The 1153433-nt window shown below is 49.0% G+C and overlaps 3 protein-coding genes, 1 long non-coding RNA gene and 1 pseudogene across 9 annotated transcripts; 2 read left to right on the top strand and 3 right to left on the bottom strand.

Annotated features, from left to right (window-relative positions):
• Window positions 1-1631: 1631 nt before the first annotated feature.
• Window positions 1632-38076, bottom strand: NONO (non-POU domain containing octamer binding). 2 transcript variants are annotated; one of them, XM_086918267.1, is made up of 13 exons: window positions 37833-38076; window positions 36970-37135; window positions 36459-36652; window positions 34730-35031; window positions 34529-34624; window positions 29359-29555; window positions 29190-29274; window positions 28920-29022; window positions 28646-28753; window positions 16532-16571; window positions 3305-3438; window positions 2940-3019; window positions 1632-2490 (listed from the first exon to the last, which is right to left on the bottom strand). In XM_086918267.1, the coding sequence occupies exons 2-12, from the start codon at window positions 37133-37135 to the stop codon at window positions 2975-2977; spliced, it is 1470 nt and encodes a 489-aa protein (XP_086774393.1). In that variant the 5' UTR covers window positions 37833-38076; the 3' UTR covers window positions 1632-2490; window positions 2940-2974. The 2 variants fall into 2 exon arrangements, with proteins under 2 accessions (XP_086774393.1, XP_086774394.1); XM_086918268.1 differs by lacking the exon at window positions 2940-3019 and having other exon boundaries at window positions 37833-38070.
• Window positions 38077-70023: 31947 nt separating this feature from the next.
• Window positions 70024-70535, bottom strand: LOC147718328 (uncharacterized). Its single transcript, XR_015309969.1, has 3 exons — window positions 70477-70535; window positions 70239-70370; window positions 70024-70107 (listed from the first exon to the last, which is right to left on the bottom strand). It is a non-coding gene; the product is annotated as an uncharacterized LOC147718328 (long non-coding RNA).
• Window positions 70536-270017: 199482 nt separating this feature from the next.
• ZMYM3 (zinc finger MYM-type containing 3) lies at window positions 270018-809682 on the top strand. 5 transcript variants are annotated; one of them, XM_086918270.1, is made up of 25 exons: window positions 270018-270111; window positions 332056-332996; window positions 409787-409806; window positions 436828-436909; window positions 437162-437486; window positions 467502-467688; window positions 483130-483342; window positions 484038-484188; window positions 484963-485078; window positions 485680-485766; window positions 499902-500052; window positions 509977-510149; window positions 516560-516752; window positions 518579-518640; window positions 519557-519713; window positions 526915-527030; window positions 535581-535755; window positions 547442-547588; window positions 547973-548076; window positions 607491-607839; window positions 673096-673247; window positions 712770-712884; window positions 713316-713570; window positions 775555-775669; window positions 805373-809682. In XM_086918270.1, exons 2-25 carry the CDS (start codon window positions 332072-332074, stop codon window positions 805569-805571), a joined length of 4569 nt encoding a protein of 1522 aa, XP_086774396.1. In that variant the 5' UTR covers window positions 270018-270111; window positions 332056-332071; the 3' UTR covers window positions 805572-809682. The 5 variants fall into 5 exon arrangements, with proteins under 5 accessions (XP_086774396.1, XP_086774395.1, XP_086774397.1 ...); XM_086918269.1 differs by lacking the exon at window positions 270018-270111 and adding an exon at window positions 270124-270252; XM_086918271.1 differs by lacking the exon at window positions 270018-270111 and adding an exon at window positions 270124-270252 and having other exon boundaries at window positions 516560-516725.
• On the top strand, window positions 602918-603381 carry LOC147718330 (small ubiquitin-related modifier 2-A pseudogene; annotated as a pseudogene).
• A 184531-nt stretch (window positions 809683-994213) lies between the features above and the next one.
• LOC147718331 (gap junction alpha-3 protein-like) lies at window positions 994214-1028934 on the bottom strand. Its single transcript, XM_086966699.1, has 2 exons — window positions 1028832-1028934; window positions 994214-996885 (listed from the first exon to the last, which is right to left on the bottom strand). Exon 2 carries the CDS (start codon window positions 996861-996863, stop codon window positions 995784-995786), a length of 1080 nt encoding a protein of 359 aa, XP_086822825.1. The 5' UTR covers window positions 996864-996885; window positions 1028832-1028934; the 3' UTR covers window positions 994214-995783.
• Window positions 1028935-1153433: the final 124499 nt, after the last annotated feature.

Below are 1153433 nucleotides of genomic sequence, written 5' to 3' on the forward strand. Positions count from 1 at the left end.
AGAGGGATGAGAGGACGAGACAGGAAAAGCATTGGCCGTGTGGTCGGGCCGTGCAATGAAATAATAAAAACAAGGTAGATAGTGGGAAGGGACGTGAGCCAGTGCTTTAAAAGTAATACAAAAGTGCAGGGATACTCGACATCTCATAGCACCTGAGAAGTACCCGTACTCTTTCACTAAAAGCATTGCACCCTTTCTAACACGAACGGCGGGAGGGAGGCCTACGAGGACAGGGGGGGGGGGGCGGGAGAGGAACGGACGGCGGGAGGGGGCGGGAGAGGACACAGGGGGCGTGAGGGGGGAGGGGGGGCGGGAGAGACCACGGACTGCGGAAATGTCTGGAGTGTTCTGTGGAACTTTCATATGGCTCGTGAGACAAGAGGAAAAGAAACCTGATTAGCGAGAGGGATGAGAGGACGAGACAGGAAAAGCATTGGCCGTGTGGTCGGGCCGTGCAATGAAATAATAAAAACAAGGTAGATAGTGGGAAGGGACGTGAGCCAGTGCTTTAAAAGTAATACAAAAGTGCAGGGATACTCGACATCTCATAGCACCTGAGAAGTACCCGTACTCTTTCACTAAAAGCATTGCACCCTTTCTAACACGAACGGCGGGAGGGAGGCCTACGAGGACAGGGGGGGGGGGCGGGAGAGGAACGGACGGCGGGAGGGGGCGGGAGAGGACACAGGGGGCGTGAGGGGGGAGGGGGGCGGGAGAGAACACGAACGGCGGGAGGGAGGCGGGAAACGTGCCGGGGAAAAACATGCCCAGGACAGCAGCAATCACGGCCGGGCCGGACCAGACTCGGGGGCGTTCCCGGCGTCGCGTGACATCGGCAAAAGCCAAAGAATCTCGGGAACGCCCCCGTGTCTGGTCCGGCATTGATGGACAGGCCCCTCGTCCAATGGCTAGGCTCCATTTATGGAGCTAGCCAATGGGACGGGGGGCGTGTTCCATAGTGCCTTACTGTACTCATTAGATTTCTCTGGAGGAGCCTAACGGCTCCGCCCCCCAGCGAAACCTAAAAACGATCCTTTTGTATAGAGCACACTCCGCGATCACATTTCAACCCCCCTCATATGTGGTAAAAAAGGAGGCTCAGTAAAAAAGTACTTGACTGGGATGACAATTTGTTCAAGCAGCAAGCTGGGATTGATCCCAGATTTGTTTCACACTGCAGTTTCGCAACTGGATAAGGACAAAGTAGTACCTGCCATTTAAGGCTCTGGATACTTCAGTCTTGGAAAAGACTGAATACTATTGGGATTAGAAAAATGTACCCTGTGGATTTCTGGCTCTCCTAAAATACAGTGCAAAAAAAGAAAATTCTATTTTGCGCTGCAAAATGTCCTACTGCATGCTGCAATATCTGGGGTAGTTAGGGTATGGGGACCAGCTACCAGTTAGCCCTACTCATGACTGTTAGGAGACAGTCCACTTCACTCCCCCCACCCCCACCTCAACACCAGTGTAGTTGTAACACCAATGCACAGGGCACACCACAGCAACTTAATACCAACATGTTTCTTAAAATTGACGAGTCCACAGTGAAAGTAACGTTCTATAGAAGCAAGTTACAAGAGCCACTCACACCAGTCACTGTTCTCCAAGAAGCACAAAGAAACCAGATGAAAAGGGATTAAAATTCACTTTACTAAATACATTACCATCACATCTCACCGCCGGTTGGTTACTTTACATCTTTTATCCCAATGCAAAAGATTTACATGGAAGGCTTAGACAAGTCATGGTTACTGTTGCATTGAGTTCAATCAGCTTGGGATACAGTATATTTCCAAGAACGACCTTACTAATTGCCAGACAATGAACAGAGATACAACACATTATCAAAAGGAACCATATTTAACAGATGTCCGAGAAGACACTACACTAGCCCCAAAAAAACTCCAGAGGCCAACATGTATGTAAATTAAAAAAAAAATACTAAAACCCCTTTATGTTAACTGCATGATGGGGTAAAGTGGGCTTTAAATGACCCACAAGATGTGAATAAGAAAAGGCAAACTAAACCAAAAGCCCCTTTTCAGGGGCAGTTATTTGAGGGGCATGGCATCAAACAAAAAACAGCACTGCTTCAGTAGAGAAAGGAAGCCACTGCTTGGAATGATAAAGGCATTGGGAGAGGACTTGTTCCAGGCAATACCAGAATATCAGCTTTGCACAGATGAACACAACGCAATAAGCCATTCTATTTAAATTAAAAAAAACACATTGAGTGAAATATGAAAGCTGTTCAGGACAGCACCAGCTTTGTCCACAAAATAGACGTGAAATATCACTCCAATAGTAAGGGCCCTCCGAAAAACTGGGGAGAAGGAGAGGAGTCTAATATCTACGACGCTTATTGGGCCCAAAATCTCCACCAGGAGCTCCTCTGCTGAAACCAGGCGGCTGCTGGCCTGCTGCCAGAGCACCTGCAAGTCCTTCCATTGCACTGTTCTGGCTAAAGCGTTCTGCAGGGGGTGGCGTCTGGAGAAAGAAAGAAACGTTGTCAGGCAACTCCTTCAATATGCTATGAAACTACTAGTTTACTTATACCAGTTTACCTAAATCCCTAAGCATGCCACATCTTACCTCATGATAATCTGCACACAACAAAAATTTAGACGAGGAGACAGGTTCTTATTTGATCAATAACAAATTTCTACAAGTGCAATTTGCAAAGCTGCTGGGAGACCCATGTGTATGACTACTACAAGATTAAGACATGAATGTCATAGCACAGGCTGCACATAGAAGGTAATATTCAGGATCTCCCACATTCGGTTGGAAAGCTAAGCCTCCCTCCCACCAACATGAGGGCTCAGAAAGTGAAACATTTGCTGCCCTCATGTTGGGTTATTTTACAGAAGAAAATTAAACAACTATTTTCCACAGACCCTACACCTTTGTTATAATCCCCTAAAGCTGTTTCTTACCCTATAGTAATGGTTGTGTTCCTGACCAACACGTCTTATTGTTGTTGTGTTCTAACAGCTTGTATTGCTTTTAACAAAATCTATAAAGTATAAAAAAACAAAAAGGGCAAATTAAAACAGTCTCTCCAAATAGGGAGCAGCTGCCCACCTGTCTGCCCCAAATTTTATGACACTACTGTGAGAATTAGTGTGTACCATTTAATTGTTCTAGCTCCAAGTGTGATGCCGCCCCCACCCAACCACTCATCCTACTCTCCCGAATTAACTGGCAGCCAATAAAGGCTCACATAAATCCAACAATAGACTCACTAGCACCCAAAAAACAAAGAACTAGCAGCAAGCCACTGTGATGGGGTATACATTACCATTCCCATGGCAGATCCCTCGGGCATTAGTGCTTGAGTTGCGGCTGCAGTGGGCGTCACTGTCCCTGCAGCTGCACTCGGTGGAACACTTGGAGCACTTCCCATCGAGCCACGGCTGTTCATCCCCATTGCACCTAGGACAATAAAGAAAATTACACCCGCAATCTTACAAGACCGTCCTATGCAAAGATTCTCTCATCACTTTACAGTGCCTACAACTGAAAAAACAAACTTAGTACAAGTCTGTAAAAAATGCCACTCAGTCCTCAATCATTCTTCCTACTCGCTATTGGGATACTGTGGAAGGGACAGATACAGGAGAACAGTTACAGAATATGCTTAGACACCAAATTCTGACCATTAGCCCACCACCTTGCAGCACAATAGTTCTACAGTCAGTAAGGTTTAGTTGGTCTCTTCTGTAAACTACACATAAAGACATGGAAAAAAAATCATCGACAGTGATTTGAACACCATGTACAGAGGATCTTTGAGATGGGCAGACAAACACCAATCTTCACTGTTACATAGGACAGTGGGGAATTTCTAGCCATGGCACTAGGAAACTGACATTTAAACTTGGCTTTATGACTTTGCCGCAGTATGCAGCTTGTAAACTATTCTGGGCAGGTAGCTGTAGGAAAGAGCCCTTTTTGACATGTCATCCCTACTTCTTGCTCACTGGTACTGATGCTGTTGATAAGTGCACTGGGACTCAGAAAACTAACCAGGCTCCAGTGCCAGAGCTCTTTCCGCAAAACAAAAAATTAATTGCAACTCAATTGGCAAAGAGTTTAACACCCTGGTAAATAGTACCTATGGTATTCTAGGAAGGGGTACTAAAGAAGGTCCCTGGAGGATGCAGTATGTATTATGCCACCCAGAGGGACCACAAAAACTGTAGATTTCATGAACGGGCGCAAGCCATTTTCAAAACCACCACATGGCACACTCACTGTGCCGTGCCAAAAAACTATATATGCAAGTTTCAGCAACAGGAGGGTGCATTATGTGAAATGTGAGGACCTATCACAGGTGGATCTGCTCATGCAGATGTCTAGTTCGATTACTAGACATTGCAAGTGATCAGAGAAGACATCTTAAAGGCATGTACTGGGCACAGGTCATTAAGAGTTACCCAGCTACATGGCTTTATTAAGACCAAAAGCCAATGGTTAACATCTGGTCTTGAAAAATCCATACTTATGCCAGTGTTGGATTTAAGAAGACATACACCCAGAGGGTACCTTAGAGGTACTCCCTGAAACTTATGAATCCTCTAGTATGCTGGGTGACTAGTATTGTCCGGCCTGCCACCACAGACTAGTTTTCCCTGGAGGTGAGAGCGTGCTCCCTGGCCAGAAAATGCCTGCTCCTGAGGAAGGTGTTCACACCTCCAGCAGGATGCCTAGCGATTCAACATATCCAGGCCAGTGGCTTCAACGCGACTGACACTTTTGATATGCAACCGTGGCTTCCCCAGCCCTGATGCGTATTTTTAACAAGAGCAGATGGGAAAACTAGTCAGAAGGCATCATACTTACCATAAGTGGACAGTCAAGGAAGGGTTTCACCATCCTGTTTTTGGGGAAACTAGGAATTTGTCAGGATTATGCACACAACGGGAAGTGGTCATATAGGGTGTGTAGTCACCCCAGGGGTTAAGTAGCCCATTGGCAGCTACTCTACACTGCCCTAAATTCAGTATTATGGGGTCCCTCTGACACCAGTGAAGACCAAGTCGTCCAAAAGCTGAACAACCTCCACCAACTGAGGATTGCCCCACCCTTTAACAACCAAGCAGCAGCTCCCTTTGCGGTCCTGTTCTATCCAGGTCACCCAAGCCAAGGGAGATCCTAAAACCACAGAAACCTGCCAAACTAAACACCTCTGCATACGATTCCACCCACTCGTTCAACGAAAAACACTGTCCCTGTGCTCCAGAAACAAGACAAGCCACCTTTTGGGTTCTGTCAGACTGGTCATCAAGTCCCCATTGCAGCCTCACTTTTGAAGGTACCTTTTCCATATACTTTAACACTAAAGGCGAACAAGTGGACCAGTACCTGTGAACCAGGGCAGGTCAAACAGCTGCTGTCTCCCATTTTTTACCCACTGCAAACCATTGCGCTGCATGTTGCAGCAAATGGGATTCTAATCACAGGGCCGCTAACCCTGCCACCCTCATTCCTAGACAACCTATTACGCCCACCCAAGGGGACAGTGTCCAGCTTTTTTAATACCCAAACAGGGAGTGGGCAGAGGGAAGTGCTGCATAGAAACCCAGCAGCGGGGGAGTGGCACCATTTGAAACTGCAATCCTACCCATGAGTTCCAAAAAGAGATACCTTCTGAGAGTCCAAGACTGCCCTTGTTGTACTGCATTTGGGCTCTCAAGTATGCAACCAAAATCCCCAGGTAAAGGAAACTATCCAGCGCCCAGTGAAGGCACAGATTAGGCAGATACTCCCCGGGATCCAGACCAATAGACCCCCCCCCCCCATCATTCTGCTTTTTGCAGTCAATTGACCTGTGTATTTAGTGCAATGAGGTCCTAACAAGTAAAGCACTGAATATTTAGTTTTAGAATGTAATTACCCACTATAAGTAGTACCACTGGAATTACACAGCAGAAGGCCAAATAGTGCAGCAGGGTTGATTAAATTATGTAACACAATGCAGCACATTTTTTGATGGTGCGCAGAGCGCCTGTATCTGGAGACTGCAGCATGGTGAACCTTGACAGATGCATGCACCAATCCTGATCTAGCAAGCAACGGAAAGAAATGCCGAATATGCTCAGGTGATTCCTTAAATTGATGCAGGTTGGATTGCTGACACCATGAACACAATCTCTTCCATTGTAGCTTTTAGGTCTTCTTGGCTTCCACTCTGGATTTGAATAGAATGTTCCTACAGACCTAAGGGACAAGACTCTGAACTCGTGAAATTCAGGAGCCAAGCATACAAGTGGAGAGGCTGGTTTCAGGTGTAGGATCGGTCCTTTGTTACCCATTAACCATGTAATGGACTCAGACAGCAGTGGAAGCTCTGTAAACCAATGGTGCCTGGCCAACTTTGAGCGATCAGGATGAGGAAAGTGTTCTATATTTATCTTCCTGAGAACCCTCTGTATGAAATGGGGAGGGGAGAATGAGTAAGCATAAAACCCAGATCACATCAAGAGGGCATTCCCCCGGACCCTGGGAATCGGTACCAACTGGCATTTGGTGTTATCTGTTGGCAAGAGATCCAATGCTGGTTTTCCCCACTGAGATCTTTTCCAGCTCTGGTTGATCCAGTTCCCACTCGTAGAACTGTCATTAGCTCTGCTCAGCCTGTTCGCAAAGGTGTTTATTTCTGTCACATGCTGGGGCCTCAAATATCGAGAGTTTGGAGCCAGCCACAGAGCTCCTGGGCTTCCAGAGAAAGCGTTTAGACCTGGTACTTCCTTGATTGTTGCAATCGTACATACTGTTCTTATGTTCCATACGTACCAGCACCGAAGATCCTGTTATTCGTGGAAGAAAAGCAGGTAAGGCGATAATGTTAGCGATCAGCTTCAAGTGGTTATGAACACTTTTCTGGAGCGCACACCACTTCCCTTGGATTTGCAGGCCAGAGCACTCTAGTACCCAACTGAGTCATCACTGCAGATTAATCTAAAGACCCAAAAGTGAGGCCTATCAAAAGATATAACCATGCAAACGTTTCCACCTTCTCTTGGGTGATGCTTATGAAGTCTTTAAACAACCTTTCCGATTGATCTGTGCTTGCAGCTAGTCTTGTAATGGCCTCATGTAGACGCACCAGCGGGATCAGGCAGACTGTAGAAGAGTTCATGCCTAGTAGCAACTTGTACAGCCTGAAACAGACTTCTGGACATTTTTAGAGCCAAATGTGTTAGCCTCGGTTGTATCCAGGTTGGCTCCTAGAAATATTGTCTTTGAAAAGTTGAGGATTTTGGATGATTCAATACGAGACCCAGTCTGTGAAACGACAAGGAATCATTTGTAGCTTTGAACACCCATTGGAGGAGCGTTTGGTGGTCTTTCGGTTAACTCCAGGGTACGGCCATAGTTGGGGGGGAAGCTTGTGGTGGGGGCCTAGTTTTGTATATGCCACTGTGGGCAGGAGACAGTACATTTGATGAAAAGCATATCTGTATAGGGAATGGAAGGATTGGTATCTTCCCCTGTAGGTTGCAAATCCCCCTTCTACAAGGCCCCTGAAACAGCAACAACTTTATGTACTGACAGATGCATAGGGATGTGGCAGTGTCAGTTTCGTAGGCCAACAGAGCATTATCTATGTACTTTCCAAATAAGGTCTGCATTTCTTGAACTCAATTTCCAATAGCCCTCATCCTGGTTCTTGGAGAGCTGCTCCAAAAGGATCACCCGACTCCTCCAAGTCCAATAGGTGACTTGAGGAGAAACCTTGATTGGCAGTGGAGGGGTAGTCTGTTCAGGTCTCAAAGTTGCTTCAGATATTTATCCAAAATTGTCTGGAGCCCAACGGGAACGATCCAGACCCGACCGCGGAAAAAAGAATCTGAAGATGGCGCCCAAGAGTGGGAGCTTCCGCAGGAAGCATGCCGACGTCACCGGAAATGCACCCGAGGAGGGGTGACGCCGACGCCCACCTGGGCTACAAAAAAAAAACACAAAGAAAAGACTACGAATCCGGACCCAACTACAAGACAGCGGAATATGCACAGCATAGTGCATCCAGAAAGATTCACGCTGCAAAACCTTGATTGGCAGTGGAGGGGTAGTCAGTCAGTTCAGGTTTTAAAGTTGCTTCAGATATTTATTGTGGATGATGCGAAGACGGAGCAATGGCAAAAGGCATGGTCTGGCCTTGGTGTAGATTGTGTGCCTCTACTATCCTTCAAAGTTTGAAGAAAAAGGGCAGAATATTTTACACTCCTCTACCTTGTGCTGGGGTAGAGGCAATAGAGTTCGTATGTGGGCAACCACATGCAGCCTTTTTTCAGCAGGATCGTAAGAGGCTTTTTTAGACTGGAACTCTCATATCCCCCATATTTTCCAAACACCAGAAGAAAACGGAGCATGGCTCAGCGACTCCCTTTACACGACTTGCAGTAGAACATTTGAGGGACTCAGCCTCGAGTGTTCTAGAGAGTGCATTTGCTAAACTTGTTAAGTTTAGCCCTTTTTTAAACCGACTGCTAATGGTCAGTGTAGCCTATGAAAGGGTTACATACTGCCTTACTATAGGACTCCCACTCGACTTTGAATTATTCAAGCACATTAATCTATGAAAGATCCTATACTGGATAACTTGACTGTACATAGTGCAGACGTTTTTTTTATAAGTCCATTAAACAGACATTCCAGAACTCCGCATCCTTACAGAGTCTCTCAAAAAGAGAATGTTTTTAATCCTGATACTTCACATGACCCCTTCGATTAAATCACTTTATACCCCTCACTGTCAGCAGCCTCCAGGTGCTCATCAACGATTCAGGGATTGTTTTTAACAAAATGTATGGGAGCCATTAGTAAAATCCAAAAAACCTTGGCCTCCAGCTAGCTTTGACACTTTATATGTGATGTCGTCTCAGGTGGTCAAAAGAGCCACATTCAGGGCGCTGATCCCTGAGGCCTCAGTAATGGCCCAGAAGAAAGTAGAAGCAAAATCCATGGATCACGTCAAAGACGGCGGCGAAGGGGGAGGTATAATCTTGACTTACAATGGACACAGCCTGGCAACTTAAAGAAGAGAACTTTAAAGTGTTGAGGAATGCAGATTTTTTTAAGTGCCAACTACACTATTATGGCTGCTTTTCCACAATTCCATGTTTGTATTAAGGCCCAGTGCACTCTTGCGGAGCAGTTTTTGCTTTGAGCATTGAAGTGGACCAAGAGGAAAACCAAGACACTTTCCTGCCACCTGAGGTTTAGGCTAGATAGGAGTGAACAATGGGCAGTAGTCTGGCTACTTCATTAGTTAGGCAGGTGGAGTGGCACTGGAGCCCAGGAGTGTGAAGTCTACTGCAGCGTTTGGTATAGCGTGGCTGCTTCACCCATGACCGTCTGGAGGTGCTGTGGAGTCTAATCCAGTTGAGGGATCATGCTGCCTGTTCCTATTAGTTAAACATCCATGTCTTGAGGTCCTTCCTGAACAGTTTGTGACTGCTGCTCCAAGGTGAAGGAGGAGCTTTCAGATACTAGCTGCGAGAAGGAGCATCATCCACTCTTTGCCTGGCAGATGTTAGGTTAAAACGGAATTTATAGAGTGCATGCACACCGGGGAGGTTTCACAGCGCTAATTCGGTTGAGATCAGAGACCTAAAGAAAGATTCAGAAGGGCTGTCGGAAGAGCCAGGTTTTTAAAAGACTTCTGAAACCAAGAAGGATTGGTGCAGAAGCAGATTTGAGGGAAGAGTTCTAGAACGTGGGGGCCAGGGTAGAAAACCTGGCACCGCTGGTGCGCTTTAATCTAAAATGAGGAGTAATAGATTTTTGTGAGCTGAACGAAGATTGTGTAGGAGCATATTTGTCAATCATTGACAAATTTCGGCCTTTTCCGTTAAGTGGTTTAAAAATAAGACATCCAATCATGAAAGCACACCGCTGAACAACCGGAAGCCAGTATAATTGCTTCAAGAGAGGATCAATTTGCAGATGCGTAGGATGGTGAACAATCAGCGCGCAGCCTGGTTATGAATTATCTGTAGACGTCTGGAAAGATACAGAGGGACGCCAAAAAATAATGAATTGGCATAATCTACATAAGACATGACCATGGTGATGATCACCCAAATCGGGACATCATGAGTGAGGAATCTACAGATCTTTTTCATTTTGCAAAGTTGAAAAGAGCAAGTGGAGATCAGAGTGGAGCTGAGGCTTCAGAGTGAGGTTCTGACTCATAACCACTCAGAGGCTTTTAGCCAAGCTAGACGGAACTGGGACTGACCCAGCTCCCTAGACCAAAAGTGGGGTCCCCATGGGCTCTTGGCAGCACCACCTGTTAACTCCATGCGCGCTAGCGGAATTCCGCTCCTGCGCTGAGTTTTTCTAAATAGCACTTTGCGTGACGAGCTGGGCTCGTCATCAGCGTGCGAGGAGGCTACGCCATGACGAGCCCAGCTCATCAGCGTCGAAGGGGTTAAAACCAGCTCAGTCTTGTCTGGATTAGGTTTTAATGGTTCTTGTTCATCCATGGACTGATGAACAGAATGGTGGATTGAAAAGCATGAGCGGACTCCGGGGAGTTACTAATGGAAAAAATGAGTTGGGAATTGTCTGCATAGTTAAAGATTAAGACGTTGCGCTCCTTTAAGGCTTAGACAAGAGGGAGGAGGTAGACATTCAACAGGAGAGCAAGGGAAGAGCCATGAGGGACTCCACCAGGAGTTTTAACTCTAGGGGCAGTAAACTGAGCAGTACAAACTGCCTGGGAGCGGTTTTCCAGAAATGAGCTGATCCAGCTTAAAGCAGGGCCCAAAATTATTGCGTCCCTCACACGGTTGACCAGGAGAGAATGGGCGACCGTGTTGAAGGCAGCGGAAAGATCAAGCAAAACAAGGGCCTGTGGAGAATCATTAACCTCTACTGAGGTGGTATTCCTCACAGTATTGGATACTGTTCACAGAGTGCTTGGCGGAAGCAGGCTTGATGTGAATCAAGGAATTCAGATTCTTCCAAGAAATCTGTAAGAACCTGTGAAATAGGCTTCCAAGATCTTAGCTAAATAAGGGAAAAGGGAAATAGGGCGGTAGTTTTTCAAAGTTAGCGGACCAGTTCCCTTCTTTTTTTAAAGGGGAACGACAATCCCCTCTCTGAAGGTTGCAGGAACAGTGCATTGACTCATTAAAGAGAATAAGGGCAGGGCTAGAACCAGATTTTACTTTTGAGAAGATTTAAATGTGTTCACATGTTTCAGGGAAATGCGTGAAAGAACCAAGATTTAAAATATGGTGAGGGCTAGAGTCCAGATTGAAAGACCAGGATACTGGACTGTAAAAAAAAAAAAAAAATTTGGTGCGTTGCAAAAAGGTTTGTGATGAAGACTTAACCAAAATTCTGTTGAGATTAGATAGCTCATTCACGGTATGAAAGATCTCCTTTGAGCGGTTAGTAGCCAACACAATTTTAGATTAAAAGTACGCCGCTTTGGCAGTTAAAATAGACTTTTTATAAGTATGCAATGAGTTTAAATAGAGCAAATTGTCTTCGGGTTGGTAGTCCCCTCGCCTTGGGACTAATTTTTGGTGTTGCAACTCAGCAGAAAACCATTTTTGGGCATCATGGCGGCGAGGGGCATGTATCTTCCTAAGAGGAGCAAACTGGTCACTGGCAGCCAGTAACCAGCTGGTTAACTGAATCAGCCAGCTTGATTGAAGGGTTGCCCGGAGGAATAGAGCGGGCAAGATCATCAAGGAATAAAGGTTTCTCCATCTTATTCCAGTTTTGGCAAGTGCGCCCAGAGAGAGTGGGGTCATTGTTCACGAAATTATCTTGAACAGTGAGTTTGATATGATGATCGGACCCAGGGTGAGGGTGAGACCGGAGACACAGTGAGATTAACAGCCCAGACCTGATCAAGAATGTATCCCTTGATGTGTGGCTGCGGATACCGGTTGACAGATTTAGTACTGAGAGAAGCTCAGTCAGTTCAGCAGATTGGGGGCAGCCAAGAATGTAATCGGCCCAATAGTTGAAGTGCCCAAGCAGCAGAACTTTGCCGTAATTGGTTACCAAATTAACTATTTGTTCGCTCAGGGAGTGAGGGAAAGGCATCCTTTGAGGAGGTCTGTAAACAGACCCTCCAGCATTTCGCGACTCAAGAGCCAGATATTGCCATTTTTAGACGCGAAAGGTCTCTAGCAGGGCAGCAAAAAAAAAAAAAAAAAACCTCTTCCTGGCTGTACACGTCCACGTCACAACGTTCTAAAAGCAAGCACTTCCAAAAACCAGCTCTACGAGTAGAGATATCAAACCAAAATCCCACTCCTGCGCTGCACTGGGTAGCTGCTAGGAAAGATGGATCTGGAACAGATTAGAACAGTTTTACTTTATAACTGAGGCATGGTCAGAGCTAAGAGTGCCAAGGAGCAGGGCAACACATGAGCTCACTTTTCATCAAGTGTTTCAAGATCGAAGAGATGGCCAACCTTGGTGGGGAAGGTGTGAAAGAGGCAGAGGGGATAGCATGCAGCTATTAGTGCAGAGGGTGCAGTTGCATTGGGGTCCAGAAGTGAGGGGTGCACAAGACTCAAATAACAGCGAGTAGCACGGACCTATTTCAGGTACTCACAAGTCTGACATTTAATGTGGCATGAAGTACATTTCCCCTCCCACCACCCTTCGTCTTTCCATAAAGTGTTAGCAGGGGGGGCTAATTTCAAAACATTTGAGTGGGGGTGCTTAAAATTTGAAGGCATCTGGTAAGCATCCAAAAGAAGAGGATAGAGGACCATGGGAAAGTTTCCAAACAGCCACCAGATAGGGTATAATGAATGGGTTCATACTGCCAAAACCTACTCCCTTCTGAACAGGTAACTATGATCTTTCCACAACACCTCTATCAACGAGGTGTCATCTCACCCATCTATTGTTCCCCTTGCCTGAAACATGCCCTCTTTGGCATTTTTCTATGATCGGAGCTCCCAATATCTCTTGCATGTCAGTGACAACCTCAGACTAGATTACACTGAATGAATTCGTTTTTTGTATCGCGCATGGCTACCCAGAGGCATCCCATTAGCAGCTCAAACATGCAAGCAGTTTCCACTGCAGTGCATCATCCAAAGCTCCCAGCTGTAATGTAAAAAAGGTCTGAAATGCCTCATATGGATAATACACAAAAGCCAGTTCCAACCCCTCCTACCATGAGTAACGAGCTTCCAACGCCACAACACTTCTTACTTAAATACCAGTTTTACATTTATTTTGGAACTAAACCACTTTATCTAATCTTCAGCTTATAAGTGTTGAAAATACACATCTCAAGTGCACTTTATTTTTGGTGTACAAACATTAATTCAGCCAAGCAAAGTCTAATTTAGTAGACTGTGCTGCAAACAGGAGGCCTAACCGGTAGGTGGAGAGCTACTAGTAGCTCATGAGCTACTCAATTGTGATGCCGGTTCTATATACTGGCTCACGGTTCACAGCTTGACAGAAATCAAACATGGCAACCTACAGGAAGATCCAAAGCTATAAACCAATCTACCGTGGCGATTCATACCTCAAGAAACAGCCTCTCCGGAATCACAAGTTCGAAACTTCGCTATCCTTTACAAAACGTAAAAGCAACTCAGACCTGCGCATATTTTAGGTCAGGCAGACTATTGCAAGTATGTATAATTTAATCGGGAGTAGGCTCACCAAGTTTAAACCTGCAGGGGTTAAACATCGGTCTAAAACCCTATGAAGATAGGGGGTTATAAACATCAGCAACGCCTATCCACCCAGCTTGAACATGTACGAGATACCAGATAGGTGTAAGATTTCCAAGAGTAGGGATGTCACCTGTCTTGACCTAGAAAAATGTGGATGCAAAAAAGCCACTGAATCAATCACAAGAACACCGGGAATCTGGTACTAAAGGAGCAGGTGTCCAGAGTACTTTGCTAATCTGGAGAATGGGACACCATGTCGGAAAAGACTAACTCGGTCACAGTGGTTTCATTTACGGCACATGTTCTTAACAGGAATGCTGCACACTGGTCAAACTCTCTCACCAGCAATCATGGGAAAAAGGAATCTAAACTTAAATCAATTACATGCTGAAAAAAGTAACATCCAGAAAAGCCCCTGAGCCGAATATGGAATAGGTAGTTAACCACCACAAGCATCGATTCGTAGCATGCAGGGCTGCAGATTTATAATCTATGCACACTCCTGCCATCTAGTGCTGAGCTTCGACTAAGCAAGTTGTTTGAGGAAAGGTTTATGGTCTACGTAGTGAATCCAATCCCCTCCGATGAGGTATTCCATGGCCAATGGCAACTTTAGACTGTGTCCCCGGCCGGAAGTGAAAATATAGTCTATGCTAGCTGTACGCTGTTGAACATTCTGTGTATGATTGTGTATTTGTGCTAGCATAGAATACCTGCCAGGAAGGCGGAAGGGTGCATGTGAATCTGCAACACTACAAGCTACGAAGAGATGCATACAGGGTAACCCTCCATTTGCAGCATGTTTGCTTCAGAGACACATGCCAAGCAAGACTAAAGCAGCACTATTGCAGCAATTTTAGGAATGAGATTGTATGTGTCCGAAATGTTTTGAGAACAGTTTGTCCCCACTAGAGCTGGTTGTGTTTGGTAAATGCATGGTTTGACCATGATGCAGCTTTGCAAATGTCCGTTAACGACACGTTTCCTAAAAAAATGCTATTGATGCATCTTTTTTGTGTAATGGCATTGTTGGTATGGTGGAAAAGTGATAGGACCTTTGGCAGAAATTCTGGCTTTGCCTCGGACCACTTGGAAGTAAGGTTCTTCCATTGTGAGTGCATATATTTCACACTGCATAGTAATGTAATTCCAATAAGAAAGGCTTTTTGTTAGAAATTGCATGTGTGCATGGGATTAAAGGGTGCAAGGTCTCGAAAAATCTAAAATTTTACTAGACCTGCAGGTCTAGTGACTTGATCTGCTCAACCCATTTGTAATGCTCTTGACCCACAAATAGTTTCAAATGGTGTGATCCTGGGCAAATTTAATTGAGCCACCATTTTCTTCATTATCGCATAGGAGCGAACTCCGCATGTCCGCTGTACAAAAAAAAACCTAGCTTGATTCAGACGAAACTTTTCAAATATAATACAAAGCTAGCCACATTTACGATACACATGACCTAACTTGCCTCTTAGTTAATCAACCGCATTTACCAGAGCACGGGTAGCAATGTTTCTCAAATCAGGTTTAAAAACTAGCATTTTTAACAAATACATAACTAAAGCATGAAGTGGTAGCACACTCATTTGTACTCAGATTTTACATTGAATGGCCACAAACTTTCCCATTGACATGCGGTTTTACTGATAACTATATAGTGTACAGCAAATGTTTGGAAATAGGGTTTCTGCAAATGTCATTTGCACACCACCAAGTAAAGTGTTCTGGTTTGCATCAACTTTTAATTCCCACTATATTTTTGAAATATTTGCAATATTAATTTACAGGATATTTAAATGTTGTGTTAGATAAAATAACACAACAAGTAACATCTTCAGACAGCTCAAATGACACAAACTAGTAAGAGACAAATAAACCTAATTTTCCAAGCAACAATTAGTGAAGACTGATATTGGACTTCTTTGCTTGAACAGCCCACAAATTTCACAAGATAAGATTTAATGGCATCTTTATTGCTCCTTCACTTTCTGAATGAACGTAACACCTGTTCCTTGTCAGCTTAACCGCATCGCTGCTGCGGTCAATTTTGCGCTGTGCGGCTGTTTTTGCAAAACCACGTTACATGACGAGCTCAGCGCGTCATCCGCACACGCCACCCGTGGCTGATGACGAGCTGAGCTCGTCATCAGCATCGAAGGGGTTAAGTGGAGCCGCCAGATAGGACTAGTAGGTGCTAAAAATTGCTCACCCCGATAAAATCTCACGTGGGCGAGTAGATGTTGAGGCCCGGGTACAGATTTTAACCACGGCACTACATTATTTAAGATCCATGATGGTACAAGGGTTATATTTCATGGAATAACTTTAAACCCTTCATAAAAGCCTTGAAGACTGAAGTACAAAAACTAGATTCTTCTAATTTTGTAGTGCCCATGATTGAGCTATGACTTTCATTAACGATGTTAGTCTAGGTCACATTGTTTGAGTGGAAGAGGTGGAAAAGCATACGGAAATGTCCCTGAACATTTCATCCTTCGTGCATTGCCCTTGGATTGTGGGTGTGGTGCCTTGATGCAAAGTGCAAATCAATGCCACTCCAAAACAGCCTCTTAATGCATTACAAAATGTCCACCAACATGAACTGGAATGGTCTAAGATGGACAGTTTAAACGGGCTAACATCAATGCCTGGCCAGTCAGGCATGCATCGGTTTAAAACCATTCCTGAAAACAGTTAGGTCAAAGCTGTAATGGGTGGTTAGTCTTCTAGAGCTCAGCTTCAGCAACCACTATACAGAATGTAGGAAAAAACTGCATAGTCATGATCGTGCGATTTATCCCCAAGTTCAAAGTTTCACTGCATATTGTAACAGAAGCCATTCTTACCTCCCATTGCCATCTGTCCCATTCTCATCTCTTGCTCCCTCTGAAACACAAAGATTCAAGTTAACAAATACAGCGCTTTTAATTTTGTACTGCTCAATTATCTAATCTAAAAGACACTTACTCTGCTCAAAACTACTACATTTCTTTCCACAGTACTAGTGACTAGGCTTTTCAACCGCAAGTGCGACCTAGACATGCAATAATATCCTGGGTTACAAGCGCAGGCAACATTGGACAATTTGAAGAGGTTGTGATGTTTTCCAAGTTGCAGGTCTGTTCCTACACTATGCACAAAAGTCTCTAACACTAGATTTTAGAAGGCAGGATTACACCACGTCTAAAATAGAGCTCTCGTGCAGATTCAATACAAATTACACATAGATCAACCGAACCACCAGATTCAGTATAGGCTAGTAATTAAGTTGATTCCGAATGGGACTCAAATGTGGATACTGCTAGATATCAAAATAACAAAGTGCCATTGATGGGAAAATGGCTAACACTTGGGAAAGGAGCTTTCCCATTGCACTGGGGACAGGAGAGAAGACAGTTGTCAACACCACAGGGTCCAGCCATCTTTGGAGCGAGGAGAATGTTGCATCCTGGGATAGCCAGATCTTACTTCCCAGGAAGTGGTCATCGGGAGGGAGCCCAGTAGCCCATGGTCTAAAAACCGCATCATTTCCAGAGGGCATTTTCCAAAGAAACAAGTCACCCATATTTCGATCACAGTGCATGTGGAGGAACCAGCAAAGAGGCTGAACTGTTGAGGACTGCACTTGCTGACTAGAGTTTCTGCCCGTAATGTATTGCTCAAAGGAGGAGTGGTATCCAGAGCCCAGTCTGGCCAAGAAACTCCAGGGGCCAGCCGACTGGCCTCCTGTTTGCAGCACAGAACACAACTGGGTTAAGGCTGTTAGTCAAAGTCTTCAAGGCGCTACCACCACTGCTGTGCAGCATCAAGGACAAAGACTTGATGTAGAGTGGCACCCAAGCTGACTGAACCCTGGAGTTGCAGGGACCCTCAGCAGGAAAGTTATCTATCCAGGAAGGATTGGCCTGCAATTGTGACTACAGGGTGTGTACTCAAATTGTTGGGCACGTGATTTCAGTCATATGCTGAGGTGGTGTCTGTCAGATTTATCCTGGATTTTTACATATAGACAAGTGTACTCTCCCGTCTTGCAGATCTTAGAATAGGTTGGGTATTTTAGAAAAAGTTTAAAGGACCCCTAACCATCCTCTCTCCTCTCCCTTCCCCTAACCCGTAAATCCCATTCATGCCATGCTTTTCATAATATATTTTAACATTGTAGGAGAGTAGGGTCTGCAATCCTATGATCACCCAGATTTTTTGCTTTTGTTTCACTGGTTTACGACTTTCTCTGGCTGTGGGCCTGCCAATCAGACCCACAGCCTGGCTGTTCTCTTTCTAAATTACTTCATGTACCCTAGGTGCATCTACCAATTGGTACTGGGCCACCTTATCAGACCCTGTAACTCAGGGCATAGGTGTACCCAGGGCTACCAGGGGCTGCAGCATGTATTATGCCACCCCTGGCTGGCCTCCTAAATTTGACACAACTGGCTGCATGACAGCTGGGGCAAAGTCGTGTAATCACCCTTTGCTGTAGGTGTAGTATACCTATACCTAACCCTAAAATGGACACACAGATTCCTATCAGTCACTCCTATGGCAGGCCTTGACAATCCTGAAGGCAGAGTGCTTGGAATCGTGTGAGATGGTGCTCTGGCATGAGCTGAGCCTGTCTACAGCTTGCGGAATCAAGTCCTAATAGCTGTTCCATGATATCGCATACCATATACTCTTAAGTGCATTATAATCCTCGCGGTTAAATGCTATCTTTGGTATTGCTTTATCAAAACATGTCGAGTAAGGTGTCATACGAATTGGAATACTAACCCCTCGCCAATTCTGGCGACGGGGTTAGCATTCCACCCTTCTAGAGGGACACGACATGTATGTAACTGTGAACCCCGGTTAAAGTTAACTGAAGCCTCAGCTCCACAAAATGGATGCTGCCACCACAGACACGAGTCTGACCCCCTGCAGCTGGGAGTCCTTCCAGCGAGGGGAGCCTGGACAAAGGGTTTCCTGTCAGGGGCGGTGCTAGCACCGTCCCAGACATGGTTTTGTGTATCCTGGGTAGGCAGGGCTTTACAGGAAGGTGACTGCTGAGTGGCACCCCGGTGCTCACTACGCATAGGCCGGTCTGAACCAGTTCCAGGGGCACACCAGCCCCTGGCCTGGGGAAGTCCGGCATGGCTGAGGGGTGTAACCACCCCCCACCTAGTCCCACCCATAGGCAGGACCTAGTCACCGGGTCAGCCCCCTTTTTTAGTATAAAGATGGGAGCGGGCCCCCTGTTAAAATTAGATCATCTTTGGAATCAAGATACCACTTTCTTCGAAAGGACTTCACGATTTCTTCTTCAAGATTCTCCCTTGTGGCTAAGGAGTAGTCACCCTGCATCCGCAGGCACCATCCTAAAGAACACTGCGGTCTGCTGCAAGTCCTTCATCACGAATCCGACGACCCAGCTCGACGAGACCCGGCTTCCCTGGCACCTCTGACCTCTACTCACCTCTACAGCCCAGCTGAGAACCGTGAGTGCGACGAGACCTCAAGGGACCGACGATCGCCAAGACTGCACGACATCTTTACTGCAAGCCCACCGTGTCCTCCACTGGTGAGTGCTTTGGGGTCCGAGAAGCCCCGACCCTGCGCAGCTCCAGCACCCAAGATCAGCCCCCCTGCATCTCCACGATCTGCGTGGGGCCCTTCTGCTGTTTGCTGTGCACCGCGTTGTTTGGCTACTAGCCGGCTGGCTTGTGGCCCTCTGAACGACGCCCAACGACTTCACGACTGCTGGTCTGGTTGCTCCAGGCTGGCCTTTGCTTCCTTCTTCAAGAGAGGCACCCCGGACCCTCCTGGTCCACTCCAGACGCCATTTTAGGTCCACCGCGTGGGCTTGAATTTGCCAAGGCTTTGTTGCCCAATCCTGGGTCCAGCGACGCCGACAGCTTCTATCTTCGTGGGACAGCTCGATCCTCCATCCTGGTCGCCGACAACGCCTCCTGGTCCGTGAGATCTTCGAGTCAAGCGTCACCCACTCACCTAGTCGAGGTGGCTACCATCCGGTGCCCTCCTGGTGCCCACTGACTACTGGCTAGTAGTCTCGAACTTGGTCCCCTCTGCTTTCAGGTGTCATCTATCTTCAAGATCCAGGCTTGGATCCGACTGAACTTTCTTCACTGGTCACCGGCCAGCATCTTTTCTTCCGGCTCCTGGTCCGTCTACGAGGATTCCCGACGTCTTTTCAGACCTATGCAGCTGCAGCCCCTGGGCTAGGTAACTTCGGCATTTCGGTGCCCCAGCATAGCCTCACTATCCAAGGGTCAGAATCTACTTTCGTTTTCTCCCTACCAGGTCGGGTTCACCCGAGAACACCAACTTTCTATTTCCTAGCTACCATAGACTTTTGTCCCGCATCTCGCGTGAGAGTGCACACACTGCACCCGAGTCCCCTAGGCCTCCTAGAAGTAATCTAACGATTCCCTAGTCAAGTCCTAGCGATTCCAAAAGCTATTAGTACTGTACTTACCTGCTAGGAATTTCGCATTCCACTTTCAGAGTATATGGTTTTCCGTGCCCCTCGGGCATTTGTACATACTGTGCTAACTTAAGTATTTTTGTAAGAGTTTTGGTTTGTGCTTAGTACCCTGTCCTCATAAAGAGTACAGGGCTGTTGTGATCTTTAAATAAATAACTGTTTATTTTCATAACACTTGTGTGGTGTCCTTTCACTTGGTATTCAAGGGGTATATGTGTGGTAAACAGCTGGCTTAACGCGCCCTCTCGAGTCTTTAGCCTTAGACTGCTCGTATCCACGCTACTAGGATAGCTGGTCTATAAGGTTGACTTACAACCAATCATCAATAAGGGTTGCTGGACTGATACATAGTGTTCACTAGAATAGTGAGCACCGCATACTCTCAGGTCAGCTTAACATTGGGAATGGACGAGATAGATCTCTATCAAGAGGCTCTATCAGATCCCTTCATACCAATGGCTCTCAACGTTCCTCTCAAAGGGGAATGACATCTCCCCAGAGGAGAATGTATGAAGCTAAGGAAAAGGCAGCCAATCTGAGGATTGAAAGGGAAGAACTTGCCCTGGCCAAAGAGAGGCTTGCCTTTGCTAGAGAGCAACAATTGAGTGGGACAGTCCCCACTGGTGGCAGCATTGTACCTAGCAATAGGGAAAGGAGTTTTGATACAAAACACCTTGGTAAGATAGTGCCCCCCTTTAAACAAGGGGATGACATCCACAAATGGATTACTGCTTTGGAGAGGGCCTGCACTGTGCAAGGTGTTCCCCCAAGTCAGTGGGCAGCTATCTTGTGGCTCTCCTTTGAGGGTAAAGGAAGAGACAAGCTCCTCACCACAAGGGTGGAGGATGCTAATGATTACCAAGTCTTGAAAAATGCACTGGTTGATGGGTTTGGCCTAACCACTGAGCAGTACAGGGTGCTGTTCAGGGATACCCAGAAAACTCAGTCTCAAGATTGGGCTGACTTTGTAGATTGTGCCACTAAGGCTTTTGAGGGCTGGTTGCTGGGCAGTAAGGTTACTGATTATAAAGGATTGTACAATTTGATGATGAGAGAGCAAATTTTAAACAATTGTCAGAACCAGTTGTTGCATCAGCATCTTGTTGACTCAGATCTGACCTCTCCCCAAGAATTGGGAAAGAAGGCAGACAGATGGGTTAGAACAAGAGTTAAACAGAACCAGGGCCAGAATCAAGGTGGTCAGAAGAAAGCAGACCAGAAGGGTAAGGATTCGAAAGGGGAACAAAATGACCAGAAGTCTTCGACAGGTCCCCAACAACCCAAAGAGGGTGGGGGTCAGGCTCCCCAAAAGAAGAAAGAAGGCCAATCTAAAAGGTGGTGCCAATACTGCAAAAGTAAAACTCACTGGTTTAGTGAGTGCACCAAGAAAGGAGGAGGGCAGACTCCTGCCACTGCAGCCCCTAAGGCACCTGTGCCCCCTAGTACAGCCAGCAGTGGTAGTGCACCTCCCAAGGGTTTAGTAGGGTTAACCCTGGGTTCTGAGGGGAGTGACAACTTAGTTGGCACCCTCACTCAGGCTGTCCTTGTCAGTACAGGGGATATGGATATGTCCCCTGACATAAGTCCCAATACTTTGGGCAAATACAGACAGACACCTTTTATTAATGGAAAAATGGCTCAGGCCTATAGGGACACTTGTGCCAGTGTCACAATGGTGACACCTAGCTTTGTGGACCCTGGACAGATCATGCCAGGTACAGAATTCCTGGTGACCAATGCAAGCAATGTCACTACCAATCATAGTATGGCAATTGTAGCTTTCTCCTGGGGAGGGGTAACTGGCCAAAAGAAGGTTGTAGTTAGTTCAGACCTCCCAGTGGATTGTTTGTTGGGCAATGATTTGGAGTCATCACAATGGTCAGAAGTGGAGCAGAGGACTCATCTGGAAATGTTAGGTTTGCCAGCACATGTGTTTGCTGTGACTAGGTCACAGGCCAGAAGATGCCCCACTGAACAGGTGCTGGATCCTGGAACAATGGACCAGACACCTTCCAAGAAAAAGAGCAGTAGGGTTAAGGCTGTGCCTTCCCCCTTGCCCCAGGTTGTGGATCAAGTCTCAGAGGAGGCTGACCTGCAGGAATTGAGGGAAACTGAGCCTAGAGAGTTTGAACTTGATCAAGTTGAATTCTTGGGTTCAGGGGGACCCTCAAGGGAAGACCTGGGGAAGGACCAGTTAGGCTGCCCTTCTCTTGAACCCCTCAGACAGCAGGCTGCTGCTGAGGCTGCTGGGAACGCCACAGGTACCCACAAGGTATACTGGGAAGATGGACTCCTGTACACTGAGTCAAGAGACCCCAAGCCTGGCATGACCAGGAGGCTGGTTGTACCCTTGTCTCAGAGAGGTTTCCTACTTACCTTGGCCCATGAGATTCCCTTAGCAGGACACTTAGGCCAGACAAAGACTTGGGACAGGCTTGTCTCACACTTTCACTGGCCTCACATGAATGAGGATACCAAGGAGTTTTGTCGCTCCTGTGTCACTTGCCAAGCCAGTGGTAAGTCAGGTGGCACAACAAAGGCCCCCCTTATACCAATGCCTGTGGTGGGGGTGCCCTTTGAAAGAGTGGGGATTGACATTGTTGGTCCAATGGAACCCCAGACAGCATCAGGGCACAAGTTTATACTGGTGGTAGTGGATCATGCCACCAGGTATCCTGAAGCTATTCCACTTAGGACCACCACAGCCCCTGTGGTGGCAAGGGCCCTAGTTGGAGTGTTCTCCAGAGTGGGCTTCCCTAAGGAGGTTGTCTCTGACAGAGGTGCAAACTTCATGTCAAGCTATTTAACTGCTATGTGGAAGGAGTGTGGTGTCAATTACAAATTCACTACACCCTATCACCCACAATGCAATGGGCTTGTTGAAAGGTTCAACAGGACCCTAAAAGGGATGATTCATGGACTACCTGAAACACTCAGGCGTAGATGGGATGTCCTGATGCCCTGCCTTCTGTTTGCTTACAGAGAGGTCCCACAAAAGGGGGTTGGCTACAGCCCTTTTGAACTTTTGTATGGGCATCCTGTGAGAGGCCCCTTGTGTTTGGTGAAGGAAGGATGGGAGAGACCTCTCAAAAAGCCTGCAACCAACATAATGGACTATGTACTTGGTCTCCGCTCCAGGATGGCTGAGTATATGGAGAAGGCATCAGAAAACCTTAAGGCCAGTCAAGAACTTCAAAAAGCTTGGCATGACCAAAAGGCTGTCCTGACTGTTTATCAGCCTGGACAGAAGGTGTGGGTGCTGGAGCCAGTGGCCCCAGCAGCACTCAAAGACAAATGGTCTGGGCCCCACACAATCCTTGAGCAAAAGGGAGAGGTCACCTACCTGGTGGACCTTGGAACTCCCAGGAGTCCCCATAGGGTACTCCATGTCAACAGGCTCAAAGCATATGTCGACAGGAAGGACATGAGCTTGCTCATGGCCATAGATGAGGGACAGGAGGAAGAGAGTGACCCTCTCCCAGACCTGCTCACTCAGAATCCTGATGATGGGTCAGTAGATGGTGTTGTCTTTTGTGGCAGCCTCTCTGAACATCAGCAGAAAGACTGTAAACAGGTTCTTCAGTCTTTCAGACGTATGTTCTCTCTGACACCCAGTCAGACCAATTGGTGCACCCATGAGGTTGACACTGGTGACAGCCTGCCAGTCAAGAGTAAAATCTACAGGCAGCCTGATCATGTTAGAGACTGCATAAAAACTGAAGTGCAGAAAATGTTGGAATTGGGAGTCATTGAACCCTCAGATAGCCCTTGGGCTAGTCCAGTAGTTCTAGTGCCAAAGCCTCACACCCAAGATGGTAAGAGAGAGATGAGGTTTTGCGTAGACTACAGGGGTCTCAATGCAGTCACTAAGACTGATGCCCATCCAATACCAAGGGCAGATGAACTTATAGATAGATTGGCTTCTGCCAACTACTTAAGTACATTTGACTTAACAGCTGGGTATTGGCAAATCAGGTTAGCTGAGGATGCCAAGCCCAAAACAGCATTTTCAACCCCTGGTGGGCATTATCAATTTGTGGTAATGCCCTTTGGTCTGAAAAATGCACCTGCCACCTTCCAAAGGTTGGTGAATCAAGTCCTTACTGGGCTGGATGACTTCTGTGCAGCATATCTAGATGATATTGCTGTCTTTAGCTCCACCTGGGAGGATCACCTGGTCCACCTGAGGAAAGTGTTAGAGGCTCTGCAAGCAGCAGGCCTCACTATCAAGGCCACCAAGTGCCAGATAGGGCAGACACAGGTTGTATACCTGGGCCACCTTGTAGGTGGAGGCCAGGTTCAGCCACTGGAGAGCAAAATACAGTCAATCAGGGACTGGGCTCCTCCAACCACCCAGACTCAGGTTCGAGCTTTCTTGGGCCTGACTGGATACTACAGAAAATTTGTCAGGAACTATGGTTCCATTGTGACACCATTAAATGAACTGACAAGTAAAAAAATGCCAAAAAAGGTTCAGTGGACAGCAGGCTGTCAAAAAGCATTCGATGACCTAAAGCAGGCCATGTGCACAGCACCTATCCTTAAGAGTCCAGACTACTCCAAACCATTCATTGTCCAAACAGATGCTTCTGAGTTGGGTGTGGGAGCTGTTCTTTCTCAACTGAATTTTGATGGTCAGGATCAGCCCATTGCTTTTATAAGCAGAAGGCTGACCCCCAGAGAGAAGAATTGGTCAGCTATTGAGAGGGAGGCCTTTGCTGTGGTTTGGGCCCTGAAGAAGCTGAGGCCATACTTGTTTGGCACTCACTTCAAGATTCAGACCGACCATAAGCCCCTCTTGTGGCTAAATCAGATGAAGGGTGAAAACCCCAAACTGCTTAGGTGGTCCATTTCCCTACAGGGGATGGACTTTACAGTGGAACATAGACCTGGTACTGATCATGGCAATGCCGATGGGCTCTCCAGATATTTCCACTTAGAACAAGAAGACTCACCTGGTCAAGGTTAGCTTATTGTCCCAAAGTTTGGGGGGGGGTCATGTAGGAGAGTAGGGTCTGCAATCCTATGATCACCCAGATTTTTTGCTTTTGTTTCACTGGTTTACGACTTTCTCTGGCTGTGGGCCTGCCAATCAGACCCACAGCCTGGCTGTTCTCTTTCTAAATTACTTCATGTACCCTAGGTGCATCTACCAATTGGTACTGGGCCACCTTATCAGACCCTGTAACTCAGGGCATAGGTGTACCCAGGGCTACCAGGGGCTGCAGCATGTATTATGCCACCCCTGGCTGGCCTCCTAAATTTGACACAACTGGCTGCATGACAGCTGGGGCAAAGTCGTGTAATCACCCTTTGCTGTAGGTGTAGTATACCTATACCTAACCCTAAAATGGACACACAGATTCCTATCAGTCACTCCTATGGCAGGCCTTGACAATCCTGAAGGCAGAGTGCTTGGAATCGTGTGAGATGGTGCTCTGGCATGAGCTGAGCCTGTCTACAGCTTGCGGAATCAAGTCCTAATAGCTGTTCCATGATATCGCATACCATATACTCTTAAGTGCATTATAATCCTCGCGGTTAAATGCTATCTTTGGTATTGCTTTATCAAAACATGTCGAGTAAGGTGTCATACGAATTGGAATACTAACCCCTCGCCAATTCTGGCGACGGGGTTAGCATTCCACCCTTCTAGAGGGACACGACATGTATGTAACTGTGAACCCCGGTTAAAGTTAACTGAAGCCTCAGCTCCACAAAATGGATGCTGCCACCACAGACACGAGTCTGACCCCCTGCAGCTGGGAGTCCTTCCAGCGAGGGGAGCCTGGACAAAGGGTTTCCTGTCAGGGGCGGTGCTAGCACCGTCCCAGACATGGTTTTGTGTATCCTGGGTAGGCAGGGCTTTACAGGAAGGTGACTGCTGAGTGGCACCCCGGTGCTCACTACGCATAGGCCGGTCTGAACCAGTTCCAGGGGCACACCAGCCCCTGGCCTGGGGAAGTCCGGCATGGCTGAGGGGTGTAACCACCCCCCACCTAGTCCCACCCATAGGCAGGACCTAGTCACCGGGTCAGCCCCCTTTTTTAGTATAAAGATGGGAGCGGGCCCCCTGTTAAAATTAGATCATCTTTGGAATCAAGATACCACTTTCTTCGAAAGGACTTCACGATTTCTTCTTCAAGATTCTCCCTTGTGGCTAAGGAGTAGTCACCCTGCATCCGCAGGCACCATCCTAAAGAACACTGCGGTCTGCTGCAAGTCCTTCATCACGAATCCGACGACCCAGCTCGACGAGACCCGGCTTCCCTGGCACCTCTGACCTCTACTCACCTCTACAGCCCAGCTGAGAACCGTGAGTGCGACGAGACCTCAAGGGACCGACGATCGCCAAGACTGCACGACATCTTTACTGCAAGCCCACCGTGTCCTCCACTGGTGAGTGCTTTGGGGTCCGAGAAGCCCCGACCCTGCGCAGCTCCAGCACCCAAGATCAGCCCCCCTGCATCTCCACGATCTGCGTGGGGCCCTTCTGCTGTTTGCTGTGCACCGCGTTGTTTGGCTACTAGCCGGCTGGCTTGTGGCCCTCTGAACGACGCCCAACGACTTCACGACTGCTGGTCTGGTTGCTCCAGGCTGGCCTTTGCTTCCTTCTTCAAGAGAGGCACCCCGGACCCTCCTGGTCCACTCCAGACGCCATTTTAGGTCCACCGCGTGGGCTTGAATTTGCCAAGGCTTTGTTGCCCAATCCTGGGTCCAGCGACGCCGACAGCTTCTATCTTCGTGGGACAGCTCGATCCTCCATCCTGGTCGCCGACAACGCCTCCTGGTCCGTGAGATCTTCGAGTCAAGCGTCACCCACTCACCTAGTCGAGGTGGCTACCATCCGGTGCCCTCCTGGTGCCCACTGACTACTGGCTAGTAGTCTCGAACTTGGTCCCCTCTGCTTTCAGGTGTCATCTATCTTCAAGATCCAGGCTTGGATCCGACTGAACTTTCTTCACTGGTCACCGGCCAGCATCTTTTCTTCCGGCTCCTGGTCCGTCTACGAGGATTCCCGACGTCTTTTCAGACCTATGCAGCTGCAGCCCCTGGGCTAGGTAACTTCGGCATTTCGGTGCCCCAGCATAGCCTCACTATCCAAGGGTCAGAATCTACTTTCGTTTTCTCCCTACCAGGTCGGGTTCACCCGAGAACACCAACTTTCTATTTCCTAGCTACCATAGACTTTTGTCCCGCATCTCGCGTGAGAGTGCACACACTGCACCCGAGTCCCCTAGGCCTCCTAGAAGTAATCTAACGATTCCCTAGTCAAGTCCTAGCGATTCCAAAAGCTATTAGTACTGTACTTACCTGCTAGGAATTTCGCATTCCACTTTCAGAGTATATGGTTTTCCGTGCCCCTCGGGCATTTGTACATACTGTGCTAACTTAAGTATTTTTGTAAGAGTTTTGGTTTGTGCTTAGTACCCTGTCCTCATAAAGAGTACAGGGCTGTTGTGATCTTTAAATAAATAACTGTTTATTTTCATAACACTTGTGTGGTGTCCTTTCACTTGGTATTCAAGGGGTATATGTGTGGTAAACAGCTGGCTTAACGCGCCCTCTCGAGTCTTTAGCCTTAGACTGCTCGTATCCACGCTACTAGGATAGCTGGTCTATAAGGTTGACTTACAACCAATCATCAATAAGGGTTGCTGGACTGATACATAGTGTTCACTAGAATAGTGAGCACCGCATATCAGGCCACCTTCTCACAAACATGATATGCCAGTGTGACTATTTTACAACCCGAAGCTCACCGCAGTCATGTAGCTGGGGAATTCTTAGTGACCAGTGGTACAAGTACTCGAGAATCAACGTTGACACCACAGGGGGACGTCAGCTTATGTAGATATGTCTGCACATGTAATATAATCAGATCACTAGGGCAATAAGACGGAGGTTGCAATAATTGTTTCGTGTCATAAATCCACCTGTTGCATAATCTGCAGACCCTAACAAAAACAAACGGTTAAAAGTTGGTAAGGCAGCAACATATTGCAAGTGCAGTGGAAGGTCTTTTGGAAAGAAAAAAATTGTCACCTTTCTGTAACTTGAATAATTTACTCAACCATTCCACATAATTCCAATGGCCTTGGATATAATGCACCCTGCCTTAGGGCTGTTGGAGTGACTTGCATATATTGCATTCAGACATGGTACACAAAGGTGCGCCGTGCCTTTGCTTTGGGGACCTGGGACCTAGGAGACGCACAATTGAACAAGGCAATCTGTTATTACTTCACTTAAACAGGGCAGGCCTTAAAGTTTTTCAGAAAGGTTACCAAACCTTCAACTGTGTGGAATACTAAGCTTTTCAGTCTTGCAATGACTGAGATATAACGCAAGTATTCTTCACTATTAGCTGCTCATACACAGACTGCTTCCATACCATCTTGTCGATCCAAGATTAAAAAAAAATACAAATCCCAAGCTATATACTGGGTAGCAATACAGAGCAAAATTGAGAACTCACCTCCCATCCTGAACTGCTTCTAGGGATATCTGGGCCAAGTGCATGGCCTTGCATTGAATGCATGCTGCCACCTCCTAGGGCGCTTTGGGCGCTTGCATAGCCAGACTCCTGTAAGGAAACAAACATGGGTATGAGAAAAGAAGTCCATGAAAGTGCTATGGTACTATGCGAGTTGGGGTTTCACAAAACAAAAAAGGTAGATTGTTCTTTGAGAACCAAGCCCACAAAACTACTGAATTATGCAAGAGTCAAGCATAACAGGATTCACCCCTACCGAGTTAGCGAAGCTAGCCTTGAAACCTTCTTGCTGACGCCTGATCATTTCCTCTTGCTGTCTCCTAGCTTCGTCTTCACGTCGTCTGCGCTCTTCCTCAATTCTACAAATACACAAACAATTAACAAAGGCACGGTCTAACGTCGTGGGGAGATTAAGTGGCCATTAGGAGGCTAAAAATGATGTTTTAGTTGTGTTCCACTTAAGGTTTATGTACAACACGGACATGCCCAGGGTCTGCTACCTGTATGTGTGATAAAGATATCCTACCTGAGCTCATACTGTTTGCGCTTCTGCATTTCTGCATTGTGATGCTCTTCCATTCGCCTTAGTTCCTCCTCACGCCTCATCAGATCTGTAAAAAAAATTGCATGTTAAAGGGATGAAAGCCAGTCCCAAACCTCACCTCAGAAAAGATAAAACTACAGCAAGCACCAACCTTGACGGATCAGCATGACTTGGTGTTCGTGACGCGCAGCCTCCATTTCTATCTCCATCTTTTCTCGTGCTTCCTTGATGTTCCTGTCCACCTGCTCTTGCTGCTGCTTTTCCATTTCAATCAGTGCTTTCCACCGCATGGCATACTCGTACTCAAATGAGCCAGGCTGGGCAAAGCGAGGAGGCTGCTCCCGCTCCCTGCAAAGCATCAATAGAGACAAGTGTTCCCGTAAGTTATGGGCTGAACAAGGGCTTATAGTTCACAATCACTGGTGTTCACAAGCAATGACAAAGCAAAAAGCCTATGGGACCAACTGCTTTTGGCGTGCTACCTGGTCAGGACAGTGCAGTGTGAGTTCATACCCCTGATGTTCAAATGCACTAGAAGGCACTTATGCAGCCAGGAGGTGTAACATGCTTTCCTTCATTATTTACTGAGTCAAGAGGGCAGACAGCAGATTGGTAAGTTTGAGCTCGAAAGCAACAATTAAAAATACGCTGCAGGTGTTCATTAATGATTGGGCAGGTGGGAACCAGAGGTAGGCGAACAAGAGATGCCCACTGATGTGCAACGTGTAGCAAGGGAAAGGGGATAACAAGGAAGAGCACAAGGGGGCAGCCAGAGAAAACAATTGTGGAGTGCTTAAGAAAAACCAGTTCCCTGAAAGTGAACAGTGGAAAGACAAGTAGAGGTGTTATGCTCCAGGGAAGGTACAAAACAAGACCGGCAATAAAATATATTGACTCAAAATCAAGCAATGTATGGACAGTGGAGCAAATCAATGGGCAGACTTCACATCTGCAGTAAGATCTTGCGAATTGGCATTAGCTTTTTTTGCAACAACCTGAAAAGGCCACGCTCAATAAGTGTGGAAATTAATAAAATACTGCCTAGTGCAGTCCAACATTAATGCAGATTAAGCCTAAACTGAAAGCTAAATTGGCTGGAAGTCAACCCTACCTGGATTAGGCATAAGGTTTTATATAGCGCTGGCTAGACCCAGAGGTATCAGAGCGATTTACAGGAGCAAGGCAAATATCAATGGAAACAAAAGTTAAACGCAATCAAGAACATGCAAATCTCACCATTGAATTTAAACGCAATCAAGAACATGCAAATCTCACTATTGAATTAAAGGCAAACATTGGATTCGAAGGTTATGTGCAGTTAAATAAAATAAGGGCGGGATAACCTAGGAGCACACAAAATACAACAAGGAAACATTTGTAGTGGTAAGAGGGGTAACTGAAGAGGTCAAGACAAATTAACAAAAAGACGGGAGAACGCCAAAAGAATACTTGGCCACTAGTTGTTTGAGGAACTTTGTATGGATTGTAACTGCACGGGTGACTGAGTAGTAGTTAGCCCTTGCACAAGCAGCGGCTACTGACTGGCAAGAATTCACTTTGCTGGCTACAATGCGATCCACCCATTTATTTAGTCTACTTTAAAGCGGTCACATGGTATTCCTGTAAAAGCCAGGGGTGTGGAATTTAATTTAAAACAAATCTACTTGTCCATTGGACAGGTTGCTTCATAAATCTACCAGTCCTGGAGCTGGTCAGACTCAGCCTACGCCCGGAGCTCTCTACTCTTGGTTTTCCTCATCTACAGACTATGCTTTACAGCTCCCAAATTCCCTGCCTCTGGTGACCCGGGCAGTATTGCTGGCATGGAGAGCAGGGCTTCATGTGCAGCGGAACAGCAGACTTACCCAACACTCCTGTGGTACGAGAAGGTGGGCCATGTTGAGCGATTTTAGGGCCTGGTACCTCATTGGAATCTCAATTAGGGAACGTCTGGCCAGTGTTCGTCTCTTGGACCTCCAACTGTACACTGGTACATACTCAATTTTCCCAACAGCTCCAGATGGTTGAAGGGAAAATTAACTTGGACACTCCCCTGCGTATGAGCAAATCTACATGCACAACCACCCACAACGAATCCCCCACTGCAGCTGGAGCAATGTCACCGGAGACCAGTTAATCACCCTCACCCGAGACCCACCAACCGACACAGCCGCCTGCAACGGAGCGACGACTGCCCCAACACCCTCGCACCAATCAGGAAACCCTCAAACAAAAGCACCGACAGGAGGGCCATCTGGTTCACCTAAGACCTCCAGGCATCCAAGCAGACTTGCCCAAGACTCCAAGCTGGAGGGCTGCGTGGTTGTCCTCCAGCCCTCCAGCTGCAAGCACCACCAACTCATTAGAACCTTGAAAAGGACCTCCTTCAAGGAACACAACAACTCCAACAGCAAATGGCTCTTCAACATCGTTAGAACTCGCCAACCTCAGCTCCAGCAACATCCCACCGTCGCAAGACCTATGCGACTCCTTAGCCACCTGCTTTCACAGCAAGATCAGACATTCACAACAGCTTGAAGCAGGCACCATCTTCACACCCAAGCTCCGGCATATCATCAACAGCTCCTTAGAGATCACCACCTTCCCGGAGAGCTGGAAACACTTGGAGATCAACACCCTACTCAAGAAACCCATGGCAAACCCAAAGGACCTAAAGAACTTCTGGTCCATCTCCCTGCAAAAGTCATTGAGAAAACGGTCAGGCAGCTGACCAGCTTAAAGGTATCCTGGACCCATCCAAATCTAGATTCCGCAGCAACCACGGCATCAAAACCACTAATCGCCGCCACCGACATCTGGACCATGCTGGACAATAGCGAAACCTCAGCCTCCTGGACCCCTTGGCAGTCTTCTGCACTGTGCCACCATATCCTACGCACTACTGCATGACAGGGATCCACGACAAAACCCTAGACTGGATCATATCCTTCCTCAAAGGCAGAACAGTCTGCCTCCCCTTTTCCGATCCACCAAGATCACCTGCGGCGTACCCCAAGGATCATCCCCCAGCCAGACCATTTTCAACTTCTACATGGCACTGCTCACAAACCTTGGTCTGATCGCACGACCTCAACATAGTCTCATGCACCAACACCCAGCTGATCCTTTCCCTCACCAAGGATCCCACCACCGCCAAAATCAACCTACACCAAGGAATGACAGCCATCACAGAACGGATGCACAGCCACCTGAAACTAAACTGACAGGATGGAGGCCCTCCTCCTCGGCTTCACACCCTCTGCCTGGGACGACTCAGTGGCCAGACACCCACTCATGAACCATGCAACCTGGGATTCCTCATTGACTCACTGTCAATGACCCAGCAAGTAAACACTGTCTCCACCTTCTGCTACAACACCCTCTGCATGCTTTGCAAGATCTACAGATGGAACCCCACCGGAACCAGGACTATCACCCAGGTCCTGGTCAGCAGCAGGCTGGACTACGGCAACGCACTACACGGGAATCATAGTCAAACTCCAAAGAAGACTTAAATGCATACAGAACGCATCCGCCTGCCTCATTCGACATCCCCCGCCATGCCCACATCACTATCCACGAGAGACCTGCACGACTCCCAGTCAACAAGAGGATCACCTTTAAGCTCCTCACCCACGCTCACAAAGCACTCCACAACACTGGACCAACATTCCACAAACGACTCACATTCTACACACTTTACCCGCCAGCTTGTCCCCGTTTCTCATGTTTACCGAACATCCACCGGCGGCAGTTGGTTGTCCCACTTTGCCACCAAGACGTGGAACACCCTCCACCTGCGACAGACCCAAGACCTGGTGACCTCCAGGAGACTTCAAGACCTGGCTGTTCAAGCAGTAGGAGCAGTCCCACTCAGCGCCTTCAGACTGATGGGTGAATATCGTGCTCTACAAATGATTGATTAGCAAATCTACACACATCTGCCCATGCTAAAACGTCATTCAAATATTTTCAAGGGGTACCATTTCTTGGCCTACTTCTGTAAATTCATGGCAGGTGTATATCTACACTTAACCCCTTTGATGCTGCTGACAAAGCCAGCTAGTCATGGGAGTTACCTGCGCTGTGCGCATGACGAGCTGGCTTTGTCACGTAACCCGCGAATTTCGAATTTTCAGCGCGCAGCGGGAAAACCCGCTAGCGTGCATGCGGTTAATGCAAGGACATACTATGGGTGCACTTTTGAGACTAATATTTGGGCCACCAGTTAGGTCAGGCGCTCACCAAGACATTTTGTGTTAATTAAAATTCTCTAGATCTGTAGGCAGGCTTCGCAATGAGTGACAGCATTATGCTCTTTCACATGTAGCATATCAGCACATAGTTGGTTCAGGGCCAGAAACTATTGTGTGCTTTTTTGAGACCAACAACAATGTTACAATGGTACGGGTGTCATCTCCAACACCAATAGTTTTACAAAAACGATGCCAAAACAAGTCACACTGAAAATTAAAAAGCTGACCACCATTTTCAGACCCACTGGCTTTTCCAAAGTTATTTTATTTCAGTTTCCCATAATCAACTTGAAGCTGGTGTATGAACCTGGCTCTGTATATACTATACCAAAGTAAGGTGTGGTGTGCACGGAATCCAGTGAATCCACAAAGGCTTACAGAGGTAGAGCTAACACGCTTAAAGTGTTTCCCACACAAACCAGTCAATGCAGTCATATGGGACCAAATCTGGTTATTGGTTTAAAGGGGAATAATCTGTTTTGGGAGTAGTTTCTGGGTTTAGAACCAAGGCCCCCTCAACCAACAGTTAAGTCAGCGGTGCAATTTCAAAATGCTTTATTCGGTATGTATGAATACAACCATATAGCAACATAAAATAAAAACATTTATATCAATTTTGGTTTGCCAAATGCCATGATTTGGCTAACCAAAATTGATATAAATATGTTTTTATTTTATGTTGCTATATGGTTGTATTCATACATACCGAATAAAGCATTTTGAAATTAGTCAGCGGTCCACTCTGATCGGAGGCGTTGTGGTCAGTCCAAACGTAATGTGTACTTCTGCTAAATAAGGTGTCCCAAGAGCCCGGAACTCAACTGGTGCACAAAGTTCGTTATCGTTTTATGATAGATATGGCAATAATTGAGAAGTCTGCATAACATCATTAACCTGGAATGCAGCGCTCAAAATACAATCAACATGCCGGTCTGCTCAAATGGGCTAGGACCCTGGAAGCCACTGTCCAAGAACAAAACACTAAGACTAAGTAATAAGAGAACCATGGCCAACTATCCGGCTTTCAATGAAGGCGCCACGACAGAAATCAAAAAGGCTACTCACTTGTGAAACATCTGGTTTTTGGGGATGAGTTTCTCTGGTAATCCCTCCTCGTTGTCATACTGCTCCATTGGCTCAACTGTGACTGGACGAGGAAACCTGCAGCAAGAGGAGATAGCAACGACATTTTAGACATTCCGGACCCCTTCATTTCAATCCCACTATATGCCCCCTGAACGACACCGGGCATGAAACAAAACTCACGTTGTTAGGAGGAGGGAACCATCGCAGCATCGGTCCAAGGCTTTCCTGGCAGCTGGCTTCCCAGAGAACTCAATGATGCCTTTGCCGGTGGGCCTCCCTCGATCATCCACGATGACCACAGCTCTCTCCACCAAACCGAACATGGAGAAGGCTTCCTCCAGCAGCTCGTTGGAGACAAACGGGGGCAGGTTGCGGACCTGAAGAGCTGCACTGTGACAGGCAAAGCGAACACGAAGCTGTTTGCCACGCAATGGCAGATTATCGAGCTCAACCTTAGCTATCTCAGCCAGAGTGCGGGTTTCCTGAAAACAAGAAACATTTCATTAGAACGGCCAAGTTATTCTGAGGAGTCGAGTAATGTGTGCAAAGGGACATGAATACCCAGTCAACCAATTATTTGATGGGTCAAGCAAAGAACTCTGTGGCAAATAGGTGACGTCCCGGTGCACTCCTTTTGTGCCCGTGTCTGCTGTGGTGGCCACTTTTCCTGAACAAAACGTGGTTGGAACCCCACTTTCATACACATGATCCAGACAGGGGGCAAAGGATGCACCAAGATTTCAAAAAAGACTTAGGCTGTTTCAACTGGCTGTTCTTCGGACCGCCTTCCTACATGCCGAGTGTTTACAGCAGAAAGCTATAATGCTGGGTCAGAGCAGAACTATCCCAAAAAGGTCCCAAGAGAGATCACAATCTCAGCCTTCTAAATCAGACAGAGCAGATCCCGGAAGAGGCGTCCTTATCCCTACCATGCATCCGACAGTTTTCAGTAAGCACTAAGTATCAATGTCTACACCGTATTTGAAAAAGTGCCTCAGTTCCATCCTAACTTGCGTCTGGACCTACAGCCACGGGAATGCATTCAATATTATGGCCACGATCTGGAGAACCCGGATCATCCTTATGCCCCACAAGGCCAGTAAAAACCTTCGTTTACTTCTAGCTAGCGGATAGCTCGGAGGGTTGAGTGCCTGCAGCAGGCAAGTGTGTAACTTGCAAGTCACAAGTATGAATTGCAATCAGACAGACTAGACTGCCTTCTGTTTGAGAGGTGAGCAAAAGGTCTATCATGATTAGTAAGTTTGACACTGCCTGCTAAAGGAAATAGTCAATCTAATTTTGGATGCCTTGATCATGTCCATGCAATGCTGAAATACACTGATAAAGCAAATAGGCGTTGCTAAAGCCGGTTAGCTTTGGAAATGCTTTTGTTGCTAGGTGTCGAAGCCGTCGGGTCGTAAGCCGAGATAATGAACAGTCTTCACTCTAGGCTCTTAGAGGAGTTAAATGGCAATCGTGGCGCCCCTACCAAACTTTAATCCATCTCGACATTGGTGAAACGCTGTAAAGCGGCTTTGCCAAGAATGCCACAATTACATGTACCACCTGAACTCCTTAGTGCCCACTAAAAACCTCCATGAAACCAACGGGCTATCAACGAGCTACACGGGCACTTAAACAGGAATTTGGCATGTACAAGACCACGCTCATCCAAAACTTCTCAACTGCCCAATACGTACCCTAAACGCATCTTGAATCTGGCACGGAAATGGACAATAGAAAACACCATTCATGGGCAACAAAAGTGCAAACCTTTTCCGAGGAGTTACATTTGAACCAGCATGCACGTTACGTGTCCACCAGTATCCAGGGCTCCACAGCACAAACCCTTAATGAGCCATTTAAAACAGTGTGCAATTCGAAGGGCTAAACAGTGCTAGTTACTCACCAGGCGGATAAATCCGAAGCCCTTGTCTTTGTGGATGAAGACCTCGCCAGGCTTCCCATACTTCTCGAACAGCTTCCTCAGCTCTTCCTCTGTGATGTCCTGGGGCAGATTCCCCACAAAGAGTCGACTGCGCTGAGTGTACGTCTTTTCTCCAGGTTTCCGGAAGTTGGTCAAGTCTATAGTGAGACCATCATCTAATGGGCAGAAGAAAAGCAGGTTTGTTGGGGACTTTAGGTTCTAAAATAAAACCATTACCTGCATCTTATCGAATTCTATGTCAACAACCACGGGGATCAAAATGACACCCGGTCTGTGAGAAAATGCTCACTTTCAGAGGCATAACGTAGCTAGACTTTAAAACACTTGTGATCATATAAGAACCCACTGATGAGGTCAGCAGGGGGCTTGTGGATGATCAAAAGGCGGGATAAGATAAAATAAAAAGAGTCCAGATGTGAACTTAGAAGCGAACAGAGCAAGCACTTGCAGGCGGTAGACGCCAAAGACTTACTGACGCTGGGGACGGGCTCCTCCTCTTCCTCTCCGTTGGTGGGAGACAGCGGCTCGTCCTCCATGATGTAGTGCTGCGGGTAGGGGTTCATCTGGTACTGGGGGTGCCTCCTGGGAGCGTGGTTCTGCTGCTCCATCCTGTTGTAGCCACGACTGCCCTGCATCATCTAGGAGAGAGTGGAAGACCTGCTTAGCACGCAGCGCCAGAGTAATCAAGTACTGGACATCACTTCCGCCTAAAGCACTGCTCTTCCGCCTCCGAAGACAACACTAAGCGAGATCAACCCCCTGAGCCTCCCCGCAAAGAGTCAGATACGGTCACAGGATCCAGGGTGCTGCAGGCCCATCACCCCAGCGCCTTCAACAAATCTGGGCTCCTCGCAGCAGGCCTCCTCGCCCCCACCGTGAGAGCGGGACAGGGCCCGTTTAAGGCTCTACATCACCCCTCAGCCCCCTCACAGACTGGCATACCCACCCCTACGGCCCAATAACAGTCTCACTAACGGTCCTGGGGCCGGAACTACCCTGCAGGGCCCCGGGCATCCCCCACTTGAGATGAGAGAGGAGCCAAGAATACTCCGGACCGGGGGGAGGCCCGCTCTCCAAACAACGGAGCGGCCCGGGGTGGGGGATACACCCGACCCTCCCCATCTCGGCTGAACCCCAGGAACTCAAAGCCCCCGGGCCGAGCGGGAATCAACGGCACCGCCATTTGAGGATGGGGAGCAGCCCACGCAGGAAACACTGGCTCGGGCCGGGTGATGACCCCCACACTAGGCCCATACACGCGGGGCCCGCTCTCGCTCACTCGGCAGCGCCGGGCCCGCGCTCCCCTCGAGGCCTGGAGACCCCGGCCGCGCTTACCTTGGCGGCTCTGCGGTGCTCTCTCCCCGCGGCGGCTGAGTCGGTCTCCGGGCGCTGCTCGGGGAGAGGACGGGGTGGAGTGAGGGGGAGCGGGGGTCGGTGCCGCGCGGGAGGGGGGAAGCGATGGTTCGGGAGGGGAGCGGGGGAAGCCGGGCCTTGGACGTCGAGTTTCCTCAGCGGCCTCTGCACGGGGCTAGCGAGAGAAAGAGCGCGCGTACAACCAAACCTCGCGTACCCCAGCCCCGCCTTTATGACCAACGGGTCACGCCCCACTGCTGACTGCCTATTGGAGCTCTGCCGCTGCCTGTAACTGAGAACTAGGGTTATTATTTGACGAGCGAATCGTCGATCAAAACAGGTGGTGTTTCCGGTTGTCCGGTAACTGGTGATTGGCTACCTATGGTCTTGGTGTCGTCATAGGGGGAAGGACATGTGCCGACATTTTGATTCTTTCCAATCAAGCTAGGTTGGAGGACCGCCAGGCATAAGAGAGAAAGGCGATCTGGAAACGTCGGTGCGGCGCTGGCTGTGCGCATGCGCAGACGGTGCAGTGAGTGCGCCACTGGCCGGGCTTTGTTTCAGCATCTGCCATAGGCCCCCCCCCCCACCCCCTGCAGATTTGGGGCCAAAACCTATGTGCCCCTGGGGGTGGGGCAGAAAGATATGAATGCTCATTCTGGGGGGTTCTACTAATGCTCTAAGCGCATTTATTGCACATTCTGGGTCTTTGGGTATTGCTCCATGCCAGGCAGGCCTCCCCATCTTTGCTGTGTTGCCTCAATGTTGAAACTCAGGGTCTGGGAACCCCAACCTTTTCTGTAGTGAGAACTGCTTCTGAGCGGTGAAAATGATTGTGAGCTACTGAAGACTAAACAACTTGTGCATTGTTACCAGACACCTGGAAGGACCAAACCCAGTGTGTTCTTGTAGTTTGAGTGCCTGCCATTTATTGCAGTATTATACTTTTACTTATATTTGGTACTCTTTTGTAACAGGCACACGTCACTTTTAATGTATCATTTGCTACCTCTTGTAGTTTGTTTGCCTCGGATACATGCACAATTGCCACCATTGCCTCATGTAACCTAACTTTTGTTCTTGTGTTTTGAGTATCCGCCATGTATTGCAGTATTATACCTCTACTTGTACTTTGTACGCTTTTGTAATCATGCACACGTCACTTTTTTCCTCTTGTAACGTATCGTTTAATACCTATTATATTTTGTTTGCTTTTGATACATGCACAATGTGAAGTGCTCTGACACCTTCAGGTAAAGTCTGCGCTACATAAAAACGCATAAATAAATAAAAAGACACCCCCATGCAGAGCTTCATTTGCTTTAGCCAATGTGCGTAGAGACAGATACTACAGATTAAATAAAATACGTTAACTAGGGGCACTATGACAGGGCTGCCATGAGAGGGTGGTCTTTTGGGAATGTATGAACAGGTGTGCGTATGAATGGCATATATGTGTATGGACGAACTTGTGAAACAGGACATACCTTTCTCCATATGTGAGACCGTTGCAGCCATAAAACAAACATACAACCATTTATTTTAAATGGGGAGAAATTAAAAGTGCAGAAAAATGTTAAACATATGTAACATCTGTACGTACTTTAAAGTTCACCCATTTAATAAAAATACAGTATTTTTCAGTTGTACATATGGCACAGTGTCTACTGGCCAAGGGGAGCAAGAGGCATGCTGTTTGTAAATATGACACTTTGAAATGGCAGAAAGCTAAAATGAAGACTTAACTTAATCCTTTAAGTAACTTTTCATTTTAATGTACTCCCTCTTAACAGCATTCAGAAACATCATTTTGTTCTCACCTTCCAATATTGATTTGCCAAGGACTTTTATTTATCAGTTAAATACTTCAGTTTTTCACCTCTGTGTCCCAGCTGCAGCCTGGGTCGTAAATCTGTCTGAGCACTGTTCATTATAAGACCCTGCTATCTGCAACCTGATGATAATAATGCAACAGCCTTCCCTTAACTTTGAAAAGAACATGTGCTTGACTCAAGGCCGTGAGCTACTCTGAAGGTGTCTGGGAGTTACTAGTAGCTCACGATCGGCTGATTGGAGACACCTGCTCTAGAGTCTAGTGGAGTTTCCCGTACCGCTCTGCTGGGATTTGTCTGAAACCCCCTCACCTGTACCTTTTCCCACCCCTGTGTCCCATTAAGGCCAATAACAAAGGACTGCAAACATGTACCTGTAGCGGCAATCTCCTTCTCCGAAATCTTTCCATGGCCCCCAGATCTTCCCTGTTTAGTGCAGGCAACCCCCCGATTGGTGTATGCGAGCTGAAGTCTCTTCAGCCCGCATACACCAATCCATATTTGTAGCTCAATAATCACATCTTCAAGCTGTGAGGCTGCCCTACAGTTAGATAATGTTGTGCTTAGCTGCAATCAGAGCTACACTACAGAACAGTAATGCATTTAGCTAGAGTTTGATCTCCCCAGAGATATCCATGCAAGATGTACATCCACCGCCATTTCAGTCATTTATGAAATCAACCTCCCCATTTTTGTCCAGAACTGGAGCAGTCTTCCAGTGTGTGGAGTAGTGTCCCTGCCTAACCACAGCCATGCAAGCATTTATCAGTGTCAGCTTTCCCCATGGGGAACAGCAAAATGTGAATTTGCAAATGTAGTAAAATGTGGTTAATGTAATATTTTCATTTGGACAGGGTGGAATCCGGCCCTAATGGCCTCTTTGCATGGATATTGACATGCTTCTGCCCACCGCTCCTCCGCTAGAATACCCAGGTCTTTTTCCCTTCAGTCTTTCAAGACCAGTAGTGGAGTCTGGGTGTTCACTACAAATGTCCTATAGATCTGGGAGACCGCATGCCGGCATAATGCAACCGCTAGCAACCTATATTCCAGTTGTGTTTCGTCTACTTCCTTCCTCAGTTAGTCACTATGTCTCATGAGAGTATGTTGTAATTGTATGTATCGAAGACACTGCCCCTGCTTTAGTTCGTACTGGTGCTGATGTTCCTTGAATGGGAGTAGTCTCCCTGTTCCCAAACGTCTCCCAGGGTAGAAATTCTCAATATGTTCCATTGCCTGCGTGCGTCCCTCTAGGTGTTGGAGATCCGCTAGGGTGTTTATCTCCCCTAAGGGAGTTTCCCATCTCACCTTTTCTGCCTAGCTCAAATGGCGTGCAGTTTTCTTCCAAAGTTCGTTCAGTAGGACTGTAGGGAACAGAAGCTTTATCTCTCTGATCTTGCAATACAGTCTAGCCATCGCCCTCATGTCTGCTACCACTGATGATCCCTGTTAAGAGGTAAACACCCACTCATTTAGCACCTGCAGCTGGATCACCCAATAATAGAGTTGTACATAGGGGCGTGGTTTACCCCCTTCATATTGGCCTTGAGTCAGCATAGCCATTGCTATTCCGTGGGTACTTCCGTTACAAAGCGGTGTCTGTGTTCTTACATCCACTGAGTGAAAGAAATCATTGGGGACTTTGTATAAAGCATTCTGTAAACTATAGAGGAATGTGGGTAACATCTACTTTTTTTTTACAGGGCTGTCCGACCCATCAGCGATATAGGGAGGCCCCGCCAGTGATCCATGGCTCTCCTATGGTCCTCTAGAATCCATCCTAGGTTGCACTTCTGGAAGTCTGTCTGGTCCAAAGGCACAAATATACTCCGATATTAGAAGCCCATGTGGGGCCCTCCACAAGGTGACCCCCATCACGCCAGTGGTTGCCATGAGTAATCTAGAATGCCACAGATTTTTGCCATTTAATCCTAATTTTCGAGTATCTACCAAATGTATCAAGAATTTCGAGGGCTCCAGGAACTGAGATCAGGGGATCTTCCAAATACAACAGCATATTTTCTGGATATAGGGAGAACATGGCCTCCCAGTCCAGGTACGAGCAAAGACCACAAATTTGGGCATCCGTCCTAACCAACATGTGATCAGTTGCAAAGCCAGAGCAAAAAGAGGAGGAGGGGTGGGAGGAAGAGGCAGCGGACAGTCCTGCCTGGTCCCCCTCAACTCGCCAAATTCCCACAGGAGTGCTCCATTGACACAAACCCTGGCCCCTGGGTAACTGTATAGCAGACGTACCAAGGACAGAAATTATGCACTGAACCACGTTTTCTGTAGGACCGCAAAAAAATATGGCCACTCCACTAAATTAAATGCCCTTTTGGCATCCAAAGACACTATAATTGCAGATTATACACTTCTTTCTTCACTTTAATTAAACAGCAGTAGTTACCAAAAAAAATGTCTTTAATGTTATATTAAAGACACTTATAGCGTGCATGTGCACTTTCCTCAGCGAGTATCCAGACTGAACCAAGAAGGGTCAAGAGAGAACCAGTGTCCAAATTACCACTTTTTAATGCTCAAGATACCTACATTTCCCAAAGAACACAGAAAAATAGTCAAGATACAAAGTAACCACGTGATCCAGAAATCATAATATTCCCTCTTGAAATCATATTATTCTCTTTCTTCTTGCGGGGAATACTACATTTCTTTTTATCTCAATGTTTGTTCTTGTGGTCCGCTTGTAGTAAAATAATAAAAAAAATGTTACTCAGTTTTTTCATCAACCATATTACAATGAAGGAAACATAAGTGGCTCCATTATCCTCCGATTCCTCCTTCAACTCCCATTTTCCCCACCACTCTGTCACCTCATTCTATTTTCTCATTCCATGCATGGACACACATTCCCAGCCATAATGTGCCTTAAAATCCAATTCCCCACATCCACTTCCGTATGTACAGCACAAAAAATAGTCACATAATGATAACATAGAAATATCAAAACAAATAAAGAAATAGCAGCCAGGAAATAATTACCCATTAACTTGCCACATAATCCTGATACCGGACCAGTAACGTTCGTAATCTAGTGGCAATGTTCTTATCCACCCTTCCAACACTAACTTCGGTTTCCATTTCTCTTGCTCTACTACAAGTTTCTTGGCAAACCTTAGCCTCCTCCGAATCCAAGCTCAATTCCGTCAGTAAAGTTCAAAAACACATTATCTCCACCATCTTGTATCTCCCACCTACACAAAGATACTCTACTCATATTCCAAACTCTTCCATCCTGAACCCTCAGAGCACACTTTGTAAATTTAACAACATGCTGAGGATCAGTCCACAACAAGTGTCCCTTGGGAACAATTCCTGGCTTCCTTATCCTGACCCAGTTTACTAATACAATCCCACATTGTTCTTTCACCCTCCAACGAGACTGTAGCATGCATCCATTTAATTTCCCCTGCTACTTTTTCTCTCGATCCTTCATTTCTACATTACCACTCACTTCAGATTTAGCATGCTGCTGGCTAATTAACCACCATGGAACTAATTTAGTAATCGGCTTCCGCCCCCTTAATAACTCAAACCGTGTCTTGGCAGTCAGTAAATTGGTAGTAACCCTGTCAGATAAAAGTGCAGCGTAACTTTTTCTCCAACACAAACCCGACTTGCGAGCTAACTGGATTGACTTCTTCACTATCTTATTCCACCTCTCTGCCTAACCAATAACCAATAGCCTCAGGATGATACAAATCAACAGTAGTGTGTTTAATCCCAGATGACTCTAGAATAGTGGTCTTTAAACTTTTTTAAAGCTGCACCCCTCCACCCACCAGCTGGAAAAAAAAAATCATCGCCCCCCCCCTGAGAATTTTTCACAATTATTTTATTAAATTGGCATTGTTAAATAGGTCTATACATATTTAAACATTGCGATTACATTCTGTTACTGTTTTAAAAATGCAATCATATGCATGATTGCCAAACATACTATTCTGGTTAGACAGGCCTTACTAACACATACAAGTATCTACAGTGTGACTACTAGAATTGGGGGTGGGTGGTTTGAAGAATATTTGAAGTCCCTTCCCTTTTGACACCTTCTCTCAGCCAGAATATAAATGGCAAAAGATGTTAGTGATGGCCCATTACATAGCTGCTTGGTGCTGCTCGTTTTTTTAATCTTAAACAAAACACTGTTATCAGTATAATTGTAGTAGACGGGCCTCAGCTAGGCTCACTAGTACAAGGGGTTCGCCCTTCTCAGACCAATAGGAAGAAATTGGCACAGAAACTGGAATAGAAAAGATAACATTTATTACACCTCATGAGGTGGTGCTACGGTTCAGACAGTACCCTTTGGTATTGCAAGAAGTAGCACCCGAACTAAGAGAGCATGGTCCATTTATACCCACACAGGGGCTCAAAAGAAGGCGGTACAAACACAGAAGCAAGTTTTATGTACAAATAAGGTAATATAGAAAGGCACAATTGATCAGTGGGAGGAGCTAACGGTTTTGGGAACTGATAAACACATTCCTGTCTGGTACTAATCACTAACAGATGTAGACCCTACTGGGCAATCGCGAAAGTGAGGGATGCTAAATATAACTCGTTGCCGGGCAGATTTCAAGCGCAGTTAACAGGAAGATAGGACAAAGCACATTGTCGACACGCGGCAGCATGTTGCAAAGAAAATGACTGCCATGAATACAAAAATGGAGTCCACTGAATGTCACGATAATAGCTAAAACTAAGATGTCTTCTGCTAATGCTTAATCTAATCGCTGTTAAATTACAACAGACGACCCTTTCAGCTTTAGCTGAAGACATTCGCTTTTCTGGAATAATCTAAATATTCATCCCGTATATCAATACTCCTCATTTCAGCTATTTCCTTATTTAACATGTGTTGTGCTTTCATTTCTGTAAGATTCTTCTTGGCTGGTATACAGGCAGTAATACACATGGAGCAAAGCATTGGGCCACAATGAATACACATACAACATGTAAAGAATACTGCAACTACAATACATAGAATAGTCAGTATTTCCAAACCCAGGCAGAGACTAGAGCCCAAAACCATCCAGCAAAAGTCCAGGTACCAGTCTCTGTGTGAATTTCTGTAGCAACTTTATGTAGTTTAAACATTGCATCATATACTGAGGGCGAATTATCGGGAATGAAGACACACCAGTTACAAACATCATTAGGGATCTCCATTGGCTCCCGATACGCAGCCGTATCAAATTCAAATCGCTGTGTATTGTTTACAAGTCACTCAATAGTCAAGGTCCCCACTTTCTCAAACAGAATCTTCTCCATCATGTCCCAACCCGATCTCTTCGTTCCTCTATTCAGAACTTCTTGGCTGTGCCTCGCACTAAAACAGTCACCTGGGGCGACAGGCGTTTCCTGGTTGCCGCCCCTAGACTCTGGAACACCCTTCCTGCACATATCCAAGCAAGTCCCTCCCTGTTCACATTCCGCAAACAGCTAAAGACGTGGTTATTTGACCAATAGCCATGTATATCTTCTTTACCCCAGTTGCTGATCCATCCCTTAATTAGCGCCGAGACGCCCACGGGTATTCGCCGCGCTCTACAAATGTCAAAAAATAAATAAATAAACAACTACTACCGATAATTCGACATGCACCACCTCGATCAGCTAACATCACATCTAACACCATACAATTTTGGAGCGCTTCAATCCTTGCAATTTGCAGTTCCTCAGTAATATTTCCAAGCACTATAGCTGTCTGATTAGTAACGGCTTCTACAATCCTAGTTAATCGTCTCACTTTCCTACTATTTAATGCAGCACCTACAAAAGAGAACAGACCCAGATTAAAATTGACATATTGTTGTAGACTAGTGTCTGTTTGGTCTACCTCATCAGTACTTATGGTCCTCTTGTATCTGTTTTTAGGTCTTGCCTTTACCATTCCGCAGGAATGGGAAATGGGGAGAATTCAAGTCGGCAAAATCCTCTTCAAACCAAGGGCTTTCAGCCCAGCGGTTTTCATGCAGTTCACGTGAATCACATGAGCAAACATGCACGCGCATTCACGGCCAGGGCTTCTCCTCCCCTAGCAGCACTCCTCCCACACTAGCAACTCCCCCTCCCACACCAGCACCTCCCCTCTCTCTCCCCGCAAACACAGCCTTGCCGTAGCAGCACTCCTCCCACACCAGCACCTCCCCCCTCCCACACCAGCACCTCCCCTCTCTCTCCCCGCAAACACAGCCTTGCCCTAGCAGCACTCCTCCCACACCAGCACCTCCCCTCTCTCTCCCCGCAAACACAGCCTTGCCCTAGCAGCACTCCTCCCACACCAGCACCTCCCCCCTCCCACACCAGCACCTCCCCTCTCTCTCCCCGCAAACACAGCCTTGTTTTCATTCTGTGCTATTCAAACAATGCCATATGACATTACCTTCGCCCTACACAAAAGCAAAATTCTTACTTGCGATATTTTTTAATAAATGATTGCACACCCTAATCCGCCTTACACCCCGTGCGTGAATCCCCTCCCCTACCCCTTTCCTTCTACCACTCCCTCCTCGTTGGAATCACTTTCACACGCATATGTTATTTTTTTTGTTGAAGTGAAGCGCAGCACAATGCTTGTTTTCGATTGCACTTTAAATGAAGCCTGTTCATAGTGAGTAAACGACAGCGCTTGCTTTTTTTAAAATTGCACTTTAAACGAAGCATGCTCACAGTGAGTAAACTACAGGGTCTGAGGCCAGGTCTGGTGTCCAAACAAACACGGTTACCCATTGTGCGTTACGTCTCACCGGGATCGCTTGGTCTCTTGAATCTTTTGTCATGGCGTTATTCTCAAATCCTTCCAGCGCTTACCTCACCCCAGACGCCACTCCCTCCTCGTCGGGATCACTTTCACTTTCCCACGCATATGTTATTTTTTTTGTTGAAGTGAAGCGCAGCACAATGCTTGTTTTCGATTGCACTTTAAATGAAGCCTGTTCACAGTGAGTAAACAACAGCGCTTGCTTTTTTTTAAATTGCACTTTAAACGAAGCCTGCTCACAGTGAGTAAACTACAGGGTCTGAGGCCAGGTCTGGTGTCCAAACAAACATGGTTACCCATTGTGCGTTACGTCTCACCGGGATCGCTTGATCTCTTTAATCTTTTGTCATGGCGTCATTCTCAAATCCTTCCAACGCTTACCTCACCCCAGACGCTCCTGACACACATTGCTGTCTATGCTTGCTGTACATTTTGGGGCCCCTGCGATGTCCAAATACCACAATGGGTTTTATTGCTTGAGAGCCGCCACTCACATCCCTCTTTTGCTGCAGTCTGCGCTATGCATGGCCCAGCTCTCCTGTGTGGTTCCTCAACAACTTAGCAACTTCGTGTCACTACAGGGGCTCTCGACGAGCGGAGGCGAGATAACGCTCACGTCTCCCAGTGCTCTGCGCTGCCGCAGCTCAGTACCCAGCCGGGTCTCGGCCCGTATTTTTTTGCCTTCTTTCCATCTTCAGCAGCTCACTAAGTAGCATCGCGTTTCGCCACAAATCGGTTCTTTCTTCTAAAGCCGATGAATCACCCCGATGTGGCCTGCTCTATCTGCCGCTCTGCTCGCCAGCGTGTGGCTTTTCCTTAAACTGCGGACACCATTTTGGAGAGCCTGCCATGAAGCAGTTTTAATGTTCACAAGTGCCAGCTCCCAGCTTTTCACTGCACTTCTTCGACCTGTCTGGCATCGGACCAGATATGACATCATTTGAGAGCAAAATTTCTTACTAATAGGCTGATTAAAAAGCATGAACATGACGACTTTAGTAAACGGTATCGGAGATTGCTACCAGCGACACAACGTAACTGGGAGATGAGATCATGCATGAGCTCTTCTCCAATCCTTCGGGTGCTTGGACTTGTTACAGTTGAGTCTTTTAAAACCTATGAACTTCCACAAGGGGAGATAATTTACGATACTATGTAACCAGACTGTAAAGTTTGAGAGAAGTTGCCACTCACTTCATTATGTTGGTCTTTTTAAATTTCCATGGGTAAGTGTGGCAGGAAGGAAGCAGGGAGTACAGCACACAGTTCTGAGAAGCGCAGGTGTTTACTTTACACTACCCTTGTTCTACAGATTAAGTGGCGACAGCTCCTTCCTGGGCAGGGCACCTCGGGAGTTGCTGCTTTCACTTTTGCATCGGAATGTGACTCTCTCTTGAACAATGTCGAAGTCGTCCTTTCGGACAGTGACCGAGGTGTCCGGACTTGTTGACTCTGTCTGCTTAAATCTTTTAAGTGTCTTGTGTTTCTACACTGCTGCTATTTGAGCGACGACCCTTTGCTGATGTTCCGATCTCAGTGGCTAGTGCTTACAAGACCATGTATTTATTCCATTGTGTACGGATTTTTTTCGAGGTAGATGCTCAGAAGAATTGTGAAGTGATGCTATGTCTGTAAAGGTGCTTTTGAGAAAAACAATGCATTCCTGTACCGTAACATTCTAACCACACAACAAACATTGCTCCAGTTGGAACTATATATTTCCATCTAGTCCTTATGAAATGTGTTCTTTTTTCCCTAGTCGTCTCTATTCTAAATTAGACTTTGTTCTTGAGTTGTGATGCAGCGCTTTATAAATATTATGGGATTCCAAATGTGAGATGAGCAAACTGGAACTTAAAGTTTAAGAGGTTTCCCTGGCTGCTCTCCTTACGAGAGATTCTCGGTGGGCCTAGGAGGGGGCAGTTTGCAATGTGCACGCATAAATATGGACATGTGGGTATTTTTGCATCAACTGTTTAGTTGGGTGCGTTGAAATTCGTCTTGAGTGCAGGTTATAATCTGTTGTACAGTACCATCTGATCAGATTCACATTAAAACAAGTTTTGCACTCCGTGTTTGTGGATTTCTATGAAAGCTGAAAAGTGCAAGATGTATGCATACTTTGTGGTTAGTCCAGAGGATCAACAATGTCGACCTCCCATCATGCCCTGAACAAAACTGTGTCTCCCCTGAAGTGAAACATGAGCCTGCCCTGCCTCCTTTATGCTGTAATAGCTTCTTTCACTGTCTCGGCCTTTTCATACATCTGTTTGGGCGTTACGTGGAACTGCGTTCGGATTGTTTCCTTTTGGATGTGTCATAAGTTTAATTCAATTAGTTTTCCCTCTTGCAAGCGTGTAGTAGTGTCTGCTTGAAGACATAACGGTTTAGGAGTACTAGACTTGTTTAATTGCTGTTCAGATACTTTAGTCCCCTTTTTTTTTTTTTTAACCAGCTTTAGAATTTCTTGTACCCGACGTCAGTGAGTTCTTGCTAATTGGCTTTAGCGTTAAATGCAGATCGGTTAAGTTTGCTGTGGCTGTCAGGAGCACCCCGGGGCACGCTAATAACCAGGCTGTCCTGACAGCTCTGCCTGACTGGAGGCCAGCAGGAGCCTGTCGCAATGCTTCTCAGGTGGCATGGAGGCAGCGGCCTTCCCAATAATGGAACTCCCTTGCTCCCCGACCCGTAGCTATGTTGAAACATAATTCACAAGATTCTCATCGAGCATGTGCAAAAAACAACCAACAAGCACTGGCGTTGCCAATAGGTTTCTCATTTTTAAAGTTGTAGCTATTAGTTTTGTAAATTACATTTTATATTTATATATTGTTATTGACATTGCCAATAACGATATATAAATATAAAATGTCATTTACAAAACCAATAGCTCCAACTTTCCAAATGCGAAACCTATTGGCAACGCCAGTGCTTGTTTTAATATATTTTTATGGTGTTTTACAGCAAAACAGTAGTTGTTAGTTGTATCTACTTATTATTAGGCGTTAAAAGTTACAGTGTACAACGATGAAGTGACTAATAGGAAATGCATCACATTCACTCACCCAAGCAACACCACTCACCCACGCAACACAACTCACCCACGCAACACCACTCATCCACGCAACCCCACTCATCCATGCAACGCCACTCATCCACGCAACGCCACTCATGCACGCAACGCCACTCATCCACGCAACGCCACTCATCCACGCAACGCCACTCACCCACGCAACGCCGCTCACCCACGCAACGCCACTCACCCACGCAACGCCACTCACCCACGCAACGCCACTCATCCACGCAACGCCGCTCACCCACGCAACGCTACTCACCCACGCAACGCCACTCACCCACGCAAATCCACTCACACCCACGCAGTGCCACTTTTACCCACACAGCACCACTTTCAGACACACAACGCCACTCACACCCACGCAAGCCCACTCTCACACACGCAACGCCACTCTCACCCATGCAATGCCACTCACCCATGCAATGCCACTCACCCATGCAATGCCACTCACCCACGCAACGCAACTCACCCACGCAACGCAACTCACACACGCAACGCCACTCACACATGCAACGCCACTCACCCACGCAACGCAACTCACTCAAAGCCACTCACACACACACAGTGCCACTTTCACCCACACTGTGCAGTGCACAATAGGTCTCGCAGTAGGAAAGTTGGAGCTATTGGTTTTGTAAATGACAAAGCCCTTTATGTTTTTAAAATGAAAACAAAAATAAAAGGCATTGTTATTTGCAATTGTAATAGCTTCAACTTTCCTACTGCGAGACCTATTGGCAACGCCAGTGCTTGTTAGTAATATCATTAAACAGTTTAAAATCTTGATGATATGATGCAGGTGCCAGAAAAACAGGAGGTAATAGAAAAGATACATAACATATACCCGAACATCCAACTGGTAGTCGATAATATCCATAATTGCCACACACAAAATATGTGCTGTGTGAAGCTAAAAAAGAACTATCATTTACACTCTCAATATCTAAAATCGTAATACAATCACTTACTCCTACTGGAATTCGTCCAATACTTTGTACACATAAATCTGCTTTAGTCTTGGTAGCAGTAATCACAAATTGTTCATTTTCGGCAGCGTCTCTTGTGTTGGTGAAGACATATGGCGTGGAAATATTGTCCGGTCGGTATTCCTCCCATTCCCATATAGTTCCATTAGCTTGAGGATACCCATCTTTGTCTTGGTAACACACTCTATTTAGGCGAAAAAGAAGTCCGCCCACTGTACGCCTTCGTAATGCAAACAAAAGCGTATACCAGGCTCGGCAAGAACCATTATGTGAGAAAAGAAGAGAAATAAAAGGTGTTCCTCCTTTCTTGTGATGCGCAGGTATCATTCCACATACCCAACAGTTGGTAGTGTTTGTGGCATTATGAGTATGATGAAACATCTGAACAAAAGTGTTATTAAGATAAGACTGGCAATGCTTCTGCTCATGATACGGAAGGGTGAAGTAGTGGTGGTCCCTTGGGACTGGAGTAGTAACAACAAAAAGCTAATGTGAGGAGCTAGCAATGTCAATTCATATCCTGTCAGACGAGCACTAGTTAAATGCTGCGCCTTTGTTTGATTTAAAAGGGCATCAACCGCATGGGGTAACAGCACCAACAGCTTATGTGACAAAACTATCCCTTCTCACGGGCGCAAAGTGTGTCCAGGCAGGAATCCCCTATACCCCAGAAGCGAAGCTATGCCTCTACGTTTCCCAAAAGGTGTTTACCTCGCTGTGTTATGGAAAACACAACAGTGAGGAAAGAACCCCTTCGGAAAATGAGGAGACCAAGTCAGGGAATTATCCGCCAAAAACCCTAAGCCGGGAATGGTGGATAGGCTCTTACTGGAATGTGTTGTAATCACTGCAGAGGAGGGGAACACAAAACAAGAATTATTTAGATGAGTATACAAATAGTAGTTAACGAGCGTAGTTAATATTACCTCCCCACTGTGTGCTACACCATACTCACCAGCGAACATCCAGTAGAGGGATAGAAACCTGAGGACTTGGTCTCTTGTGAACAAAAGAGTTGAAAGAACTAAAACGCTCCGAGAGTCCTTAAGCACTCGGATACAATGTTCCAATGGAGTAGCAAGTATCTGGTTCTGTGAATAAACAGAGGAAGTCCTAAGTCTGTCTTGGAAGTGAACACGCTAAGAAACAAAAGTGTATTTCTGTTGTTTCCAGTAACCAGTATTTTGTCCCAAAACCTTGTTTGAATAAAGTTTTCACAATCACAAAAAAAGAAGGAAGCGTTTAACCATTTGCTCCACGGGGACGCCAAGCTTGAAAGTTCACGAAGATGTCCGAACGTGTTTCTTAGCGTTGAAGGGAAATGCACTCTGTGAGTAAACAAAAAGCGGGAATCCAGGTGAGCCGCTCTTGGAATAGTAACGACACAGAAGTTTCAAGATGAGAGTGCCAGGGTTCTCGGGTAACAGCAGTTACGTCACTGCTGCTTGGGAGGTCCAGGAAGATGTGCAAGGAAGCAACGGCTCGGCGAGTGTCAGGAATCCAAAATAGCAGCCGTTACAGCACGGCCGCTTAGAACGTTGCAGGGGAGGTGTGCCGGGAAAGGCGCGGCTCGGCAAAAACTGAATAATGTGCAGATCACATCTGCGGTATCAAAGTACATAAGCCAGAGCAGGGGGGTTTCAAGGTTCAAATGCAGAGGTAGTAAGTCGTAGCGGTCGTAGCAAAGACGCTGGAATCACTAGGATGACGGCGCAGGAACACTCCAGGACTGAGCAAGAAAGCCAAGCGCCGCCATTACGTCTCTAGGCGATATAAGAACCTCCCCTGACATCAGGTGATAGCGCAAAGCATTATGGGATAGCACACAGTCCAGATAGCCCTGGTTCGAGGTCTAACACCTTCACTCTGACATATTGACACAGCTGTTGCCGCAACTGAACGAAAACACCCGGGCAACAGGATCAAGGACTGCTGAAAAATATGCACAGGGACGTTGCTTACGCCATGTGTCTGGACTAAAACTGACAATGCACATCCATCTTTCTCATTTACGTAAAGTGTAAAAGGCTTTGTGTAATCTGGAGTACCGAACACTGGTGCTGAACAAAGGGCTTGTCGTAACTGCCGAAAAGCAGTCTCACATTCATCTGTCCATGGAAGGGGTATTGGAGTATCTTTTGTCAAAAGTGCTAGCAAAGGTTTAACAATGTAAGAAAACCCCAATATCCATTGCCTGCAAAAAGAAGTAAGACCAAGGAATGCACGCACCTCTTTCTGTGTAGAAGGTACTGGTATGTCTAAAATTGCTTGTATGCGATCTGATGTGAGTGCACGTCCCTCCTTAGAAAAAGGTGACCTAAATAGGTTACCTTTAGTCTACAATATTGCAATTTCTTTTGTGATACTTTATGATGATGTGAAGCAAGAAAAAAAAAGCAAGGACAAAGTACATTCTTCACATTGTTCAGGGGTATCGGCTGCCAACAAGATGTCATCGACATAATGTATGAGAGCCACACCTTCAGGCAAAACAAAATAATCAAGTTGTCTTTTCAATGCTTGACTGTCTATACGATTAATTATTCAAAGTGAAACCGAACAAATATCGGCTATCAGGATGAATAGGGATCGAAAAGAAAGCGTTCTTCAAGTCTATAACAGAGAACGTGGTTGCAGTCGGGGGAACCAAAGTAAGAAGTGTCGTAATGTCAGAAACCACAGGGTACTGTGGTACTACAATCTTGTTTACCTCTCTCAGATCTATGATAAACCTATAGACCCTATTGTCAGTATCTTTTTTCAGAAACGAAAGAATCGGGCTGTTACATACATTAAATGGAACTTCCTCAACAATTCCAACTTGAATGAGATCATGTACAATTCGTATGAGTGCTTCTTCACCCTCCTGTGAAATTCTGTATTGAGGCAAACATGGCAACACCGCTCCCTCCATGACACTAATATGTACCGGTTGGATAACCATTGGACCCACGTCAGTATCTGAGGCAGCACACAAGGTTTTAGGGAGTGAAGCCAATGCAATATCCTCTTTAACAAGGCAGGCTCTTTCAATCCCAGGATGATTATCGTTCAAAATAACACGCACTCCTTCAGGAGAACATCGTATTGTAGCTCGGAAATACTTGAGCATATCGAGACCCACAATATTATCTGGTGTGTTTGGGGAAAGCAAAAACGGACATGGAGCACTAAATTTATCAACATGGAATGCAAGTGGTTGTGATAATGGGCTACGGGAAGGTGTTCCATTGAAAACTATCGAAGTAATAGTTACGCCAGACAGGGGAGCCCAATTGTTTAGACAAGGCGCTATGAGTAGCCCCTGTATCAATCAGAAACTGATCAGTAGAACCCAAAACATGTGCTGTAACATAGGGACCCGTCTGATCTACCGGAACTTCAACTGATTCCTTACCCCATCCTTGGCAATGCTATGCATAAGCAGAATCGTGAAAATCAGGCTGTACATAATCAGACATCTGGTATTGGTTTTCGTCTATCAAAAGTGTTAAACCCATCCTGCGCTCGTACATTAGTATCAAATTGAGCTCGATGGTTCGTATTTCCCCTAGGCCCTGAATATCCAGAGCGATTTCTCATTTGTCCCCGACCTCGTAGATTCTGTTGGGAACGCAATACTGGACAATCGGCCGCCCAATACCCAAATTTCTTACAATGCGCACATTGGTTGATAGACAAATTCGAACGAGTGTAAGAAGAACTAAAAGATCCACGTCAGCCTCTATCATAACCTCTAGAAGGCGGACCATAAGCTTGAGCCAACATAACCTTCGTTTTTAATCCCTTAGATTTCTTGTCCTCACTACCTTTCGCTTCTAATTCCTGACTATCATAATATTGAGCCATAGTTAAAACAGATGCTGGAGAAGATGTAGTCCAGGAGCTTTCACTGGCTTTTAAATGGCTAGCTATCCCTGGTAACAAATTCGTACATATTTATCAACAAAGAGGTGTCTGCCCGTATCATCTGTCAAGGACTGACCGCTGAAATCATGAAATGCTTCCTCAAAGCGTGTAAAGAAATCAGAAACTTATTCATCTACCTTTTGCTTACATGACGCTAGGACAGTCCAATCTATCTTTTTAGGGGGAATAATAATCATTTTTAGCTTAACTAATATGGCTGCGGGAAGATCTAATATCAACTGACATGGCTTTTTAGTAGGTTCCCTTTCCTCATCCATTTGCTCTAAATCCCTCCATTCCGCACCAAAAGTTGCACGATCATTAACTTTACGAACGCTCCTCCACATATCCGGCGGCAATATCAATCCGAAAAATTAATCAATATCACACAGAGTCATAGTGCAAGAGCTGATGGCTCCCTCAACTTCCTCATAGAATGCGGCTGGATTTTTCCGCGGGTCAGGTAATGCTGCTTTAAGTTCCATCACATCTGCCCTATTCCATGGAGTATACACCCAATTATAGATAAAGTAACCTTTAGCATCAATAGAACTTTTTTCATCACTTGTACCCGCTCCTTTAGGAGGAACATACAATGGCTCGGTTACCCGCATAGGTTTCGCACGTATCTATCATTGTCTTATCTTTTCCGAAGATAGAAGCTTGCAACCTCCGGTCTGAGATGTCGTGCAGCTGCATCTGCAGTCTTTTTCTCCTCCTTCAAGCGAGTCGCCTCAGTTCGTAATTTAACCAAACGCCTGATCGCATCAGTCACCTGGGAGAGAACAAAAAGACCATCACGCATTTGCTTATAATCATCTGCTACATCAGCAGGTTCTAAGTCTGTAGAATATTTCCGAAAGAATTCCATAATTTCCGAAGCAAACGTCTCAGTAAAATATAACTGGTCCCTTTCCTGACACCCTTTTATGCTATCTAAAAGGTCGGAAGCAGGAGCAGAACTGAGACGCACTTTACGAGTGGTCCTGTCTGAGTTCGGACGAACGCTCAACGGACAGCATAGAACGGGTGTCTCGTGCCTTTCGCTGTTCTGAATTGGAATCCTCATCGTCATCAGGCGGGGCAGACTGAACGGCATACGGAGGTGGAGGACGATCTAGTAACAAAAAATCATCTTGCGGTTTATTAAGGACAGGATAGAGAGGTTGTCGAACAGCATATTGGTCAGATACCTGCAATCTGTGTTCTTTCGCTTCTCTCTCTTTCAATTCTTTCACCTCTTTCTTTTTCAACTCCAATGCTTTCTCATATACATTCTTCCGTTGCTCTTTTTCAATCAATGCTTGCTCACGTTTAGCTCGTTCATGCACTTCTTTCTCCCACATACGCACACAGTCAAACATATCACGTCTAGACTTCCGCTCAAACATACATTGTTCAACATACTCAATCTTTCGTATATCAAATGACCCATGCATAGGCCAACGTAACTCAGGATCCTTGTGAGTGTATTTATACCACAATGTGCTGTACATTATGGAAGAAAGACTGTGTTTAACATACAAGTCTCTATTAGGTGTCCCCTCTGGGGGAGCCGGTTGCGATTCCTCAAGTCTCAAACTGGTACCACTACAAAAGCAACACATCCTGCGAAGTGAGCAAAAATACAGGCATGCCAAAAATACTGCAAAATATGCAGTATTATAAACGAAGTAGCACTTAAGGTACTTCTAGTACGATGTGCCGTACAAATCCAAATCAAAAATTGGAGAAAAGTCTCCACATTACTTGCCTATATGAATTGCAACTCATATATCAAATACAAAGGATACAAATCTGACTAGTCTTTCCGAACAAATATGCCACAGTAAGTGTTCCTAAAACTACCTTACCAAACAAGGGCATCCAAAACCCATAGTATGTGCCGAAAAACGGCTCTTACCACTCACAGGGCGCCCAGATTCCAACTGCCAAGTTCTAAATTCGATCAAACGTTCACCGCACGGCGAATCAACAGAAAAGATCTCAGTCGAGGACCGGCGCCACCTGGATTGTCAGATTGGAAAGAAGGGAAAAAGGCAGTGGGTGCCAAGACTCGGGTCTTCTCTGGCAGCGATCGCGTCCAAAGTGAGATTCAATCCTTCGTCTCGACCACTCCTTCGGGCATCCGAGTTGTCGATGAGCCCCACGTGTCGGGCGCCAATTTGTAGTAGCGGGCCTCAGCAAGGCTCACTAGTGCAAGGGGTTTGCCCTTCTCTGCACAAAGTCCTCAGACTAATAGGAAGAAGTTGGCACAGAAACTGGAATAGAAAATATAACATTTATTACACCTCATGAGGTGGTGTTACGGTTCAGACAGTACCCTTCGCTATTGCAAGAAGTAGCACCCCGAACTAAGAGAGCATGGTCCATTTATACCCACACAGGGGCTCAAAAGAAGGCGGTTGTCTGGAACCGCTCCGGTGATCACGCTATCTGAGAAAACGGAAGGAGAAACACGGGAAAGACTATATTTCCCATTGTTCTCGGCGGTGGCGTGTAACGCGCATCCTCAAGACCCGACGGAAAGGGGTTACAAAGACGGCAGAGAAAGCGAGAACGCTGCCGATAATTCCTTTGGTGGCGTGTGAGCAGCTCTGTTGGTTCTAGGTGTTCCTGGATCTTTGGCGGCCGGAGAAGGACGGAGTTCGTCTTTCCACCGCACCTTGAAGGATACAGGTATCGTGGGGAAATACCGGGTCTCCTCTGTTGGATGAGGCGCATTTCTCAGCGTTCTCGTGCAGAGGAGACGGCGCACACTTCGTGGCGCTTGGGCAGCGTAATCTCCTTCTTGGAGAAACCCTCAGCTGGTTTCATGCAGGGAGGTAGTGACGCCCACACATTACATCATAGGAACGTTTGTGCGTTTATTTCAAGACCCCGAAACATTGTTAATAGAGTACGTGTGTGTGCTTAACAGGCCATTAAGCAACACCCTTGTTTACTTTGTGGAAACTATACATACTTTTGGAATACTTAAGGAGCAGAATAAATGCTCAGAGAGTTGGAACTTAATACATGCGTCATACTCAGGTGGCACTGGATTGTGTACTGTGATTTTGGTTGCATTTGAAACATATAGCATCCTTAATACTGGAGTAATTACTGAGGTAATTACTGAGGCTTTGGTTGCTTTGCTGAATTCAAGGAAAGCGAAACAGTTATTCCTTTTTGCATAAACTTTGTGTTAGAAGGGGAAAAGAGAGCAAGCCAGAATCAAAACGGACTCTCTCTCATCTCTCTTCAAACAAAAAAAAGGAGTTAAGGAGCAGTTATTTTTCTTTACAGGTATGAGGAATATACATAGGGGAGAGAGAGAAATATAGAGGGAAAGACAGAGTGTTTAAAGTCTGGATTGTTTATTGTGTGTTCTTGTCGCCCTTACAGGTCTCCCTCCCCGCAGTTCCTTCCCTTTCCTTTCCCCCCGCTCAATCGCGCCCAAATGTCTGTGCTTGATTGCAAACCAGACTTGGGTCGATTCAGAGGTGGACCCCCATTGAGCATCGCACAACCCTGAGGGACTGGGAATTGGACGACCCTCTGACAGCGGTACAAACACAGAAGCAAGTTTTATGTACATAAAAGGTAATATAGAAAGGCACAATCGATCAGTGGGAGGTGTCACGGTCCAACGGCTCCTCGGAATCAGGATGATGCTAATAGGGGTCCACATCCACCTTTCCCCGCACTCTGACTGCAACTGCTTACAGAGTACGGTAGTAAGCAGGTGAGGGAAAAGCGCCGGGGCGGGAACTGCAGTAGAAGGGATACCTATAGAAACAAAAGACCATACATTAATATCGTCCCTCCCTACTTCTCCTGTCTATATCTCTATCAGACAAAAGCCTACCTGATGATTCTCAGACGTTAGCTCCCTTCCTTTCAAAATGATAGGATGAGATGACTTCTCTCATAATATTGAACCGGATTCCTGAAAGAACAAGAGCCCTTCGTTATACTGAACCTTCCTTACACTTTCCTATAGATAACCCCTGACTACCACACATACATACCATACGTTCTCGCCCCTTGTGTTTTAGAGGAAATCTAGTAATCGGGGTAGAGTTCCGGATACTAAGCAATAAGGTGAAAAAGGAAAAAAAGGAAGTAAACAAGAAAAACAGTTCAAGTGCAAAAACCAGTTCGAGCGTTCCAATGAAACCACAATAGGCCACACAGTCTTAGTACTAAATGGATATATATATAGTTCCAATGTCACTAACGGGGATTGCAGAACTGGACAAGTGAAATCAATAGGAACGAGACTCTCTTACCAGATGCAGATGCTGGAATCACTGTTCCGGCCGCGGGAGGGGGCAATCCTGCGTCTCCCACACCGGACCCTAAACCCAGATGACAAATCTCAGGGTGCATGAGAGGAACTCTGGTCAGGAGAGGAGGCAATCCTGCATCTCTCGCAACAACCCAAAGTGCCTCTTTTCCTTAGGACTACACACCAGCCGAGAGGGGACAAATCCAGCGTCTCTCGTACCGGCACAAAGCACTCCGACGCGAGAGGGGGCAATCCTTCATCTCTCGCACCGGAACACAACGAAGACTTCAATAGTCAGACTCGGGAGGAATGAAACCAGCGTCTCCCTCTCTGACCGATATACCAACGTTCCGCCTTCACACTCAGTTGGTTTGGCAAGCTCTCCACCCAAAACGTAATCCCGCAGCCGCGCGATTACAATCCAAAAAGGCAAAAGTTACTCGCCAAACGAGAAGCAGGGAGAAGCAAGACGTCCGTCGCCACAAATCCCAGCAAAGACAAAATCACGTGCACCGCACCTGGCGTCTCGCGAAACTATATGGCCTCTCCCATTCACTTCTACCCGCAGGAATTCTGGGAGATGTAGTCTCTAGTTGTACTTTAGGCAGGCACACGTCGAATCCTGACAGGAGGAGCTAACGGTTTTGGGAACTGGTAAACACATTCCTGTCTGGTACTAATCACTAACAGATGTAGACCCTACTGGGCATGCGCGAAAGTGGGGGATGCTAAATATAACTTGTTGCTGGGCAGATTTCAAGCGCGGTTAACAGGAAGATAGGACAAAGCACATGATCGACACGCAGCAGCATGTAGCAAACAAAATGGCTGCCATGAATACAAAAATGGAGTCCACTGAATGTCACGATAATAGCTAAAACTAAGATGTCTTCTGCTAATGCTTAATCTAATCGCTGTTAAATTACAACATAATGCTTCTTTTTGGTGAGAGCCTCGTGCCCCCCCCCCCCCCCCTGGGATTGCTTGAGGCCTCCCTAGGGGTGCCTGCCCCCCAGTTTGAAGACCCCTGCTCTAGAAGCTCCTTAATTTTCCCAGAGGCAAATTGCACACTACTATCCGTGACCACATCCTCAGGAATACCTTCTCTGGTTAAAAATATATGTAAAAAATTACTAACAATGTTAGTGGTCTCACTGCTTGTGGCCACTTGGAAAAATAATTAACAAGTACTAATGTATAGTACTACTTGTTTTGGTAAAACCATAAAGTGTCGTCTTATATCTACAGCTTCAAGGGTCCATCATGAAGTTCAGCCACATATATAGAAGCTGGTAATGAACTAGCTGTTTTATCACTTTTGTTAAACACACTACACTCCCTTACCATCTATACAAGTATGCATTCTCGGCCACCGAAACCATTCACAAATCTTTCTCTTTTTTACAGTCATACTGCAGTGCCCTTAATTGGCCAAATTCATGGTTCTACATAGACCTGCTAGTGACATCACCTTATCACCGCTAGTCAAAACTTCATCATCAATCTCAAATTAATTTTTTCAATACACCACCATGAGCTTAAAGAAACCTTCTTTGAAATACTCAAAGAGCAGCAACATCACATTCTTCGTCCACATTTTCGTCTACTGGTAACCTAGATAGCCCATTTGCATGCTCATTTAATAGCCCAGAACACATTCTGGACAGTAACCAAAAAGTTGTGATTTGGAAACCAATTTCACCAACTTTGGTGACATAACTTTCCCTCCACCAGCTGGCAAAGATGTATAAGAGGTTTGTGATCAATTCTAATCAAGAACTTTTACCTCACAAATAGTTCCTAAAATGATCAACATGCCAGCATTTCTCGTTTGATGACAGAATCGTTTTTCTCTGCTGCCCTGAGGGCACGCAACCGTATGCCATAACCCGTTCATCTGAACCATCCCTTGGCGCTAACACTACCCCCAAGCCGTAATTACTCACACCCACTAGCACTATGTATTTTTTTTTCACTCATAAACAGTTTTAAACATGGCATGGTTTCCACCTTGCTAGGATAATTCTCTATAACCAGACACAGATGCTAATAACTTGCAAATTTGGCAATGGATAACTATCCATTTGGCATCATTCAAACTCCTTAAATCTAAACGCAGCCTTAATTCGTCCTGAACTTGTAAGAGAGATAACAATAGTTGATAACCAATCAGAACATCCAATTGGCTTGATAATATCCTTCAGGCACAACTTTTGTAACATCTCCTTCATCCTTTTTCTGTAAGACAATGCCACATTTACATAGATTTTCCTTGAATACATATTTAATTTTTTTAGTCTGCATAGTTCTCATCCACACTTTCACTGGTCACAAAAGCATAAACAGGTGGATGCGCGCTAGGATCCGTCAGCATTCTAAGCTCTTCCTGACGAGGCCAACCTACAATTTATGCTCTTTTCTGATACAAATGCATTACCACCCATTAATACAGAGCATTTAGGCAATTCCCTAACCCTTGGCGTATACTACAGCATTATAGCACACACAATTTCATGGTTGAGTTCCTTCCAGTTGACCCCCTCTTCCACAACAACACAATTCACCCCTTGTATCTGATCTTTACATATGGGCCCTAAATGACCACATTTCTTACATCTGTTGCAAACTGTATAATTGGAAAGGCACTGTTTTGCACTCAGCAAATGGCTGGTACTACAGCATCTATAACAACTAGTGGTATTCTTTATCTTAGTATTGTCATTAATACATGCACATTGTTCATTTTTAGTGTTACCTCTCCTATCATTCTTTCATTCTTTTTGTTACTACTGTACGTTTTACCCACTGCATGCAAATTAATTCTAGATTTATCTTTAGACACCTCTTGCATACACCTACCTGATAATTCTATCTTTTGCCAACCTTTATTGCTACTTTGAGTATATTGGCATACATCCCTACCCACAACCTCTCTTGGACTTTCTTGGATTTCATGTTTTTCATAATCTGATCACTTAAAACGACCATAACCTGGTCCCTCCAACAGAACTGAAGAAATCTGAGTGAGTGGAAGAAAGGAACCACTAGGTAGGTGTCTTTTGGGTTGAGCATGGACATCCAGTCTCCAATGAGGAGCACATCCGTCAATAGATGGAGACCCTCAATCTTGAAGTGGCGGTAAACCAGCCACTCATTGATTATTTGAGGTTTGTTATTGGATAGAAACCCTTGTGTTTCTCCCTGATCAGGAAGATATTGCTTGAGACCATCTTGGGGTTATTACCAACCTGTAAATTTCACCTTTGGTTTCTGTCTCTTTCACCTCTTTGTCGATGAGACTTTTTTATTGCCCCGAGAACTTCAGGGGGAGGGACAAAAAGTCTGCATTGGGGTCCCATAGAATTCTATATAGAAACCTTGACTCATTTCCAGGACACACAGTTCATTTGTCAGCACTTCCGATCTGTTCCTGAACTACCATACCCACCCCCCTAATCTTAGAAGGGAAAATGGATAATCCTTAGCAGAAAATCCCCCTGAGACATCGGCTTCACTTAATGATTCTATTCCACCCCTGCCTCTTGTGAAACCTCATGAAGCAATGAAGTGTCCTGTTTGACGAGAGTCTTGCCATGCATTATTCCCCCTGTTGTGCCCTCTGAAGGAGCGTTGGCTATAATGGCGTCCATAAGAGCAACCCATGCCTCTTCTGGCTCTGGCACAAACCTTCCTGGGAAGAATTCTCTTGATGGATGTCTGCACTTGGTCAAGGGCTGAGAAAGTTGCCACAAACGTCCCTATTTCCTTGACAAAGGTGTCTCTTAAGATGTTGCTTTGGACTAGGAACCCTGCCTCCGAGGTAGGTTGCTAGATTCCCCAGTATTATTGCTCTTTATAAGGAGAGATTTGTGTCTTTCCACCGATGATGTGATGTCGGGGTTGCCTAACATGCATACCGCCCGCTAGGCACATCCAGAGACTGGTCAGCCAGCATAGGAATGCCTGAAAATTTAACTTTTATTGCAGGTTCTAAAAATTTAGTGGAAGGGCCCACTACATCCAGGAGTTTGTCCTAGCAGGCCACCCATGAACAATTTACCCCTTTCATGGGGTCCTTCGTACACTTGGAGGAAAAGGTACACATATTTGAGTCGCTATCTGGTGTCAGAGTGACTTTGCATTCCAAGGATGGTCTGGGATGTTCTGCCCTCAGTCTCACCTGACATCCTTATCTAGGGGCGTTCTAATCTAATTTTCCTCCCCCTTTACAGATGGCATCACTCATAAGATCTAGGGTATAAAATCTACTCAGGTTCAACCATGTCATATGAGGTCAGCTTGGTATCTGTCCCTTCTGTAGGGGGTTTGGTGGCCAATGTCTGCTACCCCCTGGTTTCTTATCTGATGTGGCATTGTCATCTGTGCCTCCCTCAGCTTTTATACAAAATAAACAATTGATGGACGGAATGCTGGACTAAGCAAACATTCACCCCCAGTCACAAAGATCTGGGTTAAATCCATCATTCATTTGCTCACCACAACACCCCAGTTTGGACCCAGCCATATGCAAATCAATCTTGACCCTGTTCCTTGTGGGAACAGTCCAGCCCGAACTGCCAAGCCAGGTCCTCCCTGGACCAGAAACAAGCATCCTGGGACCAGTTTCAGGGCATCACCCTTCATCAGCCAGGCTAGCTGGAAACCCATGGTGTAGTGAGCACGGGACCTACGTCTGGGCATACCCTTCCCACTTAGGGTGACATATGCAAAAGAAACAATTGATGGGCGGAGTGCTGGATAATGCAAACATTCACCCCCAGTCACAAGGATCTGGGTTTAATCCATCATTCTTTTGCTCACCACACCACCCCAGTTTGGACCTAGCCATATGCAAATCAGTCTTGAACCTGTTCCTTGTGGGAACAGTCCAGCCTGAACTGCCAAGCCAGGCCCTCCCTGGACCGGAAACAAGCATCCTGGGACCGGTTCAGGCCATCACCCTTCATCAGCCAGGATAGCTTGAATCCAGTGGTGTACTGAGCACAGGACTCACGTCTGAGCATACCCTTCCCACTTAGGGCGACATATGCAAAAGAAACAATTGATGGGCAGAATGCTGGACAATGCACACATTCACCCCCAGTCACAAGGATCTGGGTTTAATCCATCATTCTTTTGCTCACCACACCACCCCAGTTTGGACCCAGCTATATGCAAATCAGTCTTGACCCTGTTCCTTGTGGGAACAGTCCAGCCCAAACTGCCAAGCCAGGTCCTCCCTGGACCGGAAACAAGCATCCTGGGACCGGTTTCAGGGCATCACCCTTTATCAGCCAGGCTAGCTGGAAACCAGGGGTGTAGTGAGCATGGGACCTACGTCTGGGCATACCCTTCCCACTTAGGGTGACATATGCAAAAGAAACAATTGATGGACGGAATGCCGGACAATGCAAACATTCACCCCAGTCACAAGGATCTGGGTTAATCCATCATTCTTTTGCTCACCACACTACCCAAGTTTGTACCCAGCCATATGCAAATCAGTCTTGACCCTGTTCCTTTTGGGAACAGTCCATCCCGAACTGGGCTTCCCTGGAATGGAACAAGCATCCTGGGTCACCACAGAACTGTAACTTCATCTTGTCAAGAATCATTGATCGCTGAGGGGCCCATGGGTAACTTTCCAACTGTTCCCCTCGGACCTCCAATTCTTCGTTAGCAGTCTGAGATAGGAATAAAACGCTGTTATAATTTAGTCAGAAGCTAAGTGTTGAAGGAAATAAAGTGCCTGCATGCAATGTCTTAAGGAGAGTTTGCTCAAGAGAACTTTAACAGTACATTATCTAGGTTTAGAGTAAAATCTGCAACATAAGGTAAATTGCTTTGTGGAGAGATCGAGTCACAGGGCCATGGATCACGGCTACGCCAGTTGTTGCATCGAGGGAATGCCACAAGCCGATGGTACAGGTTAAGTCTGAACCTCAAAAGGAGGGAATTCTGATGATGCTGGGCATTGAGTAGCAAATAAAGCTGCACATAACATAAGTATAGGATATAACAGAGCCATGTTCGTGGCTTTGTACCACTTTGCTGCCCCATACTGTGTGTAACACAAATGCCGCAAAGACCTTTTGCTGAGTGAGAAAAGGGATGAGGGATTTCCGAACATCTCTGGACAAGGCCAGAGTCAAGTTCCTAATCTCCCTAAGCCAAGGAATATCAAGAACCCATGCATAGACAGGCAATCATCAATGAGCAACGTACTAGAGCCTCGTTGGTACAAACTTGTTGTCACAACATGAGGGGACGGGTTCATATTTTGTCCTCGAAGGGGATTAACCCCAACTCATTGAGACACATAAAGGTGGCAGTACATTGGGGGAGGGAGTGCAAGCAGCAGGAAACCCTATTTTCATTAATGTGTAGCCTTGTTACTTATTCAAGCCCCAGACCCCGCTCCCATAGATAGTCACAATTTAGCATTCGCCAAATGCATCACTAGTATGTGATGTACTGGTCTCCGTCCTAATTTAACGACAAATCGAAAGAAAGCATTATTACTCCGCACAAACTCGGTCTTTCTGGTTTCCAACTACTGGTGCCAAGAATTAGAATTATTAAAAACCAGACCCAGATTACTGAAATTACTCACAGTTTGGATGGGTTTAGAATGCAGAAAGAATTTTGGTTTGATCCCACATTTAGTACTGCGGGACATAACAAACGTCTTACTGATGTTGACGTTAAGATCAACCTCATCCATGAAGGCAGAGAAACAATCTAGGAGGCGCTGCAACACTAGGGGGTGCACCCCATGAGGACAGCGTCATCTGCATACAGCAGGGTTGGAATAGGACGTTGTCCAATCTGGGGAAAGTCCCTACACGTTTGATCCAATTCCCCCTCCAGATGGTCAATGTATAGTGTGAAGAGAAAAGGTGCGAGAATACGACCTTGCTTTACCCCCCTGCAAACACGGAAGGACTCCAAGCATTCCCTTCCCAACCCGAACATCACGGATACGCTGGAGACTCTGTGTACCTCACTGATGCGCTGGAGTCCGTATGTATCTCACTGATGGGGTTGATTATGGACCTGTCCACACCAAGAACTTCCATTATGTTCCAAAGTTTGCTATGAGAAATGCAATTGAAGGCGCTGGACAGGTCCATGACACCCAGAAATATAATGACCCTGCTTAGCAATGGTATACTTGGCCAACAAGAGAGAAAGGTTAAGACATTGGTCCTCCATCCCAAGCCCCCTCCACACCCATACTGAATGTTAGAGAGTGTCCTGGAGTCCTCAGCCCAGTCCTCAAGATGTTATAAAAGATGACGACCCAAGATCTTCACCATGGAGTCCAGGGGAGAAATCGGGTGGCAGCAGCTCACATCACCTCGGTCCCCCTTTTTAAAGTTGGGGACGATGATAGATTGTGACCAAGTAGGTGGTGTGCTGGAGTGGCTCTCCACCTGGAGAACCTTTGTAACCAGTGGGGCCCAGCGTTCCAGCTGGCACTTGAAGAGGTCCAAAGGGACCCCATCTGGGCCGGGGGGTTTATGACTGGGGCTTGTTCTAATAGCCTCCAGCACTTTGTCATAAGATGGGAGACATTTGTGCTGGAAATGATCCCTTAGATCCATGCCAGAAATATGCTTAAAACCACTTGTCTCTTCCTCCCCACGTCTTGCGACATAGACCCCTCCAAAGAACGAAGCCCACTACAGCCCAGATATAGGGGCTCATGGGCCTCACTTAAAAAGAGCTGCTTCACTATTCCGCAAAAGCGCTGAGACCTTTCTTTCAGGTTGAATAGACTCAAGGAGGATAAAAAGGCAGCAATACTATGAGACGGGGTTCACCTTATCGTCCAACCAAATGTCTAACAGAGGGCAATTATCATTAGCTCAGACAGGAAGGCCTCAGAGTTCACGGTTTCTCACTTGATCGAGAGCCCTTCATGCCATCCACAGAGATGTGTACTATGCGCCTGTCTAGTCAACAAAGACACTCCCAAGAAGAGATGTTAATATATAGACTTTGCAGCATGTGATCACTGAAAGGACTTAAGGGGGGGGGGGGGTAAAATTGACAATACAGGGTTCTAAGTTGGCCGAAGAAAGAATAAAACCAGTAAGGGAACCGCCTTCCTTACCCACAAACTTATTCACAAAAGGGAGAATACTTGTGATACATTCATTTGCAAAATCCAGACTGTGCTTACTTCTAAAGTTAAGGCTGATGCCAAAGGCGCCATGCAAAAAGTGAGACCGTGGTAACCCACCTGTGTCTTGAACTCCGCAGACGTCTCTAAGTGATGGCGGGAATAACTGGGCGTTAAAATCCCTCCCAACTCATGCCCAAATTATGGCCTCCTCTGAGAGCGAGGGAATCCAAATCCATGTCCAACTCAGAGAAAAGGCAAGCTCTATCTCCAGGAGGGGTGTTATTATAAAAATGGATGATGCCCAACTTTGTACCGTCTCTGAATTCGAGACCGAGCAATTGATAAAAAGGTGTGTCTGCTCTTTAAAAAAAATTCTGGTATGAACCATTGTGAGAAGTTGGCCTGATATGCAGTGCTCACTATTCTAGTGATCACTATGTATCAGTCCAAACAACCCTTATTGATGATTGGTTGTAAGTCAACCGATAGACCAGCTATCCTAGTAGCATGGACAAGAGCAGTCTTTAGGCTAGACTCTAGAGGGCGTGTTAAGCCAGCTGTTATACCATCACATTTACCCCTTGAACACCAAGTGAAAGGACACCACACAAGTGTTATGAAAATAAACAGTGTATTTATTTAGATCACAACAGCCCTGTACTCTTTATGAGGACAGGGTACTAAGCACACAACAAAACTCTTACGAAAATACTTTAAGTTGCACAATTTACACAAATGCCCGAGGGGCACCGAAAACCATATACTATGGAAGTGGAATGCGAAATTACTAGCAGGTAAGTACTGGACTAATAGGCTTTGGAATCGCTAGGACTACGTTACTGAACCTTCAGATTACTAGTAGGAGACCTAGGGGACTCGGGTGCAGAGTGTGCACTCTCACGTGGGATGCGGGACAAAGTCTATGGAGGCTAGTAAAAGCAAAGTTAGTGTTCTCTGGCGAACCCGATAAGGTAGGCTGAAAACGAAAGTGGATCTGGACCCTTGGATAGTGAGGCTATTCTGGGGCACCGAAATGCCGAAGTTACCTAGCCCAGGGGCTGCGGCTGCATAGGTCTGAAAAGACGTCGGGAATCCTCGTTCAGGAGCCTGAAAGAAGGAGTTGCTGGCAGGCGACCAGTGAAGATTGTTCGGTGGATCCAAGCCTGGATCGAAGATGGAAGACACCTGTAAGCAGAGGGGACCAAGTCCTGAATCACTAGCCAGTGATCAGATGGGCACCAGGATGGCACCGGATGGAGTCACCTCGACCAGGTGAGTGGGCGACGCTGGGCTCTGCAGTCTCACGGACCAGGAGGCGTTGTCGGTGACCAGGATGAAGGTGCGAGCTGTCCCACGATGGTTGATGCTGTCGACGTCGCTGGACCCAGGATTGGGGCAACAAGTCTTGGCAAATTCAAGCACGCGGTGGACCTAAAATGGCGTCTGGAGTGGACCAGGAGGGTCCGGGGTGCTCCTCTTTTGGAAGGGAGCAAGGGCCAGTCTGGAGCAAACAGACTAGCAGCGGTGATGTCGTCGGTCGTCGTCGGGAAGGCCACAAGCCAGCGGGCTAGTAGCCAGACAACGCGGTGAGCAGCCAAAAAGCAGAAGGGCCCCACGCAGATCTCGTGGATGCTGGGGGGCTGGTCTTCGGTGCTGGAGCTGCTCAGGGTCGGGGCTTCTCGGACCCCAAAGCACTCACCAGAGGATCCCTCGGCGGTCGTGCTGGATAGAAGTCGTGCAGTTCTGATGAAGGCCGGTCCCTCAAGGTCTCGTCGCACCTACGGTTCCCAGCGTAGCTGTAGAGGTAGGTAGAGGTCAGAGGTGCCAGGGAAGCCAGGTCTCGTCGTGCTGGTCGGTCGGATTCCGGAGGAAGGACGTGCAGCAAACCGCAGTGTTCTTAGATGGTGCCTGCGGATGCAGGGTGACTACTCCTTAGCCACAAGCGAGAAATCTTGAGAAGAGTCGAGAGTTCCTTTCGTAGAAAGTAGTTTCTTGATTCAAAGATGATCTGATTTGGAAGGGTTCCCGCTCCTGCCTTTATCCTAAAGAAAGGGGTGGGTACGCAACTAGGTCCTTTGTGTAAATATTTATCAAGGACCCCCTGAGTACATGGAAATGAAGTTCCTAGACCAGGGAAAAGCAAATAATTTGATATGTATCAATCTAGGCAACAGAACGTAATAAGTGGTCGAAATGAACTGAGCTAAAACATAGGTTGTTTGTAAAAAAGGGGTAGTTCAATTTTATTCATAAATTCTTTTAAAAAACACATTAAAATAATAATACATATTCACAAATTGTATGCGACATAATAAATCAACAATACACAGCAACACTTTAAGAGAGAAGGACAAATAATCCAACAAATGAAGGTTATATAAAATGAACACAATTTTTAAGAGAGAAAGGTGTGGCTAAAATAATCTCTACGCGCGTTTCGGCGAACCAGCGCCTTCTTCTGGAGCAGCCACGATAGTATCTGAAATGGGAAAATTCCATAAAACAAAAAATATTATGTACAATAATGCATCAATTTATATTATGTTACACAGAGAAAATTAAAACAAACCAATGTTAAGCTAATAGTCTCAGACTTTCCATTCTATTGTGACCAAACTTATTAATATTACAATAATACTTTGACGGATTTCTTTTCCTTGCCTTAATGATCATCAAGAAAAATAGAAAAATGGAGTGAATCCTTTTAACTCATATATTCTTATATGAGATAATGGCCAAAAAAGGGAGAAGGAGTGGATACCTTTATACTAAATAGATTATTCCCAAGTTTTGGTGGTGAGGAAGCAGGGTTCTTACATAGGATGGCAAATGCGAGGAATCAAATGATTGATATTAGTGATGGAAAATACGAAATATTCTAAATGGTGGCAATTCGCAGCGTGCTATCAACGCGGGACTTAAACAATGGTATACAATACATTCATATCATAGATAAGGTCACTTACTTAAAAAACACGGAGTATATTAACGCTATTTGATGTTCTCAATCTGGTTTATCTGTATAATGACTTTCTTTTCTTTGGTTAGGTGACGAAGATATTCTAGACCCTAAAAAACATAGACATTTCATAAACATTGATTGTTGTTTTAGTGTAGTCTATGATTTTCTAACCAGCCCATATTTAATGAAAGGACCAAGCTAATGTTTTACCTATTTTAGTTAAGGTTTGCAGATAGATATTCCATAGTCACACGATGTAATTTGTTTGTCTTGATTGTTGATTTTTGAATTTCTATATTTCCTAGAAGAAATTATGAGTTCTTTTAGTTTATTGAATCTTTTCTATTTTTGATATTTTATATTAACTAAACAGTTAGTGAGGATACATTAGTAGTTTTTTGAAAACATTTTCATTTTCGAGGATGAAGGTACCTTAAGTGAGGAGTGGGATTTCAGTTAGACCCGCCTGCCGGAGTTAAAATTTATGGCCACGATAATGAATATTTTTGTGGATCCCAAAAGATATAGTCCTCCTGATGTGGAGATAACAAATGGCGAGATTGCCTATAGAATGGATGGAAAGAATTCTGGCATCAATTTTTGGAGAACAGTCAATGCATGGCGACTTCATAGACTTACTGTCTCTTAAAGAAGAAGGACTGATAGTTACCTTTTTACTTGTGCTCAAGGAGCGATGGATTTCAAAGTGGTTTAAAATAACTCCCTGTCTGTAAAATGAACAAACAGGGGGGGGAAGGAGAGAGAGAATTCTGTTACCCACTGTTTAATTTGGAAATTATCAGTTAACTAAACAAGTGATCAGAGTAAAATTACCGCATAGGGATTTTAGCGAACACTTACCCAATAGATATCAACAGGGCTCAGAGATTCCGGCGGCGGGACACGGGGGTTCTATGCTCCTTCCACGAAAGACGGCATTTTAAAGTGCCTTTACTTCCTGTATATATACCCTATTTGATTGGATGATTGAGTACACCTGACCTGGTGTTGACATAAAAAAAGGACCAAAAATTAAGAAGAAATGAAAAGAGGACCAGATTCTCTAGAGCAAGAATCAACAATGGCTCCCACGTAAAATGTCACTGGTGTGAACATGAAAGAAGGACCAAAAAATAGGAAGAAGTAAAAAAAGGACCAGATTCTCTAGAGAAAGAATCAGCAATGGCTCCCACGTAAGATATCACTGGATATACATAGGTGCTGATGTATAGCACAAGGATTAACCAGCTTAACCGAGTGGAAAGCAATTGGGGAGTGGAGCTATATTTTAACTTGGGACTAGAGTCAGATTTAGCTGATGTCAAATCCAAGCAAAAAGATTCTAAATATATAGCGCTTCAAGATTAGGTGCACAAAAATGACTTATTATAGATTTGGTGCTGGTTTTTTCAATATTTTTAGAGTAAAAAAGATTTCTATAGGAAAGTTATTTTTCCTGAAATTCGTAAAAACTGTACTTCCATTAAACAAAAAATAATGCGTGTGAATTTAACGAGGCTCCATGCCTTTTGTTATTTTAGCAAAGTCGAGCATTAATATTCCTTCGATCTAGTTGTTGCTTAATTACACCTGTACGACGAAGTGAGGTGCAGGGAAAGATTCCCCTAATCAGGAGCTTAAACTTTAGATAAAAAGGGAGCAGGGTGAACTACATCTTGGGAGAACACTGGGATTGACTTTTCTTATTGCTGAATGCCTATTATTAGGTAATTTAAATTTAATCATAAAGAGTGAGAAGCTGTTTTTGCTGCGGTAGGGAGAGTCAAAAGATGCTCTAGCAAATAGCGTGCTCCCATGGCAATTCGCTATTCATTCCTTCTCGAAAGGTGTTGAAGACAAATATCCAGAACACCTCTCTCTTTTTTCTGATGGCACAACCCCCATTGGAGTCTGCAGTATGAATTTTTTCTAGGACTCTCCATTTAAGGTCCTCTGCCTGATGTCCCTTTTCTAGGAAATGCTTCACCATTGGGGCAGCGAGTTTGTGGGTTCTTATCGCTGAACGATGTTCATTTAACCGTGTTTGTATAGTTCGAGATGTTTCTCCTATATACCCGAGGAGACACGGGCACTGTATAAAGTAGATCAGATTTGAAGATTTACAGTTCCACATTTCTTTTGCCATTGTTGTGTGGCCATTGTGTGTGAATTCTTTTCCTCTTATGATACTAGCACAAGAGGAACATGAGGAGCAGGGGAAAGTTCCTTTTATCGGATTGCCTGATACAATCGACCTCTGTGTTAAAAGATTTTTGTCCGATGTAGGTTGGAAACGTGAACGAACAATATGTTCTTTGATATTTTTATTCCTTTTGTAGGCAAATAGTGGTTTAGCTAGTTTCAGTTCTGGAGTACAATTGCTATTTAAAATGTGCCAGTTTGAATTTATGACTTGTTTAATTTTTGTGTCAAGGGTGGAATGTTTAGTTACACAGACCACCTGGTTAGTGGTTTTAGCTGGCTTTTGTTGGAGCAAATAATTGCGATCATAATAGCGGGCACGCTTATAAGCGTGTCTCACTAACCGGTGTGGGTAGCCTCTCTCGATGAATTTACTTCTCATCGCAATCGCCTGTTTATCAAAGTCTGCCAGGCTGGTGCAGTTGCGCCTAACCCGTAGAAACTGAGAGAATGGAATTGAATCTTTTTGTGATCTAGGGTGGAAACTACTGTAGTGCAGCAAGGTGTTTCTTGCTGTGGGTTTCGTATGTAGATCCATTTTTAAAAAACCATCATCATTTATAATTTCAATGTCTAAAAATTCAACCTTCTCATCACTGATATGCGACGTGAAGTGGAGATTGGGGTCTGCTTCGTTTATCCAATAGACGAACTCGTCTAGCCAATGGTTACGCAACTAGGTCCTGCCCTAGGGGTGGGACCAGGAAGGGGGGTGGTTACACCCCTCTCCCATGCCGGACTTTCCCCAGCTCAGGGGCTGGTGTGCCCCTGGAACTGGTTCTAGCTGGCAGATGCGTAGTGAGCACCGGGGTGCCACTTGCAGTCACCTTCCTGTAAAGCCCTGCCTACCCAGGGTACACAAAACCCTGTCTGGGATGGTGCTAGCACCGCCCCTGACAGGAAACCCTTTGTCCAAGCTCCCCTCGCTGGAAGGACTCCCAGCTGCAGGGGGTCAGACTTGTGTCTGTGGTGGCAGCATCCATTTTGTGATGCTGAGGCTCGAGTTAACTTTAACCGGGGTTCACAGTTACTTACATGTCGTGTCCCTCTAGAAGGGTGGAATGCTAACCCCGTCGCCAGAATTGGCGAGGGGTTAGTATTCCAATTCGTATGACACCTTACTCGACATGTATTGATAAAGCGATACCAAAGATCGCATTTAACCGCGAGGATTATAATGCACTTAAGAGTATATGGTATGCGTTATCATGGAACAGCTATTAGGACTTGGTTCCGCAAGCTGCAAACGGGCTCAGCTCATGCCAGAGCACCATCTCACACGATTCCAAGCACTCTGCCTTCAGGATTGTCAAGGCCTGCCATAGGAGTGACTGATAGGAATCTGTGTGTCCATTTTAGGGTTAGAAATAGGTATACTATATCTACAGCAAAGGGTGATTACACCACCTTGCCCCAGCTGTTGTGCAGCCAGTTGTGTCAGATTTAGATGGCCAGCCAGGGGTGGCATAATACATGCTTCAGCCCCTGGTAGGCCCTGGGTACACCTATGCCCTGAGTTACAGGGTCTGATAAGGTGGCCCAGTACCAATTGGATAATGCACCTAAGGTACACGTGTCAATTTAGTGAGAGAACAGCTAGGCTGTGGGTCTGATTAGCAGGCCCACAGCCAGAGAAAGTCGTAAACCAGTGAAACAAAAGCAAAAAATCTGGGTGATCATAGGATTGCAGACCCTACTCTCCTACATGACCCCCCCCCAAACTTTGGGACAATAAACTAACCTTGACCAGGTGAGTCTTCTTGCTCTAAGTGGAAATACCTGGAGAGCCCATCTGCATTGCCATGATCAGTGCCAGGTCTATGCTCCACTGTAAAATCCATCCCCTGTAGGGAAATGGACCACCTAAGCAGTTTGGGGTTTTCACCCTTCATCTGATTTAGCCACAAGAGGGGCTTATTGTCGGTCTGAATCTTAAAATGAGTGCCAAACAAGTATGGCCTCAGTTTCTTCAGGGCCCAAACCACAGCAAAGGCCTCCCTCTCAATAGCTGACCAATTTTCCTCTCTGGGGGTCAGCCTTCTGCTTATAAAAGCAATGGGCTGGTCGTTACCATCAAAATTCAGTTGAGATAGAACAGCTCCCACACCCAACTCAGAAGCATCTGTTTGGACAATGAATGGTTTGGAGTAGTCTGGACTCTTGAGGATAGGTGCTGTGCACATGGCCTGCTTTAGGTCATCGAATGCTTTTTGACAGCCTGCTGTCCACTGAACTTTCTTTGGCATCTTTTTACTTGACAGTTCATTAAGTGGAGTCACAATTGATCCATAATTTCTGACAAACTTTCTGTAGTAACCAGTCAGGCCAAGAAAGCTCGAACCTGAGTCTGGGTGGTTGGAGGAGCCCAATCCCTGATCGATTGTATCTTGCTCTCCAGTGGCTGAACCTGGCCTCCACCTACAAGGTGGCCCAGGTATACAACCTGTGTCTGCCCTATCTGGCAGTTTGTGGCCTTGATAGTGAGACCTGCTTTCTGCAGAGCTTCTAACACTTTCCTCAGGTGGGCCAGGTGATCCTCCCAGGTGGAACTAAAGACAGCTATATCATCAAGATATGCTGCAAAGAAGTCATCCAGCCCAGTGAGAACTTGATTCACCAGCCTTTGGAAGGTGGCAGGTGCATTTTTCAGACCAAAGGGCATTACCACAAATTGATAATGTCCACTAGGGGTTAATAATAATAATAATAATAATAATAATAAGGCATTTATAAAGCGCATGGCTGCACAAAACTGTGTATCCCCGCGCTTACTGCTAACAAAAAACTATCAGAGGGAAAGAGTCGGAAAAGAATCATAACATAAATTTATTGCGGGAAGAGGTGAGTTTTTAATTTAGCTCTGAATAGAGTTTCCGAGGGTTCCATTCGCAGGTGCACTGGGAGGGCATTCCAATGTTTCACTGCTAAGTAGCGAAAGGATCTGCCTCCCATTTTTGCTCTGGAAATACGGGGAAGTTTGAATTGTGTCATACCAGATGATCTTAGGTCTCTGATTGGGCGATGGATGGTTAAGAGATTTCTGAGGTAGATAGGTCCTTTATTGTGGGCAATCCGATGGGCGTAGCAAAGGCTTTTAAATCTGATTATTTCCCTAACAGGGAGCCAGTGCAATTTGGACAGGGCAGCTTTAGAAGATGTTCTTCCGGGAAGACCCAGCACCATGCGAGCGGCAGCATTTTGAATGCATTGTAGCTGGTGTAAATGCTTCTGGTTAAGGCCTAAAAGGAGAAAGTTTCCGTAATCTAAATGGGGTGTTATTAGAGCGTGTACAATGGTTTTTCTGGCTTCAATAGGGATGAGATCAATGATTTTCCGCAGGGTTTTTAACGTGCCAAAGCACTTGCCTGTTATTTTGCTGACTTGGGATTTTCCCGAAAGATCCGAGTCAATCATAACCCCTAAATTTTTTACCTTTTCTACAGGGCAGGGGAGTTCACCCAGGGCCGTAGGCCACCATGCCTGGGACCATATTGATGTTTTGTTCCCTACCACCAACACCTCTGTCTTGTCTCCATTTAAGCGGAGGCAGTTGTTGTCCATCCAAGTGGCTACAGCAGCCATGCAACCAGAGAAATTGATGGCATATTTCTCGCTGTCTGGGGTGAGTTTGAACATTAGTTGGGTGTCGTCGGCATAACTGACAATGCCCACCCCAAAATCCTCCACAACGTGGGCCAGGGGTTCCATATAGATGTTGAATAAGGTAGGGCTCAAACTGGAGCCCTGTGGAACCCCATGGCTCACGTCACGAGAAGATGATTTAAAGGGTGGGCAGTGCAGCTGAAACGATCTTTTGGTGAGAAAAGACTCGAGCCAAGCTAATGCATGATCTTTCACTCCTATGTCTGAGAGCCGGGACAGCAGCGTGGAATGAAGCACAGTATCAAAAGCTACGCTTAGGTCTAGCATGACCAGCGCTGCTGTCTCTCCCTCGTCCACCATCCTACGGATACACTCCGTGAAATACAGAACAGCAGATTCTGTGGAATAGCCAGGTCTAAAACCCGATTGGGAGGGGTGAAGTATAGTTTCCTTTTCTAAAAAAGCCATAAGCTGTTTATTAACTATTTTTTCTATTATCTTGGCACATTGCGGCAGGAGAGAGATGGGCCTGAGGTTTTGGAACTGAGTGATAGGGATATTGGGTTTCTTTTTTAGAGGTATGACTTGCGCTGTTTTCCAAGCCTCCGGTACATGACATTCTTGAAAGGATAGGGTTATCATGTTTCTTATATGATCAATAAGAAAGTTTTCCATGATGTCCTTACTTTTTACCAATGGGCACACATCGCTAGGGGAACCTGAATGAATACTCTTGATGATGTTAATAAGGTCATTTTTGTCAGGTGTAGTGAATTTGGTAAGTGTGGAATTTTGAGTAGGGGAGTTTTTAGTCATTGCCTCCTTTCCTAATTTAGAGGGTTTGGGGAAGGTAGCATGAATTTTCTCGACTTTTTCGACGAAGAAATCTGCTATTTGTTCACATATATCGTTGGAATATGTGTCTTGCGTATCTAACCCTGTGGTATCTGTTAGTTCTTTATAGATACGAAACAGTTCCTTCGTAGGGTTGTCTGCCTCCTCAATTCTGGTTTTAAAAAAGATGCTTTTTTCCTCTCTTACCATTTTCTGGTATTTTTTTAGTTCCGATCTATAAATTTCCTTAAGTTCGGGAGTGTAACTTTTTCTCCATTTGCGTTCTATCGCTTTGCATTGCGTCTTTGCGCTTTTTAGTTTCTCAGAGTACCATGGCTCTGATTTGGTTCTTCTGACAGGGGGTTTCGAGGTCCACGGGGCGATTTTGTCTAATGCCTTACCTAGCCATAATTCATAGTTATTCCATGTATCTTGTAAGGACTGATTTGCAGGGGGGAGTGTTCCTCTAATGCGCTGATAAATCGTTCAGGGGTGTAGTTTTTCCAATTGCGGCGCTTTAGAGAAAGTAATTTATTGGGAGCGTTATTGGTAATGTTAGTAGGTATGTTGAAAGTAATTATATGATGGTCGGACCAGATTATAGGGGCCGGGGGGAGAATTTCAATTACTTCCCAGGTAGCAAAGATTGGGTCAAGGAGGTGACCATGTTGATGAGTAGAGTTGGTGGATAGCAATTTTATTCCCAGCGAGTTCAGTGCTGTCTTGAGCACTTGTGCCTCTTTAGCATTATTGTCTTCAAAATGAAGATTAAGGTCACCTAAGATCATAAAATTATTATGTCTTATAGCTAACTGGGTGGATGCTTCTATGAGTTGATTGCAGAAAGGGGTTGCAGTGCCAGGAGGGCGATATATAAGGAGACCAGTAATGGTCGTAGATGAGGTCAATTTTATAGAGAATGTACCACATTCACTGTTTATGATGGCCTTATTAGTGAGGGTACATTCTAGCTCCTTTTTGCATATGAGTGCGAGTCCTCCACCACGTTGTTTTGGCCTAACGATTCTTAGAAGACTGTAGTTCGAGGGCACTGTCTCTAAGATATCGGGGGAGGAGGATTCCTTCCTGAAAATGCTGTCTTGGGCTTGGCATCCTCAGCTAACCTGATTTGCCAATACCCAGCTCAGCTGTCAGGTCAAATGTACTTAAGTAGTTGGCAGAAGCCAATCTATCTATAAGCTCATCTGCCCTTGGTATTGGGTGGGCATCAGTCTTAGTGACTGCATTGAGACCTCTGTAGTCTACGCAAAACCTCATTTCTTTCTTACCACCCTGGGTGTGAGGCTTTGGCACTAGAACTACTGGACTAGCCCAAGGGCTATCTAAGGGTTCAATGACTCCCAACTCCAACATTTTCTGCACCTCTGTCTTGATGCAGTCTCTAACATGATCAGGGTGCCTGTAGATTTTACTCTTGACTGGCAGGCTGTCACCAGTGTCAACCTCATGGGTGCACCAATTGGTTTGACTGGGTGTTAGAGAGAACATATGTCTGAAGGATTGAAGAACCTGTTTACAATCCTTCTGTTGATGTTCAGAGAGGCTGTCACAAAAGACAACACCATCTACTGACCCATCATCAGGATTCTGAGTGAGCAGGTCTGGGAGAGGGTCACTCTCCTCCTCCTGTCCCTCATCTGTGGCCATGAGCAAACTCATGTCCTTACTGTCAACATATGCTTTGAGCCTATTCACATGAAGCACCCTGTGGGGGCTTCTGGGAGTTCCAAGGTCCACCAGGTAGGTGACCTCTCCCTTTTGCTCAAGGATTGTGTGGGGCCCAGACCATTTGTCTTTGAGTGCTGCTGGGGCCACTGGCTCCAACACCCACAGCTTCTGTCCAGGCTGATACACAGTCAGGACAGCCTTTTGGTCATGCCAAGCTTTTTGGAGTTCTTGGCTGGCCTTAAGGTTTTCAGATGCCTTTTCCATATACTCAGCCATCCTGGAGCGGAGACCAAGTACATAGTCCACTATGCTGGTTGCAGGCTTTTTGAGAGGTCTCTCCCATCCTTCCTTCACCAAACACAGGGGTCCTCTCACAGGATGCCCATACAGAAGTTCAAAAGGGCTGAAGCCAACCCCCTTCTGTGGGACCTCTCTGTAAGCAAACAAAAGGCAGGGAATCAGGACATCCCATCTACACCTGAGCTTTTCAGGTAGTCCATGAATCATCCCTTTGAGGGTCCTGTTGAACCTTTCAACAAGCCCATTGCATTGTGGATGATAGGGTGTAGTGAACTTGTAGTTGACACCACATTCCTTCCACATAGCAGTTAAGTAGCTTGACATGAAGTTTGCACCTCTGTCAGAGACAACCTCCTTAGGGAAGCCCACTCTGGAGAACACTCCAACTAGGGCTCTTGCCACAACAGGTGCTGTAGTGGTCCTAAGGGGAATAGCTTCAGGATACCTGGTGGCATGGTCCACCACCACCAGTATAAACTTGTGCCCTGATGCTGTCTGGGGTTCCATTGGACCAACAATGTCAATCCCCACTCTTTCAAAGGGCACCCCCATCACAGGCATTGGTATAAGGGGGGCCTTTGTTGTGCCACCTGACTTACCACTGGCTTGGCAAGTGACACAGGAGCGACAAAACTCCTTGGTATCTTCATTCATATGAGGCCAGTGAAAGTGTGAGACAATTCTGTCCTAAGTCTTGTTCTGGCCCAAGTGACCTGCAAGGGGAATCTCATCGGCCAAGGTGAGAAGGAAACCTCTCAGAGACAAGGGGATGACCAGCCTCCTGGTTGCACCAGGCTTGGGGTCTCTTGACTCAGAGTATAGGAGTCCATCTTCCCAGTATACCTTGTGGGCACTTGTGGCGTTCCCTGCAGCCTCAGCAGCAGCCTGCTGTCTGAGGGGTTCAAGAGAAGGGCAGGCTAACTGTTCCTTCTCCAGGTCTGCTCTGGAGGGCCCCCCTGAGCCCAGAAATTCAACTTGATCAAGTTCAAATTCTTTAGGCTCAGTTTCCCACAGCTCCTGTAGGTCAGCCTCCTCTGAGACTTGATCCTCAACCTGGGGCAAGGGGGAAGGCAACGCCTTAACCCTACTGCTCTTCTTCTTGGAAGGTGTCTGGTCCATTGTTCCAGGATCCAGCACCTGTTCAGTGGGGCATCTTCTGGCCTGTGACCTAGTCACAGCAAGCACATGTGCTGGCAAGCCTAACATCTCCATGTGAGTCCTATGCTCCACTTCTGACCATTGTGATGACTCCAAATCATTGCCCAACAAACAATCGACTGGGAGGTCTGAACTAACTACAACTTTCTTTTGGCCATTTACCCTTCCCCAGGAGAAAGCAACAATCGCCATACTATGACTGGTAGTGACGTTGCTGGCATTGGTCACCAGGAAATCTGTACCTGGCATGATCTGTCCAGGGTCCACAAAGTTAGGTGTCACCATGGTGACACTGGCACAAGTGTCCCTATAGGCCTGAGCCATTTTGCCATTTATCAAAGGTGTCTGCCTGTATTTGCCCAAAGTATTGGGACTGACATCAGGGGATATATCCACATCCCCTGTACAGATAAGGACAGCCTGAGTGAGTGTGCTAACTAAGTTGTCATACCCCTCAGAACCCAAGGTTAACCCAACTAATCCCTTTGGAGGTGCACTACCACTGCTGGCTGTACTAGGGGGTGCAGTTGCCTTAGGGGCTGCAGTGGCAGGAGTTTGCCCTCCTTTCTTGGTGCACTCACTAAACCAGTGAGTTTTACTTTTACAGTATTGGCACCACCTTTTAGACTGGCCTTCTTGATTCTTCTTCTTCTGGGAAGCCTGACCCCCACCCTCTTTGTATTGTTGGGGACCTGTTGAAGACTTCTAGTCATTTTGTTCACCTTTGGTATCTTTACCCTTCTGGTCTGGTCTGACCACCCTGGTTCTGGCCCTGGTTCTGCTTAACCCTTGTTCTGACCCATCTGTCTGCCTTCTTTCCCAATTCTTGGGGAGAGGTCAGATCTGAGTCAACAAGGTGCTGATGCAACAACTGGTTCTGACAATTGTTTAAAATCTGTTCCCTCATGATCAGATTGTACAATCCTGTATAATCAGTAACCTTACTGCCCAGCAACCAGCCCTCCAAAGCCTTAGTGGCACAATCTACAAAGTCAGACCAATCCTGAGACTGAGTTTTCTGGGTATTCCTGAACAGCAACCTGCACTGCTCAGTGGTTAGGCCAACCCCATCTATCAGTGTATTTTTCAGGACTTGGTAATTGTTAGCATCCTCAGCTCTAGTAGTGAGGAGCTTGTCTCTACCTTTACCTTCAAAGGAGAGCCACAAGATAGCTGCCCACTGACTCTGGGGGACACACTGTACAGTGCAAGCCCTCTCCAAAGCAGTCATCCATTTGTGGATATCATCCCCTTGTTTGAAGGGGGGCACTATCTTACTCAGGTGTCTAGTGTCTAAACTCCTGTCTTTTTCTCTTGGGAGAATGCTGCCACCAGTGAGATCTAACCCACTTAACTTTTGCTCTCTAGCAAAGGCAAGCCTCTCTTTGGCCAGGGCAAGTTCTTCCCTTTCAATCCTCAGATTGGCTTCCCTCATCTTAGCTTCATGCTCCCTTCTCTTAGGGGATGACATCCCTCTATGAGAAGAGGTCTGAGAGCCATTGGTTCGAATGGATCTGTTAGAACCTCTAGATAGAGACCTATCTCGTCCAATCCCAATGTTAAGTCTGCCTGAGAGTGGCCCTGGGGGTCCCCCAAATCCATTCTCATGCCTACTTAAGTTGGTCCTAGTGAGTCTACTGACTTCTACCTGACCTTTGTCTGCCTCATCCCCTGATAACTCATCTTCCTCCTCCTCCTCCTCCTCCTCCTCCTCAGCATCATCTGCTTCCTGGAGGGGGTGGTCAGGGTTACCAAAGGGTCCCTGTAAGGTGGGCATATTCCCATCTGGATGAGAAGGATCTGTGTGGCTCAGGGGTTAGAGGCGGCAGACCTGGAAGCTGAGATCGGTCCTGGACCAGGGTTCAATTCCCCGCCTCGGCGGGTCTTGGGCTCTAAAATTCCATGGACTCGATAATTCTCGTTCCGGTGCCTACTCGACTCACGGGGTCACACTCTGCGACTCTGGGCAATAGCTTGCTTAATCTCCACTACGGCCCCTCGCGGCGGGATGCCTGGCTTTCACCTTGTGGATACCCTGTTGGGGTTATCTCACAGGGGAATACCAGGACGGGTTCCCAAGGCAAGCGCCTTGATGCCTTCGGGTGATACGTGCGCTATATAAATCGCAATACATACATACATACATAAGTCTCTAAGAGACCAATCAGAAAAGGAATGGTAGGGTTAGAACGCTGTTTTAGCTTCCTGGATGTACAGATTTGTCTCATCTCCTGGAAGCTAAGAGCAGCATATCTGGAAGGGACCTGTGGAGGGTCCACAACCACAAGAGGGGTCTCTGAAGACTCTCCGTGGTTAGACATGCTTCTAGTGTGGTGTAAGTGATGCACCTACCTACACTATTTGTTTGCCTACTGATCCCTTGCTAAGAGTTGTAGTCAAGGTGTGCTAAGCCTTGTTAAACTACAACAGCTGGTTCAGTAGAACTCAGAGTATTCTAAGCTAAGTTATATGTACCTTATACTTATGTGATCTTTCACAAAGATATTCTTAGGATACGTGTGGTAAAACAACAGCAAGCTCAAATCCCAACCGCTGCTCACCAATGTGAGAAGTTGGCCTGATATGCAGTGCTCACTATTCTAGTGATCACTATGTATCAGTCCAAACAACCCTTATTGATGATTGGTTGTAAGTCAACCGATAGACCAGCTATCCTAGTAGCATGGACAAGAGCAGTGTTTAGGCTAGACTCTAGAGGGCGTGTTAAGCCAGCTGTTATACCATCACATATACCCCTTGAACACCAAGTGAAAGGACACCACACAAGTGTTATGAAAATAAACAGTGTATTTATTTAGATCACAACAGCCCTGTACTCTTTATGAGGACAGGGTACTAAGCACACAACAAAACTCTTACGAAAATACTTTAAGTTGCACAATTTACACAAATGCCCGAGGGGCACGGAAAACCATATACTATGAAAGTGGAATACGAAATTACTAGCAGGTAAGTACTGGACTAATAGGCTTTGGAATCGCTAGGACTACGTTACTGAACCTTCAGATTACTAGTAGGAGACCTAGGGGACTCGGGTGCAGAGTGTGCACTCTCACGCGGGATGCGGGACAAAGTCTATGGAGGCTAGTAAAAGCAAAGTTAGTGTTCTCGGGCGAACCCGATAAGGTAGGCTGAAAACGAAAGTGGATCTGGACCCTTGGATAGTGAGGCTATGCTGGGGCACCGAAATGCCGAAGTTACCTAGCCCAGGGGCTGGAGCTGCCTAGGTCTGAAAAGACATCTGGAATCCTCGTTGACGAACCAGGAGCCTGAAAGAAGGAGTTGCTGGCAGGCGACCAGTGAAGATTGTTCGGTGGATCCAAGCCTGGATCGAAGATGGAAGACACCTGTAAGCAGAGGGGACCAAGTCCTGAATCACTAGCCAGTGATCAGATGGGCACCAGGATGGCACCGGATGGAGTCACCTTGACCAGGTGAGTGGGCGACGCTGGGCTCTGCAGTCTCACGGACCAGGAGGCGTTGTCGGCGACCAGGATGGAGGTGCGAGCTGTCCCACGATGGTTGATGCTATCGACGTCGCTGGACCAAGGATTGGGGCAACAAGTCTTGGCAAATTCAAGTCACGCGGTGGACCTAAAATGGCGTCTGGAGTGGACCAGGAGGGTCCGGGGTGCTCCTCTTGTGGAAGGGAGCAAGGGCCAGTCTGGAGCAACCAGACTAGCAGCGTTGATGTCGTCGGTCGTCGTCGGGAAGGCCACAAGCCAGCAGGCTAGTAGCCAGACAACGCGGTGAGCAGCCAAAAAGCAGAAGGGCCCCACGCAGATCTCGTGGATGCTGGAGGGCTGGTCTTCGGTGCTGGAGCTGCTCAGGGTCGGGGCTTCTCGGACCCCAAAGAACTCACCAGAGGATCCCTCGGCGGTCGTGCTGGATAGAAGTCGTGCAGTTCTGATGATGGCCGGTCCCTCGAGGTCTCGTCGCACCTACGGTTCCCAGCGTAGCTGTAGAGGTAGGTAGAGGTCAGAGGTGCCAGGGAAGCCGGGTCTCGTCGTGCTGGTCGGTCGGATTCCAGAGGAAGGACGTGCAGCAAACCGCAGTGTTCTTAGATGGTGCCTGCGGATGCAGGGTGACTACTCCTTAGCCACAAGGGAGAAATCTTGAGAAGAGTCGAGAGTTCCTTTCGTAGAAAGTAGTTTCTTGATTCAAAGATGATCTGATTTGGAAGGGTCCCCGCTCCTGCATTTATCCTAAAGAAAGGGGTGGGTACGCGACTAGGTCCTGCCCTAGGGGTGGGACCAGGAAGGGGGGTGGTTACACCCCTCTCCCATGCCAGACTTTCCCCAGCTCAGGGGCTGGTGTGCCCCTGGAACTGGTTCTAGCCGGCAGATGCGTAGTGAGCACCGGGGTGCCACTTGCAGTCACCTTCCTGTAAAGCCCTGCCTACCCTGGATACACAAAACCGCTGTCTGGGATGGTGCTAGCACCGCCCCTGACAGGAAATCCTTTGTCCAAGCTCCCCTCGCTGGAAGGACTCCCAGCTGCAGGGGGTCAGACTTGTGTCTGTGGTGGCAGCATCCATTTTGTGATGCTGAGGCTCGAGTTAACTTTAACCGGGGTTCACAGGTACTTACATGTCGTGTCCCTCTAGAAGGGTGGAATGCTAACCCCGTCGCCAGAATTGGCGAGGGGTTAGTATTCCAATTCGTATGACACCTTACTCGACATGTTTTGATAAAGCGATACCAAAGATAGCATTTAACCGCGAGGATTATAATGCACTTAAGAGTATATGGTATGCGTTATCATGGAACAGCTATTAGGACTTGGTTCCGCAAGCTGCAAATGGGCTCAGCTCATGCCAGAGCACCATCTCACATGATTCCAAGCACTCTGCCTTCAGGATTGTCAAGGCCTGCCATAGGAGTGACTGATAGGAATCTGTGTGTCCATTTCAGGGTTAGATATAGGTATACTATATCTACAGCAAAGGGTGATTACACCACCTTGCCCCAGCTGTCATGCAGCCAGTTGTGTCAGATTTAGATGGCCAGCCAGGGGTGGCATAATACATGCTTCAGCCCCTGGTAGGCCCTGGGTACACCTATGCCCTGAGTTACAGGGTCTGATAAGGTGGCCCAGTACCTATTGGATAATGCACCTAAGGTACACGTGTCAATTTAGTGAGAGAACAGCTAGGCTGTGGGTCTGATTAGCAGACCCACAGCCAGAGAAAGTCGTAAACCAGTGAAACAAAAGCAAAAAAATCTGGCTGATCATAGGATTGCAGACCCTATTCTCCTACAACCATGATCAAGAGGTAAGTTACCAATCCTCTCATGGGTCAACCAGAAGTGGCAGGGGAAGCGGGAAGATAGAAAGTCTTAAAAACCTTTAAGTGTGTAGGTGTTATAAACTCAGGTTACTTGGAGATGTTAATTCCAAAAGACTCCATAAAATCAACCCCCAAAGCATTATTGATTCATCCCTAAGATCTTCTACATTCCAAAAAAGAAGCACCAGCTTATTGGGTGTACATTTTGGTGAATTCAAGGCACCCTGGGATGAAAGTTCTGCATCACAAAGATTAAGGGCGAGATAATTGAATGTTCCACGGGGTGTTTTCGCACTAATCACCTCAGGTAGCGCTTGATGTAAAAACTGGTTGGTAGCATTGGATAAAGTGCTACCAACATCTGACCTGAAGTGCTCATCGCTTGTTTAACCCGGCATTAAACTGGGTTCAACATTTGAGTTCCCGGGAATAGAGTTTGAGTTCAGATTTCAAGCTTTGCAGGTCACCGGTGAACACAGCAGCCTTGTACTGCCATCCTGTCAGACGGAGGAGAAGGCAACAATTCTCCGGGATCCCCCACTGTTATGGACGCTGGTGGCTTGCAGATGCTCATAGTCGCTCCTGTGGTGCTCAGCACTGACAGCTCCTCGAAGGACAGCTCTGTGGGAGGAGACAGGGTGGGCAGAACTCAGATGTAATGGGGTGGGATAGCACAGGTGGGTCCAGAATACAACCTAGATACCCCAGTAAACAAATTTATCCCTGTGGTCCCAGACCCGATTGGCAATTTTTTGGGTGGACCAGGAGGTCACAGTAATGTGTCTGTCTCGAAACATAGGGTGAGTGTAGGAAGCTGGCTCTGTATATACTATACCAAAGTGAGGTATAGTGTGCACAGAGTCCAGTGGAAGCCCAAAGGTAGGCAGAGTAAAGTTAGATAGAACCTAGCTCTGTATTTGTAGTAGTGTGGGCGAGCAGTAAGTTTATCAGAGGGTAGTGTTAAGCGTTTGTTGTACACACCCAGTCAGCAAATGATGTTACACACTCAAGACTGAACTTAAACCAATTTGTTTGCATCAAAAATTATTATTTAGTTATTTTATTTCTACAACCAAGCCAAGCCTGGTGCAGATAAGTGAAGATAAATGCTTTCCATATCTTATGTAATGTTTTAAAGTTAAAAAGTGGTTCAAATGCAGTTGGTTGAATTACAGATAAATCACCAGTTTGAAATTACTTTTTAGTTACTTTACAGATTACTATGTACGTTACTTTTCACATTTCTTTAAAAAAAAAAATGTAAGGAGTTTTATATAGCCCGAACTACACCCGAGAAATCGGGTATACGAGCGCTTTACATGAGCACCAGTTTCGTTACAGAAGGACACATTCATTTTTTGCTAGGCACGGAGAGATTAAGTGATTTGCCAGAATCACAGGATGTTGAGCGTCGTCTCCGAGACTCGAACCCGGTTCCCCAGGTCGACAACTCTAGCCGTAAGGGTACATCCTCTCTCCAAAATTGCTCTACAAATACTGGAGTGGGGAGCTTTTAAAGAGTTCCCAAAATCTGAAGGTCATAAAACAGAAGCACTGCTCTGTTACCCAAGTTACATCACTTTTTATGGCCAGGGGAGGAAGTCAGGATAAAAATTCCAGGACACTGGTTCGAAAATAAAAACAAAAGTTACACGTACCTACAGCAATCATACAGAGCTGTCACAAAAAAATCAGATGTCAATAAACACAAAACATTGTTTGGCATAGATAGTCTTTTTGACCCCCCCCCCTCCCCCCCCCCCCAGCCCCCCACTCTCTTGCTACTTTTGCTTCTGCATTATGAAAAGTAAACCTGTGTACTAGTGACAGCTAGATTATGTATTTCTTGCAGAGATAAATGGTGTTTGTTCAATTGTCTAGAATGGGTTTTAAGAAATTGCATTCTGCTTTTCTCCTTCAATTATTATGAGAATCCTTGCTAGAATGGAATGCATTTCCTTAGGCACTTCGTATTTTAGCTACCGACGGACAAGTTAGGTGATCGAACTTTAAAAGGCAATATATCATTGGACAAATCAGAGCCCAGCTGTGACATAAGGTGTAGCACCTCTTCTGAAGATGCAGGACGTCGAGCTCTGTAGGCGAATCTTCATTGGAGGAGGCTCGTTAAGAATAATTTCGATAACAGCAAGTTTGGGGATGGGTCAAATACATGCCAGAAGCTAGGTATCCTACACCCCTAGAGACCTGCCCACATGTTACATCGGATTAAACTTCTGTTGAAAGATGGGAAGGCTGTTCTGTGGCATTGGGTCTTTGATTCTGGTCAACTGGGGAATCACATAGATTTTGTTACATACATGACATGTAAAAACCAAGATAATGGATGGTCAGTTTTAGCTTGAGCCTACCAGACAGTACAAGTTGCCTGGCTGCAAATAAAACTATTACAGGCGTACCAAGAAGTTATAGGAAATGGTCAGATGCTTACCACATTTTGGCTCGACACGCACTCACATTTGATGGCTTTCCTTGTCCAAGCTTGTCCATCTTATGTTTGTCCATCCCCTGGAGCTTAGCCTCTTTACCCACTCTCTCACAGGCTGACTTTGTATCCTTACACTGCTCACTTTCAGGGAACTATTTTTTTTTTGCTCAAGAGCTCCATGAAAGTGCATGTGTTTTCCAACGCTCTCCCTCACAAATTGCTGCTGGCCCCTTCCCGTTTAAAAAGTACCTTTCAGCTACTGTTTTAGTCATTCATTTTTTCATTTTTTTATTTACAGATCAACCTCAGAATGATAATTGTATTACTTTTGCTAATCAGATATCACACTGAGACATCTCCTAGACAAAAGGTAAGTAAATCAGTTTTTGTTCATTTGCAGTTTTCAGTGTTTCATACAAACCAACTCCACACTTAGAAGAATTTTCAAGGAAAAGCAGTCAATACAATCTGGGGTTTGAAGAAAAGCCTCAGGACGAAAAGGGCTTTTACTGCCAATATAGTGGGGTTCAAGTTGATCACGTCATCAAACTGAGATTTAAAGAGTGGAAGAATACGGACAAGGCGTCCTTCCCACGATTTCTGAATAGAGATATTCTCTTCAAAGTTTTGAAGAGGATTTTACTCAGACCCCAAAGGGGAATGTGATTGTGGTGTCAATTACGTCAACGGGCATCTGAGACCGCTAGGTTGATGAATGCGGTCGATAGAAAGGTAGAGGCGACCTTTAAAAGGTAATTTGTTGTGTCCAACTTTGCAATAAGAGCAAACATCTATGTGGTGTATGTAATGCAAGTTCTTCCTAGGGACTTCCATTAACTATATGACTGCCTCCAGGAGACTGAGGATATAACTTCTGCCCTGGCAAAGTTGGAATTCCTACCATAGTTGCTGCGAATATTTCATCCGAAAGCTTGTGGGCAGTCACATCCTCCCCAGGGGCAGCCATAGCAGGTTATTATCTCATCTGGGTGAAGTCTTGGCCATTTCACACAGCCCAAAATCAGTGATTCCAAAGCTACCCTTTAGAGGATCTGAGTTATTTGGAGCTGAACTAGATGGGAAGGTACGACTTGACTGGCTGGGCCAAGCCGGGCTTTGACCAGGCATTGACCAACTATGAACGCGGCCTGAGGCCTGCTCCCTTTACCGGAAACCATACGACACCCACTGTCAACCCAATCAACTGAAGTCCCCTATCAGCTGAGGAGAGGTAGAGGACATTGGAAGCTGTGCAAAGGATTATCCCCCAAGCATCGCACCTTCTACTGCGGTCAGCAGTGATAGCGGATAAGCGAAGAGTGCAACTTGAAACGCAATCAGTGAGTGTGGTGCTACCAACCAGCTGTGCACAGTGATTGGCTGCGGGGGAAGCAAGGAGAAAGTGACAACATGAAAGAGCTGCTTACTCAATTAAGCCTTCAAATCACTGCTGTGCAGTTTCTAATGTGCAAACAGTTCTTTCATCGGCTAAGAGCTGACAAGCAGATGCCCCTTTTCTTTCATCAGAAGAACATGGATGCTTCCTAGAGACCGGACCGAGATTATTCAGTGCAAGAAACTTTTCATGGATTTTTAGTCTGAAGATTGTGGTTTTCTTCGAACACGTTTTCCGTCAACATTTCTAACAGATATGGAAACAGATTCAACTGTTCCATTATGGCAGAACAAACCCCATGGGGCATCACGCAGTGTTGTTAGAAGGATTGGGTCACATCTTCCCTTAAAACCTTGTTCCAGAGCATCTTTTGAGGTCCTACCAGACATTTCAGTTCCATATGCAGCTAATGCACCCTTGGTACCAACGTTAGTAGACATTGCCTGGATTGCTGCGGATGACGATGAAACTTATGCGAGAGGTAGGACTGATACAAGACCATTAAAATACAAGTGGAAGCCCAGTCCTCTTTTGGTTATGCACAGAAACTCCTCTGTTCCTAATTTAAGACCTAAAGAGGCCAAAGTGAATGCTCTGAAGAATCCAAGTTTAAGTCGAACTACAAATCTTCAGGATGAACTCAGCCACATACGAACTCAAATTGCTAAACTTGTTGCTGGGGATAGAGGTACCACTTCAATGATGACTGATCTAGTGTTAGAAAGGTCAGACCTGTCATCCCTCCCTTGTCTTGGATCACCTGTCCATTCCTCTGCCTCGTTTGTAATCAGTGACATCTCAGAGGAAGAAGAGTTGGATAGCCCTGACATTCCATTAGTTTCTATGTTGCTTTCATCAACATCAGAATTTGGTGGTCGAGGACTAAACGATGCTAGCTGTGCTGCAGACAAAGAAGATTCTGTATCTATGACAAAGTCCAATAGTTTTGCTGACATGATGGGGATTCTTCAGAGTATACACAGGATGAAGCAGAGCAAAGATTGGTATGTCCAAATCCTGGGCAAAAGTCTTGGTAGTTTTTTGTTTGTTTTCCAAACACGTGAAAAATAGTCATTGTAACTATGTCACAGTAAACGCTATATTTCATTACTTAAATTGGTCAATCCTCCAGATCCAAACAATGATATTCCCAACATTTGCCCCAGATATTCCCATGTTTTTGCGGGTCGCCTCAGATCACATAAATGGGCTTTCATGAGCACACCAGTCCCCCCCGTCATTCAGCCACTGTGGGAGGGTTCATGGTTCTCCATTTATGAGCAATGTCTTGTTTGGTAAACAACATTGCAACCCCGATGATTGTGCACTCCATTCTCAGTCCTCCCAAGTCCTGTAGAAAACCTAGCAGGGCAACCCTAGGAAAAGCTTCTAGTGGCCAGTCTAGGACTTCAAAAGCTTGCGCTCTTCCATCAGTTCCGAACCATCATGTGAGAGGACAAGACCACTTGGAAAAAGTCAGTTGCCTTTCCGTTTTGCCAGGTACAGGGGTGCAGTTTCGGGGAGAACCTCGACACTACAGCGTGACGCCCCCAGGCTTTTCTTTGCTGTCTTAACCTGGGGGTGCGCGCCTTCCTGGACTGCGTCTCTGGCACCCTCACGGACTTCCACAGACATTTGGTATGCTGCGTGACCCTGAGGGGCACTGCTGCCCTTGCGACCCAGAGACTGTGCCTTTGAACATCCTCGGCAACTCTGCTGCCCAGTGGCCCCTGAACGTTTGCCCATCTAATTGACTCGTTTTGGCTTCGGTGGTCCCCCAATCCCTTTCCCTCTTTGTTCCTGTGGCTCCCCCCTCTGCTCTGCTCCTCTATGGCCGCCATTTTGCGGCTGCTCTCAGCCGCTTCTTTTTCCTGACCCTGGCCTACCATCTTGTCCGTTCCCTCGGCCTTTACCCTTCTCCCTCGTTTCCCCCTTGACGATCCTCAAATGTTTCTGATTTGCCTTTTTTCCATACCCCAGTATCACTCGCACCCTCCGACCCCACTTCATGGAACTCTGATTTTCTGTATATAGAGATAACTCTAATCACTAGTATATGCAGTAGACCTTTGTACTCTCTACCATTCCTATGTGACTCTTAGAGTATGTTTCAGCGCTCTGTCCATCATCTCCAAGTGTTTGCTTTGTTCGCCCTTAGTTGGCAAGGTATGCCCAGACATGGGTCCCTTGCTTACTTTGCCACTGCATTCAAGCTAGCCTGGCTGATGAGGGCTGCTAGCCCGAAATTGGTCCCTGGATGTTTGTTTCCGGTCCAGGGAAGACATGGATTGGCAGTTCAGGCTGGACTATACTCATGATGCCCAGGGTCAAAACTGATTTGCATATAGCTGTGTCTGAACTGGGGTGATGAAGTGAGCTAAAGAACGATGATGGCTTCAACCAGATCTTCTGTGACTGGGGGTGAGTGTCTGAAAATTTTCAGCGCTCCGACTATCATCTCCTTGTGTTTACCACAGCATAAATCCCATTCAGAACAGATTGAACAATTGCGGCACCAGGTGGCTGGCCTGAAAGACAGGGTTGATGACACGGAAGACCGTTCACGTAGAAATAATGTGAGAATAGTGGGCCTACCGGAACACAGAGAAGAATCTAACCCAACCCAATTTATAGAACAGTGGCTGCGGGACATGAAATTAAATGAAAAGGTTTTATATAGTGCATATCTACCCTGAGGCCTTGTAGCGCTTATGATCTGGCAGAGGAGAGCACAGCAAGTTAGTGAGTAGCACTAAAAAAGGAGGATTTTTAGCAGTTTACCGAAGACATGATCACCCCTTAGGGACAAACCGACTTCTTCAGTCTGGAAAGGGCACACAGAATCCCTACAAGACCACCAATAGCTGGTGCACTGCCTAGGCCAATAATAGCGAGAATACTTCATTATGAAGACCAGGACACTTTTCTTAGAGCTGCCAGGGAGAAGGCCCGATTCAATTTGAGAACAAACGGAGCGCACTATACCTGGACTTCACGTTAGCGGTTCACCATCAAAGAGACTCCTTCCAAGAGGTCAAAAAGATACTCAGAGTTCACAATTTGAAATATGCCCTCCTATTTCCAGCCCATCTAAAAGTTATACACAAACAGAAATCCCACTTCTTCGACAATCCAGAAGAGGCCACGGAATGGATGGAGGTAACACTATCCCCTGGCTCCTCACAAAGGTCATCACAATCTGCCAAACAGAAATCACAAACACCACAAAAGTAAAGCAAAGAAAGATCGGGATGAAGGAGAACGTTCTGCACAGACAAGAAGTCAAGCCCTTCTCCAGAACAAATGATATAAAGCCAAAAATCAGCAATAATGGCGGCAGAAGCATTAGATGACAAAAGAAACACTCTCGATGGCTGAGTCAATTGAATCATCTGAAGACACTAATCTACATCAAGAACAACATGGCTCTCTTCCAATTCATCACCACACAGACAATAACATTTTAATGTAGACAAAACATCGAACTATATGTCCGCTTGACTTAGCAATGTTTTTCAAGGTATTATGAAAGGTCTGAGCCTTGCCAGCTGTATTATGGCTCTGTGAGCTACGCCCATTTACCCACAGTAGACCATGGTACCCACCGCCCCCCCCATTGCAACTGCACCAAACTTTAAGTTGTTTAATCAATTCGGTTATGTAGTTTGGTCCTCTGTAGTTTTTTGGGGTGACCTTGTATTGGTAAATGTTTGGGGTAATTATAAAGCTGACTCACTCCTAGGTAAATCCACCATCTGCCCAAAATGCCAAGTAACGGCAAGATCGATAACAAAACACATACAAATGAATGGTTACATCAGGAAAGTACACAGTGACAACCTGGAATGTTAGGGGAATGGGATATGTACACAAGCGACACAGAATAAACTCCCACCTCAATAGGAGGAAATCACACATTGTTTTAATGCAGGAGACGCACTTTACAAACTCAGAAGCCACGAGTTGCATAAAAAGTGGAAGGGGCAGTTATACCACTCAACATATTCTGCATTTGCGAGAGGGGCCGCCTTATGGATCAGAAATGGCATTCCATTTGCTGCTCTAAATCAAAGAATGGATGTAAACAGCAGATATGTATTGGTCCACGGTACTTTAGATGGCACAGATGTAGTGCTTGGTTGCATATTCATCCCTAATACAAACAGGATAAATTAATAAGTGCCCTTAACACGGTGCTAGCTGACTGGGTTGAATACCCCTGGCTCATCGGAGGGGATTTCAATTAAGTATTGGACATAGATCTTGACCGTTCCCACCCACCATTACAAGGAACTGTAACTAAGAAACAAGTGTCCTCTCTGAATGGATGGGCGACGGGCTGGGTATTACTTGATGCGTGGCGCATTAAAAACCCGAATTGCTGGGAATACTTGTTTTATTCTCCCCCACATATGTTCCATACACGAATAGTTAGGATATTCTGCTCCCTGCCTCTGGTTACATAAATTGCCCGTACCACATATCTCGGGAAAACGTTATCGGACCATAACCCCCTTGAGGCAACACTTTCCTGGGGTGAAATTCCTACACCTGTACCATCATGGGGACTGCAGCCCCAAACACTAAAATACTCGGTATTTCGCAACACCCTACCTTTTGGCATCTCTAACTATTTCACCAAAAATGCAGATACTGCAACTTCACAACAAATAGAATGGGAGGCTTTAAGACAGTCATTAGAGGGGTAGCTATCAGCACAAGAGTAGGGGCCAGTCACGTGATCAATATAGAGCTGCGAGAACTAGAAGACAAATTAGGCAGACATTGCTGATGCCACAAAGGAGGCAGCACTGCAAGAAGCTTGCATTACACAATCTGAATTTCTAGAACGGCTACGTTTTATAGACTACAATTCTTACACACACAGACAACAGACGGAGGCTGACAGGGCCGGCACCCTACTGGCCAGAGTTTTAAAGGATGCACCGTCCTCCTTCCCTATCCAGGAGATTACTACACTTGAGGGAACCACAGCAAACACGCAATTGGACATAAACACAGCATTTAGGAAGTACTATGAAACACTACACGCACCATCTTGAGATTTCTAGGAGGATGTATTAGAGGAATTCCTAAATTATCTAGTATTCCCTCAGTAACTAGAAACGCATAAAAAAGAACTAGCGGAACAAATTCAAAAACCGAAATTAAAGAAGCAATCAAAGATCTCCCAAGGAACAAAACTCCAGGACTTGATGGTCTACCGATAGACTTTTATGAGACGTTCTCATCAGCATTGGTCCCACAACTAGAGCGACTGTACCAGGCAGCACTGGACACAGGATCCCTCCCACTACACATCAAGCTCTTGTCACATCCCTCCAGAAGCCTGGCAGGAGCCCTTCGGACATGTCTGGATACCGGCCTCTTTCATTACTAAACACCGATTCCTAGATTTTAAGTAAACTATTATCCCGTAGACTATTTAATCATTTACCGAAATTGATACACATAGACGACTATACCATGTATTAACCTCTACATCAGCGAACATCCCTGGAGCTGGCTGCATCTCTCTAGACCTGAGGCAAGCATTTGACACGCTGAATTGGAAATACATGTTAATAGCCCTTTCGCAGTTTGGTATACCGCAAGAGTTTGTGCGGTGGGTCAGCGTACTATACACAGAACCTACGGCACGGGCCCGCACTGGAGCCCACATCTCACAGTCCTACTCAGTAGCCCAGGGTGCACGTCAGGGATGTCAACTTTCCCCACTTCTGCTTGTATTAGTGCTCGAACCATTAGCGATCAAACTTGGAACAGTTGCAGCAGGAAGGGGTATCACGATCGGAAATACCACCCACATCCTCTCTGCTCATGCAGATGATATTATTCTCTACTGGAACAACCTTCAAGGTGACCCAGAGCCCATCCCAAGTATATTTATTCTATTCCAAAGCCTCTTAGGCCTATCCATTAACGAGTCCAAATCGTATGCCTACTAATCCAGAGATACGGCACAGACAGAGCCGGTCCACTTTGGCACCTGGGTATTCCCAACTGCCCCCACTACATTCAAATATCTTGGCATACAAATATATAGGGGGGCACAGGAATTCCTGGACGTCAATCTTGTATGCGCTATTAAAATACTTCAAAATCAAATCACATTTTAGATCTCACTGCCGCTCTCAAAAATGGTTATGCTCCCTAGGCCGCTATATTTTTTCACGAAACTCCCTATATTGTTCCCGACACACATTTTCAAAATCATGAACACGCTCCCATTAGAACTAATATGGGGTAAGGGCTGCAGAAGAGTGGGGCTCCCAAAAATGCAGCTCAGCACTGACCGGGAAGGGGGGGTGGGGGGGACTTGGGTGTCCCTGACTTTAAGGCATACTGCTTTGCGAGCCAACTGCAGTGGCTGTCACACTTGACTGCAGGCCAAAACCTGCAGGAGATGGGGATGACGCAGCAAACAGTGGACAAGGGAGTCCTCCATACCCTGTTATTCCCGAAAGGGAGGGCCCCAATGGCGCCTCCTCCTCTCCTGAAAACACTCCTTTGATACTGGAAAAAAGCGATTCAGTATCCTAACGGTTTAGTCCCTTACGCCCCGAATGCTCCATTAATAGGGATCCCTACACCGACAAGAGTAGTCACAGCTAGATGCATTACCAGATGGTCATGCGAGGGAGTGAATACCGTTGGGATGCTATTTGCTAACAGCATGTTATTGGATCATGAAAACTTTGTCAGAGAGCAAGGAGTACCAAATTCCCTTTATATCTTACACGCGACCATTAGTAGATACATTAAACGTCCTTGGGTGCCAGATAATAGTGAACCCCCCACACACAACCTAGATAATACACTATACCTTATGGGCACTGGAGGACACCTAACTCAATGGCTTTATAGAGGAATACGCTCCCATGCGGCAATTCCACTTGAGACGCTCAGGGACAAAGGGAACACTGATATAGGAAGAGAAATAACAGACAAGGATTGGAAAGCTATACTGGAACATCCGAAGAAAGTATCCCTCAATCCCAAATTCAAACATATTCAATATATGATATTACATAGGGCCTATCTTACACCGCACCGATTAAACATGATGTATCCGCAAATGGTAGACCAATGTCCCTGTTGCTTTACACAAAATGCCGACTTACTACACATGCTATGGGCCTGTACGCGACTAGTGCCTTTCTGGTCAAATGTGATAAAGGTCCTAAGAGCTGTTACAAATATAGCAGGGTGAGGCACGGCAGAATATTGTATATTGGGGCTGCGCCGGAAACGTAAAAAACAAGTGGTGCGATCTCGATTTACCAGCTTGGGTTTGATACAGGCAAAACATTAAATTCTGATGCGGTGGAAATCTGCACTGCCCCCGGCTATGCTCACCTGGCACGGGGAAGTAGTCAGATGGGGATGGGCTGGAATTCTAAATGATAAGTTTCATGGAGGTGCGAGGGTACTGTTTATTTGGCATAGGACTTTATGTTACACTTTAGACGCTAATATTGTGATTTATATCCCTACTACCACTGCTACTACTGTGTATACACCTTGTGGTAGGTATATGCAAGTAATAATGATCGCCCTGTGATTACAGTATGTAGCATATATATGATTCTGGTAATGTATGTTTCACTGCCATGTTGTTTTGTAAACCATGAAAATCAATAAAATATGTTTTTTTTTAAAAACTGGATGGGATGGTCCTGAAAGCGGCAGAGAAGAGACATATTCCTAAGCCAATTAAATTCTTAGTGCCAAAAAGTCCTTTTTGTTCAAGCAGTCACTTAGGTCTCAGGGGAGACATCCCTTTCATGGCTGGACCAAGATCGGGGTGTTGCGCTTGCCAACAAAACCCTTCCTGTTACCCCCTCCGCACCCCCAAGATTCAGGACAATCATAGAAATGACTGTGGAGAGTAGGGGTGAGGTAAAGCCAGTTCTACCATCAATGGCAGAAATGGATTCCAGACACTGGGGTGCTCAATATCAACATCTGTTATCCCATTTTAGACAAACCACCAAACAACGGGTCTCTACCTACCTCGATACCAAGAGACACACGCAAGAAGCAGTCACTAATCCCAGGCATCCAAGCTTCACCGGAGAAGGAAGCAATAATGCCAGAATACCAGTCCCAGTCAATGAAAGGAGTTAGGGATCCTGTTCTACTCTCCTGGTACCAAAGACAGATGGGAGGCCTTGCCCTGTCCTGGACCTAAAGGCATTAAACAAGTATGTCTTGATAGAACCACTTTGGATGATATCTCTTCAATCAATCATCCCGCTAACAGCTGAAAGTGAGTTAGTTTTTAGACACTTTAGGCTTGCTGGACGCCTCCTTCTCCATCTCTTTCCATCCGGAGAGCCAGTGGTTTCTACACTTTGCAGTGGGGACAGTTCCAAGCTCTATCATTCTGATTGGCAACATCTCTCAGAGTCTTTAGAAAGGTACTGGCGCCAGTGGTTGCATACCTTCAGGTGAAAGAGTGTACAATCTTCCTTGTATCTTGACGATTGGTTATTGTCTGCTTCGTCTCTCCCTAAGGCACAAAGGAATGTGCAGATGGTAACTGATGTATTGCGACGACTTTGGTTCCAAATTAACTTTCAGAAGATTTATCAGCAACCTGCACAGACCGAGGCGTTTATCGGAGCACAGTTCGACACCTGCATGGGGCACGTTTTGTTTCTCACAACCAGGATTACAGCAATCCAAACCCACCTTTCTCATCTACTGAAGCATCCAGCGATAACAGCCAGAGGGTGGTTGAAGGGGAAAGAAGTAAAATTGGCAACGCCCGCATTAGCTCCCTTGGGCATGGTACCATCTGAAACCACGTATGAACCATCGGCTTCATCACTGGTCCTCGGGTTCTCGGGTGTTCAACTTCCTAGTTCCAATATATGTTTTGAAGGCGGTGCCTCCTCGTCTTCCCCTCCTCTACAGTTGACTGTAGATGCCAGCCTGTGGAGCTGGGGTGACTCTGGGGTGTCAGGAGAGAAAGGGTCAATGTGGAGGAGAGTTTACATTCCACCACTGGAGAGAGCTACCAGCAGTATGGAAGACATTGCTGTGAGAAGTTGGCCTGGCATATGCTGTCCACTATTCTAGTGGGCACCTTGCACCAGTCCAAACGACCCTTATTGATGGTAGGTTTAAAGTCAACCTTATAGAGAGCTATCCTAGTGGTAGCTGTGGAAAGCAGCCTTCAGGCTAAGTCTTGGAGGAATGTAAAGCAGCTTATTTTACCAGTCTATAATCTTGTGAATGACCAAATGGAAGGAGAACCACACCAGGTATATATATATATAAAATATATGTATTTATTCTAAACACCCCCTACTAGTCTCTTTACGCGGCTAGATGTCAAAACACATAAGTTACACTTAATATCACACAGTAAATTAGCACAATATAGGTTGAGCCCTAGGGGCGTACCAAACCATATATTAAGAAAGTGGTATAAGAACCACGACTTGACTAGACACAAGCCTAGAGCCTGTAGAATCGCTGGCACCAAAAGGAACCACCCAAGGAAGTGACTTAGGGGACCCACGGGGGACGCGTGCAGTGTGAGAACACAGCCGCGAGATGCCGTTAGCTTCTATGGGGAAAGTCACGGTTGGAAATTTAAAGATAAAGGACACTTAGGAGTGGACTTTGAGCAAACTCCTTTCGACTTAGGGGGTTCTTGGGCCAACACCCACGGGAGCACCAGAGTACTCGAGTTACCTCACCCAGAGAAGCCGGGTGCATAGGTTTCTTTTGGTGTCGGGAAAAGTCATTGATTTCAATGGTGATCTGCTGCAAAGTCCTGCTGCCATCGAAGTGGAAAGTGTCCGGTGTGATCCAAGCTTGGATCGAAATTGAGAAGAACCTGAAAGCAGAGGGGACAGAGTCTGGGGCACTTGCCAGTGACCAGGGGCACGATAGACGAATGCCCACCGATGTCGGGAGATTCAGGTGTGAAGAGGTGAAGCTTGACTCTGCAGCCACGAGGACCAGGAGCTGGATTCGATCTTTCCCACAAAGGATGTCGAGAGCTGCGGAGTCGGTGCCCGGATTGGACCCAAGCCTTGCAAACAGCAACCCACACATAAAGAGAAAAGATGCTTTGGTGCGGACCAGCAAGGTCCGGGGGACTCACCAAGTGGTGGAGAGCCAGGGCACATCTGGAGCAACCAGGGAAGACCAAGGAAAGTCAAAGTTGCCTTCTCAGGAACGCACCAGTCAACGGACCAGGGATCGCAAAGGTACCTTGAGCGAAAACACAAAGGATTGGCTCATGGAACACTCGTGGAGTGTAGGTCAGCAATCTTCGGTGGAAAAGGTGCTCGGGGTCTGGACTACAAGTAACCCGATGCACAGCCTCAAGGGACGTCGAGAAGCTGATGAACTTGCAAATGTGCATGGTGTCCATGAGTTCCAGTTCCATGGTACCCACGAGGGCTACAGGTAACAGCTTTCCTGGGGACTCAGGTCGGCCTCTGGGAAGTCTGGAAATCCACCTTCTGGGTTGCAAATACTTCGGAGTCCTGCTGGAGCTTCGGAGATGCAAACCGGTCAGATGCGTCTTTGGTGCCTGCCACGCAGGGGAGTAACTCCTTTACTCCAAGGGAGATTCTTCAGTCATCCAGCGTCGTGCAGATCGTTGAAGTTCCAGGATTCAGTATCAGAGTTTCGTCCAGGTGTAATCTAAATTCCTGTAGTCCGGGGTTCCTTTCTTATACCCAAGCAAGGGGTTGGACATACTCTATGGACCCACCTATGGGAGGGTATAGAAAGAGGGGTGGCTACACCCATTTCCTTTCTCCAGTTTCGAGCCAGAGCAGGGGCTGGTAGCCCCTGCAACCGGTTTGAACTGGGCTATGCACAGGGACCCCAAATGTGCCCCCAGTGCAGACTTCAAAGCACTCTTGCAGTGCACCCACCCAGCCCCAATACACTAAAACCTGTCTGGGAGGTTATGACACCTCCCTGTGACAGAAAACCTATTGTCCAGGCCTCCCCTACCGGAGTTTCGTCCAGCAGCAGGAGGCCAGACTCTTTTAAACTGGTACCGGGTATACTGGTGTGTACATGTCTTTCCCTCAAGAAGGGTGGAATTCTACCCCCGCTGCCAGAACTAGCGGGGGGAGGTAGGATTCCTAAGTGTTTGACACCAAACACGACATGTTTCCGTGCAGCCATTCCAAAGTTAGCATTTACTGCGAGGTTATAATGCACTTATGAGTATCTGGTCTGGCTGCATCACAGAACAGCCCAGAGAATAGATTCCGAAGGCTGCAGAGGGGTCCTGCTCATGCATGGGCACCTCCTCACACACAACCCAGCACCCTGCCTTCAGGATTGATAAGGCCTACCATAGGAGTGACTGATAAGTTTAGATGTGTCAGTGATTAAAGGTAGATATAGGTAACCTATGTCTTAGTAAGGGGTGCATACACCACCTTACACAGGCTGCAATAGCAGTACTGTGGTGCCATTTTGGAAGGCTTCCCGGAGTGGCATAATACATGCTTCAGCCCATGGTAGGCCTCTGTGGTACCTTTGCAATAGGTACCTACGGTACTATATACTAGGGCCTCACAGGGGCACCCGAGTAACCAAACTGGAGTGTACCTAAAGTACTTGGAATACTTTTTGAAGAGGAAGCAGCTCGGCTGGGGACCTGAATATCAGGTTCCCAGTCAAACTAAGTCAGAAAAACATCAAAACACCAGGAAAAAGTTGGGGCAACCATGTAGTCAGATTCCACCTTCCTACAATTGCAGCCTATTGTCTCCAGTTGCAAGGGGCCAATGTAGTTGTCAGGATGGACAACCGGGTAGCAGTGTGCTATCGGAATGGCCAGGGAGGGACCAATGGCGAAGGTTTGAACCTTTTGGTGGCTCCTTTTTCTGCAATGGCATCTCCTGGGGCTAAGGGCAGTTAATACCCGGGTTCAGATGAATTTCCAGGCAAACAGTCTCAAGCACAACCTCCATCCATGGTGATGTATCATCTGCCTATCCCAGGATTCAACCAGATGTGCAATCGCTTTGGTACACCCTGGATGGATCATTTTGCATCCCAACACAAAGCAGGGGTACCACTGATCTGCACTGAGGTACGGTGTCCCCAGGCGTGGGTCGTGGACATCTGTTAGTCTCTTGCTCCAGGACAATTGATCTTATGTGTTTTCCCACAATTGATCTTATGTGTTTTCCCAGACCCTCCCTGCACCTCGCTCCCGCCTCCCAGCCGCCCCTCCCACGCTCCGCCCCCTCCACTCTCCATTTATGTCAGATGTCCACACGCGCAGCGTCCACGCGCTACGACCGCGCCGAAGGTGCGCCAAAGGTAAGCCCGTCTACGCCCGTCCGCGCCTGGACCGCGCCCAGCGCCAGACCCCCTGGTTCCCGTAATGCCCAGCCCACTCGCATCACTTACGATGCCACCACCCTCCTAGCCCTTAACCCCGGCCGTTCCCCCAACTGCGTCCAAGCCGCTCCTGGACACATCCACGGACCCTTCTCTTGCCTCTCCTGCAAGTTCGACGGCACAAAGAACAACTCCTCACCCACGAACACAAAACAGCTGTCTGACACCAAACACCTACAATGCATCCTGCTCAACACCCGCTCAGTCCACAGGCACGCCATCGACCTCTGGAATCTGCTTGACACCATCTCTCCAGACGTCGCCTTCCTAACTGAAACATGGATGAACGCCACATCAGCCCCAGATATCACCATTGCCATCCCGGAAGGCTATAAGATCATCCGCAAGGACCGTACCGACCAAACAGGAGGAGGCATCGCTATCGTCCATAAGAATTCCATCCGCATCTCAACCAGCTCTGACGTCCATCTCGCCAACTCTGAACACCTTCATTTCCTGATCCACATCGACCCCATGACCACACTCAGAGGCACCCTCCTCTACAGGCCACCAGGACCCCGGGCACAATTCAGTGAGGACATCACGGACTTCATCACCCCACACGCCCTCCCCTCCGAGAATTACATTCTTCTGGGAGACCTCAACTTTCACCTTGAAAATAACAATGACCGCAACACCACCACCCTTCTGGACAACCTCGCCAACCTCGGACTCAAACAACTTGTCACTACCCCCACCCATATCGCGGGTCACACACTTGACCCTATCTTCACTTCCAGCATACATATCTCCTTCAGCCACACCACAGCTCTCCTCTGGACGGATCACAGCTGCGTTCACTTTACCTACAACAAGACCACTTCCAACAACCATCCTCAACCCACTCTGCGAAGAAACTGGAACAAAATCACCATCGACCAGATCTCCTCATCACTTCTTCAAAATCCCCCCGCCCACTCCTCAAACCCTGACCAAGCAGCCATTAACCTCACCCAATGGCTTTCCAACAGCGCCGACACCCTAGCACCATTGAAAAAACGTCAAATCAAACTAGGCAACAAGAAGGCCTCCTAGTTCAACGATGATCTTAAGAAATCCAAGAAACTCTGCCGCTCCCTTGAGAAGGCCTGGAAAAAAGACCCAAACACCAGCACCAAGGACGCCTTCAAAAATGCCACCCGTATACACCACCAACTAATCCGGTCTGCCAAGAAAGCCGCTTTCAAGGACCGACTAAATAGCAACGCCCACAACAGCAAGGAACTATTCAACATCGTCAAGGAATTTACCAACCCCTCAGCCAACTCCAACGACATCACCCCCTCTCAAGCCCTCTGCGACTCCCTAGCCTCATTCTTCCACAACAAGATTGCAGACATCCACAACAGCTTCGACAATCGACCCTAACACCTACCCACCCTACCCGCTGCAGTACCCCCACCCCCCTTGAACATCCTCAATTACTGGAACCCAATCTCCACTGAGGACACCATCCGCCTGATGAACTCCATCCACTCAGGATCCCCCACAGACCCTTGCCCTCACCACATCTTCAACAAAGCAGATTCCATCATAGCTCCACATCTCCGAGACGTCATCAACTGCTCCCTCAACTCCGCCATCTTTCCGGAAAGTTGGAAACATGCCGAACTCAGCGCCCTTCTGAAGAAACCCACAGCTGACCCCACCGAACTCAAAAACTACCGCCCCATCTCGCTCCTCCCATTCCCGGCCAAAGTCATTGAGAAAGCTGTCAACAACCAACTTGCCGCCTTCCTCGAAACCAACAAATCCCTCGACTCCTCTCAGTCCGGCTTCCGAGCCAAACACAGCACTGAGACCGCACTCATCGCAGCAACAGACGACATCCGAAATCTGCTAGACAACGGAGACACAGTCGCCCTCATCCTCCTCGACCTCTCCGCAGCCTTTGACACAGTTTGTCATAGCACCTTAATACAACGCCTCAGAAACATCGTAATCCAAGGAAAAGCACTGGAATGGATCACCTCGTTCCTTGCCGGAAGAACTCAGAGAGTTCGCCTTCCTCCGTTCAAATCAGAAGCCACCGAAGTCATCTGCGGCATTCCACAGGGATCTTCACTCAGCCCCACCCTCTTCAACGTATACATGAGCCCCCTTGCAACCATCGCTCGCCAACACAACCTCAACATCATCTCCTACGCTGATGACACTCAACTGATCCTATCACTCACCAGAGACCCTAACACCGCCAAAACCAACCTACATGAAGGAATGAAAGAAGTAGCCGAGTGGATGAAGCACAGCCGTCTGAAACTGAACTCAGACAAAACTGAAGTCCTTATCCTAGGCACCTCCCCCTCCGCCTGGGATGACTCTTGGTGGCCAGAGTCCCTTGGAAAAGCACCCATCCCGACGGACCGCGCACGGAACTTAGGTGTCATCCTGGACTCCTCACTTTCTATGAACAGACAAGTCAACGCCGTCTCATCTTCTTGCTTCAATATTCTTCGCATGCTCAAAAAAACATTTCGCTGGATCCCCACCGAAACTAGAAAAACGGTCACCCACGCACTGGTCACGAGCCGCCTGGACTACGGCAACACCCTATACGCCGGTACCACCGCAAAACTCCAGAAAAAACTCCAACGCATCCAGAACGCATCAGCCAGACTCATATTAGACATCCCGCGCAAAGACCACATCTCTGGACACCTGAAAAACCTCCACTGGCTCCCCGTTAACAAGAGGATTACTTTCCGCCTCCTAACCCACGCACACAAAGCACTCTATGAACTTGGACCCGAATGCCTCAACTCGCGACTTTCCTTCTACACCCCCTCCCGCCACCTACGATCCTCCAACCAAGCCCTTGCAACTGTACCCCGTATCAACAAAACCACCATGGGAGGCAGATCATTCTCCTACCTGGCAGCTAAAACCTGGAACTCACTTCCCACTCACCTTCGCCTCACTCAGAACCACCTTACATTCAGAAAACAACTTAAAACCTGGATTTTCGACAATTAATTCCCCACCCTTCATCAAGCGCCTTGAGACCCTCTGGGTATGTAGCGCGCTATATAAATTTCTTGACTTGACTTGACTTGACTCCCAAGAGTAAGTAAGCAAGTAAATGTTTTATAAAGCGTTTGAATGCTGCGGAGTCTTGGCGCTAAGGGAGTGTAGGGTGTGTTTTTTAGGCTGTTTCCCCCAAACTTATTTGGGGGCAACAGCCAGATGTTAATCATTTTCCTGAACTGGAGCTTATTTGGTTGCAGCCCAATGGTGGCCGGCAGCTTGTTCCGCAATTTAGCAGCACGGTGGGATGGGCTCCTGCCTCCCCATCTTGCCCTGCGAATTTGGGAATCCGAACCAGACCAGTGTTAGTTGATCTAAGATTTTGTGTCGGGGAGTACCAGGGAAACAGTTTCTGCATATCCAAGGCACCCCCTCCATACAATGCCTTGTGAACTAGGCAAAGTGCCTTGAATTCCACCCGTTGTTGTGTTGGAAGCCAATGAAGTAGCCTGATGCTAGCGGAGGTGGAATGATATTTAGGAATGTTGAATAGTAGTCAGGCTGCGGAAGTTTGTAAGGAATGTAGTTTGGCCATCTGCGCCTTGTCAATGCCCAGAAATAGTACATTGCAATAGCCTATCTTTGAGAGGATCAGTGCTACTACGACTGTTTTTTTAAGTTCCTGTGGGATAAAAGGCATGATTTCACGTAGAATCTTTAGTAAGAAGAAACAGGAGGACGTCAAGCGATTAATCTGACCTGCATAGTTTAGCGGATTATCAAAAATCACTCCCAAGTTTCTAGCCTTGATTGTCAGAGGCGGACAATTGCCTGCCTCGGTTGGCCACCGTGCTTGGTTCCACAGGGTTGAACCCTTACCAAACTCCATAACCTCCGTTTTATCAGTATTGAGGTTAAGGAAAATGGGTTCATCCAGCTCATGATATTAGTCAAACAATTATGAAAACTGACAGCTGTACCCTCAGTTTTGTGTGATACGGATATGACTAAATGGGTGTCATCAGCATATGAAACCAGAGTGAAACAGTGTTTTCTGATTAGGGTAGGCAGCGGGGTGACATAGATGTTGAAAAGGGTCAGTGATGGAGCCGAAACTTGTGGCACTCCACATGGGAAATAGAATTTGTCCAATTTGAGGTTATCCCAATGTACCCTCAGCTCTCTGAATGCTAGAAAGGAGGAGAGAAAGGTTAGAGCCATCTCATGATTCACTGTGTCATATGCTGCTGGTAGGTCAAGTAGGATAAGGACTGCTCTCACACCCCCCCTCCCACCAATCCAGTTGCCTGCGAATCTCCTATGTTGCCAGGCTCAGTGGAATGATGTGGTCTAAAGCCATGTTGGCTTGGATCTAAGAGATTATTGGAATCAAGGTATTGGATTAGCTCACCATTTTCCGATTTTTCTATGATTTTGGCCGCTATTGGCAGGCACGATATCGGCCGGTAATTCTTTACCTCAGTGGGGTCGAAAGCAGGTTTTTTCAGAATAGGCCTTATGCATGCCTTCTTCCAAGACAGAGGAAAAATCCCTGACTTGATCACTTCATTTAGGAGTGGAGCTAAATGGATGCTAATCTTTTCCGAGACCAGAGGTAGGGTGACAGGGGGACTCGGGTCATTAGGAGATCCCGACTTAGTCAATAGGAGGAGATTGTTCACTTTCTCCGTGGTTAGGGCCAAGAAACTAGTTAGTTTGCTATGAGTGAAATTCTTATAGTATTGGATCTAGCAGCGCCGGGTGCTGTTTTAAGGCGGTCATCATAGATTGATTGCACCTTGGTTTGGAAGAAGTTGGCAATCTTGTTACAAAAGATTTGATCAGGAATGAACTGATTAGCCTGCTGTCGTTTAGATAGAGCCAGGAATGTCTTAAAAAGCTCTTTAGAGGATTTCCTAGCGGCACCTATTCTTGTTGTGTAATAGTCCATCTTAGCTTTTTTGGTTGCCTCCTTATATTCCTCTAGGGCTAGGATATAGGCCATTTTATGTTCCCTGCTATAGTCAGCCCTACATAGTTGTTCGACTCTTCTACATTTAGACTTCATGTTTTTGAAGTCTGAGCTGTCCCATGGATCTGACGCCAGACTTCTTATTTTCATGTTTTTTTCCGGGGCCAACTAATTTACTGCTGATCTAATCCAGTCATCAAATGTATTTGCTGCCAAGTTGTTATCGGTGGCCTGCGTAGGAGGGCGTCTGTCAAGGGTCTTATCTAACTCCTGGAGACTGCATCACACGTCCCTAGCGTGGCCTGGAAAGCAACGTCTGGGCGGGTACCCTGCCTACGGACATAGACTCGTGAGGGACATTGTCACTTACTGAACTGAACGATACTGGCATAATCGTCTTCAACCCCTGTGCGAGGGGTTGTGGTAAACGGTCACCATGCGGGTCCAATTTGTTTGTCAAAATCATCGACCATGAAAGATATGTTGTATTGTATGTTATAAAAGAAAAATGCCAATAAAAATGTTTTACAAAAAAAAAGGGTCTTGTCTAACTCTTTCTTCTGTATTCTGTGCCAGGGTGTTTACAAGAAGCGGTCTAGTTGAATGAGGCCGGGTAGACTGCGTTATTTGAATTTTAAAGTGTAAAGCTTTGTGAACTGTCCAGGGTAGTGGTAGGATTTTGTCCAGAGAGATGTCGGAATTATTGGCAGTTCCAAAGACTTGGGAGGAGAGGACCTCAGTCATTTTGGTAGTTCCCTTTTGGCCCAAGGCTTTCTCTTCTACTGTCCTCTCCATGGGGAAGGGTCTTCCTTTCCTGCAGCCTTCGCTTCCCTCGCTGCCGCATGAAGGTCTTCTTCTCTTTCCACAATCATCCCGACTTCCAGACAGGAACTTCTGGGTCAAGACCAGAAGCGCTAGTAAAAGAGGCTGCACACATCAGATGTCACTTCCTATGAGGTCACGGGTTGTGATGCCACTTCCTGTGATGCCAAATGCAATGTCACACGCTGTCACGCCCAGCAACTGTGTCCTGGTCGAGGTTTCTCTGCATCTCGTTCAGGGTCCCACTTGGTCTCACTTCATGTGCGCTTTTCCTATATTTCCTGGCCCCTACGGGCAATTACCTTCTCTGATGCTCCTGGCTACAATCTGGATCCTGTTGCCCCCAGTCTTCATAACCTTACTGGTCCATCCAGCGGTCTGTTTATTCCTTCTTGTGCCTGACTCGATCATGGCGCCTGGCAGTCTCACGCTGCACGTCACGCCCCCCAGCTAGCCCATGCTGTGCTGAGTATACACACTCAATCATTATACTATATGTCTGTGATACCTAAACAGCGGCAAGCCATACAATGGACAGTAACTGATCTGATTATGTATATCTAGACAGCAGTATTGCCTGAGGGGTACAGGGGTGCTTGCAGACCTTGTATTAGGGCCCGTGTTCCTCTCTAACCTGTCACTTCTTCCCTGTTCCCCCAGGGTCCGGTACTTTGTCCTTGACTCACATCTATCTGACCATCAGTGTACTCTGCTCTTAGGAGGTGTGAGGCATTTTTTTTATTTTTTTGTTTTTTAATTGTTTTTTTCAGTATTTTAAATAATAACATTAGAATCAGATCACATCTCTTCACCCCAATGTACATCACATGTTTACAGTTTCTTTAATAACGTCCCTTCTAACATATCTATTACATCATCTCTCTCGCAGTTGGTAATGGTCTGCACTTTATTTAGGTTTGCAATGTTGGGTTTTCAAACAGAAATGCAGTTAGTGGCTCCCAGAAGTCTTTTGGCCCTGACATCGCTGCAGGCAGTTCTTCAGTGTATACCTTCAGAGTGTCTTTACAGTACACCATGTCTTTTATCCATTTCTGGCATGCAGGTTTTAGTTTGCTGTCCCAGTTTATTGACACTCTACGTTTAGCCAGTGGTAAGGCTATGCTGCCAGCTTTCTCTTTGTTGGAGGTACTTGGTCTACCACACAAAGTTTAACTGAGCATTCTAGATCACATTTCATAATATTCTGTAGTGTTCTCACAACTTGCTCCCAGTATTCTCTAATTCCCTGACAATGCCATGCTAGATGCACAAAATCTTTTTCAATATAAGGAGTTAGGTCCACCATCATTAAATACTTATACAAAGAATTACCAGCTGCACATTTCTTTCATGTCTCACATTTAAGAACTACAAACCAATATCAATTGGAGTTTGTAAGGTATACTTTGTTCATACCTATTTTATTTCATTATTTTTAAATGTTTCTGTATTGTTTCAACTAAGAAAAAACACTATACATACATATTTACAGTTTGTACAAAACAACATATATATCCTACAACATTAAACAATATATAGAGATAGAATTCATCACATAGAGACAATTTCATCAACAGACATCAATTATTGTGGGGTGCCCGATCTTGACACCAAGTTCATTTACTATCCATAACAACTTAATGCAAGGGAAAAAGTAAAAAATACTCTAAGCAACAAATCGCTCTATAAGACCACACATGAGTTAATTAGTCTAAAGGATTTCCAAGTCAATTGCTTCTCAATGTTCTCAAAGTCCTTTATAAAACTCGCCCCTCAGCCCATCGGGCCCAGGTGCCTTCCCATTCGGTAGCGTCTTGATGGCCTCCTTAACATCTGTTTCTATAATAGCCTGGGCTACGTATTCTCATTGGCAATCTGATTACTCAGCTAGCACAATGTCCTCCAGGTAGTCTACTATTTCCCCTGCGTCCACAGTTTTACTAGTAGCGTACATTTTATGGTATGCCTCTGCAAAGGTTTGAGAAATATCTTTAACATCGTGTCGCGTTCTAATCTAGGACCCTGATCAACCCTGTGACCTTATGCCCCTATACGGCTATAAACCCATTTATTCCCTATATTGGCATAACCGATCAAATGCAATATTCAAAAACTCGTCTCTGGCCTCACACGATCAGAGCCACATTTCAGAATCTCTTCCTCTGCAACTTCCTTTGCAGCTCATTAGTGCAAATGACACAGCAGAAGCCACTATCTAAGATTCCTAGATTAACACTCCGAGTTCTTCAACAAGATAAAAACTCAGCAACCTGGGAAAGCCCCGCTTGCTATGTTTTGATTAGTAATAGAACTCTAATGAGCACTAAGAGACGATCACTTCCTAGTGACATCTTTATTGACGTCTTATGTCCAAAAACTTACGTCAAACAAGGCACCTTTCAGGTATAAATATTACTAACGTTGCCTTAAGCAAATGCTAGCAAGCTGCCTCATAGACATCGCTGCTGTTATCGCTGCGAATGCTATCGCTGCGAACGAGCGAACGATGGTGTGGTGAACAGAGGAACTGAACAGCCGTGCCCTGCAAGAGCCCAGCAGATGCAAGCTGCCCGCGGACGCTGCCCCTCCTCCTCCTCTTTGACGCGCTGAGAAAGACGCTGTCTTTTCTCCTGCCGAGAAATCCAGCTCCGGCGTTTCCAGCCTACTCTTGCGAGTGACTGGGATATCGAGTCCCTGAAGGAGATACCAGCCCTCCAACATTCTATTCCAGAGGTATGGTGTTGACTAAACCCTTAGAGAGAATTCTTGAAGCAAACCTTGGCAAAACCAACTTAACTTAAAGCTACTTACTTACTCCCCTCCCAAGTATTAGGCTTAAGTCAGGTACACTGGGGTAGGCGTAGTTAGAAGCACCAGTTGAGTATGTTAGCCTAATGTATATATGAATGTATATTTGTTTTATTCATTTTAAACCATTGTATGGCTAAGAAACCATATCAATGCTTTTACAGTATTATTTCGCAATCCTCATTTTACTGTACGCACTTTTTATAATAACAAGTCTTGCAATTGTGGCAATTCATTTCTCTTGTATGAGAAGAAAGACTGTTCAATAAATAATACCTTTTATTGACAACGCCCGTCTCTCTATTCTCTACATATTGTGAAAGTAATCTGCACAACAACTGACTGAGTAAAATAACTGTCTATTGTTTCACACGACTCTAGAGATTGACTCTTATCTGAGGAGCAAAGTTGTCATGTTGCACGGTTGTTGGAAAACTGAATCCCTTCTTGGCTGTGCCAGGGAAGCTGATCACTTCCTATTCAGTCAAGAAAGTTTCCAGTGACCTCTGAGCTAGTTGGTAACAAACCCAATTAAGTTTAGCATAGTCAGTAGAGGCCTGGAAGATCCGCACTTCTACGTCGATACTACTGTTTATGTTATTCCAATGCACAGGGCCTATTGGGAAAATAGGAACTACACTACATGGCGCCCAATGTTTGGTAAGGCGATAAACTAACGCAAGACGTTAGAGTAACTCAGTCGTGCATTTTTCACACAGACCCCTTTCTCCCGTAAATACTCCAATAGACGTCTGGAGTGGGTGAAAGGTTAAAATCCGCCCGACCTTAGTAGGAAGAGATTCCTATGTAAAGCTCTGGTTTATTCAATGTTGAAGGATACAGTGTTCCAAAATATTGTGCACCTAATCTTTGTCTCCTTGGAGACCTGCTCTGCAAAACCTGCATTTATAAAATGCCAGTAGAAAACAACGGAACTGATGCTGCAGCAGATGCGACTCAGCAGGGTCCCGACGGGACTACTGAACCGGGTGCAATAATCATCCCGGCACATTTAAGAAAATCTATAATGTTAAAACTTATAGAAAATGGACTGACCACACAAGGTGGCACAGTCGTCTTCGTGATAGAGGCACACGAATATCGGCAGACAGAGGTATTCTATTCATGGATAAAATTTCCAGCGGCAAACACCGCAACACACAAGTTCCACTATTACAAAATAGGGGATCCACCGGAATAGTACGCTCCTTTCGAGGAGATTGAAATCCCATTAAAATTCCAAGAGCATTTGCTCTGGTTTAAAGGCGCCCTAAAACACAATGATCATATAACCAGGCTCGGTCCACTAGGTAGACCAGGAGCAACGTGGCCGGTTCTAGCCAGCTACACACCACATCCAGACATTGATAAAATGTCAAGTGAAGAACTCTTAGTTAGAATAAGAGAATTAACAAAGGCATATAGAGAGTTAGTAAAATTATTTATTAAAAATAATTCAAACACTCCTAAAAAGAGCTGGGATGGAAATAAACAATCCACTCCCAAGGAAAAAGTTTTCCAGTCCAGAGGAAGGTCTCCTCGACGGAGGGAAAGAACTCTGACTCAAGAACACCAGTCTCCCCAGAGGGAGCCCTCTGAGAAAAGATATAACCTTAGAAATAGGGATAATTTGAAGAAGCCTGATAGATATCAAAGTATTGATACACGTCCCTCTCGATCTTTTTCGCAGAAATCGGAAATAAGAGGACGGTTAGACCCAGGAGAGCACACCAAGGCCAAAGACAAGGAACCTGCTCAGAGTAAAAAATCTCAATTTCCAATAAAGAAGGTAGCCAGTATTAGAGTAATCGAACATGCCGAGAATACTGAGGACACAGTTGAAAAACGGGGAGTGGGCACAGACAATGTTAGACAGTGCAGCAGAAATCAGTATAGCCCGCAAGATCCTGATGAGTCATCTGGAGACAGTGGACACGAAAGAATACATTCAGGTTGAAACTGCCGACACCAGACTTAGCGAACCCCATAAGATATACGAAATAACATTGCGTATAGAGGGTGATAAGACTAGGAAAATAAGGGGTCTATTTTGGGATAAACTCTCAAAAGGCTATGATATCCTGTTAGCTGAAAAAGATTGGCCCCCAGAGTTTGTCAGGGAGTGCCCTCGTGGCGAAGAAATGATTATGCCTGCCTTCTCGAATCACATTCCGATTCACAAAAAATATACTTATGCAAGGAAATGGGCAGTAGCCCAGGCACCGGCATTATATAAAAATCATGTAGGATGGGATGAGGACTCTCCTCCTCACAAAATCCAGTTAAAAAGTCAACCGACTGCACAAAGGCAGTAGCCCATTAAGCAAGAAGCTAAAAAACAAGTCAGGGAGATTTTAAATCAACTTGAATACCAGGGGGTGATTGAAACATGCACCTCTCAAATGAACAATCCTTTGTCTCCTGTCTCCAAGCCAGACAATTCTTATCGTCTAGTTTTGGACTACAGACACCTTAATGCATGTTGCAAAACTTTTGCAGTACAAAATTTGCATAGTGCTGCACTAATGAATAACATAGTTAGGAAAAAATATAAAACGACATTAGACATATCTAATGGTTTCTTTTGTCAAAACATTGCACCAGAAAGCAGATACTTGACCGCTTTCTCAGTAATGGGGTCACAGAAAAATTTCTGTAGGCTTCCACAGGGGTTCAAGAACAGCCCAGGACTATTCTCAGCTAGAGTAACAGAGTTACTACAAATATATGATGATGAGGCATTATCTTACGTAGATGATATCTATCTCACAGACGATGACTTGGATACTCACTTGAAAAGAGTGAACACCATTATACTTGGGTTCGCAGCAGAGGGTTATAAATTCAACTTTAAAAAGTCTCGAATTGCCCATCTGACAGTATTATTTTTAGGATACGAATTATCAAGTGAAGGGAAAAGCCTAGCGGACAACTTCTTAGAGAAGTGCGCTGTACTCCAAGCTCCAAAAACGCTGAAGAATTTACAATCGATTATAGGCTTTCTGAATTTCGGTAGAACTTACATTTTAAATTACGCAGAGAGGGTTAAACCTCTCTATGAACTAATTAAACCTGATTTTAAACCAATCACCTGGACTCAAAAACACACAGAAATTTTGAGATCACTGCAAACAGACATGTTAGCAAAAACAAAATTAGATACACGTGATAACACATGCGATCTTGTAATCCGAGTCATCCCAGGAGGATGCGGATTCACGTACCTAACCTCTAATGAGGGAGAAAAGGTAGCAATTTCAATTAAATCTCATTTGTACACACAAGCAGAAAAAACATTCAGTCTTACAGAAAATACTGTGAAAGCAGTAGAAACTGCATTAGCGAATGAACGAGAACTAGCACACGGTAAAAGGATTACTATCCTCACAGCGGAATCCGCCTTCGAGGCGCTATTCAGCCCAGTAAACCTGCCTACAGTGTCACTGGATCCGAAATGGATACAGTGTATAGATTCTCTTGGAGCGGAAGATGTAAAATACTATTTTGGCCCTCAATTAAAAAAACTGAATGATTTGACTTATGAAGAAGAATATCCTCTGCCAATCGAACTTCTGCCTCTCCCACAGTACGCCTGTATAATCTATACAGATAGATTTGTACAGCGTTTTAACGTAGAGAGCAAATCCTACGATGCAGCCTGTGTGATTGTTAAAGGTCGTTGGCTGTGCGGTAAATTCAGACCGAAAATAACAAAAACTGAATCATTTAAATACTGTTCGGCTCAGAGAGCTGAAATCAGATCTTTAAAGATGGCGCTTGAAAATGCAGAACGTGAATTCCCGACACTAATCGTGTGCGATTCTCATTTATGCGTCAACTCTTACAATAATAAGTTGCAGAGCTGGATTGAAAACGATTACAAAGATGACACAGGTGCCACAATAAAGCATAAATTGCTCTGGAAACAGGTAGCTCTTTTACAGAAAGAACTACAAAAGACTCACGTGATACACACTCTGAGTCATCAACGGGATGGCGTTCACGTTGCAGGGAATTCATTGGCTAATACAGCCACAGCGGAAGCAACTAAACCGGCTTCCGTAGCCACAAAAAAGCGTTCAGAAAAATACATAGACGGGGAAACCATGCTGGCAGTAAAAACGTCCGTAAAAGGCGACTGTGCAGCACTACCCATGAAATATCCACTCAATTATGCATACGTAATCGATGCAAACTCCGTTCCTTTTGCTCGAATCCCTGGAGTGGGGGATAGAGTAATTCCAAACATGAACAGGAGAGGTTTCCTATTACAGGAAGCACATATGGGATTGGGTCTGAGACACCAAACAATCAGGGACTCTCTGAGAGAATTGCAATCAGAGTACTGGTGGCCGGAAATGAGTGAAGGAATTCATGATTTTGCAAAAAATTGTGAAGGCTGCAACAGAGATCGCAGTGAAGAACCGGCCAGTGTAGTGTCAGAAGCCCTAATAGAAAGCATAAGGCGATCTATCCGCGCAATCAAACAAGAGAAACGCGTCCCATTGTACATTATGAAGGCTAAATCCACTTAAAAAATGTGGCCCCAGCGCTCGGCTGACGCCAGAACGGTTATAAAAGATCTGCGAGTCTTTATCGGCACATACGCAATTGCCATGTTCCATTCTGACCAGGGTCCTGCTTTCAGCTCTCGAGCTTATAAGGAGGCCATGGCCAGCATGGGAGTTGGGTTGCGGTATTCTTGTCCGTCACACCCCGAAGGGAACAGTGTGGTAGAAAGAAATAGTCACGGCTCTCGTGGTTGCTCCTCAGGATTGGATTGATGCTATAAAAGGGGGCCCACCTCTAGATCATCCCAAGTCTGACTATCAAGTACACAGACTCTTAAGGAGATCAAGCGGGGGAAAAATAAGTCCAGAGGGGAACAGCTGGGCGACTGGAACTGGAAACCTGTGAATATATAAAGCAGGGGATGAGTGGAATTGTAACCCTCAACGGATTCTTTATCTATACAATAAGCTACGCTTTTCCTCACCTGAAATATTCTACAGGTATGCTGAAGCAGAGAGCAATAGTAAGGGCGTCTTCTAAATCCCCTGGTTCTCCTACTTAAAGACACAACAAAGGAAAACATAAATCAGCCCCTGTCTTTTCCTTTCGGGTGACAGTATGCAAATGACAATAGGATATGCAGGTACACCTACCCAAAATGGGAATGTAGAAGACCTAACTGCCCCATGAAGTAACTATCACTCGTTTCCAGTAATATCTTACAGAGTACAAAAAGATTTCCCCTCCGAGGTAATTATATGAACAGCCAAAGTCAAGGGTAAGCGCTGGTAGCAGAAGAGTCAAACCCTTACACTATTCATATATCACCTGAATGGAGTTCACCAAGTATGTTCCTGGTAATCAACCAGTAAAGAAAAAAGATACCCAGCACAAACAAAAATGTAGCAACCACAGCGTCTTTGCAGATACGTCTATGCAAGCACAAACAGGGACGAAACTCCCTATAGCAACATGTGGCACCTAAGCCTAGGTGTCCGGCCAGGATATGAGGATCTCACTCCTAATCGATAGTTTTCGAACAGGAGAAAAAGGAGCAGTTTTCACCAGGATTGTACGAGATACAAGCATCCCCCAAACCAGAGGAAAACCTGAAACAACGTTCTCCACTCTAGATACGGGCGCTTCCTAAGCCCCTCCAAAGTAATCCACAGGTCCGATGAAAACCCGGTGAGGATGTCACCGACTCTCCAATCTCAATACGGGCGCTTCCTAAGCCCCTCCAAGATAATCCACGGGTCCGGGGAACCAAAGCTGTGAGCTAACTTAGCTCACCACGACCAACGCCTACTGGAAACAAGAAACACGAGCAAACTCTCTTGCTCGCCAGGAGGAATAATCGGCAGCGTTTCTCTCTGAAAACGCCAGGCTATTCCCTTCCGGGCGCATAGCGTCATTGCAGCGCGCTACGCTAAGGATCATGGGGATTGTAGTTTTTCGAGCCCTTACAGAACTCGGACTGCAGGCAGTGATCTACCAGCGGCCGGGGAATCCTGACAGAAAAAAACGGGACATAAAGCAATCTATAACAGCGAAGGTATTAGGTTCGGGTGCTGGGTGGGTCAAACATTTAATAAGTGTCCACTTAAGTCTAAACAACTTGCCAAGAAATTCTCTAAAAGGTTTCAGCCCATACGAACTATTGTTCGGAACTAGAATGCGAATTCAGGACTTAGATAGTCAGGTATCAGTGGTAGAAGATAAGAAAACAGACTTTGACATCAAAGACCGTTTGGCTGTTTTACAGAATTTGAATGGAACAAGAAAATCCTTAAGCAACATAAAGTTAAAGCAACAGCCAGCTACCACTGACGAGGCACCACCAGCAACAGCCCCAGCAAGGCCTGTCTGGATTCCAAAGATTGGGGATCTAGTCAGAGAAAAAATAGCGGTGAAGAAGGAATTTGGGCCTTCTTACAGAAAAGCAGTACCTGTCTTAGCAATCAACGGAACAAGATCAGTAGTACTACCGCCCCTTGCTGGTAAAAAGGAGAACAGAGTTGTATCAATCGACCTGGTAAAACCACAAGCATGTGGCCTATAATCAACAGTAGGCCCAGTGGACTCCCAAGAAACAACAGAATACCCAAACTTGCAACAATCCAAGAGGTTCAAACTGAAAGACTAATCACATTCGATCATCCTGCAGTGCACAGAGAGGGACTACGCAATAATGCCATGGAACTCATGCCTCTTGAAACACAGATTGAAACAGTTCGTCAAGAAACACCAGTCTACAATGATGTGGCATCAGAATGTGCTACCGAAAGACAAATTGAAAGAACAATCCCAACAATTGACAGAACTGCCTCTGGTTACTTCATCAACTTCGATAACTTTTCCGAGTATCAAAGCAACCCCGAAGTGATGGCAGAGATAAAAAAGACTTTTAAAGAAAAAGCAACAGAACTCTTTCAACAAATCAAAGAAGTATATCTGGATGCACTGTTGATTGAGCATTGGATTATTTCAGGGGTATTTATACTCCTACTATGCCTAATTTTAATTTGAATTTTAGGAAGGTTTATTACAATTGAATGGACACAGCAAGTCAGAACATCAACTTAGTCCTCAAACCACACAGATCATCCCACGTGAAGAAAAGAGAACTGTCAACAGTAAATGTCACAGCCATTCCAATACCCGGTGGGGTAGTATGGGAGAAAACTGACTATGAAATCTATGGTCCGGTCGAAATCCTGAAGTATCCTCATCAATTCAAGGTTTCCTTAAAGTGACTTTGTAAAACCTAGTACATTCTCTGATGATTGGGACTTTGAAAGTATTAATAATATGATGTCTGATTTAGTAATTTCAGCTAGATTCACAGATCATGATTATTTACAAGGTTCATCTAGTTATGAACAGATGTTCTGCTTCACACATTATGGTGATCATTATTTGCATAAATCTGCACAGCCTAGAAATGTTTTTAAGTATAATCAATGGTAACATTGTGCTACACCACCTAAAAGCAGTTCTAAAACATTCTATGAGAAATTCAAGTACTTCTCAGGGTTTAACACCAGTGATGCAGAAACGTTTTAGATAAAACAGGGTTGAAAACAATGCTGACAAATACTAAATTGATATATTCAGAACCATTTTATGAAAAAATAATGACATTTGGTTTTGATTATTGGAAAAATAACATTGAAACAAAAACCATCTGGGGTACAAAAGAGTGGCAGGTACCACGCCTAGAAGCACTGTTTCGAGCCTGCATGATCCCAGAACAAATTATGTTTTTAAATGACACAATTCATCAAACATCCTGTCTTGGCCTAGCTAAGATTCCTGAACAAAACACAGGGGTTAAAAATGTCCAGACAAGACCCTAGATACTCCCAGAGACAACATCCAGGGATAGTAACAACATACAGTGTAGGGAAGCTCTGCCTTGAATGGCTAGGATCATCCACACTGGCTGAAATTAAGCAACACTTGTCTTTACTTAAAGAAGGTGCTGATTTGCGCGATTTCATTCTGGGACCACGCAAACAGCGTCAAAAGCGTTTCATAGCGACCAGTATCTATGCGGTATACAACGAGGCTTGGAAAGTCACACAAATTGAAACAGCAGAGAAAATACGAGAAATTGATCGTATTAATTTGGAAAAATCACTTTCTGTAGTGGACAATGGGTTAATGACTCTGTCCTCCAGAATATATTCACTGGACAGAATTGTATCATCTGCCTTTGATATAATAGATAGAGACTTGCTAATGTTACAGCATGGCCAGTCACAATTACGTTCTATTGTACAGTTAGGCTGGACGCTGCAAAATCTTCGTTCAGGCTATGTGCCTTGGCGTTTAATCAACACAACGTCATTGTTTTCCATTTTTAACCTTACTGATAAACAAATCAGCTTGGCACAGAAAGGAGCAGACTATACAATCCTGAGCATCGAAAAACTTGAGAGATTACCTTTGACAATGTCAGAAAGACCCGTCATTGAATGGATAATACACGGGATTATCACAATTCCGATAACAACTTTCCGATTTAAAAATTGCCTTGAATGAATACCTACTGGCCAGTATGAAAGATTGGGTAAAGGTTACATTAAGTCAGCATGGAAATTACCATATACACACACATGCTATAGTGACAGCAACAAAAATGTATTTCTTAGTGGTGAAAACTGTAAACATTCACTAAGCGGTATACTTTTGTGCCAGGGTATTAATTTACACGGAGCCTGTGAAGGTAATTCTAACAACCTGTCATGCCACCAACATGTCACACCTGCAACGCAGATAGAGCCTTTCTTTATGCAACTCGCAAATGGGAGTTACATTCTAATAACGGATCACAGATGTTGTGGCCTTTTGCCAGGAAAAGCCTATCTCGTAAGCGTAACTTCCATGGTCAAATGCTGTATGCAAGCATTGTTTCCGAGCGGCCCTGGAGACATAGAGACTCCCATCTGGCCTCGTTTGAATTTCTCTTCTATACGAATTGATAATTTAAGCAGAATGAAGTCTGTGCTTTTGCAGACAACAGTGCCCATCACGTCATCAAAAGAGACGTATGATCTCCTAGTTGCAAGGACGGCTACAGAGATTCATGACCTTTTATCAACAAATTGCCCCTTGCATTTCGTAGAAATGCTTAGCCAAATTCTTAACATGTCTAGTGCCATAGGCATCCCAGGCATATTTAAGACGATTTTTACGGGACTGCTAACACCATTCAAAGCAATTCTGGGAATCATTCCTAATTTTGTCCATTCAGTTTTTGGCGGCATACCCCTATTTTTGGGACTTGTAGCAGGAATCTTATTTTTGACCCCCCTGCTCCGATATGGCAAGCCACAGCTCAGACATGACTCCGGCGGGAATGGAAGAAACAATCCTAGCAATTCGCTACCGGACAGAATAACTAGAGTCCTTGGATTGGCCAGGCTGAGAGATCTAAACATGACCTGGTTCCTTTCATTCAGACCTATATGGCAAAATTGCATCTTACCTGTGCTATGATGTATGCTATGCGGAGATGAGTGCGTGTTGGACATCTGTCTTGCACTTCCATCAGCAGTACCAATGGATATCGATACTTTGCTCAGTCCGATAACGGCTCACGCATTGTGTTGTCCCCAGCGGCTAGCAATCCTGATGACGGCATTCGTTGAGACTCCTGTACTACGACTAGGTGGTAACAGTGGAGCGAGTGACAAAAGCAACATCACCCAGGTACGACCTTCTGTGAGCATTGCTGATCCAGACTTTGATGACAGCAATCATTCTCACACCTGCCAAGTTACAGCACTATCGAATTTGGTTGAACTGTCACCTGATTTTGTAGACCAATTCTTTGAGAGCCTGTCTGATATGATGTTCTCACCCGAACAGAAACAATAACTTTAGAAAAGCATTCCGACACACAGCGTTCCCATGAACTCTGAATTCGGCCTTCAGTTTTGAACAACAAAAACTGCTAAAAAGCGTTGGAACTCTATTCCCCCGTTCACAAGAAAATATTTTTCGGATTGAACTATTTTTCATAATATTTTCCCCTTTTTTTGGCACGAATTCTTTGCTTAAAGTAGACCTATTCATAAAGAACAGAAGCTTCTACTTCTATTTTTAGATAGATCTAGAGACGTAATAACTTTACACCAGCCTCTAGCACATTTCACTGCAATGCATTTATATGTGATGAAATTATCTCGCCTTTCTTTTCTGTATTCAGAGATATTTCATGTGTAATTTATTTGCAAAATCGTTCATTGATTACATATGCTATAATTTTGAATGATTTCTATGCTTAAAGACGTACAGTACCTATATTTTCACGTATTTCAAATACGCCTATTTCAAATGCAAATATGTATTTTGGGGTGGGCAATGTTACACATGCATCTTTTGCTATAGTTTTAGTAATTTGATGGACATAAATTCGTGGAGTGGGTGTTGCGTTCTAATCTAGGACCCTGATCAACCCTGTGACCTTATGCCCCTATACGGCTATAAATCCATTTATTCCCTATATTGGCATAACCGATCAAATGCAATATTCAGAAACTCGTCTCTGGCCTCACACGATCAGAGCCACATTTCAGAATCTCTTCCTATGCAACTTCCTTTGCAGCTCATTAGTGTAAATGACACAGCAGAAGCCACTATCTAAGATTCCTAGATTAACACTCCGAGTTCTTCAACAAGATAAAAACTCAGCAACCTGGGAAAGCCCCGCTTGCTATGTTTTGATTAGTAATAGAACTCTAATGAGCACTAAGAGACGATCACTTCCTAGTGACAACTTTATTGACGTCTTATGTCCAAAAACTTACGTCAAACAAAGCACCTTTCAGGTATAAATATTACCAACGTTGCCTTAAGCAAATGCTAGCAAGCTGCCTCATAGACATCGCTGCCGTTATCGCTGCGGATGCTATCGCTGCGAACGAGCGAACAATGGTGTGGTGAACAGAAGAACTGAACAGCCGTCCCCTGCAAGAGCCCAGCAGATGCAAGCTGCCCGCGGACGCTGCCCCTCCTCCCCCTCTTTGACACGCTGAGAAAGACGCTGTCTTTTCTCCTGCCGAGAAATCCAGCTCCGGCGTTTCCAGCCTACTCTTGCGAGTGACTGGGATATTGAGTCCCTGAAGGAGATACCAGCCCTCCAACATTCTATTCCAGAGGTATGGTGTTGACTAAACCCTTAGAGAGAATTCTTGAAGCAAACCTTGGCAAAACCAACTTAACTTAAAGCTACTTACTTACTACCCTCCCAACTATTAGGCTTAGGTCAGGTACACTGGGGTAGGCGTAGTTAGAAGCACCAGTTGAGTATGTTAGCCTAATGTATATATGAATGTATATATGTTTTATTCATTTTAAACCATTGTATGGCTAAAAAACCATATCAATGCTTTTACAGTATTATTTCGCAATCCTCATTTTACTGTACGCACTTTTTATAATAACAAGTCTTGCAATTGTGGCAATTCATTTCTCTTGTATGAGAAGAAAGACTGTTCAATAAATAATACCTTTTATTGACAACGCCCGTCTCTCTATTCTCTACATATTGTGAAAGTAATCTGCACAACAACTGACTGAGTAAAATAACTGTCTATTGTTTCACACGACTCTAGAGATTGACTCTTATCTGAGGAGCAAAGTTGTCATGTTGCACGGTTGTTGGAAAACTGAATCCCTTCTTGGCTGTGCCAGGGAAGCTGATCACTTCCTATTCAGTCAAGAAAGTTTCCAGTGACCTCTGAGCTAGTTGGTAACAAACCCAATTAAGTTTAGCATAGTCAGTAGAGGCCTGGAAGATCCGCACTTCTACGTCGATACTACTGTTTATGTTATTCCAATGCGCAGGGCCTATTCGGAAAATAGGACCTACACTACAATCGTAGTGCGTTACGCCATCATCATCCGTTATCTGTATGATTATCTGTTGTGTGCTTTTAGTTTGTATTTTTTGGGCGAGTGTATTGCCTGATCTATCCCCCTCCCCATATGCTCTTGCTCTTTGCCTCTTGAACCTATATTTGACTTCATCTTTTGCGTATTCATCTTATGTTGACAGTTGTTCTCTTGTAGAGCCTAGTACGCAGCATTAAGTGTACGATCATACTCCACTTCTAGCGCTTTAATTTTCACTTCTGTTTTCTTCAATTGTGTACGTATGTCTGTCAAGATGCTCGCACTTGTCCCTATACAAAACCCCCGAATAGGAGCTTTAAATGCCTCCCATACTATGGTCGGGTCATCTACTCAGCCCACATTCAACTGGAAATATTTCTCTATAGCTTTGTATATTCTTGCGTGGTACACTGGGTCAAGCAGCGGTTTTGCGTTGAACCGCCATATATATAATGGTGGCATGTATGTTGGTATGTCTAGTGACAGCTGGACTGGTCTATGGTCTGAAAGCTTTCTTGGGAGATGATGTACATCTGTCACCCAGCTACTGGCACCCGCTGATGTGAACCAGTAGTCTAACCTAGACCAGCTCAAGTGTACAGTAATTGTGTATGTGCCCTCTTGCTTCCCAGGGTTTCTTAGGAGCCACGCATCCACCATCTGGAATTCTTCCATGCCATGTAATATCACTTTGACAGCTTGTCTATGACGCTCTGTAGCTGCGGGCAATCTTTCAACTGCCTCATGCAAGGCAACATTAAGATCCCCTCCCCATATTATTTCCATCTGCGGGAATTCATGCAGCCTATCCCATATTGACCAGTATAATCCCGGGTCATCTGTGTTTGGCCTATATGTATTAATCATGCCTATCTTGGTGCCCCGTAGTATGCCAGTCATTATTATATACCCAGCCTTGATCGTCCTTGATGACCTTATACTCTTTAAATTGTACTCCTTTCTTCATGATGGTTAACACTGCTCTTGAGTAGTATGAGTACAAGGAAGCTACCGCTAATTCTGCCCTCCTTCTGCCTACCCCTTTATCAGTTTGAGCGGTGAGGTGCGTTTCCTGTAACATTGCGATTTCTATTTGGTTCCTATTGAGATATGTTAGCACTTGCCTTATTTCCCTAGGGTCATTTGGGCCCTGCACGTTCCACGTTATCCATTTTATCGTTGTTTCGCACCTCTGATACTTAGGGACGATATAGTTGTGGATATGGGTCATGATGTCATCATATGTGTATCTATGTTGTATATCCTGTATGTGGTGACTCTTGTTGAACAGATACAACAATCCCCCCACCTACTCCTGCATCTTAAACATGCTGGAGAATTCCCTTTTAAACACAATAACATTTACCCCTTCCTCGATGAGTTTAACAGTACTAAATTGATGCATTACTTACATACAACAGTTCGGGGCTCACCCACTGTGGGGCACGTCAAAGTCCCAACTCTCATCCCCTCTTGGGAAGGGAAGGGCCATGAGCTTAAAGTTTTTGCCATCAGCTGTAGGGCTCTAATTAGCAGTTCAGTGGGTCTGCAGTTGTACAACTTCTTAGTTACATTAGGTTTCTTATTCTTTTACTTCTTGTTTGATTTCCCACTGCCTTGTTTCGTTTACGGCTTTACTGGTCTTCCTGTCACATTTTATCTATCTTCCTTTACCTGCTTCTCCTTATACTGGCAATTACTTTCGTCGTTATCAGTCCTCTTCTGCGTGTCGCCTTTTTTGCTTGCCAACAATGTATCTGTGTATTTCATTGCTGCTTTTAGCGTGTGGAAGACCTTTTCTTTCCCTTTGTGTGTTATCTTTAATCACGCTGGGTAGAGCAAAGCATAAGAGATATCTGCCTTTGACTTGTAGATACTGTTTCTAAACAGACTGTACTGCCATTGTAAAATCTGGGAAAAATAGTAATGCGTTCCCTTGGTGGTTTATATCCCTCTTTTCTCTGGTTAGTATTAATACTGTGTTTCTATCCCTATAGTTCAGTAGTCTGACCACAATTGGACGCGGTTGTGCACCTGGCGGCAGCTGAGGCGGCAGTGAGCGATACGCTCTCTCGACGATAAGCAAAGGAAAAAGTACCTCTGCACCAAATAATTCCTTTAGTAGATTCTCTATGTAGTGCTCCATGTATCCTGTATTTGTTGATTCTGGCACTCCGACTATTCTTATGTTATCGCGCCGTGATCGTGCTTCCAGCTCTTCATTCTTCACATGGATGATTGATAATACTTTTTCCATATTTAGACTTTTGGTGTTTAGTTCTTGTGTGGTGTCTTTAGTAGCTGATATTCTGTTTTTCATTTCATTAATTCTGCTCGTTTGTTGTTCCATTTTGGTGTTGTGGTGGTCCATTCATGAGTTCAGACGATCTATTTTGCAGACTCTTCTGCATTGCTGCCAGGATGGATGCGAGGTTATCTGTCAGTTGCCCTGTTCCTCCATATTAACCACTGTTTTGTTGGTCGCCTTCATGATCTTGCGTGATTCAAATGTGATTTTAGGTTAGCCTTGTTGGTTTTCCCCATCTGAGTTCCGTTGAGGCCATGTGGGTCATCTTTTGTTTAATTATGCATACCTTGTTTTACGCACTACACCCTTTGGCGTGCAACTTTTGTGTCCTGTGGCAATGTCATTGTGGGCCTCGTTTTGTTGCTTATTCCGACCTCCACAGCTAGTTGGTGGTCTTGACCTGTTTGTGGCCCTGCTACTCGTGATCCTTTTCCACTCCTTGCTCTTCTCTTTCGCCTATGTGAGTGCTACAACTCATTTTTCAGGGGGCCGATCTCCGGAGTGACACCCACTGCATCTCGTTTATGAGCTTCATGGTCTTGTTTACCTTCCTATTACTTGTCTATAACTCACTTTTGCGATGCTGACTGGGCACTATATCATATTGCCTCTACCTCTTTATTAAGCGTCTACTCTAGGTTCTCTTGCCGCCATGTTGCTGTCACACGAGTCAGGGAGAACCGGTATCTCACCAGCAGCCAATCTCTTAACTCCACGCCTGTGGATTTCTGTGTGTTTTGAGCCTTTATGTTGCCGCACCTCTCTGCTCTACTCTTAGCGTTTTATTGGGAATATATTCTTCACAATACCCGCTGCTCTTCACAAGGATCGCCTCCAGTCTGTTTCTGTTCCTGTGGGCACTCACTTTGTTTCGCTCTTTACCCCTCCCCGGGATGCATCCGCGCCCACCTGCTGTGCTAGGCCTTACCCTTATGTGTAAAACGGCCTCAGGGGTGTATGTCGGCTTCACGGCCTGTTCTTCTCTGGCCGTTATCACTTTTAGCAGAGAAGTTATTTTATTTGTTTTCCTAATCTTTCCCCTCTATTTTTATGGGCCTGTCTCCTTTCTGCGCGGTCGCCCCGCCCACCTCCGAAGCAGCAGCCGCCGTGCCAGATACCGCGCCACCAGCGTCTGCGCTCGATATGACTGGCGTTGAGTCCTCGGCAGCCCAGCTACAGCGCACCACCCGGCCTCAGGACGATACGGCCAGGCAGGACTGCCGTGCAGCATGCTTTCAATGGATTCCTTGCCCAGCGGGGCCGAGGTATGTCTTTTGTCCCGGCGTTTGGATTCCGTTGGTTTTCTACAGCGCTTCAGGAATGGATTCCAGGCACTCAACGCCTCACAACTCTCCGCATTGCTGGTCTCGCCTGCTGGCCTGTTCAGTTTATTTTCGCACGCTTGGCGCCGCCATTATGCCTGACCTTGCCTGGCCGCATACCTAATTTTCAGTGCATACTTTACAGGATCGCGGCAATTTCAGCCCTTTTTGATTCCTCTTGTGTTCCTCAGCCGATTGTCAGTGTTTGCTGCGATTTTGCGCTGGCTGAAGTCAGTATTATGTCGGATATTTGCTCACGGCCGGCTGTGCTGCACTATAGTGCGGCCATCTTGCTGTGGGCTCTCTAGCGCCAGCCCAGGAGGCATAAGGCTTGGCACTGGTGTCCATCTGTCCTAGATACTGATAGTAGCATGATATAAATCCAAGAGGGATACAGATATAACGGGAGCAATGAAAGCAACATTGAAAGGGGTGAAACCTCCCCCCCCCCCCTCGAGGATTACTGGTTAATATTCTTACAGTTTAACTCGAGAGAATATCCCTATGGTATTTAGTGTAACTGCAACAAATGATGGACAGAATGCTGAATGATTCAAACATTCTCCCCCAGTCAAGAAATCTGGGTTAAATCCATTGTTCTTCTGCCCACTACGCCACCACAGTTTAGACCCAGACATATGCAAATCAGTCTTGACCCTGTGCCTCATGGGAACAGTCCAGACCGAACTGCCCAGCTAGGTCCTCCGTGGACCGGAAACAAGCATCCTGGGACCGGTTTCGGGGTATGTCACCCTTCGTCAGCCAGGCTAGCTTGAATCCAGTGGCACAGTGAGCAAGGGACCCACGCCTGGGCATACCGAGCGCACATAGGGCGAAAAGTGTAACTGCAACAAATGATGGACGGAATGCTGAAAGATTCAAACATTCTCCCACAGCCAAGAGGTCTGGGTTAAATCCATCGTTCTTTTGCCCACTACGGTGGTATGGTATTTAGAACATGGACAGGGGGTAAACATGCCCCAAATAAAGCAGTTAGGTTCGCTGATATAAAGTCAGGGTAGGATGAAATAGCACCTGCCCTTGAAGACACTAGTGCTACACTACATCATCGTATAATATATATACCCAAAGCTATAAGAAATTATGCCAAGGAATGAGCCCTTTACTACTGCAAGGCTGACTCCTATGTTTATGATGATATCAGTGAAATATGTGTGTGTCTGTCTCATCCAAATTGTCCCTTTAACCCACGCCCACCACATTAGATGCATGCTGGTTGTGAGTGATTTCTGCTATAGATTCCTGTGGGTATTGCTACAAAAGCCTGGCCCTGCTCGCATGATCAGAGAGGATTTGCAGTACTTTATGGGGGATGTGTAGGCCTTTTATTCAGACAACAGCCCGGAGTTCACTGCAGAAACATCTGCTGATGCTATATAAGCCCTGGGAGTTTGCTTGCTGCCCTCGCATCTCTTCCAACCAGAGTCAGCAGGAACCATTGAGTAAGTGAATGTGAGAAAGTGCCCTCTTTCTGCATGGTATGCCTCCACATTTTGCTGTCTCGCTGATGTGCTTTAACTGAGTGTGCCCTGGGCTCCTGCTAATCAGGTACCCAGGGCCTATGTTCTTTCCCTAAAACTGCATTGAAGCCTAAACCCAATTGGCAGCCCCTGGCAAATGGTACCACAGCCACCCAGGGCACTGTGACCAGAGAAGGCCTCTAAGGACTGCAGCACTTATTGTGCCACCCTTACAGGCCCTGTACCTTTACACACACACTGCCTTTGCAGGCTGCGTTTTATGGTGCAGTACAAAGTGAAGAGTCAACATGGCACACATCTCGGTGTGCCATGCCTACAACCCACTGCACTGGCATAGGTCATTCACCCCTCTAGCTGGGTGCACTATGTAGGAGAGTAGGGTCTGCAATCCTATGATCACCCAGATTTTTTGCTTTTGTTTCACTGGTTTACGACTTTCTCTGGCTGTGGGCCTGCCAATCAGACCCACAGCCTAGCTGTTCTCTCCCTAAATTGTCATGTGTACCTTAGGTGCATTACCCAATTGGAACTGGGCCACCTTATCAGACCCTGTAACTCAGGGCATAGGTGTACCCAGGGCCTACCAGGGGCTGAAGCATGTATTATGCCACCCCTGGATGGCCATCTAAATCTGACACAACTGGCTGCACGACAGCTGGGGCAAGGTGGTGTAATCACCCTTTGCTTTAGATATAGTATACCTATATCTAACCCTAAAATGGACACACCGATTCCTATCAGTCACTCCTATGGCAGGCCTTGACAATCCTGAAGACAGAGTGCTTGGAATCGTGTGAAATGGTGCTCTGGCATGAGCTGAGCCCGTTTGCAGCTTGCGGAACCAAGTCCTAATAGCTGTTCCATGATAACGCATACCATATACTCTTAAGTGCATTATAATCCTTGCGGTTAAATGCTATCTTTGGTATTGCTTTATCAAAACATGTCGAGTAAGGTGTCATACGAATTGGAATACTAACCCCTCGCCAATTCTGGCGACGGGGTTAGCATTCCACCCTTCTAGAGGGACACGACATGTATGTAACTGTGAACCCCGGTTAAAGTTAAACGAAGCCTCAGCTCCACAAAATGGATGCTGCCACCACAGACACGAGTCTGACCTCCTGTTGCTGGGAGTCCTTCCAGCGAGGAAAGCTTGGACAAAGGGTTTCCTGTCAGGGGCGGTGCTAGCACCATCCCAGACAGGGTTTTTGTGTATCCTGGGTAGGCAGGGCTTTACAGGAAGGTGACTGCTGAGTGGCACCCCGGTGCTCACTACGCATCTGCCGGCTAGAACCAGTTCCAGGGGCACACCAGCCCCTGGCCTGGGGAAAGTCCGGCATGGGAGAGGGGTGTAACCACCCCCCTTCCCGGTCCCACCCCTAGGGCAGGACCTAGTCGCGTACCCACCCCTTTCTTTAGGATAAAGGCAGGAGCGGGGACCCTTCCAAATTAGATCATCTTTGAATCAAGAAACTACTTTCTACGAAAGGAACTCTCGACTTCTTCTCAAGATTTCTCCCTTGTGGCTAAGGAGTAGTCACCCTGCATCCGCAGGCACCATCTAAGAACTCTGCGGTTTGCTGCACGTCCTTCCTCCGGAATCCGACTGACCAGCTCGACGAGACCCGGCTTCCCTGGCACCTCTGACCTCTACCTACCTCTACAGCTAAGCTGAGAACAGTAGGTGCGACGAGACCTCGAGGGACCGGCCATCATCAGAACTGCACGACTTCTATCCAGCACGACCACCGAGGGATCCTCTGGTGAGTGCTTTGGGGTCCGAGAAGCCCCGACCCTGAGCAGCTCCAGCACCGAAGTCCAGCCTCCCAGTATCTCCACGATCTGCGTGGGGCCCTTCTGCTTTTTGCTGTAAATCAAACCAAAGTGCATATACAATTATCATTCAAACTGTATTCCAATTGCATTACTACTGTAAAGTATTTAGGGCCAGATGTAGGTAACCAAATGCCGGTCGGTAACGGCCGAAAATACCGTATTTCGTCCGTTACCGGCCGGTATTTGGATATTGAGATGTAGGGGTCAAAAAATGTTCCGGATCGGTAAATTTACCGATTCCGTAAATAAGAAATGGAAAAAATGACTTTTGAGATGTAGGTAACCTCTAAAATACCGAATTTCCATGAAATTCGGTATTTAAGAGTCTGTATTTACCATGCATTGAAAGCAGGTGGTAACCAGGTGCAGGCTATAAAAAAGGCCCCAAAATGCAACACTTTGACCAGAATGGCGGCATTCTACGTCATAGCGAGGCGCAGAAGGCAGAAGGAGAGAGGGTCTGGAGAAGGGAGGAGCAGGTGTACAGGCAGAGGATCACCCTATTCCAACTAACTGAGGCAGAGATCCTACAAAGGTACAGGCTACACCCTCAAACTATCCTGGACTTGATCAGGGACCTGCACCCACTTTTGGAGCACCCAACCCCAAGGGCGCACACCATCCCACCCCATGTGGAGGTGCTGTGTAGCATACACCTGCTTGCCTCTGGGAGTTACCAGAGTGTGATTGCTGCAGTAGGTGGGGTGTCCCAGAGGTGCCTGTCCCGTTTCTTTACGAAGTTCCTAGAGGCCATGATGCAGAGAATGCATCATTACATCAGCTTCCCTGAAATGCACGCAGAACTACTCAGGACCAAGACAGACTTCTATCAAATAGCACATTTCCCCAACATCATCGGCTGTATTGATGGCACCCACATCCCAATTTGCCCACCTGCTGCCACAGAGTACATTTACAGAAACAGGAAGTCAACCCACACAATAAATGTACAGGTAATCTGTGATGCAAACTACATTATCACGGACATAATGGCCAAGTTTCCAGGAAGTACCCACGACTCCTACATCTTTCAGAACAGTGGGATCTACACACGCCTGACAGCAGGGGAATTTGGGGAAGGATACCTGCTAGGTAAAACACTGTGACACACCCTGATAGATATTGCAGATGTATGTGTATGTGTGCATGTGAGTAATGTCTTTTCTATTTTCAAATAGGGGATAGTGCATATGCCGTTCGCTCGTTCATACTGACATCCTACCTCAACCCTTCAACCCCCAGCCAGAGGCGATACAACAGGGCACACAAATCAACCAGGAACATTGTGGAGCGCACCTTTGGCCTCTTGAAAAGCAGGTTCTGCTGCCTCCACAAAAGTGGAGGGGCACGCCAGTATACACCTATCACCTGCTGTAAGATGATTGCCACTTGTGCAATGTTGCACAACCTTGCGACTAATAAGGGCAAAGAGGTGGAATTGAGCGACTATGTGGACCATGATGATGAACATGCCCTGCCTGAACCCAACACAGCAGGAGTTGCTACACCAACAGACGGCAGACACAGACGGGCAGAGATCACACACAACTACTTTTAAGTAAGTAAAGAGACCCAGACAGGTGGAGTATGCACCCAACATAGTTTAATATTTGGCACTACGCAGGTATTCAAAAGCACAAATGTGCAACACAAATGTCATCCATGTAATAATAGTAGTCCTGGGTCAATTCCCCATTAACTGAAAAAGTCATTTTCGCCCAAGCCTACCAGTGCCAGATGTAAGTGTCTGGCTTTCTTCACTGTGCGTTTGGGATGTTGGCTCACCATGGCGCATGCTGCTCCTCCGTGTCTCCACAACAAGGGGGCTTGTCATGCTGCACCTACTGGTGCTTTCCTCACTTTCTGGGACGTCCAGGGCAGCAGTTTGTGCTGTCTGTGCATTCATCATCAGCTCCACAGCACCGGTCAGACTAGCAATGCCCCTAGACACCTCATTGCTGTTGTGTGTGAGTCCCTCTTGCATGTTAATGCAACGTCTACATAGCAGGGAAGTGGCTGTGGCCAGGCGGTTTATTGCTTTACTTAGCTGCTACGCAAGCTGCCTCTCCTTGCGCCTTGCTAACATGTCCTGGTCCAGTTTGCTGCAAAGGAGCTGCACTGATTGTGTCATGTCCCGCATCCCTGCAGCCATTTCCTTGTTCACATCGACCAGTTCTCTAATGCCCTTCCCTATATCTTCCACATTTGTGTTCAGGTTCCTCATCTGGCATTGCACAGACAGGATGGCCTTTCGCTGCATCCTTTGGATTTTCACCATGCTACCCTCAAGGCCATGGAAGACTCTGGGACCCTCCACATGAGCTGCTACAATGCTTTCTCTGTGCCTGCGGCGTCTGCTACCTGTACGGACAACCTCTGCACTGTGCCTGCGGCGTCTGCTACCTGTACGGACAACCTCTGCACTGGACTGCTATGTGGCAGGGCTACCTTCCCCAGGCAAGGTTGGTGTGGCATCCCCCTCCATGTCACCGGCTGGTGACTCCATTTGGACAAGTGGGGCAACTACATGCCTCCTGCTCTTTTGTGATCCAGGAGTTGTCAGAGGCAGTGATGCAGGCAGTTCAGGTGAGGACAGTAGCAGAGGGGAACCTGAATGTTCTGGGGACGCCTGCAGATGTGGAGACATTTCTGGGTCTTGTGATGGTGGCTGTGTAGTTGGTGCACCTGTGTCCTCTGTGACATTCTCTGCACTTGGCCCTGGCTCCTGGCTGTCATCCCTCTCTGGTGCCGTGCCTTCTGTCTCTCTGGTACGCCTGCGTGATGTCTCACCTGTGGACATATAAGCGTACATTAGCTTGGTGCAACTGCCTCACAGCCACTACAATTAAATAATTTTCACTTGTACAATGTACATGTTGCCTGCGCTTCGCTATGTCTGAAATGATTAGCCTAACTTGTTGCTTGCTGTGCTGTATGACATGGTCCTTCATTTACTGACTACATGTCCCATAATGCATTGCTCCTGTATAGTGCTACCTCAACTGGACAGTGTTTGACTTTGCCACATAGGGTAAAGGGAAGGCTGATGGGGTGGGGGTGATTGCTGTGCATGCGTTTTACCTTTTTACCTTTTCTGGTGGCAGCTCTGGCTGAGCTGTCAGCATCTCCCAGTCCACAGATGCTCTTTGGTTCAATGGTGGACCCCACCAGCTCCTCCAGGTCAGTCAGGGGGGAGGGGGGGGTGCACGGTTCTTCCCTCCTCCAGTTTTGTTTGCCTGTTTGTGGAGCTCAGCAATGTTTTTCTTTGTCAGGCTCCTGAGGTCATACCACCTCTTTTTCAGGTCATCTACGTCCCTTGGAGTCACTGCTACTGCATTCACCTTTGTTTGAATGTCCAGCCAAATCTTCCTTTTGGCTGATTCAGCCAGTCAGGGACAGCTTGCCAAACAATTTCTGGTGTTCCTTCACCACCTCCTCCACTAGGACCTGCAGCTCCATGTTGCTACATTTTATTTTCCTCTTCCTCTCTGGCTGTTCCTTTTCAGTGCTGCTTGCCATTTTCACAGTTTAAAAGTGCAAAACTTTTTCTGTGGCTCGGGGACTCAGCTCAGCTCCAACTGCCTCTCCAGAAGCTTCTAATTACTTGCAGCGTCCTGTGTAGCCACGTCCTGGTAGGGAGGGGGAGGGTGGTAGCACCTGATTGGCTGCCTGATTCAGTTTCACTTTTATATGCTTATGGCAGATTCCGAATTTTACCGAATCTGTAAAAAATACATAATTTTTATCTACATTGCATTTACCGATTCTAAAATACCGAATCGGTAAAATTCTGTATTTTAGCGTCGGTAAGTTCAATTTACCTACATCTAGCCCTTAATGCTTACCTGTTCCAGGCTTGCTTGGTTCTAAAAATAAAACAACAGTATATTTTTTATACAAAAGCAATTTCCCTAGAGTTCAGTTCTTGAGTGTGTGAACTCATTTGCTGACTGATTGTGTACATCAAATGCTTTACACTGTCCTCTGATACTGCCTTACTGCTCCACCAAGCGACTACTATTACAGAGTAAGGTTCTATCTAACGTTTACCTCTGCCTAACTCTGGGTTCACTTGGACTGTATACACACTATACCTCACTTTGGTGTAGTATATACAGAGCTAGCTTTGTACAGTGAATGGTACACTTTGCCTGTGAGGGCGGTGCACACAAGGCTGCCCTGGTGCTACAGCATATATCAGTCTCCATGAGCAGTCAGTGCTGAGAGTTGTGTCAGATGGTCACACTTAGGAATGCCTTTTTTTGGAAGTCCCCATATTTGTACCTGGTTAACTGCTTCCTCAGACTGCTGAAGGGGCCAAGGGTTCATCCACTTCCTGTGTGCGCCTAAGCTTCTTGCAGTTCTAACACAAAACGTTAACTTCTGCCCAGAGTTGTGAACTTCGACCAGCGCAGTCTAGGTCGGACACACCGCACCCCTCCCTTCAGCACCGTTCCTGACTCGGTTCACTAGCGTCTTCGGTCCCTTCTTCTATTCTTCTAATGCAGCAGGTATTGCTAACTTCTTAATAAAGATGGTTAGGGATTATTGTATTAACTGTGCTCAGCACGGATCTGCAGGTTGGGTTCCCTCACTTTGAGGCTGTTCGGTGGCTTCTCACTGGCTTCGCTCTTGCGTCTGAGGTCTTTCTGAGACAAGTAGACAGCACCCATCTGAGCCGCACCGGCGCCATGCCAATGCTGTCTGCTTGAGGGATGGGTTACTCTTAACCAACAACAAGAAATTACCTGCCTAGCAATTTCAATAAGGCCCTAGGAGAGGGTCCTGATACATCATATTCACACATCACAGTCATACTGTCATCCAGTCCAAAACGCATCATCAGGTATCCAACATCACACATCCACATCACATCAACGCGTTGTTCCTGTGGGGCCCGCTAGATTGTATCTACCCCTACCCCCGGGATGATTATTCTTAACCGGTCATCCGATCATTTTGTGGCCGTTGTTTCTACCCTGATGCCCTTGTTGTTGTGATGTGTATGTGTGATGTTGGATACCTGATGATGAGTTTTGGAATGGATGATACTATGACTGTGATGTGTGATTATGATGTGTGGGACATGATCAATGTATTTATGTTTTATTGAATTTTGGCTTTGTACTGTATCTAATTTTTTGCTGAAAAATTGATGAAATGTTTTATGTGAATTTGAAAAATAAAATATAAAAGTACTATATACTCTGATGAACTCAAGTTGATTTTTGACTATAGCTCTGGTCTGCTCCGGTGTGTGGTCATTAGTATCAGGACCCTCTCTTAGGGCCTTACTGAAATTGCTGGGCAGGTCAGTCATTTCTTGTTGTTGGTTGCTCTCTTTTCCCCCTGCCTTACCTGCCAGTATCTTGCCAGGGGTCCCCCTTCTTAGTATGAGTTACTCTTAAGTCAGGGTGAGCAGCGGACTTTGAGTTCTCACACTCTTTGCCGCCAGAGCAGGGGCTCTTCTTCAAGACATCACTTGCCCTCATGCGACTGACGTCAACATTCAGTTGGAAGGTCCGGGTGGGCTCCCTGTGGACCACTGGGATGGATCCATCCACTGGGTCTCCGTGTTCACTCTTCGGGGCTCTGAAGTTGCGCCTCATCACGTCTGCTGATGAAGATGATGAACATGATACACCGTTGTTGCTGCCGACCTATGCAATGCTTCCTGGCTCTCAGCTCTTGTTTTGGCGCCAATAATGGGATTATTTTCACATGATTGACACATTATTCACCAACAGCATCTTCAGCAATGGGATTTGGACATCTTCTGCTGCTGTCAGCCACCACTGCCCCTGCCCCCTTGCTGGTCTTCAGCTCTGTTGGTGATCTCCGTGGCTTGGTTTTTGCATTGACCTCAGATGATCAGGTCCATATTCGATACTTGGGACTTGGAGGCTTCAGAGCTCCCTAAGACACAGGAGCCTGGCTATGAAGATGTACCGCTGAGCTGTTCCCTCTGCCGCCAACCCTTGCTTCTACCCTCTCGTCCATGACGTTTGCTGTTTCTGCACATGCTCTGCAGTCAGATTAGGCCTAAGACCAGGGCCTTGCTTGATGGCTCATCAGCGCGCCTTTGCATGTAGGGCACGTTGGCCCCCTGGGCATCAAGCCCTCAGTGCCATTACTCGTCTGCTGTCATTGAGGGTGCATATTTCTTTGGTTTAGAGCATCAGTGTGGTTAGTGCATCAGGTATTCTACTAGTATGCTTCTAGTTCTTGTCTTCATGTCAACGGATGATACCTGGAGACAGGCTTGAGCCCAACCATGTAAGTTCATCCCATGCAGGTGACAGTCAGACCCCGTCTGGGGGTCAAGAGGGCAGACAGGGGCTGCTGGACTCCACCCGTGGTGGTTGAAGGAGCTTGCTTCGGGTGTCCCTGGGTCTGTCCTCCCACGGCTCTGCAAACTGAGATGAGAGCGGCCCTTCCGCTCTGGACTCTTAGGGGAGTGAGGGCTGTTATGGGGGAGTGCAGGGGCAAAAGCAGAGACCACAACAGGCAACCAACAGACATGATAACATATGGTCAGCCCAGTGCTTATCTTTTGAAATCATTAAATAATCAACAGCTCTTTAATCACAGCATGGAGTCATATACACACAGCACATTTGGGGGATTCAGACATGGGCTGTAATCCAGGTTGAAATCTTCCTTTAGGTGCTCATACTTTAGTACGCTCCCTCGCTAACGAACCTCCCCAACATCAATAACCACTGGCGTATACCGCAGCCTGTGCAGCTGCAGCTCCCTCAAATCACTCCCAAGACTCAGATGCATCCAACAGTTCACCTCCTTTTCACCTCTTTGCTGTTACCCATTAACAGTCCTAAGTATATTCCACAGACCTCAGTCTGCTTTACTCATTTTCTATTCCCACTTACAATGTTAGGCCTTGCGGTGACCTGCACTCTGTTATTGCAGTTTGGGTGATGTGGGACGGACGTGTGCGGTGGCCCTACTCCTGAGGCAGCAGCTTTTGAACTGTAGAGGCTGCAGTGGCGACTTCACTTTGAACTTGACGGCTGAGAGGTGTCAGTATTTGAAGCCTGGGAGGTGTCAGTATTTGATGGCTGGGAGGTGTCAGTATTTGATGGCTGGGAGGTGTCAGTATTTGATGCCTGGGAGGTGTCAGTATTTGATGGCTGGGAGGTGTCAGTATTTGATGCCTGGGAGGTGTCAGTATTTGATGCCTGGGAGGCATCAGTATTTGATGCCTGGGAGGCATCAGTATTTGATGGCTGGGAGGTGTCAGTATTTGATGGCTGGGAGGCGTCAGTATTTGATGGCTGGGAGGCATCAGTATTTGATGCCTGGGAGGCGTCAGTATTTGATGGCTGGGAGGCGTCAGTATTTGATGGCTGGGAGGCATCAGTTTTTGATGGCTGGGAGGCGTCAGTATTTGATGCCTGGGAGGCATCAGTTTTTGATGACTGGAAGGCGTCAGTATTTGATGGCTGGGAGGTGTCAGTATTTGATGCCTGGGAGGCATCAGTATTTGATGGCTGGGAGGCATCAGTTTTTGATGGCTGGGAGGCGTCAGTATTTGATGGCTGGGAGGTGTCAGTATTTGATGCCTGGGAGGCGTCAGTATTTGATGGCTGGGAGGCATCAGTTTTTGATGGCTGGGAGGCGTCAGTATTTGATGGCTGGGAGGTGTCAGTATTTGATGCATGGGAGGTGTCAGTATTTGATGCATGGGAGGTGTCAGTATTTGATGGCTGGGAGGTGTCAGTATTTGTTGGCTGGGAGGTGTCACTATTTGATGGCTGGGAGCTGTCAGTATTTGATGGCTGCAAGGTGTCAGTATTTGATGGCTGCAAGGTGTCAGTATTTGATGCCTGGGAGGCATCAGTATTTGATGGCTGGGAGGCGTCAGTATTTTATGGCTGGGAGGTGTCAGTATTTGATGGCTGGGAGGCGTCAGTATTTGATGGCTGGGAGGTGTCACTATTTGATGGCTGGGAGGTGTCAGTATTTGATGCCTGGGAGGCGTCAGTATTTGATGGCTGGGAGGCATCATTTTTTGATGGCTGGGAGGCGTCAGTATTTGATGGCTGGGAGGTGTCACTTTTTGATGCCTGGGAGGTGTCAGTATTTGATGGCTGGGAGGTGTCAGTATTTGATGCATGGGAGGTGTCAGTATTTGATGCATGGGAGGTGTCAGTATTTGATGGCTGGGAGGTGTCAGTATTTGATGCCTGGGAGGCGGCAGTATTTGATGGCTGGGAGGCGTCAGTTTTTGATGGCTGGGAGGCGTCAGTATTTGATGGCTGGGAGGTGTCAGTATTTGATGCATGGGAGGTGTCAGTATTTGATGCATGGGAGGTGTCAGTATTTGATGGCTGGGAGGTGTCAGTATTTGTTGGCTGGGAGGTGTCACTATTTGATGCATGGGAGGTGTCAGTATTTGATGCATGGGAGGTGTCAGTATTTGATGGCTGGGAGCTGTCAGTATTTGATGGCTGCAAGGTGTCAGTATTTGATGGCTGCAAGGTGTCAGTATTTGATGCCTGGGAGGCATCAGTATTTGATGGCTGGGAGGCGTCAGTATTTTATGGCTGGGAGGCCTCACTTTTTGATGGCCAGGAGGCGTCAGTATTTGATGCGTTTGATCCGCCTTGGACTTATCGTTTGGAGCCAAGTAGGTGGAAGCGTGTGGGAGACGCCTTCTCCTGCACATAGCTGCTCATTCGATTTTGGACATTGCGTTTGACTTTGGGACGGAGGTTCCATTTTGACACTGTTTTCTATTGGGAGCTGTTTAGTGACTCTGCTCGTATTTTTTATGGGATTACCACAAAGCAAGAGCGATTGCTTCGGAATCTCGTATTAGAACAATCCAGACACTGTGTTGCTAGCGGAACAGAAAATATTCGTAAGCTAAGTGGCTGAATACTCGAATGACTAGTTACCTGTGATTGAATGAATGAATGAATGGCAATTTATAATGCGCATAACAATGACCCGCAGGTATCAAGGCGCCTAGCAAGATAATCAGAAAAAGGGAAGAAAAGAACCAGGGAACTTTACATATATGCTTGCCGAAAAAGAAGAGTTTTTAGCGCAGAGCGGAAGTGCTGTAAAGAAGGGAGAGATCTCAGATCTAGGGGACGGTCATTCCACCACTTGGGAGCAAGAGTGGAAAAAGCTCTACCACCCCATTTGGCTCTTCGTACACGGGGGGTGGTCAGACGCAGTTTTCCAGAGGAACGCAAGTTCCTTCCGGGAGTATAGTGGGAAATAATGGATCCGATTCCTGTGTCGCTGTTTTTGACAATGGCTCTGTAGGTCATACATAGAAACTTGAACCGAATCCGGTGTTCAACCGGCAGCCAATGCAGCGTTTTCCTGGCTGCGGTGGCCGAGGAGCGTCTGGGAATATCCAAAACAAATCTAGCTATCGCGTTTTGGACTACCTGCAGGCGCTGCAGCTGGCCTTTGTTAAGCCCAGCATACAGCGCGTTGCAGTAATCAAGGCGCGAGCCGATAAGAGCAACAGCTATTTGTTTTCTTGCCTCGAGGGAGAGATATTTCCTGATCCTTCGTAGGGTGTGGATCAGACCCCAGCAGGTGGAGACGGTTCTGCTCACCTGACTGCCTAGGTCAAGGGCAGGATCTAACAGCACCCCGAGGTTCTTGGCAGACGTTGTAGGGGAAGGGCAGGTTCCTAGAGAGTCAGGCCACCAGTTGGTTGACCAGATGTTTTCTTTCCCCCCAAACACCATCACCTCCGTCTTCTCACCATTCAGTTTTAGGGAGTTCTGAATCATCCAATGACCAACCGCCTCCATACAAGATCTAAACTTGGAGGCGATCAGATCATCTGAATTGGGAAGAGAGACGAGGATTTGAGTGTCGTCTGCATAAGAGACTACCTCCATCCCAAAAGATCTTATTAGTTTGGCTAGTGGGGTAACATAGATATTAAAGAGGGTCGGACTGAGTGCCGACCCTTGGGGGACCCCACATAGCACAGGTTGGGATGGAGATAGGAACTCCCCCAGCTTGACTCTCTGCTCCCTCCCTATAAGGAAAGAAGTCAGAAGATCCAGAGCTGCGTTCTTCACCCCCACCTGCCTCAGCCGAGATGTAAGGACTGAGGGGGAGAGGGTATCGAAGGCCGCAGATAGATCGAGCAGGACAAGGAGAGCGGTCTGGCCCTCATCAACTGTCATGCGGATTTTATCGAGCACGATGGTGAGGGCTGACTCGGTGCTGAATTCTCTCCTAAATCCATGCTGGGAGGGGTCTAGGCATCCTGAGCTTTCCACAAAACCAGCGAGATGCCTGTTAAGATGAGCCTCAAGCATCTTTGCTGGAGCGGGGAGCAGAGAGATGGGCCTGAAGTTCTTTAATACCCCCGGATCCAGGGAGGCCTTCTTCAACAGGGGTTTTACAACCGCCTTCTTCCATTCTGTGGGGAAGATACCGTCTCTGATAGCTAGATTCATTACCTCTAGCAGCGGGGGTAGGAGGGTATCCCTACACTGCTTTATGACTTTCAGAGGGCAGGTATCCAAGGGAGAACCGGACTTGGTCTTAGTTAGTAATAGTTCTAGATCTTGCAGAATCAACGGAGCAAAAGAGTCCAACGTGCTTGAAGGGGAGATTTCTGTGATGGTTGAACTCATCTCTACCCCAGATGTGGATGCACTAAGACTAACTTTTTGTTCCTCAAGGGCCAGGTGAATATCCTGGATTTTAGTGTGGAAGAAGGAGGCGATCTTATCACATAAATCCTGTGAAGGGGTAACAGGGTCAGGGGTTTGCAGTTTAACCAGGGAATCAACTGTTTTAAAAAGCTCCTTCGGAGAGGAGAGCGAGGTGGTCACGGTGACATAGTATTCTTGTTTGGCCTGCAGAATTTCAGTCTTGTATTTTTTAACAAGGAGTTTATGAGCTTCCTTGTTCTTGAAGTCCCAACTAGTGTGCCAAAGCCTCTCCTTTCTCCTCACTTCTTGCCTGAGGAGCCTAAGAGAGTCGGAGAACCAGGGGGCAGATGGTCTCTTTCTGGCTCGGCACCGAGATTGTACAGGGGCTAGTTTATTCAGGGCCTCGGTAGTAACCTGTTCAAAGTGGGCGACTGCGGTCTGTACATTGTCTAATCCGGTGATAGCAAGGCTAGCAGCCCAGGGCTTGAAAGAGTCGCTGTTGATATTCCTGAAATTTCTAGCAGTCTCCATTAGGTGGTTCCCTTTTTTACCGGGGTCCATCCTATGATAATTAAGAAGAAAAGGGACCGCCAGATGATCAGACCAGGAGAGATGTATCGGGTCCTTAGTAGTCAGGCGAGGGTCATTTGAAAAGATGCCATCCAGAGTATGCCCGGCCCGATGTGTGGCTCCGGAAACACATTGTGTGAGCCCACAAGATTGCATGGCCTCAATGAGGCAAGAGGTATCAGAAAGGTCAACCCGTTCTAGATGGTAGTTGAAATCGCCCAGAATGGAGAAGTTATCTCGGCCAAAATAAGGTTCAAGGGCCTGAAGGAGGTTATACGTAAAGTGGGTTCTCGAGCCAGGAGGTCGATAAACTAGGATGCCGTTGAAAACGGGGCGTTGCGCTTCCTTTATTGAGAAGTAGAGAGCTTGAAAACTGTCAGGAAAATCGGGTATGGGGACGATATGGCATTGTAAGTAGTCTTTATGAAGGATCGCTATCCCCCCTCCCACTCGTCTCTGGCTATCGAGTCTGGCCAGGCAGTACCCTTCGGGGACGGCCTCGACTAAATCCGGATCGGAAGAGTCCTTGGCCCAGGTTTCAGTCACAAACACAAGAGTGGGCATACTATCTAGTACCAACTCCTTGAACATAACCTTGTTCTTAATAAGGGAGCGGGCATTCACCAAGAAGCCCTCTATTCCTACTGTGTTAGGACTAGATGTAGGGGGTTGGTCAGGGAGCGGGTGGATGGGGACGGAGTTAAGGGGCCTGGATGTGGGATAGCAGCCACATCGTAGTGGGAACAATAAGTCGTCCGGTTCATAGGAATGAAAGCAAGATTTTTGACGAGGTTTAAGTGCCAACATTTGGCGAAAGGAGTAGCTGCATGAGAGAGAGAGCATATTACCAGAGTCCATGGCCCAGCCGTCCAGCACGTCCTCAGCGCGGACGGGCGCAGACGGGCTGGACTCTGGCGTGACTCCGGCGGGCATCCGGCGCATCCGCTGTCGCGTCCGCTACGCGGAGCGTCTAGTACCCCCTTTTATGTAAGCTAGAGCGCGAGAGCGCGAATCCCCACCCAAGATGGCCGCTGAGCAGCCCTCGCCTCCCCGGGACCGGCTCCCAGCGTCAATGCTCAGCTGGGAGCGGACCTAGGAGGTAGAGGAAAGTAGAATCCGAATAATCAGGTGCAAATAAATTTTAAAACACAAGCGCCTCTTAAAAACGAGCGTCACTCAAGACGCGATCTAAAATAAGTAGATACCCTCTGCAATTCGGTCTGTGGCAGGGAGATTAAAGTAAAGTGCTGAAGAACCTCCGGCTTCCGCCTCAGAGGGTGAAAAGAGTGATTGCTTCAATCAATAGCCCAACAGAACTGTAATTCATGGGTAGCCTTTGTTTCTTTTGCTTTTGTTTTATTTTTACTCTTTTTGTCTTACAGCCTTTTTTCTTGGATGTTTGTGGCAGTCTTCTTTAGTAACTGAGTCTATACATACACATAGATAGACTGATAGTCAGAAGAGAAGGGGTGGGTTGTATTGTGGTGTATTGTTTATGTCTTTTCTGCAGGAACCCTAAACACAGAACTACGGAGGGTGACTATCTGGTCATCAAGTGCTGTAGATGGTTTCTGGCTGCCAGCCTTTATATTTTCTTTCTCCACTTTTCCCCTTCCCTGGGTGAAGTCCTCATAGGGGAGTGTTTGTACTTATACTCACTAGAGGTACCTTTCCAAGGGAGGGACGAATAGAGCAACGACATTGCTCCTGCCTGTACCTGGATTGCAAGGTTAGTCAATCTGCCTTGCTTTGTGACACTGCTATTCAGTGACCCATAAGACATATGCACGGTTGGATCACTTCGTCGTCACCCAAGCTGCCTGGGCAAGCACCAGCAATTCTACCATTGAGGCCCGATCTCTCTGAGACCATGCACACATTACCCTGATGCTGCGCTTGCCGTCCATGCATCCGTCCCCATCACGCTGGCACCTGAGGGACTTCCTGCTACAGTCCCCACGGGGGTTGGAAGGCCTGCGACGTACACTGACTGAATATATAGCACTTAATGATGACAGTTCAACGCCTCTGGCCTGTGTTGGAGGCTCTTAAACTGATCGCAAGAGGGGCCTTATTCGCCAAAGCAGCTTATGATAACAAAACCAGGAAGGCCAAATGAGAGGACCTAGAAGCCAAAGTTAAGGAACTTGAGACAATCCACAAACACACAGGTGCCCCCCGAATCTGGCACCAGTTGGAGAAGGAGCGGCTCCAGTTGGAGCGTTTGGACCTTGATAAGGCTGAATACGCAGTGCTTCAGCTGACGCATAAATATTATGTGGGATATAATAAGGGCAGTTAAAGCGGTGCAGGGAGAGCGGGGGTCTGTGGTAACGGACAATGCCGGCATTGCAGCGGCTTATCAGTCTTTTTATGAGAATCTCTATTCCGCTGAGTCCTCTAACCTTGCTGACCATAGTAAGAACCTAGGTGGTGCAGCAGTCATCCCCCTTCCGTCTGGTGAGGCAGACGGGTTGGAGGCCCCCATTCGGATAGAAGAGGTGATCTCTGCTATTGCCCTTCTGAAGCCCCTGATAGCGCCAGACCCGATGGCTTCAGTGCTCTTTTCTAGAAGACTTACTGTGTTGAATTGGCTCCGCTGCTCACTTGATTATTCAACTCCTTCGCGGACACGGGTACTCTCACGGCTTTCATGCTGCATGCGACAATCTTGGTCATACCCAAACCAGGGAAGCACCTGGTGTTCAGCATCTAATACAGAACAATTTCTCTGCTGAATATCGATGCAAAATTGTTCTCTAGCATCCTGGCCCATAGACTAAACCCTCTCATGCCCGGCTTGATCGACCCAGATCAGTCAGGCTTCATCCCGAATAGACAGTGCGGGGACAATACCAAAAGAATTTGCCACTTAATTGACAAGGTACACCGGCCTAAGGAGGAGACTTTACTATGGAAGTTGATGCTGAGAAAGCCTTTGACTGCGTGCATTGGAAGTATTTGTTTGCCACTCTGGAGCACTTCTGCCTGGGTGTCTGGTTCTGATAATGGGTGGCGAGCATCTATAGCTCTCAATCTGCGGCGGTCAGGGTAAATGGAATACTCTTGTGAGACTTTGCGGTTGAAAGGGGGTCCAGGCAGGGATGCCCTCTCTCCTCCCTTCTCTTTGCCATATACATGGAGCCCTTTGCTCAGAGGCTTCGAGACAATCCACAGGCGCAGGGAGTCCGTTTGGGGCTGACCGCCATTTAATCAGCATCCACGCCGACGACGTCATTTTTTCGGTAGCATGTCCCTTGACTACAATGCTGCGATCGTGGAAGATCTGCAGGTCTTTAGTCAGGTTCCTGGATTTAAAATAAACTTGCAGAAGTCCCAAATACTGAATCTTACTGCAGCGCATCCGAAGGTGGATGCCTTGCGTGCCCAATTTGATTTCAACTGGGTAATGGACGGTATAACGTACCTAGGGCTAGCTCTTCACAAAAGTCTGGATAAGCCAGCAGAAGTAAACTATACTACCCTACTCTCTCGCATCCGAAAAGATCTAGCCCAATAGCGGCGCCTGCCCTTGTCGTAACTAGGGAGACTGGCTGCGGTTAAAATGAATGTCCTCCCCCGGGCCGTATATCTCTTCCAAACTCTTCCCCTATTGCCCCCACCGAACTCACTCACGTGCATACAAACTGAGATTGAGCGATTTATTTGGGGTTTGATTTCTCCCAGATTGCTGAAGTGTCCGCTGTAGCGCCCTAAGAAGGAGGGCAGCCTTGCCTTGCCGAACATCACTCGCTACTTTCAGACCTAGCTGCTGCGCTACCTCGTGGAATGGAACCGTCTCATGACGGAGAAACACTGGGTTTCCATGGACAGACGGTGGTGGGCCACCATATCTGGAGGGAGGTTTGGCTACCTAGGTCATCGCCATCCTGGGGACTATACTCTTCACCAGTCACTCGCCCCACTATGCTAATGTGGGACAGGGTGTCCACACCGGCTAATCTTATATCTTTCCCCTCTCCCATGTCTCCAATCTTTTCAAACCCCGATTTTCCACCCGGACGAGATAAAGTGGCGGGCACGCTGTGGTTGAAGGACGGGTGTAAGCGATTAGGACATTTGTTTGACCTTCAGGGTCATATCTCCTTAGAGCAGCTCCTGGAAGGTTACGGCCTTACAGGCTCAGACCTCTTCCTCCATATGCAAAGGTTGCACTGGGTAACTGGTCCCTCAATATGATCTTTGGCTGGTAGACCGATGCTGCTGTTTAAAAAGTGGCTCTGCTTTAAAAAAATATTAATGCAAACTCATCTCCGAAATATACTCGTTCCTCACTCAGGGCATCAAGAAGGAGCATTTAAAATGGTATCCTACTGTTATTATACCCCTGCACACATAACCAAGTGGAACTCTCAGTGTGATGGCCTTTGCTGGCGTGGCTGGGGGAGCCCAGGTACCCTCCTTCACTGCTATGGAACTGCGAAGCTCACGAGATACTGGGAACAGATCCTCGATGTATTCGATAAGGCCTTTGACACCACCATCCTTAGATTCCCTGCTTATACTATACTGGGATTGCCCAATGCGTTGACCTTCTCCTTGCGTTCCACCAGAGGCAGGCAGATTGATATGGTGCTGAATGCCGCACACCGGGTACTTCTAGCTGGGTGGAGTACAGACAGGATCCCTGAGCCCACACAATGGCTGCATCAACTGTGGTCTCTTTTGGGCACTGAGAGGCTGTCTATGGCTACCTTGGGGAGTAAATCCGGCAATGGCAAGAGCTGTGCCCCTTTTATCTCCCTTTAATCCACAGAGTTTCTGGAATTGTCATGTCCCATCTATCTACGGATTTTGAAACTGATTCCCGAGAGACCTGGAGGTGGCTAGCGCCTTTAATTCCAGATGGGTTCCCTGGGTCCTCGAGACACTGGTAACTATCATGCCGGACCATACCCATATGTACAAGTGTATTTATTTTTCCTTGTTTCTTGCTCGCCTGGAGAGAGGAAGGGTGGGGGGTGGGTATGGGGTTCGTCAACTTAGATTTTGTACTTGTTTGGTATGCAACTTGTATTCCCTCTTTTAAAAGGCAGACTCTATCGCCTCAAGGGTATGCACCTGTTACAACGCATTTTTTACAACGCACTACTGTTACAACGCATCTATTACAACGCAGATACTGTTACAACTCATGTTTTTACAACGCATTTTTTAACAACGCAGGTACCTTTACAACGCATACCATTACAACGTAAGTATTGGTAAGTATATAATTATATTTTAAATGTTATATGTTTGGGGTAAAGGGGTATTTTTAGGGGTTAGGGTCAGTTTTGGGTTTTAGGGTAAAGGGGTATTTTTAGGGTTCAGGGTCAGTTTTCAGTTTTTGGGTAAAGGGGTATTTTTGGGGTTTAGGGTCAGTTTTGGGTTTTAGGGTAAAGGGGTATTTTTAGGGTTCAGGTCAGTTTTCAGTTTTTGGGTAAAGGGGTATTTTTAGGGTTCAGGGTCAGTTTTCAGTTTTTGGGTACAGGGGTATTTTTAGGGTTCAGGGTCAGTTTTTAGTTTTTGGGTAAAGGGGTATTTTTAGGGTTCAGGGTCAGTTTTCAGTTTTAGGGTAAAGGGGTATTTTTAGGGTTCAGGGTCAGTTTTCAGTTTTTGGGTAAAGGGGTATTTTTAGGGTTCAGGGTCAGTTTTTAGTTTTTGGGTAAAGGGGTATTTTTAGGGTTCAGGGTCAGTTTTCAGTTTTAGGGTAAAGGGGTATTTTTAGGGTTCAGGGTCAGTTTTCAGTTTTTGGGTAAAGGGGTATTTTTAGGGTTCAGGGTCAGTTTTTAGTTTTTGGGTAAAGGGGTATTTTTAGGGTTCAGGGTCAGTTTTTAGTTTTTGGGTAAAGGGTAAAGGGGTATTTTTAGGGTTCAGGGTCAGTTTTTAGTTTTTGGGGTACAGGGGTACAGGGTAAAAATACATTAAAATTAATTTTATATTAAATTAATTAATTGAAAATAAATTAAATTAAATTACATTAAATTATTTTTGGGGTTGAGGGTCAGTTTTGAGTTTTTGGGGTACAGGGGTACAGGGTAAAAATAAAGTAAAATTTAGTTTAAATTAATTTATTAAAATTAAATTAAATTGCATTAAATTATATATTTTAAAATTAATTTACTATTATAATATTAATATTAATATATACTTACCAATACTTACGTTGTAATGGTATGCGTTGTAAAGGTACTTGCGTTGTAAAAAAATGCGTTGTAAAAACATGAGTTGTAACAGTATCTGCGTTGTAATAGATGCGTTGTAACGGTATGCGTTGTTACAGTCCGCGTTGTAACATCATATATCCGCCTCAAGCCGTCAAGGACGAGTCCTTGGCTCATTGCCACACGACTGTTCTTAGCACCACAGACCTTTCTCTCATCTACATTTAGTAGAGCCAGGACCGTTTAATGTCTCTTTTTAGCAAACACGGCCGGCCCAGAGTGGGTTGTAGGTGGCATGTTGTGTTAACTATCTAAACGGACAGCCTCTGATCCGTAGGCCCCGCCTTTCTTTTCCGATTGTGATGTAGCCGGCCCGTATGGTTGTAGGCAACAATTAAATGTCTTTTCATGCTATGTGTTCAGCTAATAAAATTGATTTAATTCTAAAGAAGAGGGGAGCCTCACTCCACCACCTGGACCCAAAGAGAGTGTTGTTCTACCTTGATCATACCAATGAGTTCCGGGTGGACGATCTACTCATCTTAGGATATGTTGGAGCTCAGAAGGAGTAGGCACTGCAGAAAGAGACCATCTCATGATGGATAGTGCTGTGCATTAAATCTGCTACGTATTGGCAAAAAAGCAACACCCTGATGGCTTGCTTGCTCACTCCACCAGAACAATGCTGCAACCACTGCATTAGCTCACAGAGTCCCTGTCCTGGACATCTGTCAGGCAGCTATGTGGGCATCGCTGAACACGTTCACCAAATACTACTGCCTGGACAGCAAGGCCTGTCGTGATAAACACTTTCACGCCAATCAGTGGCATGTAGGTGTGGGTCGATGTACGGGTGGGAGAGAAGCAAGGTGCTGTATGTCTCGCGGGCTATGATTTCAATGCCTGTGGTTTAGTACCAGGGTTAGAAGCCTACATGGCAGACACTCAGTTCATTAGGTCCTGCCTCACTTTTTGGTCTAAATCGGTTTTGCAGTCCCACCTCTGGGGAGCGGGGAGACATTGCTTGGTTAAGGTAAGAAATCTGTGGCTAGAAGTCTATCAGATGAACAAATTACTTACCTTCGGTAACACCTTATCTGGTAGAGGCTATCTAGCAACAGATTTCTTACTGGCCCTTCCATCCTCCTCGCTCTGCCAACTGATAACAGTGTGAGGGTCATCCTTCGAAGGGCCTTAGCAATTCACACTAGTTGTCAGTGTTCCTCGTGGCCCCACACTCCTGGCGTGAAAAGTCAAGAAAAGTAACGGACATCAACGCACTAGGATGGTGTCTATATATGCACATCAGTTCTGGCGGGGACAAGGCTGAGCCGAATGACGCCACTTACCGGCACACAAGGGTACTGCTTGAAAAATTCCAGATCTATTCTGACATCTGGGGAATATTCTAAGGTAAGGAATCTGCGGCTAGATCGAGTCTCCACCAGATAAGGTGTTACCAATGGTAAGTAACTTGTTCATCCAGGGCGAAATTTTGGTCCTGCAGTTGGCCATAAAGTTCCTGTTATAATCAGTGAATCTTAAAAAGGCTCTCACCTGAGTCTGGTTGGTTGGAACCTCCTAGTGCAAAACAGACTTGATCTTAGCATCCAATGTGCGGATCTTTCAGTTGGCCACTTGATGCCAAAGGAACACTTTTTATACACCTTGAAAGGAACACTTTTTGTACACCTTGAAAGGTGCATGAAATGGTTTTCATGTGATATTACACAGACCACACTTAGTGTGATTTTATGTTTACAATACGAGCTGTTATTAATTAGCTCATGCACTTTTCAATATGGAAAAACCAACTTTTTGAAAGATCATTTTTTGTCACTCATTTAAATGCAACTAAAGAGCTGTTTGAAAAAACTTTATTTATATATTTTTTCAAAAAACGCTGGTATAACACCAAAACACCATTCCAAAATGTCTGCCATTATCATTTGCTTGTAAAGACAGAGTAGTCCTATTTCTATAAGAATGAATAGCACTATATGTATTGGGATTGCACAAACGTTACTTGACCCGTGACCAAGGTGCTCTGGCACTGAAACGCGTTGGGCGTTTACTTGTGGCATGTTTTGTTAAATAAACTCACAAATTAAGAACTATTCTTTGGCTCAAGTGGATTTTTGAGTCAGCAACACAGTGAAAATCCAAGGATCTCATATATATATATATATATATATATATATATATATATATATATATATATATATATATATATATATATATATAGGATGGACAATAAACCACCTTCTTGATAACTTTTTACGCATTTTGTGGTCTGTACCTGTGGTGAACTTTGGCGATCTTATATATATATATACTTTCACTCCTTCTCCACAGCATACAAAGTAGGCACCGACTCAGTGAGGTAAATTTTCAAGGATTATTCTTTATTCCATACCGTAGACGCGTTTCGACGGACCCAGCCGCCTTGGTCACTTCATCTACTACTCCCAAAGTGCATACATGTTTTATAGTGTTCACAGACACCATGTGACCCAAAAATAAAGGAAAGTGAAAACAGTTCTAGTGAGTGAAAAATTAGAAAGCAGACCATTGATTGTCATGGTAATAGGCACCTGAGTGATAGACATGGTGGAGTTGGAATGATTCAATTTTGCAAGTCATGGTAAATTAAATCAAAATTAGAAACAACTTCACAGTATCATTTGCAATATTCAATTAGCATAATTCGACATTTACTGTTTGTGAATACAAGACAATAGATAGATAAATTTACTATATCGAAATCCGTAAATTAAGACTATTTGGGCGAGTGATGGAAAGTGGGAACATATTGTCAGCCCCTTGTATAAAGTTCTGCTTGCGCACGCAGTCTGTAACTTCATTCTGTAATAACCTCAGCTTACAACAGAGAGGTTAGTGCTGCGGTGTGTTTACAGGGCGCTTTGCAGGGAATTCGGCCGCGTTAAGGTAAGACGCCGATTTTGTTAATACTGAAATAGTAGGGCACTCGTGTGTGTGAGTGGATGTTTGGGCGTATGGCCATGTAGTTTGGGACCTCGTTCGGGACTATACGCATATTGGTTCCTAGTGGATTCACGCGTTTGGAGAACCCGGGTCCGGGTCAAGCAATTGTTTGTTGGTTTAGTGGCATATAATTTTGTATGGTGGCGGGACCCCTGCCTGCCTGTTGATACGCATGCTAAGGGAAACTATGGAAGCCGTTAGTCCGGATTTCTGCTAGTTTTTAGAAAGTGCAGCGTTGAGTGACGTTAATGTCTATGAAGTGAGGTGCCTGGTCCTGCGGTGTTTGGTGATTGTGATAGCCTTGTGCGGTGCAGATATTTACAAGAGATGGTGAGTTTCAGATGTTTTAGGCGGAGGAGGAGCTGTCAGGACGTGAGATAGTGAGTACTAATCAGAATGGTGTTCTCAAACCGGGGGATCTGTCAGAGATGTACGTTTAGAGCTTCATCTGCATTAAGCCCATGTAGGGCTCTGCAGTTTAGTAAAATTATATATTTGGATTCCAGTCTCCTCAGTGTCAATAGTCTGTTCCCCCCTCCGAGGTTTTTGGACACTGTCCAGCACAAAGTAGCTCAGGTCTCCTGCTCTGCCATGGTGGTCTCTGTTTATGTGTCTCACTACTGGGTAGGCCGGATCATCATTGGCAATCGCCCTTAGGTGTTGTAAGATCCTCACATATACAGGGTGTAGTGTGCTGCCTACATAAATTTTGTCGCAGGTGCAGCGCAACACATATACCGCGTAGTCTGTTTTGCAGGTGAAGTGGCCTTTTATTTGCACTGGACTTTTTCTGAGAGGTGTTGTTATGGAGCGGGTATTTTTTGCATGTTTACACGCTTTGCACTTAGTGCACTTGAAAAACCCTTCTTGTGCCTTAAGCCAATCTGGTTTGGGTACCTGAGTTGGTGCATTGTTCACCAGTTCTTCCCTCATCGATTTGGCTTTCCTAAATGTGAGTTGTGGCAATTTGGTACACTTTGCACCGATCACAGGGTCACATTGGACAATTGGCCAGTGCCGGTATAGGATCTTCCTTAGGTTTGTGTGATATTTGTTGTAACCTGTGATCATGCGTGGGATGGTGTTATCTTCCTGAAGAGGTGCTTTCTTGTTGTGGACCTTATTTGTTAGAAGTTCTTTTCTGGTGTATTTCCTGCTTCTCTCTTTTGCTTTGATCAATGTGGTGTCCTTAAACCCTCTCTGTCTGAGTCTTGTGAAGGGACTGGAAGTGCAGGTCTCTAGATCTCTGGTGGTGCTACAGTTTCTCCTCATTCTTAGGCATTCTGCGTAAGGAATGCTCTCAACTAGGCTTCTGGGATGTGAACTTTGTGCGTGAAGAATGGAGTTGCCCGCAGTTCTCTTTTTTGTATGTACGGGTCTGAATTCTATTGTCTTCATGGTAGATTTCTAAATCTAGGAATGTGATCTTGTCTTTGCTTGAATTGCAAGTAAACCTCAGGTTTAGGGCATAGCTGTTGATTTTGTCAGTGAAGTCAAGTGCTTCCTGTTCTGTCCCTCTCCATAGGATGAAAACGTCGTCAATATAGCGACGGTATATCATCACATTTTCGGACATCTCATCCTGGAATTGAACCCTGAGTACCTGCTCCTCCCACCAGCCCATATGCAGATTCGCATAGCTGGGGGCGAAGCAGGTACCCATGGCTGTGCCCTATATATATCCAAAGGTGGCTCCCTGTTGCGGTCATTGGGCGCTCTTTCGGTGGTGCGGAAGGATCGGCAGAGCCTCGCCGAAATATTTTCAAACACCCTCCTTTTTCCAAGAAAGAATTCCTCGCACTCGCAGCATAAATCACGCTTCTATTCAAAGTTGCTTTTTACTCCATCGTTTATTCTGGCATGAAAACTCAAATCAGCACCCCTACGCGTTTCGAGGCAACTTGCCTCTTGCTCACGGGGAAAACAAGCAAAACGCCCTTTCAACAGGTCCCATTGGGGTACATTCACTCTACACCTGCATTTTTATGAGATATCTCTATCCAGAAAAGCATCACTAAAAGAGAGAAGAACAATACATTGTTCAAATGTGAGTAATAAGAAATTTCTATTAGGTGACTTAAATAAACTTAGGGGAAGCTGTTATTTGATAGCGCTTTTTGGGTCTGAGATTGGACCTTAATGGTTTGACTACGTTTGACCATTTTATAATGTATGTATAGGTTGCTTCATATTAACTAACTTGTAAACAAATGTTGCTTTGTTCAAATTTTTGCCACTAAGAAGTATTAAAGATGGATGATCATATGTGCTTGAAATCATTGTTAATTGTCCATAAATAATGTTACAAATGATGTGTGGTGCTTCAATGGAAATGTTCCTAAAAGCAAAGGGTCACCATTGGGGTTTTAATATTTTGTTGTAATATATGTGTCAATTGATGTTTAATGTGGGGGTGAGAGCCATTGTATGTTTTTTATTGTAAATTTGAATGTGCACATGCTGGCTTTTTATATGAATTTAAATGTTGTGTATATGCATATAAATATATGTATTATTTGTTTATAGCCCTGATGAAGTCCCTGTTAGGGATGACACATGTTGGCTGGGCGGCTGTTGGATCAAAATCCGGTGCGCCTAAACCCCCCTGCGTTAATGGTAATGTTATAATTTCTGTGAGACCCGAGGTTGTTTTCCAGACCAGATTAATTCCAGTACCCCGGTACGGAGTCTTTTGAAAAAATGTACATTCAAAGGCATGGAATGTTTATAAATAAATAAAGCAGTTTAGGTAAAATGACCATTTTCGTTATGGCTATACGGCCAATCAGGGATAGCGGCAAACTCTCCCATCTCTGCACTTTGCTTTTTAACCAGTCAATTACTCTCCCATAGTTTGCCAACACAATTCCTGCATGTCCCTGCTGATCCATATCCCCAAATATCTAACTTCACCAATAGCTCATTGCAAAGGAAACTCTGTTTCGAACTGATCTGTAGTATCCGTGAGTGGTAACATCATGGATTTGTCCCAAATTATCTGAATTCCCGTTAGCCCACCATATCGGATCAATTCCCTCATCACTATGGCAAAGTTGTCTTTGGGATTTATTAGGTAAATTGTCATATCGTCTGCGTACATTGAAATTAATAAACCTCTAGATGTAAACCCAATACTCCTTTGTGTATGATGTTGCTGTAGTCTGGCGGCTAGTGGTTCGGTGCTATCGCAAATAATAACGGCGACAGGGGGCAGCCTTGTCTCGTCCCTCTTTTATTGAAAATGGTTTTGAGATTTGGCCGTTCACTTTGACTCTCGCCATTGGGTTAGTGTATAGTAATTGGATTTGTTTTATAAATATAGGACTGTCAATAAGGTGAAAAGAAACTTCCATTCTAGCGAATCAAATGCCTTTGTGGCGTCTAATAGTGCTGCCACTGCTTGCTCTTGTGGGGCCAAGTAATGTAGTAGACCAAAGATCGTCCTCAGATTGTGTGCCGTCGAGCGACCTGGTATAAATCCAGATTGGTCTGGTAGGGCTATCATTGGAAGCATCGATTTGAGCCTGTTCACTATTAATTTAGCATAGATCTTAGCATCCAGGTTTATTAAGGACAGCGGGCGGTACGTTTTTGGTTTTGCCGGTCCCTTGACTGGTTTCAGCAATGTTATTATAGTGGCCTCACGCAGTGTCTGGGGCAAACTACCTGTTTCCTGAGCTTCCAAATATACCTGCAGTAATCTAGGGCCAGTATATCTGCGTATTCGTTGTAGAACGCTGCAGTTAAGCCGTCAGCACCTGGGGTCTTATCTGCCTGCATTCTATTTATTACTTGCCTAATGTTGTCTGCCGTGAATGGTAGCTCCATATACTCCCGGGACCCTCTGTTAAACCAAGCTAACGCAAAAGTGCCCAAGTGGTCAGTTCTATCAGCCTGAGACAGGTTTGTTTGTGTGGTGTATAGTTGTTAATAAAATTGTGTCATTGTGCATAGTATGTCAGAAGGTGTTCTAGCGGTCTCTCTCCCGCCCATTTGAAGTTCTGTTCTGTATGCCAACCCCCTAGGTGTTCGGAACAAGTCCGCTAGTATTTTCCCTGGACGCTCACCCTCCCCATATCATCGTATCTGTGAATATTTATGCATATAGCATATTTCTCTGTCTGCCTTCACCTGAAATTCTGTCAATTTGGTTCTAATTTGTGCTGGTTTTTCAGGGGAGGGGTTGGTGAGTTTTAGCTGTTTGAACTTCCTAATTCCATGCTCCAGTCGGGATATAGTGTCGCGTCTATCTTTGAGGACTCCTGCCTTCAGTGCTATGCAGTTTCCCCTAGTGACCGCCTTAAACGCCTCCCAGAGTATCCCCCGTGAGTCCACTGTGCCTTCATTTAATGTGAAATATTCTTCGATTTCCCTCTCAGCTCTTCACGGAATACCTGATCAAGTAATGCACTTGATGGAAATCTCCAAGTAAATGGTTGGATGTATGGTTTAGGTATGCTTAGTTTGAAGTGTACGGGAGCGTGATTGGAAAATGTACGTGGATGGTGGGTAGCGTCAGTTACCCAGGCGTGCAAATCCCTAGATGTTAACCAGTAATCTATTCTCAACCATGCATTCTGATGATGCGTTACACAAGTGCCTTCCCTGACAGTAGAGTGGAGTACTCTCCAGGAGTCCACTAGTTGGAGATCTTCCACAATATCAGTAAGCATTGCTGCTGCTTTCGGGTGATGCTCCGGGGCCGCACTCTGTCTGTCTGCCATTGTTGAAAGCACCACGTTAAAGTCCCCGCCCCATAAGATTGCCGTGTTCCCCATAGTTTGCACTATTTGCCATATGTGTTGAAAAAACACTGGGCTATCCAAGTTATGGTCCGTAGATGTTCACTATCGCCAATGGGGTGTTGTAAAGCTCTCCCTGTACCACAATGTATCTCCCTTCCCTGGCCCTTATTGTGTGGTGTGTCTTCCATTGTAGGCCTTTACGGATTAATACACCTACTCCTCTTGAGTAGTTTGAGTAGCCAGACTCGAACACCTCCCCCATCTGTTAGGTTTAAGCACCCCCGCTGCTGCGTTTGTCAGGTGTGTTTCTTGTATCAGACATATTTCCACTGCATGTCTTGTGAGATAAGAGCGAATCAGTCTGGCCTTCCTACGATCATTAAGCCATCTGACATTCCAGAGAAGGCAGTTAAGTATATTCAAGGCATTCGTTTGTGACATTTTTGGTTGTACAGAATTGATAGCTACCGTTGTGTGTCACGGAGTAGTTTCTCAACTGTGTTGCGGCATGTCCAAACATCTCAATATCTTCCTCTGGTCGTGAAGGCGCATACATAACTGTGCATGTTATGCCGTCATGATTGGGATGTAGGGGCATATGTGTTGGCGACAGGTCAAAACAAAACATTCCCTCCCCCCCTCCCACACAAACCCCCAATCAGGCTGTATTTCTCCCTCCCAACCACCCCTTAACTTCAACCAAGTTACCAATTTTACAGAACATAAGGGAATCATCCCATGGGGGTACGTGGGTCGCCGGCAAACACCCCTGCTTGTGTAGCAGGGTGGCCGAGCACTCAACAGACTACCCTGGCCCTCAGGACCATTCCATTTGCTGTGTCCACAGTTATTGCCCAAACAGGCTGCTCGTGTCCGAGTGAACGGCACTCCTTTTAACAAAAGTCAGAGTCTGTGTCCTTTGCATCAAGACACGACCTCCGTGTGCACTACAGTATTAAAGCAGTCACTTATCTGAAATTCCAGCAGTGGTCCTCTCTTCTTCAGGCGTTGACGCTCAGGTTGTTCTCGGTCTGAACATCTGTTGCAGATTTGCGTTGTTTATGCTCCTTCGCCATTTGTTTGGTATATGTCTAGGCTGTCTTCACATCCGTGAAAAAAGTGGGCTTGCCGTGTCCTTTTTTTTAAGCTTGGTGGGATACATGAGCGCATATTTGGTTCCTAGCTGTTGAAATATTTTTTTTGCCGGTATGAATTCCTTGTGGGCTGCTTGTACTTGCATTGTGAAGTCTGGATACACAGCAATGGTGTTTCCTTGGTAGTGTAGCGTTCCTTTCTCCCTGGCCAGTCTGAGAATTGTATCACAATCTCTATAATTCTGCACTCTAGCCAGTATTGGTCTTGCCATTGTGCCTGGTTGCGAACTGGGACCCAATGTAGGATGTGCCCTTTCGATGAGAAACATTTTGGAGAGGTCAGGACTAAAAAGCTCATTCATCATAGTTTCAACATATTTCTCCATATTTTGAATGTCTGTTGATTCCGGAATTCCCGTGATTCTTATGTTATTTCTTCTTGATCTGGCTTCTAAATCCTCATTCTTCTGTTTAATGACATTCAGTACTCCGTCCATTTCCCGCATTTGCTTGCTCATGTCTGACTGGCTGTCCTCCATCTCCGAAACTCTCGTTTCCAGTGTGTCAAAGAGTCCCTCCTGTTTTTCTACCCGTTGTGTTATTCTGTCCATGCACTCTACAAGTGTATCCATTTTCGTGTTGATTCCTTGGAGGCTCGTTTTCAGTTCTCTAAACATCGCACGAATGTCATCTTCCAGTATTTGACTTGTTGCGGCTTCATCTGTGTGCTCCTGCTGACTGGTGTCCCCTTCCGCCGTTTTGTTAGTATTTTTGTCGAAGTTTATCCGGGGCTGTCTTGTGTCTGGTTTCCCCATTGCTGCTGCGAGTGCCTGAGTGCTTATTGTATGGAAGTTTGCCTTTCTAGCAGCAGAACAATCTGTGATCTCACCGGCGGATTCCCCCAATTCTCGGCGTTGGAGCCTAGTATCTTATGTGTTTTGCCCCTGCCTGATGGTCAGTCCTCTGCCGTCTTATGACCTCCCACAACGCTCTCTTTCACCTAGTATCCGTGGCCAATATAAACTCATTAGTGTCTTAGGAGCCTCTACGCCCAATCACCTCTTTCTTATAAAGGTCAGTCTAATTGTGTCGAATGTTAAGCACACAGCTATGCACTCCCTCTATGGATAGAGGAATATCGGTGTAGTGTGCACAGGACTGTGCCCCTTTCGAGGCCTGGCTCGCGCTCTTTCTCTACCGCCAGATAGTGACTGTGCTGCTACCACTGATAAAATGACGGATGGCGCCTCTGGCTTCTTTTACCATCTCTCGTTTATACTGGGCCGCTGCTTGCTGCTGAGTACACTAGCGTGGAGATTCCCAGATCGAACTCCGGCAGCTGTGTGCAGCACTCCGCCGGCAGCCCCGCTCTCTGGTGACGCCGACTGCTTTCCACCGGCAGCTCCGACTATGCGGGCCCGCGGCTGCCATCCATGTCGGGGGCCTTGTCAAACGTGTCTAACTCGTCCAGCATGCTGTTCCGGCCTCGGGAAAAATCTGAATTACGCTCGTGGAAGTGGCGCCGACTGACCTGTTAGTAGCCGCTCCGATGTGGGTGACTCCAATGGTACCTCCCGACCTTCCTCACTCACAGCGTCGGGTTGGCGCACACTCGAGGTCCCGGCGTGTAGGATGTGGCCTCGTAACTAGGCCCTACATGAGCACAGATCGTTTCCCATTCATGGAGCCTATCGTTTCATCGATCTGCGCCTTCAAACTGCAGCGACGATGGACCAACCTCAGTTACTGCTTGTTTCTCTGAGTGTTCACCCTGGGTCCAAGTCTGATGTGCGGATAATGACGGATATCGGAGGCTTGGCTGGCGGAGCCGCCTTAATGTGCGGCAATCTCGCTGCTCAGCGAAGCCACGCCCCCAAGAATAAAGAATAGGTTTGCTATGAAATATCATGCCTTGGCTCCTGCACTATATTGAAATCTATAAGAAGAAACGTGGTGTTTGAATGATCACTACATCAAGCCAATTTTTAATAATACTTACTTGGCTTCCCAAGCAATTTTTGTGCATTGGCTGGACCTGAAAGAAGAAGTTGCATGAATAGAATAAGAATTTGGACTGACATTGAATTGAGTTATTTTAAATTTAGATAAAAAACATTTTTGTGACTTTCTAAGCACTCTCCTTCTACGTATATTTGTTCATTTTGATTTATGGTTTCTGAGCAGTAGAACCATTAGAAGGTTGAGTGCGACTGTACTTATACTACGGAAATAACGCCTGCGTGACCGGTTACAGCCAATACTGCTCTTGTTGGAGTGCTCTCCTTAGACCAGTAGTCATCTGTGTTTGGAGAGAAGGTGGAAGCTCCCAGAAACAAAGATAGGGGGATCCTTGTAGGTTTTGTTAAGAGTCACTTAGAGATACTGAGTGGTGGTGAAGACAACATGATGGACTCTGGGGATAGAATCCAGGAGTGCTGAGGCTCTTTCAACTCTTTAGCACAGGTTCCCTCAAATGCTCCCAGTGTGACACAATGTTTGCTTTCTAGTATATCCCGGGTACAGCCCCCTCCACCCCCCACTCAGTTTCCAGGGTAATTAAGGTCATCAACTCAAGAATTCATTACCTTCTGTGAGTTAAATCTGACTGAGACCCTGGACTTGCAGTTGGCACTCCAGAAAGCTAAGGCTGAGTAGGAGGAGAAGGCCAAGGAGTTTGAGAGCAAGAAGTTGAGATTAGCTTGCCAGGAACAAGGGAGAAGGAGGCAACAGAGACAAGAGGACTGGGCCTCATAGGAAAGAAAAGGAGAAAGGGAAAACGAAAGGTGGGGACAAGAAAAAGAGAGTGAGTGGGTAGAAAAGGATAAACTCTTGATAGCAGCAGAGATCTCCCCGTCAACTCTACAGGATCATCTGTTAAGGATCAAAACGTGCTTGAGCCCATGTATGTGGTAGACCAGGATATTCTTCACTGATTTTTGTGTAGTGAGAAAGATAGGGTAGATTTGAGTAGGAGGGATCCCCTTGACACAGTGCTCAAGGGCATCAATTTACTATTTTTCTTGGACAGAAAGCACAGTAATTTTTTTATTATGGTTCTAAACATTTTAAAACCTATTTCACGCAGTTTGGGAAACATTAAGTTTAGTGCCCTTTACACCTTCTGCTGGTTTGGACAAGTTGACAAAAACATCTGGGTCACCTCACCCCCCCACTAGATGTGAACTATAAAAAAATTCATGAGGCAGAGCAGATGGTGTGTGTGGCAGTCACCCTGACCTAATGTCAGGATGTGAGGACCCACAACTTGTCTGTAGTCTCACAGCACCAAGAAGGCCCGAGGCTTCACTAGAGTGTGCATCGGGGACTCTACCTTTATCTTAGAAAAGTGGGAGCCCGGACCACCAGACAACGAGAATCAAAGAGGAGGATGACATTAAGATCAGACGTTCAGGGCTCATGCTTGCGAAACAAAATATTGCACAGCTATGGGGCACAACGCAACCACCCATAATAGAAGCTTGGGAAAAAGATCTCGACTGGTGTATGCACCGGGAGAAAACGGTATGCTTGGCCAGGGACCCCGGAACTGGGGCCCATGGGATACACACCGGTGAGAAATATGTTCGCCACCTCGTTGTATTGAACATGATGATACACTTACCCCCTGACATTTTCCTTCCATGTAAAGATGTACCATGAATCCTTCAGTATCACTCCAGTGCTTGGATGATTTGAATCTTCTGTAATGTTTCTTAAACCGATGTATGTTTAATAAAAAGATTTATAAACAAAAAAAAGATCAGACGTGAGATCTGCAGCCACTGATTCAAATGGTCGTTGCTAAGAAACAGACAAATAAGGAAGACAACAACAAGGCAGGACAACTCCTCAAATCCGACAAGATGGGCCCTCCGTGAGTACATGAACAACAATCAAAACCTAAGACCATGGTAAAGACTTAAACATGCAGAAAGCGTTTCTTTAACATGTGGGAGTTTTTCAATTTAGTACATTAGATAACAACATTGCATTGACTTATTAGAAGTGAATGTTTCTAATCATGAACTTTAAAACTTTTATTAACCCTCCATCCTGACAAAGTCATGAGTGAACAAAGTGAACTAAATGTCTGGTGTTCCTTACATTATGACCAATATTATTGCTCTGGATGGTGTACAATTACGAGGCCACTATAACATATGCAGGTGTTGTCTTTGTACAGGATACATCTTGAAATGAAGTTCTTGAAACTGCTCTCGAATATCACTATCAAGTAAATCAGACACATGAAGTAACTTGGTTTGACTAAGATCACACAATTCAGTCATGTCGGGAAGCCAGGATTCGAACCCAGGTTTCCTGGTCATGCATAGTGAAATTCATCCACTGACTAGATTAATTTCTTTTTCACAATTTCCTTTATCACCAGAGGACAGTGATTTTGTACAATTCTAGTAGATGAATAGTAACAGCAAATAATTTACAGATCACAGGTTAATCTGACACAATATTTAAAAAAAGGTACACCGTGAAGGCGAAGGACTGTAGAACACTATATGCTAACATCGCTCACTCAGACTTTACTTAGATACTCAACACAGCGGAGAACTGCATTAAAGCAAAGTGTGGATACTATGGCCCTGAGTGTAGTGGGGATGGGGTCAGTGAGCGCGGAGGCGGAGCAAAGGCGTGGCTAAAAAGAACAACATATTCTTGGACTATTTTGTTGATCTTCCCCATCAGGTAACTGCATTTAAATCAATGCACATCTTAAATGAAAAATAAATGCCAGTTAAACTAACCAGTGGGAAATGCACGGTTTTATGTTACAAAACCTCTGTTGAACATTGTGATCACAGCAGATGTTTGTGTGCATCCAAAGGCACATAGAACTGAATCTGGTTTTGTACAGCAGTGAATAGTGGCTTGTGTATTTCAGTGCTATGGGGTCCCAGCTCATCACAGAAAGCACTGTGAATGGGTTAGTCATTATTTTAAGTTTGCATTACACATACTATGAGATAAGCGACTATAAAATGTGGAATTAAATTTCAGTTCAAGATAATTAAGAGTTTCTAAAGTATAGATTTTAGTAATATGCAGTTTACACATAGTGCACACAGATCTAGAACTGTCCATTAAACATGCACTCCACAGTTGAACTTGGGACACCCTTACAATACCTCTCAAAAACATTTCATTATCTTCAGGAAACTTAAATCGATCTCCATCACCCTATTCTGGCTCCCAGGCAGCCTTTACATCTGCAGATTAGCCAAGTGCACAGATATACAATTCTTTCAAGCAGCAGACACCCTGGCAAGAAGGGTGGTTTCTTGTTTAGATGTGTGCCCTTAACTCTGCTTCACAGCACAGCAGACTCTCTCTTCCACTTCAGCTGAGGCATCTTGTGAGAAGGGACCTGGCGGAACTCACTGTAGGGTTGGACTACGGGACCCAGACTTCCCTGCACGAACAGGACGCTGTCCTATGAGTCACGTCACACAGGAACCACGGACGGCGATCCATGTCTCTCCTCTCTTTCCACAGCGAGGGACAACGTCGAGAGGAGGAGCTACAGAGAATGGACGAGTAAAAACGGACGCCACACAGGAAGAGAGGTCCCAGAACGTCGAGGAGGCGGAACCTGGGACGGACCACGCGGAAGACGCCGAATATCGGGGCCGGGAGCCGGAGCTGAACGCCGAGAGTCAAGACAGCGTTGCTGAGCGTGAGGAAGAAGCGGGGGAGGCCGAAGACCGCTGGACGGAGGAGTGGTGGTGTCCCCCGGAGGAGGCTGGAGAGCGTGCCGTGACTCAGGAGAGTTACGGCGGGGCCGGTGAGTAAAACTAGTCCGGGGAACATTCTGGGATTGCTCTGTGTTACGGGTGGTGGGTGGTGGAGCGTATATCGTGGGAGGAGGGAGGAATTGATTAAGGGGAAAGAACTGCACATTCACAGGTTGTCATAAAGCAGTGATTAAAAGCGACACATTGGTTGTTTATCTTGGGATAGTACTTTGGTCTACGGCTATTCATTCCCTACTACCTTATCTCCCTGGCTTATCCAATCTCCTCCCTCTCACCAACCTTCACATCCAGAACCTTTGTGCACAACCTATCACCATTCCATCTGTCGCGCACTACCTCCGGGTGTAAGAACAAGGGTTACTTTCGAACAGACCAACTGACGGCCCCTTTTCTCTTTTCCTCTCGGTACCTCCGGGTAAACCAATGCCACGGAGCCCTCATCGCCCCAGGAAATACATCATCTGGCAGAAGAGGGAGAAACAACTCTGAGTACCACGGCCAACCCTTTCAAAAGTGAAGAGACAGTTGCTGCGGGAGGAATTGCGGAACCCATTGAGAAAGCTAAGACTTTGATTCCTGATAATAAAAGTGCTGTTCGACAATATATTCAGCCTCCGCGTCTGTATATCCGACCTGCCCTCCCACAGGTGGTGTCAGAAGTGGGATCAAACGGAGACATGGAGGCTGCGCTCGCTACAATGGCAGAACACCAGGAACATTTGGGCAAGGTGATGGAAAAATTCCTACATGTCGTAGAAGAAGACCGCGAGAAGACACAGAAGGCCCTAACAGGACAAAGTCAATCACATGGAGCTGCTATGGACAAATTAGCTGAAATCCTGGGAAACCAAAGAGGACCCACTACACTTCCTTCTATGGTCATGCAGAAATACGTCAGTGGAGAAGATCCTGATTTCTTTTTTACAAATTTTGAGCGTATAGCCCCCGCTGCAGCGTCGCCAGCTGATAAGTGGGGTCAGTATTTAGGTCCTCTTCTATCAAGGGATTTGCAGGCAGCATACCAGGCAGCCACCATACAAGGGACAGTGCCATACGCTGACATTAAACGGTGTATAAGGTAAAGGTTGGGAGTGGATGACGAATCCTACAGGATAAAATTATGCCAGATCAAAGAGGGACCCCAGGAAACACCCCGAGCCCTGTACTTTAGGGTAAAAGACATGACCGACCATTGGTTGAAACCTGCCACAACAGATAAAGATGGTATCATGTCTAAAATCTACTTAGAACAGTATCTGACCTCCCTTCACCCACCAATCCAGAAGTGGGTCAGGCAACAACCTCACTTGACTTTAGAAACCGCGGTAGAGATTGCTAGTGCCTACAACAGGGCACAGGAGATCCAAAAGGGCAGAGAGGATACTCAATGGAGAGCCAGTGGACCGGGAAACCATAGACCACCCGCATTTCTGTTCCAAAAAAATCTGAACCTGTAACTCTCTTCCCGGGACCCGTTACACCCACACCAGTATTCCGACCACCGAATCCTGGACCCCAGTGCTTCCATTGTGGGGGGCTAGGACACATTGCTAAGTTTTGTCCACAAAAAGAGGAACCTATGGAGATAGGGATAGCCAGGAATTACTACTGTTCTACATCAGGAGAACCTCTACCCCCATATCACTGTGCAGTGAAGGTCAATGGGCAGCCCACATTGGCCTTAGCGGACACTGGGTGTCGACAGAGTGTAGTTCGACCGCAGGATTTCCAACCAAGGGTTGTACCGAGTGAGGAGATGGTTGCTATACAGTGTGTGTGCGGAGATGTTAAACAATACCCGACCACGCAGGTTAAGATCCAACATGTTAATGATACGGGAACATCCCTAAAAGTAGGCCTCATACCTAATCTGCCTGAAAAAGTCATCTTGGGAAATGATTATCCACATCTCTCTCAGATGCTAGCATATGATAGTCAAAAAGGTGAAGACTGGTGGGCTGAAGCTCCCTTTTCTAAAGAAGAAGAACCCGAGTGGCCAATGTCAAAACTTCAGAAAAGTTGAAAACAGAGAAGAACAGAAAAGAGGAAACCACCTACTGTACTTCCAGCTATACTTGAAGAGAACCCATGGGAAACAGACAGAAGTTTTCGTGCCACGCAAAGAGAAGATCAGGTACTACAGGAAGCTTGGAAGAGTGCCCTAGACCAGGAAGACCCCCTTCATGTAGGTCCCTTTTTCCTTAAGAAAAATGAGTTGCTTTATAGGAAAGGAAGTCCTAACCAAACCCCACAGCTAATAATTCCTATGCCCTTTCGTGAAAAAGTAATGTTTTTGGCTCATAGCCATCTGTTAGGAGGACACTTTGGGCCCGAGAAAACAGAAAAACAGATCTTGGAGAGGTTTTATTGGCCTGGTATCTACCAACAAGTCAAAAGGTATTGCAGGGAATGTCCCATCTGTCAGAGACATAGCAGGTACATACCACCCCGTGCACCTTTACATCCACTTCCCGTAATAGAAGAACCTTTCAATAGGGTAGGCATGGACATTATAGGCCCCTTGTTGCCGTCGAGGAGTGGGTGTAGATACGTACTTGTGCTGGTGGATTATGCTACACGCTTCCCGGAAGCTATAGCCCTACGTCGCCCTGATGCTATCAATATCGCCAAAGCGATGATAACAGTATTTTCTAGAGTAGGGTTTCCAAAAGAAATACTGACTGACCAAGGAACCCCTTTTATATCCAAGGTCATGAAACAAGTTTGTACACATTTAGGCATACACCAAATCAGAACGGCAGCCTACCACCCTCAGACAGATGGGTTGGTGGAAAGGTACAATGCCACCCTTAAGACAACCCTGAAAAAACTATTAGAGCTAGAAACCAGGAAATGGGAGGATATGTTACCTTTGGCACTATTTGCTATACGATGTAAAATACAAAAAAGTACTGGATACTCTCCTTTTGAGTTGTTATATGGACATCAACCCCGTACTTTTTTAGATATGGCTCAAGAGAAATGGGAGAGCGAACCAGACAATACCAAACCCTTGGTTGATTATGTCTCAACTCTTAAAACACATCTTGGACAGATCCGGACTATTGTCCGTAGTAATCTGGAAGAAGCCCAGGCCGCCCAGAAAACGCAGTATGATAAAAAAGCGAAAGAGAGAAAGTTTGAGGTGGGAGACCTCGTTCTATTGATGATGGCCTCCTCTGATCACAAATTGCTTGGCCAATGGCAGGGTCCCTATAAAATCACAGAGAAGGTCACCCCAGTAACCTATCGAATAGAATTAGATGCCGCCAGGGGGATTTCACAAATTTATCATGTCAATTTGTTAAAAAATGGGAAGGACCTATGCCTATCCTAACTGTACAAGCCGAGAACGAGACCCCCTTGTTTGCCCAGTGCATAGACATCACTCTTCCTAGTCCTTTAAAAGAGGAGTTGACCCAAGGCCTTATGCCACTAGGTGAAGTGTTTTCCCTAACTCCAGGGAGAACCACCTGGTGGAACATGCCATCAGGACACCTGTAGGGAAAAGGGTGCAACTTCGGCCCTATCGTATACCAGAGGCACGTCTTCACACCATATGTGAGGAAGTCCAAAAGATGTTAGAAATGGACATCATTGAACCCTCTTCTAGTGAGTGGAACTCACCTATTGTCCTGGTTCCAAAACCGGACGTCTCGGTCCGGTTCTGTATCGACTTCAGAGAAGTCAACAAACTGTCTGAATTCGATACCTATCCATTACCAAGGGTGGATGAGATGGTAGAGAAAATAGGGAGAGCCAAATACATCAGCATCCTGGACCTGTGTAAAGGGTACTGGCAAATCCCTTTACGTCCACAAGACAAAGAGAAAACAGCTTTTTCTACTCCTGATGGATTATACCATTTCAAGGTTATGCCTTTTGGGTTACATGGTGCTCCAGCCACTTTTCAGAGAGCCATGAATTGCATTCTACGTCCCCATGAGAGGTATGCGGGTGCATACATCGATGACATAGTCATCTTTAGTGATACCTGGGACCAACACGTACACCAATTGAGACAAGTTATTGAAACGTTAGGACATCATGGTTTGAAAATCAACCCCTCAAAAAGTCACTTGGCAGCACAAACAGTGTGGTATCTGGGATACTTACTGGGTGAAGGAATGATTAGACCCCAAGATTCTAAACTGACAGCCATATCCCAAATACCCCTACCTAAGACAAAAAAAGACCTTAGGGCTTTTTTAGGCCTCCTGGGGTATTATCCGAGATTTATCCCTAATTTTTCTCAAATAGCACCCCCTCTCACAAATCTCCTGCAAAAAGCATCTAAAACAGAAGAATGTTTAAAGCATCCCACTCCAGACATCCTGAGAGCCTTTCACACCCTGAAAGGGTCACTCACGTCTGAGACTGTGTTAGCCAGTCCTGACTATTCCCTACCATTTGTCCTACAGACAGACGCATCGGACCAAGGGTTGGGGGCGGTGCTTTCTCAGGTATCCCGTCAAGGACAAGAACAGCCCATTTTGTACATCAGTAGGAAATTGTTCCCAAGAGAACAAAATTATGCAGTCATCGAGAAAGAGGCATTGGCTGTGAAATGGGCCATCGAAACACTGAGATATTACTTGGAAGGAAGAGAATTCACCTTATTCACAGATCATGCACCCTTAGAATGGTTAGCCCGAAACAAGGGAAACAACGATCGAGTGTTGAGGTGGTTCCTGGCATTACAACCATATAGATTCCGCACACAACAACGGAAAGGGTCAGAACAAGGAAATGTAGACTTCCTGTCTAGATATCCACAAGAAAGAAACCCTAGTATCAAGACAGCAAGGGAAAGGGGATGTGAGAAGGGACCTGGCGGAACTCACTGTAGGGTTGGACTACTAGACCCAGACTTCCCTGCACGAACAGGACGCTGTCCTATGAGTCACGTCACACAGGAACCACGGACGGTGATCCATGTCTCTCCTCTCCTTCCACAGCGAGGGACAACGTCGAGAGGAGGAGCTACAGAGAATGGACGAGAAAAAACGGACGACACACAGGAAGAGAGGTCGCAAAACGTCGAGGAGGCGGAACCTGGGACGGACCACGCGGAAGACGCCGAATCTCGGAGCCGGGAGCCGGAGCTGAACTCCGAGGGTCAAGACAGCGTTGCTGACCGTGAGGAAGAGGCGGGGGAGGCCGAAGACCACTGGACGGAGGAGTGGTGGTGTCCCCCGGAGGAGGCTGGAGAGTGTGCCGTGACTCAGGAGAGTTACGGCGGGGCCGGTGAGTAAAACTGGTCCGGGGAACATTCTGGGATTGCTCTGTGTTACGGGTGGTGGGTGGTGGAGCGTATATCGTGGGAGGAGGGTGGAATTGATTAAGGGGAAGGAACTGCAAAAGTGACACATTGGTTGTTTATCTTGGGATAGTACTTTGGTCTATGGCTATTCATTCCCTACTACCTTATCTCCCTGGCTTATCCAATCTCCTCCCTCTCACCAACCTTCACATCCAGAACCTTTGTGCACAACCTATCACCATTCCATCTGTCGCGCACTACCTCCGGGTGTAAGAACAAGGGTTACTTTCGAACAGACCAACTGATGGACCCTTTTCTCTTTTCCTCTCGGTACCTCCGGGTAAACCAACGCCACGGAGCCCTCATCACCCCAGGAAATACATCATCTGGCAGAAGAGGGAGAAACAACTCTGAGTACCACGGCCAACCCTTTCAATAGTGAAGAGACAGTTGCTGCTGGAGGAATTGCGGAACCCATTGTGAAACCTAAGACTTTGATTCCTGATAATAAAAGTGCTGTTCGACAATATATTCAGCCTCCACGTCTGTATATCCGACCTGCGGATATACAATGAGGTAATATAAATTTTATGGTCATGTTGTGTTCCCTAGCGAGTACCCCACCGACTCCATGTACGAGTTAAAGGTGCATGTAACTTCCCTCCTGTATCAGCTATGAAGACGCAAATACATTTGCGTCCAACGTTAACTTGTCCTCTTTCAGACCCACCATGAATGGGTTTGATGGTCCGTTCCTAAGTATGCTATGCCAACGTCTTTTTGAAGTGTACTCCTACGTTTTTCAGCCTGGCTGAAAGTAGGCCCTGAATCTCTGCCATCGAGCCTCTTTTTCTGGCTTCTGACTGCGAGGGCCTCTGCCCAAGCAGCCCCCGTTCCCGTGAACTCTGACTTACTTCTAGCGCGGCCCTCCGTGCTCAGCTCAGCCTGCTGCCTGCCAAGATTGACTATAACCTTCGAGTTATCTGTTTTCCTCCCGAAGATACATTCCAGCCTGCTAGCTTCAGTAAACATCCCTCCCCAGCTACAGGGCTAAAGGGCCGACCTGTCTTTATGCAAGTAATTCATAGCCTCTGTTGCCATGCTTCCATGGAAGGCCCCATGCCCCCACGCTTCTCATACAGACATTCAGGCGCTTATACACGCACTCACAGCAAGTATAGAATAGCTTCTGCTCTAGAGACCTTTCTGCCCAGATAGCTTAGTTCCTAAACATCAGATATCAGATATGATAGAAGCACAAGTTGATCTGACATGCCAGACTCCTGTCTCTTTCCGTCAGTGTAAATGTCAAGTCCCCTGCACCCCGTCTATCACACGTCATGCAGCTGCGCGCGCATCCAAGCTCCCGATTTCTGCTGACATTGCAACATTCTGTTAGCACCACCCCTTGGTGCCACCCACTTGCGTCACCTATCAGTGACGTTTCTAGCACACACCCTAGTTCACGCCTAGTTTACGCCTCTTGATGATGTACTAGCACCACGTGTATACTGTTATCTTGTCTTCTCTCAGCTGTTACGCCTCTTACATTGAACACTATGATGTAAATCAAGTATATAAGCTATGTATTGTCAATAAACGATAGCGCGCTCATCTATCCCTTCTGACACCCTGTGTGGTGGTCAGAACATGATATCCTGATTCCTTTATGAGGAATAAAACCCTTAGAAACTCTTACACCACGGACTCTGTTTTCCTTCATTCCGATTGAGTTATTATTGATTAAGTACTTACCTGCATAGAAATTAAGAGAGTAAATTAATTATTTACATCATTTTGGCGCCCGAATAGGGACCCCTCCCCCACCTCACGCGCCGGAAGGTGCGTTGCAATCCGTGTCCCCTGCCATCAGTTAGACGGACAACACGTGTACTGGCAGGATTTCCTGCATCCCCCTCTGACACACGGAGGTGACGAAGACTGCGATCAGTGCCCAGACGAGGCGGTGAGGAGTGCGGAGGATCCCGACCAGAGCCCAGCCGAAGGAAGCAAGGTCCGAGGTGTGAAGAGGCCCACCAGTTTTCCGAAGTTTTCCGAAGTTTTCCGAAGTTTTCCGAAGTTTTCCGAAGTTCCGAGTCGAGTCCAGTCGAGTTTTCCGAGGCCTTCTGTTTTCCGTGCTTCCCGGTGAGTACCATTGCTGGGTCGTATCTAGACGGGTTTGGGTACGCAAGTCCGGTCTGCACTGTTTTTAGGCAGTGTATCTGTACTGTTTAGCAGTATATAAAGTATTCCGAATTTCTGCACTGTTACAGCAGTGTATCTGTATCGTTGAGCGGTACATTCAGAGTAAGGGGAAATTAGCTATGTCTTTAAATGTTTCATGTAATTAATGTCGTGGTATGAATGTGATTGTTTTTGTGCATTATTGTGTTTTTGTATAAATAGTTACAGTTGACATTAAGTATCAAGGATCAAGCATTCCAGTATCAAGTAGGCACAATGCCGTTTTTCAACAAATTAAAGCAGATAGGAACTAGGAAAGGGATGTTAGAGGAAGAGATTCCGATCCCCCCTAGGGACACTCCAGGTAATTTCATGAACAATAAACATGGCATAGACGCCATCCTGTATCTAGAGTTATGGACCGATTATACCAAGCACTTAGAGGAAAGATACCGATGGCCAGTTAACGGAACATGGGATGCCGAGTGCATCATAAAAGTAGAAGAAATATTACGGAAAAAGAAAGCTAGACAATCTCAGAAAGACGCCATAGAATTTTGGCGTAAGGAATCACGTAAGCGTGCTGATAGAACACTCCGTAGAGAAGACAGGCTTAAAGAATCAGAAAAGGCCCAAGAAAATGAATTAGTTACTGAGGGAATTCGAGTAAAAGTAGAACAAATAGACCGTATCCAAAATAGCAAAGTGAACAACATGTATCTTTTGGCCGATGGTACCCCTGACGCCATTTCAGAAATACCGAAAAATTTGCCGTCACCATTAGTTCCAACTAAAGTAATACATAAGACTACTAAAGACATATTCCTAAATTCATATCTCGAAGATGTAGCGCCAGCTTACACCAATCTGCCTGTTCGGGCCCTGCCTACTGACAGGGCCGGGGGTGGTACTGCCCCCCAAGATCACTCTCAGCCGACACCGAAAAAGACTAGTCCCGTTCCGCCAGCTCCGCCACTTCCCTCACCTAAAACTGATCTGCCGAAACCACTTCAATCAGATCCTACTAAAAGACAAATTCAGATACTGACTACACACAGAGATAATGCCCAAGCTTCCGCTTCAGGAGGTGCGACCGCGGGTCTACAGACCCCGCCACCGACTCACAGATTAAATCTCAGAGGTCTGCAGAGTCCTCTTACGCACAGATCCCCCCGTTCTTCTAATTCATCCCGTCTTGATGCACTAAAAGAAAATATGTCAGTTTGTAGATATGATCCAGAACCTGGACAGGACGACTTAATGGTATTAGCGTCTTTACGGTTAAGATCTGCTACTGATAGTTTGTTATGTTACGCAGGAATGAAGGAGCACCTAGATAGAATATATGAGTTCGTTCAAACGGGAAAGGACCCCGACAGTATTAAGGATGCCCTGGAGAAACAGAAAGTTACCATGCAAGCACTGATACTACGATTTTTCATAAATTGTCTAATAAGAGAACGAGACAGGCCCGGAACAGAGCAGAGTGAATTAGATGCATTGAACAAATGGGGTCAAAATATAGCCGATGGAAAACATGACAGACAAAATTGCATAGAGGCCATGTATAAAAAGATTAAGAAAGCAGTGATAGCAGTACACGAGAAAGAGAAAGAAAAGGCTCCCTCCGAGGAGGAAGAAGAATCTGAAGAACCAGAACCAACTACAAGCACTATAGCATATGTAGGTAGGGGAAACTACCTTAGGAAAGGTGTCCGTCCGGAAAGCAAGAGAGTTTTCTTCTCTGCCTTAACGAATCCGAATTCTGCTGAACATCAGTTCCAGGAAACTGATAAACGGCTTCGAGATCGAGTTGGGTACCATGTACTCAATTCTATGGATGAACAAGAATTAGCCCGATCAGCGGTATCATGGGCCGAAAATGCAGACATATATAATGATGACACCGTAGCACAGACATTTCTGAACCTCTCCCCCGACGAACAGAAATTAGCAGGGGTATATATGATTCAGCACCTTCTCATTAAGTACAGAAAACATTATTCCGATCCAGGTCCCTTACATGAGACACTAGAAGCACTACTGATGGATAGATGGAGAGGCCTAAGCACTAAATTAGTTCAAATAATTCTAGAACAACGACGCAGATATGACACCTTTGTAAGTCCTGAATATGTTCCCGCCCCACCTCCAGAAAGGAAAATGTACCATATGCAGTGCGGGGGTGGTATTGAAAGTCAGAACCCCTTGCGAGAAGTGCACCCTGTTATGGGTGAGGATAAAATTTTGAAACGCGTGTATGTACACACGCCTCTAACTAAATTAGAACTGTTAGAAATGAAGAAATTAGTACCGTGCCATGATAAAGACCCTGCAGGTTTTCATAGAGAGCTCAAAGACATGTTACTGATGGGGGACTACACATATGATGATATCATGAAAATGTTGAAAGTATTATTGCCTACGGGTATATTCGAGAAATTAAAGGAAAAGGACTGGGAGGTGGGAGACGCAAAGATTGCCTGGGCAGAAATAGAGGATGAAGAAAAGAAACGGGTTCCAGGGTTAGGCCTTGGGGACAAAACTAAAGCATTACCAGGTTTAATAGTACAGGTCCTGCCCAGATTATTGACAACTAGAAAGGAGGATTGGGATGCAATCTCGTCCTGTAAACAGAAACATGATGAAGATACTAGCGACTTTTATTCAAGATTCGAGAAATGTTTTATTATCAATAGTGGCCTCCAGCCAAGTAGCGAGTCGTACCCACATCTTTTTGTATCAAAGTTAGTCGAGAATTCCCTACCGTTAGTTAAAAATAGAGTGTATAAAGTCGAGAGTACATGGCAAGCAAATACGCCATCCCAGATGTTACAAATGTTACAATATCACCAGAATAGAATTAGGGAAGAACAAGATCAGGAACAGAAGCGCATGAAAGACACGAAAATGAAAATGTTAGTAGCCCAGACGGTCCCATCCGACAGTCACAGGAAAGGTACGACCCAGACAAGTCACGCTGCAGCTCCTGTTAAAGGGACATGCAATTATTGCAAGCAGCCAGGTCACTACGTTCACGAATGTGCAGTTCTGAAACATAACATAGCGACAGGTAAAACTAAAGAGAGACCGCATCCGCCTAGACCAGACCATAACCAGCATCAGTCTACCCCGAATACACAGCCCATGCATGCATCCGCACAGACAGCACAGACCGTAGCAGTACCACAGCCACAGCCCATTGCTGCAACTCAGCAAGTCTCACAACAGATGTACCAGTATGCCCAGTCTGCTTACCCCGAATATTCCCGATATACATGAAACAGCCTAGAGAGGGAAGGTGGCTTGCCTCTTATCGAGATTCCTGTAGATCAAGAAGGTCCTTATGTACACAGTCAGGTATTGGGGAAAGATAGAAAGTTTTTAATTGACACAGGGGCAAGTCGCACTACAATAAGTCATGACGAAGTTCCAGGGGCACCCCTCTCAGGCTCACAAAATGTTTCCCTTGGTTTTTCAGGACAACCTATTGTAAATGAAGTATCAGATCCAGTTCCCCTGGCTGTGGGTCCATTATCACGCGTTACAGACCTGTTACTAACAAAATCATGTCCGGAAAATCTGTTAGGAATTAAAACACTGAAGGCTCTAGGAGCTATAATATGCTGCTCCCCGGAGGGAGTTAGACTCTTTCTGCGGGATTTCAAGGGTCATTACGTCCTTCGTGAGTTTGACGTCAGATTGAAAAATGTACCTGATTACTTGTGGGCAAAAGGCCCAACTGATGTAGGATGTATGCACATTACACCATACCGCGTTACCCTCAAGGCAGGTGTTGTATTACCCAGAATCAGACAATACAAGTTACCACCCGATGCTGTAGCGGCTTTACTGAAAATAATTGAAGAGCTCATGGCCCAAGGAGTGGTCGTCGAGACCGACTCCAATATCTGTAATTCACCCATCATTCCGATTCTTAAACGTACTGATCCCAATGCACCGCCAGTATATCGGCTGGTGATTGATCTTCGAGAATTGAATAAATGCATTATCCCACAGTATCCTGTGGTCCCCGATATATCATCTCTCTTGACTGCTATTGATTCAGAAGCGACGTTCTTTACTGTAATTGATCTCAAGAACGCCTTCTTCAGCGTGCCTATTGATCCCGAGAGCCAATATCTCTTCGGATTCTGTTTAAATGGACGCAGTTTCAAATTTTCGCGCGCACCTCAAGGATTTACAGAAAGCCCCAGCATCTATAGTCAAGCACTGAAAAGACAACTAGATTGTATTCAAATGCCAGTTAACACCGCTTTACTACAATACGTCGATGATCTGCTGATCACCGCACGAAGTGAGCCCGAATGTGAAAAAGCATCACTGACAGTTTTACATTTCCTGGCTGACAAGGGACACAAGGTGTCTCCTTCGAAGCTACAATTCTGTGCTCAGCAAGTTGTGTACTTGGGTCACTTACTGTCCAAAGTGGGGAGACAGCTCACTCCCGATCGCATTCAGTTAATTGTGAACATGCCGCAACCCAAGACACAAAAGGAAGTGCGGGCCTTCATAGGCCTCACCTCGTACTGCAGACAATGGATTCCCCAGTATGCATTCTTAGCTAAACCACTTATCCAGTTAACGACACAGGAGGCAGCGACTTCGACTGTCCTCCCTTGGACTCAGGAACACACACAAGCTTTTGAAGAATTAAAGAAAGTTTTATGCCAAGCACCAGTTTTAGCGACACCATGTTACAGCAAACCGTTTACACTTTTTGTTACAGAACGTGATGGCACAGCGTTGTCTGTCCTCACTCAAGACCAAGCAGGTTCACATAAGCCGTGTGCTTATTTTTCTAGTACATTGGATTCAGTAGCTCAAGCACTCCCTGCGTGCTTAAAGTCAGTAGCAGCAACAGCGTTAGCAATAAGACAAAGTGATTCAATTGTTTTAGGTCATCAGTTAACAGTTCAAGTACCACATTCTGTAGAGGTTTTGTTAAACAGAACCCAGACTCAACACTTAACTATAGCACGACTGACAGGTTATGAATTAACACTATTCCAGCCACACATAGAAATCAGACGTTGCAGCATCCTGAACCCAGCAACACTGTTACCTACAGTTATGACAGATCCAGCTCCGCATGATTGTATAGAAATAATTAATGCAGTAACTAAGCCTAGACGAGACTTAACAGATGTCCCATTGACAAATCCAGACCTGACACTTTATGTGGACGGTTCATGCATGAGAACAAGTACAGGAGAATTAGTGGCCGCGTACGCCGTGACCACTGAAACTGAAATTAAAGAAACACATCGTATTGACACCCTGTCTGCTCAAGCAGCAGAGCTCATCGCTCTGACCCGAGCTTGTATTCTAGCCAAGAACAGAAATGTTAACATATACACAGATTCCCGCTATGCCTTCGGAGTTGTACACGACTTCGGAGTCCTCTGGCAAGAACGAGGTTTTCTGACTTCTCATGGGGCCAAGATACAACATGGCCCCCTCATTCAAGCACTGTTAGAAGCAATACATTTGCCCTCGGGCATATCAGTCATGAAGTGTAAGGCACATACTAAAGTCACAGATTCTGTTTCCCAGGGTAACGACCTGGCAGACCAGACAGCAAAACATACAGTATTGACTCACACCCAGACTACTGATGTGACAAAGACAATAGTACAAACACAGTGTATGACAGTTAGAGATCCCGCCCTAGACGTAATTGACATCCAGACACATGCTACTCCAGAGGAAATAAAGAAATGGACTGAACTAGGAGGGATTCAGACAGATCAAGGTTGGGTGACGAAGGGAAAATCTATATGGTTTCTCCCCGACTCAATGGTTCAAGTCATGATAAATACAGCACATAGTCCTGCCCATCTTGGAGAGAAAGCCATGTTAGACAGTTTACAGAACCTCTGGTACAACAAACACTTACGAGCAGCAGCAAAACAGAAAGTGCGTACTTGCATGATCTGTTGTCAGTTCAATCCAGGTAAAAGCGTCCCTGTTGAGCAAGGTGGATTCCATCCTCCCGATCACCCTTTTGAAGTCCTCCAGATGGATTATATCCAGATGAATAGCTGTAGAGGATTTAAGTATGTCCTTGTAATTGTTTGTGCTCTGTCCCGCTGGACCGAAGCATACCCAGTCCCAGACTACACTGCTCCGACCACTGCCAGACAGTTGGTTCGTGAATTCTTCCCACGGTACGGTTTGCCCCGTGTCGTGTACTCAGATAACGGACAGCCGTTCTCGTCCGAGTTGATGAAACAAGTTTCCCTCTTGCTAGGATATCAGTGGAGGTTCCACTGTGTCCGACATCCCGAAGCAGCTGGCCTTGTAGAAAGGCATAATCAGACACTAAAGATCCGTCTTGCCAAGATCTGTCAGGAAAAAGGGGTCGACTGGATAATCGCCCTGCCCGTGGCACTATTCTACATGAGAATGGTCGCCCACTCAAGATCAGGGCTATCCCCGTACGAAGTGGTCTTTGGCAGACCACCGAATATGTGGGGGACGCCCGTTCCGAAAAAGATCACTGATATTGATTGTAACATGTTGACAGATTACCTTGCCTCCTTGATGTCTGCACTCCAATCATGTCGTTCACAGGTTGCCGCAGCCTTCCCTGACAACACCGATGTAAAGGCGCATGAGGTCCGTCCAGGTGACCTGGTAGTCGTCCGGAATTTCGACCGGAAAAGTCCGCTGGAGCCCCGCTGGAAGTCTCCGAAGACCGTTCTGCTTACCACCAGGACCGCCGTGAAAATCGAGGGGAGAAAGGGGTGGGTCCACACGAGTCACATCAAGCTATGCAATGAACTAAAAAACGGACTGAAACAGGACTCTGACTCGTCCACCCCCACCAAAGACTGTGTTGAAGCACAAGACGTTACTGTGCCTAAAAGAGAAAAGACTCCTCAAGAACTTTACCGAATGAAGCTTCGATCTAGCAAGTCAGACAGTTTAATTGTTTAAGTCCTCCCCTAGGTGAATCGGTTAAATAGTTTCTGACATGTATCCCCTAGATCGAGTTAGAGAGAGAGAGGAAAAGAGAAGAACATATTGCAAATCACTTCGTAGTCACTGCATAGTGACACTAATAATCATGTTTATTCTGAGTATTCTAATTATTATTGCCAGCATTCTGCTTCCTATGTACTGGCCTATTTTCAGGCGTGAACAATCTGCTTACAATGTCTCTGCTGAACACACTTTTAGTGAACTTCCTGCACATGAACTCTCTTACAGACTTGCGCTGCGCAACAATACATTCATTAGTATGTTACACCATTCCCATCAGACAAGTAATGCTACAGACTGTTGGATATGTGGTCGACTCCCTCCCTACCAGAATTACAAGGGAGCTCTGCCTCTCTTTCCGTACCCATTCACTCACAATGGCTCCTGTGGAGCATGGTTTAAAATAATTAATTCTTTAGATCCTGATATTGCTGTTTTCGATGGGGGCTGGGTTTGGGGAAACTTGAACTTAGTCCTGCTCAACGTCTGTTATCCTGATAAAGAAGGACTTCCCACTCGAATAGGAACTGATCTAGAAAATGAAGTATATGGATTAGGTAATTACACGATTAGCCTTATGATCCTCACTGTTGAATCTGAAACTGCTCCAGTTTTGCCCCATATGTTAGTGTTACCAGTCACAGGTGAATTATGTGTTAGCAAGAAAGGTTCAGTACACGTAGGTCATAGTAAATGCACTACTGTGGTCGAGTTCAGTGACCATGGTAAATCGTCTTTTAAAGCTACCAGTCATTCCTACTTTGTTTGTGGTCATACCGCATACATACGTTTGCCCCCAGATTGGGATGGTACCTGTTACATTGCATTCCTTCTGCCACCTGTTTTTCTAGCTCCTCCTGATTACCATAGAAATACGAATCTAGCACCGAATAGACCCAAAAGAGATATTCCCCTTGTCGACTACACAGAAACGGCATGGGAACAGTACACTGATTTCAATAAAGGATTCTTTTTCTTCCTAGGACCTGTCCAAAACAGTAAATTAATACGCAGATTAACGAGAACACTTGAAGCAGTAGTGAACGAAACTGCCTCCGCTCTAGGTAACTTAACAGAGGAGCAGTCTGCTATACGGACTGTTGTCCTTCAAAATCGTCTTGTGATTGACGTCATCTTGGCAGATAGAGGTGGAGCTTGTAAGGTCATCGGGTCAAGTTGCTGTGTTTTCATTCCACAAAATGCACCATCTGTCTATCAAGCTATCACCCGTTTACATAAAATTGCAAATCAGATACATCAGAATCCAGGCACCTGGACTTGGTCCGGTTGGTTCTGGACTACGTTAACAGCTTGGGGATGGAAGATCTTATCCTTCCTAGGCATTGGCCTTGTTATAGTATTCAGTTGTTGCCTATGCCTGCAGTGTGGGCCAGCGATATGTGGACTGTGTGCCACATCCTGCATTGAGCATTCCAGTTGCCTCTCAAACAGTCAAAGAAAGAAAGACGAACATATGATGTTACAAGAACAAACCGATCGATTTATGAGGATCGATATATCATGAAGGGTCCGTAGGGAACAAGGAGGGAATGAGGTAATATAAATTTTATGGTCATGTTGTGTTCCCTAGCGAGTACCCCACCGACTCCATGTACGAGTTAAAGGTGCATGTAACTTCCCTCCTGTATCAGCTATGAAGACGCAAATACATTTGCGTCCAACGTTAACTTGTCCTCTTTCAGACCCACCATGAATGGGTTTGATGGTCCGTTCCTAAGTATGCTATGCCAACGTCTTTTTGAAGTGTACTCCTACGTTTTTCAGCCTGGCTGAAAGTAGGCCCTGAATCTCTGCCATCGAGCCTCTTTTTCTGGCTTCTGACTGCGAGGGCCTCTGCCCAAGCAGCCCCCGTTCCCGTGAACTCTGACTTACTTCTAGCGCGGCCCTCCGTGCTCAGCTCAGCCTGCTGCCTGCCAAGATTGACTATAACCTTCGAGTTATCTGTTTTCCTCCCGAAGATACATTCCAGCCTGCTAGCTTCAGTAAACATCCCTCCCCAGCTACAGGGCTAAAGGGCCGACCTGTCTTTATGCAAGTAATTCATAGCCTCTGTTGCCATGCTTCCATGGAAGGCCCCATGCCCCCACGCTTCTCATACAGACATTCAGGCGCTTATACACGCACTCACAGCAAGTATAGAATAGCTTCTGCTCTAGAGACCTTTCTGCCCAGATAGCTTAGTTCCTAAACATCAGATATCAGATATGATAGAAGCACAAGTTGATCTGACATGCCAGACTCCTGTCTCTTTCCGTCAGTGTAAATGTCAAGTCCCCTGCACCCCGTCTATCACACGTCATGCAGCTGCGCGCGCATCCAAGCTCCCGATTTCTGCTGACATTGCAACATTCTGTTAGCACCACCCCTTGGTGCCACCCACTTGCGTCACCTATCAGTGACGTTTCTAGCACACACCCTAGTTCACGCCTAGTTTACGCCTCTTGATGATGTACTAGCACCACGTGTATACTGTTATCTTGTCTTCTCTCAGCTGTTACGCCTCTTACATTGAACACTATGATGTAAATCAAGTATATAAGCTATGTATTGTCAATAAACGATAGCGCGCTCATCTATCCCTTCTGACACCCTGTGTGGTGGTCAGAACATGATATCCTGATTCCTTTATGAGGAATAAAACCCTTAGAAACTCTTACACCACGGACTCTGTTTTCCTTCATTCCGATTGAGTTATTATTGATTAAGTACTTACCTGCATAGAAATTAAGAGAGTAAATTAATTATTTACATCACCTCCCACAAGTGGTGTCAGAAGTGGGATCAAACGGAGACATGGAGGCTGCACTCGCTACAATGGCAGAACACCAGGAACATTTGGGCAAGGTGATGGAAACTGCTGAAATTAACACTTGTCTTTTAGCAGAAAGGCTAAAATTATAGGCAAATGCCCGTCCGTTGAAACCTCCAACACCTACAACGGACAGAGTTAATTTGCGGACAGTCCATGTAAATTACAGGCTGGTAGTCATCCTGTGTTTCTGCCCAGTAAACACAAGGAGATGATGGATGGTGAGCTGAAACTTTTCAGACGCTCACCCCCAGTCACAGATCTGGGTTGAATCCATCATTGTTCTTTAGCTCACTTTGCCACCCCAGTTCAGACACAGTTATATGCAAATCAGTCTAACCCTGTGCCTCATGGGAACAGTCCAGCCCGAACTGCCAGGCCAGGTCCACCCTGGACTGGAAACAAGCATCCTGGGACCGGTTTTGGGCTAACAGCCCTCATCAGCCAGGCTAGTTTGAATCCAGTGGCAACGAGAGCAAGGGATCCACGTCTGGGCATATCCTGCCAACTTAGGGCAAACAAAGCAAACACAAGGAGACAATGAATGACAATGGAGGAAAGAACAGGAGCGAACAGTAAACTGGTTGTGCATTTGACTTGGGAGTGGGAGGGGAACATAATTTACACCTGAGCCATAGTCATGCTTCTACTAGACCTTGCTTGGGACAGTCCTCGATGGAGTCACCTGGGTTGGAGACAGAATAGAGAGAAGGGACCGCATGTATTGGCCACCGCAGGAGTCATGCTCGGTTTGCAGAGCCATGGGAAGGACCCCAGGACTGAGGTGGCAAACAATGTCAACCCACACTTGGGGACCGGTGGCCCCTGTCTTCACCCCCACTCAATATGGGGTTTGTCAGCCCCTACAAGGTCATTCATTGAAATGCAAGGCAAACTGTCCTGGGAGATTGGTGTACTCACGAAAGGAATACCATCCACTTTTCAGTCTAACAATAAAAATCATGGGGCACGGCCCTGAAGGGCATTTAGGGAAGTCCTGCACAGAGAGGAGAGTTTGGTGGCAGTGCTTAGTGCTAATAAGTGTCCAGAGCTAAAAGAATTGAGTGTCACAGCAGATGTTGTGGTCAATTGGTTGAGCAAATGATTTCCTAGGGAAGAACATCCCAAGTGTTCGATATCTGATAAAGGTCTGCAATTTGAAACTGCAAAATGTGAAGAATATTTTACTGTAGGAAGCTTGTCCTTTCTGCGGGGCTACCCTAGATTCATTACATTTTTGCTGAACCCTCTCTGCACTTTACCCATGCTAACCAGTGGTAAAGTGCCTGTGCTCCACCTTTTAATATGATGGAATTGGTATACCCCTGACAATAATTTTTTTTGGGACAGAGTTTTATATAGCGCAAACTTGACCCGAAGGTATCGGGTATCAGAGCGCTTTACATAGCACCAGTTGCGTTACATGAGGATACATTCATTTTTGTTTGGCACGGGGAGGTTAAGTAATTTGCCTAGAATCACAGGATGTTCAGCGTTATTGCCGAGACTCGAACCCGGTTCCCCAGATTCGAGGTAGACTGCCCTAGCCTTTAGGCCAACTCCTACATTTAACTTACCTACAAGTTACTCTGGAGTTATGTCACATCCGAGCACACAAAAAAAATTCCACCAACTGCGACACTTGTCCGATGCTGCAGATTAAGACTAGAGCTGGGGATAGTAATCCAATCAATTGAGTGTAAGGCAGCCATTTTAAATATTACATCAAGTAAAGGACGGCTCCTAAGAACTCAGTAAAAAGCCTATTGAAAACCATCTATGAAAGCCCAACTAACCCATGGTCCATCCAACTAAAGGAAGCAATCTTGTTAATCAAGATTAAAGTTTATGCCTTTGGGGATGGCGCCATCCCACACTCTGCATGAAAAACAGCCATTAACAAGCAAATGAAAGTGGCCTCCTGGGAGTAGGATTTACTCACCGTTGACAGCCGAGTGATGGCGCAGCCTCTGGAGGATTCCTATCATGTTGGGAAACCACAAACACATTTCTTGGACCCCATCAATGCAGCTACTCGGGCCCGAATCATTTATATGAGACTCCTTGCATTACCTACAAGGGATTTTAACCTGCGCTGGGCCTGTTCAGGTGTTGATAATAATTGCAGGTTATGCCACAATTATCAAGAACCATGGTTTCATTCGCTATGCTGCTGCCTCGCTCTAGATCAGCAAAGGCGATTACTGCTAAAACCAATTTTTGGGGCGGAGGGAGTACGTACCTGTGTACAGGTATCTTATTTTTGCTTTAACCTCTTCGATGCTCATGACGGCTCCACAACAAGAATGAGGTCAGCGGTTCAGTGGGTACATTTAGCGCAAGCACCCACAACTCCGGCTCTGTTCAAAGTTGAGCTGCTCGTGGGCCACATAGCAGCACCTAGTGCGCAAGCTCCCTTTCTTGAGTCCCACTGCCAGAGTTCTTCTCAGTTGTTGGTACAGCTCTCAATTCTAAAAGATGCTGTAAATTTGTCTTTACCCCGTGGGGGAAGGGAGATAAGACCTTTCTTCAGCTACCAACTAGAGCCCAGCTCAAGTGCAACGTCATCTATGGCGTCCTCAGCAGTCCTCCTTGGTCAGTCAGGGCAGTACCCTTGCACTTAAAGTCAAACCCACAGAATGTAGCCTCAGTCTCCTTCGGGTAGCAGAACAAATCCCGTGGCAATGTTGGTAGCCGGCTGCCCCTCCTGGGATACGGGGTTGCTGCGCCTTTTGACAGCACCGGCACAGACTATCTCGGTACAAGCACCCACGCCAAGAAGTTCAGGGGAGCCGGAGAAGGTAAGTGCGTTGGAGAGGGGACACTGCAGGGTGGGGTGGGAGGAGGTGGGAAGTCAACAGACAGAATATTTGAAAATTAAATAAATAAATAAAACCTATTCCGTCATCTGTCGACTTCTCCCCTGCCTGCCCTACCCCGCTCCGCTCCACCCCTCCCACTGCTCTTACCTGCACCGGCTGCGATTGGTATTGACACTTCTGGCAGTAGTAACTTTACCGGTGTCCCTTCTGGCACACAGGGGTCACTGCAGTACAGCAGTACGGGTTCGCCCAGTCCTGTACATTGCTTAATTCACTGCTCAGTCTGCGGCAGCCCTCTACTGGCATACTAGGGTTACCGAGCAGACTCTGCACATGGACAATGACCCAATCGGTGAACAGCCTCGCACCTCGCTCAAAGAATCCTGTTGCAGGGTTCCCCAGTGGACCTGTCTCCCTCTAATGCTCTCCTCTTCTGCATAGGGCACACACCGGTCTTAGCATGCAACCAAGCACTGGTGCTCCAGGGCGAATGATCTTGATGTCCTCACTCAGCAGGCACACTAGCAGGCTTTTGCCGACACCCAGTCCTGCACACAGGCAGAGGTCTTGCTGAGCTTTCCCTTCTCACACATCTCGTCTGGCCGCATAGCAGATGACAACATTTGGGGTCTCAACCTCCCCTTCTTTTGGTCAATTTCCAGATACCAAAATGTAATTTGGAGCCTTTGGAGTTTTATGTTGGGGTTCTACTTCTTTTAAAGTGGAAGCTTCTGTTTTTTTTCTTTACTCATGAAAGACTGTCACAGTACGGAACACTCCAAAGCAATTTTGTCCCACAATAATAATTCATGGGAGTGATCGGAGTGGGAGTGAGAGTGATACCTGCAGCAAAAGGCTAATACCAGGCTCCCACCCTTTATCTTTAGAATTTCATTATCAGCCTCATCTCCTTTCCTGGGATTTGTCCAACCCCCTTCCTTGTAATACAACACTGAATCAAAGAGCAGTCTTTTGAAGTGTAAAGGGAGTCTCTTCATTCCCTCCAGCATGTCCCACCCAGCTCACAGGAATGGAGCAATACACAAATCTGTCAAGGGTGGGGTGTCCTCTCCTCCTCATGTATTCACCAGGTAGGCTTGGGCTTCCCAAAATGGAACCCAGGGTCCTCTATACAATGTGCCAATGCAGGCACAGTTACTCTGTGTACATTTACTGTCCAGCACTGTGGCCTCTATGCGTTGTACCCTTACATGTAGACATGCATTAAGTACACACACTCTGCGTGCACTGTTCAGCACTAAAGCCTTTCTATATTTAACCAGGGTGTGCTATTTACAGACACACACACTGCCAGCACACACACTTCAACCTCTCATGTAAAGTATTCTTCACCAGTATACACCAAGTATATGCACTAGCCACACATGCACTGTGTGTACTGCTCTGTCCCTGTACTGTACCCTTCCCAAGCACACATACATGCATTTATTGCTTCTATTGCTTCCAGCGAATGTCCCCAACATTTCTCGTTACATTTTCTTTTCTGATTTCAGATAAGCATTTTATACATTTTCCTTAATCTCACAAGATTATTATAACTTTCAAAATCATACCTTACTATGAGTCTTCTCTCCCTTTTCCTCAGAAACCTCTTCTGATTCCTACATTCCTCAATGAACCATTCCTATTTCTCTTTCCATGGTTACTCGGGTTCTTCTTAGCCCTGCTTTCAGCGTCTTTTACCTTCACCCTAAGGCACTCAAGCATTTGTCCAATTGTATTTTCATACCATCTTAGATTTTAATACACTGGCTTTTTCCAGAGTTAAGATCTGCTGAAAATTAGCCAATTTTGCCATGCATTCGTCTGTCAGTCTGGCGGGAAGGTGCTGATGGTAATCCATTTGTACAGAGATTATCCTGCCTCGCAAGATCCTTTCTCCTCCAGCCAATTCTAATTCTAGCGGTACATGGTCAAACTGGATTTTAGAGTTAGATGTGGGAACAAACTAGGATTAGTCTAGTGGACTCCCCCCAAACCCCCAACCCCCAGGGCCCAAGTTTAGAGTGGCTGAAGCCTTTTGTCATATTGAAAATGCCTAAAGTGGATAGGGTTGGACCTGGAAACTTTTACCCCATTGTTTAGGGCATGTCTAGGAGTCAATCCCACCTACTAGCTCATGTAAAGCATAAATATTGTACTTACAGGCTTCCACTTTGGAACATTCCTGGAACTGAGAAAGATTGTAATAGAACCATAGCTGCTGTCTATGGCCGGAGAGGATCCTGGAGGACTGGACCTGAAATTCCTCCTGTACCCAGAAGTAAGAAGTAGATTTGATTAGTTTTAAGGCTGACCTCCTGTTCAAGCTGCAGGGCTACAACAAGCTGCAAGAAGCCTTTCCTGCAGCTGCCCAGCTGATCAGTGGCCACTGGACTTTGCCTGTCACCCTGGGAGTTTCTAAGTGCCTCCCTTGAGGCCCAAAGGAGCTTTAAGAGTGTACTTGTGTGGCAGATAGGGACTTAAATGACTAAAGTCAGAAGGCATAATATTTGATCAGGGTGCACCTGATTGGTGTATCTGACCACACTCCATCGCAGTCAGTGTCAAATTGTGTGTAGGTGCTGTTCTATTGTGACCATTGACTAGCATTGGCAGTATCTGCTTCTTGGTGCTAGTTCTACTTAAATCTTTATAAATTCATATCTTCGAGTTCCATTTATTGCATTTTTGTTACTTTTGTGGCAATTTGTGTATTAAATTCTAATTTTCTAATTCATTTTGAGAGTTTTATTGTTTTGTAATTCAACTTTATTACTGCTTTGGTACTGCATAAATACTTGACACATTGCCTTGAAGTTAATCTTGTCTGCTCTGTACCATAGCTACCAGGGGGTTGAGCTCAGGTGTATTTAGTGAATTTAGGCGTTCATCCTGACAAAGATTGTGATTATTTCTTGAGGTGGGTACTTATCCACCTCAACTTATAGTTCAATTTCTAACAGCGTTGGCCGCGGAGTCGGAGGGGTGAGAGATAAGTTGAAAGAATTAGGTTATCTATGGAGAAGTCTTTGAAGGATGTGAAGTTATTTTCTCTTGTGTTTTGTCTTTGGTTTGTTGGTGATACGCGAAGCAGGGAGACAAGGGTGGCAACGGGTATGGATGGTTTGCAGTGGATTGTTTATGTTTAGAAGACAAGAACAAGGATGTGGCCTTTTGAGTGTGTTGGTTGTGTGATATGCTAAACCACATTGGGTGTATCGATTAAGTTGAAGAGGGTGTCTCTTCTTCTTTTGAGCTTGCATTCTCTTGGCGATTGAAGTCACCCAAACGGCTGGTGTGGGCATGTCGGATAGATGAGGTGGTGAGATATTTGCACCTTCCTGGAATTAGTCCCCTGCCCCCAGGGGTCTGTGCTCCACAGTTTGAATGCCTCTGCTTTCTGAGGAGATCATGAAATGTGGGGATTGGTTCTCAAGCTTTTTTCAAACACTTTTACTTAAACCCTTTGTCATATTTAGCTGAATTTGGTTATTAGTGAGCTGATAATACTGGCTCATCAAACAAGTGTATTCTGTTGTAGATATGGACACAAACCACAGTAACTTGGTCACTGAATCCGTTGGCTGTTTCTAAGGTTGCCACCTTTCCCAGAGAAAAATATTAGCTATCTGTTGACGTTTTCAAGATTCTGCAAAAGCCAGGGCATGATTTTAAAACAGAACTTTATATGAAATCTTCTATGTTCACTTTGTTGACTTCAAGTATCAAATACAGGGTCTTTGAAGCAGCTGTAGAACACATCTTAAAATGTTTTTTCATACATTTATTGTTTACAAATACCAACTTTGGGTGAATTTCCTAAATTTTGTACCAGCAGGGGTATTTGAATGAGAGTCATGCAGGTTTAAAACTGAAAAGCTGGCAACCCTAGCCTTCTGCAGAGGTGTGTTAAAAAACTGTCAAGCTGTTGCATCAAGAATTTGCATTTCTATTAAGGACAAGGAGGCGAGGGTTGTGCTTTTCTTACTGGTTTTCAGCAGCAGCCAATGACAAACAATTTAAAAAAAATGACATATCACATTAGTATCACCAACACATCATTCTTCCATCCACCAATCCCTATTGACAATCCTCACCAAAAACTCTTTCTTTGCAACTTTCAGATGGGCCATAAAATTCCATGTTACTGTTAAAACTATCAGATTATCAACTCATAACTTCTCAAATTGTCTGCAAATCCAACAGGTGCCGCATGCCTGCCCTCTCACTCCTTACTCCGGTTTCTGTTCGGATCCTATAAAATCAAAAACAGAAGTACTATCTATGCCATAACTTCGTCAGACTGTCACGAGGGATAATAATCAAGTATGCAAAATTCAAAATGTGATATCTTTACACAATGATCATATTATTTTGATATTTATTTCCTGGGTGGAATAATCCTGGACTCCTTCTGTGCTAAAATTTAAAATTCTCGATGCAACAGATAAAAAAATGTTATTCTGTGTCAGGACCGGAGGCTCAGATTATGATTAATTAAAGCTGTTCTACCACAACAAATGCCACAATTATTGGTTCATAACAAAATGTCTTAAAACTTTCATTTGAATACCAATCAGCCACTCTCATATTGTCTTCCGTTGATGAACCCAACAAATGGGATGCGGATGCCGTAGCACCACTTGTGGAGTGTGCACCAAATTTACTGATATCTGTGCCAACTTCACACAAGAGCCATTTAACCCACCTGGACAGAGTAGTTGTGGACACTGGTTTAAGTGGTTTCTGTTGGGCAATAAGCAGCTGAGCACGAAAATCGGACCTAAATTCTCTTGAATACTCTTTCGAGCATTTTACCACACAAAGTTTATCATTTTCTGGAAAAGCAGGATAAGAAATACATTTGGAAAAGGTCTTTGCATGTTTAGAATGTAAAAGAGACTCCTTCTGGAGTATATACTTTACCTGCTAAGATCAGTGCTCGGATGTCTGAAACTCATCTATGGGTAACCGTCAGCTTAGTGGACAGTTGGTCCCTTTACGTCTCAGCCACCTTTCTTCAAGCTTCAACAGAATAGTGACATCCTGCAGAATGAATAAGACAATTTCTAGTGAGCGCAGCTGCTCCAAAGAGTGTCCGGGCGCTGCTATGAAACGATAACTGTAGATATGATGCAAAGAGAGGAGTTTTGAATACTTCCCTGAACTGTCTCTCACAATGAATGGAGCACAAATAGAGCACAAGTGTGTTCCAAGCCCTGCCCGCAACACAGAGAAAGAGCAACCACCAGCTCTCACCAAGCGGAATTTTGGAATCTGAACCAGCAGAGACGATGCAAACCCTATAACCCTAGAGAGGGTAGAGTGGGAGAGTCTCTTTATCAAGTAAGAAGGACCCCCAACTGAAGGATCCACGAGGCATATAGATCATAGCTTTAAACAATATCCTGTTTTTAATAGGTAGCCAGCGTAAGTCACGCAACACAGCAAAGACAAAGCCCCGTCTTGATAGGCCCATTATGGGTCAGTCAGGTGCAGTTTGAGCAATCTGCAGTTGCAGGTCAAATAATCCTGTAAACCAATATAAAGGCAGTTAGAGGAATCCAACTTGGAGGTGATCAACAAATAGACAACTGACTTCCTAGGTTCAACTGGGAGGAAAACAGGAATACACTCAAGGAACGTATGAGACCATAACAGGTCCCAACCACCAACCCAATTGGAGTGTCAAATATAACTTTTCATTGTTTATAAATCCCAGTTTTTTTAGCTAATTTTACTGGGAGAGGAAGAGAAGGGTTATTTTATGTCCAATTAAAACTGTTTTCCATCTGTCGGGCTTTCCAAAAAAAGGAGAACCTCAGTCTTAGACTGCAGGAGGGTTCTCGGCATCCAAAATTGAACACCCTTCAAACAAGTGGTGAAATTTTTTTTTTACATGGAGATGAATGATCGAAAGTAAAGAGCAGCTGAGTATCACCCGCATTCAAAATGGTAGCCACTCCATGAGATTCAATGAGGGACGCTAATGGGGCCAAATAAATGTTGAATACGGAAGGGCTCAAAGAGGAGTCCTGTGGTACTCCAGGCATGAGATTCTTCTTTGAGGAGACATGGAGGGCCATCCGGATCTCTTAGATTTCCCTTTGAGGAAAGACTTTATCCAAAGCCATACCTGGCTCTCTATGCCAATATCAGACAACCGCTGTAATAGCACCTAGTAGGAGAAGGTATCAAACGCTGCAGATAAATATACAGAAGAAGAGCCACACTCCTCATCGACAGCCAATTTAATAGTTTCAGTCATTTCTAAAGGGGAAGACTCTGTGCTGTGGACGGCAACCTGAGTAGGTATAATGAAGTTCATTGGTTTCCAGATAGTTAGATAATTGGATATTGACTTCTTTACTCAATATTTTAATAGCCATGGGTAGTATTGAGATGAGTCGATAAATAGAGAAACAGGATGGATCTGCAGAAGGTTTTTTCAGCAGAGGAATTAATTTGGCATTTCTCCAGTAGTCAGGAACAGAGGCAACCTCAAGAGAGTGATTTAAAAGCTCTGAGATCTCAGCACACAGAAGCCATCTTCAACTATGCAAGAAAAAAAACACCAGATCACATGGAATAGGCAGAAGATCATCTTCACGCAGGACTATTCAAAACCCACAGTGGACACCAGGCAAGGCTTCCTAGCCTTACGGGACAAAATGTAGAAGAAAAACATCCAATTCTCGTTTGCAGGCCCAGCAAAACTCAGGATAAATGATAGAGGTCACTCCCAACTCTTCGATGATCCAAGAGAACTGGACAGATACCTAGAGGGTCCGACGGCCCAAGAAATTGAGACCTCGCAAGCTGGCACCAGCAAGAGGAGAGCCTCATCGGAACTGGAGGGGGAGTGAAAATAAACCCCCTCGAAGACTCATTATCTACCTCATTGTCTACCTCAACATCAAAGTAACTACTACAGTAGCGAAAGATTGCACACAAAAAAAACACAATACAGACATGTTGTAACACAGAATCAACGCGCTACCTCACAAGCTACCTCAGCAGCGGCAAACTTACTCAAAATATCTACCTCAAAGCTGCCTGAGAGAGCCAGCAAGACCACAATAGACAGGCCCGGCAGGCCATACCTAACAGGGTGCAAGTGGTCCTACTCCTCAACAGGGACAGCCAGCTGGCAAAAACAGCTCACAACAAGCAAAACAACGCAAAGAAGAAAGCCCTAAAATCGGGAGCAAGGACCCATACCCGGACACCACGGTGATAACCACACCTACCCCAGGGAGGGCACCCATAAGCCAGCTCGACATGACCCTCATCATAAACAATGGGATGCGCTGGAGTACAGCAGAGCAGTCACGCAGCTCAGACCCACATAACGGAGGCACTGTAGCAAAGACATTTACCATATCCTTTATCTATGTGGGCACATAAGTCTGCAAGGGGGATGTATAATGGGGCAGGGGGGGCAGGAATATAGACTTAATAGGAACCAGCAAATGTAGACCCTTGGGATCACAGAAACACAGAGTTTTCACCAAACACCTCCCAGGGCGACGGGACGGCGACCTTGTCGTCACAAGCTCAGCATACGAGGTTTCTGTGAGGGGAGGGTGGGTGGTGTGGAGGGTGAGGGGCTCCTGACTATTTGCTTTCTTTTTTCTCTTTCTGTCTTTCTATTTTTACCTATATACTCATACTTCCATTAGTGAGAGAGTTCAGCCAGGCACCGGTTATGGCCATAGGACGGGAGAGGTGGGGGTGGGGCGGGAGGGGAGAAGGCGCAGTAACACCAGTGATCTCGGGACACAGATTAGGTTCGCCATACACGACTTACCTCAGATAATGGCCCACACCAGCAATCTCAACCTGGCAGCTGACCTAAAGATAGCATCAGTCAACGTCAAAAACTCAACCACCCAATTAAACGCAAGAAGATACTTGACTATCTAGCTAAGACTAAGGGTGACGTGGTCCTACTACCAGAAACAAAACTATCTCCGGAGGATATCAAACTAGTAACAGGTAATTGGGTCTCCCAAGTGGCATGCTCACCGGCCGAGGGGAAGACACGAGGTGTAATTACACTGGTATCTATAAGCTCCAACCTAACAATAGAATCACAATCCCAAGATGTGGCAGGCAGAGTTCTGCTAACACACCTGAGAAGGGGAGAAGAGTGTATACATGTAGTTAACATATATGGCCCAAACACAGGCGACCCCACCTTCTGGGAAGGGGTTGTGAGAGGTTAGCCTGGCATATGATGTCCACTATTCTAGTGGGCACCTTGCACCAGTCTAAACGACCCTCATTGACGGTGGTTGTAAAGTCAGCCTTATAGACAAGCTATCCTAGTGGTAGCATGGACCAGCAGTCATAGGCTAAGACTTCAGAGAGCATGTGGAGCAATCTGTTTTACCAATTATAATCCCTTGAATACCAAATGAAAGGACACCACACTAGGTATATATCAAATATATATGTATTTATTCTAAACACAACCCCTCTGCACTCTTTATGAGGTCAGAGGTAAAAGTACATCACAAGTTACTCCATTAGCATACGATAAGTTGCACAAATAGAGTTATGCCCTAGGGGCCTCACAAACCATATACTAAGGAAGTGGTATAATAACCACGTGAGAGTTAGGCAGCAGGCCTAGGGCCTGTAGAATCGCTGGGACTACACTAAACAACCAAAGGTTAGGAAGTAGGAGGCCCACGGGAGACGCGAGCAGTGTCTAAACACAGTTGCGAGTTACCATTGACCTATAATGGTAAACAAAGAAGTTACAAAGTTACTGTTTAAGGACACTTCCGGATGGACTACGATAAAACCCCTTTAGACTAGGACACTTCGAGAGTCAAGACCCACGGGAGCACCGGAGTACTTGTGTTACCTCACCCAGGGAAGCTAGGTGCATAGGTGTCTGTTCGTGTCGGGTTTCGTTGTCGTTTTCTATGGAGATCTGCAAAGAAGTGCTGCAGGCGACCAGAGGAAATGTGTCCGGGTGGATCGACGATGTGAAGAACCTGAAAGCAGAGGGGACAGAGTCTGGGTCACTAGCGAGTGACCAGGAAGGAACCAGGAATTAACCAGGCGATGTTGCGTGCTTGAAGGTGAAGAAGGTGAGCTTGTCTCTTCAGCCACAAGGTCCGGGAGGCATCGACGATGACCAGGCGCTGGATTCGAACTGTCCCACAAAAGATCTAGTTGACTGCGGTGTCGGAATCCGGATTGGACCCAACAAGCCTTGGCAACTGCAACCCACGCAGGATGTCGAGATTGGCTCTGTTGCAGACCGCCAAGGTCTGTGGCGCTTCTCCTTTGAAGGGAAGCTGGAGCAAGCCTGGAGCAACCAGGAAAGCAGTTTAGTTCAAAATAAAAGTCTTCAGGGGGCTTACTAGCCAACGGGCAAGGAACCTGGAAGATGCGTCGAGCTGAAATGCAAGAGCGGGCCCCACGCGGCACTCGTGGAGTATGGAGGTCTGAGCTTTGGTGCAAATGGTGCTCGGGTCTGGGGCTTCTCGTACCCCAATGCACAACTGCGAGGGTACCTCGGTAGTCCAGCAGTTAGCAAAATGCAGGATGTCCAGGGTGTCCGGTCCCATGTCTCTTGTGTCCGCCAAGGGTCTCCGCTTTGCTGTGAATGTGGGTCAGAGTTAGAGAAGTTTGAGAGTCCAGTTCCTGTGTCGCTGAGTCTTCGGGTTCCGGCGGGAGCGTCGACAAAGCAGACCGGCAAGTTACTGGTGGTGCCTGTTTGCACAGGGTGGTCACTCCTTGACCACAAGGGAGATGTCTTCCGTCTTCTAGTCAGACTAGAATGTCGAAGGTCCAAGAGTTCTGTATCAAAGTTTCTTTCCAGGATGATCTAAAGTCCTGTGGACACAGCTCCTATACTTATACTAAGCTAAGGGGCTTGATTACCTGCCTAGGTCCCTCCTATGGGTGGACCTGAGAAGGGGGTGGTTACACCCCTTTCCCTTTGTCCAGTTTCACGCCAGAGCTGGGGCTGTCGTGCCCCAGTAACTGGTTTGAACCGGGCTATGCATGGAGCACCTTGTGTGCCCCAGGCAGTGTCTCAAAAAGCATCTGCTGATGCAGCCCTCCCTGTCCCAATACACATCTGCCTGTCTGGGGAGGTGCCAGGAAACCTATTGTCCACCAGGCCTCCCCTGCAGGAGTTTCGTCCAGCAGCAGGAGGCCAGACTTGTGTCTGTGGCAGCAGCATCCATTTTGTGATGCTGGGGCTCGGTTTAACTTTAACCGGGTAAAGCAGTAACATACATGTCTTTTCCCTCTAGAAGGGTGGAATGCTATCCCCGCCGCCAGAATTGGCGGTGGGGGTGGGGGGGGGTACTATTCCAAAGTGTTTGACACCTTACACAACATGTTTTGATAAAGCCAAACCAAATTTAGCATTAAACGTGAGGATTATAATGCACTTAAGAGTATATGGTATGGCTATATCATAGAACAGCTATAAGGAGATGGTTCCGAAAGCTGCAGAGTGGCTCAGCTCATGCTAGGGCACCCTCTCACATAAAATCAAGCACTCTGCCTCCAGGATTGTCGAGGCCTACCATAGGAGTGACTTATAGGTGCATATGTGTCTATATATAAGGTAGATATAGGTATACTGTATCTAAGTAAGGGGTGATTACACCACCTTACCCAAGCTGAGTGATCAGCCTGTGGTGTTAGTTTGGAGGGCCAGCCAGGGGTGGCATAATACATGCTGCAGCCCCTGGTAGGCCTTGGATGCACCTATGAACTGGGTACCTATGGTACACTATACAGGGGCTCACAAGGGTGACCCAGTAACCAATCTGGTATGTACCTAAAGTACATGGAGTCCATTTTATAGAGAAAGCAGATAGTCTGGGGCCCTGAATAGCAGGGTCCCAGGCCAACTAAGTCGAAAACCAGCAAAACACCAGGAAAGAAGTTGGGGTAACCATATAGTCAGATTCCACCTTTCTACAGGGGTGTCACAGAAGCTCGATAGCCTCCCACAGAACGACCTTGTGGTGGTGGTGAGGACTTTAACATGCCTCTGGACCACGTACTGGATAGACAATCAACATGCCAGTACCAACCTACAAGCGCACACATTACATTAAAGAACATATGCTCCAAATTCAACCTCAAGGATCCATGGCGGCTCCAACACCCAGATACAGGGGCTTTCACATTCTACTCTAACCCCCACAACTCATACAGCAGGATAGATTACATACTAATCACAGGCCCTCACACACCTAATAGAACATTCCGACATAGCACCCAGATCAGTGTCAGACCACTCTTTCATAAGCCTAAAACTGAGCGGTTCCCACAAAGTAGACATTCCCCAAAGGTAGCGGTTTAGCAGTGACATCATAGCCTCGCCCGAGAACAAGGGGAAAATAGAGGAGGCAATAAAGGAATACCTCAGGTACAACGATCTGCCAGGGACTAGTGCCTCCACCCTATGGGACGCCCTAAAAGCCACAATCAGGGGGACAATAATAGATATTAAGGGCAAGCTAAATAAAGACACAAACTCACAACTTGCACAAGTCGAGCAAGACATCAAAAGCCTAGAAATGAGTCATGCTAGGGGCCCTCACGACACCAAACTCTAAACGGACTTAACTAAAAAATATACAAATACAATAAGATCCTGAGTGAGAGAGCCGGGCTGTGGTTCAACAAATACAAGGCCATTAACCTCTGCGAAGCAAACAAAGCGGGGAAACTACTAGCCACCTACCTGAAACACAAACGCAACCAATTCACCATCTTGTCCATCACAGACCCACACAATAAAACCCACACAAAACACAAAGACATCCTTAGGACCTATCAGGAGTTCTATCAGGAGCTCTACAGAAACGATCAGACCCTAGATCTGGAGGCATGCAAGCAATATCTTGATAGAATCGGCCTCCCACAGTTAACCAGTTCCGACTCACAGTCTAGTGCAAGAAATTAGCTCTGCAGAGATTGTAATGGTGGCCAAGTCCATGAAGGATAACAAAGCCCCGGGCCGGATGGATATACAGCCACCTTCTACAAGACCTTCAAGAGCAGCTAAAACCAACCTTAAAGAAGGTGTTCAGTCACTGTGCAGAAAATGGGTTGGTAGCACAATCCATGGCCGAAGCGAACACAATAGTAATACCAAAGGAAGGCAAGGATCAGTTGAAACCCAAGAACTACAGGCCCATATCTCTAATTAACGGGGACTGCAAAATATATGCAAAAATTCTAACGACCAGACTTAACTCCGTCCTTCCCAACCTAATAAGCAACTCCCAAGTAGGCTTCCTGAGAACACGGATGTCTAACGACAACACCAGACTTCTCTGTAACATACTAGACCAGACAGAAAAGAAAACTGAAGCAGCAGTAGCAATCACCCTGGATGCCGAGAAGGCCTTTGACAGGGTATCATGAGCCTTCCTGGAACAGTGCATGAAATCTTTCAACTTAGGGGAAGGTTACATTCTTTAAGTGATGGCGTTGTACGGGGACCCGAGCGCACGCATTGTCATTAACGGGTCACTCGCCGAACCACACACTACAACGCGGCACTATACAGGGCTGCCCACTGTCCCCCTCACTCTTTCTGTTGGGCATTAGAACCCTTGATTGCTGACATCGACGTAAACACGAACATAAAAGGGATCGACATCAATGATGTTGAAGTAAAACTGGCATCATACGCAGATGACATCCTAATAGTTACGGAACAACCAAAGACCTCGATTGAGGCCCTAATAGACATCATAGAGATATACTCAGACCACTTAGGATACAAGCTAAACAGGGACAAATCCGAATGCAAGCCCATGAACGTACACTGCACTAGTGACTGCCTAGGGAGTTCAGGTCTGACCTGGCAAACAGGGTTTATCCAATACCTAGGCATACACTTTGGCAATGACCTTATGAGCACACTAGCCCTCAATGAGAAGCTACTGCTTGGAAAAATAAAGAAACTCCTGGAGGCATGGTCCCCGAAATGTATTAACTTTGTGGGGTAGAATCGAAACAATCACAATGATGATCACACCAATGATTAACTACCCGATCGGCATGTTCCCACTCCTGCTCACAGATGACTTCCATCATAAAACAGACAACATGATTACTAAATTCCTCTGGTGAGGGAAAAAGGTCCGGATAAGCCTAAAAAAACTAAGACTAGGGAAAAAACTAGGAGGAGTAAACCTAGCAGACTTTTGAACCTTCCAAACTGCATTTCTGGCAAATCGAGGGGCATACTGGTTTGCACTCCCTCAGGGCTACACACCGGTATGGCTGCAAGTTGAGAAAGCCATACTGGGCAATCTAAACCCAGTGGTGCTGCTAACAGCTAGCAAACACCCTCATGCCTCCAGCTCCATTTTTAAGAACACAAAAATTGCCCTTTTAAAATTAGACAAGAAAATAGAGCACAGCATAAAGGGCTCGAAGATGGAATCGCTCTGGGCCAATAGTAAGATCAGATACAAGGGGAAATCCCCCGTCCTCGACACATAGATAGAGAAAGGCATCACCCACTGTGACGTGGGGGACCCGGATGAGGGGCCCCCTGGTATGCCTATTAATGTTTCTACCCTTTTTGTCCAGCATACAGAGGCGTGGAATACACCAGATGTCATACGGAGACGGCCCGATGCGGAGACCCGACAGGCATACACCTTTAAGGGGGCGGATCTGGAATGGCGGCACGCCCTCCCCGAAGAGGTAAAACCCATCCCGGAGTCGAACCAGGTGTGCGAGACACCCGGAGGCGGAGTAGGAGACTGGTGGCGTGAGTGGAGAGACAGCGGAGTGGAGTGGACGGAAGAGGACGACGATCAGAGGACGGAGGAAGATCTGAGGACGGAGAGCGAGGAGGACGGAGAGCGTAGTACGGAGGCGGAGGAAGTGCAAGAACATCGCAGAAAGGATGAGGGAAGCGGAGCGCGACCTCGGAGGAGGACGGGGAGAGAACCGGAGGCGGAGCGGAGCTACGAGGAGACTCCAGGAGAGAAGGCGACGCCAGGACCGGAGGACGAAGCTGAGGGTGACTACCGCTGGAAGCCAGGAGGCTCTGTGGAACGCGCATCGCCCAGCCACACTAACACGGAAGTGTGGTTCGACCAGGTACGGTCCAAATTCACGGGGTGGGCAGGCATTAGACGAGGGAAGCCCCCTTAAATACACGAAACCCCCACTGCACACCCTTGCTGTTTTTTTGATTAGCACAAGGGGTCACGTCACTAAGCCGGGGTACGAGTTTGCACGTGTGTTTTCCCCCACCCCCTTCCCTACAAGAAGTGTCTTACTGAACACCTGTACTGAGACAGACTTTCCTTTCTTTTTCGGTATACCGACACAACGAGGACATCGAGACGGCGGGGAAAAGGCCTACAACTCCCAGGAGACCTTGGGACCGACGCTCTGGAGGCGGAAGACCCACGACGGAGGAGGCAGAACCACCCCTACCGTTTTACCGTGTGCCTGTACAGAAACGCAGACTGTATAAAATAATAAAACCTGCACTACCCCGACAACCAGTGTGTGCGAATCTATTTGAGACCCCTTCTGAACTCCCACAGACCCCCTCCGAAATCCCACAAGTGGTGGAGAATGCGGGCACTCAGCCAGTGATAGCCATCGAGGACACAACGATGGATGCGATCCTGCAGGCCCTCGTGAAGGGCCAAGAACAACTAGCGTGGGCGGTAGAGCAGCAACTCGCCGCCGCCCAACTGGACAGGGACATGTTTCGGAGCACAGTGGTCCAGCAACTGGAAGGTATGAGGGGTACCGGCGACCCAGCCAGTCTCCCCGTCCGCGAGACCCGGGCCCCCCCTACGCCCGCAGGTATTTCCTTACAGAAATACGTCAGCGGGGAGGACCCAGATGCCTTCCTAACCAACTTTGAAAGGGTAGCTCTGGCATGTGGCTGGCCTTTGGATAAGTGGCCCTTTTTCTTGGCACCATTACTGAACGGGGAGGCCCAGGCAGCGTATCAGGTAGCCAACAGCAATGGCACTACCCCTTATGCACAGATCAAGACAATAATTCTAGATCACCTAGGCTTGGACTCTGAAGCCTACAGGGTACGGTTCCGTAAGGAGAGGGGGCAGGCCGGCGACAACCCCAAAACATTATTCTTTAGACTGAAAACCGCAGCAGACAAGTGGCTTACACCAACCACGAGCTCCAAAGAACAAATCATGGATAAAATATACCTGGAACAATACCTGGAAGCCCTTCCCTATGGCACACAACGGTGGCTACGCCAACATTCCAACTTGACTACAGCTCAGGCCATGGAGATGGCCTCCACCTATGCCCGAGCCCAACCACGTCTTCACAATGTAGAACCAGACAGACCAGCAAAGGGACCGACCAGACCCGAACGCCGAGTGAGGGCTCAGCCTGGACCCCTCCCTCCACCTCCACGACCATCGGCTGCGGAACATCCCCCATTCCGGGGTCCGCAGTGCTTCGACTGTGGACAGTGGGGCCATATAGCTCGCCTGTGCCCCCAGAAACGTACCCAGGAAGAACCGATGGACATCAACTATCTTCCCAAGGCGGTGGTATATTCAGCAGAACTAGGAGGCTCCTTCCACGTGAGTGTTACGGTTAATGGGGTGGTGGTCAGGGCCCTCCTTGATTCCGGCTGTAAGCCATCGGTCATCCAAGGGTCTTATGTGAATCCTCTACAGCTGGTGCCTGAGACCAGTGTGTTTATAAAATGCGTACACGGGGATGTAAAGGAATACCCGGTGGCACACCTCCCCATTGGGCTGGAGGGGATGGAAAGGATGGTAGTAAAAGTGGGAGTAATGGACGCCCTGCCTGAACCATTGATCCTGGGTACCGATAACCCCAATTTCCTGAACCTGTTCAAAAGCCATTTACGCCAGGACAGTGACAAGGAGGTAGCAGTACCTAAACTCTTGTCTACGGGTCCCTGGGAAGGAGATAGGTCGTTTCGTTTCGCCCAAGCCAACGATGACACCCTCATCAACGCTTGGGAACAGGCACACGTCGGTCTAACCACTCCTTCCCCCAGCTACCCCCGTTTCCTGATCAAGGATGATCTACTGTACCGACAGGCATCTCGGGATGAGCCAATGCAACTGTTGGTGCCCACCTGCTTTCGCGAGCAAATCATGTTCTATGCGCATACCCACCTGCTGGCTGGACATATAGGGAGCGAGAAAACTACCCAAAATGTCCTCAGGAACTTTTACTGGCCAGGTATCTATAGCGATATAAAAAAGCACTGCCAAACCTGTGATCTTTGCCAAAGGAAAAATACCCAGCGACCTCCTGCAGTGCCATTACAACCTCTTCCAGTCATCGGAACCCCCTTTGAGAGGGTGGGAATAGACCTGATAGGCCCCTTAACAACCACAAAAAAAGGCTTCAGATACGCTCTCGTCATTGTGGACTACGCCACCAGGTTCCCCGAGGCGTTTCCTCTAAAAAACCCCACCTCCAGGAACATAGCCGACAAGTTTCTTGAACTGTTTTCTCGAGTGGGGTTCCCTAAAGAGATCCTCACAGACCAAGGGACCCCATTCATGTCCAAGGTTATGCAGGAAGTGTGCCAGCTGTTAGGATTGCACCAGATTAAGACTTCCGTGTACCACCCGCAAACAGACGGGTTAGTCGAACGGTATAACCGGACATTAAAGACGGTCCTAAAGAAAATGGTTGAGGTGAATCACACAGACTGGGACTCCTTGTTGCCACTTGCCCTGTATGTGATCAGGGGCCAGAGACAAAGTAGTCTTGGGTGTTCGTCGTTCGAGATGCTCTATGGGAGACAACCCAGAAGCCTGCTAGATATGACAAAGGAGATGTGGGAAACAGAACAAGGAGGAGAGACCAGAGCTCTTCTCGAGTACAGCACAAACTTAAAGAACAAGTTGGGGAAAATCAGGGAACTTGCTTTTACCCACTTGGAAGAAAGCCAGAAACAACAACAGACCCACTATAACAAAGGAAAAAAATGGAGATCTCTAAACATTGGAGACTGGGCCCTGGTGTTACTGCCGTCGACGGCTAAAAAGTTCCATAATGAGTGGCAGGGCCCCTATGAGGTCATCGAGACGATAGGCAAGACGACGTATCGGCTGCGCCTCACAGCAAGGAAGTCCCAGATTTTCCACATAAATCTGCTTAAAAAATGGCTAGGAACGACTCCAGTGGCAGCCAACCTGGTAACGACCCCCAAGACGGGCCTCTCAACCACCATGGATGATTTGGTTGTCAGTGAGGAGTTGTATAAAGATGAGCAGGAGGGACTCCGACAAGTTCTGAAGAAATATGCACATATATTCTCCGACCTTCCCGGAAAAACCAGCCTGGCAGAGCACAGGATCGATACGCCTGCTGGTACCATAGTCAAGCAGCGTCCATATAGGATCCCCGAGGCCAAAAGGAAAGCCATAGCCAAAGAGGTTGCGGAAATGCTCAGGTTAGGCGTGATACGGCCATCCAGGAGTGAGTGGTCATCCCCCATTGTCATGGTGCCCAAACCTGATGGCAGTAGCCGTTTTTGTATGGACTTCCGTGCTTTAAACGAAGTATCAGCGTTCGATTCGTACCCGATTCCCCGGATCGATGAGCTCATCGAAAAACTCGGGGACGCGAAATATATTAGTACACTGGACCTGACCAAGGGGTATTGGCAGGTACCCCTTCGTGAGGAGGACAGGAGAAAAACTGCATTCGCTACCTCTGAAGGACTGTTTGAATTTACAGTTCTGCCCTTTGGTCTGCACGGAGCCCCCGCCACATTTCAGAGACTCATGAATACGGTCCTACGGGGACATCATCAGTATTGCTCTGCATACCTAGATGACATTATCATTTTCAGTCCCTCATGGGACGCTCACCTACACCATCTCGATGTTGTGCTACAACTACTCGCCTCCGCTGGTCTACACGTAAACTCCAAGAAATCCAGAATAGGATACCATAAGGTCAAGTATTTGGGATACCTTCTGGGACATGGTGTCATTGAACCGCAACTCGAGAAAGTGCGCGCCATCGCAGACACCCCTTTCCCTAAAACCCTGAAGGATATGCGTGCCTTTTTGGGCCTGGTAGGCTACTACCGGCGATTTATACCATCTTTCTCAGAGGTGGCAGCACCCCTGACCGATACCCTCAGGAAAACGAAGACCGGCCCGGACTTCCACAACCCAACACCGGCCATGTGGAAAGCCTTCCAAACACTTAAGAAGGCTATCACCACCAGGCCAGTACTAACGTCTCCCGATTTCAACAAGCCCTTTGTCTTGCATACTGATGCTTCTGACTTTGGAATCGGGGCTGTGTTATCCCAGGACACTGGGGAGGGGGGCCTTCGGCCCGTTCTCTACATCAGCCGGAAGTTATTCCCCCGGGAGGTCAGGTATCCAACTATCGAGAAGGAGTGCCTTGCCATCAGGTGGGCGGTGGACAAGCTGCGCTACTACTTGGAGGGGCGTTCTTTCCTGCTGTATACAGACCATGCCCCTCTTTTGTGGATGGCGAGGAACATTTCAAACAACCCTCGTGTAATGCGGTGGTTCCTGGCCTTGCAGCCCTTCAGGTTCCAGGTCCGGCACCAGAAGGGGTCCGAGAACGTCAATGCGGACTTCCTGTCTCGGTACCCTCTCCCCGATCGGGAGATTCCTAGGGGGGAGATGTGTGACGTGGGGGACCCGGATGAGGGGCCCCCTGGTATGCCTATTAATGTTTCTACCCTTTTTGTCCAGCATACAGAGGCGTGGAATACACCAGATGTCATACGGAGACGGCCCGATGCGGAGACCCGACAGGCATACACCTTTAAGGGGGCGGATCTGGAATGGCGGCACGCCCTCCCCGAAGAGGTAAAACCCATCCCGGAGTCGAACCAGGTGTGCGAGACACCCGGAGGCGGAGTAGGAGACTGGTGGCGTGAGTGGAGAGACAGCGGAGTGGAGTGGACGGGGGAGGACGACGATCGGAGGACGGAGGAAGATCTGAGGACGGAGAGCGAGGAGGACGGAGAGCGTAGTACGGAGGCGGAGGAAGTGCAAGAACATCGCAGAAAGGACGAGGGAAGCGGAGCGCGACCTCGGAGGAGGACGGGGAGAGAACCGGAGGCGGAGCGGAGCTACGAGGAGACTCCAGGAGAGAAGGCGACGCCAGGACCGGAGGACGAAGCTGAGGGCGACTACCGCTGGAAGCCAGGAGGCTCTGTGGAACGCGCATCGCCCAGCCACACTAACACGGAAGTGTGGTTCGACCAGGTACGGTCCAAATTCACAGGGTGGGCAGGCATTAGACGAGGGAAGCCCCCTTAAATACACGAAACCCCCACTGCACACCCTTGCTGTTTTTTTGATTAGCACAAGGGGTCACGTCACTAAGCCGGGGTACGAGTTTGCACGTGTGTTTTCCCCCACCCCCTTCCCTACAAGAAGTGTCTTACTGAACACCTGTACTGAGACGGACTTTCCTTTCTTTTTCGGTATACCGACACAACGAGGACATCGAGACGGCGGGGAAAAGGCCTACAACTCCCAGGAGACCTTGGGACCGACGCTCTGGAGGCGGAAGACCCACGACGGAGGAGGCAGAACCACCCCTACCGTTTTACCGTGTGCCTGTACAGAAACGCAGACTGTATAAAATAATAAAACCTGCACTACCCCGACAACCAGTGTGTGCGAATCTATTTGAGACCCCTTCTGAACTCCCACAGACCCCCTCCGAAATCCCACACCCACCCAGACCAGCTAGAAGTAGGGGGCTACCCAACCAAATTTGCCATACTGAAAGCTAAACATAACCTACCAGACATCAAATTCTACAACTTCCTAAAAATCAAAATAGGTCGATCCAAAGCCAAACTTTCACAGACCCAACCGTCAATCTCGCAGTATTTAACCAGGATAAACAGGCTAGGTCACCAGGTATCACACCTACACAAACTTCTACGCCCAAACACCACCAAAATTAATGAAAAGACAATCAACTACTGGATAAAACTAGGCAATACCCCACTGAACGATCAACAACAGGCAGAACTATGGTCCTCCGCCTCACGTAATAAAATCACCCCAGTGGTAGCACAAACTAAATTCTGACTACGCCACAAAGCCTTCTGGACCCCACCCGACTATTCTCATTAGGACTTAGAGATGATGAGCTGAGTTGGAATTGTAACACAGAAAAGGGGGACGTGGCACATCTTATCTATTACTACCCATCACTTAAAAAGTTCTGGGAGAAAACCTTTGGGCTCATAAATAGAGTACTTGGCTGCACATTAACAACTGAATTCTCCTCCCTCGCCACAGCATTCATGACCACAGAGCTGGATAAAGACCTATTGGACCTGCTCCTCATTTCGGCGGTGAAAATGGTCCTTAACAATTGGAAGGACACGACTAAGACCTCATACAAGGGCTGGTTCAACTGGGTGATGTACCTCAGTGGTGCTGATAACATTGTATTGTAGAACTCCCCCTGGAGACCAGCAACTAGAGGGATGTGGAAATCACTAGATGCATACTTAGACTCGCAAAAGCCCCTTTGAAGCCACACTGGCTCCCTCCTCTCCTCCACCTATGGGGGGGTCGGAGTGTAACAATGGTGAACACCAAGGACCAATGGGACTTCGGGGGGTCTCGCTGGACTGCCTGTTCCGACCACATCTCCCGCCATAGACCACCTAGTAGGGCGTCAGCTTTGACACAGGACTAAAATCCCTATCAGACTCAGAATCATAGAACCTCTCTCACATCCTCCTCTCACCTCTTTCCTCTAATTTCTCTCTTTCTACCAACCTCAGCCTAATTTCCCAGCAAGTCAATGTAAGAGGGGTATAGCTAAAACAGATACCTTACCGTAATAGTACATGTAACCATTGTAAACAAACTATTTTGGCTAGCCCCTTGATAGAATGCTATTGTATTTGTTGTATAAAAATCCAATAAAATACATTGAAAAAAAAAAAAAGCTCAGTTAATATCGGGGCAATTGAGGTAGCAAATGGCATAAAATTGAAGGTGGAAATGTATCTGAAGGAGAGTCTGAGTGGCAATGCAGTGGAGCCGATAGGATTTTTGTCAGAGGAATCAAATGGATGATATTCAAGAAAAAAGATTCAGTAGGAATTGGTGCAGAGTTCAATATAATCATAGGCTCACTGGCTTCATTGATGGTAGAAAACCCACTGTGAGTACGCAATATCTTGTCCTCACACCACTCGTCAAAGGACTAGGCTGCAAAAGGATTTGAAAGTTAAAAATTGTCCTTAGGAGAGTTCTTAGATGAGTTAATGTAAGAGGCGTAGAAGGATCATTTGGCATAAATAGTTGTCCTGTGATAGTCCTTCAAGGCAGGTTTATACTGCATCTTACTGCTAGAACTATAGTATCTACGCCAGACTCATCCTCGACATCCCACGAACCAGCCACATCTCCGGACATCTGAGAGACCTTCACTGGCTCCCCTTCAACAAAAGAATCACCTTCCGCCTCCTCACCCACGCACACAAAGCCCTACACGACCAAGGCCCGAGCTAAATCAACAGCCGAGTCAACTTCTACGCTCCCAAACGCCACCTCCGATCAGCCAACCACGCCCTCGCCGCCGTCCCCCGCATCCGAAGAGCGACTACAGGAGGAAGGTCCTTCTCCTACCTGGCCGCCAAGACCTGGAACTCCCTCCCGACCGACCTGCGCCTGACCCAAGACCACCTCTCCTTCAGGAAGAAGCTGAAGACCTGGCTGTTCGAGCAGTAGCGGCTCCCCCCCTGCCCCCCAGCGCCTTGAGACCCTACGGGTATGTAGCGCGCTTTATAAGTGTCACTGATTGATTGATTGATTATATCTCTAAGTGATTGCCTTGTTTTTTCATTGCACGAAGATCAGAAGAGAACCATGGATCAGAAGATTTAGGTTTAGAATAAATGGACTTAGTAGAGACAGCCCAAGTAACAGCCTTCTGCAACCAAGTGTTTTGGAGGACTGGATAATCTAACTCATCTCATCAATTTACAGAGTAGCAGGTGTTTGCCTGCCGGTTTACCATCTATCAGCCTGTGGCTGATAGAAAATTATCTAATCTATAAACTAATCTGTCTTCAGCCACTTGGGCCAAAAAATTGATTACTAGAGGTAATTCTGCCTCCACGGGATCCACATTCTGTTCATTGCACCAACACATCTACTGTCTACTTGAAGCAGAACATCACTTATGGGTGGAGGCTGCCCAAACCTGCTTGATGTAGAGGAAGATGGTTTGAAATTGTTGCAGTTCCAATTCACTACTACGTTCCGCTGACCCAGAACTCATTGTGCCACTTTTGAAATCTTGTATTGGAGGAGAACATGCCAAAAATCGTTGGCTATCTCAGCTAACATTCTGCAGCAAATTATTCCCAGCTTGTTGATGTACCTCACTGCTGAGATGTTGTTCATACCGTAGCAATATACACCAACTGTTCTTTTTTGGAGACACGGTTTTGATGGCAAAAAGCCTTGCTAAGAGCACCAGGCAATTAGTCAGACCAGGATACAGGCTCGAAGTCGGAGAATTAGGTTTTGCCAAGATCCAGGCCATGCTATATGGGGCCCCTATTACCTCCCGCTTGCCAGAAGTGGCACGCTCTGTGCTGCTGGCCTGGCGGGCTGCTCTACGCCATACCAAATAGACGCACATGTTAACCCAATGTACACCCTTGTGGCAGGGGACCTGGCTCAGAGACGTCAACGCACTACAGGGGTTTAGAGCCTGGGATTTGATAGGCATTTCGCAGCTAGGCAATGTATGGGTGGAGGATCACATGCTGACCTTTGAGGACCTTCGAGGCAGATACTCCTTACACCGGTCACAATTCTATAGGTACTTGCAGTTACGCCATGCTCTTCACACCCACCTTGCGACTGGCACGTGCCTTCCTAATCGCAGTCCACCTGAAGCCAGATAATGTTCGGTGACCTGGGAAGGGTGGCATCTCTCGTATGTGCCGTACATTGATCAATAATGCTCCCACTTCGTTGGATTAATTACAGGCTCAATGGGAGGGTTGGATAGGCACCTTAGACGAAGAGGACTGGCGAGACGCCCTTAGGACTTATTGGACGGTCACGTCCTCCACTAGACTGCGCTTAGTGCAATTGTACTACTTACATGCTGCATATCTCACCCGACACGCCTTCACCGGGCCGGACTTAGCCCAACCTCCGCCGGTGCCAGGTGCTGTTATGACCCCGCTGATTTTTTCAACATGGTATGGGAATGTCCCCGCTTGGAGCAGTTCTGGGGGGAGATTGAGGAGGAACTCACTGAGCTTTTGGGGTGGGAGGCTCCCTATGACCCAAAACACGTGCTCTTGGGTATCACTGATGGGCTGGATGGGTCGCGGAATGAAAAACTGTTTTACACAACGTCAATGGTGGTTCCAAAAAGAGACATTGCGGCCTCCTGGAAGCTCTCCAAACCTCCGTGCATTGGACGCTGGAGGGCTGGGGTGGATTGGTGTGCCACCAGGAGAAGGTCATGAACGAGGCTCATGGGTGTCCTAAGAAATACCGTAGGGTTTGGGGGAAATGGGTGGGGGTGGCAGAGTAGTCATGAAGGGAATGCCCAACTTTATACTCCTATGTGTTTTTTTGTTATTGCCTGTAAATCTTGTGGTGCTGCTTCCCTTTTCTATGTCCTGGGCTTATGCGGTGTTGGACTGTAAGACTGGTGTAAATTCTTTATTTTGTCAATCAATAAACACAAAAATGTATTTATCAAAAAAGAGCTCCAGGCAATTGATGTGGAGTTGCAACTCTGATCGGGACCAGAGACCTTCTGAGATATTGCTGCATCTGGCTTCCTAGACCCATCTGCTGGCGTCGGATTCTATCATGACCTCTAGTTAGGAACCCAATTACAATTCCAAGCTTCTATATGCTCCAGCCATCATGTCAATTCCACCTTCGCATTGTCTGAGATCATAATCTGGTCTGAGTATGCCAGACCCTTTCTCATATATTCGAATTTCAGATGTTGCAGGATCATGTAGTGAAGAGTCCTTGGAAAAATAGACTGGATCGAGGATGCCAGCATTCCCACTATCCATGCTGTAAGGACAGAATCTATCTGCTCAAGGCAGACTTCAATTCTGTTTTGATGTCCTTTATTTTCTGTTTAGAAAGTTGTAGCTGAGACTTGCATTGAGCCTGTCTATCTCCTAGGAGATTCTGAACAGGAGAAGCAGCTCCCCAGCCCCAACCCCAGGCCAGCAGACCGAGGACTGGGGATTGGCTATTCAGCTATGAGGCAACTCTGAGCCCTCCCCTCATACCTGCCCAGTCCCCTTAAGGCTTTGCTGGGTGCACCCAAAATCATTCTCCTCCCTCTTGTGAGTTGCAGACTACCTGTGCCCCAGATTGTAATGAGCAGAGTCCAGGAAGTGGTAAGGAGGCAGACTAGTGCTGCCTCTTCCCCAAAAGTTGTTAAAAAACGATTTTCCCTTTCTGTGATTACTGTCTTTGCCCGTGGTTGTTACAGTTTAAAATTGTAGTTTTAACCTGCCTGTGATTGGATATTTTATCACCTGTTTTGTGTTTTAAACTTGTGGTTTTCCCTGCCCATGATTGCTTCAATGTAATGTGTTGAATTGTGGGATTTGCAGTACAAACTCTGTAGTTTATTCCTCTCATTCCTGGTGACAATTCAGTTTTCCCTCCAAATTTCTCCTTTACTCTGTGCCAAGACCTGTATGTCAAAACAGTGCACCCCCAGCCACCATTTTGTGTTCACAAGCCAGTGAAACCAGCCCCCCTGCCTCCCACCCCAGCAACAGGGATATTCTACATCAGAGGGTGCTTCTGTGAACTGTTTAAACTGTGTTTACTAGGGACTGTGCACTTAGTTTTTTGGCCAGGAGAGGGAGTAACGTTTTATTCAAACAGTATTGTTAGATTTCAAGTTAGTGAGGTCTTTACCTGCAGAAGTCTAAAGTGTGGATTGAGCCTGTCTGTCCCCTAGGAGATTCTGAACAAGAGAAGCAGCTTCCAACGCCCTGGCCAGCAAACCTTCTCTGAGGTCGCTGGGACCTCACATGGTTTTCTAGTGGTTGGAGCATGTGTACACTGATTGGTGGTTGTATCTGGTGTTTCTATTGGATTAGGGTTGGTGTCCTCATTGGTTGGGTATTTGAGGGTTCTGATTGGTTTCTGGGTCTGTGATTCAATCAATGTAGGGTTGGGACTAGGGCTAGGGTTAGGATTTCTATTGGAAGTAGGGACTAGGGCTTCCTATGTTATTCAGAGTAGGGTGGGTCTAGGGCTAGGATTAATCCTTTAGGTTTAAAGTATTTTATTGTTACACTTATAAAAGAAAACAAAGACAGTTGTCGCCAAGAGGTAGTGCAAAAAATAATCATGACCATACAGGTGCGCCTTCATCTTGTAAAAGTTCTGCAATCATAATGTCCATCCGGGCTTTGTGCTCGGCGCACATGCAGCAGCGACAATGTCAAGAACAAACAACCCCTTCCCAAACTCCCCCCCCCCCCTTCCCCCTCAACCCCCTGTCGGCACCCCCTCTGTACAGTACTAAGTTCGTTCTCCTAAACCATCTCCCTCGGGCCACCCTCCCCCCCGCCCACTGCAACTCCAAGCTCATCAGTTAGTCTGGGCTATTGGTGGTGTTAATCTCAGTAATCGAAGGTATCGGGGGCATGTGAGTTCTCTGAATTCCGTCACGAGTAGCGAGTGGAAAGGCTGCCACAGTTCACAGAATTGCTCCACATCACCAGACACCGTGAGCGACAGTTTTTCCATCCACTGGACATGCCACAGTCTATGCAACCAACCCGTAATGGAGGGGAGTGTGGTGGTACGCCAATAGATGAGTATGTTCTGAACAGCTGAACCCTTATCGCTATCTGTCTACCCCTACGAGATTTCAAAGGGTACATCAACCCGTTGGGCAAGCCTAAAAGGACATACGCGGGGAAACGGGGCAGCTCAATGTCGAAGCAGCGGTCAATCTCATTCAAGACCTCCTTCCAATAGGAGCCCAGTAGGGGGCAGTCCCATAAAACATGTGTAAGTGTGCCTTTCTGCCCACAAGCTCGCCAACAGGAATCCTCGATGTTATGGTTCATTTCGTGCAGCCTCTCCGGCGTATAAGACCAATACGGTAAAGCGTTGGGCAACTTCTACTCCGTCTCCCCTGATGGCCAGAACAAATTGCGTGTCGTCTGCATAAGAGGTAAGGCCCATCCCATGTGCTTTGATGACACTAGCAAGGTCCGACACATAGATGTTGAATAGTGTCGGACTCAGGGATGAACCTTGAGGTACCCCACATGGCAGCGTCAACTTAGCAGATTGGTAGGGTCCTAGGGTGACGGCCTGAGTTCTCTCAGAAAGGAACGAGGCCAGAAGGTCCTTAGCTGTGTGGCAAATGCCCATCTTTACGACACGATCGACCAAGATCTTATGGTCGACCGTGTCGAAAGCTGCAGAGAGGTCCAGCAGTACCAGTACGGCAGTCCCCCCAAGGTCTCTAATTCGGCGTACATCATCGGAGGCTTTGATTAAAGCGGTTTCGGTGCCATGATATTTCCGAAATCCAAACTGAGTATCGTCCAGCAATTTGTGTGTCTCAATATGCTCTGATAATTGAATATTCTTGGCCTTTTCCACCACTTTGGACAGGAAAGGCAGTCCTCTCGTTATCGGACCACGCTCCCGTCGTGGGCATGTTCCGTCTTCCACCGGTGTCCCCCTCGCGAGGGGTGTGGCGCCTTAGGGACACCCTGCTACATAGGAGAACGGTAGTGCAGCACATACAGACTATCAGACTCACAATGACAATGCCGATACCACCCAGGCGACACAGTGGGCGGCGCTGAAAGCCGTGCTCCGAGGAGAATTCATTGCAATCTCTTCGGCGGAGAATAAGGAGCCCCAGCGGAAACGGGACGAACTCACCAGTAAAGTGCGTGAGCTCGAGCTGGTACATCAGAGGACAGGAGCCCCCAGGGTGTGGAAGCAGCTAAAATCTGCAAGGAAACTCCTGGCAGCGCTAGACATGGACAGGGCGGAATACGCTGCGTTACGCTTGAAGCATGCGTATTACACGGGTGGCGATAAATGCGGCAGGCTCCTTGCCAACAAACTCAGTGTAGCACACCAACGACACCTAGTGAAAGAACTAACGGTCTCCGCTGGGGTGACTGCCACGGAGGATGACCAGATTGCGGAGGGTTTCCGACGGTTCTATACCGACCTCTATACGGGGGAGGCCCCATCGGGGCAAGCAGAGGCAGACTATCTCGACTCGGTTGACCTTCCCTCCCTTACCACAGCACAAGCGGAACATCTGGAAAGGGATATTCGTGTCGAGGAGGTTATCTCGGCCATCTCCAAGCTTAAGCACGGGAAGGCCCCGGGCGCGGACGGTTACTCCCCCCTTTTTTACAAAACATTTTGTACCGCGCTAGCACCTATCCTTACACGCCTTTACAATTCCTTTTCAGCTCCTGGGGCTATCCCTCCGGAGTTCCCCTTTCTGTTCTGCCAGCTTGTGTAAGACCTCCCCTTTAAATGTCCTGGCCACTAGGATGGCAACTCCTGCCGTTTTGGTGGTGTTGGATGAGAAGAGCTGCGTCAGGAACTTTCGGGATCGCATTCTATGACAATCTCGAGCCAGGAGGTGGGTCTCCTGCAAAAGGCAAATATCTGCATGCGTGTTTTCAAGTAAGGACAACACGGCCCTCCTTTTCACCGGGTTATTCAGCCCTTTCACATTAAGTGTTACAACCGTAAGGGCTGTCATCGGTGTGGGTAGAGGGTTAGCTCTGTCGGTGGGTCCTGTCCCAAGGGGGGCGGCCCCGGTGCCATCAGTGTGTAGGAGTGGTATGTGGGCAAAACGAGTGCTTCAAAAGTACTGTACAGTCCCTCCCTCCGCCCCTGCAAGTCCCCACGAACACCCCCAAAACAGTTCCCTCTCCCTCCTCCCACCCACACCCCAACCTCCGCCAGAAACTCCCCAAAGTCCTCCCACCCTCCCCACACCCTCAAACCACAACCCAACTGACCCTGATAACTCCCGACTTCCTCCCCCCTCCCCCCCAGTTGGACCCAGGGTCCCATTGTCCCAGTCCGGTCCACAACGGACAAGTCTGTGGAGAGTTACTCAAGTGGACGTCCAGCCACTACCCACCCTCCTGCCGCCCCCCCTCCCGCGGACCCCCAAACCTGCTTCTTCAGTAAAGCTGTGTTGATCTCCCCCCGGAGGCCATTCAAGCTGTCAAAGCTACATCACCAGCCGCAGTGGACCTGTCCACCTCCTGAACAGCATCAGCCATGTCCGCTCTGATGGTGGGCGAGTCCGGTCGTGCCGAGGACACAGAGGATCGCCTCGCCGGGACCGTTTGCAAACCGTCCTGGGTGACGCGGCGTCGGCGAGGGGTGGGCTCAGTGTCATCAGTTGCAGTGATCCCAAGCACGGTACAGTTGTCCTGAAGAGAGCGCAATTGGTGCAGAGTTCCATTCCACCTAAATAAGTATCTCCGTCTCCTCCTATGCAGTCGTCCAGCGGTCTGGAACGAGGATGTCGGGTCTGGGCCGGCGGTTCTGTCCTGTGCAGAACGTTCGTACCTGGCAAAGTGTGTCAACGGCCCGCCGGGACGGCATCCGGGGCAGACAGGGTGTTGTGTATTCTTTCCGGGGTTAGTCCAGGCCTGCGGACGGGGATGCTCCGGACCCTGTCTCCTAGGGCCCGTCTGTGCCGTGAACCGTGCTGGGGCCACGGCCAATCTCACACCGACAAGCGTCTCCTATCTGTGCGGCAGTGTCCCGCTCTTCCACTGGGCCCCACCCGCAGCAAAGGTCCAGTCCAGGGCCTAGCTCCTCCGTTGGGACGCCCCTGTGCCTCGTTGCTCTCCTGAGGCTCCGCTTTCGCCGATCTGAAATCCCCTTCCGGGGCGGGCGCGTGTTCTCGGGCCTCAGCCCGTCGGAGAGGTGCGGGGACAGGCCCGTGCTGGCGTTGCGTACGGGCCCTCTCCCCTGGTCGCCGAGTGTCTGCTCCACACTCCCGGCACCGGGGTCCGCACTGGGAAGAAGGGGGGGGGCGCTCCTTCACTACCCCCACCTGTGCCCTCGCCTCGCCGGTGGCCACACCACTGCTCTCCGGGTTGTGCCAAGAGTCGCTGGCCGCGGCTTAAGCGCTGCTGGTCCTCCTCTGCAGTCAGATGCGACCGCCTGTGCCCCCTGCTGTGTCCGGGCCTCTTTGGTGCCAGAAATCCCTCTGCGGCCGCCCTCGGCTGCCGGTGCCCCAGGCGTTTGTCTGGGTCTCCTGGGTGCCTGTGCACCGTGGCAGTTTGTCTGTGGCAGGGGCTATGCCCGCCCGACCCGCAGGCTTGCGTGGCGGCTCCCGGGCGCCCGTGCGTCGGCACCGTTGACGGACTCCTTCGTGTCGCCCTCGGCTTCAGGCCCGGGCTCCAAAACTCACCGGCGCCCGTCCCTCAACAGCATCAGATGCCGCCTGGCAACCCGGCCCTCAGTCGTAGGCAGGAAGGTCTCCGCAGTAGGCCGCGTCCTCGGCCTCGCGTAGTCAGAGCCGGGCGCCAGAGCTCCGACTCACTCCTTCTCCGCCACCGCACTCCGTACCTCTCTGGGTGTTGTCCAGCACTCTGATCTAGCTCGGGGCTCCACTGGTGCCCGCCTCTTGTTGTTGGGCAGCACAGTGTCCGCTCTGCTACCCCGCCCGGGGTTAGTGCTCCGTCCGGCTTCCAGGCAAGGCCGCAAAAATGGCCGACCCCCGACTCCGTCGCTCCGAAAGACCCCAAAAGTCGATTCTTGTGCTGAATAGAGGGCTAATGTAGGGGCGCCCGCCTATCACAGTTTCCGTCTGTGCTCCGGTGCCGATCGGGGGTGATCGGCAATCTCTTACGGTCTAGGGCTCCGTGGTCGGAGGAGCTCGCAGAGAGTGCGTCCTCTCATCTCGCCATCTTGGCCACGCCCCCTCAGGATTAATCCTTTAATTGGAAGTAGCGATTAGGGCTTCTGGTGTGATTGGTTGCTGGACGAATTGTGGGACTAAGAGTAGGGTTAGTCTTTATATTGGAAGTAGGGACTAGGGCTCCCTGTGCCATTGGTTTCTTGGACTTGGGTTGGGACTACTGGTAGGGCTAGGGCCTCTATTGGGCGTAGAGATCAGGGTTTTTGAACTGATTGGGCGCTTGGACTAGGGCTAAGATTGGCTGTAAGGTCCTGGTCTCCTATTGGTTCTAGATTTTAGGGCTAGTGTTGTGATTGGATAGTGTTAGGGCTAGGGTTCCCATAGGCTAAAGGGGTCACCTGATTACTAGGGGTATAAAAGGCCAGGGTTAGGACGTCTCAGTCCGGGGGTCGAGGCTAAGGGCAGTTGCCTGTTTGAGCCTATTAAGGACAGAGAGGACAAGGGCAGTTGCCTGTTAAGGGGAGAGAGGACAAGGGCAGTTGCCTGTTTGAGCCTGTTCAAGACTAACCAGGGCCAGAAATGCTGCCCAATGTACAATGCACTACCCTATTTCTCAGCCTATACTTTGTTCAATATATCTTCTAGCCCAACCTTCTGACTCCTCTCAAACTTCTTTCTACTACTCTTTCCAATGCACTACCCAATTTCTCACCCTTTACAGGTCGCTCCCCCTCCGCACAGCAATGCCTGTGTGTCCCTACCCTAGCTGCCGCTGCTGAGGAAGTTCAAGGCCCTCCATCACCCGCAGTCTACCACCTGCGCCTCATCCCTGGTGGCTAGTGGTAGGCCGTAGGTTTGTTCATCTTCTGCTTTATTGTTTTATTGTATTGCCTGTATTTCATTGTTGTGTCTGTGACTGCTGTTGTTCTGTCTTACCCCGCTGCCTGTTCGTGGTCCGTGCCCATTTTCCTCCCTCTGTTCCCCTCGCTGTCCCCATGTCTCTCAGCTCAGTTTTTCCTTCTGTACCCCTCGCTGCCCCCGTGTCTCTGCCCGGTTTTTCCTACTCTATCCCTCGCTGCCCCTGTGTCTCTCAGCCCGGTTTTCCCTTCAGTTCCCCTCGCTGTCCCCGTGCCTCTCTGCCCGTTTTTGCCTTCTGTTTCTCAGCTTTCCCTGTATTCTTGTGCCCTTTCTGTCTTCTGTGCCACCTGTTTTTTTGTGTACCACAACGAACCGCTACCAGTCTGAGTATTGCTAGTGTAAGTGAAGTCTTATTTTGTGAGTGCAGGCCTCTCACAAAAAGTGAAGGACTGGTCTCACACACCCCGGGTGTCATGCTTCATCATTGACCAGTCCTCGCCCTCTAAAACTTGGTTTGATAGAGGGCGGTGTTATATCCTGCTCTTCCTCTCTCTTTGTCCCTCCTTAGTGTTAGTGTCTGCTTGTCTATGTCATGTCTCTGTGATGTAATCCAGGATTCTACCTGTTGCTGTTCAAGGGATTTATCAGTTACCTGGAGGCTGAGCAGGAAGTTATCTGCTCCCGGTGGGGTTTCTTACCATATTACATTCCTACCTGAATGCTGTACCTTCTATCTAATCTCAAGAATAAATATACTACATGTACATTACAACAAGGACCCATCATCATTATTTTATTGAATTTAACACTGGCGACGAGGTAAAAAAGGACCCATTTAAAAGAAAAGGAACTTCAGTGAATTTAAAGAGATCATCATTGCAACCAAAGACAAGAAGAGAAACGTTTAAAATTACTTTCCTGCGTCTGGGTGCCCCACCGGTGTCTGGTTCCAACGGACAGTCTCAACCCAGAGCATTGGAATAACCTTTGCTGAAGTAATACTACTACTAAATCATCTAGCACTAGAGCAAACTTAAAGGACTCCCTGTTTTCATCTAGTGAGTCAGCGTTTTACGTGAGTAACGTGGCTGCTGCTGTCTGTCCTAGGTGTGCCTGTGCTACTTCTGCAAACTCCTGTTTAAATGAAAGTGTGCCGGTGCTATTTCTGAAATCTGCTGTTTAAAAGATTGTCAGCTCACTTTGTGACTTCAGTTTATTGCCTGCGCAACTTGTGCCAACCTGCTGTTTAAAGGTCTCCTGTTTACAAAAGCGCTACTAACTGGGACCGTTACAACCTGCAATTAAAATTAAAGTCTGCCTGCATCAATCTGTGTGAACTCCATGTTTCAGTACCTTGGAGGTTGTGCATCAGCAGTTTGAGTGAAGAGACGGCTATTCTACTTTGTTATTTGGCTTGCCGTGTGGCCTACGCTGAGACCTGATGCCTATTTCTGCCAACCACGTCCTGAGCATACTCTGCAAACTGTGCTGGAATTCACATGCCAGCGCTTGGCTCTACACCATTTAGCAGTCTGTCTACATAACTGACTACGAGAATTGTAACTTGATCTGCACACCATTAACTTCTGATATTACACTATGTTTGGATCTACAACCCGAATGAGAGATCGCTCACCGGTGTTTGCTGCTTCATGATTTATTTATTTATTTTCCTTGAAAAAAAAGGGTGTTCTCCAACAAGGTACTGTTTGATATTCTTTACATTTTCCGATGGAGATTTCTACAGAGCTGTTTGTGTCTCCCTTCATTCAAATGACAACGGTGACTACTTTTATTATTTTGATTTGTTATGTTTAAGATGTAAACAATTTAGCATATTTCCTAAGTTATGCAATGTGGTGTTTGCGCTGTAATTTATCCTTGAGTGCATTATTCAAGTATTTTGTGTGAAGGATTTGCCTGCTTTATTATTATTGTTTTAATTTACTGTGCGTGTGTCAGTCATGATGTTTCTTTTAAGTACTGTGTTGTGCTAAATATCGATTATATGCTCTATGCTTATAATTCTGGTTCTAGGTTACATATGATGTCCTCCATCCTTTAGCTGCTAGCGTCATGAGACCTTGCGGTGAACTGCGCGCTATATAAGAATGTATGACTATGACTATATGTATGCTGTTACATGTTCTTTTATGTGTGGATTTGCAAGTGATGCATTTTGAAATAATTTATTCTATTATTGCCTACTTTACTGGAGCCACGTTTGTGCTCAACCTTTGTTGAGGTGCTCATTTGCTTTCATTTTGGTGATGATTTGTAGGCGTTATGCTTATTGGGGTCATTTATGTGCTCTACTATGTTGAGGGGCTCCAGTTTGTTTTCATTCTTAGTGATGATGAGCTAGAGTAATGCTCAATGTTGATGTTTATTTCTGTTATGAACCACTTTATACTGCTCTATTGTTAGAGGTGTTCATGTGCTTGCTATTAGAAGCCATAGGGGCTCAATTTTATTGTCATTTCAGATGAACCACTTATAGTGCTCTATGGTTAGAGGAGTTCATCTATTTACTGTCAGGAGCCGCAGGGCTCAGTTTTATTGCTGATTTTCTGTTACTTACTGTGAGGAGCTGCATGGTCTCAGTTTTATTCTATTGATAGAGAAGTTGTACATTTTCTGTGGAGAGCCGTTTTGTCATGAACCACTTTTAAGGTGCTCTATGTTTAGAGGAGTTCTTGTATTTACTGTGAGGAGTTGGGCTCATTTTTATTGTCATTTCAGATGAACCACTTATAGTGCTCTATGGTTAGAGGAGTTCATCTATTTACTGTCAGGAGCCGCAGGGCTCAGTTTTATTGCTGATTTTCTGTTACTTACTGTGAGGAGCTGCATGGTCTCAGTTTTATTCTATTGATAGAGAAGTTGTACATTTTCTGTGGAGAGCCGTTTTGTCATGAACCACTTTTACTGTGCTCTATTTTTAGAGGCGTTCACGTATTTACTGTGAGGAATTGGGTTCATTTTTATTGCCGTTTTATTGTCATGAACCACTTTTACTGTGCTCTATGTTTAGAGGAGTTCATGTATTTACTTTGAGGAGTTGGGCTCATTTTTATTGTGCTTTATTTTGGAGGAATCGAAAATATTCGAATTTGAGGAGTTGATATTTCATTTTCTATCCACGGTACTGAGACATACTGTACCTTTACTCATTTGTATTGAGATGTTCAGTTTTCATTTCATTTAAGCTTACATTCTTTTGTTAGCTTACGGTGCTTGTACAGCCTTTGTACCTGTGCCCCTTTGATATTACCTCTTCTTTCCATCATGTTGAAGAGGGTGTTTATTTCTGGTGCATGTATGTTCTTTCTTTCTTCTGCCTTTCTGCTTCTGCCTTCTTTAGTTTCATCTTATTCATTTTTTCAATTAAAGGAGGGAGGTGTGTTATATCCTGCTCTTCCTCTCTCTTTGTCCCTCCTTAGTGTTAGTGTCTGCTTGTCTATGTCATGTCTCTGTGATGTCATCCAGGATTCTACCTGTTGCTGTTCAAGGGATTTATCAGTTACCTGGAGGCTGAGCAGGAAGTTCTCTGCTCCCGGTGGGGTTTCTTACCATATTACATTCCTACCTGAATGCTGTACCTTCTATCTAATCTCAAGAATAAATATACTACATGTACATTACAACAAGGACCCATCATCATTATTTTATTGAATTTAACAGGCGGGCATACACCTGACGATAGGAATGCACTTCTAAACTAAGTGGGGGCCCAAAGAAAAATATATAGTGAGTTAAAAGGCCATTATGGGTGTCTGACTGTTTGCAATTACCGCCATAAGTGCGCTGGGGATGCTCAGACGTGGGTCCCAGGCACTCCACACCACTGGAGTCAAGCTAGCCGGGCTGATGAGAGGTGTTACCTCAAAACCGGTCCGGTCCTCAGATGCTTGATTCCGTTCTGGGAAGGACATGGCTTTTGTAGTTCGGACTGGACTGTTCCCATGGGGCACAGGGTCAGAGCTGATTTGCCTATCGCCATTGTCTAACCCAGGGTGGTGTGGAGTGCAAAAAAACGATGGATTTGGGCCCAGATCTTTGGACTGGGGTGAATGTGTGACATTGATCCACATTCTGTCCATCACCTGTTTTGTTTGCAATTACCGCCATAAGTGCGCTGGGGATGCTCAGACGTGGGTCCCAGGCACTCCACACCACTGGAGTCAAGCTAGCCGGGCTGATGAGAGGTGTTACCTCGAAACCGGTCCGGTCCTCGGATGCTTGATTCCGTTCTGGGAAGGACATGGCTTTTGTAGTTCGGACTGGACTGTTCCCATGGGGCACAGGGTCAGAGCTGATTTGCATATCGCCATTGTCTAACCCAGGGTGGTGTGGAGTGCAAAAAAATGATGGATTTGGGCCCAGATCTTTGGACTGGGGTGAATGTGTGACATTGATCCACATTCTGTCCATCACCTGTTTTGTTTGCAATTACCGCCATAAGTGCGCTGGGGATGCTCAGACGTGGGTCCCAGGCACTCCACACCACTGGAGTCAAGCTAGCCGGGCTGATGAGAGGTGTTACCTCGAAACCGGTCCGGTCCTCGGATTCTTGATTCCGTTCTGGGAAGGACATGACTTTTGTAGTTCGGACTGGACTGTTCCCATGGGGCACAGGGTCAGAGCTGATTTGCATATCGCCATTGTCTAACCCAGGGTGGTGTGGAGTGCAAAAAAACGATGGATTTGGGCCCAGATCTTTGGACTGGGGTGAATGTGTGACATTGATCCACATTCTGTCCATCACCTGTTTTGTTTGCAATTACCGCCATAAGTGCGCTGGGGATGCTCAGACGTGGGTCCCAGGCACTCCACACCACTGGAGTCAAGCTAGCCGGGCTGATGAGAGGTGTGACCTCGAAACCGGTCCGGTCCTCGGATGCTTGATTCCGTTCTGGGAAGGACATGGCTTTTGTAGTTCGGACTGGACTGTTCCCATGGGGCACAGGGTCAGAGCTGATTTGCATATCGCCATTGTCTAACCCAGGGTGGTGTGGAGTGCAAAAAAACGATGGATTTGGGCCCAGATCTTTGGACTGGGGTGAATGTGTGACATTGATCCACATTCTGTCCATCACCTGTTTTGTTTGCAATTACCGCCATAAGTGCGCTGGGGATGCTCAGACGTGGGTCCCAGGCACTCCACACCACTGGAGTCAAGCTAGCCGGGCTGATGAGGTGTTACCTCGAAACCGGTCCGGTCCTCGGATGCTTGATTCCGTTCTGGGAAGGACATGGCTTTTGTAGTTCGGACTGGACTGTTCCCATGGGGCACAGGGTCAGAGATGATTTGCATATCGCCATTGTCTAACCCAGGGTGGTGTGGAGTGCAAAAAAACGATGGATTTGGGCCCAGATCTTTGGACTGGGGTGAATGTGTGACATTGATCCACATTCTGTCCATCACCTGTTTTGTTTGCTCTTGCCTTCTGTGACACTCGTTTTCCCTTGTTTTTTGGGCCCTTTTGCCTTCTGTTCCCTTCATCATCCCTCACCGCCCCTGCCGTTGCATCCCCTGCGGCCCGCCCCCCGACTGTCCACTTGCTGCCCCCGCCTCCCGTCTCCCAGCTGCTCCGAACCTCCCACCTCCCCGTGCCTAAGGCAAGCCTGTCTGCGCCCGTCCGTGCCTGGACCACGCCCAGCGCCAGAACCGCTGGCCCCCGCACCCGTCACGACGACCGCCGCCACTACAGCGCCAGCACTCTGCACGTTCTCAACTCCCGACGGACCCACACCTACTTCAAGGCCGCCCCAAAACGCACACACGGTCCCTTCACCTTGCGGAACTGCTGCTACACCAGCCTCAGAGTGATGTATTACTCTTGTCAGTTCACCAAAGAGTTCCTTATATACTTGCCAATAGGTCTAGGCTGTTGTTTTGTTTACTCTCACATAGATAAAGTGGTTCTTGGGTGCCTTGCTAATATATGGGGCGTCCCAAGATTAGGAATTATTCTGAGACTATCCTCTCTGTTGATAGACTGTTTTTGTGCCTTGTCTAAAGACCTTTTGTTCTGTCCACCAATAGATATTTGCTGCCTTACAACCATTGCCCAAGGGGCCCGGACATCAGATTCAGCCTGGGGAGTCAGCGTCAGCACCAGTCCAGCTTGAAGCCAAAGTGAAGGTAACCAGCACAGGCATTGCTGGCAAATAAGACCTCAGGGAAGGCGAAAGCCCTGGGATAAAGTGTGTACCCCTACCACTGTCTTGGCCGTAAGACAGGGGTCACAAACCAGAAAGGAGAAATCGTGGATCAAATTTTTTAATGCCCAGCTGAGAGTCACAGACCGACCAGAATGGCCAGGAGGCTTTGCTTGAGGTGACCGCTTTTGAAACAAGGGTTGCTTCAGAGATCCCAGCATCAGGCCTCTGAATCCTGATCCCAAAGTGAATGCAAATTTGCTCCTTTGTTTGTTGGTCAAGAGGTGCCTGAGCACACTGGATGAAACGTGTGACCCCAACGAATGAGCAGTGCACCAGCAGAACAATACAGGAGTTAGGGAAGGACTTGAGTTTAGGGTACAGGTGCTGTGTCTCTGGTGCCTGTTAGATTGAAGTGAAGAAAACTGGTGCACTGCCTGAGACACTGGACAGGATCGTTGAGAGCATTTTCCCTGGTGACTGCCCTATCCTGAAAGAAGAAACTTTTTCCTTGAGACTGGGCTGTGATTCTTGAGTTGTGCAGCTCCACTGTGGAAACAACAAGAGCCTGCCTGTGAGGCTCAAACGGACACGAGGAGAAGACTCCCCTCTGGTTGGTTGTACAGCGGCTTCAATTTCCCCAAGGGCTTCTTCTTTTTCTTGTTAATAATGTCCCCCTTTAGTCGTCCCATTTTTGAGGTGGAGCAGCCCTTTGCTGCTCTTTGTTCTAATTCCTATGGCTCTGTGTGGTCCTCCTGGTCCCAAATATAATTGATGTTCTAGCCCACATAAAAGGAAAACGTAAAAGACAATTGGAAATGTTTTTATTAGATATGTGCTGTTGGCTATTCTGAAATTGAAATGTATGGTCACTGAAATGCATAGGAGCCCTGAAAATGTTTACTAGATGATTCTAGGATTTGCTTTTGCTTAGGGTTGTGAAAAATTATAATTCTGTTCGTGATAATGGTCATTACTCTCTCCTGCTATCTGTATGTTAATTATGACCCAATGCTTTGTTCCCTTTGTATTCATGCTTATACCTCATATGTACCCATTTAATGAAATGTTTAGAATGGAAAATGCCCACCTAGCAATGAATTAGGATATTGATAAATTTTTGAAAATTAATGTGCAAATATTTTCTATGTTCCTACTGGATCATAGGAATGTCTTTAGCTCATGCTAAAAGGACCATCTGTTAAAGATTGCAGGGATTTGTTAGCATGAGCTGAAAGCCATGTTTGTATTTGGCAGCCATTTTAGGTATCATAATTCTTACCAACAAAAGAGAGCCTATTTATGTGAATTCCTATGGAGACATTGTGTCTAAATTATGAAAAATACAGTGATTAAATCTAACAAGTGAGTGGTCAAAAAACTAACGGGACAAGGAAAAAAGAAAAAACTATTTTCTAAAAGAACCCTCACTCACCCTAGTGGTGACATGCTTCATCATAGGGCTCGTCACAGGAGGGACCAAATACCCCCCTGTGTGCTTCAACGCCTGCGATTGCAGCAGAGCTGGTATGTCAACTGTGAAGTGTGAAAAAACAGTGAATAAGTGGAGAAGTGTGGCTCACCGGTTAGAGGCGGCAGACCCAGAAGCAGAGGTCGGCCCGGGACCAGGGTTCAATTCCCGATGTGGCAGGGTACGGAACCAATGTCAGTGGGCTTGATAAATCTCTCCTCGGTGCCTCTCTAACCATGGGTCCCACGCTGCAACTCTGGGCAATAGCTTGCTTAATCTCCACAACGGCCCCCTCGCTGCTGGGGATGTCTGGCTTCACCTTGGGGATGCCCAATAGGGACCATCTCACAGGGAAAGCCAGGACGGGTTCCCCAGCGGTACACAGCGCCAAGAAACCTCAGGGTGAACGTGCGCTCTACAAATTCATACTAACATAACATAACATAACAACAGGACCCTAACAACTTTATTCAAAGGCCCAGTTGTTCACATTAAAATAGTGAGATCACTCTAGGGATGGAATTAAAACCTTGGTGATCTGGTGTAAGTGGTTGACATGTTTCTGCTGTGTTATACTATCTTAGCGCAGCTTTCCTCAGGACCAAACAATAGTGATAGAAAAACAAGTCCTCCGGGGGTCCACCCATGCTAAGGAGTGCCCACACCGTTAGGACGATGGAGAGGAAAAGTTTCAAATTCTGACTTCCCTTAATCAACTCACGGTTTTACCCGCACTCGGTGATCCCGCTATTTGCCTGGATACCATTCAATCAGGAGAGCAAGCGTGCCCCATGGACGCTCAGTTTGGCATATTCTTCACGCCCCGTGTTAATTTCAACAGGTGCGATTTGCCACGGAGAACCTAATTTCTGTCCCGCTGGATTCTGAATGTTGCCATTTTAGGTAGCCATGTGCTCGCCATTTGCTGTTTCTCTCTTCAGAGCCTTGCACATGCTCAGAAGGGCCTAGATAGTAGAATGCACCTGCTCCTCTTGTATAACTGTCAGGCTATTTTTGCTGCTGTATGGAGAAGTAACTCTCCTCCCACTTTGTTGAGCAAGCAGATCTTGCATGCCCATATTAGGCATTTTGCATGCTTACATGAGCCAGGACCTCCCCTTGGTTTTATTCTATGTAACCCTAAGCATATACAAGGCCCCTGTTTTCTGTACTCCTTAGACTGCCTCGTCCAGTTTCTAAGGGTACTGTGTGACATAGTCTCCCTCATCTGAGGTTAAGAAGTGCATTCTTTTTTTATTTCAGCTTCTGTGCCAATTTCTTCTTTGTTGGTTTAAAAGGACCAGGTATCAGTGAGACTCCTGAGAAGGTCTCTATTTTTCTTCCCTTGAGGTTCAAAACCCCATCAGGGGTAGCAAGCGCTATATAAATACTAACCTCTTTTCCTCACCTATCCCGCCACCTACCCTTCTCTACCCAAATAACTGATTAACATATCCACTACTCAAATTACTTCCAAAGTTGCTATACTAATTTTCAACACTAATCCTTTATGGGTTCCGGAGTGGCGTGCTACTCGCCAGAAAAGCGCTTCCACACCCATCAGGGGTAACAAGTGCTATATGAATGCAAACCTTTCTTCCCCTTTTATGCCTCCGCTATCCTTCTCACTCCAAATAACTGACTAATATCCACCACTAAAATTACTTCATATTTAACCATATTAATTCACCACTAATCCTTTAAGGGCTTCCTGAATAGCGTGCGTCAACACCCCATCAGGGGTAACAAGCGCTATATAAATACAAACCTTTTTCCTCCTCTATCCTTCTGCTATCATTCCAAATCCAAATAACTGACTAACCTATCCACCACTTAAAATGTACCCTGCATGTTTCACTATACTAATTAAACACCAATGCTCTATGGGTCCCGGAGTAGCGTGCTACTCGCTGAAAAAGCGCTTCGACGCCTCGTCAGAGATAGTAAGCGCTATATAAATGCAATGACAATGCAATACTTGGAAAGCCAAATACTCTACTGATTGCGTTGAGGTCAAGAAAGACTTCTTGTTTATTACAAGCCCTAGTTCCTGCAGCCTATATATCATCCACATCGGATGCAGTATAACTTGCAACTGCTCTTGAGTGTCGCATACAGAGAATGGTTATCACTAACCTTATAGCCAGATACAGCGGGAACGATGAGATGCTAATTAATCCCTTTCCCTACGTGGTACTAGCCATGAGTATATATGTAAACACTACACGGATAACACCACTACCGGGGAAAGGGAAAAAAGGGACAAAAGAAACAATAAAGTTGTAGCTGCTAGGTTCAGATAAGGGATGTCTTCTGAGATGATGTACCTCACTCTCCTATAATTCACCCCGCTGGCCATATCATGCAACTGCACATCTCCCAACTAAAAACGTCACAAAAATAGAAACATAAAGAAACAAAAAAAATATAAATAATAGTCTTGCTTTTGTATATATTTGAGGTACTTATCTTACAGCAGATATTCCTCTGGTATATCCTTCTGGTACTGTAAATCCTCTAGACTCTTCTGAGGTCGTTTCCAATATGTCACCACACATCCAATTTGGTCTGAAGCTGGTGAGGCTATTTTTAAGCAATTATAAGCTTAGAGCGCCATTCTCTAAGCTGTTTTGGAGGATGATCAGAACTTCTGAGTGCCCATGAAAGACATGTACTGAGGCTTTAAAACTAACAAAAGTTAGCGCTTCCGTAGCGCGTATGCCAAGAGATATTCTTTACTAAATAGCTGGAATTTCGGGATCTCTCAGCCAGTTGTATACATTCCGTATCACGGTCGGTTGTTCCGCTGGAGCTAGGACGCTCAGTGAAGTAGACAAGGTATTTCCAGCGGCAACCCCCAAATAGTGTGCAGCGCTTTGTTTGTGGTCTTCACGGAGCGTGCGTGAACGCTCCAATGTTTAAACGCTCAAATTTCAATATAGTCTCTGCGGCAACACAGCGTGAACACCGCGCAGCAGCAAACAATTACCCAGCCGTAAGAAGCCGGCCTGGGCTCGAGGTCAATTACCACCCACCGCGGTTGTTATTGCACATCAGGAGACTTGAAGTTCTGCTTCCTCAGTGGAACCAATGCCAGAAACAGGAAAGGATCCAATTCTAAAATGTCAGAAGGGCATAGCAAGCCCGCAACTGCAGCGCTCTCTCTCAATCCACGAGGAATACTCGAGTGACAAGCAGCGAGTAAAGTGTAGGAGGGGCTTATGTAAACAGGTCAAATGACCTGTTTCCTTCACTCGAGGATTCTGGGCGATGTAGTTTTCATACCGTGTAATGTGTTCCTACTTTGAAATGTCTATCTGTGCCTAGCCATGACATTGAGCCATGATAATAAGATTGTTTAAGTAAACCACTAGATTAACTCCTTTTTCTCTCAACCTTTCTACCACCAGTCTCATCACCTTGGAGAAACACCAGGGGGCCGAGGAGAGTCAGTGCTAAATACTCATACCATTGATTTCTCCACTGAAATGGGAATATCTGGAATGTTGACTAAGCTTCTTTTTTTTTTTTTTTAAACCTTTATTGCAGCAGTCATAAGGTACAAGTATGGGCCTACAACCACAGGGGCCGGCCGCTAAACAGAAGTGAAACCTGATGTATCAAAGTATAACACAGCTCCTCAGCCGACAACCCTGAGGTCCGGCAACGATTCAGGGTGGATCTCGTTCTGGAACGCATTGATAACTCACAGGATATAATAAAGGTTTCATTTTGTATTATTTAAATAGGCAGATCAGGTGCCATACAATCCAACAATAGGGTACGGGGGACAAGCCAAGAAAACAGGATATGCAGATAAGAACAGCCATTCATGGGACTCTGGCATTAAGACTCACGATTCGGAGTAAACAATAGAGCAATGTACATTTTCGTGAACGCCAGTTCCCAGGGCCCGCCCACCCAGAAGTACGACGTAACGTAGAAAGCAAGGGCACTAAATACCAGGCCTCAATGAGGCAAAATGGAGCACAAACCATACTGATCCTAAAGGAATAAAGGGAAGGGAGAAAAGAAAGGCCATAGAAAATAAAAAAGGCAAAATAAAAAACTCCCCCTCCAACCACCCACCCTGCACCCCTGCCGATGGCTATAGCCTAACCCCACTAGCAGCGTGCCTGTCGCCCCATTAACCTAAACCCAAAAGGAAGGGAAAAAAGAAGAATGGAGGAGGGCATAATCGTACGATGTTCTCGACCCCTTAGTCCCCCCGCCTAACACAGATCCCACCGTCGCAAAGGATGGATGTGGAGCTACTCCTACAAAGGACCACAGGGGGTACCGTGATACATCGCCCAGCCTCTATAATCAAACAATTGCAGTTCAAGCATCAATAACAGTAGTTCCAAGTCGTCTTGATGCAATGGACCTAACCCTGACCCTTACGAAGCTGCACACGGACCCTCCCCAGAGAGACCCATGAGAAAATATACAAGTCATAAATGAGAAGGAAGCCATCGAAAGTCAATCCATTACCACTTGTAGCTGCTAACTCTACGAAAAGTTCAAGCACAAAAAGTTGCAGTTCCCTCGCCGGACCGTCACGATTTTCTCACCCCGGTATCGTAGAATCTCTAAAGAAGGGAGCGACCACCACACGATGAGGGGAGAGTCTGCAGTACAGGTCTGCGGGGGGAGGGGGGGGGGGGATAGCCACACGATACTTCCAAAGTCGATGGTGATGTAAGGCACAGTGACACACTCACGGCCTCGGGGATCCAATCTTCCAAAGCATCGTCCGTTGGTTCCGATATTCGCATCCCTACTCGTTCTCTCACAGGGTCCTCACACAAAGTCAAAATGGACGCTGCTGGAGTGGCTGTAGATTGTTGAATCAACCGTAGGGCAGGGTCCGGTACCTCGAGCAGAATCCCAGTTAGGCATGCATCCATTTTAGTCAAAGACACATCCATTTGCGAGTGAAACGCCCAAAGTTCTGACAGTATTGACCTTAACGTTAGCCCAGATGTCAGTGATCCATAGTATCAAGTTCGGTACCAGTCATGATCAGCTCCCCGGGTGAAACTGGCATGTTCGGGGGGAGCGAACAGGATCACGAGAGGGCAAGCGTGGACGATGACCCGTCGTTATCCACAGCCGCTGTAACCCGGCGGAACACCGCAGGCCGGGGTCCAGACCCGCCGAGCCCTGGCAGGAATCTCTCTCCTCTCTCTCGATGCTCTCGACCGGACCCTGCCAAGGTCCCCAGCCGATGTTGTTGCACTGCAGCCCGGCCTTGCAGATACTCGAGGCCCCGGCTTCACCGCTGGAGCAGGCCACGATTTTCAACTCGGTGTAAGTTCATCAAATCAGCCGATAAACACGTCGGGATTTCGCCATCAGAGTGAGGAACACTTCATACAAGCAGAGGCTGGGCATAAGGTCAGGATATTGTACAGGATCTTGCGGCGGAATACGGAGATCGGCGGAGCCGGGAACCTAAGCAGCCATCTTGTTTGCCGTCGTAGCTCCTCCTCCTGACTAAGCTTCCTTGAGGTCCAAACAGACCCTCCAGGCCTTCTCTTGCAAGAAATCCATTAACAGACGGATACCTTCCCTCTTAAAATATTTGTACAGTACCCAATAACTGAAGTATTTGCGGATCAGGACTGACCTGTAACCGCCTCCTTCCTTTTCCACAAGGAATATGTTGCCTCAGAAACACCAATGTTGGGTGGAGAAGCATATGGTCTCTGCACAACAGTTCCTTGATTTCTTGGTCTATAAAAATTGCTTTGTTTTGGGGGAAAAATGTAGTTGTCGGAGAAACCACTTATGGTGTTAGTTGTGATAGAATGTGTCACAAACTAGGCAGGTTGACTACCCTTAAGAGTCAGGTACAGCAGGAGCGATGTAGTAGCTAGTTTCCTTCCCCCCTAGGAGCGGCCCCCCAGGTGAGTCATAGATATAACACTCCCCTAGGAGGACCTCCCTCAGAGAAGGGGAAAAGTGGAGAAATAAAATATAACAGACTGGCAGCCAGAAACCATCTACTGCAGGCGAAGACAGGTTAGGTGTTCCTCCTTAAGTCTGCGTAATGTTTCCTGCATGGAAACACAAGAAACACTTGTAAATACTATCCCCCTTCCCCTCACTGGGACTAATATAATTAGAGGTATGAAGAAGAGGAAAAGACTCACTGATCTGAGCTGCCACAAACATCCAAGAAGAAATAAGCTCAAAAAGGAAAAAATTAAGAAAAAGAAAAAAGAACACAAGGTTCAGAGAACAACAGTTCCAGAGAGAGAGCAATAGTCTTAGTCTCTTAGGCACATACAGGAAGCTAATGTGCTCTCTCACTGATGTCTCTTCGTTATTCAATAAGCCTGCTCCAATTCTCCTTCATTCCACTGGATTTAAATACACATTTTCTACTGTCCTTTGCGAGTAGGCATATACATAGTTCGAGCCTCTCAGCAATCCACAGAAGGCTGATATCCAGGTTGGACCAAACAAAATCATGTAAGCGAGAACGATTGAGAAGAGTCAAGGTGCTCCCAGGGTGCAACACTAACAAACCCGTCCACCTCTTCTACAGTTCAGGGAGGAGGCAAAGATACGGGTCGGCGTCCCCTATTACTCTCGCTCTCAATCCGTGCAAAACAAAGAGCACAACGTTACCGCGGAATCAGCGGGCGTCTTCTCCCTCGCCGACTCTCAGCGCGGCTCTGCTCAGCTCCAGCGCGGCTCACGGGGTCAAAGGGCACTAACAAGCCACGGAGCGGAAAAAAGGTTTCAGCGCGGCTCTGCTCGGCTCCGCTAGTGCCGAACAACCAAATCTTCACAGGAAGATAATCACTGGCCCCGAAGGCCAAAACAAGCACTCTGGTTCAGGGAAAGGTAGGCTTACAGGTGACAAGCACCGGAAACAGTGGGAGAAAGAAAGTTATAGTGAGAGGAGAAAGGACTGACGAAAGACACAAACAACAGACTATGCAGCAGGCATTCTGGGGGATGTAGTTCCCATAGTAAGTGCCTAAAACGTGACAGAACCCCCTCTCAAGGACCGACGTCTCGGCGGTCCACCAGGCTTAGAAGGGTACATGGCGTGAAAACGCCGCAAAAAGCTAGGGCAGTGGAGATTAGTGTGAGGTTCCCAGGAGCGTTCCTCATGCCCATACCCTTTCCAGTCAATCAAGTACTGCAAGACACCTCTCACTCTCCTGGAATCGAGCACAGCTCTCACTTCATATTCTGGTTCCCCATCTATATCCACAGGCTGCGGCCTCCCCATGGCCCTGGTACCCTGCACAAATGGTTTCAATAGAGACACATGAAACACAGGATATATGTGCCATGTAGGGGGAAGCTGAAGCTTCATGGCCACCGGATTGATAACACCAACAATGGAATATGGGCCAACAAATTTGGGTTGCAGCCGTGTGTTCCCCTTCAGTTTCAAGTATTTAGTACTCAACCATACTTTATCTCCTGGTGTATACACCGGCTCAGGGGTTCTTTTTCTATCTGCCTGCTTTTTGTCATGGTCTCTGGCAGCCACCAACTGTTCTCTAGTCTCCTGCGCTATAGTAATAAGGTGGGCATGGTGTTCCTGTATAGAAGGATGGGAAGATACACCAGGGTGGTCAAAAGGCAGAAATTGGGATGAAAGCCATGAAGACAATAGAAGGGCGAGCATCCCAAAGATGAATGGGTAGCGCTGTTGTATGCAAACTCCGCCATCCACAACAACGTTCTCCATTCCTCACTCTGTTGAAGAGTAAAACACCTTAGATACTGTTCAAGTGTTTGATTAAGCCTTTCAGTTTTACCGTCTGTCTGGGGATGATAGCTTGTTGACAGACGTGCATCGATGTTCAGGATGTTACACAAAGCCTTCCAAAACTTAGAAGTAAACTGTGTTCCCCTATCCGTAATAAGAACAGAGGGAACACCGTGTAGCCGTACCACATTTTGCAAAAAGACTAGGGCTAATTCCCCTGAGGTAGGCAACTTGGTCAAGGCTATAAAATGACCCATTTTGGTCAGATGGTCTATTACCACTAAGATGGTATTGTTGCCGTGACTGAGGGGCCTCTCCACGATGAAGTCCATGGAAACGGTGTGCCATGGTGCAGGGGGTATCGGTATAGGGCGTACCAAACCGCTGCTTCGTTGATGCTGTGCCTTGGCCTGAGTGCATATAGGACACTTAGCCACATAGTCTCCAATGTCCTTCCGTAATGTCTCCCACCAAAAATACCTGGAGGTGGTTTGCAAGGTTTTCTGAACTCCCAAGTGTCCGCCTAATGTAGAGTAATGAGTCCATTTCAGAACTTGATTTTGTAGTTCCGATGTAGGCACGTACAATTGTCTATCCCTGAATAGAAGTTTGTTTCGAAATGTTCTCTGCTGTGGTTCTACAGCTATCCAAGTTTGCACATCAACCAGTTCGACTTCCTCTTCAACTCGTTTCAGAAAATCAAGGGAGCATGAAATTGCTGAAGCCGATGGACTGAAGGATGCCTCTTTGAGAATAACAGGTGGATCCTCATTGTCTGCGGAGAGATCCCTCACTGCTGATTCCGGTCTTGAAAGTGCATCGGCTTTACCGTTTTGAGGGCCCGGACGGTATTTGATCACAAAATCAAAGTCAGAGAAAAACAAGGACCACCGTAATTGGCGTGGTGTTAATGCTCTTGCGCTTTTCAAGAAAAGGAGATTCCGGTGATCGGTAAATATTTCCACTGTGTGTCTAGCCCCCATAAGATGGTGTCTCCACTCCTCACATGCTCTTTTAATAGCTAGCAATTCCTTATCCGTGATGCTGTAGTTGATTTCACAGGAGGATAATTTTCTAGAGAAATATGCCACCGGATGAAGTTGTCCAGTGTCCGGATTTCTCTGTGAAAGGATGCCTCCAATGGCATAATATGATGCATCCGTCTCCATTATGTAGGGTTGACTAGCGTCTGGATGTCGGAGAATGGGAGCAGTAACAAAACATGTCTTTAGAGTTTGAAAGGCACATTCTGCATGGTCAGTACATTTGAAAACAGCTCCTTTCTTCAATAGATAGGTTAACGGCTGTATGATCCTAGAGAAGTCTTTGATGAATCTCCTGTAGAAGTTTGCAAAACCCAGGAAGCTCTGCAGAGCCTTTACAGAAGAAGGCGAATCCCACTGAATGATGGCTTGTGTTTTCTTGTGATCCATCTGTATTCCATTCGGGCCGATGACATAACCAAGAAACTCCACTTCTCTGGTGTGAAACAAACATTTCTCTAGCTTGGCATACAACTCATGTCGTTGCAATCGTTCCAGAACTTCCTTCACATGCCGAACATCAAAGTCAAAGTCAAAGTTTTTTTATTTTGTTTCGGTACTCTTTCGAGGACCACAAAATCATTTAAAAGAAAAATACATATTACATTAACATACAATTTAATACATTTTCAGTGTTATTTTAAAAAATGTATAAATCTTGTTACAAACATATTCGTTAGGTGGATTAGCACACATGGAGATGAAATCCCTTGCTTTCGTGATCCTGCAGGACCGATATATTGGTTCTAGGCATGTTACCCTAGCAGTAACAACAACTTTATTAGGACATACAAAGAGCATGTGTTCTAAGTTCTGTTTACCCCCCGAACATAGGTTACATTGAGAGGAACTGTTTGGTTTCCAGGTGGAGGTAAAAGATAACAAAGGGAGAATACCCAGACGTAGCATCATGATCGTACGCTTTACGCCATGGGTAAGAGTGTATTCCAGATATGGCAATTTTAACTTATATTCTTGGGAGTCAGCAAAAGGTTTGTACAAAGATAGTTTAGTACAATGTAAATGATCTAACTCATAACTTAATTTTGGGGAAAATGTTTTTAAAAATAGTTTGAGTTGTGCGGGTGTCCAAGAGGATAACATTTCTGCACTAATTTTTGCTAAACAAAACGCCTCTCCCAAGTTTTTCACAAAAGTAGAGTTGATGGCATCCTCTCTAAAGATCTCAATTTTTAGCAGATGTCGTAGGGTCCCCGTATTAGAATGCAGAAGGTTATAGGCCCACCTTATGAGGCTTGCTATTGATATTGCAAATGCGCTGGTGATCGTACATTCAAGCCTTAGGGCCTGTACAGGTGTTGAGTTAGAAACTTTCAATAGCTTTTTTAGTGTTTTCCCTTCATTTGTATCCATATAACTCCATTGTTTTAGGGGAATATGTTCTGAGGCGTAAGATAGAACCGGAGATATTTTGGCTCTATAAATTTTTATCAGTGCTGAGAAATGCCTACTTCCAGTCTTCCTATACAGGCGTGATATGGCACCTGCGTGTAGGTCACATTTCCTTTTTAGATGGGTGATTTGCTTCTTGTTACTCAAGTTATGCGTAAAGATTCTTCCAAGATAAGTATATTCCTTTGTCTGTTCCAAGATCTCGCTTCCCAGTTTCCATTGGAACCTCACTTCTTTATTCTTTTTTGTAAATGCAACTACTTTAGTTTTATTAATGTTTGGAGTTAGAAAGTGATCTTTCGAGTAATTGTATAAAGCGTCCAAGAGATTTTGGAGACCAAAGGGTGTCAGATCAAACAAGACAATATCGTCCGCATAAAGTAAACAATGTATCGGATGAGATGCCATTTTCGGTGGGGTGCTTTGCCCTTGTTGTAAGTGCGACGGCAGGTCGCTCAGGTAAAGAGAGAATAAAATCGGGGCCAACAGACACCCTTGCTTTAAGCCATTAGATGTATGTATTATTTTTGACATGCCCCTCTCGCCCCCCATTTGGACACGGCACCAGGTATTGCTATGTAGGTTCACGATTAGTTGCAATAAAGGCTCTGAGATACCCATTTTTCTCAGTTTCGACCATAATGTCGGCCTATCGACCCTGTCGAACGCTGTTGAATAGTCGATGAAGGCAGCATATATTGTTTGCGATTTCCCGGTTACGTATTTGTCTAGTAGAAATTGAAAGATAGCTATATTATCCGTAACCGAGTGATTCGATCGGAACCCGGCTTGAAACATGGGAATTAGTCCAGTTGAAAAAGCCCAAAGCTTTAACCGGTCAAGAATTTCAGCCGCAAAGATCTTTCCGCCAGAATCCATTAAGGCAATTTGTCTATAATTGCCAGCAATAGTCCTTTTTCCTTTTTTATAAATAGGAATTATTGTGCTTCCTTTATTATTGTGCTTCCTTTACATGCCGAACATGATCCTCTCCAGTAGAGGAATAAATCAAGATATCATCTATATAGACGATACATGAGACATCCAATAAACCCCTCAACACTTCGTCCATGAAAAATTGAAATGCCGCGGGGGCATTACATAGGCCAAACGGCATAACTTGATACTCATAGAGCCCATATCTGGTGCGGAAAGCAGTCTTCCATTCGTCTCCTCTGCGGACTCTCACCAGATGATATGCACCCCGCAGATCTAACTTGGTAAATATCCTGGCATCTTTTAATTGGTCCAACAGGACCGGAATCAAAGGCAGCGGGTACCTGTTTTTTCTGGTAACTCTGTTAATAGCTCTGTAGTCTATGCACGTTCTCAACCCCCCTTCCTTCTTAGGGATGAAAAACAGGGGAGACGATGCAGGAGATGTAGACGGACGGATGAATCCGGATTCCAACAATTTCGTCAGATATTGTTGCAAGTACGTGTTTTCTGCTTCAGTAAGAGCGTATACCCTACTACACAGAATGTTTGTTCCTGGTTCCAGCTCTATGACGCAGTCATAGTCCCGGTGTGGGGGCAGCTTACTGGCTTCTTTTTCACTGAAGACATCCTGGTACTTTCGATAAACATCCGGAAGAGTATTGATTACGTTTACCCTCAACGTTCTTCCTCCAGAAGCTAATGCACTCGCAGGCGTTTCCATTCTGATTTCCTCATGAGGATGCGTTGGAGTGCAATGTTCAGCACAGTATACAGAACTAAGTGTGATAGAACGAGCTGCCCACTTAACTACTGGGTCATGTTGTATTAACCACGGCATTCCAAAGATCAATCTAAACTGAGGAGCGTCAATTAAATCAAAGGATATATGTGTAGGAGAGTAGGGTCTGCAATCCTATGATCACCCAGATTTTTTGCTTTTGTTTCACTGGTTTACGACTTTCTCTGGCTGTGGGCCTGCTAATCAGACCCACAGCCTAGCTGTTCTCTCACTAAATTGACATGTGTACCTTAGGTGCATTATCCAATTGGTACTGGGCCACCTTATCAGACCCTGTAACTCAGGGCATAGGTGTACCCAAGGCCTACCAGGGGCTGAAGCATGTATTATGCCACCCCTGGATGGCCAGCTAAATCTGACACAACTGGCTGCACGACAGCTGGGGCAAGGTGGTGTAATCACCCTTTGCTTTAGATATAGTATACCTATATCTAACCCTAAAATGGACACACAGATTCCTATCAGTCACTCCTATGGCAGGCCTTGACAATCCTGAAGGCAGAGTGCTTGGAATCGTGTGAGATGGTGCTCTGGCATGAGCTGAGCCCGTTTGCAGCTTGCGGAACCAAGTCCTAATAGCTGTTCCATGATAACGCATACCATATACTCTTAAGTGCATTATAATCCTCGCGGTTAAATGCTATCTTTGGTATCGCTTTATCAAAACATGTCGAGTAAGGTGTCATACGAATTGGAATACTAACCCCTCGCCAATTCTGGCGACGGGGTTAGCTTTCCACCCTTCTAGAGGGACACGACATGTATGTAACTGTGAACCCCGGTTAAAGTTAACTCAAGCCTCAGCATCACAAAATGGATGCTGCCACCACAGACACGAGTCTGACCCCCTGCAGCTGGGAGTCCTTCCAGCGAGGGGAGCTTGGACAAAGGGTTTCCTGTCAGGGGCGGTGCTAGCACCATCCCAGACAGGGTTTTGTGTATCCTGGGTAGGCAGGGCTTTACAGGAAGGTGACTGCAAGTGGCACCCCGGTGCTCACTACGCATCTGCTGGCTAGAACCAGTTCCAGGGGCACACCAACCCCTGGCCTGGGGAAAGTCCGGCGTGGGAGAGGGGTGTAACCACCCCCCTTCCTGGTCCCACCCCTAGGGCAGGACCTAGTCGCGTACCCACCCCTTTCTTTAGGATAAAGGCAGGAGCGGGGACCCTTCCAAATTAGATCATCTTTGAATCAAGAAACTACTTTCCACGAAAGGAACTCTCGACTCTTCTCAAGATTTCTCCCTTGTGACTAAGGAGTAGTCACCCTGCATCCGCAGGCACCATCTAAGAACTCTGCGGTTTGCTGCACGTCCTTCCTTCGGAATCCGACTGACCAGCTCGACGAGACCCGGCTTCCCTGGCACCTCTGACTTCTACCTACCTTTACAGCTAAGCTGAGAACCGTAGGTGCGACGAGACCTCGAGGGACCGGCCATCATCAGAACTGCACGACTTCTATCCAGCACGACCGCCGAGGGATCCTCTGGTGAGTGCTTTGGGGTCCGAGAAGCCCCGACCCTGAGCAGCTCCTGCACCGAAGTCCAGCCCCCCAGCATCCACGAGATCTGCGTGGGGCCCTTTTGCTTTGTGGCTGCTCATTGCATTGTCTGGCTACTAGCCGCTGGCTTGTGGCCTTCCCGACGACGACCGACGACATCACCACTGCTGGTCTGGTTGCTCCAGACTGGCCCTTGCTCCCTTCTAAAAGAGGAGCACCCCGGACCCTCCTGGTCCACTCCAGACGCCATTTTGAGTCCACCGCGTGGGCTTGAATTTGCCAAGACTTGTTGCCCCAATCCTGGGTCCAGCAACGTCGACAGCATCAACCATCGTGGGACAGCTCGCACCTCCATCCTGGTCGCCGACAACGCCTCCTGGTCCGTGAGACTGCAGAGCCCAGCATCGCGCACTCACCTGGTCGAGGTGACTTTGCCCGGTGCCATCCTGGTGCCCACACAATCACTGGCTAGTGATTAAAGAACTTGGTCCCCTCTGCTTTCAGGTGTCATCCATCTTCAATCCAGGCTTGGATCCATCGAATAATCTTCACTGGTCGCCTGCCAGCAACTTCTTTCTTCAGGCTCCATAGACTGCAACGAGGATTCCCGACGTCTTTTCAGACCTATGCAGCTGCAGCCCCTGGGCTAGGTAACTTCGGCATTTCGGCGCCCCAGCATAGCCTCACTATACAAGGGTCCGGATCCTTTTCGTTTTTCAGCCTATCTAGTCGGGTTCGCCCGAGAACACTAACTTTGCTTTTACTAGCTCCCATAGACTTTGTCCCGCATCCCGCGTGAGAGTGCACACTCTGCACCCGAGTCCCCTAGGCCTCCTACTAGTAATCTGAAGGTTCAGTAACGTAGTCCTAGCGATTCCAAAGCCTATTAGTACAGTACTTACCTGCTAGTAATTTCGCATTCCACTTTTAGAGTATATGGTTTTTCGTGCCCCTCTGGCATTTGTGTAAATTGTGCAACTTAAAGTATTTTCGTAAGAGTTTTGTTGTGTGCTTAGTACTCTGTCCTCATAAAGAGTACAGGGCTGTTGTGATCTAAATAAATACACTGTTTATTTTCATAACACTTGTGTGGTGTCCTTTCACTTGGTGTTCAAGGGGTATATGTGATGGTATAACAGCTGGCTTAACACGCCCTCTAGAGTTTAGCCCGAAGACTGCTCGTATCCACGCTACTAGGATAGCTGGTCTATAAGGTTGACTTACAACCAATCACCATAAGGGTTGTTTGGACTGATACATAGTGATCACTAGAATAGTGAACACTGAATATCAGGCCAACTTCTCACATTGGTGAGCAGCGGTTGGGATTTGAGCTTGCTGTTGTTTTACCACACGTATCCTAAGAATATCTTGTGAAAGATCACATAAGTACTCCAGGTACATATAACTTAGCTTAGAATACTCTGAGTTCTACTGAACCAGCTGTTGTAGCTCCTCAAGGCTTAGCACACCTTGGCTACAACTCTTAGCAAGGGATCAGTAGGCAAACAAATAGTGTAGGTAGGTGCATCACTTACACCACACTAGAAACAGCATGTCAGACAAAGGAGGAAACTCTGAGTCTCCCCTTGTGTCAGTGGACCCTCCACAGGTCACTTCCAGATATGCTGCTCTTAGCTTCCAGGAGATGAGACAAGTGTGTACCTCCAGGAAGCTAAAACAGGGTTCTAACCCTACAATCCCATTCCTGATTGGTCTCTTAGAGACTTATGATGCCAGGAGGGCTGGTAACCCAGACCCTTCTAATCCAGATGGGACAATGCCTCCCCTAGAGGGAACCTCAGGTGACCCTGACCTTATCCATCTCTCTGCAGAAGGTGAAGAGGAGGGTGAGGATCTAGAGCCATCTGAGGACGAGGCAGACAAAGGTCAAGAAGTAGTTAGCCAGTTAACTCAGGCCAACTTAAGCAGGCATGAGAATGGTACTAGGAGACCCCTGGGGCCCCTCTCAGGCCAGCTTAACATTTGGGAATGGACGAGTTAGGTCTCTATCCAGAGGCTCTAACAGATCCATTCGAACCAATGGCTCTCAGACCTCTTCTCATAGAGGGATGTCCTCCCCTAAGAGAAGGGAGCACGAAGCTAAGATGAGGGAAGCCAATCTGAGGATTGCAAGGGAAGAACTTGCCCTGGCCAAAGAGAGGCTTGCCTTTGCTAGAGAGCAAAAGTTAAGTGGACTAGATTCCACTGGTGGCAGCATTCCCCCAAGGGAAAACAGGAGTTTAGATACTAGGCACCTGAGTAAGATAGTGCCCCCCTTTAAAACAAGGGGATGATATCCACAAATGGATAACTGCTTTGGAGAGGGCTTGCACTGTACAGTGTGTCCACCAGAGTCAGTGGGCAGCTATCTTGCGGCTCTCCTTTGAAGGTAAAGGTAGAGACAAGCTCCTCACTACTAGAGCTGAGGATGCTAATGATTACCAAGTCCTGAAAAATACACTGATGGATGGGTTTGGCCTAACCACTGAGCAGTACAGGTTGCTGTTCAGGGATACCCAGAAAACTCAGTCTCAGGATTGGTCTGACTTTGTGGATTGTGCCACTAAGGCTTTGGAGGGCTGGTTGCTGGGCAGTAAGGTTACTGATTACACAGTATTCTACAATCTGATCATGAGGGAACAGATTTTAAACAATTGTCAGAACCAGTTGTTGCATCAGCACCTTGTTGACTCAGATCTGACCTCTCCCCAAGAATTGGGAAAGAAGGCAGACAGATGGGTCAGAACAAGGGTTAAGCAGAACCAGGGCCAGAACCAGGGTGGTCAGAAGAAAGCAGACCAGAAGGGTAAAGATACTAAAGGTGAACAAAATGACCAGAAGTCTTCGACAGGTCCCCAACAACCCAAAGAGGGTGGGGGTCAGGCTTCCCAGAAGAAGAAGAATCAAGAAGGCCAGTCAAAAAGGTGGTGCCAATACTGTAAAAGTAAAACTCACTGGTTTAGTGAGTGCACCAAGAAAGGAGGAGGGCAGACTCCTGCCACTGCAGCCCCTAAGGCACCTGTGCCCCCTAGTACAGTCAGCAGTGGTAGTGCACCTCCCAAGGGATTAGTTGGGTTAACCTTGGGTTCTGAGGGGTATGACAACTTAGTTGGCACACTCACTCAGGCTGTCCTTGTCTGTACAGGGGATATGGATATATCCCCTGATGTCAGTCCCAATACTTTGGGCAAATACAGACAGACACCTTTGATAAATGGCAAAATGGCTCAGGCCTATAGGGACACTTGTGCCAGTGTCACCATGGTGACATCTAACTTTGTGGACCCTGGACAGATCATGCCAGGTACAGATTTCCTGGTGACCAATGCCAGCAACGTCACTACCAGTCATAGTATGGCGATTGTTGCTTTCTCCTGGGGAGGGGTAAATGGCCAAAAGAAGGTTGTAGTTAGTTCAGACCTCCCAGTGGATTGTTTGTTGGGCAATGATTTGGAGTCATCACAATGGTCAGAAGTGGAGCAGAGGACTCACATGGAGATGTTAGGCTTGCCAGCACATGTGCTTGCTGTGACTAGGTCACAGGCCAGAAGATGCCCCACTGAACAGGTGCTGGATCCTGGAACAATGGACCAGGCACCTTCCAAGAAAAAGAGCAGGAGGGTTAAGGCATTGCCTTCCCCCTTGCCCCAGGTTGAGGATCAAGTCTCAGAGGAGGCTGACCTACAGGAGCTGAGGGAAACTGAGCCTAAAGAGTTTGAACTTGATCAAGTTGAATTCCTGGGCTCAGGGGGACCCTCCAGAGCAGACCTGGGGAAGGAACAATTATCCTGCCCTTCTCTTGAACCCCTCAGACAGAAGGCTGCTGCTGAGGCTGCAGGGAATGCCACAGGTGCCCACAGGGTATACTGGGGAGATGGACTCCTATACTCTGAGTCAAGAGACCCCAAGCCTGGTGCAACCAGGAGGCTGGTCATCCCCTTGTCTCTGAGAGGTTTCCTTCTCCCCTTGGCCCATGAGATTCCCCTTGCAGGTCACTTAGGCGAGAACAAGACTTGGGACAGAATTGTCTCACACTTTCACTGGCCTCACATGAATGAGGATACCAAGGAGTTTTGTCGCTCCTGTGTCACTTGCCAAGCCAGTGGTAAGTCAGGTGGCACTACAAAGGCCCCCCTTATACCAATGCCTGTGGTGGGGGTGTCCTTTGAAAGAGTGGGGATCGACATTGTTGGTCCAATGGAACCCCAGACAGCATCAGGGCACAAGTTTATACTGGTGGTGGTGGACCATGCCACCAGGTATCCTGAAGCTATTCCCCTTAGGACCACTACAGCACCTGTTGTGGCAAGAGCCCTAGTTGGAGTGTTCTCCAGAGTGGGCTTCCCTAAGGAAGTTGTCTCTGACGGAGGTGCAAACTTCATGTCAAGCTACTTAACTGCTATGTGGAAGGAATGTGGTGTCAACTACAAATTCACTACACCCTATCATCCACAATGCAATGGGCTTGTTGAAAGGTTCAACAGGACCCTAAAAGGGATGATTCATGGACTACCTGAAAAGCTCAGGCGTAGATGGGATGTCCTGATACCCTGCCTTTTATTTGCTTATAGAGAAGTCCCACAGAAGGGGGTTGGCTACAGCCCTTTTGAACTTTTGTATGGACATCCTGTAAGAGGACCTCTGTGTTTGGTGAAGGAAGGATGGGAGAGACCTCTCAAAAAGCCTGCAGCCAACATAGTGGACTATGTACTTGGTCTCCGCTCCAGGATGGCTGAGTACATGGAAAAGGCATCCAAAAACCTTGAGGCTAGCCAAGAACTTCAAAAAGCTTGGCATGACCAAAAGGCTGTCCTGACTGTATACCAGCCTGGACAGAAGGTGTGGGTGTTGGAGCCAGTGGCCCCAGCAGCACTCAAAGACAAATGGTCTGGGCCCCACACAATTCTTGAGCAAAAGGGAGAGGTCACCTACCTGGTAGACCTTGGAACTCCCAGGAGCCCCCACAGGGTGCTCCATGTTAACAGGCTCAAAGCATATGTCGACAGGAAGGACATGAGCTTGCTCATGGCCATAGATGAGGGACAGGAGGAAGAGAGTGACCCTCTCCCAGACCTGCTCACTCAGAATCCTGATGATGGATCAGTAGATGGTGTTGTCTTTTGTGGCAGCCTCTCTGAACATCAACAGAAGGATTGCAAACAAGTTCTTCAATCCTTCAGGCATATGTTCTCTCTAACACCCAGTCAAACCAATTGGTGTACCCATGAGGTTGACACTGGTGACAGCTTGCCAGTTAAGAGTAAGATCTACAGGCAGCCTGATCATGTTAGATACTGCATCAAAACAGAAGTGCAGAAAATGTTGGAGTTGGGAGTCATTGAACCCTCAGATAGCCCTTGGGCTAGTCCAGTAGTTCTAGTGCCAAAGCCTCACACCCAGGGTGGTAAGAAAGAGATGAGGTTTTGCGTAGACTACAGAGGTCTCAATGCAGTCACTAAGACTGATGCCCACCCAATACTAAGGGCAGATGAACTCATAGATAGATTGGCTTCTGCCAACTACTTAAGTACATTTGACCTGACAGCTCGGTACTGGCAAATCAGGTTAGCTGAGGATGCCAAGCCCAAGACAGCATTTTCTACCCCTGGTGGGCATTATCAATTTGTGGTAATGCCCTTTGGTTTGAAAAAATGCACCTGCCACCTTCCAAAGGCTGGTGAATCATGTTCTCACTGGGCTGGATGACTTCTGTGCAGCATATCTTGATGATATAGCTGTCTTTAGCTCCACCTGGGAGGATCACCTGGTCCACCTGAGGAAAGTGTTAGAGGCACTGCAAGCAGCAGGTCTCACTATCAAGGCCACCAAGTGCCAGATAGGGCAGACACAGGTTGTATACTTGGGGCACCTTGTAGGTGGAGGCCAAGTTCAACCACTGGAGAGCAAAATACAGTCAATCAGGGACTGGGCTCCTCCAACCACCCAGACTCAGGTTCGAGCTTTCTTGGGCCTGACTGGTTACTACAGAAAGTTTGTCAGGAATTATGGATCAATTGTGACTCCACTTAATGAACTGACAAGTAAGAAAATGCCAAAAAAGGTTCAGTGGACAGCAGGCTGTCAAAAAGCATTCGATGACCTAAAGCAGGCCATGTGCACAGCACCTATCCTCAAGAGTCCAGACTACTCCAAACCATTCATTGTCCAAACAGATGCTTCTGAGTTGGGTGTGGGAGCTGTTCTATCTCAACTGAATTTTGATGGTAATGACCAGCCCATTGCTTTTATAAGCAGAAGGCTGACCCCCAGAGAGAAAAATTGGTCAGCTATTGAGAGGGAGGCCTTTGCTGTGGTTTGGGCCCTGAAGAAACTGAGGCCATACTTGTTTGGCACTCATTTCAAGATTCAGACCGACCATAAGCCCCTCTTGTGGCTAAATCAGATGAAGGGTGAAAACCCCAAACTGCTTAGGTGGTCCATTTCCCTACAGGGGATGGACTTCACAGTGGAGCATAGACCTGGCACTGATCATGGCAATGCAGATGGGCTCTCCAGGTATTTCCACTTAGAACAAGAAGACTCACCTGGTCAAGGTTAGTTTATTGTCCCAAAGTTTGGGGGGGGGGGGGTCATGTAGGAGAGTAGGGTCTGCAATCCTATGATCACCCAGATTTTTTGCTTTTGTTTCACTGGTTTACGACTTTCTCTGGCTGTGGGCCTGCTAATCAGACCCACAGCCTAGCTGTTCTCTCACTAAATTGACATGTGTACCTTAGGTGCATTATCCAATTGGTACTGGGCCACCTTATCAGACCCTGTAACTCAGGGCATAGGTGTACCCAGGGCCTACCAGGGGCTGAAGCATGTATTATGCCACCCCTGGATGGCCAGCTAAATCTGACACAACTGGCTGCACGACAGCTGGGGCAAGGTGGTGTAATCACCCTTTGCTTTAGATATAGTATACCTATATCTAACCCTAAAATGGACACACAGATTCCTATCAGTCACTCCTATGGCAGGCCTTGACAATCCTGAAGGCAGAGTGCTTGGAATCGTGTGAGATGGTGCTCTGGCATGAGCTGAGCCCGTTTGCAGCTTGCGGAACCAAGTCCTAATAGCTGTTCCATGATAACGCATACCATACACTCTTAAGTGCATTATAATCCTCGCGGTTAAATGCTATCTTTGGTATCGCTTTATCAAAACATGTCGAGTAAGGTGTCATACGAATTGGAATACTAACCCCTCGCCAATTCTGGCGACGGGGTTAGCATTCCACCTTTCTAGAGGGACACGACATGTATGTAACAGTGAACCCCGGTTAAAGTTAACTCAAGCCTCAGCATCACAAAACGGATGCTGCCACCACAGACACGAGTCTGACCCGCTGCAGCTGGGAGTCCTTCCAGCGAGGGGAGCTTGGACAAAGGGTTTCCTGTCAGGGGCGGTGCTAGCACCATCCCAGACAGGGTTTTGTGTATCCTGGGTAGGCAGGGCTTTACAGGAAGGTGACTGCAAGTGGCACCCCGGTGCTCACTACGCATCTGTCGGCTAGAACCAGTTCCAGGGGCACACCAGCCCCTGGCCTGGGGAAAGTCCGGCGTGGGAGAGGGGTGTAACCACCCCCCTTCCTGGTCCCACCCGTAGGGCAGGACCTAGTCGCGTACCCACCCCTTTCTTTAGGATAGAGGCAGGAGCGGGGTCCCTTCCAAATTAGATCATCTTTGAATCAAGAAACTACTTTCCACGAAAGGAACTCTCGACTCTTCTCAAGATTTCTCCCTTGTGACTAAGGAGTAGTCACCCTGCATCCGCAGGCACCATCTAAGAACTCTGCGGTTTGCTGCACGTCCTTCCTCCGGAATCCGACTGACCAGCTCGACGAGACCCGGCTTCCCTGGCACCTCTGACTTCTACCTACCTCTACAGCTAAGCTGAGAACCGTAGGTGCGACGAGAGCCTCGAGGGACCGGCCATCATCAGAACTGCACAACTTCTATCCAGCACGACCGCCGAGGGATCCTCTGGTGAGTGCTTTGGGGTCCGAGAAGCCCCGACCCTGAGCAGCTCCTGCACCGAAGTCCAGCCCCCCAGCATCCACGAGATCTGCGTGAGGCCCTTCTGCTTTGTGGCTGCTCACCGCGTTGTCTGGCTACTAGCCGCTGGCTTGTGGCCTTCCCGACAACGACCGACGACATCACCACTGCTGGTCTGGTTGCGCCAGACTGGCCCTTGCTCCCTTCCAAAAGAGGAGCACCCCGGACCCTCCTGGTCCACTCCAGACACCATTTTGAGTCCACCGCGTGGGCTTGAATTTGCCAAGACTTGTTGCCCCAATCCTGGGTCCAGCGACGTCGACAGCATCAACCATCGTGGGACAGCTCGCACCTCCATCCTGGTCGCCGACAACGCCTCCTGGTCCGTGAGACTGCAGAGCCCAGCGTCGCCCACTCACCTGGTCGAGGTGACTTTGCCCGGTGCTATCCTGGTGCCCACACAATCACTGGCTAGTGATTAAAGAACTTGGTCCCCTCTGCTTTCAGGTGTCATCCATCTTCGATCCAGGCTTGGATCCATCGAACAATCTTCACTGGTCGCCTGCCAGCAACTTCTTTCTTCAGGCTCCATAGACTGTAACGAGGATTCCAGACGTCTTTTCAGGCCTATGCAGCTGCAGCCCCTGGGCTAGCGAACTTCGGCATTTCGGCGCCCCAGCATAGCCTCACTATCCAAGGGTCCAGATCCTTTTCGATTTTCAGCCTATCTAGTCGGGTTCGCCCGAGAACACTAACTTTGCTTTTACTAGCTCCCATAGACTTTGTCCCACATCCCGCGTGAGAGTGCACACTCTGCACCCGAGTCCCCTAGGCCTCCTACTAGTAATCTGAAGGTTCAGTAACGTAGTCCTAGCGATTCCAAAGCCTATTAGTACAGTACTTACCTGCTAGTAATTTCGCATTCCACTTTTAGAGTATATGGTTTTTCGTGCCCCTCGGGCATTTGTGTAAATTGTGCAACTTAAAGTATTTTCGTAAGAGTTTTGTTGTGTGCTTCGTACCCTGTCCTCATAAAGAGTACAGGGCTGTTGTGATCTAAATAAATACACTGTTTATGTTCATAACACTTGTGTGGTGTCCTTTCACTTGGTGTTCAAGGGGTATATGTGATGGTATAACAGCTGGCTTAACACGCCCTCTAGAGTTTAGCCCGAAGACTGCTCGTATCCACGCTACTAGGATAGCTGGTCTATAAGGTTGACTTACAACCAATCACCATAAGGGTTGTTTGGACTGATACATAGTGATCACTAGAATAGTGAACACTGAATATCAGGCCAACTTCTCACAATATGCTCAAAATGTTCTTGTCCTACTTGCATTACCAGTGGACGGGTATGATAACACACTGGCCCCGAAGTCAAATCCGATCCATCTACAGCTTTCACTGCTTCAGGTACCCCTTTTTCTATGCACGGAATTCCCAATCTCCTAGCGTATTGTACATCAATAAAATTACCTGTAGCTCCCGAGTCAAGCATGGCATGTACCATCATGGGCATTTCTCCTGGCCATGTAAGGGTAACACACAAGTTCATTTGGGGCACAGACGGTTGCATGGAGTTAGCTAATGCATGAGAGACCTCTTTCACCTCGTCGTAGCTCAAACCAAGGGCCTCTGGTTTGTTTGAGCCTTCTCGTTTCCCGAAACCTGGGACGGATAATCAACAGCAGGTATTTTTCTGGCACTCTTTGTTTTAGCTTTACAGTCCCTGATGAAGTGTCCAGGCTTTCCGCAATACATGCAAAGCTTCTGGTTGCGTCAGCGTGTTCGTTCTTCTGGACTCAAGGGACCTCTGATTCCCCCTATTTGCATAGGTTCTGAAGAATCCGCAGAAGATACACCCTCCGATACCGCTCTAGGTTTTGTTACTGGAAAACGCAACTCATAGCGATGCTTATCACCTTTACGTTCTTGTAACCGATGATCTAGCTGTATCGTGAGATCTATCAATTCTTCGCAGGAAGTAGGCATGTTCACCACCTGAGCCAGAACATCTTTCAGCTCCCCTCTTAAGCCTTGATAAAACAAGGAAACTCGCTTGGTAGATGGCCAATCAGTCTCAACAACAAGACGGTTGAAGTGGGTAATATAGGTCAATAAACCTAGTGATCCCTGTTTAAGCGTAATAAGTTCCCGGTCCAAGGACAACATGTGAGCCTTGCGGTCAAACAACTTACGCATTTCTTCACAAAAATCATAAAAAATTAGCTAACACCGGATCATTTTATCAATTAAAGGGAATGACCAGCTCGCAGCGTTGCCCCCCAGGTAGGACAACATAAAGGCCGTTTTAGAATGGTCATCAGGGAAGACAGAGGGTTTGCACATGAAGTTCAGTTTACACTGCCCTAAAAATGTTCCGAATTTCCTAGGATCCCCTAAGAACCTTTCAGGCGGTGCCAAGGGTAATTGAACAGGTTGTATAACCTGAATGGTAGATGGACCCTGCACTGCCGGGGCTAAATGGGAGGGTACTTGAACAGGGGGGGGGGGGTAATGTAGTCTCCCTAATATACTGCTTTCCCCTCAATCCGGTGGGCCTAGACTGGGCCAATCCCTCAACATCACGTCTAAGGGCACCCATCTCACTCCACATATCATGATTCTCCCCTCTAACTGCGTCTACCTCTACCCGTAAAGCAGTTAAAGAATCCAACACGGTTTGCAATACAGTGTTGGTATCCATCGCTCGGGCCGTAAGAGTACGTGGGCTTGTCACTCTGTCACAAACTAGGCAGGTTGACTAACCTTAAGAGTCCGGTACAGCAGGAGCGATGTAGTAGCTAGTTTCCTTCCCCCCTAGGAGTGGCCCCCCAGGTGAGTCATATATATAACACTCCCCTAGGAGGACCTCCCCCAGGGAAGGGGAAAAGTGGAGAAATAAAATATAACAGACTGGCAGCCAGAAACCATCTACTGCAGGCGAAGACAGGTTAGGTGTTCCTCCTTAAGTCTGCGTAATGTTTCCTGCATGGAAACACAAGAAACACTTGTAAATACTATCCCCCTTCCCCTCACTGGTGAGGTAATATAAATTTTATGGTCAAGTTGTGTTCCCTAGCGAGTACCCCACCGACTCCATGTACGAGTTAAAGTGCATGTAACTTCCCTCCTGTGTCAGCTATGAAGACGCAAATACATTTGCGTCCAACGTTAACATGTCCTCTTTCAGACCCACCATGAATGGGTTGAATGGTCCGTTCCTAAGTATGCTATGCCAACGTCTTTTTGTAGTGTACTCCTTCGTTTTTTCAGCCCTGGCTGAAGTAGGCCCTGAATCTCTGCCACCGAGCCTCTTTTCTGGCTTCTGACTCCAAGAAATCTCTGCCCAGGCAGCCCCCGTACCCGTGAACTCTGACTTACTTCTAGCGCGGCCCTCCGTGCTCAGCTCAGCCTGCTGCCTGCCAAGATTGACTATAACCTTCGAGTTATCTGTTCCCCTCCCCGAAAATACATTCCAGCCTGCTAGCTTCAGTAAACATCCTTCCTCAGCTACAGGGCTAAAGGGCCGACCTGTCTCTATGCAAGTAATTCATAGCTTCTGTTGCCATGCTCCCATGGAAGGCCCCATGCCCCCACGCTTCTCATACAGACACTCAGGCGCTTATACACGCACTCACAGCAAGTATAGAATAGCTTCTGCTCTAGAGACCTTTCTGCCCAGATAGCTTAGTTCCTAAACATCAGATATCAGATATGATAGAAGCACAAGTTGATCTGACATGTCAGACTTCTGTCTCTTTCCGTCAGTGTAAATGTCAAGGCCCCTGCACCCCTCCAATTACACGTCATCCAGCTGCGCACGCATCCAAGCTTCCGATTTCTGCTGACATTGCCACATTTTCTGTTAGTGCCACCCCTTTGTGACACCTATCAGTGACGTTTCCAGAACACACCTCTAGTTCACGCCTCTTGATTACGCACATGTACCACGTGTAATATTGTTATCTTGTCTTCTCTCAGCTGTTACGCCTCTTGCACTGTTACTTATGGAATGAAATAAGTATATAAGCTATGTACTGTTAATAAAATGTAGCGCTCTATCCCTTCTGACACCCTGTGTGGTGGTCAGAACATGATATCTTGACCATGACCATTCCTTTTTAAGGAATAAAACCCCTTAGAACTCTCACACCACGGACTCTGTCTTTTTTCATCCGATCTGAGTTATTATTGATTAAGTACTTACCTGCATAGAAATTAAGAGAGTAAATTAATTATTTACGTCATTTTGGCGCCCGAACAGGGACTCCTCCCCCACCTCACGCGCCGGTTGGCGCATTGCAAACTCTGTCCCCTGCCATCAGTTAGAAGGAACATACGCGTACCGGCAGGATTTCCTGCATCTCCCTCTGACCCACGGAGGTGACGAAGACTGCGATCAGTGCCCAGACGAGGCGGTGAGGAGTGCGGAGGATCCCGACCAGAGCCTAGCCGAAAGAAGCAAGGTCCGAGGTGTCAAGAGGCCCACCAGGTTTCCGAAGTTTTCCGAAAATTCCCGAAGTTTTCCGAAGTTTTCCGAAGTATCGAGTCGAGTCCAGTCGAGTTTTTCCGAGGCCTTCTGTTTCCGTGCTTCCCGGTGAGTACCATTGCTGGGTCGTATCTAGACGGGTTTGGGTACGCAAGTCCGGTCTGCGCTGTTTTTAGGCAGTGTATCTGTACTGTTTAGCAGTATATCTAGTATTCCGAATTTCTGAATTCTTGCACTGTTACAACAGTGTATCTGTACTGTTTAGCAGTACATCTAGTATAGTGGGGTAGTCATCTATGTTTTAAATGTTTTTGTGATTAATGTCGTGGTATGAATGTGATTGTTTTCCTTGTGCATTATTGTGTTTTCTTGTATAAATAGTTACATTCAGAATTAAGTATCAAGGATCGAGCATTTCAGTATCAAGTAGACACAATGCCGTTTTTCAACAAGTTAAAGCAGATAGGAACTAGGAAAGGGATGTTAGAGGAAGAAATTCCAATCCCCCCTAGGGACACTCCAGGTAATTTCATGTATAACAAACATGGCATAGACGCCATATTGTATCTAGAGTTATGGACCGATTATACCAAGCACCTAGAGGAAAGATACCGATGGCCAGTTAACGGAACATGGGATGCCGAGTGCATCATAAAGGTAGAAGAAGCATTACGGAAAAAGAAAGCCAGACAATCTCAGAAAGACGCCATAGAATTTTGGCGTAAGGAATCACATAAACGTGCTGAAAGAGCACTCCGTAGAGAAGACAGACTTAAAGAATCAGAAAAGGCTCAAGAAAACGAATTAGTTATTGAAGGAATTCGAGTAAAATCAGAACAAATAGATCGCATCCGAAATAGCCAAGTGAACAACATGTATCTTTTGGCCGAAGGTACCCCTGACGCCATTTCAGAAATACCGAAAAATTTGCCGTCACCATTAGTTCCAACTAAAGTAATGCATAAGACTACTAAAGACATATTCCTAAATTCATACTTAGACGATGTAGCACCAGCTTACACCAATCTGCCTGTCCGTGCCCTGCCTATTGACAGGGACAGGGGTGGCACTCCACCCCCAGGTCACGTTCCGCCGGTACCGCAACAGACTTCTCCCGTTCCGCCAGCCCCGCCACTTCCCGTACTCAAAACTGACCTACCGAAACCACGTTTGCCTGATCCACCTAAACGACAAGTTCAAGTTCAGATACAGACTCCCCAGGGAGGTAATGTACAAGCGTCCGCTTCAGGAGGTGCGACCGCGGGTCCTCAGACCCCGCCACCAACTCACAGATTCAATCTCAGAGATATGCAGAGTCCTCTCACGTACAGGTCTCCCCACTCCTCTAATTCATCCCGCCTTGACACATTAAAAGAAAACATGTCAGTTTGCAGATATGATCCAGTACCCGGTAAAGACGATTTAATGATATTGGCATCATTACGGTTAAGATCCGCTACTGATAGCTTGTTATGCTATGCAGGAATGAAGGATCGTCTAGACAGAATATATGAGTTCGTTCAGACAGGAAAGGACTCTGACAGTATTAAGGATGCCATGGAGAAACAGAAAGTTGGCATGCAAGCACTGATACTACGATTTTTCATAAATTGTCTAATAAGAGAACGAGACAGGCCCGGAACAGATCAGAGTGAATTAGACGCATTGAACAAGTGGGGTCAAAATATAGCTGATGGAAGACATGACAGACAAAATTGCATAGACTCTATGTACAAGAAGATTAAGAAAGCAGTGATAGCAGTACACCAGAAAGAGAAAGAAAAGGCTTCCTCCGAGGAGGAAGAAGTACAGGAAGAATCCGAAAGAAATATAGGAACAATAGCATATGTAGGTAAGGGAACTTACCTTAGGAAGGGTATCCGTCCGGAGAGCAAGAGAGTTTTCTTCTCTGCCTTAACAAATCCGAATTCTGCTGAGCATCAGTTCCAGGAAACTGATAAAAGGCTTTGAGATCGAGTTGGGTACCATGTACTCAATTCTATGGATGAACAAGAACTAGCCCGATCAGCTGTATCATGGGCTGAAAATGCAGACATATATAATGATGACACAGTAGCGCAGACATTTCTGAACCTCTCCCCCGACGAACAGAAATTAGCAGGTGTATACATGATTCAGCACCTTCTCATTAAATACAGAAAACATTATTCCGATCCAGGTCCCTTACACGAGACACTAGAAGCACTACTGATGGATAGATGGAGAGGTCTAAGCACTAAATTAATTCAAATAATTCTAGAACAACGACACAGATATGATACCTTTGTAAGCTCTGAATATGTTCCCGCCCCACCTCCAGAAAGGAAAATGTACCATATGCAATGCGGGGATGGTATTGAAAGTCAGAACCCCTTACGAGAAGTGCACCCTGTTATGGGTGAGGATAAAACTTTGAAACGCGTGTATGTACACACGCCTCTGACCAAATTAGAACTGTTAGAAATGAAGAAACTAGTACCATGCCATGATAAAGACCCTGCAGGTTTCCATAGAGAGCTTAAAGACATGTTATTAATGGGGGACTACACATATGATGATATCATGAAAATGTTGAAGGTATTATTGCCTACGGGTATATTCGAGAAATTAAAGGAAAAGGAATGGGAGGTGGGAGACACAAAGATTGCCTGGGCAGAAATAGAGGAAGAAGAAAAGAAACGGGTCCCAGGGTTAGGCCTTGGGGACAAAACTAAAGCGTTACCAGGTTTGATAGTACAGGTCCTGCCCAGATTATTGACAACTAGAAAGGAGGATTGGGATGCAATCTCGTCCTGTAAACAGAAACATGATGAAGATACTAGTGACTTCTATTCAAGATTCGAGAAATGTTTTATTATTAATAGTGGCCTCCAGCCAAGTAGCGAGTCGTACCCACATCTTTTTGTATCAAAGTTAGTCGAGAATTCCCTACCGTTAGTTAAAAATCGAGTGTACAAGGTCGAGAGTACATGGCAAGCAAATACGCCATCCCAGATGTTACAAATGTTACAATATCATCAGAACAGAATTAGAGAAGAACAAGATCAGGAACAAAAACGCATGAAAGACACAAAGATGAAAATGTTAGTAGCTCAGACAGTCCCATCCGACGGACACAGAAAGGGTACGACCCAGACAAGTCACACTGCAGCTCCTGTTAAAGGGACATGCAATTATTGCAAGCAGCCAGGTCACTACGTACACGAATGCCCAGTTCTGAAACATAACATAGCGACAGGTAAAACTAAAGAAAGACCGCATCCGCCTAGACAAGACCATAACCAGCATCAGTCTACACAGAATACACAGCCTATGCATGCTTCCTCGACTCCAGCACAGACCGTAGCAGTACCACAGCCACAGCCCATTGCCGCAACTCAGCAAGTTTCACAGCAGATGTACCAGTATGCCCAGTCTGCTTACCCCGAATATTCCCGATATACATGAAACAGCCTAGAGAGGGAAGGTGGCTTGCCTCTTATTGAGATTCCTGTAGATCAAGAAGGTCCTTATGTACACAGTCAAGTATTGGGAAAAGACAGAAAGTTTTTAATTGACACAGGGGCAAGTCGCACTACAATAAGTCATGATGAAGTTCCAGGGGCACCCCTCTCAGGCTCACAAAATGTTTCCCTTGGTTTTTCAGGACAGCCTATTGTAAATGAAGTATCCGAACCAGTTCCCCTGGCTGTGGGTCCATTATCACGCGTTACAGACCTGTTACTCACGAAATCATGTCCAGAAAATCTGTTAGGAATTAAAACATTGAAGGCTCTAGGAGCTATAATATGCTGTTCCCCGGAGGGAGTTAGACTCTTTCTGCGGGATTTCAAGGGTCATTACGTTTTGCGGGAATTTGATGTCAGATTGAAAAATGTACCAGATTACTTGTGGGCAAAAGGCCCAACTGATGTAGGCTGTATGCACATTACACCATACCGCGTTACACTCAAGGCAGGTGTTGTATTACCCAGAATCAGACAATACAAGTTACCACCCGATGCTGTAGTGGCTTTACTGAAAATCATTGAAGAGCTCATTGCCCAAGGAGTGGTCGTCGAGACCGACTCCAATATCTGTAATTCACCCATCATTCCGATTCTTAAACGTACTGATCCCAATGCACCGCCAGTATATCGGCTGGTGATTGATCTTCGAGAATTAAATAAATGCATTATTCCACAGTATCCTGTGGTCCCCGATATCTCCTCTCTACTGACTGCTATTGATTCAGAAGCAACGTTCTTTACTGTAATTGATCTCAAGAACGCCTTCTTCAGCGTGCCTATTGATCCAGAGAGCCAATATCTCTTCGGATTCAGTTTAAATGGACGCAGTTTCAAATTTTCGCGCGCACCTCAAGGATTCACAGAAAGCCCCAGCATCTATAGTCAAGCACTGAAAAGACAACTAGATTGTATTCAAATGCCAGTTAACACCGCTTTACTGCAATACGTCGATGATCTGCTGATCACCGCACGAAGTGAGCCCGAATGTGAAAAAGCATCACTGACAGTTCTACACTTTCTGGCCGACAAGGGACACAAGGTGTCTCCTTCGAAGCTACAATTCTGTGTTCAGCAAGTTGTGTACTTGGGTCACTTGCTGTCCAAAGTGGGGAGACAGCTCACTCCCGATCGCATTCAGTTAATTGCAAATATGCCACAACCCCAGACACAAAAGGAGTCATAGGCATATAGGCACATAGGCCTCACCTCGTACTGCAGACAATGGATTCCCCAGTATGCATTTCTAGCCAAGCCACTCATCCAGTTAACGACACAGGAGGCAGCGACTTCGACTGCCCTCCCTTGGACTCAGGAACACACACAAGCTTTTGAAGACTTAAAGAAAGCCTTATGTCAAGCACCAGTTTTAGCGACACCATGTTACAGCAAACCGTTTACACTTTTTGTTACAGAACGTGACGGTACAGCGTTGTCTGTCCTCACTCAAGATCAAGCAGGTTCACATAAGCCTTGTGCTTATTTTTCTAGTACATTGGATTCAGTAGCCCAAGCACTCCCTGCGTGCTTAAAGTCAGTAGCAGCAACAGCGTTAGCAATAAGACAAAGTGATTCAATTGTTTTAGGTCATCAGTTAACAGTTCAAGTACCACATTCTGTAGAGGTTTTGGTAAACAGAACCCAGACTCAACACTTGACTATAGCACGACTGACAGGTTATGAATTAACACTATTCCAGCCACACATAGAAATAAGACGCTGCAGTATCCTGAACCCCGCAACACTATTACCAACAGTTATGACAGATCCAGCTCCACATGATTGTATAGAAATCATTAATGCAGTAACAAAGCCTAGACGAGATTTAACAGATGTTCCATTGACAAATCCAGACCTGACACTTTATGTGGACGGTTCATGCATGAGAACAAGTACAGGAGAATTAGTGGCCGCGTATGCCGTGACCACTGAAACTGAAGTTAAAGAAACACATCGTATTGACACACTGTCTGCTCAAGCAGCAGAGCTCATCGCTCTGACCCGAGCTTGTATTCTAGCTAAGAACAGAAATGTTAACATATACACTGATTCCCGTTATGCCTTCGGAGTTGTACACGACTTCGGAGTCCTCTGGCAAGAACGAGGTTTCCTGACCTCTCATGGGGCCAAGATTCAACATGGTCCCCTCATTCAAGCACTGTTAGAAGCAATACATTTGCCCTCGGGCATATCAGTCATGAAGTGTAAGGCACATACTAAAGTTACAGATTCTGTTTCCCAGGGTAACGACCTGGCAGACCAGACAGCAAAACATACAGCACTGACTCACATCCAGATTACTGATGTGACAAAGACAATAGTTCCGACAAAGTCCATGACAGTTAGAGATCCCGCCCTAGACGTAATTGACATTCAGACACATGCTACTCCAGATGAAATAAAGAAATGGACTGAACTAGGAGGGATTCAGACAGATCAAGGTTGGGTGACGAAGGGAAAATCTATATGGTTTCTCCCTGACTCAATGGTTCAAGTCATGATAAATACAGCACATAGCCCGGCACATCTAGGAGAGAAGGCGATGTTAGACAGTTTACAGAATCTCTGGTACAACAAACACTTACGAGCAGCAGCAAAACAGAAAGTGCGTACTTGCATGATCTGTTGTCAGTTCAATCCAGGTAAAAGCGTCCCTGTAGAGCAAGGAGGATTTCATCCTCCCGATCACCCTTTTGAAGTCCTCCAGATGGATTATATCCAGATGAACAGTTGTCGAGGTTTTAAATATGTCCTTGTAATTGTTTGTGCTCTGTCCCGCTGGACCGAAGCATACCCAGTCCCAGACTACACTGCTCCGACCACTGCCAGACAGTTGGTTCGTGAATTCTTCCCACGATACGGTTTGCCCCGTGTCGTGTATTCAGATAACGGACAGCCGTTCTCGTCCGAGTTGATGAAACAGGTTTCCCTTTTGCTAGGATATCAGTGGAGGTTCCACTGTGTCCGACATCCCGAAGCAGCAGGCCTTGTAGAAAGGCATAATCAGACGCTAAAAATCCACCTTGCCAAGATCTGTCAGGAAAAAGGGGTCGACTGGATAGTCGCCCTGCCCGTGGCACTATTCTACATGAGAATGGTCGCCCACTCAAGATCAGGGCTATCCCCGTACGAAGTGGTCTTTGGCAGACCACCGAATATGTGGGGGACGCCCATTCCGAAGAAAATAACTGATGTTGATTGTAATATGTTGACAGATTACCTTGCCTCCTTGATGTCTGCACTCCAATCATGTCGTTCACAGGTTGCCGCAGCCTTCCCTGACAACACCGATGTAAAGGCGCCAGAGGTCCGTCCTGGGGACCTGGTACTCGTCCGGAATTTCGACCGGAAAAGTCCGCTGGAGCCCCGTTGGAAGTCTCCGAAGACCGTTCTCCTTACAACCAGGACCGCCGTGAAGATAGAGGGGAGAAAGGGGTGGGTCCATACGAGTCACATCAAACTTTGCAATGAACTAAAAAACGGACTAAAACAGGACTCTGACTCGTCCACCCCCACCAAAGACTGTGTTGAGGAAAAAGACTTTACCGTTACCGAACGAGAAAAGACTCCCCAAGAACTGTACCGTATGAAGCTCCGATCTAGCAAGTCAGACAGTTTAATTGTTTAAGTCCTCCCCTAGGTGAATCGGTTAAATAGTTTCTGACATGTATCCCCTAGATCGAGATAGAGAGAGAGAGAGAGAAGCAAAGAAACGTACATACTGCAAATCACTGCGTAGTCACTGTATAGTGACGTTGTTAATAATGTTCTTTCTAAGTATTCTAATTATTATTGCCAGCATTCTGCTACCTATATATTGGCCTATTTTCAGGCGTGAACAATCTGCTTACAACGTTTCTGCTGAACACACTTTTAGTGAACTTCCTGCACATGAACTCTCTTACAGACTTGCGCTGCGCAACAATACATTCATTAGTATGTTACATCACTCCCATCAGACAAATAATGCTACAGACTGCTGGATATGTGGCCGACTCCCTCCCTACCAGAATTACAAGGGAGCTCTGCCCCTCTTTCCGTACCCGTTCACTCACAATGGCTCCTGTGGGGCATGGTTTAAAATAATTAATTCCTTAGATCCTGATATTGCTGTTTTCGATGGGGGCTGGGTTTGGGGAAACCTGAACTTAGTCCTGCTCAACGTCTGTTATCCTGATAAAGAGGGACTTCCCACTCGAATAGGAACTGATCTAGAGAATGAAGTATATGGATTAGGTAATTACACAATTAGCCTTATGATCCTTACTGTTGAATCCGAAGCTGCTCCAGTTCTGCCCCATATGTTGGTATTACCAGTCACAGGTGAACTATGTGTTAGCAAGAAAGGTTCAGTACACGTAGGTCATAGTAAATGCACTACTGTGGTCAAATTCAGTGATCATGGTAAATCGTCCTTTAAAGCTATAAGTCACTCCTATTTTGTTTGTGGTCATACCGCATACATACGTTTGCCTCCAGATTGGGATGGTACCTGTTATATTGCATTCCTTCTGCCACCTGTTTTTCTAGCTCCCCCTGATTACCATAGAAATACGAATCTAGTACAGAATAGACCCAAAAGAGATATTCCACTTGTCGACTACACAGAAACGGCATGGGAACAGTACACTGATTTCAATAAAGGATTCTTTTTCTTTCTAGGACCTGTCCAAAACAGTAAACTAATACGCAGATTAACCAGAACACTTGAAGCAGTAGTACATGAAACTGCCTCCGCCTTAGGTAACTTAACAGAGGAGCAATCTGCTATACGGGTTGTTGTCCTTCAAAATCGTCTTGTAATTGACGTCATCTTGGCAGATAGAGGTGGAGCCTGTAAGGTCATCGGGTCAAGTTGCTGTGTTTTCATCCCACAAAACGCACCATCTGTCTATCAAGCCATTACCCGTCTGCATAAAATTGCAAATCAGATACATCAGAACCCAGGCACCTGGACTTGGTCCGGTTGGTTCTGGACTACGTTAACAGCTTGGGGATGGAAGATCTTATCATTCCTAGGCATTGGCCTTGTTATAGTATTCAGCTGCTGCCTGTGCCTGCAGTGTGGGCCAGCGATTTGTGGACTGTGTGCCACATCGTGCATTGAACATTCCAGTTGTCTCTCAAACAGTCAAAGAAAGAAAGATGAACATATAATGTTACAAGAACAAACCGATCGATTTATGAGGATCGATATATCATGAAGGGTCCGTAGGGAACAAGGAGGGAATGAGGTAATATAAATTTTATGGTCAAGTTGTGTTCCCTAGCGAGTACCCCACCGACTCCATGTACGAGTTAAAGTGCATGTAACTTCCCTCCTGTGTCAGCTATGAAGACGCAAATACATTTGCGTCCAACGTTAACATGTCCTCTTTCAGACCCACCATGAATGGGTTGAATGGTCCGTTCCTAAGTATGCTATGCCAACGTCTTTTTGTAGTGTACTCCTTCGTTTTTTCAGCCCTGGCTGAAGTAGGCCCTGAATCTCTGCCACCGAGCCTCTTTTCTGGCTTCTGACTCCGAGAAATCTCTGCCCAGGCAGCCCCCGTACCCGTGAACTCTGACTTACTTCTAGCGCGGCCCTCCGTGCTCAGCTCAGCCTGCTGCCTGCCAAGATTGACTATAACCTTCGAGTTATCTGTTCCCCTCCCCGAAAATACATTCCAGCCTGCTAGCTTCAGTAAACATCCTTCCTCAGCTACAGGGCTAAAGGGCCGACCTGTCTCTATGCAAGTAATTCATAGCTTCTGTTGCCATGCTCCCATGGAAGGCCCCATGCCCCCACGCTTCTCATACAGACACTCAGGCGCTTATACACGCACTCACAGCAAGTATAGAATAGCTTCTGCTCTAGAGACCTTTCTGCCCAGATAGCTTAGTTCCTAAACATCAGATATCAGATATGATAGAAGCACAAGTTGATCTGACATGTCAGACTTCTGTCTCTTTCCGTCAGTGTAAATGTCAAGGCCCCTGCACCCCTCCAATTACACGTCATCCAGCTGCGCACGCATCCAAGCTTCCGATTTCTGCTGACATTGCCACATTTTCTGTTAGTGCCACCCCTTTGTGACACCTATCAGTGACGTTTCCAGAACACACCTCTAGTTCACGCCTCTTGATTACGCACATGTACCACGTGTAATATTGTTATCTTGTCTTCTCTCAGCTGTTACGCCTCTTGCACTGTTACTTATGGAATGAAATAAGTATATAAGCTATGTACTGTTAATAAAATGTAGCGCTCTATCCCTTCTGACACCCTGTGTGGTGGTCAGAACATGATATCTAGACCATGACCATTCCTTTTTAAGGAATAAAACCCCTTAGAACTCTCACACCACGGACTCTGTCTTTTTTCATCCGATCTGAGTTATTATTGATTAAGTACTTACCTGCATAGAAATTAAGAGAGTAAATTAATTATTTACGTCACTGGGACTAATATAATTATAGGTATGAAGAAGAGGAAAGTACTCACTGATCTGAGCTGCCACAAACATCCAAGAAGAAATAATCTCAAAAAGGAAAAAATTAAGAAAAAGAAAAATAAACACAAGGTTCAGAGAACAACAGTTCCAGAGAGAGAGCAATAGTCTTAGTCTCTTAGGCACATACAGGAAGCTAATGTGCTCTCTCACTGATGTCTCTTCGTTATTCAATAAGCCTGCTCCAATTCTCCTTCATTCCACTGGATTTAAATACACATTTTCTACTGTCCTTTGCGAGTAGGCATATACATAGTTCGAGCCTCTCAGCAATCCACAGAAGGCTGATATCCAGGTTGGAGCAAACAAAATCATGTAAGCGAGAACGATTGAGAAGAGTCAAGGTGCTCCCAGGGTGCAACACTAGTAAACCCGTCCACCTCTTCTACAGTTCAGGGAGGAGGCAAAGATACGGGTCGGCGTCCCCTATTACTCTCGCTCTCAATCCGTGCAAAACAAAGAGCACAACGTTACTGCGTAATCAGCGGGCGTCTTCTCCCTCGCCGACTCTCAGCGCGGCTCTGCTCGGCTCCAGCGCGGCTCACGGGGTCAAAGGGCACTAACAAGCCACGGAGCGGAAAAAAGTTTCAGCGCGGCTCTGCTCGGCTCCGCTAGTGCCGAACAACCAAATCTTCACAGGAAGATAATCACTGGCCCCGAAGGCCAAAACAAGCACTCTGGTTCAGGGAAAGGTAGGCTTACAGGTGACAAGCACCGGAAACAGTGGGAGAAAGAAAGATATAGTGAGAGGAGAAAGGACTGACGAAAGACACAAACAACAGACTATGCAGCAGGCATTCTGGGGGATGTAGTTCCCATAGTAAGTGCCTAAAACGTGACAGAATGCTATCCTGAAAACCTGTATGGTATCTAGAATCCAAGGATATTGAGTTAACTTATACAATTGTGCAGAAAGAATCAAACACTGCCCCCTAAAATCACTCTTGATAAAGAAATCATTTTACCTGTAAAACCAGGTCCTGTGTTGAATTAGAGGTTTCCTCTGTAACCTCCACTGCCACATCTAACACAGCATCTTCTTGATCTGGTAGGAAAGAAAGCTCTCCTCTGGATCTAGGATCTAGGATACATACACTGTGAATAGGAGGGATTATTTCTGGACTGTGTGTCTAACATCGGACCCTATTGAATCCAATTTGGGACGGAAATAAAACCAGATTTAAGGATCTTCACGTATTGAGTATAGCACTGAAGAAATCGCTGTGCACAACCGTACCCATGACAAATCATGTGTTGGCTAAGGTTGTTGTGAATAAACTGAAACGCATGTTCCAGCAAAGAATCAATCTTCTGTCACACTGTTATTGATATAATGGATATACTGTTAGCCTGTGCAGGGGACTGTTCTGTATAACATGCTTATAACTGTAATAAAGGGATTAATAATGGTTCATTCTTCCACCTTTCTGTGCTTCTGTCCCACTCTGCAGAGTGCAAAACCGTGTGGGTCACCGGGCACTCTTATGGGTCCAGGGCAGCGAACACAGAGCTGGGGACAATTCTGGGAATCAGCATTCCTGTTTCAACGTACAAGGGTGTGATGGTCTGGAAAGCCAGGGTTATACTGGAGGAAATTGGGAAGTGTCATTCAAGCGTGCCGCATCCACTCAAGGGACCCTAACGTTTTAATCATCCATTTGGAGGGAAATTACCTTCCAGCTTTACGCAGGGGTGATCCATTTCACATTCTAAAGAAAGAATCATGAATCAAGATTCTAAGGCCAAGTGCATGAATGCCACAAAAGTTGCATAGTCAGAGATCATTCCTAGGAGATCCTGGGCTGAGGCTAGCTCCCAAGGGGTACAGAGATGTCAAGGAGGAGGCTAAACAGCCTCAAGGCCTAATTTCTGTGGGGACGGGCTTAGGTGGTATTAGGCATAGCTTAATTATCTTGTGACAGCCACACTATTACAGTCCAGATGGAGTGTACCTCTCGGATTCTGGGATGGATGTCCTGCTACGGAATACACGGGTTGCATTGAATGCAAGGGGTTGTTGATAGTGTGGAAGAATTCAGGCACATATGTGGCGGGCCTGGTTGGCAGCAAAAGCTACCAGCAAGGCATGGCAGTACTTACACAGTGATCGTACACAAATAAAGCAGGTTGCCAAACGGTATCAGGTAACAAACGGGACAGTCAGGACCCAGAGGGTACTGGCAAGCTACCCCAAAGGCCTTTTTCAGAGGAACCGGAAGCAAATAATTAGGTAAACAATTAAAGACAAAGCCTGCGGCATGGAAAAAGTTGAGGTACAAGTCACCGGGTCACCTCTGCAACGAAGGGTGGAGACACTGACCCAGGATATCAATTCATTTAGGGGCAGGAACCAGACGCTTGCCCTGAATGAAATCGATAGTGACATCAGAAGTAAATGGTCACCCGGTGGGCCGGAAACATATGCTTGCCCAGATAAAGGTTTGGCTACGCTGGAAGTTAGAGATCACCCGGCTGGGTTGATAGCAAACGCTTACCCAGGAGGAAATGCTGGGTTAGTAGCAAACGCTTACCCAGGAGGAAATGTGGGGTTGCACTGGAAGTGGAAGGTCACCTGTTCGGGTTGGAAGCAGATGCTTACCCAGAAGGAAATTGTGGTTGCATCGGAAGTGAAAGGTCACCGGGTGGGTTGGAAGCACACGCTTACTCAGAAGGGAATGTGTGGGCACCAGATGCCCCTTGGTTCAGCCCTCCACTCCCCAATGGGAGGGGGACAGTGGCTGGACTTGGGGCCTTAGTGGAGGCCACCCCCAAGGAGCAGAACCCAAACACGACTGGGTGGTGACAAGTGAATGACGGCAGGGAAGCAGCTGGACCAGCAGATAACAGCACTGGTTCAGCTCAGTCATAAATTTAATCACAGGAACTAAAGAAATATCTCACCAATTTAGCCAGGAGCATGGATGCCACAGAAGTTTTATGGTCTGAAATCATTCCCACAGGACATGGGCTGGTGCTCACTCCAAAACAGGCATAGAGTTGTCAAGGAGGAGGCTAAACAGCCTCATGGCCAAATTCTGTGGGGGGCAGGTTTAGGCAGCATTAGGCACAGCCTGATTAATTTGCGGCAGCCACGCTATTACAGTGCAGATGGGGTGTACCTGTCTAATACTGGGACAGGTGTCCTGCTTCGGAATATGCCAGCGGCATTGAATGCAAGGGGCTGTTGGTTGTTTTCAAGAATTGAGGCGCAGGTATGGTGGGGGGGGCCTCACTGGCAGCAAAAACTCTCAGCGAGGCATGGCGGAACTTACAAAGCAATCCAACAAAATAAAACAGGTTGCGAAACGGGAAAAGCCCACAAACAGGACAGTCAGGACCCAGAGGGTACTGGCAAGCTTCCCAATTGTCTTTGTTCATAAGAACCAGAAGCGAACAATTAAGTAGACAATTAAGGGCAGATCCGGTGGTACGTAAGAAGTGGGGTGATTACCGGGTCACCTTCGCTGGGATGGGTGGGGGAACATTCAACCAAGGTCTGGCGGGCTGGAAGCACATATGCTTGCCCACGTAACAAAAGTTTAGACACACCAGAAGTGAATAGTCACCTGGTCAGGGTGGAGGCAAACGATGACGCGTTCGGAGATATTTGGAAACCGGAAGTGAAAGGTCACCCGGACGAGTCGGAAGCGGATGCTTACCCGGGGAGTGTGTGGACACCAGAAGTGAAAAGGTCATCCGGTTGGGTTGGAAGCAGACGATTACCCAAAGAGAGCGTGTGGCAACCGGAAGTAAAAAGGTTACCCAGCCGGGCCGGAAGAAGACGCTTGCCCAGAGTGAAAGTGAAGGGTTGCGTCCCGAGGTGATAGGTCTCCCGGCAAATGGACCGGTACTGAATGTAAGGCACAGTGGCGAGATTATGGGTCAGGACAGACTCGCCTAATAAGTTAAATGGTGTTTAAAGGATCGCTTGTAAGTTAAAAAATGCCTAATAAACTGGGGCCTCAATTCGTCCATAAAATGTGAATTTATTGGAATCCAGGTGGGGCGACTTGGTGGGGGGTTCCTTTGATAGAGTGCGCAGGTCACCCGGGTCACTGAGAGTTACCAATTTTCCACGTACTGGGCCCCGTCGTGGATAATGACTGACAGTGTTTGCGTGAACCGGGTGAAATCCTTTGCACGCTACTATGAGTAATTCGGGGGGGTGACTATTACACCACTTACTGTTCATGTACCTGACTTACCACAGGCACATTACTCCTGACGGATCAGGAGCTAGCAGTGGACAGGTGACAAGATTCCTAAAGGGAGTAGAACTCTTATATACCAAGTACAGTTATCCACACTTTATACTGTAAATGAACACAGACACCTGAAGAGTTTTAAAGATTTATCAAGAAATTTCAGAATGAATATGCCAAGATAACGAGGCAAATACAAATCAACACATCAATAATTAAAACTAATGCCACAATGTAACTATGGATTAGGGCAAGCACCATTAGAGTAATTGAGAACACTACAAGGTAATGAGCTATTCACCACAAGTTTAAACTAGGACATGGGACATGAACGGGACCTAAAATGAGTACTTAAACTAGGCTACTTATGCTATCCTTACTAAATTCACTGCAACCCTGCTAAAGGGAAGGGAAAAATGGAACACACTAATATAATACGACAATTTAATAATATCCTACAGGTAGGGAGAGAAGTGGAACATTTCTAATAAACAATTGCATATAAGTTGCTTTCAAAAGGTGATAGGGCAATATCACAGGCAAGAGTGCTTTATTAAGAAGAGAAGAAAGAGAGATAGATAGACGTAAACCCACAGTTTAATAATTACCTAGATAGGAATGAAGACTAACCCTGGCCATGGGTCAGTTCGGAAAGACGGGGACAAGGACCCTCAAGGATTTGGAATACCAGAATGCAAGCAGGTACAGCTCACGGACAGTCAGGACAGGATACCCCTCAGGATTTGGGTCAGGACTGGGCTCACCAAGGTACAACCAACACCCACAGCTTCGGATGCAACGCCAGCGTTACCCCCTCTCTGCAAGTAATCCGCCAGTAACCCCGATTGGGTTTTCGAATTTCCCCAGCAAAGTGCTTCGCCAGCACTTAAGACTATTTCCACCCCTAGGAGCTTGTGGAAAGTATGGACAGAGTGCTCCGCAGCACTCTAGATCGATCACCTATAGAGTTCGTAGGGTCAGTGACAGGTCTGCTACTCGGACAAGTCGGACAATTTCTCTAAGCTACACCAGGCCAGTTATACGGTTTGGGGACCCTTAGACCACCCACAAATGTTGCAAGTGACAGATTCCCACATTATGATTGGTCAGGAGAGGTGACTTTGTCATTGTCACCTCCTAGAATTCAGTGTTCCCATCATTACTATCAAATTTTGCATACCCGCCCCTTGGGTTCACGTTCCCAGGCATAGGAATATAGAAGACAATGCAAGTGCACAGTATATAGCAACAATTATAGCGCGGTCAAGGTAAAGTGCAGCATCTTCGAGGTGGGTTCCCAGGCACATCGTGCTTCATGAGCCAGCTGGCTTGACTTAGCTTCTGCGCAGGGGGGTTTCTCCCATGTCACGTGACAGGGTTCATAAGAGCTTCGAGTATGGCGCAGCTCCCCATCCCCGGGCCCATAGATACGCGGTACATGAAAAGTAAGTGAAAACAAATTAGAATCATACGAAAAAAATGATCACACTGTATACCGTTATAGACTTCACTGCACCCCTTACTTTATAATATCTATAGCATTAAAGTTTAGTGCAAAAAGACAGATAGGCAGAAGCAGCGGTGGCAAGCAGAGAGCTTGGTGAGAGACAAGCAGCCATGTTTGCAATAATGCGCATGAGCAGTAAAATCCCTCCAGAATGCGAGTGCGTCACATCACGTGAGTATGACCGACGCATGCGCAGACTGGATTTCTGCAAAGCAGCCATTTCCGTAGTGCAAGCATTGTTAGGATGAAAAGACACACAGGCAAGCCTCCTGGGGACACCCGCGTGTTGGGGAAAATGCTAAATAAATGACGGACAGGTTGAATTAATATGATTATATGTTAGGCGAGGTTCTTGAATTAGAGCAAGTCGCTTTACGTGCGAATCCTTGCTCCATCACCTTCGCTATGTCCCTTGGTACGGCCCCCCACTCCTCAAGGGGAGGGGGACAGTGGCTGGACCGGGGGCCTCGGTGGAGGCCACCCCCAAGGAGCAGAACCTGAACATGACTGGGTGGAGACAAGAGAATGGACTCAAGGAAGGAGCTGGACCAGCAGATAACAGCAATGGTTCAGCCCAGTCATAAATTTAATCTCAGGAATTCGGCAGGGAGGTGGGGTATTTAATCTTAGGAGCCTGGCACAGGGCCCTCTTTCTCCTGGGAATTTCTACAAGAGAAGACCCACCCACCCGTTTAGGAACAGGAAGTAGAAGGGGGGGCAACAGGGAAAATTTGTCACGGAGGCATAGCTAACTTGCAGCAGATCCTTTGGTATTAGAGGAGAGGGACAGGTTACAAAACAGGAACAGACCACAAATGGGACAGTTAGGACCCAGGGGATACTGGCAAGCTCCCCAATGGCCTTGTTCACAAGAACTGGAAGCGAACAATTAAGTAGACAATTAAGGGCAGAGCCTGTGGCATGGAAGAAGTGGGGTACCGGTTACTGGGTCACCTTCGCAGAGATGAGTGGGGGAACATTCAACCAAGGTCTTGGTGGTTGGAAGCACATATGCTTGCCCCCGTAACAAAAGGTTAGACACACCGGAAGTGAACAGTCACCTGTTCGGGGTGGAGACAAACGCTGACCCGGAAGGAGATGTGTGGACACTGGATGTGAAAGGTCATGCGGCCTGGTCGGAAGCAGATGTTTAGCCGGGGAGTGTGTGGTCACCGGAAGTGAAAACATCATCTGGTTGGGTTGGAAGCAGATGCTTACCCAAAGGGAGTGTGTGGTGACCGGAAGTAAAAAGGTTACCCGGTCGGGCCGAAAGCAGAAGCTTGCCCGGAGTGAAAGTGAAGGGTTGCGTCCGGAAGTGATAGGTCTCCCGGCAAATGGACTGGCACTGAATGTTGTGTCCTTGTGTAACGTAACCGATGCTCATGAAAAGCGCTCCAATACCTTCGGGTCGTCCGCGCTATATAAAATCTGCAACAACAAAAAAAGGCCACAGTGGCGAGCTTTGGGTCAGGACACAGGCTCGCCTAATAAGATAAATGGTGTTTAAAGGATCGCTTGTAAGTTGAAAAAAATGCCTAATAAACCCCGCCCTCAATTTTTCCATAAAACGCAAATTTGGTGTGGTCTGAATTTATTGGGATCAGGGTGGGGCGTCTAGGTGGGGGGTGCCACCGCTAAGTGAAAGGCCACCCAGTTGGGTTGGAAGTAGACGCTTACCCGGTAGTGTGTGGGTACCGGAAGTAAGACACCCGGTCGGGCAGGAAGAAGATGCTTGCCTGGAGTGGAAGGGATTGCGTCCCACGGTGAAAGGTCACCTGGACAAACTGGCCGGCTCTGAATGCAAGGCACAGGGCTGAGGCTTTGGGTCAAGGACACCGGCTCACCTAATAAAGTTAATTGGTGTTTCAGCACATGATCTACAACTTCCGGTTATAAACCATCTCATTTGTCTGCTCCAAAGATTTTGTGTATGCTCACACAGCTGACTCTGGTGAATACAACCAAAAGGATTTCTGTTGCCGAACGGAGGGTGCTTCCCTTCGTAATCTTGCCCTGCTGTGACCAGCTACCTGGGAGGTCGCGCCGCTGGTGGGAGCTCTTCCGTGGTCGGCGGATTGCTTACTTTCTCCCAGCGAGCGCTTGACCCCAATCTATTGGCTGCCTGCACCGGGGGACTGCGAGGACCAGAAGCCTTAGCATCTTCCAGCTGGTGCCTCTTACCCCGGCGGCAACGCCCCCTACCTGCCGCCTATTTACTTTTCGCGACACCCGCTCCGCGGGTGCCGCTCACACAGCTGACTCTGGTGAATACAACCAAAAGGATTTCTGTTGCCGAACGGAGGGTGCTTCCCTTCGTAATCTTGCCCTGCTGTGACCAGCTACCTGGGAGGTCGCGCCGCTGGTGGGAGCTCTTCCGTGGTCGGCGGATTCTTACTTGCCCCCAGCGAGCGCTTGACCCCAATCTATTGGCTACCTGCACCGGGGGACTGCGAGGACCAGAAGCCTTAGCATCTTCCAGCTGGTGCCTCTTCCCCCGGTGGCAACGCCCCCTACCTGCCGCCTATTTACTTTTCGCGACACCCGCTCCGCGGGTGCCGCTCACACAGCTGACTCTGGTGAATACAACCAAAAGGATTTCTGTTGCCGAACGGAGGGTGCTTCCCTTCGTAATCTTGCCCTGCTGTGACCAGCTACCTGGGAGGTCGCGCCGCTGGTGGGAGCTCTTCCGTGGTCGGCGGATTGCTTACTTGCTCCCAGCGAGCGCTTGACCCCAATCTATTGGCTGCCTGCACCGGGGGACTGCGAGGACCAGAAGCCTTAGCATCTTCCAGCTGGTGCCTCTTCCCCCGGCGGCAACGCCCCCGTGCACGGTCCTCCCCTTAAATTGAACAGTCTCACACGCAACGCGGGACGCGCGCGGGGAGAAGCGCGAGGCGAAGCCCGGGCCAAGGGCGGGCCCGTTTCATCCCGTTCCAGACTGTGCAGGACTGGACTGGGCCACGGTATTTACATTCTCATTCTCATACCGCTCCTCTAACTGTGACATTTCGTTGGTTTTCGACCAAGTATCTGACCTGTTCTTATTAATAACTTTGTCATACATGGCGCAATAATGAATAAGCGTACTAGAAGTAAAAAGACCTCTAACCTAACTGACATCACTGGTCCTATAGACTTATTCATTACCAAGACCCACGAGGTCATAGACAAAAGCATACACATCCTAGAATGGAGGGTATCCCATGAACTGGAGGTTGCAAGAAGATAATCTATGGGGCTCCTGGCTTCTGCACAAACCCCTACTCAACAGGGTCCAATTATTCCACTGTTTAAGGAAGCGGACAATACGAATGTATTAATACATACGGTTCCAAATATTGTCGATCTATCCGCCACCCAACTCTCACTGGGGTCTAACTCCAGTGAGGACTTGGAAAAAACACCAGATCTACAATTCTCTCATGATCATGTGGATATTGTAGACCCTATTTCCATGGGCAAGCTGGAGGGTGCTATAGCAAAGAGGCAAAACACAGACTTGACCCCACACGAGACCACATCAGCTTTGCATAACATGATGACCTCACTTAAACCAACTACTGACATAGTCCTGTCAGATCAACCGATCCCTACCAATAGTAATGCTGATTGTATAGCAATCTCACAGGACGCTATTCTCCGAGAGCTGACAGAGAATCCAGCCCTCGGGGTGGCATACAGAAACCATGTACCGCATGCGTAACACTACATGATTTTATCACAAAAAGCATGGGCCTGTTGCTAAAACGCCATCTGCAACCATTGGAAAAGAGCATCATGATCATTGAGAAGCAATTAGCTAAATTAAATACCCCAGCTTTCAAGCAAAAATCACTGGGAACACCTGCCAAGGCCCTGGGGAACACGAAAGACACAAACAACCCGGCTCAACCCCCGTCTTTACCAATCACCCGACCCAAGCCCTCGCCGCTCGAAAGAGTCGTAAACATTGAAGCTCCAAAAAATAAACAAATTACTTCAAAACCTGTCCCAACAGAAGGGATTGGAAAACAAAAAGGCCCCATTGATAATCCTCAAAAAACCCCGGCTCCCGTGGAGTCAAATAGCCAAGTAGTGAAGCAGAAGGATACCCCACAGACTTCACAAAAAGCCCAACCACCCCAGCCACAAGCCAATGTGAGGAAAGGCCCTAGGTACAGGCGTCCGATACATCTGCCACCCGAGGCGACCCCATACACTGTCATACTTACCGGGGTCACTGAGCTGGCAGATGGTACAGACGAACCCCCCTGGTCTTTGCGTAACAAGGTATTGCAGTGGTTGAGCCAAAACAGACCTCTTCATCCATCTAATCATAGCAGAATCATTTCAATGAGAAGAGTGTTCTGGATTGGCGATACCAAAAAAAGTTTACAGGGCGATTGCATCGTACTTAATTGTGAGGACCCCGCCACAGCTGATTACATTTCCTCATGGCCAGCTCTGGAGAAAAGGGGGGGGGGTTGACGTACAGCGTCTCTCCTTCTTTTATCCACCCCTAAACACTTTTAATTATGGTGACCCGAACAGCTGGGAAGAAGTCCAGGATTGGCCCTGGACACAGGTGGGGCACTATAACAGAAACAGAAATAGGAATAGTAGCAACCACTGGAATAGAGGGTGGGATAATCGTCCCTGGCCACCGAGAAGAGAAAACTTAAATCCCGATTACTGGAAGGGGGCCCCCACAAGGAACAGGTTCGACTGCCTAGACATGGTCGATTGACCAACAATGGCAACAAAACAGAAAGGAAATAATTCAGGCATCTCAGATGAGTCCAGCATAAATGACCACCAGATTCTCAACGCTAGTACTAGGCCATTAGGGAACACACCCGATCCCCCAATAGGGGAAACATCGCTAACACCTCAGCATCCATCATACCAACTAATCGAGGCCCCAAAAGGGGAAGGTTCCGTAGCCCAAGAGAAATTCAATGGTGGGGTTATACCCACAATCCCGCGGGATACCACACAAATCCAAAGGGAGGTAGAAAACAGCGTAGAGGGTGCGGAGAGACCAACTTCTCAGACACTGGCACTAGAAGCCAATCAACAAAAATCCAACCTAAAAATAACTTCCTGGAATATCGCAGGGTTAAACAATAAATCAAGGGCCCAGTCATTTCTATCCTTTATGGAAAAACAGGACATAATATGTCTACAAGAATGTTGGGACCAGGAGAAGACCCACATTGAGGGCTTTAGTACTTTTTACATCCCGTCGATACAGGGTAATCGAGGTAGAGGGTCGGGGGGTTTGTGCATCTTTGCCTCTAATTTGTGTAATATAAAACTGTCCCCATACATGGCAAGTGGATCCAAAGTAGGGGTGGCCAGATCAATGCAAGGACTTAAGGTCAAAGCAAAGGGGTGGTCCATTTTTGTGATTAACATATACATCAACGCGCCAAAAGTAGATCCTAAAGCTTTAATAGCTGAGCTTATTAAAATGCTCACGAGAGGTGGGCAAGATGCAGATTATACTCTAATAGTAGGTGATTATAATTGTCATCTATGTCCCTACAGTGCCACAAAAAACTGTGGCATTTATAACTTAAGAGGGGACCCTACTAACGGAAGACGTCTGGGTTGATTACTTCACCTCCCTATATAAAAAAGATCTAATAACTATGACCCCACAATATGATTTTAATAATAGGCAGGTGGAACAGGCAGTGATGCAAGAGAGCTTCCCCTTAAACATAGTTTTTACCCCCCTAGAGGTCGAGCTAGCAATCTCCCAGAGTGCTAATTTAAAGGCCCCTGGCCCAGATGGAGTTCCCATCGATTTATTTAAAGAAAATGTAGACCTTTGGGCTCCTCTATTAGCAAATGTATTAAACGCGTATAGCAAAAGGGGTTTTCCTGATACTTGGCACGAAGCCATAGTAATTCCAATATTTAAAAAAGGGGATAGACAGGACCCAAAATGCTACCGCCCTATTTCCTTGCTAGACACCCTGATGAAAGTTGCAGGCAGAGTATTGTTAACGAAATTGCAAACCTGGTCTAAGAGCAAAGGGATTTTATCGAAATTACAGTATGGCTTTAAAACCGGTGTAGGCACTGTAGAGCAGGGTTTAAACCTGGCCTTAATAACAAGTAAATATATTGGAAGGAAAAAAGGGAATTTGTTTCTAACATTCGTCGACCTAACCTCGGCTTTTGATTGTTTAGACCATAGCAGGTTATGGAAAACCCTGGTTAAATTGGGGATAGACAAAAATATTCTATATTTTATACAGGAACTGTATAGAGACGCAGGCGCCACGGTCAGATACGGTAAAAATGGTGAGCGAACCAGAAAATTCCCTATAGCAAAGGGTGTTCGACAGGGCTGCATCCTTGCGCCATTCCTTTTTAATCTATATATTAACGAGATAGCAGACTTTTTAAAAGATCTTGAAGTGGACTACCCTAAAATAAACGGCATCTCAGTACCACTATTACTATATGCTGATGATGCCGTGATTATGGCTCGCACCCAGTTGGGCCTTCAGAAAGCGCTAACAGGCTTCTCAACCTTTATGACCATGAGAGGTTTAAAAATAAACGAGGGAAAAACATTCACAATGTCATGTACAATGAGGAAAAATATACCAGAGTGTAAAACCTTCGTCAATAATACTAAGATTGCTATGACCAAAACCTTTTCCTACCTAGGTATCATATTTAACAACAGGGGTACATGGTCAACAGCAATAACCTCCCGGAATCTGGCCTTCTCTCGCACGATAGGCGCCCTCAAACAATTTGCTAAAAGACTGGGCAGGAAACCTGTAGACATATTACTTAAGATTTATGCAGCGAAATGTGTGTCCACTGCTGTATACGGGGCGGGTATTTGGGGACTGGCAGACTGTACACAAATCCAAACAGTGGAAAATGCTTTCCTGAGACACCTATTATCAGTCCCCCGCTCCACGTCTACTACAATCTGCCACAATGAACTGGATAGAGTCCACATCACCGACCTGATAAAAATAGCCCCAGTGATGTTGTGGTTCAAGATCTGGACATGCGATGACACAGGTTTCAACAGGGAAGTAATCCAAGACTGCTTGAATCATCCCGCTTCCAGTAAGCAGCCATGGTTAGCCTATGTGAAAAAATGTTTGTTCTCCATTGGCAAACCAGATCTCTACCTAAATCCCACATCATGCTCACAAATAGCAAAAAAAGCCCTAAAAGTGGCATGTCTTGATTTACTGGAGGAAAGGAGATGGTACTTAGACGGACACAAGTCTACAATAGTAGCCCATCGTAACATCCTACATGGTACAGGCCTTCACGCTTATCTAGCCCCAACCTATTCTTGTTATCATCGAATGCTCCTGACTCGAATGAGGACGGAGTCATTCAATAGGTTAATATCATTTCCTGCCCCGAATGATTGGTCTGCTAATTTGGAAAAATGCCCGTGTGACGACCTATCCAAACAGTCAAACCTACATTGCATTTTCTTTTGCAAATATTACCAGTGGGGGAGAAAAAGATACCTGTTACCATTGTTAAAGACATGGGGATTGAGAACCTGTAAAATTGCACTGGTCAGATTGTACATGATGCAAGATGAACTCACCATAGTGACAGCAATAAAATGTTTGACCTTCACTGTAAAGTGTAGAGGGACCATGGGTAACGATTAGGACTTTATGGATAAAACAAAAAAATTGTAAAATCGTATTATATTGTACCTTATCACATCAAATAATACGTAACACAGGAGACTGCACGAATTCCATGAGTCTTTAATGAATTTTAGAAATTTTGTATGCATTTTAACGAACCTTACCTGTTCTGTCTTTATGATATGTATTTTTGTAAGAAGTTTTTTAATAAGAAAAGCTATTTAGTCTGCCTATGTCTGTATTTTGTATGCTTTTATGGTTTTTTGTCAAAACACCGAATAAAGCTAATTTTGAACTTTGAACTTTGTGTATGATAACATGTTATGGTTCATACTGTCCTCCGTGTATTACCAACCATGTATGTATAAAGCTTGTTACGATATCACTCTGTTTTCTGTTCATTTTTCATTTTCGTTCTGTTTCTTTATGTAACGATGATGTCCTCTTTAATCTGCATGCCTTGGTACTGTTTGATTCCTCCAATAAAAAAAATTGAATATAAAAAAAAAAAGTTAAATGGTGTGTAAAGGACTGCTTATTAAGTTGAAAAATGGCTAATAAACTGGTCCTCAATCCTTCCACAAAAGTTAAATTGGTGTGGTTTGAATAGGGGTGCCGCAGCTGTGCACCATTCGTTGCCGGGGGGAATTCGTCAAGTGAAAATGACAACATAAGTCATACACATGTGATCCCGGCGGCCGACAGAGGAAGCGGCCATTCCAGTTAATGCTATCTCCCCGTAGAGCTCTTCCGCCATCTTGAATCGGGACAAGTGCCTTCAAATGGCCCTACCATGCATATAGGCAACCCTCTTGGATCGGTCTATTTTGTTCAGTTTAAAATGGCAGGCGCGATTGCTGCCATATTGAATAGGTGGGCTTGCCGGTTGACTGAAATGGCGGTACGGGTGCGGCCATTTTGGATGATAAATCACTTTAGTGAGAAATACAGTGCGGCCACCGTAGAGCGGGAGCGCTTGTTTCTCAAGCGTAACGGTATCTACCGTGACAATCAAGGAGCCGCCGCTCTCTTCAGCGAGCAGATGCTGGCGTCGAAGGGTTGGTTAGTCCTTGACATAAAAATAGCGGGAGACTTTAAGACTGCTGTAATATGAATCACTAGTGCCTTTGGAATTGCTTTGAACATATCGTGTATGTAATAAATATACTACTTCGAGCACCGTTTGCAAATTGTGTTTGCCTTACTTGTAGCCGGGAAAATGTTCAGTGATATATTTCCAAAATGCTTGTATGTTGATGAGAAGTTTAATTACTCGCTTCCATACGTCTGATTTGGTTTCGCTGTTTTGCATCTGAAGCTATCCGTCAGGAACATCAGCCATTTTGCTAGCCAAGAGTTTCAAAGCGCATGCGCTAACTTAGCGTAGACTGCCGGGGCCTTTAAAGAGGTGGGCAAAAAAGAGTCAATGGATAAAATGAGAACAGATGCCTGATTTTAACATGGACGCCCCGGCGAAGCTTATGAAGCCTGGGTTAGTTGTGCGACGCGGAAATCGGCAGTCCTTTGTCTGTGTCTATCTCGGGGAGCTTCTAGACGGGCGGGTGGCCCCAAACGGACCAGGCTCCGCCCCCACAGCGGCCCAATCGCGTGGAGGTGACCACGAAGGCCCCGCCCCCTGGTGGCAGCAGAGCGCCGCGAAAGAGGGTGAGATTTAAAGGGGCCGCGGCTCTGGCGGGACCGAGGGGGAGAGACGGGAGAGCGGGAGCGCGAGGCACGGGGCGCCGGAGCCGAGCCACGGGAGCGCGCGGAAGGGCGGGACGCGGCCTGCAGCCACCAGCGCCGCAGGTACCCGCCGTGGGGGGAGGGGCCTCAGGGGTAGGGGCGCGCGGGGAGGGGCCTGCAAGTTGAGGCCTAGGGGCTGAGGAGCTGTGTGACCCTCTGCACACTGTGGGGGAGGGGTGGGGCGAGGGATCCCTGGGCTCCATGGTGGGGGATGGGCAGGGCTAACGTGGGTAGCTGTCTAGGATGAGAGGCCCTAAAGCGAAGGGGCAGTGAGAGGCCTGCAGCAGGGAGAGGCCTGGGAGGGGGAGAGGAGCGTGCATCATGGAGAGTGTGAGGTCACACCCTGGGGGGAGCAGGAGGAGGTGGGATTGAGGGTCACTAGGGTGGTAACCGCCCCCATCTGCCGGGGGGTGGGGGAGGCATTTGTTCCCACCCTATCAAGCATGGTAGTTGTGTGTCCATGAGCAGAGGGATGGCATAGTGGGTTGGGGGCTCTGTTGAGGCCTGCTCCTGGGGGGCATCTGAGAGCTGCCCAACAGGTGGGGGTGCTGATGACAGGTGCCAAGTTCATCCTTGTTTGGGGGAGGTGGGAGTGATCTTTCTTGATTAGGATGGAGGGGCCTGGGAATCCATGAAGTGGGAGCAGAATGAGGGACCCATAGACTGCTCTGAGAGTAGTTTGTGCTCCTGAGTTGAAGCATGAGTGCACCTGATTTTTTTTTTTTTTTTTTTTTTAAGCCTGTGGTGGTCAGACTAGACTCCAGAGGACTCCCCAAATCTTTCATTTGTATTGTTGACTGTGCAAATCTGCTGTCAGTGAACAGTACAATTCCAAATGCTACTGACAGTAATGATAACGTGTCAGACTTTTGAGTCTTAATACGTCCAGGCATTTGTTCATACAACTTCATGGAGGATTTTTTCAGTGCGAAGGTTGTGGCCCCAGAATGAGGCAGATTTTGCTGGTGGTGTTCAATGATGTATAAGAAAGATCAGCAAACAGACAAGCCATGGCTAGCCTTTCTTGGCCTTGTGCTGCAGACCCCACGTGTTTGCCAATGACGTTGTTTTACTGTGCTCCTGGCTGTTGTGTGACTAAATCAGGTGACTTGGTGCAATGTTTGGTTAAGATTTGCCAGATGATGGGTTACGTGAGATATTCAATCAATCTTTGCCATTTTGGATACAATATGATGAACCAACAAAACACAAATAAGATAAAATCACATATTCTAGTCATTTTTTAGATTAGGATAAAAATAAAACCATTGGATATTTAATCATTTAAACGTTGTGTCACATATGTTGCTCGTTAATTGGCCTATGTCAATGATTAAGCTCTCCGGTACCTGGCTGTTTGCAAAAATTTCAAAATGGCAAATGCCACTCAAGGACTAATATTGGATTTTCATATTCTTATGGTGTTTCGATAACATATTGGCTACACTCAACAAAGTGTACAACCCATCTTAATCTAGGTCTTTTTGTTTGCTGTACAGAAAAAGTATAAAACATTCCCCCAGTTTATTCCTGTTGATAACTAGCAGGACACTGAAAGGATCTCAGTCTAAACTTTATCTACAGTGTTTTAATCCAAAGAGGTTTTATATAGTCCAGAAATTATTTACATTTATAGTTGCATTTCATAGATTGAAACAAAACGAAAGTCCATCTGTAATTTCATTTAGAGCTACACACCCAAACCTGTGATTCACAGTGCTTTAAGCACTGGATGAAATAGAGACGCTGTCATATCAACAATCGCTCAGCCAAAGTCTACCGAAAGTGATTTGAAAATTCATACTATCTCTGCTCCCTTCCATGAATCTGGCACTGGGGTGCCTGCTGCTAAAGCATTTGAAAGAATTTAGAATCTGTGTGGTGATCGTTGCCCACACAGATTGAAATATTGACCCCATTAAGTGAGTGAAGATGACATTAATAATGAGGCACGGTCTATAGCATAAAACTTGTTCACATGTATGATAGGTGATAGATGTTGGTAAACATCTGGTGGAGAGATTTTTAAGTGGAGACCGTACTAAATGAATATAGTTCAATGCTGTATACATTCCACACAGTTTTTTAAATATAAATATTTTTTTTGCGTGTCGAATTATGATGTGTGTAGTGTTAAGGCTTATATTGTGCCTAAAATTGTGTGAGGAAGATGGTAAATATAATTGTTCATATCTTTAGTTATATAGAACATGTATGTTTGCACTCATTTATTGTTTGTTCTTTTGTTTATAGATTTGTTCTTTATATATTCTGTTTTAACTGATAGAAAATATATGTCCTGAAGAAGGTGAACACCTAAAATGTATTGACCGAAACATGGCAACTTTTTTGTGTCATAATCGACTTCTTGACAATTTTACTTGACTAATAAGTCATAAATGTACAGTGATAATTTTGGTGGATGTGTACAAATTTAAAGACCAGTTAAATTGTCTTATGATTTCTTCTGTGGTTATATGTGCTCTATATCAATTGGAGTGTATTGCCCAATATATATTTCTGGGATAATTAAGATCATTTTCAATAAAAGTATATATTTTTGTCGACATCTGGCAGTCATTGATTTTAGATCTGACTCATGATTGTATAATAGAGTGAATAACTTAATTGGAGATGTCAAGTCAAGTCAAGTCAAAACATTTATATAGCGCACTACATACCCAGAGGGTTTCAAGGCGCTTAGGAAGGGGAGGTGGATTATTTGTCAAATATCCACGTTTTAAGCTGCTTTCTGAACGCTAGGTGATTCTGGGTGAGGCGAAGGTAAGCGGGGAGTGAGTTCCATGTTTTGGCAGCCAGGTATGAGAAGGATCTGCCTCCCATGGTGGTCTTGTTGATGCGAGGTACAGTGGCGAAGGCTTGGCTGGAAGAGCGGAGTTGGCGGGAGGGGGTGTAGAAGGACAGTCGAGAGTTGAGGCAATCTGGTCCGATGTCGTAGAGTGATTTGTGTGCGTGATGAGTCAAGTGGAGTAATTGTCTAATTCTTAGTCTACCTAGTGGATTTTTTGTATTTGCACATCTATTGGCCTAATCGTATTGGTAAAATGAGACAGAGAAAAGTCTTAGAATGGCTTGTAGTGGCCTTTATAAGACAATGCTATGATTTTCAGGCAGAGTGGCCATATTTTCTTTGATGTTATTATTTTGAAGGAAACTTTACTATTGTCTGTAAACTGTTTTTATCATTAATGCAGAACCTTTTGTTAATGCCTCTACCCGTGAAATGCTACTAAAGTAATGGAGACTGTAAAGTAGAGATTTTGTATGCATGAAAAACTGAAAGGCGTTTTGGCTGCTAACCATCTGTTGGAGCAAAGCTTTACGCGGTGGTGCTCAGAGTTACAGCGCAGGTGTTGGGCAAGAGAGAGCTTTACATGTTTTCAGCTCATTGTCCCTATATACCAGTGTTTTACAACATGTCAGCAGAAAAATAATGAACACAGTGTTAACCCATGCTTTGCTGCTTTTGATAAATAGGTTGTGTATTAATCCATAGACGTGTAACATTTGCTTTCCTGAAAAATATTAGTGCTTTGGTTTAATAATATTGATATTGATGCAGTTAAAATGATGAGACATCAGATGAATCAGGGCGAACTGGCTCAAAACGAACGGGTAGAATACAGAGTTCATGTTTTTTAGAACTGATAACTCGATCTGGACCAACCGCTGGTGGCCGGAAACCTGTGGTATGTTACCGGTTGCGGCAGCTACGGCTAAAAAACTGGGTGTAACTTTTGATAACATCTTGATGTTCGATACCCAGGTGAATAGAATAGCCAAATTCTGCTTTTGGATTATTAAAATCCTGAAGAAAGTTCTACCCTTTATTCCTAAAGAGCTCAGGGGGGCGGTTGTCATCGTGCTCATTACATCACGCTTGGACTACTGCAATGCCATTTATCTAAATGCTAATAGTACTCTCTAAACAAGCTCCAAATGCGGTAGCCTGACTGGTCCTGGCTCTACCAAAACCAGTTCTGCGAGGGAGGTATTGAGAACTCTCCACTGGCTGCTAGTGCGGCAGCTGGTTTGTTTCCAAGCCTGTTCTTGGCCATAAAGCTCTCCATCTGCAGGGGTCAGGTTATCTTAGGACTGCCTTTAATTGGTATGTCCCCAGCAGACCTCTGAGATCAGCAGGTCAAATCGAGGTGATATTTTTTAGAAGAACAAATAGTAGTGAGCTTAATAACTAAGCCAAAAAACCCAAGAAGACAAAGAAGCTAATTGGATAAGTGAAGTGACATGTAGACAAAATTGATAGAAACAAACCAAATAATTATATTCGAAATTAGTTTGTGATTTATTTAAATATTTTCTTCATTTTTTTGTTTAGAATTTCATTTATAAAAGATACATATAAATCTTTAAAACGTCAATGACATACATTTTGTGATTTCGGAAAATTATCAATACATATTCAAAAACACAAGAAAAAAGAGACAGGGGAAAAAAACGAAAAACAGCACAAATGACTCTGATGATAAATAGGGCTAGTGGAGTAAGCAAAGCGGTGGGTGGAGACTCTACGCGCGTTTCGGCTTTTGCCTTCTTCAGGAGTCCGTCATTTGCTTTAGGACAGAAACCTAACCCTGCAAAACATATAAAGATCATGTCACATAAACACATGAATAAATGATTTTGTATTGTCGATCTACATATCTTATGGGAGCCTTGGGTCTAGGTCTAATTCATATACAAATACATACTATACAGACATTTTTTGAACATTGAAGCCGTTAATGTCAATTGACATTATATCTCTGAGCAGTTACATCTTCAACGGAAACAATTTGATTTATATACATAGAATGGTTATTTGTTTGATATGCAAATAAACCTGACATTTTCAATTTGAGACAGTTACAACCAAGATCTGTAATCCTATATTTCTCACCCAACATCTATAGATCTGGATACCTTAAACAGATAACTGTAGGCATACCTTTAGAGAACTGTATATAGTATACGAAAAGAGGCTAGCAGAAAATAATAATGAAAACCCAGGTGAATAGAATAGCCAAAAGAGGAAAGAGTTTAGATAATTGCTTTCTTGGTATATTTAAAGGTGGGTTGTAATTATGGCTTATCAGTTTAGTTTACCATATTAGGTTAGGGTAGATTTATAGAATATTGACCTAGTAAAAGATTAGAAACGAACTAGTTGAATTTACTTACATACGAAGAGGGTATACACTTATTTAGAAAAATCTCTTGACGGTCAATCATCTGGGTAAGGTCGTACTCTGTACCTCGCTAAATATAAAAGACAACAACTATTATGTAGCAGGATATGGTGGAGACTTATGCTGGTAGTCACAGGCAGCTAAATGATAGTGAATAGAATAGAATGCTTCCCATATCTAAGCATTATTACGGTTTGTAAGAACATATGTAGTCATCCAAAGTCTTCACGTAATAGGGTAGTGTTTTGTGTATATATACACTTATTCTTTACATAGATATCCTATTTAGTAACCATAGCAGCATTTGTATATTTTGGCATTGTTATTGGTCAAAATCTCTTTGTCTCAATTGGCAGAAAATATCGCTCGTAGAATAGATATACTGTGTTAGAGTTAAGAAAAGAATGACATCTATGTAAGGAACCATATTAGTATCGTTACCGTTATCTTTACCTTGCTAATCTTCTTGTTACTTTTATTCATAAGATACTTGTTCCGCTTGCAGGGGTATTGGAGTCATGCCCATAGATGTACAACACTGCGACCAAAGGAGAGAGATAATATAGAATGTTTACCGATCGATAGAAGAAGATATATATCAAGGTGGTAATTAGCCTGACATATACGTATATATATACCTTTTATGTTATTCATTTTCCCTTCGTGTAAAATTGGTTAGGAGACGCAATGACTTTCCAGGGTTAAAGTTACTCTGAGCACATAGCTTGTTTGTTAGTGGTGTCTTAGGCGATTTCTGACTGAAGTCGTTCGGGAAATGAAAATGGAAGGGGAGAAATCAGGAAAAGGTACGATTAAAACAAGCTACAATAGGCGTCTGGTTATAATAAGAAATCTGCACCTTTAACCACTGAATACAGTGGCGCTACGTACCTGATTAATATTAGACACTCGACCAATGTTGCAGTTATTTAGTTATATGTAGCTCCCTGTTGTTGAAACGCCTCGAGCCAAGTAACTACCTAAGAAAGGATATGAGTCTGATTAGAGCCTGGCTGTTAGTTTCTAGGGAAAAGGCTTGCTGAGCTCAGTCGAATTACATACCGAAGTAAAGCCGGGCGTTTTGGTTCATCGGGGTTCTGGATGTCCTACGTCGTCACACCGAAGGAAACAAATGCCGAAATGCCTGATCCTATATATAGCTCTCTGTATCCTCCGATGTTAAGTGGGAACCGGTGTATCTGGTTAACATAAGGCGTGGTAACAGGCAGAGATGTATTACTACCTGGGAGGTATACTTGTAAATGATCACTTGTACCAATGAACATGCGTTCGAACTGAGGCACTATGTGATATGCTGAGGAGTGATCTCGTCTACCAATGAGCTTGCGTTCGTAGTTCCAAAGGTGGGACTACGCGGATTGGTAAACGTCGCTAGAGCCTAGTGGTGAACTGATGAATAAAATCATGTCACTATACGGCTGCGCTAGTAGTTCAAAGTATAGAACTACAGGTATATGATGGCGCACCCGGCACCTAATAAATGCGTATGGGTGATATGCTAATCAGTGATCACGTGTAACAATAAGCATATATTCGTAGTTCAAAAAATGGAACTAGGCGAGTTGGTAAACGTATCTGACGCAAAGTGATATGCTGATAAATCAGTTCGTGTCGCTATGCGCTTGCGCTCGTAGTGCAAAATTGTAGAACTACACGTGTAAAATGGAGTAACGGGCACATGATAATCGCGCCTAATCTGGTGACATATATACAGGCTTTGTATGCCCGTAGGCTCCCCCTGGTAGTTCTAAAGATGAACTACATATCTGAAGTGACATCATATTTAAAACGGATACATGTGAGATACTTACATATACTGAGTCAAGCACATGATTGCACGTAAAGAGTAATGCGTTCGAACATTACTAGGCTGACCATATTTTTTAGACGTGATGTTATCAAGAAAGTTAACACTTCTTAAGAGTTTATTACCAGATACTGCAGAACTCTCTACGAAGTAACAGTCTATAAGCTGTTTGACAATGTTGTAATACAAAAGATGTCAATAGAGACACAAGGGGTGGTGTATCTAATGATCGCTTGCTCCCATGGGATTTCAGAATTGAGCCCCATGTTTGCTGTGTTAAGAGAAAAGATCCAGTATACCTCTCGCTTTTTTCGAATCTTGTCCGGGCATAATCCAGGTCTGGGTTGCATATTTTCGATAATGAACCACCTTAAATCCTCAGGTGAGTGCTCAAATTCTAGGAAATGCGCGACCAATGGGGCATTAATTTTCTTAGTACGGACTGCAGATTTGTGTTCTGTTATTCTTTTATTGATGGCTCTGGAAGTTTCACCAACATAGCCTTTCTGACAAGAGCATAGTATTAAATATACTACGTTTTGGGTTTTACAATTTGTCATTGTTTTACAGACAATTGTAATATTGATGAATGTAAGGTCCTTTCTTTCAATTGCTTGTGGACAAGTCTTACAAGTACCACATTTGTAGTTGCCTACGACAGGATTATCACTGGTTATACTTCTTTGTATGAAGTTAGGTTTCACTGGCATTCTTGACCTAACGACTAAATCTTTTATGTTTTTATTTCTTTTGTAGGCAATAACCGGTTTGGGTATGCGGTCGTCTGTAGACTTGTTCACATTAAGTAGATTCCAATTGGAATAGATGATTTGTCGTATCTTTTCATTCATTAAGGAATGTCTAGTGACCAGAACTAGCTGGTCGTTTTGTTTAGTGCCCTTTTCTCGTAGAATGGATTGGCGGTCAAAATATCGAGCTCTTTTGTACGATTCCCGGACAAGCCTGTGCGGGTAACCGCGATCTTCAAATATCTTTTTCATGATAATGGATCTATCATCATAGTCTTGCAATTTTGAGCAATTGCGTCGAAGTCTCAAAAATTGACTGAAAGGGAATTTGTTTTTTTGGGATGCAGGGTGAAAGCTTTTGTAGTGGAGCAAGGTGTTACGTGCCGTCGGTTTTACAAAAAGATCCACATATATCTGGCCTTGATCATGCTTAATGGTTAGGTCTAGAAATTCCATTTCAGTATTACTGATGTGTGATGTGAATCTGAGGTTGTTGTCACAGGCATTAAGCCATGTTATGAATTCGTTAAGATTGTCCTCATTGTCATCCCATATGAATATGACATTGTCGATATATCTCGACCAATGTAAAATTGTTTTGTAAAAAGGGGCTATTTCGTTGAAGATATGGATGTTTTCGAATGAGGCCATGTAGATATTTGCAATCGTAGGGGCGCAAGAAGCGCCCATACTGACTCCTTTGCTTTGTTTGTAAAGATTGCCTCGAAATTCAAAGACATTCTCCTCTAAGACAATCTTGAGGCAGTCTAGAATGAAAGTCTCATTGCAATCGACTTCATATGTGTTGATAAACCATTCTGTTGCCTTAATGGCACCATTGATTGGGATGTTAGAATATAAACTCTCCACATCCAATGTAACCATCCATTGTCTTCTTTCATTGAAGGTAGTGCCCTCTAGCAAGTTAATGATATGACCAGTGTCTTTAACATATCCCGGTATTTTGGATATGTATGGACGTAGGATGGCATCCAGATATTTAGAGAGGGGTTCAGTGATACTGCCTATGGTGTTGACGATCGGACGGAAGGGGGGGGATCTACTTCGTTTTTGTGGACCTTCGTTCGGAGTCCCATATAGGCAGGCCATTCTCGGGAGTGACACATTCAAATAGTCATGTTCTTTCTGGCATATGTCTCCATTATTCAAAGCTTTGGACGTCAGTCTCTGTATCTTTTGTTTGGTTCTAGCGGTTGGGTCTTTGGATATTTTGTTGTAAAAATTGGTGTCATTGAGCATGTTCTCTATTTTTGTTGTATATTTAGAGGTGTCAAGGATGGCAATGCCTCCTCCTTTGTCGCATCCCTTTACAGTGATGCAAGTAGATTCCTTCAGTGACTTGAGTGCTTGATACTCATCCACTGTGAGGTTGTAAGCAGTGTGAGGAATGTATTTTGTTGCTGCTGTAAGTTTTTTCATGACTATTTTTTCAAAGATAGAGATCTCTGGAGACACTTGATCTAAAATGGGGGTAAATATGGATTTCGGTGCTAGACCTGATTTGTTGGTTTCCATTGTATTTAATTCAGTGTTAGAAAAGAAGTCCATCAGCCTGATTTTTCTAAAGAATGACACCACACCGTTAAACAATTCAAATTTGTTTAGACCAGAGTGTGGTACATAGCTTAGTCCTTTAGATAGAAGTGACAATATTGCTTGATCTGGTACTTGGCTACTGAGATTAAATATAGGTATTGTTGTCATTCTCTCCAGTAGCGTGCATTGCGGGTTTCTAGATATCTGTTCGAATTCATAGGTTGATGTTCCTGGTACTGGGGTTGATGTTCCTGATATTGAGGTTGATATTGTTGTTGGTGATGAGGTTGGTATTGTCCCCTTTGTTGGTAGGATAATTATATTCAAAATTAGTTTGTGATTTATTTAAATATTTTCTTCATTTTTAGGTCTCGCCTGTCGATGCGCATCGAGCAAGCGAGACTATGGGGGCTTATCCACTCTTTGTCCAACTTGCAAGGAATCGTGGCGATTCCTTGCAGTGCCCGTGACTTTTAAGCTCAATGCGCATGCGCATTGAGCTTAAAAGCGCGTGCACGTGCCCCCAGCCGCCTGCCTTGCCTACTCTCCCGCCCCCTCACTTCTTGATTGCACGGCCGCTAGGCCGTGCCTCCCTACTCTCCTCCCACTCTCCTCCCACTCTCCTTGCACGGCCGCTAGGCCGTGCCTCCCCTACTCTCCTCCTCCTACTCTCCTCCCCTCGCCGTCTGTTCCCGCACTCCTCCCACACCCTGCTCCGCCCCCTCCCCTGTCTGCCATGTCGCGTCACACATTGCACCGGATGCCTCCCTCCTGCTCCTCCCCCGGTACATGCAGCAGCTCCAAGAAGCCCCGTTGTATCGTCACCATGGCCTCCCCGGTGGCCGAGGAGCCCTTCCCGCTCCACGTACTTCTTCCCAAGAAGGAGACGGGTGCCGCCGGCTCCCGCTCCCACATCCCAGAGTACGACGGCTTAGGGACGGTTATTGCTGTGCTCAACACTGGCGTGGACCCTGGGGCGCCGGGTATGCAGGTAACAGAATGTGCATGAAAAAGCAGGGACTAGAGCAGATGTAGCGGGTGCAGCTGCTCCCACCCTTCCTTACATCCGTGATCCTTAAATCATGAACAGAAGAAGCAACACACGGTTCCGGCGACTCTGTGCCCTGCAAGTCCCTCCCCTGTCCCAACTCCTCTGCCTTCTCAGAGAGGGGCCGGCCCCGTAGCACCATGCTGATCCCGCACAGCTGACTTCAGGCATGTCACATCTTTTAAGGTGAACACAGCAGTATCAACATTGCAAAGATTAATGGGCGTCATAAAATTAACAAAACAAATGTTTTATTTAATTTAAAAAAAACGCTACTGCGCACATGAAATATTATATGCAAAATAAGCCTCATATTTCTTTCCGCAATTCTTTCAATGTCACTTTTCTCTATCTGTGTACTGGTGCAAAATTGTGTTTATAATTTGCATGGGGCAAATCTATTTTATTCACTTACTACTGCAAGCCGCAAACCACGTTTGTGCACTTGTGCACCAGCGCAGTGCACCAGCTGCAGTTGCTATTCAGTAGCACGCCCTGGCAGTCCATGCTTTCACCTAAGCGGGTAAGCGGGCCAGTTAGGTGGTTAAAGCATGTGTCAATCGAGCAGAAACCCACACAAAGCTCGGTCATTATCAGCACTGCACCAGTCATCTGCTCTGGTTTGAGGTTCCGCACTGCGCCCTCCTCAGTGTCGGGGGTCTGCACATCCAGAGGCATGACATTTCTCAAATGGAAATTTGCGTTGTTTACGGTCTCCCTGTACCATGTTAGCCAGGATGCGCAGAAGGCAGCTGCCCCCTATCACCGGTGACGTGCCCAGCCCATCAGCTGCAGAGCACTGCTACCAGAGGACTCTCACGGGGTGTCGTGAGCAATGTGTGGCCGCAAAAGTGCGCTTCATAGCACCAAATTCAGCATACAAAGCGGGGGGTGCAGAAAATAAACGCAGGGCCTCAGGCAAACAAAGGAAGATTGAGCAAATAGTAGGCTCACACAGTCACAGGCCTCCCTTATCTGACACAGTGCAGAAAACGATAGATGCAGGCTACCATAGCACACCCTGATGGCATGCAGACGAGAAATTCTGGGGTGTGAAATCCAGGCATTAGACAGCACTCTCCATACACATGGTCAGCAGCATGAAGGTCTCATCAGCTCAGCCACATCTTTCTCCACTGGAAGAGGTGGGCCCCCACATTGGCCGTAGCAAAGCAGGGAACGCAGTGGAGAGCAAACATGGAGCAGGCCGTTTCTTTCCTTCCCCAGTTTGTTTCTATTTTCCTGTTCCATTTTAAACCTATTTAACAATTCTTCCCTTACTCATCGTTTGTTCGATCCGTGTGACTTTGCCGACTTACACCTCCCCTCCCTACTTTCTGCCCTGGCCCCTCCCCCTCTCCTTGAGGTGAGCTCGGCATCACCCTCGCTCATAGCCTCGAATCCATCACCCTGCTTCCAGTATGCACACCCCGAGCACGTCCTCGAAACACATTTCCATTCTGTCCATTCCTATGCATCATTCATTTATCACGCAGACACCTCTCAGATCAGTTTCAAAGCCAAACTGCAACTTTCTTGCACTCTCACTCCTCCTCACTCACCCTCAAACCCTCACTCACCCTCTCACCCTCACCCTCACTCACCCTCTCACCCTCACCCTCACTCACCCTCACTCACCCTCACTCTCACTCACCCTCACTCACCCTCACTCTCACTCACCCTCACTCACCCTCACTCTCACTCACCCTCAACCCCTCACCCTCACTCACCCTCAACCCCTCACTCACCCTCACTCACCCACCCACCCTCACCCTCACTCACCCTCAACCCCTCACCCTCACACAGTGCAATAGGTCTCGGAGCATTTGAGTTAGAGCTTTTAGAAATGTTTATGGCTTTTTTTTTTTAATTCTTTAGCATTGGCTACAGGAAACAAAAATGCTAAAGATTTACAAAAAAAACCCATAAACAATTCTAAAAGCACTAACTCTAATGCTGCGAGACCTATTGCATTTCCAATGCTTGTTTTGTTTAGAATTTCATTTATAAAAGATACATATCAATCTTTAAAACGCCAAATGACATGCATTTTGTGATTTCAGAAAATTATCAATACATATTAAAAAAACACAAGAAAAAAGAGACCGGGGAAAAAAACGAAAAACAGCACAAATGACTCTGATGATAAATAGGGCTAGTGGAGTAAGCAAAGCGGTGGGTGGAGACTCTACGCGCGTTTCGGCTTTTGCCTTCTTCAGGAGTCCGTCATTTGCTTTAGGACAGAAACATAACACTGCAAAACATATAAAGATCATGTCACATAAACACATGCATAAATGATTTTGTATTGTCGATATACATATCTTATGGGAGCCTTGGGTCATGAATTGGGTCATGTCATGAATGATGCCTTTCGGCATCATTCATGACATGGTCAGTGACATCACTGATGTCATCAGTGATGTCATTGACCATGTCATGAATGATGTAATATGTGACATGATCAGCAGTGGATTGTGGGTGCGTGATATATAGTTAGTGCAACTAACTATATATGCAAATTTCAATGGTTTTGTGTGAGTAAAATAAGGTTTTGTAAATGCTAATTCCTAACTATATATGGTCTATAACCTATGGTTTTTTCAGTGAATGTATGTATGTATGTATGTATATATATATATATATATATATATATATATATATATATATATATATATATGCTGCAATTATCCAAGCATTAACCGCCTCCACCAAATCGAGAGTTGCGTCGTCTCAATAAGACTCCTTGGATCGAGTCTCTTTCACTCCATTATGCAAACGACCACGCCATGTGAGATTGTCAAAATTTCTTTATTTCTGCCGCTGCCAAACGCGTTTCGACTACACAGTAGTCTTGATCACTGGTTACGGTTAAGGAAGCGCACAGCCATTTTTAAAGAAAAAAATATCAGTTCATACTACGTCATTGACACTGCCTGTCAGCCGACAGGGAAGACAGACTTAAACTTAACTCTCTGTTGCATGTTCGTTTTTTTACACATTGGCTTCAACACAATTTAATACATTTATTCAAAATGCATAACAATTACCGGTTAACTTAATTCATGGACAACCTTAAATTTTTTTAATAAAGTGCTAGGTGCGAGTATTTGTAATTTTCAACTCCATTATGAAAACTTTATCGACAATGACGCGCATTGGCATAATTACGCGTTGAATGTACAAATTGTGTACCTTTGTCAATTCCATTCACAAGTTCAAAAAAAAAACAAGCATTAGAAATGCAATAGGTCTCGCAGCATTAGAGTTAGTGCTTTTAGAATTGTTTATGGGTTTTTTTGTAAATCTTTAGCATGAGGTTGAGGGTGAGTGAGGGTGAGGGGTTGAGGGTGAGTGAGGGTGAGGCTGAGGGGTTGAGGGTGAGGGTGAGTGAGGGTGAGTGAGGGGTTGAGGGTGAGTGAGGGTGCGGGGTTGAGGGTGGGTGAGGGGTTGAGGGTGAGTGAGGGTGAGGGTGAGGGGTTGAGGGTGAGGGGTTGAGGGTGAGTGAGGGTGAGGGAGGGTGAGGGGTTGAGGGTGAGGGGTTGAGGGTGAGTGGGGGTGAGTGAGGGTGAGGGGTTGATAGTGAGTGAGGGTGAAGGTGAGTGAGGGTGTGGGTGAGTGAGTGAGTGAGGGTGAGTGAGAGTGAGAGTGAGAGTGAGGGTGAGGGTGAGGGTGAGGGTGAGGGTGAGGGTGAGGGAGAGTGGGTGAGAGTGGGTGAGGGTGGGTGAGGGTGGGTGAGGGTGAGTGAGGGTGAGTGAGGGAGGGTGAGGGAGGGTGAGGGTGAGGGTGAGTGAGAGTGAGGGTGAGTGAGAGGGTGGGTGAGTGAGGGTGGGTGAGGGAGAGTGAGTGAGGGTGAGTGAGGGTGAGTGAGGGTGAGTGAGGGTGAGTGAGAGAGTGAGGGTGAGTGAGGGTGAGTGAGAGTGAGTGAGAGTGAGTGAGGGTGGGTGAGGGTGAGGGTGAGTGGGTGAGTGAGGGTGAGTGAGGGCGAGTGAGGGCGAGTGAGGGCGAGTGAGGGCGAGTGAGGGTGAGTGAGGGCGAGTGAGGGCGAGTGAGGGCGAGTGATGGTGAGTGAAGGCGAGTGATGGTGAGTGATGGTGTGGGTGAGGGGTTGAGGGTGAGTGAGGGTGAGGGGTTGAGGGTGAGTGAGGGTGAGTAAAGGGTGGGTTTTGACATGTGTGGTTTTAAGCTAGTAGGTGGGACATCATTTTTAAAGGAAAATTTGCTGAGAGCTAACCAAGTGGACGAAGAATTCGAGCAAGATCGTTGGCACTAGCTGGAGGGATTTGATAATTTAGTTACTACCTTGTTTCATGTCCAGTTCTGTGGTTTATCTGTAAACCTATTGCACTCTGGGAGTTGTAGTCTGGGTTTACTTAGATATTCAACCAATTGCACTGCACGCCTTGAAATGATACGTGTAGTTTTTAAGAGCCAAGACCAGGGATGGAACATGGATTCTTGCTGAAATGGAGTGTGGTTGGAACCCTAGCGGCATAAGAGGAAGTCCTCACCGGGGTATGTCGATGCTGCTGGATCTGAGCAGTCGCATTTATGAAACCAGTGCAGCATGGGGTGGAGACATGGGGGACCACAGCGTGGGGACTGAGCATGTTTGAGAATCGGCGGGTGAAATAAAAAAAAAAAAAAAAGCCGGAGGGAAGAGAGGGGAGGGGGGAGGAGAAATGCGACACGGCGGGAAGGGGAGGGGGCGGAGCGGGTCAAATAAACAAAAAACAAGCTGGAGGGAAGAGAGGGGAGGGGGAGGAGAAATGCGGCAGGCAGGAAATGCGAGACGGCGGGAAGGGGAGGGGGCGGAGCGGGTCTGTGCAGTATGGTATACTTTGTTTAAAATAGATTAATTAGCTAACGACTCGTAGGAGTTAGAATTCTGTATGTTCTGAATGTGTAACAATGAAAAATCCAGTTCAGTTCTTATGTCAGTATTCAATTGAACTATTTTTCCAAGCCAGAAGTATGCCAGATACAAAATAATATACAAAGATAAATACATAGGTGCGTGTTACATTTTACGCTAGTGTAATGCTCGTCAAAAGTTCAACTAAAGTTTCTCTGCTCCCAATGTTCGATTGCTATACATGCCAATGTGTCGGGTGTGCCACTCACATATATCAGAATCTTCTAAATAGAATTTTCGAAATCTAAGACAGCCAGACGTGGTCGCTGATGCTCATCAAAGGCAGTGCCATTCCTTAGGTGGAGGACACACTTTTGTCAGGGAGCCGTGGTGCTAAACGTGGTGAAGGCGGGGGAGGGCGGGTTTGGAATGACGAGCTCGCGAGGCGGTGTTGGCGGGGAGGGGGCGGAGCGGGAGAGAGGGTGTGTGTGAAACGAGACGGAGGGGAGAGAGGGGAGGGGGAGGAGAAATGCGGCAGGCAGGAAATGCGAGACGGCGGGAAGGGGAGGGGGCGGAGCGGGTCTGTGCAGTATGGTATACTTTGTTTAAAATAGATTAATTAGCTAACGACTCGTAGGAGTTAGAATTCTGTATGTTCTGAATGTGTAACAATGAAAAATCCAGTTCAGTTCTTATGTCAGTATTCAATTGAACTATTTTTCCAAGCCAGAAGTATGCCAGATACAAAATAATATACAAAGATAAATACATAGGTGCGTGTTACATTTTACGCTAGTGTAATGCTCGTCAAAAGTTCAACTAAAGTTTCTCTGCTCCCAATGTTCGATTGCTAAACATGCCAATGTGTCGGGTGTGCCACTCACATATATCAGAATCTTCTAAATAGAATTTTCGAAATCTAAGACAGCCAGACGTGGTCGGTGATGCTCATCAAAGGCAGTGCCATTCCTTAGGTGGAGGACACACTTTTGTCAGGGAGCCGTGGTGCTAAACGTGGTGAAGGCGGGGGAGGGCGGGTTTGGAACGACGAGCTCGCGAGGCGGTGTTGGCGGGGAGGGGGCGGAGCGGGAGAGAGGGTGTGTGTGAAACGAGACGGAGGGGAGAGAGGGGAGGGGGAGGAGAAATGCGGCAGGCAGGCAGGGGAGGAGAGGAGGGGGGAGGAGAAATGCGACACGGCGGGAAGGGGAGGGGGCGGAACGGGGGCGGAGAGGGGAGAGAGAGAGTAGGCAAGGGTAAACAAACACGGACGTGCACGCGCCCGTGACTTTTAAGGTCAATGCGCATGCGCATAAGCTTAATGCGCATGCGCATTGACCTTAAAAGTCACGGGCACTGCAAGGAATCGCCACGATTCCTTGCAGTTAGATAAAGAGTGGATGAGCCCCTATAGTCTCGCTTGCTCGATGCGCATGCGCATCGACAGGCGAGACCTAAAAATATATATATATATATATATATATATATATATATATATATATATATATACACACACACACACATACACTGATCCGGAGGTCCCAACTAACTTCCGTCCCTTCTTCCAGTCTTCTCCAAAATTCTGGAGAAACATATCAATATCCAGCATACAAATTTTGCTGAGACACAAAACATCCTGCATACGTCCCAATCTGGCTTCAGAGCCGTTTTTTCAAGGGAATCAACACTTCTGGGAGCCACCGAAAACATTTGTCAACAGGTCGATAAAGGAGAGACAGTGGCACTTCTTTTATTGGATTTAAGTGCCGCGTTCGACACGGTTTCTTACACTTCTCCCTTAAAAATTCTTCAATCCAGTGGTGTTACTGGCATGGCACTCACATGGTTGTCCAGCTTTCTATCAAATACGACCTTTCAGGTTTTCTCCCCAATTGCTCTTTCTAAGACTCCGGTATCCCAGTATGGAGTCCCTCAAAGCTCCATACTTAATCAATTGCTCTTCAACATCTATGTTAGCCCCCTGGCTACGATAGCTCAGCAAGCAGGGCTAACAATATACTCTCATGCAGATGACACACAGCTCATCCTCTTGCTCTCCTCAAAGTCGTCAGCACTCCAGCCGGCACTAAAAAAGATTGCTGACTGGATGTATGATAACAAATTAAAACTAAATGGTGGGAAAAGCGAATTATTCATTTTCGGTAAAAATAAAACTCTCTGGGGCTCTCATCACTGGCCACCACAAATGGGTGATTCCCCGCCCCCCCCCCCCCCCCCCCCCCCCCCATCTCAATCAGCTTGTAACCTTGGTGTCATCGACGACCAATTGTCGATGAAGCAACAAGTGGTTAAAGTTGCCTCCACCTGCTTTGCCATTCTCAAGTGGCTTAGGGAAATTCTCTGGATGCTTCCGTCTACGCAAAAAACGGTAGCTTCCAGATTATATTACGGCAATGTACTTTATCTGGCGGCAAGCATGGAAGTGCTCTGGAAGTTGAAGGTAGTCCAGAACTCCGCAGCTAGACTGCTTTGCAAACTTCTCAGGACTTCCATCTCAGCCTCACTTCTTGAACTTCATTGGCTGAGAATCGGTAGTTGTGCCAAATTTAAAGCCCTCTTCTACATGTATAAAATAAATTCTGGCTTAGCCCCCCACTATCTTCGTGCCTTGGTACACCACTACCAACCCCCACGCCTACTAGGATCCTCTAATCAATACAAATTCCAAGTTCCTAGGATCAAACGAGCCAGAATGGGAAGGTGATCCATGCTTATCTGGCTCCCTCCCTCTGGAGCACTCTTCCAACTCGCTTACGTGTCAAACAACACTACCGTAAATTTCGTAAAGGCCTAAAAACTTGGCTTTTTAATCAGTAGTACCTTTAATTTTTTTCTTTAGAGTCTAGCTCATACCTCTTGTCCATCAGGTTAACAGGCACCGGGAAACCTCCTGGTAGCTGTGCGCCATATAAATGTATAAATAATAATAACGCTAATATCACTGTGGGGTTTGACAGCACTGTATATAGATAGCTGAGAGAAAAAACACCGGCTAGAAGTAGACCATGAGTCGATGTGAAACAATGCCTGGCGTTGTTAAAACGAAAGCACCATAAAGACCTAAGAAACCATACAACAAAAATGGAGCGCCACAGTTTGGTGAAGCGAAAGTGCCAAGAAGATCCGAAAAATGCAGTTATAAAAGAATAAACCGCCGGGATGTGCTGAAGTGGAAGCACCATGGAGATAGAAGAAGGTACATACTAGACAGTGACCGTAAAAGCATCCAGAAACTAACGGGTAGATGTGACCTTTGTCTGTTTCCCCCTGCTTGGTATGGGGCGCATGCAAAGCTACTGCAAAAACCCAGGTTAATTCTTAAGGCACTAAGATTACAGTTTTAAAGAGTTGTCCAGATCTGGGTTTTTGGCCGCTAGGTAGAACGGCGAATAAGAGTAGGTGGCACTGACTTTGGAGACATTATTATTTATAATTTAACATAAATTCGCTTAGTGCTATATAGATATTAATATGGCAAGACAGCGCTGTCGGTTGTCACTTCTCTATCTTATACGTAGCAAAACTGCATGAATGCCAAATGAATCGAAAAGGTGCAGTGGATCACATCACTAATTAGCATTTTCTCTCTTTTAGTGTCTCATCACATTACTAATGAGAAGGCGAAACAAACCACAGTAATACAACCTGTGGTGTGCGCGCACCACAGAGGAGCAGACGGGAATCGAAACCAGTGGTGTGGGCACACCACAGAGGAGCGGGGGCGAGGGAGTGCGCATAGCAGACACCAATGGGACAGGGGCGGTTACATTTCCTAGAAAGCTGGGACATGCATACGCCTTCCACCAATGGTGTGCTGCCTTTTTTTTTTTAAAAAAGCACCCACAAGCAGGTGGTCAGTTTTCTGAAGCTCCAACATGAGGTCTCTTGCTGCGCGAGCACAGCTGCGCACTGCAACGCTAGGCGCGAGACCTAAAAACAAACAAACAAACAAACAAACGAACATTGAAAATGCAATAGGTCTCGCCTTTAAGTTAAAGCCATTTGCTTTGCTAATGTTGTTGTAAAGCAAAGCAAATGGCTTTTCATGAGTAAATCACACATAAGCTAAGGAAGTAGGCCATAACAACCATGAAAAGCTTTGAGAAAGAGTCCAAGTGCGTTTTAAATATCAAATGGTGCAATGACCAGGAGCTCATTTTAAACGCAGTGCACAGTCATTAATCAGCTATGTGGAAATTGTACTTCCTACTTGTTGGCAAGTGAAGATGTGGCCTGGAAAGTAATTGTTTGCAGAGGTTGAGATTTAGCTCTTCTTACGGGAAGGCTTATGAGCTAAAACGCCTGATTAATATGGCATGCAATGTCCAAGCAGAGGCATGAGGAGGATTCAGGGTTAACTACATGCTCCGACTTGCTGGCAGAGCTTATCTTCCCAGAAGCACTTAGCAAGCATGGCGCGAGGGCCATGTGCACAGCTGATTATGCGGCGCGAGGAAACCAGTCTTATTTATAATTACGTGGAATGGAGTGGAGAGCAGCGGAATGTTTAGCTGCTCGGCAGCTGGGACAATAAACTGCCTGGAAAGTAATCCTTTACAGAGGCTGAGATTTAGCTCTTCTTATGGAAGGCTTATGAGCTTAAATGCCGTATAAATATGGCATGCAATGTCCAAGCAGAGGCATGAGGATTCATGGTTAAAAACATCCTCCCTCTTGCTGGCAGATATTATCTTCCCAGAAGCACTTAGCAAGCATGGTCCGAGGGCACAGCTGATTTATGCAGCGTGAGGAAACCCGTCTTATTTATAATTGCGTGGAATGGAGAGCAGCGGAATGTTCAGCTGCTCGGCGGCTTGGACAATAAACTGCCATCTGCCACAACGCATCAGTGGAGCCTACCAGCTTCCTATTTAACCTCTTTGCCCAGAACACAGCGAGAAGAAGTAAGAAAAAAAATAAGCTATGATGACGAGGGATACGCCGTCAAAGGCTGAGAAAATCCAGACAAAATGATTACTCGGCTGTTCGCGCGGAGAAGAGGAAAGTCATGAAACGACAGGAGCGGAGACCGAAATTTGCACGAAGAAGAAAAAAACAAAAAAAAGCAAAGCAGCTTGTCTCTGAGAGAGACAGCGGGAAGGGTCTGTTCGGGGAGACAGAGGGAAGGGGAAACAAATAGTGCTTCCCCAGTAATTAAAGGCCATAGTGCAACGCCGCCGGTAAAAGATCCAATCCCGTTGAGCGGGGCCAAAGGAAGACAAGGTAGAAACAATCCATAGCCAGCGTTTTGCATGGAAGATGACACCAGCGAATGAGGAAGATGGGCGGGGCTTCAACTCTGCATTTGAGCGCTTCGGAATCTGAATTGATTCCAAGAAGCCCTCTTATGACGGGAGCAGCGCATGCGCTGCTTTCGCCAGCTGAGACCTAAAAAACCATTTATATCCTTTGAAGTCAGCGGAACTCCGTAATTAGTTAGAATAGATCTGGGATTGCTTTCTCTCCAAAATATGTCGCTGAAAAACCGTATCACTTTATTTGTGGTTACATAATTCCCGATGGCTACTTCAGACCAATGGTGCACTGTGTCCGTGAGAATTAATATACATTACAGTAGATCCATCCTGTAATGGTCCCAAAAAAACAAAAGCAAGTTTGTCCAAGAACCTGCTGGCAGTTCTCTGCATAACATGGGATGTGTTCTAACCTTTGTACTCTTATTACTTTGACAGCATTCCATACAGTCTCCCGACATTTCTTACTATGCTTAGATCCATGCCTGACCATCAATAACCACAGCTTAATCACTCTTTAGTTTTACAAACACCTTGGTGTCCAATATGGACCAACACAATTATATGTGGTAATGAGATTAACAAGTGGACTAAGCCTTCTGTCCCGCAACAGAAAACCACCCTGAAATGGGAAGTTAATCTTTTTCTCACTCGCGAAACTTTTGAGCTGATCTTTGCATTGAACAATTCTCTGTCCTTTACACGTAAAATCATGAACCTCTTTCAACAATTCATCTTCAGATAACTCTTAACATAATGCATCCGATTGTAACAGAACAGACTTTAACTACTGTCTACCGATCTTAAACACCATCATCACCTTTATTGTCTTTAACAGTCTAGAAAGACAATCTGCGGATGTATTAAGTGTGCCAAGAATGTGCTTGATAGTAAATTGAAAATCTTGCAGTGCTATAACCGGCGACATATTCTTGAAATATAGAATCAAGACCTTTATTGTCAAAAACCTCTTGTAAAGGTTTGTGATCTGATATAACTTCAAATTTGTTTCCACACAAAGGTTTTAAATTTCTTAATTGCCAGTACACAGCTACTGATTCGATCTCTATGGTGGAGTAATTATGTTCTGCTCCATTTAGTGGTCTATAGGCAAAAGCTATAGTACAATCAGAACCATCCTTTTTTGTTTTAAAATAGCCCCAGTTCCTTTTTCGCTGGCATATGTGATCGGATAGCATTGAAAATTGGCAGCAAAACAATCTAACTTAGATGCATTACGTAATTGATGGTTAATGCAAGCGAATTCTTGTTCACAATGATCATTCCAGAGAAATTGCACACCCGTTTTCAGTAACTGACGAACAGCTAAGGTTTGCAAAATGCGGAATAACCATGCATAGAATTCAGCCATTCCAAGAAGGTTTTGAACACCACCTGTTTTTGTAGGACGTTGTAAATTTTGTATAGGTTTAACAAAATCCATCTTAGGTTTAATTCCATTAGCTGGAAAAAATATGACCTAAATAATCTATTTTAGATCTGGCACGTTTTATGTCCATACGTGTCACTCTGTCAACATTTCAGGTGTACAATATACTTGGTGTAAATTGTTTTGAAATTGCATTGATATCGCGCTTACTACCCCAGACGAGGTGTCAGAGCGATTTTCCAGCGAGTAGCACACTACTCCGGAACCCATGAAGGATTAGTGATGGATTAGTATAGTGAAATATGAAAGTAATTTGAGTGGTGGATATTAATCAGTTATTTGGTGTGGGAAGGATAGCAGAGCGATAGAAGAGGGGAAACATGGTTTGCATTTATTTAGCGCTCGTTACCCCTAATGGGGTGTTGAAGCACTTTCTTGGTGAGTAGTACGCTACTCTGGAACCCATAAGGATTAGTGGTGAATTAGTAAGTGAAATATGCAAGTAATTTGAGTGGTGGATATTAGTCATTTATTAGGATTGAGAAGGATAGCGAGGGATAGACGAGGGATGTAGGTTTGCATTGTGTTTGCGCTTACTGGAAAATACTAAAATCTCATTTTGGAAAGATTGTATTCCCTTCATTCCATCAAACCAGTATGACCATAATCTGGTGACATGCTGATGATGCTTTGGACTTTCAGTCAACTGCGTGCACAAATGAATTAGAAGTGTTGTCTTTGCATAGAGCTGCATCCGAAGGAGCCTTCAAACAATTGAGCTATAGTTTTTCCAGGTCTCTATCATTTTTGTATTATCACCAAAGTTGCAAGTGGAAGCTATTTTTCGTTGTGCTATAATGTAATCATCTATGCTGTCACTGTCATCTAGAAAGTGTCTGCCAAAGTAAAATCTTGCAAGAATTGTTGACATTTTAGTTAATTATCTAATTTCTTCACGTATATTTCATATTCATTTACATTTGTAGAGTCTCTTTCATCTGCAGATTTGGTAGAGTTTCAAAGTGTCTAGTCTATCAGGACCTAAACACTGTATGTGCATAGATTTTTGTTTGTGCCGACAAATTTGATCCAGAAATAGTTCAATATTTTAAAACTTTTTTAATTTGGGCTATTTTGTAGTAGGATTCCCCTTGGAAATAGTTAGAAAACAGTGAAGTGGTAATGTCCTGCATAATGAAGAAATAAAATTAATAGATTAATGTTAAAAAGATTAAGATGAAAATAAAATTAAAAAAGACAAAGGGCAGAAAAGAGTGATATATTAGGAAGAATGTGGAAATCACACAGGATTCAGTAGAGCTGCCTGTAAAAGAATGATTAGTTAATAAAAAAATAAATATAAAAAGGCTGCATCTGAAGTGTAATGCCTGTAGATGGCAGTAGAGTCATAAGGTTTTGCAAAGAAGCAAAACTCTATAATAGTATGAAAGGTAGTTTTGACTGAAAGTATTTCTTTCTTAAAATATTGGACCTTTGTGGGGAGATAGGCAAAATGTAATCAGAAGCACGGCTTAGTTTCCGTTTACAAATATCTATGCTTGAGTACAGGGCACAAGTGTACGCTGAGCAATTCTATTTGACAAGACTTCATAGGCTGATAGTTCTCAAGGCAATGCAAACAAGCATTTGCAATGCAATAGGTCTCGCATTTACACAAGTTGATTAAAAACGCACTCCTCCGTGGTCCACACTCTGTGCCATAGTAAAACTGGCTGAATTTTAATTACATCCTCTCTATAGGGTTGTCCCAGCTCCATATGGCAATTATAGGTGGACACACTCTCAGGAACTAGATGTAATGGTTTGATGTCAGCGTAACCCCATATACCCGCACCATATGTGGCAATTGCAATATTAGTGGCTCTATATATAGTTAAAAGTTCCCTCATAGGTTTTTTGCCCATTTTTCTTGCAAATTTTTGTACGGCCATAATAGATTTACAGAACAAACATTTCCGTGTGTTAATTGTTGTATTCCATTAGCCAGTTTAATCGAACAGTATGCCCAAATAAGGGAAAGTTTGGGTAAATTCTAGGGGTTTTGAGTTTATGAACATGGTTTTCTTATTCTTTAATGCCCCTGGTCCGTAATTCATACAGTAAGACTTTGAAGCATTTACCCTCAGATCTAAATAAGCCATGTAGTTTGCAAAGGATGTAATCATCTGCTGCATGGCCAACGGCGTTCGAACCATTAGAACCCCATCGTCCGCCTATAATAGTGCAGGAATCGATCTTCTGCCTATTTGGGGCATGTCCCTGCACTCCCTAAGTAGTACCTCTTCCAGTTCATTGATATAAATTGTAAGAAGAAAGGGGGCGAGTACGCACCCTTGCCGTACTCCTCTGGCAATTTTAAACATTGTTGTACATTCCCCATTCCTACCATATCTTACTGTGGCCCGTGCTCCCCTGTATAACTCTCTCAGGAAGTTAATGTATATTCACGTCCACATCAAGTTTATCTCGAATCAGCCACAACTTACAGTGGGTTACACAGTCGAATGCCGACGACAAGCCGACGAATGTTAAATATATGCATTTTTTCCTTGCACTTACATATTTATCTAAAAGAATGTGCAAGTTAAGGCCCTGCTCTATAGTGCCTAGATGTTTCCTGAAGCCACATTGGAGGTCACTTTATTATAGAGTGGTCCTCAGCCCAAACCTGTAGTCTGTTCAGGATTACCCGCCCAAAGATCTTGATGGTAGAGTCTAACAGGGAAATCGGGCGGTAACCAGCACAGCTTGATCTGTCTCCCTTTTTAAATATAGGTATTATGGTTGACTCATACCAGGAGGGTAATAATCCATTTGAACAGGATGCATTAAAGAGTTTGGTGAGGATTGGACCCCATAAGGTCATCTTGTGTTTATATATAGGTCGACAGGAACCCCGTCAGGGCCAGGAGCCTCCCCCGTAACTGGCCTTAATGCCTGCCATGACCTCATTCAGTGTTATATTTAAATCTATGTTGTTACTTTTTAAGTTCGCCTCGTCCTGTACAACTATTAGTTGAGACTGTTCCACAAGACCCACCATACTATACAAACTTTCAGAGTGTTTCACTCATTCTGTACCCATTATAGCTATCTCGATTCTAGCTTTGCTTTTGTCTTCCAAAAGGGTGCATTGACTGCCTTCCAAAAGGCTGCTACGTCCCCGCTCTGGGATGCCTCGCACAAAGATTCCCAAGCCTCCCTTTTTTATGGTTTCCTTCCTTTGTTTCTGCACAATTTTATATGCCTTGCGACATTCTTTAATTAAATCATAGTCGCGAGGGGAATCTTTTAGGGCTTGTTTTAGATTAGTATGAGCCTTTGAACAAAGTGTGTCAAACCATCTGGGGTCCTGTGCTTTTAGATTTTTCTTATTAACCCATAAATTATTTTTAATCTCCGAATTTATGGTTCAGAAATTATTAATAACCGCGGGATCCGGGGTATTAATATCGAGGCACATATCAAAGCTCGATTTCCATTGCCTAATAAGTTTTCGTAGGAAGTTTTCCGGGACTACCTTGGTCCATTTCAAGGTGTATCCATTTTGGCGCTGTAAGGCTATGTCCTCAATTTAAGTTACCTTTATCATAAATGTAATCAGGGTTTATAACTTCTAGACTTAGTGGAAAATGATCACTCAATGGTGAAGTGCGGCTCACTGGTTAGAGCAGGCAGACCCTGAAGCAGAGGTCAGACCCGGGACCAGGGTTTAATTCCCGACGCGGCAGGGTCTTGAGCTCAAATGTCCACGGACTCAATAATTCTCGCTTCGGTGCCTGACCTAATCATGGGTTCACACTCTGCAACTCTAGGCATTAAGCTTGCTTAATCTCCACAACGGCCCCCCCCGCGGCGGGATGCCTGGCTTTCACCTTGGGGATACCCTGTAGGGGCTATCTCACAGGGAAAAGCCAGGACGGGTTCCCAAGGCAAGCGCGGAGATCTCCCTTCGGGGGTCGATTCAGGCGCTAAATAAGAAACATAATAATAATAATGGTGTGTCTAAGGTTTTAAAATTAGTCACTTCGTTTGCATGTCTAGACGAAATCAAAATGAAATCAATTATAGAAAATGATCCTCTCCAGTTAAATGTAGGACGAAAATGAACCACTAGTTGACATGCTTTGTTTGCAAAGCACATATCATTTGAGAACAAGATTTCATTTAGCAGATTTCCACAGCTAATATGGTCAAAGTGTGATAAACATGTTTCCCTATCCAGAAGGGTACCACATGCCCCTTGTTCTCCCCTTCTACATAATAAACAATTAAAGTTCCCTCCCCAAACTGTGATGACTTCCTTGTTTTTCCAGCGCATCATATTTTTGATGTCTGTAGAAAATTGTTTCATCACGGCCTCCAGAACCTCAGCTGGTATGTTATCATAGAAATTTACAATCAATAGGCACTTCTTACTGATGTGTATCTGCACCATTTTATAGTATTTATTGGTAACAGGAGCTTCTATTTTATCATATTTCAGGAGGCTTGATATATAGGTACATAAGCCTCCTTTAGCTCTGCCTGAAGCTGAGTCTATAGCCGGGGAAAATATGGTTTTATACCCAGTAAGGTGGTAAGCCTCCTTTGCTCATGTTTCCTGCAGGTTAACTATGCCAAATTCATTTACCAGTTTCAGCCAATTTTCATCTGTCTGCTTGGATCTTAAGCCTGCAATGTTCCAAAACATTATTGACCAGGTTCCAATCTTTAACTTATTCTTCTTTTGGGCAACACATTTTGGAGCATGGCTTAAAGTAGTCAGTTTCTCTAGAAGTCCATTTTGTCTCATCGTGCCATCCCCTGAAGTTACCTGCTCGTCCGGGTTATGAGCCCCATCCATAGTAATTAATATAAATAGATGGGCATAGTTCTAATTCGCCATTTGTCTCAGTTACTGATTTACTACACATGGGGGAAAAAGCAGGCGCACTCAAAATAGAGATTTCCTGACACCGTCAATCTACTCCTTCGAGGCCCTCCTGTTCACAGAAGATGTCAAAGCGGTTGGAGGTAGGGAAGTTAAAGTAATTATGTAAGTCCCTACGAATCCCTCCCTGCATGCCCACGGGATATATATTGGGTCGGTGGTGGGGGATAAAAATACCTCAGATCTACAGTTTGTATTCCACTCTCAAAGCTTTGTGGTCTCTACCCACAAATATATTTTACCACCCGTCTGTCCCTGAAGTTCACTAGGACACAGTCCCCTTGATATTCCTTCAGTTTATGTCCCACCCAACTTATTCTGCGAACATGCAGAATTTCACCGTGCAGAACAGGCGGAATAGGTCTATACCTATTCAGCCAGTGACTGACTTTATTCTTCAATTCTAAGTAGCTTTCTAATTTGCCCTCTTCCAGTTCTGGAACCCCCATTAAAACAACAGTATATGGGAACGATTCTGGCGGTAAGTCAATGCGTGGGTGTTTATTCGATCGTATAACTTTGTCAGATGAACCCTTGCCTACACCCTCCTCTACCCCTGGATCTCGTGTCTTCCCTTGGTTCCCGTTATTTCCTTGTCCCTTCATCTGTGCACCTTTCTTTATACCTGGCCTCTCCTCCCCTTGTGTATCTAGGGACCCATTTACTGAGCGAGTACTCCCCAGATCAATTCTATTAGCTGATAGCATTATATGATCAACCTCACTTATGCACTGGGGTCTTTTTTTCATATTCACATAATTTCGATCACGTTTTTGGGTTAATCTTTTAAAAAGGAGAGGGGGGGTCAAAATATGTATGTGCCCATCCCAGAACAAAGGCATACAAATGTATACGACCGATCTTGAGGGCAGTACACTCCCAATAACAAGGCTTCTGCCTTCGCACGTGGCACACAGAGTGTGCTGCAGGCTCCCGTTGACGAGAATTAGCACCGATTTTCTCCAGCGGTCTTCTCTTTTCATTTAGGAATTTGTTTCTGTTTTGTGAATGGAATGTGAACTATGAAAGGGAATAGAAGAGGAAGGGTCGTGGTTGTAGAAGTAAAATCCTATTGCTGGAAAAGTTCGACTTAAACTGATGTGAAAAGTTTACAGTCTTATGCTCTCTCGCTGCAGTGCCATCAAATATTTAATGTTTTGAGCGTAGTTCCTCATTTTGTTCGCTCTTGTACCACTCACCCCACTGTTCACCTACGAGAGTTCAAATAATCTATCATGTGACTTTAATGTTCAAAAATGTATTTTGGAGAATGCGGGCAACGATCCTGCTACCTCTCGCATGCTAAGCGAAAACGCTACCAAATGAGCTAATTCCCCGGCCGATAAGCCTTGGACATGAGCACCTTTAAATCAGGCTCAACACACGCGTGGAGAGGTGTTCGTGTTTTATTTAACCCTCTCGGTCTGCCCATCGAGATAACCAGCTCATCAGCAAACATGTTTTGTACCTCAGTAGCCCAATAGAAATCTATACTGACATTTATTCCAGTACAAAATAAAATGTTAAAAACTGATCGGCATGAATTCTGACCCTTGTTAGGACAAGTATGCTGCCCATCACTTGTTATAATGTAATAGTAAAACTACTGGTATCTCACAAACGAAGATGCTCAATTCAACTCATCAAAACCTTCATTAGCGTCCTGCTGCTCGAAAGAATGCGCCTACAGGGGATGTGCCTGAAGCAGACCACATTTCATGGCTTAAGCCTCGTCAGTGAAAATAAATTTGCACTTAAACTCAGTTTTCCTGGTCTTTATCATCGCTGTGCGTCGTCGAAAGAATGCTCAGAGATGTTTAACTTACCCTCCCAGGGGAGGCCTGTGTAAGGCAGCAATGGGGGTAGGGTATGATGTCGCAGGGATTCCGTTCTCATACAGAACTGCGCATAGAGACTTGGAACCTCAGTGAATTAGGGTGTACCAAAACTCACCTCAGTACCCAAAATCCCCTACCAGACTAGCTACAGTGTCTCATTGGTTATCACAAACTCCCAATGCTTAGACAAACCAGAACATGGATTTAGTACACCTCAGGTAACGTGAAACACATGAACACTCTTTCGTTATACAATCATTTCAATCCAGAACAAGGAGTAAATGGGGACGCGTGCATATTTGAAATGTTTATTCACTACTGTAGTGTTCTCAAACGCAGTATCTTAGCTAATACAAGCAAACATATTATAAGAAACAAAGTAATCAGCATAGTCACTAGTCCATGGAATACAAAAGGTGAAAGCATTGTAAAATGCTAAAACGAATAGGGTTCAGTAACACCTAATTCTCACCCTCCCTAGCAAGTATATTATATTATATCTAAGAATGTCTCTTTGGGTTTTTAGCAGGGCGGCCCCATACCTCAAGATCCTAGTGGCAAGGGATCACATCATCTTCCACCAGCTCTCTGCATGCGAAGCACCATCAAGTGTGTTTGTATGCTCTTGTGCAAAGCAATATGAAACGCGCCTAAAGCCAGAATTTGGCCGCAGCTGCATGTATGTTATGTCTAGGAACGTGCGAAGATCAGACCTCACAACAACCACTGTGTTGAGATATCATTGAAGGTTTCAGCACTCACTGTACAGACACAGCTCACCAAGCAAGGCTGATATCAGAGTAACAACATATTATTCTTGCGTAAATCAAAACACCCTACTAGGCTCAAAGCTAAAGCAACAGATATGTGTCGTGTGCAGAAGCAGCTGAAAGGTAAAATGGCGTTTAATCTCCTAATAAGCTCATGCTAACTTAACCCAGCATATAGGCAAAGTATATCTATATGACACCCTCCCATGATCGGAGCACGCATAAGATAATGTAAGATAAAGGACTCATTTTTGAAAGGCAGAGTTAAAAAAAATAGTCAGTTCAAATTTGAGAAGGCGAGGAAAAAATATTTTTGTCAGCCAAAAAAACAAAATCTCACCAGCATGACAATTAAGTGTTCACTGTAATTAAAGCCATCTTGACTAGGTCAAGGGACGCTGGAGGCGGACTTCCGCTTGGTTCAATACCATAAAGGTATGATGGACCAAGCGCGCAGCGGTCACGCGCAGCGGGCGCGCCAGAGGTAAGCCCGTTTGCGCCCGTTCGCGCTACGGGCGCGCTCAGGGCCGCATCCTCTGGTCCTCTGCATTCCCATCGTCTGGTGTATTCTCGGGCTGCCTTATTGGAATTAAGATCTACCCAGGCGCCCCCGACTCGGAGGGTTATTGCTCTAGGCCCTTCACAATCTGTCTTGCGGACTCCTTAACGTCAGGTCGCTTTGCAAGCACCATACTGAGATTGCCTTCCTGATTGAATCCTCAGGGTTGGACGTTCTGTTTTTAACAGAAACGTGGACCCGGGAGGACTGTTTGGTCGAATTAAGATTGGCCTGCCCCCCAGGCTTTAAAATTATTCACACCCCTCGACCGAAGAACAGAGGTGGTGGAATCGGTATCATCTATAGAGAGTCGCTGGGTCTCTTCCAGCTTAAAATCAGTGAGGTTTCGGGCTTCGAATTGATAGGATTGTCCATCAAAGACCTGGAAAGAACACAGCTCGCAGGGGTGCTATGCTATCGCCCTCCGGGCTCTGCTCCCTCCCTATCAGAATTTCTTGATCTGATATATGACCTTTCGAATTCTCACGCTAAGCTGCTGGTCCTGGGGGACTTCAATCTTTGGCAGGGTGGACCTCTGGATGGGGCGTTCACGACACTCTGTCAAGCTTTTGGTGACATTCAGCTGCAGCAACTGGTAGGCTCTGCGACTCACAGAGGAGGTCACGTCTTGGACCTGATTTTCGCTGACGCTCAATCAGTAGTGGTCAACGATATCTTACGCCAATGCTGGACTGACCATGCACTGGTGACCTTCTCCCTTTGTTCAGGGGTTTACCCCGTGGAAGCTGCCGGGGTAGGAGTTTCGAAACTGGGTAGACCTTGGTCTCGACTCTCTAAGTCATCTTCACCACCTGCATTGTTACCAGCCAACTTTTGTCTGAGCAACTCGGTGGAGGAAAGCTATCTTTCCTTATGTCAGTCTATCACTGACTCGTTGGATAAGCTGGTGCCTCTTCGTAGGTCTCGAGGGAGAGTGAACCGTTTCTTCCCCTGGTACACGGAAGAGCTACGACTGCTTAAGCTGAGCTGCAAACGTGCTGAGCGTGCGTGGAGGAAGCAGCATCTGCCATCGGCAAAGGCCTTGTTTAGGCTCGCACTGCAGGGCTATAAGGCGCAGATCAAGTTGGCAAAGGCGGCCTTTCTGGAATCCACCTTGAATAAGGCGCCTAATAAATCTCAAGCCCTGTTCAAAATTGTCAGGGACTTGTCTCCCCCAGTGTGTGTGGCCAACACGGTCGTGGCGTCGCAGGCCCTGTGCGACGCACTGGCGGGTGCCTTTGAGGAGAAGACTGCAAAGATCTTAGAGGGCTTAAAACACCCTCTGCCCGCGGCCCTCGGTCTGGGAGCTCCGGTTAGCCCGCTCAGTCGACCCCGGTCAGTCGGGCCTTGTCCCGGCGCGGGAGCTCCGAACGGGTCACCCAGCCGACTGGTGCAGCTCTTACACAGGGTACTCTTGGAGTGGGAGCTCCGGGTGGTCCGTCCAGTCGACCCCAGATGGGCACACCTGGCCCCATTCTGGGAGCTCCGGACGGAACACCCAGTCGACCCCAGCCGAGTGACCCCAGGTCTTTGCTTGGGAGCTCCGGAGATCCTATCCAGTCGACCCCAACTAAGACGGTTTCCCTGTCCCTCTTATGAGGAATTTTGTAGCTTGGCACACACGGTCGCCTCGGGCTCTCCGCTCGACCCATTACCTCCCAAATTTTGGATTGTCTTCCACGCAGAACTCTTTCCGCCTTTGCATGCCATCTGCCTCCAGTCCCTGGAGTTGGCCTGGGTTCCTGATTGCTGGAAGTTAGCAGTAGTGTCACCACTGCTTAAGAAGCCAACGTTAGACCCGGCCTGTCTCTCCAACTACAGGCCAATCTCCCTGCTCCCATTTCCTATTAAGATCATGGAAAAATGGGTGACCCGCTCGCTCTCAGGCTTTCTAGAGAACATCGGTTGGTTTGATGAGGCACAGTTTGGCTTCCGCCCCGGGCACGGGACGGAGTCCGTACTGGTCACCGTACTGGACAACCTTCGGACGCATGTCGACAGTGGTCGGGCAGCCTTTTTAGTGCTGCTCGACATGTCGGCCGCGTTCGATACGGTCAGCCATCAAACCCTCATCAGAAGACTGGAGGAGTGCGGGGTCACAGGGAGTGCAAGAGATTGGCTGGCTTCTTATCTGGATAGCCGGCAACAGCTGGTTTCGCTTCCTCCATTTCGCTCTGAGCCAAGGAAAGTGGGACAGGGGGTTCCACAGGGCTCGGCCATCAGCCCTATACTTTTTAATCTGTATCTTCGCCCCCTGGTCCAGCTTATAAAATCTTTTGGTGTCTCGGCTTTTAACTATGCCGACGACACCCAGCTGGTCTTTTCTCTGGAAGGAAACAACGCGGTCTCGCTGGAGACATTCCATCGCTGTATGGCAGCCACAGCGGATTGGCTACGGGCCAACTCCCTCCAATTTAACAGCTCTAAGACGGAGGTGCTCCACTGCTCCAGTGATCAAATTCCGCGGGTTCTTCCAGAGAACTTCTGGCCCTCCACCTTTCCTGAACCAGTAGCAGCGGCGGAATCAGCTCGCAACTTGGGGGTAATCTTCGGCCCTAATTTACAGCTTGACTTGCACGTAAATAAAACCATTTCTACGTGCATGATGCTGCTACGCATGTTGCGTAAAGTTCTGCCCCTTCTCCCCGCCCAGGCCAGGCCAGAGGTAGTTCGCAGCACTATTCTAAGTCGTTTAGATTACTGCAATGCGCTACTTCTGGAGGCCCCAAAAAATCTGGTGGGGAAGCTACAACGGGTGCAGAACATGGCCGCCAAGTTGGCTCTTTCGCGTTCCAGGTCTAGGTCTTCCACTCTTGCTTTAAGAGACCTGCACTGGCTCCCGGTGCATCTGCGAGTGGTGTATAAGGCCGCGTGTCTGGTGTTTAAGGCAGTACACCAACAGGGCCCAGTACCACTTTGTGACATGTTTGCTTGGTACTCTGCCTCGCGGCCCCTTCGCTCATCTTCGGCCAACTTGTTGGTGGTCCCGAGGTTCCAGAGAGTTAGGATGGGTGGTCGCTCATTTAGTGTTGCGGCGGCCAGACTTTGGAACTCCCTGCTTCTCTCTCTTAGAAGCCACAAGGATTACCTACCATTTAGGAAAGCGCTGAAAACGCATCCGTTTCCGAAAATTGCCTGAGCAGCGAGTAGTGTTTCCGCCGAAGTTCAAAGCGCCAGGATGCCCTCTGGGTGACAGGCTGCGCTCTACAAGTATACAAAATAAATAAATAAAGTCAATAGGTCCGAAACTAAAAATGTCCATCATAATAAAAAAATATATATATCGAAAAAGTTCAATGATATCAAAGGCCTCGATAGGACTCAGCCTAATACTGAGTACGCAAAATAAGCAGCAACAGCTTCCAAAAGGAAGTCACTGTTATCATTCGAAAATAACTCAGCCATCCAATTTATTAGTGAGAAAGAACATGCATGCTCTTCAATTACCGGAGCCTCTAGTACCATCAGAGGACAACTCGGCGGGTTCTCAATGAAGCTGTGTGCCAAGAAATCTTGCACCACTGCGCATATATTCCAACGATCCAGTATTCCACGCACCGCTGCAAAGGCCATAATCCCTCCGTCAGAACAAAGCAATTCATGAGCAACTAAGGGGCTCATGAGATGATTAAAATCCACTTAAGGAGACCCCATATTGCAGAGACACAAATCCAGGGCCCAGTCGAAATCGCAGCTCAGGCAATAAAAGACAGGCTGGACACATGTGAAATAGGAAAATCAAAATGATAATCCATTTGCTGCACTTAAGGTGGCGAGCGGCAGCGTTCCATAGTATTCAAGCATCCTGTTTCGAAACGGTGCTAACCGCGACAGCTCGTCTTTGAACACAGGACGTGCATCCATTTTTAATAAAACAAAATAGCACTAGAAAGCCTGCAGCCAGCGCCAGCAAAACGGGAAGTCCACCAAATAGGCTGGAAAAGATCGAATGGAAGAAAGCAGGAATGACTCCAAATATCTTTTGGAAAGAAGTCACAAGACCACTGCTCACTACTTTAAAAAAGTGTTCCAGCACCGATGTGGAGGATGCGTTAAAGATTGTATGAATCAGTTCACCGAAATGCAATGGTAGGTCAGTATTTAATAAAGCATGCACCTCTGTGCGGTTGTTAACTACGTGAAGGACAAATGTTTCACGAGCAGATGTCAGGGCAACTTCTTTTTGTGACAATAGGGCTCTTATTCGACTCACATCCAAGTTCCCATGTGTGGGTGGATACAACACATTTTTACAGCAAACCACACGTTCACTGACTGTAACTACATAAGCTATGCCTTTTAATAACCCACAGCAATCTTCATTATTTAAAAGTAAATAACTACAGTTTGCCAGTAAAGTGAATGTGGGGACGATAGCGGGCATGGGTGTACCTTTTAAAACACATGCTAAATTAGGCCGTTCCTGATTACAAGAGCCGTGGAATTGAATATGTCTACACATTAATGAGTGATCTGGTCTTTCGGTGCACTCTTCACCATTGAGATAAACCTCCTTTCCTTCCTTCCCTAAGGCATCTGTAAGTAAAAGGAAGCAACCAGGCTTCATGTAAATAGGAGCTACCAAGAGGCTCGTATCTACCAATAGCAAAATATTTCATACAATTTGTAAATTGGAAAAGAGCAAATGGTAAAGTTATTAACCCGTGGATAAGCCACGTTGCAGTAGTGGCCTCTGCCACTGAGGAAGGTAAAGACTCTAATCGTTCAATGTGTAACATGGAATTTTTTTTATCTCTCATTGAAAGCATACGCTGCTTATCAGTCCAATTAAACGGGGCAAAAAGGGACAACACATTCATGTAACTCCAAGGCACCTTCACGGCCTTTAGTGTCTGCAGGGTCCACGCAAACTGCATAATAGAACGCAATTGATTTTGACCATGGTATAATACAGACACATCATCTTGCACAATATCAACAACAGATGACACAATATTATCCAATGTGTAGATGCGGGAGGAAAGCGTGTTAATGCTGTTATCCACTACTGCAAGCACTTTCTCTGAATTAGCTTGATCAATAGCCCTAAGGGGGGTAGCCGCCTCAATCTGTGATGTTTTCCAGAGTTCATTATAAACTGCATATATCCATCTTCTAGATCTACCTCTTGCCGGGCCTTTTATGAAATCATTCAAATCAACATCGTCAGTCAGTTTAGACAAATGCAGTTTGACTGACGCCAATGTAGAATGTTTGAGCCAATTGTGACACAACTTGCCTACTGAAAAAGTGGTAACAGAATGGTCACTCTCAAAACGGGGATCGACCCTGACCTGTGTAAAGCCACCAGCCAGACCCAAAAAACGATGCTGGCACGAATCAGCACTTCTGTGCCACATCAACCAACCCTTGGGATCCAAACTGGATATGTTAAAGGACGAATTTTTGCAATAGAGTTTGCAACTCTCTAATCGAAAATTTTGTTGAATTTTCCCAACCTGAATATTTCTCCAAATCAGGGAAGGTAGGAGTATTTAATTTTTTAGAAGTAGCCAATCCAAAGCAAGTTGTCTGTGAGATGGTAGAATTCAAAAACAATATATGATTCGGGATGAGACATGCACGGTGCAAAGCCTCAATGGCTTGTACCTGCCAACTTTTAGAACCACAAACAGATTTAAGTTCAATGGTTTCTTTCCACAACTCGTAGCCTCCAACAGCTAGCTGGTCTAGAAAGGACTTAGAGTACAATAACTTAGTATCGGTAAGTCTAACTTTGGACATGGATTTTTCTGTCACTCTAAAATAAAATGAAGCGGGATTGGACTGAATGAAATCGGTAAAATAAGTGTACTTTTTCAAAAATGTACTTGAGCTGCCTCGCAAAGGAGCTGGGCAATGCTCCCACTGTGTATAATTTACAGTACTCCTCCTGGAATTAGTTTTATGTAGGTAGTGTTTGTCAAAATGTTGGAAGCAAAACAAATCACCATAATTAGCAGATTCTAAATATAGATCTTCAGCATCAAAGGCAGCGTAATATTTCAAATCGGCAAACAAAGCCTCTACGGCCTGTACATCCCAATCATCAGAACGTATGTTTTGTTTAACCACATCCCGCATGTTCACTCTAAGCACATTAGGGACATTTATAACTTCAGTGGGCCCCTGGAGTTGAAATTTAACAGCATCCAGAACAGGTCAAGCAGTGATGTTAACAAAGGCCAAGTCTCTCTTCAAACTATGGGCAGAATGTGACGAGGAATGGGGTGCCAATGTTCCATTCAGATGTCGAATGCATGTTCTCTCCTCGACATAGTGTCCATTAATGAATCGGAAAAAAAAACACAAAACCAATTGACATAAGAAGGTAAAGTGTAAAAATCCCCAACCAAATGTAAGTCCAAGGGGGAATCAAAAAATGTTTTTTAAACAATGTTGCATAGACCCCAATCCTTGTGGGCTTTCCTGAAGTGCGTGAAACGGTGTCAAATGAACATCTGGATTCTGTGGCCAAACGAGTTTGCAAATCAGGCATCGATAAGTCAGTTGGGTAAGTGTAATCAGTTTCATCAAGTTGAGTACCAGGCAATGCACTCAATCAAGGACTAGAAACTGAAGGCATCTCGAGGGCCACCTCTGGCTCAGGATTCAAAGCTGTGGCCAATACAGAATTTCTCACCATAGAAGGACATGAGACTGCCGGTGTCATACTAAGAAGAATCGGCCACTCTGTGTATCTTGACATTGTCAATGAAGATATACCTGTTTTCTTTACGACCTGGAAGTGGTGGTAAAATGACTGTTCTTGTGCCCTTCACACCAAGTACAGGAACTGGAGCACAGTACGAGGGACCAAATTCTTCCTTGTTATCGATCTTCTCCCGAATCAATTCACCAACTTGGGGTAGCCAGCCAACTACCGGGATCTGCTACGCATCATCCGAAATGGAGGGCAAATGTTCCTTTGCAAGACTGTCTCTGGTCTTTTGTAGAGTCTGTAAAACATTGCAATGTTCATCTACATCCAAGGAGGTAGCAACAGCCACAGAGTCTAGACCGTCAAGGTCCGGTACATACATCCTGATACCAAAGAGCATTTCGTATGGGATCCGCCCACCCAGAGACCTTCTCGGGAGATTATTAAGAGCACGCTGCAGGCCATTGAGATGGGCCAGCCAGTTCCTGCCAGTGCCTATAACTCGAGCTGTCGATGATTGCTTTAAGTCACGGTTCATTCGTTCCACTACACTATTACCCTCAGGTCTGTATGGAGACGAAAACTTGACTTGGACCCCCATCGAAGCCATGGCATCCTTATATGCCTTGGAGGCGAAAGCAGGACCCTGATCCGAATGGAAGGTACCACAGGAAAAAATCCCTACAAAGACACGCAAATCTCTTATGACAGTCCGTGAATCAGCGCTGCGGTGAGGCCACACCCACACAACGCGTGTACATGAATCAACTGCGACTTAAGATGTACTTCTATGCAGTATCAGAAGAAAAAGGACCGCAGTGATCTTAATAAACACAACCCCGTAGTTTATTTGAAATGAACAACCGTGTTTGGGGTGGGCGTGCAGCAGTTGAAGGCTTAATCTGCTGGCAAATGTCACATTGAAGGACATAATCACGCGTCTGTTTGTACAGTCCCCGCCACCAAAAACGTTGTTGCAATTGAGACACAGTGGCAGAAATGCCCGCATGCGCAGACGCAACTCCTTCATGGGCCGCCGTGATCAATGTATTTCTGCGATCCGAGTTGGGAATCAATCTCTCCCCAACTTCAGGTATTTTCACATAAGGAACCTTATCGGGACTTAAGAGTACTTCAAAGGGAACCCCTTAGGATCTTTACCTCCCTTCTCAGTGGCAGTAACAGCTGCCAAGATATCATCCTCAATCTTACTCTTGGACCGTGTGACTGCTGCAACTAAATATGTCGATACCGCAGATTTCGCTGCTTCATCAGCCAGCGAGTTGCCAACAGCGTGGACTCCAACGCGCTGATGACCAAGAGTATGAATTACAAACACAAGTGGTAACTGCTCTTTAAGCTCAGCCACTCGGACCCAGATCATTTTATGTTTTATTGTGCTACCCTTGGAATCACGAAAATCATTCTGAATCCAAAAGAACAAGTTTTTATCTTAAAACTGGACACAGTAGTATGAATCAATTACAATGAGTGTTGTCACACTAGGATCTGCGTACTCCAATGCAAGCATCAGAGCACGAAGCTCTGCCAATTGTGCGGTGCAGTCCCCTAGAGTCTGCGTTTGCACGACTCGGGACTTGAACTCATCGTTCACCATGGCACCAACCACAATGGCACATGCGGAAACCTAGGCGTGTTTAGAACCATGCACAACCTGCGCTGAACCATCAGTGTATATGATGCAATGGAAATCCTCCAAAGGCCGCATAGCCAAAGGTGCAGGATGAACAAATTCATATTGCAAAAACTCCTGCGACCGTAAGGAGGCATAAAAAATAAACGTGACATCCGGAGACGTCAATGATGCTGCCCATTGTATCCACCGAGAGTGCAAAGCTTTAGAATTGGGTACACTGGCTTTCGTAACTGCTTACAAAGCAGGACACGGGGTAACAACTAACATGCGTTTTCCCTGTGACAGAGCACGTTCTTTAAGAATCGCCATCTGTACAGCAGTCAAAACTTTCTCCACAGTGGAAAATTGCATTTCTGCCGAAGTGTACAAGTGTGACTTGTAGGCAATAGGTACTGTGTCTCCTTCGTTAAAAGTAAGGTATGTGAAACCCACCGTCCCAGGGATGATTCTTATCAATAGGTTGGTGTGGTTGTCACGAGTCAATAAGTATTTAGAAGCGAGCACATCAGCCTTTAAAGATTGCAGTATAGCTGAGTGCTCCGGCAGCCAGTTTGATTTGGTAAAAGTTGGTTGTATCAAAGCATACAAAGGCTTGATACGCTGGGCATATTCAGGAATGTATGTCCTCCCGAAATTCAAAAATCCCAGCAAAGACTGTAATTGATTCAGAGTTGTCGGAGCGCGCAGTTGTGCGCATTTCTCCAAGAAGTGAGGAGCTAAACCTCGACCTTCATTGTTGAGCTCGTAGCCCAGAAACAACACTGTGTACTCCGCAATGTGCGATTTTGCAAAGTTGAATTTATAACCGAAGTCTGTAAAGCTACAAATCAAGCGGTCAACTTGACACAGATGCTCCCAAAGTTCGTCATCCGTTAGATAAATGTCATCCACATACGAACAAGGATCTGGGTCAACTCTCTCCAAGAGAGAGACTATGCGGGCAGCAAACACCCCAGGACTATTCTTATAGCCATCGGTAAACGTTTGAAATGTTTTTGGACACCGCCGCAAGTAAAGCTAGTCCATTGGGAACTTAGTCCATCCAAATGGTGGGCATGAAAACCGTTGGAAATGTCAAGCGTGGTTTTAAACCGCTTACGCTCAAGACTATCCACTAAGGCAGAGCCGTGTGTATTCTGTACTGCACAAGTACGGCAATGCTAGTTTAAATGCCAGTAATCCAATACCAAACGATATGAACCGTTAGGTTTGTTCACAGTGAAAAGAGGGTTATTCATTGGTGACACACAAGTTTAATTACACCCTGATATTCCAATTGTTCTTATGGGATATTGAGGTTGAGGCTGTGGCATAGACCGCAAAGGAATCTCATGGTGGGGGGAAAATGTATCCCATCCACAGTGTGTACTGTACAGAGCCGGCGCGAGGGCTTTAGCCCACTCTTCTGCAAAATTCAGTGTATGCTCCTTCGAGACAGTGTGCTAGAAACTTGGGAGGATTACCTCCTCCCCTCTTGGAGCCGCGAGCACAAAAGGTGGGGGCCAGACAGCCTCCGCTAACAAAATGTCATAGGTAGTTGTAAGATTCTCCCAAAATACCCCTTTTATGGTACGTTGTATGTCGCCTTCAATGAACAGGACTATTTCATAAAGTCTGTTAGGGGGAGCAACTCTCGTGTCAGCTGTCTCCACAACAACATAACGGTCAGTCGCTGTCACCTTCAGTACTGGACTGGCAGGGCCTCTCGCCTTTCTCCGCCGCGCTGTCCAGCAAGGTCAGAGCCCATGTCTGATTCTGTAGCTGCGTTCTCACTATCTGTGGCATATCTCGCTGATAAAAGCGGTAACTTTCTTTTTCTGAAACTGGGGTCTCTTCGGTGTAGAAACAACCTGCTTGCCTTTACCGTCTTTTGGGCGGGGCTGGTCGCGTCCTTGCTGGCCACCTCGACCCCTGACGCCTCCTCCACCACCGGTCGATGAGGCCGATGACTCCTGAAAAGAACGAGGAGAGCGTTGATCAGAAACCTGAAAACGATCAGGTGATTTTATCATCGCGCGATTCCGCAAGTCATAAACACGTTCTGGGGGCGCAGGCAATGGAGACGCAGGACGAGACTTCTGTTGTTGTTGCTTTGCCTGTTTTTGTTTTTTCGGCCAATTTTTTGTTTTTTGGCCTTAGGCTGTTCGTCAGTTTCTGACTTCTGCCCTTGGGGTTGTTTTTTCTGTTTAGTAGAAAAAGGCTTGAGACCCCTACCATTGCGGCCCACGGTTATATAAGCCGCCACAATAATCCTCGCCAACTGTCAGGGTTTTTCGGCATCAGGAATTGCCTGCGAAGGATTGGCAACCTGAAAGTTTACCGCATCCTCCTTGACATTAGCAAGTATGAAATCGGAAACCACATCAAAGGAGCCACAGAGGTGCATACCCAATTCAACCGCAGCCTCCGGTCCATGCTCCTCCTGTACACGTTTAAGGACCGTCGGCAGGACAGTCATAGACGGAGTGCCGTAACACCTCGTATAGACCGCCGCAAATGTCTTACCCCAGGTCTCAGTCACCAATTTCAGGGGTCAAGTCTTTCGGTACGCTAATTGTCAGAATCCTGTGTTTTCACCAGGAGTCGTGTTAGGAAATACCGCTTCCAGCTGCTCAAACTTCTCGGCAAGCCAGAAAGGAAAATCATCCTTTTCTTGGGGGCGCTTGCCCATCACAGCGTTGACCATAGCCGGACTGAGTTTCATACCGCCCTGTTCGGCAGGAAGCGCCGCACCACCCGGGGCCCCGCCCGGGAGATTACGGGTTATGTATTGCACTAACGACCTAATCACGCTAATTGCGACTACATGTAGTCGTCTTAACTCAACCACGGTACATGCCCCGTGTTGAGGATGAGGAGTAAATACAGCAAAAAACAGGCCAATTTGTGCCTGGAATGGACAAAGGACCTAACCTCGGAGCTGCCAAAGACTGGGGTAGGGCGCCATCAAACCAAACGCGGTGCTGCCAAGTATTGATCGGAATTTCCTCTGCCCTGTATGGTGCATATTCCTGTGGCACAGCCGTGGGAGTGTACGTGGCGAACACATTAGTGCCTGCATTCACAGCCGGGAAGGTCACCCACGAGTAAAAAATTTCGTACGGGTAAGCCACCTCTGCACTCACCAGCATTATCACGGCCATACCATCCACGGGAACATTATAAGCCTGCAAATGATTGCGCACCGCAATGCGACTATGTTGCGGAATGTTCACCGCGGCCATAGCGACACAAAGAGGAAAAAGGTACAAAGCAAACTTTGTAGCACAACTGGGTAGTAATTCAAAGAAACCGTTTCGAAAGATTCAAGCTTGAAAAGACCTATGTAAATATAGGTAGGTTTGTCCGACACCTCCGTTAACCGGAAACAATAGTGAAGGTGTTAGGACTGAACATTGTACTACTCAAGTGCCATCTAATAAGGCCACCAACGTTGGGCGCCATGTCGCAGGGATTCCGTTCTCATACAGAACTGTGCATAGAGACTTGGAACCTTAGCGAATTAGGGTGTACTAAAACTCACCTCGGTACCCAAAATCCCCAACCAGACTAGCTACAGTGTCTCATTGGTTATCACAAACTCCCAATGTTTAGACAAACCAGAACATGGACTTAGTACACCTCAGGTAACGTGGAACACATGAACACTCTTTCGTTATACAATCATTTCAATCCGTAAATGCAAATCGGCATGCAAGCTTCTAGAGAGACGTTGGAGACAATCATTCCCCCGACTGTAAGATCAAGTATAAATCTGCCCTTAAAGATTACAGGAAAAGGATAACTGAGCACAAAAGAAACTATCTGGAAGAGAAAATAAACCGTGCACAGGGATCGTCCAGGGAAATATTTAACGCAGTCAGAACTTTCACAGACCCACTAGCTCTCAAACGACCCCCTCTGGTGTCTCAGACACTTTGCAATCGCCTTTCTGATTTCTTTGAGGACAAAATTGCCACTATATACGATTCTTTCCCCTGCAATACCAGCCCAGATAGCCATGTAACTAGTACAGTCTCTACGGAATCTGACTGTATCTTCACTAATTTCAAAGCGATTACCATAGACCAATCTCTAACAGAACTTTCAAAATGTAGATCTGGCTCACCCATGGATCCCTGGCCAGCTAAACTATATAAATCTCTCGCCCCTCTTCTCAACCCCTTCTTAAATGAGATATGGAATGACTCCCTGCGCTCAGGGATCTTCCCAGACTCTTGGAAGCATGCCCGATTAGTTCCCATACTGAAGAAATCTAATGCCGACCCTAGTGAACCTGCCAACTACAGGCCCATCTCCTTACTACCAGCCCATGCTAAAGTGCTCGAAAGACTTGTACAGCAGCAACTAGCAGGCTTCTTAGTGTTGGGTTCCGCCCGGCCCACACACTGCAGGAACGAGGTATGTTCCAATCCACTTCCCCGACTCACTAGCCACTCACGAGATGGAAACTATGAGTGAACCAATGACCCAGGAAAGGGGGTGGAATATGAGGGGACACCAAGTCTTCCACCCCTGTAGATCGCAGGGGTGTGGAATTTTTAAAATAATCTACTTGGCCAAGGGACAAAATGCCACTGAGATCTACATGCCCTGTAAAATCTACTTGTCCCACCTACTCCCGTCCCTACATCAATTGTAAGGGCTGACAGAGAACATTTAATATATTTTTGATTTATTAATCAATAAACAATTATACGCTTTATAATAATGCTAAAGTAAAACTTGACAAGTGATATTATCCCTTTTATAACCCTTGTAATCTTTAGGCATATTGGGTCACTATTGATGCAAATTGGCCCCCGGCCTCCAGAATGCAATGGGCTGTTAAATGAGAGACCAGGACTAGAGCTTAGACTCGCTGGTGGTACTGATAGCCATACGGTAACCTTATTCCAGCGGCAATCAGCTGCCAGGGTTTGCCAAGGTGGTGAGCCTCCTCTAGGCTGGGCGAGTGTTAAACCTCACACCCATAGAGCGAGATGGGAAGGGTGTGTGAGAAATTCCACTGAGGTGTCACTGTTTGAGCTGGAGCCCGTCTTTTGAAAGACTGTGGCAGTTATTATGTCGGGGTGCCCTCCCTACAGCCTGGCTTGGGACGAGTCTAGGGAGGTAGGGGTGTTGCACTAGTGTGCCAAGGCCCAACAAGAGCGCCACTGTGCCACCGGAAGTGGAGCGGGTTAGCAGGCGGAAGCTTGTAACACATGGGATTAGCTACGGGAGAGGGCCTGTTTACTTCAACCCACTCAGCCAACCACTTCTTGCTTGCAATGAGCATCACTACGGTAGGCCCTTCCCAGTGCTTAATTTGTGATAGGATAAGTGCAGGGGCCTAAGGTGCCGGGCGTTATCGCAAGTCGGGGTGCCCAAGGCTAATACCAAGGGTGCCAGGTCTTGAATCCACCTCACGCCCGCCCCCTTTCATTCACCACTGTCACTCTGGGTCCCCATTATTTCACTCTTCCAGGGTCCTTTCCAACAGTTTTTACTTGTTCACTGTTTTCTTCATCTTTGTCTTTTTATGTTTTATCCTCACTTGCTGTGTGTGAAAGTCTTAGGAGGAAAAATAGGAGGAAAAATAAGAACAATCTCCAAAAATGGGTGCGGTGGGGCCACTTGCTACCAGTGTTGAATTGGGATCACAGTTAGGCCCGGGCAGTCCTGAAAAATTTCCCACATTCCAAAATCGTTAATATACTTTTGCAGTTTTATACAGTGTGAACTCTCATCTGCCCCCCTCCACCACCCCCGTACTTTTTTCATGAGGGGAGAGGGACACAAATAACCCATGGAGCTCAGCTCCCACGCCAGCTCTAAACAGCCGCCAACCACCCTAACTTTCCAGAACTCCTCCAAACCTGTGTCCTCTGAAAAGCGAGTGCTTATGGCTTCCCATCAGCAGCGCCTTGAGGCCTCTGTCACACCTGGAGGGAGCTAGGAGGCGGGGACACCTTGTGACAGAAGGAGAATCTATTGTTCATCTTCTGCCTCTGACAATTAGCCGCCTGGGGGGGGTCAGCCTCAGTATGTTTGTGAACCCTCCAATAACAGCCGTTTAAGGTGTGCACTTGCAGTAGAGACCATGATTGACTTGGCTGATTGGACTGCTTAGTCCACCCTAAAACGACCCACCAACTGGCCTCTGTAACAGGCCCATCGGCCCATTTCCAATTTCCCGCCTTGCCAATCTGAGCCAGCCTGTAACCCCGCCTCAAATTAAGCACTGACGCTTGCTTCCTTGGAATAATGGGAAGGAACTTTAATTTGTGAAAAAAGACATCTGTTCCTTGGCAGGAATGAAATAGAAGTACCAGGACTAGAGCTCACGAGAGATGGGGCACCAGAGGACAGAGGGGTAAATAGTATCGAATAACCTTTCCTAATACTATGGTGGGCAGAGTCAGCCTATTAATACGCAACTGCCCTTACTCCAAGCTGCCAAGTAGCTTGTGTCAAGTGTGACCAGATGTCACTTCAACACGAAGTTTCTATTCATGGGTTTTACTTTTATTTATCCTAGTTAACAGGTGTGTAAGTCCAATTAAAATTATACTACAGCTCCTAGAATGCACCGATATTTTAAGTCAAAACCTAGAACTGGAAGAATTGCATCATGGTGTGGAGTCATCTGGTCACCTTACCTATGACCTGTGATGCTTTTTAGTCCGTTCTATGCTGGGTTTAACCACTGAGGTGTGTGCAGGCTTTGGTGCCCATTTATGAGCTTTGCATTTTGCCTCCACTGACTGGATTGCAGTAATTACCCCCCCCCCCCAGTGATGCCGCTGTGTTGCTAATCAACACTGCTTTGCGTGATGTCAGTTTGACTGCTTTTCAGGTCTTTAGGTCACGGGGTGACATGTCACTACCGCAGCTTCTCTTAGCTTTCATTTCAGAGGCGAGGGGTGGAGAAGGGGGGTGACGAGGCAGGACTGGAATCCTCTTAGTAAAACAGTGGGGGTAGGGGAAGGGCGAGTGCAGATATGGCGAGGAAGATAACCCTCGCACCCACATACAGTAATTTATTTAAAGCATATTTATGAAGCGCAGACTTTACCCGAAGGTGACGAGCACTGTACAATAGAAACAGAACCAGTTACGTTACATGAGAGAACTGTTACAGGAATGGAACAAACAAAAGTAGAAAGCCAAAGAATCAAAACGATGCAGGCAACATAAAAGTCTCTTAATCTTGTTACTATACCTTAATTCAAAAACGGCTCTGAAAAGCACTGATGACGTGATGCACAGGCAGGACATCCCGCTGCTGAGGAAATGTCACACTAAGGTGCTGGACACGGGCTGGCGATGCTTGTAGTCTGCACACCAGCACTCATAAGCAGTGATGCAGAGCGTACACACACTGCCGGTCTCCTCAGCTGCTCTTCTTAAGTGCTGCAGTCACTCGCCATGACACCGGGAGAAGCACTGCACACCGACCTGCTCAAAGGCACTGTCTCACCAGCCTTCCTTTCGTCAAGTTTGTTGCAGCACGCCTGGCGCGAAAGGGGCGCTTGAATCTGCTCTGCGCCAACCAATTAAAAGGTGCAGTCAGCACGGCTACGGCACTGCTCCAATAGCAGCGATTAGGTAAATATGCGCCCGCCCACAAGGACGCATCACTCGACGCTTTCCATCGCAACAGGCAGTACATTTTTATTAATTTTAGAGCAAGTTGGTTACCAGAAAATACACCTTCTTTGAGGTCACTATGGCAGCGCTTATTTTCAATACAGCGAAAGGTTTCACGGCGGCAGCCGGCTACTAGCTACCACTTTCTGATGACTCCCACAGCCAATCACTGGCTAGGCTGGAGCCCAGTCAAGGGCTGCTAGCCAATCGGAGGGCTCTGACGGGTCTCTGGCTCTCTACCAGCCTTTCTGATTGGCTGTGGGTACTCTGGGCCTGTATTACTTGCGTGATTTAATGTCTACTTGTCCATCGGACGAAGGAGACAATAAATCTTCTTGCCCGTCACAAAAAACAACATGGCTCGGGCGTCGGGCGATAGGATTCCCCCACCCCTGAGATCGAAGAGTGCACTGCTCCCTGCTCCACACTTCTGCACCTGAACAAACGAGAGAAATACACTTCAATATCACGTACCTTTCCCAGAGATCTCAACAACAGTGACCATGTCCTGCTAAAACAATCACGTTGCTTACCAGTTGAAAGTGCAGGCTTGGTATCGTGGAGATTTCAGTCAGCAAAAGATACATCCCCAAGATAGATTCTCTTGGAACTTCAAGTAGCTGACTGTGATAAAAAAGGGTGTCCCTCTTAATGTTTTGATATCAGGGGAAAAACATGTCACTTTCTTGACATGAACAAAAAAAAACCTTCACGCTAAAAACAATACGCATGAAAACCACCAAAACTTAGGATTGGGCCTTAGAAATCCAAATAGCAGAATGACCAAAACAGTCACTTCCGCGAGTAACGATGTGGAGCGGTGGATACCAGAGGCGCGCAACCCATAGGTAAGTGCTGATAAAACCGTCGCGTCTCCTCCACTCAACGATACTCCCCAAAAATATAAGGGAGGGAAAAACCGGAGCCCCTGGAACCCCCCAGCTCAACAAAAAACGGGAAATAGGAAAAAGCACCGGGATCTAGACAAAAAAAAACGGGGAAAAGGGACCCTATCACACTAACTCACTAAACAGGGAAAGCGTAGGGAGGGGAAAGGCAAAAAGTCTCGCACTCAGAAGACGAAAGGGGGATGGAACGGTTCTTACGAGCCCGTGAGAACAAACAAAGTAAATCCAAGTCACACAGGAACCAGCTTCCAGGAACCCACACATTGGCAATAATAAGCAATGACAGTAAGGTAGGACTGGCTTATATCCTGTAACTGGCATGTCATGTGATAACAGTTCATGGTCACTGAAAGAGGACTGGACCCGATTCCTAACAGTACCCCCCCCCCCCCCCCCCCCCGGCCCCCCCCATGATCCTCCCCACCGGGCGGGGTTTTCGGGGATGTTGTCTATGGAACAACCTGACTAAGCGAGGCGCATGCACCCCCCCAGCCGGCTCCCACGTCCTATCCTCGGGGGCATAGCCCTTCCAATCCACCAGATAATATAGGTGACCACTCCTACGTCTGGAATCGAGAATAGCCTGGACCTCAAACTCTTCCTGTCCATCGACCACCAAGGGAGCGGGAGGGGGCAACACCTGATCAGAAGGGACATAAGGTTTCAGCAATGATGTGTGGAATACAGGATGGACTTTGTATTCCTGTGGCTACTGAAGCTTCATGGCCACCGGATTGATCACCTGTACCACGGGATCTGGGCCCACAAACCGAGGTTGTAATTTACAGGACCCCTGCAGTCTCAAATTGCGAGACGCTAGCCAAACCCTGTCACCCACCTGATAACAGGGGGCAGGGACCCGATGCCGGTCTGCCTGCTGTTTCATATCCGCCTTAGCTTCTTGCAACCGTACCCTTGCCGCTTCCCAGATGTCACTCAATCTCTTACACACGTCATCAATGGCTGGCACATGCCCAGTGGGTTGAATAGCTAACGCCCTAGGATGGTACCCCAGAGAACAAAAAAAAGGAGTCATGCCCAACGCGGAGTGCAGACTGTTGTTATAGGCAAATTCCGCTATGGGGAGGGCAGTCACCCAGTCACATGATAGGGACGAAATCCGGCACCTCAAATACTGTTCCATGGTCTGGTTGGTGCGTTCGGTCTGGCTATCGGACTGCGGATGATACGCCAAGGACAGCCGTATTTCCGACTTAAGCACCAAACAAAGCTCTGTCCAGAAATGGGACACGAACTGAGCCCCCCTGTCAGATATCACTACAGAGGGTAAGACGTGTATCCTCACAACCGAGGTCATAAACACCACTGCCATTTCCTTCGCTGTAGGGATCTTAGCTAGCGGGATGAAATGTGCCATTTTCGTAAATGAATCTACCACCACTAGAATGGCGGTAAATCCCGACACGGATGGAAGGTCAGTTACGAAATCCATACTGATGGTATGCCAAGGAGTAGGAGGGACCTCTAAGGGCTGCAAAAGACCAGAGGGCTTACAGTGTGAGGTTTACTAATGGCACAAACAGGGCAAGCGGTCACGTAATTCTGGATATCTTTCGCCAACGACTCCCACCAGAACCATCTCAAACATAACTCCTTTGTCTTCCGCATCCCTGGATGTGCCACCAACGCAGAGGAATGACACCACTCTAAAACAATCTCTCTTAAAACAGGGGGAACAAACAACCGGCTCTCATGGTACAGCAATCCATCCTGAGATACCACATGGGGTAACGCTAACCACGGAGCCAAATCCGTCTGTCGTAAGCGCTCTTTTACAAGAGAAGGGAAGTCATCAGCTGTTACGACTCCAATGATCCTCTCACTATCGATCATCGGTCTATCTTCCTTCGAGGAACTCACTTCTCTCGGATCAACATGGATCCGGGAAAGAGCGTCAGATTTGATCTGCTGTGCAGCAGGCCTGTAGGTGATAACAAAGTCATATTCATTAAAGAATAAGACCCACCGCATCTGACGTGGAGTTAAAGCCCGGGCAGACCGAAAAAACTCCAGGTTTTTGTGATCGCTATAGATCGTGATTGTATGCCGGGCGCCCCATAAGTAATGACGCCATTCCTCGAAAGACAGCTTCACCGCCAACAATTCCCTTGCCGCCACAGTATAGTTGCGTTCCGCCGGGAGCAAGGTCTTAGAGAAAAAGGCAATGGGGTGCATATGACCGGGACCCTCCTCCCGTTGGGATAACACCCCACCCACCGCACACGAGGAAGCATCCATTTCTACAAAAAACGGCAGGGCAGGATCAGGATGCGTCAACACAGGCGCTGACGTGAATTTCCGGAGTAACAACTGGAAAGCGTCCTGAGCCTCAGTAGACCAAACGAAGGGAACCCCCTTTCTCAACAAGCGGGTCATGGGTGCCACTACATCGGAAAAATGTGAAATGAAACGCTGATAAAAGTTGGCGAACCCCAAAAGCACCTGAATGTGCTTCACTGTAGAGGGTATAGGCCAGGTCACAATCGCTTGTATCTTTTTTGGGTCCATTCGGATACCGTCCGCCGTGACGATGAATCCCAAGAACTCCACCTCAGGGGTGCTGAACTGACACTTTTCCACTTTAGCGTACAGATGATGTTCCTGTAGTTTCTGTAGCACCTGTGTCACATGTTCATGATGTTCTGCACTGGTCTCCGAGAATACGAGAATGTCATCCAGATAGACGATGACAGTTCTATCCAGGTATTCACTAAGGACTTCATTGATAAAGAACTGGAATGCCGCTGGCGCGTTGCATATGCCAAAAGCATTACGCAGTACTCAAACAGGCCATGTTTGGTCTTGAAGGCCTTCTTCCACTCATCCCCGGGTCGAACACGGATAAGATGGTAAGCGCCCGCAAATCCAATTTGGTGAACACCGTGGCTTTGTGGAGCTGGTCCAACAACACGGGAATAAGTGGAAGAGGGTATTTGTTCTTTACCGTGGCCTTGTTTAAGGTCCTATAGTCCACTCACACAGGCCCTCAACGTCCCCTCCTTCTTTGGTATGAAGAAGATCGCAGATGACACAGGCGAAGAGGAGGGACGGATATAACCCAGCTTCAACATCTCGTCCAGATATTCCTTCAGATGCAGCTCTTCGGGTTCTGATAGCGCATATATGCGACTGCATGGCAAAGGAATACCAGGCACCAAATCGATTCTACAATCGAACGACCGGTGCGTGGGAAGACCCTGAGCTTGTCCCTTATCAAACACATCTCTGAAAGCGGAATACTGCGAGGGAACAGAGTTAGTCTCTGTTACTGCACATGACAAAGGAATAATCTGTTCTCTCGCCTCTCTGTAACAATGTCCCAAACAAAAGGCAGAATCCAATGTCACCAAACGCTGCACCCAATTGATCTTGGGATTGTGTTCCTGCAGTCAAGGAACCCCCAACACCAAACCAAAGGAAGGGGCATCAATCAAATCAAAAACCACAGATTCGGTATGCCCATTGTCACACAGTAGCCGTAAAGGAACGGTTTGGCGGGTGATACACCCTGATGTCAGTTCAGTCCCATCTATAGCTCTCACCGGCTCTGGTTGCTCCTTGTGGTGACAGGGAATCCCCAGTTTATCCGCCAAGGAAATATCAATGAAATTGCTGGGTGCCCCGGAATCCAACAACACAGACACCGGCACTCGATTGTGCACAGAAAGCAGAAGATTGGCCGTGATGATAAAATGCCTAGGAGCAAGATCGATTGCCCCCTGTACCTCATACTGACCCCTCAGCTCTTCGTTCCTTTTCATGCGTCCTTCTACCTGGACAAATGCCACCTTCTTTTCGTACCCAGCCCTTGATGGCTTGACAGGGCATTCTCTAGCAAAATGGCCTCCCTGACCACAATACAAACACAGATTCAAATCTCTTCTAATTTTCTTTTCCTCAGGAGTTAAGGGTCCCCTTACTCCTCCTATCTCCATGGGCTCAGGTGCTGTTTTAGACTCCCCAAGTGGTTTACCTTCAGGTTTCACATAGCTACCCCTGGATATCTGGAAACAATGATGGTCCCCACGCCTCTCCGATAGTCGATGGTTTAGCTTCACCACCAGGTCTATGAACGCAGCGCAGTTATCGGGTGGGTCCACCACCTGTGATACCACGTCCTTAAGTTCCTCACAAAGACCCTGGTAAAAGAGGGAGGTCCGCTTCTCCATCGGCCTATGAGTCTTGGACACTAACCGGTTAAACGAGGCTATGTATGTCAAGAGATCCTGTCTGCCCTGCCGTAATTTCAGAAGCTCCGTATCGCTTGCTTGCATGAACGCATGCTTAGCGAACAATCCCCGCATCAACTCTTTGAAAGCCGCATAATTGTACAGTACTCGGTCGTCGCTCTCTACCAAGGGTATAGCCTACTGAGCAGCAGTGCCAGCCAGATATGAGATAGTGAAAGCGAGTTTGGCAGAGTCATCGGGAAAAGCACCAGACCTACACATAAAATGTAATTGGCACTGGTTCATAAACATCCCGAACTTCTCACTATCCCCAGTAAACCTCTCAGGGGGAGCCAAAGGAACAGGAGCAGGAGATGTCACGGTAACCGCTATAGGAGCCCCACTCCCACTGGTGCTCTGTCCCGCCCCTCCTCCATACTGAAACGTTGCCGGCTGTATAACAGGACCAAGCCCCCTCGTTTGTGTCTGTTCTCTAGCCCTCACGGCCCCTAGTTCCTGTCTTAGACCCACATTTTCCTGCCGTAGGTCTTGTACCTGAAGCTGTAAGGCCGTTAAAGCCCCCATCACATCTTGCATGGTAGGGGCGTCGGCGCCCCCACCCGGAAGAACCCCCGTATCCACATCCATACCTGTCCGGGCAGTGTGCTATATTTCGTGGGCTTGTTATTCTGTTGGGTTCCGCCTGGCCCACACACTGCAGGAACGAGGTATGTTCCAATCCACTTCCCCGACTCACTAGCCACTCACGAGATGGAAACTATGAGTGAACCAATGACCCAGGAAAGGGGGTGGAATATGAGGCGACACCAAGTCTTCCACCCCTGTAGATCGAAGAGTGCACTGCTCCCTGCTCCACTCTTCCGCACCTGAACAAATGAGAGAAATACACTTCAATATCACGCACCTTTCCCAGAGTTCTCAACAACAGTGACCATGTCCTGCTAAAACAATCACGTTGCTTACCAGTTGAAAGTGCAGGCTTGGTATCGTGGAGATTTCAGTCAGCAAAAGATACACCCCCAAGATAGATTCTCTTGGAACTTTATGTAGCTAACTGTGATAAAAAAGGGTGTCCCTCTTAATGTTTTGATATCAGGGGAAAAACATGTCACTTTCTTGACATGAACAAAAAACCCCTTCACGCTAAAAACAATATGCGTGAAAACCCCAACACTTAGGATAGGGCCTTAGGAATCCCAATAGTGGAATGACCAAAACCGTCACTTCCGCGAGTAACGATGTGGAGCGGTGGATACCGGAGACGCGCAACCCATAGGTAAGTGTTGATACAACCGTTGCGTCTCCTCCACTCAACGATACTCACAAAAAAGATAAGGGAGGGAAAAACAGGAGCCCCTGGAACCCCCCAGCCCAACAAAAAACGGGAAATAGGGTCCCTTTTCCCCGTTTTTGTCTAGATCCCTGTGCTTTTTCCTATCACACTAACTCACTAAATAGGGAAAGCGAAGGGAGGGGAAAGGCAAAAAGTCTCGAACTCAGAAGACGAAAGGGGGATGGAACGGTTCTCACGAGCCCGTGAGAACAAACCAAGTAAATCCAAGTCACACAGGAACCAGCTTCCAGGAACCCACACATTGGCAATAACAAGCAATGACAGTAAGGTAGGACTGGCTTATATCCTTTAACTGGCAGTTCATGGTCACTGAAAGAGGACTGCACCCGATTCCTAACACTTAGACGCACGTGGTGCTTTTCATGACTCACAACACGGTTTTATACCGGGATACAGTACTGAGTCAGCACTAATTGAGATGGCCGACGCCATACGATGAAAGTTGGACGAGGGATCAAGAGCGGTGTTGGTGCTGCTCCACCTGTCGGCAGCATTCGACATCGTCTCCCACCCCCTCCTCCTAGACCGCCTCCGGTCAAAAGGCATCCAGGGCAATGCCCTTAAATGGATTACATCCTTCCTGTCCAATCGTACGCAGGCAGTGTTCACTCCTCCCTATACCTCGGACAGTCGACCGCTTCGGTGGGGGGTCCCTCAGTGCTCCTCACTGAGCCCTCTCCTGTTCAATGTTTATTTATTCAACTCCTGTTCACCTTTGATAGCCCCACTCAATCCACTTTCGACCCACTAAAAAACTGCCTCTGCACCATAGCCAAATGGATGGATAACAACTTTCTCCGGCTTAATGCCGGGAAAACTGAGGTATTATTCTTTCACCAACCATCCCCGTTGGACCCCAACATCTGGTGGCCCTCTGAATTGAGTACCCCACCCACCCAAAAGAATCAGTAAAAAATCTAGGGGTTAGATGGGATTCCAACCTCTCATTCCACCATCAAGTCCACACGGTATCTGCTGCCTGTTTTTCCAACATCAGGATGGTGAAAAAATTCATACATTTTTTACCTAGTAACACTAGGAAGACCATAGTTCAGGCACTGAGAACCTCCCATCTGGACTACGCCACCGGCATGTACATCGGACTGACTTTTGGTCTTTGCCACCGACTCCAGACAGTCCAGAATGCTGTACGGTTGGTGGGTGGTATTCCCCTACGTGAGCACATCTCGTCACACCGCCGTAGACTACACTGGCTACCTATCCAAAAAAGGGCAGCATTTAAAGCTCTTATACTGGCCCACTGCGCAGTGAGGGATAAGGGCTCTGCCTACCTCTCCACCTGCCCCTCTCCCTACAGTAATGTCGGGCTCCTTCGCTCTTCCTCAAAAATTCTTCTAACTACCCCAAGATTCAAAAAAGCACGCTCCGGCGGTAAAACCTACCAAGTGTGCGCTTCTGCCCTTTGGAACAAATTACCCATTTCCATTCGGATGATCCAGGAAGAGCTCCCCTTTCGGAAAGCCTTAAAAACCTTTCTCTTTTGTTAAATTTCCCTCAAAAAAATAGCCCAGCACATGAACACACAGGAGCCCCGGGACACCCCGTTGGGGTAGCTGAGCACTATATAAAACACACTAAATAAATCCAGAACAAGGAGTAAATGAGGACGCGTGCATATTTGAAATGTTTATTCACTAATGCAGTGTTCTCAAACGCAGTATCTTAGCTAATACAAGCAAACATATTATAAGAAACAAAATAATCAGCATAGTCGCTAGTCCATAGAATACAAAAGGTGAAAGCATGGTAAAATGCTAAAACGAATAGGGTTCAGTAACACCTAATTCTCACCCTCCCTAGCTAGTATATTATATTATATCTAAGAAGGTCTCTTTGGGTTTTTAGCAGGGCGGCCCCATACCTCAAGATCCTAGTGGTAAGGGATCACATCATCTTCCACCAGCTCTCTGCACGCGAAGCACCATCAAGTGTGTTTGTATGCTCTTGTTTAAAGCAATATAAAACGTGCCTATAGCCAGAATTTGGCCGCAGCTGCATGTATGTTATGTCTAGGAACGTGCGAAGATCAGACCTCACAACAACCACTGTGTTGAGATATCATTGAAGGTTTCAGCACTCACTGTTCAGACACAGCTCACCAAGCAAGGCTGATATCAGAGTAACAACATATTATTCTCGCGTAAATCAAAACACCCTACTAGGCTCAAAGCTAAAGCAACAGATATGTGTCGTGTGCAGAAGCAGCAGAAAGGTAAAATGGTGTTTAATCTCCTAATAAGCTCATGCTAACTTAACACAGCATATAGGCAAAGTAGATCTTTATGACAATGGTGTAATGGCCAGAGCTACCGACCTAGTAGGTGGGTTTGAGTCTTGGCGTTGGCTCACCATGCTGGGAATCTGGGCAAATCACTTCATCTCCCATGCAAACTAAAAACAAGCCTCAAAACAAAAGTACGAAGGTGCAAATAATAAAACGAACACACAAGCTTTGTTTTGGTCAAAACAAAACAGCCCCCACTGACCATACTACCACGAACAAGGTAATGCCAAAAGCAATCAACAGGGGGACTGGCTCTTTATAACAAAAAAAAAAAGGTCTTATCATGCATTTTAGCAGTTTTAGATGTCTCCACAATTTATGGGCCGTAAACATTGTGAACATACAAAATCTGCACGTTCGAGTGATGCCGAGAATGTCTGCAAGCAGGGTTCACAGATTGGGCTAGATCGTGCACAATGTCTGTGAACTGTTGCCTGAGTGAAAATTAATTGATTTGTGCGGGTTGGCAATTGTTATGGTATTTATAATATAACGTTTTGAAATTTGGAGTAAAGTTCAAGGCATCCCCAGGCACTGTTTATTCTATTAGGTCTCAGGCATTAATGTCAGATTGACAGCAATAGAGGTAGAAACAGTGCAGCTGGAAACATGGCAGGAATTAAGTGGAGAGTCTTACCTGGAGTATCAAGGTATTCCTAAACTCCTTCCCTGCAATAATGAAACGCATCTGGTCAGCTGGAACTCCCTGTTGCTTAGCAACCGCCTCCAAGAGTTGAAAGATACTGGAGACTTCTAGTCTGGGAAAGTATGGCTGGAGTTAACCTGACAAACATGAGCCCAAATCAGAACAGCTAAGAACCTAACAATGAACGGAATCCCCTTCAATACCAGATGGGTGCATGCATACCTTCCCAACCCTGGATTCAGTCCAAATGGCCTCCCGAAATGATTGCCACTGATTGCAAATTAATGTCAGCACTGCATTGAAGCTACAGGAACCAAAAACAAGTCACAAGTTAAAAAAGAGCTGAAATAATGGGGAAACGAGCTCCCTCACAGAACGAGAGACTGCCTAGCCTTTCTGTTATCAGGAAAAGCACTATACCTAACAAGCGCTCGGCTAATTGACTCTGAAAGGAGAAATTAAAATCTAGGGGTGCGGCTTGTTTCAAACCTATTTTACCCTGCGGTTGCGCTTGTTTCCCAATGGGCAGGCGCACGGCGCGCCACGTCAGAGGCTCGCGCTCCTGCCGGGCTGGTATCGGCGACCGGGGATGGATACGTAGCCGCTCCCTCCTGCCATGATGCCGGACGACACGCCGCTCTTCGACCCCCGGCTGCTGCTCGACCTGGACTGGAGCCTTAACATGGTGTCCTTCCGGGGCTATGCCGCACGTGGCCGCATCGAGGAGATGGTGGTGAGCGATGAGTGCAGCGGCCGGCAGCTGGGCAAGGGTGTGTGTGTCGGTCTGTCTGTGTGTGTGTGTGTGTGTCTGTCTGTCTGTCTGTCTGTCTGTCTGTCTGTCTGTCTGTCTGTCTGTCTGTCTGTCTGTCTGTCTGTCTGTCTGTCTGTCTGTCTGTCTGTCTGTGTGTTTGCGCGCGCGCGTCTGTGTTTGTGTGCGTGTGAGAACAGCATGCCGGAATCGGAGCGCGTGTTCACGCGCGCGACCTAATCTGATTCCGGCATGTGCGTGCCCATCTCTTGTCTCCCTTAGCTCCTTGTAAGCAGAGCTGACGGCAATAGGTCTCGCAGCGAGAGCGCGCTTTCGCCAGGGCGAGACCTAAAAAACCACACACCACACTTGAGAAACTGCATTAGGAAATGCCAGGTGTCTTGAAAATTAGAAACTAAGCTGACAGTCTTACGTGCCCCCTCGGGGTAGATGAGGGAGTACTCACCCCCCAAAAGCCCACTAGATAGTAGGGCTTAATTAAAGAAATGTAATGGTGGAGACTGCCCAAGCCACCACCACAAAAAATGTGTGAAAACCTTTTTTTATTTGGGCAATAAACATAGGCTTTCCCCTTGAAATGGTAAAAGAAAATGGTGAGAGACAGTTGTAGGAAGCTGGGTTTTTGTTGCAGTAAGCCCCCCCCCCCCCCCCCCCCCCCCCCACACACACACTTTTTGCCAGATATCTGATGCACTGGGGAAGCTCACAAAGGCGGCAAGCCTTTGAAGCCTCCCCTTTGTGAACCCTGCCCATCCTCTGGGAGGAGGCTTGACACCTTATCCCAGGATGTGCATTGTTTCAGGCCCCAGAGAGCAGCAGGCTCTTGACCTAGGGGTCCAGGTGGCTCAGTGGACTAATGCATCCGCTACAGGGGCCTGTGTTCGACCTCATGGTCACAGGTTCAAATCCCCGAGGGTCCACTCAGCCTTTCATCCATATGAGGTCGATAAAATGAGTATCATTGAGTTGGGTAACAATGAACATCTGCTATTCAGCGCCTAGATACCTCCGGGTGAACGTGAACTTTACAAATACACGTTATGTCTGGTGGTGGCAGCTGAAAGCAGCCACTCAGCCTGGATACTAGTGCTAGGTTGGTTTTTAGGAACATCTCTAAGATGCCCTCTATGTGTATTTTTCATTTAAATTCCACACTGACATCAGTGTGCGTTTAATGTGCGAAGAAGTTTGATACCAAACTTCTCAGTTTTTAGTGTAGCCATTATGGTGCTGTGGAGTTCGTAATGCCAAACTCCCAGCACCATATACTCTTAATGGCAGCCTGCAATTACAATGTCTAAGAATGGACTTGGACACTGTAGGGATACTGGGCTCATGCACCTGTACCCTCACCACTGGTATATTGCACCCATCTAGAGGGGTGGCTGATTTAAACCAGGGCAGTGGGTTGTAGGCAGGGCACACAGAGATGTGTGCCATGTCAACTCTTCACTTTGTTCTGCACCAAAAACACACAGCCTGCAAAGGGGTTGGTGTGTGTCTGTGTGTGTGTCGCCCTTGGAGGTCTTCCCTGGTCACAGTGCCCTGGGTACCTGTGGTACCATTTACCAGGGGCTGACCTGTGGCTAGAGATGCCAATCGGGTTAATTTTGGGAAAAGAACACAGTCCCTGGGAACTTGTCTGGCAGGCACCCACGGCACATCAAGTCAAAATGCATCGGTAGTCTGCCAAAAAGTGGGGGGGGGGGGTTACTGCAACAGAAACCCAGTTTCCTACAAACGGGACCTTGAGTTGTGGTTGGCTACATTATTAGGAGACCGCGTTGGGGGGGCAGGATGAAGGGGAGAACTTGTATGGAAGAGATGAGAGAGGTACCAGTACAGATGAGGAACATAAAGCGATGGAGTCAGCTGGCTCACAGACGTTACCTGAAGACTGCCGATTGATAGAGCAGAACGGCTCTGGTAGTGTTTCTGAATAAACACAGTGGTGGGTTTGATTGCGGAGACTGGATACTCACCCCTCCACACCCCTGTTGGCAGCACATCACGTTAGAGACTGGGGTGGAGAGCTGGCGCTTGGCAGCCCTTCCCAGAGACTGTTCACAACACACACACACCTAACTGCAACTGTATGGAATACTTGCACTTTTGCTGCCAGGTTATTTCTTTGTATTGCTTAAGCTCAACATTTTTTTTAAAGAAAATGTTTTGATGTATTTTACAAGTTACAAACTGTAAGCATAGCATGGATTGTCTTATTTCTCATGCAGATAAACTCTGCTTGTTATCCAGGAATGCCCCTCTGAAGTTTAGGTGTGGTTCATTGAACTTGTAGGACAGTGAGGATGCTTGGAATGGGCTTCCTCAAGGCCTATGGACATTCCTATTTGGAACATGCTCGTGCTCATGTAGAATTGTACATAGTTTCTGAAGCTTTATTCAGACATTTAGTTCAAATTGTATATTAAGGCTGTCCAGTTCCTGGATCCATCGTGTATGACGCTGTTAGGTATAGGATAGAAATATCTGAAATAATTTGTTTATGACCCAATGCGAATACGATGCACAGAGGGTACTTTTTCTATAATGTTTTTATAACTTATAGTTCTTAAAATGTAAAATACAAGATTTTTTTATAACAAACTTATTTTGGATGGTTTCATTTTACAAAGTTCTTTTCATTTTCAAACTTTACTGGGCATAAAAGATTCTAAACAGACTAAATTATTGTGTAATTGATGAATGAGTGTGATCTAAATTAAGTGTGAAATTTGCATCTAATTCCCATGTTTCATTATCCTCCCCCAGCACAGGTAATCATATAACTAAGCAGCTGTAGGCGTGCCAAACCCTCCCACTTCCCAGAACCCAAGAAATATTAACTTTTATTACACTGCAGCACCTATTAACATGTCTACTTTTCAGAGGAAAGTAGAGCAGCACGTACCTTCTAATAGTGTACATATGCACCAGCCAATTGTCATTAGGGAACTAATCTAGGAAGTGTATATCTTCCCCAGTGCACCAAGGTATTCTTGCTTGCCACATATAGATTTCAGATTTCCCCCATCTCTGAAGTGACCAGTCAGAGTGCGGGTGCTCATCAGTGTGATCACGCGCAGCATGTAGCAGTCCTGAGTGTCTCAAATGGTGTGTTTGAAATTTATCACATGTGGAAAGGTGACCGGAGTGTTCCGCCTATGTATGACATCTCTCAAGCTGTACCCCCCCACCCCATGTCTTGCAGTGCCTTGTCCCAGTGCACAATCACAGCAGACCTCCAGGTGGTCAATTCAGATTCAAACAACTTCTCCATACAGCTCTGGGTGTTTTGAATGGGAAGTAGAACTTCAGACCTCATGCAACTATGTTCAATGCCTTCTGTTCACAAAATGCCTACTTTAGGGCTCTTCTCACTTGACCTGGGTCGTTTTCACAGGAGTTATCGATCTAGCAGACACTTTCTGTTTATTCTCAAGAACTTAGTCCTTTTACTCTTGGGTATCTCTAGTCTTTGTACATCCAGCATCTCCTTAATACAGCTTTATACATTAAAATGAACTGTATGGCAAAGAGATTGTCCTTGGCAAGCGTGGCTTCTGGAAGCACATCTCTCCATGGGAAATGGTCTGTAGAACAGCTTTGAGTTACATGTTTGATGTACATGTTTCACTAGGAGGCACTTTAAGATTCCAGACTGCCACTTTAGAAAGAAGTTCAACTTGATCATTTTAGAACAATTGATGGTGTTAAACCTGAGAAGTGAAAGAAAGCATGAAAAGAACTGCTCTTTCTATCTTATGATTTCTATGTAAATACAAGTTACCTGCTCCAGACACAAGTCCTTTCCCGTTTCATTAATACAGCACGTTGACCGCACCGCTTCAATGCTTCTGTACCTCAACACCAGCTGAATGTGACCACTTGAGGTTTTATAAAACTTGCATGTTGTGTTGGACTTAGTTTGCAGTATTTTAGTAATGCCTTGCTTTTTTGTCCGAAGGCATAATAACTTACAAAAAAAAACAAGCATTAGCAAAGACAGTAGGTCTCGGCTATCTGGGAGCTATTGGCTTTTGCCAATGTGATTTAGTCATGTTGTACATCAGCGTGGCTGCAGTTCAGCATGGCTGGAGTGTTGTGTCGAGGAGTAGAGTAGTGTGTCATGGAGTAGAGTGGCATAGAGGGAGCTGCGTAGAGTAAAGTGGCGTGACACAGGGTATGGATGGGTGTATAGTGGAGTGGCATAAAGTGGAGTACAGCGTTGTAGAGTGGCCTAGAGTCAAGTGCTGTGGAAAGGCAAGGAGTAGAGTGTCATAGAGTGGAGTATGCATGTTGTGGTAGCATAGTGCCATTCAGAACACATTTTCACTGATGGAACTATGGCCATGCAGAAACGAGAATGTGTGAAAGTGGCATCACCTAGTGTATTGACTTGTGGTGATCTTTTTAAAATATTTTGCAGCGCACCAAAATTACTAAAATATGTGCTTCTTTTATGCTTTCCTAATTCTGAAATATTTGACAGCCTAAAACAATGAAGGTTTGCAAATAGAAAGCTAACAAATGTGACTTACAAACCACAAAGCCAGTGGTACCCAATGGGCAGAGTGCATTCCCAGGGAATCTTTCAGAATGTCCCAAGAAGTCTTTTCGCAGTCAGGCAGCTGCGTTAGCTGGTAGTCTTCCACCTAAAAACGAGACGACTTTAGCAATAAAGATGTGAAGAAAACGTGAAAGAATTGTTGATGAACAAAACTACAGTGCACATCTGCAGCACTAATGAGAAACAACATTGTCAAAGAAAACAGAGATCCCCAGTAGTGGATATCAGAGAAAGGGCAATAACTAATGATCAGAGCCAGGAAAAAAAAGGAGAGACTCGTCCTTGGCAGAGCAACACCTGGAAAAAAAAAAAAACTTGAAGCTGCAAGAAGTGTACAGGGAGGTGTGGAGAGAGTTTGAAAGATGAGGGCCATGCAAGGGGGGTGGTGTCACTCTAGGCAGGTTTGAAGCATGCAATGAAGTGACCTCCAATCGATCAATCCGGATTTATAAAGCGCTGCTGATCATCAAATAGGGTGTCCAGGTGCTTACAACTTAAGCTGATAGAGTATCTCTGGAAGATTAAACTTTTCAAATCAGTTTTTATTGTAGACAGTGAGGCGATAGTATATAAACTTGGGGGCAGAATTCCAGATTCTGGTGGTGGAGAAAAATGTTTGTTCATCCAGTAGAACTATATTGGCATATTTTGGGTGGGAAAAAAAGGGGACACATTTGACTTTGGACACTGAATGGGGTTTCTGTTGTTGCTGGTCCCTTATAGGCTGTTAGAAGCGGTATTTTCTCTGTGAGTAGTGTGGTATTGATGGAGCTGTATGCAACTAGTGTCTGATGGCGAGGTAATCGCTAAGGGACTTCATGGCCCTGTGGAATGTTCACTTTCAGTACAGCAATCTGTATGAACTTGATACTAGCAGTGGGGTACCTTCTACTTGAGTTTCTTTGATAGGCCGTCTAGATGCAGCCGGTAATATTTCATTGTTATTGCACTTCGTTCTCTGAAAGGTTCTCCTATTTTGGTGGTGGGGGGCAATTGAGTTTCTCTGCTTTGTATGCTGCTTTATGTAGATTTACCCTTGAACCAAAAGCAGCCTATCACAGGATTGTTCATTTAAAAATGCAGCGTTTTCTTCCTGTTATAACTGTTGTTGTTTTGTCTTCCTAGGCGTTACCTTCATCTGATGGATTTAAGCAAGTCCCGTGTTGCTTCGGCTCCATATTCTGTCCCTGATAAACCATCTAGTGACAGCCTTACCACAAATATGGAGAAAGAAAAGGAGTCTTCAGGGTCTGAGACTGGCTCTCCACCGCAAACTGCAGTTCCTGACCCTGATCCGCCCAAGGAAGCGGCTCCAGAGAGCAAGTCCAGCTCACCTAGAGAAAATGCCAACTCTGCAGATGATGTCGAGAAAAGCCCACAGAATGCTGTAGAGAAGCCGGTGGTTGAGGATGGACCTGAAAAGTGCAAGAACGATGCGACACTCGATGAAACCATTGAGTCAGTGATCAACTCGAAACCATCTTCCAATGATGTGAAGCGTGGAACCTCTGTCAAGGCTCCAGCCATGAGCAATAGTTATGTGAGGGGGGCATCCATGTACAGGAAGACTCTAAAACCTAAAAAAGAACGCAGTCCAAGTCCGGAAATTGATGCTGCGGCAAAGAATCCAACTTTTGACACTGGAACTAGGAGAGGAGCGCCCATGTTCAGAAAGACGCTAAAACCCAAAAAAGAGCGTAGTCCAAGCCCAGAGATTGACGCTGCAGTAAAGTACCCATTTCTTGAGAACTTTACTACAAAAACTGAGCCAGTCAGCCCACCACCACCACCAGAAGACAAGGTGGCGCAGGAGCCATCAGCTGAGCAGGCGGACCCTCCACAACCTAGCCAAACTGTGGAAAAAAAGCCCAGGCAAAGGGGTCCAAGAAAGAGGCTATCAATAATGGGAGACAAGGTGCTGCCGAAGGCTGAAGGAAAGCTCACTCAGACGGAAAGCTCTCACTTGCTGGGCTTTGGGCAACTCAAAACAGAACCGGTTGATAATGGCGAGCCAGCTTCAACCACTGATTCCAGCCTGGGAGAAGCCGGCACACAGACCTCAACAGGTGAGTTTTAAATCTACCCATTTTTCAACTTTGAAATGTCTGTCGGTGCATTTGTGTGACCAAAGATATCACCGATGCTTGAGCGTAGCTGGTGATGCTTATGCTTCTCTGTAAGCTGTGTTAGTTTTGGCTGTGCCGTTGGTTATGGTGGCAAGTTATTGGTGCACTAGAATAAATTATGTCCGATGCATAGGTCTTATAAAAAGTGACAACAAAGATAATGGGTCTAGCTTATTGATGAAGAAAAGCATTTGTTAAAGCCAGTAGGCTGTTAACAGTGGATTCGTATAACGTTGTGTTGCAGGCTATCTTTAGGTGTTTATGTTACATGTAATCTCAATGATTACCGTACCCACTCTAAAAAAACCCTGGGAGTTTTCACTGTGGTGATTATGGTTATGCCATTTTGAGAGGGGGTTGTATATTGTTTAAGAAGCTAGATGGTTGTCAGTTTATGTGGACTTGAATAGGCATATGCAGGTTATGGTGTTAAACCAGTAGTAAAGGTCATAGGGTCAAAGCTGTACCATATTACATAGTTTTGATCTGTTTATTATGAATCATAATGACCAAGCCAGTAGTACTACCTTATTTACTGTGAAAAGCTGTTGTTAAAGCCAGCTAGCCTCTAATAGTGGGGTATCAGATTGAGTTACAGTCTATAGAGAGTATTTTATTAATCTCATCTCGCAGATTACCATAGTAGACAATGGTTGTGATGTTGGCCTTTTTTTCTGTCAAACCCCGCAGGGTTTTCACTGAGTTGATTCTTCATGGGCCCCAGTGTGAGGTGTTGTATATTGTTTTGCAAACTGCATTTTTCTACATAGTTGCAATTCCATCCTTTTATATCATGGTTACCGTTTTATGTCTATTTAAATAAGCCTGTATTGGTTATAGTGACCGGCCAAAGATAAAGGTTGTAAGCCTGATTGTTGTGAAAAGTTATGATAAAGACTGTAGGCCTGACCTGTGTAAAGCATATTTTAAAGTCTGATTGCTATTACTATGTGTTAAAGCTCAGAGATGGGAATTTTGTTACATGAAACCTCGCATTTATGGTAGTAGGCAAGGTTTTTTGATGTTGGTTACCCCCTTTAACAAACCATGGTGGATAGAAAACTGCACTGTGAGAATGCTTGCCAGGCCATCCTAGTAGAGAGTATGTTGCTTATCCTGCTATAATTTTGTATACATTCATAATTTTATGACTGTGTGCCTGATGGTTGCTTTGTGGGTAAATGTACGTTTCATACATGTGGCCTTCGCTGGTTATGGTGACAACCCAATAACAGCCAGAAACCTGGTTGGTGCATGGGGGAAGTTATGCCAAATTCTATAGGCATGGTCTGTTTATTATGAAAAGGTATGACGAAGGCAGTGGACCTGGCTTATTTATTGTGAAAAGCATTTGTTCAAGCCAGTACGCCTCTAATAGTGGAATGTGTTACAGACTGTAGACCAGTATTTTGTTCCTTCTAATCTCAGATTACCATAGAAAGCAAAGGCTTTGCTGTTGGCCGCCCACTCTGACCCATCATGGGAGCAGAAGCTTCTCACTGTGATGATTCTTGTGAAGCCACATTGAGAGCTGCTTTATATACTGCTTTGCCAACTGCAATTCTGTATATATTTGTAGTTGAATAACCATGTGCATCAGAAAGCCTTTGTTGATTATAGTGTAAAGGCTATGGACCTTATTGGCTCACTGGGAAAGGTTATGTCAGATTATTAAGTTTGATCTGTTAATAATGAAAAATTAGACAAAGCAAATAGGCCTGACTTAGTTACTGCGGAAATCATGTATTAAATCAAATAGCCTTTTATGGGTGGATTGTTAATACACTGTGCTAAACCATGTATTTCTTTATACCGAATCTCACAAATTACTTTTTTTTCAATGTGGTAGCAGTGAATTTTGGGCCCTATCTTAGCCAGCACTTAAGGAAAATCCTAGCAAACCTGTACATCTAGACACATAGGGGAATCCAGGGTGGGCTGACTTGTAATTTCAATTGGTATTGAGATAGCGCTTACTACCTCTGAAGAGAAGTCGATGCGCTTTTCAGTAAGTAGCCCACAATTAGTAGTGGGTTAGTATAGAGAAAAATGTTGTAATTTGAATGGTGGATGTGTTAGTTGGATTGAATAGGATAATGGAGGGAAGAGTCTAAAAGGTATTATCTTGAGACCATAGTAGTAAGACCCCTTACGTGGTGTCGAAACACTTTTTGGCGAGTCGCACGTGGCTTCAGAACCTCTACTCCTGGAATCGTTGGGGCTTTTTTTTTTTTAAGTTTGAAGTTTATTAAGGCATAAAGAAGAAAAGGCAGTACATGAAGAAACAGTCATAAGTTATAAAAAACAAGAAATCTCTCTTACAACGGAATGGAATTGATCATAGAAATAACGTGAAACAAAAACAATATGCATTAAAAATTTCAGGAATATTGAGGGTAAGGGGAAAACATTAGAATCATATATCGTAGAAGTGACAAAAAAGAAATCATAGGATGCATCAATAAACTTACATATACTAAGATAAAACAATCACGGTGGTTTTTGAACTTCAACATTACGTAGTGGAGAAGTGGGAGATGGTCTGGCAATTCTGGATAAATATTCGGTAAGGGGGAGCCATAGAAGGTCACGTTTAATTGCTAGGGAAATAGGGGAGACAAAATTGGTATCTAGACGATGATTAAAACAAACTGCATTCCACCATGCAGAGAAGGAAACATCCTTAGCCTGTTTCCAATGCGATGTAATATGATGAAAAGCAATGGCTATCAGGAGATCGAGTCGCTTGTGTTTATGGTGGGGTCCAGAAAGATCAGGGGAAAGGGAACCTAGAAAAATGTGAAGGATTGAAAAGGGGAGAGTGAGCTTGAAAATTCTATGAATTTGGGACCAAACTAATTGCCAGAAATTGAGAATGGGAGGGCAGTCAAAGAACATGTGTTTCAAATCAGCCAAAGGACAGGGACAGGACCAACAAGTGGAAGGAGTGTCTGAGGAGAAAGAAGACAGAACTAAGGGAGTATATAATGTACGATTATAGATAAAAAATAAGGTTTGGGTAGTATTGGCAGCTCTAGATGTACTATGAATTTTAGACCAAATTTTATCCCAAAGAATAGGGGGCCAGTTTTGAGACAAATCTTCCTCCCAAGCCAACTCAACCTTAGATTTAGTGCGTTCAGTAGATGATTGTAGAGATTTATAGAGAAAAGAAGCAGAGGGGGATTGGTCAAGAGCATTAGAGATGTAAAGGTGAGGTATAGGAATAGAGTTGGTAGCAGGGAGGGAGGAAAGATATTGGATAAGGGAGGGGATCAGTGATAAATATTGTTTACGAGAAGAGGAATGCAACGAAAATTGGGTTTGGAGGAAGTGGAAAGGAAGAGGGCGAGTATCAGAAATAAGTTGAGAAATCCATTTTAAACCACGTGAATGCCAAGATTTCCAATAGAGTGAGCGAGTACGAATTTTAAGGTGTTTATTATGCCAAATAGGTTGGGTGTGAGTAGAAGAAGCAGAAGGGTAGGAGGATAACAAGTAAGGTTGAAGAAGAGAACGTGTGTGAGAAATGATGGGAGATCGAAGAGAGGTGACATTAGAGGAAAAGGAAAGAACTTCATTGAATTCATAAGGATGAAGGAAGGATGATTCTAGCGTCAGCCAAAGTGGAGGATAATACGGAAGGTCTGAAGAGAGCCAACGCAAGGCTTGTTTTAAGGAAAAGGCAGTATGATATGATTTAAAATTGGGAAATTTGACTCCACCCAAAGATTTATCTTGCTTAAAAACAGAGAGGGCTATTCGGGATTTTTTTACCTTTCCATAAAAACTTTAACAGAATAGAATCTATTGACTTGAAGTGTTGATTAGGGATGCGAATGGGAATCATAGAAATAGTGTAGAGGACCAAAGGAGCTAGCATCATTTTTATGGAATCCAGGCGACCCCACCAAGAAAGAAAGAGAGGGTTCCAACGATTGATAGAAGTAGTGATCTTAGTAGAGAGAGATTCGAAATTAAATTTGAGGGTATCAGAGAGACGAGGGGCGAACCAGACACCTAGATATTTAATCTTAGAGGGTTGCCAGGAAAAGCCGGAGGTATCAAATAGATGTTTTAGACATAAAGGATTCAGGGGGAGGATTTCACATTTGTCCGTGTTATGTCTATAGCCAGATACATTAGAGAAAGCGGAAACTTGATTAAGGAAGGAAGGTAAAGTTGTTTGAGGGTCTGAGCAGTAAAATAAAATATCATCAGCGTACACCGATAATTTAACTTGTTGTTGGGGACCATATTGAAAACCGGAAATATTCTCGTCACGTCTAATTTTGGTTAAAAAGGGTTCTAAAGCTAGAATAAACAAAAGAGGAGATAGAGGGCATCCTTGACGAACTCCTCTACGAAGGGGAAAATAATCAGAAGTGATACCGTTAGCAAAAATGGAGGCATGGGGGCTAGAGTAAAGTAAAGAAATAAGAGAAATGAATTTGGGTGGGAAACCGAACCAACGAAGAGCTTGAAACATAAAATCCCAGCCTATTCTATCAAAAGCCTTCTCGGCATTGAGAGAAATGGCAGCTAGTGGAGAAGTAAGAGAGGCGGCTCTACTCAAAATGTTAAAGAAAACACGAGAATTATCTGATGACAAACGACCTTTAACGAATCCAGATTGCTCCGGACCGATAAGTTCTGGTAACAGAGGATCTAATCTAAGGGCTATAATTTTGGCAACAATTTTATAATCTGTATTTACCAGGGAGATTGGGCGATAGTTTTTACATAAAGTATGATCTTTATCTGGTTTGGGTATTAGACAAATTAATGCTTCTTGAAAAGTTCCCTGAGAAGAGCCAGAATCAACAAAGGACTGAAACAATGATAAAAGTCTAGGGAGGAGAAGGGAAGAAAAGTGATTGTAGAACTCAATGGTGAAACCGTCTGGTCCTGGGGCTTTGCCTCTACGGAGGATTGAAACAGCATGTGAAATTTCAGAGAGGGAAATATCTAAATTTAATGATTGAAAATCAACATGAGAAGAGTGAGGGGAAGGAATATTTTGAAAATAAGAAAGAAGATCATCAGGATCAGGGCTAGACTCAGGAGTGTATAAAGTTTGGTAGAAAGAGACAAATTGAGCTAATATGTCTTTGTCTTTGAACAAAGAAACACCAGCTGGACCTTGTAAAGATTCGATCTTTGTTTTCTCTTTGCGTATTTTAAGGTAGTTAGCTAGAAGTTTGCCCATTTTGTTTTGGCCTCCGTAATAGCGGGAGTTACATTTAAGGAGAGAATTTGATGCCGCATTTGTGGTAAACTTATTAAACTCAATTTTGGCAGAAATAAGTTCGCGAAGTGAAGATTCAGAGGTAGAATTATAATAGGTATATTCTAGTTTCTTAATTTTATCCAAAAGTTGAGTTGATTTGGTGAACGATTGTTTTTTCTTTTGAGAAACGAAATTGATGATTAAACCTCTAGCCGTTGCTTTGAAGGAATCCCACACCGTGACAAAGGAAGACTCAGGAAGATGATTTAGTGCAAAGAACTCAGAGGTAAAAGCTATAAATTTAGTGGAGAATATGGGGTCTAGGAGTAAAGAGTTATTAAATCTCCAGCGTCCTGAATGAGGAGAGAAGGGGATAAGGTCGATATCGACAAAAACGGGAGCATGATCTGAGATTAAAATGGAACCAATGTCTGAATGAGTGGCTAGTTGTGCTAGGGGTTTGCTGAGGAAAAGGTAATCAATACGAGATTGAGAGTGATGGGTGGGGGAATAGAACGTGTACTCCTTAAGGTCAGGGTTACATAATCTCCAGATGTCAACTAGAGCATAGTTTCGAATAGAAGTAATAAACTGGGAATGCATCTTAGAGGGAATAAACTTAACCTTGGAATTCCTGTCAAGAAAGGGGTCCATAACTTGATTGCAATCACCACCAAAAATAACATTGTTCATCAAGTGTAACTAATTTGTCAGAAATAGCAGGCCAAAATAATTTATCAACACCTGTAGGAGCATAAACATTGAAGATAACGATAGGAATTTTATCAATGAGAAGATTAGTAATAACCCAACGGCCATTATCATCATTTTCATGGGAAACAACTGAAACAGTTAACTTTTTATGACATAAAATAACAGTACCATTTTTCTTACCTAAAGCAGGAGAATGAAAAACATGTCCCACCCAGCAACGTTTAAGTTTGCTAGCCTCCTTGTCCGAAAGATGGGATTCTTGGAGGAGAGCTACGTCAGCTTTAAGCCGTGTCAAGTGAGTTAGGACACGTTGACGTTTAATGGGGTTATTTAACCCCTTAACATTCCAAGTAACTACTCGGAATTTGTAACTTCAGTAAAATGATATGAAATAAGATACATTAAGAGATGAGTATGGAAAGGAAGAGAATAGTAATGAGAATGTAAAAAACAATAATTGTAAGAGAAAGAGATCAGAAGAGAATAAAGAGAATATAGTAAAGAAAGAAAAGAGAAAGAATTGAATAAGAGAAGAGAAAAAGAGAACAGTAGAAAAAATAGAGCAAAGTATGAAGAAAGTAGTAACCTCTCAACAGATAGAGAACAAGTCAAAAAGAACTGAGGGATGATGACGTCAGAAGAGGACGACATCAACAACGGAGACTCACATCGTCGAACACCCGAGGAACCAGCTAAGGAACAAAATGAAGGGAAGTACGGATACACCGGGATGAAGAAACACGAGGATAGGATCTGTAAGAAGATAAAAATTAGAAGAAAACATTAGAGATACATATGGTAAATGAGATAAAGAAATAGCACGAGAACATTGCACAAAAGAGGTAGGATATACAAGGGTAGAAGGCACTCATTCATATACAGGGATCAGAAACCAGAAACGGCAGGGAAACATAGAGGCAGACAAATGAGAAAACATGGTAAAACAGAGATGGTTAAACGGGTCTTGCAGTGTCCATGTTTTCGGTTTCGTGACGACGAAGGAACTCTTCAAGGACGAGCGGATCTTCAAATGTAGTTGTTCTTTCTTTGTATGTCACCTTGAAGAGACATGGATGTAGCAGTCCATATCTGGCGCCAAGGGCTCTCAAACGTGGTCTCAAATCAAGGAACTGCTTTCGACGATCAGCTGTGACTTTAGCAACATCTTGAGAAAGGTATAGCCTGTGACCTTCCCACATAATTTGTTTTTTAGTCTTTGCTGCCGATAGCACTTGAAGGAGATCAGTATACTTGAGGAACAGCATGATGACTCCGCGGGGTTTAGTGGAAACTTTCGGGCCAAGTCTGTGCGCACGTTGGATATTAAGAGAGGAGGAAGGAGGAAGATCCAAAATTTTTGGTAAAAAGGTTTGGAAGAAAGCTGTTGGATTGTTGTGTGGAAAAAGACGTCAGACATGAGGAATTAGCGCTGAGGTAGGTTGAGTGAAAATGGCGCTGTTTTCCGCAAAGAACCGAGAATGAGTATCACAAGTGGAGAGACATGATGTAGGAGAGTGGTCCGTTAAGGCATGAGGCCGGTGTATGAAATATCCGCATCACGCACGCTGAAGTAGAAAAGCGGCGTCCGCTGGTTGAGGGAGTATCGCGGTAAAGTGGAAGAAAATGGCGGCCGCTGGAAAGCGAAGCGCGTCACTGACGAGAAAAGCGCATACCGCCGGAATAGAGGAGAGCAGCTTAGGTCTCCCTGCTCACCTCATGTTCCGGCGGTGAAATATGGCATCAGCGCTCACAATTGTCCAGTGAGTGCGGAGAAATTCGCCGGCTCCGGTGAACGACTGGCGGAGCTCCGGTGTCAAGCCGCCATCTTGTGCGGCGTTCAAGCCACGCCCCCCAATCGTTGGGGCTTTAAAAGATGTAGGTAAACGGGTTTTACCTTCACCAACTCACATTTTTGCATCCTTCTCTGCTCGGAGCGAATTACTTCAAGGCTCCTAAAGATCGCACCATGGCATTTTCTGCCAAACTGGGCTTATTCTGTTCAAAGTCTGACAAGCACGCCCTACTCCTGCGTGTGAAATCTTTCACGTTTTTTCTGTTAAGGAAGAACATTTCTGCAACCTAAAGGACCTTTTTACCTCCTTGGGTAAGAGAAAATAAAGCCTTAAATGGGTGCAGTTTCACTGCAATAAAAGACCGCCAATTGAACATGCTTTTACTCCGTTTCGTTTTAATGGTAGTTGGCTCTTATCAAACAGACCAAAAGTGCAACAGGTGACGTGGTTAGTAAGACCACATAAATACTGTGAGCAATTACACATTTTCTGAAGAGATTATTTTTCCTCTTAAAGTGTTTCAGAATTAAACAAATGCGTGGGACAATCAATTCTTCAGGTCTATAAATTAAAATTCCTTGTTAGTAAATTAACGAAAAAACATGAGGAGTTGAGACTTGAGGCGTGGGTGAAGGTAGCAACGCTACACTTGCTGCATAGCACCCATTTGTCATAACCTCTAAAATAGTTCTCCTGTTTGCAGCCTAGTCAACTAGATTAGAAGCTCCTGCTTGTCTGACTCAAAACATGGATACGAACATTGAAAAGTAGGCATTCAAGATGGAAATGTGTGCACTCCCATGCGGGTGCCTGCAGAAAATGGCTGTACATTCAAAATATATTTAAAGCTCCTACCAGAGCGAATAAAAAAGGTGTTGTGGAGACCCATCACCAATGTTATTAACTGGGTGGCAGGGCATTGTAGCCTTGGCTGCCATGCAACACTCCTCCAGAGGCTCTTCACACTGACGGAGCAGTTCTCCACCACTGTTAGCAACTGTATCCGACGCACTGAAATGATCACTGGTGGCAATTTGCATCTCGTCTGATTCCGTAACCACTACAGCACCCACCAAAAAAATACTAGTAGCTTAGGACAACTTCCATTGAACATGAGTAGCTCTTATTACAGAAAAGGTTGGAGACCCTTGTTTCAGGCAAACGTAAACTGTTAAAGGTGAAACTACAAACCCTGTGCCAGTCCACGGTGTACACCATCTCTGCTCGTGTGGCCTGGCGGACATCGCCACCACCTGCGCTGCCACCCGAGTGCCTCGCTCCCCAAGCAACCCACTGTCCCATACCCTCACTTTCTGTGATAGAAAATTCTGGAATTGCCAGGGTACCACAAACTTCCTGCCACCTACCATTTCCTCAAGTTCCAGATTAAAAATGCTACCTCACTTGTGTGGGTAGATCTAATGCCCGCAACAGGAAAGGCCACACAATTCAATTTGGAGACCTCAACATTTCCTCTCTCAAAAATGATTTGATTTGGCCATGGGAGGAGCAACGTTTTGTTTGGCTGGGATCGACATCTACCAAACCCAGACATGTCTGAAAACGAGACACCCAGGGAAATCCAGGGTGGTATGTTTCATATGGATCACACAGAGTTTTCTTACCCGCAATGCCCTCCATAACTCAATTTTTTTTTCTCCTAAAATTGCACATATATCTTGCATTTTTGTGACGTAAGTTCCCAGAAACAGAAGGTGTCCACAAAATTCCTACCACCCTGCGTTCTCCCACTAGTTCTGATAAAAAAACTACCTCACTTGTGTGGCTGGGCCTAGTGCATGTGACAGACAAGCAGAAAACCACTGTCAATGGGAGTCTTGTGGCGCAGCTTCCATTGACCTTAGTTTGATTTGTGCTTGTTGGGCATCACAGTTGTAGCTCTCTGCATGAGAGTGCTGTCCCACCCCCTCCCCCCTAACGCGTCCTTGCTTACACCTGGATCCCACCCTCTGCTGCCTCCTAGCTGCTTCCACCTACCCCCTTCTCTGCTGATTCCACCCCCTTGGAAGGTCTGCATTTTTTTGCAATTATAATATAGTTCAGCGAGGCGGCTTCACCGGTGTGAGACGAAAGACACGAGGCTCTTCCATGCTCACCGGGTACTTACAAAGCGGTTGGCATGAAAATGAGGGGGTGGGAGGAGGAAGGGAATGAAAGAGGTGGCAAAATTCGTTTCCCCCATTCGTTTTTCTATAGCTAAATTAGTCAGAGCTACAGACAACACCTGAATGGAATTATACCAAATTTGGCAAAATGCAAGATCTTGGCCCAGAAAATGTGTTTTGTGATTTGGTTTAAATCCTTTCAGTAGTTTTCGAGAAAATATTGATATGTGACGCTGCTGAGTGATGCGATGGCTGTGAAGTCCCCTTGCTTCCCCGAGAATTCGCTGGAGCCAGGGGTAGTTTAAGGTGTGTTTATTTCCTTATAACAGCAGGAGAGCGCCGGGAACGTCCAGAGCTCTCCGAGTACTTTGTCCGAGTCTGCCTACAAAATGGGTGTCACGCGTGACGTCAGTGCGTCGAGCGTGGCAACTAGAGCGCGACTCTACATATCTCCCATCTTCACATAACAATAGAAAACTTTAAAGTCCGCCAATAGGTCACGATTATCTCCCATCACCCAGTTCATAGTCTCTGTATTTGGTGGGCTTCACGATTGCTCTGCCTGCCCTGGTACGTCTTACCGAAGTAATGGGGGTATTCCCCAGGTTGTCCTCCGCCTGGTCCATCAGCCCCCCATCGATTACCTGGGGACAATCTCTCCTCGGAGTCTCCCCAACTTTCTCCTGAGGTTCCCCTGCCATGGAATTGTCTCCACTCTCGATTTCCATGCCGCTTGATCCAGCACTTGAGTTTTCTTCTTCTCCATGCTGTACTTCTTTGTCTGGGGGTGCGGCCTTGTATTGGGACATCCTTGATCTTTCTTCATTGGCCGATTGCAATATCTTGTTGCATTTGGACATGTGCAGCCCTGTCATACACCTCCTTACCCTGCATGGGCTGGCTGTATTTGCTGTCCCCTTTCCTTTTCAACTGGGCCAGTTTGACTCTGACCCACTCTCCTCTTTCAAGTGCGACCTGCTTCACATTGCATCTCCTATTGTAGTGCTCAGTGTATATCCTTTGTGCTTTCTCCCAATCCTGCTGAACCACTGCTGGATACCACTTACTCGTGACAGTCTTTTCCTTGTACGCTAGGTTGTCCTTGGTGAAGGGGTCACGTCCTCTCAAGATCTGGAATGGACTGTATCCTGTGCCGGTGGGTGTAATTCGGTAGGCCCACAACATACTCTACACTTCTTTTTCCCAATCCTTGCCCATCGCTATGGCAGCTTGTATAGAATCCATTATGACACTGTTAAACCTTTCAATGAGGCTGTTGCTGGCTGGGTGGTATATGGATGTGCGTTTAGTCTTAATCCCATTTCGCTCCATGTAACTGTGCTATTTTTCGGAGGTGAATTAGGGCCCATTGTCGCTCAAGATAGAGCGGGGTATGCCTTCTCTGAGGAATGCGGCAGTTAGGAATCGGAGTACTGTTTCGGTGTCCATCTCTTGTATGTGTACTTCAGGCCATTTCAAATACCTATCGATGGGGACACACACATACTTCGGGGTGTCCAGTACCGGCCCCAGGATGTCTATTGACACTTCCTCTCAAGGATTCGTAGGGTTGGTGAATTTTCCTAGAGATGGTCCTAATGAGGTTTGAGTTTTGTCCGCTTTCTTGCACTGGTCACATTCCCTTACATGTCTTTCAACCTGGATGTCCATTCCTGGCCACCAGTGCATCTGTTTCGCTCTCGTCTTCGTCTTCATTATCCCCAGATGTCCTTCGTGCAGTACAGCTAATAGATGGGGTATCAGGGTCGTTGGGGGAACCACTTTGTTCCCTCTAAACAGGAACGTCCCCATATCTCCTATGGACAACTCCTCCCGTACTTCGAAGAATTTCCTGAGTGCCTCCCGTACATGTCTCTTTCCGGCCATCCTTGTAGCAGGAATTCTTTCACTGATGTCCAGATCGTCGTCATAGGCTTTGGCCCATTCTTGGCCGCTTATCACTTTCTCCTGGTCCTCTGCGAAAGCCACCAGGACTTAATTTTCGTCTGCGCCGGTCGGAGCTTCCTCCATCGCTAAGGGTCTACTGAGGTAATCAGCTACCTTATTCCTTGTCCGCGAGATGTACTCCACATCATACCTGTAGTCTAACCGTTTCAGCGTCATCTTGGCGATGCGGGGTATTGCGCTGGCATGGCCACATGACTTGAGTACTTTACTAGGGGTTTATGGTCTGTCTTGAACTTGAACCTCGTGTCCCACAAGAATTGGCGGAATTTCCCCATGGCCCATACCACTGCCAGCATCTCCTTTTCTATTACACAGAAATTTTGTTCGGTTGGGGATAAGGACCTGGATGCGAAGCTGAGAGTCACCACTTCTCCGTTCTTTCTTTCCTGCATGAGGACTGCTCCCAGTCCTTTTTCGCTGGCATCAGTAGTTAATATGGACTGCCTGAGAGGATCATATCCTTGAAGAGGTACGGCCTTGCTGATGTCTTCCTTTATTGTATTGAAGTCGCTCTGCGCCTCTTCCGTCCACGTAAATGTCGCTTTGTCCCGTATGAGCTGCCTCAGGTGGTGTGTCTTTGTGGCGAAGTATTGCACAAATTTGCTGTAATATTCAGCCATCCCCAAGAAGGACCTCACCTCCTCTTTGCTTCTCGGTGCTGGTGCTTCACATATCGCCTTGACATTGGCTTGTTTGGGTGTGATGCCTTGTTCACTAATCTCATGACCAAGATAGACAACAGATGTCATTCCAAATCTGCAATTTTCCCATTCGGCCGTGAGGCCGTTTTCTTCCAGAACTTGGAACACATTGGCCAGCTTTCCTTTGTGGTCGCTTTGGTCCTTGCCCATCACCAATATATCGTCCTGGAAGTACTGTACTCCTTCTATGCCTTTGAACAATTTGTGCATCAGTTTTTGAAACGCTTCCGCTGCTGACGCTAAGCCAAAGGGCATGCGGCGGAACTGATAGCATCCGAAGGGTGTTATAAAAGACGTACATTTCCGACTCATGTGATGTAGGGCGATCTGGTGATAGGCTGATGTGAGATCAATGGTGGAGAACCACTTAATCCCCTTTGTCTTCGCCAGCATTTCTTCTATCCGTGGCAACGGTAATTTCTCCACGATTATACACTTGTTCAATTCGCGTAAGTCTACACATAGGCGAACCTTACCATTGGGTTTCGTTGCCACCACCAACTGAGCCAGCCACTCTGAGCAGTTTATGGGTTCGATGATCCCATTGTCTTCCAGCCTCTGCAACTCTCGTTGTACTGCTTCCCTGATCGCAATGGGTATATTCCTCACTTTGTGTGAAAACGGCGTGGCATTCTCCTCAAGGTCTATTCTGTGCGTGAATTTCACTAGCTTGCCCACTGTTCCTCCGAACATAGTGGGGAAGTCTCCTTTCATCTTCTCGAAGTTCGGTTGGCGCTCTGTGCTGGTCATCAGTACCTGCGTGTCTCCTCTTGGGTTCAATTGTATGCCCAGGTCACCTTGATCCATCCAGCCGAGGACCGACGGGCCTTTTTCTGCCACGTATAGCTTGCACTCTGCGTTGTTTTGTGATTTGGTTTAAATCCTTTCAGTAGTTTTCGAGAAAATATTGATATTTGACGCTGCTGAGTATCCGTGAAGCTGACTGACCAGATTGGCTGCTACCACATCAAAAAAGATGTGATGGCTGTGAAGTCCCCTTGCTTCCCCGAGAATTCGCTGGAGCCAGGGGTAGTTTAAGGTGCGTTTATTTCCTTATAACAGCAGGAGAGCGCCGGGAACGTCTGGAGCTCTCCAAGTACTTTGTCCGAGTCTGCCTACAAAAGGTCCGCCGCTCGTGACGACAGTGCGTCGTGCGCGGCAACTAGAGCGCGACTCTACAATGGCCGCTATTTTAGGACTCCGAGTCCGTCCTTTGTCCTGACAAAGGGGTGTTAAAAAAAAAAAAAGTTTTAGTTACCTGAGAACCATAACTGGCTATTATCAGTGGTATTGTTCGTTTAAAACGGTATTTTTTAACTGACATTTAGACATAAATATGATGCCTTCCGTTTTTTCTGTATGTGTATATATATATATGTGTGTGTGTGTGTGTGTGTATATAGTGTGTGGTTGTGTGTACATAGCTTTGTGCGTCTGTTTACTTGTGTTTGCAAGTCAGCATGCATATGCATTTATGCATATGCTTGTCTGTGCTTGTAGCAGTTGTGTGACTGTTTGTGCGTGCCTGCATATGTGTGTGTGAGCACACGCTTGTGTGTGGATGCACTGGAGTGGATACCGTTTGTGTAGCCCTGCACGTTTGACTGTGTAAACCTGTTTAGATGTGCGTTTAGATGTGCGTGCATAGCTATACATATTTAAATTTGGTGGTTTTTTTTGCGTTTGTATGCATCTGTTATTTGAGTCTATTTTCTGCCTGTTTTTTGTGTCTTTAAATGCTTGCTTGTGTGTCCCTATATACCTGTATATTTCTGTGCATGTGTTGCCTCCTTCTTTGAAAGGTTTCTGATGGGCAGTGGTGACAAGGCGAGTGTGATGTTGGTTAGTTCTTCGTAATATTCTGTACTGGTGCAATATGCTGTTCTATATTTAATTGCTGAGCTTGGTGCCCACGTGGACAGTTTTGCACTTTTCTTGTGTAGCTGCTTCTTTTGTGTACCTCTTACAACTGCTTTACCTCATATGAAGAATAAAAGTATCTATTTAATGTACACATAGAATTCTAAATCCACATCATCTGCATGGATGTGGCACAGTTCCTCGCGCCCCTCGGTTCTTGCTGACTTGCTGCTTGCTGCTCTTCCTTCTGTGCGTGCCAGAGGGGCTGGGTACACACGAGTTACTGCTCAGCACAGTTCAAAAGCAGCACTTGTTCTTGAACCACTCAATTCTGCACAGAGGTATGAACAGTCTGATATGGCCAGATGTCGAAGCATATTCCTATACATTGAACTTTATTTTACACACCGGTGCACCAGTACTAGAATGCGAAGAAAATACAGGAATATTATTTATCTGAAGAACTCGTGAAACATGACTAATTCTGCCCTAACACCTTTGCCAACTTAACCCTCAGGTGTCATTTTATTTCCAGCATATTATCCCACGAAAGAAATTTCAATGAAAAATATTTCTCTAACGGCAAGGGCGGTTTTAAGTTGGTAATACGTCACATATTACGTGATTGTAGTCACATTTGGTCCTATTTAATAAACGCGGTCAACTTTGTTTCATGGTTGGTCAGGTTTATAGTTAACAAGTTATGTTTTCCTCAAAGTATAGTGTTTTTGATATTACCCATACTAAAACGTAAAGATTACAAACCATTTGCTTGACACAGCAAGTTATTCAAGCTTTGTGAAAGTTAGTCCTCAAAATAGGTTCCTGGCCCCAGGGGAGTGCTAAAGGGTATCCAGAGGCATAGTAAACATATCACACACCAGGAACAAAAAAGCAAAATCAGTGCATGACTCTTGAGTCGAATATTCAGTAGTCTTGCAAAAGGCAATTTGAGGTACCAGTTTGCCCATCCTTTTGTGGTTGACTGTCTCATCACCTCTGACGTAAATTACTACCGACTTATGACACTCAGAGGAAGGGTACTCTCAAACATTTTCTCAGGGGCCAAAAAGTTTGGTGTGTGATGTGACCGGGGGCTGCATTGATGCCAGCAGGGTGGCGATTGAGGGGCGGTAAGGTGGGTGCAAGTGGCGCAAAGCGTGTACATCTCGTGACTGAATAGCATAATGTGAAACCAGAAAACCCTCATCAATCCCTGCAACTCCACTTGCACAAATTGTGTGATCCTAGGCAGTTCTTTTTCACTTTCTTTTTTCATCATTCTAACTTATAAGAGACCCATGAAATGCATGACTTCAGGATGGACGTTGTACAACACCTACTCCTGTTTTTGATTTAACAAACTATAATGTTATATAGAAAAGCAACGGAGGCCTCCCAAAGGGTGTTCAAAACAACTGACTTGCCTCTTAGTCAGGCCTCGTAAAATCATAAAACTGTTACTAGACCTGCAGGTCTAGTGACTTAAATAATCTACTCTACTCGACCTATTAGTAAAGCTCTTGACCCACGAACTGGTTTCAAATGATGTGATTGTGGGCAAATATTTTAATTCATTAAACCACCATTATCTTCGTTAAGACATGTAAGAGCCCCTTCAAATGTGCGAGTTCACCAGGTCTAGTAATCGGGTGGGGGGTGTAGGAAGGTACATCCTGACTATGGTTGCCCCCAACTTTTTGCCCTGTGTTTTAGCTGGTTTTGGACATAGTCGACCTGGGACCCTGCCAATCAGGACCCCAGGCCTACTGCTCTCTCTTTAAAATGGATTCCATGTACCCTAGGTACATTTCCAATTGGTACTGGGCCACCTTATCAGACCCTGTAACTCAGGGCATAGGTGTACCCAGGGCTGCCAGGGGCTGCAGCATGTATTATGCCACCCCTGGCTGGCCTCCTAAATTTGACACAACTGGCTGCATGACAGCTGGGGCAAAGTCGTGTAATCACCCTTTGCTGTAGGTGTAGTATACCTATACCTAACCCTAAAATGGACACACAGATTCCTATCAGTCACTCCTATGGCAGGCCTTGACAATCCTGAAGGCAGAGTGCTTGGAATCGTGTGAGATGGTGCTCTGGCATGAGCTGAGCCTGTCTGCAGCTTGCGGAACCAAGTCCTAATAGCTGTTCCATGATATCGCATACCATATACTCTTAAGTGCATTATAATCCTCGCGGTTAAATGCTAACTTTGGTATTGCTTTATCAAAACATGTCGAGTAAGGTGTCATACGAATTGGAATACTAACCCCTCGCCAATTCTGGCGACGGGGTTAGCATTCCACCCTTCTAGAGGGACACGACATGTATGTAACTGTGAACCCCGGTTAAAGTTAACTGAAGCCTCAGCTCCACAAAATGGATGCTGCCACCACAGACACGAGTCTGACCTCCTGCTGCTGGGAGTCCTTCCAGCGAGGGAGGCCTGGACAAAGGGTTTCCTGTCCGGGGCGGTGCTAGCACCGTCCCAGACATGGTTTTGTGTATCCTGGGTAGGCAGGGCTTTTCAGGAAGGTGACTGCTGAGTGGCACCCCGGTGCTCACTACGCATAGGCCAGTCAGAACCAGTTCCAGGGGCACACCAGCCCCTGGCCTGGGGAAGTCCGGCAGGGGAGAGGGGTGTAACCACCCCCCTCCTGGTCCCACCCATAGGCAGGACCTAGTCACCGGGTCAGCCCCCTTTTTTAGTATAAAGATAGGAGCGGGCCCCCTGTTCAAATTAGATCATCTTTGGAATCAAGATACCACTTTCTTCGAAAGGACTTCACGATTTCTTCTTCAAGATTCTCCCTTGTGGCTAAGGAGTAGTCACCCTGCATCCGCAGGCACCATCCTAAAGAACACTGCGGTCTGCTGCAAGTCCTTCATCACGAATCCGACGACCCAGCTCGACGAGACCCGGCTTCCCTGGCACCTCTGACCTCTACTCACCTCTACAGCCCAGCTGAGAACCGTGAGTGCGACGAGACCTCAAGGGACCGACGATCGCCAAGACTGCACGACATCTTTACTGCAAGCCCACCGTGTCCTCCACTGGTGAGTGCTTTGGGGTCCGAGAAGCCCCGACCCTGCGCAGCTCCAGCACCCAAGATCAGCCCCCCTGCATCTCCACGATCTGCGTGGGGCCCTTCTGCTGTTTGCTGTGCACCGCGTTGTTTGGCTACTAGCCGGCTGGCTTGTGGCCCTCTGAACGACGCCCAACGACTTCACGACTGCTGGTCTGGTTGCTCCAGGCTGGCCTTTGCTTCCTTCTTCAAGAGAGGCACCCCGGACCCTCCTGGTCCACTCCAGACGCCATTTTAGGTCCACCGCGTGGGCTTGAATTTGCCAAGGCTTTGTTGCCCAATCCTGGGTCCAGCGACGCCGACAGCTTCTATCTTCGTGGGACAGCTCGATCCTCCATCCTGGTCGCCGACAACGCCTCCTGGTCCGTGAGATCTTCGAGTCAAGCGTCACCCACTCACCTAGTCGAGGTGGCTACCATCCGGTGCCCTCCTGGTGCCCACTGACTACTGGCTAGTAGTCTCGAACTTGGTCCCCTCTGCTTTCAGGTGTCATCTATCTTCAAGATCCAGGCTTGGATCCGACTGAACTTTCTTCACTGGTCACCGGCCAGCATCTTTTCTTCCGGCTCCTGGTCCGTCTACGAGGATTCCCGACGTCTTTTCAGACCTATGCAGCTGCAGCCCCTGGGCTAGGTAACTTCGGCATTTCGGTGCCCCAGCATAGCCTCACTATCCAAGGGTCAGAATCTACTTTCGTTTTCTCCCTACCAGGTCGGGTTCGCCCGAGAACACTAACTTTCTAATTCCTAGCTACCATAGACTTTTGTCCCGCATCTCGCGTGAGAGTGCACACACTGCACCCGAGTCCCCTAGGCCTCCTAGACATAATCTAACGATTCCCTAGTCAAGTCCTAGCGATTCCAAAAGCTATTAGTACTGTACTTACCTGCTAGGAATTTCGCATTCCACTTTCAGAGTATATGGTTTTCCGTGCCCCTCGGGCATTTGTATATACTGTGCTAACTTAAGTATTTTTGTAAGAGTTTTGGTTTGTGCTTAGTACCCTGTCCTCATAAAGAGTACAGGGCTGTTGTGATCTTTAAATAAATAACTGTTTATTTTCATAACACTTGTGTGGTGTCCTTTCACTTGGTATTCAAGGGGTATATGTGTGGTAAACAGCTGGCTTAACGCGCCCTCTCGAGTCTTTAGCCTTAGACTGCTCGTATCCACGCTACTAGGATAGCTGGTCTATAAGGTTGACTTACAACCAATCATCAATAAGGGTTGCTGGACTGATACATAGTGTTCACTAGAATAGTGAGCACTGCATATCAGGCCACCTTCTCACATTGGTGAGCAGCGGTTGGGATTTGAGCTTGCTGTTGTTTTACCACACGTATCCTAAGAATATCTTGTTGAAAGATCACATAAAGGACTGTTAGGTACATATAACTAAAGCTTAGAATACTCTGAGTTCTACTGAACCAGCTGTTGTAGCTCCTCAAGGCTTAGCACACCTTGGCTGCAACTCTTAGCAAGGGATCAGTAGGTAAACACATAGTGTAGGTAGGTGCATCACTTACACCACACTAGAATCAGCATGTCAGACAAAGGAGGAAACTCTGAGTATCCCCTTGTGTCAGTGGACCTTCCACAGGTCACTTCTAAATATGCTGCTCTTAGCTTCCATGAGATGAGACAAGTGTGTACTCTCAGGAAACTAAAACAGGGGTCTAACCCCACCACTTCCTTTCTGATTGGTCTCTTAGAGGCTTATGATGCCAGTAGGGCTGGTAACCCAGACCCTTCTAATCCAGAAGGAAGTTTGCCCTCCTTACAGGGTCCCTTTGATATCCATCCCCTCCATGAGGCAGATGATGCTGAGGAGGAGGATGAGTTGTCTGGGGATGAGGCAGATAAGGGACAGGTAGAGGTCAGTAGACTAACCCGGACCAACTTAAGCAGACATGAGAGGGACTCTAGGGGAGCCCTGGGGCCACTCTCAGGTCAGCTTAACATTGGGAATGGACGAGTTAGGTCTCTATCTAGAGGCTCTAACAGATCCCTTCATACCAATGGCTCTCAACGTTCCTCTCAAAGGGGAATGACATCTCCCCAGAGGAGAGTGTATGAGGCAAAGGAAAAGGCAGCCAATCTGAGGATTGAAAGGGAAGAACTTGCCCTGGCCAAAGAAAGGCTTGCCTTTGCTAGAGAGCAACAATTGAGTGGGGCAGTCCCCACTGGTGGCAGCAATAATCCTAGCAATAGGGAAAGGAGTTTTGATAAAAAGCACCTGAATAAGATAGTGCCCCCCTTTAAAGAAGGGGATGACATCCACAAATGGATTACTGCTTTGGAGAGAGCCTGCACTGTGCAGGGTGTTCCCCAAAGTCAGTGGGCAGCTATCTTGTGGCTCTCCTTTGATGGTAAAGGTAGAGATAAGCTCCTCACCACAAGGGTGGAGGATGCTAACAATTACCAAATCTTGAAGAATACACTGGTTGATGGGTTTGGTTTAACCACTGAACAATACAGGATGCTGTTCAGAGACACCCAGAAAACTCAGTCTCAAGATTGGACTGACTTTGTTGATTGTGCCACTAAGGCTTTTGAAGGCTGGCTACTGGGTAGTAAGGTTACTGATTTTAAAGGATTGTATAATCTAATTATGAGGGAGCAAATCTTAAATAATTGTCAGAACCAGTTATTACATCAGCACCTGGTAGACTCTGATCTGACCTCTCCACAGGAATTGGGTAAGAGGGCAGACAAATGGGTCAGAACCAGGGTTAGGCCTAAAAACCAGGGTGGTGACCAGAAAAAGGAATCAACCAAGCCTCAAGAGAAGGGTGGGGATAAATCCTCAGAGAAGACTTCCCAAGGGCCCCAAAACTCCAACAAGGGTGGTGGGTCCCAGAACACTCCTTCAGAACAAAAGAAACCTTATTGCCATACCTGTAAACAGGTGGGTCATTACAAAAGTGATGTCAGTTGCCCTAAAAATGGTAATAAGGGAAACATACCCCCAGGTAATACTCCTAAACCTCCTGTTACCACTAGTGGTAATCCCCCAGGTGGTGGGAGTGCCCCCAAGAATGTGGTGGGCATTACTTTGGGCAATCAGGAGGACTATGGCCTAGCCAGGTTCCCTGACCACACTCTTGTCTGTGAGACTGGCATGGGGTTTGCCAACTTCACTACTGGACCCCACATTTTGGGAAAGTATAGACAAGAAGTTTTAGTGAATGGTCGGAAAGTTGAGGCATTCAGAGACACAGGGGCCAGCCTCACCATGGTGAGTGACCATCTGGTCCCCTCTGCTCAACTGACCCCTGGTTTTACTTATCAGGTGACAGACATTCATGGAGTGAAGAGAAGGCATCCCATGGCAGTAGTCAAGCTCAGTTGGGGTAATGTCACAGGGCCCATGAGAGTGGCAGTGACAGATAACCTACCTGTAGATTGCTTACTGGGGAATGACCTGGAACTCTCAGCATGGGCTGAGGTGGAGCAAGAAACTCACTCCAGAATGATAGGCCTATCCAGACAGGTTAGTGGGGCAGTAATAGATACAGCCCCAGTCCAAGCACCATTCCTCCCTGAAAAGGTTGGAAGGGCAGTGGTAGCCACTGCCCAGGCTCAGACAGACTTTCCAGAACAGGATAGGAGGGCTGTGACAGTCACAGCCCAAACACAGACTGAGTGCCCTCCTGAAAAGGTTGAAATGGTCTCAGCCTCTACTCAAACAGATAGTGAGGTTGTGAAGCCTGAAACAATGGATCACTCCACTCAAACAGAGAGCATTGAGGAGGAAGAAGAGTCTTCCCCCTCCCAGACACTAGGTGAGAGCCAGCCTCCTCAGGGAACTGACTCTACCCCTGTTGAAGGAACTGCCCCAGAGGTAGTCAGGCCTAGCCTGGCAGAGCCCCTGATGGCAGTGGACCCTTCCCAGGTGGGACCCAGTCTGGAGCAGGTAACCTGCACCTCTCTACCCTGCCTCAGTCAGCCCAGGGCTGTGGAGGTCAGGGAGGCCAGTGGTGGACCCAAAAGGGCCCCCTGTCCAAAAGAACCCCTTAATCAACAGATTAGGATCACTGAAGCTGGTAAACCTAGCCAAGTGAAAATAGAACAGACTCCTGAGGGATCCCCCTTAAAAGTAGTTAGGGAACTCCCACAGCTGGACACTGGTGGGCACAGCCAAACATGGGGCCTAAAAACCCCAGACCTGACCTGTACCTCCAGTAAGCCAAACAGAGGGACTCAGCCTCCAGCTTTAGGTAGCCAGAGGCTGACCCTGAGAGCTCAGTGCATCTCAGCTAAAGAAAGAAAGGCACACATGATGGATGGTGATTGGAGGAAGTTGAGCCCAAAGGTAGAGGAGCCTCACTTCAGTACTCCAACCCAGCATCAGCCTTCTTCTTTCCCAAGACACACCAGAAACAGAGATTCCCTATGGTGGAGACCCTCAGATACCCTTAGGGTGAGGGGTTGCCTAGTGGACCATGACACAGGGGGAAACCAAGCCAGAGCTGGTCCTTCCTTATATGGCCACTTAGGTAATAGAGGCTTACCTGGGCAAGGATAGCCTTATCTCCTTTCGTTTGGGGGGGGGTTGTGTAGGAAGGTACATCCTGACTATGGTTGCCCCCAACTTTTTGCCCTGTGTTTTAGCTGGTTTTGGACATAGTCGACCTGGGACCCTGCCAATCAGGACCCCAGGCCTACTGCTCTCTCTTTAAAATGGATTCCATGTACCCTAGGTACATTTCCAATTGGTACTGGGCCACCTTATCAGACCCTGTAACTCAGGGCATAGGTGTACCCAGGGCTGCCAGGGGCTGCAGCATGTATTATGCCACCCCTGGCTGGCCTCCTAAATTTGACACAACTGGCTGCATGACAGCTGGGGCAAAGTCGTGTAATCACCCTTTGCTGTAGGTGTAGTATACCTATACCTAACCCTAAAATGGACACACAGATTCCTATCAGTCACTCCTATGGCAGGCCTTGACAATCCTGAAGGCAGAGTGCTTGGAATCGTGTGAGATGGTGCTCTGGCATGAGCTGAGCCTGTCTGCAGCTTGCGGAACCAAGTCCTAATAGCTGTTCCATGATATCGCATACCATATACTCTTAAGTGCATTATAATCCTCGCGGTTAAATGCTAACTTTGGTATTGCTTTATCAAAACATGTCGAGTAAGGTGTCATACGAATTGGAATACTAACCCCTCGCCAATTCTGGCGACGGGGTTAGCATTCCACCCTTCTAGAGGGACACGACATGTATGTAACTGTGAACCCCGGTTAAAGTTAACTGAAGCCTCAGCTCCACAAAATGGATGCTGCCACCACAGACACGAGTCTGACCTCCTGCTGCTGGGAGTCCTTCCAGCGAGGGAGGCCTGGACAAAGGGTTTCCTGTCCGGGGCGGTGCTAGCACCGTCCCAGACATGGTTTTGTGTATCCTGGGTAGGCAGGGCTTTTCAGGAAGGTGACTGCTGAGTGGCACCCCGGTGCTCACTACGCATAGGCCAGTCAGAACCAGTTCCAGGGGCACACCAGCCCCTGGCCTGGGGAAGTCCGGCAGGGGAGAGGGGTGTAACCACCCCCCTCCTGGTCCCACCCATAGGCAGGACCTAGTCACCGGGTCAGCCCCCTTTTTTAGTATAAAGATAGGAGCGGGCCCCCTGTTCAAATTAGATCATCTTTGGAATCAAGATACCACTTTCTTCGAAAGGACTTCACGATTTCTTCTTCAAGATTCTCCCTTGTGGCTAAGGAGTAGTCACCCTGCATCCGCAGGCACCATCCTAAAGAACACTGCGGTCTGCTGCAAGTCCTTCATCACGAATCCGACGACCCAGCTCGACGAGACCCGGCTTCCCTGGCACCTCTGACCTCTACTCACCTCTACAGCCCAGCTGAGAACCGTGAGTGCGACGAGACCTCAAGGGACCGACGATCGCCAAGACTGCACGACATCTTTACTGCAAGCCCACCGTGTCCTCCACTGGTGAGTGCTTTGGGGTCCGAGAAGCCCCGACCCTGCGCAGCTCCAGCACCCAAGATCAGCCCCCCTGCATCTCCACGATCTGCGTGGGGCCCTTCTGCTGTTTGCTGTGCACCGCGTTGTTTGGCTACTAGCCGGCTGGCTTGTGGCCCTCTGAACGACGCCCAACGACTTCACGACTGCTGGTCTGGTTGCTCCAGGCTGGCCTTTGCTTCCTTCTTCAAGAGAGGCACCCCGGACCCTCCTGGTCCACTCCAGACGCCATTTTAGGTCCACCGCGTGGGCTTGAATTTGCCAAGGCTTTGTTGCCCAATCCTGGGTCCAGCGACGCCGACAGCTTCTATCTTCGTGGGACAGCTCGATCCTCCATCCTGGTCGCCGACAACGCCTCCTGGTCCGTGAGATCTTCGAGTCAAGCGTCACCCACTCACCTAGTCGAGGTGGCTACCATCCGGTGCCCTCCTGGTGCCCACTGACTACTGGCTAGTAGTCTCGAACTTGGTCCCCTCTGCTTTCAGGTGTCATCTATCTTCAAGATCCAGGCTTGGATCCGACTGAACTTTCTTCACTGGTCACCGGCCAGCATCTTTTCTTCCGGCTCCTGGTCCGTCTACGAGGATTCCCGACGTCTTTTCAGACCTATGCAGCTGCAGCCCCTGGGCTAGGTAACTTCGGCATTTCGGTGCCCCAGCATAGCCTCACTATCCAAGGGTCAGAATCTACTTTCGTTTTCTCCCTACCAGGTCGGGTTCGCCCGAGAACACTAACTTTCTAATTCCTAGCTACCATAGACTTTTGTCCCGCATCTCGCGTGAGAGTGCACACACTGCACCCGAGTCCCCTAGGCCTCCTAGACATAATCTAACGATTCCCTAGTCAAGTCCTAGCGATTCCAAAAGCTATTAGTACTGTACTTACCTGCTAGGAATTTCGCATTCCACTTTCAGAGTATATGGTTTTCCGTGCCCCTCGGGCATTTGTATATACTGTGCTAACTTAAGTATTTTTGTAAGAGTTTTGGTTTGTGCTTAGTACCCTGTCCTCATAAAGAGTACAGGGCTGTTGTGATCTTTAAATAAATAACTGTTTATTTTCATAACACTTGTGTGGTGTCCTTTCACTTGGTATTCAAGGGGTATATGTGTGGTAAACAGCTGGCTTAACGCGCCCTCTCGAGTCTTTAGCCTTAGACTGCTCGTATCCACGCTACTAGGATAGCTGGTCTATAAGGTTGACTTACAACCAATCATCAATAAGGGTTGCTGGACTGATACATAGTGTTCACTAGAATAGTGAGCACTGCATATCAGGCCACCTTCTCACAGGGGGGCTTTAGGAATGTTTTTCAAATCATCTTTAAAAACTATCACTTTTAATAAATGTGTGAGTAACTATATGTGAAAGGTAGTATATGTGAGAGTGGCTGTATGGATGAGTGTGTGCTTGTATCAGTGATTGTATAAGAGAGTAAGTATGTGTTTGTGTTTGTATTTGTATGAATAAGTTAGGTAGTGTGTGTATAATTGTATAGGTTAGTAAATGGGAGTGTGATTGATTCTTTGCAAGACTGACTAGGTGGGGGAGTAACTTTGGATGTTTGATGTACAAGTGCAAATGATAGTGCTGTATTGATAAGTGACTGCATGTATGAGTGACTGTATGGGTGAATGAATGGACGTGTGTGTAGACCTAGGAATCAGCGAGTGGGTATGTAGTAATTGGTATTGGTGTGTCTATGGTTTCGAAAATGCTAGTCTGTATTTTTGAGTAGTTGTATCAAAGGTTATATTGGGGGTGTGAGGAGGTGCATCACATTATCACGTGGATGATGTAATCAGTGATGTCACTGACCATGTCATGAATGATGTAATATGTGACGTCCTCAGCAGTGCATTGTGGGGACGTGAGTTATAGATAGCTCAACTAACTATAACAGCCGAATTTCTCAGGTTCTGTACAACTGAAATGTCCAACTAGCAGCCTACATTTTTCTTGGGGTCGAAACGTCGACATCTATTCTGTTAGCCAGCTTGAGAAACAGAGATTCAGCACTGTGTTATTGTTTAAAACCCTTGCTATTTATTGTTTTGATAAATTGTACATAATAGGCTTTAGAAATGAGCTACATGTTTTCTACGTAACGGACCGTTGTGATGTACATTTTATCCTGCAATCACTACCTTATTCTCACTTGAACCACAATCACCCCCTTTCTCCCCCCCTTCCCACTCTGGGGGCACTTTACATGCATTAATGTTTAAATGATGATACTAATAGACCGATGTTATGTTAGGTTAGGAAGAATTTGTAAAGCGCGCGGACACCAAAGGTTTCATGGCGCTGATTAGCTGAATGTTGATTTGGCGGGCAAAGATTAGTAAGGTTGCACAAAGAGCCATGTCTTCAAGGCCTTTCTGAAGCTTAGCAAGTTGTTACAGTTCCTAATTGGGGGTGGGAGTGAATTCCAGAGCCTGGGTGCCAAGTAAGAGAACCTGCGTCCACCCTGCCTTTTTAATTTGATGATGGGGATAAGGAGGTGGTGGCGAGCAGATCGGAGGTTACGTGTGGGGAAATATTTGATAATCCGATTTTTCAACATTTTTGGACTCGTGCAGTGTTTTGAAGACTAAACATCCTGTCTTAAAAGTTGCACGGTGTACTATGGGCAACCAATGTAGTTTGATCAGTAGAGACCTGGCTGATTGCTATTTCGGCTGTTTGAAAAGCAGTCTTGCTGCCTGGTTTTGAACTATTTGGAGGTGGTTAAGCAGGCCCTGGGGGAGTCCAGTGTACAGTGAATTGGAAAAGTCCAGGCATGACAGTGCCAGGGCAATGATCAGTTGAACCAGGGCTGGATAGGATAATAAGTGGGAACCTTTTCTGATTTTTCGTAGTTGAAAAAGGCTGGTGGAGATCACGCTGCCCACCTGTCCTCTCAGAGTGAGATCGGAGTCTATAGTTACCCCAATACTCTTCACGGAAGGCAAAGGAGCTGGGGAAGGACCTAAATCGGCCGGCTAGAAATGGGATCCCCAGTGAGTGGGACTATACCCAGGTAGCACCCACTCTGTCTTACCTGGGTTGAGCTTCAATTGATTCGCATCCATCCAGTGCTTGATGTAGCACATTGTAGATTGGAATTCGGCAGCAGCACTAGGAGACTCCAGCGAGAATACAAGCTGGAGATCGTCTGCGTAATTGAAGACCGTGATTCCCCTGGTTTTGAGAGAGTGAATCAGGGGCCTGATGTAGAGGTTAAATAATAGTGGGGACAGGGAGGAGCCCTGTGTGACCCCGCAAGACATGGATCGATTAGGGGCAGTGAAGCTCCCAAGACGCACTGCCTGAGTTCTGTCCGTAGAAAGGATTTTAACTACTGGAAGGCAGCGCCCCGTATACCAGCTTGTTCGACACGGTTCAGTAAGATGGTATGGTCAACCGTGTCGAACGCTGCCGATAAATCCAGGAGCACCAGGGCTTGCGGGGTCTGAGTCAGCGTTGGCCCTCTGGATGTCCATCACTGCCAGGATAACTGACTCTGTGGAATGAGACGGGCGGAAACCGGCTTGGTTAGGCTCCAAGTAATCTGTTTCCTCAATGAACTTAGAAAGGCAGCTAGCCACATTGGCCTCCAGAATTTTGGCAAAGAATGGAAGGAGGGAAATAGGACGATAATTGGACGATAATTGAAGAGGTTAGAAGGGTCAGCTCCGGGTTTTTTAAGGAGAGGGACTAACGTGGCGATTTTAAAGGCTCTAGGTACTTTTCCCTTTCTTAAGGATTTGTTAAGGAGAGGAAGAATACTATGAGGTAGAGCTAAAAAGGTATCCTTAAGGACAGAAGGAGGACAATAGTCCTTTGGAGAACCTGATTTCACTCGGGACATTAAATCTAGTAAGGTGCCGGGCCTAGAACAGTGAAGTGATTCAAAGTCGAGGAGTTGTGGGAGTTGTTGTCCAGAAGCTTCCCCTGAAGAGTAATCGGAATACTGGCCCTAATAGTTTCAATTTTGTCCACAAAAAAGTTGTTCAGCAGGTTGCACTGCATTTGAGTGGGGGCCTTACAGGCTGAGGTTCTGTCATCGCTGCAGAGTTCGTTAACAATCCTAAAAATGTCTTTGGATTTGTTAGGGGCAGCGAGGATCCTAGTTGTGAAGTAAGAAGTCTTGGTTGCCAGATTTGCTTTCTTCTAGTCCCTGCGGGCTGACAGATAGAGCTGTCTATCTTTACTGTCGTAATCATGCCTCCATTTTCTTTCCAGTTGCAGTTGCCGGAGCGATAGTTTCTGATTTTTCAGTTCACTAGTGAACCATTTGTGGGCTACAGAATGTCTGGCCCGAGAAAATTTAGTGAGCGGAGCATGGGTATCGCTAGCCGCCAATAGCCAGTTTGTGATCTCTTCCTCCATAGAATCCACAGTGGAGTTGGGATTGACAGAAGGGGCGGAGCTAGCTAGAGTTTGGATAAACTCCTGAATATCAAGAGCTCTCCACTTTCTGTTTAGTCCTCCCTCTAGCTTAGGAGTCTTTGCCCTGCCGTTGAAAGTGATTGTGAAATCAATCAAATGGTGATCGGACCATATGCAGGGAGAAATGATAGGTGGTGAGAGGTCCGAATTATAAGACCAAATTTGGTCGAGAATGTGGCCCTTGATATGGGTGGGGGCGGTGAGATGTTGAACCAGGTTGATGTTGGAAAGTAGTTCAGTGAGCTCAACCGACTCATTGAACCAGTAATTCAGATCCCCAATAAGTAGGACTCTGGTATGGTTCATAGTGAAATTCGCCATCTGCTCACTAAGGGAGAGAGGGAAAGACGGCATGGACTGGGGAGGCCGGTAAACGAGTACCATGGCCAAAGATCCTGAGTTGGTATCGAGATTGATAACCATGTTCTCTACTTCAGGCAGAATCAGGGACGTCAGTGTGGTGAACTTATGATTTTTGTGTATGATAGCAGCCACTCCCCCTCCCGTCTTCCCTGCAGGCCAGTAAGCTGACAGGATGTAATAGTCAGAGGGGAGTGCTGCTAAAATATCTGGCAAAGAGTCCAGCGTGAGCCAGGTCTCTGAGAGCAGGAGGACGTCCGGCTTATCTGATGATAGCAACAGGAAGATATCCAGTTGGTGCTTCACCAGTGAGCGAGTGTTAAGATACAGGACTCGAAGAGATGAATTGCCAATAGATCGGTGATTAGCAAGGTGGGCAGCAGGCGTTTCTATTGAGGGGGTGAGGTGACTCACTTGATTGTCGAAAATCCAGTGGATATTAATTCAATACGAAAATTCCCTAGTTAGGGGAGCTGGAAATTGCTCTAGCGCTCTGAGTTCTGCCGGGGAATAGATGATCATTTGGCCAGGGTTCATGGCCCTTGGTCCCGGTCGAGCGCAGACGGGCTTGCCTTTGGCACGCCGCCGGCGCGCCCGCTGCGCTCCTGCTTGCTGGTGTGCATAGATAGCCCAGCCCCGCCTCCAAGCTGCAGCCCGTGCCGGCCGATTGGCTGAGGCAGGTGAGAGGGGAACAGCTAAGGGCAGAGAACCCTTTGACAGTGAGAACGCTATTCTGGTGAGTTTTAAAACAATAATTTTAAGAACAGAGGTTCAAGTTTCTAACAGGCTACACAAAGTGGAAATGGTCCGCACGGCAGCAGCAACAAACACACAATTGCTTGCCCCCAGCGATGCCCAGTGTGATTAAATAACACTGCGTGCAACAAATAACTTTTGTTTTCTGAATTTTTGGTCTGATCCATGCACATTTCGTGTGTTGTAGAATTGATTTTTGGGACCATTGCTCCTACGTACTGTTCTGCACCCAGGTCCCAGAGACTACATTTGGGTTTATCCTTTTTAGGTAATTATTCTGGAATATGTCATCGGTGGCTTCTTAACTACTATCCAACTTGCCTGTATTTGTTTGGGCAGGTTAGGGATCTGTGGATGGATGTTAGTGCAGTAATGGTTGAAGAATTAGTGAGTGTGAATGAGCTTTTCATAACACTAATGCAATGTGCAGTGTTCACCTGCCTTTGTGCCCCCTCCCCGTCAGTTTATTTGAAGTTCAACCTAGAACCTTGAAAAATATATTGAGCTTTGGCTGACTGATTCTTGACCTCAGTATCTCGTAACAGCCACTTTTTCTGCTCATACTCGCACTGATCACCAAATGTGAACATCTTTGATGCAAGAAGAGATATACTTTTATACCCTAAATCTGAAGCTTGCAAATTGTGAGACTGTTTTGATAGTTGTTCCTTATGAAGACCCTTTATGAAGTCTCATCAGTGCTGCTTTACACTTAGTTGTTTCGTGGTGTCAATTTAGTCATGTGATCAATACTAGTAACTCTTTGTGTTCGCATCATACCTTTACGCCGGGAGCTTGTCTCCATTGCTGGTGTAGGGCATCACCTTGTTGATACGCCCTGAGACTGAACCCAAATGTGAGAGTGAGCTTTCTTCAACAGGTCTTTGTGCGTTAGCCAGGATTCATATTGGCTTGGCTAGGAGCTGTGGTTGGGACCGTGATGGACACAATATGCTACGGCGTGTCGAAGATAACATGGAATTTGCTCAGTTAGAAAATTTGGATAGATGATGGCAGGGTGCTTAGCTTGCCAACCAGGTCAGACACGCTTAAGCAATTTGAAATCTGAAAAGTGATTTCGTTTTCATTTATTGTGTAAACTCTAGATAAGATTCTATTACTTTAAATTATGGAAAAAATTCTCTTGGCTGGCGAGGATGGCACGAAAATGGTAGGGATGGAGGGAGTCCAGTTTACTAGGATGCAATTGGCGTGGAAGGATGGCATTGTTGCCTGGTTCCCCAGAATACACCCAATTGGATTAGTGCTGTAACAGAGGTAGACTAATTCTACTGCTGAGGACATTTGAGATCCTCAATGCTGTGTCCAAAAGTGATCTAAAGGTATTCAAATTGCAAGGGGGCTCTGTGGTCCACCTGACAGACGCTTCTATTTCCTGTTACCATGAAACCCTTCCTCCATCCTTTCGCAAGGTGAACTACCCAATAGGCCTCAGCCTCCTCCACTTTTGTTGTCTGGTGGACCGGTTAGTCTCCAACCGTCTCCTATCGACGGTTTGTTGTCGCCTCCCAGGATGGCAACTGAGGCTAGTGCTGCCTACGCACAGGCTATTCACAGTGTGGCGGCTATTCTTCAATTTCAGCCCCCTGTGGTTTCCCTACCTTCTGATCCTTTACTGGATCTTCTCCACATTGAGCCTATTGAGGTGGAGCCTTAGCTAACCCTCGGGGGATCCTTATTTGACATCCTGCTTGGCACATGGGCGAGGCCCTCCTCTGATGACCCTGTTGATCGGGCCAGTGCTTGCCTACACCGTCCTGCCCCGGCTGATCCACTCTGCCTGTCCCTTCACCCTAGAGCTCAGGGTCTAGTTGTTCAGGGGGCTTTTGACTTGCAGCCTTCCTCCGCTTTACCGTTGTTACCTTCTACCAGGGAGCCTGGGTGGTTGGACACATGTAGTCGCCAGCTTTTTGCCTCTGCCAGTACAAGCATCCGCGCTTTAAATATGCCTTGCGTGTTCGCACGCGCTCCCTTTGCGACTTAGTCAAGATCATTCTTCCTTCCCTTCCAGAATGGCCATGGGCAGAATTACATCACCTTCTTCTTCATGGCAGGGGAATGGCGTAAATTTCCCTTCATTCTTCCCTTGATGCAACTGATGCTGTGGGTAGGGCTCTTGCTCGGTCTGTGGCTTTGCGCCGCCATGCATGGCTGTGCGACAGTTGTTTCCCAGACAATGTTCAGGATGCTCTTAGAGATATCTACCATTCAATGGCATGGACCTTTTCGATAGCCACTCGGATTCTGCAGTCTCCCGCCTCATGTCTGGGCTACCGTCGGCACAACTTTTTACCTTATAGTATCTTTTTATTCTGCATAGGCGATGTTGCCTTGTTGGTTTCATTTCAAAAAATGTACTGGGTTCTTTGCATAGTACCCAGATATTGTAGGCGTTGTTCTGCCATTTCAATATTCGCTCAGTACATCCAGATGGCTGGTTCGGTCTTCCTTTCAGTCCTCTGACTGTGTGCTTTGGCCAAGAGGACTCGCCTCGCAGGGGTTGAGACTTACCCTATGTTGGGTATTTGCGGGCCATTGGGTAGCTGTCTTAGCCTTGATATGCTCCTATGAACTCTTCCTCACAGACATCCTTCAGTGGGTCAGGCTGTCCTATTTTCTTGCTATTCTGCGATCCTAGCGTTGGCATCGCTCTATGGCACTTTTGGTTGCAGTTGTCTTCAGTTGTCTGCAGTACTTCTAATCCTCGGCATAGGTTCCTTACCTTGCGGCCTCTGCCTCGCCTGCCTTGACGAGGTCTTTTTTTCAGCATCGCAGTGATCCTCTTGTCCATGATGGCTGCTCTTTTGCCAGGCACTGTCTCTTGGGGCCCCTTGTTATGTTCAGTTCAGGGTCAGTTCTTTCATGGCTGACACCCTGTCATCGTTTTGCGCCTGGGAAAAGAGGCTGTGCGGCCCTCTTTTTAGTATCGGTGCAAACTTGGGGTGCACCCTGGTATGTCTGCTATCATGGGGTGTTTGTGTTGTTGCTTCTATGGTTAGCCCTTGCTGGGCTAGACTTTGAAGGAAGCGGCTTTGCCATGTACGTCTCTGCTGTACATTGTCTTATGCCCTCATTTTCTGGGTATTTTCCCATTGGGAGTTTATCCATATTCACTGCTGCTTCCGCACATGTTTTCCACACTTCTGCTTTGGGTTCATACTGTAACACTCTCAATGGGAGTGTTCTCTTGAGGATACTCGCTTCTGGGGTCCCTGGACCATTAGGTTGGTCCGGACTGCCTGACCATTGTGTCTGGGTCCATCTCCTCATCTGTCTTGCGTGGGAACATTGCTCTTCCCGGGCGAAGGGCTTTATGTCGCTTACGGGCCTGGACATTGTCCTGTCCAGTTCTGATTCCACGCAACTGTTGGTACTTTCGCGTGCCCTAGTCTTTTATTGTTACGCTTCATTTTTGAGCGTATTTCTTCTTACTATATATCTGCTCTGTGCTCTTACACAACATAATCGTGCAGGCAACGTTCCTTCATGCGGTGTCCGTGGGCCTTGACCCGGTATACTCGTACTATGAGCTCTTATGTGGGTGAACAGCTTGCCTGGTGCCCCTTTTTGCCGGTTATCTTCTTGCTATTGCGTCTGTCTCATCTAGGCTGCTCATGCTACCCTACAGGGCGGCTTTCCTGTACTTCGTGTGGTTCTAGCGTCCACAGGGTATGCTTATGCATCTTCCAGTCTTCCACTTGACTATCGTTCTTACTGAAGTCCTGTTTTAGGAGCTTTTGCTGGTTGCTGTCAGCCCTTTCACGTCTTGCCACAGACCGATTATGTTCTGGCGTGTTTTCTATTTCTAGTACTACTGGCATTTTCTGGCCATAGATTGGCATCCCGTCAATGTTGGGGGGTGTGGCTTGGACGCCGATCGGGATGGCGGCGTGAACTCGCAGCTCCGCGCGGAATCCCGCTAATTCTCCTGTTTTCGGAACCCTAGGCGACCCGAAGACGATGCTCCTGCCCTCTGAAGTGTAAGGGGACAGCTGGGTACAATCGGAGAGTCGCTGGGGGACTGCTGGCCCCGAGACGACCGAGTTGAAGAGGCGGCCGAGGTGTTGCCGAGGGCGCGAAGAAAATGGCGGCGAGGAGGTCGGACGGCTCCGAACTTCAGCTCTGAGCCAAGTTGTCGCCGACTGGCAAGAGATCCTGCAATCGGCTGATCGGGGCACTAGGATCGGAGGTGCCGTGTCCTGAGACCAGGGGACGCTGACCGGATTCACCCAGGAGCTTGGGGACCTTCGTTGGCCACCGCCATAAGACTCATCCTTCCCCCCTCAGGCTTCCGAGGGGGGCGACGGAACGGAGCTAGTCTAACTGGTCATTGCTCCTGAGAGCGTCGGTGGGGACATTGCACTGCCCGGTGCCCGGAGACTGGCACGGAACTACGGGCGCCAACGCAAAACGGGCTCCTGGACCTGTGACGCAGCACCCTGTAATGGCGGCGATCGGAGGGCCGATGGCCGAGAGACGCGCTGAGGGGGACTCGGCGACATCAACTCGGCTGAGCGAGAGTCCTTCCCCGTAGCTTGACCAAGAACAGCGGCTGAACCGGCGACTGGATGCCATACTTGATGCGATCACCTCAACTAAGGAAGCATTGCACCAAGACATTGCCCAAGTGGCCGCGGGCCTGGGGCTGCTGCGCGCGGATCACGCGAAGCTGGCGGACAGGGTCAAGGACCATGACCAACTGTTGCTGGACCTGAAGCCATCGGTGGTGACCGCGGAGCACAGGATCACGGACATATTGGCCCGACTGGACTCGCTGGAGCGGAGGGCGGAGGATGCCGAAGGCCGCAATAGACGGAACAACGTGCGGGTCGTAGGCCTGCCGGAACGGATTGAGGGGGAGGATGCGGTGGCCTATATGGAGAACTGGTTCCGCACTGTGGTAGCGCCGGAGGGGCTTACTCCTTTTTTCACTCTGGAGCGAGCTCACCGGGTACCTGCACGCCCGCCGGGGCTCGGCCGCCCCCCACGACCGATGGTGGTGCGGCTCCTCCACTACAAGGACCGGGATCTCCTCATCCAGCGGGCCAGGATGTCGGGCCCGTATGAGGTGGAGAACAGTAAGGTTACGATCTTCCCGGACTACACTCAAGCGGTCCAGAAGAACAGGGCATCGTTCCTCGCGGTGAAGAAGGAGCTCAGGGAGGAAGGCATCCAGTACTCCCTGCTCTACCCGGCTAAGCTGCGGATCATTCTGGATGGCTCCACGCACTTTTTTCAGACTCCGGATGAAGTTTGGCAATGGCTGGAGTCGTATAGAGCGGGGACGGACAGATCGCATAAAAGTAGGCGAGACCAACCCAAGCAGCCCTGGGTGAGGCAATCACAACGCATCAGATCCCGCAACAGGCGCCAGCGGGAGAAACGGGAGGCTCAAATGGCGGCGGAGAAGAGGGATGCGCTCGCAGCGACGGCGGCCATTACAGGGTCGCAACAGAACAGTGAACGGGCAGAGACGGACTCGGGAGGGGAAGGCAGCAGGACGGGAGAGGAACTCTCAGAGGCGGAAAGCTCGAAGGGACCGATAGTGACCCCACAGACATCGGATGGTATCTTCTGCGGCTGAGATTGAATTGGGACTAGATCTAGACTTCATGGTAGGGTGGTATCCTGTTGATGGAGGACGGGATGCCGGGAGGGGGAGCTGGGTGCTTCGGAGGGGATGAAGGTGCGGGGCGCGGGCTCCGCTTGCCGGGGTCGGCGGTGACTCACCCCCCTTGGGCCCTTAAGGCCGACTGTGGTGGAGACCACAGGGTAAGAGTGTGAGAAGTTGGTTCAAGGTTTGGATGGGGGCGGCCATTAGGTTCGTGTGCTCTGTCCTGAGGAGTGGGGTTTGGGAAGTTTTTCTGTTTTGGGTATGTTCGGGGGGGGGGCAACTGCATTGGGGGGGCTATGAACCTTCGTTATTTGAATCGGACTGTACGAAGCTGGAATGGGGACATTACCTAATTTGAAATGCCTGACGTGGAATGTCCGGGGGCTACGAACTATGGTGAAACGTCACAAAGTCCATGCATATCTAGTACGCAGGGGGGTTCAGATTGCTATGCTCCAGGAGACTCATCTCACCAAAAAAGAGTGCGCTGCCTTGCAGAAAAGATGGCGGGGCCAGGTGTTTGGCACCACTTACTCAGCGTATGCCAGGGGGGTGCTGATCTGGGTGAGGGCGGGGATACCCTTTCAAGTGCTGAATCAAGTAGTGGATCCGGATGGCCGGTTTGTGGCGGTGGAGGGGAGGTTATATGGAAGGGATGTGGTTTTCTGCTGTGTATACGCACCGAACACAGAACAAGCTCGATACTTTGATAGCCTCTCGGGGTCCCTGGCCTCTTTCCTGGCGGGCCCGATAGTGTTAGGGGGGGACTTCAATTCGATCACGGATGTGGCTCTGGATAGGTCCCATCCCCCCCTGGTGGACTCCCCGGTGCGCAGGCTGGCCGCGCACAGGAAGGATTGGCAGGATAGATGGGGGTTGCTGGATGTCTGGAGGGAGCGGCACAGGGGAGCCAGGGATTATTCCTTTTACTCTGCTCTCCATGATCTGCATGTCAGGATTGATTCGGTGCTCTGCGGTGGATCCCTAGCCCCATTGATTTCCCATGCGGAGTACCTGGCTAGGACTATCTCCAATCATAACCCCCTCTTGGTACACATTCAGTGGCAGAGAGAGCGCTCAGTGATACCAACATGGCGGCTTCGGCCGGAGACGCTTGAGGATTCTGTGTTCAGCGACGCGGTTCGGCAAGGCATTGATAGCTATTTCGGAGTGAATGAGGGCACGGCCACGAGCAGGTCCACTGAATGGGATGCAATGAAAGTGGTGGTGAGAGGGGTGTGTTTGGGTAGGTTCTCGAATGCTCGCACGACTGTATTGAACGACCTCATGAAAGCGGAAGAAACTTTGAGGGACTTGGAGCGCCGCAGGCCGGCTAGGCCAGATTTACAGGCCCAGTTATTGGAAGCAAAGGAAGTGGTTGCCACCGAGACGGAACGTTTAAGGTGCTATGACTACAGGCAGTATATCATCAGGGCGCATGCAGAAAGGGACAAGGTGGGTACCCTCTTGGCCAGACTAGCTAACCCGGAACTTAGGGGCTGCCCGATCCTCAGCATCAATAATGCGCAGGGAGAAATGGTGTACTCCCAGGCAGCGGTATTGGAACGTTTTAGGGGGTATTATGAGGAATTGTACCAGAGTCAGCTGGGAGTGGGGCTTCAGGACATTGCGGAATACCTGGGGGAGAGGCAGCTTCCGGTCCTGGACGAGGAGGACGCGAAGGAGCTGGGTAGCCCGATCACGCTCACAGAAATACGGGTGGCCATCAGACATATGGCCCGCAACAAGACGCCCGGGGTGGACGGACTGGCGATTAAATTTTATCAACAGTATGTGGACAGCTTGGCTCCCAGGCTGCTGGTGGTGTATACGGAAGCCTTCGAGGCTGGGGCGTTGCCTGGGTCCATGCGGGAGGCCTTGATTGTACCGCTCCTAAAGCCTGGCCGGGATGCCGCGGATGTGAGGTCTTATCGCCCGCTATCCATGCTGACGGTAGATTATAAGATTCTGAGCCGAATCCTAGCCACCAGGCTGGCCCCACATATGACGGGCCTGGTACACAGGGACCAGGCCGGGTTTATACCCACGAGGAGCACGGCGCTGAATATCCGCCGCCTGGTGGGAATAATGGACGCCATCTTGGACGGGGAGGGAGCTCCGGCGGTCTTGTCCGTGGACATCGAGAAGGCCTTTGATAGTTTGGAATGGTCTTTCCTGGATGGAGTATTGGAGAGGTTTGGCATGGGCGAAGGGTTCCGCAGGTGGACGAGGGTCTTATATACCTCGGCAACGGCGAGAGTACGTTTGGGCGGTCTGGTGTGTGCGGCGTACCCGGTGGGCAGGGGCACACGACAGGGATGTTCTCTCTCCCCCCTATTGTTTGCTCTGGCGATGGAACCCTTGGCGGTCCATGCGAGGTCAGGTGACGGGTACGTGGGGGTAGCCAGCGGCGGGCATTGGCATTATATATCGCTATATGCGGATGACTTGCTCCTGTACCTAGCTGACACCTCGGGGGCATTGATCGGAGCGATGGATCTGTTGTCTGAGTTCGGCCGGCTGTCGGGCCTTAAGGTCAATTGGGCGAAGACTTGTGTGTTCCCGCTGCGAGCCGGATCTCCAGTCCCTGGCAACGATTTGGGCGTGGTATGGGAGCCCTCTTGCTTCACCTATCTGGGTGTTCGCATCTACCACGCGACAGCGGACTTATTGGAGGGCAACATTGGTCGCTGTGTCCGGGCACTGAGGGGCAGCTTGTCTTTCTGGTCGACCCTCCCGCTGACGGTTCTGGGTAGGATTGCACTTTTGAAAATGGTGGCGCTCCCCCGCTTCCTCTATTATTTCCGAACGCTGCCTGTCTGGATTCCCCAAGGGGTCTTTAGAGACCTGCGGTCAATGATCATTGGCTTCCTATGGGGGCATGGCCGCCGTAGAGTGGCCCTGAGCACGCTACTTCGCCCCAAGCTAGAAGGGGGCATGGCTGTGCCCGACTTCGAGCTGTATTATCTTGCGGCGCAGTTGCAGGCCCTTACTCAGAACGTAGCTAGGGTGTTTCGGGGTCCAGAGGAGGACCGAGATCGGGGGATACAACGCCACGTGCTGTCCTACATCATCATGCAACAGAGGCTCGAGTTGCGGGCCCTCACCATGGAGGAGCGGACGCTCCGGCTGTGCTGGCAGAGGAGCCTTCGGAGAGCGAAGGCATCGCGGCCTTATGCACCGGAGATCCCGATCGGAATGCTGACGGCCTTGCCGCACGGGGGAGATTGGTCCCCGTTGTTGGATTGGGAAGAGGCGGGACTGCAGGTGGTAGGCGACTTATACATAGACGGGGCTTTGGCGCCGTTCGAAGCGCTCCGGGACCAGTTTGGGCTGCCAGATGGGGGGTTCCTCCTACACGCGGCGGTGGTGGCTGCCATACAGAAGCACTGGAAAGGGGGGCTCATGGAACCAACAACGACTATGGCGTGCCAATATGTGGTGATGGCGGCAGGTACATTCAAAGCTGTGACGTGCCTCCATAATAGGATGCTGAATGAGGGACTGGAACCACTCCAAGGGCTCAAGGCTAAATGGGAGGAGAGCGTGGGCCGGCCCATACCGGATACGGCATGGGGCCATATCCTGCGGCGCACGTGGAAGGGCACGAGAAATGCGCGCTTTCAGCAAGTACATTTCTATGTGCTTCATAGGGCTTATTTAACTCCTGAGAAATTACAGCGGTACTTTCAGGTGCCGGATGCCCGATGCCCACGGTGTTCGTCTCTGGGCGCGGACATGGACCATTTGTTTTGGAGGTGCTCACACCTGGGGACCTATTGCGCGGAGGTAGGGGAACTCCTGAACGAAGTAACTGACAGGGAGGTGGAATTTGATATGGCGGCGTGCCTGCTGCTCTGGTTCCCGCATACTAAACACACCAAGGTGACAAGCAAATTCATTGACCTGGGTCTGATATTGGCGCAGAGGGAAATATCGTGGCATTGGAAGTCCAGGGGGGGACCCTCACTGCGTAGATGGAAGAATGAATTGCTGCGGTGGTCTGACTGCGAGAGTGTGCTCCGGATGAAGCAGGCTGTCAAGATGGGGAATGAGAAAGCATTGGATGCGGCGCGTGCATGGGAGTTAGTGGTACAAGCGTTGCGTGATTCTTTGGTAGAGGATGAGGATGGTGAAAACTAAGCCGGTGGACACCGCGGGGCGAACACAAAAGTATTGTACCACGCACTGTAGTGGATCCATCCAATTCGACAGGACGAGGCATACACCTTAGCAGTTGCCAGGGGAGGGGGGCTTTGGGGGGGCTGGTTAATGGGAGTTTGGGGTGGGCCGGAAGCCGTTAGATGGTAGCCCATTAGGGCACCTTGGACCTACTAGGAGGGTGGGTACTGTGTGGAGCGTGGAATGGCTGGGGTGAGCGGCCAGGTGTGACAACTCATAGCTCCTAGGGCAGGTCCCGACAAGGGCGGTACCACTGATTCTCACTGGGATGGCTGACGGGAGTGATGTTGTGGGTGGGGGGGTAAAAGCAGATACGCAAAACGACATTTCAACCATGGTCCCTATAGGACGTGCACCGTGATGTTTTCCTATTGAATGAAGTAATATGCCGCCCGGCCTCCGGGATGCGGGCTGAATGGCTGTGTACGATTTGGATTTCTTATTGGACGGGGGGATATCACGAGTGAACTGGCTGATAAATTGTATCCTGTGGTTTATAATTCTGCAATAAAAATATATTTAAAATAAATAAATCCTGCCAATGTTGTCCCACGCATTTTGGCTGGTGCAGGTATCATCAGTGCTTCTTTCCACTGTCGTGCATACTGTACCAGTATGCCCTGACTCTTGTCATACCAGTTACCATCTCACTGAGTTGTAATTGCGGTCGGCACTCCGGTTCCTGCGGACCCATCAGACCCTAGGTCAGTTCCACTTCTTCCGAAGTCATGACCTGTTCTTTTCACAACAATATATCTAGTATGTTTTCTTTCTCTCACCCTGTATACATCCAGGGCATTTCATGCTGTTCTTGGACGGCTTGTGGGGCCTTTGCCATGTTTTCCGCTCTTATCTGAGCTTCATGGTCTGGTGTGGCTGCGCTGGCTTGCGGTCCCCACCATGTTTCATCACCTTGTTGATGGCTACGTTCCCTCTGGAACTTAATGGGGTACATTCACAGACCCTCCTCATCTGTGGGTATGGCTTTGGTATCTATTCTAAGTTGAGGAATCTGCGGCTAGATGTCACTATCAGATGAACCAGTTACTTACCTTCAGTAGTGATGTATCTGGTAGAGACAGTCTAGCCGCAGATTCTTTAACGCCCGCCCGTCCTCCCCTTTCTGCGAGGACCTTTTCAGGTTGGGTTTTCTATACTCTCCTCCCTCCGGGTGGCTTGACCCTTTACAGGGTGACCTTTTCACTTCACTCCGACACAGAATTTTCATTCTGTTTTCATTGCTCTACTCCTCCCATTCTCGTGATTTGGCGGTATGCTCCTATGTCATTTGTCCTTTCCAACCCTGTGCCTGGATTGCATGGTGTGGGATCTATTCATGTTTTTTCCCATCCCCTGCGCTCCCCTTCTCAGTCACTTTGGGGTCTCTTTCCACCCCTGCGACCCATTGGTTCAAGTCTATGGGCTCTGCCACATTCTATCGGTTTCTTATTGGGGTTACGTTGTCTTTCTGGGGACTTCTTGTGGTGCATTGTCCTTGGTCCTATGTTCTAGACTTGTCCTTCACGGTTCTACTTTATAGTTGCAGACTTGGTCTGCCATGCTGTTTTTTCACATCCTCCTTTACTTCCATAGGTGGTTTGGCCTTCACTTTTGTGGGGTTGCTTCTCAGAGTGATGCTCTGCTCTTTCCTTTTACTAGTTTTCAAGATACTGTGCCTGACACTATCCTTTATGGTTCTATTTTTCTTCATTTTTTGCACACTGTTCCCATATTCTCACAGTTTCTGGTGGTGGCTCCGCTTTGTGGTGCGGAAAAGTTTCTCTGATGAAAACTGACGTCAGCACGCCGGGAGAGGCATATATGGCTCCTCTGATGTCACGTCTGGGGACGACGTCAGGTCAGAGCCGTGCGTTTCCGCCCCCGGCGTGCAGAGGTGCTGCTACAGAAAGTTTTCCGGATCCAGTCTGACGCCTGGGGATATTCTAAGTTAAGGAATCTGCAGCTAGACTGTGTCTCTACCAGATACATTGTTACCGAAGGGAAGTAGCTATTTCTTCACTGCACAACATACCACATAATTCCACTACACACAATGTACATCCACTCCACTCCCAAAAACATTAGTAAAAAACTTTTGCATTTACAACGCAGATAGCTCTAATTTTCACAAATGCGAAACCTATTAAATTGCAAACTCTTTAACTAGTAGTCGCGTTTGAAGAGTGGTGGAGAAAGGGTGCTGGGCCTCCGACCAGTGCTCGGGTATTTCGCTGCGTTGGGCTTACAGGAGGTACCAGTGGGGGTTTTTTGGCCCCCAAAGTCCCTCAGGAGTAAATTGGACTTCATCCCCCATCCCGTAGTCTGCCAGGAGGGGCGTTTGCAGAGTGGTGGAGAAAGGGGGGTATGACCTCCGTAGACGTTTTAGCAATCCTACTATGCTGGACTTACTGGAGGTAACGAGGGGTAGTTGGCCCCAAAGGACATCCTTGGGGTACAACTACCCCTCCAATTATCTCCAGTAAGTCCCGCACAGCAGGATTGCTAAGTTCTCTTAGCAGGCCACGGCCCCTTTGCCCACCATTCTACAAACGCGCTCCCTGGCGCGCTCTTGGATGGGGATTAAAGTCTCCTTCGCTGCTGGGGGTCTGACAGTGTCCAACTAGCCTACCTCTTACCTCCAGTAAGCCCCACACAGTGGGATTGCTGAGAGGTGGACAAAGGCTACGCCACCTTTCTCCACCACTCTGCAAAGTGCCCCCCTGGCATGTTCTAAGTTGGGGGATTAAGTCCTCTTGAATACTGAGGGTCCCTGGGGACCAAGTAGCTCACCGGGTACCTCCAGTTGTGGTGGTGGGCCTCCGCAAGGCCTACCAGTGCAAGGGATTCGCCCTTCTCTGCACAGAGTCCTCAGACCAATAGGAAGAAGTTGGCACAGAAACTGGAATAGAAAAGACAGTTTATTAAACCTCATGAGGTGGAACTACATTCACACAGCACCCTTCGGTAATGCATGAAGTAGCAGACTGACTGGAAGGAGCTTGGTTCTTTTATACCCACACGGGCTCAAATGCAGGCGGTACAAGTACAGAATGCTGGTTGTAAGTACAAATAAGGTCATACAGAAAGTGTACAAGCAACAAGTGGGAGGAGCTAACAGTTAGATAATTCTGGTGGACACATCCTGACAGTTACAAGTTGAGGACGGCTGTAAGCTCAACTGAGCCTGTGTGAAGCAGAAGAGGCTAAATATATCTCGTCTCTAGGCAGATTTCAAGAGCAGTTAACAGGAAGGTAGGACAGAGCACATGGCAAACAAAACGGCTGCCAGAAATACAACATGGATTCCGCAAAACGGACAAGATAGTCTCTAAATACAAGATGTCTTCTGCTAATGCTTAACCTAATTGCTGCTAAATTACAACACCGTAACCGCCACACAGCTGGATTGCAGAGAGGTGGTCTGAGGCCACGCCCCCTTTTTACACCACTCTGCAAAGGCGCCTCCTGGTGCACTGCTGCTTGGAGGATGAAGTCCACTTGTGTCCTGAGGTCCTCAGGAAACAAGAGGACTTCATCGCCCCACCACCAGTGCGCCAAAAGGCGCATTTTCAGAGTGGTGTAAAAAGGGGCATGGCATCGGACCACCTCTCTGCAACGCAGCTCTGTGGCACATACTTGGAGGTACCTGGTGGGCAGTATTCAAGGGGAATTCATTCCCCAACTTACAATGTGCCAAGGGGCACATTTGCAAAGTGGTGCAGGGGGGGGGAGGGGCCTTCGGACGGGGAGGGGCCTCCGGTGAGATGCCAGCTTTTTTTAAATTAATATATAAATGTGACGGGAACTCTTTCAAAGAAAGAACAGAGGCCACAATAGGGGTAAGCTGGGAGATCACCTTTTATTCTGTCACGTGCTTGTCAATAGGCGAATGTATTTCGGCATCACACATGCCTTCTTCAGCGCCCAGAGTCTTGTGGGCAATTTGAAGTAACATTGTGCCTTTTAAAATAATAGCCCCTTGACGATTGGTTCAGGTCCGCTCCACCCTCAGAAACAGTGTCCTTTTTCACCACTTGTAGTGCACTCAGTATCCGTGCACCACAATTCCCAGAATGCATTAGGGATCCAGGTGAATATATATATCTATCATCTCGGACAGGCGAAGTAGGAGACGGACCACAGGATCTGGCAAAATGATGTTATTATTTTTTAGGTAAAATCAGCAATGACTCGTTTCGGGCCCACGAGCCCTTGTTCACATAGGGGTCACATAAACCATATTGCATTTTGAAGTATAAAGAAGTGCACACCCCCAACCATCACATTGCCGTGACCGTAGACACGGAAAAAATACTGTCTTACTTCATACTAGAACTTTCTTCAAGTAGAAAACTTATGCAATAAAAAAGTTTAAAATACATGAATGTATAAAAATAAACTTTAAATATGATAGAGAAAATATTTGTTAAAAACAATCTATATTTTTCGAAGTAGCAGCTTAAATGCAATATGCCTCGCATATCAAAACATATACCTTTCTGTATAAATACAAAGAATAGAGTGCTTATTTAAGGATAAATCCCACAAAAAGGAGGCAATTAACGTTGTCTTACATTGGTTATTAATAGCATAAAAGTTCTCTTACTAACCGAATAGACAGTATCAGATGGTAGGTGTTATTTCATTAAAGTGCAATGATCTAATCATAACCGAGCAGCATTCATGGTTTTGTGCAAAACATTGTGTAAAGTGCAAACCGTATGATAAAAAATTGATGTATAAATATTGTTAACAATAAAATTAACTATTGCTGGATCCTATTTTTAAAATCCTATAAATAGCATATTTATAAAATTTATCATAACAGTTGATAGTGCAAGAATTAGAGGTGTAAAAAAATTTATATTTTCATATATGCATAAGCGGCCTTTGGAGTTATTCATAATATGCTTAATGTTAGGGAGCCGATTCATTAAGACTAAATTCTGGGGAAAAACAAATTAACTTTAAGCTTCAAAACAAGATATTCTATGTATATGTAAGATGGCCAGATAGGCGCGAGTAGCAGTTAGAATGGTGAACAGTATATTAACTATTTTCTGATGTTAATTTACAAGAAATTGTACATATCTTCTGTATTGTTCAACCCATTGGGCCCCATACTGTCAAATTCGAAAATCATGGTGGTTTCAAGCTGCCTCAACTGATGTTCTCGGTTGCCTCCTCTACGGGATTTTGAAATGGCCCCAACCACATAATATTTCAAACAAGCAACGTCATTATTATGGGTTCTTTTAAAATGACGCGCTACCAGGTAGGCTGGATCGCTATGTAAAATAGCTCTAATGTGCTGTAAAATCCTGACGTGCACCTGTAGCTTTGTGCTACCAATGTAGTTTAGGCCACAGGTACACGTCAGGACATAAACAGCAAATTCTGTCTTGCAGTTGAACCTTCCGGGAATGGCTATCTCCTGGGAACTGAAAGGTGTCTGATAAGGATTTTTGTTGGTTCCAAATTTACATGCTCTACATATAGAACATTTGCGAAACCCTTTTGGTGGTTGGAGCCACATAAAGTTTTGTCTAGTTTCAGGGCTGCTTTTATCAAGAAATGACCCCATACTTTTGGCTCTTCTGAATGTAATCATTGGAGTACTGTGTAATCTAGAGCCTAAAACTGTTTCAGTTAACACTATGGGCAATTTTTTCTTTATAATGGTCCTGATTTTGCTTTCTTCATTGCTGAATGCAGTGATTTAACCGAGGACATGCTCCATAAACATTGTTATCATTAGTAGCTGGATTTATATCCGATATTTCAGTGCCCATGAGCTTAGAGGGAAATAAGCTTTCCCTAGGCCGTAAATTAGCCTTGGCTATAGCTTGATTAAGAATGGTATCTGAAAGATATGATGTTAAGATTAAAGACGCGTGGATATTCAAACATATTTCAAAATCAATGGTGGAACTGCATATTCTCTTCAGTCTCCAAATTTCCCCATAAGGGATATTAGCTATGGTGTGCTTGGGATGCATACGAGTGGCGTGCAGTGTGTTATTCCCGGCAGTCGGTTTTCTAAACAGGGTAGTCTATATTCTGGCATTCTTAATGTAAATTCTCACATCTAGAAATTCTATATCATGCTTATTGATATGAGATGGGAAATTCAGATTGAGGGAATTGCGATTTATAAATTCAACAAAACGTAAAGCTTCATCCTCATCCCCTTGCCATAGTATAAAAATGTCATTTATGTATCTAAGATAGCATACTATCTTTTCATTGACCCATACCCTGTGTTCTTTGTTTAGGACCTGTTCTTCCCACCAGCCAACGTGCAAGCATGCATTGCTGGGGGAGAAACAGGATCCCATCGCCACACCTTTGAGTAGTATAAACAGCTCCTTTCCAAAGAGAAAGAAGTTATTGTAAAGACACCATTCAATGAGACTGGAAATTACCTTGTTATTTCCATGATACTCATAAGATCTTTTGCCCAGAAAGTGTGCAACAGCTGACAACCCTTGTACATGATTTATGCTGGTATATAAAGACTCTACGTCTAAAGTTATTAATAACATGTCCTCATTCCATTCTAGATATAGAATTTTCTCCAAAAAGTCACTGGTATCTTTCACATAGCTGGGTAGATTTTTTACATCATCTTGCAGAAAGAAATCAATGTATTGGCCAACTTGTTCACTGACGCTCTAAAGGCTGAAATAATTGGTCTTCCTGGTGTTGGAATTATACCTTTGTGAACTTTAGGAATCAAGTATAGCACAGGAAGGACAGGGAATTCATTGTTCATAAATTTCAATTCATCTATAGAAATCAACCCTTCCCTGCACCATTTAGATAACAGTCTATGTAGAGCCTCTTTTGCCTTAGCATATTCTTTTTGTGTGGATTTTTCATAACCATTGACCTTATTCAATTGCCTATTCGCTTCATTAATGTATTCTTTCTTGGGCCAGATGACTAAATTACCACCTTTTTGTCTGAATTTTTTATCATGATTTCTGTATTTTCATTTAGCTTTTTCATCAGATTGACCTAATCTAATTGCTTACGATGATATTTGTTTTTTTTTGTTTTTTGCCTTTGATAGTTCTGTATATCATTCGTCACACAGTCATGGAAAGTATCTACTGCATCCTTTAACATTAAAGGAACGAAGCTGGATTTAGCTTTGAAAGGACTGATACCAGCACCTTTTTTGTAGCATATTGATTTTACTTCATCTCAACTGTGTGGTCAAATCCACATCCAGACCAGAGGGTTGGGAAATAGTAGCGTCTTATAGATCGTGCATAGTGAAGAGAGTAGATACATCTGAGGACAATTGTTCCACTTTTTCATTGCGTGTTTCAAAAAGACGAGTATCTGCTTCAATGGCATTTTTTACAGTTTGTTGTGCAAATTTTTATTTTCATTTTAATTGCAGAGAGGTGGACAAAAGCCATGCCCCCTTTCTCCACCACTCTGCACGCGCCCCCTGGCATGTTCTAAGTTGGGGGATTAAGTCTACTTAGTAACTTAGAAGTGCCCCTTTTTACACCACTCTGCAAAGGCGCCTCCTGGTGCACTGCTGCTTGTAGCATGAAGTCCACTTGTGTCCTGAGGTCCTAAGGAAACCAGAGGACGTCATCGCCCCAACACCAGTGCGCCAAGAGGCGCATTTACAGAGTGGTGTAAAAAGGGGCATGGCCTCGGACCACCTCTCTGCAACGCAGCTCTGTGGCACATACTTTGAGGTACCAGGTGGGCTAGTTGCCCCCCCCCCCCCCTGGGACCCTCAGTATTAAAGGGAAATTCATTCCCCAATAATACAACGCACCAAGGGGCGCATTTGCAGAGTGGTGCAGGAAGGAGGAGGGGCCTTCGGACGGGGAGGGGCCTCCGGCGAGATGCCAACCTTTTTTAAATAATTTTTTTAGATTTTACTATTTTTTGGGGGAATGGGCCACCCCATCCTCCAAGGCCTGACATAGCTATATCTATATCTATATCCATAGAGAGATAGAGAGATATGATAGATATATAGAGATAGACTGGTGGTCGCCAGTAGGTAGTTATAGTCAGGACCTATTTTCCATAAGAAATCCGCAACATTCTATTTGCAATAACTTTGGCGCCGGTTGACGAATCTTCGCAAAATTTTCAAAACTCGTGGGGCACTCCGGTCCACTCCTACCCTGAAAGTTTGGGGGTGATTCGTCAAGCAGGGGCCGAGAAAAAAAGGGGGTCCCAAAACGTGTTTTCCCCATGCAATTTCCCATAGTAACCTTTAGTCTCAGCTACAGCCCAAACTGCTGAACGGAATTACACCAAATTTGGCAAAGAGGTAGTCCTTGGTTCAGACTCGTGCCTTTTTGTTAAATGGTTTAAATCTGTTGGGTAGTTTTTTAGATATTTAAAGGGAAAACAAAATATATATATTTTGTGTATATATATATATATATATTTTGTATGTATATGTATATATATATATATATATATATATATATATATATATATATATATATATATATATATATATATATATATATATATTGTATATATATATATATCTGGGTGGAACCTAACGACCCCTCTCATCGTGAGATCTGATTGGCTGTCAGCACTTCATCCAAGAAGTGTTGGCAGCCATCTTGGGACCAATATACATGATAGCACCTCATTAAAAAGCATTGCAGTTAATAGAAGGTTTTAAGACTTTAGTTACATTTTAAATCATTTGTTGATGGTACCATACTCATTTTAGGAATTGTGGTGTGTCCTAAGGTGATTTTCCCATGTGAAAAAGCCTTCTGCTCGGATATCATGAATCATGTTTGAGAGAAAACAATTGTCTCATGCTTTTCCCACAGAGGTTTGGAAGGGGATCTGATCTATAAGCTAAACTGAGAGCATATTTTCTGTAAATTCACATTATCTTTCGCAGTCATGTGAGAATGAAGTCTGACATGTACATCCAACAAGGGCATAGACTGTCAGTTGATTCCTTTGTGTTCTTCTGCAGCTTCCCAGAGTGTTCTGAAGAACAACTAGAGAGCTAACCGTCTTACCTACGACAAAAGTATGGAACACCTGAAGCCATCTTGATTGGAATAAAGTGAAGAAATTAGGAAACTTCATAACAAATAAGTCTCCCAAGATGGCCACCAGAGACAAAAGAGCCCAAATGTAGCTAAAATATCACCCAGATGTAGCCCAAGTATAGCCCAATGACTGAATATCCAAGAGTGTTCTAAAGAAGAACTAGAGCGCTAACAGTCTTACTTATGACCAAAGTATGGAACACCTGAAGCCATCTTGATTGGAATATAGTGGTAACACTTAAAACATTTAATTTGCAAAGGAGCACAATGGAGGGCTTCATTTTGCCATATAAATTATGATTAGTGCTGCAGAAAGAAAAATTAGGGCACATTTTGACTTTTCAAATCCTCTTCTATTTAATTAAAAAATTCTGACATGCAGACTGAAAAATGCACTGTGAATACCAGCAGCAGATTTCCCTGGTGAGCAGTAGCTTTACTACAGTAATCTAATGAGCAACTAGCGTGCTAGCATTCAGAATTTATGGCACATATGTGACGCATCTGAATGCCTTCTTGATGGAACCAAAATAAAACACTGAAAGTATTTCCTACTGATGAGACTGTAGTAAATGAGCAAATTAGGAAACTTCATAACAAATAAGTCTCCCAGACGTGGGTCCCGTACTCTCCATGCCACTGGAGTCAAGCATCACGTACCGTAATGCGCATGTGTCACAAATGCGTGTGAGCAGGAGTTGCGGACCGGTTGCATACCAATTGCGCACATCACTTAATATTACATGTATATGATGTAACTGAAAAACACGAATCAGTCGCGCACCGTACGTGGATCCTTCATGACTTTTCCTTAATGTGGGCTAGAATCCCCGCACCCACCGTGATGTGTTCGCTTTGAGTGCGCAGCTCAGAAAAAATTTTTTTTTTATTTTTTTTAAGACCTTTATTTCTTTATTTAGCAGATCACAATATACAATATTCCCGCCTACAACCCAGCGGGCCGGCCAAACAATCGGAGAATCATTATTACCATATCATGAGACACAGCCCCTGTGCCGTCAACTCGGGAGTACAGCGGCGTTGTAAAGTGCATGTGCTTGCTATCATGAGGTATAAGGCAGGATGATGAAGGTCCAATTTTTAGGTTTTGCCTGCGGTTTGCGCACGTAGTGCGCAAGCGCTAAAAAACCTCTTGAGTTCAATATCGGCTTGATGACCCGCCTCTGTCTCTCATTGGCTAGCTCCATAAATGGAGGCTAGCCATTGGGAGACAGAGGCTGTCAATCGGGCTTTCTCTTGAAAACGCGATTCGGGGGCGTTTCTGGTGCTTTTTAAGCCCCGCCCCTTTGTCCCGGGCCGTGCTGCGATTGGCTGCCGGCCCGGGACACCCCCGTGACGTCATTCCCGGGCCGCGCTGTGATTGGCTGCCGGCCCGGGACACCCCCGTGACGTCAGCCAATCACAGCGCGGCCCGGGACCTGACTTGTTTTATAGGTCCTTACCTGAAAGTGAGAAAAGAAAAAATATATATAATATTTTGGTGTTTTTAGCGACACCTTTGTCTCCATGCTCACTCACCCCGGTCCCTTTGTACAAAGCATCAGCTTCCATATCTTTTTAATGCACTTCGACCACTGCATATAGCATATTAATCCCTTCCGCATGTCAAAGATGACGCAAGCCCCACCCAAGACAGTCAACTACAGAAACATGAGATGAATGCAAGAAAAAACGACTATTCTTCTGGTATAAAGTGATCTACATTAGATTCACTTGAAGTGTGTGCAACGCTTGACAGGCTTCAATTTGGCATTATATATACTTTCATGATCACCTTTTACTAGATTTGCTCTTGTTACCTTCCCTCCCTCCCTACCTTCATGCCTAGCAGCTCCCTGTAAAATGTAGCAGTCCGAGTTCTGTCTCTCACTTTGAACACAAAGTGCAAAGCTCTTCTGGATGCCATGATACAATATGGATTCTTCAAACGTCCCGGCACCAACCAACGTGGTAACGATTACACAGGTTATGCCTTACTACACTGCGCATGTCAATCCTCCCAGCTGGTCGGCCTGTCCTAAGCGGCGGACATGACAGGGACAGGCAGTACGTTTCTCCACCTTCTCTTCGTTTAAATACATTATTAATCTGTGCTTTCATCCTAAATGAAGGACGTGAGCGAGCTTGATTTGTTTTAAAACAGCACTGTTATTATGAATCCATCCATACGTACAAGGGTTAAACTTTAACATCGATTGCTAACCAACTTCAAAATGCGGTTCCGAGAAACCTGGATAAACCCAGATTAACACGCTGACGAGAGTAATACAAGGATTTTTGCAGTTTACTGTCCCAATAGTGAGATTGGTTATGGTTAGAAAAAAGCCCCTTCCAAAATACCCATGCTGCTTAACCGGAAGAGACATCACCACTGCTCCGGAAGACATCCACTCAGCCGCACGCTGGTCCTGGTTTCAAGGCAGTGTGCCTTGTTGCCTGCTGCAGCACTCGAATGTCCCGCTCTTCAAACAGTTTGAACTGCCTGTCTTTCCATGCCTCCGTGGAAGCATAGGGCTACAACAAACGGAAGCCCGGGCGGGCAGGGTCTACTTACTGCCAGCGTGATGCCGAGAAGTGTGCATGACTGGATAAGCAACAAACGCCGAGGTGTGTGATTCCTAAGGAAAACCGATCCTGATTTATTCTGCCATTCTGGACCTTCCATTTCCGGCACGGTGTGTTCCGGCGCTGGTTGTTCGTGTATCCGTCTGTCTCTTTCCCTGTACTTTTCTGTTGCCCGTGCCTGCCTGCTAGTGAGAGTCTGTGTGGTGTGCCCTTTCTCTGTTTGCTTTTCTGTCTGCGTCCATGCGCCTGCATTTTTGTTTCTATATGTGTGTGTCGGTATCCCTCCGTGTGCGTTGTTTTTGTCTGTGTGTTTGACTCTGTGTGCATGCGTGGCAGTATGTTTCAGTGTATGTGATTCTGTGTGTGCTTGAGGTTGTTTCCGAGTGTGTCTCTGTGCATATGTGTGGTTTCTGTCTACAAAGTGGAGGGGTGGGGGGTTGAGGTGTCACGCACGCAGTGGCCACGGACTTGCTACTTTCTGTCGATCTCTGGTCACAGGGGCGGGGGACACATAGACAGTATCGGAGGGGCCGTCTGCTTCCGGGATGTTGGTCAGGGGGGAGAGTGGACCTACCATTTCCGGCACGGTGTGTTCCTACGCTGGTTGTTCGTGTATCTGTCTGTCTCTTTCCCTGTACTTTTCTGTTGCCCGTGCCTTCCTGCTAGTGAGAGTCTGTGTGGTGTGCCCTTTCTGTGTTTGCTTTTCTGTCTGCGTCTGTGCGCCTGCATTTTTGTTTCTATGTGTGTGTCGGTATCCCTCTGTGTGCGTTGTTTTTGTCTGTGTGTTTGACTCTGTGCATGCGTGGCAGTATGTTTCAGTGTATGTGATTCTGTGTGTGCTTTAGGTTGTTTCTGAGTGTGTCTCTGTGCATATGTGTGGTTTCTGTCTACAAAGTGGAGGGGGGGGTTGAGGTGTCACGCACGCAGACTCGACGGTGTACAAAGGCTGGCATTGTGATGACGAGAGAAGGTGACGTCAGACTGCAGCAAGCATGTCAACGTGTTGGTTGAGCAAACTATTCAAGGCGTCCTGGTCCGCGGATCTAAAATATGATAAAGAGGCCAGGAAGGTCAGATGTCTCATTCTGAAGTTAGGCCTTTGTTGGCACGGGCAATAAGGTTATTATTAGAAGTCCTAAGAAGGCGGCACAAGTGCGTCTGCAGAATTCAGAGTAGGCAACAGTTGACCATAATGTACTTGTTAACCCTCATTTTCACAAATAGGCTTCCTATTGGTTGAAATCCAAACCTCCCAGAAATGGTCAGATATGTGATTTAGGATGGCGCCGCTGCTGCCACAGGGGCCAGGGGACACATAGACAGTATCGGAGGGGCCGTCTGCTTCCGGGATGCTGGTCAGGGGGGAGAGGGGACCTTCCACTTCCGGCACGTTCCGGCGCTGGTTGTTCGTGTATCCGTCTGTCTCTTTCCCTGTACTTTTCTGTTGCCCGTGCCTGCCTGCTAGTGAGAGTCTGTGTGGTGTGCCCTTTCTGTGTTTGCTTTTCTGTCTGCGTCCGTGCGGGTTCTGTCTCTGTGTGGTGCTGTGTGTGTGTGTGTGTGTGTGTGTGTGGTTCTGTCTGTGTGTGTGTGTGGTTCTGTGTGTGTGTGTGTGGTTCTGTCTGTGTGTGTGTGTGTGTGGTTCTGTCTGTGTGTGTGTGTGTGTGTGTGGTTCTGTCTGTGTGTGTGTTTGTGGTTCTGTGTGTGTGTGTGGTTCTGTGTGTGTGGTTCTGTCTGTGTGTGTGGTTCTGTCTGTGTGTGTGGTTCTGTCTGTGTGTGTGTCTGTGGTTCTGTCTGTGTGTGTCTGTGGTTCTGTGTGTGTGTGTGTGGTTCTGTCTGTGTGTGTGTGTCTGTGGTTCTGTCTGTGTGTGTGTGTGGTTCTGTCTGTGTGTGTGTCTATTTGTGTGTCTGTGGTTCTGTCTGTGTGTGTGTGTCTGTGGTTCTGTCTGTGTGTGTGTCTGGTTCTGTCTGTGTTTGTGTCTGTGGTTCTGTCTGTGTGTGTGTGTTTCTGTCTGTGTGTGTGTGTGTGTGTGTGTCTGTGGTTCTGTGTGTGTGTGGTTCTATCTGTGTGGGTGCATGTGGCTCTGTGTGCTGCTCTGTGTGGGTGCAAATGCAGTAGGTCTCGTATTTGCAAGAGATTAAGCTATTGGCATTGTAAATTATTATTATTATTATTATTATGCGTTCTTATATAGCGCTCGATTACCCGTAGGCATCTCGGCGCTTGCCTTGGGATCCCGTCCTGGCTTTTTTTCCCTGTGAGATACCCGTACTGGGCATCTCCAAGGTATTTATCTATTTTCAAAACCAACACATAAATAAAAATGTTGTCATTTACAATGCCAATAGCTCAAACTTTTCCAAAGGCGAAACCATTGCATTGTAAATGCTTGTTAGTTTAGTGCATAGGATAAGGTCAACAGTTTTTAAATTTTAGTTTTTTTTTTTTAAGGAACAAAATATAAATATATTAAAAGAAAAAAAGAAAACAAAATTAAACAATATTTCAGTTTGATTTTTAAAAAAATTGTCATTGGAGATGTCATCAGTGATGTCACTGACCAGGTCATGAATGATGTAATATGCGACCTCATCAACAGTGCATTGCGGGCGCGCAAGTTATAGTTAGCAGAAATAATTATAACTGAGGAATTTCTATGGTTTTGTACGAGTGAAATGTCCAGCTAACTATAACACCCCTGAAACCTATGTTTTTTTTCTGTGTGTGGGGATATATATATATATATATATATATATATATATATATATATATATATATATATATATATATATATATATATATATATATATATATTCCAACAAGGTGCTCAGCAATTGAAGTGCCACACACGACGTTTTCTTTACCATATTTTATTCAGGAAGCTGCAGCGAAATCAGCACAATTCATCCAGCCTCGTCTTTTCACGCCTCTTTTTGCCAAACGCGTTTCTGGAGTCTGTCTCCCTTGCTCACTGGCAGGCATGTGGAAAACAGGACCAGCTGCACTTCGTTTTTTCACCAAGTTTGTAATCCCGCCCTCCTCAGGGGCGTGCTTGTAATTTGCATGATGGTATATGCTGAAACTTACCTAAAACTTGTGGTACTGCCATGGGCATTTCTCTATCTCCTAACTACGCAAATATCACCATGGGGTGGTGGGAGAAGACCATAGCATGGAATCAGGACAAACAACAGGATTTGGACCGAATAATATTATGGGTACGTTATATCGATGACCTGTTTATTATCTTGAAACAATGCACAACCTAGTATAAACAATTGCTAGGCTGGACAACGATTAGTGTTGAGTCACTTTTTGTATTTAATAAAAGATTATGAGCAGAGTTTTTTTGAGCATCAAAAGATACACCACAACATTTGCAAAGGTTCACAAATACATTGAATAAACCAAAGACAACAAATCAAATCAAATATACAACACATAAACAATTAAATATATAGGCAAAACAACCCAAGAAGTGCACCAACGCATTATCCAGCACAGATCCAGGATCAACAATAAAGTCTTGACAGCACCTTTGGTGTCCCATTTTCTGAGGAAGGAACATTCAGCCAATGACCTCAAATGGACAATCTTAGCAAGTATAAAGAACATTCCAGGGGCAGGTGGGGACCCGGACGTACGTCTGGCACAAAAAGAGGCCTACCTCATTTTAAGATTCAATACTGCCATGTCTGGACTGAACGATCTAAACGAATTCAGCAATTTGTAAATATTTTGTCCGCGGCGATTGTCTGTTTCCGCTTGCTGCAGCTCATGTGTCCGTAGTGCACACATTTTTTGACATCTCTCAAATAAGGCTCACCATTGACAGCGCGAGGGAACAAGTTCCCTATCGTGAACACATTCCTAGTCGAGCCCCTTTCTGCACTCTATCTACGCACCCCTTTTGCACAGTCACGCAAACCCGAACTACATATCCCAAGATACATCAGAACTCGGTCTGAGGTAAATACATGTAGACACGCCCCCAAGGCTCCGAGTTGTTTCTCAGAATCGTTTGGGTGCCGGTCGCAGCGCTTCAGTTCATCTTCAGAGAAGTAAGTTCCCCGAAACAAACATTGTTTTCAGCGAGCGGGCGAAAAATGACAATCTTCTAAAACGCCAGCTCTATGTTTTTCTAGCTGTCTAAGTAGCGCGGCGGCTTCCGCTTTCTTACGCGCACAGCGAAGAATCACAAGCCTACGAAGGAAGGTAGGATCCCACAAGCTTAATACATTTTCCATCTAACGCTGAGATATTCAGGGCTGTACTAAGAAGTCTTCTTACTTCTTTCAGGCGGTCTAACTTGTACACAGTATAACTTAGGTGCGCCGGCACCCCCATCATTTACAAGTGTTTACATCATTGAGGTATGTGTTAATTTTACAATCTAGTAGTGCAGCACATAAGGTCTTTAAAGAACTGAGTGTAACTGAGGTTTGTTTACCATCTGCCTTACAGGGAGTGACCCGACCCCCCGAAAAGAAGGTACCTTTATGTTTTCAGAGTGTTTGTGATTTAGTGAGGAGTTGATGTCAGCTAGTTTACCATTGATACCCCCCTTTTTTAATTAATTCACAGTGACAACGACCCCCCAGTCCATGTCCTGAGGAGAACCCGTTAATCGTCACTGGGTTCGAAACGCGTCGACGTCCAGCACCACCAAGATACCAAATAACTAGGGCGTAATAGGAATACAATTCACACATTTCTACACTGCTGTTTAGTTTTTGTGTGTCTCCTATTTACAGCACCGTGTGACAAATTCACTGTGTATTCTGTGGTGGGTGAAACAAGTAGGCTAGTATTCCATCTGTTAGTCCACTTGTGCAATTTCCATTCAGGATTGGTGCCTCAATGACAGATTTAGTTGAGGCATTGTATAGTTGTCCATATTTAATGTTTATCACAATTGTTTATGTGTTGTATATTTGATTTGATTTGTTGTCTTTGGTTTATTCAATGTATTTGTGAACCTTTGCAAATGTTGTGGTGTATCTTTTGATGCTCAAAAAAACTCTGCTCATAATCTTTTATAAAATACAAAAAGTGACTCAACACTAATCGTTGTCCAGCCTAGCAATTGTTTATACTAGGTTGTGCATTGTTTCAAAAAACGTTAGCTGCCAGATTCATAACGACCTTCAGTAAAGAAAGTGGAAACATTGCCCGCATAATGAGAAAATACTGGCATCTCCTGTCAGGGGACCCTGACATTGGAGCAACACTTGGCGAAGCTCCATCAATAACATACAAGAAAAACACATCTCTCAAAGACTTACTGGTTAAAAGTTACTTCCAAATAGAACCATAATCGAACTGGTTACAAAATCAACGCAAAGGGTCCCAACCATGTAATTCATGCAAAGCGTGCAAGATCGGTAAAAGCATGAAAGTAATTGAAGAACCGGATGGTAAAATAATGAGAATCGACCAACAGATCACTTGTTCCTCAAAAAATTTAGTATACATCGTAGAATGCAAGTGTGGAATGAAATACGTGGAATGTACCACATGTATGCTAAAAAAACGGATTTTGGAGCACATTAGAGCGGTGAAAAATTTGAACATGCAATACGCCACAGCCAAACACATGAGTTCCTGCCAAAATGGAGACTGGAGACAAATGCAATTCTATGGAATAAAAATGCTGGACAAAATGGAAAGAGGTGGAGACCTAGTTCGTAATCTACGTCAAATTGAGTCTCGGATGATAATCAGACTAAGAACAAAGCATCCGAAAGGGATGAACTTTGGAGAGGATCTGCACATTCATCTGGAATGACATGTTCCTGAAATGATTAGGGTACTATACCCGATAAATCAAAACAATTATCGATGAACTACAATAAAAGACCTGGGTACTATACCCAATAAATGGAAAGAAAAACACAACGAAAATGCCACAGTGAACTATCAGTCACAAAAGTGCAGTATTTGTAACGCACACAATGTCCTTTTTCTGTTATTTTTATATTTTCTCACTAAATTGTAACTACAATTCCCATAATGCTTCATAATCAGCTAACATGGGATAGTACAAAAAGCAACACTATGGAGGGACTAACCGACCGTGAGCAAGGCCAGTTGTGGCTGAAACGCGTTGGTGGGGTGAAGTGAAATAAACAAACAAGGCTTGTAAAGTATCCTGGTTGTGCCGCCTCCTTTGTGTGTATATATATATAATCAAAAGAACTCCTGGCCGCCAGATACAAGGCGGGCAAAATGCAGGTGCATACCTCTTCAAAACTCCTTGTAATCACGGTCCACCACACAGGATCAAAGTGCAAGCAGTGTATCTCATTTATTCAGCATAATGAGACAAGTGTCTTTCCTTGACGCGTTTCACTCCACAAAGGAGCTTGGTCACATGAAGCGCCCCAGCAGACATTGCGTTTTTAAAGTGAATTAAAAGCCCAACCAGCTTTAAAAAATAAACTGGCCGGCAACAAACCAACAGTAGTGAATATAAACAAAAGACTATGGCAAAGCAACAAATATTCCGACATTGTATCGTTTTCCTTTCATAGAGAAGACCACTTCAATTTTTGTATGTATAATATATTCAAATAACACTGAAGTGCATACAGGCATGAGAATAAATAAATTGTCATAATAATAAAAAGTTTTTTTAAATTGCACATGTTAAACATCAGACCACTCCCATAATGCAATCACGGCAAGTGCACTAATCATCGGCCCATTGAATACAATTTATAAATCAATTCAACTTGAAACACTTTAAAACATTTAGCATATCATAGGTTAAAGAGAAAATAAATGGACAATTAAGCATATGGGACCATAGGGAGTGCCAATGCACATATCAAAGGACACATAGCCAAAAACCTGACAATATATGCAAATAAAGTGCTAATGCAACTATCAGGAAACATCATGCAGGGAAGAAGCATACAGTCCATTTGAAGGAGTGCTAATGCATATATCATATGTAAAACCATGTAAAATACAAATGCATATATTCCAAAAACACATAGCAGGGAAGGCCTGAATAAATTGTCTGGTCATCAATGGATATGGAAGTAGAAAAACTTTATAAAACAAAAATTATCAAGTTTCGTCATCTTAATCGTCTAAAGTGCATAAATGCTTTATAGTGGTGTCAATAATGTGCAAAAAAAATTAATTATCAAAACGAGTAACAGCAGAATGGAGGCTCCTGAACTAAAAACCTCCTATTGATAAAGTTGATAAGGGAACAGCAAAAGCTAAAACAGATTTATTAATCCACAATCTAAAGTGGAATTTACACAATATGGGAACCGGCAAATAATGAAACCAAAAGGGGTCAAATGCAGGTTTAAAAAGATAGATGTTAAAACTTACCTATCCAAAAGATCGACTGAACCAAGATGTAAACAGATCCTATAAAAAGTTATGGAGGTCCTCATTCATATTGAGTCCATTAGGGACTCTGGTGTTGAGTGATAAAATGAAATGGGTTTCCTTCTGTCTGAGTAGTTTGTCACGATTCCCGCCCCGTCCGGGGTTGGGTACTGATCCCAAGCAGTATACTTAAAGTCCTTAAGTTTGATATTGTGTATGGACTTAAAGTGCCTGGACACCGGATAATTACTGTCTGAATTTACGATGGCTCTTATGTGTTGCAAAATACACTTATAAACGGGGAGCTTCGTGCTACCAATATACTCAAGATCGCAAGTACATTGAAGTTTGTAAATAACATATTCTGACCTGCATGTCAGATATTCTTGTGTTGCGATCTTTTCCTCACTAAAAGCTGTTGTGTAGTGGGTACCGTTTTTAGCAAAAGTGCAAGCCCGGCATGACGTGCACTTAAAGAAATCCATTTTAGATAACGATGATTTCTTAACCTGGACCTCGGGCATAGATCTGTCAAGGGCATCCCGTATTGAAGGGGCCCTTCCAAAAGTGATGGCTGGTTGACTAGGCATGATGGGGCCCAAGATGATGTCAGTCAAAATGATAGGCCATTCGGAACAAATAATACGGTGAATAGCTCTCTTGGGTACAGAAAGTAGCTATAAGGCGAATTGAACACTCTGTTTTTTGGACAGCAGTTACATTGACCAAAGGTTCCAATAATTCATCTCTGGATCTCACCTTGGCCTTCAGTAAAGCTTGATCTAAGATCTTCGTTTTATAGCCTCTTTTAAGAAATCTTTGGACGGCTTCGGCTAGACAGGCATCAGCTGCTACATCACTACTGCATATCTAACAGATACGAATACATTCTCCGTACGGAATGCTGTTGATGGTATGGATAGGATGGGCACGAAGAATAGAATTGCCCGCTGTTAATTTTCTATGGAGCGTTGTGTGTAAAATGCCTGCTTCAATATACAATTGGACGTCCAGAAATTCGGCCAAGCTGTCAGTAACTGATGCCGTGAATCTCAGATTGAGATCATTAGAGTTGATGTCATTAACAAAAGCTATTGCTTCATCATATAGCCCCTTCCAAATAATGCACACGTCATCAATATAACGCCAATAATGGCTTCCACCAGTGGCGATGGGCGGCTCCGAGCACGTGCACCTCCCACCAGCCAACATGCAAGCATGAATAGCTGGGGGAGAAGCACAAACTCATTGGCACACCGTGCAACTGCTGGAAGATCTCATTCTGAAATTGGAAGAAGTTAGTTTGAAGACAGATCTCAATCATTTCTGTTAGCATTTTGTTATGTTCTCTCAAAGTAACCTCACAGCTATTTAGAAAGTATTCAGTACCCTTAATACGATGTCGATGATTAATACTGGTATATAAAGATTCTATGTCCATCACAACAAAGTACACCAGTTTACACTCTTAATTTTGATCAGAAAGTCAGTAGTGTCTTTTAGATATGAAGGCAAATTTTTGACATGTGGTTGAAGAAAGAAATCAATGTATTTGGAGATGTTTTTATTCATGCTTCCTTGTGCTGAGATTATTGGGCGACCTGGAACTGGGGTAACCAACTTGTGGACTTTTGGTAGGAAATAAAGGATTGGAGTGATTGGATGTTCCACACTCAAAATTTTCGATTCCTTTTTAGTTGAGAGACCAATTCTCTGCCAATTGTGAATTGTCTTGCGTGTTAGTTCCTCACATTTATATATATATGATGGGAAAGGGGCAAACAGCAATGGGTTTGGCACCCCGGGACATTGCAGGAGCCGGCCCTGGGGGTTGCCGGTCCCCAAGGCCATCAAGGGCTCCAGGAAGGGGGCTGCGCTACATTTCAACGCCCCGGGAGGTGGTGGTCCCTGGGGCTTGGAGCGGGCCCACGATGCCCCCCCCCCCTGATTAATAACAGAAGGCGGGGAGGTGGTGGTTCCCGGGGGGGGGGTGGGGAGGCTCGAGCCCCCCTCTCCCCCTCCACCCCCCACACACACATTTTATTTTAAGAAAATGAGAGCCCCAGGGAGGTTGTGGTCCCCGGGGCTGCAGGGGCCCCCGTGGGTACCCCTATATACAATTTGTGATAGCCCCCGGGACCTGGCCCACCTGGGGGTTTAACAATAACGATGCTCGGGAGCCTGTGCTTTGTTTAAAAAAAATTCTCTGCAGGATTCCCGCACCCAGAGCGAATTCAGGCACGTAAAAAAAAATGCTTTTTTTGGCGTAGGGGGTCAGGGTGTTTCTACCCTGCCCCCCTTTTCTTGTTTTTAAAAAATGTTTTTTTTCTCACTGTTTTCCTGTGACTCGAGTCACCAGATGGCGGCCAACACTGGTTTGGAGTGTTGGCAGCCAATCAGAAGTCAGCTCATGCTCGGGAGGAGCCGCGACTCCTTCTCGGTGCTCAGATATCAATACTTTTCTTTTTTTATTTTCTCAGGAACTACTGAACGGATTTACACCATTTAAAAAAAACAAGCATTGGCATAGGTCTCACCTTTCGGACCTTATAAATGTTTAGCCCATGCAGCATATTACCCTTGACTTTGGGAAATACAAGCACCAAAACATGTAATATACATTAATATACCAAACAGCGTCATAGGCGAGACCTGCATGGTTTACCAATGGGAGACGGGTGCAGAAAAAATCAAATGAAGAAAGTGTTTGTTCATGATTCCTACCACATGCCTGGCTAGTACGGATTTTTTGAGTCAAAGTGGAACAACACACTGTTTTCTAAATTATTCAGCCCATGCAACACCCAACGACAGGGGGTCTGGTATCTTTTCACTGGGTCAACTACCGCATTTTAGAACGGAAAAATGTGTTATGAAGCGCTATGCAGAAACAAGGTGTAACTGGGTCGGTTTACGCTGCTGAAAAAAATCAAATGCTAACTTAATACAACGTTGACGTGATATGGTTATAAGAAGGCCGGCGCAGGTGTGGCTGGAAGCGAGTCACAAGCACCCGGGAAGTTGTACGAGGCGAATAACTGGGCACCAGCCCTGGTGGCGGGGGAGTAGGCTGCAAGCACGTCTGTGTGGAATGAAAGTGCAAACATCTGTAGAGCGCTTCGGAGCTGAAGCAATAAGGGGGTCGAATGGACACAGGCGGGACAGAGGCTCGTGATGGGGAGACAGGGTGCTAACTGCGACAGGTAGGAAAGAGGGGAATGGACGGGGGAAAGGGCAGGTAAAAAGATAGATGATGCGGAGTGCAGGCGAGAAGGGGCGGGTGAAAAAATAAGACGAGAAGTGTTGGTGAATTTTGGAGATGCTAGAAAGCAGCAGCGAGATGGAAAACTAAGTGAGTGAGGAGGGATGTGGCGGGACACAGAAGCAAGGATGAGACGGCCCGAGAGCGGTAAAGATGTACGATTGAATTAAAAGTAGACAGGAAAGAGAGTCCGACAGTGAAGAAGAGAAAGAAAGAGATTGAGAGGAAGATGGGAATAAACGAGAAACGAAGACAAAGGGGGGGAATGTTGGAAATGAGGAGAGGGAGGGAGCTTAGAGCATGTGGGGGAAATAAAAGCATAGAGAAAAGGACCGTGTAGAAGGAATCTGGGAGGGGAGAGGGGGTTGGCGGAGACCTATCATAAAATAGTGACGGGGTCTCCATGGACATCGATGGTTTACTTACAGATTGTAATCCTAGCCTAACCTACATTTAAAAAACGTCTTCAGCATCTTTTATTTTCTTGAGAGGAGCTTGAATTGCTCACCCAGCACTGAACTACTTCACCTGTACAACTGGCAACACATCGGAAGATAAGGCATAATATTGACAGACAGTGATCTAAAGGGAGGAAGAGAGACTGGGAGGCAGAGAGATGGTGAGCGACGGGGCTTCTGCAGAGGAATAGCAACAAGTGACAAAGGGGAAAAAAAAACCCAGGGCCAGCCCGACCGCCATCTGTTTCCAATTATCGTGGTCGCCTTAATTGTAAACAGTTGGCGCTGCTGCTCGCAAGCTGTAGGTCGTGGGCAGATACAAAGGTGGGACATGCACTGGCCTTTGCCCAATTGCGTGCTATCTTTTTAGAAAGACTCATGCAAAGCCCAATAGCGGGTCAACACCACACACACGAGGTTCAAGAAAAACTGTCGCGATTCCAAGCGGCCCTCTCCTAGTGCAGCGCATACGCGCTGCGCTAGGCTCGACCTAAAAAGGTCTCTTTCTTTACCAAGGGCTACCTTTCTGCCAAATTTGGGGGTAATTTCGTTCAGCAGTTTGGGCTGTAGCTTTGCCTACAGTTCCTGTAGAAATTAACATTGGGAAAACGTGTTTTGGGAACCCCCCTTTTTTTTCTCGGCCCCCGCTTGATGCATCACCCCGAAATTTTCAAGACAGGAGCTGACCGGAGCGCGCCCCATTAGTTTGAGAATTTCTCGAAGATCCGTCAAACTGCACCAAAGATATTGGCGAAAGAAAAAACTTTCAAAAAGAAACTAGGTCCTAACTATAGCTATAGTAGTCAGTAGGTAACATCTATCTATCTATCTATCTATCTATCTATCTATCTATCTTTATTAAGCGACATGAGTACCAGTTGCGTTACAGACAGACACATTAATTAATTTAGTTTTATGCACAGGGAGATTGTGATTTGCCCAAAATCACAGGATGTTGGAGCCTCCTGCCAGACTCAAACCTGGATCCCCAGATTCAAGGCCTGCCGCTCGAGCCGTTAACCCACATCCTCTATAGTTTGTCTTATAAAGACTTTTTTACTACACAAAATGGAAGACGTTAACAATACATCTCTTCAGTTATTGATCCTCATAATTTTTTAAAAAAAACTTTTTTGTAATGATGTGATTTGTAGCCCATGCATTGAGATGGACATTTTGTCACAATTATTTAGAACCTTTACGTCCTTAAAATGTTTCTTCTGTACATAAAAGAGCATGCTGTAAAAAGTTATATCCAGCAGGGTACCAGGTAGTGTTCAGCTATATATACAGCTCTTTGCTTTGTGGGGCCCGTATAAATCCCAGAGATCTGGAGTGTTGCAGAGTCCTAACATCAATAGCAGGAATAATGTTCTTGTTGCTAAAACAGGTAAACTAATAAATGTAGTTACATTTAATCCTCAAGTTAATTTGTAGGTAGTGTGACGTAAGCACTAACCCCACTAAACTCAGAGCTATTTGTGTTTGCTTACTCCTCAGGGAGCACATTCAGATTCTTTTTTTACTGTGCTGCAGAAATATCAGACCTGAATACTTCTTGCAGAGTAGGCAGTTGTGCATCAGAACAGCATCCCTTTTATCATAGAGTTGGTGATAACCATATCAAGTTTATACTACTCTTAGCAGTGCCTGCAAGGGTCTCATCTCTCTTACTTTACAATGACCTTCCTCATGGATGTGTAATTATCGAAGATATCTTGTCCAAAGAATGAGGTGCTTCAGAAAACTACTTGTCTAGCACAAAAAAAGAAAGAAAGAAAGGAAGAAAAATCAACGTGTCCTATTTTGTGCCATCCAGTGATGTGAAAATTATGGTATTGTATCAGAGCTATGATAAAAAGCTTCTCTGGTTATCCCTGTGTGTATATTCGGTCAGGATTTGGATTATAGCAAGGCTCCAAATATGGCTCACCTCTGACTATCCTTGGCTTTGAATATACGAAGGATCTGTTTATGTTGAGTCTGCAGACTCCATGTATGCACAGACTCCATTTATGAGTGGGGCAGCACACAGAAGCGGAAAACTTTGCCGACTACCTGCCTTTTTGCCGTAGCAAAATCTTGGAGCCCACCAAACGTTGACTGCCCTTCTCCCGCCTCCCGCTGCCCGGCTCTGGTGTCATCTGAGTCCCGCAGGCGAGCGGAGCGCGGTGCGAGGGGGATCTACTGAACTACAATCACCAGCAGTCAAAGCGGCGCACGCCGCGCCATCTACGCGCCAGGAGGCGTTCAAATAGCGCGTCACCCCCGTCTCGCGGGACGCCGGGCGAAGCCCGGGCCAAGGGCGGGCCCGTTCTAGCCCGTTACAGCCTGGTAAGACTGGACTGGGCCACCTTATTAACAACGTCCTAGAGTGCCCCAAAAAGATATATCTGCTATCTATGTCATTTGTATCTTGACGTTTGTCTGTTGGACTGCTGTCACTATATCTGCTGTGTAATTCATCACTGTGTATTTTATCAACATGTCTCCTAGAATAACACGAAACAGCAAAGCCGCACATGTTGCGCAGATTGTAGGTCCAATAGACCAATTCATTACAAAGGCTAATGACGCCATTAACCAGGGTGTTCTTTTGTTAGAGAGAAGGGTCTCTCAAGATTTAGCAGCAGCAAGGCGTTCGTCACTAGGCCTATTGGCTGCTGCTGTAACCCCGCAACGTCTCCCACTGCCTGATTTACATCATGAGACCCCGTCAGTCCCAGGAATAGTGGATCTATCAGTATCCATAGATCTGTCTATCACGCAAGTATCCCAACTCCCTTCACCCCATCCCTCCCGTTCGATTGAGAGAACTCCCATCCTTTTTTCCAACACGGAGGAGATCCCTCAATCCCCCACGGAAAGGGGACAGCGTGAAGGCGCCATACCGAAAAAGAGACAAGGTAAAAAAGATCTCAAAAATCCTATATTAATTACTAATGGTTCACAACAGCCCTCTTCGTTTCAACTGAACGATGATTCTCCTACATTAGCTCAACCCCTAATCCAACCTGAAATCTGTCAACAGTCTACCACCTTAATAACGTCGGAAATAATTAATCCTCCTTCCGACCATCTTATTACTGCTTCAAGCGGTAATATAGGTAATGGGCGGGTCCTCCCGGAGCAAGATCCCCAAATCCTAGCTTCACTCGAGGCAATAATTAAAAGTCATCTTAAACCTGTTAAATTGGCACTATCTAAGATTGAAAAGCTACTAGCAACCTTATCATCTGAAATAAAATCAAAGAAATCCACGTCTTCTACCCCTGCTGTCCTCGTACCCCAACAGCCTAAATCAAACTTGACGAACTCAGGGGCCCCTCTACCCCAACAAACTCGACAAATCCCTAAAGCGGTAACTACCACAGCGGTAGCCCATCAGTCTTCTACTCACACTCCTGCCCATACAATTGTAAGTAAATCACAGCAAACATCTGCTAATCATGCTGTAAATAAAAAAGCTATCATTCCCGCTCAGCCTGGGCCGCCAGCTCAAACGACAAACCATCCTACCGTGTCTACTACACGCCACCCAGCTAATCCACCAGCCATTAAGAACGCGGCTTATAATACAAGACACAATTCATTCCGCCCTGTTCACCTTCCTCCAGAAGCAACACCATATGTAGTCATTATGACCGGGGTTCCAGCGTTGCATATCAACTCTGAGGAACCCGGATGGTCTTTAAAAAATAAGGTACTCCATTGGTTAGCGATAAATCGACCATTTCCTCCATTCTCTAATAACAACATTATTTCAGTTCGCAGAGTCCCCTGGATAGGGAAGGAGCAAAAAACCATCCAAGGCGACTGCATTATAATAACTTTTGAAGATCCCCAAACTGCAGAGTACATTTGTCCAAGGGATGAGCAAACATCATCCGATGGCATAGGAACTAAAAGGCTAGCTTTCTTCTACCCTCCGGCCCATTATCCTGCATCATCTTTGGAGTGGAATTGGACTCAGGTGGGGACTAGGCTTAGAAATTCAGATCGGTTAAACTGGCAGGGCCAAGGAGGTAGAAACCCCATGCCCCTGTCGGATTGGAGGGGCGTTCCCACGTACAATAGGTACGATTGCTTGGAGATGGTGGACTGACCACCAACAGTAACTGATCTGTCAGGTGGGAACTCCACCACCCCAGGCCCTTCCCCTCCCACACAAACTGATTCTTCTGCACTGACATTCGCACCGATTCATCTGCCAACTACAATAATGCCCTCTCTAATACTGGACACGTCAACGGATCCACTGGATACTCACATTTTTAATCACGCCAGTTGTCAGCTCCATCCTATCAACCTAAGTGACAATAATCAAGAAAGTTTGTTGCCATCTCCTAATCCTGACCTCCCAGCAATACGACGAAACCTGTCTCAAAATGGAGGGTCATCGTCTATGACTGGCCCACCATCCATGATTGGCACAACACTGATACCCACTTTGCCCATATTATTCTGGAACGTGGCTGGTTTGCGACCCAGAATGCTATCGGCATCATGGTTGGCTTTCGTCACTTCCCACGAAATAATGTGTTTTCAAGAGACCTGGACTACCGATCCACTACACATTCAAGGGTATTTAACGTTCCATTCTTCCGCTAGTCCTTCTACACATGGCAGACCCAAGGGGGGCCTTGTCGTATATATATCCAATAAGTTAGAAGTAAGGAATATTTCCCTTCTGTGCAACACTCCCTGTTACCAAATTCTATTGATCATTTTTAAAAATGGTACAACATATAGTTTGATTAATTTTTATAATAATCTCCCACCGACAGAGTGCATAAGAATAGTCTCTGAAATTTCACATTGTATAGACGAACAAAGAGCAAAGTATGCATCAGCCACTTGGAATGTAATCTGGGGAGGGGATTTTAATGTACAACTGTGTTCTCGTTATAAGAATTCTGATTGTGGCCTCCTTGATGAAAATGAATGCCCTTTGTCACATTTTACGCACTCCTTAGTGGGTGATTCTCTTAATGTTATTTTAATGTCACTGGAATTGATATATGCCAATGAACTCACCGACCCTCCTGTGGAATTTAGGTCTACCTTTCACGGCAGGGGTTGTTTTAGCACCATAGATTTTATACTTTGTTCAAGTTCTTTAAAGGGTACTGTTATTAAGTTTAATACAGGAACAGAAATTTCAGGTGATCATTTTCCCACTACAATAGAGCTAAAGCTGCCTACGAGGGCGTCAAACCTTATAAAAAATAGCTTACTAACTCAAAAATCATTGTCCATGGTAAAAACTAACGGCTATTCAGTGAAATGGTCAAGAATAGACCCACTAGAAACATCTGGTTCAGTGATCTCTAAAGCTCTACCCTGGATAAACATATGTTTAAACGAGTCATCTTCCCCATGCGACATCATCTCTAGTTTTGGAGAAATCCTGAAAATTATACAGAAGGTCCTTTCACGCACCCGCAAATTAGGCTGTCACACTGAACCAGGCTGGTTTAATACGGCATGTCGAAAAGCTTTAAATGCCCTAAAAAAGGAGCTTCACAACCCAGTAAGAGATCAAACAAAAATAGCTCTGTTAAGATCTAATTACAAGCAGGCCCAACTAAGCTGTAAGAGAGACCATAAAAATGACCTTTGGGCTCAACTACACGAGAGTTGTACCAGTAACGACAGCTCCCTATTTTGGAAAGTAGTAAAATCTCCTTTCCTAAGCGAGGGTAATTCGCATCAGCACTTGGATGTCGCTGTACCCTCAGATGAATGGGTGGCACATTTTTCCAAAATCTTTAGCGACATTCCAACGGACCGTGCTGTAACTTCCAACTCAGTGCTTGGGACCCACGATAAAGGGGTGTACCCAATTGATTTGAACTTCTCCCTCGGAGAGGTTAAAAGAGCACTATCAACCTCAAAAGGTGGAAAGGCCCCTGGTCCCGATGGTGCACCATTAGATATCTTCCTTCTAAATATAGATTTATGGTCCCCATTAATAACCCAACTAATTGCAGCAGCGTTGAAAGACGGTCTACTGGACTCTTGGTCCACCTCCATACTGCTCCCAATTTTTAAAAAAGGTGAGAGAAATAACCCTGCCTGCTACAGGCCTATCTCCCTCCTGGACTCGCTGGGTAAGGTTGCGGGTCGCCTAATCCTGGATCGTGTACAGGATTGGGCGGCAGAAAAGAACATCATAACGGACCTGCAGTACGGATTCCGGGAGGGGTTGGGCACTGTTGAACAGGCTTTAAATCTTTCACTTCTAATTGGGAAGTATGTTGGAGTAAAAGGGGGCAATTTATTTATGGTCTACGTCGACCTTAGTGCGGCGTTCGATTGTGTAAGCCATGCCACGCTGTGGTCCATCTTGGACAGGCTGGGCGTTGACCCTCCCCTCATCAGATTCCTGCGAGAGCTTTATTCTAACGCCTCGGCCCGCGTAAGATTTGGTACGGCTGGGGAGTTAACGCCCTCTTTTCCAGTAAACCGCGGAGTAAGGCAGGGTTGTGTCCTCGCCCCCCTCCTATTTAATTTATACACAAATGGCCTGGAAGTAGCCATGCTAGAGGGGTGCCAGGACCTACCCACTATCAACAGTCGCCCAATTCCAGCACTTCTTTACGCTGACGACTCCGTACTTCTCGCTAGGACCTTAGTACAACTCCAGAAGCAGCTTGATAAATATTGCAATTTTATGTCCTCACTTGGGCTAAAGGTCAATAAGACCAAGACCTTCGTCATGCAATCTGGGCCCAAGATAAAAAGCTCTAAACATCTTTGTATCGAGCAATCAAAACTGGAACGTGTTAGGGAATACCCCTACCTGGGCATCCTAGTAGATGACAAGCTGACTTGGAAAAGGGCGATGGTTACCAGGAGATTGCTCTACCAACGAGCAACTTCTGCCCTCGTGTCTTTTTCCAGAAAAATGGGTAAGCCATCTCCCTCAGTACTGCTTAAAATCCACCAAGCTAAATGCTTGAGCATTGCCACATACGGAGCCGGGGTATGGGGATATGCAAACACTGATGAACTGCAAAAAATTCAGAATGGCTTTTTAAGGTACCTTTTGGCCCTTCCACGGAGTGCCCCTACATATGGCTGCCACATAGAACTTGGAATTGATTACTTAACAGACTACATAAAATGCCAACCAGTGCTCCTATGGCATCGCATTTGGACAAAGCCACAATGTCATCTTACCCGTGCACTTATCTCAGAATGCCTTGAGATGTCGGCCTGGAAAAACATCCCATGGTTGAACTATGTAGTTAAATTCCTGAAGGATCTTGACCTCTTGCAGTACACCATCGAGCCTTCATCCATCACTGAGATGAGTAGAAAAACCTTGAAGCATCATTGTCTCACCCACTTAAGGGAACTTCGTTTGTGTAATGAAATATCCAAGCAATCAAATGTAAATATTTTGATGGTTCAGGTGTCTCTAGGAACTCAGCCATATTTATCGTACCATGTTTCTAACTACGAAAAATACCTATTAACTAGGTTGCGCTTTAACCTCTTTTTTAGACTAGTTACTTTTCCTAGAATCCTAAATTGGTCCCGTGACCTTGATAAATGTCCTTGCGACAAAGTCTCCTCCCAATCAACGATGCATGTAGTACTGTTTTGTCATTACTACGCAGAAATACGCAAGCGCTGGGTTTTACCATTGCTGCGTCAAATGGGGTTGAGGACCTGTCGCCCTGCTTTTTTAGCTCTGCAACATCTTGATTCACAGTATGTGGCAAAGAGCCTAGCTCTCTTCCTGAAATCATGTATAACCATTCGTAAAACGTTGGAAACGAATCCCTTTTGATTACATGGTCATCTGTATTACTGTTGTAAATATTTTAAAATTGTACTTTCTTGGACAATGTAGCTCTCTACCTGTTACATTTTTAGGTGTATTAATAGTAACTGTGATTTTATGATGCAATGCCTATATGTGATGTACTTTTTATGTTTAACAAAATGGTTAAACGAATAAAAGATTTGAAATTGAATTGAGTGGGGCAGTTTAGGCCAGTTTTCTGTTCATGATAGCGCTCTGAATATGGCAGCACTTTCTTCATCCTGGTGTTATCTATATAGCATGGTATATCATACCATTGCCCTGGTTTTCACTTTACTTTCTGAGGAAGAATCTTCAGAAATGATCTGACAACGTTACCTTCAAGTCTCCACTCAATTTCATAAAATTATTGTAAATCAACTCGGATTATACTTACAAGCCAGATCTCTCGTTTGCCAAGCTCTTCATTAGTGACTGGTCTTTAACATTTTCCTTCTGGGTGAACTCTACAAGGTCTTGTTAAAGTCAAAATGGGTTGGGTCTATACCTACAAGTTATTTACACGTGTATTTATTTATTTGTTTGAAAAGTTTTATTAAGCTCGAAAAAGACCCGTACAGGTATCAGAGCGCTGTACAGATTTGGCGAAAGCATGAGTAACCAAAATAGGTTTGCAGTCTTAAAAGGGTTTACTGACATGAAGATTTTCGTGTGAGTAAATCTACTCAAGGACTAGAAGTAAGTGGAAAGTGATAGTACCAAGCTTAAAATGCCCAGCTAATGTGTCCACCCTACAAACTTAAATGCTTAGGGATATTCACCATATCCTCACCAATCCCTTTCCACTCTGGAAAAGGTTGGAAATGTGATGCTGGCAAAGGCATGAATATATTATTTGTTGGAAAAGAAAGTTAGTTTGAACAAGTGAATTTATGCTTGTTCAGCAAATTTTCATAGGAGCTAATATGTTTCTGTATTTACACATGCATATATGGAATTCAGTAATGGTTCCTTTTTGAAGGTTTCCAGGCACACTTCTGTAAACCTTTGCAAATTCCTTAAAGCCACAGAAGTGCTCCAGTGTCTCTTTGGAGATTAAAAACTTTAAGAATGGAGCCACTAGTTAATTATTTTACCTTTTGCCCACGACAGCTTCACACAGATTCGCCATTATCATCTTTGAAGTTGTCTGCATACATCTGGATCCATATCTTGCTTTCTCCACAACTTGTCTTCCTGAGCTAGAATGTTGTGTGCTAGAGAGCCACCTATACTGATTGATTCCTATATTTGGGTCCATAGAAGCTGGTATTTGCCATAGTAATCTTTTAAGATTGTTCAGCCAACTTTTTCTCAAGAGTTGTGACATCCAGTTGAGGTCATCTTCTGTTGTTTAAATGTTGTTCAAGGGGTAACTTCTGAATAACCTTTCCAAGTTCCAGTTTAATCCTATGAACTCCGGTAAAACCGCACCCTTGTAAACCAATAACATATTTCCCCTCATTAGGAATTATAAATTTGTGCCTTTAAAAGTGAAGTGAGCGGCTAATATATTGTGCCTATGTTCTAAAATGTACTGCAGGGAGAATGCCCATGCCCAGTTTATTTAGGTGTGGATTTCGCCAATACCTTTTGATTTTAGTTTTGCCATTTAGATTTTTCTTCCGCCCACTAAATCATACAGTGTGGGGCAGTGGGTCAGCCCATTCGGGCCATTCTCAGTGATTGCATTGTGACCTTTCTCAAGGAGCACATCTACACACAAAATAGTTCCTTCAGAGCTTGGCTGTCCCATCAACAATAACGTTTTACAAAAAAGCATGACCAAAAACAAATTTAGCACCTGCAAGGCCAAAAGGCTGATGTCCAACACCAGACCTGTTGGTTTGGCCTGTGCTTGTTTTGGTTTCTAGAGACACAATTCAGACCTTTGTTTCTCTCATTCTTGCTTCTCCTCCTTGCAGAGGTGACCTGGCCTGAGTGGTTAAGCTTGATTCTACTGGAGCAGGAGCAATGCCCATTTCCATGTGGCAGGTCTGGGTCTGAGGTGCCACAGGAGGTAGACCAATGATGAACTGTAATACAGCCCGAGTGATTGGCCGTGGCCAGGACATTTGGAAGCATCCCGCCCATCCCCATTGTGCTATTCCCATCCTGGTGCCCTAAGAGCTGTGAACGTGCCCAGCCCACGGGTCCCATGTTCACCCTGCCACAGCCCTCTACTTCTAACTCGCCGAAGAAGCCTAAATAGGCCGAATCTTGGTGGAGTTTCTTCCGCTGCCATTCAGAGGGGACCTCTCCAGACTCATCGGCTGGACTGTTCAGTTTGAGCCGGGGCACAGCCGATTTGCTTTTGGCTCTGTGCTTGAAGTAGCATAGTGGGCAAAAAACGATAGCCTAGAATTCGACCCCGCGCTGTTGCCACTGGCAACAACTGAAGAATGATCGCACAGGGCAGGAGATGATGTGGTGGCAGATGACTCTTGTTGGGTGTCGCAAACTGTCCCGCACAGGGAGACTGATTGATAATTTGACTAATAATGGACTTTGTATCTTAGCTTGATGCTTGCAGTTCGGCTGTTTTCAGATTTTCTCTTGATACTTGTCCCTTATGTTTTCTGCCCAGCCATTGACATTATTCCAATGTGTTGTCTGCAACATTGGCTTGGTTCTTGCGCTCAATTATTTAATGAAGGCGGATTACTCTGCAAATCTGTCAGCACCGTTACCCAATACTACTAGATTCTACAATTACTTCATATGCTGTTTCCTTCCTCTCCCGGACAGAGGTCCTACTTTTACGCCAAAGCTCAAGCGAACATGGTAATGAATCTTGACTATTGGTAAACCTTTGAGAATGTGTTGACGTTTCAATCATTTCTGTTGAGGTTTCAGTTATTGCATATCGCAGCCTGGTTCTGTATAACTTTGAGCGCCATCTTTCTTCTATTCCCAATCCTGCTAGGGAGGTCTCCTATGTCACTTCATGTGTTTGCTTAAAATGATGTAAAGCGCCGGTCTGTCTGTCAATATTATGCCTTCTCTTCCGATGTGTTGCCAGTTGTACAGGTGAACTAGTTCAGTGCTGGGTAAGCAATTCAAGCTCCTCTCAAGAAAATAAAAGATGCTGAAGCTGTTTGTCCTAGAAGGCACAGAAAGCTCATGAGCAGACACCATATTGGATGTCCTACAAAATACACACACGCACAACAAGTTAATGAAAAAGACTAGTATGAAATGTCATGAAGTTATCTAATATACACAGCGTTTTAAAACACATGAGCTTGGGTTGATAGAAATTTTGCATACAAATAGGACTATAGTAAGCATCAACATCTCATTGAAACAAGCATTGGCATAGCCACTTGGTCTAGCTTTTGGGACCTTATAAGTGAATAGCTATGCAACACTTGTTGTTTAATTGAAGTATATTGTGCTAGATAACTAAACTTTTATAATGTCTCAAAGGCGAGACCTATTGGCTATGCATTGGGGGGCCAATGTTTCTAAGCTGTGCTGTAGAGAAGTGTGGCTGCTGTGCAGCATGCTGAAAAGTTGTAATTAAAATGTGTAAGAAGCACTGAGTGATGCTGTGGTGGCGCGGAGTGATGCTGTGGTGGCGCAGAGTGATGCTGTGGTGGCGCGGAGTGATGCTGTGGTGGCGCGGAGTGATGCTGTGGCGTTCAGTGATGCTGTTGTTGCACTGAGTGAATCTGTGCACTTCTAATAAAGCGACCAGGCCTTTCCGGAGTCAACATGCGCCCCGTTGCGCTAGAAGACGGCATACTGTTTTTGGGGAGATTATGTGATGATCAAACAAGGTTTCTTAGCCAACAGTGCAATTATAAAGTTAATGCACGCACGTTTTTAAAAATAAAAAGCACGTTATGTGCCATAAAGTCTGTAGTGTAGGAGTAGTATTTATTATCCCGATAATATTTTAATATAAGGATCGTACAGGGAAGTTATACACATGCATCTTGTTATACTAAAGGCCAATGCGTGCACCATAAATTCTGGAGTATGGCGGCTGTTTTGATTATTTCCTGCAATGTTTTTAAAGGTGTGAATATTGCTTTGAACGAATGCGCACACACCTAAAGTGGTACTTGGTGGTAACTTCAGTTTTATTTGTTGTTAAAGACATTTTTTTTCCAGCTTGCACTCGGGATAATTGTTAACACATGAAAATGCATGTCCCTATCATGTGAAAAAAAACCAAGATAAAATAGGGAAATAAATTTGAAAGCGCATAAGTAGAAGTCCGGCAACGCGAGGCACAAGTTTTAAATCGGGAAAGTGGCACTCCAGATAAATGTGACCAGATGATAATACACGTCCCTATCATGGAGAAATGTGAAAAAAGAGCAAGCTAAAAGTGGGTGATATAAAAGTAAAAATGACAAGTTAGATGCCAAGTTAAACCGATACAATTGATCACGCACGCACCTAAAGTTGTGCTTGGCGGTACCTTCATTTTTTTTTTGTTGTTAATGGTGAACAGGCTTTCATAATAAAGACCAGCATGGAGTTATGTGGAAGTAAAAATGACTAGCTAGATGCCAAGTTAAACCGACACAATTGATCACACACGCACCTAAAGTGGCATCGTAATGCACTCTGTGAAATCGAAGAATGCAAAACATGCGTAATGCAATAGGTCTCCTATTTGCACAGGATTTCAGGAGATCTGTGTGGGGAAGAGCGCGTGATGGGGTGGGGGACGGGAATTGTGGTGCTTGCCACAGCTTAGAGCTTGGTTGGGCATATAAGGGGATTGGTGTGGGCACGGTGGGGTTGGTTCCAGAGTGTAGGTGCAGGTGGGTTGCTGTGGAGTGTGGTTTGTTTGGTGTTGGCAAGGCGGGGGGAGGGAGAAGTGCTCGCATACACCTGGGGATGGCACAACCGGGATTAAGGCGCTATCAATGGTTGCAGGAGGCTAGGTGCCCAGGGAGAGCTGGGGGGAGGGGTGAGGGGGGACGGGACTTTCGGGTACAAATTTTAATGGGTTAGTGAAGTTTGGATCTCTGCGTGGCTCAACATTCTGTGATCCTGGGCTGATGATTTATCTCTCAGAGTACTTAGCAAGAGGAATGTAGTCTGGGGTAACGGAAATGGGGGGGAGGGATTTTAAAGGACACGTTCATGTTGGAGACGTGTAGAGGTAAACAGGGTGCTTGAGTGGGAGCAGCGCGAAGGGAGGGGCATGGGGGCTGTTGTTTTGCTGGCTTGGGTAAAGGTAGCAAAGGGTCTGGTTGCAAGGTTGGGGCGGGTTGTCAGGCTGACCAAGAGGAGGTTTTCTGCGGATAAGAAGAGTGAGTCGGTTGGAATGCACTGCATGGGGGTGGGGGGGGGGGGTTGAGGGAGTAGCGGTGCCAGGCACTGTGGGGTGTGACTCCCACAGATGAAGGGCAAGAGTGATTTGCACACGGGGGGGTTTAGGGGCACCAGTTCGGCAATATGGGGAAACACTGGGTTGTGTGGTGCACGCTGCTGTAAGAAGGGGAGAGAAGGAAATTTGTGGCAGCGGGGGCCTGCGTTATGCCCCTGACTCATGGTGTGGGGGTCTGCGCGGCGCAACCGAGCTTGGTAGAAATATGCCCTCCTTATCTTAATTAAACAAAGAACTCAGTTGTGTGTCCGTTTAAGCTCTTCTATTGTGTATATACTCCAAGCAGGGCACATTAAATATATAAATAAGCACAGCAGTCCTGAGAGGCGGAGGGAGTTGTGTGTGGGCGCGCGAAAGCCACAGGAAGGGGGGGGGGGGGGGGAGGAATTGTCGCAGCGGGCGGTACGAGCGCTAAAGCTGGCCTTATCAAGCTAAGTTTAATGTAATATTTGTTGTTTATGAGAACATAAATCTTTACAACTGACACAAACACATTTTATGTTTATCTTCCTTTATAAGTGATTAACGGAACGGAACTTCGAGCTTTAGTTTCGAAATGCAGATAAGTCGACCCCTGAGGTGTGTTTGTTTTGGTTTCTAAGCACTGTGCATGTCTTCTATTAAAAAGACACACAGTGAACGTAGTGTGGTCAGTCAGTGAATCGGAAAATGTGCAGTACAATATAACTTTGATCCTGGGCATCACTGTTACCGGAGAGTCCTTATGAGCACTAGAAGGGGGGAGTGATTTATCGAGCTGCACCACGTCGCACAGTGAGTCGCGGAGGTGCAAAGCAGTAACAAGCACTTCTGCGTGATGGAGTCGAGCAGACTATGCTAGACAATACGTTGTCTATTAGTGTAAATTTAGTAATGCTTGCAGTGGAGCTGGCCTGCAGCCATTTGTGTTCCAGAACTAAACCTGCGCTTCTTCTAAAGTGAATCGTCCAGCTTACATTAAAGTGCAGAGTGCGAACTATGGGATGTACCGCACGCGCCACCGTTAATGCCCGCACGAACTGTGCCGCGCTGTGCGACAACCTAAGCGCTATAGTGAGGCCTAGAGGGACCGGAAACCAGTTACCCATCACCAGCACACCTGTTTGTCACTTCACTGTAAGTTGGACAACAAACAGACCGAGATACAAGTGTCCTACTTTCTCCCGCTCTCTTAAACGAAAGAAAAAAGGACGTATTGTAAATAAAACCTGAAGACCATGTGAGTGGTGAAACTGATGGCAGTATTATGAGGTGGCGCGAGAGGCTGCAGCAGCGCTCCGAGCGCATGGGGTTCCGCTTGTAAGGCATGGCACTGGAGACTGGCATGACAAGCATCGGCCGCGCGGCCGTGAAAGTGAAGTGCAAGGGGATGGAGGAGAATGAAAAGGAAAATGAAGCTGACTAGGAGGGAGTGGGAGAACGGAGGGGGTAGGGAAGGGGCTTCACACGCTGTAAGGCTCAATGAGCCATTACATAAAGCCAGATGGCAGCTGTGCACGTTCATGCGTGCGGAACAGCACGCTTAAGGCCAGCAAAAGCATTTGGTAGCACTTTGAAAACCCAGATACTAAATGTCTCGCCAGAAAAGCGCATGCGCTGGCTCAGGCGAGACCTAAAAAAAGCTACATAAATGTGCCTTGCTCTTGATTTTAATGTTCGTTCTATGTCTAGGCGTGGCTGGTCCCATTAGAGACCTTATCAGTACCAAGCATGGATGTTATTTATTAGATTCTGAGCAAAACATTAAGGGAAACAAACTTATGGTTTAGTATTGCATTAATGGCAAATTTAATATACAGCCAGTTTGTTCATCAAGGAAATAGAGGCAATGTCGTTGTGCTCTTGCTGAAAGGTGATCAGAATTCTGCCTGTCTGTTGTGGGATAACTGGGCTTGGATGTACCTCTGATGCTTTGCTTAGACTTAAAAGCACAATTTGATCTGTCTATTTAATTGTATGCTTTGTGCATACCTTGTAATTAAGGCTGTTTCTCTCTTTTTCAGGTGATGATGCAGTTGTGAAGGTAAGTGAAACAATTTTAACTTAACAGTATGGTCAGAGGATCTGTGAGATTATGCACAGCGAAGACTGAATGGCCTTTTGGAATTCTGTATTGTGGTCTTGCTTCCTTTCAAGATTTGTGCGTTGATTGTGGGTGAAAATTTAACTGGGATGGGCTAGGTAGAATTCGTAGAAAGGATTAGTGTACGGAAGGGGCTGTTGACTGGGAAGGAGAGTTGTGAATTTGACCACGCACGAGTAATGCTTGAGGTGAAATACTCTGCCATTCTTGCACGCTTCTACTTCGGCTCTCTGGGGTGCTTTGATTTCATATTTTACCTCTGCCCTGCACATCTATTGGACTATTAACCTGAGTACCTTTTCGTTTCATCAGCCTTGCTTCCTTCTAAGTGGTCACTTATGGTTTTTGCATTCACCTGCCAAGGATTCGAAGAGGATTGGTAGTTTTCCAAGTTTTGCATTGATCAGCTTTCTCTCTGCGAACCGAAACATGCTCTTAAAAAGCAAATGCACAAATGTTACCGTAAACATGGTTGATCTCCTCTTGTGAGCAGGGCAGTAATGGAGCATGTGGCAGAATGTTGTCTCGCAGGTTGGTCACCTCAGTCTATGATTAGGTTTGCCACTCGGTGTGTGCCTGTCATTCAACTGTTTTACTTGGCGTGCAGCTGTGACATTTCTAGGAATCTCAGAAAGTCCACAACTCTGCACTGTAGTAAGTTTTTAATTATGCATTTTTGTTAGTTGGGGGGGTGGGGGGGGGGCAGATGTTGGATGGCTCCATGAGCTCCTTTTGCCAGGAGTGTCATTCTAGGTGTCTCTCCAGTAGATTGCATTTTGTTCGTAAGTGAGACACGAGGCACTGGGTAATGCTTTGAGTGTTTCTTCTATAGAAATGTGCACCCTCCTCACATCATCGCATTCTGTGTTGGGGAGTTTAGACTTTTCTGCAAGCTGCTTACACTGACTAGAATGAAGCCTGCACATAGGGTAACCTTCTCAGAACTCTGCCAACCTCAAAGCTGCTCCCAGACTCGTCCATGTGTCTCGCTGAGAAGGCAAACATCCAAGAGTTCTTCAGCACCTTGAACGCTCTTTTGAACACCTTTTGTGGTCAAAGAAACATGCTCTTGGTCCTTTGTGACCAAAACCCTATCCTTGCTCTCAGGCTTGGTTGAGCAAACCATTTCAAGACCTCTTCTGTCAACCCAGCACATGCCTCTTTTCAACACCGACCCTTGGCTGTATATGTGACACAGAGGTCTCCGATTTAATTACAGAATACCATCAGTAGCAGCAGGTTTCTGGTGCAGCCTCTAGACATGGTATAGCAATGCCTTTAGTTAGTTACAAAGTACCATCATGCTACCTGTATGTTTGCCTAGTGGGTTAATACAATCTTTCTGGTTGTGTTAATCTTTAGTTTTTATCTTTTCAGCGTTTGCATCGTACCTTGTCACAATCTCCTAGAAAAATGTGCTCCTGCACAATTCTTGTGATTTCAGGCCACCTCCACAGCTCCTTCAGCTTTGTAGCGTCTCTTGGGCAGACTGGGCACTGTCACTTAAGCCGATGGGCCCCACTGTTGTCTCTTGGGGTATGAGGTTTCAGCCCTTTTTGTGATCCTTGTTGAGGTTCTCTTTTGATCACCCTCTACCTCCACCAAGCCTCAAGTGGCTTAGTGCTGCCCAGGAGGGGAACACCATCACTTTTTCTTTTTTCCTTATGCTAGTAGCAGAAGCACTATTGGTTGTTCAGTAGAGACAAACTGAAACATTGCCACTACTTAGCAGTGCGCTGACGTCCGGGACAAGATGGCCGGATTTCACTCATCAGATTATTCATGTCCATGCATAATCTAATGCTGACATAGGTGACTTAAAGCTCACGGTTGTTCACTTCTCAGCAAGAACGATTTCTTTAGGATTCTGGTGGGTTATATTAAAATACTCCTCCTGTCTAATACCTCAAACTCTAGGTGTGCACCTTTAATTAGCAAACCAAATGAAATTCCAGAACCAGACGTCCTTAATGCAGTGGGGTGAAATGCTGTGCGCCACAAGGTCTCTTGCGTCATGTGTAAAGTTTGCAACCCTGAGTTGATGATCCAGGATGTCAAATAGGTTATATACTATTATCAATTTACAACATGTTACAAAACTAGTTGCATGTGATATATTCCTTGTGCATATAAAAATTAACTTCATAAACACTTAAACTTTTATAGTCCTTGATTTGGATATCTTCATTTAAATTTGCCAATACTTAGTTGTATACAGACGGCTACAATAGACAAAGATACCTTAATTACCGCCGATCACAAGTAGTCCATATATCTACAGGCTCTTCAGATTGTGCAAGCTTCATGGTGGTTTGGCAATACTCCAGGCTTGTAGATAAATATATGTTGAGTCGACTCTCCTACTCCTGTAAGTATGACGGCACCAAGACCAACTCCTCATCCACGAACACCAAACGGAGATCCGACACCAACCACTTAAAATGCATCCTGCTCAACATCCGCTCGGTCCACAGACACGCCATCGACCTTTGGAATCTACTAGACACCATCCGGACGTCGCCTTCCTAACAGAAACATGGATGAACGCCTCATCAGCCCCAGACATCACCATCACCATTGCCATCCCGGATGGCTACAAGATTATCCGTAAGGACCGAACCAAACAAACAGGAGGAGGCATCGCCATCGTCCATAAGAATTCCATCCGCATCTCAACCAGCTCAGACGTCAACCTCGCCAGCGCCGAACACCTTCACTTCCAGATCCACACCGACCCCAAGACCACACTCAGAGGCACCCTCCTCTACCGACCTCTAGGACCCTGTGCACAATTCAGTGAAGACATCACTGACTTTATCACCCCACACGCCCTCCCCTCCGAGGACTACATTCTATTGGGAGACCTCAATTTCCACCTTGAAAAGAGCAACGACAGCAACGCCACCACCCTTCTGGACAATCTCGCCAACCTCGGACTCAAACAACTTGTTAATACCCCCACTCACTACGCAGGTCACACACTCGACCCCATCTTCACCTCCAGCAAACATATCTCCTTCAGTCACACCACAGTTCTCCATTGGACAGACCACAGCTGCGTTCACTTTTTCTACAAAAAGACCTCAACCCACAACCATCCCCAACCTACTCTGCGAAGAAACTGGAACAAAATCACCATTGATCAAATCTCCTCATCGCTTCTTCAAAACCCCCCGGCCCACTCTTCGAACCCCAACCAAGCAGCCATCAACCTCACTCAATGGCTCACCAACAGCGCCGACAACCTAGCACCTTTGAAAAAACGTCAAAACAAACTAGGCAGCAAAAACGCTCCCTGGTTCAACGATGATCTCAAGAAATCCAAGAAACTCTGTCGCTCCCTTGAGAAGGCCTGGAAAAAAGACCCTAACACCAGCACCAGGGACGCCTTCAAAAACGCCACCCGCATACACCACTAATTGATCCGGAATGCCAAGAAAACAGCATTCAAAGAACGACTAGACAACAACGCCCACAACAGCAAGGAATTGTTCAACATCGTCAAAGAATTTACCAACCCTTCAGCCAACTCCAACGACATCACTCCCTCTCAAACACTTTGCGACTCCCTAGCTTCATTCTTCCACAACAAAATCGCAGACTTCCACAACAGCTTCGACAACCGTCCTGGAGACCAACCCACCCAACCTCCTGCAGTACCCTCACCCCCCTTGAACATCCTTAATAACTGGAACCCAATCGCCACTGAAGACACCATTCGCCTAATGAACTCCATCCACTCAGGATCCCCCACAGACCCATGCCCTCACCACATCTTCAACAAAGCAGACTCCATCATAGCACCACACCTCAGAGACGTCATCAACTACTCCCTCAACTCTGCCACCTTCCCGGAAAGCTGAAACACGCCAAACTCAGCGCCCTTCTGAAAAAACCCACAGCTGACCCCACCGAACTCAAAACTACCGCCCCATCTCACTCCTTCCATTCCCGGCCAAAGTCATCGAGAAAGCTGTCAACAACCAGCTCTCCGCCTTCCTCGAAACCAACAAATCCCTCGACTCCTCACAGTCCGGCTTCCGAGCAAAACACAGCACTGAGACCGCACTCATCGCAGCAACAGACATTCGAACTCTACTGGACAATGGAGACACAGTCGCCCTCATCCTCCTTGACCTCTCCGCAGCCTTCGACACAGTCTGTCATAACACCCTGCTACATCGCCTCAGAAACATCGGAATCCAAGGAAAAGCACTGGAATTGATCACCTTGTTCCTTACCGGAAGAACTCAGAGTCCGCCTTCCACCATTCAAGTCAGAAGCCACTGAAGTCATTTGCGGCGTGCCTCAAGGATCTTCACTAAGCCCCACCCTCTTCAACGTATACATGAGCCCCCTCGCGACCATTGCACGCCAACACAACCTCAACATCATCTCCTACGCTGATGACACTCAACTGATCCTCTCACTCACCAACGACCCGGACACAGCCAAAACCAACCTACATGAAGGAATGAAAGAAGTAGCCGAATGGATGAAGCACAGCCGTCTGAAACTGAACTCAGACAAAACAGAAGTCCTTATCTTAGGTACCTCCCCCTCCGCCTGGGATGACTCCTGGTGGCCAGAGGCCCTTGGAAAAGCACCCATCCCGACGGACCACGCACGGAACCTGGGCGTCATCCTGGATTCCTCACTCTCAATGAACAGACAAGTCAACGCCGTTTCATCATCTTGCTTCAACATTCTTCGCATGCTCAAAAAAACATTTCGCTGGATCCCCACCGAAACTAGAAAAACGGTCACCCACGCACTGATCACGAGCCGCCTGGACTACGGAAACACCCTATACGCCGGTACCACCGCAAAACTTCAGAAAAAACTCCAACGCATCCAGAACGCATCAGCCAGACTCATACTAGACATCCCGCGTAAAGACCGCATTTCTAGTCACCTGAAAAACCTCCACTGGCTCCCCGTTAATAAGAGGATTACATTCCGCCTCCTAACCCACGCTCACAAAGCACTTTACGAACTTGGACCCGAATGCCTCAACACACGACTTTCCTTCTACACCCCCTCCCGCCAGCTACGATCCTCCAACCAAGCCCTTGCTGCTTTACCCCGCATCAACAAAACCACCATGGGCGGTAGATCCTTCTCCTACCTGGCAGCTAAAACCTGGAACTTACTTCCCACTCACCTTCGCCTCACTCAGAACCACCTAGCATTCAGAAAGCAACTTAAAACGTGGATATTTGACAAGTAATTCCCCACCCTTCTTCAAGCGCCTTGAGACCCTCTGGGTATGTAGCGCGCTATATAAATTATTTGACTTGACTTGACTAGGAGGAATCAAACAGAACGGTCCAAGTCCAACCTAAGCCTCCTGGTTCTTATGCCACAGTTACCAAAGTGAGCAACATAGGTGTATGATTGGGCGAAACTGCATAATTAATCGACTAAACGGGGGTGCTAATGTTGGATAAATAACCTGCTTTGACATTTTTGTTTTTGATTCCACTTATTTTTTCTTTACACTCCTAAATAAGGCCATTGAGCTGACCTACAAGTACCCCCTCAAGCCTAGCCTCATCCCTAGGGTGAACCAAGAAGTGAATTTAGTGTGTGCTTGACTGTATGCTTCTGTTTGGGAGGGCAGGGAGTGCAAAAAGGCCCTCCCAAGTATTAGCCAAATGGAACTGTAAACAGTGTGCTAGAACAATACCTTCTCTTTTGCAAACTTAACATGCATGCAATGTCGCCCGCTTCCTAGGATCCCAGTTACACTAATGGTGAACAGGCAATATAGGCCCTCACCACATTACATATGAAACCTAAGCAGTATGTGGACTGCCAAAAACCAATCCTTTCAAGGCTGCGATTGAACACATTGAACAGTATAGCAGGGACATGTCCACCTCGACCCCTTCATGCCAGCGCTTGCCATGCTTTGCATAACAACTCAGGTCTGTTTAAAGGAAGTGCTCTGAGAAGGCCGTTTAGGTGCAGTATTGAGGATATGCTGGACTCCATACAATGAATATCCCATTAATACTGCATATAAGGCACAAATAAGGCCTCACACTTGTGCCTACTACAAGAAGTGTAGGGTCATTGGACATGAGGGAGAGTGAAGTTGAAGTGAGTGGTTCAACATTGCCTCGTGTCAGAAAAGGATGGAAGCTGTACCACATATCGGACGTGTGACCACAAATGCATTGAGTACAATGAAGTATTGATCCGATTGGCTTAAGAAGGCTGTTAGCGCCATCTCTAATTGGGACTGGACTGAACTCTGTCACCCCCTCAGTGTTGATTCATGCTTCCAGGTATCTCAGTCGATGCTCCTCCAAATATTACAGTTTCTTAAACCTCGTCCATGGCACTGATGGGGATACTGACTAAAAACCCTAAAATATAAGTTTTTCACAACAAAACAGCTGTGCTTGAAACCACATGTATTGTAGTGACTGTGAGCCTCCGTATCGCGACATACCTACACTCAACATTAAAAATCGTTTCTTTTTAATTTGCAAGCTGCGTTCATGATTTACAGTAAATGTGAATACATCTCAGGCTATCTGGTTCCTGTGTGCAAGGATCTGTTCAGAATACCACAAAAGGCAACCATGAAAAATTACCATGTGAAGAATGGACATGACATGTTACTCACGAGGCACACACTACTCCGCCCAAGTTGATTTCAATTCTGGAATGTTTTCACAACCCACGGGTGCCAGGTCATCGAGTTTTGGAGGTTCTACCCGCTGTTGCAGCTCCTCTAATTGAGGTCTGCAATGACGTATTATTTCCAAAAGAGCTGTGAAGAGTTAATTATTGCTGGGATGTTTGGAGCTTGGAAATGAAATTATGAACTTATAAACACCTATAGGCTTTAGTATCAAATTTGCTGATTTTGTGGATGTCTTACAGCAGCGTGGAGCTCATAGATTGATTTGGCTACCACAATCAAATGCCAGGAACCTTGCATCCTGAAACCAATAGGAAGGGTACAATATGTCCAATCGACTACACTTAGCTCAGTTGGTAAAATTAGTTTGTATTTTTACTGGTGAATGCTCTCCAAGGATGCAGGAATCATACTTCTGAATATTAGCTGCCCAGAAGGGCTGAAAATCACCCCTCTATTGGTGGCCACTTTAGGCATAGCATCTAAAGTGCTACGAGCACATTATTGCAGCTTTGGTTGTCGCTAACGCACAAAAGCACCAGGAAAGGTCCAACTTGAAGTCTTTCCACCACCATGTCTGAATGACGTCTATGCAAACTTGAAGCATTGTCTCTGGATGGACCTTTCAAAAGTCTACATCCTAAGAGTGTCACTAACCACGTTGCCTTTTAAGTGATTAGTCAAGACTTAGATTTGATTGTCAGATCTTATTCGATGCACTGAAAAGTAAAGGGGTTATTGGTTTGTTCCCCTGTGACTCTCTAGCCTTCTTCAATGCTTTCAGCTATTTTTTGCTTGAATGACCAGAAGGTGGTGGATTTCATTTCCCCTTCAAGCTCCTTGATCTGCTGTTCAATATGTCTTCATGTCTAATAAAGTTGATTTGGAGATCTTCTGTGGAAGGAGGAAACTTGTGTTGTTGATGCTGCTTTAAATATCACTTATTCCTTATCCTCAGAACTTTAATAACTCATGCTGTGCGCCAAAGGAATTCAAAACAGTCTCTTCTGTTCATTATCTCCTTTGCCACCGTTAAGTAGCATGCTTTTACCCTATTCTTTGAACAGTATACGTCTGCCTTTCTCTAGAGCATTTTGATTCCATGCCACACAAGGTTCCATGCTGACATTTGTTTTGTAAAGCAGTATTCTGGTAAAACACCAGTTACTATCATTGACGTAGCTCCTTAATATACCCATGTTCTAGGAATCCTGTAGGGAAATGTAATAGTACTATATGTAGGAGAAGCCCCAGTAATGAAGATATAAAAAATCTCACCTAGTATGCAACTGTTAGACGTGGCTTTTTCAGTGAGCTCACCCCCCAGACTTTTTGCTTTTTGGGCTCCTGTTTTTGACCTTTTTTGTTGGTTTTAGGATTCTGGGCACTTTACCACTGCGATTCAGTTCTAAAGTGCATACGCTGTCCAAGTAAATTGTGTATGGATTGGTGTTTCCATGATTGACTTATTGATTTACACTGTGTCCCTAGTTATGTGCACATGTATTGTATTGTAATTGCATTTATATAGCGGTTACTACCCCTGACGAGACTTCAAATTGCATTTTCGGCGAGTAGCACGCTACTCCAGGACCCACAGAAGATTAGTGTTCAATTAGTATAGTGAAACATGCAAGTCAATTTTAAGTGGTGGGTAGGTTAGTCAGTTATTTGGATTCGGAAGGATAGCAGAAGGATAGAAGAGGAAAACAAGCATTTGCAATGCAATAGGTCTCGCATTACTTAAAGTTTGAGCTAATTACGTTGCGTTAATTAAAAACGCCAATAGCTCAAAGTTTTAGTAATGCAACACTTATTGAATTGCAAATGCTTGTTTATCTCTGCTGACCTGCTGAGGGTTATTCCCTTATTTACAAGTGTCACGGCCTGGTTAATGTATTTCCAATAAGGGCTGTGGCACACATTGAGGATATCAAATATGCATGAGTATAGGCCGCTCTTGTTAAAAGTGAAAGCACTCTGCAAATAAAAACCAGCACTGTAAAAACAAACAAGCACGGTTTGTTTAATGCTAAACTCCGGCAACAACATGGAAGGTTTGGAGGGCGGGAACGGGCGGTATGGAGAAGCCCGCTATTGTTCAAAGTGAAAGTGTGCTGCAACTAAAAACAAGTCTGTGGCGGAACAGGGTGGAGGGGAGCAGTTGTAGGATCAGACATCCGTCCTGTGCAGCCTTCAGAAACTAGCATGGTAAAGAGAAGTCCAAGCTTTTAGCAGGCTTCAATAGCTAGTAAGAGGTGCATTATTCAAAAATAAAGGACACGACACAAATCCGCTTTTGATATAATTTCACTCACCAGTTGACGAAGGGCGAGCTGAGGAGAGCTGGGGTGCCGTGCGAAGTGCTCGGGCCTCGCATAGGATTCTTAAAGGCGCACTACAGTAGAGTTTTTACAGCACTACTATTAAAAAATATGAATGGATTGCATGTCCCGTATTGATTGCAAGCCCACTGCTGTGTCTGCTTCTGTCAGTGTCCGGAGGATAATATCTATAAATGACATGATGAGAAATATGTAAAGGACCCTGAAAGCACGAGAGGGCATGTCACCGAAGGGGCTAATTAATGCAAGAGGGGAGCAGTGTGGCAGATAAAGACAAGGTGTTGGAATTCGTTCCTAAATCAGCAGCTCCTTTGTTTGTTCCAAGACTGTCAAGAGAGCCATTTAACCTGGGGATGTTGTGCCCATTCATCCGAGGTGGCATTTGGGATGCCCGGAGAGTGAAGGAGTCTTGTGTGGGAGGGACTGGTGGCTGTGAGGTAGGCAGAGCAACACCCCTAGATCCTCCTCCACCCTCGGCGGGAACAAACAGTTTGAGAAGTTTGGCGTCCTACAGACGGAGGAGCTGACACTGCAGCCATCGCCTCAGCAGTCCCATGGGCCGAAGAGGAAGCATAGGTGGCAAGTCCTGCCTAAAAGGCGTGCCGCTGATTAGTGAAACTGAGAAGGGCAAATAAAGGCAGGCGTCTACCATTGCCTGGTACTCCGATGAAAAGAAAGGAGCGCTGCCAAAGCAAGTAAGGCGCGTGGCAACTGAAGTTAAAGCTTGCTGCACTGTCTAAAAGAAAAAAATGTCGGGAGTGGAGCTGCGGGTTTGGGGTGACAAGAGGAATGTTCCAGAGAGGTGTGAAGATAGCATCGAAAGTGGAGCGAGGCGGGGAGTCCCGCGTTTATTTTTTTTTATTTTATGAGTTCTTATATAGCGCGGACTTTACCCGAAGGCGTCAGAGCGCTTCACCATAGGAACAGTAGTGTTACATGAGGGGAAAATTACAAGTGGGCATGTTCTAAAAGCAAACTGTTAGACTTGGCACCTTGGCGTGAGTTTCCCTTCCACTTTTTGCTGATGTGCCTCAGATCTTTTTGCTGGTGTCCGCCGCTCAGGGCACTGCGCCACGGCCAATCCGTGCCGCAGTGCAAGTGCTCCCTATGTAAAGTGTACATGTGATTGATTTCCATGATTGGTTCATTGGGTTTACTGTCAGTCCCCAGTAAAGTGCACCAGGAGTGCCAGGGCTTGGAAATGCCAATACTGCTAGTGGGCCTGCAGCGCTGGTTGCGCCACCCACAGAAGCAGCCTTCTAAAATGTGTCTAGGGTCTGCCATTGCAGAACCTGCGTGCAGTCTGGTACTGTCATGCTGGCTGGGCAAGTGCACACACTTGCCAGCCTCTAAACCTTCCCCTAACTTCATATTAGTCACCCCTATGGTAGGCCCTAGGGCAGGGTGCATTGTAAGTGTAAGGTAGGACAAGCCCTGATGTGTGTGGCATGTCCTAATAGTGAATTACAGCCAAATTCGTTTTTCACTATTGTAAGGCTACCTGTTCTCTTAGGCCAGATGAGCTGCTTGAGTTATTACACCCTATAGTCCCAGCAGGCCCAGGGAACATGGTAGAAAGTCAAGTCTAGTATGCCTGAACTCAGAATAATAAAATGCATCTTTTAGTAAAGGTTATTTTAATATCCTGTGTTTGCAAATGCTACTTTTAGAAAGTTAGCATTTGCTTGCCTACCCATTTCAGCCCGCCTCTGCTTGGATGTGTATCTGACTGTCTGGGATATGTGAGTGACAGGGCTGGGGGATGACAGGTGGTGAATGCAAGGATCACACCTTGGTGGGAGTGCCCCTGGACTCTCAATAGGGCTGTGCTCTGCCACCACAATCCTGGCTCCGCCCCCTGGGGAGCGACTGATGATTCAGCCGACACCTGGCCCAGGAGAGGCGAAGCACTGTCAACAAGGTACTCCTGGCTGCCCCTGTCCACACAATGCTGACTCCACCTCCTGTGGAGCGTCTGATGTGCCTGCCCCTCACACTGTAAGGAAAAGCCAGGAACTGCACAACAGAGTGCTTCAAAACTGAAATGGACTATGCAAAGGCCCCCCTGGCCTGAAAAGACAAAATAAATGCTGTATAAAAGTAGGAGCCCTGCTCCTTGTAAATCAGAATCCTGTTTCCCACAAAGAACCTCTGCCCAACTAGGAGAAGAAGACGCTGGAAGGACTGGCCTGCTGCTTGTCTTGCTGAGGAAGGAGATGAAAAGACTTGCTGAAAAGACTTTGCTGATTTGTGCCTGAAACTTTCTCCAAGGGCTTGTCTGAGCTTGCCCCCTGACCTGAGCCAAAGGACCATCTGGCTCAACCTGCTCTCTGCTCGTCTGCCGGTAATATTCAAGGACTTCTGCCCCGCCGGAGCCGTGACCTGTGGTGCCCCCAGCCCCTCCTTGAGGCCGTGACCAAACCGTGTTTTCCCGTCCCCGCCGAGGAAGAGCCCTGCTCCGTCGAGCCGCTCTCCCCCCCGCTGAGGGAAATCGCCGTGTCACCTCGCCTTGGATGCTCGCTGCTGTGACCTTTGTGGTGCCCCCCAGCCCCTCCTCGAGTCCGTGATCGAACTGTGCTTCCCCGTCCCTGCCGAGAGAGAGCCCCGCTCCGTCGATCCGCTCTACCCCCACTGAGGGAGGCCGCTGTATCACAGACGTTGGAGGCCCGCTGATGCAGCCCCCCACGCTCCCGCCTGACGTCCCTACCGGACCACAACAGACCCAGAGACCAGATTCCCTGAAGCTTCGGGAGCCTCGGGCGCCAGCCTCGCTCTGCTGAGAGCCGCCGGGCGCCCCGCGCCCGCCTTCATGGAAGCCCCCAAGAAGCGCCGCTCGCCAACGCACAGTGCTCACCACGGGCTAGGGGCCCGCAACGTTCTTCTTTCCCCTTCAGCACTGTGCACGGTGAGTGCCCCGGTACGCCTGGTCTCCCCGCCTTGGCCTCTCTGCAAGCAGCGCACCCCAGAGGTGCGTGCCGACCCACCTGGAGCCGGCCGCTAGAGGCGTACAGCTTGATCGGACTGCCCCGTACGCCTCGTAGCTGAGAGCGAACGCATCGTACACGTGCTCACACTAGATGCGTGCGACGCGGTAGGGTTTCGGCCGTTTATACCGGGAAAGGCGCACAGAAGTACTACAATGCGGCTAGCAAGCCCCAAAGAGATAGCAAAGATCTTGAAACTGCTTTTGAAGTAAAAGAGACTCAAAAGAACCAGTTAAGAACTGTAAACCAAGGGAACAATTTGCCTATTTACAATCTGGTGGCTTGTGATAAGTCTTATCTGCTTAAATATATATTTCTACATAAAGGAACGTATTTTCATATATAACACTTGCCTTGTGTCCATTTGTGGGGGGATTGGTACATTTTACTGTGTGGATTATTACAAATGCTTAACTCCATAGCGCCTGAAGAATAGCCTTGGCTGCTCACGCCACGCACCTAGAGGGTGAGCAAGGGTAATTCTAAGGGGTCATCCTTCGCCCTGACTTAGAGGAGAGGGTCCCTGCCTGTCACAAGTACATACTTGCGCCAACCAGAGACCCCCAATTCTAACACAAACGTTACATTATATGAGGCAAAGGTGACAATTGAGTATCAGGGAGGTGTAGCAGGTATGGGACTGATGTTTGTCAGCACAGAGAGATAACTTCCAGCAGTGCTGGGAGACGACAGGACAGAGGCGAGCTGAAAAAAAACAAGCTCTTGGCATTGCTGTGGGGAGGGGGGGAGGAGAAATGAGAGACACGGCCTGGCGGCCATGAAGTGTGAAGCAGGGGGCGGGGGACTGGATGCCTTTGAAGTGAGGCTCGGGAGCAAATGGTAAAAAGCGCGTGCATGTGCACATGCACTCGACGTAATCCTTGCGATGGTTTCAGACCTTGAATAAGCCTCTATACTCTCATCTATTAACCCTTAAGGGATTAATAGGCGAGACCTAAAAAGGTTTGTATTTATATAGCGCTGGTTACCCCTGATGGGGTGTTGAAGCACGCTACTCTGGAAACCCATAAAGGATTAGTGGTGAATTAGTGTGGTGGAATATGAAAGTAATTTGAGTGGTGGATATTAGTCAGTTGTTTGGAGTGAGAAGGATAGTGGAGGGATTGAAGGGAAAGAAAGGTTTTCATTCATATTGCACCTGGTACCCCTGATGGGTATTAAAGCTCTTTTCTGGCGAGTAGCATGCTACTCCGGAACCCATAAAGGATTAGTGTTGAAAATTAGTATAGGGAAATATGAAGTCATTTGAGTGGTGGATATATTATTCAGTTATGTAAATCACATGCTACTAGTGGGCCTGCAGCACTGATTGTGCCACCCACACCAGTAGCTTTTCAAACTGGTTCTCAGACCTGCAAATTCAGTGTCCGCACACAGTTATCTGAAAGAGACACGTTAGTGATAGATTCCTTACCTTAGAATATCCCCAGGCGTCAGACTGGATCCGGAAACTTTTGCGTAGCAATACCCCTGCGCGCTGGTAGGCGTCGTCTGCGGCTCCGCGTCCGTCGTCGGCGTCGTGAGCGCCGGGATGACGTCGTCGGAGTACTTAGACGGCGCCCATGCGCGCTGACGTCAGTTCTTCTTTTTTCCGCGCCAGCTAGCGCAGATCCGGAAGAAGCTCTACCCCCAGTCACTTTTTGACTGAAAACTTTTGATCTTTTTGATCTTCTATTTAGTCGACTTCTCGACTATCGGTGCCAGGGATGACCGGGTTCAAGCCTTGTTCGAAGTGCGGCCGACTCATGTCGGTCACGGACCCCCATCGCCGGTGCCTGAAGTGCTTAGGCCTCGACCACGACGATCGATCCTGCTCCGACTGCCGGGCCCTGACGTCGAAGGCTAGGCGGGAGCGGTCCCGCAAGGGTCTCGAGCTGAGGCAGTCGGCCCCGCGCCGCTCCAGGTCCCGGTCCCGGTCCCACGGGAGGTCGAGGGACAGGTCGCGAGGTCGGAGTCATCGACGTTCCGGGAGTGGACACCGATCGTCTGGTTCCAAGTCCTCAGGTAAGAGGCATGAGAGGTCGGAGCGACACCATCGATCCTCCGACCCGCCCCGACGCTCGCACGATGCGGCCGGGGACTCGGGCGACACGGCCCACGCGGCTCCGCGGGAGTCGCAAGCGTCGCCGCCTGCCCCACACCTTCGGGTCCCTGGGCACGGCGCGTCGCAGGAGGAGGTCGAGAGGTACCTCATGGCCATGAGGGCCCTCCCTCCCCAGTCGGTTCCCGTGGCGCCTTCGGGCCGATCGGCTCAGTCTGGAGGTCCTTCCGGGTCGGGCGCTTCGGCCCCGACGACGTCGGGTGCTTCGGCCCCGGCGCCGCTGGCGACTTCGGTCCCGGCGCCGTACGACCTCGCTGGATCCGGCTCCGGATCCGGGACCTCGCCGGTCGACCTTACGACCTCGCCGGCGCCGTCCCTTCAGGTGTCGTCCCCGGCAGCCGATGTGGTTGCCGCCCCCAATGTTTCCTACGGTCCTACTCAGGAGTCGGAGGGGCACCGCTGGGCGCCGATTCCGTCGGCCTTTGGAGACTTCTATCTCCACGAGGAAGCCCTGGCTGTTAATCCTGGTCTCCAGGAGCCAGGTGACGAGGAGCAATGGGAGGGGTCCGAGGACCCTCTGGCACGTGATTGCCAGTCACATCAGGACTGGACATATGAGCTTGGGGAGGCCAGTGGTATTGACACCTCGCCAGACACTGGATTTACGTCGCCCCCGACTGTGGCTTCGGAGGCGGGTTCTGCTTACAGCGTAGTGTTGACGAAGGCAGCTAAGGCCCTAAACCTTCAGCTCCCCGTCGCGGCCGTGAGGACTAATCTCCTCACTGAGGTCCTCAAACAGCAGTCCGGCTCCGCGGAGCCCCTCCTGCCGTTCAATGAGGCCTTATGTGACGTTCTTCTGGGCACTTGGTCCAAGCCCGCCACAGGCCCCCCTGTGGACAGGAACGTGGCCAGACGCTACCGCCCGGCACCGGGCGACCCATGCTTTTTGTCCACCCATCCCACCCCCGAGAGTCTGGTCATCCAGGCCTCAAACTCCCAAACCGCATTCCCGTCGGCCCCGCCCGACAGGGAATCCAAGAGATATGAACAGTTCGGGAAGAAGGTTTTCTCGTCTGTGAGCCTAGGGCTGCGGTCTGTGAACACCGCCTGTCTCTTGGGCCGCTGCACCCACACCCTGTGGGACACGGTTGCGGAGGTGCTGCCTAGATGCCCGGAGGAGGTCCAGGCTAAACTCAGCCAAGCCCTGGCGGACGGCCGAGATGCAGCACGCTTTTCTATCCGGTGTGGGCTGGATACTGCGGACTCACTGGGCAGGGCGATGGCAACGACGGTGGCGGTTCGACGCCACGCCTGGTTGAGGTCCGCCAACTTCTCGGCCGATGTCCAGGCCACCCTCCTGGACATGCCGTTTGATGGCCGTCGCCTCTTCGGCGACAAGGCAGACCATGCGCTGGAACGTTTCAAGGACTCCAGGGCCACGGCCAAGTCCTTGGGCCTTACGGCCCCACGCCAGCAATCGGGTGCCTTTCGCTCCTTTCGTGGCCACGGAAGGGGCGCCCCACCACGTACCGTCAGCCACGCGCCGCAGAATGTTCAGCAACGTGGTGGCGGACGTGGAAACCGCCGTGGCGATGGTCGGGGCCAGCGGCGAGGCCAGTCCACACCTCCCTCAGCAGCCCCTGCCTCGAAACCTTCCTAGTCTGAGTTTTCAGGCCCATGTGACGCCTGTGGGAGGCAGGGTTCGCCATCACCTCTCCCACTGGCATACAGTCACTTCGGACAGGTGGGTGCTGCAAATTGTCCGAAGGGGCTTCTCCCTCCCCTTCGAGTCATCCCCTCCATCCATGCCACCTCAATACCACCGTGTGTCGGGGGATCACTTGCAACTTCTGCAAGAGGAGGTTTCGGCCCTCTTGGCCAAGAGGGCCATCGAGCGCGTTCCTGGGCCAGAAGTAGGACGTGGTTGTTACTCCCACTACTTTCTGGTACCCAAGAAGGGCAAAGGGGGCCTACGCCCTATCTTGGATCTGCGGAACGTCAACGGCTTCCTCCGGACGGAGAAGTTCAAGATGCTCACTTTGGCTCAGGTCCTGGCTGCCCTGGACCCAGGAGACTGGATGGTAGCGTTGGACTTGCAGGACGCCTATTTCCACATCCCCGTCCTGCCGGCCCACCGGCGTTACCTGCGGTTCACGGTAGGCCAAGAGCACTTTCAGTTTACCGTGCTCCCCTTCGGCCTTACCAGCGCCCCACGGGTGTTCACGAAGGTGATGGCGGTGGTCGCAGCCCATCTGCGCAGGCAGGGGGTATCAGTCTTCCCCTACCTCGACGACTGGTTGTTGAAGGCGGGCTCGCCCCAGACAGTCGTCAGCCACCTCCAGACTACGGCCGACCTCCTGCACTTGCTGGGGTTCTCCATCAATGTGCCGAAGTCACACCTGTGTCCCTCTCAAAAGCTCCTCTTCATCGGAGCGGTTCTCGACTCGGCGCAGTTTCGGGTTTACCCACCCGAACAGCGGGTTCGGGATATTCAGGCTCTGATTCCAATCTTCCAGCCGTTATCCCGGGTCTCGGTCAGGTTGAAGCTGCGGCTTCTGGGACTGATGGCCTCCTGCATCCTTCTGGTGCGTCACGCCAGGTGGCGGATGCGGGCTCTGCAGTGGGACCTGAAGTTTCAGTGGGCCCAGCATCAGGGCAACCTATCCGATCATGTCCTGATCTCAGAGGGCACTGCGAGGCAACTGCAGTGGTGGCTCACGGACCGCGACTGGGTCAGTGGCAGACCCCTCTCCATACCCCAGCCGGAGCACGTAGTTGTGACGGACGAGTCCCTCCAGGGCTGGGGAGGCCACATGGGAGAGGCGGAGATCAGAGGCCTCTGGTCTCCGGCGGAGTCCCGGCTCCATATCAACCTTCTGGAGCTGAGGGCGATTCGTCTTGCACTGAAGGCATTCCTCCCCTCTGTCAGGGGGAGCGTAGTGCAAGTGTTCACCGACAGCACCACCGCCATGTGGTACTGCAACAAACAGGGCGGAGTGGGGTCGTGGACCCTTTGCCAGGAGGCTCTGCGCCTATGGCAATGGCTGGAACATCAGGGCGTGACCCTGGTGGTTCAACACCTGGCAGGCTCTCTGAATGCCAGGGCGGACGAACTCAGCCGTCGGTGCATGATGGATCACGAATGGCGTCTGAACTCGGACGTGGCGCAAGGTCTCTTTCAGCAGTGGGGAGAGCCTTGGTTAGATCTATTCGCCACAGAAGAGAACGCGCAATGTCATCAGTTCTGCGCGTTGGAATTTCCAAGGCGGCACTCGCTCGGAGACGCTTTTCGTTGCGAGTGGAGCTGCGGTCTGTTGTACGCCTTTCCGCCTATACCACTTCTGCCCAGAGTGCTGAAGAAGATCAGGCGCGACCGGGCCCAGGTTATCCTTGTGGCTCCGGACTGGGCAAGAAGATACTGGTATCCCGAGCTACTCAGCATGTCAGTCGATCCCCCGATTCGTCTGCCTCTTCGGGAGGACCTTCTGTCGCAGCAGCAGGGGACGGTCCTGCACCCGAACCTGTGTAGTCTCCACCTACAAGCTTGGAGATTGAGCGGCGGCAGTTGAGGCCATTTGACTTGCCTCCCGAAGTCTGTGATATCATTCTGGCAGCCAGGCGTCCCTCCACAAAGTCGGTATACGCCTGCCGGTGGAACAGATTTGTGGCATGGTGCACAGCAAAGGCTGTGGATCCTCTCTCTGCACCCCTTTCGGAAGTGCTGCTCTTTCTTCTTTCCCTTGCCCAGCAGGGCTCTGCTCTGGGCACTCTTAAAGGGTACCTTTCTGCTCTATCAGCCTTCTTAAGGCTACCAGATCAGCCTTCTTTATTCAAGTCCCCTATTGTAAGTAGGTTTCTGAAGGGCATCACGCACATGTTCCCTCCTGTTTCCTTCGTGATGCCCCAGTGGGACTTGAATCTGGTTCTCACCTATCTGATGTGTGCTCCCTTTGAGCCACTTCATAACTGCCCTCTTCGTCGCCTTACTCTGAAGACGGCATTCCTGGTTGCCATCACCTCTGCCAGGAGGGTGAGTGAGCTCCAGGCTCTTTCTTCTTCTCCACCTTTCCTGTCTGTTCATCCTGATAAGGTGGTGTTACGTACACGGCCTTCCTTTCTGCCCAAGGTTGTCACGGCCTTCCACATCGGGCAGTCCATCACTTTGCCCACCTTCTTTCCGCCTCCGCATCCCTCGAAAGAGGAGGAGAGGCTCCACCGTCTGGATCGAAAAACGTGCGCTCTCCTACTACCTAGATCGCACACGCCAATTCCGGGTGGATGACCAACTCTTCGTTGGTTACGTGGGCGCGAAGAAGGGAAAGGCTGTGCACAAGAGGACCATCTCTAGGTGGATCATCCTGTGTATCCAAGCATGTTACTCCATGGCGAGGAAGGAGCCCCCAGCTGGATTGCGGGCTCACTCCACTCGGGCCACGGCGACGACAACCGCCCTGGGCCGCGGTGTCCCCCTGCAGGACATTTGCCAGGCAGCTACGTGGGCCTCGCTGCACACGTTCGCAAGACACTACTGCCTGGACGGTTAAGTCCGGAGGGATGGCTTCTTTGGCCGTTCCGTCCTCCAGGACTTTCTGGTGTGATATTGGTTCGCAGACCCACCACCGGGGTTGGTATTGCTGGGGTATCTATTCTAAGGTAAGGAATCTATCACTAACGTGTCTCTTTCAGATGCACAAGTTACTACTTGTGTAACGATATATCTGTAAGAGACATTAGTTAGTGATAGATTCCTTACCGACCCACCCATCCTCCCCGTTCTGCGAACCGATATCTAGGGTTAAGGTCATCCCCTTTCAGGGCCCTAGTTTCATGGCACCAGTGTTAGTTCTATCATGGCTCTGCGTATCTGGCGCGGAAAAGCTGTGTTATCAGAACTGACGTCAGCGCGCATGGGCGCCGTCTAAGTACTCCGACGACGTCATCCCGGCGCTCACGACGCCGACGACGGACGCGGAGCCGCAGACGACGCCTACCAGCGCGCAGGGGTATTGCTACGCAAAAGTTTCCGGATCCAGTCTGACGCCTGGGGATATTCTAAGGTAAGGAATCTATCACTAACTAATGTCTCTTACAGATATATCGTTACACAAGTAGTAACTTGTGCTTTAACTGCCATGTCGACCTGGCAAGTGCACCCAGTTGCCAGGCCCGAACCTTCCCTTTTCTTACAAGTAAGGCACCCTTGAGGTAGGCCCAAGGTACCCCCATGGGCAGAGTGCAGTGTATATGAAAGGTAGGACCTGTACTGGGATGTTTAACATGTCCTGTTCGTGAAATACTGTGCATTTCGTTTTTCCCTATTGAAAGGCTGTCAGCCCCATAGGCTTAAAATGGGAGTTGCCTTGTAACATTTTACAAAAATAACTTCATTAGGATAAGATGGAGAAATGGAATTTGGTATGCCTGAACTCAGATTTTAAAAATACATATTTTAGTGAAGATGATTTTTATGTTGTGTGTTTGAAATGCCACTATTCAAAAGTGGGCATTTTCTTTCTTCACTGTTTGGGTTCAGAGTGACAGGGGCAGGGATGTGCATCCATCCTAGACAAACACAAGGGGGTTTGAGGTGTGACCTGGCTGCATTTAGTGTAGTGGGATGAGTTGTCACTTGCACTTGAATGGGCTGTGGCTGACTTCCATAAAGCTGTCTCCCCCTGTTGGATTGAGCCTGGCCTGAGCCAAGCAGAACTGGTTTATGTAAGCTGGAGGAGCTTTTTTAGTACCAACTTCAAAGGAAAATGTGGTCTAAATATTGGGGCCCTGACCCCAGAACTTTAGATTACTGCAGAACTAAGTGCAGAAGTGCAGGAAAGTGGGTTTCTGTTGCAGGACCCCCCCCCCCTCATTGCCAGATGTCTGATGCACTTTGACTTGTTGTGCTCTGGGTCCCTGCCAATCCGGTTCCCAGGTCCTGTGTTTTTTTCCCCAAACTGTACCTTTGTACCCCCATTTGGCACCTCTCTGGCCACAAGTAAATCCCTTTTTAAAGGTACCATGGCTACCAAGGGCACTGTGACCAGGGAAGACCTTTAAGGGCTGCAGCACTTATTGTGCCACCCTTAGAGGTCATGTACCTTACCACACACACTGCGATTGCAGGCTACGTGTTTTGGTGCAGAAAAAAGTGAAGAGTCGACATGGCACACGTGGGCCATTCCTTCAAGCCGCTGCCTTAGGCACAGGTAAGGCACCCCTCTAGCTGTGTGCACTGTACCACTGGTGAAGTTACAGTTGCATGAGCAATGTAGGCCTACAGCGTCCAAGTCCATTCTTAGACATTGTAAGTGCAGTAAAGCCATAAAGAGTATATGGTCTGGGAGTTTGTCATTACAAACTCCACAGCACCATGATGTCTTTACTAAACTCTGGGAAGTTTGGTAGCAAACGTCTTAGCATAATAAACCCACACTGATGCCAGTGTGGTATTTATTATACCATGCACTCAGAGGGCATCTTAGAGATGCCCTCTGAAAAATGACCAGCCTCTGGTGGGTTCCCTGACTCGTAAACATCAGACTGCCACCACAAGACTTGTTTAGGCATATTACACTGAGTAGAAAAAGTAATCTTGAAAAATAATCAGAGTATTTAATAAGTAATTGCAAAGTAATTTTTAATGTTTCTGAACATTTGACCTACCTGTAACAAAGCCAACTACATTCAACTGTATTATTCTTGAAAAGTACTATATTTACATACATGCACCAAGCCATGCTTGGTTCTAAAAATAAAATACAAAGAAGAAATATTTTTATACAAAACAATTGGTCAGAGTTCAGTATTTGAGTGTGTGAAATCATTTCTTGCCTGAGTGTAGATCAAATGCTTAACGCTACTCTCTGATAAAGCCTTACTGCTCACCCACACTACCACAAATTAGGAGTTGGTTACTATCTATTACCTCTGTCTACCTTGTTGTATATGCGTTTTAGATTCCGAATGGATTTTCCCTATTCATGCCCTTACATAGGTACAATTCACGTTGCCCTTATATAGGCATAGAAATAAAGCCCTTATTTAGGCAAAGCCCATGCTACCCAAATACAGGCATGGCTACTTCCATCCTTTCACCAAACGTCACCACGATTTCTTGGAAAACCAGCTTAAGCCATTAGGGACTTCCCCTTGCTTGAATATTGATTTTGCCAAGAACTGTTAGTTTTACAATGAAGAACTATTCCCCAGGGGTTCATTCATGACGTTCATATGCCCGACTTTACGTCAAACATGGCATTCCTAAACACCTTCAAGGTATAAATATACCTTCACATGCTATGGCAAAGCACGGTGGTTCGGAGCAGTTCGAAGACCTACTTGCCCGACACAGCTCGCTACAGCAAGTGTCGAAGAAAGCCGACTCTCCAGCTGACGTACTGATCAGGAAGCTGCCCTCCTCTGCCGAGAATCCAGCTCCAGTGTTTGACTCCCCTTCGGGGTGTTGGGAAATCGAGTCCCGAGACAGAGATACCAGACCTCCTTTATTCTAAAAAGGTATGGAGCGGATTAGAACCTTTAGAAACCTTTTGTAGATTCTTGGCAAAACTAAACCTATGCAAAAGACCATACTTCTTCCCTCGTACTAGACCTAGGTTAGGTACGTTGGGGTAGGCGTATTTTAGAAGTAACAGGTGAGTATTTTAGTCTGTTATTTATGTATGTATTTTTATGACTTAGAAACCATACAATGCTCTCACAGTATTATTTCATATTACTGCTTACGCTGTACGCATTATACTTTGCATTGTGCCTAACGATTGTAGCAGTTCACCTCTCTTGCATGAGAGAGAAGACTTTTCAATAAACCTTTTTATTGAAAACGCCAGTCTCACTATTTCTCTGCAAACTCTGTAGAAACGAAGCATGCACGATTGACTTAGTAAAATAGTTATCTATTGTTTCCACGACTGAGAGATATGTTCTTATTCTTGAGGAAACAAAGTAGTCATGTTTATGCGGTTGTCAGAAACGAATCCCTTTTTGTGAATTCGAGAACGTTTCTAGTGACCTCTGAGCTAGCTGGCACTCACTATTAAGTTTAGTATATTTGATAGAGACCTACTGACCTAAGTCCTACGTCAAATCTATAGGATATATTATTTCAATGCGCAGAGCCTATTGGGAATATAGGAACTACACTACAACCTTTGGGGTTCCACTGGGCTCTGTGCACACTATATCTCTCTTTGGTATACTATATTCAGAGACCGTTTCATACAATGAGGCACTGCCCCCAGGCTTGAATTTTTGACTAGTAGCCTTGTGCCACACTTTCCATTATGCCTTTGATGTGCCCTGGTCCCACTAGCTTTTGATAGTTGTTAGGACTCAGTGGGAAAGAGCCCTAAGCACCCCGGCCATATCCCGCACCCTGCGCTTCCTATGCAGCACACATGAGCTGGCACTAGGATTCCTTGGCTCCTGCTGTGCAGTTTCCAGCCTGTGCATGCCCCCTCCCCATCAAAATTAGATAAATCCAGGTTCAACGAACACCTGGGGGCTTGGCACTCTGCATGGGAGTTTTGAATTCCCTGTGAAGCGCCATGCCCTTTGTATTCCACTCAGTCCATTTAGGGGACCGAGCTTTGCAAGGGATTGCTTTCTGCCCCTTCAGTCCAGTTGAGACAGTCTTGGGCTCATTGAGATGGTTTGTTGAGTGGAGTTAAAGCTCACCAGGGTTTTGTACTGTTTCATTCTGATTTTAACTGTTGAACAAGCAGTTTTTAGAACTTTCAACTGTGGAATAATTTGCTTTTAGAACGCACAGGGCCATTATACTCACTGTTGCTGCTCACCTTATATCGCACCGATCAGGAGGGAAACATGGGAAGTGAGGGGGGCAGCCACCACAAAGTTAGCAGGCTAGTTGTTTTTAGCTGCTCGCTACGAAATAGGCCCGCTGAAGCGACCGAGCAGCGGACTCGTGCAGCGGGCGTGCCGCTGGCACGCCTAAGGCAAGCCAGTCTGCGCTTGGTCCGGGCTCAAGGCCTGTCCCCTGGTTTATTGAAGCCAGAATTTCTGACCTATTCAAGAAAAAATCTTTTGGAGCTGAACCCAGCAGGTGAAAAATCGAGTTGTCCAAGCATCATACTTGAGGCAACTCCGAAGGAACTGCCAACTATTTGTCCTAATTGCCATCTGAATCTTCCCCCATATCATGTATCACTCCATTAGTCGTCCTGAAAATAAGAAAGGACGGATAAAAACAGAGCATATTAGCCCCCCTAAGATGCTTACTGCTAATTGCAATCTCCTTGATTAAGCACAGGATGGAGTGTGCACTGCTTACCGAGGAATATAATATAAAGCTGGTCTTCATAACGGAGTCCTGATTGGATAAAGCCTCAGGGCCTGATTTAGCCAAAGCCACACCCCCAGGCTTTCACGGCTACACTGCAGATAGACCGCATAGGAGTGGGGAGAGGACTAAAGGTCATATACCATGACTCCCTGGAGCCTTCCTTTCACACATCTAACGCGGCCTGTGAAGCACTTTCGTTTAGCCTACGCACTTCTGATCATAATGCATTCAAAGGGATGCTTCTTTATCGACCCCCCCCCCCGAGGCCCCAGAAGCGATTTTCTTTAATCTGTTGGAACGATACTAGAGGAGAGACTTTGCCCGGACTCATTCACAGTGCTGAGGGGCTTTAACTTTCATCTTGAAGCTCCCACCGACCCCGACACAATAAGGTTGGGACAAGTGATGAGCGCGGAGGAACTTAGGCAACTTGTAAAAGGCCCCACCCATGGTGCAGGACACACTTCAGACGGGATTTATTCCAACAATCCCAATGTAACCTGCACCAAGGTGTTTCCACTTCCCTGGATAGACCACACCCCCATCCAATTTGAACACTAAAAGGATGTTCTTTCGGAGCAAATCACTCGAGCAAAATCCTCCTCTAAAGAACTCTTTAAAACAATAACAAAGCTTACCGCTCCCAACATCCCCAAAAACCAGAGCAGTCCTGAACTATGTGAAAACCTAGCCTCCTCCTTTCAGCAGAATGTGGAAGCAATTTTCTACTCATTTACGCTTCCCCAGACAGCGGATATGGGGACTTCAACCAGGGTGGTGTCCTGTGGATCCAAAGTCACATTGGCGCTTGATAGTTTCACACCATTGGCGATACAAGACTCCATTAAACTCCTGGCCTCTATTCGATCAGGATCTCCTTTGGACCCGTGTCCTGCATCCGTGATCAAACAAATCCCAGAGATCACTGGTACAGCACTCACCCTCCTGTTCAACGCCATATTCAGATCTGGCCAGTTTCCCCAAAAATGGAAGATGGCATCTATTCTTCCTCTGCTCAAGAAACAAAATCTCGATCCCAAGGACCCTAATAATTACAGACCCACCTTGCGCGCTCCCACTACGAGCAAAAATGATTGAAAAAGCCATGAATGCCCAACTTAGCCTGTTCCTCCAAACAATATTTTAGACCCGACACAATATGGATTTAGATCAGAATAAAGCACAGAGCTGGCCCTGATCAAATCTACTGAGGAAATAGGAGAGGCCTTGGACTAGGGAGGCAGCGTGGTACTGATCATGCTGGATCTCTTGGCGGCCTTTGATACGGTTCATCATAATGTTTTGATGGACCGTCTATCAGAGGGCAGGGTACAAGGCAATGCCTGCAACCTCCTGAAATCCTTCCTCACTGATAAAACCCAAACGGTGGACCTAGATGAAGACCATTCCAAACCTTTTTCCCTTCCATGTGAGGTTCTACAGGGTTCTTCCCTCAGCCGAGCACTTTTTAATGTTTGTGTCAACGTTGGCGGCTCTGGTCAGAACATTTGGGGTCCAATTGACCTCTTATGTGGATGACACGCAAATAGTGTTGTCTCTCCTGCGAGGGCAAGAGGCTGAAACGGGAAAATGATTCTATGACTGTACGAAAGCCATGACGGGTGGATGTTCTCAAATTGCCTGAAACTTAACTTTGCCAAAATGGAAGTCATCATATTTGGCAACAACTTGAACCTCTGGATGCCCGACTGGTGGCCGGAAGAACTGGGAACTCTCCCCGTACTGACCAATAAAGTAAAGAACTTGGGGGTTATAGTGGACAACAGACTCACTTTCGGGGACCTGATAAGTGGGGTTGTCTCAACGAGTTTCTGCCGCCTCAGAATCATAAGGAAAATAAAGGTTTGTCTTCCGGAAGACAGTCTTAGGACAGTGGTCACAGCACTCATTATGTCACAGTTAGACTACTGTAACAGTCTTTATCTGAACATCCCAAAAAAATACCTAAGCAGATGCGGCAGCCAGATTGTTAACTGAAACACCAAAGATTGTCCCTGTTATAAAGTAACTACACTGGCTCCCAGATAAACTACTGACACAATTTAAAGCCCTCTGCGCTGTCTTTTAGGCCCTCAAGGGAGAGGGCCCGATTACCTAAAACAACGCTTCCAATGGTATGTTCCCAGAAGGACCCTTCGCTCTACAGGAGCAAAAATAAAGATCATTCCCCCGGTCAAAAAAGCAAACTGGGATGGTGGGAGCTTCATCACAGGTGCCTCAAAGGCCTGGAACAATCTACTGTTCCATCTCAGAAACTCAACCGAGCTCCTCTCGTCTAGGAAGGGGCTGAAAACTTGGTTATTTACCTTATAGTCACCCTACACCACAGCAGCCAAATAGGCAGTGATCAGCGCCAGTACACCCCAGGGTAACCGTTGTGCTTAAGAAGTTAAATTAACATAACATTATAGTCCTGGGGACTGGCCCTAGCCCAGCCATTTTCATCAAGCCTTCTGGCCTCAAGTGCAATTTTTTGGGAGAGCTTGATTTTATGGCTTCCTTCTCTAGATCTGGCTCCTTGTGCTCTTCTACTGCTTGTCGGGGCCACCAGGTACGAATGCCTAATTAAATGGCATGTGCTGGGATGCAAGTTTGAAGTGGGAGCGTGAAACAAACGCAAGACCAATTGAATGTACATAGACCATCAAGTTTATTCGAAATATACTAATGTACAGTTGTACGGGTTAGGCATATATTAAGTAGAAGGCCGCTCAGTGTTGAGAGGCATTGTGATTTTCATGTCTGTCAAACAGACAATTTTCTGGTACCTATGTATAAATATTAGCATTTCCTGCATTTGCATTTCCTGATGTTTCAGCTGAAACCACTAAATGGATGGAATTGTGTATAGCATAGAAATCTTGAATAGGTGTGCTGGTGCAATATTGTTGATAAGGAACTTGTAAGCAATCACTGCTCTCTATGGGCAGGACTAACACATTGATTGTCAGGGTACTCCATAAAGATCTATTCTATTTTTCCTGGCTGAGATCAAGATCAGTAAATGTTAGAATCTCTTGATGCCATCTTCAAGCCTTCTTCATACTCCTGTATCACTATAGGTTTTGAGGCCTTTTCGTTGTGTGGTTTCCAATTTTATTTAAACATAACTTTCTATGCTTTTGTTTGTTCTGCGGTATGATGCCAGTGAGCTATTTGGAGTGTTTACTTGCTACTGTGAACCTTCTGACTGTTGGTGTTAACCTGTTACCTTGAAGGGCATTGTTGTTTGGAAGTGCAGCTCTTTGTGAACATTTGAGTGTACTATTCAGTTGGGTGGGCCGCATTTAGAAATGACGCAATTGATATCCCAGTGAATGTACTCTAAAATCTATATTTTTCTTTTATGCTACTTATGCATCTCTCTCTCTCTCCCTCTCGCGCTCGCTACCTCGCTCGCTCTCTCGCGCTCTCGCTCTCTCTCTCACGCTCACTCGTGCAGTCTCACCTCTCGCGCGCTCTCACGCGCTCTCTTGTACACTCTCTTGCGCGCTCTCTCTCCAAATTGTCAGACGAGGGAGGTCATTTCTGAATTGGGACATGCCTGGCCCACTAACTCTAATGTTCTGTTTTAGGAGGAACCAAAGGTTCGGACCCGCCGAGCAGAAGCCATTAAAGCGGATGCCATGAATTCTACCATCAACTCCTCTGAAAGCAGTAAGTGAATGGCAACCCAGTAGGGCTGCTCCACGGTTCTATTTGGTGTTTGTGTGGACAGAATGGTTTACCTTTTATTCGTTTTCTTCACTTTACCCACTATACAATGGGTTTCTTTTTTGCATCTTGCCCATTTTCTATCTTACTACCTCTTAATTTTTTTATTTTAATTATCTATGCTTCAGCGGATACCTCTTTCCCTTTTCTGCGTATTGTATTTCCTAATGTAAATCTGTTCTTTTCTCTTTACAGTGCAGATTTCCGATGAGGAAGACGATGCGATGGTGGATGACCCCAATGATGAGGATTTCGTTCCATTTGGTTTTCGGAAGCCGAAGTCTCGATTGACTATGCGTGGTCAGGCAGCACAGCAGCGTGGCAATGCTCGCCCTACTCCTCCTCCACCGCCACCTCCCACACTCACGAAGATGACCTGCGCCAACTGCCGGACCGCACTGCAGAAGGGACAGACAGCCTATCAGCGGAAGGGGCTTCCTCAACTCTTCTGCTCCTCAGCCTGCCTCACTGCCTTCTCCAGGAAACCACCGTGCAAGAAAAACTGCACCTTCTGCAAAAAGTACGTTCTCACTCTTCTGAAAATGATTCTCACTGTTCACTTACTTTCCTTCCATACTGTTGTTCTTAATGCACAGTTTTGGCTTACAGGTTGTGGCCCTGTGAAATTTCTATTTACCATCGGCATATTCCTGCTACAACTGTTGATTTGGTTTCATTGGTTGATTTAGGCTTCCTGTTTTCTCTTTTTGAGTTGTGTGTTAGTAGTGTCCTCATTGTTTATATATCCTTCCTATTCAAAAATGTTTCTAATGTCTACAGACAATTCAATGTTACTGCCAAGCATGTACTACATCCATGTTTCTTTTAAAAAAAATGGCAAGTATTTTTATCCCCAGTCCCCAGTCACATTGTGTGCTGTGAGTCCATTTAGACTACTAAAACGTTTGCTTGGATCTGTTTATCTTACTTAGTCTAACTTTCATGTTTACTGCCTCTCGCAAGTGGCTCCAGACACTCTTAGATATTGTTTAAGGATCCAACGGCTGCTTGCGATGCTCAGTTAATTTCTTAATCTTTCTTAAATTTTGTAAAATTTGCTTAGGTGGGCATCAATGTCCATAATATAGTCCATTATTGAACTTTTACATTTGCCTCAGATTCATTTGGACCCTCGCTTCATGAATTGCCTGTAATTTGGATTTTTTCAGCATGCGCCTCGCTTCTTTTATGGAGTGGTGTTGTTGCTGTGATGACGTTCAAACTTGTTGATTTGGTCCTATTGTCCAATATGACGCCTCTAACATGGCTAGGTTCTATAACCAACATGTTTGTTGCATTCTGTGGCTTGTACTTTATAATCCCATGCAAATAATGTTATAACATTAAACTATGAGTCACTTACGGCAACAAGTGCTTGTGGCTTAAAATCCAGGACCTCCTAAAGGCGTCACCTGACATTGGTCATCTTGACAGCAGTGAATATTGGCATTACTCTGTTTCTGTATGTGCTTGCACCAGAATGCATGCTGCCAAGGCACGGTCATAGATGGCACTGTTATCTCCCACATGTGTTGAATGACTGTCTTTCTTTTAACACTGAATTGGAAATGGATTATTTTGAAACACCATTTTGAAAAGTCATTGTTGCCAGTCTGACAAAAGAATAAGTAAGATTCATGTGAAAACATCCCTTTTTTTTTTTTGCCCTCATTCGCTGTCAATCTCACTTCAAAATTGGAATGGGGCCCACCTACTAGTACTAGACACTCGCTGGGTATTAATGAAGGATCCACTGAGATACCACGTCTGCCACGCTCAAGAGCAAGATGACTCTCGCCGATAAACCACCACAATACGTGGCAGCACACTGCTTTGCGCGAAGAGTATTAGCAGCATAATCATAGGATTTAGGGGGGAAAAAAACCCACCACGATTTTACCTTGACATCTAAGAGTCCCATCTAAGTTGCAGAGGATTCCAAAATGCCTTCTTCTTGCTACTACCCTGTCTGGCTAGATCTTATGTGGAGACCGCCAAAACTGATGACTGGCAATCCGCAAAGGTGGGAGGACTAGATTCCGTCCATTTTATACAAATTTGCCTCCTGGCTAACGGGACAGAGTAAAAAAGCAGAGCTTCAGCAAGACCAGTGATGTTTTCTGCGAGACCAAATATTAAAGGAATCTATATTGATAGCGCAGCCTAACCACTTGTCAGAAATTCTCCAACCTCCCGCCAGAAAGTAGCAAGAGAAGGACATTCCATAAACATATGTATATCTGAGGTGGAGACCAGGCCGCATTTTTTACAACTGACTGGTGACCCATCTGAAATTTTTGTCAGTTTATAGGGAGTAAAGTAGGCCCTGTGGATGGTGAACAGGTGGTTTCTTCTTAGCCAGGCTGGTTTCACAACTTCATAGAAGATCTTACATGATATCTGCCATAGTTTACAACAGTCCTGTATGGGCAAAGGCCCCCCCCCCCCACATAGTTCCACAGCAAGCTTAAATTCACCATCTACTTCTTCCAGCAAGGTCTGGTACCAAAGGGAAGTTTCTTTCTTCACTGGGGGTTTGATCACAAGCTGTTGTTCTAAACTGCTTCCACACCCCAGGGTGTGCTTTTGTGGGTGAGATTGGACCCAACTTGCAAGTTTTTAATTCTTAAACCGAGAGAGTCCTCCCCCGACCCTGTCCTGGAGATGTTCCCTGGGGATAAGGGTGCCTCCATCAAGGAGGTTTCCCCACACCAATAACCCTGCGTCACTCAAAGGTTTTGCCAGACTGTCCCTTAAGCACTCTGGGGTTCCAGGAGAATCCCAAAGGGAGCCAAGCTGGAAAAATAGCCGAGCGCCATTGCCACCCTAACTTGGACCCAGGTTTTGCCTACCCCCTGAAGAACCTTCAGCCGGATTATTTATTTTTTTAACTTCGGGTTCCCAAATTTAAAAAAAAAACCTTCCTCTGCCAATTTGGCGCCCCTGAGCATAGCCAAAAACATAAATATTTGGAAGAAGGGGATCCCTATATAATATAGTAGCACTTGCTATACATAGGGAAGAAACAGAGTTAGGAAAGGTCTATAGCAAAGTGACAGACATTGATTAGATAATACAATTTACGTTTTTTTGTAAATAAAAACCTAGAATGAAACAGTATATTAAGTCCACTTGTGTACAGAAACCAATGAGCAAAATAATTTCTGATAGAGCTTTGTTTATTGTTGTTGACTATTTTTCTTTTGTTTTTTACTGTTTTTTGTATATATAGTTTTTATAAGTGATTATGTGTTTAAATTTTATATAGTCTTGAATTAAAAAATACAAAAGAGAAAATACAAAATCAATAGACATGAAACATATATTCAGTGATGAAGGCAAAGCGGTAGACACCACTACGCGCGTTTCGGCTCTTGAGCCTTCTTCAGGTGACCGTCTATTGTTAGAGTTTCAAAGAGTCCAGGACTCACAGTTAGGTGTGGCGTGGATATACTCCATAGCCAAAAACATCCCTCCCGCACCAGTATCCACGGGCATTCTCAGTAACATATGTGAATGTGAGAGTTGGAAAGCCCAAGCATACAGCTGGAGGTCTGGTAAGGCCAGGCCACCCTTTTCTCTTCTCCGCCTCAGCTTTTTCCAAGCAATCCTAGATGCCTTAGATGCCCAGATGAATGAGTTAATGTCACTCTGAATGTCACTAACGTATCTCTTTCAGATGCACAAGTTACTACTTGTGTAACGATATGTCTGTACGAGACATTAGTTAGTGAAAGAATCCTTACCGACCCACCCATCCTCCCCGTTCTGCGAACCGATATCTAGGGTTAAGGTCATCCCCTTTCAGAGCCCTAGTTTCATGGCACCAGTGTTGGTTCTATCATGGCTCTGCGTATCTGGCGCGGAAAAGCTGTGTATCAGAACTGACGTCAGTGCGCATGGGCGGCGTCTAAGTACTCCTCCGACGTAATTCCGGCGCTAGCGAATCCGACGACTGACGCGGAGCCGTGGACGACGCCTACCGACGCGCAGGGGTATTGCTGTGCAAAAATTTCCAGATCCAGTCTGACGCCTGGGGATATTCTAAGGTAAGGAATCTATCACTAACTAATGTATATTACAGATATATCATTACACAACAGAGGTACCCAAAGAGCCACCCCATCTCGGAGACCTAATGGGAGAGGTGGAAATCAACCAGGAACATCACACCAGGTGTCCAACAAGCCCACCAGGCAGACAACCAGGCACAGCAAGGGCAACAGAAACAATCCTGGCAGTACCAGCAGAGAGGCCAGTCCTTTCGCGGGAAAGGGAACGGACATGTTCAGAACAGGAGAGGGGGCCAGCAACCCCCCTCCAAGTGACTTGCCAAAACAGCATGTGCTCACCCAAGCAAGAGTCCCCGGGGTGAAGCACAAGAACAACACACAGGGGTCACACGAAGTGAACACCCGAGAACATGTAAGCCCAGTGGGAGGAAGACTAAAGCATTTCCTCCAGGAATGGAAGTCAATAACTTCAGACAAATGGGTACTCAACATCATACAGTTCGGGTACTGCATAGAGTTGGAGGGAAAGCCAACGGACAGGGAGCCAAAAAGAAGGCCACGAGCAAGGAAAGACCTAGAGCTCCTTCAAGAGGAAGCAAAGGAGCTCCTGCAAAAACAATCCATAGAGACCGTGCCTTACAGAGTAAGGAACAGGGGCGTGTACTCAACATACTTCCTGGTACCAATGGTAGACGAAACGATGAGACCCATCCTGGACCTAAGATTCTTAAACAAATTCATAAAAACTCAAAAGTTCAAAATGACCTCCCTACAAGAGGTACTTCCTCAATTGCAAGGCGGGGACTTCATGGTCACCATAGACCTCAAGGATGCCTACCTGCACATCCCAATGAACAGGGGGCACAAACATCTGCTCCGATTAATCATCGGAGAAGACCACTACCAGTTCACTACCCTGGCGTTCGGCCTCAAATCGGCACCAAGGGTCTTCACAAAGTGCCTCGCAACAGTTGCAGCACACCTACGAAGGGAGGGAATACACGTATACCCTTACCTGGACGACTGGCTAATAAAAGCAAGCTCATACAGAACGTACAAGCAGCACGCACATAGCGTGACGAGCACACTGATGAACCTGGGATTCTCCATCCACTGGGGGAAATCCTCAATGGAACCAGAACAAATAAAAAACTTCCTGGGAGCGCAGATCGACACCTTACAAAGCAAGGTGTTCACGAGCGAGAAGAGAACGGTAGCACTGGTGAAGGAGACCCAGCTCTACCAGAAGGGGCAAGCACGGACAGTGAGGACAGCGAGCAAAATCCGGGGCATGATGGCATCATGCATACACCTAGTGCCAAATGTACAGCTACACATGAGACCCTTACAGGAATGGCTACAAGAACAATGGTCACAAGCTACAGGTTGTTGGGAGGATCTAGTGGTTGTAACGCACTCAGTGCAGAAAGAAATGGCATGGTGGAACATGAGGAACATAACAAGGGGAAAACCTCTAACGCCGCCAAAGCCAACAGTGACAATCACCACAGATGCATCCCTGAAGGGATGGGGAGCTCACATGAAGAAACTCAGAGTGAGGGGCCTGTGGACACCAGTGGATGCGGGCAAACACATCAATTACCTGGAGTTGAAGACAATCTTCCTCGCTATAAAGGCTTTCCAGACAAAACTGTACAACCAGAGAGTGTTGATCCAGACAGACAACCCAACAGCGATGTTCTACATCAACAAGCAAGGGGGGAAACAATCGGTCCCGCTTTCAAAGCTAGCGCAGGGCCATCCCTCTCAACATAGACCTGCTAGCCATACATCTACCAGGGAAGGAAAACGTAGAGGCAGATTGGTTCAGCAGACAGACATCGGCATCCTACGAGTGGGAGCTCAATGCACAGGAAACAAGGAGGCTGTTCGACAGGTGGGGAACACCGTCTGTGGACCTATTTGCAACACGCCAGAATGCAAAATGCCAAAACTTTGCATCCAGGCTGCCAGGGGAGGGGTCCGTGGGGAATGCCCTATGGATAGACTGGTCGAGGACATTTGCTTACACTTTTCCCCCCGATACCACTTGATGTAAATAATTAATTTACTCTCTTAATTTCTATGCAGGTAAGTACTTAATCAATAATAACTCAATCGGAAAGAAGGAAAACAGAGTCCGTGGTGTAAGAGTTTCTAAGGGTTTTTATTCCTCATAAAGGAATCAGGATATCATGTTCTGACCACCACACAGGGTGTCAGAAGGGATAGATGAGCGCGCTGTCGTTTATTGACAATACATAGCTTATATACTTGATTTACATCATAATGTTCAATGTAAGAGGCGTAACAGCTGAGAGAAGACAAGATAACAGTATACACGTGGTGCTAGTACATCATCAAGAGGCGTAAACTAGGCGTGAACTAGGGTGTGTGCTAGAAAACGTCACTGATAGGTGACGCAAGTGGGTGGCACCAAGGGGTGGTGCTAACAGAATGTTGCAATGTCAGCAGAAATCGGAAGCTTGGATGCGCGCGCAGCTGCATGACGTGTGATAGACGGGGTGCAGGGGACTTGACATTTACACTGACGGAAAGAGACAGAAGTCTGGCATGTCAGATCAACTTGTGCTTCTATCATATCTGATATCTGATGTTTAGGAACTGAGCTATCTGGGCAGAAAGGTCTCTAGAGCAGAAGCTATTCTATACTTGCTGTGAATGCGTGTATAAGCGCCTGAGTGTCTGTATGAGAAGCGTGGGGCATGGGGCCTTCCATGGAAGCATGGCAACAGAGGCTATGAATTACTTGCATAAAGACAGGTCGGCCCTTTAGCCCTGTAGCTGAGGAAGGATGTTTACTGAAGCTAGCAGGCTGGAATGTATCTTCGGGGAGGAAAACAGATAACTCGAAGGTTATAGTCAATCTTGGCAGGCAGCAGGCTGAGCTGAGCACGGAGGGCCGCGCTAGAAGTAAGTCAGAGTTCACGGGTACGGGGGCTGCTCGGGCAGAGGCCCTCGCAGTCAGAAGCCAGAGAAGAGGCTCGGTGGCAGAGATTCAGGGCCTACTTTCAGCCAGGCTGAAAGACGTAGGAGTACACTTCAAAAAGACGTTGGCATAGCATACTTAGGAACGGACCATCAAACCCATTCATGGTGGGTCTGAAAGAGGACAAGTTAACGTTGGACGCAAATGTATTTGCGTCTTCATAGCTGATACAGGAGGGAAGTTACATGCACTTTTAACTCGTACATGGAGTCGGTGGGGTACTCGCTAGGGAACACAACATGACCATAGAATTTATATTACCTCATTCCCTCCTTGTTCCCTACGGACCCTTCATGATATGTCGATCCTCATAAATCGATCGGTTTGTTCTTGTAACATTATATGTTCGTCTTTCTTTCTTTGACTGTTTGAAAGACAACTGGAATGCTCAATGCAGGATGTGGCACACAGTCCACATATCGCTGGCCCACACTGCAGGCATAGGCAACAACTGAATACTATAACAAGACCAATGCCTAGGAAGGATAAGATCTTCCATCCCCAAGCCGTTAACGTAGTCCAGAACCAACCGGACCAAGTCCAGGTGCCTGGATTCTGATGTATCTGATTTGCAATTTTATGTAAACGGGTGATAGCTTGATAGACAGATGGTGCATTTTGTGGAATGAAAACACAGCAACTTGACCCGATGACCTTACAGGCTCCACCTCTATCTGCCAAGATGACGTCAATCACGAGACGATTTTGAAGGACAACAGTCCGTATAGCAGACTGCTCCTCTGTTAAGTTACCTAGAGCGGAGGCAGTTTCGTTCACTACTGCTTCAAGTGTTCTCGTTAATCTGCGTATTAATTTACTGTTTTGGACAGGTCCTAGGAAGAAAAAGAATCCTTTATTGAAATCAGTGTACTGTTCCCATGCCGTTTCTGTGTAGTCGACAAGGGGAATATCTCTTTTGGGTCTATTCGGTGCTAGATTCGTATTTCTATGGTAATCAGGAGGAGCTAGGAAAACAGGTGGCAGAAGGAATGCAATGTAACAGGTACCATCCCAGTCTGGAGGCAAACGTATGTATGCGGTATGACCACAAACAAAATAGGAATGACTGGTAGCTTTAAAAGACGATTTACCATGGTCACTGAACTCGACCACAGTAGTGCATTTACTATGACCTACGTGTACTGAACCTTTCTTGCTAACACATAATTCACCTGTGACTGGTAACACTAACATATGGGGCAAAACTGGAGCAGTTTCAGATTCAACAGTGAGGATCATAAGGCTGATTGTGTAATTACCTAATCCATATACTTCATTTTCTAGATCAGTTCCTATTCGAGTGGGAAGTCCCTCTTTATCCGGATAACAGACGTTGAGCAGGACTAAGTTCAAGTTTCCCCAAACCCAGCCCCCATCGAAAACAGCAATATCAGGATCTAAAGAATTAATTATTTTAAACCATGCTCCACAGGAGCCATTGTGAGTGAATGGGTACGGAAAGAGGGGCAGAGCTCCCTTGTAATTCTGGTAGGGAGGGAGTCGGCCACATATCCAACAGTCTGTAGCATTATTTGTCTGATGGGAATGGTGTAACATACTAATAAATGTATTGTTGCGCAGCGCAAGTCTGTAAGATAGTTCATGTGCGGGAAGTTCACTAAAAGTGTGTTCAGCAGAGACATTGTAAGCAGATTGTTCACGCCTGAAAATAGGCCAGTACATAGGAAGCAGAATGCTGGCAATAATGAGTAGTATACTGAGAATAAACATAATTATTAGTGTCACTATGCAGTGACTACGAAGTGATTTGCAATATGTTCTTCTCTTTTCCTCTCTCTCTCTAACTCGATCTAGGGGATACATGTCAGAAACTATTTAACCGATTCACCTAGGGGAGGACTTAAACAATTAAACTGTCTGACTTGCTAGATCGAAGCTTCATTCGGTAAAGTTCTTGAGGAGTCTTTTCTCTCTTAGGCACAGTAACGTCTTGTGCTTCGACACAGTCTTTGGTGGGGGTGGACGAGTCAGAGTCCTGTTTCAGTCCGTTTTTTAGTTCATTGCATAATTTGATGTGACTCGTGTGGACCCACCCCTTTCTCCCCTCGATTTTCACGGCGGTCCTGGTGGTAAGCAGAACGGTCTTTGGAGACTTCCAGCGGGGCTCCAGCGGACTTTTCCGGTCGAAATTCCGGACGACTACCAGGTCCCCTGGACGGACCTCATGCGCCTTTACATCGGTGTTGTCAGGGAAGGCTGCGGCAACCTGTGAACGACATGATTGGAGTGCAGACATCAAGGAGGCAAGGTAATCTGTCAACATGTTACAATCAATATCAGTGATCTTTTTCGGAACGGGCGTCCCCCACATATTCGGCGGTCTTCCAAAGACCACTTCGTACGGAGATAGCCCTGATCTCGAGTGGGCAACCATTCTCATGTAGAATAGTGCCACGGGCAGGGCGACTATCCAGTCGACCCCTTTTTCCTGACAGATCTTGGCAAGACGGATTTTTAGTGTCTGATTATGCCTTTCTACAAGGCCAGCTGCTTCGGGATGTCGGACACAGTGGAACCTCCACTGATATCCTAGCAAGAGGGAAACTTGTTTCATCAACTCGGACGAGAACGGCTGTCCGTTATCTGAGTACACGACACGGGGCAAACCGTACCGTGGGAAGAATTCACGAACCAACTGTCTGGCAGTGGTCGGAGCCGTGTAGTCTGGGACTGGGTATGCTTCGGTCCAGCGGGACAGAGCACAAACAATTACAAGGACATACTTAAATCCTCTACAGCTATTCATCTGGATATAATCCATCTGGAGGACTTCAAAAGGGTGATCGGGAGGATGGAATCCACCTTGCTCAACAGGGACACTTTTACCTGGATTGAACTGACAACAGATCATGCAAGTACGCACTTTCTGTTTTGCTGCTGCTCGTAAGTGTTTGTTGTACCAGAGATTCTGTAAACTGTCTAACATGGCTTTCTCTCCAAGATGGGCAGGACTATGTGCTGTATTTATTATGACTTGAACCATTGAGTCGGGGAGAAACCATATAGATTTTCCCTTCGTCACCCAACCTTGATCTGTCTGAATCCCTCCTAGTTCAGTCCATTTCTTTATCTCCTCTGGAGTAGCATGTGTCTGGATATCAATTACATCTAGGGTGGGATCTCTAACTGCCATACACTGGGTCTGGACTATTGTCTTTGTCACATCAGTAGTCTGGGTGTGAGTCAGTGCTGTATGTTTTGCTGTCTGGTCTGCCAGGTCGTTACCCTGGGAAACGGAATCTGTGACTTTGGTATGTGCCTTACATTTCATGACTGATATGCCCGAGGGCAAATGTATTGCTTCTAACAGTGCTTGAATAAGGGGGCCATGTTGTATCTTGGCCCCATGGGAAGTCAGAAAACCTCGTTCTTGCCAGAGGACTCCGAAGTCGTGTACAACTCCGAAGGCATAGCGGGAATCTGTGTATATGTTAACATTTCTGTTCTTGGCTAGAATACAAGCTCGGGTCAGAGCGATGAGCTCTGCTGCTTGAGCAGACAGTGTGTCAATACGATGTGTTTCTTTAATTTCAGTTTCAGTGGTCACGGCGTACGCGGCCACTAATTCTCCTGTACTTGTTCTCATGCATGAACCGTCCACATAAAGTGTCAGGTCTGGATTTGTCAATGGGACATCTGTTAAGTCTCGTCTAGGCTTAGTTACTGCATTAATTATTTCTATACAATCATGCGGAGCTGGATCTGTCATAACTGTAGGTAACAGTGTTGCTGGGTTCAGGATGCTGCAACGTCTGATTTCTATGTGTGGCTGGAATAGTGTTAATTCATAACCTGTCAGTCGTGCTATAGTTAAGTGTTGAGTCTGGGTTCTGTTTAACAAAACCTCTACAGAATGTGGTACTTGAACTGTTAACTGATGACCTAAAACAATTGAATCACTTTGTCTTATTGCTAACGCTGTTGCTGCTACTGACTTTAAGCACGCAGGGAGTGCTTGAGCTACTGAATCCAATGTACTAGAAAAATAAGCACAAGGCTTATGTGAACCTGCTTGATCTTGAGTGAGGACAGATAACGCTGTGCCATCACGTTCTGTAACAAAAAGTGTAAACGGTTTGCTGTAACATGGTGTCGCTAAAACTGGTGCTTGGCATAAAACTTTCTTTAATTCTTCAAAAGCTTGTGTGTGTTCCTGAGTCCAAGGGAGGACAGTCGAAGTCGCTGCCTCCTGTGTCGTTAACTGGATGAGTGGTTTAGCTAAGAATGCATACTGGGGAATCCATTGTCTGCAGTACGAGGTGAGGCCTATGAAGGCCCGCACTTCCTTTTGTGTCTTGGGTTGCGGCATGTTCACAATTAACTGAATGCGATCGGGAGTGAGCTGTCTCCCCACTTTGGACAGTAAGTGACCCAAGTACACAACTTGCTGAGCGCAGAATTGTAGCTTCGAAGGAGACACCTTGTGTCCCTTGTCAGCCAGGAAATGTAAAACTGTCAGTGATGCTTTTTCACATTCGGGCTCACTTCGTGCGGTGATCAGCAGATCATCGACGTATTGTAGTAAAGCGGTGTTAACTGGCATTTGAATACAATCTAGTTGTCTTTTCAGTGCTTGACTATAGATGCTGGGGCTTTCTGTGAATCCTTGAGGTGCGCGCGAAAATTTGAAACTGCGTCCATTTAAACAGAATCCGAAGAGATATTGGCTCTCGGGATCAATAGGCACGCTGAAGAAGGCGTTCTTGAGATCAATCACAGTAAAGAACGTTGCTTCTGAATCAATAGCAGTCAATAGAGATGATATATCGGGGACCACAGGATACTGTGGGATAATGCATTTATTCAATTCTCGGAGATCAATCACCAGCCGATATACTGGCGGTGCATTGGGATCAGTACGTTTAAGAATCGGAATGATGGGTGAATTACAGATATTGGAGTCGGTCTCGACGACCACTCCTTGGGCAATGAGCTCTTCAATGATTTTCAGTAAAGCCGCTACAGCATCGGGTGGTAACTTGTATTGTCTGATTCTGGGTAATACAACACCTGCCTTGAGGGTAACGCGGTATGGTGTAATGTGCATACATCCTACATCAGTTGGGCCTTTTGCCCACAAGTAATCAGGTACATTTTTCAATCTGACGTCAAACTCACGAAGGACGTAATGACCCTTGAAATCCCGCAGAAAGAGTCTAACCCCCTCCGGGGAGCAGCATATTATAGCTCCTAGAGCCTTCAGTGTTTTAATTCCTAACAGATTTTCCGGACATGATTTTGTTAGTAACAGGTCTGTAACACGTGATAATGGACCCACAGCCAGGGGAACTGGTTCTGATACTTCATTTACAATAGGTTGTCCTGAAAAACCAAGGGAAACATTTTGTGAGCCTGAGAGGGGTGCCCCTGGAACTTCGTCATGACTTATTGTAGTGCGACTTGCCCCTGTGTCAATTAAAAACTTTCTATCTTTCCCCAATACTTGACTGTGTACATAAGGACCTTCTTGATCTACAGGAATCTCGATAAGAGGCAAGCCACCTTCCCTCTCTAGGCTGTTTCATGTATATCGGGAATATTCGGGGTAAGCAGACTGGGCATACTGGTACATCTGTTGTGAGACTTGCTGGGTTGCAGCAATGGGCTGTGGCTGTGGTACTGCTACGGTCTGTGCTGTCTGTGCAGATGCATGCATGGGCTGTGTATTCTGTGTAGACTGATGCTGGTTATGGTCTTGTCTAGGCGGATGCGGTCTCTCTTTAGTTTTACCTGTCGCTATGTTATGTTTCAGAACTGTACATTCGTGTACGTAGTGACCTGGCTGCTTGCAATAATTGCATGTCCCTTTAACAGGAGCTGCAGTGTGACTTGTCTGGGTCGTACCTTTTCTGTGACTGTCGGATGGAACCGTCTGGGCTACTAACATTTTCATTTTCGTGTCTTTCATACGTTTCTGTTCCTGATCTTGTTCTTCCCTAATTCTATTCTGGTGATATTGTAACATTTGTAACATCTGGGATGGCGTATTTGCTTGCCATGTACTCTCGACTTTATACACTCTATTTTTAACTAACGGTAGGGAATTCTCTACTAACTTTGATACGAAAAGATGTGGGTACGACTCGCTACTTGGCTGGAGGCCACTATTGATAATAAAACATTTCTCGAATCTTGAATAAAAATCGCTAGTATCTTCATCATGTTTCTGTTTACAGGACGAGATTGCATCCCAATCCTCCTTTCTAGTTGTCAATAATCTGGGCAGGACCTGTACTATCAAACCTGGTAATGCTTTAGTTTTGTCCCCAAGGCCTAACCCTGGAACCCGTTTTTTCTCTTCGTCTTCTATTTCTGCCCAGGCAATCTTTGTGTCTCCCACCTCCCATTCCTTTTCCTTTAATTTCTCGAATATTCCCGTAGGCAATAATACTTTCAACATTTTCATGATATCATCATATGTGTAGTCCCCCATTAATAACATGTCTTTAAGCTCTCTATGGAAACCTGCAGGGTCTTTATCATGGCATGGTACTAATTTCTTCATTTCTAACAGTTCTAATTTAGTCAGAGGCGTGTGCACATACACGCGTTTCAAAGTTTTATCCTCACCCATAACAGGGTGCACTTCCCGTAAGGGGTTCTGACTTTCAATACCACTCCCGCACTGCATATGGTACATTTTCCTTTCTGGAGGTGGGGCGGGGACATATTCAGGACTTACAAAAGTATCATATCTGCGTCGTTGTTCTAGAATTATTTGAACTAATTTAGTGCTTAGGCCTCTCCATCTATCCATCAGTAGTGCTTCTAGTGTCTCATGTAAGGGACCTGGATCGGAATAATGTTTTCTGTATTTGATGAGAAGGTGCTGAATCATATATACCCCTGCTAATTTCTGTTCGTCGGGGGAGAGGTTCAGAAATGTCTGTGCTACCGTGTCATCATTATATATGTTTGCATTTTCGGCCCATGATACCGCTGATCGGGCTAGTTCTTGCTCATCCATAGAATTGAGTACATGGTACCCAACTCGATCTCGAAGCCGTTTATCAGTTTCCTGGAACTGATGCTCAGCAGAATTCGGATTCGTTAAGGCAGAGAAGAAAACTCTCTTGCTTTCTGGACGGATACCCTTCCTAAGATAAGTTCCCTTACCTACATATGCTATAGTGCTTGTAGTTGGTTCTGGTTCTTCAGATTCTTCTTCCTCCTCGGAGGGAGCCTTTTCTTTCTCTTTCTCGTGTACTGCTATCACTGCTTTCTTAATCTTTTTATACATGGCCTCTATGCAATTTTGTCTGTCATGTTTTCCGTCGGCTATATTTTGACCCCACTTGTTCAATGCATCTAATTCACTCTGCTCTGTTCCGGGCCTGTCTCGTTCTCTTATTAGACAATTTATGAAAAATCGTAGTATCAGTGCTTGCATGTTAACTTTCTGTTTCTCCAGGGCATCCTTAATACTGTCGGGGTCCTTTCCCGTTTGAACGAACTCATATATTCTATCTAGGCGCTCCTTCATTCCTGCATAACATAACAAACTATCAGTAGCAGATCTTAACCGTAAAGACGCTAATACCATTAAGTCGTCCTGTCCAGGTTCTGGATCGTATCTACAAACTGACATATTTTCTTTTAGTGCATCAAGACGGGATGAATTAGAAGAACGGGGGGATCTGTACGTAAGAGGACTCTGCAGACCTCTGAGATTTAATCTGTGAGTCGGTGGCGGGGTCTGGAGACCCGCGGTCGCACCTTCTGAAGCGGAAGCTTGGGCATTATCTCTGTGTGTAGTCAGTATCTGAATTTGTCTTTTAGTAGGATCTGATTGAAGTGGTTTCGGCAGATCAGTTTTAGGTGAGGGAAGTGGCGGGGCTGGCGGAACGGAACTAGTCTTTTTCGGTGTCGGCTGAGAGTGATCTTGGGGGGCAGTACCACCCCCGGCCCCGTCAGTAGGCAGGGCACGAACAGGCAGATTGGTGTAAGCTGGCGCTACATCTTCGAGGTATGAATTTAGGAATATGTCTTTAGTAGTCTTATGCATTACTTTAGTTGGAACTAATGGTGACGGCAAATTTTTCGGTATTTCTGAAATGGCGTCAGGGGTACCATCGGCCAAAAGATACATGTTGTTCACTTTGCCATTTTGGATACGATCTATTTGTTCTACTTTTACTCGAATTCCCTCAGTGACTAATTCGTTTTCTTGGGCCTTTTCTGATTCTTTAAGCCTGTCTTCTCTACGGAGTGCTCTATCAGCACGTTTACGTGATTCTTTACGCCAAAATTCTATGGCGTCTTTCTGAGATTGTCTAGCTTTCTTTTTTCGTAATATTTCTTCTACTTTTATGATGCACTCGGCATCCCATGTTCCGTTAACTGGCCATCGGTATCTTTCTTCTAGGTGCTTGGTATAATCGGTCCATAACTCGAGATACAGGATGGCGTCTATGCCATGTTTATTGTACATAAAATTACCTGGAGTGTCCCTAGGGGGGATTGGAATTTCTTCCTCTAACATCCCTTTCCTAGTTCCTATCTGCTTTAATTTGTTGAAAAACGGCATTGTGCCTACTTGATACTGAAATGCTTGATCCTAAATACTTAATTAGCATGTAACTATTTAAACAAGAAAACACAATAATGCACAAAAACAATCACATTCATACCACGACATTAATCACATGAAACATTTAAAGACATAGCTAACTTCCCCCTACTCTGAATGTACCGCTCAACGATACAGATACACTGCTGTAACAGTGCAGAAATTCGGAATACTTTATATACTGCTAAACAGTACAGATACACTGCCTAAAAACAGTGCAGACCGGACTTGCGTACCCAAACCCGTCTAGATACGACCCAGCAATGGTACTCACCGGGAAGCACGGAAAACAGAAGGCCTCGGAAACTCGACTGGACTCGACTCGGAACTTCGGAAAACTTCGGAAAACTTCGGAAAACTTCGGAAAACTGGTGGGCCTCTTCACACCTCGGACCTTGCTTCCTTCGGCTGGGCTCTGGTCGGGATCCTCCGCACTCCTCACCGCCTCGTCTGGGCACTGATCGCAGTCTTCGTCACCTCCGTGTGTCAGAGGGGGATGCAGGAAATCCTGCCAGTACACGTGTTGTCCGTCTAACTGATGGCAGGGGACACGGATTGCAACGCACCTTCCGGCGCGTGAGGTGGGGGAGGGGTCCCTATTCGGGCGCCAAAATGATGTAAATAATTAATTTACTCTCTTAATTTCTATGCAGGTAAGTACTTAATCAATAATAACTCAATCGGAAAGAAGGAAAACAGAGTCCGTGGTGTAAGAGTTTCTAAGGGTTTTTATTCCTCATAAAGGAATCAGGATATCATGTTCTGACCACCACACAGGGTGTCAGAAGGGATAGATGAGCGCGCTGTCGTTTATTGACAATACATAGCTTATATACTTGATTTACATCATAATGTTCAATGTAAGAGGCGTAACAGCTGAGAGAAGACAAGATAACAGTATACACGTGGTGCTAGTACATCATCAAGAGGCGTAAACTAGGCGTGAACTAGGGTGTGTGCTAGAAAACGTCACTGATAGGTGACGCAAGTGGGTGGCACCAAGGGGTGGTGCTAACAGAATGTTGCAATGTCAGCAGAAATCGGAAGCTTGGATGCGCGCGCAGCTGCATGACGTGTGATAGACGGGGTGCAGGGGACTTGACATTTACACTGACGGAAAGAGACAGAAGTCTGGCATGTCAGATCAACTTGTGCTTCTATCATATCTGATATCTGATGTTTAGGAACTGAGCTATCTGGGCAGAAAGGTCTCTAGAGCAGAAGCTATTCTATACTTGCTGTGAATGCGTGTATAAGCGCCTGAGTGTCTGTATGAGAAGCGTGGGGCATGGGGCCTTCCATGGAAGCATGGCAACAGAGGCTATGAATTACTTGCATAAAGACAGGTCGGCCCTTTAGCCCTGTAGCTGAGGAAGGATGTTTACTGAAGCTAGCAGGCTGGAATGTATCTTCGGGGAGGAAAACAGATAACTCGAAGGTTATAGTCAATCTTGGCAGGCAGCAGGCTGAGCTGAGCACGGAGGGCCGCGCTAGAAGTAAGTCAGAGTTCACGGGTACGGGGGCTGCTCGGGCAGAGGCCCTCGCAGTCAGAAGCCAGAGAAGAGGCTCGGTGGCAGAGATTCAGGGCCTACTTTCAGCCAGGCTGAAAGACGTAGGAGTACACTTCAAAAAGACGTTGGCATAGCATACTTAGGAACGGACCATCAAACCCATTCATGGTGGGTCTGAAAGAGGACAAGTTAACGTTGGACGCAAATGTATTTGCGTCTTCATAGCTGATACAGGAGGGAAGTTACATGCACTTTTAACTCGTACATGGAGTCGGTGGGGTACTCGCTAGGGAACACAACATGACCATAGAATTTATATTACCTCAACTGATGCACGAAGGCCCAGCACACCAAGGTGCTATGTTTCAAAATGGAAGAGATTTACACTGTGGTGCAGGAGAGAAAAACTTCACAACAAAATGCAAAAGGACTCAACAGTGCCAAGATACCTCACACACCTGCTCGACAAGAACCTAAGTTCATCCTCATTGAGAGTTCACTTGGCAGCAATAGTCGCTTACACAAGAGGAGAAACTTATAGGAGTTTCTTCACATCACAAGTGATTAAGGGATTCCTGGAGGGAGCAAAGAGGATTGCACCACCAAAGCGGGTGCCGCCGCCTGCATGGAACCTTAACCTAGTCCTAACACACATAACTTCGGTAACAGAACGAACACGAGAAAAAAGAATCCGAAGATGGCGCCCAAGAGTGGGAGCTCCTGCAGGAAGCATGCCGACGTCACTGGAAATACACCAAAAGGTGGGACGTCGACACCCACCTGGGCTTCAAAAAATAAAAACAAAGAAAAGACTACGATTACGGACCCAACCACAAGACCGCAGAATAATGCACAGCATAGTGAATCCAGGAAGATCTTCAAGCTGCAAAACTACACCGACAGGTAAGAAACTATTTGTTATGATGAACTGGAGTCCATAATACAGCATCTACCAGACAAGTATAAAAATAGGGCCAATGAACTCGTACAAGAAGGAAAAAATATTACTAATACTTCCCTTCGTTGTGCCCTAGATGCTGCAGATACTGCCCCAAGGTCAATTTTGCGTAGACATGCATGGCTATGTATTTCAGTTTTTAAACCGGAGGTACAAAATTCCATCCTCAATCAGCCATTTGATGAAACACATTTATTTGGCCCCAATGTTAATGTGTTTTTATAGAAAATGAAAAAAGACACCAACACAGCAAAATCTATGGGAGCCTTGCAGCTGCAAGCTCCCAAACGTTCTTTTTGTCGCTCATCATATAGAGGCAACGCAGGAGGCTACTCTTCCGAAAGCCCCTCCACTTCAGGTTACTGTCTAGAACTAACATCTACCCCCCTAAACATACCACCCAAACAGCGTCCAATGTCATAAGAGCATCTGTAAATGTAAATGTAAATGTAATCTGTCGCTGCTAAAGCAAGACCATTTTCACATGGTCACACTTCAACAAGTCCTTCCTCTCCTGTTACAAAACAACTTCCTTGCTACTCTAGCTATCTCAGATTTGTAATAGACGGGCATCCCTATCAATTTAAAGTACTCCAATTTAAACTAAAAAACAATGCATCATGGTCCCACTTCAACACTTACAATGAAGATACCATGTTAAAAACGCTTAACGCGCTGAAACCACCCAATCACTTCACTGACCCGCTCCTGGCTACTTACATAAAAGATTTCACTCCTCTCTTACTTCCCCTCTGGACCAAGATCATTAATACTTCCCTTATGCTAGGATCCATTCCAGACACCTTGAAAACGGGGCAGGTCTCGCCTATCCTAAAGAAACCCACAGCGGATCCTACTGACCCTAATAACTATCGCCCGATCTCCAACATCCCTATGTTGGCTAAACTCCTGGAAAAATGCGTTCACATACAACTGAACTGTCACATTGATTGTTTCAACCTGCTGAACCAATTTCAATCTGGTTTCCGAGCAGGTCACAGCACAGAATCAGCCATGACACATGTATTAGATGACGCTCTAAAAATCCTCGACCAAAATGAGGTCTGTCTGTTAATCCTACTCGACCTGCCATCCGCTTTTGACACCGTCAAACAAGACAACCTGCTGAATCTCTTGAAACACAGAATGGGTCTATCTGGAAGTGTATTTAACTGGTTGGCCTCTTTCCTCCAAAACAGATCCCAAAGATTCAAGGGCAACCTCCCTGTCCTTCCCCTCGTCTGTCACTCTGGGAGTTCCTCAAGGCTCCTCCCTCTCTCCCACCCCTTTTCAACATTTTCATGGAACCCCTCACTGATCTTCTCAGCCTCTCCAAGATACAATTCCACATGTACGCTGAAGATACCCAAATCTACATCAAAATTCACTCTCTGGAAGACATCAAATCACTCAACTCCACACTACAAAAAACCCAAATATGGATGGCCGAAAACCACTTGAAGTTTTACTCCCTCAAAACGGAATTCCTTGTAATCGCCACCCTAACAAAACTCAAACTATCACAGACTGGATGGTGCACCTAACAGCTCTCAATGGACAATCACTCCTAGTCGACTCAGCAAAATCTCTTGGGGTAATGCTGCACAAAAAACCTCAAGATGCTGAAACACATCAGCGCCTCAACAAAGGGAGCCAACTTCCACCTAAGAACGCTGCGAAAACTGAAACCCTATCTGCCCGCCTACGATTTCAAACAAGCTGTTCTAGCCTTAGTTATCCCTTGCTTGGAATACGGAGAAGTAACCCTATGCGGACTCCCGAGGTCATCGACAGCCTCGCCAAGAGCCACGATCAACTCTGCTGCGAGACTCATCACAGGCTCTAAGAGAAACGCCCACATATCCCCAGACCTGAGAGCCCTCAACTGGCTACCTTTTGAAGCCAGAATTCATTTAAAAATCGCTTGTATAACACACAAGGCACTCTACCACAACACCCCACAATACCTAGCTTAGAAATTGGTGCTCTCAGCGGGCAGCAGAGCTTCCAGGAGTGCCAAGACTCTTCTCCTACAACCTCAGCGATTCGCCAAGAAAAAAACGTATAACCGGTCCTTCTCCGGTATGGCTCCAAGGATATTGAACGCTCTGCCCAGTGAAACTAGAATGAACCCTTCCTCGGCGTCCTTCAAAAGAGAAGTGAAAGCGATCCTCATGGTTCAATCCACGCGAACTCTTTATCTATTCACTGTACTTTATTACTTGCTTCTCTTCGCTTATATGCGTCCTTCTGTTTATCTTTGCCATTTTGCACTAGCCTTTTCTTGTTCTAGACTTATCTAGCACTTCCTTATTGCCTGATTCACTATATCGTAATATATTCTGTATATATTTCTTCTTGTCATGTAAAGCGCTCAGATACTCGCAAGAGTTTGGTTCGCGCTATATAAAACTTTCAAAATAAATAAAAAATAAGACTTGCAGATTTATTTTAAACCATCCTTCATTGCTGCTACCTTCTATATCAAAGCCACAGTATGTTGGGCTCTTAAAAAATTTTAAAAAATAAGAATAGCACATTCTCTTGCTTCCTTGACTTTCCTCTGACTGTGGTTAATTTGAAAAGCATGACTGAGTAGATTTTCCTGCTTCCCTGTCTTGTGTACTTCCGTTTACACTGATAGTAGCCATTTCCCCTTTGGTGGGGTTTAACTAGTGCTAATCGGTTTCAATTGAAAGCTTAATTTTGAATATCTATTGACCCATAGTGAACTGTTCATGAATTTACTACAGCAATGTGTACATCAAACTAATGTTGCACCTGAGTTCAGAAAACTAGTGCATGTGTCTGTGAAAGCTGCATGTAACCATTTCTCTTCTGCGGAAGGTGTGAATGAAGCAGCTGATCTCACATGGACTGTCCACCTCCAGAACAATGTCCTTTGTCCCCAACTAGTGCAAATGGATGGCCCAAACGCCCTCCCAGATACCGTGCAAAACATTATTGTCGCATTTGTGGCAGCAGATACACATGCTCTGCATACGCCTGCTATCTAGTGTTTGGCTTGGAAAAAGTCTTTCAAGTTATTGGATGTTCTGTGACTGCTCACTTAGCTGATTTAAAATAAAAACATTTTTTATTAGTATTTTTGTAAGTACATTACAATAGTAGCAATTTTGATTTGAACATATATTTAATCAATTATACATCTTGTCATGGAGTAGAATTACATCACAGTATATGCCCCACTGAACAGGTCTGGAAGTGGCGGTGTTGATACGGATAGATGGGTGAGGCAAGTACTGCGTCCATGTAAGGTAGGCTATGAGCTGTACTGGGAGTCGGGCGTTCGCTCTCATTGCTACCCCTACGCTGTAGTTAGTGCTGTGTGCTAGCTAATGATTTAAACTGGAGAAACTGGGGAGATATAACATAACAGGTGTATTTGTAAAGCGCCCGATTACCCGAAGGTGTCCTGGCACTGAATAACAGATGTTTATTGTTACCCAACTCAATGGTACTCATTTTATTGACCTCAAATGGATGAAAGGCTGAGTGGACCCGCCGGCATTTGAACCTGTGACCATGAGGTAGAACAAAGGCCCCTGCAGTGGCTGCTTTAGACCACTGAGCCACCAGACCCGGCTGAGGTACACTGTGTCTCATGTTATGCCACGTGGTAGGGGCCGTCTAACTATTGCCTTCGACTCCTCACTTAGCTAATAATGCACATAGGCCTCAACGGCGTTGTTAGATTGTTTTTTTTTCCACCATCAGGTTCGAACGTGTATCAACCGGGCTTCCAGATTCTACATGTTCTTGCTTCAGGCCTTTGTTGCTTACCCTTAGAGAAAGACTTTTTCGATACCTGTGGCCATCTTTTCTTTTTCCTCCTCTCCGCTGTTGCACTTCGAAGACCGAAACGCATAACTGAGTCCATGACCCTCGGGTGCCCATGCCCTTCGAGGATTCCATGCTTTCTTTGTTCTTCAAAGTCCGAGAATAAGAGGGTGTAGAAGATGATAGAATTGGCACCCTTTAGGAAATGCCCTCCGTGCCATGCTAAATATTCTTGTTATGTCCACCACAGCATCTGTAATCTTTGCCTTTGTCCATACCACAAAAATGCTGACTGGACGTTCTTCCTCTCCCTCTATTACATTTCTTTTTTAAAACCCTTCGGGATAAGAATTGATAGGCACTGGGCTCACATCAGATTGCAGCAGTCAATGGAAGCAGCTCTAGGCATCTTTGGAGAAGAGGCCATTGCGCCTTCAGATGTCCCTCCTCACCAAGCCAGCCCAGAAGTCATAGACTCCAGCTGCTCCAGTGCCAATTAAGAGAACTGTGAGAAGCTGGGTTTCTGTTGCAGATACCCCCCACCCACACACTTTTTGCCAGATCTACTGATGCACTTTGACTTGATGTGCCCTAGGTGCCTGCCAATCGGGTTCCTAGGGCCCGTGTTCGTTCCCCAAATTTGTACCAAACCCAATTGGCACCCTGGTCACAGGTTGGCCCCAGGTAAATGGTACCCGAAGTCCTCAGGGCACTGTGACCAGTGAAGGCCTCTAAGGGCTGCAGCACTTATTGTGCCACCCTTAGAGGCCATGTATGTTTACACTCGGACTCTGCCTTTGCAGGCTGCGTGTTTTGGTGCAGAACAAAGTGAAGAGTCGTCCTGGCACATGTCCCTGTGTGCCATGTCTACAACCCACTGTCCTGGCATAGATCAGCCACCCCACTAGCTGGGTGCACTATACCAGTGGTGTTGTACAGGTGCATGAGCCCTGTAGCCCTACAGTGTCGAAGTCCATTCTTGGACATTGTAAGTACAGTGCTGCCATTAGGAGTATATGGTGCTGGGAGATTGTCATTAAGACCTACACAGCACTATAATGGCTTCACTGAAAATTGAGAAGTTTCTCAGCACATTAAACCCACACTGATGCCAGTGTGGGATTCAATGAAAAATGTACTCATAGGGCATCTTAGAAATACCCCGTGAAAAACAACCAGCCCCCGGTGGATTCCCTGACTAGTGCACACTAGCCTGCCACCACAAGACATGTTTCTGGACACCTGGGGTGGGAGCCTTCGCTCCTCACTCCCCGAGCCCAGAAATAAGCTTTTCCTGGGTGGAGGTGTTCACACCTCCCCCAGGCCAGGGAGAGCCATCTGTGGCAGGGGAGCTTCAAAGGCCTGGTAGCCTTTGTAATGCGACCCCCAGCCTCTCCTGCTATCGTGAGCAAGCCCCCTTCCTGTCTCCCCTCCCTTTGGGCGGGTAAACGGGTGGGAAAAATTAGCCAGCCCAGAAGGTGCGCCCACCTCGGCCAACCCCACCCCTCAGGTGGGGGAGGTGAGTTGAAGCCCAATCTTCAGTGCCTGCCATCTTGCAGATGGCAGGCCCTCCCCAATCAGGATCAGGGTTAGGGATTGTGCTCACTCCCATATGTGGGGTGAGCACACCAAGGGTGTAGTCACCCTAAGGTCAGTAGCCCATTGGCTACTGACCCTAAGACCCCTAAAACGCCCCCCAAATACAGTATTTAGGGGGCAGCCTTGTACCAAGAAGGCAGTTACACGCAATCCACGAAGATGTACGAAAGAAGATACCCAGCTGAGAAGTCTGCAGAGAACTGACTTGGCCACAGCCCTACCGGCCCGTCTGCATTTTTCAGAGATCCTGCGCCAAAAGTCTTCTTGTCCTGCATCCATCGACCTCCAAAACCCATGGGAGGACTGACTGCCTTCAACAAAGACCGGATCTCCTGTGAGTAGCAGCTATGTTCAAAAGAAACTCAAAAGGCAGACTCTGAGCCTGCTGAGGCCAAAGAAACCAGACGCCTGGTACTACCACTGCACCCGTCTTCTACGGACCGAGTTGGAGTGGCCTACTGGTCCCAGTGAGGACCCTATCCCTCCGGAGTCCGAGTCCACAGTGGGTTGACCCCTTCAGGACTCCCTGATGCCGCCTGCATGCTCTGCATGGTGAGGAGCCCCCCCCCCCCGCCCCCACCTCGGCGAGTGGCCCGGTAAGGTGAAATCTATCCTCAAAAGACACCCCTGTATCCGACCGCCATGCGCCCTGGAGAAATGAACCCGAGCCCGAGATGCACCTACGGCCCTGAGCCCTCCAACTTACTTACCTTCCAGCTGTTGGTTCCTCCCGGAAGTCTTCCTGGACCGAGCCTGCAGCTAAAAATCAAAATCCCCATTGAAAACAACTCCCTCTCCGACCAAGAGCTTAGACGGGTGCCATTGCGCCCACCCGTGCTGACCATGCCTGCTATCGATGGAACAGACTGTTTAAAAAATTCCCTGGGTGTGGTGCTAAGTTCCCACACACAGACCTCTGCCTCTCCCCCGACCACTAGGAAAAGCACTGCAAGGCCTGTACATCGTTCCGGTCGAAAAAAACCATCTGTGATCGTTGGGCTCGACATCATGAGATGTCCAGCTGCAGCAGCTCGATTCCAGACATCTTCGGAGCAGGTTCTAATATCCATCCAGAGCTCCAACCTGCAGAAAAAGATATCTCCGTGTCCGAAGCCGACGACTCTGAGAAAGACGAGCAGAACGTCACCCCGACTCAACGAACCATGAGTACTAACCCCCAGGCTGCCACCAAACCTTTGCCAAAAAAAGGAGTCTGACTTTTAAAGAAGATCCTATGCCAAACACCCCTTTGGGGCACACACCAATACCCCAAAGGCTTATAGACTATGCTACCAGTCCTCCTTAAGTTCTACCTTCCCACTCCACAATGGAAGAAGACGGAAGAACTCTATCAACATCTTCTTGATGCGTTCAAGAATAAGGGTGAGGAAATGGTGGAAGAGGGAAAAACTTTGGGCTCACATCAACTGTAGGAGCCTCTATTAAGAAAGCCCCTACCTTCAAACACTGTCCCGCCACTCTCGCCATATTCACAGACTACCTGTCAGTGGGCGTTTGTAGGTTTTCTTTCCAACTGGGAGGAAATCACTTGGGTCCAGTTGGTGTTTTTTGGAACTTCTAACAACCCTACCAACAACCTACCCTGGGCACACACCCTAAGCTTAGAACTCCTGCGCCTTTTCCAGTAGTTTCCTCAAAGGGGCAATACAATTAGTGCTCATCAATACTGGGACAAGAGATTTAATCCCTATACTTTCTCATCCCCAAAAAGGATGGCTCACTCTGACCAATCTTTGATTTCAGGCACCTCAAAAAAAACTTCCCCTCAGAACATTTTCACATTCTAACTCTGCAGCATGTTCTCCTTTTGCAGCAGGGCAACTGCCAGTTCAAGGTGCTTCCTATCGGGGTTAGCACAGCCACAACAGCCACAAGAATCTTCACAAAATGTCTAGCGTTTGTAGGCGCTCTCCTCAGAAGGGGAGGCACCCACTTTTTCCCCTTTCTAGACGATTGGCTGATGGAGAGCGCACGCAGGCAGCATTACCCTGCCACACTCGAGCTTCTATTTCCCTGCTTTACAAGTTGAGATTTACAACAAATACCACCCACTCCGTTTTCAACCCCTTGAGATTCAGCCCTTCCCAGGGTCTATTCTAAGTACAGTCACTGGCACTGCGTACCCAAATAAACCAAGAATATTTGCTATCCAGCAGGTCCTGCCTCTTTTTTCAGACCAAAGCAGGACAGTGGTCATAGGTGGAGAGTCAGTGTGAAGATCTAGTGTTGGTAAGGACGGGTGCTCATCGCTCTCTGCCGTGAATGAACAGCAACAGACTGTTGCAAGGCAGTCCTTAATGGACCCCATTCCGGAAGTGACTATTACACACACACATCTCTCTGTGGCTGCGGTGGGAGAGGCAACTCCTCAACATGACAATCCATGGTGTGTGGTCACCTCAGCAACAAGGACTCCACAATAATTATCTGTATTTTCATCTGGCTCTCAACACCTTGTTTCAGAACATCTAATGCAAGATAGTACTTGTAAAGACTGATAACATTACTGCCGTGTACTACCTACTGAAATGGGGAGGACACGTTTTTAGACTATTGTTGCAGATTTGTCAGTGATCGATATACCAAGTGGAGTACCTTCTGGAGTGGACAGTGATTTACAGACCTGCTCAGCAGGATGTATCTTTATTTCCTCAAGTGGGAACTCCACCCACAAGTCCTGCTCCTGCAGTTTTGTCACTGGAGTGTTTCACAGATGGATCTCTTTGCAAAATGCTAGACGTTCAGCTCCAGGCTCCCACACCTGCAGTCCATGGGCTATGCTTTATGGATGAACTGGTCACACTACCATGAACTGCCTACACTAGTCCTCCTCTTTCTCTCCTTTCATATGTGTGAAAGAAGCTACCGCAAACATCTCTCACTCTCATTATAGTAGCTCCCACTTAGGCACATGAACCCTGGCTCGCTTCCCTCACCATGAGCAGCACCCTGACAGGTCGGACCGTCTCACGCAGAGCCAAGGCAGAGTAAGAGGCCCAGATCTCCAGCAGGTCACTCTAGGGATTTTGCACCTGAGGTGTTATAGTTTGATTTTGCTGCATGAATCCTTTTCTGGATTCACATGCTGTGTATTATTCCGCCATTTCTAGTGGTTGGGTCCAGAAATATTTATTTTTGTTCTCTTTGGGATGTCGTCTGCCACCATTTGGTGCTAGGCCCATCCCTTATATGACATAAGACGGTGCCCCGGAATTTCCTGCACAACGTGATCCACACAACATTTGTAACCTCTGCCTGCTGAGGGATCACAAGGATAAGGACTACAAGGCTTGTGCATTTTTCATGTCTAAGACTCTCAAGCCGGTCGGAAGCAGAGGGAGGACCATTACGCAGCCAAGCTCCAAAGTCCAAAACAAGATATCCTTGAGGGAGTTGGGCCTCTCAAACAACAAGGACGACGAGGGGGTGTCCGCAGAATCGACACACAGGGGATCAGACGTTGAGATCCTTAAAGGGGACACTGAGAGGATGACGAAGGACGTAGAGAAAAAAACTGACAAGGTAAACTGAAAGAAACCCACGGATCTCACTCCCGGTATACCGACGAGGGAGAATTGTGGAAATCTACGAAGACAGGTGCTAAACGAGAGACCACAAAGGGAAAATCCATACCTTCGGAGGCAGAATCCACCACACCCAAGAAGAGGGTCTCGCGATGTAGACAGAGATGGAGAAAAAGAAAAGATGCCTCAGGAGGCCGAAATGGCGGCACTCCTTAAACGAAAGAAGGAGTTTGAGGCGCTGAAGGAATTCCGAATCCCGACGAAACCCTCTGTTACCGCAGACGCCGAGGAAGAGGAGGTTTTGCAGTGTGAACCTTTCTGGATTCATTATGCTGTGCATTATTCCGCGGTCTAGTGGTTGTGTCCGGGATCGTAGTTTTTTTTCTGTTTTTTTTTTTTGTAGCCCACCTTCCTGTGACGTCTGCACGCTTCCTGCGGAAGCTCCGACCTTGGGCGCCATCTTCAGATTCTTTTTGTCCGCCTTGGGTCTGGATCGTCACCGTGAAGTTCCAGAATTTTTGCGAGAAAAGAAGAGGAAAAAGACACGAAAACCTCAAAGGATTGGAGAATAAAAAGACAAATTGACGTTTAACCTCTGTCCTTGAACAGACCACAAATGTGTCAAGATAAAAACCAGACGTAAAAGCACCTTTGTTTCTCTTTCACTTTTCTGAATGAACAGAACACATGTTCCTTTCCAGCTTAAATTCATTGCCAGAACAGACGAGTAAATCCTAAAATTAGCTCGACCTGATAAAATCTGACGTCCTACAGCAAGTTGGCGAGTATTTCTTTCGAGGCCTGCTAAATGTTAATAAATCCTGGTCCCCTCCTTCAACAGTTTCTATCTTTGTTTTCTTGGCATCCAGAAGGCCAGCACACTTGTGTGGAGAGAAGACAGCCAACCATGTTTAGAACCTCTGCTGAATAGCGGCCCTCACTCTGGACTGGTAAAGCAATCGGAGATGATGAGAGACTGGACTGCCTCTTCAAATGTAAATGTAAATGTCAAGGTATTTGTAGAGCGCACTGTCACCAAGCGGTTTCCTGGCGCTATTACTCATACCGCTGTGGAACCCTTCCTGGCTTTCCCTGTGAAGTGTCCACTCCTGGACTCCCCCAGGGTGAAGCCAGACATCCTAGCGCTGTTGCGGCCGGTGTGGAGGTTAAGCAAGCTATTGCCCAGAGTTGCAGCATGGGGCCCATGATTAGAATAGGCACCGAGGCAAGAATTGTCAGGTCCAAGGAAATTGAGCCCAAGACCCGCCGAGGCGGGGAATTGAACCTTGGTCCCGGGCCAGAACTCTGCATCAAGGTCTGCCGCTCTAACCATTGCGCCACACTCCTCCAGTAGGGACGAGTGCTCAGATTCCTTGGTAGACCTATACACTATGCAGATGAGGAGAGAAAACTGTGAAGACAATTCGACACAGTGCCTGCCACGTGTGCCTTGATTCTGCCCCAGCCCTGCTGGCCAGAAGGAAATTCGACACCAAGACTAATATCTGAGTCAAAGAGCTGGCTTGGCTCCATATATTCATGGGTGAGCCTGCGCATCCCCATTCTTTCTTTGTCTTTAGGATACCTGTATCCCCCTTGTTTATGCCCTGTAGGACTAGGAGGCATTCTGCTCCTCTGACTCCCTACGACATGGAGTTTTTTTATTCCTACTGAAATAGATGACCCTCAATCCAGGTTGAACCACCTTTCACTTATGGTTTCTGGAGCATTTGCCGATAGAAGTAGTGGTCACTATCTGGTGGTCACTATCTGCCCCTAATGGAAGAGTTTCCAGTTTGAAGTCGTGCAAACTTTGATTGTAGTGGGTGGCACAGGGTCCTACCATTGGAATATCATGCCCCTAAATGGAAAGGCACCCTTAGTACTTAGTTGCTCTCCTTGAAATATATTGGGAACAGATGGGTTCTTTGCAGATGCGTGAAATCCATGTTGCGGTGTTCCTAGTTGTTTGGGTGGTTGGTTTTAACTATTTGAGAATGATTACTTTTATTCCACCCTTTGGTAGTCTTGGAGCGGCGTGAAATCCGTGCTTCTTATATCTCTATTTCTTATCCACCTGTAAAATCTCTTTGTGAGAGCGCAGGCCTGCAAGTAGCTAACAACCCAGAATGTTTTCAAGCTCTCAGTCATCTAAAACGAAGCCCATTGAATAATATTGGCATGGTGCCATTCATAACGCATAGATATGCAGAGCTATGTCTAGGTGTATATGTTAACCCAAGTAAGTGATGGTACCATTTGGTTTTCCTTATTAATCTTAGTTTTAATTTCATTATTGCTTGATACAGTCTTTTTTTCTTTTTTTTTGTAACACTGACTGGACATTGAAGTTATTCAGTGTTACTATTGTCATGGTAATGCTGAGTTTAACTCCCCTCTGCTTTCTAAAGTTAGTTTAAACTGTCCATGGGATTGGTGCCAAGTGGTTGCGTACCTTAAGGGAGTAACTTGACTAATTAGAATACCTCAGTATTGTGGGCCAGGGTCACTGGTGGTAATATGACCCACGACGAACACTGCCCCACAACCAGTGGCTGCTACTGGATCCCAAGGACAAGCATATGGGGAGCACCTTTGCCTTTAATTGTGGTTGAAGTATAGTTTTGCGTTTAGAGTTGCAACACCCGGGCGATGAGGTCTTATTCCGCAAGTAGCAGTGGATCTGCAATGCATAAATTATGTCAGTCCAATGAAAGGGGACCCAACTCTGGAGGCGATCATTGCGACAGATGTGACCATAAAGGCTTGGGATTAAAGTGGAGGATGTGTGGTCTATATAAAAGGTCACTGAAGAGTCCAGACATGAAGAAACAAGCCATAGGTTTGAAACCTGATAGTCGCATTATTCTGCAAAATAGTGGTTGCATATAGAATTTTAGTTTGTAGCCCTGAGGAAAGAAGTCTAGGCAATGATGCCAGGCGGAACACGTGTTGGCCAGATGTTTTAAAGAAGTAAGGCAAATAAAGGAATAGATCATGAATTTTCATTTATATATTTATTAAGAATAGTACATAACGTAGCTTCAAGTCAAGCTTTTTAACCTTGTGGTGTTGCTCGTTTGTATAGCACTTAGAAGTACTGTGGGTTCGTTCAAGGTGCTGAAAGGGAAAAGAAGAAAGCAACGAAAAGGACATGAAAGGGAAGAAGGAATGCTAGATAATATAGGAAAGTGGACAAGGCATTATCAGTTTGAATGGCTCATAAGACTCCCTATGTCACTGAACATGGTGCTGAATGGACCAGAAATGTACGACCTTTCACCTACTTCCAATGATCTTAAGTACTTACTGTATCTTTCCATCAGCGATGCCTTGTGAAAGTGTTAGTCCTTCTTTTAGTGTACATTTTTAAAAACGTTTAGCTGTAATCTGACCTATTTATGTTAATGATGGTCTGTGATGAAAACAAGGGTTACTAGTAAATACTTTCCTTCCTCTGCTTTTACTAACCCGTGTATTATTCTCATCTACACCTTTGGCATTCTAGGGAGATCTTGAGCTCCAAAGAGTCAGTTGTGGCCCAGACTGGAGACGGGGGCGCCTTCCAAGAGTTTTGCACAAATTCTTGTCTAGCACTGTTTGAGGCACAGCCAGTGCGACCTTCCCCACAGCCACCGAGACCCTCGGACCCTGGCGAGATAATCAAGTGCAGTATCTGCCACAAACCTGGGGAGGTGAGTCCATTCATGGCTTCTTTCACCAGCCAGTGACTACTGGGGGGAGCGCAAGGGCACTTTTCCCACAATGTGTGTAGATTGCGACACTGTACAGTCATACATTTCTTTAATTTACTGGGCTTGGGCTACTCTGCAGAGAAGCCTGGGGTTGTGAAGGGCTTGCATTGCTGAGTTCTGTGGGAAAGTTTTGCTTGTCTAATACTTGCTCTTGCAGTTTGGTGAATTGCATTTGGAGAAACTAGCTGTTGGTTCTTCTACTGGAGGGATCATATTGTTGGGTGAATGTGCTTGATTTTTTTTTTGCCCACTTCCCCCTCTCTTTTAAGTATGTCCCCCAGAAAACACAAAAAGATCCATAGGCCTACGAATTTGTTCTTCCTCAGGGAAACAGCCGTGCTCCAGATACTGTTAGGTGTTACTTGATGCTGAACTTTTCCCCTGAAACTATCTTGACCTTTAAAAAAAAGAAAGCTATACTGGAATTTCTGGCTCCTGGCTGACCTTGTGCTAATCCAAGCTCTCCGATTTGCCATGTTGGATTCGTTCAGGATGGCTCAAGTATGCTCTGATAAAGACGATGATGTGCAGAAGACAATGACCAGAGGCTGGTAATATTTCGCCTGCCCCTCTGATCCTCCTTCATAAGGCGTCTTTGTTCACTAACATAAGTGTTCATCACCACTTGTCAGAGGCAGAATCTGTTATTTTAACACATTTTGCAGCCACCTGCGGTTGTAGAGCCATAAGTGTCTTCGGAATAACCCTTTTTGGGTTCAATAATCCGTAGACAAATAGACAATTCTGCTCTTATTTTATTATCTTTTCGCATAAAACTTGGTGGTCCAAGCTTCCTCCTCGAAAATGTAACTGAATATCTTTCCGAAGACCCCTTTAGACTAACAAAACTAACTAAGTGGAATGGTAAGTCTTCGCTTCCGATACCCTTGCCCTTCACACACTGGGCTCCACATGGAGAAGTGGAGAAGTGTGGCTCAATGGTTAGAGCGGCAGACCCTGATGCAGAGGTCTGGCCTGGGATCAGGGTTCAATTCCCGCCTTGGCGGGTCTTGGGCTCAATTTCCTTGGACCTGATAATTCTCGCCTCAATGCCTATTCTAATCATGGGTGCCACACTGCAACTCTGGGCAATAGCTTGCTTAATCTCCACAACGGCCACAACAGCGCTGGGTTGCCTGGCTTCACCTTGGGGGTGCCCAGGAGTGGACATTTCACAGGGAAAAGCCAGGAAGGGTTCCACAGTGGTATGCGTTACAGCACCAGGACACCCCAGGGTATTAGTGCGCTTTACAAGTACAAATTACATTACACATCCTTTACACATGGCTGTTTTCATGCTGTTTGCAAAGCTGACTCTTTGGGATTGCATGAGAAAACCCTTCTCAGACATGGATGGTTGGATTCATCCAAACAGATCTTGAAGCATCGGTCTGCAGTTGGCTGACACTATGGATTGATCCATGAAAAAGGCTGCCACCCTAATCGGACATGCGTGCAAGTGTTCCACAGACTTTTTAGTTGATGATCAAGCCACTGTAATTCAAATGCCCTTTTATGGCCAATACCTATGTGGAAAAAGGCATCTCTCTCTGTAAACAGAGGTATTGTTCCCTTGATGGGCCAGCCCTACCTAGCGAGGCTACATAAAATATAGAGGCCTGTTCAGGAGCCAGTCGCCTTGGAGACACCAATCCTCGCAGCATTTCCACATGCCCTTGCAGATGTACCATTCCTTTTAGGGCAGGGGTGGATGTATCCGATGCTGTTACCAGCAGATGATCCAGTCCCTGCCATCTTCCCTGGCTCCAACTCAAATCTGTTGCCTTTTAAACCAACATATTCTGCAGGGAGTGATCTTCCATTTATCCACCAGTTGATATCACTATTGATTCACATGCGCCCATCTGCCTCCACTGAGGCAGCTGTTTGCCCCAGATGTCATTTGTTCATTCATATTTACTCCTTAAACCCATTTTACGCATGGCCACCATGTTGATGGCTAATCAATCCCTATCTTTTTTTTCCCTCCTACCCATGAGGTTAGAAAATGTATGAAGTAAAACTCCATTACCTTGGTGAGATTGAAGAGATTTTTGAGAGTCGTTAGTACGAAGGTGGGGGTCTGGAATGTTTTACATGTTGTTTGTCATGATTTTCTGTGGTTCTAGGACTTTTACAACAGTTAGGGATTTCTCTCCAAATGCTGCATCTCTTAATTATGGTGATTTTTTTACACCTTGGTTTTGTAATTGACCACTCCTACAGAAAATTAGCTTCTAGCAAACCACTGCTGCCTGATAATGGAGTTTACTTTCTAAACTTTCTGACACCTATTTTAAGGCACTGGTCTGCCAGGAGGAACAAGAATGTAAGATCGTGTGCATGTACTCGCATGTGGTGCCAGCAGTATCTCTGCTGCATATGGCCGGGAGGCTTGAGTGTTGACTCACACTTGGGATTCTGGAGTTGGTAATGGAATCCTTTCTGTAATCCTAAATAATGTAAGTCATGGTACATGTTTTTAGCCCCAAGGAAGTCTAGGCGATAATGTTAGAAGAAACGTGTTGGTTAGGTGTAATGAACATAAAGGAATAGATCATAAATATAACCAGCAAAACTCTGTGTTCCTTGATTGTGCTCACAATGATTGAACATGAACCAGAAACAATCAACGCTATCACGATTGCTCCATTCATATGGAAGCATAATCTTTTACATCTCAACCAGTCTGCATATCTGACTACGTCGAAACTCCCAATTGCTTCTTTCTGTCCCTATAATGTTTAGTTTGACATCGCTGGGTTACTCGCATACTGGCTTTGACAATGCGTGGTTATAAGTGTATACAAAGCAGTGCAACTAACAATGTGAGCATTGAGTAAAATGTAAAACAAATAAAAAAAACAACGGTTCAAAAATGAAAACAAAAATGCTTGCTTTCTGCATAATATCAAAAAGTGCTGGGAAATTGAGTATATAGCATGGCGCTAAACCTTCCAATGTCAATCCCCTTTGGTATTTTGTAAATGAATATATATACTTGTGGAAAATGATCGGAAACACATTTTTTTTAATAGTTCAAATATTAATAAAATATATACTGACCTATATTAATTTCCGGTCTATAAATCCAGTCGATCCACTGAATTCTCTCACCTTTATTAAATATTACTCAAGCCCAACAGTCACAACTTTTAATACAGTTTCTGTTAAACATAGTTTTGTTGTAGTGTGGTAAAATCAAAGCAATTACTGACCAGTGTTGTGCAGAAAAACTCTATTTGAAGGCTGTAATTAACAAAAAAAACACTTATCACCATTCTGCTGCGATCTAACCAAATATTTGGGAAATATATGCCAACGCCATTTTAAAAATTTTAAATTTCACAAAAATATTCACACAAATATGCCCTCATGCAAAACTGGAAGGATAACATCACAATATAACTCTTTAGGCATACATATTTTTTTTTTAATTCTTTTTTATTAAATCACACGAAAAACAAATTTAACCAAAAACACAAACAATAAAGCCACTGGGTAGCGTCCAAGCATACAGTAAATGGTTTCAAATCCTCCTAAGTACAAAACAGATAAGAATCCTATGGGTTCAGGGGTCTTCCAACACAACTGGATCATCCGGTGGGACGGGAGGAGCACAAATATCACCTCTATACAGATTCCAGGCCCCCCAGATTTCCCCCCACTTCTTGTGTCTCCCCCTGGCCTCGTACACAGCTCTCTCTCTCTAAATATGCACCAATCCAGGTCTTCCATCCATTTTCCAATATGAGGCGGTTGAATCGCCCCCCACAATTGAGCGATATTACGCTTGGCAATAGCACAAGCCAGTGTGATCCACGCCTTCCCGTGAGACGTAAGATCAGTTGGTTCCCAAACATTCAAGAGACAGCGGCGCGCCTCAAACTCAAGGCTCACTCCCCACACCTCCCGTATCTTACCATGAACTGGGGACCAATACCCCGGGATGGGGGTACAGTCCCATAATGCATGCAGAAACGTTCCATCCTCACCACAGCCCCGTCTGCACTCACCACTTGCAGTTAAACCCATGCGCACCAAACGAGGGCCGGTGACATAACAACGGTGGAGGACCTTCAATTGCACCAATCGGAGTCTTATCTGGATAGCAATGACCCTTGGAGAAGCCACCGCCTCTCTCCAGTCCTCATCGTCAAGGATCAGCCCATCCGCAGTCCATTGGGCTCTAAGAGACACAATGGGATCATCCGTGTGGTTAACAAGCTTTCTATAGATCAAGGAGATCGTTTTTGTCGGAAGATGACCGTCCAACACCCGATCCTCCAACGGGGAAGCCTCTGGGGGTGTAACTCCCCGGGGAGTAACAGCGAGCAACGCACGTCTAATCTGCAAATACCGAAATCGCTCACTCTCCTGCAATTGATACCATTCCTGCAGATGTTCAAATGTGAGGATCCCATCCTTGCCCCACATATCTCCTACCTGAGAGATCCCAATGAGGTCCCATTGATCAAAACCTTTAGTCTTCCATAAACCACCCAGACGCATTCCATAATGGCGTGGCCAGAGTTATCTTCCCATCCCATTTAAGGAAAGGAGTAGCCTCATGTCAGACCTGAACAGCCACCTCTGTAGGTCCGACCAATGGAAAGCGCCTCCGTCTGGCATACAATGCCCCTGTGTATTCCCCACCGGGAACCTGGCCACGATCCATAGCATAGCCAAGATCCGACAGCGATCCACAAATGGCATGATTAACTGCCGCCAGCTGAGACACCCAATAATACTTCCGGATATTTGGCAAGCCGATCCCTCCGTCATACCACAGCAATGTTAGTTTAGTAAACGCAATTCGCGGTCTACCATCCCAAATGAGTTTTCTCTGGAGAGACTCAATCTCTCTAAAGTAGGACGGGGGAACCGGGTCCATAGAGTTCTGGAGTGCGTACAAGAAATGGGGAAGGGCCATCATTTTGAACATGACGCTGCGTCCCAGCACGGAGAGCGGTAGTGACTTCCACCGCACATTGTCTCTCCGGAGTCTGGCCAGTGGAGGCAACATATTATTATTATACCTACTCTGGGGATCTAATGAGACAAAAATGCCAAGGTACCTAAACCCCTCAGGCTCCAATCTAACCGGACAGCCCGCAGGGTCATCCGGGGGATCTCCACTTAAAACAAAGAGGACCGACTAAGCCCAATTAATGGCAAAACCGGAATATCTTCCAAAAACCGCCAAAACATCCAAAAACACAATCAGCGAAGCCCGGGGGTATGTCAGATATAATAAAATATCATCAGCATGGTCCGGTCGCTGAACACTATCCAACCAGTCCGCAGCCACTTCAGGAGTATCAATCAACCAGGCTTTTCTGTCAAGTTTCACTCGAAGGCGGGCAAGGAACATCATAGCGTACCTCATGCCTTTGTCTCTCAGTTTCTTTTTTATCGACGAGAACCTCTGCCTTTGCTTCTGCACTGCCTGAGTAAAGTCCGGAAAGAACAGGAGCGTTGCATTCTCGAACTCCAGAGGATCCGCAGCACGAGCAGCTTGCAGGATAACGTCACGGTCACGAAAGTTAAGGACCCGTGCAATGATCGGTCTAGGGTTCGCCCCAACACGAGGCCGGCCCCCCAGGATCCTGTGCGCACGTTCCACCGTAAAGAACTTACTGAGGCCCTTAGGTTTAAGATGATTGAGGATAAGGTTCTCCACAAACAAATCCGTTGCCTGCCCCTCCGCCTTCTCTGGCACTCCCAGGATGCGGACATTATTGCGCCAAGCCCGCCCCTCGTATTCATCAAGCCGACGATCTGTAGACTCTCTAGAGGACCTAAGATCACGCACCTGCTGTTGCAGCTGGTTCACAGCGTCGATGAGGCTCGTTGTTTTAACTTTATGCGATTTCACCTTCTCGTTCGCCTTCGAAAGATCTGCCCTGATCAGCCCCATTTTCATCAAGACGGTGTCCAGCTTAGCATCAAGAGTCACCATTTTCTGGCCCAGAGACGTCCGGACCCCCGTAATGGCTTTCATAAGGTCCTTTAGGGTTGGTTCCTCCCCCGCGGGTTGACTTTGGGGCTCCCTCCCGGGCCCTTCAAATCAAGTGGCTCCCTCCCGGGCCCTTCTTCAAATCAAGTGGTGACCCCTTGGGGAGGGTATACCTGTCCAATTTATTAGACTGCACCTGCCTCCCTTTCCTGGTGATCTTGGGCAACTGTTTCTCAGTCTTTGACGCCATCGTGCCTCCACTTGGCACGTCTGCCGTTTCACCCCGGAGTTAACAATAGGCAAAACCCAATGACACCCGAATCCCAACAGGGAAACAAGCGCCCCGCTGCCCCACACGGAGCGAAATACGATCCGGGGACCCAGACAGGACCCTCCAGCAGCTGCGACAATTGGGCCCAGTATCGCCTCCGGCTCACATAGTGCCCATCACTCTCCAGTCCAACAGTCGGGCACCAATTTAGGACGAAGTCAGCAAATCACTCAGTATCCCCGCCGGCCGGCAGCCAGAAGGAAACGGCCCACCAGGGGCACAGGGCAGCCAAGGAAATGGAAATGCGCACCATCAGGGCCCCCCTCACACACCGGGGCCCCGCGTGATCACAGCGCAGTCGGGCGCCGCGCAGCGAAATTCCGCCGCATCCACAAGATTTACAGGCCTTTGGGAGCGCCACACATGCGCAATTCCCAGTCTATGGTTATTCTGGACCCGGGAAAGTCAATGGGGGTAGGTCGTCCGCATCCCCCGCTGGAAAGTCCCATCCATCCCAAGATGACACGTTCTGCCACAACAACTGACCTTCCTTGTTCTGGAGGTCGGGCGCCCCACGTTCTTCCGGCAGGTTTGCCTCGCCAACGCTCGATCCTCATGGGCACCGTTACACAGCCCCCTGCGCTCGGCTCCCGGGTCCCGCTATGTCCCAGCGTAGTCAGGAGACTCGGGCCACACAGCGTTCATTAATCCGCCGATCGGGCGGGTCCGGGTCCACAGCCCCCTCCGGCCCCGCTGTTGACACACTGCAAGGTGGATCCACAACCAGGCGAGGCCCCGGTCCGATCACCAGACCAGGCCTCGAACTCCCAGGCGGCGCCGCTCCGCCACCAGGCCGCGGAGGATGCCCGTTCTTTCGCCGGCGGGCACCGCATCCTGTCGCACACACAGGGGTATGATTGGGGGACCAGGATTAATTCAGGATATTGCGGTGGGAGAGTGGGATCGGCGGTGCCGAAACACTAGGCGGCCATCTTGGTCGCCCGCCTGGCTCCTTCCCCAGGCATACATATTGTTAACATTCAGAACACTTTTTGTTCAGATGCTTATTCACAGTTGCACATATTGATCATCTTCAGTGAACTTTGGGTTAGCTGTACGAACAAAATCACTAATTGGAAATTGCTGTCACTAATGTACAAAAAGAGCGATTTGTAGTGGCTTGCAAATAGACTTACCTCATGAAATTTAATGAGGTTGGTCTCAGTTTGCGACCCACTACGATAAGCTGCCATCAGAGGGATGGTGGCCTGCTGGGCTCCGCAGACCACCGTGTCTGTGATTGCTTTTAAATAAAGCATCCTTTTTGTCAGGGCTCGCGCAGCGAGAGCCCTTTTTTAGTATACCGCAGCCTGTTTGATTAACAGGATGCGTTTAAAGAGAAAACAATGAACCATTTAAGTTGAATCTTTCAAGAGACCACTGCCTGTTCTTTAAGAAAAATGTTTCAACCATTCTTGGGGACCCATTCCCATTTGCGAATGGGTTTACTGTTAAGTGCTAATGTCTTGCGACCACATTTCGGTCGCACAACATTCATACACACCAATGCGAACCGGTATTTGCAGTGGACACCCTAATCACGCCCCTTCCAAATACTAAATTCGCAAACCCAATTTGCTATTCAGTAACAGATTACCAAATTACTATTAGGACTTTGTACATTTGAACACAAAAAGGCTTTGTACATCTAGCCATTAGTTCTAGAAATGCATTGTATGTCTGATTTTAACTCGTTCATTTCCTTATAAGTATGACAGTTCAATATGAACGTCGCATGTCTACTTATAAATATTAATGCGAGAAAGAGGATGTTGGCACAAATTAGCAAAGTATCCTTTATAAATACTCATTAAAAAAATATATCTTTATTGTTTTGTAAGCTTTACAGTTTGACTTCCAGCAATTGAAACATACTGTTACAACATGTATCAACAGTCTTTATCTCTTTTCTTACATATATGATGTACTACACATGTTTCCGCAGCAGGTAGGATGGCATGTCAGCTCGTATATGGTACAATTGGCTGGGCACATCACATACATCATATTACATTGTTCGATGTATAGATGTGCTGCATAGTAAACATCACACCAAATCCTGCTCAGCTTAGGTACATCTGACACTTTGTACATTCGATAAAGGAAAGGGGAAAATAAAACCTGGGAGAGATGGGGTACAGAACTTGGAAAAGAGCTGGAGCAGCTCCATGCAGCTGCTAGTATTTGTGTACGTGTGTGCAGTTTAATGTGCTCCTGTTTATTGCCTTGATAGTTGATGGCCGTAGCGTGCACGTTCCGGAGTGTCCATTCACAGTTTGAGGATAAGAAGTCTAGTGCCTATTAATGGTTGAAGGGTGTTTGACACGTGCGCAGAGTCACTCCACCGGGTCAGATCTATGTATGGGCTGATCTGGCTGATCCGAATACTGTTGTAGTGCCGCCAGAATCGCTTCCCAACTGGTGGATATAGGTATTTTCTTAAGGCCTATGATTTCCTCTCGCTGAATCGCTATACCTTCAGCCCTGGCCCATGCGAGAGTGGCACTCCGCCACACCTGTATGTGTGGGGGTTCAGGTGCTTTCCACTTCTTTGTGATTAATCTCTTCGCTGCCACCATGCCCAGGTCTGGGAATTTGGAGGGAACTTTGGTGTTTCGTGTTCTACGTAATGTGTGATGTTAATAAGTTGGCGAGTCGAAAGGTATCTCTCTCTCTGTGCAGGCTTGGAGCATGTTCGCTACCCCCTCCCACTACACGTTCAGTCTAGTGCAGCCCCAAAGCATGTGCACCAAGTCTGCATTCACTGTAGCACATCTGGGGCAGGCTGAGTCAGTGCGGTGGAAGTATCTGTTGATGTTGGCTGGTGTGAGGTACGCTCTTTGTGTGATGTAGTATTGGATTTGTCTAAATCTAGCGTTCCTAGGGATTTGTACTGGGCTAGCCAGCGCCCACTCAGTCTTTATCTGTGAATTGTCAGCCCAGGTCGTGTTTCCATTCCTGTCGGAGGGGTCGTAGATTTACCGCTGTGTGCTGCCGCAAAGAGGCCGCGAACCACCGCATCAGGTGTCTCCCAAGTCCCATGACATGTAAATATGCACAGTAAGATGTGGTTGCGGTTCTGTTGTAAGGTCTCCCCATTTCACTGAAAGTGTAGCTATCAATGACCAGTGAAGGAGGAATTGCCCTGCCAGAAGTCTCTCGTCAGACACTAGTGTAGTGTAGTGAATAAGCGAGCCTTCAAGATGGAGATCTCCTAGCGTTTGTACACCCGCATCGTGCCAATGCTGCAGTGTAGCAGTTGTAAGTGTTGTTTAGCCCGGAGGGGCACTCTCCAGAGGGAGTGCAGGGGCATAAAGCATTGTGTCCCGGGTTAATTAGAGTCTTCTACGGTAACACCTGTAAACTATGTTCAGGAATTGGGGTTCAGGAGGCCGCACCCGCGGGCCGGGGTGGAAGAGCTCAAGGATCTGGGAGAGCGTGTATGGTGGACATGTGGTCGCTGTGTCATCTCGCTGGAGGTCTGCTATCCATCTGACAATCCATTGAAGTTGGGCTACCAAAGCAAGTCGCTGCCAGGCCCCCCGTGATCAATGAGTCAGTATAGTTTTTTAATCGCCACCCTGTGTCAATTGCGACCCCAGATAAAATCTCTGGCTATCTTCTCCAGTGCAGAAAAAAAGGAAGCGGGGACATAGATGGGCAGATTGGCAAAGTAGTACAGAAATCTCGGCAGGGCCACCATTTTGAGCAGTGTCACTTTACCGACCTGAGCAAGAGGGATTGTACTCTAGAATTGCATCTGGGATTTAATGGCTGTCAGTGCTCTGCCTAGGTTACCATCGAAGAGGTCTAGTGGTTGGCGATACACCCGTATGCCCAGGTATCTAAATGTGTCCGTGCTCCACTGCACTCTCACGTCTTTGAGTAACAGGCCTTGGTTGCAACAGTCCCCTTTAAAAGCATACAGTTTATATTTAGCTACGTTTACTTTTAACCCAGACACCGCAGCAAATTCACAGAGGATTTGGGCCAGTTGTTCTGGCACCTGAGTGATGTATCTTAGGTAGATCAGCAGATCGTCGGCGTATAGTGACCCCACATGTGTGCCATCTCCCAACAGTATGCCATCATGGAGTTGTGTCCTTAGCGACTCCGCCAATATCTCCATAGCGACCGCAAACAGGAGCGAAGAAGACGGGCAGCCCTGTCTCGTGCCCCGCCTCACTGGAATGGCGGCTGAGACGTATGGTCCCAGTTTCACTCTGACCACAGGGTTGGTATAGAGTAGGCGGCTTGACGCCCACTGGGCATAGTAGCGCGTTTATAAATTTTATTTCATTCATTCATTCATTCAATTGTATCCTTTATAAATACTCATAATAGTAATACATAATATGTAGTAGTGGTACATTTACTATATAATGTGAAATACACTATTTTATATTTTTATAATTCCATCTTGATATTTTAGAGTCTTATACAATTTCCACATCAGTCCTTAATCAGTGTCCTAAATATATTTAATTGTCCATACTGTCCGCATATTTCATGTTTTGATTTTATTAGTTTCCACAGAAAATAACTAAATCAATATATAATGAATCTCTCCTTAAACATATTTTTGGTTTGTTTGGCTTGATTAAATACAGTTTTCATTGGTTGTTTCCAGAATAAGGATAATGTAATTCCTTTCATTGGCTTTAATTCCTAACAATATATACGAATCAAAGAGCTAAAAAAGATATTTTTTATTAGAAAAGCATTCAGTTATCAAAAGGTGATTGGTAGGATTGCATTCTTGCCTTTTTATTAGAAATTATTCTGAGTTTGATAACTGTCTTGATGCAAGGTTCTTTTACTAATTTCACTCCCCTGCCCCAGTGTAGGAAGCTGGGCTTCTGTTGCAGTAGCCCCTGACTTTTTGCCAGATTTATTTTGCACTTTGACTTGATGTGCCCTGGGCCCCTGCCAATCGTGTGCCCAGGGCCTTGGTTGTTTACCAAAACTATACATTGGTACTCACAATTGGCCCTTCTCTGGCCACATGCAAGTCCCTTGTAAAAGGTGCCAGGGTCCCAAGGGCACTGTGACTAGGGAAGGCCTCTGCCGCACATATTGTGCCACCCTTAAAAAAAACCACACACACGCAAAATGAGAGGAGCCCAGAAGGTGTGCGACCTCTGCCAGCCTCGCTGCTCAGGTGGGGGGGATGCAGGGTGAAGTCCACTCTTCAGTGCCTGCTGCCTTGCAGATGGCATGCACTCTCCAATCAGGATTCGGGATGGGCCCACTCCCCCACGTGGGGTGAGCACAACAAGGGTGTAGTCACCTAAGGTCAGTAGCCCCCTAAAAAACCCGCTAAATAAAGTATTTAGGGGGCTGCCCTGAATGAAGAGAGCAGATTTCTGCAACCTACGAAGAAGGATGAAAGAAGACGCCCAGCAGAGAAGACTGCAGAGAAAACCTAACTTGGTCCCAGCCCTACTGGCCTACCAGCAGTTTCCAGAGATCCTGCGCCAAAAATTGCCTTGTCCTGCAGCCAACGAAATCCAGAGCCCCTGGGAGGACTGACTTTTCAAAATAATCACCAAAGAAAGACTCCGAGGCTGCTGAGGACAAAGAAACCGGACGCCTGCAAACACCACTACACAAGAAAATGATCAAGGAATCAACTGTACTAAAATATTTACCTAAGCTCTAACTCGCTGAGAGTGCACCTAGCAGCGCTAGTAACCTACACAAGAGGGGAGACCGGAGAGAGCTTCTTTACAGCCAAGTAGTAAAGAGATTCTTGGAAGAGGCTACAAGGATCCCCCCCCCCCAAAAAAAAGGAAGCCGCCACCGGCGTGGAACCATAATTTAGTTCTAACAGAGCTTATGAAAGCGCCAATTGAAGCCATCCATAAGGCCTCTCTACAAATGCTCACAATGAAGACAGCCTTTCTAGTAACAATCACCTCGCTACGCAGGGTAAGCGAGCTGCAAGCGCTGACGCTACAGGAACTCTACATTCAAATACACAATGACAGGGCGGTAATGAGAACCGACCCACACTTTATGCCAAAGGTGGTGTCATGGTTTCACATGAACCAAATAATACAGATACCAAGCTTCTTTTAGAAACCATCCACAAGCGCGGAGAGGGCACTGCACACTCTGGACGCTAGAAGGGTAGTAATGCACTACATAGAAAGAACTAAGGAACACAGGAAAACAAAGCAGTACTTTATGTCCTTCGCAAGCAGTTTCATGGGAAGGCCAGTAACGAAGGGCACCATCACACGATGGATCGCACAAACTATACAATTCTGCCACAAGCAGGCAGGTCAAGAACTACTAGGAGGGGCAGAAGCCCACTCTACAAGGAAAAAGGGAGCAGAAATAGCCTTACTGGCTAACACACCCATTCAAGACATATGCCTGGTGGTAACATGGGCTTCAGTGCACACGTTCACTTAGCACTACTGCGTGGATATACAAATGAACAAGGAACCACAAGTAGGACAGAAAGTGCTTCAACATATATTCAACAACAAACGCTCATCTTCCACCCAGCCGCCACAAACATAACAAACCGCTACAAAGTCTATGGACAGCATAGTGAATCCAGAAAGATTCACGCTGCAAAACAAATAGTTTTTTACCTGTCGGTGTAGTTTTGCAACTTGAAGATCTTTCTGGTTTCACTAGCGAACCCACCCACCTCTGCCAGAAAGATGAGGCAGGAGGAGGAGAGAATACAAAGACAATATACAATCACACTCTTTAAGAGACAAATCTGGAGTTCCTTTAAATTAAGGAAGAACTTGAAAAGATTGGAAAAGGATAAACAAACATGACACAAAAACAAGAAAAAAAGAATCTGAAGATGGCGCCCAAAGGTGGGAACTATCGCAGGAAGCGTGCCGACGTCACAGAAAGGACACCAAATGGTGGAACGTCGACCCCCACCTGGGTGACGAACCCCCCCCCCCCCCCCCCCCCCCCCCCCCCGAAAAAATACTACGATTCCGGACCCAACAACTAGACCGCGGAATAATGCACAGCATAGTGAATCCAGAAAGATCTTCTAGCTGCAAAACAACACTGACCGGGAAGAAACTATTTGTTTCTCTCTGTCTGCAGCTGCTGAGATGTCCTCGACAAGTTATACTAGCATGGATTCTGCTCCAAACTGCAGAAAGGAGTCTGACAGTTGGAATTTATCTGTATGAGCTTGCAGTTCAGGGACTAGACCACCACTATTTCCAAATTCTTCAGGTAGCCTTGTCCTTCCATCACTGTGACACATTTTGTTTTTTTAGAGCTGAGGTTTTAGGCGTGACCTTCTGATTTTACTAAAATATATATTTATAATACACTTACTGATAGGGGTTTTCCAGCCTTCTTCATCCATTGGTCTGTTATTGTCTGTCACATTTTTCTTCTGCTTACTATACCATACGGCGTGGGGCAGTGGGTCAGCCCACTTCAGTCATTGGCTAAAGTCACTCTGGGTTTCAGAGGGAGTACATCAACACACAGCACTTTCCTTCAGAGACTGTGACCACTGTGGCAATGTGTGCTTTTTGAGACCAAAAATGCTTTTCCGTTTAGCCAGTGTTATTTTCTTTTTTTTGATTGAGGAGGCCATGACCGCTTTCCTGATCATAAAGTTCCCCAAAAATAAAGCGCACTGTGATAAAGCCAAGAGGCTATTAGCCAACACCAGACCTATTGGATTTACTAATGCTTATTTAATCAAGATAGAGGCTAGTGACAGATTTATTTCATGCTGCCTAGAATTACTCAAGAGCCCAATCAATTATTAGCAAACTTGCCAACGTTGGGTGTTATTCAAGCAGGTACTTTTTGCTAGTAAACTAAAACTGATCTAATCTTTTTCAGAAGTTTGGTAATTTTGTTCTCTTTAGCTTCTTTGAAGAGGAACAGCGATTATGACTTGTTTGGGGTATTGGGGTATCTTTCATAGATTCACATGCCTGAATCATTCCCCACTGTTGAGTTCTACTCAGTTTTCTTCATTCAATATTCTGGAGTTTTTCCTAAAAATGTATCTTTAGCAAAACATGTCAGATAAAGAAGGCCTTTTCCGCTCTTGTAAGACCTGTGGCAGGAACAAAGTTCATGTGGACGATCCACACAAAGACTGTATTTATTGCCTCCACCCTACTCATGAGGTAAAAACGTGCAAAATCTGTTGCACTTTTTCATCTAAAACTCTAAGGGATAGAGAGGGGAGGCTGATGTTGTGGTTCCAATCCACTAAGCAACAAAAGTCTTCTGAGGAGGACCGTGATGGCTCATCCAGGCCTCACGAGATTCAGATCCTAGGATGACACCCCGGGAAAGGGCAGGAAACACCTCAAACCCTCTCAAGAGAATAAGAGCTCTAAAAAGGAGCAGCACCATAAAGTCTTTTCAGAGCCTGCGACATCTGTTCCCACCACTCCTGTTAGAAAGGAGAAGGAACATCATAGAACCTGCTCCATGGATTCTGTGAGGCATAAGGACTGAAAAATCTTCCTCATAATAGTCGATGACAACTCCTCGATCGTCAACGACGACAAGTATTAGTCACGTCGTCAGCTACTTTGACGGTAGGAACAATGATGGCGGCCATTTCGGGGCCCATACCGTCGACGAGAATCTCATCGTTGATATCTCTCCTGTTGACATCCCTCCCGTTGACGTCCATCTCTTCGACGAAGACTCCGTCGATGAAGAAGGCGGACTAAGCAATGACAGCACTTCGGAACTTATGTATTTAATTCAGCATAATGTCTAAAGTAACCCACTCAAAATTTACTCTGCCTCCTACTGATTCAGGTATAGTGCTGGGGCGCCTGGTTGGGCAGCTGTGTGCTCTTGAAAACTTATAACCTAATGTCACGAGACTCGACTAAAAGGACAAAAGGGTCTCGCTTCCGGTTGTGTGTGGAATTGAAGGCTTTCGGTTCTGATTAGAAGAATGGCTTCCGTTTGAGTCTGAATTGCCATTAGCAGATTGACTAGGGACAGGGAAGTTAATTCTGAGGAGATGTAGTTTCTTTCCTTCTCCTCAATCTATCCAACAGGATATGTTTTTCTACATAGTTAATTGTTGGCCTTTCGTCCTGTTTGTGTGCAGATCCAGCACGAGGTCAGCAATGGAAACGTGGTGCACCGGCTCTGCAGCGACTCCTGTTTTACCAAATTCCGAGCGACCAAAGGCTTGAAAACCAACTGCTGCGACAATTGTGGCATCTACATCTACAACAAGGGCCTGCCACTGGAGTACCTCTTCCACGAGGGACAGCAAAAGCGCTTCTGCAATTCTACCTGTCTGAATGGCTACAAAAAGGTAGCGCTTCCCTGTAGGGTTGTGCCGGGGATTGAAAGTCTTCACACTGCATGAGTCCCAGATCCTGTGTGCAAGTGAAAGCTAGTTCTTGTGCAGACAGCATGGTCTGCCTGCGGGGACTAGATGAAATGCACTAGAGGTGAGAGCTCTGTGTGTCACACTTTGGATGGAAACGTGGAGATTGTGAGGGGTTTTCTGCAGACGTGAGAGCTACAAATTATATGCAGGAGCGTTATTTTGTGTGCAGTGACCACAGACTGCCATAGTCTGGCAGGCGTGCACATGGCCGGGCCTCTGTGGGGGTGATGGCTGAGCTTCATGTATGGCATTAGATGGGTAAAGAAGCTATGCACAGTCCAGCTTGTATTCTTTAATTGTGACAGTTGCTAGGAGGTGATGGCTTCTGGGGGAATGAGCTGGTGTGTGTATGAGACTGACATAAACATCCCCCGCTGCTTCTAAAAAAAGTAGCCGACAAGATGGGTGTGCCAACTTTGTTGTTGCTAATCATCGGTCTGTTAATGGCCTTGCAATTGCACATTAGTTTTTACGTTTCAAGGACTGGTGGGCCTGTTTGAAGTCTGACGGCTGTGGTTCTTCTGCTGCACGTCTACAGACTATGCCATGCCGTGTGTTAATTTCAAACCTGGAGGTAGATTTGGTAATCATCGTCAGTCTTTGTTTTGTGCGTGCAGAAAAACACAAAGGTTTTCCCGTGTATGTGGTGCAAGACGCTGTGCAAGAACTTTGACATGCTCTCCAACGTGGACAAGAACAACCGGACGGGGCTCTTCTGCTCAGTCTGCTGTATCACCTCCCACAAGGTCAAGCAGTCCGGCCTGACCGGTAAGTGGCCCTTGCACACCTGCTTTATGGATGGGGTGCCCATGTTCAAGCTTTATGGCACCTGTGGAACATGAGCTGCTCTGAAGTGTCCTGGCTAGAAATGCACAAATAGTCTGCTCTGCTGCTTTTAATGCAGCATTAGTGCACACTGTAGCCTTGCTGGCGAGTGGAAAACAAGATATCTCGCACTCCTCCGCTCAGTTATTGGAGTTCGTGCCAATCAAACCTTTGACAGAACTTGCATTGTTTGCACTTAATTATTCTAAAAGATTAAATGTCTGTATGTTTCCTTTTGAGATTAACTTCTAGAAAGAGGGGCTACTCTACTTTTTATGAAAATTACAGAGAATTTTTAAGTGGAGGTGCACTTTGTGCATCTGAGCCCCTTGTCCTTTGCAGCTCCCAGTCTTCATACTATAGAATTGCTCATGCGGTGCTGTTCTATTCACTGGAGTAGGCCATGGGCTAGTGCTTCTTTCCCGCTATGTTTCTAGTCACTGGAGTAGGCCATGGGCTAGTGCTTCTTTCCCGCTGTGGGTCTAGTCACTGGAGTAGGTTACGGGCTAGTGTTTCTTTCCCGCTGTGGTTCTAGTCACCGGAGTAAGTTATGGGCTAGCGCTTCTTTCTGGCTGTGGGTCTAGTCACTGTAGTAGGTTATGAGCTAGCGGTTATTTCCAGCTGTGGTTCTAGTCAGCGAAGTAGGTGGTGGCACAGAAGATTTGATATCTCATCGGGAGCCCTGGATGAGCTTCTTCCTTTGTGGTTTCTGTGCAGGTCCAGCCCGGCCGTGCAGTCTGTGCAGGCGCAGCCTCTCCGAGCCTGTGTATTACAACAAGACTGATCGTGTTGTCTACCAGTTTTGTAGCCCAAGCTGCTGGACCAAATTCCAGGTACCAAAATGTCATTGTATCTAGTGCTGACTGCCTCATCTTGAGCTCATACTCGTGCTCTGCCATCCTTTCCAAATGCACACTCACTTTCCTACTACTGCCTCTTACACACATTTACAGGGTTATTCTTCTGCTATTTATTATTGCTTGCATTCTCGTGTGAGCATGCACATTCTTTACAAGGACATTTCAGCTTGAGGGGCAACATTAGCTTGTTGCTGCTATGCCTTTCTGTGCGTTCTTTGGTCCACTTCTGCATATCTCTACTTATCCTCCCTGTTTGCTCTCGTTACTGGTCCTTTTTTTGGGAAGGGTGTTCTGTGCATTATTTTTTTTTTTTTAAACTGTTAGCAGCTTTGCCTGTTTATATTCTCCTATGATGGTTATTTGCATAATCCCTTGTGCAAGTTTGTGTTGTCACCTCATTCTAGGTCTGCCACGTTTTGCTGCACTCACTTGCTTTCATGAATCTGCCACTTTCCAGATGCCTCTGATTTGTAGATGGTACCCTGTTCTCTGTCCTTTGGAGTTCTTCCTGTGCCATATAATGTATTACATGCTGTCCGCTCTGCTTTGACCCTCTGCTCTCTTGCCCTTTTAGCGCACAACTCCTGAAGGGGGCATCCACCTGACCTGCCATTACTGTAACAATCTCTTCACTGGAAAGCCTGAGATCCTTGACTGGCAGGTAAGCAATGGAAGCTCCCGCTGTGCATGTGTAAAATGCACATCTCATGCCTCCTATTGAGAGGGAGATGTGATGCTGTCGTGTGTAATGCATCCAAGTCATCATGTTCTCTCGGTTCTGCATGTTTTTAAGCTTTACCATCACGTACATTGACCACCTATATTGGTTTTGCCACGTTCAGCCAACCGATGGTCCTGCATTGGGGTGGATATCGATATTTAAAATTTCTCTATCCACTAGGGAATGTATCATGTAGCACAATAAGTTACACTTTTGCAATACCTCCCACCTGTGGAAACTGGTGCATTATGTAGCACCCACTCACAAGTAGAACGTGTATGTTGGGATTTTCCATTTTTAGTCACTTTCGTATTGCTTTGTGAAAAATACAGTAAAACTCTTGCTTTTTTAACATTTTGTAATTGTTTGATTATTCATGCTTTCAGGAAATTTTGCAGTATGTTTTGTTTCATTTAATGTAGTATAACACAAAATAGCATCTGACCCGAAACTATAGTACAGCTTTAAATTTGTATATCGTGCTTAATGCAACGCCCCTGTCCCATACTAGCTTCCATTACCCCATCTTTAGGCTTTATTCCCACTCCGAAGATTCTAGCAATAGCCCGTCTGTAACTGCAGACTCCTAACCTTTGAGTTTTCCCAGGCACCAGACGGGATCAAGAGTGTTTTCTTGCCAGTGCTCCTATGCGCCGTTAGTTGACGTCCTGTGGCGTGGTATAGGCTTTCTACAGATCATAAGTGACAGGGCAGAGCTTCTCAAAAGAGCCGCTGCTGAATGCTGAGATCAGTTCCTGTATTTCTGCTTATTCTGACGTTGATTCGGAGGTCAGCTTCCAGTTTTCCTCTTCCATTAGATCATTTCTAAAAACAAATTCCAGTGTGCCGGTGTAGGAAGCGGACTCTTGATATGAAATATCAAAATGAGATATATACAGTGTGAAGCGTCCAGGTGTTCTCTTGTGTGTGGAGAGGGGCCTGCTCTAGCAATCCCAAGGTGCTCTTCCAGGGGTAGTGTGGTCGAGCAGCCCTAGGATTTTTAAAGGGGAGTGTAAGTCATCTGGAAATGTACACAATAGTCAATAAATGATGCACACAACTCAATAAGGAGATCCACACCAATTTATATCTTTATATATATTTAGGCCTCCGAACTAGTTCGATCAGGTAAGAACTTTTTGTAATAGAAATACTTTTGTATTCAAAAATACAAGTACCGCCTACAGGTACAGTGCAGTGACTGACTGGACTAATCTCCAGGAGTTAAGGTGAGTGGTGTGCAAGGTCCAAGATGGCACCTGCATAATACCACCAGTGGCACTGTGGCAGCTGGGCGCAAAACCGCGTTGGGTGCCCAATGTTGCTCTATTGGGATCCGTCTTTGCATAAAGAGGCTGCAGGCTTTGACTGGGGGGCGAGTTGGGGCTCAACCAACGGTTGCTCTCACGATGCTCGGGGTCTTTGGGACACCTTTGGTCCTCTTCTCCCCGGCCCAGAGGCGATGGTGCAAAGGTATCTTTAGGTGTCGGGTTTTCCTTACTGGGAGCAGTTGCAGTAGAGGGAGACTGTGTTTAGAGGCTGCAGACGATGTTTGGAAGTCCACGAGTGGCGAAACCACAGTGGACTCAGTCTCTGGAGGGCTGGGGGACCACGCTGACACCACTGGCCCACTTCAACTCTGGTTTGGTGCGACGGGTGCAGTGGTGTCCTTGGGCATCAGATTTTCTCAGGTTTCTTTGGGTTGCCTGCAGGATAGACTGTCCGTCCTATGGCCTTTTTGTCCCTAGAATGGGAGGGAGCCCTTACCTAGAGAAGGTTGGTGGTCCTTTGTGACCCCCCTCTAGACTGTATCCTAGGCAACAAGTTCCCACAGATGGGAAATTACCCAAATTTGTTGGCTGCCCAGGTCACCCCACCTGCTCAATACTGGAGGAACTGTCTCTTAACGCAGCAGACAAAGGGCCCTGAAAGAGAAAGGGCTCCAAGGCTGGCCCTGGTGAGGCCGCTGCTGACCCAGAAGTATCACCTGCCCTGTCACGGCGAAAGGCTCCTCCAGGACACCCGTAGAGTATCACCCTCAAGGGGGATGGGGTGTCTGCCTAGTTCAGTCACAGCACTCCGCCACGGACAAAAGAGGATCGAAGTAGGCTGCCTACCTTCTGAGGTTGTAGCCCCCACTCAAAAGAACCAAAGAGTTTTGAGGAAGAGCAGGTGGATGACTCCTTTCTAACCCCAGGGAAGTGAGGCCTATTCCTGGTGCGTCTGCCTTTCAGGGGAGAGCTAGGGGTCCTCTTCCTGACACTGGCAGCTGACAGTGGCTTTTGCTGGCTGCTTGCCTGTGGAGCAGCACTGGTTCTCTCGTGGGGACCAATGCCTGACTGGGAGGACCTCCTTGCTGGTCTTGGTGGGTCTATTCACCTGCTTGGTTGCCTTCATGGGTAGTCTGCGCTAGTCCTATCCCAGATCAGGGCAGGTAGGCAAATGTCCCCTAGTCCGAGATGGTAGTTGGGGAAGAGCTGGACCAAGACAGTCTAGTCTGAGGCAAAAAGTTTACAGAAGGCCTGACATTGTTGAGGGAGACCAAATCCTCACAGGGATTGGTCCTGATAGGGGGTTTACACAAAGTTTCTGCTGAAAATTCAAGGTAAACTATGAAGGTTATCTGCTGTTGCTCCTTACCTTTGTCTTGGGGACCCACGTTTTGCTAGATTTAGTGCCTGTCTACTGACTCTGATCATGGGGCATGCTGAACCCTAAAAACATATAGAATTGACTAATCTGTGATTGCCACATTTAACTTACCTGTAAGTCACTAGTTTATGGTACTCTGGCCATCCAAGGCTCGTAAGTTAAATGACACCAGTAGACTGCAGCATCTATTATTCCACCACTAAAGTGACAGCACAAAGCATGTCTGCAGGCCTGCCCTTCCAGCCTTAGTGTACAGCATTAAAGTGGCAAATTCAACCTGGCAAACTAAACCTTTTGGCAGCCCCAAATCTCCCTTTTTAATACTGGTAAGTCACCCCTAAGGTAGGTCCTATGTGTCCATAGGGCAGGGCGTATAGTATTTAAAAAGTTGGGCATGTCCACTTTAGTTTACGTGTCCAGGCGGAGGAAAATCACTTCACAATTCACAAGTTTACTGTGAGAACTTCAGCCAAATGATAGTTAACACCTTTTCATTTAAAGCAGCAGATACGGTTTTGCATACTTTAGATGACTGGCGCTGTGCTACATTAAAGAGTTCTGGCAATTCTTTGTAGCACGTGTCTAGGGTATCGGAGACAACATTGTCTTAAAAGTATTATAGGCAGATGGATAATAAAGACTATTTAATTATCTAAAGCCAAAGGCCCAGTCCTTTGGAAGCGACATTGGCTTTCTTCCAGACTACGCCTACATCGATGACCTAAAGAACAAACTTTAAAAAAGTTAATCATTGGGGCTCAATTACTAGATGGCAGAAAAATGCATAGTGTGTGAATCTAATAATGTCAAGCTGCAAGTTCATTGCTACAGTTGGGGAATTGATTTCTTTCTCCCACCGCTTAGAGACTTCTCTCCTCTGATTTGGTGGAGGGAAGCACTGCTTCCACAAGCCATGTAAATCACTATTGTCCCAAAACCTAAAGTTAGCCTGGACAAGAGGTAGTAACTTGATTTTTCAAATTAGAGTGCAATAGTAGCTTTGGGGCGCTATGGATGAATCACTGCACCCACTTAAAAACCTCTTGGTGCTGATGAATTGTCCCAGAAACCATTGAAAGTCTTACCATAAGGTACTCATTAATTAAACATTTTGAAATAAATCAAATGGAATGCTGGTAGAGCTCCTATTATTTGGGTCACATGGACGCTTATTTCTTCTGATGATGGCCTGCTTCTCCGCCAACTCACCACATACTCCTGCCAGGTTGGGGAAATTCAGGTGCTATTCGATCAGCACTTCTTAACGCACCAACAGGGTGAGAACTACTCAGCCTTTGTGTGACAAAAGCATTTTCTCCTCCGTAGGGACCCAGACTTGGCACTTGTTGAACATCCAAAGGGACATAAGCAAAGTCAGTCTGGCCGTGGTGTTCCGGCGCACCGGAACACGAGCACTTCACTTCCTCCTTGTCTTTTAATTATCCTAACTCTTAGGATCACCTACAAGAGCAATCTGTTGACAAGATCAAGAAGAGACGACACTTAGGACTCTCTTTCCCCCCTAAGCGCTTTAAAGCTGCTAACAAACCAGCAGCGCAACGATGGATTCGTTTCAAGATGAAATAAATGTTTTAGTTCAAGTACTTTTTTTGCCTCTTAACGGTTCTCTGTTGCCGGTGCTCAGATCAACACTGGCATACGAACAGAAGAGTCAGTTTACATTGTTTTTTTATATAAAGAATTAAAACAAATAATTTTATTTAACCATAGAATAGAGCAATCGCATATATCATTTTAAAACGGCCACGTACATAGATATCCATTTTTGTTTTAGATCGCCCATGTACAATTGCATTATAATTGACACAAAGTCGTACATTTGTTTAACAACCAATCCCACGCTTTAATTCCGGTTGGGCTGTCTTTTGCGTCAAATGGGTTCATTCTCCGTCTCCCCCACCTGGGGTTAGTAGTTGGAGGGGAGAATATGTTACCTTGATGGGTGTTCAATTTCCCCAAATTTTTCCCAGTTTCCATTTTCTCCAAATTTGTCCCAGTTTCATTGGTCACCCTCTGCTTTTATAGGCCACTTCCTCAGCCACCAGGCACCAGTCCATGTCTATCTTCCATTCAGTCAGTGTTGGTATATTTGACACCCAACCCCCCCATCTCCTTGCTATGTTCCGTTTAGCGATCACTGTCCCCATAGTTGCCCTGAGTTGTTCTTAGAGTGAGGTCTATAGCGTACCATATATAAAGAAGGCCACATCTAAACAGGGGTTGTAGATCTAACCCACATACTGCTAGTAGGCACTGTATCGCAGCTTCCCTATCGCTTTTCATTTCTGGGCACTCCCATACTATGTGAAAGAACGATCCCACTTGCTGACTCCCTTTACGAGATTTAGAGTACGTCGCTCTTCCCATCCACGCTAGGGCACTGCTGGACAGATACGATCTATTTATTTATTACTTTTAATTTATATTTATAACTAGCTGTGAGAAAGTGGCTCTATATATACTGGACCAGAGTAAGGTACAGTGTGTATAGAGTCCACAAACCCCAGAGGTATAACAGAGGTTAAAGCCAGGTGTGACCTTACTCTCCAAAGTGGTAGCTTGGTCGAGCAGTAAGGCAGTATCAGAGGACAGTGTAAAGCATTTGTTGTACACACTCAGTCAGCAAAAGGTTTCACACACTCTAGGACTGAACTCCAGGCCAATTGTTTTTATATCAAATATATAGTTGTTTTATTTCTAGAACCAACAGGTATCAAAAAATATACTGTTCTCAATTCGATAGGTCTTAGATGAGTACTTTGCAGAAAGGCAATAAACTTTGAAAAGACAATAGGTACAGGGGTTGCAGTAGGCAACACAATTCTAAACGCAATTTTGCATTGAGCTCAATTGATTTCCTTATATAAACACAGTTGATTACTTTGGTAATTCCAGGACTGGCTCCTAGGTTCAGTCCTTGGGTCTAAGCTGAAAACAGTTTAGTAAAAACGTTTTAGGTATTGTAGTGATTTTTCAGGAATAAAAAGCTATTTTAAAAGTTCACACTTAGAAACTTTTCAACAGGAATCTGGCAATGTTAATAAATGGGAGAAAATTCAGGTTGCAGGTAAAGTACGATCTTGTTACTTTTGTAATCCAGTACTGGTCTCTTGGGGCCAGCACTGGGGTCTCAACTCAAAACAGGTAAGTAATTACGTTTCAGTATTTCGTATGATTTCTAAAGAATATTTCTAGTTTTCAAAAGTAGACAGAAGAACTTTCATAGAAAAGCAGACAATGGATTCCTATGGAGAAAATACAGATTACTAGTAAACCTGGGGTGAGTACTTTGGAATTCAGGTGATTTTATATGAATACTTTTAGTTTCCAAAACTTCACACTTAGAAGATTTTTCGAGTCAAACCAGTCAATGTTATCCATGGCAGGTAAGTGAGTTATTGGTTTCCAGGTGAGTACTTGGCTGGTGAAGTTCGGGTTCTGGGCATAGACTCAGGGGTCCCCCAGGGTCAGGTAAGTACAGTTCACCCTCAGTGGCACAGGGGCGGCCGGGTGCAGAGTTAGTTAGGCCCAATGTTATCCAATGAGGGAAAGGGGGCCTCCGGTTGGTGGCTGCTGGCTAGCAGCCACACGGCTGTGGGAGCTGGACTCCTGGTCACTTGCACAAGGTAAATGGGGAAGTAGGATAGGGTGCAGGTTGCACTGCCAGGGGCACTCGGGCGGCTGGGTGCAGGGTGATTTTGAGCCGTCGGGCGCTCAATGTTATTCAACGATGAACTTGAAAAGGGAACATAACGTACCATATATAAAGAAGGCCACATCTAAACAGGGGTTGTAGATCTAACCCACATACTTCTAGTAGGCACTGTATCGCAGCTTCCCTATAGCTTTTCATTTCTGGGCACTCCCATACTATGTGAAAGAACGATCCCACTTGCTGAGTCCCTTTACGAGATTTAGAGTACGTCGCTCTTCCCATCCACGCTAGGGCACTGCAGGACAGATTTCACTATTTATTTATTACTTTTAATTTATATTTATAACCAGCTGTGAGAAAGTGGTTCGGGGACGAAGGATCTTCTGGAGCGACCAACACTTCGAGGGGTAAGTTGGGGTCTTGGAGGATAGGTAGGCACCCAGGAGTTGGGCACAGGGGGCCGTGGGGCGCCGGGTGTAGGGGTGTTTATTGAGGTCGGGAAATCTTACCCCCTGCTGGTTGTGGTCGGAGGGGTCCTCTGTCCTGAGGCTGCAGGCATCGTTGGGGTGGTCGAGGAGGGTCTTTCGGCACTGGACTTCGGGTCTCAATTGCGGGGGGACGTCCTTGCGGTCCTGGATCACTCAGGCACGGGCCAGGCTCGGCGGGTGCAGAGTGGGTTGGTCCGGAGCTTCCTGGCTGGCACCAGGGGTGTTGTTGCAGCAGAGCCTCTCCTGATGGGAGTCCCAGGCTTTAAGAGGGTCAAGGCAGGCAGGTACTCTGGGTGTCCCAAGGTTGCTGTCCGCAGGAGTCGCCCTGATTAGGCAGGAGCAGGTTCCAGGATCAACAGGCCGGTAGGTCTGGGGCCAAGTCAGTTCTTGTCATCCTGTTGTAAGCAGCTACACGGCGGGTCTTCTTCCTCTTGATCTTCTTTCTTCTTTTCTTATCGGGATCTGAGGAAGGAAGGTTCAGGGAGCCCCTAAATACTGAATTTTGCGGCGTTACAGGTAGGGCAAGGGCAGGGACCAATAGGTCCCTGTCCTGGGGTGGGTACACCCCCTAGCCTGCTCCTCTCCTGTGGGAGGGGGGCAAGAGCCTAGTTGTGATTGGGCAGGGCTCCCCATCTTCAAGATGGCCGGAGCCCGGGGTCGCGCTTCACCTAGTCTCCCCCACCTGAGGGGTGTGCCAGCCTATGCCAACCCCACCTGAGGGGTGGTGTTGGCATAGGCTGGCACCCCCCCTTCCTGACGTAGTTTTTCCCGCCTGTCTTCCCGCCAGAGTGCGGTCAGAACTGGTGGGGGCCAGTTGCTGGGGGCAGCAAATAGTCTGGAGAAGCTCACAGAGGCGGCATGCCTTTAAAGCTTCCCCCTTTCCATCCTGGGGGAGGAGACCTAGCACCTCGCCCAGGATTTGCATTGTTGTAGGCCCAGGAGAGCGGGGGGCTCTCCACCCAGGGGTCCGGCAACATGTCTGCTGTGTGGCAGCCTCTGCAGCCACTCAGCCCAGAAGTGGATTGTAGGTTCGGGTTTTGGAGGGCATCTCTAAGATGCCCTCTGGTGCACTTTACATTAAATCCCACACTGGCATCAGTGCGAGTTTAATGTGCTGAGAAGTTTGATATCAAACTTCTCAGTCTTCAGTGTAGCCATTATGGTGTTGTGGAGTTCGTAGTGACAACCTCCCAGCACCATATACTCTTAATGGCATCACTGCACTTACAGTGCCCAGGAATGGCCCTGGGCACTGTAGGGGGTGCACCTGTGCCCACACCTCTGGCATAGGACACCCAGCTAGAGGGGTGACTGAAGTATGCCAGGGCAGTGGGTACTGTGGCATTGGCACACAGGGGTGTGTGCCATGTCGACTCTGTTTAATTCTGTTACTTAGACACACAGCCTGCAAAGGCAGTGTGTGGGTGTAAGAGTACAGGGCCTTTGAGGGTGGCACAATAGGTGCTGCAGCTCTCAGGGGTCTTCTCTGGTCACCATGCCCTGTGTGCCTAGGGTACCATTTACTAGGGGCTGATAGGTTGCCAGAGATGCCAATTGGGTTTTAGTTTCAACACAGTTTAGGAAAGGAACACAGGGGTTGGCAGGAACCCAGGGCACACTCAGTCGCAGCACATCAGCAGTTCACAAAAAAGTGGGGGCATACCAATGCAAGAAAGATGGCACTTTCTCACACCAGCTGGCAGTACAATATCCATTACCACAAAGCCCAACATTGATTATCAGTACGGCGAAGGATTGAGCATGTACTCCTCCTTAAATAATGTGTGTATTTAGATATCGTTGGGAGACTCCCTTTGTGGTTCTGGGATATTATGTTTTTGAAAAATATAGTTGGATTAGGTTGTCTTGAGAGTTTTTATTGGATTTCATCCTTGTTGGTTCAAAATATGATTATAATTTAGTTGGTAAGACAGCCGACATGCGTTTAGCCCTAAGCGGTCAATAGACCAGGGCTTTCTCAAGGCTGCAAAAAAATGTAATATAGCAGCACAAGTCAACCGGAATTCAGGAACCTGACAGTAGAACACCACTGATTGCACGGTGTAGGACGTTGAAAAAGTGACAAAGGCGCAACTGTCATTGGCGGTGTTTAAGAATGCACAGTCTTAGAAATCTAAAAGACAGACTAAGGTTATGGAAGAGTGCACAGGACCATTGTGAGAGGGGGAGGGGTTGATGCACGAAAGCGAAAGTAGTAGGGCAGTGAACAGTTTATTTTGGTGCTGCCAGGAGGAGAAAAATACTTCATTTGAATATTGCATGTGCTTTTCCTTTGAGCAGGCATGCGTACGTTTAGTGCCAAAGTAAGGTTGATCTAATTGTCATGCTTATTATTAGTATAGTTAATTGAACGTAGATTGAGAACCATAGCCATATTACGAGTATACTTAATTTGTTAGTATCTGACAGTGAACTTAGTAATTGAGTTAAAAGGTAGAACATATTATGATATACACATGGGGAATACCTTCACAGTGACCATCACGATGGACGCCTCCCAGCTGGGGTGGGGCGCTCACATGAAGAAGCTCAAGGTGTGGGTTCTATGGTCGCAACAGGATGTGGTCAAGGACATCGATTACCTGGAACTAAAAACAGTGTTCCTAGCCTTAAAAGCTTTTCAAAAGGAGCTGTACGGAAACCGGGTGTTGATCCAAACAGACAACACCACGACCATGTTCTACATCAGCAAACAAGAAAGAACACAATCAGTAGCGCTATCAGGGCCAGCACAGGAGATATGGACATGGGCCATTCCACTGAATATAGACCGACTAGCAATACATCTCCCAGGGAAGGATAATGTCGAGGCAGACCGACTCAGCAGGCAGACGTCAGCATCCCACGAATGGGAGATCAACCAAAAGGAATTACGGGAAGTATTCCGGAAGTGGGGTACAACGCAAATAGACTTATTTGCAACACACCAAAATGCAAAATGCCAACACTTCGCATCCAGACAACCAGACCATCGGTCACAAGGGAATGGGCTATGGATAAGTTTATCAAAGACATTTGCATACACTTTTCCCCAGATACCACTGATACACAGGGTACTCGACAAATGCAGGATCAGCAACAATCACTGATACTCATAGCATTGCAGTGGGCCAGACAGTCATGGTTCTCACAAATAGTGGAGATGGCGCAGGCACCAGCACACAGGTTTCCAAGACGGAGGGACCTGTTAACAAGGCAGAACAGGAGGGTGCTACACCCGGAGCCGGAGAGCCTCAACCTGGTGGCATGGCTCCTGAAGAGCTAGAGTTTGCACACCTCAAGCTACCGGCGAGCACAATGGCAGTGCTCAGGGAGACAAGAAGGCCTACCACAAGGAAATGCTACGTAGAAAAGTGAAAAAGATTCTTACAATTGTGCATTAGAGAAAAATTGCAAAGAAAGATCGCAAGGGAGTCAACATTGCTTAAATATTTAACACATCTACTGCAAAGTAAACTAACCTACACATCCCTAAGGGTACACTTAGCGGTGATTGTGGCGTACACAAGGAAAAACTGGGAAAAGTTTCTTCACCTCACAAGTAGTAAAGATTTCTAGAAGGGGTAAAGAGAATGGCACCTCAGGATGCCAGCACCAGCATGGAACCTCAACGTAGTGCTGAGCCAGTTGAAGGCACCATTTGAGCCGATGCACAAGGCTCCACAGCACATGCTCACACTAAAGACTGCCTTCTTAGTGGCTATCGCATCACTACGAAGAGTAAGTGAGTTGCAGGCGCTAACACTTCAAGATCCCTACTTGCAGATACACAGTGGTAGGATTGTAATGAGAACAGACCCACACTTCATGCCAAAGGTGGTGTCTTAATTTCACATCAAGCAAACAATCCAAATATCTAGTTTTTTCCAAAAACCAAGCACAGAGAGAGCGCTACACACTGGACGCCAGGAGGGCTGTGATGCACTTTATGGAGAAGTGTGGCTCAATGGTTAGATCGGCAGACCCTGATGCAGAGGTCTAGCCCGGGACCAGGGTTCAATTCCCCGCCTCGGTGGGTCTTGGGCTCAAAAAATTCCACGGACCTGATAATTCTCGCCTCGGTGCCTATTCCAATCATGGAGTCCCACTCTGCAACTCTGGGCAATAGCTTGCTTAATCTCCACAACGGCCCCCACAATGCTAAGGATGCCTGGCCTCCACCTTGGGGGTGCCCAGGAGTGGACTATGAACATACAAAAGTTCCCCCGTGGTCAGTTCTTCCTTATATAACGTGTTTCATTGAGTTAGTCCATTAACCTTCTTAGTATCATAGGTAAGGCAACACCAATACTTTCATTTTATATATTTTGTTTATTTTCTTTTTCTTGGCAGTGTATCAAAAAATATATATTTTTTTCTTATTTTTAAATCATTTCTTGTATATACATCAAGTTCATAAACATCATTTACAATTCAGTTCATTTAAAATTTCAGTACAAAAAACCATGAACTTCACAGTATTACTAAAGTTTCAATCATATATGCAAAACAAAAACAGTACAACCCTGCATAATCACACATCAGCCAACAAACACACTTACACATTCATACATTCTCCACATTTATTCCAATCACAACAACAAAACTGATTCTAAGATTAAGGTGACACAGATGTCATATGTGTCTTGTCCACGCCAGGTCTACGCGCGTTTCGGTGGGTTGAAACCACCTTCCTCAGGACCAGATGAAGAAGAGTTATACTCTCTTCTATATGTGTGAGCAGGGTACCTTAATTTGAGATGGTAACCTGAAGTATCTGAGTTCTCTTATATCTAAATGTAGGCTTATCTTCAGAATGAGTAGAATAAGGAAACAGAGCCCTGAATTATTTTATTGGTGCATCACCCAGGGAGTGTTCCTTATCTTCGTACGCAGGATAAAGATTGGCGTTTCGTGGTCTAACTTTCCTCGGTGCACATCCTGTTAATCAAAACAGTAGGATGTTGATTATAGTCCTCCATAATGCAAATGATGCCTTTATCGAATTAATTCCATTCCTTTCTTTCCTGATGGAAAATAATCTTGTTATATCAGTTATCTCTGTCCATGCGGTCGTCTTGCCTCTTGTCACTAGTTCCACCCAAGGACTTCCAAACTGTGGTACAAGCCTTAGTCATTCCTCGCATAGACTACGGAATTGTGGCTCTCAGCGGGCTCCCCCTGACAACAACGGCTCCCCTAAGAGCCTCCCTGAACGCGGCCGCGAGACTCATCACTGGCTCAAGAAAACACTCGCATATATCCCCTGACTTAAAAGCCCTGAACTGGCTGCCTATTGAAGCCAGAATTCAGTTGAAAATTGCCTGTATGACACACTCGGCCATACACCACAAGGCACCCAACTACCTCTCTCATAAGCTGACCATATCAGGAGGCTCAAGATCCAACAGAAGCACAAACACTCTCCTCCTGAAACCACGGAGATTCCGGAAGGAAAAAACATACAAACGCTCCTTCTCTGGAATGGCACCTAGGATCTGGAATGCACTCCCGCCAGAAATCAGGCTTATCCCGTCCACTATACTCTTCAAGAAAGAGGTGAAGGCCATCCTTATGGCTAAATACACCTGAACACTATTGATATTGGAACAATGACAGTATTTGACTCCCTTATTATCAGCGGTCTGAATACGTACCTTGGTACACTATGACTTGAGTGCCTCAACATCCTGCAACGCACCCACTACTGACTATTGCTTTACTGTCAACATTGTGCTTACCCACCCTCTGGGGTGCTATAATCTTATCCGTATAGACATTGTATTGCCTCCATATTATTGTTTCTTGATGTTATTACTCTGTATACTCTTGTATGTTTGATACCCTATTCTTGCAACGCACTGTCTACGGAATCTCATATTGATGTAAGAGTCTCGCTTATCCGACCTACTGTTTCTGTAAAGCGCTCTGATATCTGCAAAGATCTTGTTCGCGCTATATAAAACTTTAAAAATAAAAATAAATAAATAAATAAGATAGATGACTAGGGCACTCTCCTGTTTGCCTAGTCAGTGCTCCAGGTTGCCTCCTCTTGCATGTTGCATTTAATGCAGTAGAGGAGTTTTTGGTTGTAACCAAAAACCCCTCTACTGATTTAATTAATTTGGAGTTTTGTCTATTGTTGTTGTCAATGCAATCTAAATTTTAATCCCTTCTGTGCGGCGCCGATTCCCCCCCGGTGCTGGGCTCTAATAGAACCGGGCATGGTCATGACGGAACGGTTCCGTCATAAGTACAGCTCGACCGATGCTCATGACGGAACCGTTCCGTCATGAGCATCGAAGGGGTTAATCATGGACACCCCTCACTTCACACACTTTCACTTTCTGTGTGAGCACTGAAACTATTACTAAAAATATACGATGATACTCCAATCATGCTGTTAATACATGTGATGTCATACAGAAACTTGTGTCCCAGCATACATTGCGTAACCAGTCCCGCTTGGACTTCCCTTGATTACTCCTCTGATTAACGCTGTTCTAAAGGAATTTTTAGGCTGCACAAGGACCCTATTGGCCTCCCACGGACCCATGTTTTTCCAATTACTTAATTACCCCGGGTCTCAATATTGGGGTTCCCTTGTTATTTGAAACATATATCCAGACTAGGTAGGGCGCAATCCTCAAGCAGTCACTGGCACCGAAGCTCAGGCAGCCCGCTGAAATCAGGGGCACTTCTGGCTATCAGTCCATGGGGCGGCAGCAGGCCAGGCCCGGCTCCCACCTCAGGTGGGCCGCAGTTGTGATCCGCCGCCCAGCTCCACAGCCCGGCAACAGGGGACAGTCAGCCACAGATCGCCACAAGTAGTCGATATCCAGTCGATTTGCCTGGTCAGCACTAGCTGATGCCACTGATACACCTTAGGAGTCCTGGATTATGGAGGATTACTGGCTCAGCCAGCAGAGCTTGCTTTAAGAGCGGACTTTTGCTGCTTGGCGAGACCACACCCGCCTTATGGAGTATCTTTAATTGAATAAATCTAAGTTTTGATGACATGGCTGACTTGTATAAGGAATTTTTATGTTCTTCACTAATGCTGCTATACTTTTAAGTCATTTTATATATCACACTTTTATTTGCAAATTTGAAACACTTCCCATTATTGTAAATCGGAAGCCGCTATGTTCTGATGTTTACATGTAATGATTTTAAGTAATCGATCATGAATAAAATTCAGAGTTTCTTCTGCATAGAGTCTGACAACTGCATTGATGCTGACTTTTTTTCTGTGACAGAACAATGTTTACCAGTTTTGCTGCAAAGATTGCTGTGACGATTACAAGAGGCTACGGGGTGTGGTGTCTCAGTGCGAGTACTGCAAGCAGGAGAAGCTTCTACATGAAAAGATCCGCTTCTCTGGAGTTGAGAAGAACTTCTGCAGTGAAGGTAAGCTGGAGAGTGGTGGTGTGAGTTTCAAAAACATGGAATGGTCATGTGAAACCCCAGAATAAGTGTAGGTACCCTTTCAGAGGAAAGGCTGATGCAAAGAGACTGCCTTGTGGGACAGCAGCAATATAATGGTAACACGAGAACCAGACCGAAGTCTTGTGAGGACTGCGAGAAACTGACTTAATTTTATTTTTTCATTCCTGCTTTTGATATAAAAAAGGAGGGGGTGTTCATTCACAACCTGATCATTTCTAGCCTCTTAATCACATTCTAGGTCAGAAGATGGTGTACTGCAACTCTTTACCACATCCCTTGCGCCTGTAGATAAGGGAGCGTTGTATTGGATAGTTGCATTTTTTTAGTGCATCATACTCCTGGCAAGGCGCTAAAGTGCCTTTGCGAATGCTTGGTATGCCGTTTGGTGGGAGGTTTATGTATGGAATGTGTCTGCTGTACATGGGTAATGTTTCTGTTGTGTGTGACTGCCGTAGATATGCTCTAATAGTGGTTTATTGTTCTGCCTAGCATTGGAGCTGAAATTAAAAGGAGTGATGGATAGTATTTTTTTAATTTTATTTTCTTTATGTATATGTAAATATAAAATGCAATATTCATACAAATTTCAAGCAATTGCAGTCCCACATTGGAAACCCCCCCCCCCCCCCCACCAGAACATATGATGCTTTCTTTCTTACGTAGATGCATATTTGCAGTCAGAAATAAACCCTAGAGAAAATAAAGTGTTTGAGGCATGTGTGGTGTAGATACACATGCTGTGCATGAGTCTGCCATCTAGTGTTGGGCTCAGATGATTACAAACTGTTTTTTTCCAAGAATCTTTTTCGAGTCTCAATGCTGTGTGAATCCTCTTGGTAATGCTGCGCATGGTCATAGACTCCATTGGCAGATTGCTTTTTTCCAGCGACTGCTTCGGATGTAATCTCTCATGCTCCTGTTTGAGACTCTTTCGGGCTCGCCTGTACACATTCAGGCTACAGTATTGCCTCCATCGTGTAGTTACATTTCTGTTCCGAGCCTTTACCCTCCTGCGTTGCGGGTTTCGACTCGCCTTCTGGGCCTACGGGCAGTGGCCGACCTGGCCTCTTTCACTTCGACAACTTTAGCGGAGTACAACCTTCTAATGGAACGCACTCTGTTCTGTCTTAATTGTCATTCTAAATATCCTCATACTGACTAGCATTCGTCTGTAATCTATGCCTCTCGCTTGCTCATAGAGAGGAAGCTGCGAAGCTTGTAAGTCATTCCGATCAAAGAAAATTCGTAGAGATCAATGTGCTAGACTCCGAGAGATGCAGCGGAAGCAAGTGGACGATGTTCCGGATATTTTCCAGCGACAAGATGAGGACGAGGAGGAAGCATCGGCTGCACAAGAGGAATGACTGTCGATATATGACAGACTAAGACTCCGTCACCCTCCAGTCGGCCTAGAAGCATCAGGACAGTATGATATGATACGATATAAAGGCTTTTGTAGCGCGCTCTATTACTAAAATAGTATCCTGGCGCGAGAAGGTAAGAGCGATTCAGAGGGTAAAAAAAAGGGCAGAAAAAATGGTAGATTACAGAATAGTGTTAAACAAGTGAGTTTTCAGCCCTTTCTTAAAGGCCATGATGGTCGGAGCGGTCTTGATGTGGAGGGGGAGGGCATTCCAGGCCCTCGCAGCTCTGACCGAGATGGACTGACCACCTAATCGGGATTACTTAAATTTGGGCACGGTCATTTGGCACTGATTGGCCGACCGGAGGGATCGATTAAGGATGTACAGAGTGAACCTTTTTCTCAAGTAGGCAGGGCCAATCTGATGAACAGCATGATAAGAGAGGACAAGAGTTTTAAACATAATCCTGTGGGAAACTGGGAGCCAATGGAGGCTGCTGAGGAAGGGGCGGACACTGGATCTCTTGGGTATATTAAACAAGAGCCTTGCGGCCGCATTTTGTATGACCAGGAGGCGTTGAATCAAATAGGCCGCAGAACAAGCTGTTCGCGTAATCCAACCTGGAGAGTATTAGAGCACGCGAGACTGTCTCTTTAGCCTCTCTCGAGAGGAGGGGAAAAAACCTACGTAGGGTTTTCAGAGTAGAAAAACAGACCCCCGTGAGTTTTTTGATGTGGTCCTCAAACTTAAGGTCATTCCCAAACCAAACTCCCAGGTTTTTTGCTGGGCCACCAATGGATTTTGGACAGGGCAGATCGCTGGGCCATAGGAGATCGCTAAAATTATCGGGGAAAGAGCCATAAAAGAGAACCTCAGACTTGCCTTTGTTACATTTGAGCTGGGCAAGTGCTAACCATCGGAAAACCGATGAGAGGCAAAGTTGGACTGCCGACGTATCCAAATTGTTCTTGGGCCAGGTGAACAGAAGTTGGGTATCATCGGCGTAGGCCATAATTTTTGCCCCTAACTGTTCTGCTAGATAGATCAGAGGGGTAAGGTAAACATTAAAAAGCAAGGGGCTCAGAGTAGACTCTTGGGAACCCCAGTAGAGAGTTTCTTTGGTGAGGAAGCAAATGGAGGCATCCAGACGTGTTGCGTCCTATTATCTAAAAAAGAAGTCAACCAGTCGAGTGCTGGGCCGGTGATGCCAATGGTGGCTAATCTAGTGAGAAGAAGGGAGTGGGGTACCGTGTCGAAGGTGGCAGAGAGGTTTAATAAAATCAGAGCCGCTCTGTCACCTCCATCCAAGCACTCCCGGATAGCCTCCGACATTTCAACTAGGGCTGTTTCGGTACTGTAAGCAGCCCTGAATCCAGACTGCGCTGGATGCAGTGCCTGAGATGTTTCAACAAAGTTGTCCAACTGTTTAAAAGCGATCTTCTCGCAAACTTTTGCTAAGGCTGGCAGTAATGATATGGGCCGATAGTTGGTCTTTTTCAAAAGTGGCAGCAATTTGGCTTGCTTCCAACAAAGCGGGACTGTTGCGGAAAGAAAAGAAAGATTAATAATCTGGGTGACCTCATTACCAACTGTTTTTGCTAGTCCCCCGAGGACCCTAGCAGGGCAAGTGTCAGAAGGAGACCCCGATTTCAAGGCCGCAAGGACAGCAATGATGTCGGACTCAGTAGACAGAGCAAAGTTAGCAAACTGATCAACTGGCTCCGGCATGGTAGAGGGGGGGAATGCAGGGGGAGACAGAAAGCCGTTACAGACGGCATGCAGGTCATCCTGAATTTTAGCAATTTTATCTACGAAGAACTAAGAAAGCTCTTCACACCATTGCTCAGATGAGGGCAGCAGAGGTTGTGCGGCACATGGTGATAAAAAGCTTTTTACAATTGAGAAAATGTCCTTGCTGTTATTATTTGCTTTATCAATTCGTCCTGCATAGTAACTGCTCTTGGCAGATCTGATGGCCGCATAGTAGTTTTTTTGCGCTGCCCGCAGATCTCTTTGCCTCGGGCAGATAGGCTTGTCTCCACACCCGTTCGAGTTTCTTACATCCCAGTTTAAGTTCCCTTAGGGTGTGTGAAAACCAAGGTTTGGAAGGAGTAGATCGCAACCTGCGGATACAGCCTTTATTGATGGAGGTGGCGGACCCGTGTTCTACCCAAGTATTAAAAGTGCTAACCGCCGCCTCAATCTCTAAGGGTAGTAGTGGACGGGTTAAAGATAAGGAGTCCGTCAGGGTGTCTAAATTGATCTTCTGTGAATGGGCAAGTGGGGGACCGCTCGCCGAGGCAGTAACCAGAGACCAGGAGAACCTGATCAGCTTATTGTCCGACCAAGTCACGTTCTCAGGACAGGCCATAACAATGTCGAAGTTAGAACAGACAGTAAGTACATTTACCCTTGATCCAAAGCCCAAAACATAAGCACCGTCTGAAAAGACTGCTTCTGGTCCCCACTACAAAACAGCCATTGCGTGCACCGAAAAACAGACTCTGAAGGCCTGTACTCTGCTCTGAAAATTCAGCCTTCAGCAGGAACCTCCACCTCATCCAAATCGAGGTTTGGTCATCTTTTTCGACACCAAAACAAAAACAGGGTGCCTCAGAACCGAACACAATGGCACCAAAACCTGTTTTGGCTTCGAAATGTTTCACTTTCAGATCGAGATCTCCAACTAAACCAATCCTAGACGTTATGCAGGAAATCCTCGATCTTAGGCAAACAACTCTCCAAATTCAGCCTGGAACAAAGACAATAGATGTTCAGCCAGCAAAGCCTCATTCTTCCAAGAAACTACTATTTCAAGAGGCTTTGGACGGTCCTCTGCAGTCTTTAAAGAAAAAGGATGGTCCACTACTCCTCTACACATCCCTATTTCACCACCCCAGCATCCACCCCAACAGCTCTCTCACCTCCCCAGGCACCTGTAGTTGTAGCAGTTCTCTTTATTCCATTACATATGCATGGACAGCTCTATACTACACTTACTTACTTCATTCTCGCCCTGTGGCGGGAAAACAATCTAACAATGGAGTCGGTGCCCATGTGCACTATCACCGAAAGGAGGAGTCACCTTACCTTGTGACGGGGAAAGACTTCTTTGAACAAAAACAACTTGCAAACATCTGGACCCAAACCCAACACTAGATGGCAGGAGTATGCAAAGCATGTGACTCTACAGCTCTAACTGCCAAGAACTGATGCTTACTGGGTAAGTAACATAATCATTTTCTTCCACTCCTCCATTTCTAGCCAAGTTACCACTTATCACCATAAAGTCTGTCATAAACGTTGTGTGTCTACCTAGTAGGTCATCATTCCATAAGGCCAACTAGTTGTTCTAGTTGGGCATTCCATGCCAGAGTGCCATATTTCACCCATACGTTTGTTGACCTCTTTCCAGTATTCAGTAACTTTGGGACACTGTCAGATAATACAGTAAAATGTACCTTGTTGTCTGATTTCTTATTTATATTTCATCACGAGCCCCACAAAGATCTACATGTCGGTTCTTGTATAGTCTCCTCCACGCAGTATCTTGAGTCCTACTAATCTGAGTCTGGATCTTACTGCTACTACTGGCTTTGGTTGTCCACATGCTCAGTCTCTGTGTCCGCATTATGCCCTGTTTTTTTCCCCATCGTAACCATCATTTTTCCCAGTGGTGTAGGGTTAGTTTTGATGAGCGTTCTTTGCATTTGGGATCTTGCCTTTTTTTTGTTGCATCTGACAGTTTAATACTTTGTATTGTAGAATGGAACTGGCTTGTGTGCCTTCCATTTGTTTCCGTTCCCCTGCTAGTGCATGTTTTAGTTGTATTCATGCTTTTTTAGGAGTCAGTCTGCAGCTCTTCAAATTTTTTAATCTTGCCCCCCCATGTCTGATGCCTATAGTGTTTCTCTTGTATAACACTCTAGGTCTCTTACTTTCTTCAGTATACAACTTTCCAGTGAAGCGTTTAAACTGTTAACCCTCTCTTCCACCCTGTCTTAGCTGTCGCCATGTGCCATGCCTCAATAACTACTTTTATAGGTCTTGGTAGTTGACAGGGGATGTTGTTATTGGACAGTCACTTTCAGGGCCTCATTCAAGGAGAGAATCTCCTCGAGGGATGAGGTTTTGATGTAGATCTGAGTGTCATCAGCGTACATATGGTAGGAGGTATTTGCGGTGTGTAGTACTTTGGCAAGAGGTTCAAGGTAAAGGTTGAAGAGGGTGGGGGACAGGGTTGATCCTTGGGGGACTCTAACCGTGACCAGAGAGGGAGCCAATAGGTTGCTGTTGATTATGAATCTCTGTGAACTGTGGTTTTGGAGGAAGGACCTAAACCATTCTAGAACGGAGCCATCCAATCCCATCCTGAGTTTGAGGCGTTCGAGTAGTTTTTCATGGTTGACCGTGCCAAAGGCTGAGGATAGGTCTAGGAGGATTAGGAGGCAGATTATCCCTTGGTCAAGGGGTTGGACGACATTGTCAAGGATGTGGAGCATGGTCGTTTCGTTGCTGTGCCCAGGTCTGAATACAGATTGGAAGTCATCAAGTAGGTGGAAGTTGTTGATGTGTTGACTTAGTTGCTGTTGCACACATTTCTCCAACACTTTAGTTAAGAGAGGGATGTTGAAGATAGGTCTGAAGTTGTCAGGAGAAACTGGATCCAGCAACAGCTTTTTCAAAATGGGGAGGACTTGGCCGCCTTTCAGACTCCAGAAAATATCCCTGCCGCAGAGAGGCGTTAATTATTGCAGTGCACCTAGGAATAATGGACAGGGTGGCGCCCGCTGGGCAGTTGGATGGTAGCGGGTCATTAAAATGGTTGTTCGGGTTTATGGTCGATAGGATTTTAGAGACTGAGTCTTCGTCATGGAGTTTGAAATCAGTCCAGAGTGCTTGATTTTTAGGTGAAGTCTGTGGGGGCAGCCCAGGAGGAGGAAGGAGTAGAGAGTATGTTGCGGCACTAAGTTTGTTTCCTAAGGCTGTGGCTTTGTCAGCGAAAAATGAGGAGAATTCCTCGGATGGTATTAAAGACTTGGGGGTTTCTTTCGCGGTTTTGGCCAGTCTATTGGATTGGTGTTTGACCAGTTCAAAGAGCTTGCAAGGTCTGTTCTTGGCGTTCCCCAGTTCAGATCTGAAGAATTCTCTTTTTGAGTTGATGTTCCTGTTGTAGGCATTTCTGGCCTTGTGGATAATTTTTAGATGTGCTACAGAAGGGTGCTGTCTCCTGATCCTTTAGGATTGTCGGAGGGCTCTCCTCTCATTGTTGAGGGATCCAGTGAACCAGTGGTTCCTGTCTTTGGTTTTAGTGGTGCTCGGTCATCCAGAATGTTCGATATAGTTGCAGAGTAGTGATCGTTTTGGTCTCTGACCGTTGTGATATGCGAGGTGGGGGTGGGAGGGGGGGGTGAGGTGGGGGGGGGCTTGGGTCTGATTTGCAGCAAGCCTCCAGTTCCCTGTGGTCCAGGTTTTTAGTGTCTCTGACCCTGATAAACCGAAAGAGTCGACCTAGGATACCTCTCTGGGTGCCAGGCCTACCAACCACTGCCTGCGGCATTGGTAAGTCACTCTTCTGGCAGGCCTTACAGTCATAAGTCAGGATGCCCTATACCACAGGTGAGGGCATAGTTACATGAGCAGTGTGCTCCTACAGTGTCTGAGTCCATTATTGGACTCTGCAAGTGCAGTGAAGCCATTTTTAGTACATGGGCTGAGAGTTTGTCAACACGCACCCCACAGCTCCACGATGGCTTCACTGAAGTCTGGGAAGTTTGGTATCAAACCTCTCCGCATAATAACCCCACACTGATGCCAGTGATGGATTTATTGTAAAATGCACGTAGGTGGCATCTTAGAGATGCCCCCTGAAGAACTACTAACTTTTAGTGTATTGGGTGACTGGTCCCTGCCAGCCACCACCAGACGCGGGTGGCCAACCCACATTGCTTGCCAAACGTACAACACCCACAGGCTTAACTTTTTTGCGTTATTGATTTTTGGCCCCACTGTAATTTTGCAATGATTTTGAGGAATCTGGATAATTTCTGAATCTAGGACCGCAAATCTGTGGCAATCATTCTGTTTCACTTTGACCTTGGGCACAGGGGATTGGTGGTGGTGGTGGTGGTGGGTGGGGGGGGGGAGGGAAGGGGGGGAGGGGTTTCCCTCAGCAGGCGTTCAAAAATCTACTCGCTATACCGAGTGAGATTTTATCAGGTCCAGCTACATTTAGGACCTACTCAGCTGTTATGCCGAGTTAACAAAGAACAGGTGTTCTGTTCAATCAAAGAGAAGAAGCAATAAAGCTGCCTCTATATCTTGTTTTCTTCTTGTCACATTTGCTCTCTGTTCAGTGACAGGTCAGAAATCAGTTTACAATTACTTTTCCTTCTCTGACTGCAGAGTTTTAGGATTTCATAAAGTTAACTCTCAGCTGGTGTGCGAAGTGTGAAATGAAAGGATGTAGGGTATCAGGTTTTTCCTACCACCCATTTTAATAGCTAATAAGTCAACTGTACAAACATTTAAAAATAAATTCGATTAGTTGTGAAAGCCATTTTTTTTGTACTTCTGTGTGATGAAAAAAATATTTTATCAGGATGAAAAACAAATCAGAACACTTTACTTGGTGATGTGCAAATAATAAATATGTTTTCTTGAACCCAATTTTCACAGATTGTTAATACACTATATAGTTTATCATTAAAGCGGCAAGGCAGTGGGAAGGTTTTTGGCCACTAAATGACAGTGCATTACCACATAATGCTTTAGTAATAGATTTATGAAAAGTGAGTGTTTAAACATGAACTGCGAAACTCTCCTGCCCCGATGGCAATGCTGTTTGTAAACGGACAGGTAATTCAGGGATCATGCGTACCCTATATGTGGGCTAGATTTTTATTCCACACGTAGCAAGCATTTAGTCTAGTTAATCGAATACGTTTTGTTTTGTACAGCAGAAATGCTGAACTCACATATTTGAAGATGCACTCATATGTGAGAATAAAGAAAAGGGCGACTCTGTAAAATTAAATATTTACCAATGTTTGCCAATCATCACACAATTTGAGACCAATTTACAGGTCAAGTCCATTACAGTTAGGGCGAGTCGGTTATTCAAGTTACTCAACCTGCAGGCCTAGTACATTTTGAAGAATTTTCGAGGCCTGCTCAGGAAATCCAGCCACCAAAAAAGGGCCATGGGTTCAGGGCTCCATTGTGTGTTCTTTGTATTTATTTTCAGGACATGGAGACTGAGCCCACAGCCATCCAATCACAGCCCTTGGACCAGTCCTGTGGATCCAGCCAATCCGTATGACTCACTTGCCAATTAGCACCGGGGTACTCCATTAGTAGAACCGCGACTGAGTTGTTTTTGGTTTTTTTATTCTGACCAGGGGTTGTGGTGGTGGGGTGGCTCGTGGGAGATGGGAGGTTCAGGGTACTGCCCCCTGATATGCTTTTATTTCCTTTCCAGGACATGTGAACTGAGTACTTGAGCACTAAACTGCTGTCCGGAACATTTCTCTTCATGGTGTGGCCAGTCATTCACAGCCCTTGGTTGCGAGGGACCGGTTTTGGTCCCGCAGATCCAGGAAAACAGCTTCATTTGCTATTTAGTACCTCAGTAGTAAAGGGTTGCTACATAGCTATAACTTTTTAAGCTTCATGTCTCTAAAATGGCTGAACAGATTAACACCAATTCTTTTTTTTTTTTAAACGCTTTCTGGGTAAAGAATGAACTTTCTGCCAAATATGGTGTGATTCCGTTCAGCCATTTTGACTGTAGCGTTGTCTAAAGTTCCTTTAAGAAATTGCATGAGGAATGCGTATTTTATCTCCGCCTCCCTTTTTTAGTGGATAGCCCAAAAACTTTCCAGGAAGCAGCTGAAATTTTTGGAGAAGAAAGTTTAATTAAGATTCGTCGAACGAAGACAAACGACTTAGCATATTGCGTTTAAGATTTAGTTCTTACAGTGTACAAAGACTAATGAATAATTATAGAGCATAGAAGCACAATAGTACAAATTAGCATGTTCTATATCCCCAAATGATAAAATATGAAAGCATACCTAACGAGCAAACAGGGCGGTTAAACAATGAGTCCCAGAATAGCCACACGTAGTGTGTTGCCTTGGGCTAGATCATTCTTTTTGCACAGTCCTCTAAAGGCGTGCATCCTCAGCACCGTTCACTGTATCACAGACATTAGTTCCCGTGGTGAAGCACCCATTTGCACCCATACCTGTGAACAAGGCTAGTACTGCCAATAGTCCCTTCTGGGGTCAGTTCTAGTCAATGGGAGATGAGTTGCTACTATTCATGATCACACCGAGGGGTGTGACAGCTGCAGAGACACTGATGGGCCATACTCTGAGTCCTTTCGTTTGCTGTTTCAGATAAGCAGACAGGATATGAAGGGTATCTTATTTTGGTTAATGCCGTGCAAGAATAGTGTTCCTATATCCTCTGTGCTTTTTTCCTGTGCCTCTTACGCTACTCCCCACTCCTGTTTTAGGTTGCGTCCTGCTGTACAAGCAGGATTTCACCAAGAACCTGGGCCTGTGCTGCATCACCTGCACGTACTGTTCGCAGACCTGCCAGCGGGCTGTGACGGAGGAGCTGGACGGAAGCACCTGGGACTTCTGCAGTGAGGACTGCAAGAGCAAGTACCTTCTCTGGTACTTTAAGGTCAGTGAAGGGGCTCCACCAAGACGAGTGCCGAATGGAAACTAATGTTGTAGGGAGCTCTAGTTGGGAGCTTGTGCTTTGTATGTTGATTGTGTGAGAAAGTGGCTCTATATAAACTGGACTAGAATGAAGTACAGTGTGTATAGTGTCCACCAACCCCAGAGGTATAACGGAGGTTAAAGTCAGGACTGACCTTACTCTCCAAAGTAGTAGCTTGGTCGAGCAGTAAGGCAGTACCAGAGGACAGTGTAAAGCATTTGTTGTACACACTCAGTCAGCAAAAGGTTTCACACACTCAAGGACTGAACTCCAGGCCAATTGTTTATATATACACAGATATAGATGTTTTATTTTTAGAACCAACAGTTATAAAAATATACTTTTCTTGTTATGAGTTCTCTCATGTAATTACTTTGCAAAGGAGCAATAAAGTTTGTGCACACAATTAATACAGTATTGACAGTAAGCAACACAATCCTAAAACACTATAGCATTGAGCTCAATGGGTTTTCCACTTGCAAGTACAGTTGATTACTATTTAGATTACTTTAGTAGTTCCAGGACTAGATCCTAGATTCAGTCCTGGGGTCTAAGCTGAAACCAGGTTAGCAAAAAAGTTTTAGTTACTGTAGTGAATGTTCATGAATATAAAGCTGTTTTAAAAGTTCACACTTAGAAACTTTTCAATGAATATCTGGCAATGTTATTCAATGGGAGAAAATTTAGGTTGCAGGTAAAGTACGATCGCGTTAATTTTGTAACCCAGCACTGGTCTCCTAGGGACAGCACTGGGGTCTTAACTTAAAACAGGTAGGTAATTGCGTTTCAGTATTTCGTGTGATTTTTAAAGAATATTTCAAGTTTTCAAAAGTAGACACTTAAAAGAAATTTCATAGAAAAGCAGACAATGAGTTCCTATGGAGAAAATACAGATTACTAGTAACCCCGCTAGGGATTACTTTTGCCGTTCAGTACTGGGCTGAAAAGGTACAGTACTGGCTTCTCCCCTGATCACAGGTGAGTACTTCGGAATTCGGACTTTGGCTGATTTTATGTGAATATTTTCAGATTTCAAAACTTCACACTTAGAAAATATTCGAGTCAAAATGAGTCAATGTTATCCAACGGCAGGTAAGTAAATTACCGGTTTCCAGGTGAGTACTTGGTTGATGAAGTTATGGTTCTGGGCATAGACTCGGGGGTCCCTCAAGGTCAGGTAAGTACAGTTAGTTCACTCCCAGCGGCACAGAGGCGGCCGGGTGCAGAGGTAGGAAGACCCAATGCTATCCAATGAGGGAAGGGGGGACATTCGGTTGGTGGCTGCTGGCTAGCAGGCCACGCGGCTGTGGGAGCTGGGCTCCTGGTCTCTTGCTGGGGCAAGGGGGGAAGTAGAATAGGACACAGAGGTCACAGCCAGCGGCACTCGGGCGGTTGGTTGCAAGGTGCTTTTGAGCTGTCGGGCTCTCAATGTTATCCAATGGGAAAGGTCAAAAAGGAACAAAGGCTGCAGGTTTGGGGACGGAGACTCTCCAGGGGCGACCAGCACTTCGTGAGGTAAGTTGGGATCTTTGAGCACAGGTAGGTACCCGAAAGGGGAGGCCCAGGGGGCTGTAGAGCGCCCGGGTGTCTTTGGGTGCCGGAAAAGCTTACCCTCGGCTGGTCGCGGTTGAGGTGGCCCCTGGTTCTGAGTCTGCAGGCGTCGGTTGGTTCGTCGAGGAGGGTCTTTGGGCACTGGACTTCGGGTCCCAGTCGCCGGGGGGCGACGTCCTCGTGGTCTTGGTTCGGTTGGGCGCAGCCTGGGCTGGTCCGGAGCTTCCTGGTTGGCACCAGGTGGGTTGTTGCAGCACAGCCTCTGCTGATGGGAGTCCCAGTCTTCAAGAGGGTCAAGGCAGGCAGGTCCTCCGGGTGTCCCAAGGTTGCTGTCCGCAGGAGTCGCCAGGATTAGGCAGGAGCAGGTTCCAGGATCGACAGGCCGGTAGGGCTGGGGCCAAGTCAGTTGTTGTCGTCCTGTTGTTAGCAGCTGCACGGCGGGTCTTCTTGAACTTCTTTCTTCTTTTCGTATCAGGATCTAAGGATGGAAGGTTCAGGGAGCCCCTAAATACTGAATTTAGGGGTGTTACTGCCCTGCGGTGCGTACACCCCCTAGCCTGCTCCTCTCCTGTTGGAGGGGGGGCAGGAGCCTAGCTGCGATTGGGCAGGGCTGCCCATCTACAAGATGGCCGGAGCCCGGGGTCGTGTTTCACCTAGTCTCCCCCCACCTAAGGGGTGGGGTTGGCACAGGCGGCACACCCCCCTTCCTGGCGTAGTTTTTCCCGCCAGAGTGGGGGTCAGGACTGGTGGGGGCTTGTTGCTTGGTACAGCAACTGGTCTGGAGAAGCTCACAGGGGCGGCATGCCTTTGAAGCTTACCCCTGCCCACCCTGGGGGAGGAGACCTAGCACCTCGCCCATGATGTGCATTGTTGCAGGCCCAGGAGAGCGGGGGCTCTCCTACCCAGGTGTCCAGCAACATGTCTGCTGTGTGGCAGCCTCTGCAGCCAATCAGCCAGACGTGGATTGTAGGTTAGGGTTTCAGGGGGCATCTCTAATATGCCGCCCTCTGTGGTGCATTTTACATTAAATCTCACACTGGCATCAGTGAGGGTTTAATGTGCTGAGAAGTTTGGTACCAAACTTGTCAGTCTTCAGTGTAGCCATTATGGTGCCGTGGAGTTCGTAATGACAACCTCCCAGCACCATATACTCTTAATGGCATCACTGCACTTACAGTGCCCAGGAAAGGCCCTCTGTACTGTAGGGGCACAGGGCTCATGCAGCTGTGCCCACACCTCTGGCATAGGGCACCCAGCTAGAGGGGTGACTGAAATATGCCAGGGTAGTGGGTTCTGTGGGCATGGCACACAGGGATGTGTGCCATGTCGACTCTTTGTTTAGTTCTGTACTTAGACACTCAGCCTGCAAAGGCAGTGTGTGGGTGTCAGGGTACAAGACCCCTGAGGGTGACACAATAAGTGCTACAGCCCTCAGGAGTCTTCTCTGGTCACCATGCCCTGGGTACCTAGGGTACCATTTACTAGGGGCTGATAGGTGGCCAGAGATGCCAATTGGGTTTTGTTACAACACAGTTTTTAGGAAAGGAAACAGGCCCTGGGTACCTGGTTGGCAGGAGCCCAGGGCACACTCCGTCAAAGCACATCAGCAGTCAGAAAAAGTGGGGGCATACCAATGCAAGAAAGATGGCACTTTCTCATAGATTGCCACTAAGAAGGTGCGCAGTAGGCAGACTAACAATGATGGGTCATTGGTGTGTACTTCACAGCTCTAGATTAACCCCTTTTTGCTACATGAAATATCTTCTAGGTACACATGATGTAAATATTTCGGTTATCTAATGGTTAGGTCCAGAGGTGCTGGATTACAGAACTGTTTCCCACTCTTGGTAGGTATCTACAGTGGTTGTGTATGATTATGACATTTACTTTAAGCTGTTGCATTTGGAGGTGCACGGATAGAGCTGCCAAGAAGTTGCTGAAAGTGTGTCAGAAGAGCTTGAATGAACTCTGAAGTGGTCAAGTACCCAAGGAAAATCAACGCTTGTAGGAAAGTGCCCCTTTTTGCATGGTTGTCCCCACTTTTTGCCTGATTTTGATGTTCTTTGACTTAGTGAGCCCCGGTTTCCTGACAACCAGGTAACCAGGGCCTATGTTCTTTTCCTGAAACTGTATTGTGTACCCCCAAATTGGCACCTCTCTGACCATATGCAAGTCCCTTGTAAAAAGGTACCCTAGGTACCAAGAGCCCTGTGACCAGACTAAGCCTCTAGGGCTGCAGGACTTATTTTGCCACACTTAGAGGTCCTGTACCTTATATATGTACACAAACCCCCACCCCTCCTGATCTTTTTTTTTTTTTTGCAGGCTGCATGTTTTGGTGCAGAACAAAGTGAAGAGTCGACATGATACACATCCCTTTGTGCCATGCCTACAACCCACTGCCCTGGCGTAGATCAGCCACCCCTCTAACTGGGTGCACTATACCAGTGGTGAGGGTACAGGTACACGAGCCCTGTACCCCTACAGTGTCTAAGACAATTCTTAGACATTGTAAGTGCAGTAATGCCATTAAGAGTATATGGTGCTGGGAGTTTGGTATTATGAACTCCACAGCATCATAATGGCTTTACAGAAAACTGGGAAGTTTGGTATCGAACTTCTCAGCACATTAAACCCACACTGATGCTAGTGTGGGATTTAATGAAAAATGCGCTCAGAGGGCATCTTTGAGATGCCCCCAGAAAACTAACCTACCACTAGTGTCCAGACTGAGCTGCCACCGCCAGACATGTTTCTGGGCCCCTGGGTCGAGAGCCCGCTGCTCTTGGGGGCCTGAAGCAATGCACATCCTGGGACTAGGTTTCAAGCCTCCTCCCCCAGGATGGACAGGCTCCACAAAGGGAAAGCTTCAAAGGCTTGCTGCCTTTGTGAGCTACTCTCAAGCCTTTTGCTGCTTCCCACAATTTGCGCCCATTGGTTCTGATCCCCAATTTGGGGGAGAGCATCGGCGGGAAAACCAAGTGAGGAAGGGAGGTGTGCCCACCTTTGCCAACTCCACCCCTCAGGTGGGGGAGGCAAGTTGAAGCACAACTCTGTTATCGCCTTCTTGCAGATGGGGGGACCCAGCCAACCAGAGTGAGGCATATGCCCCTCTCCAACTAGAGGGTAGCATAATGGGGGCTGTACCCACCCCAGGGAAGCAACCCGTTGCTCCCAACCTTTAATTACCTGTAACGCCCCAAAATCTAGTATTTAAGGGCAACCCTGAACCTTGCCTCCTCAGACCCCACCTCGAACCTGCAGAAGCGAAATCTTGGTGTGTCCTGCAGCCATCAACCTCAAGATCCACGAGGACCTACCTGCCTTTCATAGAAATGTCTCCTGTGACCACGGGATTTGCTCACTCACAGAATCTGGCTCCAGCCAAATCCAAGAGTCTGCACCCAACGCCCCCGGCCCGAGTGTCCCTACACCATGAGGAGACCTCCCTGTCGATCCTGACCTGGGATCTAGTGATCTCTGACCTCCCTCAAATCTCCAAGCGAAGCCTGCACCCTCTTTCTGGAGGATCCCCTGACCGGGACCGTAGCTGGTAATTAAACCCAATGCCTAAATACACCCCTGCACCCTACGGCCTGTTCCCAGCATCCCCAGGTATACCAACGTACTTCTTCAACCAGTTTTCACCTCAAGAAGATCTTCGTTTTGGAGCCTACAGTCTTGTGTTACAACCATAGAATCCCTATTGAAACCAACAGGGCATCCACTGCCAAAACTGCATCCAGCCGCCGCTGTGGTTGTACTTTGGGTGCCAACTTGGATCCCCCTTTGCCGAACACCAGGAGCTTTGCTCCCACGACCTTGTGGCGTGATCGTGACCATCCACCAACCGGAGCCCCCTATTGGATAACATTTGGCGTCAGCACTATGCATGTGCCGCCCTAGTGCCGCTGAGGGTGCTCTTTGACTGAATCCTTGATCCTGGGGGAACCCTGGCTGTAACCCCAGAATAGCAACTCCCACAAATCACTACTTACCTGTAAACCGATAACTCAATTTCCTTCCATAGGATTGCATTGACTGCTTTTCTTGAAAATTGTTCTAAGCGTGGAGTTGGTTTGTATGGAACATTGACAAAACTGCAAATGTAGTAAAAGTGATTTACTTACCTTTTGTCTACGAAATGTCTCAGTGTGATATCTAGACATATCACACTGATTACCAAAAGTAATCTGAAAAGCAATCCAATAAGTAGAGTACAAAGTAATCTGAAAAGTAACTGAGCCGTAATTTCAAAACATTGACTTACCTGTAATTCAATCAACTGCATTTGAACCTGCATTCAATTGTAAAAACATTGCATAAGTTTTGTAAATTATTATTTCACTTACCTGCACCTGCACCTGGCTTGGCTTGATTCTAGAAATAAAATAACTTCATATTTTTATCCAAATTAAATTGGTCTGAGTTCAGTCTTTGAGTCTGTGACATCATTTGCCAATTGTGTGTATTAGAAATGCTTAACTGTACCGTCTGATAAAGCCTTACTTGCTCGCCCACACTACCACAAATAAAGAGTAAGGTGCTATCTACTATTACCTCTGCCTACCTTTGGGCTTCCACTGGACTCTGTGCACACTATACCTCACTTTGGTATAGTATATACTGAGCCGGCTTTCTACAATATGGTTATGTTTGCACAGTGAAGTCTAGTTCACTATGGTATGCATGGTTGTGCCATTTGTAGACCGTTCCATTTCACACTTGTAATAACGTTAACTAATCTCTTACCCGAATATTATGTGGGAATGAGTCAGTTGGCAGGTGTCGTAATCATTTTCATCTTTTTTACTCTGCAGGCAGCTCGTTGCAATGCCTGTAAGCGCCAAGGGAAATTATTGGAAACCATTCATTGGCGAGGTGAGATCAGGCATTTCTGTAACCAGCAATGTCTCCTTCGATTCTACAACCAGCAGAACCAGCCAAACCTGGACACGCAGAAGGGACCAGAGAGCCTGCTGAATAGTAAGAACCGAGCCAGGGGAGAGTACGGTAATCAAGAATCTTGAGATGCTGATTACTTGGTAGTGGAAAAAGGGACTACAAGCCATATTTGGCTTGTCTGCAAAGGCAAAGAGAGGCACAGTCTGCAGAGCTCTCATTTGTGAGGTGGTCAAGAGGGCAAACCGGTTCAAGATCTCATTTCCTTCTGAGGCGTGAAAGGAAATTTAGGCCAGAGAGTCTGCTGAGCTCTCACAAGGTCGAAGAGCACTTGGGCGTACAGGGTTTGATACGAGAGGGAAGGCTTTGAGACTGTGCTAACCTATACAGTCAAATCAGGGACACAGACACAGTGCGAGATCACCTGTGATATTTGGTAACCCTTTCAGGCTTATACCGGCTAGACTCTAGGGTAAGGGATAGCTCACAGACTGGAGATGGAACAATGGTCTTTTTTACAGACTTCGCAACAGGTAGGGAAGAAAAGAGGAGTGATGTATCGGGCAGAAGTAAACAGAATGGATTCTACTATGAGTGAGGAACAAGGCCGATCATGTACCCTGCGAGCAGTGAAAAGGGAGACTGCATGGTTCTGGATGCTGCTGAGTGATTATGAAGCATGGATACAAGACTATGGAACCAAGAGTAGGCGACTGTGTTCAGTAACTCCTGTGATAAGGAGCCTGTTGTATGTGAGCGGTCGCAGTTCAAGGGTATTGACGACATGTGGCATAGACCTTAAACCATGGAACATGGAGGGATCATGCGCCCTGCCGGGATGTTAAAAACAACCTAGGTCTGCTGAATCAGTACGGCCATGGAACCCACACAACCATCAGCTAAAGAATAGAGATTTGATCCTGACACCCGTGCTCTGTGGGGTGGCATCGATACCGAACTGTGTGGAAGATTAGAGCTTCAGAGGATGAGACTTGTCTTTGAACCTCTGCATCTTAAGATAAAGATGCATCAGCCATGCTGGGCATTATAGAGCAGCTAAGAGTGTGCCAGCGAATGGAAAAGCTAGCCTTCTGTACAGAGACAGTTCGGGATAAGTAGTGTAAGGGCGTTGCTGCTGCTGAACTGTTAGTTTAGGAATGAGAGGTCTATTTCTTACTAAATTATGAAGTTAAGATGTGAATCCAGCTAGTCGATAAAAGTCTGGCAGTGGACATGTGAAGGTGCCATGGCAGGGCAATAACCCAGTCGCTCGAGTTGTGTCTTAGGTTTACTAGATACTAACAAGAACACACATGTTGTGGTTTTCGATCCTGTATGTGAGAACTGAAGGTGTGAGCGGAAGTTACCTAACCAGCTTTGGCATTGTTGGTAGAAAGTTTTCCACAGCCTAATAATTGAAAGGTGTGTGTGTGGTGTGTGTGTGTGGTGTGTGTGTGTGCGTGGTGTGTGTGGTGTGTGTGTGGTGTGTGTGTGTGTGTGGTGTGTGTTTTGGGGAGGGAATGCACATAGAGAGGTACAGACCTCATGAAACATGGTTTGAGAGCAGAGTGACTTACAGATTAGTTTTAGTTGTTACCCAAGGGATTTTGAAGCTTAATGAATGAAGGGCACAAGGCCCTGGACAGTGGTTTAAGTGGCTCAAGGTATTTCCAGTTGCAAGAAGAATGGGGAAGCCCTTTGACTGAGATATTGTGGATGAGCGGGGTGCTGGCTGCTTTCGCCATACCTCTTGTTTTCTATAGTTTACTGGGTACACTGTAATTTCTGCATGATTATTTGTTGTTTGTTGGTGGGCCCGGTTTCCTGCAAGCTCTACTTTTATTATGTTGAAACTATATTTCTCAGAGATTTGAATTCCTGTGGATTGGGGTTCATTCATCTGTCAGAAATAGTTAATTCTTATTTTAAAATTCTAGGCCAGTCTCCAGATGCTAAAAGTCCAACTGCAGCCACCCCCAGCAAACCAGAAACAAATACGGTAAGAATGCCTAGATCAACAGTGAAGACCTCTAACCTGGGAGTGCTGTCGGAAAGGTCATTTTTGTCCCTTTGAGAAAATGATTGTAGCATCAACAGTTCGAGAGGAGACAGTAGTTTATTTTGGAGTTCAGGTAGCAAGGAAGTGAGGAAAGAGTTGAAAACTATATTTAGCTAAACTGTAAATGTAGCTGTCCATGGCTATGCTGGCATGGGAGACATTAGTCATGCTGATTGTCTTGGGAGCTATGTGATGATACCAGTTTCCTTGGTCTTGCACAATTGTGGTTCTCAAGGTCTGTACCCTGCAGAGTGCTGGAAGTGAGAGCCTGTATGCCCCACACCTTTTTGGAATTTCTGAGGATTGGCAATTGTTTTTCTATTATGTCTGGCATCTTTCTGGGTACAGCACATCAAATTTGGTAAGTCCCATAATGGACATTGTACACATCCCCCAGAATATGTCTAAGCCTCCACTCAGAAACATACTTCATCAATCCTTCAGTTCAAGGTGCATTCCTGCCCAGCCTATTTCGCTGCTTGACCAGCTATTCTGTGGTCACTGCAGGGGTGTCGGAGAATGAGCGACGATGGTTGGGTTGTGGGGGCTAGTCTGTACGTTGGGATAGTGTACAGAGTTTGGGCTGTGATTTGTGGGACATGCATTCAGATACTAATCATAGAGCAGAAAGGTGGTTTTAGGTGAGTGCATGGTTGGCCTTTGAAAGGTAGAAGTGGAGCTGTAGTGCTAAGCTTTTAGGCAGCAGAGGTTTTTGGAAAGTGGTCATTTGTATGGACCCAACTTAATTGGGTTTTGTGGTAAATGTAGAAACTGTACTCCTATTGATGTACCAGCCATGTTTTGGGGAGCATTGGCTGCGTTCCAAATCATCTCAGCACTATTTTTCATTTTTCAGAATTCTGTGAAACCCCGGCCTGCACAGCCACCCACACCCCCTCCTACACCTACGGCCCCAACGCCCCGAAAAAACAAAGCCGCCATGTGTAAACCTTTAATGACAAACCGAGGAGTCAGCTGCAAGGTGGAATCTAGGGCCAAGCTTTCCCAGACAGGTGGGTACAGCAAATGTGGGGGCTTAATTAATGGAGAAGGATGACAAGTGTTTGATACCTGTGTGCTGATTGATTGATTGATTGGTGGCAGTGCAAGAGACCACGGCCGAGTCACAGGCAGGAAAGTGTTTGGGCTGATGGGTAGCAGTGCGAGAGAGACCACAGCCGAGTCATAGGCAGGAAAGTGTTTGGGCTGATGGGGTAGCAGGTTGAGAGAGACCACAGCTGAGTCACAGGCAGGAAAGTATGTGAGCTGATGGGTAGCAGGGTGAGAGAGACCACAGCTGAGTCACAGGCAGGAAAGTGTTTGGGCTGATGGGTAGCAGTGCGAGAGAAACCACAGCCGAGTCATAGGCAGGAAAGTGTTTGGGCTGATGGGTAGCAGGGTGAGAGAGACCACAGCTGAGTCACAGGCAGGAAAGTATGTGAGCTGATGGGTAGCAGGGTGAGAGAGACCACAGCCGAGTCACAGGCAGGAAAGTGTTTGGGCTGATGGGGTAGCAGTGCAAGAGAGACCACAGCTGAGTCACAGGCAGGAAAGTATGTGAGCTGATGGGTGTGAGAAGTTGGCCCGATATGCAACGTTCGCTATTCTAGCGACCGCTATGTATCGTTCCAACGACCCTTATGGTGTTTGGTTGTAAGTCAACCTATAGACCAGCTATCCTAGTAGCGTGGATACGAGCAGTCTAAGGCTAAAGACTCGAGAGGGCGCGTTAAGCCAGCTGTTTACCACACATGTACCCCTTGAACACCCAGTGAAAGGACACCACACAAGTATTATGAAAATAAACAGGATATTTATTAAGATTCACAACAGCCCTGGACTCTTTATGAGGACAGGGTACTAAGCACAAACCAAATCTCTTAGGAAAATACTTCAAGTGCACAATTAAAACAAGTGTCCGAGGACACGGAAAGTTTAAGGTCTCGGGCGGACCCGATAAGGCAAGTCGGAAGCGAGGGACTCGGGACCCTAGAGTAAAGAGGCTATGCAGGCACCGAAATGCCGAGTTACCTAGCCACGAGGGCTGCGGCTGCACAAGTCTTACAGGCGTCGGGGTCTTCGCTGACGAGCCAGGAGCCGGAAGAAAAGGAGTTGCTGGCCGGCGACCAGTGATGAATAGTTCGTAGAGATCCAAGCCTGGATCAGAGATTGTTGATACCTGAAAGCAGAGGGGACCAAGTTCGTACTACTAGCCAGTAGTCAGAGGGTACCAGGATGGCACCGGTTGGCCGTCACCTCGACCAGGTGAGTGGGCGACGCTAGGCTCTGCAGTCTCACGGACCAGGAGGCGTTGTCGGCGACCACGGCGGAGGTGCGAGCTGTCCCACGAAGGATGATGCTGTCGGCGTCGCTGGGCCCAGGATGGGGCAACAAGCCTTGGCAGATCTCAGGGCCACGTGGTGGGCCTAAGATGGCGTCTTGAGTGGACCAGGAGGGTCCGGGGTGCTTCTCGCAAGGATGGAAGCAAGGGCCAGTCTGGAGCAACCAGACCAGCAGTGTTGATTGTCGGATGTCGTCACAGAAGGACACAAGCCAGCGGCGAGTGACCAGACAACGTGCTGAGCAGCGAGCAGAAGGGCCCCACGCAGATCGTGGAGATGCTGGGAGACTGCACTTCGGTGCTAGAGCGGCTCAGGGTCGGGGCTTCTCGGACCCCAGAGCACTCACCAGGGAATCGCTTCGATGGTCGTGCTGGTTTAAGAGCGTGCAGGTTCTGATGATGGCCGGTCCCTCGAGGTCTCGTCGCACCCACAGATCACAGCTGAGCTGATGACGTGGGTAGAGGTCAGAGGTGCCAGGGAAGCCGGTTCTCGTCGAGCTGGGCCGTCGGATCCTTGAGGAAGGACTTGCAGCAAACCGCAGAGTTCTTAGATGGTGCCCGCTGATGCAGGGTGACTACTCCTTAGTCACAAGGGAGAAATCTTGAGAAGAGTCTTGAGTGTCCTTTCGTAGAAAGTAGTTCTTGATTCAAAGATGATCTGATTTGGAAGGGTCCCCGCTCCGGCCGTTATTCTAAAGAAAGGGGTGGGTACATGACTAGGTCCGGCCCTAAGGGTGGGACCAGGAAGGGGTGTAGTTACACCCCTCTCCCCTGCCGGACTTTCCCCAGGCCAGGGCTGGCGCCCCTGGAACTGGTTCTGACCGGCAGATGCGTAGTGAGCACCGGGGTGCCACTCCGCAGTCACCTTCTCGCAAAAGCCCTACCTACCCAGAATACACAAACCCTGTCTGGGACGGTGCGAACACCGCCCTCGACAGGAAACCCTTTGTCCAAGCTCCCCTCACTGGAAGGACTCCCAGCAGCAGGAGGTCAGACTCGTGTCTGTGGTGGCAGCATCCATTTTGTGGAGCTGAGGCTTTAGTTAACTTTAACCGGGGTTCACAGTTACGTACATGTCGTGTCCCTCTAGAAGGGCGGAATGCTAACCTCGTCGCCAGAATTGGTGAGGGGGCAGCATCCCGATTCGTATGACACCTTACTCGACATGCCTTGATAACGCGACACCGGAGTTACCGATATGGTACGCGTTATCATGGAACAGCCATTGGGTCTTGGTTCCGCAGGCTGCAACCGGGCTCGGCTCGGGCCAGAACACAGTTCACACGAGCCCATGCACTCTGCCTTCAGGATTGTCAAGGCCTGCCATAGGAGTGACTGATAGGAACTCGGGTGTCCATTGTATGGTTAGATATAGGGCTACTACATCTATAGCAAAGTGTGATTACACGACTTCGCCCCAGCTGTCATGCAGCCAGTTGTGTCAAATTTAGGAGGCCAGCCAGGGGTGGCATAATACATGCTGCAGCCCCTGGCGGCCCTGGGTACACCTATGCCCTGCGTTACGGGGTCTGATAAGGTGGCCCAGTACCAATTGGTAAATGCACCTAGGGTACATATCGTAATTTAGAAAGAGAACAGCCAGGCTGTGGGTCTGATTGGCAGGCCCACAGCCAGAGAAAGTCGTAAACCAGTGAAACAAAAGCAAAAATCTGGGTGATCATAGGATTGCAGACCCTACTCTCCTACAATGGGTAGCAGGGTGAGAGAGACCACAGCCGAGTCACAGGCAGGAAAGTATGTGAGCTGATGGGTAGCAGGGTGAGAGAGACCTAAGCCGAGTCACAGGCAGGAAAGTATGTGAGCCGATGGGTAGCAGTGCAAGAGAGACCACAGCTGAGTCACAGGCAGGAAAGTGTTTGGGCTGATGGGTAGCAGGGTGAGCGAGACCACAGCTGAGTCACAGGCAGGAAAGTGTTTGGGCTGATGGGTAGCAGGGTGAGAGAGACCACAGCTGAGTCACAGGCAGGAAAGTATGTGAGCCGATGGGTAGCAGGGTGAGAGAGACCACAGCTGAGTCACAGGCAGGAAAGTATGTGAGCTGATGGGTAGCAGGGTGAGAGAGACCACAGCTGAGTCACAGGCAGGAAAGTATGTGAGCTGATGGGTAGCAGGGTGAGAGAGACCACAGCTGAGTCACAGGCAGGAAAGTGTTTGGGCTGATGGGTAGCAGGGTGAGAGAGACCACAGCTGAGTCACAGGCAGGAAAGTATGTGAGCCGATGGGTAGCAGGGTGAGAGAGACCACAGCTGAGTCACAGGCAGGAAAGTATGTGAGCTGATGGGTAGCAGTGCAAGAGAGACCACAGCTTAGTCACAGGCAGGAAAGTATGTGAGCTGATGGGTAGCAGGGTGAGAGAGACCACAGCCGAGTCACAGGCAGGAAAGTATGTGAGCTGATGGGTAGCAGGGTGAGAGAGACCTAAGCCGAGTCACAGGCAGGAAAGTATGTGAGCTGATGGGTAGCAGGGTGAGAGAGACCTAAGCCGAGTCACAGGCAGGAAAGTATGTGAGCCGATGGGTAGCAGGGTGAGAGCGACCACAGCTGAGTCACAGGCAGGAAAGTGTTTGGGCTGATGGGTAGCAGGGTGAGAGAGACCACAGCTGAGTCACAGGCAGGAAAGTATGTGAGCCGATGGGTAGCAGGGTGAGAGAGACCACAGCTGAGTCACAGGCAGGAAAGTGTTTGGGCTGATGGGGTAGCAGTGCATGAGAGACCACAGCCGAGTCACAGGCAGGAAAGTATGTGAGCTGATGGGTAGCAGGGTGAGAGAGACCACAGCTGAGTCACAGGCAGGAAAGTGTTTGGGCTGGTGGATAGCAGGGTGAGAGGAACCACAGCCGAGTCACAGGCAGGAAAGTATGTGAGCCGATGGGTAGCAGTGCAATAGAGACCACAGCCGAGTCACAGGCAGGAAAGTATGTGAGCTGATGGGTAGCAGGGTGAGAGAGACCTAAGCCGAGTCACAGGCAGGAAAGTATGTGAGCCGATGGGTAGCAGTGCAAGAGAGACCACAGCTGAGTCACAGGCAGGAAAGTATGTGAGCCGATGGGTAGCAGTGCAAGAGAGACCACAGCCGAGTCACAGGCAGGAAAGTATGTGAGCCGATGGGTAGCAGGGTGAGAGAGACCACAGCTGAGTCACAGGCAGGAAAGTGTTTGGGCTGATGGGTAGCAGGGTGAGAGAGACCACAGCTGAGTCACAGGCAGGAAAGTATGTGAGCCGATGGGTAGCAGGGTGAGAGAGACCACAGCTGAGTCACAGGCAGGAAAGTGTTTGGGCTGATGGGTAGCAGGGTGAGAGAGACCACAGCTGAGTCACAGGCAGGAAAGTATGTGAGCCGATGGGTAGCAGGGTGAGAGAGACCACAGCTGAGTCACAGGCAGGAAAGTATGTGAGCTGATGGGTAGCAGTGCAAGAGAGACCACAGCTGAGTCACAGGCAGGAAAGTATGTGAGCTGATGGGTAGCAGGGTGAGAGAGACCACAGCCGAGTCACAGGCAGGAAAGTATGTGAGCTGATGGGTAGCAGGGTGAGAGAGACCTAAGCCGAGTCACAGGCAGGAAAGTATGTGAGCCGATGGGTAGCAGGGTGAGAGCGACCACAGCTGAGTCACAGGCAGGAAAGTGTTTGGGCTGATGGGTAGCAGGGTGAGAGAGACCACAGCTGAGTCACAGGCAGGAAAGTATGTGAGCTGATGGGTAGCAGGGTGAGAGAGACCACAGCCGAGTCACAGGCAGGAAAGTATGTGAGCCGATGGGTAGCAGTGCATGAGAGACCACAGCCGAGTCACAGGCAGGAAAGTATGTGAGCTGATGGGTAGCAGGGTGAGAGAGACCACAGCTGAGTCACAGGCAGGAAAGTGTTTGGGCTGATGGGGTAGCAGTGCATGAGAGACCACAGCCGAGTCACAGGCAGGAAAGTATGTGAGCTGATGGGTAGCAGTGCGAGAGAGACCATAGCTGAGTCACAGGCAGGAAAGTGTTTGGGCTGGGGGATAGCAGGGTGAGAGGAACCACAGCTGAGTCACAGGCAGGAAAGTATGTGAGCTGATGGGTAGCAGGGTGAGAGAGACCACAGCCGAGTCACAGGCAGGAAAGTATGTGAGCCGATGGGTAGCAGTGCAATAGAGACCACAGCCGAGTCACAGGCAGGAAAGTATGTGAGCTGATGGGTAGCAGGGTGAGAGAGACCTAAGCCGAGTCACAGGCAGGAAAGTATGTGAGCTGATGGGTAGCAGTGCAATAGAGACCACAGCCGAGTCACAGGCAGGAAAGTATGTGAGCTGATGGGTAGCAGGGTGAGAGAGACCTAAGCCGAGTCACAGGCAGGAAAGTATGTGAGCCGATGGGTAGCAGGGTGAGAGCGACCACAGCTGAGTCACAGGCAGGAAAGTGTTTGGGCTGATGGGGTAGCAGTGCATGAGAGACCACAGCCGAGTCACAGGCAGGAAAGTATGTGAGCTGATGGGTAGCAGTGCGAGAGAGACCATAGCTGAGTCACAGGCAGGAAAGTGTTTGGGCTGGGGGATAGCAGGGTGAGAGGAACCACAGCTGAGTCACAGGCAGGAAAGTATGTGAGCTGATGGGTAGCAGGGTGAGAGAGACCACAGCCGAGTCACAGGCAGGAAAGTATGTGAGCCGATGGGTAGCAGTGCAATAGAGACCACAGCCGAGTCACAGGCAGGAAAGTATGTGAGCTGATGGGTAGCAGGGTGAGAGAGACCTAAGCCGAGTCACAGGCAGGAAAGTATGTGAGCTGATGGGTAGCAGTGCAATAGAGACCACAGCCGAGTCACAGGCAGGAAAGTATGTGAGCTGATGGGTAGCAGGGTGAGAGAGACCTAAGCCGAGTCACAGGCAGGAAAGTATGTGAGCCGATGGGTAGCAGTGCAAGAGAGACCACAGCTGAGTCACAGGCAGGAAAGTATGTGAGCCGATGGGTAGCAGTGCAAGAGAGACCACAGCTGAGTCACAGGCAGGAAAGTATGTGAGCTGATGGGTAGCAGTGCAAGAGAGACCACAGCCGAGTCACAGGCAGGAAAGTATGTGAGCTGATGGGTAGCAGTGCGAGAGAGACCATAGCTGAGTCACAGGCAGGAAAGTATGTAAGCTGATGGGTAGCAGGGTGAGAGCGACGCCAGCTGAGTCACAGGCAGGAAAGTGTTTGGGCTGATGGGTAGCAGTGCAAGAGAGACCACAGCCGAGTCACAGGCAGGAAAGTGTTTGGGCTGATGGGTAGCAGGGTGAGAGAGACCACAGCTGAGTCACAGGCAGGAAAGTGTTTGGGCTGATGGGGTAGCAGTGCGAGATACCGCAGCTGAATAACCGAAGGGAAAGTGCTGCTAAAATAATCTATTGCTAGTGGGCGTGGATGTGAGACCTGTTGTCGTAGCACCCTTGATCCCAGATGTTTAGTATGTTAAAGCTCATTCAGCAATTAGTTAACAGCCATGCTTCACCTTGCGGGCTTCGATCATTGCGTTGTATTTTTCCATAGATTTTATAAAAGAATGTCTTGGGTATGCAAATGTTCGAGTTTCTTATACTAGTGTTTCCCTGATGGTCATGTTTTCAGGATACTGAAATGTCAGTGCAGTAGTGAGCATCCAGTAAATTTTCTTTTGCTAACGGGTTACCTCCGACAAGTAGACTATGACCATTTTTAGCACATATCTTGACATAAGCAATGTGAGTATACAGTTATGGATGATTATAAGCTCTGTTTCCGGACAGATTTCTAAGACTAAGTAAGCATTCTACTCCAGCCGTTTTACGATGTTTAGGAACCACTTTATACATCCTATGTCGTCACAATGAAATTCTAAATATGTTTTTCTGCTTGTTCCTCTTCAGAGGAGGACTGGAAGCCACAGGTGATCGTGCTGCCAATTCCTGTCCCCATCTTCGTACCTGTGCCCATGCATATGTATTGCCAGAAAGTGCCGGTGCCCGTGTCGGTCCCTGTTCCGGTGAGTTACCAGACACAGAGCTGAGAATGGATCTGCACCCAAGATGCAGCTTGTGCTGTCAGCGCCGCAACGCCTCCCGGCAGTCGCACGCCTAATAAGTACATTTAACGGAACATAACTTCAGTTAATATCTGTAAGGAAATGACTTTTTTGCAGCGTGAATCTTTCTGGTTCCACTATGCTGTGCATTATTCCGCGGTCTCGTGGTTGGGTTCGGATTCGTAGTCTTTTCTTTTTTTTTTTGTAGCCCAGGTGGGCGTCGACGTCCCACCTTTCGGTGTATTTCCGGTGACGTCGGTACGCTTCCTGCGGAAGCACCCACTCTTGGGCGCCATCTTCAGATTCTTTTTTTCGCGGTTGGGTCTGGATCGTTCCTGAGAGGGCTCCAGACATTTTTGGAGAAAGAAGAAGAAAACACGCAGTTTTTGGACGAAAAACATTGGAGAAGACTTCAGGAGACTACATCATCGAGAAGATCGACGAAGGAGGGAAGGAAGTTCAAGAACTTCGAATCGAATTTCCATCGAGGAATGCGAGCGCAGGGGGCCCCCTGAACGCATGAGATGTACAAGACTCCTTTCAAGTTATGCGCAAACTGCCACCACAAGTACGCGCAGAAGGACCAGCACCCGGTTAGCAACCTCTGCCTACCGGTAAACTACAAGAGCAGCGACTGCAACGCCTGCTCCGCCTTTATGCCAAAAACTCTTCGAGTTCGAGCGAGGCCGAGAGTAGCCAACGCCACGATGCAGGGCAAGGGCCAGCCTCCATCCCTTCGAGACCTGGTCCTATCTTCAGATGAAGGAGACAACAACGCTGCCGAAGACGACGGCTACACAGTCGTAGAGACAGATATTACAAAGACTCCAAAGATGGTAGGAGACTCTACGGCCCCATAAGCCCTGAGAGACCCGGAGTCTCGAAAGATCGAGGGAAAATCCTCGAAAGCTCCGGCGCCAAAACCCAAGCCCAGTGGATCCTCTGAGAAGGAGTCCCCGGCGCCGAGAGCTGAAGAACAGCTAAAGCCGTCGAAAAACGTCTCCGAAAAGGAACGTCCAACACCGAGGGAGAATGACCCAAAAAAGGCCCCAGCGCCGACGCCGATGATAAGCTCGGCGCTGCAACCTTCGACACCAAAAATAGGTTTGGTGCCGAATTTACCGCAGAAGAGACCGGCCGAACCATTGGACACAGATCTGGCTGCCGAAATGGAGGAGAAGAAGAGGCGTCTCGAAGCAACGAAAAAAGGATTTCGACGCCGGGATGAAAGACTACATAATCCTGACGAAGCCCAAGCCACAGGTGCACGAGGTGGAAGAGGATGAAGTCGAGGAACAGTCGGAGGATGTCGAAACATTCGACGAACCGAACGAAGACGAGGCCGCCTTTGACTACTATGAGGAGGACGACGACCGCAGGACGCTCCTGGGTTCGGCGACCTCGGAAAGTCAGGAGATCGACTGGCAAGAGGTCGACACAGAGTCCTGAAGAAAGCGTCGACTCTTATCCTTCGAGGCCTTCGCCGCCAAATGACATTGGGGTGTACAACAGTCATCAGGAATGCAGTGGCCGTCTTCAAGGTGAAACTCGACGAAGAGCAGCAGAAGGCTGACTTCCTCCTCGAGACATTGCTCCCCACACAGACCAGGAGCCAGTACCTGCCAATGCTGGAAAGTGTCATGGCACAAGGGAAAGAAGCTTCAAGGAGCCGGCTACATGCAAGGCAGTCACCCCAAGGACTGAAAAGAAGTATAAACATTCATCCAAGGAGCCATCCTATATCCAGGGCACGGTCTCAGCTGACTCAATCATTGCTGCCACGGCAAGGAAGAGGGCTAATGTGCCTAGTACCTCAGGGCCACCTCAAGACAAGGGGAGCAAGAGGATGGACTTGGTAGGGAGAAGAATTGAAAGGAATGCTGCGATGCACTGGCGAATGGCCAATTCCAACGCACTACTAAACAGGCATCAGTACCAAATCATGGAGGAACTGGGCAAGTTGATACAAAATATGCCTCAGGAATTCAGAGACAGAGCTGAAAACCTAGTTGAAGAGGGGAAGAATGTGGCAAACTCTTGCATCAAGATAGCTCTGGACGGAGCTGACACCTCCAGTAGGCTCATGATGATGGGCATCACAAAAAGAACAAAAAACAAACACTTTAATAAGAGGGTCCAAGGGCGAATTTAACGACTCACCTTAGGTACATGCCCCAAAACAGTCTCTCAATACACAAAAGAGTACCTAAAGGTCGAAGAAACCACTCAACTGTGGACGCAGCTCCAACACCATACAGACAACTTAGTGGGAACCAACAAAGTGAACTAAGTGTGATAGTATTTGAGTTAAGACTCAAGGGCATAGGGAAAAATTCCCATCAGAAACCACACTGTACCGCCCTCTTTTGCATCATTTGGGTACTCCTTGCCCAGGAGACATAACACACGGCTAGTTGTTATCTTAGCCGTAGTCAAATGTGCATGAAGTGTACTTATAAAGGGAGGTCGTGTAAAAGTTTACAGTGTTGGTGTGGCTAATGAAAAAGCAGTGGCTCCCCAGACAGCTCGGAAGACTGCCGGGAGACACCGACGGACAGAGCGGTGCTCCTCTAAACCTGAGCTGCAGCCAGGTGGGGTGAAGCGCAACAACGCAACAACCACAACAAATGGTATGTGGTTGTACTAACACTCTGGATGTTTCAGGTGATATGTTTTTTTATCTTTCACATAAAAAGCAGTAGTTATGTTACAACGGGTCCTGAAGAAGGCATGAAAAATGTTCGTTGATATGCTGAAACATGTTGACCACTACTGATCACGGATATTTTGTTAAATCTGTGTTTGCACTGAGTTTTTAGAGTTGGAAGTCTGCGGGATACCAATAAATCATTTATATCCACCTAGCCTATCTAATTTTAAGTATTGCACCTTTCACTATTTTCACTCACTTTCACACTGCTTTTTCATTAGCCACACCAACACTGTAAACTTTTATGGTCACAAGCAACAGGGCGTTGGGAGGATCTAGTGGTTGTAACGCACGCAGTGCAGAAAGAAATGGCATGGTGGAACATGGGGAACCTGACAAGGGGAAAACCTCTAACGCCGCCAACGCCAACGGTGACCATCGCCACAGATGCATCCCAGAAGGGATGGGGAGCTCACATGGAGAAACTCAGAGTGAGGGGTCTGTGGACACCTTCAGATGCAGTAAAACACATCAATGTCCTGGAGTTGAAGACAGTTTTCCTTGCTATAAAAGCCTTCCAGACAAAACTGTACAACCAGAGGGTGTTGATCCAGACGGACAACACAACAGCGATGTTCTACATCAACAAGCAGGGTGGAACACAATCGGCCACTCTTTCGAAGCTGGCGCAGGAGATATGGGCTTGGGCCATCCCTCTCAACATAGACCTGCTAGCCATACATCTGCCAGGGAAGGACAACGTAGAAGCAGATTGGTTCAGCAGACAGACATCGGCAACCCACGTATGGGAGCTCAATGCACAGGAGATGAGAAGGCTGTTCGACAGGTGGGGGACACCGTCGGTGGACCTATTTGCAACACGCCTAAATGCAAAATGCCGAAGCTTCGCATCCAGGCTGCCCGTGGAGGGGTCCCTGGGGAATGCCCTATGGATGGACTGGTCGAGGGCATTTGCCTACGCTTTTCCCCAGATACTGCTGATGCACAAAGTCCTCAGCAAGTGCAGAGCGAGCAACATGACACTGATACTGGTCGCACCACAATGGCCCAGGCAGATATGGTATTCTCAGATCATGGAGATGGCACAGAGCGTACCCCACAGATTCGGAAGGAGAAGGGACCTGCTCTCCATGCACAACGGAGAGGTACTGCACCCAGAGCCAGAGAGCCTGAGCCTTGTAGCGTGGCTCCTGAGGACATAGAATTTGCGCATCTGAAACTACCAGAGAGCACGCTGAGGGTACTTCGGGAGGTACGAATGCCCAGCATGCAAAAGTGCTATGTAATAAAAATAGAAGAGATTCACTCTATGGTGCAGGAGAGAGAAGCTGCACAATAAGATGCAAAGGGACTCAACGGTGCTAAGATACCTCACGCACCTACTAGACAAGAAACTAAGCTCATCCTCCTTGAGAGTTCACTTAGCAGCAATAGTCGCTTACACAAGAGTGGAGACGTGTAAGAGTTTCTTCACCTCACAAGTGGTTAAAAGATTCCTGGATGGAGCTAAGAGGATTGCGCCTACACAGAGGGTGCCACCACCTGCATGGAACCTTAACTTGGTCCTAACAGAACTGATGAAACATCCTTTCGAACCAATTCACAAAGCTTCCCAGAGAGGCTAACAATTGAAACAGCTTTCCTGGTAGCAATCACCTTGCTGCGCAGGGTAAGCAAACTTCAGGCTTTAACGTTACAGGAACCTGACATCCAAATTCACAATGATAGGGTGGTAATGAGAACGTACCCACACTTCATGCCGAAGGTGGTGTCAAGGTTCCACATGAATCAAACCATACAAATACCAAGTTTCTTCCAGAAACCGACAACACGCGCTGAACGAGCTCTTCACACCCTAGACGCCAAAAGGGCTGTCATGCACTACATTGAAAGGACAAAGGAACATAAGAAAACAAAGCAATTCTTTGTTTTCTTCGCAAAGAGTTTCATGGGAAAACCAGTAACTAAAGGAACAATTGCGAGATGGATCGCACAGACAATACAATTCTGCCACAAGCAGGCAGGGGAAGAACTGGCAGGAGGGACACAGGCCCACTCTACCAGGAAAAGGGAGCTACAATAGCTTTCCTGGCCAACACACCCATTCATGACATATGCCTGGCGGCAAAATGGGCTTCAGTGCACACGTTCACAAAGCACTACTGCGGGGATATACAGATGAACAAGGAAGCACAAGTCGGACAAAAGGTGCTTCAACGCATATTCAATAACCAACGCTCATTTTCCACCCAGCCGCCACAAAAATGAGAAACCGCTACAAAGTCTATGCACAGCATAGTGAATCCAGAAAGATTCACGCTGCAAAACGAATAGTTTCTTACCTGTCGGTGTAGTTTTGCAGCTTGAAGATCTTTCTGGATTCACTAGCGAACCCACCCACCTCCGTCAGAAAGATGAGGCTAGAGAGGAAGGGGGTTGAAAAAATGGACAATTACTTGAACAAACAAACCTTGAAGGTTAAAGCGGTGAATGACTTACTAGAACATTTCCATTACTTCGGTAACAGAACAAACATGAGAAAAAAAGAATCCGAAGATGGCGCACAAGACTGGGTACTTCCGCAGGAAGCGTGCTGACGTCACTGGCAAGACACCGAAAGGTGGGACGTCGATGCCTACCTGTGCTAAGGAAAAAAAAAAAGAAAAGACTACGATTCCGGACCCAACCACAAGACCGCGGAATACTGCACAGCATAGTGAATCCAGAAAGATCTTCAAGCTGCAAAACTACACAGACAGGTGAGAAACTATTCGTTTTGCTGGATTGCACCCGCTTTTGGCCTCCACTTTTTGCTAGATTTAGTGCTCGTTAACGGACTATGAACACTAGGTCACTTAATTCCAGGGCCCAGTGAATGTGGTCTGATCCCTAAAGTATGTGTGTAATTGGCTAAAAACAAAAGCCTAACGATGAACCCTTCTTGCTAGCAGCACCTAACCACCTATCTCCCCAAGTATTTGTTTTCCCCTAGATTACAATTGGGGTTTGTGTGCACACTGACTGGCACCCACCGTAACTGTGCCTATTCCCTAGGGAACTAGATTCAAAATGAACAACCGCATAGGTGCACCACAAAGTTCTGCAAACAACAATATTGTAAGTATAATGAATCGCGAGAGATGACGTTTTCTTGTCTTTCAAAGTTCTTTATTTTCAAAATAAGCACCATACAGCCGATGCGTTTCGTCCCTTTGGGACTTCTTCAGGGCTTGTAAATTGGAAGAGAGTGCTTCCAAGTAAATCGTCAAAGGAAAAATTCCATACGGCTCCTTTCACCAAATGTTAACTCATAAGAGATGAGGGCATGAACTAGATGTTCTAAGACGATTAATCTACTTCTGGTCTTGAGGAGTACTGAGAGTGATACGGAAGTCCTAGAGTGGTGTGCAAACTCTGATGAGAGTCTTGCCACGAAGTGGAAGTGAGTTTGTAAAAGATCGAGGCAATCTGTCTTGGCTTATACTGTCCTCTAGGTATCCAACTCTTTGCACTATCTGGGCAGAAATGTTGGAATTGGTAGCCTGTCAGGTCGATCGTGATACACCGTCCTGTGGCAAAAATTCTCCAGGAAGGCCCCGTCTAGACTCCAATCCGTACTCCGGTGAGCCTAGTGTGTAATTGGCTATTACCTGATTGGCTTATTTAACTTACCTACAAGTTTCTAGTGGATGGTACTCTTTGTACCCAGTGCGTGCAAGTTAAATCCACTAGTGGAGTGCACGCTAATGGCGCCACCACTACGGGGACAAAGAAAAAACACCACTCTAGGCCTGCTCCTGCAGCTTAGCATGGCGGTTTCAAAACTGGCAATTTGCGAGGCCTAAACCTAGCTTTTGAATTGCTGTACATCACCCCTAAGTTCGGCTCCAAGTGCCCAGACGGTACGGTACATGGTATTTATTTGGGGAGAGGATGTGGCCTAACGGGTAGGGCAGTTGACCTTAAATCTTGGGGACGACGCTCAACATCCTGTGATTCTGGGAAAATCACTTAATCTCCCCGTGCTCAACAAAAATTAATGTGTCTTTATGTAACGCAACTAGTGTCCATCTAAAGTGCTCAGATAGCGGATTCCTTTGGGTCAAGTTTGCGCTTTATAAAACTCCGGAAATAAAACCTTTTCTGAAGTAATCCTCAGCTGTGATGTGGTAGCCTGGTGGGAGATGTGAATTGCTCTCAGGAAAGGGAATAAGAGATGTGACCTCCTCCTGACTGGTTGGCCAGGGGGATGTTGTCACCAACTGCACAAGCTTCAAAGGGGCAGTCCCTGTCACTGGCAGATGTAACTCACACAGGCCTGCCCCTTTGGTTGTCTAAGTATCGTGAGTGGCACCAATGCCAGTTGGGATAAATCCTGTTCCAGAACCGGGGAAGGAGTGGGTGTTATCCTTATTTCCCTAGCCACACCACAGAGGTGTGCCCAGAACTCTGACTCTGGAAAGGAAGATTAGGACATCTTGGATTTGGGCAGAGAGAATCACTGTGCCATTGTTTGGTGCCAAACCCCAGGAAGTGATGTAAGAGTGTGTAGGGTTGCCTGTGGGAATCTTACTGCTATTGCTCATCCACAAGCATGTGCCAGGCATAAAAGCTACACCCCTGACTACCCTCCTCAGAACACTGCTAGACCTGTGGAAAAGAGGAAGTCTGCACCTGCTGAACCAAAGGACTGGGACTCTAAAGAAGGACACAGCCTGCTGTTAAAGAGAGAAACTCAGGGGCTGCACCTGGTTCCACTCAAACCCAGGACAGAAGGTTGGACTCCATGGACTTGTTGGCTAGCCTCCTGTTGAGTATCAGGAACTCAAAAGCTGCAAGAAACCTGCAGCGAAGAAGAGCTCAGCTGACCAGTTCCAACTGGACCCCACTGATGGCTTCTGGGAGATTGAGTCCTAACTCGCCAAGTGGTGCCCAGAAGGTCCTGGACCCTTGACTTGTGTTAGAGTTCACCCTCAAGATTGCGGAAGTGGACACTTAGTAATGTTTTCCTCAAAGAACCAGAGTCCACCATTGGACTGCTGTCGGACCGTAGCTGCCAGCGTTGCATCACCCGTTAGATACAGCTTGCCGATATGACCTGCCGAAAGCAGCTCAACTTCAAGAAAAGTTTCTATGTTTGAATCTGGAAGATTACGTGGGACCAATGATGAGCAGCACCCTGCTGTCAAAGAGTCCTTCGTAGATCCTGCCAGTCACGCCGACAATCTAATTCCTCCCAAAATAGACTAAGTCAGTAGGTAAACTTTTCACCAGAGTGAAGATGGTTCTTGTAGCTGACCTACGCTCACTTGCGGTCAGCCTTAACTTTTCACTTTGACCCTGTTTAGATACCCAGGGTTGGCACTTTGTGCTTTTTATCGATAGGAAACTCTAAACCGTCGAAAATACTATCTCTGGCTCCCCTGTTGCGATTTTGATGGCTATTCCCTCCGTAAAATTTATACAATCTTTATAAATTTCAGTGGCTTTTTATTGTATTGTATTTTCAACGTATTAACTGTTTTGGCATTGATAAATGTTTTCCACTTATAGAGTTAAGCTCGACTGCTCTGTGTCCCAGATGCCCAGGACTGAGCTAATGTTTAAATTAAAGTAATATACCTGGACCAGATACAAAATAATGACTTTAATACTTGGTGAGGTCTGAGACCCACCCCAACTACTTTCTTACAGTATCCCTTGTAAAGTAAACCATATCTCAGTGTTCGGAATTACAAGGTTGTTTTTTAGTTGTTGAATTAAGTTGTATATTTTGATTAGTGTCCTCATGAGATCGCATCTGGCGTTAAACTGTACTGCCTCTTTTTCATCTCTGACAGGTGCCTGTGCCAATGTTCCTGCCCACCACGCTAGAAAACACAGACAAGATTGTGGAGGCAATTGAAGAGTTGAAGGGGAAGATCCCGTCCAACCCTCTGGAGGCGGATATCCTTGCAATGGCTGAGATGATTGCGGAGGCAGAGGAGCTGGACAAGGCATCCTCAGACCTTTGTGGTAAGAGTGCTTTGGAATTCACGGGATTAAGGAGCTTCAGTTAGTGGAGCAGTTCTGCCGGGGCTGGAAAATAAGTGGGAAAGTTCAAAGGAGGTTTTAAAAGAATTCCCACTTGATCAGATCATAGCAGTAAGTATTTCTTTTCATATTGGGCAACCATGCAGTAAAGAAGTGCTCATTGCACAAGGTGCCTCTAAGTTGGGACGTGAGTTTCTATACACTGGCCTACTTAGAATGTTCCACCCTGTTCAGCGAGAACTGGGTAACTCATGCTAGAGTGTGTTGAAAGCTCTCATAGCTTTTCTTGCTCCCTAGCACTATATTTCTTTCAACCATTCTAAGTTGTTATACTCCTATGCAGTTGCATTCTATGAAAGGATTGAATTTGTTTTGGGTTTTGTGTAATGTGTGCCTGGATTTAATAAGCAGCAGGGAACTGAACAAAGTGGTGAGAAGTACAACTTGCATGTCATTTAAACTGTGCATGAAGGTTAAGTCCTCTGCACAGGGTGACGTTTATGGTGTAGGGGTAGAGGGCTTTTGGCAGAAGTTGCATAGACCTACTATGGTTGACCTTGAAGCAGGACTGCAGTGCCCCCTTCGATTAGCACCTAACTGTGGAAGATTGGCTAGATACTAATGAGGTTTCCACACTTAGGAGACCTACAATCAAGTGTATTGAGAAGACCGTGAAATCTCTGCTAGGTTGATGTGGTCTGGTGGGAAACAAGGCTGACATCATCCTGTGAAAACCTGCATACGGCCTTCTGCAGTGAGTTGATCCAGAGACAAGTTGTTGGAGGTCAAGAGCCTCAAAGTTAAAGATGAGCAATGAGGTGCGATGCACTTCCGGCTTCTCAAACCAGGTGTTTGTCACCCAAGATGCATAGATTTTGGTGGGCAATGAGAACATCTGAGGAAGAATCTAGGGAGACATCTTGAAAGGCCGTATTGTAACAGACCAGTTGGCAGATGAGCACAAAAAAGAAGGCAAATAAAGTTGCATTGAATAAACAATGCATAGATAACGTTCTCCAGTATTAGGGTGTCTTTCATAGATTCACATGCCTGAATATTCCCCGTCGTCTAAGTGGGAGTCCCACGGTAAATAAAATAGCAATAACATACCAACATCATATGTATGTAAATACATAACACATAAAATAATACTAGAAAATACATAGTAAATACTTAAAAACAATTCCTACATAGGAAAACATGGTAGAGAGATAAAACACTTGTAACATATTCCTGTCATTATGTTAGTCCAAACTACAGCAAATCAGGCGCCAGCACCCTTCCAGAACCTTCTCCTCAGAGCTCAGACCCTCAGATTTACGTCCGCACGTCGTGTGAAGGGAGTCTCCCTGAGCTCTGCTCAGTTTTCTCAACTTATTCAAGTTTTCCAGTCTTCTCAGCATGTCGGATGCAGAAAGTTTGCAGTCTGGACCTTCTAAAGCAACCTCCAAGTGTAGTAGTGGGCAGGATATGCCTTCTCCTTTTCTAAAAAGAAAGAAACTTTCCCTGTCTGTGGCTCCTGCGGTGTCATCACCACCTCCTACTACCTCTACACCCACGAGACCTGGCTCTCAGGCGTCTTCTGCTGCCTCCCATCATGTTTCTGCTCTGCAACATGTTTCATCGTCGACGATCGTCCCGATGACGAGATCTGCTGTCTCCGGATCATCGACGGCGACAGTGACGACGACAACAGCCTCTGGATCGTCGTCGACGGCAACGTAGACGTCTTCCATGTCGACTAAGGCATCGCTTAGCTTGAACTGTCTCGTCGACGATACCTATTGCCTTGTCGTCGACGAAGAAATCTGCTTCATCGTCAGCAAAATCATCGTCGACGAAAGCTCACAAGAAATCTTCTTCGTCGTCTGTCCCGTCGACGACAACTCAGTCGATGGCGGCTTCATCAACGCCGACGACTTCGTCGACGAGCTTACCGTCTACGATGGTTCCGTCGACGGTGGATCCTTCTGCAGCGACCTCGTTGACGCCTCTGCCATCGTCGGCACCGGCGACGACACCGTCGACGGTGGTTCCTTCTTCATTTGCTTCATTGCCTTTGGTGCCCTTGTCTTCCACCGGGTCTGGCTCTTCCGCCGCCAAACCCTTGCATCATCCTTGTCAGCGGCCAGTTGACCAGCTATCCATCCCAGATCCACAGCCTCCCTCGCCCATGTTTGCCACGGGCTCTGAGCAGGACTCTGACTCTGACAAAGATGTGGATCATTCCTTCAGAGTGGCACGTAGTCCTTCGGATTTGATTATCAAGTGCCAGGATTATGGTGATGATGATGATGACGCCCAATTTTCTCAGGCAGAAGAACATTCTGTGCAGGTGCCAACTACGACATTGCCTTTGCCGCTCATCTCAAATCTCCAACATATGTTGGATGACTACAACCGGCGTTTCCCGCCCTCTCCACAGGGTCCGCCTGTGCCTCATGTGGCTGCGGTGGCTCCTGTCACTGTTCCACAACCACAGCCACCAACACCTTCTCCACAAGTTCAGACTTCAGTGAAAATACACACAACGGTGTACCCTGACGACGTCATTCCAGAACGGGAAGATGTTGAAATTCACGATGATGATGATGATGATGACGACGCCACCCACATGGCGGAGTGGGCCAACTACCAAATCCAGACGCCTTCCCCTCCTCCGGTTGAGCCGGGGATTCGCCTCCGGTGGATATTGCAAGATTCCAACAGCTGACGGATAGAGCGGCCCAGCGCTTCAAGCTGCCCAGAGTCCAGAGGGAGGAGGACTGTTTCCTCTATGATTTTAAAAATCAACCATTCAAGCAAGTCCTCACTATACCCATCATAGATGTTATATGGACTGAAGGGGTAAAGTTAATGCAAACTCAAAATTCACTATCAGCACAACTGCCTTGCCTTGAGAAAAAATACAAGGCTCCCATTGGTTCTCCATCGTGCCTTGTTGCTCATCCAAATCCTGACTCAGTGGTCACTCAAGCTGCACAACGTTGTTCCCGTAATCCGACATCTCCAATTACGGTTCCTCCGGATCGGGAGGGTCGTCGCCTGGACGCTATTGGACGCAAATTCTCCACTATGGCATTCACTACAGTGAGGGCGCCTAATGCTTTAGCCATCTTAGGCCGCTACGACCGCCAGATGTGGTCGGACTTGTCTGCCCTGGTGGCCCTCATCCCTCCCTGATGCTTCCAAGGCGTAAGCCTTAAAGATTCTGCAGGACGGAGAGAGGACATCGGAGGAAATTATTGATTGCGCAGTTGACATTGCGTGCATTGGCTTTCGTCAGCTTGCTGGGGCAGCGGTCTTGCGGAGGCAGGGCTGGTTACGGTCACCCTCTTTCCGCCAGGAAGTACAAGCCAAAATCCTGGATATGCCGTAAGACGGTGAGTTGCTTTTTGGGGCGCATGTAGATGAGGGACTTTACAGTTTCGGAAGCAGCCTTTTCGTGTTGCACGCGGATGCGGCACCTCCTCAACTTTTCGTGGAGGAAACACTCAATATCGCTCCTACCTCCAAGGTAATCACCGTTACTCATCCAACCAACAGCAGTCCACCCGACAGCAGTTGTCCGAATCCCACAGGGGAAAATCCTCATATAGAGGATCCACTCCAAAACGACAATGACTTGTGTATCCCCCCAGTGTTGGAGGTCGAATCTCCCTGTTCTTTTCTCAGTGGTCCTCCATCACCTTGGACCGCTGGGTTCTGGACATTGTGGTAAAGGGCCATGCTCTAGAGTTCATCAAGATTTCTCCTCCCACTCCGTCTGGCCCGCCTCCTCCACACCTCAAGGAGTTTTTCCATCAAGTTAGTCTTCTAATTCAGAAAGGTGTCGTCGAAGTGGTTCCCAAGTCTCAGAGGGGAAAGGGTTTCCATTCCCGTTTTTTCCTAATACTCAAGAAGACGGGAGACTGGCGACCGATCCTGGATTTGCGAGCACTCAACAGGTACCTCAAGAGCCAATCCTTCCGCATGCTTACACTAGTAGAGATCTTGCGTCTTCTCTCCATGGGCGACTTCATGACCACCATTGACCTTCAGGATGCTTACTTCCATGTTCCAATTCTCCAAAAGCATGGGAAGTACTTGCGCTTCCCGGTGGGACGGAGAGACTTCCAGTTCAAGGTGTTGCCTTTTGGCCTCCGGTCCGCCCCTCGTGTCTTCACGAAAGTATTGGCTCCAGTAGTGGCTTACCTGCGTCTCCAGGGCGTCCAAATCTTTCCATATCTGGACGACTGCCTCCTCAAGTCACAGTCTTGCAAACAGCTGCTTCAAGACACTAGTCTTTGTCAGGACGTGTTTCGATCTCTTGGCCTATCCATCAATGCCGACAAGTCCCAGGTCAAACCGGCTCCCCGCAGGAATTTTCTGGGAGCCTCTTTAGACACAATGCTTACAAAGGCATTCGTGTCCCAAGAGCGTCAACAAAAAATCCTCTGCTTGGTGTCTCTGATTCGGGCAAAACTGTCCGTTTCAGTCCGGATCTTAAAGTCATTTCTGGGGATGGCATAGTCTTGTATTGCACTGATCCCAAATTGCAGACTACGGATGTGAGAAGTTGGCCTGATATGCAGTGCTCACTATTCTAGTGATCACTATGTATCATTCCAAACGACCCTTATTGATGATTGGTTGTAAGTCAACCTTATAGACCAGCTATCCTAGTAGCATGGACAAGAGCAGTCTTTAGGCTAAACTCTAGAGGGCGTGTTAAGCCAGCTGTTATACCATCACATATACCCCTTGAACACCAAGTGAAAGGACACCACACAAGTTGTTATGAAAATAAAAGGATATTTATTTATAACAAGTCTACCCTGAACTCTTTATGAGTCAGGGAGCTAAGCACACAACAAAACTTACGAAAATACTTTAAGTGGAATGCGAAATACTAGCAGGTAAGTAACTAGTCTCAAAGGCTTTGGGATCGCTAGGACTGTACTACTGAACCTTCAGATTACTAGCAGGAGGCCTAGGGGGATCGGGTGCAGTGTGCACTCTCACGCGGGATGCGGGACAAAGTCTATGGATGCTAGATTTCGTAAAGTTAGTGTTATCGGACGAATCCGACTAGGTAGAGCTGAAACGAAAAAGGATCTGGGCCTTTAGATAGTTAAGCTATGCTGGAGCACCGAAATGCTCAGGTTACCTAGCCCAGGGGCTGCGGCTGCATAGGTCTGAAAAGACGTCGGGAATCCTCGTTGCAGTCTATGGAGTCTGAAAGAAGAAGTTGCTGGCAGGCGACCAGTGAAGAGATTCGGAGGGATCCAAGCCTGGATCAATGATGGAGGATACCTGTAAGCAGAGGGGACCAAGTCCTGAATCACTAGCCGGTGATTAGATGGGCACCAGGATGGCACCGGACGGAGTCACCTCGACCAGGTGAGTGGGCGACGCTGGGCTCTGCAGTCTCTCGGACCAGGAGGCGTTGTCGGCGACCAGGATGGAGGTGCGAGCTGTCCCACGAAGGTATCTGCTGTCGACGTCGCTGGACCCAGGATTGGGGCAACAACTCTTGGCAAATGCAAGCCCACGCGGTGGACTCAAAATGGCGTCTGGAGTGGACCAGGAGGGTCCGGGGTGCTCCTCTGTTGGAGGGGAGCAAGGGCCAGTCTGGAGCAACCAGACCAGCGGTCTTGTCGTCGTGGTGCGTCGTCAAGAGGGCCACAAGCCAGCAGGCAAGTAGCCGGACAACGCGGTGAGCAGCAAAGAACAGAAGGGCCCCACGCAGATCTGGTGGATGCTGGGGGGCTGGACTTCGGTGCTGGAGCTGCTCAGGGTTAGGGCTTCTCGAACCCCAAAGCACTCACTCGAGGATCCCTCGGCGGTTGTGCTGGATAAGTGTAGTGCAGTTCTGAAGATAGCCGGTCCCTCGAGGTCTCGTCACACCCACGAATCTCAGCGTGGCTGATGATGCAGGTAGAGGTCAGAGGTGCCAGGGAAGCCGGGTCTCGTCGTGCTGGTCGGTCGGATTCCGGAGGAAAGACGTGCAGCAAACCGCAGGTTACTTAGTTGGTGCCCGCAGATGCAGGGTGACTACTCCTTAGTCACAAGGGAGAAATCTTGAGAAGATGTCTTGAGTTCCTTTCGTAGAAAGTAGTTTCAGGATTCAAAGATGATCTAATTTGGAAGGGGGCCCGCTCCTATCTTTATACTAAGGAAAGGGGCTGGCACGTCCTGCCCATGGGTGGGACCAGGAAGGGGGGTGGTTACACCCCTCTCCCATGCCGGACTTTCCCCAGCTCAGGGGCTGGTGTGCCCCTGGAACTGGTTCTAGCCGGCCTATGCATAGTGAGCACCTGGGTGCCACTTGCAGTCACCTTCCTCTAAAGCCCTGCCTACCCAGGATACACAAAACCCTGTCTTGGATGGTGCTAGCACCGCCCCCGACAGGAAACCCTTTGTCCAAGCTCTCCTCGCTGGAAGGACTCCCAGGAGCAGGAGGTCAGACTTGTGTCTGTGGTGGCAGCATCCATTTTGTGATGCTGAGGCTTGAGTTAACTTTAACCGGGGTTCACAGTTACATACATGTCGTGTCCCTCTAGAAGGGTGGAAAGCTAACCCCGTCGCCAGAATTGGCGAGGGGTTAGTATTCCAATTCGTATGACACCTTACTCGACATGTTTTGATTAAGCGATACCAAAGATAGCATATAACCGCGAGGATTATAATGCACTTAAGAGTATATGGTATGCGTTATCATGGAACAGCTATTAGGACTTGGTTCCGCAAGCTGCAAACGGGCTCAGCTCATGCCAGAGCACCATCTCACACGATTCCAAGCACTCTGCCTTCAGGATTGTCAAGGCCTGCCATAGGAGTGACTGATAGGAATCTGTGTGTCCATTTTAGGGTTAGATATAGGTATACTATATCTACAGCAAAGGGTGATTACACCACCTTGCCCCAGCTGTCGTGCAGCCAGTTGTGTCAGATTTAGATGGCCATCCAGGGGTGGCATAATACATGCTGCAGCCCCTGGTAGGCCCTGGGTACACCTATGCCCTGAGTTACAGGGTCTGATAAGGTGGCCCAGTACCAATGGGTAAATGCACCTAAGGTACATGGAATCCATTTTACAGAGAGAGCAGTAGGCCTGGGCCCCTGAATAGCAGGGTCCCAGGTCAACTAAGTCGGAAAACCAGCAAAACACCATGCAAAAAAGTTGGGGGCAACCATAGGCAGGTATCCACCCTCCTACAATACCACCAAGTTTCTCTTACCCCAGTGATGTCCAAGAGTTGTCTTAAGGTGAACTTTTGCTGAAGGATAAGGCCTGAGGAATATGATACCAGGCCGGAGAGAGCAGAACTCGTGAAAGGACACACACTCACTATACACACCAGAAAATATAAGAAATGGGGGAAGGACTTGAGGTGCCCTGGCCGGCTCCCACGGGGACAAAGAGCGGAGCAGCGACACTCTCAAGAGGAGAGACACCGGGAAGCTATTCCGAGCGGAGCGCGCTCTCTCAGCAGGAGAAAGGATGAATAATCCCAAACAGTTTGTCAGAGAACAGGGGCTCCGTACAGTAAAAAGGACGTTTAGGAAACACTGTCAGGAAGAGCGTCCTCCACGCTCTTGGTAAGGAGATACGAGGCTCGATTCCCAGGCAGGGGAAAAGCCCCCTCCAAAAGGTATTGAGATTGCAGGGCGGGGCACCTGAGATCGACCGGCACAGAGTGACGATCACCGGACAGGAGGAACTTGAAAGATGCGGGTGATATTCGGAAGAATGGCAGAGCACTACCGAAAGGAGTTAACGTTCAGAAACAGAGAGATGCTAGGACTGACACAGCGACTGCCGAGGAAGGGAATCTCTTGTAACCAGGAAGTGGGAAGGGGGCGTGGTACCGGAACAGTAAGCCAAGCAATGGCTACGTTCTGACGCGCCTCTTTACGTGCACAAGGGAGAGTCTACAATTCTTTGGCTGCCTTGGTAGTTCTGCCATAGGGATCGTGTGTAAAGACATAAGGGGAACCTGAGGATAAGAACGCATGTCAAGGTCTTCCAGTGCGCCCGAGCCTCGAATTCCTAACACCTGGTGGCTAATTTGCATTGCTTCTCTAGCTTCTCTCAATCAGCAATTAGCCTTTAATAGGTGTGAAATGCCTCCCATGTGCAAACAAAATGCTGAATATGCAATGTGGGGTCTCTTGCACCCTAGTTGACACTGTGTTTAATCCTGCTTGACTGGTCGGTTTACATATAACCGTTTGGGTTCAAATGAAAGGAGAGAACAGGATACCAAGGCAATTGGAGAAGTGTGGCTCACTGGTTAGAGCAGGCAGACCCTGAAGCAGAGGTCAGACCCGGGACCAGGGTTCGATTCCCGACGCGGCAGGGTGTTGAGCTCAAATGTCCACGGACTCGATAATTCTCGCTTCGGTGCCTGACCTAATCATGGGTTCACACTCTGCAACTCTGGGCATTAAGCTTGCTTAATCTCCACAACGGCCCCCCTGCGGCGGGATGCCTGGCTTTCACCTTGGGGATGCCCTGTAGGGGCTATCTCACAGGGAAAAACCAGGACGGGTTCCCAAGGCAAGCGCGGAGATACCCCTTCGGGAGTCGATTCTGGCGCTATATAAGAAATACAATAATAATAATAATAATTCCTGTGGGTCTGTCTGATTGCTGACAGACTCTGCTTTTGTCAAACCAGATTTGTCTCTCGGTTTATTGTATGTACAGTAGTAGCTTGAAACTGGGTTTTAGTGTTAGATGGTGCGAGGACACTAGGATTACCATTGTATACTCCCCACACTCCCCCCAGGGCCTTCGTTTAGTGTGGCTGAAGTATTTAACCATCTTGAAAATGCCCCAAGTGGGTAGGGTTGGTACTGGAAGCATTTTCCCCATTAGTTTGGGAGTGTCCTAGATTCATGCCCGCCCACTAGCTAGTGCCAGCCATAAATGTGGCACCTCCAAGCACTCGCATCAGAAAACTTCCGGGACCTATATAAGATTCCAATAGTCATAAGGCAGACTTCCTGTTTAATAGCTAGGAAGATAGCAAGCAAGCTACAAGAGGCCTTTCCTGGAACAACATAGCTCACCAGTGTCAAGTGGACCTGGGCGGTAGCCCCGCTGACAACCTGTGATTCCCTTACGGGCCCCTTCTGAGGTCCGGGAGGGGGCAGGGGGACTTTATAAGTGTACTACTGTGGTGGATTGGAATGTATAAAACTAGGTCAGAATGTAAAATCTTTAACTAGGACAAACCTAAATGGGTGTTACCTGCATTCCATCGTAGTAAGCCTCAAATTGCTCCTAGGTCCCAGTTTACTGTGACCATTGAGTATCATTGGCGTTACTTCTACTTAAACCTTTAAAAATCCCCTCATTAGTTTTTTGTCATTTTATTAATTACATTTTACTCTGTTTTTCTAATTCGGTTCGGGATATTTATTGTTTTGCACTTTGACTCTTGCTGTTTTGGTACGGCATGAATGCTGGACAGATTGCCTTAGGCCTGTGTGTTTTGTGCCATAGCTAGAAGGGATTAAGCTCGGGTTAATTTAGTGACTTTACGGGTGCTCAACCAAGTGGAGAGGAAGTCATTGATAGCGAGGAGTCACTAAAGCAGAACCAAAAGTCCAGACGAAGACAAAGCAGCCCATGCAGCAGCAATAGAAGGGTCAGACATACCTAAGGGTCTGAGTAGCGCATTCATGAGGGCTGCTCTTTGGGGAGATGAATTTTACATCCCGAACCCTCTACCCCACCTCCACTAACACAAGACCGGTCCTGCACTGAGTAATATATAGTCATGGAGACTCTGAGGCCCACAGAGTGTGAACAGAAAGCAAGCAACACCTCCCTGAGAAATACAGAAAAGGCCAAAAAAGCAGCCTGGTTAGAGGCGGCAGACCCGAGAGCAGAGGACGGCCCGGGACCAGGGTTCGATTCCCGGCGCGGCAGGTTTATGGACCAGGGTCAGCGGACTCGATAATTCACTCGCCTTGGTGCCCACTCTGATCAGCGTTCACACTCGGCAACTCTGGGCATTAGCTTGCCTCATCTTCACTAACGGCCCCACCAGACCGCCGGGGATGCCTGGTCTCACCCTGGAGATACCCATTAAGGGACCATCTCTCAGGGAAGCCAGGAAGGGTTTCGCAGCGGTCGAAGCGCCTTGGGACCCTCCGGGTAAGTAGTGCGCTATATAAATGCCTATACATACATACATACAGCTTGGGTAGAAGAAATCTGTCTCCAGGTGGACTGATGAAACAGGATGTGGCAGAAGCTTAGGCCTTTATGTAGCTATAGGGGTTGGAGGGAAGCATGTTTTTTACTGGGGCAGCAAATCAGTTGCCAGTCTTCCCAGGTAAGACTCATCCTGGAAGATGGATGAGACAGTAAGAGATCTGTGTTATTTCAGGTGTGTACCTAGTTTTTACTCATTCCGCAGGGTATGGTTTTTACTGGGTGCCCACTCTGGTCATCATTCTGAGATTCCAACCGAGAATTAGGGGGGGACTCCTAATGGAGCATGTTTCGCCCATTCAGAGGGGGTGTATCATATTCTTTAGAGTCTATCAGTCTTGTTAGTGTATGAAAGATCAGAAACAGCTCAGTTGGTTTGTTCTAGATTTAGTTCTGTGTGGCGTTCAAGAGAGAGACGAAATATCTTTGTAATTTTTTGCTAAATCTCATTGTTTGCGTCTCAATGCCATGAAGCTTTTGCTATCAAAGCACTTTTCAAGTGATGAAATCACATTTGTTTAATTAAAAAAATACAGTGCAGGCATTTAAAGAACAAAGGGGACCATGTTTCAGAGTCCCACACGTCGGCGAGATTAGAAAGGAGAAATCAATTATGGGTAATAAGGCTTTTAATGTAATTTTCTTTTTCTTTTTACAACTTTATTTTCTGTAAGGAGGAATAGGGGGCACGTCATCCTGGACCCAATTTCTTTGTTTTGAGTATTTGTAAAGCTTGCTATTCCATTCTAGCAGACATTGTGAATTAGTGACAAGGGTACAATTTAATTATAACAGTTGATGGATTCACATTCTGTAGATAATCTCGCCATCTGTTGGTTGGGTCCGTAAATGCTGTAGTGGGGCCAAGTTGTACCCAGGATGGCTCGGCATGGGTAATAATTTTTTTCAGCAGTTGGCCCTTACCACCTTGTAATATGGGTCATATTTATTCATTTTTTCTTGCTCATCCATGCATGTGATTGGTTACAGGTCCTAGGCTGTAGTAGTCTCTGGTTCTGCACTGCTGACCCAATTCCCAGCACTCATTTAGGAAGGCAGTCAGGCGTTGCCCCTTCAGTTGCTCCGTGCAGGTTAACCTGTCTTGGCAAACTGAATGTCAGGCGTATGTATGTGGGGATGCAGGCTGCTAGTGGTTGATCAGGAGTCCATGGGAGACTGTCTGCATGAAGGAGATCACTTCGAATCCGCAACTCCTGTTACCCTCCCGCCACCCAACACAGGAGATTACAGAATTTCTGTGACCGTGTTGAACTAGTGTTATAATTGTTGTGAGCAGTGGGCTCATGAGACTCCTGTTCAGGCTTGGACCTTGCTGGAGCCGTTTCAGAGTCGAGTTAGGTGCCGAGAGGTGCAGCAAATAATGCAATGATCATGCCTGGCCTTGTCGTCTAAGAAGATGTCTGACACCTTCTGACCAGGGCTTTGTATTCACAGACCTGGCCAGTGATCAGAGTGGAGAGGGGCTTCTTGAGGACTGTGACCTGTTTGGGCCAGCAAGAGATGATGTGCTTGCCATGGCTGTCAAGATGGCCAATGTCCTGGAGGAGCCAGGGCAGGACCTGGAGGCTGACTTCCCCAAGAGTGAGTACCTTCATACCATGCACTACAGGAAAACTTCGCTGGGGCAAAAGGGTATTCCTCGTGTCCCCTAAGGGGCCCACTGAGGTGAACCATGCCCGCCACCTAATCCACCAATGATGGCAGTTGGTGCAGCGTTGTTGAAGTGACACTCCCCAGTTTGTGTATCACTTTATGGGAGTAACAAACATAGACGCTCTGAACGACTCAGGAGCACATCCGCTGTATTTGTGAGAAGGGCTTGGTCATTGAAGAGCGATGAAAGCTTTTGAATGGCACCTTCCACTCAGGCAAAAGGCTAGTCTAGGGATCTGTGTGCTAAGAGATAGCTCAATATATTTATGTATATAAATATATAGACATATCATAAATGTCCTTTCTTTTTAGATTCACTAGACATAAACCCAAGCGTGGATTTCCTCTTTGACTGCGGCATTGTTCCTCCAGACGAAGTACCAGCAGAGCAGGATGTACCTAAAGCCCACCGGAAGGTGAGATACTATTGCGTTGCTACTTTGCTAACCCATTACTACTTTGTTGCTACATTGTTACCCCGTGGGTCTCCAATTTGATTTATTTTAAGATGAATGATCGGCAGAATTCCTCAGGGAGTGACTTCTTTGGTAATTTTTTTAAATCTCTTTTTATTGCACATTATAATATAGCATAGTACAGTACCGACATATGTAAAATCATTGGATCTCGACAACGATCATTCTTGTCACTAAACATCCCATGCATTGCTCCCTCCTCCCTCACTCACTTCAGGAATATCATGTAGTAATTCTGGTGACTCACTCTCCCGATCTGATGAGGAGGTGCAGATGTTGCCTCTATACGCATTCCATTTCCCCCAAACATTATCCCATTTCCTGAGGCACTTTGGTAATTTTGATAGAAAGAGGTAAACTGATGTTATACTAGCACATGGTGATGTATGAGTTGGATCGGAGAGTGTAAATGGGTTCTTTGTGAGCTAACTAGAGACTACAGTGTTTCATTTGTAAGGAGAGCAGCCCGTGTAACAAAGAACCTGTGGGTGAGATAAAAATGTGCAATGGTCTCTGTTGGTGGTTGACCGAATACGAACCAGTCTTGCAGGATGGAAAATAACCTTTGCTTTTTTCATAAAGATGTCTTTGTAGTAGCAAAAAACAGTTTGCTTTTGTACAGGATCCCAGAATACTTTCAAAAATCGGTTAAGCATAAATCATCTGGAAAAGTGTTACATTTTCGTGTGTGCTTTTTGAGACCCTATATTCATTTAGATTTGTGTTTCTTTCGTAACACAGGCAATTAATTTTAATTTGCTTTGGCCTCTGTGTTATTCTCAGACTGACTACACATATGTTCATCTGCTGTAATCTGCCATAATGCCTGCTAACTGTCCACTGGTTTTTCAGGTGATGCTCAAACCAGCCTAATAGATGGCTCTGTCCTGTTAGTTGAGAAAGCTGATTTTGCTCTGGAAACGTTCAAGCATGATGTGCTACATCTCGTTCTCTGGGGCTGGCATCCTCATCCAGCAATCCCACAGAGAATGCCACAAGTTTGGTGGTTTCTCCAGGCCCAAACCAGCCACCCTAACCTGTGGAGCGGCCATATACTGATGGAGATTTCTACCTGCAGATTCTTCACCGCCTGGATTTTTCACTATATGTCCTGGTGCAAGACTGAATGCAGACATTTTGCAATGTCTTTCCTTAGCTGATAGGTGACATTTGGCTCTGTCTCAATGTTAGGTGCCACCCCAGACATTACATCACTGGAGCAATAAAGTGCCATCCTTGTGCCCTCATGTCAGTTATTTTTATTTTCTGCACTCTTCGCTACAGATCCTGAACTGGTCTTCGTGGAATCTTGTTCACAACGAAACAACAAACTGCAGTGCTAGGGGGTACTAGAGGGCGCACTGCGGAATGGCTGCCTTCTAAGACAGCTCCGCCCGTCAGGTCCAAAATGCGATACAAAGAGTGTTCAGCAGACATGAAATTGACCGCAAATGGCAGGACTACAGGTCAGAAGATATTGACCCTGAAGCGAGAAGAATGAGAGACTGGCTGCACGCAGTAAACACTTGTAAATTGTAAAAGATAGCCGGGCACACGAGGTGCTCGGCAATGTGCAAGATGGCGGCTGTGAGAAGTTGGCCCGATATGCAGCGTTCGCTATTCTAGCGACCACTATGCATCGGTCCAAACGACCCTTATGGTGATTGGTTGTAAGTCAACCTTAGACCAGCTATCCTAGTAGCGTGGATACGAGCAGTCTTCGGGCTAAACTCTAGAGGGCGTGTTAAGCAAGAAGGGGGGTAGTTACACCCCTCTCCCCTGCCGGACTTTCCCCAGGTCAGGGGCTGCGCGCCCCTGGAACTGGTTCTACCGGCAGATGCGTAGTGAGCACCGGGGTGCCACTCCGCAGTCACCTTCTCGCAAAGCTCTACCTACCCAGAATACACAAACCCTGTCTGGGACGGTGCGAACACCGCCCTGGACAGGAAACCCTTTGTCCAAGCTCTCCTCGCTGGAAGGACTCCCAGCAGCAGGAGGTCAGACTCGTGTCTGTGGTGGCAGCATCCATTTTGTGGAGCTGAGGCTTTAGTTAACTTTAACCGGGGTTCACAGTTACGTACATGTCGTGTCCCTCTAGAAGGGTGGAATGCTAACCTCGTCGCCAGAATTGGTGAGGGGGCAGCATCCCGATTCGTATGACACCTTACTCGACATGTCTTGATAACGCTATACCGAAGTTACCGATATGATACGCGTTATCATGGAACAGCCATTGGGTCTTGGTTCCGCAAGCTGCAACCGGGCTCGGCTCGTGCCAGAGCCCAATTCACACGGGTCCATGCACTCTGCCTTCAGGATTGTCAAGGCCTGCCATAGGAGTGACTGATAGGAACCCGGGTGTCCATTGGGAGGTTAGATATAGGGATACTATACCTAAAGCAACGAGCGAGTACGCTACGTTGCCCCAGCTGTCGTGCAGCCAGTTGTGTCAGTTTTAGATGGCCATCCAGGGGTGGCATAATACATGCCTCAGACCCTGGTAGGACCTGGGTACACCGATGCCCTGAGTTACAGGGTCTGACCAGGTGGCCCAGTTCCAATTGGGTAATGCACCTAAGGTACACGCATCAATTTAGTGAGAGAACAGCTAGGCTGTGGGTCTGATTAGCAGGCCCACAGCCCGAGAAAGTCGTAAACCAGTGAAACAAAAGCAAAAAGTCCGGGTGATCATAGGATTGCAGGCCCTACTCTCCTACAGTGGCGGCCTGAAGTGCGGGTCAATTGGAGCAGACACGGAGCGGAGCACGGAGGTGTGACACATTGCAGTGAGTGTACACTCTGTTCATCGTGCAAAAGCGGGGTAAGAGCTCGCACTGTATTGCCAGGGTGCACTGACGGTACTGAATGGAGACGGTGGGACACTTATGGTAAAGACTCCTGCCAATGGCATAAAATGGCGGGCAGTGGTAATGGCGGCAACCGTTGGTATGTGAAGCGCGCACGGAGCCATAAATAGCGGAGCTTCAGGATAGCGTGGCATCTGGGCCGGAGATCAAATTGCGCCCTGCCTCACTGTGTGTGACTTAAAATGCAAAACCCCCGCTGGCGATTCATTTATTCTCAGCTCCTGTGACTGTGCTTTGATTCTCGCGCCCATTGCATCGTGCTCGAAACTGGGAGGTGTATGGAGGTTAAAAGCGGAAAATCTCATATGGAGGTTAAGATATAGTGCGTACTTTCCAGACATGCTGTTAAATCCTGAATGAGTGCCATTTGACCTGCACGTGAAGCTGGTGCTGCCGCTGCTCGGTAATGGTATGGTGAGGATGGTAGACTGTGCCATCTTCTGTCTCTCTGTCCTGATGGCCCCTGCTCTGTGCGGCTCGTTGTATATGGCTGATGGGATTGTAATGTAGCATTAATCGCACCAAGAACCTGCAAGGTGAGGGTCATGTCTTCGGAGTGGCTGCGTATTTAGCCCTTTCACCGGTTGATCTGTCTCTGTGGCGAGGGGAGCTGGTCCTGAAGTGGTGCATCACTACCTGTCACGCGCCGTTCCTACTTATGGTTGGTCGTCTGTTATGCTGTGGAGTGACGATCGCTTAGCACCTGAAGGGCCCAAGTAGTAGGACGGCCACCCTTTGAGGAGCCGTAACTGCACACCACCACACGTGCACCAAGGCCATAGTCGATACTTTACTTCCAAGACTGCAGTGCTTAATAACGCAACAATTGGGATGTCGGACAAGCAACAGTCCAAACTACCATTTGTAAAGGAACACCAGGGGTGCGACAGCTGATTCGGATACCGAACTTGAAACTGAAAATGCAGCATGCACTGGCATGGAAGGCGTTCTGCAGGCAATACAACAAAGTCTAAAGGACATTAATGGAAAATTGGACACCATCACTGTGAGAAAGTGCCATCTTTTTTGCCTTGGTATGCCCCCACTTTTTTCTGACTGCTGATGTGCTTTGACTGAGTGTGCCCTGGGCTCCTGCCAACCAGGTACCCAGGGCCTGTGTTCCTTCCCTAAAATTGTGTTACAACTAAAACCCAATTGACATCTCTGGCCACCTGTCAGCCCCTAGTAAATGGTACTCTAGGTACCCAGGGCCTGGTGACAAGAGAAGACCCCTGTGGGCTGCCGCACTTATTGTGCCACCCTCAGGGGCCCTGTACCCTGACACCCACACACAGCCTTTTCAGGCTGAGTGTCTAAGTACAGAACCAAACAAAGAGCCGACATGGCACACATCCCTGTGTGCCATGCCCACAGAACTCACTGTCCTGGCATACTTCAGTCACCCCCCTAGCTGGGTGCCCTATGCCAGAGGTGTGGGCACAGGTGCATGAGACCTGTGCCCCTACAGTACCCAGGGCCATTCCTGGGCACTGTAAGTGCAGTGATGCCATTAAGAGTATATGGTGGTGGGAGGTTGTCATTACGGCACCATTATGGCCACACTGAAGACTGACAAGTTTGATACCAAACTTCTCAGCACATTAAACCAGCACTGATGCCAGTGTGGGATTTAATGTAAAATGCACCAGAGGGCATCTTAGAGATGCCCCCTGAAAACCTAATCTACAATCCACGTCTGGCTGATTGGCTGCAGAGGCTGCCACACAGCAGACATGTTGCTGGACCCCTGGGTGGAGAGCCCCTGCTCTCCTGGGCCTGAAACAATGCACATCCTGGGCGAGGTGCTAGGTTTCCTTCCCCAGGGTGGGTAAGGGGAAGCTTCAAAGGCATGCCGCCCCTGTGAGCTTCTCCAGACCATTTGCTGTACCCAGCAACTGGCTCCCACAAGTCCTGACCGGGAAAAACTACGCCAGGAAGGGGGGTGTGCCAGCTTGTGCCAACCCCACCTCTCAGGCGGGGGAGACGAGGTGAAGCACGACCCCGGGCTCCAGCCATCTTAACCGCATCGCTGCTGCGGCGATTTTTGCGCTGTGCGGCTTTTTTTAAAAAGCTGCATTACATGACGAGCTCAGCTCGTCATCAGCACACGCCACCCGTGGCTGATGACGAGCTGAGCTCGTCATCAGCAGCGAAGGGGTTAAAGATGGGGAGCCCTGCTCAATCCCAGCTAGGCTCCTGCTCCCCTCCCACAGGAGAGGAGCAGACTAGGGGGTTTACACTCCCCATGATTAGGACCCATTGGTCCCTGTCCTTGCCCTTCCTGTAACGCCCCATAATTCAGTATTTAGGGGCTCCCTGAACCTTCCTTCCTTCAGATCCTGATAAGAAAAGAAGAAAGAAGGTCAAGAAGAAGACCCGCCGTGCAGCTGCTAACAGGACGACAACTGACTTGGCCCCAGCCCTACCGGCTTGTTGATCCTGGAACCTGCTCCTGCCTAATCCCGGCGACTCCTGCGGACAGTAACCTTGGGACACCCAGAGGACCTGCCTGCCTTGACCCTCTTAAAGCCTAGGACTCCCATCAGCAGAGGCTCTGCTGCAACAACACCCCTAGTGCCAGCCAGGAAGCTCCAGACAAACCCACTCTGCACCTGCCGAGCCCTGCCCGTGCCTGAGTGATCCAGGACCACAAGGACGTCCCCCCGGCAACTGGGACCTGATGTCCAGTGCCCTAAGACCCTCCTCGACGACCCCGACGACGCCTGCAGCCTCAGGACAGAGGATCCCTCCGACAGCGACCAGCAGGGGGTAAGATTTCCCGACCTCAAATGACACCCCTGCACCCGGTGCCCAACGGCCCCCTGTGCCCAAATCCTGGGTGTCTACCTATCCTCCAAGATCCCAACTTACCCCTCCAAGTGTTGGGCGCTCCAGAAGATCCTTCGTCCCCGAGCCTGAAGCCTTTGTTCCCTTTTCCAGTTCCTCATTGAATAACATTGAGCGCCCGACGGCTCAAAATCACCCTGCACCCAGCCGCGCGAGTGCCCCTGGCAGTGCAACCTGTACCCTATCCTACTTCTCCAATTGCCCTGAGCAAGTGGCCAGGAGTCCAGCTCCCACAGCCGTGTGGCTGCTAGCCAGCAGCCACCAACCGGAGGCCCCCTTTCCCTCATTGGATAACATTGGGCCTAACTACCTCTGCACCCGGCCGCCCCTGTGCCGCTGGGGGTGAACCAACTGTACTTACCTGACCCTGAGGGACCCCTGAGTCTATGCCCAGAACCCTAACTTCACCCGCCAAGTACTCACCTGGAAACCGATAACTCGATTACCTGCCATTGGATAACATTAACTGGTTTGACTCGAAAAATCTTCTAAGTGTGAAGTTTTGGAAACTGAAAATATTCATATAAAATCACCCGAATTCCAAAGTACACACCTGTGATCAGGGGAGAAGCCAGTACTGTACCTTGTAGCCCAGTACTGAACCGCAAAAGTAATCCTTACCTGGTTTACTAGTAATCTGTATTTTCTCCATAGGAATCCATGGTCTGCTTTTCTATGAAATTTCTTTCAAGTGTCTACTTTTGAAAATTTGAAATATTCTGTAAAAATCATACGAAATACTGAAACGCAATTACTCGCCTGTTTTAAGTTGAGACCCCAGTGCTGGACCCAGGAGCCCAGTACTGGATTACAAAAGTAACGAGATCATACTTTACCTGCAACCTGAACTTTCTCCCATTAGATAACATTGCCAGATTTTCATTGAAAAGTTTCTAAGTGTGAACTTTTAAAACTGCTTTATATTCCTGAAAAATCACTACCATAACTAAAACGATTTTACTAAATTGGTTTCAGCTTAGACCCCAGAACTGAACCTAGGATCCAGTCCTGGAACTACCAAAGTAATCTACAAAGTAATAAACTGTACATATATGATGAAAACCCATTGAGCTCAATGCTATCGTGTGTTTAGAATTGTGTTGCTCACTGCAACCCCTGTATCTATTGTGTTCACAAAGTTTATTGCCTCTTTGCAAAGTAATTACAGGAGAGTACTCATATCGAGAAAAGTATTATTTTTATACCTGTTGATTCTAAAAATAAAACCACTATATCTGTTGATATAAAAACCATTGGCCTGGAGTTCAGTCCTTGAGTGTGTTAAACCTTTTGCTGACTGAGTGTGTACAACAAATGCTTTAAACTGTCCTCTGGTACTGCCTTACTGCTCGACCAATCTACCACTTTTGAGAGTAAGGTCAGTCCTGACTATAATCTCCGTTATACCTCTGGGGTTTGTGAACCCTATACACACTGTACCTTATTCTGGTCCAGTATATATAGAGCCACTTTCTCAAAATCACCCTACGGGTCGACAAAAATGGCAGCTAAATCGCGAGCAGCAGCAGATCAACTATCAGGGGAATGCATTGAAGTTCTACCCAGTCTTCACTATGGCAGCCCAACTTGCGCGAAAAGAATTCAACCTAGCGAAAAAGAAACTGTGAGAACTAGGAATAGAGTACACTATGCTTTATCACTTTATCGAGCCCGGCTGAGGGTTACACATGAGGGCCGCTCTACGCTTCTCCAGACACCGAAAGCAGCACAAGACTTCCTTAAAAAAATCAACAATAAACGTAAAGAACAAAAGCGAGCGGAGCAGAACCAAGACTCGGAGTAAGCGCTTTTAGGGGGGAAGGATATCCTTGGATCTCGGACAATGTGGACTGGTAAGGCATGTGTTTGCACTGTAATAACAGATTGAACCGCTGACACACATACGTTGGCTCAAAGTGTCAGCGCCTTCCAGAGGTTATTGCAGGCGGCTAAGAACAGACCTATGATCGGCATGGGCTACGTTAGCTCAGAACACAGAACTGTTGGGGCGTCCAATAACTAACTAATGTACTTGAGGTCTTGAATGGGGGCGCTACCCTCTTCAGATGGGAGTATCTATACCCTGCATATTAGTTCTGGTCTTGTCAGGGTTGATAGATGCTGTAGGCCTACATGAAGAGACTACCCGATTGGCCCTACTGATTTCAAATTAATAAACAGTACTGTGTCTGTGGATGGGGAGCCGAGGGAGGTTTATGCAGGTTATGGTATTGTGATTGCACTATACACACAGATGGAGAAACTATAGCTATGTTGTTTGTCTGGTCCCCCAAATTGTACATCACTGCCAATTGTGTGCATTATATGGGGGTTGGCGGGCACTTCGCTACAGAGTATTCTACAAACCAGGTATAGCCACTATATGGAAACCCATATGTTGTAGGAAATATTTAGTCTGCATCACTAATGTATACCTGACCACATCCACTATGGTGGATGGAGTTGTGTGCACTTGGCGGACCCCTTAAGCGGGTGTTCCCCAATCAAAGTTATGTTATGTTGTTTCTTTGCTCAGGGCAATGTCTTTGGCGTGGTTGGGATGCTAAAGTGGGTGGTGGGTGGGAGGATTGGTTTTGGGAACTGTTATGCAGGCCAATGTACTTGAGAAACATCGCTGAAATCCAGAACCACAACGAGATGTACAACCCCATTAGTTTTTTCCTAGAAAAAGACAGTAGTGCATGCTGCAAACTTTACACGTTAATACAATGGGCATCAATGATTAGAGATGACCACTGAGAGATTTCAACCTAAGCACTTAAACGTTTTAACTTGGAATGTTAGGGTGCTTAATAACCCGAAAAAATTCGGCAAATATTTACATACTTTGACAGGCTGCAAGTCGACATCGCTCTCCTGCAAGAAACACATATTGCACCTAACTCAGAACATCAGGCGCAGGTGGGCGGAGTCAATACACAGTTCGTCCTACTCCTCCTACTCTAGAGAGGTCAATATACTGATTAAAAAAGGATTGCAATTTAATATAGATGCTACCATCACGGACGAGTTGAGGTGCTATGTTATTATAACACGAACACTGAGGGGGGGCAGAGACTGGCTTTAATTAATACATATGACCCAAATATAGACGACCCTGAATTTTGTCATACATTATGGCGCAAACTTCATGACTTAACGGACATCCCCTAGCTTTGGGGGGGTGGAGGGGGTGATTACGATCATGACAGGTCAGTAGCATCAGTGGAACCTCACAAAAGGGCACTGTGCAAATTAAAAGATATTATGACCGATATGCGGCTTACTGATATTTGGAGATCCCGAAACCCTGGGCGGCTGGAGGCCACGCATATGTCACCACCGCATAACAGTTTGTCCCAGATAGATTATTGGTTGGGCTCTTACAACATATTACTATGGACGAGCTCCATGAATCACTTACCCAGAACACTGTCCGATCACAACCCAGTATTACTTTCCATGACCATGCCACACTATGTGCCACCCCATTATAGCTGGAAGTTGAATGCAAAAGCATTACTAGATTCAGTGTATACTGACAGCATTCGTCAAGCTATCACAGAGTACTTTGACCTCAATAATTTCACTACTGAGGATCCTGGTCTGCTATGGGAGTCTTTTAAAGCTACCATTCGGGGTGTCTGCATAAGCACTAATGCTGGCATTCTCAGGTATATACGACAGCCGCTCTCTATGCGCGAGGACCAGTTGCGCACACTGGAACACGAATACGAGCGTACACAATGCACAGAGCTATTGGGTGACATTGGGGTCGTACTGTCAGAATACCAACATATGCAGAAGACAAACTCAAATACGTGGCAAAGCATCAGATAGCGAGATCCTATAGTGAAGGTGGTAGACCTGGTAGGATTTTGGCTGCTAAAATATGTTCAGGTCATGCGCCACAGGTGGTCAGGGCAGTCAGGGATGCAAATGGGGAACTGCAACATGATGCACAGGGAATATTGAGGGAATTCATGAACACATATGGGGAGTTTTGCAGCATGAATCTTTCTGGATTCTGGATTCCGCTCGTCGATTTCTCTTTTCCTTTGCAGGATGTTATCCATTTGGGCCTTGAGCCTTCTCTTTTTCCATTCCATCTTGGTGGCCTGTTCGGCGTCCAGTGTTTCAGACGATCTCTTCGACATAGATGTCGATTTCAAAGAAGCCTTCGGGGCTTGCTTCGACGACCTAGGCTTTTCGTGTGTTTTTGCCGCCTGGCAGTCCTTTTCGAAGGATCCGCTAGGCTGTTTGTCGATGTTGTCCTCTTCGTCACTAGAGAGGCCCAATTCCCGAAGCAACGGTGGCCTTTTTCTTCCATGCTGTGGTTGGCTATCTTCTGCCTCTCTCTAATCCTGAGTCTTCGGCGTGAAGACGGAGCAGGCGTTGCAATTCTTGCTTTCGTGGTCGACCGGCAGGCAGAGGTTGCAAACCGGGTGCTGGTCCTTCTGCGCGTACTCGTGGCAATTGCGGCAGAATTTGAACGGAGTCTTGTCCATTCCTGCGCTCAGGGGGCCCCCTGTGTGCGCATTCTCCGTTGGACGTCGAAGTATTCAAAGTTCTCCTCCTTCTTCGTCGTCCCGGCTCGGTGGTCTTGTTCCTGGATGTATTCTCCAAACTTTTTCGGTAGATTTCAGCTTTTTCCTTCTTCTTTTCTCCAAAAACTCTGGAACCTCTCTGAGATGATCCAGACCCAACGGTGGAAAAAAGATTCTGAAGATGGTGCCCAAAGGTGGGAGCTTCCGCAGGAAGCGTGCCGACGTCACAGGAAGAACACCAGAAGGTGGGACGTCGACGCCCACCTGGGCTACAAAAACAAAAAAAAAATACTATGATTCCGGATCCAACCACTAGACTGCGGAATAATGCACAGCATAGTGAATCCAGAAAGATCTTCAAGCTGCAAAACTACACCAACAGGTAAGAAACTATTCTTTATATGCTTCGCAGCCCACAGCTTCCCCAGACACAATAATGGACTACCTAGCAGATGTAGAGATAGCGTGGTTGTCAGATGCGCAGAGGGACTACCTGTCACAGTGGAAGAGGTAACTGAAGTTATTAAATCGCTGCCAAATGGTAAAGCGCCAGGCCCAGAGGGGTTCACATGTGAATTTTAGAAGTCTTTTGTTGATGAGTTAGCGCCTCATTTGGTAGAGATGTACGGATGCTCATGATAAGCGGCTACTACCACCAACACTGAGAGAAGCCATGTTAATCGCCCTTTTAAAGCCTGACAAGGACCCGGAATATTGTGATTCTTTGAGGCCATTGTCCCTCATTAATGTAGATACCAAGATTTTAGCCAAACTACTTGCCATTCGACTGCAACCACTGATGACCAATTTAATACTGCCAGATCAATCAGGGTTTATTCCCTCAAGGTCAACAGTCCATAGCACCAGAAGACTCTTTGCGCTCTCACATTACTTGATTCCCATTACTAAAGCCGCTGTGATTCTCTTAGATGCTGCTAAAGCATTTGATTCTATTGAATGGGCGTACTTGCACACAGTTGTACGACGAATGCGATTCCCCCCTATTTTCCCACAATGGGTACAAATACTATACACTGCACCGGCGGCGCGTATCAGAGTCAATAAATACATATCTGAAGCCATATCTATTGCTAGGGCGACAAGGCAAGGCTGCCCACTGTCCCCATTGTTATTTGCGATAGCGCTTGAACCGCTGGCATGTAAGTTTCGGCAGGGCCATCACTACTCCGCGCTTCAATTCCCGCAGAGGCCATTGCATATATCGTTATATGCAGATGATCTGATGTTATATGTACGAGACCCTGAGAAACATCTGAATAGTCTGCTGAGGGAATATATTAAGTTTGGGCAACAGTCTCGACTCAAAATAAATTGGTCCAAATCACTAATTATACCATTAACAGACACTACACATCCGCACTCAACTGACTATCCCCTAGAGTGGCAATCGAAGGCCGTAAGATATCTCGGTGTTTGGTATCACCGTGACCCAGAAGTTGTAATCTGCACAAATTATGGCAGGGCAATTAGTGTGTTGGAAGAGACAATAGGGCGATGGATTCAACTATTATCGCTGGCTGACCGACTAGCCATTGTAAAGATGGTTATCCTACCAAAATTATTGCACAACACACAAAACAAACAATTCAAACACTGTACAACTTAGGGTTTACAATAAACTACACCAAGTCCCACCTAGAGCCTTCGCACGTTCATCAATATCTAGGAGCTACCATAGACACATCTACAGCTCTAGCGTATCCCAGTCAAGCCAGGATTCAAAGTATTCAGAACTTAGTCTCCCTTTTTCAATGGCAGCACTCTCTACAAGCCAGAGTGTTCATGTAACTAATAGGGATGATGGCATCTTGCATCTTCATAGTTCCCCACGCAAGACTGCAAATGCGTCCACTACAAGAATGTCTAGCACAACAGTGGAATCAGGCTCAAGGTCAGCTCACAGACCTGGTGTTGGTAGATAGCCGTACATATCGCTCTCTGCAGTGGTAGAACACCAAAAATTTGACAAAGGGACGGCCGTTCCTAGAACCTTTTCCACAGATTGTGCTCACGACAGATGCATCCCTCACAGGATGGGGAGCCCATCTCCTGCATTATACCACACAGGGTCAGTGGAACAATCAACAGAAACAGTTCCACATTAACCATTTAGAGCTGCTAGCAATTTTCCTTGTACCGCAAAACCTTTCAGGTACAAGTCCAAAACAAAGCTGTCCTAATCTGAACGGACAATATGATAGCCATGTATTATGCACAAAAACAGGGGGGGGACACACTCTCTGCAACTGTCCCAACTTGCACAGAACATTTGGAGATGGGCCATCCCTCAAAACATACATCTGACAGTAGAACAACTTCCAGGGATCCACAACCAGATAGCAGATCTGTTAAGTAGTCAATCACAACAAATTCACGAATGGGAGTTGCACCCACAAGTACTTCAACCATTCTTTCAAATGTGGGGGCATCCACAAATAGACCTGTTTGCCACCCACGAGAACTCAAAATGCCCAACCTTCGCCACCAGGTTTCCACACCCACGGTCAGAGGGGAATGCAATATGGATGAACTGGTCAGGCAGATTTGCGTACGCTTTTCCGCCTCTCCCACTCATTCCACTAGTAGTACGCAAGCTCAGACAACAGTCCCTCAAGCTGATACTAGTGGCCCCCACATGGGCACGTCAACCGTGGTTCACCACGCTACTAGAGCTCTCATTGGTTCCACATCAGAAATTACGGCTCACGCCATCCCTGTTAACACAGAACCATGGAGAAATAAGACACCCAGAATCAAGCCAACTGAATTTGGCGATCTGGCTCCTGAAGTCCTAGAGTTTGGTTACTTAAACTTACCACCAGACTGTATGAATATAATTAAAGAAGCTAGAAGACCCACTACCAGAGCATGCTATGCTGCTGAGTGGAAACAATTTGCAATATACTGTAACAACAATCACATTGATCCTTTGGACGTTTCCATCCAAAATATAATTTGCTACCTTCTACATTTACAAAGGTCCAATTTGGCTTACTCTTCCATACGCCTGCATCTAGCAGCTATTGTAGCGTATTTACAAAATAGACAACATCTATCTCTATTTAGAGTACCTGCAATAAAAGCATTTATGGAAGGATTAAAAAGAATAATCCCACCCAGGTTACCACCTGCTCCAGTATGGAACCTAAATGTGGTCCTTACAAGACTCATGGGACGCCCTTTTGAGCCTTCACATAAGTGTGAACTGCAATTCCTAACATGGAAAACTGCTTTCCTTGTTGCCATCACCTCTCTCAGAAGAGTCAGTGAAATACAAGCATTCACAATAGAAGAACCATTTTTTCAAATACATTCTAACAAAGTGGTTCTTAGACCCAATCCAAAATTCCTACCGAAAGTGATTACTCCTTTTCACCTAAACCAATCAGTAGAGTTACCAGTGTTTTTTCAAAAACCGGACTCTGTTCCAGAAAGAGCTTTACACACCGTAGCTATTAGAAGAGCTCTACTATATTACACAGACAGGACTAAATCCTTCAGAAAGACAAAACAACTATTTGTATTTTTATCCAGTATTGGGGTATCTTTCATAGATTCACATGCCTGAATCATTCCCCGTCGTCGAGGCGGGAGTCCCACGGTAAATAAAAAAGCAGTGCCAAAAGCACTTTGTTGTAGTAGGCCCTAGAAAAAGGCCTGAGGCCTATATTATAGTAGCCTATCTACATCATTATGCTAAAAGGACCAAAGTTTTTGCTCCAACCAATCAGCTCACAGCACCCTCTAGGACCTTCCCTGCAGAGCCAGCTCTCCTCAGATTTTCACCGCACGTCGCAGCACAAGGACTGCATTTATTGCCTGTATCCCAAGCATGAGGCAAAAAGCTGTAAGATCTGCCTTACCTTCCCTTCCAAGACCTTAAGGGATAGGGAGGCCAGAGTCCTTTTGTGGCTTAAATCCTCTTCCACGGATGATGACGACAGAGCCTCTACCTCTAGCAAGAGGGCGAGGTCTCAAGAGGATAAGAAAAGTGAGGGGAGAAAGCATGCTAAGACCTCCCACTCTACTTCAGGCTCTTCAGAGATCCAAACATTCTGTCTCTGGAGCCTCAGCCACCAACGATCCGGCAAAGAAAATGTGGAAGGGAGTCTCCCTGAGTCTTGACTCAGTTTTTTCTTCAGAGCTTCAATATGTCTGAGCCCGTCGACGAAGTCGTCGTCGACGCCGTCGACGACTGTCTCGTCGACGAAGAAAGCATTGACGTCGGTCCCGTCGACGACGAGCCCGTCTTCGGGTACCCCGTCGACGACCGTCCCGTCGACGGTGGCTCCATCGACGTCGAGTCCATCGACGACTGTCCCGTCGACGTCGAGCCCATCGACGACTGTCCCGTCGACGGCAAGTCTATCGTCGACGAAGCCCTCGTCGTCGATTTCGTCGACGATAAACCCGTCGACGACGGCATCTTTTCAGTAGGTGGATGCTCCTTGGTCACCGGGCCATCAAGATCGATAGGATCAGCTTTACTAAGACCTACCACTGGGAATCAGGCCTTTTGTACGCCAAAAGCGACAAAAAACTTTCAACTTGTGTCTTATAAGAGACAACAAGGTTCATATATATCACCACTTATGCCTTCTCATCTTCTAGAAACTTATGCTGACGATGAAGAAGATGACTTTGAAGATGATGATGATGAGGGTGCTTTTGGTGTGGCACGTCACCCATCCGAGCTTGTCATCAAGTGCCAAGATGATGATGAAGACGATTCCTACGCTGAACACTACTACCAGGAGGATATCATAGTGCCTCATACATTGGAACATCAGAGACGGCCTAGAGTCCCGGAAGTCACTCAGTTGCCGCCTAATTTGATACAAGACTTACAGGCTATGCTGACGGATTACAAACAGCGTTTTCCACCGCAAGTACCTCAATCTGATACTGCAGTTCCTCCTCAGCAACATCCACCGGTTTCTCCAATTGTGGAAACTCCACAACCGGTCTTGCCTCCACAAACTCCGGATACGTCATCAGAAGAGGAGGTAGAAGATAGAGAGTTGCCTAACATACCTTCATCAGACCCATGGGATGAATATGTTATACCCATGCCATCCCCTCCAACTCCACAACCTTCAGATTCACCGCCTGAAGATGTAGGTGGTTTTCACAACCTGATGCAGAGGGCATCAACCAGGTTTAAGCTCCCGGTTACAGTGGAGCAAACGGAGTGTTTTCTCCATGACTTTAAAGAGGAAACAAGAAAGATATCTAGAGCCATTCCCATTATTGAGTATATTTGGAAGGAAGGCATAAAAATAATGAAAAACCCTGCATCTGTGCCTGCTGTGTTGCCCAGAATAGAAAATAAATATCGTGCTCCGCTCTCTAGTCCGGCGTGCCTTATTGGTCATCCACGCCCGGATTAGGTAATCTCTCAGGCGGCGCAACAAAGGTCAAAGAACCCAGCTACCCCTATTTCTACTCCACCAGATAAAGAGGGGCGATGATTAGACCTTATTGGGAAGAAGTTCTCCACTATGGCTGCAGCATCCATCAGGATAGCAAATTCAATGGCGATTATTGGGCGCTACGATCGCCAAATGTGGTCAGAGATGGCTAGCTTCATAGAGTTGTTGCCAGAGGACAAAAGACAAGAAGCCAGGAAAGTTCTAATGGAAGGAGAGCGGGCAGCGGAAGAATCCATGGACTGCGCTCTAGATATGGCAAATACGAATTTCAGACAGTTGGCTGGGGCAGCTGTCCTAAGACGTCAAGGGTGGTTAAAAGCCACTACATTTCGTCCGGAAGTTCAATTGAAAATACTGGACATGGCATATGACGGAGAGTCCCTCTTTGGGAAGCATGTCGATGAGGCTCTCCAAACGATTAAAACTGACACAGATGCTGCAAAGTCACTAGGATCATTGCAATATAAAAGAGGATCGTTCAGAGGAGCTAGAGGACGAGGTTATTCGTCCAGAGGAAGTTATTACCAGCAAGGCAGGCAATATCAACAACAATACCGCCAAAACTATCAGTCCTCTTATAGACAATCTGGATCGGCTGGTTTCTCTCGCCAAGGAGGAAGAAGGCGCGCAAACAACCAAGGACGAGACAGTCACAAGAAACAGTGAGAGCAATTGGGCGCCACCTCCAATCCCTTATCTTCCCGTGGGCGCGAAGATATCTGCATTCCAACAGCAATGGCAGAATATAACAACTGATCGGTGGGTGTTAGACTTGATCCAGCATGGTCACACCCTAGAGTTCATCACCAAACCTCCAACAACTCCGCCCAGGGGTCCCCCTCCCCCTCGCCTTCACTTATTGTTCAAGGAAGTGCAAGCTATGCTTCTCAAAAACGCAATAGAGAAAGTTCCAAATCATCAGAGAGGGGCAGGTTTTTATTCCCGTTTTTTCCTCATAAAAAAGAAAACAGGGGAATGGCGACCGATCCTAGACCTACGCAATCTGAACAAATATCTCAAGAAGCAGGGATTTCGAATGGTCACCCTCTCGGACATTCTCAGTTGCCTCAACGAGGGAGATTACATGGCTTCCTTGGACATGGAAGATGCATACTTCCACATCCCAATCCACCCAAACCATCGGAAGTACCTCCGTTTCACGGTGGCCGGCGCCCATTATCAATTCAAAGTTCTCCCATTTGGCCTCAAGTCGGGCCCAAGGATTTTCACGAAGTGCCTGCACCGGTGGCAGCAGCTCTTCGGGCAGCAAAAGTGCAGGTCTTCCCGTATTTGGACGACTGGCTAGTCAAAGGTCCATCAGAGGCCAAAGTAAGATCCGACATTACAGTATGCCGCAATCTCTTCGCATCGCTAGGCCTCACAATCAACAAAACCAAATCTCAAATGGATCCAAAACAAAGCCTGTTGTTTCTAGGAGCTTGCTTGGACACAGTGGAATGCAAAGCATCCTTATCTCGAGAGAGACAGCTCGACTGCAGGCGTTGGCCAAAAAACTGGCAAGAAGTCACTTTCAGTTCGCCTATTTGCATCACTTCTGGGGATGTGTTCTTCAGCCATCAACCTCATTCCATTGGCGCGTCTAAAGATGCGGCCACTGCAAGAGGAGCTAAACTGTCAATGGCATCAAGCGACAGGTTCATTCGAGGACACCATCACAATCACCAACAGGTTGGTGCATGCACTCCAATGGTGGTCTCAGATCAGCATTCTGGAACAGGGGCTCTCATTCTTGCAGAATCCTCCGGATTTTATTCTGACGACGGATGCGTCCATGGAGGGCTGGGGTGGTCATCTCCAGGACCTGCAAGTGCAAGGAAAATGGTCTCAGCAACACAAGAAATGCCACATCAACAGTCTAGAGTTGAAAGCCATTTGTCTGTCTCTTCAAGCGTTCCTCCCCAGGATAGTAGGATCCTCGGTTCTAGTCAGAACGGACAACACCACAAGCATGTTTTATATCAACAAGCAGGGAGGACCGAGATCAGCAACGTTATCCAAACAAGCCCAAGAGTTATGGAAATGGTTAACAGTTCTCAACATAACTCTCAAGGTGGAGCACGTCAGAGGCCTCTACTACACCTTGGCAGACAAACTGAGCAGAACATTGTCAGATTGCCACGAGTGGGAACTGGACAACGACCAGTTGAACTATGTGTTTCAGAGATGGGGCAAACCCATGTTGGACCTATTTGCGACCCAACAGAACAAGAAATGCCGGTACTATGCCAGCAGATATCCTCAACAGGGGTCAAGGGGGAATGCCCTTTCGATGCGATGGTCAGGGACCTATGCATACGCTTTTCCTCCGATCCCTCTGATTCCACGAGTGGTGCGCAAAATGAAAATGGAGAGCTGTCGCCTTCTCCTCATTGCTCCCAAATGGCCTCGCCAGTATTGGTTTCAGGAACTCATGCTACTTTCACAGGAACCACCGATCAAACTGCGTGTAACTCCGAAGTTACTGTCACGCAACAAGGGTCAGGTACTTCACCCAGATCCTCAATCACTGAAATTGCACGCATGGCTCCTAACTTCCTAGAATTCGAACATCTCCAAATTCCTCAGGACTGCCAAGACATTTTAGAGAAGGCAAGAGCCCAGAGTACATTAAAAACGTATCGTCTCAAGTGGAAGCGTTTTTGCGCATGGTGCATCTCTAGTGCTTTACACCCTATAGAGGTGCCGGCAGAAAAGATATTACCCTATTTATTGCATTTAGCGCAATCTGGTCTTTCTTTTTCGTCAATAAAGGTCCACTTAGCGGCCTTATCCAGGTACAGAAAGATGACTAACACTCAATCACTCTGCTCTTCATCGTTAATCAAGCAATTTATGAGGGGTCTGTTCCGGGCTTATCCCCCAGTGAAGCCCTCACCACCGGAATGGGAGCTCAACACGGTTCTATCACAACTGATGAAGCATCCGTTCGAGCCTATCCATAGAGCCGACCTAAAGTTCTTGACATGGAAGATTGCTTTATTACTGGCGCTAACTTCCGCAAGAAGAGTGGGAGAAATTCAAGCTTTCACCATAAAGGAGCCCTTTTTACATTTCTCCCAGGACTATGTCACTTGCGAACCAATCCAACGTTCATACCAAAAGTGCCTTCCCAGTTTCATCTAAATGAACCGGTCAAGCTGAAAGTTTTCTTTCCAAACCCGTCAACCCCGGCTGAAAAAACATTGCATTCTTTGGACATCAAACGATGCTTAAAATTCTATCTCCAGAGAACCAAGACTTTGAGAAAGTCAGATCAACTGTTTGTAGCTAATGGCCAGACTACATTGGGGAAAGCGGTTACTAAAGCCACGATTTCAAGATGGATCGCATCCGCTATTCAATTCTGCCACGTCAAGGCTAATCGACCATTGTTCGATCTCACTCCACAAGAGCTGTGGCAGCGTCTGCGGCTTTGTTTGCAGGAGTGACGCTTGAGAACATTTGCCGTGCTGCGACATGGAAGAATGTCCACACGTTTACAAGACATTACTGCCTGCAATCAGCAAATCAGGATGATGCGGCAGTGGGCCAAGCTGTTTCCATAAGGAGTATGTTCAGGTACTGATGTTCACTTATTTCATATAAAGTACATGCAATTCAATAGATTGTTTTAAATATGCAGACATATGCTAACATGTTGTGTATTTTTGTATGATGCTTAAGATTTCTTTCCAGAAAGAAAGTGCATAATTTTAATGTTGAACTTGAACATGATTTATTAATAGATCAATCTCTAGGCGTTTGTTGGTTGTTAACGATACATTCATGGGGGTGCACTGCAATAAGTCTCCCACCATCCGCAACCGACTTTGCCTGGCTTACTGCTTGCTATTCTGATTCAGGCATGTGAATCTATGAAAGATACCCCAATACTGGATAAGAAAACAAGTTACTTACCTGTAACTTCAGTTATCCAGTATTGGTATCTTTCATAGATTCACATGCACCCACCCTCCTCCCCGGCGAGTCAGTTCTCTAAGTTGGGGATACTTGTTCCCACTTGTGCTACGAAAATCTGAGGAGAGCTGGCTCTGCAGGGAAGGTTCTAGAGGGTGCTGTGAGCTGATTGGTTGGAGCTAAGACCTTTGTCCTTTTAGCATAATGATGTAGATAGGCTACTATAATATAGGCCTCAGGCCTTTTTCTAGGGCCTACTACTACAAAGTGCTTATGGCGCTGCTTTTTTATTTACCGTGGGACTCCCGCCTCGACGACAGGGAATGATTCAGGCATGTGAATCTATGAAAGATACCAATACTGGATAACTGAAGTTACAGGTAAGTAACTTGTTTTCTTCTCTCCCCCACACAAAGGCAATCCCATCTCTAAAGGAGGTATTGATAGATGGATTGTAAAGTGTATTCAAATATGCTATCACAAGGCTAAACGTACACTAACAGGTCCTCCTAGAGCACACTCCACTCGCAAACTAGGAGCCTCTATGGTTTTCTTAGGAAACATACCATTAGAGGACATATGCAAGGCAGCAACATGGTCTACAATACACACCTTCACTAAACACTATTGTGTTGATGTGCAAGCCAAGCAGCAAGCTGCAGTAGGCCAAGCTGTCCTTAAAACACTCTTTCAGTATGCTGCAACGGATACAAGCGACTACCGTTAGGGGAGACACTGCTGCACAATCGTTGCTAAATGTAGGATCTGAAGCTCATATGCCTCGAATGGAAAATGCTACTTACCTGTATGCATCTGTTCTTGGCATGTAGAGCTGCAGAATCCTACATGCCCTTTCGCCTCCCCGGGACTTGTACCCGTTCCAGTGCTCATCTTACTTAGATGCACACGCATGGACATCCTTTCTCTTTTACTTCGACTAACTCCATCATTTCCCATCATGGTGAAAAACAATCTGAGGATGGAGTCGATGACCATGCGCAGTATTGTCCAAGGGAGGAGTCTCCTATCTCGTAACTACAAAAGACTTCTTCCAAGAAGACAACAACCTGCAATCATCCAAGCCCTACACCAGGTGGCGATCTATTGCTAAATGTAGGATTCTGCAGCTCTACATGCCAAGAACAGATGCATACTGGTAAGTAGCATTTTCCTTCCAGGAATGGAAGAAGATAACTACAGTGTCGCAGGGATTCTGCTCCTACACAGAACTGTGCATAGAGACTTGAAACCTCAGTGAATTAGGGTGTGCCAAAACTCACTTTAGTATCCAAAATCCCCTACCAGACTAGCAATCAGTGTCTCATTGGTTCTTACACTTCCCCCCCAATGATTAGACAACCCAGAACATGAACTTAGAACACCTCAGGTCACGTGGAACACATGAACACTCTTTCGTTATACTAACATATCAGTCCAAAACGAGGAGTAAATGAAGACACGTGCAAGTTTGAAATATTTATTTCTAATGCTGTGTCCTCAAGCGCAGTATCTTGGCTAATACAAGCAAACATATTATAAGCAACAAGGTTATCAGCATAGTTACTAGTCCATAAAATACAAAGGGTGAAAGCATGTTAAAATGCTAAAGGGAAAAGGTCTAAATGGAACCTCAATCTTACCCTCCCTTGCTAGTATATTATATTATATTATATTATAGAAGGCCTCTTTGGGTTTTAGACGGGCGGCCCCATACCTCTGGTCTTAGTAGAAAGGGATCAGATTATCTTCTATACCAACTCTCTACATGCAGATATTCATCAAGTGTGTGTCCGCGTGCTCTGTGCAGTGCTTTATTAAACGCGCCAAAAGCCAGAGTTGGCCACAGCTGCCTATGTGTTATGTCTAAGACGTGCGCTGATCAGACCAAACAACAACCGCCGTGTTGAAATACCCTTGAAGGCCTCGGCACTCACTGTTCAGACATAGCTTACCAAGCAAAGCTGATACTATAGGAAAACATATTATTCTCGTGTGAAGCAAAATAGTCTACTAGGCTCAAAGCATTAATAACAATATGTGCCGTGCGCAAAAGCAGCAGAGGTAAAATGGCGTTTAAACTCCTAATAAGCTCTTTCTAACTTAACACAGTGTAAAGGCAAAGCCGTTCTACATGACAACAGACAAAGGGATACTCGACATCATACAGTTTGGATACTGCATAGAACTGGAAAAGAAACCACCAAACAGAAAACCAAAAAGGAAGGCGCATTCAGGAAAATAACTAGCGCTACTCCTAGAGGAAGCACAAGAACTCCTCCAAAAGGAGGCCATCAAACCAGTTCCATTCAGAGAAAGAAACAAGGGAGTGTACTATTTCCTAGTACCAAAAGTGGACGAAACGCTAAGACCCATCCTGGATCTAAGGTTCCTAAACAAATACATAAAGACACAAAAATTTAAAATGACATCCCTACAAGAGGTCATTCCTCAGATAAGGGGCGGAGACTTCATGTCCACCATAGACCTCAAAGATGCCTACCTGCACATTCCCATGAACAGGCAGCACAAACATCTAAGATTTACCATCAACAAAGTACACTACCAGTTCACAGCCCTAGTCTTCGGACTAAAATCCGCACCAAGGGTCTTCACCAAATGCCTCGCAACTGTGGCAGCGCACCTGCAAAGGGAAGGGATTCATGTATACCCTTACCTCGACGACTGGCTAAGAAAAGCAAGTTCTCACAGGACATGCAAGGAACACGCACAGCGGGTCACAGAAACGCTGACAAACCTGGGGTTCTCCATACACTGGGGGAAATCCTCAATGGAACCAGAGCAAGTGAAGATCTTCCTGGGTGCACAGATCAACACCATACAGAGCAAAGTGTTCCCCAGCGACAAGAGACCACTGGCCCTGCTGAAGGAGAGACGCCACTACCAAAAGGGGCGAGTTCTGACAGTGAGGACAGTGAGCAAGATCATGGGGATGATGGCGTCATACATACACCTGGTCCCTAATATACGTCTCCATATGAGACCATTCCAGGAATGGCTGCATAAAAAAAATGGTCACAAGCTTCAGGAAGTTGGAAACATCTAGTGGTTGTAACACGCGCAGTGCAGGAGGAGATAACGTGGTGGAACAAGGAGAACATAACAAAAGGCAAGCCTTTAACACCACCAACCCCAATGGTGACAATCACCACAGACGCATCCCAGATGGGATGGGGAGCACACATGAACAAGCTCAAGGTGAGGGGTCTGTGGACTCCAGCAGATGCGATCAGACACATCAACTACCTGGAACTAAAGACCGTGCTCCTCTCCCTGAAGGCCTTCCAGAAACAACTGTACAACCAGAGAGTGTTGATACAAACAGACAACACAACAACGATGTTCTACATCAACAAACCGGAGGAACACAATCAGTCGCACTATCCAACCTAGCGCAGGAAATATGGAGATGGGCCATCCCACTCAAAATAGACCTCGCCATACACCTATCAGGAAAGGACAATGTGGAAGCAGACAATAAATATTGGGGACCATAATCCATATCTGCTCTCTTCCACTGGCCACATCTGTCCGACCTCAGATGCATCTGCCCTCCCTTCTTTTCAGCCTTACTTCGCCCTTCCCCCTCGTCACTTCCACCTCCTTGTTTACCACCTTCACTCTTCCCTGCACCCCCCCCCCCTCCCCTTGTCCACCCTCTGCCCTCAGTTCTGCCCCTCCTGCTCTTCTTCCTTACAAACCCAATCTTACCACCAACCTCCCTATCCTCCTCTGCAATTTTCCGTCTCTCTTTTCAATGTATGCCTGGTTATTTTTGATTTTCACATCTCCCACATTTCGGTGTTCTTATTTCCCATATTTATCATTTTGAAATTTGTCAGGCGGAGACTTATTATGTTGTTTATATCCATTGATGCTATGTATGACCCATGTCTTACTGACCTTGTCTCAAAATGTAAAGCGCTCTGATACCCCTGGGTCCAGCCAGCGCTATATGAAACCTCTAAATAAATAAATAAGCAGACAGACATCAGCATCCCACGAGTGGGAGCTCAATGCACAGGAAACGCCAAGGCTATTCAGGAGGTGTGGAACACCAACGATAGACCTATTTGCAACACACCAGAATGCAAAATGGCTATACTTCGCATCCAGGCAACCAGGGGAACAATCCCAGGGGAATACCCTATGGATAAGCTGGTCGAAAACATTTGCCTACGCTTTTCCCCCGACGATACTGATACACAGGGTACTCGGCAAGTGCAGAACCAGCAACAGGACACTGATCCTGGTGGCATCACGGTGAGCAAGGCAGACCTGGTACTCCCAAATAATGCAAATGGCACAGGGACCACCCCACAAGTTCGGGAAAAGAAAAGACTTACTCTCCATGCATAATGGAGAAGTACCACACCCAGAGCCAGAGAGCCTCAGCCTAGCTGCATGGCTCCTGAAAACATAGAGTTTGCACACCTAAGGCTACTGGAGAGCCCTCTGCGGGTGCTACGAGAGGCAAGGAGACCTACCACACAAAGGTGCTATGTGGCAAAGTGGAAGAGGTTCACACAATGGTGCAGCAAGGAAAAGCTACACAAGAAGATGACCAGGGAATCAACGGTGCTAAAATTTCTGACACCTGCTGAAAGCAAAACTAAGTGCTCGAGGCATATGAGCTGCAGATTCTACACTTTGCATTAGATCTCCACCTGATGTTAGGCTCGGATGATTGCATGTTGTTGTTGTCTTGGAAGAAGTCTTTGTAGCCACAAGATAGGTGACTCCTCCCTTGGACGATAGTGCGCATGGGCATCGGCTCGATCCGTAGTTTGTGTTCGAGGCATGTGGGCTGCTGAATTCATATCTGTGCATAGATCGCCGCCTAGTGTTGGGTCCGGATGATTGCACATTGCTGTCCTGGAAGAGTCTTCGAAGTATCACGAGATAGGTGGCTCCTCTCCCGGACTACAGTGCGCATGGGCATCCTCCATCCTCAGATTGTTTTTTTCCGCCTTTGGGTTCGGATGTACTTTTCTTTACTCAAGTTCGAAAACTTTTCTAAAGGCCAAAAGGCCTTCGGGGTCGTCGGTATTGTTGATTTCGATCGGTGCCGAGTTATTTGTTCCAGTTCTTGTCGAGCAAGACGTCAAAGAGAGCCGCGTGGCCTTTTCGACACCAGAGGCCCTATCGTCGATGGAACGTTGTGCAACAACTGCTTATCACAGCAGCACAATAGCGCCGGGACGCCACTTTGCTGTGGCAGCTGAGCGCTCTACAAAATTTATAGCATAACATAACAATGAAGCCAACTGTCTAGCTTGTGCCCAATTCAGGTCGAAGAAGACGCTTAGGCTCTGACGCTCAGCGAGGCAGACTATGACGAAGCCAGCGCCCGACCCGGTGAATATCTTCGATGAAGAAGAAGATGAGGTCGTCGAGACTGAGGATCCAGAACAGCAGTCGGATACCGGTTCAGAGCATGGCTCCACCTATTATGAAGACGACGAAGAGACGTCTAGGATGAAAACGTTGTTGAGGTAAGGGACGACGTATCACCCATCGGAGCCGTAGATAACAACTCGAGCAATGAACCAGGCCCAACAGTGGGTACGGGGCCCAGAACAGACACTGAAAGGCTTCCAAGGGCTCAGGTCGAGGCATCGCCAGAAGGCCTTAGCCAAGATCATGACGAACATTCTATAGCCCCGCGTCTCGGCCCGGCTAAGAATATATCACACGAGCCATTGGTCGAACTACTTTAGGTGAAACCGAAAGCCATCAAGCCGAAACCGAAACTGCTGAAGACAGTCTTCGGATCGAAGATTTCGAACCCATCGGATTCGATGAAGAAAAGAAGTGTTGACGACCCTGCGGGGTCACAAATTAAGGGTGTTGAACCGAAGATCGGTGCGCTGAAATGCATCACTAAAGTCAAGCATGGCGAACCGACGAGGTTGATGTCGACGGACAGCGACACAAACAAGGGACTCGAGTCTCGGAAGGTTCTTGATCCGAAGCAACGAGTCGACAGGCCACAGCTCGTCAAAGGCCTCGAGCCGAAATCCAAAAGCGGCTCGAAGGAGCACGTCGAGTCGAGGCAGAAGAGCGCGCCTCCCACGCAACAGGCGCCTAAGTCAACGCAGGGCCAAAAACACATTGGCGAAAAGGCAAAGTCGGTCGGACCTATATCGACGCCAGACCCGAAGAATGTCAGTCTGTCTAAAGACACTATGCCACCGATAAAATTCGGACTGCCCCCGACTGCACGCCCTAAGGCGCTCTATTCGAAAACCGGAATCGAACCACCCAAGAAGGTGTCTATGGAAAAGAAGAGTAATTCTCTAGAAGAGGACATTGTGTACCAAGAGCCCTCCTATGATGAGCAGTCGAAGCTACATATCGACTCCGATTCTGGCAGACTTACTATTTATCAAAGGAAAATCAGGTCTGAAAATACTCTTGAATCATATAAAATTCCACTCAAAAAGAAAAGGGATTCTTCCACATCGCCTGTCCTTTTTGAGACTGTAAGGTACCATGGCCAGGACACTTCTGCATACTCACCCACACGCACTAATGAGGATTGGGGTAGGACTATGATGAACAATATAATTACCCTGCGGACACGGATCAGGATGACCAGACTCAAGCCTGGACAGACCCTGTTGACCCGGGGGAGTCAGAGACTATTCCTGACACTCCTTCTTATCCTATCAAAACTTCGCCAACATAGGATACAGCTGCGTTTAACGCATTAATAGAAAGGGCAGCACAGAATCATGATGTGGAAATGCATGCTGACCCAATTGAAGAGGATATCCTATTTGACACTTTCTCCACTTCAGAGAAATCAGTTAAGACATTGCCAATGCTGAAAGGTGTCCTTAAACACGCAGGAGACATTTTCAAGGAAACCACAAGAGCAAGGGTTGTTAACCCCAGAATTGAAAGAAAATACAGGCCGGCGCCTGTGGACCCTACATATAGTAAGGGACAGCTGCCATTGGACTCTTTGGTGGTTTCAAATGCTCCTAAGCGTGCCAACTCACAAACTACTGGTGATGCTCCTCCTCCAGACAAGGAGTCTAAGATATTAGAAGCTTCTAGAACAAGCATTTGCAATGCAATAGGTCTCCCAGCATTTAAGTTGGAGTTACTGGCATTGTAAATGACAATGCTTTGCATCATTTTTTTGTTTTTTGGTGTCCGTGTGTGCATGGCAGTGGTGGTGTCTGTGTGTGCATGGCAGTGGTGGTGTCTGTGTGTGCATGGCAGTGGTGGTGTCTGTGTGTACATGGCAAAGGTGGTGTCCGTGTGTGTGTATGGCAATGGTGGTGTCCGTGCGTGCTTGGAAGTGGTGGTTTCCCTGTGTGTATGGCAGTGGTGGTTTCCCTGTGTGTATGGCAGTGGTGGTTTCCCTGTGTGTATGGCAGTGGTGGTGTCCGTGTGTGTATGGCAGTGGTGGTGTCCGTGTGTGTATAGCAGTGGCGGTGTCTGTGTGTGTATGGCAGTGGTGGTTTCCCTGTGTGTATGGCAGTGGTGGTGTCCCTGCGTGCATGGCAGTGATGGTGTCCGTGTGTGCATGGCAGTGATGGTGTCCGTGTGTGTATGGCAGTGGTGCTACGTATATAAGTGTGCTTGGCCTGTGGCCATAGATTAGACTAAGGGTGTGATCAGAGTGTGTGAGTCTTTTGTTTGAGGGGGCAAGTGTGCGTTTCTGTGAGTAGAAAGTGAAGTACGCAGTTGTATGTGTTTGTTAGTGTAAATGGGTGTAAATATTCCACACACTTACATAGTGGCAATCCAGAACCCTCACACAACACAGCGGATGAGGGGAAAAATCTTGCAGATGCGCACCTGAGCCAACAGAGATTACGTGGGCGTATGTGAGGAAATGAGAATCGGTACCAATTTGTGTATCTTTGCTTCGGGAGGTTGGATATGTGGCGATGTGTCCATAAGTCCCATGGAGAGACGGGAAAAAGAACGAGAGAGAGACCCAGCGAGCACAACCTGCAGCGTCGCGGACAGCCTGCCGGCTCCAGCTCTCTTCTGCCTCCACATTGTGCATGTTGCGGGGCGACACTTCCAGAAGCATAGACTCCCTGGGTATTAGCTGGTGCCGCGGTACGTGTGTTTAGAATGGAGTGGGCTTGAAAGCGATTGGTCAGCCAGCTCGAGAAACTCCAGCCACGTGTAATGTTCACCTATGTTCAATGTAATGGTGCATTTGGAAACATGACATATACCACAACTCCTGTGCGATGCAGCGAGTTTATATCCATGTAATGCAAAGAAGCGGCTTGTTTGAGACCACACTTTGATTGGGTCCCACGCACTCCTGGTCATCAGGTACGTGTGATTACAGTGCTTGTAGATTATAGCACAGTGACTCGCATTATCGAATTATGATTGAGAAAGCATAGGCCTCTCTTGTTTGTATTAGTTGTGGTATGGTGTTTGTTTATCTCCATTTAGGGGGAGGACAAAACAGAATATTCCCGTGCTGTTGCTGGTTGCAGATCAGCCCGCAGTGCACATTGAAGTAATCCTGGTGCTGGGTTATTCCAGTCGATGGTTTGCGACTTTCCGTGGGGCGGGACTTCCGGCTTCGGAAGCCCGCGCACGCGCCCACGGAGAGAAGCCGCGCCCACAGAGAGAAGCACTGCTGGTGGCGCGGGGAGAGCCCCGCGGTGGCGGCTGAAGTCCGGAGTGGCGGTAAGTGGGCAAGCGCTCGGTGCACTTGTGTGTGTGTGTGTGTGTGTGTGTGTGTGTGTGTGTGTGTGTGTGTATGTGTGTGTGTATGTATGCGACGGCGGGGGTGGGTTCTCTGTATGTGTGGGTGCGTGCGTGCATGAGCGCTAGTGTGTGTGTCTGTCTCTGTTTACGCGCATGCGTGTGTGGTGTTGCTGCTTCCCAGGAGACAGCAGCTGAGCGCGTGGCCAGCGGAATTCGCCTCCTTGAAGAGGCAATGCGCGTGGCCGAGGCTGTCTCCTGGGAAGCAGAGTCAGTGACAAAAGATCTCGGCGAGTTCAGCGCTGACGCGCTGTATCGCTACGGGACCTAAAAAGGGTAGCTGCTCAAGCAGCTAATATCTGGAGAATTTCTAATACACAAGCCCTATTAGCCAGATACGGTAGGGCGCATTATGACACTCTAGAGCAACTGCTACAACATTTGCCTGATGCCTACAAGGAGGGAGCTGAAGCATTGATACAAGAAGGGAAACTCATATCCAACGCATCCATTAAATGTGCGCTTTACGCAGCAGACACCGCAGCCAGGGCCATCAATACAAGTGTCATGCTCAGGAGACATGCGTGGTACGCATCTCTGGGTTCAAACCTGAGATTCAAACCACATTATTAAATCAGCCTGTGAACCCTGATTTTTTTATTTGGTCCTAATTGTGAGAAGTTGGCCTGATATATGATGCTCACTAGTTCTAGTGATCACCTTGTATCAGTCCAAACAACCCTTATGGTGATTGGTTGTAAGTCAACCTTATAGACCAGCTATCCTAATGGTAGCATGGACAAAGCCGTCTTAGGCTAAACTCTTTTGTCATGTGAAGCCAGCTGTTTTACCACATATAACCCCTTGAATACCAAGTGAAAGGACACCAAACAGGTTGTTATGAAAATAAACAAGATATTTATTAACTAACATACACCGCTGAACTCTTTAGGAGGTCATAGGGCTAAGCACATGACAATCTCTTAGGAAAAATATGTTTAAGTTGCACAAATTACAATGGTGCCCTAGGGGCACGACAAACCATATACTAAGTAAGTGGAATGTGAAAGTCGATAAAAGGAATGGAGCTGTCCAGAGGCTGTAGGATCGCTGGGACCACGCTACACTAACTCTAGGTAGGTAATAGGAGGCCCACGGAACGCGTGTGCGGAGTGTGAACTCACACGCGAGATGCGTAACAGCGTCTATGGACAGTACAGTTCAAGAAAAAGGTGAGTACGGACAATCCTGACTATGTAGGACTAAAACGACTGTGGAATTGGACACTAGGAGAGTCAAGCTACCCTTGAGCACCGAAATGCTTGTGTTACCTCACCCACAGGCTACGGGTGCCTAGGTGCCAAGTCGTGTCAGGTTCCGGCGTTGAAGTCTATGGAGCCTGGAAGAAAAGATGCTGCAGGCGATCAGGAGAAGATGTCCGGTGTGATCCAAGGGTGGATCAGTGAAGAGAGGAACCTGAAAGCAGAGGGGACAATGTTCAAAGTCACTAGCCAGTGACTGGAGTGGAACCAGGAGTGGAACCAGATGTCGTCGTCGCGATCAGGTGAGGGTGGACGCTTGTCTCTGCAGCCACGTGGACCAGGTGGTGTCTTTGACGACCAGGATGGAGGCACAAGCTGTCCCACGCAGGCTCTCGCTGTCGGCGGTGGCGGCTTCGGATTCGGAGTCAACAGGCCTTGGCAAAGGCAACCCACGCGGTGAGTGGAAACGGCATCTGGAGTGGACCAGGACGGTCCGGGTGCCCCTCTTTTCGAAGGGAGCAAGGGCCAGTCTGGAGCAACCAGACCAGCAGTGAAGATTTCAAGGTTCGTCGTCTAGGAGGTCACTAGCCAGCCGGCAAGTGACCGGACAACGCGTCGAGCAGCAAACAGGCAGAAGGGCCCCACGCAGATCTCGTGGATGCTGGAGGGCTGGTCTTCGGTGCAGAAGCTGCTCGGGGTCGGGGCTTCTCAATCCCCAAAGCACTTGGACGAGGATACCTCAGAAGTCGTGCTGGAGCTAAGTGCTGCTTCTTTCAAGATGGCCGGTCCCACGTGTCTCGTCGCACCCACGGATCTCAGCTGTGCTGCAGATGTAGGTAGAGGTCGGAGAGGTCTGGGAATCCAAGTCTCGTCTGGCTCTGAAGTCTGGATCCTTGAAGGAAGACGACAAAGGGAAGCCGCTGGACGCTGATGGTGCCTGCTTGTGCAGGGTGAACACTCCTTGCCCACAAGGGAGATTTCTTCAGTCTTCTTGGCAGAAAGTCGAAGTCCAGAGTTTCTTCTTGTAAAGTTGTGCAGGATAATCTAATTTGGAATGGGACCAGCTCCTACCTTTATCCGGCTAAAGGGGGCTGTACTACGACTAGGTCCCTCCTCTGGGTGGGACCAGGAAGGGGGGGTGGTTACCCCCCACTATCCTTTGTCCGGTCTTGCGCCAGAGCTGGGGCTGGAGTGCCCCAGGAACTGGTTTAGACCGGTGTATGCACAGGGACACCTTGTGTGCCCCAGGCATGTCTCATTCCTTTCAGCCCTGTCCTACCTAATACACAAAATCCTGTCTGGGGTGGTGCTAGCACCTCCCAAGGCAGGAAACCCTTTGTCCAAGCCTCCCTCGCTGGAAGGACTCCCAGCAGCAGGAGGTCAGACTTGTGTCTGTGGTGGCAGCATCCATTTTGTGATGCCGAGGCTCGAGTTAACTTTAACCGGGGTTCACAGTTACATACATGTCGTGTCCCTCTAGAAGGGTGGAATGCTACCCCCGTCGCCAGAATTGACGAGGGGGTAGTATTCCAATTCGTATGACAACTTACTCGACCTGTTTTGATAATGCTATGTCAAAGTTAGCAATAACCGCGAGGATTATAATGCACTTAAGAGTATATGGTATCGCGTTATCATGGAAACAGCTAATGGACTTGGTTCCGAAAGCTGCAGACAGGCTCAGCTCATGCTAGAGCACCATCTCACATAATTCCAAGCACTCTGCCTCCAGGATTGTTAAGGCCTGCAATAGGAGTGACTTATAGGAGTACATGTGTCCATTTTAGGGTTAGATATAGGTATACTATATCTAAAGCAAAGGGTGATTACACCACCTTGCCCCAGCTGTGTTACCAGCCAGTTGTGTCTGTTTAGATGGCCAGCCAGGGGTGGCATAATACATGCTGCAGCCCCTGGTAGGCCTTGGGTTCACTTATGCCCTGGGTACCTATGGTACACTGTACAAGGACTTACAAGAGTGACCCAATACCAATTGGTAAATGCACCTAAAGTACATGGATGTCAATTTAGAGAGAGAACAGCTAGGCTGTGGGTCTGATTAGCAGGCCCACAGCCAGGGAAAGTCTTGAACCAGTGAAGCAAAAAGCTAAAATCTGGGGTGACCATAGGATTGCAGACCCTACTCTCCTACAGGTGCTGCAAATCGTCTGAAGGGGCTACTCCCTCCCCTTCGAGGCGACCCCTCCAGCCATGCCACCGCAGTACCACCGCGTGCCGGGGGATCACTTGCAACTTCTGCAAGAGGAAGTTACGGCCCTCTTGGCCAAGGGGGCAATCGAAGGCATTCCTGGGCCAGAAGTAGGGTGTAGGGTAGTGGGTGTGGTTGTTCTCCTACCATTTTCTGGTTCCCATGAAGGGCAAAGGGCAAAGGGGGCCTACGGAACGTCAACGGCTTCTTTCGGAGTTCATGTTCAAGTTCATGCTGACTTTGGCTCAGGTCTTAGCTGCCCTAGACCCAGAAGACTGGATGGTAGCGTTGGACTTGCAGGACGCATATTTTCACATCCCAGTCCTGCCGGCCCACCGGCGTTACCTGTGGTTCACGTTAGGCCTCGAGCACTTTCAGTTTACCGTGCTCCTCTTTGGCCTTACCAGCGCCCCTCGGGTGTTCACGAAAGTGATGGCGGTGGTTGCAGCTCATCTGCGCAGATTAGAAGTTTCTAGTCTTTTCCTATCTCGACGACTGGTTGTTGAAGGCGGGCTCGCCGCAGACAGCCGTCAGCCACCTCCAGACTACGGCCGACCTCCTGCACCTGTTGGGGTTCTCCATCAATGTGCCGACGTCACACCTGTGTCCCGCTCAAAAGCTCCTCTTCATCGGAGCGGTTCTGGATTCGGCGCAGTTTCGGGTTTATCCTCTCGAACAGCGGGTTCAGGATATTCAGGTTCCGATTCCGATCTTTCAGCCTTTATCCTGAGTCTCGTTCAGGTTGACCCTGCGGCTTCTGTGGCTGATGCCCTCCTGCATCCTTCTGGTGCATCACGCCAAATGGCGGATGCGGGCTCTGCAGTGGGACCTGAAGTTTCAGTGGGCCCAGCATCAGGGCAACCTGTCCGACCACGTCCTGATCTCGGAGGCCACTGCGAGACAGTTGCAGTGGTGGCTCACGGACAGCGATTGGGTCAGCAGCATATCTCTCTCCCTACCCCAATCGGAGCACGTAAAAGTGACGGATGCTTCCCTCCTGGGCTTGGGGGGGGGGGCACATGGGAGAGGCGGAGATCAGAGGCCTCTGGTCTCCAGCGGAGTCCCGGCTCCATATCAACCTTCTGGAGCTGCGGGTGGTCCGACTTGCACTGAAGGTATTCCTTCCCTCTGTCTGGGGAAGTGTAGTGCAGGTGTTCACGGACAACTCCACCGCCATGTTGTACTGCAACAAACACGGCGGGGTGGGGTCGGGGACCCATTGCCAGGAGGCTCTGCGCCTCTAGCAGTGGCTGGAACACTAGGGCGTCACTCTGGTGGTTCAACACCTGGCAGGTTCCCTGAACGCCAGGGCGGATGAACTCAGCCGCAGTTGCATGATGGATCACGAATGGTGTCTGAACTCGGACATGGCTCAAGGTCTCTTTCAGCAGTGGGGAGAGCCTTGGTTAAATGTACTCGCCACTGAAGAGAACGCGCAATTTCCAAGGCGGCACTTGCTCGGAGACGCTTTTCGTCGCGAGTGGAGTTGCGGTCTGTTGTACGCCTTTCAGCCTATACCACTTCTGCCCAGAGTGCTGAGGAAGATCGGGCGCGATCAGGCCCAAGTCATCCTTGTGGCTCCGGACTGGGCACGAAGATACTGGTATCCCGAGCTACTCAGCATGTCAGTCGATCCCCCGATTCGTCTGCCTCTTCAGGAGGACCTTCTGTCGCTGCAGCTAGAACAGTCCTCCACCTGAACCTGTCCAGTCTCCACCTACATGCGTGAAGATTGAGCGGCGACAGTTGAGGCCATTTGACTTGCCTCCTGAAGTCTGTAATGTGATTCTGGCAGCCAGGCGTCCCTCCACAACATCGGTATACGCATGCAGGTGGAACAAATTTGTGGCATGGTGCACAGCAAAGGCTGTGGATCCACTTTCTGCCCCCCTTTCAGAGGTTTTCCTCTTCCTTCTTTCTCTTGCCCAGCAGGGCTCTGTTCTGGGCACTATCAAAGGCTGCCTCTCTGCATTTTTCAGCCTTCTTGAGGCTCCCTGAGCAGCCTTCTCTTTTCAAGTCCCCTGATGTTAATAGATTCTTGAAGGGCATCACTCACATGTTTCCTCCTGTTCCTTTCGTGATGCCTCAGTGGGACTTGAACCTTGTTCTGACTTATTTGATGTGCGCTCCTTTCGAGCCACTTCACAATTGCCCTCTTTGTCTTCTGACTCTTAAGACTGCATTCCTGGTTGTCATCACCTCTGCCAGGAGAGTGAGTGAGCTCCAGGCTCTATCTTCTCAACCTCCTTTCCTCTCTGTCCATCCGGACAAAGTGAACGCGTCCCTCTTTCCTGACCAAAGTAGTCACAGCCTTCCACATCGGGCAGTCCATCACCTTACCCACCTTCTTTCCGCATCCCTCGAAAGAGGAAGAGAGGCTCCACCATCTGGACCCAAAACGTGCACTCTCATTCTATCTGGACCGCACACGCCAGTGCCGGGTGGACGAAAAGCTTTTTGTTGGTTATGTGGGCACTAGGAAGGGACGGGCGGTGCACAAACAAACCATTTCTCGATGGGTCGTTTTGTGCATCAAGGCTTGTTATGCAATGGCTAAAAAGGAGCCTCCTGTGGGGCTGCGTGCACATTCCACTTTGACCACGGCGGCTACTACTGCCCTGGGTCGGGGAGTCCCCTTGCAGGGCATCTGTCAGGCAGCTACGTGGGCCTCGCTGCACACGTTCGCTAGACACTACTGCCTGGACAGCAAAGTCCGGAGAGATGGCTTTTTCGGCCGTTCTGTTCTCCCGGACTTTCTGGTGTGATCATTGGTTCGCAGACCCACCACCAGTGTTGGTATTGCTGAGGTATCTATTCCAAGGTGAGGAACCTAACACTTTCATTCTGATGCACAAGGTACTTACCTTCGGTAACGATATATCTGTAAGAAACAGTAGTTAGTGTTAGATTCCTTACCGCCCCACCCATCCTCCCCGTTCTGCGAACCGATATCTAGGGTTAAGTTTCTTCCCTTTGAGGGCCTTAGTTTCATGGCACCAGTGTCGGTTTTTATCATGGCTCTGCGTTTCTGGCGCGGAAAAGCTGTGTATAAGAACTGACGTCCGCGCGCAAGGGCGGCATCTAAGTACTCCGGCATCATCCCGGCGCCGACGACGGACGCGGAGCAGCAGACGACGCCTACCGACGCGCAGGGGTACTGCTATGCAAAACTTGCGGATCCAGTCTGACGCCTGGGGATATTCTAAGGTGAGGAATTTAACACTAACTACTGTTTCTTACAGATATATCGTTACCAAAGGTAAGTAACTTGTGCTTTAGGGAAAGAACATTGGCCCTGAGTACCTGGTTGGCAGGGACCCAGGGCATACTTAGTACAGGAGCATGAACATCAGGCACAACATGGGGGGCAACCATGCAAAAAGGGCCACTTTTCTACAGTTACTGACTTAACCCCTTTTATCTTAGTGAGTGGAAGGATGCTATGTGATGGCTATTCTATATGGTTCAGACAATGCCTCTGTTTGAGGCATGTGTGCTGTAGATACACATGCTTTGCATACTCCTGCCATCTAGTGTTGGGGGCTGGATATTTGCAAGTTGTTTTTCTTTGAAGAAGTTGTTCCAGTCACAAGGTAAGGTGACTCTTCCTTTTGGTGATAGTGCGCATGGGCATCAACTGCATTGTTCGATTGTTTTTTTCCGCCATCGGGTTCGGATGTGTATTGCTGCGCTCCTGTTGGAACCTTTCTTCGGGTTCCACTCGGTGCGCAATCCACAATACCCTCAACTGTACTGTTTCAGACGCGTTTCGGAGGCATTTCCCACTTCTCCGTGTATTGATTCGGTCAACAAAATCTCCAGTTTCGAACAGAAAGTTTTGTGGGCCTAACCGTGTTGGTCCATCTCTTTGTTGATGGAACGGACTCTGTTCAAATTCTTTCCTCAGTGCCACATCAAGTACTCACGCACTCACGCACTGACTCGCACCAGGTGTGCAATTTGTGCTTTTCTCCAGAGCACAGAGAAGACTGCGACATGTGCAAATCTTTTCAGTTGAAGAAATCTCTGCGATCGTCTGGCTCGACGTCAGTAGATGCGGCAACACACATGCTGGATATCTTCGGTGAAGACTCCAAGCAGGATGACCTCGAGCCCTCAGTGCCTTAGGAAGAAGAGGTCTTCTCTGTGTCAGACTCCGATTCAGAGTTGGAGATTGACCTTCGATGTCGATGATGTACCGCATGGACAAGTTGACATGAGTACATAAGACCCCTTGCCCCGTCCACCACTTCCCAAAAAACTAAGTCTTCGCCACCACCTCTGCCTTCTGGCCAAGGTCGACACCGAGACGATGTTTCTGGCGCTCCGCCTTTCGGCTTGGGTCCGAGTCAGACGAAATCCAACTCTGAGCTGAAACCTTCCAGTTCCAAGCACAAAGTCAGTTCGGAGTCGAAACCCTCCACTCCGAAAAAGAAACAGTCTTTGGAGACAAAACCTTCCTTGCCAAAAGGCCATTCCATCTTGGCCCCGAAACTGTTGGTGCCTAAAACCAAAGATGTCCATTCCGCACCTTGAGATCCGAAAATAGACATTGTACCATTCAAATCAGATTACAAACAAAAGAAACTGTAAATTAATCCTTATGCAGGACGTATTCATGCCAAGCCGCATTCTAAGCACAAGCTTACGACAGTCATTCCCAAAATCCCTTTGAAGAGGAAAAATGTTGGTACCAACCCTTTTTATCCACCACTGCCATCTCCTCCACCTTCCTCTCCACTTTTAGATCCTTTGCACATCACACGTCACAACTCTCCACTATCTCATCATGATGGACACGATATTGATGAGGGAGACATTCACTTACCAGGGGATCCATGGACAGATAATACAATTCACTTTTCATTGGATAATGATCCAGACCTTTACCCTGCCATGCCATCTCTACCTGATGACAATATATCCTATCAACCACTTATTTCCAGGGCCGCACAATACCATGGGGTCGTACTCCACAGAGAATCCTTCGAAGAGGACTTTCTATTTGAAACACTAGGATCCATTCACCGGTTGAGCAAAACACTCCTTATGCTCAAACGAATGATGATGCACACAGACAACATTTTTAAAGACCCTATACGTGCAGGAATCCTGACTCCTAGAGGTGACAATAAAAAACCTCACCCCAACAGATCCGGTAATTATTAAAGGCGAGTTACCACTTGACTCCTTGGAAGTATTCAGTGCCCCTAAGAGAGCTAATGCCAAAACATCGGGGGATGCTCCTCCCCAGATGAGGAATCGAAACGCATACCAATCACTGGCATATTGCTAACACGCAGGGCCTTCTAGCCAGATACAGGGCGCGCTGGGATGAAATGGAGCTATTGCTACAATACCTCCCAGATGAGCATAAAGCTAAAGCCCAAGGCTTGGTTCAAGAAAGAAAATTAATTTCCAACTCTTCCATTAAGTGTGCTCTAGAGGCTGCTGACACCGCAGCTAGAGAGGTCAACACTAGTGTCCTACTCAGAAGGCAATCTTGGTTAGGGATCTTCGGTTTGAAGCCCGAAGTCCAACAATTTATTTTAGATACACCTTTTGCCAAAGAACATCTTTTTGGCCCTTAGGTAAATAAAGTCTCGAAAAACTGAAAAAGGACACGTAGGTCGCAAAATCCAATGGAGCGCTTTGTCTCCTTCAGACAGTGGCTCCTTTCGGCTCTCCTTTTACCAGGGAAGGGTCCAAGTCAACACCCTCAGGCCTAAGCACTTTCTCACCTCTTGGGGGGAAGACTTCAAAAGTTTTGCAGCGTGAATCTTCCTGGATTCACTATGCTGTGCATTATTCCGCGGTCTAGTGGTCTTTACTCTCTCTTTTTTTTTGTTCCCCATGTGGGCGTCGACGTCCCACCTTTTGGTGTACTTCCTGTGACGTCGGCACGCTTCCTGCGGAAACTCCCACCTTTGGGCGCCATCTTCAGATTATTTTTTCTGCCTTTGGGTCTGGATCGTCACCGAGAGGTTCCAGAGTTTTTGGAGAAAAGAAGGAGGAAAAGACTAAGATCTATCGAAAAAGATTGGAGAATACATCCAGGAACAAGATAACTGAGCCAGATGACGAAGGAGGAGAACATCGACTCCCTGAGCGCAGGAATGGACAATACCCCATTCAAATTCTGCCGTAATTGCCACCACAAATATAAGCAGAAAGACCAGAACCCGGTTTGCAACATCTGCCTGCCAGTCGACAACGAAAGCAAGTATTGCAACGCCTGCTCCGTCTTCACCCTGAAGACTCTCAGGGTTAGAGCGAGGCAGAGGAGAGCCAACCACAGCATGCAAGGCAAAGGCCAACCTCTGTCGCTTCGGGACTTGGGCCACTCCATTGATGAAGAAGACAACATCGCCGAGGGACCAGATAGCTTCACGGTTGTAGAGACTGTGAGAAGGTGGCCTGATATGCAGTGCTCACTATTCTAGTGAACACTATGTATCAGTCCAGCAACCCTTATTGATGATTGGTTGTAAGTCAACCTTATAGACCAGCTATCCTAGTAGCGTGGATACGAGCAGTCTAAGGCTAAAGACTCGAGAGGGCGTGTTAAGCCAGCTGTTTACCACACATATACCCCTTGAATACCCAGTGAAAGGACACCACACAAGTGTTATGAAAATAAACAAGATATTTATTTAAGAATCACAACAGCCCTGTACTCTTTATGAGGACAGGGTACTAAGCACAAAACAAAACTCTTACAAAAATACTTAAGTTAGCACAGTATTTACAAATGCCCGAGGGGCACGGAAAACCATATACTCTGAAAGTGGAATGCGAAATTACTAGCAGGTAAGTACAGTACTAATAGGCTTTGGAATCGCTAGATCTTGACTATAGAATCTTCAGATTACTTCTAGGAGACCCAGGGGACTCGGGTGCAGAGTGTGCACTCTCACGCGGGATGCGGGACAAAGTCTATGGTAGCTAGAAATTGCAAAGTTAGTGTTCTCGGGCGAACCCGACCTGATAGGAGGAAAACGAAAGTGGATTCTGACCCTCGGATAGTGAGGCTATGCTGGGGCACCGAAATGCCGAAGTTACCTAGCCCAGGGGCTGCAGCTGCATAGGACTCAAAGGACGTCGGGAATCCTCGTAGACGGACCAGGAGCCTGGAAGAAAGAAGTTGCTGGCAGGCGACCAGTGAAGAAAGTTCGGTGGATCCAAGCCTGGATCGATGGAAGATGACACCTGAAAGCAGAAGGGACCAAGTTCGAGACTACTAGCCAGTAGTCAGTGGGCACCAGGAGGGCGCCGGATGGTAGCCACCTCGACTAGGTGAGTGGGTGACGCTGTGCTCGCAGATCTCACGGACCAGGAGGCGTTGTCGGCGACCAGGATGGAGGAGCGAGCTGTCCCACGATGATTGAAGCTGTCGGCGTCGCTGGACCCAGGATTGGGCAACAAAGCCTTGGCAAATTCAAGCCCACGCGGTGGACCTAAAATGGCGTCTGGAGTGGACCAGGAGGGTCCGGGGTGCCTCTCTTGAAAAAGGAAGCAAAGGCCAGTCTGGAGCAACCAGACCAGCAGCAGTGATGTCGTCGGGCGTCGTGTAGAAGGCCACAAGCCAGCCGGCTAGTAGCCACACAGCGCGGTGAGCGCGCAAAAGCAGAAGGGCCCCCACGCAGATCGTGGAGATGCTGGAGGGCTGATCTTCGGTGCTGGAGCTGCTCAGGGTTGGGGCTTCTCGGACCCCAAAGCACTCACCAGTGGAGCACACGGTGGGCTTGTTGCAAAGAAGTCGTGCAGTCTTGGCGATCGTCGGTCCCTCGAGGTCTCGTCGCACTCACAGTTCTCAGCTTTGCTGTAGAGGTGAGTAGAGGTCAGAGGTGCCAGGGAAGCCAGGTCTCGTCGAGCTGGGTCGTCGGATTCGTGAAGAAGGACTTGCAGCAGACCGCAGTGTTCTTAGGATGGTGCCCGCTTGATGCAGGGTGACTACTCCTTAGCCACAAGGGAGAATCTTGAGGAAGAAATCTTGAAGTCCTTTCGAAGAAAGTCGTGTCTTGATTCCAAAGATGATCTAATTTGAACAGGGGGCCCGCTCCCATCTTTATACTAAAAAAGGGGGCTGACCCGGTGACTAGGTCCTGCCTATGGGTGGGACTAGGAGGGGGGTGGTTACACCCCTCTGCCATGCCGGACTTCCCCAGGCCAGGGGCTGGTGTGCCCCTGGAACTGGTTCAGACCGGCCTATGCGTAGTGAGCACCGGGGTGCCACTCAGCAGTCACCTTCCTGAAAAGCCCTGCCTACCCAGGATACACAAAACCATGTCTGGGATGGTGCTAGCACCGCCCCGGACAGGAAACCCTTTGTCCAAGCCTCCCTCGCTGGAAGGACTCCCAGCAGCAGGAGGTCAGACTCGTTTCTGAGGTGGCAGCATCCATTTTGTGGAGCTGAGGCTTTGCTTAACTTTAACCGGGGTTCACAGTTACATACATGTCGTGTCCCTCTAGAAGGGTGGAAAGCAAACCCCGTCGCCAGAATTGGCGAGGGGTTAGTATTCCAATTCGTATGACACCTTACTCGACATGTTTTGATAAAGCAATACCAAAGTTAGCATTTAACCGCGAGGATTATAATGCACTTAAGAGTATATGGTATGCAATATCATGGAACAGCTATTAGGACTTGGTTCCGCAAGCTGCAGACAGGCTCAGCTCATGCCAGAGCACCATCTCACACGATTCCAAGCACTCTGCCTTCAGGATTGTCAAGGCCTGCCATAGGAGTGACTGATAGGAATCTGTGTGTCCATTTTAGGGTTAGGTATAGGTATACTACACCTACAGCAAAGGGTGATTACACGACTTTGCCCCAGCTGTCATGCAGCCAGTTGTGTCAAATTTAGGAGGCCAGCCAGGGGTGGCATAATACATGCTGCAGCCCCTGGCAGCCCTGGGTACACCTATGCCCTGAGTTACAGGGTCTGATAAGGTGGCCCAGTACCAATTGGTAAATGCACCTAGGGTACATGTTGTAATTTAGAGAGAGAACAGCCAGGCTGTGGGTCTGATTGGCAGGCCCACAGCCAGAGAAAGTCGTAAACCAGTGAAACAAAAGCAAAAAATCTGGGTGATCATAGGATTGCAGACCCTACTCTCCTACATGACCCCCCCCTCCCCCCCCCCCCCCCCAAACTTTGGGACAATAAGCTAACCTTGACCAGGTGAGTCTTCTTGTTCTAAGTGGAAATATCTGGAGAGCCCATCGGCATTGCCATGATCAGTACCAGGTCTATGTTCCACTGTAAAGTCCATCCCCTGTAGGGAAATGGACCACCTAAGCAGTTTGGGGTTTTCACCCTTCATCTGATTTAGCCACAAGAGGGGCTTATGGTCGGTCTGAATCTTGAAGTGAGTGCCAAACAAGTATGGCCTCAGCTTCTTCAGGGCCCAAACCACAGCAAAGGCCTCCCTCTCAATAGCTGACCAATTCTTCTCTCTGGGGGTCAGCCTTCTGCTTATAAAAGCAATGGGCTGGTCTTGACCATCAAAATTCAGTTGAGAAAGAACAGCTCCCACACCCAACTCAGAAGCATCTGTTTGGACAATGAATGGTTTGGAGTAGTCTGGACTCTTAAGGATAGGTGCTGTGCACATGGCCTGCTTTAGGTCATCGAATGCTTTTTGACAGCCTGCTGTCCACTGAACCTTTTTTTGGCATTTTCTTACTTGTCAGTTCATTTAATGGTGTCACAATTGAACCATAGTTCCTGACAAACTTTCTGTAGTATCCAGTCAGGCCCAAGAAAGCTCGAACCTGAGTCTGGGTGGTTGGAGGAGCCCAGTCCCTGATTGACTGTATTTTGCTCTCCAGTGGCTGAACCTGGCCTCCACCTACAAGGTGGCCCAGGTATACAACCTGTGTCTGCCCTATCTGGCACTTGGTGGCCTTGATAGTGAGGCCTGCTGCTTGCAGAGCCTCTAACACTTTCCTCAGGTGGACCAGGTGATCCTCCCAGGTGGAGCTAAAGACAGCAATATCATCTAGATATGCTGCACAGAAGTCATCCAGCCCAGTAAGGACTTGATTCACCAACCTTTGGAAGGTGGCAGGTGCATTTTTCAGACCAAAGGGCATTACCACAAATTGATAATGCCAACCAGGGGTTGAAAATGCTGTCTTGGGCTTGGCATCCTCAGCTAAACTGATTTGCCAATACCCAGCTGTTAAGTCAAATGTACTTAAGTAGTTGGCAGAAGCCAATCTATCTATAAGTTCATCTGCCCTTGGTATTGGGTGGGCATCAGTCTTAGTGACTGCATTGAGACCCCTGTAGTCTACGCAGAACCTCATCTCTCTCTTACCATCTTGGGTGTGAGGTTTTGGCACTAGAACTACTGGACTAGCCCAAGGGCTATCTGAGGGTTCAATGACTCCCAACTCCAACATTTTCTGCACTTCAGTTTTTATGCAGTCTCTAACATGATCAGGCTGCCTGTAGATTTTACTCTTGACTGGCAGGCTGTCACCAGTGTCAACCTCATGGGTGCACCAATTGGTCTGACTGGGTGTCAGAGAGAACATATGTCTGAAAGACTGAAGAACCTGTTTACAGTCTTTCTGCTGATGCTCAGAGAGGCTGCCACAAAAGACAACACCATCTACTGACCCATCATCAGGATTCTGAGTGAGCAGGTCTGGGAGAGGGTCACGCTCTTCCTCCTGTCCCTCATCTATGGCCATGAGCAAGCTCATGTCCTTCCTGTTGACATATGCTTTGAGCCTGTTGACATGGAGTACCCTGTGGGGGCTCCTGGGAGTTCCAAGGTCCACCAGGTAGGTGACCTCTCCCTTTTGCTCAAGAATTGTGTGGGGCCCAGACCATTTGTCTTTGAGTGCTGCTGGGGCCACTGGCTCCAACACCCACACCTTCTGTCCAGGCTGGTAAACAGTCAGGACAGCCTTTTGGTCATGCCAAGCTTTTTGAAGTTCTTGACTGGCCTTAAGGTTTTCAGATGCCTTCTCCATATACTCAGTCATCCTGGAGCGGAGACCAAGTACATAGTCCACTATGTTGGTTGCAGGCTTTTTGAGAGGTCTCTCCCATCCTTCCTTCACCAAACACAGGGGGCCTCTCACAGGATGCCCATACAAAAGTTAAAAAGGGCTGTAGCCAACCCCCTTTTGTGGGACCTCTCTGTAAGCAAACAGAAGGCAGGGAATCAGGACATCCCATCTACGCCTGAGCTTTTCAGGTAGTCCATGAATCATCCCTTTTAGGGTCCTGTTGAACCTTTCAACAAGCCCATTGCATTGTGGATGATAGGGTGTAGTGAACTTGTAGTTGACACCACATTCCTTCCACATAGCAGTTAAGTAGCTTGACATGAAGTTTGCACCTCTGTCAGAGACAACCTCCTTAGGGAAGCCCACTCTGGAGAACACTCCCAACTAGGGCCCTTGCCACCACAGGTGCTGTGGTGGTCCTAAGTGGAATAGCTTCAGGATACCTGGTGTATGATCCACTACCACCAGTATAAACTTGTGCCCTGATGCTGTCTGGGGTTCCATTGGACCAACAATGTCAATCCCCACTCTTTCAAAGGGCACCCCCACCACAGGCATTGGTATAAGGGGGGCCTTTGTTGTGCCACCTGACTTACCACTGGCTTGGCAAGTGACACAGGAGCGACAAAACTCCTTGGTATCCTCATTCATGTGAGGCCAGTGAAAGTGTGAGACAAGCCTGTCCCAAGTCTTTATCTGGCCTAAGTGACCTGCTAAGGGAATCTCATGGGCCAAGGTAAGTAGGAAACCTCTCTGAGACAAGGGTACAACCAGCCTCCTGGTCATGCCAGGCTTGGGGTCTCTTGACTCAGTGTACAGGAGTCCATCTTCCCAGTATACCTTGTGGGTACCTGTGGCGTTCCCAGCAGCCTCAGCAGCAGCCTGCTGTCTGAGGGGTTCAAGAGAAGGGCAGTCTAATTGGTCCTTCCCCAGGTCTTCCCTTGAGGGTCCCCCTGAACCCAAGAATTCAACTTGATCAAGTTCAAACTCTCTAGGCTCAGTTTCCCTCAATTCCTGTAGGTCAGCCTCCTCTGAGACTTGATCCACAACCTGGGGCAAGGGGGAAGGCACAGCCTTAACCCTACTGCTCTTTTTCTTGGAAGGTGTCTGGTCCATTGTTCCAGGATCCAGCACCTGTTCAGTGGGGCATTTCCTGACCTGTGACCTGGTCACAGCAAACACATGTGCTGGCAAGCCTAAAATTTCCATGTGAGTCCTCTGCTCCACTTCTGACCATTGTGATGACTCCACATCATTGCCCAACAAACAATCCACTGGGAGGTCTGAACTAACTACAACCTTCTTTTGGCCAGTTACCCCTCCCCAGGAGAAAGCTACAATTGCCATACTGTGATTGGTACTGACATTGCTTGCATTGGTCACCAGGAATTCTGTACCTGGCATGATCTGTCCAGGGTCCACAAAGTTAGGTGTCACCATTGTGACACTGGCACAAGTGTCCCTATAGGCCTGAGCCATTTTTCCATTAATGAAAGGTGTCTGTCTGTATTTGCCCAAAGTATTGGGACTTATATCAGGGGACATATCCACATCCCCTGTACAAACAAGGACAGCCTGAGTGAGTGTACCAACTAAGTTGTCACACCCCTCAGAACCCAGGGTTAACCCTACTAAACCCTTAGGAGGTGCACTACCACTGCTGACTGTACTAGGGGGCACAGGTGCCTTAGGGGCTGCAGTGGCAGGAGTCTGCCCTCCTTTCTTGGTGCACTCACTAAACCAGTGAGTTTTACTTTTGCAGTATTGGCACCACCTTTTAGATTGGCCTTCTTTCTTCTTTTGGGGAGCCTGACCCCCACCCTCTTTGGGTTGTTGGGGACCTGTCGAAGACTTCTGGTCATTTTGTTCCCCCTTAGAATCTTTACACTTTTGGTCTGCTTTCTTCTGACCACCTTGATTCTGGCCCTGGTTCTGTTTAACTCTTGTTCTAATCCATCTGTCTGCCTTCTTTCCCAATTCTTGGGGAGAGGTCAGATCTGAGTCAACAAGATGCTGATGCAACAACTGGTTCTGACAATTGTTTAAAATTTGTTCTCTCATCATCAAATTGTACAATCCTTTATAATCAGTAACCTTACTGCCCAGCAACCAGCCCTCAAAAGCCTTAGTGGCACAATCTACAAAGTCAGACCAATCTTGAGACTGAGTTTTCTGGGTATCCCTGAACAGCACTCTGTACTGCTCAGTGGTTAGGCCAAACCCTTCAACCAGTGTACTTTTCAAGACTTGGTAATTGTTAGCATCCTCCACTCTTGTAGTGAGGAGCTTATCTCTACCTTTACCTTCAAAGGAGAGCCACAAGATAGCTGCCCACTGACTCTGGGGAACACCCTGCACAGTGCAGGCCCTCTCCAGAGCAGTAATCCATTTGTGGATGTCATCCCCTTGTTTAAAGGGGGCACTATCTTACCTAGGTGTTTTGTATCAAAACTCCTTTCCCTATTGCTAGGTACAATGCTGCCACCAGTGGGGACTACCCCACTTAACTGTTGCTCTCTAGCAAAGGCAAGCCTCTCTTTGGCCAGGGCAAGTTCTTCCCTTTCAATCCTCAGATTGGCTGCCCTTTCTTTAGCTTCATACACCCTCCTCTGAGGGGATGTCATCCCCTTCTGAGAGGAGTGTTGAGAGCCATTGGTTTGAAGGGATCTGCCAGAGCCTCTGGATAGAGACCTAGCTCGTCCATTCCCAATGTTAAGCTGACCTGAGAGTGGCCCCAGGGGTCCCCCAGTACCAATCTCATGTCTGCTTAAGTTGGACCTGGTTAGTCTACTGACTTCTACCTGTCCCTTAACTGCCTCATCCCCTAACAACTGGTCCTCATCCTCATCCTCAGCATCATCTGCTTCCTGGAGGGGATGTTCCTGGCTATCAAAGGGTCCCTGTAAGGAGGGCATATTCCCATCTGGATTAGAAGGGTCTGGGTTACCAGCCCTCCTGGCATCATAAGTCTCTAAGAGACCAATCAGAAAGGAAGTTGTGGGGTTAGACCCCTGTCTTATCTTCCTGGAGGTACACACCTGTCTCAACTCCCTGAAGCTAAGAACAGTATATCTGGAAGGGATGACCTGTGGAGGGTCCACTGACACAAGGGGAGACTCAGAGTTTCCTCCTTTGTCTGACATACTGTTTCTAGTGTGGTGTAAGTGATGCACCTACCTACACTATGTGTTTGCCTACTGATCCCTTGCTAAGAGTTGCAGCCAAGGTGTGCTAGCCTTGAGGAGCTGCAACAGCTGGTTCAGTAGAACTCAGAGTATTCTAAGCTAAGTTATATGTACCTAACAGTACTTATGTGATCTTTCAACAAGATATTCTTAGGATACGTGTGGTAAAACAACAGCAAGCTCAAATCCCAACCGCTGCTCACCAATGTGAGAAGGTGGCCTGATATGCAGTGCTCACTATTCTAGTGAACACTATGTATCAGTCCAGCAACCCTTATTGATGATTGGTTGTAAGTCAACCTTATAGACCAGCTATCCTAGTAGCGTGGATACGAGCAGTCTAAGGCTAAAGACTCGAGAGGGCGTGTTAAGCCAGCTGTTTACCACACATATACCCCTTGAATACCCAGTGAAAGGACACCACACAAGTGTTATGAAAATAAACAAGATATTTATTTAAGAATCACAACAGCCCTGTACTCTTTATGAGGACAGGGTACTAAGCACAAAACAAAACTCTTACGAAAATACTTAAGTTAGCACAGTATTTACAAATCGAGGGGCACGGAAAACCATATACTCTGAAAGTGGAATGCGAAATTACTAGCAGGTAAGTACAGTACTAATAGGCTTTGGAATCGCTAGATCTTGACTATAGAATCTTCAGATTACTTCTAGGAGACCCAGGGGACTCGGGTGCAGAGTGTGCACTCTCACGCGGGATGCGGGACAAAGTCTATGGTAGCTAGAAATTGCAAAGTTAGTGTTCTCGGGCGAACCCGACCTGGTAGGAGGAAAACGAAAGTGGATTCTGACCCTTGGATAGTGAGGCTATGCTGGGGCACCGAAATGCCGAAGTTACCTAGCCCAGGGGCTGCAGCTGCATAGGACTCAAAGGACGTCGGGAATCCTCGTAGACTGACCAGGAGCCTGGAAGAAAGAAGTTGCTGGCAGGCGACCAGTGAAGAAAGTTCGGTGGATCCAAGCCTGGATCGATGGAAGATGACACCTGAAACAGAGGGGACCAAGTTCGAGACTACTAGCCAGTAGTCAGTGGGCACCAGGAGGGCGCCGGATGGTAGCCACCTCGACTAGGTGAGTGGGTGACGCTGTGCTCGCAGATCTCACGGACCAGGAGGCGTTGTCGGCGACCAGGATGGAGGAGCGAGCTGTCCCACGATGATTGAAGCTGTCGGCGTCGCTGGACCCAGGATTGGGCAACAAAGCCTTGGCAAATTCAAGCCCACGCGGTGGACCTAAAATGGCGTCTGGAGTGGACCAGGAGGGTCCGGGGTGCCTCTCTTGAAGAAGGAAGCAAGGGCCAGTCTGGAGCAACCAGACCAGCAGCAGTGATGTCGTCGGGCGTCGTGTAGAAGGCCACAAGCCAGCCGGCTAGTAGCCACACAGCGCGGTGAGCGCGCACAAGCAGAAGGGCCCCCACGCAGATCGTGGAGATGCTGGAGGGCTGATCTTCGGTGCTGGAGCTGCTCAGGGTTGGGGCTTCTCGGACCCCAAAGCACTCACCAGTGGAGCACACGGTGGGCTTGTTGCAAAGAAGTCGTGCAGTCTTGGCGATCGTCGGTCCCTCGAGGTCTTGTCGCACTCACAGTTCTCAGCTTTGCTGTAGAGGTGAGTAGAGGTCAGAGGTGCCAGGGAAGCCGGGTCTCGTCGAGCTGGGTCGTCGGATTCGTGAAGGACTTGCAGCAGACCGCAGTGTTCTTAGGATGGTGCCCGCTTGATGCAGGGTGACTACTCCTTAGCCACAAGGGAGAATCTTGAGGAAGAAATCTTGAAGTCCTTTCGAAGAAAGTCGTGTCTTGATTCCAAAGATGATCTAATTTGAACAGGGGGCCCGCTCCCATCTTTATACTAAAAAAGGGGGCTGACCCGGTGACTAGGTCCTGCCTATGGGTGGGACTAGGAGGGGGGTGGTTATGCCGGACTTCCCCAGGCCAGGGGCTGGTGTGCCCCTGGAACTGGTTCAGACCGGCCTATGCGTAGTGAGCACCGGGGTGCCACTCAGCAGTCTCCTTCCTGAAAAGCCCTGCCTACCCAGGATACACAAAACCATGTCTGGGATGGTGCTAGCACCGCCCCGGACAGGAAACCCTTTGTCCAAGCCTCCCTCGCTGGAAGGACTCCCAGCAGCAGGAGGTCAGACTCGTGTCTGAGGTGGCAGCATCCATTTTGTGGAGCTTAGGCTTTGCTTAACTTTAACCGGGGTTCACAGTTACATACATGTCGTGTCCCTCTAGAAGGGTGGAATGCTAACCCCGTCGCCAGAATTGGCGAGGGGTTAGTATTCCAATTCGTATGACACCTTACTCGACATGTTTTGATAAAGCAATACCAAAGTTAGCATTTAACCGCGAGGATTATAATGCACTTAAGAGTATATGGTATGCGATATCATGGAACAGCTATTAGGACTTGGTTCCGCAAGCTGCAGACAGGCTCAGCTCATGCCAGAGCACCATCTCACACGATTCCAAGCACTCTGCCTTCAGGATTGTCAAGGCCTGCCATAGGAGTAACTGATAGGAATCTGTGTGTCCATTTTAGGGTTAGGTATAGGTATACTACACCTACAGCAAAGGGTGATTACACGACTTTGCCCCAGCTGTCATGCAGCCAGTTGTGTCAAATTTAGGAGGCCAGCCAGGGGTGGCATAATACATGCTGCAGCCCCTGGCAGCCCTGGGTACACCTATGCCCTGAGTTACAGGGTCTGATAAGGTGGCCCAGTACCAATTGGTAAATGCACCTAGGGTACATGTTGTAATTTAGAGAGAGAACAGCCAGGCTGTGGGTCTGATTGGCAGGCCCACAGCCAGAGAAAGTCGTAAACCAGTGAAACAAAAGCAAAAAATCTGGGTGATCATAGGATTGCAGACCCTACTCTCCTACAGAGACCCATAAGAAAACTACAAAAGAGGTAGGAGAGACGTTGACCCTTAAAACCCTGACAGACTCTCGGAAGCCTGAGTCAGACTCTCGAAAAACAGTCAAAGTCCACGAAAGGAGCACTAGCGCCGAAAATTTCGACCACCGCAGCTGCATCCTGGGACAAACAGCCCAGCGGATCCTTCGAAAAGGACTCCCAGATGGCGAAAACATAAGAAAAGCCTAGGTCTTCGAAGCACGTCCTTTAAAAGGAGTGCTCGACGCCAAAGGAAAATGACCCGAAGGCTACTTCGACGTCTACGTAGGAGAGATCGTCTGAAACACTTGACTCCGAACAGGCCGCCGAGATGGAAAGGAAAAAGAGAAGGCTCGAGGCTGAAGTGGATAACATACTGCAGTGGAAAAGAGAATTCGACGAACGGATGAAAAGGTTCACCATTCCGTCTAAGCTGGCGACGACGATCGTTGAAGTTGAGAACGAAGAGGAGTTTGACGCCGAAGAGCCGCCGAAAACTCCCGAGCCCCAAGATAACCTAGAGGAAGAGGGCATATACTATGACTAGGAAGCCCAGCGCACAAGTTTGGGCTCGGCATCCTTGGTGGCGCAGGACCTGGATTGGCAGGACTTAGACCCCAAAAGCCCGGAAGAGGCCGTGGAGACTTATCCTTCGAGGCCTTTGCCGCGAAATGACATTGGGATCTACAACATGGTCATCAGGAATGCGGCAACAGCTTATGGAGTGAAACTGGAGGAAGAAAAACCAAAGGTATGTTTCCTCTTAGAGACCCTACTCCCCACTCAAACAAGGAGTCAATTCCTCCCCATACTTCCAAGTGTCCTGTACCAGGGGAGGGAGGCATTCAAAGAACCAGCAAGCTGCAGGTCTGTCACGCCTAGGACAGAGAAGAAATACAAACACTCCTCTAAAGATCCTACCTACATCCAGGGATCTGTCACAGCTGACGCCATCATTGCAGCAACAGCCAAGAAAAGGGCCACGGTCCCCACAAACTCAGGCCCACCACCAGACAAAGAAAGTAAGAGGATAGACCCCACTGGAAGGAAAATAGAGGGGAAAGCAGCAGTACACTGGCACATTGCAAACTCTAATGCCCTACTCAACAGACCAGCATTGGGACGAGGTCGGACAACTGCTCAAACACCTCCCTGAGCAGCACCAACAAAGAGCAGCACACCTTGTGGAGGAAGGCAAGAATATAGCAAACTCATGCCTAAAATCAGCCTTGGATGCGGCAGACACATCCAGCAGGCTCATGATGATCGGGGTCACAGAAAGAAGGCATGCCTGGCTGAGGATCTCAGGCTTCAAGTTGAAAGTACAGAACAACATTCTGAACAAACCCTTCAATTGAGAAACCCTGTTCGTACCACCAGTGGATGAAAAACTCAACAACTCAAAAAAGAAAATGAGACTGCAAGGTCCATGGGGGCCTTGCAATTCAGAGGAATGAGAAGAGGCACACTCACGGAGGCCAAACGGAAGAGGGGGAACCAGCCAGGAACATCCAATCAGACATTCCAGCAGACCTACCAGGGCGACAATCCGGCACAGCAGGGCCAGCAAAGACAAACCTGACAATACCAGCCTCGGGGCCAGTCCTTTCGCAGGAGGGCGAATGGACGAGGTTTAACCAGAAGAGGGGGCCAACAACCCACCTCAAAGTGACTCCGCACCACCAAGCGTGCCCACCCACAGGACACCTCTATGGGAGTGGGACAACCAAGCCAACAAAAAAGGGTTACAGACTAAAGATCAACGAACATGTAACACCAGTAGGAGGCAGAGTAAAATACTACTTCCTGGAATGGAAGAAAATAGCTACAGACAAATGGATACTGAACATCCTACAGTTCGGATACTAAATAGAACTGGAAAAGAAACCACCAAATAGGAAACCAAAAAGGAAGGCGCGCTCAGTAAAAGAACTAGCGCTACTCCTAGAGGAAGCACAAGAACTCCTCCACAAGGAGGCCATAGAAACAGTACCATTCAAAGAAAGAATCAAGGGAGTGTATCAAACTACTTCCTAGTACCAAAAGTGGACGAAACGTTAAGACCCATCCTGGATCTACGGTTCCTAAACCAATACATAAAGACACAAAAAATCAAAATGACTTCCCTACAAGAAGTCATTCCTCAGATAAAGGACGGAGACTTCATCTCCACCATAGATCTCAAAGATGCCTACCTGCACATGCCCATGAACAGGCAGCACAAACATCTACTGAGATTTGCTATCAACAAAGAACACTACCAGTTCACGGCCCTAGCCTTCAGATTAAAATCCGCACCAAGGGTATTCCCCAAATGTCTCGCTGCCCGATCTACGGAGGGAAGGGATTCATGTATACCCCTGCCTCGACGATTTGCTAATAAAAGCAAGTTCATACAAACAATGCAAATAACATGCACAGCGGGTCACAGAAACGCTAACAGAACTGGGATTCTCAATACACTGGGGGAAATCCTCAATGGAACCAGAGCAAGTGAAGATCTTCCTAGGGGCACAGATCAACACCATACAGAGCAAAGTGTTCCCCAGCAACAAGAGGACACTTGCCCTGCTGAAGGAGACCCGTCAGTACCAGAAGGGGGGAGCTCTGACAGTGAGCAAGATCATGGAGATGATGGCTTCATGCATACACCTCATCCCCAATATACGGCTCCACATGAGACCATTCCAGGAATGGCTACAACAACAATGGTCACAAGCTACAGGGAGTTGGGAAGATGTAGTGGTTGTAACGCATGCAGTGCAGGAGGAGATAGCGTGGCGGAACAAGGAGAACATAACAAAGGGGAAGCCTTTAACACCACAAAACCCAACAGTGACCATCACCACAGGCGCATCCCGGAAGTGATGGGGAGCGCACATAAACCAACCCAAGGTGCGGGCCTGTGGACTACAACTGATGCCATCAAGCACATCAACTAACTGGAGCTAAAGACCGTGTTCCTCGCCCTAAAAGCCTTCTAGAAACAACTGTATAGGCAAAGAGTGTTGATACAAACCGACAACACCACAACAATGTTGTACATCAACAAACAGAGAGGAACACAATCAGTCTCACTATCCAACCTAGCACAGGACATATGGAGATGGGCCATCCCACTCAATATAGACCTCCTAGCAGTACACCTACCAGGAAAGGACAACGTGGAGGCCGACTGGCTCAGCAGACAGACATCGGCATCCCAATGCACAAGAAACACCAACGATAGACCTATTTGCAACACACCAGAATGCAAAATGCCGATACTTTGCATCCAGGCAACCGGGGGAACAATCCCAGGGGAATGCCCTATGGATAACCTGGCCGAAAACATTTGCCTACACTTTTCCCCCGATACCACTGATACAAAGGGTACTCAGCAAATGCAGAACCAGCAACATGACGCTGATTCTCGTGGCACCACAGTGGGCCAGGTAGTCATGGTTCTCACAAAAAGTGGAGATGGCGCAGGGACTACCTCAAAAGTTTGGGAGAAGAAAGGACTTACTCTCCATGCAAAATGAAGAGGTACTCCACTCAGAGCCAGAGAGCCCCTGCCTAGCTAGCATGGCTCCTGAAGAAATAGAGTTTGCACACCTGAAACTGCCGGAGAGCACACTACGGGTGCTACGAGAGGCAAGGAGACCTACCACACGGAGGTGCTATGTGGCAAAATGGAAAAGATTCACACAATGGTGCATCAGGGAAAAACTACTGTCTCGTTCTCATCTAGGACCCTGATCAATACTGTGACCTTATGCCCCTATATGGCTATAATCCATTTATTCCCCTATAATGGCATAAACAAATCTCTTCCTCTGCAGCTCATTAGAGCAAATGACACAGCAGAAGCCACTATCTAAGATTCCTAGATTACACTCCGAGTTCTTCAACAAGATAAAACTCAGCAACCTGGGAAAGCCCCGCTTGCTATGTTTGGATTAGTAATAGAACTCTAATGAGCACTGAGAGACGATCACTTCCTAGTGACATCTTTATTGACGTCTTATGTCCAAAAACTTACGTCAAACAAGGCACCTTTCAGGTATAAATATTACCAACATTGCCTTAAGCAAACGCTGCCTCAACGACATCGATGATAGCGATGGTGTGGTGAACATAGGAGCACAACAGCTGTCCCCTGCAGAGCCCAGCGCACAAGCTGCCCACGGACGCTGACCCTCCTCCTCGACGCGCGGAGAGAGACGCTGTCTTTTCTCTTGCCGAGAAAATCCAGCTCCGGCGTTTCCAGCCTACTCTTGCGAGTGACTGGGATATTGAGTCCTGGAAGGAGATACAAGACCTCCAACATTCTATTCTAGAGGTATGGTGTTGACTAAACCCTTAGAGAGAATTCTTGAAGCAAACCTTGACAAAACCAACTTAACTAAAACTGCTACTTAGTTACCCCCTCCCAAGTCTCAGGCTTAGGTCAGGTACACTGGGGTAGGCGTAGTTAGAAGCACCAGTTGAGTACGTTAGCTAAATGTATATATGAATGTATATTTTATTCATTTTAACCATTGTATGGCTAAGAAACCATATCAATGCTTTTACAGTATTATTTCGCAATCCTCATTTTACTGTACGTACTTTTTATAATAACTAGTCTTGCAATTGTGGCAATTAATTTCTCTTGCATGAGAAGAAAGACTGTTCAATAAATAATACCTTTTTATTGAAAACGCCCGTCTCTCTATTCTCTGCATCTTGGTGAAAGTAATCTGCACAACTGACTGAGTAAAATAACTGTCTATTGTTTCACACAACTCTAGAGATTGACTCTTATTCTAAGGAGCAAAGTTGTCATGTTTATGCGGTTGTTGGAAAACTGAATCCCTTCTTGTCTGTACCAGGGAAGCTGATCACTTCCTATTCAGTCAAGAAAGTTTCCAGTGACCTCTGAGCTAGTTGGTAACAAACCCAATTAAGTTTAGCATAGTCAGTGGAGACCTGGAAGATCCTCACTTCTACGTCAATACTACTGTTTGTTATTCCAGTGCGCAGGGCCTATTGGGAAAATAGGAACTATACTACACTACACAAGAAGATGACAAAGGAATCAACAGTGCTAAAATATCTAACACACCTGCTAAAATCAAACCTAAGTTCTACCTCGCTGAGAGTACATCTAGCAGCGATAGTAGCCTACATAAGGTGAGAGACAGGAAAGAGCTTCTTTACATCACAAGCAGTAGAAAGAATCCTGGAAGGGGCTAAAAGGATCTCACCACCAAAAAGGATGCCGCCACCGGCATGGAACCTTAATTTAGTACTAACAGAGCTGATGAAGCTGCCTTTTGAAACCATCAATAAGGCCTCGCTACAATTGCTCACGATGAAGACAGCCTTTCTAGTGGCAATAACCTCGCTACTCAGGGTAAGCGAACTGCAAGCACTAACGCTACAAGAACCTTACATCCAAATACACAATGACAGAGTGGTGATGAGAACGGAGCCACACTTTATGCCGAAGGTGGTGTCAAGGTTTCACATGAACCGGACAATACAGATACCAAGCTTCTTTCAGAAACCATCCACAAGCGCAGAGAGGGCACTGCACACTCTGGACGCTAGAAGGGCAGTAATGGGGGTGACCATGTCAGAAAGGGGCACTTTCCTGCAACAGGTAGACATCCCTTCTCTACCTATTTATTGGATGGCACTGAAAATTCGGATACAGGGAAACAATAACTGTCATGAAGGGTGGCTTAAAATACCTACACATATATGGTAAAGGAAATTCTAAGGTTTTCCTAGCTAGAACTCTATATTTCCTCCTGAACAAATTTAAAACCAAGGCTCGTGCTGCTCCCGCTCACCCTCCTTTGTGCGTCTTTAGCCCCCAGTGTAGCGGCTTCAGTACCGGCTCTATCCCCCCCCAATTCCCAGGCCATGGCGGACAAGAAGCCAAAGACTAAAAACAATGATCACATCAACTTGAAAGTGGCGGCCAGGATGGCTCTGTGGTGCAGTTTAAGATCAAAAGGCAAACACCCCTTAGTAAACTAATGAAAGCCTACTGTGAACAACAGGGTTTGTCCATGAGGCAGATCAGGTTCCGGTTGATGGGCAGCCCATTAACGAGACAGGCACACCTGCACAGTTGGAAATGGAGGATGAAGATACAATTGATGTATTCCAGCAGCAGACGGGGGATGCTGATTAAAGAACCAACCTCATTTACACCTTGGAACTGTGCTGTCTCAACAACTCATGCGGCCCATGCAGGATGCAGCGATCTTCGTTCGCTTTCCCATGGCCGCAGTATAGTTTCTCCCATTCTTTCCATTTCTCTGTTGTATATAAATTGCCTGACGTCGGTGCACGGACATAATGCTTGTCTTTATTTTTTTCTCCAACAAAATGGCTAATTGTATAATTTTGACCAGCGTCATCTATAGAGATGGGCACGTAAATAGAGCCCCTGGGAACAGTTCCCTTTCCTCTTGTCAGTGGTGTGTTCATTCCAGTAAGTTATTTTGTTTTCACTATTTAAATAGTAATGAATCCCAAGCAAAGTAAGCCCACATACCCTGTTCAATTTGAGACTAGTTAAGCTTTTTTCTTTTTTTTTATCATTGTTAAAACAAGGACGATTTTATAACCTTTTTGTACGTAGCTGTTACATGTAGACCAAATCTGTCCGAGTCGGGTTGAATTGCTAGAAATCAATATTCTTGTTGGTTTTCCCCTTTCAAGTCCAGTGTCGTGTGGTTTAAATAAACTTTTTGTTTAAAATTAAAAAAAAAAAATGTTTAAATTAAAACCGTAGTTGACCATTGAAGACCCCTACCATTGTCGTTGCTAGTTCAAGCTGCAATGTTAACAATGATTACCCCACCTAAATTCCACGATGTACTCCAAAGTAGACTGTTCAGAATCCCCCTGGAATTTTTCTGGAAGGTAAAGGCTGAAATCCGATTACTGTTATGGAAAGTGGGTTTGGGGGGCTCCAATCTATTGACAGCAGGGGACTACTGCTTTACAGTCAATGTAGAGTATGTATATCTAAAGTCACACATAATACAAGCAGATTCTTACTCTGTAAGCATCAGTTTATTGCATGTAGTATTGTAAATTCACTAGGGCCTACCTGCCTCCCCGGAGGCCAGTGTTTGCTACAGACATCTTTTGCTTCCAGAATTAGTTTATACAACATTCATGGTCACTAAACAGTCCTAATCACTACTTCATATCTACTCATACTTGCTGTGAAGAAAACACTCTAATGGAGTCGATGCCCCTGCGCATTCCGCATAAGAGGAGAAGCAACCAACACAACTTAGAAGAAAAACAAGTTTCAACATTCTGAGCCCAACACTAGATGGTAGGTGTGAGAAAGTGCCATCTTTCTTGCATTGGTATGCCCCCACTTTTTGATGAATTGCTAATGTGCTTTGACTGAGTGTGCCCTGGGCTCCTGCAAATCAGGTGCCCACGGCCTGTGTTCCTTCCCTAAAAACTGCATTGAAGCCTAAACCCAATGACCAGAGAAGGCCTCTAAGGGCTGCAGCACTTACTGTGCCACCCTTAGTGGTCCTGTACCCTGACACCCACACACTGCCTTGGCAGACTGAGTGTCTTGGTGCATAACAAAGTGAAGAGTTGACATGGCACACATCCCTCTGTGCCCACAAACCACTGCCCTGGCATACATCAGTCACCCCTCTTGCTGGGTGCCCTAGGCCAGTGGTGAAGGTACAGGTGCATGAGCCCTACAGTCCATTCCTCTGCGCTGTAAGTGCAGTGCTGCCATTAAGAGTATATGGTGCTGGGGAGTTTGTATTACGAACTCCACAACACCATAATGGCTACACTGAAGACTGGGAAGTTTGGTATCAAACTTCTCAGCACATTAAACCCACACTGATGTCAGTTTGGGATTTAATGTAAAATGCACAACAAAGGGCACTTAAAGATGCCCCCTGAAACATGACCAACTTCTAGTGACCTGACTCAGTGGATGCTTAGGGAGCAAACCCCAGACATTTTTCTGGATCCCTGGGTTGAGAGCCTGCTGCTCTCAGGGGCCTGAAACAATGCACATCCTGGGACAAGGTGCCAAGCCTCCTTCCCCAGGATTAGCAGGGTTCACGAAGGGGAGCTTCAAAGGCATGCCGCCTTTGTGAGCCTCCCCAGACTATTTGCTGCTTTCAGCAATTAATCCCCACTGGTTCTACCCCCCACTTAGGGCAGACGAACCAGCGGGGAAAACAAGTGAAGGAAAGAGGTGTGCCTACCTCTGCCAACTCCACCCCTCAGGTGAAGAGGCAAGGTAAGCCATCTTGAGGACGGGGGGGGCCCTAGCCAACCAGGGAAAGGCTTCTGCTCTCCTCCCACTGGAGGGTGGCACAATAGGGGGGTACCCACCCCAGGTAGGGACCCATTGGTCCCTGCCCTTCCCTACCTGTAACACCCCTAAATGTAGTATTTAGGGGGCACCCTTAACCTTGCTTCCTCAGATCCAGACAAGAAACGAGAAGAAAAGAAGGACCGAACAGCCGTGCAGCAGCTAACAAGAGGACCACGCCCACTGACTTAGCTCCTGCCCTTATGGCCTGTCTCCCCTCGAACCTGCAAAATCCTGGTGTGTCCTGCAGCCAGCAACCTCAAACCCCGGAGAACCTGCATGCCTTAACTCCCAAGACTGCTTCTTCTGTAAACACCGGATTTGTTCAAACTGCAGTTTCTGGCTCCAGCCGGATACAGTCACTACAGCCCACTCTGCACCCGCCGAACCTGGCCCGAGCTTGAGTGGAAAAACACAACAAGGAGGCCCCCCCCTTCGATCCTGACCTGAGATCAGGCGACCCCTGACCTGCCTTCAGCCGACACCTGCTACCTTAATCCAGATGGCCCCCCTGACCGTGAAACAGAGCTGGTAAGAAGATCCGACTCCAAAAGGCACTCCTGCACCCGACGCCCCACAGCCTTGTGTGCCCAAACCAACAGTGCCTCACCAACCCTTAACTTCCCAACTTACCTCTCGAAGTGGTGGTCGCACCCAGAAGTCCTTAGTCTCCCTGGCTGCGGTGCTTTTGCAAACCGAAGGTTCTCCGATGGAAACAGGGTGCCCAACCTCAAAACTGCACCCTGCCGCCCTACTGCCACTGAGGGGGCAACTTTGGTGCTAATTTGGTTCCCTATTTACCCTGACCTAATCCCAAGAGCTTCGCTCCCACAGCCGTATGGCCTGCTTGCCAGCAGCCACCAACCATAGGCCCCCCTATCCTCCATAGGATAACACTGGGCCTCAACACTCTGCACCCGGCCGCCCTGGTGCCGCTGAGGGTGAAACAAAAGTGCATCACTGACGCTGGGGGACCCCCGAGTCTAACCCCAGAACCTTAACTCCCACAGACAATTACTTACCTGTGAACCGTTAACCTGTTTTTTCTCCATAGGATAACATTGACAATTTTCTTCCAAAAAAACTTCTGAATGTGTGGAGTTTTGAAATCTAAAGACATTCTTAAAAAAACATATTTACTTACCTGTTTCCAGGAAATGTCCCACTTCTGAATATAGGCATCCAGCACAGAGTTAGAAAAGTAACGAGAAAAGTAACTTACCTGCAATTTACTGAAAAAGCCTTTTCATTCCAATGTACTGTATTTGCTAAGTGTTGCAACCTACTGCATCCCCTGTAAATAAAACAAAGTACAATTTCCATTGCATTTTCAAACTGTTCTACAATAAGCAACGTATTCCTGTAAAGTATTTTATGCTTACATGTGCCCGGCCTGCTTGGTTCTAAAAATAAAACAGTATATTTTTTATACAAAAACAATAGCCTAGAGTTCAGTTCTTGAGTGTGTGAATTCATTTGCTGATTGAGTGTGTACAACAAATGCTTAACACTGTCCTCTGATACTGCCTTACTGCTCGACCACACTACCACAAATCGAGAGAAAGGTTCTATCTAACTTTAACCTCTGCCTACCTCTGGGGACACTTGGACTCTATACACACTATCCCTCATTTTGATGTATAGAGCCAGTTTCCTACAGTAGTAGTATGCACATCATGTGAATCTACAGCACTACACGTAACAGATGCTTACAGGCTAAGTAACCTAACCCTTTTGTTGTAGGTACCTTATTTCTGAGTTGGAATTACTTGTTCTTCTGTAAAGAGAGGTTTGCAGCTCATGGGAGTAGTCTTAAGACATGTATTGTGTGGGTAAGGGGAGTGTGATTGCTTTTGGTAATGTGCTGGACGCTGCTTCTGTTGTGTGCTCTCACTACCTATGCTGGTTGTCAAAGAGGTGTTTGGTTGGAAGGGATACATTTCCATCAAAGGTTTTCTTAAAAGTGGCAGCAGGTTCTTCTAGCATCTGTTTTTTCTTTTTATCCAACTCTTTATATAAAATGTTTTCTAATCACTTTGCTCTTCTCCATAGGGCCAGAAGCGCCTGGCTTTGCCAGAGAGCTGCTCCCGGGACTCAGCCAACAGTCAGCCCAACAGTCAGCCCAACAGTCAGCCCAACAGTCAGCCCAACAGTCAGCCCAACAGTCAGCCCAACAGTCAGCCCAACAGTCAGCCCAACAGTCAGCCCAACAGTCAGCCCAACAGTCAACCCAACAGTCAGCCCAACAGTCAGCCCAACAGTCAACCCAACAGTCAGCCCAACAGTCAGCCCAACACCACCGGCTTGAACCATTCGTATGGTGTCAACGCGTGGAGAACGTGGGTACAGGCCAAGTATGCAAATGGAGAGCCCAGTAAAGTGGATGACCCGCGCTTTGGCTGTGAGTGATGGCAGAAACACTTGGTTATGGAAAGGAGGCAGTGTTTATAATTATAGGTTATATTTCTCATTGTTTATGTAGGGTGGTTGTGTGTGTTCTTTTTAGGTCTCGCCTGGGCAAGGCAGAGCCCTGCTGCTCCTCTGCGGGAGATATTGTAAATACAAGATTTGTAAAAGAGATTCTAATCCCCGCCCCTCTTTTCCATTGGGTAGCGACAGCGTTTATGGTAAACGCTGGCTGCACATTGGAAAAGAGTTTTTGGTTGACACCCTGTCCGCTTTTCGGACTGCCCCTCCGGACACAATAGGCTGCTTTGCGGCTGCTGTGAAGACTTTTCTTATCTGCTTGTTTATTTAACAAGCAGATAAGAAAATTCTTCACCACAGCTGTGAAGCAGGCATGGAGTGCAGAGGCGTACGGTGTCACGGGGAGGACAGGGGGATCCCGGCAGACTCTGAGTTTTCCTGCCGAGGCAGCAGCGTGTTCATTTTTGCATCTCGCTTTCACTTTAAAGCACAATGCAAAAATAAAAACGCTGCTGCTCTTTTTATATATTATTCTATTTCTATCGAGCCACCTGATGAGTTTGACCTGCGACTGCAGGTGACATTTTTGCCCTGTTTACATAGTTTTTAAATAAGTGACGTAATGCTTCTCTTTGCAAGTCTGAGATTAGGTAAACAGCAGCGGCGCGAGGAGGCACTGTAGCTGGGCCCCCTCGATGTGCAGTGGAAGTGAAAGGTTGCCTAATGTAAAATAATGGCGCTGTTTATTGTGTGCCGTTGCCACCGCTCAGTCCCCGCTGCTGTTATTGATATCGGACCATCGTCTAGGGCTGTAAACTTCATCAGTATGCAAACAGAGTGTCACCATGATGGGTGATGACTTGGTTGGGTGCACTTTCTACGTTTCTGGCAAACAAGCTCAATCATTTTCAGGGCTGTGGACAAGTCATGCATGTTTTATTCTTCATGTGGGCCTGTGCGGTGCACCATAGTGATAAAAGACGCTGGTCCCCCTTTGGATGCTCTTAGGATTGTTAAGAAAGAAAACAGGTACATTTTGTTATCTATTTGTATATTTTTTCACCAATCGCGGCAACTGCGTTTACTTTAACAATCCGCGGGTGGCGTGATTGTTGTAAAAGTAAACCAATAGTTGTGCAGTTTAATATCTCAGTTGTGGGGTTTTATAAGCTGCTTCTTGACTTTTCCAACAATCGCGGCACCTGCATTTTACTTTAACATGTCGCCGGTGCCATGATTGTTGAAAACGAGTATAAAATTCCAAAACTGAGATCTTAAACTGCGCACCTATTTCTTTACATTTCCAACAATCACGGCACCTGCGGTATGTTAAAGTGAAGTGTTGATGTCGCGATTGTTAGAAAAGTAAAGGAATAGTTGCATATGCTCTTTACCAGTTTTATGCTCGTTACTATTGGTGAGCATCGCTGTGATGTACATTTGACTAGATGAAAAGCAGGCGCGAGCAGGCATTCGTTTCGGTGCAATAGGCCCATGGGTAGAGAATTACTAACGTCCCAGAGAGTGCCAGGGACTTATGGCATTAGGAGGCAGTAATGGGAGGCAGGTACACCGTGTCCTCAGAAGGACCCTTTGCAAAAGAGACCAGCACCGTCCTTTTTTATCCTCTAGTGTGTTTCATTTCAGATTTAAAGACCGTGTTTTATCTGCACCTCATGGTACTCACAGCTTTGCTACTGGCACAAACACCCACATGAACTGGTGGCATCATAAGGTGAGGGGAGGCAACAGCTTCAGGCAAATATACAGGTCTATTCTTTGGATTTGTTGGTGCCTTTAAAAATATTTGTTGTAGGAAAGTGGCTTTATATATACTGGACCAAAGTAAGGTACAGTGTGTATAGAGTCCCCAGTGGTTTGGCAGAGGCTAAAGTTAGATATAACCTTACTCTCTAAAGTGGTAGCTTGGTCGAGCAGTAAGGCATTATCAGAGGACCGTGTAAAGCATTTGTTGTACACACTCAGTCAGCAAATGGTCTCACACGCTCAAGAACTGAACTGTAGGCCAATTGTTTTGTATCAAAAGATACAGTTGTTTTATTTTAGAACCAACAAGGGATCTGTGAGAAAGTGCCATCTTTTTTGCATTGGTATGCCCCCACTTTTTACTGAATTGCTGATGTGCTTTGACTGAGTGTGCCCTGGGCTCCTGCCAATCAGGTGCCCAGGGCCTGTGTTCCTTCAGTAAAACTGAATTGAAGCCTAAACCCAATTGACATCTCTGGCCACATGTCAGCCCCTGGTAAATGGTACCTTAGGTACCCAGGGCATTGTGACCAGAGAAGACCCCTAAGGGCTGCAGCACTTATTGGGATAGACTTAGGGGCCCTGTACACTGACACACACACACACTGCCTTTGCAGGCTGAGTGTCCTGGTGCAGAACTAAACAAAGAGTCGACATGGCACACCTCCCTGTGTGCCATTCCGACAAACCCACTGCCCTGGCATACATCAGCCACCCCTCTAGCTGGGTGAGACGACCTTCTTAGTGGCGATCACATCACTACGAAGAATAAGTGAGTAGCAGGCGCTAACACTTCAAGAGCCCTACCTGCAGATACACAGTGATAGGATTGTAATGAGAACAGACCCACACTTCATGCCAAAGGTGGTGTCTTAATTCCACATCAACCAAACAATCCAAATACCTAGTTTTTCCCAAAAACCAACCACAAGCACAGAAAGAGTGCTGCACACACTGGACACCAGGAGGGATGTGATGCACTATATATAGAAAGGACAAACGAGTGCAGAAAGACAAAGCAACTGTTTCCTTCCCAGCATTTTCTTGGGACTACCAGTTACTAAAAATACCATTGCATGGTGGATCGCACAAACCATACAACTATGCCACAAACAAGCAGGACAACTTTTACAAGGAGCAGCTCAGGCTCACTCATCAAGGAAGAAAGGAGCAACAATTGCGTTTCTAGCTAACACACCAATTCAAGACATTTGCCAAGCAGCAAAATGGTCTTCAGTGCACACGTTCACTAAGCACTACTGTGTAGATATCCAAATGAACAAAGATGCGCAAGCGGGACAGAAGGTCTTACAAAACATATTCAGTAACCAGTGTTTATCTTCCACCCAGCCACCACAATAAGGACACACCGCTACAAAGTCTATGCACATCATAGTGAATCCAGAAAGATTCACTCTGCTAAACGTATAGTATCTGAAAGAAACACGTTAGTGTTAGATTCCTTACCTTAGAATATCCCCAGGCGTCAGTCTGGATCCGGAAACTTTTGCGTAGCAGTACCCCTGCGCGTCGGTAGGCGTCGTCTGCAGGCGTCCCCTGCGGCTCCGCGTCCGTCGTCGGCGTCGTGCGCCGTGATGACGTCGCTGGAGTATATAGACGCCGCCTCCGCGCGCTGACGTCAGTTCTTTTTTCCGCGCCAGTGGACGCAGATCTGAAGAGCAGTACTCCGGTCTTTGACCAAGTTTTTCGAAGTATATTTCTTACTTTGTGCCTGATAGGATGCCTGGGTTCAAGCACTGTGATGACTGTGAGCGCACGATGTCGGTCACAGACCATCACCGCCTCTGTCTCCGGTGTCTGGGCCCCGACCACGACGTGGACTCCTGCGTCGACTGCCGGGCCCTCACCAACAAGGCTAGGCGGGAGCGGTCCCGCAAGCTACTGGAGCTCTGGGTGTCGGCCCCACGTCGGGACCGGGAGCGGTCCCGGTCCGGCCGGAGGTCGAGAGAGCGTTCGAGGGAGCGATCGCGGAGCCGCGCCGAGCGTTCCGGAAGTCGACACCACTCGTCAGGCTCGTCAGGTAGGAAGCACAAGAAGTCGGGGCGTCGTCATCGTACCCCCGACTCCCCCCCGACGCTCGCGCGATGCGGCCGGGGGCTCGGGTGACCACAACCCCGCGGCTCCGCGAGAGTCGCCGGCGCGGCCTGCCTCATACCCTCCGGTCCCTGGGCACGGTGCGACGCCTGAGGAGATCGAGGCGTTCCTCATGGCCATGAGGGCGCTCGGTTCTCCGACGGGGCCTACGGTGCCTTCGGGCCCAGTGCTACCGTCTGGGGGCCCTGGTGGTTCGGGTGTCCCTGCCTCGGCGCCGTCTGGTGCTCCGGCCCCGGCGCCGCCGACGGCTCCGACCCCGGCGCTGCAAGGGCCTTCGGGATCGGCGCCGGCTGGTCTTCCGGCCTCCCCGGCGCCGTTGCCCTCGGGGTTACCCCCGACGCCGCCCCCGCGCGGCGCCGGTTCTCCGGTGCCGGCTCCGGCCGGCGGCGGGGTTCCGACGCCGGCTCCGGGCGGCGCCGTCCCCTTACCTTCCCCGGCGCCGGACGCGGCGCCGGACGGGCGTCGCTCGACGCCGGTCCCGGCGCCGATGGGGCCCATGAACCCCGAGGAGCCGGTCTACATCGTTGACTCCGAATACGGAGAAGATGAAGAGTTCGGTGAAGGTTGGGAGGGGTCCGAGGACCCTCTGTCACGCGAGTGCCAGTATGACCCGGACTGGACAGGTGACTTGGGGGATGCCAGTGGTCTGGACGACTCTCCTAACCCTGGTTTGATCTCTCCTCCTTCCGTGGCATCGGTGGAGGGAGCTGCTTATTCTGTGGTGCTGATGAGGGCTGCCAAGGCCTTACACCTTGAGCTCCCCGTCGCGGCCGTGAGGCCTAACATCCTCACCGAGGTCTTCAAACCGCAGTCATGCCCACAGGAGCCACTGCTGCCGTTTAATGAAGCCTTGTCAGACGTTCTGTTGGGCACTTGGTCCAGGCCCGCTTCAGGTCCGCCTGTCGATCGGAACGTGGCCAGGCGCCACCGTCCTTGTCCGGACGACCCCAAGTTCCTGTCTGCCCACCCCACTCCTGAGAGTCTGGTGATCCAGGCCTCGACCTCCCAGTCCGCATTCCCGTCGGCCCCGCCCGACCGGGAATCCAAGAGGTATGACCAATTTGGCAAGAAGGTCTTTTCGTCCATTAGTTTGGGCCTGCGGTCTTGCAACACCGCTTGCCTCTTGGGCCGCTACACCCACTCTGTGTGGGATACGGTCGCGGAACTGCTGCCAGAATGCCCCATGGAGGTGCGGGCAAAACTCGGTCAGGCTGTGGCTGAGGGCCGAGATGCAGCGAAATATTCAATACGGTGTGGTCTTGATACGGCCGACTCGCTGGGCAGAGCTATGTCAACGACAGTGGCGATTCGTCGCCACGCCTGGCTGAGATCCGCCAATTTTTCGGCAGATGTCCAGAATACCTTGATGGACATGCCGTTCGATGGCTGTCACCTCTTCGGTGACAAGGCGGACCACGCGCTGGAACGCTTCAAGGACTCCAGGGTCACGGCCAAGTCCTTGGGTCTCTCGACCCAGCGTCAGCAAACGGGTTCGTTTCGTCCCTTTCGTGGCCAAGGAAGGGGCGCCCCCACACGTGCTGCCAGCCACGCGCCGCAACAGTCCTTTCAACGCGGTGGCGGCCGTGGAAACCGCCGTGGTGGCGGTCGGGGACAACGGCGGGGTCAGACCACACCTTCCCCCGCAGCATCTACCCCAAAATCCTCCTAGTCCGTGCTTTCGGCCCCATGTGACGCCAGTGGGTGGCAGGGTTCGCCATCACCACGCTCACTGGCGCACGATCACTTCGGACAGGTGGGTGCTGCAAATCGTCCGAAGGGGCTACTCCCTCCCCTTCGAGACCTCTCCTCCAGCCATGCCACCGCAGAACCACCGTGTGTCGGGGGACCACTTGACACTTCTGCAGGAGGAAGTTACGGCCCTCTTGGCCAAGGGGGCCATCGAGCGCGTTCCTGGGCCAGAAGTAGGGCGTGGTTGTTATTCCCACTACTTTCTGGTGCCCAAGAAGGACAAGGGGGGCCTACGTCCTATCTTGGATCTAAGGAACGTCAACGGCTTCCTCCGGAAGGAGAAGTTCAAGATGTTGACGTTAGCTCAGGTCTTGGCTGCTCTAGACCCACAAGACTGGATGGTAGCGTTGGACTTGCAGGACGCCTATTTCCACATCCCCGTCCTGCCGGCCCACCGGCGTTACCTGCGGTTCACGGTAGGCCAGGAGCATTTTCAGTTTATCGTGCTTCCCTTCGGCCTTACCAGCGCCCCACGGGTGTTCACAAAGGTGATGGCGGTGGTCGCAGCCCATCTGCGCAGGTTGGGGGTTTCAGTCTTCCCCTACCTAGACGACTGGTTGTTGAAGGCGGGCTCGCCCCAGTCAGTCGTCCACCACCTTCAGATGACGGCAGACCTCTTGCACGACCTGGGGTTCTCCATCAATGTGCCGAAATCACACCTGTGTCCCTCTCAAAAGCTCCTTTTCATCGGAGCGGTTCTGGACTCGGCGCAGTTTCGGGTTTATCCTCCGGAACGGCGGGTTCGGGATATTCAGGCTTTGATTCCCATCTTTCAGCCGCTATCCCGGGTTTCGGTCAGATTGACGCTGCGGCTGCTGGGACTGATGGCTTCCTGCATCCTTCTGGTGCATCACGCTCGGTGGCGGATGCGGGCTCTGCAGTGGGACCTGAAGTTTCAGTGGGCCCAGCATCAGGGCAACTTGTCCGACCACGTCTTGATCTCGGAGGGCACTGCGAGACAACTGCAGTGGTGGCTTACGGACCGCGATTGGGTCAGGGGCAAGTCCCTCTCCCTTCCCCAACCGGAGCACGTTGTCGTGACGGACGCGTCCCTCCAGGGCTGGGGTGGCCACTTGGGAGAGGCAGAGATCAGAGGCATCTGGTCTCCGGCGGAGTCCCGGCTCCATATCAATCTGTTGGAGCTGCGGGCGATTCGTCTGGCACTGAAGGCATTCCTCCCCTTTGTCAACGGGAGTGTAGTGCAGGTGTTCACCGACAACACCACCGCCATGTGGTACTGCAACAAACAGGGCGGTGTGGGGTCGTGGACCCTTTGCCAGGAGGCTCTGCGCCTCTGGCAATGGCTGGACCGTCAGGGCGTGACTCTGACGGTTCAACACCTGGCAGGTTCTCTGAACGCCAGGGCGGACGAACTCAGCCGCCGGTGCTCGATGGATCACGAATGGCGTCTGAACTCGGACGTGGCGCAAGGCATCTTTCTGCAATGGGGAGAGCCTTGGTTAGATCTATTCGCCACCGAAGGGAACGCGCAATGTCATCAGTTCTGCGCGTTGGAGTTTCCAAGACGGCACTCGCACGGCGACGCCTTTCGGCGCGATTGGAGTTGTGGTCTGTTATACGCCTTTCCGCCTATACCACTTCTGCCCAGAGTGCTGAAGAAGATCAGGCGCGACCGGGCCCAAGTTATCCTTGTGGCTCCGGACTGGGCTCGAAGATACTGGTATCCCGAGCTACTCAGCATGTCAGTCGGTCCCCCGATCCGCCTGCCCCTTCAGGAGGACCTTCTGTCGCAGCAGCAGGGGACGGTCCTCCACCCGAACCTGTCCAGTCTCCACCTCCATGCTTGGAGATTGAGCGGCGGCAGTTGAGGCCATTTGACTTGCCTCCTGAAGTCTGTGATGTTATTCTGGCAGCCAGGCGTCCCTCCACTAAGTCGGTATACGCCTGTCGGTGGAACAGATTTGTGGCATGGTGCACAGCAAAGGCTGTGGATCCTCTTTCTGCCCCTCATTCGGAGGTTCTTCTGTTTCTTCTTTCTCTTGCTCAGCAGGGCTCTGCTCTGGGCACTATCAAGGGCTACCTTTCTGCCCTTTCAGCCTTTTTGAGGCTTCCTGATCAGCCTTCTTTGTTCAAATCCCCGATTGTAACTCGATTCTTGAAAGGCATCACTCACATGTTTCCACCTGTTCCGTTTGTGATGCCTCAGTGGGATTTGAACCTGGTTCTAACTTTTCTGATGTGTGCTCCCTTTGAGCCCCTTCATTCTTGCCCTCTCCGTCTCCTGACTTTGAAGACGGCTTTCCTGGTTGCCATCACCTCTGCCAGGAGAGTGAGTGAGCTCCAGGCTCTTTCTGTCCAACCTCCTTTCCTGTCCATTCATCCTGACAAGGTGGTTCTGAGGACTAGACCTTCTTTCCTGCCCAAGGTTGTTTCGGCCTTTCACATCGGGCAGTCCATCACCCTCCCTTCCTTCTTCCCGCCTCCGCATCCTTCAAAGGATGAAGAGCGGCTCCATCGTCTGGACCCAAAACGTGCGCTTTCATTTTACATGGATCGCACACGCCGGTTCCGGGTGGATGACCAACTGTTTGTTGGCTACGTGGGTGCGACGAAGGGACGGGCGGTCTGTAAACGAACCATCTCTCGATGGGTCGTCCTCTGCATCAAAGCGTGCTACTCTTTGGCTCGGAAGGAGCCTCCTGTTGGGCTGAGGGCCCATTCCACTCGGGCCACGGCGGCTACCACTGCCCTGGGCCGGGGAGTCCCCTTGCAGGACATTTGCCAAGCGGCTACGTGGGCCTCGCTGCACACCTTTGCGAGGCACTACTGCCTGGACAGTCAAGTCCGGAGGGATGGCTTCTTTGGCCGTTCTGTCCTCCAGGACTTTCTGGTGTAGTATTGTATTGGTTCGCAGACCCACCACCGGGGTTGGTATTGCTGGGGTATGTATTCTAAGGTAAGGAATCTAACACTAACGTGTTTCTTTCAGATGAACAAGTTACTTCCCTTCGGTAACGATATATCTGTAAGAAACATTAGTTAGTGTTAGATTCCTTACCGATCCCACCCATCCTCCCCGTTCTGCGAACTGATACCTAGGGTTAAGGACATCCCTTTCAGGGCCCTAGTTTTTACATGGCACCAGTGTTGGTTCTCTTATGGCTCTGCGTCTCCTAGCGCGGAAAAGCTGTGTGCAAAGAACTGACGTCAGCGCGCGGAGGCGGCGTCTATATACTCCAGCGACGTCATCACGGCGCACGACGCCGATGACGGACGCGGAGCCGCAGGGGACGCCTGCAGACGACGCCTACCGACGCGCAGGGGTACTGCTACGCAAAAGTTTCCGGATCCAGACTGACGCCTGGGGATATTCTAAGGTAAGGAATCTAACACTAACTAATGTTTCTTACAGATATATCGTTACCGAAGGTAAGTAACTTGTTCTTCTTACCTGTCGGTGTAGTTTTGCAGCTTGAAGACTTTCTGGATTCACTAGCGAACCCACCCACCTCCGCCAGAAAGATGACAGGAGGAAAGGGATTAAAAATGAAAAAGACTATAGAAAATAAGAGGAAAAGCAAGAATAACACAAGACAATGTAAAAGAATCCGAATATGGCGACCAAAGTTGGGAGCTTCCACAGGAAGCACGTCAACGTCCCGAAGGAGACCAAATGGTGGTATGTCGACGGCCAGCTGGGCCACGGGGGAGAAAAAAAAAAGAGAAAAGAGTCTACAATTCCGGACCCAAACACTAGATGGCGGAATAATGCACAGCATAGTGAATCCAGAAAGTCTTCAAGCTGCAAAACTACACCGACAGGTAAGAAACTATAAGTTCTTTTCTCTAGGACGTAGGGTGGCTGGATGCAGGGGTGTCTTTTAAGGTTGGATTTCACCTTACCGGGTCACTCACGGTTGGGGGTTCTCTGTGCAGAGGCTGCAGGTGACGTTGGGGAGACCTGGAGTGGTCAACCCACAGTGGACTCGAACTCTGGATCGCTGGGGTACCTCTTTGGGACCGGTGGGCCACTCTAGCTTGGGCTGTAGGCGACTGGTACAGTGGTGGTTCCACACATCGGGTTTCTCTGTCCTCAGCAGGCTCGGAGTCTGTCTTGGGAGTTTTCTTTTGAACAGAACTGCTGCTTACAGGAGCTCCAGTCTTTGTTGAAGGCCGTCAGTCCTCCAGGGGTTCTGGGGGTCACCGGCTGCAGGACAAAGTGACTTGTGGCACAGAATCTCTGGAAACGGCAGGTGGGCCGGTAGAGCTAGGGCCAAGTCAGGTGTTATATGCAGTCTCCTCTGCTGGGAGTTTTCTTTCGTCCTTTTTCTTCGTAGGTTGCGGAAATCTAACTTCTTTGTTCAGAGCTGTCCCCTAAATACTTTATTTGAGGGGCGTTTTAGGGGTCTCTAATTCAGGAGCCAATGGGCTACTGACCTTAGTGTGACTACACCCTTGGTGTGCTCACCCCACGTGGGGGAGTGAGCACAATCCCTAATCCAGGTTGGGGAGAGCCTGCTGTCTGCAAGATGGTGGGCACTGAAGAGTAGGCTTCACCTCGCCTCCCCCGCCTGAGGGGTGGCAGAGATAAGCACACCTTCTGGACTGGCTGATATTTCCCGCCTGTCTTCCCGCCGAAAAGGAGAGGAGACAGAAAGGGGGCCTGCTCCTGATGGCAGAAGAGGCTGGAGGGCGCTTTACAAAGGCTGCCAGGCCTTTGAAGCTCCCCTGCCACAGATGGCTCTTCCTTGCCTGGGCGAGGTGTGACCAACCCGCTCAGGAAAGGCTTTGTTTCTAGGCTCAGGGAGCGAAGGCTCCCACCCCAGGGGTCTAGAAACATGTCTTGTGGTGGTGGCAGGCTGGTGTTTACCAGTCAGCGAACCCACCAGAGGCTGGTCGTTTTTCAGGGTGCATCTCTAAGTTGTGCATTTTTCATTAAATCCCACACTGGCATCAGTGTGGGTTTCATGTGCTGAGAAGTTTTGTATCCAAACTTACCAGTTTTCAGTAAAGCCATTATGGTGCTGTGGAGTTCGTAATGACAAACTCCCAGCACCATATACTCTTGATGGCATTACTGCACTTTACAGTGTCTAGGAATTGGTATTGACACTGTAGGGGTACAGGGCTCATGCCCCTGTACCCTCTCCACTTGTATAGTGCACACAGCTAGAGGGGTGGCTGACCTATGCCAGGGCAGGTGGTTGTAGGCATGGCACACAGGGGTGTGTGCTATGTTGACTCTTCACTTTGTTCTGCACCAAAACATGCATCCTGCACTGACATTGTGTGTATGTAAAGGTACAGGGCTTCTATGGGTGGCATAATAAGTGCTGTAGCTCTTAGAGGCCATCCCTGGCCACAGTGCCCTTGTTACCCATGGTACCTTTTACAAGGGAATGACATGTGGCCAGAGAGGTGCCAATTGGGGGTACAAGGTACAGTGTTTGGGAAAGAACACATGCCCTGGGAACCTGATTGGTAGGGACCCAAGGTACATCAAGTCAATATGCATCAATAGTCTGGCAAAAAGTGATGGGTTACTGCAACAGAAACCCAGCTTCCTACAGCCCCTAAACACTAAATTTATAGAAGTTTCTGGTAGGTACAGGTGGGGGACCAATGGGTCCCTTCCTTGGGGTGGTTACACCCCCCCCCCTATTATGCCTCTGTCCAGTGGGAGGGAGGCATGAGCCTCACTCAGGTTGGCTGGGTCCACCCCCCTCCCACATCTTCAAGATGGCAGGGACTAAGAGTTGAGCCTCGCCTCCCCCACCTGAGGGTTGGTAAAGGTTGGCACTCCTCTTCTCCTGTCTTGGTTTTCTCGTCGGTTAGTACCTACGGGGGCAAGTTGCTGGGAGCAGCAAATGACTGGGTAGGCTCACAAAGGCGGCAGTCTTTTGAAGCTTCCACTTTGGGAACCCTGGTTCAAGCCAGCAGAGGGGATTAAGGCTATTATGCCCGCACCGGTGACCAAGTTCCTAATGTATACATATCTGTGGGTACAGATGGTCTGGGATACAATCCCCTAGATCCCAAAGTTAGAAAACAAAAAATCCTTTTTGTTTTACACATCAAATTGCACAAGATGCACACCCCAACAATTAGTTAATACAATATAAATGCTTAATATGCATATGTTCACAAAAGATCCAATTGTTCTCCCAAGAATATCCAAAGTCAGATTTCTTCTTTAAGCAATCCTTTTATTCACAATTGAGGATAAAAACCAATAGCCAACGCGTTTCGTCCGTGACCGGACTGCTTCAGGGCTACATTTAAAAAGATACAATAAAATGTCTGGTTCTCTGTAATTTTACTCTCTGTTGAATAGTATGAATTATTCTTCTGTGGACAAGTTTTCTATATCATGTACATATGTTTATATATATTTTTTGTATCTTTTTAAATGTAGCCTTGAAGAAGTCCGGTCACGGACGAAACGCGTTGGCTATTGGTTTTTATCTTCAATTGTGAATAAAAGGATTGCTTAAAGAAGAAATCTGACTTTGGATATTCTTGGGAGAACAATTGGATCTTTTGTGAACATATGCATATTAAGCATTTATATTGTATTAACTAATTGTTGGGGTGTGCAGGGTCATCTTGTGCACTTTGGGAACCCTGCCTGTCCTGGGGAGGCGGCTTGCCACCTCTGCCCAGGATGTGCTTTGTTTCAGGGCCCCGAGAGTGGGAGGTGCTCAACCTAGGTGTCCAGAAATATGTCTGGGGGTGACAGCTGGCGAGCAGCCACTCATCATGGACAGTGGAGTTATGTCGATTTTTAGGGGCATCTTTAAGATGCCCTCTGAGCGCACTTAGCATTAAATTCCACACTGTCATCAGTGTGGGTGTAATGGTGAAGGACTGGGTTCTTTGGACCCAGCGGTGCCAGGGCACAACACCTGAAACCTTCGTGGGTAACCTGCTCCGGCGTACAAATCACAGAGACACGGGACACTTCCTTCGGCGTCAAAGAGTCAAGGTTTATTTACTGCAGGGAACACAGAAGTCACAAGAAGTACATCGAGTGTAGTTCGGGGAGACTGCTTCAAATTGTATTTGTGGATCGCTCCTTTTATACAGTTTCTACCCATAGGATAACATGATACACAATAGTTTACAACCTGGTTCCCACAAGTCGCTCTCAGAGGGGTCGCTTAGATCACTTTGAAACACACAAGATCCGGAACATAAGTGCGGAAACATTTGGCGGTTCCCAACTGTAAAAACCCATCTTCCCACCATTAGCAAATTCCAATCAGCAGTAAAGTAGATCGAAACAGGAACGAAGACAGGTGCAGAGGAAGACGGAAACAGTGGGGAGATCGGAAAGGGTGTAAAAGGGGAGTGTCGAGAAGCACGAGATACAGGCATCAAAGGGACGTGCCTAATGAGATGCACGGCTGAGACAATAAGCCCGTGCGGCAAGATGAGCCTCGAGCGGCGCCATCTGCCTTACAGTAGCATCCCCCTCGTCATAAAGACACTTTCAAAGAACATGTGTCTTCCGCAAATATCTTGGGAGTCCCAGGGTCGCGAAGCGGACAGCGTCCGTTCGCTGGCTACTTGAGGGCAAGAGACAAAATGGATGCCGTATCTAAGATGGAACCCGTGGGTACAGATGACAAACCCACATAACAAACGAACGGTTTAAGTTAGCACAGCGAAACTGCGCACACTTGCTAAACTCGTCATTTGCGGTTCATAGATACTAGACTCGACCATATTCGTGTGAGTCGAAAACACCACTTACAATTGTCACGGAACCTCAGACGCTCCTTTTGCCCTCATGTAGGCAAGCACTAGTCGGAATCATACTCGATATTCATCAGACCATCAAGATGTCGTTGTAGCATAGCTCTGTCCAACCGAGTCCCCTTGGTAACAGATGGTTGTCTCATACACGTTGTAGCACAGAGGCCACATAAGGCAGGACCACACTGCACACAAAGGCAACACGTGAACAGGAACACTACCACAACCCCGATGATCGTCAGAATCTTCCAACCCCAAGTCGACACCAGGCCCCAAAACCAACCAAGTAGCGTCCAATCCCCTACATCCACGTGTATGGATTCGGAGATCTTGTGCAACTTCGAGATGGCTTGATAGACAGTAGGAGCATTATCTGGAATGAAAATGCAACAGCTCGAATGGATCACTTTACATACCCCACCGCGATCTGCTAAGACAACATCTAAAACCATACGGTTTTGTAATGTCATAAGTCTCTCCGCCTGAAGTTCTGTGGTGATATTACCAAGGGCACTGGCAGTAATGTTAGCTGTCGATTCTACCACTCGAGTCAAATGTCTCAGGTTCCTACTATTAACCATAGGTCCCCAAAACGGGAGGAAACCCTTGAAAAAGTCTCCTGCCTCTTGACCGGCAGTATCCTCTCCACTAATTACGCCTCGTACAACTCTAGTCTTGTGGTAATCGGCATCTACAGTGAACGTCGGAGGCAACAGATTTGCAACAAAACATGAGCCCATGAAGTCTGCGGGCAACCATGTGTATGCACGATCATGACAGATGAAGTACGTACCCTTGGCAGCCAGAAGCACAGGGATCGGGGACATTGACAGAACGTAACTTTCAGTGCAAGCACTTACTCCAAGTGAGGCTTGCGAGCCACGACCCACAAGACAAAAATTACCAGTGTGGGGTACGACCCATATTGGAGACGAGCTTTTAAGCTGCTTTTCATTAGTGAACGTACTATATTCCCCTCTATTCGGTGCCCTATAGGCTTGTACCTCTGCCTTAGGGATGAGATAAGCATCATGGATCTCATCTTCCAAATCCTGTATTATCATCGATACCACCCACTGCCATGAGGTAGGACCCGGTTTGGGGGAACGTTCTGGAGAGGGGTGGAAACCTAGTGCGCTTCGAAGCATTGTTTGGTATGCTCGAGCTGACCCTTGGGAACTATACGGTAACACCAGATATGGAATTCCCTTACCCGTAGTATGTGGCATCAACCCACACACCCAACAATTAGTAGTGTTAACCACTAACTGATGCTGATGGAGGAGCTGGATAAAGGAATTGTTGCGGAATTCTACACGTCTAGCCTGTTCGTGTTCTGGTAACATATGAAAGGAATGAGGAGAAGCAGTAGAAGTAATGTTAGGGTAAGGAGTAGGAGTAGGGGTAGGAAGTAAGAAGTAAGACATAGTGTAATACACCCCACCCGCCAAAAATGCAGAAGCAGTTAAAAACAGTACAAACAATTGGGATACAAAACATTTAGTACGACTAAGTTTCTGCAGTTTGACTCTATACGCCTGAGCTCCTTCCAAATCGTTCAGCTTTGAAAATGCCATTTCCCTATGACCGTCCGCAACGTTTCTTGACGCACTTCGTTCTGTGCAGCAATAGTCAATTCCCAGGAGTTCCTAGGAACCGACGGCCTTTAACCTAGCGTCAAGACCTACTGTCCAGAAGGAAGTACGCGCGCGGCCCTACGGCCCTCAATACACAATATGTATTTATTTAGCACAATAATTCAGCCGTGGAAGGAAAAAGATACAAGAAAAAAATCTTGATATATGTACAAAACAATTTTCAATGATACGAATGTTCAAAGTTGATCATGGGAAACGAAGATATTGCAGTTATCAGTTTCAGCAAAGCAAGAAAAAAATTTATTTGTCCTTAGTATGAGAACGCAAAGAATATCGATGTTTCCCAGGACGTGTCTGCTCGTCAAACAAAGGATCTGTCGAAGAGACAGCGTCCTGCTGATCAGTTCGTTGGTCTGGTCTTGAGTCTTTTGCTGACAATGTTCCAACAATGGCTTTCTGCTGCGCTGAGTGTTCACCAACAAGTTGTGCGTCACTGAAAGGTACAAACGCCGGCAATGTCGCTGCTTCTGTTGACGCAATGCCTTTCCTCACCCACGGGTCTGCCGGCAAAGGAATAGGGACTCGCTTACAATGGGTAGCATGTACCCAGTTCTTCCGTCCCTCAAGACGAACGGCAGTCCTCGTGGCCAAAAGCACCTGGTGAGGTCCAACAAAGCGGGGGTCCAGATTCTTCTTGCGCGAAAAATTTCGGGTGACAACCCAATCACCAGGCTGGAGCTGGTGGCCTGGACCCTCCGTCTGCGTCGGCAAGGCGTCGTAAACCTGTTGATGAATTAACCTCAGTTTAGCAGTCAAGTCATGTAAGTAGTCAATCAACATCGGGTACTCAAGATCAACAAACATACCTGGCCTAGGAACCCCCCACACATTCGCAGGACGGCCGAACACTATTTCATAGGGACTAAGCCCTATTCGGGAGTGTACAGTCGCCCTAGTTGACAGTAATGCTAGAGGCAAAGCGTCAGGCCACGAAAGTCCAGTCGTAGCCTGGATCTTCGCTAATTTCAGTTTAAGGGTGCCATTGTACCCTTCAACCAATCCAGCTGACTGGGGATGATTGGCGCTGTGGAATTTCTGATTAATTCCAAGGCCCTTACACACACTCTTCATCACACTTCCAACAAACTTACTTCCGTTATCTGACCACACGACTCTAGGCATTCCATACCGAGGAAAGTATTCCTTCAGTAGGATTTTCGCAGTAGACAAAGCAGTATTATCTTTGAGGGGATAGGCCTCGATCCATCGGGAGAATGCGCAAACCACAACCAAAACGTATTTCAAGTTATTGCATCGCTCCATATGGATGAAGTCCAATTGGATCACCTCAAAGGGATACGAAGGAGGAGCAAAACTGCCAGGGGGAGTTGGGGTTCCTTTGCCAGGATTGTACATTATACACACCATACAATTCTTCACCAAACGTTCAGCACACTTAGTAATTCCATCATTCTTCCACACATCAGCCAACAACTTGCAAATACCTTTCGCGCTAATATGTGCTAACCCATGTGCCATTTGCACAACGGCCAGTACATACGCATCAGGCAACATCCATCTTTTCTGATCTGACAAATCAATCCAGCAACCATTCACATCCAACCTTCCCGTACTTTCTTTCCACTTCATCTTTTCAGTGTCGGTGGCCTCATTCTGAATTGCTTTCACACTCTCTATAGTATTCTCACACATATTTGATTCTGTAGGCCACCTAACCGAATTCGTCACATACATTCGAGTGCTAAGGTTCCGGGCAGTCTCCTTAGCAATCTCATCTGCAAACGCATTACCACGACCAACATCATCCGTCACCTTACGATGCGCACTACATTTAACAATTGCAACTTGAGCAGGCAAAGTCAATGCATCCAAAAGATCGTTCACAAGCTGGCCATGCTGTATTTTCGTGCCATGTGACGTCAAGAAACCACGTTCTCGCCACAATCGTCCGAAACTATGCGCTACACCGAAAGCATACTGACTATCGGTGTACACATTCACACGTTTACCTTTTGCTAATACACATGCTCTAGTAAGAGCGATCAGCTCTGCAGCTTGGGCAGAATTTTGACTCAATCTCGCAGTCTCAACAACAGTATTCAATGTCACCACAGCATAAGCAGTAGTCACATCACCATTCGGCAATTTAAAACATGACCCATCCACATACAGGGTGCCATCCGGGTCTTCCAATGGGGTGTTTTTAAGGTCCACACGACCTTTTGTTTCCTCCTCTGTACGCAAGTAGCAGTCATGTTCTGCTACTACATCTGACTCTGCACTAATTGGTAACAAAGTTGCCGGATTTAGGACATTACAACGTTTTATCTGAATGTGGCTTGCCAAGAGCGTCAATTCGTACCCAGATAACCTCGCACTCGTCAAGTGCTGAGTTTTCGTACGGTTCAAAAGAGTATCGACTGCATGCGGAACCATCACCGTAAGCATATTATCCATGACCAATCCTGCTGATTGTCGGATGGAGACCGCAGCTGCCGCAGTTGCTCTCAAACAACTCGGCAATGCTCTAGCTACTGGGTCTAAGGTCGAGGAAAAATATGCACATGGACGTTGCTTACCACCAAAAGGTTGCGTTAAGACGCTTAAAGCACAACCTTCCCTCTCGTGAACATATAACGTGAACGGCTTGCTGTAATCAGGGGTACCTAACACAGGGGCCGAACACAATGAATCACGTAATTCAGAAAAACGTTTCTGACATTCTTCCGTCCATGGTAAAGGAGTCGAAACATCCTTGCACGTAAGAGCCACCAATGGTTTCGCTAGCAATGAAAAATTAGGAATCCACTGCCTGCAGTACGATGTGATACCTAGAAAGGCACGCACATCTCTTTGGGTTTGTGGCACAGCCATGCGCGCAATCGCTGCAATTCTCTCTGGGGTCAATCTCCTTCCCTCCTTTGACAATAAGTGACCTAGATAGGTTACTTCTTGACAACAATATTGGAGTTTAGAAGGTGACACCTTGTGATTTAACTCACAGAGATGTTGCAGCAACGACACTGTAGCAATTTTGCAAATGTCCTGAGTATCAGCAGCCACCAATAAGTCGTCGACGTATTGGATTAAAGCCGCACCAACCGGCAACCTAAACGCATCTAGTTGACCCTTCAAAGCTTGACTGTAAATCGATGGACTTTCACAGTAGCCCTGAGGAGCGCGTTTGAACCGGAAGCTACGTCCACCAAGAGAGAAACCGAAAAGGTCCCTGCTCTCTTCGGCAATCGGGATGCTGAAAAACGCATTTTTCAAATCAATCACCGAAAACCATGAAGCTGTAGCTGGAATCAGAGTCAGTAGCGCCGTAATGTCAGGCACAACAGGGAATTGAGGAACCACAATTTTATTCACCTCCCGTAAATCGATAACAAAACGATAAACAGGCGGTTTGGTAGGATCAGTACGTTTAAGAATGGGCAGTACAGGACTATTGCACACGTTTCCCCGAGTTTCTTCAATGACATCTTTCTCGATCAAATCATAGATGATCGCTAACAAAGCTCGTTCACCATCCAGGGAGATACGATATTGGGGAATACGTGGCAATCGCACATTCGATTTCAACTGAACAACATAAGGGGAGATATCAAGTAGGCCCACGTCGTTTGGACCCGTCGCCCACAAAGATGCAGGAAGAGAACTCAATTCCGGTGGAAGCTTATCGAGGGACAAGTACATGGGAGAGACTACCCTCTCTCCTAACGTAAGCTTTATACCCGCAGGAGAACAATACAAAGTCGCATACAAGCGTTTAAGCAAATCCAGACCCAAAAGATTTTCACCACAACCAGTGGTTAAAATCAACGGAGCTTCGAGCTCACGAGGCCCAATTTTAAGGGGCAAAGGGCGCGAAACTGGATTGCTAACGGGGGCGCCAGAGAATCCAACAGATACATTTGTTAAGCCAGACAAAGGTGCGCCAGGGAGTTTCGAATGCATGATAGAACTTTTCGCTGCACCAGTGTCCAACAGAAAAGGCTCAACGACGCCCGATGTAGCAACTGCGACGTAAGGCCCTCTCTGATCAACCGGAACTGATACCACTCCCTCTCCTTGTCTTTGGCTGTCCTAGTAATTACTATCGTCAGTTCCCTGATCGACGTAATAATCGTCTACATTGTACTGCGCAGATCGTCCTTGCGATGATCCACGTTGGTCGAAACAATTATTAGAATTTGACGAGTTATCAGAACGGTCGTTCTGAGCACCACGACCTCTACCACGTGATGCGTGCTGTGCACCACCACGACCTCCTCTAGACGAATTACCACCACTACGGTCATTTAAAGCAGGACAATTGAATTTAATGTGTCCCTCCTGTCTACAATAAGCACATTGGTTGTACCCCAACGAAGATCTCTGAAAAGATGAATCATTACGCGGCTGCGATCTATTTGATTGCGACTGCGATCTATTCTGCTGAGGCGCATTCTGATTAGAACGCGGCGGATATGCTTGTTGTAACAACACTTTAGTTTTCAGCTCTTTCGTCTTTTTATCGGCGCGGTCATTTTCCTCTTTTTCTCTATTTTCGTAATATTGTGCCGTAGCCAATATCTGAGCTGAGGTAGAAACGGCCCACGCACTTTCTGAATTCTTCAATTTATTGCACAAGTCGGGCAATAAGTTCGATACAAATTTATCCACAAACAACCTCTGTCCACCCTCAGTACCCATATCCTGCCCACTATGATCGACGAATGTTTCCTCGAACCTCGTAAAGAAGTCTGAAACACTCTCATCTTTCTTCTGCTTACAGGCTGACAACTTGTCCCAATTTACCCTCATAGCTGGCATAAGCGTTTTCATTAACGTAATGATTCGCTGGGGAAGAAGTTCAATCAACTGATCGGGTTTAGTAGCAGCCACTTGTCCAGCGTCTGCCGCTGTAATGGCAGCCCAATCACCACCTAATTCATTCGCGTGATCTTGGTGACGAATCTTGGCCCATACCGGTTGCGGCACGACATTGCCAAACAACATGTCGATATCGGCCAGATTCATTATCGTAGCGTCTACGAGCTGCGATAATTCTTTGTAATACCCCGCAGGATTTTTGCGAGGATCAGGCAAAGTTTGTTTCACCTGAAGCACTTCCGATCGTTTCCAAGGGAGGTGTATCCACACTCTCTGGAAATGTGCTGGTATTGGAGCATTAGCATTAGTATTATCAGCGGGTACCCAAACTGGCGGAACTTCTCGCATAGGATATTGGCCAGACCCATCTCGTTGTTCAATGTCCTCAACGAACAATGCATGAGGAATAGGAGCAGGACGAAGAGATAGCAACCGTTCAATAGCACGTCGGACATTAGTGTCGACTATCAGTCCAGTTGCGAACTGAAGCCGAAGATTAGACAGGGCGGTCAGCACCTCGTCAGGCGCAACAGCCGCTATCTGATCATGTAAGAACTTGCACATTTCATCAAACACATATCTCTGAGTAGGTATGTTGAATTGATCAAACGTTTCGAGGACAACACGAGGTGGACTTCTAACAGGGTTTATCATCCAACCCATCGCCATATTGTATAGCGCAACACGTTCTCTATTACCAGGAAGCTGGCTACGTCTCTGTGGACCATCAGAACCAGCAGACCCAAAAACAGGTCCGAGCGACTGAAAGAAGTTTGTCGCAAGGGGAGAATCACGATTACGAGTAGAGGGAGAAGAGTAAGACACAGGACTAACAAGAGAAGGAGTAGAGACATTAGCAACAACAGGGGTTAACAACACAGGAGCAGTAGCGTGAGCAGTAGCGGGAACAGGAGTATGTGGAAGCGGAGGAGCAGTAGGAATAGAAAAAGGCAAAGGAGCAGGAACAGTCGGAAGAGCAAGTGCAGGTTGAGGAACTGGTGGAACAGGTACGGCAGGGACCACAGGAGCTGCGGTACCCTGTACGTACGGAGGTGGCGACTTCATAAGATAGGACATTAAAGAATCCTCAACTGCCTCTTCCTTCTTATCCGACTCCGTAGACAAAACAGGATAGCATTTGTCTATGGACATACGCTGTAATCTCTCAAACACTTCCTTATCCTTATCCTCCTTATCACGCTGAAACTGCTCAGCTTTCTTTACTATAGTAGCAACAGTATCTCGCTGACTACGTTTATTTTGTCTGATCTCTTTCTGTCGGGCTTCTTTGCGCCAGAACCGAAAGGCATCAAACATGGCCGGCCTTGATTTACGTTCGAACAACTTTATTTCCAAATTATCTAAGATCGACGCTTCGAAGCTACCGTGAGGTGGCCAACGAAGATCGCCGTCTTTCTTTGTATATTTGATCCAATAATCGTTAAAAGCAATCGGGCCTAGCCCATGTTTGCTATATAAGTCATAAGTAGGAGTTCCAACCGGAGGTATCGGACACGAGTCCTCCAGCAGGGAATCCGCACCACAAGGTCTAAAGCAACTGAACAAAGTACTGCGACCAGGCATCTTGCACACTAGCCGAGTTTCACAAACTTCAAGGGTTACGGGATTTCGGGATTTACCAAGTCCCAGCAAAGAACTAAACCCTCGGTCTTTGGCGGCTGCAGTCGTCAAACAAATACAACAACAACAAAGTACGCTAGCAAAGTGTCACCGACAAAAACACTCACACAGCGTGTACAACAAAGACACCCGCTAAAGTGTCTACAACAAAAACACTCGCTAAAGTGTTTACAACAAAGAACTCTGGGAGCGACCCACAAATACTTAACTCAAAGATCAATGGCGTCCTCAGGAAGGCCCGTCAATCGTCTCGCTATACCAAGGTCTACGCCAGGCGCCAAAACAGGTCTACAGTCAGGGTAGCAGTCCGTCGCAGCCGTTAGGAGGCGGGAATCTTCGCGGGAAAAGTCTTCGGGCCACTTATTTCGACAACAGGATCGATGAAGCGGGGTGCACCTTCCCTCGGAGATTTCACACGAAGTTCCTCACGATCGTCAGGCTTGGACCGGTACCACTGATGCAGCCCCACGTTGGGCGCCAACTGAAGGACTGGGTTCTTTGGACCCAGCGGTGCCAGGGCACAACACCTGAAACCTTCGTGGGTAACCTGCTCCGGCGTACAAATCACAGAGACACGGGACACTTCCTTCGGCGTCAAAGAGTCAAGGTTTATTTACTGCAGGGAACACAGAAGTCACAAGAAGTACATCGAGTGTAGTTCGGGGAGACTGCTTCAAATTGTATTTGTGGATCGCTCCTTTTATACAGTTTCTACCCATAGGATAACATGATACACAATAGTTTACAACCTGGTTCCCACAAGTCGCTCTCAGAGGGGTCGCTTAGATCACTTTGAAACACACAAGATCCGGAACATAAGTGCGGAAACATTTGGCGGTTCCCAACTGTAAAAACCCATCTTCCCACCATTAGCAAATTCCAATCAGCAGTAAAGTAGATCGAAACAGGAACGAAGACAGGTGCAGAGGAAGACGGAAACAGTGGGGAGATCGGAAAGGGTGTAAAAGGGGAGTGTCGAGAAGCACGAGATACAGGCATCAAAGGGACGTGCCTAATGAGATGCACGGCTGAGACAATAAGCCCGTGCGGCAAGATGAGCCTCGAGCGGCGCCATCTGCCTTACAGTAGCATCCCCCTCGTCATAAAGACACTTTCAAAGAACATGTGTCTTCCGCAAATATCTTGGGAGTCCCAGGGTCGCGAAGCGGACAGCGTCCGTTCGCTGGCTACTTGAGGGCAAGAGACAAAATGGATGCCGTATCTAAGATGGAACCCGTGGGTACAGATGACAAACCCACATAACAAACGAACGGTTTAAGTTAGCACAGCGAAACTGCGCACACTTGCTAAACTCGTCATTTGCGGTTCATAGATACTAGACTCGACCATATTCGTGTGAGTCGAAAACACCACTTACAATTGTCACGGAACCTCAATGGGCTGAGAAGTTTGATACCAAAATTCCCAGAATTCAGTACGGCCATTATGGTCTTGTGAAGTTCGTAATGACAAACTCCAAGACTATACTCTTTATGACTTTACTGCACTTACAATGTCTAAGAATGGACTTAGACACTGTAGGAGTACAGGGTTCATGCAGTTGTACAAAGAACTGAAGTAGGGACCGGGTGCAGAAAAAGAGATGTCCAGTACCCATGCTCCAAAGACCATGTATGGAGAACAATCACGCGTAACTGTTCCTGAAGGGGAATCCGGACTATTGGACTGCTGACTAAATGGAGGATGGATAAGAGAGGAAATTCGATTTTAAAAATAAGTGGGTCTCCGGATAGATATAAGTTTGAAGATTTTTCCCTCATAACGTATATCCATCCTGAGACCCACTTATTTTTCAAATGTTAATTTCCTCTCTCTAATCCTTCCATTTAGCCCACAGCTCAATAGGCCGGATTCCCCTTTAAGAACAATTACCCTGGAGTGCTCTACTCATGCAAGTGTACCCTCACCAGTGGTGTAGTGCACACAGCTAGAGGGGTGTCTTACCTGTACGATAGGTAGTGGATTGTAGGCATGGCACACATGTTGTGTGCCATGTTGTGAGAAAGTGCCGTCTTTCTTGCATGGTATGCCCCCACTTTTTTCTGAACTGCTGATGTGCTTTGACTGAGTGTGCTCTGGGTTCCTGCCAACCAGGTACCCAGGGCCTGTGTTCCTTCCCTAAAACTGTGTTGAAACTAAAACCCAGTTGGCATCTCTGACCACCTGTCAGCCCCTAGTAAATGGTACCCTAGGTACCCAGGGCATGGTGACCAGAGAAGACCCCTGAGGATTGCAGCACTTATTGTGCCACCCTTAGGGGCCCTGCACCCTGACACACACACACTGCCTTTGCAGGTTGAGTGTCTAAGTACAGAACTAAACAAAGAGTCGACTTGGCACACATCCCTGTGTGTCCTGCCCACAGAACCCACTGCCCTGGCATACTTCAGTCACCCCTCTAGCTGGGTGCCCTATACCAGAGGTGTGGACACAGGTGCATGGGCCCTGTGCCCCTACAGTGCCCAGGGCCTTTCCTGGGCACTGTAAGTGCAGTGATGCCATTAAGAGTATATGGTGCTGGGAGGTTGTCATTACGAACTCCACAGCACCATAATGGCTACACTGAAGACTGACAAGTTTGGTACCAAACTTCTCAGCACATTAAACCTGCACTGATGCCAGTGTGGGGTTTAATGTAAAAATGCACCAGAGGGCATCTCAGAGATGCCCCCTGAAAACCTAACCTACAATCCACGTCTGGGCTGAGTGGCTGCAGAGGCTGCCACACAGCAGAGATGTTGCTGGACCCCTGGGTGGAGAGCCCCGCTCTCCTGGGCCATCAACAATGCACATCCTGCTCGAAGTGCTAGGTCTCCTCCCCCAGGATGGGCAGGGGGAAGCTTCAACCTGTGCCAACCCCACCCCTCAGGTGGGGGAGAGGAGGTGAAGCACGACCCTGGGCTCCGGCCATCTTGAAGATGGGGAACCCTACCCAATCACAGCTAGGCTCCTGCCCCCCTCCCACAAGAGAGGAGCAGGCTAGGGGGTGTGCCCACCCCCTAGCCCACCTATTGGTCCCTTCCCTTGCCATACCTGTAATGCCCCTAAATTCAGTATTTAGGGGCTCCCTGAACCTTCCTTCCTCAGATCCCGATACGAAAAGAAGAAAGATCAAGAGGAAGAAGACCCGCCGTGCAGCTGCTAACAGGACGACCACAACTGACTTGGCCCCAGCCCTACCGGGCTGGCCGTGCCACCTTTGCCCTATCCTACTTCCCCATTTGCCCTGAGCAAGTGACCAGGAGCCCAGCTCCCACAGCTGTGTGGCCTGCTAGCCAGCAGCCACCAACCGGAGGCCCCTTGCCCCTCATTGGATAAAATTGTGCCTAACTACCTCTGCACCCGGCCGCCCCTGTGCCGCTGAACCAACTGTACCTACCTGACCCTGGGGGACCCCTGAGTCTTCGAGGCATATGAGCAGCAGATTCTACACTTTGCATTAGATCGCCACCTGGTGTTGGGCTCAGATGATTGCATGTTGTTGTCCTCTTGGAAGAAGTCTTTGTAGTCACAAGATAGGTGACTCCTCCCTTGGACAATAGTGCGCATGGGCATCGGCTCCATCATTAGATTGTTTTTTTCCGCCACTGGGTTCGGATGTAACTTTTCCGCTCCGGTTCAAAATCTAACTTTAATGGTAGTTCGACACGAAAAAACTTTACAAACAACTTTCGATACCAGCAAACATCGACTTGACTTCATCTGTTTGATTCCGGTCGTAGACGCGAGCCGTTGGGCCAATCCACGTCGTGAAGTCTACAACTCATTGAAAGGACTCCATTCAAAATATGCCCAGAGTGTGGAGCAAAGGTCCAACACAGTGACCATCACGAGGTCTGTCACCTTTGCTTATCGCCAGAACACGACGAGTCAAGCTGTACAGCCTATGCATTTTTTCGATCCAAAAAGACGATTCGAGATTGGAGGACCCGCCGACACGACATGCAGAGATCGGCTCCGGAACCAGTGGATATCTTCAATGAAGAAGCTCCGCTCGTTCCAGAAGAAGATTCAGACGATCTCCAAATCGTATCTGGGGCAGACGACTCAGATGACTCCATGCCATCAGGTCAACGAGTGAGTACTACTGCTGCTGCCCCTGCCCCATACCCAGCACCTAAATCGAAGGCAAAGGTCAACACTCCGCCTCCGGGGTCCAGTCGCGACGGAGAAAAACATTTCGAAAGCCCCGGTATCGAGCCAGGCTCCGAAGAAAATACTCAAGCCTTCCGGTAGCCTTCCGGTAGCTCGATACCGAGCAAACCGCACGTGCCGATCCCACCAGGCCCCTCGGCACCGAAAATCGAAAGAAGCCCGGGTTCCGAAACAGTCTACTTCTAAGGACAGAACTATGAAGCCTGCTTCCGACGCATCGAAGCAGACGAAAAGAGCCTCCACTCCGAAGCCAATATCTTTGGTACCAAAACCTACAAGGCCTAAGCCCTCGAAACAGCCTTCGACTCCGAAGGCAATGCCTTCGGTGACAAAAACTATGCCAAAGGACCCTATCACAGCTCCTAAGGCTAAAGACTAGCAACAACCACGCCCGGAACCGAAAAAGTCGGCGTTGGCAGTGGTTCCGCAAGGAGAAGACCTTTTCCAACCTGATCCTGTACTAAAGAAGATCTACATTGATCCTAAGACTGGTCATGCATCCACTACACCAAACAGGAAGAGGAAATCAGACACAGCACCTACACCTGCAGTGCCTTTCAGAAAAAGGACTCTGCCACATCTCCTATGCACCCTTCTTCTCCTGTAATTCCTTCTCCTTCATCTCCCCTTCCTCTTAACATTTTACCTCCAAGTTTTCCTGAAAACTCTCCTCCTCATTCTTCACCACATACACCTCAAAATGATGATGAGTATAGCATGGGGGGAGGGGTAGACCCAGATAAGCCTTTCCCCTACCCTAGTGATGATCCAGACTGGGAGTACCCAAACCCACAGGATGTGCCAGATATTCCTGACCCACATCCATACCCATCCAAACCTTCTCCCCCAGAAGATAATATTGGGTTTGGACATTTACTGAATAGGGCTGCCAACTACCATGGGGTCACCATGCATTCAGATGAGGCAGAAGAAGACTTTTTATTGGATATTTTTGAACAATCACAAAAGTCTGTTCAAATTCTGCCTATGATGAAAGGGGTCATTAAACACGCTCCAGAAGTATTTAAAGATCCTGTACGTGCTAGGATTCTAAACCCAAGAATAGAAAAGAAGTACAGGCCTTCTCCTGAGGATCCTGCCTACATTAAAGGACAACTACCATTAGATTCTATAGTCGTGCCAAATGCTAGAAAAAGAGCAAACTCGCAGACATCAGGTGAAGCACCACCCCCTGATAAAGAGTCTTAGGTGATAGATGCTTCAGGCAAAAGGATAGCTGCACAGGCTAGCAATACAAGGCGTATAGCTAACACACAAGCCCTCCTTGCAAGATATGATAGGGCTCACTATGATCAGTTAGAGACACTACTACAACATCTACCTGACCAATATAAGGCGCAGGCAAACAACCTTATTCAGGAAGGCAAGTTAATTTCAAATGCATCAATCAAGTGTGCACTTGATATAGCAGACTCTGCATCTAGAGCTATAAAAACTAGTGTACTACTTAGACGTCATGCATGGCTAGGCATTTCAGGATTTAAGCAGGAAGTGCAAACTGCCACCTTAAATTAGCCTTTCAACCAACAACAACTGTTTGGACCAGAGGTAGACGCAACACTTGAGAAAATTAAAAAGGTCACCGATACAGCCACATCTATGGGTGCTCTACAATCCACCCAAGCTAGAAGCTCCTTTCGTCGCTCCTTCTATAGAGGAGACTCCAAACAAGCTGGAGCAGACAATTCAGCTTCCTTTAAATCCAATACACAAACATCCTCCAGTAAAGGATATTTTATAGGAGGCTATAGAGGCAACGACAATAAGGGAAGAGGTCGAGGGAATAACAATAATCGAACCTCTTCCACCACAAAACAGTGACTTTCCTCTGCTCCCCCAACAGCATTCCACTCCTGTAGGGGGCAGACTAACACAGTTCCTACCTGTCTGGAATTCCATCACAACAGACAAGTGGGTAAGACAAATTATCCAGTATGGTTACTGCCTAGAGTTTACAGCTACCCCTCCACATATACCACCCAGACAGCGTCCAATGTCCACAGAACATCTAAAGCTGCTCCAACAAGAGGTTCTCTCATTGCTGCAAAAAGATGCAATAGAGCTAGTTCCGCTAAAACATCAAGGAACAGGGGTTTATTCACTATTTCCTAATACCCAAAAAGGACAGAACACTAAGACCAATTCTAGACCGAAGGCCTCTCAATCTGTATATACTCTCAGATCATTTTCACATGATCACTTACCAACAAATGCTCCCATTGTTGCAACAAGGCGATTTCCTAACCACTCTAGACCTCAAGGACGCCTACTTCCTCATTCCCATTCATCCTTCTCACAGGAAGTATCTCAGATTTGTACTCCAAGGACAACACTATCAGTTCAAAGTCCTTCCATTCGGGGTCACAACTGCACCACAAGTGTTTACAAAGTGCATAGCAGTAGTAGCAGCACATCTCAGAAGACAACATATCCACGTCTTCCCATACTTAGACGATTGGCTCATAAAAGCCAAGTCATTCAATCAGTGTGTCCAACACACATCTCAAACAATTCAAACACTGCACGACTTAGGGTTCACAATCAACCACACCAAGTCACATCTCCAGCCCTCTCATGTACATCAATACCTAGGGGCTACAATAAACACCAATACAGCTCTAGCGTATCCCAGTCCAGCCAGGATACAGAGCATTCAAGCCTTAGTTACAAGGTTTCAAAACCAACACTCTCTCCCAGCCAGAGTGTTCATGCAATTAATAGGCATGATGGCATCTTGCATTTTTATTGTACTATATGCAAGATTTCAAATGCGCATATTGCAGAAATGTCTAGCACATCAGTGGAATCAGGCACAAGGACAACTAACAGACCTGGTGTTGGTGGACCGCCGCACACATCGTTCTCTGCAGTGGTGGAACACCAAAAACTTGTCCAGAGGGCAGCCGTTCCTGGAGCCAGTGCCACAGATAGTACTGACAACAGACGCATCCCTCACAGGATGGGGAGCACATCTGCTCCACCACACAACTCAGGGAAGATGGACCGCTCAACAAAGAGTGCTTCACATCAATCACCTAGAGTTGCTGGCAATTTTCCTAGCACTAAAGTCCTTCCAAGTGTACATACGAAACAAAACTGTCTTAATCCGGACGGACAACATGACAGCCATGTACTACATACAAAAACAAGGAGGCACACATTCCCTGCAGCTGTCCCAGCTTGCACAAAACATTTGGAGATGGGCCAGTCCACAAAAGATACATCTGCTTGCAGAAAACCTTCCAGGAGTTCACAATCAGATAGTAGATCTGTTAAGTCGACAGACACAACAGATTCACAAATGGGAACTACATCTGCAAGTTCTTCAACCATTCTTTCACAAGTGGGGTCATCCAGACATAGACCTGTTTGCCACACACGAAAACGCGAAATGCCCAAAGCGTCGCCGCCAGGTTTCCACACCCGTGGTCCAAGGGCAATGCGATATAGATGAACTGGTCAGGCAGATTTGCGTAAGCTTTTCCGCCAATCCCATTAATACCATTAGTAGTACGCAAGCTCAGACAACGGTCTCTCAAACTGATCCTGGTTATTCCCACATGGGCACGCCAACCGTGGTTCACCACACTGCTGGAACTTTCTCTAGTTCCACACCCAAAACTGTCTCTAACATTATCCATGCTAACGCAGAACCATGGAGACATCAGACATCCAGATCCATGTCAACTGAATCTGGCGATCTGGCTTCTGAAGTCTTAGAGTTTGGTAACCTTCACCTGCCACCAGACTGTATGAATCTCATTAAAGAAGCCAGAAGACCTACTATTAGAGCTTGCTATGCTGCCAAATGGAAAAGATTTGCCATTTACTGCACTAATAATCAAATTGATCCTGTAGATGCTTCCATCCAAAATATTATCTGTTACCTTCTCCATTTACAGAGATGTAATCTGGCATAATCATCTATACGATTACATCTTGCAGCCATTGACCAAAGAGACAACCTATGTCATTGTTTAGAGTACCAGCAATAAAAGCTTTTATGGAAGGATTTAAAAGAATTATTCCTCCTAGGTCACCATCCTCTCGAGTGTGGAACCTTAACATTGTTCTTACAAGGCTGATGGGACCCCCTTTTGAACCTTTACACAAACGTGAACTGCAATTTCTCACATGGAAAACAGCTTTCCCCATTGCTATTACCTCTCTTAGAAGAGTTAGTGAGATCCAAGCTTTCACTATACAAGAACCATTCTTACAATTACACAGTAACAAAATGGTTCTAAGGACTAATCCTAAATTCCTTCTTAAAGTAATTATTTCTTTTCATCTAAACCAATCTGTAGAGTTGCCAGTGTTTTTTCAAAACCCAGACTCTGTAGCAGAGAGAGCTCTACACACACTAGATGTCAAAAGAGCTCTTCTCTGTTACATTGATAGGACCAAATCCTTTCGCAAAACAAAGCAGCTATTTGTAGCTTGCTCTCCACCCCATAAAGGCAACCCCATTTCTAAATCGGGGATTGCAAGGTGGATTGTTAAATGTATATAAATATGCTATCACAAGGCAAAACGCACATTAGCAGTTCCTCCTAGAGCACACTCCACGCATGGCTTGCTTAGGGAACATTCCCCTAGAAGACATCTGCAAAGCAGCAACATGGTCTACAACACCCACCTTCACTAAACACTATTGTGTTTATGTGCAAGCTAGGCAGCAAGCTGCAGTAGGCCAAGCTGTCCTCAAAACTCTATTTCAAACTATTGCAACGGATACAGGTGACCACCGCTAGGGGAGACACTGCTGCACAATCGCTGCAAAGTGTAGAATCTGAAGCTCATATGCCTCGAACGGAAAATGCTACTTACCAGTATGCATCTGTTCTTGGCATTTAGAGCTGCAGATTTCTACACGTCCTCCCACCTGTATCTGTTTCAGTTTTATCATAATTAAATGTTCGAGGCAAGTGAGCTGCTGAATTCATATCTGTGCATAGATCGCCGCCTAGTGTTGGGTCCGGATGATTGCACATTGTTGTCCTGGAAGAGTCTTCGAAGTATCACGAGATAGGTGGCTCCTCCCCTGGACTACAGTGCGCATGGGCATCCTCAGATTGTTTTTTTCCGCCATTGGGTTCGGATGTACTTTCTTGACTCAAGTTCAGAATCAATATAAAACAGTTTTCGTAAGGCCAAAAGGCCTTCGGGCGTCGGTATTGTGTTCGTTCGGTGCCTCGTACGTCATCCAGTTCTTCGGACAGGACGTCGAAGGCAGTTTGCCTTTTCGACACCAAAGGCCCCGACGACGGAACGGAGCCCGTTCAAGCGATGCCCCGTCTGCAACTCCAAATACCCTCACATTGACGTGCACCCTGTGTGCAATAAATATCTATCCCTGGACCACGACGAGGCCAGCTGCATGGCCTGCTCCAAGTTCCGGTCAAAAGAAGACACTTCGGCTTCGACGCACCGCAAGACAGTCGGCGCAAAAGACGGCGCCAGACCCAGATAACATCTTCGAGGCTGATGACGACGAGGGCGTCGATGAAGAGGATCCTGACCAGCAGTCGGACCCTGCGTCGGAGCACGACTCTAACTATGATGTGGACGAAGAAGAAGACCACGTCCATGTGGAAGATGTCGTCGAGGTAGGAGACGACGCAGAGGCCATCGGAGCCGTCAATGACGACTCAAGCGATGAGCAAGGCCCACCCGCAGTCGCAGGGCCCATTACTGACACTGTACTCTCTAAGGCTCAGGTCGAGGCATCGCTGGAAGGCCTTAGCCGAGATCTCAATCCACATTCTATACCCCCGCGTCAAGGCCCGGCTAAGAATACTTCTAAGGAGCCATCGGTCGATCAACCACAGGTGAAATCGAAACCGAAACCAACAGATGCTAAATCGAAACCAAAACTGCTGAAAACAGTCCTCGGATCGACGACCTCGGACTCGTCGGCTCCGAACAAATCTAAGAGTGTCCTCGACCCTTCGGGTTCACAATGGGGCGTCGGCCCGAAGATCGGGGCGCCGACGCCTGTCTCTACAGTCAAGCACGTCGCATTGACGCCGTCGACGTCCAAAGATGGCGACTCGGGCAAAGGACACAAGGCGAAAAAGACTCTCGAACCGAAGCTTTCAGCCTCCAAGCCGATAGTGGGCAAGGCCGCCGAGTCGAAGAGCAAACTCGACCCGAAAGAGCATGTTGCGTCGAAGCAAAAGAGCGTGCCTGCTGCGCACCGAGAGCTCGAGTCGATGCAAGGCCGCAAACTAGCGATCAGACGAGGTCGGTCGGATCGAAGACCGCGCCACCCTCGAAGAAGGTCAGTTCGTCTCCAGTGCTTACGCCACCAACTACGTACGGACTGCCCCCGACCGCTCGACCCAAAACGTCCGAGCCACAAATCAGCACCGACACGGCCAAAAAGGTGTTGGTAGTTTCCAGGACTCAGCCCATTGAGGGGGATGTGGTGTTCCAATCACCCTCATATGACAATCAGTCAAAACTGTTCATAGACTCAGATTCTGGCAGGCTCACTATTTACAAACATAAAATCGTTCCAGAAACTCCGTTGGAGACATACAAAATCCCTCTCAAAAGGAAAAGCGATTCTGCCACCTCACCTGTTCTTTTTGAACCTGTGGAGTCCTATGGTCAAGAATATACCTATTCTCCCACATGCACCAATGAGGATGTGGGGGAGGGATACAATGAGGATGAATTTACTTATCCTGCTGACACAGATCAAGAGGAACCTCAACCCTGGACTGACCCTGTTGACCCTGGTGAGCCACACACCACGCCTGACACTCAGTCCTATACCGTCAAGACCTCGCCTACTGAAGATACTGCTGCGTTTAACGCACTAATTGAAAGGGCAGCCAATAACCATGACGTGGAAATGCACGCTGACCCAGTGGAGGAAGACTTTTGATACTTTCTCAACTTCAGAAAGATCAGTGAAGACATTGCCTATGCTAAAGGGTGTCCTCAAACATGCTACTAACATTTTCAAGGAGACCACAAGGGCAAGGGTTGTAAACCCCAGGATTGAAAGGAAGTACCGGCCTGCGCCTGTGGACCCTACGTATATCAAGGGACAGCTCCCGTTGGACTCCCTAGTGGTGGCTAATGCTCGTAAGAGAGCGAACTCTCAGACAAGTGTTGATGCTCCTCCTCCGGACAAAGAATCCAAAATCTTAGAAGCTTCTGGAAAACGAGTAGCGGCTCAAGCGACTAATATTTAGAGGATCTCAAATACACAGGCCCTATTAGCCAGATATGATAGGGCTCATTATGACACGTTAGAGCAGCTACTACAACACCTGCCTGATGCTTATAAAGAGAGAGCAGAAATGCTGATACAGGAGGGAAGGTTAATTTCAAATGCATCCATTAAGTGTGCGCTTGATGCAGCAGACACGGCAGCTAGGGCCATCAACACAAGTGTGATGCTTAGAAGGCATGCCTGGCTACGCATCTCTGGCTTTAAGCCAGAGATCCAAACTACTTTACTCAATCAGCCGGTTAACCCTGACTTTCTCTTTGCTTCTGATGTAGACACCACCCTTGAAAAGATTAAAAAAGACACTGAGACAGCAAAATCCATGGGGGCTCTACAGTCACAACAGTTCAGGGGCGGTTCCTTTCGTCGCTCCGGTAACAGGGGAGCCTCTGGAGGTCAAGCATCACAGCAAGCCCAATACAACAAGGGGAGCACGCAGGCCACCTATCACAAGACCAATAGGGGTGGATATCGTGGAAACGGCACCAAAGGCAGAGGACGTGGAAATAATAATGCCAGATCCTCCGCCACCAATAAGCAGTGACGTCTTGTCACTGCCCCCAGATCATATAACACCGGTCGGGGGAAGACTTCAGCAGTTCCTGCCGGTCTGGGAAGGCATTACCACAGACAGGTGGGTGAGACAACTTATCCAATACGGCTATTGTCTAGAACTGACCTCCACTCAACCCAACATACCCCCAAGGCACCGTCCTATGTCCGCAGAGCACATGCACTTATTGCAGCAAGAAGTCATCTGCATGCTGCAAAAAGGGGCCATAGAACTCGTGCCTTTAGAACAGCAGGGTACAGGGGTGTACTCACTGTACTTCTTAATCCCAAAAAAGGACGGGTCTCTCCGGCCCGTTCTAGACCTCAGACCCCTAAACCAGTACATCTTGTCAGAACATTTTCACATGCTGACTTTACAGCAAGTTCTACCATTGCTCAGTCAGGGGGATTTTCTAACAACCCTAGACCTAAAGGACGCATATTTCCACATTCAAATTCACCCAGGACACAGGAAATATCTCAGGTTCACCATCAACAATCAGCATTACCAGTTCAAGGTCCTGACTTTCGGGGTCACTACTGCCCCCAGAGAGTTCACCAAGTGCTTGGCGACCGTGGCTTCGCACCTTCGGAGACAACACATCCATGTCTATCCTTATCTGGATGACTGGCTTGTCCAGGCAAAGTCAGCCCAGCAGTGTGCCAGCCACATGTCCCGCACGATTCACCTCCTACACAGTCTAGGATTTTCACTGAATTACCCAAAATCACACCTTCAACCCGCACATGTACAACAGTACCTAGGTGCGACAATAAACACTCTGACGGCAACAGCGCAACAAAACTCTGCCAGAGTCAACAGCATGTAATTGCTAATTCAGAAATTCAGGCTCCAACACTCACTCCCAGCGCAGGTATTCATGCAGCTGATAGGTATGATGGCCTCCTGCATCTTCATAGTCCCTCATGCAAGGCTACACATGCGTCCGCTTCAGGAGTGCTTGGCACAACTGTGGAACCAGGCTCAAGGGCATCTGAAAGACCTAGTGTTGGTGACCGGTCGTGCATACGACTCTCTGCATTGGTGGAACACACAAAACCTTTGCAGGGGACGACCGTTCCAAGAGCCTGTACCACAGATAGTGCTGACGACGGACGCATCTCTCCGCTTTTCCTCCAGCACCGCTCATCCCGCTAGTGGCACGCAAACTGTGGCAGCACTCCATGACGCTCATCCTAGTTGCTCCAACGTGGGCAAGGCAGGCGTGGTACACCACGTTCCTAGAACTTTCAGTGGTGCCTCACCAACGGCTGCGCCTCAAGCCCAGTCTCCTCACTCAGAGCCGTGGAGACATTCAGCACCCAGATCCGCAACAGTCGAGCCTTGCAATATGGCTCCTGAGGTCATAGAGTTTGGCTACCTCAACTTGCCCCCTGACTGTATGAACATCATCAAGGAGGCAAGAAGACCCACTACCAGGGCATGCTATGCGGCCAAATGGAAGTGCTTTGTCATTTACTGTTCCAATAATGACATAAATCCGCTAGATGCATCCACTTAAAACATTATATGTTATTTGTTGCATCTATACAGATGCAATCTGGCATATAGTTCCATCAGGGTACATTTGGCTGCGATGGCAGCTTATCTTCAAAACAGGCAGCATCTTTCTCTTTTCTGGGTGCCAGCCATTAAGGCTTTTATGGAAGGACTCAAAAGAGTGATTCCTCCCAGACACCCTCCTTCACCAGTCTGGAATCTAAACATAGTTCTCACCAGGCTAATGGGACCACCCTTTGAACCTCTTCACTCTTGTGAGATACAGTTTCTGACATGGAAAGTGGCTTTTCTAGTAGCAATCACATCGCTAAGAAGAGTTAGTGAGCTTCAGGCCCTAACTATTCAAGAGCCTTTCATACAGATTCATGCTAATCGGGTGGTGCTGCGTACCAACCCTAAATTCATGCCGAAGGTGGTGTCGCAGTTCCACATTAACCAAACCATAGAACTGCCCGTTTTCTTCCCAAATTCTAGACTCCGTGGCAGACCGAGCACTGCACACATTAGATGTTAAAAGAGCTCTCCTGTATTACATAATCTGAAAGAAACACGTTAGTGTTAGATTCCTTACCTTAGAATATCCCCAGGCGTCAGTCTGGATCCGGAAACTTTTGCGTAGCAGTACCCTTGCGCGTCGGTAGGCGTCGTCTGCAGGCGTCTCCTGCGGCTCCGCGTCCGTCGTCGGCGTCGTGCGCCGTGATGACGTCGCTGGAGTATATAGACGCCGCCTCCGCGCGCTGACGTCAGTTCTTCTTTTTTCCGCGCCAGTGGACGCAGATCTGAAGAGCGGTACCCGGTCTTTTGACCAAGTTATTTCAACTTATATCTATCTTTTGTGCCTGGTAGGATGCCTGGTTTCAAAAACTGTGACGGTTGTGACCGCACGATGTCGGTCACGGACCATCACCGACTCTGTCTCCGGTGTACAGATTTATGCTAATAGTGTAGTGCTGCGTACCAACCCTAAATTTATGCCTAAGGTGGTGTCACAGTTCCACATTAATCAAACCATAGAACTGCCCGTTTTCTTCCCAAATCCAGATTCAGTGGCAGACCGTGCACTGCACACACTGGATGTTAAAAGAGCTCTCCTGTATTACATAGACAGGACAAAAGATTTCAGGAAAACTAAGCAATTGTTTGTTGCCTTCTCTCCACAGCACAAAGGCAACCCGATTTCCAAGTCAGGTATAGCCAGATGGATTGTTAAGTGCATACAGATCTGTTATCAAAAAGCTAAACGCACATTAACAGTTCCCCCAAGAGCGCATTCCACACGCAAGCTAGGGGCATCCATGGCTTTCCTGGGTAACATTCCTCTAGAGGATATATGTAGAGCAGCCACATGGACCACCATACATACATTTACCAAACACTACTGCGTAGATGTACACTCCAAACAGCAAGCTGCTGTAGGACAGGCTGTTCTCAGAACTCTCTTTCAGACTGCTGCAGCTGGCACGGGCAACCACCGCAAAGGAGGAAACTGCTATTTATTCTATGCACAGATATGAATTCAGCAGCCCACATGCCTCGAACGGAATATGCTACTTACCAGTATGCATCTGTTCTTGGCATGTAGGGCTGCTGAAATTCATATCGCCCGCCCTCCTCCCCGGTGCCTGTCGCCGCTGTAGCACTCAGAATCATTCTCTGGCATGGTCATCACTTACATTATTACACTCCATCTCTGCCAAAATGGCGAAAAACAATCTGAAGATGGAGAGGATGCCCATGTGCACTGTAGTCCAGGGGAGGAGCCACCTATCTCGTGATACTTCGAAGACTCTTCCAGGACAACAATGTGCAATCATCCGGACCCAACACTAGGCGGCGTTCTATGCACAGATATGAATGTCTACAGCCCTAAATGCCAAGAACAGATGCATACTGGTAAGTAGCATATTCCATACACGCCTGAACATCTTATCTTCCTCCAGTATTGGGGCGTCTTTCATAGATTCACATGCTTGAATATTCCCCATCGTCGAAGTGAGAGTCCCACGGTAAATATCATAGCAATAAAAATGACTAGAACAGGGTTTTGGAAGCACAGAGTGTATTTAAGGGCGCTCTGCCTAAAGTGTGTGCCAAAAGTATGGAGGCGAGGAATTGGGTGTGGTGCAACTGGCGAGTGGAAAAACCCCTTTAACTACTCAAAAGTATGCCAGGGGAAGCTGACATGCAACAATGTAGATCAAAGAAATGCCTATGCACACTCAAGGAGTAAGGTACACAGTAGTGAAATAATTATGTAGATACATTTATACACAGTCCAAGACATCAATAGTAATCAGAATTTGGAGCCATTCGTTGTGTAGATTTTGGAGTATTTTAATGGTTCCACAACCACCCGACACGTGTTTCGTCGCGTTGGAACAGTTCTCATGCGACTCCTCAGGGCTGCGACGTGTGTTTAAAAGACTGAAAGGTCGCTCCACCGGTGATTATTCCGCCCCGGCAGGGCACGAAACCAGAACAAGTTGAAGTCTAGGTTGTAGTGATGATGAGAGTCTTCGGGGTTAAAGTAACTTGGACGTAAGGTTGCTATTCTTTAAACTTCGACGCTGAAAGAAGCGACTCGGGTAAAGGTCGCACAATACGTAGGCGGTAAAGGTTAATCTAAAGTGAGGTAGTTGTCATCCAGAATGGGCACTGAAACGAGCGACTCGAGTAGAGGTCGTACTCTTGAGGCGTTATCCAATATGGAAAGCCTGGGAGTTGCTGCAGTTCGATGGTTACTGGAGGGGATCACTCGCAGTAAAGTATAGTTGCGGAGAAACTATGAGCCGCAATCCTGTCTCCCATGGTCGCTGTGTTCCAGATCATAGCAATAAGATGCTAATAACATAAGTATGTAAAAGCATAATGTGAGAAGGTGGCCTGATATGCAGTGGTCACTATTCTAGTGAACACTATGTATCAGTCCAGCAACCCTTATTGATGATTGGTTGTAAGTCAACCTTATAGACCAGCTATCCTAGTAGCGTGGATACGAGCAGTCTAAGGCTAAAGACTCGAGAGGGCGCGTTAAGCCAGCTGTTTACCACACATATACCCCTTGAATACCAAGTGAAAGGACACCACACAAGTGTTATGAAAATAAACAGTTATTTATTTAAAGATCACAACAGCCCTGTACTCTTTATGAGGACAGGGTACTAAGCACAAACCAAAACTCTTACAAAAATACTTAAGTTAGCACAGTATATACAAATGCCCGAGGGGCACGGAAAACCATATACTCTGAAAGTGGAATGCGAAACTCCTAGCAGGTAAGTACAGTACTAATAGCTTTTGGAATCGCTAGGACTTGACTAGGGAATCGTTAGATTACTTCTAGGAGGCCTAGGGGACTCGGGTGCAGTGTGTGCACTCTCACGCGAGATGCGGACAAAAGTCTATGGTAGCTAGGAATTAGAAAGTTAGTGTTCTCGGGCGAACCCGACCTGGTAGGGAGAAAACGAAAGTAGATTCTGACCCTTGGATAGTGAGGCTATGCTGGGGCACCGAAATGCCGAAGTTACCTAGCCCAGGGGCTGCAGCTGCATAGGTCTGAAAAGACGTCGGGAATCCTCGTAGACGGACCAGGAGCCGGAAGAAAAGATGCTGGCCGGTGACCAGTGAAGAAAGTTCAGTTGGATCCAAGCCTGGATCTTGAAGATAGATGACACCTGAAAGCAGAGGGGACCAAGTTCGAGACTACTAGCCAGTAGTCAGTGGGCACCAGGAGGGCACCGGATGGTAGCCACCTCGACAAGGTGAGTGGGTGACGCTGTAGCTCGGAGATCTCGCGGACCAGGAGGCGTTGTCGGCGACCAGGATGGAGGATCGAGCTGTCCCACGAAGTTAGAAGCTGTCGGCGTCGCTGGACCCAGGATTGGGCAACAAAGCCTTGGCAAATTCAAGCCCACGCGGTGGACCTAAAATGGCGTCTGGAGTGGACCAGGAGGGTCCGGGGTGCCTCTCTTGAAGAAGGAAGCAAGGGCCAGCCTGGAGCAACCAGACCAGCAGTCGTGAAGTCGTTGAGCGTCGTCCAGAAGGCCACAAGCCAGCCGGCTAGTAGCCAAACAACGCGGTGCACAGCAAACAGCAGAAGGGCCCCACGCAGATCGTGGAGATGCAGGGAGGCTGACCTTGGGTGCTGGAGCTGCGCAGGGTCGGGGCTTCTCGGACCCCAAAGCACTCACCAGTGGAGGACACGGTGGGCTTGCAGTAAAGATGTCGTGCAGTCTTGGCGATCGTCGGTCCCTTGAGGTCTCGTCGCACTCACGGTTCTCAGCTTTGCTGTAGAGGTGAGTAGAGGTCAGAGGTGCCAGGGAAGCCGGGTCTCGTCGTGCTGGGTCGTCGGATTCGTGATGAGGGACTTGCAGCAGACCGCAGTGTTCTTTAGGATGGTGCCTGCGGATGCAGGGTGACTACTCCTTAGCCACAAGGGAGAATCTTGAAGAAGAAATCGTGAAGTCCTTTCGAAGAAAGTGGTATCTTGATTCCAAAGATGATCTAATTTTAACAGGGGGCCCGCTCCCATCTTTATACTAAAAAAGGGGGCTGACCCGGTGACTAGGTCCTGCCTATGGGTGGGACTAGGTGGGGGTGGTTACACCCCTCAGCCATGCCGGACTTCCCCAGGCCAGGGGCTGGTGTGCCCCTGGAACTGGTTCAGACCGGCCTATGCGTAGTGAGCACCGGGGTGCCACTCAGCAGTCACCTTCCTGTAAAGCCCTGCCTACCCAGGATACACAAAACCATGTCTGGGACGGTGCTAGCACCGCCCCTGACAGGAAACCCTTTGTCCAGGCTCCCCTCACTGGAAGGACTCCCAGCTGCAGGGGGTCAGACTCGTGTCTGTGGTGGCAGCATCCATTTTGTGGAGCTGAGGCTTCAGTTAACTTTAACCGGGGTTCACAGTTACATACATGTCGTGTCCCTCTAGAAGGGTGGAATGCTAACCCCGTCGCCAGGATTGGCGAGGGGTTAGTATTCCAATTCGTATGACACCTTACTCGACATGTTTTGATAAAGCAATACCAAAGATAGCATTTAACCGCGAGGATTATAATGCACTTAAGAGTATATGGTATGCGATATCATGGAACAGCTATTAGGACTTGATTCCGCAAGCTGCAGACAGGCTCAGCTCATGCCAGAGCACCATCTCACACGATTCCAAGCACTCTGCCTTCAGGATTGTCAAGGCCTGCCATAGGAGTGACTGATAGGAATCTGTGTGTCCATTTTAGGGTTAGGTATAGGTATACTACACCTACAGCAAAGGGTGATTACACGACTTTGCCCCAGCTGTCATGCAGCCAGTTGTGTCAAATTTAGGAGGCCAGCCAGGGGTGGCATAATACATGCTGCAGCCCCTGGTAGCCCTGGGTACACCTATGCCCTGAGTTACAGGGTCTGATAAGGTGGCCCAGTACCAATTGGTAGATGCACCTAGGGTACATGAGGTAATTTAGAAAGAGAACAGCCAGGCTGTGGGTCTGATTGGCAGGCCCACAGCCAGAGAAAGTCGTAAACCAGTGAAACAAAAGCAAAAAATCTGGGTGATCATAGGATTGCAGACCCTACTCTCCTACATGACCCCCCCCCAAACTTTGGGACAATAAGCTAACCTTGACCAGGTGAGTCTTCTTGTTCTAAGTGGAAATATCTGGAGAGCCCATCGGCATTGCCATGATCAGTACCAGGTCTATGTTCCACTGTAAAGTCCATCCCCTGTAGGGAAATGGACCACCTAAGCAGTTTGGGGTTTTCACCCTTCATCTGATTTAGCCACAAGAGGGGCTTATGGTCGGTCTGAATCTTGAAGTGAGTGCCAAACAAGTATGGCCTCAGCTTCTTCAGGGCCCAAACCACAGCAAAGGCCTCCCTCTCAATAGCTGACCAATTCTTCTCTCTGGGGGTCAGCCTTCTGCTTATAAAAGCAATGGGCTGATCCTGACCATCAAAATTCAGTTGAGAAAGAACAGCTCCCACACCCAACTCAGAAGCATCTGTTTGGACAATGAATGGTTTGGAGTAGTCTGGACTCTTAAGGATAGGTGCTGTGCACATGGCCTGCTTTAGGTCATCGAATGCTTTTTGACAGCCTGCTGTCCACTGAACCTTTTTTGGCATTTTTTTACTTGTCAGTTCATTTAATGGTGTCACAATGGAACCATAGTTCCTGACAAATTTTCTGTAGTATCCAGTCAGGCCCAAGAAAGCTCGAACCTGAGTCTGGGTGGTTGGAGGAGCCCAGTCCCTGATTGACTGTATTTTGCTCTCCAGTGGCTGAACCTGGCCTCCACCTACAAGGTGGCCCAGGTATACAACCTGTGTCTGCCCTATCTGGCACTTGGTGGCCTTGATAGTGAGGCCTGCTGCTTGCAGAGCCTCTAACACTTTCCTCAGGTGGACCAGGTGATCCTCCCAGGTGGAGCTAAAGACAGCAATATCATCTAGATATGCTGCACAGAAGTCATCCAGCCCAGTAAGGACTTGATTCACCAACCTTTGGAAGGTGGCAGGTGCATTTTTCAGACCAAAGGGCATTACCACAAATTGATAATGCCCACCAGGGGTTGAAAATGCTGTTTTGGGTTTGGCATCCTCAGCTAACCTGATTTGCCAATACCCAGCTGTTAAGTCAAATGTACTTAAGTAGTTGGCAGAAGCCAATCTATCTATAAGTTCATCTGCCCTTGGTATTGGATGGGCATCAGTCTTAGTGACTGCATTGAGACCCCTGTAGTCTACGCAAAACCTCATCTCTCTCTTACCATCTTGGGTGTGAGGCTTTGGCACTAGAACTACTGGACTAGCCCAAGGGCTATCTGAGGGTTCAATGACTCCCAATTCCAACATTTTCTGCACTTCAGTTTTTATGCAGTCTCTAACATGATCAGGCTGCCTGTAGATTTTACTCTTGACTGGCAGGCTGTCACCAGTGTCAACCTCATGGGTGCACCAATTGGTCTGACTGGGTGTCAGAGAGAACATATGTCTGAAAGACTGAAGAACCTGTTTACAGTCTTTCTGCTGATGTTCAGAGAGGCTGCCACAAAAGACAACACCATCTACTGACCCATCATCAGGATTCTGAGTGAGCAGGTCTGGGAGAGGGTCACTCTCTTCCTCCTGTCCCTCATCTATGGCCATGAGCAAGCTCATGTCCTTCCTGTCGACATATGCTTTGAGCCTGTTGACATGGAGTACCCTGTGGGGACTCCTGGGAGTTCCAAGGTCCACCAGGTAGGTGACCTCTCCCTTTTGCTCAAGAATTGTGTGGGGCCCAGACCATTTGTCTTTGAGTGCTGCTGGGGCCACTGGCTCCAACACCCACACCTTCTGTCCAGGCTGATAAACAGTCAGGACAGCCTTTTGGTCATGCCAAGCTTTTTGAAGTTCTTGACTGGCCTTAAGGTTTTCTGATGCCTTCTCCATATACTCAGCCATCCTGGAGCGGAGACCAAGTACATAGTCCATTATGTTGGTTGCAGGCTTTTTGAGAGGTCTCTCCCATCCTTCCTTCACCAAACACAAGGGGCCTCTCACAGGATGCCCATACAAAAGTTCAAAAGGGCTGTAGCCAACCCCCTTTTGTGGGACCTCTCTGTAAGCAAACAGAAGGCAGGGCATCAGGACATCCCATCTACGCCTGAGTGTTTCAGGTAGTCCATGAATCATCCCTTTTAGGGTCCTGTTGAACCTTTCAACAAGCCCATTGCATTGTGGGTGATAGGGTGTAGTGAATTTGTAATTGACACCACACTCCTTCCACATAGCAGTTAAATAGCTTGACATGAAGTTTGCACCTCTGTCAGAGACAACCTCCTTAGGGAAGCCCACTCTGGAGAACACTCCAACTAGGGCCCTTGCCACCACAGGTGCTGTGGTGGTCCTAAGTGGAATAGCTTCAGGATACCTGGTGGCATGATCCACTACCACCAGTATAAACTTGTGCCCTGATGCTGTCTGGGGTTCCATTGGACCAACAATGTCAATCCCCACTCTTTCAAAGGGCACCCCCACCACAGGCATTGGTATAAGGGGGGCCTTTGTTGTGCCACCTGACTTACCACTGGCTTGGCAAGTGACACAGGAGCGACAAAACTCCTTGGTATCCTCATTCATGTGAGGCCAGTGAAAGTGTGAGACAAGCCTGTCCCAAGTCTTTGTCTGGCCTAAGTGTCCTGCTAAGGGAATCTCATGGGCCAAGGTAAGTAGGAAACCTCTCTGAGACAAGGGTACAACCAGCCTCCTGGTCATGCCAGGCTTGGGGTCTCTTGACTCAGTGTACAGGAGTCCATCTTCCCAGTATACCTTGTGGGTACCTGTGGCGTTCCCAGCAGCCTCAGCAGCAGCCTGCTGTCTGAGGGGTTCAAGAGAAGGGCAGCCTAACTGGTCCTTCCCCAGGTCTTCCCTTGAGGGTCCCCCTGAACCCAAGAATTCAACTTGATCAAGTTCAAACTCTCTAGGCTCAGTTTCCCTCAATTCCTGCAGGTCAGCCTCCTCTGAGACTTGATCCACAACCTGGGGCAAGGGGGAAGGCACAGCCTTAACCCTACTGCTCTTTTTCTTGGAAGGTGTCTGGTCCATTGTTCCAGGATCCAGCACCTGTTCAGTGGGGCATCTTCTGGCCTGTGACCTAGTCACAGCAAACACATGTGCTGGCAAACCTAACATTTCCAGATGAGTCCTCTGCTCCACTTCTGACCATTGTGATGACTCCAAATCATTGCCCAACAAACAATCCACTGGGAGGTCTGAACTAACTACAACCTTCTTTTGGCCAGTTACCCCTCCCCAGGAGAAAGCTACAATTGCCATACTATGATTGGTAGTGACATTGCTTGCATTGGTCACCAGGAATTCTGTACCTGGCATGATCTGTCCAGGGTCCACAAAGCTAGGTGTCACCATTGTGACACTGGCACAAGTGTCCCTATAGGCCTGAGCCATTTTTCCATTAATAAAAGGTGTCTGTCTGTATTTGCCCAAAGTATTGGGACTTATGTCAGGGGACATATCCACATCCCCTGTACAAACAAGGACAGCCTGAGTGAGTGTACCAACTAAGTTGTCACACCCCTCAGAACCCAGGGTTAACCCTACTAAACCCTTGGGAGGTGCACTACCACTGCTGGCTGTACTAGGGGGCACAGGTGCCTTAGGGGCTGCAGTGGCAGGAGTCTGCCCTCCTCCTTTCTTGGTGCACTCACTAAACCAGTGAGTTTTACTTTTGCAGTATTGGCACCACCTTTTAGATTGGCCTTCTTTCTTCTTTTGGGGAGCCTGACCCCCACCCTCTTTGGGTTGTTGGGGACCTGTCGAAGACTTCTGGTCATTTTGTTCCCCCTTAGAATCTTTACCCTTCTGGTCTGCTTTCTTCTGACCACCTTGATTCTGGCCCTGGTTCTGTTTAACTCTTGTTCTAACCCATCTGTCTGCCTTCTTTCCCAATTCTTGGGGAGAGGTCAGCTCTGAGTCAACAAGATGCTGATGCAACAACTGGTTCTGACAATTGTTTAAAATTTGCTCTCTCATCATCAAATTGTACAATCCTTTATAATCAGTAACCTTACTGCCCAGCAACCAGCCCTCAAAAGCCTTAGTGGCACAATCTACAAAGTCAGCCCAATCTTGAGACTGAGTTTTCTGGGTATCCCTGAACAGCACCCTGTACTGCTCAGTGGTTAGGCCAAACCCATCAACCAGTGCATTTTTCAAGACTTGGTAATCATTAGCATCCTCCACCCTTGTGGTGAGGAGCTTGTCTCTTCCTTTACCCTCAAAGGAGAGCCACAAGATAGCTGCCCACTGACTTGGGGGAACACCTTGCACAGTGCAGGCCCTCTCCAAAGCAGTAATCCATTTGTGGATGTCATCCCCTTGTTTAAAGGGGGGCACTATCTTACCAAGGTGTTTTGTATCAAAACTCCTTTCCCTATTGCTAGGTACAATGCTGCCACCAGTGGGGACTGTCCCACTCAATTGTTGCTCTCTAGCAAAGGCAAGCCTCTCTTTGGCCAGGGCAAGTTCTTCCCTTTCAATCCTCAGATTGGCTGCCTTTTCCTTAGCTTCATACATTCTCCTCTGGGGAGATGTCATTCCCCTTTGAGAGGAACGTTGAGAGCCATTGGTATGAAGGGATCTGATAGAGCCTCTTGATAGAGATCTATCTCGTCCATTCCCAATGTTAAGCTGACCTGAGAGTGGCCCCAAGGGTCCCCTAGTGCCCATCTCATGTCTGCTTAAGTTGGACCTGGTTAGTCTGTTGACTTCTACCTGTTCCTTTTCTGCCTCATCCCCTGATACCAAATCATCATCCTCATCATCAGCATCATCTGCTTCCTGAAGAGGATGGTCCTGGGCATCAAAGGGACCCTGTAAGGAGGGCATGTTGCCATCTGAATTAGAAGGGTCTGGGTTACCAGCCCTCCTTGCATCATGAGTCTCTAAGAGACCAATCAGAAAGGCAGTTGTGGGGTTAGACCCCTGCTTAATCTTCCTAGAGGTACACACTTGTCGTAACTCATGGAAGCTAAGCGCAGTATATCTTGAAGAGATGACCTGTGGAGGGTCAACTGACACAAGGGGAACCTCAGTGTTTCCTCCTTTGTCCGACATACTGTTTCTAGTGTGGTGTAAGTGATGCACCTACCTACACTATGTGTTTACCTACTGATCCCTTGCTAAGAGTTGCAGCCAAGGTGTGCTAAGCCTTGAGGAGCTACAACAGCTGGTTCAGTAGAACTCAGAGTATTCTAAGCTTTAGTTATGTGTACCTAACAGTACTTATGTGATCTTTCAACAAGATATTCTTAGGATACGTGTGGTAAAACAACAGCAAGCTCAAATCCCAACCGCTGCTCACCAATGTGAGAAGGTGGCCTGATATGCAGTGGTCACTATTCTAGTGAACACTATGTATCAGTCCAGCAACCCTTATTGATGATTGGTTGTAAGTCAACCTTATAGACCAGCTATCCTAGTAGCGTGGATACGAGCAGTCTAAGGCTAAAGACTCGAGAGGGCGCGTTAAGCCAGCTGTTTACCACACATATACCCCTTGAATACCAAGTGAAAGGACACCACACAAGTGTTATGAAAATAAACAGTTATTTATTTAAAGATCACAACAGCCCTGTACTCTTTATGAGGACAGGGTACTAAGCACAAACCAAAACTCTTACAAAAATACTTAAGTTAGCACAGTATATACAAATGCCCGAGGGGCACGGAAAACCATATACTCTGAAAGTGGAATGCGAAACTCCTAGCAGGTAAGTACAGTACTAATAGCTTTTGGAATCGCTAGGACTTGACTAGGGAATCGTTAGATTACTTCTAGGAGGCCTAGGGGACTCGGGTGCAGTGTGTGCACTCTCACGCGAGATGCGGACAAAAGTCTATGGTAGCTAGGAATTAGAAAGTTAGTGTTCTCGGGCGAACCCGACCTGGTAGGGAGAAAACGAAAGTAGATTCTGACCCTTGGATAGTGAGGCTATGCTGGGGCACCGAAATGCCGAAGTTACCTAGCCCAGGGGCTGCAGCTGCATAGGTCTGAAAAGACGTCGGGAATCCTCGTAGACGGACCAGGAGCCGGAAGAAAAGATGCTGGCCGGTGACCAGTGAAGAAAGTTCAGTTGGATCCAAGCCTGGATCTTGAAGATAGATGACACCTGAAAGCAGAGGGGACCAAGTTCGAGACTACTAGCCAGTAGTCAGTGGGCACCAGGAGGGCACCGGATGGTAGCCACCTCGACAAGGTGAGTGGGTGACGCTGTAGCTCGGAGATCTCGCGGACCAGGAGGCGTTGTCGGCGACCAGGATGGAGGATCGAGCTGTCCCACGAAGTTAGAAGCTGTCGGCGTCGCTGGACCCAGGATTGGGCAACAAAGCCTTGGCAAATTCAAGCCCACGCGGTGGACCTAAAATGGCGTCTGGAGTGGACCAGGAGGGTCCGGGGTGCCTCTCTTGAAGAAGGAAGCAAGGGCCAGCCTGGAGCAACCAGACCAGCAGTCGTGAAGTCGTTGAGCGTCGTCCAGAAGGCCACAAGCCAGCCGGCTAGTAGCCAAACAACGCGGTGCACAGCAAACAGCAGAAGGGCCCCACGCAGATCGTGGAGATGCAGGGAGGCTGACCTTGGGTGCTGGAGCTGCGCAGGGTCGGGGCTTCTCGGACCCCAAAGCACTCACCAGTGGAGGACACGGTGGGCTTGCAGTAAAGATGTCGTGCAGTCTTGGCGATCGTCGGTCCCTTGAGGTCTCGTCGCACTCACGGTTCTCAGCTTTGCTGTAGAGGTGAGTAGAGGTCAGAGGTGCCAGGGAAGCCGGGTCTCGTCGTGCTGGGTCGTCGGATTCGTGATGAGGGACTTGCAGCAGACCGCAGTGTTCTTTAGGATGGTGCCTGCGGATGCAGGGTGACTACTCCTTAGCCACAAGGGAGAATCTTGAAGAAGAAATCGTGAAGTCCTTTCGAAGAAAGTGGTATCTTGATTCCAAAGATGATCTAATTTTAACAGGGGGCCCGCTCCCATCTTTATACTAAAAAAGGGGGCTGACCCGGTGACTAGGTCCTGCCTATGGGTGGGACTAGGTGGGGGTGGTTACACCCCTCAGCCATGCCGGACTTCCCCAGGCCAGGGGCTGGTGTGCCCCTGGAACTGGTTCAGACCGGCCTATGCGTAGTGAGCACCGGGGTGCCACTCAGCAGTCACCTTCCTGTAAAGCCCTGCCTACCCAGGATACACAAAACCATGTCTGGGACGGTGCTAGCACCGCCCCTGACAGGAAACCCTTTGTCCAGGCTCCCCTCACTGGAAGGACTCCCAGCTGCAGGGGGTCAGACTCGTGTCTGTGGTGGCAGCATCCATTTTGTGGAGCTGAGGCTTCAGTTAACTTTAACCGGGGTTCACAGTTACATACATGTCGTGTCCCTCTAGAAGGGTGGAATGCTAACCCCGTCGCCAGGATTGGCGAGGGGTTAGTATTCCAATTCGTATGACACCTTACTCGACATGTTTTGATAAAGCAATACCAAAGATAGCATTTAACCGCGAGGATTATAATGCACTTAAGAGTATATGGTATGCGATATCATGGAACAGCTATTAGGACTTGATTCCGCAAGCTGCAGACAGGCTCAGCTCATGCCAGAGCACCATCTCACACGATTCCAAGCACTCTGCCTTCAGGATTGTCAAGGCCTGCCATAGGAGTGACTGATAGGAATCTGTGTGTCCATTTTAGGGTTAGGTATAGGTATACTACACCTACAGCAAAGGGTGATTACACGACTTTGCCCCAGCTGTCATGCAGCCAGTTGTGTCAAATTTAGGAGGCCAGCCAGGGGTGGCATAATACATGCTGCAGCCCCTGGTAGCCCTGGGTACACCTATGCCCTGAGTTACAGGGTCTGATAAGGTGGCCCAGTACCAATTGGTAGATGCACCTAGGGTACATGAGGTAATTTAGAAAGAGAACAGCCAGGCTGTGGGTCTGATTGGCAGGCCCACAGCCAGAGAAAGTCGTAAACCAGTGAAACAAAAGCAAAAAATCTGGGTGATCATAGGATTGCAGACCCTACTCTCCTACACATAACACATAAAAATACACAGTAGAAATGCATAGAAATACCAATACATAATTCCTACATAGGAATACATGGCAGAGAGAAAAAACACTTGCAACATATCCATGTCATTATGTTAGTCCAAACTGCTGCCAATCTGGTTCAAGCACCCCTCCAGAACCTTCTCCTCAGAGCTCAGTCCCTCAGATTTCTACCGCACATCGTGTGAAGGGAGTCTCCCTGAGCTCTGCTCAGTTTTTCTCAACTTTTCTTCTGGATTCCAGTGTTTGACAAGTCTTCAAGTAAGAAGTCTTTATTTAGACCCTGTTCTTCCTATGGGAAGCTGTGCTTATACTCTGAAGATCCCCACAGCAAGTGTATATATTGTCTTTACCCAGACCATGAGGTGAGCAAATGTAAATTTTGCAGGACCTTTTCTACTAAGACCCTTAAAGACAGGGAAGGTCGTCTCCTCCTCTGGTTGCAGAGACTTAAGGACAAGGATATCCCCCTTTCTGACGCTGACAGCCTTATGTCTAGTACTTCTAAAGCAGCCAGTAAGCGTAGCAATGGGCAGGATTTGCCTTCTCCATTTTTAAAGAAAAAGAAACTCTCTCTTTCTGTGGCTTCTACGGTGTCTTCACCTCCTCCTGCTTCGCGCACGATATAGGACTCTCAGGCGTCTTCTGCTTCTTCCAGTCATGTTTCCACCTAGAAACATGTTAAATCGTCGACGGGAGCGTCGACCATCACCTCGACAACGAGAACTGCCATCTCTGGCTCGTCGACGGCGACTGTGACGACATCTGCTGCTGGCTCGTCGACGACGGTCACGTCGTCGTCATCTTATGTCGACGAAGGTATCTATGGGCTCTAGACCTGTCTCATCGTCGTTACCTATCCTCTCGTCGACGAAAAAGAAAATTCTCTCGTCGTCGACGACCTCTTCATCGACGAGAGCTGTTAAATCTTCGTCGATCCCGTCGACGAGTGCTTCGACGGCTGCATCTTCATCATCGTCGACGGCCACTTCTTCGTCAACGTTTAAGACCTCGTCGACGCCAGACCCGTCGACGACAGCGCCATCGACGGTGACACCGTGGACGGTGGAATCCTCATCTTCCTCTTCGGCGACGCTTCTGCCGTCGTCATCAGCTAAGTCGACGACTACTTCGTCGACGGTGACTACCTCCTCTTTTGCATCGTTGCCATTGCTGCCACTACCAACGTCAGGTTCTGGTCTTTCCAACGCCGGCCCACTACACCAACGTCGCCAGGTTCAGGTAGACCAGTTGTCTATTCCAGACGACAAGCAGCCACCTTCGCCATTGTTTGCCACTGGCTCTGAAGAGGACTCGGTTCAGAAGAGGAAGATGGTGGCCATTTTGGGGCGGCACACAGTCCTTCGGAATTAGTCATTAAGTGACAGGACTATGGTGAGGAACCTGAAGGCAATTATTTTTAGGATGAAGAACAAGCGGTGCAGGTTCCAACAGCGACACTGCCTCTGTCTTTCTTTTCTAACCTACAACATATGTTATCCAAATATTGCATGTTGGATTTCTTCAGCAATTGCTTTCTGCCATCAGCAAGCCGGCAGGCCTCTTCAGTCTTCAGTGAGGGCCCATTCCACCAGGGCGATGTCATCTTCTACTGCCCTGTTTGCCGGTGTGCCGCTTCATCAAATCTGCAGAGCGGCCACGTGGTCCAGCAGGCATACTTTAACAAGACACTATTGCCTGGATGCCATCAATGACGCAGATATGGCAGTGGGACAGGCAGTACTTCGTCATCTTTTTAACTAAGGTGAGCCTCTATCTTCCCTCCTCCATCATGGTTATTTTGCTTATGGTTATTAATGCATGACTTTATTATAGTCGATGGAGTTTTCTTCCATGTTGTTGCATGGTTTCTTCGAGCCTTTTTCAGCTCCTACTGCTCACTATTCTATTCAAGCATGTGAATCTATGAAAGACACCCCAATACTGGAGAAGAACAATTGTTATTTAACTGTAAACAGGTGGTTCTCCAGTATTGGTGTCTTTCATAGATTCACATGCGATCTACCCACCTCCCCTCAGAGGCTCTCTTCTCCTCATAGACTCTATTGTCACTCCTGTGCTACGAAAATCTGAGGGACTGAGCTCAGAGGAGAATGTTCTGGAGGGGATCTTGCGCCTGATTGGCTGCAGTTTGGACTAACATAATGACATGGATATATTGCAAGTGTTTTTTTGTCTCTGCCATGTATTCCTATGTAGGAATTATGTCTTGGTATTTCTATGCATTTCAACTGTCTATTTTTATGTGTTATGTTTTTACATACTTATGTTATTAGCATCTTATTGCTATGATATTTACCGTGGGACTCCCACTTCGACGACTGGGAATATTCAAGCATGTGAATCTATGAAAGACACCAATACTGGAGAACCACCTGTTTACAGGTAAGTAACAATTGTTCTTCTCTCTACTAACTCCATCATTTCCCATCATGGCGAAAAACAATCTAAGGATGCAGCCGATGCCCATGCGCACTATCGTCCATGGGAGGAGTCACCTATCTCGTGACTACAAAGACTTCTTCCAAGACGACAACAACATGCAATCATCCGAGCCCAACACCAGGTGGCGATCTAATGCAAAGTGTCAATCTGCAGCTCTACATGCCAAGAACAGATGTATACTGGTAAGTAGCATTTTCCTTCACCAGTCGAGTACTCACCTGGAAACCGGTAACTCACTTACCTGCCATTGGATAACATTGACTGGCTTGATTCGAAAAATCTTCTAACTGTAAAGTTTTGGAAACTTAAAATATTCATATAAAATCAACCGAATTCCGAAGTACTCACCTGTGATCAGGAGAGAAGCCAGTACTGTACCTTGTAGCCCAGTACTGAACCGCAAAAGTAATCCTTACCGGGTGTACTAGCACCCTGTATTTTCACCATAGGAATCAATTTTCTCTATGAAATTACTTCTAAGTGTCTACTTTTGAAAACTTGAAATATTCTTTAAAAATCATACGAAATACTGAAACGTAATTACTTACCTGTTTTAAGTTGAGACCCCAGTGCTGGACCTAGGAGCCCAGTACTGGATTACAAAAGTAACGAGATCGTACTTTACCTGCAACCTGAATTTTCTCCCATTGGATAACATTGCCAGGTTTCTGTTGAAAAGTTTCTAAGTGTGAACTTTTAAAATAGCTTTATATTCCTGAAAAATCACTGCAATAACTAAAATGTTTTTACTAAATTGTGTTCAGCTTAGACCCCAGGACCGAATCTAGGATCCAGTTCTGGAAGTACCAAAGTAATCTACCAAGTAATCATCTGTTTTTATAGAAGGAAATCCATTTAGCTCAATGCTAAATTGTGTTTAGAATTGTGTTGCCTACTGCAACCCCTGTACCTATTGTGTTTACAAAGTTTATTGCCTTTCTGCAAAGTACTCGTCTAAGACCTCTAATATTGAGAACAGTATAATTTTTGATATCTGTTGGTTCTAAAAATAAAACCGCTATATCTTTGATATAAAAACAATTGGCCTGGAGTTCAGTCTTTGAGTGTGTGAAACCTTTTGCTGACTGTGTACAACAAATGCTTTACACTGTCCTCTGGTACTGCCTTACTGCTCGACCAAGCTACCACTTTTGAGAGTAAGGTCACACCTGGCTTTAACCTCTGTTATTCCTCCGGGGTTTGTGGACACTATACACACTGTACCTTATTCTGGTCCAGTGTATATATAGAGCCACTTTCTCACATATGTTGAGTCTTAACTTTTCTCTGCACCAAAACACCAGCCTGCAAGGGCAGTGTTGGTTTATTAGTGTGAAGTACCTCTAAGGGTGGCACAATATGTGCTGCAGCCCTTGGAGACCTTCCCTGGTCACAGTGCCTTTGGTACCTTTTACAAGGGACTAGATTGTGGCAGTAGAGGTGCCCATTTGGGTGTACAGAGGTACAGTTTTAGGTAAAGAACATTGGCCCTGGGTACCTGGGACACATGCTTTGGATACTCCTGCCATCTAGTGTTGGGGGCTGGATATTTGCAAGTAGTTTTTCTTCGAAGAAGTTGTTCCAGTCACAAGGTAAGGTGACTCCTCCTTTCGGTGATAGTGCGCATGGGCATCAACTCCATTGTTAGATTGTTTTTTTCCGCTATCGGGTTCAGAAGTGTATTGCTGTTGGAAACCTTTCTTCGGGTTCCACTCAGTGCGCAATCCACACTAACCTCGACGGTACTGTTTTGGACGCGTTTTCGGAGGAGTTACCCACTTCTCCGCGTATCGATTCGGTCAACAAAAACAAAATCTCCAATTTCGATCAGAAAGTTTCTTGGGTGGCCTTTGTGCCTAACCGCGTTGGTCCATCTCTTTGTTGATGGAACGGACTCCGTTCAAATTCTTTCCTCAGTGCCACGTCAAGTACTCACGCACTGACTTGCACCAGGTATGCAACTTGTGCTTGTCTCCAGAGTACAGAGAAGACGACTGCGACATGTGCAAATCTTTTTGGTCGAAGAAAACTCTCCGCGATAGTCAGGCTCGACGTCGGGAGATGCGGCGCCAACACACATGCTGGATATCTTAGGTGAAAACTCCGAGCACGATGACCTCGAGCCCTCATCACCTGAGGAAGAAGAGGTCTTCTCTGTGTCAGACTCCGATTCATAGTTGGAGATAGACCATCGATGTTGATTATGTGCGGCAGGGACAAGTTGACATGAGTACAGAAGACCCCTTGCCCCGTCCACCACTCCCCAAAAATCTAAGGCTTCGCCGCCACCTCGGCCTTCTGGCCAAGGTCGGCACCGAGACAATATTTCTGGCGCTCTGCCTTGGGACCAAGTCAAACGAAATCCAACTCTGAGCTGAAACCTTCCGGTTCCAAGCACAAAGTCGGTTCGGAGTCGAAACCCTCCACTCCGAAAAAGAAACAGTCTTTGGAGACGAAACCTTCCATGCCAAAAGGCCATTCCATCTTGGCCCCGAAATTGTTGGTGCCTAAATCGAAGATGTCCCTTCAGCACCTTGGGATCTGAAAAAAGACACTGTACCATTCAAATCAGATCACAAACAAAAGAAACTGTAAATTAATCCTTATGCAGGCGTATTCACGCCAAGCCGCATTCTAAGCACAAGCTTACGACAGTCATTCCAAAAATCCCTTTGAAGAGGAAAAATGTTGGTACAAACCCTTTTCATCCACCACTGCCATCTCCTCCACCTTCCTCTCCACTTTTAGATCCTTTACACATCACACCTCACATCTCTCCACTATCTCACCATGAGGGAGACGATCTTGATTAGTGGAGTCATTAACTTACCAGGTGATCCATGGACAGATTATACAATTCACCCTTCATTGGATACTGATCCACACATTTACCCTGCCATGCCATCTCCACCTGATGACAATATATCCTATCAACCACTGATTTCCAGGGCCGCACAATATCATGGGGTCGTACTCCACAGAGAATCCTTCGAAGAGGACTTTCTATTTGAAACTCTAGGATCCATTCACCGGTTGAGCGAAACACTCCTTATGCTCAAACGAATAATGATGCACACAGACAAAAATGTTAAAGACCCTACACATGCAGGAATCCTTACTCCTAGAGGTGACAAAAAAAACCTCACCCCAACAGCTACGGTAATTATTAAAGGCGAGTTACCACTTGACTCCTTGAAATAGAAGACAATGTCAGGATGACCCTTGACACAGGACAATTGGCCATACTGGTCCTGCTCGACTTGTCTGCTGCCTTCGACACCATCTTGCATAACATTTTCTTGGAGAGGCTTGCAGAGATTGGTGTCGAAGGCTCAGTGTTCCTTTGCATTAAAAGTTATCTGTCCAAAAGGCGCTCAAAGGTTCAAGTCGGAATGTACTCCTCCAGCCATCAGGAAAATGATAAAGGTGTTCCCCAGGGCTCGATATTGAGCCCAACGCTTTTTAATCTATATGTCTTCCCCCTTGGCGAAGGTGATCAGAGCCCACGGCTTTGACACCGTATCTTATGCTGATGATACTCAGCTGCTGATCACCAATGGCCCTGATCCCGCGGAAACCAAATTAAGATTCCAAAATTGTATGGTTGCAATCGACAGATGGATGACAAACAATTTTTAAAACTAAATACCAACAAAACGGAGATTGTGCTTTTCGGAACAGCAGACAAGTTCTGGACCGACGATTTATTTATTTATTTATTTTTAGAGTTTTCTATAGCGCGAACTTGAACCGATTAGGTTATCAGAGCGCTTTACATAGCACCAGTTCCGTTACATGTTATCACAGCAGCTTACATAGAATCAGTTACGTTGCACATTTTAGGATCTTGAACCGATTAGGTTATCAGTGCGCTTTACATAAGACAGCATTCGATGTCCAGTGCCCTCCTCCGCCGTATAGCGGGGGACCTCTTCCAACCCTCCGGAGTCGTCGAGCTGTCGGGACTAGGCTCCTGGAATGTCAGCTGCCCCTTTACAGGGCACTTTACATAGTATCAGTTACGTTACACATTTTAGGAACACATTACTTTTTGCTCTAGTGAGTAGGGTTATCTCTTCACACGGGGGAAGGGGAACACCTGGCTGTATTCCAACAGTTCCACAGGCGATTAGACGTTAAAGCTATAGTTCTAAACACAGGGAGGGGATACACATGGATACAATCTGATAATCACATAGGATACTAGTTGTTAGAGTTGTCTTCTATCCTGACAGGAGGGATGTGACTAGAAACACTCTAAGGGTAATATATAGGGGTGGTAGAGAGTACAAAGGACCACTGCAAACACTACACTAGTACCAGCATAGAGGAGGGGTGGGTGGGATGCAAGGGTCTGGAGGGAAGGGCTAGAGTCCAGCGAAAACTGTCCGAACAAACAGCAGCATTCACAGCATAAATGAAGGGTGGGTAGGATGCAGGGTATGGAGGGAGGGTCTAGTCCACGAGAAAAGTCCTCCAGAGTCCACCAGGGCACTATCCTCTGCGTTCGTGTTCGTGTTCCCGGAGCCTGTGTCTGCCGGTCAGAGAAAGCGTGTCTCCCAGGGCGCCATCTTAAAGTCAGGCACCGGCTACACAGCGTGGTCAGCAAGGGGGAAGGGGGGGCAAGAGTCTCGACGGGCGACAGCGGGTGGCAGCGAGGGCCTACATACCGCTCAGGTGTTCAGCGCTTGTCCGACTCGCCCCCGGTCTCCGCTCTCCTCCCTGCCGTTCTTCAGCCCGGGCTGGCATCGGGCGTCCGCCATGTTTGGTCCCCGGCAGGGACCGATAGCAGCCAGCCAGCGCCGCTCCACAGACACCAGCAACGAGGTGGCAGCGGGGGAAGCGGCAGGAGCCCCACACACGGCTCGGGTGCACGGCGCCCATCCGATTCGCCCCCGGTCTCCGCTCCTCCTCCCCGCTGCTCTACAGCCCGAGCTGGCACCGGGCGGCCGCCATGTTGGGTCCTCAGCGGGGATCAGGAGCGCTCAGCAATCGCCGCTCCACCGGCACAAGCAGCGATCTGGGTAGCCCTGCAGGTGCCCCACACCCTCCGCCACAATTATGGAGCGTGTACGTCGCGGGGGGCCTCCCAAGGACGCTGGGCTCCGGGCCGGAGCAGCGCGCTGGCCGGGAGCCGAGACGGTCCATGTCCTTCCCGTCTCGGCTCCAGATGATTGGTGGCCAATCACACTCAGACCGTGTCCTCCCCCCAGGTCCTCGGTCAGGAATCTGGGGGTGATAGTCGACAATAGACTATCTATGACTGAACACGTCAAGAAAGTAGAGCAGTCTAGCTTTGGCCTGATGCGCAGTCTGAAGAAAATGTTCAAGTGGCTCCCCCTCTCGTCTCGTATGCCCCTAGTCCAAGGCCTTATCATAAGTCGCATTGATTATGGGAATGCCCTATTAACTTCCATAAATGAAAACCTTCTGGCAAAACTGCAGGTATTGCAGAACACTGCTGCCAGATTGGTAATTGACCTTCCTCCCCGTACCCCATCAGATCCTTCCCTTAGGACCTTGCACTGGCTTCCCATTAAGAAACGCATCCAATTCAAACTGTGCTGCGTAGTACACAAGACCATCCATGGACAAGGGCCGGTTTATCTGGAAAAAAAGCTTAAACCCCGCAAATCTGCCAGAGCTCTTAGATCTTCCTGCAAGCAGCTTTTAAGGGTTCCCAAAGTTCGCACTGTGAGATACGGTGATAGGTCTTTCAGTAAAACAGCTCCTGAAACCTGGAACACCTTGCCCCTATCTATTAGGGCACAATCTAACCATCTCAGATTCCGTAAAGACCTTAAAACCTGGCTTTTCTAAACTCTCTGACCTATGCTTTCTGTCTGATGTCTATGCGAGCGCTCTGAGACCTTCGGGTGAATTACGCGCTATATAAATGCAATTTACATTACATTATATTACATTGGTAGTATTCAGTGCTCTCAAGAGAGCTACTTCCCAAACATCGAAGGACGCTCCTCCCCTTGATAAGAAATCGAAATGCATACCAATTACTGGCATATTGCGAACACACAGGGCCTTCTAGCCTGATACAGGGCGCGCTGGGATGAAATGGAGCTATTGCTACAATACCTCCCAGATGAGCATAAAGCTAAAGCCCAAGACTTGGATCAAGAAAGAAAATTAATTTCCAACTCTTCCATTAGGTGTGCTCTAGATGCTGCTGACACCGCAGCTAGAGGGGTCAACACTAGTGTCCTACTCAGAAGGCAAGCTTGGTTAGGGATCTTCGGTTTTAAGCCCGAAGTCCAACAATTTATTTTAGATACACCTTTTGCCAAAGAACATCTTTTTGGCCCTGAGGTAAATAAAGTGCTCGGAAAAATGAAAAAGGACACTGAGGTAGCAAAATCCCATGGAGCGCTTTGTCTCCTTCAGACAGTGGCTCCTTTCGGCGCTCCTTTTACCGGGGAGGGTCCAAGTCAACACCCTCAGACCTAAGCACTTCCTCAGCTCTTGAGGGAAGACTTCAGCAGGTTTTCAGCGTGAATCTTTCTGGATTCACTATGCTGTGCATTATTCCGCGGTCTAGTGGTTGGGTCTGGAATTGTAGTCTTTTCTCTTTTTTTTCTTTTTTTCCCATGTGGGCGTTTACGTCCCACCTTTTGGTGTACTTCCTGTGACGTCGGCACGCTTCCTGCGGAAGCTCCCACCTTTGGGCGCCATCTTCAGATTCTTTTTTTTTGCCGTTGGGTCTGGATCATCACCGAGAGGTTCCAGAGTTTTTGAAGAAAAGAAGGTGGAAAATACTAAAATCTACCGAAAAAGATTGGAGAATACATCCAGGAACAAGATCACTGAGCCGGGACGACGAAGAAGGATACCCACACCCATTGTTCAAAGGCAATGCAGTACGGATGAGCTGGTCAAACAAATTTGCGTACACTTTTCCACCTCTCCCGCTAATTCCATTAGTGGTACGCAAGGTACAGCAACATTCCCTCACATTGATTCTCATAGCACCAACGTGGGCAAGACAACCGTGGTACACCACACTACTAGAGCTATCAGTAGTACCACATCAAAAATTGAAGCTCTCTCCACATTAACTAACACAGAACCATGGAGAGATCCTGCATCCAGACCCAATGCAGCTCAATCTAGCGATTTGGCTCCTGAGGTCTTAGCAACCCACCTCAAAGTGACTCCGCACCACCAAGCGTGCCCACCCACAGGACGCCTCTATGGGAGTGGAACAACAAAGCCAACAAAAAAGGGTTACACGGACTAAAGATCAACTAACATGTAACAACAGTAGGAGGCAGACTAAAACACTTCTTCCAGGAATGGAAGAAAATAGCTACAGACAAATGGATACTGAACATCCTACAGTTCGGATACTGCATAGAACTGGAAAAGAAACCACCAAACAGGAAACCAAAAAGGAAGGCGCGCTCAGTAAAAGAACTAGCGCTACTCCTAGAGGAAGCACAAGAACTCCTCCACAAGGAGGCCATTGAAACAGTACCATTCAAAGAAAGAAACAAGGGAGTGTATCAAACTACTTCCTAGTACCAAAAGTGGACGAAACGTTAAGACCCATCCTGGATCTACGGTTCCTAAACCAATACATAAAGACACAAAAATTCAAATTGACTTCCCTACAAGAAGTCATTTATCAGATAAGGGACGGAGACTTTATGTCCACCATAGACCTCAAAGAGGCCTACCTGCACATGCCCATGAACAGGCAGCACAAACATCTACTAAGATTTGTTATCGACAAATAATAATAATAATAATCCACATTTGTAAAGCGCGAACAATCGCCCGTAAGCGTCTCTGGGCGCTGGGGGCCGTCTGGAAGATTAGGCAAGCTATTGCCCAGAATCACATGGTGCTGGGCTAACCTGCCCCGGAGCAGGGGATCGAACCGTGATCCTCAGATTCCAGAGTCAGTCGCCCTGGCGCCACACCTCTCCACACTAAGCAAACTACCAGTTCACAGCCCTGGCCTTCGGACTAAAAATCCACACCAAGGGTCTTCACCAAATGTCTCGCTGCCGTGGCAGCGCTCCTACGGAGGGAAGGGATTAGATTCATGTATACCCCTACCTCGACGACTGGCTAATAAAAGCAAGTTCATACAAACAATGCAAAGCGCATGTACAGCGGGTCACAGAAACGCTTACAGAACTGGGATTCTCAATACACTGGGGGAAATCCTCAATGGAACCAGAGCAAGTGAAGATCTTCCTTGGGGCACAGATCAACACCATACAGAGCAAAGTGTTCCCCAGCAACAAGAGGACACTTGCTCTGCTGAAGGAGACACGTCAGTACCAGAAGTGGCGAGCTCTGACCGTGAGGACAGCGAGCAAGATCATGGGGATGATGGCGTCATGCATACACCTCATCCCCAATGTACGGCTCCACATGAGACCATTCCAGGAATGGCTGCAACAACAATGGTCACAAGCTACAGGAAGTTGGGAAGATCTAGTGGTTGTAACGCACGCAGTGCAGGAGGAGATAGCGTGGCGGAAAAGGGAGAACATAACAAAGGGGAAGCCTTTAGCACCACCAAACCCAACTGTGACCATCACCACAGACTCATCCCAGAGGGGATGGGGAGCGCACATGAACCAACTCAAGGTGCGGGGCCTGTGAACTACAACAGATGCGATCAAGCACATCAACTACCTGGAGCTAAAGACTGTGTTCCTCGCCCTAAAAGCCTTCCAGAAACAACTGTACTGGCAAAGAGTGTTGATACAAACCGACAACACCACAGCGATGTTCTACATCAACAGACAGGGAGGAACACAATCAGTTGCACTGTCCAACCTAGCACAGGACATGTGGAGATGGGCCATCCCACCCAAGATAGACCTCTTAGCTGTACACCTACCAGGAAAGGACAACGCGGAGGCCGACTGGCTCAGCAGACAGACATCGACATCCCAGGAGTGGGAGCTCAATGCACAAGAAACACCAACGATAGACCTATTTGCAACACACCAGAATGCAAAATGCCGATAGTTCGCAATCAGGAGAACAATCCCAGGGGAATGCCCTATGGATAAGCTGGTCGAAAACATTTGGCTACGCTTTTCCCCTGATACCACTGATACACAGGGTACTCAGCAAATGCAAAACCAGAAACATGATGCTGATTCTCATGGCACCACAGTGGGCCAGGCAGTCATGGTTCTCACAAATAGTGGAGATGGCGCAGGGACCACCTCCAAAAGTTCGGGAGAAGTAAGGACTTACTCTCCATGCAAAACGGAGAGGTACTATACGCCAAGCCAGAGAGCCTCTGCCTAGCGACATGGCTCCTGAAGACATAGAGTTCGCACACCTGAAACTGCCGGAGAGCACACTACGGGTGCTACGAGAGGCAAGGAGACCTACCACACGGAGGTGCTATGAGAGGCAAAATGGAAAAGATTCACACAATGGTGCACAAGGGATAAACTACACAAGAAGATGACAAAGGAATCAACGGTGCTAAAATATCTAACACACCTGCTAAAATCAAACTTAAGTTCTACCTTGCTGAGAGTACACCTGGCAGCGATAGTAGCCTACACAAGGTGAGAGACAGGAAAGAGCTTCTTTACATCACAAGTAGTAAAAAGATTCCTGGACGGGGCTAAAAGGATCGCACCACCAAAGAGGATGCCGCCACCGGCATGGAACCTTAATTTATTCCTAGCAGAGCCGCCTTTTGAAACCATCCATAAAGCCCCACTACAAATGCTCACAATGAAGACATGCTTTCTAGTGGCTATAACCTCGCTACGCAGGGTAAGCGAACTACAAACACTAACGCTACAAGAACCGTACATCCAAATACACAATGACAGAGTGGTGATGAGAACGGACCCACACTTTATGCCGAAGGTGGTGTCAAGGTTTCACATGAACCAGACAACACAGATACCAAGCTTCTTTCAGAAACCATCCACAAGCGCAGAGAGGGCACTGCACACTCTGGACGCTAGAAAGGCAGTAATGCATTACATGGAAAGAACTAAAGAGCACAGGAAAACAAAGTAGTTCTTTGTGTCCTTCGCAAACAGTTTCCTGGGTAGAACAGTAACAAAGGGAACCATCGCACGATGGATCGCACAAACCATACTATTCTGCCACAAACAGGCAGGTCAAGAACTAACAGAGGGGGCACGAGCCCACTCTACCAGGAAAAAGAGAGCATCAATAGCCTTCCTGGCTAACACACCCATTCAGGACATATGCCTGGCCGCAACATGGGCTTCAGTGCACACGTTCACTAAGCACTTCTGGTGGATATACAAATGAACAAGGAAGCACAAGTAGGACAGAAAGTGCTTCAACATATATTCAACAACAAACGCTCATCTTCCACCCAGCCGCCACAAACATAACAAACCGCTACAAAGTCAATGCACAGCATAGTGAATCCAGAAAGATTCACGCTGCAAAACAAATACTTTCTTACCTGTCGGTGTAGTTTTGCAGCTTGAAGATCTTTCGGGATTCACTAGCGAACCCACCCACCTCCGCCAAAAAGATGAGGCAGAAGAAGGTGGAAATATAAGGACAATATACAAACAGACACCTTAAGAGACAAAGTGGAAATTCATTTACTTTAAGGAAGGACTTGAAAACATTGCAAAAGGATTCACGAACATAACACAAAAATAAGAAAAAAGAATCTGAAGATGGCGCCCAAAGGTGCGTGCCGACGTCACAGGAAGTACACCAAAATGTGGGACGTTGACCCCCACCTGGGCTACAAAAAAAAAGAGAGCAAAAAGACTACGATTCTGGACCCAACCACTAGACTCCGGAATACTGCACAGCATAGTGAATCCAGAAAGATCTTCAAGCTACAAAACTACTCCGATAGGTAAGAAACTATTCATTTCTCCCCATTTGGCAATCCATCACAACCGACAAATGGGTGCTTGGAATTATCCAATATGGTTATTGCCTGGAGCGTACCGCCAATCCTCTAAATATTCCCCCTCGCTCTCACAAATTGTCGCCAGACCACTTGCTGTTGCTCGAACAAGAAGTGGAATCTCTCTTACTGAAAGGAACCATAGAACCAGTTTCACTTCAGTACCAAGGTTCAGGGGTCTACTCTCTACTTTGTGATCCCTAAAATGGATGGCTCATTAAGACCTATTCTGGATTTCAAACAGTTGAACCACTACATACTGTCAGAGCACTTACACGTGTTGACCCTTCAACAGGTACGTCCACTTTTACAGAAGGGCGATTTTATGTCTTCTCTAGACTTAAGACGCATATTTTCACATTCCAGTTCATCCAGCTCATTGCAAATACCTCAGATTTGTTATAGCACGCAAACATTACCAGTTCAAAGTTTTTCAGTTCGGAGTTACCACTGCTCCCAGAGTATTCACCATGTATCTGGCAGTAGTAGCCACTCATCTCAGAAGACCACGTATTCAGGTCTTCCCCTACCTGGACGACTGGCTCATCAAGGCCAGCACTTACCAAAACTGTCTGACACACTCAGATCACAATCGACCTACTTCATCAACTGGGCTTCATGATCAATGCACAGAAATCTCACCTGCGTCTTTCACAGATGCAGTCTTATCTAGGAGCCACTATCGACACTCTCAAGGCTCTAGCCTCTCCCAATGCTTCCAGAATTAACATTCAGTCTATGGTACTGCAGTTTCAACCAGACATTACCAGCAAGAGTTTTCATGCAGCTGCTGAGTATGATGGCGTCTTGCATTGCAATTGTACCCCATGCAATGCTTGACATGCGTCCCCTGCAAAAGTGCTTAGCACGTTAGTGGAATCCGTCACAGGGTAAATTAATCGATCTAGTGTTGGTAGACAGCCGCAGACACATATCACAGGTCGGGGTGCCCATCTCCAAGATTACACAATCTAGGGTCTGTGGGGCAAAATTCACAAAAGTCTCCACATCAACTACCTAGAACTTCTGGTGGTGTTCCTAGCCCTCAAAGCTTTTCAAACACACCTCCTTGGCAAAGCTATCCTAGTCTACACAGAAAACATGACCGCAATGTACTAAATGCAAAAACATAGAGGGACACACTCTCTCCAACTGTCACGCCTCTCTCAAAACATTTGGTACTGGGCAATTCATCACAAGATCTATCTTCTGGCGGAACACCTTTTAGGAGTAAACAATCAGATTACCAACCTCTTAAGCAGAAAGAGGCAGCAAATTCACATGTGGGAACTTCATCCCCAAGTTCTCCATCCACACTTCCAACAATGGGGATTTCCACAAATAGACCTGTTTGCCACAGTAGACAATGCAAAATGCCCAAATTTTGCATACAGGTTTCTACACCCTCTATCTAAAGGCAATGCTCTATGGATGAACGGGTCAGGGATATTTGCCTACGCTTTTCCACCTCTCCCACTACTTCCGTTACTGGTTCGGAAGCTCAGGCAAACATCCCACACACTAATTCTAGAAGCCCCTACATGGACCCATCAACCTTGGCACACCACCCTGTTAAAATGGTCAGTGGTTCCACATGAAAAACTACATCTCACTTCCAGTCTCCTCACTCAGCCATGGAGAAAGACATCCAAATTCCAATGAGCTCAACCTAGTGATCTGGCTCATGAAGTCATAGTTTGGTTATTTCAATCTACCACCGCAATGTACGACTACTTTAAAAGAAGCAAGAAAACCTTCTACCGGAGCTTGCTATGCAGCAAAATGGGAAAGATTTGTTGTCTATTGTAATAACAACAAGATCAATCCTCTAGACGCTCTTTTACAAAACATTATCTGTTACTTGTACTTACAGCAAACAGGGTTGGCTTACACATCTATTTGGTTACACCTTTCAGCGTTAGCTGCATATTTGCGAAACAGACAACATTTATTGCTATTCAAAATCCCTGTAATCAAAGCTTTTATGGAAGGCTTGAAAAGGGTAATACCACTAAGACTTCCACCCACACCAGTATGGAATGTTAATATTGTCTTTACAAGACTTATGGGCTCACCTTTTGAACCCTTACATAATTGCCCTCTGCAGTTTCTTTCATGGAAAGTTGCTTTCCTCACTGCCATCTCTTCATTGAGGAGAGTTGGTGAGGTACAAGCTCTAACCCTAGAAGAACCTTTCTTTCAACTCCACAAAGATCGTTGTTCTTCGCAGCAATCCAAAATACCTTCCCAAAGTGGTTTCTGCTTTTCATATTAACCAATCAGTAGAGTAACCTGTGTTTTTTCCTCATCCTAATTCAGTAGCAGAAATAGTTCAACACACGCTAGAAGTTAGAAGAGACTTATTATATTACATTGAAAGGACCAAAGCTTTTTGTAAAACAAAACAATTGTTTGTTGCATTTGCTCCACCTCACAAAGGCATTCCCATCTCTAAATCAGGTATTTCAAGATTGATTGGTAAATGCATTCCAGCATGCTATGCAAAAGCAAAGAACTTTATCCATACCCCCGAGAGCGCGTTCTACATTCAAAATAGGGGGCACTATGGCCGTCTTAGGCAACATTCCTCTAGCTGACATATGTAGAGCAGCTACATGGTCTACACAACACACATTTGCCCAACTATTGTGTGGATAGGTTAGCACGACAACAGGCAATGTAGGCCACGCAGTGTCAGATTAGTCACTACTTGGGGAGCGTACTGCAAAGCATGTGTATCTACAACACACATGCCTCGAACAGATAATGTTACTTACCCCGTAAGCATCTGTTTTTGGCATGTAGAGCTGTAGATTCACATACACTCACCGGACACATGTAGTTGTTGCTGTTTTTCCTATTTACATACATATGCATGGATAGCTCTATTCTACACTTACGTCCTCCATTCTCACCCTCTTTCGGGAAAACAATCGAACAATGGAGTCGGTGCCAATGCGCACTATCACTGAAAGGAGGAGTCCCCTTACTTCGTGACTCGAAAGACTTCTTTGAAGAAAAATAACTTGCAAACATCCGGACCAACGCTAGATGGTGGGAGTATGCAAAGCATGTGAATCTACAACTCTACATGCCATGAACAGATGCTTACTGGGTAAGTAACATTATCCTTCTCAATGCAGGCTCTGCAGTATTACATTCATGAATCAAATATTTACAAAGACAATTGTGATTGTGTGCTTCATCCAATGAGCTTTTTCTGTCTTTTCTTTGCAGCAAAACCCATTCGAATTAAGGATGACCTCTTGACATGTACTGCAACAGAACTCAATTATGGCCTTGTAAACTTTGTGAAAGAAGTAACAAGGCCAAACGGAGAGCGCTATGAACCAGACAGTATTTTTTACCTCCTCCTTGGGATCCAGCAGGTGAGAAATCGGGGTTTCCATTACCAGCTGTTAGACTGTTCCTGAGCTGAGGTGAAGGAAATTAAATGTAGGGTTCTTTTCTCGTTGACTGCTCCTGCTAACTTTTTATCGCGTTTGCCTACTTTGTTTTGTGAACTGATGTGCAAGGTTGTTTGGTAATTTACTGTTACTCAGAAGTTGATTTTCAATTTTCAAAGTGCATGTAATTACTGGTTTGAATGTTATGAAGTTCAGTATTATTTCAGATCTAGTTGATAACAATGATTTTGTTTCCAGCGGCATGTTTGTATTGTAGTTGCACTCTGTTTATTTGGTGACTGGTAACACGCTCCTTGTAAGAGCAGGTCTGTCATGAGGCCTGTTTGAATAGTTTTTGATGTTGTGCATGTGGACCATAGTCATGCTCTTATATTTTGCCTCTGTGTGAATTTAAAGCTCCATGAGTGAGAAAGATGTTTAAGCAATGGATGCTGTTGTACGTATAGGCCTATGTGGGAAGTGTTATGCTACGTGTTTGGCAGACTGCTATTTTGCGAATGTGCAGCGGTGCCTTTACATTTATGCGTAGTTTTGGATTAGTCTGAATCATACAGTTTAATTCACACTTCGAAAGGGCATCTAAATGCTCAGGCGGACATGTATATGTGCTCTCTGTAGGAAGCTGGCACTTTATTTAGTGGACCAAAATGTAGTACACTGTGTATAGAGTCCAAGCAAACCCTACTTGGTTTACAGAGGCACACATGAAAACCCAAATGCCTTCTTTTGTGGTAGTGTGGACAAGCAGTTCGGCTTGTCCGAGGGTAGTGCGAAGTATTTGCTCACACACACACAGGCAATAAATGAGACACACACGTAAAAATAAATCCGAAACTAATTTAGAAAAACAAGGTGTATTTTTATATAACTTTTTATACCAAGAACTTTGATAGCAAGAAAGTACTTTTTTTATTTCTAGATTTTAGCAGTTAAGTAAATGTTGACTTAAATGCACCTTTACACACAATGCTTTCCTATGGGAGAAAAGGGAAAGATAGCATACAGATATTTATGGTTGGTTTTCAGGGGTCTTCTTCGGGACGTAGGGTCGTAGTGGGCCATTGTCCAAGTACTACTAGCAGGTTCTCGTTACGTTGCCTGGGTCCTCCGGTTGCAGAGGGCTGGTCGCTTTGGTAGACGTGTGTGCTATACCAGTAATGATGGGGGGGGGGGTCAGGTGGGCATAAAATCTGAAAGAAACAGGTTTGTATTAGATTCTTTACCTTGGAATATCCCCAGGCGTTAGACTGGATCCGGAAACTTTTGCGTAGCAGTACCCCTGCGCGTCGGTAGGTGTCGTCTGCGGCTCCCCGTCCGTCGTCGGCGTCGTTGGCGCCGGGATTACGTCGCCGGAGTACTTGGACGCCGCCCTCACGCGCTGACGTCAGTTCTTCTTTTTTTCTGCACCAGCAAGCGCAGATCCGGAAAAAGTGGTACCCCTTAGTCAATTTTTGACTAAACTTTTTCGATAATTTTTTGATCCTTTTCAAAGTCTAACGACTCAGACGGTGCCGGTAGGGATGCCCGGGTTTAAACCCTGTGCCGACTGCGACCGACTGATGTCGGTTACCGACTCCCACCGTCGGTTACCGACTCCCACCGCCGGTGTCTTCATTGCCTGGGCCTCGACCACGACGACAAGGCCTGCTCCGACTGTCGAGCCCTGACGTCTAAAGCAAGGCGGGAGCGGTCCCGCAAGCGACTCGAGCTCCGGCAGTCGGCCCTGCGCTGCTCGAGGTCTCGGTCCGCGAGGAGGTCGAGGGACCGGTCTCGGGGTCGGAGCCACCACAGCTCCGGGAGTCGTCTTCGGGCTCGGAGTCCTCAGGTAAGCACAAGAAGTCGAAGAGACGTCATCGCTCTTCCGACTCCCCCATGACGCTCGTGTGACGCGGCCGGGGGTTCGGGCGACACCGGCCTGCATCATACCTGTCGGTCCCTGGGCAGAACACGACGTCGGAGGAAATCGAGGCCTTCCTCACGGCTATGAGGTCGCTCACTCTTCCGTCAAGCTCTGCGGCGCCTTCAGGCCCAGCGGCCCCGACTGGGGATCCCAGCGGGTCGGGCGCTTCGGCCCCGACGCCGTCTGGTGCTTCGGTCCCGCCGCCGCCTGTGACTTCGATCGCGGCGCCGCAGGATCCGGATCCGGGTCGTCGCCGGTCGACCTCACGACGTCGCCGGCACCGGCCCCAAGGGTGTCGCCCCCAGGCGGCGCCGTCCCCGATCCCTCGCTCGATTAGGGTCCGGCGCTGGAACAGCGCCGCTCTCGACACCGATGGGAGATTTCTACTTATATGACCCGGCCCCATCCTTTGGTCCTGAGTCTCAGGAGATGGGTGGCGAGGGGGATTGGGAGGGGTCTGAGGACCCTCTGGCACAGGAGTGCCAGTCTTACCAGGACTGGACAGGTGAGCTAGGGGAGGCCAGTGGTCTGGACACCTCGCCAGACACTGGTTTTGTCTCCCCTCCTACTGTGGCTACGGAGGAGGGGGCTGCCTATAGTGTGGTACTGACGCGGGTGGCCAAGGCCTTAGGCCTGGAGCTCCCCGTCGCGGCTGTGAGGACTAACCTCCTCACTGAGGTCTTTAAACCGCGGGCAAGCTCGGCCGAGCCTCTGCTGCCGTTTAATGAGGCCTTGTCTGACGTTCTTCTGGGCACTTGGTCCAGGCCCGCTACAGGTCAGCCTGTAGATAGGAACTTGGCCAGACGCCACCGCCCGGCTCCGGGCGACCCTTGCTTCCTGTCCACCCATCCCAACCCCAAGAGCCTGGTCATCCAGGCCTCTTAACTCCCAGACGGCATTCCCAACGGCTCCCCCCGATCGGGAATCCAAGAGGTACGAGCAATACGGGAAAAAGGTATTCTCCTCCCTGAGTTTAGGGCTGTGGTCAGCCAACACCGCGTGCCTCTTGTCCCTCGTGGGACACGGTTGCAGACGTGCTGCCACAATGTCCATTGGAGGTCCAGACTAAACTCACCCCAGCGCTTTCGGAGGGTCGAAATTCAGCACTGTACTCCATCCAGTGTGGACTTGATACCACAGACGCACTGGGCAGGGCGACGGCAACGACGGTGGCGATTCGTCGCCACGCCTGGTTGAGGTCCGCCAACTTTTCGGCTGATGTCCAGAACACCCTAATGGACATGCCGTTTCATGGCTGTCGCCTCTTTGGCGACAAGGCAGAACATGCGCTTGAGCGCTTTAAGGACTCCAGGGCTACGGCCAAGTCCTTGGGCCTCTCATCCCCGCGCCAGCAAACGGCTGCCTTTCGATCCTTTCTTGGCCATGGAAGGGGTGCCCCCACACGTCCTGCCTGCCTTGGGCAGCAGACTACCGTCCAGCGTGGTGGCGGACGTGGAAACCGCTGTGGCGGCGGTCGGGGACAACGGCGAGGCCAGTCCACATCCGCCCCTGCAGCATCCGCCTCAAAACCTTCCTAGTCCGAGCTTTCAGGCCCATGTGACGCCAGTGGGGGGGCAGGGTTCGCCTTCACCACCTCCACTGGTGCACTGTCACATCGGACAGGTGGGTGCTGCAAATCGTCCAAAGGGGCTACTCCCTCCCCTTCGAGGCGACCCCTCCACCGTGATACCACCGCGTGTCGGGGGATCACTTGACACTTCTACGAGAGGAAGTTACGGCCCTCTTGGCCAAGAGGGCCATCGAGCGCGTTCCTGGGCCAGAAGTAGGGTGTGGTTGTTACTCCCACTACTGTCTGGTACCCAAGAAGGGCAAAGGAGGCCTACGCCCTATCTTGGACCTACGGAACGTCAACGGCTTCCTACGGCAGGAGAAGTTCAAGATGCTGACACTAGCTCAGGTCCTAGCTGCCCTGGACCCAGGAGAATGGATGGTAGCATCGGACTTGCAGGACGCTTATTTTCATATCCCCGTCCTGCCGGCCTATGACGTTACCTGCGGTTCACGGTAGGCCACGAGCACTTTCAGTTTACCGTGCTCCCCTCTGGCCTCACCAGCGCCCCACGGGTGTTCACGAAGGTGATGGCGGTGGTCGCAGCTCATCTGCGCAGGTTAGGGGTTTTAGTCTTCCCCTACCTCGACGACTGGTTGTTGAAGGCGGTGTAGGAGAGTAGGGTCTGCAATCCTATGATCACCCAGATTTTTTGCTTTTGTTTCACTGGTTTACGACTTTCTCTGGCTGTGGGCCTGCCAATCAGACCCACAGCCTGGCTGTTCTCTTTCTAAATTACCTCATGTACCCTAGGTGCATCTACCAATTGGTACTGGGCCACCTTATCAGACCCTGTAACTCAGGGCATAGGTGTACCCAGGGCTGCCAGGGGCTGCAGCATGTATTATGCCACCCCTGGCTGGCCTCCTAAATTTGACACAACTGGCTGCATGACAGCTGGGGCAAAGTCGTGTAATCACCCTTTGCTGTAGGTGTAGTATACCTATACCTAACCCTAAAATGGACACACAGATCCCTATCAGTCACTCCTATGGAAGGCCTTAACAATCCTGAAGGCAGAGTGCTTGGAATCGTGTGAGATGGTGCTCTGGCATGAGCTGAGCCTGTCTGCAGCTTGCGGAACCAAGTCCTAATAGCTGTTCCATGATATCGCATACCATATACTCTTAAGTGCATTATAATCCTTGCGGTTAAATGCTATCTTTGGTATTGCTTTATCAAAACATGTCGAGTAAGGTGTCATACGAATTGGAATACTAACCCCTCGCCAATTTTGGCGACGGGGTTAGCATTCCACCCTTCTAGAGGGACACGACATGTATGTAACTGTGAACCCCGGTTAAAGTTAACTGAAGCCTCAGCTCCACAAAATGGATGCTGCCACCACAGACACGAGTCTGACCTCCTGCTGCTGGGAGTCCTTCCAGCGAGGGAGGCCTGGACAAAGGGTTTCCTGTCCGGGGCGGTGCTAGCACCGTCCCAGACATGGTTTTGTGTATCCTGGGTAGGCAGGGCTTTTCAGGAAGGTGACTGCTGAGTGGCACCCCGGTGCTCACTACGCATAGGCCAGTCAGAACCAGTTCCAGGGGCACACCAGCCCCTGGCCTGGGGAAGTCCGGCAGAGGAGAGGGGTGTAACCACCCCCCTCCTGGTCCCACCCATAGGCAGGACCTAGTCACCGGGTCAGCCCCTTTTTTTAGTATAAAGATAGGAGCGGGCCCCCTGTTCAAATTAGATCATCTTTGGAATCAAGATACCACTTTCTTCGAAAGGACTTCACGATTTCTTCTTCAAGATTCTCCCTTGTGGCTAAGGAGTAGTCACCCTGCATCAAGCGGGCACCATCCTAAGAAACACTGCGGTCTGCTGCAAGTCCTTCTTCACGAATCCAACGACCCAGCTCGACGAGACCCGGCTTCCCTGGCACCTCTGACCTCTACTCACCTCTACAGCAAAGCTGAGAACCGTGAGTGCGACGAGACCTCGAGGGACCGACGATCGCCAAGACTGCACGACATCTTTACTGCAAGCCCACCGTGTCCTCCACTGGTGAGTGCTTTGGGGTCCGAGAAGCCCCGACCCTGCGCAGCTCCAGCACCCAAGGTCAGCCTCCCTGCATCTCCACGATCTGCGTGGGGCCCTTCTGCTGTTTGCTGTGCACCGCGTTGTTTGGCTACTAGCCGGCTGGCTTGTGGCCTTTTGAACGACGCCCGACGACATCTCTGCTGCTGGTCTGGTTGCTCCAGGCTGGCCCTTGCTTCCTTCTTCGAGAGAGGCACCCCGGACCCTCCTGGTCCACTCCAGACGCCATTTTAGGTCCACCGCGTGGGCTTGAATTTGCCAAGGCTTTGTTGCCCAATCCTGGGTCCAGCGACGCCGACAGCTTCTATCTTCGTGGGACAGCTCGATCCTCCATCCTGGTCGCCGACAACGCCTCCTGGTCCGTGAGATCTTCGAGCTACAGCGTCGCCCACTCACCTTGTCGAGGTGGCTACCATCCGGTGCCCTCCTGGTGCCCACTGACTACTGGCTAGTAGTCTCGAACTTGGTCCCCTCTGCTTTCAGGTGTCATCTATCTTCGAGATCCAGGCTTGGATCCAACTGAACTTTCTTCACTGGTCACCGGCCAGCATCTTTTCTTCCGGCTCCTGGTCCGTCTACGAGGATTCCCGACGTCTTTTCAGACCTATGCAGCTGCAGCCCCTGGGCTAGGTAACTTCGGCATTTCGGTGCCCCAGCATAGCCTCACTATCCAAGGGTCAGAATCTATCTTCGTTTTCTCCCTACCAGGTCGGGTTCGCCCGAGAACACTAACTTTCTATTTCCTAGCTACCATAGACTTTTGTCCGCATCTCGCGTGAGAGTGCACACACTGCACCCGAGTCCCCTAGGCCTCCTAGTCGTAATCTAACGATTCCCTAGTCAAGTCCTAGCGATTCCAAAAGCTATTAGTACTGTACTCACCTGCTAGGAATTTCACATTCCACTTTCAGAGTATATGGTTTTCCGTGCCCCTCGGGCATTTGTATATACTGTGCTAACTTAAGTATTTTTGTAAGAGTTTTGGTTTGTGCTTAGTACCCTGTCCTCATAAAGAGTACAGGGCTGTTGTGATTCTTAAATAAATAACTGTTTATTTTCATAACACTTGTGTGGTGTCCTTTCACTTGGTGTTCAAGGGGTATATGTGTGGTAAACAGCTGGCTTAACACGCCCTCTCGAGTCTTTAGCCTTAGACTGCTCGTATCCATGCTACTAGGATAGCTGGTCTATAAGGTTGACTTACAACCAATCATCAATAAGGGTTGTTGGACTGATACATAGTGGGCACTAGAATAGTGACCACTGCATATCAGGCCACCTTCTCACAGGCGGGCTCACCCCAGACAGTCGTCAGCCACCTCCAGACTACGGCCGACCTGCACCTGCTGGGGTTCTCCATCAATGTGCCAAAGTCACACCTGTGTCCCTCTCAGAAGCTCCTCTTCATCGGAGCGGTTCTGGCAATTTCGGGTTTATCCTCCTGAACAGCGGGTTCGGGATATTCAGGCTCTGATTCCGATCTTTCAGCCGTTATCCCGAGTCTCAGTCAGGTTGATGCTGTGGCTTCTGGGGCTGATGGCCTCCTGCATCCTTCTGGTGCATCACCCCAGGTGGCAGATGCGGGCTCTGCAGTCGGACCTGAAGTTTCAGTGGGCCCAGCATCAGGGCAACCTGTCCGACCATGTCCTGATCTCTGAGGGCACTGCAAGACAGTTGCAGTGGTGGCTCACGGACCGCGATTGGGTCAGCGACAGATCCCTCTCCCTACCCCAACCCCAGCACGTAGTTGTGACGGACGCGTCCCTCCAGGGCTGGGGAGGCCGCATAGGAGAGGCGCAGATCAGAAGCCTCTGGTCTCCGGCAGAGTCCCGGCTCCACATCAACCTTCAGTGCAAGCCGGATCGCCCGCAGCTCTAGAAAGCATTACTCCCCTCTGTCCGAGGGAGTGTAGTGCAGGTGTTCACGGACAACACCATCGCCATGTGGTACTACAACAAACAGGGCGGGGTGGGGTCGTGGACCCTATGCCAGGAGGGTCTGCGCCTCTGGCAGTTGCTGGAACATCAGGGCGTGACCCTGGTGGTTTAACACATGGCAGGTTCTCTGAACGCCAGGGCGGACAAACTCAGCCGTCGGTAATTGATGGATCACGAATGGCATCTGAACTCGGACGTGGCGCAAGGCCTCTTTCAGCAGTGGGGAGAGCCTTGGTTAGATCTATTCACCACAGAAGAGAACGCGTAATGTCATCAGGTCTGCGTGTTGGAATTTCCAAGGCGGCACTCACTCGGAGACGCTTATCCCGAGCTACTCAGTATGTCTGTCGATCCCCCGATTCGTCTGCCTCTTCAGGAGGGCCTTTTTCGCAGCAGCAGGGGACGTTCCTCCACCTGAACCTGTCCAGTCTCCACCTCCATGCTTGGAGATTGAGCGGTGACAGTTGAGGCCATTTGACTTGCCTCCTGAAGTTTGTGATGTGATTCTGGCAGCCAGGCGTCCCTCCACAAAGCCGGTATATGGCTGCAGGTGGAACAAGTTTGTGTCATGGTGCACAGCAAAGGCTGTGGATCCCCTTTCTGCCCCCCTTTCTGAGGGTCTCCTCTTCCTTCTTTCTCTTGCCCAGCAGGGCTCTGCTCTGGGCACTATCAAGGGCTACCTTTCTGCCCTTTCCGCCTTTTTAAGGCTACCTGAGCAGCCTTCTTTGTTCAAGTCGCCGGTTGTGTGAGAAGGTGGCCTGATATGCAGTGCTCACTATTCTAGTGAACACTATGTATCAGTCCAGCAACCCTTATTGATGATTGGTTGTAAGTCAACCTTATAGACCAGCTATCCTAGTAGCGTGGATACGAGCAGTCTAAGGCTAAAGACTCGAGAGGGCGCGTTAAGCCAGCTGTTTACCACACCTATACCCCTTGAATACCAAGTGAAAGGACACCACACAAGTGTTATGAAAATAAACAGTTATTTATTTAAAGATCACAACAGCCCTGTACTCTTTATGAGGACAGGGTACTAAGCACAAACCAAAACTCTTACAAAAATACTTAAGTTAGCACAGTATATACAAATGCCCGAGGGGCACGGAAAACCATATACTCTGAAAGTGGAATGCGAAATTCCTAGCAGGTAAGTACAGTACTAATAGCTTTTGGAATCGCTAGGACTTGACTAGGGAATCGTTAGATTATGTCTAGGAGGCCTAGGGGACTCGGGTGCAGTGTGTGCACTCTCACGCGAGATGCGGGACAAAAGTCTATGGTAGCTAGGAATTAGAAAGTTAGTGTTCTCGGGCGAACCCGACCTGGTAGGGAGAAAACGAAAGTAGATTCTGACCCTTGGATAGTGAGGCTATGCTGGGGCACCGAAATGCCGAAGTTACCTAGCCCAGGGGCTGCAGCTGCATAGGTCTGAAAAGACGTCGGGAATCCTCGTAGACGGACCAGGAGCCGGAAGAAAAGATGCTGGCCGGTGACCAGTGAAGAAAGTTCAGTCGGATCCAAGCCTGGATCTTGAAGATAGATGACACCTGAAAGCAGAGGGGACCAAGTTCGAGACTACTAGCCAGTAGTCAGTGGGCACCAGGAGGGCACCGGATGGTAGCCACCTCGACTAGGTGAGTGGGTGACGCTTGACTCGAAGATCTCACGGACCAGGAGGCGTTGTCGGCGACCAGGATGGAGGATCGAGCTGTCCCACGAAGATAGGAGCTGTCGGCGTCGCTGGACCCAGGATTGGGCAACAAAGCCTTGGCAAATTCAAGCCCACGCGGTGGACCTAAAATGGCGTCTGGAGTGGACCAGGAGGGTCCGGGGTGCCTCTCTTGAAGAAGGAAGCAAAGGCCAGCCTGGAGCAACCAGACCAGCAGTCGTGAAGTCGTTGGGCGTCGTTCAGAGGGCCACAAGCCAGCCGGCTAGTAGCCAAACAACGCGGTGCACAGCAAACAGCAGAAGGGCCCCACGCAGATCGTGGAGATGCAGGGGGGCTGATCTTGGGTGCTGGAGCTGCGCAGGGTCGGGGCTTCTCGGACCCCAAAGCACTCACCAGTGGAGGACACGGTGGGCTTGCAGTAAAGATGTCGTGCAGTCTTGGCGATCGTCGGTCCCTTGAGGTCTCGTCGCACTCACGGTTCTCAGCTGGGCTGTAGAGGTGAGTAGAGGTCAGAGGTGCCAGGGAAGCCGGGTCTCGTCGAGCTGGGTCGTCGGATTCGTGATGAAGGACTTGCAGCAGACCGCAGTGTTCTTTAGGATGGTGCCTGCGGATGCAGGGTGACTACTCCTTAGCCACAAGGGAGAATCTTGAAGAAGAAATCGTGAAGTCCTTTCGAAGAAAGTGGTATCTTGATTCCAAAGATGATCTAATTTGAACAGGGGACCAGCTCCTATCTTTATACTAAAAAAGGGGGCTGACCCGGTGACTAGGTCCTGCCTATGGGTGGGACCAGGAGGGGGGTGGTTACACCCCTCTCCCCTGCCGGACTTCCCCAGGCCAGGGGCTGGTGTGCCCCTGGAACTGGTTCTGACTGGCCTATGCGTAGTGAGCACCGGGGTGCCACTCAGCAGTCACCTTCCTGAAAAGCCCTGCCTACCCAGGATACACAAAACCATGTCTGGGACGGTGCTAGCACCGCCCCTGACAGGAAACCCTTTGTCCAGGCTCCCCTCGCTGGAAGGACTCCCAGCTGCAGGGGGTCAGACTCGTGTCTGTGGTGGCAGCATCCATTTTGTGGAGCTGAGGCTTCAGTTAACTTTAACCGGGGTTCACAGTTACATACATGTCGTGTCCCTCTAGAAGGGTGGAATGCTAACCCCGTCGCCAGAATTGGCGAGGGGTTAGTATTCCAATTCGTATGACCCCTTACTCGACATGTTTTGATAAAGCAATACCAAAGATAGCATTTAACCGCGAGGATTATAATGCACTTAAGAGTATATGGTATGCGATATCATGGAACAGCTATTAGGACTTGATTCCGCAAGCTGCAGACAGGCTCAGCTCATGCCAGAGCACCATCTCACACGATTCCAAGCACTCTGCCTTCAGGATTGTCAAGGCCTGCCATAGGAGTGACTGATAGGAATCTGTGTGTCCATTTTAGGGTTAGGTATAGGTATACTACACCTACAGCAAAGGGTGATTACACGACTTTGCCCCAGCTGTCATGCAGCCAGTTGTGTCAAATTTAGGAGGCCAGCCAGGGGTGGCACAATACGTGCTGCAGCCCCTGGCAGCCCTGGGTACACCTATGCCCTGAGTTACAGGGTCTGATAAGGTGGCCCAGTACCAATTGGTAGATGCACCTAGGGTACATGAGGTAATTTAGAAAGAGAACAGCCAGGCTGTGGGTCTGATTGGCAGGCCCACAGCCAGAGAAAGTCGTAAACCAGTGAAACCAAAGCAAAAAAATCTGGGTGATCATAGGATTGCAGACCCTACTCTCCTACATGACCCCCCCCCAAACTTTGGGACAATAAGCTAACCTTGACCAGGTGAGTCTTCTTGTTCTAAGTGGAAATATCTGGAGAGCCCATCGGCATTGCCATGATCAGTACCAGGTCTATGTTCCACTGTAAAGTCCATCCCCTGTAGGGAAATGGACCACCTAAGCAGTTTGGGGTTTTCACCCTTCATCTGATTTAGCCACAAGAGGGGCTTATGGTCGGTCTGAATCTTGAAGTGAGTGCCAAACAAGTATGGCCTCAGCTTCTTCAGGGCCCAAACCACAGCAAAGGCCTCCCTCTCAATAGCTGACCAATTCTTCTCTCTGGGGGTCAGCCTTCTGCTTATAAAAGCAATGGGCTGATCCTGACCATCAAAATTCAGTTGAGAAAGAACAGCTCCCACACCCAACTCAGAAGCATCTGTTTGGACAATGAATGGTTTGGAGTAGTCTGGACTCTTAAGGATAGGTGCTGTGCACATGGCCTGCTTTAGGTCATCGAATGCTTTTTGACAGCCTGCTGTCCACTGAACCTTTTTTGGCATTTTTTTACTTGTCAGTTCATTTAATGGTGTCACAATGGAACCATAGTTCCTGACAAATTTTCTGTAGTATCCAGTCAGGCCCAAGAAAGCTCGAACCTGAGTCTGGGTGGTTGGAGGAGCCCAGTCCCTGATTGACTGTATTTTGCTCTCCAGTGGCTGAACCTGGCCTCCACCTACAAGGTGGCCCAGGTATACAACCTGTGTCTGCCCTATCTGGCACTTGGTGGCCTTGATAGTGAGGCCTGCTGCTTGCAGAGCCTCTAACACTTTCCTCAGGTGGACCAGGTGATCCTCCCAGGTGGAGCTAAAGACAGCAATATCATCTAGATATGCTGCACAGAAGTCATCCAGCCCAGTAAGGACTTGATTCACCAACCTTTGGAAGGTGGCAGGTGCATTTTTCAGACCAAAGGGCATTACCACAAATTGATAATGCCCACCAGGGGTTGAAAATGCTGTTTTGGGCTTGGCATCCTCAGCTAACCTGATTTGCCAATACCCAGCTGTTAAGTCAAATGTACTTAAGTAGTTGGCAGAAGCCAATCTATCTATAAGTTCATCTGCCCTTGGTATTGGATGGGCATCAGTCTTAGTGACTGCATTGAGACCCCTGTAGTCTACGCAAAACCTCATCTCTCTCTTACCATCTTGGGTGTGAGGCTTTGGCACTAGAACTACTGGACTAGCCCAAGGGCTATCTGAGGGTTCAATGACTCCCAATTCCAACATTTTCTGCACTTCAGTTTTTATGCAGTCTCTAACATGATCAGGCTGCCTGTAGATTTTACTCTTGACTGGCAGGCTGTCACCAGTGTCAACCTCATGGGTGCACCAATTGGTCTGACTGGGTGTCAGAGAGAACATACGTCTGAAAGACTGAAGAACCTGTTTACAGTCTTTCTGCTGATGTTCAGAGAGGCTGCCACAAAAGACAACACCATCTACTGACCCATCATCAGGATTCTGAGTGAGCAGGTCTGGGAGAGGGTCACTCTCTTCCTCCTGTCCCTCATCTATGGCCATGAGCAAGCTCATGTCCTTCCTGTCGACATATGCTTTGAGCCTGTTGACATGGAGTACCCTATGGGGACTCCTGGGAGTTCCAAGGTCCACCAGGTAGGTGACCTCTCCCTTTTGCTCAAGGATTGTGTGGGGCCCAGACCATTTGTCTTTGAGTGCTGCTGGGGCCACTGGCTCCAGCACCCACACCTTCTGTCCAGGCTGATAAACAGTCAGGACAGCCTTTTGGTCATGCCAAGCTTTTTGAAGTTCTTGACTGGCCTTAAGGTTTTCTGATGCCTTCTCCATATACTCAGCCATCCTGGAGCGGAGACCAAGTACATAGTCCATTATGTTGGTTGCAGGCTTTTTGAGAGGTCTCTCCCATCCTTCCTTCACCAAACACAAGGGGCCTCTCACAGGATGCCCATACAAAAGTTCAAAAGGGCTGTAGCCAACCCCCTTTTGTGGGACCTCTCTGTAAGCAAACAGAAGGCAGGGCATCAGGACATCCCATCTACGCCTGAGTGTTTCAGGTAGTCCATGAATCATCCCTTTTAGGGTCCTGTTGAACCTTTCAACAAGCCCATTGCATTGTGGGTGATAGGGTGTAGTGAATTTGTAATTGACACCACACTCCTTCCACATAGCAGTTAAATAGCTTGACATGAAGTTTGCACCTCTGTCAGAGACAACCTCCTTAGGGAAGCCCACTCTGGAGAACACTCCAACTAGGGCCCTTGCCACCACAGGGGCTGTGGTGGTCCTAAGTGGAATAGCTTCAGGATACCTGGTGGCATGATCCACTACCACCAGTATAAACTTGTGCCCTGATGCTGTCTGGGGTTCCATTGGACCAACAATGTCAATCCCCACTCTTTCAAAGGGCACCCCCACCACAGGCATTGGTATAAGGGGGGCCTTTGTTGTGCCACCTGACTTACCACTGGCTTGGCAAGTGACACAGGAGCGACAAAACTCCTTGGTATCCTCATTCATGTGAGGCCAGTGAAAGTGTGAGACAAGCCTGTCCCAAGTCTTTGTCTGGCCTAAGTGTCCTGCTAAGGGAATCTCATGGGCCAAGGTAAGTAGGAAACCTCTCTGAGACAAGGGTACAACCAGCCTCCTGGTCATGCCAGGCTTGGGGTCTCTTGACTCAGTGTACAGGAGTCCATCTTCCCAGTATACCTTGTGGGTACCTGTGGCGTTCCCAGCAGCCTCAGCAGCAGCCTGCTGTCTGAGGGGTTCAAGAGAAGGGCAGCCTAACTGGTCCTTCCCCAGGTCTTCCCTTGAGGGTCCCCCTGAACCCAAGAATTCAACTTGATCAAGTTCAAACTCTCTAGGCTCAGTTTCCCTCAATTCCTGCAGGTCAGCCTCCTCTGAGACTTGATCCACAACCTGGGGCAAGGGGGAAGGCACAGCCTTAACCCTACTGCTCTTTTTCTTGGAAGGTGTCTGGTCCATTGTTCCAGGATCCAGCACCTGTTCAGTGGGGCATCTTCTGGCCTGTGACCTAGTCACAGCAAACACATGTGCTGGCAAACCTAACATTTCCAGATGAGTCCTCTGCTCCACTTCTGACCATTGTGATGACTCCAAATCATTGCCCAACAAACAATCCACTGGGAGGTCTGAACTAACTACAACCTTCTTTTGGCCAGTTACCCCTCCCCAGGAGAAAGCTACAATTGCCATACTATGATTGGTAGTGACATTGCTTGCATTGGTCACCAGGAATTCTGTACCTGGCATGATCTGTCCAGGGTCCACAAAGCTAGGTGTCACCATTGTGACACTGGCACAAGTGTCCCTATAGGCCTGAGCCATTTTTCCATTAATAAAAGGTGTCTGTCTGTATTTGCCCAAAGTATTGGGACTTATGTCAGGGGACATATCCATATCCCCTGTACTGACAAGGACAGCCTGAGTGAGGGTGCCAACTAAGTTGTCACTCCCCTCAGAACCCAGGGTTAACCCTACTAAACCCTTGGGAGGTGCACTACCACTGCTGGCTGTACTAGGGGGCACAGGTGCCTTAGGGGCTGCAGTGGCAGGAGTCTGCCCTCCTCCTTTCTTGGTGCACTCACTAAACCAGTGAGTTTTACTTTTGCAGTATTGGCACCACCTTTTAGATTGGCCTTCTTTCTTCTTTTGGGGAGCCTGACCCCCACCCTCTTTGGGTTGTTGGGGACCTGTCGAAGACTTCTGGTCATTTTGTTCCCCTTTCGAATCCTTACCCTTCTGGTCTGCTTTCTTCTGACCACCTTGATTCTGGCCCTGGTTCTGTTTAACTCTTGTTCTAACCCATCTGTCTGCCTTCTTTCCCAATTCTTGGGGAGAGGTCAGATCTGAGTCAACAAGATGCTGATGCAACAACTGGTTCTGACAATTGTTTAAAATTTGCTCTCTCATCATCAAATTGTACAATCCTTTATAATCAGTAACCTTACTGCCCAGCAACCAGCCCTCAAAAGCCTTAGTGGCACAATCTACAAAGTCAGCCCAATCTTGAGACTGAGTTTTCTGGGTATCCCTGAACAGCACCCTGTACTGCTCAGTGGTTAGGCCAAACCCATCAACCAGTGCATTTTTCAAGACTTGGTAATCATTAGCATCCTCCACCCTTGTGGTGAGGAGCTTGTCTCTTCCTTTACCCTCAAAGGAGAGCCACAAGATAGCTGCCCACTGACTTGGGGGAACACCTTGCACAGTGCAGGCCCTCTCCAAAGCAGTAATCCATTTGTGGATGTCATCCCCTTGTTTAAAGGGGGGCACTATCTTACCAAGGTGTTTTGTATCAAAACTCCTTTCCCTATTGCTAGGTACAATGCTGCCACCAGTGGGGACTGTCCCACTCAATTGTTGCTCTCTAGCAAAGGCAAGCCTCTCTTTGGCCAGGGCAAGTTCTTCCCTTTCAATCCTCAGATTGGCTGCCTTTTCCTTAGCTTCATACATTCTCCTCTGGGGAGATGTCATTCCCCTTTGAGAGGAACGTTGAGAGCCATTGGTATGAAGGGATCTGATAGAGCCTCTTGATAGAGATCTATCTCGTCCATTCCCAATGTTAAGCTGACCTGAGAGTGGCCCCAAGGGTCCCCTAGTGCCCATCTCATGTCTGCTTAAGTTGGACCTGGTTAGTCTGCTGACTTCTACCTGTTCCTTTTCTGCCTCATCCCCTGATACCAAATCATCATCCTCATCATCAGCATCATCTGCTTCCTGAAGAGGATGGTCCTGGGCATCAAAGGGACCCTGTAAGGAGGGCATGTTGCCATCTGAATTAGAAGGGTCTGGGTTACCAGCCCTCCTTGCATCATGAGTCTCTAAGAGACCAATCAGAAAGGCAGTTGTGGGGTTAGACCCCTGCTTAATCTTCCTAGAGGTACACACTTGTCGTAACTCATGGAAGCTAAGCGCAGTATATCTTGAAGGGATGACCTGTGGAGGGTCAACTGACACAAGGGGAACCTCAGTGTTTCCTCCTTTGTCCGACATACTGTTTCTAGTGTGGTGTAAGTGATGCACCTACCTACACTATGTGTTTACCTACTGATCCCTTGCTAAGAGTTGCAGCCAAGGTGTGCTAAGCCTTGAGGAGCTACAACAGCTGGTTCAGTAGAACTCAGAGTATTCTAAGCTTTAGTTATGTGTACCTAACAGTACTTATGTGATCTTTCAACAAGATATTCTTAGGATACGTGTGGTAAAACAACAGCAAGCTCAAATCCCACCCGCTGCCCACCAATGTGAGAAGGTGGCCTGATATGCAGTGCTCACTATTCTAGTGAACACTATGTATCAGTCCAGCAACCCTTATTGATGATTGGTTGTAAGTCAACCTTATAGACCAGCTATCCTAGTAGCGTGGATACGAGCAGTCTAAGGCTAAAGACTCGAGAGGGCGCGTTAAGCCAGCTGTTTACCACACCTATACCCCTTGAATACCAAGTGAAAGGACACCACACAAGTGTTATGAAAATAAACAGTTATTTATTTAAAGATCACAACAGCCCTGTACTCTTTATGAGGACAGGGTACTAAGCACAAACCAAAACTCTTACAAAAATACTTAAGTTAGCACAGTATATACAAATGCCCGAGGGGCACGGAAAACCATATACTCTGAAAGTGGAATGCGAAATTCCTAGCAGGTAAGTACAGTACTAATAGCTTTTGGAATCGCTAGGACTTGACTAGGGAATCGTTAGATTATGTCTAGGAGGCCTAGGGGACTCGGGTGCAGTGTGTGCACTCTCACGCGAGATGCGGGACAAAAGTCTATGGTAGCTAGGAATTAGAAAGTTAGTGTTCTCGGGCGAACCCGACCTGGTAGGGAGAAAACGAAAGTAGATTCTGACCCTTGGATAGTGAGGCTATGCTGGGGCACCGAAATGCCGAAGTTACCTAGCCCAGGGGCTGCAGCTGCATAGGTCTGAAAAGACGTCGGGAATCCTCGTAGACGGACCAGGAGCCGGAAGAAAAGATGCTGGCCGGTGACCAGTGAAGAAAGTTCAGTCGGATCCAAGCCTGGATCTTGAAGATAGATGACACCTGAAAGCAGAGGGGACCAAGTTCGAGACTACTAGCCAGTAGTCAGTGGGCACCAGGAGGGCACCGGATGGTAGCCACCTCGACTAGGTGAGTGGGTGACGCTTGACTCGAAGATCTCACGGACCAGGAGGCGTTGTCGGCGACCAGGATGGAGGATCGAGCTGTCCCACGAAGATAGGAGCTGTCGGCGTCGCTGGACCCAGGATTGGGCAACAAAGCCTTGGCAAATTCAAGCCCACGCGGTGGACCTAAAATGGCGTCTGGAGTGGACCAGGAGGGTCCGGGGTGCCTCTCTTGAAGAAGGAAGCAAAGGCCAGCCTGGAGCAACCAGACCAGCAGTCGTGAAGTCGTTGGGCGTCGTTCAGAGGGCCACAAGCCAGCCGGCTAGTAGCCAAACAACGCGGTGCACAGCAAACAGCAGAAGGGCCCCACGCAGATCGTGGAGATGCAGGGGGGCTGATCTTGGGTGCTGGAGCTGCGCAGGGTCGGGGCTTCTCGGACCCCAAAGCACTCACCAGTGGAGGACACGGTGGGCTTGCAGTAAAGATGTCGTGCAGTCTTGGCGATCGTCGGTCCCTTGAGGTCTCGTCGCACTCACGGTTCTCAGCTGGGCTGTAGAGGTGAGTAGAGGTCAGAGGTGCCAGGGAAGCCGGGTCTCGTCGAGCTGGGTCGTCGGATTCGTGATGAAGGACTTGCAGCAGACCGCAGTGTTCTTTAGGATGGTGCCTGCGGATGCAGGGTGACTACTCCTTAGCCACAAGGGAGAATCTTGAAGAAGAAATCGTGAAGTCCTTTCGAAGAAAGTGGTATCTTGATTCCAAAGATGATCTAATTTGAACAGGGGACCAGCTCCTATCTTTATACTAAAAAAGGGGGCTGACCCGGTGACTAGGTCCTGCCTATGGGTGGGACCAGGAGGGGGGTGGTTACACCCCTCTCCCCTGCCGGACTTCCCCAGGCCAGGGGCTGGTGTGCCCCTGGAACTGGTTCTGACTGGCCTATGCGTAGTGAGCACCGGGGTGCCACTCAGCAGTCACCTTCCTGAAAAGCCCTGCCTACCCAGGATACACAAAACCATGTCTGGGACGGTGCTAGCACCGCCCCTGACAGGAAACCCTTTGTCCAGGCTCCCCTCGCTGGAAGGACTCCCAGCTGCAGGGGGTCAGACTCGTGTCTGTGGTGGCAGCATCCATTTTGTGGAGCTGAGGCTTCAGTTAACTTTAACCGGGGTTCACAGTTACATACATGTCGTGTCCCTCTAGAAGGGTGGAATGCTAACCCCGTCGCCAGAATTGGCGAGGGGTTAGTATTCCAATTCGTATGACACCTTACTCGACATGTTTTGATAAAGCAATACCAAAGATAGCATTTAACCGCGAGGATTATAATGCACTTAAGAGTATATGGTATGCGATATCATGGAACAGCTATTAGGACTTGATTCCGCAAGCTGCAGACAGGCTCAGCTCATGCCAGAGCACCATCTCACACGATTCCAAGCACTCTGCCTTCAGGATTGTCAAGGCCTGCCATAGGAGTGACTGATAGGAATCTGTGTGTCCATTTTAGGGTTAGGTATAGGTATACTACACCTACAGCAAAGGGTGATTACACGACTTTGCCCCAGCTGTCATGCAGCCAGTTGTGTCAAATTTAGGAGGCCAGCCAGGGGTGGCACAATACGTGCTGCAGCCCCTGGCAGCCCTGGGTACACCTATGCCCTGAGTTACAGGGTCTGATAAGGTGGCCCAGTACCAATTGGTAGATGCACCTAGGGTACATGAGGTAATTTAGAAAGAGAACAGCCAGGCTGTGGGTCTGATTGGCAGGCCCACAGCCAGAGAAAGTCGTAAACCAGTGAAACCAAAGCAAAAAAATCTGGGTGATCATAGGATTGCAGACCCTACTCTCCTACAGGTTGTTCACAGATTCTTAAAGGGCATCACTCATATGTTCCCCCCCTGTTCCCTTAGTGATGCCTCAATGGGACTTGAACCTTGTACTTACTTTTCTGATGTGCGCTCCCTTCGAGCCACTTCATAACTGTCCTCTCCGTCTTCTTACTTTGAAGACTGCTTTCCTGGTTGCCATCACCTCTGCCATGAGAGCTCCATGCTCTTTCGTCTACACCTCCTTTCCTCTCTGTTCATCCGGACAAGGTTGTGTTGCGGACAAGACCCTCTTTCCTGCCCAAGGTAGTCTCAGCCTTCCACATCGGGCAGTCCATCACTTTGCCCACCTTCTTTCTGCTTCCGCATCCCTCGAAAGAGAAAGAGAGGCTCTACCGTCTGGACCCAAAACGTGCGCTCTCATTCTATTTGTATCGCACACTTCAGTTCCGGGTGGATGACCAACTATTTGTTGGTTACGTGGGCGCTAAGAAAGGTCGGGCAGTGCACAAGCAGACCATCTCTCGGTGGGTCGTGTTGTGCATCAAAGTATGCTACTCCTTGGCTAACAAGCATTTGCAATGCAATAGGTCTCGCATTAGGAAAGTTTGAGCTATTGGTATGGTAAATGACAAATTTTTTATTTATGTGTTGGTTTTGAAAATAGCTACATTAATAGCTTTGTCATTTACAATGCCAATTGCTTTAACTTTCGCAAATGTGACACCTATAGCATTTGTAATGCAATCTGTGTTGTATTTACGTGACTTAGATGTATTGCTATTACAAATAACAATGGCTTTTTAAAATTTATTTTTTATTAATTAATACTTAAATAAAAGTTATTGTAATTTATAATGGTAATAGCTTAAACTTTTGTAAATAACTTTTGTGAAGATTATGTTCAATGTATTTTATTGTGACGACAAATCCAATAACAGAAGTGAAATATTAACATATTTTTGTGACATTTGTAATAAAGCTTGAAACATTGAGAGAACATATTTGAACCAGTTGTTGTTGAATGGTTGCACAGATTGATGCTGTGATGGCGCTGAGTGATGTTGTGGTGGCGACGAGTGATGCTGTGGCGTTCATTAATTGCTTGCAAACTAACAAGGATCAGCTGAAAACAGAAGCGCTATTTAAACAAAGACACAACTTTTTCCCCCATGTAGAGTTATTATAGCGGGGGCTGCTTACCTTACACTCGTCCTGGGGAAGTTCACAGGTCCTTCCTTTTGCTTCTCCCCTCGTCCATGGCCAAGCAGCAGCCTCAAAGTGAAGAAGGCGGGTGTTGAGCAGGAGCACTGGCTGCAACCGGAGTTGAGGTAGCGCCTCTGTGTGCTGCAGCCTGCAGAGGCAGAGGTTGTGAGGGCTGCCCAATTATTGAAAAAGACCCCCAAAAAAACGCAAACACTATAAAGATGACACTGCGTCCAGTGAAGAAAAAAATAAGCTCTCGCGTCCTAGTTCGGCCGAAAGTCTTATCAGACACACTTTAAGTTCCTCACACGTGTCCCTACACTAGTCACTTTCGTCAGAGGGACCCCCACCATTGTGTCTGGATTATTCATCCCACACAATACTAAACCCTTGAAGAAAATAAATAAACGCATCTGTGCTTTGAACGATTAGCTGAAAAAAAAAAAGCTCCAGAGAAATGGCGAGGCTATAGCATCTCGAGACACACGTGGAAAGAACCTAGCCTATGTGCATTTGTCATCATTAAGTGCTTTTATGAGGCTATTCGGGTTAGAAATGGGAAATACATTGAGTGTTCCCTCGTCAATAAGGAGTTAGACTCTGGTTAATGTGAATGGGGAAGCTTTGTAAATAGACTGCTTACCCTTACATATTAGCAACATGTGAAGGAGATTAGGGGGCGTTTTCTTCCTGAAAAGCACATGTGGAGAGCATCATTAGTGTATTCATTATGAAAACATCAGCTGGGAAGAGCCGGAGGGTAGGAGCCTCTCCTGCTTTGTGTAGAAGTCTGCCATGCTTCTCGCCCTCTTGGAGCTGCGTTGGACACCCCTGGGTCGAGTGCAACACAGGAGCTCCCAGCAGGGGGGCAGGGAAGAGCCGGATGGTAGGAGCCTCTCCTGCTTTGGGTAGAAGTCTGCCATGCTTCTTGCCCTCTTGGAGCTGCGCTGGACACCCCTGGGTCGAGTGCAACACAGGAGCTCCCAGCAGGGGGTGGGGGCAGGGAAGTGCCGGAGGTTAGGAGCCTCTCCTGCTTTGGGTAGAAGTCTGCCATGCTTCTCGCCCTCTTGGAGCTGCGTTGGACACCCCTGGGTCGAGTGCAACACAGGAGCTCTAAGCAGGGGTGGGTGGGGGAGGGGGCAGGGAAGTGCCGGAGGGTAGGAGTCTCTCCTGCTTTGGGTAGAAGTCTGCCATGCTTCTCGCCCTCTTGGAGCTGCGTTGGACACCCCTGGGTCGAGTGCAACACAGGAGCTCTAAGCAGGGGTGGGTGAGGGGTGGGGGGGGGGGGGAGGGAAGTTCCGGAGGGTAGGAGCCTCTCCTGCTTTCGGTAGAAGTCTGCCATGCTTCTCGCCCTCTTGGAGCTGCGTTGGACACCCCTGGGTCGAGTGCAACACAGGAACTCCCAGCAGGGGGGGGGGGGGGGGAGGGGGGGAAGGTAAGAGCCGGAGGGTAGGAGCCTCTCCTGCTTTGGGTAGAAGTCTGCCATGCTTCTCGCCCTCTTGGAGCTGCGTTGGACACCCCTGGGTCGAGTGCAACACAGGAGCTCTCAGCAGGGGGGGGGGGGGGGGGGGCAGGGAAGTGCCGGAGGGTAGGAGTCTCTCCTGCTTTGGGTAGAAGTCTGCCATGCTTCTCGCCCTCTTGGAGCTGCGTTGGACACCCCTGGGTCGAGTGCAACACAGGACATTTGTGTTAAATACAATGTGCATTGAAAATATTAACATATATTTGTCCTACGATATTAAAAACATGGGTAAATACAAACATTACTTGTAGATTAGATTGGGAACCATAAAATGGATGTATTGCTGTGAACTGTTTTGCACAAAAAAAAAATGTTTCCACCCTGTACAGCCAGTGGGCTGAATCGTGGCACGTTCCAACCTCTCTCCTTCCATAAATTGCAGGGCAGGGACGGGATGCTGAGGCCAGAACTCATCCCTTACCACCTACCTCAAAGTGATAATCCGAAACTCAATTGGAGCCCTAGCAGAAGGCAACAGACTGTATTGCCAGTGCTTAATCTGAGCCGTTGTTTGGAGGTGGAGCCCACGCCGCTCGTTTGCGAACCGAATTACATTATTCACATGTTAGGTGGTCAAATATTTAAAGAAGGAACAAATGAATACATGGAAAATAAGAAGCTAACACAGTTATCTTTGAGGTGTCATTATTTAGACGGTAAATAAGAATGCACAGATGCAGTATGGATAACAACCTACAGTGCTCATAGTATACAAGCCAAGAGTGTACGAAAGATGCAGAAATGGGGTGTGTTACCATAAGGCATTTGAAAAATGGAATATCAAATTGGTTCATCGAAATGCTTCTAATGAGTAGATTTGTGCGTTGGATTTACAATATCTACCCATGCAGCGTTTCATGTTTCTTTAGCCCTTATCTACCCCCCACCAGCCCAGCCAAGTTTCTACGGTCCATGAGTAACTGCTCCGGAGCAGTTTTTTGGTTGTTTTTTTGTATTCTCTGACTTGTCTCTTGTTTAGCCCCCTACTATAAAATCAGGACTATACATCCCAGCATGGTAAGAAAAAACACTGGCACGGGAGCAGCTAGCTATTCACGCATGGACCGGGTTAACTTTCCAGCTATGCAACCTCCGGTTTTAGAAACTAAACAACCTTTTAAAACGAACTTTTTGATTTTACCTTTCGCACTTCATCCAGCACCACGTCAAATGATTTCTTGTCCATTGTTGAATATCTGCTAGCGGACTCTCAATTGTTTCAATGGCTCGACAAATCAATATTCTATAAACGGTGATCAAACACCCGATCACCGAAGACCAGATAAATTAAAATAATAGACAGCACCAGTGCTTCTGAGTGCAGTGCTCTCCTATGTTCGTGGCACATTAGATGCAGAGTGCTTCGTTTCTCCAGTCACTAGCCGTGTGGTGCTTTGGTATTCTAGGAAGCAAGAGAAGAAACTCTAAACGCATTGCGTTTTTGTATTCATCGGTGCAGGACATCCTTCACAAAAGGCTGGCTCCCTTTCTGGACAGCAAAGGCGTTACCAGGGTTTCAAAGCGATGGACAGAGAGACTGCTAGCTCTCCGAAAACAAACAGTTCAATGTGGGAATGTAAAAACAAAGGCGGCTCTGGGAGGGCGAAGCAGAATGAAGAGGTGAGGGCAGCTGTCAGGATAGAGCTCCAGCACTGTCCTTCGTTAAGGAGGTTCCCATTTCCAACTGCATTGCGCGAGGCAGAAGGTGCGAAAACACTTTCCAGGAACCACTTTGCTCCAGACTGACAGTGCACAAGGAAATAGATTGGCCTCTTTGTTTATTACCAGAGTAGTAAAGCAGTTCCCAGACCTGGAATTAGCTGTGCTTCCGGGTTGCGTAGGCGGCTTCCATTGAGATTATCACCCACATTCAGCGACCGAACATTTGGCACAGCGACCGAACATTTGGCACAGTAAGAAAGCGCTCACTACAGTGCAGCAGGTTTATATCAAGCGTACGAGAAATCACATTTCACTCTTTGTCCCGTGCTGAAATGGATTAAAAAATATATATGTTCGTGCTATTTTTAAGTGATGCAAGCAAGAACATTATGTTTGACTACTTTCAATTTCTTTGTAAGGATTTGGAATTAAACAGAATACAATCAAAGTGACAAAAAGTACTACATTTAGGTATCTGATGCAGACTTAAGGCAAGTGATCACAGCAGACCCCCTTCCAATATGGCGGCCTTCCAAACCAGAAGCATCGGTGGACGCCTACAGCAAAAGTAAATAAAACAAGATGTGCGCACGCACTTATGAAAACCAAACTTACTGTGGGGGCGGGACTTCCGTCTTGTGCGCGAATCAGCGCCCACGGAGTTCCTGGCCTGAGTAGCAGTGGTGACGCGGGGCTCCATGCCCGAGGGAGAGCCCCGTGGAGGCTACAGAACACCGGATTGGCGGTAAGTGGGACTGTATTCGGGAGGGGGGGGGGCGCGTCTGTGTGTATGTGTGCGACGGCAAGGGTGTCTCTGTATGCATGCGTGTATGTGCGCTCGTGTGTGTGTCTCTGGTGAGGTAAGGGGGGGAGCGTGTGTGTATGCAACGGCGGGGGTAGCTTCTCTGTATGTATGGGTGCTCGTGTGTGTGTGAGCGAGCGAGTGTCTGTGTGTGTATATGCGCGCGCATGTATGGGAGGGAAGTGCGCGGCGCAGGACGGAACGTGCGCGTTCGCGCACCCAAATCCGGCTTTCACGCTCGTAACACCCTGTTGTCCCTCATTCCCCCGAGTCAGGCAGCTATAAGTCTCCGCCTGGACGCATCCTTCGGATGCTTATTCCAGGCTCGACCTAAAAAGGAGCCTCCTGTTGGGCTGAGAGCCCATTCCACTCGGGCCACGGCGGCTACTACTGCCCTTGACCGGGTAGTCCCCTTGCAGGACATTTGGCAGGCAGCTACGTGGGCCTCGCTGCACACGTTCGCAAGACACTACTGCCTGGACAGACAAGCCCGTAGGGATGGCTTCTTTGGCCGTTCCGGCCTCCGGGACTTTCTGGTGTGATTATTGGTACGCAGACCCACCACCAGGGTAGGTATTGCTGGGATATCTATTCTAAGGTAAGGAATCTAATACTAACCTGTTTCTTTAAGATGCACAAGTTACTTACCTTCGGTAACGATATATTTGTAAGAAACAGTAGTTAGTATTAGATTCCTTACCGCCCCACCCATCCTTCACGTTCTGCGAACCGATATCTAAGGTTAAGATCATCACCTTTCAGGGCCCTAGTTTCATGGCACCAGTGTTGGTTTTTATCATGGCTCTGCGTTTCTGGCGCGGAAAAGCTGTGTATAAGAACGGACATCAGCGCGCGAGGGCAGCGTCTAAGTACTCCGGCGACGTCATCCGGGCGCCGACGACGGACGCGGAGCCGCAGACGACACCTACTGACGCGCAGGGGTACTGCTACGCAAAAGTTTCCGGATCCAGTCTGACGCCTGGGGATATTCTAAGGTAAGGAATCTAATACTAACTACTGTTTCTTACAGATATATTGTTACCGAAGGTAAGTAACCTGTGCAACAGGCTGCAGAGGGCGACTTAGGGACTAGTCCCGGAGCTCACAAAGATCTCGGACCAATCGAGCATAGCTGGTTCGTCGATACCAGGGCTGAGGTGTTCAGGTGCAAATTAGAAAGGTCTGATGGGCTCTGTGTGCCGTGGAACCTTGCGGTCATCGGTCTCGCCGGTTGAGGGTGGAAAATCAGGTCAGCTGGGCCACTCTGGAAGTGCTGACTTCCCTCTGCAGCTGCGTTGTCTTGAAGTCGTTGGAGTCCCGACTGGACTCTGAAGGTCTCTGCTTGCTGCAAGGGATCCGGTAACTCGGGTATTGGTACTGGTGTCCTCTCACTTGGTGGGGGGACGGAGCTGACCTTCAGGTACCACAGGGCCCTCTTCCTGGGGCTGCTGCGTCGAGCTCGCTGCGGAGCAGCAAAAAAGTGAACAAGACTTTGCTTCCCGGTGCCTGTGGACTGCAGTGGAATAGCTCCTCTACTCCAAGGGAGATTGCTTGTTGATTTGCGAAGGCTGTCGGTCTCCAGGTGTTCTTGGAAGTTTGTCAGCTGCAGGACGAGATGGGGGTAACATTTCACCTGTCTGTGGAAGCCTTAGGTCGCATCTCAAAGGCAGCAGATGCCTTTGAAGCCCCCTGCCTTGATATGCTGATTGCTTTAGCCAGGCGTTGTCTCTGCCCTCAGAGCGCATGCTCTCACCTGCAGGGGTCGGAAACATGTCTGTGATGGCAGGCCAGTCTGCACCTGCCAATCTACACACTGGTAGTCTGTATGTTTTCAGTGGGTACCTCTAAAGTGCCCTCTGGGTGCATGTATTAATAAATCCATCACTGGAATCAGTGTTGGCTTATTAATGAGTTGTTTTATACCATACATCTCTAGTTTCAGTAAAGCCATCATGCAGATGGGTGACTCGTAAACACTAGTGTCCAGCACATGTACTCAAAATGGCTTCTCTGCTCACTTGCAATATCTAAGAATCGACGTAGACATTACAGGGGCATTTCTGCTCATGCAGATATGTCCTCAGAGGTGTATAGTGCACCATGGCTTAGGGCTATAAGGCCTGCTGTAGGGGTGACTTATCTACACTGCATGCAGTGTCTATGGGCATGCCACACAGGAGGTGTGCATTGTGTCTTCACTTTTCTCTGCACCATGGCACGCACCCTGAAATGGTAGTTTGCATGTTGGTGCTGAGAGGTCCCTTAGGGTTGCACAATACATGCGCAAGGACTTAGGGATCATCTTTAGCCTTTTTACCCCAGGTACCAAGGGTACAGTTTACTAAGGACTTACAAGGAGTGCTAAAGGTATTGGCTATTGGGGAAATAATTGTACAGTTTTAGGGCAATAGATCTGGCACTGGGGACCTGGTTAGCACGAACCCAGGGCGCTTTTGTCAAATTTGCATCAGATAACATGCAAAAAGTGAGGGTGACCATGTCAAAAACTACACTCTGGAGTTCTGGAGTTCACACAGGCGCCTGCTGCAGATCAACATTTCGGAATGGGCCTGAGGCAGCCAACCATGACATGTGCGCAATGGTTCCACTGTGAAGCGCCAGAGAGTAACTATTACACAAGTACTTATTCTATGCCTGAGGTGTCCACCAAAGCATTCCAGAAAGCAACCCATAGGAGAGGACATTATATAACCCGCCATAGTGCATGCTCTGTGGAGTTTGTCCAGGAGCGGCAACGAAGTAGCCATTATGTGTCAAGGAATGATAAATGGTCTGACTGCTCCACAGAGGAGCAGCCCATGGTACTGATCTTTATACACGCAGCTGTGTTATATGGCTTGGAAGAGGAGTATGAGAAAGTGCCTTTTATGACCTGGTTAGTCCCCACTTTTAGGTACATATATGAAGGGTCGGAGTCTGATATCAACAAAATAGGAAAGAAATCTCAAAGTAGTACTTGTTCTCTCAGTATAAATGCTTTCATTCTTATCAAAGGCATCAATGTAGCTCAACAAACAGAGAGAAGATTCAGTACATTCGGTGCATGTTTATTTAGCACATCTTGTACTTATAAACTACATGAATATTCAACCCAGAGGGTAGGTGATATTGCAATTAATGCATTGGCAATATAAATTCAGAATCAACACATTTCTAAGTTCTTAAATACACTCAAAAACATGTCAACGCGCTCAAGGTGCATAGAGGAAAAGGGTTAATTAGAAGGGATGGGTAAGTGGGGGTGAAGGTGGGGACCGGGTAAAGGTGTTGTGACTGAGTAGAAATCACAGTGAAAGATGAGAAGCCTTTACAGCCTATATCGATCAGAAGGTTCCAAAAAACATTCTCAAACATAGGTTACGTAATCATTCATTGTTTAGTCCTATGTTTGGAAATATGAGGAGAAATGCTAGTCGACGTTTCGACCCCTGAATGGTGCGGGTGATTCAGAACCTCAGGTTGGGGTCTTCATCAGGACGTTGGGTTAGAACAGGAGCGCTTCGCATGCGGCCCGTTTGGGCCTGCAGCCTGGGGACCTTCAAAGGTTCCTTGGTGATGCGTAAAATTGGTAGCTTGTCTCAACGTAGTTCAAACTTGTGGGGTTCCGTCGTTCACTGAACCGGCCGGTCCGTGGTGGAACACCTTGTGTCTCTGTCCGTAGCGCTAGTCTGTTTCCTGGCTCTCCTCTGGCTGTCAGCAGTGAAATGTCCCCACTTTTGGCTGGTATGTATGTGATACCAACTGTAGTGCACCGGGTGCCCTACTACTCAGGTCCCCTGTGCCAGTTCTTCTTCCCTGACAATAATTCTCCAATTGGACCTTCCGGCCCCCTATAAGTCCCTAGTAAAAGGTACCTGGGTACCAAGGGCATGTGGACTGACGAGGGTCCCCTAGGGACCGCTCACCTAAGCCATGCAGACTACCACTGCAGCATGCATGGTCTAGTGCAGACAAAACAACAAAGTCCACATGGCACACTGCCTGTGTGCCATGCCAACTAGCACTACCTAAGGTATAGGTATAGGAGCTGGTAAGAAGATCCAACCCCAAGAGGTGCCCCTGCACCTGACGCCCCACGGCCTTGTGTGCCTAAACCGATGGTGCCTAACCAACCCTTAACTTCCCAACTTACCTCTCCCAGAGGTGGTCGCACCCGGAAGTTCTTAGTCTCCATGCCTGCAGTGTTTTTGCAACCCGGAGGTTCTCCATAGAAAACCGGGCGCCCGATGTCAAAACAGCACACTGCACCCGGCCGCCCCAGTGCCGCTTTGCACCTTTTGTGCTACTTTATTTCCCCATTTTCCCTGAACTTAACCCTGGGAGCTTTGCAGGCCACAACGCAGTGGCCTGCTTGCCAGCAGCCACCAACCGGAGGCCCCCTATTCCCCATTGGATAACATTGAGCCTCAAAACTCTGCACGCAACTGCCCTAGTACCACTGAGGGTACACAACGGTGCATCACTGACTCAGGGGGATCCCCGAGTCTAATCCCAGAACTTTAACTCCCACAGTCGATTACTTACCTGTGAGCCGATAACCTGTTTTCCTCCATGGGATAACATTTACAATTTTCTCCCAAAAAGTTTGTGTGGAGTTTTGAAATCTAAAAATATTCTTTGAAAATCGCACAAATAACCAAATCATATTTACTTACCTGTTTACAGGAAATGTCCCAGTGCTGAATCCAGGTATCCCGCACGGAGTAAGAAAAGTAACATACAAAGTAACTTACCTGTAATTTACTAAATAAGCCTGTTCATTTCAATGTACTGTATTTTCTAAGTGTTGCAACCTACTGCATCCCCTGTAAATCAAACAAAGTACAATTTCTATTGCGTTTTCAAACTGTTCTATATCCAGTAACTTATTACTGAACGGTATTTAATGCTTACCTGTGCCAGGCTTGCTTGGTTCTAAAAATAAAACAACAGCATTTATTTGTATACAAATACAATTGGCCTAGAGTTCAGTTCTTGAGTGTGTGAAATCATTTGCTGACTGAGTGTGTACAACAAATGCTTTACACTGCCCTCTGGTACTGCCTTACTGCTCGACCAAGCTACCACTTTAGAGAGTAAGGTTCTATCTAACTTTAACCTCTGCCTACCTCAGGTGTCACTTGGTGTAGTGTATATAGAGCCTGTTTCTTACATTGGTGGATCAGCGGTGGGATACACAACTGTGCATTTGTTGGACTCCTTGGTTAAAACTTGATCACACAACAGAACTCTTAAATTGGCTTTAGAATTCATATTTTTACAAATTGGCATTTTTACCGAACTACTAAAAGTCTTGTTAGGGCCTTGCGTAAGTCCCTTTAGAACTTTAGTAATTAAGAAGTCACTGTAGTCAAGGGTAGAGGGGTTAGAACTTTTTTGTTAGAATGTCTCAAAAACAGACCCCAGCTATTCGTGAAGATAACCATAATGACATACAGGACATGGTTGAGGAGTTTGATCTCACCCCTTACCTTCACTTGTCTTTTCAGGAAGTAAGGTCCTTATGTAGAATTAAAAACATAGGAATGGGCCCACATCCAACCAAACAAAGGCTCCAGGAGCTGTTGGCTGAGTATGCAAAGGCCCACCCTTCTGAAAATGGTGATGACCAAGCAGAAGAGGAAGGAAGTGAGGAGGATGGAGATAGGTACCCACCTCCATCACTTCCTAGGGCAGAAAGGAACCCTGTTCCCTTACTTCCAAGAGTTAACCTCTTGGGACCTAGAGGCCACACAGGTGGTCCACGTTCTGGTGAGGACATTGAGGGCAGCCTCAATGAGGAGAGCCTTTTAGCAAGGCTGGCCAAAAGACTGGATCTAGAGTCCAGACTCCTGGCTCTAGGGAAAGAAAGGAAATGGGTTTAGCACCCATCAATGGCGGCAGCAATCAAAATAAGGAACCCTATTGTATCCATTAACTGTACTTTAATTATTTTCGGCGTGCCTACCTGCTAGCTCGAGTGTGCCTGCATCTGCTCATTTATTCAGTGTGCCTGTGCTGCCTAGCCCGCATTGCTGCTTCGTTGGTCTAATAACTGAAATTGACAGAATCTCTCTCTGCCAACCCGGTCTGAACTCGCGTTTTCAGCCGCCATTATCCGTGTTGTTGTTGTTTTGCCTATAGCCCGCCCCCTCCACCACGCACCCGCCTCCCTGCTGCTCCTCCCTCCCACTAAGAGACTAGGTTTCTCCCGACCACCTAAGCGCTGTGACCGCCCTGACTTCGTTAGAAGTGGTCGCTCCCTGCTGCCCTGCTGACTCCTGCCTAATTGGGATTGGTATCGTTTGCATTGCGCTGTGGATCCCATTAACGCGCTGCTGACCCTTTTAGCGCTCGAAAGTGCCTGTAGCATTACCCTATTGTATCCATTAACTGTACTTTAATTATTTTCGGCGTGCCTACCTGCTAGCTCGAGTGTGCCTGCATCTGCTCATTTATTCAGTGTGCCTGTGCTGCCTAGCCCGCATTGCTGCTTCGTTGGTCTAATAACTGAAATTGACAGAATCTCTCTCTGCCAACCCGGTCTGAACTCGCATTTTCAGCCGCCATTATCCGTGTTGTTGTTGTTTTGCCTATAGCCCGCCCCCTCCACCACGCACCCGCCTCCCTGCTGCTCCTCCCTCGCCCCTCCCCTCCACTATCCGCATATGATAGATGTACTCTAGCGCAGCGGTCTCGCGCAGCGGTCTCGCCGAAGGTGCGCCAAAGGTAAGCCCGTCTACGCCCGTCCGCGCCTGGACCGCGCCCAGCGCCAGACCCCCTGCCCCTCGCGCCGCCCAGCCCTCCCGCATCACCTACGATGCCGCCTCCCTCCTAGCCCTTAACCCCGGCCGCGCTCCCAACTGCATCCAAGCCGCCCCTGGACAAACCCATGGACCTTTCTCCTGCATCACCTGCAAATTCAGCGGCACTGTCAACATCTCCGCTACGCCCACAGCACAGATCCCCGACCCCAATCACCTTCAATGCATCCTTCTCAACACCCGATCCGTCCACAGACATGCCATTGACCTTTGGAATCTACTAGACACCATTTCTCCAGACATCGCCTTCCTAACGGAAACATGGATGAATGCTTCCTCCGCACCAGACATCACCATTGCCATCCCTGAAGACTATAAGATCACTCGCAAAGACCGTACCAGCCACACAGGAGGAGGAATCTCGATCGTCCATAAGAAATCAATCCGCATCTCAACCAGCTCTGACGCCAACCTCGCCAACTCCGAACACCTCCACTTCCAGATCCACATCGACCCCAAGACCACACTCAGAGGCACCCTCCTCTACAGACCACCAGGACCCCGCGCAAAATTCAGTGAAGACATCACAGACTTCATCACCCCACACGCGATCCCCTCCAAAGACTACATCCTTTTGGGAGACCTCAACTTTCACCTTGAAAAGAGCCACGACCGCAACACCACCACCCTCTTGGACAACCTCGCCAACCTCGGACTTAAACAACTAGTCACTTCCCCCACCCACATCGCAGGTCACACTCTCGACCCCATCTTCACCTCCAGCAATCATGTCTCCTTCAGCCACACTACGGAGCTCCTCTGGACTGACCACAGCTGCGTTCACTTCACCTACAACAAACCAAAACCCAACATCCACCTCCAACCTACCCTACAAAGAAACTGGAACAAAATCACCACGGACCAAATCTCCGCATCGCTCCTTCAAAACACCCCAGCCCTCTCTTCTAACGCTAACGAAGCCGCCGCCAACCTCACCCTATGGTTATCCAACACCGCCGACACCTTAGCTCCACTGAAAAAACGTCAAAGTAAACCTGGCAGCAAGAAAGCCTCATGGTTCAACGATGATCTCAAGAAGTCCAAGAAACTCTGCCGTTCCCTTGAAAAGGCCTGGAAAAAAGACCCAACCACCAGCACCAAGGACGCCTTCAAAAGCGCCACCCGCACTCACCACCAACTGATCCGAAAAGCCAAGAAAACAGCATTCAAGGATCGACTTGACAACAACGCCCACAACAGCAAGGAACTTTTCAACATCGTCAAGGAATTTTCCAATCCCTCGGCCAATTCCAACGACATCACCCCCTCTCAAACCCTCTGCGACTCCCTAGCCTCTTTTTTCCACAACAAGATTGCAGACATCCACAACAGCTTTGACAACCAACCCGGAAACCAACCCACCCCACCATCTGCTGACCATCTTCCCCCCGTGAACACCCTTAACGCCTGGAACCCAATCTCCACTGAGGACACCATCCGCCTGATGAATTCCATTCACTCAGGTTCCCCCACAGACCCATGCCCTCACCACATCTTCAACAAAGCAGACTCCGTCTTAGCACCGCACCTCCGAGACGTCATCAACTGCTCCTTCAACTCCGCTACCTTCCCAGAAGACTGGAAACACGCTGAACTCACCGCCCTTCTGAAAAAACCAACAGCGGACCCCACCGAACTCAAAAATTACCGCCCCATCTCGCTTCTTCCATTCCCGGCCAAAGTCATCGAGAAAGCCGTCAACAACCAGCTCGCCGCTTTCCTCGAAGCCAACAAATCCCTCGACCCCTCACAATCTGGCTTCCGAGCAAAACACAGCACTGAGACCGCCCTCATCGCAGCAACAGACGACATTCGAACTCTACTGGACAATGGAGACACAGTCGCCCTCATCCTCCTCGACCTCTCTGCAGCATTCGATACAGTCTGCCACAGCACCCTTCTACAACGCCTCAATAACATCGGAATTCAAGGAAAAGCACTTGAATGGATCACCTCGTTCCTCACCGGAAGAACCCAGAGAGTCCGCCTTCCTCCATTCAAGTCCGAGGCCTCTGAAGTCATCTGCGGCGTACCTCAAGGATCCTCACTCAGTCCCACCCTCTTCAACATATACATGAGCCCCCTCGCGGCCATCGCACGCCAACACAACCTCAACATCATCTCTTACGCGGACGACACTCAACTGATCCTTTCTCTCACCAATGACCCCAGCACCGCCAAAACTAACCTACACGAAGGAATGAAAGAAGTTGCCGAATGGATGAAACAAAGCCGTCTGAAACTGAACTCAGACAAAACAGAAGTCCTCATCTTAGGCACATCCCCCTCTGCTTGGGACGACTCCTGGTGGCCGGAAGCCCTCGGAAAAGCACCCATCCCGACAGACCACGCACGGAACCTTGGCGTCATCCTAGATTCTTCACTCTCAATGAACAGACAAGTCAGCGCCGTATCCTCTTCCTGCTTCAACATTCTTCGCATGCTCAAAAAAACATTTCGCTGGATCCCCTCCGAAACAAGGAAAACAGTCACCCATGCTCTGGTCACGAGCCGACTGGACTACGGAAACACCCTCTACGCAGGTACCACCGCTAAACTCCAGAAGAAACTCCAACAAATCCAAAACGCCTCAGCCAGACTCATATTAGACATCCCACGCAACGAACACATCTCTGGCCACCTTAAAGACCTCCACTGGCTACCCGTCAATAAGAGAATCACTTTCCGACTGCTTACCCACGCACACAAATCACTCTACGACATGGGACCAGATTGCCTCAACTCTCGACTGTCCTTCTACACCCCCTCCCGCCAACTACGCTCTTCCAGCCAAGCCCTCGCCACTATACCTCGCATCAACAAGACCACCATGGGAGGCAGATCCTTTTCATACCTGGCTGCTAAAACATGGAACTCACTCCCCGCTTACCTTCGCCTCACCCAGAACCACCTAGCGTTCAGAAAGCAGCTTAAAACGTGGATATTTGACAAATAATCCTCCTCCCCTTCCTAAGCGCCTTGAAACCCTCTGGGTATGTAGTGCGCTATACAAATTTTTTTGACTTGACTTGACTAAATGGTTCACAGCCTTTGAGAGGGCTTGTGACATGAGAAACCTGAAAAAACCTCTCTGGGGGGCACTCCTGTGGGAACTGTTCTCTGGTAACTGCAGAGACAGACTACTGACCCTCTCTGGGCCAGATGCAGGGTCTTATGACCTCATGAAGAGAACTCTGATTGAGGGATTTGGACTCGCCACTGAGGAGTACAGAATTAGATTCAGAGGGGCTCACAAATCCCAGACCGAATCCTGGACTGACTTTGTGGACTACTCAGTAAAGACTCTAGATGGTTGGTTAACTGGACTCGATGTGCATGACTTTACTGGACTTTACAATTTGCTCATGAAGGAACATATACTAAGTAATTGCACAAATGAAAAGTTACATCAGCATTTGGTAGACCTAGGTCTAATTTCTCCCCAAGAATTAGGAAAGAATGCTGACCACTGGGTCAAGACTAGAGTGACCAAGACTACCACTGGGGGAGAACAGAAGAAAGGGGTTACAAAACCTCCCCAGGGGAAACGGGGTGAGAATCCCCAAGATAAAAAGTCTGAGTCTTCTAAAGGGCCCCAAAAACCTGCACAGGGGGGTGGGTCCCAAAACACTCCCTATACTCCACAGCCCTATGGGGGGAAGAACCTTGATCCTGCAAAGGCCTGGTATAACAACTGTGAGAAGTTGAGACACTTAACTGGAGACAAGGCTTGCCCTAGCAAGAAGGCCCCTCGTCCTACAGCTTCAGATATTCCTGGTGTCGAACGTCTCCAGATGGGATTAACAGTGTGCCCAGAGCAAATCCGGTTGCACACTGAAGCAGTTCTAGTTTCAGAGGGGGAAGTTGAGTTTGCCACTGTGGCTGTGTGGCCACCCAACTTAAAAATACTTGCGATACCCTTGGATTAATGGAGCTAGAATAGAGGCTCGGAGGGCTACAGGTGCCAGTGTCACTATGGTGAGAGACACACTGGTTTCCCCTGAGTAATATTTCATTTGGCGTACTTACCCAGTCACCAATGCTGACAGTGTTACCACTAATCATTCAATGGCTATGGTGACATTAGACTGGCGGGGGGGGGGGGGGGTTACTGGCCTGAAACAGGTAGTGGTCTCTCCTTAGCTACCAGCTGCATGTGGCAATGACCTGGAAACCTCAGCCTGGGCTGAGGTTGAACTAAAACCCATGCAGCAATGCTGGATATCCCTGGATTGGTGTGTGTGCAAACAAGAGCACAGAGCAAGAGGAAGGGTGAAAAGGTAGGATTGGAGCCTGAACGAAAGCCCAACCCACCAAAAGAAAAGGTAAGAAGACTGGGGAACCAGCTTCTGTTCAGCAAAAGGATCAGGACCCCTCATCAGGGAGAGGACTTGGACACCCCAGAGGGAACCGAGCCTATGGAGCTTGACCCTTACCAGGTTGAACTCTTGGGCCCAGGGGGACCCTCTAGGGAAGAGCTGTGCCATGGTCAGCAAGACTGTCCCACTCTTGAAAACCTGGGGCAGCAAGCTGTTTCAGAAGCAAAGGGAGATGTCAGTGGTACCCACAGAGCTTATTTGGAAGAGGGATTACTGTACGCTGAGGCAAGAAACCCCACTCCTGGAGCCACCAGGAGAGTGGTAGTGCCACAGAAGTACAGGGAGTTCCTCCTAACTTTAGCCCACGACATCCTCGGCCAAACCAAGTCTTGGGAAATACTAGTCAGTCACTTTTACTGGCCCCAGATGCACCAAAAGGTGAAGGATTTTTTCAGCTCCTGTGTTACCTGTCAAACCAGTGGCAAATGAGGAAACTAAGTAGCACAAAAGGTGCGCCCTCAGCAAGACGTGGGCCGCCAGGTGCAGAGTGCTGTTTTGCTGTGGGACGCCCTGTTTTCAATAGATACTCCGGTTTGCAAAAACACTGCAGGCTGGGAGACGACCACCACTTCGAGAGATAAGTCGGATTCGCTGTTTCCGGCCAAGGCCAGAGGTTGCAGATAAACAAATCTGGTGTTCACGGGAGACAAAGTCTTTGAGGTTGAATGTAGGCATGTCCTCCGGGGTTTTCGAGGTTGCTGGCTGCAAGACACACCGGGATTTCGCAGGAGCAGGTTCGAGGGGGAGACAGACCGGTAGGGCTGGGGCCAAGTTAGTGGGCGTCATTCTCTTGTTAGCTGCTGCACGGTTCTCCGTCTTGTTTCAGGTTCTTGTCTGAGGAGGCAAGATTCAGGGGTGCCCTTAAATACTCTATTTAAGGGAGTTACAGGTAAGTAAAAAGCCCCTTCTCCGGGGTAGGTACACCCCCTATTATGCCACCCTTCAGGGACAGGCATGAGCCTGTCCCTGGATGGCTGAGTCCCCCCCATCCTCAAGATGGCATGGACTAAGTTGTGCTTCACCTCTCCTCCCCCACCTGAGGGGTGGAGTTGGCAGATGTGGGAACACCTCTCTTCCTCACGTGTTTATCCTGCCGGTTCTCCTGCCCAAAGTGGGGGTCAGAACCAGTGAGGACCAGTTGCTGAAATCAGCAAGTGGCCTGGGGAAGCTCACAAAGGCGGCAAGCCTTTGAAGCTTCCACTTCGTGGACCCTGCCCATCCTGGGTGAGGAGGCTTAGCACCTCGTCCCATGATGTGTATTGTTTCAGGCCCCAGAGATCAGCAGGCTCTCGACCCAGGAGTCCAGAAACATGTCTGGTGGTGGCAGCCGAAAGCAGAGACTCAGCCTGGACACTAGTGGTAGGTTAGTTTTCGGGGGCATCTCTAAGAGGCCCTCTGTGTGCATTTTTCATTAAATCCCACACTGGCATCAGTGTGGGCTGAGAAGTTTGATACCATACTTCTCAGTTTTCAGTGTAGCCATTATGGTGCTTTGGAGTCCGTAATAACCTCCCAGTACCATATAAGCTTAATGGCATCACTGCACTTACAATGTCTAAGAATGGACTTAGACACTTTATGGGTGTAGGGCTCATGCACCTGTACCCTCACCACTAGTATTGTGCACCCAGGTAGAGGGTGACTGATCTGTGCCAGGGCAGTGGGTTGTAGGCATGGCACACAGGCATGTGTGACATGTCGACTCTTCACTTTGTTCTGCACCAAGATACACAGCCTGCAATATACACAGTGTGAGGATGCAGCAGTGGGCCAAGCAGTACTGCGTCATCCCTTCAATTAAGGTGAACCTCTTTATTTGATAAGAGGAATTTTATCTCTCTTAAAAAATATATATATATATATATCAACAACAAAAGGGTAGCCCCGATGAAAGGAAGCCTCAGGCAGATGCAATAAATCCTTTTATTGAGGCTCAACTTGCCAGCAAAGTACAGCGTGATTAAAAGCTTCAAGGTATCTCTTGCCAGACGCGTTTCGGGAACTCCGGTTCCCATTCTCAATGGCTGTGAAACTGCATCAAGTTTGCAATGCTGCCTCGCACTTTAACCAAGTTTGGTTAAAGTGCAAAGGGGGATTTGTGTGTGTGTGTGTGTGTGTGTTGTACTTTATTTCTGTTACCAATGTGAATCTTTTGTATAAAGTTGAAGGTTAAGCACAGCCTTAATTGTTCTACTATTTTCCTCTGCTCAAATGCTTCATTAGATACAAATTAAACAGTAAAGTATATTATGAATACAAATATCGCTTATATTTCCATACCTTGGGGGGTTATGAGTTAACATGTCTCCCTACTTCTTATAACAGTCCAGTTTAGGGTACTGCTTGCTATTATGATTCAGGCATGTGACTCTATGAAAGATACCCCAATACTGGATAAGAAAATAAGTTACTTACCTGTAACTACGGTTATCCAGTCTTGTTATCTTTCATAGATGCACATGCAACCCACCTGCCTCCCCGCACAGGTAGTTCTCTTTAGCCTTTTGGGATTCTTAATTCCCACATGTGTTTAGAAAATATGACAAGAGGGTGCTAATAGCTGATTGGCTGGATTCCAACATTTAGTCCTTTTTTTAAAAAGGACATAGATAGGCTACGGTTTAGATGGCTTTATGCCATTATAACCTATGAAGCTTTTAAAGCACTGCTTGAATATTTTAGCGTGGGACTCCCATCTCGACGACGGAGAATGATTCAGGCATATGAATCTATGAAAGATGCCAATACTGGATAACCATAGTTACAGGTTAGTAACTTATTTCTTTTGACTGCGAATTTGTCTTTGAGGGATGAAAAGGAATAGATGAGGTATTATCTGCAACAAAGTTGAAGGCTGGTGGGGGGGTTGCAGTGAGGCTGGGGTACAAAGAGTAACTCCGTGTTAAACCAGGTAGAAAATCATTGTGTTCGGGATCACATTTGTGTTTGTTTCCAGTAGATGTTAATTGAGACATAAAATAGTCATTTAAACTGACCAGTTGTCATTTTGTAGCTGAAACATCGGCACTAAAAGTGTGTGTCCCCGGTTGGGAGCTCAGTGGTAGAGTTGAGCATGGCATAATGGAGCATCAGAGAACCATGATTGGAAACTGCATTGAGCAGACGCAAGCGGCCCCAACTTATTACCCAGTTTGACAGGATGGCTAAGCCTTCAAGTTGGGTTAGATATTTGGCATTGGATAAGAATGAGGAAGTGATGAGACTCTTGCCGCTGCTCCATTTTGAGATGTTGATGGCTTTGCAGTGAGGGGCAGGTGAGCAGGTGCTGTTGCATTTGCATCTAAAGATTAGTAACTGATTGAAAGATTTTATGGACATCCATGCTCCTTAGACGTCATGAGAGTGTCCTAGTCATGGAATGGATCATTGCTTGAGGTGTGGAGCGGTTTATGGCTGGAGGCATCAGCGAAGGGAATCTGCCTATTGGTTCTCAGGACATCCCTGCTCCTTAGACGTCATGAAAGTGTCCTAGTCATCGAATGGGTCATTTGCTTGAGGTGTAGAGCGGTTTGTGGCTGGAGGCATCAGCGAAGGGAATCTGCCTAAGGTGCTCAGGATAAACCTGTGCAGGGATAGGTTTCTCTTGACCATTTTCATATACACCGTGTCCGTAGAATGTCCCCTCCGACTTCCGCCAATCATGTGGCAGACACTGGCCAATAAATGAAGCTTTGCAGAGCCCCATGGTCTGCGAGTGTATTCTTTCTCTGGACTCCTGCTACACACATGAGGGTGAATATAAATCCCTCTTGCTTTCAGGTGTTTTGAAAGGGGTTTAGCTTTAAGTTACATTCTGTTGATCCCGACATTATTGTGGTGAGGGAGGGGTATTGGGGGAGAACATCAGCTTATTTTTAAGGATGCTCCAGATTGGTGTTTGCTTCGCCCTGCTGGGCCTGGAACTGTTCTAGTAGATGGGCCAGATGTTGTCCAGAACCTGACAGTTGATTTAATGTTATTTGTCCTTTGTGGACCAGTAACTTGTATTCTTTCCAATACTCTAACATCAGTTTATTAAAGGGGACCCGCTGCAATGTCAATTTGTGAATTGTTGCTTTTTGCTTGAAGTGGGAGAGTGGTTGTGTAAAGGAATAAGGGGCTTGAGTTACTGGGACACAGCAATTCTATAAATCCAGTGCCAACACTGCGTGATTTCTGGTTTTTTTCATCAGTATCTCTTAGACAGCAACCGCATGGTCAACATCTTCACAGACCACTTCTACCTGTCCTTCGTCCAGGAGCTGAACAAGTTACTGGCCACCTGGCATGCCACAGCGCCGACTCACAGTAAGAACATTGTGTGAAAGATTGCTTCTAGAGTTCAGCAGAAGGCCTTGCAGTGGCTTCAAATGATAAGGGGTATACACTCCACATGGACTTTAAACAGTATACGTTGATCATGGGATTTACCAAGCCCAATAAGGGAGGCGGAAGCATGGAAGGGTGTGCTTTCAGAAAGGTTTGTCCAAATAGCCTTGTTGTCACTTTCTCACACAGTGGAGGTATAGAGGAGAGGTTTTCCTCTTTGTAATGCTGGGGAGATTAGAAACAATTGAGGGGTCTACCTTTACGAGGCAGTTTGAGGGGTGCTGGTACATCGAAGTGTCAGAAGGAGGAGCATAGTCCCAAGGGATGGATTTGGGGTGCATGCCCAGGTATGTCATGCTGTTTCTAGTGTTACTTAATCTGATGCTCTGAAATACTTCTTTGCTTTGCAGGTCTGTTGTTCTCACGGGTGGAGGAGGAGCACCTGTGGGACTGCAAGCAACTTGGGGTGTATTCACCCTTTGTCCTCCTCAACACGCTCATGTTCTTCAATACAAAGTACTTTGGGCTGCGGACCCCAGAGGAACACATGCAGCTGTCATTCACTAATGTCGTCCGCCAATCTCGCAAATGCAGCACTAGCCGTGGCACCATCAAGCTGATCAGCGTTCGATTCTACCCACCGGCCCGGCAGAGAAAAGGACGAGGTAGGGACATCTTTAGACCTTACTTTTCCAATATGTGCTACTGACAGGAGCATTCCAACACTCTGGGCAATGTGTGTAGCACAACCCTGTATGTCTGTGGAGTGCTGGGAAATGGATACTGTGATGTAGGCCACACCCAGAAATACAAGGCTTGGCAGTGAGCACTGCCCGGAACACATTGACATACTAACAGGGGCTTCCGGGATCATAGTGCTAGACTGTAGTGCACTGCAAAACACTGCTAGACCGTGAGTACTTTTTTTTAAACCTTTTTTTATTAACATTGTGCATCACAGTGGCATGACAGTAACAGCATCAGTAATCCAATACAGTATCAATTACGGTACATTCAGCGGGCAAACAACATCTTCACAAGGTAAGGGACAACAGAGACGTAGTTCTCCAATGTCTAGGGGCCATAAGCCTTTGTGCCTGTAACCTTCCTTCAACCAACATAGCGGAGCAGGTAGCGGAGGGGGGCCTTCCCACCCCCCTAATCAGGTACCGCCTCCGGCAAGGAGGAAAGCAGTCCATAGTATCACCAGCACACGGTCTCCCTATCCCCAATCAGTATCCCAGCTATGTCACCTGGTATGACTGTATGTTAGTCGTGTGCTAAGTGTGCGTGGCCCCGCTCAGCACCCCAGGGGGGCCGTCCTTGGAAGGACAATTAGGAGCGAAACTCAGCGGGTCAAAGCCCGTACTATCGTGTGAAGTGCCATATGGCGAGTGTGGTGTGTAGTGCATATGAGTGCTCACAGGCCCGGTACCAGTTCGTCATCTCCTGAGGAGTCGCTGTGGGTCGATTGAGACAACCAGTAGATCTGCAAGGGGGACCAAAGGTCGCGGGGTTTACAGCGGGCAGGTAACAGGTCTGCATAAACGCCGTGTTGGTCCTGACAATAAGTGAGATCGTCCAGCCATTCCTTAAACTTTGGTGCCCGTCCCCTCCCCCATCTGCACGCAATTCTCCGTTTTGCAAGAAGGAGTGCTAAATCGACAAACTTGCGATCCGACTTGGAAACATTTTTGGTATATCCCAGCAGCATCACCACCGGTTCAATGTCAAGAGGGCCACAGATCATCACCTGGAGCGCAGCATGTACCTGTTCCCAGTACTCCCGTACTACTCCACATTCCCAGGCCAGATGGAGGAAACCCGCGCCCTCAACACGGCATCTCGCACATCTGTCGTCGTCCGAGAGTTTAAATCGCAGTTTTCTGACTGGGGTATAATAATATCTCTGTAGGAATTTATAGTGGATAATTTTCAGTCTACAACTAGAGGAAACTCTGGCAGTAACCGAGCAGCAGTATCTCCACTGTTCGTCGGTAAGTGCAGCGGGCAGGTCAGCGTCCCAGGCAGTTCGTGCCTTGGACAGAACAGGGGGGCGTTGCTCCCGGATGGCCGAATATAGCTTCGACACCAAGTGTCGGCCGTCCGACACGAGCATGACGTGTAGCGGCAAGACTGTGCCCGGTTCCGCCGGGTAGCCAGGAATTATCTCCTTCATACCCTGACGGAGTCGGATGTAGTAAAACACCTCCATCGGTGTCGGGGGAGTAGTCTGGAAGAACTGCTCCTTCGTGCGGAACCGGTTCTCCTGAAACAGATCACCCCAGGTATGAAGTTGGATGCGGTTGCACATGGAATGAAATCCATTTTCCGTTAGGAGCGATAATTTCGGATGGTACGAAAGGGGCAACGCCGGTGAGTAGAGCATGGGAGCTACCAGTAATCTGGTCACTCTACGCCACGCGTCCATGGTGCAGGTAACAGTGGTGGCAGGCGTCTCGACGTCGCCAACCAAGCCCATCAGCATGCCCTTGAGCGGCAGCGGGTGAACTATCCAATCCTCAGCTGCAACCTGAGGCATAAAGGGAGCGGGGTTAATCCAGTAGTAAGCATGTTGAGCCTGAGCGCTGAGGTAATACACCTCCAAGTCTGGCACGTCGAATCCGCCCTTGTCATACGGCTGTGTCAACACTTGCCAGCTGAGGCGCGGTTGTTTCCCGCCCCAGAAAAGGCGAAGCAGTTCAGACCGGAGTCTTTTAAAGAAGTAGGCTCCCGGGTAATAAGGTATATTTTGAAAGAGGTACAGGAAACGTGGAAGGATGACCATTTTCATCAGGGAGGCTCTACCCGCCATCGACAGAGGGAGGGCTAACCAACGGGTTACATTATCGACCAATTTGGAGATGGCCACCCCATAGTTCAGCCGGACCGTGTCCTCTTTATTGAGTGTTACTACTATTCCCAAGTATTTCAGGTCAGTATTACACCACTCCAGCGGGTAATCAAGCGGGAACTGGGCTACTGAGGGCGTGAGGGGGAAGAATTGCGACTTATTCCAATTGATGTGCACTCCCGAGACTCCACCAAACAATACAAATTCTCTCAAAAGAGGGTTGAGGTGTTCTTGTGGGTGTCGCACATACAAAGTAACGTCGTCCGCATAGAGGGATATGCCAATCTGTCTCTGGTTACAATTAAAGGCGCTGGCCTTATGTAACTGCCGGATCCTGCAAGCCAGGGGTTCGATTGCCAGGGCAAAAAGCAGGGGAGACAGGGGGCAACCCTGTCTAGTCCCCCTAGTGATTGGCATCTGCGCCGACAGTACTCCGTTGACGACGACCCTAGCAACTGGAGAGGTATAAAGCAATGTCACCCAGGCAATGAAGATCCGGGGGAAGCCCATCCTGCCCAAAATAGCCAGTAGGTAACCCCATTCTACCGAGTCGAACGCCTTGGTGGCGTCCAGAAACACAGCAGCAACCGGCAGTTCCGGCGAGATGGTAGGTATGAGGGAGAACAGGGTGCGGAGGTTGTGGGACGTAGCCCTCCCTGGGACAAATCCAGACTGATCCGGCAACACCAGGGTAGTCATAAGTAGGGATAGTCTAGTCGCGAGCACCTTCGCTAGGATCTTTGCATCGCAGTTTAGCAACGATAAGGGCCTGTAGGCATCGGTATCTCTCGGGTCTTCCCCTGGCTTGAGCAGCGAAGTAATCGCCACCTCTCTCATAGAGCCCGGTAGTATCCCCTCCTCTAACGACTCCTCAAACACCTCCTTCAGCACTGGTGCCATTATGTCGATGTAACTTTTATAGAATTCGGCCGGTAGGCCGTCCAGCCCTGCAGCTTTGCCGTTACTGAGTGACATGATCGCCTCCCGGATTTCATCAATCTCAAAGGGACATCCCAGGAAATCCCGATCGCCATCGCTCAGCCAGCACAGTGCAATGTCATCCAGGAAACTGTCGAGTTCAACCTCTCCAGCCTGCTGTGAGGTATACAGTCGTTCATAATGCTGCAGGAAGGTGTCCTGTATCCCCTTAGTGTCCTGGTAGGTCCTGCCTGCACCATCAGAGATTTCCAGTATGTGCGTGGCAAACCGTGGATGTCTTGTGAGTGCCGCCAGAACTTTTCCCGGCCTATCCCCTTCGCAATAGCGCCTAGCCGTCCAATATTTGCCGCGGAATTTGGCTTCCCTGGCTGCCTCCTCCTCAAATGTTGACAACTTAGTTCTGAATGCCATCGCTAGGTCGGGGCTAGGGTTACTGACCATCTCCGCTTCTAAAGCCTTAAGTTCCGCTTCAAGGCCCTTCAGCGTGCGCACAATTTCCCGTAACATGCCACAGCTCTTAGATATTGTGACACCTCGGACAGTGACCTTGAAAGCTTCCCAGATCGTTTCGACCTTAGCAACCGACCCCTTGTTCCTAGGGAAGAAGGCCTCAATTTCCTCCCCGAGCTCCCGCTTGAAGACCGGGTCAAGGAGGGCCGAGGGGAAAAGCCGCCATGGCGGGCGCACTCTCGCATAGCCAGGCAAATCCAGGACAGTCAACACGGGGCAGTGGTCAGAGTACGTGCGAGGTAGATGTCTCACCTTAACGACGCCCCCAGCCAGCCCCCGAGAGACGAAACAGTAATCAATTCTGGCCCATGAGCGTGCGTGTGTGGTGAAGTGGGTGCCCTCCCTAGCCGCAGGGTGCAAGTGTCTCCAGCTGTCTAACAGTCCCGCTTCCTCCAATATGCCCTGCAACGCGTCCCTAGCTCTCGTGTTGTACTGTCCGCTCCCATCTGACCTGTCCGCCCCCGGATGTAAGGAGAGATTGAAGTCCCCCCCCCAGATCACATGTGTGGCCTCGATTTCTAATGCATGTCCCCATAGTTCCAAGAAGAACCCAGGCGTATCAATGTTGGGTGCGTAGCAGTTTATGAGCATTATCACATCAGTGCCCAGTCTACCCCAAAGGATCACGTATCTCCCCTCGCTATCCGTTCGAACACCTAGCTTCTGGAACGTCAGCTTTTTATTAATCAAAATGACTGTACCCCTGGAATAGGTGGAATAAGAGGAAAACTCCCTCACAGTCGCCCATCTGTTTGCAAACTGAGGGGTACCTCGCGGATTCAGGTGAGTCTCCTGGAGCATAGCTATTTGCACCTGGTGTCTATCTAAGTATCCCAGTACATTCCTGCATTTCCGCGGGTCATTAAGGCCTCTAACATTCCAGGACAGTATAGATACCGTATTTAAAGCTTGATCACCCGTGCTTAACATTGCATCCCTGTAACCAATAAATGCAGTGCCTTGGCACTCCGTGGTGCCGCATCATGTACCAATAACCCCATCGTAAAATACTGTCGGTCCTTCCGATCATTCATCCCGATACAACCTGTTAATACAATCCTAACACGCATGCCATGACCACCATCTGCACATTCACTCACTCTCACAACACCTCCCACCCCAACAAGTGAACAGTCCTCCTCCCTCCACCCATAGCAACATAAACCCCACTCCCCAGATCCTCCCCCAGCCCTCTGAAGCAACCCAAACTTGCCAGTACTATGTTCCCTCCCCCCACCCCAGACCCCGTAGTCAATAACCATAGAAAAACCATGTGGGGAATCCCCTCCTGGGGGCATCAGAGGTACACACCCACTCACCCCAACACTCCCCTCCCATCCCGCATACACCATATGGGGAAGACAGAGAAGAAGGGGTGGTGCCTGGCATATATTAGTCCTGCAGATTTAAACCCTGACAAGAAATCATCCAACAGTGCCGGACCCACAGTCGCCAGATTATAGTAGACATCAAGAAATTCAATGTTACCGCCCCTATTCCAGCTGCCACTCGCAAAGTCACCTGTAGTGCCCTCAGTACGTGCATCACTAGCAACAGTCAATCAGCGCAGCAGCGTGCACCAGCATGAACAGTAGTCTGCTGAGGAACCATGGTGCAGGAGGGCAATTACCTATGTCTCCCTGCGAATGAGGAATCCTCCCCAGAGCATCCAGGGCATAGATTCTAATTAAACCGCCAGCAGTGCCCAGGACCTGCACCAGCAGCATGATAGAGTGCAAGTGGTCAGGTCAACATGAGGGTACCTTTATATTTCATCGTGTTCAGCAGGATTCCCTCCTGCAACATCGTCTTCCTCGTTCCGCCTGTCCCTTCTCTCAGTGCGAAGTCTCTTAACATAATCCTCAGCGTGCTGCGGGTTCGTGAAGAAGTGTTGTTTACCCTGATGGGTCACCCGAAGCCGTGCCGGGTACAACAGTGCGTAGTCGATCTGCATGTCTCTCAGTTTCTTCTTCACATCCAGGAATTTCCTTCTTTGGTCCTGTACCATGGGCGTGAAATCCGGGTATAGGGAGAACTGTACACCATCACAGGCCAAATTCCGGTGTGTGCGAGCAGCTCGCAGTGCCACGTCCCGATCGCGGTAGTTAAGTAACCGGGCAATGATAGGACGCGGCTGCGCCCCTGGCTTGGGGACCGGGCCCAAAGAGCGGTGCGCCCTCTCAACGATGAATTGGTCCGAGAAGGCCTCCTTGCCCACCGCAGTTTGCAGTATACGTTCAACATAGTCCTCCATGCGTCCAGTGTTGGTGGACTCCGGAACCCCCGTGACGCGGATGTTATTGCGTCTACTTCTCGCCTCCAACTCCTCATTCTTCGCCGCTATCAATCTCAGGACATTATCCATGCGTGTGAGGCGCGTTTCGTGCGTCGCGGTAGTGTCCTCCGTAGTGGAAATGCGTCGCTCTGCCTCCGTCAGCCGTTCTTCGTGCACTTCTACCTTTTGCACGACGCCATCCATCCTGGAGGACAGACGATCCACTTTATCCACGACAGTTGCGAAGCCCTGTCGCATCTCCTCTATGATCAGGCGCAACTCAGGTGTCATGAGCGCAGGAGGTGTCTCGGCGCTTGTCGATCCTGAGGAGCCCCCTGCGCCTGTCGTGCCGCGTGTCGGTTTCTTTGCAGGCGCGGGTTCAAAGGACAGTCTGGGTTGCTTGGGATCATTTTTGCCCATGGCGACCAATTTGCTGGCACCCAGTGGTGCCAATGAGTGGAGGAACCACCCGCTCCAAGACCAGCACCCTCGCAGAGGTCGTCCCCAATGTGGTCGCCCAGAGACAGGCGCAGCAGTGGCCGACCAGCAGTGTTCTAGAAGCCTCACGTGTAACCACTCCACCCAGTCCTGTAGGTAGGACCACTCAGGAGGACTCACGCTGGGAGCCGGTCCGACACCTTCCGAGGTTCAGCACAGCAGATCACGGCAGCGGGAGCTCCCCGGACAATGAAGGGCAGTGGTGCGAGGTGAGCGTAGATACGCCCCCGCTGTAGCCGCAGTAGGGACTCCGCCGAAACCGGCCCGCAACCACAGGTGTAACCCCCGGGCCGCCGCGTGTAAGTGCAGAGACGGCGCCGGTCTGCCCCGGGGGGGTCCGCCGGGCGATGAGTAGTGCTGTCAGGGAGGAGTGCAGGAGTCCTCGTAGGGACCAGGGGAACACTCACCCCTCAATCCGCTGCCGCTGTAAGGGCGCCGATGCGACGAGCAGCCCCCCCCCACTGAGTCCTTCGGGGGGGGCGAGACTCACCTCCGCAAGCCTCCGGTGATCGCTCAGCAGGCCGCCCGCCTCCTTGGCCGAATCCCGCGACCTCGAGGCCTATCCGCCTCGTGGGAAGCCGCGGTCTCGAGTGGCCCAGCGTCCGGTTCTGGCCAGTGGCTCACCTCAGCAGTGCACCCCGGGGCCCGCAAACATCGCCACAGCTCGGGCTCCGGACCTCGGATCTTCTCCGGATTTGGACAGACACCGCAGCTCGGGCGTATCCAGCAGCGGTGCAAGTTTCAGGCGTCCAACTGCAGGGAAAGCAGATCAATGCAGGATAATTCTGGCCAGGCAGCCAGAGCCTCACATAAGTGCGGCCATTAGCTTGTGCGCCCTCTAGCGCCCCCCCTAGACCGTGAGTACTTCCAGGAACACATTGGCATACTAACGGAGGTTTCCGGGATCATAGCGCAAGACTGTAGGGCACAACAAAAAAAAACACTGCTAGACAGTGAGTACTGGCAGAAACACATTGACATGCTGAGGATTACGGGATCATAGCGATAGACTGCGGGGCACTGCAGAAATACACTGCAAGACAGCGAGTACTGCCAGGAACACATTGACATACTAAGAGACGCCTTAAGTATCATCGTGCTTGTAGGAACATACCTCTGTCTGGATGATCACTCTGCAAGTTTTTGGACTTATGCTGCTAGTATTCGCTGATGACGTGCACTGGACCATGCTGTCCAGGCCCCAGTGCATGTGCTCTGATCTCCGAAGGTATGTGTGCAATTTGCTAATACCTGATTGGCATATTTACCTTGCCTTTAAGTCCCTAGTATATAGTACGAGGTACCACGGGCTAGTAAGTTGAATGTCACCAGTGGACTGCAATACTTAATTGTGCTACCTCTACAGTGACACGGTGAACACATGACCCTAGGCCTGACACTGCAGGGTAGTCTAGCAAATACAAAATAATACATTTTCCCTAGTTAAAACCTTTCTTTTTAATATGAAGACGCCCCTAGGGAAGGCCTTCGTAAACCACTAGGCAGCGGGCTAAATATTAAAAAGAAGGGCATGTTCTAATGAAAACACAAAATTGCGGTTTACACTGTAGCATCGCTGGTGGTCCCATTGGCTTACATGAAGTTTCACTAATCGCCGAGCTGAGTGCTAACTTTCATTTGAGACCACCAAAAATATTATTTTGCAGCATGAATCGTTTTCTGTATTCACATGCAGTGCATTATTCCGCCATCTAGTGGTTGGATCCAGAATTGTCTTAGTGTTTTTTAAAAATTTTGTTTGTTTTTTCCTCTTATTTGGGTGTCGTCGACCACCATTTGATGCTAGACCCATCCCTTGTGTGAAGTCAGATGGCGCCCTGGAAGTTCCTGTGCCTGGTAGCCGTTTTCAGATTCTTTTTTCCGCTGTTGGGTCTGGAAGCACAGGGAGACCCTCTAAAGTTTTGGATGAAATCCCAAAAGAATCAAGGGATTTGAGTGAGAAAATCATCGGTCTTCGACTGACAAGACACTGGAGAAGGAGAGTATGCTCCGGACACCTTTCTCCGTCGTGGGATCCCGGCGGAGCAACAACGCAGATCGATTGAAATAAGGCAAGGTAGGGTCCATGGAAAATACCCCTTTTCAAATGTCCAATTTGCCACCACAAGTTGGCACAACGCAATCCACATGACGTTTGTAACCCCTGCCTGCCAAGAGATAACAAGAATAAAGACTGCTAGGCCTGCACGGTATTCATGGTGACGACTTTGAAGGCACGTCGAAAACAGAGGGAAGACCATTACGCAACCATGCTCCAAAGCCAGAAACAACCATCACTGAGGCACTTGGACAAAAGGGAAACACTTGTGGGAGGGGCTGCCTATTGTTGAGATATGCATGCTGGCACTTGGGAGGGAGAAATTGTTTGCCAAACCATTTTTTAAGGGGCGTGTTGCCCCCTTGGTAGCCACACCTTTGAGTTGGGCTAGGGAGCTATTGACTCCAAGAAAGGGATTCTGCCATGTTGGATGTGGGCAAAATGGTGTATCCTGCCGTAGTCTGATCCCGCACTTTCGGAACTGGTCATCAGGAGACAGTCCACTGGCTACCAACCACATCCTACCCTGAGGGTATTTTCTGATCATATAAAAGGCACCCTGTGGCATCCATAGCTGAAATCTTGACTGCACTGGAAGAAGAGCAGAAGGAGGACTGCCCAGCTAAGAGAGGCTGCACAGACATGTATTGAATTTAATTACATTGGGTACTTGTAGAGCTCACTACCTCTCCCAAAGGAGCATCTTAGCGCTATGCGGAAGCAACCCTACTCAACACGTACAGGATCAGAGGCTAGGAGGCAACTTCTTCAGAGGATGAAAGAATAACACAATATACCGGGGGGGGGCTGTAAATATTGCACCTGCTGAACTTGGTAGCTAGCAAAGAAGAAGGTACTGTGCCTGCTGTGTCCTGCTCATTGGGAAGTAGTCTCCGAAGCAAGGCATTTCAAGGGTCAGTTGACTGATCTGTTTACCGTGCAGGGCTACAACAGCTGAAGAAGCCTGCTGGGACTAATTGGTAGCCAAGATCTTCGCATAGCTACCACTTGCTGCTGCACAGCATCAGAGACCAGGACCTGATGCTCAAAGTTGCACCCTAGTCTGCTGGGCCTGGAAGAGTCGTGGGAGTGCAACTCGGTTGTCCACAATGCAAGTTACCGACCATGGAAGAATCAAGTGCAGTGCCAGGCGACTGGTAGCCCAGTGGCGACTGAAGCCCATTTGTTCCTGGCAAAAGGCCAAAGGGCACCCAACCCTTGTGGTCAGGACTGCCTCCCCAAGTGTGTGGACCGAAAGTAGCCGCAGAGACCCATGTCAACCACATTCCATCCAAAGCATCCTTTAGCATCCGCATCCTGTATCACTTGAATCTGTACCACTTCCATAGAATCTTATAGCAAGAGGATAAAAATAGAACTAACTGAAGACTTCTTACCCTCCGAGGTAACCGTTCTGGAGGCTTTTGCTGGTCCTCGTGACTGGCTTTTCCACCGAAGTTGGGCACCTAAAGTAACCGGAAGTAACCACTTTGATCCTAACTTAAATTTTCCCTGAAAAAGTTTCCAAGTGTGAAATTTGTTGACTTTGCCAGTACTTGTTCGCTGCATCTCCTGAACTCTCCGGTGGATCCTTTTAGTTTGGGTGTCTAAAATACATAAAAATACAATCTATTTTTATAAATTGGTATTTGGTTTCTTGAGTGTCTTGTGAATTACTTCTTGAATTGTTTGGGTTCTCTTTGAATGCTCACCACTTGTCCTTTGTGAAAGTCTGACTGCTCAGCGCGACAGCTACCCAGGGTTGAGCTAAGGGTTTCACAAACGAAACCTGATCCTAAAGGGGTCGTTAAGTGAATTACACTGTGAGGTCACTCAACCACACAATATAACACACCCCATTTCCTCACAGAGAGCAAGAGGGTACAGATGGTGGCTCGAAAGGGGTGCAGATGCAATGGCAGATTGCAAACTGTTAACACCTTTCTAAATCGCTATGTCCACCAAAATAGGGAGGAATATCGTGAAACTGATGAAACGCCTCTCCGAGCAGTAACCATAGAGGATGTTCTCCCACATAGAGGAGAGGGAAAATCATCACAAACATCTACCTCAAGTAGGCCCTGGGTGCTGCAGATACGGTAAGGAAGCAGTTGGTCGCAGGGACCATCCTCGGGAGACATGCCTGGCTATGGGTATCAGGCTTCAATCATGAGGTGCTAGCCCAACAGTTCGAGGCATGTGGGCTGCTGAATTCATATCTGTGCATAGTCCGCCACCTAGTGTTGGGTCCGGATGATTGCACATTGTTGTCCTGGAAGAGTCTTCGAAGTATCACGAGATAGGTGGCTCCTCCCCTGGACTACAGTGCGCATGGGCATCGCCTCCATCCCCAGATTGTTTTTTTCCGCCATAGGGTTCGGATGTGTTTTCGGTTCCCTCCTTCGGAACCGATAGTTGTTCGATTTCACTTGAGACCAAAAGGTCTTTAGGCTGGGCGTCGGTATAGTTGCGTTCGGGTTTTCTTACTGACTCTCAGCTCCTATCTCCTACTGCCCTTCCACGTGCTTCGACGCGGACGGGCCTACACTACCGCATTTGCGATGGAGCGGACTCCATTCAAGAAGTGTCCGCTATGTCACTCGAAATATTCGCACCTCGACGTGCACCCTGTGTGCAACACATGCTTGTCACCGGATCACCGTGAAGACACCTGCATGGCGTGTTCAAAGTTTAGGAGTAAGAAAACTTTGAGGATTCGCCGGGCTAATCGACTCCAGGCACAGTTGTCGGCTTCGGCACCCCCACCTGATGACATCTTTCAGGAATCCATCGAGGAGGAGGCCGACGTGCAAGGGTCGGACTCTGCCCCCGCGTCCGAGGAAGAGGCCTACGACGCGGACGAGGAGGCCTGCGACGAAGTCTCCGGTGAGGTAGGGGACGACGAACTGATTTGTGCAGCGATGGGAGATAGCTCAGAGGAAGAGCATCCCCAGACGGACTCCGGGGTTTCCCCCCGTTATACGGCCCAGGTCGAGGGATCGCCTTCGGGCCTTACCCGAGATCTTACTATAAGTCCTACGTCCCCGCCTCCGGGCCCGGTCACGGACATTTCTGGCAAGAAAACGAAAGTGAAGGCAACCGGTTCCGCACCCTCGGATGCGAAAACGAAACCGAAACTGGCGTTGGTGAAGAAGGTTCTGAAGGCGTCAACTTCCACGAAACCCAAAATGGCCGACTCGAAGAGCCACGCCAAGATGGCCGACCACAAGAGCCGCGCCAAAATGGCCGAGCCGAAGTCGTCTGGGTCGGCGCCGAAGGTGAAGACTTCCGGCGCGGCTGCGTCGGCGCCGAGAGGGGTTGCGGACCCGAAGACGACTTCGAAGAAGCGTCAAGCTGACGGTGCGACAGGCCAGGGGGCGTCGGCACCGAAGAAGAGGCCTGACGACGACTGGGCTCTTGGAGGCGAAGAGTCGCTCGAGACTGTTCAGCCCTCGGCATCCCTTACTAAAAAGGTGGGAGAGTCCTTGAAGCGGATCCGACAGTCCACTGTGGTTCCCAGCCAGGACACTGTCGTGCCTAGGCCCACGCCAAAGCCTGCTAAGGAACAAACGGCCATCCGTTTTACCCTTCCTCCCAAGTCGGCGCCGAAGGCCTTCGCGCCTAAGCAGAGCGGACATTCTCAGGACGTATTGACGCCGAAGCAAGCCTTGCTGGTATCGAAGCTTCGGCTCCAGCCCCTCGCGGTGGAGGAACGTCGAGAGGTGACGATCGACGCCAACACTGGAAAATTGTCGCTCCTCAAACGGAAGATTACGTCGGAGCCGCCATTGGAACCTTTTAGGATTCCACTTAAGAGCAAGAAGTACTCTGCGGACTCTTCGGCTCTGATCGAACCTCTGTCTCCACAAGACATAGAACGCTCGCCGGCCCATTCCCCAGTGCCTGATGTGGACGAGGAGAATGACGGGTACAACTATCCTGCGTACTCGGATCCGGACGAGGTGCAGGTGCCCTGGACGGCAGGAGGCGACGCCGACGACCTGCAGTCAGGTCAGGACACTCATCTTTTCGCCGCGAAGACGTCCCCGACGGAGGACTCGGCGGCGTTTAATGCATTAATAGAGAGAGCCGCAGCGAACCATGACGTCGAACTGCACTCAGACCCTGTGGATGCGGACTTCTTGGTCGACACCTTCTCGGTAGCCGAAAAGCAGGTCAAGACGCTACCTATGCTCAATGGGGTGCTGAAGCATGCACAGGAGGTATTCAAGGAGCCCACCCGGGCGCGGGTGGTCAATCCTCGCATCGACAGGAAGTATAAGGCGGCGCCCACGGATCCCACGTATATTAAGGGGTTCGAGGCATGTGGGCTGCTGAATTCATATCTGTGCATAGTCCGCCACCTAGTGTTGGGTCCGGATGATTGCACATTGTTGTCCTGGAAGAGTCTTCGAAGTATCACGAGATAGGTGGCTCCTCCCCTGGACTACAGTGCGCATGGGCATCGCCTCCATCCCCAGATTGTTTTTTTCCGCCATAGGGTTCGGATGTGTTTTCGGTTCCCTCCTTCGGAACCGATAGTTGTTCGATTTCACTTGAGACCAAAAGGTCTTTAGGCTGGGCGTCGGTATTGTTGCGTTCGGGTTCTCTTACTGACTCTCAGCTCCTATCTCCTACTGCCCTTCCACGTGCTTCGACGCGGACGGGCCTACACTACCGCATTTGCGATGGAGCGGACTCCATTCAAGAAGTGTCCGCTATGTCACTCGAAATATTCGCACCTCGACGTGCACCCTGTGTGCAACACATGCTTGTCACCGGATCACCGTGAAGACACCTGCATGGCGTGTTCAAAGTTTAGGAGTAAGAAAACTTTGAGGATTCGCCGGGCTAATCGACTCCAGGCACAGTTGTCGGCTTCGGCACCCCCACCTGATGACATCTTTCAGGAATCGATCGAGGAGGAGGCCGACGTGCAAGAGTCGGACTCTGGCCCCGCGTCCGAGGAAGAGGCCTACGACGCGGACGAGGAGGCCTGCGACGAAGTCTCCGGTGAGGTAGGGGACGACGAACTGATTTGTGCCGCGATGGGAGATAGCTCAGAGGAAGAGCATCCCCAAACGGACTCCGGGGTTTCCCCCCGTTATACGGCCCAGGTCGAGGGATCGCCTTCGGGCCTTACCCGAGATCTTACTATAAGTCCTACGTCCCCGCCTCCGGGCCCGGTCACGGACATTTCTGGCAAGAAAACGAAAGTGAAGGCAACCGGTTCCGCACCCTCAGATGCGAAAACGAAACCGAAACTGGCGTTGGTGAAGAAGGTTCTGGAGGCGTCAACTTCCACGAAACCCAAAATGGCCGACTCGAAGAGCCACGCCAAGATGGCCGACCACAAGAGCCGCGCAAAAATGGCCGACCCGAAGTCTTCTGGGTCGGCACCGAAGGTGAAGACTTCCGACGCGGCTGCGTCGGCGCCGAGAGGTGTTGCGGACCCGAAGACGGCTTCGAAGAAGCGTCACGCTGACGGTGCGCCAGGCCAGGGGGCGTCGGCACCGAAGAAGAGGCCTGACGACGACCGGGCTCTCGGAGGCGAAGAGTCGCTCGAGACGGTTCAGCCATCGGCATCCCTTACTAAGAAGGTGGGAGAATCCTTGAAGCGGATCCGACAGTCCACTGTGGTTCCCAGCCAGGACACTGTCGTGCCCAGGCCCACGCCGAAGCCTGCCAAGGAACAAACGCCCATCCGTTTTACCCTTCCTCCCAAGTCGGCGCCGAAGGCCTTCGCGCCTAAGCAGAGCGGACATTCTCAGGAAGTATTGACGCCGAAGGCTGCCTTGGTGGTATCGAAGCTTCGGCTCCAACCCCTCGCGGTGGAGGAACGTCGAGAGGTGACGATCGACGCCAACACCGGAAAATTGTCGCTCCTCAAACGGAAGATTACGTCGGAGCCGCCATTGGAACCTTTTAGGATTCCACTTAAGAGCAAAAAGTACTCTGCGGACTCTTCGGCTCTGATGGAACCTCTGTCTCCACAAGCCATGGAACGCTCGCCGGCCCATTCCCCAGTGCCGGACGTGGACGAGGAGAATGACGAGTACAACTATCCTGCGTACTCGGATCCGGACGAGGAGCAGGTGCCCTGGACGGCAGGAGGCGACACAGACGACCTGCAGTCAGGTCAGGACACTCATCTTTTCGCCACGAAGACGTCCCCGACGGAGGACTCGGCGGCGTTTAATGCATTAATAGAGAGAGCTGCAGCGAACCATGACGTCGAACTGCACTCAGACCCGGTGGATGCGGACTTCTTGGTCGACACCTTCTCGGTAGCCGAAAAGCAGGTCAAGACGCTACCTATGCTCAAAGGGGTGCTGAAGCATGCACAGGAGGTATTCAAGGAGCCCACCCGGGCGCGGGTGGTCAATCCTCGCATCGACAGGAAGTATAAGGCGGCGCCCACGGATCCCACGTATATTAAGGGACATTTGCCATTGGACTCCCTGGTGGTGTCCAACGCTCGGAAGAGGGCGAATTCGCAGTCTACTGGTGATGCTCCTCCCCCAGACAAAGAGTCGAAGATCTTTGAGGCATCAGGCAAACGCATTGCTGCACAGGCAGCAAACATCTGGAGGATCTCTAACACTCAAGCCCTGCTTGCCCGTTATGATAGGGCCCATTATGACACGTTAGAGGCCATCCTACAACATTTGCCTGACCAATACAAGGAGGCGGGGGAGATGCTCATTCAGGAGGGTAAACTCATTACTAATGCATCCATTAAATGTGCCCTAGATGTAGCAGACACTGCCTCCAGGGCTATCAATACAAGCGTATTACTCAGACGCCATGCCTGGCTTCGAATTTCTGGGTTCAAGCCCGACATACAAACCACATTACTGGGTCAGGCGGTGAATCCTGACCATCTGTTCGGCCCTGAGGTGGATGCCTCCCTAGAAAAAATGAAGAAAGATACCGAAACTGCCAAGTCTATGGGGGCTTTACAAAGTCAGCAGTTTCGGGGTGGTTCTTTTCGCCGCTCCAATTCAAGAGGCACCTCAAGAGGCCAGGCACCCCAGACCACGCAGTACTACAAGGGTAGCACCCAGTCCTCGTATAACAACAACAAGGGCAGGGGTGGCTACAGAGGCAATAACATCAAGGGCAGAGGACGTGGAAACAACGCCTCCAGGTCCACCGCCTCCAACAAGCAGTGACGTCTTGTCACTTCCCCCCGATCACACAACACCTGTCGGGGGGAGACTACAGCAGTTCCTGCCGGCGTGGAGGTCCATCACCACGGACAGGTGGGTGAGGTCTCTTATCCAGTACGGGTACTGTCTAGAACTTACGTCCAATCCACCGGACATACCACCAAGAGGCCGTGCTATGTCCGACGAGCACTTGACCTTGTTGCAGCAAGAAGTACTAATCATGCTGCAAAAAGGGGCGATAGAGCTCGTTCCATTGCAAGAACGGGGAACAGGGGTTTACTCCCTGTATTTTCTAATCCCCAAAAAGGACGGATCACTCAGGCCGATCCTGGACCTCAGGCCCCTGAATTGGTACATCAACTCAGAGCACTTCCATATGCTCACATTGCAGCAGGTGCTTCCCCTGCTTCAACAGGGGGACTTCCTAGCAACGCTGGATCTGAAGGATGCATATTTCCATATTCCCCTGCATCCTTCACACAGGAAGTATCTCAGATTCAAGATCTTAGACCAGCATTACCAGTTCAGAGTCCTGCCGTTCGGGGTCACCACGGCACCGAGAGTTTTCACCAAATGCCTAGCGACTGTAGCAGCGCATCTCCGTCGCCAGCACGTCCATGTCTTCCCATACCTAGACGACTGGCTTATTCAGGCAAAGACGGAACAGCAGTGCGTAGACCACGTGTCACGCACCATTCACCTCCTGCACGATCTGGGATTCTCTCTGAACTACCCAAAGTCCCATCTCCAGCCCGCCCACGTGCGACAGTATCTGGGCGCGACGATCGATACTCTGGCGGCCACTGCGCAGCCGAGTTCAGTGAGAATCGCCGGTATCCAGGCGCTGATCCAACGATTCAGACCCCAGACCTCGCTTCCAGCGAGGGTGTTCATGCAGTTGATAGGCATGATGGCCTCCTGCATCTCCATTGTCCCGCACGCGAGACTACATATGCGTCCGCTTCAGGAGTGCCTGGCACGTCAGTGGACTCAGGCTCATGGGCAACTGACAGACCTAGTGTTGGTGAGCGGTCGGGCGTACAACTCTCTGCATTGGTGGAACCCACAAAACCTTTGCAAGGGCCGACCATTCCAAGAGCCTGTCCCACAGATCATCCTGACAACGGACGCCTCTCTCCAGGGATGGGGAGCGCATGTACTCCATTACACGGTGCAGGGACTATGGACACTTCAGCAGAGGAAGATGCACATCAATGTGTTGGAACTGATGGCAATCTTCATGGCCTTAAAGGCGTTCAAAGTACATCTGTGCAACAAGGTCGTGTTGATCCGGACGGACAACATGACGGCCATGTACTACATCCAGAAGCAAGGGGGGACACACTCTCCACAGCTGTCTCATCTGGCTCAGAGCATGTGGAAGTGGGCCATTCAGAGGAACATCTTCCTCATGGCAGAACATCTCCCAGGCAAGGACAACCAGATGGCGGATCTGCTCAGCAGGCACAGCCATCAGATGCACGAGTGGGAGTTACATCCATCAGTACTCCAACCGTACTTCCAAAGGTGGGGTCATCCAGAGATAGACCTGTTCGCCACAAAGGAGAACGCAAAATGCCAAAGCTTCGCCGCCAGGTTCCCACACCCCCAATCACAGGGCAATGCGATGTGGATGAACTGGTCAGGCAGATTTGCGTACGCTTTTCCCCCAGCGCCTCTGATACCGCTGGTGGCACGCAAGCTCAGGCAACACTCGATGACGCTCATCCTGGTTGCTCCAACGTGGGCTCGCCAACCATGGTACACCACGTTTCTGGAACTCTCCGTGGTACCGCATCAACGGCTTCATCTCACTCCCAGCCTTTTGACGCAGAGCCATGGCGACATTCAGCACCCAGATCCGCAACAGCTCAACCTGGCGATCTGGCTCCTGAGGTCCTAGAGTTCGGCTATCTCAATCTTCCTCCCGACTGCATGGACATCATTCGGGAGGCGAGAAAGCCCACTACTAGAGCTTGCTATGCGGCTAAATGGAAGAGGTTTGTCGTCTACTGCGTGGAGCACAGCATTGACCCGCTAGACGCTTCCATTCACAACATCATATGCTACCTCTTTCACCTGTATCGGTGTAATCTAGCGTACTCTTCCATCCGCATTCACCTGTCGGCTATGGCAGCATACCTCCAAAATAGACAGCACCTGTCACTCTTTAAGGTCCCTGCTATCAAGGTTTTTCTGGAAGGGCTCAAAAGAGTCATTCCACCAAGGACTCCACCAGCTCCAGAATGGAACCTCAATGTGGTTCTTACAAGGCTGATGGGTCCTCCCTTTGAGCCACTACACTCTTGCGAGCTGCAGTTTTTGACCTGGAAGGTGGCGTTCTTGGTAGCAATCACATCGCTACGGAGGGTGAGCGAGCTGCAGGCGCTCACCATCCAAGAACCTTTCTTCCAGGTACATGCCAACAGGGTGGTGCTCCGCACTAACCCTAAGTTCTTACCCAAAGTGGTCTCGCAGTTTCACATAAACCAAACAATTGAATTGCCGGTGTTCTTCCAAAACCCAGAGACGCTGGCGGAGCGGATGCTCCACACACTTGATGTAAGAAGAGCCTTGATGTATTATGTGGACAGGACAAAAGATTTCCGCAAAACCAAACAACTCTTTGTTGCTTTTGCCACACAACACAAGGGAAATGCAATCTCCAAAGCAGGAATAGCTAGATGGATAGTAAAGTGCATTCAGATATGCTACGCTAAAGCTAAGCGCACTCTCACTATCCCACCGAGGGCCCACTCCACTAGGAAGCTGGGGGCCTCTATGGCGTTCTTAGGTAACATTCCCTTAGAAGACATCTGTAGAGCAGCCACATGGTCTACCACTCATACTTTCACCAAGCACTACTGCGTAGACGTGCATTCAAAACAGCAGGCAGCTGTTGGTCAGGCTGTTCTAAAAACGCTTTTTCAGACTGCTGCAGCTGGCACGGGCGGCCGCCGCTAATGGAGGGACTGCTATGTATTCTATGCACAGATATGAATTCAGCAGCCCACATGCCTCGAACTGCAAATGCTACTTACCAGTATGCATCTGTTCTTGGCATGTAGGGCTGCTGACATTCATATCGCCCACCCTCCTCCCCGGCGCCTGTAGCAGCTGCAGTATGTATTCATATACACACATATGCTCATAGCATGGTCATCACTCACTTCTTCACTCCATCTCTGCCTATGGCTAAAAACAATCTGGGGATGGAGGCGATGCCCATGCGCACTGTAGTCCAGGGGAGGAGCCACCTATCTCGTGATACTTCGAAGACTCTTCCAGGACAACAATGTGCAATCATCCGGACCCAACACTAGGTGGCGGACTATGCACAGATATGAATGTCAGCAGCCCTACATGCCAAGAACAGATGCATACTGGTAAGTAGCATTTGCAACATTTGCCATTGGACTCCCTGGTGGTGTCCAACGCTCGGAAGAGGGCGAATTCGCAGTCTACTGGTGATGCTCCTCCCCCAGACAAAGAGTCGAAGATCTTTGAGGCATCAGGCAAACGCATTGCTGCACAGGCAGCAAACATCTGGAGGATCTCTAACACTCAAGCCCTGCTTGCCCGTTATGATAGGGCCCATTATGACACGTTAGAGGCCATCCTACAACATTTGCCTGACCAATACAAGGAGGCGGGGGAGATGCTCATTCAGGAGGGTAAACTCATTACTAATGCATCCATTAAATGTGCCCTAGATGTAGCAGACACTGCCTCCAGGGCTATCAATACAAGCGTACTACTCAGACGCCATGCCTGGCTTCGAATTTCTGGGTTCAAGCCCGACATACAAACCACATTACTGGGTCAGGCTGTGAATCCGGACCATCTGTTCGGCCCTGAGGTGGATGCCTCACTAGAAAAAATGAAGAAAGATACCGAAACAGCCAAATCTATGGGGGCTTTACAAAGTCAGCAGTTTCGGGGTGGTTCTTTTCGCCGCTCCAATTCAAGAGGCACCTCAAGAGGCCAGGCACCCCAGACCACGCAGTACTACAAGGGGAACACCCAGTCCTCGTATAACAACAACAAGGGCAGGGGTGGCTACAGAGGCAATAACATCAAGGGCAGAGGACGTGGAAACAACGCCTCCAGGTCCACCGCCTCCAACAAGCAGTGACGTCTTGTCACTTCCCCCCGATCACACAACACCTGTCGGGGGGAGACTACAGCAGTTCCTGTCGGAGTGGAGATCCATCACCACGGACAGGTGGGTGAGGTCTCTTATCCAGTACGGGTACTGTCTAGAACTTACGTCCACTCCACCGGACATACCACCAAGAGGCCGTGCTATGTCCGACGAGCACTTGACCTTGTTGCAGCAAGAAGTACTAATCATGCTGCAAAAAGGGGCGATAGAGCTCGTTCCATTGCAAGAACGGGGAACAGGGGTCTACTCCCTGTATTTTCTAATCCCCAAAAAGGACGGATCACTCAGGCCGATCCTGGACCTCAGGCCCCTGAACAGGTACATCAACTCAGAGCACTTCCATATGCTCACATTGCAGCAGGTGCTCCCCCTGCTTCAACAGGGGGACTTCCTAGCAACGCTGGATCTGAAGGATGCATATTTCCATATTCCCCTGCATCCTTCCCACAGGAAGTATCTCAGATTCAAGATCTTAGACCAGCATTACCAGTTCAGAGTCCTGCCGTTCGGGGTCACCACGGCACCAAGAGTTTTCACCAAATGCCTAGCGACTGTAGCAGCGCATCTCCGTCGCCAGCACGTCCATGTCTTCCCATACCTAGACGACTGGCTTATTCAGGCAAAGACGGAACAGCAGTGCGTAGACCACGTGTCACGCACCATTCACCTCCTGCACGATCTGGGATTCTCTCTGAACTACCCAAAGTCCCATCTCCAGCCCGCCCACGTGCGACAGTATCTGGGCGCGACGATCGATACTCTGGCGGCCACTGCGCAGCCGAGTTCAGTGAGAATCGCCGGTATCCAGGCGCTGATCCAACGATTCAGACCCCAGACCTCGCTTCCAGCGAGGGTGTTCATGCAGTTGATAGGCATGATGGCCTCCTGCATCTCCATTGTCCCGCACGCGAGACTACATATGCGTCCGCTTCAGGAGTGCCTGGCACGTCAGTGGACTCAGGCTCATGGGCAACTGACAGACCTAGTGTTGGTGAGCGGTCGGGCGTACAACTCTCTGCATTGGTGGAACCCACAAAACCTTTGCAAGGGCCGACCATTCCAAGAGCCTGTCCCACAGATCATCCTGACAACGGACGCCTCTCTCCAGGGATGGGGAGCGCATGTACTCCGTTACACGGTGCAGGGACTATGGACACTTCAGCAGAGGAAGATGCACATCAATGTGTTGGAACTGATGGCAATCTTCATGGCCTTAAAGGCGTTCAAAGTACATCTGTGCAACAAGGTCGTGTTGATCCGGACGGACAACATGACGGCCATGTACTACATCCAGAAGCAAGGGGGGACACACTCCCCACAGCTGTCTCATCTGGCTCAGAGCATGTGGAAGTGGGCCATTCAGAGGAACATCTTCCTCATGGCAGAACATCTCCCAGGCAAGGACAACCAGATGGCGGATCTGCTCAGCAGGCACAGCCATCAGATGCACGAGTGGGAGTTACATCCATCAGTACTCCAACCGTACTTCCAAAGATGGGGTCATCCAGAGATAGACCTGTTCGCCACAAAGGAGAACGCAAAATGCCAAAGCTTCGCCGCCAGGTTCCCACACCCCCAATCACAGGGCAATGCGATGTGGATGAACTGGTCAGGCAGATTTGCGTACGCTTTTCCCCCAGCGCCTCTGATACCGCTGGTGGCACGCAAGCTCAGGCAACACTCGATGACGCTCATCCTGGTTGCTCCAACGTGGGCTCGCCAACCATGGTACACCACGTTTCTGGAACTCTCCGTGGTACCGCATCAACGGCTTCATCTCACTCCCAGCCTTTTGACGCAGAGCCATGGCGACATTCAGCACCCAGATCCGCAACAGCTCAACCTGGCGATCTGGCTCCTGAGGTCCTAGAGTTCGGCTATCTCAATCTTCCTCCCGACTGCATGGACATCATTCGGGAGGCGAGAAAGCCCACTACTAGAGCTTGCTATGCGGCTAAATGGAAGAGGTTTGTCGTCTACTGCGTGGAGCACAGCATTGACCCGCTAGACGCTTCCATTCACAACATCATATGCTACCTATTTCACCTGTATCGGTGTAATCTAGCGTACTCTTCCATCCGCATTCACCTGTCGGCTATGGCAGCATACCTCCAAAATAGACAGCACCTGTCACTCTTTAAGGTCCCTGCTATCAAGGCTTTTCTGGAAGGGCTCAAAAGAGTCATTCCACCAAGGACTCCACCAGCTCCAGAATGGAACCTCAATGTGGTTCTTACAAGGCTGATGGGTCCTCCCTTTGAGCCACTACACTCTTGCGAGCTGCAGTTTTTGACCTGGAAGGTGGCGTTCTTGGTAGCAATCACATCGCTACGGAGGGTGAGCGAACTGCAGGCGCTCACCATCCAAGAACCTTTCTTCCAGGTACATGCCAACAGGGTGGTGCTCCGCACTAACCCTAAGTTCTTACCCAAAGTGGTCTCGCAGTTTCACATAAACCAAACAATTGAATTGCCGGTGTTCTTCCAAAACCCAGAGACGCTGGCGGAGCGGATGCTCCACACACTTGATGTGAAAAGAGCCTTGATGTATTATGTGGACAGGACAAAAGATTTCCGCAAAACCAAACAACTCTTTGTTGCTTTTGCCACACAACACAAGGGAAATGCAATCTCCAAAGCAGGAATAGCTAGATGGATAGTAAAGTGCATTCAGATATGCTACGCTAAAGCTAAGCGCACTCTCACTATCCCACCGAGGGCCCACTCCACTAGGAAGCTGGGGGCCTCTATGGCGTTCTTAGGTAACATTCCCTTAGAAGACATCTGTAGAGCAGCCACATGGTCTACCACTCATACTTTCACCAAGCACTACTGCGTAGACGTGCATTCAAAACAACAGGCAGCTGTTGGTCAGGCTGTTCTAAAAACGCTTTTTCAGACTGCTGCAGCTGGCACGGGCGGCCGCCGCTAATGGAGGGACTGCTATGTATTCTATGCACAGATATGAATTCAGCAGCCCACATGCCTCGAACTGCAAATGCTACTTACCAGTATGCATCTGTTCTTGGCATGTAGGGCTGCTGACATTCATATCGCCCACCCTCCTCCCCGGCGCCTGTAGCAGCTGCAGTATGTATTCATATACACACATATGCTCATAGCATGGTCATCACTCACTTCTTCACTCCATCTCTGCCTATGGCTAAAAACAATCTGGGGATGGAGGCGATGCCCATGCGCACTGTAGTCCAGGGGAGGAGCCACCTATCTCGTGATACTTCGAAGACTCTTCCAGGACAACAATGTGCAATCATCCGGACCCAACACTAGGTGGCGGACTATGCACAGATATGAATGTCAGCAGCCCTACATGCCAAGAACAGATGCATACTGGTAAGTAGCATTTGCATTTTTAACAACACATTCACTAGTGAGCACCTTTTCGAATGTGGACGAGATGCTCTAGAAAAAAGAAAAAAAGGAAGAGGGCACAGTGAGGGCCATGGGGGCCCCACAATTCTGCAGCCACTCACGAAAGGCAGCTACCCTGCCATAAGAAGGCCAGTAAGACCAGGTCGTTTCCAAATTTCAGTACCAGAAACCTTCTGCCAGCAAGCAGAGCCACAGCAGGCATCACCGCAACAGTGGCAGTTCTGCACAACCCAGTGCAGGCCCCGCAGGGGAAGGCCAAAAGGAAGTGGCCAGCTCTCCAAAGGAGGGAGCTCCTCAACCAAGTGACTGTACATTATGTAGGCCCCACCACATAACACCAGTGGGCAATAGATTAACCCCTTGCGTGCTTCTGTCGGCCAACGGCCGTCTCACGCACTACCTTCATAGTGCTGTACACGTCCGTTGGCCGACGTGGCCCCGCTCACTCCGCTGAACCGCCGCACCGCGGCAGAATTGCCGCCGCGGTTAAGGGGGTTCCTCTAGGAATGGAGGAAGATCACAGCAGACAAATGAATAGTCAACAACATCCTGCACAGTTATTGTGGAGAACAATGAAAAACATACTCCCAAAGAAAAGATCACACACAGAAGAAACTATTATTTTTGGTAGAGACTTCTAGCTACAGATTCCTCACCTTTTGGATATTCCCCAGGGGTCAGACTGGATGGGAATCCTTTCAGCGGTACTTCTGCACGCCGGAAGATGGCACCTTGTAGCTCCACGTTGATTCTGTTCTGCTCCGTGCTGAGCTTAAATAAGCACTGCTTCTGTGTACTGACGCTGGTTATTCCTTTCTTTCCTCGCCACCCGATGTGGATCCCTCTCATCTCTCTGAGACACTCACCTAGATATTCTCTTAAAATTTCTGAGTGGGCTAGTTTAAACCCTATTTTAAATTGTTGCAAACAAATGTCTGTAACAATTCTGTGGCCAAGACATGACTCCAAAGACCGTGGTAACGGTGCATCGAATGAGAGGCGAAACGTTACTTCACCAAATATAGAAGACTCCTCAATGGGACTGTCTAAAGACCGGGCTCTGTTCCTTTTTCAGAAGTCGAGTGAGCCACTCTTGAGGTAGTTATTCGTCGAGCGCCAAGTCCTTAGCTGATGTAAGACACATAAGAAGTCGAAGCGTGTTCCTGCTCACTCTTGCCATTCCCATTTGCTTGAGCAAGCACTTAGAGACAGCACCCATTTCGATCTGGCTTTCAAAGTAAGTCAACTTCCAAGCTGATCCCGCAGTTAGCTCCGCACAACCAGAGTTTCCTGGGTCTTCAGCCACGCTGTGTCAGATCGAAGAATTCTGTGCAGCCATGCTCCTGCTCTATGGCTCCCCGCCGACTCCCTCAGGCGCTCCCTCTGGTCCCAAAGGATGCAAGAGGCATTCCACCTGAGATACTAGCTGGTGGATTCATTCTTGACACCAACTTGATCCTCCGTCCTTGTTTTGCCCCACATCATTCTGCTGGAGTTCACGGCCATCCACTTGAAGTTTAGAGCCTTCCTGACATCGATCAAGGGCAGACTGGTACAGGTGCTCGCAAACAAAACGACCTCCATGTGGTACTGCAAAAAAATAGGGCAAGGTGTGGTACGGACCTTGTGTGGAGGCCTCCTGCCTCTGTTAATGGCTGAACCACCAGAAGACTTTCCTGGTGAACTATCTGGCAGACTCCTTGAACGGCAGGGCGGTGGAACTCAGCCGCTGACGTCTAGCGGCTCATGAATGGCAGGTGCACCCGAAGGTGGTGTGGGGTCTCTTCCACGCATGGTGAGAACCGTGGCTCCATCTTTTTGGCATCGCCAAAAACGTGCAATGTCAGCCTTTCACCGAGTTGGAGCTCCAAAGGCATCTCTTGCTTGGAGATGCGTTCTGCCTCAAGTGGAACTTAGGACTTCGGAATGCCTTTCCGCTGAAACCACTGCTGCCCCAACTTCTCAAGAAGATTGGGACAGACTGTGTACCTCTGACAAACAGACCTACTAGCTCTGATATCCAGAAATCCTGGGCTTGAGCATTTATCCTCCGATCGGGCTGTTGTAGCTGCAGGGTTGGATTCTGCACATGGGCCTTCGCACTCTCCACCTTCATGCTTGGGTATTGAGCAGCAACAGCTGAACACCTCCGACCTTCCCCAAAGGTTATTTATGTCATCTTGGCCCTCCGACTTCTCTTGACAAACTTTATACTCCTGTCATTGGGACAAGTTTGTGGGATTGTGCAGCTCACGCCAGATTGACATTGACCCGTCAGACCAATCTGTCTGACGTCATGTTAGTTTTTCTCTTGCCCAGCAAGGTCTTGCTTTTGGCACAGTTAAAGACCAGCCCTTTCAGCCTTCCTAGGGTCACCTGATCCTACCTCACTTTTTAAGTCTTCTGTTGTGAGGCTTCATTATATGTCCTCCCTATTACCCTTTTGTGATTCCAAGTGGGACATCGATCTTGTCCATACTGATCTGATGTGCACTCCATTCAAGCTGCTCCACAGCTACCTTGGCACAGTGTGTGAATGAGCTTCAGGTCTGTGTGTTAATGCTACGTACATCACCACCATCCCGGATAAGCTGGTTCTGCAACTAGGCATCCTTTTTACCGAACGTTGTGATGCCGTTCCATCTTGGTCAAGCCATCACCCTGCCGGCATGCTATGCTCCAGCTCACCCCCAAAAGAGCGCTGAGCTCCTACATTGATTGTATCCAAGACCTCCAGGTAAACAACTGGCTCTTTGTGGGGTTAGCCAGAGCAAAAAAAGGCAAAGCTGTGCAGAAGCGTACCGCCTTGCACTGAATCTTGCTCTTTCGTTAAGATCTGCTACACATTTGCAGAGAAGCAGCCTTGAGAAGGACTGTGTGCTCATTTTGCCAGGGCTAAAGCTTCTACTGCTCTGTTGGCCCATGGAATTCCTGTCAGTCTGCTACATGGGTGCCCCCCACAAAAAACAACAAAAGGGGATGATGGATGGAGTGTTGAACAATACAAGCACTCACCCCCAGTCAATTGATCTGGGTTTAATCCATCATCAAAATTCATAAAGCACTTTTGTCTGGAGAGCTAGGTCCAAGAGAAGGGCACTTTGCCTTGTCGGTCCTGCAGGACTTTCTGGTTTGAGTCCATCCACAGCCTAACCCCTTAGGTACTGCTTTGGTATCTATTCAAAAGGTGAGGAATCTACAGCTGGACATCTTTATCAGAGGACAGGCATAAGCACTGTATATATTGCCTGTATCCTGATCATAAGGCTGCGGACTGCAAGATCTGCCGCACCTCCTCTACAAAGACCCTCCGGGACCGTGAGGGTCGCCTCCTCACTTGGCTCCAAAAATTGAAGTCCAGAAAAGAGACGGTGTCAAGTGACAGTGAGGACTCTTCGTCGGCTACATCATCCAGAAGGTCAGTCGAAAAGGGGTAGGGGTTCCCCTTCCCCTTCACTTTCTGTGGAGCATCCAGTTAAGGCCTCAAAAAAGACCCCAGTGAGCCTGAGCGCCAAAGTCCTGTCAAATCTCCTCACCACGGTGTAAAGGAGAGGGAGGGACCATCTACATCTTCAGCAGTGGTGGAGACTGCTTCAACGTTCAAAAAACCGTCTTCTCAGTCTTCTGAGAAGTCTGTGAAAAGCTCCAAGTCGTCGTCGACGACGTAGCAGAAGACTCCGTCGACGAAGGCGTCTGAATCTAAGCTGACTAATCGGGTGCAGTTGACGGGCTCGTCGGTGGCACAATAGTTGTCGACAGGATAGTCGACGACGGTGACGTTGACTAAGCGATGGGAATTTCGAAGACGATAGCGACGACGAGAATTTCGATGACGGTGGTGACTACGACGGTGTTGTCGACGAGTTCTTCAACGACGACGACCATGACGACGACGGCAGGATTGTCGACGGCCTCGTTGACGACGGTGTTGACGATGCCCATCTCGTCGGCGGTAGTCTGTCCATCGACGGTGGCTCTTCAATAGAAGACGTCGACGGCGGTTATACCTTCACCTTCTTTGTCGTCCGCGGTACCGTCGACTAAGCAATTGTCGACGGAGAGGATAACTATTTCCGTGAAAAGGATAACTCCGGAAATGACATCTCAAAGGAGGGTTACCCCCTTGCCTCCCGCTTTGTTACTAGAATAAGAAGAGGATGATTCTGACGATGAGTGTAGGAGAGTAGGGTCTGCTTCCTATGGTCACCCACACTTTTTGCTTTGCTTTACTGGGTTTCGACTTGGATATGGCTGTGGGCCTGCTAATCAGACCCACAGCACAGATACACTCTCTCTAAATTTACACCATGTACTCTAGGTACATCCACAATTGGGAATTGGTTCACCTTGTCAACCCCTGTAAAAGTGTACCCTAGGTACTCGGGGCATAGGTGTAACCAAGGCCTACCAGGGGCTGCAGCATGTATTATGCCACCCCTGGCTGGCCACTCAAATAGACACAACTGGCTGATCACTCAGCTGGGGCAAGGTTGTGTAATCACCCCTTGCTTAGGTGTAGTATTCCTATACCTACTTACATATAGACACATAGTAACCTATAAGTCACTCCTATGGCAGGCCTTAACAATCCTGGAGGCAGAGTGCTTGGTTATGTGTGAGATGGTGCTCTAGCATGAGCTGAGCCTGTCTGCAGCTTTCGGAACCATGTCCTTATAGCTGTTCTATGATAAGTGCATTATAACCCTTGCGGTTAATGCTAACTTTGGTTTGGCTTTATCCAAACATGTTGTGTAAGGTGTCATACGCTTTGGAATACTACCCCCTCGCCAATTCTGGCGACGGGGGTAGCATTCCACCCTTCTAGAGGGAGAAGACATGTTAAGTCCAACGATCCCGGTTAAAGTTAACCAGAGCCCCAGCGTCACAAAATAGACGCTGCTGCCACCGACACAAGTCTGACCTCCTGCTGCTGAGAGTCCTTCCAGTCACGGAGGTTTGGACAGTAGGTTTCCTGCTTGGAGAGGTGCTAGCACCACCCCAGACAGGAGGATGTGTATTGGGACGGGGAGGGCTGAATAGATTGAGACACTGCCTGGAGCACACTAGGTGCTTCATGCATACCCCAGTTCAAACCGGTTTCTGGGGCACTCCAGCCCCAGCTCTGGTGCGAAACTGAACAAAGGATAGGGGGTGTAACCACCCCCCTTCCTGGTCCCACCCGTAGGAGGGACCTAGTCAACAATCCAGCCCTTTTTAGTTGTATAAAAGTAGGAGCTGTGTCCTTAGACTTGAGATTAATCCTGAAATCGACTTGAAATGAAACTCTGGACCCTTCGACATTCACCTGAGCTGAAGACTGAAGAATCTCTCTTGTGGCCAAGGAGTGACCACCCTGGGAAACCAGGCACCATCCAGCAACTCGATGGCTTGCTTTGTCCCCGTTCCCGCCGGAACCCGATCACAGAGCCTGACAAGACCCGACTCCCAGACCTCTCTGACCCCACTGCACGACTCCAGCACAGCTAAGCACTGTGGAAGGCGTTGGGACACGTGGGACCGGACATCTTGGAAAGCCTGCAACTTGCTAACAGCGCAGCTCCTGAGGCATCCTCAAAGCTGTGCACTGGGGGCAGAGACACCCCGACACCGAGCTCAACCTGCAACGAAGACCAGCCCTCCACACTCCACGAGATCTGTATGGGGCCCTTCTGCTTGTGTTCTGCTCGACGCGTTGTCTGGTTGCTGGCCCGTTGGCTAGTAGCCCTGTGGAGACGATCCTTTTGAAAATCCATCGCTGGTCTGGTTGCTCCAGACTGCCCTAACTTCCCTGAAAAGGTGAAGTACCTCAGACCCTCCTGGTCTGTGCCAGAAGCCTTTTGTGTATCCTGCGTGGGTTGCCTTTGCTTAGGATTGTTGGCTCTGATCTTGAAGTCGACCCCTCCATCTGCGAGAACCTTCGTGGAACAGCTCCTCTCCAGCACCTGGTCGTCCTCGACGCCTCCTGGTCCGCGTGGCTGCAAAGACAAGCTTCACGACCGCACCTGATTGCTCCTCGACGACGTCTGGTTCCTTCCTGGTTCCACCCGGTCACTGGCTAGTGACCTAGACACTGTCCCCTCTGCTTTCAGGTCTTCTTCAACTCCGATCCACCCTTTGATCCACCCGGACATCTTCCTCCAAGCCGCCTGAAGCATCTTTTTTCAAGGCTCCATAGGAATCAACGAGAAAGCCCGACACACTTTGACACCTATGCACCCGCAGCCGTTGGGGGAGGTTGGGGGAGGTAACGCGAGTACTCCGGTGCTCCTGTAGGGATTGACCATCCTAGTCTCGTTGTATCTTCCTAGTTAGATCGGAAGTGTCCTAAATCTCCATTTACTTACCGTTTAAGTACCCATTGACTTTCTATTGACTCTCGCGTGAGTGTACTGACACTGCACGCGCTGCCTGTGGGCCTCCTACTCCTACCCTAAGGGTCAGATAGTGTAGCCCCAGCGATTCCCTAGGCCCTAGGCCTTTTCCTTTCACAAGTCATGGTTCTTGTACCACTTACTTAGTATATGGGTTTACGTGCCCCTAGGGCCTAACTGTAAATTGTGCTATTTAAAGTATTTCTGAGAGTAACTTGTTATGTGCTTTGGCTTCTGATCTCATAAAGAGTTCAGAGGAGTGTGTAATATATATAAATAAATACATATATATTTTATATATATCCTGTGTGGTGTTGTTGGAAAATGAGGCAGCATCTGTGAGGCCTGCACAAATAACATGACACATTTTGTCCTTCACTGGGAACCAAACATCCTAGGGTAGCGCCTGACTCTCAGAGGGTAGCGTTGCAGAGCAGTCTGAGGCTTACTCAAGGTAGGTGGTGTGGGCTAGTAATCGCCATTTGCAGGTGCGCAAAAATAACACTCAATAATTGATTGTTCAGTCCTTTATAAAAGTAAGAGTACATTTATTAAACACACACACCACTCAAAACTATACACTAATTTACAAATATACATAAGCTGTTGGAATTACTTTGTGACATTGCATAACATCTCCACCCCTCCCGCAGGGGGGGTGGGGTCTAGTACCACCACTCCCATGTATGCACATCATCTTGCCCCCAATGCAATTAGTTGAACCTATCCTGGAGCGAGGGCCCTGCGCACTGGGACCATCCCAGTGGCGTCCCTCTCCCATTTCCTCAACAAGCATTAAACAGGGATACACCTGCCTTGGTGACACATGACGCTGACAAAGCATCTCCTACTGACCCTAAAGTATACAACTCTATATCTTAAGGGCTAACAGTCTGGGGTCTTTACCTAAGCGCAGCAGCAAGACTACATGTTTACGCACACTTTAGAATGACAGTACTCCGCACATTTGGATATCATTAAAAATGCATTGCAATTACAGCCCCTAAAGGCATCACAGATGATCACAGGATTAAGTTGTAAATACCGTCAGACACCCTAGCAGGAGTGTCTAGCCACTTAAATCCACTTTGCTTGTGACATCACCTTACACCAGTACTTCACATTGAACATCCGTCCCTCTAAAAGAAATAACCATTAATAAATGCATTTCAGTGCAATTACGCCATTTCACCTCCAGGGGATGCCCTTCTCGAGACATATCCAACTCAGCCCTTCAATCTTTGATGCACTTTTCAATCAACCCCCAGCTGTAGAACAAAAGGTTTGAGGCATGTGGGCTGCTGAATTCATATCTGTGCATAGATCGCCGCCTAGTGTTGGGTCTGGATGATTGCACATTGTTGAAGTACATTGAAGTACCACGAGATAGGTGGCTCCTCCCCCGGACTACAGTGCGCATGGGCATCCTATCCATCCTCAGATTGTTTTTTTCCGCCATTGGGTTCGGATGTACTTTTCTTTACTCACGTTCGGAAACTTCTAAAGGCCAAAAGGCCTTCGGGGTCGTCCGTATTGTTTCGATCGGTGCCGAGTTCTTGTTCCAGTTTTTCTTGAGCAGGACGTCGAGAAGAGCCGCGTGGCCTTTTTGACACCGGAGGCCTGATCGTCGATGGAACGGAGCTCGTTCAAACGATGCCCCCTTTGTAACTCCAAGTACCCGCACATCGATGTACACCCGGTGTGCAACAAGTGTTTATCACCGGAGCACGACAAGAACAACTGTCTAGCCTGTGTTTGATTCAGGTCGAAGAAGACGCTTAGACTCCGACGTGCAGCGAGGCAAACGATGTTGAAGCCAGCGCCCGACCCCGTGAATATATTCGATGAAGACGACTATGAGGTCGTCGACGCAGAGGATCCAGAACAGCAGTCGGATCCTGGTTCGGAGCATGGCTCCGAGTATTATGAAGAAAATGATTACAACGTCGCAGATGAAAACGTCGTCGAGGTAAGGGACGACGTATCCCCCATCTGAGCCGTTGATGACGACTCAAGCGATGATCCAGGCCCACCTGTGGGTACTGGGCCCGACACGGACACTCGGAGACTTTCAAAGGCTCAGGTCGAGGCATCGCCAGAAGGCCTTAGCCGAGATCGTGAAGAACTTTCTATAGCCCCGCGTCAAGGCCCGGCTAAGAAGACATTACATGAGCCATCGGTTCCAATACTGAAAACAAAACCGAAAGCTATCGAGCACATAGCAAAACCGAAAGTGCTGAAAACAGCCCTCAAGTCGAAACCTTCGAACCCATCGGAGTCGACGAAAAAATCTTGTGTCGACGACCCTGTGGGGTCAAAAGTAAAAAAGTGTCGAACCGAAGATTGGGGCGCTGAAGTCCGCCATTAAAACAAAGCACGTCGAACCGAAGACGTCGACGTCAATGGACAGCGACATCAACAAAGGACTCTAGTCTCGGAAGGGCCTCGATCCGAAGCATCAGGTCGACAGACCCCAGCTTTTCAAAGGCCTCGAGTCGAAAGTCAAAAGCGCCTCAAAAAACCACGTCGAGTCGAGACAGAAGAGCACGCCTCCAACGCCACAAGCACCGAAGCCGGCGCACGCCCAGAAGACGGCTGGCGACAAGGCAAAGTCAGTCGGGCCTACATCGACGCCGGCGCCGAAGAAGGTCGGCCTGTCTAAGGAGCCACCGATAAAATTCGGACTTCCACCGACATCACGCCCCAAGGCGCTCGATCCGAAACCTAGGGTCGAAACCCCTAAAGAAGTATCATTGGGGATACGGAGTCATCCTTCAGAAGAGGACGTTATGTACCAGGAGCCCTCATATGATGACCAGTCCAAATTGCATATAGACTCAGAGTCTGGTAAACTCACTATTTATCAGAGGAAAATCAGATCTGAAAATACTTTAGAATCATACAAAATTCCACTCAAAAAGAAAAGTGATTCTGCAACTTCACCTGTCCTTTTTGAGACTGTGCGTTACTATGGCCAGGGCACTTCGGTATATTCACCCACACCCACTACCGAGGATATTGGTTATGATGATGAGGAACAGTATCATTACCCTGTGGACACTGATCAGGATGACCAGGCTCAAACCTGGACAGACCCTTCTGACCAGGGAGAATCACAAACTATCAATGATACTCCCTCTTATCCTGTAAAAACTTCACCTACTGAAGATACAGCTGCATTCAATGCTTTGATTGAAAGGGCAGCACTAAATCATGATGTGGACATGCATGCTGACCCTGTTGAAGAGGATTTCCTGTTTGACACTTTCTCCTCTTCAGAGAAATCTGTAAAAACGTTGCCAATGCTAAAAGGTGTCCTTAAACATGCTGCTGACATCTTCAAAGAAACCACTAGAGCAAGGGTTATTAACCCCAGGATTGAAAGGAAATTCAGGCCGGCGCCTGTGGACCCTACATATATTAAGGGACAGCTGCCGTTTGACTCCTTGGTGGTCTCCAATGCCCGTAAGCGCGCCAATTCACAGACTACGGGTGATGCTCCTCCTCCAGACAAAGAATCTAAAGTACTGGAAGTTTCTGGGAAAAGGGTGGCTGCTCAAGCAGCTAATATCTCGGAGGATTTCAAATACACAGGTCCTTTTAGCCAGATACGATAGGGCACATTATGACACTCTAGAGCAACTGCTGCAACATTTGCCTGAGGCCTACAAGGAGGGAGCAGAGATGCTAATACAGGAGGGTAAACTCATTACCAACGCATCCATTAAGTGTGCACTAGACGTAGCAGACACTGCCAGGGCCATCAACACCAGCGTCATGTTAAGAAGGCATGTTTGGTTGCGCATCTCTGGATTCAAACCTGAGATCCAGACCACGCTACTGAACCAGCCTGTGAAGCCAGATTTTCTTTTTGGTCCTGATGTGGACACAATCTTAGAAAAGATTAAAAAAGACACAGACACGGCCAAATCCATGGGTGCCCTCCAGTCCCAACAATTTCGAGGAGGTTCCTTTCGTCGCTCCGGTAACAGAGGAGCTACACAAGGCCAGGCATCACAGCAGGTCCAGTACAATAAAGGGAGCACGCAAACCACCTACGATAAGAATAATAGAGGTGGATACCGTGGCAACAGCAGCAAAGGCAGAGGACGGGGGAATAACAACACCAGATCCTCCGCCAATACTAAACAGTGACGCCTTGTCACTGCCCCCGGACCATATAACACCGGTCGGGGGGCGATTACAACAGTTCCTGCCAGTCTGGGAGAGCATTAGCACAGACAGGTGGGTGAGAACTTCTTCATTACGGCTATTGTCTAGAGCTAACCTCCACTCCACCCAACATACCCCCAAGACACCGTCCTATGTCAGCAGAGCACATAGACTTATTGCAGCAAGAGGTCATCAGCATGCTGCAACAAGCATTTACAATGCAATGGTTTTGCCTTTGTTAAAGTTAGAGCTATTGGCATTGCTCTTGACATTATTTTTATTTATGTTTTTTTAACATAAATAAATGGCATTGTCATTTACAATGCCACTAGCTTTATCTATCGCAAATGACACACACAAACACACACAGAGCCGCCCCACACACACCCCCACACAGATCCCCGCACACACAGCCCCCCACACACACAGCCACACAGAGCCCCCCACACACACAGCCACACAGAGCCCTCCACACACACAGCCACACAAAGCTTCCTACACACACAGCCACACAGAGCCCTCCACACACACCAACACAGCACAAGCAGGCAACAGGGGCAGACGGAGGCACAAGCAGGCAACAGGGGCAGACGGAGGCACAAGCAGGCAACAGGGGCACACAGAGGCACAAGCAGGCAACAGGGGCCCACAGAGGCACAAGCAGGCAACAGGGGCCCACAGAGGCACAAGCAGGCAACAGGGGCCAACAGAGGCACAAGCAGGCAACAGGGGCACACAGAGGCACAAGCAGACAACAGGGGCACACAGAGGCACAAGCGGGCAACAGGGGCACAAGGAGGCACAAGCGGGCAACAGGGGCACAAGCAGGCAACAGGGGCACGAAAACGGAGGCACAAGCAGGCAACAGGGGCAGGTGGAGAAAACACAATTTTCAACAGCCCACTTGGCTCTGCAACAGTTGCCTTTGAAAAGCAATACGGCGTAATGGGCATGATCAAATCCCGTCCCCTGCATAAAAAAAAACAACAGCCTGAGGCGACTGCTAACACAGATGTAGTACAAGGCATTACACGGCAAGGGTGCTGCTGCCGGCAATTATCCTGGTATTTAAACAAATCTCTCTCTCTCACACACAGAGCCGCCCCACACACACCTCCACACAGAGCCCCGCACACACAGCCACACAGAGCCCCCCACACACACAGCCACACAGAGCCCTCCACACACACAGCCACACAAAGCTTCCTACACACATAGCCACACAGAGCCCTCCACACACACCAACAGCACAAGCAGGCAACAGGGGCAGACGGAGGCACAAGCAGGCAACAGGGGCAGACGGAGGCACAAGCAGGCAACAGGGGCAGACGGAGGCACAAGCAGGCAACAGGGGCACACAGAGGCACAAGCAGGCAACAGGGGCACACAGAGGCACAAGCAGGCAACAGGGGCACACAGAGGCACAAGCAGGCAACAGGGGCACACAGAGGCACAAGCAGGCAACAGGGGCACACAGAGGCACAAGCAGGCAACAGGGGCACACAGAGGCACAAGCAGGCAACAGGGGCACACAGAGGCACAAGCAGGGGCACACAGAGGCACAAGCAGGCAACAGGGGCACACAGAGGCACAAGCAGGCAACAGGGGCACACAGAGGCACAAGCAGACAACAGGGGCACACAGAGGCACAAGCAGACAACAGGGGCACACAGAGGCACAAGCAGGGGCACACAGAGGCACAAGCAGGGGCACACAGAGGCACAAGCAGGCAACAGAGGCACACAGAGGCACAAGCAGACAACAGGGGCACACAGAGGCACAAGCAGACAACAGGGGCACACACGTGCAAAAGACACCCACAAGCTGACAGCCCAATTATCTTGAGCCACAAAATGTATACAGACCCTTAATTCGGATCACGTTTATTTTAATTTCAAGTCACCATACCTAGAAAAGACATTATGTAAATGCAAAGATACTGGATCGATTTGAAATATTACGCTCTGCATCTGCACAGTTGAGCCCAAGTACCCACCCAGTGACACCCGTCCATTTCCACACGAAAAATCCACGTAAAGTATACACGAATATTAAGAAGCAGTCTCATCGAGCACACGTCGGGCATCGGCCAGCTCGCCCTCATACAACGCCTTGACCCCAGTTACCTACAATGAACCGCATATCAAAAGACCTAGAAATATGCGGACAAACTCACTTTATCCAAAAGTTTTCCAGCTTCATTCCTCACATGTAACTTGCAGCATTTTCAGTCATAGCAGCCGGGGTGACTTTGCTTTTGGCTACATCTCTCGAGATTGAATCATCGAGTTGGGCTCAGTCATTCCGATCCTTACGACTCGTGGGGGGGGGGGGGGGGGGGGGGGGGGGGGGGCTCGCGCGGGGTGGGGGGGGGGGGGCGGGACTTGGGGGTGGGGGACGACGACGACGGGACTTGCGGGGGGGGGGGGTGGAGTCCCTCGGTGATGGTCGAACCCTCTCTCCAGACCCTCTGTCCCTCAGCTGCAGGCCTCGAAGAAAAAGCCCTGGGGGTTACACTCTCGGGACTGTCCGAGGTCTAAGCCTGTAACCACAAAACAGAGCGGCCACATTCTCCGCCCATGAGCCGAGCCATTCACACGGGCCACTCCCCACCCAGCGGGACACCAGAAGGGGCCCTCCCACAGAATCCAGAGACACCCCCTCTCCACGGCAGCACTCCAGGGAAACTCCCACACCGGTGAGAGCCACAACGAGGGACTCCCCGCTCCAGTGACAGCCCCAGATGGGACTTCCCAAGGTACCCAAAGAGACCCCGAGAGAGGTACTCCCACAGTACCAAAAGAATGCTCACTCCAGTGACAGCCCAACAAAGGGAGACTGCCACACAAGTGAGAGCCACTGAAAGGCGTCCCCCCTCCCCCCCCCCACCCGGAGAGGGACACTTCAAACCAGCAAGAGCGACAGAGAGACACTTGGAGAAATGATTGTTACACCCGGAGGACAAATCCCCACGAGGGAGACTCCCTCGCGAGCATCAGAGAGGGGCCCTCCAGACCAGCAGGGCCGTGTCAGAGACAGCCTCTCACGTATAACACCTGCACAGAGCGGTGGTCACTGCCCTTCCAAGACTCTCAGGGGTGGACAATGTACACGTCCCACCGAAATCGACCCTAGTCACATCCAGAGACGGGTGCGCCCCCTGCGGGTCTCCTCCAGGCCCGGGTGTGGGGCCGTGTCCACCTGCTTTGAGGGGTGACGGGGCCGCATCAATAGTGCAACATGATATGAACTGTGTTTTTTTTCTTAAAGGAAAAATAGTTACGTCTTTTTAAATATTTTAAATGCCTGCAAATTGTTTGACCGTTTCTCTGTCATGATGATACTGTTATGGTTTTTATTAACGTAAACAATAAAGCATTGACTATGACAGTGCAACAGAATAGCTGTGTTTTAAACTATGGTGATCTGCGGGCGGCTGCCTGGAGCCCATGTAAGAGGTTCTTCGCACCGCCACTCACACGGGATTTACCCACACAGCCCGGCACACAAAGAGGCAAGCCTGCACACAGTGCACAGTCAGTGACCCTCCCAGCACAGACACTCACCAGCCTTGCCCCCCAAAATGCTAACAGTATCCAACCACCCAGCCCTAGTCCAGTCCATTATGACGCTACTCCCGGCCCTGACCGCTTCGCCTACAAATCCTTGGTTTAGCCCAATTAGACCAGTGAAATCAAAAGAAGACGCCAACTCTGAGATTGCACGATGCTACCACACAAGAGTGTAGGGCTGGAAACAGTGTCTGCAGTGACCCAGAGGGAAGTGCTCGCCCATCCCTCAGTCCAAGCTTCTACAGGGTTGCAGTCACTCAGCACAGACACCCAAGAAATGTCGCCCACCAAGCACAGACAGACACCCAAGAAGTGTCGCCCACCAAGCACAGACACCCAAGAAGTGTCGCCCACCCAGCACAGACACCCAAGAAGTTTCGCCTACTCAAATTAACCAGATTGCTTCAACTAACCAGGAAAGACACGCACGGCTGGTTCACCCCATCAACTAAAGCACAGAATCCCGTCCGCGGGGGGGGGGGGGGGGTATTTACCCACACACACCTGGTCGAGGGGGGGGGGCTCGCGCGGGGGGGGGGGCGGGACTTGGGGGTGGGGGACGACGACGACGGGACTTGCAGGGGGGGGGGTGGACTCGCGCGGGGAGTTAAAAAGTACATTTTTAGTGCGGCTGCAGAGTTCAATATCATACTGATGGCTTCGTAGGCACTTCAATTATCAACAGGCATTACAACTGATAATTACTGAAACCGCAGGCGTAAATGCTGTAATGCAGCGGGAGGGGGCGGGAACGGCCACACACTGACAGCGGGGGGGTGAATGAAAATGAGGGAGGGATGGTGAAGAAAGATAAAGAACCAGGGGAGTGGGGTACACGGGAGGGGCTGGTGTGCTGTGAGTAGCGGGGGAATGCACAGTGCGATTAAGGGTAAGGGGCAGTGGTAAAAGGGGAGGGAATCAGGGAAAGATCAGTGGGAGGAAAGACATAAGACCTGCTAAAGGGGGTGGGGGGGAGCAAACATTGACATAAGAGGAGGGGGTTGGATGGAAATTCGTGGCTTGAGGGGAAGCACCTGCGGTAGAGAATGTTCGAGTTTCCGAGCCCATAAGGAAGTTGCTGATCTTGTCTTTGGGGGTTTTCTTTGCATTCGGGTACCTGGGCTCTGATGAAAACCTCGACAACGATGCCAACAAGTTCCAGAATGCATTGTAAAACACTTGGACTGGTTCATCTGCACCGACTTTAAAGGTGAGTCTTTGGTGTGTCACAGAAGGAAGAGATTAGGAAACCCCAAAACGCAGCAAGCACCGACCGGTGCAAGAGTGGTGCACTTGACTGATGCTGCCGATCTTTCGCCTCCGGGCGGGTGCAGCTTTCACGTATGCTGAGCATTGAGTGACACTTGCCGTGCGGCCTCTCTCCTGTGCCTGGCAGCCTGGACGGAGTTAAGTGACACCCAAACGCAGCAAGCACCGACCGGTGCAAGAGTGGTGCACTGTTGGCTGATGCTGCCGATCTTTCGCCTCCGGGCGGGTGCAGCTTTCACGTAGCCTTCTTCGAGGCTGACTGGGGTGATAGTTGGAGCGGCCCGCCTGCAACGGGGCCGCTCTGGGCACATCAACCTGCCCACGGCACTCCCCTACGCATAGGAGCGACCCGGAGCCCGCCCGCACTCACCGGTTGTCTGAGGCGGCGGCGGCTCCTCTCCGCTGGGCTCTTCTGGGTGACGGTGGCAGGGCTCTCTCCTCGGGAGAGGCTCGCCGGAGGACGGTTCCTTCTTCTTCCCGGCAGGAGCGCGGGGTGGCCTCCCGTCCGCTTCCTGTTTTCTCCTCACTCCAGCAGCCAATCACCGCGCACCGGTGACGTCAGCGGTCGTTCCATCAGCTTCTCCGCGGCCCCGGGGCTGCGGCGGTGATTTTCACGGGCAAAACGGCTGGGCACAAAAAGCGCTCAGGGGAAGCACAGCGCTTCGGACTGACTGACTGCCTGCCTCTATACCGGCCATCGCACAGGAGCAGGAAGGCGGGTGCCCTCAATCCCGGACCAGATTTGGGGGCGTTCCCGGCTTTCAGCTGACGTCGCGTGACGTCGGCAAAAGCCAAAGAATCTCGGGAACGCCCCCGTGTCTGGTCCGGCATTGACGGACAGGCCCCTCGTCCAATGGCTAGCCTCCATTTATGGAGCTAGCCAATCGGAGGAGGGGGCGTATCCCAACCCACACACACAACTCAAGAGGTTTTTTGGCACATGCGCAAAGCGCATGGCCAGTCAAAACCTAAAAAGGGTCCATAGAACTCGTACCTATACAGGAACAAGGTACAGGGATATACTCGCTGTACTTCTTAATCCCCAAAAAGGACGGGTCTCTCAGGCTAATTCTGGACCTCAGGCCCCTAAACCAATACATATTGTCAGAACACTTTCACATGCTTACTTTACAACAGGTTCTACCATTGCTCAGTTAGGGAGATTTCCTCGCAACGCTAGACCTAAAGGACGCATACTTCCACATACCAATACATCCTGCACACAGGAAGTATCTCAGGTTCACCATACAAAACCAGCACCATCAGTTCAAGGTCCTACCCTTTGGGGTGACCACAGCACCCAGGGTGTTTACCAAGTGCTTGACGACAGTGGCGGCGCACCTGACGAGAAACCATGTCCACGTCTACCCCTATCTGGACGACTGGCTCGTACAGGCAAAGTCGGCCCAGCAATGTGCCAGCCACATGTCGCGCACTATTCACCTCCTACACAGCCTCGGATTCTCACTAAACTACGCAAAGTCTCATCTCCAGCCCGCTCACGTACAACAGTACCTAGGAGCGACTATATACACTCTGGTAGCAAAAGGACAGCCAAACTCAGCAAGAATCAGTGAAATTCAGGTGCTGATTCAGAAGTTCAGGCCCCAACACTCGCTCCCAGCACGAGTGTTTATGCAGTTGATAGGCATGATGGCCTCCTGCATCTTCATAGTCCCTCACGCGAGGCTACACATGCGTCCTCTTCAGGAATGCTTAGCACGGCAGTGGAACCAGGCTCAGGGACAGTTGAAAGACCTAGTGTTGGTGACCGGTCATGCATACCACTCTCTGCATTGGTGGAACCCACAAAACCTTTGTAGGGGACGACCGTTCCAAGAGCCGGTACCACAAATAGTGCTGACGACGGACGCATCTCTCCTGGGCTGGGGAGCTTGTCCTCCATTACACCGTGCAGGGACTATGGACGACGCAGCAGAGGAAAATGCACATCAACCTGCTGGAACTGATGGCGATCTTCATGTCGATGAAGGCCTTCAAAGTACACCTGTGCAACAAAGTCGTGTTGAACCGGACGGACAACATGATTGCCATGTACTACATTCAGAAGCAGGGAGGCACACACTCTCCACAGTTGTCACATCTAGCGCAAAACATGTGGAAGTGGGCCATTCAGAGGAACATCTTCCTCATGGCGGAACACCTCCCGGGCAGAAACAACCAGATGGCGGATCTGCTCAGCAGACACAGCCACCAGATGCACGAGTGGGAGATTCATCCCTCGGTGTTGCACCCGTATTCCTGCAGTGTGGTCACCCAGAGATAGACCTGTTCTCAAAAAGGGAAAACGCAAAATGCCAAAGCTTCGCCGCCAGGTTTCCACATCCGCAGTCTCAGGGCAATGCGATATGGATGAACTGGTCAGGCAGGTTTGCGTACGCTTTTCCCCCAGCCCTGCTCATACCACTAGTGGCACGCAAACTGCGACAACACTCCATGACACTCATCCTAGTTGCTCCAACGTGGGCGAGGCAACCATGGTACACCACGTTCCTAGAACTTTCCGTGGGGCCTCATCAAAGGCTGCGATTAACACCCCGTCTTTTAACGCAGAGCCATGGAGACATTCAGCACCCAGATCCGCAACAGTTGAACCTTGCGATCTGGCTCCTGAAGTCATAGAGCTTGGTTACCTGAACCTGCCTCCTGACTGTATGAACATTATCAGGGAGGCAAGGCGACCTACAACCACAGCTTGCTATGCGGCAAAATGGAAGCGGTTTGTCAGATATTGCACCAATAATGACATAAATCCGCTGGATGCATCTACTCAAAACATCATATGTTACCTGTTACATTTGCATAGATGCAATCTAGCCTACAGTTCCATACGTATACACTTTGCTGCGGTGGCAGCTTATCTTCAGAACAGGCAACACCTTTCACTCTTCAGGGTTCTGGCTATTGTTAATGTTAATGTTAAGCCGTACTTTTTGAGCGCACGGCTACCCCAAAAGGGTGTCCCGGCGCTTTATTAAAGCTTTTATGGAGGGACTCAAACGCGTGATTCCTCCAAGGCACCCACCTTCACCTGTCTGGAACTTAAACGTGGTTCTAATCAGACTGATGGGACCAACTTTTGAACCTCTACACTCATGTGAGATACAGTTCCTAACGTGGAAAGTGGCTTTCCTAGTAGCAAGTACTTCACTGAGAAAGGTTAGTGAGCTACAAGCCCTCACTATTCAGGAGCCATTCATACAAATTCATGCAAATAGAGTAGTACTGCGTACAAACCCTAAATTTATGCCGAAAGTAGTATCCCAATTTCACATCAACCAGACTATCGAACTGCCAGTGTTCTTCCCAAATCCAGATTCAGTGGCAGAAAGAGCTCTACATACCCTAGACGATAAGAGCTCTCCTGTACTATATTGACAGGACAAAACCTTTCAGGAAAACTAAACAACTGTTTGTTGCCTTCTCACCACGGCACAAAGGCAACCCCATTTCCAAATCAGGTATTGCCAGATGGATTGTTAAGTGCATACAAATTTGTTATCAAAAGGCTAAACGCACATTAACAGTTCCCCCAAGAGCGCATTCCACACGCAAGTTAGGGGCATCCATGGCTTTCCTGGGAAACATTCCTCTAGAAGACATATGTAGAGCAGCCACATGGACTACCATACATACATTTACCAAACACTACTGCGTAGATGTACACTCCAAACAGCATGCAGCTGTAGGACAGGCTGTACTCAGGACTCTTTTTCAGGCTGCTACAGGTGGCACGGGCAACCACCGCTAGGGGGGACACTGCTATACATTCTATGCACAGATATGAATTCAGCAGCCCACATGCCTCGAACGGAATATGCTACTTACCAGTATGCATCTGTTCTTGGCATGTAGGGCTGCTGACATTCATATCGCCCTCCCTCCTCCCCGGTGCCTGTCGCAGCTGTAACACTCAGAATTATTCTTAGCATGGACATCACTTACTGTATCATACTCCATCCCTGCCACAATGGCGAAAAACAATCTGAGGATGGATAGGATGCCCATGCGCACTCTAGTCCGGGGGAGGAGCCACTTATCTTGTGGTACTTCGAAGACTCTTCCAGGACAACAATGTGCAATCATCCGGACCCAACACTAGGCGGCGATCTATGAACAGATATGAATGTCAGCAGCCCTACATGCCAAGAACAGATGCATACTGGTCAGTAGCATATTCCTTCCAGCCTAGGAGGTAATGCAATCTTCGCTGAGAGTTGAGGGGTTATTCTTTTTAAATCCTCAAGAAACTTAGGGTGGGACTTAGCTTTGTGCTGGGGGCGAGACTGCGCTGCTCCAGCAGCTCCCCCCAGCACCTTTTCACACTCAAGGGTGACCCCTCTCCTCTGGGGGCCACCAAAACGCCAAAAAACAATCCATTCCTCATGCCTTGCAAGGCATCATGGGGCGCTTCAAGCTCCTGCCGCTTTCTGGGGCCTCGGTGGGGGCCCGGTCCCGGGCTCTTCTTCTGGCGCTGTTAGGGGCCTGGGGGGCATGTAGGGGTGTCTTCCTTCCAACTGCCCATTGCACCAGGCTCCAACACCTTTCGCCTCCGCAGACCACACCCCAGAGAGAGCTTCTCTTCCTGTGCAAGTACTTTTTAAAAGTTGAGTAGGGGGCTGGCAGAAAGTCTCTGTGGGTCCTATCAAACAGTGACACATCACTTCCCTGCCCCTGCTCCCTCCTTCTTGTCCAGCCTCTGGGTTTGTTCAAAATGGAGTCGTCCAGTGTCTCCGGCCACATTGCCTCTGAAACCCAACTCTTTCCTTCTTGGTGCAGCCTGGTACCCAGTGACAGCTGCTAATGGATGAGCCTGTATTCCCACCCATCTTCTTTGTGGAGAGGAGGCCCTAGCTTGTGGAAGAAAGGTTATCAATCCATCCAGCTGAGGTCAACCCTCGGCCTGGGTCTGGTCATGGCTGGCTCAGAGAAATATGACAGTTCTGTATGACCCAAAAGCAGTACATATGACTTTGGACTCTGCAGAATACTTATTTTCACCTACTCTACAATGGACTTTAGTGCGTGTCTGGAATCTGTAGGCCTTGTGGAAGTCATTTTAGCCATGGGCCCCACATCTCCATAGGGGAATAATGAAGTGAAAACACAGTAAAACACACTGACTTTATCCAGTATTTGGGTGTCTTTCATAGATTCACATGCCTGAATCATTCCCCGTCGTCGAGACGGGAGCCTCCGGTACATAAAAAAGTAATGTCCTAAGACATACATAAAGAGAATAGGTCTAAGGGTCTAACCTTAGTAACCTATCTAGGTCCTTATGCAGGAAGGACCAAATAGAGTAGGCTCCAGGGTCCCACCTTGGTAGCCTATCTGCGTCCTTTTGTAAAAAAGGACCAAAACAAAAGGAACAACCAATCAGCTACTACCTCCCTCTAGAACCTTCCTGTGAGGAGCCTCAGTCTCTCAGATTTTCTACCGCACGTTGTGCTAGGGAGTCTCCACCTGAGTTCTCCTCAGGAATATCGTATTTTCTCCAAACTTCACAGTTTTTTCGACTTTCTACTATGGCTGACGTCAAGAAAAGAGCACTTTTCCGTCCCTGTGCCTCCTGTGGTAAACTAAGGCTCCACGTGGACGACGAACATGAGGAATGCCTGTATTGCCTCTACCCTCACCACAAGACCATCGACTGCAAGATTTGCCGTAAGTTCTCCGTCAAAACCCAGAAAGACCGGGAAGGGAGACTTCTTATCTGGCTGAACAGGCTCAAAAACAAACCGACCGACCTCATTTCCGAGGGTGAGAGCATGTCGGTCGCCTCACAACTTTCCCTGAAGAGGCCTAGGGCTTCCTCGCCTGGCCACTCAGCGACCCCTCCTAAGAGGTCTAAAAAGGCTTCAGAGGGCAAGCCTGCCGTATCTAGCAAGGACCTTCCTGTCCCTAGGAAGCAACCACTGCTTACGGTGACGACGGCGCAATCGGCGACCACCTCATCGCCTAAAACCGTCTCAACATCGACGACGACGGTATCGACGACGATGGCATCGTCGGCGTCCTCCTCATCGACGACTCTAACCTACTCGTCGTCAGCAGGACGACCGATTTCATCCTCCGCACCGTCGACGACAAGACCGTCGACGAGGACATCGACGACGGCACCGTCGACGAGGGCGTCGACGACAGCACCGTCGACGAAGACGTCGACGACGACACCGTCGACGAAAGTCACACCGTCGACGAAGCCGTCGACGAGGGACACTCCGTCGACGAAGGGCGCTCCGTCGACGGCGGCGCCGACGACGAAGCAGTCGACGAAGGAAACGCTGCTTAAAGCTCCGTCGACGAGAGGGTCGTCGACGGATGCACCGTCGACGAAGACTATACCGACGGCTACTGGTACCTGGAAAGAATCCGAGCTCTTGTCACACGCAATGGACGCTCAGACTTCCCATGTCTCCATTAGGATCACCAAAAGGCAGATCACTCCGGAGATGACCTCACCTAGTAAGGTCCAACAGCTGACACCATCCTGCTTCTTACAGGACCAGGAGCCGGAGGAGGAGGAGGAGTTTACCCAAGCCACTAGTCCTTCCGACCTAATTGTCAAGTGCCAGAGTACGGACGAAGAGCAGGAGGTTGAGGAATCGACCCCTCCAGTAGTGCCTACCCAAGTCCACACCCAGGTGACCCCAATGGTGTGCTTGCCGGCCTCATTGGTTGCAGACTTGAGCTTTCTCGTCCAAGACTACAAACTGCGGTTTCCGCAGAAAGCCACCCCTACTGTCCCACCAACCCCGCAGCCATCTGTGCCCGTTCCTGCACAAGGGACAAGACCTAGGCCCCCTCCACTGATCCTTCCTAGGACACAGGACCCTGCTCAAGATCCTATCTCGTCCGAGGAAGAGGACAGGGAACATGAAGAAGGGGAAGTCCGAGATGATGATACGGACGTGGATGCGGACCAGGACTATGTTACTCACTCTCCAGCCTCTCCGGAGCCACAATCTTCTGAGTCTCCACCTGCTGATATTGGAGGTTTCCATAACCTCATGGAAAGGGCTGCCAAAAGGTTCCATATGTCAATGGAATCTCAGGAAACTGAATGTTTCCTCTATGACTTTAAAGAACCAACTAAGAAAACTACTAGATCGATTCCGATCATTGATTATCTACTCAAACAGGGCAAGCAGCTCATGCAATCTCCAGCTTCCCTACAGGTAATCGTACCCAAACTGGATAAAAAGTACAGAGCTACGTCTTCAGCTCCAGCATGCCTCACGGGTCACCCCAAGGCGGACTCTGTGGTCACCCAGGCGGCGCAGAAGATCTCGCGTAACCCTGCATCACCTTTATCGACACCACCAGATAAAGAAGGCAGGAAGTTAGATGCAGTTGGGAAACGCTTTTCCACTACCTCTGCGACAACGGTGAAAATTGCCAATTCCATCGCCCTTCTTGGGCGTTACAACCGCCAACTCTGGGCGGACATCGCGCCCTACATTGCCGACCTGCCGGAAGATGCTAAAGCGGAGGCACACTCGCTCCTCCTTGAGGGCCAAACATCGGCATCAGAACTGATAGACTGCGCCATTGACGTGGCCATGACTGGATTCAGACAGCTGGCGGGAGCCGCTGTCCTGCGACGCCAAGGCTGGCTTAAAGCCACCTCTTTCAGACAAGAGGTCCAGACCAAGATCTTAGATATGCCCTATGATGGCGATCACCTATTCGGCGAGAAGATTGACGAAGCCCTCACTGCAATTAAAAAGGACACTGACACAGCCAGAGCCCTGGGCACTCTGCAATCTCGCACTCAGTCCTTTCGTGCCAACAGGGGGAGGGGACAATCCTCCTATAGAGGATCTTATCAAAACAAGTCCTCTTACTCTTACTCTCAGGGTAAAACGCAATTTCAACAGCGCCAAAACCAGTCGGGACGTCAGTCCTCCTTCAATAAATCGTCCTACAGAGGGAAAGGACAGAAGAGACCAGCAGGCAATCGACAATGACTTTTCCAATTGGCCAGCCCCTCCACCATCGCTTCCCTTGCGACTTGGAGGGAAGCTTTCCTTTTACCTTCAAAACTGGCGGCAAATAACGACAGACCGGTGGGTTCTACAACTCCTTCAATTCGGCCACTCTCTAGAATTCCTCTCAAACCCTCCTCAGACGCCACCTGTCAAGCGTCCCCGCAGCTGCATCTTCCAGCGCCTGTCTGCATCTTTTCCGCCGCCTTGGACTGACCCTCAACAGGGAAAAGTCATCCCTGACACCAGCTCGAGTCATCACCTTCCTAGGAGCTACCCTGGACACGGATTGCACGAAGGCCTTTCCATCACAGGAGAGAAAGTCGAAACTCATCTCCTTGGCCAAGTCAGTGGCATCCAAACAGTCTCTGACCGTCCGCCTCTTCAAATCGCTCCTTGGCATGATGTCGTCATGTATCCTTCTCATCCCTCACTGCCGCCTAAAAATGCGCCCCCTTCAGGAAGAACTGTCAAAACAATGGACACAAGCGAAGGGATCCTTCGAGGACCGCTTACGAGTCACTCAACATCTAATCAACAGTCTACAATGGTGGACTTCAGACAAACACCTGTCGCAAGGACTACCGTTCCTGCTTCCGGCGCAACCACATATCATCACCACGGATGCATCCTTGGAGGGCTGGGGTGCAGTCCTACAAGAACTGCAGACCAACGGAAAATGGTCGCCACAGGAGTCCAAGCTCCACATCAACATTCTAGAGCTACGGGCGGTCTTCCTGGCGCTCCAATCGTTCCTCCCGCGCATCAGAAACTCCCCAGTGCTAGTCAGGACGGACAACACCACGACTATGCACTACCTGAACAAACAGGGTGGGACGCGCTCGCTATCTCTCTCTCGAGAATCTCAGAGAGTTTGGAACTGGCTTCTACAACATGGCATCACCCTCAAAGCCGAATACGTTCCAGGCAAGGACAATGTCCTGGCGGACGCCCTCAGCAGAGAACAGTCCCTATCCCACGAATGGGAGTTAGACGAGAGTGCATTGAACCACATCTTCACGAAGTGGGGGACACCACAGATAGACCTCTTCGCCACCAGGGAGAACGCCAGATGCCCAAGCTTCGCAAGCAGGCTTCCCCAACCAGGAACTCTAGGGAATGCATTTTCAATAGCTTGGCAGAACGTGTTTGCTTACGCCTTTCCGCCATTCCCACTGATACCCAGAGTAATCAGGAAAATGAAATCGGAGCCCTGCACTCTAATCCTCATCGCCCCATCCTGGCCGAGGCAGCACTGGTACACGGAGCTCCACCGTCTATCCGTCCACCCACCTCTTCGTCTTCACAGTCACCCAACCCTGCTCACGATGTCTCACGGGCAGGTTCTCCACCCGAACCTGGGCCCTCTGAAATTGTCAGCCTGGCTCCTGACTACCGTGAGTTCAGCCATCTAAACATCCCACAAGAGTGCAAAGATGTCCTGTCCAACGCCAGAGCTAACAGCACAAAAAAGACCTATACTCTCAAGTGGAAACGCTTCTGCATCTGGTGTGACAAGGAGGGTCTACACCCCTTCCGGGTCACTCCCCAACAACTCCTGCCATACCTTCTACACCTGGCGCACTCAGGCCTGGCCCATGCGTCCATCAAGGTCCACTTGGCAGCGATTTCTAGGTTCACTCGAACTTCTAGGGGCCCCTCTCTGTGGGCGGACAGACTCATTAAGCAATTTCTGAAAGGCCTCTTTAGGTCCTTCCCTAGACCAAAACCTGTCCCTCCAACGTGGCAGCTCAACATAGTTCTTCACCAGCTGATGAAACATCCCTTCGAACCTATCCACAAGTCTGACATAAAATTCCTGTCGTGGAAGACAGCCCTCCTACTTGCTCTGACCTCGGCCAGAAGAGTAGGCGAGCTACAGGCCCTTTCCGTCCAGGACCCATTCCTTCAATTCAAGGAGGACAGAGTCATCCTGCGTACCAACCCACGTTTCATACCCAAAGTCCCTTCGGACTTCCATCTTAATGAGCCGGTGGTTCTTAAATCATTCTTTCCGAACCCATCTACCCCGGCTGAGAGATCACTGCACTCTTTAGACCTTCAAAGATGCCTAAAATTCTATCTTGACAGAACAAGACAATTCAGGAAGTCATCCCAACTCTTTGTCGCATTCAGCAGGCCTAGGAAAGGCATGCCCTTAACTAAACAGAGCATATCACGATGGATCTCCTCAGCCATAACTCTCTGCCACGAGAAGGCAGGAAGACCTCTGGACTCACGGGCCAAAGCCCACTCCACCAGAGCCATGTCTACGTCTGCGGCACTATTTGCTGGAGTGCCACTCCTAGACATATGTAGAGCGGCGACCTGGAAGTCCCCGCATACCTTCACCAGGCACTACTGCTTGGACGCTGAGCTGACGAAAGACGCAGCAGTGGGCAGAGCAGTGCTTCGCCATCTATTCCAGTGAGGTGAGCCCTCCTACTTCCCACCATCCTTGACTGGTATGCACATTTCTTTGTTACTAGATTCTGCATGACATTGTATGCTGTTGTTTTTTTCCTACAGTCACAAATGTTCATTTCTTGCAGTAATATACTGTCTGTATCTTCACAGAATGTGCATATTGTATTGCTTGCTACTCTGATTCAGGCATGTGAATCTATGAAAGACACCCAAATACTGGATAAGAAATGCGTTACTTACCTGTAACTGCAGTTATCCAGTATTAGTGTCTTTCATAGATTCACATGCACCCTCCCGCCTCCCCTGGAAGGACTCACCTCTCTCTACAGGTTTACACCTATCCAACTTGGTGCGTACGAAAATCTGAGAGACTGAGGCTCCTCACAGGAAGGTTCTAGAGGGAGGTAGTAGCTGATTGGTTGTTCCTTTTGTTTTGGTCCTTTTTTACAAAAGGACGCAGATAGGCTACCAAGGTGGGACCCTGGAGCCTACTCTATTTGGTCCTTCCTGCATAAGGACCTAGATAGGTTACTAAGGTTAGACCCTTAGACCTATTCTCTTTATGTATGTCTTAGGACATTACTTTTTTATGTACCGGAGGCTCCCGTCTCGACGACGGGGAATGATTCAGGCATGTGAATCTATGAAAGACACTAATACTGGATAACTGCAGTTACAGGTAAGTAACGCATTTCTTCCCTGGCATGTTCCTTCCCAGGGTATAAAGCCTATTCCATGCCACACCATTCACTCTGTAGCTGATCCTGGACTGCGCACGCTAGGAATCTCTCCAGCGCAGCTCCTACACGTGTGCACACACATGTACACCCGTGTCTGCATGTAACCAGCACAGTGCGCAGCGGCCTAGTCAAGCCAGGCAAACACCAGTAAAATCTCCATGCAGTCTCCTTCATTATGAATTCACTGTGGATGAGTCCCAGATTATGAGGCTCCCCACAGTAAAAGCTCAACAATTAGGTGCTCAAAAAGCGAAAAATCCAGGCGGCCCCTAGTGTCAGAACCACCTTCTAACAGGTCTCCTTTCATTTGGTATTCAAGGGGTTACATATGGTAAAACAGCTGGCTTTACACGCCCTCAAGAGTCTTTTAGCCTAAGACTGTCCTGTCCACACTACCTCTAAGATAGCTGGTCTATAAGGTTGACTTTACAACCATCACCATCGGGGTTGTTTGGACTGGTGCAAGATGTTCACTAGAATAGTGAACATCATATACCAGGCCAACTTCTCACAAACAATGAGGATCAGGACTCTTTTGAGTATGCTCACCGTCCATCTCAGCTGCTGATTAAAATTCAGGACACTGATTCTGAGGGCGAGTTTCTTCATGAATGTACTTACCAACATTCTTGCCAACGTCAAGAATCTGCAGGCCAAGAAATGGTGTCTATTCCTTCTTCACTTTTAGCGGATCTCCATAGTATGCTGCAGGACTATAAAAACAGGTCCTCCCAAGTTACGACTCAGGCAGAGTCTGTCCCGGCAGTTCAAACTACGACTGCCCCTACAACTCCATTGATGATTTCTCCAGTGTTGCCAACTCAGGTGCTCTCTCAGCCTCCAACACCTGCTTTGAATATTCCTTCAACACTACCAGATGTACAGGATGATTCCTCAGATGAGGATCAGAATATTGATAACCAGCCTAATCAAGGCTTAGAATGGGGTGGGTATGTGATCCCGGATCCCGCATCGCCTAACCCAGATCCGGTGGATTCTCCCCCCAGCGGATGTCAGGGGTTTCCATGAGCTGATGGAAAGAGCATCAAGCCGGTTCAAGCTTTCAGTGGGCCCAGCATCAGGGCAACTTGTCCGATCATGTCTTGATCTCGGAAACAAGACCGTTGCAGTGGTGGCTCACGGACCGCGATTGGGTCAGTGGCAGATCCCTCTCCCTACCCCACCCGGAGCACGTGGTTGTGACGGACGCGTCCCTACAGGGCTGGGGAGGCCACATGGGAGAGGCGGAGATCAGAGGCCTCTGGTCTCCGGCGGAGTCCCGGATCCATATCAACCTTTTGGAGCTGCGGGCGATTCGTCTAGCACTGAAGGCATTTCTCCCCTCTGTCCGGGGGAGCGTAGTACAGGTGTTCACGGACAACACCACCGCCATGTGGTACTGCAACAAACCGGGCGCGGTAGGGTCATGGACCCTATGCCAGGAGGCTCTCCGCCTCTGGCAGTGGCTGGAACGTCGTGGCGTGACCCTGGTGGTTCAACACCTGGCAGGTTCTCTGAACGCCAGGGCGGACGAACTCAGCTGTCGGTGCATGATGGATCAAGAATGGCGTCTGAACTCGGACGTGGCGCAAGGCCTCTTTCAGCAGTGGGGAGAACCTTGGTTAGATCTATTCGCCACAGAAGAGAACGCGCAATGTCATCAGTTCTGCGTGTTGGAATTTCCAAGGCGGCACTCGCTCGGAGATGCTTTTCGTTGCGAGTGGAGCTGCGGTCTATTGTACGCCTTTCCGCCTATACCACTTCTGCTTAGAGTGCTGAAGAAGATCAGGCGCGACCGGGCCCAGGTTATTCTTGTGGCTCCGGACTGGGCACGAAGATACTGGTATCCCGAGCTACTCAGCATGTCAGTCGATCCCCCGATTAGTCTGCCTCTTCGGGAGGACCTTCTGTCGCAGCAGCAGGGGACGGTTCTGCACCCGAACCTGTCCAGTCTCCACCTACAAGCTTGGAGATTGAGCGGCGGCAGTTGAGGCCATTTGACTTGCCTCTCGAAGTCTGTGATGTCATTCTGGCAGCCAGGCGTCCCTCCACAAAGTCGGTATACGCCTGCAGGTGGAACAGATGGAGGCTGTGGACCCTCTCTCTGCACCCCTTTCTGAGGTTCTCCTCTTTCTTCTTTCTCTTTCCCAGCAGGGCTCTGCTCTGGGCACTATAAAGGGGTACCTTTCTGCCCTTTCCGCCTTCTTACGGCTACCTGATCAGCCTTCCTTGTTCAAGTCCCCCATTGTAAATAGGTTTTTGAAGGGCATCACACACATGTTCCCTCCTGTTCCCTTCGTGATGCCCCAGTGGGACTTGAATCTTGTACTTACTTATCTTATGTGTGCTCCCTTTGAGCCGCTCCATAACTGTCCTCTCCGTCTTCTTACTTTGAAGACTGCTTTCCTGGTGGCCATCACCTCTGCCAGGAGAGTGAGTGAGCTCCAGGCTCTTTCTTCTACACCTCCTTTCCTCTCTGTCCATCCGGACAAGGTTGTGTTGCTGACGAGACCCTCTTTCCTGCCCAAGGTTGTCACGGCCTTCCACATCGGGCAGTCCATTACCTTGCCCACCTTCTTTCCGCTTCCGTATCCCTCGAAAGAGGAAGAGAGGCTCCACCGTCTGGACCCAAAACGTGCGCTCTCTTACTATCTGAATCGCGCACGCCAGTTCCGGGTGGATGACCAGCTCTTTGTTGGTTACGTGGGCGCTAAGAAGGGAAAGGCGGTGCACAAGCGGACCATCTTGCGGTGGATCATCTTGTGTATCCAGGCATGTTACTCCTTGGCCAAAAAGGAGCCCCCTGTTGGATTGCGGGCTCATTCTACTCGGGCCACGGCGACTACAACTGCCCTGGGCCGAGGTGTGCCCTTGCAGGACATTTGCCAGGCAGCTACGTGGGCCTAGCTGCACACGTTTGCACAACACTACTGCCTGGACAGCCAAGTCCGGAGGGATGGCTTCTTTGGCCGTTCCGTCCTCAGGACTTTCTGGTGTGATTATTGGTTCGCAGACCCACCAATGGGGTTGGTATTGCTGGGGTATCTATTCTAAGGTAAGGAATCTATCACTAACGTGTCTCTTTCAGATGCACAAGGTTCGAGGCATGTGGGCTGCTGAATTCATATCTGTGCATAGTCCGCCACCTAGTGTTGGGTCCGGATGATTGCACATTGTTGTCCTGGAAGAGTCTTCGAAGTATCACGAGATAGGTGGCTCCTCCCCTGGACTACAGTGCGCATGGGCATCGCCTCCATCCCCAGATTGTTTTTTTCCGCCATAGGGTTCGGATGTGTTTTCGGTTCCCTCCTTCGGAACCGGTAGTTGTTCGATTTCACTTGAGACCAAAAGGTCTTTAGGCTGGGCGTCGGTATAGTTGCGTTCGGGTTCTCTTACTGACTCTCAGCTCCTATCTCCTACTGCCCTTCCACGTGCTTCGACGCGGACGGGCCTACACTACCGCATTTGCGATGGAGCGGACTCCATTCAAGAAGTGTCCGCTATGTCACTCGAAATATTCGCACCTCGACGTGCACCCTGTGTGCAATACATGCTTGTCACCGGATCACCGTGAAGACACCTGCATGGCGTGTTCAAAGTTTAGGAGTAAGAAAACTTTGAGGATTCGCCGGGCTAATCGACTCCAGGCACAGTTGTCGGCTTCGGCACCCCCACCTGATGACATCTTTCAGGAATCCATCGAGGAGGAGGCCGACGTGCAAGAGTCGGACTCTGCCCCCGCGTCCGAGGAAGAGGCCTACGACGCGGACGAGGAGGCCTGCGACGAAGTCTCCGGTGAGGTAGGGGACGACGAACTGATTTGTGCAGCGATGGGAGATAGCTCAGAGGAAGAGCATCCCCAGACGGACTCCGGGGTTTCCCCCCGTTATACGGCCCAGGTCGAGGGATCGCCTTCGGGCCTTACCCGAGATCTTACTAGAAGTCCTGCGTCCCCGCCTCCGGGCCCGGTCACGGACATTTCTGGCAAGAAAACGAAAGTGAAGGCTACCGGTTCCGCACCCTCGGATGCGAAAACGAAACCGAAACTGGCGTTGGTGAAGAAGGTTCTGGAGGCGTCAACTTCCACGAAACCCAAAATGGCCGACTCGAAGAGCCACGCCAAGATGGCCGACCACAAGAGCCGCGCCAAAATGGCCGAGCCAAAGTCGTCTGGGTCGGCGCCGAAGGTGAAGACTTCCGACGCGGCTGCGTCGGCGCCGAGAGGGGTTGCGGACCCGAAGACGACTTCGAAGAAGCGTCAAGCTGACGGTGCGACAGGCCAGGGGGCGTCGGCACCGAAGAAGAGGCCTGACGACGACCGGGCTCTTGGAGGCGAAGAGTCGCTCGAGACTGTTCAGCCCTCAGCATCCCTTACTAAGAAGGTGGGAGAGTCCTTGAAGCGGATCCGACAGTCCACTGTGGTTCCCAGCCAGGACACTGTCGTGCCTAGGCCCACGCCAAAGCCTGCTAAGGAACAAACGGCCATCCGTTTTACCCTTCCTCCCAAGTCGGCGCCGAAGGCCTTCGCGCCTAAGCAGAGCGGACATTCTCAGGACGTATTGACGCCGAAGCAAGCCTTGCTGGTATCGAAGCTTCGGCTCCAGCCCCTCGCGGTGGAGGAACGTCGAGAGGTGACGATCGACGCCAACACTGGAAAATTGTCGCTCCTCAAACGGAAGATTACGTCGGAGCCGCCATTGGAACCTTTTAGGATTCCACTTAAGAGCAAGAAGTACTCTGCGGACTCTTCGGCTCTGATCGAACCTCTGTCTCCACAAAACATAGAACGCTCGCCGACCCATTCCCCAGTGCCTGATGTGGACGAGGAGAATGACGAGTACAACTATCCTGCGTACTCGGATCCGGACGAGGTGCAGGTGCCCTGGACGGCAGGAGGCGACGCCGACGACCTGCAGTCAGGTCAGGACACTCATCTTTTCGCCGCGAAGACGTCCCCGACGGAGGACTCGGCGGCGTTTAATGCATTAATAGGGAGAGCCGCAGCGAACCATGACGTCGAACTGCACTCAGACCCGGTGGATGCGGACTTCTTGGTCGACACCTTCTCGGTAGCCGAGAAGCAGGTCAAGACGCTACCTATGCTCAATGGGGTGCTGAAGCATGCACAGGAGGTATTCAAGGAGCCCACCCGGGCGCGGGTGGTCAATCCTCGCATCGACAGGAAGTATAAGGCGGCGCCCACGGATCCCACGTATATTAAGGGACATTTGCCATTGGACTCCCTGGTGGTGTCCAACGCTCGGAAGAGGGCGAATTCGCAGTCTACTGGTGATGCTCCTCCCCCAGACAAAGAGTCGAAGATCTTTGAGGCATCAGGCAAACGCATTGCTGCACAGGCAGCAAACATCTGGAGGATCTCTAACACTCAAGCCCTGCTTGCCCGTTATGATAGGGCCCATTATGACACGTTAGAGGCCATCCTACAACATTTGCCTGACCAATACAAGGAGGCGGGGGAGATGCTCATTCAGGAGGGTAAACTCATTACTAATGCATCCATTAAATGTGCCCTAGATGTAGCAGACACTGCCTCCAGGGCTATCAATACAAGCGTACTACTCAGACGCCATGCCTGGCTTCGAATTTCTGGGTTCAAGCCCGACATACAAACCACATTACTGGGTCAGGCTGTGAATCCGGACCATCTGTTCGGCCCTGAGGTGGATGCCTCACTAGAAAAAATGAAGAAAGATACCGAAACAGCCAAATCTATGGGGGCTTTACAAAGTCAGCAGTTTCGGGGTGGTTCTTTTCGCCGCTCCAATTCAAGAGGCGCCTCAAGAGGCCAGGCACCCCAGACCACGCAGTACTACAAGGGGAACACCCAGTCCTCGTATAACAACAACAAGGGCAGGGGTGGCTACAGAGGCAATAACATCAAGGGCAGAGGACGTGGAAACAACGCCTCCAGGTCCACCGCCTCCAACAAGCAGTGACGTCTTGTCACTTCCCCCCGATCACACAACACCTGTCGGGGGGAGACTACAGCAGTTCCTGTCGGAGTGGAGATCCATCACCACGGACAGGTGGGTGAGGTCTCTTATCCAGTACGGGTACTGTCTAGAACTTACGTCCACTCCACCGGACATACCACCAAGAGGCCGTGCTATGTCCGACGAGCACTTGACCTTGTTGCAGCAAGAAGTACTAATCATGCTGCAAAAAGGGGCGATAGAGCTCGTTCCATTGCAAGAACGGGGAACAGGGGTCTACTCCCTGTATTTTCTAATCCCCAAAAAGGACGGATCACTCAGGCCGATCCTGGACCTCAGGCCCCTGAACAGGTACATCAACTCAGAGCACTTCCATATGCTCACATTGCAGCAGGTGCTCCCCCTGCTTCAACAGGGGGACTTCCTAGCAACGCTGGATCTGAAGGATGCATATTTCCATATTCCCCTGCATCCTTCCCACAGGAAGTATCTCAGATTCAAGATCTTAGACCAGCATTACCAGTTCAGAGTCCTGCCGTTCGGGGTCACCACGGCACCAAGAGTTTTCACCAAATGCCTAGCGACTGTAGCAGCGCATCTCCGTCGCCAGCACGTCCATGTCTTCCCATATCTAGACGACTGGCTTATTCAGGCAAAGACGGAACAACAGTGCGTAGACCACGTGTCACGCACCATTCACCTCCTGCACGATCTGGGATTCTCTCTGAACTACCCAAAGTCCCATCTCCAGCCCGCCCACGTGCGACAGTATCTGGGCGCAACGATCAATACTCTGGCGGCCACTGCGCAGCCGAGTTCAGTGAGAATCGCCGGTATCCAGGCGCTGATCCAACGATTCAGACCCCAGACCTCGCTTCCGGCGAGGGTGTTCATGCAGTTGATAGGCATGATGGCCTCCTGCTTCTCCATTGTCCCGCACGCGAGACTACATATGCGTCCGCTTCAGGAGTGCCTGGCACGTCAGTGGACTCAGGCTCATGGGCAACTGACAGACCTAGTGTTGGTGAGCGGTCGGGCGTACAACTCTCTGCATTGGTGGAACCCACAAAACCTTTGCAAGGGCCGACCATTCCAAGAGCCTGTCCCACAGATCATCCTGACAACGGACGCCTCTCTCCAGGGATGGGGAGCGCATGTACTCCATTACACGGTGCAGGGACTGTGGACACTTCAGCGGAGGAAGATGCACATCAATGTGTTAGAACTGATGGCAATCTTCATGGCCTTAAAGGCGTTCAAAGTACATCTGTGCAACAAGGTCGTGTTGATCCGGACGGACAACATGACGGCCATGTACTACATCCAGAAGCAAGGGGGGACACACTCTCCACAGCTGTCTCATCTGGCTCAGAGCATGTGGAAGTGGGCCATTCAGAGGAACATCTTCCTCATGGCAGAACATCTCCCAGGCAAGGACAACCAGATGGCGGATCTGCTCAGCAGGCACAGCCATCAGATGCACGAGTGGGAGTTACATCCATCAGTACTCCAACCGTACTTCCAAAGGTGGGGTCATCCAGAGATAGACCTGTTCGCCACAAAGGAGAACGCAAAATGCCAAAGCTTCGCCGCCAGGTTCCCACACCCCCAATCACAGGGCAATGCGATGTGGATGAACTGGTCAGGCAGATTTGCGTACGCTTTTCCCCCAGCGCCTCTGATACCGCTGGTGGCACGCAAGCTCAGGCAACACTCGATGACGCTCATCCTGGTTGCTCCAACGTGGGCTCGCCAACCATGGTACACCACGTTTCTGGAACTCTCCGTGGTACCGCATCAACGGCTTCATCTCACTCCCAGCCTTTTGACGCAGAGCCATGGCGACATACAGCACCCAGATCCGCAACAGCTCAACCTGGCGATCTGGCTCCTGAGGTCCTAGAGTTCGGCTATCTCAATCTTCCTCCCGACTGCATGGACATCATTCGGGAGGCGAGAAAGCCCACCACGAGAGCTTGCTATGCGGCTAAATGGAAGAGGTTTGTCGTCTACTGCGTGGAGCACAGCATTGACCCGCTAGACGCTTCCATTCACAACATCATATGCTACCTTTTTCACCTGTATCGATGTAATCTAGCGTACTCTTCCATCCGCATTCACCTGTCGGCTATGGCAGCATACCTCCAAAATAGACAACACCTGTCACTCTTTAAGGTCCCTGCTATCAAGGCTTTTCTGGAAGGGCTCAAAAGAGTCATTCCACCAAGGACTCCACCAGCTCCAGAATGGAACCTCAATGTGGTTCTTACAAGATTGATGGGTCCTCCCTTTGAGCCACTACACTCTTGCGAGCTGCAGTTTTTGACCTGGAAGGTGGCGTTCTTGGTAGCAATCACATCGCTACGGAGAGTGAGCGAGCTGCAGGCGCTCACCATCCAAGAACCTTTCTTCCAGGTACATGCCAACAGGGTGGTGCTCCGCACTAACCCTAAGTTCTTACCCAAAGTGGTCTCGCAGTTTCACATAAATCAAACAATTGAATTGCCGGTGTTCTTCCAAAACCCAGAGACGCTGGCGGAGCGGATGCTCCACACACTTGATGTAAAAAGAGCCTTGATGTATTATGTGGACAGGACAAAAGATTTCCGCAAAACCAAACAACTCTTTGTTGCTTTTGCCACACAACACAAGGGAAATGCAATCTCCAAAGCAGGAATAGCTAGATGGATAGTAAAGTGCATTCAGATATGCTACGCTAAAGCTAAGCGCACTCTCACTATCCCACCGAGGGCCCACTCCACTAGGAAGCTGGGGGCCTCTATGGCGTTCTTAGGTAACATTCCCTTAGAAGACATCTGTAGAGCAGCCACATGGTCTACCACTCATACTTTCACCAAGCACTACTGCGTAGATGTGCACTCAAAACAACAGGCAGCTGTTGGTCAGGCTGTTCTAAAAACTCTTTTTCAGACTGCTGCAGCTGGCACGGGCGGCCGCCGCTAATGGAGGGACTGCTATGTATTCTATGCACAGATATGAATTCAGCAGCCCACATGCCTCGAACTGCAAATGCTACTTACTAGTATGCATCTGTTCTTGGCATGTAGGGCTGCTGACATTCATATCGCCCACCCTCCTCCCCGGCGCCTGTAGCAGCTGCAGTATGTATTCATATACACACATATGCTCATAGCATGGTCATCACTCACTTCTTCACTCCATCTCTGCCTATGGCTAAAAACAATCTGGGGATGGAGGCGATGCCCATGCGCACTGTAGTCCAGGGGAGGAGCCACCTATCTCGTGATACTTCGAAGACTCTTCCAGGACAACAATGTGCAATCATCCGGACCCAACACTAGGTGGCGGACTATGCACAGATATGAATGTCAGCAGCCCTACATGCCAAGAACAGATGCATACTAGTAAGTAGCATTTGCATTACTACTTGTGTAACAATATATCTGTAAGAGACATTAGTTAGTGATCGATTCCTTACCGACCCACCCATCCTCCTCGTTCTGTGAACCGATATCTAGGGTTAAGGTCATCCCCTTTCAGGGCCCTAGTTTCATGGCACCAGTGTTGGTTCCATCATGGCTCTGGGTATCTGGCGCGGAAAAGCTGTGTATCAGAATTGACGTCCGCGCGCATGGGCTGCGTCTAAGTACTCCGACGACGTCATTCCGGAGCTAACGACGCCGACGACGGACGCGGAGCTGCGGACAACGCTTACCGACGCGCAGGGGTATTGCTACGCAAAAATTTCCGGATCCAGTCTGATGCCTGGGGATATTCTAAGGTAAGGAATCGATCACTAACTAATGTCTCATACAGATATATCGTTACACAAGTAGTAACTTGTGCATTAGGAACAGACGTCCCCCAATCAGAAAGAAATGTATTCTAGACCTAACCAATAGGTGATGGAATAATGCACAGCATGTGAATCCAGAAAAAGTCTTGAAGCTGCAAAACTACTCCTACAGGCAAGTACCCATTTCTGGTCTATTTCTGTGCAATCTTTTATGATGAAGCCTTTACAGGGGGAACTTGCTAGTATGTCCATTATTCGAAAATACCAGCGTAACTGCCCGAGTTGTTCCTGTAAATACCTTTGTTCACCTTGCAGCCACAGTTAGAGTGCAGTTTTCACATCGTATGACTCTCCAGCATTTCCTTCATTTCTTTATGCATGAAAACGAATGAGTAAAATGTTTTCTCTAGGAAGTATATATGCTGTTTTAGTTAATGTTTTGAAATGATTAAAATTGAAGAAAAAGGTTAGATAGCCATATTTGAGGTTACTTTAAAAAAGGTTTTCTGGAGGAGATTTTCCTGGGATCCCACACAGATGCAAACACATTAATTGCTCATGAATTTAGCAAAGTTTCCCTTGACGTACAAGTGGCTTGTTTTTCACTGTGTATGTGTATATTGGGAAAATGCCTACATTAATTCACACCATTAGTACCTCCAGGTTTTCCTTCTCCCGCATTGATTCAGTGGAATTCCTTTTGCGCATGTCCTGTTCATCAAGTGTACTGTCACGTGGCACATGGGGACGTTGACCTTTTTTTCACTAACTTAGCGTGAGCATGCTGTGCACACATTAATCACTACACGTCTTTATTTTCTGCAATAATTTTAATGACTACTTTCACATAGAACTCATTGCTGTGTTCACTCTCCGTATGTTTGTGAGATTTTGACTGAACATTAGATGCAAGGTCGAACACAATGCCAGTTGTTATTTTGTTCTGGCAAGTCCTTAGCCTTTAGACAAAACATACCGATGCAGCTGTTGTTTGGACAGTGTACTTGAATTTTTAGGGGGGTACACGACGAGGTGGCAGACACTTGGAGAGGACCTTTCCAGGGAGAAGAGCGAGACAGCACCTATGATGTAGATCTACTATCTATAGGCTAAAGTATGGGGTCTGCTGACAAAGCCCAGAGATCTTTTATCTTATATAATACTTCTTAGCAAAGAGAAGAGGGGGGGAGGTTAGGCACTATAGTATTTTCTCCATTGTCTTTTTATGATGACATCTCCCTTCATGATGTATGGACTAGCTGCTATGCGGACTATATTTGTACTAAGCATGCATGTTCGGGTACAATAGTTATAATTAATATTTTAAACTTTTATGTGTCTGTCTGATATTATTGTGGACAAGTATCAGAGTGTAAGCGAAAGGCTGTGTCTTGTTACTGCGATTCCTGAGAGATCTGGGAGCGTTGTGTTCTGCGGTGTCTAATCGTTTTTTTCTCTGTAAGTGAGTAGGAGAGCAAGTGAGGACTCTATAGCTAGTCGGACCTGGATTCGTGGGTTCTAAGGTGGTAGGAAGACTGAGTCCCTATACACTAAGTCCCGTAATCCTGCACATAGTTCTGTGTTTGTGCAGAATCCCTGCATCAGTACACTGACTCGCAGAAGTAAAAAGCGCTATTCCCTACCTCGTCGCTGACCGTTTTTATACGAGTTGATGAACCGCTTGAAATTCAATTTCACTCAGTATTACGCCCGAGGTGACTGCCATTTAACATCATATACCTTGTTTCACCATAAACAAAGATTGATTTCCTGCCACCTACGTTTGCTACCCTACACAGTCGTCAGAAGGGTTTAATTATGTACATCCAGGGGGTCTTTTTACCAGCAATGAGTTGTTTGGTCCTGATGATAGTCTTCTCGACGACAGCAATATAGACCGAAACGTCGACAACCTCATCATCTCCACCATTGTTTCTTTGGAACACACCTACAACCACTGTTGATTAATTATTCTGGTTGTTTGTTGCAATTTTCTGGAGTTGATGTTAAGTTTTGAACTGATGTGTTTAAGCTGCTCATACAACTTCTTTGCTTAAATTAATTTTTACTTGTCTCCCCAGACATTTTTTGTGTGATTTACATCTCCTAAAACTTATAAAATTTTCTTTGAATACAGGTTTAATCTCTCCGTGTATCTTTGATTCTCCTCCTTCCAGAGATGGATTCCATTAGTTTAGATTGTTCCTTTCATGTGATATTGTGTGATACCTTGGAGTGCGATAACTTCCATACGACTCCCAACTAAGTGCATTTTGTTTTCCTAGAATCAAGTCCCTTGTAGCATTCCCTTGACCTCAAAGATAAACTGCCCAAGCCTACAAGGGTAAATTGGGTTTCCCCTGCCTGTTCAATGCATGTGCATTAGCACTGTTTTCACGGTTTAATTTCTCTTGTGTTCTTCGGCCACTCCCTTACGCCACATGTTCTATGCATCTGTTAAGCTACCTCTTTTCTCTCCTCATTTGCAGAAAGTGGATCAAAGCGCAAACGAGATGACGAGATACCGATTCTAGAGCAACGTGAGAATCGAATGAATCCTCTTCGCTGTCCTGTCAAGTTTTATGAGTTTTACTTATCGAAATGGTAAGGACCTTGATGATCTATAAATTGCAGTGGTCTGCTTCTATCTGTACATCTTAATAATTAAAGTAATGGTCTCCAGCTTGTACTCGACCTCGAAGCGCTCTCCTTCGGCGTGGTTATCACTCTGGTGCTGTTAGATATCACCCTGGCCATGTTTCATCACCCGCATGCTTCTCATCATTGTGCTGTGTTGTTGCCATGTATTCAGCCTGTGCATTCTCCTGCAATCTAGTGATGTGACATAGGAGTAATGATCATTGTGAGAAGTTGGCCCGATATGCAGCGTTCGCTATTCTAGCGACCGCTATGTATCGTTCCAACGACCCTTATGGTGTTTGGTTGTAAGTCAACCTATAGACCAGCTATCCTAGTAGCGTGGATACGAGCAGTCTAAGGCTAAAGACTCGAGAGGGCGTGTTAAGCCAGCTGTTTACCACACATGTACCCCTTGAACACCCAGTGAAAGGACACTACACAAGTGTTATGAAAATAAACAGGATATTTATTAAGAATCACAACAGCCCTGTACTCTTTATGAGGACAGGGTACTAAGCACAGTCCAAATCTCTTTAGCAAATACTTCAAGTGCACAATTAAAACAAGTGTCCGGGGACACGGAAAGGTTAAGGTCTCGGGCGGACCCGATAAGGCAAGTCGGAAGCGAGGGACTCGGGACCCTAGAGTAAGGAGGCTATGCAGGCACCGAAATGCCGAGTTACCTAGCCACGAGGGCTGCGGCTGCACAAGTCTTACAGGCGTCGGGGTCTTCGCTGACGAGCCAGGAGCCGGAAGAAAAGGAGTTGCTGGCCGGCGACCAGTGCTGAATAGTTCGTAGTGATCCAAGCCTGGATCGGAGATGGAAGAAACCTGAAAGCAGAGGGGACCAAGTTCGTACTACTAGCCAGTAGTCAGAGGGTACCAGGAAGGCACCGGTTGGCCGTCACCTCGACCAGGTGAGTGGGCGACGCTAGGCTCTGCAGTCTCACGGACCAGGAGGCGTTGTCGGCGACCACGGTGGAGGTGCGAGCTGTCCCACGAAGGATGATGCTGTCGGCATCGCTGGGCCCAGGATGGGGCAACAAGCCTTGGCAGGTCTCAGGACCACGTGGTGGCCTAAGATGGCGTCTTGAGTGGACCAGGAGGGTCCGGGGTGCTTCTCGCAAAGATGGAAGCAAGGGCCAGTCTGGAGCAACCAGACCAGCAGTGAGGATTCTCGGATGTCGTCAAAGAAGGGCACAAGCCAGCGGCTAGTGACCAGACAACGTGCTGAGCAGCGAGCAGAAGGGCCCCACGCAGATCGTGGAGATGCTGGGAGACTGCACTTCGGTGCTGGAGCGGCTCAGGGTCGGGGCTTCTCGGACCCCAGAGCACTCACCAGAGAGTTATCTCGATGGTCGTGCTGGTTAAGAGCGTGCAGGTTCTGATGATGGCCGGTCCCTCGAGGTCTCGTCGCACCCACAGATCACAGCTGAGCTGATGACGTGGGTAGAGGTCAGAGGTGCCAGGGAAGCCGGTTCTCGTCGAGCTGGGCCGTCGGATTCCTTGAGGAAGGACTTACAGCAAACCGCAGAGTTCTTAGTTGGTGCCCGCTGATGCAGGGTGACTACTCCTTAGCCACAAGGGAGAAATCTTGAGAAGAGTCTTGAAGTCCTTTCGTAGAAAGTATTCTTGATTCAAAGATGATCTAATTTGGAAGGGTCCCCGCTCCGGCCTTTATTCTAAAGAAAGGGGTGGGAACATGACTAGGTCCTGCCCTAAGGGTGGGACCAGGAAGGGGGGTAGTTACACCCCTCTCCCCTGCCGGACTTTCCCCAGGCCAGGGCTGTCGCCCCTGGAACTGGTTCTAACCGGCAGATGCGTAGTGAGCACCGGGGTGCCACTCCGCAGTCACCTTCTCGCAAAAGCCCTACCTACCCAGAATACACAAACCCTGTCTGGGACGGTGCGAACACCGCCCTCGACAGGAAACCCTTTGTCCAAGCGCTCCTCGCTGGAAGGACTCCCAGCAGCAGGAGGTCAGACTCGTGTCTGTGGTGGCAGCGTCCATTTTGTGGAGCTGAGGCTTTCGTTAACTTTAACCGGGGTTCACAGTTACGTACATGTCGTGTCCCTCTAGAAGGGTGGAATGCTAACCTCTTCGCCAGGGTTGGTGAGAGGGCAGCATCCCGGTTCGTATGACACCTTACTCGACATGTCTTGATAACGCGACACCGAAGTTACCGATGTGGCACGCGTTATCATGGAACAGCCATTGGGTCCTTTGTCCGCAAGCTGCAACCGGGCTTGGCTCGGGCCTGAACCTAGCTCACACGAGCCCACGCACTCTGCCTTCAGGATTGTTAAGGCCTGCCATAGGAGTGACCGATAGGAACTCGGGTGTCCATTGTATGGTTAGATATAGAGCTACTATACCTAAAGCGAAGGGTGGTTACACGTCTTCGCCCCAGCTGTTGTGCAGCCAGTTGTGTCAAATTTACGAGGCCAGCCAGGGGTGGCATAATACATGCTGCAGCCCATGGCGGCCCTGGGTACACCTATGCCCTGAGTTACAGGGTCTGATAAGGTGGCCCAGTACCAATTGGTAATGTACCTAGGGTACATGGAATCCATTTTAAAGAGAGAGCAGTAGGCCTGGGGTCCTGATTGGCAGGATCCCAGGTCGACTATGTCCAAAACCAGCTAAAACACAGGGCAAAAAGTTGGGGGCAACCATAGTCAGGATGTACCTTCCTACAATCATGCCTACTGAAACGCACAATACAGAGGTACAAAGACTCCACCTCGATTGTATTTCCGCCTTTGGAATCGGATCCATTTATATGCTCCGCACTCACGCTGCTGCCACCGCCAGGGTGGGTCCCAAAGTGGATATTTCCTTAGTAGTCCCTCCAGTTGTCATAAAGCCACAAAGACGTATTACGGGAGGGCCCCCCCGGAACTTTAAATCAAGGATCGGGCAGCCCACAAAGCCAGTAAACCTGCCTAATAAGTCAGCAGGGAGCAGGGGTAAGAAAGCTCTTATCCCTCTGATTACAATAGCACCGTCCGTTTACTCCTATATTAAAGTAATGGCTGTCCCATTTCTACACCAGTGTATTGAAGGGGCTTCCGAAGAGGGGGGGGGGGGGCGATAGATCAGACTCAAACTCAGAATGTGGAGTCTCCCCTGGTTTCTACAAGGGTGGCCAGCTTATCTAGCAAGGTCACACCTCCCACGGAACCTGGTTTAGGCATAGGTGGTGTAACTCTGTATGCCCCACAAATGTAACATTAAGAACCGATATGAAGCCCTTACTTGCCTAGAACAGCAGTAACAGATAGCCGACTTTAGCCGGGGAGATCAACAGAGGGAAATCCCTCAATCAGCAGTACCCAGTCGGCTAAATGACGATGAGGTGTCGGGGCACGGATTGAGGAGGCACTCACTGCTAGTCTCCTGGGCCTTAGGGAAGCAATCAGGAGCAGATTTGAGGATCTGGGATCAATCAAACAGGGATCCAAGCCTCCTGCTTAACCCAAACTCATAAGTTGTATGAGGTAATAGTAAGAACAAGAGGAATGTAAATGATCATGAAGGAGTAGACGAGCGGAGAGCAGTAACGACAGTTCCAGATATAATAACAAAGGAGGCCAATGATGGACACAGAGAAGTGTATTCAGCCTGACACAGTTGAAACATCCTGGCAAGAAGTGAGCTGTTGCTTGGCCGACATGGGAGCTGCATATACAACCTAATGAAGGTTGTTGGATTTGTGCATTATATTGCGATTGTGTCAGAGGATCAATAGAAGAATGAATCAGTGGATTGATGAATGAATTAGCGCATAGGTGGCTCGCCTGAGCGGGAGCTCGTTTCTGGTTGTTTCTGCAGACACTGCCAAGAGTCAATCCGCTGTAACCTCACCATGGGGGGACCATTCCAGGAGCAGCCGCCATCGCCGAGAGTCGCCGGGGGCCATCCTAGCGCGAGCAGACGCCGGAGGAGGAGGTAAACTACACCTCCCAGCGTCCTTTGCATCACGCACGCCGTTGACGTTACCCCAATGCGCCAGAAGGCGCACAAAAGGATGCTCGGGCTCGCGCTGGCGTGCCCGGGACAAGAGCGGGATCGTCCGCGCCAGTCACAGACCGGAGGAGGCCGGGCTGGGCTACCCCCCTTTTGTTTGTGTTCCTGGAGCTGTGAGTACAATTAAGGACCTGGTCATTGACATTTAGTTTAAATTCTTTTCTGTTGACTTTCTCCCCCCTTAAATGGCCGATAAAATAAAAATAACCGGGTAGAGGGTTGGAGGTGGTGTGGTTGGTACATTGGATGCTTTTCTGATTAGAGCCGAATCAGTGTTGCAACACGAAATAATACTAACGGAAAAAAGACTCTCGTTGGGTACGTCTATGAGGCAAAAAAGGTCATCTTTAGAGGCTATCAGCAAAGCTAAATCCCCAGCAGTAGTACTACAAGGCATAGACCACATCAGTATTGAGCCACAGGATGTAGGGCTGGCAAATACTGATACTGCTGATTTAAACATAGAGGTGGGTATGACTGAGGTATTAAACCTGAGTGACTTTAGTGGCCAGGTGGCCGGCCAGTCACAAACAATGATAGACACTTTGCATGCAGTACCATTGAGCCAAACAGTATTGGTTCCAAGTGAACCACGGCTATCAAACACCCCCACTATCTTCTCATTAGATACACATGAAGAACTGAATAGCACAATTAGCCCAGCAATGTCATCAAGGTTGCATAAGCAAAGGCCAGCTTTGGGGAAATAGGGTCAAGACTACTGGACAAAAAAGAAAGCTAACCCTCCTTCGAGGAACCCTAAGGCAAGGAAAATCGGGGGAGGGGGCAGTTCAAGCGAAAAAATCAGATTGTGAGATAGTACCCGAAATAGGGTTAAGAAAGTCTGTGAGTCACAAACAGCTGTAGATTCTGTACCACACACTCCAGGGTTAGACGAGATAACTGGGAAGTTATAGAGTATGATAAATCGCGCCTCGGAAACTGTGGTTAAGGCTAGATTAAACGAAGTAGAAGATCGTATGAGGACAACCTTTGCCAGTTAGGCAATAAGATTGAGCAGCTCAGAAGGGGCAATGCCCCCATTTGTCCATCCACTCATGTGGGTGATGTTTATACACAATACCGATCAAAACCGTGTGGGGAAGCTGGTATTCTACCTGATAGTTACAACAGGAAGGAAAGTCACTGGGCATGAAGCTGATGGCTCAATGAGATTAAACAATATCGCTCAGCATATGGTGGAACAAAATGAGGGTGGGGATCATAGCACTTATGGTATCGAGGGGGGCATAATAGGAGAATTGCAAACACAAATAGCCCCTGATAATCTATCCACTCATTCTGATAGGATGATGATACATAGTCCTAAAGGTACTGATTTAATACCGAATACTGATGTTTTACAGCTACTGCCCGCATCCTTCCCCTATGTAGTAGTGCTAGCTGGAGTCCCGACTTTAAGAAGGGCACAACAAGAAACTTGGACCAATCTGCAAAATAAAACTGTGGATTGGCTAACAAAATTTAAACGATTCCATCCCATAAATATCAGTGACATTTTGATGGTCCGTAGACTTGGCTTATTGGGGGATTCCTCAAAGAACATTAGAGGAGACTGTGTGGTGATAAACTTTAGATGCCCGCAGTTAGCAAAAAGAATACTAGAGCTTCATGAGGAAATTTCCCCCCAGAATACGTGCATTGGCACCCTTCCACTGGGTTATTTCTATAAACCATCTGTTGGAAATAACAGCAAAAATCTGGTCGTTAAAGTCTCACTAACAAATAGATTTGAAGGAGTGTCCTCCCTAGATGATCTAGATTGACTGAATGGTACATTTTCCCCTGTAACACCCTTGGTAAACCATTGCAAGGAATTACATCTTTACCAAAATGCACAGAAAAAATCGACTGCACTGGGTATAAATGAGCTATTTAACGGGTGGGGCTTGGAGATTGCCCCATCCTTACATGTTATTAACCCAGAATCCTACTCCGGGCACTCAGAAGATATTAAAGTATCGACATATCAGGAGGAGAATGTGGGCTCTGAACAAGCAGAATTGTGGAGGAACTCAGAAGTGAAGCTCACCTCTTGGAATATAGCAGGACTTAATAAGAATTTAGTGGATACTATGTGAAGTGATTTCATAGAACAGAGTGATCTAATCCTTTTACAGGAGACTTGGTCACTAGAAATCCCCCATAGATTGGGTTTCAAAACTTTTAGTGTGAATGCCGACCCCTCTGTTAGAGGAAGGCCATCTGGGGGCTTGGTAATTTGGATAAGGATTACTCTTGAAATAGATGTCATCCCATTGCATATTCAGTCCCAGGATCTGGTGGGTATAAAAATTGTTACACGAGATGGCAAAGAAATAAACCTAATTAATATCTATAACAGGCCAAGTTTAGCTAGTAAAGAGTCGCTGGTAATAGAGTAACTTAAGTTCGAGGCATGTGGGCTGCTGAATTCATATCTGTGCATAGTCCGCCACCTAGTGTTGGGTCCGGATGATTGCACATTGTTGTCCTGGAAGAGTCTTCGAAGTATCACGAGATAGGTGGCTCCTCCCCTGGACTACAGTGCGCATGGGCATCGCCTCCATCCCCAGATTGTTTTTTTCCGCCATTGGGTTCGGATGTGTTTCGGTTCCCTCTGTCGGAACCGATAGTTGTTCTAACTTTTACTCGAGACCAAAAGGTCTTTAGGCTGGGCGTCGGTATAGTTGCGTTCGGGTTCTTACTGACTCTCAGCTCCTATCTCTCGCTGCCCTTCCACGTGCTTTCGACGCGGACGGGCCTACACTACACCCTTTGCTATGGAGCGGACTCCGTTCAAAAAGTGTCCGCTGTGTCATTCTAAATATTCGCACCTCGACGTGCACCCCGTGTGCAATACATGCTTGTCACCGGATCACCGTGAAGACACCTGCATGGCGTGTTCGAAATTTAGAAGTAAGAAGACTTTGAAGATTCGCCGGGCTAATCGGCTCCAGGCACAATTGTCGGCTTCGGCACCCCCACCCGATGACATCTTCCAGGAATCGGTCGAGGAAGAAGACGACGTACAAGGGTCGGACCCTGGCCCCGCGTCCGAGGAAGAAACCTACGACGCGGATGAGGAGGCCGGCGACGAAGCCTCCGACGAGGTAGGGGACGACGAACTGGTTTGTGCCACGATGGGAGATAGCTCGGAGGAAGAGCATCCCCATCCGGACTCTGGGGTTACTCCCCATCATACGGCCCAGGTCGAGGGATCGCCTCCGGGCCTTACCCAAGATCTAACTATAAGTCCTACGTCCCCGCCTCCGGGCCCGGTCACGGACATTTCAAATAAGAAACCGAAAGTGAAGCCAACTGGTCACGCACCCTCGGATGCGAAACCGAAACCGAAAGTGGCGTTGGTGAAGAAGGTTCTGGAGGCGTCAACTTCCACGAAGCCCAAAATGGCCGACTTGAAGAGCCACGCCAAAATGGCCGACCACAAGAGCCGCGCCAAAATGGCCGACCCGAAGCCCTCGGGGTCGGCGCCGAAAGCAAAAGCGTCCGACGCGGCTGCGTCGGCACCGAAAGGGGTCGCGGACCCGAAGACGGCTTCGAAGAAACGTCCCGCCGACGGTGCGTCAGGCCATGGGGCGTCGGCGCCGAAGAAGAAGCCTACCGGCAGCCGGGCTATCGGAGGCGAAGAGTCGCTCGAGACGGTTCAGCCCTCGGCATCCCTTACAAAGAAGGTGGGAGAATCCTTAAGGCGGATCCAACAGTCCACTGTGGTTCCCAGCCAGGACACTGTGGTGCCTAGGCCCACGCCGAAGACTGCTAAAGAGCAACAGCCCATTCGTTTTACCCTTCCTCCCAAGTCGGCGCCGAAGGCTTTCGCGCCTAAGCAGAGCGGACACTCTCAGGAAGTATTGACGCCGAAGGCGGCCTTGGTGGTGTCGAAGCTTCGGCTCCAGCCGCTTGCGGTGGAGGAACGTCGTGAGGTGCTCATCGACGCCAACACCGGAAAATTGTCGCTCCTCAAGCGAAAGATTACGTCGGAGCCGGCCTTGGGACCTTTTAGGATTCCGCTCAAGAACAAAAGGTACTCTGCGGACTCTTCGGCTCTGATGGAACCTCTGTCTCCACAAGCCCTGGAACACTCGCCGGCCCATTCCCCCGTGCCTGATGTGGACGAGGAAGAAGCCGAGTACACCTATCCTGCGTACTCGGATCCGGACGAGGAGCATGTGCCCTGGACAGCAGGGGGCGACGCAGACGACCCGCAGTCGGGGCAGGACACTCAACTTTTCGCCGCTAAGACGTCCCCAACGGAGGACTCGGCGGCCTTCAATGCTTTAATAGAGAGAGCTGCAGCAAACCATGACGTAGAACTGCACTCAGACCCCGTGGATGCGGACTTCTTGGTCGACACCTTCTCGGTGGCCGAAAAGCAAGTCAAGACACTACCAATGCTTAAAGGGGTGCTGAAGCATGCGCAGGAGGTATTCAAAGAGCCCACCCGGGCGCGGGTGGTCAATCCTCGCATCGACAGAAAATATAAAGCGGCGCCCACGGATCCCACATATATTAAGGGACACCTGCCATTGGACTCCCTGGTGGTTTCCAACGCTCGAAAGAGGGCGAATTCGCAGACTACCGGTGACGCTCCTCCCCCAGACAAAGAGTCTAAGATCTTTGAGGCATCAGGCAAACGCATTGCTGCTCAGGCAGCAAACATCTGGAGGATCTCTAACACTCAAGCCCTGCTTGCACGTTATGATAGGGCCCATTATGACACATTAGAGGCCATCCTGCAACACTTGCCTGACCAATACAAGGAGGCGGGGGAGATGCTCATTCAGGAGGGTAAATTAATTACAAATGCATCCATCAAGTGCGCCCTAGATGTAGCAGACACTGCCTCCAGGGCTATCAATACAAGTGTGTTACTTAGACGCCATGCCTGGCTTCGCATCTCAGGGTTCAAACCCGACATACAAACCACAATATTGGGTCAAACAGTGAATCCTGACCACCTGTTCGGACCTGAGGTGGATGCCTCCCTAGAAAAAATGAAGAAAGATACCGAAACTGCCAAATCTATGGGGGCGTTACAAAGTCAGCAGTTTCGGGGTGGTTCTTTTCGCCGCTCCAATTCAAGAGGCGCCTCAAGGGGGCAGGCATCCCAGTCCACTCAATACTTCAAGGGTAACACCCAGTCCTCGTACAACAACAACAAGGGCAGGGGTGGATACAGAGGCAATAATATCAAAGGCAGGGGACGTGGAAACAATGCATCCAGGTCCGCCGCCACCAACAAGCAGTGACGTCTTGTCACTCCCCCCCGATCACACGACACCTGTCGGGGGGAGACTCCAGCAGTTCCTGTCGGCGTGGAGGTCCATCACCACGGACAGGTGGGTGAGATCTCTTATCCAGTACGGGTACTGTCTAGAACTTACGTCCATTCCACCGGACATACCGCCAAGAAGCCGTGCTATGTCCAACGAGCACTTGACCTTGTTGCAGCAGGAGGTTCTGGTCATGCTGCAAAAAGGGGCAATAGAGCTCGTTCCATTGCAAGAACGGGGAAAGGGGGTTTACTCCCTATATTTTCTAATCCCCAAAAAGGACGGTTCACTCAGGCCGATCCTGGACCTCAGGCCCCTGAACTGGTACATCAATTCGGAGCACTTCCATATGCTCACATTGCAGCAGGTGCTTCCCCTGCTTCAGCAGGGGGACTTCCTAGCGACGCTGGATCTGAAGGATGCATATTTTCATATTCCCCTGCATCCTTCCCACAGAAAGTATCTCAGATTCACAATCTTGGACCAGCATTACCAGTTCAGAGTCCTGCCGTTCGGGGTCACCACGGCACCAAGAGTATTTACAAAATGCCTAGCGACTGTGGCGGCGCATCTCCGTCGCCAGCACGTCCATGTCTTTCCATACCTAGACGACTGGCTTATTCAGGCAAAGACGGAACAGCAGTGCGTAGACCACGTGTCCCGCACCATTCACCTCCTGCACGATCTGGGATTTTCTCTGAACTACCCAAAGTCCCATCTCCAGCCCGCCCATGTGCGACAGTATCTGGGCGCCACAATCGACACTCTGGCAGCCACTGCGCAGCCGAGTTCAGTGAGAATCGCCAGTATCCAGGCGCTGATCCAACGGTTCAGACCCCAACACTCGCTTCCAGCAAGGGTGTTCATGCAGTTGATAGGCATGATGGCCTCCTGCATCTCCATCGTCCCGCACGCGAGACTACATATGCGTCCGCTTCAGGAGTGCCTGGCACGTCAGTGGACTCAGGCTCATGGGCAACTGACAGACCTAGTGTTGGTGAGCGGTCGGGCATACAACTCTCTGCATTGGTGGAATCCACAAAACCTTTGCAAGGGACGACCATTCCAAGAGCCTGTCCCACAGATCATCCTGACGACGGACGCCTCTCTCCAGGGATGGGGAGCGCATGTACTCCACTACACTGTGCAGGGACTATGGACACTTCAGCAAAGGAAGATGCACATCAATGTGTTGGAACTGATGGCAATCTTCATGGCCTTAAAGGCGTTCAAAGTACATCTGTGCAACCAGGTCGTGTTGATCCGGACGGACAACATGACGGCCATGTACTACATCCAAAAGCAGGGAGGTACACACTCTCCACAGCTGTCTCATCTGGCTCAGAGCATGTGGAAGTGGGCCATTCAGAGGAACATCTTCCTCATGGCAGAGCATCTCCCGGGCAAGGACAATCAAATGGCGGATCTGCTCAGCAGACACAGCCATCAAATGCACGAGTGGGAGATACATCCATCAGTACTCCAACCGTACTTCCACATGTGGGGTCATCCAGAGATAGACCTGTTCGCCACAAAGGAGAACGCAAAATGCCAAAGCTTCGCCGCCAGGTTCCCACACCCCCAATCACAGGGCAATGCGATGTGGATGAACTGGTCAGGCAGATTTGCGTACGCTTTTCCCCCAGCACCTCTGATACCGCTGGTGGCACGCAAGCTCAGGCAACACTCGATGACGCTCATCCTAGTTGCTCCAACGTGGGCTCGCCAACCATGGTACACCACGTTTCTGGAACTCTCCGTGGTACCGCATCAAAGGCTCCATCTCACTCCCAGCCTTCTGACGCAGAGCCATGGCGACATTCAGCACCCAGATCCGCAACAGCTCAACCTGGCGATCTGGCTCCTGAAGTCCTAGAGTTTGGCTACCTCAATCTTCCTCCCGATTGCATGGACATCATTCGGGAGGCAAGGAAGCCCACTACTAGAGCTTGTTATGCGGCTAAATGGAAGAGGTTTGTCATCTACTGTGTGAACCACAACATTGACCCGCTAGATGCTTCCATTCAAAACATTATATGTTACCTTTTTCACCTCTATCAATGTAATCTAGCGTACTCTTCCATCCGCATTCACCTGTCTGCTATGGCAGCATACCTCCAGAATAGGCAGCACCTGTCACTCTTTAAGGTCCCTGCTATCAAGGCTTTTCTGGAAGGACTCAAAAGAGTCATTCCACCAAGGACCCCACCAGCTCCAGAATGGAACCTCAATGTGGTTCTCACAAGACTGATGGGTCCTCCCTTCGAGCCACTGCACTCTTGTGAGCTTCAATTTCTGACTTGGAAGGTTGCGTTCTTAGTAGCAATTACATCGCTACGGAGGGTTAGCGAGCTGCAGGCGCTCACCATCCAAGAACCTTTCTTCCAAGTGCATGCTAACAGGGTTGTGCTCCGCACTAACCCTAAATTCTTACCCAAAGTGGTCTCACAATTCCACATAAACCAAACAATCGAATTGCCGGTGTTTTTCCAAAACCCAGAGACGCTGGCGGAGCGCATGCTCCACACTCTTGATGTGAAAAGGGCCTTGATGTACTATGTGGACAGGACAAAAGATTTCCGCAAAACCAAACAACTCTTTGTTGCTTTTGCCACACAACACAAGGGAAACGCTATCTCCAAAGCAGGAATTGCTAGATGGATAGTAAAGTGCATTCAGATCTGTTACGCTAAAGCTAAGCGCACTCTCACTATCCCACCAAGGGCCCACTCCACTAGGAAGTTGGGGGCCTCTATGGCTTTCCTAGGTAACATTCCCTTAGAAGACATCTGTAGAGCAGCCACTTGGTCTACCACTCATACTTTCACTAAGCACTACTGTGTAGACGTGCATTCCAAACAGCAGGCAGCTGTTGGTCAGGCTGTTCTCAAAACACTTTTTCAGACTGCTGCAGCTGGCACGGGCGGCCGCCGCTAATGGAGGGACTGCTATGTATTCTATGCACAGATATGAATTCAGCAGCCCACATGCCTCGAACTGCAAATGCTACTTACCAGTATGCATCTGTTCTTGGCATGTAGGGCTGCTGATATTCATATCGCCCACCCTCCTCCCCGGCGCCTGTAGCAGCTGCAGTATTTATTCATATATACACATATGCTCATAGCATGGTCATCACTCACATTCTTCACTCCATCTCTGCCAATGGCTAAAAACAATCTGGGGATGGAGGCGATGCCCATGCGCACTGTAGTCCAGGGGAGGAGCCACCTATCTCGTGATACTTCGAAGACTCTTCCAGGACAACAATGTGCAATCATCCGGACCCAACACTAGGTGGCGGACTATGCACAGATATGAATATCAGCAGCCCTACATGCCAAGAACAGATGCATACTGGTAAGTAGCATTTGCATTCCTTCCTAGTTACATTAGGGCCCATGTCGCGGACAATTGTTGTTGGCGACTTCAATTGTAAATTCGAACCGATATTGGGCTTTGATAATCTTTTTAAAGAACAAGATATGGCGAATAATAATCCGGCCATAGAAAGCAGTAGGGAGGTAAAGTGCACTGTTGCAGCAGCGCACATTTTGAAGCTTACTGTAGGCCATGACCTGAGGGCGTGCAATGGACGTCTGCCTTCGGATAGACCCACTGCATTTACATTCTGTAGAGGGAGCTCACGGAGCTATTTAGATTTTTATATTGGTCTCAATACATTTCTGGGAGCATGCCATTGATTTTAAAATTGATCCAAGAACGGAGAGTGATCATTATCCCTTACAATTATTATTAGAATCTAAGTTCTTTAAGGCCTCTTCGGTGGGGATAGAAGGGAATTATATAGCCGCCTGTTAGCTTATAACAAGTAATAACAGACGAGCACTAAAGTGGCCCTATATCCTAGCTAAAAATGCTGTGATGATAAATATTTATAACACCTTTGCTGATATCGTCACACCACTTCAGGATCTCTCAGTAGGAAAAAGTTGTGTATTGGACTTGCATAACAATTTGGTAGAGGCGCTGACACCGTTCCTAAGTAATATATACAAAGAGAGGAATGGAGGAGGGAACAACCAAAGTGAGGTGGAATATCCATGGTTCCATAAGGATTGCAGATTAGCAAAGACTATTCTAATCCAGGCAATGTAAAGTAAAGATATATTAGAAATAAGGGAAAAAAGGCATAATTATAATAGAATGCTTTCAGAAGCAAAAAAAGTCTGGGAGGATGATATTTGGACTGATTTAATAAATGCAGCCAAGTCCAAAGACCAGGCTGCCTTTTGGAGCTTAATAGCGAGAGGAAATAAATCAGTAAGGACTGTTAAAGACCTCTTTCTATATGAAAGTACATGGGTCGAACACTTCTCTCGCTTGTACTCTGATAATACTGGGGATCCTGTTACACTAGAAAAGGAATTGGAAGTTACAGCAAAGGTTGTTGACATGCACTAAGGGTGACCGCTATGATCCGGCAAATTATCGCCCAATTAGTTTAATCGACATTTTACAGAAGGTTTTCGCCAGGCATATTTTAAATAGACTGTTAGAGTGGATGGAAGAGACAGATATATTATCCAAGTTTCAAGCTGGGTTTTGGATCAAAACAAGTACCATTGATCAGTTTCTCAGATTCACATGTATTTGTTGGAAATATATTTTCTTGAGGAAGGGCAGTTTATATATTGCCTTCGTAGATTTAAGGGCAGCCATCGATTTGGTCCCCGGGTCCTATTATGGGCTTCGTTAAGACACGTTGGGGTGCCTGAAGAATTGCTTGTGCAATTAATCAGGCTCCATGAAGGGAATTATGCTAGAGTAAGATGGGGGCCGAGGGAGGAACTATCCAAGGCAATACAAGTGAAAAGAGGAGTCCGACAGGGGTGCATGTTGGCACCCACACTTTTTACACTGTATGTAAATGATATCCCCAACTATCTAGAAAGCTGCAAAAATGACTCTCCGCAGCTAGGGGGGGGCGAAGTTATCTCAGCATTATTGTTTACTGACGATACAATTTAAATTTCGCAAACTCCAAAGGGATTGCAATATCTAGTGGACTCCTGTAACACTTATTGCACCACGAAGGGCTTGGAAATCAACTCAAGCAAAATCAAATACATGTCTATAAACCTCCATAAATCTTTTAAGAAGAATCTAGCTTTAAATAACCAAAAATTGGAATATGTGAAATGTTTTAGTTACTTAGGAATCACTTTGGATAGTAAATTGTCCTGGAAGGAACAATTGGAAAAGAACAGGATAATGTTGCTCCAAAATTCTTTGCCAATATTGAAAAAAAACGGGGCTAGTGCTTCTAAGGCTGTTTCTCCTGATTTGGAGGTATTTAAGTTTAAAGCCCAATCAGCCGCACTATATGGAGCAGAGATTTCGGGGCCATATTGCAAAAAGAACTTTGAACGGGAAGAAAATAATTTCTTCCAGAAATTATTAAAACTCCCAATTAGAACGCCCCTAATCCCGGTAGTTATGGATCTTAATATTAAGCATACAGATTATCATGCAGTATTAAGACCATTACTATTTTGGGTGACGATCTGGTCAACTCCTGAGCTGACTCATTATAGAGAAGGCTTAGAGGAGATTTTGATGACTGACCGAAGTAAAGATATTCCCTGGCTCAAACATGTGGCATCGTGGGTGAGGAAGTTTGGCTTATCCCATTATTGGGAGGATCCTTTAGAGTTGACATCATCTTGTAAGCAATACTTAAAGTCCTCTATTTGGGCCTATACAAAAAATGTGTCATATAGTTCTTCGGTCGGGTCCTTAACTCCTTCAAAGATGTTGCCCGTTTTGAGCCTTTTTTGGACGAGGTGCGTCCCCAGCTAGCGAAATCCCTATTTTTGCAGTTTAGATATGGGGTCTTGCAAACAACCGTGAATATGTCTAGATGGGGCAAAAATAAGCAGGATAGTAATTATGGTTGGTGCTCCTTATGCACAGAAGAGGTCATAGAAAATGATGTGCACATACTTTTTTTTGCCCTGTAATACTAAACTAAATCAAGGGCTGAAAGAGGACCTCGAGAGGATTGAAAGCCATTCTTGGAGGAATAATCTGAGGATCTTGAATAACCCAGAGGTAGCAGAAGGTGGTGACATGAAGTCCTTTGTGGTAGCATTACTCCGAGACATGGTTCTCAAGGACAGGCCTTATATTAATCTTGAATGGGAAATACAGAGAGCTCACAGGGATCCCTTCAAAAGAAAACTGTCAAAAACCTAGGAAGACATTGGTAAATATATGTTCCTACACTGTGAAGGATGTCATCCTGGGTATAGCTTTAAAGAATAGTCCCCTTACAGCTAAAGACTTCTCTTTCACCATAAGGTCCAATGTATGTAAAACAACTGATCAACGGCAGTGGAAGCTTGGTAGTAGAATGGACGATCTTCATAAACTGGGGGCCAATGTGGAATTAAAATTTCCGGCGGCGTTACGCATTATGTGGAATAATAAGATGTATCTTTACTGTTCGGTGGAAGATGTGGATTCATTGATCGACTCTATCAAAGGGGCTCAAATATTTGAAGCTCTGTTTTTGTATAGGGTACAAAGATGCAAGGGGGGGGGGGGGCTAACTGTGGTTACGTATTTACTTTGTCTTTTTCTCTTTTTTTCCCTCCACCTCCTAAAGTTGCTCTAGGGCAGCGATTCCCATTCTCTGCTTCATGGCACCCTGGTGCGCCGTGAAATCAAGCCAGGTGCGCCGTGAACAGATACGCACCAAGATGGTGTTTGGTAAAAGGACAGAAGCATGTATTGTAATTTGTAGTGCTATGATTAGGCGAGAAGAGCACAGGCTTTCCTCAAAAAGGTCAGTTGAATGTCCGGCACTTTCCCTCAATTTTATAGTAAGCGCTTTGTTCCTTTTCTGAAAAGTAATGTCTTGAGGAAACATATGCTTTGAGAAGCAAGCACACAGTGTCAGGCTGCACCCATTGGCTAATGAAACACACTGCGTGTTTCTGGCACCCCCGTGAAGCAGAAAAATGGCGAGCCATAGCCATCAAGTGAAGTACTGGCACCTCGGTGAGGTCGCAGTCAGTGCGTGCCTACTAGACATTAGTTGCACTACTTTTGTTACTGATCTCGTGAACTGCTGTATAGTCTCACTACATTTTAGAACCATATAAAATCTCTAGCACTCTTTTCTATAGTGAAATTTAAGTAATGACCCGGTTCCAGCTAAAAATAAACGCAGTTCGCTTTGGCTCAGTAACTTGCAGGGTGGCATCACACGGGCACACACTGACTAAGCCCACTGTAAGTGACTCAGAGAGAGCCTCTATGAACGTTTTAAAATCTCATTGTGGAATTCCTTGATTTCCAGAGTCTTGAGGTTATAGTCCCAGTATAACACACCCCGTTCTTTGTATAAACCTTTAACAACACGAAAACAAAAGAAAACCAGCATTGGCATAGCCTATATATCTCGCCTTTGGGACCTTATAAGTGTTTAGCAATGCAACAGTTGATGTTGTTGCACCAAGGATATTGTGCTGCATAACTAAATACTTATAAGGTCCCAAAGGAAGACCTATTGGCAAAGTCAATAGGTCTCGCTTATGTGAGTGCTATAGGCTTTGTCGATGTCCATGTTGTACAGCAGAACGGCTGCTGTGCACCATGGCTGAAAGAAAAACAAGCATTGCCAAAGCCACTAGGTTTCGCTTATGCGCCATCTGTTTTCTATGTCAATGTTTTTTTTTGTTTTTCAACATAGCTTAAGTAGGAAAAAACCTCCATAAAGCGGCCATTGCTGACTGCTTCATAGTACCTTTTCTATTGGATGCTGAATAGGAACAGCAGGGCAGTAAGATCACAATGGAGGAGATGTGTGAGCCTGTGGCCTCTGAATCCCCAGGAATGTACAAGCGAATGGGTTGGAGGGATTAAGCCATTCTGAAAGTGAGTCTAGCTCTCTAACTTACACATAGCTGGTAAATGAATGAATTATTAGATATAGTGAATGTGATCTTTTAATCCTGGAATGCTTTGGTTTCATTGCCAGCTTGCGAGAGTCCTTGTTGTATATGATATGGAACGCACATTAACATTAGAACTTTCGAATGTCTTAGGTGCTGGAGCATATGCTTGAGGATGTAAATCAATGTATGATGGATGGCAAGTGTTGATTGAATGAAACACCTAGGTACATTTTGCATTGATTGGCCGATAAACAAGAAGTAATCTGGCCTTGTGTAATATAACTGGTGCTCCATTACCTCTGGGTCGAATAGCCACTATATAAAATGGAACAAAAAGAGCACAGACAGCGGTGGAGGGCAAGCAATTAGAGATGGGCTGCAGGGGTGGGGAGATCGTAACGGGTTCTGAAGCCAATATGGAAGAATGTTAACCATTGTTTGATGGGTGGTGAATGTTGATTGAATGAAATGCCTCAGAAAGTGTTGCATTCATTGGACTACAAGCAAGAAGTAATGTGGCCTTGTGTAATGTAACAAGTGCTCCTGTAAAAGCTCTCCAATACTTTCTGGTCATGATCTTAATACTGTGACTGTTCCTTTAGAATCCATATGCCTGTACAGAGCACTCTATTCTGTTTTGGAAGAGATACCTTCTGTGGTATATACGCAGAGTGAAGGACCCAGTGAAACAAGGACGTTCTTTAGGGCATGGGAGCCAGGCCTATGCTAGATATTCAGGATAAACGCCAATTAAGTAAATAAATTCCCATTATATCGTGGTATGTCAATGTATTTTGTGTGGGTACCCTGAAATCCTGGCATGGATCTTGCCATCATTTTGGGCCCTGGAGCAGTGTAGAAAAATGAAAGTACCCCTTTCCTGCAAGACCTGGAGAAAAGTCCAGTAAGCTGCGATGAACCACGTGACTAAAACCTGTGCCTTTCCTAAATTATTTTTAAAATTTCTAATTCTGTAATAAAAGGCGAAATCGCACCAGTTGCATTGCACAGTCACCTTTCATTGTTGATGGGATGGGAGAGATAACATGATTTGCTCAGAATCACAGGATGTTGAGCTGATGCCGAGACTCTAAGCTGGTTCCCCAGTTCCACAGTTAGCAGCTCTGGCTCTTTAGCCTCATCCTCCTTGCACGGTTCTGTAGCTGAGGAAGACAGGTGTGGGATTTAGCGTACAGATGGGGGTGTGGCTCCGAAGCCTCTGCATCTCTTGTTTGAGGTTTGGGTACAAGCTGCTTAGGTGCCTGCTGATAGAAGAGTCTGCAACTTCTGCTTACGACACAAGAATGTGTGAGGGTTCCTACTAATGGTACAAAAAAGGCAAACACACACTCGGCCAACAACAGCAGATGCTGGGTGAGTGGCTGCTTTATTCAGCCTTGTGCAACATCCTTCAGATGTTTCTAAGCGCTTCGTCAGCGGGGATTCTGACATTGAATTAGGTGGGGGTGATTTTAAAACGCAACAGAGAGTGCAAGGGAGTGGGGTAAACACAAAGGAGAGTGGGAGCGGGTGGACGAAAACTACAGAGGGCGTGGGAGAAGAAGAGGGAATGCTGACACAAGCACTCGCAAAAAAAGTAGTACCTGCCGGAGCCAGTGGCTAGGGACGCTAGCCACAGGAAGCAGAACAATATTTTCTTAATAAAATCAGCTGCGCTGCTCCACTGACAGATTCCGAGAGCAGGCGACGCCATCAAACACTGAGATTGGTAGTAAGGATCGACTTGTTCCTCAATTTTGCAATGGCGTGATTGGCGACCCCCCACTAAGGAAGAATTAAGGGAAACAGCCGAAGTCAGCGCACATGCATGAAAAAGTAAATGAAATTGGAAGATGAATTGCGGGGTTAGGTGGGGGGAGATCAAGGAAGAGATGTCCTCGTCTATTATTCTGCCACATGATGGCCCCACACCTTTCCATCCCCACGATTCACTCTAATCCCCTTAGGCACTGCACACAAAACAACAACAGAGGCTCCGTCCCTAATAACCTTAAAAAAGTCCCCCTCACTCTAGAACCCTCCACCACCCTCTACACCCCCAGACTCAAATGCATACTTCTCAACTGCAGATCGGCCCCTAGACACTCCTCCGACATCGCCGATCTCATCAAGACACTGGACCTTGACCTAACCATTCTGACTGAAACTTGGTTAACTGAATCTTCCACACCTATCATGGATATTCTAGTTCCACCCAACTACCTCATCATTAGACTTGACAGGTCCAGCAAGACAGGCGGTGGAATCGCATGTATTTACAGGAGCAACCTCACCAGAATGGGCCTATCTGGGACTGTTCTCAAATGGTTCACCTCCTTTCTGCATAACAGTGCTCAGAAATTCAAGAGCAAAAACTTGATGTCCCCACCAATGCCTGTAACTTTAGGCGTCCCACAAGGATCTTCTTTATCCCAAACATTGTTCAACCTGGTCATGGAACCTCTCATAACCTTGTTACAAGCATCTAATGTACACTTTCACATGTACGCCGACGACACCCAACTATATCTCAAATTACAATCCCATAAAGACATCAAACTTCTGAACTCAACGCTCAGAAACACCCAATCGTGGCTTGCCGATAATCACCTCAAACTCAATGCTCTGAAAACTGAGTTCCTTCTGATCTCACCTCCCGCGAAAATCTCCACCACCCAAACTTGGCTTAAACACCTATCTGCACTCAATGTCCAACCTACCATTGTGGACTCAGCGAAATCCTTAGGTATAACACTTGACGCCAATCTCAACATGTAGCAGCATATCAGCAAAGCAACTAAGGGAGCTAATTTCCAAATCAACACCCTGAGGAAACTTAAACCCTTCCTCCCAGCCAAGGACTTCCAAACTGCAGTTCAAGCCCTAGTGATTCCTCGCTTAGACTACGGTAGCGTCGCCCTTTGTGGACTCCCTCTATCTACAACTGCACCCCTGAGAGCCTCTTTGAACGCTGCAGCAAGACTCCTCACTGGATCAAAAAAAACACTCGCATATTTCCCCTGACTTAAATCCCTGAACTGGCTGCCTTTTGAAGCCAGAATACATCTGAAAATTGCCTGCATGACGCACAGAGCTGTACACCACAACTCACCCGGCTACCTCACTCAGAAACTCACAATATCTGGTGGCTCAAGAACCACTAGAAGCACAAAGAATCTTCTCCTGAAACCTCGTAGATTCCGGAAGGAAAAAACATATAAACACTCTTTCTCAGCAATGGCACCCAGAATCTGGAACGCACTCCCTCCTGGAACCAGACTTATGTCCTCCTCTGCATTCTTTAAAAAAGAAGTAAAAGCTATCCTCATGACTAAATTCACCTGAACTTGTACTCTTGAGCTATTTGAGGATATACACCTTTCTGCACTTTTGGTTGTCTGATTGTCGATTTGTTTCATTGGTTTTAGTCAATTATTATGCTACCCCATGTACCCACCCTATTTTGCTTTCATTTTTTACCTACAAGTATTTTATGCTCAAAAGTCTGATAATCTGTCCCATGTTACTTGTTTTCCCTACCTCCTGTATTTGTAAAGCGCTCTGATATCTGCAAAGATCTTGTTCGCGCTATATAAAACTTTCAAAATAAATAAAAATAAGTGGAATGTGAAAGTCGATAGAAGGAATGGAGCTGTCCAGAGGCTGTAGGATTGCTGGGACTACACTACCCTAACTTTAGGTAAGTAATAGGAAGCCCACGGAGCGCGTGTGCAGAGTGTGACTTCACACGCGAGATGCGTAACAACGCCTATGGACAGTACAGTTCAAGAAAAAGGTGAGTACGGACAATCCTGACTAGTTAGGACTAAAACGACTGTGGAACTGGACACTAGGAGAGTCAATCTACCCTTGAGCACCGAAATGCTCTTGTTACCTCACCCACAGGCTGCGGGTGCATAGGTGCGAAGTTGTGTCGGGTTCCGGCGTTGAAGTCTATGGAGCCTGGAAGAAAAGATGCTGCAGGCGACCAGGAGGAAGATGTCCAGTGTGATCCAATGGTGGATCAGTGAAGAGGAGAACCTGAAAGTAGAGGGGACAATGTTCAAAGTCACTAGCCAGTGACTGGAGTGGAACCAGGATTGGAACCAGATGTCGTCATCGCGATCAGGTGAAGAGTGGACGCTTGTCTCTGCAGCCACGTGGACCTGGAGGTGTCTTCGACCAGGATGGAGGCACGAGCTGTCCCACGCAGGCTCTCGCTGTCTGCGGTGTCGGATCCGGATTTGGAGTCAACAGGCCTTGGCAAAGGCAACCCACGCGGTGAGTGGAAACGGCGTCTGGAGTGGACCAGGAGGGTCCGGGGTGCTTCTCCTTTGCAGGGAAGCAGGGGCCAGTCTGGAGCAACCAGACCAGCAGATTGGATTTCAAGATTCGTCGTCTAGGAGGTCACTAGCCATCCGGCAAGTGACCAGACAACGCGTCGAGCAGCAAACAGGCAGAAGGGCCCCACGCAGATCTCGTGGATGCTGGAGGGCTGGTCTTCGGTGCAGGAGCTGCTCGGGTTCGGGGCCTCTCAGTCCCCAAAGCACTTGGTCGAGGTTACCTCAGAAGTCGTGCTGGAGCGAAGTGCTGCTTCTTCCAAGATGGCCGGTCCCACGTGTCTCGTCGCACCCACGTATCTCAGCTGTGCTGCAGATGTAGGTAGAGCTCGGAGAGGTCTGGGAATCCGGGTCTCGTCTGGCTCTGAAGTCTGGATCCTCGAGGGAAGACGACAAAGGGAAGCCGCTGGACGCTGATGGTGCCTGCTTTTGCAGGGTGGACACTCCTTGCCCACAAGGGAGATTTCTTCAGTCTTCTTGGCAGAAAGTCGAAGTCCAGAGTTTCTTCTTGTAGAGTTTCAGTTCAGGATTAATCTAATCTGGAATGGGACCAGCTCCTTCCTTTATCCTGCTAAAGGGGGCTGTACTACGACTAGGTCCCTCCTATGGGTGGGACCAGGAAGGGGGTGGTTATACCCCCTATCCTTTGTCCGGTCTTGCGCCAGAGCTGGGGCTGGAGAGCCCCAGGAACTGGTTTAGACCGATGTATGCACAGGGACACCTTGTGTGCCCCAAGCATGTCTCATTCCTTTCAGCCCTGTCCTACCCAATACACAAAATCCTGTCTGGGGTGGTGCTAGCACCTCCCAAGGCAGGAAACCCTTTGTCCAAGCCTCCCTCGCTGGAAGGACTCCCAGCAGCAGGAGGTCAGACTTGTGTCTGTGGTGGCAGCATCCATTTTGTGATGCTGAGGCTCGGGTTAACTTTAACCGGGGTTCACAGTTAGGTACATGCTGTGTCCCTCTAAAAGGGTGGAATGTTACCCCCGTCGCCAGAATTGGCGAGGGGGTAGTATTCCAATTCGTATGACACCTTACTCGACATGTTTTGATAATCCTATGCCAAAGTTAGCAATAACCGCGAAGATTATAATGCACTTAAGAGTATATGGTATAGCGTTATCATGGAAACAGCTAAAGGACTTGGTTCCGAAAGCTGAAGACAGTCTCAGCTCATGCCAGAGCACTATCTCACATAATGCCAAGCACTCTGCCTCCAGGATTGTTAAGGCCTGCCATAGGAGTGACTTATAGGAGTATATTTGTCCATTTTAGGTTGAGATATAGGTATACTATATCTAAAGCAAAGGGTGATTACACCACCTTGCCCCAGCTGATTGATCAGCCAGTTGTGTCAGATTTGGAGGGCCAGCCAGGGGTGGCATAATACATGCTGCAGCCCCTGGTAGGCCTTGGGTTCACTTATGCCCTGGGTACCTATGGTACACTGTACAATTTATTTTATTTATTTATTTTCGAGATTTTTTATTGCGCAAACAAATACCCGAAGGTGTCTCGGCGCATGTGGAGGCTAGAGGGACCGAACAGCAAGCTTACTGGTTGAACAACCATGTCTTTAGGAGCCTACGAAAGCTCATCAGATTGGATTTACAAGAGTGACCCAATAGCAATTGGTAAATGCACCTAAGGTACATGAATGTCAATTTAGAGAGAGAACAGCTAGGCTGGGGGTCTGATTAGCAGGCCCTCAGCCATGGAAAGTCGTAAACCAGTGAAGCAAAAAGAAAAAACCTGGGGTGACCATAGGATTGCAGACCCTACTCTCCTACACAGCAGAGGTTGGGTGCCAACGGGGGTGGGTGGGTGCAGGGCCTGGCCACAGGCCGTTCCCTCCACCCAGCCCTAAGCTGCACATTCCCAAAGGTTGTGTTCAGCGGAGGTTGGGTGCCAACTGGGGCCTGAGCGTAGTGGCCTGTACCCAGGCCAGGTCCTGCACCCAGCCCTATTCTCCACATTCCCAAAGGCTGTGTGCAGCGGAGGTTGGGTGCCAACGGGGGGCTAGGCATAAGGGCCCGGCCACAGGCCAGTCCCTCTGCCCAAACTTGCACTGGCGATGGACATCTTACGTTTCGTTAAAAATAAACAAAGAAATTAACTGAAGAAATCAGAGGTTAAAGTAACGTTATTGTTAGGAATTGTAAATATATTTTACTTTAAAGAATACCTTAGAAATTCCCTGAAAAAAAAACGAAGGTTAGAGGGACCTTTTACGTGGGTGAAAATGTCAGTTAAAACATACTTTTTTAAACAAACAAAACCTCTGAAATTCACAGGTTCTAGTTCTCAAGTAACTATAACACATTCCATAAAGTAAATGTCATGCCCCCACCATCCACCACCTATAACCCTCCCATATTGCATCACTCATGACATGTTCATTGACATAACGTCAATGTAACATCTGAAATGGCATTTTTGATGACTTCTCTGTGCATGGCGGGATCGTTGGTTATAGTTACTTGAGTTAGTTGCTTGAGATAGCTTGTGAATTTCAGTAGTTTTGTTTCTTTAAAATGGTATGTTTTAACTGGCATTTTCACCTAACTATAACTTTTGTTTTCATCAGTGAATTTCTAAGCTTTTCCGCGAACAGTTCAAGCTACCCTGGAACGACAACTGCTCAACCAAACAATGACCACTCATCTCACTAGATACTGCCTGTAAACTGACTGCCTTTGTCTTCACTTATCAGGCAGTAAGTGGGATTAGACGGTTCTTCCTTCGGCAAAAATTCCACACTTTTTGCCAAACAAAACCATCACGTTCCAGACTTGGTCCACTGTTCTGCTCAACCGAAGAGCACTAAAAGCCCGGTCCAGGCAATCGCAAGAGGAAGATGATGAACTACATATGTTGGAATATAGTCTATCCTGACACTCCCCAGCATCTCACACAAGTGCACGTGTCATCTCTGTACAGTGAGGCTCGTCTGTGACTCTTGTGACCACAGAGTCAAACTCTGAGAATAAGCTTGTTTTTTGCACACCGAGCATTGCATTCGAGTTACTTACCTACACGAGTGCATGCATGCCATCTCTGTTCATTGAGGCCTGTGTCTGCAACTCCCTTCCACTGAGGCAAACGCTGAGCCTTAAGCTTGATTGTGCGCGCCTCGCCCATTTGTGAGGTGTATCTTTGATACTGTTTCACTTTCTCCCTCTCTAATTACCCTATCAGTGTGTACCTCACTGAGGCGTTCTCCTGTCTCCCGTTTGTGAGAAAGTGCCACCTTTCTTGCATGGTATGCCCCCACTTTTTGCTGAATGGCTGATGTACTTTGACGGAGTGTGCCCTGGGTTTCTGCCAACCAGGTACCCAGGGCCTGTGTTCCTTCCCTAAAACTGTGTTGAAACCAAAACCCAATTGGCATCTCTGGCCACAGGTCGGCCCCTGGTAAATGGTACCCAGGGCACTGTGACCCGAGAAGACCCCAAAGGGCTGCAGCACGTATTGTGCCACCCTTAGGGCCCCTGTACCCTGACACACCCACACACACACACACACACACACACACACACACACACACACACACACACACACACTGCCTTTGCAGGAAGAGTGTCATGGTACAGAACTAAACAAAGAGTCGACATGGAACACATCCCTGTGTGCCATGCCCACAAACCCACTGCCCTGGCATACATCAGCCACCCCTCTAGCTGGGTGCCCTATGCCAGTGGTGTGGGCACTGGTGCATGAGCCCTGTGCCCCTACAGTACCCAGGGCCATTCCTGGGCACTAAGTGCAGTGATGCCATTAAGAGTATATGGTGCTGGGAGGTTGTCATTACGAACTCCACAGCACCATAATGGCTACACTGAAGATTGACAAGTTTGCTATCAACCTTCTCAGCACATTAAATCCACACTTATGCCAGTGTGGGGTTTAATGTAAAATGCTCCACAGAGGGCAACTTAGAGTTGCCCCCTGAACCTAACCTACAATCCACGTCTTGTCTGAGAGGCTGCCTAAGCTGCCACACAGCAGACATGTTGCTGGAGCCCTGGGTGGAGAGCCCCCCGCTCTCCTGGGCCTGCGACAATGCACATCCTGGGCGAGGTGCTAGGTCTCCTCCCCCAGGATGGGCAGGGGAAGCTTCAAAGGCATGCCCCCTCTGTGAGCTTCTCCAGGCCACTTTCTGTACTCAGCAACTGGCCCCCACCGGTTCTGACTCCCACTCTGGCGGGAAACTCTAAGTGGGGAAAGGGGGTGTGCCAGCCTGTGCCAACTCCACCCCTCAGGTGGGAGAGGCGAGGTGAAGCATAACTCCGGGCCCCGGCCATCTTGAGGATGGGGAGCCCTGCCCAATCAGAGATAGGCTCCTGCCCCCCTCCCACAGGAGAGGAGCAGGATACGTGGTGTATTAACACCAGGACAGGGACCCACTGGTCCCTGCCCTTGCCCTACCTGTAACGCCCCTAAATTTAGTATTTAGGGGCATCCTCAACCTTCCTTCCTCAGATTCCGATTTGAAACAAAAAAAGATCAAGAAGATGACTCGCCGTGCCGCAGCTAACAACAGGACGACACCAACTGACTTGGCCCCAGCCCTACCGGCCTATTGATCCTTGAACCTGCTCCTGCGAAATTCCGGCACCTTCATTGGTCGGCAACTTCACAAACCCCGGAGGACCTGACTGCCTTGAGACTCTCCCAAGACAGGGACTCCCACAAGGATTGGTTCTGCTTAAAAAGCAACACCCCTGGTGCCAGCCAGGAACTACGAATCCAGCACACACTGCACCCGCCGAGCCCGGCCCGTGCCTGAGTGATCTGAAAGAAACAGGTTAGTATTAGATTCCTTACCTTAGAATACCCCCAGGCGTCAGACTGGATCCCGAAACTTTTGCGTAGCAGTACCCCTGCGCGTCGGTAGGCGTCGTCTGCGGCTCCGCGTCCGTCGTCATTTTTTCACTAACTTTTTGGACATTTTTGTCTTTTTCGAGTCAACTCGACTCCTGGTTGGGCAGATGAGCTGGGGGATGCCTGACACTGGTTTTCTCCCTCCTTCCTCTGTGGCTACGGAGGAGGGGTCAACTTATGCTGTGGTGCTGCGCAGGGTGGCCACAGCCCTAGGCCTTGAGCTCCCTGCAGCGGCCGTGAGGACTAACCTCCTCACCGAGGTGCTTCAACCACCAGTAACCTCTTCTGAGCCTCTGCTGCCGTATAACGAGGCCCTCACCGACGTTCTGATGAGCACTTGGTCCAAGCCCACCACAGTTCCCCCTGTGGATCGGAACGTTGCCCGGCGCCACCGCCCGGCTCCGGGCGACCCCTGATTTCTGTCCACCCATTCCACCCCTGCGAGCCTGGTTATCCAGGCCTCCACTTCTCAAACCGAATTCCCTACCGCACCCCCGGAACGGGAATCCAAAAGGATGGAACAGTTTGGCAACAAACTGTTTTCCTCGGTCAGTCTAGTGTTGTGGGTCATTAATACTGCATGACTTTTGGGCCGTTACACCCCCTCTCTGTGGGATACGGTGGTGGACGTGCTGCCCCAGTGTCTGGAGGAGGTCAAGACACGGCTCGCCCAAGCTTTTGCTGAGGAGCGGGATACAGTACAAAAGGGGGTGGTGATGGACGGAGCATCTGAATCAATCAAACACTCACACCCAGTCAAAAGATCTGGGTTTAATCCATCACCGTTCTTTAGCCCACTTTGCCACCCCAGTTCAGACATGGCTATATGCAAATCAGTCTGACCCTGTGCCTCATGGGAACAGTCCAGCCTTCAGTGGGTCTTGAATCTGGTGTTAACCTATCTTATGTGTGCTCCCTTTGAGCCGCTCCATAACTGTCCCTTACATCTTCTGACTCTAAAGACTGCTTTCCTGGTTGCCATCACTTCTGCCAGAAGAGTGAGTGACCTCCAGGCTCTTTCCTCTAAGCCTCCTTTCCTCTCTGTCCATCCGGACAAAGTTGTTCTGAGGACTCGTCCCTCTTTTCTACCCAAGGTAGCTACTGCTTTTCACATCGGGCAGACCATTACCTTGCCCACCTTCTTTCCGCCTCCGCATCCCTCAAAAGAGGAAGAGAGGCTCCACCGTCTGGACCCAAAACGTGCGCTCTCTTTTCACCTGAACCGCACTCAACAGTTCCGGGTGGATGACCAACTCTTTGTTGACTACGTGGGTGCTGAGAAAGGACGGGCGGTGCACAAGCGAACAAGCTCTCGGTGGGTCGTTTTGTGCATTAAGATCTGTTATTCATTGGCTAAAAAGGAACCTCTTGTGGGGCTGCGTGCCCATTCCACTCGGGCCACAGCGGCTACTACACGTTTGCCAAGCACTACTGCCTGGACAGCCAAGTACAGGGAGCCGGCTTTTTTGGCCGTTGAGTTCTCCAGGACTTCCTGGTGTGATCTTGGTTCGCAGACCCACCACCGGGGTTGGTATTGCTGAGGTATCTATTCTAAGGTAAGGAATTTTAACATTAACATGTTTCTTTCAGATGCAAAAGTTACTTACCTTCAGTAACGATATATCTGTAAGAAATATTAGTTAGTGTTAGATTCCCTACCCCCCTTTCCGTCCCCCTCCCCCATCCTCCCCGTTCTGCGAACTGATATCTAGGGTTGAGGAATTTCCCTGTCAGGGCCCTAGTTTCATGGCACCAGTGTCGGTTTCTTGCATGGCTCTGCGTTCTTGGCACGGAAAGCTATGTACAGAACTGACGTCAGTGCGCGAGGGCAGCGTCTAAGTACTCCAGCGACGTCATTCCGGCCATCACAACGACGGACGCGGAACCACAGGACGATGCCTACCGACGCGCAGGGGTATTGCTAACGAAAAAACTTTCCAGATCTAGTCTGACGCCTGGGGATATTCTAAGGCAAGGAATCGAACACTAACTAATGTTTCTTACAGATATATCGTTACAGAAGGTAAGTAACTTGTGCATTATGGCACAATAGTCATAGACAATGGTGTCCATCTGGATTTTAAGGAAATGGAGGGGTTTCTTGAGAACAGAGGAATAAAGCACAAAATGTGCACTATATCACACACAGACGAATGGCATGGTGGAGAGGTTGAATAAGGTACTTAAGGAAACCATCATGTTAGCAAAGTCTAATTCATTGAATTTGAAGGAGGTGATAAAAAACGAATAGAAATGTACAGGTTCACACCTCCTAACACAACAGGAAAAAACTCAGTTTGAACTGTTTCTAAAAACGTATACTAATGCCTCGATATAACCCCCTTTATTTAACAATTACGAGTTTGGATTGGGCAAAGGTAGTATTGAGACTGGGTGGTGTGAAAGGGTAGTAAAAAAAACCATTAAAATAAAAAAAATAAAAAAGAAAGGCAGTAAAGAAAATAGAGGTTGTGCTGGGGGACTTTGTTATGATCAAACATCCCAGAAGGAGTGGTGAATATCCCGAATTCTCTAAGCCAATACAGGTGATAGACATTTAACAATGCTGTCAAACCCAGGACCATAGAAAATGGAACCTCAACAGAGTTATGTTGTCCAAAGGAAAATTGGATTCTTCTGATAATGAGGAGGTGGGGGGTGTGGAACAAGAATATCAAGACTATGGTTATGAAGAAATCTCAGAGTTGTTAAAAATCCTGTTTATTTAGAAGACTATGTTTAATGTCTGTTTAAACGTGTAACACTTGTTATAACCAGGGAATCGGTTATTTACAAATCAATGTATGATGATACGATCTATATGTTTGGAAGGTTGCTTAACCTATCTTGTAATTTGGGCTTTATGTACATTCTTTTAATGACTGTTTTATTAGGGAAGGGAGGTGTGTGAAAGCTGTCTCAGAGTTAGAACACTACGCATGTCATCTGCGAGCTGAGCATGGAACGCTATATATGTCACTGGCTATGTCACTGGCTAAGTCAGATCAAGAAATGGAATCAGAGGGTGAGGGTTGCCCAGGGAAAGCTGTGCGACGCTTGGAGGAGATCTTGCTTTATCAATAAAGTAACTTTGCTGATTCTACCCCTTCATGTCTATGGTGGAATCATAGAGGAGTGCTACACAGGTTCTCCTTGAAATGTTAACTCATCCCATGTTTTTTGCTTTATCTGCAGCCCAGAAGCTCTGAAGAACCGAAGTGATGTTTTTTATCAGCAGCCGGAGCGCTCTTGTGTGGCAGAGTCACCGCTCTGGTACTCTGTTGTCCCTATGGAAAGAGGGATGCTGGAGAACATGTTGAACCGGATCCTAGCAGTGAGAGAGATCTACGAGGAGCACCAACGGGCTGGCATCCTGGATGACGACATGGACTGACCTGCTGAAAAAGGTTGTGCCGAGAGGTGACATTGGAGAACAATACCAAGCGTGGCTTGGAGAGCCACCGTTGCCTCTCCCATCGGCATATCAGAAACCTCTGATTGACTGGCCCTGTCCTCCCCAGTGAGAAGGGCTCTTTGGGAGAGGCTATTAGGGGCACAAGGAATGAGGTGCCTGTGAACCACTGAAAGCCAGCTCAGCCTTCTTGATAGCAGGGGCTGTGGGAGCTGTAATCTGGATGGGACAGATGTTTCAAATTTCCTTTTCCAGTCCCAACACCCCGAGTTGCGTTTTGCTCTGCCCTTTCGAAGACATCACCTTTTTTAGCCACAACCTCTTCTTTCCATCAATCTGAGCATGTTCTTGGAACATTCATTTTCAACGGGCTGTGCAAGCCTGACCGGTCCAAGGGTCATCTTGAAATGAAGGGGCTGATGGCAGGGCGTAGTCAAGAACAAGCAGTGTCTGGAGCTGGATGTAACATTAGCTGAGGTCCTAGGAGCCGGGGTCGTGTGTCGCCCGCTCCTCAGATAGCCTCCTTTTACATCTATGTATGCCTAATCGCAGACCTAAATCTCTATTCCTTTCTCCTACTGGCACATGTTGTACCTATTCCTGTTGCCTTGGTGCCCACCCCTAGACCCCGTGAGTTGAGCGCATGTCCATACTGTCGGTGGACAAGGCAGGGCTGTCCAAGCGACTGTGCTGTTTGTTTGAGCCCGCAGAAGTATTCCCTTCAAACCCCACCCAGTAGAATGACCTGACTCGTGCTCACTAGTGACTGTACACTGTGCAGCTTCCTATACATAGAAGGATCCTTACACCATACCCACATATAAGTGTTAAAATGACCCTCCCTGCTGGTTCATGGAGCTGCACAGATAGATCTATTACGTCCTGGCGTTTTCCCCACAACATTGCCATGTTTCCCAGCCAGCTTCTGGAAATCTGCCAAGCTGAAGGACTGCCAGAACCACGGGTTTGTGAAAGAGGGCGGTGCATGGCAGGGATGTTTTCCCTTCTCGCAGGTGGAAGCGGTTCTCCCTTGGTTGTTCATTCTCTTGCAAGCTGTCCGCTCTTTGTAGGGAAAAGGAAAGTCCATCACATGCAAACAATGGTTCCTCCAATACAGCACTTCAAGGTAATGCTCTTACCTCATCTGATCAAGACTTTCCTCTCAGCCTGCAACACCACAGATCTTTTACCTTCTCTCTGTCCCATGTTCACAGCTCTGCATTAGACACACTATGATCCTGAGGGCTCCCTCCCAAGGTCTGCCGTTGCTTGAACAGCTGAGCAGCCTCAAAAAGGAGTCTTCTGCTCACGTCATATTCTATATTAACGTTTGAATTGATAAGGCAACCAATGATAGGTGTTCCACAGTGCATGTTGTATTGGGAAGGGACATGGGGAACGTACCAGTGCGACTAACAGGCTGGAGATTCATTTAGATGTAGGAAAGGCACTTGATATGATTGGGCATTGAGCCCGGCTGGAAATGAAGAAGCCATCAGTCTGGCTCGGAGAGCTGTCGGGGTGGCAAGAGAACTTCTCCCTCTACAATCTGTTATAAGGGCCAGGTACAGAGTGCAAGGGCCAGAGAAGCGTTGTGCAGAGCCTTAGCCAAAGATATATATTCACGGGACCACGCATCATTTCAGAGAATGCAGGCCTGATTTTAACATCGCTTGTATTTTACCCCCAGGAATAAAAGCTAAGATATTTATTATAGTAGGAATAACTTTGAGAGAATGACACAGGACATCTAGTGCAGACATCACAACGTGGCCACATCTTCAGAGGGATGTTTTGCACAGGACTGGATGTTAGGCGAGATATTCCGGGGTTCCATCGGGTTTGCATTAGATCACTCCCTACTAACAATACCATAAATATCTTTAGATTTAAGTGTGGGAATCTGCACCAGCGCATCCGCGTCGCTGTGCTGCTTGTGATATCTGCGTGTTACTGGATTGGTGAGGGGTGGGGTAGTTTGGACTCTGCAAAAAGGACTCCCTAACTGCCTGGCTCGTGGGGCATAACAATGGTCTTGTGCACATTGGAAACCTGGGGACCTGCACATGAGGGTGAACATAAAGTTGACACAAACTGCCAATTTCAAAGCCTCTTGGGCCAAGAATATTTCTTTTTTGAATGTTAACAGAACAGTGAAAAGACACCGGTCTGAAATGATCCTGGAGGTTTTAACTCGTTTAAAATAGTTTTAGCTTTTTAATAAAAAGGCGATTGGTCCGTTTTACCAAGGTTGGTTGTCATACTTTGACCCGCCTTTCACCTGTCAGCTGCAGGGTTTTAGCTCACACCCTGTGTGGTTTATTAAGACATGGATTCATGCATCTAGCAGAGCTGGAAGAGGAGTCTGTCCTGCCCTACGTAGGAGTTGTATTGATGCCTCCTGGTGATTTTAAATGTAATGCCCGTTAAAGGAGTTCCTTTTCTGTAACCTATTCTAGGTACAAGAACCTGCTTCTTCACTGCCGAATCCCTCTGGTGACCATCTGCACTGGGCTGGGTGGGCGCACTCTTTCATCTACATGGATTCTTATAAGTTGCATCACCAGGAGTACACTTAACCACTTCACACTGACTCACTTGGGGGATTTTGTAGCCTGGTGTTCCTCTTACTCCTTTCACTTTCATGCTGTTGTCCTGTCACATGCTTCCTGTCATGGTTAATATTCTCATCGGGGACACCGCCTCTGCCCCATGTCTGAGCTCCTGTGGTGTCAACAGGTGGCAGTCTTGAACTTTCCTGTTGTAACATTCAGTTTCAAGTCACCATTCACTCACAGAAGATTTGATATTCTATCTGTCTTCATTATCATTGGTTGGGTCAATACACTTCTCTAGTTCGTGGACCTGCTCACCTGTCTCCATCCTTACCTGAAGCAGACACCCTTCACACACTACCTGCTTTATATATGCCTCTTCTCACCAGTAAGAGGCACTCCTAGGTCAACAGATAGATTGAATTCCCTGTTGTTTTATTTTTTTTTAAATGTTTTTATTTCATTTTTAAACTGTAAATTGACTTAGCTGCTGTTTTAAAAAAAAAACTTCAAAAAAACAAACAAATGTGTAAATACCGCACTGGACCATGTGTCCTGCATCCCTGTGATCCAGGATCTTGTGCACGTACAAGCTGCCTTGCAGGCACACACCTCTGTCCACGTTCATAGTGACAAACACTTCCTTCTAGCGTTAAAAGCTGGTCATTACAACTGAATCCTGTGTCTATATGGAAACTGTTCATAGAAAATAAAGTCATTTCAAAACTTTTATTAGCAGGCTGTATGCTGTTGATGCCACCTAACTTGGGAGTGGGTCACAATCTTCCCTAGAAGCACCTGTAAAAACTCCTCTTTCACTGCAGGAAGATCGATTCCAGAGTCTTGGTAAATTCTAAAAATACAAATGCATACCTAGAAAGATACATTTTTAAAATCCGAATCATCCAGAACTTCAGACACAATTGGTTTGTTTCACTGTCCCCTCGTGAAATTAGATCCTCTGATAGTTGATACAATTAGCACTATTCCTTTAACATTCAGATGATTGTATCTGGTTAATTTTCACCTGTTCTGTGGCAAATCCACCATTTCAGACCTTCCTGTACAACACTATATCCAGCTGAAGTATCTTAAAAGTATTCAAACCGTAAAAGAAATATCATACATTGCGAATTTACGCCTCTGGTAACGGACTGTATAGGCATCCAATTTTAAGCCTTTATACCTTAAAGCAGAAACTGCCATGCTCCTAAATTATTAAACCAATGTATACGGTTCTCGAAGATCTGATGTTCCAGGTTAGTGGTGGTGTCATTTTCATCTCAATGCCATTTTTTCATCACAACGTTGAACTGTTGCTGAATGTCCGTGATCTCCCAGATTAAAGGTTAATGGCAGAGTTGGATGTGGAGTGCCTCAAGCTCCTTATGTGGAGACTGGTTCATGAACTCTGAAGCAGGAGTATAGAGCTGCTTTCCTCGAAGACCTTTCCTTCATATTTCAAGAGTTCCTTTTGTCCGGCACTGAAGTTGAATTTAACATGTTTATAAATAAAACATTTCTTTTTTTTTTTGGCATTGTTGACAGATTCATGACTTCATTTGTGGTCTTCGAAGGCCTGTGAATGATTTGACTGATTTTCAGCTGTGTAAAGTGTTATTTCAATATTTAGTATGACAGCATTTATGTGCTCACTCGTTTGTGCTTTGATATCAATAAGGCCTCACTTGTCAGTAGATGGTTCATTAGACGGAGACCCTCGTTTTAGCATTCAAGGAGAATTTCATCTGTGCCTTCGTTTTTTAGGTGATTTTCCAACTTTCTCCTTTTATTAGGACCACAGTGTGTTCTGCGTGGAGCATATTCTTTATATCGTCGGTGATTTCAGTTTTCCAATATTTGCTTCCAATCCTGCCTCTCACAAAAGGAACCAGTGCATAATTTTAGACGTTAATTGTAATCTTAGATATTTTGACTAACCTAAAGAGATTTATAAATAAAAGCAGAAATTTGTGTTCGAGGCATATGAGCTGCAGATTACACACTGTGCAAAAATCGCCACCTAGTGTTGGGCCCGGATGTTTGCAGTTTGTTTTTGTCCTGAAAAGTCTTTGGAAGTCACGGGATAGGCGACTCCTCCTATGGATCCTATTGCACATGGGCATCGGCTCCATCTTAGATTGGTTTTTTCCGCCACCGGGCTCGGATGTGTTTCCGATTTTCCTTCGGCACGCAATCCTCACCAACTTCGACGGTATTGTTTCGAACGAGTTTCCAATCAATGCTACTCTTCAACTCCAAAATCTTCGATTCCAGTCATCGACGAAGGCCTTCGGGCCTACCCATGCCTCCTCATCCAGCTCATGGAAAGGTCGCCATTTAAAAAGTGTCCTCAATGTGGGTCGAATTTTCCCCACACCGATCTCCATGAGATGTGCAACCTTTACCACTCACCGGAGCACGAGGCCAGAGACAGTTTCGCTTGTGCCTCCTTCCACTCCAAGAAGATGATCCAGGACCGACGAGCTCGAAGAACAATGGCTCGCTCGTCTGCTTCGATCCCAGACGACATCTTCGAAGAGGGTGTTGACGTCCAAGAGCAGGAGCAAGAACATGGCGTTGTAGAAAATTCAGACGTCGAGGACATCACTCCGACACAGAGGGTCGTAAGTAAGAAAGTCAACCCGACCCTTCTTCGACACCCTCCTAAAAGGCTTCGGTGACACCCTCGCCCCCGGGTGCACACAGAGACACTGCTTCCCATGCCCCTCCTTCGAGCTCGGCAAAGAAGCCTAATAAACCTTTTGGCGACTCGGGCTTGAGTAAGCCTGCCCCCGGCCCCGAAAAGAAATCATCATCTTCCTCCACGCCAGCATCTAAGCACTCGATCCTCGGCACCAAAACCACACTCTGAGCCGAGCAAGAAATTGCTTCCCGACTCCCACGCTTCGGAGCTGAAAAAATCCTCTGAGCCGAAAAAACCCTCTGAGCCGAAAAAACCCTCTGAGCCGAAGAAGACAAATGTTCCACCACCCTAAGACACTGCCAAAGAACATGTTTCAAAGCCAAAAGATGCTCACGGCTTGGTGCCCAAAAAGCACTCTGCACCAAAGGATCTACCTCCCACAGAGGACTTATTCCATCCAGACCCTACACAAAAGACTGGTTAAAGATCCAAAACTGGTCGACTAACTCTTAGTTCTAAAAAACAACCATTGGACACGCCTGCACCTGCTCCTCTTAAGAAAAAGGACATTGCGACCTCTCCTCTAAGGATACCTTCTTCTCCTCCTCCTTCTCCTCCACCTCATATTCCTTCACCACCTCCTCCCCTATCACATCACTCCCCTACACCATATCCTACTCCGTTAGCAGACGATAACAGGAATGACACCTCTGAAGACACAGGGGGTGGTGCAGATAGTGAGCCACCAGATCATTCTAGTCCTCCTGGCTCACCTGACCCTTAAGATGATTATAGCACCCCAGATGTCCCTAACATCCCACAAGATGACATATATCCCTCCAGCCCTTCCCCACCAGAGGACACTATGGGATTTAACCAACTGGTGCATAGGGCTGCCCTATATCATGGGGTTTACCTACATACCGACCCAGTAGAGGAAGACTTCCTTATGGATACCTTTGACTCCGCACAAAGGTCCACTTCAATTTTACCCATGCTTAAAGGGGTTATTAAGCATGCGCCAGAAATCTTCAAAGATCCGGTTAGGGCTCGAATCATCAACCCCGAATTGAAAAAGTAGTATAAGGCTGCCCCTTCAGATCCAGCCTACATTAAAGGGCCTGCACCATTGGACTCCCTTGTAGTCTCCGCACGCAAAAGAGCGAATTCACAAACATCAGGCTAGGCTTCCCCACCAGATAAAGTTTAACCTCCTTGGCGCATCAGGGAAAAGAACAGCGTCACAGGCAGCAAACATATGGCGTATTGCAAATACTCAAGCATTACTTGCAAGATACGACAGGGCACATTATGATGCGTTAGAATCAATAATGCAGCACCTTCCAGATAAATACAAAAATAGGGCAAATGAGCTTATACCAGAGGGTAAAAACATCACCAATACCAATTCGTTGTGCCCTAGATGCAGCAGTTACTGCTTTAAGGGCAATTAATACCAGTGTCCTGTTGCGTAGACATGCTTGGCTACGCATTTCAGGCTTCATCCTGAAGTACAAAGTGCCATCCTCAACCAACCCTTTAATGAGCAACACTTATTTGGCCCTAATGTGGACGTATCCCTTGAGAAAATGAAAAAGGATACAGACACATCTAAATCTATGGGAGCATTGCTGTAGCAAGCTCCCAGACGCTCTTTTCGCCGCTCATCTTACAAAGGCACCACCAGGGGATACTCTTTAGATAGTCCCTCTACTTCTTACAAAGCCCCTACTCAATCCACCTACAGTAGGGGCTACCAAAGAGGAGGTTACAAGGATAACAACAATAGGGGCAGAGGCAAAACCAACAACTCCCGCTCTGCCTCCACCCCCGCCCAATGACTTCCCCCACCACATTCCACTCCAGTTGGGGGAAGACTACAACAATTCCTGCCTGTTTGTACCAACATCACATCAGACAGGTGGGTGCAACAAATAATTCAGTCAGGTTACTGTCTCGAACTAACATCTAACCCCCCCTCCCAAACATACCTCCCAAACAGCGTCCAATGTCACAAGATCATTTCATACTGCTCAGGCAGGAGGTAACATCCCTCCTACAACAAGCATTTACAATGCAATGGTTTCGCCTTTGGAAAAGTTAGTTATTGGCATTGTAAATGACAAGATTTGTATTTATGTGTTGGTTTTGAAAACAGATAAATACATGGCATTGTCATTTACATTGCCATTAGCTTAATCTCTGCAGTCACTCTGCACTCTCTGGCACTCCCTAGCACTCCCTACTCACTCTGCACTCTCTAGCACTCCCTAGAACTCCCTACTCACTCTGCACTCTCTAGCACTCCCTACTCACTCTGCACTCTCTAGCACTCCCTACTCACTCTACACTCTCTAGCACTCCCTAGCACTCCCTACTCACTCTGCACTCTGCATTCCCTATGCACTCTGCACTCCCTATGCACTCCCTATGCACTCTGCACTCCCTATACACTCCCTCTGCACTCTGCACTACCTCTGCACTCTGCACACCCTCTGCACTCCCTATGCACTCTGCACTCCCTATGCACTCTGCACTCCCTATGCACTCTGCACTCCCTATGCACTCTGCACTCCCTATGCACTCTGCACTCCCTATGCACTCTCCACTCCCTATGCACTCTCCACTCCCTATGCACTCTCCTCTCCCTCTGCACTCCCTATGCACTCTGCACTCCCTATGCACTCTCCACTCCCTATGCACTCTCCACTCTGCACTCCCTATGCACTCTGCACTCCCTATGCACTCTCCACTCCCTATGCACTCTCCACTCCCTATGCACTCTCCACTCCCAATGTACTCTCCACTCCCTATGCACTCTCCACACTGCACTCCCTATGCACTCTCCACTCCCTATGCACTCTGCACTCCCTATGCACTCTCCACTCCCTATGCACTCTCTACTCCCTATGCACTCTCCACTCCCTATGCACTTTCCACTCCCTATGCACTTTCCACTCCCTATGCACTCTCCACTCCCTATGCACACTCCACTCCCTATGTACTCTGCACTCCCTATGCACTCTGCACTCCCTATACACTCCCTATACACTCTGCACACCCTCTCCACTCTGCACACCCTCTGCACTCTGCAAATCCTCTGCACTCTGCACACCCTCTGCACTCCCTCTGCACTCTGAACTCCCTTTGCACTCTGCACTCCCTTTGCACTCTGCACTCCCTATGCACTCTGCACTCCCTATGCACTATGCACTCTCCACTCCCTATGCACTCTCCACTCTCCACTCCCTATGCACTCTCCACTCCCTATGCACTCTCCACTCTGCACTCCCTATGCACTCTCCACTTCCTATGCACTCTCCACTCTGCACTCCCTATGCACTCTCCACTCTGCACTCCCTATGCACTCTCCACTCTGCACTCCCTCTGCACTCTCCACTCCCTCTGCACTCTCCACTCCCTCTGCACTCTGCACTCCCTATGCACTCTGCACTCCCTATGCACTCTGCACTCCCTATGCACTCTGCACTCCCTATGCACTCTGCACTCCCTATGCACTCTCCACTCCCTATGCACTCTCCACTCCCTATGCACTCTCCACTCCCTATGCACTCTCCACTCCCTATGCACTCCCTATGCACTCTGCACTCCCTATGCACTCTCCACTCCCTATGCACTCTCCACTCTGCACTCCCTATGCACTCTGCACTCCCTATGCACTCTGCACTCCCTATGCACTCTGCACTCCCTATGCACTCTGCACTCCCTATGCACTCTGCACTCCCTATGCACTCTGCACTCCCTATGCACTCTCCACTGCCTATGCACTCCCCACTCTGCACTCCCTATGCACTCTCCACTCTGCACTCCCTATGCACTCTGCACTCTCCACTCTCCACTCCGTATGCACTCTCCACTCTGCACTCCCTATGCACTCTCCACTCCCTATGCATGCACTCTGCACTCTCCACTCCCTATGCACTCTCCACTCCCTATGCACTCTCCACTCTCCACACTCTCCACTCTCTATGCACTCTCCACTCCCTGTGCACTCTCCACTCCCTATGCACTCTGCACTCCCTGTGCACTCTCCACTCCCTGTGCACTCTCCACTCCCTGTGCACTCTCCACTCTGCACTCCCTATGCACTCTGCACTCCCTATGCACTCTGCACTCCCTATGCACTCTGCACTGCCTATGCACTCTGCACTGCCTATGCACTCTGCACTGCCTATGCACTCTCCACTCTGCACTCCCTATGCACTCTGCACTCTCCACTCTCCACTCCCTATGCACTCTCCACTCTGCACTCCCTATGCACTCTCCACTCCCTATGCACTCCCTATGCACTCTGCACTCCCTATGCACTCTCCACTCCCTATGCACTCTCCACTCCCTATGCACTCTCTACGCCCTATGCACTCTCCACTTTCCACTCTTGTTGGACAGGCCACATGAAGGGCCCGCTCCCCCTCTGCCCGACCAGGCCCGAGCCCGGTCCCTCAAGTGTTACACACCACCACTTCACGTTTTCCGTCCCCTCCGGGACCCCTGCCTCTGAACATCTCGACCTCTGGGGCCCGATCCACTACTGGCCCGCGCGGCCGACCTGGGCGCCATCTTGGACAATGCACCACGAGGCCGCGTGGCCTCCGATCGACCCCAACCCTGGGCCTGGCCAGGCCTCAGACATCCCGGCACCACCATCCACCCAGGAGGTGAGCGGACTACTTGGCAGGTCAATGGGAGAAAGAGGTGTCGATGGCTCTCCCCCGCCAGGTACCGCTCGCCCCCAGCCTCCCCGGGCGCTGGCTCCACCCCCCTGCTGGGTGTCTGAACTCCCTCATCCTGGACCCCCCGACCTCCAAGTGCGAGGGTCCGGACATCAAAGGGCAACGGCCCTATAACTGAGGCAGCTCCAGAGCAGGAAGGCAGTTGAGAGTCGAGAGACGCAGAGAAGAACTCATCCTTGACGGACTACTGGCGCTGCCGTAGCCCTACCTTGTGAACTATCGTATTGCCTGCTGGCGCTGCCGCAACCTTCGTAAACCTTCATCGTCGTCGTGACCTGCTGGCGTGGCCGCGGACCGTTTGTACTTCCATCTTCATCGGGACCTGCTGGCTCCGCCGCGGACCGTCGCTACCTTCAACCATCTCGGGACCTGCTGGCTCCGCCGCGGCCCGACCATCTAGAACGCCGAGCTCGAGGATTGAGCGCTATCCATCCACCCATTTGGTAACAAGACTGTCCCGCTACCCCTTCCCCAAACCAGAGACTAGAACCGAGGGACCCCTGAGTCCAGACCTCCTTGTATCATTTGGCCGTACTCAAAGAATTGCTGATAAAGTATCGTTTAACCTTATCCTTGTGTGGTGTCCGTCTGTGGGGGGGAAGTTACTTGTCTGTACAATCGCTGGAGACGGCTCTCCCTGGAGACCTCTCCCCTTATACTCGGCCGACCCTCCCGGTCCGTCTAACATTGGTGGCCAGCGGCGCGATCCGAATCACCGCATAATCGTACAGAGAGTAGCTCACCCCACGACGAAATCACGATGACAACCAAAGAAAGCGGATCCACCGAGAAATTTCAGATGGAGAAATTGGAAGAATACAGCCATCGTGAATTAAAACAATTCTGCATCGAACTAGGTATCGCTACCACCGGTCTAAGTACCAAAGATGATTTCAAACAGGCCCTGGAGTCCTGGGCAGAAACCGGGGCCGTCAGACCCCCGGACCAAAATATCGCAGCAGTAGACACCGCGGCTCCCGAGGAGCGAAGAACGGGTCTCTCGCAAGACGAGATCCAGGAACGAGAAAGAACAAGACTACATGAACTAGAAATGACCCGGCTCAAAATGGAGGGTGAACTCAAGTTGGCCGAACAGAAACTGAACTTAGAACATCTGAGGCTCCGAGAAGAAAGAGAGGAAAAACAGAGACAAAGAGAGCTCGAGGAAAAAAGACTGGCATATGAACATGAGCGCAAATTAGCTGAGATAGACTTACGCAAGCAGAACAAGGAATCCGGGGTGACCGAGCAACCCCGCACCCCAGGAGCAACAGATAAGAAGGTACACATCCCCAAGGATGTCGTTCGAGAATACTTCCGAGAGGACGACATCCAACAATGGTTCAAGGCCTACGAAATAGCTATGACCTCCCACCGGATCGATCGAAGCGACTGGGGAGCCGGTCTATGGGGGAGATTCCTCAATGAGGGCCGCGATGCCCTGCTACAGCTCCCGGACCATCTGATGACCTATGACCATATGAAAGCGGCCCTCCTCACCCGCTATGGGCTCACACCCGAGATGTACCGCCAGAGGTTCAGAGACTGCACCCGCATCCCGGGTACAACTTGGGTGGAGTACGTTAACTATTTCAGCAGAGCCTTCGAGGGTTGGATCAAAGGAAGCAATGTCACAACTTACGAACAGCTCTTCAATCTCATGGTGTGGGAGCATCTGTCAAACAATTGCTTCATCGAACTCCGGCAGCACCTCCTCGACAGCAAATTGTCTGATCCACGGCAGCTCGCAGCCGAAGCTGACCGGTGGGAAATCACCAGAGTGGGCCGAAACGGGTCCTATGAACAGAACAGAAACCACCACGGTCAGCACCGTCCCCGAGGAGGAGGAGGAGGGGGGGGCCAAGGAAGAGGAAAAGACAGCACTCCGGCCGCCCCCGCTGCCAGCACCCCTCCCCCGGCCAACCGGGGCAGCACCCCGGCACGACCAGGATATAGGGCCAATGTCACGTGTCACCGATGCCAGCGAGTCGGCCACTACGCAAACGACCCAAATTGCCCACAGAACCAGAGCCCGAGACTCCGCCAGGTGGCTGCCGCTGCCCTGGGGGAAGAACAGATCTCCGAGGAACAAGAAGAATATGAGCAAGAACATCAAGAATGGGAGCCAGCCGCCATGGCTCTAGCTTGCTTAGGGGGGAAAGACATGGTCCCGCGGGTCCCCCTACCCGCTAACACCCGGAAATACAGCCAATGGGTGAGCATCAATGGACGCCGGGCCGAAGCCCTCCGTGACACCGGGGCCAGTGTGACAGCCGTCCGCTGTCACCTGGTGACCCCAGAACAGTTCCTACCAAATATTCTCTGCCCTGTCCGTTCAGCCGATAACTCGGAGAGTCTGTGTCGGATGGCCTGCGTCCCTTTCGAATGGGGAGGGGTCTCCGGCATGTTGAAGGTGACGGTCCGAGATGATGCCCCCGTAGACTGCCTCCTGGGGAATGACCTTGAAAGCTCTCCGTGGGCAGCCGTAGAACGAAGGGAACACCTGGGGATGTTAGGCATCCCGGACTGGGCGTGCGTCACCACCCGGTCCATGGCCGCCCGTGCCAATCTCCGACCCGAGGAACCTGAATGGCCGGCGCCTCCCCCCCCCGGTCGCTCCAGTTGAAGACGCCGACCGTGCCGTCCCCCCAGAACCAGCTCAACCTCCGGGCCTCTCGGGCCTCGACCAGTGGCATCAAGAGGGGGGGCCCACACAGGAGCAGTTTCGCCAAGAGCAGAAGACCTGTCCCTCCCTCGAGGGACTCCGCCAACAAGCCCTCGCCCAGAACGCAGGGGATACCTCCGGAACACATTGGGTCTATTGGGACAATGATCTGCTATACAGTGAACAAAGGATCGCGGAGTTGGGGGCCAGTCGAGTGCTAGTAGTGCCCCTCCGTTTTAGAAACTTCTTGCTAAATCTGGCCCACGATGTCCCCCTGGCTGGACACCTGGGTCAGGATAAAACTTACAGCCGCCTAGTGACCCACTTCTTCTGGCCTAAAATGAGGAATGATGTACTCCAGCATTGCCGATCTTGCCCCACGTGCCAAGCCAGTGGGAAGAGCGGCCGCAAACTAAAAGCCCCCCTGCAACCATTTCCAGTGGTCACCACCCCGTTCGAGAGGGTCGGGATAGACATTGTGGGGCCCCTGGACCCCCGCACAGCACAAGGACATCGGTTCATCCTGGTACTGGTGGACCACGCCACCCGCTACCCCGAGGCTGTTCCCCTGCGAACTGTGACAGCCCCGGTAGTCGGCCGGGCCCTGATGGGGATCTTCTCCCGTGTGGGCTTCCCCCGAGAAGTCGTCAGCGACAGAGGCACGAACTTTATTTCAAAATATATGAAGTCCCTCTGGCAACAGTGTGGGGTCACCTACCGATTCACGACCCCCTATCACCCTCAAGGAAACGGACTCGTTGAGCGGTTCAACCGCACGCTCAAAGGGATGATTGGGGGGTTGGAAGAGCCCCTCCGTCGCCAGTGGGATGTGCTACTGCCGTGCCTCCTCTTCGCATATCGAGAAGTCCCCCAGAAGTCCCTCGGCTTCAGCCCGTTTGAACTGTTGTATGGACACCCCGTACGGGGGCCGCTCAGCCTAGTCAAGGAAGGCTGGGAAATGGCCCCTCTAAAGAACCCTCCAGATGTCATCAATTACCTCCTAACCCTCCGCAACCAGACCCGACGGTTCAGAGAGCTGGCAAAAGCAAACTTGGAGGCCAGTCAAGAGGACATGAAAAAGTGGTATGACCAAAATGCCTCCTCCATCGAATTTGAACCCGGCCAACAAGTATGGGTGATGTCCCCCACCGAACCATGCGCCCTGCAAGACAAGTGGACGGGGCCCTTCAAAGTAGTTGAGCGCAAGGGCCCTGTCACCTATCTCATCGACATGGAATCTTCACGGAACCCCCTCCGGGTCCTCCACGCTAATAGACTGAAACCCCATTTCGTGCGTTCAGAACTCAGCCTCCTGATGGCCACAGACAATGGAGCCGAAGAAGACTCCGAACCCCTCCCTGACCTCCTACGGACTCGGGAGAAAGACGGCTCTGTGGACGGGGTCCGACTCTCGGAGGCCCTCACCCTGGAACAACGCCAAGAATGCCGAGACCTCCTGCTGCAGTTCGCCAGCCTGTTCTCCCTCACCCCAGGTGTCACCTCCTGGTGTGTGCACGACGTGGACACGGGGGACAGCCCCCCTATCCGCCACCGGGCCTACCGCGTACCAGATCGGGTACGGGCCTGCATTCAAGAAGAAGTCACCAAGATGCTCACGCTCGGGGTCATTGAGCCCTCAGACAGCCCCTGGGCCAGCCCAGTAGTACTGGTCCTCAAAGCAGCCACTCCCGGCACCACACCGGAACTCCGGTTCTGCGTCGACTACCGGGGCTTGAATGCGGTCACCAGAACAGACGCACATCCCATCCCCCGGGCAGATGAACTAATCGACCGCATGGGAGCTGCCCGCTACCTCAGCATTTTCGACCTGACGGCGGGCTACTGGCAGATCGGCCTCACACCCCGGGCCCAAGAACGATCTGCGTTTTCCACTCCTGACGGCCATTATCATTTCAAAGTCATGCCCTTCGGCATGAAGAATGCCCCAGCAACGTTTCAGCGACTCGTTAATCAGGTCTTGGCCGGACTCGAAGGATTCAGTGCCGCCTACCTAGACGACATCGCTGTATACAGCCACCACTGGTCCGACCACCTCCACCACCTCCGAGAGGTGCTACAGGCCCTTCAGCGAGCTGGCCTCACGATCAAGGCCAGCAAATGCCAGATTGGTCAGGGGTCCGTGACCTACCTCGGACACCAGGTGGGAAGCGGCCTGGTGGCCCCTCTACAGCTCAAGATCGCCGCCATCCAGTCCTGGCAGCCCCCCATCACCCAGACCGAGGTACGCGCCTTTCTGGGACTCACGGGCTATTACCGACGGTTCGTGAAGGACTATGGTAGCATAGTGGGGCCCCTCACAGAACTCACGTCCAAAAATCAACCACAGAAGGTCAACTGGACCCCAGATTGTCAAACAGCCTTCGAACAACTGAAGGCCGCCATGTGCTCCGCCCCTGTGCTCCAGGCCCCCGACTACAGCCGGGAATTCGTCGTCCAGACGGATGCCTCCGACCACGGCATTGGGGCGGTCCTGTCTCAATTGAACCCTGTTAGACGGACCGGGAGGGTCGGCCGAGACTACGGGGAGAGGTCTCCGGGGAGAGCCGTCTCCAACGACTGTACAGACAAGTAACTTCCCCCCCACAGACGGACACCACACAAGGTTGAAGGTTAACGAGACTTTATATGCAATTCTTAGGTTACGATGATATGATACAAGGAGGTCTGGACTCAGGGGTCCCCTCGATTCTAGTCTCTGGTTTGGGAAAAGGGTAGCGGGACAGTCTTGTTACCAATGAGTGAAAAACAGCTCTCAATCCTCGAGCTCGGCGTTCTAGATGATCGGGCCGCGGCGGAGCCAGGCAGGTCCCGAGATAGACGAAGGAAAACGACGGTCCGCGGCGGAGCCTGCAGGTCCCGGTGAAGATGATGGTTACAACGGTCCGCGGCCACGCCAGCAGGTCCCGACGACGATGAAGGTGATGAAGGTTGCGGAGGTTGTGGCAGCGCCAACAGGCAGGACGATGGTGCACAAGACAGAGCTACGGCAGCGCCAGTAGTCCGTCTAGGATGAGTTCCTCTTTACGTCTCTCGACTCCAAGATACAACTGCCTTCCTGCTCTGGAGCTGCCCCAGTTATAGGGCTGGTGTGCTTTGATGTCCGGACCCTCGCACTTGGAGGTCGGGAGGTCGGGAGGTCCGGGATGAGGGAGTCCAGACACCCAGCAGGGGGGTGGAGCCAGTGCCCGGGGAGGCGATGGGCGAGCGGCACTTGGCGGGGGAGAACCATCGACACCTCTTTCTCCCATTGACTTGCCAAGTAGCTCGCTCACCTCCTGGGTGGATGGTGGTGCCGGGATGTCTGAGGCCTGGCCAGGCCCAGGGTTGAGGTCGGCCGGGGGCCAGGCGGCCACGTGGTGGCGTGTCCAAGATGGCGCCCCAGGATGGGCGCGTAGGCCGGCAGTGGATCGGCCCCACGAGGTTGACATGCTCGAGGGCAGGGGTCCCTGAGGGGACGGAGGACGTGCAAGGGTGGTGTGTGGTACCTGTATGACCGGGCTCAGGCCGGGTCGGGCCGGGGGAGAGCGGCCTTTCATGTGGCCTGTCCAACATGCGTCCCCCCCAGCTGAAGGCGGGGAGAGTTACCCATCCTCTTGGGGACTCTCCTCGTCGAGGCGGAAGAACCGGGACAGGCCATCCGCGTTGGCGTGATCTGGCCCAGGCCGGTGTTCGACTGTGAAGTCCATACCTTGCAGGGAGATGGACCAGCGTAGTAGCTTCGGGTTTTCCCCCCGCATCTGCATCAGCCACTGCAGGGGTCGGTGATCGGTCTGTACCCGAAAGTGTGTGCCAAAAAGGTAGGGCCGGAGCTTCTTGAGGGCCCATACCACAGCGAAGGCCTCTCGCTCTATGGTGCTCCAGCGCTGTTCTCGGGGTAGGAGCCGTCTGCTAATGAAGGCCACCGGTTGATCAAGGCCTTCGGTGTTCACTTGAGACAGGACTGCCCCAATGCCATGGTCGGAGGCATCCGTCTGGACGACGAACTCCCGGCTGTAGTCGGGGGCCTGGAGCACAGGGGCGGAACACATGGCGGCTTTCAATTGTTCAAAGGCAGCTTGACACTCGGGGGTCCAGTTGACTTTCTTGGGCTGGTTTTTCGACGTGAGTTCTGTGAGGGGTCCCACTATAGTACCATAGTCTTTCACGAACCTTCGGTAGTAGCCTGTGAGGCCCAGAAAGGCTCGTACCTCGGTCTGTGTGATGGGGGACTGCCAGGACTGGATGGCGGCAATTTTCAGCTGCAGGGGGGCCACCAGGCCGCTTCCCACCTGGTGCCCGAGGTAGGTTACAGACCCTTGTCCAACTTGGCATTTGCTGGCCTTGATCGTGAGGCCAGCCCGCTGTAGGGCTTGTAGCACTGCTCGGAGGTGGTGGAGGTGCTCGGACCAATGGTGGCTGTATACAGCGATGTCGTCTAGGTAGGCGGCGCTGAATCCTTCGAGCCCCGCCAGGACCTGATTGACGAGACGTTGGAATGTCGCTGGGGCGTTCTTCATGCCGAAGGGCATGACTGTGAAATGGTAATGGCCATCGGGTGTGGAAAAGGCAGAACGTTCTTGCGCCCGGGGTGTGAGGCCGATCTGCCAGTAGCCCGCCGTCAGGTCGAAGATACTGAGGTAGCGGGCAGCTCCCATGCGGTCGATCAGTTCATCTGCCCGGGGGATGGGATGCGCGTCTGTTCGGGTGACCGCGTTTAAGCCCCGGTAGTCGACGCAGAACCGAAGTTCTGCGGTGGTGCCGGGGGCAGCTGCTTTGGGGACCAGTACTACAGGGCTGGCCCAGGGGCTGTCTGAAGCCTCGATGACCCCGAGGGTGAGCATCTTGGCTACTTCTTCCTGGATGCAGGCCCGTACCCGATCTGGCACGCGGTAGGCCCGGTGGCGGATAGGGGGGCTGTCCCCCGTGTCTACATCGTGCACACACCAGGAAGTGACACCTGGGGTGAGGGAGAACAGGCTGGCGAACTGTGATAGGAGAGCTTGACATTCCTGTTGTTGCTCTCCGGTGAGGGTCTCCGAGAGTCGGACCCCATCCACGGAGCCGTCTTGCTCCCGAGTCCGTAGGAGGTCAGGGAGGGGCTCGGAGTCTTCTTCAGCCCCAGTGTCTGTGGCCATCAGGAGGCTGAGTTCTGTACGCACAAAGTGGGGCTTTAGTCTGTTAGCGTGGAGGACCCGGAGTGGGTTCCGGGAGGATTCCAGGTCGATGAGATAGGTGGCCGGGCCCTTGCGCTCGATTACTTTGAAGGGCCCCGTCCATTTGTCTTGTAGGGCGCATGGCTCAGTGGGGGACATCACCCATACCTGTTGTCCAGGTTCAAATTCAATGGATGAGGCATTCCGGTCATACCACTTTTTCATGTCCTCTTGACTGGCCTCTAGGTTGGCTTTTGCTAGTTCCCGGAACCGCCGGGTCTGGTTGCGGAGGGTTAAGAGATACCGGAAGACATCTGGAGGGTTCTTTAACGGAGGCATCTCCCAGCCTTCTTTGACTAGGCTGAGCGGCCCTCGCACTGGGTGTCCATATAGCAGTTCAAATGGGCTGAAGCCCAGGGATTTCTGGGGGACCTCTCGATAAGCGAAGAGGAGGCACGGCAGCAGCACATCCCACTGGCGACGGAGGGGCTCTTCCAACCCCCCGATCATCCCCTTGAGCGTGCGGTTGAACCGCTCAACGAGTCCGTTCCCTTGAGGGTGATAGGGGGTCGTAAATCGGTAGGTGACCCCGCACTGTTGCCAGAGGGATTTCATGTATTTAGAAATAAAGTTCGTGCCTCTGTCGCTGACGACTTCTCGGGGGAAGCCCACACGGGAGAAGATCCCCATCAGGGCCCGGCCGACTACCGGGGCGGTCACAGTCCGCAGAGGGACAGCCTCAGGGTAGCGGGTGGCGTGGTCCACCAGCACCAAGATGAATCGATGGCCTTGTTTTGTGCGCGGGTCCAGGGGCCCCACAATGTCTATTCCGACCCTCTCAAACGGGGTAGTGACCACGGGAAAGGGTTGTAGGGGAGCTTTTAGCTTGCGGCCGCTCTTTCCACTGGCTTGGCACGTGGGGCAAGATCGGCAGTGCTGGTGCACATCGTTCCTCATTTTGGGCCAGAAGAAGTGGGTCACTAGGCGACTGTAGGTTTTATCTTGTCCCAGGTGTCCTGCCAGGGGGACATCGTGGGCCAGGTTCAACAGGAAGTCTCTAAAACGGAGGGGCACCACTAATACTCGGTTGCTCCCCAGCTCGGCGATTCTTTGCTCGCTGTACAGCAGATCATTGTCCCAGTAGACCCAATGAGTTCCGGAGGTATCCCCTGCGCTTTGGGCGAGCGCTTGCTGGCGGAGTCCCTCGAGGGAGGGACAGGTCTTCTGTTCTTGGCGAAATTGTTCTTGCGTGGGCCCCCCCTCTTGAGGCCACTGGTCGAGGTTAGCGAGGTCGGAAGGTTGAGCTGGTTCGGGGGGGATGTCACGGTCGGTGTTTTCGGCTGGGGCGACCGGAGGCGGTGGCGCCGGCCATTCGGGTTCTTCTGGGCGGTGGTTGGCACGGGCGGCCATGGACCGGGTGGTGACGCACGCCCAGTCCGGGACGCCTAACATCCCCAGGTGTTCTCTTCGCTCCACGGTTGCCCACGGAGAGCTTTCAAGGTCATTCCCCAGGAGGCAGTCTACGGGGGCATCGTCTCGGACCGTTACTTTCAACATGCCGGAGACCCCTCCCCATTCGAAAGGGACGCAGGCCATCCGACACAGACTTTCCGAGTTATCGGCTGATCGTACAGGGCAGAGAATGTTCGGCAGATACTGTTCTGGGGTCACCAGGTGACAGCGGACGGCTGTTACACTGGCCCCGGTGTCACGAAGGGCTTCGGCCCGGCGTCCATTGATGCTCACCCATTGGCTGTACTTCTGGGTGTTAGCGGGTAGGGGGACCCGCGGGACCATGTCTTTCCCCCCTAAGCATGCTAGAGTCATGGCGGCTGGCTCCCACTCCTGATGCTCTTGTTCGTATTCTTCCTGCTCCTCGGAGATCTGTTCTTCCCCTAGGGCTGCAGCGGCCATTTGGCGGGGTCTTGGGCTCTGGTACTGCGGGCAGTTTGGGTCGTTTGCATAGTGGCCGACTCGTTGACATCGGTGACACATGACGTTGGCTCTGTACCCCGGTCGCGCCGGGGTGTTGCCCCGGTTGGCCGGGGGGGTGGTGCTGGTAGCGGGGGCGACCGGAGCGTGGTCTCTTCCTCGTCCTTGGCCCCCTCCTCCTCCTCGTGGTCGGTGCTGACCATTGTTGTTCCGGTTCTGTTCGTAGGACCCATTCCGGCCCACTCTGGTGATTTCCCACCGGTCAGCCTCGGCTGCGAGCTGCCGGGGATCCGTTAATTTGCTGTCGAGGAGGTGTTGGCGGAGTTCAATGAAGCAATTGTTCGACAGGTGCTCCCATACCATCAGATTGAACAGTTGTTCGTAGGTCGTGACGTTGCTTCCTCTGATCCAGCCCTCGAAGGCTCGGCTAAAGTATGTTACATAGTCCACCCAAGTTGTACCCGGGATGCGGGTGCAGTCTCGGAACCTCTGACGGTACATCTCGGGTGTGAGGCCATAGCGGGTGAGGAGTGCCGCTTTCATATGGTCATAGGAGGTCATCTGGTGGTCCGGGAGCTGTAGCAGGGTGTCGCGGCCCTCATTGAGGAATCTCCCCCATAGACCGGCTCCCCAGTCGCTTCTATCGATCCGGTGTGCAGTCATAGCGATTTCATAGGCCTTAAACCATTGCTGGATGTCGTCCTCTCGGAAATATTCTCGTACAACATCCTTGGGGATGTGTACCTTTTTCTCTGTGGCCCCTGAGGTGTGGGGTCGCTCGGGCACCCCTGCTTCTTTATTCTGTTTGCGCAGGTTGATCTCGGCTAGGTTCCGTTCGTGTTCGTACGCCAGTTTTTTTTCCTCGAGCTCCCTCTGTCTTTGTTTCTCCTCTCTTTCTTCTCGGAGACGCAGGTGCTCTAAGTTGATTTTTTGTTCGGCCAACTTAAGTTCAACGTCCATTTTGAGTCGGGCCATTTCCAGCTCGTGTAGTCGGGTTTTTTCTCTTTCCCGGATCTCGTCTTGCGAGAGACCCGTTCTTCGCTCTTCAGGGGCCGTGGTGGTTTTTTCTGCGGTGCTTTGATCGGGGGTTCCGGCAGCCCCGGTCTCTGCCCAAGATTCTAGGGCATGCTTAAAATCGTCCTTGGTGCTTAGTCCGGTGGTAGCGATACCCAGTTCGATGCAGAATTGTTTCAGTTCACGATGGCTGTACTCCTCCAATTTCTCCATTTGGAATTTCTCGGTTGATCCGCTTTCTTTGGTTGTCATTGTGATTTCGTCGTGGGGTGAGCTACTCTCTGTACGTTATGCGGTGATTCGGATCGCGCCGCTGGCCACCAATGTTAGACGGACCGGGAGGGTCGGCCGAGACTACGGGGAGAGGTCTCCGGGGAGAGCCGTCTCCAACGACTGTACAGACAAGTAACTTCCCACCCACAGACGGACACCACACAAGGTTGAAGGTTAACGAGACTTTATATGCAATTCTTAGGTTACGATGATATGATACAAGGAGGTCTGGACTCAGGGGTCCCCTCGATTCTAGTCTTTGGTTTGGGAAAAGGGTAGCGGGACAGTCTTGTTACCAATGAGTGAAAAACAGCTCTCAATCCTCGAGCTCGGCGTTCTAGATGATCGGGCCGCGGCGGAGCCAGGCAGGTCCCGAGATAGACGAAGGAAAACGACGGTCCGCGGCGGAGCCTGCAGGTCCCGGTGAAGATGATGGTTACTGTAGGAGAGTAGGGTCTGCAATCCTATGATCACCCAGATTTTTTGCTTTTGTTTCACTGGTTTACGACTTTCTCTGGCTGTGGGCCTGCCAATCAGACCCACAGCCTGGCTGTTCTCTTTCTAAATTACTTCATGTACCCTAGGTGCATCTACCAATTGGTACTGGGCCACCTTATCAGACCCTGTAACTCAGGGCATAGGTGTACCCAGGGCTACCAGGGGCTGCAGCACGTATTGTGCCACCCCTGGCTGGCCTCCTAAATTTGACACAACTGGCTGCATGACAGCTGGGGCAAAGTCGTGTAATCACCCTTTGCTGTAGGTGTAGTATACCTATACCTAACCCAAAAATGGACACACAGATTCCTATCAGTCACTCCTATGGCAGGCCTTGACAATCCTGAAGGCAGAGTGCTTGGAATCATGTGAGATGGTGCTCTGGCATGAGCTGAGCCTGTCTGCAGCTTGCGGAATCAAGTCCTAATAGCTGTTCCATGATATCGCATACCATATACTCTTAAGTGCATTATAATCCTCGCGGTTAAATGCTATCTTTGGTATTGCTTTATCAAAACATGTCGAGTAAGGTGTCATACGAATTGGAATACTAACCCCTCGCCAATTCTGGCGACGGGGTTAGCATTCCCCCCTTCTAGAGGGACACGACATGTATGTAACTGTGAACCCCGGTTAAAGTTAACTGAAGCCTCAGCTCCACAAAATGGATGCTGCCACCACAGACACGAGTCTGACCCCCTGCAGCTGGGAGTCCTTCCAGCGAGGGGAGCCTGGACAAAGGGTTTCCTGTCAGGGGCGGTGCTAGCACCGTCCCAGACATGGTTTTGTGTATCCTGGGTAGGCAGGGCTTTACAGGAAGGTGACTGCTGAGTGGCACCCCGGTGCTCACTACGCATAGGCCGGTCTGAACCAGTTCCAGGGGCACACCAGCCCCTGGCCTGGGGAAGTCCGGCATGGCTGAGGGGTGTAACCACCCCCCACCTAGTCCCACCCATAGGCAGGACCTAGTCACCGGGTCAGCCCCCTTTTTTAGTATAAAGATGGGAGCGGGCCCCCTGTTAAAATTAGATCATCTTTGGAATCAAGATACCACTTTCTTCGAAAGGACTTCCCGATTTCTTCTTCAAGATTCTCCCTTGTGGCTAAGGAGTAGTCACCCTGCATCCGCAGGCACCATCCTAAAGAACACTGCGGTCTGCTGCAAGTCCTTCATCACGAATCCGACGACCCAGCACGACGAGACCCGGCTTCCCTGGCACCTCTGACCTCTACTCACCTCTACAGCAAAGCTGAGAACCGTGAGTGCGACGAGACCTCAAGGGACCGACGATCGCCAAGATTGCACGACATCTTTATTGCAAGCCCACCGAGTCTTCCACTGGTGAGTGCTTTGGGGTCCGAGAAGCCCCAACCCTGCGCAGCTCCAGCACCCAAGATCAGCCTCCCTGCATCTCCACGATCGGCGTGGGGCCCTTCTGCTGTTTGCTGTGCACCGCGTTGTTTGGCTACTAGCCGGCTGGCTTGTGGCCTTCTGAACGACGCCCGACGACAACTCTTCTGCTGGTCTGGTTGCTCCAGGCTGGCCCTTGCTTCCTTGTTCAAGAGAGGCACCCCGGACCCTCCTGGTCCACTCCAGACGCCATTTTAGGTCCACCGCGTGGGCTTGAATTTGCCAAGGCTTTGTTGCCCAATCCTGGGTCTAGCGACGCCGACAGCTTCCATCTTCGTGGGACAGCTCGATCCTCCATCCTGGTCGCCGACAACGCCTCCTGGTCCGTGAGATCTTCGAGTCAAGCGTCACCCACTCACCTAGTCGAGGTGGCTACCATCCGGTGCCCTCCTGGTGCCCACTGACTACTGGCTAGTAGTCTCGAACTTGGTCCCCTCTGCTTTCAGGTGTCATCTATCTTCAAGATCCAGGCTTGGATCCGACTGAACTTTCTTCACTGGTCACCGGCCAGCATCTTTTCTTCCGGCTCCTGGTCCGTCTACGAGGATTCCCGACGTCTTTTCAGACCTATGCAGCTGCAGCCCCTGGGCTAGGTAACTTCGGCATTTCGGTGCCCCAGCATAGCCTCACTATCCAAGGGTCAGAATCTACTTTCGTTTTCTCCCTACCAGGTCGGGTTCGCCCGAGAACACTAACTTTCTAATTCCTAGCTACCATAGACTTTTGTCCCGCATCTCGCGTGAGAGTGCACACACTGCACCCGAGTCCCCTAGGCCTCCTAGACGTAATCTAACGATTCCCTAGTCAAGTCCTAGCGATTCCAAAAGCTATTAGTACTGTACTTACCTGCTAGGAATTTCGCATTCCACTTTCAGAGTATATGGTTTTCCGTGCCCCTCGGGCATTTGTATATACTGTGCTAACTTAAGTATTTTTGTAAGAGTTTTGGTTTGTGCTTAGTACCCTGTCCTCATAAAGAGTACAGGGCTGTTGTGATCTTTAATAAATAACTGTTTATTTTCATAACACTTGTGTGGTGTCCTTTCACTGGGTATTCAAGGGGTATATGTGTGGTAAACAGCTGGCTTAACACGCCCTCTCGAGTCTTTAGCCTTAGACTGCTCGTATCCATGCTACTAGGATAGCTGGTCTATAAGGTTGACTTACAACCAATCATCAATAAGGGTTGCTGGACTGATACATAGTGTTCACTAGAATAGTGAGCACTGCATATCAGGCCACCTTCTCACATTGGTGAGCAGCGGTTGGGATTTGAGCTTGCTGTTGTTTTACCACACGTATCCTAAGAATATCTTGTTGAAAGATCACATAAGTACTGTTAGGTACATATAACTAAAGCTTAGAATACTCTGAGTTCTACTGAACCAGCTGTTGTAGCTCCTCAAGGCTTAGCACACCTTGGCTGCAACTCTAGCAAGGGACCAGTAGGTAACACATAGTGTAGGTAGGTGCATCACTTACACCACACTAGAAACAGTATGTCGGACAAAGGAGAAAACACTGAGGTTCCCCTTGTGTCAGTTGACCCTCCACAGGTCATCTCTTCAAGATATACTGCGCTTAGCTTCCATGAGTTACGACAAGTGTGTACCTCTAGGAAGATTAAGCAGGGGTCTAACCCCACAACTGCCTTTCTGATTGGTCTCTTAGAGACTCATGATGCAAGGAGGGCTGGTAACCCAGACCCTTCTAATTCAGATGGCAACATGCCCTCCTTACAGGGTCCCTTTGATGCCCAGGACCATCCTCTTCAGGCAGCAGATGATGCTGATGATGAGGATGATGATTTGGTATCAGGGGATGAGGCAGAAAAGGAACAGGTAGAAGTCAGCAGACTAACCAGGTCCAACTTAAGCAGACATGAGATGGGCACTAGGGGACCCTTGGGGCCACTCTCAGGTCAGCTTAACATTGGGAATGGACGAGATAGATCTCTATCAAGAGGCTCTATCAGATCCCTTCATACCAATGGCTCTCAACGTTCCTCTCAAAGGGGAATGACATCTCCCCAGAGGAGAATGTATGAAGCTAAGGAAAAGGCAGCCAATCTGAGGATTGAAAGGGAAGAACTTGCCCTGGCCAAAGAGAGGCTTGCCTTTGCTAGAGAGCAACAATTGAGTGGGACAGTCCCCACTGGTGGCAGCATTGTACCTAGCAATAGGGAAAGGAGTTTTGATACAAAACACCTTGGTAAGATAGTGCCCCCCTTTAAACAAGGGGATGACCTCCACAAATGGATTACTGCTTTGGAGAGGGCCTGCACTGTGCAAGGCGTTCCCCCAAGTCAGTGGGCAGCTATCTTGTGGCTCTCCTTTGAGGGTAAAGGAAGAGACAAGCTCCTCACCACAAGGGTGGAGGATGCTAATGATTACCAAGTCTTGAAAAATGCACTGGTTGATGGGTTTGGCCTAACCACTGAGCAGTACAGGGTGCTGTTCAGGGATACCCAGAAAACTCAGTCTCAAGATTGGGCTGACTTTGTAGATTGTGCCACTAAGGCTTTTGAGGGCTGGTTGCTGGGCAGTAAGGTTACTGATTATAAAGGATTGTACAATTTGATGATGAGAGAGCAAATTCTAAACAATTGTCAGAACCAGTTGTTGCATCAGCATCTTGTTGACTCAGATCTGACCTCTCCCCAAGAATTGGGAAAGAAGGCAGACAGATGGGTTAGAACAAGAGTTAAACAGAACCAGGGCCAGAATCAAGGTGGTCAGAAGAAAGCAGACCAGAAGGGTAAGGATTCGAAAGGGGAACAAAATGACCAGAAGTCTTCGACAGGTCCCCAACAACCCAAAGAGGGTGGGGGTCAGGCTCCCCAAAAGAAGAAAGAAGGCCAATCTAAAAGGTGGTGCCAATACTGCAAAAGTAAAACTCACTGGTTTAGTGAGTGCACCAAGAAAGGAGGAGGGCAGACTCCTGCCACTGCAGCCCCTAAGGCACCTGTGCCCCCTAGTACAGCCAGCAGTGGTAGTGCACCTCCCAAGGGTTTAGTAGGGTTAACCCTGGGTTCTGAGGGGAGTGACAACTTAGTTGGCACCCTCACTCAGGCTGTCCTTGTCAGTACAGGGGATATGGATATGTCCCCTGACATAAGTCCCAATACTTTGGGCAAATACAGACAGACACCTTTTATTAATGGAAAAATGGCTCAGGCCTATAGGGACACTTGTGCCAGTGTCACAATGGTGACACCTAGCTTTGTGGACCCTGGACAGATCATGCCAGGTACAGAATTCCTGGTGACCAATGCAAGCAATGTCACTACCAATCATAGTATGGCAATTGTAGCTTTCTCCTGGGGAGGGGTAACTGGCCAAAAGAAGGTTGTAGTTAGTTCAGACCTCCCAGTGGATTGTTTGTTGGGCAATGATTTGGAGTCATCACAATGGTCAGAAGTGGAGCAGAGGACTCATCTGGAAATGTTAGGTTTGCCAGCACATGTGTTTGCTGTGACTAGGTCACAGGCCAGAAGATGCCCCACTGAACAGGTGCTGGATCCTGGAACAATGGACCAGACACCTTCCAAGAAAAAGAGCAGTAGGGTTAAGGCTGTGCCTTCCCCCTTGCCCCAGGTTGTGGATCAAGTCTCAGAGGAGGCTGACCTGCAGGAATTGAGGGAAACTGAGCCTAGAGAGTTTGAACTTGATCAAGTTGAATTCTTGGGTTCAGGGGGACCCTCAAGGGAAGACCTGGGGAAGGACCAGTTAGGCTGCCCTTCTCTTGAACCCCTCAGACAGCAGGCTGCTGCTGAGGCTGCTGGGAACGCCACAGGTACCCACAAGGTATACTGGGAAGATGGACTCCTGTACACTGAGTCAAGAGACCCCAAGCCTGGCATGACCAGGAGGCTGGTTGTACCCTTGTCTCAGAGAGGTTTCCTACTTACCTTGGCCCATGAGATTCCCTTAGCAGGACACTTAGGCCAGACAAAGACTTGGGACAGGCTTGTCTCACACTTTCACTGGCCTCACATGAATGAGGATACCAAGGAGTTTTGTCGCTCCTGTGTCACTTGCCAAGCCAGTGGTAAGTCAGGTGGCACAACAAAGGCCCCCCTTATACCAATGCCTGTGGTGGGGGTGCCCTTTGAAAGAGTGGGGATTGACATTGTTGGTCCAATGGAACCCCAGACAGCATCAGGGCACAAGTTTATACTGGTGGTAGTGGATCATGCCACCAGGTATCCTGAAGCTATTCCACTTAGGACCACCACAGCCCCTGTGGTGGCAAGGGCCCTAGTTGGAGTGTTCTCCAGAGTGGGCTTCCCTAAGGAGGTTGTCTCTGACAGAGGTGCAAACTTCATGTCAAGCTATTTAACTGCTATGTGGAAGGAGTGTGGTGTCAATTACAAATTCACTACACCCTATCACCCACAATGCAATGGGCTTGTTGAAAGGTTCAACAGGACCCTAAAAGGGATGATTCATGGACTACCTGAAACACTCAGGCGTAGATGGGATGTCCTGATGCCCTGCCTTCTGTTTGCTTACAGAGAGGTCCCACAAAAGGGGGTTGGCTACAGCCCTTTTGAACTTTTGTATGGGCATCCTGTGAGAGGCCCCTTGTGTTTGGTGAAGGAAGGATGGGAGAGACCTCTCAAAAAGCCTGCAACCAACATAATGGACTATGTACTTGGTCTCCGCTCCAGGATGGCTGAGTATATGGAGAAGGCATCAGAAAACCTTAAGGCCAGTCAAGAACTTCAAAAAGCTTGGCATGACCAAAAGGCTGTCCTGACTGTTTATCAGCCTGGACAGAAAGTGTGGGTGTTGGAGCCAGTGGCCCCAGCAGCACTCAAAGACAAATGGTCTGGGCCCCACACAATTCTTGAGCAAAAGGGAGAGGTCACCTACCTGGTGGACCTTGGAACTCCCAGGAGTCCCCATAGGGTACTCCATGTCAACAGGCTCAAAGCATATGTCGACAGGAAGGACATGAGCTTGCTCATGGCCATAGATGAGGGACAGGAGGAAGAGAGTGACCCTCTCCCAGACCTGCTCACTCAGAATCCTGATGATGGGTCAGTAGATGGTGTTGTCTTTTGTGGCAGCCTCTCTGAACATCAGCAGAAAGACTGTAAACAGGTTCTTCAGTCTTTCAGACATATGTTCTCTCTGACACCCAGTCAGACCAATTGGTGTACCCATGAGGTTGACACTGGTGACAGCCTGCCAGTCAAGAGTAAAATCTACAGGCAGCCTGATCATGTTAGAGACTGCATAAAAACTGAAGTGCAGAAAATGTTGGAATTGGGAGTCATTGAACCCTCAGATAGCCCTTGGGCTAGTCCAGTAGTTCTAGTGCCAAAGCCTCACACCCAAGATGGTAAGAGAGAGATGAGGTTTTGCGTAGACTACAGGGGTCTCAATGCAGTCACTAAGACTGATGCCCATCCAATACCAAGGGCAGATGAACTTATAGATAGATTGGCTTCTGCCAACTACTTAAGTACATTTGACTTAACAGCTGGGTATTGGCAAATCAGGTTAGCTGAGGATGCCAAACCCAAAACAGCATTTTCAACCCCTGGTGGGCATTATCAATTTGTGGTAATGCCCTTTGGTCTGAAAAATGCACCTGCCACCTTCCAAAGGTTGGTGAATCAAGTCCTTACTGGGCTGGATGACTTCTGTGCAGCATATCTAGATGATATTGCTGTCTTTAGCTCCACCTGGGAGGATCACCTGGTCCACCTGAGGAAAGTGTTAGAGGCTCTGCAAGCAGCAGGCCTCACTATCAAGGCCACCAAGTGCCAGATAGGGCAGACACAGGTTGTATACCTGGGCCACCTTGTAGGTGGAGGCCAGGTTCAGCCACTGGAGAGCAAAATACAGTCAATCAGGGACTGGGCTCCTCCAACCACCCAGACTCAGGTTCGAGCTTTCTTGGGCCTGACTGGATACTACAGAAAATTTGTCAGGAACTATGGTTCCATTGTGACACCATTAAATGAACTGACAAGTAAGAAAATGCCAAAAAAGGTTCAGTGGACAGCAGGCTGTCAAAAAGCATTCGATGACCTAAAGCAGGCCATGTGCACAGCACCTATCCTTAAGAGTCCAGACTACTCCAAACCATTCATTGTCCAAACAGATGCTTCTGAGTTGGGTGTGGGAGCTGTTCTTTCTCAACTGAATTTTGATGGTCAGGATCAGCCCATTGCTTTTATAAGCAGAAGGCTGACCCCCAGAGAGAAGAATTGGTCAGCTATTGAGAGGGAGGCCTTTGCTGTGGTTTGGGCCCTGAAGAAGCTGAGGCCATACTTGTTTGGCACTCACTTCAAGATTCAGACCGACCATAAGCCCCTCTTGTGGCTAAATCAGATGAAGGGTGAAAACCCCAAACTGCTTAGGTGGTCCATTTCCCTACAGGGGATGGACTTTACAGTGGAACATAGACCTGGTACTGATCATGGCAATGCCGATGGGCTCTCCAGATATTTCCACTTAGAACAAGAAGACTCACCTGGTCAAGGTTAGCTTATTGTCCCAAAGTTTGGGGGGGGGTCATGTAGGAGAGTAGGGTCTGCAATCCTATGATCACCCAGATTTTTTGCTTTTGTTTCACTGGTTTACGACTTTCTCTGGCTGTGGGCCTGCCAATCAGACCCACAGCCTGGCTGTTCTCTTTCTAAATTACTTCATGTACCCTAGGTGCATCTACCAATTGGTACTGGGCCACCTTATCAGACCCTGTAACTCAGGGCATAGGTGTACCCAGGGCTACCAGGGGCTGCAGCACGTATTGTGCCACCCCTGGCTGGCCTCCTAAATTTGACACAACTGGCTGCATGACAGCTGGGGCAAAGTCGTGTAATCACCCTTTGCTGTAGGTGTAGTATACCTATACCTAACCCAAAAATGGACACACAGATTCCTATCAGTCACTCCTATGGCAGGCCTTGACAATCCTGAAGGCAGAGTGCTTGGAATCATGTGAGATGGTGCTCTGGCATGAGCTGAGCCTGTCTGCAGCTTGCGGAATCAAGTCCTAATAGCTGTTCCATGATATCGCATACCATATACTCTTAAGTGCATTATAATCCTCGCGGTTAAATGCTATCTTTGGTATTGCTTTATCAAAACATGTCGAGTAAGGTGTCATACGAATTGGAATACTAACCCCTCGCCAATTCTGGCGACGGGGTTAGCATTCCCCCCTTCTAGAGGGACACGACATGTATGTAACTGTGAACCCCGGTTAAAGTTAACTGAAGCCTCAGCTCCACAAAATGGATGCTGCCACCACAGACACGAGTCTGACCCCCTGCAGCTGGGAGTCCTTCCAGCGAGGGGAGCCTGGACAAAGGGTTTCCTGTCAGGGGCGGTGCTAGCACCGTCCCAGACATGGTTTTGTGTATCCTGGGTAGGCAGGGCTTTACAGGAAGGTGACTGCTGAGTGGCACCCCGGTGCTCACTACGCATAGGCCGGTCTGAACCAGTTCCAGGGGCACACCAGCCCCTGGCCTGGGGAAGTCCGGCATGGCTGAGGGGTGTAACCACCCCCCACCTAGTCCCACCCATAGGCAGGACCTAGTCACCGGGTCAGCCCCCTTTTTTAGTATAAAGATGGGAGCGGGCCCCCTGTTAAAATTAGATCATCTTTGGAATCAAGATACCACTTTCTTCGAAAGGACTTCCCGATTTCTTCTTCAAGATTCTCCCTTGTGGCTAAGGAGTAGTCACCCTGCATCCGCAGGCACCATCCTAAAGAACACTGCGGTCTGCTGCAAGTCCTTCATCACGAATCCGACGACCCAGCACGACGAGACCCGGCTTCCCTGGCACCTCTGACCTCTACTCACCTCTACAGCAAAGCTGAGAACCGTGAGTGCGACGAGACCTCAAGGGACCGACGATCGCCAAGATTGCACGACATCTTTATTGCAAGCCCACCGAGTCTTCCACTGGTGAGTGCTTTGGGGTCCGAGAAGCCCCAACCCTGCGCAGCTCCAGCACCCAAGATCAGCCTCCCTGCATCTCCACGATCGGCGTGGGGCCCTTCTGCTGTTTGCTGTGCACCGCGTTGTTTGGCTACTAGCCGGCTGGCTTGTGGCCTTCTGAACGACGCCCGACGACAACTCTTCTGCTGGTCTGGTTGCTCCAGGCTGGCCCTTGCTTCCTTGTTCAAGAGAGGCACCCCGGACCCTCCTGGTCCACTCCAGACGCCATTTTAGGTCCACCGCGTGGGCTTGAATTTGCCAAGGCTTTGTTGCCCAATCCTGGGTCTAGCGACGCCGACAGCTTCCATCTTCGTGGGACAGCTCGATCCTCCATCCTGGTCGCCGACAACGCCTCCTGGTCCGTGAGATCTTCGAGTCAAGCGTCACCCACTCACCTAGTCGAGGTGGCTACCATCCGGTGCCCTCCTGGTGCCCACTGACTACTGGCTAGTAGTCTCGAACTTGGTCCCCTCTGCTTTCAGGTGTCATCTATCTTCAAGATCCAGGCTTGGATCCGACTGAACTTTCTTCACTGGTCACCGGCCAGCATCTTTTCTTCCGGCTCCTGGTCCGTCTACGAGGATTCCCGACGTCTTTTCAGACCTATGCAGCTGCAGCCCCTGGGCTAGGTAACTTCGGCATTTCGGTGCCCCAGCATAGCCTCACTATCCAAGGGTCAGAATCTACTTTCGTTTTCTCCCTACCAGGTCGGGTTCGCCCGAGAACACTAACTTTCTAATTCCTAGCTACCATAGACTTTTGTCCCGCATCTCGCGTGAGAGTGCACACACTGCACCCGAGTCCCCTAGGCCTCCTAGACGTAATCTAACGATTCCCTAGTCAAGTCCTAGCGATTCCAAAAGCTATTAGTACTGTACTTACCTGCTAGGAATTTCGCATTCCACTTTCAGAGTATATGGTTTTCCGTGCCCCTCGGGCATTTGTATATACTGTGCTAACTTAAGTATTTTTGTAAGAGTTTTGGTTTGTGCTTAGTACCCTGTCCTCATAAAGAGTACAGGGCTGTTGTGATCTTTAATAAATAACTGTTTATTTTCATAACACTTGTGTGGTGTCCTTTCACTGGGTATTCAAGGGGTATATGTGTGGTAAACAGCTGGCTTAACACGCCCTCTCGAGTCTTTAGCCTTAGACTGCTCGTATCCATGCTACTAGGATAGCTGGTCTATAAGGTTGACTTACAACCAATCATCAATAAGGGTTGCTGGACTGATACATAGTGTTCACTAGAATAGTGAGCACTGCATATCAGGCCACCTTCTCACAGTTACAACGGTCCGCGGCCACGCCAGCAGGTCCCGACGACGATGAAGGTGATGAAGGTTGCGGAGGTTGTGGCAGCGCCAACAGGCAGGACGATGGTGCACAAGACAGAGCTACGGCAGCGCCAGTAGTCCGTCTAGGATGAGTTCCTCTTTACGTCTCTCGACTCCAAGATACAACTGCCTTCCTGCTCTGGAGCTGCCCCAGTTATAGGGCTGGTGTGCTTTGATGTCCGGACCCTCGCACTTGGAGGTCGGGAGGTCCGGGATGAGGGAGTCCAGACACCCAGCAGAGGGGTGGAGCCAGTGCCCGGGGAGGCGATGGGCGAGCGGCACTTGGCGGGGGAGAACCATCGACACCTCTTTCTCCCATTGACTTGCCAAGTAGCTCGCTCACCTCCTGGGTGGATGGTGGTGCCGGGATGTCTGAGGCCTGGCCAGGCCCAGGGTTGAGGTCGGCCGGGGGCCAGGCGGCCACGTGGTGGCGTGTCCAAGATGGCGCCCCAGGATGGGCGCGTAGGCCGGCAGTGGATCGGCCCCACGAGGTTGACATGCTCGAGGGCAGGGGTCCCTGAGGGGACGGAGGACGTGCAAGGGTGGTGTGTGGTACCTGTATGACCGGGCTCAGGCCGGGTCGGGCCGGGGGAGAGCGGCCTTTCATGTGGCCTGTCCAACAAACCCCGAAGGCCTTGATCAGCCAGTGGCCTTCATCAGCAGGCGACTCCTGCCTCGAGAACAACGCTGGAGCACCATCGAGAGGGAGGCCTTCGCCGTGGTATGGGCCCTCAAAAAGCTCCGGCCCTATCTTTTTGGCACACACTTTCGGGTACAGACCGACCATCGACCCCTGCAGTGGCTGATGCAGATGCGGGGGGAGAACCCAAAACTACTACGTTGGTCCATCTCCCTACAGGGGATGGACTTCACTGTGGAACATCGACCTGGACAAGACCACGCCAACGCGGATGGCCTGTCACGCTTTTTCCGCCTCGACGAGGAGAGTCCCCAAGAGGATGGGTGACTCTCCCCGCCTTCAGCTGGGGGGGACGCATGTTGGACAGGCCACATGAAGGGCCCGCTCCCCCTCTGCCCGACCAGGCCCGAGCCCGGTCCCTCAAGTGTTACACACCACCACTTCACGTTTTCCGTCCCCTCCGGGACCCCTGCCTCTGAACATCTCGACCTCTGGGGCCCGATCCACTACTGGCCCGCGCGGCCGACCTGGGCGCCATCTTGGACAATGCACCACGAGGCCGCGTGGCCTCCGATCGACCCTAACCCTGGGCCTGGCCAGGCCTCAGACATCCCGGCACCACCATCCACCCAGGAGGTGAGCGGACTACTTGGCAGGTCAATGGGAGAAAGAGGTGTCGATGGCTCTCCCCCGCCAGGTACCGCTCGCCCCCAGCCTCCCCGGGCGCTGGCTCCACCCCCCTGCTGGGTGTCTGAACTCCCTCATCCTGGACCCCCCGACCTCCAAGTGCGAGGGTCCGGACATCAAAGGGCAACGGCCCTATAACTGAGGCAGCTCCAGAGCAGGAAGGCAGTTGTATCCTGGAGTCGAGAGACGCAGAGAAGAACTCATCCTTGACGGACTACTGGCGCTGCCGTAGCCCTACCTTGTGAACTATCGTCCTGCCTGCTGGCGCTGCCGCAACCTTCGTAAACCTTCATCGTCGTCGGGACCTGCTGGCGTGGCCGCGGACCGTTTGTACTTCCATCTTCATCGGGACCTGCTGGCTCCGCCGCGGACCGACCATCTAGAACGCCGAGCTCGAGGATTGAGCGCTATCCATCCACCCATTTGGTAACAAGACTGTCCCGCTACCCCTTCCCCAAACCAGAGACTAGAACCGAGGGGACCCCTGAGTCCAGACCTCCTTGTATCATTTGGCCGTACTCAAAGAATTGCTGATAAAGTATCGTTTAACCTTATCCTTGTGTGGTGTCCGTCTGTGGGGGGGAAGTTACTTGTCTGTACAATCGCTGGAGACGGCTCTCCCTGGAGACCTCTCCCCTTATACTCGGCCGACCCTCCCGGTCCGTCTAACAACTCTCTATGCACTCTGCACTCCCTATGCACTTTCCACTCCCTATGCACTCTGCACTCCCCATGCACTCTGCACTCCCTATGCACTCTGCACTCTCCACTCTGCACTCCCTATGCACTCTCCACTCTGCACTCCCTATGCACTCTCCACTCTGCACTCCCTATGCACTCTCCACTCTGCACTCCCTATGCACTCCCCACTCTGCACTCCCTATGCACTCTCCACTCCCTATGCACTCTCCACTCTGCACTCCCTATGCACTCTCCACTCTGCACTCCCTATGCACTCTCCACTCTGCACTCCCTATGCACTCTGCACTCCCTATGCACACTCCACTCCCTATGCACTCTCCACTCCCTATGCACTCTCCACTCCCTATGCACTCTCCACTCCCTATGCACTCTCCACTCCCTATGCACTCTCCACTCCCTATGCACTCTCCACTCCCTATGCACTCTGCACTCCCTATGCACTCTGCACTCCCTATGCACTCTGCACTCCCTATGCACTCTCCACTCCCTATGCACTCTCCACTCTGCACTCCCTATGCACTCTCCACTCCCTATGCACTCTGCACTCCCTGTGCACTCTCCACTCCCTGTGCACTCTCCACTCCTTGTGCACTCTCCACTCCCTATGCACTCTCCACTCCCTATGCACTCTCCACTCTGCACTCCCTATGCACTCTGCACTCCCTATGCACTCTCCACTCCCTATGCACTCTCCACTTGTTAGACGGACCGGGAGGGTCGGCCGAGAATAAGGGGAGAGGTCTCCGGGGAGAGCCGTCTCCAGCGATCGTACAGATGAGTAACTTCCCCCCCACAGAGGTACACCACACAAGGATAAGGTTTAACGTTCTTTATAAGCAATTCTTTAAGTACGGTGGGATGGTACAAGGAGGTCTGGACTCAGGGGTCCCCTCGGTTCTAGTCTCTCGATTGGGAAAAGGGTAGCGGGACAGTCTTGTTTACCAATCTGGTAGGTGAAATAGCTCACAATCCTCGAGCTCGGCGTTCTAGATGATCGGGCCGCGGCGGAGCCAGCAGGTCCCGGGATGGTTGAAGGTAGCGACGGTCCGCGGCGGAGCCAGCAGGTCCCGATGAAGGTGGTGGTTACAAACGGTCCGCGGCCACGCCAGCAGGTCCCGACGACGATGAAGGTTTCAGAAGGTTGCGGCAGCGCCAGCAGTCCGTCAAGGATGAGTTCTTCTCTGCGTCTCTCGACTCCAGGATACAACTGCCTTCCTGCTCTGGAGCTGCCCCAGTTATAGGTCTGGTGCCCTTTGATGTCCGGACCCTCGCACTTGGAGGTCGGGAGGTCCGGGATGAGGGAGTCCAGACACCCAGCAGGGGGGTGGAGCCAGCGCCCGGGGGAGCTGGGTGCGATCAGCACCTGGCGGGGGAGGGCCATCGATACTTCTTCCTCCCATTAACCTGCCAAGTGGGCCGTTCACCTCCTGGGTGGATGGTGGTGCCGGGATGTCGGGGCCTGGCCAGGCCCAGGGTTAGGGTCGATCTGAGGCCACGCGGCCTCGTGGTGCAGTGTCCAAGATGGCGGCCGGGCCGGCCGATGGAGCGGGAAGGAATTCGGCCCCATGGTACAGAGATGTCCGCGGCAGGAGTCCCGCATGGGACGGGGTGCGGGTTGCTTTTGTGGGTAACATCTGGGGGACCGGGGCCCAGGTCCTGTCATGTGGGGAGGAGGCAAGCCCTTCACGTGGCCTGTCCAACATGCGTCCCCCCCAGCTGAAGGCGGGGAGAGTCACTGTTAGACGGACCGGGAAGGTCGGCCGAGATTACGGGGAGAGGTCTCCGGGGAGAGCCGCCTCCAACGACTGTACAGACAAGTAACTTCCCCCCCACAGATGGACACCACACAAGACTGAAGGTTAACGAGACTTTATATGCAATTCTTAGGTTACGATGGTATGATACAAGGAGGTCTGGACTCAGGGGTCCCCTCGATTCAAGTCTTTGGCTGAGGAAAGGGGTAGCGGGACAGTCTTAATTACCAATGAGTACGAAGTAGCTCTCAATCCTCGAGCTCGGCGTTGAGATGATCGGGCCGTGGAGGAGCCAAGCAGGTCCCGAGATGGATGAAGGAAAGATGACGGTTACAACGGTCCGCGGCCACGCCAGCAGGTCCCGACGACGATGAAGACTGTAGGTTACGACGGCTGTGGCAGCGCCAACAGGCAGGATGATGGTGCACAGGACAGAGCTATGGCAGCGCCAGTAGTCCGTCCAGGATGAGTTCCTCTTTACGTCTCTCGACTCCAAGATACAACTGCCTTCCTGCTCTGGAGCTGCCCCAGTTATAGGGCTGGCGTGCTTTGATGTCCGGACCCTCGCACTTGGGGGTCGGGAGGTCCGGGATGAGGGAGTCCAGACACCCAGCAGGGGGGTGGAGCCAGCGCCCGGGGAGGTGATGGGCGAGCGGCACTTGGCGGGGGAGAGCCATCGGCACCTCGTTCTCCCATTGACTTGCCAAGTAGCCCGCTCACCTCCTGGGTGGAGGGTGGTGCCGAAATGTCTGAGGCCGGGCTAGGCCCAGGGTTGAGGTCGATCGGGGGCCAGGCGGCCTCGTGATGAAGTGTCCAAGATGGCGGCCCAGGCTGGGCGCGTGGGCCGGCAGTGGATCGGGCCCATGAGGTCGATATGTTTGAAGGCAGGGGTCCCTGAGGGGACGGAGGACGTGCAAGGGTGGTGTGTGGTACTTGCGTGACCGGGCTCGGGCCTGGTCGAGCCGGGGGAGAGCGGCCCTTCACGTGGCCTGTCCAACATGCGTCCCCCCCAGCTGAAGGCGGGGAGAGCTACCCATCCTCTTGGGGACTCTCCTCGTCGAGGCGGAAAAACCGGGACAGGCCATCCGCGTTGGCGTGATCTGACCCGGGCCGGTGTTCGACTGTGAAGTCCATACCTTGCAGGGAGATGGACCAGCGTAGCAACTTTGGGTTTTCCCCCCGCATATGCATCAGCCACTGCAGGGGTCGGTGGTCGGTCTGCACCCGAAAGTGGGTGCCAAAAAGGTAGGGCCGGAGCTTCTTGAGGGCCCATACCACCGCGAAGGCTTCCCTCTCTATGGTGCTCCAGCGTTGCTCCCGTGGTAGGAGTCTCCGGCTGATGAAGGCCACCGGTTGATCGAGGCCTTCGGTGTTCACTTGAGACAGGACCGCCCCAATGCCCTGGTCGGAGGCGTCCGTCTGGACGATGAACTCCCGGCTGTAGTCGGGGGCCTGGAGCACAGGGGCGGAACACATGGCGGCTTTCAACTGTTCGAATGCCGTTTGACACTCTGAGGTCCAGTTCACTTTCTTGGGCTGATTCTTTGACGTGAGTTCTGTGAGAGGCCCCACTATGGTACCATAGTCTTTCACGAACCTTCGGTAATAGCCCGTGAGGCCCAGGAAGGCTCGTACCTCGGTTTGGGTGATAGGGGGCTGCCAGTTCTGGATGGCGGCAATTTTCAGCTGTAGAGGGGCCACTAGGCCGCTTCCCACCTGGTGTCCGAGGTAGGTCACAGATCCTTGTCCAATTTGACACTTGCTGGCCTTGATCGTGAGGCCAGCTCGCTGAAGGGCTTGCAGCACTGCTCGGAGGTGGTGAAGGTGCTCGGTCCAATGGTGGCTGTACACAGCGATGTCGTCGAGGTAGGCGGCGCTGAACCCTTCGAGCCCCGCCAGGACCTGATTGACGAGCCGTTGGAAAGTCGCTGGGGCATTCTTCATGCCGAAGGGCATGACCGTAAAATGGTAGTGGCCATCGGGGGTGGAGAAGGCAGAGCGTTCTTGTGCTCGGGGGGTGAGGCCGATCTGCCAATAACCTGCTGTCAGGTCGAAGATGCTGAGGAAGCGGGCAGCTCCCATTCGGTCGACCAGTTCATCTGCCCGGGGGATGGGATGTGCGTCTGTTTTGGTGACTTCATTCAGGCCCCGGTAGTCGACGCAGAACCGGAGTTCTGGTGTGGCTCCGGGGGCGGCTGCTTTGGGGACCAGTACGACCGGGCTGGCCCATGGACTGTCGGAGGGCTCGATGACCCCGAGCGTGAGCATTTTGGCCACTTCCGCCTGGATGCAGGCCCGTACCCGATCAGGTACGCGGTAGGCCCGGTGGCGGATAGGAGAGCTGTCGCCGGTGTCCACATCGTGTACACACCAGGAAGTGACACCTGGGGTGAGGGAGAACAGACTGGCGAACTGTGACAGGAGGGCTTGGCACTCTTGGCGTTGTTCTCTGGTGAGGGTCTCCGAGAGTCGGACCCCATTCACGGAGCCGTCCTGCTCCTGGGTCCGCAGGAGGTCGGGGAGAGGTTCGGAGTCGTCTTCAACCCTATTGTCTGTGGCCATCAGTAGGCTGAGTTCTGTTCGTGCAAAGTGGGGTTTCAGTCTGTTGGTGTGGAGAACTCGGAGTGGGTTCCTGGAGGACTCCATATCGATCAGATAGGTGGCAGGGCCCTTGCGCTCGATTACATTGAAGGGCCCCGTCCATTTGTCTTGGAGAGCGCATGGCTCCGTGGGGGACATTACCCATACCTGTTGTCCCGGTTCGAATTCAATGGATGAGGCGTTCTGGTCATACCATTTTTTCATGTCCTCTTGACTGGCCTCTAGGTTGGCTTTTGCTAGGTCTCTGAACCGCCGGGACTGGTTGCGGAGGGTGAGGAGGTACCGGAAGACATCTGGAGGGTTCTTGGCCGGAGGCATCTCCCAGCCTTCCTTGATCAGGCTGAGCGGCGCCCGTACTGGGTGCCCGTATAGCAGTTCAAATGGGCTGAAGCCTAGGGATTTCTGTGGGACCTCTCGGTAGGCGAAGAGGAGGCACGGTAGCAGCACATCCCACTGGCGACGGAGGGGCTCTTCCAATCCCCCGATCATCCCTTTTAGCGTGCGGTTGAACCGCTCAACAAGTCTGTTCCCTTGGGGGTGATAGGGGGTCGTGAATCGGTAGGTGACCCCACACTGTTGCCAGAGGGATTTCATGTATTTAGAGATAAAGTTCGTGCCTCTGTCGCTGACGACTTCTCGGGGGAACCCTACACGGGAGAAGATCCCCATCAGGGCCCGGCCGACCACTGGGGCTGTCACGGTCCGGAGAGGAACAGCCTCGGGGTAGCGGGTGGCGTGGTCCACTAGCACCAGGATGAAGCGATGGCCTTGTTTTGTACGCGGGTCCAGGGGTCCCACAATGTCTATTCCGACCCTCTCAAATGGGGTCGTGACTACTGGAAAAGGTTGCAAGGGGGCCTTTAGTTTGCGGCCGCTCTTCCCACTGGCTTGGCACGTGGGGCAAGATCGGCAATGCTGGTGCACATCGTTTCTCATTTTGGGCCAGAAGAAGTGGGTCACTAGGCGACTGTAGGTCTTATCTTGTCCCAGGTGCCCTGCCAGGGGGACATCGTGGGCCAGGTTTAGCAGGAAGTCTCTAAAGCGGAGGGGCACTACTAGTACTCGGTTGGCCCCCAGCTCGGCGATTCTTTGCTCGCTGTACAACAGATCACTGTCCCAGTAGACCCAATGAGTTCCGGAGGTATCCCCTGCGCTTTGGGCGAGCGCTTGTTGGCGAAGTCCCTCTAGGGAGGGACAGGTCTTCTGCTCCTGGCGAAATTGTTCTTGGGTGGGCCCCCCCTCTTGGGCCCACTGGTCAAGGTTAGCGAGGTCGGAGGGTTGAGCAGGTTCGAGGGGGGTGTCATGGTCGGAGGTCTCGGCTGGGGCGACCGGAGGTGGTGGCGCCGGCCATTCTGGTTCTTCCGGGTGATGGTTGGCACGGGCGGCCATGGACCGGGTGGTGACGCACGCCCAGTCCGGGACGCCTAACATCCCCAAGTGTTCTTTTCGCTCCACGGCTGCCCACGGGGAGCTCTCTAGGTCATTTCCGAGGAGGCAGTCCACGGGGGCGTCGTCTCGGACCGTCACCTTCAACATGCCGGAGACCCCTCCCCACTCAAAGGGGACGCAGGCCATCCGACACAGACTTTCCGAGTTGTCGGCTGATCGCACAGGGCAGAGAATGTTCGGTAGATATTGTTCTGGGGTCACCAGGTGACAGCGGACGGCTGTCACACTGGCCCCGGTGTCCCGAAGGGCTTCGGCCCGTTGTCCATTGATGCTCACCCATTGGCTGTACTTCCGGGTGTTAGCGGGTAGGGGGACCCGCGGGACCATGTCTCTTCCCCCTAGGCACGCGAGAGTCATGGCGGCTGGCTCCCACTCCTGATACTCTTGCTCGCCTGTTTCTTGTTCCTCGGAGATCTGTTCTTCCCCTAGTGCCGCGGCGGCCACTTGGCGGGGTTTTGGACTCTGATACTGCGGGCAGCTTGGGTCGTTTGCATAGTGGCCGACTCGTTGGCATCGGTGGCACGTGACATTGGCTCTGTACCCCGGTCGCGCCGGGGTGCTGCCCCGGTTGGCCGGGGGGGTGGTGCTGGTAGCGGGGGCGGCCGGAGTGTTGTCTCTTCCTCGTCCTTGGCCCCCTCCTCCTCCTCTGGGTCGGTAGTGACCATTGTTGTTCCTGCTCTGCTCGTAGGACCCATTCCGGCCCACTCTGGTGATCTCCCACCGGTCAGCTTCGGCTGCGAGCTGCCGGGGATCGGTTAACTTGCTGTCGAGGAGGTGTTGGCGTAGTTCAATGAAGCAATTGTTGGACAGATGCTCCCATACCATCAGATTGAACAGCTGCTCGTAGGTCGTGACGTTGTTTCCTTTGATCCAGCCTTCGAAAGCTCGGCTAAAGTACGTGACATAGTCCACCCAAGTTGTACCCGGGATGCGTGTGCAGTCTCGGAACCTCTGACGGTACATCTCGGGCGTGAGGCCATAGCGGGTGAGGAGGGCCGCTTTCATATGGTCGTAGGAGGTCATCTGGTGGTCTGGGAGCTGTAACAGGGTATCGCGGCCCTCATTGAGGAATCTGCCCCATAGGCCGGCTCCCCAATCGTTTCTATCGATCCGGTGTGCAGTCATAGCGATTTCATAGGCCTTAAACCATTGCTGGATGTCGTCTTCTCGGAAATATTCTCGGACCACATCCTTGGGGATGTGTACCTTTTTTTCCGTGGTCCCCGGGGTGTGCGGTCTCTCGGGCACCCCTAACTCTTTATTCTGTTTGCGCAGGTTGATCTCGGCTAGGTTCCGTTCGTGCTCGTACGCCAGTTTCTTTTCCTCGAGCTCCCTTTGTCTCTGTTTCTCCTCTCTTTCTTCTCGGAGACGTAGGTGCTCTAAGTTGATTTTTTGTTCGGCCAATTTGAGTTCTACGTCCATCTTGAGTCGGGCCATTTCTAGCTCGTGTAGTCGGGTTTTTTCTCTTTCTTGGATTTCGTCTTGCGAGAGACCGGTTCTTTGCCCTTCAGGGGCCGTGCTGGTTTTGTTCGCGGTGCTTTGCTCAGGGGCTTCGGCATCCCTGGTCTCTACCCAAGATTCTAGGGCATGCTTAAAATCGTCCTTGGTGCTTAGTCCGGTGGTAGCGATACCTAGTTCGATGCAGAACTGCTTTAGTTCACGATGACTGTATTCCTCTAGTTTTTCCCTTTGGAACTTCTCAGTTGATCCGCTTTCTTTAGTTGTCATTGTGGTTCGTTGTGGGGTGAGCTACTCTCTGTACGTTATGCGGTGATTCGGATCCCGTCGCTGGCCACCAATGTTAGACGGACCGGGAAGGTCGGCCGAGATTACGGGGAGAGGTCTCCGGGGAGAGCCGCCTCCAACGACTGTACAGACAAGTAACTTCCCCCCCACAGATGGACACCACACAAGACTGAAGGTTAACGAGACTTTATATGCAATTCTTAGGTTACGATGGTATGATACAAGGAGGTCTGGACTCAGGGGTCCCCTCGATTCAAGTCTTTGGTTGAGGAAAGGGGTAGCGGGACAGTCTTAATTACCAATGAGTACGAAGTAGCTCTCAATCCTCGAGCTCGGCGTTGAGATGATCGGGCCGTGGAGGAGCCAAGCAGGTCCCGAGATGGATGAAGGAAAGATGACGGTTACAACGGTCCGCGGCCACGCCAGCAGGTCCCGACGACGATGAAGACTGTAGGTTACGACGGCTGTGGCAGCGCCAACAGGCAGGATGATGGTGCACAGGACAGAGCTATGGCAGCGCCAGTAGTCCGTCCAGGATGAGTTCCTCTTTACGTCTCTCGACTCCAAGATACAACTGCCTTCCTGCTCTGGAGCTGCCCCAGTTATAGGGCTGGCGTGCTTTGATGTCCGGACCCTCGCACTTGGGGGTCGGGAGGTCCGGGATGAGGGAGTCCAGACACCCAGCAGGGGGGTGGAGCCAGCGCCCGGGGAGGTGATGGGCGAGCGGCACTTGGCGGGGGAGAGCCATCGGCACCTCGTTCTCCCATTGACTTGCCAAGTAGCCCGCTCACCTCCTGGGTGGAGGGTGGTGCCGAAATGTCTGAGGCCGGGCTAGGCCCAGGGTTGAGGTCGATCGGGGGCCAGGCGGCCTCGTGATGAAGTGTCCAAGATGGCGGCCCAGGCTGGGCGCGTGGGCCGGCAGTGGATCGGGCCCATGAGGTCGATATGTTTGAAGGCAGGGGTCCCTGAGGGGACGGAGGACGTGCAAGGGTGGTGTGTGGTACTTGCGTGACCGGGCTCGGGCCTGGTCGAGCCGGGGGAGAGCGGCCCTTCACGTGGCCTGTCCAACAGTCACCCATCCTCTTGGGGACTCTCCTCGTCGAGGCGGAAAAATCTTGACAGGCCATCTGCGTTGGCGTGGTCTTGGCCAGGTCGATGTTCCACAGTGAAGTCCATCCCCTGCAGGGAGATGGACCAACGCAACAGTTTTGGGTTTTCCCCCCGCATCTGCATTAGCCACTGCAGGGGCCGATGATCTGTTTGCACCCGGAAGTGGGTACCGAAGAGATAGGGCCGGAGCTTCTTGAGGGCCCACACTTCGGCGAAGGCCTCCCTCTCGATGGTGCTCCAGCGTTGTTCGCGGGCCAGGAGACGTCTGCTGATGAAGGCCACTGGTTGGTCAAGTCCTTCGGGGTTCAATTGGGAGAGGACTGCCCCAATGCCATGGTCGGAGGCATCCGTCTGGACGATGAATTCCCGACTGTAGTCGGGGGCCTGGAGTACAGGGGCAGTGCACATGGCGGCCTTCAGCTTCTCGAAGGCCGCTTGACAGTCTGGGGTCCAGTTGACCTTCTTTGGGTGGTTTTTGGAGGTGAGCTCTGTGAGGGGCCCCACAATGCTGCCATAGTCCCTCACGAACCGCCTGTAGTAGCCTGTGAGCCCCAAGAAGGCGCGGACCTCGGTCTGGGTGATGGGGGGCTGCCAAGCCTGGATGGCAGCGATTTTGAGTTGCAGTGGGGCCACCAGACCGCTTCCCACCTGGTGCCCGAGGTAGGTCACGGACCCCTGGCCAATTTGACACTTGCTGGCCTTGATCGTGAGGCCGGCTCGTTGGAGGGCCTGCAGAACCTCTCGGAGGTGGTTGAGGTGGTCGGACCAGTGGCGGCTGTACACAGCGATATCGTCCAGATAGGCGGCGCTGAATTCTTCGAGTCCCGCCAGGACCTGATTTACTAGCCGCTGGAATGTTGCTGGAGCATTCTTCATGCCGAATGGCATGACCTTGAAGTGGTAGTGGCCATCAGGGGTGGAGAAGGCAGATCGCTCTTGGGCTCGGGGTGTGAGACCGATCTGCCAGTAGCCCGCTGTCAGGTCGAAGATGCTGAGGTAGCGGGCAGCTCCCATACGGTCGATTAGTTCATCTGCTCGGGGAATGGGATGTGCGTCGGTTCTGGTGAACACATTGAGGCCCCGGTAGTCGACGCAGAACCGGAGCTCTGGAGTGGCGCCGGGGGCGGCTGCTTTGGGGACCAGTACCACTGGGCTGGCCCAGGGGCTGTCTGAGGGCTCGATGACCCCGAGCGTGAGCATCTTGGACACCTCCTCTTGAATGCAGGCCCGTACCCGGTCTGGTACGCGGTAGGCCCGATGTCGGACAGGGGGGCTGTCTCCCGTGTCTACATCGTGGGAGCACCAGGGGGTGACCCCTGGGGTGAGGGAGAACAGAGCGGCAAACTGCAGTAGGAGTTCTCTGCAGCCCTGACGCTGCTCCTGGGTGAGGGCCTCCGAGAGTCGGACCCCGTCCACGGAGCCGTCCTTCTCCCGAGTCCGTAGGAGATCAGGGAGTGGCTCGGAGTCCTCTTCGGTTCCGCTGTCTGTTGCCATCAGGAGGCTGAGCTCCGAGCGCACAAAGTGGGGCTTTAGTCTATTGGCGTGGAGGACCCGGAGGGGGTTCCGTGAAGATTCCATATCGATGAGATATGTGACCGGGCTCTTACGCTCGACCACTTTGAAGGGCCCGGTCCATTTGTCTTGCAGGGCGCATGGTTCGGTGGGAGACATCACCCATACCTGTTGGCCGGGTTCAAATTCGATGGAGGAGGCATTTTGATCGTACCACCTTTTCATGTCTTCCTGGCTGGCCTCCAAGTTCGCTTTAGCCATGTCTCTGAACCGTCTGGTCTGGTTGCGTAGGGTCAGGAGGTACTTGAAAACATCTGGAGGGTTCTTCAGAGGGGGCATTTCCCAACCTTCTTTGACTAGGCTGAGCGGCCCTCGCACAGGGTGTCCATATAAGAGTTCGAACGGGCTGAAGCCGAGGGACTTCTGGGGGACTTCTCGATAGGCAAAGAGGAGGCACGGCAGTAGCACATCCCACTGGCGACGGAGGGACTCTTCCAACCCCCCAATCATCCCTTTGAGCGTGCGGTTGAACCGCTCAACCAGGCCGTTTCCTTGAGGGTGATAGGGGGTCGTGAATCGGTAGGTGACCCCACACTGTTGCCAGAGGGATTTCATGTATTTTGAAATAAAGTTCGTGCCTCTGTCGCTGACGACTTCTCGGGGGAAGCCCACCCGGGAGAAGATTCCCATCAAGGCCCGGCCAACCACCGGGGCTGTCACAGTTCGCAGGGGAACAGCCTCGGGGTAGCGGGTGGCGTGGTCCACTAGTACCAGGATGAACCGATGTCCTTGTGCTGTACGGGGGTCCAGGGGCCCCACAATGTCTATCCCCACCCTCTCGAACGGGGTGGTGACCACTGGAAAAGGTTGCAGAGGGGCTTTAAGCTTGCGGCCGCTCTTCCCGCTGGCCTGGCACGTGGGGCAAGACCGGCAGTGCTGGAGTACGTCGTTCCTCATTTTGGGCCAGAAAAAGTGGGTCACCAGGCGACTGTAGGTTTTGTCCTGACCCAGGTGACCAGCCAGGGGGACATCGTGGGCCAGGTTTAGCAAAAAGTCTCTAAAGCGGAGGGGCACCACTAGCACTCGACTGGCCCCTAACTCCGCGATTCTCTGTTCGCTGTACAACAGGTCATTGTCCCAATAGACCCAATGGGTTCCGGAGGTATCCCCTGCGCTCTGGGCGAGGGCTTGTTGGCGGAGTCCCTCGAGGGAGGGACAGGTCTTCTGCTCTTGACGAAACTGTTCTTGGGTGGGCCCCCCTTCCTGACGCCACTGAGCCAGGTCGGGAAGGTCCTGGAGCTGGGCGAGCCCTTCGGGGGTTTGCTCTGGAGGGTCGGCACGGACGGTGTCTTCTACTGGAGCGACCGGGGGAGGAGGTGCCGGCCATTCAGGTTCTTCGGGTCGGGGGATGGCACGGGCGGCCATGGACCGGGTGGTTACGCACGCCCAGTCCGGGAGGCCCAACATCCCCAGGTGCTCTCTCCTCTCTACGGCGGCCCACGGGGAACTCTCAAGATCGTTTCCCAGGAGGCAGTCTACGGGGGCATCATCTCGGACCGTCACCTTCAACATGCCGGAGACTCCTCCCCACTCGAAGGGGACGCAGGCCATCCGACAGAGACTCTCCGAATTGTCGGCTGAACGGACAGGGCAGAGAACGTTCGGCAGGATCTGTTCTGGGGTCACCAGGTGACAGCGGACGGCTGTCACACTGGCCCCGGTGTCACGTAGGGCTTCGGCCCGGCGTCCATTAATGCTCACCCACTGACTGTACTTCCGGGTGTTGGCGGGTAGGGGGGCCCGCGGGACCATGTCTTTTCCCCCTAGGCACGCTAGGACCATGGCGGCTGGTTCCCATTCTTGGTGTTCTTGCTCACGTTCCTCGTGTTCTTCGGAGATTTGCTCTTCCCCCAGGGCGGCGGCAGCCATCTGGCGGGGTCTCGGAGTCTGGCTCTGTGGACAATTCGGGTCATTTGCGTAGTGGCCGACTCGCTGGCATCGGTGACACGTGACATTGGCTCTGTACCCCGGGCGCGCCGGGGTGTTGCCCCGGTTGGCCGGGGGTGGCGTGTTGGCAGCGGGAGCGGCCGGGGCGTTTTCTCTTCCTCGTCCCTGGCCCCCTCCTCCTCCTCGGGGACGGTGCTGACCTGGGTGGTTCCGGTTTTGTTCATGTGACCCATTTCGGCCCACTCGGGTGATTTCCCACCGGTCAGCCTCGGCGGCGAGCTGTCGTGGATCGGTCAATTTACTGTCGAGGAGGTGCTGCCTGAGCTCGACGAAGCAGTTGTTAGATAGATGCTCCCATACCATAAGATTGAAGAGTTGCTCATAGGTCGTTACATTGCTCCCCTTGATCCAACCCTCGAAGGCTCGGCTGAAATAGTTCACGTACTCCACCCAAGTTGTACCCGGGATCCGGGTGCAGTCTCGGAACCTCTGGCGGTACATTTCGGGTGTGAGCCCATAGCGAGTGAGGAGGGTAGCTTTCATGTGGTCATAGGCGGTCATCAGATGGTCTGGGAGCTGTAACAGGGCATCGCGGCCCTCATTGACGAACCTCCCCCATAGACCGGCTCCCCAGTCGCTTCGATCGATCCGGTGGGAGGTCATAGCGATCTCGTAGGCCTTGAACCACTGCTGTATGTCGTCATCCCGGAAATATTCTCGAACGACATCCTTGGGGATGTGTACTTTCTTTTCTGTTACTCCTGGGGTGCGCGGTTGCTCGGGCACCCCTAATTCTCTGTTCTGCTTACGTAATTCTATCTCTGCTAAGTTGCGCTCGTGTTCATACGCCAGTCTCTTCTCTTCGAGCTCCCTTTGTCTCTGTTTTTCTTCCCTTTCTTCTCGGAGCCGTAGATGTTCTAGGTTCAGTTTTTGTTCGGCTAATTTGAGTTCACCATCCATTTTGAGACAGTGCCATTTCTAGTTCATGTAGTCTGTTTTTCTCTCGCTCTTGGATTTCGTTTTGCGAAAGACCCGTTCTTCGCTCCTCGGGAGCCGTGGTGTTTTTCTCTGCTGCTGTGATATTTTGGTCCGGGGGTCTGACGGGCCCGGTTTCCGCCCATGACTCAATGGCGTGCTTGAAATCGTCCTTAGTACTCAGACCGGTGGTAGCGATACCTAGTTCAATGCAGAATTGTTTCAACTCACGATGGCTGTACTCTTCCAATTTCTCCATCTGGAATTTCTCGGTGGATCCGCTCTCTTTGGTTGTCATTGTGGTTTTGTCGTGGGGTGAGCTACTCTCTGTACGATTACGCGTTGATTCGGATCGCGCCGCTGGCCACCAATGTTAGACGGACCGGGAGGGTCGGCCGAGAATAAGGGGAGAGGTCTCCGGGGAGAGCCGTCTCCAGCGATCGTACAGATGAGTAACCTCCCCCCCACAGAGGTACACCACACAAGGATAAGGTTTAATGTTCTTTATAAGCAATTCTTTAAGTACGGTGGGATGGTACAAGGAGGTCTGGACTCAGGGGTCCCCTCGGTTCTAGTCTCTCGATTGGGAAAAGGGTAGCGGGACAGTCTTGTTTACCAATCTGGTAGGTGAAATAGCTCACAATCCTCGAGCTCGGCGTTCTAGATGATCGGGCCGCGGCGGAGCCAGCAGGTCCCGGGATGGTTGAAGGTAGCGACGGTCCGCGGCGGAGCCAGCAGGTCCCGATGAAGGTGGTGGTTACAAACGGTCCGCGGCCACGCCAGCAGGTCCCGACGACGATGAAGGTTTCAGAAGGTTGCGGGAGCGCCAGCAGTCCGTCAAGGATGAGTTCTTCTCTGCGTCTCTCGACTCCAGGATACAACTGCCTTCCTGCTCTGGAGCTGCCCCAGTTATAGGTCTGGTGCCCTTTGATGTCCGGACCCTCGCACTTGGAGGTCGGGAGGTCCGGGATGAGGGAGTCCAGACACCCAGCAGGGGGGTGGAGCCAGCGCCCGGGGGAGCTGGGTGCGATCGGCACCTGGCGGGGGAGGGCCATCGATACTTCTTCCTCCCATTAACCTGCCAAGTGGGCCGTTCACCTCCTGGGTGGATGGTGGTGCCGGGATGTCGGGGCCAGGCCCAGGGTTAGGGTCGATCTGAGGCCACGCGGCCTCGTGGTGCAGTGTCCAAGATGGCGGCCGGGCCGGCCGATGGAGCGGGAAGGAATTCGGCCCCATGGTACAGAGATGTCCGCGGCAGGAGTCCCGCATGGGACGGGGTGCGGGTTGCTTTTGTGGGTAACATCTGGGGGACCGGGGCCCAGGTCCTGTCATGTGGGGAGGAGGCAAGCCCTTCACGTGGCCTGTCCAACAACTCCCTATGCACTCTGCACTGCCTATGCACTCTGCACTGCCTATGCACTCTCCACTGCCTATGCACTCTCCACTCTGCACTCCCTATGCACTCTCCACTCTGCAGTCCCTATGCACTCTCCACTCCCTATGCACTCTCCACTCCCTATGCACTCTCCACTCCCTATGCACTCTCCACTCCCTATGCACTCTCCACTCTCCACTCCCTGTGCACTCTCCACTCCCTGTGCACTCTCCACTCCCTATGCACTCTCCACTCCCTGTGCACTCTGCACTCCCTGTGCACTCTCCACTCCCTGTGCACTCTCCACTCTGCACTCCCTATGCACTCTGCACTCCCTATGCACTCTGCACTCCCTATGCACTCTGCACTCCCTATGCACTCTGCACTCCCTATGCACTCTGCACTGCCTATGCACTCTGCACTGCCTATGCACTCTGCACTGCCTATGCACTCTCCACTCTGCACTCCCTATGCACTCTGCACTCTCCACTCCCTATGCACTCTCCACTCTGCACTCCCTATGCACTCTCCACTCCCTATGCACTCTGCACTCTCCACTCCCTATGCACTCTCCACTCCCTATGCACTCTCCACTCCCTATGCACTCTCCACTCCCTATGCACTCTCCACTCCCTATGCACTCTCCACTCCCTATGCACTCTCCACTCCCTATGCACTCTCCACGCCCTATGCACTCTCCACTCTCCACGCACTCTCCACTCTCTATGCACTTTCCACTCCCTATGCACTCTGCACTCCCTATGCACTCTGCACTCCCTATGCACTCTCCACTCCCTATGCACTCTCCACTCTGCACTCCCTATGCACTCTCCACTCTGCACTCCCTATGCACTCTCCACTCTGCACTCCCTATGCACTCTCCACTCTGCACTCCCTATGCACTCCCCACTCTGCACTCCCTATGCACTCCCCACTCCCTATGCACTCTCCACTCCCTATGCACTCTCCACTCTGCACTCCCTATGCACTCTCCACTCTGCACTCCCTATGCACTCTGCACTCCCTATGCACTCTGCACTCCCTATGCACACTCCACTCCCTATGCACTCTCCACTCCCTATGCACTCTCCACTCCCTATGCACTCTCCACTCCCTATGCACTCTCCACTCCCTATGCACTCTCCACTCCCTATGCACTCTCCACTCCCTATGCACTCTCCACTCCCTATGCACTCTCCACTCTGCACTCCCTATGCACTCTGCACTCCCTATGCACTCTGCACTCCCTATGCACTCTGCACTCCCTATGCACTCCCTATGCACTCTCCACTCTGCACTCCCTATGCACTCTCCACTCCCTATGCACTCTCCACTCTCCACTCCCTGTGCACTCTCCACTCCCTGTGCACTCTCCACTCCCTATGCACTCTCCACTCCCTATGCACTCTCCACTCCCTATGCACTCTCCACTCTGCACTCCCTATGCACTCTGCACTCCCTATGCACTCTGCACTCCCTATGCACTCTCCACTACCTATGCACTCTCCACTGCCTATGCACTCTCCACTACCTATGCACTCTCCACTGCCTATGCACTCTCCACTGCCTATGCACTCTCCACTGCCTATGCACTCTCCACTCTGCACTCCCTATGCACTCTCCACTCTGCACTCCCTATGCACTCTGCACTCTCCACTCCCTATGCACTCTCCACTCCCTATGCACTCTCCACTCTGCACTCCCTATGCACTCTCCACTCCCTATGCACTCTGCACTCTCCACTCCCTATGCACTCTCCACTCCCTATGCACTCTCCACTCCCTATGCACTCTCCACTCCCTATGCACTCTCCACTCTCTATGCACTCTCCACTCCCTATGCACTCTCCACTCCCTATGCACTCTGCACTCCCTATGCACTCTGCACTCCCTATGCACTCTCCACTCTGCACTCCCCACTCTGCACTCCCTATGCACTCCCCACTCCCTATGCACTCTCCACTCCCTATGCACTCTCCACTCCCTATGCACTCTCCACTCCCTATGCACTCTCCACTCTGCACTCTCTATGCACTCTGCACTCCCTATGCACACTCCACTCCCTATGCACTCTGCACTTCCTATGCACTCTCCACTCCCTATGCACTCTCCACTCCCTGTGCACTCTCCACTCCCTGTGCACTCTCCACTCCCTGTGCACTCTCCACTCCCTGTGCACTCTCCACTCCCTATGCACTCTCCACTCCCTATGCACTCTCCACTCTGCACTCCCTATGCACTCTGCACTCCCTATGCACTCCCTATGCACTCTGCACTGCCTATGCACTCTGCACTGCCTATGCACTCTGCACTGCCTATGCACTCTCCACTGCCTATGCACTCTCCACTCTGCACTCCCTATGCACTCTCCACTCTCCACTCCCTATGCACTCTCCACTCTGCACTCCCTATGCACTCTGCACTCCCCACTCCCTATGCACTCTCCACCCACTCTCCACTCTCTATGCACTCTCCACCCACTCTCCACTCTCTATGCACTCTGCACTCTCTATGCACTCTGCACTCTCTATGCACTCTGCACTCCATATGCACTCTCCACTCCATATGCACTCTCCACTCTGCACTCCCTATGCACTCTGCACTCCCTATGCACTCTGCACTCCCAATGCACTCTCCACTCTGCACTCCCTATGCACTCTCCACTCTGCACTCCCTATGCACTCTCCACTCTGCACTCCCTATGCACTCTCCACTCCCTATGCACTCCCTATGCACTCCCCACTCCCTATGCACTCTCCACTCCCTATGCACTCCTCATTCTGCACTCCCTATGCACTCCTCATTCTGCACTCCCTATGCACTCTGCACTCCCTATGCACTCCCTATGCACTCTGCACTCCCTATGCACTCTGCACTCCCTATGCATTCTCCACTCCCTATGCACTCTCCACTCCCTATGCACTCTCCACTCTGCACTCCCTATGCACTCTCCACTCTGCACTCCCTATGCACTCCCCACTCTCCACTCCCTATGCACTCTCCACTCTCCACTCCCTATGCACTCTCCACTCTGCACTCCCTATGCACTCTCCACTCTGCACTCCCTATGCATTCTCCACTCCCTATGCACTCTGCACTCCCTATGCACTCTGCACTCCCTATGCATTCTCCACTCCCTATGCACTCTCCACTCCCTATGCACTCTGCACTCCTGTTAGACGGACCGGGAGGGTCGGCCGAGACTACGGGGAGAGGTCTCCGGGGAGAGCCGTCTCCAACGACTGTACAGACAAGTAACTTCCCCCCCACAGACGGACACCACACAAGGTTGAAGGTTAACGAGACTTTATATGCAATTCTTAGGTTACGATGATATGATACAAGGAGGTCTGGACTCAGGGGTCCCCTCGATTCTAGTCTCTGGTTTGGGAAAAGGGTAGCGGGACAGTCTTGTTACCAATGAGTGAAAAACAGCTCTCAATCCTCGAGCTCGGCGTTCTAGATGATCGGGCCGCGGCGGAGCCAGGCAGGTCCCGAGATAGACGAAGGAAAACGACGGTCCGCGGCGGAGCCTGCAGGTCCCGGTGAAGATGATGGTTACAACGGTCCGCGGCCACGCCAGCAGGTCCCGACGACGATGAAGGTGATGAAGGTTGCGGAGGTTGTGGCAGCGCCAACAGGCAGGACGATGGTGCACAAGACAGAGCTACGGCAGCGCCAGTAGTCCGTCTAGGATGAGTTCCTCTTTACGTCTCTCGACTCCAAGATACAACTGCCTTCCTGCTCTGGAGCTGCCCCAGTTATAGGGCTGGTGTGCTTTGATGTCCGGACCCTCGCACTTGGAGGTCGGGAGGTCCGGGATGAGGGAGTCCAGACACCCAGCAGGGGGGTGGAGCCAGTGCCCGGGGAGGCGATGGGCGAGCGGCACTTGGCGGGGGAGAACCATCGACACCTCTTTCTCCCATTGACTTGCCAAGTAGCTCGCTCACCTCCTGGGTGGATGGTGGTGCCGGGATGTCTGAGGCCTGGCCAGGCCCAGGGTTGAGGTCGGCCGGGGGCCAGGCGGCCACGTGGTGGAGTGTCCAAGATGGCGCCCCAGGATGGGCGCGTAGGCCGGCAGTGGATCGGCCCCACGAGGTTGACATGCTCGAGGGCAGGGGTCCCTGAGGGGACGGAGGACGTGCAAGGGTGGTGTGTGGTACCTGTATGACCGGGCTCAGGCCGGGTCGGGCCGGGGGAGAGCGGCCTTTCATGTGGCCTGTCCAACATGCGTCCCCCCCAGCTGAAGGCGGGGAGAGTTACCCATCCTCTTGGGGACTCTCCTCGTCGAGGCGGAAGAACCGGGACAGGCCATCCGCGTTGGCGTGATCTGGCCCAGGCCGGTGTTCGACTGTGAAGTCCATACCTTGCAGGGAGATGGACCAGCGTAGTAGCTTCGGGTTTTCCCCCCGCATCTGCATCAGCCACTGCAGGGGTCGGTGATCGGTCTGTACCCGAAAGTGTGTGCCAAAAAGGTAGGGCCGGAGCTTCTTGAGGGCCCATACCACAGCGAAGGCCTCTCGCTCTATGGTGCTCCAGCGCTGTTCTCGGGGTAGGAGCCGTCTGCTAATGAAGGCCACCGGTTGATCAAGGCCTTCGGTGTTCACTTGAGACAGGACTGCCCCAATGCCATGGTCGGAGGCATCCGTCTGGACGACGAACTCCCGGCTGTAGTCGGGGGCCTGGAGCACAGGGGCGGAACACATGGCGGCTTTCAATTGTTCAAAGGCAGCTTGACACTCGGGGGTCCAGTTGACTTTCTTGGGCTGGTTTTTCGACGTGAGTTCTGTGAGGGGTCCCACTATAGTACCATAGTCTTTCACGAACCTTCGGTAGTAGCCTGTGAGGCCCAGAAAGGCTCGTACCTCGGTCTGTGTGATGGGGGACTGCCAGGACTGGATGGCGGCAATTTTCAGCTGCAGGGGGGCCACCAGGCCGCTTCCCACCTGGTGCCCGAGGTAGGTTACAGACCCTTGTCCAACTTGGCATTTGCTGGCCTTGATCGTGAGGCCAGCCCGCTGTAGGGCTTGTAACACTGCTCGGAGGTGGTGGAGGTGCTCGGACCAATGGTGGCTGTATACAGCGATGTCGTCTAGGTAGGCGGCGCTGAATCCTTCGAGCCCCGCCAGGACCTGATTGACGAGACGTTGGAATGTCGCTGGGGCGTTCTTCATGCCGAAGGGCATGACTGTGAAATGGTAATGGCCATCGGGTGTGGAAAAGGCAGAACGTTCTTGCGCCCGGGGTGTGAGGCCGATCTGCCAGTAGCCCGCCGTCAGGTCGAAGATACTGAGGTAGCGGGCAGCTCCCATGCGGTCGATCAGTTCATCTGCCCGGGGGATGGGATGCGCGTCTGTTCGGGTGACCGCGTTCAAGCCCCGGTAGTCGACGCAGAACCGAAGTTCTGCGGTGGTGCCGGGGGCAGCTGCTTTGGGGACCAGTACTACAGGGCTGGCCCAGGGGCTGTCTGAAGCCTCGATGACCCCGAGGGTGAGCATCTTGGCTACTTCTTCCTGGATGCAGGCCCGTACCCGATCTGGCACGCGGTAGGCCCGGTGGCGGATAGGGGGGCTGTCCCCCGTGTCTACATCGTGCACACACCAGGAAGTGACACCTGGGGTGAGGGAGAACAGGCTGGCGAACTGTGATAGGAGAGCTTGACATTCCTGTCGTTGCTCTCCGGTGAGGGTCTCCGAGAGTCGGACCCCATCCACGGAGCCGTCTTGCTCCCGAGTCCGTAGGAGGTCAGGGAGGGGCTCGGAGTTTTCTTCAGCCCCAGTGTCTGTGGCCATCAGGAGGCTGAGTTCTGTACGCACAAAGTGGGGCTTTAGTCTGTTAGCGTGGAGGACCCGGAGTGGGTTCCGGGAGGATTCCAGGTCGATGAGATAGGTGGCCGGGCCCTTGCGCTCGATTACTTTGAAGGGCCCCGTCCATTTGTCTTGTAGGGCGCATGGCTCAGTGGGGGACATCACCCATACCTGTTGTCCAGGTTCAAATTCAATGGATGAGGCATTCCGGTCATACCACTTTTTCATGTCCTCTTGACTGGCCTCTAGGTTGGCTTTTGCTAGTTCCCGGAACCGCCGGGTCTGGTTGCGGAGGGTTAAGAGATACCGGAAGACATCTGGAGGGTTCTTTAACGGAGGCATCTCCCAGCCTTCTTTGACTAGGCTGAGCGGCCCTCGCACTGGGTGTCCATATAGCAGTTCAAATGGGCTGAAGCCCAGGGATTTCTGGGGGACCTCTCGATAAGCGAAGAGGAGGCACGGCAGCAGCACATCCCACTGGCGACGGAGGGGCTCTTCCAACCCCCCGATCATCCCCTTGAGCGTGCGGTTGAACCGCTCAACGAGTCCGTTCCCTTGAGGGTGATAGGGGGTCGTAAATCGGTAGGTGACCCCGCACTGTTGCCAGAGGGATTTCATGTATTTAGAAATAAAGTTCGTGCCTCTGTCGCTGACGACTTCTCGGGGGAAGCCCACACGGGAGAAGATCCCCATCAGGGCCCGGCCGACTACCGGGGCGGTCACAGTCCGCAGAGGGACAGCCTCAGGGTAGCGGGTGGCGTGGTCCACCAGCACCAAGATGAATCGATGGCCTTGTTTTGTGCGCGGGTCCAGGGGCCCCACAATGTCTATTCCGACCCTCTCAAACGGGGTAGTGACCACGGGAAAGGGTTGTAGGGGAGCTTTTAGCTTGCGGCCGCTCTTTCCACTGGCTTGGCACGTGGGGCAAGATCGGCAGTGCTGGTGCACATCGTTCCTCATTTTGGGCCAGAAGAAGTGGGTCACTAGGCGACTGTAGGTTTTATCTTGTCCCAGGTGTCCTGCCAGGGGGACATCGTGGGCCAGGTTCAACAGGAAGTCTCTAAAACGGAGGGGCACCACTAATACTCGGTTGCTCCCTAGCTCGGCGATTCTTTGCTCGCTGTACAGCAGATCATTGTCCCAGTAGACCCAATGAGTTCCGGAGGTATCCCCTGCGCTTTGGGCGAGCGCTTGCTGGCGGAGTCCCTCGAGGGAGGGACAGGTCTTCTGTTCTTGGCGAAATTGTTCTTGCGTGGGCCCCCCCTCTTGAGGCCACTGGTCGAGGTTAGCGAGGTCGGAAGGTTGAGCTGGTTCGGGGGGGATGTCACGGTCGGTGTTTTCGGCTGGGGCGACCGGAGGCGGTGGCGCCGGCCATTCGGGTTCTTCTGGGCGGTGGTTGGCACGGGCGGCCATGGACCGGGTGGTGACGCACGCCCAGTCCGGGACGCCTAACATCCCCAGGTGTTCTCTTCGCTCCACGGTTGCCCACGGAGAGCTTTCAAGGTCATTCCCCAGGAGGCAGTCTACGGGGGCATCGTCTCGGACCGTTACTTTCAACATGCCGGAGACCCCTCCCCATTCGAAAGGGACGCAGGCCATCCGACACAGACTTTCCGAGTTATCGGCTGATCGTACAGGGCAGAGAATGTTCGGCAGATACTGTTCTGGGGTCACCAGGTGACAGCGGACGGCTGTTACACTGGCCCCGGTGTCACGAAGGGCTTCGGCCCGGCGTCCATTGATGCTCACCCATTGGCTGTACTTCTGGGTGTTAGCGGGTAGGGGGACCCGCGGGACCATGTCTTTCCCCCCTAAGCATGCTAGAGTCATGGCGGCTGGCTCCCACTCCTGATGCTCTTGTTCGTATTCTTCCTGCTCCTCGGAGATCTGTTCTTCCCCTAGGGCTGCAGCGGCCATTTGGCGGGGTCTTGGGCTCTGGTACTGCGGGCAGTTTGGGTCGTTTGCATAGTGGCCGACTCGTTGACATCGGTGACACGTGACGTTGGCTCTGTACCCCGGTCGCGCCGGGGTGTTGCCCCGGTTGGCCGGGGGGGTGGTGCTGGTAGCGGGGGCGACCGGAGCGTGGTCTCTTCCTCGTCCTTGGCCCCCTCCTCCTCCTCGTGGTCGGTGCTGACCATTGTTGTTCCGGTTCTGTTCGTAGGACCCATTCCGGCCCACTCTGGTGATTTCCCACCGGTCAGCCTCGGCTGCGAGCTGCCGGGGATCCGTTAATTTGCTGTCGAGGAGGTGTTGGCGGAGTTCAATGAAGCAATTGTTCGACAGGTGCTCCCATACCATCAGATTGAACAGTTGTTCGTAGGTCGTGACGTTGCTTCCTCTGATCCAGCCCTCGAAGGCTCGGCTAAAGTATGTTACATAGTCCACCCAAGTTGTACCCGGGATGCGGGTGCAGTCTCGGAACCTCTGACGGTACATCTCGGGTGTGAGGCCATAGCGGGTGAGGAGTGCCGCTTTCATATGGTCATAGGAGGTCATCTGGTGGTCCGGGAGCTGTATCAGGGTGTCGCGGCCCTCATTGAGGAATCTCCCCCATAGACCGGCTCCCCAGTCGCTTCTATCGATCCGGTGTGCAGTCATAGCGATTTCATAGGCCTTAAACCATTGCTGGATGTCGTCCTCTCGGAAATATTCTCGTACAACATCCTTGGGGATGTGTACCTTTTTCTCTGTGGCCCCTGAGGTGTGGGGTCGCTCGGGCACCCCTGCTTCTTTATTCTGTTTGCGCAGGTTGATCTCGGCTAGGTTCCGTTCGTGTTCGTACGCCAGTTTTTTTTCCTCGAGCTCCCTCTGTCTTTGTTTCTCCTCTCTTTCTTCTCGGAGACGCAGGTGCTCTAAGTTGATTTTTTTGTTCGGCCAACTTAAGTTCAACGTCCATTTTGAGTCGGGCCATTTCCAGCTCGTGTAGTCGGGTTTTTTCTCTTTCCCGGATCTCGTCTTGCGAGAGACCCGTTCTTCGCTCTTCAGGGGCCGTGGTGGTTTTTTCTGCGGTGCTTTGATCGGGGGTTCCGGCAGCCCCGGTCTCTGCCCAAGATTCTAGGGCATGCTTAAAATCGTCCTTGGTGCTTAGTCCGGTGGTAGCGATACCCAGTTCGATGCAGAATTGTTTCAGTTCACGATGGCTGTACTCCTCCAATTTCTCCATTTGGAATTTCTCGGTTGATCCGCTTTCTTTGGTTGTCATTGTGATTTCGTCGTGGGGTGAGCTACTCTCTGTACGTTATGCGGTGATTCGGATCCCGCCGCTGCCACCAATGTTAGACGGACCGGGAGGGTCGGCCGAGACTACGGGGAGAGGTCTCCGGGGAGAGCCGTCTCCAACGACTGTACAGACAAGTAACTTCCCCCCCACAGACGGACACCACACAAGGTTGAAGGTTAACGAGACTTTATATGCAATTCTTAGGTTACGATGATATGATACAAGGAGGTCTGGACTCAGGGGTCCCCTCGATTCTAGTCTCTGGTTTGGGAAAAGGGTAGCGGGACAGTCTTGTTACCAATGAGTGAAAAACAGCTCTCAATCCTCGAGCTCGGCGTTCTAGATGATCGGGCCGCGGCGGAGCCAGGCAGGTCCCGAGATAGACGAAGGAAAACGACGGTCCGCGGCGGAGCCTGCAGGTCCCGGTGAAGATGATGGTTACAACGGTCCGCGGCCACGCCAGCAGGTCCCGACGACGATGAAGGTGATGAAGGTTGCGGAGGTTGTGGCAGCGCCAACAGGCAGGACGATGGTGCACAAGACAGAGCTACGGCAGCGCCAGTAGTCCGTCTAGGATGAGTTCCTCTTTACGTCTCTCGACTCCAAGATACAACTGCCTTCCTGCTCTGGAGCTGCCCCAGTTATAGGGCTGGTGTGCTTTGATGTCCGGACCCTCGCACTTGGAGGTCGGGAGGTCCGGGATGAGGGAGTCCAGACACACAGCAGGGGGGTGGAGCCAGTGCCCGGGGAGGCGATGGGCGAGCGGCACTTGGCGGGGGAGAACCATCGACACCTCTTTCTCCCATTGACTTGCCAAGTAGCTCGCTCACCTCCTGGGTGGATGGTGGTGCCGGGATGTCTGAGGCCTGGCCAGGCCCAGGGTTGAGGTCGGCCGGGGGCCAGGCGGCCACGTGGTGGAGTGTCCAAGATGGCGCCCCAGGATGGGCGCGTAGGCCGGCAGTGGATCGGCCCCACGTGGTTGACATGCTCGAGGGCAGGGGTCCCTGAGGGGACGGAGGACGTGCAAGGGTGGTGTGTGGTACCTGTATGACCGGGCTCAGGCCGGGTCGGGCCGGGGGAGAGCGGCCTTTCATGTGGCCTGTCCAACAACTCCCTATGCACTCTGCACTCCCTATGCACTCTGCACTCCCTATGCACTCTGCACTCCCTATGCATTCTCCACTCCCTATGCACTCTCCACTCCCTATGCACTCTCCACTCTGCACTCCCTATGCACTCTCCACTCTGCACTCCCTATGCACTCTCCACTCTCCACTCCCTATGCACTCTGCACTCCCTGTGCACTCTCCACTCCCTGTGCACTCTCCACTCCCTGTGCACTCTCCACTCCCTGTGCACTCTCCACTCCCTATGCACTCTCCACTCCCTATGCACTCTCCACTTCCTATGCACTCTCCACTCTGCACTCCCTATGCACTCTGCACTCCCTATGCACTCTGCACACCCTATGCACTCTGCACTACCTATGCACTCTCCACTGCCTTTGCACTCTCCACTGCCTATGCACTCTCCACTCTGCACTCCCTATGCACTCTGCACTCTCGACTCCCTATGCACTCTCCACTCCCTATGCACTCTCCACTCTGCACTCCTTATGCACTCTCCACTCCCTATGCACTCTGCACTCTCCACTCCCTATGCACTCTCCACTCCCTATGCACTCTCCACGCACTCTCCACTCTCCACTCTCTATGCACTCTCCACTCCCTATGCACTCTCCACTCTCCACTCCCTATGCACTCTGCACTCCCTATGCACTCTGCACTCCCTATGCACTCTGCACTCCCTATGCACTCTCCACTCTGCACTCCCTATGCACTCCCCACTCTGCACTCCCTATGCACTCTCCACTCCCTATGCACTCTCCACTCCCTATGCACTCTCCACTCTGCACTCCCTATGCACTCTGCACTCCCTATGCACACTCCACTCCCTATGCACTCTCCACTCCCTATGCACTCTCCACTCCCTGTGCACTCTGCACTCCCTGTGCACTCTCCACTCCCTGTGCACTCTCCACTCCCTATGCACTCTCCACTCCCTATGCACTCTCCACTCTGCACTCCCTATGCACTCTGCACTCCCTATGCACTCTGCACTCCCTATGCACTCCCTATGCACTCTGCACTGCCTATGCACTCTGCACTGCCTATGCACTCTGCACTGCCTATGCACTCTGCACTGCCTATGCACTCTCCACTCTGCACTCCCTATGCACTCTCCACTCTACAGTCCCTATGCACTCTCCACTCCCTATGCACTCTCCACTCCCTATGCACTCTCCACTCCCTATGCACTCTCCACTCTGCACTCCCTATGCACTCTCCACTCCATATGCACTCCCTATGCACTCTGCACTCCCCACTCCCTATGCACTCTGCACTCCCCACTCCCTATGCACTCTGCACTGCTCACTCCCTATGCACTCTCCACTCCCTATGCACTCTCCACTCCCTATGCACTCTCCACTCCCTATGCACTCTCCACTCCCTATGCACTCTCCACTCCCTATGCACTCTGCACTCCCTATGCACTCTGCACTCCCTATGCACTCTCCACTCTTCACTCCCTATGCACTCTCCACTCTGCACTCCCTATGCACTCTCCACTCTGCACTCCCTATGCACTCTCCACTCCCTATGCACTCTCCACTCTGCACTCCCTATGCACTCTCCACTCCCTATGCGCTCCCCACTCCCTATGCACTCTCCACTCTGCACTCCCTATGCGCTCTGCACTCCCTATGCGCTCTGCACTCCCTATGCGCTCTGCACTCCCTATGCGCTCTGCACTCCCTATGCACTCTCCACTCCCTATGCACTCTCCACTCCCTATGCACTCTCCACTCCCTATGCACTCCCCACTCCCTATGCACTCTCCACTCCCTATGCACTCTCCACTCCCTATGCACTCTCCACTCCCTATGCACTCTCCACTTGTTAGACGGACCGGGAGGGTCGGCCGAGAATAAGGGGAGAGGTCTCCGGGGAGAGCCGTCTCCAGCGATCGTACAGATGAGTAACTTCCCCCCCACAGAGGTACACCACACAAGGATAAGGTTTAACGTTCTTTATAAGCAATTCTTTAAGTACGGTGGGATGGTACAAGGAGGTCTGGACTCAGGGGTCCCCTCGGTTCTAGTCTCTCGATTGGGAAAAGGGTAGCGGGACAGTCTTGTTTACCAATCTGGTAGGTGAAATAGCTCACAATCCTCGAGCTCGGCGTTCTAGATGATTGGGCCGCGGCGGAGCCAGCAGGTCCCGGGATGGTTGAAGGTAGCGACGGTCCGCGGCTGCACTCCCTATGCACTCTGCACTCCCTATGCACTCTCCACTCTGCACTCCCTATGCACTCTCCACTCTGCACTCCCTATGCACTCTCCACTCTCCACTCCCTATGCACTCTCCACTCTCCACTCCCTGTGCACTCTCCACTCCCTGTGCACTCTCCACTCCCTATGCACTCTCCACTCCCTATGCACTCTCCACTCCCTATGCACTCTCCACTCTGCACTCCCTATGCACTCTGCACTCCCTATGCACTCTGCACTCCCTATGCACTCTCCACTACCTATGCACTCTCCACTGCCTATGCACTCTCCACTGCCTATGCACTCTCCACTGCCTATGCACTCTCCACTCTGCACTCCCTATGCACTCTCCACTCTGCACTCCCTATGCACTCTGCACTCTCCACTCCCTATGCACTCTCCACTCCCTATGCACTCTCCACTCTGCACTCCCTATGCACTCTCCACTCCCTATGCACTCTGCACTCTCCACTCCCTATGCACTCTCCACTCCCTATGCACTCTCCACTCCCTATGCACTCTCCACTCTCTATGCACTCTCCACTCCCTATGCACTCTCCACTCCCTATGCACTCTGCACTCCCTATGCACTCTGCACTCCCTATGCACTCTGCACTCCCTATGCACTCTGCACTCCCTATGCACTCTCCACTCTGCACTCCCCACTCTGCACTCCCTATGCACTCCCCACTCCCTATGCACTCTCCACTCCCTATGCACTCTCCACTCCCTATGCACTCTCCACTCCCTATGCACTCTCCACTCTGCACTCTCTATGCACTCTGCACTCCCTATGCACACTCCACTCCCTATGCACTCTGCACTCCCTATGCACTCTCCACTCCCTATGCACTCTCCACTCCCTGTGCACTCTCCACTCCCTGTGCACTCTCCACTCCCTGTGCACTCTCCACTCCCTGTGCACTCTCCACTCCCTGTGCACTCTCCACTCCCTATGCACTCTCCACTCCCTATGCACTCTCCACTCTGCACTCCCTATGCACTCTGCACTCCCTATGCACTCCCTATGCACTCTGCACTGCCTATGCACTCTGCACTGCCTATGCACTCTGCACTGCCTATGCACTCTGCACTGCCTATGCACTCTGCACTGCCTATGCACTCTCCACTGCCTATGCACTCTCCACTCCCTATGCACTCTCCACTCTCCACTCCCTATGCACTCTCCACTCTGCACTCCCTATGCACTCTGCACTCCCCACTCCCTATGCACTCTCCACCCACTCTCCACTCTCTATGCACTCTCCACCCACTCTCCACTCTCTATGCACTCTGCACTCTCTATGCACTCTGCACTCTCTATGCACTCTGCACTCTCTATGCACTCTGCACTCTATATGCACTCTCCACTCCATATGCACTCTCCACTCTGCACTCCCTATGCACTCTGCACTCCCTATGCACTCTGCACTCCCAATGCACTCTCCACTCTGCACTCCCTATGCACTCTCCACTCTGCACTCCCTATGCACTCTCCACTCTGCACTCCCTATGCACTCTCCACTCCCTATGCACTCCCTATGCACTCCCCACTCCCTATGCACTCTCCACTCCCTATGCACTCCTCATTCTGCACTCCCTATGCACTCCTCATTCTGCACTCCCTATGCACTCTGCACTCCCTATGCACTCCCTATGCACTCTGCACTCCCTATGCACTCTGCACTCCCTATGCATTCTCCACTCCCTATGCACTCTCCACTCCCTATGCACTCTCCACTCTGCACTCCCTATGCACTCTCCACTCTGCACTCCCTATGCACTCTCCACTCTCCACTCCCTATGCACTCTCCACTCTCCACTCCCTATGCACTCTGCACTCCCTATGCACTCTGCACTCCCTATGCACTCTCCACTCCCTATGCACTCTCCACTCCCTATGCACTCTGCACTCCCTATGCACTCTGCACTCCCTATGCACTCTGCACTCCCTATGCACTCTGCACTCCCTATGCACTCTGCACTCCCTATGCACTCTGCACTCCCTATGCACTCTGCACTCCCTATGCATTCTCCACTCCCTATGCACTCTCCACTCCCTATGCACTCTCCACTCTGCACTCCCTATGCACTCTCCACTCTGCACTCCCTATGCACTCTCCACTCTCCACTCCCTATGCACTCTGCACTCCCTGTGCACTCTCCACTCCCTGTGCACTCTCCACTCCCTGTGCACTCTCCACTCCCTGTGCACTCTCCACTCCCTATGCACTCTCCACTCCCTATGCACTCTCCACTTCCTATGCACTCTCCACTCTGCACTCCCTATGCACTCTGCACTCCCTATGCACTCTGCACACCCTATGCACTCTGCACTACCTATGCACTCTCCACTGCCTTTGCACTCTCCACTGCCTATGCACTCTCCACTCTGCACTCCATATGCACTCTGCACTCTCGACTCCCTATGCACTCTCCACTCCCTATGCACTCTCCACTCTGCACTCCTTATGCACTCTCCACTCCCTATGCACTCTGCACTCTCCACTCCCTATGCACTCTCCACTCCCTATGCACTCTCCACGCACTCTCCACTCTCCACTCTCTATGCACTCTCCACTCCCTATGCACTCTCCACTCTCCACTCCCTATGCACTCTGCACTCCCTATGCACTCTGCACTCCCTATGCACTCTCCACTCTGCACTCCCTATGCACTCCCCACTCTGCACTCCCTATGCACTCTCCACTCCCTATGCACTCTCCACTCCCTATGCACTCTCCACTCTGCACTCCCTATGCACTCTGCACTCCCTATGCACACTCCACTCCCTATGCACTCTCCACTCCCTATGCACTCTCCACTCCCTGTGCACTCTGCACTCCCTGTGCACTCTCCACTCCCTGTGCACTCTCCACTCCCTATGCACTCTCCACTCCCTATGCACTCTCCACTCTGCACTCCCTATGCACTCTGCACTCCCTATGCACTCTGCACTCCCTATGCACTCCCTATGCACTCTGCACTGCCTATGCACTCTGCACTGCCTATGCACTCTGCACTGCCTATGCACTCTGCACTGCCTATGCACTCTGCACTGCCTATGCACTCTCCACTCTGCACTCCCTATGCACTCTCCACTCTACAGTCCCTATGCACTCTCCACTCCCTATGCACTCTCCACTCCCTATGCACTCTCCACTCCCTATGCACTCTCCACTCCCTATGCACTCTCCACTCTGCACTCCCTATGCACTCTCCACTCCATATGCACTCCCTATGCACTCTGCACTCCCCACTCCCTATGCACTCTGCACTCCCCACTCCCTATGCACTCTGCACTGCTCACTCCCTATGCACTCTCCACTCCCTATGCACTCTCCACTCCCTATGCACTCTCCACTCCCTATGCACTCTCCACTCCCTATGCACTCTCCACTCCCTATGCACTCTCCACTCCCTATGCACTCTGCACTCCCTATGCACTCTGCACTCCCTATGCACTCTCCACTCTTCACTCCCTATGCACTCTCCACTCTGCACTCCCTATGCACTCTCCACTCTGCACTCCCTATGCACTCTCCACTCCCTATGCACTCTCCACTCTGCACTCCCTATGCACTCTCCACTCCCTATGCGCTCCCCACTCCCTATGCACTCTCCACTCTGCACTCCCTATGCGCTCTGCACTCCCTATGCGCTCTGCACTCCCTATGCGCTCTGCACTCCCTATGCGCTCTGCACTCCCTATGCACTCTCCACTCCCTATGCACTCTCCACTCCCTATGCACTCTCCACTCCCTATGCACTCCCCACTCCCTATGCACTCTCCACTCCCTATGCACTCTCCACTCCCTATGCACTCTCCACTCCCTATGCACTCTCCACTTGTTAGACGGACCGGGAGGGTCGGCCGAGAATAAGGGGAGAGGTCTCCGGGGAGAGCCGTCTCCAGCGATCGTACAGATGAGTAACTTCCCCCCCACAGAGGTACACCACACAAGGATAAGGTTTAACGTTCTTTATAAGCAATTCTTTAAGTACGGTGGGATGGTACAAGGAGGTCTGGACTCAGGGGTCCCCTCGGTTCTAGTCTCTCGATTGGGAAAAGGGTAGCGGGACAGTCTTGTTTACCAATCTGGTAGGTGAAATAGCTCACAATCCTCGAGCTCGGCGTTCTAGATGATCGGGCCGCGGCGGAGCCAGCAGGTCCCGGGATGGTTGAAGGTAGCGACGGTCCGCGGCGGAGCCAGCAGGTCCCGATGAAGGTGGTGGTTACAAACGGTCCGCGGCCACGCCAGCAGGTCCCGACGACGATGAAGGTTTCAGAAGGTTGCGGCAGCGCCAGCAGGCAGGACAATAGTTCGCAAGATAGGACTACGGCAGCGCCAGCAGTCCGTCAAGGATGAGTTCTTCTCTGCGTCTCTCGACTCCAGGATACAACTGCCTTCCTGCTCTGGAGCTGCCCCAGTTATAGGTCTGGTGCCCTTTGATGTCCGGACCCTCGCACTTGGAGGTCGGGAGGTCCGGGATGAGGGAGTCCAGACACCCAGCAGGGGGTTGAGCCAGCGCCCGGGGGAGCTGGGTGCGATCGGCACCTGGCGGGGGAGGGCCATCGATACTTCTTCCTCCCATTAACCTGCCAAGTGGGCCGTTCACCTCCTGGGTGGATGGTGGTGCCGGGATGTCGGGGCCTGGCCAGGCCCAGGGTTAGGGTCGATCTGAGGCCACGCGGCCTCGTGGTGCAGTGTCCAAGATGGCGGCCGGGCCGGCCGATGGAGCGGGAAGGAATTCGGCCCCATGGTACAGAGATGTCCGCGGCAGGAGTCCCGCATGGGACGGGGTGCGGGTTGCTTTTGTGGGTAACATCTGGGGGACCGGGGCCCAGGTCCTGTCATGTGGGGAGGAGGCAAGCCCTTCACGTGGCCTGTCCAACATGCGTCCCCCCCAGCTGAAGGCGGGGAGAGTCACCCATCCTCTTGGGGACTCTCCTCGTCGAGGCGGAAAAATCTTGACAGGCCATCTGCGTTGGCGTGGTCTTGGCCAGGTCGATGTTCCACAGTGAAGTCCATCCCCTGCAGGGAGATGGACCAACGCAACAGTTTTGGGTTTTCCCCCCGCATCTGCATTAGCCACTGCAGGGGCCGATGATCTGTTTGCACCCGGAAGTGGGTACCGAAGAGATAGGGCCGGAGCTTCTTGAGGCCCACACTACGGCAAAGGCCTCCCTCTCGATGGTGCTCCAGCGTTGTTCGCGGGCCAGGAGACGTCTGCTGATGAAGGCCACTGGTTGGTCAAGTCCTTCGGGGTTCAATTGGGAGAGGACTGCCCCAATGCCATGGTCGGAGGCATCCGTCTGGACGATGAATTCCCGACTGTAGTCGGGGGCCTGGAGTACAGGGGCAGTGCACATGGCGGCCTTCAGCTTCTCGAAGGCCGCTTGACAGTCTGGGGTCCAGTTGACCTTCTTTGGGTGGTTTTTGGAGGTGAGCTCCGTGAGGGGCCCCACAATGCTGCCATAGTCCCTCACGAACCGCCTGTAGTAGCCTGTGAGCCCCAAGAAGGCGCGGACCTCGGTCTGGGTGATGGGGGGCTGCCAAGCCTGGATGGCAGCGATTTTGAGTTGCAGTGGGGCCACCAGACCGCTTCCCACCTGGTGCCCGAGGTAGGTCACGGACCCCTGGCCAATTTGACACTTGCTGGCCTTGATCGTGAGGCCGGCTCGTTGGAGGGCCTGCAGAACCTCTCGGAGGTGGTTGAGGTGGTCGGACCAGTGGCGGCTGTACACAGCGATATCGTCCAGATAGGCGGCGCTGAATTCTTCGAGTCCCGCCAGGACCTGATTTACTAGCCGCTGGAATGTTGCTGGAGCATTCTTCATGCCGAATGGCATGACCTTGAAGTGGTAGTGGCCATCAGGGGTGGAGAAGGCAGATCGCTCTTGGGCTCGGGGTGTGAGACCGATCTGCCAGTAGCCCGCTGTCAGGTCGAAGATGCTGAGGTAGCGGGCAGCTCCCATACGGTCGATTAGTTCATCTGCTCGGGGAATGGGATGTGCGTCGGTTCTGGTGACCGCATTGAGGCCCCGGTAGTCGACGCAGAACCGGAGCTCTGGAGTGGCGCCGGGGGCGGCTGCTTTGGGGACCAGTACCACTGGGCTGGCCCAGGGGCTGTCTGAGGGCTCGATGACCCCGAGCGTGAGCATCTTGGACACCTCCTCTTGAATGCAGGCCCGTACCCGGTCTGGTACGCGGTAGGCCCGATGTCGGACAGGGGGGCTGTCTCCCGTGTCTACATCGTGGGAGCACCAGGGGGTGACCCCTGGGGTGAGGGAGAACAGAGCGGCAAACTGCAGTAGGAGTTCTCTGCAGCCCTGACGCTGCTCCTGGGTGAGGGCCTCCGAGAGTCGGACCCCGTCCACGGAGCCGTCCTTCTCCCGAGTCCGTAGGAGATCAGGGAGTGGCTCGGAGTCCTCTTCGGTTCCGCTGTCTGTTGCCATCAGGAGGCTGAGCTCCGAGCGCACAAAGTGGGGCTTTAGTCTATTGGCGTGGAGGACCCGGAGGGGGTTCCGTGAAGATTCCATATCGATGAGATATGTGACCGGGCTCTTGCGCTCGACCACTTTGAAGGGCCCGGTCCATTTGTCTTGCAGGGCGCATGGTTCGGTGGGAGACATCACCCATACCTGTTGGCCGGGTTCAAATTCGATGGAGGAGGCATTTTGATCGTACCACCTTTTCATGTCTTCCTGGCTGGCCTCCAAGTTCGCTTTAGCCATGTCTCTGAACCGTCTGGTCTGGTTGCGTAGGGTCAGGAGGTACTTGAAAACATCTGGAGGGTTCTTCAGAGGGGGCATTTCCCAACCTTCTTTGACTAGGCTGAGCGGCCCTCGCACAGGGTGTCCATATAAGAGTTCGAACGGGCTGAAGCCGAGGGACTTCTGGGGGACTTCTCGATAGGCAAAGAGGAGGCACGGCAGTAGCACATCCCACTGGCGACGGAGGGGCTCTTCCAACCCCCCAATCATCCCTTTGAGCGTGCGGTTGAACCGCTCAACCAGGCCGTTTCCTCGAGGGTGATAGGGGGTCGTGAATCGGTAGGTGACCCCACACTGTTGCCAGAGGGATTTCATGTATTTTGAAATAAAGTTCGTGCCTCTGTCGCTGACGACTTCTCGGGGGAAGCCCACCCGGGAGAAGATTCCCATCAAGGCCCGGCCAACCACCGGGGCTGTCACAGTTCGCAGGGGAACAGCCTCGGGGTAGCGGGTGGCGTGGTCCACTAGTACCAGGATGAACCGATGTCCTTGTGCTGTACGGGGGTCCAGGGGCCCCACAATGTCTATCCCCACCCTCTCGAACGGGGTGGTGACCACTGGAAAAGGTTGCAGAGGGGCTTTAAGCTTGCGGCCGCTCTTCCTGCTGGCCTGGCACGTGGGGCAAGACCGGCAGTGCTGGAGTACGTCGTTCCTCATTTTGGGCCAGAAAAAGTGGGTCACCAGGCGACTGTAGGTTTTGTCCTGACCCAGGTGACCAGCCAGGGGGACATCGTGGGCCAGGTTTAGCAAAAAGTCTCTAAAGCGGAGGGCCACCACTAGCACTCGACTGGCCCCTAACTCCGCGATTCTCTGTTCGCTGTACAACAGGTCATTGTCCCAATAGACCCAATGGGTTCCGGAGGTATCCCCTGCGCTCTGGGCGAGGGCTTGTTGGCGGAGTCCCTCGAGGGAGGGACAGGTCTTCTGCTCTTGACGAAACTGTTCTTGGGTGGGCCCCCCTTCCTGACGCCACTGAGCCAGGTCGGGAAGGTCCTGGAGCTGGGCGAGCCCTTCGGGGGTTTGCTCTGGAGGGTCGGCACGGACGGTGTCTTCTACTGGAGCGACCGGGGGAGGAGGTGCCGGCCATTCAGGTTCTTCGGGTCGGGGGATGGCACGGGCGGCCATGGACCGGGTGGTTACGCACGCCCAGTCCGGGAGGCCCAACATCCCCAGGTGCTCTCTCCTCTCTACGGCGGCCCACGGGGAACTCTCAAGATCGTTTCCCAGGAGGCAGTCTACGGGGGCATCATCTCGGACCGTCACCTTCAACATGCCGGAGACTCCTCCCCACTCGAAGGGGACGCGGGCCATCCGACAGAGACTCTCCGAATTGTCGGCTGAACGGACAGGGCAGAGAACGTTCGGCAGGATCTGTTCTGGGGTCACCAGGTGACAGCGGACGGCTGTCACACTGGCCCCGGTGTCACGTAGGGCTTCGGCCCGGCGTCCATTAATGCTCACCCACTGACTGTACTTCCGGGTGTTAGCGGGTAGGGGGGCCCGCGTCTTTTCCCCCTAGGCACGCTAGGACCATGGCGGCTGGTTCCCATTCTTGGTGTTCTTGCTCACGTTCCTCGTGTTCTTCGGAGATTTGCTCTTCCCCCAGGGCGGCGGCAGCCATCTGGCGGGGTCTCGGAGTCTGGCTCTGTGGACAATTCGGGTCATTTGCGTAGTGGCCGACTCGCTGGCATCGGTGACACGTGACATTGGCTCTGTACCCCGGGCGCGCCGGGGTGTTGCCCCGGTTGGCCGGGGGTGGCGTGTTGGCAGCGGGAGCGGCCGGGGCGTTGTCTCTTCCTCGTCCCTGGCCCCCTCCTCCTCCTCGGGGACGGTGCTGACCTGGGTGGTTCCGGTTCTGTTCATGTGACCCATTTCGGCCCACTCGGGTGATTTCGCACCGGTCAGCCTCGGCGGCGAGCTGTCGTGGATCGGTCAATTTACTTTCGAGGAGGTGCTGCCTGAGCTCGACGAAGCAGTTGTTAGATAGATGCTCCCATACCATAAGATTGAAGAGTTGCTCATAGGTCGTTACATTGCTCCCCTTGATCCAACCCTCGAAGGCTCGGCTGAAATAGTTCACGTACTCCACCCAAGTTGTACCCGGGATCCGGGTGCAGTCTCGGAACCTCTGGCGGTACATTTCGGGTGTGAGCCCATAGCGAGTGAGGAGGGTAGCTTTCATGTGGTCATAGGAGGTCATCAGATGGTCTGGGAGCTGTAACAGGGCATCGCGGCCCTCATTGACGAACCTCCCCCATAGACCGGCTCCCCAGTCGCTTCGATCGATCCGGTGGGAGGTCATAGCGATCTCGTAGGCCTTGAACCACTGCTGTATGTCGTCATCCCGGAAATATTCTCGAACGACATCCTTGGGGATGTGTACTTTCTTTTCTGTTACTCCCGGGGTGCGCGGTTGCTCGGGCACCCCTAATTCTCTGTTCTGCTTACGTAATTCTATCTCTGCTAAGTTGCGCTCGTGTTCATACGCCAGTCTCTTCTCTTCGAGCTCCCTTTGTCTCTGTTTTTCTTCCCTTTCTTCTCGGAGCCGTAGATGTTCTAGGTTCAGTTTTTGTTCGGCTAATTTGAGTTCACCATCCATTTTGAGACGGTGCCATTTCTAGTTCATGTAGTCTGTTTTTCTCTCGCTCTTGGATTTCGTTTTGCGAAAGACCCGTTCTTCGCTCCTCGGGAGCCGTGGTGTTTTTCTCTGCTGCTGTGATATTTTGGTCCGGGGGTCTGACGGGCCCGGTTTCCGCCCATGACTCAATGGCGTGCTTGAAATCGTCCTTAGTACTCAGACCGGTGGTAGCGATACCTAGTTCAATGCAGAATTGTTTCAACTCACGATGGCTGTACTCTTCCAATTTCTCCATCTGGAATTTCTCGGTGGATCCGCTCTCTTTGGTTGTCATTGTGGTTTTGTCGTGGGGTGAGCTACTCTCTGTACGATTACGCGTTGATTCGGATCGCGCCGCTGGCCACCAATGTTAGACGGACCGGGAGGGTCGGCCGAGAATAAGGGGAGAGGTCTCCGGGGAGAGCCGTCTCCAGCGATCGTACAGATGAGTAACTTCCCCCCCACAGAGGTACACCACACAAGGATAAGGTTTAACGTTCTTTATAAGCAATTCTTTAAGTACGGTGGGATGGTACAAGGAGGTCTGGACTCAGGGGTCCCCTCGGTTCTAGTCTCTCGATTGGGAAAAGGGTAGCGGGACAGTCTTGTTTACCAATCTGGTAGGTGAAATAGCTCACAATCCTCGAGCTCGGCGTTCTAGATGATCAGGCCGCGGCGGAGCCAGCAGGTCCCGGGATGGTTGAAGGTAGCGACGGTCCGCGGCGGAGCCAGCAGGTCCCGATGAAGATGGTGGTTACAAACGGTCCGCGGCCACGCCAGCAGGTCCCGACGACGATGAAGGTTTCAGAAGGTTGCGGCAGCGCCAGCAGGCAGGACAATAGTTCGCAAGATAGGACTACGGCAGCGCCAGCAGTCCGTCAAGGATGAGTTCTTCTCTGCGTCTCTCAACTCCAGGATACAACTGCCTTCCTGCTCTGGAGCTGCCCCAGTTATAGGTCTGGTGCCCTTTGATGTCCGGACCCTCGCACTTGGAGGTCGGGAGGTCCGGGATGAGGGAGTCCAGACACCCAGCAGGGGGGTGGAGCCAGCGCCCGGGGGAGCTGGGTGCGATCGGCACCTGGCGGGGGAGGGCCATCGATACTTCTTCCTCCCATTAACCTGCCAAGTGGGCCGTTCACCTCCTGGGTGGATGGTGGTGCCGGGATGTCGGGGCCTGGCCAGGCCCAAGGTTAGGGTCGATCTGAGGCCACGCGGCCTCGTGGTGCAGTGTCCAAGATGGCGGCCGGGCCGGCCGATGGAGCGGGAAGGAATTCGGCCCCATGGTACAGAGATGTCCGCGGCAGGAGTCCCGCATGGGACGGGGTGCGGGTTGCTTTTGTGGGTAACATCTGGGGGACCGGGGCCCAGGTCCTGTCATGTGGGGAGGAGGCAAGCCCTTCACGTGGCCTGTCCAACACCACTCTATATGCACTCTCCACTCTATATGCACTCTCCACTCTATATGCACTCTCCACTCTATATGCACTCTCCACTCTATATGCACTCTCCACTCTATATGCACTCTCCACTCTATATGCACTCTCCACTCCCTATGCACTCTCCACTCCCTATGCACTCTCCACTCCCTATGCTCTCTCCTCTCCCTATGCACTCTCCACTCTGCACTCCCTATGAACTCTCCACTCCCTATGCACTCTGCACTCCCTATGCACTCTGCACTCCCTATGCACTCTGCACTCCCTATTCACTCTCCACTCTGCACTCCCTATGCACTCTGCACTCCCTATGCACTCTCTATGCACTCTGCACTCTTCATGCACTCTCCATTCCCTATGCACTCTGCACTCTCAAACTATACTGCCTAGAAGTATGGATGACAAATCACTCCTACACCTTGTAGAACTCTGGCTTATGTAACATTTCATATACGCTGATTTACACGTGTATGATTGATTGTCTTTGTGAAATGTGTGCGTGACGCAAAGTGCTCTAAACCCCTACACTGGTATGTGTGGCGCTATATAACTAATTAAATCCAAGAGAGTGGTTATGAAGACTTGAGGGGTACTGTTTAAGGGTCATCGTGAGGGAATCCGTGGTGGAGGCGGTCACTACCTCCACCATGGATGGAGGGGCGCCAACACACATTGTCACACCAGGCACGACTAGCGCTAAAGGTGGCCCTGTGCAGGAGGGCAGAATGGCTCAGCAAATAACTGGAAATGCTGACTCAGATAAAATACGAAAAACATGAATTATATGCACATTTACAGTGACTTAACAAGCCAAACATTACTAACCATTACAAAGGATTTACATCCAAATACATATAAAAGAATGATTAAACGCACTAAACTACCAGTGGTCATACCCAAGCAGACTCAGGTCTGTGACAGAATCCTCGAGAAACTCATGTGAAGATACCCAAATGCGCAGCTCTGTGCAAATGTCTTGAAACAAAGCATTGTGGGAGGCATGCAGTCACTTAGTCTACTCAAAGGGACTGGATTCAAGTCTGTGATCCTCTACTGTACGGAAGCGGTAACTGACCCGTGGGAGCAAACTACACGTGATATCAAGGTGATGAGTAGGAAACTAAACTACGCATTGCCCTGGTTTAAAGCCAGGTGCACACAAATGAAAGCTAAGTGTCAATTTATTTCACCCCTTCCAGCCCAAAAAAAGACATTTTCGTGGCTCAAAAGGTTAATTTAAACATAGCTAGAAACATTGGAGAAAATCTCAGACCAGTACCAAACTCAGATATTCGTAGGTAAAAGTTTAAAAGGAACAAGCAATCACCTGGGCTTCCTCCGGCGGCCGTGGTCGGCATGGAATGACAAACAAACCCAGAAAAAAAAAAACGAACCTCCGCCGCGATGATGACATCGCAGAGGCGGAGAGGGAAAAAATCGCGGGAACGCCCCCGAATCTGCTCCGGTCTTGATGGACAGATCCGGCTCCCAATGGCTAGCCTCCATTTATGGAGCTAGCCAATGGGAGCCGGGGGACGTTCCATTAGCCAATATTGTAAACATTAGATTTCGCCTGCGTGAACTGCTTGCGCAGATCGCCAGGTCGAAACCTAAAAAGCGCAATAGAACAATAGAACCAGTTCTACTGCACCAACAAAACAAAGGAGTTTACTCCCTGTACTTTCTAATTCCAAAGAAGGACGGATCTCTAAGACCTATTCTAGACCTCAGACCACTAAACCTGTACATACAATCAGACCACTTCCATATGGTCACACCCCAGCAGGTCCTTCCTCTCCATTTACAAAACAACTTCATTGCCACTATAGAGCTCAAGGACGCCTATTTTTCCATTCCCATTCACACAGCGCACAGCGCACTGAAAGTATCTAAGATTTGTACTAGACGGTCAGCACTATTAGACGGACCGGGAGAGTCGGCCGAGGACAAGGGGAGAGGTCTCCAGGGAGAACCCCTCCAGCGATCGTACAGACGAGTAACTTCCCCCCCACAGATGTACACCACACAAAGATAAGGTTTAACGTTCTTTATAAGTAATCTTTAAGTACGGTAGAATGGTACAAGGAGGTCTGGACTCAGGGGTCCCCTCGATTCTAGTCTCTTGGATGGGAAAGGGGTTAGCGGGACAGTCTTGTTACCAATCTGGTAGATGCGATGATAAGATGGATAGCTCACAATCCCGAGCTCGGCGTTTCAGGTGGACGGGCCGCGGCATCGCCGGCAGGTCCCGAGATGATCGTAGGTAGCGACGGTCCGCGGCGGTGCCAGCAGGTCCCGGTGAAGGTGGTAGTTACAACGGTCCGCGGCAGCGCCAGCAGGTCCCGACGAGGATGAAGTATGCAGAAGGTTGCGGCAGCGCCAGCAGGCAGGACGATAGTGCGCAAGGCAGGACTACGGCAGCGCCAGTAGTCCGTCAAGGATGAGTTCTTCACGGTGTCTCTTGACTCCAGGATACAACTGCCTTCCTGCTCTGGAGCTGCCCCAGTTATAGGTCTGGCGCCCTTTGATGTCCGGACCCTCGCACTTGGAGGTCGGGAGGTCCGGGATGAGAGAGTCCAGACACCCAGCAGGGGGGTGGAGCCAGCGCCCGGGGGAGCTGGGGGGCGATCGGCACCTGGCGGGGGAGAACCATCGACACTTCTTCCCCCCCATTGACCTGCCAAGTGGTCCGTTCACCTCCTGGGTGGATGGTGGGCCGGGATGTCGGGGCCTGGCCAGGCCCAGGGTTATGGTCGATCTGAGGCCACGCGGCCTCGTGGTGCAGTTTCCAAGATGGCGGCCGGGCCGGGCGAGGGCCGGTAGTGGTTCAGCCCCATGATTCAGAGATGTCCGGGGGCAGGAGTCCCGTATGGGACGGGGTGCGGGGTGCTTCAGTGGGTAACACCTGGAGAGCCGGGGCTTGGGCCCTGTCATGCGGGGGGGGGGAAGCAAGCCCTTCCTGTGGCCTGTCCAACATGCGTCCCCCCAGCTGAAGGTGGGGAGAGTCACCCATCCTCTTGGGGACTCTCCTCGTCGAGGCGGAAAAAGTGGGACAGGCCGTCTGCGTTAGCGTGGTCTTGGCCAGGTCGATGTTCCACAGTGAAGTCCATCCCCTGCAGGGAGATGGACCAACGCAATAGTTTGGGGTTTTCCCCCGCATCTGCATTAGCCACTGCAGGGGCCGATGATCTGTCTGCACCCGGAAGTGGGTACCGAAGAGATAGGGCTGGAGCTTTTTGAGGGCCCACACCACTGCGAAGGCCTCCCTCTCGATGGTGCTCCAGCGCTGTTCTCTGGCCAGAAGGCGTCTGCTGATGAAGGCCACCGGTTGGTCAAGTCCTTCGGTGTTCAACTGGGATAGTACTGCCCCAATGCCATGGTCGGAGGCATCCGTTTGTACGATGAATTCCCGACTGTAGTCGGGGGCCTGGAGCACAGGGGCAGTGCACATGGCGGCCTTCAGCTTCTCGAAGGCCGCTTGACAGTCTGGGGTCCAGTTGACCTTCTTCGGGTGGTTTTTGGATGTGAGTTCTGTGAGGGGCCCCACAATGCTGCCATAGTCCCTCACGAACCGCCGGTAGTAGCCGGTGAGCCCCAAGAAGGCTCGGACCTCGGTCTGCGTGACGGGAGGCTGCCAGGACTGGATGGCAGCGATCTTGAGTTGAAGGGGGGCCACCAGAACGCTTCCCACCTGGTGTCCGAGATAGGTCACGGACCCCTGGCCAATTTGGCACTTGCTGGCCTTGATTGTGAGGCCGGCCCGTTGGAGGGCCTGCAGGACCTCTCGGAGGTGGTGGAGGTGGTCGGACCAGTGGCAGCTGTACACCGCGATATCGTCCAGGTAGGCGGCGCTGAACTCCTCGAGCCCCGCCAAGACCTGGTTCACCAGTCGCTGAAAAGTAGCTGGAGCATTCTTCATGCCGAACGGCATGACCTTGAAGTGGTAGTGGCCATCCGGCGTGGAAAAGGCGGATCGTTCTTGAGCCCGGGGTGTGAGACCGATCTGCCAGTAGCCCGCCGTCAGGTCGAAGATGCTGAGGTAGCGGGCAGCCCCCATGCGGTCGATCAGTTCATCTGCTCGGGGATGGGATGAGCGTCGGTTCGGGTGCCAGCGTTCAAGCCCCGATAGTCGACGCAGAATCGGAGCTCAGGGGTGGTGCCGGGGGCAGCAGCTTTGGGGACCAGCACGACCGGGCTGGCCCAGGGGCTGTCCGAAGGCTCGATGACCCCGATCGTGAGCATCTTTGACACCTCCTCTTGGATGCAGGCCCGTACCTGATCTGGTACGCGGTACGCCCGATGTCTGATAGGGGGACTGTCCCCAGTGTCCACGTCATGCAAGCACCAGGGGGTGACCCCTGGGGTGAGGGAAAACAGGGTCGCAAATTGTAGCAGGAGGTCCCGGCAGCCTTGGCGCTGTTCCGGGGTGAGGGCATCTGAGAGTCGGACCCCGTCTACAGAACCATCTTTTTCCCCGGTCCTTAGGAGATCAGGGAGAGGCTCGGAGTCTTCTTCCGCTCCGCTGTCTGTAGCCATCAGGAGGCTGAGCTCCGAGCGCACAAAGTGGGGTTTGAGTCTATTGGCGTGGAGGACCCGGAGGGGGTTCCGTGGAGATTCCATATCGATGAGATAGGTGACGGGGCTCTTGCGCTCGACCACTTTGAAGGGCCCCGTCCACTTGTCCTGCAAGGCACATGGTTCGGTGGGGGACACCACCCACACTTGTTGGCCAGGTTCGAATTCGATGGAGGAGTCATTTTGATCGTACCATTTTTTCATGTCCTCCTGACTGGCCTCCAGGTTCGCTTTCGCCATTTCTCTGAATCGCCTGGTTTGATTGCGTAGGGTCAGGAGGTACTTGAAGACATCTGGAGGGGTCTTTAGGGGGGCCATCTCCCAACCTTCTTTGACTAGGCTGAGGGGCCCTCGCACCGGGTGTCCGTACAAGAGTTCGAACGGGCTGAAGCCGAGGGACTTCTGGGGGACTTCTCGATATGCGAAGAGGAGGCACGGCAGTAGCACGTCCCACTGGCGACGGAGGGGCTCTTCCAACCCCCCAATCATCCCTTTGAGTGTGCGGTTGAACCGCTCGACGAGTCCGTTTCCTTGAGGGTGATAGGGGGTCGTGAATCGGTAGGTGACCCCGCACTGTTGCCAGAGGGACTTCATATATTTTGAAACAAAGTTTGTGCCTCTGTCGCAGACGACTTCTCGGGGAAAGCCCACCCGGGAGAAGATCCCCATTAAGGCCCGGCCGACCACCGGGGCTGTTACAGTTCGCAGGGGAACAGCCTCGGGGTAGCGGGTGGCGTGGTCCACCAGTACCAGGATGAACCGATGTCCTTGTGCTGTACGGGGGTCCAGGGGCCCCACAATGTCTATGCCCACCCTCTCGAACGGGGTGGGGACAACTGGGAAGTGTTGCAGAGGTGCTTTAAGTTTGCGGCCGCTTTTCCCGCTGGCCTGGCACGTGGGGCAGGACCGGCAGTGGTTTAGGACGTCGTTTCTCATCTTGGGCCAGAAAAAGTGGGTCACCAGGCGACTGTAGGTTTTGTCTTGACCCAGGTGTCCAGCCAGGGGGACATCGTTGGCCAAATTTAACAAGAAGTCTCTAAAACGGAGGGGCACCACCAGCACTCGACTGGCCCCTGACTCCGCGATTCTCTGTTCACTGTACAACAGGTCGTTGTCCCAATAGATCCAATGGGCTCCGGTGGTGTCCCCTGCACTCTGAGCGATGGCTTGCTGGCGGAGTCCCTCGAGGGAGGGACAGGTCTTCTGTTCTTGACGGAACTGTTCCTGGGTGGGCCCCCCCTCTTGACACCACTGAGCCAGGCTGGGAAGGTCCTGGGGCTGAGCGAGCCCTTCGGGAGTTTGTTCTGGGGGGTCGGTGTCCTCTACTGGAGCGATCGGGGGAGGAGGTGCTGGCCATTCTGGTTCTTCTGGTCGGGGGATGGTACGGGCGGCCATGGACCGGGTGGTTACACACGCCCAGTCTGGGAGGCCCAACATCCCCAGGTGCTCTCTTCTTTCTACGGCGGCCCACTGGGAACTCTCAAGATCATTTCCCAGGAGACAGTCCACGGGGGCGTCATCTCGGACCGTCACCTTCAACATGCCGGATACTCCTCCCCATTCGAAGGGGACGCAGGCCATCCGACATAGACTCTCCGAATTGTCGGCTGAACGGACGGGGCAGAGAATGTTCGGCAGGATCTGCTCTGGGGTCACCAGGTGACAGCGGACGGCCGTCACACTGGCCCCTGTGTCACGTAGGGCTTCGGCCCTGCGCCCATTAATGTTCACCCACTGACTATATTTTCTGGTGTTGGCGGGTAGGGGAGCCCGCGGGACCATGTCTCTTCCCCCTAGGCACGCTAGAACCATGGCGGCCGGTTCCCACTCTTGTTGTTCCTGTTCGCATTCCTCCTGTTCTTCGGAGATTTGTTCTCCCCCCAGGGCGGCGGCAGCTACCTGGCGGGGTCTCGGAGTCTGGTTCTGTGGACAGTTCGGGTCATTGGCGTAGTGGCCGACTCGCTGGCATCGGTGACATGTGACATTGGCTCGGAACCCCGGGCGCACCGGGGGGTTGCCCCGGTTGGCCGGGGGCGGGGTGCTTGCAGCGGGAGCGGTCGGGACGGTGTCTCTTCCTCGTCCCTGGCCTCCTCCTCCTCCTCGGGGACGGTGCTGACCTTGGTTGTTCCGGTTCTGTTCGTGTGGCCCACTCCGTGCTCTCCCACCGGTCAGCCTCGGCGGCGAGCTGCCGTGGGTCAGTCAATTTACTGTCGAGGAGGTGCTGCCTGAGCTCGACGAAGCAGTTGTTAGAGAGGTGCTCCCACACCATGAGATTAAAAAGTTGCTCGTAGGTTGTTACATGGCTTCCCTTGATCCAACCTTCGACGGCTCGGTTGAAATAGTTTACATATTCCACCCAAGTTGTACCCGGGATCCGGGTGCAGTCTCGGAACCTCTGGCGGTACATTTCGGGTGTGAGCCCATATCGGGTGAGGAGGGCCGCCTTCATGTTGTCATAGGAGGTCATCAGATGGTCTGGGAGCTGTAACAGGGCATCGCGGCCTTCATTGACGAACCTCCCCCATAGACCGGCTCCCCAGTCACTTCGATCGATCCGGTGGGAGGTCATGGCGATCTCGTAGGCCTTGAACCACTGTTGTATGTTGTCATCTCGGAAATATTCTCGAACGACATCCTTGGGGATGTGTACTTTCTTTTCTGTCGCTCCTGGGGTGCGCGGTTTCTCGGGCACCCCCAGTTCTTTGTTCTGCTTCCGTAGGTTTATTTCTGCTAGATTGCGCTCGTGTTCGTACGCTAATCTCTTTTCTTCAAGCTCTTTCTGCCTCTGTTTTTCCTCCCGTTCTTCTCGGAGCCGCAAATGTTCTAGGTTCAGTTTCTGTTCGGCTAATTTGAGCTCACCGTCCATTTTGAGTCGGGCCATTTCCAACTCATGCAGTCTGTTTTTTTCTCTCTCTTGGGTCTCTATCTGCGAGAGACCCGTTCTTCGCTCCTTCGCTCCTCGGGAGCCGTGGTGTTCCTCTCTGATGCTGCAACGTTTTGGTCCAGGGGTCTGACGGCCCCGGTTTCTGCCCATGACTCAGTGGCGTGCTTGAAATCGTCTTTAGTACTCAGACCGGTGGTAGCAATGCCTAGTTCAATGCAGAATTGTTTCAATTCACGATGGCTGTACTCTTCCAATTTCTCCATCTGGAATTTCTCGGTGGATCCGCTCTCTTTGGTTGTCATTGTGTTTTCGTCGTGGGCTGAGCTACTCTCTGTACGATTACGCGTTGGTTCGGATCGCGCCGCTGGCCACCAATGTTAGACGGACCGGGAGGGTCGGCCGAGGACAAGGGGAGAGGTCTCCAGGGAGAACCCCTCCAGCGATCGTACAGACGAGTAACTTCCCCCCCACAGATGTACACCACACAAAGATAAGGTTTAACGTTCTTTATAAGTAATCTTTAAGTACGGTAGAATGGTACAAGGAGGTCTGGACTCAGGGGTCCCCTCGATTCTAGTCTCTTGGATGGGAAAGGGGGTAGCGGGACAGTCTTGTTACCAATCTGGTAGATGCGATGATAAGATGGATAGCTCACAATCCTCGAGCTCGGCGTTCTAGGTGGACGGGCCGCGGCAGCGCTGGCAGGTCCCGAGATGATCGTAGGTAGCGACGGTCCACGGCGGTGCCAGCAGGTCCCGGTGAAGGTGGTAGTTACAACGGTCCGCGGCAGCGCCAGCAGGTCCTGACGAGGATGAAGGATGCAGAAGGTTGCGGCAGCGCCAGCAGGCAGGACGATAGTGCGCAAGGCAGGACTACGGCAGCGCCAGTAGTCCGTCAAGGATGAGTTCTTCACGGTGTCTCTCGACTCCAGGATACAACTGCCTTCCTGCTCTGAAGCTGCCCCAGTTATAGGTCTGGCGCCCTTTGATGTACGGACCCTCGCACTTGGAGGTCGGGAGGTCCGGGATGAGAGAGTCCAGACACCCAGCAGGGGGGTGGAGCCAGCGCCCGGGGGAGCTGGGGGGCGATCGGCACCTGGCGGGGGAGAACCATCGACACTTCTTCCCCCCCATTGACCTGCCAAGTGGTCCGTTCACCTCCTGGGTGGATGGTGGTGCCGGGATGTCGGGGCCTGGCCAGGCCCAGGGTTAGGGTCGATCTGAGGCCACGCGGCCTCGTGGTGCAGTTTCCAAGATGGCGGCCGGGCCGGGCGAGGGCCGGTAGTGGTTCGGCCCCATGATTCAGAGATGTCCGGGGGCAGGAGTCCCGTATGAGACGGGGTGCGGGGTGCTTCTGTGGGTAACACCTGGAGAGCCGGGGCTTGGGCCCTGTCATGCGGGGGGGGAAGCAAGCCCTTCCTGTGGCTTGTCCAACAACTATCAATTTAAAGTACTCCCATTCGGAGTTACAACAGCACCAAGAGTGTTTACCAAATGCCTAGCAGTAGTAGCAGCACACTTCAGAAGACCGCACATTCATGTCTTCCTATATCTGGACGACTGGCTCATAAAAGCCAGCTCATACAGCCAGTGTGTACTCCACGACTTGGGGTTCACAGTAAACCACACCAAGTCCCATCTGCAACCGTCCCATGTACAGCAATATCTCGGTGCCACAATAAACACTGCATTAGCGCTAGCTTATCCCTCTCCTGCCAGGATAACAAGTATGCAAACTTTTTTAGCAAAATTCCAACCGCAACACTCTTCCAGCTCGAGTCTTCATGCAACTCATAGGAATGATGGCCTCTTGCATATTCATAGTGCCTCATGCAAGACTACAAATGCGTCCGCTTCAAGAGTGCTTAGCACGCCAATGGAACCAGGCTCAAGGTCAATTAACAGGCCTAGTGTTGGTAGACAGTCTGACTCACCGCTCTCTTCAATGGTGAAGCACCAAAAACCTTTCCAAGGGCCGACCGTTCCGAGAGCCAGCTCCTCTAATAGTCATGACAGTGGACGCATCACTCTCCGGCTGGAGAGCTCACCTACTGCAGCACACCATGCAGGGCAGGTGGACACCGGAACAAAAGTTAATCCAGATCAACCACCTGGAGTTACCAGCCGTATTTCTAGCCCTAAAAGCATTCCAAAAGCAAATATCGGGCAAAGCTGTCTTAGTCCGCACAGACAACATGACAGCCATGTACTACATAAACAAACAAACAAGGAGGGACACATTCGCTGCAACTCTCTCAGTTAGTGCAGCAGATATGGAGATGGGCTATACCACTAAAGATCTTCCTCTTAGCCCAGCATATTCCAGGAGTACAAAACACCATTGCAGATCTGTTAAGTCTGCAGACACAACAGTTCCAAGAGTGGGAACTTCATCCACAAGTTCTTCAACCGTTCTTTCAACCGTGGAGACAACCTCAAATAGACCTCTTCGCCACCCACGAAAATGCCAAATGCCCAAGCTTCGCCGCCAGATATCCACACCCGCTGTCCAAAGGCAATGGGATATGGATGAACTGTTCCGGCAAATTTGCGTACGCCTTTCCACCTCTTCCACTACTTCCATTAGTGGTACGCAAACTACAGCAACATTCCCTAACACTCATTCTAGTAGCTCCAACTTGGGCCAGACAACCGTGGTACAGCACACTGTTGCAACTTTCTGTGGTACCGTACCAAAAGCTATACCTGTCTCCACGCCTACTAACCCAGAACCATGGAGATATCAGCCACCCGGACCCAGCTCAGCTCAACCTAGCGATCTGGCTCCTGAAGTCATAGAGTTTGGTTACCTTAACCTTCCCCCTACCTGTATGAACGTTATTAAAGAAGCCAGACGTCCCACCACTAGGGCATGTTATGCAGCCAAGTGGAAGCTTTTTGTAATATGCTGTCAAAACAACCACATCAATCCTTTAGATGTGTCTATTCAACACATCATAGGATACTTACTACACCTTCAAAGATGTAACTAAGCTTACACGTCTATTAGACTGCAACTTGCTACCATTGCAGCATACCTACAAAATGGACAACATCTATCACTTTTTAAAGTACCTGCCATAAAGGCTTTTATGGAAGTATTCAAAAAAATAATTCCTCCCAGAACGCCACCTTCACCAGTGTGAAACTTAAACATTGTTCTCACACGGTTAATGGGACCTCCCTTTAAACCTTTACATAAATGTGAACTGCAATTCTTAACTTGGAAAGTAGCTTTCCTAGTAGCCATAACTTCTCAGAAGAGTTAGTGAGCTACAAGCATTCACCATTCAAGAACCTTTTCTGCAAATGCACCATAATAAAGTTGTTCTCCAAACTAATCCTGAATTCCTTTCAAAAGTCATTTCACCCTTCCATCTCAATCAATCTGTAGAGCTGCCTGTATTCTTCTCGCGGTCGCAGTCGCAGAAAGAGCTCTTCATACCGTAGATGTCAAAAGAGCATTGCTTTACTACATTGAAAGGACACAAGCATTTTGTTTAGTTTTGCAAAACTAAACAACCTAGTGTGTCTTTTTCACCACCACATAAAGGTAACCCCATATCGAAATCTGGGATAGCTAGGTGGATTGTCAAGTGCATACAGATTTGCTGCCATAAAGCTAAATGTATGTTATCTGTTCCTCTTAAAGCCCATTCTACAAGAAAGATCGGGGCTTCAATGGCATTTTTAGGGAACATTCCCTTAGATGACATCTGCTAAGCAGCTACATGGTCTACACCGCACACATTCACAAAACACTATTGTGTAGATGTGCAAACTAGACAACAACCTACTGTGGCCAGACTGTACTCAAAACACTGTTTCAAACCACTGCAACAGATACTGGTGGCCACCGCTAAGTGTGGGTACTGCTATACAATCCATGCACAGTGTGTAATCTGCAGCTCATATGCCTCGAATGGAAAATGCTACTAACCTGTATGCATCTGTTCGTGGCATGTAGAGCTGCAGAGTTACACACGCCCACCCGCCTCCCCGGCTACCTTTATCTGCTCCGGTATTATCTTAGTTAGATACAGCTTACATGGACATCCTTCCTTTTCTTGCAAAGCTCCATCACCTAATGGCGAAAAACAATCTAAGGATGGAGCCGATGCCCATGTGCAATGTGATCCAAAGGAGGAGTCACCTATCCTGTGACTTCCAAAGACTTCTCAGGACAAAAACAAACTGCAAACATCCGGGCCGTACACTAGGTGGCGATCTATGCAGATTCATAAGTCTTTATTTCGATTTTTACATCATAAAAGACAGTTTACAAAAAAAGATTAAAAGGATTAAAAGACCAGTTCATCAACAATATTGGTATAAAAATGTTTACAACAATGTATTTCTAAGACAAGAATTAAACAGTGAAGAAAGACTTAGTATAAGATATAACATTTAAGATCATTAAACATGAAGGTGTCTGGCTCTGATTATCCAAGCCCACCCTAAGAAATTCGCTACTCCTATAACCACTAACTCGGACGCTGTTCTTGTTCGTGAAGAGGCTCACCTATTTTGTTGTGGAGATTCTGAGGGCAGTTCCGCCCACACGGCTTGCCGCTCCCGCTCCGCGGGAGCCGCTGCGCACAGGAGTGCGTGTGTTTCCACCAGCACCTGGACACTGGAAGTAGAGGCAGGGGTAAGAGGAAAGGCGTGGGCTGCGAGTGTGCTGGGACTCCGTTATCCAGGAGTCCCAGCGAAGACCACGGAGTAACATCCGGTCCGCTCTCCCCGCCGGCCCTCCCCCCGCCCACCTGACAGCTTAAAAGGCGCTTTCACCACCACCCCCGTGGGACGCTGTTCTTGTTCGTGAAGAGGCTCACCTATTTTGTTGTGGAGATTCTGAGGGCAGTTCCGCCCACACGGCTTGCCGCTCCCGCTCCGCGGGAGCCGCTGCGCACAGGAGTGCGTGTGTTTCCACCAGCACCTGGACACTGGAAGTAGAGGCAGGGGTAAGAGGAAAGGCGTGGGCTGCGAGTGTGCTGGGACTCCGTTATCCAGGAGTCCCAGCGAAGACCACGGAGTAACATCCGGTCCGCTCTCCCCGCCGGCCCTCCCCCCGCCCACCTGACAGCTTAAAAGGCGCTTTCACCACCACCCCCGTGGGACGCTGTTCTTGTTCGTGAAGAGGCTCACCTATTTTGTTGTGGAGATTCTGAGGGCAGTTCCGCCCACACGGCTTGCCGCTCCCGCTCCGCGGGAGCCGCTGCGCACAGGAGTGCGTGTGTTTCCACCAGCACCTGGACACTGGAAGTAGAGGCAGGGGTAAGAGGAAAGGCGTGGGCTGCGAGTGTGCTGGGACTCCGTTATCCAGGAGTCCCAGCGAAGACCACGGAGTAACATCCGGTCCGCTCTCCCCGCCGGCCCTCCCCCCGCCCACCTGACAGCTTAAAAGGCGCTTTCACCACCACCCCCGTGGGACGCTGTTCTTGTTCGTGAAGAGGCTCACCTATTTTGTTGTGGAGATTCTGAGGGCAGTTCCGCCCACACGGCTTGCCGCTCCCGCTCCGCGGGAGCCGCTGCGCACAGGAGTGCGTGTGTTTCCACCAGCACCTGGACACTGGAAGTAGAGGCAGGGGTAAGAGGAAAGGCGTGGGCTGCGAGTGTGCTGGGACTCCGTTATCCAGGAGTCCCAGCGAAGACCACGGAGTAACATCCGGTCCGCTCTCCCCGCCGGCCCTCCCCCCGCCCCTTCCGCCCCGCACGCCCACTATAAATTGGCTCGTCACTCCCGCAGCGCGGGACGCAGCACGGGCGAAGACAGGGCTAAGACCGGGCCGTTTGAGGCCGTTAGAGGACGGTAGAGGTCTGGTCTGGCCCACCCTCTATCGTTTTCTTTAGACTTACTTCTACTCGCACAACACAAAATGAGTACTAGAGCAACTCGGAGTAAGACCTCCAAGGCTGTCCCACAAACCAGCGGCCCCATGGATGACTTTATCACCCGCACTAACATTGCCATTGACAATGAAATATCTAAACTGCAAACCCGGGTGTCCTTAGAACTAGATGCTGCTAGACGTTTGTCGCAAGTGATAGCGCATTCTAAAAAATCCTCTCTAGGTCACATAGCCACTGCAGTCACGCCAGAACGCCCTATTGTCCCTAAAGGCATAGTCACACAGGTTGTTGTCCACCAGATCCCATCTAACTCCACCTCCCCTCCTCAGCTAGAGCAATCTACTAATGTCGAAGAAGCCAAACCCTTACCTGTGGCTACACTATGCGCCAAGACTACGATTCCTAACCCCCAGTTGCCCTCAAATCCCATTACTAGTAAACCACCTAAAAGAAAGCGTAGAGCGGGCACTGCTTACGCCCGTAAAAAGGCGAAAATCGTGCCTCCCCAAAACCTAACCATAGCGAGAGCCTCATCACCTAACGTGCCATCAAATGTCTCCCAAGGAGAAAGTATGGGGTCACAATCAATTAGGGAGGGAGGTACAGTGGCTCCAGAAGCTATCTCAAACAGTATGGCCCAAGAGACTGAGGGCTTGCAGACCGAAGGGTTAGGTAACAATGATAGGGCATTTATTGAATTGGTTTGGACAAGCTTAAAGAAACTTCTTTCCCCTCTCGATCTCAGACTCTCGAGAATAGAGAATAACTTGCTCGAGATGGAAAAAAGTATTATTGCTCTGGCTACTCTTGGTCTGAAAACCCTTGAAAATCAGGGGCAGCTTCCCCCGGACAACACATGTCCAATTTCCACAACCCAATTGCAGGATGTCCCCCCTCGCAACTTAGCCGCTCCACGACAGGATGTCCCGCCTATAGCACCACCCCCTTCTCGACCGATACCCAAGCCAAGGTCGGTGGCAGTGAATCAAATCCCTCCTGCCACCAAACCTAAAGCTCCTCAACGACCCACAGAGCCCACTTCATGTAAGCCCAAATCTGATGCCCAGCCCAAACCCACCACTGGTACCGCACAGGACCCGCCTCCGAAGGAAAATTTTAAAGGGGGATATATTGATCTTCCCCCTGAGGCCAACGACTATGTGGTGGTCCTAACGGGCGTCCCTCAGATTGGTGCAGACCAATATGAGAACCACTGGTCACTAAAAAATAAAATTATGTACTGGCTAAATAATAATAGACCTATTCCCAACGGCCAGAAAAGCAGAGTACTGATGGTTCGCAGAACTCGCTGGGTGGGCCCCACAAAGAAATCTAGCCCAGGGGATTGCATTGTGGTGACCTTTGAGGACCCGCATACGGCACAATTTATCTGCTCCTGGCCTGGCCTTGAGGGGTCCCCCGTAATACCTAGACCTCTGTCTTTCTTTTACCCACCCCGTTTCCAACAAACTCCAGTGGATAATTGGTCCATAGTTCAACACCAACCCTGGAAAAGCCATCCTAAAGCCCATAATCAATTCCAGCCACTTTGGAATGGCTTTCCCACTTCCAACAGGTATGGTGGCCTGGAGGATGTGGATTGACTTTCTAGCCAACGTCTCAAGCACAACCTTGATAAATCTCTTGATCTGTCTGCCGGAAGCCCACTAGAGCACGTACCCTCTTATCCCGTAGTGGGCTTAGTGGGATGCACCAATGGTCTGGGTATTAAGGAAGGGTTGATGCCCTCTGGTATTTCAGTCTTTTACACTTCGGAAGGAAACACAGTTTTATCTCTTATGTCCCCTCAACCATTGAGTCTAGGGAGTGCTGTAGAGGTGTATGGGGCTGATGCACCCAAGAGTCCTCCTCTGCAGTATTCTAAACCTAAACTAAATGTTCATAGAGACGTTGTATTTGAAGTTGCTCCGCCTACCCTTGCACCCGTTCAGCATGCATCTGATTCAGCGGTAATAAAGGTTCTGAGTTGGAACGTGGCTGGGCTCGATCGCAACCTTGATAATCCAGACTGGACTGCATTCCTAGAGCCATATAACATCTGTCTCTTTCAGGAAACTTGGTGTCAAGAACCAAAGCACAGAGTGGGGTTTTCGACCTACTTTGTCCCAGCCGTACAGTCTCCTGGATCTAAAGGTCGCCCATCAGGCGGTCTATTGATTTGGATTAGTATCGCCCTAAGGCTAGGTGTCACCCAAAGGTCCACTAAATCCCTTGACCTACAATGGCTGTCATTACATTGCAAAGGAGGGAGGTCCTTTGAATTATTCAACATCTATCTGAGGGGCACTAATGGTGGCTCTTCACGATTATCATCCACAGGCCTAAGCAATGAATTAGCCTCTTGTAAAATTGATTCTTATGTCCTGCTGGCGGGTGATTTTAACTGTTGCTTTGAGCCATTGTCTAGGGACGATATTCTGGATACCTTCGAAGAGGACTCCAAGAGAGGTATCCCCATTTTAAACATTGATCCGATCCCCAAATGGACTCAAAGCGCAATAGAAATCAATGCCCTTTGCCTAGAACACAACCTAAGATCAGTCAACGGTCGCTCCAAATCGGATCCCAATGGAGCCCACACTTACAACAGAATTGGTCGGACCTCAAGAATTGATTTTATTATGCTTAATTTTAATCTGTGGGCTTTCCATCAAGACATGGAGGTCATTACAACTAGCGACAGTGACCATAACCCACTGTCGATCTCGATCACTAGCCCATGGAAAGAGAGGACATTTGCTGGATCAGAGCATAAGTGGAAATCCTCCCGCGAAATCGTTCCTTCTAATTGTAGTAGGCGCTTGAAGTGGGCAAGAGTCTCGGAGGACGAAGGGAGGTTATCGCAAGCGGCGTCCATTCTGTTAGAGGCTGATTCTAGGCTGGATGCATTGATCCCCACAGACGGAAGGACCTTGCCCCTGTTCGTAAAGACAACGAAGGCCTTGAGTGATCTTTTCCTTATTCCCCAGACAAGCTCTAAGGCTGTCCGTAACGGTGCTTGTTCGTCCAGGTCATCGTGGTACTCTTCGAATTGCCGAGAAACAAAAGGGGCCCTTATCGCGGCAATAAAAAACGAGGATCCTGACAAAGTGAGGGCCGCCAGGAAGACCTATAAAAAAATCATAACAGCAGCAAAAGAAGCATACGACCTAAATTTCTGGCGGGATCTGGCGGAAGCAAGTAAAAAGAAAAATGCTAAGGAGTTCTGGGACTTACTAAGAGCCAGGGAAAAGCCTATTGATCACCAAATAACCTGCAACATCTCCGGTGCCGCTTGGTTTGACCACTTCTTCAAGTTGTACTCGATTCCACAGGGGGCTGGTGACCATATTTCGGCTCCTTTGCTTCTTTCCACAATAGTTCCCACGAGCAGCGATGGCCTCTTTTCCAAGCAGGAGGTAGAACTTGCAGTTAAGGGCATTGTCTCCAACAAAGCTGCAGGCCCCGATGGAATCCCGGGTGATCTGCTAAAAACCTACCCGGCGTGGTGGAGCAGGCTGATCACCTCCCTTCTAAACGAGGCCCTGCTAGGCGGCGCTTTTCCTGATTCTTGGAGGGGAGCGGAAGTGGTCCCCATCTTTAAGAAAGGCTCCAGGGACGAGCCAGCGAATTACCGCCCTATCAGCCTGCTGGACTCTACCCAAAAAGTGGCGGGCAAAGTTGTCCTAAACAGGATATTGCAGTGGGCAGAAGAAAACCAGATACTGTCCAACCTACAAGCAGGTTTCCGGAAGGGAACTGGCACTATCGAACAGACATTTCGCCTCCTTATTCTCTACTGGAAAGTGGTGGTGTTGGGTGGGGGGAGTTTGTATTTGGTCTTTATCGATCTACGTACAGCTTTTGACCTGGTCCCACGAGCATCACTTTGGAATACTCTCAATGAGCTAGGCTTACCACCATACCTATTAGCCCTACTGAGAAAATTCCACGATAGCAATTTTGCCCAAATTAGATGGGGTTCCCAAGGCGAAAAAACATCTCGCATCCCGGTCAACAGGGGCGTCCGCCAGGGTTGTGTACTTGCCCCCACTCTGTTTTCTCTTTACGTTAACGGAGTGGTGGAGCACCTATTACGAGATCCATCTGATGCTCCGACCCTGGCGGGGAAAAAAATTCCAACGCTCCTGTTCGCGGATGACACCCTTCTAATTTCTAAGACCCCAGTGGGCATCCAAAAATTGCTATCCAGTTTTAAATCTTTTTGTGATGACAAAGGTCTGGCCATTAATATAGCAAAGACCAAATTCCTTGTGCTCAATCCCCCAAAAAAAGCAATCGCTACCCCTGTCCTTGACTCTGTGCACTTAGAGAGAGTCAAGGAATTTGACTATCTGGGTATTCGGTTATCCGATTCCATGAGTTGGAGGTCACATCATCAGAAGGTGTTCCTTGCACACAAGAGGGTAGCTGGAGCCCTGCTTAAACAACAGCGAGCTTCGCCACTGAAACCCATTGGGGCTGTTCTAGACATATATAGGGCAAGGGTCGTAAGCGCAGCACTATACGGCGCGGAACTGTGGGGCTTGCAGAAAATTGATACCCTTGCCTCCCTTGACAACAACTTTCATAAAGATCTCTTGAGGCTGCCCCACAGTACCCCCACAATCCCTATTATGCTTGACGCCGGGTCACGCCCGATTTGTGATCAAGCAAAACTACGCCCGCTCCTATTATGGGCTAGAATTCGTAATGTCCCAGAACTTAAAAGCTATGCAGAGGCCCTGGACGATCTTTTATCCCATGCAGGATGCCACAAGATCGCTTGGCTTAGAGATATTAAATCTCTCCTCTATAAATTGGGGCTAGGAGATCACTGGGTTAGTAAAACCTCACCCCCAAAACAAGTATTAAAAAAAGCCTTCTGGTTGTGGCTAGACAATGAATTGCTGCGAAATCCTAATCATTGCAAATCTGTTGCTCAGTTCCTCCTAACTAAAGATCTTCCTTTTAGGGAACCCTACCTGGACTCCATTAACAACCCTGGAGACAGAGCATTGTATATAAAATTCAGGCTAGGTGTCCTCCCTCTTTGCCAATTCACCTCATCCTGGAAACCGCCATTGCAGACGGTGCCTTATTGTCCCTTTTGCGAAGATAGGGTCGAAACTGTTGCACACATGCTATTTGAATGCAACCTCTACGTTGCACCCAGGAAGCTGTGGTTAAAACCATTATGTAGAACACTGGGAACAAGATCGCACGTAGAAGCCCTACGTATATTGAGCACTGATCCAAGACCCTTCTTCGCCTGCTGTTTGGCAAAATTTTTAGGCTGGGCATGGCGATTACGAACTGCAAAAAAATTGTTGTTGCAGTAGTATTCTTTTATTTTTCCCTTCTCATCTGTATAAAAATTCCCATATGACTACCCTGCTTTTACTGTATAATATGTAAACATTTGCACTATTGTATGCGTCAAACATTGTTTTTAATTGTTATAAAATGCAGCTTTTATGATATGTTTTTATATCGAAATAAAGCTTATTCATTCATTCACTAACTCGGAGGTATTTGTTCTTAAAACCCACAGTGCCTCAGCACTCCCTCCACAATTCAGCTGCCGACAAATAGGACTAATCCATTTCTTCCTGGCAGCTGAATAAGCTGGGCAGGCAAAGAAAAGATGACCCACACTCTCCTTTTGGTCATTACACCAGGGACAGCACTCAGTTGTATGACCATCCCATTTCTTAATAAAGGACCTGACCGGTAAGGATCCCACTCTAAACTGGTGGTAAAATTTTTTACCCAGACTCTTAAAAATGACATCCCAATAGTTTTCTAGTAGGGGGTCCAACTTGTGGGTCAGGAAACAGGCCGGTAAAGTGAGGGTATCTGACAAGGCAACAGATTGGGATCTGACCGAGGCCCAGTACAACATTTTAAATTCTTTTTTCGATGGAAACACAGAAGACCCCGGGTTTGACCATAATTGACTCTGTCCCATACTATCCAAGATAAATTTCACTTCCCTGATATTTCCTGAACCAATTATTAATCTCACATCCGCTAGTTCGTTAGCAAAATGACTTAGTTCCGGCGACGTCCAGATCCGTCTCCATAATGCTACGAGCCGATACCGTGCCATTTCATTTATTGGTTTACAACCCATATCTAACAGGAGGGGTTTAATTGGTGTGTGTTGGACGTGGCCCGTCTTGCAGGTCCGCCCCTGAGGTTTTTATGGAATATGTAACCTGGGGATGGTGATTCCCCCTCTGAGTGCGTGTGAAGAGAGAGCGACCTACCCTTCCATAGGAATACATGGGGAATGGATGTGTCCTCGGTAGTTCCCGACGCGTAGGGTGTGCAGGGTCAAGTCTGGTATGTATGAACTCGTGAGATTGAATGCTGCGCAACGGTATATATGGTATGAGTGTGTCTAGTGTAGAAGTCCCCCTTTTGGAAGTTGGCATATTTGTGGAATGTGTGCCTGGCGTATGATTGGCCGAGGCTGGCTGGTGAGCCTGGCTCCCAGGATCTGGGAGGGTCTGCCCCGGTGGTGAATGGAGTGTTTAGCATGCTGATGTGAGGGGAGGAGTGAGCCTGGGTCTGCTTGTGGATTGACTGTCTGGTTTGGGTGTCATGAATGAGGCTGGGTTTTCCCCAGACAAAGCTGGCTCCACCCCCTGGGGTGCGGCTGATGTTCCTAGCCTGGCCAGTGTAAAGAATCCCCCCATAACCAGTTCCAGCTGGTTCTCCCCCTGCCTGCCCCTTCAGACCAAGAATGTGTGTATAAAAAGGGTGCTGTGACACTCTGGACTTGTTCTTGTTCTCAACTTGAATCTACCAGGGGCTGCTGCTGCTTGGGCTCAGGGTTGGCTTGCCTCCCTGGGCCCTCCCCTACTCCTGGACTCCTGATGGTCTTTCCCCTTCTAGGAGCTGCTACGCTCCACCTGAGGTCCTGGACTCCCTATGGACTTTGCTACCTTCATCTGGCATTTGGGAGCGCTTTCTTCTGACCCTTAGCGCTTGGGAGCGCTCTATTTTCCCCCTATAGCGCTGGGAGCGCTGTATCCATACTCTAGCGCTTGGGAGCGCTGGATTCATCGAGCCGGTGCCACCCGGCATTTGCGCTGCTCTACGGAGGTGCCAGACGCCCAGCGAGTGCCTACCTCGCCTACCCCCTTGCGTGGCATATTTACGAGGGAGCCTACTCCTCGCTACCTCCCCGAGTTCACCGCCGCAGCCCGGAGTCGGCTGTGGAGGCGCTGCGCCCGCCTCCCTATCCAGGGCCGCGCTGCCATTGGCAGCCCCGGAGAAAGCATTGCCACACCGCCATTGGTCCTGGCCGCCGGGACTCTTACCGCGTCATTGCTGGGCCGCGCAGGGATTGGCCCGACCTTGGGGGCGTCCCCACGCGCGCCCGGAAGTCCAGGGAGCCCGGCCGCCTCGTCAGAGGACCCCAAGAAGAAGAAGTAGGACAGGTAGCGGCGGGAGCCTACTCCACGTGCCTGTATTGTCCCCCCATGCCGCCGAGCCCCCGCCGGGGCCCCCGAGATTGAGGGAGGGCCCCGCCAAGCGAGAGGAGACCAGCGGAACTGAGGAGGACGGCGCACCGATCCGGTGAGTGCCGAGAGAGAGAGAGAGAGAGAGGGGACGTCGGGACACATTGCCGGTGCCCGCCCCTTTTCTTCCGCGAAGCCCTTGCTTTGCACCAACAGGCCCAGAAGGCCTCCAGCGAAGCCGAGTCCCCCGGGAGGGACTCCGGCCACTCCCCCTTTGTCCCTGAGTCCCGAGTGGCTCCTTCATGGCCCGTGGGGCCCCCCCAGTGAGATCGAGCCCCCCGAAAGGGGCTCCCCCGTGGTCCATGAGCCCGGAGAGGCTCCACCTGGTGCCTTTGTCCCTCCGAGCCTGAGAGGCTCAGCCCAGCGTCCTTGTCCTGAATCCTCGAGGCTCCTTCTTGATGCAGTTATTCCCCCCGAGCCTGTGAGGTTCCCACAATGCCCCCCCAGTTGCCCAGCACTTCGTGGGCAGCTACCACGTGTAGGTTTTTCCCTGGCTACCGGCAGCCTGCCCTGAACATCGAGACTCTTGGGCGCCCTTGCCCCAGAAAGGCCAGCTGGCCTGTGGAATGCTGTGGACTAATATTCATGTGATCCCTGCAAGTATTCTGTGTTGCACCTCTACGGGTGCTCCTGTTATGTTGTGTACCTTGTCCTACCTCCCCCCCTGAATACCGGATGTCCCCTGTATGTGATTCCTGGTCAGAGTGAGTTCTATTGCTAGTTCGAGGAAGCTCCCAGTCGACATGTGTTCTAATGCTAGATCCATCCTGTGCATACCCCTGGCAGGGGCCCCTTGGCCCTGCCCTGTACCTTCTTCCCTGTAACCCCTGCCCATGCCCCTGGCACCTTGTACAATGTGTGTTCCTATGTGTCCTTCTTAATACAAAGACTATTTTTATGTATACTTTGTGTGGAGTTCCTTTGTGGGAGGCCTGGGATGTTGCTGTTGGTGGGTGCGTGCGCAAATGCTTCACACATGTCCTCCGAGATAGGCCTGACTGCCCGCGCCGCGTTACCTAGATGGCGAGCAGGGGTCGACTTTACATAGGAGTGGCGGTCTCTGACTGGCTGTGGCGCAAGCCCTGGCCGGCCGGGGGTCCCATTTCCTACAGTGTGGATTGAGGTAGGCCTACCAGTTTACGCAAAAATTTGTTTTGGGCTCTAACTAAGGGTGTTAGGTCCTTATGACCCCAAAGATCGGCCCCATACAAAATTGCTGAGTTCATTTTTGCTTCGTAGATCTTTAATGCTGGTAGGACCCTTTTAATCAATGACAATCTTTGTTCTTTGATTAAACAGCCCATTAGGCAAATAGATCTTAAGTAGAGAGCATCTACCTGTAGGTTCCAGCGTAACCGGTAATCTAATGTCACTCCAAGATAGGTCATAACATCCACTTGTTCAAGGGCAACTCCATTCATGTTTACATGACTCTTGGTGGGGCGATTTTTAGTTAAAACCAAGAATTTGGTCTTGCTCACATTGATTTTTAATTCGTTTAATTTGCAGAAATCCTCAAATCTATTAATCGCCTTTTGCAGACCTCTACGAGTTTTAGAGAGGATTAAAGTATCATCTGCGAAGATGAGCAAAGGGAATTTAGTCCCACCCAGTACAGGTGCATCAGTTGGGGTATTTTCGAAGAATTTCACCACCTGATTAATAAATAATAAGAATAGAGTAGGTGCCAAGACGCACCCTTGACGCACTCCCCTCGTAACAGGAAAACTATCAGTTACCTGCACCTGTCTTCCCCACCTCAGCAAAATTGTCCTTGTGGAATCTTATCAGAATTTCAAGTAATTCAGATGGCAAGCCAATCTTATGTAGGGCAGCCCACAATTTTGTCCTAGGCACTAAGTCGAAGGCGGACTTTAGATCCACAAATGCAGCAAAAGTAGTCCCTACGCTCAGTAACACCACTTTCCAATAAATCATGACAAATCGGAAGACCTGGTTGATGGTACTGGTGCCTACTCTGAATCCTGCCTGTAATGGTGATAGGATACTCTCCATCTCCATCCACCCTTGTACCCTTGCAAGAACCATCCTGGCAATGATTTTCTGCATGGAGTCGATTAAACTTTTGGGGCGGTAATTACTGGGGATCGATCTATCACCCTTTTTAAATACGGGAAGGATTTCTGCCCTTTTCCATGATTCCGGGATTCTTGCCCCCTTTGCGATTGCGTTGGCAACCTGGGTGATGTAAGGAATCCAGAGTTGGAGATTTACTTTGAATAAATCTGCCGGGATGCAGTCCATCCCGGGAACTTTCCTTGTTTGGACTAATCGAAGAGCGGATTCAGTATCGTCATTAGAGAACACCAAAGGATGACAGTGAGGAAAATGCAATGAGGCCCAGTTCACCGGGGTAACATTAATGATCTCTTCATGTTCGGGATCTTTGAACTGGGATGAGAAAAAGTCCACCCATGCTTCCGCCGAAACATGGTTATCGGGTATCTGTGGATCAGAGTTTCTGCCCCATTTTACAACTTCCCAAAATTTCGTCTGGCTAGAGGAGAGACTAGCTTCATATAGGTCAGACCAGTAGCAGTCGTCCCACTCTTTCTTTGCCTCCCACTGGACCTTTTTGTACCTTTGGCGCGCTGATTTGATCTCAGTTGTGTTGGACTTGGCCCGTCTGTCAGGTCCACCCCTGAAGTTTTGTGCTTATTATATGTGTCCGGGGAATGGTGATTCCCCTTCTGAGTGTGTGTGTGGTGCGAGAGACCTGCCTCCCATAGGAATGCATGGGGAATGTATGTGGCTCTGGTAGTTCCTGATGCGTGGGGCGTGCTGGGGCGTGTTTGGTATGTATGCGCTCGTGAGGTTTAATGCTACAAGATGATGTATGCGACCTGTGTGTGACTAGAAGGGAAGTGCCACTTCTAGACCTTGGTGTGTGTGTGCAGTAGGTGTGCTGGTGCCTGATTGGCTGAAGCTGGCTGGGCCTCCCCCCACCAGGCTGGCTCCACCCCCCCTGGGGTGCGTCCAGTGTCCCTGGCCTGGCCAGTAACCTGAAATTCCTTATAACCAGTTCTGGCTGGTTCTCTCCCTGCCTGCCCCTCTTGGAGACAAAGGAAGCTCCTGTATAAAAGGAGGGTGGGCCCTCTTCTCTCTCTCTTCTTCTTCCTGCTTGGGACCCTGCCTGGGTCGTGCTGCTGCTTGGGCTCAGGGAAGGGCGTGACAGAAGACGGTCAACTCTCTTTCATACACGATGATGGGGGGTAAGGAACTAAAGGTTTTGAGTTGGAATGTGAATGGGTTGGGGGACAGGATCAAACATAGTGTGGTTCTTCAGTATCTTAAACGTCAGTCGCCAGATGTGGTGTTGCTTCAGGAAACGCATTTAATTGGGAATACATGTAAAGCCATGCACAGAATGGGATACAAACTGTTGGCACATGCTGGATTTACATTGGGCTCCCAGGGGAGTGGGTATTATGACACGCAAGGCGTTCCTTTGGTCATAGATTCCAGGTGGGAGGATGACAGGGGCAGGTATGTTGGCATTACAGGTTGATGGGAGGGGCAGGTTCTTACCCTCATATCTGTCTATATCCCCCCAGGTATGCAGTCCACTTCCTTTGCTGATCTAGGAAAGCTTCTGCTTGAGCTGCCGGTTGGGCTGTGATGTCTGGAATTACGGACAGACATCCCTCCCGTGAGCTGGGGCGCGCCGCGCGATGGCTGCCCGACTTTCTGGACGCCATGGGCTAAGTGGACGGTTGGAGATTGCTTCACCCTGATCAGAGGCAATACACATTTCACTCCGGCGCCCATGGGAGCCTCTCCTTCCTGGACTATTGCTTGGTTCCGGCGGCTCAGGTATCCTACCTCGTTGAGGCAACTAATCTCGCCCGGGGTATAACTGATCATTCCCCAGTCTGGTTTCGGCTTTGTATCACATCAGGAACTGCAGGTAGGGTGGCCCCCATTAATCCCTGGTATCTTCGTGATCCCAAGCTTCGCATAGACCTCATTAAAGCTCTAGAGGCCTACTTCACAGACCATGTGGGGTCGGTCTCCTCTTCCGTGTCCCTATGGGAAGCCTTCAAAATGGTTATTAGGGGCCAGGCTCTTTCATTGATAACTGGAACTAAAAAAGAGAGGAATAAACATGTAGTGGCTGTAGAAACTGATATTAGTCTTTTGGAGGGGGAACTGGAACAAGAGTTAACACAGGCTAGGTTGCACCTTCTGAGCCTTAAGCAATATGAATATAAATCTCTAGTCACTGATAGAGCTAGGGCACTTGGCAGGGAACAACAGGGCAGACTTTATGATCTTGGCGATAAGGCGGGGAAACTGATCGCTTGGCTGGATAAAAAGGATTGGGCTGATCGTGTAGTCCCAGAAATTGTTACAGACAAGGGTGTCACACTTACAGATCCCCAAAGTATAGTTGATAGATTTGCGGCATACTTTCAAACTGTTTTCACCTCGGTCTCGGATCGGCCGGAGGAGGACTCGAACTTGTTGCTTAGGGACTTGCAGCTCCCTTGCCTGTCCCATGAGGATCGCGATTTGTTGGATAGTGCCTTCACCACTGATGAAGTAGCCCAAGCTATTCGCTCTCTGACTTCAGGGAAGGCACTGGGACCAAACGGGCTCCCGATTGAACTCTATAAGCTCAGACCCGATAAGCTGGCTCCCTACCTAAAAAATATGTTTGTCGAGACCCGGGAGAAGGGAATTTTGCCTAGAGACCAGAGAATCGCCTCAGTGGTGGTGATTCATAAGGTGAGTAAGCCCAAAACCGCTTGTGCATCTTATAGGCCAATTTCTTTGTTGAATATGGAACCCAAAATTCTGGCCAATCTTCTCTCTAATAGGCTGGTGAAGGTAGTCGGCGGGCTGATTCACCCTGACCAATCGGGATTTCTTCCACGTAGAAATACTGCCCTGTTGCACGGAGTAAAAGCCAGGGCCCACACTCTTCAGGAACCAGCAGTTATCACTTCACTTGACGCGACCATGGCTTTTGATACAGTCGAGTGGCCCTACCTATGGGTGGTCTTGACCAAGTTTGGGTTTGGCCCTGAGTTCATAGATTGGGTGCGCCTGTTGTACTCTGAGCCGCTCGCCCAGGTAGTTGTTAATAATCTAGTCTCTGCTCCTTTCAGCCTCGGCACTCTGCAGGCCTGCCCTCTTTCTCCCCTTCTCTTCTCGCTGGCGTTGGAGCCTTTGGCGGCCTGGCTGCACTGGGAACAGTTTATCCGAGGCATTCGGTGGTCCCACGATTGGGAGGACCGTGTATCTCTATACGTAGACGATATTCTGCTCTATTTAACTTCTTCCCGTAAGTCCTTAATTGTTGTGTGCGACGTCCTGGCCTCGTTCGGTAAAAACTCTGGGCTCTCCATTAATTCGGGTAAATCTGTGCTGTTTGTCCTCTGGGGAGATCCCCCGATTTCCCTGCATGAGTGCCCCATTCAGATCAGTACAGAAGGGTTTAAATATTTGGGGATTTTCATCTCTCTTGACCCAGCGATCAGGTACGCCGAGAATCTCCTGCCGCCTTTGCAGAGGCTTTGGGGTGATATCGCCAACTGGAGGAGACTTCCGCTCTCTGCTGGGGCGAGCGGCTCTTTTCAAAATGATGGCTCTGCCTCGTTTCTTTTATGCCCTTCAAAACTCCCTGGATGTAGTTCCGGCCAGCTATTGCCGTGAAGTGGAGGGACTACAGCGCAGCCTTCTATGGGAAGGTAGACCCCGTATCGCCTTAGCGAAGTTGATGCTTCCCTGGTATGAGGGAGGCCTTGCCCTCCCAGACATTAAACGGTATTATTGGGCCTCTCAGCTGGCCGCGATTAATCATGGAACATACGGCCCGCTACGGATCCCGGCTACGGGTATACACCTGTTACAACGCAACTTTTACAACTACCTACCATTACAACGCAACTTTTACAACGCATACCATTACAACGCATTGCGCTGGGGGGCGCTCTAGGATAGGGAATAAGTTTAATTTACTATCCAACACCTTCCCTAGTGCCCACGGGGACTGGAGTTGGAATAGTAAATTATACTTACCACTATCCAGCACCTCTAAGCGCTATGCGTTGTAATGGTATGCGTTGTAATGGTCGCGTTGTAATGGTAGGTAGTTGTAATGGTATGCGTTATAACGTCATACATCCCGGCTACGCCATGAATAGATGGCTTCTCCTGGATGGCAGATATAATAGGGCATTATACTCTAAACCTTCGAAGTTAGACTTGTCAGGACCGACCCAACATGCAATTCGGATCTGGCATGACGCCACAAATTCTCTGGGATGGAGCAATAGGTTGACACTAGCGACCCCACTTTTTGACTCTGATCGGCTGGATAAGCTTTGGAAAACGAGAGGGTTTGATAAATGGGACCTGATAGGTATCTCTACCGTTAAAGACATCTGGAGCAAGGGGAGGATTAAAACATTTGAGGGCATGCAAAATGAATTCCAGTTGGCGAGCTCCGAATACTTTCGTTATGCGCAAATCCGACACGCACTACAGGTGGCCTTGCAGGTGGACGCCAACCTCCCGGAGGCTTCCCCCCTCGAGGATACAATTTTAGATGGTCACCTCCCTGAAAAAAACTATCTCCCTGGTCTACAAGAAACTAATCAACCATAGGGCTGACCTACTTAGCGAGTTGAGGGATAAATGGGTCCGAGACGGAATAGAACTCGATGAAGAGGACTGGCAGTCAGTTGTCTCCTCTCCTAGAGTGGTTGCCATTCCTGCACGGTTGCGGCTCGTTCAATTAAAAATATTACATAGGATTTATGTAACGGCGCCCCGCCTAGTGCAGATGGGTTTGTCTGATTCTGGATTGTGTAGACGTAAGTGTGGTCTCACAGGGGCGTTCCTTCATGTTATCTGGGAATGTCGATATGTGGCTGAGTACTGGAGTAGGATTCACAACTCTATTCATGAGGTCTTGGGGGTCTCCTTGCACCTGATGCAAGGAGGTGCCTCCTTAACATATGGGAGCCAACCGACCTTAACTCCGCACAGACGCAATGGGTCACATTAAGTTATATGATAGCTAAAAGGAACATTGCACAACAGTGGGGATCAGAACAGCCTCCCACCCTTGAGACTTGGAAGAGTAACTTAGATTGGAGCATGTTCCGGAAAAAAAAATTTTTATGGCAAGGGGCCGCCCTCGAAAGTGGGCTTCAATATGGGGACCTTGGAATCATTATAGAGGAGTGATTTGTGTGCCACCCAGGAACGCTGTTTTTGATGTACCCCCATCCCCGTAAATCACTGCCATGTATGTACTTTTGTGTCCCGTACCCCCTATGGGAAAGGTGCTAAATGCGACATGATTCTTCTGTACTGTATTTTCACCGATGCTTTGTTTTAATAAAAAGAATTGTTAGGAAAAAAATCCAATCAGTAGCACAGGAGATATGTAATTTTAAAGATGTAAGTAAAAATAGAACCAAGAATCAGAAAGTGCTAACTGTGGGTATCTAGTCGCGCTAGACCGGGATAGTCACAAGTTCAACCCATCCACGATGGAGTGCGGGCCGGACACAGTGACCAGGTTAGTCCTGCTGAAAATTTACCTTCTAAAATGCTGGTGGGCAGAGTTCAAAACCCTTAGGATTTTATAGGAGAATGCCAGCCTAGGGTCCAGTACAGGTGCCGGCAGGTCCAGTTGCAGGTGCCGGTAGGTCCAGTTGCAGCTCCGGCAGGTCCAGTTGCAGCTCCGGCAGGTCCAGTTGCTGCTCCGGCAGGTCCAGGCAGGACCAGTTGCAGAGAGGTGTCTGGAGCTTGTGTGTCTCTGTAGCTCAGACCAGGAGGTCAACCTACTGGCGCTTGAGGATCTGGAACTCAGGCCAGCAGGTCCAGTTCCAGTTGCAGGTGCCGGCAGGTCCAGTTGCAGGTGCCGGTAGGTCCAGTTGCAGGTGCCGGTAGGTCCAGTTGCAGATCCAGGCAGGACCAGTTGCAGAGAGGTGTTTGGAGCTTGTGTGTCTCTGTAGCTCAGAACAGGAGGTCAGCCTACTGGCGCTTGAAGTCCCTCGGGTCAGCCCGGGATGAGGGTGCAAGTCCAGTCTTCCTTTAGAGAGCAGGACAGGCCTCAACCAGCAAGGCAGTCCCCTGAAGAACATGACCTGCATAGGACAGTCCTCTGGGGAAACACGGTAGGCCGCAAGCAGTAGGGCAGTCCTTTGGTAGCTGAAGAGCGTGGCTGGTCCCAAGTAGCAGGGCATTCTTCTGGGGAACTCGGCAGGCCTGTGGAACACGGCAGGCCTCAAGCAGCAGAACAGTTCTCTGAGGAACAAGGCAGACCACCTTCTGCAAAGTCCAGGAGTCTACTGATGAGTGTCTCATGAGGTCAATATTTATACCTGAAGCCACCCTTTTGAAGTTGGGGATACTTCTAGTCTACCCCTACATCTGGTTCTGGAATGTTCCTTCCCCTGCCCATTCTTCATGTGGTCTAGGGTGACAATAGACTGGTATCAAGATCCTTTTTTTCAGTGTGCTGGAGATAGCGCGTTGAACTGTAAGTGGAGCAGAGACCAGCACCACCCCACCCATCCTGGCAGGATGGCCCTCTCTCAGCTACACCCAGGTCCTGTTGCTCACTGTATCGATTCAATACACAGTCCTGATGGGGGGAACAATTAACAGGCCCAGTTAACTGCAAACTCCAAATGGCCTCCAAAGGTTTTAGGCAAGAAATGCCAAGTTTCCATAAGTGATTCAGAAAAGGGGGTGGTGATGAACAGAGTGTCTGAATTGAGCAGACCACTCTTACCCAGTCCAAAGATCAGGGCTTGATCCATCACCGTTATTTATCTCACTGCACCATCCCAGCTCAGAACCTGGCTATATGCAAATCAGTCTGTCCCTGGCCCAGTGCATCATGGGAACAGGGCAGACTAAACTACCAAGCCAATTCTTCACCAGAAAGGAGACAAGCTACCGGGGACCGGTTTCTGGCATTTCAGCCTTCTTCGGCCCGGCTTGCTTGAATCCTGATGGTGCAGTGAGAAAGGGACTCATGTCTGAGTATACCCTGCCACACCTATAGTGGCCAAAAACGATTCAGAAAAGGGGGTGGTGATGAACAGAGTGTCTGAATTGAGCAGACCACTCTTACCCAGTCCAAAGATCAGGGCTTGATCCATCACCGTTATTTATCTCACTGCACCATCCCAGCTCAGAACCTGGCTATATGCAAATCAGTCTGTCCCTGGCCCAGTGCATCATGGGAACAGGGCAGACTAAACTACCAAGCCAATTCTTCACCAGAAAGGAGACAAGCTACCGGGGACCGGTTTCTGGCATTTCAGCCTTCTTCGGCCCGGCTTGCTTGAATCCGGGCCGAAGACGGCTGTAATGCCAGAAACCGGTCCCCGGGAGCTTGTTTTCTTCCCAGTGTAAGAATTGGCTTTTGTAGTTTGGTTTGCCCTGTTCCCATCATGCACTGGGACAGGAACAGACTAATTTGCATACAGCCAGGTTCTGAAACTGGGATGGTGCAGTGAGCTAAAAAACGGTGTTGGATCTAGCCCTGATCTCTTGACTGGGTGAGAGCTTTCTGCTTAATTCAGAGACTCTGTCCCTCACCACCCCTTGTTGTAAATATTTTTGTCCACCCTAAGCGTGGAAGGGTATTCTCAGATGTGAGACCCTTGCTCATTGCACCATCAGGATTCAAGCAAACCGGGCCGAAGACGGCTGTAATGCCAGAAACCGGTCCCCGGGAGCTTGTTTCCTTCCCAGTGTAAGAATTGGCTTTTGTAGTTTGGTTTGCCCTGTTCCCATCATGCACTGGGACAGGAACAGACTAATTTGCATACAGCCAGGTTCTGAAACTGGGATGGTGCAATGAGCTAAAAAACGGTGTTGGATCTAGCCCTGATCTCTTGACTGGGTGAGAGCTTTCTGCTTAATTCAGAGACTCTGTCCCTCACCACCCCTTGTTGTAAATAAGTTTCTATAAGTGCCATTTTCAAAGTTTTTATCTAAAATCCGGCTTTACTGTTAAAAAGGATTTATTTTGTTTTAGTCCAAACATTGTAGGAAGCTGGTTCTGTATATACTATACCGAAGTGAGGTATAGTGTGCACAGAGTCCAGTGGAGCCCCAAAGGTAGGCAGCGGTAAAGTTAGATAGCACCTCACTCTCTATTTGGGGTAGTGTGGTCGAGCAGTAAGGCAGTATCGGAGGACAGTGTTAAGCATTTGTTGTACCCACTCAGCAAATGAGTTCACACACTCAAAGACTGAACTTCAGACCGATTGTTTTTGTATAAAAATATTTTTTTAGTTATTTTCTAGAACCAAGCCTGGCACAGGTAAGCAATAACTACTACACAGTAGTAATGCAATTGGAATACAGTTTGAATGATAATTGTAAATGCACTTTGCACAGTATAGATGCAGAGAAATTCAATATTTAGTAAATGCAGTTCATAGACTTGAATAGGCTTTTTAGTAAAAAAAGCTGGTAAGTAACTTTTGAGATTACTAGGTTTACACATTGTAGTAAACATAGATGCTACTCAGGGACATTTCCTGAAAACCGGTAAGTAACATTGTTTTGTTAGATTGAGAAACTAAAGAAATTCCTTAGAATTGCATAAACTCCAAGCTTTTCACTGAAAAACAGTCCATGTGATCCCACGGAGGAAAATAGTGTTATCGGTTTTGAGGTAAGTATTTGGTAGTGGGAGTTAAGGTTCTGGGGTAGACTCAGGGGTCCCCCATGGTCAAGGATGCACTCTAGTTACATCAGCAGCGGCACTAGGGCGGATGGCTGCAGAGTGCAGAAGCCCAATGTTATCCAATGGGGGATAGGGGGCCTTTGATTGGTGCATTTGCAAAGACACTGCAGGCTTGGGGACAAAGGTCTTCTGAGTGCGACCACCACATAAAGTGATGAGCACCGTCGGTTTGGGCACACAAGGCCGTGGGGCGTCGGATGCAGGAGTGCCTTTAGGGGGCGGATCTTCTAACCAGCTCAGTGGGCGTCTTCCTTCTTAATATTCATGTACTTTCTTGTCTGAGGAAGCAAGGTTCAGGGGTGACCCTAAATACTAGATTTAGGGGTGTCACAGGTAGCGCAAGGGCATGGACCAATGGGTCCCTTCTTTTGGGTGGGTACACCCCTATTATGCCACCCTCCAGTGGGAGGCGGGCATGAGCCTGTCCCTGGTTGGCTGAGTCCCCCCCATCTTCAAGATGGAGTGGACTGAGAGTTGTGCTTCACCTCGCCTCCCCCACCTGAGGGGTGGAGTTGGCAGAGGTGGCCACACCTCTCTCCCTGTCTGGTTTTTCCCGCCATTTTTCCCGTCCAAACTGGGGTCAAAACCAGTGGGGCCAGTTGCTGAGAGCAGCAAGTGGCCTTGAGAAGCTTACAAAGGTGGCAAGCCTTTGAAGCTTCCCCTTCATGAACAGTGACCATCCTGGGGGAGAAGGCTTGGCACCTCATCCCAGAATGTGCATTGTTTCAGGCCCCAGAGAGCAACAGGCTCTCGACTCAGGGGTCCAGAAACATGTCTGGTGTTGGCAGCTGAAAGCAGCCACTCAGCCCGGACACTTGTGGTAAGTTAGTTTTCGGGGGCATCTCTGAGATGCCCTCTGTGCGCATTTTTCATTAAATCCCACACTGGCATCCGTGTGGGTTTATTGTGCTGAGAATTTTGATACCAAACTTCTCAGTTTTCAGTAAAGCCATTATGACGCTGTGGAGTTCGTAATGACAAACTCCCAGCACCATATATTCTTAATGGCATTACTGCACTTACAATGCCTAAGAATGGATTTAGACACTGTAGTGGTACAGGGCTCATGCAACTAATCCAGTAAATTTCGTTCATTTATTTGATGTTCTTAATGTTACACACGTAAGATGATAGTGTATTCAGCAACGTTTCTCGTGCGGCAGATATGCCCATCCTGGCCTTTTTCTGGGCACGCTAGAAATCCCCAAACCTCCTCCGTTATGAATGATATTATGCCCAATGCATTTCGAGCCATTAGTGGCTCTTCGTCAGGGGGTACACCTTCATCTTACCCGTGTAACTTTAAGAAGATCAAATAAATGAACGAAATTTACTGGATTAGTTGGATTCATTCATTGTTGAAATTTGAAAACTGCAAGAGTTATGTGTGAGCATCTCGTCACTCGCTGTGCACCTGGTTGAGGAGAGTTACTTCACTCCATTTTTTGCAAATACACAGAGATGTGTGCCATGTCGACTCTTCACTTTGTTCTGCACCAAGGCACGCAGCCTGCAAATGTAGTGTGTGTGTGTGTATGTGTAAGGGTGCAGTACCTCAAAGGGTGGCGCAAGAAGTGCTGCAGCCCTTAGAGACCTTCTCTGGTAACAGTGCCCTGGGAACCTGTGGTACCATTTACCAGGGACTGACATGTGGCCAAAGATTCCAATTGGGTTTAGGCTTCAATGCAGTTTTAGGGAAGGAACACAGGCCCTGGGCACCTGATTAGCAGGAGCCCAGGGCACACTCTGTCAGAGTACATCAGCAATTTGGCAAAAAGTGGGGGCAACCATGCAGAAAGAGTGCACTTTCTCACACAGGGGCACTGATAGGATTCCAACATGCCAAGGCTGGTTGGGTAGGTTATGGACTGTGCTGGGCATGTAGCGCATTGAACTCACACTACAGGGGGAGGGGGTCCTCGTTTGCTGACTACTGGCTCCCATTCTTTTCTATACTTAGTACAAAGATGAGGGAACAAACCAGCCCTAAGGATCTGAGACTTGTAGAAACCACACAAGACCCTACTCCATCCGCTGCCCCGGACACAGAGGTGGAAAAGCCACAGACTACCAGCTGAGCCTCTAAGATGGGGGGGGGGGGTGCGTAAGAGTGGAGAGGAGGGAGTGACGACACGTAACAGAATAGGACCCAGGAGAATTTTCCCTTTTTCCCTCTTCTTTCCTTTTGGTTTTTATTTCGCCTGTCAGGAGCGAGGGCGGTTCTCTTCTTGTAAAAAGTATTTTGTAACTTCATTAAATGCCATGCATTGTCTCGTTGCTACTTCTGCTCTGTTATCAACGACACTGTTTGATTATAATAACTTCAATAAAAATGATTTTAACCTAAACACATAATATTGCTATTACATTAATTCTATTATTTCCCTCTTTCATTTCTCCAAAGGATGAAAGGCAAACACTACGAGCACGGGGAGAAGGCTGGGAGGCTACTGGCAGCGCAATTGAGACAGAGAGAAGCAGTCATGGCTTTACCAGCTATAAAATGTACTACCGGAGCCTCACTAACTAGACCTTAAGTGTGAGAAAGTGGCTCTATATATACTGGACTAAAATAAAGAACCATGTGTATAGAGTCCACCAACCCCAGAGGTATAACAGAGGTTAAAGTCAGAACTGACCTTACTCTCCAAAGTGGTAGCTTGGTCGAGCAGTATGGCAGTACGAGAGGACAGTGTAAAGCATTTGTTGTGCACACTCAGTCAGCAAATGGTTTCACACACTCAAGGACTGAACTCCAGGCCAATTGGTTTTATATCCTCAGATATAGTTGTTTTATTTTTAGAACCAACAGTTGTAAAAATATACTTTTCTGGTTATGAGTTCTCTCATGTAAATACTTTGCAAAGGGGGAATAAAGGTTGTGCACACAATGATTACAGTATTGATAGTAAGCAACACAGTCCTGAAACACACTTTAGCATTGAGCACAATGGGTTTTCTACATATAAGTACAGTTGATTACTTTATAGATTACTTTGGGAGTTCCAGGACTAGGTCTTAGATTCAGTCCTGGGGTCTAAGCTGAAACCAGGTTAGCAAAAACGTTTCAGTTTCTGTAGTGAATGTTCATGAAAATAAAGCGGTTTTAAAAGTTCACACTTAGAAACTTTTCAATGTAAATCTGACAATGTTATTCAATGAGAGGAAATTCAGGTTGCAGGTAAAGTACGATCGCGTTACTTTTTTAACCCAGCACTGGTCTACTGGGTCCAGCTCTGGGGTCTTAACTCAAAACAGGTAGGTAATTGCGTTTCAGTATTTCGTATGATGTTTAAAGAATATTTGCAGTTTTCAAAAGTAGACATAAGAAATTTCATAGAAAAGCAGACAATGGGTTCCTATGGAGAAAATACAGATTACTAGTAACCCCGCTAGGGATTACTTTTGCGGTTCAGTACTGGGCTGAAAGGTACAGTACTGGCTTCTCTCCTGATCACAGGTGAGTACTTCGGAATTCGGACTTTGGCTGATTTTATAGGAATATTTTCAGTTTTCAAAACTTCACACAAACAATTTTCGAGTAAAAATGAGTCAATGTTATCCAATGGCAGGTAAGTGAATTACCAGTTTCCAGGTGAGTACTTTGTTTTTGAAGGCTAAGGTTCTGGGCATAGACTCAGGGGTCCCCCAGGGTCAGGTAGGTACAGTTAGATCCGTCCCAGCGGCATAGGGGTGGCCGGGTGCAGAGGTAGGTAGGCCCAATGATATCCAATGTGGGAAAGGGGGCCTTCGGTTGGTGGCTACTGGCTAGCAGGCCACGCGGCTCTGGGAGCTGGACTCCTAGTCACTTGCTCAGGGCAAAGGGGGAAGTAGGATAGGACAAAGAGGTCACAGCCAGCAGCACTCGGGCGGCGGGGTGCAGGGCGCTTTTGAGCCGTTGGGCGCTCAATGTTTTCCAATGAGGATCTTGAAAAGGGAACAAAGGCTGCAGACTCGGGGTTCGGAGACTCTCCAGGGTCGACCAGCACTTCGAGAGGTAAGTTGGGATCTTGGAGCACAGGTAGGTGCCCCAAAGGGAGGCACAGGGGGCTGTAGGGCACCGGGTGCAGGGGTGTCTTTGGGTGTCGGAAAAGCTTACCCTCAGCTGGTCGCGGTTGGGGAGCCCACGGTTCTGAGTCTGCAGGCGTCGGTTGGTTCGTCGAGGAGGGTCTTTGGGCACTGGACTTCGGGTCCCAGTCGCCGGGGGGATGTTCTCGTGGTCTTGGTTCGGGTTGGACCGGCCCTGGCTCGGCTGGTGCAGAGTGGGCTGGTCCGGAGCTTCCTGGTGGGCACCAGGTGGGTTGTTGCAGCAGAGCCTCTGCTGATGGGAGTCCCAATCTTCGAGAGGGTAAAGGCAGGCAGGTCCTCTGGGTGTCCCAAGGTTGCTGTCCACGGAGGTCGCCGAAATTAGGCAGGAGCAGGTTCCAGGATCAACAGGCCAGTAGGGCTGGGACCAAGTCAGTTGTTGCTGTCCTGTTGTTAGCAGCTGCGTGGCAGGTCTTCTTCTTCTTGATCTTCTTCTTTTTGATATCTGGATCTGAGGAAGGAAGGTTCAGGGAGCCCCTAAATACTAAATTTAGGAATGTTCCAGGTAGGGCAAGGGCAGGGACCAATGGGTCCCTGTCCTGGGGTAAGGACACCCTGTAGCCTGCTCCTCTCCTGTAGGAGGGGGGCAGGAGCTTAGCTAGGATTGGGCAGGGCTCTCCATCTACAAGATGGCCGGAGACAGAGGTCGTGCTTCACCTCGCCTCCTCCACCTGAGGGGTGGAGTTAGCATAGGTTGGCACACCCTCCTTCCTGATGTAGTTTTTCCCGCCAGAGTGGGGGTAGAACGGGTGGGGGGCCCAGTTGCTGGGTACAACAAATGCTCTGGAGAAGCTCACAGAGGTGGCATGCCTTTGAAACTTCCCGCTGTCCATCCTGGGGGAGGAGAACTAGCACCTCGCCCAGGATGTGCATTGATGCAGGCCCAGGAGAGCGGGGGGCTCTCCATCCAGGGGTCCAGCAACATGTCTGCTGTGTGGCAGCCTAGGCAGCCACTCAGCCCAGACGTGGATTGTAGGTTTGGGTTTGGCAAACGTGGATTGTAGGTTTGGGTTTGGGATTGGGATTGTAGGTTGGCATCTTACATTAAATCCCACACTTGCGTCAGTGCGGGTTTAATGTGCTGAGAAGTTTGGTACCAAACTTGTCGGTCTTCAGTGTAGCCATTATGGTGCTGTGGAGTTCGTAACCTCCCAGCACCATATATTCCTAAATGGCATCACTGCACTTACAGTGCCCAGGAAGGGCCCTGGGTACTGTAGGGGCACAGGGCTTATGCACCTGTGCCCTCACCTCTGGCATAGGGCACCCAGCTAGAGGGGTGACTGAAGTATGCCAGGGCAGTGGGTTCTGTGGGCATGGCACACAGGGATGTGTGCCGTGTCGACTCTTGTTCTAGTTCTGTACTTAGACACTCAGCCTGCAAAGGCAGTGTGTGGGTGCCAGGGTACAGGGCCCCTGAGGGTGGCACAATAAGTCCTGCAGCCCTTAGGGGTCTTCTCTGGTCACCATGTCCTGGGTACCTAGGGTACCATTTACTACGGGCTGGCAGGTGGCCAGAGATGCCAATTGGGTATTTTGTTTCAGCATAGCTTTTCTTTTTAGGGAAGGAACACAGGCCCTGGGTACCTGATTGGCAGGGACCCAGGGCACACTCAGTCAAAGTACATCAGCAGTTCAGAAAAAAAGTGGGGGCATACCAAGGCAAGAAAAGATGGCACTTTCTCACATTAAGACATTGTTAATGAATTTGCCCTATTTTACAAATCTCTTTACTCCACTGAGATCCAACCTAATAATGATAAGTTAGAAGCCTTCCTCACAAAAGCAAATCTGCTCCACCTTTCAGACGAAGGCGGACAATTTCTGGAGAGTGAAATCACCAAATAGCCAGCTTACCTTATCATAAGGCTCCGGGTGAAGATGGCTTCCCGGCGGAATTTTATTGATGGGCGCGATCGGAGATTGTTGACTCCCTTCATGCTGCATTTCAAGAGGCTGAGTACAAGTCTTCTCTAGGTCCCCTAAGAAAGCTGCAATTGCTTTTCTACCTAAACCTTCTTTGTGGCAGTTACCGCCCCATATAATTATTAAATTGTGATATCAAAATATTAGCTAGTTTCAGCTTCCCGTTTACGTAAAGTTTTACCTTCCTTGATTCATCACTCACAAGTAGGATTCGTCCTGGGTTGATCCTCTAGAAATCCCCTCTGCACTCTGGCGCATACATTATGGGCTGCCAAGCGCCTCCAAAATGGCGCATTAGCTCGCTCACTTGACGCGGAGACAGCTTTGGAGTGCATTGAATGGAAATACCTTTTTAAAGTATCAGAGAAGTCTGGATTGGGTGACCAATTTATCTCCAAAATACTTCCACTGTATGATAATCCTACTGTGCAGGTAAATTGTGGGGGTTTTGTGTCTGACCCATTTCCGATTCATAGAGGGACACGTCAGGAGTGCCCCCTCTCTCCACTCATGTTCCTTTTAGCTAAGGAGCCTCTAGCAGCCATAATATATGACTCTGTTGATATTTGGGGATATGCCTCCCTACTGGAGAATCTAAGCTTTATTTATATGCGGATGACATTCTACTTGTAATTACACACTTACCCCATTCTTTACCATCTATACTTGAAATGATGGACCAATTTTACTCCTTTTCGAGTTTTAAAATTAATTGGGACAAGAGTGAAGCCTTACCCATTTCAGATGAAACCACAAAATCGGCTATACATGGTATTCCCTTTCATTGGCAGTCCTCCCTTCTTAAATATTTAGGCATTCTGGTAAATAAAAAAATAGAGGGCATGATTGCTGATAACTTAAATCCCCTTATTACTCAGAAGCAATGTAAAGAAAAATGGAAGGCGTTGGGGCTCTCACTGTGGGGTACAGTACAAGCCATTAAAATGGTCACTCACCCACGTTTCTTATACGTTTAAGGTACGCCCCCCTTAAGATTCCATTGACTACTCTGCGTTCAATAGATTCTAAGATAAATTCCTTTGTTTGGAACTCAGCTAGACCTCGTTTAGCCGCATCGAAGGCCCATCGCTCTTGTGGCGGTATGGGTCTTCCCTCAATAGAGCATTATATCATCGCATTACATTGATCTCAGTTGGCTTACATGATATCAAAAACCCCTGAAGTGCCTTAATGGGTTCTCGTTGAAAGACATTTTTTATCTCCTGATACCGATTCTTCTGCTCCATATGGCACAGGGATTAGTCATGAAGACCCTACCAACCCGATGTTACCAGCCATGCATAGATCCTGGCGACGAGCTCACCGATTGTTCGGCTCAAACCCTCGAATCCGTGCCAACGCCCCTTTATGGGATAACACGAATGTACGTATCAACAGACATACAATATCCTGGCCCTTATGGAAAGCAGCAGCATTCACACCCTGAACCAGCTTCTTCATAAAGGTGATCTGAGACATTTACACAATTTCAAGAGGTTGTTAACCGATCTGCTCAACAATTAGGAAATACTCACAACTCCGACCGTGCTTAAGGAGGGGATGGGGCCACAACCTTGGTTGTTACAGACTTCCCAGTTATTTCGTATCTTCATACCTGGGGTAAACATAATAGGGTCGCATCCGGTCTACACAAAGTCCTTACAGCTCAGATCTTTTCACAACCTCTACTACAAGATTTGCGCACTAAATGGCAATCCCGATGATCAGTGTCATATAAAGATGATGAATGGACGGAGATCTTAGAAGATTTGAATAAGGGCCCCCGTGAGGCTAGACTGAAGTTTTGTTTATTCAAAACCTTTCATGACTGGCGTTGGTCTCCAACGAGACTGCATAGAGCGGGACTACTGCCACATGCTGACTGCTGGAGATGCACGAACACCTGCTGCGATGTAACCCATATTATATGTGAGTGTCCTCAAATACAACCTTTCTGCGCCTATGTGGGCAATACTTTACGTACCACAGTGCCTTTACGTCTTCCGCTTACTTCTACCACCATTCTCCTACACGATACACATCCATCACAAACGCTCTCAACGCCTCAACGTAGACTCTGACCACTGGTCTTGCTACGGCCACAATATGTGTATACGACACTGGACGTCATGGAATCCACCGCCCCAGGAGTCACGGTGGATCCCTATGATTCATGCAGCTTCTGATGAACGAACTGTGCACAGTCTTCAGGGTCAGAGGGGCTTGTTTCTTCAGGTGTGGACACCCTTTCTAGCTTCAGAAAACAACACGATTCGGGTTCCAACAGTCAATCACTCCAACTAATTAGTGATATTTGGTGATAATTTATGCCACTAAGCGTTCCTCTTTCAATTAAAATATTAAGTAATTTATTCTCGCTTTATATCTTATCCTTTATACCTGCACTTCCATAGATTCATAAATATCTTAACTTTAATTTTCCGTTTTCTTATACACGGTCATATTAGGTATGAATTATATCATCCATACTGTATTCCTTATATATACCACTATTTCTGTCCACAGTTACATACCTAGATGTTTCCTTCTTCTCTTCTATATATCTTCTCTAGAATATCCTCCCTCCCTTCTCTTCTTTTTATCCTCCCTTCACACCTTCCTCTCCCCCCCCCCCCCCCCCCACCCCGGACTCCACCCCCCCCCCCCCCGGTTGCGCAACACTACACCAGAGAAGCTACAACATGAGAAATATAATACCTTGTTCTATCATCGTAACAATATCTCCTCAGAATGGATTTACTGTATCATCCCTCTTGCTGTGTGTTGAAATAACACCTTTCTTCCCCTCAGATAATAACAATATATTGTAAAATGCTAAGTATTTATTTAGATCCTCCAGCTATTGTAGCCGGTTTATATCTATATGCAATATTGAAATTTGCAGTTTTCCATTCATTGTTTAATATTACCTCGCATATGTTGCCTTAAATTCTCGTATTTATACTCTTACATTTGACTAATAGTCTTTCATATTCTAAAGCTTTAATACGGTTTATTAGTAATATTTCTCCATTAGATTAGATAAATATCATCTTTTTAGAAGCTATTCCTCTTAATTTATTATACCTCAGCCATATACTGTATATGATTTTGTTATTACATATCCCAGTTTTATTTTTGGGGACCTACTTCCCCTTCCCATCCCCCCCTCCCCCCCTCACCTCCCCCCCTCACCTCCCCCCCTCACCTATTTTTCCTCCCTTCTTACATGGGCTCGATAACTAGTTATCTATTTACATAGTTATATATTCTATCCAATTTTCAAAAGTATTTAAATCATATTTGCCTATTGTTCATTTATTTATTGTAAAATGAGACTGATGTTATTGTTTCTTTATGATGAAATTCTATGAACAATTTTAATAAAGAATTATAACACAAAATGAATGGCACGTGTCCCAGCGCCCATGATACATGCTAATCCTTAACTGTAAAATGCACGTTATTATCTATGCTTTTTTTACCTATAGAACCTGCATTCCCGCTTCTAAGCACTGTAAATATCAGATGTTCCTTTTCCCCCTTTGATGGGGGTGACCGTCCCGACGCTGTTGGTAGCGGTCGCTCCCCACGCTCCCTGCTCTGTTTGGTATCGTTGTGTTGCGCTCCTTACCCAGACCTGCTGCTTCTCAAATCTGCTGGCCCCTGTCCTCATAACGCTGTAGCGCGATTAGCATTGCATAGATTAGAACTGAATTTCTAGCACTGTACTTTAATTTGACGCTGTTGTAACGCTATTTATGTGATATTGCTCCACTTGATTAGGAAATCGTTCATTCTTGCACTTTTGCACACATGGTCTCATTATTTCATTTGTCTTTGTGCCTGTGTGTACTTTTGTTTTCGCTGCCATTTTGTTGTTGTTGTGCCTGGAAGCCCGTCCTCTACAGCCCGCCCCGCCTCCCAGTTGAGCCTCCCTCGCCCCTCCCCCTCCACTATCCACTTATGACAGATGCTTTTTCGTGCAGCGTACACGCGCAGCAGTCGCGCCCCATGTGCGCCGAAGGTGCGCCAAAGGTAAGCCCGTCTATGCCCGTCCGCGCCTGGACCGCGCCCAGCGCCAGACCCCCTGGCCCCCGCAAAAGCCATTCCACCCGCATTACTTATGCCGCCGCTACTCTCCTTGCCCTCAACCCCGGCCGCAAGCCACAATGCTGCATAGCTACCCCAGGATACACCCACGGTCCTTTCTCCTGCCACTCATGCAAGTTCGCCTGCATCAGGACCCATGCCAAATCCTTTCCCCCCAAACACAGCTCCGATTCTAACCACCTGAAATGCATCCTGCTGAACACCCGCTCGGTCCACAAACATGCCACTGAACTCTGGGACCTACTCGACACTACATCACCGGACGTCGCCTTCCTTACAGAAACCTGGATGAACGCCTCATCAGCACCCGACATCGCCATAGCCATCCCGGATACCTTCAAGATCATCCGAAAGGACCGCATCAACCAAACAGGAGGAGGCATCGCCATCATTCATAAGAACGCCATCCGAATCTTGACCAGCGCCGACGATAACCTCGCTACCGCCGAACACCTTCTCTTCCAGATCCACACCGACCCCAGAACCACACTTAGAGGCACCCTCATCTACAGACCACCAGGATCCTGCACTCAATTCAACGAAGACATCACCGACTTCATCAGCCCACATGCCCTCACCTCCGAGAATTACATTCTACTGGGAGACCTCAACTTCCACCTGGAAATCAAAAATGACAACAATACCACCACCCGTCTGGATAACCTGGCCAACCTCGGACTCAATCAACTTGTTGACACCCCCACCCACTTAGCCGGACACACGCTCGATCCTATTTTCACCACCAGCAAACACATCTCCTTCGATCGCACCACAGCTCTCCATTGGACGGACCACAGCTGCGTCCATTTCAGCTTCAAAAAGACCACGACCCACATCCCGCCTCAACCTATTCCTCGAAGAAACTGGAACAAAATCACCACTGACCAACTCTTCACTTCGCTTAACCAAAACCCCCCCGCCATACCATTGGACCCAAACCAAGCTGCCACTATTCTCACACAATGGATCACCCACAGCGCTGACGAATTAGCACACTTAAAACACCGTCAGATCAAACCAGGAAACAAAAAGCCCCCTTGGTTCAGTGATGACCTTAAGAAATCCAAGAAGTTATGCCATACCCTCGAGAAAACTTGGAGAAAAATCCCAACCACTGACAAGCTGATCGCCTTCAAGGACTCGATTCGCAAACACCACCAATTGATCCGTTCCTCCAAGAAATCAGCATTCAAGGATCGACTCGACAACAATGCCCACAACAGCAAGGAACTATTCAACATCGTCAAAGAATTTACCAACCCCACCGCCGGCAACAACGACATCACACCTTCCCAGGACCTCTGCGACTCCCTATCATCTTTCTTCCACAACAAAATAGCCGACATTCATAACAGCTTTGTAAACCTGTCCGAAGAACAACCCACCCCACCCAACTGCGAACCTAAACAACGCTCTCACAACCTTTGCGCCTGGAACCCAATCACGACTGAAGACACCATCCGCCTGATGAACTCCATCCACTCAGGATCTCCAACTGACCCTTGTCCCCACCACATTTTCAACAAAGCAGACTCCATCATCGCACCCCATCTCCGTGATATCATCAACTGCTCCTTCAACTCCGCCACCTTCCCGGAAAGCTGGAAACACGCCGAACTCAGCGACCATCTGAAGAAACCCACAGCGGACCCCTCAGAACTTAATTTATTTATTTATTTATTTATTTTTCATACTTATAGAGCGCAGCGTTTACCCTTAGGCGTCTTGGTGCTAGTAGAACCAGTTATTTGTAGCGGTTAGCATAAGGAATGAGTAATCATTTAGCGAACAGCCAGGTTTTCACAAGCTTGCGGAATTGAAGGAGGGAGGAGCTCTCCCTGATGTTTAGGGGTAGAGAATTCCAGAGCTTTGGGGCCGCGACCAAAAAGCGTCGATCGCCCCATGAAACCGTTTTAGTGCGAGGAATGACCAGTTGATTGAGGGTAGCTGAGCGTAGGGCTCTGCTGGGTTTGTATCGTTGTAACTGTTCTTTTAGAAAGTGGGGTCCTTGGTTGTTGAGCGCCTTAAACACGATACAGAGGGACTTGAAATGAATTCTGTTTTGAATAGTGAGCCAGTGGTAATCCTTTATACTGTTAGATATTGATTCATATTTTGTTTTGCCAGAAAGCAGGCGTGCTGCTGCGTTCTGGATAGTCTGCAGTTTGGCAATTACTCTGGATTGGGCATTGAGGAAGAGGCCGTTACAATAGTCCAGCGCAGAGAGGACAAGAGAGGTGACCAATGTTTTGATGGCTGAGTCAGGAAGAAAGGGACGTATTTTCCTTATCATCTTCAGTTTTAGATGTGCTGTGGACGCCGTTTTGTTGGCATGGTCCATGAAATTAAGACCCTCATCGAAGATGATTCCGAGGTTCCTGACTTTAGTGGTTGGGATGGGAGGGGTACTGAAAGCCTCAGGCCACCAACTTGATGGCCAGGTTGGAAGAAGAGGTCCAAGTATGAGAACCTCAGTTTTTTCTGAGTTTAATTTGAGGCAATTGGTAGCCATCCATTCACCTATATCTACAAGTCCTTTCTTAAATTTCTCTGCCACTAGGTCTTCGTCCCCTTTGATAGTCAACACTAGTTGGGTATCATCGGCGTAGGAGGTTAGGCTCATCCTGTGGGCTTTGATGGTTTTAGCCAGGTCCGACACATAAATGTTAAAAAGTGTCGGACTCAGGGATGAGCCTTGGGGTACTCCGCAGGGAGATGAAAGTTGAGCCGATCGAAAAGGTCCTAGGATAACGGCCTGCGTTCTTTTGGCTAAAAAGGACGCAATCAGGTCTTTGGCAGTGTGGCAGATGCCAAATCCCTCGACACGGTCGACCAAGATGGTATGGTCGACCGTGTCGAAGGCTGCTGATAAATCCAGCATTACTAGAATGGCTGTTCCCCCCTGATCCCTGATGACCCTGATGTCATCCGCAGCCTTAATCAAGGCTGTCTCTGTCCCGTGATATTTCCTAAATCCAAATTGCGTGTCATCCAAGAGATGGTGTTTTTCAATAAATTCCGAGATCTGAATATTCATGGCTTTTTCTACCACCTTTGCCATGAATGGGAGACTCGCAATGGGTCGGTAGTTTTTTAGTTCGTTTTTGTCCAGGGAAGGTTTTTTTAGCAGGGGTTTTAATAGGGTATTTTTGAGGGGGTCTGGATAGTTGCCTGAGAGGAGAATGGAGTTGCAGACTTGAGTAAGTGATGGTATGATTGAGTCCATTACAGGCAGGAGTACTGAGAGTGGGCAGAGGTCCAGGGGTGATCCTGATTTGATAGTGGACAGTATAACTTTTATTTGGTCTGTGGTAACTGGTTGAAAGCTGGGGAACAAATTTGTTGGAAATAAAATAGAGGGGATGGGTGTCCTGGAAAGTGAATTAGCAGAGAACGCCTGGTAGATGTCATCAACTTTGGAAAAGAAAAACGAAGCTAAAGAGTCACACAAAGACTGCGATGGGGGAGGAGTGAGGTCTGGGAGATTACCTGATAGTGATTTGGTAATTTGATACAGTAGTCTGCTGGAATTTTTGGCTTTATGAATTTGATCGGTGTAGTAGTCTTTTTTAGCTTTGTTGATCATGGCTTTGTAAAGTGCCAAAGCTTCCTTGTAAATAGTTTTGCTAGCTATGTCATAGTCTCTCCTCCATAATCTTTCCTTATTGCGATTAATTTGCTTTTGTGCCCTAAGTTTCTCATTATACCAGGGGGCAGTGGGTTTGGATCTATTTCTAGATAGTTCTTTGGTCGGGCTGACTGATTCGTGGCCAGACCCAGCCAGGTGTTAAATTGTTGAAGTGCTAAGTTTGGCTCTATGGACAATGTTGGCTGGGTGTGGTCCAGTAATAGCTTTAAATCGTCATAATTGATATTTTTCCAATCTTTGTAAGACTGCTTAGGAGTAGGAGTGGATTTATTATTGACCGGGGTAATTGTATTTATGGTGGCAAAAATAGCATGATGGTCAGTCCAAGGCATGGGTAGTATATCGGTTATTTGTAGGCCTTCTAAGTTGGAAAAAATGGGGTCTAAAATGTGGCCGGCTAGATGGGTGGGGGACGTAACCCGTTGTTTTAGCCCTAGAGTTTACAAATCGGAAATGAGGGTAACAGAATCAGTTAACTGAGTTTGATCTAAGTGGAAATTTAGGTCGCCTAGTACCGTAAAAGCACTTTCCGTGGCCACTGATTCCATCATAGTATTGATACTGGTTAAAAATGCTGTTTTGGATCCTGGGGGGTGGTATATTAATATTCCTTTAAAATTGAATAAAGGTGATGTCTTAATAGCGAATTGCATAGCTTCACAGGAGGTAGATGGAATAGGGGTTGTTCTGATAGGATATGAATCTCTGGCAATTATGGCCAGCCCACCCCCTCTTTGTCTGGGCCTGTCCTGTCGGCATGCTTTATATCCATCTGGTATGGCTATGGCTAGATCTGGCTGAGAAGCATCATCAGTCCAAGTCTCAGTGACAAACAAGACATCTAGTTTAAAGTCTGTTAAGAACTACCGCCCCATCTCACTCCTCCCCTTCCCGGCCAAAGTCATCAAGAAAGCTGTCAATAATCAACTTGCTGGCTTCCTTGAATTCAACAACTCCCTCGACCCTTCACAGTCCGGATTCCGAGCCAAACACAGCACCAAAACCGCCCTCATCGCAGCTACAGACGACATCCGAAAACTACTGGACAACGAAGAAACAGTTGCCCTCCTCTTACTTGACCTCTCCGCCGCCTTCGACACAGTATGTCATAGCACACTCATACAACGCCTTAACAACTTCGGAATACAAGGAAAAGCTTTGGATTGGATCATCTCATTCCTCGCTGGAAGAACTCGAAGAGTCCGCCTACCCCCATTCAAATCAGAGGCCACCGAAGTCATCTGTGGTGTACCACAAGGATCTTCACTCAGCCCCACCCTCTTCAACGTATACATGAGTCCTCTCGCATCCATCGCGCGCCAACACAACCTCAACATCATCTCCTACGCTGACGACACCCAACTGATTCTTTCCCTCACCAAAGACCCCAACACCGCCATAACCAGTCTACACGAAGGAATGAAAGAAGTTGCCGAATGGATGAAAAACAGCAGTTTAAAACATAACTCGGACAAAACGGAAGTCCTCATCTTAGGATCTTCCCCCTCTGCCTGGGACGACTCGCGGTGGCCACCGGCCCTGTGAAAAGCACCCATACCAACGGACCACGCACGAAACCTGGGCTTCATCCTAAACTCCTCCCTCTCAATGACCAGACAAGTCAACGCCGTTACATCATCATGCTTCAACATCCTACGCATGCTCAAAAAAATCTTCCGCTGGATCCCGACCGAAACAAGAAAGACAGTCACCCACGCACTGGTCACCAGCCGACTGGACTATGGAAATACCCTGTACGCCGGGACCACAGCCAAACTACAGAAAAAACTACAACGCATCCAAAACACCTCAGCCAGACTCATACTGGACATTCCCCGTCATGCTCACATTTCCGGTCACCTGAAGGATCGCCACTGGCTCCCCATCAACATGAGAATAACGTTCCGTCTCCTCACCCACGCACACAAGGCCATCTACGACATAGGACCCGAATGCCTCAACACAAGACTGTCCTTCTACACACCCAACTGCGTTCATCCAATCAAGCCCTCGCCGCAATTCCGCGCATCCAAAGATCCACTATGGGAGGAAGATCCTTCTCCTACTTAGCAGCCAAAACATGGAATTCTCTCCCCACTCACCTCCGCCTTACACAGAACCACATTTCTTTCAGAAAGGAACTTAAAACCTGGCTATTCGATAAGTAACGCACCGATCATTTCCTCAAGCGCCTTGAGACCCTCTGGGTGAGTAGTGCGCCTTACAAATTCCTGAACTTGAACTTGAACTATGGTGCTCGATGTACCGCCCTTTGATGTTCCGCCCATTTCCAGTTTGCAGCTTGAGCGGCCCCAGCGCCGCCCCGTCCGTGGCTCCTTTGGGTGAGTAGACGCTTGTCTATAGCTGGGCGGTGGCGTCCCACAGAGAGCCTACACGCCCACCCATCCTACGGCCAGCACCCAAGGGTGCAGTAACTCATCAACCCCCGGCGCCTCTCAGGCCTCTGACACGTTGCGGCCGCGTCCCTCCTTCTGCGCCGGCCTCAGGAGGGGGACAGAGGCCGGGGCCGCCGGACAGCAGGGTGGGTAGTCCGTGAAGACTCCCTTCCCTGCGTAAATTAAACTTACATAGAGCGCAGCAAGCGCCTCCATCTGTTGCACCGTGTACTGGCCTCGGAGGTGTGACCTCAGATCTCTGCAGCAGGCGGTGCACCCACTGAGCTATCTTAGCGTGCCCGGCCTTGCAGAGGTCCTGCTGCCTGCATCTGTTGCACCGTGTGCTGGCCTCGGAGCGTGTGACGTCAGATCTCTGCAGCAGGCGCTGCACCCACTGAGCTATCTTAGCGTGCCCGGCCTTGCAGAGGTCCTGCTGCCTGCATCTGTTGCACCGTGTGCTGGCCTCGGAGCGTGTGACCTCAGATATCTGCAGCAGGCGCCGCACCCACTGAGCTATCTCAGCGTGCCCGGCCTTGCAGAGGTGCTGGTGCAGCAGCGCCTGCATCTGTTGCACCGTGTGCTGGCCTCGGAGCGTGTGACCTCAGATCTCTGCAGCAGGCGGTGCACCCACTGAGCTATCTTAGCGTGCCCGGCCTTGCAGAGGTGCTGGTGCAGCAGCGCCTGCATCTGTTGCACCGTGTGCTGGCCTCGGAGCGTGTGACCTCAGATCTCTGCAGCAGGCGCCGCACCCACTGAGCTATCTCAGCGTGCCCGGCCTTGCAGAGGTGCTGCTGCCTTCATCTGTTGCCCCGTGTGCTGGCCTCGGAGCGTGTGACCTCAGATCTCTGCAGCAGGCGGTGCACCCACTGAGCTATCTTAGCGTGCCCGGCCTTGCAGAGGTGCTGCTGCCTGCATCTGTTGCACCGTGTGCTGGCCTCGGAGCGTGTGACGTCAGATTTCTGCAGCAGGCGCCGCACCCACTGAGCTATCTCAGCGTGCCCGGCCTTGCAGAGGTGCTGCTGCAGCAGCGCCTGCATCTGTTGCACCGTGTGCTGGCCTTGGAGCGTGTGACGTCAGATCTCTGCAGCAGGCGCCGCACCCGCTGAGCTATCTCAGCGTGCCCGGCCTTGCAGAGGTGCTGCTGCCTTCATCTGTTGCCCCGTGTGCTGGCATCGGAGCGTGTGACGTCAGATTTCTGCAGCAGGCGCCGCACCCACTGAGCTATCTCAGCGTGCCCGGCCTCACAAAGGTGCTGATGCAGCAGCGCCTGCATCTGTTGCACCGTGTGCTGGCCTCGGAGCGTGTGAGCTCAGATCTCTGCAGCAGGCGCTGCACCCACTGAGCTATCACAGCGTGCCCGGCCTTGCAGAGGTGCTGCTGCCTGCCCCTGTTGCACCGTGTGCTGGCCTCGGAGCGTGTGAGCTCAGATCTCTGCAGCAGGCGCTGCACCCACTGAGCTATCTTAGCGTGCCCGCCTTGCAGAGGTGCTGCTGCCTGCCCCTGTTGCACCGTGTGCTGGCCTCGGAGCGTGTGCCCTCAGATCTCTGCAGCAGGCGGTGCACCCACTGAGCTACCTCAGCGTGCCCGGCCTCACAAAGGTGCTGATGCAGCAGCGCCTGCATCTGTTGCACCGTGTGCTGGCCTCGGAGCGTGTGAGCTCAGATCTCTGCAGCAGGCGCTGCACCCACTGAGCTACCTCAGCGTGCCCGGCCTCACAAAGGTGCTGATGCAGCAGCGCCCGCGGGCAGGTGAAAGCAGCTGCTGCTCCGGGCACTCCCCAGTGAAAGAAAAGTCGAGAACACCTCCCAAAATAGACAGGAGGAGGGCAACAGTGCGGTGCATTCTGGGAGTCGAGGGGGAGGAAGGGTCACTGAGAGTAGCCCCTCGGGTTACCATGACCCAGTGACTCGGAGTGGGAGTTGACTCACTGAAGGAGGCAGGGGATCTTGCAAGCTCACAGTAAGCGCCTCTGTGGGGGAGAGGAAGCCTCGGGGCGCTACATTCACACCCAGTGTGAGCCACTCTGTGATGGAGGGTGTGAGACTCGCACTCAGTGACTGGGGCCGTGCAACTGTAGTGAGGCGAGTCTTCAGTGAGTGTGTGTATCGGGGAGTAAGATCAGCACTTAATGAGTGAAACTGAGCAGCTGGGAGTGAGACTAGCAATCAGTGAGTGAGAGTACCAGGAAGTGAGGATAGCATTCAGTGAGTGCATGCATCTGGGAGAGAGACTAGCACTCAGTGAGTGAGTACCAGGGAGTGAGGATAGCATTCAGTGAGTGCATGCATCTGGGAGTGAGACTGCCTGGCACTCAGTGAGTGAGCGTACCGGGGAGCGAGGATAGCATTCAGTGAGTGCGTGCATCTGGGAGTGAGACTAGCTAGCACTCAGTGAGTAAGAGTACCAGGGAGGGAGGACAGCCCTCAGTGAGTGCGTGCATCTGGGAGTGTGACTAGCACTGAGTGAGTGAGAGTACCGGGGAGCGAGGATAGCATTCAGTGAGTGCATGCATCTGGGAGTGAGACTAGCACTCAGCGAGTGAGTACCAGGGAGTGAGGATAGCATTCAGTGAGTGCATGCATCTGGGAGTGAGACTAGCACTCAGTGAGTGAGAGTACCATGGAGTGAGGATAGCCTTCAGTGAGTGCGTGCATCTGGGAGTGAGACTAGCACTCAGCGAGTGAGTACCAGGGAGTGAGGATAGCATTCAGTGAGTGCATGCATCTGGGAGTGAGACTAGCACTCAGTGAGTGAGAGTACCATGGAGTGAGGATAGCCTTCAGTGAGTGCGTGCATCTGGGAGAGAGACTGGCTAGCACTCAGTGAGTGAGAGTACCAGGGAGGGAGGAAAGCCCTCAGTGAGTGCAAGCATCTGGGAGTGTGACTAGCACTCAGTGAGTGAGTACCAGGGAGTGAGGATAGCCTTCAGTGAGTGCATGCATCTGGGAGTGAGACTAGCACTCAGTGAGTGAGTACCAGGGAGTGAGGATAGCCTTCAGTGAGTGCGTGCATCTGGGAGTGAGACTAGCACTCAGTGAGTGAGAGTACCAGGAAGTGAGGATAGCATTCAGTGAGTGCATGCATCTGGGAGTGAGACTAGCACTGAGTGAGTGAGAGTACCGGGGAGCGAGGATAGCATTCAGTGAGTGCATGCATCTGGGAGTGAGACTACCACTCAGTGAGTGAGTACCAGGGAGTGAGGATAGCATTCAGTGAGTGCATGCATCTGGGAGTGAGACTAGCACTCAGCGAGTGAGTACCAGGGAGTGAGGATAGCATTCAGTGAGTGCATGCATCTGGGAGTGAGACTAGCACTCAGTGAGTGAGAGTACCATGGAGTGAGGATAGCCTTCAGTGAGTGCGTGCATCTGGGAGAGAGACTGGCTAGCACTCAGTGAGTGAGAGTACCAGGGAGGGAGGAAAGCCCTCAGTGAGTGCAAGCATCTGGGAGTGTGACTAGCACTCAGTGAGTGAGTACCAGGGAGTGAGGATAGCCTTCAGTGAGTGCATGCATCTGGGAGTGAGACTAGCACTCAGTGAGTGAGTACCAGGGAGTGAGGATAGCCTTCAGTGAGTGCGTGCATCTGGGAGTGAGACTAGCACTCAGTGAGTGAGAGTACCAGGAAGTGAGGATAGCATTCAATGAGTGCGTGCATCTGGGAGTGAGACTAGCACTCAGTGAGTGAGAGTACCAGGGAGTGAGGATAGCATTCAGTGAGTGCATGCATCTGGGAGTGAGACTAGCACTCAGTGAGTGAGAGTACCAGGGAGTGAGGATAGCCTTCAGTGAGTGTGTGGATCTGGGAGTGAGGCTAACATTCAGTGAGTGAGAGTACCAGGGAGTGAGGATAGCATTCAGTGAGTGCGTGCATCTGGGAGTGAGACTAGCACTCAGTGAGTGAGAGTACCAGGGAGTGAGGATAGCCTTCAGTGAGTGCATCTGGGAGTGAGACTGGCTAGCACTCAGTGAGTGAGAGTACCAGGAAGGGAGGACAGCCCTCAGTGAGTGCGTGCATCTGGGAGTGTGACTAGCACTCAGTGAGTGAGAGTACCAGGGAGTGAGGATAGCCTTCAGTGAGTGCGTGCATCTGGGAGAGAGACTGGCTAGCACTCAGTGAGTGAGAGTACCAGGGAGGGAGGACAGCCCTCAGTGAGTGCGTGCATCTGGGAGTGTGACTAGAACTCAGTGAGTGAGTACCAGGGAGTGAGGATAGCCTTCAGTGAGTGCATGCATCTGGGAGTGAGACTAGCACTCATTGAGTGAGTACCAGGGAGTGAGGATAGCCTTCAGTGAGTGCGTGCATCTGGGAGAGAGACTGGCTAGCACTCAGTGAGTGAGAGTACCAGGGAGGGAGGACAGCCCTCAGTGAGTGCGTGCATCTGGGAGTGTGACTAGCACTCAGTGAGTGAGTACCAGGGAGTGAGGATAGCCTTCAGTGAGTGCATGCATCTGGGAGTGAGACTAGCACTCAGTGAGTGAGTACCAGGGAGTGAGGATAGCCTTCAGTGAGTGCGTGCATCTGGGAGTGAGACTAACACTCAGTGAGTGAGAGTACCAGGTAGTGAGGATAGCATTCAGTGAGTGCATGCATCTGGGAGTGAGACTAGCACTCAGTGAGTGAGAGTACCAGGGAGTGAGGATAGCCTTCAGTGAGTGCGTGCATCTGGGAGTGAGACTGGCTGGCACTCAGTGAGTGAGCGTACCGGGGAGCGAGGATAGCATTCAGTGAGTGCGTGCATCTGGGAGTGAGACTAGCACTCAGTGAGTGAGAGTACCAGGAAGTGAGGATAGCCTTCAGTGAGTGCGTGCATCTGGGAGTGAGACTAGCACTCAGTGAGGGAGAGTACCAGGAAGTGAGGATAGCCTTCAGTGAGTGCGTGCATCCGGGAGAGAGACTGGCTAGCACTCAGTGAGTGAGAGTACCAGGGAGGGAGGACAGCCCTCAGTGAGTGCGTGCATCTGGGAGTGTGACTAGCACTCAGTGAGTGAGTACCAGGGAGCGAGGATAGCCTTCAGTGAGTGCATGCATCTGGGAGTGAGACTAGCACTCAGTGAGTGAGTACCAGGGAGTGAGGATAGCCTTCAGTGAGTGCATGCATCTGGGAGTGAGACTAGCACTCAGTGAGTGAGTACCAGGGAGTGAGGATAGCCTTCAGTGAGTGCGTGCATCTGGGAGTGAGACTAGCACTCAGTGAGTGAGAGTACCAGGAAGTGAGGATAGCATTCAGTGAGTGCATGCATCAGGGAGTGAGACTAGCACTCAGTGAGTGAGAGTACCAGGGAGTGAGGATAGCCTTCAGTGAGGGCGTGCATCTGGGAGTGAGACTGGCTGGCACTCAGTGAGTGAGCATACCGGGGAGCGTGGATAGCATTCAGTGAGTGCGTGCATCTGGGAGTGAGACTAGCACTCAGTGAGTGAGAGTACCAGGAAGTGAGGATAGCCTTCAGTGAGTGCGTGCATCTGGGAGTGAGACTAGCACTCAGTGAGGGAGAGTACCAGGAAGTGAGGATAGCCTTCAGTGAGTGCGTGTATCTGGGAGAGAGACTGGCTAGCACTCAGTGAGTGAGAGTACCAGGGAGGGAGGACAGCCCTCAGTGAGTGCGTGCATCTGGGAGTGTGACTAGCACTCAGTGAGGGAGAGTACCAGGGAGTGAGGCTAGCATTCAGTGAGTGCATGCATCTGGGAGAGAAACTGGCTGGCACTCAGTGAGTGAGTACCAGGGAGTGAGGATAGCATTCAGTGAGTGCGTGCATCTGGGAGTGGACTAGCACTGAGTGAGTGAGAGTACCAGGGAGTGAGGATAGCCTTCAGTGAGTGCGTGCATCTGGGAGTGTGACTAGCACTCAGTGAGTGAGAGTACCAGGGAGTGAGGATAGCCTTCAGTGAGTGAGTGCATCTAGGAGGGAGACTGGCTGGCACTCAGTGAGTGAGTACCAGGAAGTGAGGATAGCCTTCAGTGAGGGCGTGCATCTGGGAGAGAGACTGGCTGGCACTCAGTGAGTGAGAGTACCAGGGAGTGAGGATAGCCTTCAGTGAGTGCATGCATCTGGGAGTGTGACTAGCACTCAGTGAGTGAGAGTACCAGGAAGTGAGGATAGCCTTCAGTGAGTGCGTGCATCTGGGAGTGAGACTACCACTCAGTGAGTGAGTACCAGGGAGTGAGGATAGCATTCAGTGAGTGCGTGCATCTGGGAGAGAGACTGGCTGGCACTCAGTGAGTGAGAGTACCAGGGTGTTAGGATAGCATTCAGTGAGTGCATGCATCTGGGAGTGAGACTAGCACTCAGTGAGTGAGTACCAGGGAGTGAGGATAGCATTCAGTGAGTGCGTGCATCTGGGAGAGAGACTGGCTGGCACTCAGTGAGTGAGAGTAACAGGGTGTTAGGATAGCATTCAGTGAGTGCATGCATCTGGGAGTGAGACTAGCACTCAGTGAGTGAGTACCAGGGAGTGAGGATAGCCTTCAGTGAGTGCGTGCATCTGGGAGTGAGACTACCACTCAGTGAGTGAGAGTACCAGATAGTGAGGATAGCCTTCAGTGAGTGCGTGCATCTGGGAGAGAGACTGGCTAGCACTCAGTGAGTGAGAGTACCAGGGAGGGAGGACAGCCCTCAGTGAGTGCGTGCATCTGGGAGTGTGACTAGCACTCAGTGAGTGAGAGTACCAGAGAGTGAGGATAGCATTCAGTGAGTGCATGCATCTGGGAGTGAGACTAGCACTCAGTGAGTGAGTACCAGGGAGTGAGGATAGCCTTCAGTGAGTGTGTGCATCTGGGAGAGAGACTGGCTAGCACTCAGTGAGTGAGAATACCAGGGAGGGAGGACAGCCCTCAGTGAGTGCGTGCATCTGGGAGTGTGACTAGCACTCAGTGAGTGTGTACCAGGGAGTGAGGATAGCCTTCAGTGAGTGCGTGCATCTGGGAGAGAGACTGGCTAGCACTCAGTGAGTGAGCATACCGGGGAGCGAGGATAGCATTCAGTGAGTGCGTGCATCTGGGAGTGAGACTAGCACTCAGTGAGTTAGAGTACCAGGAAGTGAGGATAGCCTTCAGTGAGTGCGTGCATCTGGGAGTGAGACTAGCACTCAGTGAGTGAGAGTACCAGGAAGTGAGGATAGCATTCAGTGAATGCATGCATCAGGGAGTGAGACTAGCACTCAGTGAGTGAGAGTACCAGGGAGTGAGGATAGCCTTCAGTGAGTGCGTGCATCTGGGAGTGAGACTGGCTGGCCCTCAGTGAGTGAGCGTACCGGGGAGCGAGGATCGCATTCAGTGAGTGCGTGCATCTGGGAGTGAGACTAGCACTCAGTGAGTGAGAGTACCAGGAAGTGAGGATAGCATTCAGTGAGTGCATGCATCAGGGAGTGAGACTAGCACTCAGTGAGTGAGAGTACCAGGAAGTGAGGATAGCCTTCAGTGAGTGCATGCATCTGGGAGTGAGACTAGCACTCAGTGAGTGAGAGTACCAGGAAGTGAGGATAGCCTTCAGTGAGTGCATGCATCTGGGAGTGAGACTAGCACTCAGTGAGTGAGTACCAGGGAGTGAGGATAGCCTTCAGTGAGTGCGTGCATCTGGGAGAGAGACTGGCTAGCACTCAGTGAGTGAGAGTACCAGGGAGGGAGGACAGCCCTCAGTGAGTGCGTGCATCTGGGAGTCTGACTAGCACTCAGTGAGTGAGTACCAGGGAGTGAGGATAGCCTTCAGTGAGTGCATGCATCTGGGAGTGAGACTAGCACTCAGTGAGTGAGTACCAGGGAGTGAGGATAGCCTTCAGTGAGTGCGTGCATCTGGGAGTGAGACTAGCACTCAGTGAGTGAGAGTACCAGGAAGTGAGGATAGCATTCAGTGAGTGCATGCATCTGGGAGTGAGACTAGCACTCAGTGAGTGAGAGTACCAGTGAGTGAGGATAGCCTACAGTGAGGGCGTGCATCTGGGAGTGAGACTGGCTGGCACTCAGTGAGTGAGCATACCGGGGAGCGAGGATAGCATTCAGTGAGTGCGTGCATCTGGGAGTGAGACTAGCACTCAGTGAGTGAGAGTACCAGGAAGTGAGGATAGCCTTCAGTGAGTGCGTGCATCTGGGAGTGAGACTAGCACTCAGTGAGGGAGAGTACCAGGAAGTGAGGATAGCCTTCAGTGAGTGCGTGCATCTGGGAGAGAGACTGGCTAGCACTCAGTGAGTGAGAGTACCAGGGAGGGAGGACAGCCCTCAGTGAGTGCGTGCATCTGGGAGTGTGACTAGCACTCAGTGAGTGAGTACCAGGGAGTGAGGATAGCCTTCAGTGAGTGCATGCATCTGGGAGTGAGACTAGCACTCAGTGAGTGAGTACCAGGGAGTGAGGATAGCCTTCAGTGAGTGCGTGCATCTGGGAGTGAGACTAGCACTCAGTGAGTGAGAGTACCAGGAAGTGAGGATAGCATTCAGTGAGTGCATGCATCAGGGAGTGAGACTAGCACTCAGTGAGTGAGAGTACCAGGGAGTGAGGATAGCCTTCAGTGAGTGCGTGCATCTGGGAGTGAGACTGGCTGGCACTCAGTGAGTGAGCGTACCGGGGAGCGAGGATAGCATTCAGTGAGTGCGTGCATCTGGGAGTGAGACTAGCACTCAGTGAGTGAGAGTACCAGGAAGTGAGGATAGCCTTCAGTGAGGTCAGCCACGACATCCTGCTTAACCGTCTGTCTAATGTAGGCGTCAAGCACCAAGCTTGGCTATGGTTCGAGTCCTTCCTGAAAGACAGATCCTTTCAGGTTTTCGACGGTGAATCAGTATCTACCAGCAGACTTTTAAGGTGCGGAGTCCCACAAGGCTCCGCTTTAAGCCCGGCGCTATTTAACATTTACATGAGGCCACTGGCTGAGGTTGTTCGTCCGTATGGAGTTAAGATCATCTCCTATGCGGACGACACCCAGCTGGTGGTCTCACTGGCGCATGAGGCCAACATCCCCATGAGCGGGGGACTCTGTAAATGCCTTGAGGAAGTAAAAAGCTGGATGTCTTCCTCATCACTCAAGCTAAACGGGGACAAGACGGAGCTGATGCTTCTAGGTCCCGCGAATCCTAGCTCCTTCAATTTCCTGTGGCCACCCTGTCTGGGCACCCCCCCAACACCCAATGACAACATCAAGAGTCTTGGGGTGTGGCTCGATAAATCCCTGTCATTCGACACACAAGCCACCAAACTGTCTGCCACCTGTTTTGGCCTTCTTAAAATGCTCAAAAAAATTCTTCATCTTTTACCCATGGAGGCAAAACAAGTGGCCATCCAGGGTCTGATCCAGTCCCGCCTGGACTTCAATAACGTCCTATACCTCGCTGCACCAGACTACACATTGTGGAGACTTCAAACAGTGCAGAACTGTGCAGCTCGGACACTGCTCCAGCTCCCACGCCGACAATCCGTCAGAGCTAGTCTGACCAGTCTACACTGGCTGCCAGTCCGCCAAAGAATCCACTTCAAAGCCTTGTGTATTGCCCACTTGGCTTTCTGGGACAAAGGCCCAATCATCACCCGCGACCTAATCTCTCACTACCATCCAAGCAGAAACCTACGGTCAAACCAGACTTTTTTGGCCACCGCACCCAGAATAAAAAGAGCCAGAGCAGGCAGTAGGACCTTCACCCATAACGCTTCCAAGCTATGGAACGCTCTTCCCCTACAGCTGAGAGCCAATTCCAATCTTACCTCATTCCGGAAACAGCTCAAGACTCTTCTTTTCAACTCCCCACAATAATTCTGGTAACTATCCCCGCCTCTGCCTGTTAGACGGACCGGGAAGGTCGGCCGAGGTTACGGGGAGAGGTCTCCGGGGAGAGCCGCCTCCAACGACTGTACAGACAAGTAACTTCCCCCCCACAGACGGACACCACACAAGACTGAAGGTTAACGAGCCTTTATATGCAATTCTTAGGTTACGATGGTATGATACAAGGAGGTCTGGACTCAGGGGTCCCCTCGATTCAAGTCTTTGGCTGAGGAAAGGGGTAGCGGGACAGTCTTAATTACCAATGAGTACGAAGTAGCTCTCAATCCTCGAGCTCGGCGTTGAGATGATCGGGCCGTGGAGGAGCCAAGCAGGTCCCGAGATGGATGAAGGAAAGGTGACGGTTACAACGGTCCGCGGCCACGCCAGCAGGTCCCGACGACGATGAAGACTGTAGGTTACGACGGCTGTGGCAGCGCCAACAGGCAGGATGATGGTGCACAGGACAGAGCTACGGCAGCGCCAGTAGTCCGTCCAGGATGAGTTCCTCTTTACGTCTCTCGACTCCAAGATACAACTGCCTTCCTGCTCTGGAGCTGCCCCAGTTATAGGGCTGGCGTGCTTTGATGTCCGGACCCTCGCACTCGGAGGTCGGGAGGTCCGGGATGAGGGAGTCCAGACACCCAGCAGGGGGGTGGAGCCAGCGCCCGGGGAGGTGATGGGCGAGCGGCACTTGGCGGGGGAGAGCCATCGGCACCTCTTTCTCCCATTGACTTGCCAAGTAGCCCGCTCACCTCCTGGGTGGAGGGTGGTGCCGGAATGTCTGAGGCCGGGCTAGGCCCAGGGTTGAGGTCGATCGGGGGCCAGGCGGCCTCGTGATGAAGTGTCCAAGATGGCGGCCCAGGCTGGGCGCGTGGGCCGGCAGTGGATCGGGCCCACGAGGTCGATATGTTTGAAGGCAGGGGTCCCTGAGGGGACGGAGGACGTGCAATGGTGGTGTGTGGTACTTGCGTGACCGGGCTCGGGCCTGGTCGAGCCGGGGGAGAGCGGCCCTTCACGTGGCCTGTCCAACATGCGTCCCCCCCAGCTGAAGGCGGGGAGAGCTACCCATCCTCTTGGGGACTCTCCTCGTCGAGGCGGAAAAACCGGGACAGGCCATCCGCGTTGGCGTGATCTGGCCCGGGCCGGTGTTCGACTGTGAAGTCCATACCTTGCAGGGAGATGGACCAGCGTAGCAACTTTGGGTTTTCCCCCCGCATATGCATCAGCCACTGCAGGGGTCGGTGGTCGGTCTGTACCCGAAAGTGGGTGCCAAAAAGGTAGGGCCGGAGCTTCTTGAGGGCCCATACCACCGCGAAGGCTTCCCTCTCTATGGTGCTCCAGCGTTGCTCCCGTGGTAGGAGTCTCCGGCTGATGAAGGCCACCGGTTGATCGAGGCCTTCGGTGTTCACTTGAGACAGGACCGCCCCAATGCCCTGGTCGGAGGCGTCCGTCTGGACGATGAACTCCCGGCTGTAGTCGGGGGCCTGGAGCACAGGGGCGGAACACATGGCGGCCTTCAACTGTTCGAATGCCGTTTGACACTCTGAGGTCCAGTTCACTTTCTTGGGCTGATTCTTTGACGTGAGTTCTGTGAGAGGCCCCACTATGGTACCATAGTCTTTCACGAACCTTCGGTAATAGCCCGTGAGGCCCAGGAAGGCTCGTACCTCGGTTTGGGTGATAGGGGGCTGCCAGTTCTGGATGGCGGCAATTTTCAGCTGTAGAGGGGCCACTAGGCCGCTTCCCACCTGGTGTCCGAGGTAGGTCACAGACCCTTGTCCAATTTGACACTTGCTGGCCTTGATCGTGAGGCCAGCTCGCTGAAGGGCTTGCAGCACTGCTCGGAGGTGGTGAAGGTGCTCGGTCCAATGGTGGCTGTACACAGCGATGTCGTCGAGGTAGGCGGCGCTGAACCCTTCGAGCCCCGCCAGGACCTGATTGACGAGCCGTTGGAAAGTCGCTGGGGCATTCTTCATGCCGAAGGGCATGACCGTAAAATGGTAGTGGCCATCGGGGGTGGAGAAGGCAGAACGTTCTTGTGCTCGGGGGGTGAGGCCGATCTGCCAATAACCTGCTGTCAGGTCGAAGATGCTGAGGAAGCGGGCAGCTCCCATTCGGTCGACCAGTTCATCTGCCCGGGGGATGGGGTGTGCGTCTGTTTTGGTGACTGCATTCAGGCCCCGGTAGTCGACGCAGAACCGGAGTTCTGGTGTGGCTCCGGGGGCGGCTGCTTTGGGGACCAGTACGACCGGGCTGGCCCATGGACTGTCGGAGGGCTCGATGACCCCGAGCGTGAGCATTTTGGCCACTTCCGCCTGGATGCAGGCCCGTACCCGATCAGGTACGCGGTAGGCCCGGTGGCGGATAGGAGAGCTGTCGCCGGTGTCCACATCGTGCACACACCAGGAAGTGACACCTGGGGTGAGGGAGAACAGACTGGCGAACTGTGCCAGGAGGGCTTGGCACTCTTGGCGTTGTGCTCTGGTGAGGGTCTCCGAGAGTCGGACCCCATCCACGGAGCCGTCCTGCTCCTGGGTCCGCAGGAGGTCAGGGAGAGGCTCGGAGTCGTCTTCAACCCCATTGTCTGTGGCCATCAGTAGGCTGAGTTCTGTTCGTGCAAAGTGGGGTTTCAGTCTGTTGGTGTGGAGAACTCGGAGTGGGTTCCGGGAGGACTCCATATCGATCAGATAGGTGGCAGGGCCCTTGCGCTCGATTACCTTGAAGGGCCCCGTCCATTTGTCTTGGAGAGCGCATGGCTCCGTGGGGGACATTACCCATACCTGTTGTCCCGGTTCGAATTCAATGGATGAGGCGTTCTGGTCATACCATTTTTTCATGTCCTCTTGACTGGCCTCTAGGTTGGCTTTTGCTAGGTCTCTGAACCGCCGGGACTGGTTGCGGAGGGTGAGGAGGTACCGGAAGACATCTGGAGGGTTCTTGGCCGGAGGCATCTCCCAGCCTTCCTTGATCAGGCTGAGCGGCCCCCGCACTGGGTGCCCGTATAGCAGTTCAAATGGGCTGAAGCCTAGCGATTTCTGTGGGACCTCTCGGTAGGCGAAGAGGAGGCACGGTAGCAGCACATCCCACTGGCGGCGGAGGGGCTCTTCCAATCCCCCGATCATCCCTTTTAGCGTGCGGTTGAACCGCTCAACAAGTCCGTTCCCTTGGGGGTGATAGGGGGTCGTGAATCGGTAGGTGACCCCACACTGTTGCCAGAGGGATTTCATGTATTTAGAGATAAAGTTCGTGCCTCTGTCGCTGACGACTTCTCGGGGGAACCCTACACGGGAGAAGATCCCCATCAGGGCCCGGCCGACCACTGGGGCTGTCACGGTCCGGAGAGGAACAGCCTCAGGGTAGCGGGTGGCGTGGTCCACTAGCACGAGGATGAAGCGATGGCCTTGTTTTGTACGCGGGTCCAGGGGTCCCACAATGTCTATCCCGACCCTCTCAAATGGGGTCGTGACTACTGGAAAAGGCTGCAAGGGGGCCTTTAGTTTGCGGCCGCTCTTCCCACTGGCTTGGCACGTGGGGCAAGATCGGCAATGCTGGTGCACATCGTTTCTCATTTTGGGCCAGAAGAAGTGGGTCACTAGGCGACTGTAGGTCTTATCTTGTCCCAGGTGCCCTGCCAGGGGGACATCGTGGGCCAGGTTTAGCAGAAAGTCTCTAAAGCGGAGGGGCACTACTAGTACTCGGTTGGCCCCCAGCTCGGCGATTCTTTGCTCGCTGTACAACAGATCACTGTCCCAGTAGACCCAATGAGTTCCGGAGGTATCCCCTGCGCTTTGGGCGAGCGCTTGTTGGCGAAGTCCCTCTAGGGAGGGACAGGTCTTCTGTTCCTGGCGAAATTGTTCTTGGGTGGGCCCCCCCTCTTGGGCCCACTGGTCAAGGATAGCGAGGTCGGAAGGTTGAGCAGGTTCGAGGGGGGTGTCATGGTCGGAGGTCTCGGCTGGGGCGACCGGAGGCGGTGGCGCCGGCCATTCTGGTTCTTCCGGGTGATGGTTGGCACGGGCGGCCATGGACCGGGTGGTGACGCACGCCCAGTCCGGGACGCCTAACATCCCCAAGTGTTCTTTTCGCTCCACGGCTGCCCACGGGGAGCTCTCTAGGTCATTTCCGAGGAGGCAGTCCACGGGGGCGTCGTCTCGGACCGTCACCTTCAACATGCCGGAGACCCCTCCCCACTCAAAGGGGACGCAGGCCATCCGACACAGACTTTCCGAGTTGTCGGCTGATCGCACAGGGCAGAGAATGTTCGGTAGATATTGTTCTGGGGTCACCAGGTGACAGCGGACGGCTGTCACACTGGCCCCGGTGTCCCGAAGGGCTTCGGCCCGTTGTCCATTGATGCTCACCCATTGGCTGTACTTCCGGGTGTTAGCGGGTAGGGGGACCCGCGGGACCATGTCTCTTCCCCCTAAGCACGCGAGAGTCATGGCGGCTGGCTCCCACTCCTGATACTCTTGCTCGCCTGTTTCTTGTTCCTCGGAGATCTGTTCTTCCCCTAGTGCCGCGGCGGCCACTTGGCGGGGTTTTGGACTCTGATACTGCGGGCAGCTTGGGTCGTTTGCATAGTGGCCGACTCGTTGGCATCGGTGGCACGTGACATTGGCTCTGTACCCCGGTCGCGCCGGGGTGCTGCCCCGGTTGGCCGGGGGGGTGGTGCTGGTAGCGGGGGCGGCCGGAGTGTTGTCTCTTCCTCGTCCTTGGCCCCCTCCTCCTCCTCTGGGTCGGTAGTGACTATTGTTGTTCCTGCTCTGCTCGTAGGACCCATTCCGGCCCACTCTGGTGATCTCCCACCGGTCAGCTTCGGCTGCGAGCTGCCGGGGATCGGTTAACTTGCTGTCGAGGAGGTGTTGGCGTAGTTCAATGAAGCAATTGTTGGACAGATGCTCCCATACCATCAGATTGAACAGCTGCTCGTAGGTCGTGACGTTGTTTCCTTTGATCCAGCCTTCGAAAGCTCGGCTAAAGTACGTGACATAGTCCACCCAAGTTGTACCCGGGATGCGTGTGCAGTCTCGGAACCTCTGACGGTACATCTCGGGCGTGAGGCCATAGCGGGTGAGGAGGGCCGCTTTCATATGGTCGTAGGAGGTCATCTGGTGGTCTGGGAGCTGTAACAGGGTATCGCGGCCCTCATTGAGGAATCTGCCCCATAGGCCGGCTCCCCAATCGTTTCTATCGATCCGGTGTGCAGTCATAGCGATTTCATAGGCCTTAAACCATTGCTGGATGTCGTCTTCTCGGAAATATTCTCGGACCACATCCTTGGGGATGTGTACCTTTTTCTCCGTGGTCCCTGGGGTGTGTGGTCTCTCGGGCACCCCTAACTCTTTGTTCTGTTTGCGCAGGTTGATCTCGGCTAGGTTCCGTTCGTGCTCGTACGCCAGTTTCTTTTCCTCGAGCTCCCTTTGTCTCTGTTTCTCCTCTCTTTCTTCTCGGAGACGTAGGTGCTCTAAGTTGATTTTTTGTTCGGCCAATTTGAGTTCTACGTCCATCTTGAGTCGGGCCATTTCTAGCTCGTGTAGTCGGTTTTTTTCTCTTTCTTGGATTTCGTCTTGCGAGAGACCGGTTCTTTGCCCTTCAGGGGCCGTGCTGGTTTTGTTCGCGGTGCTTTGCTCAGGGGCTTCGGCATCCCTGGTCTCTGCCCAAGATTCTAGGGCATGCTTAAAATCGTCCTTGGTGCTTAGTCCGGTGGTAGCGATACCTAGTTCGATGCAGAACTGCTTTAGTTCACGATGACTGTATTCCTCTAGTTTTTCCCTTTGGAACTTCTCAGTTGATCCGCTTTCTTTAGTTGTCATTGTGGTTCGTTGTGGGGTGAGCTACTCTCTGTACGTTATGCGGTGATTCGGATCCCGTCGCTGGCCACCAATGTTAGACGGACCGGGAAGGTCGGCCGAGGTTACGGGGAGAGGTCTCCGGGGAGAGCCGCCTCCAACGACTGTACAGACAAGTAACTTCCCCCCCACAGACGGACACCACACAAGACTGAAGGTTAACGAGCCTTTATATGCAATTCTTAGGTTACGATGGTATGATACAAGGAGGTCTGGACTCAGGGGTCCCCTCGATTCAAGTCTTTGGCTGAGGAAAGGGGTAGCGGGACAGTCTTAATTACCAATGAGTACGAAGTAGCTCTCAATCCTCGAGCTCGGCGTTGAGATGATCGGGCCGTGGAGGAGCCAAGCAGGTCCCGAGATGGATGAAGGAAAGGTGACGGTTACAACGGTCCGCGGCCACGCCAGCAGGTCCCGACGACGATGAAGACTGTAGGTTACGACGGCTGTGGCAGCGCCAACAGGCAGGATGATGGTGCACAGGACAGAGCTACGGCAGCGCCAGTAGTCCGTCCAGGATGAGTTCCTCTTTACGTCTCTCGACTCCAAGATACAACTGCCTTCCTGCTCTGGAGCTGCCCCAGTTATAGGGCTGGCGTGCTTTGATGTCCGGACCCTCGCACTCGGAGGTCGGGAGGTCCGGGATGAGGGAGTCCAGACACCCAGCAGGGGGGTGGAGCCAGCGCCCGGGGAGGTGATGGGCGAGCGGCACTTGGCGGGGGAGAGCCATCGGCACCTCTTTCTCCCATTGACTTGCCAAGTAGCCCGCTCACCTCCTGGGTGGAGGGTGGTGCCGGAATGTCTGAGGCCGGGCTAGGCCCAGGGTTGAGGTCGATCGGGGGCCAGGCGGCCTCGTGATGAAGTGTCCAAGATGGCGGCCCAGGCTGGGCGCGTGGGCCGGCAGTGGATCGGGCCCACGAGGTCGATATGTTTGAAGGCAGGGGTCCCTGAGGGGACGGAGGACGTGCAATGGTGGTGTGTGGTACTTGCGTGACCGGGCTCGGGCCTGGTCGAGCCGGGGGAGAGCGGCCCTTCACGTGGCCTGTCCAACACTGCCTATACATCTGTCGGTCCCTCAGCGCTTGGACGCCCCCGGGCATCAATCGCGCTTAATAAATCCACATCCACATACAAATACAAATACAAATACAGTGAGTGCGTGCATCTGGGAGTGAGACTAGCACTCAGCGAGGGAGAGTACCAGGGAGTGAGGCTAGCATTCAGTGAGTGCATGCATCTGGGAGAGAAACTGGCTGGCACTAGTGAGTGAGTACCAGGGAGTGAGGATAGCATTCAGTGAGTGCGTGCATCTGGGAGTGGACTAGCACTGAGTGAGTGAGAGTACCAGGGAGTGAGGACAGCCTTCAGTGAGTGCGTGCATCTGAGAGTGTGACTAGCACTCAGTGAGTGAGAGTACCAGGGAGTGAGGATAGCCTTCAGTGAGTGCGTGCATCTGGGAGTGTGACTAGCACTCAGTGAGTGAGAGTACCAGGGAGTGAGGATAGCCTTCAGTGAGTGCGTGCATCTGGGAGGGAGACTGGCTGGCACTCAGTGAGTGAGTACCAGGAAGTGAGGATAGCCTTCAGTGAGTGCGTGCATCTGGGAGAGAGACTGGCTGGCACTCAGTGAGTGAGAGTACCAGGGAGTGAGGATAGCATTCAGTGAGTGCATGCATCTGGGAGTGTGACTAGCACTCAGTGAATGAGAGTACCAGGAAGTGAGGATAGCCTTCAGTGAGTGCGTGCATCTGGGAGTGAGACTAGCACTCAGTGAGTGAGTACCAGGGAGTGAGGATAGCATTCAGTGAGTGCGTGCATCTGGGAGAGAGACTGGCTGGCACTCAGTGAGTGAGAGTACCAGGGAGGGAGGACAGCCCTCAGTGAGTGCGTGCATCTGGGAGTGTGACTAGAACTCAGTGAGTGAGTACCAGGGAGTGAGGATAGCCTTCAGTGAGTGCATGCATCTGGGAGTGAGACTAGCACTCAGTGAGTGAGTACAGCCTTCAGTGAGTGCGTGCATCTGGGAGAGAGACTGGCTAGCACTCAGTGAGTGAGAGTACCAGGGAGGGAGGACAGCCCTCAGTGAGTGCGTGCATCTGGGAGTGTGACTAGCACTCAGTGAGTGAGTACCAGGGAGTGAGGATAGCCTTCAGTGAGTGCGTGCATCTGGGAGTGAGACTAACACTCAGTGAGTGAGAGTACCAGGTAGTGATGATAGCATTCAGTGAGTGCATGCATCTGGGAGTGAGACTAGCACTCAGTGAGTGAGAGTACCAGGGAGTGAGGATAGCCTTCAGTGAGTGCGTGCATCTGGGAGTGAGACTGGCTGGCACTCAGTGAGTGAGCGTACCGGGGAGCGAGGATAGCATTCAGTGAGTGCGTGCATCTGGGAGTGAGACTAGCACTCAGTGAGTGAGAGTACCAGGAAGTTAGGATAGCCTTCAGTGAGTGCGTGCATCTGGGAGTGTGACTAGCACTCAGTGAGTGAGTACCAGGGAGTGAGGATAGCCTTCAGTGAGTGCATGCATCTGGGAGTGAGACTAGCACTCAGTGAGTGAGTACCAGGGAGTGAGGATAGCCTTCAGTGAGTGCGTGCATCTGGGAGTGAGACTAACACTCAGTGAGTGAGAGTACCAGGTAGTGAGGATAGCATTCAGTGAGTGCATGCATCTGGGAGTGAGACTAGCACTCAGTGAGTGAGAGTACCAGGGAGTGAGGATAGCCTTCAGTGAGTGCGTGCATCTGGGAGTGAGACTGGCTGGCACTCAGTGAGTGAGCGTACCGGGGAGCGAGGATAGCATTCAGTGAGTGCGTGCATCTGGGAGTGAGACTAGCACTCAGTGAGTGAGAGTACCAGGAAGTGAGGATAGCCTTCAGTGAGTGCGTGCATCTGGGAGTGAGACTAGCACTCAGTGAGGGAGAGTACCAGGAAGTGAGGATAGCCTTCAGTGAGTGCGTGCATCCGGGAGAGAGACTGGCTAGCACTCAGTGAGTGAGAGTACCAGGGAGGGAGGACAGCCCTCAGTGAGTGCGTGCATCTGGGAGTGTGACTAGCACTCAGTGAGTGAGTACCAGGGAGCGAGGATAGCCTTCAGTGAGTGCATGCATCTGGGAGTGAGACTAGCACTCAGTGAGTGAGTACCAGGGAGTGAGGATAGCCTTCAGTGAGTGCGTGCATCTGGGAGTGAGACTAACACTCAGTGAGTGAGAGTACCAGGTAGTGAGGATAGCATTCAGTGAGTGCATGCATCTGGGAGTGAGACTAGCACTCAGTGAGTGAGAGTACCAGGGAGTGAGGATAGCCTTCAGTGAGGGCGTGCATCTGGGAGTGAGACTGGCTGGCACTCAGTGAGTGAGCATACCGGGGAGCGAGGATAGCATTCAGTGAGTGCGTGCATCTGGGAGTGAGACTAGCACTCAGTGAGTGAGAGTACCAGGAAGTGAGGATAGCCTTCAGTGAGTGCGTGCATCTGGGAGTGAGACTAGCACTCAGTGAGGGAGAGTACCAGGAAGTGAGGATAGCCTTCAGTGAGTGCGTGCATCTGGGAGAGAGACTGGCTAGCACTCAGTGAGTGAGAGTACCAGGGAGGGAGGACAGCCCTCAGTGAGTGCGTGCATCTGGGAGTGTGACTAGCACTCAGTGAGTGAGTACCAGGGAGTGAGGATAGCCTTCAGTGAGTGCATGCATCTGGGAGTGAGACTAGCACTCAGTGAGTGAGTACCAGGGAGTGAGGATAGCCTTCAGTGAGTGCGTGCATCTGGGAGTGAGACTAGCACTCAGTGAGGGAGAGTACCAGGGAGTGAGGCTAGCATTCAGTGAGTGCATGCATCTGGGAGAGAAACTGGCTGGCACTCAGTGAGTGAGTACCAGGGAATGAGGATAGCATTCAGTGAGTGCGTGCATCTGGGAGTGGACTAGCACTGAGTGTGTGAGAGTACCAGGGAGTGAGGATAGCCTTCAGTGAGTGCGTGCATCTGGGAGTGTGACTAGCACTCAGTGAGTGAGAGTACCAGGGAGTGAGGATAGCCTTCAGTGAGTGCGTGCATCTGGGAGGGAGACTGGCTGGCACTCAGTGAGTGAGTACCAGGAAGTGAGGATAGCCTTCAGTGAGTGCGTGCATCTGGGAGAGAGACTGGCTGGCACTCAGTGAGTGAGAGTACCAGGGAGTGAGGATAGCATTCAGTGAGTGCATGCATCTGGGAGTGTGACTAGCACTAAGTGAGTGAGAGTACCAGGAAGTGAGGATAGCCTTCAGTGAGTGCATGCATCTGGGAGTGAGACTAGCACTCAGTGAGTGAGTACCAGGGAGTGAGGATAGCCTTCAGTGAGTGAGTGCATCTGGGAGTGAGACTAGCACTCAGTGAGTGAGAGTACCAGGAAGTGAGGATAGCATTCAGTGAGTGCATGCATCTGGGAGTGAGACTAGCACTCAGTGAGTGAGAATACCAGGGAGTAAGGATAGCCTACAGTGAGGGCGTGCATCTGGGAGTGAGACTGGCTGGCACTCAGTGAGTGAGCATACCGGGGAGCGAGGATAGCATTCAGTGAGTGCGTGCATCTGGGAGTGAGACTAGCACTCAGTGAGTGAGAGTACCAGGAAGTGAGGATAGCCTTCAGTGAGTGCGTGCATCTGGGAGTGAGACTAGCACTCAGTGAGGGAGAGTACCAGGAAGTGAGGATAGCCTTCAGTGAGTGAGTGCATCTGGGAGAGAGACTGGCTAGCACTCAGTGAGTGAGAGTACCAGGGAGGGAGGACAGCCCTCAGTGAGTGCGTGCATCTAGGAGTGTGACTAGCACTCAGTGAGTGAGTACCAGGGAGTGAGGATAGCCTTCAGTGAGTGCATGCATCTGGGAGTGAGACTAGCACTCAGTGAGTGAGTACCAGGGAGTGAGGATAGCCTTCAGTGAGTGCGTGCATCTGGGAGTGAGACTAGCACTCAGTGAGTGAGAGTACCAGGGAGTGAGGATAGCCTTCAGTGAGTGCGTGCATCTGGGAGTGAGACTGGCTGGCACTCAGTGAGTGAGCGTACCGGGGAGCGAGGATAGCATTCAGTGAGTGCGTGCATCTGGGAGTGAGACTAGCACTCAGTGAGTGAGAGTACCAGGAAGTGAGGATAGCCTTCAGTGAGGTCAGCCACGACATCCTGCTTAACCGTCTGTCTAATGTAGGCGTCAAGCACCAAGCTTGGCTATGGTTCGAGTCCTTCCTGAAAGACAGATCCTTTCAGGTTTTCGACGGTGAATCAGTATCTACCAACAGACTTTTAAGGTGCGGAGTCCCACAAGGCTCCGCTTTAAGCCCGGCGCTATTTAACATTTACTTGAGGCCACTGGCTGAGGTTGTTCGTCCGTATGGAGTTAAGATCATCTCCTATGCGGACGACACCCAGCTGGTGGTCTCACTGGCGCATGAGGCCAACATCCCCATGAGCGGGGGACTCTGTAAATGCCTTGAGGAAGTAAAAAGCTGGATGTCTTCCTCATCACTCAAGCTAAACGGGGACAAGACGGAGCTGATGCTTCTAGGTCCCGCGAATCCTAGCTCCTTCAATTCCCTGTGGCCACCCTGTCTGGGCACCCCCCCAACACCCAATGACAACATCAAGAGTCTTGGGGTGTGGCTCGATAAATCCCTGTCATTCGACACACAAGCCACCAAACTGTCTGCCACCTGTTTTGGCCTTCTTAAAATGCTCAAAAAAATTCTTCATCTTTTACCCATGGAGGCAAAACAAGTGGCCATCCAGGGTCTGATCCAGTCCCGCCTGGACTTCAATAACGTCCTATACCTCGCTGCACCAGACTACACATTGTGGAGACTTCAAACAGTGCAGAACTGTGCAGCTTGGACACTGCTCCAGCTCCCACGCCGACAATCCGTCAGAGCTAGTCTGACCAGTCTACACTGGCTGCCAGTCCGCCAAAGAATCCACTTCAAAGCCTTGTGTATTGCCCACTTGGCTTTCTGGGACAAAGGCCCAATCATCACCCGCGACCTAATCTCTCACTACCATCCAAGCAGAAACCTACGGTCAAACCAGACTTTTTTGGCCACCGCACCCAGAATAAAAAGAGCCAGAGCAGGCAGAAGGACCTTCACCCATAACGCTTCCAAGCTATGGAACGCTCTTCCCCTACAGCTGAGAGCCAATTCCAATCTTACCTCATTCCGGAAACAGCTCAAGACTCTTCTTTTCAACTCCCCACAATAATTCTGGTAACTATCCCCGCCTCTGCCTATACATCTGTCGGTCCCTCAGCGCTTGGACGCCCCAGGGCATCAATCGCGCTTAATAAATCCACATACAAATACAAATACAAATACAGTGAGTGCGTGCATCTGGGAGTGAGACTAGCACTCAGTGAGTACCAGGGAGTGAGGCTAGCATTCAGTGAGTGCATGCATCTGGGAGAGAAACTGGCTGGCACTCAGTGAGTGAGTACCAGGGAGTGAGGATAGCATTCAGTGAGTGCGTGCATCTGGGAGTGGACTAGCACTGAGTGAGTGAGAGTACCAGGGAGTGAGGACAGCCTTCAGTGAGTGCGTGCATCTGAGAGTGTGAGTAGCTTTCAGTGAGTGAGAGTACCAGGGAGTGAGGATAGCCTTCAGTGAGTGCGTGCATTTGGGAGTGTGACTAGCACTCAGTGAGGGAGAGTACCAGGGAGTGAGGATAGCCTTCAGTGAGTGCTTGCATCTGGGAGGGAGACTGGCTGGCACTCAGTGAGTGAGTACCAGAAAGTGAGGATAGCCTTCAGTGAGTGCGTGTATCTGGGAGAGAGACTGGCTGGCACTCAGTGAGTGAGAGTACCAGGGAGTGAGGATAGCATTCAGTGAGTGCATGCATCTGGGAGTGTGACTAGCACTCAGTGAGTGAGAGTACCAGGGAGTGAGGATAGCATTCAGTGAGTGCGTGCATCTGGGAGAGAGACTAGCTGGCACCCAGTGAGTGAGAGTACCAGGGTTTTAGGATAGCATTCAGTGAGTGCATGCATCCGGGAGTGAGACTAGCACTCAGTGAGTGAGTACCAGGGAGTGAGGATAGCATTCAGTGAGTGCGTGCATCTGGGAGAGAGACTGGCTGGCACTCAGTGAATGAGAGTACCAGGGTGTTAGGATAGCCTTCAGTGAGTGCATGCATCTGGGAGTGAGACTAGCACTCAGTGAGTGAGTACCAGGGAGTGAGGATAGCATTCAGTGAGTGCGTGCATCTGGGAGTGAGACTAGCACTCAGTGAGTGAGAGTACCAGGAAGTGAGGATAGCCTTCAGTGAGTGCGTGCATCTGGGAGAGAGACTGGCTAGCACTCAGTGAGTGAGAGTACCAGGGAGGAAGGACAGCCCTCAGTGAGTGCGTGCATCTGGGAGTGTGACTAGCACTCATTGAGTGAGAGTACCAGAGAGTGAGGATAGCATTCAGTGAGTGCATGCATCTGGGAGTGAGACTAGCACTCACTCAGTGAGTGAGTACCAGGGAGTGAGGATAGCCTTCAGTGAGTGCATGCATCTGGGAGTGAGACTAGCACTCAGTGAGTGAGAGTACCAGGGAGTGAGGATAGCCTTCAGTGAGTGCGTGCATCTGGGAGTGAGACTAGCACTCAGTGAGTGAGAGTACCAGGAAGTGAGGATAGCATTCAGTGAGTGCATGCATCTGGGAGTGAGACTAGCACTGAGTGAGTGAGTACCAGGAAGTGAGGATAGCCTTCAGTGAGTGCGTGCATCTGGGAGTGAGACTAGCACTCAGTGAGTGAGTACCAGGGAGTGAGGATAGCCTTCAGTGAGTGCGTGCATCTGGGAGTGAGACTAGCACTCAGTGAGTGAGAGTACCAGGAAGTGAGGATGACATTCAGTGAGTGCATGCATCTGGGAGTGAGACTAGCACTCAGTGAGTGAGTACCAGGAAGTGAGGATAGCCTTCAGTGAGTGCGTGCATCTGGGAGTGAGACTAGCACTCAGTGAGTGAGTACCAGGGAGTGAGGATAGCATTCAGTGGGTGCTTGCATCTGGGAGAGAGACTGGCTGGCACTCAGTGAGTGAGAGTACCAGGGTGTTAGGATAGCATTCAGTGAGTGCATGCATCTGGGAGTGAGACTAGCACTCAGTGAGTGAGTACCAGGGAGTGAGGATAGCCTTCAGTGAGTGCGTGCATCTGGGAGGGAGACTAGCACTCAGTGAGTGAGAGTACCAGAGAGTGAGGATAGCATTCAGTGAGTGCATGCATCTGGGAGTGAGACTAGCACTCAGTGAGTGAGTACCAGGGAGTGAGGATAGCCTTCAGTGAGTGCGTGCATCTGGGAGTGAGACTAGCACTCAGTGAGTGAGAGTACCAGGAAGTGAGGATAGCATTCAGTGAGTTCATGCATCTGGGAGTGAGACTAGCACTGAGTGAGTGAGTACCAGGAAGTGAGGATAGCCTTCAGTGAGTGCCTGCATCTGGGACTGAGACTAGCACTCAGTGAGTGAGTACCAGGGAGTGAGGATAGCCTTCAGTGAGTGCGTGCATCTGGGAGTGAGACTAGCACTCAGTGAGTGAGAGTACCAGGAAGTGAGGATAGCATTCAGTGAGTGCATGCATCTGGGAGTGAGACTAGCACTCAGTGAGTGAGTACCAGGAAGTGAGGATAGCCTTCAGTGAGTGCGTCCATCTGGGAGTGAGACTAGCACTCAGTGAGTGAGTACCAGGGAGTGAGGATAGCATTTAGTGAGTGCTTGCATCTGGGAGAGAGACTGGCTGGCACTCAGTGAGTGAGAGTACCAGGGTGTTAGGATAGCATTCAGTGAGTGCATGCATCTGGGAGTGAGACTAGCACTCAGTGAGTGAGTACCAGGGAGTGAGGATAGCCTTCAGTGAGTGCATGCATCTGGGAGGGAGACTAGCACTCAGTGAGTGAGAGTACCAGGAAGTGAGGATAGCATTCAGTGAGTGCGTGAATCTGGGAGTGAGACTAGCATTCAGTGAGTGCGTGCATCTGGGAGTGAGACTAGCACTCAGTGAGTGCGTGCATCTGGGAGTGAGACTAGCACTCAGTGAGTGAGAGTACCAGGGAGTGAGGATAGCATTCAGTGAGTGAGCGTGCAGGGATTGAGGATAGCATTCAGTGAGTGCGTGCATCTGGGAGAGAGACTAGCTGGCACTCAGTGAGTGAGAGTACCAGGGAGTGAGGATAGCATTCAGTGAGTGCGTGCATCTGGGAGTGAGACTAGCACTCAGTGAGTGAGAGTACCAGGGAGTGAGGATAGCCTTCAGTGAGTACATGCATCTGGGAGTGAGTCTAGCACTGAGTGAGTGAGAGTACCAGGGATTGAGGCTAGCATTCAGTGAGTGCGTGCATCTCGGAGAGAGACTGGCTGGCACTCAGTGAGTGAGAGTACCAGGGTGTGAGGATAGCATTCAGTGAGTGCATGCATCTGGGAGTGGACTAGCACTGAGTGAGTGAGAGTACCAGGGATTGAGGCTAGCATTCAGTGAGTGCGTGCATCTGGGAGAGAGACTAGCTGGCACTCAGTGAGTGAGAGTACCAGGGTGTGAGGATAGCATTCAGTGAGTGCATGCATCTGGGAGTGTGACTAGCACTCAGTGAGTGAGAGTACCAGGGAGTGAGGATATTTATTTTATTTATTTAAGGACTTGTAGAGCGCGACTTAACCCGTAGGCATCAAGGTGCTAGAGTATGGTAAAAAGAAAGCTCAAAACTCAAGAGTCGTCAGAGGAAAAGTTACAGAAATGCTTTCTGATATCGCCAGGTCTTAAGGGCTTTGCGGAACAGGGTATGAGAAGAGATCCCCTTAAGCTCACTAGGGAGCGTAGTCCAGAGTGTGGGTGCGAGAAAACGAAAGACCCTTCCCCCCATCTAGCTTTAAATATTCGGGGAACAGCCAGCAGATTTTTACTGGAAGAGCGAAGTGTTCTACCGGGGGTGTAATAGGCCACAAGAGCACGAATGGCTTCAGGCCCAGACTCATTAAGGGCACAATGAGTAAGGCAAAGAGCCTTAAAATTAATCCTCACCTGCACGGGAAGCCAATGCAGGTTCATTCTGATAGCCGTGCCAGAGGAGCGTTTAGGAGCCCCCACAACAAACCGGGAAGCCGCATTCTGTACCGTCTGAAGGCGCTGGATCAGACCATTGCTAATGTCCAAGTACAGCGCATTGCAATAGTCTAGCCTAGATGCAATAAGCGCAACTGCAACTTGTTTGCGTGCATCGAGGGAAAGATAATGAATCATTTTCCTGAGGATCCTCAGAGCATTGCAGCAGGTGGACACAGTCCTACTGACCTGCTTGTCAAGCGAAAGACTGGTATCCAGGATGACCCCAAGATTGCGAGCAAAAATGGGACGGCAGGGGGCAGGTACCAAGAACAGAAGGCCATCAGTCCATTGACCAAATGTCACTCTTGCCCCCAAAGATGAGGACCTCCGTCTTCTCCCCATTCAACTTGAAGTTCTTAATCATCCATCTGGCGACCGCCTCCATACAGTTTTCAAAGTTATGGGCAGTTATGGTCACAGATTGAGAAATAGAGACCATAATCTGCGTGTCGTCGGCGTAAGAAAGAGCTTCCAACCCAAAGGATCTTATGAGCCTGGCGAGTGGGGCGACATAGACGTTAAAGAGCGTCGGGCTCAAAGAGGAGCCCTGAGGGACCCCACACTTCACAGGCTTGATGGGTGACAAAAACTCGCCCAGCTTAACCCTCTGTTTCCGTTGGTCAAGGAAAGATGATAAGAGGCTGAGTGCAGGACACTTGACTCCCAGCTCACTGAGTCGGTTGGCCAGAATGGTAGGGGACAGGGTGTCGAAGGCCGCAGTGAGGTCTAATAACACCAGCAGAGTAGTCTGGCCGGTGTCTACCTTGAACCGAATACTATCGACAACCACTGTAAGCGCCGACTCAGTGCTATGAATCCTACGGAAGCCATGTTGTGAGGGATACGAAGCATTGGTGCTGTCAATGAAAGCACTCAGAGATGAGAGTTAAGATAGGTCTCCAGGAGTTTAGCAGGGGCAGGAAGAGGGGAGATCGGGCGAAAATTCTTTAGTATCCCAAGATCTAAAGTAGGTTTTTTTTAATAAGGGCTTGACAATGGCCAATTTCCAAGACAGGGGGTACTCCCCCTCTGCAATGGCCAGATTCATTATATCCATCAAAGGGGGCATGATGGTCTGTCTACAGTCTTTAAGAATTCTTAAAGGACAGGGGTCAAGCGGCGACCCAGACTTAAGCATTCAGTGAGTGCATGCATCTGGGAGTGTGACCAGCACTCAGTGAGGGAGAGTACCAGGGAGTGAGGCTAGCATTCAGTGAGTGCATACATCTGGGAGTGTGACCAGCACTCAGTGAGGGAGAGTACCAGGGAGTGAGGCTAGCATTCAGTGAGTGCATACATCTGGGAGTGAGACTAGCACTCAGTGAGTGAGAGTACCAGGGAGTGAGGCTAGCATTCAGTGAGTGTGTGTATCAGGGAGTTAGACCAACACTTAATGAGTGAAACTGAGCAGCTGGGAGTGAGACTAGCAATCAGTGAGTGAGTCTACCAGAGAGCGAGACTAGCATTCAGGAAATGAGTGAGCAAAGCTGAACTGTTGGACAGGCCCCAGAAACGGGCTCGCTCCCTCCCCGCACGACAAAGCCAGAGCACCGACCCTCCAGCAGCTACCCACAGAATTCACCCGTGACCCGTCCCACACGGGACACCTGCCCCCGAACATCTCGGTATCACTGGCCCGGGCCACCGCCAGTACCCTTGCCCGGGCCCAGCCGCCATCTTGGACACTGCACCACGAGGCCGCGTGGCCTCAGCTCGACCCTAACCCTGGGCCTGGCCAGGCCCCGACATCCCGGCACCACCATCCACCCAGGAGGTGAACGGACCACTTGGCAGGTCAATGGGAGAGAGGAGCATTGATGGCTCTCCCCCGCCAGGTGCCGATCGCCCCCAGCCTCCCCGGGCGTTGGCTCCACCCCCCTGCTGGGTATCTAGACTCCCTCATCCCGGACCTCCCGACCTCCAAGTGCGAGGCTTCGGACATCAAAGGGCGCCAGACCTATAACTGGGGCAGCTCCAGAGCAGGAAGGCAGTTGTATCCTGGAGTCGAGAGACACCTAGAAGAACTCATCCTTGACGGACTGTTGGCGCTGCCGCAGCCCTGCCTTGCCAACTGTCGTCCTGCCTGCTGGCGCTGCCTTCTGCAACCTTCATCCTCGTCGGGACCTGCTGGTGCTGCCGTGGCCCGTTACCATCTACGACCTCCTCGGGACCTGCTGGCGCTGCCGCGGCCCGGTACCATCTACGATCTCCTCGGGACCAGCTGGCGCTGCCGCGGCCCGACCTCCTAGAATGCCGAGCTCGAGGATTGTGAGCTACCATCATTTCATCCACTACCAGTTGGTAACAAGACTGTCCCGCTACCCCCCTTTTCCTTCCCAGAGACTAGAACCGAGGGGACCCCTGTGTCCAGACCTCCTTGTACCATACTACCGTACTTCAAGATTCGCTTATAAAGAACGTTAAACCTTATCTTTGTGTGGTGTCCATCTGTGGGGGGGGGAGTTACTTGTCTGTACGATCGCTGGAGACGGCTCTCCCCGGAGACCTCTCCCCCTGTCCTCGGCCGACCCTCCAGGTCCCGTCTAACATTGGTGGCCAGCGGCGCGATCCGAACCAACGCGTACCGTACAGAGAGTAACTCACCCCACGACTAAACCACAATGTCAACGAAAGAGAGCGGATCCACAGAGAAATTCCAGATGGAGAAATTAGAAGAGTACAGCCATCGAGAGCTAAAACAATTTTGCATAGAACTAGGCATTGCTACCACCGGTCTGAGCACGAAAGACGATTTCAAACACGCCCTAGAATCTTGGGCAGAAACCGGTGCCGTCAGACTCCGGGACCCAGACGTCGAAGCGCCAGAGACAAACACCACTTCTCCCGAAGAAAGGAGAGCGGGTCTCTCCCGGGAAGAGATCCAAGAGCGAGAAAAAAACAGACTCCACGAATTGGAGTTGGCACGGCTCAAGTTGGACGGAGAGCTGAAAATAGCAGAACAAAAACTGAACTTAGAACACTTACGGCTCCGAGAAGAGCGGGTAGAAAAGCAAAGACAAAGAGAACTCAAAGAGAAGAGACTGGCATACGAACACGAGCGCAAGCTAGCTGAAATCGAACTGCGAAAACAAAACAAAGAACTAGGGGTGCCCGAGCAACCGCGCACCCCGGGCGCTACAGAACCGAAAGTCCACATCCCTAAAGATGTCGTCCAAGAATATTATAGGAACGACGACCTACAACAGTGGTTCAAGGCCTATGAGATCGCCATGACCTCCCACCGGATCGATCGAAGTGACTGGGGAGCCGGCCTATGGGGGAGGTTCGTCAATGAAGGCCGCGATGCCCTGCTACAGCTCCCGGACCATCAGATGACGTCCTATGATCACATGAAGGCCGCCCTCCTCACTCGTTATGGGCTCACACCCGAGATGTACCGCCAGAGGTTCCGCGACTGCACCCGGATCCCGGGTACAACTTGGGTGGAATATGTGAACTATTTCAGCCGAGCCTTCGAGGGATGGATCAAGGGTAGCCGCGTAACCACATACGAGCAACTCTTCAACCTCATTGTATGGGAGCACCTCTCCAACAACTGCTTCGTCGAGCTCAGGCAGCACCTCCTCGACAGTAAATTGACTGACCCTCGGCAGCTCGCCGCTGAGGCTGACCGTTGGGAGAGCACCCGAGTGGCCCGGATTGGGCCAACCGAGCAGAACCGAAACAACCAAGGTCACCATCGGCCCCGAGGAGGAGGAGGCCAGGGCCGGGGCAGAGATGCCGTCCCGGCAGCTCTCGCCAACAACACCCCGCCCCCGGCTGGGCGGGGGAACCCTCCGATGCGCCCAGGGTTCCGAGCCAATATCACTTGCCATCGGTGCCAGTGGGTCGGCCACTATGCCAGCGACCCGAACTGCCCAAAGAACCAGACTCCCGGGCCCCGCCAGGTCGCGGCCGCCGCCCTAGGAGAAGAACAAACGTCCGAAGAGCATGAAGAATACGAGCAAGAGCAGCCCGAGTGGGAACCTGCCGCCATGGTCCTGGCTTGCCTAGGGGGAAGAGACATGATCCCGCGGGTCCCCCTACCCGAGAACACCAGAAAGTACAGCCAGTGGGTGAACATAAATGGACGCAAGGCCGAAGCCCTGCGTGACGGCCGTCCGCTGTCACCTGGTGACCCCAGAACAAATCCTGCCAAACGTCCTTTGCCCCGTCCGATCGGCCGACAACTCTGAGAGCCTGTGTCGGATGGCCTGTGTCCCCTTTGAATGGGGAGAAGTGTCCGGCATGCTAAAAGTGACTGTCCGCGATGATGCCCCCGTGGACTGCCTCCTGGGAAACGACCTTGAGAGTTCCCCGTGGGCGGCCGTTGAGAGAAGAGAACACCTGGGGATGTTGGGCCTCCCGGACTGGGCGTGCGTAACCACCCGGTCCATGGCCGCCCGTGCCATCCCCAGACCCGAAGAACCCGAATGGCCAGCACCTCCTCCCCCGATCACTCCAGAGGAAGACACCGTCCCTACTGACCCCCCAGAACGAGCCCCGGAGGAGCCCGCTCAGCCCCAGGACCTTCCAGACCTGGCTCAGTGGCGTCAAGAGGGGGGGCCCACCGAAGAACAATTCCGGCAGGAACAAAAGACCTGTCCCTCCCTCGAGGGACTCCGACAACAAGCCCTCGCCCAGAGCGCGGGAGACACCGCAGTAGCGCACTGGATCTACTGGGACAATGATTTACTATACAGCGAGCAGAGAATCGCAGAATTGGGGGCCAGTCGGGTGCTGGTGGTGCCCCTCCGCTTCAGAGACTTCCTTTTGAACTTGGCACATGATGTCCCCCTGGCTGGGCACCTGGGGCAAGACAAAACCTACAACCGTCTGGTGACTCCCTTTTACTGGCCCAAGATGCGAAATGACGTTTCCAACCACTGCCAGGCCTGCCCCACCTGCCAGGCCAGCGGAAAGAGCGGCCGAAAACTCAAAGCACCCCTACAGCCATTCCCCGTCGTCACCACCCCGTTCGAACGGGTGGGAATAGACATTGTGGGGCCCCTGGACCCCCGACCAGCACAAGGGCACCGATTCATCCTGGTCCTGGTGGACCACGCCACCCGCTATCCCGAGGCCATTCCCCTCCGAACAGTGACAGCACCAGTGGTAGGCCGAGCCTTGATGGGAATCTTCTAGCGAGTGGGCTTCCCCCGGGAGGTCGTCAGTGACCGGGGCACGAACTTTATTTCGAAATATATGAAATCCCTCTGGCAGCAGTGCGGAGTCACCTACCGATTCACAACCCCCTATCACCCACAAGGAAACGGACTGGTCGAGCGGTTCAACCGCACCCTCAAAGGAATGATTATGGGGCTAGAGGAACCCCTACGCCGCCAGTGGGACGTGCTCCTCCCATGCCTCCTCTTCGCCTACCGAGAAGTCCCCCAGAAGTCCCTCGGTTTCAGCCCTTTCGAGCTCCTGTACGGGCACCCTGTCCGAGGGCCTCTCAGCTTAGTTAAAGAAGAATGGGAAATGGCCCCCCTGAAAACCCCTCCAGACGTCTATAAGTACCTCCTGACCCTCCGCAACCAGACCAGGCGATTCAGGGAGATCGCTAAAGCCAATCTTGAGGCCAGTCAGGAGGACATGAAGAAATGGTACGATCAACATGCCTCCTCCATTGAGTTCGAACCTGGTCAGCAGGTGTGGGTGATGTCCCCCACCGAACCGTGTGCCTTGCAAGATAAATGGACCGGACCCTTCAAGGTGGTCGAACGCAAGGGCCCTGTCACCTATCTCAGCGACATGGAGTCCCCCCGAAACCCCCTCTGGGTCCTCCACGCCAACAGACTCAAACCACACTTCGTGCGCTCAGAACTCAGCCTACTGATGGCTACGGACAGTGGGGCGGAAGAAGACTCCGAGCCCCTCCCTGACCTACTGAGGACCCGGGAAAAAGTAGGTTCCGTGGACGGGGTCCGACTCTCCGATGCCCTAACCCCGGAACAGCAGCGGGACTGTCGGGCCCTCCTGCTGCAATTTGCGAACCTATTTTCCCTCACCCCCTGGTGCCTTCACGACGTGGACACTGGAGACAGTCCTCCTATCCGACACCGGGCATACCGAGTCCCCGACCGGGTGCGCGCCGGCATCCAAGAAGAGGTCGCCAAAATGCTCACACTCGGAGTCATCGAGCCCTCAGACAGCCCCTGGGCCAGCCCAGTCGTACTGGTACCCAAAGCGGCTGCTCCGGGCACCACCCCCGAGCTCCGGTTCTGCATCGACTATCGGGGTCTGAACGCTGTCACCCGAACCGACGCCCATCCTATCCCCCGAGCAGATGAACTGGTCGACCGCATGGGGGCTGCCCGCTACCTGAGCATCTTCGACCTGACAGCGGGTTACTGGCAGATCGGCCTCACCCCCAGGGCTCAAGAACGATCCGCTTTCTCCACTCCGGATGGGCACTACCAGTTCACAGTGATGCCCTTCGGTATGAAAAACGCTCCAGCCACTTTTCAACGACTTGTGAACCAGGTATTGGCAGGCCTTGAAGACTTCAGCGCCGCCTACCTGGACGATATCGCAGTCTACAGCTGCCACTGGTCCGACCACCTCTGCCACCTCCGAGAGGTCCTGCAGGCCCTTCAACGAGCCGGCCTCACCATCAAGGCCAGCAAATGCCAAATCGGCCAAGGGTCCGTGACCTACCTCGGACACCAAGTGGGGAGCGGTCTGGTGGCCCCTCTTCAACTCAAGATCGCTGCCATCCAGTCCTGGCAGCCCCCCGTCACCCAGACCGAGGTACGAGCCTTCTTGGGGCTCACCGGATACTACCGGCGGTTTGTGAAAGACTATGGCAGCATTGTGGGGCCCCTCACGGAACTCACATCCAAGAAGCATCCCAAAACGGTCAATTGGACCCCAGACTGTCAAGCGGCCTTCGAGAAGCTGAAGGCCGCCATGTGCACCGCCCCGGTGCTCCAGGCCCCCGACTACAGCCGTGAGTTCATCGTCCAGACTGATGCCTCAGACCATGGCATTGGGGCCGTCCTCTCCCAACTGAACCCCGAGGGAGTCGACCAACCAGTGGCCTTCATCAGCCGACGCCTGCTGGCCCGAGAACAGCGCTGGAGTACCATCGAGCGGGAGGCCTTCGCAGTGATGTGGGCCCTCAAGAAGCTCCGACCCTACCTCTTCGGTACCCACTTTCGGGTACAAACAGATCATCGCCCCCTGCAATGGTTAATGCAGATGCGGGGGGAGAATCCCAAGCGGTTGCGATGGTCCATCTCCCTGCAGGGGATGGACTTCACTGTGGAGCATCGCCCTGGCCAAGACCACGCCAACGCGGATGGCCTGTCACGCTTTTTCCGCCTCAACGAGGAGAGTCCCCAAGAGGATGGGTGACTCTCCCCGCCTTCAGCTGGGGGGGACGCATGTTGGACAGGCCCCAGAAACGGGCTCGCTCCCTCCCCGCACGACATAGCCAGAGCACCGACCCTCCAGCAGCTACCCACAGAATTCACCCGTGACCCGCCCCACACGGGACACCTGCCCCCGAACATCTCGGTATCACTGGCCCGGGCCACCGCCAGTACACTTGCCCGGGCCCAGCCGCCATCTTGGACACTGCACCACGAGGCCGCGTGGCCTCAGCTCGACCCTAACCCTGGGCCTGGCCAGGCCCCGACATCCCGGCACCAGCATCCACCCAGGAGGTGAACGGACCACTTGGCAGGTCAATGGGAGAGAGGAGCATTGATGGCTCTCCCCCGCCAGGTGCCGATCGCCCCCAGCCTCCCTGGGCGCTGGCTCCACCCCCCTGCTGGGTGTCTGGACTCCCTCATCCCGGACCTCCCGACCTCCAAGTGCGAGGGTCCGGACATCAAAGGGCGCCAGACCTATAACTGGGGCAGCTCCAAGCAGGAAGGCAGTTGTATCTTGGATTTGAGAGACACCTAGAAGAACTCATCCTTGACGGACTGTTGGCGCTGCCGCAGCCCTGCCTTGCGAACTGTCGTCCTGCCTGCTGGCGCTGCCGCGGCCTTCTGCAACCTTCATCCTCGTCGGGACCTGCTGGCGCTGCCGCGGCCCGTTACCATCTACGACCTCCTCGGGACCTGCTGGCGCTGCCGCGGCCCGGTACCATCTACGATCTCCTCGGGACCAGCTGCTGCTGCCGCGGCCCGACCTCCTAGAACGCCGAGCTCGAGGATTGTGAGCTACCATCATTTCATCCACTACCAGTTGGTAACAAGACTGTCCCGCTACCCCCCTTTTCCTTCCAAGAGACTAGAACCGAGGGGACCCCTGTGTCCAGACCTCCTTGTACCATACTACCGTACTTCAAGATTCGCTTATAAAGAACGTTAAACCTTATCTTTGTGTGGTGTCCATCTGTGGGGGGGGAGTTACTTGTCTGTACGATCGCTGGAGACGGCTCTCCCCGGAGACCTCTCCCCCTGTCCTCGGCCGACCCTCCAGGTCCCGTCTAACATGAACCAGATAGCGAGGCAAACACTCATTAAGTGAGACTGTCCCGGGCGGTGAGAGCAGCACTCACTGAGCCAAACTGTGAGACTAGCACTTAATGTATGAGACTGTGAGTGAGTGAGGGAGTGAGGTGTGCACTCAGTGAGTGAGAGGACCAGGGATGAGGAGAGTATTCAGTGAGTGAGTAAACCTGTGTACCAGAACTCTAGACTAGCACTCCGTGATTGAGACTGTACTAGGCAGTGAGATTAGCACTTAGTGAGTGTGACTTTGAACCATACAGTGAGACTTGCAGTGAGTGAGTGACAGTACCAGGGTATGAGGTTTGCACTTCATGAGTGAAACTGAGAGCCAGGCTGTGAGACTTGCACTCACTGAGTGAGAGTGCACTAGGGAGTGAGGTTGGCACCTAATGTATGAGAGTGTGAGTGAGGGACTGAGACGTGCACTCAGTGAGTGACGGCGCCTGCTGCAGAGATCTGAGGTCACACGCTCCGAGACTTGCACTCACTGAGTGAGAGTGCACTAGGGAGTGAGGTTGGCACTTAATGTATGAGAGTGTGAGTGAGGGACTGAGACTTGCACTCACTGAGTGAGAGTGCACTAGGGAGTGAGGTTGGCACTTTGAGTGAGATGTGGAGCTAGGCTGCAAACCAATGGAGAATCGCAAACTTGGAAAAAGGCTGCAGCTTGGGCCAGGAGGCTGGACGTAAGAAACCTACAGCTGCACAGGTAAATTGGGATGTGCTGGAGTTTCGGAACATAATCAGTAGATCTCACCAAGACCCGGGGACGGCGAGTGCAGGGGTGTCCTTTGGCGTCAGAAATCAGCTTACCAGTGCAGTTGAGTCGAGCGATGGGTTCATCGTGCAGAGGCTGCAGGCGTCGACGTGGAGGCTGGCACGAGTCAGCTCGGGTGCAGAGGTGGTCGACTTTGCGCTTCCACAGGGAGAGCACTTGGTCTTTAAAGTTCGTTTTCTTCTGGACAGGTCAGCTGTCCATGGGAGATCAGGAGTCTTTTTAGAAGGCAGGCAGTCCTCCCAGGGTTCTGGGGGTCGCAGGGCTGTGGGGCGAGTTCTTCTTCTGTAGCAGGGTCTTTGAGGGCTGAAGACAGGCGGGTTGGGCTGGGGCCACATCAGTTGCTGTCTTCAGTCTTCGCTGCTGCACGGCTCTTCTTTGTCCTCTCCTTCGTAGGTCGTTGGTAATCTGAGGAAGGTTCAGGGGTGCCCCTAAATACTCCATTTAAGGGTGTTACAGGAATTAGAAGGAAGTAGCCAAAGGGCTAGTTACTTTAGGGTGACTACACCCTTGGTATGCCCCCTCCCTCTGGGGAGGGGCAGATCCCTAAGCCTATTGACTTGAATCCTTCAGCTCAGGGCACCTTAGAAGTGGTCTTGGCTGAGAGGGGACACACCTCTCTTGCTTACCAATTTTCCCACCGACCTTTGGATTTGGTGAAGCCATCATGGAGATATGGAACACGTAGTGAAAAGCTCCCGGCCCATGTACTCAGTGCGACTTCACTGTAAGAAGGGACTTAGACACTATAAGAGCATATCTGCGTGTGCAGGTATTCCCTCGCATGAGGGATGGTGCACCCCGCTTGGGGTCTGTAAGGCCTGCTGATGGGGTGACTTACCTATGCCTCTTGCATTGCTGGTAGGCCTGGCACACAGAGATGTGTGCCAGGTTGACTCTTCACTTTTATCTGCACCAAGACACACATGCTGCAGTGGCAGCGTGTATGTGTTTGGTGAGGGGGTCTCTGAGGGTGGCATAATACATGATGTAGCGCTTAGAGACCCTCACTGTTTACAAGACCCTTGGTACCACTGGCAACTTTTACAAGGGACTTATTTGCAGGCGTGCAACGCCCATAAGGCTCAAAGGGCTTCATCTCCCTACACCCCCCCTGTTGTGTGCATCAGCCCGGGCTGAGACAGCTTCCCGGGCACACACAAAGTTTTTGAGCTGCCATAGGATGACTAGTCTGGTGTCCGTTTTATTGCAGCCCCACCTGAGTACTTAACAGGTCTTTAAAAGACCATTTGCTTGTTAACAAGGCTTTGTTGTTTTTTCACCCACTTCTTAGTTAGAGCCCCTGCATCTTCACTCTGCCTATTGCTGGAAGAATTAGCCCTACCCCCGAAATTTTCATTAGCCCCCCGAAATTTGGCTCTAGTTCGCCTCTGCTAATACGTGAGCCAGATGCGTCCCGATTGTGAAAACAAAGGTACTGTTTTGTTAAAGAACACAGAATCTGGTAGCCCGATTGTGAGGGACCCAGTGCACACTCAAAGTTGAATTCAGAGTCAGGCTAAAAGTGTGTGGGGTGGGGCACCTTGCCCAAAAGGTACTTTCCTACACCAGGGATGAGACTAGAATTCAGTGTGTGAGTAAGACTGTGAACCACGACTCAAGACTTGCACTCAGTGAGTGACAACACCAGGGAGTGAGGGTAGCACTTAATGTGTGAGACTTGCCCTCAGTGAGTGAGACTATATGTTAGACGGGACCTGGAGGGTCGGCCGAGGACAGGGGGAGAGGTCTCCGGGGAGAGCCGTCTCCGGCGATCGTACAGACAAGTAACTCCCCCCCCCACAGATGGACACCACACAAAGATAAGGTTTAACGTTCTTTATAAGCAAATCTTGAAGTACGGTAGTATGGTACAAGGAGGTCTGGACACAGGGGTCCCCTCGGTTCTAGTCTCTTGGAAGGAAAAGGGGGTAGCGGGACAGTCTTGTTACCAACTGGTAGTGGATGAAATGATGGTTAGCTCACAATCCTCGAGCTCGGCGTTCTAGGAGGTCGGGCCGCGGCAGCGCCAGCAGGTCCCGAGGAGATCGTAGATGGTAACGGGCCGCGGCAGCGCCAGCAGGTCCCGACGAAGATCGTAGAAGGTAACGGGCCGCGGCAGCGCCAGCAGGTCCCGACAAAGATGGTGGTTGCAACGGGCCGCGGCAGCGCCAGCAGGTCCCGACGAGGATGAAGGTTGCAGAAGGCCGCTGCAGCGCCAGCAGGCAGGACGACAGTTCACAAGGCAAGGCTGCGGCAGCGCCAGCAGTCCGTCAAGGATGAGTTCTTCTTGGCGTCTCTCGACTCCAGGATACAACTGCCTTCCTGCTCTGGAGCTGCCCCAGTTATAGGTCTGGCGCCCTTTGATGTCCGGACCCTCGCACTTGGAGGTCGGGAGGTCCGGGATGAGGGAGTCCAGACACCCAGCAGGGGGGTGGAGCCAGCGCCCGGGGAGGCTGGGGGCGATTGGCACCTGGCAGGGGAGAGCCATCGACACTCCTCTCCCCCATTGACCTGCCAAGTGGTCCGTTCACCTCCTGGGTGGATGGTGGTGCCGGAATGTCGGGGCCTGGCCAGGCCCAGGGTTAGGGTCGAGCTGAGGCCACGCGGCCTCGTGGTGCAGTGTCCAAGATGGCGGCTGGGCCCGGGCAATGGTGCTGGCGGTGGCCCGGGCCAGTGATACAGAGATGTTCGGGGGCAGGTGTCCCGTGTGGGACGGGTCACGGGTGACTTCTGTGGGTAGCTTCTGGAGGGTCGGTGCCCTGGCTCTGTCATGCGGGGAGGGAGCGAGCCCGTTTCTCGGGCCTGTCCAACACTATACTATGGAGTGACACTCACACTTAATGTATGAGAACATGAGCGAGGGAGTGAGACTTGCACTCAGTGAGTGAGGGGACCAGGGAGTGAGGTTAGCACTTAATGTATGAGACTGTGAGCGAGGGAGTGAGACTTTCACTCAGTGAGTGAGGGGACCAGGGAGTGAGGTTAGCACTTAATGTATGAGACTGTGAGCAAGGGAGTGAGACACCCACTCAGCGAGGAATAGATCATTTTTGGCATGAATTGGAACAGAACAAAAAGAAAGTTTGGTTAAATGTGTGAATAAACGGGGGCATGGCTTTGGTGCCAATCCAAGATGGCGTGACGATCCGAGGCTTTGTCAGATCGAGGAACCAAGGCCTTGGTGAGTGCTGACACCTTTAAGGAAGTCAATGATGCAACGATTTTAGGGCCATATCGGCCCGGGGGAATTATCCTCATGGAGAGGTCACTCCTGCCATTTTTAAAGGCGCACACTTGTATCCTTATATACGGAGATAACTTTCTCTCACAATACCGCGTCTATGTTTCCTGAGGCGAATTTCAATGGAGCATTTCCTCAACATCTACTTGTATTGTTATGCTGCCGCTGTTACTTTTACTTTCACTAGGACAATGTGATACAATTTCATTTCATGGATTTCCTTATCTCTCACTGTGGCTCATTTTGGTGAGTGATTCACTTCGTTAAGGGCTGGCTTAGTGTTATCAAATGCTATTCTTCATTATACGAGCACTATCCTTTCAGATTACAGATGTGATTCTGCAACCTCCTGATTCTTTTTGTGAGCTGCACTCTTTCAGAACTGTGGTCTTCCATACCTTATCTTTTGACTGAATTTGGCTCAATGTATGACGGTCTTACCTCATGCTGTTACTTCCTTAGTGCTCTCCTTTTATTTTCTTCTCATTCTTATATAGGAAGGTTAAAAAATCTTAAACTTTCAACTCCTGCGAAGCACATTACTCACTCTGATTCTACCTGCTACGACATGGAGGACAATCCCTCTCATAAATCTGACCTCGGAGGCACTATACCAAAGTCGCAACTTTCTAGCAAGACTTCAGTGATTTCCACTAAATGTCCTAAAAAAGACCCCTCATCCCCAGTTCACTCTTCCTCAACTTCCATGGACGTCATCCTTGCAGAAAAATTGTGCTTTGAAACCCTTTATGGAGGAAACTAACAAGACATTACAACATTTGGATGACAAATGGTCGTCTTTGGGATCACGATTGCTGGAACAAAAAACCCAAGCTCTGCAATCCTCCTATTTACGTATCTGCTCTCTGGAATCAGAAATATCTCTTCTCAAAAATCACACTGAAGATTTGGAAAACCTAAATTGCAGAAATAACCTTTGCCTTTACGGGCTTCCTGAAAATTTAGAAGGCTCTAATCCAACTGTTTACTTTCAGACTTGTCTGCTCAAGCTTCTGGATATGCCAGCCTCATTTAACATCCAACGGGCTGATAAGCTTGGTCTCAAGGTCTCAACAAAAACGTGTGGAGTCATTATGTTCTTCCTACAGTATACTGACTTTCTTCAAGTCTTGTCAGTTGTTAAGTCCTAAAAACAATTCACTGAGAAGGCCATCGAGTTTATTTTTCTCAGGATGTGGCTAAAACCACCGCTGATCATCGGAAAAAATTCCTTGATTTTCGTCCTCCGCTAAGATCTATAAATGCCAGATATGGTCTGGTACATCCGTGCCTTTTCAAGGTCACCTACAAAGAAAATACTACTACTTTCCAAGAGCCAGCTGCTCTACCGAAATTTCTCCAGCTTCATGAAGCGGATGTTATGGACACTTCAAAGCCTACTTAATTTTATTTTCTTCTGACTTGCAGGGCTGTTTTCTTATTCATGTTCATTTGAATGTTGTCTCTCTTATCTCTTGATGAATAGGATGTTAACGCCTTTCGCTTATCCTCTCTTTTTCCTTTTCTTTTGTATAATAGTGTTTTACTAATATTATTCAATTTTTTCTTCTAAATACAGGTGTTTGATACTCAACCCCCCCGTTCTCCATATGGTCTCCTTAAGGTCTTCTTATATGTTGACTTCCACCTACTGTTCCCTCACTATCCGGTGGAGTTCGAATGCCGTCATTGTTGTCTTCTGGTGTCGACATCTCCCTCATTCCATTTTGTGTACTGTTGGTATGTTTCTCAGTCGTAATTTGCATGACTTGTACTGTCTCTTTGTGTGCAGCTTTGTCTTCCCTTTTCTGGAGTTTTCTCGAAGACTCTCTCTATTTCCCTCTCCTCCTTTCTATTTTTTCACTCCTCCTTCCCTGCTTTTCCTTCATACTCCAAAGCCTTGTTCAGTTTATTCTTCTCCCTCTTTGCTATTATATTCTTACTTCATTTTCGATATTGTAAGCTTATTGTTTGTTCATGTTTTTACTCCCACATCACATTCTGAGTTACGACATGGAATATTAAAGGATTAGGTAACCCTATTAAAAGGCAAAGGGTGATATCTCACCAAGCCAAATTAAAAACCGATATTGCATTACTTCAGGAATCACATCTCTCTGAATCGGAAGTTTAAAAATCGAAAAAGTGTTCGGTGGGCAATGTGATTACTTCTCCTGCTCTAGGTAAGAAGAACGGAACTCTGCTTCTGCAGTAGGGGATCTCTGTGTATAGTCATAATCTAGTGAATAGTCCCGCTCATGTGCGGGGACCCCGGAGCAATCAAAAATAATCTCTTAAACTGTCTTTTGTGCAGTCCTGCATAGACACTTAAGAGAGAATTTAAAGACAAATAATGCAGCCTATACCTGCCAGGCTACACTGTCCAGTACTTCAACTAGATATTCCACCAATACCATATTCAGCACAGCCTGCCAAGTTTCCTTCATAGAGAAACTTCCTCTTTTACCAAGAAAGCCTCTGGAATGATAGAGAGGAAGGGGTGGACAGACAAGCCCCATAGACTGCCATTATGTGGCTGAAAAAGGGATACCGTGCCTTTAAGAAAACTTTCTAGAACTCTCAGTATCCCAGAATGCACAGCAGGTCCCCTCCACTTTCAATTCTTTTTGAAGGCGTAACACGCCGGACCTGTAGCATTCCTTACATGAACATCTTTCTCCACCGGGGAGGAGGGCGGGCGCTTATGACCATAACAGAGATACCCCTACTACAGAACTGGAGTTACAGGTGAGAAACTACTCCTTCTGTAGTAGGGGATCTCTGTGTATATTCATAATCTAGTGAATAGAATGGCAAGCCCATCCCCACACCAAAGCAGTGACCGGTGCGCTCTGAGCAGCGACATGGAAACCAGTGTCCTCTGAGCAGCAACATGGTGGCCAGTGCACTCTCAGCAGCAACATGCTGACCGGAGTACTCTGAGCAGCAACGTAGTGACCAGTGTCCTCTGAGCAGCAACATGGTGACCAATGCACTCTGAGCAGCAACATGGAGACCAGTGTACTCTGAGCAGCAACATGGTGACCAATGCACTCTGAGCAGCAACATGGTGACCAGTGCACTCTGAGCAGCGACATGGTGACCAGTGTCCTCTGAGCAGCAACATGGTGACCAATGCACTCTAAGCAGCAACATGGTGACCGGAGTACTCTGAGCAGCAACGTGGTGACCAGTGTACTCTGAGCAGCAACATGGTTACCAGAGCGCTCTGAGCAGCAAGAGAGTTACCAGAGCGCTCTGAGCAGCAACATGATTACCAAAGCGCTCTGAGCAGCAAAATGGAGACCAGTGTACTCTGAGCAGCAACATGGTGACCAGTGCACTCTGAGCAGCAACATGGCTACTAGTGCACTCTGAGCAGCAACATGGAGGTCAGTGTACTCTGAGCAGCAACATGGCGACCAGTGCGCTCTGAGCAGCGACATGGTGACCAGTGTCCTCTGAGCAGCAACATGGTGACCAATGCACTCTGAGCAGCAAAATGGTGACCAGTGTGCCTTGAGCAGCAACATGGAGACCAGTGCGTTCTGAGCAGCGACATGGTTACCAGTGTACTCAGAGCAGCAACATGGAGACCAGTGTACTCTGAGAAGCAGCATGGTGACCAGTGTCCTCTGAGCAGCAACATGGTGACTAATGCACTCTGAGCAGCAACATGGAGACCAGTGTACTTTGAGCAGCAACATGGTGATCAGTGCACTCTGAGCAGCAACATAGAGACCAGTGTGCCTTGAGCAGCAACATGGCGACTAGTGCACTCTGAGCAGGGACATGGTGACCAGTATACTCAGAGCCGCAACGTGGTGACCAGTGTCCTCTGAGCAGCAACATGGTGACCAATGCACTCTAAGCAGCAACATGTTTGTCAGTGCACTCTGAAAAGCAACATGGTGATCAGTGCACTCTGAGCAGCAAGATGGTGGCCAGTGTACTCTGAGCAGCAACATGGTGACCAGTGTACTCTGAGAAGAAACATGAAGACCAGTGTACTCTGAGCAGCAGCATGGTTACCAGAGCGCTCTCAGCAGCAACACGGAGACCAGTGTACTCTGAGCAGCAGCATGGAGACCAGTGTACTCTGAGCAGCAGCATGGTGATCAGTGTGCCTTGAGCAGCAACATGGAGACAAGTGTACTCTGAGCAGCAAGATGGTGACCAGTGTGCCTTGAGCAGCAACATGGAGACCTGTGTGCCTTGAGCAGCAACATGGAGACCAGTGTACTCTGAGCAGCATCATGGTGACCAGTGTACTCTGAGCAGCAGCATGGTGACCTGTGTACTCTGAGCAGCAAGATGGTGACCAGTGTGCCTTGAGCAGCAACATGGAGACCTGTGTGCCTTGAGCAGCAACATGGAGACCAGTGTACTCTGAGCAGCATCATGGTGACCAGTGTACTCTGAGCAGCAGCATGGAGACCAGTGTACTCTGAGCAGCAAGATGGTGACCAGTGTGCCTTGAGCAGCAACATGGAGACCTGTGTGCCTTGAGCAGCAACATGGAGACCAGTGTACTCTGAGCAGCATCATGGTGACCAGTGTACTCTGAGCAGCAGCATGGTGACCTGTGTACTCTGAGCAGCAACATGGCGACTAGTGCACTCTGAGCAGCGACATGGTGGCCAGTGCACTCTGAAAAGCAACATGGTGATCAGTGCACCCTGAGCAGCAAGATGGTGGCCAGTGTACTCTGAGCAGCAACATGGTGACCAGTGTACTCTGAGAAGAAACAAGAAGACCAGTGTACTCTGAGCAGCAGCATGGTTACCAGAGCGCTCTCAGCAGCAACACGGAGACCAGTGTACTCTGAGCAGCAGCACGGTGACAAGTGTACTCTGAGCAGCAACATGGTGACCAGTGTGCCTTGAGCTGCAACATGGAGACCAGTGTACTCTGAGCAGCAACATGGTGACCAGTGTACTCTGAGCAGCAACATGGTGACCAGTGTGCCTTGAGCAGCATCATGGATACCTGTGTGCCTTGAGCAGCAACATGGAGACCAGTGTACTCTGAGCAGCAACATGGTGACCAATGCACTCTGAGCAGCAACATGGTGACCAGTGTACTCTGAGAAGCAACATGGTGACCTGTGTGCCTTGAGCAGCAACATGGAGACCAGTGGACTCGGAGCAGCAACATGGTGACCAATGCACTCTGAGCAGCAACATGGTGACCAATGCACTCTGAGCAGCAACATGGTGACCAGTGCGCTCTGAGCAGCGACATGGTGACCAGTGTCCTCTGAGCAGCAACATGGTGACCAATGCACTCTAAGCAGCAACATGGTGACCGGAGTACTCTGAGCAGCAACGTGGTGACCAGTGTACTCTGAGCAGCAACATGGTTACCAGAGCGCTCTGAGCAGCAAGAGAGTTACCAGAGCGCTCTGAGCAGTAACATGATTACCAAAGCGCTCTGAGCAGCAAAATGGAGACCAGTGTACTCTGAGCAGCAACATGGCGACCAGTGCGCTCTGAGCAGCGACATGGTGACCAGTGTCCTCTGAGCAGCAACATGGTGACCAATGCACTCTGAGCAGCAACATGGTGACCAGTGTGCCTTGAGCAGCAACATGGAGACCAGTGCGTTCTGAGCAGCGACATGGTTACCAGTGTACTCAGAGCAGCAACATGGAGACCAGTGTACTCTGAGAAGCAGCATGGTGACCAGTGTACACTGAGCAGCAACGTAGTGACCAGTGTCCTCTGAGCAGCAACATGGTGACTAATGCTCTCTGAGCAGCAACATGGAGACCAGTGTACTCTGAGCAGCAACATGGTGACCAATGCACTCTGAAAGCAACATGGTGATCAGTGCACTCTGAGCAGCAACATGGAGACCAGTGTGCCTTGAGCAGCAACATGGCGACTAGTGCACTCTGAGCAGGGACATGGTGACCAGTATACTCAGAGCCGCAACGTGGTGACCAGTGTCCTCTGAGCAGCAACATGGTGACCAATGCACTCTAAGCAGCAACATGTTTGTCAGTGCACTCTGAGAAGCAACATGGTGATCAGTGCACTCTGAGCAGCAAGATGGTGGCCAGTGTACTCTGAGCAGCAACATGGTGACCAGTGTACTCTGAGAAGAAACATGAAGACCAGTGTACTCTGAGCAGCAGCATGGTTACCAGAGCGCTCTCAGCAGCAACACGGAGACCAGTGTACTCTGAGCAGCAGCATGGAGACCAGTGTACTCTGAGCAGCAGCACGGTGACCAGTGTACTCTGAGCAGCAACATGGTGACCAGTGTGCCTTGAGCTGCAACATGGAGACCAGTGTACTCTGAGCAGCAACATGGTGACCAGTGTACTCTGAGCAGCAACATGGTGACCAGTGTGCCTTGAGCAGCAACATGGAGACCTGTGTGCCTTGAGCAGCAACATGGAGACCAGTGTACTCTGAGCAGCATCATGGTGACCAGTGTACTCTGAGAAGCAACATGGTGACCTGTGTGCCTTGAGCAGCAACATGGAGACCAGTGGACTCTGAGCAGCAGCATGGTGACCAGTGTACTCTGAGCAGCAACATGGTGACCAGTGTACTCTGAGCAGCATCATGGTGACCAATGTACTCTGAGCAGCAACATGGTGACCAGTGTACTCTGAGCAGCAACATGGTGACCAGTGTACTCTGAGCAGCAACATGGTGACCAGTGTGCCTTGAGCTGCAACATGGAGACCAGTGTACTCTGAGCAGCAACATGGTGACCAGTGTACTCTGAGCAGCAACATGGTGACCAGTGTGCCTTGAGCAGCAACATGGAGACCTGTGTGCCTTGAGCAGCAACATGGAGACCAGTGTACTCTGAGCAGCATCATGGTGACCAGTGTACTCTGAGAAGCAACATGGTGACCTGTGTGCCTTGAGCAGCAACATGGAGACCAGTGGACTCTGAGCAGCAGCATGGTGACCAGTGTACTCTGAGCAGCAACATGGAGACCAGTGTACTCTGAGCAGCAACATGGTGACCAGTGTGCCTTGAGCAGCAACATGGAGACCTGTGTGCCTTGAGCAGCAACATGGAGACCAGTGTACTCTGAGCAGCAACATGGTGACCAGTGTGCCTTGAGCAGCAACATGGAGACCAGTGTACTCTGAGCAGCAACATGGTGACCAGTGTGCCTTGAGCAGCAACATGGAGCCCTGTGTGCCTTGAGCAGCAACATGGAGGCCAGTGTACTCTGAGCAGCATCATGGTGACCAGTGTACTCTGAGCAGCAGCATGGTGACCTGTGTACTCTGAGCAGCAACATGGCGACTAGTGCACTCTGAGCAGCGACATGGTGACCAGTATACTCAGAACCGCAACGTGGTGACCAGTGTCCTCTGAGCAGCAACATGGAGACCAGTGTACTCTGAGCAGCATCATGGTGACCAGTGTACTCTGAGAAGCAGCATGGTGACCTGTGTGCCTTGAGCAGCAACATGGAGACCAGTGGACTCTGAGCAGCAGCATGGTGACCTGTGTACTCTGAGCAGCAACATGGAGACCAGTGTACTCTGAGCAGCAACATGGTGACCGGTGTGCCTTGAGCAGCAACATGGAGACCTGTGTGCCTTGAGCAGCAACATGGAGACCAGTTTACTCTGAGCAGCATCATGGTGACCAGTGCACTCTGAGCAGCAGCATAGTGACCAGTGTACTCTGAGCAGCAACATGGTGACCTGTGTGCCTTGAGCAGCAACATGGTGACCAGTGGACTCTGAGCAGCAGCATGGTGACCTGTGTACTCTGAGCAGCAACATGGAGACCTGTGTGCCTTGAGCAGCAACATGGAGACCAGTGTACTGTGAGCAGCAGCATGGTGACCAGATCGCTCTGAGCAACAACACGGAGACCAGTGTACTCTGAGCAGCAACATGGTGACCTGTGTACTCTGAGCAGCAACATGGAGACCAGTGTAATCTGAGCAGCAACATGGTGACCAGTGTACTCTGAGCAGCAACATGGTTACCAGAGCGCTCTGAGCAGCAACATGGAGACCAGTGTACTCTGACTAGCAACATGGAGACCAGTGTACTCTGAGCAGCAACATGGTTACCAGAGCGCTCTGAGCAGCAACATGGAGACCAGTGTACTCTGACTAGCAACATGGAGACCAGTGTACTCTGAGCAGCAACATGGTGACCAGTGGACTCTGAGCAGCAACATGGTTACCAGAGCGCTCTGAGCAGCAACATGGAGACCAGTGTACTCTGACTAGCAACATGGAGACCAGTGTACTCTGAGCAGCAACATGGTGACCTGTGTACTCTGAGCAGCAACATGGAGACCAGTGTACTCTGAGCAGCAACATGGTGACCTGTGTGCCTTGAGCAGCAACATGGAGAGCAGTGTACTGTGAGCAGCAGCATGGCGACCAGATCGCTCTGAGCAGCAACACGGAGACCAGTGTACTCTGAGCAGCAACATGGTGACCTGTGTACTCTGAGCAGCAACATGGAGACCAGTGTAATTTGAGCAGCAACATGGAGACCAGTGTAATCTGAGCAGCAACATGGTGACCGGTGCTCTCTGAGCAGCAACATGGAGACCAGTGTACTCTGACTAGCAACATGGAGACCAGTGCACTTTGAGCAGCAACATGGAGACCAGTGTACTCTGAGCAGCAACATGGTGACCAGTGCGCTCTGAGCAGCAACATGGTGACCAGTGCGCTCTGAGCAGCAACATGGAGACCAGTGTACTCTGAGCAGCAACATGGTGACCAGTGTACTCTGAGCAGCAACATGGTGACCAGTGCGCTCTGAGCAGCAACATGGAGACCAGTGTACTCTGAGCAGCAACATGGAGACCAGTGTACTCTGAGCAGCAATATGGAGACCAGTGCACTTTGAGCAGCAACATGGAGACCAGTGTACTCTGAGCAGCAACATGGTGACCAGTGCGTTCTGAGCAGCAACATGGTGACCAGTGCGCTCTGAGCAGCAACATGGAGACCAGTGTACTCTGAGCAGCAACATGGAGACCAGTGTACTCTGAGCAGCAACGTGGTGACCAGTGTGCCTTGAGCAGCAACATGGTGACCAGTGCGCTCTGAGCAGCAACATGGAGACCAGTGTGCCTTGAGCAGCAACATGGAGACCTGTGTGCCTTGAGCAGCAACATGGAGACCAGTTTACTCTGAGCAGCATCATGGTGACCAGTGCACTCTGAGCAGCAGCATAGTGACCAGTGTACTCTGAGCAGCAACATGGTGACCTGTGTGCCTTGAGCAGCAACATGGTGACCAGTGGACTCTGAGCAGCAGCATGGTGACCTGTGTACTCTGAGCAGCAACATGGAGACCTGTGTGCCTTGAGCAGCAACATGGAGACCAGTGTACTGTGAGCAGCAGCATGGTGACCAGATCGCTCTGAGCAACAACACGGAGACCAGTGTACTCTGAGCAGCAACATGGTGACCTGTGTACTCTGAGCAGCAACATGGAGACCAGTGTAATCTGAGCAGCAACATGGTGACCAGTGTACTCTGAGCAGCAACATGGTTACCAGAGCGCTCTGAGCAGCAACATGGAGACCAGTGTACTCTGACTAGCAACATGGAGACCAGTGTACTCTGAGCAGCAACATGGTTACCAGAGCGCTCTGAGCAGCAACATGGAGACCAGTGTACTCTGACTAGCAACATGGAGACCAGTGTACTCTGAGCAGCAACATGGTGACCAGTGGACTCTGAGCAGCAACATGGTTACCAGAGCGCTCTGAGCAGCAACATGGAGACCAGTGTACTCTGACTAGCAACATGGAGACCAGTGTACTCTGAGCAGCAACATGGTGACCTGTGTACTCTGAGCAGCAACATGGAGACCAGTGTACTCTGAGCAGCAACATGGTGACCTGTGTGCCTTGAGCAGCAACATGGAGAGCAGTGTACTGTGAGCAGCAGCATGGCGACCAGATCGCTCTGAGCAGCAACACGGAGACCAGTGTACTCTGAGCAGCAACATGGTGACCTGTGTACTCTGAGCAGCAACATGGAGACCAGTGTAATTTGAGCAGCAACATGGAGACCAGTGTAATCTGAGCAGCAACATGGTGACCGGTGCTCTCTGAGCAGCAACATGGAGACCAGTGTACTCTGACTAGCAACATGGAGACCAGTGCACTTTGAGCAGCAACATGGAGACCAGTGTACTCTGAGCAGCAACATGGTGACCAGTGCGCTCTGAGCAGCAACATGGTGACCAGTGCGCTCTGAGCAGCAACATGGAGACCAGTGTACTCTGAGCAGCAACATGGTGACCAGTGTACTCTGAGCAGCAACATGGTGACCAGTGCGCTCTGAGCAGCAACATGGAGACCAGTGTACTCTGAGCAGCAACATGGAGACCAGTGTACTCTGAGCAGCAATATGGAGACCAGTGCACTTTGAGCAGCAACATGGAGACCAGTGTACTCTGAGCAGCAACATGGTGACCAGTGCGTTCTGAGCAGCAACATGGTGACCAGTGCGCTCTGAGCAGCAACATGGAGACCAGTGTACTCTGAGCAGCAACATGGAGACCAGTGTACTCTGAGCAGCAACGTGGTGACCAGTGTGCCTTGAGCAGCAACATGGTGACCAGTGCGCTCTGAGCAGCAACATGGAGACCAGTGTACTCTGACTAGCAACATGGAGACCAGTGCACTTTGAGCAGCAACATGGAGACCAGTGTACTCTGAGCAGCAGCATGGTTACCAGAGCGCTCTGAGCAGCAACATGGAGACCAGTGTACTCTGAGCAGCAACATTGTGACCAGTGCGCTCTGAGCAGCAACATGGCGACTAGTTCACTCTGAGCAGCAACATGGAGGCCAGTGTACTCTGAGCAGCAACATGGTGACCGGTGTACTCTGAGCAGCAACGTGGTGTCCGGTGCTCTCTGAGCAGCAACATGGAGACCAGTGCACTCTGAGCAGTAACATGGCCACCAGTGTACTCTGAGCAGCAACATGGAGACCAGAGTGCTCTGAGTAGCAACATGATGACCAGTGCACTCTGAGAAGCAACCTGGTTACCAGTGCGTTCGCTGCAGCAACATGATGACCGGTGCTCTCTGAGCAGCAACATGAAGACCAGTATACTCTGAGCAGCAACATGGTGACCAGTGCGCTCTGAGCAGCAACATGGAGAGCAGTGTACTCTGAGCAGCAGCATGGAGACCAGTGCGCTCTGAGCAGCAGCATGGAGACCAGTGCACTCTGAGCAGCAGCATGGAGACCAGTGTACTCTGAGCAGCAATATGGAGACCAGTGCACTTTGAGCAGCAACATGGAGACCAGTGTACTCTGAGCAGCAACATGGTGACCAGTGCGTTCTGAGCAGCAACATGGTGACCAGTGCGCTCTGAGCAGCAACATGGAGACCAGTGTACTCTGAGCAGCAACATGGAGACCAGTGTACTCTGAGCAGCAACGTGGTGACCAGTGTGCCTTGAGCAGCAACATGGTGACCAGTGCGCTCTGAGCAGCAACATGGAGACCAGTGTACTCTGACTAGCAACATGGAGACCAGTGCACTTTGAGCAGCAACATGGAGACCAGTGTACTCTGAGCAGCAGCATGGTTACCAGAGCGCTCTGAGCAGCAACATGGAGACCAGTGTACTCTGAGCAGCAACATTGTGACCAGTGCGCTCTGAGCAGCAACATGGCGACTAGTTCACTCTGAGCAGCAACATGGAGGCCAGTGTACTCTGAGCAGCAACATGGTGACCGGTGTACTCTGAGCAGCAACGTGGTGTCCGGTGCTCTCTGAGCAGCAACATGGAGACCAGTGCACTCTGAGCAGTAACATGGCCACCAGTGTACTCTGAGCAGCAACATGGAGACCAGAGTGCTCTGAGTAGCAACATGATGACCAGTGCACTCTGAGAAGCAACCTGGTTACCAGTGCGTTCGCTGCAGCAACATGATGACCGGTGCTCTCTGAGCAGCAACATGAAGACCAGTATACTCTGAGCAGCAACATGGTGACCAGTGCGCTCTGAGCAGCAACATGGAGAGCAGTGTACTCTGAGCAGCAGCATGGAGACCAGTGCGCTCTGAGCAGCAGCATGGAGACCAGTGCACTCTGACCAGCAACATGGTGACCGGTGCGCTCTGAGCAGCAACAAGGAGACCTGTGTACTCTGAGCAGCAACATGGTGACCAGTGTACTCTGAGCAGCAACATGGTGACCAGTGTACTCTGAGCAGCAACATGGTGATCAGTGCACTCTGAGCAGCAACATGGTGATTAGTGCACTCTAAGCAGCAACATGGTGACCAGTGTACTCTGAGCGGCAACATGGAGACCAGTGTACTCTGAGCAGCAACGTGGTGACCAGTGTGCCTTGAGCAGCAACGTAGTGACCAGTGTCCTCTGAGCAGCAACATGGTGCGCGACACCGTATGCTCAACATGCATAATGCCTGGTAGTGAACATATTGGTGAATATTTCAATGCCCTGGTCAAGCATGAGGTCACATCAGATCCTTTACAAACTGGTATCCCTGAGACCTGTGCGAGGCGAGCAGACATTGGGACGATGCATTGACGGCGTGCATGGCCAAACCTTGGTTATTTATGGTTTATACATAGACAGCCCTGCTGGACCACAGCTACATCCTTACTTTGACCCCTCTATGACCTCAGGACTTGCCTCTTGATGTATTCAGAAAGAAGCTGGTACTTCCATGTAGATTAAGCAAGTTACTTTAATTAAGTTAAGATGTTAGTTAATGTTGGACAGGCCTCGTGAAGCGGCCGCTTCCTCCCCGCATCACAATACTCGGACACCGGCTCTCCCGGTGTCACCAGAAGAACCACCCCGGCAACCCACAGAAGCAACCCGCAACCCGTCCCCAACGGGACGCCTGCTCCCGAACACCCCAACATCGGCCGGCCCGGGCCACCACCGGCAGCCTTGCCCCGGCCCAGCCGCCATCTTGGACACTGCACCACGAGGCCGCGTGGCCTCAGCTCGACCCCAACCCTGGGCCTGGCCAGGCCCCGACATCGAGGCACCACCATCCACCCAGGAGGTGAAGAGACCACTTGGCAGGTCAATGGGAGAAAGGAGTGTCGATGGCTCTCCCCCGCCAGGTGCCGATCACCCCCAGCCTCCCCGGGCGCTGGCTCCACCCCCTGCTGGGTGTCTGGACTCCCTCATCCCGGACCTCCCGACCTCCAAGAGCGAGGGTCCGGACATCAAAGGAGGCCAGACCTATAACTGGGGCAGCTCCGGAGCAGGAAGGCAGTTGTATCCTGGAGTCGAGAGACACCTTGAAGAACTCATCCTTGACGGACTGCTGGCGCTGCCGCAGCCCTGCCTTGTGAATCATCGTCCTGCCTGCTGGCGCTGCCGTGGCTTTCTGCAACGTACATCCTCGTCGGGACCTGCTGGCGCTGCCGCGGCCCTCTGCAACCTACATCCTCGTCGGGACCTGCTGGCGCTGCCGCGGCCCATCCTTGTGTGAACCATCGCCTTTGCCGGCTGGCGCTGCCGCGGCCCTTCTCAAGTGAGACTTATCATCCGAGCCTGCTGGCGCTGCCGCGGCCCGACCTTCCAGAACTCCGATCTCGAGGATTGTGAGCTATTCATCGTACCACCTCAGTACCAGACCGGTACCAAGACTGTCCCGCTACCCCCTTTCCCTTCCAGAGACTAGAATTGAGAGGACCCTCGTGTCCCGATCTCACTGTATCGCTGATATCCTTGCTTCAAGAACCATATATAAAGAGTGTTGACCTTATCTTTGTGTGGTGTCCATCTGTGGGGGGGAAGTTACTTGTCTGTACGATCGCTGGAGACGGCCCTCACCGGAGGCCTCTCCTCTTGTCCTCGGCCGACCCTCCAGGTCCCCGTCTAACATTGGTGGCCAGCGGCGCGATCCGAACCAACGCGTAATCGTACAGAGAGTAACTCACCCCACGACACAACCACAATGACCACAAAAGAGAGCGGAACCACAGAAAAATTCCAGATGGAGAAACTAGAAGAGTACAACCATCGAGAGCTAAAGCAATTTTGCATGGAACTAGGCATTGCTACCACCGGGCTGAGCACGAAAGAGGACTTCAAACGCGCCCTAGAATCTTGGGCAGAAACGGGTACGGCCGTACCCCAGAATCAAAACCTCCAGGCACCAGAAACAAACACCACTCCGACGGAAGGAAGGAGAACGGGTCTCTCCCTGGAGGAGATCCAAGAACGAGAAAAAAGCAAACTCCATGAATTAGAGTTGGCACGGCTCCGGTTGGACGGAGAGCTGAAATTGGCGGAACAAAAGATAACATTAGAACACTTGCGGCTCCGAGAGGAGCGGGAAGAGAAACAAAGGCAGAGAGAACTCGAAGAGAAAAGACTGGCATACGAACATGAGCGCAAGCTAGCTGAGATAGAGATGCGGAAACAGAATAAAGACCTCGGGGTGCCCGAGCGCCCGCACAACCCGGGCACTGCCGAACCGAAAGTCCACATCCCCAAGGATGTCGTCAGAGAATATTATCGGAACGACGATATCCAGCAGTGGTTCAAGGCCTAGGAGATAGCCATGACCTCCCACCGGATTGATCGAAGTGACTGGGGAGCCGGGTTATGGGGGAGGTTCGTCAATGAAGGGCGCGACGCCCTGCTGCAGCTCCCGGACCATCAGATGACATCCTATGACCACATGAAGACCGCCCTCCTCACTCGATACGGACTCACGCCCGAGATGTACCGCCAGAGGTTCCGCGACTGCAAGCGGATCCCGGGTACAACTTGGGTGGAGTATGTGAACTATTTCAGCCGAGCCTTCGAGGGGTGGATCAAGGGCAGCCACGTAACCACCTACGAGCAACTCTTTAACCTCATTGTGTGGGAGCACCTCTCCAACAATTGCTTTGTCGAGCTCAGGCAGCACCTCCTCGACAGTAAACTGACTGAACCTCGGCAGCTCGCCGCCGAAGCTGACCGATGGGAGAGCACTCGAGTTGCCCGAAGTGGGCCAAGTGAACCAAACAGAACCAACCAAGGTCCCCATCGCCCCCGAGGAGGAGGAGGCCAGGGCCGGGGCAGAGACGCCGTCCCGGCAGCTCCCGCCAGCAACACCCCGCCCCCGGCCGGTAGGGGAAACCCCCCGATGCATCCGGGGTTCCGAGCCAACGTTACTTGCCACCGGTGCCAGCGGACCGGCCACTATGCCAACGACCCTAACTGCCCGAAGAACCAGAGTCCCATACCCCGCCAGGTCGCTGCCGCCGCCCTGGGAGAGGAGCAAGCTCCAGAAGATTATGAAGAGTACGAACAAGAACAGCCCGAATGGGAGCCCGCCGCCATGATCCTGGCTTGCCTAGGGGAAAGAGACATGATTCCGCGGGCTCCCCTACCCGCCAACACGAGAAAATACAGCCAGTGGGTGAACATCAATGGGCGCAAGGCCGAAGCCCTGCGTGACACCGGGGCCAGTGTGACGGCAGTCCGCTGTCATCTGGTGACCCCGGAACAAATCTTGCCAAACGTTCTTTGCCCCGTTCGATCAGCTGACAATTCAGAGAGCCTGTGTCGGATGGCCCGCGTCCCCTTCGAATGGGGAGGAGTGTCCGGTATGCTGAAGGTGACTGTCCGCGATGATGCCCCGGTGGACTGCCTCCTGGGAAACGACCTCGAAAGTTCCCCCTGGGCGGCCGTTGAGAGAAGAGAGCACCTGGGGATGTTGGGCCTCCCGGACTGGGCCTGCGTAACGACCCGGTCCATGGCCGCCCGCACCATCCCCAGTCCCGAAGAACCCGAATGGCCAGCACCTCCTCCCCCGATCGTCCCAGAGGGAGACGCCCTCAGTACTGACCCCCCAGAGCAAAACCAAGAAGGGCCCGCTCAGCTCCAGGATCTTCCAGAACTGGCCCAGTGGCGTCAAGAGGGTGGACCCACCCAGGAACAATTCCGGCAAGAACAGAAGACCTGTCCCTCGCTCGAGGGACTCCGACAGCAAGCCCTCGCCCAGAGCGCAGGAGACACCGCAGGGGCACACTGGATCTATTGGGACAATGACCTGCTATACAGCGAGCAAAGAATTGCTGAGTTGGGGGCCAGCCGGGTGCTGGTGGTGCCCCTCCGCTTCAGAGACTTCCTTTTGAACTTAGCGCACGATGTCCCTCTTGCTGGACACTTGGGACAAGACAAAACGTACAACCGCCTGGTAACACACTTTTACTGGCCCAAGATGCGAAATGATGTCTCCAACCACTGCCGGGCCTGCCCCACCTGCCAGGCCAGCGGGAAGAGCAGCCGAAAAATCAAAGCACCCTTGCAACCATTTCCCGTCGTCACCACCCCGTTAGAACGGGTGAGAATAGACATTGTGGGGCCCCTGGACCCCCGAACAACACAAGGGCACCGGTTCATCCTGGTCTTGGTGGACCACTCCACCCGCTATCCCGAGGCCATTCCTCTTCGAACTGTAACAGCACCCGTGGTAGGCCGAGCCTTAATGGGGATCTTCTCTCGAGTGGGCTTCCCCCGGGAAGTCGTCAGCGACGGGGGCACGAACTTTATCTCCAAGTACATGAAATCTCTCTGGCAGCAGTGCGGGGTTACCTACCGGTTCACGACCCCATATCACCCGCAAGGAAACGGACTGGTTGAGCGGTTTAACCGCACTCTCAAGGGGATGATCATGGGCCTGGAGGAGCCCCTACGTCGCCAATGGGACGTGCTGCTCCCGTGTCTCCTCTTCGCCTACCGAGAGGTCCCCCAGAAGTCCCTCGGTTTTAGCCCCTTCGAACTCCTGTACGGACACCCTGTCCGGGGGCCCCTCAGCCTGGTCAAGGAAGAATGGGAGAAGACCCCTCCAGACATGTATAAGTACCTCCTGACCCTCCGCAACCAGACTCGGCGATTCAGGGAACTCGCCAAAGCCAACCTTGAGGCCAGTCAGGAGGACATGAAGAAATGGTACGATCAACATGCCTCCTCCATTGAGTTCGAGCCCGGTCAGCAAGTATGGGTGATGTCTCCAGTCGAACCTTGTGCCTTGCAGGACAAATGGACAGGACCCTTCAAGGCGATTGAGCGCAAGGGCCCTGTCACCCACCTAATAGACATGGAGTCCCCCCGGAACTCCCTCCGGGTCCTCCACGCCAACAGACTCAAACCCCACTTCGTACGCTCAGAGCTCAGCCTACTGATGGCGACAGATAGTGGGACGGAAGAAGACTCCGAGCCCCTCCCTGACCTACTGAGGACCCGTGAAAAAGATGGCTCAGTGGACGGGGTCCGACTCTCCGGTGCCTTGTCCCCGGAACAACGCCAAGACTGTCGGGCTCTCCTGCTGCAATTTGCGAACTTGTTCTCCCTCACCCCAGGGGTCACCCCCTGGTGCCTTCACGACGTGGACACTGGGGATAGTCCACCTATTTGACACAGGGCCTACCGAGTACCGGATCGGGTGCGCACCTGCATCCAGGAAGAAGTCTCTAAAATGCTCGCCCTAGGAGTGATCGAGCCATCCGACAGCCCCTGGGCCAGCCCAGTCGTCCTGGTCCCCAAAGCTGCCGCCCCGGGCGCCAAGTCCGAGCTCCGATTCTGTGTAGACTATCGGGGCCTGAACGCTGTCACCCGAACCGACGCTCACCCCATCCCCTGGGCAGATGAACTGGTTGACCGTATGGGGGCTGCCCGCTACCTGAGCATCTTCGATCTGACAGCAGGCTACTGGCAGATCGGCCTCACCCCCAGAGCCCAAGAACAATCCGCCTTCTCCACCCCGGATGGCCACTACCATTTCAAAGTGATGCCATTCGGCATGAAAAACGCTCCAGCTACTTTCCAACGACTCGTGAACCAGGTATTGGCGGGCCTCGAAGAATTCAGTGCTGCGTACCTGGACGATATCGCTGTGTACAGTCATCACTGGGCCGACCACCTTCACCACCTCCGAGAGGTCCTGCACGCCCTCCAGCAGGCCGGCTTCACCATCAAGGCCAGCAAATGTCAGATTGGCCAGGGGTCCGTGACCTACCTCGGACACCAAGTGGGGAGCGGTCTGGTGGCCCCCCTTCAGCTCAAGATCGCTGCCATCCAGTCCTGGCAACCACCTGTCACCCAAACCGAGGTCCGAGCCTTCCTGGGGCTCACCGGATACTACCGGCGGTTTGTGAAGGACTATGGCAGCATTGTGGGGCCCCTCACGGAACTCACCTCCAAGAAAAACCCCAAAACAGTCAACTGGACTCCGGACTGTCAAGCGGCCTTCGAGAGGTTGAAGGCCGCCATGTGCACCGCCCCCGTGCTCCAGGCCCCCGACTACAGTCGGGAATTCATTGTCCAGACGGACGCCTCAGATCATGGCATTAGGGCAGTACTCTCTCAACTCAACCCCGAGGGAGTCGATCAACCAGTGGCCTTCATCAGCCGACGCCTGCTAGGCCGAGAGCGGCGCTGGAGCACCATCGAGAGGGAGGCCTTCGCAGTAGTATGGGCCCTCAAGAAACTCCGGCCCTACCTCTTCGGTACCCATTTCAGGGTACAAACAGATCATCGACCCATGCAATGGCTGATGCAGATGCGGGGGGAGAATCCAAAACTGTTGCGTTGGTCCATCTCCCTGCAGGGGATGGACTTCACTGTGGAGCATCGCCCTGGCCAAGACCACGCCAACGCGGACGGCCTGTCACGCTTTTTCCGCCTCGGCGAGGAGAGTACCCAAGAAGATGGCTGACTCTCCCTGCCTTCAGCTGGGGGGGACGCATGTTGGACAGGCCTCGTGAAGGGGCCGCTTCCTCCCCGCATCACAAGACTCGGACACCGGCTGTCCCGGTGTCACCAGAAGAACCACCCCGGCAACCCACAGAAGCAACCCGCAACCCGTCCCCAACGGGACGCCTGCTCCCGAACACCCCGACATCGGCCGGCCCGGGCCACCACCGGCAGCCTTGCCCCGGCCCAGCCGCCATCTTGGACACTGCACCACGAGGCCGCGTGGCCTCAGCTCGACCCCAACCCTGGGCCTGGCCAGGCCCCAACATCGAGGCACCACCATCCACCCAGGAGGTGAAGAGACCACTTGGCAGGTCAATGGGAGAAAGGAGTGTCGATGGCTCTCCCCCGCCAGGTGCCGATCACCCCCAGCCTCCCCGGGCGCTGGCTCCACCCCCCTGCTGGGTGTCTGGACTCCCTCATCCCGGACCTCCCGACCTCCAAGAGCGAGGGTCCGGACATCAAAGGAGGCCAGACCTATAACTGGGGCAGCTCCAGAGCAGGAAGGCAGTTGTATCCTGGAGTCGAGAGACACCTTGAAGAACTCATCCTTGACGGACTGCTGGTGCTGCCGCAGCCCTGCCTTGTGAATCATCGTCCTGCCTGCTGGCGCTGCCGTGGCTTTCTGCAACGTACATCCTCGTCGGGACCTGCTGGCGCTGCCGCGGCCCTCTGCAACCTACATCCTCGTCGGGACCTGCTGGCGCTGCCGCGGCCCATCCTTGTGTGAACCATCGCCTTTGCCGGCTGGCGCTGCCGCGGCCCTTCTCAAGTGAGACTTATCATCCGAACCTGCTGGCGCTGCCGCGGCCCGACCTTCCAGAACTCCGAGCTCGAGGATTGTGAGCTATTCATCGTACCACCTCAGTACCAGACCGGTACCAAGACTGTCCCGCTACCCCCTTTCCCTTCCAGAGACTAGAATTGAGAGGACCCTCGTGTCCCGATCTCACTGTATCGCTGATATCCTTGCTTCAAGAACCGTATATAAAGAGTGTTGACCTTATCCTTGTGTGGTGTCCATCTGTGGGGGGGAAGTTACTTGTCTGTACGATCGCTGGAGACGGCCCTCACCGGAGGCCTCTCCTCTTGTCCTGGCCGACCCTCCAGGTCCCCGTCTAACAGTTAATAAGATAAAGCGATAACTAGATAACACCCCTTCAGGAGCAGCTGTCCTGCTGCTCAGCCCTCACCCAACTGACATTCACAAACCTCTAACATTCCATTCATCCAACATTCCACATCACATGCATTTTAGCTGAGCAGCGGGAAGATATAAGGTACAACATATCTCCCTTCGTTGGGGAATAATTGCATTATGAAATACAATAGATGAAACAATAAAGATAATGACCATATGGATAGTACATATAGTCAATAAGTTGAAAACAATACACTCAATAAATTTTAAATACAGCACAAATAATAAATATGCAATAAATAAATATGCAATACAATTCCACACACCTCGCATCCCAACCAGTCACAAACTGACATAAAAGATACGTCCTGTCACACACCATACCACAACTCATCAAACTGACAAAGCAGAAACATCCTGAGACCATATATAACATCTCCTCTCACACACAACTGTGCTATGGATTACACACCACACTATAATCTGAGCAGAGCATCACATAACTTCCTGAAATAAACCACTATCCTACATCTTACACCAACAAACCCATATGCCACAAATCATACCAGTTGGCCAGACCGGTACAACGAGCAACACACACAGGAACACACCTTAACATCATATATATCAGGAAACAACGTGTACATCTCAGACAAATGAACAAACGTTCACAAAACTCATTCATGCGCCACTCAACACAACACAATACCTAATAGTTATCGACCACAAACAACATAGCCATCTCGGCAAAGCACATTCCCAACACAACCCTGACGGGCAACAGACATTCCCATCGCAACCCTGACGTGCAAGGGACACTCCCAACGCAACCCTGACGTGCAAGGGAAAAGCAAAAAAAAACAACACAGGGCTCAGCCCTCACCCAACTGACATTCACAAACCTCTAACATTCCATTCATCCAACATTCCACATCACATGCATTCTAGCTGAGCAGCAGGAAGATATAAGATACACCTCTCTACTCCAATATCCTCCTCCTACCATGCTGCCGCCCAAATGCTTCTTTTTTCTTCCCACCCACCACTGTCTTCTGCATTGTTGTATGTTTGCTCTCTGCGTCACCGGTGAGTTCACCTCCTCGATGCAGCTTGAAACTAGATCAGAACATTGTGTATTTTCTTTTAATGTTTTTATATATTTCTGTATTTGATTGCACATGTCTATCAATTTTTTATCAATGTGATTAAATTCTAAGTATATCTATATGTATTGTGTCTAAAAAAGTTATTTTCTTTACTTGTGTTCATTTTTGGGTGTACTAGTTTGTTGCCAGTTACCTACATTAGTTTTGCCTGGATACTTTTTCATCCATTGTTTAGCCCTGATCCAGGAATCTGATTTCATTCAGGGGGTCCCTGTTTACTGCCATTAGCAACAGTTTTCTGTGACACACATATTCTGTGGTGCAACAGTTTTCTATGAAATACATATTCTGTGGTGCAACAGTTTTCTGTGACATATATATTCTGTAGTTCAACAGTTTTCTGTGACACATTCAGTCATGCAAGTTTTCTATGACATACTTATTCTGTGGTGCAGCAGTTTTCTGTGACATACATATTCTGTGGTGCAACAATTTTCTGTGACATACATATTCTGTGGAGCACCAGATTTCTATGATATACATATTTGTGAAGGGCAGCAGAATTCTGTGACATATTCTGTGGGGCAGCAGTTTTCTGTGACACATTCTGTGGGACAGCATTTTTCTGTGACACACATATTCAGATGGGTAGCAGTCATCTGTGACATACATGTTCTGTGGGGCAGCAGTTATCTGTGACATACATATTCTGTGGAGCAACAGTTTTCTGTGACATACATATTCTGTGGTGCAACAGATTTCTGTGACATACATATTCTGTGGAGCAACAGTTTTCTATGATATGCATATATTTGAGGGGCAGCAGATTTCTGTGACATACATATTCTGTGGGTCTGCAGTTGTCTGTGACACACATATTAAGATGGGTAGAAGTCTTTTGTGACATACATGTTCTGTGATGCAACAGTTTTCTATGACATACATATTCTGTGGTGCAACAATTTTCTGTGATATACATATTCTGTGGTGCAACAGTTTCCTGTGACATACATATTCTGTGGTGCAACAGTTTTCTATGACATACATATTCTGTGGTGCAACAATATTCTGTGACATACATAGTCTGTGGTCCAAAAGTTTTTTGTGACATACATAGTCTGTGGTCCAAAAGTTTTTTGTGACAAATATATTCTATGGTGCAAACGTTTTCTGTGACATACATATTCTGTGGTGCAACAGTTTTCTGTGGCATATATTCTGTGGTGCAACAGTTTTCTGTGACATACATATTCTCTGGTGCAAATGTTTTCCATGACATACATATTCTGTGGTGCAACAGATTTCTGTGACATACATAGTCTGTGGTGCAACAGTTTTCTGTGACATACATATTCTGTAGAGCAACAGTTTTCTATGATATACATATTTGTGAAGGGCAGCAGATTTATGTGACATATATATTCTGTGGGGCAGCAGTTTTCTGTGACACACATATTATGTGGGACAGCATTTTTCTGTGACACACATATTCAGATGGGTAGCAGTCATCTGTGACATTCATGATCTGTGGGGCAGCAGTTATCTGTGACATGCATATTTTTGAGGGGGCAGCAGATTTCTGTGACGTACATATTCTGTGGGTTAGCGGTTTTCTGTGACATACAATTTATGAGAGGCAGCAGTCTTTTGTGACGTACATATTCAATGGCTGTTTAGGATACCGGGTTTTACTCAAATACAAGTTGAACTGGACACTATCCACCCTTTACCATGTGTTCTCAATGGAACCTATTGGCTTTACACTATCCTAATGCTATGGTTATCAAGCTATTTTCCCTGTACATCTCATTAAGAATTTAGATGAATATTGGACATCTGCATAACTTTATTTCGTTTTATTTTGGATTATTTGTTAATACTGCAAATAGAAACCACTTGGTAGTAATAACTCTGTGCATGTAACAGCACCAGTTGTAATTAGACAATAACAGATTTTGATTGATATGTGGCTGGTTTTCCATTTTGCCCTGAAGAAGCCATAAGTCAAGAGGCTGAAACGCGTCGTTGATGAAAAAAACTGTTTTTGATTAAATGGAATAAAAAAGAAGAATGAGACAAGACGATTTTGCATTAGCAGTGACTTGGTTTTACTATTAATATTTATGTACAATTACAGATTTTGGTATTGACAGATTGTGGTGTGGAACCAATCTAGTGTTTTTGTTGTGTTGTATTCGCTTCAGTGGGGAGGTGCTCCTGGACAGGGGGCCCTTTTGGTTTATTAGCACACATTATTGTCTATTGTTTATACTGTATGGGTGATTGACGGTACAGGTGCTGCATTTTGTGTATGGTCCACTGTCCATTGCTCTAGGTTTATATATTCTGAGGGACAGCAGTTTTCTGTAATATACATATTTTGGGGCAGCAGTTTTCTGTGACATACATATTCTGTGGAGCAACAGTTTTCTGTGACATACATGTTCTGTGGGACAGTATTTTTCTGTGACACATGTATTCCGATGGGTAGCAGTCATGTGTGGCATACATTTAATGTGGGGCAGCAGTTTTCTATGACATTCATATTTTTGAGGGGGCAGCAGATTTCTGTGACGTACATATTCCTCGGGTTAGCGGTTTTCTGTGACATACAAATTATGAAAGGCGGCAGCAGTCTTTTGTGACACACATATTCTGAAGGACAGCAGTTTTCTGTAACATACATATTTTGAGGGCAGCAGTTTTATGTAATATACATATTTTGAGGGCTGCCGTTTTCTGTGACATACATATTCTGTGGTGCTACAGTTTTCTGTGACATACATATTATGTGGTGCAACAGTTTTCTGTGACATAAATATTCTGTGGTGCAACAGTTTTCTATGACATACATATTCTGCGATGCAGTAGTTTTCTGTGACATACATGTTCTGTGGTGCAACAATTTTCTGTGACATACATATTCTGTGGAGCAACAGTTTTCTATGATATACATATTTGTGAATGGCAGCAGTTTTCTGTAACATACATATTCTGTGGGACAGCATTTTTCTGTGACATACATATTCAGATGGGTAGCAGTCATCTGTGACATACATGTTCTGTGTGGCAGCAGTTATCTGTGACATGCATATTTTTGAGGGGGCAGCAGATTTCTGTGACGTACATATTCTGTGGGTTAGCGGTTTTCTGTGACATACAAATTATGAGAGACAGCAGTCTTTTGTGATGTACATATTCTGTGGGGCAGCAGTTTTCTGTGACACATATTTTTGAGCAGTAGCAGTTTTCTGTGGCTTTCATTTTCTGTGGAGCAGAAACCTGTGAAAACGTATGTTTTGAGGGTAGCACATTTCTGTGACATACATATTATGTGGGGCAGCACTTTTCTATGGCAAATATATTCTGAGGGACAGTTCGACTTGTATTCGAGTAAAACGTGGTATCCTAAACAGCCATCGGATTCGATGGATGTTTAGGATACCACGTTTTACTCAAATAAAAGTCGAACTGGATACTATCTACCCTCTACCATGGATGGATATTGGACATCTGCATAACTTTATTTCGTTTTATTTTGGATTGTTTGTTAATACTGCAAATAGAAACCACTTGGTAGTAATAACTCTGCGCATGTAACAGCCCCAGTTGTAATTAGACAATAACAGATTTTGATTGATCTGTGGCTGGTCTTCCATTTTGCCCTGAAGAAGTCCTAAGTCAAGAGGACGAAACGCGTCCGCTGATGAAAAAAACATTCTTTTGATTAAATGGAATAAAAAAGAAGAATGAGACAAGACGATTTTGCATTAGCAGTGACTTAGTTTTACTGTTAATAATTATGTACAATTACAGATTTTGGTATTGACAGATTGTGGTCCGGAATAAATCTAGTGTTTTTGTTGTGTTGTATCCCCTTCAGTGGGGAGGTGCTCCTGTACAGGAGGCCTTTTGGTTTGTTAGCGCACATTATTGTCTATTGTTTATACTGTATGGGTGATTGACGGTACAGGTGCCTCATTTTGTGTATGGTCCACTGTCCATTGCTCTAGGTTTATATATTTTGAAGACAGCAGTTTTCTGTAAAAAAAAAGATGACATACATATTCTTTATGGGCTGCAGTTTTCTGGGGGATACATATTTTCGAGGGGTGGCAGGGTTCTCTGGTACAAATATTGTGAGGGTCTGTAACTATGTGTATGTATGCCAGTGTAATCTTCGTGAGCGGTATTCTGTGAGGTATCATTTCTCTGTGATTGGGGTATTCTGAGGGGCTTTAGGCTTGTGTAGATTTCTCTCAGTTGTATTCTGAGGGGCAGCAATTTTCCGTGGTAGAAATATTCTGAGGGGCGGTAGTAATGTGTATGTCTGGCAGCAGAGGTAGTTTGTGGGGCAGTAGCTCTCTCTGTGGGAGGTAGTTTGTGGGGCAGTAGCTCTCTCTGTGGGAGGTAGTTTGTTGGGCAGTAGCTCTCACTGTGGGAGGTAGTTTCTAGGGCAATAGCTCTCTCTGTTGGAGGTAGTTTGCGGGGCAGTAGCTCTCAATGTGGGAGGTAGTTTCTAGGGCAATAGCTCTCTCTGTTGGAGGTAGTTTCCGGGGCAGTAGCTCTCAATGTGGGAGGTAGTTTGTTGGGCAGTAGCTCACTGTGGGAGGTAGTTTCTAGAAAAGTAGCTCTATCTGTGGGAGGCAGTTTGTGGGGCAGTAGCTCTCTCTGTGGGAGGTAGTTTGTGGGGCAGTAGCTCACTGTGGGAGGTAGTTTGTGGGGCAGTAGCTCTATCTGTGGGGGATAGTTTATGGGACAGTAGCTCTCTCTGTGGGAGGAAGTTTGTGGGGCAGTAGCTCTCTCTGTGGGAGGTAGTTTGTGGGGCAGTAGCTCTCTCTGTGGGAGGTAGATTGTGGCAGTAGTTCTATTTTAGAAGCATTTACGTTCAGAAGGGCAGTAACTTTCTTTTAGACTTGCATTCATGAGGGCAGTAGCTTTCTGTTCTGGCGTTTTTATGATTGGTAGTAGCTCTGTTAGAGATATTCACCCTCAGCCGGGCAGTATCTTTCTGTGCTAGAGTTATCCTGAGAAGCAGTAGATGAGATATTCACCCTCAGCAGGTCAGTATCTTTCTGTGCTCGAGGTATCCTGAGAAGCAGTAGATGATATATTCACCCTCAGCAGGGCAGTATCTTTCTGTGCTAGAGGTATCCTGAGTGTCAGTAGCTGAGATATTCACCCTCAGCAGGGCAGTATCTTTCTGTGCTAGAGGTATCCTGAGCCTCAGTAGCTGAGATATTCACCCTCAGCAGGGCAGTATCTTTCTGTGCTAGATGTATCCTGAGCAGCAGTAGCTGAGATATTCACCCTCAACAGGGCAGTATCTTTCTGTGCTAGAGGTATCCTGAGCATCAGTAGCACTGATAGACATATTCACCCTCAGCAGGGCAGTATCTTTCTGTGCTAGAGGTATCCTCAGCAGCAGTAGCTGAGATATTCACCCTCAGAGGGCAGTAGCTTGTGCTAGAGGTATCCTGAGCATCAGTAGCACTGTTAGACATATTCACCCTCAGCAGGGCAGTATCTTTCTGTGCTCGATGTATCCTGAGCAACAGTAGATGAGATATTCACCCTCAGCAGGGCAGTATCTTTCTGTGCTAGAGGTATCCTGAGCATCAGTAGCTGAGATATTCACCCTCAGCCGGGCAGTATCTTTCTGTGCTCAAGGTATCCTGAGCAGCAGTAGCTGAGATATTCACCCTCAGCATGGCAGTATCTTTCTGTGCTAGACGTATCTTGAGCATCAGTAGCACTGTTAGACATATTCACCCTCAGAAGGACAGTAACTTTCTTTTAGACTCGCATTCACGAGGGCAGTAGCTTTCTGTGCTGGCGATATTATGATTGGTAGTAGCTCTGTTAGAGATATTCACCCTCAGCCGGGCAGTATCTTTCTGTGCTCGGGATATCCTGAGCATCAGTAGCTGAGATTTTCACCCCCAGCAGGGCAGTATCTTTCTGTGCTCGATGTATCCTGAGCAGCAGTATATGAGATATTCACCCTCAGCAGGGCTGTATCTTTCTGTGCTAGAGGTATCCTCAGCATCAGTAGCACTGTTAGACATATTCACCCTCAGCAGGGCAGTATCTTTCTGTGCTAGAGGTATCCTGAGCATCAGTAGCTGAGATATTCACCCTCAGCCGGGCAGTATCTTTCTGTGCTAGAGGTATCCTGAGCATCAGTAGTGAGATATTCACCCTCAGCTGGGCAGTATCTTTCTGTGCTCGAGGTATCCTGAGCAGCAGTAGTTGAGATATTCACCCTCAGTAGGGCAGTATCTTTCTCTGCTAGAGGTATCCTGAGCATCAGTAGCTGAGATATTCACCCTCAGCCGGGCAGTATCTTTCTGTGCTAGAGGTATCCTGAGCATCAGTAGTGAGATATTCACCCTCAGCCGGGCAGTATCTTTCTGTGCTCGAGGTATCCTGAGCAGCAGTAGCTGAGATATCCACCCTCAGCAGGGCAGTATCTTTCTGTGCTAGAGGTATCCTGAGTGTCAATAGCTGAGATATTCACCCTCAGCAGGGCGGTATCTTTCTGTGCTAGAGGTATCCTGAGTGTCAGTAGCTGAGATATTCACCCTCAGCAAGGCAGTATCTTTCTGTGCTAGAGGTATCCTGAGTGTCGGTAGCTGAGATATTCACCCTCAGCAGGGCAGTATCTTTCTGTGCTAGAGGTATCCTCAGCAGCAGTAGCTGAGATATTCACCCTCAGCCGGGCAGTATCTATCTGTGCTCAAGGTATCCTGAGCAGCAGTAGCTGAGATATCCACCCTCAGCAGGGCAGTATCTTTCTGTGCTCGAGGTATCCTGAGCAGCAGTAGCTGAGACATCCACCCTCAGCAGGGCAGTTTCATTCTGTGCTAGAGGTATCCTGAGCAGCAGTAGCTGAAAAATCCACCCTCAGCAGGGCAGTTTCTTTCTGTGCTAGAGGTATCCTGAGCAGCAGTAGCTGAGATATCCACCCTCAGCAGGGCAGTTTCATTCTGTGCTAGCGGTATCCTGAGCAGCAGTAGCTGAGATATCCACCCTCAGCAGGGCAGTTTCATTCTGTGCTAGAGGTATCCTGAGCAGCAGTAGATGAGATATTCACCCTCAGCAAGGCAGTATCTTTCTGTGCTAGAGGTATCCCGAGTGTCAGTAGCTGAGATGTCCACCCTCAGCAGGGCAGTATCTTTCTGTGCTCGAGGTATCCTGAGCAGCAGTAGCTGAGATATCCACCCTCAGCAGGGCAGTTTCATTCTGTGCTAGAGGTATCCTGAGTGTCAGTAGCTGAGATATTCACCCTCAGCAGGGCAGTATCTTTCTGTGCTAGAGGTATCCTGAGTGTCAGTAGCTGAGATATTCACCCTCAGCAGGGTAGTATCTTTCTGTGTTCGAGGTATCCTGAGTGTCAGTAGTTGAGATATTCACCCTCAGCAGGGCAGTATCTTTCTGTGCTAGAGGTATCCTGAGCATCAGTAGCTGAGATATTCACCCTCAGCCGGGCAGTATCTTTCTGTGCTCGAGGTATCCTGAGCAGCAGTAGCTGAGATATCCACCCTCAGCAGGGCGGTATCTTTCTGTGCTAGAGGTATCCTGAGTGTCAGTAGCTGAGATATTCACCCTCAACAAGGCAGTATCTTTCTGTGCTAGAGGTATCCTGAGTGTCAGTAGCTGAGATATTCACCCTCAGCAGGGCAGTATCTTTCTGTGCTAGAGGTATCCTCAGCAGCAGTAGCTGAGATATCCACCCTCAGCAGGGCAGTTTCATTCTGTGCTAGAGGTATCCTGAGCAGCAGTAGCTGAGAAATCCACCCTCAGCAGGGCAGTTTCTTTCTGTGCTAGAGGTATCCTGAGCAGCAGTAGCTGAGATATCCACCCTCAGCAGGGCAGTTTCATTCTGTGCTAGCGGTATCCTGAGCAGCAGTAGCTGAGATATCCACCCTCAGCAGGGCAGTTTCATTCTGTGCTAGAGGTATCCTGAGCAGCAGTAGATGAGATATTCACCCTCAGCAAGGCAGTATCTTTCTGTGCTAGAGGTATCCCGAGTGTCAGTAGCTGAGATGTCCACCCTCAGCAGGGCAGTATCTTTCTGTGCTCGAGGTATCCTGAGCAGCAGTAGCTGAGATATCCACCCTCAGCAGGGCAGTTTCATTCTGTGCTAGAGGTATCCTGAGTGTCAGTAGCTGAGATATTCACCCTCAGCAGGGCAGTATCTTTCTGTGCTAGAGGTATCCTGAGTGTCAGTAGCTGAGATATTCACCCTCAGCAGGGTAGTATCTTTCTGTGTTCGAGGTATCCTGAGTGTCAGTAGCTGAGATATTCACCCTCAGCAGGGCAGTATCTTTCTGTGCTAGAGGTATCCTGAGCAGCAGTAGATGAGATATTCACCCTCAGCAGGGCAGTTTCTTTCTGTGCTAGAGGTATCCTGAGCAGCAGTAGATGAGATATTCACCCTCAGCAGGGCAGTATCTTTCTGTGCTTGAGGTATCCTGAGTGTCAGTAGCTGGGCTATTCACCCTCAGCAGGGCAGTATCTTTCTGTGCTAGAGGTATCCTGAGTGTCAGTAGATGAGATATTCACCTTCAGCAGGGCAGTATCTTTCTGTGCTAGAGGTATCCTGAATGTCAGTAGCTAAGATATTCACCCTCAGCAGGGCAGTATCTTTCTGTGCTAGAGGTATCCTGAGCGTCAGTAGCTGAGATATTCACCCTCAGCAGGGCAGTATCTTTCTGTGCTAGATGTATCTTGAGCGTCAGTAGCTGAAATATTCACCCTCAGCAGGGCAGTATCTTTCTGTGCTAGAGGTATCCTGAGTGTCAGTAGCTGAGATATTCACCCTCAGCAGGGCAGTATCTTTCTGTGCTAGAGGTATCCTGAGTGTCAGTAGCTGAGATATTCACCCTCAGCAGGGCAGTATCTTTCTGTGCTAGAGGTATCCTGAGCAGCAGTAGCTGAGATATTCACCCTCAGCAGGGCAGTATCTTTCTGTGCTAGAGGTATCCTGAGTGTCAGTAGCTGAGATATTCACCCTCAGCAGGGCAGTATCTTTCTGTGCCAGCGGTATCCTCAGGAGCAGTAGCTGAGATATCCACCCACAGCAGGGCAGTATCTTTCTGTGCTAGAGGTATCCTGAGTGTCAGTAGCTGAGATATTCACCCTCAGCAGGGCAGTATCTTTCTGTGCTAGAGGTATCCTGAGCAGCAGTAGCTGAGATATTCACCCTCAGCAGGGCAGTATCTTTCTGTGCTAGAGGTATCCTGAGTGTCAGTAGCTGAGATATTCACCCTCAGCAGGGCAGTATCTTTCTGTGCTAGAGGTATCCTGAGCAGCAGTAGCTGAGATATTCACCCTCAGCAGGGCAGTATCTTTCTGTGCCAGCGGTATCCTCAGGAGCAGTAGCTGAGATATCCACCCTCAGCAGGGCAGTATCTTTCTGTGCCAGCGGTATCCTCAGGAGCAGTAGCTGAGATATCCACCCTCAGCAGGGCAGTATCTTTCTGTGCTAGAGGTATCCTGAGCAGCAGTAGCTGAGATATTCACCCTCAGCAGGGCAGTATCTTTCTGTGCCAGCGGTATCCTCAGGAGCAGTAGCTGAGATATCCACCCTCAGCAGGGCAGTGTCTTTCTGTGCTCGAGGTATCCTGAGTGTCAGTAGCTAAGATAGTCACCCTCAGCTGGGCAGTATCTTTCTGTGCTCTAGGTAGCCTGAGTGCAGTAGCTGAGATAATCAACCTCATCAGGGCAGTATCTTTCGGTGCTAGAGGTATCATCAGCAGCAGTAGCTGAGATATTCACCCTCAGCAGGGCAGTATCTTTCTGTGCTAGAGGTATCCTGACTGTCAGTAGCTGAGATATTCACCCTCAGCAGGGCAGTATCTTTCTGTGCCAGCGGTATCCTGTTAGAGGTATACACACTCCAGAGGGCAGTAGCTTTCTATGTTAGAGGCATTCAGAGGGGGCAGTAGCGCAGTCACTGTGAAGGTCTTCTCATGAAGCAGGTTTCTCTGGATGAGGTGTTCTACAGGACACTAGTCCTCTGCTTGATGTATTCCAGGGGAGGTGGAGGTAACTTGAGGTATTCTAAGGGCAGTTTCTGTTTTAGGTATGTCCTGGGTGTGCACCAGATCGCTCATGTTGCTCTCGGTACTCGATGGGGCAGTAGATCTTTCTTTAAATTGTATTCCAAAGAGCACTGGCCCTCTCATTCCCATGTTGTAGCAGTATCTCTCTCTGTTGCAGATACTCTGAGGTGCAGCACTGCTCTCTCTATCATGGATGTTGGGAGAGGCAGTAGCTCTCGGTACTAGGGGGTTTGATGGGCAGTAGCTCTCTCTCTATTAGGGGTGTTTGGAGCAGTATTTGTCTTTGTTATGCATATTCTGAAGTGCAGCATCCCTCTACTTACAGGAATATTCTGTGGGCCAGTATCTGTCTGTGTTCTGGGGCAATAGGTATTCTGAGGGGCAGTATCTGTCTGTGTTCTGGGGCAGAAGGTATTCTGTGGGGCAAGATCTCTCTGTGTTCTGCGGTAATAGGTATTCTGTGGGGCAGAATCTCTCTGTGTTCTGGGGCAGAAGGTATTCTGTGGGGCAGAATCTCTCTGTGTTATGGGGCAATAGGTATTCTGAGGGGCAGTATCTCTGTGTTCTGGGGCAGTAGGTTTTCTGTGGGGCAGTATATATTTTTCTAAGTGGTATCCTGTGGGGCAGTACCTCCTTCTGTTTTAGAGTTTGTTTTCTGAGCGGTATCTCACTCTGTCATCCATACTCTGAAGTGAGGCATTCCTCCCTCTCTCTGAGGAACAGTCTTAGGGGCAGTATTGTTTTGGAGAAGGCAGCAGCTCTCAGTGTTTTAGGGATGTTCTAGACAAAGTGACACTCTTTGTTACTTATAGAGCACCCCTCGTTCTCTGTGGGACAGTTAACTAGTAGTAGTATCCTGTGGTTTGAAGTTGGCATTAGTTCTCTCTCCTTCAGGGTATTATCAAAGGCACTGGCTCCCCCTCTCTTTCAGGGGTATTCTTTGGGGCAGAAGCTCTTTCCCTCTGGTAGGGTTGTGGTGGGTGACAGCAGCCCTCTTCGTGCGAGAGGTAATCTTAAAGTCTACATTTCTGGGTTAGAAGTAGTTTGTGGGCAGTGACTCCTGCTTTGTAGTTCAGTAATTATTACTGAGTGTACAGGTGCTCTGTCACTTCCCCTGTGGCCAGGAAGTTTGCGATCTGTACACATAGTTACACCATCTGGTCCTTCCTATGTGCCTGCATGACATTTCCTCCCTACTGTCCACCTATGTTCTCTCTTTGACCGCACATCTCATTTCCCCATCCTCGCCCCGCCATTGGTCATGGGGTTCCAAGCACCAGTCAATGGTCTGTGTATGACAAGGTCCGCTCTAGGCCGCCATTTGCTGCCAGGCTTCAGACCGCAAGATCACTGGGCCGCGAGCGCGTGCTCTGCCGGCTGGCCCGGCTCGCTCTCCTGTGCTTCTCCCGATGTTTCGGCTGGTCCTCTAGGTCGCTGCTGCTGTCGGACCGGCCATTCTTTTCCACCGCCTGGTTCTCCCTGTTCTGCTGATGAGCCACCTGGCTAGTGTCAGGGGGCAGGGGAGGGATCTTGTTGGGGCAGCTGGAACGCGCAAAGCCCAGACCTGGGGTGAATGCCTGGGGCCCATTGGAGGCCGTGTAGTGGGAGTAATGTGGGATAAAGTGGGGCACGGTGTCCCCGGGGCTCTTGGGGCTGGGCTTGCATTCGAGCTCTAGTTCTGTGGTGTTCTTAGCAGATAGGCCCTGCCGGCACTTCTTGAAGCCCAGGTAGTACATTTCAATGAGGTTAAGGAGCAATGAGAGGCAGGCCATGGCCAGCATGAAGATGATGAATATGGTCTTCTCAGTTGGCCTGGAGATGTAGCAGTTGACAGTGTTGGGACAGGGCCACCGGCTGCAAGTGTAGAGCGGGTGCAGCTGGAACCCGTACAAGTAATACTGGGCGACGATGAAGCCCACTTCAAAAAGCGTCTTGAAGATAATATTGAAAACGTATGTCCTCAGGATGGCCCCTCGCAGGTAAGCCTTCCCCATGCCATCTTTGATGGGTTGTCTGCTGGGCTTGGGTGTGGACAGCAGCAGCTCCTTGTCCTCTTCAGCCCCTTTTTTGCTCTGTCGAGCCTTGTTCTTTTTCTTCTCCTTCTCTTCCATGCGCACCAGGTGCATGATATGAAACATGTAGATGGCAGTCGGAGTGGAGACAAAGATAATCTGCAGGATCCAGAAGCGCATGTGCGAGATGGGGAAAGTCTTGTCATAGCAGACGTTCTGGCAACCTGGCTGCTTTGTGTCACAAGTGAACCCCGACTGCTCATCACCCCAAACCTTCTCAGCCGCCATGCCCAGAATCAGGATCCGGAAGATGAAGAGGACAGTGAGCCAGACTTTGCCGACCACGGTGGAGTGCTCCTGGGCACTCTCCAAGAGCTTTCCCAGCAGGCTCCAGTCTGCCATTACTGTGAATGTAGCATATTACCTGTGGGGGAGAAAGAGCATGTCAGTGGTGTAGAAGAAGCATACATATGCAGATGGAAATGTGTCTGAGATTTAGAACAGAGCCAATGTCTGCTTACAAAAGAGACAAGGAAACAATTATTCAATCATCAGCTCCATCCTCTTGTAATTTTTTTTTACCTGTAATGATATTCGATTAACCATTGAATTTCATATGGATGCCAAAAAGTATAGATTTCTACAGTGCTACAAATGTACAAGCAACCAAACAATTACTTTGGTCCATGTGGATGCACCCTTGGTATTGTTATCTGACTGAGCCACACAGCATTTCTCCATTCATGTCCCTCCAGTGCACTCCCAATCACATCCACTCTATTGTCAACATAGTTTCCTTCCACTTCGCCTAGAGCCCTCCATAGATCTCTATGGCTGCAAAGCTTTTATCACCTGATGAGAATTCCAACACGGTTATCTTTAGTTGAGGCAGAAGCACATCTTAAATAAGTATTCTTAAGGGCTTGCTGTATTTGGACATGTCTTTGGTCATTCACTCTAAAAAGGTAATCTTCCTAACGTGCTTTACCTTGTACATACCTTCCTTAACCACTTTGCTCTCATTATAAAGTCCTCTGTTAGGGTAGCTTTCACCCACCCAAATCTCTTTAATGATTCTATTGGATCTTTCATCCCACCTGTTGTTCTGTGGATGGTTAAATGCCTCAGTTTAATGTTTAGTATTATTACCCAGACAAAAGGAATGAATACAATTGCTTGTACCAATCTTAACTATTGTAATTTTGCTGGGTAGCATTCCATTGCATCGTTTTTAATAAGTCTGTCCCGTTACAGAAGGGGGGCAAGTACTTGCAAATCAAACTTGGTTCTGCGTCTGTAGGACGGCTAATCCTGAACTGCTAGGTCAGGTCCCCTCTGAATTGGAGCACAAACAAACTATCATGTTACTTGCTGTTATTCAACTTCACAGTTAGGTTCAGCTTAAGTTCCTACAGTGCAGCGAGCTGTGTCAAGCTGTCCCGGTCCACAGTAGAGCGAAACAATTGTTTTTATTAAAGTTTTCAACGGATAACATACAACCTTCATCAGGCACATCAACTTAAGCTTTATCCTACCAGCCCACCCTCAAGCCCTCTCCCATTATCTTGTTTATTTGTCCTCTACACCATGTGATTCTAATTTCCTAAGTCCAATCTGTCATTTCTCACTTCAACACATCTCTTGAGTGCAGTTGTCTATATGTTAGGAATGATTCTTTAGTACCCATCTCCTTTTAGGTATGCAGCCGTTCAGGAGTTTGTTTACCTCTATGATCTGTGGAACTCTGAGGGTACTCTGGCATATAAATTCTCAACAGTCTCTCGCAAAAAAACTAAGAACCGGACCCTTTATGATGCAGAATTATTTTTCTGATTCATGTCCAGCATACATAATGTTTTCCATCCCTACGATGTGCCAACGTTTAGCATACCACTCATTTATGGTTAGGCAAGCCTGCACTCCGCACTTGACCAAGAGCAATTGCTTCAACTTGAAAGTCGGTAAGTTAATCAAGGAGTGCAGTCCCTACTGATTACCCCATTTTATGTCCAGCTTCCATCCCAGGAAGACACTGCTTGGGGATATGAACCTGTTTAATTTCTGTTATGACTGGTATCATTTCTTCCAGAAGGGGGCATGTCAAGGACAGCTTCATAGTATATGGGTTCTTATACCCTTTTGGCCGCAACTCCAGCACAGGGAAGACGTTTGTAGGGTCAATAATGTGGAGGTGTTTGGGTGTGCAGTGCCATCTCACGAGTATTTTTCCTGTTGTGTCCCATTCCAGTGCTTCGATGATGCCTTTGATTCCTCTTATTAAGTAGGGTGAAGGACTGTCCAACATCTTTCTCCCATTTACATTTAAATGTTTCTTTCCCTGTGTTTTGTAGTCTAATAAAAACTTGTAGCTCCTAGACATGGGGTGGGCCTCATCTTCAAGCTGTCTGAGTAATTTCTCAATTTGGGCTAATGGCTGCTCGGCTGCTTCCCTGATTCTCTTATTCATGACCCAATTATGAACTTTAGTGTATTGAAAGTGTTCCTGCTCAGGTAAATCATAATTCTGCTTTCATTGCTCAGAGGGTTTTATTTCTCCTTTATCAAAGAGATTGCCCACATTATTGTATCACTTTGACAGCTTTTCTATCTAGACATGGGCTAGCCTTAGAATATCCAAGAATGGGCAGATATGGGGATGGGGTGCTAGTTCAGAGCCTGTTTAGTTGCAGTTTGATGCCAAGCCCTAAAAGGGGCTCAGGCATCTAGCCCTATTGGTTGGTCTGTCTTTGAAAAACCAGCACGGTTCCTCCCAGAGAGTTTTCCCATCAAATGTGTTATCTAGGAAGCCGAAATGCTTCTCTGTTTCTGCTTTGGACAACTGAAAAGTTCATAAGGATGCCACAAGATCGCCCGGACGGCCCATCGTTTCTGGGTGCGACTCGGTCCTCGAGCCGAATTCCCAGTTCGTAGATGTGTTTCTGAAACCACTAATAGTCCAGGTACCGTCCTACCTTCGGGACACAATGGATTTCATCAATAAAGTGGAAGGGTTACAGTTCGATCCAACTACACAGCTGATGGTCACGATGGATGTGGCGTCATTGTACACGCAAATCCCTCAACAAGATGGACTAGATGTCCTTGAAATCTACTTGGAAAAAAGGCCCCGCCCCACCGAGTTCCAACAGATCTAATCATTGCTTTTGCATCACTGGCGCTAAAAAGAAACTTTTTCACATTTGAGGAAGAAATGTTTTTGCAGGTGAAAGGTTCAGCGATGGGCTGCCCTTTTGCCCCTATAATGGCGATTCTGTTCATGGGCCAATATGAAGACAAATATGTACATAACAACAATCCATATCAAGCCCACATCCAGCAGTGGCTACGATAGATAGACGACGTGTGGTGTATCTGGAATGGGACACCACAGCTGTTGGAAGAATTTCATGTTTGGCTTAACAACCGAACTCCGGACATAAAGTTCAGTCTTACCTATGATTCAAAAGCATTATCGTTCTTGGATGTGGAAGTCAAGATGACACCCGACGGGTTGGTGTGCTCCCTCTTTCAGAAAAAAACGGATAAAAACAATGCCCTACACTTCAGGAGCTATCACCATAGGAGCCTAAAGAATAATCTTCCCTATGGGCAATTCCTTAGGGTAAGACGGAATTGCTCTAGAGTTCAAGACTTTGATGTGCACGGCCAAGCATTGGTTAAGAAATTACAAGAAAGAGGATACCCTCGAAAGCTACTCAAGCACTCCATGAAAAGGGCCAGATGGACGCCAAGGGAGCACCTACTGGAGAAGAGACAAAGATCACCCACACAGCGAATTGTGTGTGTGTCCACCTTTGGACCTCACATCCACCCGCTGCAGAAAATTATTCGTAAAAGTTGGCATTTGGTGGAAGAAGTAATGCCTGATGTTGGATCACCCTTGTTTGCCCTGAAAAAAAATCGGAGTATAGTGCAGTTGATTACATCCACACGCCCTCCAAAGAAAAAGGACACTCAGAGTACCATCTTTGGAATGAACCCGGTCAAGGGACACCGGAAATGTGGAACCTGTTCCGTGTGTAACCTTGCAATGGAAGGTTCATTGTTCACTGACGGAAAGAAATTCTGGCGTCATGAGGAACACACGAACTGCAAGACCAAATATGCAGTGTATGCCATCCAGTGTCCATGTGAAAAAGTTTACATTGGAAAGACAACACAGGAGGTGTGACAGAGGATCATACAACATTGTTCTCGAATTAACAACAAAATCCTGACAGCACCACTGGTATCCCATTTTTTACAACATAATCATTCGGTGAACGATCTGAAATGGACTGTGCTGGCAGTGATTAAAAGCGGCGGTGGTGATCCAGAAACACGCTTGTCTCAAAAGCAAGCGTATCTGATACTAAAATTTGATACAGCCATCTCTGGGCTGAATGAACTGTCCGAATCAAGTAATTTATGATCAGATAGCCAATTTTTGACCGCTGTTGGGGACACGTCCTGGCCTTGTCTGCTTCAGTTCTGTTTCTAAAATCAGCCGATCTTGATTGCAGTGTCTGTGATGGTTTTCTGGCACGGCCGTGCTAGCTCGTTACAAACGTGTACTACACGTACCATCTTTCCCTGCTCTGTGCTCCACTATGCGGTCCCTTTAAATCACTAATGCCGTGCGATCCAAACGCGGCCTCTTTAAATTACCCAAGTCGGCTCGCGGCGTGCAAACACCAAACGCCGTATGCGAGGAAGCGGAGCGTTTCACTGAGTGAATCAAGTAAGTAAACGCGCTCTCCATTGTTCAGATTCATGTGATCATCACGCTAGACTCAAATTCTAATGTATTTTTTTACATCTTTGGTCAGCCCCAATTGAACTGAAAAATACAATCATCAAAAAGAGTCACCGGACCGGCGAACGGCCGGCGCATCTCCATTCCACACGTCACTCCGCCCAAGGTTGAGGTAGGCTCGCCGCCGGCGGTCATCGATAGCTTAAATTGAAGCCCATCATAGCGCTAGCCTCAGTTACAGGCCTTTAATTACATACCTGTCTTTCTGCAGAAACTCCGTCTTTGCGAGGCAACTTTTCCCATTGAAGTGGTCTAGAGTGCTACATACAGGTATTTACATATACCTTTTAGAGAGTCTGAGAGCTTATTTAAATGTGAATGCAACACAATACTGACACCAAATCCCATTATGATTGCTTACAGTAATGGCTTCCACCAGTCCGTGTCCTGAGGAGAACACATAATCTTTCTGTGGTTCGAAACGCGTTGACCCCGAGCCTGTGATAAAGAAGAAGGGTGCAACTAGGGCTACAAAATAATACCACGCTTTCCATCCCTAGGAGTGCAACCCCAGAATCCTCTAATCCCTGGCTCAGTAAGACAGGCAGGGAGTACCTATGAACAGTGTTGTCTGCCTGGCTTCTGGTATATAATATAAAGGACTGGTGCCTTGTTAAAATTCTTTTTTAAGCATTGTATTTATGTATTTTTCGGAATGTATTTCTGGTGTTTCTGAAATGTAGTATTGATTTTGTACATATTGAACACTTGTATATATTGCGCACATTGTCTTCTGAATGTACTCTTTATTGGTTGATAATTGTTCTTTTGATGACATACAAAAATCCAATGAAAAAGTGTTCTGTTAAAATAAGACAAAAAAACTAAAATAAAACAGTAGATCACCCAGTACTGGTGGGCTGGGTGTGACAAATGATAAAAAAGTAAACCTGTCTGGCTATTTGTTCTGTTAGGTATATTGGAGTGGTCCAAGCCAGTCAGAGATAGGACCCAAGCCTTCCTTGTCGCCCCCAGCTTTTCTATCTAGACATGGGCTAGCCTTAGAATATCCAAGAATGGAGTCGTAAGGAACTGGGCAGAGGAAAATTGAGCTCAATAGAACTAAATTAACAGCGGGAGCCTAGGATACGCAAGCCGCAACTAAGCATTCTGCTGATTCCTCGCAGAGGAGAGGTACGTTCCCGGCTCCCGCCGTTAATTTAATTCTATTGAGCTCAATTTTCCTCTGCCCAGTTCCTTACGACCCGTATCCCCACAGATTTACTCCCCCGAGTTCGATTGCGTCTGGATCGACTCTTATTCAGCGCCGGACCAAGCTCATCATCTACCGGCCAGCCTCAACGGGTAAGCTCACTCGTTGTCCACTCTGATAGTTTCCCACCTAGCTTTGCCAGCCCCGGGCTAACCGGCCTTCTCCCGCTTTCCCACAGCTACATCGGCGCCTGAGAGACTCACACCGGCCTGAGTATCGCGTTCCTCCGCTGCCATTGGTTCCACAGCGGTCTACTCTTACATTCGGTAAGACCTTGCGCCGCCTCCCCCGCTCCTTGGCCTGCCGCACCCAGTCCCTTTCACGGAACGTTCTTGCCCCCAGCCTCCCGGTTTACTTCTAAAAGGATCAGACAAAACATAGTCCTACCGGTTCCCTCTATTGTGATCGGCCATTCTACACTGACTGTACCCACGGCGACCCGTTCTTCCCCGCCACTCCTTGGCCCTATCAACTACCCCACCTTGTCACGGCGCTCCACCCTAGCCGCCTCTCACCACCCCCACGCATCGCCTCCAATTGATTGATATCACAATAGGTTATACTTCTCCAGTTACCCCCTCACCATCCTACTACTTAATTGCTTGGTTTTATCGTCGCCCACTACCCACCCAATCTTCCCCCCCTTTTTAGCCCCCCACACCCCTGGTTCCTACCCTGCCACCTACCCGCCTATCTCCTTTTCAGCCCCCCCTTGCGCCTTTCCTTGCAGCAGCCATTACCACCCTCCCTCGCCCTCAGCACTACCTGTGTTGCACGCGCCTTACATCCGCTGCCTTTGCCCTCATTGCCCACCCTCCTGATCCCTTCCTTTTGTACCCCTCTTGCGCAGCACTGTCTTCAACCCATCCCTGTCCTGAAGATGATCCTGATCCCTATGGATCGAAACGCCGTCGACACTCCAACGCATTCATAGGCGCTTCCTCACAAAGTGGTTCATGAACAATGCAAAAGAATTGTGATATAACTGTTCCTACTGAATTCATCAGAACCACACTGTGATAACTATTCACTGTATATATTTTTTTACACCGGTCACGTAGCGCCGTTCACGCTGCTCACACTGTCACCAGAGCTGCTACCTTGGTTTTCACTCACAAACCACGAACACCTTGTGCCACTTGGGTTGATCCAATTATTTTCCTTTATGTACTACAGTGCTGTTATAACTGTATTATCCACCTTGTTTTCCTTCCCAATTTTCTTCAATTGTTTCTATAAATGATGCCAAGAGCACATACTATAACCAAATAGAGGCTCCTTGTTTTTCCTTGTGGATAATGTTGCTTGCATATCCCTAATATTTGCCTATGAATGATACCAGTTGGGATATCTGTTCTTCATAGTACTTCTCACCCCAATCCCAACGTGGTTGATGGGTTTCGCTCCTGTTTTTTGTTACAAGATTATCCCTCTCCAAGCACACCACCAAAATCTGGGATACCATCATTGTTGGACTTGGCCCTTTTTGCAGGGTCATCCCTGAACGTTTTGCCTTCCTCCTTGTATTTTTTCTGACCTGGTGTTGGTGGTTTAGGGACTTTGTGCACTTTATCGCTGCTGTCCAGTGTTAAAGTGCATGTGCTCTCTATGCTAAACGTGGTAAGATTGGTCTACACCTGTTTGGTGTATTTTATTTACCTATCAGTCCCTTGTAAAGTGGTTTTGCACATACCCAGGGCCAGTCACTTAAATGCTACTGGTGGACTTGCAGCGCTGCTTGCGCCACCCACCAAAGTAACCTTCCAAACTTGTCTCAGGCCTCCCCATTGCAGGGCCTGTGCGCACAGTTTATTGCCGCTGTGACGTGGCACATAAAGTGGGTGCCACGTCTGTGACTCCTCTTTTACTACATATCAGTCACCTCTAAGGTAGGCCTTAGCTAGCCCTATGGGCAGGGTGCGCTGTAGGTAAAAGGTAGGACATGTGCCTTACCTGTGTGGTATGTCCTGGTAGTGACAAACAGCCATTTTGGTTTCTCACTTCTGTGAGGCTGCCTTCTCATAGAAATGCATTGGGGATTCCCTGATATGTGGTAATTCCTGACCTGAGAGGAGTAGAGAGGTCAAGTTTGGTATGTTTGGAATAGTGGTAATAAACGCAACGTAATGGTATTCGCAGATTTATTATCACTATTTTAGAAATACCTCTTTGAGAAGTGGGCATTTCTGTGTGCTATGTGTCTTTGTGCCTGCCAGAATGTGTATTGCATGTCTGGCTCTGGAGTGACAGGGGCTGGGGAGGTGCAGTGGCTCCAGAGGGGCTGGATGAGTCGGCAATAGGCTGAATAGGCCAATCTGCATTTGGAGTAGTGGGAGGAGTAGCACCTGGTCATGGATTGAATTGTGCCTGCCTTACACAATGCTGGCTCCGCCCCGACATGGTGTGTCTGGGGCCAGAGCCTACACTGACAAAGGAAGGTATGGTGCACTGTAAATAAAATGTTAAGTGACCCCAGAACTAGTTTAGACCGGGAACAGCGCCCTATGCCAGGGGGAGAACTGAGAACATAGGTAGTGTTGGGGCTGTGACCCCCATGTAAGGTGCTTGTGGAACTGTCGCTTACTTGGACATTGGGAGGGCACACTGCATGGACTGCAGTGTGCCAGGGGGAACTGCCACTTGAGACTGACCTGTTGCCAGTTGGGTGGCTGCAAGGACTTCCACCCTGCTGAAGTGGCCCTGTGTGCTGGCCTACCTGTGCCCAGTTGTTGGCACCTCCATTAATTCCCAGGGCTATGTGACCTTCCCTGCGTGGCTTGAAACAGTGCGCGGTGAGCGCTGTGCTTTCCACCCCGTGCTATTTTTGAAGTGCTTTTTTATTTCCCCTCTGCACCCCGACCAGCACGAGTGTGAGCGCTGCTGTCACAACCCGGACGGAGAGGCAGTATGAGTTGCTTGCCCAGCACTGAATGTTGTGAGCTGAGCGTGACAATTATTGTCCTGAAACTGGCACCCGGTTGTGAGGGAGGACTGCTATGGAAAGAGCGCTCTGTGCGGCGGTGCAGCTGGGGCTCTGCTATGTGGCCTGAGCTGCCCAACGGCGCGAGAAAAACAAAAATTCCCGAACTGAAAGATCCCAGGCATCATCGGGGGAGCGCTTGAAGTCAAATGATGTCTACGCCTGATTGTGGAGGGGGGCTCTCACGGTGACGGGGAGAGCCCTGCGTGTGGCCTGAGTGTTGAGGTGGGCTCCCCGGGCAGCCAACGGAAAGACCGGAGCCTCGCGGGCTCAATTCCGCAATTCTCCACCTCCCCTTGCCTGGTAGAGGGAGAAGCGGGTCATCAGCAGGAGAGCAGATGCCAAGGGCCGGACGTGGCCTTTCGAGGAAATCAGGCAACCTTGTGCCTGGAGGTGGGCGAGGCTCATGTGGTGACAAGAGAGCCCCGCGTTTTCAGTAATGCCATATTGGGCTAGATCACGCACAAATGGGCTACATTTTTCCCGGTTGTGCGGTAAAATGTTGGTTTGTGCTAGTTGCCAGATTATAAATATATATATATATACAGCGCTTCAGCAAAGTAGTATGTTAAAGCACTTTCTTAGACAAATATTTACTTGGCTGCCTGCTGCAACATCAATTCCAATTGCTTCACCGCCTGCTTGACGCTGTCCCTGCCCCTCCTTCCTTAAAGGAGCAATATTGGGCTACTTTCGGCTACTTTGTGGTTGGCATTGGGCTAGAGAATGCTTAATAAATCTGGAAACACTACGCGTGTTGCTGAGTCTGTGATGGCAGGAGGATTGAATCGGAGCCTCACGGGCTCCTCGGGCAGCAAAAGGAAGGAGGAAGCAGCATCTCCCAGTCAAAGACAGCTGAGGGTTGCCAGAGGCCCGAAGTCCCCAGCCAACGTGGGCAGAACAGGTGTCTCCCCTACTGGGGCATTGTTGTGTAGAATCCCGGGGTGAGCCCTCGACGGAGGCCCCAAGTCCCCAAGAAGACAGGATTTCCCCAAGAGTACTGCATTGCCTAAATAGCGGCACAGGAGTAAGGTGCCCTATTGGCGGAGGCTGGTGGAGAATGGGTGATGGGGTGTCACCAGGGCAAAGTGACCTATTGCCCCATAGGCCCAGTGGTCTCATGTAATTGGGATCACATTGTCTGGGATGCACCCTGGATGTTCCGTAAGGGTGGCCTGCATATGCCTAAGAGGGGAATGGTGTGTTATGTGTTTACTGGGATGCACTACTGAGGATGTGTCTATGCATAGGGGTCTATACTAAGTACTGTTCTGATGTTCATGCCTCATGAGATGTCTACTCTGACCAGTGTTCACTATGGTGCTGATTATATTTTTGCTTCATATGCCAAGTACTGCTATGATGTCTATGCATTATATGTTGATGCTGCTGTTGTAATGTGTACACCTTATAATGATTCTACTATGGTGCACTGCTGAGTATATGTATTCCTAATGTGAGCACCTTTACCAGTAGTTACTGGTTGCTTCTAGTTTTCACTATTTGTGTGGCCTAAGGGTTATGACTGTGGCCCGAATGGCCCTTTAATGTAAATAATCCCCTTTAAAGTCATACCTAGTGCCAGGTGGCACAGTGTATATTGTGTGATTACTATTCTAATGTGTTTATGATAATACAAAGGCTATTTTTTATATAACCTTGTGTGGAGTTTCTTTTGCGGTGTGCCTAGTGTGTCAATGCTGTGTGAGTGTGTTGCGCAAATGCTTTACCCATTGCCTCTGGGATAAGCCTGACTGCTCTGCAAAGCTACCAAGGGGATGAGCAGGGGTTATCTTCAGTGTGTAACTCCCTTGCCCTGACTAGAGTGGTGGTTTCTGCCTGGCTTAGGCGCAAGCCCCAGGCAACCAGAAATCCCATTTCTAGCGATCACCACCTCCAGCCCTGACATGATGTTCATGACCGAAACCTGGCTCACGACACATTCAACACCCGACATTGCGACCACGATACCCCATAGCTACAAGATGATACACAGAGACTGCGCCAACAAACCCGGAGGAGGCATTGCCATCATCCACAAGGAGACCCTCCATTGCACCACCACTGAAGATGATATCTCATCGATCATAGAACACCTCAACTTCCACATCTGATTCAACGAGAACACTATAGTCAGAGGAAATCTCACCTACCAACCTCCGTGCTCCCGCCCCAGCTTCTGTGACCTTTCTCTTCTGTTGCACCATTTGCAGTGTTGTCTAACACCATCCCACTTATCCAGCCTGTTAAATGCATCCTTTAGAGAATCCTTCGTATTTGCTGTCTGTGCCACAGTACCTCTTTTCAGGTTGAGCGTAGGCACATATATCCAATCCACACCACATAATTAAACTCCATTACATATCACAACACAAAATAGCATGCCACATAATTGAACTACACAACACACAATTCCACTCCACATAATCCCAGTACACTCAATCCCACATAATTACTATCCACATATTTCCACTGCACACAATGCCACATAATTCCACTACACAAATCAACTCCACACCCCACAATTACTCACCACACATTTCCATAACTAACAATTCCAACCCACTTGGTTCCACTCCACAACACATAAATGCACTCCATAACAGATGGGTAAAAGACAGTATCATTTACAACGCCAATAGCTCGAACTCAAGCAAATGCAAGACCTAATGCATTTCCAATGCTTGTTTAGCCACGTCACCCAGCTAACAGGCACACACAACCACTACTTACAAAAATAACTTAGTACTTCCACTTTCACATCCATTCCATCCCTACTCTAAACTCTACTGAACGCACAAGAGCACAATCGTAACACATCTAATGCACAAGGGTAACAAAATACTTACTTTCAATCTACTAACTCTAATCTTAGGGTGCCGGAGTGGCGTGCTACTCGTTGCAACGCATGTGAATGCCTTGTCAGGTGTAGTTTGCGCTAAAAAATCCAATTTGCAGTTCGGTAATTCGGTCCCATGTGTGTTGATGACCTCCCCTTCCTGCGACTGAACCTTTCAGACCAATGTCTGTGCAGATTGATAGGAGGGAGGATGGGGCGTGGCGGTGTGTAAACCATCAGGAGATGCCTGTCTCAGTCACTCATGCCCCTCTCCCTTCACTTTTAGGCCTGACTCACATCTGCTCTCTGAGCACAAGGCGTGATCCAAAGTTAGGTATGTAAGTGCGTCAAATAAGAGGCGTGTCTTTAGCAAACATGTGCACCTCTATGCAGGGCCCGCCTCATGTTCATAGTATAGTGCCATGATGCCCCGTTACTAGGCAGCTGTGCGCTTTATAAAATTTAAAACATAACATATTCGAGAGCATAACTTCCAACTGTCTCAGTTTTGCCAGGATAGTCCCGGCCAGTTGGAGCCTGTCCTAGGTAATTCACTATCCCTGGAATTAGCCAAAGAAAATTTAGATCCGAGTCTGTCAGAAGAGAGTAGGAAGTCAGGAACAGGAACAAACAGAAAAATAATAAGTAGGGAATCCAGAGCAAACTCAACAAAAAGAAAGAGAAAATAAAAGAACACTTGAAATAGGTGAAGAAGGTGAAAGGGCAGTACAGACAAAGAGAGTTAGAAAGGAAGATTGCTGGCCAAGTGGAGTGAAAAGACTGAGATACATTCTAAGAAGAAGACCAGAAAAGAGATGAGAACAAGTAGATGAGGTATCAAGTCAGGCAGAACAAGAACAGACAAGAAGAAAATCATTAAGGTCATAAAAAAAGAGTAAAGGTTCCAAATAGAAAGTATAAAGCTCCAGAGTGGACCTACATAATTCTTGAAGATTTTGAAAATCTTGATCTAAATGAAGAACCAAGAAGTGGTAGTTTCAAAGGGACTGATAAAAGGGAATTAAAACCACCTTAAAGACTTTTCCTTGTAACAAAAAGGTGGATTCTCTTAAAGATATGAAACAAGACCCTGAAAGGAAGTCAAAGGCGGAAAAGCTTTGAAGTGTGGGATCACACAAAGGAATTATAAATTTAGGATTAACTTTAGAAATTTGAAATGGCAGAAGTAAACGTGACTGAACATCTGAAATATAACTGAAAACAGCGATGTGTTAAATGTTGTCTATGTAGCATCACAATATTAATATTGATGTAGTTGTTATTAACACTTGTAATACCTGTTTTAATGATAACTAATAATAACAATAACACAAATATAAGTGAGAAAGTGAATGTGATTAATAAGAAGACTAGTATTACAGAATTAACCCAAGTGGATAAAAGCATGTATTATCATGATCAATCAAATATGATTTGTCATTAAATGTATTTACTAAACTTCTGTACCACTACGTGGAAACAATGGATGTGAGTGATTGTTCTGTTTGCATGAAACCATCTACGTCTGTCTCGGAGGGTGTAACCTATCATCACCTTCCCTTAACTTACGGTGTGTCTTGTAGTGTTGTAACTAATTTGTTCTATGTTACTGGTAAGTTACAATATTTTTATAGTAAAATGGATTTGATCTTTTCTGAAGTTCCCATTAGAAGAAATATGAATCCAGTACTCAGTGCTAGAAATGCAGAGTTTATAGGGGAATTCTTTCTAACCACGAACCCCATAGACATATCATATGCACATAGAAATAATTTAACGTGCCTTCTGCGAGATGAAGAAAAAGATTTTTTGAATTTAGTGGAAGAAAGAAGGCAGGATTTTCAAAGGAAAGCGGTTGAGAAAAAGTCCCATATACCACCATGGGATGCTCTAGAATATAAGAAAGACGAGGCTCATGCTGTAATGTAGCGCAAAAAGGGTACAAAGTTCCCCTGGAAGAGTGACGGAACAGAGGTATGTGTGTGCTAGTAAGAGGGGGAATCCCCTAGTTGGAGCTAAAACCTTCACACACCCAGCAAGCTAGGTGTCATGCTTCATCATATGGGTTCTGCTCCTCGTCAGACTGGCGCTGCAATGTCTGACGGGCTCCCGAAACCGGGGTTCTTTATCGGAGATCTTCTGTTCCGGCCATATGGTGCATGCGTGTGAGAGGGTGGGGGGAGTGTGGTCGTGACGTGAAAGTGAAGCAAAAAAAGGTGGGTCAGTCCACAACCTAATTTATTCTCGTGGTTGACTCCCTTGGTTAAAAAGGGGTGAGAGGGGAAGTAAATGCCCTGGAACTATCCAAGCAAATTAACTACTACCCTCAAATTTGGTCGACATGTTTCTTGCCTGATGGCAATTCTTCAGGACCTCAGTAGATAGTACCACGCAGTGAAAAATTATAATGGTGAAGGATAAAACTTGCAATGAGGTATACAACCTTCTATGGTCGGTAATACCGGAGTGCAGGCCGATTGGTCCTGCTGCAGTATTGTAACCTGTAAAGATGAAAATGAAAACAATTCACGAAATAACAGCGTCAGTGAAGTTTTCAAATGAGAGGGATTACTCAACTGTAGTGCAAGCACACACACACACACACAAAAACCGTAGTGAAGGGTTAAAAACCGAGCATATATCATAACAAGTTGGTGTTTGATTCACGTGACCAACTAGTTTATGACACAACATGCAACCGTGACAACGATGAAGGCAAATGGTGCTGAATATAAGGAAGAGGGCTGGTTAAAAGGCTTACCCCAGAAGATTCCCTGAGGTACCTCGCAGTCTGCTCCCGTGGGACCGGATGAGAAGGTATGGTACCTAATGGAGGGGAATCATTGTACAATCATCTGGCGATTCATTATTAGAGTTTTAGACCATTGGTAGCAAAGGGGCGCGAGGGCTCCCCACCATCAAGGGCAGACACTAGGAGGTTGGCAGTCTACCTCGTATTCCGAGTGGCGGAGTAACCCGGTATAACCCTTGCTCCCTAGCTCAGTAAGGGCAGGTCTGCTGGTGAAGCGTTAGGGGTTTGTGTGCGCTGAACCAGGCGCCCGCAGCGCCCGTACTGCGCCCCAGACAATTTCATCAGGGAAACACAACCTGGAGCAGCGAGGCAGCCCCGCACGCATGCTGTAATGTCCCTGGGCTTAACAAAAATGGGGAAATTTTGTCTTCATAGAATAAAAACGGAGTATAACAGTGTATTCATTAGTACAAGTGAATGTGAATGTGAACATACCTTCCTAATAATGGGGTGATGGGGACTAAAAGGAGGAACGGATCCTCTATTTCCAGGAATTTATTATGTATGAGGGAAAAATGCCTACTACAGGTTACCTGCAAGATGGTACGGCAGTTATTATATTGCCATTGTTTTCCGGAAGGTGTATCACAATACTAAGAACAATGAAATGAGTGACATAAGCAACGGACTAACAAGAAATAGAAGAGCAAGTTTTTCTGAAATAGTAGGTGATATATTTGGTGCATTGATACCATCAGTTGGAGTCACATTAACTTCTCATAAGATACGTCTATTGTCCACTGTAGTTGACCGTTTATCAACTGATACTGCTGGAGGATTCCTAATGATAAATGCTGAAATGGTAGCGATCAGATCTATAGTTTTGCAAAATAGACTTGCCCTTGATATTCTTTTGGCAAAAGATGGTGGAGTCTGTGACATGTTGAAAGTTCAATTCTGCTGTACATATATCCCAGATAAAAGTCGAAGTATTGAGGGATCTATCAAGAATATTTCAAAGATTCATGATTATTTGACCCAACTGAAAGTTGACGTGCATGGGAAATATTTAGTAAAGGTCTGTCAAATTTAAGTAGCTGGTTTTCCACTTTTGGAAATAGTTTATTAGGGAAAATAGTAATCCCTATGATTTCAATATTAATAATAGTAATGACCTATAAGTGTTGTAAGGGAAAATTGAAAACAAAGTCAATGATTGAAATGAAGAACAAAAGAATGGGAAGAAAGAGAAAATTGGAAGAAATCGAACTGGAAGAAATGAAAGACAATCTATATGGTAGAATGAAAGGGATGAATATAAAGGAAAGAAATTAAGAAAATATAAAATCAAATGCAGATACTAAGATTTATTGTTATTCTTGGCAATTGGTAATGATGGGTATTTTTTGATGGCTCTAAAATGCCATCAGAGGGGAGATTGATGGAGCAAGGTTTTGAGAAACAGAAACTTGTTCGGATCAACCTCTCGTTAAGAGACACAAACAAGTAGAAATCATAAATGAAAATGAACATACACACAACATTCATACACGGGAAAACAGCTTCTTTGCTTGCCTAAAACACAAAGAATAATTAGCTACGTAATTAAAACCCCGCTTGAAACCGAAAATCGCATTGCGCATGTGCAAACCTGTCCTGTGCAAGTAACCACATGATTAACCATGTGAGACGAAAACTCTCACATAAGCGCAAAGAGTTGCTAACCGTAGGTCCTGAAGTACCGCATGTCTGGCATATGCTTTCCCGAATCTTAAAAGAAGTTTTCGCTGCTTACGCTTTGCTTAACAAAGAAGAAATAACACGTGATAGAGTAGAAGGGGAAGGTAAAACAGTGATAATAACATATTTGAGAAATTAACATCTGTTTATGACTCTTTCATTAATAGTGAGCATTTATGGCCTGATATGCTAACCCGAAAGAAAGATGGCGGGTGAAATGTAATGAAAGTTGAGTCTGGGCATTGGAAGGCCCGGAGTGACCCGCTGACCGGGACATTGGTCGCCTGCCAAAACCCAAGGACGAGAGTTTGAGAAAAGATTCTCAACTGAAGAAATTATATAAAATTTGTATCTATCTTTTGTGTGAGATGTATGGGAACAGTAACAGTCACGAGAAGTGAATAAATTAAGTGGGAAGGGTTTCCTAAACAAAGAATTAGTTAAAGATTTTAAGATGACCGCATGAGGTGATGACAACTCCCCTGCCTTGACCCAATCATAGTTCAGAATTCACAGACATTTGCAATCTTTGAGGGTGGGACATGCAAAATTAAAGGGTACAATTCGAGTGACTCAAGGTTAAGTACGGAGAGAGATGATGAGAGCTGCTGCTAAGGAGAGTCGTTGATGCTGAGCGAGGAATAGGTGAGAATTTCTACAGAGAAGAACAGACTGGGAAGATTCAATACTGAGAGACAGCCTGATTAGATTGAAGATTTGCAGAAGAATATCGAGGGGGAGAGAGTGTAAGAGAGGGATGCGCTCCGGTGTGTCAGGTTTCTAGAGAAGTATAGTAAGTATAATCCTATCCTGCACCCGTCCTAAAGTCTTTGTCTTCTGACTCTTAATCAAGTGACCTCCATCAATCCTGTTTCCTGTTTCATTTTGGTAACTATTACTCGTCCTTAAATTTTGAATATTTGCTGCTACGTTCAGATTGTGTCTTTTGTCTCTTCATCTATCACTCTTAATGCATTTGAGGTCGTTGAAAGAGTCTGTATTTTGAATGAAATTTGATAAATTAATTTTTCCCTCCCATGAAAGTTGATGGCGTTTGCACTGTGAATCTGTACAAATGAGCGTTCATTTTGATTGAATTATTAGATAAAAATGATTGAATCTTACCTGGAGTCTGTGATTATTTACTGCAAAGTTATAAGAAAATGTTAATGATTTTTTATTAAAATCACCATCAACTACTCGACTAATGGCCCATTGACCAAAGGAAGAGTATTGTTCTGTGAAGATTACTTAAAAATAGACTAAATTCAGATCGAAGGAAAATAAAACTTGACCTCCAGTTAAACAATCAGGAAATCCAAATGCGTACATGGGCCCATTGCAAGTGATATTTTGATGTGTGAAAAGTGTATCCCGGCCGTTCGCTGGATCCCCCCCTTCTATTTTAAAAGGCTCCCTTGCGCAGACGAGCTGACGAGCTCTGGTAGATGCACCTGCGCCCTGCGAGTGGGACTAAGACCTGGGAAGATTTTGTTCAGCATCTCCAGCACCCCCCAAAAAAGTGTTGCTCTCTACTGAAGAAGGACAATTATCCTGAAACACGTGTCTAGAGATGCACAGCACTAGCTGCACCAACAAGGATGGAAAACTAAAGCCTGACACAGAAGAAAGTGTTATCCAGCACTGCATTTATTATGATGCATCGGGGCAAACGGAGTGCTGGAGTGTGCGGCAGTGCGCGCCCACCCCCATCCCGTCATGATAAAATACTTTAAAATGAAAAAATATGTTCCAACATTTCCGAGGGTCTCAATTAACTCTGTATGGTTATATAACTTAATTGAGTATCAATTATTCGAATTAATAATGTTTTAAACACGAGGCATTCAAGAATACCCCATGCACTGAGGATGCTCCAGGAGTAACCCAGAAAGTCACGTTGTCGTGTTCTCTATTTTACAGCCTGTATTGTTTTTGTATGAAGTAAAATGATTTTATATTAACCTTGTATAAGTGAGGTTTTTTTAGAGAACATAGCCTGGACCCAATTACTTCTATGTGTCTGGGGACTCACAGGACATGAGGGCAGGAAAGGCAGGGATTGTGGGGACTCACAAAACGGGCTGGAAAAAAAAGCAGTCATTCTGGGGACTCACAGGACGGGAGAGCAGAAAAGGCAGTAATTCTGGGTACTCACAGGACGGGAGGGCAGTAAAGGCAGTCATTGTGGGGACTCACAGGACAGGAGAGCAGAAAAGGCAGTCATTCTGGGGACTCACAGGACGGGAGAGCAGAAAAGGCAGTCATTCTGGGGACTCACAGGACGGGAGGGCAGTAAAGGCAGTCATTGTGGGGACTCACAGGACGGGAGGGCAGTAAAGGCAGTCATTGTGGGGACTCACAGGACAGGAGAGCAGAAAAGGCAGTCATTCTGGGGACTCACAGGACGGGAGAGCAGCAAAGGCAGTCATTCTGGGGACTCACAGGACGGGAGGGCAGTAAAGGCAGTCATTGTGGGGACTCACAGGACGGGAGAGCAGAAAAGGCAATCATTCTGGGGCCTCACAGGACGGGAGGGCAGTAAAGGCAGTCATTCTTGGTACTCACAGGACGGGAGGGCAGTAAAGGCAGTCATTCTGGGGGCTCACAGGACGGGAGGGCAGTAAAGGCAGTCATTCTGGGGGCTCACAGGACGGGAGGGCAGTAAAGGCAGTCATTCTTGGTACTCACAGGACGGGAGGGCAGTAAAGGCAGTCATTCTGTGGGCTCACAGGATGGGAGGGCAGAAAAGGCAGTAATTCTGGGGACTCACAGGACAGGAGGGCAGTAAAGGCAGTCATTGTGGGAACTCACAGGACGGGAGAGCAGAAAAGGCAGTCATTCTTTGTACTCACAGGACGGGAGGGCAGTAAAGGCAGTCATTGTGGGGACTCACAGGACGGGAGGGCAGTAAAGGCAGTCATTCTGGGGACTCACAGGACGGGAGAGCAGTAAAGGTAATCATTCTGGGGGCTCACAGGACGGGAGGGCAGTAAAGGCAGTCATTCTGGGGACTCACAGGACGGGAGGGCAGAAAAGGCAGTCATTCCGGGGACTCACAGGATGGGAGGGCAGTAAAGGCAGTCATTGTGGGGACTCACAGGACGGGAGGGCAGTAAAGGAAGTCATTCTGGGGACTCACAGGACGGGAGGGCAGAAAAGGCTGTCATTCCAGGGACTCACAGGACAGGAGGGCAGTAAAGGCAGTCATTGTGGGGACTCACAGGACGGGAGGGCAGTAAAGGCAGTCATTCTGGGGACTCACAGGACAGGAGGGCAGTAAAGGCAGTCATTGTGGGGACTCACAAGACGGGAGAGCAGAAAAGGCAGTCATTCTTGGGACTCACAGGATGGGAGAGCAGAAAAGGCAGTCATTCTGGGGACTCACAGGACGGGAGGGCAGTAAAGGCAGTCATTGTGGGGACTCACAGGACGGGAGAGCAGAAAAGGCAGTCATTCTGGGGACTCACAGGACGGGAGAGCAGAAAAGGCAGTCATTCTGGGGACTCACAGGACGGGAGGGCAGTAAAGGCAGTCATTGTGGGGACTCACAGGACGGGAGAGCAGAAAAAGCAATCATTCTGGGGGCTGACAGGACGGGAGGGCAGTAAAGGCAGTCATTCTTGGTACTCACAGGACGGGAGGGCAGTAAAGGCAGTCATTCTGGGGGCTCAAAGGACGGGAGGGCAGTAAAGGCAGTCATTCTGGGGGCTCACAGGACGGGAGGGAAGTAAAGGCAGTCATTCTTGGTACTCACAGGATGGTAGGGCAGTAAAGGCAGTCATTCTGTGGGCTCACAGGATGGGAGGGCAGAAAAGGCAGTCATTCTGGGGAATCACAGGACAGGAGGGCAGTAAAGGTAGTCATTGTGGGGACTCACAGGACGGGAGAGCAGAAAAGGCAGTCATTCTTTGTACTCACAGGACGGGAGGGCAGTAAAGGCAGTCATTGTGGGGACTCACAGGACGGGAGGGCAGTAAAGGCAGTCATTCTGGGGACTCACAGGATGGGAGAGCAGTAAAGGTAACCATTCTGGGGGCTCACAGGACGGGAGGGCAGTAAAGGCAGTCATTCTGGGGACTCACAGGACGGGAGGGCAGTAAAGGCAGTCATTGTGGGGACTCACAGGACAGGAGGGCAGTAAAGGCAGTCATTCTGGGGACTCACAGGACGGGAGGGCAGAAAAGGCTGTCATTCCAGGGATTCACAGGACAGGAGGGCAGTAAAGGCAGTCATTGTAGGGACTCACAGGACGGGAAGGCAGTAAAGGCAGTCATTCTGGGGGCTCACAGGACAGGAGGGCAGTAAAGGCAGTCATTGTGGGGACTCACAGGACGGGAGAGCAGAAAAGGCAGTCATTCTGGGGACTCACAGGATGGGAGAGCAGAAAAGGCAGTCATTCTGGGGACTCACAGGATGGGAGAGCAGAAAAGGCAGTCATTCTGGGGGCTCACAGGACGGGAGGGCAGTAAAGGCAGTCATTGTGGGGACTCACAGGACGGGAGGGCAGTAAAGGCAGTCATTCTGGGGACTCACAGGACGGGAGGGCAGTAAAGGCAGTCATTCTGGGGGCTCAAAGGACGGGAGGGCAGTAAAGGCAGTCATTCTGGGGGCTCACAGGACGGGAGGGCAGTAAAGGCAGTCATTCTTGGTACTCACAGGACGGGAGGGCAGTAAAGGCAGTCATTCTGTGGGCTCACAGGATGGGAGGGCAGAAAAGGCAGTCATTCTGGGGAATCACAGGACAGGAGGGCAGTAAAGGTAGTCATTGTGGGGACTCACAGGACGGGAGAGCAGAAAAGGCAGTCATTCTTTGTACTCACAGGACGGGAGGGCAGTAAAGGCAGTCATTGTGGGGACTCACAGGACGGGAGGGCAGTAAAGGCAGTCATTCTGGGGACTCACAGGATGGGAGAGCAGTAAAGGTAATCATTCTGGGGGCTCACAGGACGGGAGGGCAGTAAAGGCAGTCATTCTGGGGACTCACAGGACGGGAGGGCAGTAAAGGCAGTCATTGTGGGGACTCACAGGACGGGAGGGCAGTAAAGGCAGTCATTCTGGGGACTCACAGGACGGGAGGGCAGAAAAGGCTGTCATTCCAGGGACTCACAGGACAGGAGGGCAGTAAAGGCAGTCATTGTAGGGACTCACAGGACGGGAAGGCAGTAAAGGCAGTCATTCTGGGGGCTCACAGGACAGGAGGGCAGTAAAGGCAGTCATTGTGGGGACTCACAGGACGGGAGAGCAGAAAAGGCAGTCATTCTGGGGACTCACAGGATGGGAGAGCAGAAAAGGCAGTCATTCTGGGGACTCACAGGATGGGAGAGCAGAAAAGGCAGTCATTCTGGGGGCTCACAGGACGGGAGGGCAGTAAAGGCAGTCATTGTGGGGACTCACAGGACGGGAGGGCAGTAAAGCCAGTCATTCTGGGGACTCACAGGACGGGAGGGCAGTAAAGGCAGTCATTCTGTGGGCTCACAGGATGGGAGGGCAGAAAAGGCAGTCATTCTGGGGACTCACAGGACAGGAGGGCAGTAAAGGCAGTCATTGTGGGGACTCACAGGACGGGAGAGCAGAAAAGGCAGTCATTCTTTGTACTCACGGGACGGGAGGGCAATAAAGGCAGTCATTGTGGGGACTCACAGGACGGGAGAGCAGAAAAGGCAGTCATTGCGGGGACTCACAGGACGGGAGGGCAGTAAAGGCAGTCATTGTGGGGACTCATAGGACGGGAGAGCAGAAAAGGCAGTCATTCTGGGGGCTCACAGGACGGGAGGGCAGTAAAGGCAGTCATTGTGGGGACTCATAGGACGGGAGAGCAGAAAAGGCAGTCATTCTGGGGGCTCACAGGACGGGAGGGCAGTAAAGGAAGTCATTCTGGGGGCAGATGGAAGGTCCTCCAATAACAGTCTGCACTGTGTCGAGTTTAAACATCATAAAATCCACTGCTTTGAATGTTATGCACCTGAGACCATTGTGCGCTCACAACAGGCGCTGTATGTATATCACGGGCGGGCGGTAAACTTCGCTTTGCTGGCGGAGTTCACTGAGTTTTGCAAGCTTTAGCTCTGCCTGTAGCAGGAAGTTCCAGAAAATCTCCGCGACCTGCTGCGTGGGGGAGTTCTTCTCACAGGCGGCATGCCAAAGTGAACTTGGTGACCGTGAGTGAGGAAATCAAGTGCTAGGAAGAGTCCCCGCACAATGTTTCAATGCAGGTGAATGCAGCAGGTCACTACGGCTTGCATTGAGAAAGCTGCACCCTGTGACAACTGCGCCAGGTGCTGTTTGCGCTGTCAGCGCCGAACATCCTCCCTGCGTTAAAAATCAGCGCCAGCAGCGCGGCATGCCGCAATTCTGCTGCTCGCGGACCTCCGCGGAACCTCGCAGAGTTTTGATGTAACTCCGCAGAATTCAACGGAATAAAACTCCGCAAATTCCGCCTTCCCCTAATGCATATATTGAAATATCCGGGTGTAAAGTTGGATTTGAGTGTTCTTCCATGGCGGAAACGTATCCTCAGCTCTTAGTCCCACACTGCGCACCACTTTCTTTTACATACATTGGCTTTTCTTTGTTGATGCGGTTGTTGGGTGAGGTGGGTGGTGTACGCCACCTCGCTGCAGACACTTGTTGCTTACCTACTCCTGACCTCAGGTGTGGTGTAAACTACCTCGCTGGAGTCCTCCCTCTGCTTACATACTCCTGACCTCAGGTGTGGTGTAAACTACCTCGCTGCAGACACTTGTTGCTTACCTACTCCTGACCTCAGGTGTGGTGTAAACTACCTCGCTGGAGGCCTCCCTCTGCTTACCTACTCCTGACCTCAGGTGTGGTGTAAACTACCTCGATGCAAGCCCCAATGATTACATACTCCTGACCTTGGGTGTGGTGTAAACTACCCCACTGTAGACCTGCCACTAGTTACCTACTCCTAACCTCAGGTGTGGTGTACGCTACCTCGCTAGAGGCCTCCCTCTGCTTACCTACTCCTGACCTCAGGTGTGGTGTAAACTACCTCGCTGGAGGCCTCCCTCTGCTTACCTACTCCTGACCTCGGGTGTGGTGTAAACTACCCCACTGTAGACCTGCCACTAGTTACCTACTCCTGACCTCAGGTGTGGTGTAAACTACCTCGCCGGAGGCCTCCCTCTGCTTACCTACTCCTGACCTCAGGTGTGGTGTAAACTACCTCGCCGGAGGCCTCCCTCTTCTTACCTACTCCTGACCTCAGGTGTGGTGTAAACTACCTCGCAGGAGGCCTCCCTCTGCTTCCATACTCCTGACCTCAGGTGTGGTGTAAACTACCTCGCCGGAGGCCTCCCTCTGCTTACCTACTCCTGACCTCAGGTGTGGTGTAAACTACCTCGCTGGAGGCCTCCCTCTTCTTACCTACTCCTGACCTCAGGTGTGGTGTAAACTACGTCGCCGGAGGCCTCCCTCTGCTTACCTACTCCTGACCTCAGGTGTGGTGTAAACTACCTCACTGAAGGCCTCCCTCTGCTTACCTACTCCTGACCTCGGGTGTGGTGTAAACTACCTCGATGCAAGCCCCAATGATTACATACTCCTGACCTTGGGTGTGGTGTAAACTACCCCACTGTAGACCTGCCACTAGTTACCTACTCCTAACCTCAGGTGTGGTGTAAGCTACCTCGCTAGAGGCCTCCCTCTGCTTACCTACTCCTGACCTCAGGTGTGGTGTAAACGACCTCGCTGGAGGCCTCCCTCTGCTTACCTACTCCTGACCTCAGGTGTGGTGTAAACGACCTCGCTGGAGGCCTCCCTCTGCTTACTTACTCCTGAGCTCAAGTGTAGTGTAAACTACCTCGCTGGAGGCCTCCCTCTGCTTACCTACTCCTGACCTCAGGGGTGGTGTAAACTACCTCGCTAGAGGCCTCCCTCTGCTTACCTACTCCTGACCTCAGGTGTGGTGTAAACTACCTCGCTGGAGGCCTCCCTCTGCTTACTTACTCCTGACCTCAAGTGTAGTGTAAACTACCTCGCTGGAGGCCTCCCTCTGCTTACCTACTCCTGACCTCAAGTGTAGTGTAAACTACCTCGCTGGAGGCCTCCCTCTGCTTACCTACTCCTGACCTCAGGTGTGGTGTAAACTACCTCGCCAGAGGCCTCCCTCTGCTTACATACTCCTGACCTTGGGTGTGGTGTAAACTACCCCACTGTAGACCTGCCACTAGTTACCCTGTGCTAACCTCAGGTGTGGTGTAAGCTACCTCGCTGGAGGCCTCCCTCTGCTTACCTACTCCTGACCTCAGGTGTGGTGTAAACGACCTCGCTGGAGGCCTCCCTCTGCTTACCTACTCCTGACCTCAGGTGTGGTGTAAACTACCTCGCTGGAGGCCTCCCTCTGCTTACTTACTCCTGACCTCAAGTGTAGTGTAAACTACCTCGCTGGAGGCCTCCCTCTGCTTACCTACTCCTGACCTCAAGTGTAGTGTAAACTACCTTGCTGGAGGCCTCCCTCTGCTTACCTACTCCTGACCTCAGGTGTGGTGTAAACTACCTCGCTGCAGACACTTGTTGCTTACCTACTCCTGACCTCAGGTGTGGTGTAAACTACCTCGCCGGAGGCCTCCCTCTGCTTACCTACTCCTGACCTCAGGTGTGGTGTAAACTACCTCGCCGGAGGCCTCCCTCTGCTTACCTACTCCTGACCTCAGGTGTGGTGTAAACTACCTCGCCGGAGGCCTCCCTCTGCTTACCTACTCCTGACCTGGGGTGTAGTGTAAACCATCTCGCTGCAGACCCCGCCGCTTACACACTCCTGACCTCAGGTGTGGTGTAAACTACCTCGCCGGAGGCCTCCCTCTGCTTACCTACTCCTGACCTCCGGTGTGGTGTAAACTACCTCGCAGGAGGCCTCCCTCTGCTTACATACTCCTGACCTCAGGTGTGGTGTAAACTACCTCGCCGGAGGCCTCCCTCTGCTTACCTACTCCTGACCTCAGGTGTGGTGTAAACTACCTCGCTGGAGGCCTCCCTCTGCTTACATACTTCTGACCTCAGGGGTGGTGTAAACTACCTCGCTAGAGGCCTCCCTCTGCTTACCTACTCCTGACCTCAGGTGTGGTGTAAACTACCTCGCTGGAGGCCTCCCTCTGCTTACCTACTCCTGACCTCAGGTGTAGTGTAAACTACCTCGCTGGAGGCCTCCCTCTGCTTACCTACTCCTGACCTCAGGTGTGGTGTAAACTACCTCGCTGGAAGCTTCCCTCTGCTTACCTACTCCTGACCTCAGGTGTGGTGTAAACTACCTCGCTGGAGGCCTCCCTCTGCTTACCTACTCCTGACCTGGGGTGTGGTGTAAACCATCTCGCTGCAGACCCCACCGCTTACACACTCCTGACCTCAGGTGTGGTGTAAACTACCTCGCTGGAGGCCTCCCTCTGCTTACCTACTCCTGACCTCAGGTGTGGTGTAAACTACCTCGCTGGAGGCCTCCCTCTGCTTACATACTCCTGACCTCAGGTGTGGTGTAAACTACCTCGCTGGAGGCCTCCCTCTGCTTACCTACTCCTGACCTCAGGTGTGGTGTAAACTACCTCGCTGGAGGCCTCCCTCTGCTTACCTACTCCTGACCTCAGGTGTGGTGTAAACTACCTCGCTGGAGGCCTCCCTCTGCTTACCTACTCCTGACCTGGGGTGTGGTGTAAACTTCCTCGCTGGAGGCCTCCCTCTGCTTACCTACTCCTGACCTCAAGTGTAGTGTAAACTACCTCGCTGGAGGCCTCCCTCTGCTTAGCTACTCCTGACCTGGGGTGTGGTGTAAACTACCTCGCTGGAGGCCTCCCTCTGCTTACCTACTCCTGACCTGGGGTGTGGTGTAAACCATCTCGCTGGAGGCCTCCCTCTGCTTACCTACTCCTGACTTCAGGTGTGGTGTAAACTACCTCGCTGGAGGCCTCCCTCTGCTTACCTATTCCTGACCTCAGGTGTGGTGTAAACTACCTCGCCGGAGGCCTCCCTCTGCTTACCTACTCCTGACCTCAGGTGTGGTGTAAACTACCTCGCCGGAGGCCTCCCTCTGCTTACCTACTCCTGACCTCAGGTGTGGTGTAAACTACCTCGCCGGAGGCCTCCCTCTGCTTACCTACTCCTGACCTCAGGTGTGGTGTAAACTACCTCGCCGGAGGCCTCCCTCTGCTTACCTACTCCTGACCTGGGGTGTGGTGTAAACTACCTCGCTGGAGGCCTCCCTCTGCTTACCTACTCCTGACCTCAGGTGTGGTGTAAACTACCTCGCCGGAGGCCTCCCTCTGCTTACCTACTCCTGACCTCAGGTGTGGTGTAAACTACCTCGCCGGAGGCCTCCCTCTGCTTACCTACTCCTGACCTCGGGTGTGGTGTAAACTACCTCGCCGGAGGCCTCCCTCTGCTTACCTACTCCTGACCTGGGGTGTGGTGTAAACTACCTCGCTGGAGGCCTCCCTCTGCTTACCTACTCCTGACCTCAGGTGTGGTGTAAACCATCTCGCTGGAGGCCTCCCTCTGCTTACCTACTCCTGACCTCAGGTGTGGTGTAAACTACCTCGCTGGAGGCCTCCCTCTGCTTACCTACTCCTGACCTCAGGTGTGGTGTAAACTACCTCGCTGGAGGCCTCCCTCTGCTTACCTACTCCTGACCTCAGGTGTGGTGTAAACTACCTCGCCGGAGGCCTCCCTCTGCTTACCTACTCCTGACCTCAGGTGTGGTGTAAACTACGTCGCCGGAGGCCTCCCTCTGCTTACCTACTCCTGACCTCTGGTGTGGTGTAAACTACCTCGCCGGAGGCCTCCCTCTGCTTACCTACTCCTGACCTCAGGTGTGGTGTAAACTACGTCGCCGGAGGCCTCCCTCTGCTTACCTACTCCTGACCTCTGGTGTGGTGTAAACTACGTCGCCGGAGGCCTCCCTCTGCTTACCTACTCCTGACCTCTGGTGTGGTGTAAACTACCTCGCTGGAGGCCTCCCTCTGCTTACCTACTCCTGACCTCAGGTGTGGTGTAAACTACCTCGCTGGAGGCCTCCCTCTGCTTACCTACTCCTGACCTCAGGTGTGGTGTAAACCATCTCGCTGGAGGCCTCCCTCTGCTTACCTACTGCTGACCTCAGGTGTGGTGTAAACTACCTCGCCGGAGGCCTCCCTCTGCTTACCTACTCCTGACCTCAGGTGTGGTGTAAACTACCTCGCCGGAGGCCTCCCTCTGCTTACCTACTCCTGACCTCAGGTGTGGTGTAAACCACCTCGCCGGAGGCCTCCCTCTGCTTACCTACTCCTGACCTCAGGTGTGGTGTAAACTACCTCGCTGGAGGCCTCCCTCTGCTTACCTACTCCTGACCTCAGGTGTGGTGTAAACTACCTCGATGCAAGCCCCAATGATTACATACTCCTGACCTTGGGTGTGGTGTAAACTACCCCACTGTAGACCTGCCACTAGTTACCTACTCCTAACCTCAGGTGTGGTGTACGCTACCTCGCTAGAGGCCTCCCTCTGCTTACCTACTCCTGACCTCAGGTGTGGTGTAAACTACCTCGCTGGAGGCCTCCCTCTGCTTACCTACTCCTGACCTCGGGTGTGGTGTAAACTACCCCACTGTAGACCTGCCACTAGTTACCTACTCCTGACCTCAGGTGTGGTGTAAACTACCTCGCCGGAGGCCTCCCTCTGCTTACCTACTCCTGACCTCAGGTGTGGTGTAAACTACCTCGCCGGAGGCCTCCCTCTTCTTACCTACTCCTGACCTCAGGTGTGGTGTAAACTACCTCGCAGGAGGCCTCCCTCTGCTTCCATACTCCTGACCTCAGGTGTGGTGTAAACTACCTCGCCGGAGGCCTCCCTCTGCTTACCTACTCCTGACCTCAGGTGTGGTGTAAACTACCTCGCTGGAGGCCTCCCTCTTCTTACCTACTCCTGACCTCAGGTGTGGTGTAAACTACGTCGCCGGAGGCCTCCCTCTGCTTACCTACTCCTGACCTCAGGTGTGGTGTAAACTACCTCACTGAAGGCCTCCCTCTGCTTACCTACTCCTGACCTCGGGTGTGGTGTAAACTACCTCGATGCAAGCCCCAATGATTACATACTCCTGACCTTGGGTGTGGTGTAAACTACCCCACTGTAGACCTGCCACTAGTTACCTACTCCTAACCTCAGGTGTGGTGTAAGCTACCTCGCTAGAGGCCTCCCTCTGCTTACCTACTCCTGACCTCAGGTGTGGTGTAAACGACCTCGCTGGAGGCCTCCCTCTGCTTACCTACTCCTGACCTCAGGTGTGGTGTAAACGACCTCGCTGGAGGCCTCCCTCTGCTTACTTACTCCTGAGCTCAAGTGTAGTGTAAACTACCTCGCTGGAGGCCTCCCTCTGCTTACCTACTCCTGACCTCAGGGGTGGTGTAAACTACCTCGCTAGAGGCCTCCCTCTGCTTACCTACTCCTGACCTCAGGTGTGGTGTAAACTACCTCGCTGGAGGCCTCCCTCTGCTTACTTACTCCTGACCTCAAGTGTAGTGTAAACTACCTCGCTGGAGGCCTCCCTCTGCTTACCTACTCCTGACCTCAAGTGTAGTGTAAACTACCTCGCTGGAGGCCTCCCTCTGCTTACCTACTCCTGACCTCAGGTGTGGTGTAAACTACCTCGCCAGAGGCCTCCCTCTGCTTACATACTCCTGACCTTGGGTGTGGTGTAAACTACCCCACTGTAGACCTGCCACTAGTTACCCTGTGCTAACCTCAGGTGTGGTGTAAGCTACCTCGCTGGAGGCCTCCCTCTGCTTACCTACTCCTGACCTCAGGTGTGGTGTAAACGACCTCGCTGGAGGCCTCCCTCTGCTTACCTACTCCTGACCTCAGGTGTGGTGTAAACTACCTCGCTGGAGGCCTCCCTCTGCTTACTTACTCCTGACCTCAAGTGTAGTGTAAACTACCTCGCTGGAGGCCTCCCTCTGCTTACCTACTCCTGACCTCAAGTGTAGTGTAAACTACCTTGCTGGAGGCCTCCCTCTGCTTACCTACTCCTGACCTCAGGTGTGGTGTAAACTACCTCGCTGCAGACACTTGTTGCTTACCTACTCCTGACCTCAGGTGTGGTGTAAACTACCTCGCCGGAGGCCTCCCTCTGCTTACCTACTCCTGACCTCAGGTGTGGTGTAAACTACCTCGCCGGAGGCCTCCCTCTGCTTACCTACTCCTGACCTCAGGTGTGGTGTAAACTACCTCGCCGGAGGCCTCCCTCTGCTTACCTACTCCTGACCTGGGGTGTAGTGTAAACCATCTCGCTGCAGACCCCGCCGCTTACACACTCCTGACCTCAGGTGTGGTGTAAACTACCTCGCCGGAGGCCTCCCTCTGCTTACCTACTCCTGACCTCCGGTGTGGTGTAAACTACCTCGCAGGAGGCCTCCCTCTGCTTACATACTCCTGACCTCAGGTGTGGTGTAAACTACCTCGCCGGAGGCCTCCCTCTGCTTACCTACTCCTGACCTCAGGTGTGGTGTAAACTACCTCGCTGGAGGCCTCCCTCTGCTTACATACTTCTGACCTCAGGGGTGGTGTAAACTACCTCGCTAGAGGCCTCCCTCTGCTTACCTACTCCTGACCTCAGGTGTGGTGTAAACTACCTCGCTGGAGGCCTCCCTCTGCTTACCTACTCCTGACCTCAGGTGTAGTGTAAACTACCTCGCTGGAGGCCTCCCTCTGCTTACCTACTCCTGACCTCAGGTGTGGTGTAAACTACCTCGCTGGAAGCTTCCCTCTGCTTACCTACTCCTGACCTCAGGTGTGGTGTAAACTACCTCGCTGGAGGCCTCCCTCTGCTTACCTACTCCTGACCTGGGGTGTGGTGTAAACCATCTCGCTGCAGACCCCACCGCTTACACACTCCTGACCTCAGGTGTGGTGTAAACTACCTCGCTGGAGGCCTCCCTCTGCTTACCTACTCCTGACCTCAGGTGTGGTGTAAACTACCTCGCTGGAGGCCTCCCTCTGCTTACATACTCCTGACCTCAGGTGTGGTGTAAACTACCTCGCTGGAGGCCTCCCTCTGCTTACCTACTCCTGACCTCAGGTGTGGTGTAAACTACCTCGCTGGAGGCCTCCCTCTGCTTACCTACTCCTGACCTCAGGTGTGGTGTAAACTACCTCGCTGGAGGCCTCCCTCTGCTTACCTACTCCTGACCTGGGGTGTGGTGTAAACTTGCTCGCTGGAGGCCTCCCTCTGCTTACCTACTCCTGACCTCAAGTGTAGTGTAAACTACCTCGCTGGAGGCCTCCCTCTGCTTAGCTACTCCTGACCTGGGGTGTGGTGTAAACTACCTCGCTGGAGGCCTCCCTCTGCTTACCTACTCCTGACCTGGGGTGTGGTGTAAACCATCTCGCTGGAGGCCTCCCTCTGCTTACCTACTCCTGACTTCAGGTGTGGTGTAAACTACCTCGCTGGAGGCCTCCCTCTGCTTACCTATTCCTGACCTCAGGTGTGGTGTAAACTACCTCGCCGGAGGCCTCCCTCTGCTTACCTACTCCTGACCTCAGGTGTGGTGTAAACTACCTCGCCGGAGGCCTCCCTCTGCTTACCTACTCCTGACCTCAGGTGTGGTGTAAACTACCTCGCCGGAGGCCTCCCTCTGCTTACCTACTCCTGACCTCAGGTGTGGTGTAAACTACCTCGCCGGAGGCCTCCCTCTGCTTACCTACTCCTGACCTGGGGTGTGGTGTAAACTACCTCGCTGGAGGCCTCCCTCTGCTTACCTACTCCTGACCTCAGGTGTGGTGTAAACTACCTCGCCGGAGGCCTCCCTCTGCTTACCTACTCCTGACCTCAGGTGTGGTGTAAACTACCTCGCCGGAGGCCTCCCTCTGCTTACCTACTCCTGACCTCGGGTGTGGTGTAAACTACCTCGCCGGAGGCCTCCCTCTGCTTACCTACTCCTGACCTGGGGTGTGGTGTAAACTACCTCGCTGGAGGCCTCCCTCTGCTTACCTACTCCTGACCTCAGGTGTGGTGTAAACCATCTCGCTGGAGGCCTCCCTCTGCTTACCTACTCCTGACCTCAGGTGTGGTGTAAACTACCTCGCTGGAGGCCTCCCTCTGCTTACCTACTCCTGACCTCAGGTGTGGTGTAAACTACCTCGCTGGAGGCCTCCCTCTGCTTACCTACTCCTGACCTCAGGTGTGGTGTAAACTACCTCGCCGGAGGCCTCCCTCTGCTTACCTACTCCTGACCTCAGGTGTGGTGTAAACTACGTCGCCGGAGGCCTCCCTCTGCTTACCTACTCCTGACCTCTGGTGTGGTGTAAACTACCTCGCCGGAGGCCTCCCTCTGCTTACCTACTCCTGACCTCAGGTGTGGTGTAAACTACGTCGCCGGAGGCCTCCCTCTGCTTACCTACTCCTGACCTCTGGTGTGGTGTAAACTACGTCGCCGGAGGCCTCCCTCTGCTTACCTACTCCTGACCTCTGGTGTGGTGTAAACTACCTCGCTGGAGGCCTCCCTCTGCTTACCTACTCCTGACCTCAGGTGTGGTGTAAACTACTTCGCTGGAGGCCTCCCTCTGCTTACCTACTCCTGACCTCAGGTGTGGTGTAAACCATCTCGCTGGAGGCCTCCCTCTGCTTACCTACTGCTGACCTCAGGTGTGGTGTAAACTACCTCGCCGGAGGCCTCCCTCTGCTTACCTACTCCTGACCTCAGGTGTGGTGTAAACTACCTCGCCGGAGGCCTCCCTCTGCTTACCTACTCCTGACCTCAGGTGTGGTGTAAACCACCTCGCCGGAGGCCTCCCTCTGCTTACCTACTCCTGACCTCAGGTGTGGTGTAAACTACCTCGCTGGAGGCCTCCCTCTGCTTACCTACTCCTGACCTCAGGTGTGGTGTAAACTACCTCGCTGGAGGCCTCCCTCTGCTTACCTACTCCTGACCTCAGGTGTGGTGTAAACCATTTCGCCGAAGGCCCCGCCGCTTACACACTCCTGACCTCAGAGGTGTCATCTAGGAGCGCAGCATGGTCGCACATGAGGTAAGGCACATTGCCCACTCACCTTGTCGTAAGGTGTTGTGCTCCCATGAGTGGTGCTTACAACCTCAGGGCCGGACTTGTGGCTTCCGCGACTCGTGACAACACCATCCCAGGAGCGGCTTCTGAAATAGAGGTAGGTAGGGTGAGACAGCGCCGTCCTAGGCATTCACCTGATGCATGTAAACAGGGTACAAGTAAAGTGGGCAACCGTCCAATGCATGCCAAGTCACTCTGAAAGGCAACATAAACATCTGCAACTTCAAACACGCATTAGCAAAGCCAATGGGCCCCGCCTTTGGGACCTCTTGGCTTTGCCAGTGGTTTTAAGTGATGCTCTACAGCAAACCCAATGCTATGCAGCATGGATAAAGAGTAAACAAAACATAAGGCGCTATGACATGTCCCCCGCCTCTCTTCATAAACGCATGCTCACCCCAACTTCTTTTTCTTTACCGATCTGAGTTGGATCGATCAATTTAAAAAAGTCACTTGAAAGTGTTTTTTTCTTTTTTTTTTAGGTGCAGGTGCTTGGAAGCAATACAGAAGGCACAGGTGTGGAAGAAAGCAATACAGGGCGAAGAAGCACAGGGGCAGGAACAACACAGAGGGTTGGGCTGGAAGCAATATGGCGCAGCACGAGCAAAAGAAAGGAAAGTGAAGTGCAGGGGTGAGAAGAGAAGCACATGAGCTCGAGAGAGAGAGGAGCATAGAGCTGTTAGAGGAAACACATGGGTGAGAAAGTAACCTGGCGAGAGGAGCACGAGGGTGAGCACCACACGATGGGGCAAGGAGAAGCACAGAGATAGCAACGGTGAGCATGGGCGAAGAGCAGTAGACAAGGAAAACAGCTGGAAAACACATGCACTCTTATGAAGTGCTTAACCAAAAAGAAACAAGCATTGGCACATCGGTCTCGCCCATGGGCGAGCTATTGGCTTTGGCAACGGAGGTAGAGAAGAAATAGGGATGAGGTGGGTGGGAGGGGGAGAAGGGACAGGGCGGAAAAAACAGAGCGGTGGAGTTCAGTAACACAGAGAGTCTCCACTGGTTTTACTGCCTATTTCAACGATGAACAACGCTGCTCCACCAGTGAGTTGATTTCATCCTTTTTTACGAGTAAAGCACCACATTTCTAATGTCGCATGCTGTATTTTTCAAGCAGAATAAACAGACTCACGGGCATCCTCTCTGCTTTGGAGGTGCTGGTGGCTGAAGCAGCTTCAAATGTGGACTCTCTCCCCGCAAGCGTCCCACTGTCCATTACAGGCTCTGCCTGCTGAACTTAACAAGAGTGTGCGCATGCGCAGTGTGTTGGCCCCGCCCCTACCAGGACAGATACTCTCATGTGCTCTGGTTCTGCTAGACTCCGAGGATCTGGCGTTACCAGGATCAAAATGAGCAAAGGAGCTTCTTACATCACCAGCATTTTAACAAGTCGCAACTTTGACTTGTTTTCCTGTGGCTCTCTGTTAATCGGACTTGCAATCTCCTTCTTCAAAGATTGTGGCTTCTGTAGCATCCCTTTTTCATCTTTATGAATTAAGCCAATCGAGGAGCACAATTAAAGGTATAGGCAAAGGGGGGTAGACGAATCCTCCTATAACGGCACACACAGCTCTTTGCATATAGCCTAGGGGCATTTTGTGAATTGAGGGATAGCTAAAAACAATTGACATTGTGAAACAAGTATAGTTTAACTATCTATACTTTTTATATTTCAGTTCGTATGTCTGTGATGCCAGTCATGCATACTAATCAGTTTGTGACAGTTTCCTTCTCACCCTAATATTAATTGTTTTCTAATAAATGAACCTTATATACAAAGTTGGTCCCCACGTTGGGATGACGATAAACAGGAATGAAGATTGGAGTGACATCTGTAACAGCAACTGAGGAGTGACTGAAAACACAGGCGGGAAGAAACCAACAAAGCAAATTGTACGCATACACAAACAGAAATAGACAAAAGTGAAAGTATACAAGTAATAGGCCCCTGCTCCATGGGAGGAAGCAAGACACCAAGAGGAGGGACAAAAACAAAGATTACCCACACAGAAGCAAACTTTTGGGAAGGACTCACGTAGTAACAAATCAAAAGCGATGAGCGGGCTGTAAGCCCACAAAGTGAATACAACATGTCTGAACGATAGAATTACAGTGTGTTGGACTTGGCCCTTTTTCCTGAAATCTTTTGCTTTTCGCTCCCCTATTTCTGGATGCCTCCCCCTCGTAATAAAGTTGTATAGGCCCTGTGAGGTTGAGATGCCCTGTGTAATATTAAAATCCATGCTAAGGTGCAGGTGCCCTCTTCCCCCAACATGGCTGCCACTGACCACTGCTCCTGCAGCGTGGTCTTGTCAGGCGCATTCTAGTAGTCAGGAGCTGGCTGGAATCCCTAAACATTGTAACTATTCCAGCCTGCCTTGCCTGCCCACAGTTAGAGTAGGGAAACTCCTGGCACCTTCTAGATTAGGGGCGGAGCCTATTTTTGCTGCCTTAGAGGGTGGTAACCTGACCTGGGCCTTTATAAAGAAAGGGAGGGAAACTTTCCAGTCAGTTGGGGCATCACTGACCTGGGGGACCCTACGCGGGAGACTTAGGCGGTAGGGCCTAGTCAGGGACCTATGCCACTGGGAGTGACAGGGCTTAGGTGCTGCCTTCCAAGTTGAGTGAGGAACCCTGAACTAGCCCACTGATCTGGCCCGGCGGGAGGGGAACCCAGGGACCACCTGAAGTGACCTGCTGAGGAATCCTGTCAGCAGCCGTCAACTCAACCCCCCCCTTCAAGAAATCCAGAAACTGCTATTTACAAAGGGCGCCAGAACCATCAGCGTCAAGAAGGAACCTAACTACCACAGGACTACTTGGGATCAACCAGGTACAGGGCTGTGCTCCTTCTGCCCCCGTTTGTCCTGACCTGGGTCCATGCGCTATCCTGCCACTGTCGTGTGGCCCGTCCTGCATCCTCTGAACTGCCTACTTCTGGCACTGCCTGAACTGCCTTAATTGCCCCCAAAGCGTTGTCCCCCGTGAAGCGCTGCCTCTGAGGAGGGCTGTGATCCTCCGACCTACTGGGGCTCTGGAGACTGTGTGCCCTGAGAAGCGCTGTCCTTTTTCCACTGAGCGCTGTAACTGCCTAAAGACTGTGGCTGCTAAACCTGCTGTCCCTGCTTCTAGCGCTGTGCCTGTGCCCCGCAGCGCAACCTCCCTTGAGGTGCTGACTAGCCCCCACTCACCTCAACCCCGTTGTGGAGCGCGGGCCCGAAGCACTGTTGTAGCCCCCCCGTGACGGCCCCCGGTAGCAGGAGAGGGCCGCCGCCGCATCGCTGAGGGACGAGATCACCGCCGCAGCCCGGGGGCTTGCCGGGCCTTGTGCCTGCCGCTGCAGCCCGGCGCTCTCTCGGTGGCGCCGGTGCCGCTTTCATCACCCCCTCGGAGGCCCCCCGTACCAGGAGAGGGTCGCCACAACATTCATCGAGGCCGTCCTAGGCCCGAAGCCTGAAAGACTCCGCCCTGCCATGCGTTATTGGTTCCCTGCACCGCGCGCAGCTATTGGCGGCTGCAGGGGCGTCCTTGCTCCTGATTGGTCCCCGGGCCCGGCAAACACCGAGGAAGGCCCGGGACCGGGAGAGAAACCCCCGCGGGGGCTCGGGAAGTGCACCAGAGCCCCCGCCCGCCACCGACCTCGCCGGAGGGCTCAGTAGGAGAGCGTGAGCCCCCCATCAGTCCCCCAAGCGAGGGCTCCCTGAGAAGCCGAAGTCAGGTAAAGCCCGGGGGGAGTGAGTCGGAGGCCCGGGAACCGCCCCTCCCCCGGGGAAAGCTGTTACTGGGCCCCATTGGCCCCCCCTTGAATGCCGCAGGAGTGAGCGAACCCCCGGGGAGGATGGCGGAAGGCCCCGGGGAGGCTTTGAGTTCACCCCTCTCCTAGGGAACACTGTTGTTGGGCCCCGTGGCCCTAATTAGGCCAAAGGAGGCCCGTGTGAACTGGGCTAAGTCTCCGGTAGGCCCCTGGACCTGGGGCTAGATAAGTTAACCCCTGCATGGGTGTATGGGTCCAGGCTCATTTAGGCCCATTTTTTGTTCCAATACACTCCACTACTTAAATACACTACTCATCTTGGTAAATATACCTTTTTGACATCCTAGAGCTCTAATATCTATGGAGCAAGAATGTCAATCTTTACAAAAGGATACCCAAATGATGAAGCTAATCACCAGGCGTGGTGAGTGATGGGAATCCATACATATACATTATATGTCATGTATATGAATCGTGGGTTAGTGTGAGTTCTTCATCTCCTAGACACTGGGATACAATTTGTATTTATATATCATTTAGGCCCACACCTGTTTAACCTGGCTAATTAACTGTTCTAAATTTAATGAAAGGTTATTCCTACCTGATAAGGTGCTCATTCTAGCCCTCGAGGGACTGCTGGGCCATGAAAGTTAACCCCCACCTGGGGCAATGGTTATTAACAGTTATTGCTAGGCCCTGATCGATAACAAGTTTGTTCTGGCCTGATGAAATGTTTATGCCTGATGAGTGGTGGAGGGCGAGGGAGGGAGAGGGCTAATACTACCCTGGTCAATGACAAGATCACTCTTGCCTTATGAAATGTTAAATGCACTCTAAGGGAATAGAATTGCATGGAGTCATCTAGGAGAATTTGGCAGCATTGCTAAATGGGATGGCTATATTTACCAAATGAGAGGCTTGTTCTCTGGCATAATGGAGAGGTTACCTTCCATAATGAAATGGTCATGAGCGCCTAATGCATGTTTAGTGCTGAGGATTGAGAGGGTGGGTCTTACCTGCTGAAACGGTTATCCCTATTCATTTGAATAGTTATTCCCGACTACGGAAATGTTAACTAACGGACTGCAGGTTTATAATGACGGGTAGTTTATCCCTGCCTAATGCCATGATTATTGTGGCCTGATGACCTGTTGATTCTGCATGAAATGTTTAGTCTGGCTTAATGAAACGTTACACCTCCAATGAAATGTTGACTCCTACTTAGTGCCGCATTTCCTGACTGCTTACAGTTACATGAGGCACTAGTTATCACTGAGTGAGGAAACGCTTATTCCCTGAATGAAATGCTTTCCTGAAAGCCTACAGTTACCTACTGAAATGTTTAGTGACAAGTTATGAAATGCTAATCCCTTTATGAAATGGTTATTGCAATATGCTACCTTGATTTTTGAACTGCTCCCTTTACTCCCCTCTGATGAAATACTTTGATGAAATGGAGAAACTGTGATTTTTAATTACGCTGACTCTGCTCTAGATAAAATTATTTGATTGTTTTAATCAAACTCACTGGTGTGGTCTCCGTCATTGCGTGTGCGTTTATTGTCTCAGTGGATGCGTGTGCTGTGTAGTCACTTAACACCTAGGCTTTCGGGTGCCTACCTGCTCGTGCTAGGCTACCCCCGGGGAACTGGTGACCCCAGTTCTTACCATATGCATATTCGATAAATCACTAGCTTGTAATTTGGTATTTAATTCATTATTCCATGCAATTCACTACTGCACCATCATGACAGAGTAAGGAAGAAAACGACTTGGTGCAGGCACACCATCGGCAAAAATAAAGCCACATTAGCCTAAGAACCACACAAAGGCTACACTGCATTTCACATTTCACATTGGGTGTTAGGAAAATAATAGCCTGGGAAATGTTCATGTACATAATACACATCCCTCATATTAGTATCTTTGTTTTATTTTCAGTTTTAGGCAACAACTATGCCTATAACAAAGAACCTTTATGGGCCATAACGAGGCCTGTGAGAGAAAAACCAAAAGTTAATATACTTACTAAACATTTCCACCAATGATCTACCACACGTGGTCCTGATGAAGGCCATGGACCCTTGAAGGCAATGCAAGGCAGAAACATGTCGACCAGATCTCTAGATGTTTAGGACCCATTATTTGTCCGAATTAACATCGCTACATTTTTAGTCTTACCCTTATCCCCTCTTTTTTTAATAAATCATTTCACAGGCACAGGAGGCCATTTTACTTGTATCACCCAGATCCCACCATTGTCTTACACCCAGACAATCTTCCTCCCGGTTGAGGTTTGACTCACTTGGAGAACCGAACACTCAAGTGAAGAGACCCGATGATGACACTATCCGCTAGACCACCCCAACAGAGATAATATACACTCTTGGTAGCGACAACGTGTTTGAGGGTCTCCGATTTAATCTCTTTGAGACTCTGGTTCATAGACTGGTGAGGTTCAACCCCCCTTGATTTACTTAGGAATAATAGTAATAATATTCATGGCAAGAGGATTCCGGATACGACGATGATACATATGAATACATTGTTACATTGGCAGAAACTGTAGCGCTGTCTAAAAGCTGCTCACACTGGTGACCCAGCTGCTCTGTGGTACTGATACAAATGGAGAATCTCTATGTACTAAAAGCACTCAGAAGCCTTTGCTTTGGTACAGTAGCACTATACAGTGTGTGTGTGAGTGTAATCATTTATATATTAACGGTGAGCCTTCACCACCTTTCTACCACACCCTCACCTTATCACGCTGCCTTGTGAAAGGTCCACACCCATCTTTGCACTGATTGTTTACAAAGTGCTGTGCTTGTGACGTGGGCGGAAGCTGCTTCCACTACAGTCCTCTGAGGAGTCCACTGCCTGAACTGTGCTCGTTGCTACAGGAGTAGCCTACAAGTGTTCCTGCTCTTTCCCTGACCGGCGTGAGGAGGTGTCCATCAGCGAGGCCGCAGAGGAGGCGAGAGGTACGGCCCCGGGACTGCAAGGACCAGCATACAGCAGCAACAGCTGTGTCCTCTTCCCGGGTGAGCCGCGCCCCCTCCCAGTGCCCGCCCCCACTAAAGCGCTCTTTACTCCTCGCGGCCCCCGCTACGCGGGAGCCGCTCGCTCTGAGGAGTCCACTGCCTGAACTGTGCTCGTTGCTACAGGAGTAGCCTACAAGTGTTCCTGCTCTTTCCCTGACCGGCGTGAGGAGGTGTCCATCAGCGAGGCCGCAGAGGAGGCGAGAGGTGCGGCCCCGGGACTGCGAGGACCAGCATACAACAGCAACAGCTGTGTCCTCTTCCCGGGTGAGCCGCGCCCCCTCCCAGTGCCCGCTCCCACTAAAGCGCTCTTTACTCCTCGTGGCCCCCGCTTCGCGGGAGCCGCTCGCTCTGAGGAGTCCACTGCCTGAACTGTGCTCGTTGCTACAGGAGTAGCCTACAAGTGTTCCTGCTCTTTGCCTGACCGGCGTGAGGAGGTGTCCATCAGCAAGGCCGCAGAGGAGGCGAGAGGTGCGGCCCCGGGACTGCGAGGACCAGCATACAACAGCAACAGCTGTGTCCTCTTCCCGGGTGAGCCGCGCCCCCTCCCAGTGCCCGCCCCCACTAAAGCGCTCTTTACTCCTCGCGGCCCCCGCTTCGCGGGAGCCGCTCGCTCTGAGGAGTCCACTGCCTGAACTGTGCTCGTTGTTACAGGAGTAGCCTACAAGTGTTCCTGCTCTTTCCCTGACCGGCGTGAGGAGGTGTCCATCAGCGAGGCCGCAGAGGAGGCGAGAGGTGCGGCCCCGGGACTGCGAGGACCAGCATACAACAGCAACAGCTGTGTCCTCTTCCCCTCTTCCCGGGTGCGCCGCGCCCCCTCCCAGTACCACGCCCCCTCTCCACCCAAGAGAATATCAGTAAGCCCAGTGACGCGCACCGTGGGACGCGCGCGGGTCGCGGCCCGGGGCGAAGACCGGGCAAAGAACGGGCCATTTGAGGCCGTTCGAGAACGTGAGGAGACCGGGCCGGGCCCTCCCTCTAAGTCCCACAGTAAACGTACTTCTACACCTATTTCTGCCCACCAACGTAACAGACCTCCGCGAACCACCCACATGAAAATGAACACTAGGAGTAACAAGCTGAAGAAATCAAAAAAGGGAGGGATTGGAGAGCAGCTGTTAGGCCCAATGGACGATTTCATCACCAAGGCAAACACCTTCATTGATCAAAGTATTAGTTTGATAGAGGGAAGAGTATCTACAGACCTTGCGATTGCGAGGCGATCCTCTATGGGCCCATTGGCTACAGCAAGAACTCCAGAGGTAGAGGGTCCCCTAGCACAATCACTACAAGGTAACAAAAGGCTTAGTCTCCCGAATATCGTAGACCTCTCAGCCTCCCAACTTTCCCTATCACTCACTAACTCTGATTTAGAAAAAAAACCCGAAATCTTACGCAACCATACTCCAGAAGAAGTAAGACAAGCAAGAGGGAGGAGGGAGGGGGCCGTCAAGAAAAGGAAGGATAAGGGAAAAGTAGACAAAGTCAATGGTATTGAAACGGCTGAGACAACTGATCCAATTATGCCCCCAAACCTGGCTGGCCCTTCTTCAAAAACGGCTGATATCACCAATCATCAGGTTTTAGTACACCATTCCTCACCTAATGGTAACCCAAATACCATTGTAACAGGTTCACCCATCATCATCCCTCGCAGCAGCGAACCAGATCCCTTGGATCTGGTAAATAAAATCACCTCCGTACTAAAATCTTTTTTCCAACCTCTCGAAAGCAGACTAACTAATATTGAGAGCCAATTGTTAAAAATAACCAAATCCTTGCAACCTAACCCAACCCGTGAACCCCAAAAAAAGGGAACAAACAACCAACCCGCACTTGTCCTACAAAATAAAAAAAACACCCAAACCTGCTCTGCAACAAAACAACAATCAGTAGCAAAAGATCCTGTAGCGGGAAAACCGCTCCCGGAAACAACAATATCAACTCCTAGCACCAACACACTCCCAAAGGCCCCTGTCACAAAAACAACAACCATAAATACGCCAGCCCCTAAAACCCCAGCCATCACAAACACTGTTCAGAATAAATCAAACCCAACAGTGAATAAAGGAACCACGAGAGGGGCTTTTGAGGGCAGATCCTATATGAATCTGCCACCTGAAGCATCACCATTCGTGGTGGTGATGACGGGGATACCAGAATTAACGGGGGAGACAACAGAGCCCAATTGGTCCTTAAAAAATAAGGTCCAATATTGGCTAAATACAAATCGTCCTTCTCCCCCCAACTGGTCCAGTAGGATAGCAACAGTAAGTAGGACCCCATGGGTGGGACACACAAAAAACGTAATACAGGGAGACTGTATTGTGATCACTTTCGAGGACCCCAGAGTTGTCGAATACATATGTTCCTGGGAACAACATAACACAAGTGGGGGAATAGACACAAAGAGTCTTTCCTTTTTCTATCCTAAAAAGCATTATAACAACCGTTTTAACGAACAGGACAATATGTGGCGTAAAGCAGTCCAACAGCCCTGGGATTTTACCACCGCTAGACCAAAAATCCCCCCACAGCAGAACGACCATGAGTCCCCCTGGTGGTCGGTTGACCCCAATTACCACCAACAGGATGGCCCATGGCAGATAATGGGACCCCGTAACAGAAGAAGAGACTGGGAACAATGGGGTGTACCACCGCAGCGGCCATATAGACCCAGCTATAGAGAACCACCATACTGGGAAAACTGGCCGGGCATACCAACTATGAACCGGTTTAGTAGCCTAGAAATGGTCGATTGACCATCACCGGAATCCACCAATGATGAACAAATCACTTCATCCCCGGCCCCGGAAAGGAAAATGACTATAGGCCAAGATAACAGGACACAATCTCTGTCCGTTATTTTTTGGAACATAGCGGGTCTTCGCCCCAAAATAGAGGATGGTTCAGCAGCTCAATTTCTTGAAGATGGCAAAATAATATGCCTCCAGGAAACATGGGCCATGAAAGAGCTACACATTGTTGGCTATAAAACTCTTTTTTCCCCAGCTCTCCCTAGTACTGCGGGTAGGCCCAAGGGGCGTTTGATTACATACATAGCGAACACTATTCCTAGTCTGAAATTACTTAAAACAGAAAATACACCAAACTTTCAACTACTCTCCCTTACAGTCGGCAAAGAAACCAATGTCATCCTAGTAAATCTTTATAATAACTTAGAAGAGGACCACTTCATCAAAACTCTTCTGACAATTCAGAAAAAAATTGCCAAATACAGTGAATCATACAGAAAAAAGGCAACTGTCCATTTATTATGGGGAGGGGACTTTAATCTACACCCCTGCCCTTGTTCTAACAATCATAACTGTGGAATAGTGGATGAGTACGATAATCCCCTTGCCCATTTCCTTCACGACGGAACAGGGGAAGTGATGAACAATCTCCTTACAGACCTGGAATTGTCAATAATTAACAAGAAAAACCCGGCTAATAACACTCTCTACCCCGCATATTTAGGGAGGGGTCATGAGACCACCGTCGACTATGTCCTCTCAAAGGATGGGCTGAGACATCTAATCACGGACTTCACTTTATTGGCAAATAGCTTAAGCGATCACTCAGCGCTCAGAGTGGATATGGATCTTCTAAATCAACCAACGCAGACAACCATAATCGCACATACTCTATCCCAAAACCGGTTGGAAATGGGCAGAGTAAATGGATTTACGGTGAAAGGGGGGAAGATAGATCCAATCCAACTAAGCAACAACATAATAAAGGCTCTATATTCCAACATAATAAAATGCCTAGACTTGGAGTCAGACGATAACACCATCCTCGAACATTTTAAGATCATTCTGGACAAAATAAAAGTAATGCTGACCAGGAAAAATAAATTAAATAATGTAACAACTCCAGGTTGGTTCAACCATGATTGCACCATGTCACTAACAAAGTTAAAAGAGGCCTCAGACAACCAAAAAGAGACCAACAACTGATCAAACACCTAAGGCTCCAGCATAAAAAGGTCAGGAAACAAAGGAAACAGGAGTTAAAACAGACTTTATGGAACGATTTACACAAAAGCACACTCACAAGAAATAGCGAGTCCTTCTGGCGGATAATAAAAACCCCTTTCCTTTCTGACTCTAACAGACCTCAGATCGACGTAGCAATAGAAGAGGAAACTTGGGTAAATCATTTCTCCCACATATTCAAACTAACATCATCAACCGAAGAAACGATCCACCCTCATCCTCCCGTCGACTTATCAATTAATATACAGTTTGATATTCTCGAGGTACTGCAAGCTCTGAATTTAAGTAAAGGGGGCAAAGCGCCAGGACCGGACGGGGTCCCTGTGGATCTCTTTAAACATCATTCGGATCTCTGGGCCCCAATACTGACCAGAGTATGCACCGCAACAGCGAAACTGGGCTTAATGGAGTCTTGGTCCAACTCCATTATGGTACCTATTTTTAAAAGGGGGGACCGCCAAGATGTCAAATGCTATCGACCAATCTCTTTATTAGATTCCGTAAGAAAAGTAGTTGGCAGAGTAATCCTGGAACAACTCCAACAATGGGCAGATGACAGAAAGATTTTATCTGACTTACAATTCGGTTTCAGAGAAGGGTTCGGAACCGTAGAACAGGCCCTCAACTTAAGTCTAATCACGTCCAAGTACATCCACGCAAAGCAGGGGACAATGTACATGGTGTACGTGGACCTGTCCTCTGCTTTCGACTGCGTCTCCCACTCGAAGCTATGGACCCTTTTGCGAAATATGGGGGTGGATCCCCCACTCCTGGACTTTTTAAGGGAATTATACACGGACGCTTCTGCGAGAGTGCGCTATGGGACTAGGGGAGAGCTTACTGCGTCATTCAAGGTAGAGCGAGGAGTCAGGCAGGGCTGCGTCCTAGCCCCCTTCCTCTTCTCCCTGTAGTTGTACACAAACGGGCTGGAAGAGAAGATGTTGAGGGGGGGGGGGGCAGGATCTGCCAAGACTAAAACAACGCATGATTCCAGCACTGCTCTACGCGGATGACGCAGTTATTTTAGCTTGTACACCTATAGAACTCCAGAAATCCCTGAATAAATATGCCGAATTCATGGGCACACTAGATTTGCACATAAATGTTAAAAAAAACTTTTGTAATGGTGGCTGGTGGAGGGAGAAAACAAATAAAGAATATCATCATAAACAAGCAAAAACTTGAGAGAACCTCACAGTATCCTTTCCTGGGCATAATGATTGACGAGAGACTAAATTGGAAAGCAGCTATTGAGTCCAGGAGACATCTTTTTAGGAGAGCCATCACTGCTCCGATTAACTTTTCACAAAGACTCGGAAAGAGACCACCAGTCGAGATGTTACAAATCTATTCTGCAAAATGCCTAGCCATCGCCTTATACGGAGCCGGTGTCTGGGGACACGCTGACGTTGGATCCCTCCAGATAGCTGAGAACTCGTTCACGAGATTTCTTCTATCTGCCCCCAAGTGCTCATCTACATATGCATGTCATATGGAACTGGGAATCCCCTACATAGAGGACCTAATAAAAGTTCAGCCATTGTCACTCTGGAGGCGCATCTGGTTATCTGACAAGAACATGCTTACCAAGGCCATTCTAGAGGACTCAATGGCACTGGACCACGCGCACAGAATAGCCTGGCTTACCTACGTCAAACGGTTCTTCACTGACATGGGCCTAGAAAGATTTTACCTCAGTCCACTATCTCTGACTGAGATAAGCAAGAAAGAGCTGAAACAGAAAGCAATGAGCCACCTAGAGACACTCAGAATTACTCTGCTTTCAAATAAACAATCTGTACAACACGCAAACATGGTACAGATAACGCCACAAATACAGCCTTACCTTGCACTGGAAATCAGCTCATACGACAAGATGCTTCTGACCAGATTAGACTCAACCTTTTTCATAGATTAGTGGCCTTCCCGCAAACGAACACTTGGGAATCAAAATTGACTTTATGCCCCTGCAATGAGATTTCCTTACAAACGTGCATGCACACGATACTGTTCTGTAAATATTTCCATCCTCACAGGAAAATCTGGTTATTTCCATTACTAAAACTTTGGGGTTTCAGACAGTGCCGTCCAGCCATGATTTCCTTACAGATGCTAGACTCCGAGCGCACCTGTTACCATATATTGAACTTTTTAAAATGTATTATCAGGCACCGGAGAAATTTTGAGTGTACTTTATTCTTCCTTCAGATGTCTTATTAAAAAATTTACTATGCTGTAATTTCATATTGTCGCTTTTATGGTTTTACAATGATAAAAACCGAATAAAGAATTTATATATACAGTCCTTGCACTCTGGTATATTTTGCAGTCTGAGTGCATGTGAAAGGCAGGTTGTGGGAGGGTGTGTGGGATTTGTATTTAACGACATGAGCTATAGGATACAGTATTTCTTTCCGCCCCAGGCCTGTTGCTAACAGAGATCTTGTTATGAGGTAGTTCAGTCATACATACGTCTGCCATACATCAAATCTGGCAGCAGGGGTCCAGTCCTACATGCTTCTGCTTCACATCACATCTGGCAGCGAGGGTTCAGTCCTCCACACTTCTGCCACACATCACATCTGGCAGCAAGGGTTCAGTCCTACATGCTTCTGACAGGAAACAACCTTTACTACAACGCAGTCATTACATCGCACTACCTTTACATAGCACTCATTACATCGCAACATCCTTTACATTGCATGTCATTACAACGCAGCCATTACAGTGCATGTCACTACAACGCATGTTATTACAATGCATGTCATTACAACGCAGGCATTATATTGAAAGTCATTACAACGCATACCATTACAACGCATGGTACCCGTACACATCCGACACTTACCCTACTGTTGCACTCACTGGAGTTAGAATAGTAATTATTACCCCTACACTATCCAACACTTACCTTAAATGCGATGTAATGGAATGCGTTGTAAAGGTAGTTTATGAAAATGCAATGTAATAGCATGCTATGTAAAAGAATGCATTACAAGGATGTTGCGAGGTAAAAACTGCGCTGTAAAGGCATGTGTTGTAAATATATGCATTGTAATGTCATACATTCGCTTCTGACACACCTTATATCTGGTAGTGAGGGTTCAGTCCTCCACACTACTGCCACTCACCACATCTGGTAGTGAGGGTTCAGTCCTCCATACTACTGCCACTCACCACATCTGGTAGTGAGGGTTCAGTCCTCCATACTACTGCCACTCACCACATCTGGTAGTGAGGGTTCAGTCCTCCATACTACTGAAACTCATCACATCTGGCAGGGAGGGTTCAGTCCTCCACACTACTGCCACTCACCACATCTGGCAGGGAGGGTTCAGTCCTCTATACTACTGCCACTCACCACATCTGGTAGTGAGGGTTCAGCCCTCCATACTACTGAAACTCATCACATCTGGCAGGGAGGGTTCAGTCCTCCACACTACTGCCACTCACCACATCTGGTAGTGAGGGTTCAGTCCTCTATACTACTGCCACTCACCACATCTGATAGTGAGGATTTAGTCCTCCACACTACTGCCACTAATCACATCTGGCAGGGAGGGTTCAGTCCTCCACACTACTGCCACTCACCACATCTGGTAGTGAGGGTTCAGTCCTCCATACTACTGAAACTCATCACATCTGGCAGGGAGGGTTCAGTCCTCCACACTACTGCCACTCACCACATCTGGCAGGGAGGGTTCAGTCCTCTATACTACTGCCACTCACCACATCTGGTAGTGAGGGTTCAGTCCGCCACACTACTGCCACTCATCACATCTGGCAGGGAGGGTTCAGTCCTCTATACTACTGCCACTTACCTCATCTGGTAGTGAGGGTTCAGTCCTCCATACTACTGCCACTCACCACATCTGGTAGTGAGGGTTCAGTCCCACATGCTTCCAGGACACATCACATCTGGCAATGAGGATTAGGTCCTACATGCTTCTGTCACACCTTATATCTGGCAGCGAGGGTTCAGTCGTCCACACTACTGCCACAGATCACATCTGGCAGCAAAGGTCCCGTCCTCCAAACTTTAGCCACACATCACATCTGGCAGCGAGGGTTCAGTCCTACATGCTTCTGACACACATCACTTCTGGCAGCACAAGTTCAGTCCTCCACACTGGTGCCACACATCACATCCAGCAGGAAGGGGGCGCCACTGTTTTTGTTGCTGCTCTCTGAGGGCCATGCCCATGGTGTGGTGGTATATTCCATATAGGTACCCTAATATAGGCTCCGGTAACATTGTAACACTTCACCTATATTCTTCCCTACATTACATACATAACAGTTCTTAGGGGCTGACTGTTTACCTGGATATGACAACGCGCACAGAACACAGGGTTTTCCCTGGTAAAGGCCTCATACATTATGTAAATGTATGTAAATGTATTGCGACTTATATAGCGCACGTATCACCCGAAGGCATCAAGGCGTTTGCCTTGGGAATTCGTCCTGGCTTTTCCCTGTGAGATAACCCCTACTGGGCATCCCCAAGGTGAAAGCCAGGCATCCCGAAGCGGGTGGGCCGCCGTAGTGGAGATTAAGCAACTATTGCCCAGAGTTGCAGCGAGGGACCCCATGATTAGAATCGGCACTGAGGCGAGAATTATCGAGTCTGTGGACATTTTGGGCTCAGGACCCTGCCGCGTCGGGAATTGAACCCTGGTCCCGGGCCAGACCTCTGCATCAGAGTCTGCTGCTCTAATCAGTGAGCCACACTCCTCCGTGCGTGAGGATTCTTGGAAACTCAGCAGGACTGCCATCTCCTGCATAGTAACTATATATAAAGTTCATTCCCAACGTCATCCTAAGTCCGACAAGTGGCACAGCAAGGTAGAACCCCCGGTGAAACCTTTGGGTATATAAACATCACATCTTGCTGACACAAGGTGAGGCGATCAGGACTTTCTTGCCGATACACTGAGGCAAGACGCTGAGGTTCCTGTATGCAGATACTCCAGCTCACAGTGGTCTTACATCCCTTGCAGGGTGTCCAACTCGAGACCAAGACGGGGCCCCACAGTCTCTCACTTCAGGTAAGGGGGTTGACTTTATCCTAGAGGGATTCTTGGCTTAACAACTACACACATGCTAGGTTCACTTAGGTACATCTACATAGGGAAGCATTGTAGGAGTACGCATTTTATTGTCTTGTATTTTATATACTCGTCTGTATTGATGGTGATAGCAAAATGGTAGAGCTCTACCATCCTTTTACTTCCTTAGTGCTTCTAATCATTTATATCCTGTACTATCTAAAGATTGCTTCAGCACACCTATTTTACACTAGAATAACGACTGTTCAATAAGTACCTATTGAAAAACGTCCCCACTGTTTATTCTGTGTATCTCTCTGAGACTCAGTGAGCACGAGTGACTGAACGAAATGTATTACACTGTTTCCACGATCCTGAGGGGTCGGGGTTGTCATGTTCGATAGTTGCTAGAACTATTCTCTCCTTGGCAAAAGTAGTTTCTAGTGGCATTGTGAGGTAGCTGGTATACTGGCAAACATACCCGGTGGGGGTGTCTGCAATCATTCTGGACACCAATCCGGCAGCCTATGTGGTCTAAACGCGCAGATCCTATATAGGTTATATAGGACCTACACAACAGTGGATTCCCCTTTCAGGTATTCCCCAGAGGTGAATGGGGGCTGCAAGGGTGACCACCAGGAACCTCTCAGGTAGCAGTTTAAGGACAGCGCCTAGAGGTTAAAGACTGGGGTCTCTTGTAGGGGAGTGATTCGGTTTAGGGCTAGAGAGGCTAGAATAAAAAATACATTACAACAACAAAGTACCTCTCAGACCAAGGATCAATAGTTCTTTCATCAGTGAAGTGCTTCAAAAGGTGTCTCCACTTATGTACACCTATTGAACTGCAATTACCCCCTCTATCATTGAAATGTAAAGCTTGTGAAGTCATTACTCTAACAGCAGGTAGGTTGACTGCATCAAACATTTATCTTTTGGAGGAAAAGACTAAATTAAACAACACTACATTTAAAAGAAAATCAATACATTAATCAAGACAAAACGCAAATAAAGAACTAGCAAAACGGTTAATGAATACATTCTACAAAGTGACCATACTTAACGTTATATACAATAAGACAAAAAGAGACATACTATACAATAGATATGCCCTATTGGACTGCCATGCCACTTATTTGATGTAGTGAATCATGTGTGTCCTAATTTTTTCTGAGATTGGGACCTATTATTGGTGTTCTCAATTTTACACTGCACAAAAACAATTGTGCCAAAAAAACAGACACACCTTTTTATGGCTTGTGTGGTTTTCAGATTTTTTACCTGCAGGCCCAAGGGAATCATGCCTGCTCCTAGATGTTCCAATAGCACTTCACCGTGTAGAGTAGTGCGAATTTGTTTTTTCTTAACTCTTGTCATTTTCTCTATTTCCGATTGTTGTCTTGCATTGGTCACAGTATTACCAATACACAAATGAAGCCATGTTGAGCATGTTCTGAAGCCTCCTCCTCCCTATGTAACCTGCAGATACTCCATAGAAGAAAGGACAAATATATTAAGGATCCAACACACGTGAAGCTACCTGAGCCTCAATCTCCTTCACAGACCTAGTTCCGTCTAAGATGTGGTTCCGAACATATGATTAGGAACCCCCAAGGTACACCATCAGTATGTGGTAGATAATATCACTAACAAACAATTTTAGTAACTAACATATGTATGTACCCAATTGTATAATTGCATTGACCTACATAAGTGTACCCAGCCCTGAGGAAGACCTTCTATCAAAGTATTTTCCCTGGTCCAACCATGAAGGTCGAAACGCATCGGCATATATCTTGTGAGGTCAAGAGTCACTACGTTTAAATTTATTGTGCAAAAGCATTGAATATCTAAGCTCAATTTAGATGGCTTAGTCAGGAACATTTACACCTTTTCTCTGAACTCATCTAGGATCCCTCAGTAGTGTAAAATCGAGAACACCAATAATAGGTTCCGAATTCAGAAAAAACTTAGGACGAACATGATTCACTACATTGGAATTAAGTGTCCTGTTACTAAATTATGTGTCCCATTTTGGAAGTGTAAATTTAGCCCCTACCCTCTCCTGAGACGCAAATGTCCTCCATTTTGGAGATCCTGTCCTCACAAAGAAAATCGGCGTCCTTACACAAGTCTTATCATTGTTTAGCAACTTGGTTACATTTTATAAGTGTTGCCTATAACAGCCCTCAAAGGCTTCTCATAATAATGGACCACAGGCAATCAGTGTCCCCAGGGACAACTGCTCCCTTGCCAGACCAAAACTGGTGCATTCTCCCCTCAGTGAGAACGACCTACGCAGTCTGAAAGCTAAGAGAACATCAAACCCACCCGCAATCAACCACAAAACCAAGACTACTTACCATTTCCATGACCATCATGAACACCCTGATCCACTTCACATCACCACCCAAAATCACATGAACTCAACCACTCAAAACCACGTGAACTCAACCACTCAAAACCACATGAACTCAACCACACAAAACCACATGAACTCAACCACTCAAAACCACCTGAACTCAACCACTCAAAACCACATGAACTCAACCACCAAAACCCACATGAACTCTACCACACAAAACCACATGAACTCTACCATCCAAAACCACATGAACTCAAGCACCCAAAACCACATGAACTCAACCACCCAAAACCACATGAACTCGACCACCAAAACCCACATGAACTCTACCACACAAAACCACATGAACTCTACCATCCAAAACCACATGAACTCAACCACCCAAAACCACATGAACTCAACCACCCAAAACCACATGAACTCAACCACTCAAAACCACATGAACTCAACCACTCAAAACCACATGAACTCAACCACCCAAAACCACATGAACTCAACCACTCAAAACCACATGAACTCAACCACTCAAAACCACATGAACTCAACCACCCAAAACCACATGAACTCAACCACCCAAAAGCACATGAACTCAACCACTCAAAACCACATGAACTCAACCACCCAAAACCACATGAACTCAACCACTCAAAACCACATGAACTCAACCACCCAAAACCACATGGACTCAACCACTCAAAACCACATGAACTCAACCACCCAAAACCCCATGAACTCTACCATCCAAAACCACATGAACTCAACCACCCAAAGTCACATGAACTAAGCCACCCAAAACCACTTGAACTCAACCACCCAAAACCACATGAACCTTATCCAAGTGCCGAATGCACACCGTGACATCCTGCGCACGAACTGACCAGATCTTCTCTCAGATAAATGCTTCATAACTGCTGCTCAGCAATCAAATACTGCCTTGAGATTTTGTAAATAATCAAAGATTTCAACATTGACCTCATATTTTTCACTGAAACCTGGCTCAATGGTGCTTTAATTCGGGAGTCTCCTGAGGCGGAAGCCGGGAGTGAATTATGTTCTTTTAAAAACTTTGCTGTGTGATACTTTGCTTTTAAACCTCACTTACCTGTGCACTTAAACAGCGCTCCTAGCGCTGCAACGAACGCTACCTGTCGCCATCACTGAGGGCGAGGCGCCACGGCGGACACGCCCACCTCAGCTGGCCACGCCCCCTCCCCTGACACTATAAAGTGCGCGCGGCTGGAAAGCGCGTCACTTTAATTCGGGAGTCTCCTGAGGCGGAAGCCGGGAGTGAATTATGTTCTTTTAAAAACTTTGCTGTGTGATACTTTGCTTTTAAACCTCACTTACCTGTGCACTTAAACAGCGCTCCTAGCGCTGCAACGAACGCTACCTGTCGCCATCACTGAGGGCGAGGCGCCACGGCGGACACGCCCACCTCAGCTGGCCACGCCCCCTCCCCTGACACTATAAAGTGCGCGCGGCTGGAAAGCGCGTCACTTTAATTCGGGAGTCTCCTGAGGCGGAAGCCGGGAGTGAATTATGTTCTTTTAAAAACTTTGCTGTGTGATACTTTGCTTTTAAACCTCACTTACCTGTGCACTTAAACAGCGCTCCTAGCGCTGCAACGAACGCTACCTGTCGCCATCACTGAGGGCGAGGCGCCACGGCGGACACGCCCACCTCAGCTGGCCACGCCCCCTCCCCTGACACTATAAAGTGCGCGCGGCTGGAAAGCGCGTCACTTTAATTCGGGAGTCTCCTGAGGCGGAAGCCGGGAGTGAATTATGTTCTTTTAAAAACTTTGCTGTGTGATACTTTGCTTTTAAACCTCACTTACCTGTGCACTTAAACAGCGCTCCTAGCGCTGCAACGAACGCTACCTGTCGCCATCACTGAGGGCGAGGCGCCACGGCGGACACGCCCACCTCAGCTGGCCATGCCCCCTCCCCTGACACTATAAAGTGCGCGCGGCTGGAAAGCGCGTCACTTTAATTCGGGAGTCTCCTGAGGCGGAAGCCGGGAGTGAATTATGTTCTTTTAAAAACTTTGCTGTGTGATACTTTGCTTTTAAACCTCACTTACCTGTGCACTTAAACAGCGCTCCTAGCGCTGCAACGAACGCTACCTGTCGCCATCACTGAGGGCGAGGCGCCACGGCGGACACGCCCACCTCAGCTGGCCACGCCCCCTCCCCTGACACTATAAAGTGCGCGCGGCTGGAAAGCGCGTCACTTTAATTCGGGAGTCTCCTGAGGCGGAAGCCGGGAGTGAATTATGTTCTTTTAAAAACTTTGCTGTGTGATACTTTGCTTTTAAACCTCACTTACCTGTGCACTTAAACAGCGCTCCTAGCGCTGCAACGAACGCTACCTGTCGCCATCACTGAGGGCGAGGCGCCACGGCGGACACGCCCACCTCAGCTGGCCACGCCCCCTCCCCTGACACTATAAAGTGCGCGCGGCTGGAAAGCGCGTCACTTTAATTCGGGAGTCTCCTGAGGCGGAAGCCGGGAGTGAATTATGTTCTTTTAAAAACTTTGCTGTGTGATACTTTGCTTTTAAACCTCACTTACCTGTGCACTTAAACAGCGCTCCTAGCGCTGCAACGAACGCTACCTGTCGCCATCACTGAGGGCGAGGCGCCACGGCGGACACGCCCACCTCAGCTGGCCACACCCCCATGTTCCCTCTCACACGGACATAAAAGATGTGCCTCGCCAGGAAGCGCAGCGGACGGGCGCAGCGGGCGCGCCGTCAGCGCGCCGAAGGCGCGCCAAAGGCAAGCCCGTCTGGGCCCGTCCGGGCCTGGACCGGGCCCAGGGCCAGTCCCCCTGCCTCTTCCTCTAGCCCCACCCGCATCTGCTGGACTACTGCCCAACACTTACTTAATACGCGCTCATGCCCGACCTGCCCTCGCTGCATCCCCAATCACCTGGAAACCGCTCATTATCACTGCCCACAATGCAACTTTACACTCCCGCCCTGCCAACCTCGTTTCTCCCCTTGCCCACCACCACAGCCATCCTCCTCTAATCAGTATACCTTGCGAGCAGGTCTGATTAATTGCCGATCTCTTCCCCGTCACGCCAATGACATCTGGATGTCCATCTCGTCTGATGAATGGGATATTCTCTTCCTAACTGAGTCTTGGATCACAGACTCTTCCTCGCCGGATATTTATCTGGCTACCCCCCAGGTTATGACATCAAATGCCTGAATCGGGCCGGAGGTAAGTCTGGTGGTGGTCTGGCCGTCATATTCAAATCCTCTTTCCAGCTGACCTTCACTAAACTTGCTGAAATAGGTACAATCGAAGCTATGTACTTCTCAATCTCTGACTCCGCGTCAGCAATCTTAGCTGGCACACTAGTTTACTGTCCCCCTCCCGTCACCGCCCCCTCCCTCACTGCCCTTGTCCACTTATTGGCTGATCTATCTATTAAACATCAAAATTTCATTGTCCTGGGCGATTTTAACCTCCACATCGACAACCCGCTTTGCGCTAAGGCTACCAACCTAGTGGACACCATGGAGAGCCTCAATCTTAAACAACTGGTTGTAGGTCCCACCCATGTGGCAGGCCACACCCTGGACCTTATATTCGCCAATTTCCCGCTCATCACTGTCCTTCAGCCTTTCCCTCTGACCTGGACCGATCACTACTTCGTCCCATTTTCTTTCACTCTGGGACGCAAATCTGCCCCAATAGCCCCTAGGAAGGAACTGGGTAGAAAGTGGCATAAGGTCACTTGCGCTACCCTGGATCCACTATTCCACTATCAGTCGGAGCACCTCTCCCCGGACATTGATGAAAATGTCTCTAGGTTGAACTCTACTCTCCTCAAAGCAATTGATTCTATTGCCCCCCAGATAACCATTTCCTCCACCAGGTCGCGACCCTCTGCTCCCTGGTTCTCCACCCCCCTTCGGGAGGAGAAAAGCAGATGTAAGGCTCTAGAACGCAAGTGGAGACTTAACTACGACCCTGAAGCCAAACATCTCTACAGAACGGCCCTAAAACAATTCCTTAAACTTAAAAAATGCGCGATGAAAGACCACTTTGCCGCTCAAATCAATAAAGCCAAAAATTCATCAAAAACGCTCTTTAACATCGTTAAAGACTTTATTAACCCTCCGGCTAGGGCCCCCCAGAACACCGCCTGTCAGGTTCTTTGTGAGGGACTCTCAGATTTCTTTCTGGAAAAAATTAACAAACTCTGTGTCTCCTTCCCCACAGAGTCTGTCACTCCATCTTCCTCTATTAGTCCCCCTGAGTCTCCATCCTTCCTTGCATTCAACAAACTCAACCAGGACGAGGCTATCAGACTACTCATCGGCTGTAAATCTGGTGCCCCCTCCGATCCGGTCCCCGCTAAAATCATGGGAGAGCTGGCGCCTTCACTGGCCTGCCCTTTCCTCTCCGTCTGGAATGCCTCCCTTCACCATGGCTTCTTCCCAACCACCTGGAAGGAGGCATTGGTGATCCCCATTCTGAAAAAGGCAGACGCAGACCCCGCTGTCTTTTCCAACTACCGTCCCATTTCCCTTCTTCCTAAACCCGCCAAGGTCCTGGAGAAAGCCGTACAGCTCCAACTTACGGACTATTTAGAAGACCACTCTCTGCTTCATGGATCCCAATCCGGTTTCAGAGCAGGATTCAGTACCGAGACGGCCCTGCTGGAGGTGTCTGAGACCATCCGAGAGTGCGTGGACAGGGGCGAGGAGGCCATGTTGGTTCTCCTCGACCTGTCCGCGGCATTCGACACGGTCTCTCACTCCATCCTCCTGGATCGTCTTAAGCAGATAGGCATCGGTGGCACTGCCCTCAGCTGGATCGAGTCCTTCCTCTCATCCAGAAGTCAAAGGGTACTGCTACGCCCTTTTAAGTCAGAGAAAAAACCTCTATCATGTGGGGTGCCGCAGGGCTCCGCCCTAAGCCCCCTGTTCTTCAATGTCTATCTGGCCCCCTTGGCGGACGTGGTGGAATCTTACGGAGTCAGGGTGGTCTCTTACGCTGACGACACACAGCTGGTGTTTTCCTTTCGGGACCACTCGGACTCCGCATTTCTCAACTTTCGCCAATGCCTCAATAACATCAGTGGCTGGATGACTACGAACCACCTTAGATTGAACACAGATAAAACAGAGGTTCTGTTTTTTAATCAGAAAACCTCTATCCCCTCTTCTTGGTGGTGGCCTACGGCTCTTGATCCTGCCCCATTCCCGGTTCACTCGGCACGGAACCTTGGTTTCCAATTTGATGACTCCCTGTCATGTAAAACTCAGATCAATAAAGTTACTTCCGCCTGCTTCATGAAACTACGCATGATAAGAAAGATCCTTCCCTACCTCCCCATGGATTCCCGCCGCACAGTCACCCAGGCCCTTATCACGTCCCACTTGGACTATGCCAATAGCCTCTATGCAGGGGCTCCCCAGTACCTGATTGGTCGGCTGCAGATTGTCCAGAATGCTGCAGCCAGACTGATCGGTAATATCCCGTACCGTCAATCTGTCTCTGCATACCGGAGGAAACTCCACTGGCTCCCTGTGGCTAGCCGCATCCAGTTTAAGGTCCTCACTCTTACCTATCGAGCCGTCAACAATTTCGGTCCTACTTACCTGCAAAATCGGGTCTCGATATCCCGCTCCACCAGATCCTTGAGATCCAATGACCTCCGCCTCCTGATCTCGCCCCGTTTCAGACTGTCCAGAACCGGTGGCAGAGGTTTCGGTGTCATTGCTGCCAGACTTTGGAACTCCCTTCCACTTGAGCTGAGGTTTTGTCCCTCTGAAACCATCTTCCGAGCCAAACTTAAAACCTGGCTTTTCTCCGGACTCTAGTCTCCCCTTCATCTCCTTCTTTTTCACCTCCCCTTTCACTTGGGTACCCCTGTATTTTAGCGCCGGGACACCCCCTCGGGGGTAGCTGCGCGCTCTACAAACTCCATAAAAAAATAAATAAATAATACAGACCATATTCTGCTCCTTCTACGATCCCCACTCTACTCCAGTCTGAGCTGCAACAGCGATGACAGGCACTGTGGGGGGTTGTCTGTCAATCAAGGAAACTTGCCAAGCTGCAGCCGCCTCCCCTTGAACTCTTAAAATTCTTTGAATTCATGGCACTTGAAATCTCCTGACGCACTACCCCCAACCTCAGAGTGAACTTTATTTATTACCCTCTAAGGTAAGCGAATACTTTTGGTCGTATAATGCATGGAGCTCTTCACATCCCAATTACTTAAGTCCATCTTCATCGTCGTCCTAGGTGCCTTCAATCCTCACTTGGGTACCGAGGGCAAGAAACCAATGGACACTTACAATGACCTCCTGGACCACTCCCAGAAACCCACACACTACAAAGGCATGGAGGAAGCTGGCTCTGTATATACTATACCAAAGTGAGGTATAGTGTGCAAAGAGTCCAGTGGAACCCCAAAGGTAGGCAGAGTAAAGTTAGATAGAACCTAGCTCTGTATTTGTGGTAGTGTGGGCGAGCAGTAAGGCTTCTTCAGACGGTAGTGTTAAGCATGTGTTGTACACAGTCAATCAGCAAATTATGTCACACACTCAGAGACTGAACTCAGACCAATTGTTTGCATAAAAAATATTTCTTAGCTGTATTTTATTTGTAGAACCAACTAGGACTTGGTACAGGCAAATAGAATTGTACTTTCCCAAACAGATTAATCAACAAGCAAGCTGGATGAGAATGACTTTAGCAACAGGTTTGTGCACAGATTCAATTACAGTTGAAATTACTTTTGAACTCATTTTTATTACTTTTTAGATTACATTTCTCGGATTACTTTTTCTACTCAGTGTGATATGCCTAGATATCACACGGGGACATTTCCTGGATAAAAGGTGAGTAAAACAGTTTTCACAAAAACACAGTTTTGTATGTTTCCATAGAAACCCCCGCAACACGTAGACGTTTTTTCACAGGAAAACAGTAAATGCAATCCTATGGAGAAAAATGAGGTTATCGTTTTGCAGGTAAGTAAACGGTCTTGAGGGTTGAGTTTCTGGGGTTAGACTCACGAGTCCCCCAGGGTCAAGGATGCACTCTTGTTACGCCCTCAGGGACACTAGGGCAGCCGGGTGCAGACTGCTGAGGCCCAATATTATCCAATGGGGTATAGGGCCCCTCCGGTTGGTGACTGCTCATGGGAACGCCACTTGGGTGTGGGAGCAAAACTCAGGGCAAAGGGGTATCCGAGTTAGCACCCACGTTGCACCCACAGCGGCACGGGGCTGCAGGTGCAGAGTGCTTATTTGGCTTCGGATGCCCTGTTGTTTTCAATGGGAGATGCCAGTTTTGGTTTTTGGCTGAAGGCTCGATCCAGAAAGTCTTCTGAGAGGAACCAACAGCTGGGCAGATAAGTTGGAGGGCTCAGGGATGTAGGTGCACCTCGAGTCCTCTTCTCCAGGGTGCAGGACATCTGGATGCAGGGGTGTTTTTTGAGGTTGGATTTTACCTTACCGTGCCACTCGCGGTTGGGGGTCTCCGTGCAGAGGCAGCAGGCGGCGTCGGGGATTCCTGGAGGGGTCAACCCACAGTGGGCACAGACTCTGGAGCTCTGGAGGACCGCGCTGGGACCGGTGAGCCACTCGGACTCGGGCTGTAGGCGTCGGGTGCAATGATGGGTCCTGCCATCATGTTTCTTTGGCTTCAGTAGGCTCAGAGTCTTTCTTTGATGCTTTTGAACAAAGCTGCTGTTCACAGGAGATCCCTTCTTTGTTGAAGGCAGTCAGTCCTCCCAGGGATTCTGGAGGTGGCCGCATGCGGGACAAGGTGTAGTTTGGCGCAGGATCTCTGGAAACGGCACAAGGGCCGGTAGGGCTCGGGCCAAATCAGTTCTTCTCTGCAATCTCTGCTCTGGATCTTCTTTTGTCCTTCTTCTTCATAGGTTGCAGGAATCGGCCTTCTTGGTTCAGGAAGGCCCTCTAAATGCTGTGTTCAAGGAGAGTTTGAGGGGTCTTGAGGTCAGTAGCCAATGGGCTACTGACCTTAGGGTGACTACACCCTTAGTGGGCTCACCCCACGTGGGGGAGTGAGCACCATCCCTAACCCTGATTGGGGAGTGCCTGCCATCTGCAAGATGGTGGGCACTGAAGAGTGGGCTTCACCTCGCCTCCCCCGCCTGAGGGGTGGGGTTGCAGAGGTGGGCACACCTTCTGGGCTGCTCTAATTTTTCCCGCCTGTCTTCCCGCCGAAAAAGAGTGGAGACAGGAAGGGGGCCTGCTCCTGATAGCAGGATAGGCTGGGGCTCACGTTACACAAGCAGCAAGGCCTTTGAAGCTCCCCTGCCTCAGTTAGCTCTTCCTAACCTGGGGAGATGTGACCACCTCTGCCCAGGAAAGGGTTGGTTTCTGGACCCAGGGATTTGATTTGATTTAATTGTATTTTAAAAGTTTTATATAGGGCTGGCTAGACCCGGAGGTATCAGAGCGCTTTGCCAGAGGATCGTTGCATTACAAGTTACATCAGTTATAATAGCATAATAAGGTGCAGTTAAAAAAAACAATGTTGTGAGAATTCGTAGGAAGGAAGGGAGGAAGGAACCATAGCAGGGAGACAAGGAAGAATTGTGCGCACTGTCTGGCTGGGTGGGTGGGTAGGTGACGGTCGAGGGGGAATCCAGGGCCAAACTCCTCAATAGCTGTCTAGCAGCTCCACCGGGCATCAGCCATGTTGCTCAGGTCTCAGCGTTCAGGAAAAACAGTTTTGAATAGAAACATAGGCTACAGTTGCATAGTCAAGTAGTAGAAGAGCATCTCCCCACTAGAGGATAGAGGAAAAAGAAGGGGGGGGTATAAAACAATCCAGAGAAGGAGCTGGGGCTGCCATTTAGACTGCAGAACAAACGAAGGCAGAGGCGGCCACCGTTTTAAGGTCAGGCACGTCATGTCCAGGCCTCTGTAGGTCCCTGTGTAGGCGTTGATGCAGTAGTTGGTCTCGGCCATGCTGAAGCCATCTCGGACCCTCTGGACGCCATTTAGAAGCCGAGACATGTGAGGTAAAAGCGGCGGGACTTCCTCTGGAAGACGAGGTCAAATTACGGAGGGACTGCAGGAAGGTGAACAACGACTCCCCATGTCCTCCACTGAGTAGTCCTTTGCCAGGAATAAAGAAACTAAGCTGAGTATAGCATGTATGCTACGGGTGGTATTAGTCCCCAGAGGCCGAGCACCTAAACCAGGGAATCCACTGTGGCGTGTTAATAGAGCTCTTCAATCTAAAGGGAGGGAACAGAGTCCCTCTTTCCAAAGGCTCCCACCCCAGGGGTCTAGAAACATGTCCTGTGGTGGCAGGCTGGTGTTTACCAGTCAGGGAACCCACCAGAGGCTGGTCATTTTTCGGGGGGCATCTCTAAGATGCCCTTTGAGTGCAGTGTGTAATAAATCCCACACTGGCATCAGTGTGGGTTTGTTATACTGAGAGGTTTGCTACCAAACTTCCCAGAATTCAGTAAAGCCATTATGGTGCTGTGGAATTCGTAATGACAAACTCCCAAACCATTTACTCTTACAATGTCTATGAATGGACTTAGACAATGTAGGGGTACAGGGCTCATGCACCTGTACCCTCACCATTGGTATAATGCGCACAGCTAAAGGGGTGTCTTACCTATACCATAAGCAGTAGATTGCAGGCATGGCTCACAAGGATGTGTGCCATGTCGACTCAACACTTTTCTCTTCACCAAAACACGCAGCCTGCAATGGCAGTGTGTGTTTAAGTTACACAACCTCTAAGGGTGGCACAATATGTGCTGCAGCCCTTAGAAGCCTTCCCAGTGCCCTTGGCACCCATGGTAACCTTTACAAGGGGCTTACATGTGACCAGAGAGCTACCAGTTGGGTTCGCAACAGTACACTTATAGGGAAAGAACATAGGACCCGGGTACCTGATTGGCAGGGACCCAGGGCACATCAAGTCAAAGTACATGAGAAATCTGGCAAAAAGTGTGTGGGGGGTTACTGCAACAAAAACCCAATTTCCTACAAGACGACCCTCTGAATCTGATCGTACCTAGAGCCCCCCACCTATGAACCAATGATCCCGTCCAGGTAGACTGATCTGCCCAGCCTCTAATCCCCTTCACAGCGTCCTTTACCTAAACCAAAACCTGAGGTCCATCAAATAAGGAGCAAATATGGTTTAGGGACACTAGTGGCATTGAAATATAGAGCCCTTGTGAACATGGCTCACCGGAATCTCACCTTGGTAATTCCCCATCAAGGAGGCCACATACAAATATAATAACTGCATGGAATCCTTGATAGAGGAATTTGCACCACTCAAGAACAGATACTTCAGACCCAAACCCTCTCTACTTTGGTTCTCAAGAGACCTCTATGAAGAAAAGTAGCACCTCAATAGGATCAAGAAGGTATGGAGACAAACACCTTCCCATCCGAGTATGGTTAAGCTAAGAGCTGCAAGAAAAATCTACAAAGACCACATCTTTAGAGCCAAGTCAACACACATCATGTCACGATTCACTCCCTGTGCTCTTGTGCCCACCACCAGGGGGCCGAATTGTGGGGCTTTCCAGTGTTCTAATATGCCTCCAGACACTCACCTGTATGCATATCCTGACTTCCAGGCATTTGGACACTTATTGGAAATTGACATCCATTCCCAATCCATGCCGGGTTTTGTGAAAGCCAGCCTGCTTTTACTTGAAGCCAGCATGCTCATGTTTGGAACTCCATTACCCAGAATTCCCTGCTCACTGCTTTGTCTCCACCCCTGCAGGCCAAGGATGGGTGGAGGAATTCAGCTCACATGTGGCTGGCTGCTGCTTGCCTGCTCAACCTGCTGCATGTGATTACTGTGAGCTCTTTTAAGCCCCAGCTACCTTCAGGCCAAGGTTGGTCATTGTAGCTGTTTACCGGTGAGACCGATCCTGAGCTTTTGCTATCCTTGTTTCCTGAGCTTTAGTTATGCCTTGTTCCTGACCTGCTGCTGTTTTCCTTTGTGAGTGCCCTTCCTTTATATGTCTTACCCATCTTGTTTACTTGTACAGGCTTCCCCTTTGGATCCCTTTTTCTCCTCTGACTCCCTGTATGATCCTGGGCAGCGCTGTACTCCTCTTCCTGTTTAAGTTTTCTACCCTGTGCCCAGTCCTTGCCCAAGTCCCTGACTGTGTTCCCCACATATTCCCGGACAGTCCCTGACACATCAGACCCCTCCTGCACACCGCTCAGATCAGACCTAAACTCCTCTGTGAAATATTCACACAGACTAACAACCTTTCTTCCGGAACTACCCCCAAGTCCTTTGAGGTCTTATGGAATTTTTGGAGTATTTCTAAAAAAAAATGAAAGATATATACAGCTCCCTGCAGGCCACCTGTGACAAAAAAGCAGAGGAGAATTTATCTTGCAAAGCACAGTGATACCTTTCCCTTTTCACCCCTTTTTCAGAAACAGAACAACTGGTGACCACATCCAAGATGAAACCAATCAAACCATCTTTGTGACGCCAATACCTGACTCCATAAGTTAAGCCCTCACCAAACAGCACTCCCATTTTGAACCAAACTGGTCAACTCTTCCCTCGAACCGGGTCCATTTCCAAACTGTCTAAAAGTTGTCCATTTGCTCCTCTTCTAAAAAATGTAACTGCTGGACCCCGATGACTTTTGTTCAGTCTGCACCTTTGCCGTCTTAGGTACGGTGACTGAAAGCTTGATAGCCTCTCACATCCATGCAAACAACCTCCTTGACTCTCTCCAGTCTGGCTTCGACACGGCTACGGCTGCGAGACTGCAGCTTTGCAGAGTGTGGACAACATACTTGCATTCGACACAGCCAACTACACTCTTTAATCAGCATCCTGAGGAATCGAAGGGAAGTTCTTGACTGACTTTCCTACAATCTGATGAACCGCTCTCAAGTAGTAAAAGTTGAGAGCTCTGTCTGGACGCGAGTCACCTCCAAGGCTCAATCCATTCCATAAGCCTGTTCACCCTCCATCTTGAGCCTCTTTGTGAGACCCCTAGGAACACTGGGATCCTCTTCACTGGTATGCAAATACTCAAATCCACTTGAAGGATGAGATTACCCTCCTATCCGACACCTCGATAAGAAGTCAAACATAGAGGCCAATTCTCCACCGTAGGTTATACCTGTGGGACCAGAATTCCACCTCACATCTCTGAAGCAAGCCCCTCTCTGTACAAGAATGTCTGGGATGCCTCCCTGCCTCGGAGTGCCAACCCTCCGTTGTTCAGAGTGCCTAGTCACTTGGCTTCACCCTCGACAGCCAGCGCAACCTCGAGTCATATCGCGGCCATGGCCAGGAATACCCAATTCCAACCAAGGCTGCTGTTACGGATCAGACCGCTCATCCCGTAAGAGGACCTACTATCAGTGGTAGAGGTGTTGGTTCTTTCCTGACATGACTATGGGATCTCACTCCTCTCAAGCCTCCCAAGGTTCACTTAGGTCCGCTCGGAGCACTTTTACATGCTGTTGCCAGCTTTCTTACTGGTCCCAAGAAATTTGACCACATCACTTGTATCCTGCTAGCCCCCCAGTGGCTGGTTGTGGAGGTGAGAGTCCAATTTAAAGCTGTCTGCACCTCACACAAGGCTCTCATCTCCTTCTCACCCTTGTACCAGAATAAAAAAATGTCAAAATTCAGGTGAAAAACTGACTTCAAGAAATGCTCAATCCCTTCTCCTAGAACCCCCACCTTCAAACGAGAGCAATATAGGAACCAGATATTCTTGGGAAAAGCCACAATAATTTGAAAGTCGTCCCCTCAGCATGATCACATACCACGCTACCTTCAAGAAGGACCTCAAAGCTCTTCTCTTTGAGACACCTGGGTTAAATATTTTATCTCCAACTCATTCTTGAATGTCTGCTTTTAATTTGTCCTTTGTTGTAACTCTAATGAACTCATGCATCGATTGATGGAAACTGCGCTCTGGTAAATTGCTCTGATGTCTCCTGGCCATGTCCGTGCTTTATAAAATCCCAAATAAATAAATAGGCTCGGCAGGAGAGAGGCGTTTTCTTACCTTGGAGATGCAGTGACCGCCCCTGTAAGAAAAGTCTTCAGGAGACCGGGCCTTAACAGCTATGTCAATATCCCGACCTCCTTTGGCGCATCCACCAAAACAAAGAAAGCAGCCATCACAGTCCAGAGGGAACTCTTCAAAATAGTCAAAGGATTCTCCAACTTGACAGCCACAGTGAACACCATCCACCCCTACCAAGAACTCTGGGACACCCGTGGGACTGATTCCACAGCAAGATTGCCAACATTTACAACAATTTCGACCCCCAACCCACTGCTCTCAATCTCAACCACTAAGCCCACACCAGCCGAATGATCACCACCTGGTCAACGCTCACCACTCTAACCACGCCCATCATGTCTTCCATCCGCTTCAAGTGCTCACCGACCCCTGCCCTCACCATCTCTTCAACCTCGGAACCAATCCAATCAGCACAGAACTCACCAGCATCGTCACACCTCCATCTCCACAGCAGCCTTCCCGGACAGATGGAAACCCTCCGCCAGCCCCAGTGATTAAAAAATGATCGACCGATCTCCCTTCTCTTCTGTCTGGCAAAAGTACCTGAGAAAGCCATCAACCAACAGCTCTCCGAATACCTGGAACAGAACCATCTACTCGATGCCTCACAATCAGAATTCTGATGAGAGCTGCCTCTGGGTTGGTAGAAGGGAGTTGGCTGAGGTTCTGGGCGCCTCTTCAGGACCCACCAACTGCCGAGATGGAGAGGCGCACCGAGGCAGTGGGTAAGTAAATCTTTCTATTTTTTTTATTTAAAGTTGGTTGAACCCACTGACAGGCACTGTGAGAAACTCGCAGTGCCCTCAACACAAGGAGGGAGGTACCCTAGGAACCAATAAGGGACCGGGTTAACAAGTATAAGAAAACAAGAAAAAGGTCCCTAAACGTTGGGGGTATACCCTATGTCGTACGGTAGCTCACCAAGATGGCTTGGGGGCTATCTACGACTTGACAGAGAAAATTATCTTTTAGATTCAACAAGCATACAATACCTAAATGGAGGCTAACAGTCAGCGTAGGAACTCTGTGTACAATTATTCACAACATTTTTAAAAAAAACTCTAATATTCGCCATTATTTAAAATCAACAATTTATTGTTTAAAATTTATAACATAATACAGTCTAACAATGCATAAAAAATTTTTTTACAATCAGATACAGATTTAAAAAACCAAAAGTCGACGCGGCGTTTCGGTGTCTTGTATCGATGGTAATACCTTCTTCAGGACGGGGTTTTTAAAAAAAAATCTCTAGAAAAGTAAAATTACAAAATTATAATCAACAGAGGCCTATTATACACTGACGTTAGCTAAACCATAGTATCATAATTACAAATACCCTTACACATTCACCTCAACGTTTGTGGTGTCTACGTTCAGAGTTGTATCTAAAAATTCTGTACATCTCTCACAGTGAGGAGTTCTAGTTTGAGAATCATCCCTCCTCAGATCTTTTCAACTTAGAATCCAACTGTATTACTGTGTGTGGTCAGGGCATTTTGCTTATCATAAATTCTCAAGGTTATCAGTTATTCTGGTTTGGCACTCTTCATACAGAAAACACAAACTTTTCTCGGGTTACAGATGACATTTACTTTATAAGGACATCATATACTGTTTCCTAAAATCTCATTCTTATGCATTTTGTGCACATTTCCCTTCTTAGTTCAATAATTTCTTTTCAGAAACTTACTACGTGTTCTACGATTAATTTAAACGGTTATTTATGTTAGTCAGTCCCTAGTATTATGCCTTGTTACTTGAGTAAGAATGTCAGAATGCACTCATTTGACCGCTTACTATGTTCGTTCGGATATATGTATGTAGTCAGCACTTCAGCGTGATCGTGCTTATTTGCTCGATCCGCCATCTTGTGATGGTATATTTTACATAAGATAACTGGTTGTGGTGTGCTGGTTCATGCACAAAAACGAATAAAAATGGGGGAATGGTATATTAGCCTGACTAACATAAATAACCGTTTAAATTAATCGTAGAATACGTAGTAAGTTTCTGAAAAGAAATAAACACATTCAAACATGGCCGACGTATTTCTCCCGAGTTGGATCACATGACCAATTGCACGTGACCGCTCACTAAAAACACAATTACCGTGCGTAAAAGTCCAATAAAAGTGGACACCCGGTAATACAAGCCATTCCATGAGGAAGCTGTATCAGGACCAGGTGACAGGGAGGCCGCTGTTCCAATAGAAGGTAAGAGCCATGAAGCGTACGGGTTAAGCGATAGAACCGATAGAGGGTTCTTGTACAAAGCCTCATCGGGTGTTGAGCTTTGTGTGATCTATCTTTTTAAAAAATAATATTGACTAGCATGGGCACATAGGCAAACTCGCTACACCGCCGAGTGAGCCATAATATTTCCGTTCACAACGCTCACGCATATAGCGGTGGTAACAACCTCGAGCCCGGGTATCTCCGTTTGGATTAACGTATCCGCTTTATCTATACATGTAAACACTTTTAAGACTGCCCTTTTGAGGGTTTCGTTTTCAGACGAATGTCTCCCAAGCTTTAGTCTTGGGTAATATGCTCTATTGCTAAAAGAACTCTGCAATAAAAACCTATAATAGAGCCATTGCAGTACAATATTAACAAGTAGGAGAGGACATAAATAAATTATTTTTAATACGTACTTTGTCTTTATTTTTATGATTAAACAGTGTTATTCCTAAAATAACGGAGGAATAAGACGCAAGACGGTAGAAGGAAGCAAATATATACAAAAGCCTCTATCTACAAAAAGACAAGCTGGAAACTAACCCACATTATATATAAAAGGTATAACAAGAGAAAAGAATTCTTTGGCCTCTAATTCAAAGACTCAAGTTTATTTGTTTCATAATTATATTTAACAAAAAAATAATTTATATGTATTTGTGTCATCTGCAGAAACATGTTTTCAAGTTGAAAAGACATACGGTGGTCACCCCTGATACAGCACTGACCACATACATGAATTTTATGTCCAGGTAATGATCCTCTGTATGTATCACTCAGTAAGAAGCATAGTGATTATAGAACTATTGGGTATGTGACCAAATTGAATTATGAAATTTACCCTCCAGGTGGAATAAGTATCCCTAATTTCCATCTAATGAAGAAACACTAATGAGAGGCAGATTAATGAGTGAAAAAACTGCACCCTCAAGATATCTTATATGGTCAGAATCCCTCAAAAAGTTTGAGGTAGGTTGACAAAATCTTTGTGTATAAAATGTGACCAGCATACCTAGACAGTTCAATTATTGAACTAAGAAGGGAAATGTGCACAAAATGCATAAGAATGAGATTTTAGGAAACAGTATATGATGTCCTTATAAAGTAAATGTCATCTGTAACCCGAGAAAAGTTTGTGTTTTCTGTATGAAGAGTGCCAAACCAGAATAACTGATAACCTTGAGAATTTATGATAAGCAAAATGCCCTGACCACACACAGTAATACAGTTGGATTCTAAGTTGAAAAGATCTGAGGAGGGATGATTCTCAAACTAGAACTCCTCACTGTGAGAGATGTACAGAATTTTTAGATACAACTCTGAACGTAGACACCACAAACGTTGAGGTGAATGTGTAAGGGTATTTGTAATTGTGATACTATGGTTTAGCTAACGTCAGTGTATAATAGGCCTCTGTTGATTATAATTTTGTAATTTTACTTTTCTAGAGATTTTTTTTTAAAAACCCGTCCTGAAGAAGGTGTTACCATCGATACAAGACACCGAAACGCCGCGTCGACTTTTGGTTTTTTAAATCTGTATCTGATTGTAAAAAAAAAATGTATGCATTGTTAGACTGTATTATGTTATAAATTTTAAACAATAAATTGTTGATTTTAAATAATGGCGAATATTAGAGTTTTTTTAAAAAAATGTTGTGAATAATTGTACACAGAGTTCCTACACTGACTGTTAGCCTCCATTTAGGTATTGCATGCATGTTGAATCTAAAAGATAATTTTCTCTGTCAAGTCGTAGATAGCCCCCAAGCCATCTTGGTGAGCTACCGTACGACATAGGGTATACCCCCAACGTTTAGGGACCTTTTTCTTGTTTTCTTAAACTCGCAGTGCCTACAGCCTCAACTCCAGAGCTCCCAATCATGGCCTCTCAATCATAAACACTGTTTACAAAGGACCACGATTGAGTGCTTTGGCATTGAGCCTTAGGGCTCTGATGTTTTTTTTATCAGTGCCTGTCAGTGGTTTAAATACTCAGCCCCCCAGTTTTATTTGCCGCCGGCCTCCACTACCACCGTATGATCTTTAGGGTGTGTGATTATGTTGGTACTGTTGTGTTCTGCCCCAAGCAGGGAGAGTGCGGGAAGCAGTTCCCTGCTCAGGGCCGGACAGGCTTTATATTCCACTGGCCATTTCCCCAGTGGGGTCTGGGGGCCCCGGAAGCTGTTTCCTGGGGCAGGGCCCTCTTCTGGTGCCTCCCACTATCCTCTGTACCCAGAAGTTAATTGGAGCAGGCCAGGGTAGGCTTCGAGAGAGGAACGGCGAAGTTAGTGAGAAGGTGATTAGAGTGCGAGAAGAGACAGACAGAAGGAGACACGTGGAATGGATGGATGGGAAGAAAGAGATGGTGCAAGGTGAGGAGAGGGGTGGGGCTGCTATGGTTCCGCAGTTCGGCCCTGTCCCTGGTTTTATTTATGTACACCTTGGTGCTCATCTGGAGTTCATGTGCTGATAACTTATGCAAATGTTTCCTGGCTGCAGGACCCAGTGACATCTTAAGGATTTGTGGGGTCCCGGTAAAATATATTGTCCCCCCCCCCCCCTGTTTGGAGCAACTTAGACTTTACTACCCCTTGTAGGCTCCTTCAAACTCTCATGATGCCAAACAATATTGAATTATATGTTAAACCTTCAGAAACGGAGGCTCAAACTGCCTAGTGTCTGCCGGCCACACAGGACAAAAGGAAGCTTGAACAAGCATTGATAAAGCCATGTCTTTTAGAGTTTGGATTTAGATTGTTTACGTGCTAAAACATGTGATGTTCATTTCAGGGTCAGGCCAAAGTATTCCTCCCCTTGTGGGAACAACACTCTAAGGGTGGCCTGCTAGAGATGTAGTGGACTACTGCGTAATAATAAAGTACGAAATGCGTACACCTCGCTTGAAATTGTAGCTTTAGTTGTTGAATAGTTGTAATCCAACTTTACCCCCTATCACTACTGATGCTTTTGCTGCGAGAGAGAGTTCAAAGTGCTCTTCTGCTGAGTCTCACCATTCCATTGGTTAAAATCAAGTCACTTTCTGCTCATTTCAGTTCCCCTTCGTGTTTGTGGGTCACTGTAAACAGTTACCTGTTCCCCTGATGAGTAGCAGAAGTGTAAGGGAGGGGACAGAAGATGGACAGAGGCATCTGAAGAAGAGAGACAAGAAAGTGAGGAACAAGGGGAGAGATAGATATGATGGAGAGAGAGAACTGACAGAGAGAGAAAGAAAGTAAATAGTGAAAGGTGATTCAGCTAAAATGAAAGATAAGGAAGATGTAAGTAGAGACAGGGAGGTAGAGACAGGGAGGTAGAGACAGATTTAGAGACAGAGATGCAGAGACAGAGGCAGAGACAGAGAGGTAAAGACAGAGGTAGAGACATAGGTAGAGACAGAGGTAGAGACAGATAAGCAGAGACAGATAAGCAGAGACAGAGGTAGAGACAGAGAGGTAGAGACAGAGAGGTAGAGACAGAGAGGTTGAGGCAGAGACAGAGGTAGAGACAGAGGTAGAGACAGATAGGCAGAGACAGAGAGGCAGAGACAGAGAGGCAGAGACAGAGAGGTAAAGACAGAAATAGAGACAGAGGTAGAGACAGATAGGCAGAGACAGAGGTAGAGACAGAGAGGCAGAGACAGACGTAGAGACAGAAGTAGCGACAGAGGTATTGTAGAGTACAGGAGAGAGAGGCAACGGAGTGCAGCACTCCAAGGGGTGAGGTAGAGGTGAATTTGAGAGCGGTGAACGCAGTGAGAGGTTGATTCACAGAGAGGCTTGAGAAAGAACAAAGGGGTGGAAGGAAGAAAGAGCAACATTATAGGCATAGAAAATGGGTCAGGCAAAGATGGCAGTGGGGAAGATAGAAATGTATAAAGAGGGATGAAGAGTTGAAAGAGAAACGAGGTGTAGAGTGAAAAGGAGCTGGGAGGTGTACGTGAAATATAGGAAGGAGTCAAACGCCTCTCAGATGAAATGATCATAGACATCCAGGCCACAGAAACACACTTCAGAACCACCATCACTTCATACAAAAAGAAACTGGAGGAGTCAAACAAGGAACTCACGGAATACAAGGAATATCTGACACAGGCGAAAATCACCAAATTCTAGAAGGACCTGAAGAAATTCAGCTACACCAAGATCTACCCATTCTCCGATGATAGCTACACCGCCCCACAAAGACAGGACAGTGCATCAGACACATTGGGGGACAACACCTCCATGTCAGGTGACTCGAGCATGGGGTCACCCAGACAACAAAGAAATCGAGGAAGGACACAAAGATGGCAACAACCATGGGGCACACAACACCAACGACCCCAAACTTTGGCCCACCGGCTTTTGCCCATCCCCACCAGAATCCCTATTTTGGCTGGCCTCCACTATACCATCAGGCCCGCAAGCCGTCTTTCGACAACGCAAGAGACCGCCTTTTTTAGGTTAGGGCAGACGATCCAGGGGGAGCAGAAGGAACCAACAACAGGTACACTGGTCAGATGAAGAGGGCCCAGTGAGCGCCAACACGAGACACAAAACGAAGGAAGCAGGGCAAGGACCGAGCGGAAACCGCTAGCAACCTCACAGCAACCCCCATCCCTTGTCTTCAACCTGTCCTCTTCTCCACTTACCACGATGGAAGAGAAGGTACTGAACAAAGGACTTTCCTTCATCCCCACCAAAAGAGTGGACAAATTCCATCTCCACATGGAATTAGCTGAGTTTTTCAGAAAATTAAAGCGCAAAGCTTTCTTTGAGAAACAGCAATTATGTGACAACACAGAGGGCAGTAATGAAACTGGCCTCAGACCGACCCCCACCATCTGGCATTCAGGTTGAAATAACAACTTTTGAGCAGGCAGTCTACAATGAAGTAGAAAAAATCAAACAACCCGAGACCTTCAACAGACTCTCCAGACAAGAAAGAGAAGCCTTACGGAACCTCCAGGATAACCCTCACATCACAAACCCGCCGACAAGGGTGGAGGAATAGTGATCCAGAACAAACAGGGTTACACCGCAGAATGCCACAGACTCCTTAGTGACACACGCAACTATAAACGCCTAACACAAGACCCCACTGAAGCTCTACAGACCGCAATAACCAACCTGGTACTAACAGCTCAGTACCACAACAGCATCACAAAACCGTGGGCAGCCTTTCTTTGCAAAAAAAAACCAGAGTCCCCTACTTCTACACGGTCCCTGAAATTCACACGGAAGCACGGCCACCTCCAGGACGCCCCATTCTGTCCGGCATCAACTCACTTCTGGAGCCACTCTCCAGATTCTGTGACCTTATGGTGTAGGAAGCCTCGACCTATATCAAGGATGCAAAACATCTTCTATCACTTATCAGGGACAAGAGCTTTGAGCCCTCAACCCAACCCCTAGTGGGATTAGACATTGAGAGCTTATACACGAGCCCCCCCAGATGCCACCCTGAAAGTACTTGATGAGATGCTAACCAGATCACCCTGGGAACACTCTACTCCTAGAGAATTCGTCCTAGAATGTGCCAAACTGGCCCTTAAAGAAAACTACTTCGCGTTTGGGGGCACCTACTACCTACAAACCAATGGTCCCTCAATGGGCAGTGTTTTTGCCCCAAGCGTGGCAGGGCTCTACGTATATCACTTTGAACTAACGCACATCCTCTCAGCCACCAACCCTTCCAAAGACACCATATGTTTCTGGCGTCGCTACATCGACGATATCCTGATGATACGGACTGGCACACAAGACTCATTAACGTGCTTTCTCAATTGGCTAGATTCTAGAGACCCGTTCCTGCATTTCACCAGCACAGCCAGCAAAGATGACTACCTTTCCTTGACCTGATGATAGAAGCTAAGGGAGGCACACTCACAACCTCCACATACTACAAACCCACATCAGGAAACTCCATGCTCCAATTTGAGAGCTTTCGTCCACGACCCCTCACGGAGAATCTCCCACTCGGACAGTTCTTGCGCATCAGGCCCGATTGCAGTTACCCCGCTGACTACCACAAACAATCGGCCGACCTGGCCACAAAACTGCAAGAACCAGGATATCTGTTACATCTTGCTTATGTCTTGCATTTCCCTTGCTTAGATTTCCCCATTCCCTAGCCACTGTATCTGGTAGAATGTTTGATGACACCTTAGAATGTTTGTTACCAGACTGATCTGTGGAGAGGCAGTTGATGGCAGGCAGGCTGAGCGACAGAAGAACTGCTCCTGGTGGGGTTTTACATTTACATCTACTTATATCTTATTATTATTTTTACCTGGAACTAAGCTACAATAAATCATACCTATTCATACATACTGGATTCAAGAACTTTTATTTGCTACAAATTGGCGACGAGGTACAGAACAGAACCTATGCGTGGAAAGAAGACTGATTTCATGGATTATTACTGCAACTAAGGAACTTAAAGACTATTGGAACTATTGCAACTGGAGAATTTTTTCAGGCCAAGGAAGAAAAGGTATTTTATGTGAGCACCCTAGTTAACCCCACCAGTGTCTTATGTGATCTAGACAGCCTGTTTCCCTAGGGTGTTAGAATTCTTGCTGCGTGATTTGGCCTGAATCTGAAGAGAACTTGGAATGAACTATTAAGTTATGATTTCTGTGTTTTAAAGAGAGATTTTTACTTCTGGATTTTTGGATTTAAGGAAACCTCTTCCAAGTACTGTGCTCACACCAAGCTTCTAACTGTGGGACCTACACCCAGTCAACCACTGATATACATGATTTCGATTTGAAGACGAAAACACGCGTCTACCATCAGCTGTAGGGAAGTGGATGCGCAGTGTTTGCTTGTTATTTGACGACTCAGAGCATAAGCAACAGCGTTTTAGCCTTGCAGGAGAGACAGGAATGCTGGCGGTTGTGAGCAACAGCACACGGTTGTGAGCAAGAGCACAAGGTACGGTCTGCTGTTGGATTGGAAAAAGTACAGTTTTGTTGTAAAAGTGCAATACTAGCGGCATTTTGAAACCGCGTGTTTCTAGCACATGTTAAAGCATCGTGGTGATTATTTTACATATTTTCAACGCTTTACTATTGAGGCAATTTTTAAAATTAAAACGAACGACTCACTTATGCGATGGCTCGAGCACCGGCATCTTCAGAGCGTCTACTGTGACGTCTGCATCTGTGTCTTCATTCATGCTGCTCAAAGACGGTGTCAAAGCATCGACGTGAGGAGAGCCACCCGGTGCAGCGTCTGTGTACATGCTGCCATTTTGATGTGAACAGTTTCCTGTATAGTGTCTATCCAAGTTTCTTTTGGCAGAAGGACATTGCTGCTTCTGATTTCTTATCTCATGGCGGAACGGAGTCTTGGGGTGAGTTTTCTTATCATTGTACACTTCATGGAGGAACTCTGGCCCAATTTTGAAGCCGCGTGAAACACGCATGAATTTTCGTCAGCTTTGAAGCCAAATTAAATAGAGGTCATGGCTTCGTCTTCTGTGAGGGATGTTGCTAAATTGTGAAGAATCTTGTTACATGACTTCGGCGATGGTGATGCTTATGAAGTCTTCAGCTTCCCGATTTACTATCATAACTTCAAAACTGTTTTCTAAGAAGAAATTTCAGCGTTTTGCTTTGATCTGTGAATCTTACTATTTGTTAAAAGGAAGCCCATTCGGGTGAGAGATCGCTCACCGGAGTGTATGTTCATCTTTACTGGAAAAAACGAATATCTTTATTGTAACTTGTTTTCAGAGGGAGGTGGTGTATTTTCGTATATTTATTCTTTGGGAAGGAATGAACATCATTTTAATTGCAATGTATTTCTTCTCATATGAGTTACATGTGTGTACTTTGCATGTGTGTACTTTGCATGTATGTAATTTGCATGTGTGTTCTGGAACTAATAGTATCTTTAATGGTTGAGGTGTTTAGTTATACTACAGTGAGATAGTATCGTTTTAATTGTGCATGTATGTTTGGGAGCTTATAATACTACAGTTTGATGTATCTTTAATGTGGGAGTCATTTTTATGCTCAACGTTGGTTGAGGTGCTCAGTTGTTTTATTTAAATCCGCTGTTAATTGAATGTTTATTGCAGTTACATCTAATTACATGGTCATGGGTGCGTACATGTGTATTTTTCGGGAGCCACTTCGGTGCTCATGTTTGAGGTGCTCCATATTGGATATGTACTTTTGGGGGAGCCACTTTGGTGCTCATTTTTGAGGCGCTCCATTTTTCTAGTTTTTGGTTGTGAAGAGCCGCAGGTTGCTCAATTTTCTTGATATGGTCTCTAAGGGGTTCAATTGTTTAATGTTGTGAAGAGCCGTAGGTTGCTCAATTTTCTTGATATGAACTCTGAGGAGTTCAATTGTTTAATGTTGTGAAGAGCCACAAGTTACTCTATTTGGCTGATATGAACGGCAATTGTTGATTTATTTGAGAATGCAATTGTCAGGTTGTCATATTTGAGAATGCAATTATATTTGAAAATGCAATTCTTATTATATTTCAGAATGCAATTGTCATATATTTAAGAATGCAATGTAATGTGTTCCTTTCACATTGCGTTGTGTTTTTATATTTTTTTGATTTGTATATATATTTTCTTAACTTCAGTTTGTTGTTTTCTAAGGAAGGGGGATGTGTTGCATCTTGCTTATGTCTTGCATTTCCCTTGCTTAGATTTCCCCATTCCCTAGCCACTGTATCTGGTAGAATGTTTGATGACACCTTAGAATGTTTGGTACCAGACTGATCTGTGGAGAGGCAGTTGATGGCAGGCAGGCTGAGCGACAGAAGAACTGCTTCTGGTGGGGTTTTACATTTACATCTACTTATATCTTATTATTATTTTTACCTGGAACCAAGCTTCAATAAATCATACCTATTTATACATACTGGATTCAAGAACTTTTATTTGCTACAATATCCTAAGAAAATAATTGAGACCACAAGGGAGCGCGCTAGGAACCAAAACCGAGACGTACTCCTGGAAGAAACCATACGGCCAGAGGCAACAACACCCCTAACTTGTGTCACAACATATAATGGTATATCCAACCATGTGGCCAAAATAATCTGCAAAAATTGGAGAATTCTAAACACGGGCAACAGAAGTTGGACGCAACCTTTATTTGCCTACAAGAAAACTAGCAGCTTGAAAGATCAACTAGTGTCAACCCGCCCTAGGGCCACCACACCACCACCCTAAAACACGCTACACACAGCGTGGGGCCTACCCAATGTGATCGGGCACTACCCCTGCGGTGACTGCAGCGTCTGCCACCTCACAGGACACAGCAAAACCCTTGACCTGGAGCCTGGCAAGACTTGGCGCTGACTGAAACCCACCAACTGTAACTCTACCAACTTGATGAACCTCATAGAGGGCCCCTGCAAACTGAGATATGTTGGAATGACCACTAGAAAAGTGCGAACCAGGAGTGTAGAACACAGGAGAACGATCCATTGCAAAAAGACCAAGAGCAGACTCATGGACCACTACCTACAAGAAGGACACACTCCGAATGATATGCAATGGACATTCATTGAACAAATACCTATCCATCAGACCAACAACGAGAAGATACTGCTTAACAAAGAACAACGCTGGATTGACAGACTTTCAACCCACATCCATGGGTTGAACGACAACATACCGTGGAACAGCCTGAGCCGGTGACCCGCTCTGAACACCATTACCTTTACTGGATTAGTGCACAATCAATTGATCATGCCTCCTCAGCCAGCCCTACCTAACACCAACCGATACCCCCGATCACCTTAACAGCCACACACACGGCATAAGGCCGCATTGTGCTACCAGTGACTTAACACTGCGCTATAGAGCTTACTGCCTCACCAGCCCGGTAACAGAACCTCTCTACCGTGAGCTGCCAGAGATACCACGCACTCATAATACCTTGGCAGCCCCATACTTAACCCGGATAGCAAATGTTCTGTTAGCATCCCCGTTTTTCCAATATAATTCATTGTGAAAAGTTGGCCTGGTATATGATGCTCACTAGTTCTAGTGATCACCTTGTACCATGCCAAGCAACCCTTATGATGATTGGTTGTAAGTCAACCTTATAGACCAGCTATCCTAGTAGAGTGGACAAAGCAGTCTTAGGCTAAACTCTGTAAAGGCATGTGAAGCGAGCTGTTTTACCATACACAATCCCCTTGAATACCAAATGAAAGGACACCACACAGATATATATTGAAAATATATATATATTTATTTACTACAAATATCCCCTATACTCTTTATGAGCACAGAAGCAAATGCATTAAAACAAAACACAGTTTAAATATACAAAAGTTGCACAATATGGATGAGCCCTAGGGGCCACCTAAACCATATACTAAAATAGTGGTATAAGAACCACCTAGCTGAAAGGAAGTAGGTCTAGGGCCTGGGGAATCGCTGGAGCTGTTCGGGACTAACAGTGAAGAAGTCGGGAAAGGCTCGCGGGACTCGGGTGCAGTGCGGAAAGTGCACGCACTCACCAATGTTAAGTCAATGGTGCGTAAAAGTTACAAAGTTAGTTATTAAGGAACATTCCGAGTGACCTAGAGGAATGAAACTTTAGACAGAGACATTAGAGGTGTGTACCAGTGTAGGAACACCGGCGTTGCTGAGTTACCTCACCCACAGGAAGCGGGTGCACAGGTGCGAAGTAGTGTCGGGTTTCGTCACGCAGGTCGATGGTGCTTGAAGCTGAAGATGCTGCAGGCGGCTCGATGTGAAGAGTTCCGGTGGACCCAAGGGTGGATCTGAAGTGGTGAAGACCTGAAAGCAGAGGGGACAATGTTCAAAGTCACTGGCCAGTGACTACTGTGGAACCAGGATGGAACCAGGCGATGTCGGGTGCAAACAAACAATGAGGTGTAGCTTCTCTCTGCAGCCATGTGGACACAAAGAGGTCGAGGATGTCCAGGAGTCGATCACGAGCTGTCCCACAAAGGCTCTAGCTGATGGCGGTGTCGGCAACTTGATCGGAGCAAACAGGCCTTGGCTAATGCAAGCCACGCAGGAAGGTAAAAAGGCTTATCACTCGGACCAGCAAGGTCAAAGCGGGTGCTCCTTTTTACAGGAGCGAGGGCAAGTCTGGAGCAACCAGACCCAAAGTGTAGTTTGTAGGTTTCGTCACCAAGATGGCCACTGACCACGTGGCAAGTGGCCGGGATGGCGCGTTGAGTGGCACGATGCAAAAGGGCCCCACGCAGATCGTGGAGATGCTGGGGGGCTGATCTTTGGTGCAAGGGCTGCTCGGTTGTGGGGCTTCTCAATCCCCAAAGCACAGCATCGAGGGTTTCTCAGGTGCTGTGCAGTCAGCTTTTCGGGGGTCTTCCGAGATGTCTGGTCCCATGTCTCTCGGTGCCTCCACGGGTCCCTTCTTTGCAAGGACTGTGGATCGGGGGGTGAGAAGTCTGGGAGTCTAGGTCTTGTGAAATGAAATGAATGAAATGAAATGAAATTTGATTTGTAGAGCGCATTGCTGCCCGAAAGCGTCCCATCGCTTGCTTAGGGAACCCGTCCTGGTATACCTCTGCAAGATAACCCATTACTGGGCATCCCCAAGGTGAAAGCCAGGCATCCCGCTGCGAGGGGCCGTTGTGGAGATTAAGCAAGCTATTGCCCAGAGTTACAGAGTGGGACTCCATGATTGGAATAGGCACCGAGGCGAGAATTGTCAGGTCCGGGGAAATTTGAGCCCAAGACCCGCCGAGGCGGGGAATTGAACCCTGGTCCGGGCCAGACCTCTGCATCAGGGTCTGCCGCTCCAACCACTTGAGCCACACTTCTCCACTTGTCAGGCTCGGGGCTCGGGCTCCGGCAGGAGGCGGTGGCAAAGCAGACGTCAAGTTGCTGGATGGTGCCTGTGTTCACAGGGTGGCCACTCCTAGGCCACAAGGGAGATGCTCTTCAGTCTTCTGTGCAGCAGAATGTCGAAGTCCAGTCTTCTTCTTGTTTAAAGTTGATTTCAGGATGATCTGCTGTGCAATGGCACTGCTCCCACTCTTATTCCCAATCTGAGGGGTGGATCACCTGCTAGGTCCCTCCTCTGGGTGGGACCAGGAAGGGGGGTGGTTACACCCCCTTTCCTTTGTCCAGCTCCTCGCCAGGCCTAGGTCTGGAAAGTCCCAGGACCGGTTTGGACTGGCTTATGCACGAGGACACCTTGTATGCCTCGGGCATGTCTGATTCTATTCAGCCCTGTCCTACCCAATACACAAAATCCTGTCTGGGGTGGTGCTCGCACCTCCCAAGGCAGGAAACACTTTGTCCAAGCCTCCCTCGCTGGAAGGACTCCCAGCAGCAGGAGGTCAGACTTGTGTCTGTGGTGGCAGCATCCATTTTGTGATGCTGAGGCTCTGGATAACTTTAACCGGGGTTAAGGCTATGTACATGTCGTGTCCCTCTAGAAGGGTGGAATGCTATCCCCGTTGACAGAACTGTCGAGGGGATAGTATTCCAAATTGTATGACACCTTACTCGACATGTTTTGATAAAGCCAAACCAAAGTTAGCATATAACCGCGAGGATTATAATGCACTTAAGAGTATATGGTTTGGCAATATCCCGGAACAGCTAAGGGAGTTGTTCCCGACAGCTGCAGACAGGCTCAGCTCATGCTAGAGCACCATCTCACATGAAACCACACACTCTGCCCCCAGGATTGCAGGGGCCTTCCATAGGAATGGCTTATAGGTTAACATGTGTCCAGTTAAGGTTAGATATAGGGATACTATATCTAAGCAAGAGGTAATTACACCAACTTACCCCAGCTGAGTGATAAGCCAGTTGTGTCAAAATATGGAGGCCAGGCCAGGGGTGGCACAATACATGCTGCAGACCCTGGTAGGCCTTGGAAGCACCTATGCCCTGGGTACCTAGGGGACACTGTTACAGGGGCCTATAAGGTGAACCAGTTCCAATTGTGTATGCACCTAAGGTACATGTAGTCCATTTTAAGGAGAGAGCAATTAGCCTGGGGCCCTGAATAGCAGGATCCCAGGCCAACTATGTCAAAAACCAGCTAAACACCAGGCAAAAAGTTTGGGGGTAACCATAGTCAGATATCCACCTTCCTACATTCATTATCACACTTCATCACATGTAACATAGCTCACTGCCACAGCAACTGGGAAGTACTGTCCCACAGACGCTCTCGTTCTCCAAACTGACAAACCTGCGCATAAAACCTGCCACATGACCAACTGACTGACAGCACCACCATTGCCCCTCGTCAGTGACATCACGCTAATATAAGCCCTTACCTTTCTGTTCCTTTGCAATGCCACCCCTTTTTTTCGATCACATGGCATTGAACGCAGGTAGCACGAGTATGTTTTCCGCGTTTGTCTTTTACGTTGACAGATGCTACTCCCTGAGGCTACTCGCACGGGAGCCACGCCCCGCCCAAACGAGCACCAGCTGCGGAGAAAACTCTCTATTAAAACCACGCCGGCTCAGGGATCCGGCATCCATGGTGCTCCAGGCCGGACACTGCAGGTGATTCAGAGGATCCAGAGACATCGCCAAGCAAGTGGGGGAGTCTGAGATCGCTCGCGGTACCCCCACCAGGGCATAGCCACCGGCTACACCTGAGTGCCCATTTCTTATCGCTAGCAGCGAGCCTTTTTTCTCCTTAACTGCTCAATCCTTTCTTTCATTATGCCCCCCAGAGTGCATAGGAGTCTCGGATCCCCGCCGGAGACTCATGGAGTTTGTCTTTTGAGTTAGGAAGTGAGCTCTCACCTTTTAACAGGAAATGCCTTCTACCTTGGTCCCCATAGCATCTCTGCTCTCTTTGCCTACAGTTACTAGCACAGTTAACGCATAGTATTACTATCCGGCCTTTGCCACACAACCCGACACCACCGCAACTCACTGTCGGTTGACTCGTTCACGTATTAGGCACCAGGGTTTGCCATCACCCATTATGTGCCTCTAAATCAATGAGTTACAAATATTATGTGTCTATGTGTTTGTCGTCTCTTTTTTTCCACAGGTACAAACTGAGAGGAAAACCCCCTCTTACAATTAGAGAACCTTAGCGCTTGCTTCACATAAAGGCACTGACAACACATGAGTCCCTTCCTCCACCCCTTTACACATAGGTCCTGACGAAAGCCAGTTTAACTAGAAGGCCTGGCTGAAACTAGTCGACCACACTGGACGTGGGAGACCATAAGTCTCTCCAACCACGTCCCAAAGCCTTGTTTTTAACCCTGCCTAGGGCCCACTAATAAATGAATCCTTTGGAACCTCTAGGACAGCATTTCAAAACCCCACCCAAAATACCTTCACGGCACACTCACTTCACAAAACCTGCTCCGCTGTAATCAGGCGTCGTAGCACACCTGAGGCGCACTCGGTACCTCGGGTGGGGCCCAAAGATGAAGCATGTCACTGTTGGACAGGCCACATGAAGGGCCGCTCTCCCCCGGCCCGAGCCCGGTCACACAGGTACCACACACCACCATTGCACGTCCTCCGTCCCCTCAGGGACCCCTGCCCTCGAACATGTCGACCTCGTGGACCCGATCCACGGCTGGCCCGCGCGCCCATCCTGGGCGCCATCTTGGACACTCCACCACGAGGCCGCCTGGCCCCCGATCGACCTCAACCCGGGGCCTGGTCAGGCCTCAGACATCCCGGCACCACCATCCACCCAGGAGGTGAGCGGGCTACTTGGCAAGTCAATGGGAGAAAGAGGTGTCGATGGCTCTCCCCCGCCAAGTACCGCTCGCCCGTCGCCTCCCCGGGCGCTGGCCCCACCCCCCTGCTGGGCGTCTGGACTCCCCCATCCCGGACCTCCCGACCTCCAAGTGCGAGGGTCCGGACATCAAAGAACAGCAGCCCTATAACTGGGGCAGCTCCAGAGCAGGAAGGCAGTTGTATCTTGGAGTCGAGAGACGCAAAGAAGAACTCATCCCTGACGGACTACTGGCGCTGCCGTAGCTCTGCCGGGTGCACCATCGTCCTGCCTGCTGGCGCTGCCGCAACCTTCGCAACCTTCGTAATCCTTCATCGTCGTCGGGACCTGCTGGCGTGGCCGCGGACCGTTTGCAACCATCTTCTTCATCGGGACCTGCTGGCTCCGCCGCGGACCGTCGCTTCCTTCGTCCATCTCGGGACCTGCTGGCTCTGCCGCGGCCCGATCATCTAGAACGCCGAGCTCGAGGATTGAGAGCTATTTCCATCTTTTGGTAACCAAGACTGTCCCGCTACCCTTTCCCCAAACTAGAGACCAGAATCGAGGGGACCCCTGAGTCCAGACCTCCTTGTACCATTTTATCGTACCTTAAGAACCGCCTATAAAATCTCGCTGAACCTTACCCTTGTGTGGTGTCCGTCTGTGGGGGGGGAGAAGTTACTTGTCTGTACGATCGCTGGAGCCGGCTCTCCCTAGAGACCGCTCCCCTTATCCTCGGCCGACCCTCCCGGTCCGTCTAACATTGGTGGCCAGCGGCGCGATCCGAATCACCGCATAATCGTACAGACAGTAGCTCACCCCACGACGAAATCACGATGACAACTAAAGAAAGCGGATCCACCGAGAAATTCCAGATGGAGAAATTGGACGAGTACAACCATCGTGAACTAAAACAATTCTGCATCGAACTAGGTATCGCTACCACCGGACTAAGTACCAAAGACGATTTCAAGCATGCCCTAGAGTCTTGGGCAGAGACCGGGGTTGCAGGAAACCCCGATCGAAGCATCGCAGCAAAAACCACCACGGCCCCTGAAGAGCGAAGGACGGGTCTCTCGCAAGACGAGATCCAGGAACGAGAAAAAACCCGACTACACGAGCTAGAAATGGCTCGGCTCAAAATGGACATTGAACTTAAGTTGGCCGAACAGAAAATAAACTTAGAGCACCTGCGTCTCCGAGAAGAAAGAGAGGAGAAACAGAGACAAAGGGAGCTCGAGGAAAAGAAACTGGCATATGAACACGAGCGACGACTAGCTGAGATTGATTTACGCAAGCAGAATAAAGAAGTAGGGGTGTCCGAGCAACCCCACATCCCAGGGACAACGGAGAAAAAGGTACACATCCCCAAGGATGTCGTTCGAGAATACTTCCGAGAGGACGACATCCAGCAATGGTTTAAGGCCTACGAAATCGCTATGACTGCCCACCGGATCGATAGAAACGACTGGGGAGCCGGCCTATGGGGGAGATTCCTCAATGAGGGCCGCGACACCCTGCTACAGCTCCCGGACCACCAGATGACCTCCTATGACCATATGAAAGCTGCCCTCCTCACCCGCTATGGCCTCACACCCGAAATGTACCGTCAGAGGTTCCGAGACTGCACCCGCATCCCGGGTACAACTTGGGTGGACTATGTAACCTACTTTAGCCGAGCCTTCGAGGGCTGGATCAAAGGAAGCAAGGTTACAACCTACGAACAACTGTTCAATCTCATGGTATGGGAGCACCTATCAAACAATTGCTTTATTGAACTCCGCCAGCACCTCCTCGACAGCAAGTTAACCGATCCCCGGCAGCTCGCAGCCGAAGCTGACCGATGGGAAATCACCAGAGTGGGCCGGAATGGGTCCTACGAACAGAACCGGAACAATAATGGTCAGCACCGTCCCCGAGGAGGAGGAGGAGGCCAAGGACGCGGAAGAGACAACGCTCCGGTCGCCCCCGCTACCAGCACCACCCCCCCGGCCAACCGGGGCAGCGCCCCGGCGCGACCGAGATACCGAGCTAATGTTACGTGCCATCGATGCCAACGAGTCGGCCACTATGCAAACGACCCAAATTGCCCACAGTACCAGAGCCCAAGACCTCGCCAGGTGGCTGCTGCTGCCCTGGGGGAAGAACAGATCTCCGAGGAGCAAGAAGAATATGAGCAAGAGCATCAGGAATGGGAGCCAGCCGCCATGGCTCTAGCCTGCTTAGGGGGGAAAGACATGGTCCCGCGGGTCCCCCTACCCGCTAACACCCAGAAGTACAGCCAATGGGTGAGCATCAATGGACGCCGGGCCGAAGCCCTTCGTGACACTGGGGCCAGTATAACAGCCGTCCGCTGTCACCTGGTGACCCCGGAACAGTATCTACCAAACATTCTCTGCCCTGTACGTTCAGCCGATAACTCGGAAAGTCTGTGTCGGATGGCCTGCGTCCCCTTCGAATGGGGGGGGGTCTCCGGCATGTTGAAAGTCACGGTCCGAGACGATGCCCCCGTAGACTGCCTCCTGGGGAATGACCTGGAAATCTCCCCGTGGGCAGCCGTAGAACGAAGAGAACACCTGGGGATGTTAGGCGTCCCGGACTGGGCGTGCGTCACCACCCGGTCCATGGCCGCCCGTGCCAACCCCCGCCCAGAGGAACCCGAGTGGCCGGCGCCACCGCCTCCGGTTGCCTCAGCCGAAACCACCGACCGTGACGTCCCCCCAGAACAAGCTCAACCTCCAGACCTCGCTGACCTCGACCAGTGGCCTCAAGAGGGGGGGCCCACACAAGAACAATTTCGCCAAGAACAGAAGACCTGTCCCTCCCTCGAGGGACTCCGCCAGCAAGCGCGCGCCCAAAGCGCAGGGGATACCTCCGGCACTCACTGGGTCTACTGGGAGAATGACCTGCTGTACAGTGAGCAAAGAATCGCGGAGCTGGGGGCCAGCCGAGTACTGGTGGTACCCCTCCGTTTTAGAGACTTTCTGCTAAACCTGGACCACGATGTTCCCCTGGCGGGACACCTGGGTCAAGATAAAACCTACAGTCGTCTGGTGACCCACTTCTTCTGGCCCAAAATGAGGAACGATGTACACCAGCATTGCCGATCTTGCCCCACGTGCCAAGCCAGTGGAAAGAGCGGACGCAAACTGAAAGCCCCCCTGCAACCTTTTCCCGTGGTCACCACCCCGTTCGAGAGGGTCGGGATAGACATCGTGGGGCCCCTGGACCCACGCACAAAACAAGGTCATCGATTCATCTTGGTGCTAGTGGACCACGCCACCCGCTACCCCGAGGCTGTTCCCCTGCGAACTGTGACAGCCCCGGTAGTCGGCCGGGCTCTAATGGGGATCTTCTCCCGTGTGGGCTTCCCCCGAGAAGTCGTCAGCGACAGAGGCACGAACTTTATCTCTAAATATATGAAGTCCCTCTGGCAACAGTGCGGGGTTACCTACCGATTCACGACCCCCTATCACCCGCAAGGAAACGGACTCGTTGAGCGGTTCAACCGCACGCTCAAAGGAATGATCGGGGGGTTGGAAGAGCCCCTCCGTCGCCAGTGGGATGTACTGCTGCCGTGCCTCCTCTTCGCATATCGAGAGGTTCCCCAGAAGTCCCTGGGCTTCAGCCCGTTTGAACTGCTATATGGACACCCAGTGCGGGGGCCGCTCAGCCTAGTCAAAGAAGGCTGGGAGATGCCCCCTCTAAAGAACCCACCAGATGTCTTCCGGTACCTCCTAACCCTCCGCAACCAGACCCGGCGGTTCAGAGAGCTGGCAAAAGCCAACCTAGAGGCCAGTCAAGAGGACATGAAAAAGTGGTATGACCGGAATGCCTCCTCCATCGAATTTGAACCTGGGCAACAGGTATGGGTGATGTCCCCCACCGAACCCTGCGCCCTGCAAGACAAGTGGACGGGGCCCTTCAGAGTAGTCGAGCGCAAGGGTCCTGCCACCTATCTCATCGACATGGAATCTTCCCGGAACCCCCTCCGGGTCCTCCACGCTAACAGACTGAAACCCCACTTTGTGCGTTCCGAACTCAGCCTCCTGATGGCCACAGACAATGGGGTTGAAGAAGACTCCGAGCCCCTCCCTGACCTCCTACGGACTCAGGAGAAAGACGGCTCCATGGATGGGGTCCGGCTCTCGGAGGCACTCACCCGAGAGCAACACCAGGAGTGTCGAGTCCTCCTGTCACAGTTCGCCAACCTGTTCTCCCTCACCCCAGGTGTCACTTCCTGGTGTGTGCACGATGTGGACACGGGGGACAGCCCCCCTATCCGCCACCGGGCTTACCGCGTGCCAGATCGGGTACGGGCCTGCATCCAGGAAGAGGTAGCAAAAATGCTCACGCTCGGGGTCATTGAGCCCTCAGACAGCCCCTGGGCCAGCCCAGTAGTACTGGTCCCCAAAGCGGCCGCCCCTGGCACCACACCGGAACTCCGGTTCTGCGTCGACTACCGGGGCTTGAATGTGGTCACCAGAACAGACGCACATCCCATCCCCCGGGCAGATGAACTAATCGACCGCATGGGAGCTGCCCGCTACCTCAGTATTTTCGACCTGACGGCGGGCTACTGGCAAATCGGCCTCACACCCCGGGCCCAAGAACGTTCTGCCTTTTCCACCCCCGATGGGCATTACCATTTCAAGGTCATGCCCTTCGGCATGAAAAATGCCCCAGCAACATTTCAGCGGCTCGTCAATCAGGTCCTGGCGGGGCTCGAAGGGTTCAGTGCCGCCTACCTAGACGACATCGCTGTATACAGCCACCATTGGTCCGAGCACCTCCACCACCTCCGAGCAGTGCTACAAGCCCTTCAGCGAGCTGGCCTCACGATCAAGGCCAGCAAATGTCAAATTGGTCAAGGGTCTGTAACCTACCTCGGGCACCAGGTGGGAAGCGGCCAGGTGGCCCCTCTGCAGCTCAAAATTACCGCCATCCAGTCCTGGCAGCCACCCATCACCCAGACCGAGGTACGAGCCTTCCTGGGCCTCACGGGCTATTACCGAAGGTTCGTGAAAGACTATGGTACCATCGTGGGGCCCCTCACAGAACTCACGTCAAAAAATCAACCCAAGAAAGTCAACTGGACCCCAGAGTGTCAAACAGCGTTCGAACAATTGAAAGCCGCCATGTGTTCCGCCCCTGTGCTCCAGGCCCCCGACTACAGCCGGGAATTCGTCGTCCAGACGGATGCCTCCGACCATGGCATTGGGGCAGTCCTGTCTCAAGTGAACACCGAAGGCCTTGATCAGCCAGTGGCCTTCATCAGCAGGCGACTCCTACCACGGGAACAACGCTGGAGCACCATAGAGAGGGAGGCCTTCGCTGTGGTATGGGCCCTCAAGAAGCTCCGGCCCTACCTCTTTGGCACACACTTTCGGGTGCAGACCGACCACCGACCCCTGCAGTGGCTGATGCAGATGCGGGGGGAAAACCCGAAGTTACTACGTTGGTCCATCTCCCTACAAGGGATGGACTTCACAGTTGAACACCGGCCTGGGCCGGATCACGCCAACGCAGACGGCCTGTCCCGGTTCTTCCGCCTCGACGAGGAGAGTCCCCAAGAGGATGGGTAACTCTCCCCGCCTTCAGCTGGGGGGGACGCATGTTGGACAGGCCACATGAAGGGCCGCTCTCCCCCGGCCCGAGCCCGGTCACACAGGTACCACACACCACCATTGCACGTCCTCCGTCCCCTCAGGGACCCCTGCCCTCGAACATGTCGACCTCGTGGACCCGATCCACGGCTGGCCCGCGCGCCCATCCTGGGCGCCATCTTGGACACTCCACCACGAGGCCGCCTGGCCCCCGATCGACCTCAACCCGGGGCCTGGTCAGGCCTCAGACATCCCGGCACCACCATCCACCCAGGAGGTGAGCGGGCTACTTGGCAAGTCAATGGGAGAAAGAGGTGTCGATGGCTCTCCCCCGCCAAGTACCGCTCGCCCGTCGCCTCCCCGGGCGCTGGCCCCACCCCCTTGCTGGGCGTCTGGACTCCCCCATCCCGGACCTCCCGACCTCCAAGTGCGAGGGTCCGGACATCAAAGAACAGCAGCCCTATAACTGGGGCAGCTCCAGAGCAGGAAGGCAGTTGTATCTTGGAGTCGAGAGACGCAAAGAAGAACTCATCCCTGACGGACTACTGGCGCTGCCGTAGCTCTGCCGGGTGCACCATCGTCCTGCCTGCTGGCGCTGCCGCAACCTTCGCAACCTTCGTAATCCTTCATCGTCGTCGGGACCTGCTGGCGTGGCCGAGGACCGTTTGCAACCATCTTCTTCATCGGGACCTGCTGGCTCCGCCGCGGACCGTCGCTTCCTTCGTCCATCTCGGGACCTGCTGGCTCCGCCGCGGCCCGATCATCTAGAACGCCGAGCTCGAGGATTGAGAGCTATTTCCATCTTTTGGTAACCAAGACTGTCCCGCTACCCTTTCCCCAAACTAGAGACCAGAATCGAGGGGACCCCTGAGTCCAGACCTCCTTGTACCATTTTATCGTACCTTAAGAACCGCCTATAAAATCTCGTTGAACCTTACCCTTGTGTGGTGTCCGTCTGTGGGGGGGGAGAAGTTACTTGTCTGTACGATCGCTGGAGCCGGCTCTCCCTAGAGACCGCTCCCCTTATCCTCGGCCGACCCTCCCGGTCCGTCTAACAGTCACCAACTAGGTTGGTGGGTGAGGGCCTTCATAAAATCCAAATCGGTTTTCCTCATACAGACACATATACCACATACATTATCAAAGTAGCTAGCTCTTTTTGATCGTTACACACAGAGAAAGAGAGGTGTCAGTGGAGAGAACGAGCAGTGGCAGCAAAGAGAAATGAGAACAAGAGAAACAGGAGGTGGAGAGGTGAGATGAGGTGGAGAATTAATGATGAGGGAATCTGTGAGGTAAGCGAGTGGGAGGGAGAGTATCAGGGTAGAGAGGGGGGATGTAGTGAAGGAGATCTGAGGAAGAGAGTAAAAAAGAAAGGGATTAGTGAGGTGAGGTAGTAGAAACATGGAGAGAGAAGTACAGAGGCGAGGTACAGCTAGAGATGATGCTGTGTGAGAAGTGAAGTAAATTAAAAGAAATCCGTGGAGGTGAGATGGAAAAGATGCAGAGAGGCCAGAGAGAGAGTCAAAGTAGAAAGAGGGGAGAGAGGGTACAGCGAGTGACAGTGCTAGTTCATGCCATAGACTTAGAGCATGGGGTATGTGGGTACATTGAGAGGGGGATGAGGAAAACAAAAGTGGGGTACGGGGAGAGAGAGAGAGAGAGAGAGAGAGAGAGAGAGAGAGAGAGAGAGAGAGACAGACACACCTTGTGTCTTGTGTTGCTCACTACTCCTGTGCTGGTGCACAAACAGACTGCATACACCCTGCACAACCCTTGCACAATGGTGCGAGGCGTGCGTGCGCTGTCTTGCATAAGATTCGTAAGGAGGCACCCCCTGATAGTATAATATCCAAGACGTAGACGCATTCTGAAACAGGCCACACTTGCCTGTGTGCTGTGCAGCACACATGCAATATGTGAATGTTTGCAGAAATGAAAGCACGTCTCCATATGAAGGCGGCTTCAAGAAGACGCTTATTTTTGGTGCAAAGCCTGGTCTGGGTACCATACAGTGGCAACTCGCATAGGGCGTGCTGCAGGGCATTGGGGTGGTATTATTATTATTATTATTAAGTTTCTTATATAGCGCCTGAATCGACCCCCGAAGGGGTATCTCCGCGCTTGCCTTGGGAACCCGTCCTGGTTTTTCCCTGTGAGATAGCCCCTACAGGGCATCCCCAAGGTGAAAGCCAGGCATCCCGCCGCGGGGGGCCATTGTGGAGATTAAGCAAGCTTAATGCCCAGAGTTGCAGAGTGTGAACCCATGATTAGAGCAGGCACCGAAGTGAGAATTATCGAGTCCGTGGACATTTGAGCTCAAGACCCTGCCGCGTCGGGAATTAAACCCTGGTCCCGGGTCTGACCTCTGCTTCAGGGTCTGCCTGCTCTAACCAGTGAGCAACACTCACTGGGCAGGGCGGGGGGTAGTAAACTCGGACACACGACGGAATGGAGGAAGGTAACAATTACTTTCATCCATTCTGTCGTATGTCCAAGTTTACTACCCCCCATCCTACCCCTTCCCCGCCCCACAGCACGCCCATTGCGAGCCGCCACAGGTGCCCTAGCAGATCAGGGTCTGCGCCAGTTCTTGCATTAACGTGCTGAGAAAAGCCCAAGAAAAGTCCCTTTGATGCAGAGTGGCGCGAAGCAGCCCAAAGCACTATCTGCGCTTGGAAAGGGCAGCTGTACAGAGCGAAATACAGAGTCCGCTGGAATGTGAGCGGCATACTCACTAGAATATCACGCAACGCAGCAAGCCACCTTGCTGCGTTGTTTAATAGGAAAAGAGCAGAAATGCGCTGTATTGAACATTACACAGCACATTTCTGTCGTTTCCCAGCACTGGTGCTTAATGGGCTGCCGTGCACCAACGCAGGCCCCCTGGCACCCTGGTACAAGGGGGCCTGCATTGTCTGCAGTTTTGTTTTGTTCAGGAAGGGGCACCTTCCTGCAAAAAACAATCCTGAGACAAAACAGCACACATAGGAAGAGGAAGAAATGTGGAGAAATAAAGATATTCCTCCTATTCTTTGAGCCTCCCCTGAGGAGGTTTCGCGGGTGGGACGCATTCGCAGGTTTACCAGCAACGGTAACTCTGGGCAGTGCCAGAATCCATGGGTGGATGCGTGGAACACCCACTGCAACGCCCATAGAACGCCTTCCTGGGGCAGAGCAACGCAACGCAGCCATTTGCGCTGCGTTATCGCTCTCTTGGTTTATGAAGCCTCACAATCTCAAGCAAGAGGGCATTGCATGGCATGACCAATCTAACTTAAGAGTTGCGTTGCTCTTATGTTCCCTTGCGTGGCGCAAGGACGACGCTCCTCTTTGATAAATACACCCCTAAACATTCTTCAAAGTTTGCGATGCTTTGTGTCACTTTGCACAACTTTGACCCCGCACAAACTCTTAGTAAATCGGGTACGGTGAGTGGAAAAACCTAATCCACCCCCGTTACCATAAAGTCGGTCATAAGAGGGATGTAGATATTGAATATGTGTGTCCTGTTATGTGCTGTTTCCGATGTCTGTGTTTGTAAACATCTGCTGCACTTGCAACATACAATAATATACTTAGAGCCGCTCAGGTGCCATATAAAAACACATCTTCAGATCAGAATACGCTTTATTCGATTTAGAAAAATATTAAACCATAAAAGCACAATACATGTTAAAAAGACATACATTACATCAAGATAATTTGAATAAAATCGATTTAAAAAAAATACTCAGACAGTTTAAGAAAGAGGGGGACCATCCATTGTCATCCGGTGTCTAACCACACCTTTCAGATATTTTGCAGTGCCCTAGGCCAACCTGCAGTGAGTGCCACCCGTGCCAGCTCAGCTCACACTCGGGCGGCAGTGCCCTAGGCCCACCCGCAGTGCGTGCCACCTGTGCCGGCTCAGGTCACTCTCGGGCGGCAGTGCCCTAGGCCCACCTGCAGTGGGTGCCACCCATGCCAACTCAGCTCACTCTCAGGCAGCAGTGCCCTAGGCCCACCCGCAGTGCGTGCCACCCGTGCCAGCTCAGCTCACACTTGGGCGGCAGTGCCCTAGGCCCACCTGCAGTGGGTGCCACCCATGCCAACTCAGCTCACTCTCAGGCAGCAGTGCCCTAGGCCCACCCGCAGTGAGTGCCACCCGTGCCAGCTCAGCTCACTCTCAGGCAGCAGTGCCCTAGGCCGACCTGCAGTGAGTGCCACCCGTGCCAACTCAGCTCACTCTCGGGCAGCAGTGCCCTAGGCCCACCCGCAGTGCGTGCCACCCATGCCAGCTCAGCTCACACTCGGGGGGCAGTGCCCTAGACCCACCCACGGTGAGTGCCACCAGTTCCAGCTCAGCTCACATTCGGCAGCAGTGCCCTAGGCCCACCTGCAGTGAGTGCCACCCGTGCCAGCTCAGCTCACACTCGGGCGGCAGTGCCCTAGGCCCACCCACAGTGCGTGCCACCCATGCCAGCTCAGCTCACACTCGGGCGGCAGTGCCCTAGGCCGACCTGAAGTGAGTGCCATCCGTGCCAGCTCAGCTCACTCTCGGGCGGCAGTACCCTAGGCTCACCCGCAGTGAGTGCCACCTGTGCCAGCTCAGCTCACTCTTGGGCAGCAGTGCCCTAGGCCGACCTGCAGTGAGTGCCACCCGTGCCAGCTCAACTCACTCTCGGGCGACAGTGCCTGGGTTCACCCGCAGTGAGTGCCACTTGTGCCAGCTCAGCTCACTCTCAGGCGGCAGTGCCGTAGGCCCACCTGCAGTGGGTGCCACCCGTGTCAGCTCAGCTCACTCTCAGGTGGCAGTGCCGTAGGCCCAACCGCAGTGCGTGCCACCCGTGCCAACTCAGCTCACTCTCGGTGGCAGTGCCCTAGGCCCAACCGCAGTGCGTGCCACCCGTGCCAACTCAGCTCACTCTCAGGCGGCAGTGCCCTAGGCCCACCCGCAGTGAGTGCCACCCGTGCCAGCTCAACTCACTCTCGGGCGACAGTGCCTGGGTTCACCCGCAGTGAGTGCCACCCGTGCCAGCTCAACTCACTCTCGGGCGGCAGTGCCCTAGGCTCACCAGCAGTGAGTGCCACCCATGCCAGCTCAGCTCACTCTCAGGCGGCAGTGCCCTAGGCCCACCCGCAGTGAGTGCCACCGGTGCCAGCTCAGTTCACTCTCGGGCGGCAGTGCCAGGGCTCACCCGTAGTGAGTGCCACCCGTGCCAGCTCAACTCACTTTCGGCAGCAGTGCCAGGGCTCACCCGCAGTGAGTGCCACCCGTGCCAGCTCAGGGGCGGGCAGCAGTGCTTGGGCTCACCACCCGCAGTCAGTGCCACCCGTGCCAGCTCAGCTCACTCTCGGGCGGCAGTGCCTGGGCTCTCCACCCGCAGTGCGTGCCACCCGTGCCAGCTCAGCTCACACTTGGGCGGCAGTGCCCTAGGCCCACCCGCAGTGAGTGCCACCCGTGCCAGCTCAGCTCACTCTCGGGCAGCAGTGCCCTAGGCCCACCCGCAGTGAGTGCCACCCGTGCCAGCTCAGCTCACTCTCGGTGGCAGTGCCCTAGGCCCACCTGCAGTGAGTGCCACCCATGCCAGCTCAGCTCACTCTCAGGCGGCAGTGCCCTAGGCCCACCCGCAGTGAGTGCCACCGGTGCCAGCTCAGTTCACTCTCGGGCAGCAGTGCCAGGGCTCACCCGCAGTGAGTGCCACCCGTGCCAGCTCAACTCACTTTCGGCAGCAGTGCCAGGGCTCACCCGCAGTGAGTGCCACCCATGCCAGCTCAGCTCACTCTCAGGCAGCAGTGCCAGGGCTCACCCGTAGTGAGTGCCACCCGTGCCAGCTCAACTCACTTTCGGCAGCAGTGCCAGGGCTCACCCGCAGTGAGTGCCACCCGTGCCAGCTCAGGGGCGGGCAGCAGTGCTTGGGCTCACCACCCGCAGTCAGTGCCACCCGTGCCAGCTCAGCTCACTCTCGGGCGGCAGTGCCTGGGCTCTCCACCCGCAGTGCGTGCCACCCGTGCCAGCTCAGCTCACACTTGGGCGGCAGTGCCCTAGGCCCACCCGCAGTGAGTGCCACCCGTGCCAGCTCAGCTCACTCTCGGGCAGCAGTGCCCTAGGCCCACCCGCAGTGAGTGCCACCCGTGCCAGCTCAGCTCACTCTCGGTGGCAGTGCCCTAGGCCCACCTGCAGTGAGTGCCACCCATGCCAGCTCAGCTCACTCTCAGGCGGCAGTGCCCTAGGCCCACCCGCAGTGAGTGCCACCGGTGCCAGCTCAGTTCACTCTCGGGCAGCAGTGCCAGGGCTCACCCGCAGTGAGTGCCACCCGTGCCAGCTCAACTCACTCTTGGCAGCAGTGCCAGGGCTCACCCGCAGTGAGTGCCACCTGTGCCAGCTCAGGGGCGGGCAGCAGTGCTTGGGCTCACCACCCGCAGTCAGTGCCACCCGTGCCAGCTCAGCTCACTCTCGGGCGGCAGTGCCTGGGCTCACCACCCGCAGTGCGTGCCACCCGTGCCAGCTCAGCTCACACTTGGGCGGCAGTGCCCTAGGCCCACCCGCAGTGAGTGCCACCCGTGCCAGCTCAGCTCACTCTCGGGCAGCAGTGCCCTAGGCCCACCCGCAGTGAGTGCCACCCGTGCCAGCTCAGCTCACTCTCGGGCGGCAGTGCCCTAGACCCACCCGCAGTCAGTGCCACCCGTGCCAGCTCAGCTCACTCTCGGGTGGCAGTGCCCTAGGCCCACCCGCAGTGAGTGCCACCCGTGCCAGCTCAGCTCACTCTCGGGCGGCAGTGCCCTAGGCCCACCTGCAGTGAGTGCCACCCGTGCCAGCTCAGCTCACTCTCGGGCGGCAGTGCCCTAGGCCCAACCGCAGTGTGTGCCACCCGTGCCAACTCAGCTCACTCTCAGGCAGCAGTGCCAGGGCTCACCCGCGGTGAGTGCCACCCGTGCCAGCTCAGCTCACTCTCGGGCGGCAGTGCCCTAGGCCCAACCGCAGTGTGTGCCACCCGTGCCAGCTCAGTTCACTCTCAAGCGGCAGTGCCCTAGGCCAACCTGCAGTGAGTGGCACCCGTGCCAGCTCAACTCACTCTCGGGCGACAGTGCCCTAGGCCCACCCGCAGTGAGTGCCACCCGTGCCAGCTCAACTCACTCTCGGGCGACAGTGCCCTAGGCCCACCCGCAGTGAGTGCCACCCGTGCAAGCTCAACTCTCTCTCGGGCGACAGTGCCCTAGGCCCACCCGCAGTGAGTGCCACCCGGGCCAGCTCAACTCACTCTCGGGCGACAGTGCCTAGGCCCACCCGCAGTGAGTGCCACCCGGGCCAGCTCAACTCACTCTCGGGCGACAGTGCCTAGGCCCACCCGCAGTGAGTGCCACCCGTGCCAGCTCAGCTTACTCTCGGGCAGCAGTGCCCTAAGCCCACCTGTAGTGGGTGCCACCCGTGCCAGCTCAGCTCACTTTAGGGCGGCAGTGCTTGGGCTCACCACCCGCAGTCAGTGCCACCCGTGCCAGCTCAGGGGCGGGCAGCAGTGCCCTAGGGACATGCATGTCCTCTCAGCCCTTGCGCGGCGCATCTTAACCGATGCCCCTGCTCCTGAAGCTGCAGCCCCCCCCCCCCAAACCCCCCCTCAGCCACCTTCGAGCACCTCCTAACAGCTCATCAAGGGCTGGAGGTGTGAGGGTTGCCACCCCGCTGTGCCCCTCCAGTGCTGCGGGGTATCTGAGCTCTGCATCGGAGTCCAGAAGGGAGGTGGGCGGACGCTGTGCCAGCTTTAGGGTGGTGCCACCGGTGCCCGGTCAAAATTACGGACAAATGGCGTCCGTTAAAGACCCTGCTCGGGGCGTCCACTCGAGCAGTGACCTGTCCGTCACCCAGGGGGCGGGTCCAGGCGAGGGCACCCTGTGTCACCCCCTGGGGCGGCGGCACGTGCTGATATCTTAATAGAATTAATGGACCACCAGGACGGGCAGCTGAATACACCCAGAAGGTGCCAGAGACGGGGCAGCTGCCCCCGAGGGAGTCTGTGCCGATGCCAGCTCGGACCCCCCAGGGGCGGCTGCAGGAGAGACATGCCCACACCTGCTGCCCTGGGAGACTCTGCCCGGTGCCAGCTGTTCCCTCCGGGGAAGTATATGGCATGCTGGCACCTTACAGGGGGCACAGATCCTGCCCATGGAAGCCTGCGCGGTGCCCGCCGGGCCCTTGCGAGAGCAGGCTGGCACTTTAGAGGGCACACCTTGGTCCCTGCCCTGGGAGACTCTGCCCGGTGCCCGCCGGGCCCTCGGGGTGCAGCTCACGCACGAGACAAGCCGGCACCAAGAGGGTAGAGGTCACAGGCTGTGGGCAGTGCCCGCGTGTGATGGGTGCGCGTCACTGTCACTGCAGAGAGGCGTTAAGAAACACCACAAGACACACAGCCAAGCACACACACACACATGTGCGTGCCCAAGACACACAGTATACACACACAGCCAAGCACACACACACACACACGTGCGTGCCCAAGACACACAGTATACACACACAGCCAGAGCACACCCACACACATTTGCTTGCCCAAGACACACAGTATACACACACAGCCAGAGCACACCCACACACATTTGCTTGCCCAAGACACACAGTATACACACACAGCCAGAGCACACCCACACACATGTGCGTGCCCAAGACACACAGTATACACACACACAGCCAGAACACACACACACACATGTGCGTGCCCAATACACACAGTATACACACACACACACACACAGCCAGAACACACACACATGTGCGTGCCCAAGACACACAGTATACACACACAGCCAGAGCACACACATGTGCGTGCCCAAGACACACAGTATACACACACAGCCAGGCACACACATACATGTGCGTGTCCAAGACACACAGTATACACACACAGCCAGAGCACACCCACACACATGTGCGTGCCCAAGACACACAGTATACACAAACACACACAGCCAGAGCACACACACACACATGTGCGTGCCCAAGACACACAGTATACACACACACACACACAGCCAGAACACACACACACACGTGCGTGCCCAAGAGACACAGTATACACACACACAGCCAGAGCACACACACACATGTGCGTGTCCAAGACACACAGTATACACACACAGCCAGAGCACACCCACACACATGTGCGTGCCCAAGACACACAGTATACACACACAGCCAGAGCACACACACACATGTGCGTGCCCAAGACACACAGTATACACACACAGCCAGAGCACACCCACACACATGTGCGTGCCCAAGACACACAGTATACACACACACACAGCCAGAGCACACACACACACATGTGCGTGCCCAAGACACACAGTATACACACTCACACACATCCAGAACACACACACACACATGTGCGTGCCCAAGAGACACAGTATACACACACACAGCCAGAGCACACACACACATGTGCGTGCCCAAGACACACAGTATACACACACAGCCAGAGCACACCCACACACATGTGCGTGCCCAAGACACACAGTATACACACACAGCCAAGCACACACATGTGCGTGCCCAAGACATACAGTATAAACACACAGCCAGAGCACACACACACATGTGCTTGCCCAAGACACACAGTATACACACACACAGCCAGAGCACACACACATGTGCGTGCCCAAGACACACAGTGTACACACACACAGCCAGAGCACACACACATGTGCGTGCCCAAGACACACAGTGTACACACACACAGCCAGAGCACACACACATGTGCGTGCCCAAGACACACAGTGTACACACACACACAGCCAGAGCACACACACACACACATGTGCGTGCCCAAGACACACAGTATACACACACACACAGCCAGATCACATAAACACACATGTGCGTGCCCAAGACACACAGTATACACACACAGCTAGAGCACACCCACACACATGTGCGTGCCCAAAACACACAGTATGCACACACAGCCAGAGCACACCCACACACATGTGCGTGCCCAAGACACACAGTATACACACACAGCCAAGCACACACACACACATGTGCGTGCCCAAGACACACAGTATGCACACACACACAGCCAGAGCACACACACACAGCCAAAGCATATACATGCATAAGATACACACACAAACACACACACATAGTGCCAAACACATACAGCGTGAGAATACACACAGGGTGTTCATCACACACACACACTGTCAGTACATTCGCACACGCACACACACGCACACAGCGTCCAACACACACACACACCACTCACTCGCCTTGTATTGCAAACCCCGCCCAGAACACCATCATGTGAAGTATGCACGTTGTGTGCAGCGTACACAACAGACGCTGAGCCAGCACACGCTCGCAGTGTGATTTGAACACACCATGTACATCGCTTTACAATACTGCAACTGTTCGCTCCACTTAACATTCACGCACCATGTGTGAACAGTCATCCAACCTGCAGATTCACAGAATGCCCCGCCCTCCTCCACATATAACACAGTTGATGCATGGGATGCGCACTGTGGGCCTCATGTACCACAAAATGACGCAGCGCCGCACTGCAAACCGATTGGCTGCGCTGAGCTGCGGCATTTTAAAAGCACGGGATGCGTCCTATTTACAAAAATATGACGCATTCCTGCCTTTCCCCTAACGGGCGCTCAATTGGCTGCCGTGGGCCAGCGCAGGCACCCTTCTCCATGCTGTGTTGAGGGGATGATTGTTTTTGTGCAGGAAGGGGCCCCTTCCTGCACAAAAACAGCCGACTGTGTTTTCCTCTTTGTATGGGTGCTGCATGTAGCGCATAGAAAGAGGAAAAACTAGGAGAAATAAAAGCATTGATCCTGGGTGCAGCTCTTCATGCCTCCTCCGGGGGGCGCAGCATTCCGACACATTCCCAAGTTTAGGAAAAGTTGTAAATCTGGGAGTGTGGGAGAATCCATGGTGCTGCGTGGGAACCCCCAGAGCAACACCCACTGCACGCCCCTTTCATGTCAAGTGCTGTATTTACAGGTCCTTGGAAAGCCACGCAGGGTGGAATTGCGTGGCCTTGTAAATATGGGGCAGCACAGTCCGCCACCGGTGCGTCAAGAGAAGTGAGGCGCCTGCTGCAGAAGGGCCTTGTAAATAAGCCCCCGCGTTCAACTGAAAACATATATACACCACAGCACCTACCCCACCCCACCCCCCCCCATCCCCCCATCTGCACTTAGTGCATCCAACACGACACACTATGTGCCCAACAAACACCGCACGAAACAAATGTACACAAGTCACCTTCTGTCCACGGGTTTCCAAAACAAAGTAAGCTCAGTATTCTCAATACACAAGAGGTGCCCAAGGCTTGCACAGAACACGTCACACGCACATGCCATGCAGACCCTACCCGCTGCTTCACGGGGCTCTGCCCTCTGCTCTGCCCGGGGGTGGGCGCTCTCTCCTCCTGCCCGGGGGTGGGTGCTCTCTCCTCTCTCCTCCTGCCCTGGGGTGGGTGCTCTCTCCTCTCTCCTCCTGCCCTGGGGTGGGTGTCCTCTCCTCCTTCCCGGGGGTGGGTGCTCCCTCCTCTCTCCTCCTGCCCGGGGGTGGGCGCTATCTCCTCCTGCCCGGGGGTGGGTGCTCTCTCCTCCTGCCCGGGGGTGGGCGCTCTCTCCTCCTGCCCTGGGGTTGGGTGCTCTCTCAGGGTGCTCTCTCCTCCTGCCCGGGGGTGGGTGCTCTCTCCTCCTGCCCGGGGGTGGGTGCTCTCTCCTCCTGCCCTGGGGTGGCTGCTCTCTCCTCCTGCCCCAGCCTCCCACTCTCCTGGTGAGGCACGCACCGTGTGATCCTCTGCACACCGCGCTGCTCAGACACGTGCACTCACCTCCTACGTGGAATCCCGCACCCACGAGCGGCGGGCGGGCACCCAAGAGTGAGCCCGGGGGCCCGAAATAGCCCTGATGCCCGGGAACAGCTGTGAGCATCTCTGGAGCAAAATAGCAGCTCCGAGGGTCAGCTGGGGGGGGGGCGGGGGGGGGGGGGGTTACTCATAGCCGAGCACGGGGTGAGGGTCCGAGGGTGTGAGGGCTGCAGAGTGAGAGGGCCCGAGGTCCGAGGGTGAGGGCCCGAGGGAGAGAGGGCCTGAGGTCCTGGGGTGAGACTGAGAGGGCTGCAGAGTGTGAGGGCCCGAGGTCCGAGGGTGTGAGGGACTGTGGTCCGAGGGTGTGAGAGCCTGAGGTATGGGGGGGGCGTGAGCGGGCTGCAGGGTGAGAGGGCCTGAGGTATGGGGGTGAGCGGGCTGCAGGGTGAGAGGGCCTGAGGTATGGGGGGGGGTGAGTGGGCTGCTGGGTGAGAGGGCCTGAGGTATGGGTGTGAGCGGGCTGCAGGGTGAGAGGGCCTGAGGTATGGGGGTGAGCGGGCTGCAGGGTGAGAGGGCCTGAGGTATGGGGGGGGCGTGAGTGGGCTGCAGGGTGAGAGGGCCTGAGGTATGGGGGTGAGCGGGCTGCAGGGTGAGAGGGCCTGAGGTATGGGGGGGGCGTGAGTGGGCTGCAGGGTGAGAGGGCCTGAGGTATGGGGGTGAGCGGGCTGCAGGGTGAGAGGGCCTGAGGTATGGGGGTGAGCGGGCTGCAGGGTGAGAGGGCCTGAGGTATGGGGGTGAGACTGAGAGGGCTGCAGGGTGTGAGGGCCCGAGGTCCGAAGGTGAGAGGGCCTGAGGTCCTGGGGTGAGACTGAGAGGGCTGCAGGGTGTGAGGGCCCGAGGTCCGAAGGTGAGAGGGCCTGGTGTCCTGGGGTGTGAGGGACTGTGGTCCGAGGGTGTGAGAGCCTGAGGTATGGGGGTGAGCGGGCTGCAGGGTGAGAGGGCCTGAGGTATGGGGGGTGAGTGGGCTGCAGGGTGAGAGGGCCTGAGGTATGGGGGTGAGCGGGCTGCAGGGTGAGAGGGCCTGAGGTATGGGGGTGAGCGGGCTGCAGGGTGAGAGGGCCTGAGGTATGGGGGTGAGACTGAGAGGGCCGCAGGGTGTGAGGGCCCGAGGTCCGAAGGTGAGAGGGCCTGAGGTCCTGGGGTGAGACTGAGAGGGCTGCAGGGTGTGAGGGCCCGAGGTCCGAAGGTGAGAGGGCCTGAGGTCCTGGGGTGTGAGGGACTGTGGTCCGAGGGTGTGAGAGCCTGAGGTATGGGGGTGAGCGGGCTGCAGGGTGAGAGGGCCTGAGGTATGGGGGGGGGGTGAGTGGGCTGCAGGGTGAGAGGGCCTGAGGTATGGGGGGGTGAGTAGGCTGCAGGGTGAGAGGGCCTGAGGTATGGGGGTGAGCCGGCTGCAGGGTGAGAGGGCCTGAGGTATGGGGGTGAGCGGGCTGCAGGGTGAGAGGGCCTGAGGTATGGGGGGGTGAGTGGGCTGCAGGGTGAGAGGGCCTGAGGTATGGGGGTGAGCGGGCTGCAGGGTGAGAGGGCCTGAGGTATGTGGGTGAGCGGGCTGCAGGGTGAGAGGGCCTGAGGTATGGGGGTGAGCGGGCTGCAGGGTGAGAGGGCCTGAGGTATGGGGGTGAGCGGGCTGCAGGGTGAGAGGGCCTGAGGTATGGGGGTGAGCGGGCTGCAGGGTGAGAGAGCCTGAGGTATGGGGGTGAGCGGGCTGCAGGGTGAGAGGGCCTGAGGTATGGGGGGGTGAGTGGGCTGCAGGGTGAGAGGGCCTCAGGTATGGGGGTGAGCGGGCTGCAGGGTGAGAGAGCCTGAGGTATGGGGGGGAGCGGGCTGCAGGGTGAGAGGGCCTGAGGTATGGGGGTGAGCGGGCTGCAGGATGAGAGGGCCTGAGGTATGGGGGGGTGAGTGGGCTGCAGGGTGAGAGGGCCTGAGGTATGGGGGTGAGCGGGCTACAGGGTGAGAGGGCCTGAGGTATGGGGGTGAGCGGGCTGCAGGGTGAGAGGGCCTGAGGTATGGGGGTGAGCGGGCTGCAGGGTGAGAGGGCCTCAGGTATGGGGGTGAGCGGGCTGCAGGGTGAGAGGGCCTGAGGTATGGGGGTGAGCGGGCTGCAGGGTGAGAGGGCCTGAGGTATGGGGGTGAGCGGGCTGCAGGGTGAGAGGGCCTGAGGTATGGGGGGGTGAGTGGGCTGCAGGGTGAGAGGGCCTGAGGTATGGGGGTGAGCGGGCTGCAAGGTGAGAGGGCCTGAGGTATGGGAGGGGGTGAGTGGGCTGCAGGGTGAGAGGGCCTGAGGTATGGGGGTGAGCGGGCTGCAGGGTGAGAGGGCCTGAGGTATGGGGGTGAGCGGGCTGCAGGGTGAGAGGGCCTGAGGTATGGGGGTGAGCGGGCTGCAGGGTGAGAGGGCCTGAGGTATGGGGGGTGAGCGGGCTGCAGGGTGAGAGGGCCTGAGGTATGGGGGTGAGACTGAGAGGGCTGCAGGGTGTGAGGGCCCGAGGTCCGAAGGTGAGAGGGCCTGAGGTCCTGGGGTGAGACTGAGAGGGCTGCAGGGTGTGAGGGGCCCGAGGTCCGAAGGTGAGAGGGCCTGAGGTCCTGGGGTGTGAGGGACTGTGGTCCGAGGGTGTGAGAGCCTGAGGTATGGGGGTGAGCGGGCTGCAGGGTGAGAGGGCCTGATGTATGGGGGGGTGAGTGGGCTGCAGGGTGAGAGGGCCTGAGGTATGGGGGTGAGCGGGCTGCAGGGTGAGAGGGCCTGAGGTATGGGGGTGAGCGGGCTGCAGGGTGAGAGGGCCTGAGGTATGGGGGTGAGCGGGCTGCAGGGTGAGAGGGCCTGAGGTATGGGGGTGAGACTGAGAGGGCTGCAGGGTGTGAGGGCCCGAGGTCCGAAGGTGAGAGGGCCTGAGGTCCTGGGGTGAGACTGAGAGGGCTGCAGGGTGTGAGGGCCCGAGGTCCGAAGGTGAGAGGGCCTGATGTCCTGGGGTGTGAGGGACTGTGGTCCGAGGGTGTGAGAGCCTGAGGTATGGGGGTGAGCGGGCTGCAGGGTGAGAGGGCCTGAGGTATGGGGGGTGAGTGGGCTGCAGGGTGAGAGGGCCTGAGGTATGGGGGTGAGTGGGCTGCAGGGTGAGAGAGCCTGAGGTATGGGGGTGAGCGGGCTGCAGGGTGAGAGGGCCTGAGGTATGGGGGTGAGACTGAGAGGGCCGCAGGGTGTGAGGGCCCGAGGTCCGAAGGTGAGAGGGCCTGAGGTCCTGGGGTGAGACTGAGAGGGCTGCAGGGTGTGAGGGCCCGAGGTCCGAAGGTGAGAGGGCCTGAGGTCCTGGGGTGTGAGGGACTGTGGTCCGAGGGTGTGAGAGCCTGAGGTATGGGGGTGAGCGGGCTGCAGGGTGAGAGGGCCTGAGGTATGGGGGGGTGAGTGGGCTGAAGGATGAGAGGGCCTGAGGTATGGGGGGGTGAGTAGGCTGCAGGGTGAGAGGGCCTGAGGTATGGGGGTGAGCGGGCTGCAGGGTGAGAGGGCCTGAGGTATGGGGGTGAGCGGGCTGCAGGGTGAGAGGGCCTGAGGTATGGGGGGGGTGAGTGGGCTGCAGGGTGAGAGGGCCTGAGGTATGGGGGTGAGCGGGCTGCAGGGTGAGAGGGCCTGAGGTATGTGGGTGAGTGGGCTGCAGGGTGAGAGGGCCTGAGGTATGGGGGTGAGCGGGCTGCAGGGTGAGAGGGCCTGAGGTATGGGGGTGAGCGGGCTGCAGGGTGAGAGGGCCTGAGGTATGGGGGTGAGCGGGCTGCAGGGTGAGAGAGCCTGAGGTATGGGGGTGAGCGGGCTGCAGGGTGAGAGGGCCTGAGGTATGGGGGGGTGAGTGGGCTGCAGGGTGAGAGGGCCTCAGGTATGGGGGTGAGCGGGCTGCAGGGTGAGAGAGCCTGAGGTATGGGGGGGAGCGGGCTGCAGGGTGAGAGGGCCTGAGGTATGGGGGTGAGCGGGCTGCAGGGTGAGAGGGCCTGAGGTATGGGGGGGGTGAGTGGGCTGCAGGGTGAGAGGGCCTGAGGTATGGGGGTGAGCGGGCTGCAGGGTGAGAGGGCCTGAGGTATGGGGGTGAGCGGGCTGCAGGGTGAGAGGGCCTGAGGTATGGGGGTGAGCGGGCTGCAGGGTGAGAGGGCCTCAGGTATGGGGGTGAGCGGGCTGCAGGGTGAGAGGGCCTGAGGTATGGGGGGTGAGCGGGCTGCAGGGTGAGAGGGCCTGAGGTATGGGGGTGAGCGGGCTGCAGGGTGAGAGGGCCTGAGGTATGGGGGGGTGAGTGGGCTGCAGGGTGAGAGGGCCTGAGGTATGGGGTGAGCGGGCTGCAAGGTGAGAGGGCCTGAGGTATGGGAGGGGGTGAGTGGGCTGCAGGGTGAGAGGGCCTGAGGTATGGGGGTGAGCGGGCTGCAGGGTGAGAGGGCCTGAGGTATGGGGGTGAGCGGGCTGCAGGGTGAGAGGGCCTCAGGTATGGGGGTGAGCGGGCTGCAGGGTGAGAGGGCCTGAGGTATGGGGGGTGAGCGGGCTGCAGGGTGAGAGGGCCTGAGGTATGGGGGTGAGACTGAGAGGGCTGCAGGGTGTGAGGGCCCGAGGTCCGAAGGTGAGAGGGCCTGAGGTCCTGGGGTGAGACTGAGAGGGCTGCAGGGTGTGAGGGGCCCGAGGTCCGAAGGTGAGAGGGCCTGAGGTCCTGGGGTGTGAGGGACTGTGGTCCGAGGGTGTGAGAGCCTGAGGTATGGGGGTGAGCGGGCTGCAGGGTGAGAGGGCCTGAGGTATGGGGGGGGCGTGAGTGGGCTGCAGGGTGAGAGGGCCTGAGGTATGGGGGTGAGCGGGCTGCAGGGTGAGAGGGCCTGAGGTATGGGGGTGAGCGGGCTGCAGGGTGAGAGGGCCTGAGGTATGGGGGTGAGACTGAGAGGGCTGCAGGGTGTGAGGGCCCGAGGTCCGAAGGTGAGAGGGCCTGAGGTCCTGGGGTGAGACTGAGAGGGCTGCAGGGTGTGAGGGCCCGAGGTCCGAAGGTGAGAGGGCCTGATGTCCTGGGGTGTGAGGGACTGTGGTCCGAGGGTGTGAGAGCCTGAGGTATGGGGGTGAGCGGGCTGCAGGGTGAGAGGGCCTGAGGTATGGGGGGTGAGTGGGCTGCAGTGTGAGAGGCCCTGAGGTATGGGGGTGAGTGGGCTGCAGGGTGAGAGGGCCTGAGGTATGGGGGTGAGCGGGCTGCAGGGTGAGAGGGCCTGAGGTATGGGGGTGAGACTGAGAGGGCCGCAGGGTGTGAGGGCCCGAGGTCCGAAGGTGAGAGGGCCTGAGGTCCTGGGGTGAGACTGAGAGGGCTGCAGGGTGTGAGGGCCCGAGGTCCGAAGGTGAGAGGGCCTGATGTCCTGGGGTGTGAGGGACTGTGGTCCGAGGGTGTGAGAGCCTGAGGTATGGGGGTGAGCGGGCTGCAGGGTGAGAGGGCCTGAGGTATGGGGGGGTGAGTGGGCTGCAGGGTGAGAGGGCCTGAGGAAAGGGGGGGTGAGTAGGCTGCAGGGTGAGAGGGCCTGAGGTATGGGGGTGAGCGGGCTGCAGGGTGAGAGGGCCTGAGGTATGGGGGTGAGCGGGCTGCAGGGTGAGAGGGCCTGAGGTATGGGGGGGGTGAGTGGGCTGCAGGGTGAGAGGGCCTGAGGTATGGGGGTGAGCGGGCTGCAGGGTGAGAGGGCCTGAGGTATGTGGGTGAGTGGGCTGCAGGGTGAGAGGGCCTGAGGTATGGGGGTGAGCGGGCTGCAGGGTGAGAGGGCCTGAGGTATGGGGGTGAGCGGGCTGCAGGGTGAGAGGGCCTGAGGTATGGGGGTGAGCGGGCTGCAGGGTGAGAGAGCCTGAGGTATGGGGGTGAGCGGGCTGCAGGGTGAGAGGGCCTGAGGTATGGGGGGGTGAGTGGGCTGCAGGGTGAGAGGGCCTCAGGTATGGGGGTGAGCGGGCTGCAGGGTGAGAGAGCCTGAGGTATGGGGGGGAGCGGGCTGCAGGGTGAGAGGGCCTGAGGTATGGGGGTGAGCGGGCTGCAGGGTGAGAGGGCCTGAGGTATGGGGGGGGTGAGTGGGCTGCAGGGTGAGAGGGCCTGAGGTATGGGGGTGAGCGGGCTGCAGGGTGAGAGGGCCTGAGTTATGGGGGTGAGCGGGCTGCAGGGTGAGAGGGCCTGAGGTATGGGGGTGAGCAGGCTGCAGGGTGAGAGGGCCTCAGGTATGGGGGTGAGCGGGCTGCAGGGTGAGAGGGCATGAGGTATGGGGGTGAGCGGGCTGCAGGGTGAGAGGGCCTGAGGTATGGGGGTGAGCGGGCTGCAGGGTGAGAGGGCCTGAGGTATGGGGGGGTGAGTGGGCTGCAGGGTGAGAGGGCCTGAGGTATGGGGGTGAGCGGGCTGCAAGGTGAGAGGGCCTGAGGTATGGGAGGGGGTGAGTGGGCTGCAGGGTGAGAGTGCCTGAGGTATGGGGGTGAGCGGGCTGCAGGGTGAGAGGGCCTGAGGTATGGGGGTGAGCAGGCTGCAGGGTGAGAGGGCCTCAGATATGGGGGTGAGCGGGCTGCAGGGTGAGAGGGCCTGAGGTATGGGGGGTGAGCAGGCTGCAGGGTGAGAGGGCCTGAGGTATGGGGGTGAGCGGGCTGCAGGGTGAGAGGGCCTGAGGTATGGGGGGGTGAGCGGGCTGCAGGGTGAGAGGGCCTGAGGTATGGGGGTGAGCGGGCTGCAGGGTGAGAGGGCCTGAGGTATGGGGGTGAGCGGGCTGCAGGGTGAGAGGGCCTGAGGTATGGGGGGGTGAGCGGGCTGCAGGGTGAGAGGGCCTGAGGTATGGGGGGGTGAGCGGGCTGCAGGGTGAGAGGGCCTGAGGTATGGGGGGTGAGCGGGCTGCAGTGTGAGAGGGCCTGAGGTATGGGGGGGTGAGCGGGCTGCAGGGTGAGAGGGCCTGAGGTATGGGGGGTTAGTGGGCTGCAGGGTGAGAGGGCCTGAGGTATGGGGGGTGAGTGGGCTGCAGGGTGAGAGGGCCTGAGGTATGGGGGGGTGAGCGGGCTGCAGTGTGAGAGGGCCTGAGGTATGGGGGGGGTGAGCGGGCTGCAGGGTGAGAGGGCCTGAGGTATGGGGGTGAGCGGGCTGCAGGGTGAGAGGGCCTGAGGTATGGGGGGGAGCGGGCTGCAGGGTGAGAGGGCCTGAGGTATGGGGGTGAGCGGGCTGCAGGGTGAGAGGGCCTGAGGTATGGGGGGGTGAGTGGGCTGCAGGGTGAGAGGGCCTGAGGTATGGGGGTGAGCGGGCTGAAGGGTGAGAGGGCCTGAGGTATGGGGGTGAGCGGGCTGCAGGGTGAGAGGGCCTGAGGTATGGGGGTGAGCGGGCTGCAGGGTGAGAGGGCCTCAGGTATGGGGGTGAGCAGGCTGCAGGGTGAGAGGGCCTGAGGTATGGGGGGTGAGCGGGCTGCAGGGTGAGAGGGCCTGAGGTATGGGGGTGAGCGGGCTGCAGGGTGAGAGGGCCTGAGGTATGGGGGGGTGAGTGGGCTGCAGGGTGAGAGGGCCTGAGGTATGGGGGTGAGCGGGCTGCAAGGTGAGAGGGCCTGAGGTATGGGAGGGGGTGAGTGGGCTGCAGGGTGAGAGGGCCTGAGGTATGGGGGTGAGCGGGCTGCAGGGTGAGAGGGCCTGAGGTATGGGGGTGAGCGGGCTGCAGGGTGAGAGGGCCTCAGGTATGGGGGTGAGCGGGCTGCAGGGTGAGAGGGCCTGAGGTATGGGGGGTGAGCGGGCTGCAGGGTGAGAGGGCCTGAGGTATGGGGGGTGAGCGGGCTGCAGGGTGAGAGGGCCTGAGGTATGGGGGTGAGCGGGCTGCAGGGTGAGAGGGCCTGAGGTATGGGGGGGTGAGCGGGCTGCAGGGTGAGAGGGCCTGAGGTATGGGGGTGAGCGGGCTGCAGGGTGAGAGGGCCTGAGGTATGGGGGGTGAGCGGGCTGCAGGGTGAGAGGGCCTGAGGTATGGGGGTGAGCGGGCTGCAGGGTGAGAGGGCCTGAGGTATGGGGGGGTGAGCGGGCTGCAGGGTGAGAGGGCCTGAGGTATGAGGGGGTGAGCGGGCTGCAGGGTGAGAGGGCCTGAGGTATGGGGGGTGAGCGGGCTGCAGTGTGAGAGGGCATGAGGTATGGGGGGGTGAGTGGGCTGCAGGGTGAGAGGGCCTGAGGTATGGGGGGTTAGTGGGCTGCAGGGTGAGAGGTCCTGAGGTATGGGGGGTTAGTGGGCTGCAGGGTGAGAGGGCCTGAGGTATGGGGGGGTGAGCGGGCTGCAGTGTGAGAGGGCCTGAGGTATGGGGGGGTGAGTGGGCTGCAGGGTGAGAGGGCCTGAGGTATGGGGGGTGAGTGGGCTGCAGGGCGAGAGGGCCTGAGGTATGGGGGGTGAGTGGGCTGCAGGGTGAGAGGGCCTGAGGTATGGGGGGTGAGTGGGCTGCAGGGTGAGAGGGCCTGAGGTATGGGGGGGTGAGTGGGCTGCAGGGTGAGAGGGCCTGAGGTATGGGGGTGAGCCGGCTGCAGGTTGAGAGGGCCTGAGGTATGGGGGTGAGCGGGCTGGAGGGTGAGAGGGCCTGAGGTATGGGGTGAGCGGGCTGCAGGGTGAGAGGGCCTGAGGTCCGGAGACAGAAGGCAGCGGAATGTGAGGGAAGGCCCGAAGCCCTGGGGTGCAGCAGAGTGTGAGGGTCTGTCGTGCGGGGGTGACAGAGGGTGCGAGGGTCAGCGGTGCGGGGTACTCACCAGGAGGCAGGGTGTGCAGGCCTCGAGGCCTGGGTGTGCTCGCGCCCCGGAATATCAAACCTCAATGTTGACGATTGGATTTTGAAATAAAGTGTTGACAGGTAAATTAAGTTTCGATTTTCTATCTCTAGCTCCCCATATACTCAAGCGCTACATATATCTTCGAGGCACGTAGACTAGCGCCTCTGTGCTTTCTTACACGCGCGCGCCTTGTAATATTCTTCTCGCAGGGTGTTGACGGTGTGATATTCAGGGGTTCAATCCTAGGTGTGGGGGGGGGCAGCTGTCACTGGTGCAGCAGGTGTAGTGGCACAGGGGCTCGCGGGCTGAGGGCCCCTCCCCTGCACTCCACATATGACTCTTCTTTTTCCACCTCTCAGCAGGGGGAAATGGGGAGGGGTGGGGGGGGGGCGTGGTCCTTGGTTGCGTTAGCCCCATGGCACGCTTGTTGCTACGGCCAGGAGGTATGGGGATGAAAGGTGGGGGGCGAGGCAGGCTCCGAGGGGCTGACAGGGCTCAGGGGGCAGCAAGGCCCAGGCCTGTCCAAGGCGCTATTTTAGCGTTAATTCTTGGCGCAACCAACAAAATGCATTGAAAGGTGTGCTTTTAGGATGAAAGGCGGAGCCGGTACCATCCGAGCATGTTCTCCAGCCGTGTCCTGGGTCCGGTGGCGCAGGTTCTGGCTCATAGATTTCTTTCTGCTTTGTCCACGTCTGCCCCCCCCCCCCCTTTAAGAATCGCGGAGGTGGCGCTCTCTGGTGACAGGGCTCGCAGGCCCTTAGAATGTGCGGTAACTCACGCTACGGGTTACATTAAATTGCGCCAAAATGTTAGTAAATCTACTGCAAAGAGTTTGTATCTCTACAAGTCTACAAGACTGTTGTCGACACTTCTGGTTCGGGCCCCGTAAGGGCAGGGCTTTAGGTGGGATGAAAACACTTGGGGGGGGGGGGGGCTCTCAAAGAGGCGTGGCCAATGTAATTAAGGGCGTGGCTTAAACTGAAAGCTAAAAATCTGTGCTCAGCATAGTGCGCCGCGCGACTTGTATTTTGCTGTTTCTGTCTTTGCACCCAGATATGTGATACAAAAGGTAATATCAAACCTACAACAAGTTAGGACTATTGGCTTTGTCAATGGTTGTTACTTGCAAAAGATAAATAAGCAGCAACTATGGCTTGTAAGTAATATTGAAAAAGCTTCCACTTAAAGCCCTGATGACACCACGACGATGCTGCTGCTCCTGAGTTTCAAAAAGAGAAGGGAAATCCAGAGAGGAAATGACTCTTGAAAGGATTCCCCTCCCTCTCCAACGCTCACCTGGCATGACGTCATGCCGTAACTTCTCCACTAGACATAAGTACACAGTGTGAGCAGTGTCTGTGCACATCGACGTGCCTGTGGTCACTGCAGCCTGTAACAAGCATTTGCAATGCAAATATGCAATAGGTCTCGCATTTACGCCAGTTTGAGCTATTGGACTGTTTTTAAAACATAAATAAAATACATTGTCATTTACACTGACAATAGCTTCAACTCGCGTAAACAAGAGACCATTTGCATTGCGATTGCTCGTTTCATCGCAGCTACTTGGCGCTGCCCTGCATGGGAATTACTGCCTGGAGATTCCATTGGACGGCCTTGCGGCATATTCTGTAAGTCTGTGCTTTGGGCTATGGGTAAAGGTGCAAAACCGAGAGAAAATCTTTTGATTTAATAAAAATACAATTGACACAAAAATTGACCAAGAAGACACACATATAATCTGTAAGCCTTTTGCCTACACACAAGAACCAAAGATTTTCAGACTAAAAGAATATTACATAACCACCAATCCGAAACAGACCAGAATACAATACTTTGCTACTCGCTGTAAAGCGCTTCAACGCCTCACCAAGTGTAGTAAGCGCTAAATAAATACAATTACAATGCTAATAAAACATTATCTGAAAGCAAATCCGACTTCAGTCTGCATTGTAGAACGACAACCCGGACCACCTAAAGCGCAACGGGCAATGACAGACTGCAATATAAAACTGTCAAGATCCACAAATAATAATCATTTGGCCTCAATAACTAGTCTCAACAGAAGCACCTGGGTTTGCTCCTAGTTAAGTGGAAGCCCAAAAATACCATCTCTTGTGTCAATCAGAAAACATTTGCAACTGAAATTCGGGCCCCTCAATATTATGCTTGCCTACCCGTGGATACACTAATGCACAGATGGGGGGGCACGCGACAGGTAGTCTGCAAGGTTTCATTTCTGAAAAGCCGGCTCCTGTTTCTATAGAAACTTGACTACTTAAGTATACACTCCGGGTCCTTGCTAACCAGGGCTCGAGTCGGGGTACCACGCGGGTGGACGGCGTCCCCCCTATTATTTTACAGGGTGGACGCCGTCCCCCCTACCAAACAGTTGGACTTCACCTTTTTGGCCTCTCTGGGACGAGATCGGAGCCACTTTTCGTGACGTCACTTCATGTTGTGACGTCACTTCTGGTGACAGCGTCCCCCCACTTCTTTTTTAGGTTTCGCTGGGGAACGGAGCCTTTAGGCTCCGCATCCAGAGAAATCTCTTGATTACAGTAAGGACTCTGGAATACGCCCCCCTGTCCCATTGGCTAGCTCCATAAATGGAGGCTAGCCATTGGAACAGAGAGGCGTCCGTCATGGCCGGAGCAGACTCGGGGGCGTTCCCGAGATTCTTTGGCTTTTGCCGACGTCACGCGACGCCGGGAACGCCCCCGAATCTGGTCCGGCCGGGCCGTGCTTGCTGCTGTCCTGGGCATCGTGAGTGTTTTTCCCCGGCACGTTCTCCCGCCGTTCGTGTTCTCTCCCGCCCCCCTCACGCCCCCTGTGTCCTCTCCCGCCCCCTCCCGCCGTCCGCCACTGCTTTAATGTTAATTTTTTTGTCATCATGGCGCCAGCTTCATGGGTTGCTGCTTTCATATTTATATGAATATCTTCATAACAGGCGCTTCACAGGCCTCCGCTTTTGTGTTTGTCTTTCTATCATCATGGCCCCGCTTCTCAGACGGCCATGGGAACTAGCACGCAGTACCCTTTAACATTTGTTGCTGTAGATGAGTGTAAAGTTTGCTCACTGCTTACGTCAGTACTGTGTCCATCTTATTACAATATGAAGCCTGTGCATATTAAATTAGCAGGTGCCATGCCCAAACGAGGATCTAAGGGGCCTGAGTTGGATGATAAAAAAAAAAAAGAAGGATTTAAGTGGGCAGCGGGCTATACCATCAAGCGTAGACGGCCTGCATATTAAATTAAGAGGACGCCACGCTTTATGTTGTGCATTAGTCTTGCCGACTCACGTTACTTAGTGCCGGCGTGAGTCATTCATTACATTTCCTCCACCTTGCTGAGGTCATGTGTAGATCCCGAGAGTATTCCCACTCTGTGCTTAGAGGGTCAGCTGTAGTATTAGCCAGACCAGCTGCACCGTGTTGTGAGAGGCGTGCGAGCGGCAGTCCCAATCCCTATTGTTGAGGACTCTGGACGTGGGTTGAGACCTCGCAGGAGGCCGCCATTTCACCTTTTGGAAGATTCTCTGATAGCTGCTCTACAACACTTTGTGGGCCCTGGAACCCCAGACTAGGGCTCTGCCATAAAGAGTCTGACAAGGGCACTGCGCCTCCTGCGCTCGGCACCGTGGGGCCCAGAGCTAATCACTCTGCAAGGCAACAATGTCTGCCATTTGCATGCTAGAAGACGCGCAAATATCCTAGTGCCAGATAATCGTTTATGGCAATTTGTGTCCACTTATTGTCATAAGTCATAAGGTTTTTTTGAGCGCACACGTCACCCAGAGGGATCTTAAAGTGCTTGTGTGCCTTTTGCTGTCGCATCTGGGATGGCTAATGGGTGCTAATGTCATTCCTTTACCGGTTTGATTCATAATCCGAGGCACTACCAGACCTAAGCAATTGCTGCCCTCTTAGTTTCATATTGTGTTGGTTTTTGCACTATGAGGACACTGGGTGCCCTAGCCGCAGTTGTTTCATTTGTGCAGTACTAGTGATATATGTCGTTTTATGCCTGCCTTGAACCTGATAACAGTTGCTGTAGTCATAGCTTTACTATACGGTTGAAATAAAAACATATATTATGATATAGTGTGCACTTTTTTAATCTAAATAATCACTTCACTGCAAACAAAAAATCATAAAGAGAAAACATTCCCATATACAATGTCAATATCATCAACTCCTAAAATGCGAGACCAATTGCATTGAAAATGCCTGTTCTAAGTAGGTGTAAAGTTAGAGTGCTCGGTAGCATGCCAAAGAATCAGTTGTAGCTTGGGTTCCCAACCATTTTAATTGTCTGTACTCTAACCCTATACGGATCTTTGGCTGAAATATAGGTTAGTGCATGCACTCTATTTTGAGCCCCCTTAGTTTATTGCTGAATGCTGTGCTCTCTGAGGTTCAGATACTTACATTTACTGTATAAGTGTTTAAAAACGTGTTGTTCCCTGTCTGTTTGCATGGGGAAATTTGTTTCCAACGGAGTAGATCTTTAACTTTAGGGCTTTATTAGCTCCGGTCTATATGTGGGATTTACAGATCCATTTCTTGAACTTTTGCCCCCCTCACCTTGATTTGTTTCATTTAAAGCAATAACATTTCATGAAATTATCTGTCTGTCCATCGGCCCATAAACAAGACTAATTTTACTATAACTCACTTGCATTCTTATAAGATACCCTACCTCTTTTAAGCACACAACTGCCACCTTCAAACCCCCAAAAAGGGAAACAACTTAATTTGTGAAGCCCACTTTTTCCTGCTGAATGGGACTACACAATTTGAAAGTTTGTTGGGTTTTCAGACAAAATTGTAACTCTAATAAGTGTATCGCCACAAGCCTAATGGCATGTAGGGAGCCTGAAATCTTCAGTAATGTTTCTCAGGCAGATCTGTGAGGTTTCTGCAAATTAGTGACAGGTCACTTCACCTACTAGGGATTCTTGTATAGTAAACGGAAGATTGACAATTAGCTTTCCATTTATCTACATTTTATGGTTCACTGCAGGGTCTTGCGACATGACATAAGCCATCAACTAAGCCATCGTAATATTAGCATACTAAAAACTAATGTAATTCTGTTTTGTAGTAAATGACTCCAAGTGAAATACATGTATCTGACAAATAGATCAATTAATAAAGTAGCAGAAAGTTATTAAATATCATTCAATTCATTTTTTTCATGTACATTTCTTAAATGCTGTGCATTATTTATTTTTGCCATTAAACTATCGCAATATATTATTCATTGAAATATGAACGACACGTATCTGTTTTTCTATTCTACCTGCACATCGAGCAGTTGATCCAAAAGTAATTAAATTATATGTAAAAAACATTGCAGGATTCATCACTTTATGGATATAAGCCATCAGACAGCAGTTTTATTAACATCTTCAGACAATTGGGGCTTCTAAAATGCTGCATTTTGATTGGTCCATATCTGCACTGGGGTTTCATAGACAGAGCCGTATTACAGCCACAGTTGACATCTGTTTTATCTTGTTCTCATAACAGCTGCTTGTCAAGATCACAGAGTTCTGAGCAAGAACTAGGGTACTCACCTGGCTCATAGAATATCCCACATTTTTTCATTCTCGTTGTTCAGGAATCAGAATGGAAACATGAAAAAAGACTCTCCTTTCTCTTTCTTCAAATTCTAGAAATTAATGAGTCCACAAAATCGTTTCTCTTTTCTTCATTTTGAATTTTATATTTAAAAGTTGAATTTAAACTGTAATTTATAACCGTTTTATTGTGTTTTGTGTTTTAAATGATTGCCTCATTGTTCAGATGAGGTTGTGGTGTTAAAAAGTGCATTATTGGGGGGTGGTTCCTGCCTGGGATGAAGGTGCCCATTTGCCAGCACACACCCCGCCTGATTGAGGATGCATTAACACGCTTCTGTTCTAGAGTGCCACAGCACGAATCAGGGTTTCCAACGTTCTGTGCGCTGCAGCTGCTGCAGGCGCCTGTCCCCACTGCGCTCCAGGCCCCTTCCTGAGGATGCTGTATGCACCGTTCGACCTGGTAGCCCTGTGTCCCACCCCCGTCCCCTGTCTCAACCTCCTCCCCGATGCCATTTAGGGACGCCAGGCTGATAGCTCAAACCTGCCAGGAGCGCTGTGTTCACAATACCGGATCAGAGAGACCCCACCAAGGAGACAGGGACAGATATACAGCCGTGTGTCGGTGACAGCACATGCATTTAGTCACCACCAAGTGCATTCTACAGCATTTGATTTCATGTGGGGCTCTCTGTGTGGGGGGGGGTCTGTGTGTTTGTGTGTGCATTTGCGAGAGATTAAGCTATTGGCACTGTAAATGACAATGCCAATTATTTATCTGTTTTCAAAACTAACACATAAATAAAAATGTTGTCATTTACAATGCCAATAGCTCAAACTTTTCAAAAGGCGAAACCATTGCATTGTAAATGCTTGTTTAGGACTTGTGCCCTGTAATGCTAACCATGGCTTCTCCTCTTTCCCACAGTGTGACTGTAAGCGTATCTGCTCCTCACAATCTAAACTAACAAGGCGCTCACAAATACAATGTCCCAAAGTTTAATGCGCAAAGAAGTGGAAAATATACATTCTGCTGCTTATCCTCACTCCCACAAGCATGTTTCCAGTCAAATTATTCACACGTTTGACAAATGACTTGGCCGTCTCTCCCACTTTACAGTTGGGTGCCGGGGTGAGGGACATGGGGCCACGATCTGATTACTCGTCAGTGGAACACCCGTCACTCGGGAAGCCAGTCTACCTCTTAGCCACTATCTTTAGATGAAGCCTCTCACGGTGACGTGACACAGGTGCCTGTGGTAGTGAGGCATCCCAACCCGGGAATTCCTGTACGCCTGTTCGTAAAGGCCACATTAAGAGACACTGGCTGCCATAGAGTGGAGTACTGAGCAAAAGATAAATCGAAAAGAGCTGCGCGGTGCTCAAATCCACTCAAACACCACCATGTTTTAGGTCAAGCCTAGCGTTATGAGTTGGGTAAGACATGCTCAACGAGGTGCGCGGCCACCATTTTTGAGCACATAAATAATTAAACAACTAAAAAAGCATGCGAGTGCGTACGAAACAAACAAGCATTTGCTGTAAGATATAAATAAATAAAGTGAGCGCCGGATCCCTAGCGGGCGCCGCGCCCATTAAAGTAATCAAAAACATACAATTTACAGCGCATAGGGCTGCTGCCGCCATTGTACCCATCAGTGTCCATTTCCCAAATAGTGCGTGCTTAACTAATTGAAGGAGACCGTGTAATGCAGCGAGTAAAATATCCATTCGGGATGAGCCGTCCAAAGAGGAGACAAGGCGGTAAGAAAGAAGCCTCATTTTCAATCAGAGGCCAGCATTTTGCATAAACGATAATGCCAGCCAATCAAAAAAATGGGTTTGGTTTCAAACCCACTACATAAATGTTATTGATTACAAGACGCCTCGCAGAGCGAGAAGCGCATGCGCGCTCCAACGCTAGGCGAGACCTAAAATACAGACCGACAGTGTCAGGACACAAAATAGAGCCCAATAGAGACCCGTTTCGAGGCCCTCATTAAAAAAAAACTGCCAGTGCTCAGCACCGGTGAGACCCGGCTCACTTAAAGATTTGCCTAAGGGTCACCTTTGACATCAGTGAGTAGACCATGGACCTGTGGCCAGCACTGGCTGCAGCCAGACCACTGCAGTCACCTTTGACTTGTACTGATAGCACCCTATAGCTGAAACTACAGCTTATACAAGAATGGACCAGGGCACTGTAGGGGTACAGGGCTCATGCACCTGTACCCACACCACTGGCATAGGGCACCCAGCTAGAGGGGTGACTGAGGTATGCCAGGGCAGTGTGCCATGTCGACTCTCTGTTTTGTTCTGCACCAAGACACGCAGCCTGCAAAGGCAGTGTGTGTGTCAAGGCACAGGACCTTTAAGGGTGGAACAATGAGCGCTGCAGCCCTTAGGGGCCTTCTCTGGTCACAGTGCCCAGGATACCTGTGGTACCATGTGGAGAAGTGTGGCTCAGGGGTTAGAGGCGGCAGACCCGGAAGCTGAGATCGGCCCTGGACCAGGGTTCAATTCCCCACCTCGGCGGGTCTTGGGCTCAAAAATTCCACGGACTCGATAATTCTCGCTCTGGTGCCTTCTCAACTCATGGGTTCACACTCTGCGACTCTGGGCAATAGCTTGCTTAATCTCCACAACGGCCCCTCGCGGCGGGATGCCTGGCTTTCACCTTGTGGATACCCTGCCGGGGTTATCTCACAGGGGAATACCAGGACGGGTTCCCTAAGCAAGCGCCAGGAAACCCTTTGTGGGTAGCTGTGCGCTATATAAGCTCAAATACATTTACATTTACATTACCATTTACCAGGGACTGGCATGTGGCCAGAGATGCCAATTTGGTTTAGGCTTCAATCCAGGTTTTAGGGATGGAACACTGTCCCTCGGTACCTGATTGGCAGGAGCCCAGGGCACACTCAGTCAAAGCACATCTGCAATTCAGCAAAAAGTGTGGGCATACTATGCAAGAAAGAGGGCACTTTCTCACAGTGATATTTATAGGTAGATTGTTGGTCTAAAGTTGTATCAGGTGAAAATCTCCTTCTCCTATAATACGTTTGTAGAGGTATATGGCCAATCTTGCCTGATATCTTGTTTCAGAAGAGGGTATCGTCATTATTGGGGCCGTATATATGGAGTGGGTGGATTTTGTTTTTCCCTCTATGTAAGGTGGAGACTATCAGTCTGCCTTCTTCATCCGTAGTGCATGATTCAAGTGAGGTGTTGGAGTGCTTAGAGATTACTTTGTTCTTTTTAATGTAGTGCCGGAGAGCAGGGAGCTTCCGATAACCAATTGTTTTTGAGTGAGGCAGCTTCTTTGTCAGTAATGTTTGTCTTTTGGAGGAGAATAACAGCTCCTCATGATTTATAGAGATAGTCCCTTATTTTGCATCATTTTACTGGATGGTTTAAGCCCTTCACATTTAGGGAAACCATGTTGAGGCTGCTTGTAATAGTGTGTAAAGTCATGGTACTAAGAAGAATTAAATAGAAACAGCTTGACAGTGAAACTTGTTTTGACCATTAGTATGTTCTGGTGGGTTGTAATTTTTATCGAAAGCCCTAGTTTGTGTATATCTGTCAATTGTGGTACATTTTATTCTAACACAAATGGAGAGAACTATGAGACCACAATGAAATCCCCCCCCCTGAGCACTTCAAAAAACCAGTGACTAGAGTACATATATTGTTGTAACACAGAACTAAGAGTGTAAGTTCTAAAGCAGTACAAATAATTCTTTCTTCCTTTCTCAAAATACAGTTCAAATAATAAAGATCCAGTTGTTGAACATCAGAGCACAAATGTCCGGCTCATTATCCAGAAGATGCTTAATAATTGTCTTCAAATGGACATTTTCCTTGCAGCCAACACGTGTTTCGTCTTGCACTATTTACATGCATCAATAACTTTGTCAGGGCTCAAATAGTACTCATTGTATCATAAGAGCATGAATAATCTCAAATCAAATCTGAATCAGAATTTTATACAACATACTCTGTATTCGGGTATTCGTCATATGCACTATTTAGTCATCTTTTCAATAAATCCAAACGTAAAAGACACCTAGTTCCGTAAATTGGAATATCTCCTAATTTCAATTATTCTTATTTGTCCCGTACGGTTAATCCATAATTAACCCAGTAGAAAGAAAAATGGTGAACCTGTGTATCGTAGGTAATAAATCAAGACACGAGTACGTGTATTGGCTCAAAGGCTCGCCGTATCCGGAGACTGTAATCACGAACTTTGCCTTTACATTTAGTTGTGCGCCTGAATTTATACCTGGTTACCATTATTCTTAATATGAACTATCTCCCAAAGTCAAGTCATGGGATCCATTAAACAGCCCTGACAAAGGTCCAAGACCCGGGCGGGTGGGCTGAAACATGTTGGCATTCATATAGAATGGTTAATTGAACAATTGAGTTCAATAAAAACCTGAAGGAAACCTTTCATTAATAGACCAAGATACCCTACAAATAAAGAAATTCCTTTGGGTATACCTGCAGGTATTAAAAAAAAATATTTTTATTATAATATATCGACATACAATAAATCATACAGAGGGATCAGTGTTATTATGGGCCGTGATGAGATTAAACAGTCACTGTTCACAGTTCTACACAGTAAGGACAAGTTACGGGGTGAGTATTTCATCCTGGTCAATGCTACGTGGGGGAAGGCATATGTCCCCTCGATATGTTTTCCACGGGCTCCATATTCGGGACCACTTTTTAGGGCAACCCGGGGCCACATAGACCGTCTTTTCCCTGTACATGCACCAATCGAGTATATTCCTCCAGGCCTCTACTGTGGGTGGTAGTGCCGCCCCCCATGCTTGTGTAATGTTTCTCTTTGCTAACATGAACCCCTGTGTAGCCCACTGTGTTTGGTGTGTATTCAAATCCGTAGGTTCCCATATGTTCAGAATACATCTACGTGCTTCCGGGTGAATGACAAAAGTGAGCACGTTACCTATTACGTCATGTATTTCCCGCCAGTCTGATTGGATATGTTCGCATTCCCATAGTATGTGCATAACGGTGGCTAATTGTTCGCATCTTCTCCTACATTCTCCTTCATTCGCCCTTCCGACCTGTGCTAATCGGGGTCCCGTGACATGTGCTCTATGTAGGATTTTGAGCTGTACCAGCCTAAGTCATGCTGGGATTGCTACACCTTTTGGGGAGGATACCACCTCCTGCGATTCGTCATCATCCATTTCTATACCGTCTTTTACCTATTTCTCCCCTAAGGTTTGGAGAGGGTCATCCATATTATGTGTTAATTTCTTATATAATAAAGATATAGATTTCTCAGGGAGGTGACCATCCAGTACTCTATCCTCCAGCGGGGAGGACTCAGGGGGGGACGAACCCTTCGAAGAAGTGATTGCAATGCATGGCAGTCTTGTGTATAGCGGAAGTGTTCAGTGTCTGCAAACTCATGCTGTTGTTGGAGGGTGGTGAATGTTTTCACTGTGCCCTTCTCCCACATGTCTTTAATCTGCGAGACACCAATCAAGTCCCACCTATTGAACCCCTACGATTTCCATAGGTTACCCAGTCGTTCAGAGGCCCACAGGGGGGTTGCTAAAGTCAGATTATTCCCCAATCCGAGGGATTTGGTCACCATGTGCCATATGCCCCCCGAGTGACTGGTAGGGCCCGTCAAATGACACCACCCATGTTTCGAGTAGAGAGATCTATTGTAATTTCCCTCTGGGAGGAGCCACTTATCCATACGATACCCAGGGTCATCAGGGCTACCGTAGGTACTGTGATTGATGGCTGCAAGGTGTGCCATCCAATAGTATTTCTTTATGTCTGGGAGGCTGATGCTACCATCGTACCAATTTAACGTGAGCTTGCTAAGGGTGATACAAGGTTTCCCCTCCCACAATAAGCCTCTCTGGAGGCTTTCAATTTCAATTTTCAATTTCTTTAAAATAAGTCATAGGGACAGGATCAAAGTGATTCACAATTTCTTGCGGATCAGCTATGGAAGTGATATCTGCGTCCCTGAGTTCCGGGACCAGCCTGCTCGCCAACTCTCTTTAATCAAGCCAGGCTATTAGTTTCCCCGTCTTATCTCTCAGGTCGTATAGCTTACCAAGTCTTTCTCTCCCCAGGGTTTTAGACTTATCAGTTACCTGAGCTTTATATTCATCTTGCTTGAGACGTAGCAAATGAAGCATCTCTGACGTGATCTCTGCTTCCATCTTCCCTTCTAGGCGATAGATCTCATCCTCTACATCCAAGATCTCCTTCTGTCTGTCTTTCTTCTGTCCAGATATTAGGGACAGGGCCTGACCCCTGATAACCGATTTAAAGGCTTCCTATAGCGTCTGGGATGAATCTACTGTACCCTCGTTTCCACAAAAATAGTTATCCATGGCCTTGATGAGATCCCTACGAATTATGGGGTCCTGGAGATACCAGGGATTGATTGGGGCTAGTCTCCCACCCGTACTTGGTTAAGGACTATGTGTACCCACACTGGAGAGTGATCAGAGATGCCTCTGGCCAAGTGTCTGATTTCATGAATATGTGGTATTTGTGGGCCGGGGACTAAAATATAGTGTTGGACTTGGCCCTTCTGGAATGTTCACCCCTAAACATTTTGCTTTTAATTGTGACTTGGTGTTAGTGATTTTTGGCTTCTGCCCACTTTACCACTGTGTCCCAGGGTAAAGTGCGTGCGTGTAGTGAGGTTGGCCTGCCCTCCCATAGGAATGCATGGGGAAGGTATGTCTCCATGGTAATTCCTGATGTGTGGGGAGTTCAGGGGCGAGTTTGGTATGTGTGGACTCGTGTGATTAAATGCTTCGCGATGATGTGTGCGGCGTTAATGTACCTAGTGTGGAAGTGCCACTTCTAGAAGTTGGCATGTGTGTGCAATTTATGTAAATTGGCTGTCTGGCTTGTGATTGGCTGGAGCTGGCTGGTGAACCTGGCTCCAGGAGTCAGGATGGGTCTGCCCCGGTGGTGAGTGGAGAGATCTGCATGATTGATGTGAGGGAGGAGTGCACCTGGGACCTGAATAGGGCTGGGCTTTCCCCACACAATGCTGGCTCCGCCCCCTGTGGTGCGACTGATGACCCTAACCTGGCCAGTGAATGGTGAGAGGGGCTGAGCACAACAGAGTGCTCCAAAACCAGCTGCAACTGGTTTCCCCCCCACACTGGAGACACAGACAAAGGAAATGTGTATATAAAAAGGGGCTGTGACCCCTTACAAAATGTTCTCTTGCTGATCCTAATTTGAGGGGGGCCTGCTGCTGCTGCTGGGCACCAGGAGGACTGCCACTGGGGACTGCCTCCCTGCCTGGAGGGCCCTGTGAGCTGGCCCCTGGGCCCAGCCTTTGCCCCCCCTGCCTTCCTAAGGACCTTGCTGGACTTTGGACTGTATTTCCTGTGGCGCCAGGGCAGCGCCTGATATTTCCTTCAGGGAAGAGCTGGGGTTTCAGCCTGCAGCCCCCAGCTGCCATTCCCTGTCTCAAGGGATTCCCCAGTGTGGGGATCCCCCTATCGGAGTGATTTTATTGCGCAGGTGCCCACCCTGCGACTTGACCTTGTGCCAGTGCTGAAAGCCCTGGCAGGTGCTCACCCCGCCAGGGACAGGGTCCTCCGAGGGACCTAGCCCTCTTGTGCCTGTCCTAGAATTTATTTTCTATTGCGGGTGCCTACCCCGCTACTGCCGTGCTCTTGCTCCAGAGGGAGCCTGCCCCTCTGTTGGTGAGGGGTAGGCTGCAGTGCCTGGGAGGGTCGCCACGCTACCCGCGGTGACCCGGGAGTGCTCCTAAGAAGAACCAGAAGCCGACGGGAGCCCACCCCGTGCTCCGGTGTCACCAGAAGAGTGCAGCTGTCGGCGAGGCTCCCCGAGTGAAGGGGGAGCCCCACAGCCCAGGAGAAGAGGCACCGCGGAACGGAGCGGGGAAGCCCAGCGACGACGATGCCTCTCAGCGGCCGGTGAGTGCGGACATCCCAGGGGGGTTTTCAGCCCGAGGGTAGAGCGCCATTGATTTCGAGACGCCCGAGCGGGCGCATTTTAGTAATTAGAGCCCACAAGGGCTCTGGGGGCCATTGTTCTTTGAGTCCCCCGAGCGGGACTCCCACATAATTTGGGGGCAGTTTTGGTGTTAGAGCAGCCCCTGCTGACAGCGGGCCGCTCCCCCAGTGCTGAGGGCATTTGTTATTTAGAGCCTGTCGAGGCTCCAACGACGGGGGCATTTCTGTCGAGCCCACGCGGGGCTCCAGGGCGCATTTTATTTCTAGAGCCCACGTGGCTCCCACGTCGTGCTTTAGCCCCATTGTCTCTGTGGAAGCCCAGAGGAGATCCCCAGCTGCCCAGCACTTAGTGGGCAGCTGCTACGTTTAGGCTTGTCCCTCTGGTGCATTTCTGTTGGCTGCCCGCTCAGCCTGCCCTGACATTTTGGGCACAGGGCGTTTCAGCTTCTGTGAGGCCAGTTGGCCTGGGGACAGTTTATGGGTTGTGCCCTTGCGAGGGGTACATGTTGATGCCTCATGTGATTTTTGCGGAAATGTGATTACTTGCCTAATGTGATTTATGCATATAATGCAATGCTTATTTCTACTTCTAAATGTGTTGATGCTTAGGAGGTTGTTTTTCCTAATATAGGTTCTCCTAGTGAGTTCAAGGTTCCCTGCGTGATATTTGCCTAAGGTGTTTAGGATTGCGTAGGTGGTACTTACCTTTTACCAGTGGTTACTGGTTGTGTGCCACATTTGCTAATTGGTGCTACAGTTATTATATGTTCTATGTGCTAAGCGTTATTCCTACAAGGTGCTAATTCTACCAAATGCTAGTTCTAAAAGTGCTTATTCCCGACAGTGGTCCATGTGGCCCTGTCCCGTGTACATAATCCCCTGTAAATTCTGCCCGTGCCTATGGCACATTGTAAAGTGTGTGTTTATTATCTAATGTGTTTGGTATAATACAAAGGCTATTTTTATATATAACCTTGTGTGGAGTTTCCTTTGTGGTGGGCCTTGGGTGTTGTTGCTGGGTGCGTGCGCAAACTCTTTACACATTGCCTCTGAGATAAGCCTGACTGCTCGTGCCAAGCTACCAAGAGGGTGAGCAGAGGTTATCTTGGCGGGTGACTTCCTTGCCCTGACTTAGAATGGTGGTTTCTGCCTGGCTTTGGCGCAAGCCTCAGCCAACCGGAGATCGCCATTTCTAACATATAGTCTAGTCAGGAAAGGCTGTGGTGTGCCCCGGAGTGGAAAGTATGTTGTATTTTGTCAGGATTATACGTTCGCCACCCATCTGCCAGTTCCAGGGCCTCAAGGAAGTCCGGCAGCCATTGAGAAGATAGCCCCATTTCACGTGGGGTGTGGCCATCCAGCTTACCCGAGACCACTGAGTTAAAGTCCTCCCCCAGTATTAAAAGACCGTCCGGCAGTGAAAGGAGGATGGCACCCAAGTACTTCAATGTGGTAGCTTGTAAGCAAGGCGGCACATAGATTGACAGGAGCGTTATTGCGCGCCCCTCCCAGGAACCCATGATTGCTATGTATCTGCCCCTGTCGCCTGTCCATGTGGAACTTATACAAAGGGGGAATGACTTTTTCAACATAATTCCCACCCCGCGAGCTAGTTGTGAACCCTGAATGTGCAACCCGTTTGTACCCCCATCTGCACATCGCTTCACAGGAGTTCCCTATGAAATGTGTTTCCTGAAGGAAGACAATATCAGGGGCCTGCCTTTTGATATATTGAAGGACCACACTTCATTTGATTTTATCCCCAAGCCCGTTAACATTCCAGCTCAGTATTCTAGCACTCTTATCCCACTGTGTATTCATTAGCTCCAGATTAAGTCTTCATGTCTCTGTCATGCCGTCAATATACATGGTCGATGAGAAAACCGCAACAAAAAACAAACTCCAACCCCCAACCCAACGACCCCCCTCTCAGCTTCCCTGCCCTCTGGGCTTCGAACTGTCCGTTAATAACTAGCAGAGTGCCTGTCACCCTAAAGGTTACTAAAGGAAGAACTTTGTGGGGAGCCACACTCCGTCTCCCCGTCTCCCTCGGTAGCAGCCATATGTTCCCCCAAGTAGAGTCACGCTCCATAGTACTAATTTTAAGTGACTGGAAGAGTACTCCCATCTGACAGCAGCCCCAGGGGGGCCTGGGTACCTGTCTCAACGTGGCTGGGGATCCGCTCCGAATTTTTCGTGCCTCTTCGGAGTATTAGGACCGTTCACTTTCTGTTTCAGGAGGCTGATTCCTCGCCACTGTCCCGACCGTTGAGATGCTGATCTGACCGGCTCTCAAGCCAGACTGAAGCCGTCTCCAGTTGCTCGAAGAACCAGGCTCTGCCTTCTGCCTCCACACGAATTCTCGCTGGGAACAGCATTGCATATTTAAACCCACCCTCTCTGAGTTTCTTCTTAACCTCCAGGAATGTCTCCCTTTGCCTCTGCACCATTTGTGTGAAATCTGGGTAAAAGGCTATTTCTGCATTGTCATATCAAAGCGGGGGTCCTTTCCGTGCATTTTGAAGGATCATGTCCCTGTCTAGGAAATTTAAGACCCTCGCTAACATCGGGCGTGGGGGCCCCCCGGCTTCGGACATCCACCTGGGACCCGGTGCACCCGTTCGATAACTAAGAATTCGCTGAGGCCTTTGGGCTGCGGATGATTCAGTATTAGGTCTTCCATGAAGAGATCTGGGGCCTGTCCTTCAGCTTTCTCCGGCACTCCCAGTAGTCGTATGTTGTTCCGCCAAGCGCCCTTCATAATCGTCCAGTTTTTGTTTGGTGAATTTGCGGAAAGTTTGTAAGTCACGCACCTCATCTTGCAATTGAGTAACATCACCTATTAAGCTCGTCGTCGTGATTTCTACTTGCTTGTCTTTCTCATTGATTTTGGTGAGGTCTGTTCTAATAAGGTTCACTTTGATTGAGAGAGAATCCATTTTATGCTCCAAGGTGGTCTTAATTCTGGATATAGCGCCCATGACATCTTTAGTGTCAGCTCCTGGCTCTCCCCTTTCAGGTCAGCTGTAGATTCACTTCTGGCATGGAGTTCTTGCAGAACCTCCTTGGAGAGGGTGTAGTCATCCAACTTATTCGATTGGATTGGTTTAACCCTTTCGTCCCTTCTGTTTTGGGTTTGTCCATTTTGTTCCTGCGCAGGCCAAAGTCACTATGACTCAGCTGTTCTCACCTGTGATATCCAGCGGAGCGCTTCTTAGTGCTGTGCTAAATCAAGTCCCAGGTCAGAAGTCCGGTAGGGCCTCAGGGGGTAGATTCGGCAAGGGAGGAGGGTGCCACTCCCGGAGCCTCAAGCACGTGCCTTCTGGTTCGGTGGATAGTTTTGGGCAGCAGTCCTGATTCGCCACTACCTTCTTTGGTGTGTTGGCCCTGTGGCACAGTTAGGCCTCACGTACATTCACTCCCCATGGGCTACCACTAGACCTCTGAAGGTGCTTCGGTCTCAGCCAACAAATCTGCAAGGGGCTTCGGTATTTGCCTTGTGGTGCCGTCTTCGCGGGAGGGAGGTAATCACTGCATATTCGCCGCCGCCAACGTGCCGTTTTCGGGAGGATAGCGAGGAAATGGAGGGGAAAGTCGTGTTGTTCCCAGCCCCAAGATTGGCTCTTTACTGTTCCCCACCGCCTCCTCCAATGCGTATCAAGGGTGACCTCCACTAGGTGGCCAGGGTCCTCCTTGCTCCGCTGTCAACCGGGCCACTGCCGGGTGTCACCAGTGGCGGCGTCGGCACACTGCAGTCGAACGCCACCACTCGTGGAGTGTCAAGCAGGTATTGTGAGACACAACAACGTTGGCGCTTCACTTTTTCAGCGGGACTCAAGAGCTCAGTCGGGCGGGGCCGCACCCCCCGGCCACCTCCGTGGTTTTGGCTTGTACTCCAGTCCCCGACTTCAGCACCGACACAGGCTGCAAGGGAACAGGGTCCGTAACTCCTGTAGTACGTGATCCGCAGTCTCGGGAGTTATTGGGGTTGGCGCCGCTTGCTTCCTGGAGTGCTCACCCCTCCTGGTAGCCGGATTGGTGTGCCGGATAGACGTCTATAAGACAGAATCGACGGAGCCAATGGATCAAGCATCGCGCTCCGCTGCTTGGCCACACCCTCCTGCAGATATTTTTAAACCTTCTACTTTCCTTCTGGATCCCTACTAATCCAGCCAGATTTTTTCTCAGAACTCCCCTTACTTTGTGGTTGAGTCTGCCCTGGTGGTATCACCCTACCAAAACTACCTATTTATAGGCAAAAATCCAAACTATTCACTTTCCGAAACAACCCAACACCTCTATTAGATAACATTGCAAACCGTGCCTTTGTGAAAAAAACCTTTTGTCCGTACTTTCACTACTTCAATCATCTTAAAACATGGCGGGACACTAGTCACAATGATTCCCAACAACCTCACCAAGCCGCAACTCAACCGACCTACTGGAAGATGTACGACCTTTGACCCAAACATTCCCCCCACACCCCCAACATTGAAATACACCTAAAAATCAACCAAATCTGGCCAAAATCGAACCAAACCACAGTGAAACCTTGCCAACTCCAATATGCACAAACCTGAAATGGGCCCTGAGCGCTAGACTCCGGGAACCCAAGAAAATTTGAACCCTAAGCCCTAGAAAACAAACCTGAACCCCCAAAAAATGCCATAAACCCTAGAATCCGGCCCAAATTCCTCACACCTAAACCTTAAACCAAAGACACTGACCCTCAACCCTAAACACCAACACCCAACCAAAAACACAGCCCTAACTCCTAACTTTAGGACTCCTAAATGCTTTCTGTGAATACCCAAAGCCTTAAAGTTAGGATTTTTCTCAGTTTAGGAGTAGTAAAGTTAGGACTCCTAATACACAATGTGGGAGTATTTTTGGCCAGATTTCATACGTGTGATCTGTTTGTTATAAAACATTATGACAAACCCAGTAGGCCTGGCATTTGTTAAAGGCATAGGCATGTACGGGTAAATTGCCATTACTCAGTACTAAAGCCCACAGATGGGCATTTTGTGACATGGAATCTCACAGATGCCGTAGTAGGCCAGGCCCTTGGGGCTGGTTACTCACTCCAACAAACCATGGCTGTAGAAGCTTTGTACAGTAGGAATCCTTCTTAGGCCCTCTCAGGACAGAAAGTGTTTTGCTTTGTGAACTGGAATGTTCTATACATACATACCTCTATATGACTGTATGGCTGGTGGGTGCTTTGTGGGAAAGTTCAAGCTCAGGACAGGAGGCCTGACTTGGTTATGTTGACAAGTCTGTGAGGACAGCTAGCTTGCTTGCCCCTCATTTCATCTGCAGTGCATTTCATCCCACCTGGTTTCTTTCTCTCGACCAGGAGACCACTATGGAATGCTGTTGTACAGAGTGTCTCATTGTTTTACCAATCCAAGTCGGCAACAGTTAGAAATGCGGTGGCCATGCTGGAACTTTAGTATTAAATCTGTTTATTGAAAGAATGTAGCACATACATGAATCAGTAGCTTCGATCGTCGCTATCACATCACTTCAATAGCACAATGACAAGTAGGAAAAATAGCTCCGCAAAGCCAACCGTGTCAGTGAGAATTTCGAGCTGCGGCCAAGTAGGCTGTGCTAACATCTTAACCGTCACAGAACAAAGAACAGTAGAAGAAAAAATAACTCAAAAACCACCCCCAACACTACCCTAACCCCCCACCCGTGTTCCAAGTCCACCACCCATATCATGCACACTATTGCAAGTTTCATTCCTTCCCCTGATGCTCAGAATTAGAAAGGCGTAGCAGCCGGAGGTAACAAGGACAGGTAACCTCATGGAATTCCGAGGCCAGTAGCGACAAGAAGGGTTGCCAAAGCTCCCCATACTTGAAACCTTCCCCCGCCAGGGTCAGTGAAAGCTTCTCCATCCCAAGCACATGCTGTAGGCAGTGAAGCCAGCCATTGAATGTAGGGATGCGGTCGGTCCGCCAGTGTGTAAGTATATTCTGCAAGGCGGGAGCCCCAGGAGAAGGTACACGTGGAAGCACAGAATATCTGTTTTAAAATGTTTATCTATCTCATCTAGTATTTGCTTCCTTCATTAAGTCTGGAGGTGAACAGATTCCCACAGTAAGTGGACCAAGGTACCCACCTGCCTGCATCCTCGCCAACATGTCGCCTCCTTGGTGTGATCCATATCGTGGACACATTCAGGGGTATAGTACCAATATGTAGCGATTTTAGTGAGAGTGTCAGTAAGCCCCATATGGTACACCAAATGTCTGGCCCTGTAAAATATTCTCTCCTACTCTTTATGGCTCAGTGTCCTACCCAGCTCCCTTTCACAGCGCGCTTTACCCGCACTGTATGTATGAGCGTACCGAGCCAGCAACATCTTATATAAATCTGAGATCAGTTTTTTGTCCGCCGTGCGAATAATCAGCCAACGTTCGTAGGGCAGAAGGTGTCTGTCGGCCACCGGGCGCACCTGGTCACTAAGTGCCCTATGTCGCACTTGGAGGTAGCGCAACCTCTCAGTCTCTGGCATCTCGTACGTTTGCCGAAACTGGGCGAAAGGGATCACACCCTCCGCGGAATACATGTGGAAGAGGTAACGACAACCTGCTGGTCGCATAGGCCACCGTGGTGGTACCGGGCGTGAAGTCGGGGTTCTCTATCAAACGGGTAAGCGGAGATGGGAAGGTGGTAAGTTTGTGCCGTACATTGGATTGGTCCCAAACTTCCATGGGGACTCGTGTGATATGAGACGCATACAGATTGGGGGGCCGATGCTGTTTTTGGAGAAATGGAATCTCCTGAAGGGGGCGGCCAGCCACTGCTTGATCTTGGAATAGCCAGTGCTTTTCAGACTCCCACCTACTCCACTCCACTAAGTGACGCAATTGAGCTGCCTGAAAGTAAAGCAGAAGATCTGGTAACCCTAGTCCCCCATCCTCCGGCGATAGCGTCCCTAGTCTTGCTTTTAGACGCGGCTTTCTCCCATTCCAAATGAACTGGGCCAGTTCCGACTGAGTCTGCTGTATCCACCCCGCTGGCGGCTGGAGATGAATGGTGCGGCACAGGTATAGAATATGGGGGAGAATGGTCATTTTGACCGCAGTTATCTTACCCAACCAAGATAGTGAGTAGTGTTTCCATCGCCCCAATTCCCGCCTAATCTTCTGCCGCAGTAAAGTATAGTTAGTGTTAACCGTATCATCAAGCGAGGGGGCCAATTGGATCCACAGATCCGGGATAGCCCCCGACGCCCATTGATGGTGGAGCGAGCGCTGCAGATGTTCACGCGTAGGCCTCCCCAGAGACAGATCAAGGGCCTCCGACTTCCCGCATTAACTTTGAAGCCAGAGAATCGTGCAAAGAGGTCTAAAACTGCTAGGCAGGCGGGCAATAAGTCACGCAGATTAGACAGTGAGATCAGCACATCGTCCGCATAAAGGCTAATTGTGTGGACATAGCCTCCAAATTTGATCCCCGCCACCTGTGGGTGGAGCCGCAGCTTCTGTGCTAAGGGCTTCATATAAAGAGAAAAAAGGAGGGGCGACAAAGGGCACCCCTGCCTGGTGCCTCTCTCAATGGGGAACCAGGGGGACGTATACCCGTTAACTCGCACTACAGCCGTCAGAAACTTGTAGCAGTTTAATATATATGTGCGAAATTTAGCCCTTAAGCCCGCCTTCTCCAACACCTTCTCCAGATAGGGCCAGTGCACCCTATCAAACGCTTTCTCAGCATCAATAGGCAGCAGTAAAAATTCTCCACACGTTTGCGTCGCATTTTCGATTAGATGCAAGGCCCTCTTAGTGTTGTCCGAAGTTTGCAGTTCCGGAATGAACCCTGCTTGGTCCGGATCGATTAAACCGCCCATAAGGGGCACAAGTCTGGCCGGCAGGATCCCCGAGTTCAACTTAAGATCCACGGTAAGAAGCGAGATGGGGGGTACACTCCACATTGCGACTTAGGGATGTTAGGGTTGACAGCTAAGGAGGCCTGCAAGAGGTCTCCAAATATAGCCCCAGGCTCTGAGAAAGTATTAAAGAGCTGTGTAAGGAGTGGGGGGATCTGTGCACAGAAGGTCTTGTAAAAGACCGCCAGAAACCCATCCAGGCCAGGCGCTTTAGCCACCTGAAGTCGCGAGATGGCAGAGATAACCTCTTTGAGCCTGATGTCGCGCTCTAGATGCTCAGCCTGTTCCTTCGTGAGGGCAGGCAGTGGGACGGAGGCAAGGAAAGCCTCCGCAGCCTCCCTATCCAGGGGGTTCGCTAGTATAGAGTTCAATGTAGAAGTCGCTGAAGGCCGACGCAATACCCGGGTCATCAGTGACGCACCTGCCGTCCGGACGGCGAATTTCCCTAACATTTTGCTGCTGACGAGTTTCACGCAACCTATGGACGAACAGTCGCCCGCAGCTATTCCTACCCATGTAGTAGGTATGACGGAGTCTCAGCGCCGCAAATTTCACCCTATCTTGATCAATAGCTGCCAGTTGTTACCTCACTGCTTTAAGTTGTCGCCATATACGTGGAGTCCCCGTGCGTTGGTGCATTTGCTCCAGCTCCCTCGCGCGCTGTATGAGTGCCTCTCGCTTGCGACTATGTTCTCTGTTTTCAGCCGCAGAGACTGCAATACATTCCCCCCTAAGGACCGCTTTCAGTGCTGCCCATCGCGTAGTAAGTGTGGTGCCTGTGTTGCTATTGTGCAAGAGGTAGCTCGCGATAGCGCCCTGAATTTTGGTAACCACCTCCTTGCGATGTAATAGGGTCTCCCTAAGGGGCCATGTTCGCTGCGTGCGCTGCAGTGGTGGGAAGGCGAACACCGCTGTCACTGGGGCATGGTCGGAGAGTGATGCGACCCCGATCTCCACCTCGGATGCCAACGCCCGCAATGAAGCCATCCATGCTGGAACTTTAAAGCAATAGTAAACTACTTACGATAACTCTGCAAGATGGACACCCTCTGCAATGTTGAGTTCCGTTGTTGTAAGCATGTGCCCGCCATATTTATGTGGCAGCATGTTTTCTTTTTTATACTTGTATCTTTTAAAATGTATCTTGCATACGTTGTTTAGTTAGTGTGTGTTTTATTGTGGTTGTGTCAGAGGGTGAATGGAAGAATGAGTCAGTGGATGCATGAATGCATGCATGAGTCCAAAGATGAGTGTCAAAGTGCATGTATGGTGACTTACTGAGTGCCTGAATCCATCAATGATTCAAAAAGCACTTTAATTCATAGGCCACATCTATGGCATTGCCAATGCTTTTTACTGCTCACTAGACTGATGAATAATCACTTTTACACCCAGAGTTTGCCTCAATCACTGCTCAGGCTGCCTCGTTTACTACTTAGCTTGCTTCAATCACTACTCGGGCTGCCACAATGATTTCTGAGCCTGCGTGCCTCATTTCTTACTAGCCTGCCTCAGACTACCTCATTCAGTGCTCCACTTGCCCTCAGTCACTACTCAGACTGCCTCATACAGTGATCACCCTCTTTCAATCACATATCAGCATGACTGCCTTATTCAGTTATGAGAATACCTCAGTGACTGCTCAGACTGCCCCAATGACTGGCCAGACTGCCTCAATGACTGGTCAGACTGACTCAATGACTGGACAGACTGACTCAATGACTGCTCAGACTGCCCCAATGACTGCTCAGACTGCCTCAATGACTGGTCAGACTGACTCAATGACTGGTCAGACTGACTCAATGACTGGACAGACTGCCCCATTCAGTGCTCTGCTTGCCTCAGTCACTGTTCAAGCTGCAACTCACCCATGAGGGACTCGAGGCGCTGGGGAAGTTGGCTGGTGCATGGTGGGGTATTCAGTCGAACAGCCAGGTTTTGAGTTCCTTCCTGGGAAAACTGCAGTGAAGGTGCAGTTCTGATGTGTAGGGGAAGGCTTTTTCATGCCTTGGCCGCTAAGTACGAGAATAAGTGTCCTCCGCTGTTGTTTCGGTGGACTCCATGGGGTGTCTGCGAGGGCGAGTGAAGCAGATGGAAGGTGTTTGGTCGGTTGGTGGATGGTCAGGCATTTGTTGATGTTTTCTGGTCCTTTGTTGTGCAGGACTTTGTTGCGTGGGTCCACATCTTGAACTGGCAACTCTTCTGGATCTGGAGCAAGTGTAGTTTCTTGAGGTGGGGTGCTATGTGGGTCCTTCTGGGGAGGTCGTAGATAAGTCTTGCTGCTGAGTTTTGTATGGTCTGGAGTCTCTTCAGGAGGCGTGTGGTGATTCCTACGTGGAGTGTATTTCCATAGTCCAGTCTGTTCTTGATGAGGGCCTGCATGAAAGTCTTTCTGCTGTTGACTGGGAGCCATCTGAAGATCTTGTGGAGCATGTGAAAGCAGGGGAATGAGATAAATTTGACTTGTTTTTTCATCGGAAGTTTGCTGTCAAGGATAATGCCAAGGTAGCATCCGTAGTCTGTTGGGGCGGGGGAGTGCTAAGTTCCATGGTGAGATAGGGACTACCATCTTGTCTGTGCTGAGTTTGAAAAAGCTGTTTTTCCTCCAGTAGGCGGTGTCCCTCATGCATCTGTGGAAGTTGGCTGCTGTGGTGGAGGGGTCTTCGGACAGTGAGGGGATAAGCTGGGTGTTGTCAGCGTGAGGGATGATGTTGAGTCCGTGCTATCTGACGGTGTCAGCTTTACGGGTCATGTAGGTGTTGAAGAGGATGGCACTGAGGGGCGGGCCCAGGGGGCCTCTGCAGATTATTTATTGGGCTCCGAGGTGAACGGTGGGAGATGGAAGATGGATCCTCTGGTTTCTTCCAGTGAGATATGAGAGAATTCATTTGAGGGTGTTGTTGGAAAGGGGGAGTCTCTAGTTGGCGCAGTGCAGCACTGGCGACAAGCAGGGACTCTCTCTTCCTCGTCAGGGCTGAGGGCTACCTTCAAGAACAACCTCTGCTTACCCTCTAGGTAGTGTGGCACAAGCAGTCTAGGCTAATCTCTGGGGCACATGGGATTAAACATTTGCAATACCGTACCACCACAACCAACCCACCACACAATGACACCAAACTGTATTTGTAAAAATATATTCTCTTTACATACTTTTTAGAAGCAGGCTTGTAAATACAGTCTTGGTTACTTTCAGTGCGAGGTTCCAGCAGCTTGTAAATATGCCACAGTTCTTATTCAGCATTAGAAATATTTCTTCAGAAGGCAATGTTCTCTAAAATGCAATGTTCTGGGCCTTCCGCCCAGGTTTGGCAAGGTTCAGTGTGTTCTAGCGCTTCAATGCGCTTTCCTCCATCTCCGCTCACTTCCCCGGAGCAGTTCGGGCCCGGCCTGCCAAAGCTCACGCTTCCCGTGTGGGCAACGAAAAGGGCACGGCCGGGTCTACTCTCGTAATGAGTCACCCTTCGGGGCTCGACTCGTGGGGAGGGGCCGCGGGCCACAGGGAGCGTCAGGAGGGGCCTCGGGGGCCAGGAGCAGTGCGGGCCTCTGACTCAGGGGCGGCTCGCGCTGCAAGGCTCCAGGGGCGCCCAAGGTCACACAGCGCGGTGCGAGCTCAGTTTGCAGGACGCTCGCACCGCCAGGGGCAAAACACAGTACCTTGGACTTCTTTGGTGAAGTGGATGGCTGGAAGGAGGGGGGGCTGTCCCACGGCGCGTTGTCTTCCTTGGGGGTGCGGTGGCCTGCGGATCTCAGTTGCAGGTCACAGGGCACCCGGGACGGCGGTGCGTTCACGGAACAGGCTCTTTCCGACAAGGTTCACTTCTGTCTCTGAAGGGGAGAAGCTGCAGCAGGCGGGGCTGAGGGGGGTGCACTCCACGAAGCGTGGTGCACAGATCAGGCGAGGCCCGGCAGCGAGTCACTTCCCAGCTGCGGGGGCCAGGGGGTCTCAGCGCCCAAGTTACGAGGGGCACAATCTTGGCAGTGCCGGTCTTGGCGGGGCAGCCTGTACCTCGGGGGTCACACAGGCGGCGATGCTCGGACCGGGCAGGTCCTCCCTTTCCTTTGCGAGGGCGGCTCAGCGCGGACAGTCACGGCGCTCAGACCAGCGTGGGGCTGGTCTTCACTTTGGAGCTGGCACACGATCAGGCCACAGTCACGGTGGTCGGGGGAGGGACACAGCTGCACGAATTGTTAGAGAGCGTGGCGGAGGGCACAGCGCTCTCATATCTCCTTCACTCGGCGCTGTAGAGACACACAGCACACGCCAGCAGCAGCTTCCTTCAGAGGGGTAGCGCCCACTGTTCCTGGGGCGCTGGTCAGGGGGCAAGTTCACAGGCAAGCCCTTGGAGATCTTTCAGCAGAGTTTGGCACAAAGTTCAATAAAAGCAAAAGTCTCTTGTAGTCTCTTCTTTTCCTCTCCTTCTGCAGCAAGGCACCAGACACAGGCCAGAGACAGCACTCCTCCTTGTAGTCCTTCCAGGTCCTTCTCTTCGGGCAGAGTTTCTTCTGTAGCGCAAACAGGATCTAATTTACAAGGAGCAGGGCTCCTTCTTTTATACCCAGTTTCTTTTGTTCTGACAGGCCAGGGGGGCCTTTGCCTAACTGCTCTCAGCTGCTGAGCACTTGTGGTGGGTACTTCTGCTTCTGCATTCAGTGTGAGGGCAGGCACATCAGCCGCTCCCCAGGGAGGCGGAGCCGGCATTGTGAAGACAGGGGCAGCCTGAGCACTTTGTTGACAAGCTTCGGTCCTTCCGGGGCCAGGTGCAGGCTAAGTCATCAGTCGCTCCCCAGGGGGGCGGAGCCAGCATTGTGGAGTAGGAGCACAGCCTGATGCATCATTCAGGGGAAACTCCCACCACCCACTAAGGTGTCATCCTGCTATTCACAACCTGTCAACTCCCAGCCCTGTCACTCACACACTCAGACAGTCAGATACACACAAGAGCAGAGGCGGGCTGAAATGGTTAGACAAGCAAATGCTAACTTTCTAAAAGTAGCATTTGCAAACCCAGGATATTAAAATAAACTTTACTAAAAGAAGTATTTTATTATTCTGAGTTCAGGCATACTAAACATTAATTTCTACCATGTTCCCTGAGCCTGCTGGGATTATAGAGTGTAATAATTCCAGCAGCCCATTCTGGCCTAAAGGGAGCAGGTAGCCTTACAATAGTGAAAAACGAATTTGGCAGTAATTCACTATTAGAACATGCCACACACATCAGGGCATGTCCTACCTTACACTTACAATGCACCCTGCCCTCAGGCCTACCATAGGGGTGACTAATATGAAGTTAAGGGAAGGTTTAGGGGTGGGCAAGTGTGTGCACTTGCCCAGCCAGCATGACAGTACCAGACTGCACACAGGTTCTGCAATGGCAGACCCTAGACACATTTTAAGGCTGCTTATGTGGGTGGCGCAACCAGCGCTGCAGGCCCACTAGCAGTATTGGCATTTACAAGCCCTGGCACTCCTGGTGCACTTTACTGGGGACTAACAGTAAATCCAATGAACCAATCATGGACATCAATCACATGTACACTTTTCAGTAGGGAGAGCATATGCACTTTAGCACTGGTCAGCAGTGGTAAAGTGCCCAGAGTCATTAAACCAAACAAAATAGGTCAGAGAGAGTATTGGAGGAAGGCAAAAAGTTTAGGGATGACCCTGCCAAGAGGCCCAGGTCCAACAGGTGTCTTCTTGGCTCCCTATGGGATGGAGTCTGTTGATCAGGGTGTGGTGGGAAATGGTGTCAAACGCGGTGTCATGTGCCCGAGTTAGGCCTGGTAGGAAATAGTGGCAATTTACATGCACACAGTTTTTTCCTAAAGTTGCCTACCCTTTATCACATTGACTTTTGACACATTCACAACACTGGAGTTAGTTTCTAAGAAACACCAACCTTGCTGACACAAAAAAACTTCATGAGAGCACTATCATACTGCCTTAGCATAATGTACAAGGTCTTTATGTGCGTGATACAAATGAGTTTATTGTTACGTCCACATGCGAATACAAATAATAGGCAGCATGATCACAATCTCAGCCTGAGGCTAGGATGCCCTTTTCTTTAACCTCTTCCATGCGTCGGACGGCCCCCGGCTGTCCTACGTCACGGTGGGCGTGTGCGGAGGACGGCCGTGGGCCATCCGATCCGCGCACGCATGGAATTCGCCCGCACGGTGGGGGAATTTGCGCCATGTCGAAGCAGATTTATATTATTTTGTTTCAAAATACAATTAGAGGAGACACTTCTGATGTCTTCGAGGGGTCCCTGCATGCTGAAGCTTTCACCTAACAGCTGACTGACATCTCTATGAGGGGTTTTCAGTTTGTGACCAAGACGGGGTCCTACATTCTTACCCACCAGGTAAAGGCGTTAGATCATTCAGAAGTGTTTTTTTTTGCAGACCGCACATTCACATCCGAGACACGTGGGTTAGGGTTGCATCGTAGGAGTACTCTGGATTGTAATAATACTGTATATGTACGCATATAAGCTGTCTCAACAAGATGGTGGAACTCTTTGTTTTATTCAATGTTTTTGACACTCCATATAACTTTGGCTTCTTATGTCTATTATTCATTTCCACACACGTCTTCTATACAAGAATCACTACAGTCCAATAAATATTGAAAAACGTCCCTTTGTGTATTCTTTGTATATTTCTCTGAGCGAAGTGAGCACGAGTGACTGAGCGAAAAGTTCTAGGTCTGTCACCACGATTTCTGAGGGAACAGGGCTTTCTTGTTCACTGGTTGCCAGAACTTTTTGCTCCCTGCCTAGGTTTAGGGAGGCTAACGGTGGCACCGTGAGCTAGCTGGTCCAAGGGACAACATATCCTGAGGGGGTGCATGGAATCAGCCTGGCACCATTCTAAGTTTATGTCGGCCACAAACGTGCAGTTCTTACTGATTAGTGGAAACCGCACAACAGCAGCTGAGAGGTCAAAGAGGACGAGGGCTGCCATTTCTCCATGGTCCAGGAGGGTCCTAATGTCGTCGATTGCTGCGATCAGGGCTGCCCCGATCACATCTCAACCTGACTGCCTTGCATAGGGCTAAGAACACCTCAATGACTGCGCAGACTGCCTCAAACCCTGCTTGACTGCCTCATTCAGTGATCGGCCTGCCTCAGTCTCATTCAGCCAGACTGCCTTACTCCGTGATCAGAACAATTCAATGACTGCTCTGCCTGCCTCACTTACTGCTCTGCCTGCATCACTTACTACTCTGCCTGCCTCATTTACTACTAAATTACAAACAATGGAATGATCCAAATTCAACCTGAAGGATCTGGATAATGTATAATAAAGACAGACCATGGTCCAATCGGAGAGAGGAACCGAAAATGCAATGGAGAGAAAAAGACTTAGGGGCATATGTAGGTAAATCCTTTTTTGCGATTCGGAAAATGCGATTTTCTGCGATTCGCACTTTTGGAATCGCAAAACGGGATGTAGATAAAAAAATCGCAATTTAGCAATTACCAAAAATTCGCAGAGTTATTGTGCGATTACTCAAATAGCGATTCCTTATTAGCGAATTCACTAATAAAGAATCGCAAAAACGGGAAAAAGCAATTCAGGTGCAGAATGATGACATCACAACCAGGAAGTGTGACTGCCCATGCTGCACCTGATTGCCTGCACCTGTTCCTGAGTCAGTTGCTGCCTGAGAGACAGTGAGGATGGAGTGTGAAATTGTCTCTGAAACCAAAGTAGCTGAAATGGAATCCCAGGGTGGGGACAAGCAGGCTGAAGAACACAGCAGGAAGAGAAAACAAAAATTATCTGAGAGGGAGCTTGAGGTATTGACTGAGGAGGTAGTGAGGCAACATGATCTCCTGTTTGGGAAAGCCTCACTTCGTTTTCCTGAGGCCAGGAAAAGAAAATAATGGACTGACATCCAAGAAAAGTAAATGCCATAGGCGTAACCCATCGTACCACCGAGGACTTAAGGAAGAGGTGGTACGACATGAGGCAGAGATCGAAGGAGAGGGTGGCCACCAGATAGGCCGAGGCAAAGGCAACTGGAGGTGGGACCTCCACTGCACCAGATCCAACGCCCCTGGAGGAGTTGGTGGAGGACACCCTCATTCCTGAGGCAGTGACGGGCGTGGCTGATCTTGACAGCTCCGACACCAGAAACAACACAGAAGGTAAGATGAATGCCAATATCCCCAAAACATACCCATCCCACTCATACCCCAACATACCCATGCATGAATGGGAATCCGGTCCATGTTTTGAGGGTCACCCAGTAATGCATTATGGGAAATGTAGTCCCATGCTTTGAAAGTTGACCCTGGGGGTAAATAGGGAACCGTCACACTAGCAATGTGCAAAATAGACAAAATAGACAAGTAGGCATGTCATATGTAGTATCAAGAACTTTATTGTAATGGAAAAAAAAAATGACACACAGCTTATGTGTGCTATTTTTTTTGCAGCTGGACCAACAACACAGGACACTGTGGCTGCAGTGGGGGAGACAGCTACAGAAGAGGACCAGTCAGGGCAGGAGAGCCAGGGTGCCACATGGGACACACCATCAGCGCAAACCAAACGGCGCAGAATTGTTCCTGGACTGATACCAATGGCATCCGAGTCTAAGGAGGACACATAGGCTGCAGCAACTCAAAACACAAGGCAGGGCAGATCACAATCCTGCGCATCAAACACAACTGTCAGTGGTGCAAGACAGAGGGCACAGGCCAACACCAGCAATGCCTCCTCAGGTACAGACTACGTCTTCGCAGGGCTGGAGGGCAACATGTTGCGTGTGCAGCGCCAGCAAAGTAAAGGGATCACATCAATACCACGCCAGCTAGCACAACACAACCGGCACATGTCGGAGCTGAGACTTGGGGTGACAGCAATTGCACAAGCTTCAGAGGCAAATCTGAGGGAAGCCAGAAGGGATAGGCAGGCCCGGCGCAGGGAACAACATCGGCTACACACCCGCCTGGACCAGTTTACAAGGGCTGTCAGCTGGCAATCCACAGCTATATCCATGCTAGCACGGAGAACAGTAAGCATGCAACATGAAATGGCACACTGCTGCCAGGACGTTGCCAGGGGCCTGGTGCAGGTGACCCATGCACTAGACCATCTGCGGGCTGTTGTCACTGAGGGAATAATAACGCCACGGAGCGTAAACACAGAAGGGCAATCCAGCAGGAGCATACCGACTCCATCTATTCCTGCAGAAAGGCGTAGGAGTGGCCGTCTCGGCAGAACTGTGAATAACAGCGAGGCAAGTGCACAGGCTGAAGGAGGTGCATCAGGGCGTGCACGCCGGAGGTGAAGGGGCGGCATGCACAATGGCATGTTGCTTGGTTCATTATTGCCTGACACTCGGACTCTGTAGGTGCACAGGAGGCAACACCCCGGGACAAACTGGTTTCAACCCCGGTAATGTGCGGGCGCCGAGTGTTCTCACCAGAGGAGACACTCCTCAACAAGTGAGGTATTGAACAGGAGCGGTATATACAATGAAGATGTAGCCAGATCATAGGTATACAACCTCACCGTCCGCCCTGTTAAATTTAGAGGGTATTTTAATTGATTTCACGTGCACCTTAATTTTATAGTATTGGTTCTGATGAAGCGCCAACGACCCTTAAGGCGACATAGGCACGAAACATGTTGACCCATGACCTTCTTGACCCCTGGGGTCAGTGTGCCTACAGGAACAAGATTTTATTTAGCAGTTAAGTCTGCTATGGGTATACAAATGAGACATTTGCTGCATATTTACCCCCCTTTTTAACTCGAATTCACTTTGCACGCACTTTCTTCAGCCTCATTGGACCCCTACCCGGCACACCTGCATGCACCATCCGGCTGTCCTAAAAAGATCTCCGATAAAGAGACCCTTTGGGGGACCCGTAGGGAATTGTAGCGCCGGCCCTACAAGGAGCAAACGCCCGATGATAAAGCATGACACCCCCAGGGGTGTGGGAGGGTAACAGAGGACAAAATGTGTTTTTTCACTTTTTTGGTGGGTCCTTTGTTCCTAGGATATTTCTTATTCTTCCTTTCCTTCTTTCTTTTTTGAAAACATGGGTGACTATTTGCACCCTTACGCTTCGGGTGACTATTTGCACCCGGCGTTGAGGAACAGTGTCCTTTTTTTGGTTTTGATGTTGTGAGGCACCACATGCCATGAGGACTACCTAACTCACTGACATTATGGCACTGTGAGGACAGTAACATGTGCTAACTACAAAGTTACAGTCACACTGTGTGACTTTACACATCCTGCCTTTAAGGGAATACACCTATTTTCTTTTCATCAACATTGGTCATTGTGGTCTATTTTCTCACCTAGAAGTTGATCTGTGTGATGTCATCATGTCTCAGGCACCCGGCAGCTGTCTCGGCTCCTCCTGCACGTCTGCGTTGGGGAGCCTGATCCTCCTCATCGGATGTGTCTGAATCTGTTGGTAGCGATGTTGTGTAGCATTGCGCAGGCCACCACTATCTTGCAACACGTCTCCGGGCTGTACTGTAGAGTACCTCCACTCTTGTGGAGGCAGCGGAAACGGCTTTTGAGGATGCCAAAGGTCTTCTCAATGGTAGCTCTCGTGGCTCTGTGGGCAGTGTTGTACCTCCGCTCAGCAGCTGTGGTTGGATTGAGGTAGGGTGTGAGGATGTAGTCCCGCACAGCATATGCACTGTCTCCTGCATGGATAAAGTATGTTGATGTTTAGTAAGATACTGCAAGTTCAGATATTTCATACTACTGTTTGTGTGTGCCATACAATTACCTAGCAGGTATCCCTCTCCAAAATCGCAATTTGTGAGTCTGCGATGTAAACCACAGTGTTGGAAAATGAAGGAATCATGAGTGCTTCCTGGGAATGCATTGCAGACTAACTGGATGTTTAACGAATGGTATGACTTTCTGTTTCTAAAAACATAGTCATTGTGTGATGGGGGGACAGTGCAACATGTGTTCCGTCTACGCAGCCAATCACGTGGGGGAATTGAGCAATTTGGTAATAATCCTGTTTGGTTTGGTCCAGTGCCTGCTGTGTGCCTGGGAATTTGATGTGGTGATGCATCCTCTGCATCATAGCATTGAGGAAAGCGAGGAAAAAGGGCGAAAGTGCGCTCTGGGACACCCCTCCTACTGAGGCTATTACCCCTGAAAACTCCCTGACGCTAGGAGGAGCAGTGAGCACAACACCTGTATGTGTGTGGGAATGGTGTGGGCCTTCTGTGGGGTGCTCCAGCATGGGTGTCAGCTCCAGGATACTTTCTAGATGCAGCCTGTAGTGCACATGGATGTCCTCCTCAATGCGTTGGAAGAGGGTGATGCGTGTCCTGTAGATCCTCTCCTGGCGTCTCCTTCTCTCTTCAGCCTCTCGGATATGCAGCCTTCTGGCTATAACATAAAGCGCAGCCATTGTGAGAAGCCACTGTTGCATTATGGGCCAGTTTAAAAAGGTTGCACCTGATTCCCACCTGGTCTGAGTTGGTGGAATTTGAGTAGTGCAAAATAGCGAATTTCGGAAAATTGCTATTTGCGATTTTTACCTACATAGCAAATTGCGAATTTGCTTATTGCGTGACGGTATTTGCAATTTTCGCAAATATTGAGACGCAGCTTGCGAATTCGCAATTTTATTCACAGAATCCATTATACGCAAAATTGGTAATCGCAAATTTTGCGATTAGCAATTTTGCATGGCACATCACTTACCTACATCGTGTCACACACTTTTGCGATCGCAAACACCCAGAATTCTGCGAATTTCAGGGTTTGCAATCGCAAAAGTCCTACCTACATATGGCCCACATTCCCTTTCTCTGTAGCAATATATGAAATACAACATTGAGGTAATTAGGCTATGGACTCCAGTCCATTCAGGAGAAGTCAGAGATACATACACATGTAAATAAAACAATCGATTTTAGTTGGATTTTTTTTTTTAAAGTTCAGCAAAATATATCCAGTTAGGTACTTTAATTAAACATGATTTATTCAAAATCCCAGAAAGAGTTATAGTTAAGAAGGTGCTCAGACAGGGTGCTCGTGAAAGTGTAGAAAGGAAGAAAAAACTGCAAGGGCAATAACCCTTCCTCAATCAGATTTCTTGAACTGGTGCAAAGTGCAGAGGCGTAGAGTGGAGCAGAGTAGAGTGCAGAGGCACTGAGTGCAGAGGCTTAGAGAAGATTGTTTAAGAGTAGAGTGCAGTGGTGCTGAGTACATTAGAGTGGCGTAGAGGGGATTGGCATAGAGTACACTGGCATGCAGTGGAGTGGTACAGAGTAGCGTGCACTGGCGCAGAATATAGTGGCATATAGTGCAGTGTTGCACAGTAGGTTGGCATAGACTTGAGTGGCATGGAGTAGTGAAGAGTGCAGTGGTGCATAAAGAGTAGTGTGGGGTAGAGTGCATTGGCATAGAGTAGAGTGGAGTGGTGTAGAGTGGAGTGGCATAGTGTGGAGGGGTGCAGAGTAAAGTGGAGTGGGTTAACGTGGAGTATACATGGTATGGTAACGTACTGCCATTACAGACAACACATTTTCAATTGAAATGACCACTACATTTGCACTTCATACAGTTTTGCTGATGCACAAATGATAATAGGTGGCCATGTCATCACTTAACCCCTCCCATGCTCGTGACGGAACCGTTCCGTCACGAGCCTCGGGTGGGCTGTGCTGGTGACGGAACGGTTCCGTCACGGCCCTCTCGCCGCGCCTGCGCGGCGCGAATTATGCGTCTGCGCTAACGTTCTGTAGCACGGGCGGGGCCGTGACGGAACCATTCCGTCACAAGCACAGCTCACCCGTGTGCCGTGACGGAGCGGTTCCGTCACGAGCACGGGACCGCCGCGGCGGCCCCCCACCCCCTTAGCACTGCGGCGGGATAGCCGCTGCAGTGAAGGGGTTAATGTATTGATTTGATGGTCATCACAGTTGATTTACAGACCCTTACATTTTGTGGTGTGCTATAAAAAAACAATCTGTGCAGCCTTCCTCAAGCAGAATTTGTGGAAGAATACAGTAAACAAGGTTTGGGCGGTGGCGCCCACTGACCCGCTGCATCAGCACTGGTGTCAAGACTTAGACAGAGCGATGGTGGTGGAGCGGATGGTATTCACCCACAGAGGCTGTTCCTGGAAAAGGACGCACATATGGGGCAGATGGAACACATTCCGAGGCAATATATGCTCCCCCCCCCCCCAGTGGAGGCCTCAGTCCCTGACTTAAGTGACTAAACTGCATGTCCTGCCGCAGGAACACATAGGTGGCTTAGAAGTCTTATTTGTTACGTATAGCTACAAAGGTTGGGGCGCATTTCAAACTTGTATTTACTGTCAAACGTCATGATACTTTGTCAATTGTATAATGTGAGACTGCACATAACATCTGCTATCAGCAAACCTGTTTTGTTAAAAAAGAAACAAAACAAAAAAACAAGATTTGGGCAAAGGGAGGGACATAGTCGAGCTGGGCAGCCTAACGCAAATTAAGCCAGCAAATAGAAAGGCGGAAAATGTGAGGTACAAACCACAAAGCCAATGGTAAGCAAAGGATGGAATGCGTTCCTAGTTCAACTTTCTGAATGACACCAAGATGTCTTTAGCAAACCAGACATATCCTGTGTGGTAGGATGCAACCTAAACAGGAATCCCCCTGGCACCAGCCTGTCAACGCTAGACCTGTTCGCTTTGCCAATCTTGTTTAAAGTATATAGTTGAGAAAACTCTGCACCACTGCACTAAAAGAAGCAGTGGAACCACAAACATAAAACTTTGAGGAAGCCTCCTTCCAACAGGAAGAAGGTGTCTCTCATGACTCCTCTGCAGCCACCCTGGAAGAGACAGCTGAGCGGTACAGCCAGATACAGCGCTACACGTGGGACAACAATTTACAGCGCTACACGTGGTACAGCCAGCTACAGCACTACTACAAGCTACAGTGCTACATATGGTACAACAAGGTATAGTGCTGCACGCGGTACAGCTAGCTACAGTGCTGCATGTGGTACAACCAGCTACAGCGCTGCATGTGGTACAACAAGTTACAGCGCTACACGTGGTACAGCCAGCTACAGCACTACTACAAGCTACAGTGCTACATATGGTACAACAAGGTACAGTGCTGCACGCGGTACAGCTAGCTACAGTGCTGCATGTGGTACAACAAGCTACAGTGCTGCATGTGGTACAACCAGCTACAGTGCTGCATGTGGTACAACCAGCTACAGCGCTGCATGTGGTACAACAAGTTACAGCGATACACGTGGTACAACAAGCTACAGCAATACACATGGTACAACAAGGTACAGCGCTGCACGCGGTATAGCAAGTGTGAGAAGGTGGCCTGATATGCATTGCTCACTATTCTAGTGAACACTATGTATCAGTCCAGCAACCCTTATTGATGATTGGTTGTAAGTCAACCTTATAGACCAGCTATCCTAGTAGCGTGGATACGAGCAGTCTAAGGCTAAAGACTCGAGAGGGCGTGTTAAGCCAGCTGTTATACCACACATATACCCCTTGAACACCAAGTGAAAGGACACCACACAAGTGTTATGAAAATAAACAGTATATTTATTAAGAATCACAACAGCCCTGTACTCTTTATGAGGACAGGGTACTAAGCGCAAAACAAAACTCTTACGAAAATACTTAAGTTAGCACAGTATATACAAATGCCCGAGGGGCACGGAAAACCATATACTCTGAAAGTGGAATGCGAAATTACTAGCAGGTAAGTACAGTACTAATAGGCTTTGGAATCGCTAGGACTTGACTATAGAATCGTTAGATTACTTCTAGGAGACCCAGGGGACTCGGGTGCAGAGTGTGCACTCTCACGCGGGATGCGGGACAAAGTCTATGGTAGCTAGATTTCACAGAGTTCATGTTCTCGGGCGAACCCGACCTGGTAGGAGGAAAACGAAAGTGGATTCTGACCCTTGGATAGTGAGGCTATGCTGGGGCACCGAAATGCCGAAGTTACCTAGCCCAGGGGCTGCAGCTGCATATGTCTCAAAAGACGTCGGGAATCCTCGTAGACGGACCAGGAGCCTGGAAGAAAGATGCTGGCAGGCGACCAGTGAAGAGAGTTCGAAGTGATCCAAGCCTGGATCTTGAAGAGAGATGACACCTGAAAGCAGAGGGGACCAAGTTCGAGACTACTAGCCAGTAGTCAGGTGGCACCAGGAGGGCACCGGATGGTAGTCACCTCGGCTAGGTGAGTGGGTGACACTGTGCTCTGCAGATCTCACGGACCAGGAGGCGTTGTCGGCAACGAGGATGGAGGACCGAGCTGTCCCACGATGGATGAAGCTGTCGGCGTCGCTGGACCCAGGATTGGGCAACAAAGCCTTGGCAAATTCAAGCCCACGCAGTGGACCTAAAATGGCGTCTGGAGTGGACCAGGAGGGTCCGGGGTGCTTCTCTTGAAGAAGGAAGCGAGGGCCAGTCTGGAGCAACCAGACCAGCAGCAGTGATGTCGTCGGGCGTCGTGAAGAAGGCCACAAGCCAGCCGGCTAGTAGCCAACAACGCGGTGAGCAGGCAAAAGCAGAAGGGCCCCACGCAGATCGTGGAGATGCTGGAGGGCTGATCTTCGGTGCTGGAGCTGCTCAGGGTTGAGCCTTCTCGGACTCCAAAGCACTCACCAGTGGAACACTCGGTGGGCTTGTTGCAAAGAAGTCGTGCAGTCTTGGCGATCGTCGGTCCCTCGAGGTCTCGTCGCACTCACTGTTCTCAGCTTGGCTGTAGAGGTGAGTAGAGGTCAGAGGTGCCAGGGAAGCCGGGTCTCGTCGAGCTGTGTCGTCGGATTCCTGAGGAAGGACTTGCAGCAGACCGCAGTGTTCTTAGGATGGTGCCTGCGGATGCAGGGTGACTACTCCTTAGCCACAAGGGAGAATCTTGAAGAAGAAATCTTGATGTCCTTTCGCAGAAAGTCGTGTCTTGATTCCAAAGATGATCTAATTTGAACAGGGGGCCCGCTCCCATCTGTATACTAAAAAAGGGGGCTGACCCGGTGACTAGGTCCTGCCTATGGGTGGGACTAGGAGGGGGGTGGTTACACCCCTCTCCCATGCCGGACTTCCCCCAGGCCAGGGGCTGGTGTGCCCCTGGAAATGGTTCTGACCGGCCTATGCGTAGTGAGCACCGGGGTGCCACTCAGCAGTCACCTTCCTGTTAAGCCCTGCCTACCCAGGATACACAAAACCCTGTCTGGGACGGTGCTAGCACCGCCCTCGACAGGAAACCCTTTGTCCAGGCTCCCCTCGCTGGAAGGACTCCCAGCTACAGGGGGTCAGACTCGTGTCTGTGGTGGCAGTATCCATTTTGTGGAGCTGAGGCTTCGTTTAACTTTAACCCGGGTTCACAGTTACATACATGTCGTGTCCCTCTAGAAGGGTGGAATGCTAACCCCGTCGCCAGAATTGGCGAGGGGTTAGTATTCCAATTCGTATGACACCTTACTCGACATGTTTTGATAAAGCAATACCAAAGATAGCATTTAACCGCGAGGATTATAATGCACTTAAGAGTATATGGTATGCGTTATCATGGAACAGCTATTAGGACTTGATTCCGCAAGCTGCAGACGGGCTCAGCTCATGCCAGAGCACCATCTCACACGATTCCAAGCACTCTGCCTTCAGGATTGTCAAGGCCTGCCATAGGAGTGACTGATAGGAATCTGTGTGTCCATTTTTAGGGTTAGATATAGGTATACTATATCTACAGCAAAGGGTGATTACACGACTTTGCCCCAGCTGTCATGCAGCCAGTTGTGTCAAATTTAGGAGGCCAGCCAGGGGTGGCATAATACATGCTTCAGCCCCTGGTAGGCCCTGGGTACACCTATGCCCTGAGTTACAGGGTCTGATAAGGTGGCCCAGTACCAATTGGAAATGTACCTAGGGTACATGGAATCCATTTTACAGAGAGAGCAGTAGGCCTGGGGTCCTGATTGGCAGGGTCCCAGGTCGACTATGTCAAAAACCAGCTAAAACACAGGGCAAAAATTTGGGGGCAACCATAGTCAGGAGGTACCTTCCTACACAACCCCCCCCCCCCCCCCCCCAAACGAAAGGAGATAAGGCTATCCTTGTCCAGGTAAGCCTCTATTACCTAAGTGGCCATATAAGGAAGGACCAGCTCTGGCTTGGTTTCCCCCTGTGTCATGGTCCACTAGGCAACCCCTCACCCTAAGGGTATCTGAGGGTCTCCACCATAGGGAATCTCTGTCTCTGGTGTGTTTTGGGAAAGAAAAAGGCTGATGCTGGGATGGAGTGCTGAAGTGAGGCTCCTCTACCTTTGGGCTCAACTTCCTCCAATCACCATCCATCATGTGTGCCTTTCTTTCCTTAGCGGAGATGCACTGAGCTCTCAGGGTCAGCCTCTGGCTACCTAAAGCTGGAGGCTGAGTCCCTCTGTTTGGCTTACTGGAGGGACAGGTCAGGTTTGGGGTTTTTAGGCCCCATGTTTGGCTGTGCCCAACAGTGTCCAGCTGTGGGAGGTCCCTAACTACTTTTAAGGGGGATCCCTCAGGAGTCTGATTTATTTTCACTTGGCTAGGTTTACCAGCTTCAGTGATCCTAATCTGCTGATTAAGGAGATATTTTGGACAGGGGGCCCTTTGGGGTCCACCACTGGCCTCCCTGACCTCCACAGCCCTGGGCTGACTGAGGCAGGGTAGAGAGGGGCAGGTTACCTGCTCCAGACTGGGTCCCACCTTGGAAGGGTCCACTGACATCAGGGGCTCTGCCAGGCTAGGCCTGACTACCTCTGGGGCAGTTCCTTCACAAGGGGTCAGATCAGTTCCCTGAGGAGGCTGATACTTTCCTAGAGTCTGGTGGGAGGGAGATTTCTCTTCCTCCTCAATGCTCTCTGTCTGAGTGGAGTGATCCATTGTTTCAGGCTTCACAACACTATCTGTTTGAGTAGAGGCTGAGACCATTACAGCCTTGCCAACCTTTTCAGGAGGGCACTCAGTTTGTGTTTGGGCTGTGACTGTCACAGCCCTCCTATCCTGTTCAGGAAAGCCTATCTGAGCCTGGGCAGTGGCGACCACTGCTCTTCCAACCTTTTCAGGGAGGAATGGTGCTTGGACTGGGGCTGTAGTTATTACTGCCCCAGTAACCTTTCTGGGTAGGCCTATCATTCTGGAGTGAGTTTCTTGCTCCACCTCAGCCCATGCGGAGAGTTCCAGGTCATTCCCCAGTAAGCAATCTACAGGCAGGTTGTCTGTCACTGCCACTCTCATGGGCCCTGTGACATTACCCCAGCTGAGCTCAATTACTGCCATGGGATGCCTTCTTTTCACTCCATGAACGTCTGTCACCTGATAAGTGAAACCAGGGGTCAGTTGAGCAGAGGGGACCAGATGGTCAATCACCATGGTGATGCTGGCCCCTGTGTCTCTGTATGCCTCAACTTTCTGACCATTGATAAGGGGCTCCTGTCTATACTTTCCCGAAATGTGGGAACCAGTAGTGAAGTTGGCAAACCCCAAGCCAGTCTCACAGACAAGAGTTGTTTCAGGGGACCTGGCTAGGCCATAGTCCACCTGGTTTCCCAAAGTAATGCCCACCACATTCTTGGGGGCACTCCCACCACCTGGGGGATTACCACTAGTGGTAACAGGAGGTCTGGGAGTATTACCTGGGGGTATATTTCCCTTATTACCATTTTTAGGGCAACTGGCATCACTTTTGTAATGACCCACCTGTTTACAGGTATGGCAATAAGGTTTCTTTTGGGTTTTGGGAGAAGTTGGGGACCCACCCTTGTCAGAGGATTTTTGGGGCCCTGTGGTTTGATCAGAAGATTTATTCCCACCCTTCTCTTGAGGCTTGGTTGATTCCTTCTTTTGGTCGCCACCCTGGTTCTTAGGCCTGACCCTGGTTCTGACCCATTTGTCTGCCCTCTTACCCAATTCCTGTGGAGAGGTCAGATCAGAGTCTACCAGGTGCTGGTGTAATAACAGTTTCTGACAATTACTTAAGATTTGCTCCCTCATAATTAGATTGTACAATCCTTTAAAATCAGTAACCTTACTACCCAGTAGCCAGCCTTCAAAAGCCTTAGTGGCACAATCAACAAAGTCAGTCCAATCCTGAGACTGAGTTTTCTGGGTGTCTCAGAACATCATCCTGTACTGTTCAGTGGTTAAACCAAACCCATCAACCAGTGTATTGTTCAGGACTTGGTAATTGTTAGCATCCTCCACCCTTGTGGTGAGGAGCTTGTCTCTTCCTTTACCTTCAAAGGAGAGCCACAAGATAGCTGCCCACTGACTTTGGGGAACACCCTGCACAGTGCAGGCTCTCTCCAAAGCAGTAATCCATTTGTGGATGTCATCCCCTTGTTTAAAGGGGGGCATTATCTTATTCAGGTGCTTTGTATCAAAACTCCTTCCCCTATTGCTAGGTATATTGCTGCCACCAGTGGGTTTTGACCCACTCAATTCTTGCTCTCTAGCAAAGGCAAGTCTTTCTTTGGCCAGGGCAAGTTCTTCCCTTTCAATCCTCAGATTGACTTCCCTTTCCTTAGCTTCATAGATTCTCCTCTGAGGGGAGGTCATCCTCCTCAGAGCAGAGTTCTGAGAGCCATTGGTTTGAATGGATCTGTTAGAGCCGCTTGATAGAGACCTAACTCGTCCACTCCCAATGTTAAGCTGGCCTGAGAGGGGTCCCAGGGGTCCCCTGGTACCATTCTCATGCCTGCTTAAGTTGGACCTGGTTAGTCTGCTGACTTCTACCTGTCCCTTGTCTGCCTCATCCCCTGACAACTCATCCTCATCCTCATCCTCAGCATCATCTGCCTCCTGGAGGGGATGGTCATGGTTATCAAAGGGACCCTGTAAGGAGGGCATACTCCCATCTGGATTAGAAGGGTCTGGGTTACTAGCCCTCCTGGCATCATAGGTCTCCAAGAGACCAATCAGAAAGGGAATTGTAGGGTTAGAACCCTGTTTTAACTTCCTGGATGTGCAGATTTGCCTCATCTCCTGGAAGCTAAGAGCAGCATATCTGGAAGTGGCCTGTGGAAGGTCCACAACCACAAGAGGGGTCTCTGAAGACTCTCCGTGGTTAGACATGCTTCTAGTGTGGTGTAAGTGATGCACCTACCTACACTATTTGTTTGCCTACTGATCCCTTGCTAAGAGTTGCAGCCAAGGTGTGCTAAGCCTTGAGGAGCTACAACAGCTGGTTCAGTAGAACTCAGAGTATTCTAAGCTAAGTTATATGTACCTGAAGTACTTATGTGATCTTTCAACAAGATATTCTTAGGATACTTGTGGTAAAACAACAGCAAGCTCAAATCCCAACCGCTGCTCACCAATGTGAGAAGGTGGCCTGATATGCAGTGCTCACTATTCTAGTGAACACTATGTATCAGTCCAGCAACCCTTATTGATGATTGGTTGTAAGTCAACCTTATAGACCAGCTATCCTAGTAGCATGGATACGAGCAGTCTAAGGCTAAAGACTCGAGAGGGCGTGTTAAGCCAGCTGTTATACCACACATATACCCCTTGAACACCAATTGAAAGGACACCACACAAGTGTTATGAAAATAAACAGTATATTTATTAAGAATCACAACAGCCCTGTACTCTTTATGAGGACAGGGTACTAAGCACAAAACAAAACTCTTACGAAAATATTTAAGTTAGCACAGTATATACAAATGCCCGAGGGGCACTGAAAACCATATACTCTGAAAGTGGAATGCGAAATTACTAGCAGGTAAGTACAGTACTAATAGGCTTTGGAATCGCTAGGACTTGACTATAGAATCGTTAGATTACTTCTAGGAGACCCAGGGGACTCGGGTGCAGAGTGTGCACTCTCACGCGGGATGCGGGACAAAGTCTATGGTAGCTAGATTTCACAGAGTTCGTGTTCTCAGGCGAACCCGACCTGGTAGGAGGAAAACGAAAGTGGATTCTGACCCTTGGATAGTGAGGCTATGCTGGGGCACCGAAATGCCGAAGTTACCTAGCCCAGGGGCTGCAGCTGCATAGGTCTCAAAAGACGTCGGGAATCCTCGTAGACGGACCAGGAGCCTGGAAGAAAGATGCTGGCAGGCGACCAGTGAAGAGAGTTCGAAGTGATCCAAGCCTGGATCTTGAAGAGAGGGGACACCTGAAAGCAGAGGGGACCAAGTTCGAGACTACTAGCCAGTAGTCAGGTGGCACCAGGAGGGCACCGGATGGTAGTCACCTCGGCTAGGTGAGTGGGTGACGCTGTGCTCTGCAGATCTCACGGACCAGGAGGCGTTGTCGGTGACCAGGATGGAGGAGCGAGCTGTCCCACGATGGATGAAGCTGTCGGCGTCGCTGGACCCAGGATTGGGCAACAAAGCCTTGGCAAATTCAAGCCCACGCGGTGGACCTAAAATGGCGTCTGGAGTGGACCAGGAGGGTCCGGGGTGCTTCTCTTGAAGAAGGAAGCGAGGGCCAGTCTGGAGCAACCAGACCAGCAGCAGTGATGTCGTCGGGCGTCGTGAAGAAGGCCACATGCCAGCCGGCTAGTAGCCAACAACGCGGTGAGCAGGCAAAAGCAGAAGGGCCCCACGCAGATCGTGGAGATGCTGGAGGGCTGATCTTCGGTGCTGGAGCTGCTCCGGGTTGGGGCTTCTCGGACCCCAAAGCACTCACCAGTGGAACACTCGGTGAGCTTGTTGCAAAGAAGTCGTGCAGTCTTGGCGATCGTCGGTCCTTCGAGGTCTCGTCGCACTCACGGTTCTCAGCTTGGCTGTAGAGGTGAGTAGAGGTCAGAGGTGCCAGGGAAGCCGGGTCTCGTCGAGCTGTGTCGTCGGATTCCTGAGGAAGGACTTGCAGCAGACCGCAGTGTTCTTAGGATGGTGCCTGCGGATGCAGGGTGACTACTCCTTAGCCACAAGGGAGAATCTTGAAGAAGAAATCTTGATGTCCTTTCGCAGAAAGTCGTGTCTTGATTCCAAAGATGATCTAATTTGAACAGGGGGCCCGCTCCTATCTTTATGTTATGTTATGTTATGTTATGTTATGTTATGTTGATTTATTATGCGCACAGATACTCCAGCCAAGGAGCGTCCCGGCGCAGAGACAAGGTAGAGCATAACACAACAGGAGAGTGGAAAACATAAAAGCAGCTAAAACAGGAATGTTTTTATAGCCCTCCGGAAAGTCAAGAGATCCTCCATCAGACGTATTTCAACAGGAAGGGAGTTCCATGCTGCCGCGGCCTTTACACTGAACGAGCGGCCTCCCATGCGACTGAGCCTGAATTTGGGGACCACAGCAAGGGCCAAGCCCTGGGAACGGAGGGTACGGGTGGGAACGTAAAAGGAGAGACAGCTAGATAAGATTTCCGGGCCTATACCTCTCAGAATCTTAAAGGCAAGGCACAGAACCTTAAAAAGGATGCGCTTCCTTACAGGGAGCCAATGTAGGGAACGAAGGACACCTGCCACCGAGCTGAATCTGGGCAGTCCGACAATCGCCCTCGCCGCAGCATTCTGAACCCGCTGCAGACGGGTTAATTCGGCCTGGTTGGCCCCGGCCAGAAGAGAGCTGGCATAATCCAGGCGGGAGATGATAGTTACCTGGATCACCAGCTGCCTGGTCGGGGCGTCAAAGAACTTGAGAACAGGTCTCAAGCCCCTAAGCAGTCCGAAACAACAGGCCGCAGTTTTTTTGGTGTGCCCTACAAAGGAGAGGCCCACATCCAGCCAAATCCCCAGGTTTTTTACCTCCGATACCGGGGTCGGAGTGGGTCCCAGCACTGAGGGCCACCATTGGTCACCCCACAACTCCACTCCCTTACCGACAACCATCACCTCCGTTTTTGTGGCATTTAGCTGGAGACAGTTGCCTGTCAACCAGCTAGCCACCGCCTTCAGTCCAGATTGAAACCTGGGGGCCTCGATCTCCGCATCCCCGCTGAGAGTAACCGCCAGCTGTGTGTCGTCGGCATATGAGACCAGAGTTAGGCCCCACTGCCTAGCGACATCAGCCAGCGGTCTCACGTAAAGGTTGAACAACGTGGGAGCGTTGGACCCTTGCGGAACCCCCATGGCCAGCGGTTGGAAATTGGACTTGAAGGGAGGGATGGCAACACAGAAGGAGCGGTCATCTAGAAAGGAGCGGAACCATTGCAATACCTGGCCGCCAATGCCAATCTCCTCGAGCCGATGCAGGAGGATGCTGTGGTCTACCGTGTCAAAGGCGGCGCTAAGGTCTAATAATATAAGCGCCGCCGTTTGACCAGCATCCAACCTTGCACAGAGATGTTCCACCATCACAAGTAGCGCGGTCTCTGTGCTGTGACCGGCACGAAATCCGTTTTGTGTGGGATCGAGGGCATTGGTCCGTACAAGATGTTCAGACAGGGCCAGATTGACATGGGCCTCTGTAATCTTGGCTGGCCAGGGTAGCAACGAGATGGGGCGATAACTTTCGGGCTTGAACGGGTCCAGGGAGGGCTTTTTAATGATTGGGGACACCACGGCTTGCTTCCACTTAGCTGGAACCACTCCAGTTTCCAAGGAAAGGTTGACAAGGGAGCATACAGCTGCACGTCCCATAAAAGCCTGATCTCGAAAGAGAGCAGGCCTTACTGGATCGGATGGAGATCCAGATTTGACTTGCAACGCAAGTTTGTCAAACCCGTCCAAGGTGAGGGGGGGGAAGACAAGCAGAGTAGTCTGATGGTGGGTCCCACTGGTGCTTTCCCAACCGGACCCCATGCTAGGGAATGTCCGATAGATGGCTTGGACTTTCCCCAGGAAATACGAGGCAAGGGATTCACAGTGGGAAAGAGAGCTTACGGTCGTAGAGGTAGGCCGCTTTGCCATGAGATCTTTTACGGCCTTGAAAATGGCTTTCGACGGATTAGTACTGTTCCGGAATTCTGCGGCATAAAAAGCCGCTCGAGCTTGACAAATAGCCCGATGGTAGAGCTTGACGGACCTGGCATATGCAGCTTTTAAATCAGCCCCATAGGTCTTCCTCCAGGCCCTCTCAGCCCGTCTACAGGCACCCTTCAGAGCCCGAAGGGCGCCATCGTACCAGGGACTCGACTCTCTAGAGTTGATTTTAGTCGATACAATGGGTATCAGAGAGTCCAAGGCCCTAGTAATCCAGGAACAGAAAAGGTCATACCCCTTTTCTACATCCGTCAAAGGACCCAGCGGCTCCTCTAGTAGAAGACGATGGAAGTCTTCTAACCTAAGTTTCTTCCAGGCCCTCTTCTGAACCCGTCTATACTAAAAAAGGGGGCTGACCCGGTGACTAGGTCCTGCCTATGGGTGGGACTAGGAGGGGGGTGGTTACACCCCTCTCCCATGCCGGACTTCCCCCAGGCCAGGGGCTGGTGTGCCCCTGGAACTGGTTCTGACCGGCCTATGCGTAGTGAGCACCGGGGTGCCACTCAGCAGTCACCTTCCTGTAAAGCCCTGCCTACCCAGGATACACAAAACCCTGTCTGGGACGGTGCCAGCACCGCCCTCGACAGAAAACCCTTTGTCCAGGCTCCCCTCGCTGGAAGGACTCCCAGCTACAGGGGGTCAGACTCGTGTCTGTGGTGGCAGTATCCATTTTGTGGAGCTGAGGCTTCGTTTAACTTTAACCGGGGTTCACAGTTACATACATGTCGTGTCCCTCTAGAAGGGTGGAATGCTAACCCCGTCACCAGAATTGGCGAGGGGTTAGTATTCCAATTCGTATGACACCTTACTCGACATGTTTTGATAAAGCAATACCAAAGATAGCATTTAACCGCGAGGATTATAATGCACTTAAGAGTATATGGTATGCGTTATCATGGAACAGCTATTAGGACTTGATTCTGCAAGCTGCAGACGGGCTCAGCTCATGCCAGAGCACCATCTCACACGATTCCAAGCACTCTGCCTTCAGGATTGTCAAGGCCTGCCATAGGAGTGACTGATAGGAATCTGTGTGTCCATTTTTAGGGTTAGATATAGGTATACTATATCTACAGCAAAGGGTGATTACACGACTTTGCCCCAGCTGTCATGCAGCCAGTTGTGTCAAATTTAGGAGGCCAGCCAGGGGTGGCATAATACATGCTTCAGCCCCTGGTAGGCCCTGGGTACACCTATGCCCTGAGTTACAGGGTCTGATAAGGTGGCCCAGTACCAATTGGAAATGTACCTAGGGTACATGGAATCCATTTTACAGAGAGAGCAGTAGGCCTGGGGTCCTGATTGGCAGGGTCCCAGGTCGACTATGTCAAAAACCAGCTAAAACACAGGGCAAAAAGTTGGGGGCAACCATAGTCAGGAGGAACCTTCCTACAGCAAGCTACAGCGCTACACGCTGTACAACAAGCTACAGCGCTACACGCTGTACAACAAGCTACAGCGCTGCACATTGTACAACGAAATACAGAGCTACAACCAGCTACAGCGCTACAAGTGGTACAACAAGCTACAACGCTATCTGTGGTACAACCAGCTACAGCGCTACAATGAGCTACAAGCAATGCATGTGGTACAACAAGCTACAGTGCTGCACTTAGGACAACAAGTTACATCACTACAAGTGGTAAAACAAGGTACAGCAGTACACGTATTACAACAAGCTACAGCGATACACGTGGTACAACAAGCTAGAGCAATGCATGTGGTACAACAAGCTACAGCGGTTCCCGCGGGACAATAAGTTACAGCACTGCACAGGGTACAACAAGCTACAGCGCTACATGTAGTACAACAAGCTACAGTGTTGCACGTGGTACAACGAGTTACATCGCTACACATGATACAATAGGTTAAAATGCTACATGTGGTACAACAAGGTACAGAGGTACACGCGGTACAACCAGCTACAGCAATGTATGTGGTACAACAAGCTACAGCGATACACGTGGTACCACAAGCTACAGTGATACAAGAGGTACAACTAGCTACAGAGCTGCACATGGTACAAGTTACATCACTTCACGTGGTACAACAAGTTACATCGCTACATGTGGTACAACGAGGTACAGAGGTACACGCGGTACAACCAGCTACAGCAATGCATGTGGCACAAGCTACAGCACTACACGTGGTACAAGTTACATCACTTCACGTGGTACAACAAGTTACATCGGTACAAGTGGTACAACCAGCTACAGCAATGCATGTGGTACAACAAGCTACAGCACTGCACATGGTACAACAAGCCAGAGTGCTTCACTTAGGACAACAAGTTACATCACTACAAGTGGTACAACAAGGTACAGCAGTACATGTGGTACAACAAGCTACAACTCTACATGTGGTACAACAAGCTACAGCGATTCCCGCGGTACAATAAGTTACAGCGCTGCACACGGTACAGCAAGATACAGCGCTACATGTGGTACAACAAGCTATAGCACTACACATGGTACAACAAGCTACAGTGCTGCACGTGGTACAACAAGTTACAGCACTACATGTGGTACAACAAGGTACAGAGGTGCACGCGGTACAACCAGCTACAACAATGCATGTGGTACAACAAGCTACATGCTGCACATGGTACAACAAGTTACCTTGCTACACGTGGTACAACAAGTTACATCGCTACATGTGGTACAACAAGGTACAGAGGTACACACGGTACACCCAGCTACAGCAATGCATGTGGTACAACAAGCTACAACTCTACACGTGGTGCACAAGCTACAATGCTGCACATAATACAACAAGTTATATCGCTACACGTGGTACAATGAGTTACATCGCTACATGTGGTACAACAAGGTACAGAGGTACACGCGGTACAACCAGCTACAGCAATGCATGTGGTACAACCAACTACAGCGCTACAACCAGCTACAGTGCTACAAGTGGTACAACAAGCTACAGCGCTGCACATGGTACAACAAGTTACAATGCTACACGTGTTACAACAAGCTACAGCTCTACACGTGGTACAACAAGTTACATCGCTACATGTGGTACAACAAGGTACAGAGGTACACACGGTACAACAAGCTAAAGCAGTACACACGGTACAACAAGCTAAAGCGCTACACGTGGTACAACAAGCTAAAGCGCTACACGTGGTACAACAAGCTACAGTGCTACACGTGGTACAGCAAGGTACAGCGGTACAACAAGCTACATCAATGCATGCGGTACAAAAAGCTATAGCGCTGCACATGCTACAAGAAGCTGCAGCGCTCAGTGTTCGAAGTCGGTGGACTCAGAGGGGCACGATGTGCCCATACGTTCTTAATTTAAGAAAAACAGTTCCCCTACTTTTGGTGAAAGGATCACCGTTCTGGGACGGGTCATTCTGAGATCCGAAATGCTTCCGCTGCAGTGTGAGGCAGGTGAGCCTCCTGTGCTGTGAAACCGAAGAAGGGGCAGGCTGCTAAACAAGCCTTCCTGCCAGGGTGCTGCCACTGAAAGAAATGTTAATGGGCACAATGAGTCAATCTGTACATGTAAAGGGGCTCGGACGCGGGATTGGCTTCCATCAATGGGATCACTTGACACTCCCTGATGAGGCAGCGTATTCTTTTTGAGTGGTATTGGAAAGGAGTTCCCAGCTGAGCTCTGACGTTTGTGCTTAAGGGGCGTAACACAGGCCCCTGCGCGCGCCCCCGAGGCTGCCGGGCCCTGTGATAGGCTCCTACCTTTTCTCCTCTGCTCCAATCAGGATGCAGTTCCTTGGCTGTCCAGACACAGACACAGACCTCTGCAGTGCATTAACCAACCCAGGCTTCATCAAGTATGATAGTGCATTTCCCACTCATTCACTTCAATTACATTTATTTTCATTTAAACTTGTGTTATTTTATATATACACACCTGAAGGTGAAAGACCAAAACAAGTTACAGAATATTTTTTAAGCCACGCCTTAGACCTGCCCCCACGCTTACTCATTGTACACAGCATTACAATTCCCTTTCTTTTGTAATGCACTTGGTAGTGCTTAATTTGAGCGGGTGGTTTCCGTGCTCCACACCGCACTTAGGGCCCGATGTAGGTAATTGTGAAATACCGATTACTTAATACCGAATTTTACCGATTCGGTATTAAAAAATCGGTATTTCACATGACGGTAAAGATTTGGTAAAAAATACAGAATCCTTAATATTCCTTATTACCAAATTGGTAATTGAGATTCGGTAACAAGGAATACCGACCCATTCATTCCAATGGGCTTGGAGGCCCTCAGGAATGAATGTGAAGACATTCAGTATTACTGATTCAGTATTACCGAATCGGTAATACCGGGAGGTATTTCAAAGATACCAGGGTGTCCGACACCCTGTTGCACCGGTGAAATGTGCATGTATGTTTATGTGGCACGCATACATGCCCTAAGGGCATGGATGTGTGCCACATGGCACTTCTAAAAAAGCAAGAAAGTGTTTTTTTAAAGGAATTTGGTAATTACCACCAACTTGAAGTTGGTGGTAATTACCGATTTCAAAGGCCCAAAAGCACTCTTTTATGTGCTTTCTACATTGCATTTAAGGAATCGGTATTAAATGCAAGAGCAATAAGGAATCGGTAATAAGGAATCGGTATTTACAGATTCCTTATTTACCGACTCCTTACCTACATCGCACATGGCTAAATACCGGTCGGTAACGGTGAAATTTACCGAATTCCACCAACCGACCGGTATTTAGCCACCTACATCGGGCCCTAAATTGCCAACACCGGCTCTTATGGGCTGGCAGTATAC

This window comes from Lissotriton vulgaris, chromosome 4_1, assembly GCF_964263255.1.
Source record: "Lissotriton vulgaris chromosome 4_1, aLisVul1.2, whole genome shotgun sequence".
NCBI classification, from domain to species: domain Eukaryota; kingdom Metazoa; phylum Chordata; class Amphibia; order Caudata; family Salamandridae; genus Lissotriton; species Lissotriton vulgaris.

Bases quoted from the DNA above. Each gene is read 5' to 3' on its own strand.
- NONO (XM_086918268.1), bottom strand. From the start codon at position 37,135: ATGATGCAGGGCAGTCGTGGCTACAACAGGATGGAGCAGCAGAACCAC. The intron at 29,023-29,189 runs GTAGGATATCTT...GTGTATTTGTAG, and splicing joins CGCAAACAGTATGAGCTCAG to AATTGAGGAAGAGCGCAGAC. The intron at 3,439-16,531 runs GTAAGAATGGCT...TTATTGTCCTAG, and splicing joins GGGACAGATGGCAATGGGAG to GTGCAATGGGGATGAACAGC.
- ZMYM3 (XM_086918270.1), top strand. From the start codon at position 332,072: ATGGATTTAAGCAAGTCCCGTGTTGCTTCGGCTCCATATTCTGTCCCT. The intron at 547,589-547,972 runs GTGAGTACCTTC...CTTTCTTTTTAG, and splicing joins GGAGGCTGACTTCCCCAAGA to ATTCACTAGACATAAACCCA. The intron at 548,077-607,490 runs GTGAGATACTAT...TCTTCTCCATAG, and splicing joins TACCTAAAGCCCACCGGAAG to GGCCAGAAGCGCCTGGCTTT.
- LOC147718331 (XM_086966699.1), bottom strand. From the start codon at position 996,863: ATGGCAGACTGGAGCCTGCTGGGAAAGCTCTTGGAGAGTGCCCAGGAG.